This window comes from Prionailurus viverrinus, chromosome A2 (assembly GCF_022837055.1).
Source record: "Prionailurus viverrinus isolate Anna chromosome A2, UM_Priviv_1.0, whole genome shotgun sequence".
Classification (NCBI taxonomy): Eukaryota; Metazoa; Chordata; class Mammalia; order Carnivora; family Felidae; genus Prionailurus; species Prionailurus viverrinus.
The window spans coordinates 29,335,312-30,181,936 of NC_062562.1; the positions used below are offsets into that span (position 1 = coordinate 29,335,312).

The following is an 846,625-nucleotide window of genomic DNA, read 5'->3' on the forward strand; positions in this document are numbered from 1 at the left end:
GACCTCTTGCCTGTTCTTGACCTCCTCTGCCGGTTTGTGTGTGTTTCAGTTCTGGCTTTCCAAAAAGACAGAGGAAAAAAGACTCGGAGGCGTGTTCTGAGGACATTGAATGGTTATTTATTGAGAAGCCACAGTCTTCCACACTTTCATAACTGTAGGCTTTATATAAGGCAAAAGCAAGATGGATTCACTACTTTACACAGAAAGAAACTGCTCTGCAGAGGACCCCGGGGTCATGCAGTTACAGACCAAAATGCAATGTACATGACAGATATAAAAACCAGTGTGGAACAAAATATTTTAAATTATGGTGACAGTCTACTGAAGGAAATATCCATATCTTATTATAAACACATTTATAGTCTAGGGTTGTAATTTAAATATTCAGGTTTTTTACATACACGGTTATCGAAACATAAAAGCAAAATGGGACGTTTAAGAGGATAAACTTGGACAGATGACAGTTGCTCTGAACTGTGCTTGGTGTTTGCTCATGGGAGGATCACCCTTGCCGTGGCAAATGACAAGATCAATCCATTGGTATCTAGCCACCTTTGTTTGTTTGTTTGTTTGTTTGTTTGTTTGTTTGTTTTTTGGCTAACTACATGGATCCGTGAAAGGATGAGTTAACAAGGAAAACGGGGGTTCAGTTTTTAGTTTCGGGGGAACACAAAGAACCAAAAAGGTGGCTTGCTGGAGGCTTGCCTTTGTTTTCAAAAAACCAAAGCAGATCTATGTGTCTTACATGAATTTATTGTACTCGTTTAAATAACTGGCATCCACATAACGCGAAACAGAGAAGTGAAATACTTGGTGTACTTGCCCTCACATCCGTTTACCATCAGTGCATACACAGTATATTAATGAAGCATCATTTAACTTTTCTGAGAACAGGAACACACCTAGCAGTTGGACTATGTATTCTCCATGAACAGTTTTTAAAGAATGGTGCTCCATATTGCTTGTAAACATACAGACATGGAATCAGGAAATCAGTGGGGTGGAAGGTCATTTGCTAATCTTGGTACCACATAGCTAAAATGGCAATTGTATTGGTAAACATCTCATGGGCATGGTAGTTGACAGAAAATTCCCTACTGGGGTTAACTAACAGACTAAGGACATGCATTGATTACAGGACTTTGTCCCAAAGGACTCCAGGCCCTAGCCTTCTAGTCATCTTCCTCGTCTTCCTCGTCGCTGTCCTTCATGCTGATCCCCTGCAGGCCCCCACCCTCGCTCACTGATGCAGTGGCTTCCTCCACAGTGAGCCGGTTCCGGATGGTTTCGTAGGTCTTGCTGTTTAAGGTCGAGTCCAGGACCCCTTGCAATCGGAAATCTCTATAGGTTTTCTAAGGAGGGAAAAGATCAGTGATAAGCGAGATCTCAACTCCACGAAGGGAGGGAAAGGGCACAAAGCATGTGTGGGTGTGAGAACGCTGACCTTCAGCTCAGTGTCTCACTTAATGCATTGTCAAATGAAAAGCCACTGTACTCAGATTTCACTTGTACTGAAAACTGAGATTCTCTGAATGACAGAAAATGAGAAATTGTGGCAGGATAAACTGTATTAGCTGAGACAAAGCAAAGAACATAAGCTTGTGTTTATTCAGTTCCATAAAGGGAAATGTTCCATAATTGTTTTGATTCATTTTGGTGTTTTTTTTTTTTTGGGGGGGGGGGTCTGGTACTTTCTCTTAGGTTGGTGTATTATAGTATGATAGACTGTGTAAGGGGCCATAACACATAAATAATGGATCAAGCGATTATGATATTTTGTGATTTCCTTTGCAGTCTGGTCTTTAATATTTTTGAGGCTCGTAACGGCACATCCCTCTGTCTCATTCACAAGACAGACATATGCATGTTGGTATATGAAACCTATTACGGGCAGCAACAATTACGGGGAGACGGAGTGCTAATGCCTCATCAATATGTTGCAGGCATGTGATTCATTTCTTATCTCCTTGGGAAAGAAGCGTATCTATTCCGTTCACAACTTCATGGTCTCGGGGAAGAAATTTGGCTCTTTTTCAAGAACAATGGCTTGGTATTACTGTACCACAAAGTCTTTCTTTGTTCCTTCAGGCGATCTCTCTCGGATTTCCTGAGGTATCCCAGGGACTGTTTTTTTCTAGAAATCCCTTAGCGTTAATTGAACATGACCAGAAGCATCTGGCTGTTGTCTACTTCTTAACATTTTTTTTTGGAGAAAGGTCTCTCTCTAACAACTTTTCTCATCACACTGCATATCATTTCAGCTACTGATTCTGCCGTGTGTTTCTTCCATTGATATGGGACAGCATTGATATGCTGAAGGAGCATGAGGAGGAATGTTACCCTTCAGTGCACTCCTGTTTGTGACTTCCTTTTCTTGTCATCCATCTAATGAATCATATTATCAACAATCACAGTGTCAACCCCTCTTGAAAGTTACATGTTGTAATGACCGCAGAGTTAACTAGTGAATGAGGCTCAGCTCAGTGAAGTCCGCTAATATCAGATTATGGATAGGATGACCGTGTGTCCCCCTTTCCACTTTGACACTTAGTTAAAAGGTCCTCCTAATTATGGGTCAGGCTGCAAGGCTCTCCTAGGTAGCTAGGTAGCTACCTGAATTGTCTTCATCTTGACGGGAAAGGGTAGGAGGCTGAGTAAATTCTAGGCATGGTGTAGACCAGGTATCCAGAAGATTCACTTTTTTTTTTTTTTTTTTGTACTTTTCAATTGTTTGTTCTCTTTCCACTTAGGATAATATAATTGGCGCCAGAATATGATGGGACAAAGAAAGGTAGAAAGCAGCTGGATATTCTCCCCTTTATTCAAATCCCAGAGCGGCATTCCCCAACTCAACTCTAGATGCCTACAAACAGGGACTGTATCCAGTCATTTTTAAATTCTCCATCTTGTAACAGAAGGAGGAGCTCAACTAATATTTATCCACTGTTGGATGAGTGAATAAATGCTTGGTGAATAATCAATGAATGGATGGATGAAGGGAGTGGATGGGAAGGCAGGAAAGAAAGCCAACTATCTTTGGAAATTCGTCTCAGAGAAGGAGGCCTCTGGTTAAGGTGCTCGGTGAAGAGGCCTCTGGTGAAGGTGCTTGTGAATTGTGCTTCACAGCTCTGTGCAGCGACACAAGTTTTGCTGGGCCTATCTCCGGCAAAAGTGAGGGAGTTCTTTTGGCAGTGATATTTGTGTCCCTTCACTGTGGTTCATGTCTCTGTTTTGGGGTGTTTTTTTTGGGCAGAAGGCTAAGAATAAGCCTCCTCTAGGACTTACATTTTTCCCTTAATTAAATAGCGCTAATTCCAATATTCCCAACATAGATTCACTAATATCAGTCATGGGAAGGTATTTTCAAATATTAAAATTAATCTCTTCTTTTCATGTCCACCCAGTCAGGGTCAAAAAAAAAAAATTCCCCCAAAGAAGAGTACTTATACCCGGGAAATGGAATTTAAGTGCTGAGGCAATGGCTAGTGAGCTTGCCTTCAGGAAGTGAACTTTTAAAAATATGAAAATTAGGCTGGGTCTATACTCCGAATGCATACATTTCTTTTAAGAGCTGTAGTACACGGCTGTCGGTAACCTTCCCTGGGCAGACGCTTTGTGAGATCAAATGTAGATGATAATAATTCTCTTTAATTACACTCAACGGAACAGTAATTGGTTTTAAGTCAGCACTGGGGTGGAAGAACACCTTCAATGAAATGGTGCTAATCCTAAAGAGACTAAGAAATAGGGCGGGGGTGGGGGGTGGGGGCTGAGGGGCTAGGGGGTAGAGCTGGGGCTGGGCAGTGGGGGGGACTTCTGGAAAACTGCTAAGAAATAGAAATTCAGCTACGTTTTATTATTAAAATATTTTTACAGACACTCTGTGCTTTGAATGAGATTTTTGCATCTGAGTGTTTTAAACCCTCTACGGTGAAGCATCAAATGGAAACTGAAATGATCAAAAACGTATTTACCCCCTTCTGTGATCTTATTATTTCATGTAAACCACTGAGATTTCACGCTGAAATAATTATCATTAGTCCAAAGCACACACACAAGAACAGGGAAAAAAGCTACTTTCAGGGTATGTTATCTCACCTTTGTGATCCTTTCCATTTGACTGTATACACGCATTGTAGGAGAAACTAGTTCAATTAACTATGAGAACAATAATGATTTGCATCCTGATAATGATCACAGGACATATTTAGAAATAGCTGGAGGTAAATATTTCTATTACATTAATTGTGGCAAAATTTTATTTAATTAAACCATAAATGAAATTGGTAATTGATGTGATTAGCATAATGGTACCAAAAGCCAGCTTTTGAAAGTCTAATGCACAGGGCACGATGGCCGCTGCAGTATTTTTGCATGACAGATACATAAAGTATTTTTCTGGCCTGGATAAAATGTCAAATTCCTTTTTATTAATTTTTCCTTTGATGTCTGAGTAATAAATTAAGCATGCATCCCAAAGTGATTTCAGAGGTTTTTCTTGCCCGAGATGCTATTTTAGAAATCGTCTTGTTTTCTATGCAAACCAATATTCTTTGTGTTAAGGAAGTTGTGCAGCTTGACAATGAAATGTATTTCAGTAAGCTATTTGCAAAAAAGAATAATTATTTTTTCTTTTACCTTTACCATCCTAATTAGTGTTTTCAATTGATAAATGTGAAGCTGTAAGTCCATCCGGTCTGTCAACCAGGTGCAGATCACGTTCATGGAGCTGTTGTACCATTGCTGAAAAAAGAGACAAAAGTTCTCCAGCCAACACATCACGAAGCATTCAAAGAGTAGAGGGAACAGGCCACGTTTGAGCACCTGCTCTGTTCCAAGGAGAAACTAAACGGTTAAAGAGAATTGGAGAGCATAGACATCGTGAACACTAACTGACACAAAATCACAAGGTACCAGATCGGCCTGAAAGAAATGGGTTCGGACTTAGCATCTGACACAGAACTCTCCCGCTACAGACATCTCCTATACGATCGATTCATATAGACCATCTTTTGCTCTTCTGATTCTCCTTTTTGTTGGTTAGTTTCACTCAGTTGAGATTCAAGTCACTGTCTATTTCCTAATGCCACCATTTCAGATGCCCAGGGAGATGGGGCTTCTCCACTGGACAAACGGATGTCACCTGCTACTTACCTTTTGAAAAAACCCAGACCCTATCTGCTTAGGACAATTCTGGGAATCCGGCTGAGAGCCTTACGAATTGAGGGTGAAGTTTACCTTCAATGACCCTATTGGCATTGGGATAGAGACAATGAAGGTTTCTCTTTAAGGGCCAAATTACACTCTGGGCAGCATATATGCCCTTACGTTGGCTGTGCAATCTGTTTTAATCTTAACACCAAAAAATTATGGAAGATGAGAGAAAAAAAACATCTACAAATGAGCTCATTTCAAGCTGTTGAAATCATACTTCCCCTTAAGGGGGTTAAATTTTGCTTCTTGTCTGTGAAAAATGCTTGAAGCTGTGTCACTTTAGACTGCCACCCCTGTGGTGCAGGAAGTCTCTGGTGCGGTATAATTTTGCAGTACTGCTCATATATTCATAAATCTCACTCAGAGACATATGAACAGTGTTATGAAGTGTCAGTATGAAAAAAAATCTAATCTTTTAAACTTCACCAGGTTTCATTACGCATTGCCGCTTATACCAAACAATTTACAAATAAAATGAAAAGGTGTGGATGGACCTATATATTTATTTATAGGGCATCTATATGAACTGTGCACAGCAAACATGTAAGAAAAAAAGAGTAGTTACAGAACCGAGGCGACGCGTGCTCTCATGCTAACACACACACACACACACACACACACGCGCGCGCGCACGCACACACACACGCACACACGTGCGCGCGCACAAGCACACACGCACACACTGCGCACCAGTGGGGATTTGAAAAGCATAAATAAAAACATGTTTCTGATGGTAAACTCCACCCTTTCTCACCTAAAGATCATCCAAAATCAGTTTATGCCTAACACTCACAGTTTTTCCGAAGCCTTGTTTCTGACTTAATTTCTTTTAAAAAAAATTAATTTGGGTTTTTACTCGCAAGGTAGAACTGCCAAGTTTCACCTTGTAAGAAACGACACAGTCTCAGCCATGGCGTTCAGAAGCCCTCTTTGCAATCTTTCATTTCTAGGCTCCTTCCTCATCAGAGCCAATTGTGGCTCTCTTTGGAGCCCAGCCGCAAACAGAGACCACACTACCCCAATCAAGGCGGTATTGCAGCCTCACAGCCAACTTCTGCTCTTTTAAAGATCATGGAGGCGAAACCGTCAGTTTTAGGAACCTTCTGTCCCTCCCCAGGGAGCAGGCGGGGTGGGGGGGTGGGGATTTTTTCCCTTGAGATTCACAGTTCACTCCATGTAGGAGGGGGTTCGCCCGGGGTCAAGCTGCTTCAGGCGTGGACAGGTTTTCCCCTCTAGGAGTGAGAATGTCTTACTGAAACTTTTTTTTTGGCGGGGGAGGGGGGGGTGGGGGAGGGGAGGGGAGAGGCAGTGATTATTGGGGAGTGTTTTTGGCACCTCCTGCCTTGGGATTCTGGAGCTTTTGCTGTCACTGCATCTGGGTTTGTTAAGAAGGGGTCTGGAGACAGAAATATCACCAGGTTCCTGGTGTTTCTGCAGCCCTACCTTACTCTCAGCAAGTGGGGGGCTCTCTTGTGTTCACTTCAGCCCTCAAATGCCATTTGCTGGCTTTATCTGACATGCAATCTGGGGACTCAAATAATGTAATTTGAGAGTCACGAGCATTGCTCCCCCCTCTCCTGTACCTCCTGGGGTTGGAAGATGACCTTCGAAGAACATGGGGACCTCCTGGCCAAACCTACACACCCAGGGCCACATGATGGGTGCATCTCAGGGACACAAAAGAGGAATGTGGCACTCTGGCTCCTAGGCAGAGGTGGCATTTTGCTTTGGCTGTGACAACAGGCAAACCGGCGCTGGCTTCTATCACTGCCAGCAAGCCTTGTGCAACATGCCTTTTTTCTCTTTGCTGAGAGACGTGCCACCTTTCAGGGGGAAAAAAAAAATAACGACCCTCCCCACCCTCCCCACCCCCGTCCTCATTTTGTGTAAGTGATTCCCATTCTTGTCAAATGGCTTTTAGAGAGCAAACAATCAAAACAAAAGTAAAAAGGTAGAATACTCTCAATACTCTGTCTCTGCTGCTGAAAGCATAGGGAGGTAGGAAATGCATACAGCGATGGCTCAGCGTGTCACGCTTGCAGATTCCCACCCCAGGAGAACAAGCAAAGCCCTGGAACATCCATGCCTTTCCTCCTGGATCTCACATCTAGCAAAAGAAGTGTAAAAAATGTATGATGCCCCATTGGCTACGCATTTAAAGAGGCAAAAGGGAGTAAGTCACTCCTTTCCAAACCTTATGCTCAGTAGATGAAGTTGGATACAGCACAGCGCTAACTTGGTTTTCCAGAAAGGCGCTTAAAGGCATTTGGATGTCGGAGAAAGCAGGAGTCACTGCCTTCTAGAACTTTAAAATGTTAGAGGTGAAAAACAGCTTCCATATTATCGTTTGTACAGGACGAAACAGAGGCCCAGAGAGGTGAAGCGACTTGAGCAAGGTCACACAGCTAGTGAGTTCAGAAGAGGCAGTTCTTCAGGATTAGGCACTGCACTGAAACAGCTGATCGTCTAATTACTCCTCCCGAGGATGGTACAATAGCGTGCCGGTCATGAGAGCCGGTTTGGAGCACCTCTTTCCAACTCCACATTCAGGATATCACATTGACAGCTAGAAATAGGCCTTGGTGGGAGTTTTTACACCGTGGAAATTGGCAAACACCACAAGCCAGGGCATTCTCCCTCCCAGAAAGCCAGTTGTTACACGCTTACCAGCCCATTGCTGGGTATCTGGGTTCCTGCTCGTCCTCACGTGGTCCTTATTACTCAGGTTTGCGTTATTTGAGATTGATGCTAATAAAGCAGATTGGTTATGATTCTTCAAAAGAGGAAATAACACGTTTTAAGGCCTCCTATTTTGTTTCGCCTTGGGTTCAGATGTGCCTTTTCCGGAAATATCCTAACCCCGGGACACTAAGATTTTGGTAAAATGCACTCTAAACCCTTAAGAATAAAATCGTGAACTGACAACATGGACTAAGTAAGGATAATCGCGACTCCTTTGCCAGCCTACCCTTAGTTCAGGTGTATTCATTGGGAACTCCCTAAATAAGGTCACCTTAATTCTAAAAATGCACTAGAGAAATAAAATCCTAGTACCCAGGGCCCCTTTAAAAGAAAGGGGATAATTATGTGGAGGTTTTGGAGCTAAAACCCAAAAGGTTTCCCATCTAAAGGAAGTCCCTGAGAAAACTGGGGACTCCTCTAGGAGTTGCAAACGGATCTGAAAGTTCTAGTTAGGAGGACCTAGAAAGCTGATCGGAGACTCTGCCTGTTCGTCTTTCTTCTTCCTTTCTACAGTGTAGTCATTAAGAGCATAGGCCTTACTCGTCTTTTCCCTGGTTTTGTAATCTTGGGCAAATTACTTATGGTTTCAAAGACTCAGTTTCCTCTTCAGAAAATGGGGATTCATCAGCCTTTCATGGTCTTTTTGAGGGAGAGAGGAAGTAATCCTAGTAAGGCTCTCGGCACAGTACTTGGTACTTATTAAGGCTTCAATTAACGTTAGTTCCTGCCGTCATCACCACCATCACTAACCTCTCCATCACCATCACCATTATCAGCCCGTGCTTCTCTGTCTTTTTCTCACACTAAGAAATGCCACAGAACAAGGGAGAAAGGAGAGAGCAAGTGAACACAGAAACCCTGTGGTGGTGGAAAACACTGCTCGTCTCAGAACACCTCTGGAATTGCTTGTCTAAGTGTTACAGGACACAAACTCCATCTGCGCAATTCCACCGTAAAGTTGTTCAGTGGTAGATCATCACCCAAACCCATACAAGCATCCTGGGTGCATAAAGCACATTTTAAACTATACTGACCTAGATTTAATAACGGATTAAAAGGATTCAGACAAATAACGAGTGATTTTTCAACTTTGTGTGGATAAAGTACAGCTTCAGCTTGGCTTGGCTACTTATTAGCTGGATAACCTTCAAACAAGCTACTTAACTCTCTGACCCTCAGTCTCCTCTTGGGGTTAAAACCAGTACCTACTTTATAGGATTACTGTGAGCGTTAAAAGAGACAATTATGTAAAGTGACCAGGAGAGTGACTGTCACATACTAAACACTCAATAAAATATCGTGACTATTATTATTACTCACAGAAACATAAAGCTGTCCTTTCCACATACAACACAAAGGAATTTTCTTGATTCATTTCTAGTAGGAGCTTAGATAATTAACATGCAGATATACTCAGGTATTGTGCCCCGTAAACACACCGACTTCGTGCAGAGAAATCCTTATACACAACGTCCCTTCTGTAATATTGGGGTGCACGATAGCCAGGATTAGGGTGAGGCTAGTGAGGTGGGGTCTTGCCCATGCAGGATCCATGGATATTGTCTTTAATATTCTGATATTTCGTTCATCCTGGGTTACTTGCCTCGGTTTTGATTTTTTTTAAAGATGCATTAAAATATTTTTGACCTTGGGGTGCCTGGGTGGCGCAGTCGGTTAAGCGTCCGACTTCAGCCAGGTCACGATCTCGCGGTCCGTGAGCTCGAGCCCCGCGTCAGGCTCTGGGCTGATGGCTCTGAGCCTGGAGCCTGTTTCCGATTCTGTGTCTCCCTCTCTCTCTGCCCCTCCCCCGTTCATGCTCTGTCTCTCTCTGTCCCAAAAATGAATAAACGTTGAAAAAAAAATTAAAAAAAAATATTTTTGACCTTGACTACTATATTTTTGGACTCCCCCTTAAATTTTACAACGAGAGGTGACTCATTCACCTCTCCCTAGTCTCTGTCCTTGGGTTCACTGTTCCCCGGGGAAATTTTACCGCCAGGAAACGCTGCAGGATTGAGAGCTAAAATGAATAATTCACACCTCGCTGGCCAATAGAAGGTTCGGACTTCCACTTTAGATTGGGATAGTCTCTAATCAGCAAGCAAGGGTGTGATTATATGGTGGTGTTGCTTTATGTTGCTTTACCTCTGCCGCCCTCAGGGCCACCTCGAGGAGTCTAAATTCCTACACGGATGAGGATCTGAGTTCTATTGTTAGATCATCTCTAAATATGTATTGCCTTTGAAACTGGCATTCCCCGCCTTGATGTTAATTTGATGTCCTAAAGAGACCTCACTGTTAATGATGCGTTTGTTTTCCGAGCTACCCACATATCACGTGAGGGGCAATGACAACAAGGAACAGAGGCCCAACGGAGAACTCTTCAGTGTGCTTTCCTTCGCACTAATCACAAGGGTAATGTATGTCCTTCACTTAAGCAACCCCCTATCACAGCGGACTGCGTATAAGACGTTGGAGTCTACCGTCTTAAATGAAGTACTATTTCGCACACGATTCGCCAACACACACACACACACACACACACACACACACGGGCACAATGAACAAAAGTATAGGTATCCATCCCCCACTTCTCCAAAGTTTGCCTTAGGCCACTTCCCTTTTACGAAAGACCTACATTAGCACCCGTTTTTGCTATCAGAAAGAAATTGGAAGAGGACTTTGGCTTTAATGAGAAAAGGCAAAAAACAAAAGCGGCGTTCTGGGTTTGTGTTGCAATGAATTGTTATACAGGGAGCATGTACCCCGGGCAGGGAGAGTGGCCCCACCAAACTCCTTCCGCGGGAACTATATTCAGCATCTCAGTCTCAAGCTGCCACAGGTCTGACTTGCCTCTGTGAGCATCTGTGCCTTGTCTCCATTTATTCTATGCATCCTTCAGCCAGGTGTGTCCTAAGGTACTAGAAGAGCCTTGGGGCGCCTGGGAGGCTCAGTCGGTTAAGCGTCTGACTCTTCAGTTTGGCTCAGGTCATGATCTCGCAGACTGTGGAATGAAGCCCCACATCGGACTCTGCCCTGGCAGCTTGGAGCCTGCCTGGGATTGTCTTTCTCCCTCTCTCTCTCTCTCTCTCTCTGCCCCTGCTCATGCTCTCTCTGTCCTGCTCTCTCAAAATAAATAAATGAACATGAAAAGAGGATTAAAGAAAAAAGAAAAGCCTAAAAAAGGTTATGGTTTAGGTCTGAGAATGCTCAAAAAGTTTTCCATACAAACGAAATGGTGTTTCTTTACACCATTCCAGTTCAGGAAGGTTTTCACAGGAACGCTCTATTTTCGGATAGTAAGGGAAACCAATAGTTACCTACGCAGGGAACACCGAGCCTTTACGATGTCCAAGTGCTATGCACAGCATTCCACAAGCAGTTTATCATTCAGTCATTGAGTTGAACTCTTAAGAGGTTGACACTATTAACAGCCTCATTTTGTAGAGGAGGAAAAAGCACATAGGTAAATTAAATAAGTACTCTGGGGTCACAAAGCATTAGTACGTGGTAGGATAAGCTTCAGGTTAGTTATTTACCATGACATCTGTATGAGCTGTCCCATTCAACTCAATAATTAAAAAACATAATGGTTTGTTTATATAGACACAACTCCAGTTCTAGGTGTCTCCTCAGCAAAGCCATTCAGCTCCAAAACTCTCAAAGGAGAAGTGTGTGGGTAGGATAATGTTGTTGAACCTGTTTCCCTCAGAACCTGAGCTTGACTTGGTATTGAAAAGATTCTACTTTTTGTGAGCTTGGAACAGTGCTAAGCAGAATGTGGGAAAACCACTCAACAACCTTAAAGGACTAGTGGACAGAGACCATCACTGCTGAAACTTAATGGAAATGATTAGAAAAAGCTGTATGGGAATGAGGCCATGCCATTTCTTAGCTAGAATCCATGTATTTTTTTTTCTTCTCCTTTGTAGCCCTATCTGATCTCTTCTTCTTTTCTTTTAGGTCAGTAACTCAGCAAATGCTACTGGGAGAAAGTTCTCACAGTGGGCAGGTTGAGTTTCCAAGGTGAAATACAATTAGCAAAATTACCTTTATCACAATGGATTGAATTTTCTTAAGAGTTTGGAGATACAGAAGTTATAACACTGATTACAATTTCAGGGCTGAAAAAATATACATCATAAACTTTAAAGTCTTCGGCGAGTAGGGACAGTAAAATAGTAGAGCCTTGGGGAAATTTGGTTTCACGTGAAATTGAAGAGGGCACCATCAGAAAATGCTATAGAAGAAACAATTTTAGGCAGAGTCCCAAAGCCAATGAAAACAGTCTAGTGCAAAACTCAGTTCTTCCTCTGTCGCTTTTCTCTTTAAAGAAAAATTTGATTGGGGCACCTGGGTGGCTTAGTTGGTTAAACATCCGACTCCTGATCTCAGCTCAGGCCATGATCTCACGGTTTGTGAGATCAAGCCCTGAGTCAGGCTCTTCGTGTGCACTCTCTCTCTTAAAATAAATAAATAAACACTAAAAAAACATTGTACTGAAGTATAACATGCATATGGTAGTGTCTCGCTTTAAGTAAAACATACACGCATATATACACATGCCAAACAAGACATGTTGTCCCATGCCTATAACTGAGGGTAATATTTCGCCCAATATTGTAAAAATGAGCTCTTTTTGAAATTACGGTATTGGGCCTAAGGTACAATAACCACCACGCAGAAACTTCACACACCTTCTTGTATTAAAAATTTGTGACTCATTCTAATATATCCTAGGATAAATGACAGCTGAAATCTAAAAGGATTGGAGTTCTATCGTTAGTTCATTTCTAAGTAAATATTTCCTTTGAAACCAGCATGGTCAAGCCATATATGCTGGGCCGACACAGCACTAAAAGCCTGGGCAGTCTGTGGCTAACTTCTCAACAGTTGAATTTCTCCTATCGTTTGTAGTCTCGTTTCACAGGGGAGGAAACTGAGACTCAGAGAAGTGACCTGGGAGCTAGCAAGAGCCGGAGCATACGAGGCTGAGAGGCAGTGCAGCCTAGTGGCTAAGAGAATGGACGTGAACCGGGCTTTCTTGTGTTTGAATCTTGGTAAGTCCCTTAACCCCTCCGAGCCTCGGTTTCCTCCTCTGCTAAATGGGGACTGTAATAAAAACTACTTAGGGTTGCTCTGGGGATTAAAAGAGTTAATAGGTCTGGAGGACTTACCACAGTGCCAGGCACATGCTACAATGTTAGCTGTTAATACCACAGCCAGGCCATCACACCCTGTGTCACAAATAAGGAATCTTTCTAAGTTGCAAGCTCTGTAGGGTTGCACAAGGCATTCTGAGAAACTCCCGTTCTTCTAAAAATGTCTGTGTAAACAGACAATGTGTAACCTCTTGATAACCATCCTGTATTTATGGGCTGAAGAAGCATAACGAATGCTGGAAGGTTTTAATTTTTTCTTTGGAAAGTACCCTTTCTCCAACTCCACACAGCCACGCTTCAGAGAAACTGCCTCAGCACCTTGCCTAGAGTGTCTAAAGAAGGAAGGGCATTCTGTTTGTTGGCAATGAGTCAAAGAGGAAGATGATACTTTGACCACACCCATGTGACTAAGTTCTTCACTTTGCTTTTTGTGACAAAAGTGGGTTGTTATTAGTTAGGGGGGAAAAACCCGCAACCTATTTAAACTGCTGTATTGAAATACTGTAATGAAATCTTTTACGTTTGAAGCTTTCAGTGCATATTTCTTCCTTACAATATGGGTAATTTAAGAGCATGTGAAAAGCATCATCCAGGGTTTCTTTACACTTCTACCAAGTATCCATAGCTTTGTTAACCCAAGCCACAATTCCACAGCCCCGTGGGTCTCTCAGGTCTGAGGATTGCCAGGGATCTGGTTGTATTCAGTGTTCTATTCCAGATTCAGAGAGGGTCTGGTAAAGAAACCTTGGCACATTCAAGCCATGTATGCCGAATGGGCGAAGCAGTAAGCATCCGCATGCAAATTTCAAGATTTGTCAAAGTTCCCCAAGGGCTGAAGCCACACTTCCTGAAGGGCAGATCATCTGAGTGCTTTTAAAAATGGGTACGTAGTTGAAAGGCATCATCTTTTGCTTTACTCGAGTGTTACTGTAATTCAGGATTTGATTCACCAAAACAACCGTACCTAGAAATGGGTATTTCCCAGTCCCCGCTTCAGGACGCTCAGCTAAAAAAAGCACAGAGACACCAAAAAATAAACAGACATCGAAGTCAGAGGATTTGGGTAATCAGAATGAACTTCCAGGCTGTCTCAAAAGTCCTTTTTAGGGGCGCCTGGGTGGCGCAGTCGGTTAAGCGTCCGACTTCAGCCAGGTCACGATCTCGCGGTCCGTGAGTTCGAGCCCCGCATCGGGCTCTGGGCTGATGGCTCAGAGCCTGGAGCCTGTTTCCGATTCTGTGTCTCCCTCTCTCTCTCTGCCCCTCCCCCGTTCATGCTCTGTCTCTCTCTGTCCCAAAAATAAATAAACGTTGAAAAAAAAAAAAAGTCCTTTTTAGCGGAGTTATTGTTGTTGCTTTTTAAAAACTATATAATTCTTTGGATGTCTACAAACCCATTTCATTGAGGTCTTTGTAAAGCTGTCTTACTGCTGTGGCTCTTCAAGGTACTAAACTCTGGATTACCTGGCCCCAAAGTCTGATGCAATCCAGACTGATGGAGAAGTCAGAAGCACCTTGTTGAAACCAAGCCTCCAAGACCCATATTTACCCACAACCTAGTCCCAAGACCATTCACCTACTCTTTGCTGTATTGCCTTCTCATAACGAGGATATAGTGCAGTGAAACAATTTTTTTTAAAGCTTGATTTAAGTTGTCACTGTTTAAAACAGTTGAATCTTCAATAGGAACATGTATAGAATTTAGCATTCGGGAGCAACATTATTTTAACCTCCTTTGAAAAGGCCTAAATATTACCTTAATATTCTTTTTATTAAAATAAGCTATAACCTTTTCAAGACAAAATTTCAACTTTAAACCTGAAATGTGGAGAAATATCCAGCAACAAGTGTCTCTAGCACCGACATTTCAAGTGAATCATCAAAATCGTACTTGGATCCTGACCTGTACTTGGATCCTGACCTAACACACTGCCTCCTTCTCACCCAAGTCAGGCCTGTTACCACCATTTGCCTGAGGGAAAATACAAGGGAAGTAAGAGTCCTGAAGGATCCTTTCTGAAAGCAAATCAAGCAGGAGAGTTTAATTCAAAGCTAAGCTTACGTGGACTATACATCGGTGTCTCTCTGGAAGACATTCTTTTTTTTTTAACTTTTTTTTTAATGTTTATTTATTTTTGAGTGAGAGAGAGACAGAATGCAAGTGGGGGAGGGGCAGAGAGAGAGAGTGAGTGAGAGAGAGAGAGAGAGAGAGAGAGAGAGAGAGAGAGAATCCAAAGCAGGCTCCAGGCTCCAAGCTGTTAGCACAGAGCCTGATGCGGGGCTCGAACCCACGGACTGCGAGATCATGACCTGAGCCAAAGTCAGATGCTTAACTGACTGAGCCACCCAGGCACCCCACGTGTGTGTGTGTGTGTGTGTGTGTGTGTGTGTGTGTGTGTGTGTGTATATATATATATATATATATATATATATATATATATATTTAATGGTTTGATCAACTTGTGGGTAATCTCTGTAAACTATCCAAGCTAGCCAAAGCCAGCCTGGAAATGAGTTTATTGCTCCTGGATCAATCAGACTGCATGAAACCCCATGAATTCTGCCCAATCCCATGTTTCAATATGGCAGGTGGTAACATGCAAGCAGACGTGGCAGTCCCCAAAAGGTTTTCTTTCCTAGTACCTGTAAGATATGGCTGGCAACAGTTCACCTTCTCTGAGTGAGAAAACCAGTAGATAGGTACCTACTGACAGGAAGGCATGTGATGGCAAAGCGGAGGCACTAATGTGAATTTTCAGTCGTGAATGCTATCCCAACTCAAACACAAATGCCACTCTGCCACCAGTTCCTCAACCCAAGCAAGCACTATTATGAAAAGATAGACACCTAGCAATTCTGCTTTTTAGCACAGATGCAAAAAGATTGAACGTAGGCTCTTGAAGAGACATTTACACACCCATGTTCATATTAGCGTTATTCATAAGAGCCAAAGGTCCGTCGACAGACAAACGGATAAACATAGAGTGGTACAGACGCACCATGGAATAGTATTCAGCCTTTAAAAGAAAAGAGATACCGTCACAAGCTACAACTCCGAGGAAGCTTGCAGCTACTCGGCTAAGTAAAATAAGCCAGTGGAAAAAGGACAAATATTATACAATTCCACGTATGGGAGATATCTAGAAGAGTCAAATTCATAGAAACAGAAAATAGAATGGTGGTTGCCAGGGCCTAGGGAGGGGGAGATGGGAAATTACGGTTTAATGGGTATGGAGTTTCAGTTCTGCGAGATGAAAAGGGTTCTGGAGATTGGTTGCACAATAATGTGAATGTATTTAACGCTACGTGACTGTATGCTTTGAAATGGTTAACATGGCAAATTACGTATACATATATGTGTGTGTGTATGTGTATATATATATATATATATATATATATATATATATATATGTTTACTTATTTATTTATTTTGAGAGAGAGAGAATGTGTGTGTAAGTGGGGCAAGGGCAGAGAGAGAGAATCCCAAGCAGGCTTTGTGCCACCAGCACAGAGGCCAGTGAGGGTCTCGAACCCAGGCACCGTGAGATCATGACCTGAGCCGAAATCAAGACTCAGAAGCTCAACTTACTGAGCCACCCAGGCGCCCCAACATGGCAAATTTTATGTTATATTTACTTTGCCACAATTAAACCCAAAAGATGGGAAATGAAAAAAATCACTTCCTATACCAAAAAGGAAACTTTCCTTAAGAAAGCTCAGATATATAACAGTATACATATTCTAATCTGAACACCCAACCATGTTTGACAAAAAGCCAAAAAAAATTCTTTGTAAGATGAACATGGGCATTTCACTTAATACCAGGACTGAGACAATTTCTTAAGGCCGAGTTTTGAGACTGCGAAGAACAAAGAACAAATCTGGTAGCATTTGCTCAGTCATTTATTTGGTTTATTTAAAACACGCCACAGGGCCAACATTTCTAAAACTGTGAAATAGAATTAAATGAAGCCCAGAGACGAGAACTAAGAAGGCTCATAGAGGATTAGGTCCAAACAACAAAAAAAGATGCATTTTTCACAAAGCATCCTCGTATGTGTTCACAGAGACTCCCCCGTCCCCTCAGCGACCCCCGTCCCTGACTTTCCAAGCATAGATGTGATCAAGCAGCACTCTGCCCTGACACCCTGGTTCTTCTGCCCAAAAGGGCAGCAGCGACCCCATCCAGAATCACTTGCAGCACAACAGACTTATTAAGGTTTGGAATGCGTGTTCAGGAAGCCCTTATTTTAGGAAACAATTAAGTAGAATTAGGCTAATAATGCAAGGCAGGCAAAGCTTTTGCCCTTTGCTGAGAAATAACTCCTGCATGGAACAGCTATACTCATAAAAATCATGTATTTCTTAAATGCCTCAAAATGATCTTTGCACCAAGCTCAGCAATTAACCCTGCCCCACTGAGGAGCGTTTATTCCCCAGGATAAGGAGGATTAATCTCCATGTTTGCCCGACCAATGTCTTTGGTTGGTGAAAACGCAGTCTGAGGCTTTGGGCTGGGAAGAGGAATTTCCGTACGTGGGAAGTGCACAGAAGGGCGGCAAAGCGGACACGAGGGGCCGGATGCCCCCTGCCAGGGCCACATTGGGGGCCAAGGATCTTCTTGGGCCTGCCTGTTCCTAACCGGAGGGAGGATGGAAGGCCTTGAGGTGGCCTGAGCCTGGTCTGGTGAGGGGATTTTCTCCACCCGCCCCACTCCACTCGGTCCTCACGGTAGCCATTCATGGGCCTTCTTCTGGGCCAGAAGCAATAGATTTCCCACCTCGGAGCCTGGGCAGGAAGTGACCGCTGGGCGAAAGGGGGACACAGACCCTCCTGTCCAATGCTTTGTCTCCTTGACAACACCCCAGCTGGTGGCCCGAGGAACAGACTTAATTTCTTTTCTTTCTTTGCCCACCCTCCTCCCCGCCCCATACTTCGTTCCCTCTTTCTCTAGACGCAAACGTACGGCATCCAACATAAAGTTGCCGAAATAGCAATCTTGTCTCTGAATATATAAATTGCAAAAATTGATATGAATAAATCTGCAAGTAGCACACTGATTGTGGCACATTTTATCAAAAAACGGCGCTCGGTCGCTCGGTGGCTGGGGAGGGGGTTGGTGTCATTACACATACAGAAAAACATCTGCAAACTCCCAGTTTCTTTACTTAGAACTGAATGGAGGCATGACCTCCTGTTCCTTGCCATGAACCCTGAGTTCACACTCATATTTTACATGTTACAGGAAGCCACAGCTCGCCCCAGGGGTGCTGCAAACAGACACGCAGAAGCCAGATGTAGCTCCCCCCTGCTCCTTAATGCACCTGAAGAAGCCGGCAACTCGACATTCAAAAGCTGACATGCTCGTAGCTTAAGGTCACTTCAGATTTTGTAAAGAGGAGGACAAAACCAGGAATGCTTCTGGGGCTGGGCTGTCAGCGGGGAGGCGGAGGGATTACAAGAAACCTGTGACTCTGCCTCTTTCTGCCTTTGCTGGTAGTTTTTTTGTGTGTGAACAAGTGCCATACAACAGATTGAGCCTCGTATAAAGGCCTGAGACTGTGCAAGGGCCCCCCGCTGGGCCTCAGCTGTGCTTGCAATTAGCAATAGGCACGGAGTGATTATTGTTGCGGTAGCGGATGGCAATGCGAAGTGACAAGTTTTATGGGGGAAGTTGAGAGTGGGGATGCTCTGCAAGTTTCTCTTTCTTTCTTTTTCCTCTCTCTTTTTTTTTCCTCGTTCCGCAAAAACCCTTCCTCGGGAGGTTGCCACCTCCCGTTGCAGGGAAAGCTATTTTTTTTTTCCTCTCTCTCCCTCTCTCTCTCTCTCTCTCTTTCTCTTCATTCAAAAGAGCCTTAACAAAATTGGTGAGAGAATATTTTTCTCGCTGCTTCAGCATGCGGCCTTTCTGGGTCAGGGCTGCCTCGCTGCCCTATTTAATGTCAGAAATACCCATTTGCCTCAAATTAGCAGAGATCTTCGAGTGGAGGGCAGGAGATTAAGCAGACAAAATTACTCAGCAGGTGACGGTGGGGTGGATTGGGGGGTTGAGAAGTCTTTAAAACTGACTACAAGACATTATATACTTCTGACAAAAGAACATAGTAATCCTACCTGCTTGCTTTAACCACTGTTGTTTGCCTATTATTATGTGCTTTAATGCTCATGAGAGCAAAAGTGTTGCTGACAGTACTCAATTACCATAGTAACTCACACCAGTGACCTCTTATCGCGGGGCTCCCAGCCCAGCTCGACCAATCCAAAGAGTCTGTATCTTTTTATTTATTTCCACGGTGACACATACTTGGACGGGAAAGCTCCAGATACAGGCCACTCCTCTCTTTGTCCGGGATAAGAACTTGTTTTGAAATTTTGAGTAAGGGCCTTTCACCTTTTCAATCCAAGGAGGGTCTGAAGTTTACGGGTGTGAGGCTGTGGGACGCCTTCAAAAACATGATGAAGACACAGAACAATGCCCAATAAAAAGAAAAGAACACGTGGGCACCAAAGGCCAGCAGCCTCCCAGCTGCAGGGACGGTCGTGTGCCTCCCTTGGGCCTCTAGCTATCGGGTCTGAGGTTTGGGAGGAGGAGAATGGGGGACGCTTCCCCGGGGAACGTCTGCCATTTTATCATACCAGTGGAGCGGACCCTAGACAAAAAGGCTACCCAGAGGGAGTTAATTGCAAATTTTTAAAAGGAAATAAAAGTAATACAGGCATAGGCGTTTTCAGCTTCGCATTTTCACTGGCCTATGAATGTGTCTGTGAATCCACATATGTACGCTGTACCCTCTGTCTAAATGCCATTGGCGAGTCAGAGTCGCAGGGTTCCAGGAGCAAACTAAATGCTCAGACAAGTCCTGCAGGAAAGAAAGGCATTTCACTCTGCTTCAAATTTTCCAAACGTATCTGACTGAAGTACCACTTTCTATGACCCACCTATTAATATCCTTCAGGGTGCTTCTGTTCTACTGAACCCACTTTGAGAAAAAGTTCTACAGTGACATTAGTATTAATAAACATCAATAACAATAACAATAAGGAGGAGAAGAAGGAGGAGGAGGAGGAGAAATGCTTAATGAGCATGTATGTGTCAGGCACCGTTCTAAGCAGTTTATGTGAATTAAACAACGTCAAGAAATAGTTCCTTTTTAAATCTTTTACATTTCTATCGCACATATCTGTATGAATTCATTCTCTATGAAAAAGGGAGAAAAGGAGATGTAATTAGCCATACGTAATAAATTGGCTTTTAATTTTCATTATATTTTCCCTGCTTCTGACTCTCCAGAGATCCCCTGGGGCTCCCTAAGTAAATAGTATTTTCTATAACCCCATGCCCTATTTAATATAAACTGGGGAGTGAGGAAGAACTTCCCGCAAAATTCTTCCACCTTTGAACTTAAGGTACCCAAATGGCAAAATCCCCCTCTCTTTCGATTAGCCTCCAAAGCCTCGCTGTCCTGAAAGAGAGAATCCAACTGAACTACCAAAATGAGATCTGGGCTTGTCTGTACACAGCATGACTTCTGAAACTGCTGCTCGTCTAAGTAATTGAATAAAAACATAACCAGTGGTCAAACCCTGAATCAAAGATGGACCATGTGCCCGACAGCAGCTGTTCCAACCCCCCCTCCCCCTCTCCCAGCTTGATGGGCAGGACCCATCACAGCAAATCAGGGTGAACTCGAGTTTCTGACTTCTGGTTATAGACAAGTTTTTCTGCAAATGTCAGAGGCTGATACCGAACTTTCAGCAAGTGGAATGGGGTGCTGTGACAGTTAAGAGAAAAAAGAACAGCTCTCTCACGTACCTGGATTTTCTCACTTTAGGCTCTTTCTTTCTCCAAGAGATGTAAATAATGAGCCCAAAGTGACTGAGCCCCGATCGGCTTCTAACCAGGCCTTTTCTGCCACCTGGGCCGTGCAGGGCAGGTGTGCAGTTTGGGCATTAACAAACTGACCACGGTTAACAATACCTTTTCCTGGGCCTATTTTCCTGGGGAGACGTTGAGGATTTAGTCCTAGGCCTCCCTGTGCACTAAGAAAATGGACCCCCGTGCCTTCAGCCTCTGTCCTCTCAAAGGAACCTACTGTTTTGACAAAATGTATAGTTATAATCCAAATTCACACTTTCAAAGTCATCTCAGTCCCTTAAAGCTCAATTATGTCGAAGACCAAATTCTAGTTTCGGTGGCATATCCTACCACCCATTATCTGTGTGAGAATTGCGAATAATTTATCTGAAAACTATGCTTTGATATGCATACAAGGACTTCAGAAGTAGGAGAAGGATTCATCCTATGAACTGAATTCAGATTATTCACGAACGGCATCTGCCCACTCCCTGATTGCTTCTTAGGTACGGGAAGTGCATTTAGAGTTAAATGCATTAATTTGCAAGCAGATTGACGTAAGCAACTGAATAAGAAATTTGCATACCATATAGAAATGATTATAGAAATCATACTCTAAAATAAGGATTGTAACTCATGTACGGAACAGAAAGATAGAATGGAGTGCCAACTTTGTCATTTTAAAACCGGGTTGGTTAATCACATTAGGGGTAATTTCATAATTTGCACATATTAAACTTTCTGTAGTCATGAATCATGAGAGTTCTGTGAGTCAAAGTTGAAGTTCTTATGCAGGAAAATTTGCACTGGCTCTAGCGAGTTGTTTTCCTGGACTGAAGTTGTTTTAATCATTACTCTCAATATAAAAGAGCCTGACTTTACATTAGCATAAGTTCCATGCTATTACATGGAAAACGTTCAGATAAATAGGCAAATGGGATGCTTTAGGTCAAACCACACAGCTACTTTCCAAGCAGATGAGGGAGAGAAGGACACTGATGCAGCAGCACCAAGAGGCGCTGTCTAAACAAAGCTTCACGATTCTAAGGCAACCAAAGTCAACAACTGTAACTGGGTCCAGCACCTTTGTCCAAAGCCCTCCAAACGATTAAAAAATTAGACCTATGTCAACTTAGTGAACCTGGGCTCTATGGGAAGTGATTTCTCATAAGGAAAGGGTACGATCCTCTTAGGAGCCAGAGATGGCATTGAGCGGTTTCCAAAAAGCAGTCACTGAGGAAGGCTGGGGTGCAGGGGCGGGGCTCAGACACTAGTCCCGGAACTGGAAGGGAGTGCTGGGTTCCAGAGAGGGCAGGGTGGCCTGGATGCACGAGAAGAGGTGGCGGGAGACCAGGCTGAGCACGGCAGCACAGGAGAATGGCGAAGGCGTCTTAAATTCCCAGGAGGAAACATTTGCGCATGCATAGCAACTGCCCCTTGCTACGAGGCCAGAAACCAGGTTTGGAGGCCGGGGCTCAGGCACAAGGAAGAGAAAGGCAAAGTGCTGCTTTTTAAAAGTTAACATGTGTTTTCCCCATGTGCAGCTGGGCGCCACCTCCCAATGGCGCCCCTTCCTCTTGCTTTATTTTTAATCTCTGGAAACCATAGCCCCCTCTTACTACTTTTCACTGCGTGTGACTCTAATTTTTTTCTCTTTTTCTGGGAGGGAGCGGGGGGGGGGATCCCCACATTTGCCAGATCACTTACCCAAGACTTATCCTGGGGAGCCCACCACCCCATCTCTGGAAAAAGCATCGACTTCAGACCATTGTCCTTACACAAGACAGACCCTCGACCTTGCTGGACGCCCTTGGTATCTAGATGGTTTTGCATCCAGCAGCCAGGAGATAGGAAGCCTGTGTCAGTGAAAGATGCAGACGGGTCTGGGGCCTGAGCACATGGAGTTAAACCCTAAATTAGCCATGAGTTAATGTGTGCGGCCCGGATCACCCTGCCTTGCCATTAATGCTTCCCGTCCGCTTCTTCTCCACACCCCCCACCTTTTTGAGGCGACAGAATAAGAAATTAAACACTTGTGGGTTCATTCGAAAGAGTGAATGAAATTGAATAAGCTCTCAGTACTTGAGGCGCACAGCAAGCGCCTGAATGGGGCAAACCTCCTAAGTTGAATGGAGTGTCTTTTGGGACCAATTTGTCTCTTTTCACTCTTTATTCTTCCCTTTTTGCTGACAGATGTACAAAGGCGGAACTGCGCCGTGCAGCTTTATCCGCGTGCACCCACAGCAGCTGTCACTTTTGTCGAGCAAGTTAATCAAGCAAATGCCACCATATCCCACTTTCTATAAGGAACAACATGTTATAGACAGTAGTCTTGCTAGAAAGAGACTTTATTTTAACTTTGATTGGCTTGGTTCCCCCACCCCTCCCAACACCTTCCCCTTTTTTTTCCCCCAAAAAGGAGGGAGGAAGGGGGGGTTGTCCCCCAGCCGACAATTTGGCTGTGATCATGTTAGATTTAATAATAATATTGTGCGTGGGGCTCAAGACACATTTGCAGTTCTTTCCTAAGGACTGAGGGGATGCCCCAGGTCTAGGTTTTGTGTTTTTTTTTTTTTTTCCTTTTTCTTTCAGTGTGCTATTGTTTGTGCTGAACTGTTAGGCTGCACGTCTCAAGTTATAAAAAGAAAAGTGGAGGGCAGAAAATAGTATTATGCCACGGATGTCTTGGATTAATTTTATTCTCTTTTCTTTTGTAAAGCAGGTTGTGTTATTTACATATTTCTTTTGATAAACCCCCTTGCCTGGCTAAGCTTACAAAGACTGTGCTAAATACATAATAGCATTTCTTTGTGCATCTTGCCGTCAGTGAGTTCTTTAAGCTGAATGCCCGAATTTATTTCTAATGTACACCAACAAATGCAAACAGGCCTCCATTTCTCTAATTCTGTGTAAAGCCAAGTAGGGAGCCTTTCAAAGAATTCCCTCACGTCCACATCCCTGTCCCCTGTGCCTCAGTCACCACAGAAGCCACAGGCAGGAGCCAGCTTCATTAACCAGCGCATGGTGCTGACCTCAGCCAACACCCCTGAGCCCCCACTCACTTAGGAAACTGAATGCCAAAAGCAGACATATTTTGAATAAACAAACTCTTTAGAAACAATGCAGAGACCACTTTCCACTGGCCAAGGGATTTGCCACTTTCGAGGATTGGCTAACAGCTAATGATCTCTCTGGTAAGCTCTTTAAAGCTTCAAGATAAAAAACAACTCTTGCTCACTCTTCCTTTTTTTCCTTCCTTCCCTTCCCTTCCTCCTTCCTTCCTTTCTTCCTTCCCTCCCCCCTCCTTCCTTCCTTCCCTCCCTGCTCCTTCCCTTCCCTTCCTTTTTCTCCCTTCTCTCTTCTCCTCCCTTCCTCCTGCCAGCCCTTCCTCCCTCCCTCCCCCTCCTTCCTTCCCTCCCCCTCCTTCCTTCCTTCCCTCCCCCCTCCTTTCCTTCCCTTCCTTTCTCTCCCTCCTTTTTTCTCCCTTCTCTCCTCGCCTCCCTTCCTCTGCCCTTCCTTCCTTCCCTCCCCCCTCCTACTTTTCCCTTCCTTTTTCTCCCTTCTCTCCTCTCCTCCCTTCCTCCTGCTCTTGCTTCCTCCCTCCCCCCTCCTTCCTTCCCCCTTCTCTCCCTCCTTCCCTTCCCACTCCTTCCTTTCCCTTCCTTTTTCTCCCTTCCCTCCTCTCCTCCCTCCCTCCTCCCTTCCTTCATCCTTCCTTCCTTCCTTCCTTCCTTCCTTGTTTTCATCACTTGTCACATTGTTTATTGTAAGCTTTGGCTGGAAATAAATCAAGGAAAGACTTTCAGGATACCTGATCACAAATTTTCACATCACTGACACTTTAGGCATTATTGGATAATGACCATGCAATGATTTAGTTGCAAGCGCATTTGTATTATGCAGATTGTATAACCATGCTATTTTGTAATTTTGGATTACTTTTCCCCTCCTGTAAGGCAGTGCTGATCTGTGAAACCTCATCATGCCATTGAAAACTTAGCTATGTGGTAGATGAAAAGAGTCAACAGGCCTCGTAGGAAAATCTTGGGCATTGTTATTTAATAATACCACTGTGTCAAGCTTTGCTTAAGGAACTTAAGCTGCTACCCTAAACCATTTATCAACTGTCTGGGATGTGATGGTATTGTGTTACCATCATTCCCTCTGCCCCCAAATATACCACAAAACTTGATTCTTATGGGATAAAAGATCTTAGACAGAACACAGAGGGAGATATAGACTGAAAGCTAAAACCCACCCCTCCGTTGGGCCTAGGTAGAAGTGGTTTTTGCAGCACATATGGCATGTAAGATTCCCCACTGTGCTGTGGTCCCTCTCTGCTGAGGATGGGGTTTCACCCTGAAGTGGGTACAGTAGCACTTCCTGGGGTCTCTCACCTTTGGGTCTAGGTTCTTGCTGGTGTTCATGGAACTCAAGATCAGCGACAATGTCCTCACGTTCAGGAGGACGCCTGCCCTGGCAGAGTTGAATGTTTATTAGGGGGGTCTGCCTGATTAGCTCTGCAACTCCCCACATTGTTAGTGGACAAGCCGTGACTAATAAGCCACTTTCTATCAGCAGTCTCGGGATTGCAATTTCTGCCTTGAAGAACTGCTGTGGTACATGCAGGAAATAGTGACTCTCTTATACTAAAGAATTTGGAAAAATTTGGGACGTAGGACACTCAGCGCAGTGGGAGTTTGGGGCACATGTTTGAGTACTGTAGGGTTTGTTTTGTTTTTTTCCTAAGGCATTATGGCTAGCTGTCTACTCTACACCAGAAAGAGAAGAGTTTGATCTAGAATTGATCACTTCACAGGCTTGTGAATTAAGTGAGTCAATTTGCCTTTCACTGACCCAACTTCTTTATGATTTTTTTTCTGAAGTTTATTTAGAGAGAGAGAGAGAGACAGACAGAGTGAGCAGGGGAGGGGAAGAGAGAGAAGGAGAGAAAAAAAAATCCCAAGCAGTCTCCGCCCCGACACAGGGTTTGAACTCACAGACTATGAGATAATGACCTGAGCCAAAGTCAAGAGTCGGACGCTCAACCGACTGAGCCACCCAGGCGCCCTTACTGACCTAGCTTCTTGATCGGTAAAAACCAACCTCCCAAGGAAGTTATGAGAATTATGTGAATGATCACATTTAAGCGTCTAGAATGGTACCTGGCACATGGATAGTACCCAGGAAATATGGGTTCAGACCCACCCTCATAGCTGTAAGATGGGAAATATACATAAAAGTAACTCTAAATAATTACTCACTGTTGTCATTAAACGGCGATTTATTAAAACCGTCAATTAATTGGAATTATTCCACCTGTTTGCATTTGCCTTTTAGGAGAAAGCTGCCCTTTTTCCTCCCCACAAAAGTCCTCTTTAGGGTTAAACCAAGAGAGCAGCTTTCAGGTGTGGTTGGGCTAATAAACATTTGAGCTCCACCTTCCCGAGGCACTGGGATATGACAGAAAGAGCACTGTTTATAGAGTCTGGGAAGTTATGAGTGGTGCAATCCTGGATAATTCACTCTGTTTACATCTTCACGACTGGATAGTGACACTTGGGATTAAGGAGGGTAATGCCTAAAAGGACCTTGATCAGGAGAATTAGACTCTTGTCTCAAAAAAGGCAGAAAATGGAACTAAGGCATTATACAAAGTGTTTCAAAATTACAAACAGAAATGGTGTCCCAATGAATCTTCAAATTAACCAAAAAATCAAATGGACCCAAAGAATCAATTCCTCATTAAATTAACCAGAACATTATATATTCAAGGCTTCTGGAAAAATCAGGTGACAAGTGTAAACATTCATCGTGAGACACTTACAGACTTGGATTAGTATTTTTAGCTTTAGAATTGTAAACAGAAAATATCCTTGACAAGGTACACAAGATACTACGAGGGGGCTGAGGATTCATCAGTACCTGTTTAACAAAGAGCTGTTGAGGGCTCACGTATGCCACCGACAGACGCAATCACTGCTCTCAGAGGTGGAGATGGAAAAAAAAATCATAGTTTCAGGAGTTGGGGCCCCTGGAATCTTGAGGTCCTGGGCAAGTTCCTTCAGAACCGTAGGTTCGTGTTTTAAAAATGGAAATAATAGTACCTTGACCTACCTCTTTGTACAGTTGCTATAGAAAAAAATTTTTTAAAGGTTATGAAGTCGTTTTGTAGGATACAAAGTAGAAAAGGTATTGATAGAAATAGAAACGAACATGTCTTTCAGTATCTTTTATCTCGTAAATCAGGATTCACCAAGCTTTCCACTATCAACATTTGAGGCCAGATAATTCCTTGTAAATGTTTACCATTTATTCATTACATGTCAGTGACATCCATTTCTCGCTCAAGTTGTGACCATCAAAAGTGTCTCCAGACATTTCCGAATATACCCTGGGTGACAAAGTCATCCACAGTGGAGATTCATGGCTCTAAATCAATGGTTCTTGATCAGATTAAATCCTTGGACTTAAAAAAACAAAGAAAAAACCCCAGATGCCTGAGCCTTATCTTTGATCTACTGACTCAGAATTTTTGGTATACAGCTGAGATGAGTACATTTTTTAAAAATTACATAATTCTCATGTATATCCCAGGTTAAGAAGCATATATCAAAAAAAAAACCCACATTAATATAAAAATAATTTAGCTTTTAAGGTTATGGAGCGGCTAATGCCTACAGAGGAAATATCCAGATGCCTAGACTGGAGTCCTCATAACCTGGATGAAGCCATCCTTTGTCTAAATTCGAATGTGCTTCTTTAAAAAGAAGCTCTAAGGCTAATGAAGAGAAGATGTGGGTGAGCCAGGAACGTTCCAGAGAATGAGACACTGTCTCCTTCCTTGTGCCTGAGCACAGAATCCTCTCCCTTTCTCTTTCCCAAGACTTAGGCTTCTAGATCCAGCCCAGTGCTGTCTCCTCTGAGGTCCCATCCCACTGGGATCTTGCTCTACGTTGGAAGAGATTTTCTTGAGGGATCCTGCAGCACGACAGGGCTCTTTGTTATTTGCTGTCACATTCTTGGACCTTTTCACCCCTGACTTTCAATGTTCCTGTTGGCATGGAATGTATCACTACCTTTCTGCTACAAAGCCCCTACCTTAGCATTAGGCAAGGCTGTGTATTGTTTCTATACCGGCACCACTACCGATGGAGGTAACAGCAAGGAGAGACATATGTGGAGTAAATTCTGTGCACTGAGACTGATTTATGCTGAGTGGTTTCTGCCTGTAGGCATTGCCTCATTCAGTCCTCCTAATCGAAAGAGTTAGATACTGTTTTTATCTCTGGTTTTACAGAGGAAATTGAGGCTCACTAAGGTTAAGTTACCCAAAGTCACACAGCTAGTAAGTGGCAGACCCAGGCATGGAACTTGGGCATGTCTCATTACAAAGCCTATGCTCTTAAGGTCTGCTTGATGTAAAAGAGCCCGTCCCATAAAAACTTCAAGGGACACCTTCCAGCAGAAGAAAGCTGTCCTGGTTCATTTAACTGACAAGATTGGACTTTTTGTGGAAGCATGGAAGCTCCCTCGCAACTATACATGGATGAATGTTAAGTTCGAGCCAAGAAAGGTAGATGTTAAGGATTCCTTGACTTTTATTGTTTAGATCCTTGGTTGAATCTTATCAAAAGGATTTTTTAAAAATTTTTCATTCTTTTTCTTTTTTTTAAATTTTTTTTTCAACGTTTATTTATTTTTTTTGGGACAGAGAGAGACAGAGCATGAGCGGGGGAGGGGCAGAGAGAGAGGGAGACACAGAATCGGAAACAGGCTCCAGGCTCTGAGCCATCAGCCCAGAGCCCGACGCGGGGCTCGAACTCACGGACTGCGAGATCGTGACCTGGCTGAAGTCGGACGCTCAACCGACTGCGCCACCCAGGCGCCCCTTTCATTCTTTTTCAATGTTCAGTAGGCTCCACGCCCAACATGGGCCTCGAATTCGTGATCTGGAGATGAGGAGTTGCTCTCTCTACTGAGTCAGCCAGGGGCCCCAGGATTTTTTTTTTAAGTTTATTTATTTTTAGTAATCTCTATACTTAACGTGGGGCTCCAACTCATGACCCCAAGATCAAGGGTCTCATGCTTTTCCGACTGAGTCAGCCAGGTGACTTTGTGAAAAGGATTTTTGAGACTAGTTTCTGAGATGTTTGCCAAGTATCCTTGAAAAGGTGATATTGCTCATGTATGCCAAAATTTAAACTCAAACAGCCCATATCATTAAAGACACAGGATTTGTGTAGGTGGACGTATCACCTAGAGAAGGTCTTCTTAACCTCCACACTACTAGCATTTTGAGCTGGATACTTCTGTGTTGTGGGGGGCTGTCCTGTGTGTTGCAGGATGTTTAGAAGCACCCCTGATCTCTCCCCACTAGATGCTAAAAGCACTTTCCCATTTGTGAGAGCAAAACATTTCCAGAAAATGGGGGCGCCTGGGTGGCGCAGTCGGTTAAGCGTCCGACTTCAGCCAGGTCACGATCTCGCGGTCCGTGAGTTCGAGTCCCGCGTCGGGCTCTGTGCTGACAGCTCAGAGCCCGGAGCCTGTTTCAGATTCTGTGTCTCCCTCTCTCTGACCCTCCCCCGTTCATCTCTGTCTCTCTCTGTCTCAAAAATAAATAAACGTTAAAAAAAAAAAATTAAAAAAAAAAAAATTTCCAGAAAATGCCGAATGCTCCCTGTGGGGCAAAATCACCTGTGGATGAGTGGGACATTGACTTAGTGCTCCCCAAAACTAGTGGGGTACTTAATAACTGGATTTTTTTCTATTTCATAGGATAGTTTCCTAGACCAAATAATGAATTTTGTGAGCAAAAAGGAGTGATAATTATCTTCCTTAAAAAGTGATTTAGAGAATTTCATTAAAAAACTCATGAACTTACCTTACTTTACATTAAAAAAAATTTTTTTTTAACATTTATTTATTTTTGAGCAGGGAAGGGGCAGAGAGAGGGAGAGATAATTTGAACCAGGCTCCAGGCTCTGAGCTGTCAGCACAGAGCCCGACGCGGGGCTCAAACCGATGAACTGTGACATCATGACCCAAGCCGAAGTCAGGCGCTTAACCGACTGAGCCACCCAGGAACCCCTACATATTACTTGTTCTTAAAAAATTTCTTTTTACACCAAAAATGAGAGGGGCTTTTATATCCTGGTTGGCATGCAGGTCCGGGAATTAACAACACCCTCATCCTCTCACCCTGGCAAGCCCTGGAGGATTGTTGGTGTAACTGGAGTTGTACCAGTATGTATGGATGGTTGGAGTAAAAACTTTTGCCAAATGCAGTCAAGGGAACCCAACATAGCAAGTGATACTGGCGTTGTAAGCCTTCTGATACGGGGATATTCATAGAGGAGGCGAATCACTACACTCTATTAACTGGATTTTTATTCACTTGGCAAGAGTTTAACAGAAGAACAAGAGCCTATTAACTGTTCTCTTCTCAATTGGGAATTTGGAATGAATGAAGTATTCAAGTTGAGCCTTCTTTTCAGGTTTTTGGACACACAGAGATAACTTGTAGCCACCTGGTAGAAGCAATGACTTTTTTTTTTTTTAAACCAAGGTCTGGGTGGAATTATAAGAAGAAAAGCAATTAGGGAGGCCAAAGCGGGAATCTGTACTGCTGATCTAACACACTGCTCCAGATCCTTCTGCCAGCTCTGAGTGGACTATTCTGGGGGAGACAGTAGGAGGGTGAGGAGTTGTAGATGGCTCACAGCTTTTCCTGTAGATGCATGAAGCCCCCCAAACATAATCTACTTCTGGGACTGGCACAGCTCCCAAGCAAACTCCCGGGGTTGACAAATGGACTCTTGGTTGTTGTTACTATAACATATTCACCGTGTATGTGGTGGCGGCAGCTGGGGGACATCTGACATAAAGAAAGCAAGGGCTCCCTGCACGCACTGCGTACCAACTCCTTTTCTGGTTCGTCCAGATCGGTGGCTCTCAAACGGGGGTGATTCCCTTCCCCACTCCCCGCAAGGACACATTTGGCCATGTCTGGAGACATTTTTGGTCACTACAACTGAGAGGGGGTTGCTACTGGCATCTAGTGGGTGGAAGCTGGGATGTTGCTCAACATTCCTCAGGAGACAGACTAGCATCTAGCAACATACAGTCACTTGCCTCCAAGTGCCACTAGTGCCACGGGGGACAACTTGGTTCCAGGTATGTTTCTAAAACTGAGGGTTGTGACCTATTAGTATGTGATAAAATCAGTTTATTGGTTCCCACCACCCATTCTGAAAGATGGAATAGAAAATATCAGACTGTATCACATAGAGGGTCAATATTGTTGCATGAACTTTTGTTCTCTCTCTCTCTCTGTGTGTGTTCAGGTACTGGGCTGAAATGTTTCTTACTGTGAGTTGTGAGAAAATAAGGTAGGAAGTCACTGACCTTCCCCAGTACTTCTCAAACTTTAACGTGCATTTGAATCAACAGAGGATCTTGCTAAAATGCAGATTCAGATTCATCTGGGCTGGGGTTAGGACTGCGATTCTGCACCTCTTACAAACTCGCAGGTGAGGCTAACGTTGACGGTCCATGAACAGCACTAGAGGACATTTTAAATTCATTCATTAAAAAAAAGTATTAGAGCAAGTGACTAGGACTCTGGGTATAAAGAGACAGTGAAATCTTTTGATAGTAGCCTTTTCAGAGCCCGGCAGGGAGAAAAATCGTTGGTTAATTAATGGGAAGTATTTAAGGATTTAGTACATCTCGTATCTTACAACGCAGTGTGATAATATTTGTTCCACAAAATGTGCCTTGGCTACTCTGTGTGTTTGTGTGTGTGTGTGTGTGTGTGTGTGTGTGCCCGCATGAGCGCACATGTGTGGTGTGTGTAAGAGTCTGTCGCTTACTGCCTCCATGCCATAAGTCTGCCATAAGAAAAAAAAAAGCCCCGTTTCTAAGACACAAAAGTATTGTGTGGGTCATGTTAGCAAGGATACCATGACCTTAATATAACAGAGCAATCAGCCTGGCTTCTTAGAATGATTATGGGAACATTCTTCTCTGGAAAAGAAAACAAATTAACTGTATTCACCAAATGTCTCCTGGAACACAGAAAGCTGTTCTGATAAAGACACTTAGCAAAACTCTTCCCTGAACACAAGCTCCAGGGAAAATTCAAGACTGGTTTTATATAAGGTTTGCCGAAAAGTAAATGAGACCTATTTCTATGAATGGCTTCAGGAAGCAGCTAGATTAGAAAAGAACTCCTTGAAGACCTGCACTGAAATATAAATCTGTAAGGATGATGCTAACAAAAGCATAAGCAATTACTTTTGGATAGTAATAATCCATTTGACACAATTAATCCAAATAATCCAAATCTATTAATGCCCCTTTATCTTTTCTGCATGCAGGGCCGCTGAAACCCTCCACCCAGGCATGGCGAGACGCATTCCTATGTCCATGTGGAATGGAAATGTGTTTCTATATCTAAGACTCCAAAAGAAAAATAATTAATTGTTATCATTTACTTGTTATGCTGAAGGCCATGCGGCAAGAGACGATTCATACTTGAGTAGGAGAGTCATGGCAAGAGGGCATCAGAGCCCTCAAAACATTCTTCTGTCCACCCCCTTCCACCCTAATAGAGCTTGCTTCCTGTCGTCTCAAAGGTTAAAATTTCTATTGTTAGTGCCTTCTTCTTTTGGCTAAATAGTTTGTTAAAATTGCAAATATCCCAACAAAGGGAGCACTAACTCTTTACCGGAACAGAGGAAGAAATAGCAAATCTGTCAGAGGCACATTTGGATGGTGGGAAGTAGGAAAATCTAGAAGACATTGGGTCTTTGAGGGGCACTGGAGGAGTAAAGTCATGAAGATGAACTTGGAGTGTTTTAGAGTTCCCACTGTGAGGCTCTTGGGTCTGAGGTTCACGTCCACGATCTTAAATCCTGATCGTTCGTGTGTGTGTGTGTGTGTGTGTGTGTGTGTGTGTGTGTGCGCGCGCACGGATGGTAATATAATAATGTTGCAAATCAAGGTGAGAGGAATAGGCCCTCTACTCCTCATTTCTCTCTGACTCTGTGTCCAGTTTCCATAATCTTTGTGGGAAGGGACTCTTCTCTGTAGCTCTGCTGCAAGGCTCAGGACAAGGCTGCATTGTCAAGAATTTATTTTGGGGTTCAAAATCAGGTGGAAAAAAAAAACAATTGTTTCTCCTTTCCTGACTGCTTTTCCTAGTACATTTCAGATTTGTTTTTCTTTCCAATATATATCATCACACAGATTCTAAAGGATGTCCTTATAGACTGGACTATATGCTCTTTAGCCTCATAATTGAGGATGACAAGGACAAGGCCACAGTTCAATTAAAATTTGATCTGAAGAGTATTGAAAGCTCAGCCTCTGACTGATTTGGACGGCTTAATTTCAGATTGATAACCTCAGGGAAAATCCTAGCAGAATTAACGAGGGAACGTTCCTCAGGGTCTGGAGGCACGCATGTCAGTTACTGGTCCAGGATTGCACCGAAGAAGTCACAGGGACACAAAAAATACTGGACCATGGACCTGGATTTACCACCCCGCTCACGTATCTCTGCCTTCATACATCAAATAAAATCCCTGTAGCTCCTCACATAGCCAACTTGAATCCAGGCCTCTGACGATTTCTTGCTGTTTAACTGCTTTTGTTTTTGTTTTTCAGAACCAGCTTCAAAAACTCTCCTTATACAAAGAACAGCTTTAAAAATCCTTGGTTGAATTATGCTGAGATACTAATTTATGTCTAAAAGAAATACTTGGTTGAATTCAGCTAGATTTTTTTTTTCCTCCTTAAATCAGTTCTATGTTTAGCTAGTAATAAACTCCTCCAGTCTGCAGAACAATTGGCAGGGCGGTCCCTTTAACAAGTCAGGGCCACGAGAAAAGGGCCAGTGCGGATAAAAAGGAGTTTAAAGTGCATCACCACCAGATGTGATATGTAGCCCTGTATCCGATCCTGGTTTGCACAAACCAGATGTCAAGAATATTTTGGGGACAGGAGGGGGATTCTGAATATGTACAGTGCATTAGAAGAACATTTATAGAGCAATTTTTGCCTACTTATTTTGCTAAAAAAAAACAACAACAAAACCATAATGTATATAAGCACCTCGAGAAAGATCCCAAAGAATAAACACTCAAGTAATGATCTCTGGGTGCGGGGGACACAGCGTTTTCTTATTTTTGCTTAGCTGTATTTTCTAAAAGTCTCCGATGCACATTTATTGCATCTGTAACAATAAAAGGGATTAGTCATTCCTCCATGCTCTAAAAAAAAAAAAAACTCTTCATGTTCAGAAGGTCAAATCTGATTAATATGCCAACGCAGTATGGTTTTGTTTAGGGGGTAGGGCTCAGTCATTTTAAAATCACTTAAAAGAACCAAGAATTCTATGAGATGATAATGCTGATGATAAAAGGCTTCTTGAATGTCTGACTAGGCCAGTCCATAGCTATTACGTTATTTTGTCCTCACAACTACTGTAAGAAGTCAGTTTCGTTACAGATGGGGAAACTGAGGCCCAAAGCAGCTAACGAAGTCACCTGAAGCTAGCTCAGCCACGGCAAAACCAGGATTCCTACTCCTGCCTGGCTCACTTCAAAGCCCCAGTCCCGACTTCCATTGTTCTGCCGGTTTCAGAACTATGTTTACCCAAAGTAGAATGGTACCGGGCTGCTGTATATCAAGCAATCTAAGCAAGTTTGGGGGTAACATCTTTCGACGGATACGGAGTGTTGTTCGACAAGACAAGAAGAGATCTGGGAAAAGCGGTTCCATTTCAGTGATGACAATGGTGATGTGGACGTGACGATGATGGTGGTGGTGGCGGCTAACACTTACCAAATGCTCGCCCAGGGCCCGACGCTTGCAGCTGTACACGGCATTTCACCCCCATAACAACTCCGCGAGAAGGTTCTGCTTACTTTCATCTCTGTTACATAGATGAATCGGCTGGAGCTCTGAGAGATTAAATACCTTACTGAAGGTCACCCAGCTTGTGAGGATCAGGGGTGAAGTCTGAAGGCTCCGCATCACGGCCCATGATCACTACACGGTAGCTCCTATTCGGGGCAGTCAAACCTGCTTACTGCTTGTGGAGGAGAGAACCCACTATCTCAGTGCCCAGACGCCATATGCCTTGCCGCTCCCCATGCTGTACCTTTGGAAGTACGTTTCCCTCACCTGGACAGCCGGTGATACACCTTACATACCTAACAGAATAACATAATGCTTCCTTAGAGTCTATTCAGCCCTTACTTCCTCGAGCAGGATGACTCCTAGTTGGATTGATATCTGTTCACAAACATAGTGCTTGTGTAATTTAATAAGGTTATGGAAATAAGGTTATCTGTGGTTTCCTATGTAAATATAGCAAATGCGTTTTAATAGGCAAAGGTTTCATTTTGCAAATTACCCCTTTAATGGGAAATATTCGCACTCAATTATTGTGCTGACACAGAGAGTGGACAAATATCCAATTTGATAATGGAACAGCAAATTAAAATCTGTGCAAGGCAAAGGGCACAGAGCAGCGGCCCCATCCGATCCTGACCTCGCTGCCTGATTAAGTGCTCACGAGGCGGGTTTGGTAAGGGGCCCTTTCCTGATCTGATAACTGCCAGAGAGAAGCCAAAAGCAGAGTCAATCTGCAAATACTTAATCCTCCAGAAGGCAGATTAAGTGTATAATTGACCTATATAATCCATGTATCATCCCCAGTCAAATGTTCACCGGGCCTGGTTCACAATGGCACGGGGGCCTGAGGAACGCCAGTGCGGATCGGGCATTACCACCAACGTGGATGCCTTCCAAGTTCGAGATGGTTTTTTAATCACTCATCTCCGAGCCTGTGAGGTTTAAGCAGATGAATTCACCCTAAGCACATCTCTTTTAATCCCGATTTTCTTCTCAGTCTGTGTCTTCAAGAAGTACAAGGAGGAAAGAAAATAAATTAATTTTCGTTTAGACCTTGAAATCTTAGGTGCTTCTCCTGATGATCTGATCTCTAATTTCAAAAAGCATGTTTTTGTTTTGGGGGAAGATATTGAATTAATCACCCAAGTGGGGGGGTCGGGGGGGAGCCATCTGCATGATTTATGGACACTCAAGCTTTAAATCACTGTCTTCAAGCTATTTCTTGGGTTTGTGCGTTTCTCCTCAGCAGCTGCTTTGGGAATATGGAGATTATTTCGTATCTATGTTTTATATTTTCTTTAAAAGTCAGCAATAATTTTCCAGGAGGCCAAGCTTCCATTGGAGTCTGACAGCAATCTGATTCTCCTTTAAAAATTCAGCATCTTTAATATAATTTAAATTCATTGCTGTTTTACGTATTGGAATATTCTCTTGCTTTAAATCGCCCAATCTTTTGTTTTGAAATATTTTAAACTGTTATTTTGCAGCAACTGAAACCAGTTTAAAATCATATGTCCTACTTTTAGGAAAATTACAAAAATGCAGATGAAATGTATAGTTGTACATCTGAAACAGTAAGGGAGGCTGCATGAGGATTCTTTTCCAATCAGTCCTTGATTTGTTTATTTTAATTTCTTAAAGCTTATTTATTTTTGAGAGAGAGAGAGAGACAGAAAGAGAGAGAGAGAGAGAGTGTGAGCAGGGGAGGGGCAGAGAGAGAGAGGAGACACAAAATCCGAAGCAGGCTCCAGTCTCTGAGCTGTCAGCGCAGAGCCCGATGCGGGGATCAAACCCATGAGCCATGAGATCATGACCTGAGCTGGAGTCAGACGCCTAACTGACTGAGCCACCCCGACGCCCCAAACAGTACTTAATTTTGGACTGGTTAGTTTTTTTCTTAGGTGCATGACTAAAAAAGTTGATAGTATTTAACAGAATCTGGACAGTGCCAATCAATTACTAATAGACAGGGAAGCTTTCACTGCATTAGAAAACCTGGTTAGGCAACGTTATGTCTGATGTATCGCTTCAATAAGCCTAGAGAATGCCTGTTTAAAAAAAAATGTTGGTGAAGAAGAATTTGGAACACTGTTCTTAAGTTACATAATAAAATAGATAAAAATGCAGAACATTAAATATAGAGCCCCAAATGCTATGCCGATAATCTCCCACAAGCACCCAATTCCAGCCAAAAGTACAATGACAAGGCAGAGAGAAAGCTAGATCCGAGGGAGCCCGGTTAAAACGGAAGATGCACTCATTAAATGACCCACTATTAGTCCAAATATTCTCAGATGCAAACACACACTAATGCCATCCAGCCTTTTCTACAAGGCACATTCAGAAAGGCAAAACCAAAACATCAAAACAACAACAAAAAAACCGCGTCACAAAACTAAATAGCAAGAACTTAAAGGACTTTTCAGGTAAATAAAACAGAGACTTTGAAACACAGCTGAGAGCACAACAGGAGCTCTGAGACATGCCTCTGAATGACAGATGCCAGCAGGAACTAAAAACCAGAGAATGACACCACAGTCAGAATCAACAACCCCCAAACAGCAAACAATCTCGGAGATCTATATTTTTTTCCTCGTCCAAAATGCTAATTTCCTATTATTCATTTCTGCCATTTATCAAAATGCAACAATTTGGAAGAGCCACCTCTCAGATCAACAAGTTTTTCTCCATAGATTTCTGCCAATTGTTTAGAAACCTGCCCCAGGACCACCATCAGTAAGGAACAGAGTTTAAAGAACAAGTTCACTGTGGCAAGAAATTGAGGGTGGTCGGTTTCAGAGACCCTCCTGCCTTAACATTTGCTTCCCCTTGTTTAGCTCAGTGGACACGAGAGCCTTGCAGAGCGTAGATGCAAAGACATAAACACCATGCTTGAGGAAACAGAAGCCGAAAATAATCAAACATGTTGGTAATCTGATGTTTTGCTGCTAGATTATAGAAAAACAGTAAGTACTGAATTAAATTACCGAGACTGCATGGTAATGAAGCTTTTTGAGAAGCTCTGGGTTTTTCAAATGACAACTGTTTTAAATCCATGACAGATTCAATAACTTTTTTTGCACTACATCAGTTAGGTTGCTTAGCACCGATATTCTGTAAATTAGGGGAGCAGGTTATTTGGAAAGTAAGAAAGTAAAAGGCAAGAGATTTATTAGCTCCAAATAAGCTATTGAAAAAAAAAAATTTTTCCCACAGGGGTGGGAGTGAGGTTCAGCGAATGATTGTAATGGTGAAGTCTCTAAAATCAGATACTCTGGGGAGTGAAACTAAGACTCCCTCAGGAAACATGATTAGCACACTATGAGACTACATTGTGAGGATTCTCACAGAATTAAGGAGGCCGTCTTACACAGGTCAGTGTAATTCGACAAGGGGCTAGAAATACTTGCGAGTTTTTGAACGACCCTAAGCATAATTTACTTTCTGAGCAGCATATTCTTAGTAAATGTGTCTTTTCATTATTAATTCACACTAAAAGCCAGAGGGCTTGAATCTGACTGTGTTCTACAATGGCCGGACAAGTCTAGCTTTCCCATCTGTGTCAGCCAAGGCTCCACTCTTATTTTCGAATAACAATTCAGTTGCACTCTCCTTAAAAAAAAAAAAAAAGCCACAGAAAAGGACAATTTGTCTTGTTGCCTTCAACAAGGCTACCTTAAAATTTTTTGTGCCCCTTGTCATTTTAATAAAAAAAAAAAAAAAAAAGAAGAGGTGGCTTATCTGTGAGGAAGCGACAGGCTAAGCTGCAGATCAAACATCAAATTCAGTACGAGATGTTTTAAAGTGTTAGAGAGCACAAGGTTATTCGCACACACGCTCGCACAGGAACGCACACGCACACGCACGCGAGGGCCACACAAAACTGAGAATCAGAAGATACCGATCAAAGGAAAACAAAACAAAACAAAAAAGGCAACCTAGGCATTGAAAAGAACAATCCACAGGCTTCTTGAAAATTTGCGGTTTGGAATTTAATTCGGTGGAGATGGGCAGACTGTCCGCACTCCTAACTGCCATCTGAGGCTGCTGCCTGTCTCTGTTTTCAATGCCTATTGGATGGGTGATTGTGCCCTGGGCATTCTAGGCTCAGTACTTTCGTAAAGGCACACATGCAGAGAAGGGAGAGAACCCGCTGGTGAGTTTTATGTATGTATGAGGCATTCTCAGTGGATGTGGGTCATGCTAGAAGATGTACACAGGAAGATTATTTGATTCTAATTCATGCCACTTGATATAATGTGATAAAACATTTGACATGAGAGATAAGTTCCATTTTAATCTGAGAGAGAGGACGGGTGGGAATTAAAAAGTAAGAAAGGTTTTTCTCGAGGAAAGGTGATGCAGAGGAAAGAGCGATATTGAGCACAGAGAGGGGATGATTGGAAAAGAAAAAAAGGAAGGAGCCTTTTCAACACACGAGGAAAGCAAATGAGCTGGAAGACAAAGCATATAAAAGTCAGAAGCTGGAGAATCCTGAGCACTGCCAACAATGAGCTCACTTAGCTATGGAACAAAAACACGCGCGCACACACACGCACAAACTCAATGTAAATTGCTGAACACAATCACAGAAAAAATATAGAAACACGGATTCCATAGTAGACCAAAACATTAATGTTCGGGCTGGCACTAAAAATATACGAAAACCTGGACAGAAGGAGCTCACGCTTCACGAGACAGAAGTAGGCTGCACAATTAGAGCCACACGGAGACAAGTACGTCAGCTTCCATGCACTCTGGCCGGGTCTACACTGGCAAATTCAGTGGAAACTTGAAGCAAAATATCTGGCTAAATTAGGCAGCCCCATCTGCTTTGGCCTGAAAGAGGCAGGCAGTTTGAGACCAAAGCAGATTCCTTTTTTTTTCCCCCCTTCTTTTTGCCTCAGTGGCTTGCTTTGGAAGTGCAGATGTAGTCACAATGGAAATAAGACTGCTTGATAGCTATTAATCCTCAGAAATCTGCATTTTCTCCAGTTCGGTCTGGGTCGGGCAGCCTGATATACCTGCTCTTTGTATAGCCGCTTCTTCAAGTGGGTGGGTGGGCAGGGGGCGCCCCGGTTTAAAACCACACTGACTGAACAAGTCTAGTACAAGAGTTTGCCCAAAGCCAGGGCTAACGAAGCATTTCCAGGCTTCCAGAAACGGAGTTCTCTTGGAAGGGTAACAATGCACCACGTACTGTACATCTGCAAGCCACGGCTGGGGTCAGGGAGGCACCACCCCCAGGAGAGGGAGCCCGTGTCAGCCTCCCCGACGACATCACATCCCTAAAGCAAGGCCAGATTGCGAGGAGGACCATGACCAAGAAAGGTCTCTGCCAGTTACAGAAAAGCTGCCTCACAAGCTTCGTGCAGAAACGAGGCTGCTTGCTGAGAGAGGCTGTGCGTCGTCCTACGTATCACACAGATTGGGACTGAGACACGGCCACGCCAGAGTGGGTTCGGAACAGACACACGACAGATAAGAGCCTAAGGCAGAGGGAAAGGGAAAGACACTGCTCGAATCAGGACCAATCCATTTTCTCAAAATGTGACTTATCCTCCTGTCTCTTATTTTGTCACATTTTGGAGGGTCTCCTCCTTGGTCTTCAAGGAGGAGAAGGCATTTACTTACATCAAATAACCTTTCTATATACATCTCCTCATTGACCTTATCACGGAGGACATCCTGAGAGTGACGGACGAAAGTCACATAGGCGTCGGCCACGTCCATCCCGGGTTTCTGCAAAGAAACAGGAAAACATGAAAATGGAATTTTCAGACAGTGACTTCCTCGGTGACTCATGCATTTCAGTCTCCCCACCCCACCCTACCCCACCCCACACTGCCTGTGCTGGAATTTGAAGCTATTCATAATATACTGTAGAGCTATCCACAGCCTGGACTGCTAAGAACTGATATTTGAGCCTCCTGCTCTTTCCAGGAATCAAACCTGGCTAAGAAAGGGAGCTGGGATTACACGGTTTTACAGTTATTTTTTTAAGCTATTAATTTCTTTTTCTGCTATAGATACTATAACAGATAAATCATCACTGGATAACCCAGAGACATCCTCTGGCTTTTCTTTGGATTGAAATCCCCATTTAAGAATACCCAAACAGACTCTGTCTTCCACTGTCTGTCCTTAATATAACATTGGAAAGGTGACAGCCTTCCTCGATCTTTTTTTCTTCTTTAAAAAATGGAGAAAATGCTAAGTAAAGAAATTATATTTTAGCGTACATCTCCTCCTACTGAAGCCACATTTTTTTTTGGGTGGGTGGGTGGGTGGGGAGGAACACTTTAACCTGAGTATGTAGTGAATATTTCCTAATCACTTTACTCAGAGGAGACATTCAACCTCTTCTGTCTTTGCTTCCCAGCGCAGCCTTATGGCCCCCAAATTTTAAAAAGCGGAAATTGAGGAGGAGGGCGAAGGACGTGATTTTTAAATAAATTAGATTTTCTGGAAAGGTAAGCAGGTGGTTCATCCAGAGTTAAGAAATAATTTATTGTGAGAAAATACTAATAAAAAAAAAAGAGAGGCTCGGGGTGCACACTGCTTGAGATGTCGCAATCAAAGATACGTCCAAAGAAACCTATTAAAACAATGTAATATGGGTCATCAGGAGAGCTGCAACAAACCGCTTAAATTTCCACAGTAGACATGTATGTTTGCTAATAACTAAACAAGATTAGTTTTCATTACTGTGATTTACCTTAGATCACAAAGTATCATTTCTCTACAAGACGGGACTGTCAGCCACTGCAAATTGAAGTTAGTTAACACTTCTGTGTAATTTCCAGGGTGAAAATGAGGAAGGTTTGGAAACAGTAGGACTGTATTTTTTTTTTTTTTCATGATACAAAGCAAACAATTATCAAGGAAAGGGCCAATGCTTTGGCCCCTGGGATGCTAGTAACATTTCTTAACACCTGCTGGAACAATGACAAGGTATTAATTTGAAAAACAATGAGGACAATCCAAAGCCACAGTAGTCAACTGTTACACTTTCAAGCAATTTTCAGTGAATGGATTGAGCAGGTTCCGTGATGGTCCTATAATTGTGGCAGTTTTATGATACGAAACAATAGAGGTTCTCCAATGAGATGTAAGTGATACATATCAGTTCTAAACTGGCACCTCGCTAGGCTCCTTCTCTCCCTTTGGCAGCCGCACATCAAAGGGCATTCTCAGTAGGGATGGGGACCCCCCCCACTTGGGGGACTTGAGAAACTTATTAGTATTGTTTCCATTTCTTCCCTGGTGATCCTGGAGGCAGATATGGCCTTTTCCTGGACTCATGCAGCCACCTTAGAGCTAAGATTCAAAGCTCAATTCAGCAGCCCTGTTAGTAACCGGCAACGTTAGTAACCTATAAGATGGTTATTTTCACCCACTCCTCTTTCCACAAAATTTGCTGTCATCAAAGGTCGTTTCATTTAAGTTTTAAAAACTTTGACCAAAAAAAAAAAAATCAGGGTGGTTTATCTTACCTAGGTAGTTAAAAAGCTCCATGGTTCTCTACCTTTTGACCCTTCTTTTTCTTCATCACGTGTACCAATAGCTGACATTTACTATATATCTGCTTGTTTGCTCTCACTAGAACATAACTCCACAAATATAGGGGCTTTATTTGATCTATTTTCTATTGTATCCTCAGCACACAGAATGATGCCTGGCACAGAGTAGGTGCTTAGTAAATATATGCTGAATGAACAAACCCGTGAATGAATAAGCCCCTTCCCCACATCTTTTTTTTTTTTTTTTGAGCTCTTTAGTCACACTACCTGGATTTTTATTATATTCCCCCACCAACTGGAACTTGCGAACATCATTTAAATTTCTCTGGGTCTTAGTTACACCATCTGTAAAATGGGATTAATAGTAGCTCTCCTACTTACCTTCAAGGGTTGTTATAAAATAATGTAGGTCAAGATACCATAAAAGCCATAAATTGATATACAAACATGAGCCACTATGACTCTGTTCCCCCACCCTGCCCCACAATATTGTATCACTTCATAGCCTTACCCACCTTTGGAATCTACTTTGGAACCAAGAAGAAAAACGGGGCTTGAGAGAAACCAACATCAAAATAAAGACGATACAGTCTCTGTGTGCCAATGTATACAGTGTTCTTATGATACAGTCCCCAGGCCTCCACTCACCACCACCTTCTTCCTTTCTCACCAGCTTTACATCCAAAGCCAACAAGTTTGTCTCCCTTCCTTCAGTGGACCAGGAAGGGGCAACTGTTTGAAACGGGTCGGCTGATAACAGAGTGCCGTCACTTTTCCTGATGCCCTTAGCAAACTGCAGCACCAGACAGGTAGACCCAGCAACCATTGGGGTCTGGGACTATCAAGGGCAGAGGTAAGCCGCCTCTATACCTCTGGAGGCCCTGTGGGTAGCAGGTCACTATGTGGCTACGGGGGAAAGACAGTCACAGTGGTGATCCTTTGTCATTGAGGGAGGGTTGAAGTACAGTTTTCTGTTGACACAGGCAGAGAAGGATGTGTAATGAAGTCTAGGTAGATTTCCAACCAAAATGGTTAAAAGAAAGACTGTTCACAGACAAGCTAACTTGCAGTTGTACATGGAAAATATTCTTGGCTAAATGACTGATGCTATTAGATAAATGAGGCTTTATACCATATTGCTTTCCTTTCCTTTCTTTTTTTTTTTTTTAAACATTTATTCACCTTTGAGAGACAGAGACACAGCATGAGTGTGGGGAAGGGCAGAGAGAGAGGGAGACACAGAATCCGAAGCAGGCTCCTGGCTCTGAGCTGTCAGCACAGGGCCGGATGAGGGGCTCAAACCCACAAACCATGAGACCGCTTGACTGAGCCACCCAGGCGCCCCTATACCATATTGCTTTCTAAACACAGTGGGGAAAGCTTCAGATGATGGTGTTTAGTATCTCGTACATTGTTTATTTCAAATATGGCTTGGACAGGCCAAGGATGGAGATTTTAGCAAACGTATAAAACAAACAAATAATCTCTGTATAGTTGACTCCCTCCACCTGTGGAAGGTATCATTTGTGAAGAAGCCACTCTGTGGCTTAGGAAAAATAGGACATTTTAATCATAGCTTGCCCCTACCAGGTACTTCTGAGCTTGAAAACAAATTCAAATTTTCAGTAACTTAAGCAAGCCCTAATTAGAAATGCAAATCTGTCATGTATATTCGGAAGGGTCAAATACTACATCTAAGACAAAGAGATAGGCTTTGGGGATTACGCAGTGTTTTGAATGACTGGTAACAGCACTTCTCTCCATTAGTGCAGATAATTAAGAGACAAATCTCTAATGTAACTAACTACTAGTCCCCACAAGGAACTAAACCAATAAACCATGTGCCAAAAACCTCACAGGGCAACACAGATGAACTCGGAGACTTCAGAGCCAGAAACACCTCGGAAGATGATTTCACCCAGGGTTCTTAACCCTGGCTGCAAATGAGAAGGATCTGGGGAGCTTTGGGCAATACTATCACCAAGACCCCTCACTCCAGAAATTGTTTTAATTTGGCAAGCAACCTGGCGCTAATGCTCGTAAGGGCTCCCCAGGTGTTTCCAATATGTAGCCAAGATCCAGACTCATGGGTTTAGCCCACTGGTTCCCAAACCTGCCCTCTCCCAGATCAGCTCTTTGGAAAGAGATTTCCAGGCTCCGCACCCCTCCCCCCTCCCCGCGAACTATTGAAGCAGAATCTCTGGACACAAGGGGCCTGAAATCTCTACTTAAAAAAAACAAAAGACAACACCCCCCTCCCCAAACACTGCCAAGTATTAACGCTGCACATTCTGGGGTGAGGACACGTGATTTAATAGGTGATCGTCCCCGGTGTGCCAGGACACTGGCTCTTCAAAACAGAAGACAGAAACAACAGAACAAAACAGCAAACCTTGACTGGTTACGCCTGCCAATCTCCACGGTGTTAACTATTCCCTCCTTGGCTGAGTTCAAGCTACCCATGTGCCCCGACTGAAGGCAGAGTTGGAAAAACATGCACACAACTGACTCCTGGAAGGCAGGGCTAGCAGGCTTTCCGGAGTCAAACTGCTGGCACTTAAACCCTCACGCCCTGATTTACTAGCAGGTGATGCTGGACTTGCTCTTAACCTCCCTGTGCCTCACTTTCCTCACCTGTGAAGCAGGGTGATCCCATTTCCCTCCCATAGGGTTGTTTGGAAAAGCACACGATTACTGTAATTTACCATATGTAAACATGCACAGACAGTACGCCTGTGTATTCTGTGCTATTATTTTCCATAACATTGTTTATTTACTAAAACACAATATTCTTGCTATGATATTATGTGCTATAAAAATAGATGTTAATCAACTTGATTTTAAAGGGTATCCTTGTCCTGAGCCATAACAATTGGTGAAATCATGGGTTTGATGTGCTAACCACATTTTTTTCTAATACTCCTTAAATAATTACTCAATTATCCCAATAAAGATGTCGGTCTATGCACGAACTAAAATCATCTTGCAGATGGCATAGTGTTTAAGGGGACTGGTTTAAATCTCAGCTCTGCCACTTACCAGCGGTGGGACCCTGAGCAAATGACCATCTCTGCGCCTCAGCTTCCTCATCTTTAAACATTTGAAGTGCTTACCTTAGAACAGTGCTTAGCACACAGGGAACGCTTTATGAGGCTTGGCTGCAATTGCAATTATTATTATGTTATGTATCAGCAGTGGCAAATGTACCACAGTTTGGAACACGTTGCATCATTTTCTTCTGTCTCCCTAGAGGGTGCAAATTCTGCTAATTCACTTTTGTTCCCTTTCTTGTTGATGTAGAGCCTTTTTTTTTCCCCCTTAGCTTTACAATAAATCTAAACCTGGTCTGTAGGAATTAGGTGGAAACCACATGAAATCACTGATGTTTGACTTTTTGGACCCCCTCCCCAAAATAATTTGACCTCCCCAATAACTTCCGGTGATAGCGATGATTGCCGGGTCAAGTTTCTCTGGGTATTTGGAGCTTGCCTGCTGGGCACCTGTTTAAACCTCGCTGGGGAGATTGCCCCTTGACTTGGAGGCCTATAGACACCAGATCTTCAGGCTGGGTGCCTAGAATTTCAATTTCTATTAGGGCTGCAGACCCGTGCAGGTCAGGACTGCTGTCAGCAAATTCATCCTCTCTCCCTGCTCCCCTGTGCAATACAGTGCGAGCACCCCCTTATCCGCCTGCCCAGGGGCTCTGCTCCTGCTGCTCAAATGTCTAGGGAGTGCCAGGTATAGTGCTGAGAGTTCCATATATGTGTGTCATTTAATCTGCACAGCAAACCTGTGACTTGGGTATTATTACCTCTCTTTTAAGGGTGGAGAAATAGGCCCAGAGAATTTGAGTAGTTCGCTCCCTGTGAACTGAAAGTTTATACTTTGGGGCTTGGAAAAATAAATTACTTAACGCCTCTCCTGGCTGCGGTTGTGTGTGAGCTTTTTCTCTTCTCCATTATAAAGACTCTCTACGTGAAGGAGTCTGAGGTCCCTCGATGAGAAGTATTATATAAATTCAAAGCATAATTATTGATTGTACATTCTCTCATTAAACAAACAAAATGTATGCTAATGCTAGATTCACTCCAATTTTCCATTTTGCCATCCTTTGCGAAATAAGCCAATAAACGATTACACACTTAGCTTCCTGGGGAAATGAATTTAAATGTTAATATAAATCCTTTTAGAAAAAAACAAATTTTAACAAATAAGTATTTGAACAAGGAGGGCACTTAACCACGTTCAGAATGAGAAACGTTCAGTACAAGACCCTTGGTGGCTGTTGAGATAAGCTCTCTAAATTTAATATTTTATAATAGACTCACACCTCTTTTGTTAGAAATGGAGAAACAGAATCATTTTCTTTTCCCCTTTATTGGAATATATTTAAATCTCTCCAATTTTATTTTGCTAATAGGCAGGGCAAAGTCTGTCGATAAATGTATCCTGACTTATCACAGGTAATCCCACACTCCAGCGTTCATGTGTAGTACTTAACCTCAATTTAAATGTAAATTTTGGGCAACCACAAGTGCTTTATCTGTGAACTTTGAGAGCTCTCTTCATTAATGAGGTCTGCACTAATTATAAGCAGTTCTGTAAGATTTCCTTAAAACAATTGCAGAATTGACCCCAAAATGAACAAATTCAGAATTTATTTGTTTAAAAAAAATACTGGCACCCTTGTGCAAATTTCTAGCTCACAGAGACTCCCAAGGTGTGCTTACAGGGGGGGAGGGGAGTAGGCCGATAGAGAATGAACTGTACCAGAGAAACCCAGGAAAATGAAACGAAAGGCCACTGGGTTTACTCTCAAACAGGATCTTTCTTCTGGATGAAAGAAACGATACCCTCTTTTCATCTAAAAAAAAAGTTTTACCATGAAATACTCTTGGCTTCTCTCTTTCTGGTGATTCAAGTCAGGAATATGCAATTTAGTAGCAACTAATGAAAACAGCATCATTAAATTTCTCATGAAAGCAAACACACACACACACACACACACACACACACACAAAAGCAATTTTCGAATACTCACAGGTACATCCACATATTTGGAAGCTGCCTTCACCTAAGGAGGAAAGAAGAGGGCAGAAGTGAGGCTGGTGTTGATGCTTCATTGTCCACAGCTCAGTGCTGTGTCACCATCAGTTAATACAATACACTGGCACACGGAGCTGACCAGGAAACCCAGAAAGGTACTAAAACATAAAATGTGATGTCTATTCTCTTTCCCAAGCTGTAGCTACCGCTTTGGAGAGAAAAAGAGAAAAGAGAGAGGGAGAGAGAAAAGAGGGAAGAAAGGTAGGCAAAAGGGAGAGGAAAGGAAGGAAAGGAAAGGAAGGGAGACAGGAAGAAAGAAAGGGAAAAAGAAAGAAAAAAGAAAAAGGGAAGAAAAGAACAAGAAAAGAAAGAAGAGAAAATAAATGAAAAGAAAAGAGATGAAAGGAAAAGAAAAGAAAAAAGAAAAGGCAAGCAAATATTTACTGATTAGGATCCTGTGGCTGTTGTGGGAATTTTGCATGCTCCTCTGTCCCTTTAAAAAGTAGAAAAGTAACTAGCTAAACCGAAACTGATTAGTGGAGGGCTTGCTAGTCTAGAAAAGCAACTAAGGCCGCTGTTACTTCCTGTATTTTGGGTCTTTTTGTCCTGTGGCCACAGGTTTGTCCTAATGGAACCCTTGAGTTTCAGTTAAGAGTCTTAAAGAGGACTCGGTGTGGTGGGTGGGCATCCTTAACCCAGAGGGTGACAGGTGTCTGTGGGTGGGGTTGAGAGAGTACAAGAACCTCTCAAAGCCTGTCCCAAGGCTGTCGTTGTGTCTCCTGGTTTTAAATACTAGAAACCCCAGACAGGAAGAGCAGGAAGTGGTTATGGAATTTATTTTCAGTTTTTGGGGAGAGGGTGCGGTATATATCTGAGAGCATGGAATCTGGAGTCGGGTGTGGGTTCAAATCCCAGCTCTATGACTTACGAGCTGTGTGACCTTCGGCAAATTACTTCGTCTCTCTGAGCCTCAGGTACCACATCGGCCAAAGACAGAGATGCTAATAGATACTTACTTTAGCGGGTGATCTAAAGGTCAATGTACACAAGGTTCTGGGACGTAGTAGGATGGAACGAATGGTAGGGAAGGTAATCAATTCATAAGCACATCTGGGGTGGGGGGTGCTCTGCGTGCTGTGGGAAGTCAAGAATGGCGAGGTTGGAGGAGTAAAGCCTAAGGGACTTATTTCCTTTTGACTTGGCTCTTGTTCCTCGAGGCACAGGTGAGACCAGGGGGCTACGTTTGGGGTCAGAGAGGGTTTTGAGTCTTATTGGAAACTACAAAGACGGATGCACACAAAACAGTTAGGACGTCTTTCACATCACAGGTAGGGCTTCCTCTTGTCACTTGGCTGAGGCCACTATCAGGAATCACAGCTTCTACCCACATGTCGCCCAGTAAAGTGTCCAGGGGAGCATTTTCCCCAATTGCTCTTTTCTCAAGGCTCCTTTTCAAAATACCAACTCCCAAGGGAGAAAAGCCAGCGAACCAACAAGGTAGGTTGGCAAGAGCCCAGGATTAAGAGTGGACAATTCTCAAAGTGGCAAAACTAGTTGACCCTGAGACAGTCATGTCAAGTCCCACAGACTTGGTCTCTAGAACTGGGTGATGATTCTGTGTTCTTTGCAGTGTTGAGAGCCTGACCCAGTGAAAAAACATATGAGAAAGTGTTTCAGAAACTTTAAAGGGCTGACCACACACATCGATGAGTTAATTCTTGAGAGGGCAATGCATCTGAACACCCAGAATCAGCACCAGCACCCAAGGTAATTCCTAGATTCTCTTGCTAAGGATGCTCTTAAAACCCTACATTTTTCTCTGCAGTGTGGACTGCAACTGTAATTCCGTAATTTTGTGCAATGTCTGTCTCCCACAGAATGTCTTGCTCACAGCTGTGTCTCTAGTGACTCACTTCGTACCTGGCTTAGAAAGGGTGCTCAGGGAAAATGCACAGAAGGAAGGAAGGAGAGAAAACAAGTGACCAGTGATGGCTTCAGGGTCGTTCAGGAATGAGCAGGGAATGGCCAGATTGAGAAGCCATTGCATGAATCAGTCTGAAAGCCAACATTGTGAAAGCTCATTCCTGCAAAGGCTGCTGGGTGAAAGGAAAATGGCCATTTGGGGCCATTAGAGGGATATGAGGAGGGGCGCCTGGGTAGCTCAGTCTGTCAAGCATCCGACTTCGGCTCAGGTCATGATCTCGTGGTTCGTGAGTTCGAGCCCCGCGTGGGGCTCTGTGCTGACAGCTCGGAGCCTGGAGCCTGTTTCGGATTCCGTGTCTCCCTCTCTCTCTGCCCCTCTCCCACTCATGCTCTGTTTCTATCAAGAATAAATACACATTTAAAAAAAAGCTATATCAGGAAAGCTTTCCGGATTTTGCACAATTAATGTTTCTACTAAATGATCCCCAAAACCAAATTTCTCCTGTCCATTCTGGATGTAGAATTTAGTTTGGGCAAAAAGTTGGTTTTCCTTTCTTTCAAGTCTCCCTCACCTACAATACCTAACACTTATGCTATGTTTTTCACTTGGCAAAACACATTCATGGACAGTTTCTTCTTTCAGCCACTCTGCAAAATGAGGGCTAGGAAGCATCTCTATTTTACAATTCAGAGCACTAAAACCCTCAGAATTTATCTGCTCATAATCTAGGTCAGAAGGCAGAGATGGCAGGACTCACATGTGGTCTCCTGAACTCCAATTTTCCCTTTGGAACTCCCGATCTCCTCACCCATTGTAGAAATGTCTGAGGGACTCAAGCATCAGTGGTTGGGGCAGGTGCCGCTAAAATCATTCTTCTCAGCTGGAAACTGCCTCTTTTGCTCGGTGGAGTCAGTGCTTGGCAGTTGGTAAGAGTTTTGCTACAGCTGAAATGATCAACCTTTAAACACGCCTACTCTCCATTTACCACTAACATGCAGTTTCACTCCAAAGAATGACACCAGTCAAATTCTATTCCTTTCGAGGCAGTTTGGGAAGATAAGGCAAGCTGTATGTCATGAATGAAAACCATCCACTCTCCTACACACACCAGCCTTCAGTTTTTCATCAGATAACTGCTGACTTATACCTTGTCTTGTAGATCTCCCTCCCATCCCATAGTGATAGGAAAAAAACAGCTCAGAGTAAACTGTGGTCCTATTATTTAGAGTATTGTTTTGGTGTATCATTTTTGGTTCTGGCCACTGAACTTTAAGAAGGAGGTTGATGAGGGGCGCCTGGCTGGCTCAGTCGGTTGCGTGTTTGACTTCGGCTCAGGTCATGATCTTACAGTTGGTGAGTCTGAGCCCCGCATTGGGCTCTGTGCTGATAGCTCAGAGACTGGAGCCTGCTTCAGATCCTGTCTCCCTCTCTCTCTGCCCCTCCCCCACTCACACTCTGTCTCTCAAAAATAAATATTTTTTTTTAAAGTTAAAAAATAAAAAGGAGGTTGACAATAAGGATCCAGGAGAGCCTTCTATAAGGAAAGTGAAAGTGGTTCCAGAGCATGGAATCAGGATGGATGAGTAGAATGAAGGGCCCCCAGAGAAGGTTCAAACAGCTCTCTCAGTCCATCCAAGCACTGGTCGTCTCTGACAGTCGAGCAGCTCAAGCAGAGGCTATATAGGGTGCTCTGGATGTGAGCCTTCCCCTTGTGACAGGTTACATCTAAGGCTGCTTCCTGTTCTGACTCTAGTCTCCTTAAGAGGTAGGAAGCTTTCATCAGTTCTATCTTTTTATAGTAGATGCTGAGGTATAGCAGAGCGAATAAATTGGCAAAGCGAGGATCAGAGCTCTGGTTCCTGAACCCACTCCTGCCTACCGTCAACAGCGCTGCCTTTAAACATCACATTTATTTTCAGTATCCGTAGAATATGTTTTTGCCAGCTACGTTCTGAGAGGAAGGACCAGATCCTCCCAGCTCATGAGGGCTTCAGAATTATTGCCAAGGGTCGGAAAAATTCAAGTGCACACCAGACGCTGCCTCTAGATTAAATAAACAACAGGCCTTACAATGTACACAAGACACTTTTCCATTATATGTAGATATGATTTTAATGAATAAAACACATGTTTCTTTAAAAGTACTACCTGTTTCATAGAATTTTGTCATTCTGTATGTTTTCCCATCAGCGGTTCTAAAACGTGTATGTGTGTGTCTATCGGTGTGTGTACAATTTTTTCTTCTTTACCTTTAAATATATTTTAAGTTTATTTATCTTGAGAGAAAGCGCGAGAGCATGCGAGCAGAGAGAGAGGGAGGGGATCCCAAGCAGGATCCCAGCTCTCAGCGCAGAGCCCACTACGGGGCTCAAACTCACAAACCGTTGGATCATAACCTGAGCTGAAACCAAGAGTCAGACACTTCACTGGCTGAGCCACCCAGGCGCCCCTCTTTTTTAACTTCAGAAGAAATCTTCCCAGTGAAGTGGCTAAGAGGATGAATTCGGGATTAGTGGGGTCAGAAGTCTGGCTTTGCCATTTTCTAGCTTGTGACTTTGGGCAAGTTATTTAACGTCTCTGAGCCTTCTCTGCAGATGGGACGCTCCTAACAGTACTCAAAGGGATACTGTATGGATTGAATGAGATAATCCATCTAAGAGTGTAGAACAGTATTGGCATGGGGTAGAAGCTATTGAGGGTGACTTTTCTTAGTGGTTACTGCAAATACTAGCTTATTAGTACAGATGGAGTGCATGCGCCTTGTTCTGGTGATGGTGGTGACAGTTTCACCCCTCACCCCCAGCCCGTGGGCCATTTCTTGCCATAAAAAGGATGCTGGAATCTCCCCAGGTTACCAGCAGGTATCTGGGCTGACTCACAGTCTGGTATACTTTCTGCCAATTTAGTGACCATCCTATGTACTGGAGAAAACCTTGAGGCACACAGCAAAGATCTGTTCCCTAACTCAGGATGGCTGAGTTTATGCACGAGTAAGAAGGCAGCTTCCCAGGCCAGGGCGCTCACTTATATTCAATAACACATACCTACAGCTCTCTGGGACCAAGCCGGGTACCCAGGTGCTCTGGGACGCAGGAGATAAGGTGGGGGGGGGGAGGAAGGGGTTTGCCCCACAGACCGGTCTGGCACCTTTTCTAAGCAGGCACTCAACTGCCTTCAAGGGAGAGGCAAGAACTGTGACTTCAGCCAGATCTCATTTCCTGAAATCCTGATGGTCAGATGGCATGAAGAATATGCCTTCTCCAGCAGTACCATGGGCACCCACCCTCTCGCCCCTGACTGCCCAGATAGACTTTCCCAGTTCTGGGGTAGGAGGTCAGAAAAAGAAACACAAGGTAAGAGAGGCTGAGGGAGACCTCAGGAACCAGAGGCTGAGGGAGACAAGCTGTCAGTGAACAACTTGTTCATGTTCTCATACGCCCGAAGCAAGGAACACTTACTATGTACAAGGCACCAGGTCAGGGGCTGTGCTCCATCAGAAGGCATTTGCTCCATGATTCCTGGCCCCTTTCTTAGAGGATGTCTAAGTGCACAATCCCTCCAAACACAGAATGAGTCATGTCCATCCAACAACTAGTAACTATAAGTAACATTTCAGAGTGCTTATGACTTGCCAGGCAATGAGTCAGGGATACCACATTTGTTATACTGAATCCTCACGACGATACTTCAAGGGGGTCCTATTAATTATTCCGTTTTACAATTGAAGAAACCAAGGCCCAGACAGATGAACTTGGCTTAAAGTCATACAGCTAAGAAGTTAAAGCTTGAGACCTCCCATCTCCTCAGCTGCCCATTATTCAGTAAAATAAACCAAACAAATATTAAACCACCTTCACTGACCAGTCATACTGAAGTCTTGTTTTGTGTGCGTGTGGGTGTAGACACAACATAAAATGCTTCTCTGGGAGCAATGTATGAGGGATTTGAATAATTATCTGCACTGACTCAGGACAGAAGGTCCAAAACGGTTTCCCTGGCCTGAATGTCCCAGCTAATTGCCTCGACCCTCCACCTGACTTAGCGTGTGTAGACAGGCTTAATGGTTTCTCTATTGAGCTCTTCCATTATTTTTCAGGTGCCCAAGGTAATCTTTTCATTGAACATTCACCATCCTGGGATTTTCACAATGCTGATGACTAAGGGATTTTCTTCTGCCCCGTCCTAATAAGGGGACCTGAGTTAATCATTGTGTGGCTTTGATAGGGAGCACCGTGGGGGCTTAAACCACTTCTCTTGCTTCATTAGGGGAAAAAGCAACCCAGGTGCAGACCACGAGGACCTCAGGGTTTGATACTATTAAATCAATGCACAGACAAAAAAAAAGTGGATTAGGCCCTTTTTGCAAACAGAAATCTGGTGGGTAAGATTCAAAGATGGAAGAAAAAAGAAATCTGAACAGATACCACTGCATTAGTGACTGCCTGAGCCCTCCTTTCTCCCCATGGTCTCTTAAGAAAACACCCACCAAGGAAATGATTTATTCTCTGCACAAGCTGATGCTACCCTGGCTTGTTTGACTTCACAAGCACTTCGAGCTGATTTCTCTGCCTTTGCCTAGAAACTGCCAACCACAGCATCGCTTCAAGGGGCTAGCAACATTGACTTCAACATTTGGCTTTTGAGATTACTGCTGTAAAGAAAACTTTGCTTGTCTTGTACCTTTCTCCATTTCTCTAATCCAGGCGATCAATAGAGATCTGGAGTATTATTATTATTTTTTGCAAGTTGAGGCAGTTCAGTGTGTAAAAATGTTACATAGGGCCACCACCATCCAGAAAATGATCACGTCTCTCAGGTTGAATTTTATCATCTATCACCATCCTCATGTCTATGGAAAGCAAGGACCCCTGTCTCTCTCTCTTCAGTACCTACACTGCCTGATATATGGCAGGGGATTGATAAAAATGTGTTGAATGCATGAACTTCTGGGTATGGCCCTCTGTTCTTAGAACCCAGGATAGAGGTTTCTAGTATTTTCTTGCAGTTGGTGGTTAAGTTACAACCGTCTTAAAGGACATTGAAGAAAAGTGTAGGCAGGCGCCATCAATTCAAAAGGAACTGGTATTTGTTGCCTCTGTGCAAAGAGCTGAAAGGGTCTCTTGTTCCTGTGTAGCACGGGCAGTCTGATGCAGGAGTGAAGAGTGAGGGGGCATGAGTCCGACACAGAGACTGGCGTCTGGTTCTGTTCACCACCAGTTGTGTGGCAGGTAATTAACTTCTCTAAGCATCAGCTTCCCCATTAGAATAGAGAGAGAGCAATAATAATACCTCTGGATGGGGTGGTTGGATGAATTATTAATAAACAAAGACAGATTTTAAAAGCATTTAACATGTACAGGGAACTAGTCTAAGCATTTGCTCTGTATAGATGTGTTTAGTACATGTTAAGGATCAAATGGGTTAATGTAGGCAAAAACCTCTGCACAGGGCCTGGCATGTAGTGTGCATTCAGTAAATGTTGGCTATTATTTTTACACTTTCTTTTCCTTCCGCCTCCAAAGGGGCTGATTTGATTGGTCGAGTTCTAGGGCACTACTCTGAGGTATGTTTCCTAGCTAGCCATATATCTGCACACTTAAATTAAGTGCTTCAGGTGAGAGGGTGTGACCTATGTTGCAGTAAGAGGCCTGGCTGTCTTACTTCTCTTCTCTGCTGGCTCAGTGCCTAGACCCTCTTTCTGATTCTATTTCTTCCTCCGAGAAGGAGATCCCAGGAGAAGAGAGTGACTCTCTCTAGACTTCTCTGCATTGGAATGCGGACCCAAAGCCCAGTTCACAATGTGGTTGCTTGTTCGCAAAGAAGCTTGCCATCATTTATTTTGCTCCCTCTATGGACATACCATTTCCTCACTGAAAAGTGGAGTCTCTTCCTCTACCCCCTTGAGTCTGGGCTGGCTTGGCCTGTGACTGCTCTGACCAACAGAACATGATGGAGATGACACCATGCCAGTTTCAAGCCAAGTCCTGAAAAGGGCTGGCAGCCTCTACTGCCTTACTCTTGAAAGTCAGCTGCCACAGTGTGACCCCCCTACACCACCATGCTGCAAGAAGCCCAAGCCATTTGGAAAAGGTTGGCAGGATGAGATCCATATAGGTAGAAAGAAATAGTATGAAGACACATCAAATTGTCAGCTATCCAGTCCCAGCCCAGCGTAGCTACCTGCTGAATGCAGCCCAACGAGCGACCCCAGTCAAAGCCACATGAACCACAGAATCTCCTAGCTGAGCTCTTCCCGGATTCCTAATCCACAAATTGTGAGCAAAAGAAAGTGATTGTCTTAAGCCACTAATTCTGGCGCAGTTGGTTATGCAGCAGTAGACAACCAAAACTTAATAAGGTGGTTCTTTATCTCATATTCCCCTACCTTTATCCATTGCATGTATTTCCCTGGAGGATGCTGTGGGGTGGTCCCTGATGGTCTAGGACAGGATTTGGGTATTTCTGGCTCTCCTGGCTATAAACACAATAATGACTAACCTGATTTTCACTTGATACTTAGTGATATTTGTTGAGCACATATGGGTGGGGTACTGTACCAGGCACCTTATGAATAATTAGCTCAGTCATCACTGTAGAACCCAGGCAGGCCCATTTCACCATCCCTGCTTAATAGAAGGATGCTGAGGCTCAACACGGTTAAGCAATTCTCAAGAGGTGAACCCGTAACTGGTGGAGCTGGAGTACAAGCCCAAATCTGGTTATAAAGTGCAGAGTCCTTTCATTATATCAAGTTGTTGATGTTCTGAAAAGGATGTGTCATTCTAAAACCACTTCTTACCTACTGACCACCCGGGATCTGGGAAAAGGAGAGCCTATTTTGTGGAACGTGTAGAGGCTTTGGGTCACGTAGATCTTGGTTCGATTATGCTCTATCACTTATTAGTTCAATGACCTTGGGGAAAATTATGAAACCTTCTATGGCTTCTATAATCTCATCTGCAAGATGAGGATAGCAATAACAATTCAGGGGGTTCTTCTGAGGTTGAACATGTTAACATGTCAAGTCAACAGTGCCTGGTACAGGGTAAGAGCTCAATAATCATTAGCTATTATTGGTAGTAGTGTTTAATTCACTTGTGGTTAGCTGGGAGTTGACTATGCCAAGTGTGTTCCCATCCATAGCTTATAGACTAAAGCTGGCAAACTATGGCCTGTGGGCCAAATCTAGCCTGTTGCTTGTTTTTATGTGGCCCATGAGCTAAGAATGGTTTTCACATTCTTCAGTGGTTGAAAGAAAATCCAAAGAAGAATAATAGTTCCTGAAATGTGAAACTTACAGGAAATTGACATTTCAATGTCTGTAAATAAAGTTTTATTGGACCACAGCCACACCCACTCATTTATATCTTATCGATAGCTGCTTTCATGCTACAGGGGCACAGGATGAGCAGCTGTGACTGAGACCACATGGCCTATAAAGTAAAAACTACTTACTACTTTGTCCTTTTGAGAGGTTTTCAGACCTCTGGACTAGAACACGCTTAAGTGAGAGATAATGGAATGGAGGCGGGAAAAGAATCACAAAATGTAAATGCCTAATCTTAATGTGACCATTAACTAGTTGACTGATGTCAGCTACTTGCCTAACCTCAGGTCCTTATTTATCATAATAGGGTGCAGGCTGAGGGTTTTCTTTTGACTCCTTCTAGAATTAAAAAATATGTCTTTCAGATGGAACAAGGCAGGTTGGTTCTAGGAAGAATGTGGGATAGAAGTACTTCTCACACCTTGAAAAAGTTGTAAATACTCTAGTAGTAAAACAAGAGGCTTATTAATATTGTAGTATTAATAAGAGTTCTGGACATGAGGCTCCAGGAAAAATATAGTACCCTGGAAAAGGAAAAGTACTTGAGATACATAAAGACCACCCACACAAGTACCAGAGAATATAGCATGGCCCAGTGGGTAGACTTGGCAAAGAGATAAAAGGATTACCATAGGTAGCTTGTGCTAAGTACCCACCCTGTGCCAGACCCTGTTTTCTGCGTTCTTCTTCCAATGTGATATTCCCAGCACCCTCTACCTGCAGCCCTCTTCATCTGCATCACTTTGGGCTGTGGGGAAGATTCACAAAGATAATATGCATAAAGAGGCACAATACAAAGTTGCGGCAAACACTCAGGGTATGCTAGCTCCTAGACTGCTACTGCTGGAATGAACAGCCCAAAGGAACAACCTTTCTGTGGCCAAAGAGTAAGCCCCTCTGTGAACCTACGTTGAGTCCCGACATTTGCCCATGTCCTTCCTCAGCTTCCGGTTTTCATTTTCTTTTTTGAGGCAGAAGTGCAGTCAGAAGGGTTGACATCTAAATGCATATGGCCCCATGAGAAGCATCGTTCAGGCCAGTGATGTGGGAGCAGCTGTGACCACATCATTGATCAGCAGATTGGAGACAGCTGGGAAAAGATATGGGGGTTTCTAGAGGGGAGCAGAGGCAGTAGAGGGAAGTGGTTGAAAGCACAGACTTTGGAGTTGGGTCACATGGGGCCAAATTCTAGTTCTTCTTACTAGACAAGGTCCTTGACTTTTCCATGGCTTGCATCCCTCATCTATAAAATGGGGATAATACTACTTTTCATAGAGCTGTTGGGTTTTTAACTGAGTTGGCAGATCAGTTCCCAGAGCATAGTAAATAAGAATTATGTGTCTGCCATTATTATCCTTCCTGCTGAAAAAACCAGCTGGTTCTCAGTAATTATATTTGTGTATTAAGCTTGCTCTGGCCCTGCATTACCCAATAGCTACATGTGGGTATTTAAATTTAAATGACTTTGGGGCACCTGGGTGGCTCAGTCAGTTGAGTGTCCGACTCTTGATTTCGGCTCAGGTCATGATCTCACAGCTCATGGGTCTGAGCCCCTCGTCAGGCTCTGTGCTGCCAGTGCACAGCCTGCTTGGGATTTTCTCTCTCTCCCTCTCCCTCTACCCCTTCCCTCCTCACGCTGTCTCTTTATCTCAAAATAAATGAATAAACGTCACAAAAATGTAAATGAATTCGAACAAAATACAATTAAAAATTCAACTTTGTAGTTGTACTAGCCACATTTCATGAGCCACATGTAGCCAGGGGCTGCTGAATCAAAGCATTTAAGATACAGAATATTTCCACCACTGCAGAAAGTTCTATTCGACGGTACTGAGAGACTCAAGAGACATTCATAATAATAAAGGTTATTACATTTTTAAATGTTAAGAATGAAGAGATGTGCCATTCAACCCTAAGTTGACAAGAGGACAAGAGATCAGTTGGAAGAGGAAGCAGGGGAAGGAAAAGAGCACTGGTGTCAACAGCCTCCTTGGGTGGATGAAACAGGAATTAAAAGTAGGTGGGTATTATTTAAAGTTATCAAGATGCCAAGAGAGGAATGGCAATATTAATAAAAACCATGACAGGAAGAGGGAGGGGGCGGGGTGTAAGATAACAAAGTGAGCAAAAGCCCCATCTATAGTAGGGAGTCAAATAATCTCTCAGACCACTAAACCAAGAAATAGCAATGTAAGAACAGTACTTGGAGCTATGATGATAAAAAGAAAATTGTTTCAAGGGGCTCTTCTGGGGTCAGGGATTAAGGCTGCAAAGGGGTAGGACAGAGAACTGTTGTTTCTTTAAAAAAAGATATTACTATGAGTGACTGTACTATTTCATTTTTAACCCTCTATGTATTTCTTCTATAAAAAATTCCTGAAACAAGAACAAAATGAGTGGTAGAATTTTCAACATTCTGGTGGAGAATGGCATTTTGCAGGAGGAATTTGTCTCCTCTAGAGTAACTTCTTCAAGGTTTTTGGTTGACGGGAACGGGATTCCGGGTTATGTCCTCTACAAAGGCAAAAAAAAGCAAAACCTAGCAACCCCTCCCCCTCCCCCCCATACATAATCTGGATGCTCTAAGTGCATCTTGGGAAGATGAATACATTGTTAGTGCCAACCGAGGGACTGACTGCCTGGGGGAGACAGAATGTACCAGTGGGTGGATGTACTGGGACTCTGTGTGCGGGTGAGCATTTGAGCAAACCTCAGTGGCTCCTGCTTGGGGCCAAGTGACAATCATGGTGAAAGCCCCTTACAACATTTTCTAAGGAATGGAGGAAAGTATGACCCTTGAAATATATCTGGAATCATGGACAGCATGATGGATTCCCGAGCTGTGTCACCAAGGGGATGAAACACCTTCTCTGCTGGCCGAAGATCAAGGGTGTTTCTGGCCAATTATGAAGTGCTGTGCACACCTAAGCGCCATGTAAACGCCACAGAGAGGCACATACGTCGTGAGGCCATCTTCCCTTACTTTCCTTTTTAAAAGGGCCTGAGTTTATAAGTGCTGTTTTTACAGATGTGGGAACTGTGACACCCACAATTCTTTATGGGTAGCTCACCGGGTGGACGTTGCTCAGAAAAGCGTGCATTTAAAAGAAAAGAGTGAAACACTGAAATGTTTAAAAATAAGGTTTCCCTCTGTTCCTTATAAATGGAACCAGTGTTTGAAAAAATTTTCAGATAACAGAAGGTGAATACTGGAGTCCAAGTCTGGACTCTCTTGCGATCTCAAATACAGGCTCTGTGAGTTTGGGAAAAGCCACTGTTTAGTTTTCTCAGACAACATAGAAATACCTAATACCCGATATATATGGTCATATACAAAAATATGGATGTATTTACCAATGACTGAATGCCTGACACCGCCTTATTCAATTCTTATCACAACCCGACTTCTCATCATACAAATGAAGGAACTGTGGCTCAGAGTAGTTAAACTGCTCTCCTCGCGGAACACAGGTAAGAAGTAATAGAACTAGGATCTGAACCCTGGTGGGTCTAACTTCAAAGGATCCGCTACTATTTTATGCCACCCCCTATGTGGCCTTACGTTATTCACAGGATAGTTCACCGAAGTCTGAAGATAAAATCCAGATGACAGTGGAGGTGCTTCAAAAAGTAAGCAACGTCCTATAATGCTGATATTCACCTGTTACCCTGCACAAGACCTCATGTCACTATCGTGTAACCATCAGGCATATTCTGAAATGACCTCTGAGGATCTCTGTGGGGCTGGAGGAAGGTGGGAGAGGGCCCAGGCTTTCCTGGAAAGTGTCCTTAGGCAAGATCACGAAAACCTCAAATTGTAGGGCTGCTGGTTGATTGCACGGCTTCTGTGCATGTTCATAAATATTGATTGTGATTAAACTATTATCATAGTAATGAGGCTAATAATGCCTCCTACAGCCCATCCCACCACACTACTCAAAGTCCCTACCTTTCATTAAACAAAGAGCTGCTGGCACTGCTGGGGAGTTGGGCAAGAGGCAGGGAAGTGATCTCTATTAAGCAAAAGCATTCTGTTTCATGCGCTGATTAAGAGCCGCAGCCCTCATTAACGAGAATTGTTCGGATCTCCTGTTGCTCAGGGTACTGTGCTCCGAGACTGGGTCCAGGAAGTGTATGTTCTCATCTCTCTTCCCCCCTGGGGCTTCCGAACAGATGCCCTATTGAAGTAGACATGTTTTTCCTTCCAGTTTCCCTCATTTCTGTCCCAATCCTTCATTCCCAGAGAGGATTTCGGCAAGGCTCAGGGCCTCCTTCAAGCCCTCCCTTTTAATGCTACTAAGACTTAGCAATGGTTGCATGCTTATTTATTATTTGCCTGGCATAAGGCTAAGCAATTTATAAGTAATTAACCCTGACAACGGAGGGCAGGATGGTGATTATCATTTATGGAAGAGGAAACTGAGGCTCAGAGAGGTTTAACAGCTTCCTAAGAGACACAAAGCTGGAAGTATCATGTGGCTTCCTTGGACCCCAGGGTCTGACCTCTTAACGAGGCTGTCCTGCTTTTCCATTTGTCTATTGACTTGGCATGCTCTCATTTTAGGAGAAACTTGGAAGTATAAATCAGGAAATTTCAATTTTATAAAATCTCCAAGCAAGGGGGAGCCTGGGCTGCTGTGTCGGTTGAGCATCCGACTCTTGATCTCAGCTCAGGTCGTGATCTCATGAGTTCAAGCCCTGTACTGAAAAAAATAATAAATAAAATCAAATCTCCAAACAGGTACAAAGGCTTCTTTTTATTTGATGGTAAGTAGGGGCCTCTGCCCACCTCTGGCATTTTTGGGTTTTGCTCTGCCTTTGGAACACTAAAAGGCCCAACGGAGTGCAAGCTAGAAGACGGGAAGGACCATATCTCACCTGTGTCCCTGGCTTCTGCCCGACCTTGGTGCTAAGCAAATGAGGGCCGTGCTGTCATGATGCAACAGTCATGTTTCTGCACGAGGGGATCACCTGGCGGCCTGATGTCCTCCGCTTCTCCCCTAGCCTCAGCCTGAACTTGAGGGCACACGTTGCTTATATCACCACTGCCAGTGACAACCTATCAGTCACTGTAGGTCCGCTATACAGTGGAGAATTTGTTTTTTTCTGCTTTGTCCTCATCTCAGGTAAAGAGTGGGCGAAAACAATGCACGGGTTTTGGGTCTAAACCAGAGGTTCAAGTCGTTTTCCTTCTCTGGTCTCAGTTTACACAGCTGCAAAATAGGGCAGCGAGAAGGGATCACAAGTTCCCAAACTTCTGGCACCAACACCGCTGTCCTGATTTTGGCTACGGCCCATGTGGCGTCTGTACTATATTTTCTTACGTACTTAATTTCTTCTTTAAATTGGCTCACTTTTTAAAGACTTAATTATAAAGAGAAGATGGGTATCACTGCCATACACAGAAAATCAGCAGTAAGATAAAATCAAGAGGAGAAGGAGGTAAGAGCAAAAGTACACAAAACACAAAAATAAAATGACGACATTCTAGGTGGACACGGTTGCCTGTAGGGGGTGCTGAACCCAAGGCCTGCTCGTTCTTTCTCTTTGTTACACACGAATATGTGATATTTTAGGGAAGTGTGAGAGGCAGATTATCACTCACTGGAAACTTTCTCCTTGATATAAAGATAAACATGAGAAGAAAATGAAACAGGGGATAATTCTCTTATAATGGGATTGGTGCTATTTCATGTGGCGTTTTTGTGGCGTCCAGTATCATCTCAGGTACCGGGTGGTGTATCTCCTGTGCTTGGGAAACACTCAGGGATATGTTAGTAGAAAGGAAGAGGGAGGGGGAGGAAGAGGAAAAAGAGGGAGGCAGACACCACGCTGTTTGGTAGCCTCTGCCAATTCTGTGGTGCAAACGGTTTGACCATGGTCAGTTTCAAACTCCCGGTGGGGCATCACTGAACGCAGAGCTGTGAAGAGATGTGGAGAAGTGGCTGTGCCCAGCGGGTAGGAACGGAGAAGATTCTAGTACAACACTGGAAATGCTGGACCAGAAAAATCTCAAAAGTTCCTTCTGTCGTATGCCCTCTAGATAGCAACTTCCAGACAACAAGAGATAGGGTCTTCAAAAGAAGATCTTCCTATGTTTACAACTCCTAGCTTAATAGTTTACATATAGCAGTCATAGAACACATGGTAGCAGATCAAGTGATTGGTTCTAGTACTCAGCACTCAGTGACGTAACCACAGTAATAACCACAATAATAACAAAAGCTAACAAGTATCAGATGCTTACCTCATCCCGGGTATATAACATTTTCTCACTTAACTCTAACAACATCGCATAATTTAACTCTCATTATTATTCCCATTTTATAGGTCAGTAAGCTAAGGCCACAGGTTAATTAATCTGTCCAGAATGATACTCCAGTAAGGGACAGAACTGGACGAACAAGTAACCTAGTTGTATAACGAAATAAACCTGATTCGACCTAAAATATGCACGGGGGATGGGTTATTCAAGTCTGGTTAACCGAATATTTTGATTCATAGGTATTCTAGAGGCTATGTGTGAATGAAAAATTCTGGAAGAATTAAAACAAAACACTAAATGCTAAAATACACTAAACTTAATGGAAAACATCTCTGATGAATCCAAGTTTTGAGTATAAGAATGTGCCGAAATAGCAGCTACAGGAGAGTCTTGGTCGATCCTGTTCTGAGTAGTGATTTGGGTTGCTGAGGAGAAATGGTTAATAAGCCAAGGACTAAACAGGTGAGAAAATGGTTGAAAGTGCTAGATCGGGTGAACTTTCTTACAGGTGTAGGCTGAAGGTAATACTAAGAAGGGGTATTTACTGAGCTGCCACAATGTGCCAGGAGACTGCTCACTATAGTTCTTTTTTTTTTTTTTTTCATTTAAAAATGTTTACTTATTTTTGAGACAGAGAGAGAGGGAGACAGAGCGCAAGTGGGGGAAGGGCAGAGAGAGACACACACACAGAATCCGATGCAGGCTCTGGGCTCTGAACTGTCAGCACAGAGCCCGATGGGAAGCTTGAACTCATGACCTGAACCGAAGTCGGATGCTCAACCGACCGAGCCACCCAGGCGCCCCTGCTCATCGTGGTTCTACTCATCTCATCTGCTCCCAGACATAGGCCCTAGCACCCCCACTCAACAGATGAAGCAACTGAGGCTCAACAAATGGCCAGTAACTAGCCCGCATTTCTGTTAGCCTGGGCTTCACAATCCTCCCCCTCCCTCTCACTTTCTGGTGACCGGCGTCCCCCTGCAAGTGGTTTGGAGGTTAGGGCAGCATCTCTGACTTTTAATTTCAGAACAATTATCTCATGTTTGGAGCCCCACGTGTCTTCATTACGTCTTTCTTTCATGGCTGTCGGTTCTGTGACCTCGTCACTCAGCACCTGACGGTCTGAAGAAAATACCATGTCTGTCTTGTGTTCATCTGTCTACCAAAGGATTTAAAGGGGAATGGTTAACTTTGGATGCTTATTTTTTTTCTTCTTCTTCTTCTGAAAAAGCTTCTGAAGGGCTGCTTTGGACAGCAGGGTATGTTAATTGTCAGCTGTGTTTTCAAGGCATGAACTGGAAAGGAGGAGGATGTCCTACTAGGTGATAAAATTATCTGAAATAAACCCCAAAGTGGATGTCAAGTTCTGAGCCACTGGGGAGTGGCTGATGAAAGAAGTCGGTAGAAGGCACGGCAGATCGGTGCTTTAGAGTTCTTGAACACGTCAGAGCATGGTGCTTTTTTGGTCTATGCGAACAAAAACCATTAGACAAAATACGCCTTGCCTTCCGATGGTGGCCCAAAGCTTCAAAATCAGACTACAAACACGACGTCCGCCGGTAACAGTAGCTGGTCTCTTGGGGACCTCTCTTCCCTTCTCCAGCTAAATTAATTTTGATAATGCCCCTTGGCAAACCCTTAGATACCATAACCATGGGCAAGTTGCTTCATGATCAGGCTCCAGATTAGCTGCTCCCTAGCTCTATCCCTATTTTAGTCTGACATTTACCCGAGTCACAATGAACTTCTGGTTCCCACAATGCATGGGACCTTCGCTTCCTCCTCAGTGTCTTTGTGCCCTGCAACAATCCTTCTTCTCTTATTTGCTACACCCATCAGACCTCACCTCAAACGCCATGGCCTCCCAGATGATGTTCGGTTCCTTTAGGCTACCGCCCCACTGCATCAGCTACTTCTGCCTCTCTCTGAAAACTTGCCATGCGTGTGACTTACTTGTTGAGACTGTATCTCCCTAATGAGAATATATACTAAGAGGCATTATCCGTCTTGGTCATTGGTAAGCTCCCAATGCCTCGCAGCAAGTAAGTACTTAACAAACATGTGTTGAATGAAGGACTAATGTGAAACTGAAGATTATCTGGAAAGCACAAAAGAAGCAGGGGGCTTTTGAATGTCTATTCCTTTGGTTTTATTGCAAACCATGTGGCGGGTAAATTACTTACAAAATACTTTTACTGGTAAGGTGTGAAAAAAATAGAGGACTCTTTCCCTTAGAAATGGTATCGGTAAGTAGATTGTTCCTGGGAGAGTCACGAATTGATTCCATTTATGAGTTTCTGTGCTTCTGTGGGGAATAACATTCTGAAGATAATAAAAGAGTAAATCTAAGGTGGAGTCTTAGTAGTTGTATGACTTTGGACAAAAAACTCAACTCTCTCATCTGTAAAATGGGGATAATAATTGTATCAATTGCATAGGGTGATCGTGAGAATCGGATGAGAAAATGCATGTAAGTCACTCAGCACACTGCCTGGCACATAATATATGTTCAATAAAGGTCAGATATTACCAACATGGTTGGTGCTTCTGTCCAAGGCAGGTACCTCCACTCTGAAGGGGGGAAGTCAACTGACTTGACTCACATGGATTCAGCATCTGATAATCTAAGGATGTTGCCTTCTGAAGGTAGACCAAGACCTCTCTGTCTACACCATCATCACCAGCCCATAGTATAAAAAGCCATGTCTCCTCTGCTGGGCATTCCCTGAAGCCAGAGCAAAAATGGGACATCGCTGGAGATAACAGTAACAATTACGAACACTCGCCCCATGCTAAAATTTGAACTGCTTCCTGACCAAAATAGTTTGTGCACAGAAGTGAATTCTTTTGATCCAGTTCTGGCTTTTGACCAAAGTGGCAGTCTTGTTCTTTGGCATGACCTCAAGAGCTCTGCACAAAAGCCGTCTACGCTGCTGGGTGATCCGCACGCACTAACACCAGTCCTGGTCTCAGATTCTAGCAGGAAGAAGCATGTCTACTTTGTTTCATTTCTAAGTGACAAACCAATTAAAAGGCTGGCAAATGAAGAGGGAAAAAAGGTGGATGAGGGTAATTTGAGACCTAGGGGATTGTGCATACCGTAGTGTTTGGGCCCCTGACAGCTTTTAATAGGGCTTTACCCTGCCTGACCAGAGTGGCTTCCAGGGTTCCATTGTGACCATCTCAAATGGCTGGCTTGATGGGGGAACCTGGAGTGAATTCTCGGGGCCTTCAGAGGATTTGAGGTAATTATTCTGTCTGCCAGGGGAGAGGGTGTGGGCTCCTCCTACATCATCACCCTTCCTTAAAGGCTCCGGAGGTTAGTGAGAGAGAGCATGCTGGTCGAACTAGAGGACTTAACCTCTCCGAGCCTCCGTTTCATTGTCTGCAGGCAGAAGAGCGTTGTTGGAACGGCAGCGTTCAGAGGATTCAATGAGAAAAATATATTTAAAGCACTTAGCCCTGTGCCAGGCACTTAGCAAGTGCTTAAAGAATAGCGTTGCTCCTGTAGCTATTTTAGACTTTGGAATTCATCTAATAAAACCATCATCATATTATGCCGAGGGGAACTGAAAGCCAAGGTGGGGTCCCATGTTCCAGGTCACACAGCTCCGGGGTGAGGGGCAGGGCTGGGGCCCCAGCCTGGGTCTCCCCTCTCTGGGCTTTTTGCTGTGTGCCACTGGCCTCTCAGGACCACTCGGCACAGCAGAACTCTTCAGGACCTCACCGCGAGGGACCTTCCACTTTGCTCCTTCCATTGAGTCTCCGCCCCCAGCAGGTGCTCAATCTCTAAGTCCTGTCCATGCTACTTCCAAAATATGCTGCAAAAATGCCTCCTGCTTTCCTGCCTCCTGGTCATTGCAATTGCTGCTCTGTCTAGAAGATTCTCCCCTCTCTTCAGCTGTGGCTGGCCCCTCTTGGTTTCAGTCCACGTCTCCTCCTCAGAGACCTTCCGTGACCATCCTAGCTAAAACAACACTACCCCCCACCTCCTCTCTCTCTTTCTCTCCCTTTCTTTCCACTTTGTGGCCTGTATAGCACAACCCCTACCCTATACTTTTTTTTCCCTTTTTTATTGTCTGTCTCTGTTCCTAAATGAAACTCCAAAAGGACAGAGAACATGTGTCCCTTGCTCACTGCTGTGTTCCGGCACCTAGCACAATAGCACTTGGTAAATACATGCTGGGTGAACGAGTGAATGAGAGAATGAAGGAGCCAGTGGATTCCAGAACTAGCATATTTGTTAACACCTGGATAGGCCCAAGGAAAGGATTTTAATTTGTTCGGAGAGGGACCTAGGCACCTGCTTGTCGCCCTCCCTGGCCTCCTAAAAGAACAGCGTGAGGCTACCCACCAGACAAGGACCCTTCCAAGCAGGCAACCCACACAAAAGCACATCTTGCAGTCAGGGGAAATGGGCGGATAGTTGCTAATTGCGACTTCCAACTGGGCTGATCTTTCGAAAGTTCGAAAGGCGCCTGCCTCCAGAAATCCCAGGCTGCTCCTGCTGCTGAGGCTGCGGAGGGAGGAGAGGAGGGGCGCGCCTGGACGCCTCTTGGGCTGGCACGAAGAAGCCACATCTCCTCCTCCCTCCTCCCCCCCCACCCCCCAGCTCCTCTCCAAGAGAGGAAGCAATGCAGATGGAGACGAGAAATAAATATTCCTGCCTGCTCTGTGCCACTGCAGACGTTTTCCAAAATGTCTGGCTTGGACCATGAAACCAAGCCCACCCAGGAAAGGAGGCGCTCAGCGGGAGAAAGAGGGGGAAAGGGTGGCATATTTGTCGATACTTGTCAGCTTTCCGGGGGGCACAGCACATGGCTCAGCCTTGGCAGCCCCGCTGAGGTGGGGACGTGGTAAGTGCACAGTAATACTTGAAAGATTGAATCCGAGATGGGAGCAGTGCTAAGGGAAGCCTTGCCAGGGCGTCGGCACCTTCTCGACGCCTTTGTCCAGGGTCCCGGGACTCACAGCTGGCTCTCTCATCGTTGGTTCCCAGGCTCTTCCCATGACGCCTGCTGCCCCTGCTCAGCTCTTTCCCTTCCCCTCCACTCCACTCTGGCGTGAGTCACACACTGGGCCGCAGGAAGTCTTCAAAGGCCCCTTGAAATTTGGGCAGGAGCTCAGCATCCACGTGTGCAGATGGATATTCCTGCCACTTCTGAGCACAGCTCGTGTTCTCCAACGCTGGAATACCAGCAGGAGATGAGAACAGAGGCTGCAAATGATAAGTGGGTGCTTTTGGCCGTGGGACGGCCAAGTGTGTGGGAGAAGTGTCACTAAGGAAGGGAAGTCACAGGCCCAGCAACAGGCACCCAAGTGTTCTGCAGTTACGGGGACTTCACTAGGCATGCTGCGAGGCTGCAAAATGTCTCCGAAAAGGGAGAGGAGAGCATGAGAATTTCAGCTTGAAAACTCCTCAGAGGATATGCTAGGCCTTCTTTGTGTCTCACCCTCTCGTGAGACTCCCCCTGGTACCCCGTCCTGCACGGCTGCCATGGACCACCTTCCGCTAGTTCTCTGGGTAAGTCAGTCATTAGGGTGGGGCCTAACGGATGGGCTGAGTTCTGCTCCGTGAAGAGCAGAGGGGCTTTCCCGGTTTGCACTGGTTCGAGTCCAGGGCGGTAAAAACACTTGCTCGAAATGAAGACTCAAAGAAAGTGAAAGCTTTTGTGGGTGTCAGGGGAATGTTTTCCAGAAGAATTCTGCCTCTTTCCACCATTTCCATGACTTCACTGAGGGATGAAAGATTATCGAATATTTCCCACTCATCTGCCCATCTGCCTTCCAGTGCTAAGGCAACTGCCAGCTGAATCCCACTCTCTCCAGGAAGTTCTTCAATGGTGGGGGGTGGGGGGAGGCGCAGGGGGGGGAGCTGGCAGAAGACCTGGATCTCTGTCTCCACTCTGCCCATTGCTGTGTGACCTTAGACAAATTACTTCCCCTCTCTGGGCCTTGTTTTTGTTGTTGCTGTTGTTTGTTTGTTTGTCAAAGGAGTGGCCGGATTGGTTTCCTTTCGGCTGTGACACATTGTAAGTGGTTCTACGGAGTGATATTGGGTAGATTTCCTGTTGTCACCATCCTCTGGCCCGCCCCACCGTTACCACTAGATTCTGGGAACTGGGGCCACCACACTTCTGGGGTTGAGTTCATTCCTTACACGTGGGAAGTTGAGAGCTGCTAAGTAAAATATCCTGGATATGTGGATACATGGATACTATCTAGAATTGTTTTAAATGTCTTCTGTCTACCTGTCCCTTAATTCCCAGAAAATCTAATGCGCGGGAAATACCAATGTAAGGCATATTTAGGAAGAACTTGTGTGCATGGTTGTTTGCACTGTATAATAATCATGTTTTATCATCTTTTATTAAAAGTAGCCTCCATTTGTTGAGAACTTACTTCGTGCTAGGACTCTGCTAGACTCTTCACTTACATTATTATCTCCCCAACAGCTCACCCCAGCAGATGTTATCCACTCCTCACTCCCATACATCATGGTAGTTGGCCATAATTAACACACATATGCCAACACCAAAACCAAAATTATATAATAGCGCCCCTCCCCAAGGCCAAAAGCAAACCTGAAGCACAACTGAGATTCGGAGAGGATGAGACAGCTACTCAAGATCACATAGCTGGTTAATCCTGGCAACAGGATTTGAAGCCGGTTCTGCCAGATCCCAAAGATGATGATGGTATGCTACCTCCTACCCCGTGCTGGGCCTCGTCTTGGCATTCAATGCCTTTCTAGGAGATTCTTCATACATTAATGCTGTTTTAAAGACGCAGGGATAGTAGGTCTTAAATTGATTGCCTTTCTTATGTCAGAGGAAAACAGCTGGCCTCAGAGCGAGCAAAAACCCAGCTATCAGAAACGTCAAGAAAAGATACAGTTGTCATCGCCACCGAGCACAGAAGGTGGGAGAACAAGGCCCCCAAAGCAGCCCCTTTACGGTGACCATCTCCATTGGTCATTGACCTGCAGAGAATGAGGCTGGCTTCCGCCCACAGCCAAACTCACTTCTATGCCCATGCCCGATCCTGGCGCAGAATTAGAGCCCCTCACAATCTGTAAGGACCCAGTCATGTGCTTCAGAGGTTGTAGACTCCAGTGTTCCCAAGCCCAGGCAGGTACACGAATGACCGAAACAGCCAGGTGCTACAGGAAACTGGCAAACGACCGTCTGGTCAATGGGGCCCACGGGGACCAGCAGACCACTGGTCTGAGATGCTCAGAGCTCTTAAGTGTCCCTTTTATAAAGAAAGCCTGGAATATGGACATCTCCGTGAATCCTCCGCGTTGTAAATATAGGCAACTAATTCAGTTAGGAAAAGTGTACCTGACCCAGTGAGGACCAAATAAAATGTATTCGAAAGCTCTGTCTGACCTGTAGGTCTCTATTTGCAACGTTTAAATTTTACAGATGGGCAAGTGGTGACCCAGAAACATTAAGTGATTTCCCTGAGATAACTAACACGGGCTCGGGCCAGCAACTCTCTTTGGGATGTATACATATGGAGACGTATGTGTATGTGTGTGTACATGCATATACATAGCATACATATTGCGCATTCTCAAGTGAAAGAAATGATTTTGGATTACCTGCGGTTATGAAAGGTCCTGCTTATTGTCATGTTATATTGGTAGCTGACCTTAATTCACATGCACACACAAACCAACACCAAAATGACACATTGGCAGCCCTCCCCTAAACCAAAACCCAAACCCACACGAAAACGAAAACCAGGCAAGGAAGAAGCTCTTTACTTACGGTAAATGACAAAAAAGAAGAAAACAAAGTCCCTTCGTCATATCTGGATAATTTTGCCAGTACTCCTTCCAAGATAGTAACGAACTAGTAAAACAGCAAAAAAATAGATATATATATATATTATTTCAAACTCTAACTGTTCACACTAAGGAGCAACATTCCCAACCAGCCAGAGACTAGCAATGACCTCACTTGCTTTTGCGTTCTAAAATATTATTTGATTCCCGCTTTTGGGGAGAGGAATAGATTGCTTTCACAGAGAAATATTTGACTTATCCGGCTTTCTCTTCATTATTATGTGATTGCAAATACAGAGTGTTACAGAAGTACAAAGTGACAAAATATTATTGAGTTGCATACAGCATGCGATAATATTAAATGCACTTTTCAAAATCCAAAACTGCGCAAAGCAGTTTTTACGTTACATATTAGCACTACATTTAATCCAATCTATTTTTATTTGTATTTTATCAGTAATTTGGGGGAAACAGAAGTTTAGCACTGGCAAATATAAATGTCTTCCCATTCAGCATTACTTAGTTAAAATTCTATAATTCATGAGGGTGACTGAAATAGCTTTATCTGACTTTTATGTTTTATTATGACTCTCACTGCATGAGAAACGAGGGAAAAGGGGGTTTTCAGGATGGCAGAATTCCTTATTACCGTTTAACTTTCTGTATTTAAAATCTAACTTTGTCAGCGCTGAAAAACAAAACAAACACTTTTCCTATAACCTAGTCGGGGGACAATTTCTTATTAAGTTAACACACGCCACTTCATCAATTCATCTTCACGCGGCTTGCAATCATCAGAAAAAATCATTCTGACTTGAGCCTGGGTGATGTACGATCTTGTTTCCTGAGAAATACAAGTATCCAGCTGAACTTTTTAACGTGTTACATTTTAATGGGAATGCAGATCTAACAAAGCAATGTTCGCAATGAAACATTTCACCTGAAGCTGAAGGTTACCTTTGCAACCAAGAGTGTTATCATTTCTTTAACAGCTTCTTCAATTAGTTCATCTATTTTTGAATGGTATTGATGCTGAGGAACACAGAAAGACAAATATTAGCATGTTTGGGAGGTGAGGGCATTGCATCCGTCAGTAATTTTTAGACAACACAATTTATAAAGCAAGCCTGGCCCGTAGACCCAGTTCATTTCCATAGTCCCAGACGCAGCCGTAAGATTCTGACTCCAGGTCTTTGATGAAGAGAGATCTGAAGCTCTTAAAAAAAATTACCAGCCACATGGCTGCTCACCCAAGGCTTTGGATGGCTTTGATATGTGTAGATACATACACACGATTACAAACAGCACGCATGGAATGGCCTCATGGCCTAGCGGTGTATTGATCTGGAACTTACAAAATAAGATAGCACAATAATTTAATACAGGGGATGAAAAGTTATCTTTGGAAAACTTCCGGGGGATGTGACTCAGAATTTGACCAAGACACTGTGATGGATTTCGCAAAAAATGTTCTAAAACCCTCTGATACTTGGGGTTAACGCCTCAGAGCCCACTGGTTCTCTAGATATTGACTCAGTGTGGAGGCAACGTTGTTTTTTTTGTTTTGTTTTGTTTTTTGTTTGTTTGTTTTTTTTTTTTTCTGAGCCCTTGCGACAGCCACTCATTTTCTCCATTCATGGATACAGAGATCCAGGTTTAGAGCCTCTGCTAAGACGCCTGTTAAGTTTTTCAATTTCTCTAACGGCCGCTGTCGATTAAATTTAAATAGTAATGTGAAAACAAACCCCCACACAAACAAAAATCTGCTGTAAATGCCAGGAAAAAAGGAAAAGCGATTTCAACAGAAAATACTGTATGCCAGTTCCTTGACATTTATTAGATCATTTTAGTATCCATTCGAATTATTCCATATTCCTTAATAAAAAATAACAATGCAAAGCACTGCTATTTGGAAAGGAAAATGCACTTACCCACTCTTTAGCAAACTTTCAGAAGGATGATTAATTAGGAATAGAAAAAAAAAGGAACAGTGCAAATAAAGATTAGGACAAAAGGACACATGAGAAAACGAAAATTAAGCAAACCATTCAAAAAGCTATGAAAACATACAGAAATAATAAGCCACGGGAACGTGGTTTGATATTCTGATAACTGGCAATCAGAATTAATGAAAGTGAGTGAAGGGATATGAATTCAGTTAGTTCATTAAAAGTCACAGGGGAATTTTGTTTGTAATTGGAAGATCTAGATAAAGTCCCAGTGCAAAGTTGGGAAATCATGTAGCCTAAGAAAATGTAGTTCAGTTTCCTCATCTGTAAAAGAACAGATTAATACCACTAACTGGTCGCAACCAATGTGGGGGGTAGAAGGAGAACCAAGTACAAACACTGATCTTGGAAAGAGAATGAAGCAAACCCTGTTTAAAGATATTTACCAGGTCTGTTCTTTTATTTATTATTTATTATTATTATTATTATTTAAAAACCATTTCCTGGCAGCTCTGCTCTCAGATTCAGAGATCTATTTTTTTAATGTTTATTTATTTGTGTGTGTGTGTGAGAGAGAGAGAGAGAGAGAGAGAGAGAGAGCGAGCATGAATGGGGGAGTGGCAGATACAGAGAGGAAGACACAGAATCAGAAACAGGCTCCAGGCTCTGTGCTGATAGCACAGAGTCCGACTCGAGGCTTGAACTCGGGACAGTGAGATCATGACCTGGGCTGAAGTCAGATGCTCAACCGACAGAGCCACCAAGGTGCCCCTCAGAGATCTATTTTGAAGGTCAAGTGAAGGTCTAAGCTGTGAAAACATGTCATAACTATAATTGCAACTCCAATACTATTTGTTCAATTTCATAAAGTAGAGGCCAAGGGTAGGGTGATATGGTCCTTATTGCTCAACTCTCTCATTTTCATTCCCTTTCAGTTGATTAGAGGAAAAACAATAAAGCAAAAAGGGTCCATGTTGCACAGCCCTGATGAAATCAGGACCCACGCTGGCTCTCCCGCTAGCTTCATGAAGGGATTTACTAGTAAGTGGCATAAACCTGAAGCTGAATGCAAAAAAACTATCTGCAGAATTCTGTGCTAGAAACACAAAGAAAGATGTCAGAGCAAAAGAATTCAGGAATATTGACAGGGCTCCAAATTCATTTTTAGGTCTTGAGATAAGATCCAGTATCACATGCTTACTTTCCTCCTCATGTGACTGTCTCACTCTGCTTGATTTTCTTTGGATTACTATAAATGATCCACGTTGATTAATTATGAGACTTAACTAACTCAGAAAAGCAAGTTGTAGGCAAAATAATACAATCTGAAATATGAAGTGGGGGGCTTCTAACCCAGCAAAGAACATCACTGAGAATAGAAACGTTCTCTTGGAACACTTGGCTGACATGGTGAGCAGAGACCATTGTAGTCGTTATCCATGTACCGGGAGAGATACAGGCTCACGGTCTGAGGTGTTAGTAATGCCTTTTTTTTTTCTTGAAAAGCAAATATGCTTTCTCTTCACAGGTGGGGGAACCTCAAACCTTTTCATTCTGGAAGGAGTCCACACTGAAGTATATGGAGACATGGTGGGTGTTTGGAACCTCCTCCCGCCTTCAATTTTTCCATGACAAACTTGCCCTGACCTCCCTGCAGAGAATTCCACTGTCTCTCCCTTTCACTCTGGACAAATACTGTTATCATTACTCCTGTCTACGTTTCCCCACCCCCGTTATGAAAAGGTTGTTTTGATAAATAAACAAAACTTAGTTTGGGAAAGATAGTCCACCAGGGTCATATCCGCTCTGCTTAACATGCACTAAAGGGCTGGATATCAAAGCAGTCCCCATTTTTAGACAAGTAAGTACAAAATGCACGCATTTCTTTTTACCAAATTCTCCCCAAACTTATTGATTAACCAGCTTTTCCAGGGCAATAGTGAGCACTTCATTCTGCTCTTTTTGGGGAGATTATCTGTTCCACGCAGATGTGAAGCTCCGTGAAGGGGAATAAATACCACTGGGGCATCTTTTAATTACCATCCCCACAATAAGATTATCTTGCCACAAAGTCTCTTGAAGTCTGCATCCCAATATGGGTACAAAGAGGGATCCTTCCTATTTTTGCATTTTCCAGTTCCCTCTCCTGGCATCATTGGATTGGCTTTACCCTAGTCATAATAATAATGATAATACCCATAAGTTATATTCTGGGGCACTAGATCATGATAATACCAAGGGAACCACTAATCTTCAATGGTATGGAAAGTTTGGAGTTCACTTCTGCTTCTGATGAGCTAGGCTGCTGCAAATTCACAATCACTTCGTAAAAATCATTCCACTTGACTTCCTGTACTGCACATTTTGCCTTGTCATGGAACAGATTGTGTGTATGTTGTCTTTCTGTTAAGACCATCTGACCTTGGAAATGAGATGAAAACACACTAGACCAAGTGAGAAACTATTTAATACACAATTTCCTTTCTACTGGTGCTTTGAAAATTTTAATGAAAAAATAAATATTTAAGATGGAAAAGTATGGTTAACAAATGCTTCAACAGCTGTTTTTAGATGAGACTTTACCCTGGTGATGAAATTAAGGAAGTGATCTTAAAATTGGAGGACACTGTATCACCTGGCCAAGTCACTAGTCTAAAACACTTTGAGGGAGTTGGAATCCAGGTGGAAGCAGGGATTATAACTAGATCTGGAATGTGAGCTTAATATCCCAAACTCACAAAGCGAAAACTACACAAAAACATTGAACTTTCTGTCTGTTCTCCCAATTTCCAGTCATCTTTGGCCAATCTCATTTTTATAATTCTGGTGACTTTGGAGATGAATATCCCAATCCTGCAAAGTGAGAAAAATTAAGGAGAGGCTTTTTGCATGAGAGTTCCGATTGAAGTTCTACTCAAGGTCACAGCCAGCAAGGTCCCTCAGAGGAAGTATAGATATACTGAAAATGGTATCTGGCTTCGTTCAGACTATTCTCGGTCATTTGGTATCCTAAGGTCAGCAGAGCCCTCTAGTCCCATGAGCTGGTCACTTAGGTGTCTCTGATTCAATTATACTAAGGAGAAATGGCATAGCAGGTCTCTCTAGAATGGTCTGGGAAACTGAGTCTTAGGATAAGAGCCAGAGAATAGAATGCAGTATTGGATGAGCCCTTAATAAAGATCATTTGGTCTTGGAGGGGGATGTGGGGGTTCAGAAAAAATAGGAAGTGTTAACCAGCCTCAGTTATTGTTTTCATAAAAAAAGAATGTTGAATTGTTTGAAAGGGATACATGATGTGTTTTCTACTTTATCAAATAGAATACTATCCTGGAAGAAGTAGGTACTGCTGTTTAACCTCAAAAATGTTACTATTTGAGCATATCCCAGACAACGTTCTAATCTGACATCCAGAAATTAGGGAGCTTTATCCTCAGCTTTTACGAGCTACATATCTCTCAAAGGCTGTGGGTTGCATGCTATATCTTTCATTTGATAAATGATGACAGTTAAGTTGTAACAGTAAGGGACTTGATCAAGGTCACAGAGTTTGGCAGCTAACGTATAGCACCCATAAGATGTACTTATGAAGCCACTGGACAACTTGTTCTTCAAGAAAACCAAGACTCCAAGGTTAAGCCAAGGTCATTTTACTGTAGCACAGAAGTGATTAGTGGTAATGGTAAGAACAGGATCCCCTTGTGACAAAACCTACTTGCTGTTTTTTATCATATATCTCCAACTGGGGCCTACGGTTAGACCTAACAAGGTCATCATGCCCCCTGAAAGGTGAAATTGTGTGAAAGTATTTTTTCCCCTGGGAATTGGTTCCATAAATTTCATCAAATTTTCAGTGGAGCCTGTGACGACCCCTGCCCTCCAACATACACTACTGTCCCCAAGCCCCAGTTCCAAAAAAAAAAAAAAAAAAAAGGAGATAAGCTCAGAGTGACTTGGCTTATTTGGAAGGATTACTTAGCATCTGGCCAGGTATGTGGAGTTCTTTACATGTGGCCACAACTGAGTTGATCTGAAGTCATAAGAGCTGCTGAGGGAAAAGGAGGCCAATCTAGTGCAACAACCCTTCTCATCCTGGAATGGTGTCATCCTTGTGAAACTCAGTTGAAATGGACATCTCAGGAAGCTCCAAGGGGAAAGAGATAAATGGGACTCCATCAAACTTAAAACAAAACAAAACAAAAACAAAACTACTGTGTTTTAAAGGATACTACCAAGAATGTGAAAAAGGCAATTGGCAGAACCAGAGAAAAGAGTTGCAAATCCTATGTATGATAATGGTCTAGCGTCCACAATATATAAAGAACTCTAACAACTAAACAATAAAAAGAATTTAATTTTTTAAATGGGCAAAGGATTTGAATAGATATTTCTTCAAAGGAGATACACAAACGGTCAGTAGGCACATAAAAGTATGACCAACATCACTGCAAATCAAAACCACAGTGAGATACCACTGCACACACACTAGGATGGCTATAATAAGACAGACCACATGACCCAGGAATCTCAATTCTAGGTAGATATTCAAGACAATTGAAATCATAGGTCCACACGAAAACTTGTACATTGAATGTTCATGGCAGTGTTACTCGTAGTAGCTAAAAAGTAGAAACAACTCAAAAGTCTATCAACTGATGAATTGGTAAATATGATGTGGCATAACCAAGTAATAAAACATTATTCAGTATAAAAAGGAACAAAGTGCTGATGCCTGCAACAACATGAGTCTTGAAAATTCAATATCCTATGAAAGAAACCAGTCACAAAAGGCCACATGAGATTCCATTTATATGAAATGCTCAGAATAGGCAATTCTTAGAGACAGAAAGTAGAGTGGTGGTTACCCAGGGCTGGGGAGGGAGGGTTGGGCAACTATTATTAAGTCAGGTGTCTTTTTAGGGTGAAGGAAGAGTCCTAAAACTGATAGTTGTTATGGTTGCATAGCTTTGTGAATTGAATTGTATACTTTAAAAGGCTGAAATGTATGGCATGTGAATTACATCTCAATTTTCAGAAAAGGAGCTCAAGGGGAGAAAAATTCATGAGGGACAGAATTTTGGAAAGTTTGAACTCAAAGGGATCTGAACGAACATGAAAAATCACCAAAAGCAGGGTTTTTCAAGTGGGATCCGTGAAGCCTAAGAGAATTCAGGTGGGCAGCAAAGAAATGCAGAGGCGGAAAGGAACCTGGTAGTTTGAGCATGAGGACCCTCTTCTTTGACCCCCTGCCCTCTGCTTTATCCAGAGCAGCTCTAATCTTATTTGTTTCACATGGTGGCCTTTTTGGTAAGGTTTGAAGAACCGATTCTGCAGCTCAAAATAGCCTGAAATAAATTAGAATAGGGCCATCATTTTACAGATGAGAAAACTGAAGTTCAGACAAGCTGAGTGACTTAACGAGCCTAACCCAAGCCTTCCTCAGGAGGCTGTCCTTCACGTGTGGCCCCTAATCTTAACTCCTTCTTGGATCCAAGCCTCCAGACCAATGATTCTCAAACTGTGGTCTCCAGACCAGCCAGCAGCATCAGCATCACTGGGGAATTGGTTAGAAATGCAAGTTCTTGGGTCACACCCCAGACCTACCAGAAACTCTTGGGGTGAGACCCAACCATCTGGGTTTTAAGAAGCTCTCTCAATGAGTCTGATGCCCACTGAAATTTTGAGAACCACTGCATTTGCCCCCAGTGCCTAGAACACAACCCCCAAGGAAATGTCCCTCAAAAGGAAGTCAGTTGGGAGCAAAAGTTAACAGGGGTGGCTAAGGAAGCTGATTTGTAGGGAAAGAAGGTTGGAGATGATTTTGCCAGGAAGAGAATATCACCAACCCACGTTTAAAAATGGAAGGTGCCGAAAGAGAAAATAAATAACGAATAAGGAGCAAATATAATTTAGTAAGAATTCTGAGCATGTAAGGCTGGTATCGAAAGATCTGATTTAGGAGCAATTTATGCCAATTGGCAACAACATGAGAGTTGCCAGAAATGTTTCTGAATTAATTCTAAATTGGTATATGAATATCTAGCTGGCTTGAGGCCATCGGAGAAAAATGATCATGATAGTCTTTAATCAAGCCCAAGTTGCTGCTTCTTTCTCCTTTACATTTTAAATACCACTTTGGAATTGGAAACTTAGCAAGGACTAACCTTTTGGTCACAATCAGCTCAATCTAAGGAAACTGGAAAGTCTTTCATTTCTTAAAAATTCAGAACCTGCTGGCTGGGGTTGGGGTAGCAGGGTGAAATAACATTATATATCCTGGAAGTTGCTTGATGCAAGGAAGCGAGCTCTCCTGCTGACCAGATGTTCCAAGTGATAAAATGCACTTCAAATGTGAAAATGACTTACACTCTGGCAAACAGATCTATTGGAGATACCAGCTTAATAAATAAGGTCATCCCACATCATGTGACTTAAAGGAACTTTACGGCCACTCCAACTCCAGCCAAGAATCACTTCCAAGTGACTGGCATTCTTATTAGCACGTGCCTTAGAAATTGACTTAACAAACAGATACCACACATTCATCTGTAGCTTAATCCGCAAATGTTAGAGAATATTTCTGAAACTAGCACACTGGTATAGATGGAAGGAATTTGTGAAGTTTTCTTTTACATGATCAATGGAGGGGGGAAAATGTGTATTTTTTTTTTTTTTTTTTTTTTTTTTTTTTTTACCTCTTGGCCCATTTCCATGCTGCAAAGTTTTGTTGATTGAGCTTTGGCATCAACCATAACATTAAACATGGTGCATATTGACTGTGGGACTCGAAAATCTGTTGATCGACTGGTTTTTTGCAGCTTAACTTCAAATGCAATCCTGGTTCTATTAAAACAAAGTAGGAAAAGACCAATTCAGCATTTGTGGCGGCAGGTGGAGGAGACATTTTCTGAGAGGTCAGTGAAAAAGAAAATTGAAGGCTGTAATCAGTTTCAATCGACAATGACTTCACATGTGTTCTTTTAAAAATGACTTTCCCAACTAAGGAAGGCCTATTCACACAGACAGCCACGTAAACCCTTCCTTTCTCGGCAGAACACGGAACACCTGTAGCTCAGGGTATTTCTGTCTATAGTTTACATGCTATGGAGAACCCTAATTGCAGGAGAATGAATGAATGAACAAAAACCCAATTATAGCATTATAGCATATGTAACTTCTCTCACATTGGCAACTGCCTACCTTGAATCACTTCATTAAAAAAACAAAAAACAAAAAAGCAGCTTCTAATCTTCAAAATCTCATGGTGGGGGAAAAATCTTAAATGACATTTGGTGTTTTTTTTTTCTTTTGGTTTTGAAAGAGACCGAAGTAAAAAAAAAAAAATCCAATTATTATATAGCTTTAAGGACTAAAAAAATAAGATGGGTAACTTTGGGGAGGAAAGTTCTATTAGAAGGAGTGATATCAGGGGACTTTCAGTATATTTGTTTGCAATGTCTATTATTCTGCAGTATGAGTATATATTTTTTACAAGTGAAAATGGCATAATATACTTACCAATTCAATAATTGTGTAATGGTAAAAGCTTAGAGTGACATAATTTTGACATAGGTCAAATTCTGATCCCAGCAATGTGCTTACTGCTCACAGGAAAAACCTAGTCTGCCGTGGCCAGCTGGTAATACAGGTGTGAGATTTAATCCTTGGTATCAGCATTGTAAAGGGGACCAGTTATATTGTAAAAGGTTTTAGAGAAGTGGGTCACATCATCACATGTCTTGAAAGAAAAGCGCCTGGCTAGTAAGTGGTTTTATTAAAGCTCCTTTCGTCCAATGTGTCTTTTCAGTATTGTTCACGGTCAGGTTCTGGAGATCATGCAGCCACCAGGAAAGCATTGCTTTAGGAGGTATTTGTAGCAGTTTTCTAACAGTGCATAGGAGGACCACACAGCTAGTTAGCTCGGGAAAGGATGCCAGCTTGCTAACACACCCTGAGTGCATGCAGGGAAGCCAAGTATAATTTCTAAGGTTGGAAGCCTAGTTCTTAAGAAAAAAAAACTTAAAAAAAAAAAAACCTTAAAACACTCCTATATATTATATGATCATGTTAAAGATAAATGTATCTTGGCTCCTAAAGGCTCGGTGCACTGAAGTAGCTTTCTAATCATGATGATCATTTTAAGCTACGCTGAAAATACATCCTTTTCTGGTTTTGTGAAAAGGATGTCTGATGGGGACTGAGCTGGACAGGTCCCTGTGCTGATCTGAGGCCTGCATGCCAGTTCCGGCCCAATTTGAGAAGGGGAAGTGCTAAATCGCTCCCTTACAAGGAAGTCACCGGTTTCTGTTTCCACAGGAGAACTGTGCACGGCCCTGGGAGGGTGGGGCTGTGCAAAGGGGGAAGCCAGAGGCAAAGTTAATACGACTTACGGGGCTCCATAGAGCAACGTGCCAGGGACGGTGCAGTCACTGAATCTACATGACTCTCCTTGAGGGCAGGGTTAGGGGGCAATGTGTTGGTGAAATACGGTATCTGATATAGACTAGACTGCAGGCTCTGTCACGCCCATCGAATGAATGATTTAAACTTCTTAGAAACTTGGAAATGAAGAGCGCCTGATTGAAACTTTTGGATGTCGCATATTTGCATCTATGAAATCATGTCCTTATGTTGATGTCCTTCTAGAACGAGGGCCATCGATTCTGTCCCAAAGAGGAAAGAAAGCCAAAGATCTAGGCTCTACTCATGTAGATTCTATGTCTTCAAATATCCAAGGACTTTTTCGTATTTTACCCTCTGCATCTGGAGGTTGGGGGGTGATATTTGCACTTGTATTTGCAGTTGTCTGCTTTTGTCTGGGGCCTTAATTGGAAGGGACATCCAGAAATTTAAGCATCCATCGCTGATGTGCAGGTGCAGTTGACTAACTTTGTTAATGAAAGGTTACTTCACAGCTATGTACCAAACATGATGCTGGGACCTGGAGGGCCAGGAGCTCAGAGAGAATCAGATAGACTCCCTGCCTGTGAGCGCTCCACACTCCTTGGGGTGGCTGTTCCCCAGAGATTTGCAGTAAGGGAGTCACTGTCTATCTTTCACATCCACATGTCTTCCTGTGGTCTCCCTACCCTACTCCAAAGACTGGCTTCTCAGAAGGGCACGCACATCTTTCTGTACAATCGTGTGCACAGACCGGACGCGGGTAAGTGTTCATTCTAATGTGCCGTAGCCCTGAGTACAGATCAGGAGAGAATTTTTCACCACAGGGGAACTGCCCCACAAGAAGGTTTTGGCGGAATGCTTTGGCCACACGAAAGGAGTTGCTCTTCCTAAAACCGATTGAGGCCATGTAGGAAATGGCAGAATTTGAAATTCTCAGGAAACGTTTTGACTTTGGGTTTGAACAGTAGGTCTGCCTTTGGTTCTAAGAGTGCTAAGACAAGAATAAAACACAAAATGTGGGTCGCCAGGACTGTAAGCTTCCAGAAGTGCCATCAAACACCTGCCCAGACTCCCCACAGCATGTGGCTCCTTTTCTCATTCTTGCTGAGATGCTCACGTGCCTAGAACCGTGCTGTTCTTTTGCCCTTGTGGTTCCCAGTTTTGATGCTATTACTTCTCTTTTTTTCCTCCAAGATATAAAACTCAGATCACTCCCAGACAAACCCAGCCCCCGTCACCCACAACTGATCCATCAGCCAAACGACACAACATCTGGAGATCTGGAGTGGCCTAGGCTGCTTGTGGTCTCTCCTTTTTGTTTTGAATGGAGGAAGAATAATGGAACAATTATGAACTGGAAAAGGAACTTGGATGTGTGTCTGGGGACAGACAGGGTGATGATAACGATGCTAAACCAGAGGAATTTCATCTCTGTGTCTGATACACAGATATAGATACTCCAGGAGGGACGGACTGTGGTGTCTTATTCTTCGATGGTATGCCAAGAATGTAGCACGGTGCCTGGCAGATAGGAGGAGCTAAACAATTTTTGCGGAATGGATGCATATTGTTCTCGTTTTCTTCTCTTCACTTTCTCAGAACATTCTACCTGGGAGCTTCAAGTGCCGCATGCTCACCGCAATCCTATATGCCGCAGCGACAAAACAGGCAATTTGTAGGAAATCAAAATGGCCCCTGACGGATATCTAGTTAGATTTGGGGCAGGACAACTAAGAGTTGGCACACAGTAAGTGCTCAGTTCATGTATATAGACCGAATGATGTCGCTGAGGTCTTGCTGACGTTTCTTAAAAGGCATTTGATTCCCACTACCTGTACTGGATATGGCAGCTCCAGAATGACGTGTACTTGTCTTTATTTCATCTAGTTGTCCCCTCCCACATACACTTGTACCTTTAACAAATATTTATTAAGTAAATACTTTGTGTCAGATGCCGCTAGATACCAGGGATACAGAGCAGAATAAGAACACACATGGATCCTTCCCTCAGGGAGCTAAGTGAAGAAACTGGCTGCCATATTGTGTTGGGTTTAGGACAGATGGGTTTGGGGCGGGTGAACAGGAGCTAGACTTGGGTGGCCACCACTCTGGCTGACTTTGACGAGCAATCGCCTTCTCCCCTCAAAAATCCAAATTGCGGCCAATCGAATGAGTGGCCGCCTACCATTGCCTGAGTCAGAGGATAGTGGAGAGGGCATGCAGAGCCTGTCCAGCCACTAGGCTTACCTTTTGACACAAGATTCAATCATGTCACTTGCCATCAGCTTCAGCCGTTGTTCTAGGTGCTTTCCAAACTCTTCTTCGGGCCAGTGCAAGTCCCGAATGAAGGTCTGAAGGGCATCGAGTTTCCAGAACAGATCTTCTGAAGTGCCTGATCCATTACTGGCAGGATAAAAATTAGAAAACAACAGTCACCCACTGGCCTTGGGTTCTGGAAAAGCTGACACAAAGACGACTAGGCGCTAGAAGGCTTAAGGCAAACAGTGGCTTCAACATACAAAACGACGCATGTTGGCGGTGGAGGTGGGGGCAATCTCCACCGGCAGATTTTGAGTTTTACCATACATGACTTAGTCTGCTTTGTTCGGCCAATCATTCCAGACCAGTGAGAAGTCTGAGGAAAGGTGTTGCCCCACCATGACCAGGAGAACGGTGTATGGTAAAAATCAGCCTTCTTTTAATAACCACATTAACACATGTGATGATTTAGATGAAGGCCACGAACCAGAGGGAGAAGTAAGTCTCAACAGATAATAACTACATGGCAACATGCAGTTATTAAAATTCAGGGTTTCATGCATTTCCCCAGCTCCCCTCCAGAGCGGAGGTCTCTTGGAGATTGCACAAGACTTTCAGTTTTAAAAGGACAGTGCTAACAAAGTGGTGAGCGAGGACCTGCTTTCTCTTTTGAAGAGCTGGAAAGAAACTGGGGTGACTCAAATCAAGACGAGTACACCTGGATACCTTGAGTCCAAGATTCTTGTTCAGTTTGGCTATTATTCCAATTATCATCGACCAGCCTGTTGCATAGACAGCCCCAGGACGAGGTGAGGTGTTGTGGGGGGAGGGGGCGATGAGCGGACACGGGATATTGGCAAAGCTTTAGGGCTCAAGACCTGAGCTCTTTTACCGTTGCACCACCTTACCCAGTCTCCTGTACAGATGGAGAAATTGGTCTTGATTCCTTTCTGTACAATGACGTGTAAGAAACTTTTACCTGGGGCATCCACGGAAAGCCTGTGTATGGGAAATGCTCCGCCTCTCACCCTCTTGCCCTTCTCTGGCTGGCTTTCTCTTTGGTAACAGTCCCGTTTGGAGCTCTGAGGGGTGGCCACCCACCCCCCCTTCCTCGCATACCACTAATGCTAACACGGTAATTTATAAAATGTCCAACACACCATGCATTACCACTTGTTCTGACATCGTCTATAGAAACAGATGAGAGTGGGTGTTTCTATTGTGACAGATGCCAGCTGCATTGAATTAATGCTTCAGAGAGAAATATAGCTAGTGCATAAACGCATACACAGCTACTGTGGGGTGGGGAGGGGGCAAACTCCCAACATGCCAAGAGGGAGCCTACGGCCTGGACCAACAGGGTAATGTTTCCAAGGACAGACCAGTCTGAGGTCAGTATGTACATGTATCTGACACGAAGGAGCAGGTAACATGGAAACACGTCCTTAAAAATGAAAGGTGGCAAAGGAGGAAACCGGAATTATGAAAAGATATAGAATCAGGCATTTCCTGGTGAGCGATTGAGGATCTACGCCTTCTACTCAGATACTGCCGTAAGCACTGTTCAAAAGTGGGGGAATGCATTGTTTCTCCGTGAAAGTTCAGCCTTCCCCCTGCCCCATCCTATGCTTGGGAAAAAGAAACCCCAACTTGGTCTAGTCTAAACCCCGTTTTGGAACTGCATGGTTGTATGTTTTAAATCATTAAGTACATATGAATGCAATAATTGGTATTTATTACAACAACATTTTGACACCCATCTGGTTTCAGAGTTTCAAAAAATTCTTCTGGGTTTTTTTTTTCTTTGAAGAGCTTATTATTAAGTTTTGACATGAGGAAAAGAATATTTTCTTTTTATTTTTAAGATAAACTGTTAATGTTAAGGCAATAGCACCAAGATTATTTTGATTGCTGAGCAGTTACCAAAATGTGTTCCCACTCATGCCTTAATTAATTGAATGGAGACCATTATCTGCTTTATTACAATGTCTTGATTCATATCTTTTCAGAAACAATGCCACGGAGCATGCACAAAAGAAGGTAAGAAAAGCTTTCAGATATTTATGTTTTAATTTTTAACAGATACTACCTAATCTAACTTTTGATAGAGTCATCTTAGCATGAATATGATTTACTTTTTGTAGAAGATTTTTTTTTTCAGGTATAAATTTTTGGAGGTCTTAGTTCATCGTTAAAAGAGAAGCAGACACATTGACCATATGATCGCATTGTGAACTTGTGAACGAACATAGGTTTTTAAAAATGTCAGGCAACTCTGAAGCAGCCAAGTAGAGCGGTCATTGAACATCCAGTTTCTACCTGGATTATTGCAAAAATAAGAATGCCGAGGGCCATCTTGATAAATGTGATTTCGACATTTCAAAACATCACTGCCAGTTTCAGATCATTTTTTATTCCTTTGATACTAACACTTCCCTTTGAAAATGTGCCAATTTATTCTTTCAAGAAAAAGCTTATCTGGCCTATAATTAGCTGTGGTCTAAGAAAAGGATCAAAGGACGGTATAGAATCACTAAACTCTATTTCACTTATTAAATCATGCACATGGTTTTAATTTCTCTGAGATAGAATTTAGGGGTGTTGGATCTTCTTCTTGCAAAGGGGAAAAAAAGAGAGCCACTTGCCAAGCTAGAAGTGGCTGCATAACCTTGACCCTCTGAGCTGCTGCCTTTAAAGGGGTGGCTAGGCCTCCAAAAAAAAAAAAAAAAGACAAAAACAAAAACAACAACAAACCCCATGCATTCCTGGCATTTGTATGGATGAATGTAAAGAATGGTCCTATCCTCAGACCACAGATGATACAGCTACCAAAAATTTAATTATCTGTTTTTCGACTCTTGCATTCTCAAATTTAGATAGCTTCTTGCTACCTAGATCCCAATGCTCCATATTGTATTTTGACCTTGGAAAGTATCTTTACATAACATATACATTACTAAGGCTTGATCCATTCAGAAGTTTTCATTTAGCCCTGAACATACTGTTACTATATCCTGCCATTTGCTGACACCCGAAATATGCTTTTCGGTTTAAACAGACTCTAGGAATTTTTTATTTAAAGAAAACCCCAGCTTTTAGGTAAGTGTGCTTCCCTCTTAGATTTGGATCAGGCCAGAGAGGACTGGCCAGCCCATCAGAGAGGTTTCTTGGACTATTTTTGAACGGATAACTCCCAAAGTCATGGCACTCTAATTTAAAAAAGAAAAACAACAACAACAACAACAACAAAAAACATGGGCAGAATCTTTTTGCAAAAGAATTCAGGAAGTTAAACGTAGTCCTCAAGCGTTCAGTGGGCGTAAGACAAATTGTTAGTGCTGTATATATAGCAAACGTCTTACAAACACGCTGTGTGCCAGAAATAAACAATATTGTCTCCGTATGATCAGCAAAATATGTCTAATTATCCATCTCCATCTCTGTTATATAGGATGTATAGAAATAAACAATACATATCCATGCCAAGATCACTTAAATTTAAATTAGATCTAATGTGAACTGAATACACACTCAGCATCATATATAGCAGCCATCCATGACGGTGCCGAAAAAGTAGGCATTTGTGGGATGCCTAGAGGGATGTTAACTGGTAGATTTGGTACTTTGGGAAGGTTCACATTGGGTAGGTTCACATTGGGTAGGTTACTGGTTAAACTCCTGTGGAAGAAACAGACAGAAAGAAAAAAATACCATCACAGTGACAATGCAGATGCGGCAGAAGCACATGACAGTTGTAAATAAATTGGCCAAGTTCACAGCAAGACAACAGGGGAAACGCAGGCCACACACTTCAGAAGACAGCTCACGGATGGGGTGTTGTGGTACAGCTCAGTAGTCAGAGAGAAATGACAAAAGTTAATGGGAAAAAAATTAACTACAGAGTGACTTAAAAGTGTGAAAGCTCACAGACACCTATACACAATGATCACATTATAGAAATGTCTTTGTGAGGGGGCTCTGGTTCCCAAATGCACTGCCGTGAGAGTCCAGAACTTGTCTGATACTAAGAACATGAAGTGCATGGAATACTTGGCATCGGTGGGGTGGGGGCTGCAGGGGAAGTGACTGAGACCGATACAAATGGTGGCGTACTTTCCTTTTCTTACTTTTATTCGTAAATTATTTTTGAGGGAGGCACATTTCTCAAGTCAGATATTAGATCCAAGGCAGAATGGGAAATTGACCCACTTGAATGCATACTTCCCAACTGTTACTTCTGAAGACAGGTATATGTGACATGGGGTGTCCTAGTTGAAAGCAAAGACGAAGGGATTGTACCAAGAAGAAGGATTAGCTTTGAGTCACTGTACAAAACACTTAAAGAAACTTGCTCTCCCAAACTAAGTCCAATTAAAATGGAGAAATGTTTACACACCTAAAAAGACACCTAGGAAAAGAAAGTTCACCTCTAGTTCTAAATTCTTGGACCGTAAGTAGATTTGAAATGTGGCCTCATGGGGCACCTGGGTGGCTCGGTTGAGTGTCTGACTCTTGATTCAGCTCAGGTCACTATCCCAAGGTCATGGGATCGAGCCCCACAGCGTGCTCCATGCTGAGCATGAAGCCTGCTTGAGATTCTCTCTCTCTGCCCCTCTCCCCCACTCACTCTCTGTCTCTCTAAAACTAAAAAGAAAAATGTGGCCTCGTGTTAGAGCTGTCACACTTGGAAGTGAGATAAAAACTGGAAGAAAGAATGCAGGGGTTTGGGGGGGCACTGGGGATGTTCTGTTTCTTTGTGTGATTATTATAGGGGCATGTTCGGTGTGTGAAAGTTCACCGAGCAGCGTGTTTTTCTGCAAACTGTTAAAATTAATGGAGAGTTAAAAACGTGACCTTGCATCAGCTTCTTGTTTTTTGAACGGAGATTGATCAACTGACATGATGAAGGAGAGATGGATGACCTTACAAATAAAGAGAGAAAATAAAACAAAACAAAAACCCCAACTCGAGTCAACCGTATCTCTGTGGAGGGACTGTGGCATTTACTGCTCTTCGAGCTGGCACCGTGTGCCTCTGTAGTGGCATTTTAAGGGTATTCCATCCAGCCAAAGTCACTGGCACGGTAGAGCCCAGCCTAACTCTGCATCTGAGAGGAGCCTTCCTGTTTAAGTGGAGTTGACAGAACTTTGGCAGAGGAGTTGAGGGTTTCTTTTTGGATCTTGCAGAAGAGCAAGTTTTGCCAAAGCAGATCTGCCCTGGGCAAGCTGTGTTTGACTAACAGAACCCTTGCAAGGGCTGGGGCTGCCTGGGGGCAAGCCTCCTGATAAGTCAGAAGTCCTGGGCCCCACAGAGAGTCAGGACATCTGCCTCCCTCTAGAAACAAGTTACTCTTTCACAATGGCAATCCGGATGGAAAAACCTAGAATGCAAAATACCAAGCTAGTGTTCTTTTCCTTAAGGGAAACAGGTTTGTCTCACAGGTTTGTCCTCTGCACTTCACGTTTTGGGAAAGTTAACTCGCTTCTTTACTTGGAATGAAAGGGTGCCCTTCTAGGAATGGTCAAGAGAAGAGTAGCTAAATATGACTATTAGGTAGAAGGAACAGTGGAACTTCTTCCTCGATGCTTCTCTGTTTAACAGGAGAATCTGCCTCTGAAGTCAGTCCCTGGTGGCTCTCAGACTTAAACACTGCCATGTTACAAAACCGTTGGCGATTTCCATTAAGACATGTGTAAGCCTACATAAGCAAATGTGATCATTAGATGATACACACACTGAATAATGATCAAGGAATTAGGAGATCTTTAGAGATGGCAGCCTGGCAAGTTAAAATGTCAATTCTAAGCAAATTAAAAGTAGCTAGAAATGAATAACATACAGATGTATGCAAAAGCAACTTAATTTAAACATATTAGCGGATGGTGGGTACACAAATTAGAAATGAGCTTTGTTTTGCATATGCAAATTTGAAAAATACTTATATTAATCAAAGCATATTGTATTTGTAAAATATGACATTTTGGCTGGACTACTGCACTGGACTCGTAGAAACATTTCCTTCATGTGACATACTAGAATGCTCTACTTTTAAAAGACTGAAACATGCTTGATATTTCTGCATTCAGCAAAATAATATAGTGTCGTATTAATGTTACTAATATTTCACTTGGATATTAATAACTTGTATTAATAGTCAAAGAGGCAATTCCAAGCATAACATACATGAGAAAAGGGAGAATTTTCTAGTAGCACTCAGGTCAGATCAGGCTCCAGGAGCCACTGATGGGGATAACAAATTGCCCTTTAGTAACTACCTAAAAACAAGTCCATCACAGGCCTCTCTGTGAGAATCATAATGGGACATCTCTGGATACTATAAGAGGTGTGAATTGTAATCACAACAACTGATATATGTCAAAAATCAGACTCATTCTGGGGCATCTGTCTGGCTCAGTTGGAGGAGTGTGCAACTCTTGATCTCAGGGTCATGGGTTTGAGCCCTGTGTTGGGTGAATTTACTAAAAAATAACCTTGAAAAAATTAGACTCATTCATTTTAGGGACTCTGCTAAAAAAAAAAGGGGGTAGCTCCTATTCAGGTCAAAGGGACTGTCACTGGATCACTGGATTAAAAAATTATCATCTGCTCTCTCTCTTTCACATGGATAAATGTCACAAATGTGCATGCCTCATTTCTATGGATGAACAACCAGAGGTAGAGACATCTCTTACTTCTGGAATAAATTCTAATCAAGACTGTGTCTCCATGCAGAGAGGATATGGTTGGGTCTTCTCTCAAAGACTTCTGGATGGGGTTAGACTTGAGATTCAGAATGCCTTCCACTTTATGAGCCATTTGTTGCATGAATCTACATAGTACATCTTGTCTTCTTTTGGTGCTCTGGACACTAAAGCCTTTCTCCATGATTATCCTTAGGTCTAATCCCTGGCTTGGGGTGTGGGCACTCTTTGATACCTTCCTATAGTTTAGAATGATGTTTCCCAACCTTTTATTCATTATCACCACCAGGCCCCCAACTGCCTTCCCCGTGAGAATTTCATACCACCAATGTACTGTGTATCTGTTTATGAGCTGTATGTAGACCTGTGCTTTATACATATACATAACAAGAGTAAAAATTTTTTTGCCCCTCTTCCCTGCCAAGAACCAATTTTTACCAGTCTGGGAGCTATGAAGCTCCTGTTTGAAAAGTATGACCTAGAGAATAAAGTTCTAAACTTCATGGGATTTTAGAACCTCCCAATCAACTTTCCAGCCTTATAGCTTGCTTCCTTCCTAATCCATGCTGGCCAAAATCAAACATTCACTGTTTCTACTTCCCCCATATTTCTGCATTTGCTTATGCTCTTTCCCAGCACTTACCCCTCTGGAAATCTTACTCTCCAAGCCATGCCCTTTGTGACTCCTCAGTTGAGATTTGTTTCCCTTTATTCCATGCTTTCATCACACTTTGTTATGCTATTTCTACATTGGTAAATATTTAAAGTCATTTTTCTTGTGTGTATGTTGCTCAGACCCAGCTAAATTGAGATCCCAGACCAGGGGATTATATCTTTCTCTCTTTCTCATCCCCACAGTTTCTCTATTGTATTCTTGTAATTTCCAGGCTGTATAGTTCCTTAATAAATGTCAGTCAATAAATATTTATTGAGCACCTATTGTGTCCCAGGCTCTGTTCTAGGTGCTAGGGAGGCGCTGGTGACCAAATGTGGATATGGGGTGAATATGGAAAATCACATTTTCCAGAATGCTTGAAAAAGTCTTGGGTATTCAAAGTCTTTGTTTTACAAAGGAGGATAGTGAGGCTCAGGAAAGTCATCTGACTTGCCCAAGGTCACCCAGCAAGTTAATGGCAGAGACAGGAGTTCAGTCTCCTCTCAGTCTAGTACTTTTGTATTTCATCCCAGGTCACCTACATGTCGCTAAGTTGCCTTTGGTCTGACAGTTCATTAAGATATTGATATCTTTGACAATCTGGAAAATGAGGTTATTTAAAAAACACCTTTCATATATACATCTCAGGCAGAGAGAGGTAGAGTGCATTCTGAGAAATGAGAAACCCAGATTTTTCAGTGTGCATATGTCAAAAATAGTGTCTAGAGCAACCATTCAGAGCCCTTTTAACCTGAAATGGGTAACCATGAAGTGTGGATTCCCTGTACCTGGAGGTGTTTAAGTAGAGATTGAGACATGATCTGTCAAGGAAAAGGTGGTGTGGAGTGGGTACATAGTAGTCCTGGGGAGCTTCGGATTACTTGCTTTCTAAGTTTGCTTCCATGCCGAAGGCCACAATGACTTGACTAACAAGGAGCCAACTCTGAAGAGCTGGTAGAAAGGCTGCCCAACGTCAGTGAGAGCCAAAAGCTCATATTCAGGGCTCCAGGGAGAGTTGGGGACAACCTTCCCAGCAATGGCCCTATGACCTTTCCTAATGGACACCCATGAGGGCGCTATGGGCTCTAGCTTGAGCCTATTCTTGACAGGCTGACGGCCTTCCACTGTGGTTATAGAAGCGGTACAACGACATTTTCCACAAATGCATTGAGATGCTGATCATGACGGTTATCTGGCTTAAGGGACACAGAGATGCAGTGACCCATTCTCCCTTGCAGAGATGGAAGGCCATCTTTCTAGAGAAAAGCAGCACTAGAACTTGGCCATATTACTCTATCAAGTAGCTTCAGTTGTATCAAGCTCAAAGGACTATATTTATGCTTTATTTTGCAGGTCTACATTTTGAAATAAGAAAATCTGAAGAAGAAAGAATACTTCTGTTTTTAGCAAACTCAATATATCAGTAGCATTTTCTTTTCAGAGTGCTGTTTTTCTTTAATAACTTGAATGCTAGTTTCTCTTGCAGTAAGCTTTACAATGCATTTCTCAGTCATTTCACCTATAATCAGGTGCCTGTGATCACAACTTTTGAAAAATGGAAGAACAGAGCTATTTGAATATAACAATTATTTGAGGGAAAGTCTGTGTGTATGTATTGTCTGTGTGTGTATGTGTGTGTGTGTGTGTGTGCACGCGCGTCTGTGTGTGTGTGTAATGGAGGAACATGTGGTAAGATTAGAGAAGGTTGTACAAACTGAATCTATTTACCTAAGTCAGTTTCTCGTTCTTGAGTATGCATAATAATAATAATAAAAAACATTCCAAAAAGAGTATTCTTTACTTGGAAAAACAATACAAAAAGGAAAATGAATCTCTACTTCTTCACTAGTGGTCAGATAAGAGTTTGCACTTTCTCTTCACATGATAGGAAGTATAGAGAGACTCATTGTTAGCATATAAAAGGAAGTCCCAAGGTCTTTTTACCCTTCATTTTGTGTCGGCCATTTCTGCAAATCTGTCATAGCACCCACGTTCTGTTTACAAATCAGCTAATAAAATGTGTGTGGTTTCAAAGAATTGTAATTTCATGTATGTTTTAGTTGGCACTTCCAAATGTGTCCATATACTCCAAAAGGCATGTACTATTTACCACGAATTGAACAGACCACAATCACGGTCACTAACCAAGAGCACGGTTTGACCTGCAAAAAGCTACTTGAGAAGAAAAAAAAAACATCTACATAAAACATTCTCAAGCTATTATTCACAACTATTCATGCTTCCCTAATGGTCAGATCTTTAAATTACTGATCCAAGAGTTCAAATTTTATTCTTTTAATCACTCAAAAGAAATCCCCAACAAAACCTTCCCTAACACGTCCATTTGTGAAAGTCATTTTGATTCTACCTTTATTTCTCATGTTATCGAGAATATTTAATGCTGTAAGAGGAATAACAGATATCTGCTTGAAGAATTTAACAGATTATAAAATGACGTCAATGACATTCTCCCAGAGCTTCATGACAATTCTCAGATACCGGGTAGGGACATTTTAAAAAGTCAGTCTTATAGAGGAGAAGTTCAGAGAGTTTCAAAGTCTTGCCTTCTGGCTGGTAAGTGGAAGGCCAGGCCCTAACCCCAGGGCCCTTGAAGAAATAGTGACGGATACCAATCATTTCCTCCCGTGTTTGGTAGTAACAGCATCCACATTTAAACCCAAGTAAGTACAAGCTATTTCAAGACCATTACTATTTTGAAAATGTGAATATTACTCATTTGAACCTTTCCCTTTTCTCAGCTGTTCTCCACAGCACAAGTGTCTTGAATATAATGAGCATTTACAAAAAAATACAGCCCCTCGTTCACGCTTGATCATTAAGGGACCCAGTTTAACTCTCCTGCGTTAGAAGTCAGCAGGGCCATATTAAGAGAAGGTTATAAACCTGAGAATAACAAGCCAAGATTTAGATTTCTTGGTACTTGCGAATGAAGAGCAACTACCTATTAACTTGCTTTCAGTAGGCTAAGTCAAGAAACTTCTCCTGTGGCTTAGACGTGGGGGAGGGGGGCAGGTAATGTGTGGCTGAGAAAGCTATTTTGCACTCATTTCTTTGTCAGTTAGAGTTGTGCAGTGTAATATGAAGAGGAAGAATCTTAATCCAGAAAACTGTGTAGAGACAGGGCACAAGTCAAGTCCTTGAACTTGAGGGAAATGTTTTAGATATTTGTTCTGAAGTACCTCAAAGTGTGCTGTACCTACCCCCGTGATGCTCTATACTGATTGTTACTTCTCAAAGATGGAAAGGACTAGAAAGAACAAAATGCTTTTCTTACAGAAAAGAAAAAACAAAAAGGAATCTGACAGGGCAAAATTAATACCAGGCTTTATTGGAGATTTTCAAACCATACCAGAAAATTCTCAACACCTAGCAGCCCTCTACTTCTCTAGAAAGGGGAGCCTAAGACTGACCCTCCAGCATTCTTGAGTCACAGCCCTCCTTCTTGCTGGGGACACAGGTGGCACTGATTCTGCCAGACATTTCCAATGGGATCTAAGATTTGCTAAGCAATTGTGGAAATTGCCAAATTTACACCCTACAGGATTTCCGGTCGTTGGTCCTACAGGAGCGATGTCCCATTGACAAAATAAGAGGTCAAATGCATTTAGGAAGCTCCAGGTTAAACAGAGTTAAATAAGGGTCTGTATTACCATGCTCTCAGAGTTTTCAAATATGCTGCTGTGCTTTCTGCTTCTCCAGGAGATACAGGTGTGGGGTGGACGAGTGGGGTAGATAGACTTTCCTAAACATATCTGGCCACAGAGAAGTCTTCTCTCAAAGTGCGTCTCCAAGGCCTAGACCAGGAAATGGCAAACTGTAGCCTGCACGACAGTTTCCTGGTTTTGAAAATAAAGTTTTATGGGAACACAGCCACACACTCGTTCATTTGCCTTTTTGTCTGGTTTTGGTTTTTCACTACAAGGGTAGGGCCGAGGAGTTGTGACAGAGATTATGCACCTTGGAAAGCCTAAATATTCACTACCTGGCCTTTAATAGAAAGAGTTTGCTTGGCTAGACCCCTATGGAACACACTGTGGGAAACGTTAATTCCTAGGGGTATCACCACTGGAGTCAGCTACACAGTACTAACATCACAGCCAGGTTTCTATCCCTTATTTCTTGTTTATCTTGTGCAATAAAACAAAGATTTCACTTCATAAAGCATTTCTCAACTTCCTTCTCCCTCCCCCACTTGTGGGTGAGCATCACAGTTAGAAACATGTACAGTGTTTGCTCTCTGTCCTTGCTAACGATAAAAACTGTGACACCGTTAATCCATTTCTGTATGACTGTCCAGCCATTTGCACCCAAACTCCGATGATATCAAAAGAGGCTTCCTTACTTGACTGGTTCCCATGACTCCCGCTCAAAGCCCCTGTGAATGGATTGTGCAATTGAGGACTCCATCAAATCCACATATCTAACCACAAGTGGGGCAAACAGGTCTTGCAGGTGTTTGTGAAATTTTCCATTGCACAAATTATCTAGAACAGATAAGCAAAAGCTTGGTAAGAACCCACAGTTGGCTTATCAGCATACAATGTACATACAGAAGGGATTGTCTTCTATATTAAATATACTGTTTCTGGGGGAGGCGAAAAAGAAGCAGGGGGGAGGTAATAAAAGTATATGAATGGCACTGAAGCTCATGATTCAATCTGTGTGGGAGGAAAATGGAATTCAAAAACATTTTACCCATTTGTTTTGTTCTTCTAAAAAGGGAAAGCAATCACGCTCCTTTAAAAACACAGTGAGGGGCGCCTGGGTGGCTCAGTCGGTTGAGCGTCCGACTTCGGCTCAGGTCATGATCTCACAGTTCGTGGGTTCGAGCCCCGCGTCTGGCTCTGTGCTGACAGCTCAGAGCCAGGAGCCTGCTTCCGATTCTGTGTCTCCCTCTCTCTCTGCCCCTCCCCCACTCACACTCTGTTTCTCTCTCCTTCAAAAATAAATAAACATTAAAAAAATTTTTTTTAATTAACTCTAAAAACACAGTGAAAACAATAATCGACAACTGTTTTTCAGGTTTTCCTTGCACCCACTCCCCTCTCTCCCGTGACATGCCCAGAAAGAAAGAGCATTCTGTCCCCCTCCCCTCCTTCATCACTTCTTGGAAGGAAGGTTTATTTTATGGCTATGTGTTGCTGTAAGGTACTGAAACGCTTGGGGTGTTATTTAGCTGGAAATTGTTTTTCATCTAGAAAACATCTTTCAATAAAAATTTCAAAATGTAAAGAGGTTAAGTTAATTAGCTTGTTCAAAAGCAAATAAAACACACAGGCATGGGTCCCGCTTATCACACAGCTCTTGAGTTCTCCTGCCTAGGGAAGAGAGGGCTTTCCTGTAACAGGACTTTTGTTGGGAGAACGAGAATGGCCATCAGCTGTAAGCTTGTGTTGTTTTTAAAGTCATAAGAAAACTACGAAGGGGGTTCACGAGCCTGTAGTCTGCCTGGGACAGAGGAGACATCTCATTGATCTGTTTATTTACCTATTATTGATCTATTTATCTGCACACTACTTAGGAAAGTCAACCAGTCGAAGACGATACGTACAATCAGTACGGAGAAAATCATTCAGCAGCTGAAACAGTGGAAAACTGTCCCATGTGTCTGGGGGCTGCACCTCTAACGCCGTATCCATATCCACTGCAAAGAGTGACAGGAACGTCTCCGCATGCTCCACCATCAAGTCTGACCACCACGCAAAGGCCTTTGAAATTTGGCAGAAAAACAACAGACAAAGAGGCGATGAGCTTTTCTCTCCCACCGAAGATGTGAAGTCAAGTCCTCACTGGTCAAGATTAATGGTGCATCAGCAGGGTTTGGTGACTTTATTGTAAAAAGAACAGCATTTTTCAGACAAGTGGGCTTTTACGTGTCCCGAGGCAATGCTTTTCATAATTCCAGGCCTGCCTTCAAATGTATTCTGATCTGCTGGTCAGAGGACGCAGCCGGAGGAATGGCAGACGTGGAACTTCTGTTCAATTTACAATAATCCAGTACGTTTTGAGTCATGCTCTTTGTCACTGCCGTTGGCTAGCTCTTGCTCTAGGGTATTCGAATTTGGGAGTTTCTTCACTGTGTTTATGGGTTTTCTGCTGGTCTAACTTGAAAATTTGCAATTATTATTCACTTACATCTATACATCTGGGCTTAAATGTCTACGGTCTCATACAAGCTCAGCAACTCATTATTTCTCTGTGCATCGGTAATGTCACTCCTATTTCATACCAAGGCAAAGGAAACCATTGTTGCAATTGTCACCAAACTTTTGAGTCAAAATCTCTTTCAGCAGGGAGCCTCTGGTTTTGCATCCTGCCTGTAGGGAAGATCAGGCTTACGCTAGGAAGCACTCAGTAAGATCAGGACTTACTTTTCCGGGGGTCGGACATATGTGTACATTGAAAACCAAAAAATATCAGTGAAGTAACTCATTTTCATGCACGTGGGTCCTTGGAAATCATTGTGCAGGGTCTCAGGGACAACATTCGCATCGGACGAGGCCAGATGTGAATGCCATTCAAAGGCATGCATGCATGTTGACTAATCATTTCTGGCAGGGAGCATGCAGAATGAGTGGCGGTGTCAACAGCCCCCCCCCCTTTTTTTCCTGATTTCAAAGAGAGCAGAGAAACAAAAGCAAATTGGCTGCCCATCTTGTCCCCCAGCCCCCAACCCGATGCCGTAAAGTATTTACATTGGAAACACTTTCCGGAGCATTCACCAAAAAAAAAGATGGGAAGGCGTTTGGAAACATGAAAGATGATTATGGAAATAATTCCATAAATGAAAAGAGTTTGTTCAATGGCCAAGCTCTTCTGTGATTCATTAGTTATTTGGGGATATTCTAACAGCCACTAGGAGGCAGAATAGGGGTCCACCTCTCTTCTTTCATGAGATTTCATTTTACTTACTTCTCCTTTATCAACATGTGGCTGGTTTGCAAATTAAATGGAAAAAATCAAGTCATGGACCATTCTGCAAGGTCAGCGTGGCTGGAAATTGACACCTGCTGTTTCCATTTTAACTTACAGTAAAACCTCACCGACTCAGAGTAAGGAGAGAAGAGAGATGCTCGCCTGTCAGCAAAAAAGCCTACATTATGGGGTTTTCTAAAAAGAGATATCATTTTACTGCTTTCAAATGCAGTCAGTACTTGGGCACGAAAGTCAAAGGCGTTCGCTGGTTGCCATATAAGTGTCTCATAAATGTAGAGGTTTTTTTTAAACTTCTAATAACCATAGACCCACTGATGCTTAAAGTGAAGTCAAAGAGATAGAAGCTTTAACTTCAGAGGTCCTGGGATAAAACTTGTGAGAAGAGCCGTTAGAATTTCCAGAGAAAGTTGAGATCATGTAAAACATTCCACTTCAGAAAAATGAAAAGAGCCACATCTGCAGTTGAATTGCCGCAAGTATTTGTGTCTGAATCGATGAGGTTTTATTGTGGTTTTCCTGCCTGGACACGAGGGCCCTGGGGTGTGGGGCTGGCTCCACACTGACTACCTGGCTAAATCCAGCAGAGGAAGAAATCCTCCGCCCCACCCCCGGAGCTCTCCCAGCCACCTGTGTTTTGGGCAGAGACCTTGAAAATATTGGAACTTGCTGGAGTCCCACTCCCACCCCCACCCCTAGATGGCGGGATGACTCTCATTAATCCTGATGCAGGAGATTTGCAAACTTCACAAAGACACGCCAAATGTTGGCTGGTACTTCCTCATTAGTTATTTTATGAACTTTATAGCTTCAGGGTGAGTCCAAGTAAACAGTTACTGGGAAGACTTGAGTTGCCTACTCAGATATGATTTTGCTCTAGGATGATGGGGGCGGGGGGGAGGGGGGCGGGGTGTGGAGAAAAAGAAAGAGAGAGAGAAAAAAAAGAACAAAAAACCAATCCTAAATGTCTGAAATTCCAAATTTCTTAGCCCAACTTCACGCCTGGTTCTTACTAGTTTTATTGAAACGTTGCAAACCAGAGGCCCAAATAAGCACCCACTTCTATCTATAGAGAGCCTAGTCCCTCATTGGACTTTCATAAAATTGAGCAATTATCTATAGCTGTTGCACGAATAGGTATATAGATAGGTAACCCTACAAAGAACAATGACTACCATGATATGAATGATCACTATTGAAGTCTGGCAGAGAAACTTTGGATTCTAAAGTGAAGATCATTTAAATATAATAGCTGTAGGAGAAACGAAGACCAAATCTATTTCTGTCCACCCAAGGTAATTCTTCCAGAACCACATCAGGAGGTTCTGGAGGAAAGATTCTGGCAAGGGCAGTCACAACCAAAACCCATTATCATAATTTCAATCAAATGAACAGAATCCATGTGACTGGGTTGGGCAAGGCAAGCTTGAAAATTTAAAAAAAACCACCAAAACAAGACCTAACAACTATATTTATCTCACGCTTGTTCATACAGGTGAATGCTACTTTGGTACACGACTGAACTCAAAGTCTGTGGGCATCCGAAGCCTTTGGAGATCTTTTCCAAAGATAATAAGGAGTTGTGCTTTGGCTTCTAAATACTTACCCGCTCATTTCATTATTTAAAGGCAAAGATGTATGCTTTAGGAATACAGTCCACCACACTGAACACATTGTCTATTTTGTACACAAACTACATGTATATATGTACCCCTTCGTGTACCACAATACATATATACATATACATACGTATACATAGAGAGAGATTGGAAAGGGAGAGCAATGATACGTGAAGGCATTATTCGTGTGTATGTGTGTGCGTGCATGTGGGAATAACTTCAGCTCTCAGAGCAGAATTAAGCTGAGATTAAGAAATAAATGTGACAACTACCACCGTATTGTGCATGCGTGTATGTGTGACATAGTTCCAGCTGATGAGAATGTTTTCTCTTGGGGTATTTAATTACTTTGTACTGGAATTAAAAATGATTCTAACGATTGTTGGGTTTTTTTTGGTGAGGGAAGCAAGTCTACTTGTCACATTCGTTTGTGTAGAGCCACGAGACGCCATGGCTCCACGGCCGAGATCCATGCTTAGGGTTTAGTGATTTTCTTGAGTGTATCTGAGCGATCAGAGAAGATGCAAGGAGGACTGGTCAGTAGAAAAAAAAAATCTTCATACTTCATTCTTTTTGGCAGCCAAACCTCATCTTAAACATATCAGAGCAAATTCTACTTCGTTAGCTGTAGTCCAGGGGGCTCTCGACCCAGCTCTACTTTGAAATCAGATGGGCAATTTTACAAATTACTAATACTCAGCTCCTCCCCGTGAGATTCTGACTCCTCGAGCTGGGGTGACACCCTGGCATCAGTAAGTTTTAAGGGCTTTCCAGGTGATTGCAATCTGTAAGTGAACGCTCCGAACAAACGGTGCCTTTCTGGATGCTTCCACCTTGAAAAGAGCCCCTTCTTCTTTCCACATATTCTGTCTGTACCTGTCACTTGACACTTTCCACATAGGTTTTGTCCTTTTTCATGATCACATACTCAATATATTTGGCTTCCTTAGCAATTCGTCCCCAAAAATGCAACAGCCAAGCTTTGCTGAGGACTTACTACGTGCCAGGCATCACGCCAGACACTTTACTTCATGCGGACTTCCATCCCCAAATGACCATCTGAGGTAGATTCTATTATTCTCTCTCATTTACAGGATAAGAGAGGTTACATAACCCGGTTGAGATCATAAAGCAAGGGGCAGGTAAAGCTGGAATTCAAACTCAAGCTTCTCTGACACAGAACCCGAGCTCCTGGCCACTATGCACTGTATTGTTTGAAGGCCAAGACTGCCTTATGTTTTGTTCTCCCAAAAAGCACTGAGGTAGGTTGCCTCAGTGCTTAGCAGATAGGTAACTTTTGATCCATTCATGAAATTCTGTGATTGGGTGAAATTACTAATTCAGGAAATGATCCTGTACATTTCTCTAAAATCGAATCAAGTCTCCCAATTCCAAAGTGTGCTGAAGTTTTCAGTCTAACTTCTAATGGAAACAGAATTGGATTTATTCCTACCCTATATACTTACCCCGAATGCCTTTTCAATGCATAAGATTAAAATATTTTTATGATGATGGTTGTTAGGGCAGTTTAAGATGATGATTAGCGCTTACTGAGAAAAGTGCTTGTCTGGAAAAGCAAAACAAACAAAAACGTCTTCTTTGTAATATCAGCTTCCCTTTGGTACCTCTTTTGAGTAATTTAGGAAAATATCCATCCTTCCTTAGCCTGTAGCGGCCTGAGAGTATCACGTGATTACAAATGAAGCATGTCTGTCACTTTTGTTCTTCTTTTAGTTAAAAGGACAGCAGCACAGCTGTGACTGAGGAAAGCCATCCTCTTCGTATCCAGGTCTTTAGAAATGTGTAGATTTGGTTTGGCATCATGGGAAAAGCCTCAACATCCAAATCAGGGGAGGGCAGGCCAGAACCCCTGCAGAGCTCTGGAAATGATTCGGTGGACACCCAGAAAGAACGTACTTACCGTCACTTAAACCCCCAAAGCCCCCAATCTGAAAAGGATGTCCTCTAGGATGGAGTCGAAAAAAAAAAATTATCCTAGCCCAACTTAATTTTATATGTCTGGAGGTAGGTCCTAGTTTCCAGGTTTGCAGGGGGTTGATTTGGCCCCTCTTCTCATTCCTGGCTGTGCACCGCTTGTAGGAGTTAGTTACACTCGCCTCAAAGGGTCTTCACCCCGTTCTTAGGAGGGTTTTGGGGGGAATCATGATTCTTTGACACTCTCTCTATATATAAATACTGTATATATGATTCACATACAGACAGTTGTAGAGGAAGATTAGTATCACTCTGGCTAGCTACTGGTTACTACATTCGGTACTCAACTGCTGTGGTAAAGGTAAGTACAGACGGACGTAGGAAACTAAGACAGGCTAAGGACAGGATCCAGGCAGGTAGGAGGCGCGTGTCGGGATGTAACTGCACTTGTTGTTAAGTATATCACTCGCTTCATGCACGCACAAGAGAACCCCCACATTTACCCTGCCGTGGAGGGCCATTTCACAAGCAGTCCACTGGAAGTTGCCGTTACATTCCTCGGGTCAGTGTTAGGAAGCAGGAGCACCCAGGAAAAATCCCAGTAGAAGACATGATACTTGGAAGGGCATGCACAGACTATGACAGCAGGTGGCTGGCTCATTCGGCTTAGTCACATACCTCTTTTCCCTGCCACGATCAGCCATGATTGAGTGGAACAGTAGAAAAACAGGGAGGAAATTTAAATATGCAATCAGGCATTAGTCGGGACGATTGGATTTATGGTGTATTATATATTATGTAACTATACTGTCAATTTTCCTGTATCATGGGAATGATCATTTTAAGTGCTTGAGAAATTGCTTTTATGGAGTGCCTTGGTTCCCCTCTTGCTGCAGAACTGAATGGAGAGGAAGAGCGAAAATTAGTGCAATTTTCAAAAAGGTTATTTTAAGAGCAATTTTAAATCTCGGTTTCTGAAACAGGAAGTGACAAAATAGTTTGACCATAATGGCATCTTGGGATCTTTTTTCTTTTGGAAGGGTTGGGTTGTTGAAGTCCTTGCAGTTTTGGGATTTAGTTAGCCTTGAAATCCCTTAGTTTACAGTTATTATCAAAACGATCGTTTTGACAGTGGTTCGTAAAAGAAAAAGAAAAAGTACGCTGTATTTATTCAGATGTATGTTGGAGAATCGACAAGTTGAACAACACAGAATAATTTGCTTCCGTCACTGCATTTAGCAACCTAGGTCATCCGAGATTAACCCGTGAAGGCTCTCGTGCGAGCGGAGTAAGTTACAGAGATAAATTCAAAAACATGGCCTGCGATCCACACACCAAATAAAATAAATAAAAACAACAGTGGTGGCGACAACAACAACCACAAAAGACCAAAAAGTATCGTGTGTGTTCCCGACGATAACCTTGCGCTGCTGGAATACATGTTATCTTTAAAATACACTCACCTCTTTTGCTTGTGGTTAGAAACATCTGAAAACTTAAAGCTGAAATGTATAACATGTAGCCACTTTTTGTTTGTTTTAAGCGACCTTCCAAGGGCGTCTCCTTGCAAAACTTCCACTCGCCTTCTCTTTGCAAGGCCAGTTAAAAGAACATGTGTGTTAAGGCATCTCGTTGGTTTGAATTGCTGGGAGGATGGGGTCTGCACTTTCCCGCTAAGGGACACCCAGAGAAACAACTTCCCGCCCGGCCCGCTCACCTCCGCGTGGTGCTCCTCATTCTGTTGGAGAACCTCAATGACTAGTTCAGCAAGACGGATTGTGTCTTCGAGCTTTTTGGCAGGAGTGATTAATCGGCCTACATTTTCTGTAGTACAAGAATTGGTGTTAAAATTCAGTGAGAGCTTCGGGCTAGTTTTGCGGCCATTAGAACTAGTGGATAAGACATTTCAAATCATCACCAATTTTTTTTTCTCTAAAGGTTCATGCAAATGTTCAGTGCCACGTAATTAGTAGTGAGCAGACCATAAAGCCATTTTGTTATTAACACCATCCTCATTATAATACATATTAAGAAAAAGCAGTGCTCCAGCTGCAAATTTTCATAGTAAGGCTATATTAAGTTTATGACAGCCCATTTCCAATTGAGTGACATTTTGTACACACGTTCTTTAAAGACAGCATAAATGCACTATCTTATATCACTCTCTAGACTGTGTTCGCGCTACCTGAGGCAGGACTCTGATCCCTGACTGCTGTGACATTTGTTTCCTGGATTTGTCCCTGAACGTTTGGTACTTCAGCTTTGTTTTTCATTACAGGTCTGCATGTTTAACAGGTATTGGAATGTTCATTTGGAACAAACAGAATCAAACGTCTGGCTGTTTGAAGTTGTCCAGGGAGGAAACTGAAAGCTAACGGACATTCCTGAGCTATTAGGTAGAAGACAGGATAGAATCATTAAAAGGGCGTTGGGGGTAGAGGACTGGAGGAAGGGATGGTAGTCTGTGCCACCGGTTGGTAGGACTGAAATTTTATTTGGGGGGTGGGGGCGGTGGTGGCAATAATGTACTCAAAACTGGTTCTGTGTTGTTAGTTTTTATTATGTTGAAAGCATTGTGTTTTGATCTGACCCACGACCAAAGGGAACCCTGGTTCAGGGTGAGTCTTTCCAAGAGCGGATGCAGGAATGTTTGGTGATGTCATTATGTTACCAAAAATGAGAAACTTTTTTTTCCTGGGGGAAATCTTTTTATTTAAAATGTAAAGATGTTCCTAGCCAATGAAATTGCTTGAAGTCAACCAGTCTGAACCCACAGGGGATCCTCTATTTCATGTTTAAACCTTCGAACTCTGAAGCCTCGGAGACGCTGGGAGCACACGGGGTGAAATGGCAGTAAGACCCGTTAGTGTGATTCCACAGCCAGGTTATATATGTGCACAAAAAGACTGCCAGAACTTGTTTTTATCCCCTCCTCTAAAGCAGATATATTTTGGCGTCAGGATTTTTCTAACTAGAGAAAATTACTTAAAACTTCACAGGAAGGTTTTCTTGTTGTTTATGCTGTTGTTTGGCCGGGGGGCGGGGGGCGGGGGGCGCGGGGCGCGGGGCGCGGAGATGAGGTTTAAACAAATAGGTGACTGCGAATTTACAAAAGAAATTTCAAAGGGCCGCCGTCTCATTTTCCATTGTACGTTTGTCAGACAGGCAATGAACATCAGACGAGTAGTAATGTGGGATTTAATAATGAAAAACAAATTCAGTGAGCCACTGTATAAAGAGTATTTCAGCCAATGGGAATGAAGAATGGTAGATGGGGTTGGGGAAGACTGTCGAGGTCCTGGGAGTTTCAGTCCAACAAAGTCCCACGACTGGAGAGAAAGTGGGCTTTCTGGATTCAGGCCAACGGGACACTCCATGGTTTGTACCGCACACAGGTGGAAATGGCTGGGTAGGGTTAGGGCATGAGGGGGTAGCAGGGGACATAAGTGTGCAGATCAGGCAGGGAATATCTGACACTCAGGGTGAGGACATGTGAAGAGTTTACGGTTGATAGCTCATCGCCTGGTCCAGAGCAATGACTGTATGGAGAGATAAAGAGTGACAAGGTTGATTTCTGTGCTTTGGGGGCACCAGGCCCGTTTATAATTTCATAAATGGGCTATCATAATTTCATCAGGAGACTTTCAGGCATTTCTACAAACATACTGTGTATATATGTTTGAGTAATATGTGTAGAATGAGGTATTTGCATTTTGATAGTAAATATGCATAAGCTACTATTTTTTATTAGTTGATATTCACATTTACACATCAGTTTGCAAATTCCTCATCCTATGCTTATTACCCATTCGACACATACACCCACATACACACATCACACACTTACAGACATTTTCTAGTAACCAGACAAGCCTGCACATTAATACAAATCTGCAGGAAATCCCACTTGGGGCACATCTTTGAAATCTCTAGCTTTAAGAATAAAGAACATTGTCCTTTTGGGTGGAATACTCACCAAATCTAGGGGGAATTCTAACTGTGCGTGACACATGATATAGACATGAAATAATTCCTACCAACATCTGTATGTACTTTTATTTAAAAAACTGTGAATGATTTTCATGTCTGGAGAAATCCAAGATGCTTAAGCTAGGACCACCTGAAGATTTGTTTTAATATGCAGTACTCTTAGATTGACTACAATATATATTGATAGATACACATAAAGTGTATATGTGCATGCAGCCATTCTATAAGTGTGTGCACATGTACACAGATATGTGTATGCCTGATGTATATATACAAACAGTATGTTTAATAAAACCTTTTGCAATTTTACTTTAACAGGCAACCATTAACATAAGCAGGTTAAGGATCCTTTAATCTAGGATGCTTGATCTTCCAATTAACCCATGGAGCAGATTTTCATTTACTATTAATTAGCTGCAATTCCATTATCTGTAGATCAAGCCACTTTGCTGAGACAAGATACTATTTTCCTCTTCATTTGCGTAGCTAACTGACTAGCTAAATGGCAAAAATTGTACTGGAAACAACTTGTCTAAGATGTTGTCTTTAAAGAAAATATTGTGCAAAATCCTGTAGCATGTCCTCCCTCCCCCCTCCCCCAGCAGAGGTCAAGGAGAAATTTGTGCTTAAACGTGACTTTTTTTTTTTTTTTTGTCACTTCCGCTGTCTTGAAATGTATTGCAACATTCCTATCTCCCAATCGTGTACCTGCTGGAGCACTGAGGAAAGGCAACTAGAACTACAATATACTTAGTAAACATTTCATACAACAGAATTGAAGCTCATAACATATAAAAAAAAATCGTCATGCAAAATGTTATGCAACAATGTTATTTTGTGCTGACATTGAGGTTTGAAAATGTTGCATATGTCAGACATAGCTAGAGACAAAAAAAAAAAATGTGGACATTTGGATATAAATGCTCTCTTTCGACTGTCTCAAAACCTACAGTGTCACACTCGAGAGCCGGAGCCGCGCGCAGCTCAGTGTTCCAAACCGAAACAAAATTTCCAGAAGAAAAATGAACGGAAAAGCAAACTAAGCTAGAAAGCTGCTGAGTACAATAACGGTAGAAGTTTACAGTACTTGGTTTTGGCCTAGGCATGCCTTTGAGCCTCTGAGATAGCATGCTGGTCTGCGTTTGGGAGGGTGGAGGAGGCCCAGGAGGCGCTGGGGGGGCTGCTCAGGTAGGTGAGGAGAGACAGTAAAAAAAGTAAAGAGACAAAGTGACTTTTTACAAAGGTGACAAGTAAGATGACAAACTCTGAAAAGAACAACCAAACAAGCAAATGTGATAAAACACAAATGGAGAGCTGCTCCTTTCTAGGAGTCACTGCAACGTTACAGAGGCGTGACATTGTGCGACAAGGGACGGGACTCTTACCAGCGTCACCAGCACCACCCTACCGAGACACTCAGAGGCTGAATGCAAATACTGGATGCCCTTATCCAGACGGATACACATGAATGATGGTGGCAGCATCATTGGCAGAGAGAAGATACACTTTTGTTCAATGAAGTACGCCTCTGTGTTAACAGCTGCTTCCTTTTTCCAACGATCAGACTTACGGGTTCACAGCTGGAAGATCTGGCTTCTCCCCTTCAACATGCTTCCTAACCTTCTTGGGCAACCTTACACCTTCTACTTAAACCTCCCTGTGCTTCAGTTTCCTCAGCTGCAGACTGCGAATGTTAATATCTTTCTTATGTACCTCGCAGGGATGATGCTAAGAGCAAATGAAACAATGCTGGACAGATCTCTGTAAAGCCTAAGGTGCCTACAAATGTTGATTGTTATCTCCGACACTGTGAGGAGGCAGGAATGAATTGCTCTACAAAAGCAGATGAAGGGCCATTATTAGTTCCAGTGAGGTAGGGAATATTCTTGCTCCCTTTGTGGAATTTCAACATGTCAAAATCTGTCATTTTTTTTTGGGGGGGGGGACGGAAATGTGTGGTATCTGATTGTTTCCAGCTCATTTAATTATTTTCAGTTTGGAATTCTCGTGGCTTTTATATTGTGGGTTGAATCATATATAAAAACTTGCCAGCTTATCAAATATGTTACTTGCTATTCCAAATGTTAGAATACTGTAATCAGCACTTGACCCATCTGTCATGTGGTTTACAATATCAGCACAGCAAGCATCCTATAACAATAGCCTCTCCTTCAATACAGGCACAGAGCACTGTCAGCTTTACAATTCTCTCTCTTTAATGAGTGTCTCATTAACCTTAGACCTGCTCCTTTTTAATAGTTCCTCATTTATAAAGCAATCTGCACGGTGAGGGGGACATACTCCATTGCCAAGTACGCTTCTGGGTTTGCTTAAATTTTCAACTGGGAAAATGAATTTTATTTCAGGCTTATAGGAAATGTAATGCTAGCAACATTAATAAAAAACATGAGAAATAAGGATAAATAAGAATATTCTGGTGAAACCATCTATTAAAAGCAGAAGTTGATGAGGTCTTTTGATCGTGGGACCACCTCGATGTTTTGAAGGCAGGACTAAAAAAAAATTATTTATCAGTCTCTCCTCTTATTTAAACCTTTTGTTTGGAAAAGACTGTGCGTAAACAGATTTGGAAAAAATCTGTTTTGAATTAAAGCTATTTAAAGGAAGGCCACTGTGGATCCTTGCTTTAGGAAAAAGAAAAACCACTCCGTATTTTAAAGTTTTGTTAAAATCTGGTTTTCTACCTCCAGCTGTGCTGAAAGTTAGGTACGTTGCTGGTAACACACCCTCATGGCTCTTTCGATGAGTGTGTGTTACCTGAGTGTGTAACTTCTTACTCTTTTCCCCCAGGTAGCTGAACCTATGTAGAGAAATACCTGACCTGGTGGTTTATAAAACAATGAAATGTCCCTGGGCTGATCCATAACCCCCGAGGGAGCAGAGACACATTTCAGCTCAGTGGGTCTTGATGAGAATTCGTAAAGGGATTCCCTCTTGCCAAGTGCCTGTCCAGAATTCTGACAGTGAGGTTTGCCACCAGAGAAAAACAAGCTCCCTATTTTTTTTTTCCTCACAGAGCAAAACAAAAACATCATACCTTGGTTTCCAACTTCATTTACCCAATTACCATTGCTCATGTTTACACAATTAAATCTGCTTGGCTTCCAGAGAGAGAGTTAAATGTGACTGCAGAAAAACAAAAAGACAATTCCTCCACATGCTCAGCTAAGCCAAGGAAGAGAAGCATCCAGGAGAGAGAGACGCTCCAATTAGCCCTTAAATAACCTGACCATTTCTGCTTCCAGTGAATGCATTGCCAGTCCCTGAAATATCAAATGAGAGATGGATATGGTTGATGGAAACCTACTTACTACCAAGTTCCAGCCTATTGATGTGTTGGTGCAGGTGCCAGTGGTAGTATTATGCTATCACTGGAAATAACTAGCGGGTAGCAGTTTGCTATGATTTGGGAGCTGGGGAGACCAGAGCTAGTGTAGGAACAGAATAAGCAGATAGACGTGTCCTGCTTTCCACAGGACCCTGCCTCTCTAAAATGATCGCTCCATAGACCATACATTGAACGCACGTTCACAAGTCCACATGATTTCTTCAGTGACGCTATCCATTAAATACGTTTCATGTCTTACATCTTCATCACTCCCTTTCAGAAGATTTCGCCACTAGCACAGCTTGAAGTACATGGTGGTAAAGAGGTGGGTGAATCATGCATCATTTCCTCTACTCTTTTCAGTGTAGCCATTTTGCCTCTCCCTTGTAAGGACAGGATGGCGTGGCCAGTCCATTCTACCTCCAAAGTATCTCCTGATTTTATCTCCCACTGTATAACGTCATGTGCCCACACTCTTGCCAAGGGGATCGGCATGCAATTCACCTCATCCTCTCTACCTCAACTGTCGCCAAAGACTGCCAGCCTGCCTTCAGTACCTCTCCTCCTCTGAAGTTCATTGTCCATGCGGCAGCCAGAGTGACCTCATAAAGCATGTATCTGAGCCTGTCCTACTCCTGCTCAGAAGCCTTTATGAGATTCCTTCATAACAAGAGTTATACTTTCATGTGTCATAACAAAGAGAGTGCCTGCCTTCATAACAAAGGTCCAACTCCTTTATTGGTACCTCTACTGAGCACACACGGCCCTTAAAAATAGCAAATTATATTCAACATAAGTCTCTCCCTATCCCATTGAATTCTGTATTTCTAGGGGCTAAAGCAGTGCCTAACCCAGGGCAGGTCCTCAAATATTGCTGGAAGGAAATCTTCAGTGGATTCTGTCCAATGCAGCGCTTTCATGGAAGAACAAAGATTCTGTAGTTGCAAATGCATATAAACTATACAGTAACTCTATCTCTTACCAAAAGCCTCTGGTTACTTAACAAATATACTAAACTGAATTGCTGAATAGTAAGCATCATAACTGAAACTTCCAAACCAGAGAACAACTTCAGATGTCTTGATGCAATTAAAAATGATTTAAGATAATTTAACGTAATTTTTACCTAAATTACATTGTATCAATAAAGAAGAAATAATGCTATTATAATATGTTTCTTCTCCAACTTGGTATCTTTGTACCCCAAATCAGGCTTTGTCCTTAAGACTGGACAGTTGCACCTAAGAAAAATGAACTGAATTCTGGATAGACACAGTAGTAGACATCTGTTACTCTGTTATGTACAGTAAACTTCCTTAGGAGAACTGCCCCTTTACTCAACATGGTTCTGGCGGGCATGTCCAGTAATGTCCTACAAAGGAAGTCATGTGACCCAAGCCAGGCCAACCACAGCACCCCACACCATCCTGGGCAATAGGACTGGCTGAGAGATGAACATGTCACTCAAGCTGGGCCAATGAGGCCCTTCTCTGGAATGTCAGACAATTGCCTGGAAAGGCAAATGCTTTTTCCTCTAGGGTCATTCACTAGGATAAAAAAAACTGGTGCTATCTATAACCACGCTGGTCTCAACCCCTTCTATTGTGACTCCCACTCACATTGAAGAAGTCTGTCAGCAGTTGGAGAGATCAAAACGCACTAAATTTTTTTATTCCTGAGTCCAGGCATTTCTTAGCTATGTGGGGCAAGAATTCCCTTTTCTGACTCAAGCTTTTTGAGTTTTTTACTTTTGTTGGGTGTGTGTGTGTGTGTGTGTCACTTACTATAGCAAGAACCCTGATTCAATAGTACTATTAAATATTCATGCAGTCCCCAAATAAGCCTTTATGTACATGATCACAAGCTCACTGGGGCAGGATGTTGGGCATCTGAAAAGATGATCAACAGAAGTAAACACTTCAACAAAGACAGGGAATACTCCAGACAGTTCTTCCTGGGAAACCAGCCCTTGACTTCCTGGACATCTCTTCCTGGGAATGCATCAAAGACCCTGGCTTAGGTAAAATCTCCGTGTGCTGCATTCCTGCAACAGTGCCTTACGTTTCCCTTTACCATAGTCAGCAGAATGGAATTACTTGTTATATGCCTGTGTTCTCTACCTTATCATAGGCTTCCAGCTAGGGACCATGACTGCTTTTGCTCATTGCTCGGGTGCCTGGCAGAGCTCCTGGAACTTAGTGAGTAGTTAACAAATGTATGTAGAGCTATACTGCAATGTTTTATTTTGACATTTATGATAAAAGGATATTTTGACATTTATGATAAATCAGCTGCCCCCTAGATTCCATTGACATCCCAATCACAATACCCTGATCAGCAGCTTCAGCATCAAGTAGGAGCTTGTTCGAAATGCAGATTTCCAGGTCCCACCAGAGACCTACCAAGTCGGAATCTGCGTTTCAACAAGATCTTCAGGGAATACTGAAGTTTGAGAAGCACTGTTTTATATCCCATTTCTGAAATCAAATAATGTGTCTACACTACACATTTGGATTTAGAAGTTTCCTTTTAAATAAAATACACAAAGAATGACAGCTAATATATATAATGAATATTTACTATGTGCCAGGAAGTGTGCTAAATGCTTTATTTAGGATATGTGTTTTGATCTTTCCAACAGCCCTCTGGCGGGGAGGAACCATCATCAGCCTCTTTTGTAGAAAATAAAACTGAGGGGCGCCTGGGTGGTTCAGTCGGTTGAGCGTCCGACTTCCGCTCAGATCATGATCTCGCAGCTTGTAAGTTCAAGCTCCACATCAGGCTCTGTGCTAACAGCTCAGAGCCTGGAGCCTGCTTCTGATTCTGTCTCCCTCTCTCTCTGCTCCTCCCCTCTTCACTCTCTCTCTCTCTTTCTCTCAAAAATGAATAAACATTAAAACATTTTTTTAAAGAAAATAAAAATGAAGCCTAAAGAGATTAAAAAACCCATAGGAACCAAAATTGTGATTAACTTTTTGGTGTAACAAATCCTGAGTGCTCAGGCTGGTTCTGAAGTAGTGTTTTTTTTGGAGCTGTACATAAAAGATGTACATAAAAGAATGCTGGACAGCATCAGCTGTCATGTTGAAAACTCGGGCCACTAGGAGCACTTCAAGTGGCTCAGCCCGTTAAGCAATCAACTCTTGCTTTTAGCTCAGGTCATGACTCACCATTTGTGAGTTTGAGCCCCACATCAGGGTCTGTGCTGGCAGCGTGGGGCCTGCTTGGGATTTTCTCTCTCCCTCTCTCTCTGCCCCTCCCCTGCTCTCTCTGTCTCTGTCTCCCTCTCAAAATAAATAAATAAACTTAAAAAAAAAAACTCAGGCCACTTAATGGATTGTGGGTGGGGCCATTATCTCTTGGCTGACAGATAAAACAGCCCAGGGGTGGGGTGGGGGCTCCTGAATATGTACAGGACCTTGGACCTATAGGAAGTTTGACTGGAGATAGGAAAAGATACAGAATCTCAACCCTACAGAATCTGCTTGGCAATCCTTTGGATGCATTTGGCCTGCTCTAGCAGGTTTCTGTCAGTTGCAGACAAAAACAAGTCCTCATTTCTTTGGCAATCTTAGGGCATCTCAACTGCCCTCAGGAAGACTTCCCAATGAAAGGAAGTGGGCAATGATCTAATCCCAGAAAGGGGTCCTCTTGTTTTTTGTTTGTTTGTGTGTGTTTTGTGGTCTTCCTGGATCAAAAGTTGTAGATACTTTTGAACTTGGCCATTGAATGAATGGAGATTGTCCCAGTTGAAAGGGCTGCATGGTAGAAAAAACAAAAAGGGATGCTGTTTGAATTTAGAAAGATCTGAGTTCAATTCCTGCTAGAGAACGTCACTTATCGTCTCTGAATCCATAAAAGGGGTAATAATAAAGCCTTATTTATAGGACTAAGGGACAGACTGAATTATCTATCTATCATCTATCTATCTAATTTTATAAATCCTTGGCATATTTGCAGGAAAAATTGTTTTATTTCGAGTTCCAGTAGAATCCTTATGATGCTCAGAAAATTATGCAAGTATTTAGCCAAGAACTGAGGCAAAACACCAATAGTAGTGTAGACTTTCTCAGAGCTTGCTGGGTTCAGAATGTGTGACGGTTTAAACGAAATGTATTTAAAATGATAGAATTCATTTGCAGGAGTCACAGCTTTTCTTTTATAGAGTAGCAGCCTTTTACATGTTTTTTTTTTTAAGATACTGTAATTAAATAGCACATTTAATTTCTAATAATGCCACCAGACAGAAAGCATAAGCCCACCGAAATGCCATGTGCAGAGTCCTGTAGCCTACTGAGGCACAGCCTGACTGAAGGACTCTGTACCTGTCCACCCCAGTTTACATAGGTGACACCAGCTGTGCCCAGCCACCTCTGTTGGTTGGCTTTGCAAATCTGCGTGTTTGTGCTTTTTCCCTCTCGGGAGCCTGAAGAGGGAGGGGAAGGATAAGAAAAAAGATTTAAAGATCAGGAAGGAAACAATTACAGCGATGATTGTGATTTAGGTCTGTTTTGCCTAGAAGAGGCCTTGGACATACCAAGCTTCAAACCCATCTCTGCTTTGACCTTAACTCTTCTTATTTTTATTTTTATTTTTTTAAGTTTATTTATTTTTGAGACAGAGAGAGACAGAGCATGAACGAGGGAGGGTCAGAGAGAGAGGGAGACGCAGAATCTGAAACAGGCTCCAGGCTCTGAGCTGTCAGCACAGAGCCCGACACGGGGCTCGAACTCACGGACTGCGAGATCATGACCTGAACCGAAGTCGGCCGCTTAACCGACTGAGCCACCCAGGTGCCCCAAGACCTTAACTCTTTTTAGGTCTCGTTTTATTCACTTGCTGCTACCCAGTCCTTTCCGCCCATCACTGTATGGGCAGTATGATTTTTACGGAGTTCAAATTGCCAAGCTGCCCCCCTTGCTTAAAAAGCTTTCACCTTTGGAAGTGAGAGCTGTGGATCTTGTCCCTTGAAAAACCCATATGCATATAAACATTGGCATAGATTCTAGGTTAGGAACCTATGGACCATGAGATACAGTCTGAACTCTATTACTAAGATGGTGCCTCCTGCCTACAATGCAACTTTCACCCATTACTGCTATGATTTCACCTTGCTTAGCAATCACACTGAATTACACAACATTTAAGAGTGTGACGTCTGGCCTCGGATTCTGGCTCTATCACTGACAGGTGACAACAGGTGTGTTATCTAACCTGTGTTTCAGATTGCTCATCTCCAAAATGGGAATGGTAGTAGGATCTCCTTCATAAGGGGGTTTTGAAGATTAAATGAATGAATACATAAAAAAGCACTTATGGTCATACCTGGCACATAATACACATGGAATAAGGATTAGCTACTTTTTTAAGGATTAGCTATTTTTATTAGCTGTACGGTTTCACGCATTTGCACATATTATTCCCTCTATCTAGGCTGCCTGTCCACTTGCCAATGCCGGCTTCCTTTCACCGATTCTACTTGAGTTTTCAGGATGTATTCAAGCTCACCACCCTCGTGAGAACTTCCATGGTTTTCTGATAATGCTCTCTTGCACGTCACTCTGTTACTCGGTGTTGCTGTGTACTGAGTTTGTAATTTCCACTTATACGCCCATTTGCACATATGCTCCGTAAGGTTAGCAGCTACGTCCCTCTTGTTTACTAGGCCCTGGCTTTCACAACTGTACCTGGCATATGGTAGGCTCCCACTAAGCACTTGTGGAATGAATGGATGAATGAATGAATGAATGAATGAATGAATGAATGGATGAATACTTTCTCTTTCAGGGAGAGAAAGGCTCATGTGTCTTGAACACAGGTTTGTGAATCTTCAAAGACCTATTGCCAGCGCGGGGCTTGGCACGTGCACAAAACCGCTTTCTGAGTTGATCTGAGATCCAATCAACTTAGATTCAACGAAATATGTTTAGCGTTGATTGCATGATCATTACCTTTTGAGGATTTTTTTGACTTAAGAACAATGATCAAATATAAAATAAATAAATATAAAAAAAGAGATGAGCTTTATTTATTAAAAAGTCTTAAGTTAAAGCTTTCCTCAAAATACGCTCAGATGTTTGGGGACCAAACAAGACGAAAATCTCCAAAGCCAGAGAACTTGCTAAGACCTGTCCTCCCACGACCCTTCCAGCAACAACCCCTGCTCAGCCACCCTCTGCACGCATCCTGTCTCACCACACGATACATACAAGAACAACACGGACACAACTCCTCTCCGTCTTGGCTGATAAACATTCATCAAAGAACACAAACTTCTCAATAGGGAAGGGAACAGAAAAAAGAAATGAAAAACAAAGAGGAAGAGTAGTTTGGTTCAGTAACGTATTTTTTTAAGCACGTGAGGCCAAATCACTGAAATCCTGAAACCGAAGATGAAATGGAGCTCCGCAGCTAACCAGAGTTCTGTTCCTTCAAAGCTTATGCCTTTACGGAAACTCTGCTCTACAGAGGTCAACATCTAATATGCAAGAGATATAGTTAGACAGCACAAATTAACTCCTTAAGTATCATCGCAACTCCACATCGGTCTTTGGGAGTTCATACGTTAAGGAGCTCTTAAAAAACAAAAACAAAAACAGAAACTCAATAATAACTCCACAGTCCTGACAGTTTATAATGCATATACAGTTGGTTCACCTGCATCCTTTTGATTCTCTATTTGAAAGAGAGAGCACAACAAGGAGAGAAGAGAGAGAGAAACAAGAACACATATGCAGGATTAATGAGCAAATGGACCAAAATGCCCCCCACTTGTGTGTGACACATGATATTGGAAGGAAAAGGTTGCCCTTGGGTTCCCACCGCCCCGAAGTGTGGGGGCCAGCAAAAAAAGGCTCCTTCACAGAGGTGGAAAATGCTGCACAAATAGAAAATTAGTAAAATTAAGTTTAATGTGAAATCAAGCTATGAAACATACACGAACTCTCCAAGTGACAATTAAGTCAAATGTTCTAGCCAGAGCTTAGAGGACAGGGACAAGTCAAAATCTCCCGAGAGAATAAGGAAAAGCTTCCCAGCTTGAGAGAGAACAGACAGGAGGCATACAAGATCTAATTTTTACACAGGATGGACCACCTTGTGTGATCTTATACCCGTAATAGTTTCACATCTTCAACATGGAAAGGAAGGCATGATTTTGCCTCAGCTATCCCTTTTCTGACACCTAACGCATTGTTCCCGGCCTAGCGGCTACCTTTTGATTGTGTACCAGTGACAAGCACTTTACAAATTGGGGTTACACACAAGCAAAGTAAAAATGCATTCAGGTCACAGACAGAGAATAACTGAAAAACTTACGGACAAATCTGAGTTTATCACAAACAAATGGCTTAATTGTCTAACCTGTTTGAGGCTGATAAAAAGTGACTGAACTTCTCACACTGGGTTTCACAGACAGAATCAACAGACAAGCCAATGCTAAAAAACTTGAAGCAAGGAGAGTGAGTTGGTTTGGATCTGGATTTTCTTGAAATAATGAAAACGGAAAGAGTGAAGACAGCATGGCGAGGAGGCGGTAGGTACTCACGAATGGTTAAATCCATCACTTGGGAGGCCAAGCAGAAGACAGGATGCTCATACATTTCTCTCTTTTTCCCTATAAAAGAGGATTTGGGCATGCAAGAGGCTTAGGTCAGAGGTAAAGAGGTTAAAGGTCATAGGTTAGAGGAATACGTTACATTAGCTCAAAGGAAAATAGCCACAGAGTATTTTGGGATAAACACGGGATAAAAGAAAAAAGGAGTTTCAAAATTGGAGATCTACTGGATTAACCATTCAGCATGCCGTGAGTCACGAGAGAGATTGTGACCATGATTTTACACGTCTCTTTAGAATTGTTGGCAAGAGTACAATGACCAAAAACATCATGAGTAAAGGGAAACAGAATTTCATTGATTTAAGGCTCCAAGATACTAAGGATTTCAGACTTTAGTATCTAAGGCTCTTGAGGTATTTCTTCATAAACATAGTCTCCAGCGATATCACTATAACTTCATTCCCAAATTCTCAGGGGACTAAGCTGTGGCTCAAATGTAAAAACGTAAGATTTCTTTTCTGAGCATAGGATCAGAACCTCGTAAAAGAAAGTTGTTTGGTAGTAGCATCTCCAAAGCTGCAATGTCTCAACCTACGGTGGACTATGTTCATGAAAGAAAACCTGATACATGCAGCCAGAGGATGTTGGGTTGTCTGAATTAACAATCCCAGCATGCTTTGAAATTGGTGTCACAGCCACTTTTGCAGAGGTAATGTCAAAAAGTGGCTGAGCCAATCACGGACAAGGAAGGAGAGAAGCGGAAGAGAGCAGGTAGTGTGGAATGAGGTACTTCTCTGAAAAGAGAGTTGGAAAAAAAAGATTGGTTTCTTCAAAGAATCCCCAGACCTAAAAGTCACAGTGCAAAAGATAATTAACACAACCAAGAAGAATTGAGGCACAAAAGGAAATTACAGATCAGCTGATCTACTTTGGAAATGAATGCATTTTTACTTACAGATCTTAAAGTTTGTTTTTGGATATATTTATCTGAAAGAAGAGAGCAGATCTTACCGAAAGACTAGTAATAACTAGACCAAGGCCTACGAGGCAGCAGCCATGGCGACCGGACGTTTCTTGATCCCATCCCATCTCTGGCCTTGCCTAGAATTATTAGGTACCTGGTTGACTTTACCAAATACACCCAATCATTATGTCCTGGGAAGGTAAATGCTAGAACAATTATTTGCTAATATAGCCCTTTAATGATCTTCTTGTTCCTCTATTTTTGTCACTCATTACCAAGTCAAGAGTTGATAAACATCCTTTTAGTGCCCAATTCTTAAGTGTTTCTCCCTGGGTGCATAGCAATGAATTCATTACCACTGGTACACAATTTGCATTGTCAGACAGACAAAATTGAGAGAGGGAGGACATGTAATGTACAGAACACTGCGATTTGACATGACCTTAACCTAATTCTCTAAGGAAACAAGGACTTCGGCAGGGTAAGTGATAGGGTTTTGGTGGTTGATTAGGTCTTTTTTTTTTCCCCCCAGTCAAGTCCTGAAGGCAGACAATGGGCATTTGCTGGTTTTAGTCAGGTGTTTCACATGTGAGAGAACATCAGATTCCAGAATGCGGACACACTGAGTTTTGCACACAGAACTTCCACATTTATACACTTACACCACTGGTCAAGTTGGGTGTGGTTTTCAAATCACCCTATAGCAGCCAACAGGGTAACAATGAAAAGTGATTAATACCTTTGCAAATGAATAGGTCCCAAAGAACCATATCTTCTCAAGTAGAGTTTACTCAAAGTGCCTTTTGGGTGATTACTTGGTCATCAGTGCCTGCTTCCCTAAAACTTGAGAGGGCAGTGGTAACAACCATCCTAGGTCTGGAGCAACAAGAAGGAATGAGATCTAAAGCAAACCAGGAGCCATCAGAGACAGCTGGACACCAACCTGCCATCAGGTTTGAAAATGTTACCCAAAGACAAGATATTCTCAAGGGGCAAGAAAGAGTAAGCAAAAATCTTGATGTTGTTTTGTTCAATGCTCGTTTTACCTCCAAGGCTGTCAACAATGGACAACAAAGTGCTTTGTTTTCCTCTATTTAAAGAAGGTAGCAGTCCCACAGAACCTCTTCTTAGGAAAACATTACTCACAGAGCAAAGTTAATGCCGACACAGACTCTCAAAAGGACCTTCGTTATCTGGTAACATCCTATATTCATATTCTTCCCCTCAAAAGACTGCTGCCTGAGCCCCTGTTCTTAATTCATTTATTTGGCCGCAGCCAAGGAAGCTTTCATATTTCAAGTGCTTTCAGGTTTCAATTTAACATATTCAGATGGACCACTGTTTTCTGGTGCCCATTAGAAAAGACAGACTCTTCCCCAGGGAGGCATACCAAAATTTAAAGAAGTAACTGGGGGCAGAAGGGAGCCTTACCTTCGATTTTAGCATATTCTGAGAGCCGGGAGTAGTTGACTAAAGCAGCCTGCTCTAGACATTTCCGGATGACTGTTTTTACCTCCTCTTGTGGTACGGGGGTAACAATATCTTTCATCAAAACCTTTAGGTGGGAAAATAAAAGATTATTAAGATGGTTCAACCAAATGTGTTACTCATTTATGTTTCTTAAAGAGCTCAAGTTTAAAATGAGCTGTGAATGCCTCCTTGTGACTTAATACTGATTGAGAGCCATCGCTAAACAGAACACACAGAGTTGTAATGCACAGTTAGGATGGCAAAACCCATCTATGAATCAAGGAAGGGCCAGGAACATATCTTCAATATATGCTAACTATTTGGGAGTCTGGAGATAAAATATCTAGAATTTTGGCAGTTTCCCCACGTTTATTCTGGTATTTGATGAATGGTAAGTGAAGCCTTGAAAAATGACAAACTAGGTCATTCAGCCATAATATTTCATTACAATCATGTTCATGTCTATATATATGTAATCTGTCTTTTACTTCCATTCTTACCCTTTCCAAGAGTGATAGAGTAGCTTTTAAAGCCCCTTCAGGTCGACCGAATGGAAAGCAATACCTACAAAACAGAGAACATTCTTCAGGTTGCCCAAATACATTACATTTCAGCATGAAGTATGCTGCAGTTTGATTCATATAGCAACTCTTTCTGAGGAACAGAAAATGCTTTTTATTTTGTCACGTTGTGTTATGTTAATCTGAATTCACACCATATATGTGTGTATATAATGTATATATGTGTATGTGTGAATAATGACTAAAGAGGGACTCTGCAAGTGTCTGCAGCAGAAAAGAATATTTAGAGTGATGGCATAAGGCTCTGTTTAGATTTCTATTGTGAAGGAAAACCATTTGTTAGCTCACATGTGACCTTATATATTATTATAGAGACCAGGAGTAAAAAAAAAAAAAAAAATTAGTTAAGACAGGCTAAAATCCTAACATATTTACTCAAATCTCCAAAGGCTTTACTAGAGGAAATGAAGGAGTGTATTTTGAGCAAATTCATGCTTTTGCTAGATGTACTTCTTTGACTGCAGTTTTTAATTGTCATGGGGTCTTTTGTTACTGGCAATACATCTTGCATATAGCAATTAATCAATAAAAATTTATCCCAGAGGATTTTGATGGCACAGAAAGAGCTAGGTCCTATACTCCTAAGAGTTCCATTGACTATTTGGGGCTGTCACAGGCCTTTTGAGCCACTGTTCCTCATGGTACCAAGGGACCAGCAGAGGCTACTTAAATTCAAACTATCTCCTAGGCATGTGTCCAGCTGAGTGGTCTAGGGCAAGTTCCTTAACTCTCTCAGCTTTGGTTTACTTTTTATTTGAGACTGTGACAATGACCTCACAAAGTTGTTCTGGGAATAAAAAATCGAGTTAATGCCTAACCAGCCATGAGTCCTGTGTCTTGACCCCTAGGAAATGTTTAAGAAAAAGGATTAGTTTATTATCATAAATGTTCTTACTATTTTTGAGTTACTATCTCAGGATCTCTAGTCTACAAGCACCAGTGCAGCGATAGAAATGTCTAATTTGCTGCAAGGCAGAAGCGGGCTATGTGGTGCAAGGCTGGACTTGGACCTGCTCGCTGTGTCAAGGGCGCGGGGTAGAGTCAATCTGCCAAGGCAGATCTAAGTTTCCTTCTTTCCCTTAGTAGACGGCTAGCCCTGTTTCTGAGGCAAGAGAGAAGGTGGACACTCTCATATGGATCCCACTGCCTTCCTTCCCTGTTCATGTGATCTGATTCACAAGAGTTTTCATGGGTTTAGGAACCTTGTAGAAATCTCACATTCAGCTTCTTAACAAAGATGTAAAAAATGGATTGATGACCAGGGTCAGCTTGCAAAAGGAGGGCTCTGTTCTTTTGGTGGAAGTAGAATGAGCTGAAGATGTCAAAGTCTCCTGGCTATTGCGGAACCCTGTCCTATTGGTTTTCATTTGCATTCAGTTACCATTTTTTGTTTTTTTTAGAGGGATGGAGAGCACAAGGGAGTGGGGGACAGGTGCAGAGGAAGAGAGAGAGAGAGAGAGAGAGAGAGAGAGAGAGAGAGAACGAACCCCAAGCAGGCTCCATGTTCCTGACATGGGGCTCAATCCCACAACACTGGGATCATGACCTGAGACGAAACCAAGAGTCAGATGCTCAACTGAGCCACCCAGGTGCCCCTCACTTCAGTTATTTCTAAATATCCAACGTGTCACTGACAGGTTAACAGTTTTAGAAAGTCAAGCCCTTTATTTGCCCCACCCCAGTCTCACCCTCTTAATTAACCCCTCAACCCCAGATCCTTACCTAAAATGTGTAATCTGATTTTCCAATAGAACTCGGAGTCTCTCTTTGATTTCTTCAAAACGTTCCTTCTCTTCAACAGTCACGGTTCCGATTCCATCAGGCCTGAAAGAAGACATGTCATGAAGTGACGGGAACCTCATACACTGACATCGTCAAATCACATCTCTAGCAGGAGGAAACTGTCCACTTCAGAAGAACAATTACAGTGATCTATGTGACCTTAGGAGAAGTCCTGCTTTTCAGAGGTGGCTACTAAAGGGCACGGGGTATGCTGGGGTTATCTTTTGGAGACATTTGTAGTACTGTCGCTCATTTATTGTGAAGTGGTAAAATGTATAAACTGGTGGCCAGAAAGTCCAGTTTCTAGACCTTTTGTTTGGCTCATAGCTTCTTAAGATTTTTGAACTATTTGCCAGCATTTTTTTAAAGTTTGTTCGCTTGTTTATTTAGAGTGTGGGAGAGGGGCAGAGAGAGAGAGCATGCGCGCACGAGAGTGCGAGAATTCCAAGCAGGCTCTATTTGCCAGCATTTTTAAAAGTGTATTTATTTACTTAGAGTATGGGAGAGGGGGAGAGAGAGAGAGAGAGAGAGAGAGAGAGAGAGAGAGAGAGAGAATCCCATACAGATTCTATTTGCCAGCATGTTTTAAAGTTTATTTATTTATATAGAGTATGGGAGAGGGGGAGAGAGAGAGAGAGGGAGAGACAGAGAGAGAGAGAATCCCAAGCAGACTGCACATGGTCAGCACAGAGCCCGATGCAGGACTCGAACCCATGAACCATGAGATCATGACCTGAGCCGAAGTTGGACACTTAACCAACTGAGCCACCCAGGTGCCCCAATTTGCCAGCAATTTTTAAAGTTAGGAAAGTTTTACAACACAATTCTTTTGAAAATTTGGAACAACTGGCATTAACTGGTGAGTAACAAGTAATAGCTTTTTAATAGGGGCAGGCACTTAACTGTCCACATCTCTCAATTGTATTAAATATCTTTCTTGTAGGCACTTAGGTTTGGGACTCCTGAATTACGCACACAAACTTCTAGAAAAAACAGGTGCCTTGTAAATATCTGTCGTTTTTGGTGTTAAATGTTCCTAAGTGACTCAATATCTAGCTTATATTACAGATGTTCAGATTCTTTTAAGCACTAATGTATTAACTGAAGAACAAATTATAAGACATTGGGGAAAGTGAAAGACATTGATGAAAGAAATTAAAGAAGACACAAATAAGTGGAAAGATATCCTATATTCATGGATTGGAAAAATTAGTATTGTTAAAATGTCCAAACTACCCCAAGCCATCTACAGATTTAACGCAATCCCTATCAAAATTCCAATGGCATTTTTTTACAAAAATAGAAAAAAACAATCCTAAAGTGTGTATGGAACCACAAAAGACCCAAAGAGCCAAAATAATCCTAATAAAGAACAAAGTTGGAGACACTGCAATTCCTGACTTAAAAGTTTATTACAAAGCTTTAATAATCAGAACAATATGGTACTGGCATAAAAACAGATGCACAGACCAAGAGAACAGAGCTGAGAACCCAGAAGTGATCCCTGCATGTATGGTCAACTAATATTTTAGACAGGGGAGCCAAAGATGAACAATGGGAAAGAATAGTCTCTTCAATGAATGATGTTGGGGAAAACTGGATATTCACATGCAAAAGAATGAAACTGGACTCCTATGTTGTACCACTCACAAAATTAACTCGAAATGGATTAAAGACTTAACTATAAGACTTGAACCCGTAAAAATCCTAGAAGAAAGCATAGGGAAAAAGCTCTTTGACATTGGCCTTGGCAACAATTTTTTTGGATACGACACTAAAAGTAGAAGCAACAAAAGCAAAAATAGACAAGTGGGGCTACATTAAACTAAAAACTTTCTGCACAGCAAAATATAAAGGTAACCTATGGAATGGGAGGATATACTCCCAAACCATCTATCTGATGATAGACAACAGAAATATAGAAGTCATAAAATTCTATAGAAAAAACCGAATCATTCAATTAAAAAATGGGCAGAGGACTTGAATAGACAAATGGACTTGAACAGTCTTCCAAAGGAGACATAGAAATGGTCAAAAGATACATAAAAACATCACTCGTCATCAGGGAGATGCAAATCAAAATCACAATGCGATATCACCTCACCATGGCTAGTATTGAAAAGACAGCAAGTGTTGGCAAGGATGTGGAGAAAAGGGAGCCCTTATGCACTGTTGATGGGAATGTAAACTGGTGTGGCCACGGTGGAAAACAGTATTGAGGTTCCTCAAAAAATTAAAAATAGTGCTATCACATGATTTGGTAATTCCACATCTGGGTATATACCTGAAGGAAAGGAAATTACTTTCTTGAAGACACATCTGCACCCCTGTGTTCACTGCAACATTATTCACAACAGCCAAGATATGGAAATAACCGAAGCGTCCACTGATGGATGAATGGATAAAGGAATTCATGGATAAATATATATATGATGGAATTATTTTTATATGATGGAATATTATTCAGCCATAAAAGAAAGGAAATCCTACCTTTTGAGACGACATGGATGGAACTTGAAGGCACTACGCTAAGTGAATAAGTCAGACAGAGAAAGACAGAAACTTCAAGCTCTCACTTACATGTCTAATCTGAAAAAGTCGTACTCATAAGAATACAGAATAGAATGGTAGTTGCCAGAGCCCAAGGGCTGGCAGAAACAGGGAGCTGTTAACTAAAGGGTACAAACTCCCAGCTATAACATGAGTAATGGTACTGTATTTATATACTTGAAAGTTGTTAAGAGAGGAGATCTTAAATGTTATCGCCCACACTAAAAAATGATAATTATGTGAGGGGATGTAGGTGTTAATTAACCTTGTCATAATAGTGATTTCACTATATATATATATATATATATATATATATATATATATATATACACACACACATATATATACACACACACACACACACACACACACACACACATATATATATATATGATCAACACATTAGATACCTTAAACTTACACAGGTTATATGTTAATATCTCAATAAAGCTGGGAGAAAAGAGAACAAACCACATATGATGCGTTTCCATGCTAGTGAACTACTGGTCATTTTAATAACAAGAAGGACCCTAGCAAATATAAGTAAATTCCAGTTTAAACCCAGTATTCTCATATTTCTAAATCGCCATTAGGTTTCCACACATTTTTCCTATTTGCTTTGGACTGTTCAAGTTGAAAATACAAAAGGAAGCTGCATATTTATAGCCCAAATTTATCTGTGCCAAATTAGACGTGGGATAATCTGACCCATTCAAAGACTTCAGCTTCCCAGATCCCGTAGTGACTTGTTGTGACTACTGGCTGAGCCAGTTTGCAGATTGGCGTGTCACCATGAAACTTCTACTGGAACATTCTTCAGTTTGCAAATGGGAAGTCATCTTGAGACCAAACAAATGGTCTTATTTATAGGTCTTCTCAAGGATCCAGCATAAGTTGGGAAAATCCTGTATACTAGACCAGTCTGACTGCACAAAAGACTTGGCAAATGACAGCAATGTACCTCCTGTTAGGGGTTAATTGGTCAGCTTCCCTTCTTTATAAATACTAAAAATTCCCCACTTGGAAAAAAAAAAAAGAAAGAAAGAACAAGAAAACTTCCCCTCCCCCACATTATTAAAAACACCCCTTAACAGTAAAATTCTATAAAATCCATTTCTTCACACTCCCCTGAACTGCCCTGAAGAAGGCCAAATGGTAAATATCAGGTAGGATGTTGGAATATGAATATGTCTTTATTTTCATGTTTTCTTTTTTTTTTTTAATTTTTTTTAACGTTTATTTATTTTTGAGACAGAGAGAGACAGAGCATGAATGGGGGAGGGACAGAGAGAGAGGGAGATACAGAATCGGAAGCAGGCTCCAGGCTATGAGCCATCAGCCCAGAGCCCGACGCGGGGCTCGAACTCACGGACTGTGAGATCGTGACCTGAGCTAAAGTCGGACGCTTAACCAACTGAGCCACCCAGGCGCCCCTATTTTCATGTTTTCTAGATAAATCCTAAATGTTAATTTACAAAGTTTATTTAAATTTTTTTTCAAGATTTTTTTTCAGTAATCTACACCCAATGTAGGGTGAGAACCTAAAACCCCAAGATCAAGAGTCGTATGCTCTATTGACTGAGCCAGTCAGGTGCCCCTATTTAAAATTTTTTACATATGAAATGTCCATATGTAAATCTGCCCATATGTGAATCTGTAGTTACATCTCAGGGTGAATTCATTGGCCTCCACAAAACATAGGTGATGCTTTTTGGTGTAGTAACTTCTTATGCTTATAATCGACAACTTTCTATAGCTGTGGTTTTTATATTTAGATTTTGTTCACACAAAATACAACTCGCTAATGCACTGAACACGTTTATCTGATTGGCGTGTGCACATACTCAATTTGGGAAAGTGGGAGCCATTTTAGGAATTTTGTTTCTTAGCAGGGATTAGCCCAGAGATAAACGCTATTAAAATATAATTTACAAATCAGAAAGGGGCTTACAGATCACGGGAAAAAGCATGGAAATCATTTAACATGGGAAGCCCAGAGACGCATGTGGCTATTTTTAGGAGATAAACCTTCCTGAAGAAAATCATTCCTCACTCAGCAAGACTTCTAAGGCAATTATTAGGCAATAAGAAAGTAACTTTTAGATTTGTGTTTGAGATGATAAAAACTAAGCATTGAGGGTGTGTCTGGCCTTCTCAGTTAATCCCCACTACAAAGGGTATTATTACAAACATAAAATTCAATTATGTTTCTTTCCCTTTTGTTCTGATGATTCACAGTTGTGATTATTTAAGGTATCAGCAGCTTCCAATTCCCTGACAACCTCCGACTACTTTCTCAACACTATTAATCTCACTATTCTAAAAAAGTAAATGACAAAAAATTATTATTGTAGTCTTTCCTTAAATTTGTTTCTTGGGGCCCTTGGGTGGCTCAGTCCATTAAGTGTCTGACTCTTGATTTTGGCTCAGGACATGATTTCACACTTCGTGAGATCGAGCCCTGTGTCAGGGGCTGTCAGCACAGAGCCTGCTTGAGATTCTCTCTCTCTCTCTCTCTCTCTCTCTCTCTCTCTCTCTCTGCCCCTTCCCCATTTGCACTCTCTCTCTCTTAAAATAAATAAATAAACATAAAAAATTTGCTTCTTAATTGCCTATGTCAGTGCAAATAGTTTTAACTTAAAATGAATGCAACTAAGTTTATGTCTGTAAGGTAAATAGTACAGAATTGACCAACAAAAATAGGTGATTTAAAAAGTCATGATTTTGACATCGAATGCAAATTTCTTTGTAACTGCCAGAATTGCTCTGAAATGGTACTGGGGACAGACGATGTTATTTTACAAACTGAGGAAGAGACAGGCAGGAATAATACAATTTATTAAAGATCACAGGTGGTAACTCTATCAGTTGAAAAGTAAAAATATCCTTTTTTGTTTGTCTAATTTCACTGCATTTTTTAAAGTTTATTTATTTTGAGAGCAAGCTAGCGTGAGGGAGGGGCAGAGAAAGAGAGAGAGAGGGAGAGAGAGAAAGAGAAAGAGAATCCCAAGCAGGCTCCACACTGCCAGCTCAGAGCCCCAGGAGGGGCTCAAACTCACGGACCATGAGATCGTGATCTGAGCCGAAATCAAGAGTTAGTTGCTCAACTGACTGAGCCACCCAGGTGCCCCTCATATCATTATTTTTGAAAATTCTCTCAAGTACCAATTTCTTTTCTGTTGTTCCCTGTAATTTGTCAATGGGAATTATACAGGCTTAGATTTCTATGGGTTTGCTTCATCAGGGTCACCAGTTGTGGGTTTGGCTTATCACGTTGGGGTCACCAATTGTGGGTTCGGCTTTTGGCTTTGTCCAGCAAAGCCAAGGACAGCAGAAAGGGTTACTCAAGAGTCCACAAGTCAAGAGATGTGAGACGGAGGCTAAGGGAAGTCTCCCCAAACTGCTCTCAAGCTCCCGTATTTATTAGGCATCAATTATAGGGAAAAAACATTGCACAATATGACAGTGGTACGGACCAGTAAGAAGTATAGAAACCATGCAAAACAACAAGGCCTTCCCAAGACTACACAAGCACAGATGCCTAAACCAGGATGGAGGACAAGATAAGATATTCCATAGATAACATGGTCTAAGGAATTCATGAGCACAGTAGGGACCCAATCCCTAAACACACATTAACTAGACATTGGTCAGCTGTTTTCAGCATGGCCAGAATTCAGTGTAATGGGTTCCCTATAATCTCCTCAGCTAGGACATAGCTAATTTGATTTCTCACAAATTTCTTATTTTATTTAAAAAGATTTTTTAGTATAATTTATTGTCAAATTGGTTTCCATACAACACCCAGTGCTCATCCCAACAAGTGCCCTCCTCAATGCCCATCACCCACTTTCCCCTCTGCCCCACCCAATTTCCCACAGATTTCTATGGAGCTACTAACTGAAAATCCTGGCTCAATATTTTAGGGAACACTGTTTTCAGAGAAGCAATAAAATACTTTGCCTAGAGTAGTGGTCCTCAAACCCGAGCATGCCTCAGATTACCTGGAGGATGGGGCTGAGAGTTTGTTTTCTAACAAGTTCTCTGATGCTGCTGGTCCAAGGAGCCCACTTCGAGAATCTCTGCTTTAGATCAAGAAAATATCTTGTGGGTGGCTCTTCTAGTGGTTGAAAGGGTAGGTTTGATTCAGGATTCCCCAATTCCTTTGGATTGGAGTGAATCTGGAACCAGAGATCTTCTCCAAGCAAGAGGGTCCACTTATAAAGCTACGATCCCTTCTGGAAGTGGTGTATGTGCTATTTCAAAGTGCCATCCCAGGCAGTGGTGGTTGCAAAATAAGTAGAGGAACTGTATTGGTGTCTCTCAGAAGCCCTGCTTTTGTGTGTGTGTGTGTGTGTGTGTGTGTGTGTGTGTGTGTGTGTGTGTGTTTCTTTTCTGGAAACATTTGGAGGTGATTCTATAATTGTCATAAAACTGGCTCTGCATGGTGTTCCTTTCTCCATACTTTTAACACTTAAGGAGTCACAAAGAATGAGAGAAGAGATAAAGCTGTATTTTAAACTCCAAACGAGCAAATCCCAGGCTGAGATGTGTCTTTACTCAGAACATGTGTCTAGGAACGCTGAATTCCCCATTCTTCTGTGTCCTGAAGGGTGCCTTTCCTGCCTTCTTGGTTTTTGGCTTCTTAGCACCCACTGTCACTTCTTAACACCTGAATGTCCTTCGGAAGAATGACCTTGCCCACACCGCGCGTACCCTTGGGGAGAAGAGTAAACTGGGGTCCTGTTTCCTGCTGTTTATATACTGAGGGCCTTCCCACAAGCCAGTCCCCCCCTCTTATGGACACTGTGTGTCTAAGCTGGACTGTGACCTAAGCTCAGTCAACTGGACACACTTTTCTGGAACCTTTATGTTGAGTAAATAACACAAAGATAGAAGAAACAGGTGGAATTGGCTCGCCCTAGCAGCTGTGCCCTGACCAGACAGACTGTCCTCACAGGTCAGTAGTTCTTAATCTTTGCCTATACTTTGGAACCATGTGACAGCTTTGACAGTCTCATCCTCAAACTCTGATTCAATTCACCTGCAGGGGGATGTAGACATCCCCAGGTTATCCTAATGTGCTGTCAAGGGTTGAGAACCGCTTTTGTCCTGTTTCCTACCTTTCCGTAGCTTCCGGTTTTTTTTTAATGTTTATTTATTTTTGAGTGTGAGTGGGGGAGGGGAGAGAAAGAGGGAGACACAGAATCCGAAGTAGGTTCCAGGCTCCGAGCGGTCAGCACAGAGCCCGACGCGGGGCTTGAACTCACGGACCGCGAGATCATGACCTGAGCCGAAGTTGGATGCTTCACCCACTGGGCCACCCAGGCGCCCCTCTGTAGCTTCCTTGACTCCAGTTTTCACCTCAAAAATGGAGAGGATCCAGACTTAGTTTTTATTACTTATACTGATGTGAGTTCATAAAGCACTATCTCCTTTTTCCTAGAAGGAGGGGATATGCACATCATATAGTAAAATTGTTCGATGCCTTTGAACCTAGCTTGAGAATCTCTCTCTCTCTCTCTCTCTCTCTCTCTCTCTCTCTCTCTCTCACACACACACACACACACACACACACACACACACAGCGACAAGGAAATGTGGTCCTGGGCCTCCGGGTCCACCTAACTGCACACTGGCTAACAACTCACTTCTAGTATATCATGACCCTGCAAACTTGAGACAAGGTGCAGGTCCAGTGCAGTCATTTTTGGAACCCCATGAGGGACAGGAAGCTGTCCCACCTGCAGGCCACCACTGCCACCAGAAGTAGGTCTCTCTGGCCACAACAGACTATATCACTTCTGACACAACGGGCATCTCCGGAATCCACCTTTCAAGTTTTCGGCAAACCATTTTCTCACTGTCCTTCACAAAGTTGACATTTTCGGCTGCACGACAGGAAAGATGTCACGTCGGCTGCTCTTCAAGTCCTTGTCACCGTGGTCAGTACCAGTTCTGTCACCTTCACTCTCCTCACACTCGCCCATCTTGAGCCATGTCACAAATAATAATTTATCTAGAGTTGTGTCTTTTTTTTTTTTGTCAGACTGAAACTACCACAACCCAGCCACCCGTCTTTCAAGTTACTAGTTATGCACATTGTTCTCCCTCTCCCCAAATGCTTCAGAGCTAGACCTTGTTAATGGATGACTTTTATAGGAGGGATCTCATATGATTAAGAACTAGGCTTTTCATGTGAAACGTTTTATTTTGAGATTTGAAATTAGGTGTGAAGAATCCAGTCAAAGAAATCAAGCGGCAACGTGTTTCATGAAAGTGACCTCATCTCCTTGGATCGTTCAATTGTCCCCCCACACCCAGGTAAGCACACAGATTCCTAGCATCTTGCCACCCTGCTGGTACAGTTCTCCACATTGTGTTGAAAGCTCGGCCGCAAAACCCTTGTTTGGAAGCTGAGCTATCTTTTCAAGAAGGTCAGAGAACTAGATTCATTCAAAGCTTACAGCAACGGATGTGTTCTGGTATTGCATCTGTTTAGTGATCAAGTGTAGAACCCAGGTGTGAGAGAATATGTATGGGTTCAAAAGACAGAAGAGGGTCTGGTCCACTTCTCTGCATACAGCCAGCTTTAAGCTCCAATCACTACCAACAAGGGGTAAAACTCCAGCTGAAGTGGGAATATACTTTCTCTCCAAATGCAAATGTCCACATATGCTGGTGCAGGCACCGTAAACATGATATATTCTCTCTCTCCAAATGGATGCATGCCTGCAGACCGCATTATGGATCCCTGAAAATGTCCTTAAACAAGCATGATAACTGAATCCTACTTGCTACTAAATTGTTCCAGCCCAGAAACATGAGAGCTTAAAGGGCCAGAGTGGGACAGAGTATCTTAGATGGTTCTTGCGATGCTCCCTAAATAGAACATGTAGACCAAAACATTCTCTTAACCTCTCTCTCTTTTGAAACAGATTTCCCCTAGCAACTCTTTATCCTTACAACTTTTAGAATGATACCTTTGAATTTAATCCAAGAGCGGAATATTTTCTTTTGTCTCTTTCAAGCGACTAGTAACTACAAATTCAAGATAACACCAAAGCATTATCATCTCAAAAGAAGACATCCCTGCTTGCTCATCTGGATGGCTTGTATAATCTCTAGGTTAATTATACACTGTAATTAGGACTCTCACATCCAATAGTCACTGCTTCATTATGAAAGCCCAGCCTTTCCCTTTCCTCCCTTCTCCCTCCAGCCCAAGCCCCTTTTCTAATTATGCCCTGATGCCCTGGGGCTCAGACACGCTGCTAAAACAAATATATCAAAGTGTTTGTATCACAAAGACTAAGATAGGAAGCAATAACAAGCAGTTTCTACAACCTTACAATTGAAGGCATTGAAGCTTCTTGAGGTTGGGTATTATTAATTGTTAAAAAAAGGGTTGGAGGGGGCAAAAATTTATCAGTGAGATCTTCTCTGACTTGTTTTCTGTTTTTCTAAATATGTAGCTAAAATCCAAAAATATCAGAAAGTATCTTTGCTCTCTATAAATCTGGGGGTGATTGAAGTCTCTCTCTACCGATCAAATCTCAAAGAACATGGATGCTATTGATACAAGGACACTAGTTAAGGGGATGGTCCAGGTGCTGAATGAAGGGAGAACCCAAGAAGTGACTACAGAAGTCATATGAAATATATGCTTTGGAGGAAAGCATGTATTTCTTACCCCAGAGAGGGACCAATTTCCAAAATTGGTATCACATAGATTTTTCTCTTTGAGGAATAAGAGAAGAGATGGGTTTCTTTGTTTCCAGACAAACAGACAATTAGGCTTTGGATTCTATCCTCAACTCCCTAGTATAGACTTCTGAGTGGTCAGACCAGTAACATGTGTGGCGTTTGGTATCACACCCACCGTGGAAAGTATGTGACATCTGAAAATATGCTTTTGCTCCAGTGAATTCATCGAACATAGGATGAGGACACATGCTGAAATTTTAGAAGGGAAATTCATATTACTTGACGGTTTGCCAGGGGACAGAAAGATTGCTCTGATGGGACTTAATTCAACACATTTTACAAGATTTTATGTCTGAGTTGGAAAATCTGCTCTTCTCACGGGGAAACTTTCCTTTAGGAATGGAGTCACATGGGTTAGAATTTAGAATAATCTAAAAAGAATTCCTCCTTGGGGTGCAGACTTTTACTTGAAATGTGTTTGGATTTCCTCCCACCCCTTCTCTTACAAGTACTTCCACTTGGTGAAGCTGCTGCTTAGAATTTAGAGAGCATGACTCAGTTACATGCAAGGCCAACACCTGCTCAAAACTGGAAGGGCGACGAGCCACATATATCTGAGTACACTAATGTCATGTGTAAGTGTGTAACATTATATCAATAACGTGGGGGCCACTGTCATCCCCCATCCACGCCTGCCTGCTACTCAAGTGCCATATTCAGAGGTCGGTAAAACAGAACTAACCCTGCTACACAGTCCTCTCTCCCTCCTTTGGGGACAGAGAGTTAAAAAGCACTAGATATAATATCATAAGGAGTGTACATGTGTGACAGAGGGAGGAAGGGATAGAAAGGTGAGATTGGAGCTAAAAAGAGACATTTACATGTGCAAAAATTATGGATTTGCTTCCAGGTAGGCATTCACAAAAAAGGAATGAAAGAAAACATTATGCAACATGGCTTGGGAGTGAGGGACCAACACTGGACATGGTGTTGCTGTGGTCCACAGGAGAGAAGACAGACGCTTGAACTCAGTAGTGGCAGTGAAGAAAAGGAGAAGTGGGTGGGCTTAAGAGATACCTAAAGGCATTGATAGGGCATAGTAACCGAAGCCTTGTGAGGTGCTGAGGGAGAAGGAGGAAGCAAGGACAACTCCCATGGTTCTGCTTGGGGAAGCTGGATGGATGGAATTACTCACTGCCTTAGGGACACTGGTGGGGCAACAGAGGAGAAAAATGAGCTAACTGGATTGTTCAGTACTTCAGATCTAACCCAAGGGATCACACAGTCTCTGCACACAGGCAGCTCTGTGGCTCCAGACACGTCTCCCAAAAGAATCCTGGGACATGTTTTCAAAGATTTTTAGAACTCGTGCTCTCTTACATCTGCTTGCAGACTCATTAATCTATGCAGCTTACTTTGGATTGGGGCGGTTGGCATTATGGATTTGTTAATTGCTGATACAATGTACTTTCTACACAGGCCATATGTGAAGAGCAGCACTGGCATTCAAGAAATGTTAAATAATAATGTAAATGAGAAAAATTTCCAATCCCAATAATAAAGGGATCCAAGGAACATTGACGCAACTTGCAATCATCGGAGCTGTTTGATTGCCTTGTCACTGCGGGACAGTGACCAAAGTGATGCTAATCTAAATGTCATCTAGAAAGAATACTAAAAATATTATGGTGAAAATTAAGTAGTGCAACCTTAGGAGCTGATTTAAAAATTAGAAGATATAGAGATTTACATCTGTGGGTTTTATGATCGCCAAGTGCAACCAGCTGAACATACTCACATTTTCTTTTTCTTTCCCTCTCTCTTTGAGAAAATGGGTTGTTTTTTTTAAAGAGCCGGCCCAAACTAATGTTCCCTCAATCAGCAGTTCTTAAACGTTGCTACATATTAGAATCACTAGGGGAGATTTTAAAAACATGATACTTCGGCCACATCCCAGATTAATTAAATCAGAGCCTCTGTGGGTGGGGCTATGGCATTGGCCTTTTTTAGGCTCTCCAAGTGATTTCAGGGTATAGCCAAGTTTGACAACCAAGGCCTTAACTAAGTGAGATCTGAAGAACAAATGCCTTAGAATTACCTGGGGAGGAAATGATTAAAAGTACAGAAGCCTGACTCCATCTAAGACTTGCTGAATCAAATTATGTCAGGATGGGATCTAGTATTCTCCATGTTAACAAGCTCCCTGTGTGATTTATATGCACACTACAGGGTGAGAACTACGGCACAAGGTGAAAATCAGTGGTGGCAATTCTTATGCCTTTAGACACAGGACAAGTTCGTGTAAAAGAAACAAAAGACCCAAGTAAAAAGGAGAAATTTAAGCCCATCATCTGGGAGTTTGGTTTTTTGGACTTTGTTTACAGAGGGCTGTCCTGTGCATTGTCAGATATTTAGAAACATCCCTGGCCTCTAGTCACTGGTGACAATAGTACCACCCCTTCCCTAGGTGACAATTAAAATGTCTCCAGACATTGTCAAACATCCCCTGGGATAAAGGATCAAGTCAAGAACCACTATTCTAAAAGATGCCAAACATGTGGATGGTTCCATATCTTCCAGTGCCTGGAATTAGAAGTAATAGTGATCTTCCTGATTGACCAGATGTGTCTACTTTTGATTCGATGTTGCAGATTCACATAGGCATAGTTTTTCACAAAGATGTGGCTCAGGTTTCCAGAGAAGGTGGGAGAACCTGAGTCATCAGCAGATGAGTGGCCATTAATGATTTCCAACTGCAGCAGGAAAGGGCTCTCCCTCCACCTCTGGGTATGCTGAGTTATTAATAGGTAAAAAGTTAATGATTATGTAAAAAGCTATATTTTACCTAATCTAAAGCTGCTTGTGAAATGACAACAGGAATGGCTTCTATTGTTCAGTTAAATTCAATTAAAGGGCAATTTGTTTCCATGAGTCATGATTGCCTTCTTAATCTGGGCCAAAGAATAGATAACCTTCACATGCAAATAGTGTTCATCCTGGTTAAAAAAAAAAAAAAGTTGGGAAAATGGTTTCCCCACACCAAAAGGTTGTTCATTAATGCTCAGAGGAGACTCTGCTCTTACGTGGTCTAAAACTCCAGATACACTCTGGCTTCCTTCACAAGGCCAAAATTACCAGGTAAGCCATATTGATTTTGGACATCTTTAGGACAAAATTAGAAAACTCTTTAGTTAATTCAGATGACTGTGATAGTATCCAGCCAGGAAATGTTGAAACTCCTCTCAAATGGCTGAATTTGGCATCTTACACCAGACACAAATGCAAGCTCCAAAGTCAGACTATGTGTTTTGAACTGGGATCACACACTTATTTGCAACAGAGTAAGTGACTGAACTTATCTGAGCCTCAAACTCCTCATCTGCTACTCATCTGCTAGATGAAACAAATAATAATATTTCCCTGGGATGTAATAAGGATAAGATAAGATAATAAATCTAAACAGCACTTCACACAGTCCCCGGCATAGAGCAAGCACTTACTAAATGGCAGCAATTATCCTTAATTTAATTAAACTTTACTTATGGAATATGATAGTGGCTTATTTAATTTGTTGATAATTTTAGAGTTTGACAGGATATTACTGGTGCTATGATACTACATGCTCATTTTGCAGATGAGAAAACTGAGGCACAGAATTAAGATACGATAATTCTGGATTTATGCAGAACAGACTCCAAACTCAGATCTTTAGAACCTCCACACGATGCTGATGTAGTGCAAAGAGGAAGAGCTTTGGACTCAAGAATATCTGAGTGTGCCACTTAAATTTGTAGACATTCAGTTTCATCCTCCACAAAATGGATGTAAAAAATAACCTGAAGATGTTACAGCGAATGAGACGGAATGTATAAAAGGATAAACTGCAGAATGCTACATGACTGGTATTTGATACTATGATTTCATCTGCATCAAAACCTTCAATATACACATAGACCCTGGAACACACATAAGCTCATCAAAGTACCATTCAAGATCCTTTTGGATAGTTTTTCATGGCACAGGGCAGTCTCAATCAAGTGTGGCGGTTTGCTTTCGGTTTCAATGCCGATCACTCAGCACCTTGGACAGCACCCAGGGAGGCTTCTTAGGATACCTACGCAGCATTCTCTGTGTGCTTTCTCACTGGCTGCAAGCTACCATTGCTTTGCAATCTGACTCTCGTTAGGGCAACACAAACAGAAACTTCACTTCACCTCCATCCTTACATGCTGCAACTTTGAAAAGCAGGTGTCCACATGGAATCGAGGCTTTCTTTGACCTTCCCTATCAGACCGATACATGTTGATTGACAGCCTGCCACATTCTCTAGGAACTGAAGCTGGTATTTTCATTTACTCTGCCTACAGGTGAACTGTATATATTTCAGGACTTAGAATTATTCCAGTGAACAAATTCATACTGAAAGCGTAAAACATACCTGCTTATGAACTTTGTGTCTTTTGGTAATGCCAGGTCAGAATATCAGTTGCAAAACCACAACAACAAAACTTTAAAAGGACAATATTAATTTGTGGTGAGGATAGGGAAGGTGAGGAAGGACATAAGGATAACACTGGAAATAACTGCAAGTCTAGCTTAAAGGGGGAAAAAGCCACCAATTAGCCATTTTTATCAATTCACAATGAGAGCAGCCCTAAAGGACAAAGAAAACAGAAGAGGATAAATACAATTTTAGAACTTGCAAGTGGCTTCAAGGTGACCTCATTCTATAAGTGATTCTACTAAGAGCCATTCGTTTGGTGATAGGTTTTGCTTTGTGTTATTATAAGTCATTATCTAAAGATAGCTTTGTTTCATAAGATCAATGTGGAACTGAGAAGGGTTTGCTAAAAATGATGTAGCTACTATAAATGTATAGACCCGTCTTATGACAACCCATTCTATTTGCTCCTTAAACATAATTTCAAAATTACAAAGCACGGGTTGCTTATTATGAATGACTTGGTAAGGTACCAGGTCCTTAACTAGATGCCACTAAAAAAGCAATCTGATTCACGATTCTGTTTACACATTGCTCAGTTTTTTCAATATGAAAATGTTCTAAGAGTCACTAAACACCTGACTCAAATTCGGTCCTAATACATGGTATTTTGCCCATGCCTACGATTTTCTTTTAAAGTATATCTTTGAAGAACCTTAAAGGAACAGAGACTTCAGATATACACAAAGCTTGTTGTCTGCTAAGGTGGAAGTCATGGCGTGGACGGGGGGAACGGCATAGACATTGCAAAACACAAGCCAATAGACACGTTAACTTCTTACCTTTTGGGCCCTGGATTTGCCTGGGTTTTGCAATCTTTTCTTTTTTTGGATTCCTTTTTGGTATCTTTTTTGGCCTCTGGTTCAGATGGGGAGGGAGTTTTGCTCCCTTCAGGGTCTGTATTTGGTAGCAGCCCACTAAGATATGCATGCATTTGTTGACTTTGGAGAGGGGGTGGTCGCATGGGGCATGCACAGAGTGTGGCCAGCCACAGGAGAATCAAGAGCACACATACATGCACAAACAGAAGAAAGAAAAAGAAGGATGCATCAAACGGCAAGAGCAAATGCATTCAAACTAAAATAATAAGCAAAAAAAAAAAAGATGCAAACTTGCATAAGGAAAATCGGAACTGAAAAGAAAATAAGAAATCCAAAACTGTTTCCATGACAAGATGTATAAACCTAACTGTGAATCAAGTGGCAGTCTTACAATATGAAATCCAGACAATGTGTATCATAATTCATGATGATGTTTACCAGGGAGTTTACAAAAACACTTCATTATTTTATAACACTTTCTTATTCAGTAACATATGTAGAATACAGTGTGACAACCCAGAGAATATAATGCAACTTCTCTCTCTCTCTCTTTAAAGAACTCAGTCCAAGAGGCTGTAACAGACAGTCATCAAAGTGTACATATTTATAAAAAGCAGAGTTATGCACAGATACTCCCCAGGTATCAGAGTTTTCATAAATATTTTTTATGTAAATAAAAGGTCATGTGTAGGGGCTAGCAAACCTTATAACAATGGGAGGTGATGAAAACCTCGTTGCCTGTTAAATATTCAAACCTACAATGCTATTGTTACCTAGTTCTAAATGTTGAGGTTGTATCTCATCAAACCTCCCAGCACTAGAGAGAAGAAAAGCACACAACAAATCCCACAGATATTTCAGAGTCCTCTAGCTTGCGAAGATGAAGATAACTGATGGTCTGATTTAAAATAAATGCAGCACCAACTTTTTCGGGGTTCGGAAGCCACCTAGTTTTTCCTGGATGTGCCTTTCCTGGCTACCGGTTGAGGTGGTGCTCGAGGGAACGCAGGCTTGTCTTTATAGCAATGTGAGGCTACATACATTGGGATAGTAAACTGGCTGTGGCAATGTGGAAATTTATTCCATGTCTTCAGAGCCAAATGGTAATGTTCTTAAATTATTTGCCGCTTTGCATTATTCAGAACATGGATCTTTTCCTCCAGGAGCTGGGCAACGTCTAAAGAAAGAGAGTACTTAGTGTGGAGTTAGGAGAACTGATGTTCTGGTCTTGTCTAGAAAACCTATAAAATGAGGGGGTGGGTTACACTGTGATCTCTAAAGTTCCTCCCAGCTCTATGGTTAAACTGTAAGTGTTATGAGTATCTAGCTTCCAGCTTCACCTAGCTGCTTTCAGCTCTTGAAGTGTGCTTGGCTTTCTCCGTCTGCGGGGCATTTGTACACGCTGTTCCTTTTGCCTGGAAGCACTCAACTTCTACATGTGCTTCAGTTCTCAGCCCAATATCTCTTCCTCAGGGACACCCTCCCTGCCGTCCTCACATGCCGTCTGAGCTGTCTTCCTTTATCAAATGCTAGTAAGGAATATTACTCCTTTTTTTCAGAGCCTGGCTCTCCCTGTAACCCTGCCCTTGTTCGGGGCCTTGTTTTGCTCACCATGTACGCTGAACGTATACCAGAGTGCCTGGCACTCAGTAAATAATCACTAAATATTTATGGAACGAATGATAGCAACAAGAAAGGTAAACATTTATAAGGCTCTTGCCATGTTCCAGGCATTGTGCTGAGTCCACATGCATCCTCTTAAACACCCCATGAGGACACTATCATCCCTGTTTTACAGATGAGACAACTGAGGCATGGAGGGTTCAGTTGCCATCCAGCATGTCTGCTAGTAAACGGAGGAGCCACGATTTGAACCTAGATTGTTCTACCTTCAGAGACCACTTTAGAAGTCCTGTTTGCCATTTCTTTTAAGTTTCTTGAACGGAGAGGAAACTAAGACCCGTGTGTCCTTGTGTGTGTGTGTGTGTGTGTGTGTGTGTGTGTGTGTGTGTGTACTACAGAAGGAACAGGAAGGGATACAGAGTTAGAGACAATTCTAAAAGCAGGACAAGTCATACACCATTGCCAGTGCCTTAAAAAAAGATTTTTTTTTTTTTTGAGGAATACCTCTGGACAAGTGCTTACCTGTTCCCATGGACATGGGACGCACAGAAGGCAAAGCTGTAGTGAAGGAGAGTGGGGTCAATCATGGCGCCATTTTCTGCCCGTTCAAGCAAGTCTCTGAGGTAGCAGAGATGTCGGTGACACCCTCGGACTCCATTTCGGGCGCAATACTCGTCTAGGACAAACACCTGGCCAGGACTGAACCAGCCCTGTTTGGGGAATAAAGGAGAGACTTTCTTTTAAATACAGGTTTTTTTGTGTTGCTGTTTTGTGTTTTGTTTTGTTTTGTTTTGCTTTTTGGAGAGCTGCTACAGTTGGAAGTAACTAGAAAAGGGGGGGTTAAAAATTTCGAGAGCCAACGCTTGCTGATTTCTTCTAAAGTCCCAGCCACTGTGCTAACCGCCTTGTGTGTGTGCTGGCTCCTTTGACCCCTGGGACAGCACTATGGGGTAGGCCCTGTTTCCCGGTTGGATGGGTGGGAAACTCAAGGGAAGACATGGAATTTCCCTAGCATCCCAGAACTAGTAAGTGGTGGAGTCCGGATTAGCAGACAGCATGATTCCAGAAACACAATCGCACTCGCTGCTCTAACACTGAACCTTACACCTTCTAAGAATGTTGGGGTGGAGACAGGGTGAGAGCTTGGTTACTGATACGAGAAAACAGTAACATGACATCTTATATTGGTACTGTGCTTTATACTTGACAAAGAACTTTTGCTGGAGCCCCACAGCAATCCTGTGAGGTAGGCAGGGCAGGTGTATCTCCATCTCACAGATGAGGAAACAAACCAGGGCTGTTCAGGGACTCACAAATAATATAAAACAGAAGTAGCCCTGGCTTATTTCACGTCTTCTGCTTTTCCTACTCTGAAGCACTAAAGATTTTAGGATTGGTCGACATACATTTTAGGACTTCATACATTCTTTCCCTCTGAAAGGAAATCTTTTTTAAAATTTTATAATGAAGATACTGACCAAACTTTGCAAAGAGAGCATCGCGACTAAGTTTTCAACTTGTGAACCAGACAGGATACAATTAAACTCCAAGGTGCTTCTTGGGCCCTGGCTTAGCATTTTGCTTTATTTTTTTCCCCTGGCAATTATTTGTTTTCTCATTATTTGCTTGCTGTATGACCAGATGAAACGCTGCTATAAAAGAGAATCTGGATGGAATCTCTGATTCAGAGCAGTTGGGAAGCATGATGGCATAGAAATTGCTGCCTCCATGATGCCCTTAAAAAAATAGATGCTCAGGAAGGCTGAGAGACTATCCACTCAAGGTCACCCGTCAGCCAAGCCTGAAAGCAAATCACTTCTTTTGGTTTTGGTACTTTTCCGAAGCAAAAATGAAAATAAAAATAAATAAATAAAAATTAAAAAAACCCACAGGTTTCCCTCACTGTCTGAAAAAGGAACGTTCCCGTGAAACCTTTCATAAGCCAAAATGGTGTATAGTGGAGAAGCAATAATCATTTTGTACAAGCGAAAAATCCTCTTTGAATTCCTTTTGGTTATTGAAAACAAGTACTAATGGAGGTCTTTCGCAAAAGCAAAGTGGCTTAAAGCGAACTTTTCGTTAGTGGGGAGAAACCTGTGAACCAGCTTAGGTGGTATGTTGTAAGCCAGGAATTTAGAATTCTTTGAAATATATATCTAATTTTACTTTGCGGGTCCTCTCTAAGTCTTTCGAATATTGCTCTCCGCCTTGGGAGAGAAGAGGCAAGAGACAGTGACAGGGGGCGGGTGTAGGCCACAGAAGTGCAGAGAGGGAGGCCTCTGCAATACTCTGATCTTGTATCAGTGATCTGGGGAATCTTCGATTGACAACACGCAGCTTAGCAATGCATCCAACGAAAGACGGCATCTTTCCTATTTCAAATTATAAGTTACTGCAGAGGGCGGGAGAGTAGTCGAGGCAGTGGGCTGCCCCTATAGGCAACTTCTTTGCCACTCCATCTGCTACCCCAAATGCTAAATCTTAGAAACAACACTGCTGTGAAAGATTAAAATATATTTTCTACGACTCAGATGACACCAAGTCTTTTGTAGATGCCAAAATAGCTGCTTTGAAAAGAGTTGAAGAAATATCAATTAGGAACTCAGTCGAAGACACAGAAAAATTTATGTATCCCTGCTGGTCGGTCTCCAAAACTAACTGAAAAAAAAAAAGATTGTAATAATGAGAAAATGAAATATATAGAGGCAGGAGATAAGGTCCTTTTAATTGCTGTTATGTTCTGAAATTTGGGGATAATGATTAATAGATACAGGTATACAAATGCAGAGGGAAACGATTTTATGCTATTCATAATTAATTGTGGATTTTGGAACATATTTTTAAGCCTATATGTGATTAATGCGAAGCAAGTTTCAAAATTTCACTTCTGGCTTAATTTTTTAGAGCATTTACTAACTCTTCTTAGTGACAAATCTCTTGGTGAAAAAGAAAATTGTTTTAAAAAATGATGATGTGAAAAAAGTCTTGAAAATAAAACACTTTAAAAAATTCCTCAAGAGAATAGGAATTATACATAAAAGGGAATGATTTCAGCTCAGCGGCATATTCTTACAACTTTCATGAATGCAATTTATAATTATGTGAATAATCACATAATCATAGGAAACACATTTGGGAAAAATTGCCTTGCAATGCAAGGTAAGCTTTTTTTTTTTTTTTTTTTTTTTTTTTAAGTCAAAGTGATGTGTTCCTTTCCAATTTGGCAAAGTTCAGATTCTTCTGATGAAGTGATTCTAAACCCGAGATCATCAATGAATCTTTTATGAGACGTAGATTAATAAATTATTCCATATAATCCCGTTTCTGTTTTTAAGACTATTTTATCTACTATTTTTAATAGTTTGGCTCCTGGTTATAGGAAAAAAACCAGGATTTAAAATAAAAAGTAGTAAGAATAGATTGAAGAAATAGCGTGTCATAGGAAAGAAACACATTTCATCATATTTATATTATCGTCAATAATATGTTAACGTTAGTAAATTATATAGTATTATAATATACAGACACATTAACCTTAGTGTGCAGACTCAGGGATGAGGCTTTTCCTCTTTGTAAAGTCATTTCGTTATGTCCCCTCACCTTTCCCATCTATAAAGTGGGATTCATATCATTTACCTTTAAGAAATGAAGTAACAATTTATGGTTTATAGAAGGAAATAAACCAGGTCTTTTTTAGGCTTCTGAATTTGATTAGTATAAAGCCCAAAATATATCTTCAGGAATCCAATAAAGACAGAATTTTTAAAAAGACATAATAGTTGTCCCTTGAATTTAAATGATTTAAATCTAGGCTCAGAGCAGGATTTCAAGAAATGTTGATGCTCTTGCTGGAGAGCTGGACTTCCAAATGTCTAAAGCACCATAAAAAATTCCCCCAAAGGGTGAAAAATGCTTCGAATACTATGACTAACAAGAAGCCGTCCAAACAAACAAATCCAAACCAGTTTAGCTTCTGAAAAGCGAAGTGACATTTATTTACACATCATTTTAATTTTTGAAAAATAAACAAAAAGAACACATCCATTTCTGAGACCGAAGCACAGGGTCTTATCATCTGAGAAGGGGAGGGAGGGGGAATCTTAAAGTCTTAAGAAACCGAGGCAATTTTTACAAGTTCTCCACAAGCAGGTGCCAAACTCGATTACCCTCTTGGGAATATTTCTCATGTAGCAGCTGAAAAGGGGGAAGCTTAGATGGGGAGGCTGGGGAATTGGATCTGTCTCTACTGATAACTGCCTCCCGCTCTGTCTTCTTTGGTAAGTAAAACTATCTCAACCCAGGAAATCAAGAACACATTTACCATTGTTAAAGGGGCTCTGTAACAGAGAAAAGAGCTTTTGATATAAAGGTAGAGAAATACCGCATTTAAAAAAAATATTAATCGTGTTTAAACTGCTGTAGACCAAAGAATATACTTGCCAGGCAAGAATAGGAATCATTAAGTCTGTGATCCAAAGTAAGGCGTTGCACCATCTCAAAGAGGGAAGCGTGGTCAAAGTTACAGGGGTTGGAAGAGATAAATTCATCCATGCCATGTTTTTGAGCTCTATCTGCGTCTGTTCATTTATACATGTAGAGAGAGACACAATTTAGAGAAACACATCACATTTTCTTTGACATTTCAAATACACAGGAATTCACTAGGCATTATGAATGCTAGCTGTTTCCCCTTTCCCTCCCACCAACATCCGCAAGATATTCTTTTTACCTCCCATTGTCAACTTGCATCACTTACTGGTGAGTTTATTGCATTTAGGCAAAAATATATTGGCATCAATATGTTTATCAAATGATCACAACTCCAGTGCATTTATGTTGTTCTTTAAAAACTAAGCACACGACCGTAACTTCGCCTGCAATTCACCAAACACTGAAAGCAGATCGGATCTTTGCTTATAAAAGCCTAGTTAGCTTTTTTAGGTTTTTAATAGATTCTGCCATTCCAGTGGTTATATCTAGAGCAATTTCTCTACAATTATTGGGATTATCTGGAAAAAGGGTTATGCTGATTTTCAGCCAAGTGACAATATTTGTATCCTCCCCTTCCAAATCCCCATTGCCAATTTGGTTTCACAAAAGATTTGGGTCCCCGCCCTCCAAAACTAAAAGAAAATAATAATAACAAAAGATTTTCATTGAAACCTGGAGAATAAGTTAAGTGGGAATTTAGTTTGTGATAGCCAAGGTCATTGCCTTATAGTGTGCTTACAATTAGCAAAGCTTATGAAAGAGACAAACAGATTTACTCAGCAAGGGCTATGATCTGCCATTTATTGTGAATTAATAGTCTCAATGTATTCACACTTTTTCTTACAGGGTGAAGGCTGCAAGCAAAACCTCCTAAGGGCTAACTAATTAATCTCAATATGTGTAACTAAAATACTCTATACTCAATCGGCAAAATAACTCAGAATTCAACTCAAGTGAGAACAAGTAAATCCCGGAGAGGTAGGAATGAAGAGCCTACACGTTAAAGGAATCAGCTCACTCCACCTCATGTTCACTCACTCTCCTGCTATGCTCACTGCAAAGAAGAAGCATCGTATATCAAATTAAGCAAGAGTTTATTCATCCCCTGGTATGCAATATTCTACCGGAAGGAAGAGGGGGGACCTGCCTGGGACCAGCAATGCTGTCTGGACAGGAGGAAAATCAATTTCTGATTGAGAGGGTGTTTGGATAGATTTTCATACATGGCCCTTTATCGCAGGCAGCTTCCCGCCCCCCCCCCCCCCTTCTATGCTTGGGGTATGACTGAAAACTTGAATTTTGGTAGCAGGCTGGCTTTAAGATGAATATTTCTCATCGCATTATAGATTTGGTGTATCATTCAGACCTAAATCCACGGTATGTCAGATGCTTGCCCTCTTCCTGTTAGATTTTCAAAATCTCTAGTCATTTTTCATAGAAGCAGCAAGTGGTCAGTGTTTGAACGGGATGTGTTGCTTATGCCCTAGACACACAGAAGCAATGGCTTCCAGAAGGCAAGTTGAAGAAAGTGTATTTTAATAGCCAAGTTGCTCCATTAAGATGATAAAACACAAGCTTTTGGAAGGAATATCACCCGCGTGAGAATTATATTAGAGAATCTGAAAGAATTCTCTTTGCTGTGTTAATTGCCTCGGATTTGTCTTCAAGAAAGTGCTTTCAGTGTGAAGTCGGGTGCTTTATCTATGAGGATTCTTTTGTTGGTTGTTTGGGCTCCAAGCTGTATTTCTCCTTTTGACTCAGGATGGCTACTAAGACAGGTGGCCCGAAGTTGATGCTGGGGAAAAAGCTAGCTGCTTCTAGACTATGTCTGTGTGAGATTTCTCTGGCCCGAGGCAAGCGTCTTAAACCTGCTCCAACTTTAAATCTCCGCACCCACCCACCCCCACCCCTGCAGGAGGGCAAACCTGTAATCCAGGTGCCACCTTTCCATCCCTCAGGACAGATGATGCCCTCCCACCCCCTTCGGGTCAGTCCCAGGTCACTTTAGTCGAGGAAAAATAACAGCGGAGCCCACTAATTGCTCATCCTTATAAAAAGCCTCACCCATCTCGTGCCTCCCAATTTTTACAGAGAGATGAGGCATTTTGGCTAGCACCAGCTTCTTGCTCTCAGATTTCTCAGAAGAGGCTGCAAGCTGACAAATCGGCCCTGGGGCCTTACTTTGCCAGTTTGGCTCGGCTATTTTACTGCTCTTCCATTAGGATGGCGGAACCGGTCATTTAGCTCGGAGAGAAGGGGGCTCTTTCGTAGCTGTTAAATGTAGGACACAGGTCTCAAGTCTCTTCTTCTTTATTTGTCGAACCTCTTGAAAACTTTGCGATGAACTATTTCACCTTGCCGCCTGCCCACTCAGGAAATGCATCTGAAAAGGCAACTTGGCTCCTCCGTGGAGACCTGGATCCGGATCCTACTCCCCGTCTCCCCGATACATCACAATACAGCTTCACCGGGCTAAGTCCTGGCTTAGAGTACATCTAAAGACCAATTTTGCCTTCACTTATGTTTTAAAGGAGGCTTACAGAAAAATATGCTTAAAATCAGCCTGTTTTCCTTCTCAGAAAGCCACTCTGTCAACATAAAAATCCCTTTTCCCTTCTTCCTTTCTTTCCTCTCTCTCTCTCTCTGTCTCTCTCTCTCGGCCCACATGGAGATGAGCCTGGGACTCCTTTAGGAGGTCTGGACTCTAGTTCGAGCTCTATTTTTAAAGAGCTGAGGGATCCCAGCTTGTTGATCTCTGAGACTCAGTTTCCCTGGGCGTAAAATGAGCTGGATTTTCACTGCCCTTGCTGAGGTCACCTAAGCTCTTTGCACACCGTCTACATGTATAAGATAGAGCCTAACACAATGGGAGTTTCCAGCAGGTAAAACGAACAGCCTCTGGATTTTGCTTACTCAAAATCATCATTTACCCAGATGTAGCCTCTTGAGTTGTTGGTTCCAACCACTCAACAGCGCTTGAAAGGGGGACTGTCTACCATGAAATCTTGGAGAGTCTCGCTGAGCTCATTTTCTTCAGAAAAAGAGGAGTGGGGTGGGGAGGGGAACAGGAACACTATTTTAAGGTGTCAGGGGAAGGGGTCTGATTTTTCAGCTCTGTCCCAGCAGGGATTGGGTACTTTTGTTCTCTGCTATATTCCCAGCACCTAGAACAAGCATCTCTCAGTACCCAGTGCACAGCAGGCACTCAAGACATAGGTGTTAAAATAATGAATTTATTTCATCAAAATAAATAAAGTCACTCCTTCAACAAATATTTTCTATTTCTTGATTTAACGAAATGGTGATATACTAAATTCAGTGTAAACAGTTTATTTGAGCTAGGGTAACAGGTGGTTAAGTGGGTGGGCTTAAGGGGTCACAAAGACTGAATTTGAGGCTAGCCCTGCCATTACTAGGGATGTGACAGTGACGCAGACTGATTAGTGTTTCTGAGGGTCCTCCTCGTATGTAAACGGAGAATAGTGTTTGAGTCTATGGGGGGAAGGTTGCTGAGAGGTTCTGCTGAGAAGTACCTGGGCAGCTGGCACACAGTAAGTGCTCAATAAACCTTAGCTATGAGTGGGCAAATTTCTTAGTGCTCCTGAAGCCAGCTTGATCAAAGTTTTCAGCGAGCCAAGGATGTCTCTGTATTTATGGCTAATGTTAGTTACAGGTTGTTTCTTAAACCATATTGCTTCTAGGAAGCTGGGAGCCTTCCCAGTCTCTCTGCATTGTACTTCTCCTCTGCCCCTGCACAACGAATTCGCACGTCCTATCTCTGTGTTTTTGCTGGTTTACGTTCCAATTTTCCTGTGGTCAGAACACCCACATACAAGTTGAATCCCTTGCTAGATAATATGTTCCTTGAGGGCAAGTTTCTGATCTGTTCTTTCCCCCGCCAGCTCTCAGAGGAGGCAGGTCCTGAGGAGGTGTTTATTAACTGACTTATTCTGACACTTCCATCCCAGGAAACTTCCCATTGACTTTATTAAGGAGTCACACACATGGGGATTCAGATGGCATCTTGCAAATCCAAAAGTGGGAACATGTGCTGTTCGGGGGAAAAAAAAATCTTATAGAAGGAAACAGAATTCTAGGTGCAGGTGTCTTTGGATACCATTCAGATTGTCTGCCTGTGTCTCCATACATGTCTAGGACCATATGCATTACATATGTTGTCTATTTTAAAATAAAACACTGCAGTGGTCCAGCTGTTCCAAATTCTGTTTCAAAGAACTTGTGGGTGCTTCCCAAGCAACACCATATAGTCATTCTTGCACTGCCCCAGTCTGTTCTCCTACAGTGCTGAACATTACAAAATAGATGCTCCTTGCAACTCCATTTTCCCCTGTACAAACAATTGGAACTGGTCGATTAAAGCAAAAAGAAAACGTCAATGCTGCCGTTAGCAAGGGGAAAACAGCCCGGAGCAAAATATGAGAAAGTTACTTCCTGAATTCAGGACACCTTGGGATCGCTTCCTTTGCCAATGTTTGCCTTGTGTCAGGAGAATGAAAATGAATTCAAACATAGGGTAAGCAAAACAGAATCAGGAGGCTAAAGTGGCGGCTGAAATCTCCAATGATGTTTGGATTATCTCGTGCTTTGGGAGATACATACCAATGCTCTTTTTCATTAATACGTGGGTTTTTTGTTTTTTGTTTTTTGTTTTTTAAGAAATCAAGGATTGGCTGCACTTTAAGAACGGACTTCGACCTTTGCCTTTTCCAGACCTGGTTGAATGGTTCCTAAGTTTTCCTTGGTCTGCAAGGGCTCCAAACGTCCTAAAAACTGGCCGTGTAATTTTATAGGCTCTGCAGGTAGGGCATAATTCAACACATCTTCCAAACAATGCTACTTGTGTTCCTTCTGGGGTTTAACTGCATAAAGATTTTGAAGTCCTGTATAGCATGGGCCTAGAGATGACTTCAGACTAATCTTCAGCGAATAAAGTTGATATACCTGAGCTACATTAAGAAACTTCAAGCACTATTAGTGGCATCCATGACACAAAAGCAGGCTGATGCACACAAAGACTTCTGGAAGGCAAGTACACTTTCAAGTGGAAACTAATCAAAACTTTACCCCAAGTTTTGCTCAGAAACAATTTGGTTTGGCATTTAAGGAACGTTGGGAAAATTCTGGTTCCTAAAGTGATATGATTATGTGGATTTTATACTCTCATTTAATCTACTTCATTAAAATCCAAGTGACGTCACTAATTGGTGACCCTACTGGTGATGTTGTTCTTTGATCATGATGCCTGGGTTTATTTCATGTTTGATATCTGTTTCCTTTTTCTTCCTTACAATGGAAAACATATATTTTTCATGATCTCTTGGCTTAATAACAAGCATATGCATGTGATCTTGTTTCAGACATACCATTTTTTAGATAAGTTTGCAATAATGTCTACCGAATAAAGGTAATTTTCTTGGACTAATGCAGCTTTCAAACCTTCATTTTATTGAGATTTTCCTATTATTCTAACAGCCAAGGGAATGAAGACAAAAGGTCATCTCTCTTTTTATTTTGTAATATTACATTTTGGAACATTTCATACGCTAGGAGAAAAAAAAAGTCTGCCGTTGAAAATAATTATTGTATTGTTAATAAATTGTCTGAGAGAGGCTCCTTTCTCTAATGAATTCCTTTTATAATAAGCTAAAGGTAGCTGCTTTATTGCTGAAATTTCGAGCACAGTTATAGCTGTTGTTACTCCTGATGGATGCTAGAGGCAAGAGAATAGCTAATGTGACTCTAAAGTCATTGTGAACCCCAACTGCAAATTAAAAGGTGACTTTGTATCTTTCTTATATGGAAAATGTGTGCTTGTCATATCTGCTTGACAGTACAAGAGTGAATGTATGGTTTGGACAATAACGAACAATGACAGTAGTCAACCTCATCAGAAGACATGAAATAGAGAAATGACAATGATTGATGGCAGCTGGCTGTTTACAGATTTTTCTAGAAGAGTTTTTCTTGGCATGATCAAGTAACGAGGGGATGTTGTGCCCTGACTGAGCTCTGCATAGCAAGCAAAAGATTGGTCTTCCCATGCCTGCTGCCCTTGAGAAACAACTTAATTCCTTCATGGTCCCCTTGACTCAGTCAAGCTAACTTGCATGGCCAAGAGAGCATGGCTTCTCAGGAGCTATGAAGGCCCACATTGCACTTTGCAAAAATCTTGACTTTAAAACTACTATGGCAGTATACTTAAGGGGATAAACATGTGATGTTTATTTCAAGTTAATTTTTATAATTCTTTATAAGACAGTTGCTTTGAGTAAAAAGCATAGTAGAGATTTTGTCCATGATCTCAAAATGAATAAATAAATGATCTGTAATTTCCCCTGCTGTAGTTATTACATTTTCAGTGAATTTACAGAGTGCTTGATGACGTCTTTATGTTCCCTGTGACATGAGCAAAAATAAACTTTCTGTGGTTGGCTAATTAATAATGTGTCTTACTGTAAATCACTGTATGACATGAGTGTGCTCAGCTGATTAATGAATAATACATTTTAAATGTGCCTGAAACACTTAACAAAGAAATGAACCTTCATTTAATATGCACTATGTAGATACTATCATGGTGTTGGGAAAATTTTTGACCTAATTGAGGGAGTCTATTCTTTTTTAAAAAGTCATTTACTTTTGCAAGGAGAAGGAAAGTGATTTACAGTGTGGTTTGGGGTCATGCGAATTAATTTGGCATTGAGTTAATTCTTTAATATTGCATTCCTGCAACGTAGCAACTGCAAGTTGACAATATAAGAAGATACAGCAAAACTCTCAGTGATAAAACTATAGAAAGAAATAAAGGCAAACGACTATTTGGAAATCTACTAGGATAGCAATGCGTTGTTGTGCAAATATATGTAAATTCGCTCAGAACAGAATTCATTCAATCATCTATTCATCCATCCTTTCTTTCATTCTTTAAAAAAAAAAGTAGAGCAAAATCCTAAATTCCCGCTATATTCACATTCTACGGTAAGCTTTTAAAATGCCTCATCAGACATTCAAAGTAAAGTAAAGTAAAGTTAAATTAAGTATCTGCTTGGAGTGGTGAAAAAAAAAATCTGTCTGCTAGCCAGGGGTACATTTATGCAAAACAAAAGAAAAAAAGAAAGAGAGGGGTAAAGAAAGCAAATTAAAGAAACAGAAAGAATTAGAAGAAAGTACTGTTATTAAATGGGCAGGAGAAATGATATGACCTACGGTTTCTAAATCAGCATTCAGAATACTCAAGTACATATTTGCCTGCTCTCTTGACTGATTTATCTATTTCCTTCTAAGGCCAAGTCTTCCCTCAACACATTGGGTGGACAGCTTTGCCTTCTATGAATAAAAGAATTGTAGATTCTCTTTCATCAGTAACTCAGCGAAGAGAAAGGTTTTTGTAAGTTTTAAAGTTTCTTTTTTCTCTTACAGGTGTATATTAAGAGAAATTAATACAAATACAAATGATGTCAAAACAGTTATTGCTATCCTTGTTCTTGGGGGTGGGGTGGCTGGCGGAGAGACATTCGAGACCAGAGGTCCAAACCCTCTGGGCGGGGGGGGGGGGGGGTTGTGATTCCGAAGCTTTTGTGAATCAACTATATGGACTCAATCACGTCCTTAATATCCTGTGTGTGGCAGTCCCATGTATTAGAGCTCTCCTTTCAAAATGAATCCTCTTGTGGGTCTTACTTGGATCACACCCTCAAGTCAAGTACAACGACCTCTTTAGTGTTCAAATAATGCATTTACTTTATCAATTGTATTCTGCACTTTCTTGAAATCGTGTTCAGCTAACCTTTTTGGGTCTCCTACCCCACCTTTCTATTTGTTACGGTATCCACGGCTACTGCCCCACAGGTACCGCTGACCGTTCTAATCTTTGGAATGGGAGAGGAGAAACACCACATTATCAGAGTGCAAAATGATCTGTTTTCAGGCATTAAGCAGTCAGGTAGCTGTAAATTCCATGAAGCAAAGGCATTATTTGCCATTTTGTTGTGATGCTAATTAATATTCTTGGAATGAAAAAAATCAGGAGATGTTAATGGTTGGCTTTACTCAGAGGATCATTTGATGCCAATATGAAAGCCAAGGAGAGGAGGCAATTATGCACACATCACATGCATCCTAGTTTCGGTATGGAAGCTTACATTTCAAACCTAAGGTCAGGAAAATAACATGAAAAGTTTTACTACAAAGTCTAGACATGAGGGAGATTTAAGAGGATAGGGAGGAAGCACATTGCAGGTGTCAGATAATCTAGTCTGATTATCTGAGCTGTGCTAGCTATAGGGGAACACTTACCCTTCAGTCCAGCTAGAAGTTAGCAGGGTAAGAAGGAACAAACCAGAATAACATAAAGACTAGCAACAAGGCTCAGGAAAGCAGACAGGAGTTCTAACCTAGCAGCTAAAGTTCTTGGGTTTGAGCAAAGATTGAACAAGAAAACGTAAATGATACAAAATAAAACAAAAACCAAAATCAACCCTCCCTCCCAAACCAACAGTTACCAAGACCCCACTAACTGTTGAAGGCTGTTAGGGTGATAGCAAAAATAGAACAGTTCTCAAAAACATCCAACTTTGGGGATGTATGATGTGATTAACAGTTATTAGTTGAGAAACAGACATTAAAATGAGACTCATTTCAAGTGATATATCAAGTAATCATTGACCAAAGAGCAAAGCTTAAAATCCCCCCTCCCTCCACCCCACATGAGAATGGAGGTACTGATTGTTACTGTTCCTCTAACACAGACTGGACAGGAATCAGGTGTCTCAATGAGAGGCCACTTGGTGTAATAAATTGTGGCAACCCTCAACAACAGATTTGGACGTAGTTTCCAAGGTGAGCAATATTGGCCTTCAAAATTGGAACATTGCACATATTGATTCAAAAACATTGGACAGCTAGCCACTGACTTCATTTCTTCACGTTGTAACCAAAATGAAAGGGGAAAAATTAAATCAACGACAACACACACCAAAAAAACCACAAAAGAACAAAAAAGTTTTAAAGTTTGGTGGAACCCTCCCCAGATCATTGTAGAGTCACATACAAACGAATGAATAGCAGGATCTATTTTTTTCTTCGGTTTTTACAATTCCATGGAAATACTCCACTCCACTCTTTCTTAGACGTGTCTTTTCATTTTGAAATTGCAAAAAATAAAAACTGTACCCAGAAGTCTGTCAAACCGAATTTAGAAAGACCCAAATAAACTCATAATTACTCCCAAGCTTCCCAAACTGTAAGATGTTCTATTCTCAAGTTACCCTTGAGCAGACAGCGACATGACAAGACTGGAGTGTTTATTTTTCTCTACCCAAAAAAACCTCTCCCATTTTTCCATAGCTTCCCTTTGCCAAGTAATACTAATAAAGTGATTACAAAGTTAACTCACTCGAACGTTGTTCCTAAAAATTATTCACTTGCAAGAATGGCAAATATTTTGAACAGATATTGGATTTGATGAACTGTGTACAGAATTAGGTATTTAACAATGACCCTTACCTTTTGGAAGTCAAGGAAACCTTTTTAAAATGCAATACTTGATTGGTTTTACTCATTTTGTTCCAGAACCGGTGCCTGAATGTTTGCAATGTGACAATTTAGACTGAGAGCCAAATATCAGTGAAGGATCAAAGTTTGCTACTTAGTACTATGCTGTGATTGTTTTTCATTTTTCTAGAACCTTGCTTTGTAGTGCCAGGTGACCAACCTGACCCAGTTTGCCCAGGACCAACGAATTTCTGGGGACACAGAACTTTCAGAGCTAAAACCAGGGAAGTCGTGGGCGAATCTGGGTAAGGCGGTAACCCTAAGTATGAATCGACAATGTGAGTATGACTGCTACCCATAGATCAGGCCCGATCTGTTTCATAGTGATGGTTTGAAATTAACAAACTAAGTGTAGCTGTAAAGTAATTGTGACATAATCCCCATTTTGTGGCAGATTCCACTAAAAATTATGATATATTCTCCAACCCCCAGCCAGTTTTTGGTTGTTATGCATAACTACTCAGTGGCAGTACTACAGAATGTAAAGTTCCTTATTCCTTTTTTTTTTTTAATCTTTAGCATTGGTGTTATATACCCCTCACTGCAAATGATCAGGTGTGGTGCAAAAGGCTGGGTCAGTTAAAATCCTGACTGGATTCCTTTGCTAAATTATGGGAAAAGAAGCCTCACTTGCTGGTACTCTGGCTGCAGTTTTTATTAAGTGCCTAAACTAGCGATAAAAAGAATCTGGAGGGGTGCTGAGCGTCTGTTTTAGTAGTAAAGGAACTATGAGATTATTGGGTTCGACACTGTTGGATTGAAGCTCCGGGTAAGGACTATCATTTATTAGAGGGTCATCATATACAGTTGTGCATATTGGGCACCGCACAACTCAACAGGCACCATTCACGTTTTGTCTGTGTGCAAAGTGACTAAGGAAGTGCACAATCTGCATGGATGAATGTGGTTGCTTTGTTCTTATAGAACCTGGAGGTGTAGTAGGGCCTCACACCCTTTGGAGAACCCCTGTTCCTAACAGTGATTAAGAAGACACTAGAGAAGGTGGTTCTGCCACAAGGTACGGACAAATTCCAGAGGCATGAATTACATTACCTTCTCACATATCTCTCAGTCTACCTCCCATGCTCTCTAGGGATGATATTACCTATTAGCTCCCATGCTTACCTAGGGATGATATTACCCATATTCTAACCCTTAGAATTTTGCTTTGGATTCTCCATTTAATACAAGTTCCCTATGTCAACTAGGGTGGTGACATACATCAAGCTCCTGTGCACTCAATTAAATCTTCCTGCTGATGCCTAATGACTAGCACTCTAATTTTCTTGCTAAATGAATCTTACCCACAGAGGAAAATCTAATCAAGAGCCCCTGCATATTTCCATGAGGAGACACTCATTGCCTCTTCAGCAGCCTCCATTGGTGGTCTTTTTTTTTTTTTTTAATCAGTACCTGGTTTCCATTTAATTTTACTCCTGAATTCCTTCCTCTTTCCTAACCTAGTGAGGAAAAAATGAGGCTAATCACAAATGAAGCAGTGATTTCTTGATCTGGGCAGATGATAGAACATAAACACTGAAAGGCAGGTGAAATGACTTCAGAAGAAATTGAGACTCTTTGGAAATAAAACCAGCATTTTCCAAATACCACTGAATTCAGATACATGTTCTATGAGGTTGATTTGGATGGTGATTACAATTAGAAATTTTCTCCCCTGATGTGCACATAATTCTATTTCAGAGGAACATGATAGGATGTGTTGTTTCTAAATTTATTAAAATGGAGCCTGTCAGGCAGGGTGAAAGGAAGGATTCCATCACGGAGTGTTTCTTTAAAACAAAGTAAATAAATATTGGGTATGCTTGATCTCAAATCATGACTAAACCAGAGAAAGAGATGTTGCCTTCTCTCTTTATTGATCTCAGATAAACTTAAGTGTCACAAATGTTAGAGAAAACAAGAAGTGAGTGGGGAAGATGGTGGTGGTTACGTTCAGGAGGGCTGTCCCTTACCCCAATGTCCTTCCTCAACTTCGTCCTCCTTCTTTCAGGGTTTTCTGTATGGAAACCCATAGTGATGGTGTGATTATCCATAATGTTCCATGGGTAATACATCTTTCTTTAAGAAACCATTGGTACTGGACAGGAATTCCTTGGAGCACCTGATGGATAGTGTTTCTCATCCAAAAAGAGTTTTTGTTTGTTTTTGCCATAAGCAATGGTGTTACAAGAACACAGAAATGGACATGGCAGTGGAATCTATTAGGAAAGAAAATTCACCTCTCTTTAGCTGTGTAGCTGTAAAATCATTTGAATCATATGCATATTTTGCTTAAGAGTGACAGGGAGAGATAATGTAGAACCGCTGCCTTGAAGGCCAAGTTTCTGCTGTGGGCTTTTGCACCTGCTTTCCTGTCTGCTGGGAAGGTATTTTTGAGCTGACTTCCTATCATTTGGGCTTGAGTTCAGATCATCTCTCTCTACCCAGTCACCACTGCATTATATTCTCTTTGTATTTTTCAATGTCTGCAGCTATCTTATTTATTTTTTTGATTTGTGTGCTGGGATGCAGGTATCCTGAGAGCAGGGATCTCGTCTGCCTTCCTCATTTGTATGTCTCCTAGCCTGGATGGTTGTCTCTGTGAACTAGACTGAGTAGGTTCCGTGCTAAAGTAAGGAATCATCATGATGATTGCTGAAAATGACTTGTACCTGAGTGATCCCTGAATGACTTGATATTCGGGGTATGGCACAACTCTCTATTTATAGTTGATGTTTGTAACTAAAATGAATTACTTTATTTGGTGCTTTATATTTCCAGTGTTTCCATTGCCTTTGTTTTAATAAACGTCTCCAAGTGCATGCTGGATTTCACCTTGCCTCATGTATAAGAAGTGTTGGGAGAGGGAAAAAAAATCTCCTAGGTAGCAAAAAGTTATGGCAAAAGGGCAAGATGTTAAAACGGATACAGAGGTAAGAGGAAAAGGAACTGGAAAATGAACCAGCAACATTTAAAGAAACAGCTTCATTGCTGGGTCCTGGTATATTTGCTCAGAATGGGATTTTAGGTACCATTTTTTTTTTTTTTTTGTTTTCTCCACTGCATGTGATAATGTCATCATTTATTTTTAAATGGTTCTAAGTTGCAGCTTTAAATTTACTTCAAATCAAGCCCTATTTTAAAATTACTTTTAATAGGAAGAAATGAGTCAAGGACATACATAACCTACTATATTTGAAGGACTCAAACAAATACAAGCCTGGCTGTGAATTCCAAACTCTCACCAAAACAAAGAGATAAAAATATACCTAAAATATATTTTCCTCTGTTTAGTCCTTGGGGGGAAATGTCAAGTATTGCACTTTAAAATTACTTTCATCTAACATTTTAGTTCCAACTTTTTCCCCCTGAATTAATCTTTTTTTTTTCCCCCAGCAAACATAATTTTATGAATCCTTAACATTAAAGCAACTAGATTTTCTAATTCAACTTTGGAAAATTTGCTTTCCTCTACAGAGCTATTTTTAACAAATGGCATATTTACTTACAAAATTGGGAGATGGGGGCATCCAGCTGAGGCACGTTCCCTCCCTTAGCGTTGAGTTTCTGGACTTGGGTCGGGGGCACTGGCTTATGTGACTGCCCAGTGGCCCGATACATGGCTTGGACCCACAAGATCCGATCTTGTTCGTCATCACTTGCAAATATCACGGTGTCTCCTTCTTTGACTGCATTAAAGAAGGCTCGGCCACCCTCTAATCCTGGAATAAAAGGGAATAAACACTACTAAGCTGAGCCACCATGTTCTGGGCAGAACCGCGCCCGAGAAAGGCCATTTCTACTGCTTTTCCTCGGGTCAGAGAAGGGAGGAGCGGTTTATCGGACTCTAAGATGGGAAGTCTGATACCCACTTGGCCACAGAGTGAAGCCATAATGTTAAAGAGACATTCTGAGACTGGCTCTTGTCTCTGTCTTTGTCTTCCTAGGGACATAAGTGTCAAGCAGGCTGCCTACTGGTTGGGTAGATATCTGCCTATAAACATACTATTATTTTTCTTATCTTTGGAAACAAACAAACCCCACCACCACCACCACCACCACCACCAAAAAACCATCTCTTGACCCCACCTCTCCCTTCGGTTACTCCAATTATTCTCTTCACAACATAAGGGGAATATGTACCCTGGGTTCTTTTTCTTTTTTTTTTTCTTTTTTCTCTTAAATTTACATCCAAGTTAGTTAGCATATGGTGCAACAATGATTTCAGGAGTAGATTCCTTGATGCCCCTTACCCGTTTAGCCCATCCTCCCCGACACACCCCCTCCAGCAATCCTCTGTTTGTTCTCTATATTTGAGAGTCTCTTATGTTTTGTCCCCCTCCCTGTTTTTATATTATTCTTGCTTCCCTTCCCTTGTGTTCATCTGTTTTGTATCTTAAAGTCCTCATATGATTGAAGTCATATGATTATTTGTCTTTCTCTGACTGACTAATTTTGTTAGCGTAATATCCTCTAGTTACATCCAGGTAGTTGCAAATGGCAAGATTTCATTCTTTTTGATTGCTGAGTAATACCCCATTGTATATATATCACATCTTCTTCATCCATTCATCTGTCGATGGACATTTAGGCTCTTTCCATACTTTGGCTATTGTTGATAGTGCTGCTATAAACACTGGGGTGCATGTGCCCCTTCAAAACTGCATACCTGTATCCCTTGGGTAAATATCTAGTAGTGCAATTGCTGGGTATTAGGGTAGTTCTATTTTTAATTTTTTGAGGAACCTCCATACTGTTTTCCAGAGGGGCTGCACCAGCTTGCATTCCCACCAACCATGCAAAAGAGATCCTCTTTCTCCGCATCCTTGCCAACATCTGTTGTTTCCTGAGTTGTTAATGTTAGCCATACTGACCGTGGGTTCTTAAATTGTAGCCCACATGTGAATCCTGTGGGCATCTTGTTAGAAGGCAGCTTCTGATTTGGTAGGTCTGGGGCAGGATCCTGAGATCCTGTATTCCTAACAAGCTCCCAGAGGATGGATGGTGTTGATCTGAGGACCACACCATCAGTAACAAAAGTCTTTCTCCTACCATTCAGCTTTAAAGCTTCTCCAATAAGGCTGCTGCCCCATGGAAACTTGTCAAGGTCACCAATGACTTCCACATCACTGAATCCAAAGATCAGTTCAGAGTCTACATTTTATTCTATCCATCGACATATCAGCCACACTTGACACTCTATTCTTTTTGAAACGCTTTCTCCACTTGGTTCCAAGTCTCCCAATTTCCTCCTTCCTCCCTGACTGCTGCTTGTCAGTCTTGTTTGCTGGCTTCTCTTCCTCCTCCTGACTGGTGAATGGTGTAGCATCCTGGCGTTGAGTCCTTGGACCTCTTCTCCTCTTCCTCAATGATGCCTTCCAGTCTTAACACCATGAATATGCTCATGGTCCCTACATTTCTATCTTCACCCTGGACCGCTCCTGTGAACTGCAGACCTGGACATCTAATGGTTTCCTTGACTTCTTCACATGGATATCTGATAGACACTAGAAACCCCAAGCTTATCATATGCAACAGTGAACTCCTGGTCTTTCTCCCAAACTCTTCTCCATCTCAGTAAAGCTGAGCTCCCCCCTCTAGCTGTTCAAGCCCTCAACCTTGGGATCCTTTCTGACTCCTCATTTTCTCGCACTACCCACTTCCAATGGAATTCTGATGGCTCCGCCTTCAGAACATTATACCAAATCTGACCCCTTCCTCCACCTCCAGGGCTTTCACTCTGGATCTAGTCATGCTCATCTCTCACCTGGGCTATTTTAATAGCCTCCCACCTTATCTGCCCTGCCTCATCCTCACTCCCTATAGTCGATTCTCAATGGCAGCCAGAGTAATCAGTTTAGCGAGAGTCGAGTCATGTCACTCCTCTGCTCAAAACCAGCCAGTTGCTCCTCATTTTGCTCAAAGGAAAAGTCTAGGTTCTGACAAGGCCTTCAAGCCTCCACGAATTGACCCACCACTACGTCTACCCTTGTCTCCTCCTCCTCCTCCTCTTTCCTTCGTGCAGATATGCACGTTCTTCCCAGGAGCCACACTTGATCTCTTGCTGTTCCTGGAACACTCCAGGTATGTTCTCACCTCGAGACTTTTGCACTTGCTCCTTCCTGTGCCTAGAACATGCTTCCTCAAGATATCTGCATGATTCACATCATCACCTCCTTCATATCTTTGCTCAAACATCACATTCTTGTTGAGTCCCTCCTTGACCTTTCCCCCTCAGTCACCATCTCTCTTATCTTGCTTATCACCTTCCAACAAGCTATGTAATTTACTTAACTTTATAAGGACAGGGAGTTTTTGTCTGTTTCGTTCACTGCTGTATCCCTAGTACCTAGAACAGCGCATGGCATAGCGTAGGTATCTAGCGAATACTTATTGAGTGAATGAATGCTCTACAGACCCATCTTTTTCCACAGGCTCTTCTCAAGGTTAAAATTCAGAGAGAGAGGTGGGTGGAAGCCTCTTTGGGCTCAGACCAAAGCTACATCGTGTCTGTCAACATAGTCCAGAAGACTGTGTATGCCAGTCACTGGCTGGAAATAAAGCTTCGTATTTCCATCATCCTCCAAACTGTCAGTTTAATATGGAGAGGAGAATGAGCGGGAATATTTGGGAAGAGCATCCCCAAGTTTCCAACAAGGCCCAGTCACTAGCCTGTTTGACATTTGCCATTGGAAAAGATTTCTGGTGACATTAAGACTTCTCCGTTGTGTTGATAACGTTAATTCAGGTGTCTATTCCGCAACAGTGGGTGTGTGTTAGGGAGTTCTGCACTTAGAATTGCCAGGGTCTCTAGAGCCATAAGCGGCCAGTTCTTTATATGGAGAGTCTGGTGCTACAGCACTTGTAACAAAAGCTTTTTTTGTAGTTATGATTATGAGAGAGTATTTTGCCTAATTCCTTACGGAGGGTTTTTAAATGGGTGATTTGGATAGGATGATGTACAGTTAGCAAGCTGGGAAAACTTGATGAAATGAATGGATGGCATGATAAGAAGGCAAATCTGGAAGGGAAAGAAAGAAGAGTTCTGAGGGATGCCCGAAGCCCTGAAAAATGAACACTAGGGAGGTAAAAGAAAGAGTGAGTCAACAGACCTTCTGCAGCCCAGCCTCATGGTAACTTTTGGGATAAGCCACTTTGATACTGCCGGTGACTGCCAGGCTAGGCATCACCGGTGGGTACTTTCCCTGCCCCAACCCCCACCCTCCAGGGTGTTGGATCCCCACCCTCCTGGGCTTGGGAGGCTGTGTTCCTGGAGCCACCCTCAAAACATCAGTTCATGGAGTTGCTTTGGACAGTGGAGAGGTAGAGGTAGAAAGATACTAAGAAGTTTTCAGATGTTCATTTAATCCTCTCAATGGTCTTCCTATGAAGGAAGCCTTATTATTCCCATTTTATAAATGAGGAAACGGTCACAGAGAAGGCAATAACTAGCCCATGAACACAAAATAGGGCTGTAAGTATCTGTGCTGGGCTTCTCTCCCCACCGTCTGGCTCCAGAGCTAACGATCGTAACCCTTGTGCCATACTCCTGCAAAGCTGAATAGCGTGGCCTGACGCACAGTAAAAGCTCTCTGAGAATTAGTTGTTAACAACAGAATGAAGCCTCATCGTGCACAGAGTGGGACCCAAGGAGAAATCTCTAAAGCAGAAGCAGCCGTGGCAATGACAGCAGCAGAGAGCAGCAGAGCCTTTCCAGAAAGCATGGGAGACCAAGGGCACACCAACGACAGTGAGGAGGGAGCAGAGCAACCCAGCTGAAAGGATCCCAAGGGAGGAGAAAGCAAAGTGAACATCGACACATGCTCCGAGGCAGCAGAGTTTTAGATCAGGCAGAGGAATTCCCGGGGACGGAATCTGTGGGACGTGCCGTATGGAAGTGCATGGGCGCTTCAAGGAGAACGTGGAGCACAGCCCCACAGGTATGGACCTGTCAAGAACGAGAAAATACATCTGGGAAAGGACAGAGGCAGCCCAGGCAGGGAATAGTGGCCAGTTCCCTGCAGGGTGGAAGGGGGGCTGCTGTTCCAACAAACTGCTTGGATGGACATGGTCTATTTACTTATTTACTAAAAGTTTATTAATTCATTTTTGAGACAGAGAGAGAGAGAGAGAGAGAGAGAGAGAGAGAATCTCAAGTAGGCTCCACACCATCAGCACAGAGCCCGATGCGGGGCTCGAACTCACAAATGGTGAGATCATGACCTGAGCCAAAACCAAGAGTCAGGAGCTTGACTGACTGAGCCCCCCAGGAGCCCTGACATAGTCTATTCCTAAAGGCAAAGTTGTCTAAGGCTTGATGTGCTTGTTTAAATTGTGCCGTTGAATTATTCGGAATGTCCTTTTATTTAGACGTAATTACTTAATCTCATAGAACTTGAGAGATCACTGTACACTCTCCAAACCATACCCAGGGAGAGTTGAAGTGACGCATTCTCCATTTTTAGGTAAAGATGAGCACCCTGTATGTAAAATTCACACACAATGATTTACTAATTCCCCAAATTAACATTTCAAAGATACTAAACAGGTAGAGTTGACGGGGCACACAGGCTTGGGTCTAGGTGCCCATTTCAATCAGAGGCTGGTGCAAAGGCAAGGACACACACCCTTAGGACGCTATCTGCCCCATAAACAACCTCCACCTGTTGGCTCCACTGGCGCCCTGCATAAAGCCAAGAGCAGGAGAAAGAGGAAGTACTCAGATGTCCTTCCCCATTTGCACGCTCACCTGTCGGGGGCAGTTGAGATTTTCAAATCTCTGAGGACAGGGGCTAAATTGTGCATGACTCCCTCTCCAGCTGGCAAGCGTGACCGTACATAGGGATCCCTCTACACTGCTTATTTAACTATGAGGATTCTGCCTTCCACCCCTCTGGTTCATAGGTTAGGAGTGGGGCCCAGGAACTTCTACTTTTATTATTTATTTATTTATTTAAAAAAATTTTTTTTAACATTTATTTATTTTTGGGACAGAGAGAGACAGAGCATGAACGGGGGAGGGGCAGAGAGAGAGGGAGACACAGAATCGGAAGCAGGCTCCAGGCTCCGGGCCATCAGCCCAGAGCCCGACGCGGGGCTCAAACTCACGGACCGCGAGATCGTGACCTGAGCTGAAGTCGGACGCTTAACCGACTGAGCCACCCAGGAGCCCCAGGAACCTCTACTTTTAACAAGCACTCTTTAAGCAGTTCTGAGTTAGACTTCTTCTGACAAGTGGGAGCCTTTAAATCTCCATTTTCAGTCACACATCACTTTGGAAATACATAGGACTTCGTACACGGAAGAGCAGAAAAGAAGTGGCTTCTTATTCTCAAGAACATAATCCGTTTACTTTCCGTTTACACCTTTGGTGGAGGAATTTATAAATGATATCCCGTGGGATCAATGTGGAAAAAAGAAAAGAGGCTTTTAGCATACATGTGCGCGGCTAACTTTTGCATGTGTACAGAACAGCTTTCTCTCCGCTCCTGCCCTCCCCAGTGTAGGAAGAGAATTCTGCTTCCCTGGGCTAAAATAACAATTCGAGCTTTGCTCTAGCGGTACGCATCGCTGTGTTTTCCTGCAAGTGCCAAAGAATGACGTGGGCTAGACCCTGAGTTCCAGCTCTTTTTCTCTCTTTTCAAAATGGGAAAGATGGTCCTGGTCCTGTCTCCTTGGTGGGATTGCGTAAGGTCCAAATGCAACCGTGTGGGAGAAAGGAGCAGTGAACGGGCGCGGAAGGAATTACTGTCAGAAGAAGATGCTAGTGTATTTCCTTCTCAGGTGGGGCCCTTTCGCCTCCCGCTGGAAAACGCAGGTCTCTCGAAAGTTGGAATCTATTTTTCTCAAGGGAACGAGATGGTTTGAGAAGAATGCAGACTATCACAGAACCCGTGAGGCTGGTTTCTTAACGCAGGAGCCACATCCTTTCAGTGAGATGCGTGCAACTGTTTCAAACCCGTAGTCTCCATTCACTAGGAAGGCTTTCCAGGCGGAAACATTCGCCTTCCATGGTCAGCTCCCTATCACGCTCTGGCCCGAAGCAGATTACCAAGGCGGGAGGTGGGCGTTGGTCCAAATTACTCAGGGTGGCGATTCTGAAGGTGCTCATTTTCCGAGGTGGGCTGGGCCTTCCCCCGCCGCACCTTTTCAGGTTAACATCCTATCTTTTCTCAAACTCTGTTTTTCTTTTATGTGTATTTTGTTGCATGTGGAAGAGCAATATGGGAGTAGAAAAAAAGGTTTTGGGCCAAATAAAGCAGTATGGTTGGAAATGTTTCTCTTGTGCAGATTTGGCATAAAAATAAACTTCTCTGGGAGAGGGCTGTTGGTGCTTGTTGTTCATTAATATGCTGAAATGATTTCGCACCCCCCCCCCCCATTTTGAAGGTTCTTTGAGGCTGATTTTTATTCATTTTTTTCCCCCCGGGAAAAAGATAAAACGGGGGGGGGGGAAGAGGTGTGAGGGGGCAGGATGTAGAACTTATGAGAAATACTACCATTTGTGTGGTTCTTTTAGTTACATAAGGCTAGGAGCTTGGGTGTCTATGCTGGGGGACTGGTGTCTTCTTAGGAAAGAAGGGCTTTCTTTTCAAGTGCCATCAGCTACCCCTGAATTGTAGTTACCAGACAGAGATACGCAGGATGGGCTCCCTTAGACGTGGAGACGCAGACCCTGCCAGGCCCACACATCACTCGTGAAAAACAACACACACTGACATACACACACATAGTCCTGAGGGCACCGATAGGACTCCCCGTTCAGTCATGTCCTTTGTAGCATTCTAGGTGGAGTGCATGTTTCCCATGCCACAGCTATGGAAGAGAAAAATGTATTATGTTTTCTGTTTGCTTTTATGAAGATCCATTGGGTAAAACCAAAGCCCTTGATTGAGACGGCGTTCACTTAACCAGGATGGAAACTCCATAAGATCAGGGCCTGTGGCTGTCCTGGTCACCTGTAAGACCTAGTAAGTCGGCTTAGTGCCCGGCACAGAGGACGCGCCCAGGAAATGTGAGTTGACCTGTGACTGGGGTCAGGGGAGAGTTCTGTGGGTGCAGAGCCTGGAGGGTGGGTGGGTACCTGGCTGGGGGTCGGTGTAGTCCACAGTGTAGCCATCCAGCTGTAGAAGTTCCTGAGGCTCCGCTTTTTTCTCCCGATAACTGCACATAGCAAACGTGTATTGACTGACCTGGGAAGGAAAAGCAGATCGTCAGGTTGTTACCTCGTCCCCTGAAGAAACCCTCTCCTGTCAACCATGTCCTTGTCCCTGAGACCCTGTACTTCGTAGCTGGGTTCAGGTTGAGGTTTGCTACCCGCTGGCTGTGTGAGTTAGAGCAAGTTACTCAGACTCCCTGGTCCTTTGTTACCCCACGTGTAGACTGGGATATAATGTGAGGACCTACCTCCCCACTGGCTTATTGTGAGAGCTGAATGAGTTCACGTGTGGAAGGGACTTAGAATTTATTCCTGACACCAAGTGCTTGATAAAAGCTAGAAGTTATTATTGCTGTTTGTTATTTTAATGGGCTAAGCCACACGCAAATTGCCATTTCTGTAGCTCAAAACTGGTCAAATAGTGGAAATTTTATAGGTTTTACCTGATGTAACCTTGGCCCTGGCTGAGACTGCCCCGTTCGCACAGGCCTTTTGGTCAGCAGTTAGGGACCAGACGCTCGTTTGCTAATGCCCCAACTATTTCTTGTTACCATTTTATTTTTTGCAAGCCAATTCTGAGTCAAGCCACACATTTTTGTTTCCCCCCTCCCGTCTCCCACGGAAGGAGGGCTTCTGGTTGCTTTGCAAAGCCCTCCCTACATCTCAGACAAGCGCAGAAGTGACATGCTGTCACAAGCAATGAGCCCTTGATCACTAGGTGCCAGTCACAGTAGAGCCAGCCTCGGTCCCTGATGGCAGGGCCGCTGTCCCTGGGCAGCCCTCACCAGTGACACGGGCATCTATGCCAATGCCGGGCGAGGGCTCCACAGCTGCAGGCCGGCCTTCAGGACCCTGTCGCCATGGTGTGCGTAGACCCAGCACGGAAACCTAGCAATTCTGCATCGGGCTCATTTGCAAGGTGCCTATGGGAGAGCAAGCACCCCTCAGGGTTTGGGCTAAAAGCTTGTGGGCCTATTTACCATCCACAATGTCAAACGTCTTAGAGAAGGAGTGCCACATCCCTTATCTCTTAGTTCCCTTTATTAAGAGAGACATTTTCTAAGTGAACTTTGATCCCTGCTGGAGACATTTTTAGCCTCCTCCATGGTGAGATCTGTCTTTTTTTTTTTTTTTTTTTTTTTAATGGCAATTAGAAATTGGTGCTCTCCAGCCCTGTACCCATCCGTCGCCCATCTCCCACATCCTCTGGGGCCTGAAGGTCCTAATGGCAGATAAAGGACTGTGACTGGTTTATCTACTGCTGCCCTCTGTTGGTTCCTAGTGAAAACTTACTTCACAATGCATATATATGGTTTGCAGAACCTGTTCCTTATATGGCAAGGCCTTGAGGGACTTCAAGGAAAACAGAAGGCCAGATCACTAAGAGTATTTTCATAAGTGGACGTTCATTATTCTTTGCAATAAGCAGAATAACCAACAGCATCTCTTCTCCTAGGGCAAGCGTGGGGGTCACATTGGCCAAGGGGTCCATCCCAGCTCTGATAAGCTTCACCTACCTAAGTCTCAGCGTCCTCGTCCGTATTTTACTTGCATCTTACTGTTGCTGGGGGGATTAACTGAGCAATAAAGATCTTCACATACTATGTGTGACAATCACATAACAAAAGCTCAATCTATACATTTAAATAAGCAGCTTCCTTGCATTTACTGCTACCATTCTAATATAGAGTAGTTGAGTAGGTATAATTGCCTCCTAGATTATAAATCCACTGAAGGTAAGCCTAGGGAGCCAAACATCTTGGTTATATTTGCCTCCTTATAAACAAAGTCTACCATACAAAGGGCATTGGCCGATTGAGTCTGATTGGTTCTAAAAATTCAAGTATGTATAATCTAATAAAGATATTTGGGGGGGGTTCCAAATTTACATGTTATCCTAAGCACAGCACCAGACCTTTCCAACTCATTGCTTGTCTGAATAAATGATATCCCGAGTCCCCAGCATGAGACTGACCATACATATTGCCAGAACGGTTCCACAGTGATTTTTACCTGTCTCTGGCAACACAAGAGATGATGTAGTTTGTTAACGTGATTATTAGCCAGAGCGTCGCAGACGCTAACTTGAGATCAGAAAAATATCACAACAGAAGGGCGTCACTTCAAGATTCATGCATTTACTATTGCTACACACCTTGGGTTTTTGATTTCCCTGTTCTATTTCAGGTGCCTGCTTCCTGGAGCGCTGTGCTCTGCTGCCCTCTTCTGGTAATACTGCAGAAGTTGTCCTCACAAACTTCGAGCTAATAGAAACTAGAATCGGTTTATTAGAAGAAGCATTTTAATTGGGAATCTGGTGACTTACTTTAGGAAGTAAATGCAGGAAGAAGAAATTCCAATTTTTGCAAATGTGAGGGGGCACTTCAGTTTTTCTAGCGTGTTGGAAGGGTGGGGGAATAGCAAAAGGTTTGGGAATGTTCTTTTTTTTTTTTTTTAAGCTTCTACAAGACATCACTAAGTGAAAGGCATTGCCAATGAAATGAATGTTTCTCTGCCTCAGTAAAATTCTCTTTAAACTGAATTTTGATAAGAAGTTAATGAGATGGTGAGCACTCGTGTAATGATGGCACAGAAAGACCTAGAATGTCACAAGTCAGAGAGTTGGCCACCCCTGCCACAGCAGCTGGCCCAGAACAACAGAAAACAGAGACCCAATGATCGGAAATGACCCACAGACATCTGAAAGTGCTCTTTGGAGAGAAAGGCTACAGGACTGCAACGTTTACATCTTTGGAATTTTCACCTGGTGCATACCTTCATATGGAATCGTGGGACCAGATGGGCTGTTGGGACTTCTGAGGGTACAGCCTTCAAGGTTTGTTTATAGGCGGCCGGACCTCCAATTTACACAGCCACCCTCAGCCTATTTTCAGGCACTATTTAAACTAGGAAACGGTTTATTAACAGCGTTTCTTAAAGAGTGGGCTGAGGCCACTTTCATTAGAGCATGTATATGGGAGGGTGGGGTATCAGTTATAAATATGTATATTCTTTAAGACCGAACAACAGAATCTCAGGTCAGGCTGGGTCTCAGGGATTGATATTTTTCATAACTGCTCTAGATATTTCTTAAAGCACACTGAAGCTTGAGAACCATTGTTTTTTTGGTTTTTTTTTTTTTTAATTTTTTTCAACGTTTATTTATTTTTGGGACAGAGAGAGACAGAGCATGAACTGGGGAGGGTCAGAGAGAGAGGGAGACACAGAATCGGAAACAGGCTCCAGGCTCTGAGCCATCAGCCCAGAGCCCGACGCGGGGCTCGAACTCCCGGACCGCGAGATCGTGACCCGGCTGAAGTCGGACGCTTAACCGACTGCGCCACCCAGGTGCCCCCCATTGTTTTAATATACAGGAACTGTCCAGAAACTTTCAGTCCCTGACTTTCAGGTATATTTAACAATTAGCACTCAGATACGAGATGAAAGGGTCAGTGCTTTCTTTTCCTTGGACTCTCCCTTCTCCTTCACCCCATTATCCCTTGAAGACTTAAGTCCTTGCACATACGACTAAAGACAGAATACATTTTGTCTAGCCACCCCCCCCCCCACCTTCTTGCCTTTACCATCATTTCTTATGAATGCCTCAGCTGTTATTTTTACTGAACCCCGGTCACTCGCCCTTGCCCAAAGTTCACATACATCCATTTTAGAAAAGAGTTCTTTATTTATGGTAGATTCATTCATTCATTTAACAAATCCTCAGGTAATACGTTTGGTGCTAGGAATATATAGATGTATTAAACCAGATATGACTTCTGCTCTCTTGCCTAGTGTGAAGGCAGACATTAATCACATTACCTCAGAAATGTGTAACTTTAATGGGGACAAGTATTTTAAAAGGAGATATATGGTACTATAAGAGCTTAGGAATTTGGTCTAGTTGGGTGGCCACGGAAAGTTTTCATGAGGAACCACTGACTGATGGAGCCAAGATCTGAAGATGTAGAAATTTTTATGATACGAAGAATAGAATTCCTGGGACCAACGACCATTTTTATTTTATTTTTAAAAGATGCTCAACTTAAAATTTTTTTCTATTTTTTAAACAAAAGTTTATTCATTTTTGAGAGAGAGAGAGAGAGAGAGAGAGAGAGAGAGAGAGAATATGGGGGAGGGGCAGAGAAAGAGGGAGAAAGAGAGACTCCCAAGCAGGCTCTGCTGTCAGCCCAGAGCTGGAGGCGAGGCTTGAACCCACAAACCAAACCCCGAGATCACGACCTGAGCCAAAATCAAGAGTCAGAGCTCACCTGACTGAGCCACCCAGGTGCCTCCAAAAAATATTTATTTTTAAGTAATCTCTATGCCCAATTTGGGGTTCAAACTAACAACCTCAATATCAAGCAGACTGAGCCAGCCAGGCACCTCAGGACCATTTTTAACGTGACTTGGTTGTAAATGAAGGGTCAGAGAGTCTAAATCCTAGACTCCTGATTGACGTTAACATGAAGGCCACCTGGTGGAGTAGAGGGAGAATAGGTTTTGGAGCTATACAGACCTGGATGTGATGCTCAGATCTGCTATTTTCTAGGTGTGTGTGACCTGGGGTAATTCAGTTAACTCTGCTGGGACTCAGTTTCATTTTCATTAAATGGAGACGATGATAACAACCGTGGAACGTGTCTTATGTTTGAATACAGAGCATTAATTTCTCTGGTAGCTGAATGCTGATTTTACTAGACGAAATCACCATCTTTCCCACTTTCAGTCTACTATATGGCTCCTGTAGGGGTATTTGCCCCTCTAGCCGGAGGTAGGGTGGGTGGGACATACGGCCCGACCTAGCCAATCAGCATCACATCTCCCTGGCTACAGTGATAGGTAGGGAGATGAGCACATGACCACGAGGGCCAATAAAAGCTCAATGAACTAGTGAGAAGAAAAGCTTTCTTTCTTCTGGGGCTGCTAAACTGGTGTAAATCCTGACCCTTCCCAGTATTCTGCAGGGAGAGGATGTTGTTTGAGGGTGATACCTGCTCATCAGAAAACACAATCAAGAGATGGTAATGATAGAGGCTCAAAGCCGTGATGGCTTTGCCTGAGCCCTGGACCTAGCCTTGCCAGAAGAGTCTTTATTCAATTGCTAATTTAATTAACTAACCAATACAATTCTTCCCACTTTAAAACTTAAGCTAGTTTGGGTTGGTGTCATTTGCAACCAGAATATAAATACATATGTTCTTTCAGCCAACTGTAAATTTGAGTGGGAAAAATGAAGAGAGTTAAAAATCACTCAACTACTTATAGGTCTTACAATTCATTAAAAAAATTTTTTTTAATGTTTATTTATTTTTAGGAAAGAGACAGAGTGCGAGTGGGGGAGAGGCAGAGAGAGGGGGAGACACAGAATCTGAAACAGGCTCCAGGCTCTGAACTGTCAGCACAGAGCCTGACCTGGGGCTTGAACTTGTGAACCGCAAGGTCATGACCTGAGCTGAAGTCGGAAGCTCAACAGACTGAGCCACCCAGGAGCCCCAGTCTTACAATTCATTTGTGGGGTTGACTTATTTAATATGGTTTCCTGAGCTACAACTACTATATTCCAAGGCACTTTACATCATCGGACAATATGTTATCCTTTTCAGATTTAGTGATTTTTCTGAAAGCTAGAGCAGAGTTTTTAGTTTTTATATTATACATAGGGAATCAGCAATAGGGTAGCACTGGTTCTGTCTGATGCAAGGTAATTTAATTCTAGAACATTGTATAGGCATAAATCTCTTGGGGACTGGTCCCATCAAGCGCTTGGAATCATGGAAAGTATTTGGAGTCAGAAGACCTGTGTTAGGTTTCACACTGGCTGCCTATTAGCTGTTGACCATGGGCACGTCACTTAACCACTCTGAGCCTCACTTTCCTCAAATATGAAATGGGTTAAGACTTGTCTTCATTGTATTACAGAAAGGGTGTAAAGACCAACTTGATGAACACTTTGCAAAGTCTAAGAGGCCATACAAATATGAGCAACTGTCAGCATTATTAGAAGAGCCACATAATATTATGGTTTGTATGGTGCTAGAAAGGGAAAAAATGGCTCAGAAATACGTTGCTGAAGACCAATCAAAAACTGATTCTGACCTGAAGTCTTTTGGGCATAGAAGAAAAATATTTTTATTGTATTGTATTGTATTTTATCTTATCTTATATTTTTAGTAAAAATATTTTTAAACTAAAAGGATCATAGTGATGAGACTTCCTAGCCTGGTCTGGGTGATGAGTTGGCCACTTCCATTCCTCCCCTTACCCACCCAAGCTGGAGAGCTCTAGGGAGGGCTCTATGGAGTTGGCACCTTTATCATTAGCATTGGTTTGGTCAGAGTTCCTAATAATGGTAACCAGTGTGTTTGGTTCTTCCCATGGCTTCCAGGGTTTAGAATGAATTTACCAGCAACTTCTTGACTTGGGGTGCTGAGGACTCATTTCCCCTTACTCTTTCAGTTAGAGTTTGCAGCCATGTTTTTGAGACATCTATTGGAACTTAAAGGAACATGGCTGAGGAAGCTTTCTCATGTCATTTGCATATAATCATCTGTATCGATATTCTGATGCTCAACTCCATGGGGTCATAAACTCTGAGATGGGGTGGTCTAAAGGGGACGGCAGCTTTTGCTTTTTATTTGTTTGTTTGTTTATTTATTTAAGTTTTTAAATGTTTATTTATTTTTGAGAGAGACAGAGTGCAAGTGGGGGAGGGACAGAGAGGGAGGGAGACACAGAAGGTGAAGCAGGCTCCAGGCTCTGAGCTGTCAGCACAGAGCCCAATGTGGGGCTCAAACCTATGAGCTGTGAGATCATGACCTGAGCTGAAGCTGGACGTTTAACCGACTAAGCCACCCAGGCACCCCAGAAGCCTTTGCTTTAAAAAGAACAACGACCACTGAGGCAATAATTCTTTAAAGGTAGTCTCTGGGCAACCAGCAACGGTATCTCCTGGTGTGCTTGTAACACACAGGTTCCCCAGTCTTATGCCAGACCTACTGAATCAGAACCTTCTGGATGGCACTTGGGATGTGGATTTTATTTTTTAATGTTTATTTATTTTTGAGAGAGAGAGAGAGAGACAGAGCATAAGCAGGGAAGGATCAGAGAGAGAAGAGAGCACAGAATTCGAAGCAGGATCCAGGCTCTGAGCAATCAGTGCAGAGCCTGATACAGGACTTGAACTCATGAACGGTGAGATCATGACCTGAGCCGAAGTCAGATGCTTAACCTACTGAGCCACCCAGGAGCTCTGGGATGTGGATTTTAAATAGTACCCAGAGCCGGTGGTCCAGGCCTGTACTGGAGAACACCATCTCATTGCATAGGAAGACTTAAGTCTGTGGCACAGAACTCCCCAGGTTGGGGGCAGCGTCCAGCCACATCCATTCTGATTTTAGTCTCGGTCCTTAAAAATGGGAATCGCTGCTTTGGTACAGAAACCCTCTGAGGATACCCTTTGTCCCTGGCTAGTAGGAAGTCCATTTACAATCTATCTTTTGGTTCCCCCAAAGTAGTAACACTAAAAGGAAATCTCATTTAGGGCGAATTAATAGTTCTTCATTACAGACAAAAATGTAGACTCTATGTGCTTGTCTGTATGTGTGATTGGGGGGGGGGGAGGAGAGCTGGGGGTGGGAGGGGAGAGGATTTTGAGGAGACTGGTGTTGGGTGTGTTCTCTTCCTCTTAGGTTTTCCGCACTGTTTTCCTTGAAATTAAATTTAATGGAATTCATATTTGTGTTGGGAATCATGTATTACAAACTCTCTGTAAAAATACTTCCCGAGACCTAACATGAGTAGAAAGGAAGAAATATTCAGTAAGTCACTCGAGTAGCATATACTTCCTATGTGTGGTTTGCACGCTGATGTCCTTGAAGTTTGTTCCAAGGCTGCCTGGGGAGTGGGAGGCAGGCTGAGGGGAATCTGCTTCCCTCCCCAGCTCCTTCACCCATCCCCACATTTGGCCAGAGTGGGTTCTCCTGGTTTCCCTTCTGCATTTTGAGTTTCGATGGCAGGGTTTGGTGGCTAAAAAGAAACTGGTGATCGTTTATACCTGTGACTGAAATCAACATGGCATGCAGCTCTTGGGTGCTGATTGTTACTACTCGTCCCATCATCCTTCTCTTCCAGCAGCCTCAGAGATTTTGCTTCCCTTGAACTGGGCCAGACCTGGCACTCTTGCAACTATGGTGGCACTGGGGTTGTTTCAAAGGGGGTGAGCTTTTGGGTTATCATTGTGATAAAACACTTGCAAATGTGGTCACTTAAACAATGGAGGAGAAAAAGTGGGAAGAATCCAAAGACAATGCAATATTTTCTAGGTAGGATCAAACTGCTTTTAGACATTGTTGCCGTGAACAGGGCTCTGTGACAGTGGGCTGTCATGTCACCTGTGTTGGCCACAGAGGTTGTTAAGGGAGGAATCTGATTTAAGTTGGAACTGAAGGTTATATTTGGACGATCGACGTCCCCAACGCACCTCAATGGCTCTTGAAAGTTATGAGAATCATGTGTAAGTGAAACCTATTGAAATCCCGAAAGTGTTCTCTTCAGCTGTCCAGGAAAGATGTGGAACTTTACACGGGCTATGTATGCCCTCTGCTGATTTTCACATGTGAGCGCGGAACTTGGCTTTTAGCGACTGTGCGATTCATATCTTCTTGTGGTAGAAAGCTCAGCGTGAAGGCCCCGAGATGTCTGTGTTCCAGTTATACCGCCTAACACAATCATTCTCTCCTTTTCAGTTCAGTACATATTGTACAGACAGGCTTCACTGATATTTTGGGCACATTTCCTCGTGTTTTTTTTCCTGAAGAGTTTTTTTCCCTCTGAAATCGCTTGCAAAGCGAGAGGTCAGCTATTTCTCCTAAGTATGTCATCATTTCAAAGATTTTCAGAGAAAAGTCATGTGTCCAGTGGACCAATAGCTCAGAGGAGGAGGGGAGATTGTGTATCATGGTGAGAGGGCCACCTGTCCCGCTTCCTCTGGGAAGCTGCCACCGGCCACTCTCCAGGCCGTTTGATCTTTCCTTTCTCAGAACCACTTGAAGCCTAGCCTAGGTCCTTCTTCCCTCTCTTTCTTTTCCTTCTTTATTCCACCAAACATGTCCTGGATGCCCATGCCAGGTACTGAGCTAGACGATGTGTATGTGTGTGGCAGGGGAAAGAGGGAAGGACACAAAGATAAATTGGAAACCAAACCAGCCCTGAGACAGCACATAATCTACTGGGAAAGGCCGGGCAACCTCACAAGCGATTCCAAGAAAGGCCGCTCTGCCCAGCGAGAAGCGCTGGATGGGGGAGAACTGTCCATAATCTTGCACTGTATTTTTTGGTGCATTTTGTCTCTCCATTTATAATGCCCTCTCTTTAGAGAGGACACCAGATGTTTTTGCTTGCCTAGCATCCATTTCTCCTTCTGGTCATGGCATCCTGGTTTTGCACTGGAGACAGCCCAGTGGGACTGTTAAATCAAAGTGGCATGGCCTGCCCCTGCTAAAAGCTGGGTGTGTGACCCAAGAGGAACTGATCTCTCTTTCATATTCGGCCACTGACTGGAGATACAAGGGTAGAAAATGTTCAGAGCAGACTTTGTCTTAGGACCACATCAATGACACAGCCAGGGTTCCCTCCACCTGGATTTCTGGCACTGCTCTGGGTCCTGTCGTAGTAAGGATGGCTCATTCAGCTTTTTCAACATCCTGTTATTATTACCTTAATTAGCTTGGGTCTGTTTCTGCTGTTTGCATATATAAAGCACTTCTGACAGATTCCCTTCTGGGAGTGAAAGATCAGGCCTCATAGTTCTTCTCTATGACCTACCAGAGAAGTGCTCTACACAGAGAAGATGCTCAATAAATACTGGTCAGTTGACAGTTTGAAGAAGTGTATCTCAGGATGAAATATACTCCTTGCCTAGCTATGGATTATTTAGGAGTTTGGGCACAATTCCAATGTTTTCCTTGGGCTAATTTATTCTAAGATTTTGTTCTACCCCATAGCAACCACAAAAGCAAAAATGACCTCTTGCTTATAGCCAGAGAGATGCATTTTGCCATAGTAGCACAGCAGAGACTTGACTAGGTCTACAGGAAGTCACATCTTAGAAGGTCAGGGTTGGTAGAACCTTCAAGGCCATCAGGCCTAAGAGGCAGTTGCTTTATAGTTAAGATTTAGAATTGGAATGGTTCTAAATACTAGTCAATGCCTATAGTGAACATAGTAACCCCATGAACACTTTTAGTCACTAAACCACAAGTTGCCTTGCTTTGTGGCATCTTCCAGAATACAGCATATATCAATTTTTTTTTTTGCAAATTAAATTACAGTGTATATGCTCTGGTGGAGACCGCAAATTAAAAAGAGGCAATGGCAGGTGCCCTTATAAACTGAAAAATCCTGACGCAAGAAGCAGATGAACCAAATTTTAAAAAGGGCGGGGAGATTATCAAGGACAAGCAGCACTATTTCTGGACATTTTTTCTTAAATAGACAAGAGAGCAAAGGTACTATTTATACATTACTCATATATTATTAATACCAATATCTACATCCACATCTGTATCTATATATAGATAGATGTTCCTTGCTGCATGGTTAATAATAGTTCCAATTGGGGAAGCCCACAAGTCCTTCAAAAAGGAAAATTCTACAGATACGTGAGCCAGAGCTATCTATGCAAACGTGGAAAAATGTCTATAGTGATTTATGTTAAAAAAACAAAAGCGAGCTGTAGGATGACACAGAGTTTGGAGATATATATATATATATATATATATATATATATATATATCTGGAAAGATATATTTCAGACCTTTAAACATAGTTAAAGGAAGTCAGTTAAGACTTTTGGAAGCCCTATGAATCAAGGGAGTGGCATACTCCCCCCACCCCCAAACACCAGGGAATTCAAAATCAAACATACCGAACAGTAAAAGAGATGTCAAAAGTCTAAGTAAATTCTGACTCTTTTTTTGTAATGGGTATTAGAAATAGCACATTCTTCTAAAACAATGTCAGTGTTCCTAATGGCCCAACCAGGCACACGCTTGCTTCCTCCCTGGGGCCCTGGGTCACGGGCAGCTCACCTCTCCCACTTATCTTACGTATTCCTGCATTCGAGGATTCTAAAATAACGAGCATGCCTTAATTTTTCTAATTTTAAAGTGATGTAAAAATAGGGAAAAGCAACGCAAGGGAGTGCTGTGGGTAGCGGAAATTTCGATGTCCCTCTGAAGTGTAGTCACATGCTTATACAATGGGTAAGAATCCATTAAGCTAACTGCTTGAGCACTGTGTGCTCTAAGTTATACCTCAAATAAAAACCATTAATTAATCCTTGATCTTAATCCTTAATCCAAATCTTTAATACTGATGGCTCTTAAGACAGACAAAGTTGAAGAGTTACCTGGACCAATACAAAAAACCTCTTCTTCCATCTCTTCCAGACATTCTTACCGATGGCCCATAAATACCTAAGGAAAAAGAAAAAGACCAGAGTTGCATTAACGCCTGAGCGACTGCACTGTTTAATTCACTTGACCGTGAAGCTTGGTACTCATAAACGAGGAAATGCACATGGCTCAGAAAAAGAACACAGATTTTGGCGCTGTGTGACTGAGGATAAGGAAGAGCAAGCCAAAGTTCGCTTCCACTCCCAGAAGGAATTGTGGCCTCCTCACACTTGACTAATATTCTTTGATTGATTCCAGAAAGCACCTTGGAAAATGTTACATTAAGACTTAAGTTTTGTATGTGCTGGAAGTCTATTAGGTAGGGAAACTCCTGCCAAAGCTGCACGAGAGAAAAAAAAGAAGGCCAAATCCTACAACCAGCCCCTATGCCTCATGTCGAGGCTCAGCCAGGAGCCACCCCCAACCCCCCACCTTTGCTCTAATTCTGTCAAATGCAGGTATATTACAGGGAATAAATTTCACGTCAACATAGAAAGTTCTCCCTATACCTCTCCCCTTTCCCCAAATGCTCTTCTGTTGATGGAAATTAATCTTGATACAGAAAAGTGAAATAAAAGGAGAGTTAAGAATTACAGAGGAATAACTCAAAGCTATCTGGAGATTTTACAAGTGGTCTTACTAATTCATTCTCAAATTACTCCTCTTGCCTTGTGGATTGCCGCATACTAAACTGGCACTAATCAAGGAAGTGAGGCCCCTGGTTTTCAGGCTCTACTGGACCAAGTGAGGAGAGATCTGGTCATACTCAAAAACATTCAAATACTCAAGTTCCCAAACTGGCTTTATCTGCTATAAAAATCAACTGGACAACTTCCAAATCCTCACTTCACCTGGAATCAGACAGAATTTCCGCTTTGGAACATAAAGAAGAATGCACCTAATTAAAATTTATACCATTTGACAAATTTCAGGGGCTCTGAGAACTGGCTGGTGGCCAAAATGTGCTCAGATCTTTAGGCCAGAAACCCAGGAGTCATCCTGGGTTCTTCTGTTTCCTCCTCCTTACTCCTTCATTGCCAAGTGCAGCTAATTTTTACTTCCTGCAAAGTTCATCACTCTGCTCAGTCTCTACCCCTCACACCCTCACTATTTCAGTCCCAGCCCACAGCTTTGCTTCCATGGACAGTGGTAGAGGACACTTTTAATGGGTGTCAAGGACCCCCAGAATGATTTTCATCCCCCTCCTGGCCATGAGATGCGGCCCACCATTTGCAGATGCTATCACGCCTTTCCCTGATGAAACTCCTTCGGTGGGTCTCCCTTGTTTACATGAAGGGAGCCTCAAACTTTGGCCACTCACATTCCACTTTCATGATCTATCCTGTATCTGCCCACCTATTCTATGGTTTACTTGGCATTTTCCTTTAAATTAACTTATTTAACACAAATACATTTATTTTGAAAGAAAACTTTATATTATAGCCTTGATACACTACTTATATATTACGTGGCTCACATGAAAACACATACGTAAACATTTAACGAACATACGCTTGTCTGTACATCACTAAGATGATTGTGTGTGCCATCAGTGATATAAATCCACTCAGGGAAACTGTAGCCTATAGAGATAAAATCCAGCATCTTGACCTGGCCTGAAAACTTGTTCATTCTCTGGCCCTGCTCGACTGTCTACACTCAGCGTCTGCACATTACATTACCCGTAATACCTGACCACACCAGGAAGTTTCACACTTGTGTAATTTTGCATGTGCTTCGCAGCCTGGAATTGTCTACTCTCAGCTCCTTATGTTCAAACTCACATTCTTCCTAAGTTTAAATCCCTACCTTGATGTCATCACCCCCCCTGGGCCTTGTGGATGACTCCTCTGTTACAATGATTATACTACTATAATTTGTCTTTATATTTATTGTTCCTACTGGATTGTGAGCTCTTTGAGGGAAGGAACCTTATTCCTTCTTTCTAAATTCTTATTTATAAATTCCTAGCACAGAACCTTGTTGTGTTTTTTAAATTCCTAGGATGGTTCTTGATATGTAGTAGGAGGTCAGTATATATTTGTTCTATTTCAATGGGTTTGGAAGGCCATGATCTTGGGAAACCAGAGCAACCTTTGTAAATGTTTCCGATGAGGTTTTAAAACACTGCATAAAGACATGCAACCCATCACCAAGTTCTTTGGGTTTTCCATCCAAAATATATCTCAACTGTTTCCATCCCCACTGCTGCTCCCCAGTCAAGCCTCCAAGATGTCCACCTGGGCCACAGCAACAGGCTGTGTCCTAACCGGTCTCCCTGCTTCACTCTTGCCCACACTCCACGCACTACACAGCAGAGAGAGTGACCTTTTTAATGGCTAAGTCAGATTGTTAATACACTCATTATAAATCAGGATAGGAAGTGATGGAAGGGTTTGACCAGGGCAGAGACATGATCATATGGCTGTTTAAGATGGTTCCAGGGGCTGCTGGATGGAGAAGGCACTGTGGATGAAGGGGGAAAGAGAGAAGGCAGGGAGATCAGCAAGGACCTGGTGGCAGTGGTCCAGGGGCAAGAGATAGCATGGTGCCTGGACCAGGACTGAGGCCATGGCAGTGGTTAGATGGCTGGTAAGTACATCAGCCCTGAGGCCAACATGGTCAGCTCCACTGTTGATTTGATTCCCCCCCAGCCGCCATCCACTGTCCTGGCCAGTGCTCTCAACCTTCTCAAAATAATATATTCACATATTCATGGCAGACATTGACATCAAAAGGAGGTGTGGCCAGGGCTAAAGAGGAAGAGGGTTCACTGGCCCGTACTTGTTAGCATTATTGTCTTTCGGTTCTCATTATGATGGTTACTCTGAGATGCTGGGCAAGGCGCTTAACTGTCTGGTGCCCTGGAAAAGGGAATGGTTCTTCTCCTGAAGGGTTGTTGTGGGGATTAAATGAGAGGATTCTTGTGAAATAGGAGCATGAGGCACAGCAGAAAGTAGATACACAATAAATGTCAGCCTTATTATAAACTATCTCTGTGTACAGAGCAAAGTGTATCATTACTAGTAGTAAATAATAGCTAAATATGTGAAAAGAAATCTCCTCGGACATATGGACATAGGAAAACAGATGAAATGAAAATCATATGAAGAAAGTGGGTGAAAACATTTGTATTTGTAGTAATGACTGGCAAGGTTATAACAGTCTCCTACTTTTCTGGAATTATATCTGGCAGCCACTACCCATTTTCTTTTTCCCCTTTACTTGAACTCACATAGAGAAATTCAGAACAGTTAACACAGACACTACATTCGAAGTTTGTAATTTTTTTAACACTTTTTTTTAAATGTTTATTTACTTTTGAGAGAGAGAGCGAGACGGAGTGTGAGCAGGGGAGGGGCAGAGAGGGAGACACAGAATCCGAAGCAGGCTCCCGGCTCCGAGCTGTCAGCACAGAGCCCGACGCGGGGCTTAAACCCACGAACCATGAGATCATGACCTGAGCCGAAGTCGGACGCTCAACCTACTGAGCCACCCAGGTGCCGTTGAAACTTATCATTTTAGTTGATGGAAATGAAAGCAGGAAAAGGAATTCACTAAAAGCCACAGAATATAACTCACACTGAAGCATAATAAAATACTAGCTACTGCTTGATGAAGTTTTACTAGTATGCTGTGCTGTCTCAGGCACTTTACTCAAATTTACTGTACCTACCCGGAGGGGGTAAGGCCTGGAGTCTGGAGCCATGTCGCCTTGGTTCATGGACCCGACACAAAGTACATGCTTATGGTTAGGTACTTCATTACATTATTATTCCTATTTTACAGGTGAGGGATCTGCACTCCAAGTAACCAGCTCAGGATTCCACAGCTGGTGAACGGAACAGCCAGAACTGAAACCCGGAATAGTCTGGTTCTAGAGTACCCTTTTCACTGCACTGTTCTTCGTTCCATTTTAGACGAAGGACTTAGGTTTCTTTTTTTTTTTTTTTTTAATTTTTTTTAAGTTTCTTTATTTATTTTGAAACAGAGAGAGACAGAGGAATACAGAGAATTTATTTCTGTATAAATAAATGGGGGGAGGGGCAGAAGAGATGAGAGGGAGAGAATTCCAAGTAGGGTCCGCACTGTCAGCGCAGAGCCTGACACGGGGCTCGAACTCACAAATCTTGAGATCATGACCTGAGCCGAAATCAAGAATCAGCTGCTTATTGGACTGAGCCACCCAGGCGCCCCCACGAACTTGTGTTTCTTTCCTGAAATGAGAACACGAATTGCTATTCCAATCGGACTTTTCCGGTGAAAGCCTTCTGAATGGGAAAGCTGAGTGGGATCGGAGAAAAAATCAACAATCCTCCTTTGCAAAGTATCAGTTGGTTTGCGTGAAGGAGGGGCTTTCCCTCGGAGGTTTTCCTCAGAATTTATTGCTAATTTGGCACATACCAGAAGGTGTCAAAACCGAGAAAAACTGAGGGCTGCACCGTATCATTTCTGTCTAGTCAGCTCCGGCTCTGTATTCTCTTAGGCTGAAACGCGCTCAGGAGACAGGACGCAAAGTACCTGCAGCAGATGGGAGTTCTGTCATTGCAGATGCACCGGTGGCCTTCCCCTCAAGCTCCTCACACTACAGACAGATCTATCTGCATGGGCATTAGTGGCCCTCGACTCTCTCTTCGGGCCATCGGGATGGTGGCAATCTGGATTTACAAATAAATCAGCGTTCCAGAGTTGGGAGCCAAAGTTTAGCCTGGTGGTTGTATTTCAGACTCAGGGTGGAAACACCTGTGTGTGAGTTTGGACCCTGCCACCAAGTGCCCTTTGGCTTAGCTGCCTGTGCCTCCGTTTCCTCGGCTGTAACATGGGGACAGTGTGCCAAGGTGTTGTGGGGGCGGATGGGGACCATGCACGGTGAGTGTTTAGCACAGACTGGCGCATAGTAAGTGCTCGGTGATGTTAGGTAATATTGTGGCTTGTCATTATCCTTAGTAGTAGCAGTGGCCGTAGTAGAAATAGTAGTCTTAGTAGAAAGACGTCCCTGTCAGTTTCATTCTATGAGAGGCCAGAGTGAACTACAAACAACAAAACAGAGGAAAGAGAAAGATACTCTTGGGTCTTCCATGGCCCCTTGGCTCCAGCATCCCTGGGTCTTGGGACTACTTGGCAGGGCAGCACCCATGGTGATGCTTGTAACTTGTCACTTGTATAAAAAACGGGACGGTCTTCCTTCCTCTGATGCTTGTGAGTGTCGATGAATTAGTAACTCAGTTCTATTTATTAAACATCCCCTGGGCTTAGCACTAGGTGTACACATGGTGGGTGATCCATAGCTATTCATGGGGAAATGTTTTACTGTATGTCTTCTCCCAGGATGCCTGGGGAGGAGCAGCCAGGGCAGGGAGAAGAGTACAGGCTCCCCTCAGGACCTCGGCCGGAATCACTTGCCCCTGGACCCCTCACGAGGGGGTAAGGATGGCCGAGAGGGACATGGAGACCAAGGATAGGTTGAGGTTTCAGTTTGGCGGGCTGTGGAGCCAGAAATTACACGTCCGACTTCGGCTCAGGTCATGATCTCACAGCTGGTGAGTCTGAGCCCCGCGTCAGGCTCTGGGATGACAGCTCGGAGCCTGGAGTCTGCTTCAGATTCTGTGTCTCCTTCTCTCCGCCCCTCCCCTCTTTGTGCTCTGTCTCTTTGTCTCTCTCTCTCTCTCTCTCTCTCTCTCTCAAAAATAAATAAATGTTAAAAAACTGAAAAAAAAAAGAAGAGAAGTCACATTAAGACAAAACCAAGATTCTTTCTGGAGGCATCTCTCCCTTCCTTGGAGAGTGAGTGAGAGCATGGAGGGTGCAAAGACTCCAGATGCCTGAGGCTTCTTGCCACAGCCCAGCAGGAAGATGCATGGACTGGGGAGAAGCACCATAAATGAATGATAGCAAACACTGGTAAGAATAACCTCCACCACCAGCTGTTCCACAGCTGTAGCCCTTACCAGGTATCAGACCCTGTTCTAAATGCTTTACATGTAGTAACTCATTTAATTTCTCACAACCTTATGAGGCAAAACTATCGTGACTTTATGCCGAGCAAAATGAGGTCCACAGAGGTTAAGCAACTTGCCTACAGCTGGTAAGTGGTTACTGCCAAGGATTATATCCTAAGTAATTGACCTAATTGGCATTTACAGACAATAATACAACAAAGAACATAAAACAGAATCATAAAAATATTCAGTTAGTCCAAAAGAAGGCAAAGAAAAAAAAAAGGAAAAAAAGAAAAAAGAGGAAAAAGGAACAAAGATCAGAGAGAACAAACAGAAAAAAAGCAAGATGACAAATAGCAATTTTTTTAGTGTATGTTTATTTTTGAGAGAGAGTGAGTGTGCGCACACACGAGTGGGGGAGGAGGAGAGAGAGAGGGAGACACAGAATCCGAAGCAGGCTCCAGGCTCCCAGCTGTCGGCACAGAAGCCAATGCGGGCTCAAACCCATGAACCACAAGATGATAACCTGAGCCAAGGACAGACACTTTACCAACTGAGCCACCCAGGTGTCCCAACAAACAGCAATTTAATTTAAACCTAACTATATCAATAATCACAATAAATACAAATAGGCTAAATATCCCAATTCAAAGGCAGAGATCTTCAGATTGATTTCAAAAAGCTAGAGTCAAATCCATGCTGCGTACAAGAAATGCACTTTGACTCTAATGGCATAAATTAAAAATAAAAGGATGGAAAAGATTTACGATGCTAACATTAGTCTTTTAAAAAGTTGGAGGGGGGGGCTGTATTACTGTCACACAAAGTAAATTTCAGGGCAAAGAATATTACGAGGGATAAAGAACAGTTCATAATAATAAAGGGGTCAATTAATCAAGAAGTTACAATAACCTTAAATGTTTATGCGTCTCATACTAGAGCTTCAAAATAAATGAGACAAACATGGACAGAATTGTAAGATGAAACAAACAAATCCACAATTATAGTCACAGATTACAATACTTCTCTCTCAATAATTGATAGAAAATCAGGAAGTATTTAGACGATTTCAACAACACTATCAGCCAACTTGATTTAATCGGCATTTACAGAAAATAAGCCAACGAAGGAGATAAAATGGACCCTAGAAATATTTAATTAGGTCAGTCATGGCAGTCTTGTCTGAGAGTCTATGCCAATCTGAGCGGTGTCTTGGAGACTTACAGGGAAGAGAGAGGAATGTGATAGTTGGAAGAACAAGACGTCTAAAGCAACAGCACAGCTAAGAAAATGGAAGAGGAACGGGGATTTTAAGAAGAATGGCTGAGGGGCGCCTGGGTGGCGCAGTCGGTTGAGCGTCCGACTTCAGCCAGGTCACGATCTCGCGGTCCGTGAGTTCGAGCCCCGCGTCGGGCTCTGGGCTGATGGCTCGGAGCCTGGAGCCTGTTTCCGATTCTGTGTCTCCCTCTCTCTGACCCTCCCCCGTTCATGCTCTGTCTCTCTCTGTCTCAAAAATAAATAAACGTTAAAAAAAAAAAAAAAAAAAGAAGAATGGCTGAGACATATAAACTGTATCCCTTGCAAGTTCTGTTAAAGCCTAACAGGAAAATCAGATTTGCTGTAAATTACTCTGGGTTGGGGCACGGCAGTTCATTGAATGAAACCAAGGTGGAATCAGGGGAGCTATTTCATTCAAGTTTGGGTCCTCCATTTAAGGTCGAACCAGAAGGAATAATGTAATTAATTCTAGACACAGCTCTAATGCTTACTCTCACTTGGGCAGGACTGTTCACCACCCCCACATCTGTTTCCCATATATGTAAAGTGGGAATTCATTCATTTACTTACTCATTTATCCAACAATTAGATTAATTTATTGGGCTTTTACTACCTGGTAGGCCCTGTAATAGCTACTTTGAACAAGGGAGACAAAGGTCCCTGATGACAAGGAACTCAGAGTCTAATGGGGAAGAGAGACGACAAACTAATAAACAAAGAAATATGTGATGTGTGAGTTGATGATGAGTGCTCTGCTGAAAATAAAGCAGAGTAAGAAAGAGAGAAGACACAGGTGGGCCAGGCATTCTGACATGGCAGACAGACATGCAGAAATCAGGGTGAACCAGGTGGAAAGTTGGGTGGGGGAGAAGAGGCATCCAAGGCAAAAGGCATCCAAGGGAAAGATGGGGCCGAGGGCCCTGAGGTAGGGGTGCACGTGGAGGTGGGGAGGAGCAAGGAGGCCACTGTGGCTGGAAGCGTGATCAAGGTCATATAGGTAGTGGAGTTTTTATCAGATAGGGCCTCGTAGCCATGGTAACAACACTGGCTTTGACTGTGAGATGGGGAATCATTGGAGGTTTTCCAGCATTTGAGTGGCAGGATCTGACTTGTGTGTTAAAAAAATTACTCCGGCTTCATGTTGGGAGACAGACTACAGGGAAGGAAGGACAGCAGGAGGGGGGCTGCTTAATCAGTAAAGGCACAAGTGAGGGAGTTAAGGGTTCAAGGCTTGGATCCAAATGGTGATATGGTGGTGGTGAGGAGAGGCTGAACTCTGGATTTCTCTCAAAGGTACAGTGAATAGAATTTGCTGATGGATGACATGAGGGGGTGAAAGTGAAAGAGAAATGTCAAAGATGACCCCAAGATTCTTGGTCCGAGCCAACTGGGTGAAGGGAGAGGCCATTTATTAAGATGGGAGGATAATGATACGTAGTCCTTGTGAGGCTATTTCAGGGAAGAGATGAGAACATGCGTGTGAATGCACTTGCTGAACTTGAAAACACCATATGGATGTAAAATATGAAAAATAACTCTCTGAGGAGCTGCTTATTGTCAAATAGGCCCAGATACTCAGGTCTTAAGGCCTCAAAATAGTGTTGACTTTCTCACTAACATTTTTCTGCTCAATAAGGAAAGTTATTCTGAATGTCCCAGTCTACCAACAAGGACTAATTTACAGTAATTCTGATTTTTCCTTTTATGTTTTAATAAACATTAAAGTAGATAAAATTTATAACCTCAGCCATGCTTCTTGAAAATTCCTTTCTCTCTACCATTCTTTAAGCTGTAACACTATTCTGATATTTCTTTCCTTCCCTACACAATAGAGCTCGAGAAAGCTTTTTTAAGTTTAAATGAAAAAAAATTGTAGTCCATAAGAAATTCTTTTAATTTCCTTGGGTCATCCCTTGTGGAACTAATTTTGTCCACCCCTGATTTAGGCCACAATGGGTCTCTGGCAGTGTTGTTAAGAAAGCTATTGTCTACTTTTCAGGGCTACTTTAGGCTTTCCTAGTATATTTCCTGGCAGATGGGTAATTTTTACATGGGAGTCTAGAAACACGAAATAGCTGTGGAAACTGTCAGAAGTTGAGTTACATATTTCTTCTGTCATCTGCAGGGTCAAGATAGCTTGAAATGTCTCAGTAATTTTACAAATGAACCAAAAGAAAAAAAATTACTGAATTCAAATCAGTTAGTTCAGTTCCCAGCAGCGTAAATGAAGAGAATGTGGGATATGGGAGTGTGTCCCCTGGGGAAATTACTCGGTATGTAAAGTTTGCTGTGGGAATTAAATAAGGGAGTGCTTGTGAAACTCCATACTAGGTGGGGTGAGCTGCTGATCCTATAAGGAAGTTTTTTTTAAAAAACTGAACTTTTGAGGACAGATACATCCAATCATATTTTTGTTGTCTCTGTCTCTCTCTTCAGTCTGTCCTACCCTCCTCATTTCTCTCTCTCTCTCTCTCTCTCTCTCTCTCTTTCCCTTGCTCACTCTATCCTGCTCATGCTCCTGTTCCTTTAGCAAATAGTTACTGAGCATTTATGAGCAAGTATTTTTGCAAAAGATGAAGAATGTTTTCCTGTATGCTATAAAGACCTAACAGAATTCTCTGACCCTTTGTCTCGCAACTGGGATGTTTACATCAAGGGGGAGAAATTCCACTTAACATTTGGAATAGATGCCAGGAGTATGATCAGAAGGAGGAAAAGGCGACTTCACAAACACTTCATGACACATCTTCATGAGATGCTAACGTAACTGGGGAGAAGCTAGCTGCCCTTCATCATGATGGTGGAAAAAAGACGAAATGTGTAGCAAGGGTCTGGCTCACTCTCCCACAGCTGTCCACTGGCCGCAGGCAGAACAGCTGTGGCAAAACCCCATCTCAGGCTCTGGGAACAGCTTGGTCTCAGGATAATGCTATCCAAATTCTTCAAATCCGTGCCAGAGCTCAAGGGCAGTACGGGGTCTCCAGCTTGTTGGGAAACCTTTTCTTTCTCTGGGGTTCCCCATGCCTGACTCCCTCTGGTGCCCTGACTGGGAGGTACCTATCTTTTCTTGAAACCTTGAGCTTTCCATGTTCCCTGGAATACCAAGGCACTAACTCCCTACAACATCATTCTTTACTTCCTGATCACATGCTGCTGTGGTCTGCTCATGTGCTGGGGTGTGTACTTCCTGTCCTAACCGCTCTCTCCTTGGACCTCTTTAAATGCTTCTATTTGAATGTGTCTTACTCACTGGCTAGTCCCTGGGTTTGGGTTTTTGTAGCCCCTAAACCTCTAGCACTGTAGAGCACTAAGCCTCTAGAATTATAATCAATTCTCAGTTTTCATTTCCATTTTATGACTTTAAACCATCTCATGAATGCATACACCCCAAAGGGAATTAATGAGATGTTTCTAGAGGAGCTAAGCAGAATGATAGCCGGTGGCAAACGGTACCCACAGAATAATTGAAAAACAATCCATTCCCTTCTGTTGGTTAGACATTCCCCTCTTCAGTGATATGGCCCAACTCCTTTCTAAGTGATCACATTTACTGAGAGAGTGGTGTCCAAGCAGTTTAATGGAATAAACCATGGCATTACCCAGTTGTCAATGAAGATTTCCTGTACAAATCATTGGTTTGATCTGTGAAATGAAGCTTATTTCGTTTATTCTTTTTATGCTACTTGAAATAACTGCTCATGCCTCTCAACCTTAAGAACTGAAAATGATCATATATTTCCTATGTTTCGGTCATTTTTTTAAAAGACTTCGCTGAACACTACACTCTAACACTGATTTAACGTTAATTGTTTGAAAGTCGCCTATAGCACCTGCTCATGTCTCTTGGACGTGGTTGTTAAAGAAGGTGCGAGAGGATGAATCATAGAGTCTGAAAGATCTAGATGCCACTGAAAGGTACACAAAGCCAATGAAACCTCCTAAACCAGAATCACTTAGCATGCTTGAATTGCACTGGAAATCCTATTAGAAAAAAAGAAGGAAATCAATCTATTTTGGCAGCACAAATGCACATCCAGTAATCATAAGAATTGAGGTTTGTAGTAAATATAAAAATCAAGAAGTTTTACAAAAGTTTTATAAAAACTGAAGTTTATAGTAAATATAAAAACCAAGAATCTCTCATGAATCCTTTATATTTCCTTCCATGCAGTTCTCTGAAGATCAGCTTTTTTCTTTTTAAAATTTTTAAGAAACGGATAAAAACCTCTCCCAAACTACCACTTGGAGAAGAAACACTTACCCAGAATGCTTCATGTTTTGAGGCTTATCCATTCGGACAGCAAGTTTGATTTTGAGGTCTTGATCGGGGCAGTTTTTGGAGACTGTCATTTTGTGCCACTCTGACTGTTTGGGGCTGTTTGGGGTAGGGTGGAGAATAACCTGTAGGCGAAAAGGACATCCATGTTAGCCAGAAAGCGGAGACACTGTTACAGGCGTGTTGTTTTCAACGAGAAACTCTGCTGCTGAAAAGCTGCGCGTCTTGCCCAGCTCCCAGGGAGGCGTTTAAATGAAACAGAGGCTTGGCCACAGGACTGCAATTCAAGGCTTCATCTACCAACCGTGGCTGCCTCGTGCCAAGCAGAGACCAGCCAGCGGGCAGAAATGGTGTTCTCCTGCTCTCCTCTCTCTCCCTGGCTAATTCAGGAAAAGTAATAATCATGATTTCGGTCACTCTGCTTGTGCATCTTTCTGAAATTCTGAAGTCCCAAAGCAACCCAGGACAGAGACTCAGGCTCATCATCCATATAAGAAGGCGGATGTATGAAAGAAAGACATGAGAGATTACACAGTAGAGCACCTCCCGTCCGCTCATTTTTCGCTCCCCTGTCTCAGGAGGAGGAAATCTCTCAAAGGCCATGGGGAATGCGGAAGGGACTTTATGGGATGGATGAGAAATGAGAGGCCTAGGGAAGGGAGGGATCTGGCTGACAGTCACGCATTTACATAGATGGTCACACGCATGGGGCATCTCCTCAGCTAACAAACACCGAAATCTGTCCGGGTTTGAAAGGAAGCCCACACAGCAGGAAGGATGGGCTCTCAGAAAGCGTCTTTTTGACCCTGCGCTGCCGAGATGGGGCTCCAATGTGAGGTTCTGTCTCGGAGGCTGCAAGTGAGGCAAGGAGTGGATAACTCGGGACATCCGCCTCTTCATTTTGTGACCGGAGTTCTCAGGAGCCACGTGGGGGCTGAAGAACACGCACTGGGGCAGGAGTGGAATATCTGGAAAATCCCCTGGACTGAGGGAACAGGAATTAAATGCAGGCGCGACAAAAGCTGGGCCTGCTAAGATGTGCTTTTGTGGTGGCCGCGGGCCCCGATTTGTTGCATGCTGCTCTGGCAATGTTTTCAAAGCATCTCCTTTCTCTGGGTGCAGGGGGAGGCCGCCTCTCTCCTGGGCTTCTTTCACCTCTGCAGGGGGAGGGGAGGGGTTCAGAGGCTTGGAGGCGGACCCTGCGGCCTTCCAGAGGCTGCCTGCCTCACTGCCCTCATGTGCCCGGCTGGCATGTAGAGGGTGGGAGCATATGGCTTCCCGTGAGGCGGCACAACAGGAGCTCGGGGCAGAGCGAGTCGGTGTGGCAGAAAAGCAGAATCGGCCCGCTCTGATAGGCCTCGTTGGTGCTGAATTTTCACCCCTTCTCCCTCCGGGCCTGACCCCTCCCCACACCCCCCCACCCATTAAATTCCCTGACTCTGATGAAAGAAAATTCATCCATTTTTGCTAAACACAGAATTTGAGTTTTCCCAATGTCTTATGTATGACATGATGGAAATACCAGGCCTGATTTTTCAGACCAGAGGCTGTTCAAGTTTTTCTGACCATGCCCTGTGCCCATAAAATATGCTGAGCAAATAGCCCAATACCTGTAAATATATTGCGACCAATATAAAAATATATCACCATCAATATATAAATATATAAAATATCATTATATATCTATGTAAGTTATATAACTAGATATCATTATATTTATATTTTATGTTTCCATTATCTACATTTACTTTGTATTAATATATTAGCTTATTATATATATCATAAAATACACACAAATATAGAAGTCTTAAAAATGAGCTACGGATAAAAACTATATATATATATATTTTTTTTTTCCCCTTAAGTTTATTTTGAGAAAGAGATAGCATGAGTGGGGGAGGGGCACAGAGAGAGGGGGAGAGACGGAATCTCAAGCAGGCTCTGTGTGGTCAATGCACAGAGCCCACGTGGGGCTGGAACTCACAAAACCGTGAGATCAAGACCCGAGCCGAAATCAAGAATCAGATGCTCCACCGACTGAGCCACCCAGGTGTCCCAAAAACTGTATTCTTACATGTCTCGCTAATTATGGCGGCTTGGAACTATTATTAGCTATATTTTAAGGTATCATATATATTTAGGGCAAGGCTCATTGTTAATGATACTAGATGTAAGTCTGCAGTTCACGTAGTCTTTTGTTTTTTTAAATTTATTTATTTTTAGAGAGAGAGAGAGAGAGAGAGGGAGGGAGAGAGGGAGAAAGAGAAAGAGTGAGCATGAGCAGGGGAGGGGCAGAGAAAGGAGACAGAGAATCCCAGGCAGGCTCTGTGCTGTCAGAGCCTGACATGGGGCTCGATCTCACCACCCTGAGATCTCGACATGAGCTGAAATCAAGAGTCAGACGCACAACTGACTGACCCACTCCGGCGCCCCAAGCAGTTCAAGTAGTCTTGTAAATAATTTCAGAACATCTTGCCTGACACCTGATCTTATCTGATTACACTGGCAATGACTTTATCTCATGATGTGGGTGACAGAGGTCCTGCTCAGTAAGGCAATGTCAGCTCCACCATTTTTTTGTGTGTTTTTTTTTTGCCAGGCTTGCAATAGTAGCATCTTAAGATTATAGCACTTTTGGGGCGCCTGGGTGGCGCAGTTGGTTAAGCGTCTGACTTCAGCCAGGTCACGATCTCACGGTCCGTGAGTTCAAGCCCCGCGTCAGGCTCTGGGCTGATGGCTCAGAGCCTGGAGCCTGTTTCCGATTCTGTGTCTCCCTCTCTCTCTGCCCCTCCCCCGTTCATGCTCTGTCTCTCTCTGTCCCAAAAATAAATAAACGTTGAAAAAAAAATTAAAAAAAAAAAAAAAGATTATAGCACTTTTTGGGGCGCCCGGGTGGCTCAGTCGGTTCAGCGTCCGACTTCGGCTCAGGTCATGATCTCACGGTTTGTGAGTTCGAGCCCCGCGTCGGGCTCTGTGCTGACAGCTCAGAGCCTGGAGCCTGCTTCGGATTCTGTGTCTCCCTCTCTCTCTGCCCCTCCCCCATTCATGCTCTGTCTCTGTCTCAAAAAATAAATAAATGTTAAAAAAAATTAAAAAAAAAAGATTATAGCACTTTGTAGTAATCTTTTTTAGACCATTTGTTCATTTTGTGAGGGTTGCTTTAGTTAAAATTGTATCGTAAAATGTATAAATTCATGTAACTGGTGCCAGAAGAGTATAATACGTTGTAGGATGCTGAAGGCAAGTACGTTAAGGTGCCACTGGGGGTGCGGGTGGGGGTGCACCTCTCCCTCCCCTCAAGAGAACGCCCGTCCCTATAGGTCACTCCATATCCTGTTCCGTTTCCGGGGACCCCAGCATTTGGGAGATGGAGGGAGGTGCCGCCCTTCCAAGGGAAGCTGCCCCTCTCTCCTGAGCCAGTCTGGCCTGAGAGGTGAAGGGGGTGATGTTCTGGGAAGCAAGGACGGGGAGGGGCTGGGAAGAGAAAGCCCAGCCAGGGCCAGAACAGCAGCAGGCAAGCCCCCGAGCCTCCTTCTGCTCCTGCCCACTTGGCAAAATCAAAGCAGGAGCCTCGCTCTGGGCGCCCGGAGCTCGTTAACAGGACTTCCACCATATGGATTCTGGGCGTGTTTCCCACCGGCAATATGGCGTCCATTCGCCGACACGAATGACCACAGCTCATTACTGGCCGCTCCACAAAGACTTCCTCCGTGTGGTGGCTCCCCGGGGAGACTTCCTCTCCAGGGTGGATGGAGAGGTGAGGTCACTGCTGTTCTTCTCCATCTTCACCCCCACCCCACCATGTGCCCGACGGGTCGACGTCTCCTTTGTATGTGTCAGCCCTGCTGAATTATTAGGGTCCTCCTGGGTGCACGTGAGCCCTGAGCAGTCCAGACACCTCATCTGGACATTCCAGGCTGCTAATCGAGCACTTTGTCATCTCAGCCGAGGCCCATGTGTGCTGCGCTTTGATGTGGTGATGCCGATGTGGGAACACAACCCACTCTGCGCAGTAAGCAGCATGCCGGCCAGCCCCAGCTTCTCTTAGTTACCTGGCCGCACAGGCAGGTCCTTGGGTGGGGGGTGGGGGGGTGCTGTTTTAACCCTGAGCCTTTTCCTGGCTGATCGTCTCCAAGCTTCAGCCTGTACATCCTTCCCTACCTCCGTATCCACTTGACCTGACCCCAGGAAGGCATCCCTGACCCTCAGACTGGATTGCGTCCCCTAGCTATGCACTTCCCAGGTGTTCTTCCTCTAGCAGAGCACTTACCACATTGCAGTATAATTTCTGGTTTGTTTTTTTTTTAATGTTTATTTATTTTTGAGAGAGAGAGAGATCATGAGTGAAGAAGGGGCAGAGAGAGAGAGGGAGACACAGAATCTGAAGCAGGCTCCAGGCTCCAAGCTGTCAGCACAGAGCCCAACGTGGGGCTCGAACTCACAAACCGTGAGATCATGACCTGAGTGGAAGTCAGATGCTCAACCGACTGAGCCACCCAGGCGCCCCTATAATTTCTGTTTTTTTAGATCTATATCCCTTATGTTCTTTTGAAGTTAAAGATTTTTGCCTGTCATTAGTCCTGTTTGCTCTCTGCATGCCACAAATGATGGGACACCATGGGCTCACAATCATATCCAGTGAATGGAAGTTTGATAATATTACAGGGTTGGCAAGGGTGCAGAGTAACCCTCACTTTTGCCTTTTGTGGAAGTATCAATTGGCGTATACTCTTTAAGGGACAATTTGGTAGAATCTGTCAAAATTCAGATTTCATTCAGCAAAATATTTTCTGAGAAACCATCCTACGCATATACACACATATGCACAAAGAAATAAATTCAAGGTTATTCACGGAAGCATTGCTTATACAGCCAAAGACTGGAAATAATCTAAGTATGTTATGATACATCTATACCTGGAATATTACACAGCTATGAAACAGGAAGCAAGTCAGTATGGGCTGACGTGAACTAATCTCTAAATACACTGATATTTCAAGCAAAGTACAAAACAGTATGTATACAGTTATTCCCTGCTGTTCGTTCATTCATTCGTTCTTTCTTTTTTAGAGGGATATGTACACATATGCTTGTATATGCTATGCTTATACAGGCATAGAACACTAGGGGAAGAATACACAAATTGAAAACAAGGCTTTTCCCTGGAGAAGACACTAGGGCAAGGTGGGAACAATCACTCATTGTCACTATTATCCATTAACTTCTTTTTTACAATGCATGAATTTTTTTTCAATTAAAAAGGTCAATGAAAAGAAAAACATAATGAATATGGCACAAACTAAATGTTGTTGAATGAATGAATGTAGCACTGGGATTTCAAATGTGTCTGTGTCCTGCTAAGCCTGGGAGCAATTAGAGCATAGAAACCCTCCCCCAGGGGTACAAGGAATTGCTTCACTTAGAAAAAGAAAGCAGTCATCACCAGCTGCAGCCTGTGGAGGTGCTTCCAGAGGAGGGCGCCCCAACTGGCACATGGACCTGGCAGGCCAGTTCCACGGCAACTGGTAGAAAGTGTCTCAGTAGGAAGAGTCAATTCATATCTAGGGGAACATCTATGGGGCTGGAGAAGAGAATGAGTTCTTAAGAAATGAATAACTACAGGGTTGTGGCAAGCTCGTGGCATTCGTCAAAGCAGCAGAGCCCAGGGTTTTATTTCTGCACAGGGACGATGTGATACAGTGGGAATTGTCCTGGAGATGAGTCAACATCATTCCTGGCAAGTTACTTACCTCCTCTGGGCCCCAGCGGACTCATCCGTACAAGATGAGTAATAACTCATTAGGGTTATTATCGGTGAGATAATATAGCATGCTATAACAGGGTTATAGCATCGGTGAGAGACTGCAGAGCCTCTGGGCAGTGCCCTGGCCACCGGCAAATGTACAGGGCATGGGAACCAACCAACTGGGTGGGTCTAGGGAAGCTTCCTGCCTTCTGTGGGAATCTGTTTTCTCTTCTATAAAACAAAAGGTTTGACTAGCTCAGTGGGGTTAACTTTTCTGAGTGGAAACAGCTTTGAGAAATTGGTGAATGCTTTGGACTGGCAAGTCCAGAAAAATGTACATATGCCCCCTCGCTACCTCAACATTTGCAAACAATTTCATGGGGTTCCTGGATTCCAGGGAACCTTCTGTGGACTCAAGTTGAGCATTCCTGGACTTTTCTCTCCGAATACTAATATTCTGGTCTAAATCCTAGTAATACGATTCCAGGTCAGCTGTATAGATGAAAGCCAGATTAAGGAAGCAGGCAAAAAAGGAAGAAAAAAGAAAGCACACTTAATGTATTCTTGCTGGCGTTGTTAGAAGTGTGTGCCTGTGTGCTAGTCTCGAGGTATTCTCTCATTTTTCCATAGATGACACATCAGAGGGTTAGAGAGGTTGAAAGTTTTGGCTGAAGTCATACAGTTTTCAGAAGGGATTATGTAATCAACCAGTACGAAATGAAATGTATTGGGAGTCTCTGTGCCGGCCTCTGGGTATATAGGGTAGTGAACAAAATAGTTTAGGCTTCTATGCCCACGGGGTTTTCATCATCCAGTAGGGGAGACAGAAGCCAACATTTCTGTAAATTCTTCTCTCTTTCTCTCCTTGGCGAGAAGTTTAGTAGAGAGGGGGCTGAGGCAGTGAATGAAGGAAGATGGGCAGTCAGGAAAAGTCTCTTAGGAGGAGAAGGCATTGATGCAAGGAAGGAGGCAGCCTTTTGAAGAGCTGTGGACAGTGGGGAGAGCGTTCCACTCAGGGAGAAAGCCCTCTGATGCAGGAAAGAATGGTTTATGTAGCAGACTGAAATTTGGCCAACGAAGCTGGGACATAGTGGATAAGGGGAAAGGTAGTCACAACTACCTACGAGGAAGTAGGCAGAAGCCCGATCACATGAATCCTTGTAGGCTATACTACAGAGTTCAGATTTTTATTATAAGCAGTATGGGGTGATGGAAGCATTTTAAGCTAGCAAATCTAACTTATGTCCTGAAAATACAGGCTGTTTGGTGTAGAGTCAATAACTGAGAAGTAAGAAGAAATGTCTCTATTATCTCAGGGGTGCTCAAAGGGATTGGTACCACCCTTTGGGATGTTTCAGCAATTTGGGGGACATTTTTGGTTGACAGAACGGTGCTGGGCTCTGTTGGTACTGAATGGGCGGGGCCTGGGGATTCGACATACCACACGATGAATGAGACATTCCTCCCCAGGGAGGAATTGTCCTGAATCTCACCTAACTTCTAAATATTCCCACTGGATACGAATGGAGGTGGAAAAGCCTGTCTATAATTAATTGAGTCCAGATCTTAAATCTTTTGTTTACATATTGTTAAAAAGAAAACCAGAGGCCCAAAGTGGTGTCACTTAGACCTTATTCCCAAACCGGTGCTCAGTACGTAATCTGCCTGCAGTTCCAACCTCCCCCAGAAATGTAGGCCTAACACGTCAGTCTGGAATTTTCCAATCAGCACCCATGCGTCTGCCCTCCCCATCCTCCTGCAAAGAAAGATGGGGTAATTTGCGAGATAAGACCCCTCACTTTCACCCTCAAGGAAAGCCACCTTGCCTAAAACAATCCTTTTCTTTTGCTAATAATTTTCCTGCCCCATTGGCACATCTCTTTGGAGCCCCCTCTACTTGCAGACTGGATGGAATGCTGCCTTATCCACGAATCATTACCAATGAGAACTTTAATCTTTGCTCAGTTGAATTTCGGTAATTTGGAACAATATACACGCAAAGTAATTTTGGCACTTTTCCAGGGAAACCGAGGAAACTTTGTTTCCTTGGTTGATGGTTTCAGGAAATCAGTTCACTGATATGTAAGTTGTTCAGCTTCCACCCTCCACAGCGGATTTTGTGACTGTCACCTGCCTAGTGATTCTCCATATGGGAACAAGGAAAGCATTCCTTCTGTAGGTCTTCTAGTGCAACGGTGCCTGAATCGCTACATTTTTGAAATTATTTTATTATTATTATTTTTAAGATTTTATTTTAAATAATCTCTACGCCCTATGTGGGGTTCGAACTTACAACCCTGAGATCAAGAGTCACATGCTCTACCAGCTGAGCCAGCCAGGCACCCTGAAGTTATTTTATTATTAATTCCCTTTTATTTCTCTTTTATATTATGTCACTGTATTGATTTTTAAATTGTCAGGTGGTTAGGTTGTTAAATTGTCTGAGAGGCGCCTGGGTGGCTCAGTCCGTTGAGCATCCGACTTCGGCTCAGGTCATGATCTCACGGCTGGTGAGTTCAAGCCCCATGTCGGCTCTGTGCTGACAGCTCAGAGCCTGGATCCCGCTTCGGATTCTGTGTCTCCCTCTGTCTCTGTTCCTCCCCCACTTGCACTCTCTCTCGCTCTCTCTCAAAAATAAAGACAGACTAAAAAAAAGAAAAAATTAAAAGTCAATAAATAAATAAATAGTCTGAGAGTTTCACTTCAAGACAGAAGGGACATTACAAATCTCTGCTCTAACGGGTGTCTGGGTCTGAGGGTGTTGAGAACCCCTGCTCTGTCTTCTACAATGTGCCCTCCTGGTAGCCCAGATTTAAAGAGGGGAAACTGAGGCTCAGAGAGGTTGAGGGACTGGCCCAGGATCACAAAACCGATGGAGAGTACAGCCCGGGACTCAAACCTGAAACCAAACCTTTCAGGACTTGGCAGTGCTATCCCATGGGACCGGGGGACACGGCTCTCTGGAGCAACGTGTGATGGGGAGCGCTTACCCGTCCGAGCTCTTTGTCCTCCAAGGCCAGGACCCCTGTGCTCTCTGTGAACAGCTTCACCTTCACAGCGGGCAGTGCATGAGTTGTCGAGAAGTCGCCCTGGGTGCCCCAGCTGCAGAAAGAATCAGAGAGGTCAGTGCGGAGACCTCTGCCTTGACAATGCTACACTCAGCTGCCTTCTTCCTGCGTAGGGGGAACGCAGGGTTAACCCGAGGCAGCACTGGCTGTCGCATCCCCCCTCCCCCTCACCTCTGCTCCAAAGCTGCCAGAGTGACAAAAAGTGTTAATTAACTTGTTAGGCAAATGCAAGACAGATGCTCAGAAAGTTGCCACCGGTCTTCACAGAGCTCTACAAGGAATCACTTGGAATTAGCATGAAATCGAGTTGTGGAGAACTTTTCCCATGCATTTGCAGATACTCACAAACTATTTCAGGGTAACCACTAACACTTCCTTGCATCCTTTGAATCCCTAGTTCTTGGAAACAGTCTTAGAATTTGAGACCAGGCTTCATTTGGACAAAGCCAACACCTGACTTTAAAATGGGGGGAGGTGGGGGACCCCATTTCATCTGGCATTCAAAGATGAGTTGTATAGAGGGATGGATGAAGCTCGAAGAGGAGCGGAAGGTAGAAGAAGTGGGAAACGACCTTTCCCACTGGTCTGTGGGAATCTGAGTCTTAAGATCTCTTCAGAGGAGAGCCTGGCTTACCTAGCGTCTGGGTAGGGTGCCAGACTGGGCTGACAGGAGCTGCTGATGGACCCTCAGATGTGGCCTTTTCATCTACTCCTCACTGTTCTCACAGAGCCACACCATCCATTCTGCACCTGAAATCACTGCGATCTTCCAGAAGTGTTTACTGGATTGCACTGAGCGCCTGCCCTAAAGCCTTCCGTGGCACCTATTCCATTGCACTCAGGGTGCAATCCAGACCTCGGGGTGCAGCCTCCCACTCATCTGCTCCAGTGTCATGGGCCTCCTGATGGCACTACCTCAGGGCTGTGGCAGGCATGGTTCCCTCTGTTGGCAATGCTTCCCCCCACCTGGCTACCTCTTCAGAGCTCTGCTTCAAAAACACTTGCCCAGAGAACACATCCCTCAGTCTCCCAGTCTAAATTTGGTCCAGAGTTAAGCTCTGGGAGGTACTGTTTAATTTTCTGTCCTGGCAATCACTGGATTGGTAATTATTTATTTTTGTGCAATTGTTCAATAGCTGAATCCTCTGGGTGTTTGTTTGCTTATATGCATACCTACTACTTAGCATAGTACTTACACATAGAAGACACCTAAGAAATATTTGTTGAAAGAATAGGTGATGCCAATTATATGCTCTTTTACAGAACCAGAAGACAGGAATAGATCCAGTTTTGCATAGAGATTTTTTTCACTTTGCCTTATATGATGGCCAATTTCCATAATGGAGAAGATTCATTAAAATATTATTACTTTTAAGTTTATTTATGCATTTTGAGAGAAAAGAGAAAGACAGAGTGCACACATGTGAGCAGGGGAGGGGCAGAGAGAGAGGAGAGAGAGAATCCCAAGCAGGCTCCCAGCTGTCAGCACAGAGCCTGATGCAGGGCTCAATCTCACAAACCGGGAGATCATGATCTGAGCCAAAATCAACAGTCGAAGGCTTATGCAAATGAGCCACTCAGGCGTGCCTAAAATATTATTTTTTAATGACTCTGTAATATAACACCTTTTAGATATGTCATAATTGATTTATTTAACCAATGTTCTGTTATTGACACTGGGCTGGACATTACTTTTTTATTTCATCTTTGATTATTTCCTTGGCATAGAGAGCTAGATGGGTGTAAGGGATGCTCCTCTTAGAATGCTTCCAGAATTGTGCTCATCAACCAAACTTTCAAGTCTTGGGACACCGATTCCCAAAACGCTTTCCCCAAAAGTGGCAACCATCCTCCCACCGTCTGGGAATGAGTGCAAATCACAGTGCCTCTTGCCTTCATGGGGCCCCTATTCACTTCTTCTTCTGGCTTACTTTGTCATTGCTGTTTTCATGGGTACTCCTTTGACTAACAGCAGCCTTGAATATTTTACTTGGTGGTGGTTGTTTGTGTATTTCTTCTTTTGTTTATGATGGGAATGACTTCTAGTCTCCATATTGCACTCAAATAAATCCTGTTAACTCAAGGACATGAGGAATCTAGAGGAAGCGGACAAGACAGCGCCAGAAAAATGGAAGTCAAGGGGAACTCAGATGGAGACCCGAGGGCACAGAAGTCACTGAGGAAGCACACTAGTCACGACAGAGAAAGGGAGAAGACATGTGAAAGGAGAGGCGACAGAACAAGAGGCAACAGGTTGCAAACACAACAGTGCAATGTTAGATGTAGAGAGAGAAGTTCTGAATTTTGGTCATCAGCTGTGGCAAGCAATCTCCTAAGACAGGGAAGGCATGTACTAGCAAGGGCAACACGACAGGGCGTAGGGTTTTGAATCAGACACCCTTAGTTCAAATCCTGGTTAATCACGTATGAACTGGAGGACTTGGGGCAAGTCATGAATGTCCCTGAAACTCAGTGTGCTCAGCTATAAAATAGCCTCATTTCACAGAGTAGTTAAATAGTAAAGATAAATAAAAGTAGGGGTGCCTGGGTGGCTCATTTGGTTAAGCATCCGACTCTTGGTTTTGGCTCAGGTCATGATCTCATGGTTCATGGGCATGAGGACTGCATTGGGCTCCACGCTGATAGCAAGGGTTCTACTTGGGATTTTTTTCTCTCCCTTTCTCTCTGACCCTCTCCTGCTCACACATGTTCATGCTCTCTCTCTCTCTCTCTCTGGAAAAAAAAAACTAAAAAAAAAGATAAATAAAAGTAAGGATTAAAAAAAAAGTAACTAGCAGGCTTGAAACAGCATGAGAACCCAACAGATTTTGGCTACATTCCCTTCCCAATTAGGATATGTAAGATATATTCTAGTAACATGATGATCACTTTTGTGTTATCGATTCGACACATATTTATTAAGAATGTACTAAGTGTCCAACCCTGTGCTGGGCAAACAAGATAGACATTGACCTTCCTACTATACAAGGTAAGCAGTAAAACAGTTATCATCATCCCCATTTCACAGATGAGAAAACTGAGAGGAAACTCAAGATCTTGCCCATTTTATTCCAGTGAATTTTGACCAAGCTGGCTGGAACCCATATCTCTTAATTGCCATGTTATAGCTTTCACTGCTATTACTGTCATAATTATCAATAACAAGCATTATTAATAATTAGCAATATTGGCAAAAAACACGATCACTAATTTATTATTTGTGCTTAATTGTGCTATAAATCTCTTTGGGCATTTATCATGATTGGTCACAGAAATGAAGAAGATTCCTCCTGGAAACCAAAAGAGTTCTGGAATGAGATGCATTAATACCAAGCCACAGTGAGGCCTTGATCTCAGTGTCCCGGGGGTCCCACACACTCTATCCCTATGATACTGTTGCTGGGACTGGTTTGTAGGGCTTTTCTGGCCTGCTCAGCGGGCACTAAGTCAGTTGGCCGGCAACCCTGCAGCTATCCAAGGATGCTCTCAGCTCATTGAATGTTCAGCATGACTCAAAGTGTGGGACAGAGTGAGGCCTACAAGACGCTGTCAAGCTGGATGAATTCAAGCCTCTGGACGCTGCCTTGCCAGCCCAGTCCATTGGGACACTGAGTGGCTTTTCCTTCCCACCAGAGCTGTAGCTGTGCTTTTGGCTTCTTCCCACCATGACCCTTGGCTCACCTCAAGTTTTTAGGTCACTGCTGATTCCCAATTCACCCATCAGATTTCAAAATGGCAACCCAGCCCAGGGAGAAGGCCAAAAAGTCTCCAGTCTGATTAGGATCGGCTATGTCATTTTCAAGGCCTGTGCAAAATGAAATGTTGGGCTTTCTACTCTAAAAGCAGGAGAAGGTGCCACTAAAGGTACTAAAAGATCAAGTGTTTTCATTTCTCAGAGGAGTTCTGCTCAGATGCATGCTCCATTGTCCCATCAAACTTCACCTAACAAACACAGGTTCAGAGATAAAACAATGAAGAATGTCAAGACAGAAATGCAGAGCATTTAACCAAACATAGGTCTGAGCACGAGGCCTGTGCAGATGCATGGGTCACAAGCCCATGAATAAAGTTCTGAGTCCAATGACACCCAGTCTGACGACAGGCCATGCATTGATGATAGGCCATGCAGTGGAGATTGGCTATCACTGGCATTGACGTGAACCTTCACCCCTCACTATAGTTTTTGGATTTTGTAAAAATGACTCCTGACTTGTTTTCGTACATGCTTCCTATTTGTAGAAGACCAAGGGAGATTTAGTTATAAGCACCCTTCCCTCTCCCTTTCCCCTTTTTTCCAAAGTCATGGAAATGTCCGCTTTTTGTCTTTTTCCAGCCACAGAGAGGCCTGAATATCTTTACAACAAAAAGCTAACATTTATTCAGAGATTACTATGTGCTAAGCCCAAAATCTTCTCTTAAACGTGTTATTTGGTCATACACACATTTTATTCTTTTAAGTTGTCTTAGCCACCTTGGGAAATGCTTATAATTATTACTCTCACAGTTAGAGATAGTAAACTCAGACTCAGACCAGCTATAATGTGTCCAGGATCACACACAGGGAGCAAATGGCCATCTGACTCCACAACCCAGACTCGATGGCGCCATATTGCCTCCCTTCCCCGTTCCACCATCTTGCTGCTCTGTGTCTTGATCCAGTGAAATCAGTTACCTTTGTAACTCAAAGGAAGAGTTCTGTTTCAGGATTGATGGGGCCCTAGGCCACTGCGGCTTCTCAGTTTAGATTTATTTCACATGTTCAATACACTTCACAGAGTACTACCTAACCGATAGACAAATTAGCCAGCAGTGGAAGCATCAAAAGCCTTGGCCTTTGGGTGGGTCCACACATCATTAAATGAATCTCTTTCTCATTGTTACATTCTTCCCTGCTCATTTCTTTTGCTTTGCTGTGCACTGACTGTGGTTATTAAGATGAATGTGTCTTCTTAAACGTTTCCCAGAACGGAAACACAATTGCACTTTGATTTGAAAAGACCAGAGGCTGATAAAATGTATTGCAAGCAGTAGCTGGGGAGGTTAACTAACTTCTCACTGGACACAAGGCAGATAAAGGAAAGTGGGTGACTTATCCCTCTGTTGTGACCCCATCATATCTGCCACTATAATCACACTGTGTGGCTAGCTCACAAAAAAGCTAAAAATAGGCACCAATTAGCAAATGCTTAAAGTCTGCCAGGCCCTGGGCTGCGTGCTTTTCATAGATTATCTCATTTAATCCTTCTGATTGCTCTTTGAGATGTACTCTGTTATTATCCCCACTTTATAAATGGAGAAACTAGGACTTGGGGAGGTAAAGTAACTAGTCCAGGGTTTTGGGCTAACACAGAGCCACACTCCAAACTCAGAGTTTCTGACTCCAGGGCCCAGGCATGAAACCATAGAGCTTCACTGCCTCTCAGTAACTCATAGCACAGTATTACAGTGTAGTTCAACTATCCGTGTGTGTACCTGTCTCTCTCTCTAGACGATAAACACCTTGGGGGGCAGGGAACATGGCATCATTTTTTTTAATCTCTTGTACCAAGCACAGGGCCTGGCACACAACAAATACTTATTTAATGACTAGGAGGAAGTGATCAATTCAGAATAACCGTGTCACCAAATTCAGGGGATTGTGGAGATGCGATGTTTGAGATACCCAAGGGTATGACTGCCTCCTTTAAGCAAAACTGAGAGCTTTGTCTCCTTGGAGATTAGATGATTTTTAGGAGCCCACCAGCTCTCCCAAGTGTACATTGTGGCTGGCAGCACGCCGTGGAGACCCAGCATACGCGGCAGGTAAGACAGCACTCTGAGGAGCAAGGTGTACATCCTTCAAGGCCAAGGATGGTTAACTCATGAGGCCAATGCATGGAAGCAACGTCAATGCCCATTGTTATAATGCTGGAAAGGGCCACAGGTTACAAAATGAACTGTTGTTGCCACTTATGGTCTTTTCAGCCATAAACACACAAGCATACACTATAGAATGCAACTACTCAGAGTGATACCTCCAAATACACAGCAATGTGTATTGAGACAAGTGAGTCCACTTCAAACCAAGTGCCTTTTGCAAGAGGATAGGGGCTAAATATTTGACCGGTCCAGCTGACTAACCTACATGCCCTATGTGGCATCGGGTGAAGCTCTGACATCCCCGGTGTCAGGATCATACCTCTAATCAGCCCTTCATTTCTCCCTTCATTTAGAAAGCACTTCCTGAATGTCTACCATGTGCAAGTTACTGTGTTGGGATCTGTTGTGGATCCAAAGGTGAATGAGGTATCAGTACCTATGGATATTGTATTTTACCTGCAGTGTCACATGCAGAAATGATCACACTAACTAGATGTGAATTTGAGCCTTGATTTTCACATCTTTAAGATATCTTTAAGTTAAAGATAAGTTAAGAGAAAGATAAGTTATCTTTAAGAATAACACTGACCCCAGAGGATTGATGGAAGAATAAGTAGGAAATGAGCTATTGCGTATACACTGTTCAATTCAATACCCAGAACATGGAAAACACTAAAATAATATGTCTTCCATTTTAGGATTATAGACCAGGTGTTGGCAAACTATGTTCCATGGGCCAAGTCAAGCTGAATATCTGCTTATGTATGGCTGATGAGCTAAGAATGGTTTTTACATGTTTAAATGACTGAAAATAATCAAAAGAAGAAGAATATTTTGTGACACATGGACATTACACGAAATTTAAATTTTAATGCCTGTTAATAAAGTTTTATTAGGACACACTTACGTTCACCCCTTTACACATCGCCTATGCTGCTTTTGCGCTTCAAAGGCAGAGTTGAGTAGTTACGACAGAGACCATCTGGCCAACAAGCCTAAATTATTTACTTTCTGGTCCGTTGTAGAAAAGGCATGCTGACCCCCAATAGACACAGTTAAATCGCTGGCTCGATCTAATGGGAAGACTTTTATTTTCGTTAGCAGATCCGAAGGAAGTAAGCTCACTAGAGCACATCCATGAATATCAACTGTAAACACGCACATACAAGGACAGCTCAGCCCATGGTGATTTGATTTGCTGCTCTAAATTCTTCCTGGAGCTCCCACCAGCACTCTTGGTGTACTAAAAGATTGGGGATTGTGTCTCATAGCGTTTCAGACACGTGGTGCCCAAATGCTCCTTGCAGATCTACTGGAGCTGGATGACTCATTTGGTCACACTACATCATTATTAATATCAAATAATAAACATGAGCAGCAGATAATTCATATTTGGGGGGATGGAGATGACTTTTAAAGTCACAGCACATTATTTCTCCAAACCTGTGCCACAATGCCATGGCTTTGAAAGTAAGCACTTTGATCTGGGGGAGAAAATAAGGGAGAGGAATACACTCGGGTGGAGGGAAGGAGAACTCTACTGCAAAGCAACCTTTTACTGTGTGTTTGGAGAGCATCTGCTTCATTGCAGTCACATCTCTGTTTACTATTTAAAGCCTCTTATTTGCGGAAGCCTCCTCAGACCATATGTTATCAACAAATGTTGCTAATCAAATACACACAGTAATTTTCATTAGAATTTCCTCCACCCCACCCCCCCATGAACAAAAAACAACATTTGCCACAAAGGGAATATACCTCCCAAAATGACAGTAAACATCCACTGCAAACCTTTGACAACAGAGTGATATTTACGAATGCATATGTGAATAAGCCAAGACAACACATCCACTTTAGGCAAATAAGGACCCTTGGAGAATTGGATTTTGTGCAGGTTGGTCTTGGGGGATGATGTCACTAGTTGCCATGGCAATGCTCAGCATAAGGCCATAATTCATGCCATGCAGACTGGATTTACATTTACTCAAGGTATATGGCTCATGTGAGCTGGGTGTTAAATTGGTGTGGTTCTTAAAAATTAACTGTGAGCTTTAACAAGGGAGAGTTGTCATTTCAGGGAATGAAAAGTGCCTTGGTCCTGTTGCTAAGAGGGAAAGTTAATAATTGCCTGGAGACAACTGCATTAACATCTTCTGGCCTGCCTTTCAGGCAGACGGCATGATATTCCATGCCAAGCGAATCAATTGTGCCATTGCAGTGTGTCTCATGCAAACTAATTGATAGGATGTGATTCGGGGCCTTTAATGTACCAGAAAAGCTAAACCACCTCTTATCTACATAAACGAAGCATTTGCTTTGTAGAAACTGGGTTGTCTGCGAGGCGGAGAGATGTAGGCTCTGGTTCACCTACTTGACATTTCCACTGGAATGTCTCCTCTCCAGGAATCTGAAATCAAATATATCCAAACCTCAGCTTTAGCTTTCTTCCCTCACATCTGTGCCTCTAAGACTTCCCCAGCTTAGCCAAAGCAACTGCCAGACGGCCGGACATCATTCTTCTTTTCTCCTCTTCACCCCATGTCCATTTCGTCACCAGATTTTTCATACCTCTTACGTTGATCACACATTGCTACGGAGGAAAATAAATCAAAAAAGGGAGGTTGGAAGTGCCAGAAAGAGGGTGGGCCAGTGGGGTATTAGCAGATGTGATGGAAGCAGAGGCTTGGAATGTGCTTGAGTGGTTGGGCTTACTCTCCAGGGCCTCTGTCATCACCATGAGCAGAGCTTACCCCAGGTAGCTGTTTTCACTCCAACTTGCATCCAAGATGCAGGGAAAGGGCGTGAACCCAGCCCACGGTGAGGAGCCAAGACTAATCAGACCCACATCTTGAAGCAGAGCCACCCAGGCGAGCCTGGAACGAATTAGCCAACCCAGTAATTTGCAGATGAGTGGATGAAATAAATGACTATGGCCTTACGCCACTGAGTTTTGAGACAGTTTGTTACATAGCAATAGCCAACTGATACAGTGCCTTTATTTGGTACTTAATCACGTCATCCTGGTTCTACTCTATGTCTTAAAGTTTGGTCTGGAGTCATCAGGTAGAATAGCATATCCTGGAGAACCCAGACACAACTTATAGTCCTTTCATACTATTAAAAAATCTATTGCAGTCACTCAAAAAACACCTGCCGAATGACGTTGCTGCCTTGGAAAAATAGTTCCCAGCTCATACATATGTCCTCAGAAAGCAGCCTCCCTGTTTGCCAGTCTCTCCACAGTATGAGAACTGGACTGAGGCCTGATTGTGCTGATTAAGGCTGCCAAAAGCACTGTCCAGGTTCCTCTAATGAGCAAGAATGTCAACACCTCCCAAGACCAAGGCAGGCAGCCAATGTCTCTCAAACCACTTGCGGTCAAGTGCTCCCAGGGGAAGCCCTCGCCACATCAAAGGTGCCCCCGATTGAGCCTCCCACATGGAAAGCAATGACCATGAAGACAACCTCAGCAGCACTTGAGTGCCCCCAGTATTTGTGGCTCTGATTGAGTTGGCCCCCAAGCTGGGGGGGAGCACACAGAGGCAGCACTTGGGGGGTTCAGTCATGACCATTCAGAGGTTTGGCTGCCCTCCATGCAGCCAGCCCCATCCCGTGAGACCTCCCAGTTGCCTTTGATGGAGGGGATTATGGGAACTGTTGTTGGTTTTGCTTTCATGGGCTGGGTTCCCATCATCCCACAGAGAAGGATCCCTGAGGACACTGTTGTAAGCCATGCTTGTCTTTTCCCCTGGGACTGCCTTGTGGATTTGTTCTTTTCCCCGCCCCCCTCCTCTGTTTAACATTTATGAGAAACCACTGGGAGTGGTCATGAATGCCAGGAGTCTCAAAGGGAAATGGTGAATGGGCCAGCTGGCCAAACGCCCTTCAGTACAGACTGAGGTCTGAAAGCATTGGGGAAGTTGCTCTTGAAGCCAAATGCATGGCATCGGCCCCATGTGGAGCCAGAGAGTTGTCCTTCAGAAATGACAAATCTGAGTTGTAGAGAACTATCACCACTACTCAAGCGGACCATGGTATATGACACCATCTCAGTAGAGTGAAAATACCGCCTACGTTCCCAGTCAAACCTGGCTCTCCTTGCATTGGCCAGCAGGGTCCTCCACAAGGCCTTGCTATTCTTACTTTGGGACTCCCACCCAAACAATGTTAAACATGCTGAAGGGACTCCAAACCACCTTGTAAAAAATATACAAAAACCTGGATGAAACTGAATTGAATCGCAATCGACTAGGAGACGTAGGTTAAATTTAAGAGACATTTAATTCAAGATTATTTTTGATTTTGCAGTTATCTTTATTTAAGAGTAAATACATTTTCTCGTGAGGTTTGGAGAGTTTCCTAGGCTCTTGAAAAACATTGAGCTAGGCACTGTACCTACTGGAATCTAGCAAATAAGATGACTGCCAGGCTAGATGTCTTGGGCCCAGATGTTATCTAACGTATCATGACTGACATCGGTTTTCACTCTGAAGTAAGAAATGTGAAGGCTCAATGATTGACTGGAACCAAAATGAACTCTAATTTCCTTTACTTCCAACTTGCGTATGTTCCTAACAAAATCGGTTTCACGCCCTTTGCCCGGGTAAAGTAAGTGCACACGTATTATGCCATACACTTCTGCCTGTAAGGTCCATGTGTTCCCGTTGTCTCAGTGCTAGGGAGACATAAACTTACACGAGAGTGCTCAACCCCCCGTGCCTGGAATACCCAATGCAAAGGCCCATCCTTCAGCTCTGGACTAAGTTTTCTCACATGCTAAGGATTTGACAGTAACAAAACTTGCTTCCTTTAGCCCCCTGGGTAGATAATGGTTGTAAAAACCTTTTAGTGCTTCTAAGGCCCTTACAAAAGTTAGTCATCTGCTCACAGTGGAGACTTTGTGGTTTGGTGTTTTTTTGTTTTGTTTGTTTTTTGTCCCATCAGCATGCCTGGTCGCTTCCTGCACCTTCCCTTCCTTGTTTAGAGAGGTGTGCAAGGCATACAATAAAATCAGCTTGGAACTCGTCAGATTCTGAGTGCCCCTCGATTCCTGCTGTTCTTGTGAGGTACTCAGTATTGCTTTTTATGGTTTCCACCTCATTTAGGCTCAGTGCTTGGAAAGTCAAGTGGCAGAAAAAAAAGCCAGGTGCCCCTTGTGAGAAAATCTGAAGATACTGTGGTTAGAAATGTGGGCCTCTCTACAGTCGTATGGAATGGTTTGAATCTTGGCTCCTTCCCTGAGGAGTTGTGTGATTGTAGGCAAGAGGCACAGCCTCTCTGAGCCTCAGTTTCCTCATCGGTAGGCTGGAGATAAGCAAAATTTATTTAGATAGCTAAATAAAAGTTAGCTGCTGTTATGAACAGGGTGGGGTCCTAGAGGCGACAGGGGTTCAAAAGGAACTTTAGAAAGCCTAGTGGTTCAATTTGGGGGCTATCTCAAGTTTAGCCATGACTGAACTTGTATGACCGAACTTCTAAAAAAGAGCCTTTCTTTGGCATAGCCGGGTTGTAGGACCAACCACAGACCATTAAATTCTATGCACGTCGATGGACGTGTTTACAGAGGTTTATTAGCAGGATAACTATTTACAATCATTCAAATAGAAAGTGTAGTGTGATTACTTCTCTGGTTCTCCTCCCACCTTACTGGCCATACCTCCTCAGACCCCTTTGCTGCTTCTCCTCCTCTTCTCTCTAAACTTTATTACACCCAGGCCTCAGTCTCCAGACCTGTTCTCTGTCCACAGCAGTGGTTCTCAGTGGGGGCTATTTTGCTCCCCCTCCTCTTCCCCCAGATACAGGTGGCAATGTCTAGAGACATTTTTTCACAGTCACGACTGTGGTTGGGGGGGTGTGAACTGCCACTGGCATCTGGATAGGAGCCAGGGATGCCACACAACATCCCACAGTGAACAGGACAGTCCCCAGCAATGCAGAATTGGCCAGGTCAAAATGTCAAGAAGCTGAGGTTGAGAAATCCTGGTCTACACTGACCACTCCAGTGGTGTCAGAGGGCGCTCCAACGTAACATGTTTAACACTCAACTTTTCATCTTCACCCAAAATCCAAATCGGTTATTCCTGGAGTCTTCCTCAGATCGGCAATTGGCAACTCCCTCCTTCCAACTGTTCTGGAGTCATCCATGACTCCGGCGAGTCTGTTGGTCCTATCTTCAAAGTATAGGCATAATCTGACCACTTCTCACTGCTCCACTGACCCCCTTGCACTGATGGTCCAACTCATATCATTTCTCCCTTGGTTTATTCCAATAGCCTTCTGACTCATTTTCCTGCATTTTCTGTGGGTCCTGCATGCCCCCAGAAGCTGGAGTGGTCCTTTAATATGTAAATCATCTATGATCACTCCTCTGCTCAAAACCCTCCTGACACTTCCCCATCTCAGTCAAAATAAGTGACAAAATCCTGACGATGTAAGTTGGATCTTCACTGCCTCTGACCGTGTCACTTTCATTGTTGTTCACTCAGTTCCAGCCACACCAGTCTCTTCATTGTTCTTTAAAAAATTCTAAACATACTTCCACCTGAGGGTCTTTGCACTCGAGGCTTCCTTTGTCTCAAATGCTCCTTGTCCAGTATTCTGCAGGAGTCAGTCTCTCAGCTTCTTCTAGGCTCTGCCCTTCTTTTGAACTCTCTCCTGACTGTCTTGAATAAAAGAGTATCCCCAGCAATCTTTAGTCTCCCTCCCTACTCTATTCTTCTCCTGAGCACTTACTGCCATCCAACATGTATTTTTCTCTTGTTCTTGTCTGTTTATTGACTGTGAAAAAGAAGCCAAGCTCTGTGAAGGCCACAGGCTTTTGTCTGCTTTTGTTCTCTGCATATCTGTATCTAGACTTATAACTGGCACATCGCAGGCATTTCATAAATATTTGTTGAATCAATAATCAATTTTGAGATGGTGATATTTGCGAATTTTAACGTGAGAATAATTTTCATTCAATATAAATAGAATATTCCAAGTGTATTAGGCCAGTGGGGAATCTGTTCTTTGCCACTTCTATGCTGTGTAACCATGGGAGGCTACTTAAAGTCTTTGGGCCTCGGCTACCTCGCGTGAAAACTCATCAGAGTTTCAATTTCTAAGTTGTTCAGAGGTTAAATGAAATAAAGGCATATAAAGTATTTGGTATTGTGTCTATAATACACTAAGCACTGAAAAACTAGTAACAGGTGCAGTGGTGGTGATGGGGCTGTACGTGGGATTTTCTCCAGTCTGTACAGGAACCCACCAAGAATTCCCCCTCTAACTGCCCCATTTCACAGACTCTTTCTGAATGTCCCCATCTGCCTCTTCCTTATCCATCCACAGCTAGAATTCTAGGCTAGGTCCAGGGTCCTCCAGGCTTCTGAGCCCTCTGATGCCACTTATTTTAATCCGAAGCAATTCAATAGATAAGGGACCTAAATGCTGAAGGACAGTATTATATCTATAATGGAGATGGGTCAGTGGGTGCTAGGCAAATGACTTTTGCCCTGTACTTGGTAGATGAGAGGCAGGAGCAATAATACAGAAGTGGGGACAATAGAAAATTGACGGGGCAGCTTCCCTTGCTGATTTGTTTGAGTTTCCCAGTGAATGAGAGCAGGTTTATCGATTTAGCTTCAAAAGGGCTCCTTTGTTGTTGTCGATGTTGTTGTTTGTTGCTTTTTTTCATCTGTTCATTCATTCACAAATTCACTCACCTGCCGAATCTATGTTGAGCACCCTATGTGCCAGGTGTTGTTCTGAGCTCAGGGCAAAGCCCAATGAATAAGACAGAGAAGGTCGTTGTACTCATGAAGACAACTTAATCAATAAGCATGGTGATATCTGAAAACAATAGGACCTATGAATACAGTAGAATGGTTCGTGACCTAGAAAATGGCAGGGGCAGGGCTGTACTAGGTGCTTGGTCAAGGGACATCCTGTCTGAGGACGTGATGCTTGAGCTGAGACCAGAGAGGAGGAATCTCCATCAATGTGCTCAATTTCTCCTCTGTTCCCTCCTTTAGCAAAGTAAAGGGAGGATGGGGTTGGGGAATCACAGCTTCAAACCAACAGAAGGGAGGGACCTAAATTCTCAGTGTGCACTTTACCTCTGGCATCCAGCATCCTGAAAATATTCATTGGGTAGAAGAATGAGTCTGGTTGGATATCCACTCTCCCTTCCTCATTCCCTTTTTCTCTCTCTCTCTACCTGTCTCTCTCATGCTCTTTCTCAGTCTCCAGAGGTCCATGGGAGAAGATGTGAGCATGAGTTTACTTAGCAGATGTTATAAGAAAGGTCTCATGATGAAATCGGTTCAGAAAACACTGGCTAAAACAAAAACTGGTTTCTTTCTGCAGGATTTCTCAGAGCTTTTATTATGCTAATGTATATTCTGAATCTTTACGAGGTGCCCTAGCATACAACATTTCCCAAACTTACGTGACTATAGAAACTTTTTCCCAAAGAGGTTCATGAATGGCTAGCGGGTAGTGGTAATATCTTGAGAAACTGCACAAAACTGACCAATACACCAAGGAAATTCTTGCTGGCTAATAATGTCGTTCTGGATTATCAAGGCCATCTCCTAAGAATGTTGGGGCCAGAATGTCCTCCTCTTGTCCTAGTATTGGTGTCCTGGTACAAACTAGTTATTACTATGTAGCAGAAAGTAATGAAACCACTTAAAAGGCTTTGTTAGAAAGACGGAAGGCAGGCCATTCAATGTGCTGTGGGTGATACTGCTGGTATAAAAAGAGAAGATAAAGGAGAGGCCTCTTTCTATTTTTTCTCCCAACTCTTCTCTCTCCTTCCTGAGTTAACACCAATCACCATGACCATGAGAGAATACCCATTCCCTGCATCCTAACTCCCTACGTGCTACAGGGGCAGGGCCTGGGGGAAAGCTCAAGTTGTTATATTCTACGCTGCACAGTGCAACCATTTTAACTATTAATCACCACCATGGTCATCAGTTCAACCCCAGAGCTACCATTTACTGAGCACTTACTATGAGCCAGGCAATGTTCTGCATGCTTTCCACTATACTGTCTCATTTAATCCCTATAGTGATGCTGTGGGGGTGGTGAGTAAGTCCTGTTTCACAGATGAGGAAACTGAATCTTAGAAATATTAAATAACTTGACAAAAGTCACATGTTTGCTAAGTGGTACATGTGACTTCCTCTTCCTGATGTTTGAGTCCCATTCTTAGCCATTTTACTCTGATGACTTCATTGTAGGATCTCAGGTGGGGTCAACAGACCCTAGAGTGCTCCACACATGTGGGTAGGTGGGGAGGTGGGCAGGCAGTGGTCAGAAAACCAAGGTGAGCTGAGTTCCGTGAGCCCCTGCACCTTTCAACTTCTTCTCCAAAAGGTAAACTTTTGACTCCTCTTTGCAACATCAGTGTCTGAGCTATGATACAGAAATTCTCATAATTAAGAAGCACAGATCTCAAAAAGAACAGTAAAGATCACTACTTTAATGAGTGATCCTTGTTGATCATGTTGATGATTTCCTGAAGGTAAAGAGCCAAAGATCTGGCCGTTGTTTGCAAACACTTTGTACCTCGGTAGGCATGAAGCTTAGCTCCTATTCCTCATCTCCATCATCTTCTCAGATCAGCATTTGTTGCCTGACCTTTGTATGCATTTCTGTTTGTGATCCCTTACAGGGAGTCTCTGGCAGAGGAGTAATGTAATGATTATTGTATATGTATGTGTGTAATGATGTAATAATTATGACGCAGCATTTAGGATCTGGAGCTCTGAAACCAGGCCCACCTGGGTTTTGTGTATCAGGTATTGATCTACACACAGATATGGCAGACCACTACCCAGCTATGTGATGCCGGGTAAGTCTTCCAACGCCTCTGAGCCTCAAATTTCTCATTTGCAAATGGAGAAATAATAATGGGTGTTGTGAAGATTAAACGAGATGATGAATATTAAGGGCTTCGCATAGTGTCGGGCACCACTGAGAGTATGCAATAAATGTTAGTTGATGTGTAACCGAGGACAGTAACTGGTTGAGAATGTACTGAATAGATCGGAATAACGAGAGGCCAGGGAGCATATTAGAGTTTAGATGGGACAAGACAAGGGTGGCAATATCATAGGTTGGGGGAGGGTGGATGAGATACTGAAATAGAGATTTCTAGGCTCTATCCCATACTTACAGTGTAAGAATTTATAGAAAGAATAGCCTGTCTGGGAGTGTTGACTTTTTTTTTTTAAGTTTATTTATTTATTTTGAGAGGGAGAGAGTGCTAAAGGGGCGGAGAGAGGGAGAGATGGGGGCAGAGAGAGAGAGAGAGAGAGAGAGAGAGAGAGAATCACAAGCAGGCTCTGCCTCATCAGTTTGGAGCCCAATGCGGGGCTTGAACTCACAAACTGTGAGATCATGACCTGGGCTAACATGGAGGGTCAGGTGCTTAACCCAGTGAGCCACCCAGGTGCCCCCAGGCATGTGTATTTTAAATGATCTTCTTTAGTGATTCTGCTGCTTGGCTATGTTTGAGAACAACTGCAGACAGCCTACGGCAGAGTGCTGGACAAAGGGCAAACAGGCCTACAGAAAGTAGGTGGAGGGACTTTGATCCCCCAATCACAGATTTCCCCTCAATATTAGGTGGACCTCGAATGGAGGAAAGAGTAATTACTCAGTTTCCTTGAGATCATGACCACAGGTAAACGGTCTTTTTAGCTGGTGAGTTGATAATGAGCACACTGGAAACAGAGGCTCTTGGAACGGTGACTTTGTAAGAGTTACTACAATTGTGACTCTTGGTAGGAAGTTACAGCACGATTTTGCCACTCTCTAGCAAATAGTGATGATAATCACAAAGCTGTGACTGAATGCTTACTATGCATTGTTATTCTAGGTGCTTTTACATGGAATATCTCATGAAGTAAACTAAGAACTACACCTGAGTTGAATGAACGTTGACTATCACGTGTCTCAGTTGGACGAGGACAGCCAACGTCAAGACGGTTTGATTGATGAAGCATGTCTAAGACACCAACTTGCACTCCATTCCTAGAAAACAGATTTGGATGAAGAAAGAATGGTCTGCCTTAATGTGACTGTCTCACAATATTGTGGGAATATCAAGCAAGCAATAGATAGGAGGCCAACCGCAGAGGGAGAAGGAGAGGGAGAGGAGAAGGAGAAGAAAAAGAAAGAGAAAAAAAAGGAGAAAAAGGAGGAGGAGGGGAGCATTGGTTTCTGAGTAAAATGTTGCGATGAGTAAATTTGTTGAAAGACAGAGCTCAGGGACCATTAGTGTTTTGAATTCTCCCCTCATTGCCTTCAGATTTACATAAATAAGAACTTCACGGCCTTCTGAATACTGCCAATATTTTCACCTCCCTTTCCATGATGGAGGAGAGCAGAATGAACACTACACTCACTGCTTTTCAATTAAGCTCTAGCCTACATTGCCCCAAAGAAGTATATGTGTCTTTTTTTCTCTGCCTACAGATGCCTTTCCTCCCTCCGACCTGGCTCTCAGTAGCTCAGGTTCTGGCAGTTCATTATGAGCACAATAAAATCACGTTTATTCCCTCCATCAATCATCCAAGAAAAATCATAGAACTGTGGTCATTAATTTCATCACTTTAAGTGGGGAATGATAATTTCATTATCCATTACGATTGCTTGTAAATTTTTATGAATTATTTGCATCATTAAAAATTCAACACGTGCCCAACATGAAAATGTAGAGCTGCTTGGATCACACAGACTTTTGTTTTTCTTCTCCTTCTGTCTTATGTCAGGCACAATTATTGGTGATGTTTAGGGTGTTAAAACTTTTCTTCATAGAGGATGGCAAAAACAAAGCTATGTTCTGGGGCAGAGTGATAGAAAATGCCAAAAAAATCAGATAAATGACACAAATGAGGGACTGATATATGATCTAGCCCTTCCTACAGCAGTGGTATTTGTAGGGCAGCTGAAATGTTTGGCATATATTCATAGGAGTTAGGTTACAAACTGATGGTCATACATAGGGACATTGGCTTTGTCAATGCTTTATTTGTAATAATGGATCATCTCACAGCATATCTCGCCTGTAATTACACATCTTTGTATATTGTCAATAACATGTATGCTTACTATGTTTACTGTGTCCTAGACATGATGCCTCGGACTGTATAACCATCATCTGCTTGAATCCTTGCAATGAACCTACAAGGTAGGTATGACTACTTCTATTTTACAGGTAAGGTGTCCTAGCGCCTCACCAAGAGTGAGGGCAGTTTTTGAATGTCTAATACCAAAGAAAATTTGTCATAAGATATGGTCTATCTATATATTGTTGTTATGTCCACGCTGCATTCAAATCATTGAAGCATTTGAGCAACTTTAGCCACATATTTTTTACAAATAATTTTTATGCAAATGTCCCTTCAACCCTGTAAAAAATCCTGTAGAAAAAGATAGGCATCTTACAATTTATCGTTTTATGGTACCCTGGCACCCTAAGAAAAGATGTATGATCAATCTCTCCACAAATGTTAATTGATAATCTAGTCTCTGTCTACCACAGTGTTAAGTTTTGAGGTGCTAAAAGGATATCTGGCTCCCATTTTCTGCCTTAGTTCATTTGAAGAACTGAGTAATTACCTGAACAATTAAGGAACTGCAAAGAACTAGACAGTTTAATATAGTTCAAGACATGTCCCAAGGCAGAATACAGTGAGCTAATAAATGAATGATAGAGGTAATGAACACTTCGGTTCAGGAGAGAATGAAATTGATGCGGTGGCAGTGATTCAGGAATCTGTCGTGGTGCATGTGTGTGTGGAAGGGACAACTAGAATGGATCCTAAAAAGGGATAAAATCTGGATAGACAGAGAGAGTGAATTGGAGAGGGGAAGTTGAAAGCAATTGTTACTAAAAATCCTTCAGGGGGCGCCTGGATGGCTCAGGTGGTTAAGCATCTGACTCTTGGTTTTGGCTCAGGTCTTGATCTCACGGTCCTTGAGTTCAAGCCCCACATTGGGCTCTGCTGACAGTGTGGAGCCTGCTTGGGATTCTCTCTCTCTCTCCCTCCCTCCCTCTCTCTCTCTCTCTCAAAATAAATAAATAAACAATCCTTCAGTATTGTCCTTCGCTCTCAGGATAAATTTCAAATTCTGTGTTTGTTTCTTCAATTAATAAATAGTTATCCAGCACCTACTGTGCTTAGAAACACTGCAGACATAGTCCCTGCTTTTATGAGCCCCCAGACTACTGGAGAAGCCCAAATGAAAGGAGGGCGTGTATGGTATTTATGGAAGGGAAAGCAGAGGGGCTGAAGGATCACATAATGCGGGAGAGTATTTAATAAAGGGATAAGAGAGGGGAAGGCTGTTTAGTAACTCTGTAATAGCATCTAACACACATAGAGTCAGTTATTCACTTTCACAGAGAAGTGTTGGGAGTTATCGAGGATGATGATTCAGGCTGCTGGCTAAAGGGTAGAAATCTGTAGGTCTGGTATGATAAATGAGCTATCTCTGGACAGGCAGAGTTGGTCCAGGGAACATTGGTGATGTAGGTGAAGCTCATAGACATCTGTTATTTTTGCCTGTTCAACATCTTTGCCCCTGCTTCTAGGTACAGCGTTTCAACTCTTCCTTGGGCACCATGTCTCCTTAACCTTGTTCATATGGTTCGGGTGAAGCTGACCCCAATCCTGAACTGAGACGTGGTCATTCCTGACACTGCATTTCCTAGATTCTGATGACTAGTTCAGGGGAGGATACCTGACTCAATTGATTCAGTAAGAGTCAGCCATATGACTTTGGCTAAAACCATAGGGAAGGAGAAACATCTTCTGTTGAGGCTACTACACTCACAGAAGGGAACCCATGAACTCTTGGTAGCAGACAATCACCATAAGGTATTGGCAGCTCCCTTTCAGTTACATGGAATAAAGAAATCTTTTTTCAGTCTAAGCTAGTGAGAATTAGGGTTAGGCTAACTGCCACAGAAGAAGGCATTAATAAAAGCAAAGCCCCATCTCTCTGTATTTCTTCACCTGCCTCCTCCTTTCCCATTTACACTTCCTTTATTCTACATATCTCTTCCTCTCAGATGCTTGCTGCCTCTTACTCAGAGCCTGACCTTTGACTCTTCCAATTACGTGGGCACTACTCCATTATTTGGGCATTTCTTGAGAACTCCTCTTAATCAGACCTTACTTATCCTGGGTTCTACTCCTTCAGGTAGAAGGAGTGTCTTAATAGAAACCAGGTTTTGTTTTTTTTATTTTTTTTTTAATTAAAAAAAATTTTTTTTAATTTATTTTTGAGACAGAGAGAGACAGAGCATGAGCAGGGGAGGGGCAGAGAGAGAGGAAGACACAGAATCCGAAGCAGGCTCCAGGCTCTGAACTGTCAGCACAGACCCCGACGCCGGGCTCGAACTTACGGAGTGTGAGATCATGACCTGAACTGAAGTCAGACGCTCAACCGACTGAGCCACCCAGGCGCCCCAGAAACTTCAGGCTTTTAATAAAGGGCCGACTAGTCTGAAAACCTTCATTCACTGATAGATTATTGGCACCTCGTGCCCACGTGCTCTGGGTCTCTGCTCTCATGGAGCTAGAATTCTAAATTAGTTACAACAATCTATGCTGACTTAGGTATCGATGACTAGGGATAGTCTGGCCCAGAGACTGCTGAAGGATGTCCTGTCGGCCAACGCCGGCCGGCTGCCTGGTTTTGTAGAGACAGATGTACTGTAGAGACAGATGTACCCATCCCTGCTCATTTATCTGCACAGCATGTATGGAGGCTTTCACACCAGAAGAGCAGAGTTAAATAGTTGTGACAGAGACTGCATGCCTTGCAAAGCCAAATTATTTGCTATCTGGCCCTTTACAAAAAAGTTTGCTGACCCGTGGTCTAACCTACGTGTCCTCTCAAAGGTATGCGCAGCATAAATGGGATCCTAAGAGATCTGGTGTTTCAACTCAGTTCTTTCTAATGGTGGAGGGACATACAAGGTAAACTTGAATTCTCAGGAGAAATGCTACTCTGTAAGCATCACATTTATCCATAGTATTCTGATTTTAAACACCCTACACATTTTACATTCTACCCCGTCACACGGTTGTTCGTTCAGTATAAAAATACCATTTCAGATTTACTAACGCGCTGATATGACAAGAAGATGCCCCCTTTGAACCCTTGTGACTTTGCACTCCACACATGTCCCGGCTTGAAACTCATGCTCTGCATTCAGAGTAATAGATCTTTAATGTGGGAATTTTCAAGTCATAGCTTAGAGGAGGGGGGTTTTCTCGAGCCCCACGTTCCCACTTCCCCCCATTAAGGAGATGACAACAATCAGGAAAGGTCAACGCATCTAGTTGATAATTGGTGCCAGCACCTGCCCCTTGTTCCTCTTTAGAATATTGGCAATTTACAAGGATGTGAAAATGTTTTTGGTGTGCTCTATTTTTAGGTTTTTCGAAGCATTACAATTTCCCTGACAAGAGGAGACATGTTTTATGTCCTTCCCCCTAGTGACCTCTCTTAGAGGTGCTTTGTTGGAGCCCATCAATACATTATTTGTGGACAGAGCCTGCTTAAGTATGCATCGCTTGGTCTGAGGTTACACTTACGGATTCTTTTGTTGCCTTTATTTACTTGTTTGGAACGTTTGGTGGTAGCAAGATTGTTCTGTGTGGTTGGAGCATCATTGTTACCGGTGTGCAAAAAAGGCATTCATTATTTATTGGGTGCTATTGATTTTTTTTTCTCTTGGGGAACTGGGATCTGTTCATATTATTAGGTGTTATTCAAACATATCAGAAAGAGAATCGTTCAGCTGCACAGACTCGGCCCCTTCCTCTTGGCAGAACACGGATGGTAAGTGGGGCTGTTATCATTTAAGGATATTTAGTGGTTCACTCATGAAAGACACTGACTGAGGGGCTACTGTGTGACCGGTGCTGAGCACTTTGCCTGAAGAATCTCACTGAATCAGTCCCACAATCTATATAAGGTGAAGCTTTTACTCCCATTTTACAGACAAAGACACTGAACTTTACAACCTTTAAGCAACTTGATCAAGGTCACTCAACTAAAGGGCAATGATAATATGAATTAACATTCACTGAACACTTAATATGCGGGGCCCCATGCTAAACACTTCGCACACAGCGTCTTGTTTCGCTGTCACAGCAGCCTTACAGAGCAGGTACGCTTGTCATTGCCATGTTACACAGCAGGAAACTGAGGCTCAAAGATGTTAGAGAGCTTAATGAAGGTTGCCGGACCAGGAAGGAGAAGAGCTGAGATTCAAGCCCAGATAATTAGACTTCAGAATCATTTTCTTAAAAGCCTGTACTGGAGCACCTGCTTTTTTTTTTTTTTTTTAGGTTTAATATTTTGCAACTTTTATTTTCTTTCTTAACACGTCTGAGGAATAGGGGACACCCTTGTCAATGACTCAGGCTTACTATACCATATCGATGGGGAGCACCTGCTTTTTTAAAAAGCAACCGGAGACCCAGTTGGTTAAGCGTTTGACTTTGGCTCAGGTCATGATCTCACTCACAGCTTGTGGGTTCCAGCTCTGCATCAGGCTCTAGGCTGACAGCTCAGAGCCTGGAACCTGTTTTGGATTCTGTGCCTCTCTCTCTCTTTCTGCCCCTCCCCCACTCACGCTCCGTGTGTGTGTGTGTCTCTCTCTCAAAAAATGAATAAACATTAAAAAAAAAAGCCTGTACTAACAGCCATGCCCCTATAGGTTGGAAGCGGAACTGGGATCCAACAAAGGCAGTATGTCCCAAGTCCAATGCCCCTGGCTCTCCTATTAGTGCTGGACCTCACAACCTGCCAGAGCCGGCCCCAGGGCCACTTTCCTAACTGACCAGGAACTCCAGAATGGAAGAATTCCCCCTCCTTGTTCCTCTCTCAAGAGGCATGTGGGGAATTAGAAGGAGCACTGGAGTGAGAGTTCAGAAGCCCAAGTTCCAGCCGCTGCTGTAGTCCTGTGCAACCCTAAGCAAACTCGATGCTTTCTCTGGCCAGTGGCTTCACCTGTATAGTGAGGGGGCTAGGCGGAATGAACTCAACGCTTCTTCTGGGTCCAGCATCTTTGTTTCTGTCATTTAATCTCTGTCCAAGGCATTGTAGATTTTCCTGTGAATCCTGTGTGAAAACAATGTATAGACAAATCTCTGGATGTGGAGGAACCAGAGTCTTCTGGGAAGAATGTCTCATTCTGGGAATCTCAAGGGACACCTCTCTGTGTCCAGAGGACTTTATGTGGATGGAGGGATGAAAGGCAGGTGGCCGAGGAGCCTAAGGAGGCTGCTGGTGTGAGAAGTGGCCTACAGGAAGTCAAGAGCTGTGGATGTCACTTGGGCAGCTCATGGAAGTGCTTGCTGGATTGGCAAAAATCCCAAAGGCCCAAACTCCCTTTTCCTCACTCCTAATGGTAATCTCATTCTCCCCAACCCCCAATGGTCCTACTCACTTCCGAACCTTTCCTAGGGCTGCTTTCTTCATCACTAATGGCTCATCATTCTTCTTATACAAATCCCACTCACCCCTGCCCCATCTCTTCTGTGTACCTTTCCAGACAATTCTAGCCCTCATTCATCTCTCCCTCTTTCTGCAGTCACCTCTACTGCATAGAGTTTCTTTAATTCGTTCCTTTGTGTTGTTTTCAGCTTGGAGTTGGAATATCCCCCAGGGAACACGTCTCAGGGCTGTATGCTGAACAGCTCCCCCATGTGCCCCATCCCCCCAATCTCAGACGGTCTGGGGTATAAACATGGGATGAAACGGAGTTAAATGTACCTGACTTCTACATACCTCCCATCGTCAAGAAATAAGTATTTAATATTTCTTGCATTTCAACAACGTGCCAGGTTGGGTTCTTGGTACTATGGATATACAACAGAACACAAGACAAACACAACGTGGTTACTTGTGTACCAGAACTTTGTTCTAGTTTTCTGTGCCACTAAACTTCTTCCAAAAGCCGCACAATCAGGCCTAGATGCATATGCACATCTGATTTGTTTTCCAGAACATGGTAATTGCAGACTTTCCTCTTTTAGCTAGGATTTTAAAGGTAGGGAGCAAACCTTGATTAAGAAATATGAACATGTCTTAAAATGGAATGAGCCAAACGTTAGCTATTGGCATTTTTAAGTATCCTGGTTCCTTCTTAGGTAATTTTTTTGCTGTTTTTCCATGGACCGGGCTAGCAGGATACACTGGCCCATTTTATCATTTGTTCACCAGTAAGACACTTTGAGACACACGAGATTCTTGAAGCCCCCCAAAAAGAGAAGTAATGATAGCATTTAGCCACTAGATGGCAATCCTGGGCTGTAAACGCTTCCCCAATTTTGTGCCTATTGGACTTTCAAAAAGAGCATTGGTAAAATTCAGCTATGGTACATTTTTATCCAGTGTTCCCAAACACATTTCCCTTTGCTGCAGAAATATTTCAGTTGAGTTGGAAATGGTCAAGGACACACTAGGTCTTTTGCATTCTTAGCTATCTTGTTAATTCATCCAAGAAAAGTTAATTGACTAATAAAGAGGATCTGTAACCAGGGTTGACATTCAGATGGAATTTAAAAACACACCTGGATTAATTGAAACACTGGACTTAGATTCTACTTTACATGAAAACATAACAATGGTATGGAAGATAAATGTATCTCAAGAAACTTCCATCTCCTTTCTCTGGGACGAGGCCCCTATACATGGGGTAGAGATGGGACTCATGGTTGTGTCTACACCACGTGGCTATGCCCCTTGTCTACAGCTGCCTGAGCCCAAGAGAGACCCCACGGCCAAGCAGAGCCATTCCTGGTCTCATACTTTGGAGAATCTGAAACTTAGATCAGGGAGACAGAGAGGTGGGAGTTGAATCTTTGAACGGAAAGTGCCACTTGGTTTTTCTTTATTGGTGATGGATAACTCCTTAGCATTTAATTAATAGTGAAACACAAATCCCTCCATTTCCTCTGATTGAATCATCTGAATCGCGTTCCGTCCCTGGACACCACCAGGAAATGGACTAGACTGCAATGGATTTCTATTTATTTTTGGCTTGCAAGAAGATAATATGACTTAAATAAAGAATAAAGCCATGAATCGATGTATAATAAATGCCTAGCCTTCTTGCCTGCTAGCTGTACCTTGGTCACCATTTGGCATTAAGATGAGGAGGGTAAGATCCTGGACTGACCTTTTTTCTTTTCCTGAGTTTATCACCAGGCAACCAGACTCTACGAGATAGTCCTTAAGTGATGATATTGCCTACAAGGGCAATGGATACAAACTGTAACTCTTCAGAGCTGAACTATTCTTAAACCATTGTTTCAGTCTGTGGAAATAAGTTACCATGGTTTGATAGCACAGATAAAAAGGATCATTAGCTAAGTCAGTGCTTCTCACCTGGGCTGATTGATTTTACCCTCCCCCTCCCGGGGGACATTTTTTGGTTGTTACACCAGGGATGGGGATGTTACTGGCATCTACTCAACACATCCTTACAGACTTCATTCTCTGGGTAGGACACAGTGTTTGATCCCTGAATCTGTGTCCTCCCCACTCTTCCTCCCAATCTTCATCCCTTTGCAAACCCTTCCCAGATCCAGCTGTTGGAGAACTGCATAAGACCATCCGTCTCCAGGAAAAACCTCATCCAAAAACGCAAATGACTTACTCGCTGCTAAGTACACAGCTGTGCAAAGAACCACTTAAACCAGGGTTGGTAAATAATTTTTTTAAAAGGAAACTATTCCAAAATATCTCTGGCCCCTTAAAGGGTTCTTTAAAAACAAAACAAAACAAAACAAAACAAAACTCTTGTTGAGAGATACAGTTGCTCATCTCTTCAATGAACTTGTTTTCTGCTTAAAGGAGACTTTGGGACTTCCTAGACATAGATTTGTTTATCATCTTCCTTTGTATTTTCAAGTTCCCTTCCATTCCTCAGGGCAGATCACCCAATGGTACCAAGTCTCAGTTTTTATCTGTAAAATGGGGATGATACCACCTATCACACAGAATTGTTCTGAGGTAGGTGTAGACTAGTGCCCAGCTCAGGACAACCCTTTCTCTCCAGCCCCACCTCCACACTGGTTTCACCTTCAGGGGCCATGTTTGTGGTATGTGATCTTGTCCTCCTAGCCACACCTGCTGGGGCAGGGACAAGCCTGTCCCCTGCCTGATTGGCTGTGCCAATCAGATTCCCTTACTCCAAAATTTGAAACTTAGAAGGGGGAAACCCAGAAACAGGTCATTGCTGGAGCTGGGTCTCTCTAATGGCATTTGCCAAGCATTCTTTCTCCAGTTACCATGTTGTGTCTTCTAAATGTACTTGTTCTTTAAGTTCCGTCTCTTGAGTTTAATTTTCAAGACTCCTTTTTTTTTTTGCCCCGACTTAGCCAATATTCGTAGATTTTGTTCTCTTCCCTTTCTCTTTTTATACCTTTTTAGAACCGACACTCCCCACATGGTCCTGCTCTTCCAATACTGTAGGCGTGTGATGGACAATTCTTCCTTTTGCTGGAAGGCTTTTTCCACCCTGCAAGTGCTTCATAGCCAAATTCAAAGGCCATTTCAAAAGCTACCTCCTCCAGGAGGACTGTTTGGCTTCCTCAAAAAGAAGGAATCTGCAGTTCACCTCAGAACTGTTTGATATTCACTATCAATATGCATCACTTATTTTCCTGGGACTGAGCATGCCTCCTAAGGGCAAGGTCTTTGCTTTTCATTTTTTTCATCTTTGGCGTCTAGTAATGTTTTACACATTGTAGATACTCAAGTGAAATTTAACAAATTAATGAATTATTCATTTTATTTATTTGCGGCCTGGGAACTTCTTCAATAACAGCCATCTCATCGTTTTCAAGGCTGTAATAAAATGCTAATGTATATTAAAACAAAGTTCAGAGAAAAGTAAGGGCCTATTTCAAATGCTTTCTTCTCTGTGGAGCTTTCTTTGGTTCCCCCTCCCCCCCCCCTCAAGAATTAACACTTTCATTTGGTATTTTAGTCAGATAATTCAGGGGATGAAGCCAGCTGGGGAGAAAAATGTTTTCTCTCTTTTGTCATGACTGTCCACATTCAACAGTATCACTAATTAAGTGTTTCTCATTCACTTCACTTTGCAAGCCGGCGGGGAAAGATTCACTAAGCAGAAGAGAAACGATGGAATGTTCTAGAAAAACCACCCAAGTGGATAAATGCAAACCAGAGAAATTTAGAGTATAATTAAACCATTCAACAGAGATCAAACACTGTGATTCTCAAATGTCAGATCCTGTATCTTGGAGGTGACGATTTTAGGTGGTACAAAGGTGGAGCGTCAAACAGCCTCCTGAGACAGTTCTTCTTTTCCATTCCTTCTGATTACCTCGGGAAGAAAGGCTCCGCGTGGCGGAAGAATGTCTTAAATTGGCTCATCCTCTTGTCTTAAAGAGAGGGCAGTTTTGTTGACATTTGGAGCCTCCTTCTGCAGGGAACAATATCAACCTAGAACTTACTAACACTGTTTTATTGTCACTGAAGTTATTCTTAGGGCTACTCTCTATTTACAATCAGATAGAAAAGATTCCCCTTAAAAGTCTAAGCTTAAAAATGAGGGTAGAATTAAAGAAAACTGTAAAACAAATACCAGCACGGGCAGCGTGCAGGCGTGGTGTGAGGGTGGGGAAGAATGACGGAAGATGCAGAAAGCTGTAGCTAGTGCTGCATGTATGCTGTGTGTTGAACTGCAGTGAATGTTAAAAATGTGTCGGATTTGGAAAAGGGAGGGTGACTTACAAGTAGATATATGTCCTAATCCTCCTCGGAGCCACGTTTGGAATCGATTTCTCTATGGAATCTCATCATTAATATGTATATGTGGGGATTTATTTTTACATAATGCGAAGTCCTTAATTCCTCTGAATCACTTCCATGTAACTTTTCACTTTCTTTCCAGGTCGTGTGTGTGTGTGTGTGTGTGTGTGTGTGTGTGTGCGCGCGCGCGCGCATCCTGCCTTCCACCGAACCGAACGGCAAACATTAACTGTCACATTCTGATTCTGGCAAACTAGGCAAACCTCTGCCTAATCCAATTATTCTGTATAATTAAAGCAGTTTCAAATGACAACTGAGCTCAATTTTCAGGGGGAAAAAAATAAATCTCTCTTTTTAATTTTCTAGTGCCTTAGTTTTATCCAGCTTTGCAAATTGTACTTATGGCCTGTATATAAAAATAAACCTAAATGTAAATTATGATTTAAATCCCCATGGGCAAGCTGTTCTGCTTTGTTTGTTAGAAAGCAAATAAGACCTACTTCATGGCCTGTTTACTAAACTGAAAATTTCAAACTGAGGGATTTAAAAGACATCAACTATATTGATGCCGTAACTAGAGAAATTGCTCAGTGGAGTAATGCTCTTAGGATAATCTGAGAATCTTTAAAACAAACCATTGTTTGATGTTTTCCTGCTAAATTCCAAAGTGATAAGGAAATTTAAAAATGTGTGTATGTACATTCTGTGTGCTTACCATCTAAGCTACTGTTTAAGCAATCTAGAGTCGAAAGACCCTAACTTGTGAGTCCTGTTGTAAATTAGTTTGAAGGCAGGAGATCATTGGAGTATGCATTTATTCTCCTCCCTTCCCTATCAGGACTGCTTTGCTATCAACACTTAAAAAAAAAACCAACACTTTAAAAAAACACTTTAAGAAAGAAACGCTTCCTGACAGATGCAGAAGAGGAAAAAAATAAAAATAAAAATAAAAATAAAAATAAAAAAAACAATGGGAATAAATCTTAAAAAATTTAAAAAGCCCTCTCCTTAAAAAGCCATAATTATTGGAGGTCGCAAATATATCAGCCTCACACTGTCATACAAAATTCTGAGAAACCCCAGAGTAAACAACATGTTCATAAATCCGTTGAGCCATCCCTTGCCTTGAGGAAGTTTTTGCAGGTACAATCTCTTGTGCTAACAATGCCTAAATTGTTAGGGCTTCTCTGTTGTAGGTGAAGAAGAGTGTTCCTCCTTCTCCATTCAGATTCTCAAATTAGGAAGGTGTTCTGCTCTGTGACTCCCTCCCATGGGCATAACCCGACTGGAAAGAAACGCTTCCTGACAGATGCAGAAGAGGAAAGCACTAGACCGGTTGTACAGCTACGGCAGGGAATACCCCCCGAGTCTCGTTCACGCCTGCAGGGTCATGACACAGAGACAGCAGGATGCAGATTGGACACAGTTTTGTGTGCCTATTAGCCAAGCAATCATTCTTACAGACTCAAAACAAGGAGATAACAACACAAGTGAATCAGAGAGCTATGAATACAGGGACAACTCCAAATCCTCTACAACGGACCACGTTCTCGTGTGTGTGCAAAATTTCCTAACTAACTACCAGCAACACGCTTCCCATTCGTGGTGACTTACTTACTGGATGTAGTGACAAGTGATTAATATGCTCTTCTGCTACTCAGGAAACGGCACCACGGCTATCTGCTCACTCCAACCACAGACCTGGGCTCTGTCCGGAATTCCTCTTCTGCCCCAACTACTTCCGCACACACGTACTTAATTCAATCGCAAGTCTTACAGTCTCACTCTCCAAAACAGATCTATTTTTCTTCATTGTCAATCCAGTCTATTTTCATCTCTTGCTTTGGACAGCTCTCTACTAGTTCTGCAATGTCTGCTTTAATAAATATATATATATATATATATATATATATATATATATATATATATATATATATGAAAAAGTTTTTTCTCCTAATAATTCTCAAAATAAAGCTTTTTGAAGCACAATTTACATACCATGAAATCTGCCTTTTAAGTTCAGTGACCTTTAGTAACTTTACAACACTGTGCCGCCATGACTATAATCCAGTTTTAGAATATGACCACCATCCTAAAAAGATCCTTTGTGCCCATTTACAGCCAGTCACTCTCCCATCTGCAAACTCAGATGACCACTCGTCTCTTTACTTTCGTTATTATTTTCATTTCACTTCATTACTTATCTTACTGGCTATTCTTGAATTTGCCATGGCACCAATTCAAAACTTTCTTGTCTCCATAGATGTGCCTTTTCTGGGTATCTCATACGAGTGGGTTCACATAACATGTGACCCTTTGTATCTAGCCTCTTGTACTTATCATAATGTTTTTGAGGCTCATCAGTGCTTTAACATGCATAAGTACTTCATTCCTTTTTATTGCCAAATAGTATACGCCAAAGCACGTGTAATTTCTGAAGCATAGTAATGAAATAAATACCCAGGAAGCCATCGCTCACCTTCAAACTAGACTATTACAAAGATACTAAATGCTCTTGTTCTGCCTCTCCTTCCGATCCATTGCCCACCTAGTAACTGGCATCATGGCCATCCTTCACTTACAGCTTTCTGATGGCTCTACCTGATAAGAGCCTTGCCTGTCTCACTTATTCCTTACCCCTCATTCACATACTCCAGATATAATGCTCTTCCTTCTGTCCCTTGAATATCGCAGCTATTCCTACCCTGAGGATTTTAAACCGGACCTATTCTCTTTCTTAAATGTTATTCTTCTTGACCTTCAGGTGACAAGGTGATTCCTACCATGGAAATCTCAATTCCAACAATGCCTCCTCAGGGAGGGATTTCCTGACCAGCCAATCTAAAGGGAATTTCTCCCAACACGGTAATTCTCCATCATATCACCCTGTTTAATTTTTTCGATCGTACCCACTGCTCTCTTACATGATTTTACTTGCTTATATACTTATTTTATATCTCTTATCACTAGAATATAGGCTCCTTGGCGGCAGGGACTGTGCTTGTCTTATTCATTGTTGTATCCCTTGTGCCTAGAGCAACATCTAATTCATATTTTTATGTAAACAACTATTTATTGAATGAATAAGGAAACAGGTATGAATCAGGATGCAGAAAAAATGGAATAAACCAGGATGCAAGGTGAAACCAGAGATATGAAATAGCCAGACAAGACAGTATAGCTTCATGAAAACACAGTCTTTGTTGTGGTTGGAAGGACAGTATTTTTGGATCTGCGTTTTCCCATTTTCTTTTTAAAATCAGTATTCCTATGAAGAAATTTTAATTACTTGTCCCTTGATTGGGTTTAACCTCATGTAAAGAGAGTATGTACTTCTGTTTTTCACTTGGGTCTAAAAAAACAGTGCAAAAAACTGCTGGGTTTTGTGTGATTTACCTCCACTTTAAATAAGGTGTTTGACGTCAATTTCAAGACACTTAGGGTTTCAATCATCCTGGAAACCTAGGTTTAGAATTAAGCCCTACCAACTGCCTGTCTTTTAGAGTGTCCTCAAGGTTATGTAGATTTCTTCTCTTCTTAAGTGTCTGGGTATTTTGTATTTCAAACACAGGTCAAACCTTTTTATTAGTTTACTTATTTTAAAAAGATAATAAAAGCCAAAAAGAAGAATACTTTCTTCAAATATATGTATGTATGTATGTATGTATGTATGTGTATGTATGTGTGTGTGTATATATATATATCATATTTATATATATAGTCTCTCAAATTATATTTATATTTTATTTTGTATTTATATTTATACATCCATTTGCTTTCTATATAATACTTTTTCCTAGACTGTAGAAAAGTTTAGGTATTAGGCAACAAAGTTAGTAGCTGATTTTATGTCACTTTAACTAACGCCAGTGGTATTAACCTTAGTCCTAAGAGTTGCTTGGCAGACATGTTTTCTCTCGAATTTGATACCCACAATATGGATATGGTGTCCTGATCCTTGGTAGGTTACAAGGACTAGGTTAGTTACAAGAAACTAAAAAAAAAAAAAAAAACCTCCATTCAAAAAAAGATTTATATTGTTAGTAGTTATTGCAAAATTCCAGCAATGAGTTTTCTGTATCTTGTGCATTGTTTCTCCCTCTAGTTTAACCTAGGACTTTGTCTCCTCCTATAGCCACAGGAGCTCCTACACAAATGTAAGGAAGGTGTTCCTTGTTTTCACTTCAATGTACAAATTCTACAAAGTAATCTGTTTACATGGAGTTTCACTCTGCTGTTTACATAATCATTCTAATTGTGAAGCTATTTATGTATCCAGACAAATGGAGCAAATTGAGATTGCTCAGTGAGGCCGGAGCATGACCTTCGCATGAGCACAATGACTTGTTTGCTGTTTGTATACAAAAAGCTCCAGTGAATGCTCTGAAGGTTGCCGGAGACAAAGATGGTATCCTGATGGGGGAAGCTGAAGAGACAGAGGTCTCCCAACAAATTCAGCAGGCGACTATAAGTCGTACACTTTCCCCCACTATGCAGGATGACGGAGGTGGAACAGAAGTGTTCACTCACGTAGGATGACCCACTGTTCCACTTTGCCCCAGGGCAAAGGACTTTCAGTGCTAAGCCTGGAAAGCTCTGGGCAAACTGGGATGAGCTGGTCACCCTACTCACCACTCATCAACATGGAGGAACTAACTACCTGTGAACCAACAATACCATTTCCAGGAATTTCTCCAAGATAAACAATCATAGATGAGCAAGAAGATTTCCATACAAGCTTATCTATCATGTGCATTTATCTGTAGGTATGTAAGTACACACACTCACAGATACAGAAAAGCAACCTGGAAAGCAACACCGTGCTATTTACAATCATTGCTGCCAGTATTGGGGTCATGAGCAATTTTTACATTTTTCCTTACAATCTCCCCCAAATTTCAGCAATAGACATATTAAATTTTTGATCAGAAAACACCATGTCTAATTTTAAAAACTAAGCCAATAATAAGACTGAGCACAGTGCCTTATACAAAATAGACACTAAAAAATATTATTTGAAGTATATGCACAAAATACGTATTTTCTGCCCAGATTTTTCAGCAGCTGCATCTGTTAGCGGAATCCTGGGTCTAAGATTGCACCGTGAAGTTGGAGTCAAGCCTGATTTACTTAAATGTAATTAAACATTATCCTCATGAAAGACTTCAAGTACCCAACACTCACATTACCTACAGAAAACTGCTCCCTTGCTCTGTGAGATTGGACCCATTGTAGGTTATTTCTTGAAATCCTTTCACATTAATACCTCCCTACCAGCAGCAAGTATTACCACAAGCACAGTGCAATCTGACTTTTAAACCAAGCACAAAATGAAACCTTGAGGGGAACGTGAATTCATTAATTTTCTTTTTCGGTCTGGTGTCAATGTCACCCTAATGTCAGCATGTAACATTCTGTAAAAGACACGTCTTTGCTAACGTGGAGAAAGAACAAATTTGGTACAGCTGTAGAGTAATCTTTGCAGGGAAGAAAAGGCCCAGCGAGAGAACGGACTGTCCCAACTCCCGGGTGTACATCCATTACCCACAAGGCTGTAAGCGACGCCAGGCTGGCGTCAACTCCCCCAAGGTCATTCACCAAGACACAGGAATTACCGCTTACAAATCGGCAAGCAGTGTGTACAAAGCAAGGTGGGGTGATAACGAAGAACTACACGGTCGTGAGGGAAGAGTCCAGTGTTGTATGGGGTTAGAATGTGACCTCCAGAGGGTAGAGCACTTGGGAAGAGTGAAAAACCAGAAGGCTTGGCTCGGCGTCCCCATGGGTCTTGAACCTGTCCCTTTTACTCCCCTTCCTTTGCAACCATCAACCACCATCTTCTCCCACAGGACTGTGGCAGCCTCCCAACTGGTGTCCCTGTGTTCATTCCTGCCCGTTCCCCATGTAGTCAAGTTACTACACACAGCAGCCACCAAGTTACTTGCTGGCTTAAAATCGAGACTAGTAACCTTGGTCTCCAGATCAGTGTGAAATCTGGCTTCAGCCAGCCTCACCAACTCACCTCCAACTTCCTTCCCCCTCATTCTTCACCCGTCTCTAGCCTTTTGTCTGCCCCTCACATGTGCCAGTTTCCTCACTACGCAGGGTCTTGAAATCTCCTTTGTCTCTGCCCAGCACGTTCTTTCCTGGACCAGCTCCTTCCTGTTTACATTTCAGCTCAATCATCCCTTCCTGGGGATACTTTCTGACCAGTCTAATTACAACTTCTCCTCAATGTGGCTAATCTCCACAGAATCATCCTCGATTCACAGCAAAGGCCCTTAACCCACATTTTAGCTGAATGCTAAATAGACTGAGGGATACAATAAATATTTGGAAAAGGCTAAGCACGGACATCACAAAATAAGCTTCTGAGAATACAGGAGTCAAATAAAATTATTAATGATTTAGTTATTATAATTTTATTATTGATATTTTAATAATCAAAATGTAAACTTTGGTTATTATGCTGTAGGAGCAAGAATTTCTTAGCATTCTGTTTCAGTGCCTCTATATGGCATGTTAAGGTTGGACGCTAAGTAGATATTTGCTTTGAGGTTGGTGGAGGAGTGAAATATTTGGGGACCTGCTCTGCCAGTGTGTGGAAATGTCAACAGTGACAGTGACTTATTAAGCTTTTCTTTCTTCCGGATAGAACAGATTAAGGTAAGCTTTATTGTATCTTGTCTTATGTGATGAAGGCTGGTACACCAAATGGGTCTACAATGATTAGAATTCTGATACAGGCTAACCTTTATTTTTCTGCCTTGTACTATAATTTAAATTTTATAGATTTCTTGGCTCAGAAGGGATAGAATGTTCCTCCTAAAGATATCAAGTTAACACATTCTTTTAATAGTCATCTACTTATTTAACCATTTGAAAAGTCATTTGTTTCATTTAAAATAAACAGTTTTGTAATCTCAAGGGACGACCTCTGTTCACAATTTGATAACAAATAAAGTGTTAGTGTGTGTGCGGAACCAACGACTGACGGAATTCAACATAAAAAGCACACATAAAGATCTTGACTCTAACGTGTATTTGTAACGTTCATTTACATTTTAAAATGAGTATTAAGATATGAGCAGCAAACCTTGCCTGTATTATAGACATTATCACCTTGATTGGCGATGGGGGTTATTTATGTGATTACATGATCACTGAGCACACGCAAATGCAGGCATGACAGAAATGACTTTGAAATAACATTTGACTATCAGGTCTTCCAAAGACAAAGCTGAAGCAAAGTTACTAGATTGTGACTGAAGAGTAAAGCCAAACCCAAACTTTGATGCAACTCTACCCAATGATCTAAAGTGGTCTTATCTAATATCTAATCTAATGGGATTATCTGTCCCATTAGACTGTGGGTGCCATAATGGCAGGATTTTGGATTTTTTTTTTTAAGTTTATTTATTTATTTTTTGAGGGAGAGAGAGACAGAGAGAGAGGGAGGGAGGGAGGGAGGGAGGGAGGGAATCCCAAGCAGGCTCCATGCTGTCAGCATAGAGCCTGATATAGGGCTTGAACTCACAAACCATGAAATCATGACCTGAGCTGAAGTCAAGAGTCAGAAGCCCAACCGACAGAGCCACCCAGGCATCCCAATTTTTCATCTTTTGTTCCCTGCTCTGTCCTCAGCACCATGCACAGTGTTGAGCATGCTGTAGGTACTCACACACAAGAAAGGAAGGAAGGGTTGATTGAATGAATGAAGTATAGTGAACAGCATCTTGTGTTTTTCTCTCTACAACCTGATGCTCCCCTTGACTTACAGATATCTGTGAGATCAGCAGGTGGCAGGCCCATGGTATGAATTCTGGTCACAGTTGACCAAAAGAGCACAACGAGTCCTTCCAGAGGCTGCCATTTCTGGAGGCCAGGCTGGCTTTGAGATGTGTTTTGTGTGGGGTCTTCTAAGTAGGAAAGTGCAAAAGAGAGAAGCATTTTCTAGGCCCCAAGTCTTGATGTATACTTGGCTCAACAGAAAATCACCAAGTTCTGCTGTCGGAATGGATACTTTGTGTGATCTGATGCAGCAGGGAGAAAAACAAGGTGACAACATGGCAGGGCAGAACTGGGACTTCAAGTGCCAAGACCCCTGCTTCCAATTCCTCTTTCCTAACGGTTCTCAATTATTGATATTGCAATTCTATTGTACCTATTGTACCTATCAAAGACTTGATATGTAAAGTAATGGTAGACAAGAGCTCTCTTTTTATTCCTTTTGTCTCTCTAGTACATTTACAAAAGGAAAAAAAAAAATCCCAAACAACAAAACCATGATAGCCTGTTTGCTAAATGACAAGATACACCCAACTTTACACAGATGTACTTTAACTGGTGACGCACCTAGCAATTCTTTGGTGTGCATGTGTGTGTATACATACGTGTACTGTGTTCATTACTCGAAAAGTGATAGTGGTTGGATGTTGAGAAGAGTTCACGCAATGGGTTCATTTGGTTTTTCACACTTTTTCTGTTCCCTTAGATATTTTGCAACCATTTCTGTTCTTTCAGATACTTACTGCTCATTTCAGTACAGAAATCTCCACCATAATTATTGTTATGACCATTAGTATTCTAAAGAGGGTTCAAGTCCATCACAGGGACCTTCTCCTTAGCTTTTCCCAGAGCCATGTGCCATTAAGGCTTAACTTTGAGTCGATCAACATTTATTGATCATCTATGTAAGGTATTATAAGAAAGTCAGCCTGATATACAGATTTTTCCAAGTACAAGTACATAATTTACGTATAAATGAGCGCAGTCCAAGGAAAACTAAAAACATGCATCTAAACCATAAAGGGCACCTGACTGATGGCCTTTGTTACCTGTTTCCCTTTCACCCTGGCTCCACTGAAGGCAATAATAAATTACAAAAATAAGAATACCAATTCTTACACTTGTCCCAAGTGCTTTGCATATATTATTAAATTTGAAGGCTCATCAACAAGCCTATATGTATCATTAGCCTCATGTTATAGTTGCAGAAACATAGGTTTAGAAAGATTTAGTAACTCATCCAATGTAACAAGGTCCATGGCACAATTGGGATCCAAACTAGGGATTGTCTTACCCCAAAGCTTTTGCTCTTATGCCTACACTGAACCTTTATTTTCCATACTATCACCAAAATGTTTCCAACCAGATTCCAGCTATGAAAGCTTCCCTGGAATAGCTGCTTTAGCCCAAATTCTCTGAACCAGAAGCTGTGGGGTGGGGTGAAAGTTTTAAGTCCTTGCAAAGGAACCCAGGGAACTTTGGGACTCTAGAGTTTAAGCACTGGAGTCCCAGAAGGTCCCAAACACCTCGATGATTGGCATTATGACAAGAAGAGCATCTGTGTTCCCCAGAGGCCCCACACTCATCTGCAGCCCTGCAGTGAGGTGAGCTCTGTATCACAGCACAGGGCACTTTGCCGTAAAACCGATAACACACAGACAAAGAAGATCTCCACAGCACTGTGGCCTCTCTTGAACAAAGGCTCTGATCCAGAAAGAAGCTGGAAGAACGGGCGTGTAGAGACCCAGGTGTAGGAGGCTGAATGATTTGGCATGTTGTGACCCTGGGTGGGGATTCGGGAAGTACTCCTGCCCTTTTCTGTTCCTCTTGCCTTTGGGAACCAGCTCTTATATCATGCAATTGATGGCAGTCTACCTTGGGGGTCTGTCCTCTGGCTCTGGAAAGAAGTTTGGCCATCGTGCCCTTTCTCCTTAGGCAGATTTTCCCACGTGTGTGGAGTCATACAGCCTAGATTTGAGGAGTTGTAGGATTTTATGGCACGCCTCTTCTCTGGACTGCTTCTTCCTTATGGGTAACGAGGGCATTAGTGGGTACCTCTTTCTTAACAGTGCCATGTGGGATTCAGCGAGATCACAGTCTGTCTTTGGCTATTATTTCTTGAAAGGTTACACTGTGTCGTTCATTGAACTCAGCTGCTAAAATGGATCATATTTTTCAACATCGAGCCGGCAGGGCAGGTTGTATTGTTATCTCCACTTCAAATGTGAGGAAAGGAAGCTCAGGAAAGAGGATCCACTTGCCCAAGGTCACCTAGCAGGTGAGCGGTGGAGCTGGGATTTAAACCCAGGGCTGTGTGACTCAACCATAGGATATCAGCTAGCTCATTGGCTGGCATCTAGCAGACTTCAGTGAATGGTAGGGGCAATTGTTTTTGATACTGATTCTGTCAGAAGAGATGATGAGCATTATCATTAGTGGCTCCTTCTGGAATCTGGTAAGCACCTTGAAGGTCGGGGCCACCCCAGGTTCATCTCTGCCGACTCACACAGACTCGTGTGGGTCGAATTATGCCTGCGGAGCTGAGAGTCTGCAGTGAGTTGGAGCACCCGTATTAGTGCTGATGTGTGATGGCACATTCATCACCTTGTAAGCAGGGGCACTGATTTACCCCATAAAGTAACTGCGCTTATGGGAAAGGAATGGGCCCTGTTAGACACCTTTGCTGAGTAGTCAATGCTAATGAAAAAATGCCTGCTTTTAGTGGCATGATTTCTTTCAGGAAGTGGAGTGGCAGCATGTGTTAAAGGTACAGGCTTTGTATTTGTCTCCTGGCTCAGCTATTTCTTATCTGTGCAACTTTCACCAAGTTACTTACCCTCCCTGAATCTCAGCATTTCCATCAGTAAAATGGAATCATAACAGTACCTATCTCATAGGTGTCAGTACGGCATTAAATAAGACATTGACTATGAAATACTGAGCACAGGACCTGGTCCCTAGAAGGTGTTACATTACTTAACAGTTCATTGCTATTTTAGACCTAGCCATTTTTTTCCAGCTCTCTTTCCTCCCTCCAAAGAAGAATGAAGTCATGATAATAATAGCCAACATGATAGGCAGGGTTTTAAATAGTCTGTATATGTTAATTAATTTAATTTTCACAAGAACGTGGACACTGAGGCACAAAGAGTTAAATAACCTGCCCAATGTCATGCAGCTGAGATATGGACCCAGTGCTCTGGCTCCCGATTCTGTGCTCTTATCCAAGATGCCATATTGCCTCTATGCATTGACGAATCTAAAGCAAGCGTCTCTTATTTTCTTATTAGTGAGGATAAATTAAGTGCTTGGGCTGCATTCCACTATTACATGTAAGAAACAATATACCATTCCTTCCCACATTCTCCCTGGTCACTAAGTGATAAGTTCAGTGGTCTGCCACACTTGGGGAGAAATGCATTGCATTGGATTTCCACTAACCAGTGATGGGCAATCAGTCCCAATCTCAGATTACTCTAGCATCAGGTATAAGTGATGGGTAAGTTCTGGCAATGTATTTGAGGAGCTGAACCAGAAAGTAAAAGAACCTTCTGTCCCTTGGTCCCTAAAGGGCTAAGAAAAAAAAATACATCTTTGTTATATACCTGCCCTATGTTGGACTACTCATGAAATCAGAATTTTCATGAATTTTTTACATTAGGATGGAACATCATTGTGTAACTTGTCAAACTTCAGCCGTTACTCGATCATCCAGTTCTGAACTTCTACCAAGTCTAGAAACTTCACTACCTCAGTGTTACTTGAAATTCCTGAAAACTCTGCCTTAAAGTTCTGCCATTATGGCTCTTCTCTGGATCAAGTAGATGAACATCTTACAGAATTGCCCAGGGGGAAAGTGGTCTTGGATACCACTCATCAGAACACGGTGAATCTGGAAAGCTTGGTAACCTGAACAAGATGGGGTGACATATTTATGGAAGAGTCGTGTGTAACGCTCAGAGCTCTGTCTCTGAAGCTTGGTCTCTAGAACCCCATTCCTTTCTACCTTTTACAGTACTGCTTCTTGTTTTTATCAGCCAGCTTCCTTTCACTACCCAAGCAAGCCAACACAAGCAAACACAAACTGGTTTTCAATAAAAGTTGTGCTTCTGGACAAATCTTTCTGGTCTAAGAGGCAGGGCAGTCTCTGAGTATCCCAAACTGTAATTATAATTTTGCTTCTTCCCAACCCACACATCTTCTGGGAGCCTAGCAAAATTGAATTTCTGGGTCAGTGTTGGCCTTTACCATTTATGATTTAATTAACTCTGAAAGAAGCTAAGCATCTCTCTCAGTAAGAAAAACAAGAGACGTGGTAGCCAAGTTCCCACTCAGGTACGACATAAATGCCTCCTGGACTGTGACCTTGAGCATGGAGTTTCGAGGGAGGTAAACATGAAAGGAGGTGATTCTTAGGAGGCCTCACTCCTCATGACAAAGGAGTGAGGCCTCCTAAGAATCACCTCCTTTCATGTTTACCTCCCCAGGACTTTTTACTACGGCGGGCCTCTTCATTTCCTTTAGAACCGAATTACAATCTGCTATTATCTTAAACAATTAATTTGTTCATTCATTGCCCATGTCTTTTACTAGCATGTACACTCTATGAGGCCAAAGAGTGATCTATGTCATTCATGGCTACAGCCCCAGCACAAGTTGGACACAAGGAGAGCATCCCATGTACCCTTGTTGAGGGAATACCAGTGCCCACCCTTTATATCCTTCTCTTGCATCTAAATTTCAAAGAAGCTATTCAAAAAATACATCCTGCTTCCATTTAAATCATTCCAAGGTCCAGTATACTGAAAACATTTTTCCTTATACTGAGAAAGGAAGTACCATTAAGATGATAATATGAGTCAAGGAATTGGTGGCACAACTTCCTTTCCCGACTTTGGAACTGACTTACCGTGGGGGCGATTTAATGCAACTCCATTTGTATGAGTAATTTGGACATAATAAGCCTGGCCCACTTGGAGTTGCCATTAGGACAAACAATATATTTCACAGAAGAGAAGTGTTACAGAAAGTCATTGCATTTTGTGTTCGTGTTTTGCTTTAATGTGGTCTCATTAGTTAAGGTGCCACTGAAAAATGCCAGGGCTGTAGCAGGACCTACCAATGAGGGCATCTTATTTTCTTCTTCCCCTGGAAAGTGGAAGGAAACAGTCTGGTTGTGTTTTCTAATCCGTGACAATAATGAAAGCCATATGTCACGAAGCCCATGGCTTGTCAGGGAATAATAAACTTGTTAAAGGATCAAATGTCAAGTGGCATCCTTGGTTTCCATTCAGAAGAATATAATTTTGGATAATTGAACACAATATTAGACGGCTAACTAAAACTGCCTTTCTTTTTAGCCCAATTACTTAAATTTCTGTGATATTTAATCCACAGGGCTTGCTTTTCTTTAGAGAGTAATTTGCACCATACAAATCCACGAAGAAAGTCACTTTGGAGTGTATCTTCTACTCAGGGAAGATCTTAGAATTCCTTACATCAATTTTCCTAAATTAATTTGCATCCCATCTCCCCAATCTTTGCTGTTCCCACGTACCAACACAGGATACTTCCGTGATTATTTTTTACCATTATCTAGGCACCACCTGTGCTATTATTTACTTAATATATTTTATTTAAATTATTTCACGTTTAAATGTTAATATAATTCTTTAAAAGAGAAAACTTACATCCCTGATCCAAAAGACAAAGCAGCACCACCGGCTGTGAATGGAAGGTGACGCAAATTAGAAATGATTGTTATCTTACGTGTTTCCTTGTTCATGTGTTTCCTGCCTGTGCCCTTTATGAGAATGCACACTTTATGGGGCCAGAGCTTGACGTGTGTCATTCAAGGCTGTAGCTCCAGCACCAGGAGGACACAAAGAAAGCATCCCCTGTCCCTTGTTGAGGGAATACCAGTCCCCACCCCTCCTATCAGCCCCTGACATCTACATTTCAAAGGAGACATTCAGAAAAGATATCCTCTTTCAATTTAAACCACTTCAAGGCCCAGTATACAAAAAAACATTTTTGGGTAAATGAGATCTAAATAATGCTGTGAAATTCTAACTGGAGGCTCCTGTTTGCAGATGACTCAGAGCCTGAGGCCTCTGGTGGTGTTAAATATCTACCAGACCCAAATAAAATAGTTCTTGACCTGATCAGAAGAACTGACAAACAAATGGAAAAGCAGTTACTTCCTTGTCCCATGATTTGATTTTACTCCACGTCCTGTCTTGATAAAAACATACATAATCTCTGTTATCAGTAGAGCTGAGAGTGCCAGGCTTTTTGAAAAACACCTCGGGGTGACAAGAAAAGTCTTCTGCTCTGTTCCATGGGAGGTAGACAAATGTATCTGAGTTCTTGCATCCACAAAGTATTTCTCTCCTCCACTCCCTTGCTTTCCTGAGATTGCCTGCCTAAAAAACACCATTTCAATTACTTCTGCCTCAGCACCTCCATTGGTTTCTCACAGAAGCAGAAACAATGTATTACAAATGGAGGCAAAAGTCTTTGAAATAAACACATTGCTTGAAAACTTGTGATAACATATTTTGCTGGCTTTCCACATTAAAAACCCAGGACAGGAGGACAAGTGAATTGAAAGGGCATATAGTCTGCTTGAAAATAATCCCACAGGTAGCACACTACAATGAAGGATGAACAGAGGACACACAGACGCATGCGTGCAGATGCCATTTTTTCCAATCAAAAAAATTCTTTAAGTCATGAACACAGCAGTCTTACGTTACACACACCGGATCCAAAATGATCATGCGGGGCAGGGCCCTGGTTGTAAGTAAAGAGACAGCACTGGCTGAGGAGGTGAGGGAGAGTTTGGAAACTCCGTGACTAGATTTGGACAATATAGACCAGCATTTCCAAAGGATGCTAATAGGTATTAGGTGAAATAAGTTTGGGAAACTCATGAACAAACAAAGCTAAGTAGGTTCATTTATATGGTTGGAAATCTTCCAAGTTTTTAAAATGCCCACGAAGATTGAATAACTCAGATTTAATGTTTTGCATTTTCCAAACTTAATCATTCTCCCTGCAGGTACCATTCTCCTGCCCTTGCTTTTATTGGAATTATCTATACATTGGAGTTCCAAAAACCTACACCCTTGGACTAAGTGGGTTATGCGACGTACTCCTTGATTCATGACTGTACTTGGTAACAACAACAACAACAACAAAAAGACAAAAGTCAAATTCCTTGTAGACACATGAAGGATAAGATGTGGGTTTCCAGTTGCTAAGTGAAAATACTTATTAGCAGCAACAATAGAATTCAAGAGTAATAAAACAGGCTTGGATTTAATTTTGATTTTAGAATGTATAAATAAAGTATGGGGATATGCTGGTGGTAAGAATAGTCAAAGACAAGATTCAGAGGATGAATAGGGCAGGAAAAGGGCTACGCTTCTCAGATAATGAAGTGGAGTTATTAGGACACATAGAAGATAACCCTCCAAAGGATACTTTTTGGGGTAATCAAAATCAAGGAGCAGACATGATAACTGGAGATTAGCAATGGGAAAAATTAGAAGTAGAAAAAAAAAGGAGAAGAAATATAAGCTTCAAAGGAAAAAAAAATGGTAGAGAGGATTCTGAATAAGTCCACACCACGGAGGGAGGAAGAAAAGGCCCCTGTACCAATGGGCTTGCTCCTAGTACCAGGTACCACCAGAGGCAGAAAAAAACCTTCCAGAACTGAACTAGGACAAAGAAACTGGCAAAGAAGAGAGTTGGGAAAAGAATTATTGATTTACAAGGAAGATGATAGAGGTTGTAAACAGAATTGATGCAGGAATGATAAAAAAAAAAAAAAAGAGGGGCGCTTGGGTGGCTCAGTCGGTTAAGCATCCGACTTCAGCTCAGGTCACGATCTCACAGTTCGTGGGTTCGAGCCCGGTGTTGGGCTCTCTGCTGTTAGCACAGAGCCTGCTTCGGATCCTCTGTCTCCTTCTCTCTCTGCCCCTTCCCTGCTCGCATGTGCTCTCATTCTTTCTCACACTCTCTCTCTTTCTCTCTTAAAAATAAATATCCATTTTAAAAAAAGGATCAAAGAAGAGACAGCAAGAAACACAAGCATCGCTACATTTCAGACTCTGGGTTTATCTCTTTGGGGTGCTATAGAAATGGCAAACATGAGGTTCTTAGACCTCTTCCTCTCCTATGGCAGACATTCCAATTCCAAGTTCGTCATGCGCTATTTTCCTCTGAGTACAGATTTGGCCTCAGAACCCTTCTTAACACAGTGCTGCAGTTAGCCACTGCTGACTGATTTGAGTTGACCCTAGACCTGAAATCTGCACTCTTACTGTATTTAAAAACAAACAGGCAAACAAGAAAATCCTCTGTGAGGTTTTAGCAGTACCCGCTCACTGATGGAAGAGAAATGAAACTATCATACTTTTGGCTAGAAAAGCAAAGTGTTCAGTGTGAGATGTTTATTAATATGGACATAATAATGCACATGTGTGGATAGGAGTAAATATGTATGTGAAATACGAGTATGTCAAGTAGAGAGACTGAAGTATTCCATATTTAGTTGTAATCTGAAACTCTGTTTTGAGCATTCATAAACACATGAAGATCAGCTCGTCATTTACCCTGGCAGCTAAAACCTTTAAACCCAATAAAATGATATGAATTATGTTTTAAGCTACCATAGCTCATATGAAACAACAGCCTGTCGGAATAATCAGAGCTTTCTCCTTCCTCCTCTATCTTATGACACCATATTGAGCCCAACACCTAAAAAGTTGGCAGAAACACCGAATAGGTTTTTCATCCCCCACATACGACACGTTTTTAAAAGCATGCATAAATAATGCAGCATAACATAATAACATTGATAATGATCAGGCCATGGTGACAGGTGTGGGGAAAATTGGGATTTGTATCAAAGGCAGGCAGTAAAAAGGAAACTGCGTTCATCTTCAGTTGAAAACTAAGTTTAAAAAAAGGGAGGAAGGATCGTGTGTGACAAGTTGTATTGGTTTCCATTTCCTCTTACTTACGTTCATTAATTTCGCCCAGCTTCCGAGCTTATTTATGCAAAGAAAAACTTGAAGGCATACAATGCCCTAGATTTTCTCTAGTCTGGGAAACATGCAGTGCTTTCTTTGAACTATTTTGTTTCAACATCCTGGTAAGCTATTCATGTTCTGCTAAACAGTTCATAATGCTTTGCAGGAGGAGAAGCAGGGCATTACTATCAGGGGTCGTTCTTTTTATGACTTCTATGAATTAACAACAATAACAAAACAAAGGTCATTAGTCTGGTTGGCATAATTGAGATAGAAAAGGAAGGGAAAGAGGCAGTGGGGTGGGAGGGAAATAGTAGTGACCTGTCAAGAATCTTTGAGGCCTGACAGTGTTCTGACCCAAATGAATTGATCATCATCACTCTTGTGAACGATTGCCATAGAATCCTAGCTGGTCTCCTGCATCCCTCCACTGCAGCCATCGTGATCTTTTTAAAACACATTTCTAATCACCTATCTCCATGCTTTCCTCTCCATAGTCTAGCAAAGCCCTTCATTGTGTGGTCCCTTCCTGCCTCACTGGCAGCTTATGGCATACCTATTCTCTGAACTCCATCTCCACTGGCCTTCTTTCAGTTCTGCTTTCCTACAAGGCCTTTGCTGGCCACAGGGCCTTTGCACAAGCTGACTCTGCCTGGAATGTTCTTTCCACTCCCACCTGCTTCACTCAACTTTTGTAATACTAGCCCAAATGTCTTGTAACTCCTAAAGAAGCCCAACTCTGACTCTTTCCCCACAAAGTGATTTGAGTCCTCTGCTGTCACTTGTCAAAGCACTCTTTCTTTTTCAACATTTATAACTATTTGTAATTATACATTAATGTGATTATATTTCTGATCCTCCCACTCAATGTTAAGTATAAGATCTGTAGAACTATAGCAGTGACTACCTTCCTCTCCCCTGGGCACCTCTACCTTGTACCCACAGAGTGAACATTTGGCAAATATGTACTGACTGAATGAATTAACGTATCTAATATAATACATTGCTTTACTGAAATAGTCATAACTGCTTTACTGAAATAGTCATAACTGTGGCACATAGAGAAAGCTTTTGAACAAATTGTTTATACCATAAACCAAATATTATTTAGTAAATCTAATAAAAGAAATTTTGTATGAAACTCTCCGGTACATTGTATCAAAGGATTGAAGATGTGACTGAATTCTCTAAGATTAATACATAAAGCCTCCAGAATGGAGATTATTTCTTTAAGTTTCTTCTGTTTTCAGCTCTGAAGGAAATGGAATCCTTACACACATTTTTTTTTTTTTAAAGAGCAAGTGAGTGAGCGAGCATGGGGTTCCATCCCCAAACCCTGGGATCATGACCTGAGCCAAGATCGAGAGTCGGGCGTTTAACTGACTAAGCCACCCAGGAGCCCCAGGAATTGGAATCCTTATTACGGCTGCTGAATAAGAATGTAATTGAGTCATCCTGTATGGAAAATAATCAAGGTATATGCCTTCTAGAACCTTCTGGGGAAACCAGACCTGTAACTTGGACAAAATTGTGGCAATGAGAGCAACCTTCTTCTGGAAGATGAGCCGTGGAGAAACAGAACTTACGTTGGTTTAGAAGCCTCGGCCTGGTCGGTCTGTAGTTTCTCTCCTCCTTCCACCTCCATGGTGCAATACACAATGCGATTGGGAGCCAAGGATTTGAGGCCTTGGACTTCCATGATCACCACCTGGAAGGAGAACCACACATGGCAGAGGTTATCCCAAGCTTGTACCCAAAGCCATGGGAAGCATCACCCAGAAGAAAATACACAGATGGGAAGAAGCCACCAAAATACCCGACGGGTATCTGTTTTCTAGCAGCTTATCTATCAGTTTTCTAGCAGCCAGCCTGGTACCAGTCTTGCGTGAAGATGCAAATTCTTCATAGTGTAACTTACTGCCTCCCAGATGGAAAGACAACCTTCACTACCTCAGATGCTCACAGGGGCCAGACAGGTAAGGGGAAATGGCTGCTTTTTTCCTGGGTTCAATGCATGATTATTTTTTCCTTTCCACAAAGAAACAGGGTCTCTCTTATCTTCTTTCAAAATAGTCTAGCTTTTAATTCAGCACTCAGCAGAGACAAAGGCCCAGAAATTCACTTTTCTCTTTGCAGTGAGGTAAGTGCTAACACAAGTGCTAAGAGCAAAGGCCATTCAGCATTAGAGTCCAGGACGCGGAGTTGCGGCAAGATGGTGGCTTAGGAGGACGCTGGGCTCACCGCACGTCCTGCTGATCACTTAGATTCCATCTACACCTGCCTAAATAACCCAGAAAACCGCCAGAGGATTAGCAGAACAGAGTCGCTGGAGCCAAACGCAGACGAGAGGCCCACGGAAGAGGGTAGGAAGGGCGGCGAGGCGGTACGCGCTCCACGGACTGGCGGGAGGGAGCCGGGGCGGAGGGGCGGCTCGCCGGCCAAGCAGAGCCCCCGAGTCGGGCTTGCAAAAGCGGAGGGGCCGGGCGGACTGTGTTCCGACAGCAAGCGCGACTTAGCGTCTGGGAGGTCAGAAATTAACAGCTCTGCTCGGAAAGCGGGAAGGCTGGAGGACAAAGGGAGGGAGAGCTGCTGAGCCCCCAGACGACAGAGCTCAGTTTGGTGGGGAACAAAGGCGCTCGCCAGCGCCATCTCCCCCGCCCATCCCCCAGCCAAAATCCCAAAGAGAACCAGTTCCAGCCAGGGAACTTGCTCGCTCCGCGCAAACACCCAACTCTGCGCTTCTGCGGAGCCAAACCTCCGGCAGCGGATCTGACTCCCTCCCGCTGCCACAGGGCCCCTCCTGAAGTGGATCACCTAAGGAGAAGCGATCTAAGCCTGCCCCTCCTGCCCCCGAGCACCTTGCCTACCCACCCCAGCTAAAAACGCCAGATCCCCAGCATCACAAGCCTGGCAGGATGCAAGTAGCCCAGACGAGCCACACCACCCCACAGTGAATCCCGCCCCTAGGAGAGGGGAAGAGAAGGCACACACCAGTCTGACTGTGGCCCCAGCGGTGGGCTGGGGGCAGACATCAGGTCTGACTGCGGCCCCGCCCACCAACTCCAGGTATACACCACAGCACAGGGGAAGTGCCCTGCAGGTCCTCACCACGCCAGGGACTATCCAAAATGACCAAGCGGAAGAACTCCCCTCAGAAGAATCTCCAGGAAATAACAACAGCTAATGAGCTGATCAAAAAGGATTTAAATAATATAACAGAAAGTGAATTTAGAATAATAGTCATAAAATTAATCGCTGGGCTTGAAAACAGTATACAGGACAGCAGAGAATCTCTTGCTACAGAGATCAAGGGACTAAGGAACAGTCACGAGGAGCTGAAAAACGCTTTAAACGAAATGCATAACAAAATGGAAACCACCACAGCTCGGCTTGAAGAGGCAGAGGAGAGAATAGGTGAACTAGAAGATAAAGTTATGGAAAAAGAGGAAGCTGAGAAAAAGAGAGAGAAAAAAATCCAGGAGTATGAGGGGAAAATTAGAGAATTAAGTGATACACTAAAAAGAAATAATATACGCATAATTGGTATCCCAGAGGAGGAAGAGAGAGGGAAAGGTGCTGAAGGGGTACTTGAAGAAATCATAGCTGAGAACTTCCCTGAACTGGGGAAGGAAAAAGGCATTGAAATCCAAGAGGCACAGAGAACTCCCTTCAGACGTAACTTGAATCGATCTTCTGCACGACATATCATAGTGAAACTGGCAAAATACAAGGATAAAGAGAAAATTCTGAAAGCAGCAAGGGGTAAACGTGCCCTCACATATAAAGGGAGACCTATAAGACTCGTGACTGATCTCTCTTTTGAAACTTGGCAGGCCAGAAAGAATTGGCAAGAGATTTTCAGGGTGCTAGACAGAAAAAATATGCAGCCGAGAATCCTTTATCCAGCAAGTCTGTCATTTAGAATAGAAGGAGAGATAAAGGTCTTCCCAAACAAACAAAAACTGAAGGAATTTGTCACCACTAAACCAGCCCTACAAGAGATCCTAAGGGGGTCCCTGTGAGACAAAGTCCCAGAGACATCACTATAAGCATAAAACATACAGACATCACAATGACTCTAAACCCGTATCTTTCTATAATAACACTGAATGTAAATGGATTAAATGCGCCAACCAAAAGACATAGGGTATCAGAATGGATAAAAAAACAAGACCCATCTATTTGCTGTCTACAAGAGACTCATTTTAGACCTGAGGACACCTTTAGATTGAGAGTGAGGGGATGGAGAACTATTTATCATGCGACTGGAAGCCAAAAGAAAGCTGGAGTAGCCATACTTATATCAGACAAACTAGACTTTAAATTAAAGGCTGTAACAAGAGATGAAGAAGGACATTATATAATAGTTACAGGGTCTATCCATCAGGAAGAGCTAACAATTATCAATGTCTATGCACCGAATACCGGAGCCCCCAAATATATAAAACAATTACTCATAAACATAAGCAACCTTATTGATAAGAATGTGGTAATTGCAGGGGACTTTAATACACCACTCACAGAAATGGATAGATCAACTAGACACACGGTCAATAAAGAAACAAGGGCCCTGAATGAGACATTGGATGAGATGGACTTGACAGATATATTTAGAACTCTGCATCCCAAAGCAACAGAATATACTTTCTTCTCGAGTGCACATGGAACATTCTCCAAGATAGATCATATACTGGGTCACAAAACAGCCCTTCATAAGTTTACAAGAATTGAAATTATACCATGCTTACTTTCAGACCACAATGCCATGAAGCTTGAAATCAACCACAGGAAAAAGTCTGGAAATCCTCCAAAAGCATGGAGGTTAAAGAACACCCTACTAACGAATGAGTGGGTCAACCAGGCAATTAGAGAAGAAATTAAAAAATATATGGAAACAAACGAAAATGAAAATACAACAATCCAAACGCTTTGGGACGCAGCAAAGGCAGTCCTGAGAGGAAAATACATTGCAATCCAGGCCTATCTCAAGAAACAAGAAAAATCCCAAATACAAAATCTAACAGCACACCTAAAGGAACTAGAAGCAGAACAGCAAAGGCAGCCTAAGCCCAGCAGAAGAAGAGAAATAATAAAGATCAGGGCAGAAATAAACAATATAGAAACTAAAAAAACTGTAGAGCAGATCAACGAAACCAAGAGTTGGTTTTTTGAAAAAATAAACAAAATTGACAAACCTCTAGCCAGGCTTCTCAAAAAGAAAAGGGAGATGACCCAAATAGATAAAATCATGAATGAAAATGGAATTATTACAACCAATCCCTCAGAGATACAAACAATTATCAGGGAATACTATGAAAACTTATATGCCAACAAATTGGACAACCTGGAAGAAATGGACGAATTCCTGAACACCCACACGCTTCCAAAACTCAATCAGGAGGAAATAGAAAGCTTGAACAGACCCATAACCAGCGAAGAAATTGAATCGGTTATCAAAAATCTCCCAACAAATAAGAGTCCAGGACCAGATGGCTTCCCAGGGGAGTTCTACCAGACGTTTAAAGCAGAGATAATACCTATCCTTCTCAAGCTATTCCAAGAAATAGAAAGGGAAGGAAAACTTCCAGACTCATTCTATGAAGCCAGTATTACTTTGATTCCTAAACCAGACAGAGACCCAGTAAAAAAAGAGAACTACAGGCCAATATCCCTGATGAATATGGATGCAAAAATTCTCAATAAGATACTAGCAAATCGAATTCAACGGCATATAAAAAGAATTATTCACCATGATCAAGTGGGATTCATTCCTGGGATGCAGGGCTGGTTCAACATTCGCAAATCAATCAACGTGATACATCACATTAACAAAAAAAGAGAGAAGAACCATATGATCCTGTCAATCGATGCAGAAAAGGCCTTCGACAAAATCCAGCACCCTTTCTTAATAAAAACCCTTGAGAAAGTCGGGATAGAAGGAACATACTTAAAGATCATAAAAGCCATTTATGAAAAGCCCACAGCTAACATCATCCTCAACGGGGAAAAACTGAAAGCTTTTTCCCTGAGATCAGGAACACGACAAGGATGCCCACTCTCACCGCTGCTGTTTAACATAGTGCTGGAAGTTCTAGCATCAGCAATCAGACAACAAAAGGAAATCAAAGGCATCAAAATTGGCAAAGATGAAGTCAAGCTTTCGCTTTTTGCAGATGACATGATATTATACATGGAAAATCCGATAGACTCCACCAAAAGTCTGCTAGAACTGATACAGGAATTCAGCAAAGTTGCAGGCTACAAAATCAATGTACAGAAATCAGTTGCATTCTTATACACTAACAATGAAGCAACAGAAAGACAAATAAAGAAACTGATCCCATTCACAATTGCACCAAGAAGCATAAAATACCTAGGAATAAATCTAACCAAAGATGTAAAGGATCTGTATGCTGAAAACTATAGAAAGCTTCTGAAGGAAATTGAAGAAGATTTAAAGAAATGGAAAGACATTCCCTGCTCATGGATTGGAAAAATAAATATTGTCAAAATGTCAATACTACCCAAAGCTATCTACACATTCAATGCAATCCCAATCAAAATTGCACCAGCATTCTTCTCGAAACTAGAACAAGCAATCCTAAAATTCATATGGAACCACAAAAGGCCCCGAATAGCCAAAGGAATTTTGAAGAAGAAGACCAAAGCAGGAGGCATCACAATCCCAGACTTTAGCCTCTACTACAAAGCTGTCATCATGAAGACAGCATGGTATTGGCACCAAAACAGACACATAGACCAATGGAATAGAATAGAAACCCCAGAACTAGACCCACAAACGTATGGCCAACTCATCTTTGACAAAGCAGGAAAGAACATCCAATGGAAAAAAGACAGCCTCTTTAACAAATGGTGCTGGGAGAACTGGACAGCAACATGCAGAAGGTTGAAACTAGACCACTTTCTCACACCATTCACAAAAATAAACTCAAAATGGATAAAGGACCTAAATGTGAGACAGGAAACCATCAAAACCTTAGAGGAGAAAGCAGGAAAAGACCTCTCTGACCTCAGCCGTAGCAATCTCTTACTGGACACATCCCCAAAGGCAAGGGAATTAAAAGCAAAAGTGAATTACTGGGACCTTATGAAGATAAAAAGCTTCTGCACAGCCAAGGAAACAACCAACAAAACTAAAAGGCAACCAACGGAATGGGAAAAGATATTCGCAAATGACATATCGGACAAAGGGCTAGTATCCAAAATCTATAAAGAGCTCACCAAACTCCACACCCGAAAAACAAATAACCCAGTGAAGAAATGGGCAGAAAACATGAATAGACACTTCTCTAAAGAAGACATCCGGATGGCCAACAGGCACATGAAAAGATGTTCAGCGTCGCTCCTTATCAGGGAAATACAAATCAAAACCACACTCAGGTATCACCTCACGCCAGTCAGAGTGGCCAAAATGAACAAATCAGGAGACTATAGATGCTGGAGAGGATGTGGAGAAACGGGAACCCTCTTGCACTGTTGGTGGGAATGCAAATTGGTGCAGCCGCTCTGGAAAGCAGTGTGGAGGTTCCTCAGAAAATTAAAAATAGACCTACCCTATGACCCAGCAATAGCACTGCTAGGAATTTATCCAAGGGATACAGGAGCACTGATGCATAGGGGCACTTGTACCCCAATGTTCATAGCAGCACTCTCAACAATAGCCAAATTATGGAAAGAGCCTAAATGTCCATCAACTGATGAATGGATAAAGAAATTGTGGTTTATATACACAATGGAATATTACGTGGCAATGAGAAAAAATGAAATATGGCCTTTCGTAGCAACGTGGATGGAACTGGAGAGTGTGATGCTAAGTGAAATAAGCCATACAGAGAAAGACAGATACCATATGGTTTCACTCTTATGTGGATCCTGAGAAACTTCACAGGAACCCATGGGGGAGGGGAAGGAAAAAAAAAAAAAAAAAGAGGTTAGAATGGGAGAGAGCCAAAGCATAAGAGACTTAAAAACTGAGAACAAACTGAGGGTTGATGGGGGGTGGGAGGGAGGAGAGGGTGGGTGATGGGTATTGAGGAGGGCACCTTTTGGGATGAGCACTGGGTGTTGTATGGAAACCAATTTGTCAATAAATTTCATAAAAAAAAAAATAAAAAAAATAAAAGGCAAACTAAGGGTGAATGGGGGTAGGGGAGAAGGGAAAGTGGGTGATGGTCAGGGAAGAGGGCATTTGTTGGGATGAGCACTGGGTGTTGTATGGAAACCAATTTGACAATAAATTATACTTAAAAAAAAATAATAATAAAAAAAAAATAAATAAAAAAAAACAAAAACAAAAACAAACAAACAAAAAAAAAAAAAAAAAAAAAAAAAAAAAAAAAAAAAAAAAAGAGTCCAGGACGCAAGAGGGAGCGGTGGGGCCCGTGGCAAAATGGAGGGCACGTGCTCCATGTACACAGAGCAGTCAGGACTCAGGTGCACCCCATTGTTGCCTTGTCAGTCCTTAGTCCACAGCTGCCAGATACGGCGATTTTTCCTCCCAGATAATGGAAACCTGAATCAGAACCAAAGTCAGAAATCTGATTTTGAAATTTTGACAATAATCCCCAAAGGGAGGAATAAAATACACAAACTGTGCAGGTCAGCATTGTGGAATCAAAACAAAAACATGTCTGCAGCTGCGTACTCTCTGCTCTACACTGAGGAGAAAAGCTGGTGTTTTGCTGGACCAAAATGTATCATTTACAATCCCTGGCACTGCCCACCACGACCCTTACACTCCATTCGATCACCTGCTATTCTCTGATTCAGTGGGGCCGCCCTGTCTTATGTAAGAGGGGAGGATAGGGCAGATGCACTGATTTAGAAATCTGAAACAAATGCCCTGCATCAGGGATCTATAGTAAGCCAGGTATATAAAAGTATCACCCATTCATACTCCAAAAGAGGAAAATGGCATCGCACAAGGAGAAGGGTATGTTTGTGCAAAACATGTACACTTCTTTAACGGGCTTGATTACTAGAGTTGGCTTTGAACCACGATGTACAAGTCAGTTTTGCTGATTAATAGTCCTGTGGTTCTCAAACTTAGTGTAAATCGTAAATATCTGGAAGGCTTATTAAACCCAGACACTGCCGGGCTCCACCCCCAGATTTTCTTTTCTTTTTTTTTTTTTTTTTGAGTTTATTTATTTAGAGAGAGACAAAGACAGCACGAGTGGTAGCAGAGGGAGAGAGAGAGAGAATCCCAAGCAGGCTCTGTGCTGTTAGCATGGATCCCAACGTGGGGCTGGATCCCACAAACCCTGAGATCATGACCTGAGCCCAAATCAAGAGTCCAACACTCACCTGACTGAGCTACCCAGGCGCCCCCATCCCCACAGCTTCTAAGAAGCAGGTCTGGGTGAAGCCCAAGACTTTTTATTTCTACTCATTTCCCTGGTGATGCTGATGCTGGTATTGATGATCTGGGAGCCATCCTTTGAGAACCACTGGATTACTCATGTGCTACTAGGCAAATGACTTGACCTTGAAGTCCCTCCACTTTTCTGTCAAATCTCCTGAGGCCCAGGGTCTTCATCTGTAACGTGTGGACAATAACGTATATGCTGTATCCGTCTGTGGCTGTTGTATGAGGCCCAGATAAGATGATGTAGGTCATAGAAAATTTTCACACTGGTAAGAACCATACCGGTGGAAAGAAATGGGAGGCACAGTAGAAAGAACGCAATTTTTGTGATTTAAAAGATCTCCGTTGAAATCTTGAATCTGCAACTTCACCAGCTGTGTAATCATTTGCCAGTTTCTTAACCTCTCTGAGGCTTTGTTTTCACATATGCAAATGGCTCAGAAGACTGTTTGGGGGATTCGCTGAGTTAACGATGGCGGAGCGGGCAGAGGCACTCCCCATATGCCGATTCTGTTTCACCAGAGTACTCCCCTGTTCTAAGACCAAGCCAGACAGGCATCCTGGACCTCAGATCCTGGACCTCAGTTCTCTCGCTGCCGCTAACTGCTCTAGAGTGTCCTTTGCGGTCACGCAATTCTGTAACTGTCTAAAACATGTCTTCCACCAACCTGCAAGTTCAAACCCAGTCTACCCCGATAAGATGACAGTTCCCTATCTCCCTCTCCGTGTCCCCCTGACCGTGTCGCCCAACACACACTCACAAAGAGACGCACCATGATGCTTGCGGGCAGTTTTAGTATATGCACAATTAGCGTTCCAAGTAAAAAGTATTTGGGGACGAAATGAGGGCATTTCGTTCTGTACTTGTGCTTAGATGTTAAAGCCTGTTTGAATCATGTACACATGGGAGTGTGGCTGGGGACTCACTCACAGCTAGATTTCAGATAATCACCTGTATAATATTGAGTACTGATGAAGAATTAGAAAATTACGGATTTAAAAGCTTCATGAAAATCAATAAACCACTTTGCCCCCACTTTCTGTAGAAAGACAAGAGGCAGTGGGGGAATAAATTGCCACCTCTAATAGGCAGTAATCAAATTCAAAGACACATAAGAAAAAGCATTCAGTACCTCAGGTGGCAGCATTAAAAAAGAAAGAAAAAAAGGAAGTTTCTGTGAAATTACACTGATGGTTTTTTCACACCCCAAGTGCCCTATATTTAACTGAATACTGCTTCTGCCAACTGCAAAATAAACGTTGATCACACTGTAATAGGACTATCTTGATCTGAACTGAGCACAGTAAAACAAATTACAGGCAGTTAATTCACAGGAAGCCTTAATGATGTTCTAGAAAATTAATTTAGTCTTTACAAATTCTAATTAAATCTACAGAAATTTGATCTATTCTCTTGGTCTCCCCAAATCTAGGGCCATCATAAAATCCTTGTGGGGTTCTGAGCTTCAATAAGTGAGGAACTGTTCTCAAACTTTAGAATGCATAAGAAGCACCTGGGTGGCTCATTAAAATGCTTATTTCATGGTGTATTCCACCCAGAGATTTTTTTTTTCTGACACCATTGAGGCATATTTTACATATCATATAGTTAACTCATTTCAAGTGTACAATGCGGTGAATTTAGTAAATTTACTAAGTTGCATGACTATCATCATCAGTTAGTTTTAGAACATTTTTATCTCCCAGTAATGTCCCTCCTGTCCATTTCTACCCCCTGCCCCAAGAACCCAATCTGATTTCTGTTTCTGGAGACTTGCCTTGTTTAGACATTTTGTAGCAATGGAATCAAACAGCATGTGGCCTCTTGTGTTTGGCTTCTTTCAGGAAGCAGAATGTTTTTGACCTTCATCTAAATCAAAGCATGTATCTGTAGTTTGTTCCTTTCGATTGCTGAGTAGTAACCCGTTGTACGGATGTACCACATTTTGTCTATCCATTTTCGAGGGGATACACACTGAGGTTGTTTCCATTTTTGGCCATTAAAAATAGTGCTGCTATAAACTTTGAACGGGAGCAAGATTTTATGGGGATGTGTGTTTTCATTTCTCTTGGGTAGATATCTAAGAATAGAGTTGCACTCTGCATGTGCTAGTTTTATGTTTAACTTTTTGCAAAACCACCAAACTCTTTTCCCAGGTGACTGCACCATGTTGCATTGCCTCCACCTTGAGATTTGGTCTGGGTGGTGCCAGGAATCTGCATAGAGAACCAGTTTTCTGGGCAATTCCACCGCAGCCAGATCAGATCCACTCCCTCTATTATACGTATGAAAAACAAACATGTGAGCAGAAGTTATAGAGAAATGTACTGACATGCGGAGCTTTCTGCCACAGTCCCGGTCTGAACGGGTTCTTTCTTTGGCTGATGAAATAAACTAAAAAGGTTCCCCAGCAACAAGAGGCTCTCCTATTGTGTACCCAACAGGAGAGACAACAGGAAAGAAAATCTACAACTCACCAAATGATGCTAGATTGCTTCTCTCCTAACTCCGACACAGGATGGCAACATTATAAACTTTCTAAATTGCGTAAGGGCTTTACAAAATCCTTGAGCAGTGCTTTAAGATGAAAAATAATGCAAGATTAAATTCAGTAGATGGTTCTTAAGACTGCATTTCCTTCAGAAAAGCATGGGCTCCTGGAGATGGGGAATCACTTGCTGATTAGCTGACCTATGCTTAGCAAGCTGTTATTTTAATAACTGCTCCTGGGGTGCAGGGAAGAAAGCAAGCTGATTGTGATGCATCTAATCACCCACGTCCTGCTGGCTGTGCCAGGAAACTTTCAAGGGTTTAGGGCTTTTTACCTCCAGGGAGAAAGACAGCACGACATCTGACTTGGAGAGCTGGTTCTCACTCTCCTCACCCATGTCGATGATGGAAGCGTTGTGGCTGCGTTTGAGTTTCTGAAGTTTGAACTCTCCACCTTTGGACACCGGCATGCTCTCCAAATTGGCCATGAGCAGGTTGACAGATGACTTCAGCTCCTCAATGTACATGTTTTCCATCTCTTTGGATACAAATTTGGGAAATTTGCGCTCCTTGTAAAGGAAAAGAAAAGTATGAGCAGAGGAATAAAAAGGGACCTGATTTACACAGAAGGTTTACATCTTACAGCCCAGAGTTACAATAACATCTACCACTGGTGAAATTTTGCCCAGATATTGTGACACTGTGCTAGAAAAATGTTCAGCCTAGTTGAGTAGACAGCTGTCTGCCTTCTAGTTATTTACAATCTCTAACAGGTAAGAAATACATACATAAACATATAGTAAGAACGAGTCAAATGTTTTATTATAGTTCAATTTTTTACCCCAGTTTTCTCCGACAAATTTGATTTGTGGAAAGAAAAATGGGGTGATATTTTTAAAGTCTGGTTTCAGCTGAAACCGTTTTTCTTTTTAGCAAAATGCAATCCGTTGTTTTTAAGTTTGGAGACAGAAAGACACCCTATTTCTGGATACGTATAGAGATTTTCTCACATGAATAATTCAAAAGGAGCTCATTTGAGATGTTTCAAACATAGCCTGTAGCTATTTCTAAAAGAATAGTAGAAAGAATTGTTACTGTTTTCAAGAAAAATTGAAAAAATTAATGAAGTGATGAAAAACATGATTAAAATTCTTTAGAAAAGAAGATAAAGCAATTCCATATCAGAACTGACCTCTATTTTTTTTTCCTTCCTTGCTTATGAATTCAGTTGTAATAGCAACATGGTTAGCCATGCTCTTTGTTTCCTCATTACCTCTAAGTTGTCCAGGTGCCTTGAATATACTTTGGATCAATCACCTTCTCAAAGAATCATTTCCTACTTGAAACAGGAATTGCCCTCCTTAGCCTTGGTCCATACTGATCAGGTGAGGGGCAAGCCAGATCGGTTTGCCCTTTTTTGCAAGAGACAGAAAAATCCAACTCGAAACTGGCTTAAACAATGGAGGGAAGTGATTGGTTTGAAATGTCCTGGGGTAGATCAGCTTCCAGCAAGGCTGGAGTCAGGACTCGGATAATATCACAACAACTGGTATTTTTCCAAATCTTAATTTGGGTTCCTCGGAGGTGGCTCAATACTCAGTCTGGCTCCCCTTAATGTCACAGAAAGGTTGTTAAAACTCATAACATCATAGCATGCAATCTAAAGGAAGAGTGAATATCTCCCCCTATAATGTCTTTGATTCCAAAATTCTCAAAGTCTGACTTACGCACATAACCTGAACAACCTTTTATGGTTGGTGATATGTTGTGTTGAGTTGCTTAGGCATGAATTATTTCCTCCATCCCTGCGGCTAAGGGTAGAATTCCACCAGGATCACATGGGATGTGAATTGGTTTGCCAATTAGGGGTGGCAAAAAAAAAAATAAGATGTTTCATACATGGGCACCTGACCCAAATCAACCAACTAATTCAGTTAAATGGCCAACAGTCAACCGGATTTACTCTCACAAGCAATTGAACTGAGAGATATTGAGATTGCAGTTAGCAGCGGAATTGAAATAGCAAGATCATGTCTACTCATGTAGACTGCCATATTGGAACAGCTGAAAGAATAAGACACTTGACAAAGAGAGAGAGAGAGGTAGACGGATAGAGGTAGAGACTAACAGATGGAGGAAGGAAAGGAGGGAAGGCAGAAGGAAGGGAACAGGAGAAAAGAAGCTATTTAGAGTCACAGAAAGGAGCTCTGGCTTTTATTGGTTTTCTAATTCTTACAAAGCCCAGTATCTCTCCTTTTGGTTCCTTTGAGATTCTCTTATTTTCCTTTCAATAATTCCCTCCCACCACACATGCACACATACTACTTAACTAGAAGGGTATTTCTTTCTTTCTAACATGGAAGTTGCACTAAAATTCACATAGTAAATCCTCTGTATAGAGCTTGGAGATGCCTTTGCGCTGTGTCAGTCTTCTTCCTACCTAGAGGAACTATTCCCCTTACCCCTTGCCTCCCTAGATAATTCTTAGCCATCTTGTCATCTTCTATATTTCAGCCTCAAAATTTATTTCCCTAGGTCGAATCTCCTTGTTCTACTTTCTTATAACACCTAGCTCAACTTCTTGGTAACATTTACCATAATTATAATTAATGGAAAATGGTGAAATTTTTTTCTCTTTCCTGCTGGGCCATGACGTCTATCTTGATACCCTTGGTGAATTCTTATTTTCTAAAATAATCTTTGGCACATAGTAAGGATTCAATACTTATGAGTTGAGTGAATGAATGGATGGCTTGGCAAAATGTCCATATTAAATATCAACACAGCTAAAACTCAGTCATGAGGTGGAGGTGGAGAGATGATGAAATAGTTCTGGAAGAACATCGAGATTCTGCTTTTCCAGGTAAATGAGCATGGGGGTCTGAAATCCACTCAGCAACCTTTGAGTACTGGTTCCTTCCAGAGCCTCTTACTATAATCACTTCCTGCTTTACCGTTGGGCTCAGCCCACCATGTGGTGCTTTCTAAACACACTGAGGAGCAGCAGGATGGATGCCTCTGAAACGCGATGATAGGCTGATGAGCTCAACAACAGCTAGTAATGATTCAAGGCAAGAATCCTACCTTAGTAGGTAAGTGTTAGGGAGGGATCATGATGAAAGGCTGTGGACTGTTCCCATGAAGCTTATCAACCAATGGGGAGAAAGATCTATTGAAGAACTATCAAGGTAGATACTGTTACAGCAGTGTATGAGACATGAACTCTTGCTGAGAGAGTCAGGAGCGGCTTTCCAGAGGAGGGGATCTGTGAGCTGAGAGTCTGATGGATGAAGAACACTTTACCACCAGGTTGAGTTGGCTGAGACAGGATCATTGTTCTTTCCTCCCTTCCATGGAAAATATACTAGCAACCATGAATCTAAGAAGGTCTGTATAACTGTACATGGCCACATGTATTTCCTCATCTTTTGAACATGGCCCTTATGGAGAGTAAAGATGGAAAGTCAATTCATGATCAAAGAGTGGTCCCCAAGGCCATGTTAGAAGACACCAAGCAGCAAAGGTTACGTATCATTAGCCTAAAGTCTGTTACACTGATCTCTTTCTTTCTCATGTTGGGGCCCAAATCTTATAACTACGTGGGATTCTTGGGAAGCTGGGTAAATGGTATCTCTGAGTTTTTACTGGAAGCTGCTGGCCTTGTGGTTGCCATGGAGATGAAGAGAAAAACTGTCTTGTCTGTGAAGTGGGTTCTTTCTGGCCATCAGCCTTGAGACACCTTATCATCGAGTGCAGTCCCTTTTATCACACCCACCTTTGGGACTCACTCAAGGCCTCACAACTCCACAGCCTTGACATTGTGCAAGAAGATCCAGTGGTTACAGACAATACCGCTTTGGCCCAGAGTTAGAGTACAACAAACTTTATGCAGCAGAGTATTGGAAAAATCCAAAGAATGATCACTCCTCTCAGAACTTGGACAGTTTCTAATGACATCATAAAAAGAGGCTCATAAAACTGAAGTCTGCAAGGGAAAACAAGGCCATTTTTCTGCCCTGTGTACTAAAGCCTTGAGAAGAAATAGCATTCTGTCAATCTAGGCTGAGGTTCTTGAGGGGAGTTTTTAGCAGCAGACCCATTACAAACACATTTCAAAGCTGAGGTTGTGCCAAGAACAAGGAAAATGTAGTCGTCCATTTCGATTGCTACTTTCCCAAGCATTAAAGTAAATTAGCCTTGACAAAAGCATTGTTTATTCATATCGCTTTATGAAAGACATAGCATATGGATGGACAAAGTCTTCCAAAGAAAATTTCTGCTGTCCGTTAATTTTGTTTTGGGCTGATAACACTCCTCAATGGGGATGGCCTCCCAAGGACAATTCCTAACAGGGTTATTTGTGCTCGGCCACACTGAGTGATTTTTGAAACATCTTGAAAAATGGCATTTGAAAGTGCTAACAGCTCTGTCAGCCATTTACTTTTCTTTTCTGTCTTTTCATTTTTATCCATAGAGGATGAAGAGTCACATGTAAAAGCTGACAAGGGTACCCCCACTCAGATAGCGGATCCTTAGACTCCAGAGGCTCAAATGGCAAACTGATAGGTGACCAGAAGGAAGGATGTGGCAGAAGGACACCTCCTAGACACAGAGCTCACTGACAATGTTGTACTTACTCAATACAATCCCTCAAACAAGTCCTGGGCTCCTATGATGTGTCAGGTGTATGGATGTCATTGGGATGAAAGAGTCAGCCAAGAGGTGATGGTATGGGGTGAAGGGGAATGCCAGAAAAAAAAACCAAGTAGATGCCCTGTGACACATGAAGTAACAGAGGCATGTGTAGAGTACAAAGTTCACCAAGGAATCTTATCCAGTTCACATGAGTGAAATCAACTTGACTTTGAATCCTGGGTCTACTACTTACTAGTTGGGTGACTTTAGACAGGTTTCTTCCCTGTGAATTTTAGTTTCCATATTTGAAGTAGGGATAAGAAGCCTCGTACAGTTATTGTGAAGAGTAAAAGGTAAAAACAAACACCAATACTTTTTGACTATATATAATCAGCATATATATACCACATGTATGTATATACACATATATGTATACATATATACATACACATATACATATACATATCCATCAGGTACCATGCTACCACCACCGCTGCTGACAATAACATTACCAATCATAATGACGGTGACTATCATAGAGATCATGATGCTAGTTGGCTCTCACAATTGTTGTTTGTGTCCCGGACACTAAGTAAATACTTTGCATGCTTTACCTCACTTAATCCTTCCAACAACTGAGGCTAGTGCTATCATTTAGTCCAAATTCTGGAGGAAAATGATGCATAGAAGTATATTCAGTAATCAGTAGCATGGAGTGTGAAACCTCCATTGGTTTTTTTTTATTTTTAGCTATATTTGTAGCTACCATACCATAGAGAAGAACTATCTGGCTCTAAATGGCAAAGAGCCAAGGTAAACCCTAGGGGGCTTCTCAGCATCGCGTACCCTCTCTGTGTTGCTTTATCTCAGTGTTCAGCACAGGACCGATAAGAGCCGAGCCCTCCACGGCAGTGACCGTTCCACTATGACCAGTCAATGTGGACTGTGTGTTGGTGGGCATGGGGTGAAGTACAGGGAGTGATGAAGAAGGGAAGGCGTGTTAAATGAGAGAAAGAAGGTCTTGGTCAATAATTAGTAAAAGTCAGCATGACGCACATTAGAAGGTGCTTTGGGCATAGGTATGATATCTTCCAGGATTGGCTTCTTTCCCCAAAACCGTCTTTAAGTGGTTTGGCATTACTTCCTCAGCTTTTATGAATTAGATGGACTTCCCTTCAGTTAACGAACTTCAGAGGCTCTCCTCGGCATTTAGATTTTTGCTTGGACTCAGATTTTCCTGTGCGGTTAGCTACCTGCCAAGGTCAGAGTCAGGGAGATGTTCCCCACACACATTCTTTCAGGTAGAAAAATCAAACTAAACCCTAGTGCGTCTGGACACTGTATTAACCTCATGACTCAGGGTGAATGCCAGGTACAAACAATTAATTTGTAAGCTGGGGGGTAGTATCATTCTCTGGTAGAAGAAGAATCCATTTTTATCTGATTTTTGACAATGCGTGCAGCAGAACTTTTCCAAGAGGGAAATATTTGGATAGTGTTTCCTTCCTGGGGGCACAGTCTCATCAATGTTTGCAGCAGGACCATGGTATGAGATGGTAATTTTGTTCTGTGGAGAATAGGGGTTTAAATAGCAACTCCACATTTAAGTGATAGTTTGAAAAACCAATGCTGTTTCACTCCCACACCTCTTCCATGAATACTATAAAAACTGTATTATTGATTGTATATAATTAGCTCACGAAGTCTGGAATTTTACCTCAAAATGTGGCCAAAAGAATTGGCAAATATCACAGGACCGCTAATGCCACAATCTGTCTGTTTAAGCTCCAATGTCAACTTCTGACGACACAATTTAAATAACGTAGACTTAATTCCTAGGTGAAATTTGGGGACATTTTAATATCACCATGAGAGGATTTGGGAAAATGTTTGAACAGGGATTAAGAAGCCTTTTCTACCACATTTAAAAAAAAATGCATTCAGATCTCCTCATGGAACTTTTAAGGCAGCATGTCTGATGTTCACAGTGACAGCTCCAGCAGCCATCTCTGGTGATTTGTGGGACGTTAGTGTGACTGATTCGACAGATTACAGTGTAGGGTTGCGGTGGAGGAAAACTTCCCTGTATTGCCTCCCTTCTCTTCTAGGAAGAAAGAACACACATAAGCCTTTTGTACGCGTGTGACAATGACAATGCTGCCAGCAGAAACACCGGGGTCCTTACCACCTCTTTTCCAGAGTCCAACGAAATCAAAGCAAAAGGATACAGAACTCCAGGAGCCAGTTCTGCCTGACGCTCTTGCTTCGTTTGGCCTTCTGGATAAACTGAAGGAAATCTAGAGTAAAGTTTAGTGGAAAGAGAAGGTAGTTGACTTGAGGGACAACCAGTCCTGTCCTGGTGTAACTAGCTTCCTGCCTGTCATATGACTACTAAAAACAAAACAAACAGACATGATACTTGGAATTAGAGCACTCAACTTTCTACTTATGAACTAAGTGACCTTGGGCACATCACTTAAACTCTTCCATGTGCTGAACTGGGGAGAATCACTGAAACTCCCAGTATTGTAACTGATCTAAATGAGAGTTCACATGAAAATGTACAGCCAGTGTGCAAAGCATTTAATGAAGGCTGAATGAGCAGAGAGAGAGAGAGAGGCTAGGATGAGGTAAGGTAAAGGCCTGGTTGAAAGGCATCTTGGATCTTCGCAAAGATTGGGGTGATGGAAAAAATGAGGATCTGTATTGGTGAAGGCATTTTTTTTTTTTATTGAAGCGTAGTTGACATACAATATTCTATTAGCTTCAGGTATACAACATAGTGATCCAACATTTATATACATTACGAAGGGATCACCGAATCAATCTATCATCTGTCACCATACGAGGTTATTACAATGTTATTACAATATGTGCTGTACATTCACCCTCATGTTTTATTTATAACTGGAAATTTGAACCTTTAAATTCCTTTCCCCTATTTTCCTCTCCCAGCAATCACCAGATTGTTCCCTGTATCCATGAATCTGTTTCTGTTTTGTTTTTTTGTTTTTGCGATTCCACACATATGTGACATCATCATATGGTGTTTGTCACTGAGCATAATACTCTCTAGGTCCATCCATGTTGTCGCAAATGGAAAGATCTCATTCCTTTTTAGGGCTGAGTAACATTCCATTTTGTATGTGTGTGTATACATACATATATATGCATACATATACATGTATGTATACACACAATATACACACATGTATATATATACAATATATGTACACTACACACATATACCATATCTTCTTTATCTGTTCATCTACCAGTGGACACTTGGGTTGCTTCCTTACCTTGCCTATTGTAAATAATGCTGCAGTAAACATAGAGGTGCCTATATCTTTTCAAATTAGTGTTTTTGTTTTCTTCAGGTAAATAATTACCCAGAGGTGGAATTGTTGGATTGCATCATAGTTGCATTTTTATTGTTCTGAGTAACCTCCATACTGTTTCCCATAGTGGCTTGACCATTTGCCACCTACAGGACACAAGGGTACTCTTTACCCCACATCCTCATCAACGCTTTTATTTCTTGTCTTTTTGGTGATAGCCATTCTAACAGAGAGGTGATACCTCATTGTAATTTTGAATTGTCTTTCCCTGATGCTTAGTGATGTTGAGAATCTTTTCATGTGTCTGTTAGCCATCTGTGTGTCTTCTTTGGAGAAATGTCTATGCAGGTCCCTCTACCAGTTTTGTAGTTGGGTTGTTTGATTTTTTGATATTGAGCTGTGTGAATTTTTAAAAAATATATTTTGGATATTAACCCATTATCGATTCTATCATTCACAAAGATCTTCTCCCATTCAGTATGTTGTCTTTTTGTTTTATTGATGGTTTCCTTTACTATGCAAAAGGTTTTTTAGCTTGATGTACTCCCATTTATTTATTTTTGCTTTTGTTGCCCGTGCTTGAGGAGTCAGATCCAAAAAAATATTGCTTAAAATGATGTCCAAGAGCCTTCTGCCTATGTTTTCTTCTAGTTTTATGGTTTCCAGTCTTACATTTAAGTCTTTATCCATTTTGAATTTGCTGTTCTATATGGTATAAGAAAGTGGCTCAGGTTCATTCTACTCATTAACTATCCAGTTTTCCCAGCACCATTTATTGAAGAGACTGTCTCTTCTCCATTGTATATGCTTGTCTCTTTGGTTAAAGACTAAATGACCATAAAAGTGCGGGGTTATTCTTGGACAATCTATACTGTTTCATTGATCCACTGTGTGTGGTTTCATGCCATACTGCTTTGGTTTCTGTAGCATTTTAGTATAGTTTGAGATCAAGGAGCGTGATACCTCCAGCTGTTTTCTTCTTCTCAAGACAGCTTTAGCTATTTGAGGTCTTTGTGGTTCCATACAAATTTTAGGATTATTTGTTCTAGTTTTGTGAAAAATACTATAGGTGTTTTGATAGGTATTGCACTGAATGTGTAGACTGCTTTGGGTAGTATGGACATTTAAACAATATTAGCTCTTCCACTCCATGAGCAAAGAATACCTTTCCATTTATTTGTGCCTATCTTTCATCAATGTCTTATAGTTTTCAAAGCAACAGGTTTTTCACCTCCTTGACTAAATTTATTCTTAGGTATTCTATTCTTTCTGTTGCAATTGTAAATGGGATTGTTTCCTTAATTTCTCTTTCGGTTAGTTTATTATGTGTGTATAGAAATGCAACAAGTTTAGGCATATTAATTTTGTATCCTGCAACTTACTGAATTCATTTATTACTTCTAAGTTTTTTGGTGGAGTCTTAAGGGTTTCTACACACAGTACTATGTCATCAGCAAATAGTAGCAGTTTTACTTCTTCTTTCCCAATCTGGATGTTTTTTATTTGTTTTTCTTGTCAGATTTCTGTGACTAAGACTTCCAATACTATGTTGAATAAAAATGGTGAGAGTGGACATCACTGTCTTGTTCCTGATCTTAGAGGAAAATTTTTCAGCTTTTCACCACTGAATAGGATGTTAGCTGTAGGTTTGTTATATATGGCTTTTATCATATTGAGATATATTCCCTCTGTACCCATTTTTTGAGTGTTTTAATCACAAATGGATATTGAATTTCATTCAATGCTTTTTCTGCATCTATTGAAATGATAATATAGTTGTTCCCTTCTTTTGGTCAGTGTGATATATCACATTCATTGATCTGCAGATACTGAATCATCCTTGCATCCCTGGAATACATCCCATTTGATCACGCTATATGGTCCTTTTACTGTACTATTAAATTCAGGTTGCTCATACTTTGTTGAGGACTTTTGTATCTATGTTCATCAGGCATAATGGCCTGTTATTTTCTGTTTTTGTGGTATCTTTGGTTTTGATATCAGGGGACTGCTAGTCTCACAGAAAGAGTTATGAAGCATTCCTTTCTCCTCAGCTTTTTGGAGTAGTTTGAGAAGGGTAGGTATTAACTCTTCTTTAAATATTTGGTAGAATTCACCTGTAAACCATCTGGTCCTGGAGTTTTGTCTTGGGAGTCATTTGATTACTGATTCAATTTCATAAATAACAATCAGTATATTCAGATTTTCTATTTCTTCTTGATTCAGTCTGGGAAGATTGCATGTTTATAAGAATTTATCCCTTTCTTCTAGGTTGTCCCATTTGTTGGTACATAATCGTCTGTAGTAATCTCTAATTATCCTTATTATTTCTGTGGGTTCAGTCGGAGCTTCTCCTCTTTCATTTCTGACTTTGTTTGGTCCCTCTCTCTTTTTTCTTGATGAATCTGGCTAAAGGTTGTCCATTTTCTTTATTTCCTCAAAGAACTAGCTCTTAGTTTCATTGATCTTTTCTATTGTTTTGTTTTAGTTTCTACTTCATTTGTTTCTAATCGATTTTTATTATCTCCTTCCTTCTATTAACTCTGGACTTTGTTCTTTATCTAGTTTCTTTAGGTGTTACAGTTGGATTGTTTATTTGAAAATTTTCTTGTTTCTTGAGGTGGGTCTCTATCAGTATAAACTTCTCTCTTAGAGCTGCTTTTGCTGTGGTCCATAGATTTTGTACTGTTGTGTTTCCATTTTTATTTGTTTCAAGGTATTTTAAATTTCTTCATTCACCCACAGGTTGTTTGGTAGCATGTTGTTTAGCCTCTATGTGTTTGTGTTTTTTAGTTTTCTTATAGTTGGTCTTGAGTTTCATACCATTGTGGTCAGAAAAGATACTTGATGTAATTTCTTAAAATTTTTTTTTTTTTTTCAACGTTTATTTATTTTTGGGACAGAGAGAGACAGAGCATGAACGGGGGAGGGGCAGAGAGAGAGGGAGACACAGAATCGGAGACAGGCTCCAGGCTCCGAGCCATCAGCCCAGAGCCCGACGCGGGGCTCGAACTCACGGACCGCGAGATCGTGACCTGGCTGAAGTCGGACGCTTAACCGACTGCGCCACCCAGGCGCCCCACTTGATGTAATTTCAATCTTAAATTTATTGAGACGTGTTTTGTGGCCTAACATATCACCTCTCTTGGAAAATGTTCCATGTATCCTTGAGAAGAATGTATATTCTGTTTTTGGAGTGGAATGCTTTGTATTCATCTATTAAGTCCATCTGATCTGAGGTATTTTTTAAGGTCAGTGTTTCCTTATTGGCTTTCTGTCTGGATGATCTCTCCATTGAGATAAGTGGGATGTTGATCTCCTACTATTATTGTATTACTGTGTTTCTCCCTTTATGTCTGTAAATGTTTGCTTTATGTATTTAGGTGCCTCTATGTTGGGTGCACAATTATTTATAAGTGTTATATTCTCTTGTATTGATCCCTGTATTATTAGGTAATGCCCTTCTTTGTCTCTTTGTTAAAACAAAGAGACTTTGTTTTAAAGTCTCTTTTGTCTGATATAATTATTGCTACACCAACTTTCTTTTCCTTTTCTTTTGCATGAAATATCTTTTTTCCATCCTTACATTTTCAGTCTGTGTTTGTGTTTAGATCTGGAGTGAGTCTCTTGTAGGCAGCATATAGATGGGTCTTGTTTTTCTATCCATTCAGCTACCATATGTCTTTTGATCACAACATTTAGTCCTTTTACATTTAAAGTAATTACTGATAGATATGTACTTATCGCCGTTTTGTTGATGGTTTTCTGGTTGTTTTTGTAGCTCTTCTCTCTTCCTGTCTTCTTCTCTTGCTCTCTTCCCTTGTGATTTGGTGACTTTCCTTATTGTTATACTTGGATTCCTTTCTCTTCATTTTTGTGTCTACTATAGATATTTGGTTTGTGGTTACCATGAAGTTCATATATAACATCCTACATATATGGCACTCTATTTTAAGTTGATGGTTGCTTAAGTTCAAGCACATTCTAAAAGTACAACATCTCCTCCTTCCCCCATTTATGTTTTTCACATAATATTATACATCTTAATATTTTGTGTATCCTGGATTAACAATTGTAGGTCTGGACAATGTTATTACTTTTCTCTTTTCACCATACTCGCTATGCAGGTGGTTCATCCACTACTTTTACTACACGTTTACCTTTACCAGTGAGATTTTTTCTTTCATAATTTTCTTACTTCTATTTATAAACTTTCTTTTCCATTTAAAGAAATCTCTTTAACACTTCTTGTAACGGGCTGGTTTGGTGTTGATGAACTCCTTTAGCTTTTACTTGCCTGGGAAACTCCTTACCTCTTCTTCAATTCTGAGTAATAATCATACTGGGTAGACTATTCTTGATTATAATTCTTTTTCTTTCAGCACTTTGAATATATTATGCCACTCCCTTTTGGTCTGTAAAGTTTCTGCTGAAAAATCAGCTATGGTCTTATGGGGGTTCCCTTGTATGTAACTAGTTGTTTTCCTATTGATGATTTTAAGATCCTCTCTTTGTCTTTAACTGTTGACACTGATTATAATGTGTCTTGATGTGTGTCTCTTTGGGTTCATCTTCTTTGGGACTCTCTCTGATTTCTGGACCTGGATGCCTGTTTCCTTTGTTGGATAGGGAAGTTTTCAGCCATTGTTTCTTCAGATAGGTTTTATGTCCCTTTCTTTCTCTCTTTTCCTTCTGAGATCCCATAATATGAATGGTAGTACACTTGATGTTATCTTGGAGGTCCCTTAAATTATTAATGTTTTTCAAATTCTTTTTTCTTTTTGCTGTTCTGATTGGGTGATTTGCACTACCCTATCTTCCAGGTCGTTGATCCATCCCTCTGCATCATCTTGTCTGCTGCTAAGTCCCTTTGGTGTATTTTTCATTTCAGTCATTATATTCTTCAGCTCTGATGGATTTTTTTATATTTTCTATCACTTTGTTGAAGTTCTGGCAATGTGCATCCATTCTTCTCCTAAGCTGGGTGAGCATCTGTATGACCATTACTTTGAACTCTTTATCTGGTAGATTGCTTATGTCCATTTCATCTAGTTCTTTTTCTGAGGTTTTGTCTTATTCTTTCAGTTGGAACATATTCTTCTGTCTCCTCATTATGCTCAATTCTCTGTTTATTTCTATCTCTTAGATCAGTTATGCTTCCCAGTCTTGAAAGAGTGGCTTTATGCAGAATGTGTCATATGGAGCCCCGTGCAAACTCCCCTAGTCATTTGAGATAGGTGCCCTGGGGGTGGGGGTAAGTCTATACTCTCCTGCTGTGACTGGGCGACAACCCACTGTTGTGCATCTGATCTGAAGTACTGGCTGTCGGCCTAGCTGTCGGTAAAGCCTGGCTCGAGGGCTGCAGGTGTGTTGGTGGGTGGAATTATTGTCCTTTTGGCTGTGAAGTCCTGCTGAGGTGCAGGGTTGTACGGGGCTCTCAGTGGGGCACATCCCCTGACATAGCAGTCTGGAGGGAGGATTCCAAATTGCTGCCTACCAGCACCAGGATTAGCACAGCAGAACGAAACAGGAAAATTGGCTGCAGCCAGTGTCTCCATCCCCAGGGAGAGGCTTAGATGTCTCCTGCCTCACTGTCTGATGTTCCAGGATTAACAAGTGGGTCTCCTTCACCTGTGGTCTACGTGCTTATCAATCTCATGCATTTTGTACTGATTGCTGGGTTGAGTGAGTCTGTATGTAAGCCCTTTAATAGCAGTTTCGCTTTCTCTACAGTTCTATAGTTTTCCTGAGTGAATTCCCTGTTGGTTTTCAAAGCCTGGTGTTTTGGGGGCCTATCTACGGGTTGGGGTTCCTGATGTGGAGCTCAAATCTCTTGCTCCTCAGTGATACTTTCTACATGGCTGAGATTCTTCTGATTTGAGTGACATGCCGCACCTAGGGAGTGGTTTCTTCCTTAGTGAGACTGTATCTCTGCCCCGTCTACCTGTGTTAGTGCTGTCCCTTGTTGTGGGGGCTCTGCTCATCCAATTTCTAGGCTCTCTTCAGAGGGGACAATTCCACATACAGTTGTAGATTTGTTGTGTCTGTGGGAGGAGGTGAGCTCAGGATCTTCCTACGCCACCATCTTGCCTGTCCCCTATCCAGGAATTTCTGGTTATGATATTTACAGGAGCTGATGTTCAGCCATATGGGTTGAATTGCACACTCTCACTAAAATTCACTGTGATGCCAGAAATAGAAAAATCAGGGTATGCTAAAAAAAAAAAAAAGATAAGCAGGGGTGCTTTGCTGGAATATCCCTTCACGAACTAGTCAATATCTAAAATCTCGATATTTTGTTTTAATTTTTGGCAGATATTGTTCAATTTTCCTCTGTATTAGCCAGCCTAGTTTAGGCAAAAAGAGAATTTATATTTCTCGGAACCCAACTAAACTGAGGGAAAAGCAGTTACACAGCTGAGGCTCAAGAATAAGTGTAACCAAGGGCTTGAACATCCTGGGAATCTCAGTATATTCCCTGTCTCCGTCTCTCTCCGTATGTTGACTTCATTCTTTCATCTTCTTTTCCCTAATGGAAGAATTGAACATGGCTGTAGACATCTTTCTAGCATGAGAAGACCCAGCCCTATTGGCCCACAGCCCACATTCCCCAGGGAAGTAGTTCATTGGTTTAGTTGCATCAGGGATCCATTGATGGACCAACCAGAATATGGTCATGGCAGGCTGGGAACTGTGATTGGTTCCATGTGAGTAAAGAATGCATTTCCAGGACTAATTCGTTGTGGCAAGGAGACCATTCCATGAATAAACGATGAAGAAGAAGACAGTCCATTTCTACAAGAACAGGAGATATTGGTGGGCAGACTCACTCATAGAAATCCTCAATACCCTAAATGTTTGGGGGATACTCCATATACTTTGAAATTATTCTCCATTCTCTATAAATAATGACCAAGATAGATTTACTTTAATTGCCTATTTCATTGTCTAAGAAAGTCTAGTTCTAAGTTGTCAATAATACCCTACTTGGGATCAGAATATCTAGTAGTATGGGCTGGGGAGAGAGTTCTTGGACCTACTGTTTTTCATAGATGAGGAATTTGGCTCACTAGATAACAGTTGTTCATGGTCTTTTAAAAACTGAAATTAGCTTACACTAGGTTCTTAAATTATCACGTGAAGCCTCAAAATAAACAACTAAAATAAAGGTGCCATGGCCTTGTTTTTGAAGTGTGTGTGTGTGTGTGTGTGTGTGTGTATGTGTGTGTGTGTGTGTGTAATTTTCTTCAAATGAGATGAAGACTTAGTAGTTTGGTATGTAATAGGCTAAGAATGGACCAAATGACCTCTATATTCAGCATAATCTGCTGAGGAGACACTGAGTTTACAAAAGTAAATTCTGAAGCTTTATTGATGTTTTTTCTCTCATTAGGCAGGGTTTTCCAACATAAGAGCCTTTTACGCTACCTTTCGGCAAATCCATAACTGCATCTTATTTTTTTTTTTAATTTTTTTTTCAACGTTTATTTATTTTTGGGACAGAGAGAGACAGAGCATGAACGGGGGAGGGGCAGAGAGAGAGGGAGACACAGAATCGGAAACAGGCTCCAGGCTCTGAGCCATCAGCCCAGAGCCCGACGCGGGGCTCGAACTCACGGACCGCGAGATCGTGACCTGGCTGAAGTCAGACGCTTAACTGACTGCGCCACCCAGGCGCCCCGACTGCATCTTATTTTTATCTGACAGACTGACGCTACTATAAACTTTGAAGATGTCCAAAAACAAAATGCAAAATATTTCAATAAAGCTGCTTAAGCCCAAATGGAGATTTTCGAGCTTTTTGGAATCTCATTTTGGTTTCTCTTCCAGTAGAAGTCCTTTCCATGTGTCCAAAATCCTCAGACATTTTTCTTAATATTTTATTTTCATTTTTGAGAGAGACAGAGTACGGGGGGTGGGAGGGGCAGAGAGAGAGAGCAAGACACAGAATCCGAAGCAGGCTCCAGGCTCTGAGCTGTCAGCACAGAGCCCGATGCGGGGCCCAAACTCGTGAATGGTGAGATCATGACCTGAGCCAAAGCTGGATGCTTAACTGACCGAGCCACCCAGGTGCCCCTAGACACTTCTTTCCATAGACAAAAAGGGTAAAAGCCAGGCTCTACTAATTGGCATCCACCTAACCATCCCCACAGCCTCCTACCCTCACAGAGACATATGCCCTGTGGTTACCAGAGGAACAAGTAGGATACCATTGTTTAAAATTTTGATATTTTACTCTTCATGGGTTTTTGCATTAACTATGCTTTAAAAATATTTCATTAAAATGGTATTTACCATGCTTACTGCACTTGTGGCCCCCCACGTTTAAATTTTGTAGCTTACGTGAGTACCAGGCTCACCCTTGTCCCAGCCCTCGTATTTAGACAGACTTGAATTAAGGTTCCAGGGTAGTGCCTTAACCAGTACCTATCCTGCTCAGTCTTGATTTTCCCACCTCTAAAACAAAAATGATAACTGAAATATACTTAGGGGCTGTTTTAAGGGTTAAATGAGATGTACATGTAAAGCATTTAGTATGCTTGAAACAGCACTCAATGAATTCTACTAACATTACTACTGTCACTAATAACACAAATGACAGCAACAGCGATAATAGTGGATAACTTTCAGGTTCATAGACATCAATAGTTAAGACATAATCCCAACTCTAGAGAAACCCTGTCTACCAGGAGACTCAGAAATGTAAAAAAAATAGTCACCATTCAATGAACTGTTACAATAAAGGTCTAAATGTGGTGTGAGGCCTCTCTCCGAGAGAGAGGAGAACTAGCTAAGCTCTCAGAGAAGGGGTTTTAAGTTGAGCACCAAAGGCTGAGTAAGAGGGTTTGCTAAAAGGAGAAGAAAAGAAAGGTCACTCTGGTGGGTGCACAGTCATCGAGGCGAGAAAGGGCCTGCTGGACCACTCCGAGGGAGACAGTCTCTGTAGCTGAAATGGGGGGTTCTGATGGGAAAGTTGTGGGAGGTGAGTCTAACAAGAAAGGATCTAGTCTGTTGATGAAGAGCCTGGAATATCATTCTGAAGAGATTAGATTTTGTTCTGGGGGCAGTGAAGGATTCTACTGAAGGATTCCAAGGCTCTGTTTGTGAGATGTTCATGCGTGAGGTTGAGAATGGCAACCGTGTGGAGGACAGACTGGAGAGGGCAGGAGTAGAGCCAGGGATACCCACAAGGAGACTATCGTGAGATCTGGGCATGAGGATGAGGGCTTGAATCAAAGCACTAGCCGAGGTGCTGGAAAGCAGTCAAGAGATCTGACCCACATTTTGGAGGTAGAATCAATGAGCTGGGCAGCTGACTGCGTGTGGGGTGTTATGGGCAGGAAGGAGGAACTGAGAACACCTAGGAAGTCCCATCTGTAGTAACTGATAGAGAACACGTGACGAGGAGCCATTGCAGGTATGCGTACACGGTGGGAAGAAGAAGAAGAAAAGGAGCTAGATTTTGAACGCATTTAACTTGGAATGCAGGGGACTATCCAAGAAGAAATGTTCTCAATAGACAGTTGGAAACATAAGGCAAAAGGAAAAGGAAAGGTGGAAAAGGGAAGGTGGGGCTTGAATATTGACTGGAACATAGAAAACATACATGCTATCTGGGAGAATTGCCCTGAGAAAGGAGGAATGAGGGCTCAGTCAAGTGATTGTCCTCATCTTCCTTCCTCTCTGCTTCTCACTTTTATCTTTCCATGGACCTTAATAAAAATCAGTGTGCTTCCTGTGTGGAACTTTGGCCTGATCCCCCAGCAAATGTCCCCAAAGCTTCCTTACCCTGGCTATTTGGTCTGCCATTTGGAGACGTCCATCCAGCTCTCGTCTGATCTGGGCTGCTTGCTCATCTGGATTGTCCAGCTGCACAAAAGCACAAACATGGGAGATGTTCAGTTTAGATCGCAAAAGCCAATAAACTTGTGACTTTGCATTTTACACGCCCCAATCTCCGTCCCCATAGACACATTTCACTAAAAGTTAAGAATTCTGTAACAAACAAATCCAATTTGAGTGAAGTCTTAAATGAAATCCTTGCAGGCAGAGCATCACGTGGTAGACAGTTGCTAGGAAAGACAAGAGAATGAGTTTGCACAAGAATCACTTGAGAACTGCTGGGCAGGAGTGCTTCCAATGAGGGCCCAATAGCACCTCTGTTTTGGTCCAATGAAGAAAGTGTTTACATGACAGACATACAAAGAAGGAGACAGTAAAATAACTATTAGAAATGTGTGGAGCAGACATAGTGCCTATCTGTAGCGCCTCCATGGCATATATCCCACAGCTGTCCCACCCCCAGACCGTGGGAGATTAATCAATCATTGCGTTCCTTCTTTTGAGCCCTGAGACTTCCTCAGCTAGTACTCCAGATGGCCACTATCACGGAGTCGGTGTTGACATCTAAGTTGAAATCTATCCTAGTCTTCCCTGGAGTTGGAGGTTTTAGGACATAAGATTCAGCATAACTAAGCAGAAATAAACTTGGACAACTCCCTAACTTCTCTGGTTTTCCCACCTATAGAATGAAGGGGTTGGTTACATAATCGCCATTCTTACCACATCTGTCTGTGAATCTATGAAAGAGGTTGGTAAGCATTTCTGTAAAGGCCATATAGTTAATCCTTCAGGCTTTGAGAGTCATAAGATCTCTGTTGCAATGACTCAGGTCTTCGAAACAAATGTGAAAACAGACATCGTCAATCCATAAATGAATGAGCATTTCTGTCTTCCAATAAAACTTTATGTGCAACCGTAGGTGGTAGGCCATAGTTGTTGATCTTTGCTCTACGAATTATGTTTCTGTCATTCAAAAAACATCTTCTTTCACTGAAACACACACACACACACACACACACACACACACACACACAGGAATATTACTAAGCCATAAAAAAATGAAACCTTGACATTAGCAACTAGATGGAACTGGGAGATGTAGTATGCTAACCAAAATAAGTCAGTTAGAGAAAGACAAATACCATGTAATTTCAGTCATATGTGGAATGTAAGAAACAAAACAAATGAGCAAAGGGAAAAAAGTAAAAAGAGAGAGGCAAACTAGGAAATGGACCCTTAACTATAGAGAACTGAGGGTTATCAGAGGGGGGGGGCATGGGCACCAAAAAATTAAGGTTTTCTACTTATTTCCAGGTAAGCCTACAATTATCCTTCAAACTGTAATTGAGTCTGTTTTGTTCAGTGATTTATGACTAATTTTATTCACAGAAAAGTGTAATAAAGAGGGAACAGTGACATTCAAATAGGATTTATTCCTCTTTATAGTACATATTAACTCACAAAAAAAAGTAGCTTAGGAAGTATCTGAATTTTCTAAGTCCCTTAGCTTTATTAGAAAAAGAATTTTTAATGTTTATTTATTTTTGAGAGAGAGAGAGAGAGAGAAAGAGAACGAGCAGGGAGGGGCAGAGCAAGGGGGAAGACACAGAATCCGAAGCAGGCTCTAGGCTCTGGGCTGTCAGCACAGAGCCGGATGCAGGGTTCGAACTCACGAACTGTAAGATCATGACCTGAGCTGAAGTCAGATGCTTAACTGACTGAGCCACCCAGGCGCCCCTAAGTCCCTTTCCTTTAAAAGCCATTTTTATTTAGAAATTTTAAAATAAAAACCCAGATCCATGCTTAAAAAAAAAAAAAAGAAAGAAAGAATCTCATCTATGGTACAAAATGGCATAGAAAATAAGTTATTTTTAATATGATGTAAACAAGAACACTAAAAAAATTATGGTCATACTTTTGAAGCATTGTGCATAGTCTTTTTTGGTTGTTTTATAAAACACATAAAATCCATCTAGTTTTATGCATTTTTATCACCTTATTCAATTCATGAGTTGCCTTACCTTCTCCTTTCCACAGTTTTGAGGAGCAGGACTATTTCCTAGATCATAAAGACTGGATGACAACTTTTGGCCATCTATTCTTTTTTTTTATTATTTATTAAAAAAAAGGTTTTTTTTTAAAAAAATGTTTTTACTTATCTTTGAAGGAGAGAGAGACAGAGCATGACTGGGGGAGGAGTAGAGAGAGAGGGAAACACAGAATCCAAAGCAGTCTCCAGGCTCTGAGCTGTCAGCAGAGAGCCCGACGCGGGGCTCGAACGTACGAACTGTGAGATCATGACCTGAGCCAAAGTCGGATGCCCAACCGACTGAGCCACCCAGGCACCCCTAGCCATCTATTCTAAAAGTGTTCTGCTGAACAACAATCCTATCAAAGAGAGTTTAATAAGGGTTCCAGAAGGCCTCCAAAAGAACGGTCAGTTGAATTTGGCAAATGGTACGTCAAAATGCACAAAATCTCTGAGAAGTTCTGCAGTAGGGAAATCTGCTAGACTGTGACCAACTTAAATGTTTTTAAATTGACACTAAAATGTTTGTTTTTTGCACAGTACAGTGCCCAGAGAACGAACTGGAAAACCTGTTCCACATGCATATGAAGAGAACCACAGGAAAGCAGTTACATGCTATCCAGGAGCCCATCCATTACAACTTTCCAATAGGTGCGCATGGGAAACACAGTATCTTCCATGTTGTTTTTAAGCTCTAAGGAGCTGCTTTTATTCTACTCCCTTGGGAACCCAACCCTTCTTCAGCTCCAGGTACAAATCCACTGGGAACATTCAGAAATGTTTTGTTCAAATACACAGGCAGACCAAACGTCTGCCTTCTTCACTGAGAAACAGCAGAATGATTTGGTTAGAAGATAAAGTTGGGAATTCTGTCAGAAGATACGGTGTTCACAGAGATAGAAATGAAAAAGAGAAAACACATCCTATAGAGCCGTCCCTATTACTAAATTTTGCAGAGACATCTGGCCCTCATCAAACGTTAACTAGAGACAGCAGAGAATGTCATCAATGAAGACAAGCCGGCTAGGTCTACTCTAGGCTTCATTCATTAATTCATGGGTTCTTTCATTTACTCATTCATTTATCAGATTTTTATGGAATGTCTTGATATGCCAACAGTGGAATACAGAAAGGAACAAGGCAGACTTAGTTGGTGCCTCCATGGAGCTTAAATCTAGCAAGGACAGACAAGGTTATTTGTACATTTTGGGCACAAAAGAGAGAAGACTAGCACTTACTGATGCCTAAGTCAAGCCCTGGTATCCTATAACCTATATTTCAGTGTTTTCTAAAGGGTCTCAAGAAATAGATATTAATATGCATTCTTCCAGGAGAAGGAGTCTGGGGTCAGGAAGTGCTGCTCCCTCCTGGAACCGTATAATACATGATTAAGATTCTGAGCAATTCTAGGGTCGCCTGAGCGGCTCAGGTGGCTAAGTGTCCAGGTAAGCGTCTGACTCTTCATTTTGGCTCAGGTCGTGATCTCACCGTTCATGAGTTTGATCCCTGTGTCGGGCTCTGTGCTGACAGTGCTTGGGATTCTCTCTCTCTCTTCCTCTCTCTCTGCCCCCCCCCCGCCCGCCCCACCCCCCACTCATTCTCTCTCAAAATAAAAATAAACTAAGAATAAAAGAGATTCTGAGCAATTACTAGAATAAATAAGCCTATTGAACTGCATGCAATTTGTCTTTTACTCAATTATTTGATTGAAAAGTATTCCACGGTGCAGTTTGTGAAAGAGCTTTAGGAGATTGGTACCACTATTACCCCCTGTTACAGATGAGGAAACTGAATCTCAGTAAGGTTCAGGAACTTGCTGTAGTTCACAAAGCGGGTCAAGTGGTAGGATCCATTAGAAATGGAGTCTGTCTTGCCTCAAACTGAAGCTCTTTTGCTCTGCCTTATGTTGGTTTCCTTCTTTTTTTTTAAATTTTTTTTAACGTTTTTATTTATTTTTGAGACAGAGAGAGACAGAGCATGAATGGGGGAGGGGCAGAGAGAGAAGGAGACACAGAATCGGAAGCAGGCTCCAGGATCTGAGCCATCAGCCCAGAGCCCGACGCAGGGCTCGAACTCACGGACCGTGAGATTGTGACCTGAGCTGAAGTCGGATGTTTAACCGACTGAGCCACCAAGGCGCCCCAGTTGGTTTCCTTCTTAAGTGCCTTGTTTGGTTTCCTAATTGGTTCTGACAATTAACTAACTTGGCGGCCTCATTTCTGTTCCTTGTATACATGGGACAGTTTACCACACTGAGCCACCACTGTGGGGCAGAGAAATGTCTACCCTTCGTCCGCTGTCACAACTGGCTGATTTATGCCAGGGAGGCTATAGCAGTGCCAGGGCCCTCTTGAAGAAATGAGAGCAATGGATGTGTCCTTATCCTGGCTCTGCCCCTCAGGAGCTGTGTGACCTTAAGCAAGTGACTCAACCTCTCTGTGCTTCAGGCCTTTTCATCTGAATAATCAGTGTAATAAACTACCTAAGGTTGTCGTAAGGATTCACTGAGACAGTGGATATAAAGTGCTTAGCCCAGTGCCCGGCATGCAGTTTCCTGAACGAATCTTCAGGAAACGGTGGCTGCTGTTTGTGTTATTAAAGAAGCCCACGGTGGCTGTATTTCTGATATGGGCCACAGTGGGGCGTCAAAGATTCAGACAAGAATGTACCAGACGGGACAGTGTCCCTCTGTGGTGTGGATATAGGGATTTGCTCTGATAGTCTGCACCGTGGAAAGGAAGGGTTCAGAGGCTCCCACCTCTTAACAAATTTCCCTGGCTTCCCAGGGCCGCTAACGTTCTCTGGGGTCAAATCCCTTTGCTCTGTTAGATTTTAATTAGGAGAGTGACCGGAAGGCAGACACGGCTGCCCAACAGCTAATGATCCCAAGGTGGGGGATGGAAAAGGAAATGCAGCCAAAGTCCCCTCAAACAGCCTGGTATAAGAGAGAACGCCATCCTCAATCGAGGAGCTTGACAGCCCTACCAGATGAAACCCAAAAATACAGAGAGAAATCAAGTAATCACCTTTCCAAGTGCCCGAAAGAAAAAAACCCGAGAGTGAGCTTCCATGGAAACAACGTTCTGTTTACTGCACTGGCCTTTTCCACCAAGGGAAGGAAAGATCGGCTGGCCAACCAGGCCAAGGGCAAACCTTGCCGCTGACAGCTCATTAGGGTTAAAATATGTACATGTGTATGAAGGCTCTTTACCTAATTAGACGAATAATCTTCCTACTAGCAGAGGTCAAGCAGAGGCAGCGTGGTGGCTGTTAGGATTTGCCTGCCAAGCGAAGGGACTGTTTCCCTGAACTTTTCTCTTCAAGGGATGGGGAGCTGGGCTCAGCAGTGCCCATGTGCTCACAGGTGATCACCTAAGCCATCAGTTCAAGCCCATCCCAAGGCCTGGGTTTCTCTGCAGCTCATGCTGTGCCCCTTCAGTAAATGCAGAGACAAGAACTCAGACCAGCGTGGCTGTCGGTCGGCCCGGTTTACACCCGCAGGGAGAGCACGCGGCAGAGGACGCAGGCCTGAGAACAGGGCAGAGGGAGGTCTGTGCCCAGCTATCCCACTCCCTGGTTCCACGACCTTGTCAGGTTTCTGAATCTCCGAGCCTCAGTGTCCTCAACTGCTAAGTGGGGATCAGTTTCATCTTGCGAGGCTACTGAAAGGACTAAATGGGACAACAGGTGGCACGTTTTGAGAGAAGTCAGGCAGACCTGGGTCCAAATCCCGGCTTTGTAATTTCCTTCCTCAAAGGGATCGAACAAGTGACTGGACCTAAGCCTCGGTTTCCTATTTGTAAACTGGGGTAAGATACCTACCCCAGTGTGTTCTTAGGGTTCAATGAGATGGTATGTGCCAAGCACCTAGCATGGTGCAGGCACACAGTAGGCCCTATAGTTTAGCAAAGAGTTTCTAGAATTGTCCCGATTCTAGGGAGGGCACACATCAGATGTCAATTCCTCTCCTGGCCTGTTGTGATTTATGACAGAAACCAGACACAGGGGTGGGGGAGCCCTTGGAGTGAACGAGGAGCCTGTGTTCTGGTCCTCAATGTGCCCTTAGCTGGGGGGCTTTGGGCCCAAGTCATGACCCCTCTGTCCACAGTCCCTTCACCTGAGAAAGGACAAACCCTCGCTATTATGTCCCAGGGGTCTCTGCAAAGTCTAGACGAGCACTTGTCAAAGGTATATTCTGGGGACACTAGTCCCGCCGAGAAAGGGGTATGTGGCCAGTTAGAGTCGATGCCCCCTCTCCCCTTCCTGGATCGCTGCATGACACATCAGTGAGAAGGTACACTCGGGTGGCCCTACATTTCCCAATCCTATCCCACCCTGTGTGTAAGTCATTTAAACGCCCAGCGGCACATTTTGGGATAGTCTCTCCGAAGCAATTCTCCCATGCGTTTCATTTTTTTCATGTCCGTGGACACGTCCAGCTGTTCTGGAGGGAGGAGACAGGGAGGAAGCTACGTCACTATGCACGTGGATCTATATGTCAGTTACGAGGAACCCACCTGGGAACACTGATCTCTGCGACAATGGAGAAATCATCACTGGGCTGAGGCTTGGAGCCTCCTCATTAGCCCCACAGGCCCTGGAAGATCGGCCTTGACCGTGTGCCTGGGAGACATCTCTGGGTATCACCTTTCCCTAGGGTTGCCTGCATTCTTTGGGCTCACACATTTGGGGGCAAGTCCGACTCTGGAGTGTTCCAATCCCATCATTATTACCGCCGCCAGGCAGTCTCCAGTCAAGCAAGAAGCAGACATGATTCACATATGCGGAAAATTTAAACGGAAACAGGCGGATTACTTCATGCGTTATTTGAATAATTGTTCTACTTTCTGGAAAAATCTGTGGTATTCTGCCTCAGAATGAATGGACCAACTCAGCCTCAGGACGACAGTGAAGATGATCCAGCACTGTGGCTGCAAGGAGCATTAGGGATGATGAAGTAAGTTCAGGAGGAGGTGTAGGCCCTGCTGAGCTCTGTGGCCCATCGGACATCACATCACCCCCCTCAGGCACAGGCCTCTGGGCTCCTCACTGAGGCCTCTGGGAGGGGTTGTTTTCTCTGCTGCCAGGTGCTTGCATGTTTCCCACACCCGGAGCATTCTCCCCTGTCTCCTCCTTGACTCGTAACCGGTTCTTCCTCTCCATCCTTCAGCTTTGCAGCAAACTCTTCTCTGACCCCTCCAGACTTGGTGGGTTTCTCCTGCCAAGTTCTCCTAGCACGACGCACCTCTCCTTTTATTAGCATGTTTCACAGCTGTAATTTCACCTGCACTCACGTGACGCTGGGATGTCTACCTACTACACTGTTAAGCAACTTGAGGGCAGGGACGCGTGTGACTTTGCTTACCTCTGCGTCCCCAGCACCTCGCACGGTGCTGAACACACAGGGGCCTCTGATACTTGCCCGACCAAGTTAATTAACTATGACCCAAAGAGGGAAAGTGACCTGCCCAGAAGTCGCACCATCATCAGCGAGGGAGCTGGGACCAGGTTCCCAACCTGCTAACTTCTAGCTTGCTTGCTGCTTAGTGACTGTGTCCTGGGAAGTGCCATGCTCCGCAGAAACAGGGAAAGACTGAACTTTGCTAGCCTGTCAACCCGTTTACAGTCCTAATGAAGCATCCTTGATTCCGGGCTTTGGGGTCCACCTGTCACTGGTGACAGGGAGTGCAAGCCAGAGGCTGACCTGGCGTCCCTGGATCCATTTCCCTGGTTTCCTCTCCACTTCTGGCCCCTTGGTTCCTAGGGATTAGTGTCTGAGCAGGAGGCTGCCAAGAGCTACTGCAGAGGAGGGCGGAGGCAGCTCCCTGTAAAGTACTCCTGTCAGCTGGCACGGCCCTCCTTTTCTCCACAGCCCCGTGTTTTTTTATCCTTCTTCACAAACTGCTCCAGCAAATGCCGCCCTCCTGGCACACTGCAGTCTGGAAAGTTACAGCCAGGACAGTTCCCCTCCAGGGGACGTGGGTGCCCAAGCTCCTGTCTCAAGAATGTACTGAGGTTGGGACTGTGGCTACAGCACTGTGCTCAGGGCCTGCCTGCCACCTCCGAGCTCCTTTCCCGTCAACCTGTCTCCCCCTCGTCCACCTCCGACGGGGCTGGAGAACGTGGGCAGCAAGCATTCCCTCCCTACTGTCCAGGTTCAAATCCTGACCCTTCCACTTGGAGGCTGGTCTGTGCTGAACACATTATGAGACCTCGCTGAGCCTTAACTTTAGTTTTCAACTCCTGGGACTTGTAGCAGAATGCCTGGCACACGGTCACTTTCAGAAAATCTCAGCAGCTCATTAAAAAAAAAAGGTGGGGAGCGCCTGGGGGGCTCAGTCGATTAACTGTCTGACTTGATTTCAGCTCAGGCCGTGATCTCACGGCTTGTGGGTTTGAGTCCCCTGTCGGGCTCTCTGATGACAGCACGGAGCCTGTGTGGGATTCTCTCTCTTCCCGTCTCTCTTTCTCTCCCCGACTTGTGCATGCGCCCCCCACACCTCAAAAATAAATAAACATTAAAAGAAAAAAAGGAAAATCTCAGCAGCGATTACTACTGCTCTAGCCTGCACATCTCATCCTTACACCAATTCTGATTCTAATAACACAAATGGCATGACAGGTTTTCCCTGCTTTGAGTAAAGAAACCAAGTTTCAAAAGATTAAGTAGTTTGCCAGTTGTTTCAGAGATAATTGGCCCTTCGCAGAGGGGACAGGCTTAGAAAATAGGGCATAGATTTTAGAATCAGAAAACCTGAAGATCAAATCCAACCTCTGTCACATACTCACTGTGTGACCAGCCCAGGGCACTCAACCTCTCTGAGCACCTGTACCCGCAGCTGTAAAGCCAATACCCTCAGAGGACTATTGTAGCGATGATCATAAGAGACATTTTCGCACTGTAGGGGTTCAACACATTGCAGGTTTATTGTTCTATTTTTATTCCTGGGGGTGGCTCTCATGCAGTCTGCAGGCTTGCCTCTGATCTGTCTTTACTAGCGCTCTGTTCCAGGGTTATTTCTAGAGAAAACGTGAAATTTGGTGTCCTGTGCATACTCAATGACGTTCCGTTTTTATAAAAATCACCCAAGGAGATAGTACCTCATTTGCGAAGAGTTAAAATAAGATCGTTAGTGCCTTTCATTAGCATGCCTTACTTCCTCTCCAAGAGAAGACCTTGCGAAGGGTCAAAGTTCCCATCTGAGGATGTACTTCTCTTTGACTGCAAATGCAGGGTTCAGCTCCTAGAGCTGGCCAGCCAGTAAGAACATCCTCTGCATTTGAGTCACCACTTTTATGTCTTTGCTGGCTTTGGGCAACGCCGTAAATATAACACAATAGCTCCAAAATGCAGTAATTCTCTGAACGAGCACCAAAGAAATACATAAAAATACCCCAAACAGAAAACCAATCTATTCCTTTATGATCTTGCAGGGTTCTACCAGTCTTGTCCCATAATCCCCCAGGCCTGGAATGACCTCCTCTCTCCTTTCTATTTCAAATCGGACATGTCGTTCAGGGTCTGGTTTCAGATCTGCTTCCTTCAGGGAAGCCTTCCTTGATTACTTTCACCATGTAGCAGCTTGGCTTTCCAGGTATCATTAGCTGGTCCAGTATCTAAACCCTCTGTTTGACACAGGTCTCAGATTTCCCTTCCCCACCAGAAGAGCTGTAGGCCACAGAGATCGGGGACCCAGGAACCGGAAACAGTCAGATCTGGGTTCAAATCTTTGCTCTGCCACTTACCAGCTCTGTGACACTGGAAGATATATGGAACTCTCTCTGTCTGAGGCCTCTTCTGCAAAGTGCGAGTCCTAATAGTGCCAACAGCAGAGGCTTGTAATGAGAATGAAAACCAGTACTTGGAAAGCACTTAGCATGATCCCTCGGAGAGGAGGCGGGTCTGCAAGTTCAAGGCTAATAATTCAGTACTCTTGAGGCCAGACACTGGTTTTATCCAGCATGAGGGACACAGCTGTGTTTTTTATGGATCCTCTTAATAACCTTCACAGCTGGGGCTGGGAGATGGTCCGCTTCACCTGCACTATGCTAAGGACACAGGGAACTGAAGCCATTCACAGAAGAGTGGGGCACGTTCTTCCCGGGGGGACCCGTGGCAGCTGGAGGCCAGGGTATTTTGTGAAGCAGGTGGTTTTGTGAGGAGAGGATGTGTGGAACTAGGTTGGTTTATCCCTTCATAATTGTGCAGTCCCCTTCTAAATATATCTTGACTCTGTCTATTCTGTTTACCTACTTCCTTAGGCCAGGTTGCCATTGTCCCCATCCTGGATCGCTGACCTGTTTACTTGCATCCTCTCTGACATGGCAGTTCTCAGTCCTCCCTGCACATTGGAATCCCCTGGGGGAGATGAAAGGAAATCCTGATATCCAGGCTGCAATCGAACCAGCTAAATCAGACCTTTGGGTTGGGCCTGGGCATCAGTATTTTATTTTTTTTTAAATCTCCATGTGATTCCAAAGTGTAGCAAGAACTGAGAACTTCTCTACCAAGGGCCAATGGTTCTGTAACTATGGTGCACGTGAGAATCAACCAGAGAACCTGTTAAAACAGAGTCGTAGGGGGGACACCTGGGTGGCTCAGTCGGTTAAACGTCAGATTCTTGGTTTCAGCTCCAGTTACAATCTCATGGTTTGTGAGATCGAGCCCCGCATCAGGCTCTGCGCTGACAACACAGAGCCTGCTTGGGATTCTCTCCCCTCTCTCGGTACCACCTCCCCAACTCGTGTGCATGCTCTTTCTTTCTCTGTCTCTCAAAATAAATAAAAACTTTAAAAAAGAGAGAGAGAGAGACTTGCTGTCATAAAAAAAAAAAAAAAAGAAAAGAAAAACAGAGTCATAGGGCTCTTCCCCAGAGAGTTTTGATTCAGTAGGCGTGGGGCGAAGGCCAAGAATGTGCCTCGGTGATGAGAGCAAGGACTGAATCCCTGATCCCCATTGGCATCCTGCTCCTGCTTAAGACCTGTCAGGAATGCTCCCTTTTCCTTGGCAGTAGGAGTCTGAGGTCCTTCTCAAAGCCTAGGGAGTTACTGCCATCTGGTTCCTGCACAGCTCTCCAGCCTTATCAGCCAACACTGGGTCTTGCCCTCCAGGCTTGAGTCTTTCTATGCTGCTTCTTTTAGGTTCTTGAACATGACCTATTCTTTCATGGCCCCAGGCTGCTGCACATGCTTTCCCTTCTCTGCTATCTTTGTCTGGCTAACACTAACCCAGGTTTCAATATCCATGTTGCTTCCTTAGAAGCCTTTTTGTTCCTAGGCAAAGTCACTTCCTCTAGGATCCCACAGCATTAGGACTTTCTCTTTTATTGCTTCTATCACATTTGCATTATTTGCTCCATGCTATGTTCTCTGCAAGACTATAAATGCCTCCAGGGCAGAGACCTTATCTTATGTTATTCCCTATAAGGTTTGCAGTGGCTGATGTTTGGTAGGTGAGCGAGGAATATTTGCAGAACTAAATCTGAGATGGACCTAATAATATCTACTGGGCAAGGTTGGGTTTTTCTTCTTAATTCATTAATTTATTTACATCCAAATTAGTATACAGTGCAACAATGAATTCAGGAGTAGATTCCTTAATGCCCCTTACCCATTTAGCCCATTCCCCCTCCCACAATCCCTCTGATAACCCTCTCTTTGCTCCCTGTATTTGAAAGTCTCTTATGTTCTGCCCCCCTCCCCGTTTTTATATTATTTGGGGGCAAGGTTGTTTTGATCAGTTTCTAAGAAAAGTTTGTCCAGGCACTTAGTGTGGTTTCTGATACTTAATAGGTGCTCAAATCATGACGTAAAGAGAAATCTGAGTGCAAATGGTTTAGATTTATTAAATTCTTGTTGAACGTGTAACTGAAATTAAGTATTTAAGAGTAGAAGGGGTGGAGAATAATGGACGAAAATGTGGTGAATGATTGAGGTGGGATTAAACTGTGGGAGCCTGTCTCCTCATCTAGGAAATGGAATATTAATATTCAACTCACCATTTAAAACATTTTCATTCAACGCTTGCTTTGTACCAGACATTGTGGTTTGAGCTGTCAGAGTAGGACAGGCACAGACCTTGCCCTCTATGAGCTTATGGTCCACAGGAGACCTAACAGATACTGAATCCTGAGTACACCCTGTGGCCTGGCACCATATCAAGTATGTCATTCACTGTCTTGTTTAATTGTGAGATACGTATTACCATTACAATCATCACCACTTTAGAGATGAGGAAACTGAGGCTCAGAAGGATTAAAGTAACATCTCTGAAAAGGGGTAGAGCTGGGATATAGATTCAATTCTGTCTGAATCTAGATTGTCAGTTTTTAAACAGTTCACTGTTGGGGCACCTGGTGGCTCATTCGGTTGAGTGTCCGACTTCGGCTCAGGTCATGACCTTGCAGTCTGTGAGTTCGAGCCCTGCGTCGGGCTGTGTGCTGACAGCTCAGAGCCTGGAGCCTGCTTCAGATTCTGTGTCTCCTTCTCTCTGCCCCTCCACCTCCTCCTCCTCCTTCTTCCCTCTCTCTCTCAAAAAGGAATAAACATTAAAAAAATTTTTTTAAACAGTTCACTATTGTAACATTTGGTGGGCGTAACCTTAAAAAAAAAGGGTTATTTTTCAAAATTGGTAAAGTATAGCACGAATGTAAGTTATTATTTTTGTCATTAGCCGTGAATTTAGTTTTTACTAATGCCTGAACTTCTGCCGAGGCAGCTAATTTGATGGAAAATGGTCACTTTTTCAAAACGAGTCATAGAAGATTTGACATAAATATTATAGGAAATAAAATGCCCTTTAGACTGTTAAATAATTTTGATATCACACTGTTGAGTCATGGTGGAAAGCAACTTATAACTGGCGAACACAATGAAATCAGCAGGAAATCCAGAGAACATCCAATGAGGTCTAAAGTACCTACACGCACTAATAAAAGTGAATGTTTTTGCTAAAAATGCTCACTCTTTATTTTAAGAGGAAGCGAGTTTCATTTTCAAATATTGACAAGGTAGTATCAAAGTTACTCACAAGGACAAAAGAAAATCAAATTTTCCAGCTTCTGCAATTATGGTTTTAGTGAATGCGTATGTTCATGCAGGTGAGTGTACGTGCGTGTATGTATAATAGAGATCTTGAGCCGCAGAAAACATTCAGAGCTGTAAGTCATAGAGTAGCTCGTGTCAATTAAAATTGAGGCAAAGCAGCATAATTTCTAGGGTACATGGGAACTGTCACATACAGCTCTGTTTCCTTTGAGTGGCATGTCACAAATATAAGACGTACTTAATTTCTAGTCCCAGCCTGATCATTCACAAGTAGGAATTGGGTCTATTCACGAATCTACCCACATATATCATTATCTCATTTTGCCTGCCCTCAAGAGTGTGTCTACCGTGGTGACACCATTGTTTAAAGCCAAAAATATTTATAAAAAGTGTGTTTCACCTTGATGAACACCTGTCAAAGGAACAGTTAGTTCCTGGTGTCAGATTCATAATCAAGCAGATATATTTTCTATTAGTTATTTTAAAAGTATCAGTGGGCAAGAGGAGGGGGCAGTATTAAAAAAGAGTGAGGTTCCCAGGGCCACTGGGTGGACCAGTCAGTTGAGTGTCCGACTTCGGCTCAGGTCATGATCCTATGGTTCGCGAGTTCAAGCCCCATATTGTTGTCAGGGCAGAGCCTGCTTCAGATCCTCTGTCCTCCTCTCTCTACCCCTCCCCCACTTGCACTCTTTCAAAAATAAATAAACATTAAAAAAAAGAGTAACAAAATGGATGAAAGACCTCAATGTAAGACAGGAAGCCATCAAAATCCTTGAGGAGAAAGCAGGCAAAAACCTCTTTGACCTCGGCCGCAGCAACTTCTTACTCAACATGTCCCCGGAGGCCAGGGAAACAAAAGCAAAAATGAACTATTGGGACCTCATCAAAATAAAAAGCTTCTGCACAGCAAAGGAAACAATCAGCAAAACTAAAAGGCAACTGACGGAATAAGAAAAGATATTTGCAAACGACATATCAGATATGGGGTTAGTATCCAAAAATCTATAAAGAACTAATCAAACTCGGGGCGCCTGGGTGGCGCAGTCGGTTAAGCGTCCGACTTCAGCCAGGTCACGATCTCGCGGTCCGGGAGTTCGAGCCCCGCGTCGGGCTCTGGGCTGATGGCTCAGAGCCTGGAGCCAGTTTCCGATTCTGTGTCTCCCTCTCTCTCTGCCCCTCCCCCGTTCATGCTCTGTCTCTCTCTGTCCCAAAAATAAATAAATGTTGAAAAAAAAAATTAAAAAAAAAAAAAAAAAAAAAGAACTAATCAAACTCAACACCCAAAAAACAAATAATCCAGTAAAGAAATGGGCAAAAGACATGAATAGACACTTCTCCAAACAAGACATCCAGATGGCCGACACATGAAGAAATGCTCAACATCACTCATCATCTGGGAAATACAAGTCAAAACCACAATAAGATCCCACCTCACACCTGTCAGAATGGCAAACATTAACAACTCAGGCAACAGATGTTGGTGAGGATGCGGAGAGACAGGATCTCTTTTGCACTGCTGGTGGGAATGCAAACCCCTGGTGCAGCCACTCTGGAAAACAGTATGGAGGTTCCTCAAAAAATTAAAAATAGAACTACCCTACGACCCAGCAATGGCACTACTAGGTATTTACCCAAGGGATACAGACAGGAATGCTGTTTCGAAGGGGGCACATGCACCCCAAGGTTTATAGCAGCACTGTCGACAATAGTCAAAGTATGGAAAGAGCCCAAATGTCCATCGATGGATGAATGGATAAAGAAGATGTTGTATATATTTACAAAGGAGTATTAATTTGGAAATCAAAAAGAATGAAATCTTGCCATTTGCAACTACGTGGATGGAACTGGAGGGTATTATGCTAAGCGAAATTAGTCAGAGAAAGACAAATATCATATGACTTCACTCATATGAGGCCTTAAAGAGACAAAACAGATGAACATAAGGGAAGGGAAGCAAAAATAGTATAACAACAGGGAGGGGGACAAAACAGAAGAGACAAATATGGAGAGCAAACAGAGGGTTACTGGAGGGGTTGTGGGAGGGGGGATGGGCTAAATGGGTAAGGAGCATTAAGGAATTTACTCCTGAAATCACTGTTGCACTATATGCTAACTAACTTGGATGTAAATTAAAAAAATAAATTAAATTTAAAAAATTAAAAAAACTGGGGCGCCTGGGTGGCGCAGTCGGTTAAGCGTCCGACTTCAGCCAGGTCACGATCTCGCGGTCCGTGAGTTCGAGCCCCGCGTCGGGCTCTGGGCTGATGGCTCAGAGCCTGGAGCCTGTTTCCGATTCTGTGACTCCCTCTCTCTCTGCCCCTCCCCCGTTCATGCTCTGTCTCTCTCTGTCCCAAAAATAAATAAACGTTGAAAAAAAAAAAATTTAAAAAAAAAAAAAATTAAAAAAACTAAAAAAAGAAAAAAAAAGAGATCTCCAATTTTCCAAAAGATGGGAGAAATGAAATGATTTAAAAACACCAAATTACATGTCAGCATTTATTAAATGCTTTCTGCTTGCAATAAATCATCCGCTACAGATGAGCACAGCCATTAGAATATCTATTCTAATATATGTGACAACTCTTAATCTCTTTGTGGGAACATATATATGCCTACTCTTGTCATATTCAATAAGTTGGAAGTGGTTGGGGGAATTTAGAAGTAGAAGAGTTTTTATTTTTTGATGAAGTTGGGGTCAGTAATCCCATGTTAATCACAAGCAAGGATAATCACGTGTTACACTGAAAATATAATACTGAAAAAGTAAATTCAAAAAGAGGAACAAATTCACCCAGAGGCTAATTTATTCCTATATTATAATATATGATATTATATAATATACTCATATATAATTATATATACTAATTGTATTATTTATTAATTAATAACAAATTAACCCTGAAATCTCAGTGGCTTAAGATGACAGTGGTTTATTTCTTGCTTACCCTACATGTCCAATGTGGACTCTGAGGGACTCTCTTACACATAGTCACTCAGGAGCCCAGGCAGATGGAAACACCACCATCTTGTGGCTTTGCCATCTCAACATGTGGCTTCCAGGCTCACTGTGACAGGAGCACACAGAGCATGGACATCATGGCCTGTTTGCTGGAATTAGTCATATGTCCTTCCCTTAACTGTAAGAGAAGCAAGAACATGTAAGGGAACACAGAGAATATTTTGTTAGCATTACCGCCTCTTCCACAGAAAACCACTTTGGATTCTGGGTAAAAAAGAGTAAGTCTTATATTCTAACAGAAAATCTATTTTGAGTATAAGGAGACTGCTCAATACTTTAGTTTACCTGACCTGTGTGGACAATTCTACATCAATGCAAATTAACACAAGTGAACATGGTTTGACATAATTAAATTTTCATTGTTAAAGGCAAATATGGCTGTGGCTGAGAGGAAGGAATTAAAAAAAAAAAAAAGTACTCTCCTCTGAGAGAAAAACTGCAAATAAAGACTATTTTAAGCAGTATAAATGAAAAAGAATAAAATGAAAAAGAATATTGGCAGAAATAACCAATTTTGGCACCAGAGAAGGTTCAAATCATGATGGCCCTAGGCTCTCACGATCTAATTTATTTCTGACTTGTTTACAATTGTCCGGGCTAAGAAACACTTTGAATGGTGGGCCACCATCAAGACAAATGATTTCTTGTTCCTGGAAAAAAAATTTTTTTTTCAAACGTTTATTTATTTTTGGGACAGAGAGAGACAGAGCATGAACGGGGGAGGGGCAGAGAGAGAGGGAGACACAGAATCGGAAACAGGCTCCAGGCTCTGAGCCATCAGCCCAGAGCCCGACGCGGGGCTCGAACTCACGAACCGCGAGATCGCGACCCGGCTGAAGTCAGACGCTCAACCGACTGCGCCACCCAGGCGCCCCGTTCCTGGAAATTTTATTTGCAATTCAGTCACAAGACCAATCCCCTGTGAAACTGTTTTTAAGATTATATAGTTCATTTACTAATGTTGCCCTTTCATATGGACAAAAGCACTTGGGTGGGATTTTCTTAGAAAAGGAAATGCTTTATAGGGAATTTTAGAGAAACAAAACTTTGTAGCAGTTGTAGTAAATTTCATCCCATCTCACACATTACTGTAAAATCTCAAAGGGAAGAAAAATTTAGCCAGGAGCCTCAATTAACCACCTTAAAAAAACAAACAAACAAACAAACAAAACTTACTTTCACAAGTAAATTCACAACAGGATTGCGTTTAAAATTTTTTTTTTAATGATTATGTATTTTTGAGAGCGAGAGAGACAGAGCACAAGCAGGGGAGGGGTAGAGAGAGAGCGGTCAGCACAGAGCCCAACGCAGGCCTTGAACTCACGGACTGCAAGATCATTACCTGAGCCGAAATCGGATGCTCAACCGACCAAGCCACCCAGGCGCCCCAGGGACTGGATTTTTTAAAAAGCAGTACTAAATATATATATCAGGTCAATACCCTGCTTTTTATGTTAGCATTCCTAGACACAGAATTGATTTGTAAAATGATGCCTTTCAACAAGACGTGTGTTGTATTCTAAAGCAAGAGAGTGGAAAAATACATTTTTGAGCAATGGTTTTAACATGAAGTAAAACCCAAATGATTTTTAGGTTAATAGCTCAGCCTGTGCCTGACATAAAACGGGTGTTCAAAATATATTTATTGAGCGATTGCCCATAAATATTTTATCTTCCATGTAACAGGGAACTCTCAATATTCTAAGCTGATCTATGGGCTTTCTAAAATTAAAAAATCATCCTTATGTTTTCTATCATAATCATGGTTATCATTAGGAACTCTATTGATTAAGAGATGATTGGATCAGCTACCTATCCATTATATTTGATAAAAATAAGGGAATGATCTAAAACTATAGGGTTTGGAGTAAATGAGATACCCAGATAGTTATGAATATCCTTTAAATAGTTGAAAGGACTGTACTGAGATTATTATTGTTGTTGATGATGGCGTTTTACCCCCTTTTAAGCCCTGTAGGCATTTTGCTGACATTTCAGCAAAATGTGTACTCCTGTAATTTCTTACTGTAAAATTCTGCCATAGAGATATCAAATCATGATGCCACAAGGTCCCTGCTGGTTTCAGACGATGTTTAATGGAGTCTGTCTCTACAGTTTGACATGTGCAGTTGGGTTGGAAATGGCTGATTAAAAAATTTGGAGTCAACATACGCAGCCAGCCTGCATGGAACAAGATAACGCCCCGCGTGACAGCCTGTGGCTTTGATATAGGACAGTTGGAGCGGATCCTACACCCCTGATAGGAAGTCAGACTGCTTCACCCAGCGAGGAAAAAATTCTGAAAAATTCATAAGCTTCCCTATCATTCATAATTAATCTCTAAGTCAACAAGCACTGGCAATTTATACTGGCCAGCACTGGGGAACAGCCAAGGATTGGAGCTATACTTCCTCCTGCAAACTGCTCTGGAATGCTTCATTTCACGGCAACCTTTACTTTCTTATCAGGAAAGCAGGACTGCAGAAATTCAGGAGACGATCTTCAACATAAACTGTGATATTAGCCGTCATAATTTATAGGAAGAAGGCATCAGATCTCCCCTCAACAAAAGTCTCCTGGAAAAAAAATGGTTAGATTCCCTAGAGACCCAGATTGGGATTTTTTCTGACAAATTCTATGATCTCTATAGGCCAGGGGTTCTTAGCCAGGTGGAGGGGGGGAGTTCTGTTGCCCACCACCCCACTCCACCCCCACCCAGGGAACTTTTGATAAAGTCTAGAGACATTTTTGGTTGTCACAATTGAAGGAGAGAGTGCTAATAGCATCGAGTGGGTAAGAAGCCAGGGACGCTGAGAAACATAGTACGATGCCCAGGACAGACCCCACAACCGGAGTTACACAGCCCCAAATGTCAATAGTGCTGAGGTTGATAAATTCTGCCGAAGACATTTGACCTCAGGCGAGCAAGGTGCTTGCCCTGACAACATTTGATAAAGGAGGCAAAGAGATGCTGTGCTGCTAAACTGACATGGAAGGGTAACTTCATCATGTTAATCCTCTAGCTGTTAGACACATCCCAGTATTACCAGCTGGGCTGAGATCTGAAATAATTTGAGGAAAGAAAGCGGTAAGAATGGGAATTTTGGCCACTCATGCTGTGGTTAGGAAATGTGCTCAAGAAGGTGCCAGGTTTGCAGAAAATCATCTGGACGGGTATTTGTGGAACCCCGCGTTAGAGGTTATTTCACTGAGATGTGTAAGACACAGGACCACGGGAAGCTTGGCGGGAGCATTCGGAGTGTAGCAGCCCCACTGTGTGCCTGGCGTGCTCCTGTTGCTAGCTTCGGAGGAAGCTATGACAGCGTACCCGGATGCTCCCATCTTCTCTAACATTCTCCCAGGTGTGTCCTGACTGGAAGATACTCACAAACCAGGTCCCCAACCTGTCACTCAGAGTTAGCTAAGAGTGAGGCAAACATAGAACCAACAATCCTTGATTTAAAATCCAGAGGTGCCTCCCAGGGCCAAATCGGAACACAGAGGTAGAAAATGGAGGGAAGGGGGTGGGAGAGCAGGAGGGTAGAGGGGAGGGTGTCTAGGTAGGTGATCTTTTGATGCCTTCAACTAATCCACCTACAGATGAAAGCAGAACAGTCCCACTCTGTTTCCAATCAGGGAAAAGTCGTTGCCCTCCTTCCTCACTAAATTCCATCTACACTAATCTTCGTAGGTTTCCCAATGTCACTATTTCATAAGGAAGAAAAAAAAATTAATGCTCTATTCTAACATCTGTGTTTCCGAGGATTCTTTCACTGGAATGAGAAACCACGCTTACCTTATAGAAAAGAAAGAGCTTTTGCAGTGAATTCATTTTAACCAAGAACGTCTTAAGCTAGTTTCTCTTCCCTAATAAGCTGCACAGCGAGCGTGAAGTTGAGATTTCTCGGGCCCAGGTTCATATCATTCTTCCCTTGTTAAATAAATTTTTAAGCATAAATGTATGCATATTTTACATATGATTTCTGTATGAACAAAGCTGCAAAGGAGAAACACACTGACCCAAGGAACCATCTGCAACAGGCTGTCAAATGGGATTCTTCCTGCTGTTCAGGAATTGGAGACACAAACTATAGGGTAACATTCATACCCTCTGGGGTTTACTGAGAGCTGTCCAGCTCTGTCAGCTCAGATTGAACTGCTGGGTCTAATCATCATCTCATTGACCCTCCCCACCAGCCTTGCCCCATGGCTATAGAAGCAGAAGACCAGGAAAGGAAAGGAGAGGAACTGACAGAAAGAAAGAGAACCATCCGGGTTCCTTAGCAAGTGGCGATGGCCAAGACTTTTCTTTATTATCCCTTTAGGGCTACCCACTGCTCCTCCTTCAAGAAAATAACAGAGAGGGGCGCCTGGGTGGCTCAGTCAGTTAAGTGTCTGACTCTTGATTTCGGCCCAGGTCATGATCTCATGGTCATGAGACTCAGCCCCGCATTGGGCTCTGTGCTGGGGGCATGGAGTCTGCTTAAGATTCTCTCTCCCTCTCCCTCTGCCCTTCCACACACGCACCCTCTCTCTCTAAAAATTAAATAAATAAAAAGTAACAGAGAGACTGGGACACCTACAGGAAAGTGAGCATCCCATTTTTCCTGTGAGATGTTTGCTCTGCAGCCACAATAGGGGGAGCACCTACAGCCTATTTGTACTACCACTATTTGGTGTGGCAAAGATGCCTGGTTTTTCATGGGCCAAGTGCACACTGAGAAAGGTAGCTGAGCTACAAGCATCCTGTTGGAACTTCATCATGGTGGGTGGATGCTGGTCCAGGGAACCTGCGCAATAGGAGGCTCTGGAGTGGAGCCCTAGGGATGGGAGCGGACATGTGACTGAAAGATAAGAAGCTGAAGAAGGTCTCTCTCGTGAGAAGACCCCTCTGTATGACTAGGACCCAGAACCCATTTCAGATGTGCCCCGTCTAGAATGTTCCCACCACACTCGACTCAAAGTCAGTCCCTGCCAGCTTTCCTCTGTCAGGCAGGACTCCCACTACATCGTGTCTTCCAGACTTCTTTTCAAAGGCTCTCATAAAACCATGCACTTGCCAGCACAGAATTCAGGTTAGTCTACAATTGTACATCCAATGGTGTGATTGCTGAGTGATGTCTGTTTCTCCATTAAATTGTAAGTCCCATGGTTTTTGCTCCAGATGATAATCTGAGAGAAGAGCATAGAGCCTGGTCTGTTTGGTGCTTAAATTCTCGTGGAAAGAAAGAAGGGAATGAGCCTTCTGTACATAGCATTCCTGGTGGCCCTTTCTCATGGCATTTACCACTATAGAACTTGGTATTATTATTATTATTATTATTATTATTATTAATTATTATTATTTGCACATATATCAAATGCTCCTACCAGACTAGAAACGTTTGAGGGCAGGAACTGGTTCCTCTCCTGATCTCCCATAAAACCTTAAAGAAAGTAAGAAATTGTGGGCACAGTTTTTGTTGTTTGACAAATCCACAGGAACAAAAACCTAGACTGGATTCTTCTTGTTCAGGGTTGACCCTCAGAGTCCCTACTATAAAATCTTGTTTTGAAGAACGGCGGTTCTTTAATCGCTGAATCAATGACTTCAATACGTCTACATGATCGGCAAAAATTCCTCTGCTCTGTTCTAAATTCTGTTCCAGGCTGACTGATGTAATAGGTAGGGGGGGCACAAAGGGTTGCTGCCTGTGGATGAAAAGAGGAAAGAATGACACTGTAGACCTTTTGTTCTCCAGAGGGGACTTAGCTGGGGGAAAAATCATATCGAAAGAGACACACTATGTTGGCACCTGGAGAGGAATTAAAAAGTATTCATTGCAGGGCTGCCTTATTAACTAATGGATTCAAAGACAGTAAGAAGATAATCGGAAGAAATGCTAGTGAGCTATTTCTGGCAGCACAAGGGATGAAGGCAATTCTGAAAGGTAGAGGCTTCCTTCTTCAATAATTGAAATCCTATTTCACAGTCCACAGATTTTGTGGCTGTGCCTTGATGCCACAATAAAAGTATTTCTGGAATCAAGGAAAGAATTCAGCTTGCTTTTTTTTTTTTTTTTTTTGACGTTAAAGATAAGTGCAGGAGCTTTTTTTTTCTTTTTTCTTTTTTCCCCCGCTGTTTATTCTACTTTAGCATAGGAAACCTATACCCCTAGGAAACTGGTGAATCACTAAATGACCAGAAAATGCCGGAACAGACCCACTCAGTCTCAGTTATGTGCGACACTTAAATCCTAAAGGAGCTTATGTGGGAATCCTTGCAAGGAAGCCCCGAGCACTGGGGATGTTACTTGTTTGTGACTGCCCATGTACTCCTCTGGAAGCACTCTTGCCCCACTCTGAATGTTAGTGCTTCAGAAATCATCTCTGAAAACTGTTAGTGTCCAGTGAGTCATAGGATTTTCAAACTAGTCCATTTTTATCCCCTCCCTCACTTTGCTGTTCAACAGAATTGGAAGCTGAGAGGTCAGAAAGCCAGTTTAATATTTCGCAATTCTTATTTAAGAACCCTGGACCTCTGGGAAAAAAAGGTTTCTAAAAGGGATTGTAATAGAGGCAGTTCATTCTTTCCTTCCTTCCTCTTTCCCTTCTTTCCATAAGTATTTATTGAATATAGGTTGTACCAGGCAATGTGGTAGGAGCTAGGCACACAATGATAAACATAAATGAACTAACTGGCCATTCTTTTGTGAAATGGATGACCTAATGAGGGATGCAGACATTCATAAGGCACATTAATAGGAACTTGCAAGTGGATTATTGCTCCGAAGGATGAGAACAAGATTATATGAAAGAAATTTGACCTAGGGGCTCTTGAACTGAGAACAAAAGGTTAAGCAGAGATCAAACTAGGTAGAGTGGAAAAACACATTTCAGACAGGCATGGTATATGCAAAGGGCCTGTGGCAGAAGAGAATTGGGAAGCAGATTCACATGTAGCTGGAGTACATGGTGAGGAGGGGAGTTGTAATAAAATAAAGCTGGGGAGAGATACAGAGGTCAAGCCATGCACGGGGTCATGGGAAGACTGTGAAATGGGGTCTTGTGGATTATGGCAGGTTATTCCTCTTTATCCTAGAAGCAGTAGGAAAGCACTAGAAGTTTTAAAGCTGGAAGGTAGGGTGAGAAATACGGCGAGGAGGCATGAGAAACTCAAATTAGCATTTCATATGGCTTATATGGAGAGTGGATTGGAAGGGTTAAGGGTGAATGGTGCTGATGGTAGCCAAGTCTCCTAAATAAATACCAAATGCCTACATTGGGTTCGGTGCTTTCAAGGGTCCCTAAACTTCTTTAATTGTGTTTACAATCCCATAAAGAAGGACTTTTCTTTTTAAGTTTATTTATTTATTTTGGGGGGGGGGAGTGAGCGAGCATGAGTGGTGGGGAGGGGGGGAGAAAGGGGGAGAGGGGGAGAGGGGGAGAGGGGGAGAGAGAGAGAGACAGAGAGACAGAGAAAGAGAATCCCAAGCAGGCTCTGGGCTATCAGCACAGAGCCCAACGCACAACTTGATCTCACAAAATGTGAAATCATGACCTAAGCCGAGACCAAGAGTTGGACACTTAACCAACTGAGCCACCCAGGTGCCCCAGAAAGGACTTTGTCATATTTAAATAAACTTTTAATTTTAGAATAGTTTAGATTTACAGAAAAGTTGCAAAGAGAGCACAGAGAGTTCCTGTATATTCCACACCCAGATCCCCCTATTGTTAATATCTTGCATTACCATGGTGTATTTGTCAAAACTAATGAACCAATATTGATACATTATTATTAATTAACCTCCACAATTTATGTGGACTTTCTTAGTTTTCCCCCTAATGTTACTGTTTTCTGTTGCCAGGATCCCATCAAGGATACTGCATTACATTTTGCCTTTATGTTCCGGACTCCTTTGGGCTGTGTGAGTTTTTTGGGGCGTTCCTTGTTCTTGATCATCTTTGATTATCTTTGATCATCTGGACAGCATTGAGGAGTAGTGGCCAGCTATTCTTTAGAATGTCCCTCAATTTGGGAATTTTCTGATGGTTTCTGAGGATGAACAGCACAGAAGTGAACAGTCATTCTCGACATTTATTGAGGGTACAAACTATCAACGGAACTTACCACGGATATCCACCTTGGTCACCTGGCTAACGTAATGTCTTCCAGGTTTCTCCACTATAAAGTTATTTCCACTAGACCTCTCCTCTTCATACTGCTTTTTTGGGAATCAAGTCACTAAGTATAGCCAAACTTTTTGATAGTACTACTTGAGTAGTATCTACAGAGTTATTTGGAATTTTTCTGCATGGGAGAGTCGTCTCCCATTTGTCTCTTCTCCTTTATTTATTTAGTCATTTATTTATTACCATATGGACTTAAGGATATTTATTTTATACTTGACATTATAATAGCCCAACGTGGTATTTAATATGTTGCTCTAATTGCTACAGATTAGACCTTCAAGAGTTCTTTTTGTTGGCTCCTGTGTACTTTTTACATACGTCCATTATTTTGTGGGTTTTCTTTTTAAAGCGATTTCTTAGTTTTGGGCACTATATAATGCTCCAGGTTCATCTTGTAGAAGGTCTACTCTACCTCTAGAATTAGTCATTTCTCCAAGGAGCCCTGGTTACTTTTATGGGAGAATTGTATTAGAAACCAATTTATGGGCATTAGATGTTCTCATTGCTGCTGGGGAAAAGGATTTTTTTTAAATTTTTTTTCAACATTTATTTATTTTTGGGACAGAGAGAGACAGAGCATGAACGGGGAGGGGCAGAGAGAGAGGGAGACACAGAATCGGAAACAGGCTCCAGGCTCTGAGCCATCAGCCCAGAGCCCGACGCGGGGCTCGAACTCCCGGACCGCGAGATCGTGACCTGGCTGAAGTCGGACGCTCAACCGACTGCGCCACCCAGGCGCCCCAAGGATTTTTAACCTCAATTCAAATGAGAACACTAATGATTAGGAAGGTTAAGTGACTTGCCCAGTAAAGGACATAGCCAAGATTCAACCAAATGCCTTTCCTTCATTCTCCTTTGTAAGAACACTAAATTTCATTCCACGCTTACCATTTCCCTCAGCGACCCATGCACTTTTGGGAAAGGTGACCCTAGTCTCACCTCCAGGTGAGGGTCCTCCCTGGCTTAAGCCATTTAGCAGGTCCCACGTACCTGGCCATAGTGACCGTATAATGGACAGGATATGTTTCATAACATATATGCACCAGTTAGACGCAAGATGACATTCTCTAAAGGGTTTCTGGGTAAGAGAGGTCCTAACCTTTCTGAGAGAGATGCTGGGAGAAAATTCTCTCTTCCAGCTCGATGTAAGTGAAATTGTAAACACAAACAAACAAACAGACCTGTCTTTTTCGAGGATAAGATGCTGCAGCACATGGCAAGAGAAACAGAAGGCGAAGATTTTGTTCCTGAACTCGGTAGTTTACAGCCAGAGTAGGGCATAAGCCCGTACACAGTTGAGGATTCTGCTACCAATTAAAGATGGTAGGTGATTCACCTATTCTTTTACTTATAATTCATAATATACTTTGCTTCCAGAAAAGGACTGGGTGGCTTCCAATAAGGCGTGGATGCAATAAACCTCTATAAACAAGGCTAAAAAGGACAAGAATTGGCTGAAGAACTGGCAATGGTAACTTCACTCGAAAGCCGAGGCTAAGGAAACGTATTGAAATTGAGCAAAAAATAGCACTCTGAATTCCTAATCGTGAAAGGCAAAATGAAGAAAGTGACGGATGACTTTGTTTTTATAATCAAATTACAACACTGCTCGTTCTGAGCTCTGAGAGGAGCGTGTCACTGGACGATCTGCAAAGGACACGCTGAACGCCATCAGAGCGCGGGGTTTCACAATGCAGGGACATTCTTCATAAGACCATTTCTTATATCCACCCTCAATGAAAGCCAAGGGTATGAAGGAAAGTTCTGTGAAGGCTTCCAAAAACCCTAGGGTGAACTCCCAAGTGGGTAGCCTTTTAGGGAACTGGCTTGGTACAAGAGGACATTCTAAAGAATCTCAAGGAATAAAATAGTTAACCTGTCCCTTGGCTTCTCAATCAACTATCAGTTGTCTTCGTTTCATTTTTAACGGGAGATTCATAGCAGATAACCTGGAAATGAAAACTGGCTTTGAGGTCAGTAGAGCATAGTTAAGAATTCTGACTGGAGTCAGAGACTTGAGTTGGGCTTCTCATTATTGTGTGTGTTTTATCCCCATTCATTGGTTTTCAAACTGTGTTCTACTGAGTCCTGGGGTCCCCTGCAGGTCTTGTAGGAGGAGGGCTGCACAGAGGCCCACGGTAGGCTCCAGATTTTCCACCTTCACCTCAGAAAGAATGGCTTTAGACTTTAATCCATTAAGTATTTCATTTGAAAAGAGGAGTCTGCTGCTAAAAAAACTGCGGGGCAGTAACAAAATCTTTTTTTTTTTTCTTTTAGAGAGAGAGCACGAGTGGTGGAGAGGGGCAGAGGGAGAGAGAGAGAATCTTAAGCAGGCTCCACACTGAATGTGTAGCCCTACGTGAGGCTCAACCCCATGACCCTGGGATCATGACCTAAGCCGGAATCGAGTCGGACGCTCAACTGAGCCACCCAGGCACCCCCAAAATCTCTTTTGGCACTGATGTATATCCATGTGCATGCAAAAGGCAGAGAAGTAGTGGGAATACAGATGTCAAAATGTTAACTGTAGTAGAGTCTCCAAATACGTTCTCTAACAAGCCCCTCCTCCCTCTATTCATGTGCCCCTCCTGATATAGCAAGTGCAATCTATTTCCTCTCTCTTGGAATTTGGGCTGGCTCTGTGACTGGCCTTGGCTGTCAGGATGTAGCTCAGTTACACTCTGGTGCGTCTGAGTCCATGCCTTGCATGGACTAGAAGCTTCTGTTTCCTGGCTCTTGGTGCCCAGTGCTGTGCTACGTGGAGCCCAATACACATGCAGAGGCCGTATAGAGAACTGGGGCACCCAGTGGAGACCGTCAGCATTAAGTGTAAGCCGCCTGAGTGAGCCACGTTCCATGTTCCAGCTTGGTGGATGTACAGATGACCACAAACCAGCTGATACCGCACAGAGAGAAGAAGCACCCATCTAATCCCTGCCAACACGTGAAATCATAACAGATCATAAAATCGTTCTTCTTTTGGGGGATTAGTTTGTTATACACTCAGAGATAACTGAAACAGGGGTTGGTTGTTTTCTTCCATGTAGTTTTCTGATTCTTTAACATGTTATTTTGCAACAGACATGTTATTTAATCCCATTCCTTATTTAAAAATGAACTACAGGGGTGCCTGGGTGGCTCAGTCGGTTGAGCGTCTGACTTCGGCTCAGGTCATGATCTCATGGTTTGTGAGTTCGAGCCCCGCCTCGGGCTCTGTGCTGACAGCTCAGAGCCTGGAGCCTGCTGCAGATTCTGTGTCTTCCTCTCTCTCTCTCTGTCCCTCCCCTGCTCATGCTCTGTGTCTCTGTCTCAAAAATAAATAAACATTTAAAAAAAGTTAGTAAAATGAGCTATAAATGTATATAAGTAAAGAAATGGACATGTTTTGCCTTCATGATTACGTCCTTTGACCAGTTTTTATAATCAATAGCATGGACACTGGCCACCAAGGCATGATGTGGTCACAGAGCAGAATAGAGCTAACCAAATCTCACAGGTATTGAAGTTAACCTCCCAACAAACAAACACACACACACACACACACACACACACACACACACACACACATACACACACACACACACACACACCTGGCACATGTCTGGTGAAGTATAAACATACCATAGTCAAAGTAGTGATAATGTTAACGTATAGAAGAGAAGGGGGGCTTCGAACTAGTCTAAACCTAACATTTCAGTTTAGGGGTTAGTATGTGAAATGACCCATTCACTTAGCTAGGAAGTGACAGGAGAAAACTACAAATAAACAATGATGCTAAGAGAATAAATTAACTGCGTTCCAGTGAATAAAAAAAGAAACCCCCATCTATTTCTGGCAAACAGAAGAGCATTTTTACTTTTCTCTATAAAACATTTCAGAAGCATAATATACGTGTGCCTTCTTATGGCATGGAAACAATGGCAAAAAAACAAAACCAAGAACATTTATTACAAGTTATTTCAGAAACTCAGGTTGGGGAGGAAGTCAGTGGATCAGCCGACATCTGCGAGCAGGAAAGCGTCTTTGGTTCCAAACAACGTGAATACATTTACGTGTTAACTGTGAACCTGATAGATATTTCTCTTCAATTTCTGAAGCTGTTGTGGGTTTTTTTTTTTTTTGCAATTGGAGTTAATGTATATTACAAGTCATAATGTAAGAAAAAAAGTGATTCATCTGCAGACAAGAAGATGCAAATGAAGGCCCAGGTGTCATCATGGTGTATGCTTGAGGGTTTACCAAAAAACACCTTTTGTGTTTGCTTTCCTCAATGTCCTGTTTATGGAGTATATTTTGTAAAGTCACCTTTGCCTATCTAGTATCGGTGGCTCATAGTAAGTGAGGTCCAACTTGGTATTTTATGTGTATTTCAAAACAACCATTGATTTAATCTTATGCAATTTGATAATACTTTTCACTTAGGGCGTGTCCTAGGATGCACTGGGTAACTAGGCAGGGATGGATTCTAAGCCATCAGGGACTAGCGAATCTGCGATCACTACACATCCCCTGTGGTCTCACACTCCTCCCCCCTACAGAGGTGCCCAGGAGATGCTGGCCTCCTGTTAGCTCTTGGGGACACAGCTGTGATAATGGTGATGGCTGGAGGCAGCCACCAAGCAGCAAAACTATAGCAGCTGTCACCACGGCCTGGGAACCGCCATCAGGAATGGGTTTCTTCCTTTATGGTCAAAGGCTCGGAGCTCCAAACAGCATGAGGAGCTTTATTTATGGCAGAGAAGAGGGATCAGCAGTCCTGTTTGTGTAGATTAGGGTTGAGGGGGGACTAAAATGGGGGCGGGAGGCTCTCCCATCTGTTCTTGTTTTTCTAAAGGGCTGATGTCAGTGAACAATTTAAAATGGCTAAAATTCCCCACTCACTGCCCTCAATATCAGTTTATCGGTTTTGAAATTCACACTGACCTCCTCGGGGAATCTGTGAAAAAGTCCCAAATAGGGCAGGAAATACTGCAAAGTGCCGTCTCAATCGAGGAGAAATCATTTCTATTAATAGCCAGGGGCATTTTATTGGGAGACTGATAAATTCTAAGGAAAAGCACTTAACTGTTGCCAACTAAAGGAATTTCTTCTCGGTTTTAATTAAATGACAAGAAGGTAAATAATCAGAAAGGGAGGACTGTAAGACCCTAGGGGACCAGGAATTTAGGGCCAGGATGGATTGGCTTGACCATTTTCAATGTTCGGGAGCATGTATCATGACTACATCTTTCTGTTGCTATTATCCATTGTGCATTTTCAAATCTTGTCCTTCCAGTTCAACATGTGCACGAAGGGTTTTTATTGATGCTTCCCGGTCACCTTCCACATTGCTTTTTGCTTCCACCTTAACATGTCTATGGCAAAATCCCTTATTATTAGTTTTTTGGTTTTTTGTTTTTTTACCATTTACAAAGAACTTTCAAGGACATGATCTCACCTGAACTGCGCAACTGTGCAGTAGGTGGAAATGGTAGGGCTGGGAAGCACTGAAATAATTCATACCCATTTTACCGTTGAGGAAACGGAGACCCAGAAAGGCAAAGAAAAACTCCCAAAGCAAATAATTCCTCTAACCCTGTCATGAACTCATTCAACAACTGTTTAGTGACATGCTATGTCAGGTATGTCATTGCATTGGTGAGGGGCTCAAGCGCTGTGGTTAGAATATGCTTGGGAGTAGATATCAGGATTTAACAAAAATTTCCATCAGTTCATCAGGGTTTCTCAACTGCAGCACCACTAACATTTTGGAGTGGATAGTTCTCTATTGTGGGGTCTGACTTATTCATGGCAGGGTATTTCACGGCACGCCTGGCTTCTACCCAATGGAAGCCACTGGTACCCTTCCCCCCACTGTGATCACCAAAAACATCTCTAGATAGTCACAAATGTCCCCTGGGGGCAAATCTGAGAACCAAGGAGAACTGAATTTTGTGGTCTTCAGTGCCTCATCTCTAAAATGGGTACATGTATCAGTCTCTCCCTAATTGCACTGTAGAGGTTGAGGAAATGACTGGAAGTCATCAGAACGCAGGAGATGTTTCTGTGTTATTATTCCTGTTGAGATCGTCCAATATTTATGTTGTGCCCACTGCGTGCTGATGCAGACAGGAAGGTGGAGGCAGATTCGGGCCTAACTTCTAGGCCGTGCCTCCCACATACAGTGCTCTGTTTTCTCCACTGGCTGGCAACTCTTCTAAGCTCCCACCCAGCCAAGTCTCATTTTGTTCTTGGTCTCACCATCTGTAAACATCTTGTCCTAGTTTGTTACCATCTCTTGCCATCTAAGTTGTAAGGAAGCTTTCAGGTTTGGAAAGGTTTTTCTCAGGCTGACATTTTAGAACTTGCCATGCCTGGGCTTCGTGTTATCTTGCTCTCCTATCTCGTGATCAACCCAACAAAGTCCATCAGTCCTTGATGTCTGTCATCAGAAGGAGCTGGAGATACGGTAATCCACTGTCCCCAAAGTGTCCGTGTGAGCAGCGAGAGGTGGTATGAGAAGAGAAATGAAGTTGACAGTGTGAGCAATTTTCTCTAAATGAGCCCCAGAATGTTATTATTCTAGAATGTGAATGACAGTGTGACAAATAATTTTTTTTCACTTTCTTTGTTACTAGGCTGTGATCTGACAGCTTTCAAGAGTTTTAGTGATATTTATTTGTAGAAAAATTTCCTAGTTCTAACAATGAATACTTCTTGAATAAGGAATGGCTGACGTTTGATTTTTTTCTGAGCTGTATTTTCTCTAAGCAAAACCATGCAATTAATTTTTCCATGTTGCACCTGAGCTGAAAAGAAAAAAAAAAGATAGCATTCCTCTATTCCATTTTTTTCTACCATTACCTTAGGGGGCTTACAAACAGTTTCTCTATAATAGGAAATGTGAACCTAAAGAGACTGTATATGATGAACTTTAAAATCATAACGTAAACATAATTAAGACATAATGCCAAGAGAATAGAATGTCATCTTGAGGTGATGACCTCTCACTGCTGTAGAAGTATGGAAGGAGAAGAAAACTGATGCCCAGAAACACAGGTTGGGTGTTAGCCAAGACCTTCACTTGAATGTCATTGCCCTAGGACTCCCTGAGTGATAACTCAATCATTGCTTTGTAAAAAAATATGGTCGATTCTCCATCATTCTCAGGAGAGGGAATGTAGGGCATTAAACAAAACACAACATATTAATTTGTATTTGGATGACGTATTTGCATAATCCTTTGGACATGAATGTACTTGACATTATAGAATTTCTTTCTGCTAAGTCGCCAAAATTTATCAGACCCTTATCGTAATCTTTCAAAGCCTTAGATTTGGCTTCTGGTTGGTGAATCACTTCAGGCAGATGTTCTAATAGCTTTGCAGGTCATCTTTCCCAGGAAATACATTTCCTTTTTTTTTTTAAGTTTTATTTATTTTGAAGGAGAGAGAGAGAGAGAGAGAGGGAGAGAGGGAGAGGGGCAGAGAGAGAGAGGGAGGGAGAGATAGAATCCCAAGCAGGCTTCACATCCAGCGCGGAGCCCAACACAAGGCTCAGTCTCACAACCGTGAGATCGTTACCTGAGACAAAATCGAGCTGGCTGCTCAACCGACTGAGCCACCCAGGTGCCCCTACATTTCCCTTCTAGTAACAGGAAACGCTTCTAGAAAGAAGTAGCTCCTAAGGTGGGTGGGGTGGGTAAGATTTCAAAGAGTGGCAATGGGGGATGAAATAAGATGGCATTCTAGGTGGAGGAAAAGGAAACACTATAAACAAAGCTCACAGCAAAGTTTAGAAGGATGACAACTAGGTTGGTTTGACCATAGGGAAAGACCGGTAGAGAAGAATAACAGATATTTTAGCTGGAAAGAGTACTGATTCTTCCTTAGACTGGAGTCCCAAACAGGTTCTTTGTTTGCCAGGTTTAGAGTAAAGATGGGCTTTGATTGTCTCGAGCAACACAAACACACACACACACACACACACACACACACACACACACACACACAAACACACACACACACACACACACATCTAAATTGACTTTTAGCTTCTTCTAAAAATCTGAAAGATCTGTCGGCAATGGGCCTATGATCCTGCCGGAGCTGGTGCTAATTAGCAGCTATCCTCATTAAGGAGGCATTCATTCTCCAGTTGGCCAAAGTCCTCACCATTCCCTATTTGAGTTCCCCAACACACCGAGGGAAAATGGAAGTTGTGATTTATTGTTGAATTTTTCTTATGGTAGAGAATCATAATCTCCAATATAATGCAAGGTTGTATTGTTCTTAGAGTAGGTTGTATCTGTTCACTGAGGATCGTATAGGTTGTATTTGTACACTGAGGATCGTAAACAATAAATTTGAATTTTCTTACACCAAACTCATTCCACTCGTTTCCATTGACTGTCAGCACTTGAGGTGATGACCCCTGCTTTAAATCGGGGAAGAATTTAAAAGATTTTGGGGGTAGGCAGTGACGTGATCAAAAGTATATTAATTTGGGCATGAGAAACCACACAAGATGGAAAACAAAGAGTGTTCAAAGACAAAGAAATGAATTAGCAGTTGTCTACAGCACTAGAAGCTCAACATCACGAGGGTTTGAAGCAGGCTAGGAGCACATGGATTGAACAGTAACCGAGAGGTAGGGGTTAAAGGGATGGTATTTTGTGGTTCTTATTTTAGCTTCCTTAATATATAACTTTAGAAATCACAAAGCTGGAGGGAGGCTGGGTGGCTCAGTCAGTGGAGCCACCAACTTTTGATTTTATGTCTGTGAGGGTCCCCTTCCTAGTTCACAGATGACCATCTTCTCGCTGTGTCCTTGCATGTCAGAAAGGACAAGGGAGCTCTCTCGGGTCTCCTTTATGAGGCCACTAATCCCATTCATGAGGGCTACAGCCTCACGACCTAACCCCAAAGGGCCTGACTCCAAATGTCATCGCTTTGGGGACTGGGTTTCAGCACATGAACTTTGGCAGGGAGGACACAAACATTCAGTCTGTGGCAAAGAGTCATGAGGATGCCACCAAGGAGTCAGAGAGGGAGTAGCCAGCCAAAAGGAGTAAAATCAAGAGAGCAAAGCATGAGAAATGGCAGGAAGCAGAGAAGTTTGAGATGGAAGGGTATGACCTGTGGTGTCAGTACTTTTGCCTGAGGTGGGACCAGTGAACGGGAGGACTCCACGAAGGTGACGCCAGAACCAGAGGGGTAGAGGAGAGAGTGGAGGAAGGTTATATTTAATAATCTATTAAGTGACTTACATAAAGGCTTACTGACCAGAGTTTATGAGTATCAGAGGATAAGAAGTAGAGAGTACAGAAGCTAAAGGATCAGAAAGAGTTGTTTTAAATCATCCAGGACATTTACTAGAACATTATTACAGGGAGTGACCAGTCCTTCTTGTGGCCATCAGTGACACTGGGAAATCAGGCATACAAACATCCATATTTTTGAAACGAGAAAACTTGTTTGGGACTGTGTTTGGATGTATGGCTTTTGTTTTATAAACCCATCCTGTCGTTTTGGCATCAACCATGTGAGCCTCTCAAACCACTTTCACATTTCTGCATGATACAGAATATAATGTGTAGGGTAGAAAGCTGTTACTTCTTGCTTGTCCTACAGTGGTATCCTCTTCTCTGGAAATAGTGCACTACATTTCCTTTAGTGAACTACCACACCCTAATTTCATCTTGTTCTGGTGGAACAGCAGTCTCAAACAAGGTATGGCCTTCCCACCCATTGTCCCCATTCTCCTGTGTGGGCCAAAACATGGGCATATGACGCTATAAAGCCAAGCAGACTCTCCCCTGAGAATCTTCATCATAAGCAGAGGTGAGCAAGGGGCAGAATGAAGTCAGAGTTGTGTCATTCAGATGGCAGGACCTTAAAGACACTGCCCAACTGCACCTGCTGCTGTTACCCTCAGAGGTGTCCTGTTCCTGTCATTGCTGAGGTGGGAACTCAGCCATGCCCTAAAAACGAAATGCTGCTGTTTCAGTTGGCTGGGACCAGTTTAAGTCGCTTGCTACCCAAGTATTCTCATTGCTAATATCTGTTTAAGCAGACCCTATTGGTGAATTTTAGCAACGATAAGATGCTGTAGCTCCAGACGAGAGACCTGGAGATTTGCATGATTAACTATAAACATGAATTAGAAACATACCATTACCAGTAGCTGCCATCAGAAATCCTCCTTGAGGCGCTCTCCTCTGGCATTGTGGGAGCAGGACCAGCGTCTGTTCTTCACTGCTACAACACCAGAGCCTGGAACGGAGCCTGGCACACAGTAGGTGTCATGCCGTGGAGGAGTGACCATATACAGCCTTAGGACCTCACTGCCATCATGGCAGTCATGCAGAACTTTACATCTTCTTCCTCATAACGCTCCCCCAAGGTGACAAGCAGGTGCCTTTCTTTATGGACCAGGAGACTGAAACTCAGTCACTAAACAACTTTCTAAGGCCACAGGCGATGTCAGTGCCTGACTCGGCAATAAAATGCAGCAGCTCCAGAGGCCATTCTCATCTTTGTATATATTAAAAGAAGCATCTGAGCTGTCTCTCTGTTCACTGTGGCATTGCAGTGAGCCAACTTCTACCCACCAAATTCTGGTTGGTACCTGTCAACCTCGCTGGACCCTGGACCTTCGGGCTGCAGGGTGGAAATCGAAATCCACAGACTGGACTACTGCACGAGTCACAGAGAAAGCAAGAGTGAGAGCAAGAGACAGAGAATCCCACCTGCCTTGTTACAGAATTTCTCAAATGCATAACCACCTGCACACAGAGTAAAACACACCTCAAAAGTGATTCTTCCCAGAGCAGCCAGTAATGGCATTTCCTCTAATGGAAGTCCTTGGGTTAAGATAGCAAATGAATAGAAAGCATGATCCTTTTGACAACGTGGTCTTCTCTTTTGAAATGTATATCTAAGTCCAGATGCACATGGATTTTTTTTTAATATAAACATTGTCACGTAGTATCCGTCATCTGAAATTCTTAACCCCACTGTCTTTATAAAACCTGCCAAGGCCACGCCTTTTAGAATATGGATGATGACATATTAGACTAGCTTGCCAAACTCTAGTATGTATCAGAATTATCTGAGAGTTTGAAAAGAAATATAGATGCTCAGAACTCATCCCAAATCTTCGGATCAGAACTTCTAAGGCAAAGGGTTCCTGCACTTTTGCCCTACTTCAAAGAAAATTCTTATGTTCAACAAAGCATAGGAACCATTAGGCAGAAAGGAACCATCTGATCCCGAGAAGACAAATACCTGGCACACTTCCTACCACATTTTTCTTCTGCATCATAACAGACATCACTAATCCACCTCTGCACTCTTTCCCATCGAGCCACGAAATTGCTGACCCCAGCTACAATGTGATCAGAGTTGGCTCAGGAGATAAACCTATTTGTTGGCTCAGGAAATAAAACCCACATTTTGTTCTAGTCTTATGAAAATGGGTCAGAACCAGTAGGTCCACATCCTGTTGGCCTATTGTAAACATGAACCTGATTGTGTAAGGAGGTCATTCTTTTCTTTTTATTTAAAAAAATTTTTTTAATGTTCATTTATTTTTGAGAGACGAGAGAGACAGAGTGCCAGCAGGGGAGGGGTAGAGAGAGATGGAGACACAGAATCCGAAGCAGACTCCAGGCTCTGAGCTGTCAGCACAGAGCCCAATGGGGGGCTTGAACTGACGAGCCATGAGATCATGACCTGAGCCAAAGTCAACGCTCAACCAACTGAGCCACCCAGGCACCCCTCTTTCTTTTTTAAACTGAGGTATAATTGACAAAATTGTCATACATTTCAAGTGTACAATGTGATGATTTGATCTACACATACATTGTAACAGGAATCCCACCACTGAGTTAATTAACACAGCCATCACCTCACAGATTTACGTTTGTTTTGTTTGTTTTCATGAGACCACGCAAGTTCTACTCTCTTAGCAAATTTCACCCATACAATGCAGTATTATCAACTATAGTCACCATGTGATACACTGGATCCTTACTAGGGGCGGGGGGATACGGAAATAAGGAGAGGCTGCTGAAAGGGCACAAACGTTCAGTTACAAGATGAATAAGGCTGCCATGCTTTTTAATTCCCAAGGCTGCCATCTTGTTCCACACCACCATGATCGCTTGCCAGAACTGTCTATTAGCGTTCTACTTGGTCTCCCAGCTTTGAGTCTTGGCCCCTATACTACAGTCTCCACATACAGTTGCAAGGAAGCTTTCTTCCCTTTTAAATAACAAAATCTGTTGGTGATTTTATTAAGAGTATATTGAATTTGTTAATTAATTTAGGGAGAGTTGATGTAATGTACATAATGTTTATAATGTAAAGGTCATCATGTCATACTCAGATTAGGACACATCAATGTCTCTTCTCACTTGTTTCTAGAATAATCATAGCCTCTCATAGATGGTCTGATCTCTACTAACTTGTCTAATGGCTCCTCCCCCCTCACCAAATATTTTTTCCCCATTTCTGAAATATCAAGTGTTTACCCATCCTGTAGCCCTACACTTTATCTTTTTTCTGTCAGAGATACTCAGCCCCTTTATGTTTCCATACTGGTTCCTCCGTATCATTCAGATCCCAGTTTAAATTCACCTCCTCAGATCAAGAGGTCCTCCTGATCACTTTATCTAAACTAGTGCTTGTTACCTCCGGCCCCATTGTTCTTCATCTCATCAATCTGCTCGTCTCCCCCTGGGCATCCTGACAAGCCAGGATAATTTTGTGTATTCACTTGTTTTAGTTTTTTACTATCTGTTTCTCACCCTAGGCTCAAGCTACACTCTATAAGGACAGGGACAGATGTGTTATTCTCATCAGTGTTATCCCCATCACTTGGCATCATGCTTGACACAGGGAAGACTCTCAACACATATGTGATGAATAAACGAATGGGGATAAAATATTCAAAATTCCATTTCCCTCCATTTCTACCACCAGGAGGAGCTATCAGGAGAATACCCAATTTTCTTCATTTGCCATTTTAGGACCACAGCTGCTAATTTATGTTCATCAGTTCTTTTTTTTTTTTTTTTTTTTTAATTTATTTTTATTTTTTTTCAACGTTTTTATTTATTTTTGGGACAGAGAGAGACAGAGCATGAACGGGGGAGGGGCAGAGAGAGAGGGAGACACAGAATCGGAAACAGGCTCCAGGCTCCGAGCCATCAGCCCAGAGCCTGACACGGGGCTCAAACTCACGGACCGCGTGATCGTGACCTGGCTGAAGTCGGACGCTTAACTGACTGCGCCACCCAGGCGCCCCTATGTTCATCAGTTCTAATATGAAATGCATCCACATTTCATTCATGTTTCATGTGATGATCCATCAAAAGACAACCACAGGAGGAGGCCATCATTGACGAGGTGGACAAAAGCACATGTTCTGTCCATGTCAATCAGCTTCTTCCCCTGGCTACAAATGTGCACAGTGGCCATGGTGGCAGGGATAAATGCTGCACATGGCTCAACAACCGTGGACTTTCCCTCGTCAAGGCTAACCTGGCTAATGTTACTGCTGAGTGGCTAATCTCACAATAGCAGAGACCAACACTGAGTCCTTAACATTACCCCTGAGAGGACCAGCCAGCCACCAGGGAGCAGGTTGACTATATTGGATCTTTCCATCATGGAGGGAACAAACATTTCTTCTAACTTGATGTACATATATTGTGGATATGAATTCTTCTCTGCCCATGTTATACTGCCAGCACCAACATCCGCCGACTCCCAGAATGCCTGATCCACCATCAGGATGTTCCGCCCCAGCACTGCATCTGAAGGAAGAACTCATTTCACAGCAGAGGGAGGAGAACAACGGGTTCCTGCCCGTGAAATTAACACATCTCACCACATCACCCTTACCCCTTATCTGGAAGGCATTGACCTAACTTATAGCTGGAATGGCTTACAGACTCAACCTGTAAACCTGTGTTTTGTGCAGGAGTAGGTACCTGAAAAGAATGGAGTTCTGTCTTATAGAATGTAGTAGATGCTTTCTATCAGAGAGTGATATGGTGTGGTTTCCCTCAGCACCAGAATTCAGGGGTGTGGGAATCCAGGGAGAAAATGGGGCTGTCTCCTCTCACTGTTACTCCCCCACAGCCTGTTTCTTCCTGTCCTGGAACTTTGAGTTCTGCTGGTTTCCAAGTCTTGGTTTTTTTATTCTCCTCAGTCATTTTATATCAGTTTGTTAGAGGTTAACTTTATAATTTAGTCTTTATCTAACAGAAAACACAGACGAGACTGTGGTTGAATTTTACTAGGAATTAACAGAGCCCAGAGATGGATATGATGACTGGGGTTTTGTATCCCTTCATTTTGGGGAGAAGATGAGGATTTTTTTTTTATATGAAGGATCATTGCATCTTGTGAGATGGAAAGAGCATAGTTCTGTTATCGTACAGAAATCAGAATCATAGAAGAGTGCATTTAGGTGTTCAATAGCCAAAGAGGTGAATCAGGCCAATAATTAAGAGACCGTCCCTCAGCTCTAAACCAATTCTACACTCTGCTGTGTGATGCCGGGGCCGCGAGTCTGCAGACCCTTTTTTCTGCTTTGCCAGCTGCACCCTATGAGGTTCTGCCAGCAGCGGGGGGCTGCAAGGTAGAAGAGGGAGAAGGTACTTGCTCCCTCCTGTTGCTGCCTTTACCGTGAGTCGCACTCCAGCAAAACATCTTCTTCCTGGCAGCAACGGTGCCTTCTCTCAGCAGCTGCCGAACCCAGTGTGCGACATTTTCAACACAGGCAGAACCCATCTCCTCCCCACACCTGAGCTCCTCTGAGCTCCGACCTCAGAAGACACCAGCATGGGCATCGAGGACCCTCTGAGTGGCAGCTCTGTGCGGCCCCTGCCCTTAGGCTTCTAAATCTGCGTAATTTTAACCCATTCTCTTTGTTCCTCCAACTCTAGGGGTGCTGGATGCTCCCGGCGGCCACTGTTTCTTTCTTTCTTTTTATTTTTTATATCTTTTTACCTTTGTTTATTTAGAGACAGAGAGAGAGCATGAGCAGGGGAGGGGCAGAGAGAGGGACAAAGAGAGAATCCCAAGCAGGTTCCATGCTGTCAGCGCGCAGCCTGATGCAGGGCTCAAACCGCGAACAGTGAGATCATGACCTGAGCTGAAACCAAGAGTCAACACTCAACTGTGACACCCAGGCGCCCCGCAGATGCTGTTTCTATGAGATCTTAAAGTTTTTTTTTTTTTAATGTTTATTTATTTCTGAGACAGAGAGAGACAGAGCATGAGTGGGGGAGGGGCAGAGAGAGACAGGGAGACACAGAATCCGAAGCAGGCTCCAGGCTCCGAGCTGTCAGCACAGAGCCCAACACGGGGCTCAAACTCACAAACTGCGAGATCATGACCTGAGCCGAAGTCAGTCGCTCAACTGACTGAGCCACCCAGGAGCCCCTTAAAGTTTTGTTCTTTGTTTTTTGTTTTACCTTTGCAGTTACTTATTTAACAACTTTATAAATAGCTAGTCATCTTTTCTATTAAATCCTCTCTGCTCAAGTAATTGGCCAGGTTTCTGTCTCCTAATTGGCCCTGACTGATCCAGGCAGACAGAGGAAGAGCAGTGGGTACTGTCACGACCTGGAAGAGCAAGTCTCGGCCTTGCGCACAGGGCAGGTGACAGCGAAAGGAGAGTCTCCTGGCAAAAGGTGTCAATTTCCTTAGTGAAACAGTATGGATATGGGGTGAAAATCCTATCAGAGACAGGGAAGGCAGATACAGCCACCTAGAGGCAGAACAGCCCATACTCATTAGCATTGCACTGTGAAGAAAGGGGCCACACCTCTGTCTTTGTGCAGGGGTGAAGAGAGGCGTCCCCATCAATCGGGCGTGGGGGTGGGGCACAGGGCTGACTGACCAGAGCAGTGCTCTGTGCATGTGAGAGCGTTCTGATGGATTATATATTCTCAGGGCACCTCTCACTGATATCCTTGAATGTGAAAACTGACGTCCTATAATATATGCCGAACGTAAGTACAGTGCTTTAGAGCTTATAACCCATTTTTATAGATTATCTGATTTGATCCTTACAAAAACCTTCAGAGAGATAGCAAAGCAGTCAAGCGGCTGGGCTTTGAAGACGCAAAGACTTAGATTGGAATCTTGGCCACATCACTTCCTAGTTACGGGATCATGGGTAAGTTACTTAAATGTTCTCATCCTTTGTTTCCTTTTCTTCAAAAACGGAGACCTAACATTGTGCACCTCATAGGGCTGTTCTAATAGCTAAAGGCAGAGAAAGAATACCAAGCTTTTGGCACATTGCCTCATAGGATGCATTTTCAAAATGCATGCTATTACATCTTGGGTGAGCAAAGAGGGAACTGAGAGATGAACTGACCCACCAAAGTCACTGAGTGGTGAATCCAGGCCTCATACTTGTCTTGGATTCGAGTTTCTTCACACTTTTTATCAGCTGCACAGTTCTTCTGGAAGCCCCCTGCAAGCGGCCCAGGCCCCTGGCCTACCCAGGTGTGCCCTGTGCAGCAACATTCACACGGGGTTTCTGATGTGTCAAGTGGAGCAATGGGACCCTCTTTCCTCATGAGTATCAGCTAGTCCTAGCACTGATCCAGTGTGGGTGTGATTCACGGCTCATCTCTTCACCCTGTTGGGCCTCAGTTTCCTCAAGTAGGGTGGTCACCTCCTATATCGGCGGATCTTCTTAACCCTGGCTGCACTTTGGCATCACCTGAGGAGCTTTTTTTAAAAAAAAAAATACTGATATCTGGGTTCTCACCCCCCAGCGATTCTGATTCAGTTGAACTGAGCTGTGGCCTAGCCATTGATCATTAAGAAAAAATATCCTTGAGTCTACTGTAAAGCCAGGGTTGATAAACATTGTTTAGATAGAGAGTTGACAAATGACAGCCCACGAGCCAAATCTGGCCAATGGTCTGTTTTTATAAATAAAGTTTTATTGGAACGCAGACATACTTGTTTGCTGGCGTATTGTCTCTGGCTGCATTTGTGGAATCACGGCAGGGTTAAGTAGTTACAACAGAGACCATATGGCCCATATAGTCTAAAATGTTTATTAACTGACTTTTTATAGATGAAGTTTGCCAATCCCTTATTCTAAAAGTCTGATTTCTATGGGTCTTCTGCCTCTACTATACTATGGATCCATGATTCCTATATGGCAAATTAGATAATACAGTCAAACTGGAGAAGTGACTTTCAAACTTTTTAGACCACTATCTAGAGTAAGAGATATGTTTTTTATCTGTTGGTGGTTTTAAAAATGTGTCTAAAAAGTCTTTGACAGTCTCCCTTTCTAGAGGTGGAGACTAATTTTCCACCTCTAGTGGAAAGAAGTGGGCTGGACTTAATGACCCACTTCTAAGAAAGCGAATTCAGCAGAACTAATGATTTGTGACTTAGGAAACTCAGTGGTAAAGAGGCATTGTGGTTTTCATCTCGGTTGCTCTCTCTCTTGGATTCCTCCAGGGATTAAATAAGATAATGCAAGTCGGGCATATGGACTACTGTCTGCTACGTGATAAGCACTCCTTCATAAATCTTAGTTCTATTACAATTATCATAACTCAATCCCTGACAGGGGCTCACTTCTGTGAGGGGTGATTCTTGCATTTTAAAGGAAGTAATTGGGAAGCTAATTCTGCGACTCAGCAGTGTCACGAAAGTAGGCATTTTAAGACCAAGACTATAGTCTCTATTTAATTCTTACTGTGCCTCAGGCAATGTGTCTATACCTTACAGGCTTTGTCTCCCTTAATGCTCAGAGTAACTCTATAAGGGCTGTACCATCATTATCCTTCGTTTATCATGGAGAAAACGCCACATGGGACTTTTTAAGCACGTCCCCAAAGCTACACAGCTAGTAAGTGGTAGAGGCAGCTTGCGGACCCTTAGTTGGATCCCAGAAACTAAAGTTTAATTAACATTATTCTTCTGGACAAGAGAGGAAATCTACTTGGGGGAAACACTGTTAATATTAGTCTTGTGGCTGTGTGGAATGGGTGTCCAGGGCTGAAAGATCCTAGTACGAGGGCCCAGATATGCCTACCAGATGGCACAGGTATGAATTAGAATGTGGTCGGGAGCATAGCTCCTGGCCTCTGTCGGGGGACCATAAAGCCCTAGGGCAAAGCGATGCTTAGATGAGATGTCTTGCTTGTCATCTGATTTCCCAGGAAGTACCCACAGGCTCATACCTGCAGGCATTCCCTTGGGGCACAAAAGCGGTTCAGAGAAGAGAGCCTTGCAGAATGACTAGGAACTAGACACAGCCCATTCCCAGGCAGAGGAAGAGCTGTTCATTTATTCATTAATTCATTTGGTTATGTGAACATTTAAATGCCTGTTACAGGCACAGGACTGTGGGAGACTCAAAAATAAATAAAACGTGGTCTGTGCCTTCGAGGATCATGAAGGATCATGACCAGTCCCAGCGCGATGGGCTGAGCCCAACACAGGTGGAACGAGGGAGGTGCCAAGGAACTCAATCTGGGAAGCTCTGGACCATAACAGTGAGGACGAGAGACATTGGAAGACTAGCTGACCAGTGCCATCAAGGAATCAATGGATGATGAAAACAGAAAGGGTACACACATGAAAAATATGAACTCAGGAGTAGCTGGTGACTGACTGGATGGGAGCAAAGGAAATGCGCGAGTTACCCGGATGATTTAAAAAAAAATTTCTTTTAATGTTTTTTTTTGAAAGACAGAGAGAGCATGAGTGGTGGAGGGGCAGAGAGAGCCAGAAACACAGAATCGGAAGTAGGCTTCAGGTTCTGAGCTGTCAGCACGGAGCCTGATGCAGGTCTCGAACTTAGGAATCAAGAGATCACGACCTGAGCGAAAGTTGGACGCTTAACTGACTGAGCCACCCAGGCGCCCCTACTGGGACGATTTTAAGGCTGTTTCTGGTCATTGCTGTCCAAAAGAACTTTCTCCGATGATGGAAACGTTTTATCTGCATTGTTCAGTATTAGGCACACATAACTATTGAACACTTGGAAGGTGGCTAGTGCAATACCCTTAGCTGTATTTCATGGATGAAGAAACCAAGGCACAGAGAGGTGATGTCACTCGACCAGGATGACACAGCCAGTAAGTGGAATCTGAGCTGAGACATCTTGGCCCCAGACCCCATGCTCACAAGCACCCCACCATTATGTCACAATCTGGTCACACCAATCTCTTCGTCAAAACAAAGTCGAGATTCTGACAGTAGAACTTATTTACAAAGTATTAAGGCAGCTTGCTCTTTAAATGAATTCAGGTGTGAACATCCTGATTCAACTTTTTGTAAATCTATAGGCGTTTGTTCAGATGGTTCATACTCCAACGGAGTGACTCTACTTAATGAACTCTGAAAATATATTAAACGGCTTACAGGATGCCAAACCCTTTTCTACCAGAAGTCACTTAATCCAGGGAGGGACCTCTTCGTGGGAATGGAGAATGGTTCTGTAGTTAATCTGAGAGAAATCAGGGGGCATTTTTTTTTGACTTCCAGTGTAAGGAACTGACATTAGAGCTCACAGCTGGAGATGCTGTCGTGTGGATTTGAGAAAGCTCCCGGGAACACCTTTCTATAGTCCTCAAAGATTGCTAACATTTGGCCTGTCCCACCAGGAAGCTGAAATTGAATTCTGACGCCAGTTTTTTTTCCCCCCAATGGGATTAATGGCAAGTTAAAGAGAGAAATCTTAGAAGTGGCAGACCCTAGGGAGGAAGGAAGAATGAATGATGGGGCTCTGAGATGGATTTGAACTTGTGGCTGCTAGGGTAACGTGGCAGAGCTACAGGAGACTGGCAAAGGTCACATGACGTGTTACTCTAAGACGAAAAGCAGGCACATCACACGGAGGTAAAATGCCAGATCATATTTTCTTCTTAGCTGCAAAAGGTGCAATTTTAAAACATGAGTAAAGACTCACAACGAGCCAGGCAGTGTGTGTAACAGTGTTCAACCCAGTTGACCCATTGTTATAGCAAAGTCCCTCCCTCTGCAAGTGCCCTCATCTAGAATTAGGTGTCCACACGTGAACTCCTGGCAGCACTCATTCCTTCTACCCATTTTTTTCTTCACCTACTTCACGTCAGGCAAGATTTTAGGTCCTGGGGACATAGCATTGAAAAAATTAACGAGGCCTCTGCTTATTCGGAGCTAACATTTCAGTGGGGGAAAAGAAGGCCATAAACAAGAATGTTAAACAAAGAAGACAATTTCAGATCATTATACTTGAGCTGCAGAAAATAAAATAGGATGTTATGATACCAGAGTCTAATTGTCTGGGGACATTTCTCTTGGCCTCAGTAAGAAAGGGTAACTTCATTCTTTACTCTCAAGAGAATATTGCTCTCTTGCTCTCTGAATCTGGTCTACCAATCACCACTGGCAAATTGTAGCTGTGAGATGCCCGACTTTGCTGTACTCACGGGAGTGTACATCTGACTTCTGTTTGATGCGCATATGATTTAATGACATCGAAGGAAATTTGCTGGTAATCTGGTAATCATCGAAGGAAATTTGGGGTTCTATTTATTTAAACAACTGTTTTCTTCAAATTTTGCCCCCAACTAAGGTCCCTAATTTGGCCACTCATCTGGCAGGCTTTCTTTCATCTGCCCACTCTGAATTGGACTTAGTCCTAATGATGATGGATTGGCTACACGAAAATTAAAGTTACCATCATTGACAAGCGCTGGCAATTACCGAGGATGATTTCTTCCTCTTGTACAAAGCTAAGACCGGACAGACAAGGCACTCTTGAACTTTGAAAAAGTGCCATGAAATTTTAGCAGGCATAGGAGGATCTAGAATCAAGCACTCGATACTCTTTTCACAGAATTTGTGGGTGTTTTGTAGACTGACAGCCTTTCAATCAGTTTGCAAACCACAGTGTGAAAGGACTCTTTTTACCCCTTCACGGTACCCCTTCTGGAAAGCCCAATACGGGGAAATACTCCGAATGGACTCAGCAAAGCAGAAGTATCAAGAGTACAGAAAAATCCCTACGTAAGTTAATCAGGCCCAGCATACATACGCTTAGATGCTGTTTGGGATTCCAGATGGGGATTGAAAATAATTTCAGACAAAGGTAGTATGCACGTGAGATGGAAGCACTGCTCGGGGAGAACACCGGAAAACCAGCCTCCGTTGCTATGTTGTCTTCCTTACCTCGATGATAGACTTTGCAGGATTCCTTCACCATTTGTGTCATATGCTCTAATTCTGGAAAGGTAACAGTAGCTGGAGTGAGGTCATTTGGTCTCCTCTCTCCCAAGGCTTCCTATCCCTCTAGGTAGCTGGTGCAAGAGGCACACCAAGGAATTCTTCTCCTTTGCCCACGAATACACACCTCCTCCAGAGCACCCTTCCTTCTTCAGCTACTTCTAATTTCCTAGTAGGAAGGCATAAAAAGGGGCCTTAACTCCCTTCCAATCCATTCTGCTGTCAATAAAATGTACTCCTGTGGCATTCTCCCTGCGTGTCTATCCAAATTTCCCCCTTTTTAAGGACACCAGTCATGCTGCATCAGGACCCACCCTAGTGAGATCATTTAGACTTGATTACCTCTGTAAAACCTCGGTCTCCAAATAAGGTTATATTCACTGGAGGTTAGGACTTCAACATATGAGCTCTGGGGGGATACAATACACCCCATAACAAGAACTATGTCATTTTACATCCATAACACTCACAGTGCCTGCCACATAGCAGGCACCTAATAAACACTTCCTGAATGAGTGAAAGAGTCCAAAGCTGACAATGGGCCCCAAAGGAGAAATCCTGGATTGGTAAGTTTTCATAAAGGAGGGTGATGGGATAAGGCCTTGCTGTCAGTGACCTTGGCGCCTAGCCCCAAGTGGCTGGTGACCGATAGGAATATGGCTAGTCTAAACCGAGCTGTGCTGTAACTGCAAAACGTATTCCAGATTTCAAAGACTTAGAAAAAATGTTAAAAAAAAAAAAGAAAAGTAAAATATCTTTTTAAAAAAATTTATATTCATTACATGTTGCAATGTTTTGGCTACATTGGGTAAAATAAACTATATTATTAAAATTCATTTTACCTGCTTACTTTTACTTTATTTAATGTGGCTACTAGAAACTTAAAATAACACATATATGGGGGGGTGCCTGGGTGGCTCAGTCGATTGAGCGTCTGACTTCGGCTCAGGTCACGATCTCATGGTTGATGAGTTCGAGCCCTGCGTCGGGCTCTGTGCTGACAGCTAGGAGCCTGGAGCCTGATTCAGACTCTGTGTGTCTCTCTCTCTGCCCCTTCCCTGCTCATGCTCTGTCTCTCTCTGTCCTGAAAATAAAATACACATTAAAATTAAAAAAAAAAATAACATATATAGTTGCATTATATTTGTATTGGATAGCACTGATATAAAGAGAGCTTGGAACATAGAGAAAGTGTTGACATGGGGACAGAAAGGAAAATGTACCCAGGAAATAATATTTGTTTATTTGAGTATTGGTATGCCTGTATATATGTTCCCTGTATATAGATTTATGTGTGTTCGTCTGTGTTTATCATTATGCATCCATCATTGTGCTAAGTACTCTCTGTGCGAAATTTTATTTAATCGTCATAATCTGCTGTGGGCTGTATTGTTGTTATTATTATTACCTCCATTTCACAAATGAGGAAAGGGAAGTACCTGGAGGTCAGGTAACTTGCCCTTATTATAAGAGGGGATTTAAATGCAGCCATTCCGTTAGGGCCCACTCCCTTGCACGCTGCTTTGTTTTCATGAGAGAACTATTTACTTGAAGAGGTCAAAAGCACTGAGAGGACATGTAGAACCCTACAGGGAAATGCTATTCCTTCCTGGTCTTTATTAGGATGGAGCCTAATCAGACATAATGAAGAAACCCAGCCGAATCACTTGTAACCCTGCTGTTACTGCCTCCACCGTTAGATCAATGATGAAGTCGAAAGATGAGGAGCTGTGACATCTGCAGTAGCCGAACGGGGATAAAGAAAGGGGCAGCGGCTTAGTAAGCGCATTTCTACTTTCAGGCAAGCTTCAGAGACTAGAAGTTCAGCGGAAAGCAAATGCAGACAAGACAATTAGCGCACAGTCTCTCTCTTTGCCAGGGCTCCACCCCAGAAGACAGCTCTTGTAGGATGTGAGGAAGCAAGCTCCCATGCCAGAGCACCTTCCTTTTCACTGCAAAGCCATTTGAAGGTACTTGCAAGAGCCAACTCCTAGCTTCCAGACACCGTATACCAGCCTCTTACAGTTAATTTTGGCTTCAATTAGGGCATCTCCAGCTCCCACTTAAAGAGAAGGGTGTGTCAAAGCAATAATCTAATGAATCAGGTCAACCTCTCCTCTTCTCTTCCCCGAATGCTAGTCCCTCCCTCTCCCCACCACCAAGGGGGGAAACCAAACAAAACGTGAGGTCATTATGAGAGGCGTGTGCTTGAGCCTCCATTCTCCAGGTTCTTAGCTCTTGGACCTTACACAGATTGCTTAATGTCTCCAACTGCAGTTTCCTTTTGTGTAGAACTGAGTTTTACTGAATGCATTCCATCAGAGAACCATTGCTTATTATGAAATTAGATACTGTATATGAAGCACTTGGTCCAGGAGCTCATAAATTCAATAGCAATTTATTGCTCTCCTACTGTATGTCAGAGCTCACGTTATTTACTTTCCTTAAGCATTTTACGTAGGCACCAGTCCACACTTACTGAGTCAGAATCTCTGGGTCCCCCCAGGTGATTCTGAGGACAGACTCTGAAGCTGGAGAACCCCTAAGTTACAGGCTAACATCTCAGTAGCCATCACTATTTATTTCACTTAATAAAAAGTCTCAGAACGGAGATGATCTCTGTCTCTATCCAAACTCCTTGTTAGCACACAGCTACTTCTGGACTGAATGACTGAATGCATGATTCTGCCCTGTGATGCTTCTAGGTGGTTCTCAATCTTGGCTGCCCATTAGAATCAACTGAGTGGTGGGGTGGGTGGGGAGCTTTAAAGAAAATACTGATTCCTGGGCCCTACTCCAGATCAACTTAATGAGACTTTTCAGTGGTGGGCTTGAGAATTGCTATTTTTAAAATTAAGGTATAAGTGCCTAAATATATAAGTTAAATGTATGTATGAGTTAAATGTATAACTCATGTAAATGTATAAGTTAAATGTATATATGAGTTAAATGTATAACTCAATGAATTATTCTGTATGGATGTACCCATTTAACCATCACCTAACTTAAGACATGAAATATTTTCACCTATCTAGAAGGCAGGGTCCCTCATCCTCTTCCGGTAAGTAACACACATTATCTCTGTTCCTCTGTATTGATATTTTTAAAAGGCTCTCCAAGTGATTCAAATGTACAGCTAGGTTTGTGAATCACTGATTTAGATTCTAGAACATTTGACTTCCCATCTCTGCTCCCTCCCTTCACATTTGTGAAATTCTCTTCAGGCACTTTCTTCATGAGGTGAGAGAAAATAGAAAATAATGGGATGAATCTTAATTCATTATCAAGGCAAAGAAGAAATGAAACCCTCTCGGTCTAAGTCACGCTTATCATCGCTGCCTCTCCCGGCTTATCACTTCTTTCAATTCCTGATTTATGATCTCTGTGCCTATTTCTTCATGCCGTCAGGATCCCTCTGTGAAATACTACCTTTCTAAAGTCTTTGCCCCTTCTCAGAAAGTGAGTCACTCATTTCTTGCTGCAGCAGGAAAGCAAACAAGAAACAAGGTAGAAGTTCTTAATTTCTTTTGTGCCAAGTGATCCTTGGCCACAGAGTGATGGAGCTATAGACTTCATCATAACGCTTTTAAGTGCATATAATAAGATATGTAGGATCATCAAGGAAGACATCCAGATAGCCAACAGACACATGAAGGGATGCTCAACGTCACTCATCATCAGGGAAATGCAAATGAAAACTACAAGACATCACCACACACCTGTAAGAATGGCTAAAATCAACAACACAAGAAACAACAAGTGTTGGTGAGGATATGAAGAAAAAGGAACCCTGTACACCGTTGGTGGGAATGCAAAGTGCAGTCACTGTGGAAAAGAGTTTGGAGGTTCCTTGAAATATTAAAAATAAAATTACCACATGATCCACTAATCGCACTGCTGGGTATTTACCCAAAGACTACGAAAGCACTAATTCAAAAGGATGTATGCACCCCTATGTTTATTGCAGCACCATTTACAACAGCCAAATTATGGAAGCAGCCAAAGCGTCCATCAATAGATGAATGGATAGAGAAGAGGGGGTGTATATATATACAACGGGATATTACTCAGCTATAAAAAAGAATGAAATCTCGCCATTTGCAACTATGGATAGATGGAGGGAGCCAGAGAGTATTATGCTAAGTGAAATAAGTCAGGGAAAGACAAATACCGTATGATTTCACTCATATGTGGAATTTAAAGAAATGAAACAAATGACCAAAGGCCAAAAAACAGATTCCTACCTATAGAGAACAAACAGATGGTTAGCAAAGGGGAAGCAGGTAGGAGGTGGGTGAAACAGGTGAAGGGGATGAAGAGCACACTTATTTTGATGAGCCCTGAATAGTGTATAGAATTGTTGAGCCACTATATTGTACAGCTGAAACTAATATAACACTGTATGGTAAACCATACTAGAATTAAAATTTAAAAATAAGAAATATAAAAAAGGAAGAACAGATATAGGATTACCAAGACAACTAATTATGTTGATACACAGATATCAAAACAATTTTAAGCATCACTTGAAATAAATGTGCTTATTTAATAATTCATTAAATAACAAGACCTAGCAACAAATCTAGTATCTAGGGTAATTTTGGGATAGTGATGAGTGTAGACACTATTTCAAGGTACCTGTAGCAGCTATGAAGACGGTATGAAAGTATCTGTTAATATTATTATAGTTTCTTGTCTACATTCTTTTTTTAAATATTTTTTTAAATGTTTATTTACTTTTTGAGAGACAGAGACAGAGCATGAGCAGGGGAGGGGCAGAGAGAGAGGGAGACACAGAATCCGAAATGGGCTCCAGGTTCTGAGCTGTCAGCACACAGCCCGACGCGGGGCTCAAACTCACAAACCTGTGAGATCAAGACCCGAGCTGAAGTTGTACGGTTAACCGACCGAGCCACCCAGGCACCCCTGTGTACATTCTTAAGTGAATGAAATGTTAAGTTTCAGGTAAAGGCTAGTAAAAATAAAGATACATTTTTTTCCCCCAGTTGAGTTCATAGACCTCCCAAATGCAATTAATAGACTCCCCCTAAAGTCTCCCTAATCCCCTGTGTGACAGGTTCAAATCTATTCTTATTGTGACTTTCTGGATCAGAAGCCATGAGCTATTCAGGGCGATTAGCCTGGCCACCTCAGTGAGGTTACCTGCAAGGAAGCTGAGATACGGAGGGCTGAAGTGCTGTCCAGCATCACCCAGTTGGTCAGTGGGATTGAATTCCAGGTCTCCCCCGTGTCAACACTCCTAGCAGCTTGGAATGACCTGACTGCCCTCCTGGTTTACACCAGGTTTGGCCAGTATTCATTATTTATTTTGCTATGTATTCAGAGTGTTGCTTTATATTCTAATAGCTACATGCGTGCCTATTATTTCTCTCCTATTATGATTTAAAGCCTGAGACCAAGGAATTCAGTCTTGTTTTCTTTTGTGAACTTACTAGCCTGTAGTGGCTGCTCAACAGCAACTTAGAAGACCAGCAGACTCTTGAGTAATAGCTTTTCAGTCCCTCTAAAATATCTAAAGAGGCATATTTTTGACTGCAAAAAAATTGTCAGAGTATGGTTATAGCAAAACTTTAAGCAATTCCTCAAATGATGGCATTTTGATGGCTTCTAAGTTTAGCTATCAAAAACAGTGTATATCGATGCATACTGTTATTTCATCTCATACAGGACATTCTGTGAAGGTGGATTACTAGAATGAAATTATGGATCAAAGGGTATTGAATGATTTAATTTTGACAGATATCATTTATTTGTCTTCCAGAAAGGTTGTGCCAATTTATATTCCTAACATCAGGTGTTCCAACACGAGCTATTCGTAGTCTTTATTTTTCCTTGTTGTCAATAGGAGAGGAAAGAAGTCTGACACCTGCTATCAGATAAACATTCCTTTGATTATTGGGACTATTTTCATATGCTTATTGTATTTTTGTATCTATTCAGTGTTTATGTCCTTTGCTCATTCTCTTGTTGGTGTTATAGACATGTTTCTTAGATGATGAGTTAAAAATGGAGCCCTAGGAGTGCCTGGGTGGCTCAGTCGGTTAAGCATCTGACTTTGGCTCAGGTCATATCTCACAGTTTGTGAGTTTGAGCCCGCATCAGGCTCTGTGCTGACAGCTAAGAACCTGGAGCCTGCTTCCGATTTTGTGTCTCCATCTCTCTCTCTTCCTCTCAAAAATAAATAGACACTAAAAAAATTGAAGCCCTGGGACACCTGGGTGGCTCAGTTAAGTGTCTGACTCTTGATTTCGGCTCAGGTCATGATCTTGCAGTTTGTGGGATTGAGCCCCGCATTGGGCTCTGCGCTGACAGCATGGAGCCTGCTTGATATTCATTCATTCATTCTCTCACTCTCTCTCTCTCTCTCTCAAAAATAAATAAATGAACAACAAAAAAAATGAAGCCTTGCTGCTCAGCCTTGAATTTCATTTCACCAGCTTGCACCCTTAACTTGACTGGTCATCGCTACTGATAAATAATATGAACGGCCAAAACTCCTTTTCAGAATGAGGTGGGCTTATATAAAAGACACTTTAAAAATATGTAAACTACACTGTATGCAATGTACCTCAGTTCCTCTCTTGGACTCCACCAGCGGTGTTTGGCCCTCTCTGTTTCTCTGAGTCCTTGACAACTGGTCAGAAATTGGGCTCTACCACTGTTCTTTGACATAACCTGGTATTATGAGCATTCATTTTATACAAGGGGGAACTGACCAGAAAGGTTAAGACTCAAGGTCATAAAGTTAATGGTTGCCAATGAGCCAACATCAAACTTGGCCAGTTCTGAGCACTGTAGTATTATCATGTCAGGACGTCTCTTAGTGAAGGAATTGCTAATGATTGTGTAGCTTTACATCATGACTGAAATGTTGTTCGTCTTCTCCTTTACATTATTGAGCTCTTAAAAGTGGCTACCATTTATTGAGCTCTTAAAAATGTCAGACACTGTAAATTTTATATGTGTTCTCTTCTTAACCCTCATCAAAGCTCTGTGAGATGTATGACTGGCAGTTGTGTTGTGTTTCTGTTGTCCAGACCAATCTTCTTCCTCTTGGTAAAGGACTACAGTTTCCTTAGGGGATGACCTCTTCCTCACTGTCTTTAGTTGTGGTGGAAACTGCCAATCAAGGAACCTGTCAATTAAGGAGGGATATTGTGACCCAACCCTGGCCATTATCACTCTCCAGGGACTTGGAATCTTTCTACTTAGAGATGATCCTTCTCACGGGTTATGATTGGGGGCGGGCAGTGAAGAGGGGAGGATCATTAGTTCCTGCTACTTAGATCCCTATAGTCACTGGGCTTTCAGCTTTTTCTGAACCTAGTTTCCAGCTATTTCTTAGATTATCCAAATTTTCCATATCTTTCCAATACCTTCTCCTTTGGTAAGTCGGCCAGAGTATTTATATATATTTTATTCCCATTGTACAGATGAAGTGATTGAGGCTTATCCAACGAGCAAGTTAAGGAGCTGGGAACTACCAAAAACCTGTTCTATACCAAAAAGCCCTTAAACATTGATATGCAACCAAGGTCACAGTTAGTTGGTACATAAGGAAAAGGGAGCAAGCAAACAAATATACCTTGGAAGTTTCTTTTAATTTCTCTGTTACGAAGTAGTTGAATTGACAAAGCCTTTTTGTAGTGAAGGAGTTGTATATAAAGTAATAAATAGCTTTATATAATGGTTAATTGCTCATCTTCTTCATTTTTGCTACCTAATACTGTACAAATTCCTAATTTTGGAGAGATCGTTGGGGAAACGTGAATCCTCATTAGGCCAATTTTGGGGTCCTAACAACGGAGGTTTTGCCTTCCCAGTTACTGCTTTGAAATTGTGGTTTAGCTGTGGTGAATGGAGGCCAGAAGGGAAGCCAGTCACTGCAGGGCTGTGGTCCCAATGGCAAGGGGAGGGAGCAGGAGTGCAGGGGGTGGCAGGTGGTGGTGGAGAGGACTGCTCTGTGTAAAGCAAGAGCCTTCAAAGACAAAAAGGCTCTTTTTGCAAAATATCAGGTGGTTCAAAGAAACCAATTAGATGGGTAGAAAAAATAAATTAAAAAAACCCAGTATTTGACAACATTTATAGATATAAATAACACATGATTAGGCCAGAATCCTAGAGAAGATGCCCAAGAGCACAATATTCCTGCCATTTTAACTTTTGCTGATACAAAACTTCCCACCACGTAGGACACACACATTTCCTGGGGTCAGCAAAACTTCTATTTCCAACAGTAGAGTTTCTACTTACAGATTAAAAAGAGGCTGGAGAGGTATAGTGCCCAATCACGATACATGGACCTCATCTGCATAGCAATATGAACAAACTGTAAAATATATGTATGTACACACACACACACACACACACACACACACACACAGGGAACTGCAACCACATTTGACATTCCATGATAAGAACAATTTGTAAATTTGGTTAAGGTGTGATGATAGTTTTGTGGCTATGGTAATTGGTTTTGGGTTTTTTTTTTTGTATTTTTATTTTTTTAAGTTAATTTATTTTTGGGAGAGAGAGAGAGAGAGCGAGTGTGCATGAATGGAGACAGACAGAGAGGAGACAGAGAATCCCAAGCAGGCTCCACAATGTCAGCGCAGAGCCAAATGCAGGGCTCAAACTCATGAACTGTGAGATCATGACCTGAAATGAAATCAAGAGTCTGGCGCTTAACGGAATGAGCCACCAGGTGCCTCTATGGTAATTGTTTTTTAAAGAGCTCCCATCTTTTAAAGATATGTAGTGAAATAAAGACAGATGAAAACATGTTTGAGACTTGCTTCAGAATAATCTGAGGTCAAGGTTGTGGGCAGGGAGGAAATGAAACAAGAATGGCCATAACTCAGTGGGTGACAGGAGATAAAGGCTGAATAATAGCTAGATGGGGGCTCATTATTCCGTTCTTTTCACTTTAGGATGTGAGAGAGATCTTCCATAGCAAAAATTTAAATTAAAGTGGTGAAATGGAGTTCTTAAATTAGGTACAGGTATTCATTTTATTGTTATTCTTCAAATTATTCATAAACAGGGCATATACCATGTTTATATGCGTGGTAGATTCACGTCATAGAAATTACTTTTTTTTTACTTAGCTAAGTCTGTGATATTTATTAGGCTTTGAATGTCCCTTGCATGAGTCTCAATTCTACTCGGCTACGGGACAAGTCGCTTCAACCTCTGTACCTCTGTTTTCTCATCTTTGAAATCGAGATAATGATAAAGCATACCTTATAGGACTTTTGTGACTGTTACAATGATAATCCCTATAAAGTTGTTAGCCCAGTACCTGTAATGTTACAAAAACTCGGCAAGTTAAAGAACTGCCATTACGATTATTAATAATATATCTAACAAAAATGTTGAGGTATTTATTCATTCAACATGCCCTGGATGCCTGCTATGTTTTTGATATGTTTGTGGGGCTTAGTTTTTCTCTGCAGAATACTGTAAACAGAGGAGCTTAATAAATATGGGCATTAAGCATTGTATTACATTTGTTTTAGTTACAAAAGATACCATACCCACCCTGTATTACAGTAAAGATCATTTAGCTAAATCTTAGGAATCACTGCCACCTTTTAACACCTGCATGTTAAATATCATAAATTCTACTTAAAGATATATAAGGTCTTATAAAAATGAAACGTGAAGACATGCTTAATTTAAAATTCAGTATAGCATTTAGAATACTCTCAGAAGATGCAAATTCACATTTATCTCTTCTTTACAGATAAGAAAACGATAGATTACAGCATGTGGTACAACATCTCAACTTATACTGTTGTAAATCTGGGTCCAGGAGAGAATGGCAAGAGAAGTTCTGGAAAAATCCAGAAGTCTTAGGGTCCAGGTCTCTGATAGTTTTTTTAAACGTGAAGTCAGAACTTTATGCAAATTCAGAACATTCTGTATTATTCGCATTCTGTATAGTCTGAGAGATCAAAGCACTCACTCTGCCACTTTCTGAAGGTGGCATTCCATCAGATACTGTCACCCAAATGAGAAGACTTTACTGCTATTTTCTATCACTTGTCTCTATCAAAACCAAACTTTCAAAAATGACAGAACCGGGGCAGAGAGACGACACGATCTTTACCTTTCACTTCGGATTTATGGATTATCAGGCAGTTGGCTGAAGATGGTCCTTCCTCATCCGCTTGCTTTGACTATCTAACCTCTACCAAGTAGCTTGATTGAGCTTTTGGCTGAATTAGTGGATATTTTGGAGAGGCAAAGCCTCACACACTCTTGAAAATCTAGTGTTCGTGTCCCAAACGATTCTTTTTTTCTAATCTCCTGGCGGTACAAATGCCAATCCTAGAAATGTCCATGGTTCCTAAGACCAACTCTAGGTAGCCAGAGGCCATTAAAAAACTAGTGACATCCTCAGTGCAGACATCCAAGCTGGCTCTTCAGCTTCTGATTGTTTTAGAACTTCTCGGTGGCAGAGCAATTTACTCTTGCAGCAACAGCTATAACAAGTCTGCACACTGGAACTGATTGATTTCGTGTGTGTTTTTTTTTTCTCCTATATGCCAATATCTCCAATTCATTCGCCTATCTTTCAATGGGCCCATCACACTGAGGACTAGACAGGCAAAACAATCAATGAAGAGCTGTATTACTTGCTTATCACAAACCAAGGTGAGATTGCATCTGCTATGGAGTTCAGCACAGAATCTCTCACATGTTGTAGCAAACACATTTTTGTTAAATGAGAGAACAGAGAAATGTCAAATGTTCTGGTAATGATGCAAATTAGTCCTGTGGCACTTGGCATTTATTATACAAATGAATACCCAATTACATCTCCAGCCCTGCATTCCATACATATTTGTATGCCTCTCAAACATGGCCACTTAGGTATCTAATAGAAGTATGAAGGTTAATTTGCACAAAAGAAGAAATCTTGGTTCTATCTACCCCAAACCTGCTCTTTTCTCATCTTTGAAAATTACAACCATCTCATTGCTCATGTTTCAAAGCCTGGGGATCATCCTTATTTCCTCTTCTCGCTCACTGTCTGTATTTGGGCTAGCAGTAATTCTTATGGGTCCTAAATCTGTACTCTCTGCTGAACCTGACAGCTTTTTAGTATCTCCAGATCATCACCATCTCTCACTTGACCATGGCTCAGATACCTACCCACTCTCCCTACATCCATGCTTGCACACCTCACTCTCACATAAAAAGCCAAAGTGATCAGAGCACCTGGGTGCCTCAGTCGGTTGAGCGTCCGACTTCGACTTGGGCATGAATCTTGATCTTGAGGTTTGTGAGTTTGGGCCCCGCGTTGGGCTCTATGCTGACAACTCAGAGCCTGTCGCCTGCTTCAAATTCTCTGTCTCCTTCTCTCTCTGCCCCTCCCCTGCTCATGCTCTGTCTCTGTCTCAAAAATAAAAAAAACATTAAAAAAAAAAGCCAAAGGGATCTGCTCAAGTCATAAATGAAATCTTATTACTACTGTGCTTAACGTTCACCAATGTGTCCCGTTGCAGGTAGGGCACAATCCAAACTTATTATTGTGGACTAGTATATTCTATAAGATCCGGGCCTTGCCCAGTGCTCTGACTTCATTTCTTACCATCTTCCTCCCTGTCCTCCATGCTGCTCCAACACCCGATAGCCATTTCCTCCTTGCTCCTCCTCTTCCGGAAACTTGGCTCCATCTAGCTCATGGCTGCTTCCTTCTTATTATGTAGTTCTTGTGTCAAATGTCACCTCTTTAAGTGATTTTTCTCCTGGCCACCCTAGCTAAAGAAATCGCTTCCCCTCTCCATGATACTCTATTCCACCCTTATTTTGCTCATAATACTTACTACCATCTGCAATTATCTTAATTACTTACTTGTTTACTGTCTGTTTTCTCTCACCAGAATGAAAGCTCCATAGAACTGAGAACACATCTGCCCTGTGTGTGCCTGTCACGTTCCCAGTGCCCCATACAGTCTCTGGCTCACTGTAAGTGCTCAATAAATGATACCAATATAAATAAATGAATTAATGCATTAAAAATCCATCAAATACTACTCGGCAATGAAAAAGAATGAAATCTTGCCATTTTCAACAACGTGGATGGAACTGGAGGGTATTATGCTAAGCAAAATAAGTCAGAAAGACAGATATCACATGATTTCACTCATATGTGGAATTTGAGAAACGTAACAGATGATCATAGGGGAAGGGAAGGAAAAATAAGATAGCAACAGAGAAGGAGGCAAACCATAAGAAATTCTTAAATATAGAGAAAAAAAAACCTGTGGGTTGATGGGGATGGGGGGTTTAGGGAGTTGGGGTAAAAGGGTGACAGGCATTAAGGAGGGCACTTGTTGGGATGAGCATTAGGTATCATATATAAGAGATGAATCACCAGGTTCTACTCCTGAAGCCGAGACTACACCGTACATTAACTGACTGAGTATAAAAAAAGAAAAGAGAGGGGGAGATTATCCTGGATTGTACAGATGGGTCCAATGTAATCACAAGGGTCCTTTAAAGTGGAGGAAAGAGACCAAAGGGAGGTCAGAGCCAGAGAGTGAGAGGACAATGCCATATTGCTATCTTTGAAGATGGAAGACAGCACCAGGAGCCAAGGAATGCAGATTATCTCTGCAAGCTCAAAAAAGCAAAGTAACTGATTTTCCCCCAGGGGCACCAGAAGGAATGCAGTCATGCCAACACCTTGATTTTAGACTTCTGACTTCCAGAACTGTTAGACAATCAATTTATGTGTTTTTTTTTTTTTTCAAAAAAAAAATCCATCCATTGAGATGTTTGGGGCCCACTATGAACTGGAAACTTTTTTCCTAGGGTGCAAAGGTTAACAACAGTGTCCACCCTTACAGAGTTTCCAGTAATTCTATTTTTCAACCCAAAGGGAAATGACCAGGGAACTGGCTGTTTTTCTGTCCAAGTTTAGGAGGCCACATCCAGGCTACCAAGATAAGCATGACAGGTGTAATACTAGTTTGAGAATCCTGGATGGTTCCCAGTTAAGTAAATTTGCTCATTTCTTCTCATCCATCTAGACACACAGACGTGAGCCTAGGTGGGCTCAATGAGTCAAATCAGTTTTGGCAGGAGATCTGGAAACGCCAGTCCTCAAGGTTAAGGAGGTAACACATTCCAATCCTACCCGTCTGAAGGACTGAGTACAACCCACATTTCTGGGAGGGAACAGCAAACTGCCCATCACATCAGGAGCGTTTTGTTCCCTGAAGGCAGTTGTACTGCTGTGTGTGGGTATATCATTTCCCTCTCGGAGTCTATGGGAAGCCTCCTTGAGCGTGAGATGTGCAAACAGAAAGGGACACATTTGTTGTCCAAAAGATGGCTGTGGGGTTCAGGTTTGAAGAGAGGCTCAGAGTATTTGCTTTAAAATGCTGCAGGTAAAAGTATGGACCTGGGATTTCAGAACATGTCTGATGAGGGAAAGGAATCAGGAACTTTCAAAACACAAGGACTCCACTGTAAGTTTAGAGTCATGGGCATGCCATCTGGGCTCACATGCTGACACTTGTATTAAGTCTTTCAAATCCGACAGCTCATAGTGGAGACCAAGAACCAGATACTGACCAGACCTCACTGGGAATCTGCATGGCCTGGCACCGGCCTGCCTTCCCAGTCCCATTGGCCACCACGCCTCTCTTTTGCCTAGCTCTAGCCAGCCACACAGACCTGCTTTCAACCCCTCATAATTTTAGGTCCTCTCCTGGCCCAGGGCCTTTGCATGTACTTTCTCCTTGGTCCTAAATTTTCCTCACTCCCTCCCTAGTTCACCTGTTGAATGCCTACTCATTCTTTATCTATCAAACTGAAACATCAGTTAAGATAAGCTACCTCTGGCCCCCTAATCTATATCAGATTCCTTCACAGAGCTCTGTTGCTTTCCTTCAGAGTTTTTTTTTTAATGTGTATTTATTGGGGTGCCTGGGTGGCGCAGTCGGTTAAGCGTCCAACTTCAGCCAGGTCACGATCTCGCGGTCCGTGAGTTCGAGCCCCGCATCGGGCTCTGGGCTGATGGCTCAGAGCCTGGAGCCTGTTTCCGATTCTGTGTCTCCCTCTCTCTCTGCCCCTCCCCCGTTCATGCTCTGTCTCTCTCTGTCCCAAAAATAAATAAACGTTGAAAAAAAAAATTTAAGATTTAATGTGTATTTATTTATTTTGAGAGAGGGAAAGAAAGAAAGACAGAGCATCAACAGGGGAGGGGCAGAGAGAGGGAGAGAGGAAGAGAGAATCCCAAGCAGGCTCTGCACTGTCAGCACAGAGACAGACATGGGTCTCCATCTCATGAACCCTGAGATCATGATCTGAACTGAAATCAAGAGTCGGATGCTTAACCAAATGAGCCACCCAGGCGCCCCCCTTCAGAGTTTTATGCGGCCGTTGGCAAAAGAAAAACTTCACCCTCCCGTTGTGCTAAATGTCTGTCTGTGGTGCTCATTTATTCTATTAGCAAAATGTTTCTAGCTCCCTACCTAAGCTAACATGGTAGGAGCCAACTTCCTAAACTTCTGGTATTGAGCGGGGTTATGTGACTAGTTCTGGCCAATGAGTTGTGAGCAGAGATGCTCTGTCCCTTCTAGGCTAGAGCCTTGATTTGCTGGTGTAAGACCTCCTAGAGCTTTCTTTTACTCTGGCACAGTGGGAACATCATTTGGAATGGAGGCTGCACCACTGGCCCGGGTCACTGAATAATAATTATTGGGAACAGAGCACCCATGGCGAACATATAATATAAAAAAGAAATAAGCCTTTGTTTTGTAAGCCATTGAGATTTGGGGCTCTTTATGACTACAGCACAATGTAGCTGATCCTGACTGACAGAAGAGTGGAACCCAAACTTCCAAGTTCAAAAAGTAACCATAACAATACAAAACAATAACAATAACCGTGATAAATATTTATTGAAAAGTTACCACGTGTCCATCTCACAAAAATGGTTTAAGGGAGGTACTATTTTTATTCCCAGTTCAAAGATGCAGAAATTAGGCTCAGGGAGGCCAAGTAAATTGTGCAAGTAAATTGTGTGAGGCAGAGCCTCATCCTGCCTTAACTCCACAGCTCACGTGATGTTAATCACGTGTGTGTGAACGAGAGAGAGAAAGCAAGAGAGAGAGCAGGCCTGCAGAGCTCAGACATAACTACACATGAACGAATGAATTTAACACAGATTTACTCAGCCTCAGCACTGATGACATCTGGGGCTGAGTAATTCTTTGCTGTGGGGACTGTCCTGTACCACGGGGGATGCTTAGCAACATCACGATCTTTGGCCTCTGCCGGATTCCAGTGGGAGCCCCAGCCCAGTTGAACCAAAAGTGTCTCCGGGACAGGGGTCAAAACTGCCCCCAGCGGAGAACCACTGGTCTGGCAGCTGATTCACTCATTTGCTAAGGATGTAGCACAGTACTAGGCTCTAGAGACGGTGGCGGAAAGTCACAAGCAGCTGGGCCCTTCAGGGAGCTTATAGCTTGCAGAGAAGAGCCAGATGTTAGGCACACAAGCCTGTGAATAATTCCTTGTGGAAAACGTTACAAAGGAAAAGTACAGAGCCTTCAGCTGGGATGAAAGATGTTCTTGGACCCGGCTGCAGAAAGGCAATTCATATCGACTAGATTTTTATCAAGAGAAGATGTTATAGGTCTCCAATGAATGCCAGTAGATTGTGCTGAACTCAAGTGTGACCAGGCTCTGAATCACCTTAAACTCTAATGTTTTTCCAGCTCAAAGGACTCTAATGCCAGCTCTAAGATTGGCAGACAGGTGAAGGGAGAGGTCCAGAGGGCATACTGCCTCCTTTGGCAACATGGGCACCGGGTGTGGGGCCGGCCGGTGTCATCTGAATATGCATGAGCAAGACTCTACTATGCCTTTTATCTATCAAGTGTCTGTCAGAAGGACTCAGCGGGTTTGGGGATAATGCACTTGGATGTTTATCAGGCCAAACAGATAAAGCATCCACTGAGACTGAGGCAAGGGAAAAATATATCCCTCTAAAAATAAACCTGATTTTAATTTCAAACTGGGTCAGTTTGGCCTGGGAATCATTGGGGAGTGTGGCTGAGCTGCTCAGGAGATGAAGTCGAACCCTTGCTAATTTAATTTGCATATGCTGCTGAAAATGCTAGAAGCCTGCTGTTCAGAGCCTGGCAGCTCCTGGGGCCTGGCAGCGCCCTTTCCTGCCTCTGCGGGCTGTCTGAGAGGCTCTGCGGTAGCCACCGTGTCAGAGAGGTACAGCACGCACCAAGGTGCTTGGGAGAGCCTTCTCCTGGGGGCCGTGTGTCTGGGACAGGGCAGAGAAAGGGCACAGGGAACAGGGGGGCACAGGTCAGGTGGCCTCCCTTGAGTCCTGCTGTATCCAAGAGAGCTGTGCCTCCTGGTGCCCTGAGATGGGAGGCCACTGTTTCTCTGCATGCACTTCACCTTGACATATGTGTGCTCAGGGGGGATGCTCAGAGCTGCCAGGGAACAGGGTGAAACCAAAGTGAAGGCACAGCAGCAGGACTTCAGATCAATCGTCGTAAAGCACAGCGTCTGTGGAGGCCACCCTTGATCTACTCCCTCCGCCTAGATTTTTCCCAGCCACAGGTCTGCTGGCTTCTCTCACTCACTCTGAAACCTGCCTCCTCCTTTCCCTATGCATTCAGCAGCTCTCGCTCGGGCACCACTGCAAGGGTATCTAACTCCACAGTTCCCAAATTTCACGCATTAGGAAATAATAATCATAAAACAAATTGAGGCATGTTTTCCTTTTGTCTGGTAAGGAAATCTACAAATCTCTACCTATCTCCTATGATACTGTGGGCATTATTTCTTAAGCAGAAGTCATTTTTCCATCAAAAACACAGAAAGGCAGTAGTCTCTGAATATTTGGAACATTTGGAATTCTCAGAGACACGGCCACATGTACAACACGCGTGCGCACACACACACACACACACACACACACACGCACACGTTTTTACCTTCCTCATTTCCCAATGGATCCCTCAAAGTATCACCATGCCATCGAGTGTCACCAGTCCAAGGGCCCGCACATGGGCACCACCCTCCTAACTTATTTCCCGGACTCTGATTTCTCTTTCATCAGTTCCCTCCACAAAGCCTCAAAAGACATCTTCCTAAAAAGCAAATCTTACCACACCTCTCCAGTGCTGAAAAACCCTCCGACAGCCCCTCAGCTATCCTCAGGATAACGTGACACACACTTGGGGAAACGGAAGGAAAACTGACTTGCCGTTGACTGGCATATAGGAAGCACGGGAATGTTCGGTATCATTACTTGGTTCACACTGTGTGAGGCCCCATGGTTGAGTGCAGACTGGCTACGAAAGACAGGACACTAGCCTTGCTCCTTAATCAGTGCTTCGGAGGTGTGACCCTCCACGAAGACAGGCCATCGGAACCTCGGCAGCAACGGCGGAGGCACGCTGCAGGACCTCGCCTCGCCCTCGCTGCCCTACTGGGACACGTGATCCCCACTCCCCTTTTCAAAGACAGGTGACATCTCTCATGAAGAATGCTACTCTGTCAAAAGGCACAGAAGGAACGGGCAGGGGACAGAAGCAGGCTGAGGGTAGAGCCTTAGGGGGATTTTCCAGCTCTGTCCTTGGATAATTGCAGAATGGAGGAGCTGCTAGACAAGGGACTGTCTGCACCTATCGTTGGCCTGGAAGGGGGGCTAGTGAACAAAAGACCACTGTGGCCTCACAGAAAAGCTTTTCAATTCATTTGGTTGAAAGAGTAATCACACCAATTTCCTTCACAGTGCTTTACAGCATAAATAATGCATTTCTACCTATTTCCCCAAACTCAGGCTTTTGACTTTCCTATATTCAAATGTGAAATAAAACTCTGGTTCCAAGGAAACTGACACAGTCATGCCTCTTGTATTAAAAATGATCATGAGGGGCACCTGGATGGCTCAGTTGGTTAAATATCTGACTTCGACTCAGGTCATGATCCTGTGGTTCGTGAGTTCGAGCCCCGTGTCGGGCTCTGTGCTGACAGCTCGGAGCCTGGAGCCTGCTTCGGATTCTGTGTCCCCTTCTCTCTCTGCCCCTCCCCCACTCTCACGCCCGCCCCCCCCTCTCAAAAATAAATAAACATTAAAAATTTTTTTTGTTTTGAAAAACGATCCTGAGATTCTCAGTAGACCAGACCTTGACCACAAATATCAGGGGACAGCATATTGTATACTGCCTGCAGGAACCTCCAGCTCAGCCCTCATAGGAAGAGACATAGAATTATCTTATGACATGAGATATACTCTGTGGGAAGGCTAATTTGCTTTACTTTTAATTGCAGGGATCACAATTGCTTCATTTCTAGTCCTGCAGGGAATGTGCAGTATCTTCCAGCGACCCATTAAGTGTAGTGATCAATGGCTAATGAGAAATCATACAGGATTCTGCAAAAGAAAGTAACAACAGCATTTAGCCCAGAGTAATTAACCCTTCTGCCTCCTTTATATTTTTTCCTACCCATGGACAAATAAACCCTTGAACAAAAATTCTCTTTCTAAATGGCACAATGAGATCAGAAAAATAATTCATAAGAGAGTTAGTTCTTGCTCTATGGATAGCTCTATCTGGGACTGGTAGACATATGGGTGAGCTGTGTGGCCTTATACAGGGTTTTACAGGCAACTCTGTTTGAAAAGTCATTGCTTTAAGATAACATAGGTAAGACCTGTTTGTGGGTGAAAATGTGAAACACCTAGATTCACTTCCACTGCTGGTAGCAGCATTTATTGGTAAGGCTACTTTGGAAATTGGTTTGTAGTATCTCTTGAAGACAAACATCTATATATCCATAGCTGTCACATGATCCAGAATTCCACTCCTGGGGGTCAGTAAATGAGTGCCAATGTACATCAAATAGCACGTGTAAGAGCGTTGGGAACAGTTTATTCACAGTAGCTCCAAACGGCAAACAATCCAAATGTTCATTAACAGTAGAATGGGTAAATTTTGTCATATTTATACACTGGAATACTGCATAGCAACGACTGAGACTGAGCTACTCTTACCGGCAACAATAAAAATACATCTCATAGACGTGAAGTTGAGAAAAAGAAGGCCGACACAAGAGGGTGTCTGCGTGTGTGTGTGTGTGTGTGTGTGTGTGTGTGTGTGTTCCATTTATAGGAAGCTCAAAACAGGTAAAACTAATCTGCCAGAACAATTTCAGGTAATGAGCAATCTGGGGAGAAACATGGATTTTCAAAGCCCAGTACCTAGTTCCTCTCTGATTTCACAATTGTCTCCATAGCAATAGGCACAGACTGTAAAATGGGTAGCCTCTTCAACAAGAGAGACATTGTCATTCTCAACAGCTGCCTGGGAAAGTGGCACCTGCAGAGATGCGGGGTTTCCTACACTTTTTCCCATTAGAGAAAGGTTTTGTAAATGATAATACTCACACCACTTTGAATGACAACTCCACGGAGGCCTTTTATAAGCATTGTCCTGAGAGACAGGACTAATATGCATTTGGAAGTGAACATTGTTATTTCAGTCCTGGGAGCCTGCGCTTCATCTCGTGGAAACTAGATACAGAAAATGGAAATCCCGAAGAAGCTTCCCCTCAAAAACAGAGTTTGCTTATACCTGGAGTGGAACTAAAATGAGAACATTCTCTCTGCTGGTCTGGTTCTTTTTCTGTAAGTTCAGGAACAGGGGTAGGTTTTACGAAATAGCATAAATTCAACTTTAGTTCAGATTGTGCTTGCATAGTTCTTATCAATTTATAAGTGGCCATCTATGCCTTGTGTTCCTTGACTATGTAGATGACCCCACAAGGCCAACAGAGCACATTTCACGGCTTTTATTTGGCAGGTGGGGAGACTGAGGCTTAGCAAGGTGAAATCACTGCTCAAGGTCACACAACTAGTAAACGATCGGGGCTGCGATTCGAATCCAGAAGGGTCTGTGTGCAACATTTTCTTTTTCACCATACTGCCTGTTTCCATCAGGCATGGATTGGCCTCTTCTCAGATTTGTGCAGGGGAGGGAGACGCTATATGCTCCTTATTACCTTTAACAATCTGTTTCGAACTTAATTAGGGAAGGCTTTCTAAAATCTAACACTCATCTCACTTTTTCCTTAAATAAATTCATTTAAATTCCTTGGAAGATACTAAGAGCCACATCCCAGCTTTCTCTTTTCCCGCTATATCCTCATTCCTTTGACAATAATTATTATCAAAGATCTCAAATAGCCCCCTCAACTATGGCTTTAAAAATTGGGAGTTTGACCTTAAAGGAGACTGTGGGCCCAGAGTCATTTTATATCCAAATTGGAAGGTTCTCTTAGTGATAATAACCTGAGTAAATGGTTGAGTTATCTCATTCTGAAGGCTGTGCGGTCAAGCTTGCCTGCATTTAGACATGCCACACTCAACAATTCTCAGCTAACCTCTTGGACCAAGGGAAGAAGTGAAACAAATCCCTGCCTTGTATTCCTCTTTCTTTTGGAAATAAATATGATAAATTTGACTTGAGGGCAGGCAAGTCACTAGAAAGAGATGGGTGTGTTTAAAATGTGAAGCAACTTCATGCACCCACTAGGATAAATTCTTGAAACATGGAGTCAAATCTAGAATCCCTCCAAAGACCTGCTTGGTGACCTTGGCTAGTTAGTTTCTTCCAGCTTCATTTCTCTCCTCTAAAATGGTGATATAGGGGCGCCTGGGTGGCGCAGTCGGTTGAGCGTCCGACTTCAGCCAGGTCACGATCTCGCGGTCCGTGAGTTCGAGCCCCGCGTCGGGCTCTGGGCTGATGGCTCAGAGCCTGGAGCCTGTTTCCGATTCTGTGTCTCCCTCTCTCTCTGCCCCTCCCCCGTTCATGCTCTGTCTCTCTCTGTCCCAAAAATAAATAAACGTTGAAAAAAAATTAAAAAAAAATGGTGATATAACAATATTCATCTGCATGAGATAATATATACTTATAACAGTCCCTGACATAAATGTTAGTCACTTTTATTACTGCTTGCTTTTGTAATTAACCCCCTGGCCTTAGCATCGGGGATCCAGAAACACTAGGTGTATCTGGGCTTGCTTCAAATGGAATGGCCAGAGCATCCTAATGTATTCACCTGAGTTTAGCACAGGAGCCTGTTAGTAACCAAGGACGTGGAGCTCAGTGCTGTCTCTGAAAGCCTGGAAACATTCTACTGATTTCTCTGAGCACGATCACCCCTCGATGGAGTGACTGCAGACACTCTTCCAAATGCTCTAGGAATGGTGGGACTCATGAAGTAAACTTGTCAGGGAACGGAAGGATGGAAAAAGTTTGCCAACGCATCTCCATCATGCCTCAAACATAAACCCCAAAGGTGCAGAACAGGTTACAGGAGAGACAACTTGCTCCTCCGTCCCAATAATGAGAGGAAGTGATTGGCACACCCTGGCACTTAGTTATTACTTAATAAACAGAAACTACTGCAGCACTGGAAAACGCAGCCCTTAATGCTGGGGCAGGGGGCAGAGCGGGGAAGGAAGGTGACAAAAGCCAAGCACAAATATCACTGTCATTTGCAGGTCAGAACCTGAATACTATCGTACCTCTCAAATTTAGGTAATCCAGCCTCGTCACGGCAGTTTATTCATAACTTGCACCCCAAAGCTGATTTGCTTTACTCTCAAGTCTCAGCACAATGAAGAACCCCCGACCCTGAGACAGCCCTGTTCGGAATCTTAGCCTCTGAAAGCTATTACATGCACAACGACTCCAACTGGCACTGATTTTACAAAGCACATAAATTCCAATGGGATGTAGCAGCACAGTTTCTTCAATGCATATTTATTGAATCCTACCATGTGTGAGGCACTGGTGAGAGAGGAGAGAAAAGGACAGGCTGGGTTCTGGTCCTCATAGAGGAGGAAACCAACCATACGCAAATAAAATAATGATGGATGGCAATGCGTGCTGGAAACGAAACAAATAAGGTGCTGGGTTGAAAGGATGGCTTAGGGACCATACTCTAATATTGGGTGAAGGTCCCTTGGAGGTGGTAGCATTTAAGCCAAAACATGAGGATGGAAAGGATGTGGAGGAAGTGCATCCTAGGAAAAAGAATGATCGAGGAAGAGTAAATAGCAAGCAGATCATATCTTTCATAAACATTGCCTCATTTTGGACTTCCATGCAACGTTGTGAAATAGAAGTTTGTGATAGGCAGCTTCTGACATGGCCCCCAGTGATCCCTACCTTGGTATGCACACCCTTGTGTAATTTCTCCCTCTTCAGTGAGGTCTGGACCTAGTGCCTTGGTCGTAACAAATCAAATACAGCAGCGCCATGGAATGCCACTTCCATGATTAAATTATAAAAGATTATGAGACTCCTGTCTTCCTAGCAGACTCTCTCTCTCTTGCTGGTGCAAGCTGCCATATTGGAAAGACCCACATGGCAAGAAACTGAAGGCTCAGTCCAACAGCCCACAAGGAACTGAATCCTTCCAACAACCACTGAGAGAGTTTGGAAGCAGATCCAGCCCTAGTTGGGAAGATTATGGCTCCAGCTAATAACTTGAATATAGCCTTTGAGAGACCCTGGAACAGAGGAGCCAGCTAAACTATGCCCAGTTTCCTGCCCCTCAGGAATTAAGAGATACCAAATGTGTGCTGTTTCAAGCCACGATTTGGGGGTAGTATGTTACACAGCAATAGATAATACAGCACTCATTCATTCACTCACAGATTCACTTACTCAACAAATCTCTTGTTGAGATTTCCTGCAGGACAAATAGTGGCCTAGGTGCTAAAGAAAAAAAAGATGACGTCACAGTCCCCAGAAATTGTCCGAGGTCACCCAGCTTTTCTGATTCATTCTGCTGTGTTCACACATGATGGAGGGCATGTGTTCATTTCCAGCCTAAGACTGTCTATTTTGGCTTACAACTCTCAGAATGCTTCTCTCTTATCCTTCTTGATAATCTAAAGCCAAAAAAAATATATGGGGGAATGAATTCTTGATTGCAAAGGCAAGATGGGCAATGAATGGGTTAATCAGGTTTCTGTGACAAAGATTAAAGTTACCCTTCCGATTAAGTTTCATAAAACAACAATCAGACTACTTGAATCTAACTCCTTGGTCCACATGCATTTCCACATGGCTGGGGGTCACGCATCTCTACACAAACAAAGATGCTGCTGTTGGACAGAAACTGATTGAAGCTGTGCTTCAGGATGGAATTTAATTAGCAACGTAGATTAGTTACATAGAAATGTAACAAAGGCAATGATGCCAGAAGAGCATCCATGGATGCTTTGGAATATGAGAAAACTTGCCTCAGAGATAAGCCTAAGGTTTTTATTTTCGGTTTGATAATTTGCGAAACCTGCAAACCTAGAAGGAGCCTAATTAAAGTTAATGAGAAATAATCTCCATTTAAAAAGTCTTATTAATTTGTTATTTTTATACAGAGCTCTTTTCTCTTGAGTTCATATCATATATTACATTCAAAATTCAAATCTGAAAAGCCCTTATTTATAAGATTTTTTTCTTCCTCTTTTTCTTTTTTTCCTCTCATTTCTCTTATTTTGTGAGGCATAATGTATTTATTTTGAAACATATTTTATGAAGCATCCATATAGTAAAGTGCAAATTTTTAGACCATAAGCTGATTAATTTACATATGTGCATCATGTGAACACCCCCAACCCAAGATATTGAACAATGTTGCCCAAAAGAACTTGTGTGGGGCGCCTGGGTGGCTCAGTTGGTTGAGCATCTGACCTGTCAGCGCAGGTAATGATCTCACGGTTGGTGAGTTCAAGCCCCGCGTCGGGCTCTGTGCTGACAACTCAGAGCCTGGAGCCCATTTCGGATTCTGTGTCTCCCTCTCTCTTTCTGTCCCTTCCGCACTTGTGCACTCTCTCTCTCTCTCTCTCAAGAATAAACAAACATTAAAAAAATTGAAAAAAACAAAGAACCCATGTGATAACGGAAATGTTGTCTGTATTGTCCATTCTGACAGCCATGAACCATATCTTATGTGGCTGTTACACACTTGAAATGCGGCTAGTGCAATTGAGGAACTGAATTTTAAAGCTTATTGAACGAGGGAGGCTACTGGCTACCAAACTGGACATTACAATGTCGAACATTTCTAGCATTTGTGCCCTTGAGGCCCATACCTACCCAGTGTGTTCCATGCGCATTCTACTGAGGCCCATCCTGGAGGAATTAACTACTACTTGAGGCAAGTTCTTCTCTTGGAAGATCACCAAAATACAAGGCATCAAAACTCCACTTACATTTCAAAACCCCTCTATTTTTCAAGTCTGCTAACTGCCTATTGACAGAGTAAATGTGATAGCTAGGCCCAAAGTCAAGATATGGATAGGTTTAGTTAAGACCCATAAATCATGGTAGGATGAAGAATTGGGACCAATTACTGAATCGTTCACACTATTTTTTCATCAGTCAAACCCAGCTCAACCAGTATCTCCTCTACGAAGTAGCTCCTAGCCAATCGAATTCCACTGTTATCTGAGATCACCAAAGTCTTCAGCTGTTGACATTCACACCGCTGTGCCACCACCCCATTGCCCCCATCACCATCAGCTACCATGACCTACTCAGGCCACTCTTTATTGAATCTCTAGCACATGACAGGCTCTTATTCTACCCGGTAGCTATTAATACCCCTGTTATACAGGGAAGATATGAGCTTGGTAAGGTTACAGAGATAATAAATAAGCCTGGACTGATACCTACATGTGTCTATAAACACGATATCTCTACCATATCATTCTGCTCCTATACATTACAACAGACTACTGTCACATACTGACTTTGTGTTGTTGGCGGATTTTGCTTGCATATTAGCTTTGTTCCTTCAAACTACATTGCATACTTCTAGAAGGCAAGGACTTTGTATTACCCTTCTTCAGATTTTTCCTTAGCATGATTTAATTGTTGTGATTTTGAGAACTGATCCCAGACCACCAGCCCAATCTTAAACATCATTTTCATCAGAATGGAACTTTCCCAAGACACAGGAATTGGGTTAATTAATGGTAGCCAATAATAACTAGCACCAACTATATTAGGTGGGTACTATTATTCTTCTCAACAGCTATCTATATATGTATATGTGTGTGTGTGTGTGTATGTGTGTGTGTATGTATGTGTGTGTATACAAATATATGCAAAGTGAGGCTCAGAGAGGTTAGCTGACTGGCTCATGAACACAAAGTAAGTACCAGAGCCAGAATGTAAACCCAAATCTCTGTAATTTTAGAGTCCTATTTTTTAGCCAGTAGTGTTCAATGCTTAATTTCTGCACAATACTACAGTTAAGTTATAACCATGATGAAGGATTTGGATATGAAATCCTATAAAGATTAACCGTTGGTAAACCCCTAATCATGGACCAAGCCTGGGCTCAAATACCAACAATAAGAAATGATAATGACAGTTTAAATTTTTCAAAAATGCATATATACCAAGCATGGTGCTAAGTGATTTATTCATTACCTTATCACAGCCTCATAATAAATGCCATAAAGCACATTCTGTTATTATTCCCATTTTATAGACAAGCCCATTTTAGGGAAGTGACTTGTACAAGATTTTGAACGGTAAGGTCAATTCAGTGTTGAATTTTTTTTTATTTATTAACATCTACTTTCACTTATAAAACCAACCATTCAAAATGGAAAAAAAAAAAAAGAGTGTAACGAGTGTAGTATATTCAGATGCTGATAGCAAACGCCTGTCTTCTGTGTTGCATGACTGTCTTCCCTTCCAACATTGTAAACAATCATCACTCTCCACTGTTCACAGAATGGATGAATGGATACACTAAGTTTTAGGTTAAAACTTTTTGGGTTGAAAAGGTAACCTCTTCTATCCATAGGGCAACTTTGGGGAAAGTCAAGAATTGTTTGTTACAATGTGACATATTATTTAACCTCAGGGGTTGAAAACCTGCAGCCCTTGGGTGAAATCCACCAGCTACCTGCTTTTGTAAATAAAATTTTACTCGAACTCAGACAGCCACGCCCCTTCCTTTACATATTTCTGTGGTTGTCTTTGCTACAGTGACAGAATTAAGCCGTTGCTGCACGGGCTGCAAGGCCCACAAAGCCTAAAATATTTACCAGATCCTGGTGCAATTCTTCTTTTGAAACCTTTATAATTTGAATATTCATGAACGCTTTTGCTGGTGTTCTTGCTCCAAAGAGCAACTTTGTTTTCATTCTGGGGTCACTCGGCCCTGCCAGGAGGATACTCAAGATGTGAAAGCAGTTCCTTTTTCAAATCATCCAATTGGCCCCATTGTCCACTAGCAAGGGCAGGATGAGAAAAACAAGCATTTCCTGTCCTTAACCATCTGCTAAACACTGTGGGGTTTTAAGTACGTTTTCAAAAATTAAATCAGGAAACACATCGCATTGATCTGCCTGAACCCAAATGAGGGAAGCAGACATAAACCTAAGCCATCTCCACTGAATAAAGACACATCCAGTGAAATCACAATTAGCCAAGATAAAGAGTCCTCAGCTGACCTTTCTTTGCCTGTAATAAATTTTAGGGGGGGAAGGGCACGGGGAGGAAGGAGCAGGCTCTACAAAAAGACAAACCTAAAAGATTTAAAAAATACGTGCATACCTATCTTTTCTAGAGTATGGATAGGATCATAAGCTTCTACTTATTCTCCAGAACCTTCTATATCAATGGAACATCACAACTCTTTAGCAATTGAGTTAAAAAGTTTCTTTCAGAGTCATACAAACTTGAGTTCAAATCCTGGTTTTGCTGCTGACAGCCTGTTTGACCTTGGAAAACTCAGTGAACTTCTCTCTCTCTTTTAGGCTCTTTATTAAAATGTGGGTAAAAATATCTAGTTTACAAGCTTACTGAAGGATTCGATATGATAATATATGTAAAGCACTAGGCTTAGTGCTCGGAACACGGTAAATGCTTCATATTTGGCAGGCATTAATACTGCTCAAACGGAAGTTCGGAAGATAGATCATGAGGCCTCCCTAACACAGAAGCATTCACTAGCTGGGCAGGAAATAAAACGAAGATATTTTACACATATTTTTGGAAAGGATTAAAACTAAAAGGATTGGGGGCGCCTGGGTGGCTCAGTCGGTTGGGTGTCATGATCTCATGTCGTGAGTTCGAGCCCCGCGTGGGGTTCGGTGCTGACAGCTCAGAGACTGGAGCCTGCTTCAGATCCCGTGTCTCCCTCGCTCTCTGCCCCTCCCCCACTCACGCTTTGTCTCTGTCTGTCAAAAATGAATAAACGTTAAAAACAGTAAAAAAAAAAAAAAAAACCAAAACTAAAAGGGTTAACAAAATTTAATCTGTACACTCTACTCCACTACCCACCATTTCTGCCAACGGTAGGTCTGAATCACCAAAGAGGGAAGAAGGCTATGTGCTGCAGGAAGAAGGTAAGTTCAAATCATTACCACGGGGAGTCTGGGCTGGTGAACCATGTCAGAAGACTTGTAAAAAAAAATCTTTACTTGCAAAGCCGTGTTAGATGGTTTGTAAAAGCTTCCATCATTCAGTGCAAAGTGGCAAAAGTAGAAAATACTACTTCTGTGTCTCTTTTTCTGAGAGTACACCTCTTTAACGCCTCTGATTACAATTTTGTGGTTCAGTGCTTATGAGAAGACTTTGAATAGATGAGCGTATTTGATTCCATCTTGGCAACTTAAGGAAAAGATCGCTAAAATGGCTACAGCAGTTTGGAAGGCGGACTTCATACCTAGCTCCCTGTTCTTCAGATGCAAGAGAGCCTCTCTCAATTTCAACTTTTCCATAGCAGTTAGTCTCTCAATAACAGCAGGTGCAGGTAAACAGAAACATCTGCCACGTAATCTAGGAAGGACTGATACAGAAGTAAGAATTGTCTGATACCCTCATCATGACAAATCATTGCTCTGGAACAATTGTTGCTCTGGGAAACTAAATACTGCTATCTGTCTCTGTGCCCCTTACATCATTAATGCCCTCTAATTTTGCCCCTACTAACGTAATAGAACGTCTCATGTGATATACACATCTTGACCTCTGACAATACGCCACAAATGCTGAAATTAAAGTAAACTGGCAAGTAAATCCATTGAAACCAGCAGCCCAACAAATAGCTAAAGATAGTTAAAGGCAGTGCATTATTTTAGAAAGGCAAGATTTAATTTATGTACCTCTTCCTTCAACCCTGTGATTGGAGAGAAAGGTTGAGTGTGACCCAAGGGAAAGTTCACGGCTAGAGAACCTCAGGTGAAATCCCCACTATAAAATAGGAGTATTAGTGGATTGGTATTAGTGGATTCAGATCTCAGATTGCAATGCCTTTTCCATTGTTGCACTGTGCCTAACCAGAAAAAAAGAAAAACACCAAACACATACTTTTATGGAAAATGGGCATTTAGCCCCAGCAGGCCAGCAATGCCTTGTCCTTTGCAATAAGTGATTTAGTTAATATTTAGTTGAACATCTACTGTGTGCCAAGCATTGTGACAAGTGTTAGCCCTATAGTAGTGAAAGCTCTTTTTTTTTAATGTTTATTTATTTATTTTGAGAGAGAGAGAAAGCATGTGAGTAGGGGAGAGGCAGAGAGAGAAACCCAAGCAGGCTCCACACTGTCAGCACAGAGCCGGATGTGGAGCTCCAACTCATGAACTGTGAGATATAACCTGAGCTGAAATCAAAAGTCAGCCACTTAACTGACTGAGCCACCTACGTGCCCCCTGTAGTGCTTGCTCTTAACTAGGTAGTCTGATAGTCAATAAAAGACTAAGTATCCAAGGTAATTTCAGATTGTATTTAGTTCTAGGATGGTAATTAACAAGGCACTGTTATAAAAAACAAAGCAAGGAAAAGTTTATTATAGGCAGAATAATGAGGGAAAGTGTGTCTTAAAAAAACTTACATTTAAATTGACACTTGAAAGGGCGCTTGGGTGGCTCAGTCAGTTGAGCATCTGACTCTTGATTTTGGCTCAGATCATGATCCCAGGATGGTGGGATGGAGTCCTGCAGAAGGCTTTGTGCTAAGCATGGAGACTGCTTAAGGTTCCCTCCCTCTCTCCCTCTCTCTCTCTCTCTCTCTCTCTCCCTCTCTCCTTCTCTCCCTCTCTCCCTCTCTCCCTCTCTCCCTCTCTCCCTATCCCTCTCCCTCCCTGCCTCTCCCCCTCTCCCGCCCTCCCTCCCTCCACCCTTCTCCCCATCCCATGCTTTCTCCCTAAAATAAAATGAACATAAAAATAGATAAATTTAAAAAAATAAACTGACACTTGAAGGAGTCCCTCATGTAAAGAAACCTGGGATGAGGGAAGAACACTATAGCAGAAACTCTATGATGACACCCAGTGAGTCACATAGTCTCTTCCCTTGAGTGTGGGGAGAACCTGTGACTTTATTCTAATCAATAGCACATAACAAGAGGGAAGAGATTTTGCAGATGTAATTAAAGTTGTTAATCAATTGACTTTAACAGAAAAGAGTGAATATCCTCGGTGGGTCTGACTTAATTAGATAATCCTTTATTTTTATAGGATATTTTATTTAATTAACTTGTTTATTTAAAGTAATCTTGGGGCACCTGGGTGGCTCAGTCGGTTGAGCGTCCAACGTTGGTTCAGGTCATGATGTTGCAGTTCATGAATTTGAGCCCCACATCGTGCTTGCTGCTGTCAGTGTAGACCCCACTTCGGATCCTGTCTCCCTCTCTATCTGCCCCTCACCCACGTTGTCTCTTTCCCTCTCAAAAATAAATAAGCAATAGAAAAAAAAAAGCTCTCCTCTCTGTAAATACATACATACATACACCCAATGTGGGACTGCAACTCACGATTCTGGGACTGGAACTCACATGTTCCAACAACTGAGCCAGCCAGGCTTCCCCCCAGCTGATCCTTTTAAAAGAGCGTCTTGGGGCACCTAAGTGGCTCAGTCAATTAAGAATCCATTTTGGCTCAGGTCATGATCTCACAATTCATGGGTCTGAGCCCTGTGCCAGGCTCTGTGCTGACAGCTCAGAGCCTGGAGCCTGCTTCAGATTCTGTGTCTCCCTCTCTCTCTGTATCTCCCCCACTTGTGCCCATTCTCTCTTGAAAAAAATAAACGTTAAAAAAAAAAGAGGGTCTAGAAATATTAGACTTGAAGCACCAGAGACTCTGTCTCTGTGCTGCTGGCTTTGTGGAGTCTTAGAGTTGCAAGGATATGAGTTATGCCAACAACATGAGGGAGCTTGGAAGCAGATCCTTATCTGTTGAGCCTACAGATGAGAACACAGCCTAGTCAGAGCCACAATTCAAACCTCCGAGTCCCTAGCAAACAACCCAGCTATGTTGTGCCTAGACTTCTGACCCACAAAAACTGTGAGATAATAAATGGATATTTTCTTCAGCCACGACATCTGGGGTAAGTTGTTACACAGCAATATAATGGAAACAAATACAATAAGTAGGATAACACCTATAAAGTCCTTGGGAGGTGTGTTTAAATTTTTTTTAGTGTTTATTTATTTTTGAGAGAGAGAGAGACAGAGACAGAGCGCAAGTGGGGGAGGGGCAGAGAGAGAGGGGACACAGAATCCAGAGCAGGTTTCAGGCTCTGAGCTGTCAGCACAGAGCTCAATGTGGGGCTCGAACCCATGAACTGTGAGATCATGACCTGAGCCAAAGGTGAACGCTTAACTAACTGAGTCATCCAGGTGCCTCCTGAGGTGTACTTAGTAAGCAGGGAGGAAGATAGTCAGGAGCCATTCTATGACAAAGTAGGAAAGTTTAGGATTTACGGCCAGCATCTAACTTGCTGTGTCTAATGCATGGTAAGTGGTTCAAACATCTGTTGAATGAATGAATGAATGAATGAATGATGAAAGTATGTTGCTAAGTAACAGTGTTGAAATACTAGACTGCCATTGCCACCCCCCTCAGATTTCAAAACATTTCTTCCGTAGATATATATTGAAAGGCCATTATGTACAAAGAATCGTACTGGTGTTAGAAAGCCAAGAAATAGATTAAGAAATAGAGCCTGGCCCAAGAAGCAAATACTTAGCTAACAGATCTACTGGAAACTTCTGGATTAGGTAAAAGCTATGTACTTATATATAGATTAAAGGCTCCATAAGGAGGTATGGATAAAACCCAGTAATCCGGGTCACAACTGAAAGCTTAATAATTTGAGGTTTCTCTTCAGAGTCTAATAAACTATCTGAAAAGCTGCCAAGTGCTAATCAAGTCTAAGGGAAATAGCTCGGTAATAAGATGAGCACATCATCAAAGGCCATATTGAAGAGGGTTTGGAGAGAAGGAAATGAAATGTTAAGAAAATCAGTACTTCAGCAATGATGGGGAATTTACATATTGAAAATGGGGAATTCAGTATTGAAAACGCAAAGGTGTTTATGGATCAGAACACCATATTCATGTGTTTCCAGTCAACGCTTCCAGATTACGTGAGAAAGTCCAGAGATTCAGAGAAGATAAATGAAGAGAACACTGTCGTCTTCTGTTAGCTGCATACCCGTTATCCCTGCTGGCCATTAGGCACAAGTGATGGCTGAGCTAAGGCTAAAGTCACATGCTGATATTTCCAGGAGCCGTGGATGTCATTAGTAACAGCACAAACGGAAATACCTTTCTCCAAAAGCCGAACTGAAACAGGAGGAAACAACTGACTTCCTTAATCATACTCCCCCATGAGTAAAAATTAGCTGGGTTCTTCAAGAAGAGCTCATTTGCATTTGAAAATATATGAACATACAGACCTCCCTCCTCCCAAAAAGCACCTCAGGACTGTTTTTCAAGGGAAAACACCCACATGCTTTAGAATGAAGCAATTAAGGATAACTCGTACGGTTAGGCAGAGGGGTAGGTAGGAAGCAGCAGACATCTGGTCCAACTGGACATCAAACCAACTCCAGATTTGGAGGCCACTAAAGAGAAAGGGGGAGAACTGGTGCTTTGCCTTTTTAAAACTTTTTAAATACCACACACCACCACCACCACCACCACTGTCCTCTTTGCATTTTATGAAGGCAGAAAGCGGGTCTGTCTTAGTCTCATTTGTCAACGATGCAACCCAATCTCAAAAGATGTTACCCTACTGTTAAAGTTAGGCTTCGAATTCAATTCAAATGTTCAAATAGCTACATAATTGTCTGCTTCCTCTCAAGAGTCTAGGGTAATAAAAACAACACAGATTTCATAACACAAGTTTCCAATTATTTTGCATTGATTATTAGATTGACTATGAGCAAACTCTTCCATGAGATAGAATGGTGTATTCTCAAATACACAAAACAGACTTTAAAAATTCATGCCACAAATATGGAAGCATTTGTTAAGCCTCTCTGGGTTTCTTTTTAATGTTTTTCTGGACATGGTTCATGTTACAACAGACAACTGGTACGTAACTGATATAATCACTCTTTGACAAACGTCCTTTCTCATTTGAGATGGAAGCTTCACTTACTGGCAGCAAGTCATAAAGAGAGATCATGGGAACCTTCAGAAAGTGGTACCAGAAATCAGATCACAGCTTCTACTAGGATGTGATATTCATAAGAAGAAAACACTGCATGTTTCTGATTTTGGAAGCACCGGGGAATTGCTTTGCCTCATAAGGAGAAGGAGGTCCAGACAATACAAAACAAAACAAGAAACAATTTAAGCAGAGCACAGTGAGAAAGTAAGCCGTATCATTATTACTTGTGCATCTTTGCTCCTGTGAGTTGATAGAGATCTGAAGAGCTGAGTGGACTCTGTGAGAAAGTAAGTGAGTGAATCTATAATTTCTGAAATCTGATTGCAGGGCGTGGGAACACTTCATGTGAAAGCTGTTCTGGTCAGTCTGAGGCTATTTCCAGGGATGGCGTCAGAAAGTTCCATCCACCCAGCCTCAGCATATTAGGGCCCTGGTCGCCCCAGCCAGGCCTCCCACTCACTGGTAGTCACTCACTGGTGGTGTGACATGACATAAGAGGACCAACGGATGAAGAGCTTCTATTTTAAGGGTTATGTGTCGCTTTAATGCATATTGTTTAACAAAAAGAATAACTAGAACATAAAAGCTGGGATGTCGAATATATCACTTCTAAAGATAAGGATAGGTTAAAAACCTAAGAATCAGTTTAATTAGAAATATTAAATAACCAGGGACGCCTGGGTGGCTCAGTTGGGTGAGTGTCCGACTTCGGCTCAGGTCATGATCTCACGGTTCATGAGTTCGAGCCCCGCGTCGGGCTCTGTGCTGACAGCTCAGAGCCTGGAGCCTACTTCGGATTCTGTCTCCCTCTCTCTCTGCTCCTCCCTCGCTCATTCTCTGTCTCTCTCTCTCTCTCCTTCAAACATAAGTTAAAAAACATTAAAAAATTAAAAAAAATATTTAAAAAAATTTTTTTTTCAACGTTTATTTATTTTTGGGACAGAGAGCGACAGAGCATGAACGGGGGAGGGGCAGAGAGAGAGGGAGACACAGAATCGGAAACAGGCTCCAGGCTCTGAGCCATCAGCCCAGAGCCTGACGCGGGGCTCGAACTCACGGACCGTGAGATCGTGACCTGGCTGAAGTCGGACGCTTAACCGACTGCGCCACCCAGGCGCCCCAAAAAATTTAAAAAAATATTAAATAATCATACGGGTAGCACTTGGAAATGGTAAAAATCATGAAGGTAGCAGAGTAATGGCTGCAATCTAGAAAACAATGCAGAAGATCATTTTCTCCCTATCCTATGGTTTTCCTAGCTTCCTGGTTGAGATTTTTGCCATTTGCTTCTATTGACAAAACACCTATATGTTTAGGGAAGAAAATTTGGAAACATAGAGGAGCACATATGAAAACCTTAAAAATCAACCATAATGCTATCTCTAAAGATCAACATGGTTAAGATATTGTTTTTTGCCCATCAATTACTTTTTCCATAAAAAAAGAGAGTATGCCTTCATACTGTTTCCTTGCCTGACTTTCCAGTTAGCAATATCTAGTGTACCTTTTCCCACATAGTAAGATTTCTCCTTCACCAAGCGCTTTTATTGGCTAACGAGTATTCTCTCATATGGTTAAATCAATATCTAAGTAGTTAATCTACTGTTGGGAATTAGTTTCCGGTTTTTCACTGTTATATGGAACTCTGCAGTGAACATCCTTGGGCTTCATTCTCTTGTACACATCTCTGAGTATTTACACATAACATATTGCTAGAGGTAGAGCCTCGACATTAAAAGGTTTGCCCATTGCCCTGGCCAACTCAGTTGGTTGAGTGTCCGTCCAACTTTGGCTCAGGTCACGATTTCACGGTTCATGAGTTCGAGCCCAGCATCAGGCTCTTTGCTGCCAGCACAAAGCTCACTTCAGATCCTCTGTCCCCACTCTCTGCCCCCCTTGCTTGTACTCTCTCAAAAATGAACACTTAAAATAAAAGATTTGCCCATAATAAAGCCACTGTACTGTAAATTAACAGATTACAGAAAAATTTGCAATAATCAATTATTCCAACAGTAAGTTCTGAGAATACCCATTCCTATATCATCTGCAGTGTATTACCACTACCAATGTTAACTTTAAAAAATGCTTTTAGGGGCGCCTGGGTGGCTCAGTCGGTTAAGCGTCCAACTTCAGCTCAGGTCACGATCTCACGGTCCGTGAGTTCGAGCCCCGCGTCGGGCTCTGGGCTGATGGCTCAGAGCCTGGAGCCTGCTTCCGATTCTGTGTCTCCCTCTCTCTCTGCCCCTCCCCCGTTCATGCTCTGTCTCTCTCTGTCTTAAAAATAAATAAACGTTAAAAAATTAAAAAAAATGCTTTTATTGTTTACCAATAACTTATATAACTCAGATTACTGAAGATATGGAATTTAAAAATCATCATGTGTTTAGAATTAATTCATACTTTTTCTTTCGTGAATCACCTGTATATGCTCTTCGTCCTAATTTCTACTGATGTGAACCATGAAGCAATAATCAACTGTACTGTCTGAATAGGAATGTAGAACATAATATCACAAGCCTTAGGGGCGCCTGGGTGGCTCTGTCAGTTAAGTGTCTGACTTTGACTCAGGTCATGATCTGATGGTTCATGAGTTAGAACCCTGCGTCAGGCTCTGTGCTGATAGCTCAAAGCCTGGAGCCTACCTCAGATTCTGTGTCTCCCTCTCTCTTCCTTCCCCTGCTTAAGCTCTGTCTCTCTTTCTCTCTCAAAAATAAATAAATGTTAAAAATATATATATTACATGCCTTAAATATTCTGTCCTAAGAAGTACTTTCCTTTACATTTCCTACAATTCTCTTTTAGCTCGGGGGGGGGGGGGGGGGCAATTATTAGTCTTGGGTGAGAAGACATTATTCTTTTATAATGTAAAAGAATTTTAATCTAAAATAGGACTGGAGGACATAAAATGGAAAATCTCACGCACGTACTTTTAGGAAAACAAAACTTAAGGCCTGGGAGAATGATTTCTTGTAAATGCCTGATTTACAGAAAACTGATAATATTGGAACTTTCTTAAATGATCAGGGATTGGTCAGGGTTTACCTCATTTCAATCATGGGAAGTTTTGCTTATGGTTTCCAGACGCATAAAAATGAAATTATGGGTTGGTCTCACAAAATAAGCTGAATTGAGCTCTGTATGACTGGATTGGTTTTGTCTGCTCAAGAACTTTCCAGAGCTGGTCTCCAGTTGTTTTTAATTTTAATAGACTAACTAGACTCCTCCTTCTTTACATTCCCTGCTCATAAATACAGCCCATCTCAAACCCTCAGTGGACTCATCTACAGCTTGGTACAGTTCGCACATCTTGAATTGCAATTCCTCTACTGTTCCTGAATACACTTTTGACAATTTTGAGCTTGCCTCAGTGTACCTCTTCATTTAGGTCAAGATTTCTTGACATCAGAAGTGGCATCAGAAGGAGATGACCCCTGAAGGATGACAACCTTCAGAGTCAAGCAAGCCGCAATGAGCCTCCTGAGCTCACTGCTTCCATGAGTCACTGTTTACTTTCAGTTTGGTGAATTCTTTTGGATTCTGAGCTCCCTCCCCTTGGTGGAGCTTTCTGATTCAAGCTCTGTGTAAAGGCATTTTAAGTATTTAAAGTACCTATTTGAAGTACGCTAAAATTTTGGTAAAATTCCATTTAAAGTTTTGAGAGAAAAAAAAATGGAGTGATACTGGTGGGCATGGGTAGAACAATAAATGCTACAAGAACACTCACCACCTCCTTATGAGAGACCAGTCCCCAGAGCAAGAGCCCCGCCCGAGAGGGTAAGTTGGTCACAGAGGGCCATAGTGACATTAGCTTGTCTCTCAACTGCAAGATAATTTCTATACAACAAGGGACACCTGGTCACCAGTTAGAAAATTAGAGGAAAGGGTGTCTGCCAGGAAAAACAAAAATGCATCTCATGAAAGGCACACGGTAAACCAAAACACCACGTCCAACCCTGAAACATACCCATCAGGCTGTTTAGTGATTTTTCTTTGGCTCTCAGGAAAACCGCTAAGCTGTGGGATCCCAATCATCTAAATGTTCTAAGGGTGGCCTTCCCTCAGGGCCTGCAGCTGGTTTTATGTTAAAAAACTATGGTCTCTCCTCATGTCCTTTTTTGACTAAATGGACCACCTCACTAAGGATAATGTAGGACTTCAATGGCTATTACGGGGAACCTTCAGTCTCCCCAGACTCGTTTTTCTCTGGACTAAATTAGAAGTCCATGGCAAGAGAACAAACAATCTGAACGGGATAGCTATTTTAATTGGTACCTAGAAGCTCTAAAAGTATTTGGGGTTCCAAAATTACCTGTCTACAAAATACTACTTTTAAGTTAACTTAAGTAAACAAGCAGTAAGAGCAAATAAAGAAGCATCTGAAGTCTCTCCCTCGCGACAGCGGTGAGGTCTCTCCTAACGCCACCACTCCAGCTCTGCTATACCCACCTTTGCCCTCTTATAACCCCTTCTTTTATCCCAACTCCTCTTCTTCTCTAGTGCTGAAACCTTGCCAACTGAGCCTGTTAAAACTCCCCCTTTCAGAACCAGAACTTCTGAGGACCCTGCTACATTATTAATTTCTTATGTCCCACGCACGAAAGCTGAACTTAGAGCTACAGGAACAGATTTTCTCAGTGTGAGTGAGGATCCTCATAGATTGGCTGAATAGATTGAAGAATTCAATACTGTCGTTCAAAATGATCCACCTGATGTCTCCAATCTTTATCAGTTAGTCTATATGTTTGTTGGAGAAGGTCAAGCCCAGCACTGGATGAAAGCTGCTAACTGATAAAGCCGCAAACCACCTTTAGAATTCCAAATAAGTCAACCACCAGCTCTTTTTTTTTTAATTTTTTTTCAACGTTTATTTATTTTTGGGACAGAGAGAGACAGAGCATGAACGTGGGAGGGGCAGAGAGAGAGGGAGACACAGAATCGGAAACAGGTTCCAGGCTCCGAGCCATCAGCCCAGAGCCTGACGCGGGGCTCGAACTCCCGGACCGCGAGATCGTGACCTGGCTGAAGTCGGACACTTAACCGACTGCACCATCCAGGCGCCCCACCAGCTCTTTTACATGACCAAGCTTGTGTCATAGTTAAAAGGCTGCATCTGGCCATTCTGAGGGCTTTCCCTAAATTGGGAGACTGCAACAAATTCAGGCATGTACCCAAAAGTCTGATGAATCTATTCATGATTACTATAGCATACTCCAAATTTTTGTAAAAGAAAATGCTGGACACCCTATAGACATTCAAGCTACCACAGTAGCCTTTAATTCAATGTTTATAAGTGATTTAAACAGAGACCTATCTCTGTTCGTCAAGACAACCCATACCAACCTTGATCTTGTTAATCTAGCTAATCAGCTAGCCCACATCCTAGAAGATGATTCCAAAAGAAGGGTAAATAAAATTTTAAATCCCCACCTTCATCAGATGAAATCTCCCAAGCAAATTCTGACTGGACTATGTCATTATCATAAAAAAAAAACCAAAAAAAAACAGCAATCAGAGAAAGGACTGCTACAAATTACAAAGATTCAGATGATGAATCTTTCCAAGAGCCAAGGGTCAGATGACTCTTTCCAAGAGCCAAGGGTCAGACTCATCCCCAGGATGAGGCTCTAAGGAAACCCAGGGACTGTTTGTCATTCTGGAAACTACTCTCCAGAATGAGGATGAACCTCTTATAATATTAACCGACACAAGAACTACTCGATCAGTGCCCAACCCCATTGCAATTAAACAATTCCCCCTTGGAGTAATACATTCATTCAAGTAAGGGGGGCCTCAAATAAACCACAGTGTGTTCCTACTTACAAACATATACACTTCTGCTTGGGACATTTGCAAGATAAACTTCCATTTCTCCTCAGTGAATCAGCTCACATCCAGTTATTAGGGCAAGGGTTTCCTAGAAAAGTATTGTATTACCATTTCCTTTTCTGGAAAGGGAGAAGATAACTCTTGAGTTAGACGCCTCTGAATTTAAATCCACTGAATTTAATCTTCAAGAAAATCCAAACCCTATTACTTTCACAAGTACTTTACCAACAAGGGAAGATCAAACTTCAGACTCGTCCCCATTATTAGGTTTAGTACCCTGCTCTACGGGCAAAATCCTCCAAGGACACATGCAGAATTCATGGTGCCCCAAATTAAGATCCAAATTGATGCCACAAAACCTCTCCCCAGAATCAGTCAACACCCTATGAACAAAGAAGTTTATAGGGCAATAGATGTACCAGGGAAGATTATAAAGCACAGGCATTTCTTATCCCCTTGCAATCCTAATACCCCTCTCTTACCTGTAAGAAAACCTAGTGGTCAAGGATGGAAATTTGTCCAAGATCTCTGAGCAATAAATAACATCGTTATTCCTCACCATCTTGTCATTCCTAATCCCCAGAGTTACTGGCATCTATCCCTACTGAAAGCAAAATTTGCATCGTAATCGGCCTATGCAGTGCATTCTTTAGCGTTCCAGTTGATAAGGCTAACAAATATCTTTTTGTCTTTACCGAAAAGGACAGTATACCTGGATAGTAATGCCTCAAGATTTTATTGAGAGTCCTTACTTCTCACAAATTTTTGAAGCTGACCTATTTGATACAAAGTTTTGTAGATGCTTCACCTTACTACAATAGATAGATGAATTAGTTCTCTGCTCGCCCTGCTAAGCCTCCTCACAAAAAGACAGTATGCACCTGTTAAAACTCTTAGCAATTAAGGGACACAAAGTCTCAAAGGAAAAGTTGCCATTTGTTCAAACTCGAGTCTGATATTTAAGGTATTTAGTCTCAAAAGAACGGTTACATCTAGATCCTAATAGATTTCATGGCATCTTGAGGTTCCCCAAACGTGAAGCCAAATGTCAATGACAGGTTTTCTTGTGACAGTTGGTTATTTTTGGAACTGGATTCTAAACTTGTCTATAATGGCCCAGCACATATGTCTTATTAAAAACCACTAAACCTGACCCCATTATCTGGGGAAACCAAGTTGACATGGCCTTTAAAACTTTGAAGAAAAACTTAGTAAATCTACTCGCCCTTGTCATCCAGACTATTAGCTACATTTTTTCCTTTTTGTATATAAAAAAGAAGGAAATGCATTCATAATACTTAGCCCAGAACATGGGAGCTAATAACCAACCTTTGAGTTACTGCAGCCAACAATTAGATCCCGTGGCCTGAGGTTACTTATCCCTGATGACTTTGGACTGGCTTTCTAGTTAAGGCCACTGAAGAAACAGTCATGGGGTTCATCCTTTACCATCTTTGTACCTCCTGCTGTCGAAGCTCTCTTAAGCTCACACTGCACCCAACACCTTTCAGCAAGCCATCTTCTTAGGAAATTCTCTTGTTAACTACCCCTCATATCACTCTTATTCATTATAATAATTTCAACAGTGCTACCCTTCTACCTTCTTCCATGAATGAAACCCCGCCCATGCTGTTTGACTTTGATGGACTACCTATGAACTTCTTGTGATAACTTGTAAGAAACCCCCTCAACCAATGTTGACTTCTCATGATTTATTGATGGCTCTCACCTGAAAAATGAAAATGGTCAACATTGTTCTGGACATGCAATATCAAATCCTTTTGAAGCCACTGAGGCCGCTCACTTCCTTTTGGCCACATTATCCCAAGAAACTAAATGATATACTCTTACTCAAGTATATATTCTTGCTAAAGGTAGAACCACAAACATCTATACTGATCGTCAATATGCCTTTGGAGTAGCCCATGATTTTGGAATGCGATGGAAATGAGGTTTCCTTACTTTCAGGGGAGACAAAATTTAAAATGGTCCTTATGCCCAAAATTTATCATATGCTAGGCTTTTGCCAGCAGCTCTAGATATTATTAATGTCTTTAGGCATTCTAAGCCTGACTCCCAGGAAGCCAAAGGAAACCACCTCATTGATGTTCCACAAAAAAACAAAAACAAAAATAAAAACAAAACATAACAAAAAAACCAACCAACCAACCAACCAAACTAAAAAATGCTGCTTTTTGGGATTCATGGAGCAAACCTGTTATGGTCCAGAAAACGACTCACCCTCAGGCTGGCTAAAGAAAATTAAGCAGCAAAATACAACAATTGGCCCCCGAATAGGAAAAACAAAATTGGAGATCTAAAGGCTGTTGGTATCATGAAGAAAAGGAAGTCTGGTTCAGACCCAACAACAAACTGTTACTGCCAGAAATTTTAAAATTTCCATTTTTAACTACCGTACATGAATTAAATCATTGGCCAACTGTGAAAATAACACTCATGAATCAATACTGTTGGGGAAACATTGGCAACACCACAAAAAGTACCTCTTGTGACTGCTCCACCTGTCCTAAGTTTAACCCAGGGAAGCCTATCCAGATTGCCCCTTAACATTTTAATTTACCCAATGAACCATCTGAGGTTTGGCAAAGATTTCACACAATTGCCCCCATCTCATGGCTGTAATTACATCCTAGTAACGGTTTACATGTTTTCACAATGGACTGAAGCTTTCCCATGTAGACCGGTAACGGCCTCTTCTGTACCTGAAGTCCCATTAGAAAAGACTATTCCCACTTGGGGAACATCCCTTGTACTTCACAGAGATTAGGGAACCCCCTGTACTGGGTCAAATCCTTCAACAAGCCATTCTGCTCGGCCAGTTCTGTAGCACTTTCACTGTGCTTACTATCCTCAGTCTTCAGGATTGGTTGAATGTACAAAAGGATTTATTAAGACTTAGCATAATTGACATCTTCCAAGTACTCTGGCCAAAAGTGTTACCATTGGTTCTTCTAAAACTTAGACCAATTACAATTGGGATACATAACCTTCTTTGCCTTTTGAAATAATTACAGGGCGGTTGACACATTTAGGCCTTGCTTATTTTGCCCCCAATAAATAAAGGGCAATATACTTCAATTTTGCAAAGGCCCAATGAAGTCTATAAAAAAGTAATCATGCTCTGATAGAACAAACCTTTCCACAGTGCTCCCAGGAGATGAAAACATCAAGCATCACACATAACAGCCTAGAGAGTTCATCTATTGGAAAATACATCTCCAAAAAGACTTTCTTCAACCTTGCTGGAAAGGTTCCTCACAGGTGTCCTTAACTAATTCCTGTGCAGCCAAATTCAAGGAATAGACTCCTGGATACAAGTGCCACATCTAAGCAAAGCCCCCAAACTTGAATGGACCCACGCCCCAAATAGTGACCTAAAACTGAAGATTTATAGTCACTAAAGTATCTGATATCTAAAGTAGACAGCTTACCCAAGATATCTGCACCAGGCCTCTCTCTTCTCACTCTATATTTAGTTGAACCATGTCATGCAGACTTTCAGTTATCCTTTCCCTAGTTTTTCTAACATTATTTCCTTTAGCTTTAAACATCCTTTTACCCCACTTTAAAAGACTCTTTGATTCTGCTAACCTAATTGATTGCTGGATTTGAGCCAGAGCAAATATACTCACGATGAACCTGAATTGTTGGCCTGACCACCATCTTTAGAAGGATGGCAAAACCTAGTTGCTAAGGATATCGGATTTTCCTTTGATACCTGTGAAACCACACATGTCCTCCCTTTCAGAAAATTGGCACCAAATATTAAGGCTTTCCTTCAAGTACTCCCTAATCATAATGGAATACGCCTCACTCAGGTTTGGACGCTTACCCAAAATCATTATGTTCTGAAAACTTAATGATGGGAATGGCAAAACTCTTAGATAGCTCCCACTAAATATTTGTAACTATACTATTTTATATAATCCAGGTGAACATGGATTCACTCCCATAGGAATCTAGAAGACTGTATCACCTTAATGTATCTTTATAGTGGGACAATGAAAACTAATAATACTAGAAAATGAGAAGTTGATGTACTCCCACTCATTGGGACTTAACTGGGAATTAACAAAAAAAATGTGGGGAATGGAGGAAATTTAATTCAACTTATTTTTCTCCTAGAAATCTTCTGCATCTCTACCAAAATCTTACTTATACTAGAACAGCTCTCTCGTTACTTCAGATCTACAAAAATATAAGGTGCTCACGTAGTCATTCCCACAATGCTAGTGAATCAGATTATAGTGTGCTCTGAATAAGTGATTATATTTCTGATCATGAGATCCCCTCTTTTATTCCAGCTAAAAATATCTGGGCAAAGAGACCCAACTGTGCCTTAGAAGACACTGGGTATTTCTTTTGATGCGGAAGAAACATGTACCCTACACTTCCCTTTATTGATTGATTGATTGATTGATTGATGTTATTAATAGGTCTAATTTAATGCTAAACTTTATACTTTCCCTGGAAGCAAAGTTCTCTGAATGCTCCATTCCGCCCCACCCCCCAAATTGTTGTATAGAAGAGAAAACCAAGATCTCAAGGAAGAACACAATATTGATCTGAACATTCAGTGTATATAGCTTTAGAACATGAAAACATTTATGGTTTTTAAAATATGTTATATCTTGCCTGGCAAAATTTTCTTAGACTACATTACCCAACAGCAACCTGTGACTAAAATTTGTCTTTCTCTCAGACTGGCTTATTTCACTTATTTCACTCTCCAGATCCATCCATGTTTTTGCAAATGGCAAGATTTCATTCTTTTTTAAGTCTGAAATACCCCACTGCCTACACTTCCCTTTAACTGGAAGACATGTTTGGGGATCACTGGCCTCACTTCTGACCCTGAAATTAGAAAAACTCTTCCTTTTACTGCTTATATACCTAATCTGTGGTCTTCTGTCAATTTAAAAAGACACGTCAGAACTCTGAAGGTTATGATTTTGGATGGCTGGTTACATACAACTCTAGAGTAGATAGGAAGGGTTTGGTGGAGGCTTCCATCAGAACCTTTTTAGCTTAGGTTGGAGTAGCAGACCTTGAAAAAGCAACTCACAATCTTTCTATACTTATCTCTACCACTCTCAATGTTTTTATCTGAGCATCAACAAACCCAAACAGATAGCCTAGCAGAAATAGCCCTACAAAAACTACAGAGCCCTTACCCTCTTCACTGTTCGGCAGAGAGGAACCCGTGCCCTACTTGGAGAAGAACTTTGTTTTTAGGCTAGTAAGTCAGGGAAAATAAACACAAGACCTAAAAATAATGAAGGACAATATCAAGTTGCTAGCAGTAGTTGACCAGGCTCCTGGAACTTGGGACAGTTTTGATCAGCTAAATATAGCAGGTGGGGAAGCTGGTCGAGAAGTGCATTTCAGTCAATAGTTATCACTGGGCTTTTGGTCCCTAGATTAAGTTTTTAATTAAACGTCTACTCTTTGGTATCAGTCAAAAAATGCCTTATTCCCAAATGTATGTACAAAATAAAATTCTTTTCCTTTCAAAGACCTTTGCTAGAATTCAACTGACCGTGGGAACTAAATTGTCCTCCATCAGAGGGATATAGCTGAGATTTTTCATTCTCAATGTTCTTGTTGTTCAAGAGAGGCAAGTGAAATTCTGTATCGTCGCCCTCCTCCATGGGACAAGACCCCTGAGGATGGTCCTCCTCAGCTTAATGGGAGAAGACACCTGTGCACTACTTTCCTAAGCTCCATGGGACATAGAATACAAGCTATCTAGGAGCCAATTACACTTAAAAAAAAAAAAAATCTGAATGACCTAATTGACCAGAGGTGTTTCCTGAAAAAGATCTTGATCAAAAGGGGGAAGGGGGAAGAAATTTCAGTCTAAAATGGAACCTGAGGACATAAAATGGAAAAATCTCAATCGTGTGTCCTTAGGAAAACAACACTTAAGGACTGAGAGACTGATTTAAATACAGCCTACTCCAAACCTTCAACAGACTCGCCTACAGCTTGCTATAGTTTGTGTGCCCTGAGTTGCAATTCCTCTGCTATTCCTGAATACACTCATCTTTTTAACAATTTTGAGCTTGCCTCAGTTTACCTCTTTGTTTAGGTCAACAGTAGTACTATATTTCTTGTCTAACTCATGGAAAACATGTTGAAATTATGAGTCTAAATCATTCATTTTTAGGGGAAAACATAGTCCTGCCACTTAACCAAAAACACGGAGATGAGACCTGGCATGGTGACGCGTTCGTTCCAATAATGCTGCTGTTTGAACAAGGACAGAAAATAAGCACAATAAGCTGTTGTAATAAGAAGAAAAATTAATCCCCGGAATCATTTTGTGACTAGCAGGTTTAGGAACCCTTAACCAGCTCTGTCATTCTGAGGGTTACTCATAACTCAAGCAGGTCATTTGACAACCCATATTCTTGTGGGAGAAAAGGTGGTCCTGGCGATAGGTAGGAATACCAACTGCTTACCCCATTCTAAAAGTGCCATGTAGGGATGTAGCAATTATTTGATACAAAAAGAAAATTTTAATTTAATTTCATATTGAGATTTATTTGCTCATTTCAAAATATTTCTCGACCCAGCAAAGGAAATATCAACCTTTGGGTTGGCAATCAGCATTCTGAATTGAAGTCGACTGAGTAGAAAATAGGAACCTAACGTATATATTGTATTATGAAATGACAAACAGATTCCTACTTACTAAAATATCCGGTACGTTCTGGGTGAGCATAATGGTTGATGACAAGACCCTATCTACCAGTTAAAATAAACTGCAATCATCCATTTATTAACTCAGTAGGCAATTATTGAGCACCTCTATGTGCCGAGAATTGTTTCATGCCAGGGTTTCGTGGAAATACTAGTGAATAAGGCAAAGATGAATCACCACCTTCCTAAGTGTGAGACAGGGAATAAACAGGTAAAAATAGACAAACAAGGAATAGAAAATAGTGGTAAAAGCCGGGATAAAAATGGAACAAAGGATGAGATAGAGAGTGAATGTGAGATGTAGGCAAAAAACCCACTTTTGATGGGATGGTCTTAGAAGAGCTCTTGGAGAACTTGACATTTAAGCTGTGGCAGTCATGGAAAGGTCTCGGCAAAAAGCATTCTAAGCTGAAGGAGAAGCAAATGCAAAGACCCAGAATCAATTTGGTGTGCTGGGGAGACAGAATGAAAGCCAGTGAGCGAGCATGTGGGAAAAACGGGGTGAGCAAGAGTGGTTCATACACTGCCTCAAGCCTTAGTGAGGAGCTGGGATGTCACTTTAAAGGTATTGGGGTGCTACTGGAATTCTTAAACAGAAAAGCAATGTTATTCACATTATATAAAATATAATATAATATAATATAATATAATATAATATAATATAATATAATAAATATACAATATATGTTGTTTTTTGTTTTAAGAAGGCTCCACACCTACCACAGAACCCCATGCGAGATGTGCACTCATGACCTTGAGATCAAGACCTGAGCTGAGACCAAGAGTCTGACACTTTACTAAGTCACCCACGTGCCCTAGGTCCAATTTATATTTTAAAAAACTTGCTCTAGCTGGTGTGTGGTGGACATATTATTGTGAGGCAAGAGGGGAGGCAGGGTCACCAGTTGGGTTGACACTGTGGTCATCCTATAAGAGATGCTGGTTCCTTGAACTAGAAAGTAGCCATGAGGAAGGAAAGAAGTAAGCCTCAAAATCCTGTAGTTCTTTTTTTTAATTTTTTTTTTTAACATTTATTTATGTTTGAGAGACAGAGCATAAGAGGGGGAGGGGCAGAGAGAGAGGGAGACGCACAATCCAAACCAGGCTCCAGGCTCTGAGCAGTCAGCACAGAGCCTGACACGGGGCTCGAACCCACAAACCGTGAAATCATGACCTGGGCCAAAGTCTGATGCTCAACCAACTGAACCACCCAGGCACCCTAAGATCTTGTAGTTCTTATGTTAAGTTTGTATGGCACTATTCTGATACCATCTGTTGACTTTTTGCCTCTTCTGGTAGACTATCCTATATTTTAACTGCTACCATTTATAAAGTGTCCCATGTTGCTCTGGGCTTTATACACATTGAATCCTTAGAACAATTTCATCCCAAGCTCATGGGTGAGGAGGTTCACTAACTCCCCAAGGCCACAAAACTGGTGAAGGTCATAGTAAGAATTACCTCGGTCTGTCTGATTCTGAGCAAGGCACAACTCAGCCAATACACTATAGTGTCTTAATTTAACCTATGCTAGGGGCAGAGTTAGCCCAGGGAAATTAGGGCACAACTGGGTTTCTTCAATGGTTCTTAGAAGGAGAAGGGCAGTAAAACTACCAGGAAGGGAAGCCCTAGTTTCAAGTGCTGATTCCTGGGCCCTGTCCTGAGAATGCAGAATTAGAATCTCTAGGTTTGGGGCTTGGGGATGTGAATTTGAAAAGTGCTTCCAAGGGACACTTACTCAAATCTGTGAATGCTGCAAAGTATTTGTTGACTGGATAACCCCTGATCCAGAGAAAATAGAGACCCACTTTGGATGGGTCCAAGCAGAGTCTCAGCTAGCCCCCTCAAATCCACTTGGAAATTCATAGTGTGACTAATATATTGTTAATGATATGATACACTCCGGCCTTCTGGAAGCTTTCTATTTTAAATAATTACTCTTGATGATGAGGTACTAAGTTCAGTTGTCTCCCAAGCTGAGGAATCATAAGCCACTCACCTGGTAAGCATCATATACTTCAAAGGCAAAACAATCTTTTTTAAAAAATTATTTTGAGCTTTCAGCTTTTTCAGGAAACACAAAGGAGTCAGTCCTTACTCCTAAAACCAACCTACCTATGAGACAGGCTGTACACAGTACGTAGCGCCCACAAGACTTTTAGGAGCTTGCAAAAATGTTTTCATTTTTTTTTTTTAAACCAGAAGATGAACATGAACATATTCTGGCCTATATTATATTCAATTTTTACCAATGCAGTTGTAAAATATAACCTCTAATTAATTTTTTTTTTTTAAATCAAGAAATGTCCCCTGAAGACAACAGTGCCTAGGGCATGCAGAAATCATAATGTGACCCTACTCACTCACAGCGCTGGGCCCAGGTGACAGACACCTTACCTGGCATGCATTGTATAGGAGCTGATGTTCAAACTTCTTGATCCCAAGAATGTTCTGGAACATCTCGTAGAGTTGCTCCTTGCTCAAAATCAGCTCAGAGGCTGCGCTGGCTGTCATCCGGGCCTGCTGCTTCCTGGGGTCCTCTTCCCCACGGTAGATGGCATCAAACTTGGCCATCCAGGAGCTCAGCACGGTCTCCTTGCTGAGGCCATCTATCTCGGGCAGGCTGCGCACCCTTTTCTCAATGTGCTTCTTGAAGACCTCCCTGGAGTCATTGGCGGAGCAGCCCCCGCTCTGGACCATGCGGGCCACACGGTCGCTCTTCAGGAACACCTAAGCAGGAACAGGGACAAGAAAGATATCAGGGACTCAGTCTCCTGGGGCTGACTGCAATCCTGGGTACCACAGAAGGGACCAGCGTGGGCTGTATCCTGCCCCACTACCTCCTAGTTGGGTGAACTCAGAGAAGTCACTTCTGTGTTTTGTTTTTGTGGCCAAATCTAGAAAACACAAATAACAAGAGTACTTACCAGGTTGTTAAAGGGATTAAATGGGACGGTAATATCATGAGAGGCGGGATACGGTACACGGACTCCACACTCAAACAGCCTGGGTCCTTTCTCTGCCACTTAATGGCTGCGTTCCTCTCATCAAGTTAACCTCTTTGTACCTCAGTTTTTTTCATCTATAAAATGGGATAATAGTAGTCTACCACATAGGTATTTTGGGGGGTTTATTTATTTATTTTGAGAGAGAGAGAGAGAGAGAGAGAGAGAGAGAGAAAGAACACAAGCAGGGGAGGGGCAGAGACAGAGGGAGAGAAATAGAATCCCAAGCAGACTCTGCACTGTTCAAGGTTAAGCCCAATGCGGGGCTTGAACTCATGAACCATGAGACCCCGACCTGAGCCGCAACGGAGAGTCAGGCACTTAACTGAGTCACCCAGGTGTCCCTGCATCATAGGTATTTTTAAGTGAGGATTAAACGGATTAATATACGATAACCACTTTAAAAAGTGGACCAGAGTAATGCCAGATGGCTTGTTATTATGGTTATTTATTTATTTCTTTACTTTTTAAATTGAACTACAGTCAACACATGATGTTACATTAGTTTCAGGCACATAACATACTGATTTGACAAGTTTCTACGTTATGCTACGCTTACCACCACGTAGCTACCATCTGTCAGCATAAACCCTGCTCCCACACCACTGACTATACTCCCTATGTTCCGCTTTTTATCTTCGGACTTACCTCCTAACCGGAAGCTTGTATCTCCCACTCCCCTTCGTCCATTTTGCCCATGCGGCCCCCTCCCTCCCCTGTGGCAGCCATCCGTTTGCTCTCGGTCTGTATGGGTCCGTTTCTGCCTTTTTGTTTATTTATCCATTTGTTTGGGTTTTTAGACTTCGCATATCAGTGAAATCAGACAGTATTTGTCATGTTCTTTTAATTTTTTTTTAAACACTTATTTATTTTTGAGACAGAGAAAGACAGAGCATGAACAGAGGAGGGTCACAGAGAGGGAGACACAGAATCTGAAACAGGCTCCAGGCTCTGAGCGTCAGCACAGAGCCGGACGTGGGGCTCGAACTGATGGACGGCGAGATCATGACCTGAGTCGAAGTCGGACGCTTAACCGACTGAGCCACCCAGGCGCCCCAGTATTTGTCATGTTCTTTTGCACTGACTTCACTTAGCAATAATACCCTCCGTGGTGCAGCCAACGGCAAGGCCTCATTCTTTTTAGGGCGGAATAATGTTCTCCTGTGTCCGTGTGTATATCCACACAAGTACCACGTTTGCTATCCATTCATTTATGGACGGACACTAGGTTGCTTCCGTACCTTAGCTGCTGTACCTAACGCTGCTCTGAACACAGGGGTACATAGATCTTTTCCCATTAGGATTTTGTTTTCTTCCGGTAAATACCCAGGAGTGGAATTGGTGGATCGTGTGGCAATTCTGTTTTTCATTTTTTGAGGGAACCCCCACCCTGTTTTCCAGGGCGGCCGCACCAATGTGCATTCCCGCCAACAGTGCATGAGCTTTCCTCCTTCTCCACATCCTCACCAACTCTCACAAGCCAAGATGTCTCTGAGCGCTCAAGCGGGGGGGGGGGGGGGGGGGGGCGGTCTGAGCGGGGCGAGCGGAGCCGAGGTGAGGTTCTGGGTGGAACTCCATGCAGGGCGTGACCTGGAGTCGGGCCGGAAACAAGGAGGGCGTTTCCCGGGGCATTCTGCACGGGGAGGGGAGGGAGGGCCTAGCGGGGTAGGGGGAGCTGGGGCTGAAGCAGGTATGGGCCACGAGGTCGCGGATGACTGTGCAGGGGGTGCCCTAGCTCAAATTGCCCAAAGCCAAAGGGGTGTCAACTCGATGTGTTCTTGTGGGCTCTGACCTGGGTCACCTTGTCACAGCGGCTAGAGCTTCAGTCAGCTCTGACCAGAGGTGTCCTGGTGCGCCCAGGGCTGGGGCTGGCTTGCTGGAAGGGTGGGGCTGGGGTGGGCTAGGGTACCCCCACCCCCACCCCCCACCCACCCAGAGCTTGCTGAGGCGCAGGCAGGGTCTGGTGTCCAGACCCTGCTCCTGTCACATGGAGGGAGTATAAACTGTGCTGTCCACCAGCCTCTCTGACCCCGAGAGAATTCCAGCAGCTCCCCTGCCAGCTGGCTGCTGCGTTCTAGGGCTGGTCCCTTTGTATTATTCTACTTGCTCTTTTTGTTTGTTTGTTTGTTTCCTCGTTGCTCTTTTAAATTGCTCTTTTTTCTGCACCACAGGGATCTGCTCCGGGTCCCTCAGGACTATCCCTTCCTACGGCAATTGGGAGCTTTGGGGGTGTGGGTCCCCTTCATTACCCTGTCCCCGTCTCTTACTGTTCTCTGTGTGCTCTCTTCGGCTTTTGTTGGGCAGAAGCTATTCAGTCAGCCTTCAGTTCTTCTTCAGGAGGAAATGCTCCACGGATAGGTGCAGATGTGGGTTGTCTCCATGGAGGAGGTGAGTTCAGGGCCTTCCCACGTCACCATCGTGGATGGGAACCCCACCATGGTTGTGGTTATTACATACACAGTACCCGGCACGATGTCTGACCCTTACCAGGTAACCATGATTTATAGCCCATTTTATCCTCTCAAGGAGACTCATCCCACCCAAAATTGAACAAGTATCCGGGGAACGTGTATTTAATGTCTCCCTTCTTGAAATGTAAACTCCATTAGGACTGGGCTCATCTTGTTCCCCACAATGTCACCTATCTCTGGTATAGAGCCTGGCCCTTTAAAAGGGAATGAATGAAGAAGGTAGGCATTATATTCAGTCTATCTTGTAGACTGGAAAACCAAGACTCTAGAGAGGGGTAGGGATTGTTTCTGGTAACTCAAACTGGCTGATTATAAAGGTATGTTTTTTTGTTGTAGTTGTGGGGTTTTTGTTTGTTGGTGTTGTTTGTTACTTCACCCTGGTTCCTTCCTTCCCTAAGGGTCTCACCTGCCTGGTGGAGAACCTCTCCTGCCTGCGGAAGGACGCTTGGTTGTTTGGCTGGCGCTGGCTAGGTCCTGGAACCAAGCCACCCATTAAGAACAGTTGACTTCTGTTCCAGTACCCACCATGTGGAGATGTGCACAAGCCACGTGGTTCTGGGGTGTAAAACAAGACGGTGAAGCTGTTGCTTCATAGTCACAAAGAGGGAACATCGGCCACTTTTGAGCTGTGTCCCGGTCACACTTCAGCAGGTGCACAAATACCCTTCAAGAGGCGGAACACACGTTTGCCCCCCCTGTCGGATTTCAGGAAATGCACCTGTTAGCCAGGAGACGGCACTGCTTGGGGGACATCCCATTGCCTCCTGCTTCATGACAAAGCCTTCCTCGGGGAGGAGAGATGTTAGAACAGTGGTCTCCACCTACTGCCAACATAATGAACTAATTCAGAAAGGAGGGCTGAGGGTTTGCTTCACAGCCAAGGGCCGTGGCTGGCTCGTCCAGGCCTGGGAACTGGTGCTCAGTGGAGATCTTAGGGCTCATTTAAAAATCAACTGTAGTGGGACGCCTGGGTGGCTCAGTCGGTTAAGCGTCTGACTTCAGCTCAGGTCATGATCTCGCGGTCCGTGGGTTCGAGCCCTGCGTCATGCTCTGTGCTGGAGCCTGCTTCAGATTCTGTGTCTCCCCCCTCTCGGCCCCTCCCCTGCTCATGCTCTGTCTCTCTCTGTCTCAGAAATAAATAAAAAAACATTAAAAAAAAATCAACTGTAGAGAACAAGCTTCAACTAAATCCTCAAGCCTTATGAGCCTTAATGAACTAAAGAATTTACCTGAGAACCTACAATGTTTAATGCCATCTACCTGACACCTTGCGTCTCAGTTACAGGTCTGCGTCTCAAAGTACGTCAAAGTTTTGAGGCAAACAGAGGAAGTTTCTGGGGTATAGGATTGAGGCAGGAGCTGTAAACCATGGTCCGGGCCAGTTGTACTACTAACTTGCTGTGTGGCCTTAGGGAAGTCACCTCCCCTCTCTGGTTCTCCAGTGTCTTATCTGTACATAGAGAGCATTGAATTTTAAAATTTTGAGGATGCCCTTCCAGCTGTCATGTTTATACTCTTCTTCATGATCACGTTCATCATTTCTTTGGGCACTCACTGGGGAGGAGACACTGCCAGGTGCCAGCAAGACAGTGGTGAGCAAAACAGATGTGGATCCAACCCTCATGCCTCTGCAACATCACCCTAATAATGCCATAGAAATATTATAACCTGGGACAAGTGTTTTCAAGGGGGATGCACACGGGTGGTCTATTCCCAGGAATATTCCAGCAGGGAGTCAGGAAATCCTTCCTGGAGCAAAACTCCTTTGGGATGATATGGGAATGATGGGTAGGTAAAAAGAGCATGAAAGAGTATTTCAGAGAGGAGGAACAAAATGTGTAAAGACCCTGAGTGTCTGAGGAAGTAGGGAGAGCCACTGTGGCTGGGTCTGCCTTGGAGCAAGTTCCGGGTGGGTGGCAGTGAGGAGACGGGAGAGACCAGTGGCAGGAAGGAGCCAGATGGTGGGAGGCAAGGGAGGCCACATTAAGGATATGGGTCTTTATCTGAAGGGCAGTGAGCAGCCATTGCAGGTTTTAAGCAGGGACACGGCCTGATCAAATCCACATTCTCTGGCTTTAATGTGGAAAACCAATCTGAAGGGGGCAAGAGAACAGGCAGTAGGCCAGGTGGGGTGTACTTGCAGGAGCACCCGTGGGTGATGACAGTGGTGGGGATGCGAAGGGTTGAATTATTCATTGTCAGCTCTAACGAAAATCAGAGGTAACTTAAAACATTCAACCAGCAGCCATACCCTCCTCCCATCTGTCCAGACCAGTGTCCCGCAAACCTGGGGCAGGCCCCCGTTTATAAGCTCTTAGCGCCATATTCCTTTCCTCCAAAACCCTTCCAGAACTGCCATTTGTGTCTGTGACTGTTTGGTTAATATCTGGGCTCCAGCTAGACTAGAAGTCCCAGGAAGGCAGGAGTTGTAGCTGTTTTTTTTTTTTCCCATTCCTTCTTGTGAGTGCCTAAAGCAGTGCCTGGCACATAGTCGACGCTGTGCTTAATGAGTGAATAAGCAACAGCAACAAAGGAGATGTCTCAAAGCAGAGAGCCTATTGAGATTATATGTGGACCGGAGCAGGGAAGTAAAGGGAAATAAGGAAGCACAATATACTGGTCTCTTAAAACAAGGGGCTGAGGCTAGATTTTCCCTGGGACATGATGACGGGAGGTAAGAAATGATACTGGGGCTCCTGGGTGGCTCAGTTGGTTAAGCCTCTGACTTTGGCTCAGGTCATGATCTCACGGTCTATGAGCTGGATCCCCGCGTCGGGCTCTGTGCTGGCAGCTCAGAGCCTGAAGCCTGCTTCTCATACTATGTCTCCCCTCTCTCTCTGTCCCTCCCCTGCTTGCGCTCTGTGTGTGTCTCTCTCTCCCTCTCAAAAATAAATGAATGTTAAAAAAAATTTTTAAAATTAAAGAAACGATGTTGGCACATTGTTCCTAGCTGGCATCTGTCACTGGCTGGGTGACCCCTGGATCCTGCTTCACGGAGCCCCCTCCTTTGTATAAAGTAGCCACTCAGTAAATATTTATTGAACTCCTAGCAGATGGCCTTAGACAAGTCGCTTAACTTCCAGAAATCTCACTCTCCTTTGCTGTCACATGGGGTTGATTCAGCCACTCTTCTTTGACAAACTGGAAGGACTTTGAAAAGCAGAGGGCTCCATCTGTCCGGAGCTAAGATACGACAGCCAGGCCCCAGATCGAGGGGAGATGAGTGGCATGTCAAAAGCGTGCAAAAGGAGACCGGAGACTAAGGAGACCACAAAGATGGAGTGCCAAACAGGAGGCAGCCATGGGGAGAAAAAGTGACGGCAAAAAACTAATTTTCCAGGCATATCATCTGTCCGGGCTTCGCAGCCTGTCAGAAGCAAAGGGTCAGAAGGGCCTGGGCCAGCCTTGCCCGGTAGCGAATACAGCCCCTGAGTACCGATGTACTTGACTGTCTCTAAAAACCGCCCTGGAAACCCATTTGTACCGGGAGCTCTAGCCGGCGTCTTTGTTCCCGGTTTTGTTTTTTGGCGACTATCGCAAGAGACCTCAGCCGCCGGCTCGGTTCTGTGTGGCACATCCATAAATCCTTCCTGCTCCTCTGGCAACTTCCCAGACAGGTCATAATGGCAGATGGAAGATAAACAAATAAATGCCGAATGGTGAAGGGCAGTCAATTCAGTGACTCGGCCTCATCCATCAGTCCTTCCCTCCACTGCCAGAGCCAAGCAGCTTCAAGGTTGTTTTAGGAACACACACGCACATCAGGTCTTAATGACTGTACAGGGTACGGGGGAAAGCTGGCCCAGCTCCCACTTCCTGATCCTTTCCAGCTCTACAAAAGCCTGTCATCCCAACGTAAATAAGAGAAATACCTACATGTTAGAGTAAATAAGGTTTAAAAACATCCACAACCCACAACGGCCCGGTTGCTACTAACGAATGCCACACAGGTACTGGGCGGGGTGGACTAGAGTGTCAGACGGCCCTGGGTTCAAGTTCAGACTCTACCAGTTGCTGTTTTTGCAAGTTACTTAATCTTTCTGGGATTCGGCTACCCCATCTTTCACACGGGAATCATAACGACCCTCCCATGTAGGATTTGGATGAGGATTCACCGCAACAATGCATATCAGTTGGTCAGCATGGTGTCCGTAATGGTGCCTCTTACCTACACGAAGTAACGTCATAAGAGTTAGCTGTTATTTTTAAACAGAATATCACGTAGCCATGGAAAAAGACAATATTTTTTCATTAGCATCAAAAGGTGTCCTGAAATACTGTTAAAGCAGATAATTCCAAAGGTAAGGTGAACTGAGAACAGGATAGGAAATAAAACTGATGAGAATATGTCCTAAGTGTGAGTTTTGCAGAGATAGGAAAGAAATTAAAACCCACTGTGCTAAATGACACAACTGGGTTAGCAGTATTTTGTAGGAGTTCCCCTGATAGTCTTAATTTGGAAATCAAATAGCTATCTTCATGTATATAGACACATTAAAAATACCTGAAAAGATACATACCAAAATTTAATAGTAGTTATCTAGCATGATGGGATTATGGGTGGTTTTCCAACCATGGGCTTTAGGGTTGCTTTCTACATGGTCTATTTTTATAATCTATATATCACATAGTTATCATTTTTATATTATGTTTTACTTTATGATCACTTAAAACACCTCTTCCTACATGGAACAACTTACATACTTTACCTTCATCGAGACAAGGAGCATGTTAGTTTCTAAAATAAAATGACCTTTGGATCGGAAAGGTATCTTTCATCAAAAAGTAAAAGATCCTGGGGCAAACTTCAGAAGCAGATCTGGGACCCAGACCCGTGGTAGGGAGCAGTAGCTTAGCAACAAAAGCAGCTCCGTTTCCTAGTTCTAGACCCTGGCCTCCCACCTCGACTTTGTACTCCCCACCCCTACCTCATGCCCAGGGCCTGAAACTAGGGAGGGGATTGATTCTACCAACTTTCAATTCTCTCCTACTGTTTCTATGCAGCAGACATGTGTGGACCTCCAGTCTCCTCCTCTAACCTTAATATAGTTATGATGTTACTTTCCAGGTGCCATATTTAGGGTGAGGGTGTGTGTGTGTGTGTGTGTGTGTGTGTGTGTGTGTGTGTGTGTAATTTAGTCCTGACAACTGTGCACGGAGGTCCTAGTACAGAGAAAGTACCTGAGGCTCAGACTTGCCCGAGGTCCCCCAGCCAGTGTGCAGAGGAACTAGAATTCAATGCCACATCTTTCAGACACAAAACATCCTCCGAATCACTCTGACCTCTGCCCCCTCCTTCCTTGCTCTGCGTTCCCCTCGGAACAAATGTCTTTACACTGGGTAGTTACTGTTCTCCCAGGGATACATCTGTTGGAAGGCCACTGAGGGGTTACAGTGGTTTTTGCGTAATGGAAAACAAAGAGCTTCATTTCAGAAAAATAGCCAGATTTGACCTGACTTCCACTTTTCTTAGATAAAAAAAAAAAAGTCCACCATAGAGACTGAATACAGTACGTCACCCAGTGTTGAAGACACCTGTAGTTTGTGCCTGCCACGTGTCCTCCCCTCCTGATAATAGTCCCTCAGTCTGAGAATGTCTGTGCCACTGCACACGGCCTCAGTGGGACTGTTAGGCATGGGAGCGTGTCCTTCCTTAGCCATGTGGCAGGTTGGAACCTGAGGTTGGCCAGTGAGACTTCCCCTTGTGGGTTTCAGATCCAGAGCGGGATGGCACAAGAATGGAGTCGGGTTGGTGGAGATTTAGACCAATGATGGGGTGCCACTGTAAGGCCACCCGCTTCCTGAAGTTGAGCGGCCAGGGTTCCCTCTTTTCTGGAGCTTGACTATTTCCTTTAATCACTCTTGTTGCTGTTATTATTGTTGTGCTGTTATACTATCATCATCATCATCATCATCATCATCATCATCATTGCTTAATTTAACCAGCTGGTCAGTTCTTGCTGCTAGCAACTGCAAAATTCTTTTCTTTTTAAATGTTCATTTATTTATTCTGAGAGCAAGAGCGTGCAAACAGGGGAGGGGCAGAGAGAAAGGGAGAGAGAGCATCCCAAGCACCCTCTGTGCTGTCAGTGCAGAGCGTTGACATGGAGCTTGAACTCACAAACCGTGGGATCATGACCCGAGCCGAAGTCGATTCAGACACTTAACCGATTGAGCCACCCAGGAAACCCCAAAATTCTGTCTTCTACAACAAAGTTAGTTTGACAAAACCACCCAGGACTGTGTTAGAGATTGGCTAAGAACAAAACAAAACAGAGCAAAACAAAACAAAATCAGAGCAGCTTCACTGGCTGAAGCCCAGATACCAGCTGTAAAGTTCTAAAATGGGTATGTGTGGCACCCGGGTGTCTCAGTCGGTTAAGGGTCTGACTTCAGCTCGGGTCATGATCTCACAGCTTGTGGGTTCGAGCCCCGTGTCAGGCGTCAGTGCTGACAGCTCAGAGCCTGGAGCCTGCTTCAGATTCTGTCTCCCTCTCCCTCTGCCCCTCCCCCGCTCATACTCTATCTCTCTCAAAACTAAATGCACATTAAAAATGTTTTTAAATAGGGGTGTGTGCATCTCTGCCTCCCACCAACCCCCCATGTGTCCTTCCAGGAAGGCTCTGAGTGACAGAGGTTTTGTAAAATTTTTCCATCTACTTCTTTGCTCTGATGCCAGGACTGGCATGTGAAGAGCCAAAATGAAGCAGGGAAATGGGGGATAAGGGCGAGAATGCAAGGTGAGAGGGCTTACGGCATAGACATCTGTCTTAAAAGCACTGAGAGTTAGAGTTGTCCTAAACCCACTGTGTGAGTTACGGAGAAACGGGTGAGCTCTCTGATGTCTCAGGACCACAGCTGTGGGAAGGGGATGGAGTTGCCCAGCCGGATCTCCCAGATCTCGGAGCAAGCACCCACTTCAACACCCAGCTCTCAAAGCCGGAATGGAGGAGATTATAGGATTAATCTGCTGCCTGCCTGATCGGCTTTGACGATCAAGGCCGCCAGGAAAGGATAAAATAAACCTGCGTGCTCTCAGAAGCCAGAGGGAATCCTGGCTCCCTTTATCCCAGCCCAGATCAGGTCACAGGCCCGAGTGGCTTGATGCTAATGCTGGCCAGCGGGGTTCAGACTGGGCTGGATGGGCACAGATAGAAAAGGGACAGAGCCTACTCACTCCTTTCATCTAAAAAATTTTTCTTTACTACTCTAGTGTGCTGAAAAACTATTACTGCCTTAGCAAAACAAGGCCAATGACTGAAATGACTTATTCTAGTAGAATCTTTTCAGAACTGTTTGAGGAAAAGCTGTTGTTTCCATATGTCATTACCATTGGCAAACTGGGATGTGAAGGTGTGGTATGGTGGGGTGGAATGTGTGTGTGTGTGTGTGTGTGTGTGTGTGTGTGTGTGTGTGTGTGTGTGAGAGAGAGAGAGAGAGAGAGAGAGAGAGAGAGATATTGAGATTGAGATGGGGTATTTAGGAGTATATCTATTGGTTTTGCCAGCAGAGCATACATTCCAACATTCTTCTTCTGGTAGAAAGCACCCTGATTTCTCAATGAGAAACCACTGCACTTTCACTCTAGATGGTTCTAGTGTAGTTGAGCCTGCTCATAGGCTCCAGAGGCGGTATCTGTCATAGCACTGATCCCCTGGTCTAGTCCAGCCTCCATCTGTCGTGATTGGCTCCAGAAAGGCCACATGACCCATGACAGCCCAACCAAGTCACCTGGGGCCTTTTGCTGGGGCTCTCAGCAAAGAGGTCTTCTTTGCTGATGTGGTTGCTAAGCTGGTAGGGCAAGACCGGAATCTGCCAGAGTCCTTCACATGCAGAGAACCAGCCTAAGAATAAAACCAACACAGGGAAGAACAAAGCTGAGGTATGGGGAGAAAGAGACCCATCTTGCTGGCATCTTTTGAGTCTCTGGATCCAGCCACAGCTGAAACCAGGTCTATTCCTAGACTATTAAGTTGCTTGAGCAAATAAATCTCATTTTTGGCTTAAGCCAGTTTGACCTAGGTGTCTGTCATGTGTAATCCAAAGAGTCTTGACCCAGACAGATACTGACAGGAAAGCAATTGGATCCTGGAGTAAGGTGGAGAAAGAAATCCTAGCTTCTCCCCTGCCCAAGAGTGAAGGGGGAGGGAGAAAGGGAAGAGTAATGAACTTGGATCTCTCCCAAGTTAAGTGTTGATCTTGAACCTTTGATTATGGACTTTTGCTTCAGTGGATTAGACTTCCCGGGAACAAGCATCCCAAGACTCTCGAAACTTCACTAATGAATACAGTAAATAATTAATACCCTACATTATTTCCTGTCACTCAAATCTTAATATTAACTATTCAGTGATTTCTCAATGCCTGTATTCTCACCAGACTAAAAAGAAGCTCTTTCAAATAAACTAGCTACTATAGAAAAAAAAAAATACCGGGGTCACTATAGATATAATGGCAATTTCCAGAGACTCATTATCACATTGATAACTATTATTTTCAGTTAATTAATACAAAGAAATGGCATTTCCTTTTAATTTATGTCATTAGTCAAATGAGCTTTCTAATTAAGATTTGCAATCTACCAATTTACAGACTGGTAAATAACTCTAAACATGGAGAATTATTGCTAAGGTCTGCCTGGCCTGAACTGGCTTTCAGAACTTGAAAAAAAGGGGGGGGGGGTGGAATTAATTTCATTCCCTGGCGGTTTCTCCGCAAAATCTTTTGTTAAATAGATTCAAGATATTCATTGCCATACCATCATCATGGTTCTGAATGTCATTTCCACATTGCGTTGAATTCCACTGAAATATTGCATCACATAAGATAAAGAATTAAGTCTGACACTTATCGGCAATAATATTATTTGTAAAATGAAAAAAAAGCTTGAATTTGACAAATATAAAAATGAACCAGACTTCTAAAGCAAACCCAAACAGAAATTTCATTGAGAAAATGTGTAAAATGAGTCTGTGGCTGGACCCGGCAAACATCACAGAGACAAAGACTGTTTACTGTTAAACAGTAATTAGCAAACCAATCAATAGTATTTGCACAAAATCTAATTGCAGTCTTGCTCTACTCTCTTCATGAAAAAAGCCAAGTACTTTAGCACGTGGGAAGGAGAGTTTTACTGAATCAATCAACTAACACTGGAGTGCCCGATGGGCAGAAGCATGTGTGTGGAGCACAGCAAAGCAGAAGCACCAGTGTTTTTATTTTGAAAATGTTTGGTACCTAATAATTAAAAACAGAGAGGAAAGAAAGAAGAAAATCTGTGAAGTGATCCCATGGAAAAAAATCAGAGTCTGGTGGATTCCTTTATACTTAGTTTATTGTTATTACCTTGAATTGCATATGGCAGGATGCCATGCGTTTTTCAATGCTTGGCAGTTGGTTTCTAATGCTTTTAACCTAGCCTTGACAATGGGTATAACATTTGGGGCATACGATCCCAAATACAGAGAATATCTGGTTCACATGAAAACAAATGTGTTTTAATGACCATATAATAACTTTTGAAAAATATGCACATCAGGCAAACATTGCCCATAGGAAGGGATGGTATATCGACTCCACTAATAATGTATACACAATAGCCAATGTGCACATTATGGAAGAATAATTATAAATTTTAAATATACTAGTGGAATTCCAAAATCTGACTTGACTGGTACATAAACCTCTGAGGACGACAGGTGAAAATTCCCTTGTGATGTATATTCAGGATATGTTCTCTCACTTATAGGTTTTCTCTTAAGAAGAGTACTGCACTTTGGATGGGGTTCTAACTCATAGAAAAGAACTCACAGCACCTTTTTAATAGAAAGAACAAGAAAGCGAGTGAAGGCACCATCTTAGAAGATGTTAACATCCTTTAGAAGGGGTGGAGTTGGTAGGAAAAAAGCTCCCAACTCAGTTCAAGTCTTAGCTTGTGGCATTGTAACAGCTGTGCGACTTGGAGTAATTGACCTAACCTCTCGCAGCCTCAGATGCCTTGCTGGTAAGATGGGAATAATATCGGGACCTAACTCACGAGACTGTTGTACAGACTAAACAAGAAATCATACATAAACCAGGCAATGTGCAGGGTGTTTTGCATACAGTATCTTGTTTAGTGGGTACACAAGTGGGTGTGCTTTAGTTTTCCCCAAACAAAATGCTGTTATTTCCAAAAACCGTAACCAATCATCAACCCGTTTGCCTCGGGGGTGGGGGGATGGTTCTGTAGGAGGCCAAGGCTGCTGTTCCCACTGAACAATAGTCTGGCAATTCTGGGCTTTAGGCTTGGGCAGTCTTAACCTTCTTCTGCATGGTGAGTCTTACCTCATAGTAACTCTGGACGGCGTTCATGAAGGCTTCATCAGCCACAATCTGGGTTTCCCCATTGAGGAAAGCCTGAAACCGGTCCTTGACTGTTTGCAACTGCTGTTTGCTGATCTGTAAGGAACAGAGAAAGAGAGAACAGTGAGGACTTGTTCTAGACAAGGATTGTGATTGCTTTCGTGGAAGATGCCAGTCCCATCGGTGTGCTAGACCTGGCTTGTATGGGCGCACACTTGTTACATTTGCAGGAATTTTGTGAGGTGGTTGTTTATTAAAAAATACATAAAGACATAAATTGTTAAAAAATTATATTGAAAACAAAGGCAACACATATTCAAAAGTCATTGTTTCCTGATCATTTTACCATTACCTGTGCTTTTGAGGTTATTAACCTCAAAATTGTATCTATTGTATCTATCTATCTATTGTGTTTGTAGGGTGGAAACGATAGATAATGGGTGCTACCATATACCTCTTCCCAACTCCACATTCCGTGACACCTTGTTGGAAGCCAGATATCAACCAGGATGGGAATATTTACACCATGGAAATTGGCAAATGCTATATATAAGTCATGTGTTCTTGGCTTGTTGTTTTTATTTTGTTTTGTTTTGCTTTTCGTGAGAGACGGTTGTTGTTGAACAAACCACCACACAGGCACCTCAGGTGGTCTGAAATACCCTGCTTTCCAAATCTATAGTCATCAAAACAGTATAGTATTAGCATAAAAACAGACATATAGACCACAGAACAAAATTGAGAACCCAGAAATAAACTCATGAATATGCAGGCAATGATAACGGACAAGGACACCAAGATACTCAATGGGGAAAGGACAATCCCCTCAATAAATGATGCTGGAAAAACTGGATATTCACACCCAAGAGAAAGAAATTAGACCCCCTATCTTACACCACTCACAACAATTAACTTTAAGTGAATTAAAGACTTAAATGTAAGACCCAAAACTGTAAAACTATTAGAAGAAAACACAGGGCAAAACCCCCTTGACACAGGTCTCAGCAATGAATTTTTGGATATGACATCAAGACCTCAAGCAACAACAGCAAAAATCGACAAGTGGGACTACATGAAGCTAGAAATCTTTATAGCAAAAGAAACAATCAGCAAAATAAGAAGGCAATTTATAGAATGGGAGAAAATATTTGCAAGCCATCTACCTCATAAGGGGTTAATATCCAAAATCTATAAGGAACTCATATAAAAGCAAAAAACCACAAAAAATCCAATGAAAAAATGGGTAGAAGACTTGATTAAACATTTTTCCAAAGAAGACATACAAATGACCAACAGGTACATGAAAGGATACTCAACATCACTTATCAGAGAAATGCCAATAAAACCCACTATATCTCATCACCTCACACCTGTTTGAATGGTTATCATAAAAACAACAACAACAACAACAACAACAACAACAACAACAACAAGAAATAACAACTGATGGCAAGGCTGTAGAGAAAATGGAACCCCTGTTCCATACTGTTGATGGGAATGTAAACTGGTGCAGCCACTATGGAAAATAACATGGAGTTTCACCCAAAAATGAAAAACAGAAGTGCTATACAATCCAGCAATCCCATTTCTGGGTATATATCCCAAGGAAAGGGAATCACTATCCAAAAGAAATAGTGGCACCCCTACATTCATTGCAGCATATTCACAATAGCCGAGACATGGAAACAACCAAAGTGATCACTGATGTTTGAACACACACACACACACACACACACACACACACACACACACACACACTTGATTATTATTCATAAAAGAGAAAGAAATCCTGCCATGTGTGACAACATGGATGGACCCAGAAGGTATTATGCTAAATGGAATAAGGCAGACAGAGAAAGACAAATACTGTTATGTTCTCGCTTACATATGGAATCTGAAAAATGTTGAGCTCAGAGAAATAGAGAGTGGTTGCCAGCATCTCAGGGGTGGGAGAAATGGGGAGATGTTGACCAAAGCATACAAACTTCCAACTATAAGATGTAAGTTTTGGGGGATTTAATGCACAGCATGGTGACTATAATTAACAGTACTGTCTTACATACTTGAGTGTTGTTAAGAGAGTAGGTTCCACAGCCCTTTATTCTAACTACTTGTTAGTTATGATTGAATTTGTTAGATGATATGTCCCTTTTTGTTATTTGTTCATTGATGTCTCCCCAGGGCCAACTTAGTGCTTTACACAAGACAGGCACTCCATAAGCGCTTTGCTGAATAAATGAAGGCAGTGCACGAAAGAAATCTTGGAATATCCTTTAATCAGTTCTAATTTGTATGAAAAGAAAATCAGCTAAAAACTTTGCCATTTTTACTATTATTTATAAAAAGTTATACTCTATAAATTGATAATGGGATACTGTGTCTAACTGTTGTAGAAGAAAGCTTAAAAAAGATCATTCTGGTCCTAGCTCCATCAACCATTGTGTCATCTTGGAAAAGTCACTTATATCCTCTGAATTGGCCAGAGAGTTAGAAGCCCTTCTGGAATAAGGCCAGTTTAACAAGTAAATGTTACACCATCCTTATTTATCTCACTTGGAAAATGGTGATAATTCTAATTATGGCCTTGGCATAGTAATAGCTATTTGATAACATGAGTTCTTTTTTAAAATTTTGAGTTTCTGTATTCATTAATGCACTGGTTCATTTAAAACATTTTGTTTATTTATCTTAAGTAATCTCTATGCCCAGCGTGGGGCTTGAACTCACAACCCAAAGATCGAGAGTCACCTGCTCCACTGAACCAGCCAGGCACCCCATTTCTATACACATTTCAAGTGCTTTCATCATTAGAATCAATGCAAATCTTGCTAGTAGAAAATAATGTTTAGAGCTATAGGACACTGAAGCCTGGCTTGAGTTTTGATTCAATCAGGAAGCAAGGAGTAGAGTTTTTTGAGAATGGACAGAGGTGGGATCTGGGGTGCTTTAACTAATTTTGTAACTTTGGAAAAAGTGAGACTAGTGAAGTTAGGGGCAGATGTAAAAGAGGTAGGTTTTTAACAGATTGATATTTGTCATGTCCTAGAGCACCACTGTCTCAGGTTAGCCACGTGTATAATTTTACATTTTCTTCGCATCTCACTTTAAAAAGTATCAAAAACTAAGTGAAATAAATATTAATACACTTTGTGGAAGCCAATCTGTCAAAAATATTATTTTACATATAATCATCATAGAAATGGTTAATGAGATATTTTACGTTCTCTCTTTATACTATATCCTTGAACTCTGGTGGTATTTTACACCCATAGTATATCTCAATTCAGAATCACCACACCGCAAGTGTGCAATAGCCACGTGTGGCTGGCGGTCACCGCTTTGGACAGCCGGTCCTAGAGCATGGTATGAACGCACTGCTAAGCCGTGTAGACTTTCCTGGTCTGACCCAGGATGTGAGGATCCAAGGATACTGGTGTCACTGGAGTTGTACAGAAAAAGTCAGAGTTATTTGTATGCATTTGAAAACATTTCAACTGAATTATTGGGCACCAGTTGATTTTCTCGTAAAAATGACACCAGAACATAAATTTCTATCAAGTAGTTCAGCCTTCACTGGCCTAAGTCACAAATCCTTACAGTATAGTGTAGTACCAACCAAGGCATCTCACAGAATTTACATGCAGAATTCCTTCTAACACTGGGTTAATACCAAATCTGCACGATTTGGGGGTGGGATGGAGTGGGGTAATGGAACAGGAGAGGGAGTGGTCACCAGTACCCCTTGCTTTTGCCTTAAATCTCAAGGGATGGAAATAAAAGTAGGCACACACCATCTGAATGATGAAGATTGATTGTTGACCCAAGCCAAATCCATTATCACTCTAACCTTTGTTAAATAAGCAGAGTACTCAGTTCTTCAAGAAATATTTACGGAGCATCTATTACCTGCCTGGTTCTACCCCATGTCCTGAGGTATCAGTGGTCAATAAAAACAATTCAACCTCTGACCTCAGGGGCCAGGGCGAGGCAATAGGGAATTCAAGGAAATAAGGGATTGTTTTCAGGGACCTTGTAGTCAAGATGGAGAGGAAAAAAACATACAAACTGACAACAACGACAACCGCACAAAAGTATGTTTTAGGATTTCAGAGGGAAGAGATTACAGAATGTAAAATGCTTAAAAGGAGAAGGACTTCAGGAACATTAACATGAGTCAAATTCGGAGAACATCCGTCATGAAGCCCCATAAAACACCCCCCCCCACTTCCTCGAACACCTCAAGCTCTCAGTGAGAGAGTCAGGGGCACAGATTCTAGACGCAGAGCTATGCTTATGGCTGGGTTTTGATGCCTGCCAGTCCAAGTTCACTATTTTCCCTCATCACTAATTAAACAAGCAAATCACGTATTTAGTTACCTCACTCACCGTGTCTCACTGGGCAAAGGACTAAGCTCTCTACACCTCAGTGTTTTCATCTGTAAAACAGGGCCATTACTGACCTCATAGGATTGTTGTGAAGTCTAACTGGAGGTAAGTGACATATTCACTGCATAACCTGGTACAGCATGAATGATCAATAAACAGTAGCTGCTGTGATGATTAATCCTCAGCTTAGAGGCTTTACGCATACTGCTTCCTTGAAAAAGCATGCCTATGGGAAAATTCCAGACGTGTCTTCAAAATGCAACCCCATGCTCCTTCCCAGACTTTCTGGATGGAGGTGGCTACTTTCTCAGTACTTTGTTCACAGTCCTGAGGGTACATGTGTCATACTGCAAAGTAGAAGTTTATTTAGATTCCAGAGCTCAGAGTCAGGGTCAGGAGTCAGGATTTGAGAACACAGATGGGGTCAAAGGGATATGGACTCAAATCCTGGTGATAATACTCATTCCCAAGGGTAACCTTGGGCAAACTGATTTCCTTAAGCCTCAGCTCTTCATGTATAAAATAGAATTCTAAGTCCTACTCCCAGGGTTGCTGGAAAGATAAGAAGAACATAGGAGGATGTGCCTAAGGAGCTTAGCATGCTGCCTGGCACAGAAAGAGTCAAATCATACAGGGTAGACCAGAAACCAAATGGCCTTGAGGCCTCGCATGATGTAGTCTCGGTCTATTGCCAGCTTTGTTTTGTCTTACTCTGCTCTCCTCTTACTCAGCTCCAGCCACACTGGCCTCTGTTCTCTTTCTCAAGCGTGCCCCACGTTTCTTCCCTGAGAGCCTTTGCACTTGCCATTGCCCCTGTCTGGGATGCTCTGCCCTTGATCTTCCCGTGGCTGCCACCTACTCACCTTTAGGGCTCAGCCTGCCTAGCATCTCATAGGAAAGTTTTCCCTGACCACCCTGTCTACAGGAGTGCTGTCCTAAGCTGATGGCTATCACACTGCCATGGGTCCTGTGCAATGCCTTCACAGCCATTATTATAGTCAGCATTTAACTTCTCTAAGATAAGTTTATTTAGTTGAATTATAACATGCACATGGGAAAACATATGTCATAAGCACAGAGCCTGAGAAATCTTCACAAAGTGAACTTTCTAATAGACCCAATTCTCCTTATCAAGGTAAAGAACATTACCTGGACCCCAGAAGCTCCTGCATGTCCCCTCCAAATCATTGCCCCTCTCCAAAGGGGATCACTAGCCTGACCTCTATCAGCAGAGATTCGTTTTGATGGTTTTGAACTTGAGGTCAGTGCCATCGTGCATTATGAGATTCTGCTGTGTGGGTAGGGGTAGCAATACCTCGTTCATCCTCATTGCCGAGTAGTATTTCATTTTATGACTCTACCATTATTTGTTTACTCTCCAGCTGAGGGACATTTGGGCCTTCTTCCTTTATTTTAAAATTGTGCTTGCTTTTCATCACCTATCTCCGCCTAAGAATATAGGTTTCATGTGCACGAGAACCACATCTATCTTGTTTACTGCTGTGCTTCTAGTGCCTGGCACATAATGGGTTCTAACCAAATATTTCTTGAGTGAAAACATGGACTTATCAACTATTTAATGTATACCAGGCACCATGTTAGGCTCTGGGGATATGAAATGACCAAGGTACGATCTTAGCACTCAGTTCTCTTACTCTCCCATATTCATCTTTGATTCCTTAGCACCCTTTGGCCTTTTGCACACCTTTTGAGTGAGTGCAAACCTCACTTAGGAGCTCACACAAATAGCCAATCTGTGGGTTTATCTCTGGTTTAAAGTTAACTGGCCTAGATAGGATTGAACATGGAAGGTGACCTTGCATGAACGCACTGAAATAATTGGCCCAGAGAAGCTGACAGTACAACACCAAATAGACAAACAGACTTCCATGGGCCACTTACAACCAGAACTCTCTCTCCGAAGATAGAAGTCCATCTAAAAGCACTCAATATGGATAGAAGCCACTTGTGCATCAGATCAGAATTCGGAATGGAAGTAATGAGTTCCAAGAGCAGAAAACTTGAAAAGATGAAAGGTAATTATTGCAGAGGAAAGAGCTGTAGCAGGCTTTGCTGCAACTACTGAAGCATTCTTGGTTCAATCCACCTCATTAGGCAAGGCCTGAAAATTCCCACTGTGTTTCAGACAGTGTGTAATTTACTGCACATTCTGGAGAAGCATGATATGGAATATACCAGGAAGAGAAACCCGCATGTGCTAAGGGCTGGTCTCAGGAGAGGCAGTGCTGAAGTCAGAGCAAGCACAGGCCAAATCCTGGCTTTGATACAAGTCTTAGGGCAAGTAGTTGACTTTGGTTTTCTCCTCTATACATGGGAGATCTTAACTACCTTACAGGCTTTTTGTGAGATCACATATGCAAGGCAGATAGCATAGTATCTGGCATAGAGTAAGACTGGTTAATAAAAACAACATAGTATTATTGTTATGATTTAGTTTTGCCTTTTTCCTGTCATTAATCTTTTATGTTCTTCAATGCTTTCTTTCCCTCTGTTTATTCAGTCTTTTGAAGTTACTTTTATGTGGTGTTTTTCGTCCCCTCTTCCTTGGCCCTTCCATTTTAGAGGCTGAAAAGCCACGCACTCTTTTCCCATCTCCCAGCTCTACGGAGACATGCAACAGGGACAGAAAACTACTCGGGGTCCTCTGGAAAAGCTTTTGAATAAAATCCTTACAAAAAGGAACCTGCCTGTTGACATAACCCTTTCCTCGGGTCAAGAGCATCATAGAGATTCTGGCCCTTATACTTTTGAGGGGTTGAACAAATGTTTGGAAACACCTATCTCTGCCCTTCTTGTTATGCGGGAAAAAATGAGTCTTGATTTTTGTTGTTGTTCAAATCATTTTGTGCTCTTTCTTGCAGACACATGCTTTTTCGATGGATACCTGAGGCTTTCCCTAGGCATGAAAGAAAGCATTCTTACTAAGGTGCTTATTGCTTCCTATGGTTCCTATCACAGCAGCAACTGCATTATAAAAGAGGGAGAAGCAATATTTACCCTGAAAGAATGAATCTGAAATGGTAGCATTCCAAGCATAGGCTGTAGGTAGGAGGAAAGTTGTTTTGGGGTGTAAGGAGATCTTCCATTTATACACATAACTGAAGTCCTTCCCTAACATAAAAGGTAAGCATTGAATATTACAATCTAATAATATGAGCTAAGCTTTTTCTTTTTTTCTTGGAAACTGAAGTATAGTTGACATGCAATGTTATTTTAGAAGTTTATTTAGTTTTGAGAGAGAGCGAGCGAGTAGGGGAGGGGCAGAGAGATAGGGTGACACAGAATCCAAAGCAGGCTCCAGGCTCCCAGCTGTCAACACAGAGCCTGACGCGGGGCTCAAACTCAAGAACTGTGAGATCGTAACCCGAGCTGAGGTTGGATGCTTAACTGACTGAGCCACCCAGGCACCCAACACACAATGTTATTTTAGTTTCAAGCGTACAACATGGTGATTCGACAACTCAAAACCTGGTGCTGTGCTCATGTCAGGTGTAACTACCTTCTGTCACCATACAATACTATTACACTATCATGGACTATATTCCCTGTGCTTTACCCTTCCTCCCTGTGATTTATTCCTTCTTTAACTAAAAGCCTGTATCTCCTACTCCCCTTCACCTATCTTGCCCATCCCCCCAGCGTCCTCCCCGATGGCAACTACCAGGTTGTTCTATTTGCGCGTCAGTTTCTACTTTTTACATTTATTTGCTCATTGTTTTTAGATTCCACATGTAAGTGAAATCACACGGTATTTGTCTTTCTCTGTGTGCCTTTTCTTTTTAAGAAAGAAATCATTATTCGGGGGAAAGGTAGTTTTTTTAAGTTTATTGATTCATTTGGAGAGAGAGCAAGAGAGGGCAGAGGAGGGGCAGAGAGAGAGAATCTCAAGCAGGCTCTGCACCGTCCGGCATGGAGCCTGACTCGGGTCTTGAATCTAGGAACTACGGGATCATGACCTGAGCCGAATGCAAGAGTCAGATGCTTAACCAAAGGAGCCACCCAGGTGCCACGAAAAAAGTAGTCTTTAAAACTCTACTTCATTATAGAAGACTAACAGGAATGTCAAGTCAACAAGCGATTTAAAAACCGTAAGTTAGCCTAGAGAGAGGCGAGCAAGATTTATTTAATTTCTTTTCTTTGAAGGTTATCAAAATTCATGTTGGTCCATTAATTTTATTAAAAAAATAAAATATCCTCTTTCCACAACCAAATTAGTGTCCGCCCTAAATAAAGTCTTGATTCTAGGAAATCTAGAAGCTGTATCATCCAAACCACATACTTACTTGTGTACATAAAATTCTTCTCACCTTGTATACTATGTACATTTACATAGTGCATTCCAAAAAAGGTGTTTTAAGTGAATTTCATTTATTTGGCTTGAGCGAGAACAAAAAAACCTTCAAAAGACTTCATCATAGGAAATTATCACTGAATAATTCTGAAATGGAAGTTGAAGGGGCAAGAGTACTAAAGGCAGGAGAAGGTACAATGAGCTGTAACCTGGGACTTCTCTTTGCAACATGGTTGCGAATTCCATCATCCAAATAACATCCTCTCCATATACCAACCGTACTATGACTTACTTTATATTTTGCCTTGAATGTATAGCAAGTCATTTTTTTTATTTGCGGGGGGTGGGGTGCAGGTGGGGGACACAGGGAGAGAGAATCCCAACCAGGCTCCAGGCTCAGCATGGGCACAGGGCTCGATCCCACCACCCTGGGATCATGATCTGAGCCGAAATCAAGAGTTGGATGCTCCACCAACTAAGCCACCCAGGTGCCCCATTGCATTTTTTTTAAAAACTGAAACTTGTTCTAAGCAATGGTACCTGTGAAATCATAGGCTTTATGTTCTAGTTATAGTTAAAATAGATAGGTACTATCATCTTGCATACATCTACCACATTTTAGGGAGTGCTTCCTTAGAAAAGAATTAAAAATCTACTATAGAAGTTCTTGCTCATTAAAAACATTTTTCTGGAATAGCAGCAGCTGAATATCATTAAGTTGTTACCACTTTTAAAAAACTAACTCTGGGGGCACCTGGGTGGCTCAGTCGGTTGAGCATCCAACTTCAGCTCAGGTCACGATCTCACGGTCCATGAGTTCGAGCCCCACGTCGGGCTCTGGGCTGATGGCTCAGAGCCTGGAGCCTGCTTCCGATTCTGTGTCTCCTTCTCTCTCTGCCCCTCCCCCATTCATGATCTGTCTCTCTGTCTCAAAAATAAATAAAAATGTTAAAAAAAATTAAAAAAAAAACAACTAACTCTGAATTTTTAAACCATTAAGTAACAGAATGACCAACTAGCCATGTTATTCCTAAAGACCAATTTGTTCAGGAGAGAAAGAACACAGGGTTCTGTCCCCTGAGGGAAAGTGACCTTGAGACAACATTAAACATTGGTTAAGCTGGGATTCTCTCAGAAAACAATTACTTAGTACAAGAGGCAAAAAATTAAGAAAACTGAATATAGAAATGGGGTCAGGCTAACGGTTCGATTGGAGATGGGATGAGAGGAGAAAAAGGATAAAGAGAAACGAAAGGAACAGAAGATGCCCTATATACACCGCAGAGCATCTGAAAAGGTGGATGGCGTGTCCTACCCCTGATTCAAACACATACAGTTTTATATTTTTATTTGCTTAAGTTCATTTATTTATTTTGAGAGAGTGAGAGTGCAAGCAGGGGAGGGGCAGAGAGAGAGAGAGAGAAAGAGAGAGAATCCCAAGCAGGTTCCACACTGTCAGCACACAGCCCAACCTGGGGCTTGGATTTCCAGAAACGTGAGATCATGACCTGAGCCGAAATCAAGAGACAGACACCTAACCGACTGAGCCACCCAGGTGCCCCACCACATACAGTTTTTAAAAACTTAAGAATATACTTTTCTAATTTGGAGGCACTTGGACAATATTCATCTAGATTCTCCTGACAGGGGGCCAAACATGTAATTTTAGGTCCAAAGTCCTCATTAAGAATTCTTCTAGTTGTGGGGTGCCTGGGTGGCTCAGTAGGTTAAGCTTCCGACTTCGGCTCAGGTCATGATCAGACAGTCATGAGCTCAAGCCTCGCATCAGGCTCTGCGCTGACAGCTCAGAGCCTGGAACCTGTTTCAGATTCTGTCTCCCTCTCTTTCTGCCCTCCCCCGGCTCGTGCTCTGTGTTCTCTGTCTCTCAAAAATAAATAAACGTTAAAAAATTAAAAAAAAAATAATGCTTCTAGTTGCTACGATTCTCAAACATACTGGTGTCAAGTCTCTTTGCACTCCTAAACTTTATTGAAGACGACATGAGACTTTCTGCTTATGCACGTTATGTCTGTTGGTACGTACTTAACAGATATTAAAACTGCAGTTTAAAGCACTCATTAATTCATTACGATAATAATAAACTCATAATGCGTTAACCTAAACAACCCAGTTTTATGAAAATAACTAAATTTTCCACAGCAAATATTAGTGAAATGAACGGCACCGTTTCATAGTTGCAAATCTCCTTCGGAGATTAAGAGAAGGCTGTTGGAATCTCATCTCCGTTTCTACATTCAATCTGTTGTGATATGCTGTTTTGGTTGAAGTATGTGAAAAAAAATCTGGCCTCCCACAGATATGTTGATGGAAAAAGGAGAAATATTTTAATAAACGTTCAGATAGAGGCAGAGTCTTTGTTGATATTACACCAATGTGCAACCAGTGGTATTTTCTTAAAGGTTAGTTGTGTGGAATTGGAAACCATAGTAATGAACTTTTTTGTACCCTATTACATTAAAAAAAATCACGGGTCTTTCCTACTTTTTGAAACAATCTTTTAACCATGGATGCTTTTTAAAAAAAATACCACACATTTGTCCTATGGAAAATACTAGTTCATTAAGTTAGGCAAATATTCCAACTATCGACACATTTCATTACACAATATGTAAAAATAATCATATTACTTAGAGGCGCCTGGTTGGCTCAGTCGGTTGAGCATCGACTCTTGATTCGGGCTCAGGTCATGATCCCAGGGTCATGGGATCCAATCACACACTGGGCTCTGCCCTGAGTGTGGAGCCTGCTTAGGATTCTCTTTCTCTTTCCCTCCCTCCCTCTGCCCCTCTCCCTGACTTGCCCTCTCTCTCTCTCCAAAAAAAAAAAAAATCATATTACTTAAAATCACACACAAAAAACTGGGGTGTTGGAAAGCTGTCAAGCTTATAGTGATGGACTGAAAGCTCAAACGTTATCATTGGCAAAAATACTGTCAGCTGTTTTTCTTGAAGCAACAGGCTCCCTTCATTCATTTTCCAGAAAATATCTGCAAAATGCCTACGTTTGAATAACCTTGGTTTGTCTATCAGTTGTTCTTTCAAGTAAAATTGACATTGCATCAAACCAAAAAATGACTAGTTCACTGGGCAGCCAGTAACACAAGTCCCTTTTCACATGTGCCAAAGTGCTTGATGGATATTTACTATTTCATCCTACTAATATTAAAAGGGTGGGTACTCCGGGTCAAAACTTAACGCAGTTAATAATTTCCACAGCTTTCTCATGAAGAGTACTCAGTGAACCTGCTAGTTTTTAAACAGTGAGCTCATGGCTAAGAGGAGGACAAGATCAGTGTGGTCGGGCACGAGTGCCTTGGTTTGTGCCAAGGCCCCGGCTGTTTCACTCACCACTGCTTTTGCATCATTAGTGCAGATGTCAGTACAGTTGGGAAAAAAAAATAGTGTCTTAGTATTATTAGGGAAATCATCCTAGGGGTTTATGGACCACACTTTGGGAACCATTGTGAATCAATGAACCTGACAGCTATTAATGCTGCAAGGCAGTTGGCCAGGAGGAGAGTGGTACAGTCTGATCCTGGAGAAGTAGGTGCAGGGCCCTGTGTGCCAACGTGCAGAGTCTGGGTTTAATTCCAAGCAGGATGGGAAACCACGGAAGTGTTTTAGGCAAGGGAGTGACATGATTTGAAAGCGTGCGGCATCAGGGAACAGTAATGAGTTCTCAGGTTCATTGCAGAATCAGGATAATGTTTCACGCAGGCTGTGGCATCGGAGGAGAGGAGGATTTTGAATAATGTCTAGCATCTCAGCTGGCAGAGATAGGCTCACCGGGAGAAGAGGAAGAGGCAGGGCAAGTGGGAGAAGGGATGTGAAGGGCCTTCCAGATCGGAGTACAAAACGAATGAAGAAAGATGAGAAAGTGTGGGGTCCAGTCAAGGGGAGGTGGCCAGAGTTTCTTCTGCCAACTTATAATTTAGACTCTGCTGATGAAGAGAAAGAAGATGGAGAAGAAGAAAGAGGATTAGAGGCTGCTCTCAGTATAAGCATCAAGCATGCACAACAGAGCTGTCCAAAAATAAAGTCACAACAACCTATTGCAAATGAGACAGCAGATAGTTCCATTTGGCTGGAGCCCAGATTAAAAAGACTAGCGCAGCGACACATGAAATCACTAAACACGATTCTGAATCTTACGAGGTTTAATAGCGAACTTATCTGTAGGAACGATTTCCAGAGAAGAAGCTGAAAAAATCTGAACGCAGTCCTATGTATAGGTTGTGGAAGATTCTCTAACGTAACACCTCACAAACTGAAACTGGGACCTTCACCGAAGCCAATTTAGGTTAAGAACCTTGCTTTGTCAGTCATGACAGCGAGAGAAGGTACGAGTGACCAGCACTCTACTCTTCAGGCTGCTGGAATGTTTGGAGGGATGTGCAGACCTTACTTAACTGGTTCTGACAATCTCCATTCGTGACACAGAATTGCAGAGGGAAAAAAAAATGCGACAAAGTCAGAAGGTGCTCTGCAGCTGGGAAATACTCAAAACACAAGCATAAACCCTAATATAAATGATGGACTTGAGTTAATAATAATGTACCACTACGGGCTCATCAATTGTGATAACAAATGCACCAGGCGAATGCAAGACGATAAACAGGGGAGACTGTGTGGTGGGGAAAGGGGATATGGAGTATGCGGACACTGTCTTGTACTTTCCACTCGATTTTTCTGCAAAAAATATAAAGTATATTAATTAAGCACATACACGCACACACACACGGAAACAGATGTTCTATAAAGGAACCCAAATATAGCAGCGCACACAATACAGACCTAGGCCAGCACAATGGAGAACAGAAAATCCCGCAAACTGACGGTTGTCCTAGAATCCAGAAGCAGAAAAGAATAAAAAGCCATCGGTGTTTTGGAGCTGCAGGACCTCATGGCCAGATGAACCAGCTGGGTCGAGCAGAGGTTTCAGGGACCTTTTCTGCACCCACAAACGAGTGCTAGCTTATTAAAATGAAATTTATCATTGATTCAATTCCTCTCCACGAGATTTTGTGTTACTGATATTTTAAAGGCATGAGTGATTCCCCCTACCGCATCTGACAGAGACACTTTTGGTTCCTTTTGGAGGCAGCCGAGAGCGTGAACTTCCCTCAAGCTGAGTCACATCACTTGTCCTATCAAGGTACAGGCAGTGTTTATTTCATGCCTTGGTAAGCATGTGGGTAGACTGCGTGGAATATTACTGAAACATCTTTGAAGAGAGTTCCTTTTTTAATCCCTGTAATATTCGTCTGCAATCAAGCGACAATATGTTTTTATGTTGTGTCTAGAATTTGCCCTATGGCTGGTTAACAACAATTTGATTCTCATTTTTCTGCAAGTCCTCACAATTCCATTTATGCCTTGAACTTTCGGGGCTATGAATGTCACTTTCTTTTTCCTTTACTTTCTTCACTTGGCTAAGTCTTACCTGTCTATCAAGATGCTATGTAAGGCCAACTCCTTCTGATGGCTCCTCCCAGGCCCTGAGCTAGACGCCCTTTCTCTGAACTCCTTCATCCCCTGCCTCTTGGCATTTGTTATAAATATTAATGTAAATCAAGGACTCTTATGTCTGTTCTTCCTACAAGACTGCTAAAGAGGGGAACCTTCTTTTTTTTAAATCACTGAACTTTGGGTCTTATTAGCAGCCAAGAGACCCAATAAATTTGGGGGCTCAGCCTTTGTATCAGTATTGCCAAGGAAGCTTGTAGAAAATATTGATGCCTGTGGCCCCACAGACCCACTCACTCAGAAAGTCTGGGAGAAGAGACCCCAGTATGTACAAATGTAGAAACTTCATGAACATCTCTTGCAAGCCAAAGTTGAGACCCCCTGAAAGAAATACTACTTCCTGAATGAACTGAAGTATGGTGTATCTTTATATAGGATTAAAAGCATTTTCCTAGCCGCTTTCACATGGATTGAGTAGTCCTCAACTTGATGGGAAATAGAAACTAGATTTTTCTATGCAGTTCCAGAAGAATAAACTAGCATCAGATAGAAAGTACAGGCAAGCTGATTTAGGGGCAACATGAGGACTGACTTTCTATTATTTAGAACTCTGGGGAAATGGATTAGGTTGCCCTTTAACACATAGTGTCTTGTCATTGAGAGTATTTGGCTATTTAGAAGGATTCATCATTGAACTAAGACTTGGAGTATGTGGCTACAACAGGCCCTTGCATACACGGTTTAGGGTTCTTTATTCTACAGAGGCATTTTCCAATCTTAGAAATGTATAATCAGCAGAGATGAGGAGCAGTTAATTTTAATGATAAATAAACCCATGGGTTTGAATTTCCTCCTGGGAAAGCTGCTGTGATGTGCTAGCAAAGGTCAAACAACTAGATCTCTGTGTGTGTGTTGGGGAGGGGAGAAGAATCCTGATTTGTAAATTAAAAAAAAATTTTTTTAATGTTTATTATTTGAGAGAGAGAGACAGACAGAGAGCAAGCAGGGGAGGGGCAGAAAGAGAGGGAGACACAGAATCGGAAGCACGCTCCAGGCTCTGAACTGCCAGCAAAGAGCCCGATGAGGGGCTCAAACCCACAGACCGCGGGATCATGACCTGAGCTGAAGTTGGCCGCTTAACCGAATGAACCACCCAGGTGCCCCTGATTTGTAACATTTGATGGTTTCCATGATACAAATATTCCCACCATGATGGATCTCAGGCTACCAACGTGACAGCATCTGGCTCAAAACATTCCCGGAAATGTAACATTTGGTCTTGAGAACCAGTGCACGCACACCACAGAAAAGCTGCCCTCTTTTCCTCCTTCTCTCCTATGTTTCCTCTCATTTCTCCCCTTCATCTTTTATCATTATATAATTCATGACTGGGAAGAATCTGAAGTTGAAACTCCAAGAAAACTCATCTCACTTCTTTAAAATCTAGAATTTTTATTTGAACCAAGCAACTGGGAAATACTCATTCGGGGACAAACTGTCTCAACGCAGAGCGTTAGTATATACCTGCAATGCTTTATGTCTCATCTCCCACTCCAATTAAAAAAAAAAATTTTTTTTAACGTTTATTTATTTTTGAGACAGAGAGAGAGCGTGAACGGGGGAGGGGCAGAGAGAGCGGGAGACACAGGATCGGAAGCAGGCTCCAGGCTCTGAGCAGTCAGCACAGAGCCCGACGCGGGACTCGAACTCATGGACCGCGAGATCGTGACCTGAGCCGAAGTCGGACGCTTAACCGACGGAGCCACCCAGGCGCCCCTCCCACTCCAATTTTAATGTTAACCTCAGGTAAATGGTCACCTCCTCCAAAAAGCTGTCTCTGAACATCCAGGTGAAGCTCTATACACCGATGGCCCCTTAAACTGCAGTTCTCACCACCCTTGCATTTATTTGTCGGAAGTGCAGTTTCCCTACTACGATGTGCCCATATGGGCTAGAATGGAGTCTGTTCTGTTCACTACTGAACTTCCGGCACTAGCCTGATACATAGAAGCTACTTTTTCAGTATTTGCTAGATAAGTGAACATAACCTAAAATGCAGATGGATATTTTTTTTAAAAGCCTCGGTGGGAAACCAAGAACACTGTGTGTTTGCTGTTCTTCAAGTGGGGATGCTGATTCTTACACCTTGGGCTCTCAGACATGAAACTAGATCATTTATTAAGAACAATTATCTGAGGTGCCTGGGTAGGTCAGTGAGTTGAGCGTCTGCCTCTTGATTTCAGCTCAGGTCATGATCCCAGGGTCATGAGATCAAGTCACATGGAGGAATCCACGCCGAGCCTGGAGTCTGCTTGGGATTCTCTACCTCCCCCGGCCCTTCCCCGGATTGTGCGCGTGCGTTCTCGCTCTCTCTAGGAAAAAAGAAAAGAAAAAAATTGTTCTAAAATTTGGAATTAAGAAGATGATTGTATCACCTTTTTTTTTTTTTTTGTCACATAGGGCACTAACAAACCTACCCAAAGGTCCCCACACGTTACGAAACAAGTCCAAGTTCATTTGATTTACTTGTTTCCATTCATTAGGGCCCAGACTCTGCAGTTAGAGATTGCCTTGTAGAATATGGTAAGCTGAAAACAATGTCTGTCTGGTCGAAAAAGATAACATTCGGGGCGTCTGGGTGGCTCAGTCAGTTTGGCGTCCGACTTTGGCTCAGGTCATGATCTCACAGTCCGTGAGTTCGAGCCCCGCATCAGGCTCTAGGCTGACAGCTCAGAGCCTGGAGCCTGTTTCAGATTCTGTGTCTCCCTCTCTCTGACCCTCCCCTGCTCATGCTCTGTCTCTGTCTCAAAAATAAATAAATGTTAAAGAAAAATTAAAAAAAAAAAAAAGAAGAAGATAACTTTCAAAGCTACCCAGCTTTATTGACCTAGAGGACACTAATCAGTTGTGCATGTAACTTCATAAACTTATTTTAGTGCTTCTTTACTGACTGACCAAATAAATCTCCATTCCTCTAATACGCTTTGAGCCAGCTTTTCCATCTTGTTGGTACTTTCAGTAATAAGTTAACTAAATCTTTGATTCATGTTCATTATGTATTTATATGTGAGTCATGTCCTGAACTTCTGGAAAAATATACTTTGACAATATATAAGGACTTATCATAGAATTGGCACTTAAGGGCTACATAATAAGTGTCAGTCCCAATCCTCATCTTCAGGACTCAGTTACTACATGCATAAAAGAAAAGTTGGGAGCGGGGGTGCCTGCATGGCTCACTCAGTTAACTGTGCGACTCTTGATGTTGGCTCAGGTCGTGATCTCACAGTCCACGGGTGTGAGTTTCGCGTTAGGCTCTGCACCGACAGCATGGAGCCTGCTTGGGAGCCTCTTTCCTTTCCTCTCTCTCTGCCCCTCCCCCACTCATGCTCGCTCGCACTCTCTCTCTCTAATTAAATACACTTTAAAAAATTATTAAAAGAAAAAATTGGGCTGATGCTCATCAGGGTCCAGGGTACTTTGTGAGATAGGAGTCTGGCCGCTAACGTGAATGAGACCCACTGGAGACAGGCAAAGGAGATTCAGGAGATGTGTTTCTTACGGGTGACAGGACACAGGTTACTGTCGTCTCAAAACTTATAACCCGGAGGCACATCTCAGGGCTGATTTCTCAGTCTCTCTGGGATATGTTTACTGCCCTGAGGGCTCCTAACAGACAACCCCACCAGCACTTTTCAGTTGAGCTGACCACTGCCAAACATTAACAGCATCGAATCTGCAGGCAGGAAAAAACCTGAGGATGTGTCAATAAATTTGGCAGTTTATATTAAGTGAATAAATTCCTTCAAAGACAACTAAAATGCTGAAGGTCAGTGAAAAAGAATTCGGTTATCTAAATAGCCATTTTTAAAATAAAGAAATTTAGCTCCTAATTTAAAAATTTCCTGCAAAGACAATTCCAGGCCCAGATGGCTTCACCGGTAAATTTTATCAAACATTTAAGAAAACACAGAGGTGGTAAACAAACTTGGAAAACAGAAGAAGAGGAAATACTTCCCAACTCATTTTATGAAGCCACCATCACCCTACTACAAATATGGGACAAAAATGATAGAAGAAAAAGGCCAATATCCCTCACCATTACTGGCACAAAAACCTTTAGAGCATTTTAATAAATCAATTCAAATAACGTATATAGGAGAATAATACGTCATGACCAAGCAGGTTTTCCCAAGAATAGAAGGTTGATTTAACACGTGAAAATGAATCCATACAATGCACTAGATTAATAACCAAAGTATGTAGCCTTTTCACCTAGAACTTGGTAGGTCTCTGCTTATTCAGTTCATATTTTATGTCCTGAAATGTTTCACGGATTTTTTCATAAAAAGTCTATATATCTTCTGTTGGATTAATTCCTAGGTAATTTACACTATTTTGTTAATTCCAGAACTCATTTTTCCCCCAACAGTGCAACTCTTTCAAATCAGAATGTCTCTTCTGCGAGATGTTATCTTACAAACAATAACAAAAAGAACTATTTATAGTCAATAATCAAACTTAACCAGCATCTTTTATTGACTACAACGAACACAATACCAGGTCCTTATATTTTGGAAATTCATACTAAAATATTTACAGATAGAATGATGTTATGTATCTGGGATTAGCCTCAAAATAATTCAGTAGGGAGGCAGGAAGAATATAAACCGCGAAGTGACAGTTAATAAGCTGGGTAATGAGTACATGAGGCTTCATTATACTGCCCTCTCTACCTTAATATATATTTGCTATTTCTATAGTTTAGAAACAGTTTTTGTTTTTTGTTTTTTGTTTTTAAGTTACAGTGTGATCTAACTCTGGTGGCAGTAGTGGTTGGGCCAACGGCAGGGAGTGTCGGTGACCAGGGCTCTTTGTAACAATTGAAGTTCTCCACCGTGATACTGCTGACTCTCAACCTCCTCGCACCGTGAGTTTCGTTTTATTGTACTTTACTTTGCACACTTTTAAAAAGCCGGACTTTGAATGTCCCACACCTTAAGCCTGGCTTTTGCCATCCCGCAATTTCTTTGGCTGATAGCAAAGCAGCTTTCTTACAGACCTAGAGCTCACAACGCAGTTCATTAAGTTCTTAAGAGTAAGATCTCCGGCCAATCCCCAAACTGACAGAACCCATGGAAAGAATGCAGTGTGATGCCGTTAAAGACCCCCGAGCTTCCCACCTCCCGTCCCTGTCTGGGGTGGTTAAGTTGATGACAACACGATTAGCATAGTGAGTAGAAAAATGGCAGAAAAAGTGGCCATTCCTATTCCACAGCAGCCATATTCTAAGGTAAAAACAAAGATCAGCTCCTCAAATTGATCAAGACATCAGCCCTCCCCAATGTAAAATTAGAAGAAAAATATCTGATATATAGATAATCATTATCAACACTGAACCATGCTCTATATATACTGTCTTGAGACATCAGCTAATGATTCTTTGAAGCCATCACAATTAGCTAGACATATAAAAACCAAGCACCTAGAGCATAAAGACAGACTCTCAAAATAAAAAAAAATAAATAAAATAAGCTGATGTTATGGAGAGAGCAATTTGAGAGCAGAAATTGCTTTAGAAATGATTCTTTTATTGTGTGATGTCAGGATGCATCCATATACTTGATGCACCTATGAAAATCTCTTTAAATATTGGAAACAATTTTATAAACATGATTAATCAGTTTTCAAAGGTTTTGAAGTGAGTTTTTGTAAGTTTTCAACAAACTTTTTAAAAAATGCAAAGATACAACCTATGTAGAAGAACAAAAGCCTGGCACTGGGAAAGACAGCAATTTGCTAACTGGATTTCAACAAAAATCTTTGCATAATTGGTGGACAGAACTGAAACTTGGATACCTTGATTTCAAATGTGCAGCCAGTAATGTCCATTTTCTCATTTAGATCTAAGGATCCTTCTGCAGAATCTTTGCCAGGTATGACCAAGTAGAGGAAAACAACTCAGAGGTGGGCTTTTGAGTTACCAGGCCAAACACACTGAACAAAAATTTTCAGAAATACTGAAACATGGGGCTCCTGGGTGGCTGTCAGTTTAGCATCTGACTCCAGCTCAGGTCATGATCTTATGGTTCATGAGTTCAAGCCCCGCATCGGGCTCTCTGCTGTCTGCACACAGCCTGCTTCAGATCTTCTGTCTCTCTCTCTTTTTGGTCCTCCCCCGTTCATTCTCTCCTTCTCTCAAAATAAATAAAAACTTTAAAAATTAAAAAAAACCCCATTAATTATAATAACCTTTTCACGGGATCCAAAATACTTGGATGCATTAATAAACATAACAAAATCAAACATTATTTCATCTTTGGTTCATCCTTCTTAATTTATTCCTTATATATGCATTTTATTATGTACATAGTATACTAGTATAGAGTTAGTTATTAATAAATAAGTACAAAGAGGGAATGTCCTTGAAATGTTTTACTGATGGGTACGTGTTAAAAAAAATGTTTGCGGACCATGGATACAGTGATTAAGGGTCTTCATTTTGGAATCAGAGAGTTTGAGTTTGAATTCTGGGTCCGCTGCCCACCAGATATGTGGCCTTGGCTTCCCTAAGCCTCAGTTTTCTTGTCTATACAATAGGTACAGGAATAGTCTCTCCATCAGAATTGTTGCAAATACTACATGAGAAAATGTACAAAGTTATAGTTGTCTCCTCGGCACACGGCAGGTGCACCCGAGTGTGAGGTGCTCTCAACATCATGATCACCATGGTCATCCGCGAAGTAACCAAGCTGTCTGGTCACTACCATCCACGTTACGCTCTACATAATAAAACTCAAGCAACCTTCAGTGTGTCTTTGAGGGAATCTCACAGTTGTATAAGAAATTCCATAACTTATTTTGGCAGGTTTATTAAAGGCACGGCTGCTCAACTAGGTCAGGTGTCCCTCAAGGCTCCCTTGAATGACATGGGGTGTAGGACACACAGTCAACTCCGAAATAACTGAAGGGCAGAGAATGTGATCTCCTTCCTCACTAGTTAGCTCCCTTAATTTGTTTGCAAAGTGTACAAATGAAAAAGAAGAGGCCCTCGGAAGAAATTAGACAGGGCACTGCCCGTCTCACCATACATATTCTTTTCCCGGCTTCCTCTCAGGCTCTGCTTATGCAGCTGCATCACACGGTGTCTGTGTCCCTAGGTTTCCTTAGATGACAACAAACTGAACAAAGAGGAAGTTGAGATAAGTATGCACTTTATGGTGGGGATACCTTGGAAGCTGGTGACTCAGAGAAAATTATTCATTTCACCAGGTCCACTTGAATAAGATTCATGCCTTCAATCCATGTATTTTATTATTTTTTTAATGTTTATTTATTATTGAGAGACAGAGAGAGACAGAGCATGAGCATGGGAGGGGCAGAGAGAGGAGGAGACACAGAATCCAAAGCAGGGTTCAGGCTCCAAGCTGTCAGCACAGAGCCCGACATGGGACTCGAACCCACGAACTGCGAGATCATGACCTCAGCCGAGGTCGGACGCTTAAACAACTGAGCCACCCAGGCGCCCCAATCCATGTATTTTAAAGACCTAGCAGAATGACCTGGAAGACCCACAGAGCTGCATTTTAAAATTCTGCCAAGCCACTGAATGTGGACTGTAGTCCCTGTTGCAACTCCTGATTCAGTGACATGACTTGTTGCTAAAGAGGCTTTCCTGCAGACAGGGGCCTCTTCTACATAACAAGGTTATTAGTGGGCTTTCAATCAGCGGACTTGTTTATTTGAATAATCTGCTGTCTTGCTTCTCTCTGTGTGCTCAACCAGAGAGCTAATGAATACAGGCAAAGTAAATCTCCTCTTACAAAGGAAAGCAGGATTTCACTCAGATATTTTTCCAAGAAGACTTCAAAAGTAAATTCTACTGAACTTCTAATGTGAAAGGCTAGGGGCGTTGGGTATCTTTCACTGATCTTAAATAGGATGCAAAATAGGAAACAAGTTTAGGTTGTAATACTGATCTGGCTACGTATTCAACCCTTGTGATTTGGCAGTCATTTCAGTTGATGAGAAAGTATGTTCTCAAGACTTCTGCTGAGAACAGGACTCGCTTCGGAATGGTTGGTTTTATGGAGCAGATTGTGGTGGTTTAAAGCGCAGATCTGGGCTCCAGTTAGAACAGCTCTACAGTTCTCAGCTATGTTATCCTGGACAAATTAATAAACTCTCTCAGCTTCCGGGAATAATATCACCTACCTTTGTAGTTATGGTGCAGATTAAATAAGATAGTATGAATAAATGCATACTTCCTGACCAAAAATAAACCCTCATTTTAAGCTAGCTTTTATCAGCACCGGGATGATCATTATCATCACCAGCACTATTTACATGATTATCATGAAGTAGTCTGAGGCTTTGAAGATCCAACATTCTTCTGGATCTCTGGCATGCCAGAGGCATTTGCTATGCGACTTTGGGTTTTATTTTCTCCAAGAGGAAAATGGCTCAATAAAATCTGCTGAAAGCTTCCCCCAAGTGGCAAGCTCAGCAAAATCTAATGCACTAATCTCTTAGAATGTGGAAGGAAATGTTAAGTCCATAAAATAGAACCCTGGGAACATAAAACCGTACACATTCAGTTCTCAGTCACTGGTGGTCATGAAGTTCTGGCATCAGTGGCCACCGTTTACCGGGCGTTCATTCTGAAGCTAGATTTGGTGCTAAGAGCTTTATGTGCACCGTCTCAGGGGCTCTTTTTGCCAAACCTGGTAAGTGGGTTCTGCTCTTCCGAGTGAGGAAATCAAGACTTGGGGAGACTGAGTAATATGCCCCACGTCACAGAGCCAGGGTAACAGATGCCAAGTTCCAAGCCAAAGCCAATCTTTTTAATAATCCCATTATATTTCTCTGCAAAGAGGAGGAGTGTGTGAGTCCAACCAGCAGATACACTTAAAAGCACTTAAAGTGGACACGTCACACCTATTATCATTTTCTTTGTTTTCCGTAAAGTCAACGCTATTTTGTCCAGACTGATTTGCCCCAGTGGGTTGCATTATTTGAGCCTAATCAGACATCAAGTGACCGGAAGGAAAATGTTTTACAAATATGCTGGCAAAAAAAAAAGGCAGAAAGCAGTTCCACAATAAATGTGTTTCAGAGATTCAACAAAGGAGGGACTCTACATGAGATACAAAGGGATATGGTTGAGTTTCATGTTTATTCTTAGACAGGATTCCAAATAAACTTCCAAAAGTACTGCTGTGCCATGAAAATGGTTAAAAAAATGTCAAAGAAAGTAATAATTATAATTCACGTTTATCAAGCATCAATATGTGCCAGCCTCTGGGCTAATTAATAAATACACTCTTAAGGGCCTTCTAGGCTGTGCAGATACAATCTTGAATAAAGCAGCCACAGTCCAAATCCTCAGAGAGTTTATTTTTACGTCTTCTCTTACATATAAGAGTACAAGCCTTCTGGAGGGGAATGTGAAAATTTGCATCAGAAAGCCTAAAATCTTTTAAAACATTTGACTAAGCAGTTCCACTCTTAGGAATTTATCCTAAAGAAAGTTATGTTAATTTTTCCCACAATGAAGTTCATCACACGGCTGTTCATAATAAATAAAAGAAAATAACCATGTAACTGTTGATCAGTTGTGATTCACATGAATAAATTTTGATATTACCACACAATGGAATATTACTTCAGCCACTAGAGATGATTGAGAATCTTATATAATGATTTGGGAAAATGTGCATGATATTGCAAAAGAGTATCTGATATATATTTTTTTCTGATGTGTATTTTTATACATCACACACCGAAAAATAAGGCTACATAATCACCAAATTTATAGTAATGTCTCTGAGTAACTGCACTACAGCTGATCTAAATTTCATTCTTTTTTTCTCATTGGTATTTTCTAAGTTTCTATAATGAATAGGTACCACTGATAGAAAAAAAGAATTACTTTATAAATCTTGCTGTCCTTTGTTTCCATTCCAGGCAATTTGTTTCTGACATCTAATGTCTCTGTGTATATCTTTGACAGGATGCAAAGAAATGTAAGTAAAAGTGTTATATTTTAGTGATCACTGTGTCATCCAGTTATAGACAATCCAGCGAAGAAAAAGAAAAGTAGATTCACGCAATTCAGCAACTATCACTGTGTACTTAACACCAGCTCTAACATCTATTGCAAATTGTATCTCCTCTTTGAGCCTTCGTTTACCCGTCAGCAAAATGGGAGGATTGGACAATATGATTTCTAAAGATATTGTCAACGATCAAATAATTTCCCTTACTCTGTTGGCAATGACCATGGCCTCTAGACCCCAAGGCATTCATGAAAGTACAGTCCGTGAGAGAACTATGTGTGGAGAAAAGTGACAGTTGTTAAAAAAAAATAAAGGGGGGGACCAGAGAATGCTGGGTTTGTAGATACATCCGCATAAGTTTTTCAAGTGTCATTAGAACATTTTCAATAAAGTTCTGGTGCTTTTGGAGTTGTGACCAAAACTGTGGTCTTTTTAAAAACCAATAACAAAAAGTGCCTTTTCCTTTTTCCTCAAGCACTGGTGTTGGATCCTAAGTAAAAAAATATAATGTATTTATCAGTATTCTTTGTGCAATATTGACATTTCCCATCAAAGATTCACGTATCTGATATATGGATAGGATAATCTATGAAATAATGAGGAAAGTGACATTTTTCAGGCCAATGAAATAAGAATGTATTTGGGACTCTTAAAGTGGATTATTTCTCTATATTAACTTTATATTAATTTTCTGTATTATAATATTCTATAGAATATTCTATAGCAATGTGGTCCAACAGGACTTTCTGTGATGATGGAAATGCTGTTTAACATGGTAGACAATGGCCGCATGTGGCTCTTTAGCACTTGAAACAGCACTTAAAATGTGACGAACGTGACTGAGAAACTGGAGTTTAATCTTAATTGTTTTCATGAATAGCTACATGCGGCTTATGGCTAGCACACTGGACAGCTCAGGGCTGTGTGTTATGATGCCCAGTATGGTCCACAGACCAGCATCATCAATATTACCTGGGAGCTTATTAGAAATGCAGAACCTCATTCCCTACCTGAAACCTACAGGTCCAGAATCTGCATTTCAGTAAGATCTCCCAGGTGATTCATAAGCAAACTAACTTATAAGGAGTGCTAGAGACAGCGGTTCAAATTTTCATTTCATTCCAGAGGTCAATCAAGCACCCACTGATTTAACAGTCAGCAGGTGCCAGTATCCATCCATGGCCCCAGGCACCGGACTAGGCACAGCTAGTCCACAGCTAGGGAAACTAGAGAAGGGAACAGAAAGGGCACTAGGCAGTACAGCATGGCAGTTAAGAGCATGAACTTGGGTTCGAACTGTTCTGGCCATACCCCTTTCCAAACGCGCAATTCAATGTACTTCTCTGAGAAGTTTCTCCATCCTCTAAACAGAGTTTGTGAAGATTAAACGATGTAATGCACATTCAGTGCTTATTAGCACATATCTGGCACAGAGCAAGTGCCCGACAAATGGTCATTTTTGTTCTTAGTTATCAAGGACCTTAAGATGCAGCTACAGGAAATTCACACTCTCCAACCAGTTATTTAGATGAACCCTCGCAGTAGATGAGAGTGTAAACTATAGGCCATGTTGAAAAGACCCTATGGCTTCTCATGTGGCTTCATTCTTTTTTTTTTTTTTTTTTTTTTTTTAATTTTTTTTTCAATGTTTATTTATTCCTGGGACAGAGAGAGACAGAGCATGAACGGGGGAGGGGCAGAGAGAGAGGGAGACACAGAATCGGAAACAGGCTCCAGGCTCTGAGCCATCAGCCCAGAGCCTGACGCGGGGCTCGAACTCACAGACCGCAAGATCGTGACCTGGCTGAAGTCGGACGCTCAACCGACTGCGCCACCCAGGCGCCCCTCATGTGGCTTCATTCTTAAGGAATATCACTCTTCCCAAGTTCAGCAAATGCAAAGAAATAAATCCTCTGTGCATGCATACATTTTTCGTTAAATGAAATATCATAACTATTGTGAATAATAAGTGTACTGTTCAGGACCAGTTAAGGCTCACGTGGCGATCTGTTTATTTGATAAGCATTTACTAATAACTTAATTTGGGGAGGCAATACGTACAGAGATTTAAAGCACAGATTCTGGAACCTAACTACCTGGATCAGAAACCATCTCTACCACCTACTGGCAAATTTTCCTGGTTCCTTTGTCTCGTTATCTGTAAAAGGGGAATAAGAGGAACCCAACAACCTCACAGGACTGTGTAAAAATTAAATGAGATGATATATTTAAAATACACAAGTGTCAGGTACTTGGCAGCTCAGTAAATATAAGCTAGAAAGACACTCGAGGTGAATAAAACAAAACATACATCTACCTTAAAATATAACTCAGGAGCCAAGTGACTTAAAAAAAATGCCTAAAGCTTATCTGCCTAGGGAGTATGTGAATATCTTTTTCTTTACAAATGAGTTCTGACCCCACTTTGCTCCGTTGTTAAATCAAATGTTGCAAGAATTCGTGAATGCCAGTGACGACGAGTATTTACAATGCTAGTGAAACATAACACACCAAATTGAACATGGTGCTGACTAGGCACTGGTAGTTTTTCTCTATGGTCTCTCTGGGGGTCAACACGGCTGTTCAAAGTGAAACAGACGTCTATACGGAGCAGGCTCCTTTTGGATTCTGTGTAACTGAGTCTTCTCAGAAAGCATCTAACACAGACCCGAATTATACAGAAGCAGTTTTTTTTAAGTTTATTTTTATTTATTAAAGTAATCTCTACATACATGGGGCTCAAACTCACGACCCTGAGATCAAGAGTCCCATGCTCCACTGAATGAGCCAGGCGGGCGTCCCACAGGATCAATTTCAGTGGTGCTGCTGACCAAATTTATCCATGAGCAGAATTAAAAATTTTGGAAGAGACTGGAGAAAAAAATTCCACATTTGAGCTAATATATGCAGCAGACCATGCCATGAAGCATCCTCTCTCCTTTGCCAGCATTACTGTTAACGCAGAACACAGACCTTTAGACACACGCACTATGGTTACTGGGGTCCTTTCCCTTTCCTCATCCTGACCCTGGCTGCAGGAAACTTGGTCATCTCACGTTGATTAGGGGTGGTGGTATTCTGAGGGTAGTTAGTCTTGTTTTTAGACAATTTCAACAGATATGTTCACGGATTTCCGATGTTCAGAGAAAATTAAAGAAAAAACTAAAACCCTCCTGAGCACGAGGGCGTGTGTGTGTATGTGGGTGTGCACACGCATGTACGTGAATGTGTGTGCATGCATGTGTGATAATTTTGTTTCTCAGAATCGCTATTAGGAAATAGAAAGTGTACCTAACGCTGGAAAAGCCTTTGAAAAGCGGGAGTGCCAATGAACACCCCGCTTTTGAATGAGCCTGTGAGCACCGTAGGCCACCCCAGAGAGCCGAAGTCTCAGTGTAAGCCACGACCCTTGGATGTCCAATACACTTACACCCCCTTTTCCTTAAAGCCCCGCAAACCATACTCACAGTCAAGATCTGCCAAAATGAACGTACGAATAAATGGGTTAGTTTGCAACCCAGATGAGAACTCTCATTTAAATAGAAAGGGTGACAGAGCCCAGGATTAAGATCCTGGGCTCTGAAATCACTCTGGGTTCAGATCCCAGCTCTGCCACTGACTAGCTATGAAACCTCGGCAGGTTACATACAGCCGCTAAAGTGTTCTCATATTCAGAAGGGGGATAATAATCGTACTCACCTGATAGGTAGCTGTGATAAGTAAGTTGGCGATAGAAGCTTGCATTTACATCAGTACCTGTGGAACGGCTGTTCTAAGCACTTTTCCTATATTGCCTAATTACTCCTCACAATGGCCCACCAGAGAGCACCGTTATCCCCTCCTCCTCCCCGTGTTGGAGATGAGGAGAGGAAGTCACACAAACCTGGTAACTTGCCAAAAGCCACAAAGCTGGTAGGTGCAGGAGGCAGGAATTGAACTCACGGAGTCTAACTCCAGAGGCCATGCATTAACCATTGTGCTATGAGTTGCTTGGTGCAGTAAGTGGCATAAGTAATCGATGCTATTAGTTTTTATTGTTACTGCATTTATACTGGACAGTAACGAAAAATTGAGAAGAAACCATTGCTAATACCCCTTCGGCCATTACCTGCCACTTCCTAGGGAACAGAGGTCCCTGCAGATATATTTTTGTGGCCTCGAAAGTCTGTGGTTTGTGTTTACAAAGCATGCAACAGCCCTTCCTAATGAATGTTCTGGTCTCTGTGGTTTCGGTAAAGAATTTTCCAAAATCTAATTTCTCCCTTCCTCTTTTGCACATCGGTTTATGGAATGTGGATGCCAGTCATTAATTAGCCTGTGGGGGGCTCTCCTTCAAGTTCTTGTCTCCCTGCCAGATCCTCATGGGCTGAAAGGGGTCCTTTCTCTGGGAGTTTCTGAGTCTTCTGTCTCCGTCACTGACAAGCCACCCTTATTTTTATAAACCGTTTCCCATCAGAACTCAGGCCCTCCAATTCGCCAACCTGACTTACATACGATGACAGAACTTCTTTTCCTCAAAATCTTGGACTTTGTTCCACCTCAGGGTGGAATGACAACACCCTCTCCCCAGCCGTTAGGATAGAGCTAGCACCCCTTCTCGTCCTTTGGGTGCCATCTCCAAAATTGTCTTGAAGAGGTCCGCTCTCCCCATCCAATCTCAGCCTCTCTCCCTACCATCCTTTCATTACCTTCACTTGATTTCCTGATCGCACTTACCTTTTTTTTTTTTTTTTAAGATATATATTCTAGGTATATGTCTTAGAAGTAAGCTCTGTGAAGTAGCGTCTTTATTTATCTTGTTCATCACTGCACCTCCTATATCAGCACATGGATGGCTCAATAAACCATGATTCAACAAATACATAAATGTGCCCCTCTTTGCATGAGCTGTATCTCTCAGACCCATGTTGTTGCCTCCCCAGAATTGTATTTTTAAGGTCTTTCCTGCCTTGCTAATTTCCCATTTCATGCTTTTCCTCATGGGCCCTCGTGTATTGATTCATTCATTCAACAAATGTTTGTTGAGTCCCCACGAATTGCCAGACCTGGGGCACAAAGATAAATAAAACACATTTTGGCCTTTGTGGACGTTTTAGACTATTTATTGGGTGAGGTAGATGATTTCAACAGAAGATTGTCTCTACCATTGGTATTAAAGAGTACACAGGATTCTTAGCCAAACTTGTGCAGTGGATGGGGGTGAGGGTTCCACTTCCTGCAGGACATGAAAGAGAAGCTGATTTTTGCAAGGCAAGTGGGAGAAAGTTAAGTAAAGAAATGTAGGGCAAGTATTCCAGGTAGACGGAACACCAGCAACAAGGGTACAGAAATCGTGATGGTGGAGCAACTCTAACTGGTTCAGTACTAGATGGTTAAGTGTGAGGAAGGAATGGCATGGGCCCAACCATGGATGGTCACGAACTTGAACTTGATCCTGTAAGCGGGGGGCGGGGGGGGGAGGGTACTAAAGGTTTTATTCAGGAGAGTAAATCTCGAGGGACGGTATTAAGTTCTTTGGGTTTTAGGAAGCAACCGTAGAGCTTCCTTTCCTTGAGCTCGTGAGGAAGGGCAATTTGCACGTGGTCAAGTTGAGAGGGGTGATGAAGTCCAACAAGGAGTTACATAAGAAGACAAACGCTGTGTTCAAAAGCCATTAAAATCTGTTCTGCAGCAGGCATGTAGCAGACAGAGTCTGGGCATGGGCATGATTGCAACTTCTTTGGTACTGGCATCATCTGCTTAAACTAAAAGATGATTTCAGTCTGATTGGAAACCATTTCTGATTCAACTTAAATGGCCTGCATAAATATTTTATAACCACTCAGGATCAGCATATTTTGAGAATAAGCTAGACTACTTAATAAACTTGTATGCTTCAGTGCTGCAGAGAAAAAAAAAATAAAATGTGAAAAAATGAAGGGAATGTTGGAATCAAAAAGATCTGTGATGGAAACTCTTTGAATAAACAAACCATTGCTGTGACAACACCAGTTTCCATTCATTTAGTATTTAGTAATCAGCTACCAATTAAATAAATCCTGGCCTAGTTCTAAATTGAACTCATCATTTCTCTTGAGACTGTAAGCGTGTTTATATTTACAATTCCACCAGTTGCATAACTTTTCCTTTGTTCTAAGAGAAAAAGAAAGGGAAGGTGAGGGTGCAAAACAGTCCAGGGAAATTAATTATGTACAGAATTAATTTGTATTATCCAACCCAAAAGATTTCCTCCCACAAAATCAAAATTTGAGATAGGGAGCTGTTCTTCAGGGAATGTCCCAGGAAGTGGCCTTTTAGCTCCATACTTTTTAATTTTCCAGGTTGTTCTTTCTTATGCAACGTGCCTGCAAACTGTGCTCCATGGCTATGCTTGATTTTCTTAGGGATAGGAATCAAATTGGCTTCTACATGACCAATCAACACTCAGCACTTTGCACATAGGAGATGCTTGAAAAACATTGAATAACGAGTGAATCAGTCAATCAACTCTCATTTCCCTTTCCTCCTGTCTGGAATATAAGATAGACACTGTAAAGCAAATTTAAAAGGTTTCCTGAGGGGCGCCTGGGTGGCTCAGTCGGTTAAAAATTGACTTCGGCTCAGGTCATGATCTTGTGGTTTGTGAGTTTGAGCCACGTGTCGGGCTCTGTGCTGACAGCTCAGAGCCTGGAGCCTGCTTCGGATTCTGTGTCTCTGTCTCTCTCTGCCCTTCCCCCACTTGTGCTCTGTCTCTCTATCAAAAATAAATAAAATGTAAAAAAAATTTTTTTAATTAAAAAATAAATAAATAACAGGTTTCCTGAAAGTTACTCATAACAAAAGACTCTTTTAGGACTTCAAAATGTACATATGTATTTTTTAAACACCATCATGAAGAATACAAGCAAAACTTCATATTTAACATTCATGCATTCTAAAAATGCTGAGTACCTACTGCGTTTCTGGCACTATTCTCGGGACTATGAATACAGGGGAGGTAGACAATATGCAAGTAAGTGTTAAATAAATTAAACGTTTCTCATTTAGATAAGTTAAATGAATGACATAAACAGGGATAACAAATTTCCACTTTTTAAAAGCTGAGTCCAAGTGTTACCCATTGGATCCTCCCCCTAATGTCCCTGGGATGTGTTAGCTACGTTTTCCTATTTTCTTCCATTAAATTTTCCATTAGGCTTTTCCCCCATATTTTCCCATTGTTTTCTAATCACTTCACAATCTAAATACAGGCTGGCTTGTCCGTATTTGCACCAGAGTAGGAACAAAAGTCTCACGCATAGTAGATATTCCTTGGAATTTGTTAAGTGAATAACTTGCCCTGGCTCTTAAAGTATCAGAATCTCCCAGGTGCTGATGGAGAATCCACTGCAGTGAGTCTTTCTAGACATCAGAAGGTATTTTGGCACCAACCTCACAAGCCACTGCTGGTGTTACCCTACAGAATCGCTTGGCCAATGTGGCCGCTTGTCATTTTCCAGCATCCTGTTGCAATGGTCCATTATTGGACAGCCCACGTGGGTCATGTATTTCTAACTGCCCATGTTCTCTGTGAGAAGAGCAGCATTTCTCATCATTGCTGACAACGCTTTATTCCCAAGCTTTGAGGGGCTCTGCCTTTCTTAAATAAAAGGTTAAAGTGCCAAATTAGGGGGGTAGTTGCCCAGAGTTAACTCAGGACTCTGGCTTTTGTGATGCAGGAGTCATATATCCAGTGTGGGCTATATAGGCTGGTAGGAAAATGCTCCAATTCTGGAGAGAGACTGCCTAGCTTCCAGTCTACACTCTGTCACCTACTCTCCCGGTAAGTTCACTCATGAAACAGTCGCCCTTGACATCTTGGTAAGAATAAACATGACACCTTCACAGACCCAATCTAAATTCTACCTATTTTCATACAGCAACTTGTTTCTACCATGGCAAATATTTAGGTGTACGTATATTTTGTAGAGCAGCAAGGTCATGTTAAGGTGGAGGGCACAGATTCAGGAGTCAAAGAGACCTTCATACAAGGGTTGGCTCTGCCATTTTCTGCACATGTGACCTTGAGACAGTTGTTGAACCTCTGAATCTCTACTACGTTTAGGTATAAATGTGAATAATACTATCGACTTCTAGGATTTTAATGAAGGGGAGATGAGGTATAAAGAGCTCAGCCCAATGGGAAATGGGAGCTGAATAAATATTAACCACCACCACTCCTACCACATCATCACCATTGTTGGGAAGCGATTCTCCAAGGTATTTCTATGATTCTCGTACCCACTTTTGTTCCTGATACTTTTTGGAGGATGTTTATATTTTGGAAGATAGAGATAGTGTTTCTCTGCAGGGTAAAAGGAAGACTTTGTTTTTCCTGACCAGGATAATAAAGATCCCATCTTCCTCCAGGTCAGAGACTGGGGAGGTTTGCTGGCAAAACTTTTTAAGATTGGGGTTTCTAAAGCCTGCGGCTCCTTAGCTGAAACACAGATCCACTGTAGATGCAGTATTGACCTGGGGTCCTCCATACCAGCCCCATTGGACTTGAAAAACAAGGGGAACCAGTGGAAACAGGAAGCCTATGCCCCTGCTGTGCCACAAGTAGGAAAGTCTTTCATCACTGACACAGAAATTTTGTATCCTCGGCCAGTATCTACAAATCTCTGGCAAGTTACCTTGTTAGCTTTCAGGCAGAGTAAAATCTTAGACCCTTCACAATTCTTGACCATCATCATCATCATCATCATCATCCGTCTTTTTAGTGAAAAAAATGGTGAAAGCAAATATTAGTATCTTTATCCTAAGTGAACCTCTTTGTACGATTCAGGGTACCACCCCCTTTGAAGGCACTAATCACTTACTTCAATATATGGACTATGACTCATTTAACATGCCTACTCAGAATCATGTAGAAAAGTAAAAATTACATTAACTGGAAAGATATTTTCTTTTCTCTTTTTAAGTAGGCTTCACATCCAGCATGGAACCTGAACTCACGACCGTGAGATCAAGACCTGAGCTGAGATTAAGAATCAGATGCTCAACCAACTGAGCCACCTATGTGCCCCAACTGGGAGGACATATAAAAAATTTTTTTTTAAATGTTTATTTATTTTTGAAGGACAGAGAGACAGAGCATGAGCAGGGGAGGGGCAGAGAGAGAGGGAGACACAGAATCCGAAGGAGGCTCCAGGCTCTGAGCTGCCAGCATAGAGCCAATGCAGGGCTCGGACTCACAGCCGTGAGATCATGACCTGGGCCTAAGTCAGATGCTTAACTGACTGAGTGGGAGGACATTTTAAATGCCAGTTAACTTTGAGAGTGTTTACTGGACATGAGTTAACCTGACTGATTATATAGCAGTAATGTTACAAATTGCAGATTTGTGTTTTCCTCATGAATATAAACAGGTCCATTTATCTCTGCTTGTTTTGAAGGCACAGAGTTCAACACGAAGTCATTCATGCAATTTGATATATTTGGATCATGTATTTGCCATGATCTTGTTGAATGCGTTTCTTAATATCTTTTTATCTATGTCATTTTAGTTAAATGATTTGGAATAAATCAGAACAACAATAAAAAGATTAAAACATCACTCCCAGAAAACTCATTTACGAAACATTCTTCCTTGATGTCTCAGTAATAAAACAATGTTAGACCTAGAGCCCCCAATTTAATTTCCCTTCTATTTTTCAATGAAGCCCTCTTTTTCCCCATCAGAGGAACACATGGCCTAGCTATATTTAAGATGGCAGGCTAGGGGAGAAGGATGGAATCCCATGAGTTAAATGGCCCTTGGCTCATGTCCTCAATCCATCTCTGTTACTGACCTTGGACTGTGAACCTCGATGACCTCATCCATAAAATCGGCATTATGACACATACCTCAAAGACTTACTTAGAGGTTTAACTGAGAACATGAACACTACTTAAAGGGTGCCTATAAAATAAAAAAGAAAAAGAAAGAAGGAATGATCCATTTAATATACATTACTGATGCAAGAATTTTTTGGCAGATGCAAAGCTGAATTAAAAATAATCCCTGCCAACACCTGCTTTTTCGCTTATGGCTTCTACTTACTCTGAAAGGTTAAAGAAGAATTGAATGCATTGAATTTATATTTACTTGCCATGGGGATGAGGTTAAAGATATTTTCTTCTATATTGCTCAGTGAGGTTTCAATGAAGAGTCAGGTAAAACATTTCATTCATGCATAACTAACTGCCCGGATAATCTTGTCTCGCTCAAGGAATGTCTATGCTTTTACTTCATTAACACTACCAGTCATATAAGCTGCCTGTTTTGCCATGGATGCCAGGAAGCTCTACATGAAATCTATGGCTTAATGTTTAAAATCCAGGAGTTCCAACTTTATCATATTATCAATGATCATGCTAGCTACCATTTATTGAGCTGCAGTCACGTGCCAGGAGTTTTTCATAAGTCACCTTGACTCTTCACATTGATCCTATGAAGCTGGGGTCATTCCTCCATGTTACAGACAAGAAAGCAGGCTTAGACAAATGAAACAATTTGTTCAGCATTATAAGGAAGTGAAGCTAGGACTTGAATCTGGATGGTTCTGACCTCACAATTAAAGTTCTTTCCACAAAGTCCTACGACTTCCAGTTTTGATCATCTAGGTTGTCTACAGTGTCCTGGGTCCTGATTTTCCCCTCTTTATAGTTATTTGATCCTGTAGGCATCACTCTCCCATTACACTTCGCTTGTGTTAACATGTGAGTTTCTGTCTAGTGAGGCTTTCATGAAGACAAAGATACAAATTGGCAAATTTACCCTCCAAAGCTGAGCTAAAACAGCAAAAGTCTATTCTGTATAAGCAAATAGTGGATATATGTGTGTGTGTGTGTGTGTGTGTGTGTGTGTGTGTGTGTCTGTGTGTCTGTGTGTCTGTATGTATATATATCAGTGGAAATTAAGCATGATTCAACTACAGGACACATGAATTCTGAATATAACCTAGTATTACACAGCAAAGGCAGCAGCCAGTGATGACAAATTAAAGCACATGTGTAGGCAAGTGCACACATACAAACATAGACACCTGTTACAACACACAACCCTAGGCTTCTTGAGATAAAGTCAGCCTGTCTGCTGGGCTTTGGGTCATGGTCTCTCTCTGCCTGGAGTGCTTTGTCTCACCTAATTCATGTCTATTCACTCTTCATATCCCTGAGCAGCCCTCATACCCACTGAGCAGTTTTCTATTCTCCTCACTCCAAGACTAGGTCAAACTTCCCCAATCCCCCTTAAGAAGCACCAAGCACCTTCCCCTTCGAAGTGATGGTCAGATTTGTCGCTTGACATTTATTCATGTGATTCCTTGATTGGTTTCTCTCTCTTCCCAACACCTTAAACTCCATGAGGACAGAGAAAGTAAAGCCTAGCCCACGACAAACACCCAATGCATTTTCATTGAATCAATCAGGATAACCTTGGCTACTATTCTTTGAAGGTCGTACAGTTAGAGACCCTGGGTGAAATGAAAAGCACTCAAAATACCGCCTGACAACCCAGATGTTGAATGAATCAAATAAAACATACCAATATTTCTGGTCACTTCTTATACGACACTCATGTTAGGTACCCTCACACTTTTCAAATCAAGAATCTGAAGCCAGCTTACTATGGTATATCATTGTTTCCAAAAGTAAGTCACAGCCATCCTTCCTTTCCCACCATCATGTGGTCCACAGTGCTGACCCAGAAAAAGGATGCACTAACCCCGTGTCCCTAACGAGGTCATCACCATCCACAGTCCCGCACTCTTAAGAGGCCCTAGTTCTGACTCAGAGGTAGCACTACCTCAGGGTCACTGGGTAGTGCTGAGTGGGCTTCTGAGATGAGTGAGAAGAACTCTCATGGATGGAGAGGGCGAGGAGGCAGAGAATGTTGGTCTCCTCCATGACCTGCCTTGACTCCCACAATTCTACTCTCCCATCTACAAGACCTGTTTTAATGCTCAGGAAAGCTGAAGCACACAACTCCCCATCCCTGCTCTTGGTGAGTGATTTATGAGTGTGTAGAGCCATGAAGTTCAAGTACCCACTACCTGGGGAGGGAGGGAACCATTACTCTGAGGTGGTTGATCTTTGCCAGACCCATGTTTTGAAGAAAATTGCAGAGAGAGCCCAGAGGAGAGTCTGGAAGTTACCAGTGCAGTCATTACTGGGTAATGGGATTTGAGCTGTTTTAGTTCTTTCCTGTTTCTATAAAGCAGGAGTTCTCAACCAGGGAAGATTTTGCTCCCCTTTCCCCCACAAGGGACATCTGACTCTCAGATGTTTGTCAGAACGTGTTTTTGGTTGTCACAACAGGTGGGAGAGAGGAGGCTGCTACCAGCATCAGGTGGGTAGAGGGCACGGTGGCTGCCAAACATCCCACAGTGAACACACTGGCCCCTCTCCTCGCGACCCCACCCCAGTCAATGGCGGTGAAGTTGAGAAATGCTAACATAGCTAGGTGACCTTGGGTTTCTTAAGCTCGCTGTGCCTCTGTTTTCTCATCTGTAAACATGGGTATAATACTAGTTCTTATTTCACAAGGTGAGTATGAGTATTAAATAAATTACTATCTATAAAGTGCTCTCATCTCACAGAAAATGCACATTAAATATGAACAAACATCAAGTCGCTGCCCAGTATGAAATACATGCATTTTCCCACTGCTTTTAGAATATCTTCAAGTTCTCCATTGAGCCCATTCTCTTATCCAGGACATCTTATCCCACATACTCTCGCCAGTGAAGCCTCACTTGTCAATGTTTATTCCCTGAACGTGTCCAATCTTTCCTGTCTGGGGGCCTGTGCACATGCTAGTCCTTTTCCTAGACTACCCTTCCCCTGCCTTGAGACTGGAAAGCTCCTTCACTCCTGCTTGCCTTACCTTAACTATCACCTCCTCAGAGACCTTCCTTGATCAGATTACCTAAGAAGGACTCAGGTTTTGTTTTCCATCATGGTCCCTACTACTTTCACACCCCTGATCCCAATCAGTACTTGTAATTTGCTTACTTGATGAATGTCCCTATCCCCCCATAGACTGTATGCTTCATGAGAATAGGGACCATTATGCTTGTTATGCCTTCGCCAAGGACTGGAGTAAAAACTCAATAATGAATTAATGAATTAGAGAGCTGGGAGGATCAGCCTTCCTTTGCAGTTGGAGGAAATGAAATAGAAAAGACCCAGAGCCATCTTGAGATGGAGAGGCATTGTGTTTTAATAACCTCAACTTTCTGAAGACGAAAGTCTACTGTTGCCAGGGGCAACGAACTCTGGGTAGACTGGAACTCAGCTGAGGGACAGATGGCACAAAAACAGACACTCAGATCAATGGAACAGAATAGAGAACCCACAAATGGATCCACAAATCTTTGTCAGCTAATCTTTGACAAAGCAGTAAAGAACATCCAATGAATAAAGAGAGTCTCTTCAGCAAGTGGTGCTGGGAAAACTCGACAGCGACACGCAGAAAAATGAGCCTGAACCGGAGGCCAGGGAAACAAAAGCAAAAATGAACTATTGGGACCTCATCAAAATAAAAAGCATCTGCACAGCAAAGGAAACAATCAGCAAAACTAAAAGGCAACTGATGGAATGGGAAAAGATATTTGCAAATGACATATCAGGTAAAGGGTTAGTACTCAAAATCTATAAAGAACTTACCAAAATCAACACTTGAAAGACAAATAATCCAGTGAAGAAATGGGCAAAAGACATGAATAGACACTTCTCCAAAGAAGACATCCAGATGGCCAACCGACACATGAAAAAGTGCTCAACATCACTCATCATCAGGGAAATACAAATCAAAACCACAATGAGATACCACCTCACACCTGTCAGAATGGCTAACAGTAACAACTCAGGCAACAACAGATGTTGGCGAGGATGCGGAGAGAGAGGATCTCTTTTGCACTGCTGGTGGGAATGAAAACTGGTGCAGCCACTCTGGAAAACAGTATGGAGGTTCCTCAAAAAATTAAAAGTAGAACTGCCCTATGACCCAGCAATTGTACTACTAGGTATTTACCCAAGGGATACAGACAGGAATGCTGTTTCGAAGGGGCACATGCACCCCAATGTTGATAGCAGTACTATCAACAATAGCCAAAGTATGGAAAGAGCCCACATGCCCATCAATGGAGGAATGGATAAAGCAGATGTGGTATATACATACAATGGAGTATTACTCGGCAATCAAAAAAGAATGAAATCTTGCCATTCACAGCTACGTGGATGGGACTAGACAGTATCATGCCAAGTGAAATTAGTAAGTAAGAGAAAGACAAAAATCATATGACTTCACTCATCTGAGGACTTTAAGAGACAAAACAGATGAACATAAGGGAAGGGAAGCAAAAGAATATAAAAACAGGGGAGGGGACAAAACAGAAGAGACTCTTAAATATGGAGAACAAACAGAGGGTTACTGGAGGGGTTGTGGGAGGGGGATGGGCTAAATGGGTGAGGGGTACTAAGGAATCTACTCCTGAAATCATTGTTGCTCTACATGCTAACTAACTTGGATGTAAATTAAAAATAAATAAATTTAAAAAAAGAGTTAAAGGACAGGGAAAAGTGATAAAGAGAAAGAAACCACAATCAAACTATATTTAAGGGCAGTCTTCAATTTAATGTTTACTTGCACTGATCTGTTTCACATTAGTTTCATGAGTTTGTGGCTCTTGTTTCCTATAGGAAAAAGCCTCACCAGAAATGGCAGTTGCAGAAAGAATGCATTGCTCCCTGATGATCTGAAATCCCCCTAGAAATAGCTCTGTATTGCCATTTCCTTACAAATCTATAACATGTATTTGACATAAGTGCTTTAATATTGAGTACTTGTAGTTCGGATTACAACCTATCACAGTGATTTTCTATTTTTTCATTTTTTTTTATTCAGGTAGCCTTGTGGAAAGACAAAGTCACAGAGTGTTGAAGTGTTTATATACATAATCTCACCCCATTTTTTATGGAAGATGGAGGACAGGTATCTCCATCTTACTGAGTAAAGAACACAACAATAATCAGGGATCTTAAGAACCAGTATCAAATAATATGCAGGCCCAAGGATGGGGATGCATAGAACAGAGAATGAGAACATTCTAGGCCAGGGGTTCTCGACCTTGGCACTACTGACATTTTGGGTCGGATAGTTCTGTGTCATGGAGGCTGTCTTGGGCATAGTAGAATGTTTAGTTGGATGCCTGGCTTCTACTCACGAGATGCCAACAGCACTCTTCGTTTGTTACAACCAAGAATGTCTCTTGATGTTGCTGAGTGTTCCCAGGGGAGCGGGGCGGGCGGGGCGGGGGCAAAATTGCCGCCAGTTGAGATCCACTGATCCTGAGAGTTCACTTGCTAACATTTCTTCAGTATTTCTTTCTGTGCTGGGCATACTATCTGCATCATCTCATTCACTCAAAAGCAGCCTCAAAGTAGCTCATATCTCTTTCTCTAAGAAGAAACCGAGGCCACATCATTTAGTAACTGCCCTTGATCACAGAGTTAGGAAGGGATGAAAACACGATTCAAACCGGGGTAGGTCTGATCCCAAACCTTACCTCCAAACTACTGTGCTATTAGGAAGAATCTTTCTCAATCTACATTTAAAGATGAACTCTCAACATGTTACGAACTGTGTTTAGTCGGTTTCAATTCCTTTCCGTGCACAAACATTTATGGGCACCTATTACATGTAAAGCACCTATACTAATTGCACCAGGGGAGGCTGTGTTGCTCACTCTCAGTTTACTTCTCAGATCCACTTTCTCCCTTTCTCTCCTTTCTTCTCCCTCTCCTCTCCCTTTGGGTTTAGGGATGTTGATTTCTACAGACTTTCTCAATCAGCTTCCTTGTCTTCTAGCTTCCTCTTGGGCTCATCCAATGAGAGGCACCAACAGGAGGTCAGAGGGTGGGATAAGAGAGAGGTTGGAGTACTTATTCTCCTGGCTCCTTTCCTGTCCGTGGTAGTTTGGTACTTCTCTACCTAAAGCCACAGCTCTTCTTGGGTGACCCTCCTCCCCTGTCCTTAAGCTATGGAGCTAAACCTCCCTGCTGTCACTAGCCCCAGGGTGCTTCTTCATCCTTTGTGGGTCTTCCTTACTGTGCCCACTTTTCTGCAAATAACCCCTTCATTCTGCATACCTCAGATACCCAGTCTGAGTGAGCCAGCTGTTTTCGGCTAGGGCTCAGATGACTGATACAGAGGGATGAAAGGAACTAATAATGGAATAGAACCTAACACTTGTCTTGGAAAATTTGCAACCTAACGGGACAAACCATTCAAACCAAACAACTAGAGTAATTACATTGCGAGCACAGAAAATGAGTGGTATATTAATAATAGTGATCTCAGTAGAGACCACAATTTATTGATCGTCTACTTGAAGCCTGGGTATTTGAAGTCTTTCTCTCATTTAATCCTTGCAATAATCCTGTGGTGTGAGTGTTACTGCTCCCATTTATGGTGGAGGAAACAAGATTAGAGAGATTAAGTAATTTGTTTAAGGCCATACAGCCAGTAACAGACCCTGTTAGATCAAAAGAGAGTCAAATTTGACTAACATTAACCTCATTTGCAATCAATCAAATACAATTTTTTTCCTAAGAAAGCAAGCCTCAGAAGAAACAAGTATTTTAGAGAGAACTCTTTCCAGTTGAAAGGCACTAATTCAGATGACACTAATTCAGAAATTGTCCTTACTCAGGCAAGGAATATGCAACTCTTCCTGAATGAGAAACCGGAATAATTCTTTCTTCTCTAACATTTATAGTCTTAACCGAGACAGTAAAAGCAGCAGTCCAAAAGCGATCACTTTTTCAAATCAAGGGCTTTGAAATTAAGAATGACTTAAATGGGCCTTTAACTTCCAGATTAATTAATTCTTGCACTTTAGAGACAGTGGGTTCATGATGTATTTTTGCATAAAATGGGTCAATCAGGGAATAAGCATTTTGACCCCAGAATCTGACCCCACCGTTTCAGTGCAGCAAATGTTTTGATTACAAACATTAATCAGATTTAAATCAGCACTGGAGACTCTTCATCAAGGCACTAGTTTCTCAGGTAAATGTCACTAAGCCAATTTAACTCCTTAATCAAGTTTTTATCCAACAGAAGTCAACCATCTCCGATTTTTCCTTTTTCGTGTTCTCAAAATTATTTTCATTGGGGTCAATTCATGTCTTTTTACAAACCTTAATAAACATTTACTTTTTCTATCAGATTTCATTCATAATAACTTCAAATTTTTTTTTTGCGTTTTCTCAGGGCCCTTACCTCTATCGAGGATCATTTTTCTGGATTAACTTTTGCAAAATCTAAATTTTGCCTGCAAGATGTTATTTCCCATTATGTTTAAGGCAATATCAAATTTTATTATTTGCAGCATTAGATATCCTCAGTTTTTCTCTATCCAAATATTTCTAAATTAAATAAAAATAATTCTCTGCTCCACTCCTAGTCTTTAACTCACTCAGAGCTATCATGAGGACTCAGGACCCCAATAAGTGTTAGATGCCAATCCTAGTGCTGGGCAGAATGCAGTCAAGTGATCCACTTCTAATGATCAAGGTTCAAAAGACCAAAGGAATTAGAAAGAAACCAAAGAATTAGGGAATAGTATTCACGTAACCATACTCTGTTTATAAATCAGCCTTTCTTTACCCATGACATAGTAAGTTAAAAAGGTGGATGTTGAGATATGACTGCATACAACTTCTTTTCTCTTTTCTTTAGGGGAGGGGGTGGGGGTAGGGAGCAAAGCTTTAGCTTTCATCAAACTTTCAAGGAGGCTGATGACCCCACAAAAGCTTAGAGTCAGAGATGTAAATTGCAATAAAGAATTGGATATAAGGGTCCCTGGGTGGCTTAGTCGGTTAAGGGTCCCACTTTGGCTCAGGTCATGATCTTGCAGTCTGTGAGTTTGAGCCCCGTGTCAGGCTCTGTGCTGACAGCTCGGAGCATGGAGCGTGTATTGGGTTCTGTGTTTCCCTCTCTCCCTGCCCGTCCCCTGCTTGTGCTCTGTGTCTCTCAAAACTAAATAAACATTAAAAAAAAAAAAGAATTAGATATAAAGCACACTTGAGTGAGTCAAGTCAAACTCTCAGTAACATCGCTAGTATTTAACAAAAAGAATGGTCTAATACTTTTACCTAATTGCTCTCTCCTCTCGTTTCCTCCCACTCTTCCTACCAGCCAATCTTATGAAAAATCTGTAAAGCAACCCTTTCCTGAATTCCTTCAGTGCTGTGCAATGTATAATCGCCACTAGTCTTAGCCGCTTGCCACTTTCCTTCCTCACAAGTACACAGTGTCCATTGCAAGCTTCCAGAAAATGCATGCATTTGGCAGTATGGGTTTATATCTGGTATATTAAAATAATCACAAAAAACAATATAAAAAACAGGATGCAACTGACTAGATTTAACAATCTTACTGGCTTTTTTCAAAGGTGCATGAATGGGATATGCCAGGGATTGCCGAAAGCTCTCCATTACAGAGACTTCTTTCAATCGTGTCCCATCCTTCAAAACCCAGCTTTGAAAACCTATTATACCTTCTCATGACCACCTCTCTTCCTTCTCTCACAGGCATGCCACCTAATACTTTTGCCCAAGCAACTGAACAATTGCATCAGATCATAACTGGTAATTCACAATTATTTTCATACAGAACAAGAGCTAGTGTTTATGACACGCTCATCAGTTGATTTTATTACCAAGTCTTTGTCTCCACAACCAGGACATCCATTATCTCTGAGTGTTGTAGTTGAAGCAAATTAACTTGTCAGCTGTTAAAAAAGAGAAAACAGGCTCGGGGCACCTGGGTGACTCAGTCGGTTAAGCGTCTGACTTCGGCTCAAGTTATGATCTTGCAGTTGGTGAGTTCCAGCCCCACATCAGGCTCTGGGCTGACAGCTCAGAGCCTGGAGCCTGCTTTAGATTCTGTGTCTCCCTTTCTCTCTCTAACCCTCTCCCACTCATGCCCTGTCTCTCTCTGTCTCTCAAAAATCAATTAAAAAAATTTTTTTAAAAAAGAGAGAAAACAGGCTCAAAATGAACTCACTTGTGAAAAGCCCCAAGTCAGCATACCAAAACTTAATACCTAGCCTAATCGCACTTTCAGACTCTCTAAAGGAGTGTAATCATTAACCGGTCAATCTAGAATTACCTGGTCAGTACTAGTCAGGTAATTTGCCTGACAGATTCCTGCCTTCTCCCAAAGGAAGGTAGCTTTGCCTGAAAGAATCCACTCTTTGCTGGAAAAACTTCCTTGCCCTGCCTCCTTCAGTTAATAAAAGTCTTCCACTTTGTTACAGCTCCTGGGAGCACCTTTCTAATAGGTGGGATGCTGCCTGATTCATGCATGGTTGAAAAAAGCCAGTAAGATTGTTCAATCTGTTCAGTTGCATTGTTTTTTGACTTTAGAAAAACAGAAGAGACATTATGTTGAAGTTTGAATTAAACTTTAAAAATATTATACTTATTCTGCTTTAAAATTTTAATTTTTTTTAACGTTTATTTATTTTTGAGACAGAGAGGGACAGAGCATGAACAGGGGAGGGCCAGAGAGAGAGGGAGACACAGAATCTGAAGCAGGCTCCAGGCTCTGAGCTGTCAGCACAGAGCCCGACACGGGGCTTGAACTCACAGAGCACGAGATCATGACCTGAGCCGAAGTCGGACGCTCAACCGACTGAGCCACCCAAGCGCCCCTGCTTTAAAATTTTAAATTGCTTTTGTTTACCTAACTGTCCTCCCATGACTTAAATGTCTCCTATCTAAATGCCCTCCAAAAGGCTGAATATTATGTTCATCCTATAACAAATAATATACGAAATGGAAATAATGCCATTAAAATGTTTTTCTTTCTGAAGACGCTTTTACACAGTATGTATTCAAAAATTCCATTCTGCAAAATATTTACACAATAATGTCAAAATGAAACAGGCAGGATGCACCATATAAGTGTAGTATAAGCTCCACTATCAAAAAGTAACATCCAAAAATAGTTGGATGGAAATGTACAAAAATCTGAAAATATTTTTCTCTGGTGGTGGGAATACACAGGTGATTTTTAAATTTTATTTATTTATTTATTTATTTATTTATTTATTTATTTAGAATGTTTGTTTATTTTTGAGAGGGAGAGCACGAGCAGGGGGAGACAGAGGATCCAAAGTGGGCTCTGAGCTGACAGCAGGGAGCCCAACGTGGGGCTCGAACTCACAAACTATGAGATCTTGACCCGAGCCGAAGTCAGATGCTCCACTGACTGAGCCACCCAGGCACCCTAAACTTATTTTTACATACTTTTCTGCATGAGTACATTTGATACGATAAACATTTTAATTTTAGTGTTATAATCGAATATCCCCTTTAAAAAGTCCTTTCACCTTCCTACATTAGTTGACCTTCAACTGTGAGGTGATGTTACCCAGACAATCTAGCTAACACGCCCAAGGTTAATCAGCTAGTGAGTAACATAGCTGAAGTCTGAACCCAGACACTGTCACTCTTTTCAGAAATAATTCCTTCCTGCTAGAAAAGGAATTTAAAAAGCCATCTTTTATAATCTGAATCACACAAGTCTTTTGGCTTCAGATGTTAATGCAATCTCATTTTAAAGGCCCCAGAAAAAAACAAGCAATTAACTAGTTCCAAATGCACCCTTTCCATAATATGAGAGAACACACCTATGCTCTTTTAGGAAAACTATGTTGGAACCCTTTCTGAATTTTAAAAGATTGCGTGGATTCCCCACCATTCCATTTGAGATGGTGTTCCAAAGCATCAGCCCCAAAGGCACGGTTCTGCAGGCAAGTGATTTCTGGATGTATATGTAAGACTTTCCCAGAACATTCTTGGTGACCCTCCTGATCCTCTGACTTCTTGGTAGAAATTACATGGGCTTTGTTCTGGGGACACAAAGCATGGGAGTAGAAGGTCACTGGTCAAAAGTGTCTCAAGTAGACCATGCTCCATAATGTCTCCCTTCCCTCCCCAGAATTTACTTTCCATATACTCACTCTGTTCTCTTGTCGCTCTCTACCAGTTGACTCTAAGCTCTTTTATTTACCACTGAATCCCCCATGCTTTGCCTAGTTGTCACCACACAACAGAAGCTCAATAAATATTTACTGAATGAATGAATGAGACATGTGGGGCTCTTATCTTCAACCGGGGGCATGGCTACATAACATGTTTTTATTACCTCTACATACACTTGGTGCTTCCTAAATATCTATTAACGTTATAATAAAAACAACGAAGTAACTAGGTAAAAGATAGTGGCAACCAAATTGAGCCCACATATGCCACGGAATCTGTGCGTAGATGCGAAAAATAAGTACTCAGAAAATAAGCACGTTTGAAAAACTTCTTTTTCTAAATCCTGTCAAACTCATCATTTTCTGGGCTGCACCACCGGTCTCGAGAAGGTGATGTCAAAGTTGAAAAGCACAAGAGAAATTTAATGTGAGCCACCTATGTAATTTTAAAATTTCTGGTAACTGACTTAATAAAGTAAAAAGAAATAGATGAAATTAATTTTAACACTTTATTTAATCCAATGTGTCTATAATATTATCCTTGAAAATGTAATCAGTATCAAGAGTTGCTCCTGTAGGGGTACCTGGGTGGCTCAGTTGGTGAAGTGACCCTACTCTTGATATCAACTCTTGATATCCTGATCTCGCTGATATCCTGATCAACTCCTGATAATCCTGATATTCATGATATGGAGGCCCGTGTCCCAATCCCGAAGCTTGGGATTCTGCCTCTCCCTCTCTTTCTACCCCTTCCCTGCTCAAGCTCTCTCTCTCTCTCAAAATAAATAAATAAATAGGTAGATAGATATTTTTTTAACTTGCTCCTGTGATGAAATTTTTAATGATTCTTCTAACTCTGTGTTTATTTTACATGTACAGCACAGGTATAAGGCTTGCCAAAGTTTAATTATATCCCAGAAAGAAGTTATGCTACCGGAGAATCTAAACTTCAGTTACTGTCAAATTTACAATTCCTGTGAAACAAGCCATATTCTGAAAATGCCAACGTGAGTTTGTTACTGCGAGAAAATGTTTCCAATGAGGCCGGAGGACGTTCTGTGTGCTCTATAGTCATTAGGGATTATCTCCATAAAACTTAATTGTCAAGCACAGGGAGTACCCACTCTCTTCCTCTTTCAACTGTTTCCATTACTTTAAAGATCAAAGCAATTAGTTGAAGATATGAATCACTAAACAAATCTTAACATTTTAAAAGCAAACTCAATTCTGAGTGCCCTGCAGAGACACAAACCTCACACAACAGATTTTGCTTTACTTCTGTCTTCTTTTGGTCCTCCTCTTAGCAGAGCTCATCAACACGTTTGAAATTGCTCCGTCCTTAAAGATGCACGGTTTTTGAAAAACAGTTCAATTTCTGTTTCTCAGATTTCGGTGAGACTACACTTCTTCAGATACATGGAGACAAAATATGTATGTAAACATTCACCAAAAGATATGTACGAGGTTGATCACGGCAATATATAAGAACTATAAGAGCGCCAAACTACAAAAAACAACAACAACAAAAAAAAACACACAAAAAAACCCCAGGAACTATCCATCACCACATCACCATTCGAATGGGTGAAAAACTGGAGTATAACCAATGGAATATCCATGGGATGAACCAACTGGTGGTATACACCACAACAGAACGAATCTCACAAACACGTTAGTAAGAGAAATGATCCAGATGCCAGGGACACCATCTTGTATGATTCCGTTTTTATGAAGTTCAAAAACAGGCGAAGTGAATCTGTGTTGTGAGAAGTCAGAAGAGTGGTGACTCAAGAGACAGGGAGAGAAAATCCCAAGTAGGCTCCGTCCTGTCAGCATGCAGCCTGATGTGGGGCTCACTCCTATGAACCATGAGATTGAGACATGAGCAGACATCAAGAGTCTGACACTCAACCGACTGAGCCACCTGGGCGCCCCGTGTGTTTCTGTTTTAAAGACTGGCCACCTAGGGGCGCCTGGGTGGCGCAGTCGGTTAAGCGTCCGACTTCAGCCAGCTCACCATCTCGCCGTCCGTGAGTTCGAGCCCCGCGTCAGGCTCTGGGCTGATGGCTCGGAGCCTGGAGCCTGTTTCCGATTCTGTGTCTCCCTCTCTCTGTGCCCCTCCCCCATTCATGCTCTGTCTCTCTCTGTCCCAAAAATAAATAAATAAATTTAAAAAAAAATTAAAAAAAAAAAGACTGGCCACCTTATGCGGCCTCGTGCTTCTGCCTTTTTGAATTTCTAAGTTAGCTGAGATATAACAACTAATACGACTTTTAGGAAAAAGGCATTTTTTCCCCTGTGTATATCTGTGTCTTTTGTGTTCTGTCTCTTTCTCCTTCTCTCCTGAGGATACGCTTCTTGAGGTGAGCCCATTCATGAAACTTACCTGACTGAATTAGAACAGTTAGCACTGTCTCTGAAAACTTCAAGTTAATCTTTTCGTGGTGGTGCCTGGGATGTGAATAGTTAGAATCTTTATCAGCAATTTCTCATTTGATTTTCCAATTTGAGCTAGAAGAGATCAATTTTTCTCCACCCAACTAGCTCCCATGGAGAATGGCCATGGAAGATGCATGTACTTTTATAAAGCCGTAAATTAACACCGGCGTGATAGATACTCCGACTCTGTCTTGCTATTAATGCTTACCATATAGGTACAGCCAAAAGGACAAATATGTTACATACACCAAAACCTATATATATGTAGTGGGAAAACACTCCTTTACCATTTCACCTGTGCCTGGACCAATGCCTCTTTAGGAAAAGGGTAATCTAGCTGCCAGCTTTGTCTGCAGTCCCCAAGGAAGTGACTACATTTTAGGTTTAGAGGATGTCCCCATTCTGTTGCCACCTATCCTCCAATAAATTTGTTTGCAGAGGTGGATATTAGTCTCTGCCTCCCACTGAAGTAAATTATATTAAAATTACCTATTTCTTTTAAATTTTATAAATATTTATTTACAATTGAGAGAGAGAAAGAGCGTGAGTAGGGGAGGGGCAGGAAGAGCCAGAGACAGAATCCGAAGCAGGCTCCACGTTCTGACCTGTCAGCAAAGAGCCTGGTGCAGGGCTCAAACCCACGAGCCATGAGATCATGACCTGAACCAAAGTCGGACACTTAACTAATTGAGCCACCCAGGCACCCCTAAAATTGCCTATTTCAAACCATCATATGGAAACTACGGCACAGAACTTTAAAAAAATATGTTTGCAGTTTATGAGAGCCATTGAGAACACTACTCCAGGGCAAGAAAAAGGAAGAAATTTCTCCTTGATGGCAAGTTAAAAAACATCAAATAAAACAAAAATCAGGCGTGGATAAATGAAATCTTCCCGGCACTACTGGATAAGACAACCCTGCTATCTGCAGAAAGCTGCCTCAGTGCAGAATAATATGAAGCTGTGCATTCAGAAAGCCTCACGTTTTTCACAGGAGAGTTTTTAAAACGCAGTTTCCCCTGGAACAAATCAAACAGGGCTAACACATAGTCATCATTTCTTTCACATTTTAGCATCTTGTGCAAATCCTCCCTGCCACATGCAAACACACACACACACACACACACACACACACACACACACACACACCCCAGCTCTCAAATCTCCACTCTGCAGTGACAAGGATAATGGAAATCTACTAAAAACCCAGAAGCTGCCCAGGTTGGAGCCTTGGATTTTCCTCCACCCTCTCTCTATCAAATGTTTCAGCCAGTGCTGTAAATGAAGTGAAGGATCTGGGTTGAACTTTTTTTGCTCTTTCTCAACCCTGACCTAGTGAGAAACAGCAGGAAATAAAACCAAAGGCAGATTAGGATCCTGGACCAAAGATCATTTGAGACTCAGGATTTGAACATCTTCCTTCCATCAGCTTTGAAATATCTCCTCTCACTTATACATGGAGAATGCAAAATTGACTGATGAACCTTTCTCAACATTGGGATAACAATATTTTATGGACACTGCATAATTTGTTTGCTTTTGCTCTCTGGCTAACTTTAGAACTTCATATCTTGAAAGGTCAAGTACAAAGTATTGAAACAGGTACTTTCTTGCTCATGAATGGTGGGCATCACAAATCAAGGGCATCCTACTTTCCTAAGAAACAGGGAAGGAAGGGCCTCTGCATGACCCTCCAGGAATCCACATCAATCTGCATTTGCAATGAGATGCGTATACCCTGCCATCTTTGTATTAGCTTATTAAGGCAGCAGGGCTCCTTGGAAAAGAGAAATAACCTACCAGGACACTTTCAGACGCCTAAGCTTGTACAAACTTTGATTCCTTGAATACTTTGATTGATTAATCCTTCAACCCCCTGAACTGATGATTCTGGACTTTTCTTTAAAGAAAAAATGTCTAGGTCACCTGGGTGGCTTATTCAGTTAAGCATCTGACTCTTCGTTTTGGCTCAAATCATGGTCTCATGGTTCGTGAGATTGAGCCCTGCATCAGGATCTGCGCTGACAGCATGGGGCCTGCTTGGGATATTCTGTCTCCTTTCTCTCTGCCCCTCTCCCACTCACTCTCTCTCTCTCAAAATAAATTAAAAAACAAACTTACAAAAACGCTTTAAAAAGAAAATGTCTAAGGCTTATCAAATAATCGGGTGGAATTATTTGTTTAATCTTCTCTTTGGAGGGTAAATAGGGGTGCTTAACAGATAGCTGGTTCAAAATATTCTATTAATCAGTAGGAAGTTTCAAGGAATTATTGAGTAGAAGCCGAACATTTTGGGTCAGGAAAGTTGTCTGCTAGACAAATTGGTGTGAAATGAATGTTAACGCAAGATTCAGATTGCTTCCAAAATGATTTTACTCAGGAAAAAAAATGCAAATTTCATATAGCCTTCCAAGTTCTAGTGTCCACATGACCACATTTTCCTTTGAGGGAGGAAAAACAAAATGTGGTTTAAGATGCTCTTACAAATGAACTCAAGCTCCCTTTAATAGCTATAGTGATACCTTCTATGCAGCCCACATGTGGTTTAAGTGACTACATCCAACCAGGGAATTTTCTAGCTCAAGTTACACATTAAAATTCAGTGTTTAGTCCAGAGTGAGAAGAAAACAACACATTGGGAGTCATTTCTCAAATGTTTTCCTTGACAATCTAAAATAATCACCAGGCCAGCCTCTGGATGGGAAAATATCACGTTATGGCTACCCAGAACAGTTGAAGTCTTAGCAAATTCACGTGTTACCCATTAATGCATGGCCCTCAAACTTGTCTGCACTTCAGAATCGTGTAGGGACCCACAGAGGACCTGTTGTATCAAAAATCTCAAGAAAGACTAAGCCAGGAACAATACTTCTACCATCCAATAATAAAAAGTTCAAAAACCCAGCTTTATTTTATTTTATTTTATTTTATTTTATTTTATTTTATTTTATTTTATTTTTTAATGCTTATTTATTTTTGATAGAAGGGGAAAGAAAGAGAGAGCGAGTGTGAGCATGAGCAGGGGAGGGGCAGAGAGAGAGAGAGAGACAGAATCCGAAGCAGTCTCCAGGCTCTGAACTGTCAGCGCAGAGCCCAACGAGGGGCTCAAACTCACGAGCTGTGAGATCGTGACCTCAACTGAAGTTGGATGCTTAACCCACTGAGCCACCCAGGCGCCCCCAACAGCCCAGCTTTAAAGATAAGCAAAAGACTTGAACAGATGCTTCACAAATGAATATGTGTGAATGACTAATAAGCACATGAACAAGTTGACATCATAAATCAACGGGAAGATGCCAATCAAACTACAATGAAACCACTATAAGCCTATATGAAGAGCTAAAGTTAAAAGGACAGCCAACCAATGTTGGAGGGGATGTAAAGGACCCATATCTCTCACACAGTGCTGGCAGGTGTGTAAAACCACACAACCACTGTGCATAATGATTTCGCACATAAGATACACACGTACCTACCTTACAAGCCAGCAATTGCACTCCTCGCTATTCAACCAAAAGAAATGAAAACTTATGTCCACAGAAGAACTTGTATGGGCATGTACACAGCGACTTGCATTCATCATAGGTAAAAACTAGAGAGACTCCAAATGCCCATAAGAGGAGAACAGATATATAAATTGTGTTATGGCCATTTAAGAGAAAACCATTCAGCAGTTAACAGTAATAAATTACTATTGCACACTAACATAGCTGAACTTCAAGAGCATTATTCTGAGTGGGGAGAAAAACATGGGAAAAGACCACACATCATATGTGTCCATTTATATCAAGTTTAAAACAAACAATGCAAATTTTTGTGGAGAGATAAGAACAGCAAGCCACTCCAGGGGATGGGAGGGGAGGCAAGGGAGCAGGTGGGTAGACAATGACTGTGGAGGGGCGTCAGGGAACTCTCTAGGGTGACAGAAACGTTCTACACTTTGATGAAAGTGTGGGTTACATAGGTGCACACATTTGTCAGGACAGGGTGATCTTCTGTGCATCTGACTGGATGCCCAGTCACTCTCGATGAAGCAAAATTAAATGGAAAGAAAAGGTTCCCGAAAATATTTACAACGTGAATTTATGTCTGTAAACCATCAGAGCAAGAGATATAAAGGAAAAGCACTGTGAAAGGATTTTCAGGTTTTGCTAAGAATTTGGTGATAATGCTGTCAACATTTTGTGGAAACAAGAGTTGGAATTTAAGTAAGGACAGAGAGAGAGGAAGGGAGAGGAAGGGGAAGGGAGGGAGAGGGAAAGAGGTGGAGAGAGACAGAGAGAGAGAGAGAATATGTTATAGTAAAGTGTTGATTCTGCAGGTCTGAGATTTTCAAATCCTGCACATTCCAAAGAAAGATATGCATCCCCCACCCCCTTCACCAGCTCCTGGGAGATAATCTCTAAACCCTTGGAACATCCTGCCTGGTAAGAGTGTTCTTATTTACCCTGGGCCTTGTACCAGGCCAGATAGTTTATACTAACAATGTGATTAATTGTGGGGCCTTGGGCTGCGCTGTAACACTTTGACCTCTAGAGAGAATAGGGACTGAGTGACTAACATAAGCCATGTAGAGGTTCCAAGCCTACATGACTGACACCCCAGAAAAACCCCAGATGATGAGGCTCAAGTGAGATAGTCTGGCTGGCAGTATTCCATGTGCTGTCACACACTGTCATATGACTCTTCTAGGAGAGTGCACCTGGAAGCTGGTACTCAGTCCCTCTTGGATTCTGCCCGATGCATCTTTTTCCTTTGCAGATTTTAATCCGTATCCTTTTGCTATAATAACTATAACTACGAATGTAACGGCTTTCCTGATTTCTGTGAGTCCTTCCAGTCAATCACTGAAACCGAGGGTAATTTTGGGGGGCTCAGAGCGAGAGACAGACAGACACACAGACACACACATTCCCACACGAAGCAAGCAAATTGAAATTCAAGAAATAAGGCAAGTCTGCAGTACAAGGGGGAGAAGAGGGTTTTGGTTATTTATATTGTGGTTATATATTTAAACAAAAGCCCAATTCTCCAGGACAGACTATACATTACCACCGCAGAGATACAATCTATGTTCCGTTAAGGGAATGGTCTAGAATTTTCTCTGCTAGCCTCCATCTGAGAAGGTGCAGGTGGCTACTACAGAGAGGGTGCTAACCAGATTATTACAACAGTATACTACTGAGCACTACAATAAGGGAGACAGTGATTTCCTGAAATACTATCACAGCATGCTTCTTTTTCTTATGTTTATCTATTTTTGAGAGAGAGAGAGAGACAGAGAGTTCATGGGGGAGGGGCAGAGAGAAACACAGAACCCGAAGTAGGCTCCAGGTTCTGAGCTGTCAGCACAGAGCCCAACACAGGGCTCAAACCCATGAACCATGAGATTATGACCTGAGCCAAAGTCAGACACTTAACTGACGGAACCACCCAGGCGGCCCAAAAACACCCTCCTTGATCTGGCCTTGCCTACCTCCCCCAGACTCCATACATCACACTCTCCCTTACCAATTCCATCCAATGCTCTGTAGCTTTCTGACTCAGTCCCATGTGTTATCCCTTCACAACCCACCTTATAAACTTTAATTATCATTCTGTAGTCGGATTCTAGGTTGTTCACCTTCCTTACTGAATCTGAGCTCGGAAAGATAAGAATGATGTCTGTGAGGTCCATATTTTACCTCCAGCACCTAGGTTAGACCTGCCATTGACAGCAACACTATCTGAGAGAGAAAAAGCCTGAATAGGTTAGTTCCTTGAGTACAGCTCGCTCTTGCCTGTCTCGAGGCTTTGGCATGTGCTGTTCTTTCTGTTCGGAACAATCTTCCCTTTCTCCTTTCTGCTAGCTAGTTCTTACTTATCCTTTTTCCTCATCTTACACATCCTCCACACACAACCGCCCTCAGATTATGTAGATTAGGCACTCTTTCCATACTCTTCTGGATTCATTGTCTATTGCTACATAATTACCTCAAACGTAGGAGCTTAAAACAACACCCATTTATGTCTTATGGTTCTGTGGATCAAAGGTCTGGGTAGGCTCCACTGGGTTCTCTGCTTTAGACTTGCTGTTTTCGTTTCCTAAAGCTGAAGGAACCGAGTAGCAAAAATTGGGTGGCTTAAAAAAAAAACAGAAATTTATTCAGTTCGGGAAGCCAAAAGTGAAAACTCAAGGTGTCGTGGCCATGTTCCAGGGGAGGGCTCTACTGGAGAGCCTTCTTTGTCTCTCCCAAGCTATAGCAGCCCCAGGCATTCTTCGACATTATTCCAACGTCCACTTTGGTCTTCACATGGCCATTTCCTTCTGTGTCTGTGTGTGTCTTCACATGGCATTCTTCAGGTGTGCCTGTGCCCAAATATCCCTCTTCTCGCAAGGACACCGCTCATCCTGGGTGGAGGCCCACCCTCAGGACTTTACCTTAACCAGACTGAATCTGTAAAGACACTTTCTCCAAATAAAGTTCCATTCACAGGTACTGAGGGTTAGGGCGCCAACTTATCTTTTTATGATGGACAAAGTTCAACCCGTAGCCATCTCACTCGGCTGAACGCAAGGTGTCAGGCGGGCTGAACTCTTCCCTGGAAGCTGTGGGGAAGAATTCACTTTCAAGTTAACTCGGGTTGTTGGCAGAGTTCACTTCCTTGCAGATGGAGGACTGAGGTCTCTGTTTCCATGTTGGCTGTTAGCCAGGGGCAGCTCTCAGCTTCTAGAGACCACCGGCACTTTTTATCTCGTGGCCACCTCCAACTTCAAGCCAGTGATAGTGCATCAAACCCTTCTTAGGCTTGGAATCGCCCTGACTCCTCCCCACCAGCTGGAGAAAATGGTCTGCCTTTAAAGGGCTCATATAATTAGGTTAGGCCCGCTGGCCTAATTTCCCTTTTGTCAAATAATTTAACATAATCAAAAGAATGATATCCGTATTATATTCGCAGGTTCCACACATACCCAAAGCAGAGGGAATGATATAAAGATGAGAGTTCCTGAAGGTCACTCTTATAATTCTGCCCACCACATCTTCCTTGCCAGTCTCTTCTGTAGCTTTCCTCAAATGTCTTATTATTTGAAATTCATCTTCCATGTTAGACTGTAAGCTTCAAGAGAGTGGGGAATAAATGTTTACAGCTGACACTTTGAGCATCAAGCAAGAGACTGAATGAATGAACCAACAAATGAATGGATAGATAGAAGGATGGATGGTTAAATACAGATGGAAAGATGGATGGATTTCTCCTGGTTCAACACAGTAACTGACCCATCAGCTTGTTTATTGTGTATAGAAACATTAAGAAACACAGTATGGGGACGCCTGGGTGGCTCAGTCAGTTGAGCCTCCGACTTTGGCTCAGGTCATGATCTCATAGCATATGAGTGGAACCCCACCTCAGGTTCTGCGCTGACGGCTCAGAGCCTGAAGCCTGCTTTGGATTCTGTGTCTCCCTCTCTCTCTGCTCCTCCCCCACTCACGCTCTGTGTCTCTCTCAAAAAAAAAAAAAAAAAAGCATTAAAAAAAAGAAACAAATAAACAAACACAGTCTGGGCTGATGGGACTTTTGTTTTCAGGCAGGAAAATGGTGGAAAGAAATTGGATTTGCAGATTAAGAACCTAGATGTCAAGGTTGCGATAATGGACCCAGAACCTTGACTAATGACAGTCAGAAACTTACAAATACTTAAGTTCTGTCACCACATGAGAAATGGCCTAGCATTTATTCTGCCACTTTCTCTTGGTTTCTCCAGAAATATCTATTAACTTTTCAAAAAATTAATAGGTGCAGACAATTAATTGTACGACAGCTAATGAGAAAACAGTGTGCATTTTGCAGCTGTACTCACTCACTTGATATGACTTAAACCAACAGGCATACTGTGTTGCCTAGACTAAAAACCTACTACATTCAGCCCTCCACTGAATCACTAAATGGATAAACAGTCTCCTTGTAAGTACGAAATCCCAAACGAGTTAGAAAAGAAATTTTTTAAGATATACAATGCTGAATTTCTGAAGAAATCATCGGGCTTGTGTATTTCAAAGTTAATCACATGTCAGAAGTCTATCCTCACCGAGGGTAATACAAACGGTTACCTTTAATTATATTTCCCCCTTGGGTGATTCGATGCAGTACTATTTTTAATTGAGTTTTTAAAATATCTTTTTAAAAAATATGTAAGAAGAGTGGTTGAGGGCAGAAAGCCTGCAGCTAATAGAACAGCAGACTTCAAAGAGGGGGCAAGATCAATGTGTAACTCCGGGATTAAAATACACAGCTGTAGTTTGCAAATTTGAATACATTTTAAGGCCACCTCCTCTCTCCACCCCCTTAAGGCCTAATCCCTTGACTGACAGTTACAGTTCTATCAGAAAACCAGACTGCATTTATTCCGGGGCACTGAAGGAGGTAAGCCTTAATCTGTTTAATCGTTTCATCCATGATTTCTTTGAATAAAGGAAAGCAATTACTATTTCAGTTCCTGCTGGTTGCCTTTCCTAGGAATGAACTGATTAGGGTTTAGAAGTCCTGTCAATTCCATCTTTGCTGGACCTTAGGGGACTGTAGGTTTACAAGATGCATGACGGCCTAAGGTAACACTGCCCGTGTTTTTCTGCCCTGGCTCCTGCTGTTTTTCTCCATCTGACTTCTCTTTGCAGACATTACATAATGCACAAGGGGGGAAGTGGCCTGAAATAATCTCAGTTTAGGAAGACTCGGACAAAGAACCAAATCCAAACTGACATCCAAGCCTGACATTGCCATTGCTAGTCAAGTGTCCCGACTCTGAAACACTTTTTGGCTTGTGTTTTGGTACCTGTTGCTCTAACTTAAAAAAAAAAAGTTAAAAAAAAAAAAAAAATATATATATATCTTCAAAGATACATTTCAAAGCCCAGCCAGCTTTTTGACAGAAAGCTTAAGCTACTGATGTTTGGAGAATGCATCAATATTCAACAGTTATCACCTGTTTAAAATGCTGTCAATTACACCATTAGTTGCATCAGTGGATTCAATAAAGCCCTCAGTCTGGAAGTCAACTATGAGGCTGGACCAGGAAATCAGAGCTTTATCCTAGGCCATGAGACTGTTCTGTCTAATGTTGGAAGTCAGAGCATGTCAGGTCTCTGGAAAGGGAACTAATAAAAAGAAATCAAGGGTTGCATGCCATGTTAGGAAATCCAGGACATTGAAGATTATTAAGGTAATCCCTCAGGTTCACACCTGGGGTTTTGTCTCTTACAAAAAAAAAAAAAAATCCCTGGGGGCCAAGAAAATACCATTTAAAGTGATTTTCTTTATATCACTTATAGCACAAGCAAAATATATCAGTACTATTTTTTTAAGGTAGTTCTGTAGTCTGAAGTTTATTCTATCAAAAGCTGATGTAATTTGGTATGTTTAGAAAGAATAGGCCAGGGACTGAAAATTTTAATTTGCCTCTCTAATGAGAGGTTCTCTGAAGTTCTTCTAAGAACACTTGTTTTCCTAAGCTTCCTTTTTCCACATTTTCTCCCACAGACACATGCTGAAAAATAGCACATAAGGTACACCCGCCTGGTGAAAATATTATGTGTTGGGGGTGAAGCTGGCAGATAATGAGCCAAGAAGTGTGTATAACTTACATATGTGCAAGCCCATACATTTGCACATACATCCACCATAAACCCCTAACTCTAAATTTGTTTCTAGGGGGAAAATCACTTCTAAACTAGGAAATACCAATATTAGCTATGTACCCTTGTCAAATATGCTTAATAATTTCACAGCCTTTTGTTTTACATGGCTCATTCAGTTTTTATTTTTATTTTTATTTTTTTAATTTTTATTTATTTTTTTTTAACGTTTATTTATTTTTGAGACAGAAGGAGACAGAGCATGAATGAGGGAGGGTCAGAGAGAGAGGGAAACACAGAATCCAAAACAGGCTCCAGCCTCTGAGCCATCAGCCCAGAGCCCGACGCGGGGCTCGAAATCACGGACCGCGAGATCCTGACCTAAGCCGAAGTCGGCTGCCCAACTGACTGAGCCACCCAGGCGCCCCTATTTTTATTTTTTTTGAGAGAGAGAGGGAGGGAGGGAGGGAGGGAGAACAAGCAGGGGAGGCGCAGAAAGAGAGGGGGACAAAGGATCCGTAGCAGGCTCTGGGTTGACAGCAGAGAGCCCAATGTGGGGCTTGCACCCATGGACCATGAGATTATGACCTGAGCCAAAGTCGGACACTTAACTGACTGAGCCACCCAGCTGCCCCTACATGGCTTGTTTAGATGTTAATAAGGGGGTGAGTTCGTAGAAAGTCTGAGAACTCAGGTTTTTTGGGCAAGGTGGGTACCTGATTCTCTATTCACTTGGAGGGGAACTAGCTTCCTCTGGATGAATCAAGTATGTTAGTAGGCACTTCATGTCCCTTATATTAAGGGTTCCCAAAGTGTGATTACAAAGAGATCAGAGGGGTTCCCAAAGCATGACCCCTAAACAGGCAAGCAGCAGCTCCAGGGAACCTATTAGAAATGCATGCTATTTGGCCTCACCTGAGAGGAATCTGAAATGCTGAGGTGGGGTCCAGCAATCTGGTGGGATAAGCCCTCCAGGAGATTCCAATGCGTGCTCAAGTTTGGGAACCACTTTCTTATGCCACTGAAACCTTCTAACTGCCTTCTGAGGTCTGAGTTACCCTCAACATCTCCAATTTCTTAGAGATGGGGAGGTGAGGTCATTTGTTGCATAGCTGGTTGATTTGAGGCTGGGATTTAAACTCCAGTAGTTCAGGCGTCTAACCTTAAACCATTTCCATTATACCTCCAGTATAGTCGCCATCAGCTATAGAAAGTAGCCACTCCACCTGGCCCTGCCCAGAAGTGAAGCAGCTTTCCAGGCATGGTGATGCCATGGTCCTTCCCTATGTGTCACCTGCAGTCAAAACACTGCTTTTACCTTCACCCCTCATTCTGACAGACACAGAATCGCATGCTTGAGCTGAGAAGTTTTACCAACGGTTAAAGCGGCCAGAGTGTGACCCAGGGTGACAACCAGCTCTTCAAATTTCTTGACCTCAAAAAATTCAGACTTTAGCCTCCTGACTGTATACAGACCATGGGCTTACAAGTAACTGAAACAGGGCTGGGGTACTTGATCTTATATCTTAATGTGACCCTGAGACATAGCTCTTTGCTCCATCCCAAACGTTCTGAGTCAGGTGACAGAAGAAACAGTACCGGTAGAAGTGAAAGTCAAAGAGGTTCTTGTGGAGTATTGACATTCCCAAGACCATTTTGTTCATGTTTTCAATTGATCAGGGTTATCAAAAAAGATTTTCCAAAAGAGGGGTATGCTGCACTAGGATTATATTTTCCTTAAAGTTGGTGTCGTAGTGCATGCATAACGGCTGAGATATGAATACGGGTGATGGACCATATTAATTTCCTGGTTGTGATACTGCATTAGAGCTGTGTAAGAGGTTATCATGGAAAAAAAAAACTGGGTGAAGGTATATCCATCTGCACCAAAGGGAACCTCTCTGTATTATTTCTTACAAAGGCAGGCGAATGTACAACTATCACAAAATAAAAAATGAAAATATTGGTGTCATGGCTTGGTGGGGTAAATGGAAAGATGTAGGTCAAAGGGTACAAACGTTTAGTTATAAGATGAATAAGTTCTGGGGATGTAACAGACAGCTTGGTGACTAAAGTTAATAATACTATATTGTATCCTTGAAATTTGCTCAAAGAGTAGATTGTGTTTTCACCACACAAAAGGTAGCTATGTGAGACAGTGAGTGTGTTAATTAACTTGATTGAGGTGATCATTTGGTGAAATATTATACCGAGGTGATATTAGCGATATATATATATATATATATATATATGCTATATAAATATATATATTTTGCTATATAAATATATATATATTCGCTATATAAATATATATATTTCACTAATATAAATACATATATATTTCACTGTATATATGTATATATATACATACACCTTTAAAAATTATGTGAAAAACTTAAACATATACAATTTTTATTTTTCAATCATACCTCAAGAAATGGGGGAAAAAATGGTGTCAAGGTAAGAAGTGGTCTGGGGCAAGTAACCTGCGGCCACAAAATTTCAGATCCTTAAATGTCATGGCTTCCTTAGCCTTCGAGTCCCTGTAGCTCCTGAGCAACGGAAAGGGAGTGTCTCACATCATCTCACCCAGTCACAGGAGTCACTGAAACCCAAATGCTTTTGCTCTCTCAAAGACACACTCGGGGAGAGTCTCCTTGATCTGGTAATTAGGGGCATGTCTAGCACCCATCCTTAGGAGTGGTTGCTAGGTAACATGGCCACTCTGCTATTCTGGTACAGCATATCTCAACCTATTCCTTCCTCAAAAGGGGTGGACAGGTTGTGGGGAAGGATCTTTGTTGGAAAGAAAACCGTTGGTTGCTGCCTATTCAGTTTTTTTTTTTTTTCTTTTCTTCTTCATGAGCTGCCAGACGGAATATTTAAAAATACACCTAAGCTGTTGTTGGGAGCCACATCAACTGACTGCCTGTTAAGAGTTTTGATGGCAGCTTGATAGGACATACAGGCATTTCAGTAGATAATTTGATTGCAGACAGCATCTAACAATATGGTACAGGTCAAGGTGGAGTCTATTTCTTGATTTTTGCCCTAGTCCTATGAAGGAATCTCTCCACTTCATAACTGGAAATATAGTCCCTACTCACAACTTTCCAGAAAGTCTGAAAAGAGGATGGCTGTTCCCTTTAGTAGTGAGGTGTGAAACCAGGGTAGATTGGCCTCTTTTCAAGCAAAACTTGGGGCCTGGACAAGATAAAGGGATATTCCTATTGGAAACACTCGTTATGTCAAAGAGATAACATTTAACCCCCACAACATTGATGAGGTGTTTTAACCCTTTTATAGGTAACTAAACGTTAGAAAAGCGAGTTAATTTACCCAAGATCCCACAGCCAATGTGGATGTGGTAGGGTCAGGCCCCAAACTGGGTGCCTTTGGACCCTAAATTCATAGTCTTGGTGGTCACACTCTGTATGCTACCTAGACTTTTCTGATCCTCGATTTTCCTAAAACTCTACGAATAATCAGGAAAGTATTTTTTGGGGAGTAGCTTTGATATTAAATTAGACACTGGTAAGTGACCACTGTAGTCGACACTTTCAACAATAAGTACATCTTGGGATTTTCCTAAGAGTAGAAAGAAGCAAAAGAACTTAATGGATCAAAACAACCCTCTCGGCCCAGATGATCCAGATTAAGCCGTGTTAAAAAAAAAAAAATGAGAGAGATTATAGATCTGTACAGTTCACAATTCGCTCTAAAGAGCTTTGCCTTTCTTTGCCACTTAGCATAATGGTTATAATACCTCCCATGCATATGATGCTTTAGGGCTCACAAAGCAATTTCACATATATTATCTGATTTGATCTTCATAATAACCCTGTAAGCTCAGTAGGACATTTCATAAGTGAGGAAAATGAGGTTCACCCAGGGTAAATACATTGCCTAGAGCACTGCTTCTCAAAGGGGGGACTGGGAGTTTTGTCCAGGACGATGCTTCATTGTATGGGGCTGTCCTGTGTGCAATGCAGAATGGGTAGTAATCCTAGGCTCCCGCCTATGAAATGCCAAGAGATCCAACTAGGCATTGTCACAACCAACCCACAATCTAACCACATTTTCAAATGTATTCTAGAGGAGTTGGCCACCCCCACACCTTATGGAGAGCCACAGATAGATGGCTGGGGTCAGGGTAGGGTCACACTTTTGTAAATCATGGAGCGAAGGCTCAAATCTGGTGTCTAAAGAGCAATTCCAGCATTTTTTCTACCATATTGCTGTTTTAAGCCATACAATGTCTAGGAGCCTAACCAGGGTAGGGTGGTCTCCAGAAAATAGTTCCCACTGTATGAGTCATCAGGGAGAGTATTGTAAAGTACCTGGGTAAAAAAGATAAGATTATCACCAAAGAATTGAGCAAATAACCAATTGGTCATCGAGATGATCCTACCTTTGACAAAAAGTTTTTTTTTTTTTTAACATAAATTTCTGGAATCTGCACCAACGGGCAAATGGATACAGAAGAGCCTTATATAACACAAGGGGCAGGTCTAGATTTATCTTGCATATCAGTAATCTTTTCATATTCCATTTAATTTAATGATATGTTTACATCCGGAGAGCCAAAGTAGATCTTGATGTAAGTATGCTTTTAATAACACATAAATATATACAAACAGATCTTTATAAATTAGCTTTTCTACTTCTTATTCTGCTTAGAACCTATTTTATATTTCAATTTCCATGCAGAGGATGCAAATAGACTGCTTATAAACCCCATCCTACCAAGTCCCATTAAATGGGAATGTTTGCTTCGGCCCACCTGTGTTTTTATTAAGAATTTGAGGGGCGCCTGGGTGGCGCAGTCGGTTAAGCGTCCGACTTCAGCCAGGTCACGATCTCGCGGTCCGTGAGTTCGAGCCCCGTGTCAGGCTCTGGGCTGATGGCTCAGAGCCTGGAGCCTGTTTCCGATTCTGTGTCTCCCTCTCTCTCTGCCCCTCCCCCGTTCATGCTCTGTCTCTCTCTGTCCCAAAAATAAATAAACGTTGAAAAAAAAATTAAAAAAAAAATTTTGATTCTCATTTCCTTTAATTGATCAACACATGCTCCATTTCATCAGAGTCTCCACCACTCCCAACTGTGTTCCATTTAGTTTAATTTTTTTTTCTTATATATATCATCCCTGTAAGCAATTGGATTTGATGGCCACATAGAGGTGCACAGTCTAGGGCTGATTATACAAGAAGAAAAGTTGAGGATTAGTGAAAATTATGGCATACCAAGGTCTTAGGGGCCTGATGCTAATGGTTTAAAAGTGTGCAGGCTGGGCACCTGGGTGGCTCAATCCATTGGAGCTTCTGACTCGTGATTTCGGCTCGAGTCATGATCTCACGGTTCGTGTGATCTGGGGCTCTGAACTGACAGGGTGAAGCCTGCTTAGAATTCTCTCTCTTGCTCTCTCTCTCTGCCCCTATCCTGCTTGACATGCTATCTCTCTCTAAAAATAAATAAATAAGCTTAAAAAAAGTGTGTAGGCTTTTTACCTTCTGAAACCATGGTTTCCCAGCATAAAAAAATAAGACTGGTATTATAAGTTCACCCATGTCATGCAAAGATTGAATGAATGATGAATGGTTACACGTGAAAACATTTTGTTAAAGCTTAAAGTGCAACATGTACCCATCCATAGACTATTTACCAAGGATTTACTAACCTCTCCTAGTTCTTAGATTCTGACCCAAGAGTAAAGAACAAATCAAGCTTTCATGGAGATAGTTTAACTCTTTAGGCTTTCTGTGTAATGTTAATGAGTACTATACTCATTTTTTGATAGCCATCTCTTTGAGAGAGGACCAAAAAAATAGTTCCTACTGAGAAAAATGCAAGATGGAAAAAGAAGTTGGAGGAGATGCTAGTTCAGCAACCCACTTGATTGTAACATTCAGGAGCTATCCCTGCCCAATAGCCCGCCTGCTGTCAGTAAACTGGGGCATCTCCTCAATTAAAAGTGTTTCCCTCCTTCCTGTCTTTCACTACAAAGTAGGTGGGTTTCTCACTCTTTGTTCCTAAAACATCCCGTGCTTTGTTCTATTCAGGCACCTATCACAGTATACTGAAATCATTCCATTACAGAAGACCATAAGCAACTTCACACAATCTCACCTTGGGTAGAGGTCTGGCCCCTAGTGAATTCTCATCTCTGAGACCTTTTGAGAGATCCAACCAGTGCTTATCTTTGAAAACCATTCTTTCTCTCAGCCCACAGCAAGTTACAGAGTTGCCTCCCTTGCTTCTGACATTTTTACCAATCAAGGTCATCTTCAACATAAAAGAGAACATTGACTTCTATCTGAGTTCCAAGATTTCTCCTCGTCCATTTGAATCCCAATCATCTGACAGCCATCCTTTCTTTCCCCTTGGACACGCTTATCAGCCAAATACATACACTAAGTAGGGGAGATGCTGAAAATGCTTGTGCTGTTGCCTTTGCAGCCCCCTCCTCATTTTTCCCTAGAAGAGTAAATGCAGGAAAAACAAGGAGAGAGGATAATGGCTGTGCTTAGTGCTGGGAGCTAAATTAATTAGAAACTCCACAACACTACTCAGTCATAAACAACATCTCCCTACAGGAAATCCATTCTATAGCTGCATACACATGATTTAAGAAATCTTTCAATACATAGCCTTTTCAATAATGTTAAAGCTATTATACTGAGTGATGGAGTGTGCTGAACTGGACATTTATCTCCTAAGATAAGACTACACATGTTTTGTGGAGATTCAATTAGATTCTTAACATTAAGGAAAAAAAAAATACAAGAGATGATCTCTTCCAAGCTTAGGCTACAGATGCCATAGGATATTCCCATTATGCAGTCAGTCTTCTTATAAATAGATGTATAACATCCTCACTTATCCTCATGCAAATTGTGCATTTTACCAACTGTTAGCCATGGATCAATTCCAATTTGCTAGGGAGGATTTATTCCTTCATATGCATAAATGTCAGAACTGTTGTGTTTCCTAGACATACAATTGTAGACAAGTACGTACGTTTTAAAGAATATAACAAGGATATTTGCTTGGTAACACCCCCCCTCCCCCCACCACCATTTTAAGTGCAGCAGGGCATGGAGCCTCCCTAGGGTTCTGGGCAGATTTTAGAGACTACTCCCTTTTAACCAGGGGTATAATGACAAGCATCATAATAATTAGTATCTATTGTGTGCTATATGGCAGGGACTGGGCATATACTTAACCCTCACAAAAGCTCTTTGAAGTAAATATTATCTTCATTTTACAGATAAGAAAACTGAAACACAGAAAGGTAAAATAACTTTTCCAAAGTCACATAGCTAATAAACAACAGAGTTACTTATTACACCTGGGCAGTCCACAGTCTTATCCCCTGCATGAGGCTGCTTTTGTGACAATAGTCCCATTGCTACAGTAACTGGTTAGAGAATCAAGATGGTGGTTTTGGGGGCGCCCGGGGGGCTCAGTCGGCTAAGCGTCCAACTTTGACTCAGGTCATGATCTCACGGTTCGTGAGGTCGAGCCCCGCATCAGGCTCTGTGCTAACAGCTCAGGCCCGGAGCCTGCTTCGGATTCTGTGTCTTCCCTCTTTCTCTGCTCCTCCCCTGCGTGTGCTTTGTGTCTCAAAAATAAATAAATGTTTAAAAAATTAAAAAAAAAAGTTGGTGGTTTTGTCCTTTGGAATGAGCTTTGGGTACAAGTCTTAAAACCTGGATTGCAACCATGGCTTCATCATCAAATTACTGTGAAGCCAAAGATAAGTCACTTCATTCCTCTTAACCATCAGGGTTTTATTTGCTTCCAGCATTAGAAAATACAACTTTTCTGTAAAAATTAAATAAGGTCATAGTTACGATCTTCTAAAATGTGAATGTCATGAACACATTCACTCACAACCTAGAACCACAGGAGGAAGCGTTGAGTGAAGGAATAATGCAACGATAGAAACACTGCTACCAAAAAGGCATCAAATGTAGCAAACATCTATTGTGTAGCTGATCGGACTACCGACTACAAGCCTCACACAAATAATTTCATTAGGCCTTATGACCACCTTACATGTAGGTGGATATTCTTATCCGCAGGAACAAATAAGGAAACATGCAGAAGAGTTAAGTGTCTTGCCCAAGAGTGCATGGTTAATAAGTTTTAGAGCTAATTTTTTGAGCCCAGGTTCCTTCTGGTCGAATTACGTTGGGAATACAAAGGTGAATTATGCATCTGTTTCTTTTCTAAAGGAACTTCGATCTCATTGTCGGAGGTGAGCCACAGGCAGAAAGAAAAATTTGAGACCTATTGGGTTAAAAGTTATAAAAAGCAAAACAAAACAAGCAACAGGGTGACAATAATTCAGAATGGGTTTGTCAGGGTTAGTGTTTCTAAATCTTGGATCTTCTTTAGAATCATCAGACCTTGGTACTGGTGGTTTAAATGAAACAAACAAACAAACAAACAAACAAACCAACAAACCCCAGGTGATCCTAATGTGCAACCAAGTTGAAAGCTACCAGTCCATGCCAATCTCTTCAAGAAGTGCTTTGTGGTAAGCTTGAAGGACTAAGTGAAGTGTCATTACAGTTTTAGAGGCAAAGACAGCTTAAATGACTTGCGCAAGACCACACTGTATATCATGCCAAAGTTAAAGCAGAATCCAGAAACCCTGCTCCTGGATCTTTGAGAACATTTTGAGATAAAGACGCTTTGCTACGTGAGACAACATAAAGTGTAACCGGGAAGGTGATTCCATTCCACCAGGGGACATTAGAGAGGATAAATTCCACCCTTGGAGCAGAGTTTTCACCGAGCATTGTAAATTCTAGCTTGACGCACACTTGTTAACCAGCAGGACGAAGAAACGGAGAGTGGGGAAGAATCTGTTTAACGCTGTCTCTCCTCACATCGCTCATCATCAGCTTGTGATGTGAAAACATGAGGCTTTGCTTAGTCCGTATCCGTGGAACCTGAATGTAAAAAGACACGCTGCTGTAGCTGAGGCACTGCCTGGCATGACAGATGAAGCCAACTATTGCAACTGCTGAAAAATCTCCCAGACTTACAGTCATAAAACTAAAGGGCAGAGAAGAAGGGCCATCTGCTTCTTGCTGGCTACGGATTCATTTCTGCTTGGATAGAGGGAAGAGCCCCTCCACTTCTTTAAAACAACAACAACAACAACCAACAATTTCTTGTTCATTTTTGGAGGAACTGCTCCTTCTAGGTAGGGAGTGTTTTAAACACGTGCATATGTCTAAAATCAGAAGAGAGGAGGAAAGCCACAAAGTCTTTGTGTCCCCAATTCTCCTTCAACAGTCGGATCTTAGGAAGAGTCGAGGCTACTTTTCTAGGCTGGGAAAAGATCGCAGACTTTCCTATTATTCTTCAATTTTTAACAAATGATAGTTGCAACAATTATGGCTGCTAGTACCTTTGAATTCTATTTTTATCCTGGGGGAGATATGAATTATCTAAGTTCGGAGTCTTGCACTGGTATAATATAAAATGAGATCTTAATGAATATCAAAAGAACAAAGATTTTCAAAGTGGGGTCTGCTGAGCACTGTAGTGCTTCGGGATCCCCCATGGGGGTGTAAGGAGACAGAGAAAAGCCAGACTTGAGCGTGGGCTCACTCTTCTCCCTCCACACCCCTTCTCCCCAAAAGAGAGCATCTCCATTTTTACCTGTTTATCTACTGGGGTTCTGTGTAAGACTGTTTTTAAGAAAACTACTTCAGTTACTAAAAAAAAAAAAAATTAACTGGAGAAAATAATCAGATCACCGACCATGTGGATGGTATAATCTCATTTTTCAAGAAATGTACAAAATTCAATATGCATAGAAAAAGGTACAAGAATATGCATATTGAACTGTCATCTCTTCGGATGTGATCAGTAATGAGTCATAGTTTCACTGATTTGCTTATTTGCATTTTCTGGGTTCTGTCTTTGTTAGAAGGAAACATAAGCATGAATGTAGGTAAAAGAAAAAGTCATGTTTTCAATTAATTTAGACCTTTGAGGACTCCTTGGCACTGTGAAGTTCAGTACAACTTAAGAGGTGCTCTTCTAGGTGTGGTGGTTGAGGACAGTGCCCAGCGGGTGCTGGGCAAGCATTCGCTTTGGGGTACTTCTACACCAAATGGGGCAAGCTCTTGGCTTTCTATTGGCCCCACCCTCCATCCCTATGACAATGGCCATTTCCAACTGGATGGAAATGGGACATCCAGTAGCAGGCAGTTCGGACTAAAAGCATAGCCTAACACACCTGGACAGATGCCCTCATTTTATAGATGAGAAAGCACACAGGAGAAGTGATCGCTGAGAGGCACCATACAGGACTCAATCCTAGTTCTTCTGAGTTTTTCTGAAAGAGCTGGGTGTAGGATGTGCTTCTTCCATAACAAAGCGCAGCAAAAGCAGAGTAGTTAAGGGCACCAAATCTGTCAGGGCTTCGGCACCACCCCTTACCAGTTGCAATCATAGGCAAGTTACCTATCTTTAGCTTCCTTATCTGAAACATCAAGGCCATAGCATTACAGGAGCAGGCTTCCAGCAAGGGTTAGATTTAACAACCTCATGCATGTCAGCTGACATGGGGCCAGGTCTAGTCTGGGCTCACCAAATGGTTTTTAGTCTGTTAAGTATTATTATCACATTTCCTTGGCTCATCCTGTCTCTCTGCTTTTCCTGGAAGCATCAAAATTGTATTTGGTTTTAAGTCCAGCCACATTAGGATAGGCAAGTAGCTTCCTTGGCATTTGGGAAAATGAATACAAGAGATTGCAATATTCTCCCAGTTATAACTCTCTTACACAGATATACCTGGGTAACGGTGAGTAGTCTCATCATCTGGGCTGTCATCAGAGTTTAAGCAGGGAATTTCAACCATCCATTTCCCATTTGCTTGGAAAAGAGGATAATATTTAGGGGAACAAAATTCACTGGAATATAAAAAGGATGATGAAGCAGAGATCCCTATGTAATTTAATCGGAAAGTTTCTAAACCTCTGCAAAACATGAATCCATGTTAGAAGAAACAATGCTACAGTGGAAGCTTTTGACTTGGAAGAAGGAAGTTAGAGCACATTTCTTTTTTAGTTTCATGGGAATAATGAAGATGTACAAAATGGGAGAGTTATCTTTCCCCCATTAAGTGCTATCTTGAAATAAAACCAGAAAGAAGCGATATTGCAGGCTATCTTGCAGCAAAGTAGAATAATCAGGAAATGGTAAGGAGATCGGTGTGTCAAATTCAGATAATTCCAAGTAAAATGCCATACTTCCGTTGAATTTTAAAAAAAACCTATTTTGATCCAGGTATTCAGACAATCAGCAAATTCAATGTTCTTGCGTCACGTCTGTTCAATAATACACACATTCGCCCTGTTACTTTTCATCTTTGAGTCTGTGATGTGTTTACGCTTGGCTCTTTATGAGGAAATAGGGGGCTGTGTAAATTAAACATCAGTTTCCTTCACCACTACACTTATACACCTTGTAATCATGAATTATGCAGGCCAGTATTGACGGTGTTATTATGAGAGAGTGCAGCTGCATGGACCTCACAAAGCAAACACAGTAAGTCAGAAAGGGGGCAAAACCGAGCCTCAGAATCTTGACAGGAGGAACTGTCAGACGTTCTCCTGTTTACCAACATGCATTTACAACATTTCAGGGAAACTCAGCTGCCCTACCCTGGGCCTAGACTTGACAATGCCCAGTGGAGTTAGGAATGAAAGAGAAAGAAGCTGAAACTGTTTACATTAAATTATTTTTGAAAAGCGTTTTTGAATCCCTGGGGGCGTCCAACTCATTTGGTTGGCTCAGTCAAAAGCTAATGGTGTCCTTCTCTCTTCTCTTCGTCCTGCCCTCCTTTGTCCACAACTGCATCTATTTAGACACCCTGCCTTGAGAAGACTTATTGATTGAATGATTCAATCACTACACATTTGTTGAGCACCTTCTGGCTAACCCAGTGCTCCTTCACTTCTGGATACACACTGAGTCACCTGCGGAGACTATAAAAATGTACTGATGGCTGGGCTTCTGGATCTTTCGGAGCTCCTGGGCGAATGCAGTGGATACCCAAGGCAGAGAATAACTGCTCTAAACACATGGGATTTATGGAGAAGTCAGGCATTTCCCCTCCTCCCTAGGAACTTACTGATTATCCTGCAAATTCAGACCCAGATGAGAAAACAAAGCTAAGATATTCCTAAAACCACTTTGTCCTTCTTTCCTTCTTCCTTTTTTTTCAAATACATATTGAATACATATCTGGTGTGTGACAGACACCAAGGCAACAGAGACTGTGTGCTGTCCCCCAAGAGCGTATAGTCTGATGGCAGACACGGACAATACAAATAAGATGAGGAGAAAGGTAAGCACTGGAATCAGAGGGACCCCAAAAGGAAGGTCCTCCAGCCAGCCAGGATGTAGGTTTAAGGAACAACCTTTTTGGGGTTTTTTGTTTTTTTAATTTTGAGAGAGTGAGCACATGAGCACGTGCAAGAGGTGGCGAGGCGCAGACAGAGAGAGGGAGAGAGAGAATCCCAAGCAAGATCCGAGTTGTCGCAAATAGCCTGACGCGGGGTTCAAACCCATGAACCATGAGATCATGACCTGAGCCAAAATCAAGAGTCAGTCGCTTAACAGGCTAAGTCACCCAGGCGCCCCAGGAAATCTTTTTAAGGAGGTAAAATGGGACCTTTCAGCTTGTGCTGGAAATGGCCCACATATATACACAATATGTGTGTGTATACATACATGTGACTATATAAAATCAAGGGGATTCTAGTCGAGGGAACTGCATGTGCAAAAGCATAAACAGAAGAAAGCACTGTGTATCTTTAGAGCCATGAAGTTTATCAATGGGGCTGAAGTAATGGATACAAGCAAGACTGGAGAAGTTAGATTCAGATTCTAAGGAAGTATCATTTGCCGTGCTCAGAAGGTAGGGCTTTATCCTGAAGGCTATGGAGGAGCTTCTGAAGAGCTTAAAACTAGTAAGGATTAGGTTTTAAGGTAAATCCTGGAAACTTCTTTTGCTAAAAGAAGGAATCAGGGACACATTTGCTCATCCCAGGGTGTTTACAGTAAGCAATTTCTCAGCCCATCTTTATGCCTACGTGGACACATTGCTGCTGAGCCTGCGAACTTAAGTATCTTGCCTAAGATCACACAGCTTGTATGTGACCAAGCTGGGATACAAACTCACATTTGACTCCAAGGTTAGGGTTCTTTTATCTTTTTAAAAAAATGTTTATTTCTGAGAGAGAGCACGAGCAGGGGAGGGGCAGAGAGTGAGGGGGACAGAGGATCCAAAGTGGGCTCTGTGCTGACAGAAGAAAGATCAACGTGGGGCTCAAACTCACAAACTGTGAGATCCTGACCTGAGCCAAAGTCGGACACTCAACCGACTGAGTCACCCAGGAACCCCAGAGCTCTTTTATCTTAAACATTTTACTTCCCCAACACACAGAGAGAACACCTTCTGCTCCCCCCGCCCCCACCCCGAGCGGAGGACAAGTTCAGAGAACTACAGCATGAACTATCTGCTGGGGCGCCTACAGCAGCTCAATGAATACCAGTCCAAAAAGAAAGATGCGGAAAGCATAGCCAGTTCCTTCCGGTTACGCTGACAGAGCATCATGAATGTTAACTGGAGTCCAGGCTTGTGGACCAACCAGAGTATTTTTATTTTCAGAGTAGCTTAATGTGCTGGATAGATTTTCCAGAAGCAAAGTGGAACAGCCCCTGATTCATAGCTTGGGTTACTCAATGTTCCAACCTCTTTATACAGCTGTTTCCTTTTGATCTTGCAAGCTGCCCTACATCATGTTTTACAATGAATTAGCCAGTGACTCAGTGCCAGGATATGAGGAGATAGCAAAATAATAGATATTTATTGACATAAGAAGACTACAAAGCAAGCTATCATGGAACAAAGAGTATGGACTTTGGCAAATACAGATTTAAATCTCTGCTTCACCACTTAATAACTGAGTGGATTTGGAGTAAAAGACTTATCTTCTCTATGTCTCAGTTTCCTCATCTGCAAAATGCACAGGACTGGTGGCCAGCAGATATAATGCAAGATGGTTCAAGTCCTGCCACACAGTGAGCCCTCAACAAATGCATTTTTTCCTCCTCCGGATGTGAGTACAGACGGATTAATTAAGCATTAGTGAAACAGCTCCCAAAATGGCCATGGGAGAGCTGACAGAGAGGATTGGCTTTACATGCATGAACCAGATTTTAGGAAAATGGATGTCACTTTCTGATAGGGGTGAGAAATCCACATGATCCTTAAGTATGTCGCTGAGCCGTGAGTGCTGAACACACAGCATCTGTGCAGACTTGAAAAGATGTGGCTACTCGTGGGGCACTCCAGAGACCAGCCAAGGGGCTGCTCTCACTCACTGTGTGTATTAGTGTCCTCACTAACAGATGGGTAATGAAATGAGGAGGCTTGGAGAGGCCTCCCGAATGTGTAGGTTTCCTGGTTTGACAAAGGTGGGCAACACAAAGTGCTATGCAAAAAAAACAGTTGGTTTGTAGAAGGCAAATTAAAAAGTCAAGTTCAGGAGGCAGGAGGGAATGAATTATAAACCAAGCAATACTTAAAAGATCAGAGTCCTGAGGTACTTTGGAGGCAGGAAAACCCAATGTTAAGGTTGTTTAACTGGAGTTCCCAAGCATGGGATTCTTCTATGGCCCTTAGGGAATCTATGAAATTCTTAAAATTGTATGTGAAACAGTGGATGGGTGCATGTGTTTTGGGGGCACAAGATATATATTCTTCAGATTTTCAAAAGGGTTAAGAGTACAGATTCTATGTTCAAATCCTGACTCTGCTCATTTTTAGCTTTGTGATTGTTATGAAAATTACTTAACTTTTCTGGGAATAATAATAAAAACTTATCCCATACTGTTGCTGTGATAATTAAATGAGTTAATATTTATAACACACCGAGAAAAGTACCTGGAACATAGTCAGTGTTCATTAATAATAGTAATACTCATCTTGGATATAGAAGGGACTGCTTGGACCCTTGATTTCTGGGTCTTGGACAATCCTTACCCTAAAATTAATGAATATATGCTCCGCTGCACCTGCCACAGGTTTTGAAACAGGGATGCTTCACTCTCCATAAATAACCTTTGCTTGGGAGTAGCCTCAGCTGCTCCAAAACTTGATCCAAGTTTAGATGCCCAAGGGACTCAGTGGAAGGCAGCAGATAGGAAACCACATGGCATGGATGAAGAAGGAAAGAGGAGAACAGTGTGGGAGAATACCCTGAAAATGGTTGAATAGCACAGTTGGGAATAGAGCCAAGGGGAATACACCTTCACAATGGGACTGAATACTTTTAATAACATGACTGATGAAGAATTCAATCAGATAATGAACGACTGTAAAATCCAGAAGCAGGAGGGAGACATGCACCAAGAACATCTCCTTGATGAGATCCTCCCATCTGTGGACCAGAGAGATAAAGTTTGTGTAACTCTTTTGAAGTCAGAGAAAACCAGGAAGCATTTGACGTCATCAGGTCCAGGTGGCAGCACAGAGTAAAGAACATGTGAATTGTCACTAAGTTAAATACAAAGAGAAGGAAAATAAACAAACAAAAAACAAAAAACCCTACTTGACTCCTAATAGCCTACCATTGGCCAGAAGGCTTACCAATAAGATAAAGTTGATTAACACATGTTTTTTATATGTATTATATATTGTATTCTTACAATAAAGCAAGCTAGAGAAAAGAAAATGCTATTAAGAAAATCGTAAGGAGGAGAAAATACATTTATAGTATTGTACTGCATTTATTGAAAAAAGTCTGCAAATGAGTGGACCCGTGCTGTTCAAACACACGGTTGTTCAAGGGGCAACTGTAATTATAATTAACTAGCAAGTCCAATAATGGAGATATCGTCAGAGGATTATGGGGTCACCAACGAGAGATGGCAATTCAGTTGTGTGGACATGAGTTTCAACACCTGTCCAGGGCAGCTTTGCTTAAAGAGGTCGAACTTCAGGGGGAGGTAATGGCCAAGGTCGTCCAAGCAGACAGTATTAGTAAAGGCCAAGAGATAAGAAACACCACTGCCAAGTGTGAAGAGCCATGTGAATTCATGGCACCAGAGTCCAAAATGCGGGATAAGAAGGGGTGGGAAGGGAGTAGCAAGGTGGTGCTAGACCATGAAGGACCTGGATGCCTTGGTGAGGAGCTAAGATGCATCCTGGTAGGGAACATTAAGGGCTCACAAAGATGGGTGAATCTGGCAGAAGTGTGAAGGACAGGCTGGAGAGAACCAGACACAGAGGGAAGGAGACCAATTATAAGAAGTTTTAAAATACACAAAGAGAGAAATAAGGATGGCAAGAACTAAGACCAGAGCATTTATTGGGTTTGCGGCTACTAAGGAACAGAGGTATAGGGAGCATTTAGAAGATAAACATGGGCGACTTACTGATCGATTGATTACATATGGGATACAAGAGAGACACATTCAAGTCTAACCACTGAGACTTCTAGCTTGGGTGAGAGGTGTGCATGGCGATTCCTACATCTGGGATTAGGAGGGTGAGGAGGACCTCAAGTATACGTTTAGGGGAATGGGCAGGCAGTGATAAGCTCAGTTCAGGACATACTGAGTTGGAGCAAATTGAGTAGGACATATTGAGTGAATCCAGATCAGGTCTCTAATAGAGATTAAATTAGATAATGCACATGGATTGCTTCGTGAACTACAAAAACTAATTACCTCATTATTACTGCCATCAGCTTACAGCACCAGCCTCTCAAGTTCTTATTTAACCTCTCACATTCTTAAATTTTTCATGCACTTCAGTGGGGATAAAAACTGCCCATCATATACATCTATCTAACTCACAAGATATTTGGGCATAAAATAACATTGTCTGTGAAACATGGTGTTCTTTGTGGGAACAACAGATAAATCCAACATAACATTAAATGGCATTAAATTCAAAGAGACGAGACAGTATACAACGAGTTTCACAATATTTAATAAGCAAAAAGACAATTATAGCTCTGAAATGCATGGTTTAACACAACAGTTACACTGTCATGAAATTTTTAATCATGTAAGTGGTAATTTAGTTTTCCTACCAGTCATATGTCTATTTTAGAGGATTCTCTCCTAGAAAACAAAATATTGTGTATGTTTTTGTATGTGTATGTTTTGGGGGGGAGGGTTTGTGTTTGGGTGTGCCTGGAAGCATGTTGCCCCTCACATTTACGGGGGAAAAAACAATTAATATAATTAGCAGCCTGCATCTCTGAGGCTGGTTGGTAAATCAGACCTGAGAAACAATACTTTTTATACAAACTTTTCACATTTCAATATAAACCCTTGAAACCCTGATCAGCAGGACTGGCTCACAGGAAATGATTAAAAGTAAAAATTAAGAACCAGCAATTATCCCAGGCAGTTGGAGAAATTTGGCTCCCAAATAAAGCATATTCCTGTTTGCAGATCTGATTTTCTGGATTACCGCCAATCCTTTGCGATACACTGACCAAGTCAGGAAACCACGGTAGAGTCAGTTAGTCAAAATTCTCTGTTGGGGTCCCAAGAATCTTGGTATTTCCGAGAATGAGACAGCCTTTATATTTATTCATCTAAAAGTCCATTCGCTTTTGAGCCAAAAGGACATCATTTTTTCCATTCCCCATTTCAAGGTACTAAATGAGATTCCTAAATTTCTCTGTGTAACACTTTCTATTCTTTAACAGCCCATATTACTGGCAAATATCTCCTCTGAGTCTCATCTAAATCTATTGTTAGATACCAACCAGCATACGAAATGTTGAGAGGAAAATGTATTGACTAGTAGGAGCAAGAGAAGGAAAACCTTTCAGGACAAAACAAACAAAAGGAAGGCCAGTAGCTCAGAGGACATGTGGCACACCGTATGAGCTTGTTTCACAATTAACCTTTCTGGCGAGGGAGAAGCCCTTATTTCCTAGGTACTCATGTTGGCACCTCAGTCTATAAGACGTAAAATAATTCACACCAAAAGGGAATAAGATGGAAAATCCTATGGTCACCTGACATCCCCTTGTAATATTGGAACTTCCCTAAGAAGACACTTTGAAATGATGTCTGCCATCTATGATATTCTCTCCCAAATATGTCAAAGTATTATGTCCCTCTGCTTTGTAGTTCTCTTCCCCTGGAAGGAGGATTAAACAAAATTATTTCTTTCCTCTAAGTGAAGGTCGTTGTTCACTTACTAATAAGGTTTCTGTAACAGTTCTCCTATTCATGGACTTCAGCAATGAGTGTAGATGTAAACAACCACTATCCTCACATTAAAACCAAACATGAAGAAATTTAAACCACATCCAAGAAGCAGATAATTCTATTTGAAATAAACTAAGACATCTGGGATGGTTTATACAGAAGACAAAATCTGCACAGACCTCATTCATGATCGGTCAAGAGAGCAGTGTTCACACATCTATTTGGCAATAATAAGACCAGACACTGATATAACCCTTATCAGTGCCAAGACATTGTTCTAAGGGCTTTGTAAATATTATCTTATCTAATTTTCCCAAGAACCCAGTGGGGTAAATACTATCACCCCTATTTTTCAGATGAGGAGACTGAGGCACAGTGAAGTCAAGTAACTTGCCCAAGATCACACAGCTGGTAAGTGGTAGGGATGGAATTAGAACCCAGGTAGTCTGGGTCCTAACTTTGTACTCAACCATTGTGGAGTGAGGATTTTCTTCATTAAATGTGTCCATCATACCATCAACCAAGAAAATCCTGTTTTTAATTCCACAACAAGAATGTGTGTTTAATTTTCTGCAGGATCATCTAAATTATCCATGTTATCAACATCATCATCAATATCATGTTAACAAAAACAATAATCATTAAGTGCTTTTTAATTTTTTTTAACGTTTATTTATTTTTGAGAGAGACAGAGAGACAGAGCACAAGTGGGGGAGGGGCAGAGAGAGAGAGAGAGAGAGAGAGAGAGAGAGAGAGAGAGAGAGAATTCGAAGCAGACTCCAGCCTCTGAGCTATCAGCACAGAGCCGGATGCAGGGCTTGAACTCATGGACCGTGAGATCATGCCCTGAGCCAAAGTCAGAAACACAACTGATGAGCCAGCCAGGTGCCCCTTTCCTAAGTGCTTGTTATTACATGTCAAAGATGTGCTTTGCACTATAATAGGTGCATTGCCTAGAATATCCCATTTAATTGATTTCTTACAAAGATTCCAGCCTCATTTTACAGGTAAAGGAATTGATGCATAAAGAAGTTCAATACCTTTCCTACAGTCAACAACAAGGAGGTGGAGAAACAGAAATCTAGACCCCGTGCCCAAAGGGTTCCAATAATGATACATTGCTCTATCGCACTCTCCTTGCTCAGAATTACGAGTCTTCACGATGCTCAGGATTAGCTGGACACGTGTCTACATCGCACACATATCGGTACTACTTGGCCACGGTTCACTTTGAAGGTTCCTGGAGCTACACCCAATGAGCCTGAATAACAGTTGAGATTCTTCCTAGCCACTGGAAGGCATGGTATTTTACAAAGCACATGACAAATGTGCTTAAAATAAAAATGACAATTAATCATCAAGTTTAGTGTCACTATCAGGCTCTGGTATAATGAACCTTTTTCATCTGTGTTTTATTAGATAATTAATTTCCTTTTTTTTCTGAACTGCAAAAACATTAACAGGTAATTCTATCAAGAATGATCTTTCCCATGAAACAAATGATGTAAAGTTAAAGCAAATTAATCTTCTGAGTATCATAGGAAAATACTTAATCATTTCAGTGATTGTTAGTAATCACTATTAAACAGAAAATAATTCCACGTCATTTTCTTACTCTGTTTATGACTAAAACCACCTGCATTTTCCATTATTAGTGAAGTTAATAAGTTATGAAGACACATGGCCATGAAAGAGAAATATATGAGATAGTTATGTTACAGACAGCATCTCATGTTTATATTTTGAAGAGAGATACATATGAATAATAAAATATCCTCAAATAATAGTGATGTACATAAGATAGCAGTTGAGGTGTGTGTGTGTGTGTGTGTGTGTGTGTGTGTGTACTGGCACACATGTATGTGCAAACTAATGCTGAAGGAAAGCAGTACAGAGGCGGACTCAACCTCACCTGGGTTGGGAATAAACCCCGTTACTTCCATTTTGTTGCTCCGCCATTTTTAAAACAAAACTTCTGCCTTATGGTCCAAGATGGCTGCTCAAGCTGCAACCATTAGGTCTGCTTTCTAGCCAGCAAGAAGGAAGAAAGAGAGGACACTAAATGACACTTCCTGGCAGTCACTTGGACATCAGTGCTTACCTCTCATTGACCAGAACTTCGTCCCAGGGCAATATCTAACTACAAGAGTGGAGTTGGGAAGTGTCTCTATTTTGTCTGCTGTTAACAAATAAGTCCTTACTATCAGGAAGGAGAGAATGAATGTTAGAAAAAAATTGCAAGTCTCTGCCAGAGCTCTAGAATGTAAAAAGACCAATACTCTTTTCCTTTAAAATGAGACATTACCTTTTGGTTTTATTGGTATTCTTTCCCCCAAAATGTAGATCTTAGGAAACCATATGAAATCTAAAAACTTAATTCACATCACATAATCCAGAGCTAAACGTAGCCATTTTATATGTAGGAGTGAAAATTACTGCCATGCTCTTTAAAAATGTCTTTCATTCAATCTTTACCACTATTGTCTGGGAAAGGAGGGGGAAAAGCATAGAGCCATAGCACGACGTTAAGATTAGACTTTTTCTTGGGGCACCTGGCTGGCTCAGTCGGTTGGGCGTCCGACTTCGGCTCAGGTCATGATCTCACAGCTCATGAGTTCAAGCCCCCGTCGGGCTCTGTGCTGACAGCTCAGAGCCTGGAGCCTGCTTCAGTTCTGTGTCTCCCTCTCTCTCTGTCCCACCCTGCTCATGCTCGCTGTCTCTCATAAATGAACAAATGTGAAAAAAAAAAAAAAGATTAGACCTCTTCTTATAAAGTTAACAAGCATAAATGTCATCCATTAGCATAAACTTCCGTTCATTAGGTTGAAAACACTGAGCGAACACCAACATACTCACAGCACTCACAGCCCAGCCTCATAGCCATCTGGGCCAGGGGGCCAGCTCTGCCCACCTGGAGGGGTCATGGCTCCACAACAGGAGGAGACACGTAGCCCACATAAGGGACATCTCTGGAGCACCTAGCTCTAGCAGCCAGGGGGATTGTGCTTCTAAGCCTCACAGGGCATCTCCTACACCAGGCCACTCTTTCAAGACCAGGAGAAACAGCTGAAATGCCTAATATATACAAACAAACATAGAGGATTGGGCAAATCAAGGAGACGGAGAAACATGTTCCAAACAAAGGACAAGAAACACATGCAGGAAAACAAATGAATGCAGGTAAACTATCTACCTGATAAAGAGTTCAAGTCATAAAGATGTTTACTAAACTCAGGAGAGGAAGACATGAACATAAAAAGAACTTCAAGAGAGAAAATATAAGAATGTACCAATCAGAAGAATAAAATAAAATGAATGAAAAATACACTAGAGGGAATAAACAGCAGGTAAGAAAATACCAGGACAGCAATCCAGGACACAGGGTAGTAGAAATCACCCAAACTTGGGGCACCTGGGTGGCTCAGTAGGTTGAGCGTCTGACTTCGGCTCAGGTCACGATCTCACAGTCTTTGAGTTCGAGCCCCGCATCGGGCTCTGTGCTGACAGCTCAGAGCCTGGAGCCTGTATCGGATTCTGTGTCTCCCTCTCTCTCTCTCTCTGCCCCACCCCTGCTCATGCTCTGTCTTTCTTGCTCTCAAAAATGAATAAAACATTAAAAAAATTTTATTAAAAACATTTTTTTAAAAGAAATCACCCAAACTGAAGAGCAAAAAAGAATTTTTAAAAAGTGAGGATGGTTTAAGGGATCTCTGTGACAACATCAAACATACTAACATTCCCATTATAGGGGTCCTAGAAGAAGATGAGAGAGAGAAATAGGCAAAAACATTACCGGAAGAAATAATGGCTGAAAACCCCCCTAACCTGGGGAAAGAAACAGACATCAGGTTGATGAATCAAAGAGCATTCTACACAAGATAAACCCAAAGAGATATACACGAAGAGACAATTAAAGTGTCAGAAAGTACAGATAAAGAGAGAATCTCAAAAGCAGAATCTAAAAATCTAAAAAGAGAAAACCAATTTGTTTGTGTAATGGAACCCTATGAGGCTATCGGCTGATTTTACAGCCAAAATTATGCAAGCCAGATGGGAGGGGCATAGTATATTCAAAGTGCTAAAAAAGGGACTTACAACAAAGAATACCCAGCAAGTATTTTGAATTATCATTCAAAATTGAGGGGAAAATAAAGCATTTCCCCAACAAGCAAAAACTAAAGGAGTTCATCACTACTAAACTGACTTTATAAAAAATATTAAAGGAACTTCTTTAAGCAAAAAAAAAAAAAGGCTATAACCAGAAGTAAGAAAATACATGAAAGAAAAATAACTCACTGATAAAGGCAAACGTACAGAAAAGATAGAACACCAACTGCTTATAGAGCTAGTATAAAGGTTAAAACACAGAAGTAGTAAGACCGACTAACTCTACAATAATTAGTTAAGGGATACACAAAGTAAAGATGTAAAATATGACATCAAAAACACAAAACATGAGGGAAGGTAGAGTAAAAGGTGGTGTTTTCAGAATGCATTTGAACTTAACCACCAACTTTAAATACACTAGATCTACATATGTAGATTGTTGTATAGGAAACTCATGGTAAGCACAGCCAAAAACCCGTAACACATAAAACAAAAAAATAAAGAGAAATGAATCCAAACATAAGATTAAAGAAAGACATCAAATTACAGAAGAACTATAAAAACAGCCAGAGAGCAATAAACAAAATGGGAATAAATACATACCTATCAATAATTACTTTAAATGTAAATAGACTAAATGCTCCAATCAAAAGACAAGAATGGGTAAATGGATAAAACAAACACCAAGAACCATCCACAGGCATTACCTCAGAGATATTGCAGGTTCTGTTCCAAACTACCACAATAAAGTGAATATCACAATAAGGCAAGCCCAACTAATTTTTAAGTTTCCGATGCCTTTAAAGTTATGTTTACACTATACTATAGTTTATTAAGTGGGCAATGGCCTATGCCTAAAAAAACCAACTTGTATGCCTTAATTTAAAAATATTGCTAAAAATGCTAACCATTATTTGAGCTTTCAGCAAGTTGCAATCTTTTTGCAGGTGGAGGATCTGGCTGCTGACTGACCAGGGCAGTGACTATGGAAGGCTGGAGTACCTGTGGCAATTTCTTAAAATAAGAAAATAAAGCTTGCTGCATCAATTTCAGAAACAAGTTCTCTGTGGCATATGATGCTGTTTGATATCATTTTCCCCATAATACAACTTTTCTCAAAATTGGAGTCATTCTCCTTAATCCCTGCTTCTACTTTATCAACCAAGTTGCTGTAATATTCTAAATCCTTCGTTCACATTACAGCAATCCTCACAGCATTTTCACCAGGAGTTGGTTCCATTTCAAGAAACCATTTTGTTTGCTCACCCATAAGAAGCAACTAAGTCCTCATCTGTTAAATTTTTATCATGAGATTGCAGCAATTCAGTCACATCTTCAGGCTCCACTTCTAATTCTAATTCTCTTGCTATTACCACAAACCTTCAAATCGTAAAAACCAAAACCAAAACCAAAACGGTATCTAATCTATGAAGTAAAATAAAAGAAATGCAACAAAACATACTGTACAGAGGGAACATACCTCAACATAATAAAGGCCATATATGACAAACTTACAGCCAACATCATATTCAATGGTAAAAAGTTGAAAGTTTTCCTAAGACCAAGAACAAGAAAAAGATGCCCACTCTCACCACTTCATTCAACATATTATTGGAAGTTCTAGCCACAGCAATTAGACAAGAAAAATAAAAGTCATCCAGATTGGAAAAGAAGTAAAACTGTCACCATTCCCAGGTGACATAATACTATATACAGAAAACCCTAAAGCCTCCACCCCAAAACTATCAGAATAAATACAGTAAAGTTTCAAGATATAATATCAATATGCAGAAATCGCTTTCATTTCTATACACTAATAATAAACAATCAGAAAGAGAAATAAAGGAAAAAAATCCCATTTACAGTTGCACTGAAAAGAATGAAATACCAGGAATATATTGAACCACAGAGATAGAAACCTATATTCTGAAATCTACAAGACACTGATGGAAGAACATGAAGATGACACAAATAAATGGAAAGATATACGATGCTTATGGATTGGAATAATTAACACTGTTAAAATGTCCATTCTATCCAAAGCTATCTAAAGCTTCAGTGCAATCCCTATCAAAATACTAATGGCATTTTTCACAGAACTAGAACAAACAATCCTAAAGTTGGTATAGAACCACAAAAGACCCCAAAAAGCCAGAGCAATCTTGAAAAAGAACAAAGATGCAAGCATCAGCCTCTAGAATTTCAAATTATACTACAAAGCTATAAAAACCCAAACAGTATGGTACTGGCACAGAAACTGACACACAAATCAATGGAACAGAATAGAGAGGCCAGAAATAAACCCATACTTATATGGTCAATTAATCTACAGCAAAGAAAGCAAGAATATACAATCATGAAAAGATAGTCTCTTCAATAAATGGTGCTGGGAAAACTGGACAGCTACATGCAAAAGAATAAAACTAGACCACATTTTTAGACCGTATACAAAAATAATCTTAAAATGGAATCACGACTTAACTATAAAACCTGAGGCCATAAAACTCCTAGAAGAAAAACATAGGCAGTCAGCTCTTTGACACTGGTCTTAGCAATATTTTTTTGGACTGGCCTCCTCAGGCAAGGACAACAAAAGCAAAAATAAACAAATGGGACTAGATCAAATGAAACAGCTTTTAAACACTGAAGCTTTTGAACCATCAACAAAATGAAAAAGCAACCTACCAAATGGGAGAAGATATTTGCAAATGATATATATAGCTGATAAGAGGTTAACATCCAAAATATATCAAGAGCCCATAAAACTCAATTTTTTTTTTTTTTAATGTTTTATTTACTTTTGAGAGAGAGAGATACAGAATGCAAGCTGGGGAGGGGCAGAGAGAGAGGGAGACAATCAGAAGCAGGCTCCAGACTCTGAACTGTCAGCACAGAGCCTGACATGGGGCTCAAACTCATGAACCATGAGATCATGACCTGAGCCGAAAGCGGATGCTTAACCGACTGACCCACCCAGGCACCCCTCAGTTTCAAAAAAAACAATATGATTTAAAATTGGACAGAGAACCTAAATAGACATTTTTCCAAAGAAGACACATAGATGGCCAACAGACACATGAAATGATGGTCAACATCACCAATTACCAGGGAAATGGAAATCAAAATAAAAATGAGATATTACCTTACACCTGTCAGATTGGCTATTATCAAGAAGACAAATAATTACAAGTGTTGGTGAGGATATGGAACAAAGGGAACCCCCATACACTATTGGTGGGAAAGTAAATAAGGGGAGCCACTGTGGAAAACTGTATGGAGTTTCCTCAAAAAATTAAAAAATAGAACTACCATATAATCCAGCAGTCTACCTCTAGGTATTTATCCAAAGAAAACAAAAACACTAGTGAGAAAAGACATATACACCCCATATGGAACATTATTTACAATAGCCAAGATATGGAAGCCATCTAAATGTCCATCAAAAGATGAATGTGGTATAGTCAACATACCAACAATGCAAATCAGAAAGTGGACTCTTAGTGTACTATGTAAACTAGAGGAAAAGGTGACTGACTACCCTCTGACTGCTGGTGTTATTTAATTATGTGGCTAAGTGACAAACTTATTTCAAACTCCTGGCCAACCCTGGCTGGGCTATTCAAGGTTTTCGACTGCAAACAAGAGAAATGATTTCTGGTTTAACTTACAATTCTATTGTAAAAATAGTTTACAATCTATTGTAAAAATACTTGGTAGGCCCCAGGGTCTTCAGGAAGGCTGAATGGGTTTGGAAAGTAGGCAAGAACCAAAGCCAGGCTGCTGAGAAAGAGCCAGTTCATTCTTGGACAGTCATGGAACATTCACCACCACAGGAGCTTTTAACTTTCCTTTCCTCTATTCCCACTGGACAAAGAATGCTATCATTGCTCGTGGTATCAATTCTAAAGGGTTCCTATTCCTTTGCTTTGACTTTTTCTCACTTCTTGTTTCAGAAGGAAATGCCCATCCTACGGGCCAGTCTTAGGTCAGATTTTCAGGCCCTGACAGATAGCATCTTGAGCTTCTATCACAGAAGATTGAGTCCTACTGTGCTGACAGTGTGGAGCCTGCTTGAGATCCTGTCTTTCTCTCTGCCGCTCCTACATTCTCCTCTCTCAAAATAAATAAATAAACTCAAAAAAAAAAAAAAGATTGAGCCCCATATCCCAAAACTCACATCTCTACAATTTTCCTTAAATAGAAGTGTCCAGTTGTTGGGCAGTCAAAAATATAGCCCTTTGCATAGAATCTGCAATTTACCAGATGTGTGACCTTGAGCAAGTTTCTTTAACTCTGAGTCAGAGTTCCGTTACCTCTGAAAAAAAAGATAATGAGTAAATATCTTATAGGGTCATTATGAAGATCAAATGAGATTACAAATGATAATGCCCATAACGAACGTTTACTATATTGGCCTAACATGCAGTTGTGACGAAAGACAAGAAAAATGTTTGATTTCATCAATAATAATATGATAGTGATTTTCAAGGCTGTTATTCTTATCATCACAATTATCAAGGGTGGGTTTTGAGAATTTAAATTCCAAATTCCATTTAAGCCCTGCTTCCCTTAAGTATTTGATGTAATTGGTTGAAAGATCTCTTACATTTCTTTTAATCTATCAACTTCTTATCTTCTTTCCCTACTTTCTCCCCCTTTCCTTTCTTTCTCTCTTATTTTTCTGTTGTTTTGTTGTTTTTGTTGAAGAGACCGGTGTTTTTATTCTGAAGAGTTTCTGACAGCCCGAAATTTTCTGAATTCATTCCTGTCTGGTATGGGGCATGTTGCCTTCTCACTTGTATTTCCTGTAATTTTGTAGTGAGATATAGATGACTGATCAGATTCTGGTTCAATTTTCTAGCAAGAATACTCTGTAGGCAGTGTATTGTGTTTCTATCAGGAGATATATAAGTCTAGTTATTTCTCTATTCTGTCAGTACTTACGATCACTGCCTAGACCCATTAATTCATTAGGGGTTGCAATTCTATCATTCCTTCTTCAGAAGTTATTTGAAATGCTCTGCAGGGAAAAACTTCCCCTTATCCGGTTGACCTAAAGTACAGTTATAAGAAAAATGCTTAAGTCTTTCCCTTTATCAGTTTTCAAGATATATTGGTTTTCTAACATCCTCCAAAAGCTACCAAGGAGGGTTTTTTCATACTATTTTTGCAAACTTATAGATATGAATAAATTTGATGAGTTTCAAACCATTTCAGTTACTATCCTTACTAATGCTTAATTTGCCCCTCTTTGGCCAATCATAGCCTTTTCTAATAGGTTCCTGGGTCTCTTCGAAATGACCTACTAGCCTTCAATAGCTTTGACAGCTCCTTTTTGATACGCAAAATGTTCCTGCCCCAGCATATCTGTCCCCTGGCAAAACTTCATCAGCATGGTCTTTTTTTTTTTTCCCCCTGTGCCAGGAGTCCAGTTCAATTCATAATGGGTGACTTGGCTCCATCATGAGACCGTGAACATTTTTTTTTAGTATGATATTCTTTCTCTAATCTTTCCTCACCCACACCTCAGGAACTTACCCCCCAAATAACCTCTTATAGGCATGGTTTTATCTTATTTAAGAATCTTTACTAACTCTGTCCTCTCTTACCTATAAAATAATCCCAAATCCACTGACCTGATTTTTGAGGTTTGTCATGACCTGGCCCCAGCTAGCCCCCTTTTGACTTTCCTATAGCATATCCTTTGGTCGAGCCAAACTGGATCACCACAATTCTTTAAAAATGCCCTACACTCTTCTACCCTCATAACTTTGCTTACGCTGATTCATAAGTTCCTACTTTTTGAAAGATCAGTAATATTTCAGGACTCAGGTTAGAAACTACCCCCTTCTGAGACCTTTCTAAGCCATGGACCATCTTTTTTTGTCTCTTCTTTCTGGCATTTTTCCACTCAGTATTTCGTATCTTATCCATATGTCTATATAGCATTGAGTAAATAACTACAAATGTACAATAACACAGATCAGAGCTATATTGCTGATTTTTTCAATATTCAAATATTCTTTTATTTAAAATAATGTTTAAAAAATACTGGACTGATAATACCTTCTGGCATCTTTTTCCCAATTCTCCAGAGATATGTAAATGCACTGCAAGCCGTAGGAAACCTACCTAAGCAGTGGTTCAAATGCTTTATCTTGCACTTGACATATTAATTTTGCACAAAGGGAATGAACTGAATTCCTAAATGAACAGCAGAACTAACGGGGAAACATTACTCTGATCACTGCCACTTTTATTACCTCTTTCTGTAGGCGGAATAAAAAAAAAAATAAAAGAAAGAAAGAAAAAGGAACCTGCAAAAAATAAAATATAACTCTACCAGGTCAAGTCAAAATGGATTCCATCATACTCAATCACACTGTTTTCAGTATTTATGGCCTGTAGTCAAGAATACAGTGATATGCTGTGAGAGATCATCTAAAATATATAGGACAAAATAAGTAAAAAGAAAGACTGAATTCTTTCTTCTTGACGTCATCTTATGCTCGAATTGTGGATGCTCCATTGGCATGCATTTCAGGAGATTCAAGGCCATTTATCATTTTTTATAAAAAGGCTTTTTGAAGTGAACTAAAATACGGAAATCTCAGCTCATAAAGTTTTTAAAGTGACTTGCTTTTCAACAACTCCAAGCTACAATTCCACACTTATTAAATGACGCAAATTGACAAATAGGCTCTTTGTGGTTGGAATGGAGAGAATACATTATCAATATTCCTGTCAAAACAGTAAGTTTCTCTCTGTACATGCCTTTCATAGTTTCACCCTGTGAAGGTCATAGCCAGCAATCAATGTATCTGGTGGCAGGCACATTCATCTTTTTTGGTGCAGTGAATTTTATTCCAGAGTTACTAATATAAAGAATATAACTTTAAGCTTCAAATTACACATGTCTGAGGGAGGACACACATTACTAACATCTGGGAAATGCCTATAGGATTGGATGCTCTCAACTGTCAAGGAATATGAAGAATAAGAAAAGTGTTATTGGCTATCTTAGGGGTTTGATATGTTACTTTCCAACATGTATGTGGGTGAGAAATACCACCAGGTTAGGAAAAGTCTAGCTTGGAAAAGACTGCACCATATCTTTTGGTTGGCTGGGATTGCGCAGTCTTAGCTAAAATGGTGTTGTTTTCCTTACCTCCTTCCCTATGCAAACTCCTATTCTGAGCCTGAAAACATTTCCCCTTTGTGCATGACAAATTAATTAAAAAGACAAATAACAGTGAAATTAAAATGGACATAGAATGCTAATTTCTTGATTTTTTTGCAGGTTGAATGCTTCTTATATTTTATACATTTTTATTTCAAAGACTTAAAAATGGGAGTATTCATTCAATCCATTTTAAACCTTTTAATCTAAACCAAGCTATTTAGAATGAGCCCTCTTCAAAATAAACATAGATTTCAGCATGGAAATTGGACTCCTCTCTCTTGGGGCATACTTAATTTCACTAGATGTAAGTTCCAATTATTTTCAAAGAAAACTATAATAAAATTAATTGTCCTGATTTAAAATTTTTCAAAGTTGATGTACCTGAAAGTATAAGCATTGTGTTATTTTGTCATGTATAGTAGTCATAGAGAAGTCAATGTTAACAAATGAAATTAGGAGAAAAGATAAACATATGAGGGGATAAAGCAAAATTATTATTTTAATTTGATAATTTATTCTCAAAAAACACCAAAAATGGCTTAAAACTATTTAGAATGACAAGTAATGAATATAATATATATATATATAATATTCTTTGTGCATGCCAACAAAAAGATAAAATACTGCAGAATTCTTCTTATGCAATGCAATCAAGATAGTGTTTGTTGAAGTAATTTTAAAAAGATAGTTGTAGTAGAGAGTCATAACACATAAGGCAACAAACATCTAATTTTACTTAAAGTTCATAATTACTTGTTTGCTGACTTTTGGTGTAGGGACACAACCTTGCCTTTGAGGTATAGGTTACCTGATTAAAGTTCCACATCCTTATTAACAGCTAATATGTGGTCTACGATTTCCAGTTTTTATTTCTTTAAAAAGGAGTAAAAAAGATTTAAAAACTTACGAAGCAATCTGACCAAAACCCTTTAGATTTTTATGACTTTTCCAGTAACCAAAATGTTACTATAGCTTTGCCCAACTAGAATTTAATGACATTTTAGAAATGTCATTGAATTTTCCCAAGGCAATCAATTTGGTTAATATAAACAAAGGCTATCCCTTGTTTTCACAATCATATCTATTGTTATACAATATTTAATTGAATTATGAAATTAGAATAACTACAGAAACTATCTTAAACAGGTTTCAGAAGCAATTACCCTTGATGAGCATATATCTCAGCTGATGGGAGTGGGACAGAAATACTCAGGTATGTTAGAGAGTAAATCATTAGTCCTGAACACCTATGCTCTGCAGAAGGAATGGAGTTTTGGTTAATGCGGGGCATCAGGGAAGGGTACTCAACTAATAAATGTTATAGTTTACTTAGGAATAAATTTAACAATAAATATTTAGGGCATATGCTTTAAAGTACAAAAACAAACTGAGACACATCAAAAATATTTAAATTAATGCCAAGATATTCTTAGTTTTAGCCAGAATTATTCAAGAGCATAAAGCTTTCTCTACATTAATCTATAGATGCAATGGAATTTCAATCAAAATCCAAATGATCTTTTATTTTCAAACTGACAGAATCATTAAAAAATATTTTCCCAAAGAATAAAAATTCCAAGAAGAGTCAGGGATATTCTGAAGAAGTGCAATATAAAAAACTTTTTTTACATTAATATATCGTAAAATCCATCATAAAACTACAGTAATGAAATCATAGTGGTTACAGTACAGAAAGGGAAAGTTAGATTAATGGCTTTCCACCAAGAACCAAACAAACCTATACATTAATAAGAATTTTGTGTATTTGATAAGGAGCCACCTAACATAACTGGAGAGCAAATAGGTTATTTAATCCACAATATTGAGACAACTGGCCAGTTGCTTGAAAAGTAAGTTGGTTTCATATACTTCATTCATTACACCATAATAAATTTCACATGAGTCAAAAAAGTAAAGACAAAAAATGAAGCTGTAAGGTAGTAGAAAAAAATATGTATGAACAGTTTCATAATCTTTGGGTAGAAAAGGTTTCATTACATGAAACCCAGAAGCCATAAAGAAGGAAAGTAGTTAGATCTTACTACATCAAAAAGTTCTGTTCAGTTAAACAGAAATAGGCCAACAATGTAAAGAACATAAAAAAGATCCAACAACAGAAGACAAAACAAATTTCATGCATATGACAAAGTATTAATACCACTAAAATAGAATGAGCTCTTAAAATCAAAAGATAGAAAAATGGATGGGATGTGGCAGGGAATTTGTAAAGAAGAAATATAAAGAGGTAATAAATATGTCAAAAGAAAATACAATTACAGAGTTAAAAAAATTACCCATCAGGTTGTCAAAGCCGGAAAAAAAAATGCCCATTTTTAACATGAAGAAAGAGACTATGTCCCACTAGTGGGAATGAATGTAAATATTTACCGATGCTGTGGAAACTGGTAACAAAACCTTAAATGAATATACTTTTCATATTAAGTACATACTTGGAGAATGTAGAAATTTGGAGAAATTGTACAAATACATGTACACAAAGATGTTCACTGTAGAACGCAGACAGTAGTAAGAAGCAGAAATCAATATACAACTAGTTAAATAAATTATGGTGCATCCATACATTCGATTGCTACAAGCTATTTAGAAGGAGACATTTTTATGTTTACTGATGTGCAGAGATTTCCTTTGTATACTGCTGTGCAAAAAAACAGTTTGCAAAACTATTACAAAATTATTACTTTTATGTAAAAGTATATATCCAGGTAGATAATATAAATATATTTTATGTGTAAACTGTATGTCTTTGGGTAGTGGGATTAGGGGACTACTTTAAATTTTACTTCATATATTTCCATATTATTTTTCTGAAAGTTTTCTTTTTATTTACAGAAAAATATGTAAAAATACTCAATTTAAGTCAGACTAAGAACAACTATTTCATTGAACTCACTTTATTTTTTTAGTTACAATAAAAGCTGACCTTGTGCTAAGACATGATTTATACTAATCAACAAACTTTTTTGGCCAAATTATACAGAGTTGGAAGGAAAGAATTCTTATTTTGCTTCTTACATGGTAAATAGAATTATATTTCTACTTGTGTCTGAATCTAAATACTCTAAATAAATTAAAGACTTAATGCTTGATAATTCAAGTCCAAGAATCCCTGTTTTTATTTTTTTAAGTTTATTTATTTTTGAGAGACAGAGAAAGAGAGAGCAGGGGTGGGGCAGAGAGAGAGAAAGAGAGGGAGAGAGAATCCCAAGCAGGCTCCTCACTGTCAGCACAGAGCCCAAAATGGGGCTCGAACTCACAAACCATGACATCATGACCTGAGCTGAAGTCAGGAGCTCAAGGAACTGAGCTACCCAGGCACCTCCCAGAATTCCTGTTTTGAAGAGAAATACAGCATAAAGTAAACTAGTTTGGGCCAAAAGTAAGGAAAATCCCATTAAAAATGACTTACACAAGGAAGGAATTTACTACAGTATTAGAAGTCAATATGATAGGTGGGCTCCAGGTCTAGCTGAATGTTGTGGTCCCATACTGTCATCACAAACTTAAGTTCTTTCTGTATCTCAACTATTTCATTATCCTTAGGCCTGGCTTCAGCCTAAATTGGATCTCCTCATGGTTCTAAGATGGCTGCCAGTAGCCATGACAGCTATGCTTCCGTCGTATGTCCATCAGGAGAGGGGGAGTAAAACTCTTCTCCCAAACATAAAATACAAGTTCTCCCTTCAGTCTGATTGGATCAATTTAGGTCACATGGTCAACCAGGAGCCAGTGGTATTTCCAGTACAATGTCATTTTTGATGGGCTTACACTAATCTGCATCTATTTCTGAAGCTGGGAGTTGGGGTGTAATTATGTGAAAAAAAACTGTTTGGAATTGGAGAGTGAATAACAGGTAGATAACTAAGTTTCTACTACAAAGGATATGTAGACTTTTTAGTATTTATAATGTACAATGGAAAGTTTCATTTGAATCATCTCAATTGGCTGGTCATAGTGATTAAATTCACTGGTTAATTCTACAGATTACCCACATCACTTTAGTAATATGTGTTGCTTATATGAGTTTGGGTCATGGAACAAGTGAAATTTTTCATCCAACTTAGCATAAATGCGTCATACTGTTGTTGTTCCCTAAGATCCCAAAGGCATTTCAAGTAGGCAAATAAATTTGGTGTAAATAAAATTTTAAAAAAATACTGCATTCTCTAAATATCTGTGTTGCTATTTTATTTATAGAAAATCTTAGGCTTTTTTTTAATCCCAAAAGTGAATTATTTTTGTTCTGAAAATGTAGCTCACTGAGAAAAATAATATTGAGTAATAGGTTGTGTAGAAACAAAAGAGTGCGCCAAAGGGTAGTGATTAGAGAAAGCCTTACATGGAAGCATTTGGATGAGTACCCAACAGAAATGCAGAGTTCTAACTGAGCGGAGAAGAAAGAAATGTGGTAGATCATAAATCTCCTGAAATTTTGGTGTATACAATATGTATAATGTTGACTTTCCAACAATGTCATTTATTGCCAGCTCATAAGGAAGTAAACGTACACTTAATTTGGCATATTTAATTCATGCTGCAGCAAACCTGTATTTCTTTAGTGAAAAGTGGTGAAAGCAAATAACTACCTTATGCTCTTCTGTAAGAGCTCAACACAGCCTTCCGACTCAAATCCTAATTGAATATTGACTAAAAGATAGCTTTGAGCTCTCAGCACATAGAAATTAAAGGACAAATATGAAAAGCTCATTGAACTAAACAGCAGATCCACAATTGTTTAGAAATGCTGCTCTGGGGAGGCAGGGTGGGTGGGGAATGTGCTTCGGATTAATTAAAACAACTACAAATCTTAACCTATGTGTGTTCGCTTTGAAGGTCTATAATGCTGAATCATAATACACAGCAATATATATAGGCTGCCTGTGAAAAGTAGATAGTAGAAAGAAATCTTTTTTTTTCCCCTCTCCAGGGAAACAGGAAGGGTGGCAAATGATGCGGAGCCATTGCCAAAGCTCATAGGAAGTTGTTTCTAACTTGGTCATGGAAAAATGCTATAGCAAATCATGTCCTTTGCAAATGAGACATTCTGCTCGTGTTGACAATATTCTTTGGAAATTCTGAAGCCTCAAAATGCCTCATAGGAAAACAAGTCACTTCAAGACAAGGTCAAGACCAATCACTCCCCGTCTGGCAATCATCCAGGTGTCTGCATTATCTTTGATTGGTCCTTTGCCTCAGTTCGGTGCTATTTCCACTGGAGCTACTAGGAGTACAAATCATTTTCAGAGGCTCCTGACTGCCTACCAAATAAAGGACAATAGACAAAGTTCAATAGTATTCAATATTTACCACTCCCTGGTCCCAACCTGCCTTTCCAATCTTATTCCTTGTGAGGGCTTTGTGGTCTGGCTTTGTGTGGCTTCTGTGCCTTTGCTCATGTGGTCCTTAGAATACCTGTTTTCCTGCTTCCCCATGTTCATTCAGATTCTATCTATTCCCTAGCTGCAATGCAGCCTTCTCCACCACACCAGCTGTGACCCTCTGGCAATTAATGTGGTTTGTTGAAGCCTTTGAGATGGTGTAATGACCTGAAGACCCAGGAATACGGGCATCTTATCTTAGACCAAAGTCACCTGTCTTCTCAGGAGAACTATACACACAGATAACAGTGTCAAATGAAAAATAAATTCCCTCTTTATCATTAGAACTTTGGAAGAGTAGACCATAGTATGGAACCTTTCTCTACCCCTATGTCCACATCCAAATTATATCATCTCTATTAACAGATAAAAGATGATAGTACCCAAGAATGTGGGAGAAGAGAGACTACCAGAAACCATATGCTTCCCTTTCAACGTGAGAGACTCTGACCACTAATAAATGGAGTCCAATAACTTTTCTTAAACATTACCACTAAGATCACAATCTTCCCAACCGAGGAGGATTAAGGAAGGAAAGAGAGTATGAATGTTCCTTACTCCCTGGATGCCTGTGCAAACCTAGGTCAGGTTTTAGGGTGGAATCCTACAGTGGTAGGGACAAACCTAAGAGTCTCTCCTAGTCTGTTTGGGCACCTTTTAAATTTTTTTTTTTTCAACGTTTATTTATTTTTGGGACAGAGAGAGACAGAGCATGAACGGGGGAGGGGCAGAGAGAGAGGGAGACACAGAATCGGAAACAGGCTCCAGGCTCCGAGCCATCAGCCCAGAGCCTGACGCGGGGCTCGAACTCACGGACCGTGAGATCGTGACCTGGCTGAAGTCGGAGGCTTAACCGACTGCGCCACCCAGGCGCCCCTGTTTGGGCACCTTTTAAAAAGTTTTTCTTCCCAGAAAAGCCACCAGCCAGGCCCCCTCCCCTGTCTTTCTGTGGGCTTGACATAAGCCTGGGCTTACTCTGGGGCTCATGGCCTCTTGGGGCCAGATTAAGCTCCATATGAGTCCTCAATGTCAGCCTGGAACCTGAAATGGAATCACGGGTACATTTTCTGAAATGACACTGGGTTTACTATGATCTTTGTCCAAGAGTCATTATGGTTTTCACAATGTTAGGCAGAAGTGTTTTTGTACCTGCATGGGAAGGTATTAGAATATTGGTCACTGAAATTAAATACAAAGGGCAGGCAATTTGTTTCACATATTTAAGATTTGTAAGAACAGCAATGAACACTTATATCCCACACATTTATGACACATACATAAAAATTACTCTGATAAAATCAACGCAGTAGTCAACTGTTCTAGCGAAATGCTTTTGAACTAGTGATTCAAAACACTTCTACATATAGGCATTCATTTTCTGAGATTTTCTACAAACTTCCCCACAACACTGTAAAGATGATCTGTGCTGGATAAAATGTTCAGGCCTAATTGGCGACCTTTTCTTACAGTGTGAAGACATTTACACTCCTCCTTTCTCCTTTCTCCATGCTTTCCACACACTTTGCTTAGATTAATCTTCTTAAAATATTACAGTGGTCATGTCTCAGTCCTGCTCAGAATTCTTCAGCGGTTCTTCACCGCCTACCAGATAAAATCACCCCCATGCACAGCAAAGGAAACCATCAACAGATGAAAAGGCAACTGACTGAAAGGTAGAAGCTATTTGCAAATGAGCTTTCTGATACAAGGGTAAGATCTAAAATATATAAAGAGCTTATGCAACTGAAAACCAAAGACCAAATAATCCTATTAAAAAATGGGCAGAAGACCTGAATAGACATTTTTCCAAAGAAGACACACAGATGGCCAACAGACACCCAGAAAGATGCTCAACATCACTCATCGTCAGGTAAATGCAAATCAAAACCACAAATGAGATATCACTTCACAGCAGTCAGAATGGCTGGTATAAAAAAGACAAGAAATAACAAGTGTTGGCAAGGATGTAGAGGAGAGAGAAGTCTAATGAGGCAGCTACTGTGGAAAACTGAATGGAGGCTCCTCAAAAAATAAAAATAAAATAGCATACAATCCAATGAGTCCATTACTGAGTGTTTACCCAAAGAATCTGACAACACTAATTTAAAAAGACACGTGCAGCATTATTTTCATCACGGCATCATTATTTATAATAGTCAAAACATGAAAGCAACCTAAGGGGCTAGCCATAAACGAATGGCTAAAGAAAATGTGGCATATCTACACAATGGAATGTTGCTCACCCATAAAAAGAATGAGATTTTACCATTTGCAAGACCATGGATAGACCTAGAAGATAGTATGCTAAGTGAAATAAGTCAAGGCAGAGAAAGACAAATACCCTATGCTTTCACTTAAGGGTGGAAACTAAAAAACAAAACAAACAGAAAACAGAAACATACTCATAAATACAGAGAATAAGCTGGTGGTTGCCAGAGGGAAAGTGGTATGGGGATGGGCAAAATAGGTGAAGGGGATTAAAAGGTACAACATTCCAGCCATAAAATAAGTCCAGAGGATGAAAAGTACAGCATAGGGAATGAATGAATGAATGAATGAATGAATGAAGCCCCCCTCCCAATACCTGTACCCTGGTGTTGAAGGATAGCCACAGTCCTGACCAACCTTTATTCTTATTTCTTTTATCTCTGATATTAGAACCTTATTCAATCATATTTGTTCAGAGGTCCTCAAACTTGCTTTGCATTACATCATCTTTGAATACTTGAAAAGATCTATCCTTCCCTCCAAAATACATCGTGTTACTATCCTTTGATTTTCTCAGTCAGCTGGAGGCTTAATTCAAATGCCACTTCTTCCACTAAGTCTGGAGGAACTCTATTTTATCTGGTAATCAACAAAGGCATGGTGACCAGAGTCTTGAAATTTCCCAGGAGCCTAAAGAAAGGTCTGAGACCTTAAATAAAATGTATTGTCTCCAGTATCTACAACTAAAAATGAAAGCTCAAACCTAAAAATGTTCAGGTAAATGACTTCCAAACGTTTGTCGACTTCATTAATTGTTCAGTGTAGTAGTCCTATCACTAGAATTGAAAACAGTTGGTGAGGATTCCTGTGAATGCACCGTAATTCCTAAGGAATCATAGTCATTTACTAACCAAGTTATATAGACAAATAGTTTTAAGGCAAGATTGAAATAACCCTTCCAGTTTTGTTAAGAATACAAAAATAAATGAATGTGAGGTATATTTTAGTAAGTTTACTAGGAGATGGGGTAGGCCTTCAAAGGTCTGCAATGGCCTCAGGCATACTTTGTGTGAACCAAAGACCGACAGCATAGCAGTGAGCCCTAGATGCACTCAGGAGGCCAAGGCTGGTGCTCTATAGTTTTGCCCAGCCAGTGGGACTTCCCCATACCTCATCTTGCCTGCCACAAAACAGGGACGTAGGATGGATGCCCCACTACTCAAAAAGGTTGTTTTAAAGAAAAGATGAGATCATCTCAGTGAACATGCTATAAACGGTAAGGAACATTTATTACTGTTCTCTAAATAATCATGAATTCAATAATCATGAGTTCTGCATCAACAATCTATTGAGTTGTATACGTATTGATCAGACACCAGAGGATACTAAATGAAATCATCTCTGTAGAGTCAGGAGAAAAAGAACTGATCTACCTTGAAGTTAGGTGTGCTAAATGCTTCAATATAGTTATTAGAGCATATGGCTCAGAGGGCAGGCCAGAGTCAGACCACCTGGGCCCCAACCCCTCTCTCTAAACTAAATGTGTGACCTAAGAGAAGTTTCTTAACTGCTTTGTCTCTTGGTTTTCTTGGTAGGGTTGAGATGATTAATAGTTACCTTACAGAGCCACGGTAAAGATTAAATGAGATAAGGCTTATAAATTTATGCAGCAGTGACTCCACAGAATAAACATCCCATAGTCATTATTTATTCCTGTTCTTTATAATGACTGGGTGCCATCATCCACCTAGAGAGTGATAGAAGGCAAGTGATAAAAGGCAGTGCAGGGATGCTAAGTGGTTTAATAGGCTGAAGTAGAGGGTGTGTGCAGAAGTGCAGGAGTAGAGCCTGGCTGGGGAGAGAGGATCCATTTAGGCCATGCAAATGAGTTTAGAGTGTATCCTGTGCAAGAAACAGAAAGCCACCCAAGAAGTCTGAGCAGAGAAAAGTCCTGATTGGGTCTGTGCTGCAGAATGATCACGTTGGTATCTGGAGGAATGTGGGCAGGAAAGGAGGCAGAGAGAACAGTTAAAAAGATATTGTTGCAAAAGCCCACGCAAGCAATCGTGAGCACCCAAAGCAGGGCACCAGTAGTGAAGATGAAGAGAAGGAGAAAGATGAAAATTTGCACAGGAGGAACATCGACACGATGTATGTGGCCTTTGGTGGCTAGGACGACCAACAGTAAAGATTCGAAGTTGAGTTGTGCCCTACTGTATTGAACAGCTTAGTTATATAGTAGCACCACTAGGAAAGTCAGTGAATCAGAAAATAGAGGAGAAAGAGACTTGGTGAGAAATTCTATTGTTGGGTGGGCTGAAGACATCCCATGGGACATGTCATGAAGGTCAATGTTCTTCCAAGTGTAGTCTGCAGACCTGTGTCATCATCCATGAACTGCTGGTTATTGGTCCTTACCAAGATAAAATACTAGTATGAGAAATTACATCAACTTCATTAAGCGGGTCAATCCAGCTGACATTTGTGTGTGTGTGTGTGTGTGTGTGTGTGTGTGTGTGTGTGTGGCAAGACTTTCTTGAAGAAAGTAGTGAGTTAACTTACATTCAAGTGCAGTTCCTTATCTCATTGTAGACCCATGATGAAGTGCTCACTGACTTGAACCAGTCTCAGACCACACCTTTGGCAGCCTGATGAATAGGTCTGGAAGCCTGGTGAGAGACTCACGCTAGAGCCAAAGATCTGAGCATGGGAGGTGTATGGATGTCAGTAGCTAACACCATCATTAGTGGTGAAATGGCCTGGAGAGATGATATAGAGAAGGGGGCTGTATTAGTCCAGTATGGCTGCCATACGAAGCACCACAAACTAGGTGGCTTAAGCAGAAATTTATCCTGTCACAGCTCTGGAGGCTAGAAATTTAAGATCAAGGTGTCTGCAGAGCTGGTTCCTTCTGAGGCTGTAAGAATATATTCCGTGCCTCTCCCCTAGCTTCTGCTAATCTTTGCCATTCCTTGCTTGAAGAAGCATGACTTTAATCTCTGCCTTCCTCTTCACATAGTGTTCTCCCTGTGTCTCTGTGTTGAAATTTCCCCCTTTCAATAAGGACACCAGTCGTAATGGATTAGGGTCCACTTGATGGACCTCATCATAACTAATAACATCTGCAAAGACCTTATTTCCAAATAGGTCACATTCTGCAGTACTGAGGATTAGGACTTCGACATGAATGGGGCAGGTGGGGGAGGGAGCGGAATGGGAAGGGGGACACAATCAACCCATAACAAGGGCCAAGGACGGAGACCGAAAAAACACCAATATTTAAGATTCAGACACCACATCCTGCCTTGTAAGTTATTCTCTATTGGTGGATCTCGACTTCTCAACCAGATTGGTAGGTTCTTAAAGATCAGGAAGGCTGCCTAAAACGTCTTTGCATATTTTGTCTCCAGGATTTAGGGAGTTTCTTGTATGTAGAAGTGGCTCAAAACAATGTTGTTTGATGATGTATAACAAACAAAAATTGAATATGGAAGAGTCCTCAAGAAATGTTTTGAACACAGTATGTTATGACACGCCGCCTTATAGACAACAGTTGCTGCACTTGTCAGAAAAATCACCAAAGTCGATGTTCAAAATATATTTTAACTCATTTGCTTAAACAACTCTATGCCTACCATCCACACCAAAAGGCTGTTTTTCTGCATGGGCAACAGAAGGCACAATTATTTGTGAAAATTTTCAATGTGTTTTGTTTTCTTAAGCGATACAGTAGATTCCCTGTACCACTCTGCATGTTTGCCAAAATCCCATTGTCTTTTTGAAAGCAATACAGCCCCTGGTGGGTATGTAACTTAGCATGCGCTCCTGGAACATTAGGGATTTTTTCTTTTAAAGTTAACCTCCAAGCATCTCACAACTTTCTTAGTGCACCGAAGTGATCCAGAGAAACACCACATGACAAGTTGATATGTTCTTCCCACAGGCTGCTGAGAGGACATATATATGTTATCAGGTTATTCCATTTCTCTCAATTCTAGAAAAGTAGTCAGAAGCTGGGAACACTGGGGGGCTTGATAATTTTTTTTTCAAAACTCTCAATGTTTCCCCTGTTTGTTAAAATGCAGAAAGTGGGTTAGCAAAGATAATTTTCCCCTTGACTAGTGAAAGGCATCAGAAAAATCGATACCTCAGCAGTTTCACTGTTTTATAGACACCCATCCTATTCTTATTACCACATCCAGTATACAATAGCATTAGCAGGATAGTTATTATTTATTTAGATCCTAACTATACTCAGAAAGGACTTTAGACAGCTTACAATAAGAGAGACAACAGTCCCCAAGTCCCGTAACAGAATAAAAGCAGACAAAATCATCTTTATTAATGTTTTTAATGTTTATTTATCTTGAAAGAGAGAACGAGCGTGCCTAAGCAGGGGACGGCAGAGAGAGAAGGAAAGAGAGAATCCCAAGCAGGCTCCAGGCCGTGAGCACAGAACCCATAGCAGAGCTCGATCCCACAAAAGGGGAGATCATGACTCCACCAAAATGGTGAGTTGGAGCCGGGCAAACTGAGCCACCCAGGCGCCCCCAAGTATACTTATGTCTAAACACGTAGAACTTAGAGATTCTTTTCTAAAACCTTGGCAACAATGATGCTAATATTTTAAATAGTCTTTCACTAAAATGCTGTTGACTAACCATTCTTTTTTTTTTCCTTCAGAAAGAGCTAAATCAAATAAAACTTACTAAAGAACATATACCCAATATAGAGATTCAGTTCTGACTTTGGTTCTTTGAGACTTCATGTTTGGCCATTTAAACATGCCCTATGGTGATTCAAGTTCGGCAGGGATTCAACCGTATCAAGAAATTCACAATTGCTTCTAGTCTTTAAAAGAAGACACCTCTAGAATATCTCGAAATGTGTCCATTGTTGGTATAAACAAGCGAAGCTGGGAAGTAACTGATGGTATGTTTCTGCTACATAAATTATTTTGAAACCATTGGGTAATTGGTCAACTCTTCATGTTTTCCATGGAGAAGTTTTTATAAAAATAAATATGCTGCATATCCATAATAGAAGCAGACTGTATTTAAGACTCTTTGACTTACTCTCCTTAGAAGCTCCCTAGGAATTTCAAGTGTGGAATTTCAAATATAATGTTCACAAGTACCTGCTTTGTGCCAAGCACTGTGTTGGGAAATGGGTAATCAAAGGGCAGTAAATGTGGTCCCTGTCTTTGGGGTTCTTGCGGTCTAGTGGGAGAGAGGCTACACACAAAAGGTAATTTAAATGTAAAGTACAGGAAGTAAAGTAGAAATAGAGTAGGGAGTTGAGAAAGCACTTAGATTTGGGTAAGGTTTCCTGAAAGAGAGAACACTTGAGTTAATTAAAATACAAACAAGAACAAATGAGGCAAAGAAAGGTGAGAAAGGGGCGCCTGGGTGGCTCAGTCGATTAAAGTATCTGACTTTGGCTCAGGGCATGATCTCATGGTTGGAGATTTCGAGCCCCACATCGGCCTCTGTGCTGACAGCTCAGAGCCTGGAGCCTGCTTTGGATTCTGTGTCTCCTTCTCGCTCTCTGTTCCTCCCCCCACTCATGCGCGTGCTGTCTCTCTCTCTCTCAAAAATAATAAACATTCAAAAAAAATTAAAAAAAGAAAAAGGTGAGAAAGATGTTCTAAAATAAGGAACAGCGTGAGCAAGGGCACTGTACTACAAAACAGTATGGGGCATCTGGTGGACAAAAATGCAGGAATACTACTTTTATTGTTACTGATAGCATTTGCTCAATATTTACTCCATATTAAGGAATTGTTAAGCAATTAACATGCTTTTTTCTTGTAATCCTCAATATTACTCCCCCGCTTTCCAGATGAGGAAACTAAGACTTGAAAGAGATTAGATAGTGTTCCCAAGGTCATAGAGCCACCAGGTCACGATAGTGACTAGGGATTTGTTTTTTTGTTGTTTTTTTAAAATATGAAATTTATTGTCAAATTGGTTTCCATACAACACCCAGTGCTCATACCAACAGGTGCCCTCCTCAATACCCATCACCCACCCTCCCCTCCCTCTCACCCCCCTGCGCCCCCACCCCGAGAGTTAGTGAAATGTTTCAGTACAAAGAAAATAGGGATGTATTGGACCCTCAACTCCATCCATTCTGTAAGACGATGCCACAGTGATAGATAACCACTGCCTTCTAGGTCTACTTAATCATGTCAATAACGATCACAATGATAAGAGCAATAGTGAATATAAGGCGTGCTATGGTCAGTACTTTACATATATTAACTTTCTCAGTCCTTTTACAGATAAAAATAACACAACATGGCACACATCAACTTGAAATCTTAAGAACACTTATGCAGCACTTACTACATGCCCGACATTGTTCTAAAATGTATTATCTAGTGTATTATCTCACTTCATTTTTATAAGAATCCAATAATGAAGGTACTCTGATTGACGAGTAAACTGAGTCAAACGGAGATTAAATAGGTTGCCCCAAATCAGAGATAGTTTGGGGTACAGCCAAGGGAACAAATCCAGGCATTCGAGTTTCTGAATCTATGTCCTTAACTACCGTTCTTTACTGTCCATCATAAGTCAAGTGCAATGAACAGACTTAAAAACACTGGCCAACTTCATTCCTCTTTCTTTACCTGCTATTAACAGAGAACTCTATCATATACTTGGACGGAAAAATGAAAAAAATAGCAAGGTAATACGAATCATCAGCTCTTCAATTCTGCAGAAACTATAAATCTGATCCTAACAAGGAAACTGTTGCCAGAGACAGAGAACATAGAGCTCCAAATTCCAGATCGTTTTCTTGGATGTGTTCCAGGGGCCAGGGTCAGACCATCAATATCTGTGCAACAATAGCAAAAAGAGATGGTGTTGGAAAGAACCAGAGAGCTGGTGTCTTCCCATCCAGATGCATATAGTATCTATCTTGGAGCGAGCAGAATTTTAGTTAAAAATGATCAACACTTCATTATTTAGGTGATGGCTTGGGAGTCTCATTTCTATTGCTTTTTGCAAACTCATACAAACTCAAACCCACCTTCATCCTCCAGTTTTCAGAGAAGCCAGAAATACAAATTTTTTGGCGAAGTAAGCTCATGGTTTTATATGTGGATAACTAGTTCAAAAAATTGAAAAAGGCAATGTAGAAAAAACAAAATCTACCTGTGGTTCCCTTTTGGCCCACAGGTCCCAGTTTACAAGCCCTCCTTAGTTTATAGTCTTATAACATTTTTTTTAAGTTTATTTATTTATTTTTGAGAGAGTGAGAGAGAGAACGGAGGAGGGGGAAAGGGAGAGGGAGCGAGAGAATCCCAAGCAGTCCCCACACTCAGCAGGGAGCCCATGGTGGGCTCAATCCCATGACCGAAAGATCATGACCCAAGCCGAAATCAAGAGTCTAGCACTCAACCTGAGTCACCTGGGTGCCCCTGCAGTCCTACAATCACTTTAAGATCTCACCTCCTCATCTGAAAATTTAGTTGGACAAAGTGAGCTCTAAATTCATCTTCATTTCAGACTCTTTGAAGATACTGCCTTACCGTGTAAAGTAAAAACATAGCAAAGAGAAGGTTGAAGGAAATTAGAAGTCTTGATCATGAGTAACTGCATTGCTCAGCAAGGACTATCAACTACTACACAGAAATGGCACCTTGGAGATTATCTGAAGCTTCCCCATCCACCTCTTCATAGGAAAGATAAAGAAATTACCCAGAGACAGAAGTTGACTTGCCTACAATCAGAGGTTTATTCGTGGTACAGACTGAGCTCAGACACAGTGTCTTTTCTCTTCATTATCCAGGTTTCTTCATTCTGTCAAAGAAGTCAGGTCCAGCCAGGCCTGTAGATCCCTGGACTGGATGTTTTCCTATTACATACACCAATAAATCTGTCCCTTCCCCTTTGTGTTCCTTTTGATTTAGCCACTTGAGTTGGGTTTTTGTAACTTAGAACCAAAACAATTTGACTAATAGTGTCCCACAAACAATGGCTCCTTTCCACATTCCTGCTACCTCATGCTCTTCTCCAGAGTGGGATACCTGTCCTTCCTTATGCTTACACAAATCACACAAACTCTTTTAGACCTAACCCTAACCCATTTCGTCCATGAAGATTTTCCCTATTCTTAAAACCAATCCCTTGTGAACACATGCACACACATTCTCTTCCCTTATACTTTAGTATTTGTAATCAGCATCTTACAATTAAACACTCGCTTATTCTCAACTTATCTGACATGTATAGATGTTATCTTCCAGACTAGAACATAAGCTCCCCAAATCAGGTACCTATCTCACAGGTATCTTCTGGTTCCGTAACCAAGCCTGGGAGAGTGCTTGGTACAAGGAGTAACTAGTCATCTGTTTAGAACTTATTTCTAAGTTAGTAGAACCCTCTTAATCATAGTTGTATAGACATCTGGCCCCAAGTCACAAACACTGATTATATTTTAATGCAATAGCCTAGGACTATATATTAAATTTGCTTTTGTAGGGAGAAGATCTATGAATCATTTGACTTCTCCACTTTACACAGTACGATTCTTCAAGAATGAAGGATTTAATTACCTTTGTTCTTCAGTCCAGTTTTAGGGAAGCATAAGGCTATTCCAAGAATGTAATGAAGCAAGAGCCCTCTCTGATTACTTTTTTGGTGTTCTTCATCTTCAGAATTTCTCTGCTAGTACCAGTGCGAAACAGTTCCTGCCCATTGCACCAAGGAGATTGGGAGGAAAATGCCAGAAAGCATATATAAAGACTTCAGTTCTTCTCCTGATAAAGAGAGAAACAATTCTGTTTCAAGAAATCCTGGCTTAATAGCCATTTCATTCTCTCAAAAGGTTAGAAGATTTATTTTTTAAAATCCAAATCATATGTTGCATTGACAAAGCAACTCTTAAGAATTCTGAATAGTAGAGCTAACCCAAATGCCCCAAAGCATATCTGAATGGACGAATCACTATTATGGATTTGAAGTATATACATATACTGATGCACATACATAGTTAACTAGGACTAGGTCTTAACTTTTAGGAAAAGCATGGGCTCTTGAGTCACGACCAATTAACAAAGCCAAATAAATAAACGAATAAAGACAGAATTTCTGTGGCTAACAATGACTCAACATTAGCCATAATTTCATGGCAAGATATAAGATGAATCACATAGAAATGGGGAGCTTGAACTTACAACACATTTGATCTAGTCATTAAGTCCTCTTGAATGAAATAGGAGTTCATATAAAATAAACATGATTTTAGGATTGCCCCGTCCCTCAACATACACACACGCACGCATGCACACACACACACACACACACAGATATACATGTACACAAGTGTATATATGCACCCAATATTCATTTTGGACGTTTATAAACCAGACATAATCCCTACTAGTATATTAAAAAATTGGCCATGCCAATCTAAACATTAGAACTGTTTACAGTGCCCGCTTTTACATTCCCTCAGTTACTTCCAGAAGTAGCTAGTTCACATGAGGTAGCCACTCATCACCGTTACTACACAGTTTAGAAACATATGGTGCAGCTTTACCATGTGAACCACTGGGTATTCACTTTCCCATTATGACAAAAGAGGGAAAATAAAAAGCACAGAACAGTTTTTCACATTGTCATTTATGAGCTGCTAAAACATTGTGATAATCTGAAGACTAGATTTTTGTTTTTGTCATTAATTACCTACTAGCCTGTTATATTTAGTTTCACTGTAGTACAAGAAAAGTAGACCTATAAATGATAAAATACGATTACACATGGTCTATTTAAAGTCCCTTCTTTTAACTAGGGAGATTATTGGAATGACCAGGCACTCTTCCCCAGGAAAAGCAAAATCAAAGTAATTAACTAACAAAATGATCCAGGAATGGTACCTTCCCTCCCTCTGCTCTTTTCCAACTGTTTTTCTGAACTAAAATACCTTTTTTGGTTTTTTGCTTGTTTTTTGGTTTTTTGTTTTGTTTTGTTGTTTGTTTGCTTGTTTTTGTTGGTCTTCAGCTCAAACCACATAGAAAGCCTGACAATAGTCTGGTGTTCCGATTTACCAGCCAATAACGGCCATTCTCTCTCCTTCATATTCTTTATGAGGTTAATACCTAAATGTCCATTTTGTCTATGTTGATGATTTGATAGGTACCCAAAGGGAGAGGAGCAGATCTCTCTAAACTCAAATAGAAATAACTCTGGGTAAAAGAAAAAGTACACCTGACATGTTGTCAGGATGCTAAGATTCTATTTTTCACTCTAGAATATTTCTGGCCCGTGTTACATATTAAAAAGACAGGATTTGAAATCAGAATACCCCATGCCTCAGTTCCCACTCTTCCTCCTATCCACATAGTGCTTCAGGCAAATTATAAAACATTCTGAGTCTCAGTGTTCTCTTCTAGAAACAAAGATGGTAATTCCTACACTGTTAGAGTTAGGAGAATTTTAAATGATCAAAGAACAAAAAAAACAAATTAAATAAAAACTAAGAGAATTTCAATAAATTACCTATTTGTGTTAATTATGCATCAATATTGGTTCTTTAACTGGAACAGATGTAACATACTATTGTAAGATATTAATAGGGGAAAACTGGGGCTGGGGCATATGGGAACTATTTTCTCAATTTTTCAGTAAATCTCAAACTCTTCTAAAAAAGCCTATTTTTAAAAAATGATCTAAGTGAAGTGCCTTGCACATAGTAGGCACTTGAAAAATTGCAGCCAATGTATGACATAGAGTATTTGGTTTCAGAAAGTGTATATTACACTCCGCATGATATTTTTTTTCACCTATATTGGGATATAACAGACACATAAGATTGTATAAGTTTAAGGTGCACAGCGTGATGATTTGACAATACAATCTCTTCTTCTCCCCAATCTGGCAACTTTTTCATAGGCAGTTTTCTCTGGCTCCCTCCATGTCACTCTATTCCCTTTTTTGCATCATTTTTCCTCTAGCTCTTTCTAACTCATCCGTTTCTATGTATAGTTTACAACCGGTTTCCATTTCTCTGAGACTCATTTAAGTTTATCAATCTTGTTTGTTAACAGGCCTTAAATTTTATCACAGCGCTTATGCAAACATTTCAGTTACTTTCATTTAAAAGAATACATCAAAGTTCCAAGCTTTCTGCTTGGAGAAAAACAGCAAAACATCCTTTCTAAGACACTAAAAACGTGAAGACACAGAAATGGAAACACTTGTTTTCTTTTGTAATAAGGAGATAAATATTCAGCTTCCCAGTAGAGCCAAACAGCCCTGAGGCAGCTTTGCAGGAATATGCATTTAGCACTAGTTTGCTGCAATAACTAAAAATAGTTGGACCAAAAGCCAGTGTTATCTATCCATCCTGTAGTCACTTCGATGGTAAGGTCATGTGTAAAAACAGAACCCACCTGCCCCTCAAAACCACAGCTTTGAACGGATTCAGGTAAAACATGCAATCAGACCAGAAAAACTTAACCTCATGATGACCTTTTCAGGTGGCTGGAGTTTCTGTTTAGAAGAAATGGGCCACTGTGAGAATGGATTTCTCTCCCCATTCCAGTACCAAATGCAAGCCTCTATTCAAAGGACAGAGCTCTAGAGCCTTTTGACTGATAAAGCAAAGTTTGTTTTATATTTTTCTCTTTAATCACAACAGTTTTCATTACCAAAAGAATAGGACATCTTTGGTTGGTGCTGTCATGAATGGGATAGATTTTAAAGATGGCATTTCCCCTGCTACCCCACAATTACCATAAAAATCACAAGCTAAAGCTTGAAATATCAGGCCCTGTATGTGGATCCAACACCCAACCTTGAGAGGAAATCCAAACACTTTTATTGTTCGGAGGATATTCTTGTCTATGATAGTCCAAACTAGAGGCTGAAGAAGCAAGGGGCCCCTGATGAGGGGCAGAGTGGAGGGAAGCCCACCTGCTATTCCCCAACCAGGAAATGAGTCGGATTTTTAATAAAACTGATAACCCAACCCGCCATTCTGGTGGCAGAAATAAATCATCAGCGCTAGCTGGGGTGTGTACATATAGAAGCAAAACAAACAGAAATCTGTGCTCACTCAAGATAAGGGTGGATAAATGTAGGAAAACCTAACACTCTACTACCGCAACATGTAATTCAGTCTTAAATGGCAGCAACCAAGAAATTCACTATTTTAAGACCCCGTCCCTGTGGGGGCTTCACCGGCTATTATCTCAAAATGAAATTGGCAAATTCACTTAAAAGAGACAACGGAATGCCGACTTTCTTCACTAACTCACTCCAACTGGGGACCTGACCTCTTCTCTTCTGGTCCCGCCACTGCTTCTTATCCTGCAGTAACCTCCCCTTCCCCCCCCCCCCCCCCCCCCCCCCGCCGCCTCCTTTCTCTGGCTGGAGAACAGCTGATGGAAATAGGCACTTTTTCACATCAAAGGCAGTCCGGAGCCGCCTCAGCCGTGCCCCAGCCTCAGACACAAAAAGCTTTTGATGCTTGTAATTGCGAAGCTTTTTGCAGCTGCACTTTATCAAGCCAAAAGCTGCTGGGCTTGGAGGGCCTTGAAGAGCCAGAAGGTGGCGGCGAAGTCACCTTGGGAAGAGGAGAAGAGGGTCAAAGGGAGGAAGGTGGAGGAGATGACCCTGGCAGAGGGACCGGAGGGCTTGCCCCGACTCTGGGGTCACGGAGGAAGGGGGAGGAGGGCGGGGTGGAACAGGAGCCACAGGGAAGCGGTGCCGGGGGTCCCTTTGGCGACCCTCGTCGGGATCAGCTGACCCCAGTGAGGGGAGGAGGGTGCCCTTCGCGGAGCGACTGGAAGCTTCGCCTTCCGGGCTGGCTTTCTCCCGCCTGCCCCTGCGGCTCTCTCGGCCCGGCGAGCCGAGCGCTGCTGCCAGGCGCTCTTCTCGCTCCACACCGGCGCCCCCACCTGCCGGGTGCCCCCGCCCGCCGAGCGCACGCCCAGGAAGGCGGGCCCGGAGCTGAGCGCAGCCGCCCGCCGCTGGAGAGTGCCGGGAGCCCGGCAAACGAGCAAGGCCTCTCAGCGCGCCGCGGGCTGCAAGTCACTCCCCGAGCCTCCTGGGCCATAGAGCGGGACCTGCCCGCCTAGCTCCCCCGCTCGCCCGGGTGGGGACACGCGGCGCTGAGGTCCGGGCCCCTCGCCGGTCCCGGGCAGCTCCAGGCGCGCTCGGCGCTGGGCCCGGCCCGGCCGCGGAGAGGGGGCCTCGTAGCCCCTTCCCCAGGGCGCGGTCTCCTGCTTCTGCCCCTCCTCGCCAGCTGCGCCGCCAGCTCCCATTGTTCGCCCCGCCCGTCTGGCGACGTCCCGGCGCCGCTCCCGGGGCCTCCCAGGAGCACCTACCTTCTGCTGCCGGCGAGCCATGTCGGTGGGCTGCTTGGCGTTGAAGGGGTAGGCGATGCAGCGCATCACGAACACATAGAGCTGCAGCCTCTTCTTCCTCTCCTCCTCCTCCTTCTGCAGCCGCTCCAACTCCTCCTTCTCCTTCTCGCTCACCACCGACGGGCTGGGGCTGGAGGGCCGGCCGCCACCGGCGCGGGTGCTGGGCTGCAGCCCCCCGGCCCCGCCGCCGCTGCTCGCGCCGCTGCCCCCACCGCCGCCGGCGCCCACCCCGGCTCCGGCGCCGGCACCGCCGCCGCCCCCAAGCCCGGCGCCGCTGCCGCCGCCCGAGCCCTCGCTGGTGCGGCTGGGAGACAGGCGCGCGCCGGACGCGGCCGAGCCGAGCACCTCCTTGCCGCTCTCCTCCTCCACGATCTCATCCGATTCCTCTTCGCTGGACGAAGGGTCCAGCATGGTGGCGCCCGGGGAGGGGGGTGGTCCTTGGAGCCCCGGGCTAGGGGTGCAAAAGATGGGAGGCGCTGGAGGCAGCTGGGGGTCGGCTCCCCGGGATGGGCGCTTCTCCCCAAATCAGGGAGCGGGCGCTGCTGCTCAGCCGCCGCCGCCGCGACTGCTTCCTCTGCCCGGCGATCCCGAGCTGGGCTCAGACCCAGGAGCGCGAGGGGAGGAGGGGAAGGGAGAGGTGCGTCCGTGGACCCGAGGTGGGCAAGGGGGAGAATCAATTGCGAGCCCCGAGCTCGCAGCCGGATACCATCTGCAGCCGCTGAAGGAGGCGCCTCCAGAAAAGATGCCGAGTGTTGCAAGCTGTCGATGCAGCCAAGAGCCTAAGAGGCATCTTGCCGATTGGGGAGGGAGCGGCGCTTACGTGTTTATTGGCTTAACTCTCCCGTGTCCGCTGCGTAAAGGGTGGCTGCAGAAGGCTAGAGCCTGGAGAGCGTGGAGCGGCCCGCTAGTCTCAGAGCTTCAGTACCGACCCTAACACTTTCCCACACTCCTCACTCTCTCCCCTTGGTGGATAATTTCTTTCTTGATAACCAGTTGTCATTGCCTCGACCTGTCTCACCCTCCCACGGACAAAAAGTTCTTGGGGGAGGAAGAAATAGACAAGCCAGTGAAGACTTCTTTTTAGCGAAGAGTGGGCGGTCTATTTGGAGACGCTTATTCCAGAGGTCTGGCTAAGAGGAAGTCAGTCGGTGAGATGCCTTATGAGAAAGAGTCTACCTTCTTTCCCCCAGGCTTCTTCACACCTGGGGCGTGGGGGCAGTGGGGCTTAGCAGCATGTTGGTCCCACCTGTGTAAACTTTGATTCCACCAATTTACATACACCCGTTCATTAAAATAAAAGTGAATCAAATTTTGAGTTGATTGGTGTAGAGACCATGCAGCTCAACTGTTTAAGTAGAAGCCCCGCCCTTGCCCACCACGCGACAGCTATGATGAATATTCTTCAATTCCAAGAAATGGGAACACTTTCTGCTGAGGTAAGCATACCAGAGAAATGGAAGGGTTTCTGGTTGCTCAGCCCTTTCTCTTTTCTGGCTGCGGGAGGATTTGGGTGGAGGAGTGGGGACCCAGCGATCAGACAAAGACACCCCAAGAACTCAGCGGCGTCAACATCCGATATGTTGACTCTGTCCTACTGTCTTCATCACTGCTTCTCGGTTATCTATTAATTCAAAGCAGCAGATGGTGCCTTCCTGCTCCTTTCACTTAGGCCAATAAACCCGGCGGACAAGGGAGCTGGCCAGCGTGCTGAATCTAATCAGCGACCCGCAGATGGATTGAAAACAAACCAGCGCCAGCCACCCTCGGATCTTAGGCGATCCAGAGACCTTTCTCCACCTCCTCCCGCCCCCATCTCCTATATTTATGCATTTTCTAATGCTCTGATTATTCCTAGATACTCGTGGGAGTTTATTGTAAAAGTGCAGCGTGAATTTAAAGTTTACATCACATTCTGTCTTGATGTATTTTCAAATTTACCATGAGTTTTACAGTAGGCTTTGACATTCAAGTGAAGCTTTCTAGCTAATTTGAGAGCTAAGAAGGGACGCAGAACACCATTTAGCTCCACATTAACTCCAACAATTCTGTTTGAGGTTCTGAAATAAGTAATATACGTATAGCTTATATTTGACTTCACGACCATTCTCATCGTGAGGACGTAACTGCTATAGCCATCACACATTCTGTATCAATTTAAAATAAATAATCCAGCAATGTGGAAGTTACTACAATTTTGCAGTCCTCACTTTTTAATCATTCTAAAGAAGTTAAAGATACTCAAATCATGGGGGACTGCTTTCCCTGGAAAAGAAAATATAGTAGGCCGATCAATCAACAACCTGTATTCAGCACGTTTTCATGGAGTGAACATTGTTCTAGTTGCTTGGGGTAGATGGAATTTTTAAAAGACATTCTCCTAAACAGTCTATAATCTCCTTTGGGAGATACAACATAAACATGTGAAAAAGATTGACAGCACTTATTTCAAGGCAACATATCAACAAATCCAAGTTAGTAAACTGCTAAAAGCTTGCATGAATGAGACAGCCAGGAATGGAAAAAAATCCAGTGTTTCTCAAAGAAAAGAGTTAAATTTCAAAGGAAGGAACCATATGAATGAATGGCAAAGAGAGAAGACATTACAAGTGGAACAATTGCAAACCCATACTGATAAGACAAGGGACCAAGTAAGATACAGAGTGCTATGGAGACGGGGTATGGGTAGGTAAGGGGGGGTGTGAGGAAAATAAGAAGAGCTGAAATAATAATGCATTTAGCCAAGGGGAGGGATTATGTTTAGGACACAAAAATGAACTAAGTTACCCAGGGAGAATATGGTGATTTGAAGAGGGAGTGCTCTTCAAGGCCAAACAAAGGCCATTTACTGGTTAAATTTCTTCTTTAAGCAAGCTGAGGTATTTAAGTATTACCACATTAGACACTGGGAGAAGAGTGACCATGATTCTGTCTTCAGAACCTTTTGGAATTTCTCAATTGCTATAATAAAGTTTTGTTTACCGTAGTATTTTTACAAATTCTTTTGCCATTTATGGGGTATTTTCCCCAATTATACTCATTAAAACAAAAATTCAGTGTCTATGTTTTGTTAATCATATAAACCTATGATTTGGATATTAAAGGTGACATTGTTTAGATAAAAATCTAATGATCTTCTCAATCTCATGGGTTTTCAATCAGAGAGGCTTACAGAAATTTTATAAGAAATACTTTAAAAAAATTAAAACAAAAGGGGGAAACTGGGTGGCTCAGTTGGTTAAGCATCCAACTGTGGCTCAGGTCATGATCTCACGGTTCGTGGGTTCAAGCCCCATGCCAGAGTTTGTGCTGACAGCTCAGAGCCTAGAGCCTGCTTCCAATTCTGTATCTCCCTCTCTCTCTACCCCTTCCCCTTCCTCTTTCAAGACAAGAGTCTTTTAAAATGTACATCCTTTCAAAGATATCTTTTACCTTAGCTAAAAGTTAACTCAAAGTCCTTGGGGATATTATAGCTCTTTGCTACTGCTAATGATAAGATATGCCAACCAGAGCTCCTTAGACACTTAAACCAAGAGTCGTGGCTTTCCTAGATACAAATTTTGATGAACAAGAACAAAAATAACCCCAGAACACATCCAAAGCCTCTTAATATCTGTCTACCTTTTGTTAATATCCATGTTTTGATTTTTCAAAATATAATTCTACCATAGATTCTGATACAGACAAGTATATCCTCAAATAAGTTATTTTATTTATTTTTCTCTTAAATGTTTATTTATTTTGAGAGAGAGATAGCATGTGAATAGGGGAGGGAAAGAGAGAGAGGGAGAGAATCCCAAGCAGGCTCCACAGTGTCAGCACAGATCTCATGACTCATGACTGTGAGATCATGACTTGAGCCAAAATCAAGAGTCAAACACTAAACTGTACCACCCAGGTGCCCACAAATAAGTTATTATAGATGCTTACATGTTTGCCCCCCACATCCAGTTCTGCTTTGTAGGAAATTTGAATAACCTCAAGGTGATGGAATAAATTTTAGTCAGGCATCTGGAAACCATATCATGAAAGCAGAAGTTATAATATTGATTTTTGAAGTCTCCCCTACTGAAAGCAGAAGTCTAGAGGATGGAAATGACTGAAACACTAACCCGAGTTTTTCTTATTTCGACCTAGAGTTTCTCCATTGTTTTCCGAAGGGTTTTCTGTGATCATGTAAAAGGCTACAAGTATGAGGAGATATCAGAGTTATTGGCAACTGATAGACGCTTTGGTATCAGTTGTATTCACTTTCCTTGGAATGACAAGAAAATTAAATTAATGTTATATTAAAAGTATTTGTCAACAAATTAAAAATAGAATTACCATATGATCCATTAATTCCACTACTGGTATTTACCCAAAGAATATGAAAACATTAATTTGAAAAGTCCTATGCACTCCTATGTTTAGTTGCAACATTATCTACAACAGCCAAATTATGGAAACATCTCAAGTATCCATCAAGCGATGAATGGATAAAAAATATGTGGTATACATATACAATAGAATATCACTTAGCCATTAAAAAAAATGCCATCTTGCCATTTGCAATGACATGGATGGAGCTAGAGAGTATAATGCTAAGTGAAATAAGTCAGAGAAAGACAAATACTATAGGATTTTATTCATATGTGGAATTTAAGAAACAAACAAGGGGAAAAAAAGAGGCAAAAAAAAAAAAAGACTCTTAACTACCGAGAACCAGTGATGGTTACCAGAGGGGAGGTGGGTAGGGAAATGGGTGGAATAGATCATGGGGATTAAGAATACACTCACCATGGGGTGCCTGGATGGCTCAGTCAGTTAAGCGTCTGACTTTAGCTCAGGTCATGATCTCATGGTTCGTGAGTTCAAGTCCCACATCAGGCTGTGTGCTGACAGCTCAGAGCCCGGAGCCTGCTTTGGATTCTCTGTCTCCCTCCCTGTCTGTTCCTCCCCTGTTCCTGCTCTCTTTCTCTCTCTCTCTCAAAAATAAATAAATATTAAAAAAAAGAATACACTAATCATGACAAGCACTGAGTAATGTGTAGCATTGTTGACTCACTATATTGCACACCTGAAACTAATACAACAGTGTATATTAATTATACTGGAATTAAAATTTTCAACAGATTTTAGGTTTGAACATTTTTTTTCAACTGGTGAGAGAAGGACTTGTAATAAATGAGATGACCAGAACTTGGGCACGGATAATCAAAAGGAAAAACAACATTAAACACACCAAAAAATCCAGGAATAGATCTTTAAATAATATTAATTTAATCCTTAAATTAAAAAGTAATCCTTAAATAATATTTGCCTATTTATTTAATTGATCTCTGTCTTGTTTTGGATAGTATTTTCAGGGACTTAGACAAATGGTTATTTTCTGTGAGAAACCTACCCTTCATCATTACTCTTTATCATTTGATCAATCTTACTAAAGTTACATGAAGGGAGTTATGATGGAGTGAAAGGATAATCATAGAATTAAAAATAATAAAATCAAGCCACACAAAAACATTGTCTTTCACTCCAGGCAATAAGACATGTTTTAGAATGATAAAATAATACTACTTACAGGAATTGCTTTTGGAAAACCACTTTATTAGTTAAGATAATGAAAAATGGAAAAACATATTTTACAATAAATATTTGACTTGAATTCTGAAAGCCAACTATTCACAAGGGTAATCACATTTCTTACATATACAGTATCTTTTAATTGAAGTGGGGGGCTATGGTGTAGAGAGAAATGCAATATATTCTAGTGTTGACAGGGCACTGTGTGGAGAATTGAGTCTTTTGCATTGACATGGATATGGCAATATGCCAGCATATCAAAGAGAAAAAAAGGACCCTCATATCTGTTGCCATATAAGATATTAAGTAGACAATTTACTGGATTTGCCAAATTCTCCAATTTGGCTTACTTTGGTAAATGCTGCTATCCTTATGTCTTCACCTTCTCAACAAGATTTTCTGAGTTGATGATGTGAGTTATATTTAATTGTTTCTAATTAGCTTTAGACTGGGAAGTTTTCTGGGGATCGTATGTAGGAATGACTGAAATCAGGGTGTTTTTATATTAACACATTTGATTTCAGTTTTAAATAATTGAAAATAGCAAATTCCTTCAGTTTGGGCTACCCTGAAACATACAGCTCTTTTAAATACCTAATCTTTTAGAGGAAGAAAGGAATAGGAAAAAGATTGAGAGAGGCTTGGTGAATGAAGAGAAAGTAAATTAAAATGTAAGCATGGGTTCTAATGAAGGGGGTCCTGATACTATCATCTAGGTCAGGCGTCTATGAAGATGCACATATTGGGGGAAAATGCTCTAAATTAGATCTACTCACCTTCATGCCAAACCAATCTAGTAAAGGGAAATTTCATAGATTAAGGCCTGGGTTTTGCTCATAAGAGTGTCCTTCTTCCTCTTTCTCTTCTTCACAGAGTGACACCGATTCCGCTTCCATAGTAGAGTCCATTATTCCAGCCCCTTGTCGGTAAAAGTGCCACTATTCTTCTCTTGTTTCTTTCATCAGAAGGGAATTCCTGCCCGGTGTGTTTCCAAAAGAATATTTAGGGAGATAATGACATGCTGTTATTTTTCACTTACAAGTTGTACCTAATGACTTATGAGGAGCAGTGGACTTCTATAAGAACCTAAGGTTCCATTGTGACAGCGTTTGGGATACTCCAACCACATACTTATGAGTGTACAAATCCTGTTCTTTCACCATCCTTTGTCCTTGTGAGAGATATGCAAGGGAAAAATGCCAATGAATATCACAATGCCACTATGATGATTACTGGGCCCCCTGCACAGAACTCTGATAATGCTCAAGTGAAATGTATATTTTATACTTTAAGCAGAACCTCTACCTTCATAGTGCAGAATTCATATTTTGATGTTTTATTACTTTCTGGCCAGTTTCAAGACACAGGAAACTGAAATAACAATTCATACCATTAGGCATGCCTGAAAAAAAAGAGAGATAGGCATGCCCCAAGATTGCAGGCCTTGAATCCACTCACTCCAGTCACATGGAAAAAGAAAAAAGAGGAGATATATATGGGTGCCATAGCTCTTTAATGCACAGTGACCTGCCCACTCATAAATATGCCTCAACTGGCGTGTATCATCTAATAAATCTGATTAATATGCCCTCTTCTTGAGGAGATAGGAAGTAGGAAAACACCCTGGCAGAGAGCCAGAAACTTGCCTTTCTCCCTGCAAGATCACAATCCATGCTACCACCTTTCACCAAGGGGCTCAGGCTCTCAGCTCTCTCCCTGATTATCCTGCAACCAAGAATCTGGATGAACCTCTGTACTTGTTTTTTAATAGTGGGTCTCTACCAGGTATATTTATTTGGAATTCTGGCACTTTACTTGGGAATGTCTTTGAAGAAGATGATGAATTAATGCATGAATGTGCTTACAACAAAGTCTAGCTCATAGTAAGCTTCCAATCAATGCCAGTGGAGATGGTGATGCTCTTGATAACCATTACAAAATTTTATTCCGAATAACAAGGCCAGGCCCTTGTTTTTTGTTTGTTTATTTGTTTGTTTGTGTTTGTTTTGGGAAGGTGGGGAGGGGACATGGTTCACTGAAGCCAGTGAAAAACCTCTTGCCCCTCAAAAGAAAGGCAAGTTAGCTCTGGAAAGCTGTGGTAGGCTATGAGAATCAACACAAGAGGGACAACACAAGTCTTGGAGGGAGTGGATGTTATGATCTTCCAATGTAGATTTAATACCCACCCCCAACCCCTGCTCCACCCATTCTGATATTTTGTTCTACTACATTTTTAGAAGGTGTCTCAGCATGAGAGAAGAGTTAAGTGAGAGATGGGGCAAAGTGGAAAACTTGAAGAGTTGGCTAGGATTTTAAGGAGAGCCCTTGGAATGTGTTTGAGCAGGCACATCAACTACCATAGAGATACTTTTCTCCCCTTCTTTGCAGGGCAATATTACTTCATGCCATAAAACCACCCCTGTACAGATTTCCCCCAAATTAGTGAAAATCTTTTTTTTTTAACTTTTTTTTTTTTAGTGTTTATTTATTTTTGAGACACAGAGAGACAGAGCATGAACGGGGGAGGGGCAGAGAGAGAGGGAGACACAGAATCGGAAGCAGGCTCCAGGCTCTGAGCCATCAGCCCAGAGTCCGACGCGGGGCTCGAACTCACAGACCGCGAGATCGTGACCTGAGCTGAAGTCAGACTCTTAACCGACTGAGCCACCCAGGCGCCCCCCAAATTAGTGAAAATCAATCTGCGTTTCATCAACTCATCACAGGAAATGTAATAAATGTTTAAAGAATATTCTGCACTCAAAGTCAACTCACAGTGGAGACACTGCAAATAGACCGAAATCATAAGGCCTTCTCTTTCTTTGCATTATTATTTATACGGCACAACAAAATGAGACTCCTATGAGTCACCAGTACTTTTTCTGTACTGTCTGCCAGTAAGACGTTAAAACAGCGCATTTACCCTGCAGTGGCCATAACCCATTTGATTGCTTCAGAAAATGTGCGGAAAAGGGAAAACAATGCGTGTGTGATGATGCCTTTAGGCAATAGGGTGTGTAATCACATAAAACGGAGTAATCATTTTTTTCCCTCCCATGCATGAGTATAACCTCTAGTGACTTGACAGACAGCGGGAATGACTTCATCATGGAGTAACTTCCCATCATGGGGCTCAATTATTTTTTCAGGGCTATCAAGGGCGACTGAGTCTTCAGTTTCTGGCTGACATCTTACTAGCTGCCGGATGAAAACGGGTGAATGTTCAAACTGTGCCCACATTCATGATACAAAATATATGACTTTAAAATTAATCTGCCAAAGGAGGAACTAGTTAAAAAATAGGAACAATTGTAGCCTGCTAAGGGTTTGGTTTTTTACCTAAGTTTGCCCAAGTTAACTGGTATCTATCTAGGTGATAAAGGCAAACTGCTAACATCTGCATATCAACTTTATATTCCATAAGTACTGATATAGTCCCAGAGTCAAACATTTGGTCTTTTGGGGTGCATAATTACCTTTGTTATTGCCATGGTTTATTGTTTCTCCAAATTCTTAAAGAAATGACTCACCGAGCAAAACATGCCTAGGTACCTCCTGTTTTATTAACTGAGTTGTTTCTCCAAAGAAAGAAGATACGCAAACAGAATCTAAAGATACACAAAAGAATCTAAAACACCAAATTTTGCATTTGAACTTGGGTTCAAATCCTGGTTCTACCAGCTATGTGACCTGGTAAAAAGACAGTTGCTTCTTTGATCCTCAGTTCTTCAACCTTTATCATTTTATTTTTCTTAAAATTTTTTTTAATGTTTATTTATTTTTGAGAAAGAGACAGAAAGCAAGCAAGGGAGGGGCAGAGAGAGAGGGAGACACAGAATCTGAAGCAGGCTCCAACTCTGAGCTGTCAGCACAGAGCCTGGGGTGGGGCTTGAACTCACTAACAGTGAGGTCATGACCTGAGCCAAAGTTGGGTGCTTAACCAACTGAGCCACCCAGGTGCCCCTCAGTTCTTCAACCTTTAAAGTGGCAACGAAAGTACCAATAATGCAAAGGATTTTTGTGAAAGTTAATCAAGTTTATCATCTAAAATGCTTAGCACAATATGTGGCACATGTTCAGGAAATGAAAGCAATTATCATTATATATGAATTTCTGTCCAATGAATGGGCAGACTAAAAGAGATATGTCCAGCATTTGCCTTCCTCAGAGGACAGGTCCTATTGGAAAAGTTTCTACAAAAATTCCACTTTGTTATCAAGAACATTACCTTCCGGGGCGCCTGGGTGGCTCAGTCGGTTAAGCGGCCGACTTCAGCTCAGGTCACGATCTCGCGGTCCGTGAGTTCGAGCATCAGGCTCTGTGCTGACAGCTCAGAGCCTGGAGCCCGTTTCAGATTCTGTGTCTCACTCTCTCTGACCCTCCCCCATTCATGCTCTGTCTCTCTCTGTCTCAAAAATAAATAAACATTAAAAAAAAATTAAAAAAAAAAACATTACCTTCCAACCTGAATAAAGTGCTTCATTTGAGACAGTGTATACAAATACATGAAGTTATCGTTTTATATTCTGTCAAAATTCATCTCAAGAAGAACTTATTTGCCAAAGGACCATGAAATAAGGATGTTATAACCAGACTTGTAATGAGGTTGACATTCCTGGAAGAAAAAAAGAAAGAAAAGGCCATTCAAACATTGCTTTTTGAGGGCTCAGCAAAATCGCTTTCAGAAAGAGCTTCCCCTAGCTTATATTTGCATAACAAAAAGATTCCCCCACCTTCCTATAGTCTTATTTGCAGATCCCAAATGGAATATTTATTAAAGTCTAGATGCAATTAAACCTTTTGTGAAATTTGTGTTTGATCATGAATAGGGGTGAGTCAGAAAGTCTGTGAACATAAAGTCTGTGGAACATAAAGGGAAGTATACAAGAAAGCATTCTTATCTTATATTTAGCAATAACATTCAAATGACAAAAAAAGGAGAGAAGATTTTCGAGTAAGATGAAGTTTTCCATTGAGTGCATTCACTGCTAATCTTGGTTTCTTTGTTTATTGCTCTCATTAATTCAACTAACATATGCTAGATGTTGGAAGATTTGCTTATAAAATGGTGATGGGAAAGGTAGTCTTTGCCCTAACCTAATCTGTCTGGATTCTGAGTGCTTTTGTATGAAAGGAAAATATAGTGAGTCCTCAAATCGTAGTGTGTGTTTCATTAACATAACAAAAACCGTGTTTTAGATTACTACAAAAAGATGCCATAAAATCCAAGCTTTTTTATTTCACTCCAGAAACTTAAAAGGAAGTCTGTTCTCACCTCCATTATTGTTCTGAATTAGGATTTTTTTTTACAGTCTATATTTTACCATGAATATTTCAAAGAGGTGTTTCCTAAAGAGTTTACCTTAATCTGGAAAGGTATTTGGGGGGTGGGGAGGGCAGGTATCAAGCAGGGTGACTTTTTTTTTTCATAGTATAAAAGAGATCTTAAACTACTCAAATAATTTGCCCATAATTCTAAGGAAACCAGAGCAGAGTTATGCATTTGGATAGTGTGACTAAGAGAGAATAAATTTCCTTTTACTATGATTTTGTAGACTTAAATTTCCCCAAGCAATTTTTTTGCCACCTGACCTTATTTTCTTTTGCAAAGGCAAAACAAATCAACTTGAGAGAAAAAGGGAAGGAAAACAATAATCTATGTTTTCATGTTCCTGGGTTATTTGATTCCCTGGTAGGTTTGTCTCACTTACTTATCATCATACCAAAATATTCATAATTTAAAAAGTTGGCAGGAAATGAGACTGCCACCCTTCTGTCCCTGTTGGAGCATATCAGGGAATCAGGATTTTCTCTTACCCCAGAGATTCCTTTCAGCATGAGCCAATTTTCAAGCCTGGGGATGCTAAGTGACAAGAATTATATGTGAAATCTTAAATAAGCCAAGAGTTCTGGTGGATGCACCCTGAAAGTATGTTCCAGAACCTCAAAGGCATTTCAATTCCATTCATTAAAATGTGGATGTGTTTTTAACCACTGGGACCAGCATTACTTGTCATTTAAGTTAGATGTTGTGAGCTGAGGCTCCGGTAATCCTTATCATTCATGGCAGGTATATGGGGACTTCTAATAACTTGTTAAGTAACTCTTGACGTTAGAGTTCAATGATTTTTTTCATCGATTTATTAAAGATGCATCGGGCCCCTATTATATACCAGCTTCTGTGGTAGATCTTGAGCCAAGTGTTTTGCTCCCAAAGGACTCACAGTCTATTTGGGAATAAAGGCAATAAAGGAAAAAATGATAATGTCCTCTGGAAGGTTCAAGGATAGAGCTATAGACCTTGAGTGGTCTATAAGAACTAGACCTTAAGTGGTCTATGACGAACTAGAAAAGCAGAGCTGACAACAGACAACAGGCTCTAGTCCCGTATGTCGGAAAGATAGAAAATGTACCAAAGATGGTGATCTGGGGAGACTCTCTACTTTGAAATATGTCTCTATGATAGTTCCAGAAAGAGTTTAAGGCAATATCTTTCTAAAAGAAGGGGAACACGGGGATTTCTGGGCAGGGAGAAATATGTGAGCAGAGGCTCAAGGGCAAAGACCAGAATTGGATATGGAAGGATCTGCTCAGATACTGGAATCAGGCCTGGGCTCAAAACCCTCCTCTGTCACTCTCTAGCTAATACTGAGCCTCTAGCGAATACTGAGCCATGCAGAAATTTCCTACAGCAGTTGAATCTACTCACCACCTGCTTTGTTTTTCTATTTTTAATCTAGACTTTCATTGTTAGCTCTAGAGAATTCTAAGATTAAGCAACGTTAAAATTTGACCCCTTTTGGGAATAATAGTAACGATCATAATGATAAATGTGGATGATAATAATGATGACGAACATTATTATTATGGGGTGCTTGTTTAATCTGTGCAGACACTATGGGCTTTATGTGTTGTCTCTCACTTTTTTGCTAACAAGTGTCTTGTGGTCTTGATTTGAATTTGCGCTGTTAGACATCTCAGTACACTGTAGGGCAGATGAGCTTCAAGGATTGCTCCTTGCTTGCAGTTTGGATTCCACTCATCATAAAGGCTACCATTAGCACAGTAACCTGGATTCAGATCCTGGCCACAATACATGATAAATGCACGTGTCTTCAGCAAGTTACTCAATGTTTCAGGTCCCAAGTTTCCTTTGTTACGGTATTTACTTCATAGCATCATTCTAAGGATTAAAAAGTAAGGGTCAGGAAATGGATGTACTGGATCTCATCATAATCATCACATACTTTTTTTTCTCCATACTCCTGGTAGATTCAGCAACTACCAACAAGAGCACAGCTCAGGATGCTGCTTTTGCTTTTTTTTTTTTTTCCTTTTCAATTTCTTCACTTTAGGGGAGGGCTTCTTAGTAAAGGTATTTGATATTGTGGGGTCAGGCATTTTACCACTTTTATACTGACTGTTTCCATGAGACACCATTCAAATTATTTTAAGCTTCATTTGAGAGAGAGAGAGCATGAGTGGGGGAGGAGGGCAAAGAGAGAGAGAGAGAGAGGGAGAGAGAGAATCTGAAGCAGGCTCAGCACAGAGCCTGATGCAGGGCTCGATCCCACAATCCTGAGATCATGACCTGAGCTGAAATCAAGAGTCGGCTGCTTAACTGACTGAGCCACCCAGGTGCCCTGAGACACCATCAAAATACCATTATGGACAACTCTTGCCTTATCCTGTCTGTTTCTTAGAAAGACCCTTCAGTTCAGTTCACATCTGTTAATCATTTTGTACTCCATATCCCTTTAATTATTTCTAGTACCTATTTCCCAAACTTTCCAAATTCCAGTTAAGAAATCTTGAAACAGATTTTCAGTTTTCCTTTGTCCCTCCCATGGGCCTTATTTAGCCTCAGAGCTCAAAAGGTATGGCTGTAAAATCACTACTGTCCCCAAAAATGCAGAGTATGGTCTGTAATAAGATATTTCTCATAGCACACTGCCATCGCTGGTGGCACAAGAGGCAGCCAAACCTTTAAAGTCCACAAATAGTATTAACCACAAATTTCATGAAAGTGACTTTGAGTTGAATTTGGAAAGAAACTTGCAGCTTCTGGAATTGCTTAGGTAAACCTCTCCCCATGAACTAGGGAAAAACAGGACCTAACTGCTCTGATAATGAGGTGGGAAGAAAAATACAGAATTATAGGACTTCTGTCCTTAGTTTCTTACTCCCCCCCCCCCCCACCAAATTCAAACACCACACCTTCACGTGGGACTTCCCATGAACGTCAGAGGGCGTTAGATGCCTCTGCTCTGCATCTGCTCCTGGCAACTCAAAACACCTGTTCTTACCATTGGGTCGTGGGGTTCAAATTTGAGTGCGCATAAAGGATGCCTGGAAATAATCTCAAAGATGGAAATTTCTGGGCCCTGTCCCCCTAGTTTTTGATGTAGTAGGTCTGTGGTGGGTTTTTGCAATATGCATTTTTGTCAGATGCCCTAGGAAGAATTGCTGCCAATAGTCTACGTCTTCCCTTTGAGAAACACCGCTTAGGGGATTTTCATTACCATGACATATGGATAGAGGAGAGGGGATATAGATCCCAAACTATTGCTTGTACAGGAAACGCTGTATAGAACATGGAAGAAAGACATTTTCTTCTGCGTATGTAGGAAAGAAATTCCTTGGGGGGGAAAAACAACCACAAGGGGGTCTCAATGTCAGTGTCATGCTAGCAAGTTAAAGGAGATACCCAAGCCCAAGAAAATTACATTGTCCACAGATCACAACCAGTCCTGAAGGGTTTGCCTTCTTCTGAAGATTGGTTTCTTCTCTCTTTCCTGACCACTCAAGCCCCAGGATAATCTAAGCAGCCAGAGGACTTCCCTGCCCTGTTCCAAGTTGTCATTCTTGGCACTCCAGGCCCTACTTCTTACTCTCCAGGTTCCAGGTTTCAGTTTGATGGGAACAGGATGTGAACACCAGATACATCGCTCTTGGGCTCTTGGCGAAGTGAGTCTGGGAGCCTCTGTGGCCTTGCCCCCTTCCCAACCTGAGGGAGGAGGAGGAGCTGGCTCACTAAGGAGAACCAGGAAACCCGGGCTGGAGTCTCCACTCAGGAACGGAACCCCTGTGCACAGTATCCAGGCAAATAACCTCCCAGTATACTAAAGCTTCTGTCTTACTCTGTTTCAACCATGGAAAAATGAGCCAGGGCCCAGATAAAAATTTTCTTCTGGGTGCTTCTCAATGGGAAGTGTATTTTAAGAAGGAAAAGCTATTTTTAAGGATTACTTTTATTAGTCTATCAATTCCAGACTCAGAAATGGGTCAGCTCTCCTCCTGTGCTGCTGACAGTATTTTTGAGAAGTCGTTAAATAAATGCAAAGTCACTAATTTGCCACTTGGAGTCCTGACCCACTCTTATGCTCTGCCGAGGATAAGAGATGATTTTGCTCTTAGCCTATTTTGCTGTCAGCCTATTTTTCATTCACTGAGATTCTCTGACCTCTCCATCCCAGGTTAGGCAGTCAGCAGCCCCGCGGGATTCTCAGATTCAATCTACAGTTATTTTAAGAATTTAAATTACATAAGCAAAGCCCTTTTTAGAATCCCTTCCTAGGGTCAGCCCCACACAGGACATCATTAAAATTGCTGCCATGAGCATGTGAGTAACTTTTGCCATTTGGTCTTTTATGATTAGGGTTCCAGAGGCTGCTACCATGGGAAGGGGGGTGTGGGTCATCTGGCCTCTACTCCTGCAGAGTTGCTGGGAACAACACCCTTAGCACGAAGAAAATGGCAGAGGGAACATCCTGCTTTGGTTATAAAAAACAGAAACTCAACTCAAAGTGGTTTAAGTAAGAAAACAGAAGTCTGGGCTCATCAACATAAATGTAGCAACAGAACTTCAGGCACAGGTGGGCCAGAGCTCAAGAGAAGTAAGTCTTCCAGGGTCAGACCCTTTGTCTTTCAGTGCTGCTTTGCTTTGGGTTGACTTTACTCCAGGTCAGGCCTTCTCCATGTAATGTCCCCTGGCAATTCCAGATGATGTCCTTTCTGTATACGTCCTTTGCAAAGAAACACATTCTTTCTTTACAAGAGTTTCCCAGAAATTTTGACTTGAACTTCATTGGATTGATTTGGGCCAAATGTCCCTTATGCTCAATTGCCATGGCAAGGGCGTGCAGTGCTCTGATTAGTTGGTCCAAAATCACATGCCTGCTCTTAGAGTCAGAATCACCTACTGAAGGACGTGAATTGTGAGGGGAGGTATGGTTCTCTAAAGGAAATAAGTGTTCATTCCTCAGAAGAAAATCAGTGGAGGTTGGGAAAAAGAAAAAACAACTACTACACGCAACTTGATTAATACAGAACAAATGATGATTTTGAGTCCCTTGATGAACTTCTGGATTTGGGGACACACCCACCACCCCCAGAGCCCTCACATCCCCAAATCTCATGAAGCCCCTGAAATGAGGGGCCAAGAGAAGAGAAGCAGAAAAGCAAACCCTATCATGGAACCACCCGCCTGTCCTGCCAGAGAATCCAGTATGCAGAAGGCCAAGATTGCAGCAAAAGTTTGGTCCATTTTATCTCTGCATACCACATGATGTCATTCAACAAGAGAAAAACTGCTATCCATTAGTGAGTGCCTACTATATCCAAGTGCTGCAGGTGCTATACACACACACATGCACACATGCACACAGGCATAAGTGCGCATGCACACACACACACACACACACACACACACACAGCAAATATTGCTGATCTATACATATGATTTAGATTCATACTGCTTCATCTATGTATACTACTTAAACTCATTGGATAGGGGGAAGTGTAATAAATAAAAATCCTAAAGACACAGCAGTGGTAAAAAAAAAACTTCTTGAGGATAGGAAATATATCTTGTTCATTTCTATATCTTTATTATTTTTACTCTATTCTGGGCACTATGTAAAGTACTTTTAAAACCCTCACTCCTTACAACAATGCTATGAAGTAGTTGTAGTTTTTAAACTCCATTTTACAGATAAAGAAACTGAGGCACAGAGAGGTTACACAGACAGTACATTGAAGAGCTGGGCTTCAAGCCTAGACGGTCTAACTTCACAGTTTCTCCTATGAAGTTTACTAATTCTTGGGATGCCTGGATGGCTCAGTCAGTTAAGCATCGGACTCTTGATCTCAACTCAGGTCTTGATCTCGGGGTCATAAATTCAAAGCCCTGCACTGGGCTCTGTGCTGCGCATGGAGCCTACTTTAAAAAAAGGTGGTGGGGAGGAGGGAGACTAATTCTTATTCATCCAAACATGGAAATAGGGATCTAGCTCCTGGACTCACAGTTCTGGCAAAATCATACAGCAGAGAGATGCTCTATACCTATACTGTCTAATATGTCATTGGCCACACGTAGCTATTTAAGTTAAAACTCACTGAAATTAAATTTAGTTCCTCAGTTCACAAGTCACTTTTCAGATGCTAAATAGCCACATGCAGCTAGTGTATATATAGAACAATTCCATCCTTACAAGAAAGTTCTATTGGGTAACAGTAGTAGATCGATTCTAAACACCATTTCCAATCTTGACACGGGAGATAGGAACTGACTGTTTTGGGTAGAGCATCCCTACCAACCATGCTGACTTCCCTTCCTCATTTTCAGTCCATTCCCCCCTCAGTGTAAGCAGCCATGTGTTTCCATGCCCACTCCCTATACATACCGTCTGCTCTGGACATATTCAGAGTCACACAAGGCTGGACATGTTTACAGTCACACAAGGCAGGAAACTATAGTCCATAACTTCCACCCTTTCTTCAAGTTCTACTTGAAGTTTTAAAGCAGGAAATCTGGCTGCATTGTAGGCAGGAAGCCCTGGCAAAGGTGGAACTGGACATAAAACTCTGGGTTTGATATCCAATAAGATACTGCCTGCGTGGTGAAAAGCCCAGTCTTTAGAGACATACAGACCTGGGTCTGAATCCCAGATCTCACATATATATGAAAGGACCTTGGGTAAGTGGTTTGGGACTCTGATCCTCACCTGTAAAATTGAGTTAATACTGCTTAGCTCATATTAGCATTGATGTCCTTGACATGGCATCTAGTAGACAAGAATTGGCAGCTGCTGAGGTCACTATTATGATGATTGCATAACTCAGGTGACCCATAGTTCTCCATTCTTCTGTCTAAAACCAATAAGACAATATCCTGAGTCAACTCTCAATAGACCATGCTCTTCTTCCTAGGTAATTTCTAGGACAAGCTGAAGTCAGTTTTGGAGACTTCCTGGTACCCCTTCGAATTCCTCTGCCCTGGACTACGTCTTCAGAGCAACATGGCTCAATTGTGTCATCTTACGATGTGTTTCTCTCTTTGTTTTATTCATTCCAAGCATGACCACAGGCCCTTCTTTAGACCTTCAAAACACAATGATAACTAGGTCAACTGTGGTATTTAACAGATTAAGGAAGAAATTACAAAGCAGAAAATGAAAATTTAATGTTGGATAATAATTATTACTATTTTTAGTGTCTATAGGTTGTGCATCTCCAGAAAGGTCTCCCAGCCCTCTGATCTATCATCAAGTTACAAGGGCCATCCAACCTCCTTCACAGAATTATTTTGACCATGACCTTATTACCCATGGCTTAAGGCCAGAGCTATCCTTTATCCCAGAGCTAGAAAGAATAATCCTGTTCAGCCCAACCCAGTACAGATTGGCCTCCATACTTGTCCTGGGAAGACTGATACAGGCAAATAATTTCTACTTCCTAATCTTTTTATAAAACTAAATTTAAGTTATTTAATTTTTTGAGTGAGAGATAGAGTGTGTGCACAAGCAGGGGAGGAGCAAAGAGGGGGAGATCCACACCTAGCACAGAGCCCAATGCAGGACTCCATCTCATGACTGTGAAATCATGACCTGAGCTGAAATCAAGAGTTGGACACTTAGCCAGACTAAGCTAACCCGACACCCCTCTACTTCCTAATCTTGAGGAAAATAGGAAGAAAGCAAGATGACATGGTAGCTAGTGAGAGGCTGAGACAAGGGAATACATTTGCTGATTCCTTAACTCCTTCAAACCCACATACTTGTGTCCCAGACCTATCTATTCATCTCAAAATAGGTTGAAGGAAATTTCTCTACTTACATGTAATCCTATTTGCTGTTCTTTGATCTCCTGGTTTGTTCTGGGCTGCAGAGCAATCAGGAGTTAATGTGGTGTTCACACTGTGGCCTGTGTAGGTGCCTGGGGCTCCCGAGCGTTGGCTTCCAATTAAACCACAGACTGGATTTCATGTTTGCAACCCTTTTCTGCAGCTTTGATTCTAGTACCAAGGCCCTTATTTATCTCTCAGAGTCTGGGCCAATGGGCCATAACAAGAACAGAAGGCTCAGGAGCGGAAAGCAAGCAGCTATTGAATGGAAGAAAATGCTTAAGTGACCTCAGAGAAGGGCTAAACCTTCCTTAAGGAATTATCACATTCGAGTGGCACTGAGTACCAGCTCTCATTTACTGAGAGCTCGCTATGCATCAGGCACTGCGCTTGCACCTTGGAAGGCACGATCCTATCTCATTCCCCAAATGGTCATAAAAGTAGGTATAACATCCCCTTTATGGAAGCTGAAGCTCAGAAGGCAAGTAATAGGATCAAGATGACCCAACAGTAATCAGGAAAGCCATAGTCAGAGGTTGGTTGACTCAGAGTCCGTGTTCTCAACTTCTATTCTTACTCTGGCTTTAGTGTTCTCCCACATGTGTTAACTTATTGAATGCAGTGAGGTAAAGAGACCAGGGACAGTATTAGCCCCATTTTGCTGAAAGGAAATGAAAACTCAGAGAGTTTACATGACTTGCTCCATGTTCCCTAGATCTCCTGAGTTCTAGTCCAATTTACTTCCATTATACTGAACAGAAGTGGCTAAGTACCAGCTACGATTGTTATAATACAAATTCTTCTCCACTGTGCATTTGGAGCACTTACAGGGGCTAATCTGTCTTCATAGGTTTCTACTGAGGTAAAACATCAATAATTATAAAGGAACTTTGATATTCATTATAAGGATTCCAGTATCTCTATTGGGCTCCAATTTAAGAAAATGACCTTCTGCCCACTCTCTAGTAAGCCTTCCTGAGGTCAAACAGTGCTACAATGCCCTACAGATAAGTGGTCCCTTTCCTTTTGTTATTTGTATGACCCCTAATTAATTATTTAGAAAGCTGCTGCTTCCAAAGGCTGCCACAGCCCCCCACCCAAAAGAAGGGTCTAGTCTTACCTTTTTTAAAAAAACATTTAGACATCTTGATTCTTCAAAATAGGAATAATTAGTGGCAGGTAAATCTCAGCATTCCAAGGAGGATACAAGCACTCTGGCTAAGGTAATAATAGAAACCTCTTTTCCTTATTCCCCTTACCAAGAAGTTGTTATGTGATGAAAATGCACCTTGATGGAGAAGACCCCAATGAAGTTACCTTCACACCTTGGTATATGAAATCTCTGTTAAAAGCTCTTTCCATCAAGCCCATCTGGGGACTTCGCTCGGGCCTATGAGGTGGAGGGTATTTATACCAATAGATTTACTTTGGATTCTGGTGGTTATTGTCTTTTTATGTTACTATGGGACTCTTAAAGTGTCCCAAATATTAAAAGAGGAAAAATGGATACTTGTGGTTACTATTGCCTTTACATTTGGAATGTAAAGTGGGTTTCTCTCTTGAGCCAATAATCTCATTTTTGGATATTTCTCTTACAGAAGTAAAGCATCTATGCATATCTATTTATATAAAAATGTAGATATCAAATATATAAATAACTAGAGATATTTACTGTAACACTGTTGTGTGGAAAATAAAACTGGAAACAAAGTCCACCAATAGAGGGATGGTCAGTTGGTTGATTAAATGATGGCACATTTATACCATGAAGTACAACATAGCTATAAATGAAAAGAGTACATTAGATCTGTATGCATTGGCCTGGAAAGATGTTCGTGATAAAACTTTCAAATAAAAAAAAAACAAGTTTTAGAGTAGAGATACAATCCCATTTTTATAAAATACTATATCTCAAACCTAGTTATGAGCATTTAGGTTTTTACTTTTGAATGAGTACTGATACCATGTGAATGACACCCACTAACCTATTAATGCTGGATTGGTTACTTGGAGGGTGTGGGAAGGGATGCTTGAAGGAAGGGCATATTAGAAACTTTCGTTGAGTATAAAACAAGGGGAGGAGCCAAGATGGCAGAACAGCATGGAAGGTTTTTTTGTGTCTCGCATCCATGAAATACAGCCAGATCAACATTAAACCATCCTGCACACCTAGAAAACTGACCTGAGAATTAACACAACAATCTGCACAACCTGAACCACAGAACTCAGCAGATACATGATGCAGAGAAATGAACTGGGGGAGAAGCCATGGAGGGCAGAGAGCTGTTTTTGCTTGCAGAGAGGAGATGGGGGTGGGGGGGAGAAAATGGCAAAAGCACACCCCCCCCCACAAAAGCAGCTGGAGAGAAAGTGGAAAAGTGGAAACAACTGCAGGGACTGAACTAAAAAGGGTGAAAGGAGAAAAGAGAGGGTTTAAATTCCATTAAGATTCTATAAACAGGGGGAGTGCAGAGTCTGAAACTCCAGTGTGATACCTGGCAGTGCTCTGGTGAGAAGGGTGAATCCCCAGGAGCATACTGAAATCTGGGAGTCTTTGGGCCACACAGGGAGAGGTGATTCCCCTGCTGGGAGGACATCTGGTAGAGGCTGTGTGGCTCCCCGCCATAGGCAAAGGCCCCAGTGGACCCAGGAGAACAACCACATTCATTGGTGCTGGAACAAGGTCTTTGGGGGTGAAGCCTGGTGCCAGATGTGTGTTGTGATTTTCCATAATCCATGTAGCTGCTGCTACCCAATCGCATGGACTTTTTCTGGGGTGGGCTGGCACCCAGCCGCACTCTCTGGGCATTGGCAGTAGCACAGTCCCGCGAATGTTCCTAGGTGCAGCCAGCACCTGGCCATTACTCAGTGAGACCCTCCCACACAGGGACAGAATGGGTCAAAGCCGCAGTCCCTCAGAAATAAGGGGTCAGGAAAAACAGCCACAACTGAGATAACACTTATGAGGGAGGTGCTGCCTGGCACTTGGTCATGGACTGTGTAAAAGCAGGGAGTGGACGGAAGCCGAAGACAAAGGATGGGTGCGCAATTGCTGATCAGGGAGAACAGAGTTCGGATACTAGAGACCAGGTAACAGGGGGACGCCATTTTCACTGCTCCCGCACATGCACATATACACCTACAAGCACCACAACAATCCACCCCAGTAAGCTAAGCAGTGCCATCTAGTGGAGAATGGAGCTGTTACACTAAGCCCCACCCAACTGGTCAAGCCTTGCTCTTCAGGAACACAAACCTCTCTGCCTGTTTAGTTTATGGACTATAAAGTGCTTCATAGTTTGACTTCTAGAGGAAAACAAAGTTATTTCAATTGTATTTTAGTCTGTTCACTGGTCCATCTATTCAATTTTTTTTCTCTTTTTCGTTTATTTTCTTTTTCTTGAATACTAAAAGAGAAAAAATTTATTTTTATTTTCAATTTTTATTGAAAATACTTTTCTTTAATTTTTTTCTACCATATTTTTTACTTTTGTGTAAATTTTTTCAAGTTCTATTTACTTCCATCATTTCATTTTATTCTATTTCAGTGTATACATTTTTTCAAATTTTCAAACGATTTCCTTTTTTTTTCTTTCCCCTTTTTTCTCTAATCTATCAAGCCCCTTTCAACACCCAGACCAAAACACACCTAAGATCTAGCATCATTTATATGATTTTTGTGTGTGTGAGTGTTGTTCTTAATTTTTTAATTTTAATTTTTTTACTTCATTAATTTACCTTAATTCCTTTTCTCCCTTCAAAATGATGAAACAAAGGAATTCACCCCAGAAGAAAGAGCAGGAAGAAATGACAGCCAGGGACTTAGCCAACATGGATACAAGCAAGATGTCTGAACCAGAATTTAGAATCATGATAATAAGAATACTAGCTGGATTCAAAAATAGATTAGAATCCCTTTCTGTGGAGATAAAAGAAGTAAAACCTAGTCAGGATGAAATTTAAAAATGCTATAAATGAGCTGCAATCTCGAATGTGTGCCACGGCGGCAAGGGTGGATGAGGCAGAGCAGAGAATCAGCAATATAGAGGACAAACTTATGGAGAATAATGAAGCAGAAAAAAAAAGAGGGAGACTAAGGCAAAAGAGCATGATTTAAGAATTAGAGAAATCAGTGACTCATTAAAAAGGAACAACATCAGAATCATAGGGGTCCCAGAAGATGAACAGAGAGAAAAAGGGGTGGAAGTGTTATGGGAGCAAATCATAGCAGAAAACTTTCCTAACCTGGGGAAAGACATAGACATCAAAATCTGGGAAGCACAGGGGACTCCCATTAGATTCAACAAAAACCGACCATCAACAAGGCATATCATAGTCAAATTCACAAAATACTCAGGCAAGGAAAGAATCATGAAAGCAGCAAGGGAAAAAAAGTCCTTAACCTACAAGGGAAGACAGACAAGGTTTGCAGCAGAGCTATCCACAGAAACGTGGCAGGCCAGGTAGGGGTGGCAGGATATATTAAATATGCTGAATTAGAAAAATATGCAGCCAAGAATTCTTTATCCAGCAAGGCTGTCATTCAAAACAGAAGGAGAGATTAAATTTTCCCAGACAAACAAAATTTAAAGGAGTTTATGACCACTAAACCAGCCCTGCAAGAAATTTTAAGGGGGACTCTCTGAGGGGAGAAAAGATGAAAATACATAAATAAATAAAGACCAAAAGCAACAAAGACTAGAAAAGACCCGAGAACACCACCCGAAACTCTACCACTACAGGCAACAAAATGGCAATAAATTCATACCTTTCACTATTCACTCTAAATGTCAATGGACTAAATGCTCCAATAAAAAGACAAAGGGTAACAGAATAGATAAGAAAACAAGATTCATCTATATGCTGTTTATAACCCACTTTAAACCTAAACCCACTTTAAACCTAAAGACACCTTCAGATTGAAAGTAAGGGGATAGAGAACTATCTATCATGCTAATGGTCAACAAAAGAAAGCCAGAGTAGCCATACTTATATCAGACAATCTAGACTTTATTTTTTTTAAATCTTTTTTTCAACGTTTATTTATTTGTGGGACAGAGAGAGACAGAGCATGAACGGGGGAGGGGCAGAGAGAGAGGGAGACACAGAATCAGAAACAGGCTCCAGGCTCTGAGCCATCAGCCCAGAGCCTGACGCGGGGCTCGAACCGACGGACCGCGAGATCGTGACCTGGCTGAAGTCGGACGCTTAACCGACTGCGCCACCCAGGCGCCCCGAGACTTTAAAATAAAGATGTATCAAGAGATGAAGAAGGGCATTATATCATAATTAAGGGGTTTATCCACCAAGAAGAGCTAACAATGGTAAATATTTATGTACCAAATGTGACAGCACCCAAATACATAAATCAATCACAAACATAAAGAAACTCATTGATAGTAATACCATAATAGTAGAGGACTTCAACACCCCACTCACAGCAATGGACAGATCATCTAATCAAAAAGTCAAAAAGGAAGCAGTGGCTTTGAATGACACACTGGACCAGATGGACTTAACAGATATATTCAGAACACTTTATCCTTAAAGCAGCAGACTATACATTCTTCTCCAGTGCTCGTGGAAAGTTCTCCAGAATAGACCACACACTGGGACACAAAACAGCCCTCAACAAGTACAAAATAATCAAGATGATACTGTGTATATTTTCAGACCACAACACTATAAAACTCGAAATCAACAAGAAAAAAATTTGGAAAGGTAACAAATACCTGGAGACTAAAGAACATACTACTAAAGAATGAATGGGCTAAGCAAGAAGTTAAAGAGGAAATTAAAAAGTACATGGAAGCCAATGAAAATGATAACACCACAGCCCAAAACCTCTGGGATGCAGCAAAGGCGGTCATAAGAGGAAAGCATATAGCAATCCAGGCCTTCCTAAAGAAGGAAGAAAGGTTTCAGATCCAAAATCTAACCATACACCTTAAAAAGCTGGAGCAAGAACAGCAAATAAAACCCCAAACTAACAGAAGACAGGAGATAATAAAGATTAGAGAGGAAATTAATGCTGTTGAAACAAACAAACAAACAAAAACCAGTAGAACAGATCAACGAAACTAGAAGCTGGTTCTTTGAAAGGTAACAAAATTGATAAACCACTAGCCAGTTTGATCAAAAAGAAAAAGGAAAGGACCCAAATAAATAAAATCAAGAATGAAAAAGGAGAGATAACAACTAACACAGCAAAAATAAAAACAATAATAAGAGAATATTATGAGTAATTATACACCAATAAAATGGGCAATCTGGAAGAAATGGACAAATTCCTAGAAATATATACACTACAAAAACTAAAACAGGAAGAAATAGAAAATCTGAACAGACCCATAACCAGTAAAGAAATCGAATTAGTAATCAAAAACTCCCAAAACACAAGAGTCCAGGGTCAGATGGCTTTCCAGGGGAATTCTACCAAACATTTAAGGAAGAGTTAACATCTATTTTCTTAAAGCTGTTCCAAAAAATAGAAATGGAAGGAAAACTTCCCAACTCTTTCTATAAGCCAGCATTACCTTGATTCCAAGACCAAACAAAGACCCCACTAAAAAGGTGAACTGTAGACCAATTTCCCTGATGAACATGGATGCAAAAGTCCTCAACAAGATATTAGCCAACCAGATCCAACAATACATTACAAAAATTATTCACGACAACCAAGTGGGATTTATACCTGGGATGCAGGGCTGGTTCAATATCCACAAAACAATCAATGTGATTCATCACATCAATAAAAGAAAGGACAACAACCACATGATCCTCTCAATAGATGCAGAGAAAGCATTTGACAAAATACAGCACACTTTCTTGATAAAAACCCTCAAGAAAGTAGGGACAGAAGGGTCATATCTCAAGATCATAAAAGCCATATATGAAAGACCCAACACTAATATTTCCTCAATGGGGAAAAACTGAGAGCTTTCCCCCTAAGGTCAGGGATGAGACAGGGATGTCCACTCTCACTACTGTTATTCAACATAGTATTGGAAGTCTTAGCCTCCGCCATCAGAAATACAAAGAAATAAAAGGCATCCAGATCGGCCAGGAGGAGGTCAAACTTTCACTCTTTGCAGATGACATGATACTTTATATGGAAAACTCAAAAGATTTCACCAAAAAAACTGCTAGAACTGATTCATGAATTCAGCAAAGCTGCAGGATATAAAATCAATGCACAGAAATCAGCTGCATTCCTATACACCAACAATGAAGCAATAGGAAGAGAAATCAAGGGATCAATCCCATTTACAATTGCACCAAAACCCACAAAATACCTAGGAATAAATCTAACCAACGACTTGAAAAACCCATACACTGAAAAGTATAGAAAGCTTATGAAAGAAATTGAAGAAGACACACACACAAAAGGAAAAAGATTCCACACTTCTGGATAGGAAGAACAAATATTGTTAAAATGTCAATACTACCCAAAGCAATCTACATATTCAATGCAATCCTTATCAAAATCACACCAGCATTCTTCACGGAGCTAGAACAAAAAATCCTAAAATTTGTATGGAACCAGAAAAGACCCTGAATAGCCAAAGCAATCTTGAAAAAGAAAACCAAAACAGGAGGCATCACAATCCCAGACTTCAAGCTATACTACAAAACTGTAATCATCAAGACTGTATGGTACTGGCACAAAAACAGACACTCAGATCAATGGAACAGAATAGTGACCCCAGAAATGGACCCACAAACGTATGGCCAACTCATCTTTGACAAAGAAGGAAAGAACCTCCAATGGAATAAAGAGAGTCTCTTCCGCAAGTGGTGCCGGGAAAACTGGGCAGCAACATGCAGAAGAATGAACCTGGACCACTTTCTTACACCATACACAAAAATAAACTCAAAATGGATGAAAGACATAAATGTAAGACAGTAAGTCATCAAAATCCTCGAGGAGAAAGCAGGCAAAAATCTCTTCGACCTCGGCCCAGCAACTTCTTACTCAACACATCTCCAGAGGCAAGGGAAACAAAAGCAAAAATGAACTACTGGGACCTCATCAAAATAAAAAGCTTCTGCACAGCAATGGAAACAATCAGAAAAACTAAAAGGAAACCAAGGAAATGGGAGAAGATATTTGCAAATGACATATCAGATAAAGGGTTAGTATCCAAAATCTATAAAGAACGTATCAAACTCAACACCCAAAAAACAAATAATCCAGTGAAGAAATGGGCAGAAGACATGAATAGACACTTCTCCAAAGAAGACATCCAGATGGCCAACTGACACATGAAAAAATGCTCAACATCACTCATCATCAGGGAAATGCAAATCAAAACCACAATGAGATACCACCTCACACCTGTCAGAATGGCTAACGTTAACAACTCAGGCAACAACAGATGTTGGCAAGGATGTGGAGAAAGAGGATCTCTTCCGCACTGCTGGTGGGAATGCAAACTGGTGCAGCCACTCTGGCAACCAGTATGGAGGTTCCTCAGAAAATTAAAAATAGAACTACCCTACGACCCAGCAATTGTGCTACTCAGTATTTATCCAAGGGATACATGCACCCCATGTTTATGGGAGCACAATCAACAATAGCCAAAGTATGGAAAGAGCCCAAGTGTCCATTGATGGATGAGTCGATAAAGAAAATGTGGTGTATATATATATACACAATGGAGTATTACTCAGCAATCAAAAAGAATGAAATCTTGCCATTTGCAACTATGTGGATGGAACTAGAGGGTATTATGCTAAGCAAAATTAGTCAGAGAAAGACAAATATCATATGATTCCACCTATATGAGGACTTTAAGACACAGAACAGATGAACATAAGGGAAGGGAAGCAAAAATAATATAAAAACAAGGAGGGGGACAAAACATACGAGACTCTTAAATATGGAGAACAAACAGAGGATTACTGGAGGGGTTGTGGGAGGGGGGATGGGCTAAATGGGAGTAGATTAAGGAATCTACTCCTGAAATCATTGTTGCACTGTATGCTAACTAACTTGGATGTAAATTTAAAAAATAAAATAAAAATAATAAAAAAGAAACTTTTGTTTAACTTGCTATTATACGTGCATATTACACTTATACCTGAAAAAGCAATCCAAGAAAATAAGTTCAGTAATAAAGGGGAAGGAGTGCTTTAGAGTAAAGATGGGGCCTGCATGTTGCTTCTCTGCCAGAGTTATCTGGGAGGCTAGCACGGGAACTGCTGATGTCATTTTGGTCTTCAAAAACGACATCTTATGATTAAAACTAACCCCAGGAAAAGGGAGGGAAAAGGCTGTTATCTGCTAAAGCTTGCCTTCATGATGGCTTTTTCTTTTCTTTTTTTTTTTAATTTTTAATGTTTATTTACTTTTGAGAGAGAGAGAGCACGAGTGAGGGAGGGACACAGAGAGAGGGAGACACAGGATCTGAAGCAGGCTTCAGGCTCTGAGCCATCAGCACAGAGCCCGACGTGGGGCTCAGACTCAAGAACCATGAGATCATGACCTGAACCAAAGTCGATGCTTAGCCCACTGAGCCACACAGGTGCCATTTTGATGCCATTTTCAATGAGACCAGTTGAATGGTTACTATTTAACAAGGACCACATAGACAAATCTATTATTTTTTTCTTCCCTCTTGGGAAGCATCCTATAATTGGAGTGTTTCCAAACTCAGCATTCCTGGAAAAGGAACAATTCTATAAGCATTTTGAGTGAAAGAAGAAATGCTTATGTATTAAATTAAGTCCCTGGCAGTGTCTGTTTTTAACAGATCTTTTCTTCTCTCCTTCCCCTCCTTCCACTCTCCTTTCTCTCCAATTCTCCATCTTTCTTGCTTTCTTTTCTTCTTTCTTTTCAAAGAATTTTTTTTTCTTAACGTTTACTTATTATCGAGAGACAGAGAAAGATAGATCATGAGCATGGGAGGGACAGAGAGAGGAGGAGACACAGAATCCGAAGTAGGCTCCAGGCTCTGACCTGTCAGCGCAGAGCCTGACGTGGGGCTCGAACTCACAAACTGTGAGATCATGACCCGAGCCGAGCTGAAGTCGGATGCTCAACTGACTGAGCCACCCAGGTGCCCCTTCTTTCTTTTTTTAAAAAAATATTTCATTTATTTAATATTTCAAACTGAGAAAATATTATACTGACTCAATTCTTTGGTTTGGGCAATTTAGTCCTTAAATTATATTTTTCATTGATTTGTAGTGAGAGTTATAGTCATACACATAACGATGAAGAGCATGTACCCTCTTTATCCCAGATACATTATGGAAGAAAACATGGAATATTCTCTATCACATTACATTTAAAATCAGAAGTCCAGGGGCGCCTGGGTGGCTCAGTCGGTTAAGCATCCGACTCTTAGTTTTGGCTCAGGTCATGATCTCACAGCTTCGTGTGTCCGAGCCCCACATTGGACTCTGCTGGCAGCAGAGAACCTGCTTAGGATTCTCTCTCTCTCTCTCTCTCTCTCTCTCTCTCTCTCTCTCTCTCTCACTGCTCCCCCCCCACTCATGCTGTCTCTGTCTCTCTCAAAATAAATAAATAAACTTAAAAATGTTTTTAAATCAAAAGTCCATTTGGATGTCTATCACGTTAGAATGTACACACTTCCCTCAGTTCATGCTGAAATCGGTTTGCATTATAGGTTTTTTATCTCACATTTTGGAGTATCACATACATTTGAGCAAATAGGTTGCCTCTGTTGGACAGTTTATTACAGACATTTTTCAAAAAAGTGTTGGGGCGCCTGGGTGGCTCAGTCGGTTAAGCGTCCGACTTCGGCTCAGGTCACGATCTCGCGGTCCGTGAGCCCGAGCCCCGCGTCGGGCTCTGGGCTGATGGCTCAGAGCCTGGAGCCTGCTTCCAGTTATGTGTCTCCCTCTCTCTCTGCCCCTCCCCCATTCATGCTCTGTCTCTCTCTGTCTCAAAAATAAATTAAAAAAAAAAAGTTAAAAAAAAAAGTGTTAATCACTCTTTAAGTAAAAGGAATTATATATATATATATATGTATGTATAATATGGAATTATATATATATATATAATAGATATATATGAATGTGATTAGCACATAGTAGGAATCTAGTAACTAGTTGATATTAAATGATAAAATTTTCAGAAAACAGCATCAATATCCTAAATGCATTTTAGATTTTTCCCAGCTATGAAAACTTTTTTGTGTCTTTCCTCCCCTCTTGTGAAGAGTTTGAATTTGACCAATAATTTTTTTTCCACTATGACCTCTAAATTAAACAGACACCATAATAGTTTTCTGACTACTTTGCCTTTTTTTCCTAGAAAGCTCAGCCTTTCACCCTATGCGATGTATACATTTATGTAATATAAGCGTTTTTATGATCATTGATTCTTGAAAGCAGGCACAACAGTTATGGACTGATCAATATCCTTAAATGTCAAGACAATCAGGATTACAAACTGGAATATTTCCCATGTTCATGAGCACGTGTTATAGATCCCAAGATACCAAGTGCCGCCAATAAAAGAAAAACTGGCGGGACTGCCCTCTCCGGGCAAAGCCCCTTGATCGGGAACCAAGGTCACATTTGCCTGCTAGTTCTTCCTCTTCTCTTGTAACCCCAGCATTGGTCACAGGATGCAGGCTGCTATGGTGTCAGAAGAAGAGAACACTGAATTGGAAAATCATAAAAATATTGCAGGCGGCTATCAAGGGTATTTGAAACTAACTTTTTTCATTTTTGCAATAACGAAGCTGCAAAGATGACGATAGGGCGTTCCTGTCCCTGTCCCCTCACTCAGTTTCCTCCCTGGATATTATTACCACAGTATGTTTGTCCAAACTGAGAAACCAACATTGGCGTATTACCATCAACTAAACTCCAGACTCCATTTGGATGTCACTTGTTTTTCCACTAATGTCCTCTTTTTAATGTTCCAGGATCCACTTTAGGGATCTACATTGCATTTAGTCATTATACCTCTCACGTCTCTTGTTGTGGTTCCAAATTGCCTGCATCCTATGACAATATCCTAGTCTCCCTTTATTTAAAAAAAAAGGGGCGCCTCGGTGGCGCAGTCGGTTAAGCGTCCGACTTCAGCCAGGTCACGATCTCGCGGTCCCTGAGTTCGAGCCCCGCGTCGGGCTCTGGGCTGATGGCTCAGAGCCTGGAGCCTGTTTCTGATTCTGTGTCTCCCTCTCTCTCTGCCCCTCCCCCGTTCATGCTCTGTCTCTCTCTGTCCCAAAAATAAATTTAAAAAAAAAATGTAATCCACCAAGAATTTTATCAAAGTTTCCTTCTTTGAAGTGGACCTGAGTTATCACACCCTTGTCTTCTTTTGTGCTTTGCGCTTTTTTGGTGGTTCTTGGGAGGACAAAACATGTCTTAGGACTCTCATGACCTGGAAAATAATGTTTCTGGTTTTGCCTTCTTTGTAGTAATCGTTTGACTGCAGGAGGTCATGACCACCAAGAGGGGGATGTTTCCGGCTGGGAATATGTTCCTTCTGCTAGGCATATCATCTTAATTCTGCTTTAATTAGTTTTACAAACTATTTAAGCCTCCAATTTCAAAATATTCAAATAGTTTCATACCACCATGGCATATTATGTGAGATAGGTTTCCCCACCACCTACTTTCAGTGGTCTACACATAGATAGTAGTTTCCTTTAACAAGATTTTTTAAACCGTCCGTTTGGTGCCACCCCACAAGCTCCACGCCCCAATCTGTTACATGAGCTCCAGCAATGCAAGTGCTAATCCCTCTTGCTGTTTGACTTTTGTCACCACCTCTCCGTAAGACCTGCTTTGAATTCTAAATTGAACACTTATTTTTGGAAAGCTTTCTGTTATATTCTCTGTACATTAGAGTATGTATTTTGGAGGCAAACAGACCTGAGCTCAAATTCCAGCCCTGCCACCCACTGTGTGGCCTCAAGCAAGGTAATTACCTTCTCTGAACCTCCATTTCTTCATCTGTAAAATGGGGAGACAGCTTCTTTCCTGGATTTGATTTTCAAGGCCTTTCATGTTTTCTGAGTTGCTCCTTTTGTAGCTATTGGCTATCATCCCAGGTTCAGCCAGGAATGAAACAGTCTAAAAATAGAGATAGCTGCTTCTCACTTCCCTTCTCCTTCATTACCCTCAAATACCTGAAGAATAAAAAAAGGGGGGTAAAGGTAAGAGGGTGGCATGACTGTGGGTGAAGTATTTGCATTCATTGGCCTCATATGGACATCTGGAAAGGGGCTGGCGCTGCTCTACTGGTAGGTAGATAGGAGGAGAATTTTGCAGTTAATTTTGAGGGGAACACTCAGGAGATCTTCTCTAGTCTGTGGAAACTTGCCTCAAGTTTGTATCCACTGCTGCTGAGTTAGACATGGTCCCCATGTTTGGATTCTCTCCCTTGAACAGGGCTCCCTTCATCACTTCCTGTCCACAGGACCGCTCCAGCCATCTTCTCTGTACTCTGGAACCACTTGACTTGACAAATGAGCGTATAATTTTACTCTGGACCCTGCCGCAGATCTCACTCACACTTCGTATTTTAACTCACACACTTTTGGATGTTATTTCCGGTGATATATAGACATAATCATGAGCTGCATCTACAGTCTAAAAAATAAATGGGCATCTTTGCACTATTGCTTTTCTGTCCAACAGTCCACGTTCGTGAAGAATATGCTCACAGCCTTGCCGTTCAGGAAATTGACTCACTACGAATTTCGTGGCAGTAACAAAGAGAGGACTCTTTTGGCTGCCCCCCCCCCTTCAGATCTGTCACCCAATGCTTCCTACTTTGAATTATTAGTTCAGCTGTTTGATTCAGCATATATTTAGTGGTAATTATTCTGTGACAGGCTCTGTATGAAGGGCAGTGCTAGTGTGTTAATTTAAGAAATAACTATGGAAAACACTTAGCACAGTACATAATTCACGTTCAGTGCTAAACATTTTTGCATTTACTCCTTTTCTCCTTTGTCAACAATCATCAATCTGTGATCAGCATGATTAACAGTGTCTAGTGCAATGGATTTCCATGCTTACGGAATGCATCAAAGAAGAAACGTTGAAATACTCATGTTACTTCTCTTTCTCACCCTCTTCCAATTACAGAAAATGCATTCCGTCAACATAGCCAGGAATTAATGCAGACGATAGTGTCGACCAGTTCCTGTTTGAATCCTTGCCACGTGGGTCAGCTTGGGCCAATTAGTCAACATTTCTGAGCTTCAGATTCCTCACCTGTGAAACTGAGATTACAACAGTCACTACTTCATAGACAGGTGAAGACTTAAAGGGATAGGTGTAGAACCTTGAGCATAGCGGCTGACATATAAATAAGTATTCGCTAAATGGCAGGGGTTGTTATTACCCTTACTATAAATATGCTCTGGGAAATGGTTACTACTTCTTTCATAAGGATTTAATAGAATAGCTGCTCTAAGAAGGTTGTGTAAAAGTTGATCTTTCCATGAGAATCCGTTAACTTAGTCTAAATGGTCCATTTTCAAAACAGGAGTGCCTACTTTCCCCCCAACATGCCACAGGAGAATCTCCACTTGCGGGATGATGCTATTCACTCCTGGGATCCATTCTCCTCAGTGTTTGATTAGCTTGTCATAAAAAGAGAGCAAAAGGGTAAACACAGAGTTTGTGAGGACAACAAGTTTGTTGTCTTTCTTGTCAAACACTACATGGAAGATATTTCTATGGTGGGCGTAGGAATCACAACAGTTGTCTATTCCCATTGAAACGGAAATATTGCCCTCACATAGAAGATATTATTGTCTAATTGAAACACTTGACGAATGAGTTGAAGAAGTAGTAAGGAGAAAGAAGTGCTTGGTGGTATTAGAAATAAATTAATAAAAGATTAAACTTCAGGAAGATTAACTTGAAGACAATTTGTAGTATAGATTAAAAGAGGGGAACTCCCTAGAGGAAGATTGTTAAGGTAATTATTTGTCATCTAATCTGATTTCCTTTTCTTGAGTGAGCCACTAGACTGGTAAACTGGGGATTTTAGTAAATTAATTAATATCCTGCCTAGATCCTTAATGGATTCAGAGTGGCTGAAGACCTGAAATACTGTTCTCATTAGAAACTTTAGTTTTTTATACTCTGTTTTATTATACTCTCATCCATTCATTCATTCATTCAATCATCCCACAGCTATTGATGGATGGTCTACCGCCTGCCAGGCACTTTGCTATTGTTGAGCATATATTTGTTGATAATGTCATGGCCCCTGGCTCTGATGAGCATACAATCGTGTTCTAGTTGATGAGAAACTCTGTGTACTCGACTATTTTGTTCTTCCCCGCATTTGAGCCAACCATGTAGCACGTTGTAAACATTTAACAAAACTGTTTTGGTTCAGAACACTGATGTACGTCTAGTTATCTGAAGGTGGCAACGTTTTGGAGAGAAGCAGATTATTCCAGAAAGATGCTGCTCATATTAGGAGCACCATGGAACACTCAAGTCTCAGGAGGCGATCGATCATCATGATTAGTGCTGCCAAACAGCTAAGGTTAAACTGTCATTTAGAACCCAACTAAATGTGATTCAACAAGACAGGATGACTACATATAACCACAAAAACTGGTTTGACTTCCCCCATTTCCAGCTAGTAAATCTTGACATTTTAAGTAACACTTTAATTATATAAGTGAAGGTTCTTTCTAGTGTAACTCACCAGGAGAGTCAAAATAAAGAGGCTAATGAATGGCGTGGTGAATTTTACTTACCCCCTGCAGCCAAAGGTGATAGAGGATAGGTAGAAAGTGAATACAGTATTAACATATGGGGGATATTATTAGTTGTGGTAATTATAGCTGTAGCTAACATTTACTGAACACATTATACTTAGCACTGGGCTGAGTGCTTTATGCACATTATCTTCTTAAATCCCCAAGGAAACTCCAAGATGTAGTATTTTATTTAACAGATTACACATCTTAGGTTCAGAGAGTTTGAGTAACTAGTCCAAAGTCACATAGCCTATAAGTGGGCGAGCAGGGATTCCAACCCAGGTTGGTCTGACTGTGACACTTTGCCTAAGTATTATATACAGCTTCCTTCTGTGCTCTTCCTTCTCTGGAATAGTTTTCTACCGATGGCCAGTGTACCTTAAAAAGTTTTCCAGATAGTGGGGCACCTGGGTGGCTTAGTCACTTAAGAGTCTGACTCTTGTTTTCAGTTCAGGTTATGATCTCAGGTCATGAGATCCAGCCCTGCGTCGGGCTCCATGCTGAACATGGAGTCTGTTTAAGACTCTCTCTCTCCCTCTCTCTTTGCCCCTCTCTCTCTCTCTGTCTCAAAAAAAAAAAATAAATAAAAACAAATTTCCAGAAAGCATCTAACATTTATTTAACTCGTAGATTCAGAAACATACTCAACAGAAAATACTCAGTATTTTACCCAGTGTTATGTTAGAAAGTATTCAGGGTAGGGAGGGCTCAGGAGAAGTCTGGGATGGCTACAGGAGAGAGCTAAGACTTGAGACAAGCCTGGATGGGTGGGTGGGGCTCGAACACGTGGGAAGGAAGAGAAGGGCACTGCTCCTGGGAGCTGAGATTAGGAGCTCCAGAGGCAAAGGCCAGAGGCTGAGCCAGCCAGGGCAGAAGGCTCAGGCTGGAGCGTAAAGGCAAATAACATCAGATTAGGACACGAAGGGACACCTGCGTGGCTCAGGAGGTTAATCATCCGACTCTTGATTTCGGCTCAGGTCATGATCTCAACGTTTGTGGGATCAGCATTGTGCGGGGCTCTGCACTGACAGTGTGGAACTTGCTGGGGATTCTCTCTATCCCTCCGCCACTTGTGCTCTCTCTTTATCTAAATAAATGAACTTCAAAAAAAGAAAGATTAACATGGTGAAAACAGAGTCTTGAAGGCCTTCCGTGCCACGAAGAGGACATAGAGGAAAAAAAAAAGTATTTATGGGGCATAATTGCATTGTGACTGCTATTGACAGCCTCCTTGTCCCTATTGCCTTTCATTGTGACCTGGCAGCATCTCTTACCAAGAGCGGGAGTCACGTTTCCTACCTGGGAATGCGGGCTTTCCTGTAGCTTGCTTTGGCCAGTAGTATACGGCAGACTAAGTTTCTGAGTTGAGACTTCTCAAGAGAGTTTGCTGTTAAGTGGAACTGTGCAAGGCAGCTTCTGCTGCCTCTTTTGGACTCCTCCCATGCCTTGAGAAAGAGCTCAGTCCGGTCGGCCAGAGGGGGTGAGATCGCGTGGAGGAAAGACCATCCCAGACTAGACAGCCCCTAGCTGACTCACCAGCAGACCACAGACGGGGGTGAACGCAGTTTAGATCAGCTGAGCTCAGCCCCACGCAGCCTACCCACCCAGCTGACCCACAGACTCATAAGCACAAATAAACGTCAATTACCGTATACCAAAGAAGTTTGGGGTTGTTCACTCTGCATTACTGTGGCACTAATAGCTGATATAATATAGATTTTATGGAAAAGATGCAAAACCCTATCTTTTATTGCCCCTTTTTAGTTCATTTAATTATCTATTTTTAATTTTTTTTTAATGTTTATTATTTGAGAGAGAGAGACAGAGACAGAGACAGACAGCAAGCAGGGGAGGGCCAGAGAGAGAGGGAGACACAGAATCCTAAACAGGCTCCAGGCTCTGAGCTGCCAGCACAGAGCCCTACACGGGACTCGAACCCACAGACCGCGAGATCACGACCTGAGCTGAAGTCGGCCACTCAAACGACTGAGCCACCCAGGCGCCCCATCCCCCCCTCCCGTTGTTTTTTTTTTTTTAATGGGAGCAGTCCAGGAAATTAAGAATTAATTTATCTTTCTAACCCTCTGCCATTTAGGAAAAATATATAGGGTCAGCACGGCCAGGGATTAAGGTAGCAGGCAACAGTATCAGGCAGCTTCAGGTTGAATCTCATTCCCTTGCTAATGGAATCACCTTGAGTAAATTTCTCAACATTTCTGGGCTTCAGATTTCTCATCTCTGAAATTGAGATTACAACGGTAACTACTTCCTAGACAGGTGAAGGCTTAATAAATGGATAGATGTAGAACCTTTAGCATAGGGACTGCCTTATAAATAGTATTCACTGCATGGTAGGTGTTAGTAGGAGAAATACTGTGCTCTGGGAAATGGTTATTAGTTATTTTGTAAGGTCTTACTACTACCCTAGGCGGGTTGTTTCGCTTTCCAAGAGAGACAGTTATCTTAGTCTAAATGTCTTATTTTGAAACCAGCTGCACTTACCAATTTTCCCACCACGTGCCATAGGAGGATCTCCACCTGCGAGATGATGTAATTTGCTCCTGGGATCACCATTCTCTTCATTGCCTAGATAGCTTATAATAAAAAGAGAATGACTGGGTAAATAAACAGTTTGGGAGAGACTTGTTTTTCTTGTCCAACAGTGCATTTTTAAGACATTTGGGCAAAAACATCGTAACAGTTGCCTACTTGCGTTGAAATGGAAATATTACCTTTAAGGACATGTCAGTATTGTCTAATTGAATTGACTAGGAAAAGAGAAAAGATAGGTGGTGTCAGGAATAAATTACTAAAAGATTAAACTTCAAGAAGATTAATTTGGAGATGATTTGCAGCGTAGATTAAAAGGGGAAAATCTCAAGAAATTCTATGCAAGCCACCAGTCGGGAGTCAGGGGACTGTTCCAGATAAAGCGTGTCTGGAACATGTCAAATGAATGTGACAAAATTTGTTGTGAAATTCAGAAAAAAAGGAAAGAAAAAAATGGACAGAGCACCACACAGGTAAGTGGTATAGATTAAACACACGGTTCCGGGAGTGCAGTTTAAGTGCATCCGTGCCAAGAAGTCCACGTATAGATACGTGTCTTTAGTAGGGATTCTGCCGACACTTTTGACAATGACATGTTACTGTGCAAATCCATAGGTGACACAAAACTGGGGAAAATTCTATGCAGTCTAACAGATGTTGACCACCAAAGAAGGTGAAATAAAATATATTTGGGGGCAAGATCATGGAATGTTCTTTTTTTTTAAAATGTTTATTGATTTATGAGAGAGACAGAATGCGAGTGGGGGAGGGGTCCCCCAGGGCACCCCCTCCCCCCAATCCCTTTTTCCTGGGCCCCTCCCCTGTCTGTTGTGTGAGCCACCACCTGCATCTCTCTTTGGCTGGGAACCACATGAGCTGCTTCGGGTGAAGACGCAGAAGTCCTTGAGGGGTTATGTCACCCCCAGGGCACCTTTTAGCTCAGGACTGCCTGCTGTGGGGTATGAAAGCCTAGCTCTCCAGCCTCCAGTAGGGCAAATGCTGAGAGACAATTTAGAGCTCAGACTGGCAGGGCCAGTGTGAGACTGAGATTTTGCCTGAGATAGCGCCTGTGGTTGGCTTTTACCCCATCCCCTCTGCTGATTCCCCTACTCCTTCACTGTTTTCTCCTAAGAGCACTGAATAAATTACCGGCAAATGAATCCCAGTCTTGGGGTCTCCTTCTGGTGAGTCTGACCTAAGACAGCCAGTGATCTCCTAGAAGTCAGGCTGTGAAGTTTTCAACATCTCATCCCCAGGAGGTGGCAGAATGCCAGGCATCGGGTAGGTGGCTCATGAAATCTTGGAACAACGGAAGGAAGGAAGGAAGGAAGGAAGGAAGGAAGGAAAGACAGAGGGAGGGAAAGAAGATAACCTGAGGGATTGTCAAGGAAAAATACGACACAGAGATGTGAATAGAATGTTTTAAATACATACTCAGAGGTATTAGCAAGATTTTTGTGGGACATAATTCAGGCATGTGAAACTTCTAAGGATAAGAAGAGAGAAGAGAGGAAGGTTGAAGAAAGGCAAACACACATCTATGGAGGGCTATTCATTCCCATTTGGGAAGTATTTATGGAGCACCTGGTACGTGCCTGTTTTTGGCACTTGGTATACATCAGTGAACCAAATAAGGACCCCCACGCTGCAGTGGACTTATATTTTAGTGGGAGAAAACGGGAAACCGGAAACCTGAAAATAAGTCAATAATACAGTATGTAAGAAAGTATGTGTTTGGAAAAGAGAAAAAAGTTGAGCTAAGGAGCTCAGAGTGGGTGGAGGATGGGGGGCAGAGCTTGTAGCTTTGAACAGGTCCAAATAACTTTCACTGAAATGATGAGACGTGAACAAAAACTCGAGATTGAGGGGTTATGTCGAGTACTGGCGGGACAAATGTTCTAAGAGGGGAGAAGAGCTAGACAAATGGTATATCTCGAAGGAATAACGAGGAAGCCAGTGTGGCTGGAATGGCATGAAGGAAAGAGAAGAGGGCAGAGGGGAAGGTGGGGGCCAGAGCATCCAAAGCACTGCAGACCACTGTAGGAATTCTGGATTATGGCAGTTTCACTCAGAGCTTTAAAGATGGTAGACCTCAGTCCTAATCTCCATTCTGCTCCTCCTACACGGCTTTAGCCAAATGGCTTCTTTTCTTTGAGCCACTGTTTCTTCATCTATGAAACGGGTACAGTAATAGTAAGGTCGTTAGGAGAATGCAATGAAATATTTAGCAGGTAAGAGAGCTCAATAAAATGTTGGGTAAAGTCACACGGATCTGACAGCTCAGACTTAGGCTCAAGTCAGTGTCAAGTCTTGATGTCCCTCCCTCACCCTGGAAGTGATTCTGTAAGAAGAGGCAAGAAGTGACACTTAGACTCTCAACAGCTATCCTATATGCAAAAGGATTTAGCAAAGACGTCTGGGCAAGTGGCCCTTTGTTCACCCAGATGGAGATTATGGGGCAAATAGAGAGGAGATCATTAACCCAGTCACTACTGGAGCAAGCAGGAGTAATAAGCCTTTTCCTTTTTTTTTTTTTTTTTTTAGCGTTTTTATTTATTTTTGAGACAGAGAGAGCCAAAGCATGAACGGGGGAGGGTCAGAGAGAGGGAGACACAGAATCTGAATCAGGCTCCAGGCTCTGAGCTGTCAGCACAGAGCCCGACGCGGGGCTCAAACTCAAAGATCATGACCTGGGCGGAAGTCGGCCGCCTAACCGACTGAGCCACCCAGGCGCCCCAACCTTTTCCTTTTTTTTAAGGAGAGGCAGATGGCCCATGCATCCAAACCAAGGTTTTAAAAAAATTTTTTTTTCAATGGCTATTTATTTTTGAAAGAGAGAGAGACAGAGCGAGCCAGGGAGGGGCAGAGAGAGAGAGGGAGACACAGAATCCAAAGCAGGCTCTCGGCTCTGAACTGTCAGCACAGAGCCCAATGCGGGGCTCGAACCCACAAACTATGAGACCATGACCTGAGCCAAAGTTGGACGCCCAACCCAGGCACCCCTGCATCCAAACCAAGCGTTAATTCTTCCAGGGTTGGGTGTCCATGGGGGTGCTTCCTTGCATCCTGTCCCCCACACCCTCATTTCAGGGAAGCGTTTCAGCTCAGTGAGCCTCAGACATTTCTTCTTGGAAGTTCACCATTTGCTCCTCCCCTTCTGCCAGGGTCTATAGGAAAATGGTCAAACAGACCAGATTATGGGTAGCTTTTTCAAGGTATGTTAATTCAAATGCAGCACCCAGGAAGGGAGAAAGAATCTTCTTAGTGGAGGATGTCGGGCACAGAGGTGGAAGGCAGACTTTGGAATCTGTATCTCAGCTCTAACACCTGCTACTAGGTGGCTGGTAATGCCCTCAATTCTTTGTTGGGAGGTAATCCCTTGCGTAGATGGGATGAATCCCTTGCATAATAATAATCACAGCTAACATTTAGTATAGGAATTGTCAGGTCCCAAGCACTGTCCTAAGTGTTTCATATTTGTTAACTTCCACGATCTTAAAATCAGTTCATGGATATACGCTCTGGTTATCTCCATTACAGAAAACGCGGGACAGGGAGCATGAGGTCAGTTAGTAACGGAGGGGGTGATATGAGCCCGGGAACTCTGTGGCAAAGGTGATGTGGCCTACTGTTGCTTAGAAGTTTTTGTCGTATTTCCCTTTCATCTTATCAGTATTCTAAGTGGGAGCTGTTGCAGACTTTACTCTGACTTTTGCTTTATTCCCTTTTAGCTCTAGATGATATTTAACAGTATCATCTAATATTAACCTGCTAATAAATTGGTTTAATTGGATGACATAAACACTGTGCAGTCTTCTGAAACCAGAACACGAAAACATTGCCACCAGCCTGGCAGTGACTTTCTAAACATACGTGGCACAGGAACTGCATAAAATTCCAGCAGGAGTCCCATACAAGATTGCTTTTTGGCTCAAATTGCTTGCAATCTTATTCCGAAGGCAATCAATGGTCCTAACAAAATATCACAGCATTTGGTTCACTGGCACCTCACAACACAGGACAATCTGAATCTCATTGGACTGAGCTGTGGGTGATCAATTCTGTGATAATTGTTCTCTCACTCTCCAGCTATTTCTATGAATATGGTGCACTCCCACAAGTTTTTTAACAAGTAGCAATTTATAGTACTGATATTTTGTGGGGAGAATGGCTGTTACTTCCAGGAACTCTCCAGGAGCTCCAAAATTGGTCATTATCGCCAGACACTGAATCACAATGTGGTTTTTGCTCTCAGATTTCCCCAGCAACTTCCTCCAAGAGAGGCAGGTTTTGGGGTGTGGAAAGAATGTGAGACCGGAAGCAGGAATCTCAGGTTCTGTCCCAGCTTTGTTTTCACAGTTCTATTCCCTTCAGTGAGTCTCAGCTTCCTTGTTCGTTCATTAAAAAAGGCATTAGACAAGGGGAGCCTGGGTGGCGCAGTCGGTTAAGCATCCGACTTCAGCCAGGTCACGATCTCGCGGTCCGTGAGTTCGAGCCCCACGTCAGGCTCTGGGCTGATGGCTCAGAGCCTGGAGCCTGTTTCCGATTCTGTGTCTCCCTCTCTCTCTCTGACCCTCCCCCGTTCATGCTCTCTCTCTCTCTGTCTCAAAAATAAATAAACGTTGAAAAAAAAAAAGGCATTAGACAAGGCACAGGTCTTACAAACTGGCATTCGTTCATTCTTTCAACAAAAATTCACTCTGTACTTCTGGGGGTCAGTTCTCTCTAAGACAAGGGAATCAAACAGGTAGCAAAACATGCCTAATTTCTTGTCCTCAAGGCATGTATACTTTGTGAGAAGATTGTATTTCCCCAAAATGGTCCCAGCAGTTTTTCTAGTCCCACGTGTTTGTCCAGAACTTTGTCAATGTCTGTCCAACATGAAGCCTATTTCTCTCCCCTTGTACCTGGGTGGGTTTGTGACTGCCCCAAGCAACAGAGTGTGACAGAGTGATACTATGTGATGCCCAGGCCAGGCCACCTTCCCTGGTGCGCTCTCTCTCTCTCTCTCTCTCTCTCCCTCCCTCTCTCTCTCTCTCTCTCTCTCTCCCTCTCTCTCTCTCTCTCTCAATGCTCGCCCTTGGGACACAGGCACTTGCACAGTGAGGAAGTCTAAACAAACACATGTACAGTGACCATATGAATATGGCCTGAAATGTAATAAATGCTTACTATTGGTTATCATTACCTTAGCATAAAGTAGAGAAAAAGATACTATTTTTAGCAAGAAAAGAGAGATATCAGAGGCAATATAGACCTCTCATCTTAGAACAATCTTGCATCTCCAAAGAGAAATGAAGAACCAGGATCAGAGACGTGAATTAACCCGCTCAAGGGTCATACAGGTAGTAAGAACAGAATTTTGCTGATAACTCCAATGTTCTTGGTTCTAAGGGTCTTTCCTACTACATGATGGAATTAAATGCCCACGAGTAGGCCTGTACTGTATCTCATAGCTGTATAACTTCTATGCCTTCGTTTTTAAGTTTAAATTTTTGTGAAATACCAAAGAGTATGCTGTAAGTTATACTTCAAACATCCAACTGGAAATGCAGCCATGAACTAAACAAACGAGTTGTGTTAGTAAATAGAAAAGTTGAGCAGCATGTTACTCAGCAAGCGACAAAGAATAAATATTGAATATTCTTCAATTCAAATATGGCATGCAAATGATATAAATGCATAGTGTTCTGTGCATTTAAATACAAACAAGAGTTTCAGAGATACTGCCAACCTTTCATCAGAATCTGTCTCTAATTAAAGACACTTTCTGTAGGTGTAGCCCAACGCAGCTTGTAAGTAGGTACTCAGTCTGTTGGGACTGAGTAATTGGCATTTTACTTGCCTTCATTCTCTCTGCATACTTGGACTTCATTTATCGGCGTTTTTTGTGATTGGCAAGAGTCTACACGGTCAGCTGAGAGCGGGGAGCGCACGGGGCAGGAGGAAGGACGCCTGGCTTCCAGACCCAGGTCTGTCTCTGACTCACCACGTGACCTCGGGCCAGTCATTCCAGCTCATCAAACTTCAACCTCCTCATTTATAAAATGAATCGAGGTAGATTAGCTTTGAGAGACCAAATATACTTATTGTATGCACTAACTCTCATTAATTAATAACATGTTCTGAAGGCTACGTTGTGAAGAATTCTCAAGATGGTCCAGGTTGGGCAGGAACAAGCTTCATGTCTGATTAGCCACATCTGCCCCGGAAGAGGGATAAAAAGAGGAAGCACAAATGCCTTAAAGTAGCAGTGTGATTTGACAAATTGAGAGAAGATAGGTGGGGATTCTCGGCAGGGGAAACTCCATGAGCAAAGGCAGATGGTAGAAATTTGCTGCTGGTCCTCGGAGAGGAACCAATAAACCAATCTGATGAGATTGGCCCCATTTTTTCCATATTTCCATCATGATACTCTCCATTTGCATTCAATGATAATTTCACATCTATTTCTCCTCCTGGAGAGTGAGATGCTTGTGGACAGGAGCTGTGTAGATCTTACTCTGGAGATGCAGTGGAACAATGGCCCAATACTTAGATGCTGGAGTAAGATCCGGGTTTGAATCTTGACTCTGCCATTTATTAGCTGTATGGTGCTTAGGAAGGTTGATACCTCCTTTAAGTTTTGGTTTCATCAGCTGTAAGATAGATGATGATAACACCCGCCATCCATACTTATGATCCACATGAATGTGGTTAGTGCGAATAAATTGCTTAGCTTGTGTTTAGGCTGTTAGGCAGTTAATAGACATAAGCTACCATCATCATTAGTCCTTGAATGCCTAATGGCTAGAATGGGGATGGCACATGGTAGGAAAACAATAGACATTCTCTGCACAAATACTTACATAAGCACATACATGCACGCAGGTGTGAGTGAACGGTGAAAAGGAAGCTTGGAGCTCTTACATTTCAGGTCAATTTTCAGCTCTGGAGGGACCTGACTATCATACTAGCAATGTGGATTATATCTTGGAAGAAATAGGGCTGTTAAAGGTTTGGAGCAGGAAGATACACAGTAGCCCTGAGTCGTCTCTTAATTGCCATCAGCAGGGGAAAGGGTGGAGGGATGGGACCAATGCTAACCCATCCCTGGAGCCATTAGGCACCAGGGCCCTGTAGATCTTCAACATGGAGTCAGTGTGGAACTGAAACCAGCAATCAGAGAAGACAAATCACTTCTAAGCAACACACACACACACACACACACACACACACGCATGTATATATTTGTAAATTTGAATTTTGTGGGCTGTTGATCAAATTACCTATATAACAGTCATTTCCACCTTCATTGGGGGTTGTATGGATATAGTCTCTTACTGTAAGATTGATTGTTGTCAGATTGTACGTTGAAGGAAGGAAAAAGCCACACAACTAGAATCTGGACTGCTTTCATAGTGCCAACACTTTCATGAGGGCTTAACATTTTTGCTGCGTCCTCTGCTGGCCTCATCAAGAGACATAAAGCACCAGGAATAGAGGACAATGAGTCTGGGCAAATCCCTGGTTTCATTTACTAGTAAGGTGACCCAGGACTATTGCTTCAATCTCTTGGAGACTCAGTGTTTATATTTGCAAAGAGTATAGAACCTGTAGAGTGCTGGTGAGGATTCACACTTATGGTGACCACAAGCAGTGAATTATCTATCTATCCTACTGCTTCTGGGCACACAGAGGCCCCCAAATAATAATAATAATAATAATAATAAATGATTTATTATATATTTGTATGTTTTATATTATAATGATTAAGCCTAAGTTTTTATATATTATAATTAATTAATTACATCAGCTGTCAGGTCCTCTTAGGAATTTTGTATACCTCCTTCCCTACTTGCAAAATCAATATTTATTTATCAACATCATCCCTGCCCAAACTGTTTGCTTGAGCCAGAGAGCAGTTCGTAAAAAGGAACTGAACCTGCTCCAGCTTGCTTGAGAAAAAGGGAAATTTACTGCAAACGAAATACACAGATACAACAGGCAATCTCACAGACCTCCAAGGCTCAGAAGTAATAGTCTGGCCAAAGAGGGACTAGAGGTGGAAATGTAGAACACGAACTTACATGCTTTGTCCATCCGTGACTTCAACGGGTTCCATTTCTCTCCATTTCTTGGGGACTGGATGGTCCCTCTCATACTTACTTTTGACTCTCCTGACTTACTGATTCATTTGCCATTGACCCATCGTGGCCAATAGCTACCAGATGACGTACCCTTATGGCCGCAGCCCACAGTCCCCAGTAAATGAAGACTATGTCTCTTAATACCTGTCCTCAGGCTGGGATGACTGGCTCAGCTCCAGTCCACATGCTGTTTCCTCTTGGGAGAGATGTTCACCCTGGTCTGAGCTAGGGATCGAATTGTATGTTGAAAGGCCCCTGCCAAAGTCATTGGGAGAGAAGTGATTCCTGAGAAGGCAGTGTGCAGAAGGCAAAGACACTAATGGACCCATCCTCTGTATAGAACAACAGTCTTCAAACATTCTGGACTGTGACTCTGTAAGAAGCACATTTTAAACATCGTGACCCATCAGGCACCCCTCTCCCCAAACAAGTACTTATTAAAGTAACACTTAAATGCTAATATATACTGATATTTCTTATTTTTTTTTCTGTTTCATGCTTTAACAGCACTGGCCACAACCACTTAAATTGATTTCGCAACCCGTTAAAAAGCTGTGACCCACAGAACTAAAAAAAGTGACATGGATCATTGGAATAGCCTTCTGATCTTCCCTTTCTTGTCCATTCTACAGATGTCTGTCAGATTAACCGTCTTTGAAGCCCAGACCCTATGAGATCATCAGAGATTTCCTAGTAGCTATGGAACGGATTCATCTTAAACGCCTTAGCCAACCATGGCTCCTGCGCTCTAGCTTCATCACCCCTCTTCAGCCTTATTTCCTTGACACAAACTCTACACTCTGGGAACTAAATGTGCTAAATACTTTTCTATCTCCTCACTTGTTCCTCCTGCTTGGAACATGGTTCCACATATGGCTTCTTCCCAATCTTGCTCATCCTTTAGGGCTCACCTCCAGTCCTGCCTCCTGCATCATCTTCCCTTAGTTTCTCAACCAGATGTGCCTTCTCTTTCCTCTGAAACCATTTCTTTCATAATTTCATTGAAGCAATGCTCACTGTCCAACCAGTCTTGGAATTGTATTATAATTGCATGGGTACTTGCTTTCTTGCCCTACGTTGAATCGCACCGTGGGATTCAGGGGTTGGGGAGAAGTAAGATGTCTAGTTAAATTCGAATTTCAGATAAACAATAAATCTTTTTAGTAAAACCTTATCTCAGTATTACATGGGATATACTATTCTGCCATTCCAACTTTTACTGGATATCCTGTATTTTATCTGGCAAATCAAGCCCCACTGGATTGTAGCTTTTTGAAGTTAGGTATTATGTTTGGCTCACCTTTTTACCTGCCTTTCAGGAATGAAAGTGGCCTTCAAACCCCTGAGAGAGAATCAATTCTCCTTGGGTATACTCGCTGTTCCCCTGGATGCTTCTTAAAATCTTTTTATTTACTGAGCGCCAGAAGTCATTTCAAATTTGTCACCAAATTACCCCCACAGTAGGAAAGGAGGACTGTGTGATAGGGAATAATTAGCTCCCCTCAAGTGTACACACACACACACACACACACACACCACACAATTACTCTTACAAGGATATAACAGCTCTGTTTTTAATGTCTTCAATTGCTCACCAAGGAATACAAATTGATGCTAAAAAAATTTTAAAGGCTCTTTTTACCTTGTAACTTTGCATAACTCCCGCACACTGTTGCTTATCTCTGGAGCGATCCCAGCTGAAGAAATACCAAGTAGGTTGGATTGTGACACAGTTGGGAGAGGGAACAGCCTGGGGGTGGCTCCGGAAGAAGATGGGCCGGGGAAGTCCCAGGCACAGAGCTGTGTCTCTTGAGTGGGAGGCAGGGAATAAAGCCAGCACAGTGTTTCCCAAACCTGCTGTATCAGGAGACTCACCTGCTAGACTGCCTTGAACATTTTTTACCATTAGGCAACTTAGAGACACATGGGCATGGGAGTCAAGAGCCCAGGCTTTGCAATTAGAAAAGGATCCGTTTCCTGACTCCTAAGCTTACCAGCTGGCTATGTGGTCATGACTAATCATCCCACCATTCTGAACTTCAATGTCCAATAAAATGATGATTAGAATAGTTGTTTGTTTGTTTTTTAGAAAAGTTGCCACTACATGAAGCTCAGATTCCCACAGGCTTTCCCTGGATCTGTTTGTTCTGGGACGGTGGTTCTCAAAACGCCATGCTCCGACCAGCACTACCATCATCATCTGAGAACTTGTTAGAAGTGCACATTCTCAGGCCCCACCCCAGAAACTCTGGAGGTGGGGCCTCCTCCTCTGACCTGTTTCCACAAGCCCTCCTGGTGATGCTGATGCACTGACGTTTGAGAACCACCTCTCCGGTGCCTTCTGATTTGGCAAATTATCATTGAGCAGATTCTTGCTATTTTCTGCATCTTTGAGGGATCAATTCAATGGACTAACCTAAGCCAAGATATTCAAATGAAAGGACATCTTTTTGATATCAGCGTCTATTTGAATTTTTTTTCCAGCACAAGTGGGGGAGGGGCAGAGGGAAGGGGATAGGGATCCGAAGCGGGCTCTGTGCCGACAGACTGACAGCAGGGAGCTCAACGCGAAATGGGGCTCAAACTCACGAACCACGAGACCATGACCTGGGCTGAAGTCAGATTCTCAATCTAGTGAGCCACCCAGGTGCCCCAATGTCAGCATCTATTTGAATTCAAATCTCTTTACCATGTATTTGAACTCAAATCTCTTAACCAAAAGGAATGAGGAAGTAGGATATTTGATGTAGTCTTTCAGGAAACAGTTCTTTGAGTAATTTAATGATATATTCATTTATCCAAGTACTTTATACCTCCAGGTAGCCCAGGAACTGTGTGGGCTGCTGGTAACAGTGGAGTGAAAACAAGAATCAATGAACATTGCGTTCTTGGTCCTGGTCCCTGCCTTCATGGGGCTTCCAGCCTAGGGGGCCAGAGATATTTCTCCAAAATCCACACAGGGGAACGTCCAGCAAGACAAGGGATACGGAGAGACATGAAGTAGGGAGAGTGGCTGCAATCAAGGGTGAAATCCGTTAAGGGATGATCTTACTGTCATTTCTTTGAGAAAGTGCCACTTGAGTGAGCCCCGAAGGATAAACAGGGCTTACTGTGCCCACGAGGTGAGCGAAGGCCATCGCACACAGGGGCACCAGCTTGTGTTACATCTGTGGCAGAAGGGGGCGTGGCTGGAGCAAGGAGAGCAGGGAATACAGGGTCTGAGATCTAATGGACAGGCAAGCTGGGCCAGACCGTGGTAGCCAAAAAGGCCAAGTTTAGATATCACATCTTTTTCTCAAGAGCAGTGGGAAACACTCTTTTGCTTGTTCACGGTTAAACTCACACACTGAGTACCCGCTGCATACAAGCCCTGTGGCTTTGCTTTGGGTCGGTGGTCCTCAACCAGGGGACTTTGCCTCCTTGGGAACATTTGGCGATGTCTGGTGATATTTTTTGATTGTCACAGGGTTGAAGGGGCATCAGGGATGGGGAAAGCTGAACTGACATGTAGTGGATAGGCTCCAGAGGCTGTTGAATATCCTTCAATGCACAGGACAGTCCCTCGCGGCAAAGAGTGATCCAGCCCCAAACGTCAGCGTGCTGGGGGCTGAGAACCCCTGAACTAAGCGAAGAAATATATGTAGGTGTCTATTTTTCTAATTAAAAAGTTGGGGGGCACCTGAGTGGCGCAGTCAGTTAACCATCCAGCTCTTGATTTGGGCTCAAGTTATGATCTCACAGTTCCTGAGTTCTAACCCCATATCGGGCTTCGTGCTGACAGTAAGGAGTCTCCTTGGGATTCTCTCTCCCCTGTCTTCCTGCTCCTCACCTGCTCACATACACACACACTCTCTCTCTCTCTCTCAAAATAAATAAAGATTAAAAATAATTTTCCTCCAAAGCTCATACCACTGCCCTATGAAAAACCAACCAAAACCAACAAAATTTACTGGATCTCCACGGCTCCTCTCTAAAAGACATACCGTAGCTCAGAAGGAGAATCCGGTCTTAACAAAACACACACTCACGCACACGCACCGTAGCTCCAAATTTAAGCGTTTGCATTTTCTGATTCTATGCCAGATAGAAAAACATTCGACGTAGACACGATGCGGCGCGTGATCCCGCTCCTGCAGGGAATTTGTCCCTTGAAAACATATGCACACAAATACATTTTAAAAATCCTCTGAAGTTTGAGAGAAAGAAAAAAGAAAAAGCCTCTCGGGCACTTCCCTGGTAGGAGAGTTGCAGTGGAAGGCAATAGAGTGGGAACTATTCGCTGGCAGGTGAAGCCAGGAGGATGGGGGACGGATTTTGAGAATAGTTGCATATTCCTTATCAAGGCGGCCTTGGTGCAGCCAAAAGCCATCCCCAGACTGTGTTCAAGAGGACGGGACCTCACATTCACCCCAGGAGGCGTTTGCTGAGGCGTGAGAGCGAGGCCAGGTCCTTACCTCTTCGGTTTGCTCCAGGAAGAGCTGGCCAAATGCCCAGTGACCGCAGCGGCCTCGCTCGGCCGTTTCTTTCAGTTCGTTTGGCAGCTTGCTTCCTGGCCGTGTTTGTCTTCCTTTCCCTCTGTTGGCTCAGTGGACCCACCCAGACAGAATGGTGTTTGAGCAGGCTGCGGAGATCTGTGGGCTCCTCGGAGCTCCCGAGCGGGCCCTCCAAAGACAAAAGAGAGACCGGAGCTCCTGAAGGAAGAGAATGCCTCAGCCACGGCCTCAGGGACTCAAGAGAGATCTAGAAGCGTGTCAGCTTTTGGCTTCGGCCATCTGCCCACATCGCTAATGCTAACGTTTCCGGCGGCTGCGGCGGCCCCTGGTGGTGCCGCAACTGAAGCCGGCAGAGAGGGGCCCGGACCCTGGGCCCACCATGACTTCTTCCTTTCCTATTTTGTGGAGAGTACATCCTGGCATTAGCTACAAAATAAGGCAAGTGCGAGTTCCAAGGCAGGACAGATTCTGCGATAATCTGAGAATTGATCACATCTCTAGGTCAGGTGGGATCAGGCCAATCAGAATTGGCCTTTCTTCTTCCCCTTTTATAACCAACGATCCAGGTTGGAAGAGAGAGACCTTAGTGTCCTTGTCCACCTCTACCTCTATGACTTTGCTGAGCCCATTTTTCCAACCTCCTTGTGGAAAGAAGACCTTTCTCCAGACTATCCTCAGGGTCAAGAACTTTATTTGGATCCTGAATACGGTGCTGAGGGCACTGGCATGCCAATTTTACTCTAGAACACCCTCTATTCTTGGCTGTTTGTTTGTTTGTTTGTTTGTTTTGTTTAGGGGCTTGAAAATATTCCTTTTGTGAGGGATCAGAAATACCAAGGACAGGCAGTGACTTTGCCCTGCTTCGCTTGCTGAATGATACCTAATAGCGCCTAAACTCTGTAAGAGTTAAGAGTGCAAGCAGTCTGTGCCTCAACTGCTTCACCGCTACAAGGGGGAGAGAGCTTCAAAATGGGGGCCTACCTCATAAAGTCGCTATTCGCAGTACGCGAGATTGCGCACATAAAGCCTTTAGCATGGTGCGAAGCCAATAGTAGAGTCTGGCACCTATTAGTTATTATTTTGTTAACACACAGAGACTTCGGGCAAAACCCAGACTAAGCACATCCATCCTGGCGGCTGCCACATCTGTTCCCACCACTGACAAGAGGAAGGCCTTAGGCAATGGTGATGTCTCTACTGTGCGTCCTCTACCACTCACCTCAACCCTCCCTCCCTCCCTCCTCCCCCTCCCCCCACTACCTGGTTTGGACTAGGAATGAGCACAGCAACCAATCCACTCTGGGAGGCTCCGTGTGACAGGGGCTAGTAAAAGAACCCACAAGCAGACAAACACACTTCTCCGGCAGTAAAGACGAGCTCAGGCATCATAATTAACTCTAGCTCCAGGACTTTGGATTGGGAAGCATGGAGCCCCCCCCTCCCCACGTTGCTAATGGCCCCAGGTGAAGCTGAAAGAGCCTATGCAGAGGAATGGGGTCACGATGAATACAAGTATATAGAAGAAGTTAGGTGTGAGCATGGGGAAGTCACAAGAAAGCAGAAGCCCTGAGAAACAAACTGTGAGGTAAAGGGAAACAGGGAGCACTGGGCAAGGAAACTTGGCAGAGAGAGGAGAGGCAAAAGTCCACAAAGATGGGACAAAAAGTAGTGGGCTCAGCCTCTGGAGGGAGCATGGGTGGGAGCACCTGTACGAGTCCGCCGCTGAGATCACAAGGCACTCTGACTCCCCCTCTTCCTCCTCTCAGGCTCATTCACACTTGGGTTTCTATTTTGAGGTCTCTGTGTCCCTGACCGAGAACCTTCCCTTCTTAATGTAGTCTGAGTCTCTTCCTTGTGGCCAAAGAGTTAAAGTAAGGCAAATGCCCATAGAACTGTGTGAATATACATATACAGGGGTTCCCCATATGCTGTCTCCTCTCCTCATTCTTTGCTCATTTCTTGTTCATTACCTACATTTTTCAAAGGGATGGGCCTTGTTCTTTGCTCTGCTTTGCACGAGTTATGGCAGTCACTATGTCACCTTTTATGATCCCTGGGTACCCAGGATCAGAAAGAATTAGGCACTTCCTATTCATTGCTGCAGAGGGGTGATGATATATTTTAGAAGCAGCCACTTGTCATCACATGATATTTGTACCCTCTAAATTCACAGAAGTCAAAGTTCAGCTTTTGAGACATATTTCTGCTCTCTGCCCTTCCCCCATTCATGCTCTGTATCCCCCCCTCTCTCTCAAAAATAAATAAACATTGAAAAAAATTGAAACATATTTCAGCATTTTTCCTCCTAATTCTGAGGTGAGATACAGCATGATGGAGGAAAAATAGCTTGGGCTCTGGAAGGCAGGAAACCGGAGGTGAAACCTTGACTGTTTCAAATCACTTCAGTGCTTTGAACTTGATACTCCCGGGGATGTCAGGAGAATTAAATGAGTAAACTTATGTAAATGTTCTAGCAGGTAGAAAACATTCAATGAATGCTGGGTTCCTCCCTCATTTCTCACAAGATTAGGACACTTGGGGTTGCAAGCAACAGCAAACAATTCTAGCTATCTTAAATACACTGGGAAATACATGGTATAGATGCAGAAGCAAATCTCTGAGCTCAAGGGAAGAGATGTCACTGGACCTATCAGGGTTTGAACTTCCAGAAAGCCAAAAAGAACAGGAGTAGTATTTGGTTGACATTAACAGTTGTAATAATAGGGGTGCTGGGTGGCTCGACTTTGGCTCAAGTTATGATCTCATAGGTGAGTTTGAGCTCTGCTCAACCCCCCCCCACTCATGCTCTGTCTCTCTCTCTCTCTCAAAAATAAATAAACATTAAAAAAATAGTAATAACAAATTAATAAATAATATCCATTTAATTAACAATATATAAATAACATAACAATATATATTTATATCTTTATAATATTTAAACATAATTTATAAAGATTAGGAGGATATTTACAAAGTTCTATAATAAAGCAAAAGGCACTTTAGTTTTAAGAGGGGACCCCAAGAATAAACAATGTTAAGTACCAGTGCTTTATTCAGAAAAACCTGCAAATAAGATGCCTTTGGGACTGCTAACGCCAGTGAAATAAAGTGCGAAGAAAGGTCAATTACAAGCACAGTAGTGAAGCAAGTAACAGGTACATATTCCAGTAGTATTGTCTTATTTTTCAGATTCTACAGGTTTTCTTAAGTACTGAAATAATTGTATTTATAAAGAAGTGGGAGGGGATGTATGTCTCCAACATTGCTGTTACTATTGAGGTTGCCATTAAATCCCTGTTTCACCAAACGTTATTTAAACAAATTCAAAAATGGTTTGAAAAATATGCAAAACTTCTCTTGGCACGCACTTTTAATTCTTCTTCCCTCTGCCATCCAACTTTTCCTGCTACTCAGTCCCACATCATATGGAGAATATGTCCATCCAAAACTTCTCAGATTATATTTCTTTCATTGTTTTGAAGTTAACATAGACTAAACAGAGGTATCTAAAATCTCAATTCTGTGTTTCCAGAACTACCTCTGTTAGTCCTTCTTGGATAAGGTATCTAACCATAATAATAGTAACCAAGATGGCAGGGTCACATATACCAAGCATGAGCCAATCTGAATGAGATACAGGTAAATGGATGTGCAAGGCTAGTGGTTGAACATGGGTTCTAGAACTGGACTCCGGAATCTGATTTCTACTTTCACCATCTCTATATATGTGAAGTTGGAAAAGCTCTTTGATGTTGCAAGTCTCAATTTCCCCATATATAAAATGGAAACAATAAAGCCTACATCACAGGCTATTGGGAAGATTAAATGAACTGATCTGTGTAAATATCTTAGCATGGTGCCTTGTACCCAACTATTAAAGAGTGGGAGGCAGACACAAGAAGGTGTCTATTATAACTGCATTACAGTACGTTTTGGTGACTGAATTTTAATTCCTCAAAAACATGCATTAAAATGCCAAGACTATTAACTCCATGAAAATACAGAGCATTTTGTGGGGGCTTTCATAGTTGGAAATCCCAAAGGCTGATTTAGAATTTCATTGAAAAAATAATCTAGTAATTTGTTCTTTTATTTTGGGTGCGCCAATTCTCACATAGAAATTACAGATTAAATGAGGTTATTAGCTCCAGAAGAAAGCCTTAAACTCTGCTCAAAGCATGAATAGATCTCAGGTAGAATAGAAGCTTGGTATCAATGACAACCCTAATCCATTTCTGTAAAGAGACTTTTAAACAGAATTCATACACACTCTTTGCCTTTAGTGTACATTTTGGATTTGAATTGGAAAGTGACATTCTTGCTTTAGATGCATGCTGGATTTAAGATTTGACCACGGCCATTTTGCCCTGTCATTATAATAAATATCTTGCCTTATGAAACATAAGACTCCATTCACCCTGGGGCTGGAGTCACTCTTTTATACTATGTTAGGCATTTAGGCAGGGGCCCTAATTCTTTCAAGTCAATTCTTTTCAGGCTGCAATATTTTTCATCTACTGCTCAGGGAGACATAAGCTTTGGGGTGAATTAGGTCCATAAAAGCTTCCTCTGAAAGACTCATTTTTTACGGGTATTTGGATATAAAAAACGTGAGAGAAATGTGGTGATGTGTGTTTGTCAGATATGTATGTATCTTTGCATGGGTGGATAGATGGCTAACTGAATAGATTGAGAGATGGATGGATCAATGGGTAGGTGGATGAGTGGGTGGGTGAGTGGCTGGCTGGCTGACTGGGGGGATAGATCACACAATGGATATCATCTTTTTTTTTTTTTATTGTTCAGCAGCCAACCATGGCAAGGTGCCATGACTATCAAAACTTTTTATCCTCTTAGAAATGTGCCACTGTGTGCATTCTTGGGAACCAGAAAGCAAATGGGTCCAAATTCTCTTTCTTGTCATTCTGGAAAGTTCAGGGTCAGGCAATTGAGCAGTCTCCTGTAGCACTTGGAATTTGAGTAAGGGCTGTAGGGTGTGGTGTGGTGGCATTTGGAGGAAATCATCACCTCAGCAGCAGTAGTGGCCTGGGGATCCATGAATGGACCTGTTCCTGCTGGAAGAACTGTTCTGGTTCCTGATGGCTGGCCCTCTCCAGAGGTTGCTTGTTGTGGACTTGTTTTCGAAGCCTGTTTTTGCAGTATTCCTGGTCCCCTCATAAATTTTATTTTACTCAAGTCAGCAAGATTATTTCTATTGCAACCTAGGAGTCTGACTGATATAGAAGTGAGAAGTAATGGAGTCCCAGGCATATTCCACTTAGAATTTTCTTCACTTAGCCATTAATTTATTTGATATTCACAATGATGTTATGAGTCAGTTACTTGTATTATTCCTGTTTTGCAGAAAAGTAAACACAGAAAGCTTATATCATTTCCCCAGATTACACAGCTACTAGGAGCAGAACTTGCACTTGAATCCCGGTAGACTGACTCTAAAGTGTACTTACCTCTGCGTTCTTAACTATTATGCAAATATTGCTTTTGCAAAGATGAGAGTGGTGGAGGGAAGGGGAGAAAGATGTAGCAGAAACTATATGTCCACTAAAACCTTTTCCTTTTTCCTCCTGGCACACAGTTACACTATATTTCTCTGCCTCCTTCACACCTGCATGTAGACACATGACCGAGTTCTGGCCAAAGTAGTGAAGATATGAATGTGCTTTCCCTATGTCCTCTTCCCAAATGCCGGCTGAATAGAGAGGATCTGAGGGCCTCGAGGAGGGTGGAGCCACAAGATGGAAAGACCCAGCAGAACAAGAACACCTGGGATTGTGATATGAATAAGAGATAACCTTGATTTTGTTACACTACTGTAACTTTAAGGTTATCGGGTGAAGCCTCTAACCTACCCTGCTGTGGGCATAAAAATAGAGGGTGGAGAGAGAGAAGAAGGAACAAAGTGAAACTTGATCCCAGTGTAGGGACACCTCTGTCATTTTCAGGGGCGGGGGCTCTTCTACCTGGAGACAAAATTCTAATTCCTTTGAGAATTCTTTCTGGCAATCCCACTGCTCCATTATCATTTCCATCAGTGGTTAAAAAAGCCCTGATTTTGATAGTTTTCGCTCTCCCCAAATGACTGCATTTCTTTTTCCGCTGCATCCCAAAGCAGATGGAATTTGGAGATTGACTCATATTTTAAATCTGCCTTTTGGAACTTGTCCAAAGGCTTTGATTAGCCTGAACCCGTAGTATCAGCTCTCAAGCACTCTTTTGTTATAAGTCATATCTTGCATTTTAGAAGTGAACATTTTCCTCCGGGCCCACAAATTTTGGTGCTAGGCAAGAATAAAATATGGTAATTTAATGACATTGAGTTTGTTAAATTATGCACTGATGAAGCTTCATATTTCTCCTTCTAATTAGAGGGTAAGATTTGAGTAATAGCAAGTAAATTGCTACAACATGTCTAAACGTATTATTTTATTTTGAATGACACCTAGTAATAAAAAGGACTAGTTTCACAACAAATCTCTTATCTCAAAGGTCAAAATATTATATATTTTCAAAAGCTTTCCTACCTGTAAAACATCTTCTGGGAAGTATAATACCCTGCCTTATGGGGAAATAATTAGCAGGGGATATGGATGCTGTCTATCAAAGAATTATTAAACTTGGAGGAATTATATAAAAGGGCTTTTTTTCTTTGCATTTGCAAAATTGTACGAAAAGATTTTCACTAAATGCAAGTGAAACTACCATGGGTAATTTCCAGGGTTCTTCATCAGAATGGGGGCAGGGATACTCAGGATCATAATAGAGGTTGTGAACAACATCTTTGATTAAGTTAGCTGAGACATTTGCCCTGGAGCTCCATCAAAATGAAGATACGGAGTATAAAAGCATCCTTGTATATTCTCAATTTAGATAGGAGACTCAGAAGAAGGATTAGATGACTTCTCATGGCCTCTATAATTGTAAGTACTGTATAATTCACCTTTTTTATCTATTAAGAAGTAGGATGGCCAGCACCATTTATTTTATCAATTTAAATTGGGTCCATTTAAAAATTCTACGGAGTCACTAATGCATGGTCAATCACAAGATCACAAATCTGTAAAATCTAAAAGAGATGTTAGGCAGGCATCTGATCTAATGCCTTTATTTTATAAATGAAGACAGCGAAGACCAGAGAAATAAAGTGATGTATTCAAGGTCATCTATCAAGTTATTGCTTAATATAACTGAGAAGTCTAAAAGTGAAATCCAACTGAGTTATGAAATGGCTGGAACCAGGAGCTCAAACATGTCACTGGGAACCTGTCACTATCGGTCGTTTGACTCTGCTTTTCTTTGCTGTTTTCTTCTTAGGCATATGGTATTCTTGCACATTGCTGGGAATATTCTGGTCTTTGGTCCTTCTATTTCAGTGGCTCCATCCGAAAGGCAGCTTCTTTATTCTACTGGTTCCAGTAAAGTTTATTGGCACAGTTTGGGACATAGTCGTTCTAAATGAACCACTGGCCAGGGTGTTCCACATTCTGATTTTCTTGATCTGAGACCAGGTACCCATCAGCAAGGCAGGTCATTTTCACCTAACCTATATGGGACTGTGGCTGGGAGAGGGTAGCTTCTGAAACAGGCTCCAGACAATGTTGCTGGAAAAAAGAGGTTTCCTGCTGCATGGACAAAAGTGATAAATGTCTACTACACATGGCAATGCCTCATGAATCTCCTTGTCAGTTTGTTATGCAACTCCATTATTTCGTTCATGGTAGGTCATAAAGAAATGATTTTATTTTAAAAAATATTTAGGTCTATACTGTATAATAAAACAACATTTAAAATGATCAACTTTAATCACTTTATATGTGAAAATAAATGCCAACTCCTTTAAAAAAGGGTAGGCACTAGTTAATCTACTTGGAGATAATTCCGGAACAAAAATAGAGTTTAAAAGGACATCGTATCTTATTTAGTTTAAGGATTGAATGCTTACTTAAATAGAGACTGGGATTTAACAGGTGTTACAGCATCAAGAATAGATTTTTAAAAATGGCTTCATGACTCGATTGTTTGGACTGCTTAGATTTTTCACTTAAAGTTAACTGGTTTATTTTTAATGTTTTTCTGCTTTGTTTCCAAATGATGAGTTAATACAAAATTTCAGGGCTTCTACTTGCAACATTTCACTGCAAATAACCCATCATATGGATGGTTATTATTATCCCCAAAAGATCAAAAGCCAAATGAACTATAATCACCACTGAAGTTCTTCTATTGAGCAATGGAAGCGAAAGTAATATGGAAATCCTGACATGTGTGGTTTACCTGTTCTGATAAGTCACTATATGAGTCTATAAGGTATCAGTTTGAAGGGAAATTGTAGATTATCATTTTCATGATCATTAATGTCTTATTTTTCTCATACTCCCTATCTCTTTCCTGTCTAATAGTTTAGTATAAACTAAACAAGATGTGCATAAACAAGAATAATCAAAACCAAACAAACTGTAATCATAGAGTCCATGTTTGAGTCAATAGCATTTAGCTGAATGAAAGCGATCGTGTACCTTAAAAGTGCCCATGATAAAAGCTGCAAGGCCTCACACTATTCTGTTTTGTTTTAACAGAAAAGAATTTCAGCCAATCACTTTATTTTATGGCTTTAAACAAAATCAAAATGAATTGCAGAGATCCCAGCATCTCTAACAACATAAACCCTCAGAACATCTCTAGTGACAGACACCCTCATGCAAAATGCAGGCTGGCAAATATCGGATACTCCTTGCTTTCTCCCATGTCATGGTGGAGGCTGTTCATTTCTGAGGATGGCTACTCTGTCACTTGAGGTAAAAACCAGTTGAATACTTCAATAGTATTATTGGTGTCGCCACTTCTCCACTTTGTAATTAAAAGGAAAACCCCAAGCATGTGCCTCTCGTGGGTCGCTACGTCATGGGTGCTCATGTGGTGTCACAGTGGAAGATGGCATTTGGAGCCAGACAGAACTGGGAAATGCCAGCCCTTTCTGCTGACAGTGGCCCAGCTTTTCACCTGCTCTGAGACTTAGTCTGTACCTATGATGGAGCCGTGAATTTCACTTTAGCAGTGAGCTACCTGGCTCATGATTGACACTGTCTAGGCTTAGACCCCAACTCTACTACATGCCAACTGTCAGCATGCGACTTAACCTCTCCAAGCCCCAGTTTGCTTGTGTGAAATGGGATAAGGGTAGGGTAAGGTCCCTTACGGCTTTTGCAAAGATTATATAATGTCTTCTGTGCAAGATAAAACCACTGCCCCTCAAATCCTCTTTTTACCCTTATTCTACCAAATTCTGTACCTGGAAGACTAACCAAGAAGGACTTCATCTGTGGACTCTCTCATCCACCGAGTTCTGCTTGACTGGTGGAAACACCAGCAGGAGACCTCAGGGCAGAGGAGCGTGAGATTTCTCCAGCTCCCCCCTGCTTCTGGGTGGCCTCTAAGGAAGACCTCTAAGGAGCCCTCTCAATTGTTGACTCTCTTCTTTCCAGGTTCTGGTGACCTACTCCTTCCACCGGCAGCTTCAGGCCTACCTTCCTTCACTCCTTCACTTCACTCCTTAAACGTGTGCACACCTTGTGTTTCCCAGCATATACACCATGAAAAGTGCTTCGCCAGGTACACCACAAGTGCTTATGTGCATTCCTTGGCATACGGCCGTCTTCCTCTCTCTCTGTGTCTCCGCTCCTTATAACAACACCAGCAACTGGATTAAGGTCCAGTTTATTTTAACTTGCTTACATCTGCAGAGACCCTATGTCCAAATAGGTCACATTCATAAGTTCCAGGGGTTTTGGACTTGAATGTATCTTTCTCGGAAGACCAAATTCAACCCACAACAGTCTCTGAGTTTATTTGGCTTTTTTATTATTCTGTTATGTTTTCTATTTGTCTACAAACGAAACAATATCGCACTGTCTTAATTACTAGAGATTTATACGATGCCTTGATACCTAGAAAGCATGTCACTCTCCCAAACTTGTTTTTCTTTAAAAGTGTCATGGCTTTAAGGTGCTTGGGTGGCTCAGTCGGTTAAGTGTCCGACTTCAGCTCAGGTCATGATCTCGCACTCCATGAGTTCAAGCCCCGCTTCGGGCTCTGTGCTGACAGCTCGGAGCCTGGAGCTTGCTTCAGATTCTGTGTCTCCCTCTCTCTCTGCCCCTCTCCCCTGTTCATGCTCTGTCTCTCTCACTCTTAAAAATGAATAAATGTTGAAAAAATTTTTTTAATTAAAAAAAAGTGTCATGGCTTTTCCCTGTTCCCTTTTACATAAACTTTAGAATCAGTTTCAACTTTTTCCAAAGAAAAACAAAACAAAACAAAACAAAACAAAAAAACCCAAAACCACAACTCCTGTAGATTTCTACAGGAGTTTAGATTGGAATAGCACTTAATTCACAATTTTGGAGAGAACTGACCACTTTATAACGTAGAATCTTCTTTCTGTTCATTAACATGGTAGTAATTCTTTTAGCTTTACTCACTAGCATTATAAAAAATGTTATAAATGGAAATTTTAAAATGAATTTTCTAAATATCAGATGTTGATGCATAGATTTATTTTTGCATATTGATTTCATATCCAACCACCCTTCTTAAACTCTCTCATTACTTCTAATGATTTGAAACCTCTTTGGAGCTTTTCGAATTTTTGTCATTTAAAATTTCATTTCTTCCTTTCTAATCCTTATAGATTTAATTTCTATTTCTTGTCTTACTGCATTCACTGAAACCTCCAGGAAAATAGAAGCTAGAATGAATATCCTTGGGTTTTCCTTGATCTTCAGAGGAATGCATCACCATTAAGTATGGGGCTTGCTCCACACTTTTGATAGGTAACCTTTACCAGGTTAAAGACATTTTTATATTCCAAGTCTCCATTCATTCTCTGTCATTGTCCTTTGATGCAACTTTTCCTTTAGTTACCAGTTTCGTTATAGATACGCAAAACTATCTCCTCTTCATTTTAAAGTGTTTAGGATAGATGAACTAGATAGATTTGTGCCTTCAGTCAAGTATTATCAAGACATTGACACTCTCAATGTCTATCTTTTGAAAGAAGCAAAAATAAGGGTGTTACTTACACGTCAAGAACTCCCTGCCAGACCTCCCAAAAGGTAGCATGATTCAGTGAAAAAGGTTCTAGGCTTCGAGTTATGAGACCAACGTTCTCATCTTGACACACAGATGCAGACTTTTGTCAAAGGCCTGTTTGCAGGTCACCTACCTTCATTACAGGTGAGCCACCATTTGGGGCATTTGAATGATGTGGAAAGCTGAGTTTGGTGGCAACTGGGCTTCCGCTTCTAGTTTTTCTCTGAGACATTATTGCACAGAAGATGCAGGATCCACAGCTGTCAGGAGACTCTTCTCCTCTCTCTCGGCCTGGGAAGATGAACCAAAGCCTAACTGGAGCAAGGAAGAAGACACGATTCCAAAGGAGAAGGGCTCCGTTCAGACTTGAGAGGAACCACTGTCCTCAATATGTCAGACTCTCCATGTGAGGGAGAAACAGTCCCACGGGGCACTGTTAAGTGTACTGGGATCAATCCACTGTGAGCAGCAAAGAGATGCTTCCTTGGGTGGTCTTAGAAGAGCGGGCAGTATCTGGAGGGAAAACCCCGCGCCTTGATATTAGCAGACATGTGATTCAGAAAAAGAGAGACTCAGCTCTTTCCGGAAGAGAAGGGGCCACGGGCACGCAGCGATGATGTCTGAAAGGGGATTTAACGCTTGTGCTCCCCACGGATGGTAGGAGTGAAGAAAGGGTACTTCTCTTCCTGCTTTTTTCAGTGACTGCCGATGCTGCTAATGGCAAGTCATGTAGGACTCTTAGCGTATCATGTAGCACCATGGAAAGAAGAGTTGATTCATCCACCATGACAAACTGGGGGATTTCATATCCTCCTTAGAGACACTTTATGGATGAACTTTTAAAATATTTTTTACATTAAAAAAGCTTTTTCCCAGGGTGCCTGAGTGGCTCAGTTGGTTAAGCATCTGACTCTTGGTTTTGGCTCAGGTCATAATCTCATGGTTTGTGAGTTCAAGCCCCACATCGGGCTCTGTGCTGATAGCATGGAGTCTTCTTGGGATTCTCTCTCCCTCTCTCTCTGCCCCTCCCCTGCTGGTCTTCTCTCTCTTTCTCAAAACAAATAAACAAGCATCAAAAAAAAAAAAAGCTTTTCTCTCTCTCACATGAAAAGCATCTGTCAATCCATGTGTCCATCCATCTATCCACCATCTGTCACTGAGTCAATATTTGTTGAGTATTATTATTATCACCAAGAGCCAACATTTATTGGGCTCTTACAACATTTCTCTAATTGTACATGTACTTTCTCATTTATTCTTTGCAAACAGCTTGTAAGATACTTACCACTATTATTCCATTATAAAGATAAGGAAAGTGAGGCAGTAGAAGGTCAAGCCGACTTGCTCAAAATCTCAGAGCTAATAATTGAAGAAGTTATGACTCAGGCCCAAGAGCCCCTTCCAGTGGCAACTGAAGTCAGATAAAATCAGCTCACAAAGAGCAAAATGTCCCATATTCAGGACTTTTGAGCACTGGTTGTTAAATTCAGCCATTATTAAAGATTAAGTTAGATAAACCTTCAATCAAATAAATGCTATTAAAACAAAGGTAATCAACACTCAGCTCTGCTTTCTAATTATTTTACTATATTCTACTTTATCTTCATTCTTAAAGTTATTTCTATTGAACCTTTCTGGTGGAAATATTATGTAACAATGCGCTATGGCATATCTTTTTCACAAATCTGCATTCAGTCACGTTAGTAGCTTGAAATTGGCCATAGTGAACTATTTACACCATGGAGATCAGCAAATGCTACAGATCGGGACTTCCTTCTCTTGGAGAGCCCATTGTTACATATTTACCGGCACCTTCATGGCCCTTTCTCTCAACCGCTGTGGCGTATAACTTCTACATAACGCCATCATATTATGTACCAGGCACTGTGCTGGATACAGAAAATACAAAGTTGAATCAGTCACAGTAAGAGTAAGGAAGAGAAAATCTCACCCACTGGAAATGGAAAGGTTGTGGATGTCTCTTAATTCCAATTTGAAACATCTCTTCAAATATGTTATCCAGATATAATTGTATGTGTGGTGAAGTAAGACCTAAGGTGATCAGGGAAAATGTAATCTAAAAGGTTTCAGTGGAATCATGTTGTCAGTCTCTCCTCAATTTCTTATAGAGAACACAAAAAGAATCCATTGCAATGTGATGTGGACCCATTTCAGGTACAATGCCAGGTATCTTGAATGAGTCCTATCGGTTGATTTGCATCTTCTGAATACATGGTCCTTTGACCAAGGGAAACTCTTTTCCTCATCCGGAACACTTGTGTTTAAGAATCGACTGAGCCTTTAACCAGACAGATGCTTTGTACAGCCAGGAAAAGAATCCTGTAAGAAACAGTTAAAGCTCATTGTTATGGTAATTTCCATACCAGATATCTTTCTAATAGAATTTCACACCAGCATGGACAATATGGTCAGCCAGATTCATTCTCAACACCCCCATGGAAATGGATGCACAGAAAGGTGAAAAGCAAGGAAGGAGGTAAGAGTACTGCATTCAGGACACATGGGTTTAGCCCCAGCTCTGCCATTTATGGGCAAATCACTTCCCTATTCTGCACCTCAAAAGCCCTGTTTATAAAATGAGGAGGTTAGACTATCCACATTTTTTAAATAAATATTTTTTAATGTTTATTTTTGAGAGAGAGAGAGAGAGCACAAGCAGGGGAGTGGGTAGAGAGAGGGAGACACAGAATCTGAAGCAGGCTCCAGGCTCTGAGCTGTCAGCACAGAGCCCAATGTGGGGCTTGAACCCATTAGCTGTCAAGATATAGACATTTAAAGATTTTTAATTTGCTTGACATCCTGGATGGCAAGTCTGCACGTATTTTTAATTTTTTAAATTTGAGCCCCGCATCAGAGCTTGAACTCATGAACCGTAAGAACCGTGAGATCGTGACCTGAAGTCAGACATTTAACCAACTGAGCCACCCACATAAGCACACCATAAGCCACATAAGCATCACCAACTGAGCTAATTAATATACAATTCTCAGATCCCACCTACAGACCATTTGCTCATTAGACCAAGGCCATGCCAAACAATTTGCATTTGAAGCCAGCACCCGAGTGAATTCCCTTCCCAAAGGTCGGCCCTATCACACATCCACATCACTAGACTAGGTGATCTCTATTCCTGCCTGAATGTACTGTAGTCTTGAGGTTAAAAGCAATGTATTTTCAATGTTAGTGAATAGTTTTTTTAATCCCATGAACTGTGCATTAAAAAAGACATATTTTGTCTTGTGTTACCAATTGGTTTACTTCTTCTATTTGAGTCTTACTTGTTATTTTCCTAATTTGATAGAAGTCATTGATATTCTTTTACCATTTGTAGTTCAGATAGGCCTTAATATGTACGTAAGTTCATGTTATTTGAAGGACAAAAAAATCAACCGCTAGTTTTAATGGCTAAGAAGCATTCTAGTGATGGGGTTACTGAAAGGAAGGAAAATATAAAGCTATTACCATGTGCTTGATGGGAATGATTCTGAAAAGAGTGGGAAAGCAAACAAAACCTGAATTATTGGACCATTGAATTCATCAGTATAGTAGGAAGTAGGAACATTGGACTGGCTTTTAGATAGATAACTTATATCTTGAACTTGTCCAATTGAGGTTTACCCTGTAAATAAGATTTGAGAATAAACAATATAGTTTCCCTAATCTTTGACAATTTTCTACTATGAAGCAAGAGGTAACTATTTCCATCTTTTCCTTAATTGGGTAAGTGCTATGAACTTCTGCGATTTTCATCTGCCTGCCATCGGTTCACTCTTCTGTTGGTAATGGCACCCTAGTTTTCCTCTGAGCTATACAGCTTCCCTCACTTTTAGATCACATGCTGTGATCACATGTTTCATGGGAGGAGTGAGGGAGAGGGAAGCATGTGTTCTGGGGGCAAAAGGACATTGCTTTTGGCACAGTGATTGGCTCAGGGATGGGTATGAGACAATATAGACCAGTAAGAAGTTAGCTTCAGGCTTTCCTTGAATAGCTGGGGAAGAGAAGCACTCTTTTTCATTTTGCTAGATTTTAAGCCAGGTGGGATGTGGGGCTAGAGCTGCTGACCATGATTTTGTCACTCCACAGACTCCAAAAATGGAGGGAAACTGGGAAACAATGGAACAGCAAGTAGGAGGGGGAGAGGGAGAAAGGGGGAGGGAGAGAGGGAGAGAGAATATGAATGCTCAAGACCTCAAGCTGTGTTTGAGGCTGTCAGATCTCTATCCCCTGGATGTATTCCCATGAAGTGATTTCTTTTCTTTTTTTTTCTTTGCTTAAACCACCTTTCTTTTGGTCACTTGAAACCAAACTAATCCTGATTGACTTAACAATTTTGCCCAAATCATGTAAAGCCTGTCCACTGCAAGGGTTTAGTTTTAGCCTTAATAAGTGTATGCAAAATAAGGGTATAAATTAGAAACAAAGATCTTTAATTCTCTCAAGCTGTAATATATATGCATATACAAGAAAAGAAAGGATATGTAAGAAAGTGATAATGGCGTTTCCTTTGAGGAATGCAGAATTAGAGCTGAGAGGGAGACAGTTCATAGTATATCTTTGTGTACTGTCTTTTATTTTTATTATGTGTACATTTTGCCTACTAAAATCCCAATTACATGATTCTACAAAGATAACTCCTTCCTTCCTTTCTTTTTCTTTCTTTCTTTCTTTCTTTCTTTCTTTCTTTCTTTCTTCCTTTCTTTTTCTCTTTCTTTCTTGCTTTCTTTAATTGAAGTAGGGGTGCCCGGTGGCTCAGTTGGTAAAGCATACGACTTTGGCTCAGGTCATGATTTCACAGTGTGTAAGTTCCAGCCCGACATCGGGCTCTGTGCTGATAGCTCAGAGCCTGGAGCCTGCTTCGGATTCTGTGTCTCCCTTTCTCTCTGCCTCTCCCCTGCTCTCATTCTCTCTCTCTCTCTCAAAAATAAATAAAACATTAAAATTTTTTTGAAGTATAGTTGACATACAATATTAGTTTCAGGTATGCGACATAGTGATTCAACAATTCTGTACATTACACAATGCTCACCATGGTAAGTGTAGCTACTGTCTGTCACCATACAATGTTATTACACTATTATTGACTATGTTCCCTATACTGTATTTTTCATCCCCATGACTTATTTATTTTATAACTGGAAGTTTGTAACTCTATCCTTTTGACCACCCCCCATACCCCTACCCTTTGGCAACCCCCCAGTTCGCTTTCTGTATTTGTAAGTCTATTTCTGGTTCATTTGTTTGCTTTGTTTTTTAGATTTCACATATAAGTGAAATCATATGGTACTTGCCTTTTTCTGTCTGACTTATTTCACTTAGCAAAAGACAATTTCTCTTTATTTACCATTTACTTACTATTTATATACCAAGTTCGCCTTTGGAGTTTACTGGTTGGTAGCTCTGTAGCAAGTGAATAAATGCTCAAGTATAACCTTTGTATTTATCAAAATTCTTTCTTTCCCCAAATGTGCTAAATAATGACGATGACATAAACATCTAATCTTCAGATACACCAAAATACAGTGTATACTTTATTCTAGTAGAAATACTTTCTGAATGTTGTAGACAATGTGTGTCTCCTCCCTCGTTTTCAGAGTATTAATTTATCAAGATGCCATCTGTTCCACTCCTCTAATCCTCAGCTCACCTATTTTGAAGATGAAATGTCTCAAAGTAAATGCATCATTCAAATTGAGGACTGAGAGGAAGTTTATGTAATTCCGTTTCATTGCCTCTTCTAGCCTCAGGGATGGGTTGTGCCATTTCATTTTACTTCCCATTGTCCCCACATCACCTTACTGTTTGGTTTTTGGAGAACAAAGCTTACTGAATGACTTAAGTGAACCTTCTGCTCAGAGGAACAGAAAGACAATACCTAAAAGTGAGATCTGTAAAGATGAATATTTTTTTAACATGAAATTTATTGTCAAATTGGTTTCCATGTAAAGATGAATATTAATTGGGTACATTTTGATCCTCTTTTTATTTTCTTTATCGTCACAGAATTACATGTTAGGGTCAGAATGGGGTGATCTTTGGAGGCTTGTTCCATTGTTCAGCTATTAATTTCCTACCTCCTTCTCCTTCAGATCCTGATTGCAAAATCACTCATACTTTTGACCTCAACCAAGGACACCATAAGGACTTAAGGATCCAAGGGTACCTTGGTGGTCTAGACCCAGTGTTACAAATTGACTCCAAGGTGGTATAAGGTCATCTAACTAGCATTATGGGTAATAAGATGATAAACACTAATAGCTAATTTTATTTAGAACATTATGTCAGGTCTTTTACCAAATATTTAATGCCCATTTAATTCTCTTAGTGTCCCTCTTAAGCCAATGCAATTATTACTCCCACAGTACAGATGAGAGGCACATAGAGCCCAAGCTGAATAACCTGTCCAAGGCCCCACATGTGGGAAATAGTACCTGGGAGGTGAACTCTGGTAGCCTGATCCCAGAGCCTATTCTCCTTATTCCACTCAGTGGGCTCAGACTCTACAGAGGCAGATGACAGCTTAAACAGATAAGGCAAGGCACAAAGGTAGATCAGAGGAGGGAATGATTAATTTTATCTGGAGAGGCCAGAGAGGCTTCCTGGAGGAGGTGATACAATAGGTGGGTTTTGAAAGATAAATGGGTGTTTATCTGGCAACCACAAGGGTATATCAGGAAACCACAACTGCATGTGCAAAAAAGGAAAAAAAAACAATTTTATTCACTGATCCCTGAAATTTAACTTCAAATTATCATAGCATATGTGTACAAATTAGGGGACAAGAGGCTAGAAGTAAAAATAAATTGCAGCATCAAAACAACTCATAGCTACCTTACTGAAAGAATTAATCCTCTTCCATCCTTAGGGATGTAATTATATATATGAAGATATATAACAGTGCATTGCAAAACATATAACGTCACAGAGAAGTGCTAGTTCTTGTTATGTAACTTTATATGGCACATTGATTGCATTAATGACCCCCATTCTTTTACTTTTTTATTTCTTTTTTATTTTTTAAAATTTACATCCAAATTAGTTAGCATAGAGTGAAACAATGATTTCAGTAGATTCCTTAATGCCCCTTACCTATTTAGCCCATCCCTGCTCCCACAACCCCTCCAGAAACCCTCAGTTTGTTCTCCATATTTATGAGTCTCTTCTGTTTTGTCCCCCTCCCTGTTTTTATATTATTTTTGTTTCCCTTCCCTTATGTTCATCTGTTTTGTCTCTTAGAGTCCTCATATGAATGAAGTCATATGATTTTTGTCTTTCTCTGACTAATTTCACTTACCATAATACCCTCCAGTTCCATCCATGTAGTTGCAAACGGCAAGATTTCATTCTCTTTGATTGCCGAGTAATACTCCATTGTATATATATACCACATCTTCTGTAACGATTCATCCATCAATGGACTTTGGACTCTTTCCATACTTTGGCTGTTGTTGATAGTGCTGCTATAAACATGGGGGTGCATGTGTCCCTTGGAAACAGCACACCTGTATCCCATGGATAAATGCCTAGTAGTGCCATTGCTGGGTCATAGGGTAGTTCTATTTTTAGCTTTTTGAGGAACCTCCTTTTCCAGAGTGGCTGCACCAGTTTGCATTCCCACCAGCAGTGCAAAAGAGATCTTCTTTCTCTGCATCCTCACCAACATCAGTCATTGCCTGAGTTGTTAATGTTAGCCATTCTGACAGGTGTGAGGTGGTATCTCATTGTGGTTTTGATTTGTATTTCCCTGATGATGAGTGATGTTGAGCATTTTTTCATGTGTTGGTTGGCCATCTGGATGTCTTCCTTGGAGAAGTGTCTATTCATGTCTTTTGCCCATTTCTTCACCGGATTATTTGTTTTTTGGGTGTTGAGTTTGATAAGTTCTTCATAGATTTTGGATACTAACCCTTTATCTGATATGTCGTTTGCAAATATCTTTTTATTTTGATGAGGTCCCAATAGTTCATTTTTGCTTTTGTTTCGCTTGCCTCTGGAGATGTGTTGAGTAAGAAGTTGCTGCAGGCAAGATCAAAGAGGTTTTTGCCTGCTTTCTCCTTGAGGATTTTGATGGCTTCTTGTCTTACTTTTAGGTCTTTCATCCATTTTGAGTTTATTTTTGTGTATGGTGTAAGAAAGTGGTCCAGGTTCATTTTTCTGCATGTTGTTGTCCAGTTTTCCCAGCACTGGTTGCTGAAGAGACTGTCTTTATTCCATTGGATATTCTTTCCTGCCTTGTCAAAGATTAGTTGGCCATACGTTTGTGGGTCCATTTCTGGGTTCTCTATTCTGTTCCATTGATCTGACTGTCTGTTCTTATGCCAGTACCATACTGTCTTGATGATTACAGCTTTGTAGTATAGCTTGAAGTCTGGGATTGTGAGGCGTCCTGCTTTGGTTTTCTTTTTCAAGATTGCTTTGGCTACTTGGCATTAATGACCCCCATTCTTTACGCTCTCCTGTAGCCCCAACTTTCACCAGGTGACTTCGCAATTCCTTTCAGTAAAGAAGGCACAATCTACTTCCTCATTTTTTAATATTTATTTAATTTTGAGAAAGAGGGGAGGGGTGACACAGAGAGAGAGAGAGAGAGAGAGTGGGGACAGAGGATCCAAAGTGGGCTCTGCATTGACAGCAGAGACCCCAATGCAGGGCTCAAATTCATGAGCCATGAGATTACGACCCAAGCTGAAGTTGGATGCTTAACCAACTGAGCCACCCAGGAGCTCCTGCTTTCTCATTTTTTAATCTGGGCTGTCTTAGTTACTTGCATTAGCCCTAGGGATATTAGCAGACATGACACAACAAGATCTTAAAAAAAAAAAACAAAACAAAAAAAACCCAAAAAAACAACACCTGGGAAAAAAGAGGGGAGGGATTTAAGACCTATTTTGAAAAAAACAATGAGGAAACAAAAAAGCACTTGGGCACTTTTGCTTGTGCTTGCTCCCTCAGCAGGAGAACACGTGTAGGATGGTGTGCTATAGGATGAAAACCATGTGGAGCACAGCCCCTGGCCGCTTGGTTTCAGACGAGGCTACCCTGCAGTAGGGCATAGTCAGCTGAGCCCTGTGAGTCAAAGTGAGTCAGGCTCAGATCAGCCACGCCCAGCCCGATCAACCGCAGCCTGCAGACCCAGGAGCTCACTCAGTGCTTACCATCGCAGGTGCTGAGTTTTCTATCTGAATTTCCTCCACTTACATATAGTTTGAGGGTTACAGTGACGGAGCCTGCAATTACCCCAGGAAAGACGTGAAATATTCTACTCCCAAGAAAGTTATATGGCTGTGTCAGTTTTGCCTAGTTATGTCATATCACTGTGACAACTGACAACTGATATAGTATAAAAGACCATTGCATAACACCATCAATGTCAAAAACTCTTGGAAGTCAGTGTCTTCTATTTATTTTATGCTCCAAATAAAAGCAGCAGCAACAGGCACAAGATACATGTTTTTTAGAAAAAAAGAAAGAAAGAAGAAAGAAAGAAAGAAAGAAAGAAAGAAAGAAAGAAAGAAAGAAACCCAACAGGGATCTAGCTTCCTTGACAGTAGTAGAATGTTTCATGTTTATCCCTGGGGGAACTGTAGGGTGAATTACTGTAACCCATCACTTGTCAATAAAATCACAAACTAACTTTACACAGAAATAGCCAGAAGCTAATTTAAACATTTTTTGGAACCAGGAGGTAGAAGAGATGGGCGTATTGTAATTCAGCTTTTTTCTTTATCATTCTTTAAGGAACTTCAAACCAAAGTTCTTGCATCAAAAAGGCTTTCAGCTTCAGACAGGGAGGAACTGAAGTTATATTAAGAATGTTTTTGAATGGTTAGTAGCCCAAGTTTTTCAAACCCCTTCACATATGGGTAAGAGAGGAGTCAAATAAAAGTTAATTCGAATAAAGATTATTCCATTTTTCCTAATTGTAGCGATAGATTTGTTCAATATAGAAAGTGGGGAAATACAATGAAAAGAAAGCAAGTAAAAATATTTCCACCATTAAAATAAAATCGCTGTCAATACACTAGTATTTTAAAGGTAATTTAATCTTATTTTATTTTAGTAATAGTAGCACACTTTGAGGGACAACGCTAGGAATTTTACATTCATCTCTTGCCTTAATTATCACAACCCAGTGAGTTGGTATTGTGTCCATTTCTAGGTAAGGAAAATGAGAATATACTAACAGAAATGATCCTGGCACGGTAGCCTCTCCCTGCTGGTAGAGAAATTCAGCACTCCTTCCCTCCAGTTCTTTTTCTTTTACTTAACCTTGGAATATGGAAAATTCAAACTTAGACAACGGTAGAGTGACAAGCATCTTGAGCTTGTATGCCTCCATCGCCCACTTCAACCATTACCAACACATGTCAGGTTTGTTTCACAACCTCTACCCACTTGTTCTCCCTGCCTTTTGCTCCAGCTTCCCAGGAGAACTTCTGTATGGGTAGATCACTTAAGGATAACTCTCTCTGCAGATCCTCAAAAATAAACCTGAAAGAGTCTCATACTTTCAAAGAGGCAAGTTTGCTCTGTCAATTTTGCCCAAGAAAAGAAAACATGCTACTTGCCTACTGTAGCTGGCTGAGCTTTGATTACAGTGAAGCACAAAAAGGAGGGAAGGTACGGAGTTCCAGGAGCTGAGCCAACCATGTAGACACTGACACGAAATGTACATATCCACCTACAAAATAAGAAGGAATAGGATGCTACCTAGTTCCAAAGCACCCTCATGTGTTTCATCATATGTGATGGAACTTTTCCTCTTTGCAAAAAACTGCTCCGTTCCAGGTGTTACTTCCCTGGCTCCCAGAGAAAGCCTCTGAGGTGCTGAACTGGACTCTTCTCCCCTCACTCCTTCCTACCCAAGGACCAGGTCCTTCTTCAAGAACAAGGCTCACATGCTTGGCTGTGCTACCGTCATTCACCCTGAAATGTATAAGTGGTTAATATTCATGAGGGCTCCTACCAGAAAGTCTGTAGGGGCATATGGAAACCACAGCCTCTGTTCTTAGCAAGTTTGCACCAAAGCGTCTGAGTCTATTTACTCACAATTTGCTGATGTTTTGACATTTCCCTGCTGATTTGCCTCTTGAATGAATGCCTCATGACACATTCCTGATCAGAAGTGATATCCCAATGAGCCAAAGATTGGCTTCTCCTGTTGCCATGGGCCATCCCATCTCATTTTCTCACAGAATAAATGTTGCACTCCAGGCAAAATAAAAAAGGTGGCAGCCCTAAATGTCTCCAATTTCTGTCTCTTCCTCCTAGTCTCTGTAGCTGACAAAGGAGAGGAGAACCGCCGCACACTCTACAGCAATTACTTTTGTATGATAACGTCTTTCACTCCAGTCTTGTGAGACAAGAATAAAGACATTACTATCATACTACTTTTTGATTTTTTAAAAGAGTTTAAGTAATCTCTATGCCCAGCATACAGCTCAAACTTAGGACTGCAAGACCAGGAGTTGCATGCTCTACTGACTGAGCCACCCAGACACCCGATACTATTTTCTGATTTAAAAAGTAAAACATGTTTGTTGTCAATACAACGCAAAAAGTGTAAAAAGTATAAAAACCTGGAAGGCAAAACTGCCTCTTGCATCTCACTCCCTAGCCCTATGTACTTAATTTTTTTCCTTAAAACTGACTACTGTGCATCTGACATGCATATTTCTAGGCATTTTTTCAATGCTTTGAAATATACACCTATATATGTTTGTAAGTATAGCTATGCGTGGTATAAGAGAAACATATATCAACACATCCATTCACATATATGTGTGATTCATTCGGCACGTTGCATTCAATCTAAGATGCCAGTGAGTATAGGATCTGTCATTATTTTATGTATACCACCAAGACCGTTGCCTGATCCATAGCAATTGTAAGACACCATCAACTATAAGACTCTACTTATAATAATGCGAAAGGTGAAAAATGCCCACCTTGGAATCAGTGAAATATGATCTGTATCTTCTTCTTTTCCTCTAACAGTATAGCAAAGATACATTTCCGCTTCAGTGCAAATGGTTCCACCTTTTTTTTAACTGCCTCACGTTAGAACAGTTAGCGGTCCTACAATTTATTTAGCCATTCTCATACCGCTGAACGTTTAAGTGGCTTCCTGATTTACTATTAAGATAGCGCTGGATGAATACACGCTGGCATAAACTTTTGCATACTTACGTGAAAATTTTATAGAGCGTAATCCTACAGGTATAATCGTTGAGTCAAAGGTTATGAGCCACTAAAATGTTTATAGGTACTGAGAAACTAGGAGCTTCCTTTTCCCAGATAAGAACACCGTGGTTCTGAGGAGTCAAGCGCCTTGCTCCCACTCATGTGGTCAGTCAGGCACAGAGGTTGCCCACTGTGCTCTTACTGGGGCAGTCCTCTCAAATACACACTCACCCTCCTCTGTCCTTTCCATTGTGGATTCATCTTTGACAGAACATCAAATAATTCATGACTTTAATGAGCATGCGTTTTAGCCCTTGGAGTGAGGATTTTTTTTTTCCCCAAGTCCCTGAGGCTGACATTTTTGGGAACAGCATGTTGTGGGCATTTAATGACCTGTGACGGCAAAGACACCTAAATTATTTGTACACACATGTGAGCAATCAGATTCAGGGCTGACTGGTCCAGCTCAGTCAAAGCTGCTGCCACTTTGTGGGAGAAAAGGAAAAGAAGGCATGGGGAACTTCGTGGTTCTCTGGAGTGCTGTGATTACTTGTGAGTTGTGCTAAGTTAGATTGTCCAGACTTCATGGTCTGTCCCAATTTTGTAGGTTTTGAACTGATCCTCCTCTCTCCACCAATAAGGAGGAGTGACCGCTGTAGACCTAGTCACATAAAACCAAGCAAATTTCTGCTATCATCACGCTCAAGCAGTGTTAAATGGAAATAAAAGCTTATTTTATTTAAAAAAAAATTTTTTTTAACGTATATTCATTTTTGAGACAGAGAGACAGAGCATGAATGGGGGAAGGTCAGAGAGAGAGGGAGGCACAGAATCCGAAACAGGCTCCAGGCTCTGAGCTGTCAGCACAGAGCCCCACGCGGGGCTCGAACTCACAGACCGCGAGATCATGACCTGAGCCAAAGTCAGACGCCCAACCAACTGAGCCACCCAAGCGCCCCTAAAAGCTTATTTTACATACATACAATTTAATACATACAATTATTCTGGTTCACAGTCAACACAATCCAAATCTCCTAAAACAGTACTTCACAAATGTTACTGTGCATATGAATCACTGGGGCCCTTATTTTCATAATTCAGATTCTAATTTAGTAGGTCTGGGATGGGGCTCAGATTCTGCATTTATAGTCTGGGTGATGCCTATGCTGCTGGTCCACAGACCCCTCTTTAAATAGCAAGGTCCTAGGGCAGCAGTCAGCAAACTACAGCCTACTAGTAGGTTAAATATGGCTATCAGTTTTATAAATAAAGTTTTATTGGAACGCAGCCCATTGTCCATTTGCTTATGTATTATCTATGGCTATGCACTGCAATGGCAGAGCCAAAGTAGTTATGACAGGGACTTTATGGACTGCAAACCCTATATCTGCTGGTTGTGTGTGTGTGTGTGTGTGTGTGTGTCCTTCCTGGCTGTTCAGAAAGAACTGGAGCTGAAGGGGACTTTTCCTCAAACTTTAAAAGAAAGATTTCACAATTCAATCATGGCTCCTGTCATCGAAACCATTGTTTTGATTCCGAGACCAAAGCAGGAACAGTGCTCTTGGTTCCTAAAATGAGCCTTTTCCGTGTTTCACTAGTTGCTTAATCTGCCATCAGTGAGGTGCTAATGTTGACATGGCCCCTGGTGAGAAAGGGTGGAGAGGACAGAGGATGGCCTTACTCTCTCAGCAAGGGAGACAGCCTTTGATGGGATTAACTAACAACTCCCTATGGTAACCACAGACAGCCACTATGCTAAAATCAGCTGAGGTGAATTTTCATTATTTATTCACTTTCAAAGGAAGGTTGGAAGAACCAAAAAGTTCTCTTTGGGTCACTGGAAACCTGCATGCATGTTTATGTTTATGTTATTTTGTGTATGTACTGAATCTTTACTAGATTATAATTCTTCATGGTCAGGAATGACGTAGCCCTTAATTTTGTTTCCTAAGAAGCAGATCTCAAAGCGAAGATCTGAGTGTAAGTAGTTTATTGGGTGGTGGGGGAGGGGGGAGGTCAGGAAACCAGTAAGGCAGTGGATAAACAAGAAGAGAAGGCAGTGAATGAAGAGAAGGCAGTGAATTCTGGGCGTGTTGTTGCTCAGAAGGTAACATTCACCTGCCTCCCAGTGCTCCTGAAGTGTCATCCTGCTGTGGAACTCTGGGAAATAAGGTGAAACTCATCAGAATTATCCCACGGAAAGCTCCAAGTGCTGGAGATTTTCTATACCAGTTCTCACCCCTCAATTGTTGGTTGAAGGTCTCCTGGAGCGATGTATGTTAATTTTTGGGCATATCTGACTAAGAGGAGGCAGCTACTGTCCATTGGAAGCAGCCAGAGGGCACTGAGGGTAAGGCCTGACGGTACACACAGGGCACTGTGAGCCTCTGGATGGCTTACCTATTTCCGCCTGCCATGCCTGAAGTTTGCACAAACGTGGTGCTTACTAAGTGCGCAGGGCCCTATTCTGGATGAATCTAGACATACAAACCGAGCTGTCCAGAAGTTTGCATATGAACCAAGGGTTGAGACTGCTGAAGTGAATTTGATCACTTGTGGGCAAGAAAATGACAGAGAATGCTTCATTCTATAGTGATTGGGAAGAGAAAGAAGAAAGCTACCTTGGTGCTTGATGGGGTTCAGGACACACTGCCCCAAAATATGGCCCCTTGGCATATTGAACAGTTTGAGCTGAAGGAGTTTAAGAAAATGGGAGAAGCAGGAAGGTCATTTCCCCTCCCATCCTTAGTAGGTCATAAAGCACTTGTGTGAGGGGGGCCCTCCCTGCATGCAGAGGAAAGGAGCGTCCACACCTCCAATGATGAAGGGACGCCAAGAAGATCCAGAACTAAAAGGCCTGGTCTTTTATTTTAGTCTCTGACCTATCGTATTTCTTCACAACTCTTTATCAAACCTAGCACAAAAAATACTCAGGTTTAACTGTTTCTTCAGAACTTCTTCTCCTTTTGAAGCCTCCTGTGTCTTGTAAAACTTATTTGAAATAAATTTGTATGCTGTTGGCCTGCCAACCTCTTTGTCAGGCCCAGCCAGGGAAGCTCAGCGGGTTGATGCAAACTTTTTCATCCCCTACAATGCTCTAGGTACAAGAGGGAGGAAGCTGACAAGCTAATGAAACGAATAAATTGAAGTTCTAATTCTTCACTCTTTTCCAAGCCAAGCATAGAGTTTTCCTTGGTAAAATGCCATACCTGGGGTTATAGTAGCCATTGGAGATGATAGTCAATAGATGATATAAAAATTGATACAAGAGTGATCAGGGCTCATGTTTTAGGGACAAGAATTTTGACTGAGCGTCAAGGATTGGATTCTCAGGACACAGATGCTGAGACAGAATTTACCATGTGGGAGGTTTTATCTAAGGAGCATCCTTGGGACCGACACCTGTGGAAGGGAGGGGGACAAAGCAGGACTGAGCAGAGAGAGAAACCACGCTGAGATGCAGGCCCAGTAACAGCTTCTGCCAACTGTCCAAAGGGCTCTGCAGCTAGACAGGCCCTCCTGAGGTGTTCCCAGCAGGGCTGAGATGACTGGGCCATTGTACTCCTAACCATCTCTTTCATATTGGACCCAGAACAGACAAGTTATCCCTGTGGCCAAGGCCATGCTGCAAGGAGCGGACAGCCAAAGGTGGTCTGCTGCCAGCATTGCTGGCAGCTGGGCACGAGCCCTTCACTGAAGAGAGAGCTGGTGGTGCCCTACCACTGAACATTCTCGGCTTCCCCCTCCTTCAGTACTCTGCCCCCAGCACAGGCTGTGATGATTCTCCAGGGTGAATCACCAGGGTTACAGGATTTAAATTTGATGTGATTCTCAGGCTTCACGGCCTTTTAGATCTTCTGGAACCCGCTCTGCCTTCACCACTGTTTGGTGCTATGGGACTATATAACTGATCTTGTGGAGGCTCAATTTATTACACATCACCGTAGACCACCTGGGATGTGGGGTAGATAGGTACCTAAAATCGGTTGTGCTTGCCATCCAAGTCCTCATATTCAGATTTCCATAGTCTTAGTTACATCCTCTTGGACTGCCAGGAGGTGTCTGCATGGACAGTCTGTATTTAGACACCACAATGATCTGCAATTCAGATCATACAACGTCACCTCAGTTTTCCTTTTCCTGGAACTTGCAGGGGGAGGCTGTCTTAATAACTATTTTGGATTTCATGGAGTTAGGCATACAGCATACAACAATGATGTGTGTGTGTGTGCGTGCGCGCCAGCGCGTGCACGGGTGTTGGGGGGCAGGATTCCTAGCCTGGCACAAGGAAGGGAAGAGTCCCAAGAAGAGCTGGGGCTGAACTGTGAGCAGCACAATGTAAAATGGAGGCTAAGAAACATCAACATGGGCCATGCTTGTTGGGAGGAAATATTTTCAGTCCTGCTTCACCACTTAGGGCCACGGTGAGTCCTCAATATTTATTATTCCATCCAAGAAATCTTTGTCAAAACCAAGGTAACCAACATTTACTCCTATATTGTCTTATATGAGTCTTACAGTTTTATCTCCTACTTTTTGGTCTATGACCCGTTTTGAGTTAAATATTATGGATGGCATGGGAAGGGGGTCCAACTTTATTCTTTTGCATGTGGATATCCACTTCTCCCAGCATAATTTCTTGAAAAGACAATTCTTGTCTGCCATTGAATTGTCTCAGCATCCCTGTCAAAAATGAATTGACTATACATGTAAGGGTTTATCTCTGTATTCTTAATTCTATCCCACCTGTGTGTCTATCCCATGCCAGTACCACACTATCTTATTACTGTAGCTTTGTACTAAGTTTTGAAATTGGAAAGTGTGAGTCTCCCAACTTCATTCATTTTTTAAGATTGCTTTGCCTTTTCTGGGTTCCTTAAATTTTCACATAAATTTTACCATCAGCTTGTCAACCTCTGCAAAGAAGACAGCTGAGATTTTGATAGGAATTGTGTGGAATTTGTAGATCAATTTGGGGAGTATTGCCATCTTAACAATATTGTTTCCTGATTCATGAAGTGGAGATATCTTTCTATTTATTTGGGCCTCCTCTAATGTCTTTACAGAATAATATTCTGTAGTTGTCAGAGACTCTATTTTGCCCTGCTTTGTTAAGGTTATTGCTGGGTATTTTATTCATTTGGATGCTGTTTTAATAGGAATTGTTTTCCTAATTTCATTTTTTATTATTCCTTGCTGGTTGTCTCAGCTAGCATTGCTATAACAAAATACCACAGACTGGGTGGCTTAAATAACACACATTTAAGTTCTGGAAGCTGGGAAGTTAGAGATTAGGTTGTTGGCATGATCATGGTCAGGCTCTGATGAGGATCCTTCCTGGCTTGTGGATGCCTGCCTTCTTGCTATGTCCTCACATGGGAGAGGAAGAGGAAGAGGGAAAGAAAGTCTGGGGAGAGACAGTGAGTCACTTTCTGGTTTCTTCTTATAAAGGCACTAAGTCCATCATGAGGCCCTTACCCTCTTGACTTTATCTAAATCTAATTATCTCCAAACCCAAATATAATCATATTGAGGGTTTGGGCTTCAATATATGGATCTGGAGGGAGCACAAACATTCAGTCGATAATGTTAGTAAATAGAAATACAATTGAATTTTGCATATTAACCCTGTACACTGCAAACTTGATGAGCTTATTTTTTCTTATCATTTTGTAGTGGGTTTCTTAGAATTATCTCTAAAGATAATTCCATTGGCCAACAGAGACAGTTTTAGTTATTCATTTTATTATTATTTTAATGTTTATTTATATTTGAGAGAGAGAGAGAGAGAGAGAGAGAGAGAGAGACAGAGACAGACAAAGTGTGAGCAGGGGAGGGGCAGAGAGAGATGGAGACAGAATCTGAAGCAGGGTCCAGGCTCTGAGCTGTCAGCACAGAGCCAGATGCAGGGATCAAACTCACAAACTTAGATCACGACCTGAGCTGAAGTTGGACGCTTAACCCACTGAGCGCCCCAGGTGCCCCAGTTACTCCTTTCCAATATAAATACTTTTTATTTCATTTTCTTATCCAATTGGACTGGCTAGAATCTCTAGATGATGTTGAGTAGAAGTGGTGAGAAAGGATGTTTTTGTCTCATTCATAATCTTAGAGGGAAGCATGTAGACTTTTACTATTAAGTATAATGTTAGCTGTGGGTTTTATCAGGTTGAGGAAATCAACCGACTAAGCCTAACTGACTGAGCCAACAAGGTGCCCCAAGGGCATTAGATTTCTAAAATGTTTTTTCTTTAGCTATTGAGATAATCACGTGGCTTCTGTTTATTCTTTTGATATGGCGTTTTCACACTGACTTTTGGATGTTAAAACAATCTTCAATTTCTGAGATAAATCTTACTTTATCATGGTGAATCATTTTTTTTTTAATGTTACTGGATTCAGTCTGCTAGTGTTTTGTTGATGATTTTATGTCTGTCTTCATAAGAAGTATTGGTTTGTAATTTTCTTTTCTTGTGATGTCTTTGTCTGAATTTAGTGTCAGGGCTGTACTGGTCTCACAGAGTGAGTTGGAGACTGCTTCTTCCTTTTCTGTTCTTTGGTAGAGTTTGTGAAGAAATGTTATTCATTTTCCTTAAGATATTTAGAAGGATTCACCCGTACAGTCCTCTTCCTGTGTGCTCTTTCTTTGTACAAGTTTAAAATTACTAACTCAATCTCTTTACTTATTATGGGTGTATTCAAATTTTACATCTCTTATAGAGTGAGTTTCAGAAGTTTGTGTCTTTCTAGGAATTCCTCTATTCCATCTAAGGTATCAGATTTGTTGGCAGATAGGTTTTTTAAAAAATATTTTTCTTTACGATCTTTTTTATTTCTGTAAGATGAGTTTTGATGTCCTCTCTTTCATTTCTGATTTTCGTAATTTGAATATTTTTTTTTCTTGATCAATTCCCAGGATTTAGATTAGAAAGAGTAGCATCTTTGGCACTAAACTCATCTAGGTCCAAATCCTATTTTATTTACTATGTTATTTCCCCTCCTCAAACCCTGGTTTTTTAGTCTATAAGATGGAAATAATTTAATCTTTTCATTCTTTTAACAAATATATGTGGAACACCTACCATGTGCCAGGTGCTATTTGTGTGTGGGGGTGAGGGGCTCAGCAGTGAATGAAACAAAGTAACTTCCCCTCATGGAGTTCATATTTCATCTTGTCATGAAGTTTAAATACAATACAATGATAATATAGCATTCCTGGAATATAGTAAATGCCCAGTGAATGATGGCTACGGTAACTGTATCTTTTCCTCTCTGTGTTATTGGATGCCAATTCAGGTTCTCTAGGGGAAAGCGTTGGATGGCTTGCTTGAAGTCTGAGGTCTTTCTCACATCTCATCATAATCAATTTTGCTCAAATACAAGCATCATTGCAGCATTTTCTTTTATGTCTAACTTCTAATTATCTATAAACACATGCTTTTATGAGATGGTTCTCATCCTTTGATATATGATTTCACACATTTAGCTAGTCAAAACTTTACGTGACTAGCAAGCTTGCTGCATTAAGACTCAAGTTGCACAGGGACACCTGGGTGGCTCAGTCAGTCAAGCATCCGACTTCGGCTCAGGTCATGATCTCATGGTATGTTTGAGCCTGGCATCGGACTCTCTGCTGTCGGCACAGAACCTGCTTCATATCCTCTGTTCTCCCCTCTCTCTCTGCCCCTCCCCTGCTCATGATTTCTCTCTCTCTCTCTCTCTCTCAAAATAAATACATAAACTTTAAAAGAAGGACTTAAGTAGCACAAACCTGTGGTAGACTCATTTACAGACCTCTTAATTTGCATGTTTTTCCCATGTATTTTTTTTCTTTTCCCTTCCCTCACTCATGCAGATGGCAAGCTCTCTTGCTTCTTGCCACACACACAGAAGGGTATGTGTGTGTCTGTGTATGTGTGTGTGTCTGTGTATGTGTGTGCGTCCTTAGCAGCAGAGAATGAGGCTGTCCTGGAAGTGCCCTTGGTTGATGTCCAGACTGCCAACGGGACTAAATGCTTAGGGTCCCTGGAGATACCAGAAACTCTAGCCTTCCTAAGGGTTCCAGTCTCCAAGTATGGCCCTGAGGCAGGAGTCCCACCAGAACTAAGGGATGGTGCGAGCTGGAGGCACTGTGGACTCTCAGTGGTAACCACGATAGGTTAAAGTTGAGCAGAGAAGCTTTCCTGAAGTTGTGATGCTACACAGCCTTTAGGATGTCTGTTATCTTCAGAAAGGAGTCTCTCTAATAGCCCATCCACCACCAGTCAGCCAGGAGATGTGGACTCTGAATTGGAATCGAGTGGCTTTAAAAGAGATAAAGAAGGGGCGCCTGGGTGGCTCAGTCAGTTAAGCGTCCGACTTCGGCTCAGGTCACAATCTCGCACTCCGTGAGTTCAAGCCCCGTGTCGGGCTCTGTGCTGACTGCTCCGAGCCTGGAGCCTGTTTCGGATTCTGTGTCTCCCTCTCTCTCTGCCCCTCCCCCGTTCATGCTCTGTCTCTCTCTGTCTCAAAAATAAATAAACGTTACAAAAATAATAATAATAAAAGAGATAAAGAAGTAGAAGTTTTTTTCAATGTTGGTTTGGTGGGTTTTGTTGGGTTTTTGTTTGTTTTGCACAGGTAAGCTCATGAGCTGAGAGTCATACTTGCTAAGTTAGCCATGGGTCAGGAACTAGTTAAAACTCAGGACTTATGACTCTGTCCACTTAGCACATACCTCTCTTCTGAGAATCTGCAGCTAAGAAGTGTGGGGAATTCTCTAGCCATTTGACTCTGTGCTCCAGTACTTTCCAGCATCAGTTGGCTTTGACAGAGTGATCTAAAATGAGAAAGGGATGCAGAAAGCCAGCACAGAGTATGATTCACACGCAACCCTAAACAAAGCAGTGGCTGAGTGATTTTCCTGGAATTCACTAGATAGTGATGAGGCAATGAGGGGCCCATTTACTGTAACAGATGGCCAGGGACATTCAGAACTTGAGAGCACTTCAAATCTACCTTCCAATTTATAAACCCAGTTCCCAAAGGCTGTGGGTTCACTGAAGGCAGGAATTGTCTTTTATTGGCTCCCCACTGTGGCTTGCACAGTGGCCGGCATAGGGCAGGAATCAATATATACACGCAAATTATAATTAATTAACATATTAATTATATATTAATTATTTTATATTGTGTATTTTATACATTACACATATTAACAATATTAATTATATACTGTATATTAATTAATTATAATTTTATATTGTGTAATTTATATACATTACATATATAAATATATAATTACTTGTATATAATCATATGTATTAATTAATTAAAACATCTCATTATTGAAAGCCTACTATGTTCCTGAAATTGCTCATGGCACTGGGACATTCAATCCTATAAACAACACTGTGAGGTAAGTTGCTCAAAGTCTGAGTGAGTAAGTGGCAAGGTTCTAGGCCTGGTCTGACTTCAAACTCACCATTTCTTTATGTGTTTGAGTCTCTGTAGGATAGTGGTAGATCTTGTCATAGTCAATTATTTGGGGTTTAACTTGCAATATTAGGGAATCAATAAGGAAGCAATTCTATTTCCTCCTTACTCATCCTTTTAACCATTTATCAATTCAGTGAAAGAGTATATATATTGAGTTATACATGCCCGATACTTGTCCCTCTAAATTACTGTTCAAATCAGTAGGAAATTTACAGAACTGAGAGGAGTAAAACGAAGAATATTCAGGCTCCAAAAATATCTAGTTTTCTATATCTAAACTTCTTGCTGAGGCTGCCTAGGCTGATGGAAAGGTTTTACAATTTGTTATCAGGAGACCTGGGTTTAAACATAGGGTTTATAATAGCTAGTAAAATCAGAACTAAGAGCTCACTGATCAAAGCTAGCTAGTTTTTGCACTGGGGAAGTTAATTATCCCGAGTCTCAATTTTCTCATCTATACAATGGGAATAATATTCACATGTGCAGAACTTGTGAGGTAACAGATGGTATAATTTGGCAACAAAACCTAAACACACATAACCTTTACTATCATCACTGTAATTATAAGAAAAGTTGTATATGCACTCACATATAATAGACCTTGGGGACAAGGTCACATTGGAATTTGATAAATTCTAAGGTTGGCAAACCTTAGAAATGTTTCTGCTACATATGAGGAAATGTAGAAGGAGGCTAGGGTAGGAAGACAATGTACAGTTGTGTACTTTTGAGGTGTACAAGATCACCGGACCTGGGGAGGTGGGGAGGTGGGCTGAAATACAAGTGATGCTTGTTGAGAGGCATCTATAAGAAACATATTTTTCCTTTTTATAAATTTTCTACCAGAGAAGGCTCCTATTTGCATTAACACTGGGAGAATCTTTCTATAATTTGCTGTTTCCCTTAAAAGCAAATCCTGAAACAAGGACCTGGGTGCAGATAGTTTATTTAGGAGGAGATACCAGAAAGCACAGTGAAAAAGAAAAAAGAGTGAGACAGGAAAGGGGGAAGTCAATTATTTGTGCACTGTTAAAGTGCATCATTAAACTCATTTGTACTTGGGCAACCAGAGCGCAACCCCACTGAGGTCCCTCTGTGGAAAATTTGGAGAAATTGTCAACCTAAGCATGAAAGACTAGGACAGTTATTCACTGACTTCTATCCCTCATTGGTTGAGGACTGTCTCTGGGACACTAATTACCCCACATTTTAGAGCCTGTTCACTTGGCAGAAAAGTGGACAGACTTCCCCACTTACGCTCTTGAAATGGGACATGGGCAATGCACATGGAACTGTCCATCACAGCGGTTCTGAAATTGGATGGGCTAAAGGAATGTGTTGCAGGGCACAGCTTGAGGCTGAGAGTTTTGCCAAGAATGCTCAAGCAGATGTGGGTTTAGAGAAGGGGCATACTAGGGAGGTCCCCTGAATTTACACTGACGTGGCCAAGAAATGATGTTATTTAGCACTCATTTTCATTCCATTTTCCTTCCACTTGGTCTCCTCGTGCCCATGAATCACACAGAACTTGGAATCAACTCCTTCCCCTCTTCCCTTAAAAAGCCATCTGTGTAGCCATGCATATGACTAGGTACAGAGGACATTTAAAATGATGACCTCGCTGTTCGTAGATGAATGCAGACCTGCTGACTCATCAAACTGCTTACATACCCCAGCCAAATAATTCTACCATGAGCACAGTCTCCAAGGGCTCTGAAGTATTTCTCTCTCTTTCTCTGTATCCCTTTTTATTTCATTTACATACAGTAATAGGAGATTATGGTCTGAATAACTGTAACAATTTCTAATTAATTGAGGTATTTATTCATTCAAAAAATAGCAAGTGTTCTTGAGTGCCTGCATCATGTCAAGCTCTAGAATACAGAAGAGAACAAAGTTTAAAATTTCTGCCTTCATGGAGTTTACTTTCTATTGGGGAATACAGAATGAGAAGAATATAATGAAAGAAACTGAGTGATGGGAGACAAAGTTTCCAGTGTAAAAAAAGATTTCAAAATGGAGCAAGCAAGCATAGCCAGGACAGTCTCTTTTTCAAGTAGGGTCAGGAGGCCATATGGGAAGAGAAATTTATGCACATGCTCACTGCAGAAATCATGAACTTTTAAAAAAAGCCTTCAGCCAGCTGCAAGCCCTCAGCCTGCAGTTAACTTTCTCCTCACCATGACTCCTGAATCATCTGCATTCATCACTTCCAAAGGAGCCAATGCAATTGAACAAATTTCAATCCCTCATTTGCATATTAGCTCAACCAATCACAGTTAATTTAGTTCCAGTTCATGTTTTGCATAGAAGACCTGAATGATAACTACATTTGTAGTCTTTGCCTATATAACTTTGCCCCCTCTTTGTCTTCTGTGGAACACAATTTAGGTTTCTACTTAAATCTGTGACTCTCAAATTAGAATTCTATTTGCCCAAATAAATGCTTATTTGCTTAAATTTTTTGGTAAATTCTTTTTTGGTTGTCATCACTTAATGTGTCCAGAGCCAGTGACTCTAACCCCCCAGCACTGCTGCGGACACAGGAAAGATACTTCCAAAGACCACTGTTCTCTTGCATAGTCCCCAGGCTCCTTTTAAAGTTAAACCTAACGAAGGAGGCTGTGGGGCTTCATGAATGACATGGGAGCAATACCATCGCTTTAAACCAGCCTCTCTTTCCCCATTTCCTTCTTTCAAAAGAAAGATATATTTTTGGAAATAATGGAACAGCACATTAAAAAAATTCAACTTAGCTTCTGGATTATACAATTTCTTTGAAGTTTCTAAGGCAGTGCTGAAGGGGTTCAGAGCAAGTTTCCCCCAAATGTGCCACTTTGGCATGTGGACTATTTTGAGATGACCATCAAGTAGCTATAGTCCTCCTACTCATCTGGTTTTGTCTGCCTGCCTGGGACAGACAGTTCAGTTCTTTCTTTTGGTTACCTTTGGGAGTGGCTCTGGACCTCAGGAAGGTAGTACCTTTTGCTCCTTCTTTGGGGACCTGTCTTACATCCAAGGGGTGGTTATTTAACACTGCCAGAAATATTTACTATTTGTCCTGGCTGAAAACTGGCAAGAATTTTTTAGATAGCTGTGTAGTCAAAAGTTGGTTGGATTGGAAGGTGATTTTCATAACCTGATAGGAACTCTTTTGACGCCTTCTTCCCTCAAGTAAGATTAGGACTATGTAGCTGGAAGGAAAGGCTCCAATTGAGGATAATATAGTTGGATGGGTGACTCAACCCATCGTATCATTCAAGTTATAATTTAATTCTTTGAGGAACTGGGATCAAGTGTCCTTATGTCATAAATCCTTACAAAACTAGAAATGGGACCCCAGAAACAATTCAGTCCTTCTGCCTGTCCTTTGCATCAATCCCCACACTTCCCCTATTTGTGTTATCTCAGAAGGCTTAGAAGCTCTATAATGTTATAACCTCTCTGAGAACTCTTATCTAGATCATCCCTAGTTCTCAAGAGTTAAAAAAAAAAAGGAAAAAGAGGAATTTTTAAAAATATAAATGGCTATAGAAGTACCCTTGCCCAAAATCTAGTCCACAGTTTCCATAAGGTTACTTTTCAAGGACAAATGCAAATCTTAAGTGTCTTCTCCACAAATAACAGTAGAAACATCCTTAGCCATCTGAGAAAATAACTTTAATTTATTGCACCTGCCAAAAAAAATTAAAGTTTGGCTCCAACTGTTCTATTTTTTTTTAATAAATAAGTGAGTTTTGCATTAACATACTTCTCTCATGGCTAAAAAATTTAAAACAATAACTGTAAGATTCCTGTTTCTGCTTATCTGTATGTTCATATATGCTATAAGTATGTGGTATTTTCTACCTCTGAATGACACTCCTGAAGTTAATTTGTGGAGGAGCTTTGTTTAATTGGCTTAAAAAATCAAGCACTTGAATAGATTTAATATTCACAAAAATTGTCAAAAACCTAATACCAACCCAAATAAGTTTCAAGTTTATGTGCTCTATGAAAATATTCAATTATTAGTTTAATTACAATAACCATGTTTTTAGAGTTATCAGCACTAAATTTAAAACTTTTATTCTGCCCCTGTTTACTTAAAATTCAAATAAATTGATGATATCTGTAACAGAGTGTTTTTTAAAAATATCTTGATGACTGGATTTGATGTCGCATGAAGCTTTTATGAGTAACCTAAGCATAACTGTTAAAAACAAGTAAATTGAACTGATGCAAATAAAATTTTTAGGAAAACTTTAAGTAGCTTCCCAAGTCTCTTTGGTAATCTAAAATCTTAAAGTTTTACTGAGCTGGTTTAAGTGATGAGTTAATTCATTAAACATGTAGATCATTTCCAAATAAGACAAAATGCTGAAACATTAATTAGTGACCATTGGCTTATCTAATTTTAGCTTTCTAATTACAGAGGAACTAAAGATAAATCTGGATCTCTTAGTAAACATGCTTTTGTGCAATACTAGAAGACTGTATCATAAAAAAGCATGTTTCTAGAAATTATGAAATGTGTTCATAAGTTTGTTAATCTAAAGAATGCTGGTGTAACAGTTCACAATTGCTTACTAGTTTTACTTGGTTTGGGTTTTTGAGGGTTAAAATTTCTAATTAATATATGTGACTAAAGCCACTGGAAATAGTAAGGGGAATATTTTCTTATGCCAGGAAAGTAGGATGTGTGTTCTTGGTTAGAAAATATGAGGAATGGAAACATATTTTTGTTGAGGGAAAAGAAAGTAATTTTGTCCTCAAGTGAGGCTGGTTATTTAAAAAGGGAAAAGTTAGAACAAAATCTGATTGTAAAAAAAAAGTTGTAGAAAGATTATGGAAAAGGAATCTTTGGAAAGAAACTTTCATATGTTATCCAACTGACTCTTATGCAAAGGCAGCAGTAAGACAACCTATAAAGATCGTGGCATGTGGATACAGTCCATTCTGCTCTTGCGAAAAAAAAAAAAAAAGGCCCCTCATTGCCAGACTTCTGCCATTCTGATGTCTTTGTAACATGGCAAGTCTGCTCCTGAATCAGAGAAATTAAGGTAGGTAAACAATGGCTGTAAATTAAACTAATAGTTGGAACAATGGGAAACTTGGTTCTTCCTGGCTCCCTGGAAAACCTCATTTTTTTTGCATGCCTTCACCCACCATAAGGCATTTAAGATGACTTAAATTATGAATAGACATTTGTGGGGAGACTCCTACAATATTGCACAGTCTACCAGCAATTTCTGACTTACCAGGTTCATAACCCTGGAAAAACTTTTTTGTTCCTAAAGACCTCAGCCCTCTTCCTTTTGATCAGTCCTGCAGCTGGACTTTATTCAGTTGCCACTTAGTATAGGTTATCCATATGTATTATTGTACTTTATTGGACATTACTGTATATAGGTCTTCTACATGGGTTGAAACCTTCATCTGCTGCAAGGCTGATGCCTTCACAGTAGCAATATAAGTGTGAGAAAATGTGTTTCCCACTTGGGGTATACCTTACATGATCCCCAGTGATCAAGGCACCTATCATATGAGCATGAGCAAATCATATGAGCCTTAACATAAACTTTGCAAACTTTTTGTAATTCTATTAGAGTCAACCTTCTGCTGACCTCTTGTTGTCTCATGTATGACCAGCCACTATAAATTTCTAGTGTCTTATACTCAAGCTTATCACCAGGTTAAAAAAAAAAAAAGAAAAAGGCTTCCTGCATCCCAATTTAAAGGATCCTGTTGGACACAGTTTAGTGCCTGGTGATTGGGCATTCTGGAAATGTCATCAGAGGATGGCAGCGCTTGAGGTCCATTAGAAAGGACCTTACCAAGTGCTCCTAATCACTGACTGTGCTGCAAAACTAGAAGGCATTAAGCCTTGGATACACACAGCTAAAGAAGGCTCCATGTGACACCTGGTCCTGTACAGATTTTGGAGACCTCCAAATCAAATTGACAAGGAAGAGATGTAGTTGACATTGAGGTGGACTGCTCCTACCCAAGATGACAGATCAAGACCTAATACTTTAAACATAAAATCGTTCTCCTTATTTTCCTTTCCTTTACTCTGGCACTGACCTGGAAAGATAACACCTTCATCTGTATCTCCCAAACTACTGCTAAGAGGGGTAACCTTTGGAATTTAGAACATTTTGTTGAGTATAGTTGACACATCATGTTACATTAGTTCCAAGTGTACAACATGGTGATTTGACAAATTTACACATTATGCCATGTTCACCGTAAGTATAGCTACCGCCTGTCCTGTTACATTGCTATTACAGTATCACTTGCTGTATTTCTTAAGCGGTGTGACTTTTATACCCAGGGTTTATTCATTCCATAACTGAAAGTCTGTATCTCCCACTCCCCTTCACTCATTTTGCCCATCCCACCACCTCTCTCCCTTCTGGCAATTACCAGATTGTTTTCTGTATTTATAGGTCTGATTCTGCTTTTTGTTTGTTAATTCTTTTTTTTTTTCCTTTAGATTTCACATATGAGTGGAATCATATGCTATTTGTCTTTCTCGGTCTGACTTATTTTACTTAGCATAATACCATCTAGGTCCATCCATGTCTCAAGTGGCACAATCTCATCCTTTCCTCTGGTGGCATAATATTCCATATATATATATATATATATATATATATATATATATATATGTGTGTGTGTGTGTGTGTGTGTGTGTATACACACACACATCACATCTCCCTTATCTATTATCTACCAATGGACACTTAAGTTGCTTTCATAGCTTGGCTATTGTAAATAATGCTATAATAAACACAGGAGTCTATATATCTTTTCAAATTTCTTTGGGTAAATAGCTAATAGCGGGATTAAGAAATCCTATGGTATTTCTTAACTTTTTATGGAATCTTCATACTGTTTTCCACAGTGGCTATACCACTTTACATTTCAACTGACAGTGCATAAGGGTTCCTTTTTCTCTGCAACCTTGCCAACACTTGTTATTTCTTGTCTTTTATTTTAGTCATTCTGACAGGTGTGAGGTGATATCTCATTGTGGCGATTTGTATTTCCCTGATGATTAGTGATTTTGAACATTTTTTTCATGTGTCTGCTGGCCATCTATATGTCTTTTTTTGGGAAAAATGTCTATTCAGATCCTCTACCCGTTTTAAAATCGGACTGTTTTTTGGGTGTTGAGTTGTGGAAGTTCTTTATGTATTTTGGATGTTAACCCCTTATCAGATATATCATTTGCAAATATCTTCTCCCATTCAGTAAGTTACCTTTTTGTTTTGTTGATGGTTTTCTTTGCTGTACAAAAGCTTTTTATTTTTATGTAGTCCCAATAGTTTGTTTTTGCTCTTGTTTCCCATGCCTTAGGAAACATATCTAGAAAAATGTAGTTTTGGCCAATATCAGAGAAATAACTTCTTGTGTTCTCTTCTAGGATTTTTATGGTTTCAGATCTCACATCTAGGTCTAATCCATTTTATGTTTATTTTTGTGTGTGGTGTTAAAAAGTGGTCAAGTTTTATTCTTTTACATGTGCCTGTCTAGTTTTCCCAGCACCATTTACTGAAAAGACTTTTTCCCATTCTACATTCTTCTACTCCTTTGTCATAGATTAATTGACCTTATTATTTCTGTGCTCTCCATTCTGTTCTAATGATCTGTGTGGCTATTTTTGTGCGTGTGCCATGCTGTTTTAATGACTACAGCTTTGTAGTATATCTTGAAATCTGGAATTGTGATACTTCCAGCTTTGTTTTTCTTTCTCAAGGTTACTTTGGCTATTCTGGGTCTTTTGTGGTCCATACAATAGAATTATTTGTTCTAGTTCTGTGGAAAACACTGCTAGTGTTTTCATAAGGACTGTGATGAATCTGTAGATTTGCTTTTGGTAATATGGACATTTTAGCAGTATTTGTTCTTCCAATCCATGAGCATGGATATCGTTCCATTTGTGTCATCTTCAATTTCTTTCATCGATGTCTCATAGTTTTCAGAGCACAGGTTTTTTACCTCTTTGGTTAAGTTGATTCCTAGGTATTTTATTCTTTTTGGTGCAATAGCAAATGGTGTTCTCTTAATTTCCTTTCTGCTACTTCATTATTAGTGTATAGAAATGCTACTGATTTCTGGTATTAATTTTGTATCCTACAACTTTACTGAATTCATTTATTACTTCTAGTAATTATAACTTCTAGTAATAATGGTGGAGTCTTTAGGGTTTTATATATATATAGTATTATGTTATCCACAAACAATAGGAATGTAACTTCTTTAACAAGATGGATGCCTCTTCTCTTTCTTGTCTGATTGCTGTGGCTAGGACTTCCAGTATGGTTACAAGTAATGAAATTATATTAGTAATCAAAAAATAAAAGCCTAGGACCAGATAGATTCACAGGTGAATTCTGCCTAAGATATTGATTGATTGATTGAGAGAGACAGAGAGCGAGCATGAACAGGAGGGGTAGAGAGGGAGAGAGAGAATCCCAGACAGGCTCCACTCCCAACGCAGGCCTTGATCTCACAACTCTGGTATCATTACCTAAGCCCAATTCAAGAATTGGATGCTTAACTGACTGAGCCACCCTGGTGCCCCCTACCACACATTTAAAGAAGAGTTAATACCTATTCTCTTCAAACTATTCCAAAAACATAGAAGAGAAAGGAAAGCCTCCAATACATTCTATGAAGTCAGCATTACCCTGATACCAAAACCAAAGACAGGACCAAAAAACAAAAACAAGAACAAAAACAAAACAAAAAAACCTATGGTCATCACTGATAAATAAAGATGCAAAAATCTTCAATAAAATATTAGCAAACCTCATACAACAATTCATTTAAAAGATCATTCACCACAGCTATGTGGGATTTATTTCGGAGATGAAGGATGGTTCAATATTTTCCAATCAACATGATATATCACATCAACGAAACAAAGGATAAAAATCATATGATGATCTCAACAGATGCAGAAAAAGCAGCTGACAAAATTCAACATAGATTCATGATAAAAACCGTCAACAAAGTGGGTTTAGAGGAAACAAACCTCAACATAATAAAAGCATATATGAAAACCCACTGCCTACATCATATTCAATGGTGAAAAACTGAGAGCCTTCCCTCTAAGATCAGGAACAAGATGAGGATGTTTACTCTTACCACTTTTATTCAACACAAAACAACCTTTTATTTCAGGTTAGGAGAAACTAACTGTGACCCTCACTTTCATAAGCAGAGCAAACTATCTTATAGGTTAACTGCCCTGAATTTACATAATCAAGTTAGAGAGAGGACCTACCAGGAGGCTTTCATAATTCAGGGTCCATTCCTTTGGCAAGTTCCTACTTTCCTGGTTAGGGATAAAGTAAATGAGGCTAAAATCAAGAACCTCTTCATTCTTGAAATTGTTGCACAATCCACTGTTAAAGCACTAGCTGCCCAACAAAGATTCTTAGAGTTTCTGGCCAAAGCTGTTCTTGGTAATAAGATAGCCCCTGATAATCTTTTAGCTGGGCAAGGAGTCTGTACCTTTTGCTGCATATGGATAAATACTTCACAACAGGTAGAATCAGAAACTACTAAGCTACTTAAATTGGCCAAGTCCCTAAGGGACCTTCAAATTTTCCCTCAGGATGGTGTAACTTTGTACTTTCTGGTATTTTTAGTTGGTTCTCTTCAGGACTTGGGGTTCTTTTGCATTCAGATTTACAAGTTTTACTATTAGTCATTAAGCTAATCTGGATCTTAATTTTTATGTTTAAGTTGTTTATAATGTGGATTTTCTGATGTTGTTCTGCTACTCAAAATGCCAAAATAATGGTTGTTCAAGGACTTGAAAATATTCACCCAACGTACTTTTTGACAACAGGAAATGAAACTTTACTTGATGTAGCCTAAAGTCCTTCTCCCTAAAAGGCCTCTTTGTTACTCAAATGTGGTCCTAGGACTCCCACATGACAGACATAAATATATATAAGAACATGAAACTCCCCATTACAAGGGACATGATGGACCCAGAGCAGGTACTAACCATTCTAGCAACACAATGGAACCAAACGGAAAGGATTCACCATTGAAACTTCTTGTCAAAAAACAAAACAAAAGGAAAAAACAACAAAACAAACAAACAAAACTCAATCAAAAGGGGAAAATGTACAAGAAGATTTCAATATGGAGCAAGCAAACCTAGCTCTTTTAAAAATAGGGTCTCTTTTTAAAGAGAGCCTCTTTTTAAAATAGGGTCCAGAGGCCATATGAGAGTAGGAATTGATGGACATCTTCTTTGCAGAAGCCATGAACTTTTTAAAAACTTTTCAGCCATCTGCAAGCCCTCAGTCTGCACTAAAGTTCCTCCTCACCAGGACTCCTGAATCATCTGCATTCATCACTTCCAAAGGAGCCGGTGCAGTGTAACAAATTTCGATCCCTCATTTGTGTAGTGACCTAATCAATTCCAGTTAACCTGGTTTCAATTCGTTTTGCACAGAGGACCCACATAAGAACTACATTTGTAGCCTTTTGCCTATTTAACCCTGCTCCCACTTTGTCTTCCTTCGAACACAGTTTAGGTTTCTACCTAAATAGGTGTCTTCCAAATTGAAATTATAATTGCCCCAAATAAATGCCTGTTTGCTTAAATTTTCAGTGAATTCTTTCTTGGTCAACACTGAGAGGTCCTTTTTTTAGATAACCTGGTCAGAGGAGGCCATTTCAGAGGGGCTAATAGACCAGAGGCATAAATGACAGAACCACCTTCTTATGCGGAGGGAAATACAAATTAAAAGGCCCTGAGTGGGCAAGGGCCTATTCTGTTAGAGTGTCTGAACCAGGCAATATGGTTTTAGGGATTACAGAACAGTGATTAATTGGGTGGGCTCTAAAGCCAGATGCTACCACTTAATAGCTCTGTGATCTTGGGCACACCATTTAACCTTTGGGAGCCTCAGTTTCTTCATTTGTAAAATGGAATGATACAGTTACTACCTTGTAAAGATGTTGTAAATATTAATAATGCATGTTAAGTGATTATCACCATACTTGCACATGATAGGGACTCTACAAATGTCATTGGGTTGGTCATAACTCCTTTTCTCTCTAAAAATTCAACTCAAAGTGAGCTGTGTTGTTTCACATAGCAGAGCGTTCTATGGTAAGTCAAACTTTCAGGTGTGGTTTGATCTAGAAATTTACAAGGGACTCTGGCTCTCATTTCCCTTAATTCTTGTAGTTATGTCCTGGTGAATCTACATTTTCATGACTAGCTCCCCACATAATGACAAAGGAGGCTGCATCTGCTATGGGGCTTATTCTGCACATTCCTGAAGGTGGTCTAGGCCTCAACTGACATTCCATTCTGTCTACAGAAAGAAAACAGGTTGGGGGTGGTGGGGAGCTGCATGGCTCAGTCAGTTAAGTCTCTTAACTCTTGGTTTCGGCTCAGGGCCTCATCTCATGGTTGCATGAGTTTGAGCCCTACATCAGGCTCTGTGCCCGCAGCGTGGAGCCTGCTTGGGATTCTTTCTTGTTCTCTCTTTCTCTCTCTCTCTCTGTTCCTCTCCCATTCATTCTGTCTCTGTCTCTCTCAAAATAAATAAACTTTAAGAAACAAGAAATTATATGCAAGAACATCTATTGTTGAAGTTCATCAGAGTCATCTGATTGGATTGTTCAGGGTCATGCTACCCTGAACAAATCACTGCAGCCAGAAGGTGGCTTAACTTAGGTCATGTGCTCCTGGAGTTGGGAATGGAGTCAGATTTTAAAGACCCTATGGATTTCCAATGAAACTTGGGAGCTGATGGGAAAGCAGAAGGGGAAATGATGCTGAAGATACAGCACTATATCCAGGGATATTGTATTTTATTATTATCATCCTACCTAGAAATTAGAACATTGGCTTGGGGCAAATTAACAGAACTGTGTTGTAATTTTGATCTTCTTGTAGCTCTAAGACTTACATACTCAACTGACCCTTAGAGCATCAGATTCCTCATCTTAAATTTATTCGCTCAACAAATTTCTTAAACCTCTATGATGGGCAAAAAATAAGCAGAACTATCCTGTCCTCACCAAGCTAATGTTTTAGTATGGTGGGACTTAAATATGGATTTTATAGCCTCAGCAAGCAGATGTTCCAAACATCAAGGTACAATAAAATTTGGTGCAATCTGTTATTTTGCCCTTGTGTCTTGATTCTCCTATTTTACTTTGCATGAGGGCAGAAACTGAAATATAATACCAAAACTGTTAAAAAGTTCATTTTAGCTTCCTTTTTTTCTTTTAAACTTTTCAATTCAAGGGAATTTGGAACCAACTGGAAATTATTCTTTCATGATTACATTTTGGTGTTTAATTAACAACTGGTTTCCATAAGCATTTGTTACAAAAAAGGTTAGGTTGTAAAAGCAGAAATAATACCACAAAAATGCAATTTATTTGTCAAGAAAGATAAAAAGGTAAATAAAGATTTACAGCTTCCCTTGGGGGGAAGTGTTTGATTTAATAAGGAATCCTAATTAACTGGTAAAAATCAATCATAGAAAATAAAGCATGTAATTTGCACCCTGAAACGCAAACTTTCATTTCTGTTTTTCTTTTAGAGCTAGTTGGAGATGTTTGCTGGTTTTGTTTTACACAAATAATCTTTTTTTTCCCTGCTGAAATTTACTGCTCCTTATAAGAGCTGAGAATGGTAAATTTTGCAGTGAGTTCCCACCACAGAGATTATTACTGTCACTGGAGACAAGGGCCAACAAATTATGATAATGGAAAACGATGGGATGTCTTCTTTGGCCATGGCTACCATTTTGAGGGAAGACTGATGAATTCCTTCTTCTGACCAGTATAAATGACAAGCACAGGGGCACCTGGGTGGCTCAGTCGGTTAAGCGGCCGACTTCAGCTCAGGTCATGATCTCGCGGTCCGTGAGTTCAAGCCCCGCGTCGGGCTCTTGCTGACAGCTCAGAGCTTGGAGCCTGTTTCAGATTCCGTGTCTCCCTCTCTCTGACCCTCCCCCGTTCATGCTCTGTCTCTGTCTCAAAAATAAATAAACATTAAAAAAAAAATTAAAATAAATAAATAAATAAATAAATAAATGACAAGCACATCCAGCTTATTCTCCCTTTGCTTTGTAGTACGTGAGCCCTACTTCTGCCCTTTATTGGACCAATGTCTCACCAACCATAGTATCATGTAGGACACTTACTACTTCTGAAAAAAAGTTTTTTCATTAAGCTTTATTGAGGCATAAATGACCTATACAATTTTTAGATATCTAAGTGTACCTTGTTGTGATTTGATACATGTATATACTACGAAAGGATTTCCCCCATCTAGTTAAGTAACACACTTATCACCTCACAAATTTATCTTTTCTTTAGAATGTAACTGTTGTCACAAAAAAAGAAGAAATTAAGTCATATCAAAATTTGACTCTGGCATTAGGCATCCAGAGGCAAAGACTGACTTCTCACTTGATGTTATCAGGGAGCACAGAATGGCCAACATCTTTAGGCTTCCCTAAGAGCAAAAGTGGCTCCGGGTGAGCACCTGGGTGGCTCAGTTTGTCAAGCAGCCAACTTTGGTTCAGGTCATGGTGTCACAGTTTGTGGGTTCGAGCCCCGCATCAGGTTCTCTGCTGTCAGCACAGAGCTGGCTTTGGATCTTCTCTCTCTCTGCCCCTTCCCTTCTTGCAGTGTCTCTCTCAAAACTAAACATTAAAATAAAAAAGGCGCAAAAATGATTCATTAGGCTAGGATGTTGAACTTCCTTGGGGACTCCTCCTCCAGTCTCAGCCACGAGCTTCTGAATGAAGCAGATTCCACCCCAGCTCCAGGGGTAGATCTTGTGACCCAGGCCTCTGCCCACTGAAGACTGTTCCCCTTGCCTGTGCTTTTAGTTCATAAATGGGTACACACTACCTAATCAGCCCAATCAGAGATTCAACTAGAGGCATTTTTTTTGGTAAGCTCCAAGAAGAACAAGCACTCTCTGCCCCACTGGACACAAACGAGGAATTCTATATTCAGAAAAGTGTTGATGCATGTGTTTGGAGCACAGGGAGTGAGACTGCCAAAACCAATTTTCTACAAGGAGAAAAGAGAAGTAAGAAATGGAAACAGAAGCTAAAACCTGGTAACATATCTTAAGCACCTGGATCAAAGTTTACCTGAAGCCTGCTGGGCTTTTCAATGACATGAACTAATAAGTATTTCTTTATGTTTCCAGTTTGCACTGGGGTTTCTTCTGCCTTCAACAAAAAGATTTTAATGGATATGCTATAAAATACCAATAACATCATGTGAGTCTCCTCTTTAAAAATCCCCCAGTAGTTTCTTATTTTCTTCAAGATAAATTCAAACTCGTGAGCTTAGCACAAGTTCTGACCCCTCTTATACTCAGCACCTTCCTTCTGGAAATACCCAATTTCTTTGGATTTTTTTTTAACCTGTGTGCTTTGCATGCATCAGCATAGCATAGCTTGGGTCTAGAGAAAGTCTCAATTCCATTAGCTGTAAATTGGGGATAATAGCAGCTTGTTCTCCATAGGTTGTCCTAATGGTTCCTGTGAGATAGTAATATGTGTAAACTATTTAATGCATGGCTCCTTCTCAATAAATATTTATTAAATGGAAAAAAGTGACTGACAAATTATTATCTAAGGAAGCAATTGTCTGAAATCCAGGATGACCCACGTGGTAAGTTAAGTGTTTCTGAGGAATATGTACATTTCCAGACCTTCTGCCCACCATGTTGGAATTTTTACACTGGAATGATCCAAATGTAAAATTTCTAACAATTAAACATGCTCTCAAATGTAAAGGGGAGAGGTGATCTATTGGCTCCCTTAACCTCAGAGGTAATCACTGTTTCTCTTGTCTAGTAAGTACTGTCGTTTGCTTCAGAAGTCCCAGGTGTCTTTATAGATTTGTTCATTCTAATATTATATTCTTTGCTTCTGCTGGGTACATATTCTTTGCTGCTACTGAGACTCCATTCTTTTTTTTAATTTTTTTTTCAACGTTTATTTATTTTTGGGACAGAGAGAGACAGAGCATGAACGGGGGAGGGGCAGAGAGAGAGGGAGACACAGAATCGGAAACAGGCTCCAGGCTCTGAGCCATCAGCCCAGAGCCTGACTCGGGGCTCGAACTCAGGGACCGCGAGATCGTGACCTGGCTGAAGTCGGACGCTTAACCGACTGCACCACCCAGGCGCCCCTCCATTCTTTTTTTTAAATACCAGTATAGTTAACACAGAGTGTTATATTAATTTCAGGTGTGTAATATAGTGACTTAACAATGCTATACATTACTCAGCGCTCATCAATATAAGTGTGCTTTTTTAACGTTTATTAATTTTTGAGAGAGAGTGCAGGTGCACAAGTGGGGGAAGCCCAGAGAGAGAGGGAGACAGAGGATCCGAAGCAGGCTCTGTGCTGACAGCAGGGAGCCCAATGTAGGGGCTCAAACCATGAGATCATGACCTGAGCAGAAGTTAGACACTTAATGAACTGAGCCACCCAGGTGTTCCAATACAAGTGTGCTCTTAATCCCCGTATCCTATCTCACCCATCCCCCCACTCAACTCCTCTCTGGTAATCAGCGGTTTGTTCTCTACAGGGGAGAGTCTGATTTTTGTTTTGTCCCCTCTTTCTTTGTTCATTTGTCTTGTTTCTTAAATTACACGTATGAGTGCGATCATATGGTATCTGCTGAGACTATTCTTAATGACTTCACCGGATTTTTCATTGAGGCCCTTTTCACATGAGTCCTGATGAAATTTATGGGTCTGCCCCACGCCTCAGTTAACTCAGCTGGGGAGGAGCCAAGATGCCCCAAGTGACCTGCGTGAATCAGAACGTGGAGCTCAATTCTCATTCTACTGGTGTCTACAGACCTGGCCTTGCAGCACTCTGACAAGGTCAGAGTCGTGATAAAGGACGCAGAGTGTAGTGGTTAGGGCTTTGGCTCAGGAGCTGGGCCCACCAGTGCTCTAGGTGCAAGCCACGTGTAGTCCGCTGACTCCTTGAGCTGTGGCTGCTGGGACTGCAGAGTTACATTTTTTATTTTATTTACTATTACATTAAATTTAAATTAAAAGATAGATACCCCGTCCAGTTACAGGAAACTTTTAAGTACACTTAGAACCATTTGGGTATGTGCGTCTTCTTTTTCAACTCTACATTTCATGAGATCTAAGTATCTAGGTATTTCTGCTGAAAATTCAGCATTCCGACGGAGATGCGCTCTAAGTGTAAAATCGTGCTAGATTTCAAAACTTAGTAGGATTAAAAGGAATGTTAAATATCTCATTAATAAACATTACATTGATTATACATTGAAATAATATATTTTTTTTTTTTTGGGACAGAGAGAGACAGAGCATGAACGGGGGAGGAGCAGAGAGAGAGGGAGACACAGAATCGGAAACAGGCTCCAGGCTCCGAGCCATCAGCCCAGAGCCTGACGCGGGGCTCGAACTCACAGACCGCGAGATCATGACCTGGCTGAAGTCGGACGCTTAACTGACTGCGCCACCCAGGCGCCCCATCTGTGTGACCTTGTTCCACTCACTTTTTGTGTCTGGTCTCCGTTTCTTCTTATAAAAGTCACTAATGCTGGAGATGGTGATGTCTCAGCTCCCTTTCAGGTATAAAATACTGGAATTCCTCTGAAATTAAAGGGCATGAAGTCATATATACATTGGAAAGAAACCCAGTTGGTAAATTGGGAAGAGGGAGAGACGAGTGGAGTATTTAAAAATGTAAGTTCTTTCAATGGGGCTCTCAATATAGGTCTTTTCCAAACCAGTTCTGCTCAAGTTCACTTAACTCAACTAAGGAGGACCCAAGATGCATGAAGTGGCCCTGTGTGAACTGGGTTGTAGGATTCAGTTCTCCTTTTCTCAGATTCTATCACTCTGTTAGTGTAGCATTAAAGAGGCGGAGTGGAAAGGTGGTAGTTTACCTAATAATACTAGTAGTTAATGCACGGATCCCTTACTATGAGCCAGGCACTGTTCCTTCAATTGATAAATACTCACAACCCTATGAGGTAAGTTTTAGGACAGGGCCTAGTTCCTGAAGGGACATGCAGGCAAAAGAATTTAACTGCCCAAGGTCATCCTTCTGGCACTGAATTCAAACCCTGGTGGTCTCAAGTGCAGTGCCTTCCTGCTGAACACTGTGCAGTGCTGTTCTGGCCTCCTAGTGCCAAGTACCACGTCAAGTGTTGGGGTTACTGGGGAAAACGTGACATGTGGCTCCTGCCTCATAGAGGTTAGAGAGTTTTTGCAGAGTTGATACACATTAAATACACTAGGGAGCTACTGTCTATTGCATATTCATGAGGTCCAAGGCATCATGTGATGAGTATGTTATGGATCATCTCGTGTTATTTTTGTTACAAAAAAAGGGGGAGGAAATCTATCATAAATACTAGAAAGATTTGGTGAGTAATGTGAAAGTATAAAACTGGGGACTTTGACCTACTTTAGGTGCATGAAGAACATCCAGGGACTTCCTCCTAAAGAAAGAAATTTCATCTGACATCTGAGGTTGCATAAGAGCTAAACAGCAGTGTGTGTGTGTGTGTGTGTGTGTGTGTGTGTGTATGGCTACTAGCAGGAATGTTGGAGAGTATTCTGGGCAAACGGCCTCGAAGTGTTGCACTCAGTTTCTGTGGATGCAGTTTGTAAAATTTCAAGGGTGTTTTACATTCTAGCATCATTCTTTTGTTACTGTGCTTTTTTTTTTTAAGTAGGCTTCACACCCAGTGCAGAGCTTGAACTCATGACCCTGAATTCGAGACCCTGAGATCAAGACCAGAGCTGAGATCGAGTCAGACGCTTAATCCACTGAGCCACCTAGGAGTCTCTGTTATTGTGTGTGCGTGTTTGTGTATGTGTTCTTTTTTTTCAATGTTTATTTTTGTGAGAGAAAGAGAGAGAGAGAGAGTGAGCAAGCAGGGGAGGGGCAGAAAGAGAGGGAGACAGAGGATCTGAAGTGGGTTCTGTGCTGACAACAGAGAGCCGGATGCCAGGCTCATACTCACAAACCATGAGATCATGACCTGAGCTGAAGTCAGCCACTTAACGACTGAGCCACCCAGACTCCCTCTGTTACTGTGTTTTTAACATCAGCCGCACTATCATATCTGTGGGGAAATGGTCTGTGACTCTCACAGTCTTGTCAGTTCCCCCTTTTGATACATCTTCATAGGGCTGTGCCTGCCTCCTTCAGCTCTGAATGTCACGTTTCAGTTGACTTGCAGGGCTCTTTGATTAACACCTGACATTCACCAGACTTAAAGATCCATCAGGGCAGGAACCAAGTTTCTTTTTGCTCAACATTCTATTTGTAGCACTGAAAATTTTGTTAAATAAATCAATCAAGAGGTATTTTCAGAATGAGATTGTTACTAGCTTAAAATGATCACCATGATGGGGGGTGGGAGGTGATGGGCATTGAAGAGGGCATCTTTTGGGATGAGCACTGGGTGTTGTATGGAAACTAATTTGACAATAAATTTCATATAATAAAAAAAAAACTGATCACCATGAGTTCACATTTATCTCTTAAAGCATACAACCCCAGATGAAATAAAAATGAATTTTGGATTATGGATCATTGTAATCTGTTAATAGGACACAAAGAGTGGGTCCCGTTTGCCTTTCTAGCAAAGCCTTTAAAAATGATCTATCTTCACATTGTTTTCTAAGTAATATACATTATGCAAAAGCACACTGACAGGTCTACGAATGAGTTGGTAAAATAGGTAATCTAAAAGTTTCTTTATTCTTTGAAGAAAAATGGGTAACTGTCTTCTAAAAAATAAATTATAGAACACTTTTCACTGATTCTCTGATTTTTCTAGGTAGTGAATCAAATATATTATTTATAATTAGTGTCTTTTGGTTACTTTTCTGCATGGTTTTCCCTTTTATAACTCTCTTTTTAAATCTAAAAGAGATTAAGAAGTAATGTGTTTTGTAATATGTCAAATGAAAGAACCGGATCAAAGAGTATATATAATTTTATGCATGTGAAGGCCAAATAGGCCACACTAATCCACTGTTAGATGTCAGGTGAGTAGTGACCCTTTAGAGAGTAGACCCTGGTGGGTTTCTTGATCAGGGTCCTTGTCATGTGGGTGTGTTCAGTTTGTGAACAGTCATCTAGCTGTACAATTATGATGAGAGCACTCTTCCTGATATATGTTGTACTTCAATAAAGTTATACAGGGGTGCCTGGGTGGCTCAGTCGGTAAAGCGTCCGACCTTAGCTCAGGCCATGAACTCACGGTTTGTGAGTTCGAGCCCCACGTTGGGCTCTGTGCTGACAGCTCCGAGCCTGGAGCCTGCTTCGAATTCTGTGTCTCCCTCTCTCTCTGCCCCTCCCCCACTCGTGCTCTGTCTCTGTCAGAAATACAAAATTAAAAAAAAAATAAAGTTATACAAATTCAGACACATAATGAGTGTTCTGAAGCAAGGAAGTCATTGTGTTTTTGGAGATTTCCCATGACTTAGGTGGAAGGCCCTATTAAAATAACTAAGAGTTAAATATCTCAGGAAAATGGTGTCAGAGAGGTTAGTTGAAGGAACGGCATTTGATTCTGGTCAGTATCTTTAAGAAGGGATGCGGTATGCTCCTCCTCCCTCGAGTGACTAACTGTGGTGTCCAGGAACTGTAGAAACTCTGGAGAGACTTGGAGGCCGTGTTCCAATCCTGGCAGCCTGACTCCCGACCACAGCACTTTATTGAGGGCAATGCCCCTGGTCCTACAGCCTGGCTGCAATTGAAAGTACCTGGGAACTTTAAACAAACAATGCAAGGGGCTCACCTGTAGGGATTTTCAGATGAAACCCATGTGGGATCTGGCCATCAGGATTTTTTAAAGCTGCTCTGGTAATTCTGATATGAAGCAAAGTTTGAGAAATACTGTTCTTTTCTATATGATCATACAGTTGCCCCTTGAACAACACAGGGATTGGGTCACTGACCGCCACTACCCAAATGAGAATCCACTTAACATTTCTGACTTCCCCAAAACTTCACTACTAATAGCCTACTACTGTTGATCAAATAAATGCCTACCTAATAACAGTCCATGAGGTTCCGTATTTTGTATGTTCTATATATTACATACCGTATTGTTACACTAAGGTAAACTAGGGAAAAGAAAATGTATTAAGAAAATCATAGGGAAGAGAAAATACATTTACAGTACTGCACCGTAAAAACTCCACCTATAGGCAATGTGCCCAGTGATCTCTGGATCTGTCTCTTGCTTCAAAGTGTATGCACAGAACAGACTCAGGGAAGTCCCTTCCCTGAGGTGCCTCAGGGGTGCCTCCCACCACCCTCCAACCTCTTTTCCTTTTTCTTAGCCATCCCCTGACTTCGAGACCAGCCAGCACCATCTTCTGAGCTTAACTCCTTACTGCTCATCAACCAGGAGCTTCCAGATTTCTCAGAATTATTCCAGAGGTGGAAGCTGTGGCCAACCACTTGGTCAACCTGTAGGCCTCCTACACTTACCTTTCTCTGGGCTTCTCTTTTCACCTCGAGGACGTGGCTCTGGAGGGCATGGGACACTCATTCGAAGAGTTGGCTGAGGAGAACCTTAAGGGCACCCGGCATCTTTTGAAGAAACCAGTGCCCTCTTCGAGGACTTGCAGAAGCTGTTTCAAGATGAGTGGGGTAAAACCTTGAGACCAAGAAAGTTGCCATGATCCTAGAGAACCTGAAACAGGCGCTTTGGGAGCTGCATGCCCCGGGTTCTGTAGCTTCCGGGAGAAGTGCTTTCTGGATGAGGAAGTGAAACTCATCAAGGAGATGGCGACCACCTGACTCACCTCTGCAGGCTGGGTTGGGCAAGTAGCTCTTCGAAAGGCTCACCTTCAAGCATGAGTAAGAGCCTCAGGAGCTTGGCAGCCCTGGAGGGTCCCCTCTGGCATGACCCTGGTGTCGGGGCTGCTGCCTGAGTGTCTTCCTGTAGCCACTAGGCAGCTTTTTAACCACCCTGGAGCGCTCTCTCTAGCTGTGGACCAAATGGAAACAATAAAGCTTTTTGCAGAAAAAAAATCCAAGTATAAGTGGACCTGAGCAGTTCAAACAGTTCAAACCCATGTTGTTTAAGCGTCACTGTACTAAATTATATCATACTTTACTACACTATAATACTACACTATGCCATGCTGTGCTATGGAATGCCATGCCACAGTACAGTATACAGCTACCCAATGCTATGTATTGCCTAAAAACACATACATATGTAAGATAAAGAAATGCATGAAAATGATAAGCCCCGCATTCAAGATAGTGATTACTCCTAGGAGAGAGAAAGGGGGCTGAAACCAGGAAGGATACGTGGGTCAACTCAACATACATACGTACATAATTTTTATTATGTTTATGTCATATTATTTATAACTTTCTTAAGCTGGAACGTGCGCGCTGATAAAGCTGAGATCAATCATTCGTTAGTTATTTGTTGAGCCCTGCCTTGTCTCAGGTTTTTTTTTCTAGGTTCTGCAGGAAAAAAAAAAAAAAAACAAAGAACAAAAAAACGACAATACCCAAACAGACAAAATCCTTGACTTCACGGAACTAACATTTTAGTTATGGCAACCGGGTAATAAGTTAATATACAACTAAATATATGCTTTATGTGGTCAGTGTTATGGAGGAAAACAAAGCAGGTTAATGGGATAATGAAAGGTAGAGATTGGGGTGGGCCAGAGATGGCTCCTTCATGCAGGGCTTGTGAGGAAAGGCTTCTCTGATTAGCAGAGACCTGAAGAACTCAGGGAAGGGAGTCAAATAGATATTTAGGAGAAGAGTGTCGAAGGCAGAGAAAGCTCTAAGTGCTAATGCTCTGGGAGTGAACACGGGGAAACAAGAGGAGCGGGAGGGGGCAGTGAGAAGGGGGAGAATGGTTGGCAGGTGGGGGAAGTGTCTCACGAAAGGCTGGGAAGCCAGCGTTTTGTTCTCCATGAGACAGGAAGCCTTTGGAATATGTTTCATAGAAAAGCCCCTATTCTTTGTGCCTGTTGTATATGCCTTCAACATTTCTAATACATTTTTAAAAATAGAGGTGTTATCACACACAGACACGGCAATGTTAATTATTCTATTAGATTCATCATCTCTGGTATAAGAAGGGCTGGGGACAACTTGAGGGCCCTGTTAAAGGTGGGGCAAATGGACCCGAGAAGGGAGTGTGTGGGTGTGCATGTGTGTGTGTGTGTGTGTGTGTGTGTGTGTGTGTATAGGGAGCAGCTGCCGAATACAAATTGTACTTTCTCAATATGACAGCGTGCAAACAATGTTCAGGGATGTGCAGGGAGTCCTGATCTCCAGGCAGCAGGCTGGTGCAATTCTTAGGAGACCAGAAGGCATTTTCAATGAAGGCAGAGAGGGATAACAACTCAGGTCAGCATACAAACAGGACAAACTGCCTTTTTTTAAAGCTCCTATTGTAAATGTTTCCCATTGCTTCTGTGTCAGTTCAGCTACGATTGTGGAAGAAGGGCAGGTATGTTGCATTAGAATTCGAAATGACTTGGCTGTTCTTAGAAGAGACTCTAGTAAATTAACTTTTTACAGCCTGACACCACCTTCAGTCCATTTGCTTTGGGGCCAGCATGCTGCTCTGAAGAATTTCCGAGCATTGGAAATTGGTACTTTCCATTTGAAAGTCCTAAGGAATATATTGCCTTTGCTACACTCCCAGCTCCTACTCAGGGGAGATGGAGAATTCTCAAAGCCACAGGCTGAACTGCTTACTTCCCTTAGAGGTTTTCAGACAGCACACACAGGTTCTGATGCAAAGCAGAAAAAAATCCACGAAGAAAGCGCTGTTATCCCCAGCCCAATGCATACTGTCTCCAAGCTCTGTTAAAATATGCTCAAGGAAACTAGAAATGATCACCTGTTACATTTTCACCCTTTGTTCCCTTATCTTTCATCTTTTTCTATCAATTGTGGGTATGGAAAGTGGTGATCAAGCTGCCAGAGTGTGAAGAATCCATTTAAAACCGATATATTTGTTTATGGCTGTGGGGAGGGAAAAAAAAGTCGATTAATAATTTCGTTTTAATGTCAGCCTGCCAGCTTGGATGAAGCTGTGAGTTTACAGTCCACAATGAGTTCTGGCCCAGTGATAAATGTCTGCCCTTCAATTCTAGTCTTATAACTGATCATCAAACCTAAGGAAGTCAGAGTTCACACTGAATACTGTATAGGAAAACACTGTTGATTGTTGCAATGATGAAGGAATTTTCAGAAGACGAAAGTCATGCACAGTATGGTAAAGAAGTGCACCCATCATGTGGGAGAGGATGAAACTCAGTATTATTCATATGTCTAAAATTTTCCACAGAATAATAGCAGTGGATATTTATCGAGCATTTACTGTATGCCTAGCATGTGTAATATGCTTAAGATCCACGTTTCAAACAGTGATGGGGTGCAGGTCACATGGGGATCTTGCTAAAAGGTAGTTTCTGATTCAGTAGTTTGGGGGTGGGGCTTAAGATTCTGCATTTCAAAGAATTTATTTTCTTATTTTTTGGGGGGGGTTACAATACACTCTTTTTTTATTTAATTTTTTTATTTTTTAAATTTACATCCAAGTTAGTTAGCATGTAGTGCAACAATGATTTCAGGAGTAGATTCCTTAGTGCCCCTTACCCATTTAGCCCATCCCCACCCCCCACAATCCCTCCCGTAACCCTCAGTTTGTTCTCCACATTTACGAGTCTCTTCTGTTTTGTCCCCTCCCTGTTTTTATATTATTTTTGTTTCCCTTCCCTCATGTTCATCTGTTTTGTCTCTTAAAGTCCTCATATTAGTGAATTCATATGATTTTTGTCTTTCTCTGACTGATTTCACTTAGCATAATACCCTTCAGTTCCATCCACATAGTTGCAAATGGCAAGATTTCATTCTTTTTGATTGCCGAGTAATACTCCATTGTATATATATACCACATCTTCTTTATCGACTCATCCATCAATGGACATTTGGGCTCTTTCCATACTTTGGCTATTGTTGAAAGTGCTGCTATAAACACTGGGGTGCATGTGTCCCTTCGAAACAACACACCTATATCCTCTGGATAAATGCCTAGTAGTGCAATTGCTGGGTCGTAGGGTAGTTCTATTTTTAGTTTTTTGAGGAACCTCCAGACTGTTTTCCAGAGTGGCTGCACCAGCTTGCATTCCCAAGATTCTGCATTTCTAACAGGCTCTCCAATGATGCTGACAAGCTGGACCTCTGTCCACAAGTAGCCTAGCAAGGCATCATACAATGCATTCTACAATCCAATCAGAGCACAGTCCAGTGAGGTGGTGAATATTAGCATCTTTTTTAGAAGTCAGGAAATCAAAGGTCAGAGAGGTTAGGTGCATTGCCCCAGGTCTCAGCTAGGACATGGCAGACTTCATTCTGACTCCAGAGCCTCAACGTGCAACATCTTTTAACTCCCTTTTATCAAAATGGAATTCCTCTTGATGGCTTTTTCCCATAATTAATGAATGACTTTTAATAGGTAATAATATGCCTGAGCCTTTCAGTTTGGTCAGGTCAGTTTCCCTTCATCTTAATAGGTTTCTGCAGCCTGAGTAAAGCTCAGTTTATTAAAGGGAGCTTGTTTTCTTCCTTTAGACCAGCTTGTAATCACACACCACACTGACATTTCTGAGACCACTTCTGGCATACTAACTGTTTTAAATGTTAGTCTGCTTTCATGGGAGATATTAAGGAGAACATCAATCTCAGCTGAGAAATGTGCCCTGCATTAAAATGCAGGCTGGAAAAAAAATTGCAGGCTGGGTAAAGGGTTCTTTTAGCATTTCCCAAGCTAATCATTACGGATAAGCACATTTTAAATGTTCATATTTGCTATTGAAGCAATTTGTCTACATTCAGTTCAATTGCAGAAGCATTTATTAAGCACCTACTAGATTCTTGATGCCGTGACTCGGGCTACAATGGAGGCAGACATAAATAACGGTAAGCCAGGTTTTCCTAAGGTCTTATAGTAGTGGCCTCAACTCTCTATGCATCTGAATTTTGTGTAATTAACATTACTGTTAAAGTGTAAGAACCAACCATGGGCACGTTTAGAAATGGGGCAATAGGAGTGTCTGGGTGGCTCAGTTGGTTAAGCATCCAACTTCAGCTCAGGTCATGATCTCATGATTTGTGGATTCAAGCCCCGCATCAGGCTCTGTGCTGGCAGCTCAGAGCCTGGAGCCTGCTTCATATTCTGTCCGTCTGTCTCTCTCTCTCTCTCTGCCCCTCCCCCGCTCATGCTCTTTCTCTCTCAAAAATAAACATTAAAAAAATTAAGAAAAAAAAAACAGAAATGGGGCAACAGCTTCTTGTGTTAGACACACTTGATTTTAAAGAGTCTTGATTAACAGGTATAATCTGCTGATGGGATTCCTTGCCTTCACCCCAAATGAATCATTTGCCTTCTGTGGAAATATTCAATTGCTCCTGTCTTTTACTAGCTGAAATTCATATCTACTTAAGTTGAAAAAAAAAGAGTCTATGTATATCGTGGGTAAGGACGTTGGAAAGAGAACAATGGGTATTATCTGTGAGCATAAAAATTCATCCAATCAGCTAATGTGTATTGAATACCTGCTAACTCTAATATTATCAGTCAAGTTTTGGAAAGGACAATAAATGTATTAGTCATTGCCCTGTCCTTAAGGAACTAACAGTCTAACTCAGTGATACCTAAAATCTCATGTGCATAAAAAACACCAAGGGTATATTCATACACTCAAGTTCTACTTAGTGATAATAAGAAATGAACTATTAATATGCTTGGCAATATGGATGCATCTTAAAATTATTATACGAGAGAAAGAAGTCAGACATCAAAAGTGTATCCTGGGTGTACTCATTAGCTATTACGAATACACCAGACAACTGTCTAAGAGCCTCATGATTTTGAAGCTGTTTCCTAGAAACTATCCTTGACTACTCAATCTAAAAGGGACCTTGTCAGTTTGTTTTCTTTGTAACATTAACCATAAGTTGTAATTATACGTTTATTTACTGATTTACATGTCGAGCTCCTGTCTCTGTTCTAGACTGTAAGTTCCAGGAGGACAGGAATTACATGTTCATTGTTTGCTACTATATATCCAAAGGCTTTTACAATGTTCACTATCAACAGAATGTTCCCTAGGAATTTGTGGCAATAATGATCACAAAGTCCTTGGCTCATTTTTCTTTGTCTCTCATAACTGACAGTGAAACACAAAGGGGGCTTTCAAAAATACTTTTTGAATGAAAAATCACCAGAAACGATTGTATAGCTCATCTAGAAACAAAGAAAGCGATGTAGGATTCTTTAGGGAATCCTAAAGGGTCTGAAGGGAAATGAATTCATTGAGTAAATGATGCAAAATAAGCCTTTCATTTAAGCTAATTAATGAAATAAATAATTCAAAAACTGCTCCTTTAAGTTAATCTTTATTTTACACATTTCTGAAATTAGCAGAGTTTAGATAAATGCTCCTCAGTCCCAACTGCACATAGAACCACCTGGAAATCTTTGTAAATTGCAGGTGCTTGAGTTTTCCCTCCACCCCCTGAGGCTGTGATCGAGATGTTCTGAATGGGTCCTGGGTGTTAGTTTTAAAGGCTTCCCAGTTGATTCTAATGTGTTGTCAGGGCTAAGAACCTCTGTCTAAGGAAAAAAATGTATATACAATATAATGTAGGCTTTGGTCAGAACTCACAGGATTCAAAACCCATCCCAGTCACTTTGTAGCCGTATAGATTACTGAACCTCTTGGAGCTTCAAGGTTTACATTTACAAAATAGTATAGTAATGTCTGCTTTTTAAGGTGGTGAAGATTAGAAATTATATAACGTTCCAGTAGGCTATCATAATTGGTCACTTTTGTCATTTCTATATGTAGGGAAGGTAATTTTTGCTTGCTGTCTTCAGTTTAATTCCAAACAAGTCAGGTGCGTGTACGTGGAGCATGGGGTGATAGCATCTTACCTGGGCTGTGGAAATGGAACTTGCAACTTTAAGACATCAACTGGCAAATAAGGTGACAGCTTTATTATCAAAGCGAACTTTTGAGTGGTAGACCGCTCTCAACTCACACTATTCCAAATGAGATCTAAAGAAATAAGGTAAATTGATAATAACAGAAAATCAGTAATGATATTTAACCTTTCTTATGTATTCGAGCTATAAACTCTCCATTTCATTTAATCCTTAAAGCATCCCTACAGGACTGGGTGCTTTGGTACTCTTATTATTGCCTCATCTACAATTAAGGAAAATGAGGCACAAAAGATGAAATAATTTGCCTAGGTCCCTCAGTTGGTAGGAGGCAGGGCAGAGATTTGAACCTCAACAGTCTGATTTCAGTTGTCCTGTTCTTAACTCCCCCACCCCGATCACCTTTTTCCAAAAATAGCCCTACTATATAAGTATATCTACAAATCCAAGTAAGGGAAATGATACCTAACTAGACTGATAAAACATATGTTTGAGGATTGGGTGACTAGGATTTCAAAAAAAAAACAAAATGGACAGTATGTGAAATTACAGAGAATTTTTTGAAAGCTATCTGTTGAACAATCAATTTTGCATCTAAGTTTTTATTTGTTTTTTTTTGTTTGTTTTTGTTTTTTGTTTTGAGAAAGAGAGAGCATAAGTGAGGAAGGGGCAGAGGGAGAGAGAAAGAATCTTAAGCAGGCTCCAGGCTTAGCACAGAGCCTGATATGGGGCTCAATCCCACAACCGTGACCTGAGCCAAAATCAAGAGTCAGGAGCTCAACTGACTGAGCCACCCATGCACCCCAACATCTAAGTATTTTTTACATGTAGTTTTCCTTGGGAGATAAGAAACATCTTCAAATACATTTTGCCATTTTAGTATTTTTGGCTATAGCTCTCCCCTCTTTCTCTCAAGTGAATTGTGTCTGAGACAAGGGCCAGGAAGGTGTCACTAATGGAGGTGAATCTCATCTACATTCAAGCATCTTGTCAGGACAGCCCTATAATTACCCTGAGCTCCTTTGCCCACTTGATGTCTAATGTACATGTTAGGGTGGGTGGACCAGTGATGACAGTTTGGAATGACTATGCTTTTTAGGTGAATACATAGATGTTTCTGGAAACCAAAGTGTATCTGCAACTTTTATCTCTAGAAATTGGCAGCAATGTGTTGTTCCCCTGAAATTTGAAAACTGCCAAAGAGAACATAACTTTTGGTTGAATTCCCTTATTCTGTCATTCAACAAAAACTAATTGATCAATAACCTAAGGCCTGACTATAGTAGGCATTGGGCATACAACTGGAAGGAATGTAGTGTCTTCTCCAAGAAGCTCATAGTCTGGGGTGAACTCAAAGTAAAGGACTTACGTTCTTGCCACGTGGCCCTATTAGGCAACCTTATGAAAAAGGGAAACTAAAGGGTGTTGGGAAGAAGGCTAGGTCCTCATCCTGCCTCACCACTCATTGTAACCCAGTCCTTCCACCTGCTGGAGTTAGGCCATAGGAGAGAGGTCTGCAGGCCAGTGGAACCTGGCCTGAGTCCCTGCTCCTCCCCTTACGACCACGTCATCTTGAACAGCTCATTTAGCCTCTCTAGGTTTCTCATGTATAAAATGGGGGCAACAAAAAGTCCTTCTCTCAGTGTGACAATTCAAGAGCTGCCATGTAACGCTTTTATCGGGGTATGGATACTTGGATACTTGGTAAAGGCTCAGGATGATGATTTATCGTGTGTGTGTGTGTGTGTGTGTGTGTGTGTGTGTGTGTGTTTCTCCTCTGCAAAGGAGATCTCTGAGATTTCCTCACTTAGAACAACCTCAGATTCCCCAACATCAAACGAGGAAACAATGGCTAGCAAATTGCAAAAGGATCAAAGGACCCCTATGGCAGTCATGGCTATGAAAAGGCCTTAAACCCTGAATATTGTCTAGCTGGAAACACTGCTGAGCCAACAGTGGGAAATAAAGATACATTATTTTAACATTTTAAGAAAATCAGTATCTCTGCTGGTGGGTTAGTAGTAAAGGAGCTACTTCTTGCTAATCGGGGCTTTATTTATTTACATATTTGAGACATTTTCTGGTTTGTCCCCTCACACAGTAGAGTGTGGTGAGTATGCGGTATGGCTTTATTTTACCCTATTGAAAACAGACTTCCCTGAGGTTTTGGGCAACAGTCGAACTTGGTGTTTTTATTTATGGCATTCTCTGCTGCATGCCTGACTGACGCCAAACACAGGAGCCCTGATTAATTTTGTGCTTGTCTTGCAGAGTGATTTACAATAATTGAGGCTCTTCAGATTCTCAAGAGTCATTTCCTTTGGAAATGAATACAGTTTGGGTCTGGACAAAGCAGAGCAATTTGAAAGTAATGGTGTGCCTTACGTTTTTTTAGAAGGCTACATTTTGCAAACCTTTGGAGTCTGGGAACTGGTGGGCCTTAGTGAATGTCAAAGGTCTGGGTCACTGGAAAAATATGATCCCTGTGCTTAATGGATGGCCCCTTGGGAGTGCCACCCCCTGGCTTCACCCTCATTTCCCAATGCTTTGAGTTGGGTACATAATAGTTTGCTGAGGAATAAAGTGCAGTATTGATAGAGTGTAAATCTGCTGCTAAAAATTCAACTCACCAGCTCATTTCTCTCTCTTTGGTATTATTTCAAGGGGCTCCTAAAGGGCCAGACACATGCAAACCACCCTGCCTTCTCCCCCTACCTTGCCTACCCCCACCCCCAGCCTCTGGAGACAAAGACTGGGCTCTAAAGAGGAGGGAGGCCCCGGGTCTGTGCCTACAAACTCACAATCCCCTGGGAAGATTTCTCTCCTGAGAGTGACAAGCTGCAACTCCATGATTCTGCTCCTGGGATTTGCTGACTAGGTAAAGTGGCTAATGGAGAAAATACCAACTAAGGAGAAATGCAAAACCACAGAAACACTGTCGAGATTCTGAAGACAAACTCTACATACCCTTTCTCACCCTTTTTATTTTTGCAAAGAAAATAACATTCCTCTACTTAAGATCCCCAACCTGACCACCTTCTAGTAAACTTCTACATATCCTTCAACACCTTGTGCAAATTCCACCTGTCCCCAAAGCTTCACTAACAGCTGTTTACATGTTTACAGCAGTTATCTCCCCCCACACCAGCAGGTGACCCTTTCCAGGACAGGGACCTGTCTTGTTCAACTTTCTGTCTCTGAGCATTTTACTGGAGAGAGAATGTGAACTGACACTCAGCTCATGTCTGCTTCACGTCTGACATGGTGGCGTGGGCTCTCTCTTTCTCTCCTGTGTCAGGAAGCTTCGGCAGCTCAGGGGCTAGGCACTAAGGATGTCTCACTTTCCCTCTCTCTCTCTCTCTCTCTCTCTCTTTTTAACAGGTGTACAACTTAGTGATTTGACAAGTTTAGGCATTATATTCTCTGTTCACCACAAGTATAGCTGCCATCTGCCCTGTTCCCTCGTTATTACAGTATCATTGACTGTATTCCTTATGCTGTGCCTTTTATTCCTGTGTCTCACTCATTCTCTAACTGGAGGCCTGAATCTCCCTCTTCCCTTCACCCATTTTGTCCAGCCTGCCACTGCCCGCCCCCCTCCCCCCCACCGGGAACCATCAGTCGGATCTTGGTATTCGCAGTTCTGATTCTGCTTTTTGTTTGTTTATTCATTTTTTTAAATTTATGAATGAAATCATAAGGTATTTGTTTTTCTCAGTCTGACTTATTTCACTAAGCCTAATATTCTCTAGGTCCATCCATGCTGTCTCAAATGGCACAATCTTATCCTTCATTATGGCTGCATAATATTCCATTGTATATTTACCCGACATCTCCCTTAGCCATTTGTTTAATGATGGACACTTGGGCTGTTTCCACACATTGGCTGTTGTAAATAATGCTGCAATAAACATAGAGGTGCATATACCTTTTTGAGTTACTGTTTTCTTTTTCTCTTGGTAAATATCCAATAGTGAAACTACTGGATCATGTGATATTTCTGTTTTAAATTTTTTGAGCAACCTCCATACAGTTTTCCATGGCTGCCGCAGTTTACCTTCCCACCAACAGTGCATCAGGGTTCCTTTTTCTCCACATCCTCACCAACATTTGTTGTTTCTTATCTTTTCAAGTTTAGCCATTCTAACAGGTGTGAGGTGATCTCTCATCGTGGTTTTGATTTGCATTCCCTAATGATTAATGACATGGAACATCTTTTCATTCATCTGTTGGCCATCTGCATGTATTCTTGGGGAAAATGCTTGGCTACTTTTCTTGTCCCTGGTAGGTATCCTTTGGATTCACTTTTTTTTGTATAGTAGTGGTCAGACCTCATTCACTGGTGGGCCTGGGAAAGAGGTCTGGGAAATGGACAAGAGAACATTTCTCACCAATCATTTGATTCCAAGTGTTTAGCTGTTTCAAAAAGACATCTGGGATTTGTTTTAATCAAATATGGTAATACATGCAACCATGGAAATGATGGTCATGAAGGAAGAATTTGTGGTACTCACAGTTACCTAGAAGTAGGAAGCACATCACTCCATGAAGGGCTACATGGGGAAACAGCAGCATTAGTCAGGAAGTAGAGGGAGCCAGGGGGAAACATGGCAAGAGCCCCCATTGTGGTTTCTGCAGGAAGGAACTTGTGAGGCACGTAAACAGCTTTAGGATTGGCCAATTAGAGTAATTTCAGTGGATTCTGCAGCAAAGAGGCTGACGTAGTCCTCCAGCTTCTAGCTCTGGGGTGATTAGGGCTAGTGGATATTGGGCTAGAGTATAAGCTAGACAAAGGAGGTGAGTGTGGAATATGGACTCTGCATTGGTTGGTTTGCATATGAAAGGCACACTCTTGAAGAAGTTGTTTGCTTTCTGAAGGAATTAGCTAACTTTGGGAGGGACAATCTCTTCTGAGTGAGCAAAGTCCCATGATGTCAAAGCATCAGAATAAAAGCCCTTTAGAACCTTAGACCTAAGGCGCTCACAGGAGGCCACCTTTGCTTTGTCTTTTCTGAGGAGAGTTCTGTATTGAGCTTTGGACCTAACATCATAATGACACTTTGGAATGAAAAGAAAAAAAAAAATGAAAAGGAAAGAAGAAAGAAAGAAAGGCAACAAGGAAGAAAGGAAGAATTTACAAAAGAAAAAACAAAGAGGGGAAAAAAAACCTGATCGCACAGTACATACTCAGAGTATAGCTGATGAATAAACAAATAAGTAAATAAGTATCAGTCTATCTATCATTTTCCTATCTCATCATAGTGTATCATTACTATGAATGCAAGTTCCTGTGGTAGACCCAACAAAGATATTTGCAATTTAAGCCTTATGTAATCAGAGCCTTTGTGTGCTGTAAATTTGTGCGATCACTGAGCAGATGGATGGATGTATTTTCCATAAGCCCTAAAATTATAGTTTATAAGGAGTAAGCTTGCTGGTCTACTTGGAGGGTAGTTTCTGCACTCACTTGAGGGACTGTTCAGTCAGTCACTTAATCACTGAGTGTAGTCTGTAGGTTTAAGAATGACACTTGTGATTCTAGGTGAAATCTCAGTGGAAACACTGCTCAGACTCTCAATCCTGATTCTACCTACGAGTATACCCAAGGATGTCTCCATTTTTTTTTTTTTAATCTTCCTTTCCAAGGCAGACAAATGACTTCAGCAAGGACGTGACACTGAGTTGCTTTACAAATAAACACCTCCAATAAATGGAAGTGTTTATTTACAAATCATTATAAATCAGCTTGTCAGAGAGGCTTGGACCGGCGAGATCTGGGAGCTGAGAGTTACAAGATAGCAGAGACTCACAGATCTTGCCATGATCAATCAGCAGTGACGAGAACACAAAAAACAGGTCTCTGAGGAAACAGGATCAATTTACAACAATGTCACCTACATACAACTTTTTAAGTTTACCTCTGCAGGGTGGGGTTCTCGGAGATGATGGTGGAGGTGAGACAGGGACGCTGCATTCAAGTAGCTGGAAACTTAATTTTTCAATCCTTAGAAAGGACGTAAGTAACTGTTACCGTCAACAGTCAATCTTCCGGAAATTTGCAACAGATGACCCAGATATGCGTAATAGGGGACTGGAGTGTGGACACCCTTTCTCCTCCATGCAGGCACTGACTTACATAAGTTAATGCATGTGGCAAATTGAATGCGGAGTTGTCCTTAGTTCTTCATACCTCCTCTCCCTTGTCTTCATGCCCATTGCATGGCCAGTGCTTGTCAACAACCAACTCTGGCAAATAGAAAGTGATAGAAGAGACAGTGTGCCAGCTCCGTGCTGAGGCCTCGAGGGGCCCGTGTGCTTCTGTTTTCTCTCTTGGGAACCCTACTGCACCTGGCAAACAAGTCCAGTCTGCGGGATGAGGAGATGGGGGCCCTAGCATGTCATCGTTCCCGTCAACACCCAGCCAGCCCTGACTGGCCAGGCCCCAGAAGGCCCTGCCTGCATATGCATGAGCAAGTCTAGCTCAGGTTCTCCCGGCCTGGCCCAGTCCAGCAGGGCTACCTGACGGCTGAGTACAGTCAACAAGCAAAAATTAACTTTTATTACATGCCATTGAGGTTTCATTGCTGTTTACTAGGTAGCATTATTACAGCAACAGCTGCTGCAATGTACAGAAGCGCTTGGCTCTTGGGTGGAAAGAGGAGAAGGTATGTGCACTCACTTTTCAGTTCTGATCAGTCACCAGGCGGTGCTCATCTTATGTCCCAGAACACGTCCACTGCTCATCATCCTCACTGCCACTCAGCCCTGAAACTTCTTGAGCTGTCTGGTACCACTGGGCACCTCCCTCCATGTATCATTATAATCTGCTCCAGTTTGGGAAGACTTGGAACCCGATTTTACTGAGAGAGAAGGGACATGGGTTAACATTTATTGGGCATCTACTTTATTGCAAGCACTTAATTAAGCTTATTACACATATAATCAGACTCATAATAAAACAGCAGACAATATTTATTGAGGACTTTCTATGTGGCAGGCCCTAAGTTAGGGACTTCTATGCTTTACTTCACGCTTCATAAAAACCCTAAGAGGTTGGTGTTGTCAATGTCCCCATGACAGAGTTAAGGGAAGGAGCTTTCCTAGTTCCTCTTTAATGTGGCCTAGGTCACACAGCAGGTAAATGGGAGAACCAGACTCTCTCTCTCTCTCTCTCTCTCTCTCTGTCTGTCTGTCTAGATAGATAGATAGATGCTCTTACTTGATGATCTCTATGAAATCAGATCTGGTCCAAACACGGCATCACTCCTGTTTGATTTGTGGTGGTTGCTAAGGATCACACTTAGGTGTGTGGTCACATGTTCATGTATTCAAAACCCCAGGCGTCTCCTCAAGGACAAAATACATGTATTTGGGTAGAGAGGGAAAAGGAGAAATTAGGTGCAAGGAAATAGCTTTTTCCCAGATGCAGAGGGAAACTTGTGCTGAATTGGTATGCCTTTATATTTTCTGCAGCTTAAAAAAAAATTAGTCATTAGAGTAAAACAGGTAGCAGAACTCCCGAGATAGATATTCCACGTTCTGCCAGGGACTCCCATTCCCTCCCAGACTAAACAGTTTTGTGTGTGTTAGGGAGCCTGGAAAAGGAGTCTATTGTTGTATTTGAGCCAATAGCAGCAAAGACTCCCAACTTCATGGGCACTATGGACACTCTGCACAGGCACACCTGTGTTCCTCTGAGCCTTATTTTCACAGTCACCGGGTTATTACCCCAAATGTGAAAGACCTAGAAGAGTGGTTTCCTTTTCCTCGTGTAGTGCGCTGGTTAGTGGGAGAGAAAATGTGGTGAGCGGGGAGCCATCGAACCATCTGCCTATGGAAGCTAACGAAGCCCGGGCTTCCTCGTAGCCTCCACTTTTCTCTCATACCCTAATTTTAATGCCTCAGCAAACCCTGTCAGCTCCACCTTCACGGTGTGTCTGGATGTGACCACCTGTCACTCCTGCTACTGCTCTGCCATTGACACCATCTTCATTTTGCCTGGGTGGCTGTTGCAGCCTGTATGCTCATCCACCTGCCTCAAAAACATGGGCACATGGATACTGTTATAATATACAAAGCCATTTATCTGCCTCAAATGCACCCATGGCTCCCAGCTCATTCTTAGGAAAGCCAAAGTCCTTACAGGCCCGCAGGGCCTTACAAGCTGTGGCCAGCTGCTCCCTTCCTCACTCGGTCCACCGCAGCTACATTGACCTCCTTGTTGTTTCTGTAACACAGCTTGCTCCGACCCCAAGGCACTTTCATTTGTTGACCCCCAGATAACCCTTAAGGGCCCTGCTTAATGTCTTTGCTCAATGCCACCTTTGCTCTGTAGCTCTTCCTAAGACCGCCATGTTTATTTTGTTTCAATATAACGTATCGTCAAATTGGCTTCCACACAACACCCAGTGCTCATCCCAACAAGTGCCCTCCTCGAAGGACCACCATGTTTAAACACTGTCACCTCCCACTGTACTCCCTACCGACAGTCATGCTTTTTCTTGCTCTGTGGCACTTACCATCTTCCAAATATTATACAATTCACTTGTTTATTGGCCTTCTTCCTCTACAGACCAGAGCCTCATGAAGCCTTTGTCTCTTTGTTTTGGTGGCAGTGCCTGACACATACTATATGTTCAGCGAGTTTGTGCTGAATTAATGAGTGAACTTCAACAGGGCCTACTTTAGCGCAGCATTTAAGAACATGTGCCTTGGAGCCATACCACCTGGCTGAAAATTCATGCTCTACCGCCTGCTAGTCTTGGGGCGTTTATCTCCCCTCTTGAAGCCCACTTCCTCATCTGCAAAATGGGCAGGATGAGAGAACACAACTCAGAGAGAGGATGCCTACAGAATGTTTAACTCAGCATCTGGCATATATTAAACACTCAATGTACATATTAACTGCTACTATGTATTTTGAGAATCAGTACTCAAATGCTTCTTTTGCCTTCTTTGGAGGTGATTTCAGAACAAAAGTGAAGTACGGAGGAAGGGTATTAGTATTCAATGAACACCTCAGCTCATCTAAGCCTCACAAACCTCCTATGAGACAGTGCTATTTTCCCAGTTCAAAGAATGAGGCCATGGCATCTCATGAGTGAAATGCCCAAGGTCACATAGAGGCAGAGCGGGGCTTCACATACATATTTGGTTTACCCTTTTGGCCTTACTCTTGCCACTGCAGCAGGCTTGCTTCTCTATCCTTGCTGTAGCAACTTCCAACATCTTCACTTGCTCCGAATACCTCTGAAATCCTAGTCCCCTTGAAATCCTCTCTCTTCAGTCCCTGCTCAAATGCCTTCTGCTCCCAATAGCCCTTCAAAGAGCCCTCAGATTCAACCCCTTCCTCTGCTCTACTTAAGACATTCACTGACTTCTCCCTTGTGCTTTCATTACACTTCTCCCCCATGAGGCTTCCTCCCACATTCAAGGATGCCCTTGAATTTGGCAAGTGCACTAGGATCATCTCAGGTGTCTCCCTGGTGCCTGGTGGAACACAGTGGAGTCGTAACACAGGCAAACCCAACTTGCAGGCTAGTGTGCAATGTCACCACTACACTTGTTATTTTAAACAATCAGTGGATGTAAGTAAGCCTGCTGGAGTGGCCAGGCAAATAGGTCTTGATATAATAATATCAATATCCTCAAGGGAAAAAAATCAAGTGCTTATTGTTAGTCATGGAGTAATATTGAGTAAAGAGAATATAGGTAAACTGCTATAGGGCTGTAAACACAAAAGTCACAATACAGTATGGTGCACATTGGGTGAGTAAGGAGAATTCATAGGTAATTTTAGCATGTGCGGTTTTTGTCTAAACAGAATAGACATTCAATAAATGTTTGCTAATATGTGGAGTTGGTCTGAAGTGAAATAAGCCATACATGTATGACTTTGAAATTGAGAGGATACAAAAAAACACCCAGAAAAGAAAATTCCGTTCTATCCCTTATATAGTTTTCCATAATTTGGTATATAAATAGAGATAGATCTTGAACACTAAAGACAGCACAAGTAATGGAAGGTGGATAAAAGGATGACAAGTGACTTGATTAGAAAGGAAAATTCATCTTGTCACTTATTACCTGAAATCCAAATTTATGCAAGACCAGCCAAAAGGCAATTTTGGTTTTATTCAGGACAAACCAGAGCTTAAACTACCAAAAGCTGGTCATCTTGAATGTCACAGTCACTGAAATAAGTTGGTGTCCTCTTGTTATAAGTGTCAAGACGCCTTGATTTTTTAAAAATATTGCAGAGTACGAAATCATTATAACAGGATTTGCTATAGGATGACACTTCATTTGCTGGTTGTTGAGTTACAAAGACTATTGTATCTTTTTGTAAGGCAGACAGTCTTGGTGGTCCTACGTCATGAAACTCCTGCCTAGGACAGTTTTACGGTGGGACATTAGTTGTGTATTGATTTCCTGCATCCTTTATGTGACTATTTCCCTTAATTGATGTTTCAACAATGGCAGATCATCAGCAGCAGCAACATCAACCCAGCTCTTTATATCTCATAATGGCTATTTTCCTTTGGACCTCTGTACACATTTCCACCCTTCTCCACTGGGCTTTGCACCTTGGGAGGCTGGTCCCTGTGCATACAGCATTCAGGATCCCCGCCCCTTGGCTTCTGATTGGGTTCCACTAATTATGGGGCAATGGGAGAGGTTAGAAAACAGGAAGAGAATGATTTGGGGGTGTGTATTTCTGATGAGACATGATCCAGCTGGGTTTTGTTTGTTTGTTTGTTTTGTTGTTTTTAAACCACAGCCTCTGCTGAGCATCTCTCTTACAACTATAACAACACATTCCAACTTCCAAAAACTCCTCCCTCTCTTTGGGCCTCCATGCCTAAACGTGGTAGAGGGACCATCACTAGCCCTTTTCAATTTCTTTTAATCCTACCCACAGCTTTGTAATCCCTCATTAAACTCTCTTCAGTACCATCACTTAAGTGTGCCATCTGTTTCCTAATAACTGTGTTTGGTACGTGCCCTAAAATCCGATGACGTCAATAAAATAACAATGAAATGCCTATTTGTACAGTGTTTTCCCTTATACTTACTTCTTGAAACAGCCCATGATCATCTCTGACTATATCTACAGTAGGGGACTGTACCTTCCACCAGGTCACCCTGTTTATTTTTCTCATAGCACATACCACTCTCCAGTGGTATATTATAGATTTATTCTTTTTCTTTCTCATCTTTTTCTTTCACCAGAATGTAAACCTCATGGTGCCATGTATCATATTTATTTTGTAAATTGCTCAGTAGTAATTGAGACCCAGTAGAAATAAAATTTCTATCTGACAGAATCAATAGGTAAAACAGGGCCAGTTACCAGTTCAGGCTTGGTCAGAAAACCTAGAATCAAACAAACACATGGTCATGAGCTAATCTTCAGGAACTGTGCCGGTCCCAGTCTCAAGGTCACCTTTAGGGGGGAAAGGACAGTAATATTTGGGGTTCTCTGCATTCTAGATTCAGGTTCAAGTTTGCACCAGTCTATCCATTGTTAGAGATTATAAAGAAGAAGGAAGAATGAGATTCCTTCAGGCTGGAATGGCTGCATAATGACCTTTAAACAACATTTGAGGGGCGCCTGGGTGGTGCAGTCGGTTAAACGTCCGACTTCAGCCAGGTCACGATCTCGCGGTCTGTGAGTTCGAGCCCCGCGTCGGGCTCTGGGCTGATGGCTCAGAGCCTGGAGCCTGTTTCCGATTCTGTGTCTCCCTCTCTCTCTGCCCCTCCCCCGTTCATGCTCTGTCTCTCTCTGTCCCAAAAAAAATAAATAAACGTTGAAAAAAAAATTTAAAAAATAAACAACATTTGACTTAGAAAAGAGGTTTAACAGGGGTGCCTGGGTGGCGCAGTCGGTTAAGCGTCCGACTTCAGCAGCCAGGTCACGATCTCACGGTCCGTGAGTTCGAGCCCCGCGTCGGGCTCTGAGCTGATGGCTCAGAGCCTGGAGCCTGTTTCCGATTCTGTGTCTCCCTCTCTCTCTGCCCCTCCCCCATTCATGCTCTGTCTCTCTCTGTCCCAAAAATAAATTAAAAAACGTTGAAAAAAAATTTAGAAAAGAGGTTTAACAGATATCATATTGTAGTAACTGGAAACATCATTGGTACACGAGATTTCGAAGGGAGAACAAGTGGGGCACATGTGTGGCTCAGTCAGTTAAGCGCCAAACTCTTGGTTCAGCTCAGGTCATGATCTCATGGTTTTGTGAGTTCGAGCCCCGCATCAGGCTCTATACAGCTGGCAGCGTGGAGCCTGCTTGAGATTCTCTCTTTTTTCCTGTCTCTGCCCCTCTCCCACTCACGTGGCCTCTGTCTCTCTCAAAATAAACTTGAAAACAACAACAAAAGAAAAAAAAAACAAAACAAAGGAAGAATCAGTTATAGCATCTATGACCAACATGGGAGTCCAGATGACTCACTACCATGTAATTCCTCAATGGGAAGATTAAAAATGTTCATGTGATTTCAAGTGATTGTCATGGGTATTCTAAGATGTTGTGGCACAGTGGTACCTAAGGGCTTTACACGCGAAGGAATGCCATCCATACACCTATCTGATATGGGATACCTTCTCTGCTGAGACAATTGGAAAATTTTCTTTCTACCAAACGAATAAGCAAAAACCACTGTGAAGGTGACAGTCCAGATGCAGAACATACAAGTAGAATGCAGAGAGGGCTCAGAGAGATACCAAAACCTGCAAAGGCATGGAAACTGAAAGGGAAACCATTACTGGGTTAATGGGCAAGAGGCAATTTGCAGAATGCAGGAGAGGGAAGCAACGTCAATTTTTAATTTAGTTGATCAAGACTTTATTGTGCTTCAAGTGAACTTACCACATGGAGATTCATAATATCAATAGAAAAGCATATCGTGAAGGTCAGAAGAAAGCAACTGGGGACTTGAGTCCACAGACTTCCTCAGAAACAGATAATTCAAGTTCCGCCTTTAATGTTCCCTTGAGAATCAGCCTAATCAGTGTAAACGCTTTACAAATGCTGCCTGATGTGCTTAGGTTCCTTTCTGTAGGACTCTTAGAGCTGAACCATGTCTCTCTTAATAATAATGATGAGCACTTAGCAGCATCTAACAGGAGGCCCTTTGTCTCTTCTGCAGGACCTACATCACCATTATAGATGAGTGTTTACCAAGGCTTTCAGAGAAATGCCAGGTAAACTCTGAATCTAGGGCATTAGCCACACTGAAGCTTAATGGGTCCCTAGGAAAGGGAGGGGTGCAGGGATGAAACTAAAAATTATGGATGAAGATAGAAATTGGGATCATGCTATTAAAGGGGTTCACTTTCCTGATATGTTATTTAATAGCCTTTCCCCCTCTCTTGGATCACAGGTTCTAGGCATCCCAATTTCTACTTGGAAATATAGTTTTGCAAGTATAAACTGGCATTTACAAATCAAAACATCTTGCTTTCGGGGCTCCTGGGTGGCTCAGTCGGTGAAGCATCCGACTTCAGCTCAGGTCATGATCTCACAGTCTGTGAGTTCAAGCCCCGCATCAGGCTCTGTGCTGACAGCTAAGAGCCTGGAGCTTGCTTCAGATTCTGTGTCTCCCTCTCTCTCTGCCCCTCCCCTGCTCATGCTCTGTCTCTCTCTGTCTCAAAAATAAATAAAAAACTTTAAAAAAATTATTTAAAAAGAAAACATCTTGCTTTCCCATTTTCTCATCTAACTGCAATGGGTGGCCTTGGTTATATTATGGTAAGGCGCGGTAGGCTTCTAAATCGTTAGGAAGAATAGATTCTCTATGTCATTGGATCTGTTGGGAAAATGACTTGCCTATTACTCTCTTTCTCTGTTTCTTTCATGGAGGGGAGAATGGAATACCTTAGGAATTGCCCATAAATGATGAATTGACATTCAACCCATCACGTAACATCACCTTGCACTTTCTCAAGAATGGAGACCACTTAGGGGCGCCTGGGTGGCGCAGTCGGTTAAGCGTCCGACTTCAGCCAGGTCACGATCTCGCGGTCCGGGAGTTCGAGCCCCGCGTCAGGCTCTGGGCTGATGGCTCAGAGCCTGGAGCCTGTTTCCGATTCTGTGTCTCCCTCTCTCTCTGCCCCTCCCCCGTTCATGCTCTGTCTCTCTCTGTCCCAAAAATAAATAAAAACGTTGAAAAAAAAAATTAAAAAAAAAAAAGAATGGAGACCACTTAAAAAAAAAAAAAAAGGAATGGAGACAATTTAAATTCTTATCATTCCCTTAGGTTTGTTGATCTTAAAAGCTTACCAGTTTCCTTGTGCAGTATGAAATTTCATCACTTCCAGTTTTAGAAAAGGTTCATGAAAAAATAATATATGAAGATGAAGCATTCAGTAAGATGTCCCCCTAATCCCCCAAATCCTTCAAATTAAATCTTTTAAAACTTTTATGCTATCAAGTAACTTGGCTGTGAGTGCATCAGTAGCAAAGATGGCACTCAATGCATCCCAAGTGTTGCTACTTAATTGGATTCAATAAGTGGGTTGAATAAATGAAATATAAATCTATATATAGTCACCCTGAACTGAAATGTATTCTATTAAGTTTATTTATTTATTTTGAGAAAGAGAGAGAGAGCATGAGTGTGCGAGAGGGGCAGAGAAAGAGGGACAGAGAATCCCAAGCAGGTTCTGTATGGTCAGCACAAAGCCCAACGTGGAGCTTGATCCCACAAACTGTGAGATCATGACCTGAGCTGAAGTCAAGAGCCAGACGCTCAACTGACTGAGCCACTCAGGCGCCCCTGAACTGAAATGTCTCTTAGTCACACTGTGTTCATACCACCCAATTCCCCCATTCCTTTTCTCCCTACTGAGCTTGATTTTAAAAGCATGAAGTGGGGGCGCCTGGGTGGCTCAGTCAGTTGAGCGTCCGACTTCAGCTCAGGTCACGATCTCACGGTTCATGAGTTCGAGCCCCGCATCAGGCTTTGGGCTGATGGCTCAGAGCCTGGAGCCTGCTTCCGATTCTATGTCTCCCTCTCTCTCTGCCCCTCCCCCATTCATGCTCTGTCTCTCTCTGTCTCAAAAATAAAATAAACATTAAAAAAAAAAATTAAAAGCATGAAGTGAGTCAAAATTTAATAATTATCTGGTTAATTTAGCTAGAAGACATGGCTTAAGTAGATGAAGGCACCAGGAGATTGATATTTACCTGGAATGTCATCCATATGATCAAATCAAAATCAGTTATGCCCATACATAGATTGTACAAGAATGTTCATAATAGCTGTTAATAACAGCTCCAAACAGGAAACAATGCAAATGTCCGTCAACAGAAGAATGAATAAGCAAATTGTGTCTATCCACATGATAGAACACTATTCACTAATAAAAAAGGAGCTAACTACTGATACATACAACTACTTGAATAAGTCTTAAAATGTTTTGTTGGGGTGCTTGGGTGGCTCAGTCGGTTAAGCATCCAACTTTGGCTCAGGTCATGATCTCACGGTTCTTGAGTTTGAGCCCCACATCAAGGCTCTGTGCTGACAGCTCAGAGCCTGGAGCCCGCTTTGGATTCTGTGTCTCCTCTCCCTGCCCCTCCCCCATTCACACTCTGTGTCTGTCTCTCAAAAATGAATAAACATTAAAAAAAATTAATGTTTTGTTACATAAAAGAAGCCATACACAAAGAACACTCACTGTACAGTTCCATTTATACGAAGCTCAAAACCAGGCAAAACTAATCCATGGTGATGATAGCAATGAGAACCAAGGTCCTTGCATGGGGTGATGTGACCCGCTGACAGGGGAATTTGAGAGCTGCCTGCTTCTACCAGGCCAGGAAAGGGACAGAAAATCAGCTTCCTCCTTGGCCCCATGGACATCAACTTGAGCCCAGTGAATCAGAGTGCTGCTTGCTGCTTAGATGGGCATTCAGCTCCCTGTCTGACTTTGCTTTAAACCCTGAAAGGGGGTGACTTTGGAGAGGGTGCATTTGCTCTGTTGGTGTTTGGTTAGCATAGGGTGGTCATTATCCAAAGGTTTTCTATTGCTAGTCTGCTCTTTTCCTGGTCCTTTGGTTAGGAGAATAGGCTTTTATTGGAGTTTTTTGTCTGTAATATCTGGTAGTTCAGAGCTGAAGGCTCTGATGTATGGATGTAGAGATGCCAACAAGGGAGTCCAAGGAACTCAGTGATATGTTATTCTTCAATTCCCAAGGTCCTTGGGCAGCCCGCCCTCTTCTTTGTACTTTTCAAAGTCATCCTGTACTGTTTATTATGTTAAGTCCAGAGATTTTTCGTTGCAAGAGGGGGGCCCCAGATGGAGTAGAGCTACTCTTTGGGGTATGTGAATTACAGTCCTATGAAACTGTAAATTGTTACAATTATCATTATGATCTTGATGCTGGCCCAGTGAAAACAAAAATGTGGGTCTCCATAGAACTGTTTTTGTGATTTTTTTCCTTGTATGGGAAGTTGTATTTTCAGCAGGTGCCTCATAATTTTCCAAGGCGTTTCTAGTTTTAACATTCATAATATACTTTTACCCTTTGTGTGTGGGGCAGCCCGTAAAGAGGAAGTACATTGTGCCTCATTTTAACCAGTGCAGTGAGAAGAATAATAAAACTTCTCCAGGGTAACACCAAACAGGAGCTCTTGAGAGAATGATACATTCTCACCCCCGTTGGAACAGCACCACACTCAACATTAAAGGGAATACACTAACCAAGGCGTTAAATGGATTTGCTTTAGATTGTACATTTTCTCATTTTCTTATACACTACTTTAACAAAGCAGTGGTGAAATTATAAAAACCCACCCCTATTACTGACCCGGACCTATGAGCTTTCTATTAAGTACAAGTGATTCAATAAAAAAAAAAAAAAAAAAAAAAATTAACTATTCAAGGAACTCTACGTGCTCCAGCGACCGGCCCTCCAATGGCTTTGATATTTTCATAAATGTCGCTGAAGACAGGACACACACAACTCATGGGTTCCTTGCTGATTCTCACCTCATCGGCCCACTATTGTGGCCTGACCAGGAGACCACCAAGACTAATCGTGTGAGGCTCTACATGAGACGTTGGCAAACTACAGTCCATGGGTTACGTGTGGCCCCACCAGCTGCTTTTGTAAATAAGATTTTATTGGAACACAGCCACGTTCATTCTTTTATGCACTAAGGCTTCTTTCAGGCTGTAACAGCAGACTTTTGTAACAGCACCTGAGTGTGTGTGGCCCACAAAGCCAAAAACACTTGCTATCTGCCCCCGACCCCACTTGCTTTACAAATAAAGTTTTCCAACCACTGGTCTACATCTTACTCACCAACGTCACTGTTCTCTTTGCTTCCTTCTCTTCATCTTCCTGACTTATGAGCTCTTGAGTCTTCCAAGGAGTAGTTCCTACATGTCCCTTCATCTCTTCTGACTTCTTAGGTCAATGGTTCTTAATCCCAAGAATCACTTGGAAAGCTTTTTAAAAATATTCATGACTTGTTGTCATGGCAGAGGTTTTGATTTAATTAGTCAGGTTGTGGCTCAGTCCTCAGTATTTTTTGAAAACTCCCAAGGTGATCCCAACGGTATAGCCAGGGAGTGGGAACAGTTACTCTAGACGATCTGGATTAGCTTCAAAGCTTTATATTAACTACCTATCAACAACTTCCAAATTCTATCTCCAATACCAACATCTCCTCTGAATTCCATATTCATGTGTCCAGCTGCTTCCTTGACATGTGTCCACCTGCAGTTCTAACAGGCATCTCAATCAGAACACGTGGAAATCAGAACTCGTGATCTTCTCTCCTTCTCTCAGCGAATGATATTCCATTCTTTCAGTTGCTCAGGATAAAAATCTTAAGGCATTTTTGACCCCTCTCCCTTTTTTAATGTCCCACCTGTAATCCACTAGCAAATCCTACTGTCCCTTCAAATTACATGAGAGTCCACCTGCTTACCATCCCTCCTCTTGTCCTGTGCCCCAAGCTATGATCATGTGTCGTAGGGTTCCTATTGCCATGGTCTCCTGGTTGCTGCCCTTGGCCCCTCTGAAGGTTTTATTAAAACAGAAGCCAAAATGACTGTGATAAATAATGAGTCGGATCAAATCACTCCTGTGTTCAAAGACTAAGAACGGCTTTCTAACTTTCTCAAAGTAAAAACCAAAGTTATTACGCTGGCCTCAAGGACTTGAATGACGCAGCTTCCTGTTATGTCTCCCTCTGTCTCTCCTCCCACCTTGTTTCTTCTCACTCTGGCTGAGCCACACTGGACTCTTGGACAGTCCTTCAATATACCCTCTCCCCAAGAATATCTGCACCTTCTCCCCAGAGTGCTGCCTCTACCTTCGGATAGCCTCATGATTTCCTCTTGAGTATTACCCTAAAGGGGATGCGTGCTCAGACCACAAAATCTCAAATAGCTTTCCTAAATATTTTCTTTCCCCTTATTTTATTTTTTTCCTCAGAACACTTACAGTGATATTGTTTGTTTAGGCTTTGTCCCCCTGCTTACTAGAATGTATGCTACAATTAGAGCATAGCTGCTGTGATGCACAACCCCAGTGGGTGCACATCATTGTCTATGTGAATGTGTCCCTGAGAATTGTGCAGTGCACAGCATGAGCAGCTGCATGTAGTAACCATGCATCAAAGCAAAGAGCTTAGTTTAGTTTGCTGTATTTCTGGGGCCTTGAACACTGTCTGAGGCAAAATAGGCTGCTATGTTTGGTAGATGAACTGTTGAACATATACCATTTATAATTTTGTCTGGATTGATATTCATGGAAAAGATGCTTTGAGGTACTTTTCTACACTGTTTACAATATGTTCTCCCTCATCTTGACATTTTAAATAATTTTATGTAATCCATATAATATATAATTATATATAATTTTATGTAATATATAATTAATGATTTATATTATAAAATTTGTACAGTTTTAGATGAAGTTTTTTCTTCATATTTTTTAATACTGTGATATCAATACCTATTTTTCTCTTGCTTGTTTTCATGAACAAGATGAAGTCTTCCATAAGTTATTTGACTAGCAGCCCCTATCATTCATTAACATTGAGCTCCAACTTTAAAAAAAAAATCACATTGGGGTGCCTGGGTGGCTCAGACAGTTAAGCATCTGACTTCAGCTCAGTTCATGATCTCGTGGTTCATGAGTTTGAGCCCTGCACTGGGCTCTCTGCTGTCAGCACAGAGCTCTCTTCCAATCCTCTGTCTCCCTCTCTGCCCCACCGCTGCTCCTTCTCTATCTTTCTCTCAAATAAATAAATAAAAACTAAAAAAAATTAAAAAAATTTAAAAAATCACATTTTTAACCTGTCATCATAAAAATATTATTTATGGCATGCCTGGGTGGTTTAGTCAGTTGAGCATCTGTCTGACTCTTGATTTTGGCTCAGGTCATGATCAGGGTCATGGGATCCAGCCCCGGGTCGGCCTCCACGCTGAGTGTGGAGCCTGCTGAAGATTCTCTCTCTCTCTCTCTCTCTGCCTCTCTCACCTATCTGTGCTCTCTCTCTAAAATAAATTTTTAAAAAAACTTACTTATTTTATGTCTCCCTCTATAGTGGACAGTAAGCTCCAGGGATGTAAAGATTTTATTTTGTTCACATCTTGGTCCACAATAGGTGCTCAAAAAGCATTGGTTAAACGAAGAAAGGAAAAGAAAAAGAAGGAAGGAAAATTAGAAGGAAGGCAGACAGATAGAGGAACTCAGAGGGATCAGAAAAGTTGGTACTAACAGAGCTGGAGGCTTGCCTATTAGTCAGTGTATCTGATTCATACACAAACCAAAATAGAGTCTGTTCTCAGCTATATGGGTTGATGGTCTGTATCAATCAAATTCCAAAGATTATTTCCAAATATTATCTTCTGAATCAAAAAAGAAAAAACTAAATACGTCCCCATAAAGATCATAAACATTTACAGATGAATGGATAAAGAAGAAGTGGTAATATATACAGAGAAAGATTATTCACCCATAAGAAAGAAGAAAATTCCACATTTGTACCAATATGCATGGGTCTTGTGAAATAAACCTTGTATTACTTATAAGCGGAATCTGAAAAGAAAAAAAAAAGGGTCAAACTGCAGGAACAGAGAGTAGAAAAGTAATTGCCAGGGGCTGGACAGGCAGGGCTAGAGACAGGGAGAAATTGGCCAAAGGTACAAACTTTCAGTTAAGATCAACAGGCCTGAGGACCTAATGTAAAACATGGTGACTTGGGACCCCTGGGTGGCTCAGCCGGTTAAGGGTCCAACTTCAGTTCAGGTCATGATCTCACAGTTCGTAAGTTTGAGCCTGCCTCGAGCTCTGTGCTGATAACTCAGAGCCTGGAGCCTGCTTCAGATTCTGTGTCTCCCTCTCGCTCTGCCCCTCCCCAGCTCACACTGTGTTTTTCTCTCTCTCAAAAATAAATAAATATTAAAAAAAAAAAAAGTGACTTGCTGGTAACCCTGTATTATATCATTGAAATCAGCTATGAGAGTAGAACGTAAATGTTCTCACACAAAAATAAAATAAATAAATAAATATGTAAGGTGAAGGATATGTTAATTAGATGGGGGAGGGAATCTTAGGCTATATATATATACATATATATATCTATATATCTCCAGTCACCATAATGTACACTAAATATCTTACAATTTTGTATGTCAAATGTACTTCAATAAAGCTGAATTTTTTAAATGAGAAAAAAAAGACGAATTAGCTGGAGAATCACAAAAGGAAGAGGTTAAGGGAATATATTTTGCAGTCATACTGACCTTATCATCATTGCCACTTAAAAAAAAAAAAAGAAATACTTAATGGTTTTGGAAATAGAATCAATGGGGATAGTCAAAATTAAATTAAAAAGCATACTTAAAAAAAGTCACTTATAAAATCTAACTTATTGAATACAGGAGAAAAAAGTTAATGTCATTAAATAATTAGAAACAATATTATAAAAATTAGGCCTGAACATAGGTCCTTTGCGTCAAATAAAACTCTAGATACTTAGTATTCTGGAAATCACATTGATTTTGTTTATTTGTCTATTTTTCTAATGCATTTATTTATATTGATTATCTTGATGAACTTTGTTGTTATTGTTTTGATAATTTGCCTTCTTTTCTTTCTACTTCTATCTTGAAAAGATGCATCCCCTGAATTTAAAGAGCAGAATGATGGACAGGAATCCATACGAACCAAAAGCTTGAGAACACATTTTTCCCCCCCATTGACAGCAAATCTTGATCTGTTCCAGAAAAAAAAAATTCTTCCTTATGATAATGAAGGGAAGAACAAACAAACTGATATATAGAAAAGGATTATCACACAAAGGTTGAAAAGAAATAGTGGTGCTTTCTAAAATTTTTCCCAGTGTCCTTATATTGCTTTCATGTTGAACTCTGCATCTTTTCATGAAATGTCACCGATGACTTTTCTCCAGTCAGCTTTAACTGCTATATCTGTGAAATTTTTGTCTTGAGCCACATAATTGCAAACTGTGAGCAACTCATCTTTCAGATGCTACAGGAAAGAAACTCAATCTCCAAATGATACTTTTCTTATCTATGGATAAGGGGGAGAAAGTCTTATATACACTGTCATGTTTCCTCAGAAAAACTGCCATCTCTTTAAAAAAATACTGTTTGAAAGCAGTAAATGGTACAGAACAACAAGCTGTCAGAGGAAAGACCAGGGATATTTTAAGACCTGGCATAACATTTGTAGAAATTCTCAGCACCGGAGTAGACATCATAATCTTGGGAAAGGTTGCACTGAATTCAAATGACTGATCTTCACATGGATGGAAGGGTATTTCTCTGCCTTAAAGGAAAAATGTTCTTTATTGGAAAAGAGATCTGCTCAATTTATGCCTTTTTTAGATTCTCTGCTTCAAACAGATTGTTGTAAGACTGTTAACTGATTTTTTTAAAAAGTCTGTTAACTGATAATATTTTAATCAGTTTATCTTAATTCCTTCAGGCAACTCAAGGACAGGAAAGACTAAACATTACTGGGATATTAGGAGTGGTGATGGGGAAATATTTTTTTTTTTTTCTGCAAGAAACCAAACAATGTAAGGAAAGAAGAATAAGGTGCAATTAATGATTACTTTTTAATGTGAACAATGAAGAAACATGTCCAGAGGGAACATGTGAATTTTCAAATGAGAAGAAAGTGATTTCTTCTCTTATACGAATTCTCTATCTGTAATATAAACATTTAATTAACTACTTTATCTGCCGTTGAGAAAAAGAAAAATAGAAGACTGAAAGATAAAAACTAAATTATACTGCATCAACCAGGAGTGAAATACTAAGTAAAACTATAAAGAAAATGCCTCACACTTAAAAAGAACGAAATACAGACAACGATGAGATGAGAACATTTCCCTTATTTCCTCCTTTAATTAACCAACCTGAGCTGGTAGCAAGATACTCTGAGTTCAAAGTGCTGCAGAGACTGAAAATGATCCACCTTCACTGTGCGATCCTTTCACAAAACGATGGGCACTAAAGAAAACCGTCTCTAACAATGAGAAGTCTATCATTTCTCACAATCAAACTTTCTACGCTTGTACTGCAAGTTTTATCTCTAAGTATTTTTACACCTATTGTCTACTGGATTGGACAAAACAAAGGGGAAATATCCACAAAGCTAATGTTGGTGAGTAATTGAAGCGAAAACTAAGTTCTGAGTGGCATTTCCATTTCTGTTCTGCTAAAGTGAATGATGTTAAGTAGATGTTAAGTCGAAAACTCTAATTGCTTTTGAGATGGGGATTAAATCTATCAATGATTTTTGCCCTGTTCTCTTATTTTAGATATGGTTGTGAATCCTATATGAAAGTATATTCCTTTCCTCTTCACTCCCACACATTCAGGCCACACACAAACTCACGTATACATTTACGGTTTTGTATATGGTTTGCAGACACACTACCTTATAGAAAAGGCAAGTAACATAAAGGAGGAAAAGCCTGTATATGAGACAAGAGTGAGGACTGCAGCAAACGTAAGTCAATCACTTGAGGGGATAACTCCTAATTATCTCCAGTCAATTACTGACACAGGAGAATGTAAGTCAGTACTGCTAGACTTTCTTATTTTGCAAGAGAAGCCATGAACCCATATGTTTTATAAAATCTCTCAATATTTATACAGTGTCAATTAGTTCAGCCTAACTCAACAAACTAACAAGGGAACAGAACACCTTCCTCACTAAAAGCTTATGTCAGTAGGTTGTTTTTAATCAGTTCCCTATCAGGATATTGCCTCTGGCTTGGCAGAGAATACGAGGAGGCGTATATTTTAATTTCTCCTTTTCACTCCCCTAGGCTGGGAGGTCTTGGACAAGTCCTATAAATATAAGGAATTTGTATCACAAAAACAAACTGATTTGATGTTTTAAAGGATAAGAGAATTTAGAGAACATTTTATCCCACTTATTTATTTTAGAGATGAAGGTATTCAAGTCTAGATAGACCGCTTGATTTATCTAAGGTCCTAGGGCAAAGTAATGTAAGAGTTTACACTAGAAACATAACTTCAGGACCCCAGTCCATGGAGCTACTCTTGTTTAAAGCAACGAGAATATTCAGGTCAAGCAGGGATGAAATCATAACTATAATTTTTAATTAAAAAAAATTCACTGTTTAAGAACCACTAGAGAACCTCTCCAGCAATACAGCATAGTCTCTATCACAACCTTTTTTTAGAATTATTTTTTAAATGTTTATTTATTTTTGAGAGACAGAGTGCAAGCAGGGGAGGGACAGAGAGAGAGGGAGGCACAGAATCTGAAGCAGGTTCCAGGCACTGGGCTGTCAGCACAGAGCCCGATGTGGGGCTTGAACTCATAAGCCGTGATAGCGACCTGAGCTGAAGTCAGATGCTCAAATGACTGAGCCACCCAGGTGCCCCTCTATCACAATTTTACTCTGAAATCTGCACTGAACGGATCAATGAGTAAATGAATCCATTATGAGAGAAATCATTGTAGTCAGGACAAAAAGGTCGTCATTAAGAAGCCAATGACCAAAACAACGGAGGGACTCTGTGGTTCAGGGATAAACTGAACTCATGAAAATGCCTTACTTCTCACTGGAAACAGTATTAAATAAAAGAGAACAAAACAGCTCCTTCCTGATGAATCTCTGATTTAGAGCTGAATGGGAATGAATATAGTCTTTCCTAGATATGATTTCTGACTGCTCTTTACTAATGCTGGAAATTCAATTTATTGACTCTATCAAAGTGCCCTGCAGAGAAGAGTATACGCCCTGGCTGAATGTAGGAGATAAAAAGAAACTCGATATTAAAGATGGTTTACATGATAGGCCACAGAAAATATAGCCAAGTCAAGCATGCCCTTGCCTGTGGCTTATTAAAATTCCTTTCTTTTTTCAGGAAAATGTATATACTTTATGGAGCTCTGGCCTAGAATTTAATGCACGTTGTTTTTATATTCCCTGTGAATTCCCGCCGCTCCCAAGCTCAAAAAACTTGTCTCCTGCCTTCCTCTCCAGTTGGCCTACTGATTAATTTTTCTCTTTTATGAAAAATTGAAATGCGAGACGAATAAGACAAGCATTGTCCAACTCTTAAAAATGTTAAGGATTGGTTTGAAATATTCTTATAAAGTATCAAGCAGAATATATAAATGATACAGATGACAGTCAATGAATATGATAAATTATGCCATCAATATTCTAGTTTGATGTAACAGGGTGAAGCTCCCCTCTGTAAAATATTTCTTGTTGCATAAAATTTTAGCTATCATTTTTCCACCTTGTCCTTTAACACCCCCATAAAATGGGGTGTTAGTAGAACACGTAAGAGAGGATTGTAAATTTTATTTACGATTATTTGGTTTTAGATTTGTAGGTAGCTGGCTGGAAAGGTCAGGTATGAAGTCCGGGTGGAAATACGTGACGGGTGAGTCAGAGCCATGGTCAATGCCACTGCAGGACATCCACACAGTACCTACACTCAGTATGAATGCTTGTGGAGTTTCTGCCCATTGTGGTTCAAATCACAGAAATGGGGATTTTGAGTCAATGCAAAAAAGACCCTCTACTGAGATGAGAAATGCGTTGCATTGGTTCATGCAGGTTCTTTGCTTTGTGTATGTGTTTGTTTTCAAGTCTCCTTTTCCTCGAGATGAGTGTAAGCAGGTATTTCAACTCATGAATATCTATCAGTTGGCCTATGTGTATCCCATTCTGAGACACAATGGCTACTCTTGGAGGCTACGAAACATTCTTTGGGAAAGTGATAACTGGCATTTTTTGAACACTTACACGTGTTAGGCACTAGGCACTAACTTCCATGTATTATCTCTTGTAAATCTTACAATAACTATATCAGTTTGAGTCTACTGTCAACTTCTTTTAGCCTAACACTTAGGTTAAGCCACTTGCCCCATCCAGATCTTTCTGCCTAAAATGTTAATCCTCGAAAGGTTTCAACTTCATTCTTTAGTGTCACGATTGCAGAATGACTGGGGACTTGGTAATGGTCATAACATTAAGATCATTCATTTCAGCCATGAAAATAAACTCTGGAAAAATACCTGAATCTATCGTGAATCGGACAAGAGCTTTAAATATGTTTTCTGTCCTAGGTTCTTAATCCCCTTTGGTTTTATTTCCATGGGGATTTATGTTGTTTTAGCAGCCACAGCTCACTGTTGACTCAGAGTATTCCTACCAGCCATTAAAATCCCCATCTTTTTTTTTTTTTTTTTTTTAAATCCATGCTACTAAGAAGTCTTGTTTTTTCCCTTCTCTACTCACACTGGAGGAACTTTTGGACATAAGTGCTGAATTTAGCTTTGTTAACAATATTCATCTAAATTTTTCTGATATTTGTTTTTAAATAAATTATAGACAGTTCAAGGAATTATGATGTTTTGGTATTTTCTTGATCTTCAACAGCAAAACATCCATGGATTTTGGCCATTTCTGAACTGCCCAGTTTGAGCATCGTTCCTACTTGGAGTGAATTATTAGTCTAAATCATGGTGGGAAGCAGATCCCCCAGCCTCCGACTATAGAACTCAAAGGAGGCAGAGTCCCTCTCCCTGTCCCTGGCAGCCTGGGCATGAGCCCGTGACTGGGACTGGCCATTCAGATGATCCTGCCAGGGCCCGAGAATCTTTTTTATTTTTTTTAAACATTTATTTATTGTTGACAGAGAGAGACAGAGCATGAGCAGGGGAGGCGCAGAGAGAGAGGGAGACACAGAATCCGAAGCAGGCTCCAGGCACTGAGCTGTCAGCACAGAGCCCGACGCGGGGCTTGAACCTACGAACCGCAAGATCATGACCTGAGCCAAAGTCAGCTGATTAACCAACTGAGCCAGCCAGGGGCCGCGGGGCCCGAGAATCTTAAGGGAATGATATGGAGATGTAGGAACAGTGCAGACATACTCACAGGGAGGTGGCAAGGCAGAGGATGCAGCTTTGAAAGGCCGAGGCATGGGGCTGGCTCCTGCGTTTTCACAGCATGGCCTGGGCTGGTTCCTGCTGCCCACGTTTCTTCAGTTCTTGAGCATCCACAGAGTTGTTTCTTCAGCCTTCACATACGTGCCTCTCCCACCCCTGCAACTCTCTTTGGTGCTAAAGATAGCCAGTCACTTTCCAGCACTTGCAACTGCAACCCTGATGGAGGCAGTTCACCCCTCTGGTCTTCTCCTCTCACATGAAAGTGAGAGCCCGCCATCTCACAGCTGGACCAGAGCCACAGTCTCCTGCCTCTGCGTTCCCCCACACCGTGATCTTCATCCTGCAGCCCACTGGGCCATCACTTAAAACTGCAAGTCGTGTGAGGCCACTCATCGCATAAAACCCCTCAGTGGCTTTCCGTCACATGAGGACCCAAACCCTAGCCTTCTAACTTGATTGCCTCCATTTTCAACCTCACATCCCTTCACTTCCTCCCACCCCCAAACTCCAATCCTTGATTACACAGAGCCTGGGCTTACTTCTGAGTATTTATGCTTTGGGGCGGTTGCTAGATTTAAAAAGCTCTTTCACTATCAGGAGGATTAAAAAAAAAATCAGTTGCTGTTTACCTGGAATTCAAATTTTACTGGGCGTGTCCTGTATTTTTGTTTGCTAAATCTGGAAACTTATACCTGCGGTTCCTCGGCCTGGCCCTCTCCTCTCTCACTTCCTCACTGAGGCCTCACTAAATCACCTATCCAAAGATGCCACCCCCCACCAATGATGCTGCCTTTACACCATATTTATCAAAGCACTTACTCTCTCTCCAGTTACCTTACACTTCCATTCGCGACTATATATAGGCTTACCTGTTTTGGATGTGTCTCCAACTAGAAAGTGAATTTCATGGGGACACTGGTCTTGACTGCACTGGCCTCTGCTGTACTCCAGCACCCAGAACTGTGAATGGCAAGCGGGAGATGTTCCATAAATATATACTGGAAGAGGAAGTGAAATTAATGTCTGATAGGAAGCCAAAGAGGGAACCCGAAATTCAATCATTTTCCAAGGAAAATCTTTCTCCTTTCCTTTTTAAAAAAAGTTTCTAACTGTGTGCCAATTACCCCTGAACTTTAAAAGTAATCTATATAGTAATAGCACTGGACTTGCATAAAAGTCCACTTGCAATAAGGCATCTTACCCAAAAACCATGGTTATTTCATTACGAATACTCAACGGGACACTGACTCCTAGGACACTGACACCTTTCTCCTCAATGAAGGTAGGATAATTATACCATTTTTCAAATCTAATTTGCTTTGTATCCTCTCTCTGAAAGGCGAGAAAGACACAATGAAGACTTGCCTTATTGTTTTTCTATTTTTGTTTGAACACGGATTTGAAAAGGATCCCTCACTGTTCCCCTTATTTCTCTGACACCCTGAATGTTCCTTGTGCTACCTCCAGTATGATGAATGGGATGCCAGGACCACATGAGTTTATTACATAAGGAGGCATCTGTTTTTCCCCTTTTCAACCCAGCTTCATAAGAGCCATCAGTATTTTAATAGAGTTGGGTATCTATCTGGAGGTTTATAAACCTGGGAAAATGAGTTTGTGTTCCACAACGTAGACATGGATAGTTTTATTAATTTGGAGAACTGATCCCCCTGGAGAATGAGATTCTGTTTGAGCTGTCGGCTAGCCTTTCAGTCGTTCTAAAGTCCTATGCTTCCATTTTGTGAATAGAACTGCAGAGCCTACAGAGAGATGCAACCTTTCTATAATTTGGAGAAGGATGGGGCCAAATGTGAAGTGAAACTGAGAATGCACATCATTGTGACCAGAGCCCCATCCAGACTGAGAGAGGGAGGGAAATAGAGGCAGGAAAAGAGGGGGCAGATGGGGAGGAAAGAATTTACTGATCCTGTAACTGAGAAGTCTGGAGGTAGGTCTGGCTCAGGTATGGTTTGATACAGGGGTGCATCTCATGCCATCTCACTTTTTCTGTCTCCAACTTCCACCTCCTTCTTGTCTGGCTCCATTTTTGGTAAAGTTGTCCATAAAACAGTGGCATGATGCCTGCCAGTCTCTCCAATCTCTATTTCATCCAAATAGTGACCTCAGCAGAAATAAGAACTTCTCTTTGCTAATTGTGTCAACAAATGTCCCAGCGCTGATTCTCGAGAGGCTAACAGCTGGCTTAAGTGCCTTCCCTTGAAACCATGTCTGTCACCAGGGGGATAGAACATACTTATTAGCCAGCCCAGGTCAATCCTGCCCCTTGGTCAAGGAGGAAGTGGTAAGTAATATTGACTGTGAGTGGGGAAGGGCTGATTTATTGAAGAAATTTGGGGTGCTGTTTCTAAATAAAGAAGGAATGATTATATAGCCTTCTTCTCCACCCCGCCCCCACTTCCCCTTTCCCCATAACGCTCTACTGCTTACACTAATGACTTACTAATAGCTCAGTACACTTGGAGGCCCAGAGGCTGCCGTCACTTCATTGTACCAAGATGAACACTGCAGACATGTTAATATAAACTGGACACGATGTACATTTGGCTTTCAAAAGACTAGACAGCAACCAGCAAAGTATATTCCTGAAGGTGTTTTCTTTCAGGCAACAAGTCACAGAGCAGAAGAAAGACCCTTCCTTTGCAAGACTTTCACATACTACATGTTTCCTCATCCCATTTCTCTCAGTTCTCTCAAATTCAGGAGTGTTTTTGGAAAGAACAACACAGCTTCGAGTAACAATAGGGACTGCCTACATTATTCATCTAAGTTTAACTTATAGATGAAATAATGATTATGCCCCATTCCTAAATATATAAAACCATCACAATGCATAATAATGATAAGCCATCTTGCTGTGTGCTTCCTATTCCCCAGTCACTAAGTGAATAATGCTACAACAACCTTATGGGGCAGGTACTATTATTACATCCATTTTACAGATACAGAAACCGAGGCATAGAGAAGTTAAGTAACTTACGCCAAGTAACACAGCTATGAAATTGTAGAGCTGGATTCAAACCTAGGCAGTCTGATTTGGGCTTTCACCATCAGATTTTGTGTTTCTTACCACATTCTGAATTTGCACGATCATCCTCCCTGAAGTGGTGTATCTGAGTGTTATCAGCCATACTCTGCCAATGATGGAACCAAGGCTTAGAGAAGGGAGGAGGGCAGGTTTCAGATTTTCTGACTCCTATCTTAGCATTGTCAGTAATTCGTGGCTCGTGTTCTAAGCTGTCCTGCCTGCACCATGCTCTCCCATCCCCCTACCACTCCTTCCAGGCAAACCTAGCTTGGGATAAAGAAACATCAGACCAACCCATGACGTTGGTGAGAACAAAACCATTGGACCCAGACGGCTTTCGTCTGGATGCCAACTCCGTCTCTTACTCACGGGCCCATCACCCCCAAACTTTAAAAAAGTAATCTGTATAGTAACAGCACAGGTTATGACTCCTCTGGTCTTCAGTAAGTGCCCCAAAGAGTCCCTGTAAATAAGGATGAAATGAATTACTGTCTATAAGAGTGTTGAGAACAGTACCTGGCACACAATACATATTCCAGGACCCATGTGTGCAGGGCCTCTTACTATTAGTTGTCAGGACTTCATACTGTTTAAAACACAAATCATCCCTCCCACCCCACACCCAAGGACATGTGGTAGTGAATTTACTTTGTATTCTAATGATCTCTCTCTTTCAATATCTATATCTACACTCAACCTTTTTTTTTACTAGTGTTCTTACTCCAACAGAGAGAGTCTCATGACTCTGGCCATTTTCTGTCAAGTTAATCTGCTGACTTGGGATAAGAAGCATGAGGAGGTGTGGGAGACCAAAGCCTAGGTGTGGAACAGTCAGGAGAAGTGAGACGGAACCTGAACCCAGGCACCTAAGGACCTGTGTGATCTTAGGAAAGGTACTCGACTTCTCTGAATTCCACTCCGTTCGGTGAAAAATGAGACTAGGAACACTTCCAGAACCGAGTGATGTGAGGCTGACTAGTGCATGTACTAAAGGCATGGCACACAGCCGGAAGTGGCAGCCGTTACCAGTAATGATTCAGCAGGCCTCCAGTTCTTATGACAACAGTGTTTTTCTGATCACGTGCTTTTTGCCTGTGAGAGCAGAGTCTCTGGAAGGTCTTTCAGAATTTTGCCTGCTTTGTGATGGTCTTTGCGGGCAGACGGTTCAGAGCAATGCCCCTGTTTATTGGCCAGCTCTTTAGTCTCCAGACATAAGCATTTTTGTATTTACTCTTCATGAATATAGCAGTTATGTGATGTTTTAAAACTGTGGCCCAGTAATAAATGCCCAGCAGCCCAGACTCAGCTTCTATTTACTGAATCTCTGTGTGCCAGACATTTTACTATCGTCTACACACTGAGCCTAGGACACTGGGAATTAATGGAACAGGAAATGCAACTTGCCTAAGTCATCGAGTTCCAAAGATGGGGGGCCAGCTCTAAAACTCACGCTCTTCCAGTCTATTAATTATTTTCCTTCCTCTCCATCTCCCTTTCCCTCCTGTCTTCCCTTCTTTCCTTCCTCTCTTCTTCACTCCCTCTCCTTTCTTCTTCCTTTATCACCTCTTCTTTCCCTCCCATTCCCCCTCCCTTTCTTTTTTTTTTTTAATGTTTATTTATTTTTGAGAGAGAGAGCATGAGTAGGAAAGGGACAGAGAGAGAAGGAGACAGAGAATCTGAAGCAGGCTTCACGCTGACAGCAGAGAGCCGATATGGGGCTCGAACTCACAAACCAAGAGGTCATGACCTGAGCTGAAGTCAGATGCTTAACTGACTGAGCCACCCAGGTGCCCCTCCCTCACCTTCTTCTTCATCCAACAGATGTTTTCTGAGGACCCACAAGAATGTCAGGGTCTTGCTGATGTCTGGGACAAAAAAAAAAAAAAATGAAGGAAACACTTCCAGATACAGGTGACTTACTAGTCTCGAAAATCATTTTCTCAAGTAACTGTGGGGTTCTCGTGAGTGAATACCCACCAGAACTCAAATCTTGGACAATCTACTAGGTGTCATCCCAGATGATTTCAAGTAAAGTTCTTTGTTTTCTTTTGAAACATTGACATGTAGGGGCGCCTGGGTGGCGCAGTCGGTTAAGCGTCCGACTTCAGCCAGGTCACGATCTCGCGGTCCAGGAGTTCGAGCCCCGCGTCAGGCTCTGGGCTGATGGCTCAGAGCCTGGAGCCTGTTTCCGATTCTGTGTCTCCCTCTCTCTCTGCCCCTCCCCCATTCATGCTCTGTCTCTCTCTGTCCCAAAAATAAATAAACGTTGAAAAAAAAAAAAAAAAAAAAAGAAACATTGACATGTAGGCTCTTGCCAGGAAATGTGAATTTAGAGTATGGATTTTATTAATGAAAGAAACAATACAAATATAAAAAATAGAAACATCTAAGGGTGAAAATTAGGCCATGAAACTATCAGTATATTGGTGCTTAAAAGGATACTACTGTGGTATCATATTTTATGCCCATATAACTTTCTTAAATCCATTTGTATAGGCCTGACAAAGAGAAGGAAAGGTAGAGTGAGTAGAAGGGAGATGACAGAGAGAGGACAATGTAAATAAGGCAGGAAATGTAAGCCATACTCCATCAGTGTCCGCCTTGGATTGAGCTTGGGATCTGATGGGAATCTACTATTTCCAGGCTTACCTCACAGTGCAGGTACCTTGCCATGCTTAATGTGATTCTAGAGCTTAAAAGTATTTTTTTTTTATTATACATGTCCCCTAAATGCCAAGGACCTAGTGCTCAAAAAAGGGGGGGGGGCGGTGATCTTAATGGCTGTGCAAGAGTGACGGACAACAGCATGTTGATCTCTAATGCAGTGCCATTTAAGGGCTTATCAAGATGGTAATTTTGATGGCACACATCTTTCAGCTTACGTTCTGACTTAGGAAGCTTACCGTCTTGTGGTAAAACACACCTCTGCAGTATGTTTAAAATCAGCGTCTGCTAAGCTCCCTATGTAATATATAATGGATGTGCATTTGCAAATTGTAATAATCTCTAGAAGGAGATAATTTGCAAGGACATTAACTTGATAGGCAGGGCACCATTAATTAGAAATCTTAGCATGTTGACTTCTAAATGGCGAATTAAGCCTCTATTGAGATCAACTGCAGGTAAGAGGCAAGGAAGAACAACCCAGGAATATGAAAATAGTGTTCACCTTTGAATTTGACTCAGCTCAGAGAGACAGTAAAGTCCAGGAGGAAATCTGGGTAAGAAAAAAGTATCCACCAACATATTAAAAAAGAAACCACAGGGAAAAATAAAAGCTTTCAAAATTAAAAATAGAATCCATTACCTGTTGAAACACTTGCATCACTGCGAGATCTGAAAACACTCTCCGGATTGCTTTTTTAAAACAAGTGTGTAAAATGTCTTGAAATCCTCCAGAGACACACCAACCATTTCACTAGATTTAAATATTTCTTATATAATTTGACATTATGGTGATTTTCCCCACACATCACAAGAATGTAAAGTGATACCATTTTAACTGTCAAGAAATAGAGAAGCATCACACTTATATTTAAGTCCTGCCATTTTGTCACTTCTTTCTCCCTTTTAAAAATTTAATGGGCATCAGGAACCTCCATTCCTTAGTTTTAAACCTATCCATCACAACCTGGATTTGGACGTTGCTGAGTGTGTGCCTTTGAGAAGTTTTACCGAGGGTTGATCGGGGGGAGGGTGCGGGAGAGGGGTCAACGGGTGATGGGCATTGAGGAGGGCACTTGTTGGGATGAGCACTGGCTGTTGTACGTAAGCGATGAATCATGGGAATCTACACCCGAAACCAAGAGCACGCTGTATACACTATATGTTAGCCAACTTGACAGCAAACTATATTTAAAAACAAGAAGTAAGTTTTGAACTCTTCAATTATTGATGATTTGCTACAGTTTCCTGAGTAGTTTGGACTGAAAGCGGCAAGCTTGCCCAGAATCACCAAGAAGAGGGATGGCTGGTAAGGCAAAGGACGCCCAAAGTTTTCTTCTCTCCTTCACGGACCACTCTCCAGAGGCGCGCTGGGCAGTAAATAAACAAGCTCCTCTTTTCTTCTGACTCTCATGACCCCAGGTAAAACATGCCCCTGAGAAGCACGTTAGGGAACCGACAAAAGAAAAGTACCCCTCTTTCAGACATCTTATTATTTGGAAACCAACAAAGCGTCAGGTAACCATTTCACAAGCTTTTGATTAGAGTTTTCTCAGTTTTAAGCGACAGAACAACCCTGGACCTCTTTCTTATCTTAGGCAAGAGAAAGCGTACTCTGGAACCATAACCTAGAGAAGGTGCAGGCGCATGATAGAGGCTCCAAGGCAACTTCAAAAAGTGGTGACCCCAGACACATTATTACTAGGGAAGGGGCAGGCGGCCACAGGGCCTTTGCTGGGGCAAGTCCCACTGGCCCTTCCTCTGCTCCTTCTGCCATGTCCTCAAGATTCAAACACCTAGGACAGAGAGCCTCAATGTCAGCCTTTAGGTAATAGGACTTCCACTTCCAGCCCAATCCAGCCTTCTAATGAACTCTGAGTTAAAAAAAACTGTACTAAGTTCTCTCTTTTTTTTTTTTAATTAAAAAAATTTTTTTTCAATGTTTATTTATTTTTGAGAGACAGAGAGAGACAGAGCTTGAGTAGGGAAGGGGGAGAGAGAGAGGGAGACACAGAATCCAAAGCAGGCTCCAGGCTCTGAGCTGTCAGCACAGAGCCCGATGTGGGGCTCCAACCCACAAACCGTAAGATCATAACCTGGGCCGAAGTCGGACACCCAACTGACTAAGCCACCCAGGCGCCGCAAAGTTCTCTTTTAAAGAATAAGCCAGAGCTAAATTTTCCCACTTTCAGTTACCTGTGTTCCACTTGCCATCAACATTCCTTAAACATTTATTTTGGGTATGTAGATAATAAATTGGAAACATGTTTATTAAATGACAACAAATAAGCCATTACTAATTAATTCTCCTGATTTGGAGTTCATTTACTGATACTTGAAGTAAAATGTGCATTTTCTCCAGAGAGCTACTGAAGATAAATTGTTTTCTAAAAGAATGGGAACAAAAATTTGTCATGCAAATTTTTTCACTCATTCGCAGGAAAAAATCCTCATGGCTGGCAAAGAGTCTTATTTCAGTGGTTTCTTATAGTGTTTTGATGAAAGAGCCGGTTTGAAGCTGCAAAAATATGTATAGAGGGGCCCCTGGGTGGCTCAGTCTGCGAAGCACCCAACTCTTGGTTTCAGCTCAGGTCAAGATCTCACGGTTCATGAGTTCAGGCCCCACATCAGAGTTTGCGCTGGCAGTGAGGAACGGGCTTGGAATTCTCTCTCTGTCTCTGCCCCTCCCCCACTTGCCCTGTCTTCTGTTTCTCTCAAAATAAATAAACTTTAAAAAATATGTACAGAAAATATGAAAACATATTTTTATTATAATGGGACACCATTCACGGGATTCCACACAAGGTGAGCTGGGGACATACCTCTGCTCCAAGTACAACATAGCATTCCAACAAAAACTGAATTGTTCTAAACTAAATTGACCCCAAAGGCTGGTCCTGGAGAAAAGCACCTGTGTCTCCATGAGTCCACAAGGTGGTTCTGGAAGAGTTACTTGTCTGGGACTCGGGAGCCTCCCATCTGTTTTATCTTCCACTCTCAAGTGTCTCAGTGTTAAAGTAAAAATTCTGGGCTCTATGCCTTCTAATTCCGATTCATCAGCACTAGACTTAATTATTTACATGTAATTTGTGGGAAGGTTAGCGCTTAATTTTTAAAGCAAATGATCATCAGTGCCTTAACAAGTCATGTTTCATACCGATGGGGGTGTAAAAAATGCGAACTATTCAGTCTCTTGTTTTTCCCATAAAATGAAAAAAATCTGAAACCACCTATTTCCCATGATCTCGTCATAACCCACTCCCTTACCTTCTGTTTACTGCTAGTGTTGAAATTGGCATGAACCTGGCTGGATCCACTATTCAATGAGCTGTGTAGAGATTACGTGTCATAGAAGGAGTCCAACAACAATTATGTGCCAAGAACTCTCACTCCAGGAGCCTCCCACCTCTGTGTGGCCATGGAAGAGTGGGGGGCATGTCACAGCAGAGTTTCCAGTTCACTACATACTATTACAGTCTTCTAAATATCAATGCTGCCACGTTCTATCCATTCTTCTTTCTGATTTTCAATATTTTCCAAATGGCATGCGATATGAAAAACTTAAGGTACATCAGACCCAGGAGAAGTGGGAGGGAACTTCATTAGACATACTAAAATGTGTTAACATAAATATTACTGGATTTGAATATTAAATGTTACCAGCATATAGCTTGTGAATTTAACACCTCTGCTGAAAATGACCCTGCTGGAAGCTTGCCCTGTGTGTGTAATTCTAAGAAAGAGATTCAAGAGTTCTCCTTCACAGAAATGGAACATCTGTCATCATATCGCTAACTGGACTAACTAGAGAAAGCCAGCACTGGGGACTTTGCATTTTTATTTTGGCATTTTAAAGACTTCTCGTGTCTTTTCCCCGCCATAATTATCTCCATTTCCTCTTACACTTCCTTCTTCCTCCTCTGCTGCTGCTTCTCCTTAGACACAGCTCTGTTCTCATTTCCATGAAACTCTGATCTAACATCAGTTAAACATTCTCTACAGGGCCTGGAGCTCTTTGGAAAATAGATGTTATATAGATCTAATGAATAAATAAAAGACTAGCTATATCCTCAGGCCCTCGCATTGCCTACTGCTGATGAAGTTAGCAATTTTCCAGGATTTGACTAAGTATGTTACTGCAAAGAAGACTATGAAACAGAGTAAACTTCATTTAAATGAGGAAAGGAGACTTTGGGGATAATTCCAACCACAGTAAGGGTCTAATCATATCGTCTGTACTTATTCCTTTTGTATTTTTATATTTTTGGCTAAGGTATCTGCATCCAGCTCTTATTCATAAGACATTAAAATGCATTTTATAAACCTTCACTCCTTCTGTATTGCACTTCTATTTTTCTGTTGGAATAACACATGCATAGTTAGGAAGCCTGTGTGTTTATGTAATTATATTTGGGTTTCTGGAAAATTCCTCTAGGGATACTTGATTGATTTAAAATAAACGAAAGATCATTTGTAAGCTTATGGGAGGCTTGGAGAGTTGAAAGCAGCGGTATGCTGAGTACAGACTCTGGTATCATTATAAGAGGACCATAAACATTGCTGTTTCGGCTTTGCTGATCCCTCAATTGCCACAGATTCTCCACTTAATCACATATCTCAACATCTAAAAATTCGAAAAAATTCTCTTTCTCTTTTGTCCCAACACATTAGGCTTTTTTATTATTCAAGCAAAGGACAGTGATGTCTTTGGAAGTGACAATTTATTTCGTGCCTGCTTCTCTCCACAGTGTCAATGGCGGGAGCAAGGGAAGTGATGTGAATTGCACTCTGTGAAATAACGAAGCAAATAAGGGGTGTCTTCAGATGGGAGTGAGCACATTTACATTTGTAAATATTTCCTATATGGGTGCTTTAATTGTGTGAAAATAATTCACTGACATGGATGTGGAGTGGAAAGGGAAGGAACACAGAAGGATTTTATAGGCACTCCCCTTGGGACAGTTTTCTTGGAATGAGTCAGGCCTAGTCTCCTAAGCTATATGGATGATGCGTTTTATTGGCTTTCCCTGTCATTTTAATAAGATGATTTTGGTCTCAGAAGTATGTCTTTGTTTAATATATTGGCCAGTATGGTAATGAGCTACTGCTTAAAAAAAAAAAAAAAGTGGTATGCCATTAAATGGGCTCATCTTGGAAGATTTGCGTTTTTCTCTGGAAAATATTTATAAAGTAAATTTCCTGAAAATTGCCTAGTACATTTAATCACAGCTGATTGGCCTAAGAGTGAGCATCTGGCATACAGTTAGTCAAGCCATAACAACTAATAACCTGTGAGACAGCAGAATTCAGCAATAGAAAAAATAAATTGAGCCCCTGTGATTGTCTATCTCTTGGGAGTTTGAACTGGGAAAAGCGAGAGAAGGAGTCTCGCTCTGTAAGTCTGAAAAGAGAGGCCCTAACAGGGTTAGACCATGGCAGGCAGTGGCTAGGAGGGATCTCCAACCACGAGAAAGTGACAGCTATATGATAAAGATAGTATCATATCAACAGGGCACAAAGTTAGAAATCACAGTTGGATAGGGAATAAAGCTCAGCACAAGTATTTGCTATATTATCCCCTTTTTCCTTCCTTTCTCTCTTCTTTCCTTTCTTCGATCTATCTTCCCTTCCTTCCTTCCTGCCTGCCTTCCTTCCCCTCTTCCTTCATCGTTTTCTTCTTTCTTCTCTTCCTTTCTCCCTTCTATTTCTTTCACAAACATTTCCTAAAACTGTATCTCAGGAGGCAGCCATAATGATAAACAAGACAGACATAGGTGCTGCTTTCATTATGGGGGCTTTAATCAAATAAAGGGAATGGACAAGTACCAAGTCCTTGCTCTAAGCTTGGTCTCCAGATTCATGGAGTAATATAGGTGAAGGCATTTGGTCAGATGGCAGGATCTTAGGGCATACAACATGGACAGGGACACAGACCAAACCTGAAAGAGCAGGGAAAAGAAGTGACAAGTGCCAGAATGACAACCTCCACCAGCCTACTCTCCACGATCCCACCCCACTCTCCCTCCTCTCCATGCAATTTTCCAGAAGACACAGACCATTTCTGACAGGTGGTCCCCGTATCATGAGAGATCATAACTCGTCCTATAATATCCTAAAGAGGCCATGGTTAGATTCCTTGGATCCTGTGGCAGAACTCGAAAGTCTTAGAACACTCTGTACCTGATAACCCTGATGAGTTACTGGAGGTGTCCTCAGTGTATAGTAGAGTGTTATGGTAGAGGATCCCTGTTGTGCCAGGATATCTACTGAGTGGATGGATGGATGGATGGATGGGTGGATGGATGGATGGATGGATGGATGGGTGGATGGATGGATGGACGGATGGATAGGTGGATGGATGGATGGGTGGATGGGTGGATGGGTGGATGGTGAGACTGGAGAAGCAAGCAGAGGCCAAGCCTGCACCCCGCTCCAGCACATACGGCAAAAAGCCTCAGGCCATGCAATCGGGGCATGCCTTCTTCAAGGTGTATAAACCATGGGCATTTAAGGGCAAAAATCTCTACCAATGGGATTTTTGTTCCTACTGTCAAGATTTCAAGGAATGAAAATGATGGTTTATTTTAAGCATAATAGGTTTCCTACACCAAGAAATCGACGATATTAACTACATCTTGCCAAGAATCCTGGCTGCACCTGAAACTGCCCATTGGAAACTAAAGAAGGTATTGAATAAACCTTAAATCCAGCCTCTTTTTGGATGTCATTAAGGTGGCAACCGAACATTTATCTGATAATGCAATCAATGCAGAGACTCAGTCTGCCTATTTCAGGCCCATGTTTTCTTTGGTCACATTTTTGGGTGTTTTAATTTCCCAGTTAGCTACCTCCACTCTCCTCTGTAGCGACTTGGGGTGGACACAAATTTGTTTTCCGGATGGACAGAACACCCCATCATTGGAAATGCCTTACTAAAGACGAGAACAGTTCCAAGGAGGTATTTATGGAACACTGGCTGTGGGCCAATCATATGCCAAAGTGTAAAATATGTATATAATCTCATTTAATCATCTGGGCACTCCTACTAGATGATTACATGTAGTGCCATGTTCAAGGTCACACATGGAAGGAATGGTCGGAGTAGATTTTGAACCCAAGAAGGGTACAGAGAAACATACAAAGCAGGCAACCTCGTGGAGACAGAGGCAGAGACGAGTTCAGTTACCACAGCCGAGGAATGTCCGGGGCCACTGGAAGCTGGAATAGGCAAGGAAAGATACTCCTTCAGAAACACTGGAGGGAGGAAGCCCTATCAATACCTTCATTTCGGACTTCAGGCCTTCAGAAATGTGAGAGAATACACTCTTATTATGTTAAGCCACCAGAGTTATGGCAGCCGTGTTACAGCAGCCCCCAGAAACTGGTATGTTCCCCATCAAAAAGACAACCAATAAACAGACATAGATGGATATATAAGTGAATGACTTGAGGAGTCAGTGAGTGGTAACTAATTCTCTACATCAAACCAGGGACTTTTAGAAATTTACTGGACAGCTAGATCTTACCAGGTGGGTAAACGGAGATATAAAGAGGTGAAAACACCTGCCTGAGGTCCCAGGATGAGTTAAGAACCCATTATTTCTGGACTCCCACTCTTTCCCACCTACCACCAAGTTTTGCTGGCACTCTGTTGTCAGATTCTAAAGCAACTTCTTGTAATTACACTTGATCTCTGCAAGAGCTTCATAACGGAGGCAGAATCAAAGTAGGCTAGGCATTGCGATAGATGAGCTAAAAGCTAAAAAGGTGCAATTAAGAATCTCTTAACTGTAGTGTCAGTTGCAAAAACTCTTCCACAAGCTTGAAGGCTGCAGAGTGGGAGGCTGATACGTCAACGCTTTTCTCTTCTTTGCTTATCTCAGCCAATGTGATATTTTGTTCTTGTAGGGGAACGTGTTTGCTCTGAACCTCTCCACCTCTCTGCCTTAGCCCACGCTGTACCCTCTGCTTGGATTGCCTGGCCTGTATGTCTATATATCAAAATCCTACTCTCTTTAAACTCAAACACCGGCTCTCCTCTGACCTTTTGAGCTCTGAGCTCTCTAGCATTTAGAGATGTCAGCAACTTCTGGGTCTTAGCTTGCTGGACTGGCTTTACCTTGTACTAGCCAAGCAACCATGATTAAGTCTCACTTAATTTCTCTGAGCCTTACTTTGTGCTAATTCATTCAATCATACAATCTTCAGTATTTTGTGAGCAACCAATATGTTCCAGGTAATGTTCTTAGTGCTGGAAAATGAGGGAAAAATACAGACAGACTAGGATCCTGCTGTCATAAAAATTGTATTTGAGATTGGGAGGGGCAGATAACAAACGCATAACAAATGGCATAATATCACGTAGTGGTAAGTGTTATGAAGAAATAAAAACAAGCTCTCTAGGAGAATGGGGGCAAGGAAACTGGAGGTTTAAAGGGGTATTCATGGAGGAAATGATACCCTGGAACCTGACGAGGAAGAGCCTATCTGGAGCAGATATGGAGGAAAAGCACTCCCTGCAGAGACAGGAGCAATAGCTCCAGTGTGGAACCTATCTTGGTACCTTCAAGGAACAGAAAGACCAATATAACTGGATCAAAGTGTGATGGGATAAGGGTCATTGGAGGTACATATGAAGAAGTAGACAGAGAAGATGCTGAAGGACCATGTAAACTATGGAAAGGATTTTGGATTCCATTCTGTAAGTAGTAGGAAGCCATAAAAACATTCTAAACAGGGTGCTGTCATAATCTGATTTACTTTTTAAAAATGACTCTGGCTACTAAGTGCAAAATGAGCAGGGAATTAACAGTGGAAGCAAGGAGACCATTTAGAGGACAATGTCTTAGTCTCAGTAATAGATGACAACTCCTGAGGTCGAGGACTATGCGGTGGAGCTGGAGAATGGTGGCCAGATTTGGGATATGCTGTCGAGGTAGAACTGACACAATGGACTGGAGGTTGGCAGTAAAGGATGGTGCAATCACTTAAGGATTACCCCTAGGTTTCTGACTTGGGCCAGCCAAGGTGCCATTTACTGAGTGGACACTAACTCCACACCTCTTTACTGTCATGATCCAAGCAGTGGCATCCCTGGATTTGTGAAATCTGTATTTGTGAGGAACTAGAATGTAGCAATTAAGAATTTGAGCTCTGGGGGCGCCTGGATGGCTCAGTCAGTTAAGCGTCCAACTCTCGATTTCATCCCAGGTCATGATCTCACCGCTTGTGAGTTCAAACCCTTCACCAGGCTCCACGCTGATGGTGCGGACCCTGCTTAGGATTCTCCCTCTCTCTGTCTCTCCGTCTCCTCTTTCAGTGCTCTCTCTCTCTGAAAATAAATAAATTAATTTAAAAAAAAAAGAATTTGAACTCTGGAGGCAAACCTACGGTTGAATCCTGGATCTGCCATTTCCCTGCTGTGTGTGTCCTTGGATAAGTGTATCGACTTCTCTATGGCTCACTTTTCTCAACTGAAAAATGAGCGGTAGAGAACAGCTGTTATTTTGAGGATTTAATAAGATAATGTGTGTAAAGTGCTTAGTACAATTCCTGGGACATTAGGCATTCAAAAACGTTGGTAGTAATAGTCTTTGCTGCCCTCATTTCTTTTTTGTTGTACTTTCCTGGAAGAAGTATCCCAGCTCTTAAGACTTCCAGGGCCCCTGTGGTTCTTTCTGATTCTCCTACTCTCTGTACTATATAATGCTTCACCTAGGCTCCTCTCTCATAACATCATTACTCCTTGTCAAAACTCACTTGTCTCATGCCTAGCTCAGCCATTGTGTTGGCCTTCATTACCAGTTCCATTTGTACAGCTTTAGAAGAGGCTGTCTTATATAAGGGAATATTCATTGAACTTGGAGTCAAACATCTCATTCACTAAAACACAAGCCGGAACTTTAGTTTCCAACAAGGTAAAATAATTTTTTACACAAATCCTTCTGAACTTGTAAAGCTGAAGTATCAAGAATATAGAGGAGAAATTTTGTTGGGATAAGGCAAGAACTATTATTTACTACTCTCATCACCCTCAGAAATGGACTGGCAGCACAAGTTTAAATTCCAGTGAGACCAAAATAGCCCTATGAACTAGAGCTTAATGCAAGGCTTTGTGTATTGTAGGCACTAAATAAATACCTAATCAGTTGGTTTGAAGTAAATGTTTGTGCACTGCACAATTGTACTATGATTGAAGAGTAGGCAAGACTAGAGATACTCAAACAAGACTTCATTTGTACTAAGTAGTAGGGCAAAGTTTACCCACTTGCTCTATAATTTTAATTTTCGCCAAGCCTCAAGTCAATATAACTTAATATCACAGACCCAGATTTTTTCCTGCATAGTCCCCATGATGAATTACTTATCTGCATAATTTAAAATAATGTTTACTGTCATGAAAGAACAAATGGTAATTAAGTGAGGTTCTAGCATTTATTAAGCCTTTGAGATTCCGTCTGTGTGAGTGACACTTAAGTCTTGTCATTGTAGCTAAAACTCCGCTTACTGAATTCCAGCTCAGTTCCCACAATGGTTTAGTGATTGCACCACAGCTAAAACAATTAAGCACATTTCTTGGAAGTCAAATGGGGCTTGGAACAAAAGTGGAAATCTCTGAGTTTCCATTTGAATGGTGAGTTCAAAATGTAAATGACTTTCTTCTGATAAATACGAAGAGTAGAGAATGACAGGCAAATTTCTTACCTAATTAGGAAATACTTTTTACTGCTATAAAGTCTCTAGATTTAAAATTAGACTGGTTGTCAACCTATGGAATTGGTTGAGTCATGTAGACGTCTAATACAATAGAATGTGGATCTTGGCTTCTATATTTAGCTTCACTCAAATTCACTCTTTCCTATTTTTACATGCATACAGCCCAACTTAGTAACTGGTAATTACTGCATAAGATAAGAGATATCCAGGGTTTTTCTTAGATTGCAAGAAGGGCCTTGTCTATAGAATTATATTTCTCAGTTAATGAATTCTAATGAGATTAAAACTTGACTTTGACACTTTGTTTGACAGGTTCACATAGAAAAAGACTGAGTCTGTATGGCCATTCACTGTACCCTTAACCTCAATCTAACCACCTCAAAATCCATGCCCTTTACCATGGCAGTTCAAGTCCTTTTTAGAGAGATTAAAGTACCATAACAATTTAAGAATTTTTTTTTCACTGTAATTACTAGCAGGAGAAAACTCAATGCACGTGTTTGGTTGTACTCATGGGTCTTCAGTTTTATCTTTATATAAAAAGTGTCAGGTATTTTAGGTGAGACTGAGATGGTCTTACATGCTACCTATTACAGAATAGGTGGTAAATGTATTCAGACATGATCATGCATAATAACACCTCTCTAAAAGAGCCAAGCATATCCTGCTACATTAACAGCATAGTTTAGGATTATTTAAGGTGCTTTATGAAATGCCTCATCTTGTATACTCCTTATTTATCCTTCACAGTAAGGTAACATTTAAAGGAAACAAAATGATTATGAACACCAGATAAAGGAAATGTGTAAGCCACAGTCATATTGCCAGCATATTTACTGTCTTTATGAAAGCTCTAAATGGGAAAACACATGGTATTTATTTGTCTTCCAATCCCAACATATCTTTAAAATAAATCAACCTTGACCACATGGGCAAACTGCATTAAAAATTCATAAAGACTCTTTTTCAACAGGGCCAGCTGTTCTCCTTTTGATTCTAATTATTTTACTCAGGACAGGCACTGGGCATTTCCTACCACAAAGAGAGGTTCACATGTCTGTAACAGAATCTTTTTTTTTTTTTAATTTATTTTTTAAATTTACATCCAAGTTAGTTAGCACATAGTGCAACAATAATTTCAGGAGTAGATTCCTTAATGCCCCTTACCCATTTAGCCCATCCCCCTCCCACAACCCCTCCAGAACCCTCTGTTTGTTCTCCATATTTGAGTCTCTTTTGTTTTGTCCCCCTCCCTGTTTTTATATTATTTTTGCTTCCCTTCCCTTATGTTCATCTGTTTTGTCTCTTAAAGTCCTCAGATGAGTGAAGTCATATGATGTCTTTCTCTGACTAATTTCACTTGGCATAACACTGTCTAGTTCCATCCACATAGCTGTGAATGGCAAGATTTCATTCTTTTTGATTGCCAAGTAATACTCCATTGTCTATATATACCACATCTTTTTTATCGATTCATCCATCGATGGACATCTGGGCTCTTTCCATACTTTGGCTATTGTTGACAGTACTGTTATAAACATTGGGGTACAGGTGCCCCTTCAAAATAGCACACCTGTATCCCTTGGATAAATACCTAGTAGTGCAATTGCTGGGTTTTGGAGTAGTTCTATTTTTAATTTTTTGAGGAACCTTCTGACTGTTTGCCAGAGTGGCTGCACCAGTTCGTATTCCCATGCAACAGAATCTTCAGTGGCAACATCCAGAGCAAAATGGAAATAAGCTTAAAATAAAGGGAGGTGGATAGAAATTCCACAAGACCATCTCAGCTTCAGATTGCCAAGAAAACAGATGAGCCTGCCTGAGAGCTCAAATGTTTGTTCTTGAGTCAAATGAATATGCTACTTGCTCTTCAAACAGATTTTACATTACCTACCCATTTAATAGTTTGGGACTGGCACTGCTGGACACCTTACACTTGGGAATAAAAGCTGTCTTACTGAATGAATAATAGCAATTAAACCTTCCATCCTGGGCACGGAGTACACCAAGATGAGTAGCAAGAAAGGGTTATAAGAAGGAAAAGACATGAAAAATATGCATTGAAAATGGACAAAATCAATTTCATGTTAAATCATTAGATAATTCCTTCAATTGGAAATATATTCTCTTTTTATTCTTGGCTGGGAAGCCTTATAGACCACAGTTTCTAAGCTTTACCTTGCAGTACATTTCATCTAAAAATGCTAACCTCTCACTGCCAAAGACAATTCATGGTTTCATTAACATCCTCTTCTTCTACAGACACGTACATCCTTAACATTCTCAGGCTTGAAAAACTCTGCCAGGCGACTCAACTAGTCAGGAGGAAAATCCATTTCCAACGAGCTTCTTTTCCTTCAACTCTCAGCTCCCGGTGTCATCTTGCTGCATTTGCCACCTGTAGCTTCTCATTTCAGGGGTCTGTCAATAAATCCCAGTGCTTTCAGGCAAACAAGCAAGGTTTCCAGGCCTGCTGTCTTGGAGGTCAGAATTATCTGTCTCTAAATATTGGCCCTGCCACATTTCCACTTAGGGACTCTGAATAAATTACTTTTAACCTCTATGCTTTAATTTCCTCATTAGTAAAAAATAACAGACTAGTACTGGCTGTTCTCTCTACTCAGCACACTCTTGACCAGCCTCTCCTTCTCCTAGTTAACTTATGTCATGTGTCTCTTCCTCTACAGCAGCGCTAACAAATTATGGAAAGAGTAGACAAATTATGGAAAGAGCCCAAATGTCCACTGACTGGTTCCTGGATAAGGAAGATGTGGTTTATATACACAACGGAATACTACTCAGCAGTGAACAAGAATGAAATCTTGCCATTTGCAACAATGTGGATGGAACTGGAGGGTATTATGCTAAGCAAAATAGATCATTCAAAGAAAGACAGATATACGATTTCACACATATGTTGGAATTCGAGAAACTCAACAGATGAACATAGGGGGAGGGAAGGAAAAATAAGAAAACAACAGAGAGGGAGGCAAACCATAAGACTCTTAAACACAGAGAACAAACTGAGGGTTGCTGGAGTGGGGGGATGGGTTAAGTGGGTGACAGGCGTTAAGGAGGGCACTTTTTGGGATGAGCGCTGGGTGTCATATGTAAGAGATGAATCACTGGGTTCTACTCCTGAAGCCAAGATTACACTGTATGTGAACTAACTTGAATATAAATTAAAAAAAAAAATTAAAAAAAGCTCCCCTGACTTTCCTGATGAGGTCAACTCCTCTGTTACAGTAGGTAATACCTACCTAACACTTTAAACACTAAGAACACCTGCCTAATCAATTTTAGCTGTTTTAAAAAAATATTTTTTATTATTTTTAAAGATTCTCTGCCCCACCCCAAACAGCACATTATAGTGGAATATATACAATCACAATGGTAATAATAATACCAAACATTGATTGAGCCTTTACTATGGATGAGGCAGTTCTAAGCGTATTATGTGTATTCGTTTATTCTATATGACTCTTTCACATTGTTCTATTATTATCCACAGTTATCGATCAGGAAACCGAACCTCAGAAAAGTTAAAAACTTGTCCATGCTCACATAGTGAGTAAATGGTGGAGGCAAGAATTAAGTCCAGATAGTCTGGAAACTGCTACAATGTATAGTGGTAAAGTTTCCTGGTAGAAATCAGCAGACCTGGGGCCAAGCCCCAGGCTCGTCACTTGCAAGTTGAACTTGTGAGTTCAATCATTAAGTGCATCTCTCTGCACTGCAGCTTTGTCATCTCTAAAATGAACATAATTGTTCCCTGTGTATCTACAAGATATGACAAGGAGTAAATTGTAATAGTTTGGAGCACTTGATTAGCTCTCACGGGTGTGGATTATTCTTGTCAATCTTCCGTAATGTTTGTAGAAGGGTTTTATAAACTCTAGAAGAGCTATTTAAATGTAGAGATGCTGCTACTGCTGATCACACTAATTCCCAAAGGGACATGATCACGGCAAGAAATTGAGAAATGAATCCAGGCTGGTCTTCTTACCACTTGGGTGTCTGGGTGCTTTGTCTTCTCTGTAATGTAACATTTGGGGAGATTACTTCACTGCTCAATTCAATTACAAGGATGTTGAAAACTAAGTGTCCTGAGATCATTTCACTTACGCCATGACCTCTGCCTGCTAAAAAGAAAATTGCTGAAGACTTCTTTATTTTATGCCAAAAGTCCATGATGAAAAAGGTCTTTCTATGGGAAAGTGTTTTATTAATCCCTACAGCCAGGGTGATCTTTTCATAATCCAAATCTGAGTGGACCATCCCCTTGATCATTACCCTTCAATGTGTTCATTGCTCTGGAAATAGAATCCCAAATCTTAATCTGCATGCCCAGCATGGTGGTCTTCCTGTCTCCTTCTGCAGCCACAGCACACTCATTTTCTGCTCTCACCACGATGGTCTTTTAAATCCCTTTCCCCACAGTGCTCTTGCAACCGCTGTTCTCTCTGCCCAGCACTTCTTGCCCCAGCCTCTCCTCTCCTAGTTAACTTAGATCTTGTGTCTCTTCCTCAGAAAAGCTTCCCTGGCCTTCCTGATGATGTCAACTCCCCCGTTACAAGCTTTTGTTGGACCCTATAGCTCTCCTCCACCATTCTCAATGTAACTGTATATTTTTCAATATGATTACCTAACTTAGGACTCTCTCCTCCAGTAGAAGGGATGTTCCAATAAACCTATCAAAGGGTCAAGCCCTTTGCGCTCAATAAATATGTGTCTGTTGCACAAATGAACAGGAATATTCTGCCATCTTCACTGATTTCTCCATTCTCATTTGAAAAACAAATAATTACAGCCAAGCTCCCCTGCTTTTCATCCTCTTGAATATATGACTTGCTTCCTGGAAATGGCAGAATTTGGAAAGGTAAAGAAAAACACAGAAAGCCTTCCAAGATTTTCCAAATAGAATAATACAGAAAAAGCAAAAGAAAAGTGATATTTTTCTCCCTTTGTATAGACACAGTAGAGAAGAAACGAAGTAAAATGATTAGAGAGAAGGTAAGCATATTAAATTATAGTGACTTCCAAGAAGCTGTCAATCAAAACTTCTTCTTGAGAAGAAACTGGAATAATGGGAGCAATAAACATAATGGGATTGTGAGTTTTGACGAGAAAATGTAAGAGAAGGAATCAACCCTTCATTTTCTTTCACGGTTTTAATTTGATTTAACATTCTGTCATAGTTGGCATGTTTTAGAAGAATGTCTTTCGGGAGTTTGTTTATGTTTCCCATGTTTCCTAGGCTGTGTGGCACGCTAGTGTGGAGTGGGGATTTGGAGTCAGATCCACGTGTATTCTGCCTGCCTCTGCCATCCACTACTTAAGTGACTCCAGGTAAGTTACTTCTCCCTCCAGAACTCACTTTCTTTGTCCATTAAATGTGAATAAAGGGGCGCCTGGGTGGCGCAGTCGGTTAAGCGTCCGACTTCAGCTAGGTCACGATCTCATGGTCCGTGAGTTCAAGCCCCGCGTCGGGCTCTGGGCTGATGGCTCAGAGCCTGGAGCCTGTTTCTGATTCTGTGTCTCCCTCTCTCTCTGCCCCTCCCCCGTTCATGCTCTGTCTCTCTCTGTCCCCAAAATAAATAAACGTTGAAAAAAAAAATTTTAAATGTGAATAAAAAGTACCCATTTATGCGGTTACTCGGAGGAGCCAGTGAGATGAAGTAATAAAGTCTTGGCACACTGTTTGGCACATAGAAGGCACTTAATAAGTATTAGCTATCAGTATTATTATTGGCACTTCATGGTTATCTTTCAATATTCTAACCTAGAGACCTTGGTTTGCAGGTAACTTCATGTAAGTCACATGCTAGGTCACAGTGTGGAAGCCCAGGTGTAGATTCATGGCCTTTTTATTTATTTATTTATTTTGAGAGAGAGAGAGAGAGAGAGAGAGAGAGAGAAGAGAGAATGCGTTCATGCAAGCAGGGAAGGGGCAGACAGAGGGGAAGAGAGAGAATCCCAAGCAGGCTCCGTGCTGTCAGCGCAGAGCCCAGTGTGGGGCCAATCTCACCAACTGTGAGAAAATGACTGAAGCCAAAACTAAGAGTTGGGCGCTGAACTGACTAAGCCACTCAGGCACCCCTAATTCATGGTCTTCTTAACAATACTCTTTCAGAGCAGGATCCATGGTTTATGCCTCAAGAGAATAAACCAATTAAATTACCTTATCCTGAATCCGGGAGTCTCTCTTTCTCTCTCCTTCTTCTGAATGCCTAAGAGGGTCTTCTCCTCTGGCTTACTGCATGCTGAAAGAAGGATTTTAGAAGAGAACCTTGGGTTTACTCAAAGCAGTATAGGTGATTCACTTGAAGACTCACATATATGTATGCATGGGATTAGTTACGAACAGAAGGTATTGTTATTACCCTGTCAAATCTAAGATTAAGGAAAATGCTTTCATCAGAATAACCAAAGGATTGGGTTGGAGAACAACTAAAAAATCATTTCATCTACTATTCCCAAACCTGTCTCATTATTAGAATCGCCTGGAAACCTCTAGCTCTCCAGGCTGACCCAAACTACTAAATGCGATTTCAACAAAGTTGGAGCAGACAAACTGATGGTCTATACCTCTCCCTGCAGGACTGTGGTGATTGTTTACGGTTGAGAATTACTAACCTGGAACAGAGCTGGCAAATGGGTATGATCCCATTGCCCACAGTGGAAACTGGGGTAGCTACTCGAGTGCTGGAATAAGAAATATTTTATCGGTATTTCTGGGTCCAGTGAGAAAGTGTGCTGTGATCAGTCAACAATATTTCATATGGTCTCAGGTTAGGAAAATGGTAGCTCCTGTGCTTTGTACTTAACAGCACTGATCTGATTCAAAACTCTCATTTTCATAATGTGGAAAGAGAATCAGAGAAAGAAACTGGGTTACACTACCAGTTCGCTTCAGCTATTTACAAACCCTCCCCAACATCAATGGCTTAAAAAAACAATCCTGTATTTGCTCATAATTTTGTGAGTTAACTGGATGGATCTTCTAGTCTGGTGTAATTGAGGCTGGATAATCCAGAATAATCTCACTCACATTTCTTGCACTTGGAAGACTTGTTAATCTGGTGGTACATCATTCACAATCTGGCTATAGGCTTAAATACAGCATCATCCAGCTGGCTAGTCTGAACTTGCTCACATATGGCAGCATGGATCTCAGCAGCAAGACAGAGCAAGGCCCAATGTGCAAACACTTTTAAAGGCACTGCTTGCATTGTATTTGTTAGGGTCTCATTGACTGATCATGTCACTTAGCCAAGCATCGCTTTAGGGGATTGAGAATTAAAGGACATCTCCTGATGGGATGGGATACAAAGTCACACTGCAAATGAGTTTGCACACAGACATGAGAATTCTTTTGATCATTTGGCTATCTCCAACACCTGCCTAAAATCACATCTTGATTTATAGAAGAGCTAGGACTAGAACTCAAGGTGCCCAATTCCCAGATCAAAGTTTTTGCCTAAATTGAAACTAAAAGAAGTATTAGGCATATATAGCCTCTCTATGATATTTGGCCCTCGAAAGTAGGGCAGGCTTGGCAGAACTGGGGTTACAGATGGCCAGTTAGACTGTAGGGTATAGGACTTGTCATCACACAGATAGCCTGAAGGAAAATCTCCAATAGGTTATAACAGACTTAGGTTTATGTGAACCAAGGTCATATCCAATGACACCCAGCTTCATGAGAGGGGTGTGGCAAATGGAGATTCCTACATAGTGGCTGCTTGGGAGCCACAGAGTGATAACATCATGATTCTAGGTGGTCCCAAAACCTGCCATCAGGATAGGGTCAACCTGGAAGGCAAGAGGGTGGATATTGAAGGCTATGTAAGTCGTTGACTTCTAGGGTAAGTTCCTCCAAGCTTTCCAAAGTTTAACTCTAAGACAGGCCATTCATTTGGACCAAAACGTGAATGGCGTATCCTGGAGTAGTATTGGGCAATATGGTGGCCCTGGTTTCCTATTCCAATCAGGGAACTGTGGTGCAATCAGGAAAACAAAGTATTTTCCTAGTCAGATAAACCAAGTGAAATCTCTCACAACAATACTTCAAGCACTTTGGATACAACAGGATATGCATAGGTTTAGAAGGTAATAAAAAGGCTAAGAGCTATCATTTATCATCACCTATGTGCTAGACAAAAACTCACAGAATGTCAGTAGTTTTTTCAAAACCTATTCTCTAGATGAGAAGAATAAGGCTCAGAGAAGTCATGTGATCTATTTGCCTAAGGTAACACACTAACTAGTTAGCAAAGGCCAAGTCAGTGGCCACTTGGACACAGCCTACAAAAAAACCAGCATAGGCATCTGCTCATTTGCCTCTCTAACCAAGGTTTGTTTGAAGCCAAATCCTGAGCTCGTTTCTTCTACAGCATCTTTCCTCACCTCAAATACACTTTAATGTAGCTTTCTGTGCCTGAACTGGATCATCACCAAGACCATCAGTGATCCCCTCTTTCAGGTATGGTCAACCATTTTCCCCTCAAATGGAAAAATGACTAGCTTGAAAATATATTACTGTGGCTCCCATTGAGGAAGATAAAATAGCAGAATATTTTATTAAAGTCGTGAGTCTAAAAAGAGAAACTAAAAAAAACCCTCTAAATATCATTTTTGCCCAGTTACTTGGAAATAAGGCAATTATCACATGATTACTCAGGCTGGTAATGAAATTAAGATAAAGTTTCATCAAAATAGCATATGCAATTTTACAGCCGCAACAGAATTGGTGTAAATATGAGCAGATGTGTCTGAATTTCTCAGATTTATAAATACAGAAACATTGTTCCCATTTGGGGTAAAAATCATTCTTTACTCTGGATATGGGAACAGTATAGCTCAGGGCCTTGATGCTGGCAGAGATGGTGGGGAGTCATAGCCAAGAGGCCTCCTTGTTCTCTGCAACTTCCAACGGCAGATGTTCTTACCTGGGAGAATGTCTGTATTTCTGGCAACAACGATATACATTGGGGAGCTAACATGGTGAACTATGTATCAAACCAGAGGGATTTTCCACATAATGCACTCCTTTTTCTCTTTCAGGAAAGGAAGCAAAGCCATGCTAATGATGTCTTGAGTTTAAACTACAAGCAAGTCTGGGGCTCGAAGTGTATTATACATCAAAGGTAGCTTAGTCAATGCAAAAGGACTTTACCCGGAAGTATGTGTGCCTTTTCCCCCTGGAACTTGCCTTCTTGCAAAAGAGTTAGCAGCTGAGCCATTAGTAAGTAACTTCTATTATTCCTTAACAGGGTTTAAGGAGAAAGGAAGGCAAGAAAAAAAAAAAAAAAGAAGAAGAAGAAGAAGAAGAGAGAGAGCGAGACGAGAGAGAGAGAGCGCTCCCAGCTTCTGATATAAAGACTCCTGAAGGGAGGCATCAGGAAGAATCTGGGTCTGCTTAGAAAGCCTAAAGACGTAGGGGTCAAGAACACCAGCTCAGAACAGCCTGGGTTGTGTCACTTAACTTCTCCATGCCTTCTTTTCTCATCTCTAAGATGGTATTTTGTGCGTCTGGCAGCCGATGTGCATCGGAGAAACACAAGCCACTATTATGCTGGTGACCTGGGGAAAGGAAGGGTAAAAGGTGGAAGTCCTCACCACTGTACGTTTCTTGCCGGCTGTAGGTGTTCCATCCTCCCCGTCTGGAGCCTCCTTCAACTCCCTCTTGAACAAGACTTTGGCAGAAGACCAGAGCAGCTGAGTCATCTTCAAGGAGGAGTTTTTATCACCACAGCCACTAAGCACTTCTCCAGTGGAAAAATACCCGGTGCTTCCAAGCAGCAGTCCTGAGCAGAGGGGTGGGAGTGTGGGGGCTTGAGTGACTGATGCGGCTTCCTTCTTGTCCCCAAGTCCCAAATAAGCAAGTCCCTTTCCCTCTGCCATGCCTGAAGTTAAGGGGGGCGAGGGTGCGGGGCAAATCAGTGTCTGCTTGGACACAGGCTACAGAAAACTAACATAGGCACCAGCTAATTGGCCTCTCTAAGAACCATTCTTCAACAGCCAGGCTTTCCATCCAGGCCTTTGCTCACCCCCGCGAGGAAATGCTGTTCGGGGGAGAACACATTTTGGTGAAAATATAAGCTCAGATGGGCCATCAAGAAGAAGCCCTCCTTCTTCCAACTCACCCTCATAAATATTGGAAGCCCCAGAGCTCCAGCTCTGGTTTTCTTTTTTCTTTTCATTTTTTTTTAATGTTTCTTTATTTTTGAGAGAGAGAGAGAGAGACAGAGCATGGGCAGAGGGGGGAGAGAGGGATGCACAGAATCCAAAGCAGGTTTCAGGCTCCAAGCCGTCATCACAGAGCCCCACGTGGAGCTCGAACTCACAAACCGTGAGATCATGACCCCAGCGAAGTCGGGCGCCTAACCGACTGAGCCATCTGGGCGCCCCCCTCCAGCTCTGCCTTTCAAATCGCAAGGTCTTACGTGATCCCCTCCTCTCAATCTCGATTCCTACACAACTGTCGCCTTAAAACCTCCACGTGATTGGTTAACAGGCATTTCAAACTTAACACATTTCCTCCACAATCTCCTAACTCCCCATCCCGGCCTCATGGCAACTCTCTCCTCGCTCTTCTAACTGCAGTTTCCCCCTAGTGGCTCCAGACAGAAACTTTGGGGTCACCCTCAATTCTTTCTCTCATCTCAAGTATATCCTACTGGTTTTACCGTTAAAGTATTTCCAGAATCACATACTTCTTTTAACCTTAAAAAATAAAACTGCCAGTTATTTTACCAGCAAAAAAATGAGCTTACTAGAGAATAACAGAATTGTAATCCAGAGCAGGCCAGCTGCAGCAAAACCACAGTCAAGTGAGTGCCAGGAACAAAAGAGAAAACACCCGGTTTTGCAGAGGAAGGAGGAAGTTGTGAAGCGCTTAGAAACAAAAACTCCATTGGAGTAAACTGGGAGTTGGAAGTATGGTGGCTTCTCATTGGCTGAGCTGTGACTGCCTCTCATTGGCTGGGCTGTGACTGCCTCTCATTGGCTGGGCTATTGCCGGGGGAGAAGGAAAACCTTTCTTCCCCTGCTGGGAGTAGTAAAGTAATAGTTAAAGTAATATCCTGAGTAAGGTTCATTTCTTCCTGCTTGATTTTCAATTAACAGGAAGTGGTTGGGCCTGAGAGCTCCTCCTTCCAGCCTCCCCACTTTATTTTAGTGAGGTCTCCCTTTATTAATTTTTATACTTCTCACTAGTGAACTAAGCCAACATCTCTCTCATTCGGGTTCTGGAGTAGCCCCCTGTTTGGTCCTCCCTCTAGCTCTCCTGCATTTCTTAATCTATTCTCAACCCAGCAACTAAAGTCCTCCTTTATTTTTTTTAAATTTATTTATTTTTTAAATTTATTTATTATTATTATTTTTTTAAAATTTACATCCAAGTTAGTTAACATATAGTGTAATAATGATTTCAGGAATACAATTTAGTGATTCATCACTTACATATAACACCCAGTGCTCATCCCAATAAGTGTCCCTCCTCCAAGGGGCAAAGCCCCTTGCCCGTTTAGCCCATCCCCCACCCAACACCCCTCCAATGACCCTCAGTTTGTTCTCTGTATTTAAGAGTCTCTTGGGGCGCCTGGGTGGCGCAGTCGGTTGAGCGTCCGACTTCAGCCAGGTCACGATCTCGCGGTCCATGAGTTCGAGCCCCGCGTCAGGCTCTGGGCTGATGGCTCAGAGCCTGGAGCCTGTTTCCGATTCTGTGTCTCCCTCTCTCTCTGCCCCTCCCCCGTTCATGCTCTGTCTCTCTCTGTCCCAAAAATAAATAAAAAACGTTGGAAAAAAAAAAAAGAGTCTCTTATGGTTTGTCTCTCTCTCTGTTTTTATATTATTTTTGCTTCCCTTCCCTTATGTTAATCTGCTTTGAATCTTAAATTCCATATATGAGTGAAGTCATATGATATTTGTCTTTCTCTGACTGACTTGTTTTGGTCAGCATAATACACTCTAGTTCCATCCACGTTGTTGTAAGTGGCAAAATTTCATTGTTTTTCATCACCAAGTAATATTCCATTGTGTGTGTGTGTGTGTGTGTGTGTGTGTGTGTGTATCCATTCATCAGTTGATGGACATTTGGGCTCTTTCCATACTTTGGTTATTGTCAGTAGTGCTACTATAAACATTGGGGTGCATGTGCCCCTTCAAAACAGCACTCCTATATCCTTTGGATAAATTCCTAGTAGTGCAATTGCTGGGTCATAGGGTGGTTCTCTTTTTAATTTTTTGAGGAACCTCCAGACTGTTTTCCAGAGTGGCTACACCAGTTTGCAAAAGAGATCCTCTTTCTCTGCATCCTTGCCAACATCTGTTGTTGCCTGAGTAGTTGATGTTAGCCATTCTGACAGGTGTGAGGTGGTATCTCATTGTGGTTTGATTTGTATTTCCCTGATGATGAGTGATGTTGAGCATTTTTTCATGTGTCTGTTAGCCATCTAGATGTCTTCTTTGGAAAAGTGTCTATTCATGTCTTTTGCCCATTTCTTCTCTGGATTATTTGTTTTTTGGGTATTGATTTTGATAAGTTCTTTATAGGTTTTGGGTACTAACCCTTTATCTGCTGTGTCATTTGCAAATATCTTTTCCCATTCCCTCAGTTGCCTTTTAGTTTTGCTGATTGTTTCCTTCACTGTGCAGAAGGTTTTTATCTTGATGAGGTCCCAATAGTTCATTTTTGCTTTTGTTTCCCTTGCTTCCGGAGATATATCAGGTAAGAAGTTGCTGCGGCCAAGATCAAAGAAATTTCTGCCTGTCTTTTCCTCTAGGATTTTGATGACTTCCTGTCTTATGTTTAGGTCTTTCATCCATTTTGAGTTTATTTTTGTGTATGGTACAAAAAAGTGGTCCAGGTTTATTCTGCATGCTGCTGTCCAGTTTTCCTAACAGCATTTGATGAAGAGACTGTCTTTATTCCACTGGATATTCTTTCCTGTTTTGTCAAAGATGAGATTGCTGTATGTTTGTGGGTCCATTTCTGGGTTCTCTATGCTGTTCCTTTAATCTATATGTCTGTTTTTGTGCCAGTACCATATTGTCTTGATGATTACAGCTTTGTAATACAGCTTGAAGTCCGGAAATCGTGATGCCTCCAGCTTTGGTGTTCTTTTTCAGGATTGCTTTGGCTATTCGGGGTCTTTTCTGGTTCCACACAAATTTTAGTATTGTTTGTTCTAGCTCTGTGAAGAATGCTGGTGTTCTTTTGATAAGGATTTCATTGAATATGTAGATTGCTTTGGGTAGTATCGACATTTTAACAATATTTATTCTTCCAATCCATGAGCATGGAATGTTTTTTTCATTTGTGTGTGTCTTCTTCAGTTCCTTTCATAAGCTTTCTATAGTTTTCAGTGTATAGATTTTCCACCTCTTTGGTTAGGTTTATTCCTAGGTATTTTATGGTTTGTGGTGCAATTGTAAGTGGAATCGATCCCTTGATTTCTCTTTCTGCTGCTTCATTATTGGAGTATAGAAATGCAACTGATTAAAGTCATCCTTTAAACGTACATCAGACCATGCCACTCCTGTGTCCCGATGCTCCCATCTCATTTGGAGTAGGAGCCACTATCTTCTTCATAACCCTCACAATTGGCCCCTGCCTTACATCTCAGGCCTCTTCTATTCTTCTCCTCCACTCACTTCCCTCAGCCACCTTGGTCTGCTTGCTCTACTTGGAATACAACATTGCAGTTTTGATTCTGCTCCAAGACCTTTGTACTTTCTGTTGCTTGTAACTGAAATACTCTGATCTTTTAACTCCTTCAGGTCTTCATTTAAATGACATCTTCAAGCAGACTTCTCAGATCCCTGTATTTCAAATTACAACCTGAACCCACAGAACCCCTTGCCTTCTTTCCCTGCTTCAGTTTTTACCGTAGCACTTACAATCCATCATCTGTCAGGTAAAAGAATTTAATTCCTCATTTGTTTATGGCCTCTCTACTTGTCCACTGGGATTTAAACTAAAGGAGGGTTGGGTGTTTTGTCTTATTTTGTTTACTGCTACATTCTTGGCACCCAGACCAGTATCTACACATGGTAGGCATAGTAGACATGCAATAATTATTCACTGAATGAATTTTTTAAATCCTATCAAAAGGCCCTACAGAAGGGATGTGCTATTGGCACTGTAAAAGATGATTGAATTCTGATTCCTTGACATCTCATAAAATCAGAAGGCTCTTGAATGGCCTAACTGTATGTCCCCTTTCCGACTCTTCTCTGTAGAAAAGTTCTCCTAGGCTTGTTAGCCAATGGACCAAACACAGTTCGTGTATATCCCAAGTGGTAGGTTTCAGTTTCCTGCCAGCCCATGGAATTACTCAAATAAGCCAACCACACCCTCCCACTGGAACCAGGGGTCACCCTAGTCTCTTGGTAATACAACGCCTGCTTCTCACAGTCTCTGATTATTCACTCCGTTCCCAAGCACAAAGTAAAACCCCCATGTGGCCGTGCAGCATGTGGTGTCCTCTTTCCCCAGATTGTGAATATATGTGATTAGTAAATGGCTGTCACCTTCACCTGTCTGCTGTTGGGTGTCATCTGTTTGGTCATGCCCATAGCCCTAGGGTGAAGAGTCGGTGATCAAAACAGGTATATTCCAGGGGTGCCTGGGTGTCTCAGTTGGTTAAGCATCTGACTTCGGCTCAGGTCATGATCTCCTGGTTCAGGTTTGAGTTCCACGATGGGCTCTGTGCTGACAGCTCAGAGGCTGGATCCTGCTCTGGATTCTGTGTCTCCCTCTTTCTCTGCCCTCTCCCCTGCTCATACTCTCTCTCTCTCTCTCTCTCTCTCTCTCTCTCTGACTCTCACTCTCTCTCTCTCAAAAATAAATAAGCTTCAAAAATTTAAAATAATTGTTTTTAAACAGGTACACTCCATAATAAAATAATTTGTCGTACTAACTACCTTTTAGAACAAGCTAAAATGTTCAAAGTTGAAATGAAGATGTGGTATTATATAATGGCTCTGTCCCAAGTTAAGAGACAAATCCATATGACCTCAAATTTATATATCTGTATGGTCTCAAACTATATTTTAATATTGTATGCACCCAGACTTCGTGCCATTGAATGACTATTTTCCTAGCTTTAGATATTTCAAGAAAAAGAGCGACAGGGCCCAGAGTTTCACTCGATAGCTTTGACAAACATAATAAATGTAAGAGTCAGGAATCAATTGTGTAAAGTTAATTGATTCTCGTTTGGCTGTAACACATTTTAATTCAAATGTATCTGCTCAGATTATAACTTCAGTTACTGTGTCTAATAAGTGAGTCATTGTTCTAGATGGTAAGTTAGATCCACTGGAATTAATTGTTAAAATGTAAAAAGCTGGGCAAGTACTCTACTGACCTGTCCAAATTCCTCCTCTGAAATTCTTTTGAAAGCTATAGGCAGTGCACCCTGCTAGTAAAAACAAATTGATACCTCTTCCGAAATTCTTACTTTGCCATTAGAAAGTTATAGAAAAGCTTTTGGTCTTTAGAGTGCAGCTGTATTACCTATATAGTACTGTGTAACAAATTGCCGCCAAACTAAGCAGCCTAGACCAACAAAAATTTATTATCTCACAGGTTCTCTAGGTCAGGGATCTGGGTGTGACTTCACGGGGGGGCTTGGCTCAGAGTTCCTCATAGGTTGCAATCAGGCTGTCAGATGGGCTGCTGTCATCTCAAGACTGGATCCACTTCCAAGTTCACTTCACATCATGATTGGCAGGCTCCAGTCCCTTGTTGGCTGTTGGACTGAGTCCCTTGGTTGGTCTCCAGTCCCTTGTTGGCTGTTGGTCTGAGAGCCTCAGTCCTTTGACATATCTCATGGACCTTTCCATAGGGCGGCTTACAACAAGACTGCCAGCTTTTCCCAGGACAGAGAGAAAACAAGGGTGAACACAACACCGTGTGTGTGTGTGTGTGTGTGTGTGTGTGTGTGTGTGATCTAATACCCTGGAAGGAACAATCTATCACTTTCACCATATTCTATTCCTTAGAATCAAACCATTAGGTCCAGCCCACACTCAAGGGAAGAGAATTACATGAGAATATAAATATTGGGGTGGGGCAGACTATTGGGGTCATTTCAGAGTCTGTCCACCATGGTATATATTGCTCGTATACATTGTACACAGCATTCCAGTACATATGAGGCCATCCTACCTCAAGAACCTGCAACTCCCCGAGAGCTGTCTTTGGCCACAGGAGCATGCCTGGCTTACAGGTGGGACAGACCATAGGGCAGGGGAGTTAACACCTCCAGGAACAGGCCTCAATTAGTAAAGGGTAGGAGGGAGTAGAAATAAATATTCCACGCCCCCGAGGCCACATTGTATCCCCAGTGTCCCTGAGGGCACTGAGCTCTAGTTGCCACAGTGGTAACCTGTTTATGAAAGCATCCGTTGTTAGCTTTCTTCCAGGCCAGCCCTATTTTGAGTCCTCTCTCCTTTACTGGCATCTCCAAGAATCACCTGTCAAGGTACTTAACTCCAGGGCTTGTCGCATGAACTGCTCCCAAGGGAACTAAGAAAACCGCAGATGGTAAACATTTCCTACGCATGACAGCAATACCAGAAGAAATTGCCAAATGCCAAGGAATTACACAGTTGTTTCAGTGGTTCTTTCTTCACTTAACAATTACTGAGCAATTGCCACATACATACACATACTGGTAATGTCCTGGGCACCCAAAATCTTTAAAAATTTATTTATTTATTTATTTATTTATTTATTTATTTATTTATTTATTTTAATATGAAATTTATTGTCCAATTGGTTTCCATACAACACCCAGTGCTCATCCCAACAGGTGCCCTCCTCAATACCCATCACCTACTCTCCCCTCCCTCCCACCCCCCATCAACCTTCAGTTTGTTCTCATTTTTTAAGAGTCTCTTTTTTTTGACATTTTTTTTCAATATATGAAGTTTATTGTCAAATTGGTTTCCATACAACACCCAGTGCTTATCCCAAAAGGTGCCCTCCTCAATACCCATCACCCACCCTCCCCTCCCTCCCACCCCCCTTAAAGTTTTTTTTAATGTTTATTTATTTTTGAGATAGAGCTAGAGTGTGAGTGGGGGAAGGGCAGAAAGAGAGAGACACACAGAATCTGAAGCAGGCTTCAGGCTCTGAGCTGTCAGCACAGAACCTGATGCGGGGTTCAAACTCACAAACCACAAGATCATGACCTGAGCTGAAGTCAGATGCTTAACCAACTGAGCCACCCAGGCGCCCCCTGGGAACCTAAAATTTTTTTTTTTTAATTTTTTTTCAATGTTTATTTATTTTTGGGACAGAGAGAGACAGAGCACGAACGGGGGAGGGGCAGAGAGAGAGGGAGACACAGAATCGGAAACAGGCTCCAGGCTCTGAGCCATCAGCCCAGAGCCTGACGCGGGGCTCGAACTCCCGGACCGCGAGATCGTGACCTGGCTGAAGTCGGACGCTTAACCGACTGCGCCACCCAGGCGCCCCTGGGAACCAAAAATTTTAAAAAGTCATTTTCTTCACTTTAATGGAGTGCTTGAAACAAAGAAAGAATAGAACTCCACACTTATACTTAGCTCTCATGTTAGTTGCAGAGTTGGGAAAGAAATCTACAGGATGTTAATGTTTGTATCTATTCACTATTCTAACTTTGAGGACTATTTATTTATATATTTGGGGTGTGTGTGTGTGTGTGTGTATGTGTGTATCTTTGCATCACCTCGCACACATTTTGAAAGAAATACATGTCGTGTTTTTGACGATCTCAGCATCCATGTGCATGCTTCCCAGGGTCTAATCCATTCCACCTCTGAAAAGTTGTTGGGAAGGAAGCAGTCTAGGTAACCATTAGGGTCAACATGCCCAGCAGCCTTTCTGCCAAATCTGTCACCATATGGAGAAATGGTCATGGACAGTCATGCAGCCAGGAAACTCTAGGAATGAAGTGAATAAAGGAAATGGATGGATGATCCCTGGCCTCAGCCTAAAAGGATGGGTGACACATTCTAGAATGTTCTTCAGTTATTCTGAAGTCAGGAGATTCTGCTTTTTTTTAATGTTTATTTATTTTGAGAGAGAGAGAGCGCGCGCGAGAGTGAACAGCGGAGGGGTAGAGAGAGAAGTCCCAAGCAGGCTCCACGCTATCAGCACAAAGCCCATTGCAGGGCTTGATCTCACCCACCATGAGATCATGACCTGAGCCAAAATGAAGAGTCAGACACTTCACTGACTGAGCCACGCAGGTGCCCCAGCAGATTCAGCTTTAAAGTTTCCTGCATCTTCATGGACGATGTCAATGAGGAATTATGGGGTGGGAATCCTCTCAAGTAACATAGCATACTTTGACCTACATTTCAGGGAAAGCAGTTTTCTCAGATACGCAGTCATCTCTGACAATCTCCTGAATAGGGAATTCCTCTAACTTGGAAAACTTCTCCAAAATATCCCACACCTATTGATCAATTCAGAGGGTGCCCGTGACTACTATGCTTGTAATCTCAAAAGAAAATAATAATAAAACCTCTCCCAAACAACTACAAAATAATTCTAACAGCATGATGTATTTCAGCAAAATCTCTGCCCATGTTAAGCTAGCTGTTGGGGGGTTTGAGATTTCCATAGTGCCATGAGTACAAGATACCTTGGACAGGTTCTTTGTGGAATGGGGAATGTCTCCTGTCTTACACTTGCTCAACTCAAAATGACTGAAAGGATTTTCCTCGGGGTGTTTTAAAAACACCCCCCTTGAGCTGAGATGGAGAGTGAGACATCCCAATTTGAAAAGAGGGGCTGTTTATAGGAAGTGGCAGACACAATTATTATGGAGTTGCTTTCTCACCTGTACTTGGTGTTAGTATGAAACGATCGCTTGTGTGTGGAGACTCTCAGATGTATTCAGGATTATCCTACCTCCTTCACAAAGCACTTTGAACAAGTAACAAGGATCCCAAAAGGCAAGGAACTATTCATGGCTGTTGCTGAGAAAAGTGATGGACAATTACTGCAGGAAAAGTATAAACTTTGGAGTCGGACATATTTGGATTAGAAATACAATCGGGCTATGTTCACACCTGCATGGCTTTAGCAATTCATTCCAATTTGCTGAGCGTCAGTTTCCTCATCTGTAAAGTGGTAATAATGATACCTCCTTCTCAGGGTTGAGAACTAAATAAAGAATATAGGTAGAGATGCAGGCTATCACCCTTCCGTCCATCAGAGAAGCTGCCCTTCAGACTTTTATACATTTAGAAGTGATTTTTAACTGAACTGGGAAATGCCATCTGGTTTGGGCCCATCATGTTATAGCAGCCTTGACAAGGATTTAAAATAGTCTGAAGACTGAAGCACCCGGGCAGCTCAGTCGGTCAAGCATCCAGCTCTTGACTTTGGTTCAGGTCACGATCTCATGGTTTGTGAGATCAAGCACCGCATCAGGCTCTCTGGAGCCTGCTTGGGATTCTCTGTCTCCCTCTCTCTCTCTCTGCCCCTTCCCTGCTTGCTCACTTGCTCTCTTTCTCAAAAATAAATAAATATTAAAAAAAAAGAAAAATAAAATAGACTAAAACCTAGTCACTTGACCCAGTGTATCAAGAATGGATTCCAAATGGAAGAGTGGCTTTGAGAAGGAAGAGACTGTTCATGTCATCTTCAAAGTTTTCCAATTTCTGTACAGTGAATCCCAAGAAGTGTGGCTGATTGGGACTTCACTTCCCAAGCCAGTTTTAACTCCTCCAGACTTAAGTGATCATCTGCCACTTTTGCCTCTCTGGCCCCATTCCTCCTTTTTGGTAATGACATCTTGGTTTTATTGTGGGGACTCATTTTCCCCTTAATTTCAGACAGTAGAGTTCAAGTGGGATTTGCTCCAGTTCACTGCCCCTGAGCTAGGAGACAGGAGTATGGCCTGGTCCTTAAGAAACAATTAGTTGGGAGACAGTTAAGTAAGGATTTTAGCTCAGTGTGTGCCAGGATTATAATTTTCAGTGAAGCTGTGGGGAAAGGATTCTCTTCCCAGGGGTAATGTGCAAGCTGCTAATGAGGACTCAGATTCTTTTTTTTTTTAATTTTTAAAAAATGTTTATTTATTTATTTTGAGAGAAAGAGAGAGAGAGAGAGAGAGAGAGAGTGAGCGAGCAGGGCAGGGGCAGAGAGAGAAGGATAGAGAATCACAAGCAGGCTCCACACTGTCAGCACAGAGACTGGACGTGGAGCTCGATCTCACAAACCATGAGATCATGACCTGAGCTGAAATCAAGAGCCAGATGCTTAACCAACTGAGCCACCCACGCACCCGAGCACTCAGATTCTTGATAATGGAAGTTGATCCACCTTCTTCTGAACCTAATGATTTCCTAGAATTGTAAGGTATGTGAGTCTACAAATTTCCATTTTATTTATTTATTTTTTTATCTTATGTTTTGCTTCAGCCTGTTTAGGATGGTTGTCTCTTGCTTAAAACAAAGAAAAATTGTTGTCTAATACCCAGATGATGATGACACTGTATAACATTTATTGAGCACTTATTATGAGCCAGACGTTGCTTGAAGTCCTTAACAAGCTTTCCATTTCATTGACTCTTTTAAAAAATGCAGTGAAGTGGGTGCTAATATTAGATCTATTTTACAGGAGAGAGAAATGAAGTGAGATGTTTTTAAGAAAACTGTCTGGGTCTACACAGCTACTCAGTACTAGAGCCAGAATTTGAGCCCAGTTCTGTCTCATTTCATGACATGCTCTTTATGATTAATAAAACATTCTGACTAATAAAAAGGAGCAGTGGTGTCTGGGTGGCTCAGTGGGTTAAGCGTCCGACTTCGGCTCAGGTCGTGATCTCACGGTCCCTGAGTTCGAGCCCTGTGCCAGGCTCTGTGCTGACAGCTTAGAGCCTGGGGCCTGCTTCCAATTCTGTGTCTCCCTCTCTCTCTGCCCCTCCCTTGCTTGTGCTCTGTCTCTGTCTCTCTCTCAAAGAAATGAATAAATATTTTTAAAAAATTTTAAAAAGGGTGCCTGGGTGGCTCAGTCCGTGAAGCATCTGACTCTTGGTTTTGGCTCATGCCATGATCAAGCGGTTTATGGGATCTTGCCTCATGTTGGGTTCTGCACTGACAGTGCAACACCGGCTTGGGATTCTCTTTCTCTCTCTGCCCCTCCCCCACTCATGCATGCTCTCTCTCTCAAAATAAATAAACATTAAAAAAAAGCGCAAATGTCTTCACACATAATGGACAAGAAACACTTGTCATTCCATGTGTTTATCCAGGATATAAAGAATCACTTCCAAACCACATTCTTTGTTATTCTAAAAGCAGTTTTTAATTCCAATCATCTGGGTTCTTCACTGAGGATGGTTTTATGGAAAGGACTGTGGCTAGCAGAATTACAACTGTGGCAACTATAGACTTTAGCCAGCATATGAGGACAGAGAAATGATTGTAGTCAAAGGCTGTCCTTGGACTTTACCAATTTCTTGTGTGTGTGAAAAGGGAAAGGGGAGGGGAGTGGAGGTGGAGTATTTATGGGAAAATGTGGGCAGCTTGTTGAATTTTAGTGTTTTAAAAGCATTTGCTTTACATTATTTGCACTAATTAAAATGAAAGGTTCGAGGCTCCTGAGAGTTGACTCATTCCCATCATCCTAATATAGATGAATCGAGTTCCATTTGGTTGACGGTCTGATGGTCTGTACCAAATTTCTCAGTGTTGGCTGACAGCCTTGGAGAGATCTGTTCATTTTTACGTTTCGGTGAGTCATTCCACACACATTGCCGGCATTGGTTCCCTGAGGAGAGTGGGGAGGAGGCAGAAAGTTTTCCAGGCAAAAGTGATGGGCTTGGAAGTTCACTGGGGAACAGGAAGCCATCAGCTTCTATCCAGTATGAATTTGGGGTTTAGGTTTGAAGCCTTTATTCCTGAGCTCAGTATTTATTAGCATGGGCATTGTGTTCTTGGGACAATGATTCAAATCATATTATCTTCAGAGGTGAAGAAAATGGGTTTCTTTTGTTAAAAATTCAGCTGATTGGTCTCAACAAATCACACACACACACACACACACACACACACACACGTGTGTGTGTGTGTGTAGGTGTTTATGTGTGTGCATGTATGTGTATGTATATCCCTTCCCACCCCAAACAGTTTCTTTCATATATGAAACACAATTTGCCATACTGGAAAAAAGTAAGTGCTGTGGACTCAAACAGCTCTGGGTTTAAATCACAGCTATTCCAAGTATTATCTGGCTTTAGGCCACTTAACGTCTTGGAGGCTCAGTTACCTTCTCTTGAAAATACAGATGATCTTTGGGGTGCCTGGGTGGCTCAGTGGGTTGAGGGTCCAACTCTTGATTTTGGCTGAGGTCATGATCCCAGGATCTTGGGATCAAGCCCCATGTTGGGCTCCATGCTGAGCATGGACCTTGCTTAAATTTCTCTCTCCCTCTGCCCCTCTCCCCTACTCTCTCTCTCTCTCTGAAATTAAAAAAAAAAAGTAAAATAAACTTATATAAAAAAACAAAAATAATAAAATGGGGTTGATCTTTACCTCTCATGCACATTTGTGAAAATTAGAAATGGTGTTCTCTTTGTGCCCAATACATAGTAGGCACTCAATAAAGCAGTAACTCATGGCATTTAGAATCCGAGAGACTTTAATATTTATTCTTTATTTCTGACTCTATCCTTCAGTAGATTTTGATAGCTTAGATTTGGGCAAGTTATTGGGCCTGTCTCACTCTGTTTCTGGTTCCATAAAATGTTCTGTAACAATACCATGTACGGTAATTGGGGGATTCAGTGATGCATTGCCGCTAGTAATTATGAGTCCCTTTAATTCCTTTCACACAATGCACATAAAGCATTTCATACAGTTTCTAACACATAGTAAGAAGTGAATAGAGTAGTTGTTATTATTAGGTTAAATAATATAAATTGCTATTATTCAACCATTTGGACCTGCAAAAATGGCAATTTCATATGGTTCACCTGGATATTATTGTTCCTAAAGGGTACCTGTAATTGTGGTCAAGGCTCTGTGTTTAGCACTCAGTAGCCTAGATGCTCTTGTTTTGTTTGAGCCGTAGAAACCTGAGATTAATTGCTACCTTTCTTCCCCCAGGACTTTGGGCCGTGATTGATTGAACTTCACAGGAGTCTAATTAATTCACCAGGTTCCGGTGAACTTCTCACGAGCTTAAGAAGCCACGTATCCCTCCCAGTGTTACAGGGGTAGGAAAGTAACTCTAGAGAGAGTGGCTACACTTGTGACCTACTGCCAGGGGATGGATGGATGCTCATGCTCCTCCAGTGCAACAAACACTCAAATTCCTGAATCTCAAGAATTCTCAGATTTTTCCCTGCACTGAGAAAATGCATGCTACAGTGCTTCGATTCCTCTACCTTGTAGTGAATTCTCCTTGGTCGAATATGATCTTAATGATCTCCACGGGAAAAATAGTGATGATGTCAGAAGACATGATGGCTTGAACTAGGGTGATGGAGCTTTGGCAGTCAGGGACAATTGTGGAGTGTATGATGTATTTAGTAGGTGGGGCCAGTTTGGCCACGATTATTGAATTATTTGGATATGGGGATAGGATATGAAATAGAAGAGCAAACTCATATGGGCATTGGGAGGATGGTGGTGCCACTTCTTTAGGTGGGGAGGACCAAGGGTATGGAGGAAATCAAAAGAGTCCTATTTTGGCTGTGCTAAATGTGAGGTGCTTGCATATTAGTATCTAAGTGGAAATGTTAGGAAAGCAGTTGAAGATACAATGTGGAAAGTTCAAGGCATAAGTTGGGGCAGGGGATTTACTGAACATCACTCTGTGTTCCCCATTATGCTACATTTCTGTAGTGGTAGAAACAAAGACACATAGTTAGAGAAAACATTGATAAACAGAGAAATAACAGGAAAAGAGAACCAAGAGACTGAGCATCTGAGAGCAAAAGAGATAATGGAGAACAAAAAAGAACTGAGTGTCAAACACCTCTTGATTTGAGTTTGTAGAACGTGCAACGCAGCGGGCTGGGTACTCTTACATTCAATAGCTTGTGTAATGCTCATGGCAACCTCTGTTTCCCCTGAGAAAAGTGACACTCGTGGAGTTTAAGTAACCTACCTAAGCATCACAGCTCGTCCAGGGCAGAGCCGAGACTCCGAACAATCGACCTGTCTCAATTCAAGCCTGTGTTCTGAATGAATAAGATGTTTATTCCTCCTTGTCAGTAAAATAATACAATTTGTTAGCAATGAACAAGGAACAAAGCTTAAGAAAAACACAGGTTCGAGGCACCCTGGTGGCTCAGTCAGTTGAGCGCCTGACTCTTCATTATAGCTCAGGTCATGATCTCGGAGTTTTGTGGGTTCAAGCCTTGCGTCAGGCTCTGGGCATGCGTGGAGACTGCTTGGGATCATCCATCTCCTCTGTCTCTACCCCTCCCTGCTTTCTCTGTCTCTTTCAAAATAAATAAATACACTTAAAAAAAAAAAAGAAAGAAAGAAAGCAAAGCACAGGTTTTTCCTGGCCTGCAAGATGCCAGTCTGTAAAGCCTCATCCACTGGAATTCATGCCCTTTGAGTCTGCAGATTAGACACATCATTTGGAGGCAGTAGGGGACAAAAGAAGTAAAAAGAAGATAACAATTCAAAATAGGGTCACTTGTTTAGAGTAGGGAGCAGAGATTTTGTTTTTATTACCACATGCAATCTCTATTTTCTATATAACTTCTTTCTGCTTGGGTTGCTCTAAACACACCTTGCCCTTCCACTGGGAATTTTCTGACTGGCTTATGGATTAAAATTGTCCTTCCATCCATTCTAGGCAGTCAATTATAGCTTATTATATTTAGTTGTTCCATAGTCTCAGCACATTGGTACCTTTTGTACTGACTTTTTAGTGGTATTTCTCCGGGAATTCATTGGTTTCCTTAACTGGAATGTCCAAGGGACGAACCTCTTTCAGGCACAGATGGATTCAGAAATTTAAATACTATTGTCAGGGACTCTGTCTCTCTCCCCAGCTCTAGGCTACACACCAATCACTTGGCTTCTTTTTCAGACAGGTTTTGTATCTGTGATGATGAGACTGTGTCTGGTTCTGCACTCCAGTCTTCTTTATAGTTTAGGATGATGAAGGGAATAGAGATTCTGTCTCTCTGTCCATCTGTCCATGTTGCCTCTCATAAAAGGTTTTCCTGATTGCACCACATGTCATCTCTGCAGCCAATCACACAGGAAGATGACTGGCTATAAGGGATGATGACAAGGTGTAAGGGAGGCAAGCCCCTGGGATTTACAGTTCAACGGGTACCATATGGGACGGAGGAGGGCAGTTTCCCAACATAAAAAACAATAGACACGCATTTCAGTGCTTAGATTGGATGGAGACCATTGTTGCTATTAGCTTTGCTGCTATTTTATGCCAGTCTGGGGCAGTGTCCAAAGCCATACAATAAATCCGAGATTAGCAGCAGGTCCCTGGTTTGATTATTGACAGAGGAAGGGTCTTATTTGCTTTCTTTTTTGAGAGCATTGCCTCAACCCTGAGCTCCAAGTAGCTCTGTGATCAGTTTCTGAGATCTTATCAGAGGAATGACAAATCAACTTGGAAAGCAGACCTATTGAAATGTCTGAACAGATTCAATCCTCTCTCCGACCTAACAATTCAACTTTCTCTTTAAGTCCAAGGCCAGTTGTGTGGAGAAGCCATTCCTTTTCTTCTTGAGTCTAGGAAGGCCAATCTGGTTGATTATATCTTCAGGATTCAGTGCTCACATAATAATGGCTTTTTGATGGTCCTTTTGTGAGTTTCCTATAAGACGAGCCAGCAAAATGGGTAGTTAATTTGGGGCAGAGTCACACAGCTGTCAAGAACTGCCGAACTGCAGCTCTCAGAATTGGCCTGAAGGTATGTTTTGTTTGGTATGCACAGTGTTGTAATGATTTGATTTAGTTTCCATTATTTTAAAAACAGGTGGTTTCACCTTAAAAAAATACTGATTTCTACTTTAGTGGAAAAGGTGGCAACACTGGGCGCGCATTCCCACATTCAGTAGTTGGTGGGAGCTGAATCGTAGCTGCCTCTCTAGTTGGGCCTTCCAGCAGTCAGGAATGCATTCTGCTGCAAGTAATAAAGGTTTAACCCATAGGCACATGTATTGCTTGCTTAACAAGGAATCTGAGAAAAGGCTTGTTTAGGCTTCATCTAAAAGCTCAATAACAGTATTTTTCTATCTTTTGCTGCCATCCTCAGTGTAGTAACATTGTTCCTTCTTCCTTATCCCATCAGTCTGAAGGGAAAGAGGTCATTCAAGGGAGTGGTCCTTGCCTGTTTATCTCTTTTTTAAGGAAGGGGAAAATTTCCCAGAAGCCTCCTAGACGTCTTTCCCTGGACCTCATTGGCCAGAGCTGGGTCACACAGTCACGTCTATCTGCTAACAAAGATATCCGGGTTCCCATGATTTGTTTGCACCAATCCTGATTCATCCCCCAGGGTTGAGAACGTTATGACCTGAACAAAGTCGGGGTTCTGTTAGCAAGGAGAGAGGGTGTCAGGAGTGACCGTGGTGGGCAATCACCAGGTACCGCCCTGGAGGCTGTGGTCTCCCTCTTACCACAGCTGTCTTCACTTCCTGTGGTCTTACCCCTGCCACCTTCACTCCTTTAATTTTATGTGAATGGCCTTTGTAGGTGTTTGCAATTGTGGCGCCAGGTACAGAAAACAACCTTTGTCGTTTCTTCTTGTTCTCATTTGATTCTGGCAAAACAAGATGCCTGGTTCGTTAAATTAGAAGAAACTTGATCCTAAGCTGCAATTGCCCACAACTAGCTGTGTGACAAGGGACACTGTGAATACTTTCTGAGATTTCCTTACATACAAAACGAGGGTGCTTTATTTAAGTGTTAAAATTCCCAGATCTTATATTAGTACCTGGTATCTAGTAGTTATTTAAGAAATACTTTGCCTTTTCTAACTCTTAAGAGCTTTGAAAATATGTGAAAAAAGGGGCGCCTGGGTGGCTCAGTCGGTTGGGTGTCTGACTTCGGCTCAGGTCATGATCTCGCAGTTCATGAGTTCAAGCCCTGCGTTGGGCTCTGTGCTGACAGCTCAGAGCCCGGAGCCTGCTCCAGATTCTATGTCTCCCTCTCTCTGCCCCTTCCCCACTCATGCTCTGTCTCTCAAAAATGAATAAACGTCAAAAAAATTTCCTTAAAGAAAATATGTGAAAAAAGAACATCTTTCTTATCCTAGAATATTACTTTGGGGTGATGGTGTTACTTTTTCTATATAGGAGTATTCTGGTCTACATATAATACCTCCCCATTTAAGAAGCATGTGAGATAGAGGGAATTACAAATGATTTTGGAAGATTTTTGTTTGTTTGTTTGTTTGTTTTTAAAACAAACTTAGGGAAAAAGAGATATTTTAGAATATAAAAGCTGTCAGTGAGAAAGGTGATATAATTAGAATAAAAAACATTTTTAGGTCTCCAATAAATTTATTTGCTCTTAGAACTAAATCTCTGAAATCTTATTTGGTGGCAATCAGTTGTTTAACATGAACACTTAAAAGTGGTTTCTTTAGTTATATCAAATATATTTGGTTATATGTTATTCATAGAACCACATTTCTATCCCTTTATTATTTTAAGATCTGACTGTTCAATTTTTTTTTCCTATTCACATGGTATAACCAATACTAACTTCTAGTGAGCAGTGAGTGCTTACTGTATGCCACACTCAATGCACAGTATGCAATAGGTACACCATAAATAGCTCTTAAGGCCAGGCAAATGAATTCAAAGCAAGTAGAAGAATGTGGTCTTGGCCCTTCAACCCTGACCTAAATAAACACATAAGCGGGGTGGCACACGTACTGAAAGATACCAGGGCACAAAAATCAGATTGCCCTGGATTTGAATCTCCATTCTACCATATTTGCTAATCATATGTCTGCAGGCCAATCGCTTCACTTTTTTAATAGAAGAATTCCCACCCCTCCAGGTTGCCTAGGAATTAAAACAAACCATGAATGTTAAGTCCTTCCTTCAGTGCCTCGCACGAGGTGAGGGCTCAATTGGTATTAGCTGCTCTTAGTAACCTGTCAACTACTGTTCAGCAGTGCTGCGTAACAAACTGTCCCACAACTCAGCGGCTCACAATAATAAGCATTTCTTTTTCTTGCCTGTGGGCCTGAGGACCAGCTGGAATGGTTCTCATGTTGTGGGCTGACTGGGTCTGGCTCCCTCGAGGCTATGAGTTGGGTTCGGTTCTGCTCATCCTGTTTGGATCAGTGCCTGCCCAGGGACGTTCCTCTTGTGAAGGAGTGCAGGAGAGCAAGCCAACGCATGCTAACATATGAGAAGACTTGGTTTACTTCATGTCCACATTGCATGGCCAGGTCCCAAGTCAGTGGGACGGGCAAGTATTCCACTCAAAGTAAATGTTTGCCGAAAATAATTGGCGTCTATCACGTTTTGTAACTTTGGCATCCGAGTAAAGCAGCCTGTTCTCTAAGTGTCCATCTAACTCTGAACTGCATACCTTTTGCTTCGCCAGGGCATCAGTACCCCTATATTACATGTAGGTGGTCTGTGCCTTTTTCCCACGTGTTCATGGAATTTGGTTGCTTTGCATTAAGTCATACCAAGGCAATAGTAATTTGTGTTTCCCATGATACTTTGAAGCTAACTCTCTTGCAGGATCAAAAATCATGGGACTTTTATGTACTTTTCATGCTCTGTCTCCACTTCAGCAATGTTGATGTGTTTCCTGGGAAACACAGTATCATTATGGGATGATTGCATTAGTGAGCTGAACTACCTAATTGGTCTGGTATTAACCCCAAAGTTCTAATAAGTCGCTCAGAGGATTATACAATTTTAGGTACAGCACTCTGTGGCTCAGTGATGTTTGGAATTACTTTGCTGCAGGCTTTAATATGCTTTTGTCTGTGTCACAAAGCCAGATGATATCTCAAGGATGTTCCTTCTGAAAGTTTACTATTTCACTCCCCAATTATTTGTCAATGCTGCATTACATCTGCATATGGATTTAGTATTTCGGTTATTTGTAAGTGACTCTGAAGGTGGATCCTATCAAGGAATTTTAAATTTTTCGAGGATACAGATATGAATCGTGTGGGGAATGAGTCACTTAGCTAGCGAACTAACCTTGCTCACCCAGCATATATGGTTAAGGTGCTTTGCTATTCTGTACTCATCTCTGCAGAAGCTATCACTTTCCTGATATCATTACTTTCCAGAGTTTTTTTTATTTTTTTTTAAGTAGTAGCTAATGTATATTGAACATTTACGAAGTGCCAGGCACTACATGCTTAAAATGAATTGTCCCATGGAGATAATTGCCATTACACCATTTTACAGATGAGGAAAACAAGGCTCACTGAAAAGAGGTCTTGTCGGATTCACACAGTACTAACTGGCGGAGCCAGGATTATAATCTGGGAAGTCAAACTCCAGAGTCCCATTCGTTTTCTATCACTCCTAGCAGTGATGGTGGATGTGAAGAGCTTTACAAAATCGGGAGTTCTAATCTGGAAATTACATGTATTGGAGACATCAAAGAAGAAAATGTCATATTCGGCAGTGAGTCAGATCTCTGCACTTTCTATTAGGAAAACAAGAAAAAAATGATTTGTGAAATTGTTTCAGTGAGTGGTCCAACCAGTATTTATTTTAATGGCCTTGTAAATGACTTTAGTCCCATATTTATAGAATCAGTAAAGACTGAGGGGATTATTTATAGTTTCTCAGTTATGCTTTACTGCATTTTGTGGGGGAAAATATAATTCAAAGAGATATATCTGAGAACTTGGTGGTTTTCAAAGGGTTTGGAATACATCCCACTGGGCTCTCAAGGGCTCCTGTATTTCCATCATTATTTCTTCTTTTATACTATAGGGTCTACCTTCACAGAGGGGAATATAGATGTAAAATACTCCACACCAGGAATATAATGTCAAATCCCTAGCACATGGCAATTGTTCATGTATTAGAACTCAGAGAGTCACAATTTATCCCTCAAACTTGAGTTGTTAAGGTGCCATATGCAGCTGTAGAGGTAGAGCAGATTGGCAGGGCTTCTGTGTTCAGACTCTGGAGGAATAATGAGAAAGGACAGTGAGCTTCAGGGCTGGCAACAACAGCCAGGGAGGCATCCTTCAAAAGTGAGATATTTCCAAAAAAATTCTAATGGTGGTATAACAGTCCTTACAGCCATAAAAAAAATAGTTTGGGGGCACCCGGGTGGCTCGGTTGGTTAAGCATCCGACCTCGGCTCAGGTCATGATCTCATGGTTCGTGGGCTCAAGCCCTGCGTGGGGCTCTGTGCTGACAGCTCAGAGCCTGGAGCCTGCTTAGGATTCTGTGTCTCCCTCTTCCTCTGCCCCTCCACCACTCATGCTCTGTCTCCCCAAAATGAATAAATTAAAAAAATTTTTAAAAAGAAAATTTTGGGGCAAGGTAGCAAAATGGTAAGATGATGAGGTAGTGAGACAAGTTGCTCTAAAACTGGTACTTTTTTACAAGCTTGTTATCTCAGTAAGCATTAACCTCTACCTCTCGCCTGACATTCAGTCTCTACAGTTCCCCTTCTTCTGGTTCCAGTACCTAATTTTCTTTGGGGGCATGATTTCTCCCCCAGTGTGTGCCATTTTGGTAGAACTATCATTCAAGGTACATCTTCTCCCCTTGCCAAGAGATCGTCCCATAACGGAAGCTAAAAAATTATATTTTGTTTCCCAGTATTCTGATTCTTTAATGAAGTAATGTGAAGGCAGCAAAAACAGTTGGAGCTGGTTCATTCCAGCTGTGGTGGCTGATGAGTTGGCCAATTTGCTCTTGCTCCCAGGATCCCCAGAGCATCACTGGTTCCTGGTAGCCTTTTTGCTGTCTGGTTTTCCAGCCTTTCCCTCAAATCTGAACTGTTCTCCTGACACCCCCAATGAATTACTTTGTGCTTAAGTTAGATGGACCTGATCAATTTCTGTTGCTTGCCAACTAAGAATCCTAACTGAAATAGTTGGGTGTGTTACCATTAGCTATAGAAGAACAGTTTTAAAGATGAGATTTCTGAAAATATCTAATAAGTAGTTTCAGAAGAATAGCATTATCTAAAATTCTGAAGATAAAAATATAGCAAAATTTTTGCAGGAGCTTTTCTACTGTATGTTGAAAACACTCTACAGGGGCACCTGGGTGGCTCAGTCGTTTAAGCGTCCGACTTCGGCTCAGGTCATGACCTCGTGGTTCGTGAGCTGGAGCCCTGCATCAGGCTCTGTGCTGACAGCTCAAAGCCTGGAGCCTGCTTCAGATTCTGTCTCTCCTTCTCTCTCTGGGCCTTCCCCTCTTGAGCTCTGTCTCTGTCTCTGTCTCTGTCTCTCTCTCAAAAATAAATAAACATTAAAAACAATTAAAAGAAAACACTCTACAACTCAATGGAGGTCTGAATTATAGAACTGAAGGGGTGCCTGGTGGCTCAGTTTGTTAGGCCTCTGAAGCTTGATCTTGGCTCAGGTCATGATCTCACGGTCTGTGAGACTGAGCCCCGTGTCAGGCTTTGCACTGATAGCACAGAGCCTGCTTGGGATTCTCTCTCTCTCTCTCTCTCTCTCTCTCTCTCTCTCTCTCTTCTCCCTGCTCTCAAAATAAATAAATAAACTTCAAAAAGAATTTACAGTGTAGAACTGAAAACACCTTTCTAAACTGATCTCTCCCTGGTAGTTATCACAAGAACAGAGAACAAAAATTCTGAATATAAGAAAGAGCTCTCCTAGCCCTTCCCTGCCCCCATTTATATATAGGTTTCTCCCACTACCCAAAAGTAGAGCATGTCTATGTAAACTTTCCCAGGCTGAAATGAGACAAAACACAGACACAATTATCATTAATTTCTATGGAAAAATGTTTGAGCATTCCCAGACCCCCAAAGTACCTTATCTTAGGCTTTTCTCATACCTTAGGACACATCTTTCTAACAGATTCACAGAATAAATGAACATAAAGCACAGATGTCCACAGACACAGTTATGGTGCTGAGATCTTGATGCTGAGATGCTGAGTATAGGTCTGGGGAAGGAACTCACTGGAGCCGCTCTCACTGCTCAGGGTGCACACTGCGTCGATAAGGGCTCACTGCAAAACACAAGCTGAATGCTATTTTTACTTGTCACCTTTTCCCGTTAAGGTGAAAATCCTCTTTGGATTTCTTTTGGTTAATGAAAGTAGGTACTAATGTAGGTCTTTCATAAAAGTGAGGTGGCTCAACATGAGCTTTGGAAAAGCAGGAGAATGGCTGTATTGAACTTATTCTCCAGCCTTCTTCTCTGAATAACAGTTGTGTCTTCTTCCTTCTGTGTTCATTCAACAAATGGTTTTCTTTGCTTTCTCTCTTCAGGTCAGGAAACAAAGCATTAGCTACTCTAAAGTAAAGTTGACTCAAGAGTAAAGCTACTCTTTATTCTTGGGTTCTTCTGAGAGCCTATGAATTAGTTTGGAGGTTAATCAACAGAACACACAATGGAATGATCTCCATCAGATTGTCCATCAGATTGTCATAAATAGATACATCCTGCAATTATCATCAGAATGATTTGTTACCATTTGCAAGTAGATGAAGAAGGGAGATGCCAGTTATTCATCAACATTCAAATCCCAAGAAGCAGTTTTCCATTCATTCACTTTTCCAGTAATTCTTTGGGTCTGGCTGGGTTTTGCTTGGCTTTTTCCACTCTTTCCCTAGTTTCTATTCTGCCAAACATCTAATCATGCTCGGATGCATTCTGCATAATAAACATACACTTTGCACTTTCTATGACTAGTTTAGTACAATAACATTTTAATATTAGTCTGTTCCTTCTCCAAATCCTTCTTTGGAATAACTATTTAGCAGTTGGACTGAATCTGTTTTTAGAGTGAATGGTAATAATAATAATAATAATAATAGTAATAAGGTTTCCACCTCGCGCTTGATAACTGAGGGCATGTGTATTAGTTTGTGCATCAGATATGGAGGAATCCATTCTAATTTAAGCCCTCACTTGATTCTTTCAGATACTTGACTGGAACCTCTTCTTTGATGTAATCTGAAGGCGACTATCAGCACTTAATATTTCTAAGAAAAATATGAGCACAGCACATGATTTTTGCAATTAGACACACATGGGTGTTTGTTTTGGTTTTCCCAAGCAGATCTCTGAGACAAGGATTATAGGACTGCTCCTTTATACAGGAAGTGGTCACAAGGAACACTCATAGAAGATGGGATCAGGAAGGAAACCAATGAAGGGAAACCTCACGGGCCCGTCATCACTGTGGACGTCTGGAGCTTAGTGCTTTGGGAGAACCCCGAGAGACAGAATGTGATCCAGGTACCCCAGTGGAGAGGAAGGAAGCTGATGCATGCATCTACCAACTCCCCAGCTGACTTTGATTGAGAGCTGCCTTAGGGGCATTCATTCTCCAGTTTTCCACCTGGACATGCATGGGCCAAGTATGCGCCCACAGCCAGACAAAAAAAAAAAAAACAACCCTCAGAAAGAGGCTCAGATGTTCACAATAAGCAGCTTTCAATGTGAAAAGACTGGTACTATGGGCTGGGCACGGACAGCATCATTTATCCACTTTGCAAATCTCAACATACAGGAAGTGGGGGTGGCTGCTCTCTGAAAAGACCACATTAGCTGCTCCTAATCACTATGTTTTGAAAGGAAAGACATCCTTGCTCCAAGATTTTTTTTTCCTGGAGATATTCAGAGATTTCTATATTTCAGAAATATAGTCATTAGAGAATAATTCCTTTGGGTTAAACTAATGGAAATCCACCCTGAACCACCGTCATCAGAATTACCTGGGAGTGCTTTATAAAAATTCAGATTCCGAGCTCTTACTCCAGACCTGCTGAATCAGAGCCCCTGAGGGTTGGAGGACAGAAAGCAGTTCTAAGCAATATTTATGACCTCCTCAAATTTGAAAATCCAGGAGTATTGCTATGCCCTTTTCCTGATGACCTTCACATTTTTAAAAATGAAAATATACCTTACTTTTTGCATTACAATGTTAATACATACTCATATCTATGTAAGACCTGCCTGTCTCATTTCACCTAGATCTCTGCCGTGCTTACCTAGCATGGGCCTGTCACAGAGTGAAAGCTCAGTAGATATTAGTCAAATGAGTGAATGCTCATTATAGAAACTAGAATGCAAGGGTTTTTGGTGATTGAGTGACTCACACCTTCGTGTGAATAAATTTGTCAACTTTTTTCCTCTAAGGAAGGAGGGACAGATGCAATAATAGAACACGGGCAGCCAGAGGGAAAGAACTGACAAAAATGGAATAAGGATCAGTCTTGCCAGCTACAAGATTATCCATCTGTAAAATGAGGATATAGGGAGCACCTGATGTTTCGGCCTGCCTGGTGTTGGTTATTTTGCCATTGGATACTCATGCTGATATTCCTTTAGGAAACCACTCCACCCCCATTCACAGTCCATAGTGCTTGCTTGTGAGGGTATGACTTAGACCTGGCCAACCATCTTGTTGCATCTGCCCACAGGTGATTGACTTGGGAATGAATCTGTGATCCAACTGAGATTGGATCTTACATTAGGATTTAATCCGGGTAAGAAATAAAAGAGACGCTTTCTCAAATGTATAGACAAGAGATGCTAAACGCCTTTTGGCTGGGCTCAGGTGATAGCATATAGGCCTGTAATGGGTGGTGGCCATCATTGTCACCACATGGGCGAGAGGCTGCTTAAGACTGAAATCAAAAGAGAAGGAAGGAGAACCAAGAGATGGAGAGAGACAGAGTCATAAGGACATTGTTGAAGCTCCTGGATCCAGCCTTGCCTGAAGCTCTTATAACTGGCATGCCTGGCCATTTACACGAGGCAACTTTGGTTTTATTTTTGTCACCTGAAACAAGAAGAGTCTTGACTGGAAAGGAGAACTTGAAACTAAATGCTCCAAGGAGGATTACCAGATTACCATTGAATGGTTTTAGCTGTCTTTGAAAGAGTTGAGCCTGAGCCCTTTCTCTACTACTTTCTATCTGGATGAAACTTGAACTATTATTTAGTGGTTGTAGTCCTCAATTTTCTTAATATAGGGAACTTGGAATATTGTTTACCTCATTGTGTTGTGAGGATTACATGCATGTTGCAGCCTTGAAGGTGCAAACAAATGGTACATTTATTCGTTAAAGTTCTTTCATATGGATTTTTCTCACTTTAGGAATCCCTTGGTTGTATCTAAGAAAGACATGCTTAATAACTCCAACATCCTCCATTCACTATTATTGCTGGTGAATTGACCACATGGAAGGGTAATTTTTTTTTTTCTAAAAGTATTCAATACATTGGATAAGTTCTTTTTCTCCTCACTTCCAGGTTATGTGAGGCCGGCAGAGAAGCTTGTGGCCTCTTGCAAAGTAATGTTCAATATGATGAAATAGGGAAAGTATGGGGTTGAAGATTGTGGCAGATTGTATTTTCCAAAAATCAACACAACAGTGTCTCCCTTCCCACATGTTCTTTAGCATTGTGACTTTGTTGCTCTCATCAAGAGGTAGCATCTAACTCACATTGCTTGCTTGTGAAGGTCTGGGCATTTGTTAACTAACTGGGCATTTATTAGTGACTCACTTGCACAGAGGAAGCAATGCCATATGATTGTCAAATATGAGTCTGATGACTTGAGAGATTGCTTGTTCTCTAGATGCCCCTAACTGGAAGACTACTCTCAGTACCGAAATGCCATGATGTGAGAAACCCGAGTTACATGCAGAGTCCACACGTAGGCGTTCTGGTCCATGGTACCACCTGAGACCAGACTTTGATTAATTCCAGCCCAAGTGCTAGGTATGTGCATGAAGACACTGTTAGATGATTCCAGCCTTTACACAACACAGTCATCCCCTAGCCCCAAATATTCTTAACTGGGATCCTAAATGTTGTAAGCAGACAAGAGCTGCCCTTGCTATGCCCTTTCCAAATTCCTGACGCATGGAATCTGCTATTGTTTTATACTACTCAATTTTGATATGGTTGCTAATTATTAGCAATAGATAGCTAGAACATAGGGATAGTATGGCCATCAAGGAGCATTCTTGAGGGTTGAAGATACAATATTCACTGGGCCAAAGCTCTGTCCAATAGGACATGTATACAGTGGCAAAAAAATTAAATAAACAAACAAATGGAAAACAAACGGACAAAACCCATCAGAATAGAGCTTGGAAGCTTAGGTTGCTAGATTTGAAAGTATGTTTGAGGATCATCATACAGACTCTCTTGCTTATAGAAGAGAAAAATACCCGAAGAGTCAGTGTTGCAATGGAAAGAGCTCCTGTTCAAGAGCAAAGACATCTAAATCTGTACTTCCATGTAGGACATAACAAGCAAAGGTGGATAGCATAGCTCGAGCCCTGAAGTCAGCCAAACCTGGGCTCACATCTTTCCTTCAACCCTATACTTGAGCAAACTTTAACAAGCCTCTTCACTAGCCAAAGCTTCACTTCCCCCACCTACCGAATGGAGACACCAATACCTACTTCATAGAAGATACTTTCAGGATTAAATTAGATGAAAGAGCACTTAATCTATTGCCTGTAATGCGACAGTAAGCATTCTATGTCTTAACCACTACGTGAAAAGAATTAAATATTACGCGCAAAGCTCCTTTCCACATTCTAACACACGAGGTAACTCTCAATAAATATAAAAACACTACTCCACAGGAAAGCATAATAAGAGTTGCAGCTATTATGGATTAATATGCACATTGTGCCCAAGTTCTTTAAAAGAATTATGTCCCTTAATGATCACCACAAGGCTGTGTGTCGGGTACCATTACTTCCCGTTTCAAAGGAGGAAACTGAGGCATTACAAGTGTGGGTACTGTGCTTCAGGTCACACAGAGTTTAAATGGTAATCAGACTCCAGCTCTTAATCACTCTGCCATATCATGTTTCCCTGTTAGAGACACTCCCTTTCATTTTTGAGGTGGGGAGTCTTCTTTTAGGTCAAGTCAGCACCATCTACACTAGCAGCGTGATCCGCGGCCCTGCCAAAATACCAGGTCTCTCAGGGTTACCACACTGCGGTGTAGACAAGCGACTCCCTTAATGTACGCAACAGACTGGCTGAAAGGAATGGAGACGTAGCTGAACACAGAATGAAGACGGATTTATCTTGGTGCCCCATGGGTGATTCAGCATTTCCAAGGTGAATTTAATATGGGAAACGTTGCCAGTTCCCGTTCATTGAAGACCTGGTGCCTGAGGCCAAAACCACTTAAGTGACTCAGGAAAATCTGTCCTTACCATTTTGCGTTGGGTATGGCTTCTAGGGATGGAATTGGTCTCTTGCTTTGATCTTTGGCTCAGGCCGGCAAATATCTCAAATGGTTTTGTTTGTTTTTAAAAAAATTTTTTTAATGTTTATTTATTTTTGAGAGGGAGAGACACACAGAGTGTGAGCAGGGGAGGGGCAGAGAGAGAGAGAGGGAGACGCAGAATCCGAAGCGGGCTCCAGGCCCTGAGCTGTCAGCACAGAGCCCGACGCGGGGACCGAACCCGCACGAGCTGTGAGATCATGACCTGAGCTGAAGTCGGACACCCAACCGGCTAAGCCACCCAGGAGCCCCTCAAATGTGTTTTTGAAGGATTCTCAGGCTATAGTCCACTTCCTAACCAAGAGGTGAGGCAGTCAAAAATATTGACCAGACTTGCCCTGCCTGCTCAAAGTGTGACCCGTGAACTATTGGCATCAGTATCTCCTGAGAGCTTTTCAGACACACAGAATTTCAAGGCCCTGCCCCAGACCCACTGACTCAGAATTCGCATTTTAACAAGATCCTTATGTGATTCATATACACGCTGAGATTTGAAAAGCACTGTTTTAGACACATATTTATTGAAAACCTCCTATGTCATATACTTTTCTAAGCTTTAAGGAGGTTGATCAACTTTCTGGAGTCATGGGAGACACTGTACAGGAATCAAATAAAAAAATCATTCCAATTCTTAATAAGTATTATGAGGAAAATAAGAGTCACTGAAGCTTCTGGGAAACTTGATTTAGCACCATCAGGAAAGGCTACTTCAAAGATCTGAAAGCTAAATGAATAGAAGAGGCGGCCGTGAAAAGCAAGAAGGAAGGATGCTTCAGGCTGAGAGGGCAAAGGCAAGTGCAAAGACCAGAATGAATCTGGAGTGTCCTAAGAACCGAGGAAAATCAGAAGAGTGAGTGACAGCAAAAGTCACAAGAGATAGGTCTTCATTCAAATGAATGCACACTAAGTGCTAGGAAATGTCCTAGGGGCTGGAAACACTGCAATCAACAAAACAAAGGTCTTGTCTTCTGGAAGTTCATGTCCTAGTGACCGAACCAGGTAAGTAAGAAACAAACGTGAATAACTAAATGCAGGATATGGACATAGGGAGTTATGGAAAGAATCTTATCGTAGGGAAGGTCTTGGCAAACTATGGCCCATGGGCCAAGTCCTGATGGCCACCTGTTTTTGTCAATAAAATTTCATTGGAACACAGCCATAGTTGTGAACTTACACATTTTCTAGGGCTGTTTTCCTACAACAATGATAAAGTTGAGTAGTTGGCACAGAGATGGGATGGTCTCCAAAGTCTGACATACTCACCCTCTGGCTCTTCACAGAAGAAGTTTGCAGGCCTCTGTCTTAAGGGATAGATCAGGGGTGGGTTGAGGGGATGGCTCCCTGAGACGATGATTGAGCAAAAAGGTAAGCAGGACCCTTGAGGAGTCTGAGTTTTAGGCACCACAGGATGCCATCGGATAGTTTTCAACAGGAGAGAAAATGATCGAATACATCTTTTCAAAAGCTCACTGGCAGTCCATGGCATTCCAGCCTCGTTGGATTTTTGCCAATTTTCAGTCACCAAAAGCACCTGGAGAGGACAGCTGAGGTGTTTTCCATTTGATGTTGGCTCTGTCTCGGTGATACGGATTTTTGGCCAGAGTAATAGCCAAAAGATGCCTAATGCAGAGGAGACAGTCCCCTTTCCCAGCCTTGCATTTTATCATAGCATTATGATTAATAAGGGCTTTGTACGATTCCTTATGAGTGACTGATTTGGAACAATTCTTTGAAGGGGATGTAGTAATTTAGCCCTGTTGCATGTCTACAGAGAAACACAGCTGCCTTATTTTTAGCTTAATGCCACGATTACTTTTGGATGTGTCTTGGCTGCATTTATTCATTCATCTATTCAACAAATATATATCGAGTGCCTATTATGGACAAGGCCCTGCATTTGGCAGGGGAGATGAAAGGCCTACCTTAGAAAGGTCTTAACTGAAGACACAGCTCTCCGAGAAATCACCAGGCGAGTATCACATTCAAAGGGAGGCTCTCTAAAAGGATTAGAGCTTTGATATTAAAAAGAGGAGGTTGAAAGGGGATATAATTGAAACCATTCCAATCCTGAAGGGCATGGACTCCTTCAGCAAATCCAGAAATATTAAAATGAGGGTCACATAACAGGATAAGATGCTAAGCATTTAGCATCTTATGTAGCACATAGTATTTTTGTTTATGTAGCACATAGTATTTTTCAAGTCCTAGAAAGTAGATTAATTTAACCCTCACAGTAATTATCAGTAATGTTATTACTTTAAGAATAATAAAAAACAGAGACAGACAGAGCTTGAAGTAGCTTTTCCAAGATCACCCAGCTTCTAGTGGTGGAGCCAGGACTGGAAACCAGGGGTGTTTGACCCCCAGGCTGATAAGGCACATTATTCATTTAGTTGCTCATATCCTAGGGAATATTGCTAGATTCACGAAAAGATCTGGGGGGGCACGGGGAAGGAAACTGGAAGTATTGTACCTTTGCCTTTTACAGTTGATTGTAAGGAAGACGGGGATCATCTTTTACAGCTTTTTGTTCTTGGCACTTTTAACAGGGAACGTGTCCTGGCCCAGAGTAGAAATCTTTATACTGTGTGGCAAAAAAAGTTAGCAGTATGTGAATCACCCTGTTCTGTGGCTCAGAACTGAAAATCCAAGCAGTGAAATTTTTCCTCTAGACCCAGTCTAAAGGCAATCGAAGGTTACAGGCCAAATCTAAGTTTATTATTCACAAGAAGTAATGTATAAAAGCATCAACAGATGAAGACAGTTTGAGAAGCTAATGAATAACAGTGCTAGCTAAAATGTATTGAATGCTTAATAGGAGGTTGGTATTGTGCTAAACACATTATGCACATTATGTGCAAAACTCTCATGAGTTCATTATTACCATTATGCCTGAGACGAAGGAACTAAGGATCAGGGGTGTTGTTCATCTAAGTCTTAGGTGACAGAATGAGGACTTACACCCACCTATGTGTGAATGGAAACAAAGCTTACGCACTCTCTACTAGGCTAGCGCAGTTTTCTACGCTGCTGACAGCATATTCCATCCACGGACATATACCGATGTGAGTTTTTAACCTTTAATTCAAGTGACCTGCCGGATTCTTGGCAGGGCAGCCAAGAAGGAACACAAACGAAGGTGGCTAATCTCTCTGATGTGCAACTCATGATCGATAGCTCCTGATATGCCTTCAGCTGTAAACTGGAGCCATGCTGACCTTTCTATCAGGGACTTGGGAAATGAGTCAGCCCAAATTACGCTCCAGAGGAGGCAATGCCCATTGCAACTCCAGATAGAGCAAGACATAAATAGGAAAAGCAGACTGATTAATTCCAGCCATACCATTTGTTAGTGATGAGTCATGTTACGGACCACAGGGAGAGAAGGGACAGAGGCTTTCATTACCCTGCAATAAATCAGCCACTGTAAAGTCTATCTCTCTAGAACTACCTTCACTGGGGTTTTATGCTATGGAGGTAGTGACAGAGTTCAAATGATTGGCTGATTGATCCATCCATTCATATATCTGTCCAGGAAATATTTATTAAGTCTAACTATGTTCTAACTTGATATTCCATTTCATCCAAGTCTGTGGCCCTAGAAGTGTGGTCCTTCGATCAGCAGCATCAGCATCACCTGGGAACTTGTTAAGAATACGAATCCTGGGTCCTCCTAGACAATCAGAAAATGTGGGTGGGCTCCTGCAATCTGTGTTTAAGAAGCCCTTCAGTTGATTAGGATAGGTACTAAATCACTAATCTAGGCAACCCTTATCCCCTAACCCCCCTTTCTCTCTAGTCCTGACTGGACTTTGAAAGCAGGATCCTGTTTCTCTCCATCCCTGCTGGGTCTCTAGTGCCTAGCACAAGACAAAGCACATTCTACGCCCTTAAAAATATATGCTAAATGGATGAATGAACAAAGGTATAAAGATATATACATGTAGGGTACCCTGTGTTTGATCCCATCCAGTTTCAAAATTTATGAAGAAGAGACCCAAGATTAGAAAGTTGGAAGGTCTTAGTCAAGATCTCAAAAAAAAATCTCAGCACATCAGGGTCACAAGTACTAAGTGAATGTCAACCAAGGGGATATAAATGACTTTACTCCATATTCTTCCTTTTTTTCTCTTTTGGAGTTGGACATCATGACCTAGCTCTTTTTCAGAGAAAATCACCAACACATAAAAACTTTAGAATAAGTATCTTTGCCATGATTTATGATTATACGAAGGACTCTGACATGGAGCTGTTACCCACCTGTTTGCCATTCATCTCTACTGAGGACAGAGCAAGAGATAATGTACTTTAGAATAAGAGAAAATAATCTTAGAGAAGAAAAAAAAACCCTTCTAACCTTGGGGGAAAAAAGTACAGGTTTTTTTCAGGAGGCTCTTATTCATTCACTCATTTATTGACTCATTCATGCAACAATATTTGCTGAGCATCTAACTATGAGCCAGACATTGTGCACGCTGCTGGAGACACATCAGTGAATAAGACAAATAATTACAAACATGGGTTAGTTTCGAGCAGACTAAGTGGTATAAAGAAAATTATATGATTCTGTGAAAGTTATTCATATGGATACCTAAACTATTCTGGAAGGGTAAAGGCACGCCTTGGAAAGTAACATATAGTCTGGGACCTGAATGGGTAAGTAGGAATCAGTGAACTAATAAGAACTTCTTTCCTGGAAACATTATAAGTGCTCTTATCAGGATGGTTTATCTAGATTAGGGGGAAGGTATAGGCAGAAAATAATTTGTGCCCAAGGGAGAAGTCATTGGTAACTTCTCAGGGCCCTTTTCTACCTGACTATTTAGATTTTCTGGTTACAGCAGTCAGAGAGAATGTAAACTAAAGGCAGGATCCAGGCCAAGGGTAGGTCATCTTTTGTTTGTTTATGAAGGAAAACTTTGGCATAATGACCATGATCAAATAATCAATGACCACGTTCTTAAAAGACAGTGTGCTGTGAAAGATAAAGATGACTGGCTTTGACTTTCTATGTCAGCTGGTGCCTTGGTTATTGGAAGAACCTGAGGACAAAGATTTGCTCATGGAGAAATATTCTGAAAATGCAAAGTCTGTATTCTGCAGAAACATCGCTTTTTACTTGTTTGTTTGTTTGTTTGTTTGTTTGTTTGTTTGTTTGTTTCAAAGTGAGAGTGTGGTTAGACGCAGAAGAAATAATAGAAGAGTGGGGAGTTTAATTTTCACACACTGATTGCAAAAGACAGACCAAGAAAATGAGGATTATCAAAATTTATGCTCAGGAAAGCATGTGGTGTTGACTGGGAATGGGACCATCCCACTGGGCACGGGAATGATCCCTATGCCAGTTACAAAGAAAACATCTTGTGGGTGCAACTCAGTTTGTTATGATACATACTCTGTTAACCTGGGGTCAAATAGTACCCAATACAATCCTGCATTATTACTATCTCTTGCAATTGAGTCTGCCCATGCTATGGTCATGTCCTGTGCACTAGCACTGTAATTATTCAGGAAGATCATGAGGATATTTGTTGCAGCTGTAATTACTAACAACTTCACCTTGCAATGCACATAAGTGAATCTTATTGTCAAGTGGCAGGCTGAAGTTAATAGATGAGAAAACATTTAGCTTCTTGAAGGCAAGGATGGTGGCTTCTTCCTATTTGTATCTTTTGTACCCAGAGTGCTTGACACTTTGCAGCTAGAGAGTTGAGAAAGGAAGGCTTGGATAGGTGGGTCTGGGGAGGGAAGGAAGAAAGAGACGGAGGAAACCTACTATGAACTCTAGACAGGTGGTTTTCAACTCTGGCTATGTACTAGAATCATACAGAGAGACTAGTATTTGTATTTATTTTTACTGAATGTTACGTGCACAAAGAGAAGTGTCCACATCATTAGCATACAGCTTGAGGGATGCACATCAAGAAACAGACCCCTATTAGCATCTCAGAAGCTCCTTCTATGCCCCTTAGCATAGTCATAATGCATGTCATTACCCCTGACAAAGGGTAAACAGTTTCCAGACTTCTAACACTATAGATGAAACATTTAAAATAAATCCTTTATTGTGAAAACAAAACAAAACAAACCCACTATAGATGAGTTTGGGCTATTTTTGACATTCATATAATTAGAATAATCAGAATATAATCTTTAGTTTCTGGCTTCTTTTACTCAACATTATGTGTGAGATTTCTCCATACCATGTGGACGATTAGTATGTTGATTCTCACTGTTTATAGTGTTTGTTTGTGTGAATATAAAGTTTATCCATTCCACTCTTGCTGGCCAATTGGTTCCTCTTCTGCTTTGAACTATGTTAAATAGTGCTGCTGTGAACATTTTTGGACATGTCTTTTGGTGTATGTAGGGAAGTTTTAGTTGGGATATATTTCTGTTGGGAGTGGAATTCTGTTGGGAAACATCACAGGGCATTTGCATGTTCAGCTTTAGTAGATGCTCATCTGTAGTGTGCAAGAATTCTAGTTCCTCCATATCTTCCTCTATACTTGGTATTGAGTGTCAGTCATTTCCACCATTTTAATGGGTATGTAATCATATTGCTTTGTGGTTTTAAGGTGCATTTCCCTGATAATTAATAGAGTACTTTTTCCTGGCCATTCATAGAACTGCTGTTTTAAAGTTACTACTCTAGTCTTATACCCAATTTCCTACTGAATTTTGTCTTATTCTGTTGGGTTTGTGGGAGCTCTTAATACATTCTGGATATGAAGCTCTGTTGGATTTGTGTTTTGTAAATATCTTCCCCCACTATAGGGCCTTCTTTTAACATTTCTTAATGTTGTGTTTTGATGGACAGAAGTTCTTAATTTTAATAAAGACTGATTTATCAGATTTTTATTTATAGTGTTTTTAGTGTCAGTTCATGAAATTTTTACTTGTTCTATGTACATAAATATATTTTCTTACTTTTTTCTTCTGGAAGTTTTACTATTCTATTTTCTTTATTTAGCTATGCAATCCACTTGGGATTAGCATTTGCATACAGCATGAGGTTAGAGTCAAGATATATATATATATATACATAGATAGATAGATAGATATAAATATAGATATATAGATATAGATATATAGATAGATATATAGATAGATATATAGATATATAGATGTTTTTTTCTATTGGGGTGTCCAGTCGACCCAGCTTAATTTACCTTTCCCAATCATAACAGTCTTTCTTTGTCATAAATGAGGTGACTATATATGTCTGGGTCTGTTTCTGGACTCTTTTTCCTGGTCTATCTTTCTATTTGTGTATCCTTGCACCAATATCACACTGACTTAACTATTATAGGTTCATAATAGGTCTTGCTCTCTGAGTGTAAGTCCTACAGATTTATTCTTATTTAAGACACTCTTGGGGCACCTTGGTAGCTCAGTCAGTCGAGCATTTGACTTCGGCTAAGGTCATGATCTCATGGTTTATGGGTTTGAGCCCCACATCGGGCTCTGTGCTAACAGCCCAGAGCCTGGAGCTTTCTTTGGATTCTATGTCTCCATCTCTCTCTCTGCCCCTTCCCTGCTCACACTCTGTCTCTCTCTCAAAAGTAAATAATAAAAATAAAACTTAAAAAAAAAAGATACTCTTGGTTACATGTGACTTATTAGCATTAATTTGTTGGTTTCTACCAAAACAAACCTGCTGGGGTTCTGATTCGGATTGCATTGAATTGATTGGTTTAGAATTGACAACTTTAGAATATTGTCTTCTTCCCACTCATGTACATGATATATTTACCTAAGTCTTCTTTTACAGCATTTTATAGTTTTCAGTAGTAAATAGTCTTGCACATCTTTTGTTAGATTTCTTCTTTGCTATTTGGTACATGTTGATACTATTGCAAATGGCACCTGTTCAGCTTTTAAAAAATGCTGATGCTTAGACTAAACTGTTTAGAGATTCTGATATAATTCATCTGGGATGAGGCCTCAGTTTTAGTGATCTACACAGCCAAGTTTGAGTCTAACTTTTTGCTTGCTCTTGGAAAATCAGTAAACCATTTGAGCAGTCATTTTATTATTTGAAAACATGGGATAAGAATATCAGCCTTATTCTGTGGTTATAATTTGATGCCAAATGTAAAATTCAGATGCATAATTAATTTGACCTAGATATTTTATTCTTCTAAGGGTAGATGGTAAGATTGATTTTATTTACAAAATACAGTCAAACCACACTAATTGAAGGTTGATTTGATCACATTATCGTAGGGCCTAAGAGCTCTTAAGAGTGAAAGTAGGAGTCATCAAGATGATGTAATTATTTCCCTTAGACAGAGGAGAAGCCTCCACTATTTCATTCAGAAACTGCTTGTTCATACATTCAAAACCATTCTAACAAGCTTAGTCACCTAGCTTCCCAGACTTCAACTGACGGGAGAAGCAAGAAGGACAGAATAGAAGACAAGACTACAAAGAAATAAGACCATAAGCATCAGAAAAAGTGACTGTGAAGAACAGCAAAGATAGATGAACTCAAAGAAGAACAGGCTGGAACCATTCAGTTCAAGTTTGGGGGCGGGGGGGAGGAAGAAGAGAGTTACACTGGAGAGCATTATTTTGTTATGCACAGTCTTGTAACTAATTACCATCATTTAAGCCCCAAAGCAGCATAAAAATGCTGTGCGCTTTTTATAAGATGGCAGGGAAAATGGATAATATATTTTTAAAAAATTGTGTCCATCAACTGATGAGTGGATAAATTGTTTATATACACATGGCAATCAGAAAGAATGAAATATGGCCTTTTGTAGCAACGTGGAAGGAACTGGAGAGTGTTATGCTAAGTGAAATAAGTCATACAGAGAAAGACAGATACTGTATGTTTTCACTCTTATGTGGATCCTAAGAAACTTAACAGAAGACCATGGGGCAGGGGAGGGAGAAAAAGAAAGAGAGGGAGGGAGCCAAACCATAAGAGACTCTTAAAAACTGAGAACGAACTGAGGGTTGATGGGGGGAGGGAGGGAGGGGAGAGTGGGTGATGGGTATTGAGGAGGGCACCTGTTGGGATGAGCACTGGGTGTTGTATGGAAACCAATTTGACAATAAATTTCATATTAAAAGAAAAAATAAACTTCAGATGTTTGACATTTAAAATAAATAAATAAATAAATAAATAAAAATAAAAAAATTTTAAAACAATGCTTAAAATAAAATTTTAGCATTTCTGCCATCTGAAAAGATACTTCTTTTCATCTTTTTGAAATATTAGACTAATGTTATTTTTACTTACCACCTCTCTGTGGGTAAAGAGGTAAGCAATTATAAATCTTTTTCATTGCACTCCCACCTTATGGGAAAATGCTATTAATTACCATCTGCCCGGCTCTGTCATGAGGCTGGCACACATCTAAAGTCTCCCCTGAAAGAGTGAGTGTCCCAGATTTAACCCTGTCTTTATAACCGTATTTGTCATTTAAATAGTTTAGAGCTAATGGTGTTACAATCTTGCCTGACTCACACATTCGATTTCCCTATGTTGCCTTCAGGAGCAAATTTAGAAACAGAATATTTCCATGGGAAACTGAATTATTTCTCCCTGGAATTGCATTTCGCCAATTCTTGCTCCAATATCTCTGTACCAAATACCAAAATAGAATGATCAATACTGCATTTTATCTGTGAAATTAGATCCTATGAAACCATTACTCAGCACAAAAGAAGCCCGAGCACATGTTTACTCACAGTGAAGCCAACCAACCCCAGATAAGTATCCGCCAAACATCTGGGAAAAGTCTAGGGATCTGGGTGGCAGATGTTGCCTTCTGACCACAAACAAGCAAAATACTGTAGGAGCTAGACCTTTGAGTGTTTCTCTACCTGAACTCAGCAAACATCGATTCAGTCAACAAACATTTATGCAGGTACCTGCTTTGTGTCAGCTGCTGGAGACATCTGGTCGACTGAATCATGTCTCTGACCTAAAGGCCTATGAGCTGGTGACCCAACAACTTACCATATTGTTAAATTTCTCCAGTGTTAGTATTACAGGGAAATTTACACAACATTGGAGCTGCTCTATTTTCTGACAGAAAGATGCCTAACGCATTAGGAAAGCTGAGACGTGCTTCAACAAAAGGCCAACTTAGCCATCATTTGGTTTGGCCAGTGACTTATTACTGAAGGCCATCTGGTTTTGTGACCGATCATAACCTGGAGTTTCACTCCTGGGTCCAAGGCTTTACCACCTATTAGCTGTGGGCACATTAATAGCCTCCTTTGGTTCTCAGCCTTCTCATCTATGAGATGGGAATAACAATAATACCTTTCTCATAATTTGTTACTAAAATTATTGAATAAGTTAATATATGTAAAGCATTTAGGTAACTGCCTGGTTCTTTTTTTTTTTTTTTAATTTTTTTTTTCAGTGTTTTATTTATTTTTGGGACAGAGAGAGACAGAGCATGAACGGGGGAGGGGCAGAGAGAAAGGGACACACAGAATCGGAAATAGGCTCCAGGCTCTGAGCCATCAGCCCAGAGCCTGACGCGGGGCTCGAACTCCCGGACCGCAAGATCGTGACCTGGCTGAAGTCGGACGCTTAACCGACTGCGCTACCCAGGGGCCCCGGTAACTGCCTACTTCTTAATAAGCTGTTACATCCAGTGGCAAGGCGTGAGGGGTGGCGATTTCTTTACGCTAGGTACCATGCCAATTTCTTTAAACGCCATATTTTATTTCATCTTCACACTAACTTTATTAGGCATATACTTCATAATCTTCATTTCACAGATGAGGAAACTAAAGATATATACAGCAGGGTTTCTCAACCCTGGTACTATTGACATTTCAAGCTGGATAATTCTTTGGTGGGGAGGGGGGAGTGTATTCTGGTCATTGTGGGATGTTTAGTAGCCTCCCTGGACTCTACTCACTAGATGCCATCAAAACAAGCTGTCAGTTGTGAAAACCAAAAATTTCTCCAGATACTACTGAACATCTCCCAGTAAATAAATCCCACACCCCAACCTAGTTGATAATCATTGCTCTACAGGAGAAGTAATTTATCCACCTCCTACCAGCTAGTAAGTAGCATAATTCGGATTTTTAACCCAGGCACTCTTAACCATTAGGTACCATAAGTAGCAGCGTACCATGCACTGGTTATCAACCCCAAGGGCGTACAGTACTTGTTACCCATCCCAGGGAGGACTCTAAACACTTCTGCTCATTGCATCTTGCTATCAGAGTCACCAAGGAAAATACAATGCAGTCAAGCCCTGGATGAAACAAGGCTCTATTCACATGGAGAAGAGACAGAGCAAGAGCCGCTTTAGTAGTGGGGTTGGACAGATGCCATGAGATGCACATTCTTTTTTTTTCTTTTCAATATAGGAAGTTTATTGTCAAAGTGGTTTCCATACAACACCCAGTGAGATGCACATTCTTTAAACAGAGACAACAGAGCACTGATTGAGCCTCCAAGAAGGAAAGACATTCGCCCACACACTGCTAAGCGAGACACAGGCTGTGTGGCACTTTACCTCCTCGTGTTCCTAGGCCCAAGGTCCATTCTTATGCAGCCTGATGGGGGTTGAAAGACCCTGCACCTGAGACCAACTTTCCCAACAATTACATCCCCACCCAGTGTGTGGTTCTCAAAGTGTTGTTCCAAGACCAGCTGCATCAACATCACTTGGTAACCCGTTGGAAATGTAAATTCTTGGGCCCCATTCCAAATGTATTGAATTAGAAACTCTGAGGGTAGGACTTAGCTCTGAGTGATTCATTTAAGAATAAATATTGTTCAGTGGTTCCCAGACTAGACTTCATGTTAGGTTCACCCAGGTAGCTTTCAAAAAACAAAAACAGAAACAAACAAACGAAAACAGTCCCAGACCTCGCTTCAAACTTGGTCCTGAGAATCTGTGTCCTTATATTTTTGTCTGTTTTGATTTAAGCTCCCTCTGGTAATTTTACTTTATTTTATTTTATTTTCAGTTTATTTTTTTATTTTTTTATTTTTCAGTATATGAAATTTATTGTCAAATTGGTTTCCATACAACACCCAGTGCTCATCCCAAAAGGTGCCCTCCTCAATACCCATCACCCACCCTCCCTCCTTCCCACCCCCCATCAACCCTCAGTTTGTTCTCAGTTTTTAAGAGTCTCTTACGCTTTGGCTCTCTCCCACTCTAACCTCTTTTTTCCCCCCTTCCCCTCCCCCATGGGTTTCTGTTCCCTCTGGTAATTTTAATATGCAACCAGCTTTGAGAGTCAGTGGTCTAGTGGGAAAAAAAGTGATGGCTATTCAGACTAGAGTTCCCATCTTTATGTGATCTTGGACAATATTCTTACCCTTTTTAGACTGCAGTTTCCACATCTTTAAAAAAAGAGATGTCACTTGTGGTGAGCATAGCATAACATATAGAATTGTTGAATCACATGCTGTATACCTGAAAGAAATGTAACAATGTGTGTCAACTATATGTCAATTAAAAAAAGAAAAATTAACTAATTAATTAATTAATTTAATAAAGGCGCCAGATTAGATGTTTCTTTCATTTTCATTCTCTGGCTCACATTTCCAGGTACTAAACTCCTTGTGTTAATTCACTGGTATTTTATTTTTTTAATTCTCAAGTTAGTTAACAAACAGTGTAGTCTTGACTTGAGGAGTAGAATCCAGTGATTCGTCTCTTACATACAATACCCAGTGCCCATCCCAACAAGTGCCTTAATGCCCATTACCCATTTCCCCCACCCCCATTTGTTCTCTGTATTTAAGAAGCTCTTATGGTTTGCCTCTCACTCTGTTTTTATCTTATTTTTCCTTCCCTTTCCCTACATTCATCTGTTAAGTTTCTCAAATTCCACATATGAGTGAAATCATGTAATTTCTGTGATATCTGTCTTTCTTTGAATTATTTTGCTTAGTATAATACCCTCCAGTTCCAACCACATTGTTGCAAATGGCAAAATTTCATTATTTTTCATTGCTGAGTAGTATTCGTGTGTGTCTGTGTGTGTGTGTGTGTGTGTGTGTGTGTGTGCACGCGCGCACGCACGCATGTGCATCTTCTTAATCCAATCATCAGTTGATGGACATTTGGGACCTTTCCTTAATTTGACTATTGTTGATAGTGCTGCAATAAATATTAGGGTGCATGTGCCCCCTTTGCATCAGTATTTTTATATCCTTTGGATAAATTCCTAGTAGTGCAATTGCTGGTCATAGGGTAATTCTATTTCTAACTTTTTGAGGAAACTCCATACTGTTTTTCAGAGTGGTTTCACCAGTTTGCATTCCCACCAACAGTACAAGAGGGTTTCCCTTTCTCCACATCCTTGCCAACATCATTTTTTTTCCTGAGTTGTTAATTTTAGCCACTCTGACCAGGGTGAGGTGGTATCTCATTGTGGTTTTGATTTGTAATGACGTTTGATGTTGAATTCACTGGTATTTTAAATGATCTATCATTTCCATTTAAAATGACTGTGGATAAGTTTCCTACCCTTTTTACATCTCAACTTTTTTCATCTGGAAACCCGATAGAAATACCGGGGTTGGTCAGAGGATATGACTTGGAGAGAGAAAACTTTGACCAAGTAAGTCCAAGTAAGGTACATCTTCTTGCTCTGAGGTTTGTCTTCTGCAACTGACTCAGTTACGAAGCAGGTGGCCGGGACCATTTATCTCTGCCTGCATGGGCTTGATGTAGGCACCATTACAGCTGGAGCTGTGCCACCCATGAGGCTCAGAGGTAGTGAAAAAGAAAACAAAAAACAAAAAATACAAACCTCTTCTGTGGGGAGTCTGGCTAGACTTAGAATGTTCTTGACCGACCAAGATATTCTGGGCATGGCAACAGCTAGAACTCTGGATAAATGCACCCAAAGGAACCTGAGAAAGGAGTAGTTGGCCGAGATGTCATGCCTTTCTCTCTCAAAGGCTCAGAAGACCTTTTCCTAAGCAACCTAAGGTTTCCTCTCTTACTCATTTGTGCAGTTGCTGTGTTTTTTCTCAGGATGCCCACAGAGGGAGAAATGGGCTGTACTGATACAATCCCGAAACAAAGGAATGAGAGGAATATGATGGTATTCTTGAGAGACAATAAAGAAAGAAAACAGAAAAAATGGAGGAAAGGAGGGCCTCTGGGAGTTCACACTGGCTTGCTCATTTCTTCCTTTGGGTAAAAGAAAACCTGAGCTAATATCCCTATACACCATAAAAGGAAATTAATTTCCAATAGTGCAATAGTTGATAGAAACCCTCTAGAATAGTGCCCAAACTTATATTCATGAGAATCTTCTATGTATATATGCCTATACATAATAAAATGTATGCATCTGTATGTATATATATACACACACACACACACACACACACACACACACACGAACTCTATTTACAGGCCCACCTTAGAAAGTAGAATAGTATCATAACTTTTGATGGTCTTGCAACCCTCCCTCTAATGTGCATTCCCTTTTCTCACCTCTGAGAGGAACCACTTTCCTAAATCTTGTGTTTGTCATTCTCTTGCTTTCTTTACACTTTTAATCTATGTGTATATACAAGAAAGATTATACTACTATTGCTTGTAATAACAAAGAAGTAGGCAAACCCCAAATGTCCACCAAAAATAAAATAACCAATAAGTTTCAGCCAATTCATACCAAAACAAATTAGGCATGAATGAAATAAACTACAGATATATGAATCAACAAGGATGAATCTCAAAAATATAATTCTGGGTAAAAAAAAAAACCCAAGTGGCAGAAATACAATATGGTCTCATTTTTATAAACAACAAAACCTAATAAATAATATTATTTAGAATAAAACACATTGCTATTTTACTATGTAAACTGAATTATCAAAAACCTCACAGCTTGGGGGGCAGGGGGGATATGGAACAATTTGGTCAGCTGTCTCTAGGATCATGATAGCAGTGTCATGTCAATGGCCTTTAGAATTTTTCTCCCGGTGACCTAGCTCCCTTTTAGAATTTGCTTCACTTTCCTGGTGAATGATTCGAAGTGAAACTGGTATAATTTCCCCTATTTCTGAGAAGTCATTTGAAAGATGGTGCTGGCTGCCCCTTGAAGTTTTCTCAACTGGTTCCAGAATAATAAAAAAATCACCTGAGGTTCGTCTCACTCGAAGTCTTGAAGAGGATGTTATTATTTTGCAGAGGTGCTGAGAACTGATGCAACACATCATGTGATTTATGTAAAGGCTAAATTGCAGTTATTATCAAGCTAGCAACGGCTAGCTAGTACAGATGCTGATATGGATGGGTGCGATTTTTAAAATCATCAGCTGGTTTTTATTCTTCGGTATTGGCCTTTTCCTCTCCTCCAAGGGTACACATTTCTGGAACTACAGCTATCCTGATGGTTAATAATGTAACAGCAACACTAACAGAGGACTCATGACCTTCCAGGTATTGTTCTAAGGACTTCACATGTATAGAGTCACTTAATCCTCACAATAACCCCTGTGGGGAAACTGAGGCATGAGAAGTTAGAGAATCTGTTCAAAGTCACACGGCTGGCAGACAGTCCATGCTTACAATAACCACAGTCAGCTATCTGCACAAAGCCAAAGATGTTTTTGTCTGTTAAATGTGTAAACGTATTTTGAAAGAGACAGTAGAAAAGATCAGATCATATAATATATGTCAAGTAGACTCTACACCCAATGTGTAGCTTGACTCACCACCCTGAGATCAAGAGGTGCATATGTTGTACTGACTAAGCCAGCCAGGTGCCCTTAAATATATTTTTAAGGCACAAGTTTTTATAATTTTCCAGCTCAATAAACTCAATCTTCAGTTAAGTAACTTATGCTTGTGGAGATAAAACAAAGTGTTGCTAACTAAGACTGTTCTCTTAAATGTTAGGCTGGCTTTATGTTAGACCTTAGGTTTCCCTGGGCAGCCAAGAATCACGTGAAAAGAATTAATCCTTAAAAAGCTCCAAAAAAAAAAAGATTTAATTAATCTACATAAGGAGAAGCAACAGCAGTCACACTTCTCTATTGTTAATACCTTCCCAGGTCAGGGCGCCTGGGTGGCTCAGTCGGTTAAGCGTCTGACTTCAGCTTAGGTCATGATCTCATGGTTCATGAGTTCGAGACCCTCGTCGGGCTCTGTGCTGACTGCTCAGAGCCTGAAGCCTGCTTCGGATTGTGTGTCTCCTCCTCTCTCTGCCACTCCCCTGCTCATGCTCTCTCTCTCTCTCTGTCTCTCGATAATAAATAAACGTTAAAGAAATAAAAATAAAAAATACCTTCCCAGGTCCCCCTTTTCCCTAGTCTGCCAGAGTTAATGCATGTGCTCAGCCAGAGTTAAGAACACTATACTAGTTAAATGTGCTTCTCAAAGAGAAATCCTTGAATTGCCAGGATCAGAGTCATCTACAGTACTTATTAAAGAATACAGTCACAGGCTTCCCGAGTCAGATTCTCTTAATGGACACCTACATTTGAGGGTCACACTTCCAAAATTAGCTTTGTCTTCAAATGGAGAGGTGTGGTGAGAAACAGTCCCCAGATGCAGGCAGGCTAGGAACAGGGTGAAAAATAATTGTAATAAAGACATTTTCTTAATTTCAACTGAGGTTGATTATCTTATATATGTATTGGTCTTATGAATTTCTTCACTTGAAATACTTATGATTGCCTTAGACCAGGTTCTATTAGTTTCTTTTTCTTTTAAAAAAAATGTTAATGTTTATTTGTTTTTGAGAGACAGAGAGACAGAGAGAGGGAATGAGTGGGGGAGGGGCAGCGAGAGAGGGAGACACAGAATCTGAAGCAGGTTCCAGGCTCTCAGTTGTCAGCACAGAGCCTGATGCGGGGCTCGAACCCATGAACCAAGTAGGACACTCACCCGACTGAGCCCCCCAGGCTCCCCATAATTTACTTTTCTTTTACACATTAATTGGCAGGTATTTTCTATTCTGAATTCATTCAGCCTCCGGTAGGTATCTATTGAGCTTGGACCATGGTGCTGGTACTGTTGCAGGTGCTGGGGGTACAACACAGTGAAAAATGGCAAGGTTGCTACTCTCATGAGGGTCTGTTCCATAGCTGTATGGGAAACAGACAATAAAGTATACAGTAGATACTCTAATACTAGATTTGGATAAGCACTACGATGGAAATGATCTCAACGTAATGAGACAGAAGTAGTACAAGAGGGGATAGTTGTGCCGAAGTCAGCTTGTCCTAGCTGGCGAGAGCTAAGAATTTAATTTTCAGGAGTTTTTCAAGCTGGTTGGGGAACGCAGCTCTGATTAAAATTTAAAACACATAAATTTACAAGTAAATGAATTGTGTTGAACACAAAGGTAACTTTGTGAGTACTCAGAAAGTAGTTTCCTAATTACTTGACTGCATTCCATCTATTGCCTTTCCGTGTTATGGTGTATCTCTTCTGAACTCTACCTTCAGTGATGTCGCTTGAAACAAGACATCTTGGGAGTATGTACACCATGAACTGCCAAACACTAAACACCAGGGCTTGATTTATTGTTCTGTGGATTGTCTAAATTTAATAAAGTTATGGGGAGAATGTTAATAATGCAAACTGAGCTGAAGAATGTGTCTTGTAAGTAGCTGTTACATTGTGATTATCACAAAAATTGAGAAAAATATTCTTTTGATATTTGTAAGCTATTATCCAATTCAGCACTTTCTATGGACTAGGCCATCAATATTTTCTTCCACACTCCTATATACAAACTCCTCCAAGTGTGGAATTCTCTGGGTTATTTAAAAACAAATACAAAACCAAAACACCTGGTGAGAAATGTTATCAGCTATAAAGTGGTCTCTTCTCCATGTGACTTGGCTGTTCCTTCTTTGGCTGAGGCTGTGGTCCCCATTACAGCTTAATAGGCTGTATCTGACAGAGCTCAGTGATGATATCAACAGTGACTTGGGTTGTTTCCCATTCCTGCTGTCTGTCAAGCTTCCTCTAGATTGGAAGCTCTATCCGTCAAGTCAAGAATGTCCTGGAGATGGCTTTGATTGAACAAGCCTGAACCTATCCTATAAGAATGTCATGTCTTGGCCAACTCTATTGAGCTGCCACATGGCTTCCACTTGGATTCTATTTTCTGTTTTTTCCAACTGTTATCAGTTATATCTTTCAATGAAGAGTTTTTTTTTTTTTTAATTTCTGTGCCCAGAAGTGCTCTAAAACAGGAAATAATTGAAGACATGGAAACCAAGGTTTCTATTTTCTAGGTTATTAAGATTGGGTTGTTGAAACAAACTGGGTTTGTGTATAACTTCAAGGTCATTGCAATGGCAGAATTTAATAGAATCTATTAGAATACTGGCTCAGAAAAATTGTGTCACTATGAATTAAAACAATCAGGAGTAATCTAAATACAGATTTGATGAAAATCAGAGCTTCAATTCAGATTTGCCTCCATTAACGGGGCATAGGAATATCGTGGAAGATATTCCAGTAAGAGGGAAAAAGGTGTCATGAATGGGAGAGGTCATGATCACAGTGGATGCCAGGTATACGTATGTACCTGCATATGTTGGAGAGGGTGAACAAAAGAAGAATGAGGAATGATTCATTTATGCTCTTTCCTCTTTTTCTTTGACTCTCGTCCTGTCTTTATTTTTCTTCTTGCCTTTCTGCTCTCTGAAGGCACCAAACATGGAGAATTATTGTTGGAATTTATCTCTTGGAAGTGGCGGAAAAAATTTAATTTCCCTAAAGTGTAGAGATACATTCTCATTCATTTCATCTACTCAGGGACCTTCCACTTCTGGGCTGTGTGACTTTCCTCGCAGAGTTAGAAAGATTGAATTAATTCATATTATGACTATTTCACAAATGTCAATGTTTCTTGTGAGATTTATTTATCCATTAAATAAATGGATAAATAAATTTATATATGTTAAATAAATTTATCCATTAATTTATTGCTAGGGACCATTTTACTCCTACAACCTCTCTGTTCAGCTTTGTTCTTCCAACTCTTACTTGGAATCTGTTACTTGGATGAAAGATGGTCAGTTGGGACATGATGAAGAAATGAATGAATGGGTGAATGGAGCCAGAACCACCCTAAACTCTTGTTTCAATAGAGAAGATATGAGAGAAGGTTTTGTGTCACTGTGCATCCTTATTGCTCCCAGTTATCTTTTGTCTTTTTTTTAACTGTAAGATCACAGCAGGCCTTGATCACTATTCCTGCTCTAATGCGGAATGACTTCCAGGACACTGGCTGAGATAAAATAACAGAATGTGGCTTTGAGTTCTGTGAACAAAATAGCTCTGAATGCTGTTCTAACAGTATTTTATGACATTATTTCTCCCATTGTGTGCTGCTTCCTGCATCTTTGCTGCTGCATATTGATTGAAAGTATCTAAAAAGAGTACTGAAGAGGGAAAATGGAGTCAGCCTACGATGTGTCTCTTATAGAGCATCAGACAGAACAGTGGGAGGGAAGGAAGGGAAGCAGATGTAGAATAAGGCAATTTGGACAAGGGACAATAAGGAGAGTAAAAAGGAAAGAAAGAAAGAAAGAAAGAAAGAAAGAAAGAAAGAAAGAATGGAAGGAAGGAAGGAAGAAAAGAAAGAAAGGGCATTATAGTAGCAGGACTAAAGGGGAAACATGTAGAAAATGTTCTTTTGTCAATTATTAGAATCTCAGGCCCCTAAGGGAGTTTCTGAACTCTTTTTGTCTGGATGTTAGGAAGAGATCTAATTTCATTTTTGGCAAGAAGGCCAAATGACAGAATTCTCAGGATTGTGAGGGACTCTATGTTCCAATAGTATAACCAAGAGCAGTGGTAGTGTCTCCTCTGAATCATTGCTTAATAGGTATCTGAGCTGTACTTGCTTGCCTCCAAATGTCTGGAGCTCACTACATACAAGTATTTCATACTTGTTCTTCCCTATGCTGAGCTGAAATCTGTTTTTCATCATTTCTACCTGTTTATCTTATATGCAAGTTCCACTGCTTACTGGGTAATCTTTGGAAAGTTATAGAATCTGGGCTTCAGTTTTTAATCTATAAAATTGGTATAACAGAGGGACACCTAAAATCAAGAGCTTCTGACTCTTGATTTCAGCTAGGGTTATGCTCTCAGGTTTCATCAGTTTGAGCCCCACGTTGGGGTCTGAACTAATGCGAGGAGCCTGTTTGGGATTCTGTCCCCTTCTCTCTCTGCCCCTCCTTTGCTTGCTCTCTCTCTCTCAAAATTAAATAAATAAACATTAAAAAATTAAATTAAATAAACATTAAAAATAAACAAATAATAAAATTGGTATAACAGTGTCTAGTTCATCCAGTCATGGTAAGAATGAGATGAAAATAATCCATTTGAAACAGTGCCCATCTTCAGGTCTTTCCATATTTTATTTTCTGTGGTTTCCAGTTTTCTACTCAATCAAAAGTCTTTTGGTTCTCCTATCATCCTTCAAAACCCTTCCCAGATCTAATATCCCATCTAAATTATTTGGTGACTATTTCCCAACTCATCAAATTTTGCATCACCTGCTATAGAATCTACAGAATTTCAAGAATGTAAAATGATGTGATTGACCCAATCTACGGATTGATATTGCCTGCTATTAAGATAAAAGTCTCCTTTGCTCTCTGATGAAGACTGAAACTTCCACTGAAGCCCTGAGATCATTTAGATAAGCTACCAATGATTCCAGAAAAACATATAGAGTGGGATCTATCTGCTTATTTTATGTTATCTTATAAAATGATGCATGATTATGATAGAAAAAAGGAGAAAATAAAGATGAATAAAATATCTAACTTAGACAAAATATCCACATAAAATTGTTTTAGGGATTTTGTTTAGATCCCTCTGGACTTTAAAAACAAATTTATTAATACACAAATAGAAAATGTAAGTGTTTTCAAATGTCTGACCAACTAAGCTTTGACAAAGCAGAAAAGAATATCCAATGGAATAAAGACAGTCTCTTCAGCAAGTGGTGCTGGGAAAACTGGACAGCTACATGCAGAAAAATGAACCTGGATCACTTCCTTACACCATACACAAAAATAAACTCAAAATGGGTGAAAGACCTAAAATTAAGAAAGTTAGCCATCAAAATCCTCGAGGAGAAAGCAGGCAAAAACCTCTTTGACCTTCTTACTCAACACATCTCTGGAGGCAAGGGAAACAAAAGCAAAAATGAACTACTGGGATCTCATCAAAATAAAAAGCTTCTGCACAGCAAAGGAAACAATCAGCAAAACTAAAAGGCAACTGATGGAATAGGAGAAGATATTTGCAAAAGACATATCAGATAAAGGGTTAGTATCTAAAATCTATAAAGAACTTATCAAACTCAACACCGAAAGAACAAATAATCCAGTGAAGACATGGGCAAAAGACATGAATAGACAATTCTCCAAAGAAGACATCCAGATGGGTAAACACCAGTGAAAAAATGCTCAACCTCACTCACCATCAGAGAAATACAAATCAAATCCACACTGAGATACCACTTCACACCTGTCAGAATGGCTAACATTAACAACTCAGGCAACAACAGATGTTGGTGAGGATGCGGAGAAAGAGGATCTCTTTTGCACTGCTGGTGGGAATGCAAACCCCTGGTACAGCCACTCTGGAAAACAGTATGGAGTTTCCTCAAAAAGCCTGCTTACACTACTACCAAGGGATACAGGTATGCTGTTCCGAAGGGGCACACGCACCCCAGTGTTTACAGCAGCACTATCAACAGTAGCTAAAGTATGGAAAGAGCTCAAATGTCCATCAATGGATGAATGGATAAAGCAGATGTGGTATATATATACAATGGAGTGTTACTCGGCAATCAAAAAGAATGAAATCGTACCATTTGCAACTACGTGACAGAACTAGAGAGTATTATGCTAAGCGAAATTAGTCAGAGAAAGACAAATATCATATGACTTCACTCATATGAGTACTTTAAGAGACAGAACAGATGAACACAAGGAAATGGAAGCAAAAATAATATAAAAACAGGTTGGGGACAAAACAGAAGAGACTCTTAAATATGGAGAACAAACAGAGTGTTACTGAAGGGGTTGTGGGAAGGGGGTTGGGCTAAATGGGTAAGGAGCATTGAGGAATCTACTCCTGAAATCATTGTTGCACTATATGCTAACTGACTTGGATGTAAATTTAAAAAAAAAGGAAAAAGAAAATATAAGTGTTTTACAATTTGGGATTATCCCATACCAACTGGTCAACAAATCTTCTGTTTTCATTCTATCATACGGCTTGAAAGTTCTTTGAAGTTCAATGCATATTCTTTACAATTTTTAGTGCCTGGATAATATCCCCACGGTTATTTCTCAATTGCCTACAGGTGTGCAATTGTGATTCGAAATCTGTGATTTTATAAACAAGTGCTGCAATAAGCATTCTTGCACATCCATCTCTTTGCACTTAATGTGCACTTATATTCCCTTAGAATAAATTTCTTTATATGGAGCTAGTGGTTCTAAATGTATGTATTTTTTTAGTCTATTGATTCCTATTAACAAATTGACACCAAGAAAGGATGCATCTAAATCATGTAAAGACATGCTGACTTCCTCACATATTCTATGATTATTAAAAAGAAAGAACTCAAGACAGTGGCCAGCCCAATAAATGTTAGTTATTGTGGTCACTGTCAATATTATTCTATTACTGTTGTGTTTTCTTGATGTTGCCGTCATTTTCCATCTCTTCCCAGGGGATATCTTGTGGTGTAATTAAAATGGAGTACTTGCTTTTTCCCTACAAGTATCCCACACTTCAAATCTCTATATCTTGTTCAAGTTGTTTATTCTAATTGTAATGCCTTTTCCTTTTCTCCTCACCTGTCATTATCCTCCACAGCCTGCAAAGTTTATGTCACGTAAATGAACTTAAATTCCTTTGTTGTTGTTGTTGGCTTTTGTTTTTCCCAAGCTCTCAACAAGCTCTATTGTTTGAATCTCTAGTAGAGTTCAGGATATCTCTTTCTGAATCGTGCTGTTTTGCATTCTTGATTCGGGGTGTAACAATTAGAGTGCAACTTATCTGACTTTGAGGAATGTCTTTTTTTTTTTATAGCTGCATCCCCTGTGGTGCCTAGCACTCAGAAAGGGACATAGTACATGTTAAAAAGCAAGTGTCAAATTGAAGGGGCTACTACCTGATGCTAATGCTAATACCTCATACCTCGTGCTAATGATGTATTATCATCTCAAGCACCTTTACAAGAACGAGTTGTTTACTAAAAAGAAACTAATTAGTAGGCAAATCTTTATAGAAGATTTACAATCTCTCTTAACTGTGTGTGTTGGGTTTAGGGACTTTCAGCAAGGCATAGGCACACTTAATCATCGTATTTGAGGTTGTCTTTATGGAAATTTATATGCCAAAAGATAGGTTTATATGGAACTGGCTTCCCCAGGGCTCACAAATCTGATCACTGTCCTACTTTTTGTTGTTTACAGGACATTTACATTGAAGGATCAAAAATGATTTGCCACACAGAAATCAATGAAAACTGTTTTGATAACAATGAAAATCCCTTGCATTGGCATGGAGGTGTTGAGTTTATAAAGTGATTTAACAGATATTGCACACTTTCAAAAGCCATCTGAATAGGCTGCAAACTCGGTGGTTAAAAAAAAAAAAGATTAACAAAGTTTTCCATTTCTTTTGATACATCGGGTAGCACTAAGTGTGCTTCTCAGTAAATATGGTGGGTTCTCAGTAAATATGGTCGTCCACCCATCAGGACCTAAAGACCAGAACCCAGTGGCATCCCAAACATCACTACATTTATACTAATTTAAACACTCACCCTGAATCCTAGGTCTGTACTCCTTTCTCATCCTCTAGCCAAGACAAAAAGGATGAGTGAGAGTAAGGAGGTGTCAAGCAACTTCAATACCTAATGACTTATATTCATTCCTAAAAGCCAGAGATGGGGATCATGGTTAATCCAGCTCTAAAATATGCTTTTTCAGGTTAATCTCCCAGGCCAAAGTTGTTTTTGTAGTAGTAGCTTATACACTAGGCTTTTTGAAAAGTCAGAAGGGGGTTTAGGGGATTTACAGAGAAAGCTCAGATCTGGACGGCACCTAAATTCTAGTTCAGTCCTAGTGTTTGATGATCTGCCATTTCAGCCAGGTCCCACTAGGATATGCCTTGGCTTGAGAGATTGCGATTGGATCAATACTTCTCACTGCAGTGTTTCAAGGCAGCAGTTCTATGGTGTGGGTGGAAGGAGGCTCAAGGTGTTATTAAGCCCCAGGAAAGAGAGGGGAGTCTGGAGAAAAGGGTTGTAGTTTGCAGACCCAGGAAGCCTTCTGGCCTCAGAGTGGTGGACAAAAACCTTTGTTACCTTCATATGAAGATGTGCTCTCTATGGATTATGTAATTATGAGGGACTGAATGAAATGCCCACAGTAATACACCTTCTGTTCTTCTACAGTTCAGTTAGACTTGTTTTAAGAAAATGTAATGAAAGATGTCTTCGACTACATTAGTGATATTTTGTTTCTTGGAGAAATGAGTACACAGTTTTCCTCATAGTATATTTTATAACTTGCGCTATACTTCAAATATTGCATAACATATTTTAAAGGAAAGAAAAAATATGATGAGTGGCTTTATATAGTTGGCTGATAAATGATTGATTGATGATGTTACAATATTTTTCCTTTACACATAAATTCCATTTCTAGTGATACAGACTAGCATGGGTTGGGTCCGAGAAATGGATTTCGGGAGTGGGAGAGAGCCATTATATCTAGATTTCATATTCATGAAAGTCTAAAGTTTAGTCATTTATGATTTTGTACACATAAGGTTATCATGTAGTTTTGAAGGCACAGTGACAAGATTAAAGGAAAGACTCATCGTTCAACCTTGAGTTAATGCCCCATTACTGGATCTCATTGCCTGAAGTACACTGTGAATCGTTAATGTATGTATATATTCATAGCTGCACCACTATTGTTTAGAATCATGTATTGGTATTTATCATACTCCAAACATTGGAAGAGGCTGGCCCTTCCCTGACTGGAGCTGAGCCCTGCTAATGAGCTGCTCCATGCAGAGAAAGATCTCTGAGTTGGAAGAAAAAGTTCAATCTCAGATTCACACCAAATGGACCACGCAAGTCAGTTCTTATAGCCTTCCTGACTCTTCTACAGAACCAAACACAATGAAATGCATGCTTCTGGTAACTTGGGACTCCTTGAAGGGTTTAAGCATGATCTGTATAGTTTTAATAATGGCTAAATTTGATTGAGCTCTTCTTATGTTCCAGAGCTCTTTAATTATATTGTCTCATTTAATCTTCCCAACAGCACTATGAAATAGGCATTATGATTATGCCCATTTTACTGATGTGGACATTGAGGTTTTGGACGGTTAATTAACTTGTCCAAACTTCCACTATTATTAGTCTTCTGAGCTGGTATTTGAGCAGAGGTCTGTCTAACTTCAAAGCCCTATGTGTTTAAACAATTTGGAATTCTATACCCATTGTGGGTAATAAGAAGACGCTGGTTGATTGGTTGCTTGACTGTGGCCTAAAGATAAAAGGCTCCAATCATGTCCAAGTACAGTCAGGGATTTCTACAACCCCTTCATATTTCAGCACTACCTGTCTTGAAAGGACTTATACACATTAAACTAGAGGCTAACGGTCACTTACTAGTAACATTCCGAAACCATATGCCAGAAATGCAACCTTTTTGTAAATACAGTAAAACCTTGGTTTGCGAGCATAATTCATTCTGGAAACATGTTTGTAATCCAAAGCATTTGTATATCAAAGCGAATTACCCCATAAGAAACAAGGGAAACTCAGATGATTCGTTCCACAACCCAAAAATATTCATATAAAAATGATTACAATACTGTAATATAATACAAAGCCACCAAGAAAAGACAAAATATAAAGAAAAATAAACACATTAACCTACACTTGCCTTTAAAAACCTTCATGGCTGGTGTGATGGTGACAAGAGAGGAGGGTTATCGTGTAGGACGACTTACACAATCACTAACAGAATCACTGCTGTCTGTTGGTTCAATGGAATCTTTTTCTTTTCCTGTAACTTTAACAAGGAACCTATCCAACGACCTAGAATGAAGCAAAGCATTCCTAAGCTTATGCTTAAAGCAAAGGACTGTCCACAGGTGCTTTAAGTGACAAAAAATACAATAGTGCCAGTTGTGGGCACCTTCCAACGTTCGGAAAAGTCACTGATTTCTGTAAAACATCACGGCCTGAGACTGAGCATCCGAGCATGGGAGACGATCACCCACAATCCCAGAGAGAGAGGAAAAGAGACAGAGAGACAGAGAGACAGAGAGAGAGAGACCTATTGACTCAGTTTTGATCATGTGACATTCAGTGTCACGTACTACTCCTATTGCAAGACATCGTTTATCAAGTCAAAATTAATTAGAACTGTTTGCTCATCTTGTGAAACACTCACAGAACAAGTTACTCACAATCCAAGGTTTTACTGTATTTTGCTAGAAGAAGGTAGAGATTCTGATTATAGCACAATTTGGGAAACTATTCTATAATGTTTCTCTTATTATTTTTTCCAATATATTTTAACAATAAACAATAAGGAGAGAGGAAGGAAAGACATTTCAATCATCTGACAAATACTGTTAAAAGAATGCATCCCTTTGGGGTATGTAAATCTTAATCAAGTGTCTTCTAAAATTCAAATGTCCTTGGGTGGGATGACTCACAATATTAGTTGATAGGAAGTCAAGTCTAACAGAATAGTTATGCACCTGGGCCGTGGAATATTACAACTCTGGGTACAAATTCAGCTGCCCCCTAATTGATGATTGGTGTAAAAAGAGGATGGATAAGGGGTTCGTGGGTGGCTCAGTTGGTTAGGCATCCAATACTTGGTTTCGGCTCAGGTCATGATCTCACGGTTCGGGAGTTCAGGCACCACATTGGGCTCTGTGCTGACAGCATGGAGTCTGCATGGGATTCTTTCCCTCTCCCTCTCTCTCTGCCTCTCCCCTGCTCACTCTCTCTCTCAAAATAGATAAATAAACTTTAAAATTTTTAATTAAAAAAAAAGAGGATGGATAAAGCAATTCAAACCATCCTATAACCCCAAGTACTTGCCCTACTAGTGACTACGTATGTACTATCTGTACCCATTATAATTTTCGTAAATGCAAGTAACAAAAAATTCAATTCAAATTCATTAAAAAAAGAAAAAAAAAGATTTGTTCTGCTTTAGGCTCCATTCTGAAAACTATTTCCCTGGGATCCAGGTTCTTTCTCTACTTCTCTTGGAAACTCTTTGCTCTCTGTAGGCTCCTTCCTTATATGCATTCTTCTAATGGGGTGACAAGATGGCTGCAAGTGGGTCCAGTCTTATATTCAGTTTCAAATTCAGACCTGGAATGCCTTCTTATTTTTTTTTTGTTTTAAAAGTAAAATGCTAGAATAAGTTTGATTTAACACATTGGCTTAGCCTATACTATGTTCCCATTTCTCAACCAATCACTCAGGTTAAGAGAATAGGGTGCTTCAGGAGTTCGTTCTGTGCCCTGCTCCCCCACATATCATCCCCCACAGCATAGGGGAGAGTGATTTCCTAGAGACAGTTGGAGTACTTTTATTAATTATGGGGGTTGATAAATTGTAGGCAGGCAAAACAACAAAATTCTACATATACACCTTTTCTTTAGAAAGATCTGTGCACTCCTGGATACAAATAAAGTGCATTCCCTCACTGGGGAAGAATATACATTCTTCCAGAAGAGAAAATTGCCAGCCACCTGATGGATGAGACTGCTGCTTTCCAGGCTGTTCTGAGCTTGGCTCTAGCTGCTGATTTGAAAAGTCCCCTCTTGCATAACAATTACACCTGGCACACTCGCTTGGGAACATGAGGGAGAATTTTCTTCATCCTTTCTTAAAGATGCAATTGTTTCTGACAGCCAGTGTCATCTGCGGTGACAGATGTCACTTCTGACTCTCATTCACAGCAGACTGCTGAGCTCAAGGAGACTGCTAGTCTTTGATGATGGTTTTAACCCTTACCTAGAAAAGCCAGAGCACTGAAAGGTTTGGGTTCATGGGACTCTGTTAGTAATACATGTAGTAAGTCAAGGGCTCCTGATGCCACTGAATACAGCCCATGTACTTCCCTAGTTGTCAGCCACCACATGGTCTACAAATATACATGGTTGTTCAAATACACTACAGTGTAAATGCCACGAGGGGAAAACATTGGGTTTTGTTGTTTGCTTTATCTTCCGTGGTTCTTTGTGGCTAGCACAGCGCTGGACAAGTAGTAGAAGTTAAATAAATATTTGTTGAATGGCTGAGTGAATGATTGAATATAAGAATTTTAAATGATATTTAGCACTCATATGGGTATAATGTGTGTGTGTGTGTGGTCCTACACATATATAATGTGACTAAGGTCTGTTATTTTTTATATTTTTTTATTATTTATATTTTGAGAGACAGAGACAGAGCGTGTGTGGGGGAGGGGCAAAGGGAGAGGGAGACACAGAATCTGAAGCAGCCTTCAGGCTCCAAGCTATCAGCACAGAGCCCGACGTGGGGATCCAACCCACAAACCGTGAGATCATGACCTGAGCCAAAGTTGGACGCCTAACCAACTGAGCCACCAGGTGCTTTCGGGTCTGTCATTTTAATCTATTGTTCACATGGGAAATTGAGGCACAGTGGTTAGGGAATTTGCATAAAGCCCAATAAGCAATTAACACCATGGCTGTAATATACATTGTTTTAAAAACTATTTTTGAAGTCTCTTATGGAAATTACTCAGCTGTTTCAAATATCTTTCCTTTTTTATAGTGTTTTGCAATCCATTTATTACTTATTTCATTCAACATATACTCACTACAGAATTATTGTTTTCCAGACATGTTTACATTCTCATTTTTATGCTGAACCCCACAACTAATAGGTGCCATCCCTCAATCTACAGGGGAGGAATAGACACTGAGCAGGTAATGTGACTTGTCCACAACCCAAAATAGCAAATGGCAGCCTCAAGAATCAAAATGAATTCTTTTAATCCCATGTCTGATGCTCATCTCCACTGGAAAAAGGCATTCTGTAATTTATTGAGTTTGGGGTATTGTCTGCTCCCTTTAAGTACCAGCACCTGCCCTCTATTTACTGAACTAGGCATCTGACATGCCCATTACTAGGCTTGGATGATGCATAGTTGAAACAAGGGCAGTCAGGCATATTATTTTCCACAATTATGACTGATGCCGAAATTGAGTCTAGACTTTGCTGTTGATTTCTCATTCTTTTCAGACGTAAGTTAATGAAATGGAGTATAAGACAACAGGTCACAATAAGCACAACTCTTCGATATTGAGATCCCTGAGTCACAATTTTTCAATGACTGATCTGGCAGAAACACAACTTTGGATTTTGATCAGCTCATCAAAAATAAGGACAGGAAGGTAACAAATTTCGAGTACAAGAAGAATCAGATTTCTCTGTCTACATGCCTCACTTGGGCTGTTTTCTCCACTTATGTCAACCCTTGCATATCTGACTTCTTAATCAAGGTTATTAAGAAATATGATATTTTTGAACTCTGAGCTCCATTATTACACTACACAAATTTTCTTAAATGTGTGTGCCTTGGATATTTCAATCGTAGAGGATAAAAACAACACAGATAGTGTTAAGGGCAAATAACTATAATTTCGTGACTCTAACTAGTATTTTCCTTCCAATGAGGTCAAAAAATCCCCATGGTCTGTTTTATTTTTCATGTAGTTTTCTTATTTCCCATGTGAGCAAATTAGGGCATGGAGAATTTGAGAAAAATTTCAAAAGGAGACATTTTAGATCCAGAGGCATGTCCCTAGGTTCTTATCAACTCCACTTTCCCAGGCTGCTAGTTTGGGTTATATATTTTTTTAATAAAAGGAACAGAGTCTTAACTAAAACAATCCAAGTAAGGTGAGGAGTGAACTATCATAAGACTATTTGGGGGAATAATAAGACAGGAAAGATAACATGTAAGTAACAAGTAAGTAGATGCTTTGCTTTGTTTTAACTTCCATGGAACAGGGTTTTGTTTTCATTCACCACTGCATCCCCAGGGTGTAGATGACTGTCAATGTTAGAATCTCAACATATACTTGAATGAATAATTTAAAAATAATAGTATGAATGAAAACAGCTACCATTTATTGAGTATTTACCATGTGCCAATTACTATGCTAAGACCCTTACCATGGATTAGTTTATCTTTGCAACAATCCACTGAAGCTGGTACCATCATTATCCCATTTAACAGGCAAGGAAGTGGTCTATTAGTTAATTAAATAACTAGCTCAAAATTACAGGGCTAGTAGGCGCAAGAACTAAGATGGAAATACAGGACTACAGAAAGCCAGTGTTCTTAGCCACCACCAGAATCCCAAACAAAAACTACTGGAGACAACTAGGTCTGGCAAAAAATGGAATTTGAAAGACACTTAGTTTCATCTCAGACCTTATTTCTCTCCCCATCTCTCTCTGTATCTCATGGACCACAAATTCTTCTATCATTTTTGCTCATTTCTGGCTCATCTCTCACTCTTGACTTGCCCTATTCCTCCCCGCTTCTCTGAATATCTTTTCTATATTTCATGAGCTCTGTTTCCTTATGGATTCAACTGCTTCCTAACATAGAGTTACGATGACTCTTGCTCCCTCATTTTACCTCAGAGGACTAAATCTAACTCATACCCTCATGTTTAAAAAACAAACAATAAAAAAACTAATAATTTAAATTTCAGTTCCTGCTGCCAAAAATCTTAGTTAGGGCTACTATGAAAAAGCACCAAAGACTGAGCAGCTTAAAAACAATAGGAATTTATCTCTTGCAGTTTAGGAGGCAGGAAATCCAAGATCAGAGGGCCACGTGGTGAAGTCTGGTGAGAACCCTCTCCTGGTTTGCAGATAGCTGATGAATAACCTCTTATTGTATCCTAAAAATGGTGGAAAGAAAGAAGAGAAGCAAGCTCTCTCGTGATTCTTATATGGGCACTAATCGCATTTGTGAAGGATCTGCCCTCATGACCACATCTAACCCTATTTACCTCCAAAAGGCCCCACCTCTCAGAACCATCACATTGTTGGGGTAGGGTCAAAATTACAAATTTTGAGGGCACACAAACATTCAGTCAGTAACACCGACCATCTCATCTCTTTTTGAGTGTTCTAAATCAAATCTGTGAGAGCAAGAATTCTGTTAATCCAGCTCACTGGCTGACCTCACATCCAGTGTGAAACACAGGCCCACTCCGCTGGGGTTTGGGTGGGACACTCATGAGCCTTGGCATAGAGCTCGTTCAATGGTAGTGTTTAGAAGTTTACATGTCTCTAAGACATCATCCATTTTGGGCTCCTTATCAGCTGGGACACGTTTACTTGACTGTGACTGTTTGTTTTTTTTTTTAATTTTTTTTTCAACGTTTATTTATTTTTGGGACAGAGAGAGACAGAGCATGAACGGGGGAAGGGCAGAGAGAGAGGGAGACACAGAATCGGAAACAGGCTCCAGGCTCCGAGCCATCAGCCCAGAGCCCGACGCGGGGCTCGAACTCACGGACCGCGAGATCGTGACCTGGCTGAAGTCGGACGCTTAGCCGACTGCGCCACCCAGGCGCCCCGACTGTGACTGTTTTTAATCCAATATAAAAAAAAAAACAGTTTAAAAATAAAAAGAAATATATATGCTTATTTAGAGTATTAGCTGTGTTATCAAGTACCAGTGTCTTTCTCTCTTTTTCCATTGGCTCATCTTTCTCGTCAGTGTCACTACAGGTAAAATCTTTCCACATATAGCCCATAAAGGCTGAAAGCTTACACTTTCACATTTCTAAATGTAGAAAAAAATGCTCAGATAGGTCAGACTGAGTAACCTGCCAGAGATGAGTTAAAACTAACGCCACATGAATATTGTGGATTCTAAGTGGGTCTGGGGGATAATTTGAAGGAAAATCAGGGGGCTTCCCTCAGCAGAAAGGTGAATGAGTGCTGGGCCCGTGGATTTTCCAATTACAGCTTAGGATGCTGTTTTAGGTTTTGAGTCTGAAAAGGAAGGAAAGGCTCATGCTGTCCATTCTAGATCACTAGTGGCCTTATCACAAATGAAATCAGGAGAAATGAAAGACATGAAGCTTTCCCTATATGGACCCTGGTTTTAAGGCCTGTAGCAAGACTTCTATTTCAGAACATAGGAGGGTGACAGATCCTCAGCAAAAATGAACCTGTGAACTTGGTCATAACCTCAACTGCTAAAAGAAAGCCCAGTTTCCTCATCTCCCAAAGTGGTTGGATGAGTCTGCTGTTCATTATAAGAAATAAGGTCCTTTAAAGGAAGAAGTTTTAAATCACATGGGAAGTAAACACGGAAAAACAGAAATGCTGAAGTATGAGAAGAGGCAGATCATCTGGAGGAAATGGATTTTTAAAAGTTTGGGTCCCACTCCTGATGACTTGTGTGACCTCAGGAGGATTATTTGATAATTTTGGGCATTAGTTCCTCTATCTGAAAGATGATAGAATTGGATTCGTTGATTCTTTCTCCTACTTATGTTTGGATTTAATTTGTGTTTCTTTTACTAGCTTCTGAAGATGGAAAATTATGCAACTTATTTTGGAGCTTTCTTGTGTATGAATACATGCATCCAAAACTATATATTCCACCAAAAGCACTACTTCTGCTGCATCCCACGATTTGCTATGTTTTTATTTTATTTCACTTCAAAATATGTTTTAATTTCCCTTGAGATTTCCTCTTTGATCCATGGGTTATTTATAAGGGTGTTGCTTAATTTCCAAACACACCAGTATTTTCTAGACATCTTATTGTTAATAATTTCTAACAACACCATTATGGTTAAAGAATTTCAATACTATTAAATATACTGAGATTTGATTTATGACCCGGCATATGACTGATGTGCATTCGAAAAGCATGCAAGTGGTTGGTTATAATGTTTCATGTTTATTACGTAAAGTTTGTTGATAGAATTGTTCAAATTTTCTCTATGCTTACTGGACTTTATTTTTGTCTATGTGTTCTATTCATGAAACAGAAATTGTTTCTATTTTTTTCTTTAGTTCTGTCAAATTAAAAAAAAATTAATGTCTACTTATTTTTGAGAGAGAGAGACACACACACAGAGTGTGAGCAGGGGAGGGGAAGAAAGAGAGGGAGATACAGAATCCAAAGCAGGTTCCAGACTCTCAGCTGTCAGCACAGAGCCCAATGTGGGGCTCGAACTCACGAGCTGTGAGATCATGACCTGAGCTGAAGTCAGACACTTAACCAACTGAGCCACTCAGGACCCCCTGTTTTGTGTGTTCTAAAGTTTGGAAGTGGATGCATACAAACTTAGAATGTTTATGTCTTTTTGATAAGTTGACCCATTTTAATTAATTTTTTTAATTTGGTCTCTTTATGTCTCTTTATACTCTTTTTCTTACAGCTGACTTTATCTAATAATATTGTAGTCCCTGCAGCTTTCTAATGCTGTTTGCATAGCATATCTTTTTCCAGCCTTGTATTTTCTTTTTTCAACGTTTTTTTTTTTATTTATTTTTGGGACAGAGAGAGACAGAGCATGAACGGGGGAGGGGCAGAGAGAGAGGGAGACACAGAATCGGAAACAGGCTCCAGGCTCCGAGCCATCAGCCCAGAGCCTGACGCGGGGCTCGAACTCACGGAGTGCGAGATCGTGACCTGGCTGAAGTCGGATGCTTAACCGACTGCGCCACCCAGGCGCCCCTTCAGCCTTGTATTTTCAACCTGTCTGTGTCATCATATTATGGTGCTTCTTCTAAACATCATTTTTATTTTTTTATTTTTTTTTTAATTTTTTTTTCAACGTTTATTTATTTTTGGGACAGAGAGAGGCAGAGCATGAACGGGTGAGGGGCAGAGAGAGAGGGAGACACAGAATCAGAAACAGGCTCCAGGCTCCGAGCCATCAGCCCAGAGCCTGACGCGGGGCTCGAACTCCTGGACCGCGAGATCGTGACCTGGATGAAGTCGGAGGCTTAACCGACTGCGCCACCCAGGCGCCCCTAAACATCATTTTTAAAATTGCCTGATAATCTCTTACTTTTAATTGAAGAATAGAATCTGTTTACATTTTATGGAATTGTTGATATAGTTGGTACTACCACCTTGGTACTTCTTTTCTGTTTGACCCATCTGTGTGTGTGTGTGTGTGTGTGTGTGTGTGTGTGTGTGTGTGTCTCCTTCCTGTCTTCTTTGGACAAATAGATGTGGCTTTAGAATTTCATCTCTTATTAAAAATTTTTAGTTTTACATGTTCATGTATTTTTTCAGTGATAGCTCTGGAGGTCACAATATTCATTTTTAACTTAGTGCTGTCAACCTTCAATACTACCATACTATGTCATGAAGTAATACCTTACAACAGTATGTTTCATTTCCCACTCCTATCCCTTGTATGCTTGCTGTCATATTTTACTTCTACACATTCCATAAAACCCACTAAATACTGTTATTCTTTGTTTTCAACAGTCAAACATTGTTTAAAGAAATGTATTATTGTAGATACATAGATAAGTAGTGAAAAGGTCTTTACATTTACCTACATATTTATCCTTTCTCATGCCATTCACTCCTTTCTGAAGATGCTATCCTTCCAGCTGATATCATTTACTTTCAGCCTGAATAATTTCTTTTAGCATTCTTATAGTGCAGGTGTGCTAAAAACGAATTGTCTCTACTTTTATTTATCTTTCTTTTGCCTTTGGCTTGGAGGATATTTTCACTAAACATAGTACTCTAGCTTAACTATTTGTTCTTTCCATACTTTAAAGATGCTGTTTTATTGTCTTTTGCCTTTATTTTTTTTTGTAAGAAGCCAGCTATAATTCTCATTAGTATTACCTAATATGTAACATTTCTTTTCCTTCCTTTGCTTCTTTTAAAATTCTTTCTTCAAGGGGTGCCTGGGTGGCTCAGTCAGTTGGGTGTCCGACTTCAGCTCATGTCATGATCTCACAGCTTGTGGGTTTAAGCCCTGTGTTGGGCTCTGTGCTGATGGCTCAGGGTCTGGAGCCTGGTTTGGATTCTGTGTCTCCCTCTCTCTCTGCCCCTCCCCAACTTGTGCTCTGTCTCCCTCTCAAAAATCAATAGACATTAATAAAATAAAATAAAATAAAATAAAATAAAATAAAATAAAATAAAATAAAATTCTTTCTTCACAAAAAAAAAGCAAAAAAGGGGGGCACCTGGGTGGCTCAGCCAGCTAAATGTGCGTTTTTGGCTTAAGTCATGATCTCACGGTAAGTGAGTTCAAGCCCCACATTGGGCACTGTGCTGTCAGCTCAGAGCCTGGAGCCTGCTTCAGGTTCTGTGTCTCCCTCTCTCTCTGCCCCTCTCCCACTCATGCTCTGTCTCTCTCTCTCAAAAATAAATAAACATTAAAAATAAATAAATAAATAATAAAATTCTTTCTTCACCTTTGCTTTTTTAACAGTTTTATGTCTCTGTGTCTAGTATGGTTTCCTTTTGATCGACCCTGCTTTTGAGATCTGTAGGTTGATGTCGCTCATCAGTCTTCAAATATTTCTTCTGCCTTATTCTCTCTGCTTTTTCTGGGACCCCAGTTACATATACAGTGGACAGTATTTGATACAATTCACAGATTGCTGATGCTTTCTTATATGTTTTGCATTCTTTTTCTTTTTGAGTTTCAGTTTGGAAAATTTCTCTCTTGGCCTGTTTTCAAGCTCACCCATATCTTCATCTATTGTCTTCAGTCTGCTGTTAAACCCATACAATGAATTTTCCATTCCTATCAATTTATTTTTATTTCTAGTATTCAACTTGGGTCTTTTTAATGGTTTCTGCTGAAATTCCTCTTCTGTTCACACACATTGTCCACCATTTCCTCTAGATTTTTCACCTATTTCTTTCATTATTTTAAGTTGTCTTGTACTATTAATATTTGGGTCATCTCCCAGCCTTCCTCTGTTGATTATATCTTATTTGACTACATGTCATGTGATCTTGCTTCTTCAAAAGTCTCACAGTTTTTTATTGTGTCCTACCTACTGTGTGTAAAATGCCAGCAGAGATTTAAGTAAAAATTATTTGTCTCCAAAAATGATATGTTCCTTATTCTGTAGGCCCAATAATGTTGGGAGCTAAGACAGCCTAACCTATATTTAGCTTTGATGCAACTCTCATTAGATTCAATTCACCTGAAGGATTTTTCTTTTAGAACTTGAGATCTGAGTATTGGCAAGTCATTTGGGATTTCTGTTTTACAGCCTCTCCAAACATTTGGAATCTCTGAGACTTTTTTTTTTTTTTTTTTTTTTTTTTTTTTTGCTTTCCAGTACTGTATACCTTCTGGAATTTCTCTCAGCCCTCTGCTCCACCCTGAGCCTTTGGAGGACCACTGAAGTGCAACTTGTTGAACGTCCCTTGGAAGAATTGCCATCAGCTCTCTTGCACTTTTCCCGTTCTCCAAGCACTCAGTGGAAGCCTGTGGAAAAAAGTTGATGAGTGCCATGTAGAATCTTTCTGTAGTTGAAGCTTCTTATAATTCTAATCTCTCATGCCAGGCATTAATTGTTTGTTGTCTTAATCCATGTTTTAACAGATTCCTCTCCCTCCCACAGTTCTACCAGAGATGAAATAACTGTTTGTTCTCTCCTCCCTTATCATTTTCTGGAATTTCGTTCATTAGGTTTCCTTGTACCATCAGCTCTCTGTAGCTTATCCAAGAAGTCCCTTTAGGGTCATTTTAATGATAGCTTTCAAATTCTGAAGACACCGGAAATACAAATAAACTGTTGGAGACAAGATGGGCATGGTACATTTGTATAATCAGAATGTGTCTCATAACTCCCCTTTTTGGCTACTTTTTGGTAGTTGAATAATAGAGTCAATTAACAGCACAGCAGCCAATGGCAATAAAATGGTGATGTAAGATGGCATACCAAGAGTCACTTACAGCAGTCCCATGCTGGTACTCAGCACTGCTGAAGCACATCATGTTTTTTCTCCTTTATTTTTGTTACTATCATTGTTTTCTGTAATAAGAGCTGTTCTGTTTGAGTAAAAAAAAAAGTCTTCCTGATATGACAGATGTCGAGGTGGTTGTGTTTGCTTTCAGCAAATGCATAGGAGGACAATCTAAACTACATTCTGTGGAGTGGAGGTAATTGACCAAACATCAAGCAGTTAGGTCATAAATGGAGACAGTGTCCCTGCTGCGTTACAAGGGGTCTATTTATTTTGGATCTGTTGCAGCATTGATGCATTAGGAAGAAAGAGAGAAAACACTTTGTATCCCAAAAAAGTGAAGGCTAGAAGCTTGACTGAGATCTCAGCTTTTAGTGAAGCACTGCCTCTTGCTTACCCAAGAGTTCAGAGCCCTCAGTACCTTAGGTCCAATTGAAGTCCCTAAGATTATGCCTGTTAATTAAGTCACCCAGTTCACATAGCCATAAAGAGATTCTACTTACTTCCAAAAAAGTCTAAATTTCCTTGCATAGTCTCACATCTGTCAATATTGCCCTTTTATAGTATGAACACTTAGGTCCCCAGAAAGTCTATTAAATCACCTACAAGGGCAAATGAATGACATTAAGTGCAAGGTGAGTTTGCAGCAGAATTGATTATTTCCTCAGCTGATATCAGTGGAAATCTACTGAGTCTCTACTGCATTCATGAAAAACAGATCATGTTTGACAAATGTGGCTGGATATTTTTATACATTTCCACTATTGCCTGATAAGTAGGAGTGAGGGAGGTGGAATTTCTCTGAATATTTGCAAAGTGCATGACATTGAACCCATAGGTGGAATGATTTATAAAACCAGAAATGCTTCCTTTCTTGGAAGAATGGGAGTCATCGAGCACAGTGCTTAGGAATATAAGCTTAAAAGTCAGACTTCCTGGGTTTGAGTCCTGACTTTACCGTTTACTGGGGTAAATGTATAATGCCCCAGTCCCCAGGGTTTTAGAGGCATTTATTGCCTACTTCTTGTTATTCTTATAAACACAGTGGTATTTTCACAGAATTTTGCACCCTGTCTGGCAGTTGCTGCTTAGTAAGTGGTAATAACTATAATATGTGAAAATTACATCCATGATAGGAGGCTGCAAGAAAACCCAATCGCTAGTATGGTAATAACTCTTAAGGGTTTTCTCCAATTGCATTTGTATACTCATGTTATTCTAGCCTGGGGGTCTGATTGGACATTTTTTCCTACCAGTACAATTGACTGGCAGAGAATTTGTTGCTCAAAACCTTTTTGTTCAACTTTGTAATGCATGGTAGGATTTAGAAGAAGTGCATTGTTTGCTGTTCTATTTAGTTTTTTCATAGTTGAAAATTAATAGAGTTTGTGTCCTAGTGGGAAAAGAGGATGAGAGACATTTGGCTCCAAAGTCCTCTGGGTGTTACAGTAAAACCATCTGGAATCCACAATGTTACTGTGGATAACTGAGAGCTGAATGTCTCAAGGTGCAGGAAATGGGAGACTAAGGTAAATGTCTGTTATTTCTTGGGATAGTCACACCAAGATCTCAGCTACCAAGTCTAATATTTATGCCTATAACCCAGATAGGAATGCTGCCAGGGTTTGTTGGTAATGGATCTTACATAACGATGCCAAACAGAGCACAGAAGTACAGTTATTAATCTTATCTCTGGGTATCTAAATATTTCCTTGCCTCCTTTCCTTTTCCAAAGAGAAACAAGACAAGCTAAGAGGTTGGAGTCAGCCTGGATTCGGATCCTACCTTTGCCTCATTGTAGATGCTAAGTCTCAGACTCCCCATCTAAAATTCGGCAGAATCAGTGATCACCTCACTGAGATAAGATACATAAAATATAATGTTCCACAATTCTTGACTCATCCTATTAATTCAGAAAAGAAAGTGTAAACTTATACATTCTCCCTCTTGAGGCTCAAGATGTATGAAGGCCCAGACTTGGGTTGGGGTTATTGGGGGCCATAAACCTTGTTTTCAAAGGAGGCTCCATCCATCTTCCTACTTTCAGCTGTATACCCACAGTGGATTTCACTGGGAATCTGCTGAAGAGAAGTAAAAAAGACCAACTTGGGAGCAAAGGATAAATAACGTGGCTTTCTTCCTTTAATTCAGATTGAGTACACAGCTGTGTGAGAGGCTTCAAACCCTGCAAGATGTCATCAATGTCAATGTCCAGGCCAGGAATAAAACAGTGCCAAACCACCGACAGCCGCTCCTGCTAGGCAAAGCGTTGATCAGTGAAGGCTCAAAGCTTTGAGACATGTGGTGGGAGCTGCTCTTGGGCAAGAGAATCAATGGTGATAGAAGCATCAAGCCAGCATTAGTGTGCCCATCCTTCCACTAGAGATGCCAGGAGGGTCAATAGGGACCACAGGCCTGCTTGAAGCAAATATCCACACTCCGGGTATTTCACTCTGTGAGCTCTTTTGTGGCTTCCCACGATTTCTGTATTTCATTCAGGAAAGTTTGGAAATACTGGGTCTACCATGCTAGTTACAAATAAGTTAGAAGCCCAAGACAACAGAGTGGAGTCTTAACACTCACCTGTATCTCATTTATCATTGTATTCCTCAGGGATTAGCACAAACCCTAAAATATTGATTATTTCTTTTTAAATTTGGTCACCATCTCATTCATATTCCCTTTCTTGTTTGTGTAGAGAAGCCATCCAATCCAACTCATCAGGCCCATTATACAGATAAGAACATTAAGGCCAAGAGAGGAGAAGGAACTGGCTCAGGATCACATCCCTACTCAGTAGTTGGGGATGACTGGAGTTCTTTGGAGTTCTTAGCAACAGCTATTCAATGTAATAAGTTAAGCAATAAACAGGTAATAGACAGACAAGTAAGAAGGATACCATACAACTCATAAATTAGAAGAGCGAAAGACCTAGGCGTTGAGGGAGATATGAGCAAGCATACTCAGTGGTCCTGGTGGTAGTAACTCATTAATAGTCTCTCCAGGATTCTACCATCATATCATTCAGCCTCAGCCACTTCAAGGATGTGGCTGTTCAAGATTCAAATTCCTGGAGAGAGAGACTTCATTTGTCATCAGGTCAATTCTTGTGGTCGGTCTGGACCCCGTGACTGGCACCCCACTAGAATCACATGAGTTCAGAGTTAGGGTCAAATTCCCAAAGGATATTGAGGAAAAAAAAAAGAAAAAATATATGAAATAAGTGTATATTGCACGTTTAAAACAAGACAAACCATTTTCCAAAAGCAAAACTATTTCAACTATGTAACTCTTAACTTTCTAGAAAGTTCAGAAACAGGCACCTTCTTGGTATAAAATGGTTTCTGTAATGTAGCTTCCATCTGACAGAAGATGATCAAGGCCCTTGGGGCCGCCTCCAAATTTTCTTCTTGGGACCTGCCCCTGTTTCTGTATTGGAAGTAAGGGAACTTGCTGTTCCAAAGCTTAACTTAATCTAGAGAATGATGCAGACACGATGTAGAAGGTTCTCAGTATATATCTTAGCTCTCAATGCACATTTCAATCCTTTGGAAAATTGTATTTGCAGGATTTAAAAAAGCTGTATCAATCATATGTTGGGCAGAGTGAAGTTCAGCCTGAAGTATAACATGGCCCAAGGAGAAGGTACCATTTCCTGAGGACACAGAAGAGTAGCTTTGGGTCCTGTCTCTGATATTTGCTAGTTTAGACAAGGCAGCTTTATGTTCCCTCATCGCAGGTTTTTGTTTGGTTTCTTTTTTGTTTTTTTAAATCTATGGAATGAAGATGTTGAACTAAGGGCTTTCTAAAGAAATAGTAGAACAAGTGAACATGCAAATGAATTAATGTTTTAATATTTAATAAAACTAGACTCTATTCCATGGATGAGACTTATTGATTCTTTTAAACACAATTTCAGGACAAAGAAAGATAGACACTAATCAAATATTTTCACGATATTAATTCCATTTTTGTTCTGAGTCCAAGGCAAAATCTGCATTGAGATCCTATGGCCACTACTGTCTGCTCAGTGATGAAGGTGTGATTGTTTTTTTTTTGTTTTTTTTTTTAAATTTTTTTCAACGTTTATTTATTTTGGGGACAGAGAAAGACAGAGCATGAACAGGGGAGGGGCAGAGAGAGAGGGAGACACAGAATTGGAAACAGGCTCCAGGCTCTGAGCCATCAGCCCAGAGCCTGACGCGGGGCTTGAACTCCCCGACCGCGAGATCATGACCTGGCTGAAGTCGGACGCTTAACCGACTGCGCCACCCAGGTGCCCCGAAGGTGTGATTGTTTTGAGCACCACTTCTCTTCATTCCTCCTTCCCTGACCTGAAAGTTGCTTGGACAATCTGGTGGACACAGAGGGTCAGCAGGCCATCCAACCTCTGAGCCCATTTTTATTATTTTATCAAGAGCAAAAATGTTAGGAAATACTGTCTTTCAATCACAACTCTCTGATTTTATTTGAGGCACTTGGGCAACTTCTCTTAATGGAAACATTAAACAGCAAGCAAGCATAATTTCTGAAGAAAGAGAATTTTTAGAGGGATCTTACAGATATTATATATTTTATTTCCTTTTTTATGTCCAATTTAACTTCTTTGGTGGGGCCCATAGAGTTTAATGGCCATATTTTGTTAATATTATTCCGGGCCCCTGCAAGGGAGAGGGAAAATTAACCACAGCAGATATCAGGAGCTCTACAGAGAGTCTCCTTGAATAATCCAGGCACTCTCCTGGATTCTAAACATAGACTCTGAATCCTTGCTCTCAAGGAGCCCACAAATGGTGGGGTAGGGAGAAGAGCTGCTTTCCATCATCCATTCAATGCATAATCTATAGGTGTAATCAATACCTACCTGTGAGGTTGGCTAAAAACCACCCAGTGCACAAGTAAGCATGGCTAGGAGCTCACTGCCCTGTTTTGCCAGCTGTCCATCAGGTTAGGAAGGAGGTGAGGCAGATATAGGAGATAGATTCATTGTCAGTATGTGTTACATCTCTCATCTGCAACTTTAAGAAAAGGTTTTTTCCTCCCAGGTCCCAGCAAAAGAACTTCACCAAAAGATAGCCTAATGATCAGACTTAACTGCCACTTCAATATTGTTAGACTCTGGGGAGGAAATGTCTCTCATTATCATAAGAGAGAATTATGGAGGATTTCTCGATGAACCATAGACAACCTCATCTCCATATTCATTCTTCCAGGCAGCTGTGTTGAACATGTAAATATTCCCCCTGCTGTGATTGTTAGTGCAGCTGGCCAGAGATGTTTTACTTTCTAGATGCAAGAAGATAGCAGTTATGAAGAATACTGTACCAGGTAAGACCGTCCCTGTTGCCAGGTGCTGGTTTAGAGAGTGACAGCACCGGGCTGGGACAAGGTTGAAGTTGTACATCGTCTTAGTCAAGGTTTATTTGCTGTTACAATTCACAAATGCCTTCCCAAATTAGCTGAAACACGAAGGGGGTAATAGGAGAAGGATACAGAAGCATTTTATGGAACACAGAGGTGTTAATTATAGTCTGACCTCCAAAGAGACTGGGTGGAGAAATCAAACATCGACTCTCTGTCTTCTGAGACCATACGGTCTCTCATTTCCCCTCATTTCTGCACCTTAGTTTCACATTTTTCTCATTTCAACACTCCTGCTTTATCTCCATCTCTCTGCACACAGCAGAAGATGTCTGTTCTCCCACCCCTTCCCCCTTCACCGTCCTGACTCATTCACCTGCCCTTGACATTCATATGTTGAGCCTGAGTAAAGACTGAAACTCTAGTATCTTTGACTCTAAATTCCCAGGTGAAGAGTCTCTGATCCGCTGAGTGTGGCCTCTTTTATCCACCTACGATCCAATGGGTATTGGAAACCTTAAAGCCCAAATATGGACCCCCCCAAAAGTCAGGCCTCATGTTCAGAACTCTTCACTGGGTACTGTGGTGAGCCCTCCATGTGCATGTCTTTGTCTGAAATTCATAGAAACCCTATTAAGTAGGGATTATGATCCCACTGCACACATAACAAAGCAGGTTAAGTAATTTGTCCAATATCATACATTTGTTAATGGCAGAAGTGGAATTTAAGCCCAGCCCTCCTCAACTTCAAAACCTGTGCTCTTTACCACTACCCTCTCCTACTCTAGAACAAGACTTCTCAAATTACAATCAGCATCAGAATCACCTGGAAGCTGCTTAAAATCCAGATCTCTGGGCCCTATGCCCAGAGGTTCTGATTCTGTAGGTCCAGGATAGGGCTCACTTTGCATTTCTAACAAGCTCTACTATGAACCCAGTGCTGCCAGGCGAGGACCCTACTTCAACTAGTGCGAGTGCACCAATCAATCAAGAAGCTAATCTCATAAATTAACAAATCGGAGTTGTGTGAACACCCCAAAAGCAACTAGAATCAAAGAGGTTCTTGTGAATTCATTTACTTGCTTTCTCGAACCCTGATGTTTTACATATTCTGCTTTTAACACAACTTTCTAAGAAAGGAAACCCTTGCTGGTACAGAGCACTTGCACTCTGAGAAACTCTCAGGAGTCCTGGATACATACATAATGCATAATCTTTAGAGGTCATTGTGGGAGTTATCTTCCATATGTTTCCCCCTCGACCCTCCACTCAAATAAAAAACCATTTTGATGCTCATCAGAGAAGTAATTCTGAATTCTTGCTGCACAGGGAGATGGCAGAGGTCAGTTTCCTGAATGAGGAACACATAAACACACATAAACTTGACTCTTTTTACCCCACATATTTTTTTAAGTATTATCTTTTCAAAAAATTTTTTGTTTATTTATTTATTTTGAGTGAGAGAGAGAGAGAGAGCAGGGAGGGGCAGAGAGAGAGGGAGAGAGAGAATCTCAAGCAGGTTCTGCAATGCCAGCACAGAGGCTGACACAGGGCTCAAAATCACAAACCATGAGCAGGACCTGAGCCAAAATCAAGAGGTGGACACTTAACTGACTGAGCCATCCAGATGTCCCTATCTTCTTTTTTTTTAACCTTTATTTATTTATTTTTAAAGAGAGATAAAGTGCAAGTGGCGCAGGAGCAGACAGGGAAGGAGAGAGAGAGAATCTCAAGCAGGCTTTGCGCTGTCAGTGTAGAGCCTGAGGCTCGGCTAGAACTCACAAACCATGAGATTGTGACCTGAGCCAAAGTCAGATGCTTAACTGACTGAGCCACCCAGTTTTATCCGCCAAATATTTAAAAAAAATTTTTAATGTTTATTTTAATTTTGAGAGAGAGAGAGAGAGAGAAGGGGAGTGGCAGAGAGAGAGGAAGACACAGAATCGAAGCTGGCTCCAGGCTCTGAGCTGTGAGCTGTCAGCACAGAGCCCGAAGCTGCGTTTCAACCCATGAAATCATGACCTGAGCCGAGGTTAGATGCTCAATCAACTGAGCCACCCAGGAGCTCCCCCACCAAATATTTCTTAAAAGTTGTTCAAATCCAGCAATGAGAATGAGCTAACTGCTACTATACCCTACATTGTGGATGAATCTCAGACATCAAATGTTGAACAAAAAAAGCCAAACCAGGTAAAGTACATACTGCGTGGTTGCATTTACGTAAAGTTCTAAAATATGCCAACTCCTCTATGGGGATAGAAATCAGGATAGGGGCACCTAGGTGGCTCAGGTGATTGACCAACTTTTTATTTTAGCTCAGGTCATGATCTCCTGGTTTGTGGGTTCTGAGATTCTGTCTCTCTCTGCTGCTCCCCTTCTGGTGCTTTCTCTAAACAAACAAACAAACAAACAAACAAACGTTAAAAAAAAAGAAATCAGAATAGTGGTTTCTCATGAGCCAGGGTAACAACTACAGGGCGTGGGGACGGCAGGGAAAGGATAGGAATGGCCTTCTGTTTCTTGATCTGCATGTGGGTCACACAGGCATGTTCACTGTGAAAATTCATCAGATTGTACATCTATGAACTAAGCACTTTTCTGTATGTATGTTCCAATGTAAAGATTTGGAGGAGGTAATAAAAAATCAATTGTGGACAAGCAGAATATAAAACTATATTGAAAGGTTTGTCACAAAAGTGCTAAACTTTCACACCTAGAAAGAATAAGTTTGAGGGGTACCTGGGTGGCTCAGTCAGTTAATCATCTGCCTTTGGCTCAGGTCTTGATCTCACCGCTCATGAGTTCGAGCTCCGCATGCTGACAGCTCAGAGCCTGGAGCCTGCTTTGGATTCTGTGTCTTCCTCTCTCTTTGCCCCTCCCCTGCTCACATTCTGTCTCTCTCTCTCAAAACAAATAAACATTAAAAAAATTTTTTTAAAGAATAAGCTTGAAAGGAAACACCCCAAAATGTTAACCATGGCTGCCTCTGGGCTGTGAAAATATGGCTGAATTTATTTTTTATACTTTTCTGCATTGCTTACATTTTCCACAGTATGCATGTATTACACTTATAAAGATGTTTTAACCTACTAAGTTTTTATTTAGAAGCTTTTATTTAAAAGCAAATCAATTTTATTAAGGTAGGAACAAGTAAGAGGACCCAGTCCCAACAAACTCAGAAACAGAAATTCCAGGTCTACAAATGCCTATCTAATACAAATGTCAAAACAAAAGTGGTCATGGGAATTGAGGGGCCTTGACATTCACTTTATCCCCCACAAATGATTACTTCCCAAAGTCCACTTTCAGCTTCTATTGGTATTTGTGAAGCAAGATTCATGAGAAAAAGGCACGTAGCAAGTGAGGAAATGATCATTTCATGAGGTTTGCAAAACAGGATATGAGTGCCCAAGGACCAAGTGATAAACAGAGTGATAAATGACATTTTAGACCAAAGCTCAGAGATGCTAAAAAATCCAGGAAACCCATCTTGTGCTTCCTAGTACTTTCAAAACGTGTGACAGTGATAAAATTGAATAAAACGATAGATGTGTCTGTGGCCAGAATTTTTAAAGCATTCTTTCATCATTTCCCCTTGAAGCTCTAGAAGGGTAAAGTTTTTCAAAGAGGTTATACTTTTTTATGTTAAGAATCTCAAGCGTGTTTGACTAAAGGAAAAATAAAAGTTTCTTGAGCCAAAGAGAAAAAAAAGAAAGGTGGTGTGATTTTCCGTTCTGGTCTCCAAATGTTTCCTAAAGCTGCACTGTGTGGCAACATCAAACACACATAGAAGGAAAAGGAGTCAGTGGGGAAGAGAGGCCAGTGCCGAACTGGCTGGCAGGAGCTCACTCCTTTGCTCCTTTTTGGAGGCAATTTTTTAGGGCTCCATGGTTATGCCCCCTTCCCTAAAAAAAAGAGGTAACTCTCTCCAGTTGGCAAGGAGTTAACCAATGATACGTATATGGTATAAAGACATACACATGCATGCACACATGCACACACATGAAGTACTATGTTTACATGTGTATATGAGCAGTGGCACAGCCTACCAGTAAGAACATAGGCTCTAGAATCAGTCTCCTTGGGCTTGAATCTTCCAGTCACTATATGTGTGACTTTGGGAAATCTATTATTATTGTTGTTTAATGTTTGTTTTTGAGAGAGAGAGACAGAGACAGAGACAGACTGGGAGCACAGGAGGGGGAGAGAGAGAGGGAGACGCAGAATCCAAAGCAGGCTTCAGGCTCTAAGCTGTCAGCACAGAGCCTGACAGGGCTCGAACCCACGAACCATGAGATCATGACCTGAGCCGAAGTCAGATGCTTAAGCATACCGACTGAGCTACCCAGATGACCATGGGCAAATTATTTAACTTGTCTGAAGATCAACTTCCTTGGCTATAAATTCAAGTAATTTTTAATTCCTTCCTTCCTTACTGGGTTATTATAAGGATTATGAAAAATTACACATAAGGCAGTTATCAATTGATTGCCTCTCAGCTCCAAATTCACCCTTCAGTACCTGCTCTGCATTAATGGATGGAACCTCTTTAAGCATTTCTCCTTTACAGTAAGCACAATGTTAAGCTTTCTCAATAAAGGGCACTGGAGGGACACCGCAAGAGGAAAAGGGCTCTCCTGCTAGTTCCAAAGGCTGCACTAAAAGTCACTGGTATGGATAGGAGGACATCCAGTGGGGATCTGCCCCTATTGTGAGCACAGAATGTGGGTTCCTCTAAGGCCTCACAGCCCCAGTTAGCCTCACCTTCCGATGGTCCCTTCAATATGACACTTACACTTAGACTCCCCCATACACACCTCTCCAACTCCCTCTACTAGCTTGCATGCCCAGTCACCAGTTTCACCCCACCTTGCCCCAAGGGTTGCTTCCTATATTCCCAGCAATTATAGACCAGCTCTGGCCTAACAAACCAGGGAACTTTTCTAACATCTAGTGAGCAGCAACTATACTTTCTCCAGTGGGGTCTGAACCCCAGCCTTGAAAAGGGGGCCCAAATTTGTCCTTTTGTGTACTCTCTCTCAGCTTTTCTACCATATAGAGTTATTTTATATCTCATCATTAATCCTTTATCATAGGAACCAGCAAATTTTTCATATATACCACAGAGTGATAAAAGTAGGAGAAGATCAGGATCAATAAAAGACAGCCCGAGTCCAATCTAGATAGGGGTCTCTTTTTACACAGCCTGTGATCTAAGAATGATGTTCGTATTTTAAAAGAGTTCGATGAAGAAGGACACTAGGTATATTTCGTACTTTCCTATGTGTAGAACTGGACCTTTTGAATATACACCAATGGATTAAACAGATACATATAAACGGCTTGTCTTTTAAATAAAAAGAGCAGAATAATAGTCACTAGAGGTGGGAAGTGAGGTTGCAAGTTTGTATGTAGATAATTTAAAATTAGGTATCTGCATTTTTGGGCTTAACAAGTCCTTTAGCCATTTTTGCTAATTTGAACACCAGGCATCAGTCTTTAGCCCAATTTCTTTTTTTTTTTTTAAATATGAAATGTATTGTCAAATTGGTTTCCATACAACACCCAGTGCTCATCCCAACAGGTGCCCTCCTCAATGCGCATCACCCACTTTCCCCTCCCCCCCACCCCCCATCAACCCTCAGTTTATTCTCAGTGTTTAAGAGTCTCTTATGGTTTGGCTCCCTCCCTCTCTAACTTTTTTTTTCCCCTTCCCCTCCCCCATGGTCTTCTGTTAAGTTTCTCAGGATCCACATAAGAGTGAAAACTTATGGTATTTGTCTTTCTCTATATGACTTATTTTACTTAGCATGACACTCTCCAGTTCCATCCATGTTGCTACAAAAGGCCAGATTTCATTCTTTCTCATTGCCAAGTAGTATTCCATTGTATATATAAACCACAACTTCTTTATCCATTCATCAGTGGATGGACATTTAGGCTCTTTCCATAATTTGGCTATTGTTGAAAATACTGCTATAAACATTGGGGTACAAGTGCCCCTATGCATCAGCACTCCTGTATCCCTTGGGTAAATTCCTAGCAGTGCTATTACTCAGTCATAGGGTAGATCTATTTTTAATTTTTTGAGGAACCTCCACACTGTTTTCCAGAGTGGCTGCACCAGTTTGCATTCCCACCAACAGTGCAAGAGGGTTCCCGTTTCTCCACATCCTTGCCAACATCTATAGTCTCCTGATTTGTTCATTTTAGCCACTCTGACTGGTGTGAGGTGATATCTCAGTGTGGTTTCGATTTGTATTTTCCTGATGAGGAGCGACGTTGAGCATCTTTTCATGTGCCTGTTGGCCATCTGGATGTCTTCTTTAGAGAAGTGTCTATTCATGTCTTCTACCCATTTCTTCACTGGATTATTTGTTTTCGGGTGTGGAAGTTTGGTGAGTTCTTTATAGATTTTGGATATTAGCCCTTTGTCTGATATGTCATTTGCAAATATCTTTTCCCATTCTGTCAGTTGCCTTTCAGTTTTGTTGATTGTTTCCTTTGCAGTGCATAAGCTTTTTTCTTCATGAGGTCCCAATAGTTCATTTTTGCTTTTAATCCCCTTGCCTTTTTTAGCTCAATTTCTTGACTCTGTTTTCATCCATTGTTGACTCACTGACCTCTAACAAATGAAAAAAAAAACAAACAAAAACAAAAACAAAACAAATAAAAAAAACCTCCTACTTTATTATAAAGAGTAGTTCATCTCTTTGTAGGTTAACTTCTAAATTCAGTTTGGAATCTCCCTTTGCACATCCAGAGATTCATTAATGTACTCATTTAACAGAGAGCCTTGTTCTCCAGAGAGAAAAGTAGCATAGACTATGGCATCCACAAAGATGCATTGCCCGATTAGCCTATCAAAGAAGGACTTGCTGTCCAGCTGTGGGAGAACAAGGTCAGCAGACAAGGTTGCCATCAGTTGTAGAAAGTCTCCCTACCTGAGATCATGCCCTGCCTGGGGAAGCCTACATCGAATGATTCAGCAAGGTGGCAAGAGGAAGAGCCAGCCATCTTAGTGATTCAAGGCATTCTCAATAGGCAAAATTTGCTCCCAAAATTCCGTGCCAACTTGGCAAGTTTTGTTAGGCTTGCATCACAGTTTGACTTATTCCTCTGCCCAACATGGTCCTTTCTCTTCTCTTCAGAGGTGTTAATCCCTCATAAAAGTCTTGCACACTAAACTGTGACTCAGAATCTGCTTCCAGAGATTACAACCTTTGACAGCTTTATATTCCCATTAAAATTAAATAATCTATATTTATTCAGCACATTCTTGAGTCCCTATTTTATGTCAGACATTATACTTAGTAGTGGTGTTATAGTAGTAAAACAATTTATCTGTGGTTTATGCCCCATGGAGCTTGAGGTCTGGTGGAAGAAACAGACAAAAAACACAAACAAATGAATAAGCATAGGTGGGTGAATGAAAGAAGTGTTTCCATTTATGTTGTGGTTGACTGGTTAATATTATGTATGCCTTCAGTAAATTGACCGAAGCCAACTTGCTTTGAATCTTTGGACAGAACTCGCTGATGGAATGTTGGACAGCCAGTTATCACTTTTCTTTTTTCAGCTCAATGACTTTTCTCTCTGCCTCCTTATTCTTCATTAAGAAAATCATTCAGACTTCAGCTTTCTAGTTTTAGACATCCCCACTGGCAACTGGAGCATCTAGTCTGGGGACATAATTGAAAAGACTAAAGAATGCACTGAGGACCTTTTGCCTGATAGATGCTGAAAATGAAGCCAAGGTAGCTTGGTCAAGGTTTCTGGAATACCAGAGTTTCTAATTACAAGAGATGGTTATTTATTTCCTACTGACTCAAACAGTGGCAAGGTTTTAGTCAAGGTGATTTAAAGATTAGAGAGAGAGAGGTGGATGCTTGGGGCATACTGGAGAGAAAATTGGTTATTCTGCCATTAGCTTCTACTCTGCAATGTTTTTTGCTTCCAAAAACACTTTAATTGAGTTGGACTTTTTGTCCCTTGGGAATTGGGCAGGCTCCAGAAAGAACACATGCAGATTAGTTGTACATTTTCTCATTAAGTGTTATCTTTGTAAGCTCCCTAGTGGCAAATTAGCTAGTTTTGAAGAGTTATTGCATCCAAGCCATCATGGATGCTTTGGGTTTATGATGTAACCCAGAAATATTAACCCCCTCATGTGGGTGCTTAGAGTCTTGGCAAAGTTTACCCTAGCTAGCCAATGTTTGAAATAAATACATAAATAATAATAATAGTTAACCACTATTGAATGCTTACTATATGCTGAGCACTGTGCCAACCACATGATACATACACTTGCCCACTCGATCCTCACAAATATCCTATATGGTAGGTATAATCATCATCTTCATTTTATAGAGGACAAAAATGAAGTTTGGATAGGTTAAATAATTTACCTAGAACATATAGCTAGTACACAGCAATGCCAATATGAGACCTTAGTGTGCCTGATTCCAAAACCACTGTCACGTTCATAATAAAGTAAGGTCCTATTCATTTGGAAGCCACCAAATCAAAGTTTCTAATGTAATTGTTCCATATTCAGCAACTAATGACATCCTATTTATATACTGCTTGCAATACTGTTTAATCGGCCTCTATGTCTAGAGTAAAAAAATGGCCCAGTCCAGTCCATTTTAATTCAATCCACTAGAAGATTCATATGGCCCATGGAGTGTTTCAGTTTCTAGGGAGGGAGAGGAACACAGAGGTGAATAAGACACATTTCTTGCCCTCAGTGAGTAAGAGTCTATCAGGGGATTTTAGTCTTTATCATCTTGGAGTCTGTACTCCCCATTTCTAATTCCTTCTCTATAGAAGCTAGACCAGGAAGGGAATGAAAGAGACTCACTTAAAGCATTACTGAGACAACAGTTCAGGACTCAGTGTGATATTTGGCAAAGAAACAAATAAATCTCCCTGGCTTATATGAAAATGGAACTCAAGGCCTCTGCCTCAATCATACTATTAGTATTAAGGAGGCAAAGCCAGTCCATTACATGATTACACTATAATGGACACCATTTCCTTTGTGATATGGTTCCAATCACCATTTGATCAGCCCGATCATTCAGGGGACACTGCCTTGCAGAAAATATGCCCCTAGCAGTCATATTTGAACTGCATAGTCCTATCCAAGCCATAATTTGTTAGTCAATGAATCAACAATAATACGAGCTGAGCCAATCAGATTATTTTCCCTGGAATTTTTTGTATACCTTATCCTTGTGAGTGGCTGAACCAGTAACACCGAAACTTGGGGGCCATGGGGTGGCCATACATTTGTATGTGACAAGGAGCAAAGAAAACCTGTCTGCTTCTAGAAGACAAATACTACTGATGGGAAGGGAAACTGCCAGGAGAAATGGAGAGAAAGTGATGAAAGTGTTTGAATTTCTGGTTTCTGTTTGTTTTTCTAAATTTTGGTTACAGTCCCCAAATCATTCCTTTATTCTTACAATAAATTCCCATTTCTGGGCATAAGCAATCTTGAGTTGGTTTCTGTCACTTGTCATCACTGACAGTGCAGAGGACCAAACTTAATCTTCACCAGAGCTGCCATGTACACTTAAAATATTGCCCAAAATTAGGGGTGTTAGTTACCTCCTAGTTTGCATTATATAACCACAGGCAGAGACACTGACCTTCAAGGTGACTGAGTCCTTGAGCAATATATTTCCTGTGTTCAACTCAATTTATCATAGATTTATTGAGTACTTATTCTATGCCAGAGACTGTGCTAGGTTTAAGATACAGAGATAAAAATAAAAATGGGTCCATGGGGCACCTGGGTGGCTCAGTCGGTTGAGCGCCTGACTTCGACTCAGGTCATGATCTCATGGCTTGTGGGTTCAGGCCCCGTGTTGGGCTCTGTGCTGACAGCTCAGAGCCTGGAGCCTGCTTCAGATTCTGTGTCTCCCTCTCTCTCTGCCCCTCCCCCACTCATGCTCTGTCTCTCTGTCTCTGTCTCTCTCAAAAATAAATACATGTTCAAAAAAATTTTTTTAATAAAAATAAAAATGGGTCCCCAGGGTCATAATCTAGGAAAGCAGACCAATGAAAAGTGGTCACAACACAACATGATATAGATGACACAGAAGAATTTCACAGGGAAAAAGTCAATGACTGCCTCAGGAAGGATCAGGGGAGGCTTCATAGAGGAGGAATGCCTAGGCAAGTTCCAGTAGTGGGAACAGCAGGTGTAAAAGTATAAATAAGTGGAATAGCATGATATGTGTACAGAACTCTGGATGGTTTGCAGTTCCTGAAGGTAGAAGGAGAGTCAAGTATGGTGCAGAGCTGGAGAGAGGAGTGGGTGCCAAACCACAAAGAGTTTTGCCTACCAGGCTAAGCAGCTGTGTATTATACTGTAGACTAAGGCTTCTCACATTGCAATAAGATACAAATCATCTGGCATCTCGAGAGAATGTAGATTCTGATTCAGCACACCTGGGGTGAGACTTGAGCGTCTGCACTTTCTAACAGACTCTATGGTCATGTCTGTGTTGCTGGTGCACAGACTGAACTTAGAGTAACAAGGCTTTAAGCGATAGGATACTGAAGGCTATGAAGTGGAGAATAATATGGTATTCCAGAAAGTCACCCTGCTGTACTGGGATGGTCATATTAGACAGAGGAGGTGAGGAAGACTTAGGCAGGAGAGCAGTTAGGAAGATATTTTAAGATCCACATGAGAAATGATGAAGAGAGGAATTACTCAGGTTTACTTAGTATGCAGAGTTAGAAGTTAAGAAGAGCTATCCCTTTTTTTTCCTGATTCTGTCTGGACTTACGCTACAGAATAATTAATTTTAGATTTATGTTATTAAATTGCACAATATGTTCATTGTTTATTTTTTTATCCATTGCATTCTTAAAACCCATTTTAAAATTGTTCTCATTTTAACTTACAAAATCCACTCGGTAATTTGCAATCAAGTGGTTTTTTCAAGTGGGCTGGATTTGGTGCTAAAATGGGTTTGTGATGAAATGAATTCTTCGACAGGAAAAAGGAGGGTGTTGTCATTTTAACTAGGGACAAATTCTGGCTCCAAGCACACCAGGGATGAGGTGGCATCTTGGTTTGCATAAGAATCACCTAGAATGATTATTAAAAATGCAGACTCTTCCTCCCCTCTTTACTTTCCCCCATCCTTATTTTGTATGCCTTACTTGGGGCCAGACAGCTGCATTTTTAACAGCATCCTCAACAGAACCCAATGCAGGTGAAATATCCAGGAGAAATTGAGAGATACCAGTCTAGCTCGTTGTGGAGAAACTAACTGCCTTCCTATATTGTGTTGTCTTTACTCGTTACTGACTAATATACCAAACACACAGACAAGATGGACTCTTCTCCTAAGAGTTTATCTTCTCAATGAGTTGGGTGATCAGGACACTTTATATCTCTAACCAAGATCATTATTCCCACACCATGCTTATAAAGACTCTTGCATTTGGAAAGGCCCACATTACATAACCATCATTAATAACCCAAAAGCAACTTCAGAGTGTTCTAATATTCACTGTTTTATTTGATTATGTGAATCAAATAATGAAATTCTTACTTTCCAGATCTGGGTAGAAAAACCTCAGAAACAGTACGGGTCTTTCTCAGCATCACAAAGCCAGTTAAAGGTAGAAAGAGTACATTAGAATTTTGCCATATCCTCAAAGCAAGGAAGACAAGGAACCAGAAATTCTTTTAAGTTTATTTATTTATTTTGAGAGAGGGGGAGGAGAAAGAGGAGGGTGTGGGGGGAGAGAGATAGGGAGACAAAGGACCCCAAGCAAGCTCTGTGCTGTCAGCATGGAGCCTGACATGGGGCTTGAACTCACAAACTGCAAGATGATGACCTGAGCCAAAATCAAGAGTCATATGCTTAACCAACTGAGCCACCCAGGTGCCCCAAGGAACCAGAAATTCTTATGGTCAGTCACCCCTCTGGGTATCCCTGAAGATCTGTGGTTCTCAACCACAGCTAATGTCAGAATCACCCTGAGAGCTCTTAAAAATCCTGATGCCAAAACCACACTCCAGAATCAGATAGGAAACAGTATCTGTATTTTTAAAAAGCTCCCCAAGCAATTCCAATGTGCAGTCCAGGCCAAAAATCCTCGAGAAAGAACCTCGCCAGAGGTAGATTTGCTGTGGATTTAACAGAGCTTCAGCCTTACAGGTTGTCATTTCCTCATGGATTGCTTACAAGGATGCATATTTAAAATTGTATTTATGACTTTATTTTTCTCCACAAAGGCTCCTTGTGTCAGTTGAGGTTCCAGTTGGGGTTCTCTGAGAAGCAAACACAAAGAGATGTGCAACATGTTCCCTGAGGGAAGAGTCGGGGTGGGGGGCAGTGGGAATAGGTAGGCAGAGACTTCAGATCTCAGCGCAGGTCTACCCCTTGTGAAGGGAGAGAAATAAAGAAGAACCGGGACTGGGATGGAAGGCAGGAGAATCAGGATTGGGTAGGAAGAGCCTCAGAACATAGAAAGGTATGGATGGTCTTGGCCAATGGGCCATCCCTGAACACGGTTACTAGTTAGATGGGTGTGGCGTGGAGCAGGAATAGTATGGCTTTGGCGCCTCTCTTGTGCTCAGTCCCTAGCTGGAACAGCCAGACCTCAGCAAGGATGTCACAGCAGATCTGAGATGCTGTCAGCCCACTACGATACCTCCTGCAGTTTCCCTTCAAGGGATATCTAAATGGCACTCGTCCATAGCCACCACACTCCCATCTGTAGAAGCTTCATACCCCCACATCTAGATCCTCCCCTTTTTCTGGATTGTCACCTCGGGAAGGAAGGAATTGATCTGACAGCACCATGGTTAATTTTGAGACTTTGCACTAACAATTCATGGGCTGCATATACAACCTTTTTCTTTCTTTCTTAAAAAAAAAATTCACTGAGAAAGCTTAGCTGTGATGTGCAAGTGTTTTCTCTTCAGTGAATAAATGTTAAGTGACTAAACACCACCAAGGTGGTGATCAATCTGTCAGCCTGTTGTCTTTAGGGACCTGCCATTTAGGAAAACAGGTGAAACTTGGATTTATTCATTCAGTTAGTCACACAACAGTTTTCCCTAGGTGTTTTCTAGATGACAAACACTATGTGATGCTGGGTGTTCAGGATACAAAATCTGGTTCTTGTTCTCATGAAACTTATATCTTGGTAAGAGAGATGGACCAAAACCAATGAATATATAAATAAATAAAATGATTACAGCTCATAACAAAAGTGTTAATAAGGATACAAAGTGTTTTGACAGAGACTAATGGGATAGGGAGATATTTTAGATAAGCTCATTAGAGAAAACCTCACTGAAATAGGGGACATTTAAATAGAAACTTGAGTTGGGGCACCCGGGTGGCTCAGTCGGTTAAGCGTCTGACTTCGGCACAGGTCATGATCTCACGGTCTGTGAGTTCAAGCCCCGCATCGGGCTCTGTGCTGACAGCTCAGAGCCTGGAGCCTGCTTCAGATTCTGTGTCTCACTCTCTCTCTGACCCTCCCCCGTTCATGCTCTGTCTCTCTCTGTCTCAAAAACAAATAAACATTAAAAAAAAAAATAAATAGAAACTTGAACTCTGGGGATCAGGGTAGGACAGGGAGGAGGGGGGGTAGTGTTCCTGATACAGAGGAAATCTTGGGTTTGCTCTAAGTGTTGTTCTAAATCCGCTGTGACTAGAGCACAATGATTAATAGGAACTTGGTGAACAGTGATTTTGGAGAGGTGAGGAAGTCATACAGACCTCATGGGCTATAATAGGAAGTCTGAATTGTATTTTAAACGCAAGAAAAAGTCATGGCAGGATTCTAAGTAATACAGCAATGTCAGTGGGATTAGAGGTAACATGATCTATCTGTTTTAGGGGGATTACTTTGGTTTGTGGGAATGGATAAGGGGGAAAGAGGGAAGAAGAGGAACCAGTTAGCAGACTGAATCTTGAGATGTGGTATTAGATGGCCCAGAGGCAGTGGGAGCACATTAAATTCCTCCAATATCATTTTTCTATAGAATATCTCAGTAGCTTTGAGAGCAACCAGGTTTAAAACATAGTAAGATATCAGTTCCAGAGTGCATTTGAGGGCAGCACTAAAAAATAACATCTATGAGTTCTTTTACAGATTAAAAATGCTTCCCATTATAATGTGTTAAACTCATTTTTTGATCTTGATTCTTTTACAGTATAACTTGAGTTAGATATTTTTTAGTAGATAACACTTTATATTTCAGTGTTTGTGATTGCTTGTGATACTAGCTCTATGTTGCAAACAAAAAAGAAACACTATAATTTATTGAGTTCCTACTATATGCAAGGCACTATATGAAGATATATAGGTATAGATACAGATAGAGACAGACGAAGAGATAAGGAAAATCAGCCCTGAACAATTGAGGAAATGTCCAAGATCATATCACTTACATGCTACAGAACTAGGATTGGAACCCTTGCCTACCTTTCAAAAGCTTGTTTTGAACTACTAAAAATATTGCCTACAGATCATTTTGTATCCTTGTTTCCCTTAAAGTATAGGAAGGAGAGCTTTTTATGTCAACATGGAAACACCACAAGTTTTTAAAGGATTCCTTTGCCCAAATCCAAATCTGTCTGCATTAGGAAAAGGCACGCTTCCATGTGTGAGGGGTCTGTCTCCATAAACTGGAATTCACCGTCTGAAGTTTCTTCTTGCTGATCTTACCACACACTGGCTGCCTTCTGAAACCAAACCACAAGTTCCTGTGTCATAAGAAGACAAACCTCAACATCCCTAGAGATATCCCTCAATATCCCACTGGTGAAATGTGACTTGCTTAGCATTACACTAAACTCTTCCCAGAGGTAGATTTGTGGTTCGTTTGAAACATGTTCCATCTTATTCCCTAAGTAAAATAAGTCATCTCCTTAAACATACCTTATATTAGTATAGTGCTTTGCAGCTTGCAAAATACTTTTACTTTATATCATTTGACCTTTTAGGGACAACTAACACAGGCACTATCATCCTCTTAACAGATGAGGAATCTGACTCTCAAAAAGATAAATGATTCTTTCAAGCAAGATTCTACATCTAAGAAGGGTAGGGCCAGCAGGAGTATAACGATTTCAACACTTTTACAAAAACTAGAAGTAAAGAAGTGGGAAGTGGTTATAACCATTATTATCTAGAGTAAGTTAGTCTTATAGATAGACTCATCCCCATATCAGGAGGAACTTGGGACCTCTTGGGGAAAGGGCTGGTGGGTAAAATGTCTGTAGATATTTGCAAGAATGGTATAAATAACATAAATGTGAATCTTTTCTATACTTAGCTCCTCCTGGCAAGATCACTACTGATTTCCTGTCACTGTTTCCATTCACTGTTCCTTTCATTCACAGCTGGCTTCTGTCAAGGATTCTTTTTCCTCCCATGCATTAAATTCCATTCCATTCAGAATCATCTTGAATCAAATATAACCAGGAGAGGTGCCTTATGGAGAATACCGAGGCCATGCCCATGCTTTGATTTGCAATGAAACACAGAAGGAACTGAGGCTGTTGAAACTACAAAAGAGCCAGACAGGGTATAAACTCATTCTGCAAACAGTGAAAGGGAGCTCACCAAACATCAGAACCAAGTCTTTTTGGTAAAGCCTAAAAGGTGGAATCAAAAGCCATGAATAGAAATCACAAGCCATTCCATCCACTCATCCATCCAACAAACTCTGAAAGAAGAGTCCCCAAAATCAGCATTTTAATCTAATTGTAGACCCATTAAAGACTTTCCTAAGGAAATGACATTAAAATTGACTCCTGAAGGAGGCCTTTGTCATAGCCAAATGAAGAGCGGGTACAAGCATTCCAAGCAGAGGTAAGTGGCAAAGTGCAAAGAACTTGGTACTTTCAAGGAGACCAATGAAAGCCGGTAGCTTACATAACAAGGGGGATCCTTGGAGGAGAGAGCAGAATGACGCAGAAAGCAGACCATAGAGGCAGGCCATGGTAAAGCAATCAATGTTAGCTGAGTGTAAAAAATATAATTCTAGCGCACAGCTCTGTCCAAAACTGCACAGGGCTTCTGATGAACAAGGATGTAGAAGAAGCTGGGTGATCCTCAAAGAGAACACAGGTTAAAGAAATGAAATGTGAGACAGGGTGGAAGGAGGGGGAGTGGACTGGGTCACATGATGTATCAGGTCTCTTCCAGGGCTGAAGGTCTATAATTCCATGATTCCAACAAATATCCAATATGGCCGTATGAATTTTTGAGAAATTCCCAGGTTGCCTGTCTACCTATAGTAAATTTTACATGCAACAAACCTTGGGGCTTTAGATGTTGTAAACAACAAAAAATAAATAAAATGGTGAAAGGGGAAGAGACGTACGGTGGTGGATAAAGGGGCGTAGATGGTGTGGCGGTGAAGATTATAGACTTGAGGTCAATGCTTTTCACGTGGGGTTCAAATTCCAGTTTCTAGATCGATGACCTATAATATTACAGTCTGGTAGCTAAGCATATGGGTTCTTATTTGTTTACGGCTATACTCCAGGCCTTAGAACAACACCTGGCTCTGCAATAAATATGCATTTAATGAAAGAATAAACAAAAGCTTCTGCTCTGGTGGTCTGCTCAAGACTGGCCCTCAGCTGTTGCAAAATGGAGATTTCTTGATTGTGTCCATATATTCCTGGTAATGACTGAGAGAGGCACAGAAAAAGAAGTAATGAGATCCTAAGTATAATCAGCCCATAAGCCCTTCATTCCCGGGGAAGGGAAATCAGCTGCCCTCGCTCCCTTTGTGTCTCCCTGAGGCTCAGCTCTGGTCATTTCTCTTTTCCTTCAAGGCTGCCTGTGATCTTCATTTGACCTGATTTTCCCTGCATAGTGTTACGACTGATGATTAGCAGGCTTGCCCTTGCCTGCTTTTGAAGACCCAAAGGAGACTTTGCCTGTGGAGATCCCTACCTCCAGCATAAACATGCACTCACTTTATTGGCTCAGAGTACAGAGCATTGCACAGTCATGGGCATTGTCTGATGCCGCCAGTAGAGAGCTCTGTGCTGTGAGCAGCCAAGAAGAAAAGCTGAGCAAGGAAGCAGAGTGCCTGGCAGTACATTCTTCCTCTAGTGCTTCCTGCCCTGGACCAGATCCCGGGTATTCCAGCAAAATCTCTGCATAATCTAGAGCTCCTGGAAATGGCCCACTGAGGACAAGACCCCCTGCCCGGTAAACAATAGTACAATGAAAAGGGCAGAGTCTCCTCTGATTGTCTGGGTTTCCTGAGGTTTGCTTTGTGTCCGCTGGTTTCAGTCTGGGTTCTCTGCAGTCTGAAGATTCAGACAGTAAACTTGTCATGATTACTGTAAGAGAGATCACAGGAATGCCATAGGAAGAGGCCTGGAGCCACAGCCAGCTAGTGGCTATTATTTATTCATTGCCCGTGAGGTGCCAGGCACATACATCATGTGTGATTGTGGCAAACACGGTGATGAGCCACCCAGATCCCCCTTCAAGCTGCTGCTGCTGCTGGATGTGCTGCTGGCAGGCAGCCTTTTCTCATCTGCCCTTTGTGACTTGCCCCAGCAGCAGAGAGCCGCCTTTCCCCAGTGACGCACAAGCATGACGGATCAAGGTGAATCTATAAAGGCTGGACCATCAGGACGGCTCTGACGGGCCATTTTGACTCCAGAGCTCCCTTGGGGTCAGCTGAGGCTGTCACTGGACTTGCACGGCAGTTTGACTTTTCCCCCTGCCCAATCCTGCTTCCTTCCCCTCCCTTCATTAGGTGTTTGTCCCAAACACCCTTCTTTAAAAAACCTTACTTACATGTTAAACTCTGCCTCAGAGTCCCCTTCAAGGAGAATCTGACCTGTGACAGCAATGGCGGGTTAAAAGAATCGACATATGACTTGCCCCATGCCCACCAAAAAGGATTCTGGACTTGCTGATTCAGTCTCCTCTCCTCAGAAGAATCCCATAAATACGCAGGAGGAAGAAGCCATTGGGAAGAAACGGGGATAAGAGGATTCAGGATGCTGCAGGCTGGTGGTAGGTGACTGGAGAAGACCCGGAAACTGTAAAGGATGAGGATATCTTCTCCCCCACATATTTCCATAGTTGCTTAAAATACAAACAAATGGCTTATTGTTTTGAAGTTATTTTCCAATTTCCAGAGGAGTGTGTTCTTGGGTCATGGTGCTACTCTTAATCTCGGCTGTGTGGGTCAACAGGGTTACAGTGACAACAACCTTCAGTGTTATGTATTATTCTTTCCATTTTATAGATAAAGAAACTGAGGCAAGAGAGGCTACCTTCTAGGATCCATTTTGTTTCTGTGTGACCTTGAGTTTTCATTCAACGTTCTTGGATTTCATGGCTGAAAAATCTTAAATGCCAACAATGCAAGGAAATGAACTAAACATTGAAACCTTTTACAATTTTAAGAACTCAATTCTTTACAGAATTAATAATTTTAAAGTATTTTCCTATGTTCATTGTTATAGGGTTATATGCAATTAATGAGGTAGTTGCAAGATCAGTTTTACTACCTTAAGCAATGCCTACATCATATACTTGGATTATCTCTAGTACCTCGTGAAATATGCAGGGATGTACTGCTTTCCCAACTCACATTTAGAGAAACTCAGGCTGGGAGAAAATAATTTATTAGTGCAAAGATACTGCTGCTTAATTTTATATCCAGAACACAGACTCAGGTTTCCTGATACTTTTCTAATACTTATTCCATACTATTACACTAATTCTCTCTAGCCTTGTATTAGTTGTCCATTACTGCACAACAAATTACCTTAACACTTAGTGACTTACAGCAACAAACATTACTAATTTCCCACAGTTTCTGAAAGTCAGGGAGAGGCTGAGCTGGATGGTTCTGGCTCTGAGGCTCTCATAAGGTTGTAGTAGGGATGTCAGCTGGGACTATGTTCATGAAGGCTTGAGTGGAACTATAAAGTCCACTTCCAAGATGATGCATTCCCTTGGCTATTGACTAGAGGCCTTCATTTCTCCCTGGTTATTGACAGGTAGCCTTGATTCTTCACCACATGGTCCTTGCCATAGACTGCTTGAGTGTCCTTACAACATGGCAGGCAACCTCCCCCAAAATGAACGTTTCAAGAGGGAGAGCAAGAAGGAAGCTAGAGTGCCTTTTATAACCTAGCTCAGAAGTTACATACAACTATCCTTGCCATATTCCATTCATTTGTCATGATTTATTAAATCCAACCCATATTCAAGAGGAGTGGAATCCAGCTCCAGATCTTGAAAGGAAGTGTCAAGGAATTTATGGGCAGATGTGAAAACTATCCCAGTCCTGTTCTTTGGATTAAAAATTCCCTATTAATGGGGGCAGTGTTGTTTCCCCCAGGAAATTCAAGCCATCAGAATGAACCAGGGAACCAAAATTTTATTGCATGGGAAGTTTTTTCGGTGTCACATTAAATGGAAGTTTGATAGCCCTTTATTCCTTGGCCAGAGTTGGCTTCTAAAAAAATTCAGACAATACTATAATAATAATGCAATGATGGGGAACATCTCTAGTTTTTGCCTGTCCAGAATCCATTCTCATTCCTCTAATCTTACCTTGGGAACCCCCATTCACTTCTAGTCAGAGTGGAACTGGTGATTTGAAGGCACTTCCTTCAGTTCCAGAGATGGCCATGTGACCCAGGCCAACTGGTATATTCTACTACCCTAACGACAAAGATTTGTTTTGAGACAGAAATCAAATGGGTTCAGTGATAGTCAATACCCACATTTTGTTGGAACTATGGGGGGGAATTTTCTTTCTACAGGGTTTGCTAGGCTTCTTCCATCATATGGGGAGAGTTTGTTTGTGAATGAAATCAGCACAGACAGAAATGATACCAAAACATGGAGAGAGGAGAGAGAGAGAGAGAGAGAGAGAGAGAGAGAGAGAGAGAGAGAGAGATATTTTGATAATATTATTATTTGCATCTAGAAAATCCAGCATGATTCAGGCTAGCTCTATCCCTGGACTTTTTAAGCCACAAGCCAATAAAATCTTTGGTTATTTTAGCTGCAATCAGAAAGTCTTAATATACTATTTCAAGTAGTAATACCTATTTCTTATAGAATATTTATTATATACCATATATTATATTTATTATATGGTATATTTATTATATACCATATATTATATGCTGTGCTAGGACCTTAGTATCTTCTACTTCTTAAAATAATAACATTTTGAGGGAGATACTATTATTCTCTTTATAGATGAGGGTCAGTAAGGGTAAGAAATGTATCATTGGTCACCCCCCTGAGGAGCAGAGAAGTTTGGATTCGAACTAAGACTTGTGTGACTAGGCAACCATAATCCTGGCACTGTGCTGCCCTGCTTTCTCTCTCTATATATATCTATATCTATATCTATATCTATATCTATCTATATAGATATAGATATAGATATAGATATAGATATATAGATACAGATATATATAGATATAGATATAGATAGATATAGATGATAGATATAGATATAGATATACATACATACATACATACATACATACATATATTTTTTTAAATTTACTGAGCCAATTGGTTAGGTAAGAGTAGTAATTACTACCAGCTATTCAGAGCCTGGTGCTATACTAAACTTGCATCCATTGTTTAATTCAATCCTCTCATTGGTTTTAGGATGGAAATTCTGCCATGCCCATTGCACAGATGAGAAAGGTGAGGTCCAGAACAGGTGATTTGTCCACGGTTACAGAGCTAGTGTTGGTTTGCAGATCTCTCAGGAGCTTCCTGCGTAGAATCTTAAACCAGCTCCTGTCCTCAGAGGGCAGGGGGAGGCCTAAGAAAGAGGCAAGCCACTCCAGATTAATTGGTGGCAGTTTTAATAAGCAAAGAGAATTTACACACAAGGCTTGTCTTGGGTGGCAGCAAGATGAATGGATACCCACACTCACCCAACAAAACTTTAAAGTTTAGAAAGTGGCTTTTATAAACTTGACTGGGTTCAGTCAAATATACTGCGTCGGTGTTTTCAACACCACGTCACTATCTCAAAGCTATGTCCCGGAAGCAGCCTCTGACGGTGGGAAAGACAAGTGGAAGCCCATTCCAAGGACAGGGAAGGGGATGAGGAGCCTCTGATAGCCGGGACATAGCTCAGTGGTCAATCAGTGGTCACATCTTTTCAATGACCTCTCCCAATAATTAGTAAGTAGTAGAACTAGGTTTTGACCAAACTATACTTGATGAGAATCCACACATATTTACTTTAATTCCAGTGAAGATTTGACAATTAATAGAATCCATGGATATTTTAGAAAGAACACCAGGGTGCAATTCAGAATATTTGAAAAACATTTTCTCTTCTTCCATTAGAGTGACCAACACATCTTGGCTTCCCTAGGACTTTCCCATCTTTAAAACTGAGAGGTAGGCTGGTCTCTCTACCTTCCACAGACAGTGGCAAATAAAAAGACTAGGCTGTTTGTCCTTGGCTTGCATATAGAAAAGGGAATTGGGACTGAGACTCCTTGCCACCCAATCCCCAGAGAGACCAGACCTGGCTTCAGGATTCAAGAAAAGTTAAGAAAGCAGAAGATGCTGGGCTCCCTTAGCCATTCATCCACAGGATAAGTTTGGAAGGCTGAAGCCAGGATGTTCCAGTGTTGAAGGTAGTCTGAGCCTCCAATATATACTTAGCTAATCAGCACCTTCAGTGCTGGGAGGCTGTGGCCTTTGCCAATTAAAGCACCTTATGAGGTGAGGACCTTTTTTTTTTGGAGTAACTATGGGTAGTAGACAGCAGGTCATGGAATCAGAAATCTTAGGTTTGCACCCAGCTTGGCCACAACTCCTGTATTACCCCTGGGCCTTGGTTTCCCTATTCCAGAGGATACAGTGGGTAGCAACCCCTTTAGAGCTCTGCAGTGCAGATTAATGTTTTAACATACAACAGTGCTTTGTATGCTGAAATGTTCCTCGATAAAATGGATGCTGCTACTGACGATTTTTTTAATCACATCTTGAAATCGGTATCTTTCTAGCTGAGGTTCTCATTCTGTTTTTAACTACGCACTCTTTTGAAGGATTCCATCCAAAGACTAAGAACTTATAAACTGCTCTGTGTGGAAAGCAGAAGAATGGCCCTTAAAGATGTCCATGTCCTAATCTCTAGAACTTGTCCTTACATTGTGATAGATGGAAAAGGTGAATTCAATGTGCAGATGGAATAAAGTGGATAATCAGCTGTCATTAACAAGGGTCCTTAAATGTGGAAGAGGGAGGCAGTAGAGGCAGTGTCAGGGTGATGCAGCATGAGAAAGGTGTGACCCGCCATTGATGGCTTTGAAGACGGAGGAGGGGGCATAACCAAGGAATGTGGAGAAAGCCTCCAGAAACTGGGAAAGGAAACGGATCCCCTTTAGAGCCATCAGAAGGCAATGTAGCTCTGGTGACACCTTGATTTTAGTTCACTGAGACCCATTTGAGACATCTGACCTCCAGAACCATAAGATAATTTGTGTTGTTTTAAGCCATCATGTTTGTGATAATTTTTTCTAGCAGCAATAGAAAATGAATACATTCTATAATCAAAACAATTCAGCAAGAAAAATACACAGGATTGTCATGGGAGGGGAAGCAATTACTCACTGGGAGGCAGAGTGTTTACTCCTATTTCTCTGGGCAGTCTGAGAGTGAGCCTTTTAAGATTTTAAGGCATGGCATTTGATGGAGGCATCTCCAGCATTGCCCTGGGGCATTGTAATCCACAGAAGACACAGAGGTGGAGTCTTGAGAGGTAAACATTGGTAAAAACATCATCACCCATTTCACTTCTAGTGTATGCTTCTAAAGTCATCCAAACTGCTCTTGGCCCTGTCCTTAGGTTTACTGGAATCAATGTTTGAGGATAAATAGCACGCCAGCTGGTGTTTCTTATGAGTTGGTTTCAATGTGTTTTTTTTTTCCACTCTCTCTAAAGAAAAGGCAGCCTAGCAAAATGGCAAGAGGACCATTTGCAATTAGACCGACAAGGTTAAAATTGTACCCCTACCACTTACACCCCGTGTGACCTTTTGCAAGTTATACAGCATCCCCAAGCCTTTTCTCATAGACAAAAGTGGGCTGATAAGAACAGCTCCGTGAACACTTCAGGATGTTAAACAAAATAATGAAGGTAAAGGGCTTCACATGGTGCCTGGCTCATGATAAATTCTTCAGAAATGTTAACTGTTTTGCATTCCCCATTTCTGATCTGGAAGAAATGAAAGAAAGAATCAAAGCAGCCCAGCATGGGGAGTGTCCTATGAGAGGGTGGGCACAGTAGGATAATCAGAGGCAGAGTGGAATCCAGGAAACGGAGGGTGTTAAGCAGGTAACTGACTCGGCTGTTGGCAGATCTTTGCAATGTGGCTAAACTCAATTCTGATGAAAGGCTTGTTCACTCTGTCAGTCTTCCCAGACATGGCAAAACCTGTGTTTAAAGAACAGCCAACTAGGTGTTTGTGTACAGTAAGTATTCATTAAAACTGATTTGCAGCCCTGGTTGCTAGTTCACTAGAACACATCTTACTGAAGGCCTTTATGCTGTTAAGAGGATCCAAGGGTTCTACCAGGAGTCTGGGTAATTTAGTGGGCAGGGCAAGGGCCTTGGAGTCACCCAGACCTCATTTTAAACCCTGGCTTTGCCACTTTCTAGCTGCCCCTGCTTCTTGGCCTATGCAAGGGAGATAATGTTACCCTCCTTCCAGAAATCTTTCCCAGAGTAAATGTGAAATGCAGGTAAGGGGCTTGAATAACCCAAGCTGGACCTTGTCATAATAGTTATGCATCGTTGATACATATTATTTGGGCCCAGAAGGCTGGATTCTAGTCCTAGCTCCGTTACATAATATGACCTTGGAGAAATCCTAAACCAATTCTGAGGTTGTTCCTCCTTCAACACAAAGAGGATAATAAAAGTGAAGCATCTACTTTATAGGGCTGTTATGTACACCAAATGAGACAAGGCTGTTATATAAAAACGTTATGTTTGGAGTTCATTAGAATATAAATTTTTCTGGTTATGTAAAATGGCCCCAATATTCCCATTTTTCTTCCCTGTTTGCCTGCCTCAGTGGATGGCACATTCATCAATGAGTTGTGTTAAGGTGGTGAAGTTTTAGCACTTTGGACCTCATGGATAATGTCCCATAGGGTTGAGCTCAGTAGACACAAGGTAGGGAGGTGATGAAAGGGTAGGGGAGAGTGCAATCAGCAGACAGTTGATGTCCTCCTGTGTAAAAAGCAGGACTAAGCTTCTGGATTCCAACAGTAGCATAGGAGCATCAGCATAAGTAATATAAAAGCCTGAACATACAGGGAACTAAGCAGGGATTAACTTTGTATGTTCCAGGCACTAAGCCACACACTTTCCCAGATAATCCCAGTTAATCTTTCCAACAACCTTGTGAACTAGAAATCACTTTCCTTGTTTTCTAGCAGAGAAAATTGAGGCCCAGAGAGGTTAAGTAAACTATCCAAGATCACACAGACAGGAAAGAGTCCAGATGTATTCTGGGTCCAAAAGCAAGGCTCTTTCCATGCATCCACAATGTATCCCTGAAGTCCAGTTTTCTGATTCTGTGACTCTTCTGAGACCAAGGTTAGCCTGCACATCAACAGGATCTAATAGCATGCTTAAATCATTAAGGCAGAGAACTTTAGGCGATATATTAGAACTTCCGATCCAGTGGGAGCCTTGGAATAGTCTTAGAATTGCTCACTTAGCAAATTTCATTGATTGTGGTGTGCAAATATTGACATACTTATATACCATTTCCCAAGGTAGATCCCATAAAATATTGTATTATTATCATCAGTAACATCAACAAAAACTGTAACTACCACAATTAAACTACAATTAAACAAACAACTATAATTCAAATTTACTGAGGACTTCTAAGCCAAGGCACAACTGAAATGCTTTAAATACACTATCTTACTAAATACTTAAAATGTTCGTTTGACCTAGATACTATTATCTTTTTTTTTACATGTGAAGAAACCAAGTCTTGACATGATTAATTATTAATATGAGAAAAAATAAGTTATTCTCTCAACTACATTTTTAAACTCTTTAATTAAACCAAGTTAAGCTGGTCTGCTTACTACAGGACTTCTCAGAGACTTAATGGACTCTGAGGTTCTCCAAGAAGGGAAGACCTATTCAGTGATTGCCTAATGTATATGGCATGGGTTGCTTTCTCTATTGGAGATCTTTTGGGAAATTCTACCCTTCTTTGATGGCTAGGTTGTCTGCTCTCCCTGGGCAAGCAGAGCTCATGCCTTCTGCTCATGCTGTTCCCTATCTGTTCACCTTGAAGAGCCACATTTTTTTTTCCTTTCCCAGAAGCTCTTCATGTTTATGGACTCTGAGAGGGGTAGAGGGAAGTGTGAATTTCTTTTTATAGAGAACTGAGTCACTGATAGTTGGCCTTAACATATGAGTTAGACAGTGGCTGTCTATTTCCTGAGGAGATGTCGAACTTAGGTTTGAAACAAGGAGGTGAAGTGAGCTTTCCATTGTGTACATTATAGAAGTGCTTGGAGGTGAGAAAGAAATGGGAAAAATGGGTTTGCAAAGGTTTTGAATATGAATGACAATCTGGGAATGTTTAAGGCTAGAGGCAAATTGCAGGCATGCATGGTTTCTTTCATCCATTCTCAATTGACTTTATAGATCTGTCAAACAGCCCTGGATAGTATAGAAAATAATGGAACTGTGGGGGCTTTCTGCCCTCAAAGGCTTTATATCTGTAAGTTTACATGAAAGAAGAAATAAGACAGGAGTAATATTTTATTTAAACGCTGTTAATTTTAGTTTTCATATGTATCTAATTAATGTAAAAATCACCTGGTTGTAAATCAGTTGTGTTGGCCACTTAAAATCTATTTCCTGGACTTCCAGTTTTAAGGTAATAATATAAAGTCAGCTTCCTCCTTTTGAAAATCACCCCCAGAACATGAAGGAATACAGAGACATAAACTCCATCTTGGATTAAATCATCTTTGATTAAATTAAATGTATAACTCCCAAAACATAATATATGAAGACAGAAGGCAGTTGTAAGAATGATGTTAGATTGTAATGAAGAACTTCATAAAAGCTCAAGAATTGAGGGCACCTGGCTTTTCAGATGGTGACAATCAGGCTGAAAACAGGGAGGTGGTTTTGAAAGTCAGTATAAAAACCAGTTGGGGCACCTGAATGGCTCAGTTGGTTAAGTGTCCGACTTCGACTCAGGTCATGATCTCGGCGTTTGTGGGTTCAAGCCTGATGTCTGTGCTGACAGCTCAGAGACTGGAGCCCCTTCAGATTCTGTGTCTCCCTCCCTCTCTGCCCCTCTTCCATTCGTGCTCTGTCTCTCTCTCTCAAAAATAAACATTTAAAAATTAAAACCACAACAACAGTTGCACTTCTAGGTACCTAGACCGCTACTTCTATGACCCCTCACTAAATAGAAAGAAAGGTCCCTGAGGGCAGTGAACCAAAGAGGCTTCAAACCCAGGAACCCAACCAAGCACAGAGGAAAGTGAGAGAGGTATGAATAGAAAACAGACCTGAGTAAAACCTACTCACTGCAATAAGATACATACCCCATAGCTCTGTCCCATCCAGAGTTCTAACAAGTAGGCCTCTACTGGCTTAACCTTGCTCCATGTATAAGATTGAGGGATCCTTCTCTGGAGAAACTGAACTCCCCCTCACAAAAGGTCTGCTTGGGGATCTCAAATAAAATCCCAAACAAAATACCCAGCTGGCCATGAAATTTAAAATGAGCCCATTAGGTAACAAGCCCTAACCCTACACAGAAACTTTCCACTCACCATTTTCGTACCTAACTCAAGAAATGAAGCAAATATTTGACAGAAGCCATTAATCTATAAGAGAAAGGGAAAAATAAAGTAAAAGATACTAGAATAATCAGAGACAATGCAAAGAGAGGAAGAAAACTTAAAACAAAATTTTAAAATATCTCCAAATAGGTAAGAGAAGACAGTGCATTCATGAAACAAGAAGAAATGCCTATATAAAAGGAACATTTATTGGAAATAAAAAGTATGATGGTGGAAAAAATAGTTAGGAGATATATACAAGGAAATCTCTTCCTCCAAAAAGTAAAACAACAACAATGGTAGCAAACAACAAAGGGGTGGACAGTTGGAGGTATTGGAGGTAAACAATAAGAAAATTAGAAGCTTTCTCAGGTAAGCTCATTAGTTGATTCACTAGAATTCTAGAGAAAGAGAACTGAGAACAGAAGAGATGGCTTGGTTTGGGATCCCTCAGAAGCTGACTCAGATGCGGATTAGAGCTGAAGTTGTTAATTTGGGAGGTGATCTCAGAACAACAGTAGGGTTGTGGGATGGGGAAGCAGGGAAGGAAAGAAAGCTGTTAAAGTACAGATGGTCCCCAACTTTTAACTTCAGATTTTTCGATTTTATGATGGTGTTAAAGCGATACACATTCAGTAAGAACCGAACCTCAAATTTTGAATGTGGACCTTTCTCTGGGCTGGCGATATATGGCACAATGCTCTCTGGTGAGGTTGGGCAGCTGCGGCATGGCAGCTCACAGCCAGCCCTGCGCTCTCAAGGGTCAAAGAACACAACCATTCTGTACCCATACAGCCTTTCTAGTTTTCATTTTCAGTACAGTACTCAGTCAATTACATGAGTTGCGCAATACCTTTTATAATGAGGCTTTGTGTGAAATGATTTTGTCCAACTGTAGGCTAAGGTAAGCGTTCTGAGCGGTAAGGTAGGCTAGGCTACACTATGATGTTTGGTAAGTGAGGTGTATCACATGCACTTCTGACTTATAATATTTTTAACTTATGGTGTGTTTATCAGGACTTACCCCACTGTAAGTTGAGGAAGATCTGCACGTGTTATCAAGCTAATCACTATGATAGGCAACTGGAACTCAGTCCATTTGGGAGAGTCTGGAGGGTAGTATAGAACATCCTCGAGAGTTGTCAAAACAAAGGTGAGTAATTTGGGATATTAACCCACCAGTCCTCTTACACCACTGATGGATGGTGGATTCCAGGCATATTTGGTTTCTTTGTATGCAAGCCAAATGTCCTCCCATGATGTGAAAAAAAAAAAAACCCTCCTGACAGAGGTTCACAATACGTAGCTGTCTAAGTTTTCCAGAACTACTGTAACAAATTGCCACAATCTGATTGGCTTAAAACAACAGAAACTTATTTTCTCATGGTTCAGGACACCAGAGGTACAAAATCAAGGTGTGAGCAAGATTGGTTCTCTCTGACGTCTCTGAGGAAGAAACCATTCCTCATGCCTCTCTCCTTGATGTTAGTGGTTGTTGGCAACCTTAGGCATTCCTTTGCTCGTAGACCTATCACTTTAACTCTGCCTCCACTGTCACATCACCTTCTCTTTGTGCCTGTGTCTTTGTGTGTCCTCTCCTCTTTCCATAAAGACAGCAGTCACTGGATTTACAGACCACCCTAATCCAGTATAAGCTCATCTCAATCCTTAACTACATCCATGTTCAAAGACCTTGCTTCCAAACAATGTCACATTCTGAGCTTCCAGGTAGACATGAATTTAATTTTTTTTTAATGTTTATTGATTTTTGAGAGAGACAGAGTGTGAGCGGGGGAGGGGCAGAGAGAAAGGGAGACAGAATCTGGAGCAGCCTCTAGGCTCTGAGCAAGCTGTCAGCACAGAGCCTGACGCGGGGCTTGAACTCACAAACTGAGAGATCATGACCTGAGCCGAAGTCGGACACCTAACCAACTGAGCCACCCAGGCGCCCCAGGTGTACACGAATTTCGAGGGGACACCATTCAATTGATTATAGCAACCTTTTGCATAGAGGCTGATGTTAAGGAGATATGGACATGGACAAGGAACTAGCCTCTCTTCAGAAATGACTGAGGAATGTTGTATACTTTGGAACAAAACGGATCTAGATTTTAATCTCAAAAAAAAAAAGCAGTAGAGTTTAAAGTTGGGTGAAATGAATGTGCATCACTCATTGGTCTGTCCAGATTTTAAAGTAACAAAGTATCATTCCACTTAGAATTTTCGCAAAAGAATATGTGAGGCTACCGTGAGGACCACACACGATATTCGAAAACAGTGCTTAGAGTGAGGAAGCTCCCAGTGCAGTAACACACATGAAACAATAAAAGAGTGGCACAAAACAATAAGCAGTAAGCGATAAAATGATCAAAGTGTAGAATTCGCTGCCTGAAGTTTGGCAGTAATAAAGAAATAATTTTATGAAATTTTCAAGGACTTAAAAACATGAGTGTCCAGGCTCAAATACCCCACTAAGTACACATCACAATGGAAGTAGACAGACCCAGGGTGAAGCACCATCATGACATTTCAGAAGATATGGATGAAGAGAAGAACATACAATTTTCCAGAGTGAATGGTACACTTCATATAAAAAAAAAATCAGGAATCCAAATGGCATCAGGGTTCTCAATAACAAGGTTGAAAGCTAAGAGACAAGGAAATAATAGCTTCAAATTCGGGGGGGGGAATTATTTTCAGCCTAGAATTCTGTGTCTTCCAAACTATCAATCAAGTATGAGAATGGGGGAAAAACAGTTTTCGGGTTTTCGTATTTCAAAGTAATTACCTTCAATGCACTCCTTGGCTTTATTTCATTAAAATATAAAAACGGACTACAAAGAATGGAATCCAGAAAAGATGAGCCACAACCCAGGCTAAGGGAATCCCCCAAGTGTGGCTAACAGAAAACTCAGGGCTCAGTGGCTCTAGAGGGATGGTGGTCCAGCTTGGAGTAGAACGGTGGAGAAATGTCTTCATAAAAATATTGAAATCAAGAGATTAAAATTTTATATTGGAAAAAATGTATTGAAAGTGTTTTGAAGGTTTAGTAGAATGTGTGGCAAGAGTTCATTGATTTACATAAAACTGAGCAATAAAAAGGAGTCCATTTTAACTTCAGGTAAGACAAAAGTAATATAAGAAATTAAATGTAATGATGGTACACCAGGTCATTGAGCAGTGAGAAATATTTACGTAGTCATAATAATAAAAGCACTGATGTATAGTTAATCAAAAATTGTGATATAATTCTACTGTAAGGGGTAGAGGCAAGGGAAATGAAATGTGATAGAACTAAACTCTTCATCTACCTAAAGAGGAAGTGAGTTGGTGCGCCTTGGTGGCTCAGTCGGTTAAGCGGCCGACTTCGGCTCAGGTCATGATCTCACGGTCTGTGAGTTCGAGCCCTGCGCCGGGCTCTGTGCTGACAGCTCAGAGCCTGGAGCCTGTTTCAGATTCTGTGTCTCCCTCTCTCTGACCCTCCCCTCTCTCTGAACTTCATGCTCTGTCTCTCCCTGTCTCAAAAATAAATAAAACGTTAAAAAAAAAAAAAGAGGAAGTGAGTGGACAGTGTCTACATTGGAGATTTTGAGAAAAAAATAGGTTAGGCTTAGTTTTTAGAAATATAGGGAAATAGGGGCACTCGGTGGCTCAGTCGGTTAAGCGTCTGACTTCAGCTCAGGTCACGATCTCGCGGTCCATGAGTTCAAGCCCTACGTCGGGTTCTGGGCTGATGGCTCAGAGCCTGGAGCCTGCTTCCGATTCTGTGTCTCCCTCTCTCTCTGCCCCTCCCCCATTCATGCTCTGTCTCTCTCTGTCTCAAAAATAAATAAACGTTAAAAAAAATTAAAAAATAAAAGAAATATAGGGAAATAACCACATGAATTAGCTAACGGGATTATGGTAGTCGCCCCTGAGAGATCAAGAGACAATAAGTGATGTGCTTTGGGGGATTGAATGCTTCCTGGTGATCTGAGGTTCTGGTACTGTTCCTTGAGTCCTAGATTTCTCCAGGTCTTCTTCCAATTCTGTGAGCTGCCTCAGTTTTCTCCCTTGCCATGTAACTCAAAACATATTCTTTCTTACTTAATCCACCCTGAATTAAGATTCTGCCACAACTCAAAGAGTCCAGGCTGTTACAATGATAGATGTGGATCCCATTAACGCACATATCCTGACTAACTCGCTTTAATAAACTAGTTCTGATCCATGCCCAACGTATAATCTGTTGCAAATGTTTACTGAAAAGACCAAGCTCCTTATTATGACATCTGGCATCTTCCCCAGATTTACCTCCCAACATCCCTCTGTTTGACACCACACTCTACTCAATACCAAACTTCTTTCAGTTCCTCCACTATGACCCCTACTTCCCTCCCCTTACACATTCTCCTCCGATGCTTTTCATACCTCCTGTTCTTTTTACATCTGAATGATGCTTATTTACTCTTAAAGACTCAGATCAGCTGTTCCCTCCCTCAACCTTCTCTGATTTAGTAGATTGGCCTTAATATTCCTCAACTGCACAGCTTAGTATGAGCACTTAAAATATGTTGTAATTCTGTGATTCTACTTCTGTATCTTCCTTTAGACAAGAAGCTCCTTAAGGCTATACCTGTGTATTAATCATAACCAGTACTCATAGTAGTTGCTCAATAAATGTGTATTGAACTGAACAACTTAGCTTATGACCACATGGAGCAAGACAAGTGTGATTATCTTGATATTTCGGTTATCTATTGCTACATAAAATATCACTCCTAAATACAGTAGCTTGAAACAATAGCCACTTATTTTCTTATGATTCTGAAATGTGAGCATGACACTTGGTTATAGTTTGTCACTACTTTATGTGGTACTGACTGAGTCACACACATGCCTTCAAGCGAGAGCTGGAAAATCGAAGATTCATTCATATGTCTGGTGCCTTATTGGGGGTGATAGCAATGGCTGGGACTGGCTGGGCCTCTCTTCATGAGGTCTCTCATCGTTTAGTAGTAGCACCTGAGATTCTTTACAGGGGAACTAGATCCTAAGAGGACACAACCGAAAGCTGCTAATAGTTTTAAGGGCTCATTGTTTGGGGTTCACAGTGCCACTTTTGTTACATCCCAACAGTCAAAGCAAGTGGCAGATCCACTTCAGCTTAAGGGAGGGAGAATAGGTCCCACCTCTTGGTGGGAGTAGAGACATGTGCATACAAGAATGGGGAAAATTGTTGGTGTCCATATTTATAGATAAGCCACATTTGTTAATTACTTGCTATGGGCAGCTAAGCCAGATAATCTCATTCTTACATGTCTAAACCAAAATACTTATTTTTGTGGATTATTTTATCCTTGAATAAGTCAAGAAGTGTGACTAGGGAGGAAGCAAATTGTTTTACATATGTTATTTTAATTGCGAAGATAAAAACAGATCGATCGTTCATGATATTTGAATAGCCATGATCAGACACAGATTTCTTTCCTTTTTTTTTTTAATTTTTGAGACAGAGAGAGACAGAGCATGAACGGGGGAGGGTCAGAGAGAGAGGGAGACACAGAATGTGAAGCAGGCTCTGGGCTCTGAGCTGTCAGCACAGAGCCCGACGCAGGGCGCAAACTCATGGACTGTAAGATCATGACCTGGGCCGAAGTCGGACACTCAACCGACTGAGCCACCCAGGTGCCCCCAGACACAGTTTTCTGATGCAGTTTTCTACAAATTATAAAGTGATAAGTTGCATTTGTAGAAAGCTAATTGAGACGGAAGGGGCTAATGTGGCTCTATGATAGCAGGAAATTTTCATGAAAAATTACCTAGATAATATTTCTGAAAATATTAACTGTCCTCAGACAATATTTAAAATAATGTCCATGTTTAAAATAATCCATTATATGGAGTCATTCTGTTTTGAGACATACTTTTACATATTAATGTTTTAGGGAATATGGAATTCTAACAGAATAATGAATGCATATACCTGCATTTTAGACACGTCCATTACACTAATTACAATCTAGTATGACCACAGGTTTTTAATTACTTTCCATCATTGCTGCAGTCAATGAAGCTAGCTTTATTACCCACTATAATGCCTCACTTATAATAAATCTTCATAAAACCTGAAAAGAGTTTCCAATTATAAAATTCCAGAGACAGCCTTTTCTGTCTGGCTTTGCTTGGAGCAGAATGCAAAAATAAGCCTTATTTGCTAGTTAACCTGAGAAGACAAACAATAACATTAAGACTAACTAGGACTTGTCTCTTTTTCTATTCTACAGGACTATCCTCTTCTTGCATTTCAGTGTATGTTTAATCCTTTGTTGATAACAGCTAACCACCTAGGACAGGAGAGTCAAGGCATCTGATATCCTGGGTTCTGGTTTTGGTTTTGCCACACATGAGCTGCCGTTAAGTCTTAGCCAAGTCCCTTAAACAACCTGACTCTTGTTTTCTTCAAGTGTATAAAAAGGATGAGCTCAGCTTTTCTGCTTCCTTCACAGAGAAAGACAAAGCAAGAGCTTTGCAAACTGCAAATCTCTAAGCAGATGGGAGGAAAGAAATTGATGAAACAATAAATGAGATATTGGAAACTATAAAGAATCAAAGGCCAATTTGGGCATTCATTATTTTGTAATTTAGTATTTATCGAGTGTCTAGTATGTGCTAGGCATCATGTTCAGGGCTGGAGATTAATAATGAATAAGATGGGTGAGGTCCCCCTTCCCCCTCCATCTCTGTGGACCTTGCATCCTGACAGGGAAGACGTGTATTAAACAAGTAAGCAGACAGTGAATATCTCTAAGTGCTACAGTGGAGGGAACAGGACGCTTTAAGAGAAACAAACAGGGAGAGCTAACTTGGTAAACTTTCCTGGTATGGGAAATTGTCTGTTGGGTGGTATAAAATCAGACCAACAGATAAAGGGGTACATAGGCAGATGCAAAGCAAATAGCAACTGAAAAAACACAAGTATGCCTTGAGGATTCTGAGGAAGAGAGGGAGAGAGATAGTCACACGAGGTGAGAAACACATAAGCCATGAAAGGGTTTGCCTTGGATCATAAAAGCCATAGAAAGGGACTGACGGCTTCTAAGCAGGAGATTGATGGGATTGAGGCTTTCGCTTCACAAAGGTCATTTTGCCGCTGGGCTGTAAAGGTCAAGGATGGGCCTTGACCTGCTGCAGAGCAGGAGAGTGAAGATGATGGCTTAGGCGGGGACGAGCAGTAGAAATTGTGGGGATTAGATTTATTCAAAATATATTTTGGAGGTAAAATTGACAGGATTTGTTGATAGGATAATTGTCAGTGCAAAGAGAAAAAGGAGACTCCAAGACTTCTGGCTAGAGCAGTTAGAAGAATGGTTCCGCTGTTCACAGAAGTGGAGAAACTGGAATAAGCTTGTAAGGGAAATAAAAATATACCACTGCAGCAGGTTGAAATGGACAGTCACGTGCAACTACCAAGATGGCTGGAGAATCTAGATATGGGCTAGAGAAATATGTAGGTCATAAGAGTACTGATTCCTGCCTCCAAATGTCCTCTGGTGCAGACTGAGGGAAAAGCCACCAGCTTATCATATTGCTCTGGTGCAAAGCTTAGTCGTGCCATGCCTGTGACTGGCTGGGTAAGTGCTTGTCAGACCAGGATCAAGCCTTCCCTACTCCCTCTTGAATATCCATCCCCATCCAAGTTGCAAGTTTTATCCAATGACCTGAAGATAGGATGTAGTTTTCAGACAGATATAATATTGCCCTTCTTGTGGAAAAAGCAATTGGTGAAACTTCTCCTCCCTTCCTTCCTTCCTTCCTTCCTTCCTTCCTTCCTTCCTGTTTGTTTTTCAGAACCCAAAGACACTGTTTTAAGAAGTGGTAAAATTAGTGGCTAGTTGTACAGGGCTAGGCTAAGTTCTGTTGAACACCTAGCCTAAAGCACCTATTCCATACTTGAGCCTGAAACTCACCACAGCTCTGTTAGGTAGGCAGGGAAGGTTGGGGATACTGAGGCTGGGGTAGGTGACATGATGTGCTCATAAATATCAGTCCTGTTATTTTGGTTTTACCCTCAGTGCTATTTCTAATGCCTTTGGGACTAGGAGAATTGGAATATAGTAGATCCAAATTCATTATCATTCCTGGTTTTGACTATTTGTGAGCAACCTGAAGCTTCTGACTTGCAGCATGTGGGGTGTGTGTGTGTGTGTGTGTGTGTGTGTGTGTGTGTGTGCGTGTGTGCATGTGTGGTATATATTTTAATTTTTTGAAGCACGAATCTGAATTGCTGCAAGGCTGCTATGTGGGAGTGTGCGTACTGGACATCTGTTATTTTTGCCTGACTGGCATGTATTTTCCATTCTTTAGCAACAACTCCTTGGGTTTACTTTGGGGCTCTGTGCGTCACCCTCTGGATACCCCCTTAGTGGGAATGTTAGCCGAGGAACCCAGCTCAACCCTGGAAAGGGTCCGGGCATATCAACCCTCAGTTCATCAGCCCTCTCTCCAAGGAATTTGAATCTTTGAAATAAGAGATACAAGAATTGAAAGTGACTGGGGAAGATCCAGCCCTGCCATGATATCCTGAAAATACTGTCCATTCATTCCCATTATTTTGAGTAGAGATTGCCAAGCTTTTTCTGTAAAAGGCTAGCTAGGAAATATTTTAGGATTTGTGGGCCATTTGGTCTTTGTCTCAATTACTTGACTCACAACTTTTCCTTTTTATCCTGTGATCGCCCCACTTCTAAATAAATTCCTTTCTCTATTTAATGTTGGTAGAGTTAATTTATGTTGCTTGACACCAAAGAACTCTACTGATGTAGAGTGACTCTCTTGGCTGATGAGTGAGTCTGGTTTACTGCCCAGCATTCACATACCATTGGGGCTTTCTCTTTACGCCCCCACTAGTATATGGAATAACAATTGAGAAGCAATTGCTAGAACAGTGTCTTGGTGAAAAAGAGCTAGGTCTGAGGATATAAACAAAGGAGAAGTGAAGAATCTACAAAAAAGATGGTGCTGAGTCAGATGTTTAGGATATACTAAAAAATAGGATGTTGAGTTTATAAGTGGTTCAATTCAATGACTTGAATAAGTATTTTATAATGAAAAAAATAAGTGGTAAGTTGATAACATAGCTTTAGTAAGTGTTCCAAAGAGATTTTTTTTAAGGGTCAAGAGAAAGATTTAAACTGTTTAAAAAACAGTCTTTAAAAATTATTAAAATGAGGTTTATCAATGGTATAGGTTAATCCTAGGAATCCTGAGCTTTCCATATTGGAAGATCCTAAATCTGTACAAACATTTTTACATTGTGAACCTAGGGTTATGCATGGGTCTCAGAGATATTCTTCCAGAGTGACAAGATTTCACTTCTGTCAATACTTCCTCTTCTCTCTGTCCCCCACTGTTCTAACATAAAAGTAAATATTGCTGGACATCCTATTTAGATCAAGTAGATAAAATCATCAAGTCTTTTCACAATCTGGCACTAACAGGAAGACAAGACGAACACCAATCCTGCCCTTAAATAAGTGTCCGTCTCACTGAGATGAGGGCATTACTCACCCAGGAAATTTCTGAGCAGTACAAAGTGGTCAGATCCATTCAACACAGAATGAATGGGTCACACAAAGCTTCCTAATGGTGCTAAACACAGAGATACAATAAAACTAGCTTCAACTCAAGCAGCATCAGAATGCTTGCATTCCAGAGGTAAAAAGGATCTTAGAGGCCAGTTCCTTCATTTCCCACAAGAAACACCAAGACACAAGGAAGCTAACTCTGTCTAAGATCCTACTTCTGATTAGTGTGTCACTGAGACTAGAAGCTGGTGTTCCTGATTCTTATACTCAGCAACTTGAATGTCTTAACTTCACAATAATCCTGTGCAAAAGGCACTATGACTATTTCCTTTTTACAGATGAGACAGGCACTACAAGGGTAAGTAATTTGCCCAAGGCCATACAACTAGAAGAGGTTTAAACCCAGACTATGCAGTCCCGTATTGTGTTCTTAAACACAAATCCCTACTTTGATTCCAAGAGCATGAGTTTGTCTGCACAGAGTTAGTTTTGAGATATGAGACAGAGGGAAGAAACTATTAAATATGGGTTTCCTTCTAACAATATGGCTCCCTTTGATCAAGCTCTATTGATAATTTTATTTTCTGGGTGTTTTGCAGACACTACATTTGATTGTTGTGGCAACACTGCAAAAGAGGTATTATTGTCCTCATTTTCAGAGGAGGAACCTGGACTGATTTGTCCAAAAACACTATAATAATAAGATGCAAAACAGAAATACAAACCAAGCCCTAGCTGGTCCCAAAGCCTATGCTTTTTATTGCCTTCCAAATCCAAGACTCTGGCTTTTTTATTGTTGTGCTCCAACTTACAGAGCATTTTCTATACCTCCATCCTTATGCCTATAATCAGAAATGAGTTGGATATTCTTACTGAACAAAATGCATAGTATTCCAGCCAAGTAGTTCAGCCTTCAGGGTTCCCCATAGCCAAATTAAGCAGCATTTGGAATGGAAGTCAGACAACAAATCCCACTGTAGTGGATTGAAAATTACAACCTAGCTGGGTTGGTGGCTGAAAAAATAATACGAGACACACAGATAATAAACAGCAGATTTTGGATGGGAAAGCATGGCATTAAATAATTGAAGCCAGTGAAAGTGGAATGTGGGGCCAAGTCTACACAGCTATTTATGAAACTGAGAAACGGAATATTGATGTTTGGTACCAGTACGGAGAGCTTTCTGGTTAATTACATTCCTGGGTGAAGTCAGAAAAATATGATACTTATATATTTGAGTGAACAAAATAATTTTCTGTCATTCACTGGGAAATTGGTTAACTCTAGCTTATCTGCTGTCTGTAAAACCTGGAAGAGCATTCTGTTGACTGTGAAACACTGAATTTGTGGTCTTGATATGTCCTTCTTGTTTTACAAGTTTGTTGAGCACTTGCTATGTGGCAGGCAAAGGTTCTTCTCAAAGCTCATAGTTGGCCGAAGAGACACAGGGACAAATAGATCTACATATGAAAACTACTAGAATAAGATCCCATTCCCTTCCCCATCAATCACTACCTTACACTGCTTTTTTTTCAGAGTATTAATCAGTACAGATTATGTATTTGCTTATTTGCCCACTGTCCAATGTCCCATTGCCCGAAGTAGAATGTAAGCACCAGTGAATCAAGGGTTTTGTTTGTTACTGTTTCCAACATCTAGAACAGTTCCTGGCATATAATAAACATCAGTGCCAAATGCAATAGACACAACAGAGGAGGAGGTGTTCAGATTTGTCCAGAGTGGGCTGAGGAAGGCACCAGAGCGGGCAGTGTTTCAAGAAGGGTGCTGGAAGGTGCAGAAGGGTTTATCTGTGGAGGAGTTGGGTAAGAGCATTGCCAGCAAAAGGAAAGGTAGAAATGGAAAGATGCATGAAATTGCATGATGCGTTTAGGTAGTCACCTTTAGTTGTAAAAACTGAGTCCAGGGCAGTGACTGTAAACAATATATAGCATGGCCAGGTGAGGCCACATCCAATATACAGCAATGATACAATGTGTTAATCCCCATTCACCTGCTCCCACCTGGCTAGGCACCACCCACTTCCCCTACTCCCACTTTGGTTTCCAAAAGTACTCACTCTCTCAAGGGAGCTTTCAGCACCTTTGGCTGGGCTCTCCTATGTTAACTAAGCACGCGGTTCTCTTTGGCAATCTCCATTCTACTTCCTTCAAACTTGGATACATTTACTTGCTCTACTCATCATACGATTATATCAGAACTTTCAGTTGACATTCCTAGTCTCAGAACTGAATTAAATTGCTTTTGATGGTGAAGGTTTCATTAACCTCAGATGACTAGGCAGTCCTTGAATGGATATGGAGAAGCATAAGTATTCTCCCTATGTGTCAAAATCCATAATGTGTCATTGTTTGGCTCTACTTTTTTTTCTTTTTTCTTTTCACTAGCACTGCTTTTTGAATGAGTGCCAAGCTGTTTAGAGTTAAAATTCTTAGTCACAATTAACAGAGCACAACAAAGCTCAAGTCATAAAAGGGGGAATTATTGAGAGAACACTGTGTTATCCATGCAACCCCAAAGCAGCTGGGCCTCTCAAATGACTTCAAAAAGAAATGTGAAACTTAGGCAGTTTTTAATCTCTTAAAAACATTTTTTTTATTAGTTTTCTTTATTTTTGCAAGGCAGAGAGAGACAGAGCGCATGTGGGGGAGGGACAGAGAGAGAGGGAGACACAGAATCAGAAACAGTCTCCAGGCTCTGAGCTGTCAGCACAGAGCCCGACGCGGGGCTGAACTCACCCACCGTGAGATCAAGACCTGCGTGAAGTGGGTCGCTCAACCTTCTGAGCCACCCAGGCGCCCCAAGCAGTTTTTAATCTCTTAATCTCTTGCTCTGTCTCTCCTTCCCTGCTGCTAGCTCTCTCTCACCTTTGTCTCTGGCTCTGTCTCACATTCCTTTCTGTCTCTTTCTCTATTGTTCCTGTTTCCCTCCACTTGCAGTTTCTCCCTCCATTGGCCTATCACTCACTGTCTTTATCATTCTCTCCTCTCATTATTCCCCCTCCAACAGGCTTTCTTTACTTTTCCATATTCATAGCAAAGCCTTCCCTAACAATTCTCCAGATTATACTGCCTTCACGTAAGAGACCAGCTCAGATGACTGGCTAACCCCCTAAATCTCTCAGATTTCACAATCCATAGAAAAGAGAGCTGATTGGTCTAGCTTAAACGAGGTATCATCCTTGGTCCAATCAACCGTGAGCAGGGAAACAGCCACATGATACAAGTATGCCTAGAGAGTGGGGGGCACAGCATTCCTGTGGGGTAAGGAGAAGAATATTCTTCAAGGAGTATTTGTGAGTTCAACATACAATCTAAAAGGTGTCTGCTACCTTCAATCACAAAGTTTGGATGCATATTGGTGGATGTATTAATATTCTTTTTAAACTAATGTGAGTTGATGAAGAAAGCTTGATGAGAGATACTATAAGGAAAGTCAGCACTCGTGGATCCTTCTTGTGAAAATTGATCAAACTTTTGAACGTTGAACCATTTTGCAGATTTGTACAGTTCAGGTTCCTTGGTCAACAGCCTTTTGACATTACCAAAGGCCAGAGAAAAAGACAATAATATGTGATGATTTGTGTTTCCTTTAGTTCAGATATGCTGAGACTCCCAATGGAGGCAAAAGAGACCCCTCAAGGTCTGGACTGCTTGGGGAAGGAGCTGCCTGCCTAATCACAGCTCACATAAACACTTGTGCTTGCCAAGCCTTCTGAATCCTCCTCAAAGCCATTACAGCTGAACTTGGGATCCTATTTTTATTTTCTAGGTAGTCTGAAATTAGATTTGCCGACTTTGCAGCTCCTGTCAGATGTCTGCTTCTCAAAGGAGAGATTTTTCAGACTTTGAGCCAAAGACTTTCAGCTCCCAGGGACTGTGGTTACTTTTTTAATCTCTCAAGGCAGAGCTCTGAATGGTGCTTGAACCTCTGGGCACAAACCCCTGGGTCCCTTTTCCCAGCTGTTAACAGTGGAGGTGCTGCCCAAGCGTTCAGCTCTTTTTTGTAGGATCTGTCAGTATGAGAACCCCAGAGCCACGGACAAAGTCCAATGCAGTGGTGGTGAGATTAGGTGTAAAAGGTTTCACCTGGTAATGACCAAACTGTTTAAGATTCATCTGGGCATTTTGTAGAGAATGGAAAAATAAAGATGGAAAAGGAAAGGAGATGCTGTCAGTGAGAAGACATCTTTAATTTTGTCCCTCCCTTTCTTCATTCATTCAACAAATGCTCATTGACTACCTTGTGTATTCTAGTTCTTGCATGTTCATTTAGGGCTCCAGCAGATGCTGGGGAAGCAGGAATATAGACACATGGGTCACCCTCCTGAAAGGGAAGACAGGCTGACCAACATATGAACATCAGTCTGGGGTTGTGGTCGGGATTATCTATGTTCCCTCCTGATCTCCCTTCTTGACAGTTTATTTCCATTTATGTCTACTCCTGGAGCCCAGATGAGACCTAGGTAAAGGTAGTGGTGCTGACAGAGATGTGATGGGCATTTCTGGATTTAGGATTTTCATGGCTGGAAAGTATGGAAGACATTCCATTTGTAAGAACTAGCATAAGCAAAGTGTATGGTATGTTTGAGAGAGCAAATGGATAGGGATAGAATATTCATCACCATGTTATACTCTGTATTTTCTTTCTCTTGCTTACCCACTATTGAACATCAAATGCTTGAGCATTTGTGTGCTTGTTATAATAAATAAATGTTATGATATAAACACTGCAGATACATAAAAATATACACCCCAATCCTATTGCCGCCACTGGCTTCCCCATTTAAGAAACATAAAGCAATTCTGGCTAATCTAAGTAGAATTAAAATTTGTTAAATGATATTGCAAAGCTCAGATAATCACTAAGAGAACAAAGCTTGAATGCCAGCACACAGGAACAGTGCTCAAAATCAGTCCACAGAACTGATCCCATGAAGGTGCTGCAATTGTTTCTACTGGGTACACATACTACATTGTCTTGTAGACACCACAGAGCTTGTACCACTGGACATTTCCTCTACCACTGTCACTGAGGCCTCCAGCAAGAGCTGCCATATCTACACCACTTTCCTGGAAAGGAATTAGAGCAGTTCTACTTTTTAATATCAATATTTTCAATTTTGAGCCTGGGTTATCCATCTGATTGGTGGAGTCTAAGTACTGCCTGTGTCCCAGCTACAAGAAAGGCTAGGAAAGCCAGGATCTGATGTTTTCAGATAACTTTGAGAAAAGACTTTGCCACAAGGGGAGTGATTTCCCCAGGCACAAGAATGGATTTTGAGTGCTGTACAACTCCCCCCCCCCCAAAAAAAAAAGAAAAAGAAAAATGTTCAATATATACACGTATCAAAGGTATTGGCCATTATCTCTTTACTTCTCCAGATTTTCTTTTCCATGTAGCTGTATAAACATTTGAAGTAAATCCTTCTATATCTAATTTGTTGAAAGTTTTCTCATGAAAGGAATTTGAATTTGCTCTTTCTGCATCTATTGAAATGATCAAGAGAATTTTATCCTTCATTCTGTTAATGTGGTCTACCATGTTAATTGATTTTTATAGTTGAACCATCCTTGCATTCCAGAGATAACTCTCACTTGGTCATGGATGACAATCCTATTAAATGTATGGTTAAATTTGGTTTGCTAGTATTTTGTTGAGGATGTCCTCATCTATCTTCATCAGTAATACTGGCGTTAGTTTTCTTTACTTGCAGTTTTTTTTAATCTGGCTTTCATGTCAGGATCATGCTGGCATCATAAACTGAGTTTGGAAGTTCCTTCTTTTCAATTTTTTGGAAAAGTTTGAGAACAATTGGTGCTAATTCTCCTTTAAATGTTTGAGAGAATTCACCAGTGAAGTCATCTAGTCCTGGGGAGAATTTGACTACTGATTCAATCTCCTTACTCATCATTGGTCTGTTCATATTTTCTGTTTCTTCCTGATTCAGTCTCAGTAGGCTGTATGTTGCTAGGAATCTATGCATATCTTGTAGTTTAACCATTTGTTGGTATAATTGTTCATAACAGTCTCTTACAATCCTTTTTATTTCTGGGTCATCAGTTGAAATGTCTTCTAATTCAATTTTTATTTTTTGACTCCTTATTTTTTCTTAGTTAACTTAACTAACCATTTATCAATTTGTTTATCTTTCAAAAAACCAACTCATTATTTTGGTGATTTTTCTCTCTTGTTTTTCTATTCTGTATTTTATTTATTTCTGTTCTAATTTTCATGATTTCCTTCCTTCCGCTAACTGTAGGCTTAGTTTGTTCTTTTTCTAGTTTCTTGGGGTATAAAGTTAGGTTATTTATTTGGAATCTTTCTTCTTTTTTAAAAATGTAGGCATTTATCACTATTAAATTATTTCTTATGGCTGTTTTGGCTGTATCCCATAAATTTTTATATATTGTGTTCAGCTTTTGATAAAATTCTTACAAGAAAGTATGAGGGAAAAGCTCCATGTTAATAGTGTAGGCAGTGATTTTTTTGATATGATACCAAAAGAACAAGCAACAAAAGCAAAAATTGTCAAGTAGGACTACATCAAACTAAATAGCTTCTGCACAGCAAAGGAAACAATCAATGAGGTGAAAATGTAACCTATGGAAGGGGTGAAGATTTTCTAGCCACACATCTGATAAGGGTTAATATCCCCCAAATATAAGGAACTCTTATAACTCAATAGCATAAGAACAAATAACTCATTTAAAAAATGGGGGGAAAGAAGCATACCAATACCCAACAGGTATATGAAAAAATGTTCAACATCACTAATCATCAAGGAGATACAAATCAAGACCACAATGAAATATCATTTCATACCAGTTAGGATGGCAATGATCAAAGAACAAAAGATAATAAGTGTTGGTGAGAATGTACAGAAATTAGAATTCTTGTACACTGTTAGAGGAAAAGTAAAATGATTTGCTCACAATGAAAAATAGTAACCTGAGCTCCTCAAAAAATTAAAAATAGTATAGTAGCAATCCCACACTTGGGTTTATACCCAAAAGAACTAAAACTGGGATCTTTAAGAGATATTAGCACTCCTGTGTTCACTGCAGTATTATTCACAATAACCAAGATGTGGAAACAATCTACATTTCTATCAACAAATGAATGAATAGAGAAACTAAGGTATATACACACAATGAAATATTATTTGGCCTTAAAAAGAAGGAAATCTTGCCATATGTGACAATATGGATGAGGACATTATGCTGTGTGAAATTAGCCCATCACAGAAGAACAAATTCTGCATTGTTCAATTTACATGAAGTAGCTAAAATAGTGAAACTCATAGAAACAGAGAGCAGAATGGTGATTGCCAAGGGCAGCAGAGAGAGAAACTGAGGAGTTGCTTTTCACTGGGTATATAAAGTTTCAGTCATCCAAGACAAATATGTTCTAGAAATCTGTTGTCTTACAACATTTTGCCTACAGTTAACAAAATTGTGTGTCACAACTTAAAATTTGTTGAAAGTAAATCTTGTCTTAAGTGTTCTTACCACAGTAAAAAAATAAAGTAAGTCCATTTTCCCCGGAGAAAATAAAAAATGATTTATTCTGACTTTCTACCACTCTTAAGAATTCTCAGAAGCCAAAAACCTCACAACATTATGAGCACTATCCTTCTAAGAAATGGAAATATTCTTCTGGGAAGCATAGGGCCTGCTATCTTTGACATGAAACAGATCCTTCTGGATAGTCTAGGCTTTTCAAAGGCCCATGAAGAAACAAAGGGCTAGGCTGCCTCTCAAGAAGTCTGCTGGTAGTCTCTGAAGACAAGCCAGGGATTCTTCCCCTTGGCCTGGCTGTCTTGGAGGGCAGCCATTCCCTGCAGCATCTTTACAGGCTAAGTACTGCCCAGGATGATCCTTGGGTCTGCTCCAGGCTATTATTTCAAAATACTATGTCCTAAGGAAATGCAAAGGCCACTCCAAAGCTCCATCCCTCCTTTAGAATGCAAACTGCTTCTTTAGGCAGGGAGAGGCATCTGGCTAGAATGAAAAAAGCCCCTGGAGTTAAGAGACCTGGACTTGGATCCCTGCTCTGCCAGTGTAACCCTCACCAACTCATGTAGCCGATCCTGGTTTTAGTCACTTTCCTAGCCTGGAAAATAGGTAATCGGCCCATCTCTAGGGCTTGCGCATTTAAAACAGACCTGAATTTAAATCCTTGCTCCAACATCCATGTGACTTTGGACAGACAATGTTGCCTGTTTGTGTTTCAGTTTTTTCTTCTGTAAAAGTCAGAATACTACATCACAGCACTGTTACAAAGGAAAATTCTATAAACAAAACTGTTTTGTCACTTGCTGTTTCAGGTTAAAACACTTGCGTGGGTTTTCCACCGAATTTGGATCTATGTTAGTTGGATTGTCTGACTTAAAATTTGACCATGTGACCATATGGGCATTTATACATGGCATATTCCAGGGTAAGAAATGACAATGAGGGCAATCACTCACTGAGTGTTTACTGTGCTTCAGACATTGTACTCAGCACTTGACATGCAGTATCTCTTTAATTCTTCCCCACCAAGGAGGTGGTTACTATCATCATCCACCCTTTACAGAGAAGGACAGAGCAGCAGAGACTTATTTAACCCTGGGAAAATAGATCGTAAGTTACATAAACCCCTTAGCACAGTTTCTTATACACCTAGCATAGTGCTTGGAAACTGGCAGTAATTATTACTAAACTGGTTGGTAAGTAATTTACTCTAATATCATATAAGAAATAAAATAGCAGCTATCTGTGCAATAGGTTATGTTAGACTTTTGATTTTGTGCAGATTCAGTGAAGACGTTATTGAAGAAAAGACATCTGAACTGACCTTGACAAGTAAATAGGGTCTCCTATGAAGACAAGAGCATTGAGGGTGTATGGGGAGGGTGTTATACAAGCAACGAGAAAAGTCAGAAACAAAGGCATAAAGGCGTAAGAATACAGGATGTGTTTAGAAACTGCAAGTGGTCCAAGGCTGCTGGAGCAGACTGCACTGGGGATGAACAACAGGAGACCAGCCAGGATGTCAGCAGGTCTCTCAGGCCGGGAAGACTCTGAAATTTACCTTGTGGTCACAGACCCTAAACTGGTGGCCCACTGGCCATATCTGGCCAATGTATCTTTTATGTGTGCTACCCAGAGCTATTTTCTTTTAATTTGAATTAATTATCAACATTTAGACATCTGATGTTTTCAACCACATATCCCAATTTCCAGATTTTCTTGAAACTTGGGAATATTTGGCCCTATTGATTCTCCTTTCAACATGACATCTAGGGCTGAAAAGTCACTGCCCCCGCCCTGCCTGGCAGCTCACTTTTCCCTGTTGTTGCACTCAGGAAACTTTCCTCTACCTTACCTGTCTATTTCCTATAAGCACATGGATAGGCAACCACAGCTGTGGGCAATGTGGAGTAATTAAAGGTCATCTAACGTCATCTACCTCTCTGCTAGAAGCAAAGAAATGTATTAATCATTGTTGTTTTCTTTAAGGAACTGCCACTCTAGCACTGGGCTGAACAACATGGCCACTTGCCACATGTAGCTATTTAAAATGACATGAAATTAAAAAATAAAAATAAATAATAAAATAAAATGAATTAAAATTAAAATTTCAGGTCCTCAGTTGCACTAGCCACATTTAAGTGCCCAGTGGCCACATGTGGCTAGTGGCTACCATATTGAACTACAGAGATATAAATATTTCCCTCATGGCAGAAAGTTCCATTGGACAATGCTGCTCTAGAGAGCAACCAGAGCTGACACACCCGAAACAGAGGAAAATCAACATAAAATACCAACCAATTGGCTTGGGTAGTGATACGGAGGTTGAGGAGGATACAATTCCCATGACAGCAAAGAAAGCATTATGACGGAGCTAGACTAAGGAAGGATAGGATTATAGTAGAACAGAGGAAAAGGGCAAGGTATGAGTAAGGAAAGAAGGAGGATAGTGTTAGGAATGCATTGTTAGCAAATTATAAAATGAACAATTAATAGTAGCTTAAGCAAGGAGAAGTTTATGTTTCTTACCTAACATGAAATCTGACTTTGGTTCAGGGACTCAGTGATGTCAGGGCCAGCATCTCTGAGATTGTCGTGGCCTTTCCCTAATTATTGGAAGTTGAATGTTGAAGATCCAGCCTTTGTATCTTCAATAAATGTAGAAAAAAAGGAAAGAAGGTGTGCTGGCAGGTTTCCATTCATTGGCCAGAGAAGATTGAGTTCCAATCTGGAAATGGCCATGGCCATGACTGGAGACAGATGGTCCTGGCAGCAGAAAGCCAAATAGGAGCAAGAGAAGGAGTGGGCAAAAGTCACCATAAAGAAGGAAGATCTGCAGCTGATAATTAGAGACTGAGATCTCGTGTAGCACAACGGAGCTTGAGGGAACACAAGGGCAACATGGTAGAGGCTCTTCTTGCCCTAACTACCTGATGTGTGGTTCCTCAGACCTATCTGCTAGATTAACTTATTTCAATAAAGATTATTTATTTATTTATTTATTTATTTATTTATTTATTTATTTATTTACTTTGCAGTAAAAAACAAATAAACATCCCACATATCATTACTTGCAAGATGACATGCAAGCCAACAACAATGCATCTCTCTGTGCCTTTCTTCTGTAGTCAGACCCTCCCCTGATTGTCTTTTGCCTCCTTATTCTTATAAAGACTTCCATGATTACATGGGCCTACCTAAATGATCCAGGATAATCTCTCTATTTTAAATTTATCTGAGTAACACACTTTATTCTATCTGCGATGTTAATTCTTCTTTGCCATATACCCTGACGTTTTCACAGGTTATGGGAATTAGGGCACTAATATCTTTGAGGAGAGGGCTGCATGACTATGACTTCCATGTGGATGTTGGCACAAGCTAACAGGAGATCAATCCAGAAAGTCTACTTTTAGGAACTATCCAAGAAATTAATAAGACAATAAGTATATATGCACTGTAATTTGTTGTGTAGATATATAGAATAGCAAAAATTGAGAAGGAAAATCAAGGTCTATGAAAAGGCTGGTGCTGAAACAAATCATAGCTCATCCGTCTGATGCAAAACTCTGCAGCCATACCTATTTTCTGATATGAATGGTGTCAACAGTATATCCAGTGACAAAAGCAGATTGTAGGATACTTATATGATATTATCCCAACAATACAAAATATATGTGCAAACATAATGCACGCATATACATACACTGAACTATTAACAGTAATTATTTCTGGAGAGGTAGATTTGGAACATAAGAATTTTTCATTAGATATTGGCACTTTTTAGAGTAATTAGATATTATCAGAGAAAAATTAAGCTATGTCCTTTAGGAAGAACAACTTCAGTGTTGTAAACTATTTTACCATATCTGTATTATTCACCAACAGGTACTTCTACTGAGGACATCCTTCTTTTCCACTTGGGATTTGAATAATAGAGTCTAAAAGAAAAACAAGGCACACTACTGTGAGGCATTGTGTGTTTGTCTGTTTGCATTCAAAAATCACATACAAATCATGATTTTGCCACTTTAATTATCTCACTCTTTTAATTTTGTTTTATAATCATCTACATGCTGTTCCCATTTGCTATCCTAATATTTCAGAGCTCATTCCACCCAGAACCTCGGAGTTCATTTGGTCATTTCTCACCTATGAGGTAGATTGTTTAACATTGAATTCCAAGTGTCTACAGACAGATGCACTGTCAACTACCAAAACTTCGTAAGAGCCTACCATGTGCCAGTTGTGGTTTATAGCAGGCAGGTGCTGTCTTTGGGGGCGAGTTGTTGAAACAGATGTGATCTGAACAAGTTGGTGAATTTCAAGCAGGCACATTAGAGATCATCATACACGGGAGAAAGTGACAGTCAGGTCTGCTGAAGCTTTGCTGTTGTTTGTGTACTTTATTCATTTGAGATGTTTCCTGTATTCATTCCTTAAAGAATATTCTTTCCTTTGTTGCATGATTTAGAGTGTATTTCCCTTTGTAACAGGATATGCCTTAATTAAGAGAGTCAGCAAGTCCCAAATTGCATTTTTCAGTACTGGTACTCTCTGTGGGGTGTATAGTAAGTTATTTCTCTTTTTTAATTTTTTAAATTTTATTTTTTAAATAATTAATTTATTAATTTTTAGTAATTGAGACCCTGTTGTAGGGCTCAGACTCACAAAAGGCGAGATCAGGACCACAGCCAAAGTCGGACGCTTAACTGACTGTGCCACCCAGGGGCTCCAGAAAGTTCTTTTTTTTTTTTTTAATATTTTTAATTTATTATTTTTTTAATTATTTATTTTCTAAATTTACATCCAAGTTAGTTAGTACATAGTGCAATAATGATTTCAGGAATAGATTCCAGTGATTCAACCCCTATGTATAACACCCAGTGTTCACCCCAAAAAGTCTTCCTTAATGCCCCTTGCTCATTTGGCCCATTCCCCCACCCACAATCCCTTCAGCAACCCTCAGTTTGTTCTCTATATTTAAGAGTCTCTTACGTTTTGTCCCCCTCCCTATTTTTATATTAACTTCCTTTCCCTTATGTCCATCTGTTTGGTATCTTAAATTCCACATATGAATGAAGTCATGTGATATTTCTCCTTCTCTTTTATTTCACTTAGCATAATACACTCTAGTTCCATCCACATTGTTGCAAATGGCAAGATTTCGTTGTTTTTGATTGCTGAGTAATACTTAAGTGTGTGTGTGTGTGTGTGTGTGTGTGTGTGTGTGTGCGCGTCCATGGACATTTAGGCTCTTCCCGTACTTTGGCTATTGTCAATAGTGCTGCTATAAACATTGGGGTACATGTGCCTCTTCAAAACAGCACACCTGTGTCCTCTTAACAAATACCTAGTATTGCAATTGCTGGGTCATAGGGTAGTTCTATTTTTAATTTTTGAGGAACCTCCATACTGTTTTCCAGAGTGGCTGCACCAGTTTGCATTCCCACCAGCAGTGCAAAAGAGATCCTCTTTCTCCGCATCCTCGCCAACAACTGTCATTGCCTGAGTTGTTAATGTTAGCCATTCTGACAGGTGTGAGGTGGTATCTCATTGTGGTTTTAATTTGTATTTCCCTGATGATGAGTGATGTTGAGCATCTTTTCATGTGTCAGTTGGCCATCTGGATGTCTTCTTTGGAGAAGTGTCTATTCATGTCTTTTGCCCATTTCTTCACCGGATTATTTGTTTTTTGGGTGTTCAGTTTGATAAGTTCTTGATAGAGTTTAGATACTAACCCTTTATCTGATATGTCATTTGCAAAAATCTTAACCCATTCCATTGGTTGTCTTTTAGTTTTGCTGATTGTTTCTTTTGCTGTGCAGAAGCTTTTTATTTTGATGAGGTCCCAATAGTTCATTTTTGCTTTTGTTTCCCTTGCCTCCAGAGACATGTCTAGCAAGAAGTTTCTGCGGCCAAGGTCAAAAAGGTTTTTGCCTGCTCTCTCCTCTAAGATGTTGATGGCTTCCTGTCTTATGTTCAGGTGTTTCATCCATTTTGAGTTTATTTTTGTGTATGGTATAACAAAGTGATCCAGGTTCAATCTTCTGCATGCTGCTATCCATTTTTCCCAACACCATTTGCTGAACAGACTGTTGTTTTTATTCTTTTGGATATTCTTTCCTGCTTTGTCAAAGATTAGTTGGCCATACGTTTGTGGGTCTATTTCTGGGTTTTCTCTTCTGTTCCAATGATCTATGTGTATGTTTTTGTGCCAGTACCATACCGTCTTGATGATTACAGCTTTGTAATACATCTTGACGTCTGGAATTGTGATGTCTCCAGCTTTGGTTTTCTTTTTCAGGTTTGGCTACTCGGGTTTTTTTCTGGGTCCATATAAATTTTAGGATTGTATGTCTAGCTCTCTGAAGAATGCTGGTGTTATTTTGATAGGGATTGTATTGAATATGTAGATTGCTTTGGGGAGTAGTGACATTTTAACAATATTTGTTCTTCCAGGAGCATGCAACATTTTTCCTTTTGTGTGTGTATCTTCTTCAATTTCTTTCATAAGCTTTCTACAGTCTTCAGCGTATAGGTTTTTCATATCTTTGTAGTTTTATTCCTAGGTATTTTATGGGTTTTTGTGCAATTGTAAATGGGATTTATCGCTTGATTTCTCTTTCTGCTGTTTCATTATTGGTGTACATAAATGCAACCAATTTCTGTGCATTGATTTTATGTACTGTGACTTTGCTGAATTCATGGATCAGTTCTAGCAGTTTTTTGGTGGAATCTTAGGGTTTTCCATAGGGAGTATCATGTCGTCTGTGAAGAGTTGAAGTTTGACTTCCTCCTTGCCAATCTGCATGCCTTTTATTTCTTTGTGTTGTCTGATCGCTGAGGCTAGGATTCCAATACTATGTTGCATAACAGTGGCGAAAGTGGACATCCCTGTCATGTTCCTGACCTTAGGGGAAGCTCCCAGGTTTTCCCCATTGATAATGATATTAGCAGTGGATCTTTCATATATGGCTTTTATGATAATGATGTAGGGTCCTTTTATCTCTACTTTCTTGAGGGTTTTTATCAAGAAGGGATGATGTATTTTGTCAAATGCTTTCTCTGTATCTATTGAGAGGATCAATTTTATTTATGTATTGTATCACATTGATTGATTTGCAGAGATTGTACCAGCCCTGTGTCCCAGGTATAAATCCCACTTGATTGTGGTGAATAATTCTTTTAATATATTGTTGGATCTTGTTGGCTAGTATCTTGTTGAGAATTTTTGCATCCGTGTTCATCAGGGAAATTGGTCTATAATTTTCTGTTTTAGTGGGGTCTTTGGTTTTGGAATCAAGGTAATGCTGGCTTCATACAATGAATTTGGAAGTTTTCCTTCCATTTCTATTTTTTGGAACAGCTTCAAAAGAATAGGTGTTAAATCTTCTTTAAATGTTTGGTAGAATCCCCCTGGAAAGTCATCCATCTCTGGACTCTTGTTTTTTGGGGGATTTTTGATTACTGATTCGATTTCTTTACTGGTTATGGGTCTGTTCAAATTTTCTATTTCTTTCTGTTTAAGTTTTAGTTTATATGTTTCTAGAAATTTGTCCATTTCTTCCAGATTGCCCAATTTATTGGCTTATAATTGCTCATAATATTCTATTATTGTCTGTATTTCTGCAGTGTTGGTTGTGACCTCTCTTCTTTCATTGTTGATTTTATTTATTTGGGTCCTTTCCTTTTTCTTTTTGATATATCTGGCTAGGGTGTTATCAAATTTGTTAATTCTTTCAAAGAACCAGCTCCTGTTTCTATTTATCTGTTCTACTGTTCTTTTGATTTCAATAGCATTGATTTCTACTCTAATCTTTATTACTTCCCATCTTCTGCTGGTTTTTGGTTTGATTTGCTGTTCTTTTTCCAGCTCTTTAAGGTGTAAGGTTAGGTTGTGTATCTGAGATATTTCTTCCTTCTTTAGGAAGGCCTAGGTTGCTATATACTGTCTTCTTACGATTGCCTTTGCTGCATCTCAGAAGTTTGGGCTATAGTGTTATCATTTCCATTGGCTTCCGTGTACTTTTAATTTCCTCTTTAACTTCTTGGTTAACCCATTCGTTCTTTAGTAGGATGTTCTTTAATCTCCAAATATTTGCTGTCTTTCCAAACTTTTCTCGTGGTTGATTTTGAGCTTCAAGTATTGTGGTCTGAAAATATGCATGGTATGATCTCCATCTTTTTGTACTTGTTGAGGGCTGATTGTGTCCCAGTATGTAATCTATCCTGGAGAATGTTCCATGTTCACTCAAGAAGAATGTGTATTCTGCTGCTTTAGGATGAAATGTTCTGAATATATGTGTTAAGTCCATCTAGTTCAGTGTGTCATTCAAAGACATTGTTTCCTTGTTGATTTTCTGCTTAGAAGATCTGTCCATTGTTGTAAGTGGGGTGTTGAAGTTCCCTACTATTTTGGTATTATTATCAATGAGTTTATGTTTGTGATTAATTGATTTATGTATTTGGGTGCTCTCACATTGGGGGCATAAATGTTTGTAATTGTTAGATCTTCTTGGTGGATAGACCCCTTAATGATATAATGCCCTTCATCTCTTATTATAGTCTTTATTTTAAAATCTAAATGGTCTTAAATAAGTACGACTACTCCAGATTTCATTTGGTGACCATTAGCATGATAGATGGTTCTCCAACCCCTCACTTTCAATCAGAAGGTATCTTTAGGTCTAAAATGGGTCTCTTGTAAATAGTATAAAGATGGATCTTGTTTTCTTTCCATTCTGTTACCCTATGTCTTTTGATTGGAGAGTTTAATCCACTGACATTTAGAGTGAGTACTGAAAGATATTAATTTATTGCCATCGTGTTGCCTGTAGAGTTGGAGTTTCTGGTGGTGTTCTCTGGTCCTTTCTAGTCTTTGCTGCTTTTGGTCCTTTTTGTTTTATTTCATCTTTTCTTCCTGCAGCATGTCCCCCTTAAAACTTCTTACAGGGTTGGTTTAGTGGTCATGAACTCCTTTAGTTTTTGTGTGTCTGGGAAACTCTTTATCTTTCTTTCTGTTTTGAATGAAAGCCTTCCTGGATAAATAATTCTTGGCTGCATATTTTTCTGATTCAGCACATTGAATATATCCTGCTACTCCTTTCTGGCCTGCCAAGTTTCTGTGGATAGGTCTGCTGTGAACCTGATCTGTCTTTCCTTATAATTTAAGGACTTTTTCCCCCCTTGCTGCTTTCATAATTCTTTCCTTGTCTGTGTATTCTGTGAATTTGACTATGATATGCCTTATTGATGGCTAGTTTTTGTTTAATGTAATGGCAGTTCTCTTTGCTTCTTAGATTTTGATGTCTGTGTCTTTCCCCAGGTTAGGAAAGTTTTCCACTATGATTTGCTCACATAGACTTTCTACCTCTTTTTCTCTCTCTTCATCTTCTGGGACCCCTATGATTCAGATGTTATTCCTTTTTAATGAGTCACTGATTCTTAAATCGTGCACTTTTGCCTTACTTTCCCTCTTTTATTTTCTGCTTCATTATTCTCCATAATTTTTTCTTCTGTATCACTGATTTGCTGCTCTGCTTCATCTGCCCTTGCTGCTGTGGCATCTATTCGAGATTGCATCTCATCTCAGTTACAGCATTTTTAATACCATCCTGACTAGATTTTACTTCTATCTCCACAGAAGGAAATTCTATGCGTTTTTCAACCTCAGGTAGTATCTTTATTATCGTTATTCTAAATTCTCCCTCAGACATCTTGCTTATATTAGTGTTGATTAAGTCCTTGACTGTCATTTCTTCCTGTTCTTTCTTTTGGGATGAATTCCTTTGTTTTGTCATTTTGGAGGAAGAAAAAGAATTAATAAAATTAAAATTAAAAAATTAAAACAACACAAAAAAATGAAATAAAGAAAATTAGATCCTAGGTGTGCTTGGTCTGGTTGTTGAAAGAAGCTTGATAGAAAAGAGAAGGGAAAGAAAAGAAAAATAAGAAAACTTTTAACAATTTTAAAAATGTATACAATAGGGGCGCCTGGGTGGCGCAGTCAGTTAAGCGTCCGACTTCAGTCAGGTCACGATCTCGCGGTCCGTGAGTTCGAGACCCGCGTCAGGCTCTGGGCTGATGGCTCAGAGCCTGGAGACTGTTTCCGATTCTGTGTTCCCTCTCTCTCTGCCCCTCCCCCGTTCATGCTCTGTCTCTCTCTGTCCAAAAAATAAATAAACGTTGAAAAAAAATATTTTTATAAAAATGGAACATAAAAATAAATTATTTCTCTTTCTGTATCCATGAATAAGAAAAGAAAAAGAAAAAAAATGAATAGATGGCCAATGAACAGAATGAAATCTGAAGCACTTTACAGTCCACAAACTAAGCAGGTGTAGAGACTTGTGGTGGTCCTCTGGGGCTTGATTGGCACAGTTGGACGGGGCTTGGTGTAACAGCTCCATTTTCCACTAGGTGGCACTTCTTAGCTTACTGGGGTGGATCGGTGTGACATGGGTGTAGGCGTGTATGTACCTGCACAACAGGGGTGAAAATGGCATCACCCAGCTTCCCAGTCTCTTGCACCAGAACTCTGAGCTCTCACCAACCAGCAATCAAGCACCTCTCCTTTGTCTCCCACTCCCGTTCACACCCCACTTATACACTGTCTGTGTCCAAGCCATCAGCCTGCCAGGTAGCACCTCCCTCCCAAATTTTATCTCAGACGGGACTGTGTATCCAAACCCCTCCCTTTTTTAAAAAAATTTTAATGTCTATTTATTTTTGAGAGAGAGTGTGTGAGCAGGGGAGGGGCAGAGAGAGAGGAGACACATAATCTGAAGCAGGTTCCAGGCTCTGAGCTGTCAGCACAGAGCCCGATGTGGGGCTTGAACTCGTGACCTGCAAGATCATGACCTGAGTCAAAGTTGGATGCTTAACTGACTGAGCCAGCCAGGCACCCCTCAAACCCCTCACTTCTGAGGGCTCTGTGGCTTGGACCCGCTCTGACCCTCTAGGGGTGGGTCTTGCCGAGGAATGGCTGGGTGCTTGCTTGCCTCCGGGGAACGTGAATGCAATCACACTGCTGCAGAGGCTCAGAGATTGTGGCTGGATGTGGGCTCGTCCGAGAAAAAGTTCATGCAATCTCATAAAGCAGCAGTTGAGGGGTTATGGTAAATCATAATACACAAGCAGCACCAGATTTCACTGCACCTTAGCATCTTTGTTCCAATACGAGCAAACGTGGCTGTTCTCTGGGGTCTGCTGGGACCTTTGCCTGTGGGGAGGCAGTACAGCCTGTACCAAATGCACTCCTAGCAGGCAACCGCTTTTCCCTGTGTGGCCAGTGGACCCTTTGGACCTCACTGTCTGCTCCTAGGGATTTGCCCTTCCTACCACATCCCTGCTAGGTATTGAGCTGCGGAATTTCCCAGTCTGGTATCTCCTGTTTGTAGAGTCCTAATGATACTGAAACCCTCTCCTTTCTCATTTCTCCCTTTCTTGTTCAGTCACTTGTGGGTGTTTCCACTCTTTCACAACAGCTGCTTTTGGGGGGAATACTTTCTCTGTACTCTCCCCCTTGTCTCTGTCCTCTGTGAAAACAGCTCTCTGCCCTCTCTAACTTCTCTCTCCCCCAGTGCATCTCTCTGTACCACATACCTGCTGAGTTCTGTGGCTCAAGTTATTCAGTTTGTTGTGTTAATCCTCAAATCAATTTTCTAGGTGTCAAAAATAGTTTGGTTCTGATCTAGCTGGATTTCAAGGATGAGAGAAACAGAGAATTTCCATGCTGCTCCGCCATCCTGTACCACCCCCCCCAAATTATTTCTATAGAAAGATAGCATCATTGATTTCTTTCCTCCAAAGTTTCTTTAATATGTGTAAGTGTATGTGTGCATGTATGTATTATGTATGTCATAATAAACATAGAAAAGTGACTTGGGAAATAATATGCCATTCCCAGGAACAAAAAGAACTTGAGAGGCTCCAACCAATTCATGAATGTATGATAATAATCTGTAAAATGAAGCCTGAGACACATTTACCAGCCAACCCTGGAGCTGTAAACCATCCTGTTGATGATCATTGGTCTCTGTTATATATCTTAAGCCTTATCATGGTAACATATTTGTGATATTATTTAATTTGCACATATATTAAAGAGAATAATAAAATGTTAACCATTTCTTGCCACAATTACTTCATCTACAAGTACATTTTACTTTAATCTTATTATTATTTTTTTTTCAACGTTTATTTATTTTTGGGACAGAGAGAGACAGAGCATGAACGGGGTAGGGTCAGAGAGAGAGGGAGACACAGAATCGGAAACAGGCTCCAGGCTCTGAGCCATCAGCCCAGAGCCTGACGCGGGGCTCGAACTCACGGACCGCGAGATCGTGACCTGGCTGAAGTCGGATGCTCAACCGACTCCGCCACCCAGGCGCCCCTAATCTTATTATTAATTTTAATTCTTAGAACTTTATATGCTCCATCAATCTACTATAAACTTAAAAGCAGTATGATCAAACAATTCTTGAATTGTTGGCTATAAATAAGAAGTGCAAAGTTTAAGAAGGGTGGTGATACATAGGGCTGGGCAACTCATAAAAACTTTCTCATAATACCAGACTGCAGCGGTACCCACGCCTGAACATGGATGCCTCACATGGGCAGCCTATACACATATAGCTTGTCAGACTCTAGATCAAATCTAATAAACATGAGTCTCCTGTGGATGGAATCCAGGAACCCCCAATGTTCAAAATCTCTCTTGATGATTTTCCTGCAGTATGTCCAAAGACTCAGTTTATAATTTATGAGTATATTCTATTTTGTTATGATTATAAAGGAAATTACTCAAGATGAAAATAAATAAAGGCTTTACTAATTTGAACGGTACCATGAACTAAGCAAGTTTTGCAAGTGAACAAATAAAATGCAGCTCTCCTTGGAATGTACAATAAATATTTATTAGTATTACAACATGTTATTGAATGGTACAGCCTACAACACAGGCCTTAATCGAATTCTGTTTAAATTATGCCAGGCAATTAAAATGCACCCATATCAGCAACAAAGGAAGCATTAATTATAGAACATCATTTTGATTGGCTTCCTAAATCAGTACAACACCTTTGGAAAGTGGTTTGGTCATATATACCAAGAGTCTTAAAAATGTTTACTATCTTTGCACCAATAATTTTCACTGCTAAGAAAGTCCTCTAAGGAAATAATCTGAGAAGTGGACAAATATTTGTATTTAAAATAGGTGATGGCATTTATGCTATCACAAAGTGGGAAATAACCAAAATGCGTAACTATAGGAAACTGTATCAATAAATGATCATGTATTCACATGACAACATATTATGGAGCCATTATAATTACATTTGTAACATACTTAGTGGCAAGTGAGAAAATGTTGTACCATCTAATGCTGACACAAAAGCTTTCACACCCAAGGGATGCCTAAAGCTACCAAATTTGCTAGACATAGTAAAAGACATCTAAAAAGGAAACTGGATTTTGTTTACTTAATAGGAGGAGTGAGGCATGAACTGGAGAGAAAGTGCAAAACAGTTAAAGGAAACACAGTGGGAAGTGAGGAAAGAAAAGCATTAGGTACTAGATTGAACACTCAGAAACCACCCTCTACCCCTATCCTAGCACACACACACATCTAAAGGTCTAGACTAGTGTTTTTCCACCTTGGCTTCACATCATAGTCATCTTAAAAATCCTGATGCTCAGGTTCTGTATCAAGCCCATAGAGTCAGAATCTCCAGTAGTTAGGACCCAGGCATGTGTGTGTGTGTGTGTGTGTGTGTGTGTGTGTTTTAGCTTCTTAGGTGATGCTATGTGCGGCCAAATTAAAAATCTGATTAAAGACAGTTAACACTGGGAGCTTACCCCTTGTGTAGTACAAAAGAGAATGATTAAGTCATGACATTTAATGTTTCTTTTCTCCCTCCACCCTCCTGTGCCCTCAGTAGAGCTTTGAAACTATTCCCTAAACCTATCAGTGAATAACTGCTTAAACTTGCATCAAACTTTGTTCCAGGAAAGACAGGAGTGGAGGTGTCCTGTGGGCTCCCCTCTAGAAGCCCCTTGTCCCGACAGGGGACTGGATGATGGCTCAGGAAGATCTTTTCTACAGTCTTCTCCCAAAGGCAGCTAAAGGCACACCCTGGTCAGTCAGCCCAAAGTTCCAGCTGCAGACTGCCATTGGGTTACAGAAGCACTGATCAGTAGTCGATATATTTCCTATTATGTTAGAAGATTTACAGGAATCAGTTTGTAGTCTTAAGGCTGGTTCCAAGTATATACACAAGCTTGGAATTCAACATTTAAAACTCCAGGAAAACATATCCACTTTGCCCTTTGCTTTAGTAGAAGATTTGGATATTGGTCAGAAGGAAAGATGGCCCTGGTATCATCACAAAGAGATCTGAAAGATGCCTCAGCTGCAAAATGCATGAATGAACCTAACAATTATTTTCTTAAGTTTATTTGAGAAAGCATGAACATGAGTGGGGCAGATGAAGCGAGAGGGGGAGAATGCGAAGCAGGCTCCATGCTATCAGCACAAGGAATCCCACGTGGGGCTTGATCTCATGAACTGTGAGATCATGACGTGAGCGAAGATCAAGAGTCAGACACTCAGCCGACTGAGCCACCCAAGCTCCCCTAAAAATAATTTTAAAATAAAGATTCACTGTTCCCCTAAACTGGGACTTGCAAACTGGCATCCCTAGGCCACATCAAACCCAAAATTGTATGGTGTGAAGCACACACGTTTACAAAATATTTGAATGTGAACCCCTTTAAAGGGGGTGTGCAATTTCAGCTCATCCCACCACAATTCTCACTACTATGCCAAGGCCACTTGAACCATCTGTGTCACATGATTGATCTCTGCCATCATCCAGTGTTTGATTCATGACCATTTTATGAATGGCCATTTTAAAGATGGGAAAATTGAGTCCCAGAAGAGGCGGGACTTGCCCAAGGTTATAGAAACTTTGTGTTCATTTTATGTACACATAAAACTTTGTGTTTTATGGTATCTTAACTTTGAAACTTTGTGTTCTTTGGTATCTTAAATTCTACATTCTCCACAAAGATTAGCAGGTAACCCTAACCATGTTACAGAGGTTCCAGTCAAGAACCATCTTCTCTCTCCTCTCCGTGAAGGATCTTGGACACAAACTTGGACCAACTTGTGACTCACTGGTCAGGGCTGCTCTGAGAAACAGCTTTCGAGCTCTGCAGAAATGAACCCAAACAAATTACAGAATTCACCAGGGACAGGACCTGTAGCTCCATCTGACATCACTCTATCAGAGTACCAGCTGCCAAGTTCTGCTTCTGGCCACACAAAAGCTGGGTGGCAGATCATCAACAGCTACCCCACAGGGCTAAGATAGAGGGGAGCTAGCCAGGGTGCTGGCCCTGTGCAAGGGGGACCCATTATTTCCTGCATGAAACCTTTTCCTTTTGAAAAGAGGTCCACAGTGAAAAGTAATAAATCTCCCCCTTGTGTAAGTGACAGGAAAGTTTGTAACTGTTACTTTCACTTTGAAAAGCCCACAGAAAAGGAAATGTAAATGTTCACTGTCTTGGTGGCCCTTTGTTCAACAAATTGAATTCAGTAAACACATGGTTTACAGAGACAACGTTGTCTCCCCATGGGCCCCAGAGCACTAATTGATACATTAAAGAATTCAACGAATATTAGCTGAATGAATGAATGGGAACATATAGAACTTACCCTCAGTCTAGCCCTGTATATTCAAATCTCTATTCCTCAAGGAAATGCCCCATAGTTGCTGCAAATGAAATCTGCTGTGTGTTTGGAGGGGGAAGTTTTCTTTTTATTAGAGGGCTTTGGGAAAGATTTTTAGAGGAAGTGGTATTTGAGCTGCACCTGGAAGGATAAGGAGAGTCACAACAGGAAGATGTGCAAATCAGCAGGACTAGAAAAGTGAAGAATATTTTGAGGTATGAGCAAGGACCAAAGGAAACTGCTATGTCAGAACAGGAAATCCACTTGTAGTGGGAACCAAAATCTCATATGTAATGTAGGGAAATTTGATTGAAAATGTATTCCAAAAATAAAATAAAAATTTTTAAAAATAAGGTTAGCTTATAATGATATATTTATATATTAGGATGTGTCAATTATCGTCACTGAATTTTAAACAATGGATCAAGGCTGGGGTGTATGTGTGTGTGTACTTTTGACCAAATTTTATGGTAATATGAGATGACCTCTTGCACCTTATATTTGAGTTTCACAGACTGGCCATGAAGACGTCATACCTGCAAAAATATTTGAGAACTCAATTAATTTCTCCTATATCATTTTTATGAACCTCATAAAATGTTTCATTTCTTGTCATGTTCATAGGTCCTTTGGCAATCAGTTCATGTTGTATTTACCTTGTACTGAAGGAAGTTGACAGTGTCTGATAATCAATGAGAAATCAAGGGCAGATAACTCAAAGGGCAGAGACGCTAGAGGAGGTCTTAACTTTATATGTTTTTTTTCCTTGGTAAATATTTTTCCTATTCTTATAGCTTTGACTTTCTTTTGGAATATCATTACTATGGAGATTCTGACAAATACTCAGGTTATAAGGATCCCTGATAATTGACTTTGGCTAGAATGTAAGATCTACTTTTTTTTTTTAATGTTTATTTTTGAGAGAGAAAGACAGAGCCCGAGTCGGGGCAGGGCAGAGAGAGGGAGACACAGAATCTGAAGCAGGCTCTAGGCTCTGAGCTGTCAGCACAGTGCCTGACGCGGGGCTCAAACCCATGAGCCGGGAGATCATGACATGAGCCAAAGTCAGACGCTTAACCGACTGAGCCACCCAGGCACCCCTGTAAGATCTACTTTGAGAGGCTGTGGGTAATAAGGATGGCAAGGTTAATGAGGCCTTGAACACTGGTATGAAAAGGTGAGGGCTTTCTTTATTTTCTTAATGGACAATAGGGAGCCAGTGAAGGTGTTTGAGCACAGAGTTAAGTAAACAAAACTATCCTTTAGGAAGATGTGTCCGCAGTGCTGGGGAGGATAGGCTGCAGTGAAGGCTACAGGTATGTGTAAAGTCAGAAGGCTGATGTAATCCATCAACACTCATGTTTCCTCACAGAATGTTTGTCTATGGGGAAAGGCAAAGACGTCTCGTTTATCAGTGCTTTCTGTCCTCCTTTGACTTCTACTGCAATTGATGGTGATACACACCTTCATTTATCTTTGTAGGATGAGAGACATTTTTCAGAGCCATTTGCATGTTTTAAGCAGCCCACACAGAGACTAATGTGATTGGCAATTTGGAACATATTGTCTTTATTCAGCTCCAGAATCATGCCTGAGGGAAGAAGGGTTAAGGATGAAGGAAGACAGCCCCCCCTTGCCACCTCTATGAAAAGTTGAAATTAATTTTTCATCTTGTGATGTTTACTTTAGAAGGAAAATAAATGAAAAGGCTAGACTTTTTTTTTTAAAGGCTAAAGGCTTAGTGAAGTCCCTGAGATTAAGAAGGGTTGAGGTTATTTTTTAAGCCTTCTTTCTGAAGCAATTCATTTAATACAACTATATGCCATCCTTTTGGAGCCTCCAATGAAGCGACATTAAGTCCTGCACTTTTTCCAGAATGTTACATGAGAATACTTTTTAACTATGGTACTTAAATAAAAATCTGAATATATCCACACTTCCCTTCATTCTTCCTTTTCACAGCTCCCTAACCACCCCCATCACACACACATACTCACTAAACAAAGGATGTGTTCTAGTAGGAGGAGGATAAATGAAGGTTCAGTGGAAGAAAATTAATGCATCCAAAGAAGAATTTTGGAAGTTAGGCTTTCATTTTCTCAGTTGAAGGCTCTGAAAGTCTGTATTTAGCCACCATAAACCAGTAATAGGTCTATTTCCAGAACAAATGGTAACAATGACAAAAAAAAATGGGGTGAGGGGAGAACAGGGCAAGTGCCCCCCTTGAAATAACAAATGTTTTGGAATGTTTCAAAGGGTGTTGCTAGCAGGTAGAAGGGCCTCAAGACTGTTGGTCCATCTCTCGTTTTCTAAAGCTTCTGGGGCTAAGATTTTGCAATGATTTTTGTAACTCTTCACTGGCTTCTATCCAGAGCCTTCTGCAATTTCTCAGTCCTGAATCCTATGAAAACCAGAAAAATCCTAAATTGAACATAACGATGATTTCTTTACTTTTAACCAAGTACTTTACCTGAAACGCTCAGCAACTAGCTCTTGGCAAGATAATGAAGGCAGCAAACACACTTCCCACCCCTTTCAGGCAGGCAACACATATATAGAGCTCCGACTTCACGCTGGCAGTGTTCTGGCAGTGACTAAGGCAGAGAGGTTCCTGCCCTCACAAAATCGAGGGAGGAGCAGAACAGAAACAAACGACTGCAATAAATTGCATTACTGCTTAGTGCGATGAAAAGATGGGAGCAGAAATAGGGGTTGGGAGTAGGGGGGGCTGCTTCACCCAGGCTTATCAGGGAAGACCTTGCGGAGGAGGTAACAGGCAAGTAGGACTTATTTGACAGGGAAACCTAGGATAAACTAGGCAGAGAGGGAAAGGTTAGGACCCCAGGTCCCTGGGTGGGGGAAACACACATTTTAAAACAATGCTGGGAATGTCTGACCTTGAGCAAATTCCCTCAGGCGTAAAGTTTCTCTTAAGAATGTAACAAACACCACCCCCTCAGGTTTCCCTCAGGAATGTGACAAAGGACCCAAATAAAAATAAGTAGTGCACCATAAAATGTATGACCCATGAGGAATGGTAAGGCTACTGACCACCTCTCATACAATGGAAGCGAGCCAATCAAAAAGGAGAGAGTAGGGATTTAGAGTTACCTAGCCAATAAGGGTAAAAATGGAGAAGGAACAAGGGGGAAGGTAAGGGGTGGACCCAAATCCTATAAAACAGAGTCCCTTGCCTACACACCCATTCTGTAAAGAGAGCTTTCCTACTATTCCTACCTCTGATCTTATTATATTCTAACAAAGTTTTGCCGGCTGCTCATTTATTTTGTATCCACATCTTCATTCTTTGAAGTGGAGAGACAATGAATCCGGGGTAATGAGGTAAAAAAATAAAAAATAAAAAAATCCTGCAACACTTACACATATTTGGCCTCGAATTCTTATTTAACAAAGTCAGGATGAGCACACTGATCTAATTTGAGTCTTCCCAAAACAAAATCTGCATTTCAAAACCTGGTATTTTATCTTCCACAGCCTCACAAAGGTGCTTTCTTTCCACAAGCAAGAAATGGAGCCACTTTGTGGAGTAGGACACTCTCTAACTAGTTTTATAGGAAAGGTTAAATAAATGAACAATTGTAGGGGGTTTTGGAGTTTACTATCCCCATATGACGGATGAGGAAATGGAAGCCAGAAAGGTTAAGTGAGTTCATTGGCAAAGCTCACACGCGCAAAAGATAGAGGAAACTTGGTGTCTTAGTACCGTGTTTCGGTTGCAAAACAGTTCTTCCATTTTGATGATGTATTCGTTCTCCTTTGCTACGTGACAAATTATCCCCAAAGTTAGCAGCTTTTAACAACAAACATTACCTCACAGTTTCTGTGAGGCACAGCCTCTGACTCAGTGTCTCACAAGATTGTCATCACAGCATCAGCAGGGCTGTGGGCACCTCAAGGCTTGACTGGAGAAGGATCCACTTCCACCATCACTCTCTTGGCAGTTGGCAGCTCTCAGGCCCTCATGGGCTGTGGCCAGAGGTCTCAGTTCCTGCCATGTAAGTCTCTCCATAGGGCTGTTCACAATATGGTGGTTCAATTCCTTCAGAGCAAGGATATGAGAGAAAGAGAGAAAGAGAGAGAGAAAGAGAGGGAGAGAGAAAAGAGAGAGGGGGACAGAAGGAGCATAAGAGAAAGCAAACAAGATAGAAACCGGAGTTTTCGGTAACCTAATCATGTTAGTGATATCCCATCACTTTTACCACAATCTGTTTATTAGATCTGAGTCACTGAGTCCAACCCACACCCAAAGGGAAAAAAAATACAAAAGGCATGGGTACAAGGAGGATAATTGGGAACTATTTTGAGGCTGCCTACAAAAAAGGTTATTTTTAAAGAAGTCTATAAGTCAAAATAAATTTTTCATTAGACAGCTATTTAAAAATTCAATTTTATATTTTGGTGTACATGATTAAATTGAATACCTCATCAAACCAATGATTAGAGATTAAAAATAACTTCATTGTTAAAATGGAAAAAAAAAACCAGCATTGATAATAATGCTAGCCTGAAATCGAAAGATTCAGACTGACAAGTGAAACTTAAAACATGTAAACATCTTTCCATTTTATTATATTCAACATCATGAATTTAATTCCAGGAAAACAAAATCATTCATCCATTAATGTCAATTTGGATTTTATAGACCGACTGTTCTGGCTGCCTTTATAGGTGCTACAATTGGCCTCTGTTCTACAACTAGGGGGACAGCACAGTAAGGCAACTTGCCCAAGGTCAACTGCGAGCAGTAATTACAATTTAACATAAAAAAATCGGACTCCAGAGCCCACACTCTTAATTTTGGTGAGATCCTGAATCATAAGGAAAATAAACAATTTAACATAGGTTGCCAGCTCACCTGTGAAGGGATTGGCCCACATCTATTTGTTGTGGTACACTGGTTGGGAACCAGATGAACTCACTTCTACCTCCATCTCCTTTCAATCCAGTGACTTCGACTTTGCACTAGCAAATAATTAAGCTAAAGGAACATGACTCTCCTGATTTGTCACACATCCAACTATCCAACTGGCCAACCATCCATCCCTGAACTCATTCATCCATCCAACACTCCTGACTCAACTACACATCCATCTATCCATTTTTCTAATCTTCCTGGTTCACCTGCCCTCAATTCCTGTTTCTCAAACACCAGGTGTTAACACTCTGCCCTCAGTATCTATAGTCATATCTATATACTACTTATTCAATTATGATTTATTTAAAGATTTTAAATGATCTCTACATACAACGTGGGGCTCAAACTCACAACTCTGAGATCAAGAGTCACACATTCTACCTATTGATCCTGCTAGGTACCCCTCTATTATAATTTTTTAAAATATCTACTTTACTTTAAAAAATATAGGAGTGCCTAGGTGGCTCAGTCAGTTAAGCATCTGACTCCTCACTTCAGCTGGGGCCATATCTCATGGTTCCTGAGATCAAGCCCCGCATTGGGCTCTGTGTAGACAGCAGTACAAAGCCTGCTTGGGATTCTGTCTCCCTCTTGCTCTGCCCCTCCCTGTTTGCTCTCTATCTCTCTCTCTAAATAAATTTTAAAAATAATAAACTTTAGAAAATATAAATGCCTCATTTGAGTTTACTCTAATATTTGTGAATTTGAGAGCTTTATATAGAAGTTTATTTTTCTCCAAATATATTTGGAAATAAATTCATGAGTTAATTTTTTTTAAGTATTTTACTTCTCAAAGGTACCAAACCTTGGGATTCAGTTTGGCCATCCCCAAGTGTTAGAAAGAGGAGAGGAACAGATGTACCCCATTGTCTTTATTTCAGGACCTACCCCGCAGTTTGAGGTGGGCAGAGAATCTGGACACAGGGATCCACCTTAGCCTGAGGTTCTGGGAAGCGAGGGGTAAAGGACTCTCTCCCTGCCCCCACCCATCTATCCTTAGGCTTTGTGCAGTTGACTGGTTACAAATGAGATTGTTTTCCTGAACACCTGTGGGGCCATCCTTGGGTCAATATTTCATATTCATTAACTAATGAACAGCTGGAGGCTGGTAAAGCCTTTCTGTGAACGCTGCTTTCAGAGTGTGCTAAATCAATACCCCTCCCTTGATTGTTCTCCCTTCCAGTAGCTGCATTTGGCTCTCTCCTAAATATTCACTCCTGGGTGGACTTGTAGCCTCTGTTGACATTGTCTTATGCCTAGTTGGGGCCTCTGAAATATGTATATTGGGGCTGTTAGGGTGCATGAAAATACAAGGAAAGCGGGTCACTCAGACCCTCTCTTTCCTCTCCCTCCTTCCCCTCACCTTCTCCCCCACACCCTCCTGGTCCTCTCCTTCTTCTTTCTCTATCTGCTTAATTCAATAACAATTTCTTAAATAATCTACCTGTTTATTTCAGGCCATATATCATAATGGAGAAGACTGGAGCAAGTGAAAGAGGTACTAGTTAAAATGTTCCCTTAGTTTACCAAAGGTTTGGGAGGGGGGGATTTGAGTACTTATCTCTAGGAGTTGTTGTAGAATATATAAAAAAAAAAAATTATGGTCATAAACATGTATTTGATATATGGAAAATTCCTCTAAACACTAGTTTTGTTATTTCTTTCTCCATATCCATCAAAAGAAGTAATTAATTTCTGATCACCCTTTTTTTACGAAGCCATGTGACAATCAGATTATTATTTGGGAATACAAACATTTTAACAGATACTATTTTTTTAGGCCTTGCCTTTTTCTGAGAGACTGACTTAGGCACGCTTGATCTTTATCCCTAGTCATGTGGCTCCACAGAATAATATGAGTTGCAAAACCGACCATGCTCTGCTTTTCTATGCCTGAGAGGAAGCATTCATTGTAGTATTTAAAGGTGTAAGAGATGCTCTTTGTCGCTTCATAAATATTCTTAGGGCGCCCTCTTCTGTTTCCTAACAGTTATACTGCAAATGATTATCTTCTTTTAGGCTGAAAAATCAGATGCAATTATTCTGATGTGGGGAAAGTAGGGTAGTGTTAGCATCACCTCTAGCTGGCAGTGAAGCCAAAGGAGGCAGAGAGGAGACCAGACAGTCTACGTAGGGTTGTCAGAGCATTGTAACAATCACACTGCTTGTCAAAACTCTCTAGCAAATTTCTTGTGTCTTTTCTTTTTTTTTTTTTTTTTTTAATTTTTTTTTTTAACGTTTATTTATTTTTGGGACAGAGAGAGACACAGCATGAATGGGGGAGGGGCAGAGAGAGAGGGAGACACAGAATCGGAAACAGGCTCCAGGCTCTGAGCCATCAGCCCAGAGCCTGACGCGGGGCTCAAACTCAGGGACCGCGAGATCGTGACCTGGCTGAAGTCGGACGCTTAACCGACTGCGCCACCCAGGCGCCCCTCTTGTGTCTTTTCTATAAATTCACAATGTTTGCAGAGAAATGAGGTATTATGATCCCTTAGTACAGGTGAGAAATGGGAGAAAAATTTTTCCTACTATTTATGGACTCTCCCAAGAGAGAATTATTCCTTGGTTGTTTAAGATGTAAGTAGTTGGAGGGGGTGCCTTGGTGGCTCAGTTGGTTAAGCATCCGACTTCAGCTCAGGTCATGATCTTGCAGTTTGTAAGTTAGAGCCCCTCACTGAGCTCTGTGTTGACAGCTCAGAGACTGGATCCTGCTTCAGATTCTGTCTCCCTCGCTCTCTGCCCCTCCCCCACTCACGCTGTCTCCCTCTCCCTCTCTGTCTCTCTCTCTCTCTCTCAAAAATAAATAAACATTTTAAAAAAAGATGTAAGTAGGTGGATATTTTCCTTCCTTCTTAGGACTGTTTGATTGTAAGTAGATGACACCAATGGAATTTAATTTGAGCAAAAGGAGGGAAATTATTACAAGTGTAGGATCCAAGGACAGGCCCCAAGAAGGGCCATTTTGGTACGTGGATTACTTAGAGCTGAAGGCAACTGATACCCCGTGGGCTCAAGAGAAATTTCTGCTACTCCCTTAACTACATAGAAGAATCTAAATTTGAAGCTCTTTTCAAGATAAGGGTTATTATCAGAGATAAATTTTATCTAAGTAACTCGTCTATATGGCAGGGCAAATAATTTGTTTACCAAACATTTACTCTTTTTCATCTTCTTGTGAATTAATATTCTTTCCCTCTGAAGTCTCAGACCCTACCTCCCTTCTCAGTTCAGAATGATGTATACATCTCATTTTACCTGTCGTTGGAATTTCCATGTGTGTGTGGATTCTCCATATGTACACTATTGAATTTTGATTTTTTTTCCTGTTAATCTGTCTCATGTCAATTTGACTCTTAGTCCAGCTAGAAAGACCTTTGAGAGGAGAGGAATTTTTGCTTCCTGGCACAAGATACAAGGGTGTCTCAGGGAAGCCAAAGACAAAGGCGTCTCCGGCAGAGACTGGAACTTGACACGGCTGAGCCACCAGGACTGACTTTCTACTCTCTGCTATTTCTCACTCAGATTCCATCTGCCCATCTTCTGCTTTTTAGTTGCTTCTGATGCCTCTGAGTTTTATGTCTGTATGTCTGTGACTTTGGGGACTCTCAGGAACCGACACTTTTCATCTCAGTCACAAATCACTGAGAATCAGAGAGCCCTTGTTTGAGTCTGGTGTCTGGCCCTGAACCAATATGGCCAGAGGAGCAGCATACATGGAACTCAGCAGAAACACGGAACTCACTCCTGCATAGTTCTGAGAAAGAGTTCTTCAATCAAAAACTGATGCCTGAGCTACTTCAACAACTGGCTAGAAGCTGGAGTTGGGCTTAAGTATATTCTGTTGCTCCAGGAGGAATTTCTGAAGCTTAGAGCCCAGCCCTTCCCCATTCAGAGTGGCAACATCCTGATCAGTGAGGCCACTAAGGGCAAGGCCAGAGATAGGGATGTCCTCTGTAATCAGCAGCCACAAACCAAATATCTAAGGACATATTCCTAGAACCCTCAGGAGAATAACAAATAAGCTCTTACCTAAGTCTGGAAAGCTCCTAGTATGATAGGAGAAGGTAGGATTCAGTTGGCAGACAGGGAAAGATTAGGGCCAGAGGTCCCTGGGTGGGGAAATGAACCTATTTGGGGAAAATGCTGGGAATGCCTGACCACAGCAAACCCTCTCAAGGCATAATGTTCCTCTTAAGAATGTAACAGACCCCACCAACTCCCCACTCTGATTTCCCCTCAGGAATTTGACAGAAGACCTAAGTATGGCCATAGACCACCCCTACCCCTCATACAATAGAAACAAGCCAATCCGGAATGGACAACCTGGCGCCTAGACCTATCAAGCCAATAAGGTTAGAACCTGAGAAGGAACAAGGGGGAAGGGAAGAGGGAGGGCTGACCAGAACCTTACAAAACAAGGACACTTGCTGATAGTCCACGGGCATTCACTTTTGAATGTCCTCTCTCCGTAAAGAGAGCTTTCCTACTATTCTTACTTTCTAATCTTATACTCTAATAAACTTTTGCCCACTGCTCATTTTGTGTCCACCTCTTCATTCTTCGAAGCAGTGAGACAATGAATCCTAGGTGTGGAGTAAAAAAAAAAAACCTGCAACATTAGAAGCATTACTCCAATAGAGAGTGCTTTTTCTGTGAAATGGTAATACATTATTGTTGTTGTTATTATTATTGTTATTAAAGCAATACATATTTTTCACTGTCCCCAAACCCTATGGACAAGTAACACAACAGTCATTGAAACCCCCTCTAGTTTCTACCCTATCCCAAGAATCACCTAATGATAACACTTGAAAATATATCATACTCTTACAAAGAAACAGGCCCAAAATGGAGTCACTTATGTTAAGCCTCACCAAGCCTACCTAAACTAACTGCAGTTTCAGCCTCTTCCAGGAATGGAATTTTAAACCAATCTTTCTGGAATTTCCCAATCTGCACTAGTCAGGTAATCTGCAGGGTGAGTCCTTCCTCTAAGGGAAGGTGACCTTTCTTTTCTTTTGCAAATAACATGTTGCCCCATCTTCCTTCTTATAAAAATCTTCCATTTTGTACAATTCCTCAGAACTCCTTTCTACTTGCTAGATGGGATGTGCCCAATTCGCACGCAGATCATTGAATAAAGCCAATTAGATCTTCAAATTTACCCAGTGGAAGTTTGCTTTTTCATAATACTGAAATATTTGGGGCACCTGGGTGGCTCAGTCAGTTAAGCATCCGACTTCCGCTCAGGTCCTGATCTCACAGTTGGTGAGTTCGAGTCCCGCATCAGGCTCTGGGCTGACAGCTTGGAGCCTGGAGCCTGCTTCAGATTCTGTGTCTCCCTCTCTCTCTGCCCATCCCCTGCTCATGCTCTGTCTCTCTCTGTTTCTCAAAAAATAAGTAAATGTTAAAAAACATTAAAAAAATAATAATACCGAAATATTTTCCTTTGAGTAAATGAATTTGTATATGAGAATCCACCGTGATGACGTAAGACAGAACTTGAGGTGCAGGAACCTCAAGTTTTTCTAAACCAATCCAGTCACTTGCCAGGGTTTGGTACAACATCTCCTCAGACATTTTGATGTGTGTGCATACATGTGTGTAGGTGGGGGGAGACTTTCCTTTCCCACCTTGAAGTTACACAGAAATGTTTGAATTTATTCGGTACAGAAATATGGGGAAAGGTTTCTGGTCTTCAGTCCACTAGAGTCGCTCTCCTTGGGTTCTCAGCTTGATCTCCATGCTTTCTGTGCCAAGTCTGGGGTTGAGGTTCCCAAGCTCCATGCCCCAGACCAGCTCCCTGGGCTTCAGTTTATGCTGCTTTGCCCTTTCATGGGACCTGTGAGTGCTTCGCAGGGTCGTTACCATTCCTAGAACCATTTAATGCTTCAATTCTCCCAAACTCCAGAGAACTGACTTTCTTCCTCAAAGCCCCTTCAGATAAGCCCCTAACCCCCACAGCACCACTGCTACCTTTGGGTATCAATTCTAACTTGCCACCATATGACCTCCTGAAGGAATTTGCCTTTGAATGAACCACAACTGCAGGTAACTGTGGGGTAACCCAATAGCATGGGGGCCAGCAGGATCGGTGGTGAAAGAATTCACCCGAGGCAGAACAAAGGAGACAAAGTTACTGAATACAATGCAGGGCAGCAGCACAGCAAAGGAGAGACTGTCTACCATGAGGTGGTGATGAGAGGCTGCAACTATAGGGTGGAGTGAGGCAGTATGGGGATCTATGGAATTTTCCCTTTTTTATTACTGTGCCTGGTTTTAAGTAGCCCATCGGTGAGTGAGGGCCTGTGGCCTAATGAGCCTCTTTGCATTCGTGTCCATATTCACTGTGGGCCCTCTTCCCTTGCTCAAGTGTCCACTGTTGAAGCCTGTTGCCTAAAAGCAGCCTTTATAATAATTAAATCTGGCTGTACTCTACCTAAACCTACTTCTTTATAGTATGGTCATTTAATAATTTGACAGTTCTTGAGTGTATGTACAGTATGTAAATAATTACTTAAATCTATAGTTTCGTGTTATTTATAGCAACCATTTTTGAAAGTCCCTTATGATCCAGACATTATGCTAATTTCTTAACCTTCATTAGTTTTGATTCTTACCACAATGGATCTATGGGCAATTCAGTCATTTACCAAGGTTATAGTTGTATTATCAAATAGAAATATAATGTGAGTCACAAAGTTTCACTTATAATGAGAAGTTTCAAATTTCATAGGTAATTTAAAATCTTCTAGAGCTTATTAAAATGTATAAAAAGAAAAATTAATTTTTAACATGTTTTAACTCAACATATCTAAAAGATTATCATTTTTAAAACCAATATAAAACTTGATGAGCTATTTTACATTTTTTATACTAAGTTTTCAAATATGCAGTGTGTATTTTTCATGGACAGCACATCGCAATGCGGACTAGATGATGAAAACTTCAGCTAAATAGTTCTACCCCATCATTACTAATCATCAGGGACATGTAAATCAAAACCACAAGGAGATTATCACCTCACACTTGTTAGAGTGGCTATTATCAAAAAGACAAGAGATAAAAGGTATTGACAAGGATATGCACTGTTGGTGGGAAAGTAAATTGGTATAGCCACTACAAAAATGGGATGGAAGTTCCTCAAAAAATTAAAAATAGAACTACCATGCGATCCAGTAATTCCACTACTGGGTATTTACCCGAAGAAAACAAAACCTAATTTGAAAAATTATTATTAGTAGTATTATTAAAGCATCATTTACAATAGCTAAGATATGCAAGCAAGCTAAGTGTCTATGAGTGGATGAATGGATAAAGAAGATGTGGTATATATACAATGGACCATTATTCAACCATAAAAAATAAGGATATCTTGTCATTTGCCACAACATGGACAGACTTTGAGGGCATTATGCTAAGTGAAATAAGTCAGAGAAAGACACTGCATGATCTCGTTTATATGGGATATCTTAAAGAAAAACAAAAATAAAGATGAACTCATAGATACAGAGAACAGATTGGTTGGTGGTTGCCAGTGACGGGGTCGAGAGTGGGCAAAATGAGTAAAGGTGGTCAAAAGGTACAAATTTCCAGTTATAAAACAAATAAGTCCTGGGGATGTCATGTACAGCATTGTGACTATAGTCAATAATACCATATTGTAAGTAGATCTCATCCCAAGAAGAAAAATTGCAACTACAGGTGGGGGATGGATGTGAACTAGAATTATAGGGGTAATCATTTCCCAGTATATACAAATACCAAATCATTATATTGTATGCCTGAAACTAATATAATCTTATATGTCGATTATATCTCAATAGAAACCAACCGACCAAAACCAAAAAACAAATAAATAAAGAATTCTGCCCATGCTTAGGCCAATGGAATTTTTGGTCTTTGCTTTTGTTTCTTTATGGACTAGGAGAGGAAACACAATGGCCTTGGTATTCTAGAAGGGGAAGAAAAGATATACAAAGCACATACTAATATACTGAGATATAATATTACCGCTATACCTGTTGTTACCACTTTTACCAGAGCTCCTCTGCTGTGCACTGAGGCCAAGCAGAAGTTAACTAAAGCCTGGCCAGCCAGTGGGTAATTATGATTCAATAAGGCCTTGCTTAGTCAGTGAGGTTGCCTCAGGAAGGAGCCCAGCTCTTTATTAGCTATGTCTGAGATGCTGTACTCTTTCATGGAATTTTGTTAAACCTCGTATTTAAGGAAACAATCAACAAAACTAAAAGGCAGCCGACGGATTGGGAAAAGATATTTGCAAATGACATATCGGATAAAGGGTTAATATCCAAAAATGTATAAAGAACTTAGCAAACTCAACACCTGAAAAACAAATAATCCAGTGACAAAATGGGCAGAAGACATGAATAGAGACTTTTCCAAAGAAGACATCCAGATGGCCAACAGACACATGAAAAGACACTCAACCTCACTCATCATCAGGGAAATACAAATCAAAACACATTGAGATACCACCTCACACCTGCCAGAATGGCTAACATTAACAACTCAGGCAACAACAGATGTCGGCAAGGATGCAGAGAAAAAGGATCTCTTTTGCACTGCTGATGGGAATGCAAACTGGGGCAGCCACTTTGGAAAACAGTATGGAGGTTCCTCAAAAAATTAAAAACAGAACTACCCTACAACCCAGCAATTACACTACTAGGAATTTACCCAAGAGATATAGAAATGCTGATTCATAGGGACACACATACCCCAGCGTTTATAGCAGTGCTATCAACAATAGCCAAATTATGGAAAGAGCCCAAATGTCCATTGACAGATGAATGGATAAAAAAGATGTTGTATATATATACAATGGAGTGTTACTTGGCAATCCAAAAGAATGAAATCCTGCCATTTGCAGCAACGTGGATGGAACTGGAGGGGATTATGCTAAGTGAAATAAGTCAGAGAAAGACAGATATCATATCCACTCCTATGTGGAACTTGAGAAACTTAACATCATGGGGGAAGGGAAGGGTAAAAAAATAGTTACAAACAGAGAGGGAGGGAGGCAAACCATAAGAGACTCTTAAATACAGAGAACAAACTGAAGGTTGATGGGGAGGGGGGGTAGGGAGAGGGGAAAATGGATGATGGGCATTGAGGTGGGCACTTGTTGGGATAAGCACTGGATGTTGTATGTAAGAAATGAATCACGGGAATCTACCCCCAAAACCAAGAGCACACTGTATACACTGTATATTAGCCAACTTAACACTAAATTATATTTTTAAAAAAACCCAGAGGTATTAAAAAAATTTTTTAAAGTAAGTTTCATACCTCATATGGAACCCAACAAGGTGGTTGAAGTCACGACCCTATGATCAAGACCTGAGCTGAGATCAAGAGTCAGACACTTAACCAATTGAGCCATCCAGGTGCCCCTAAATTTTATTTTTATCAAGATATAATTTACACACAGTAAAATTCATCCTTTTCAGCACATGGTCCTATGAGTTATCATAAGCACCACCCCAATTAAGACACATAATATCTCCTCCCCAAATTCTCATGCCCCTGTATAGATAATCCCTAACCCCATTCATGCCTCTAGCAATTACTTCAGTTTTTCTGCCTATTCCAGAAAGTCCTAAAAACAATTTATAGAGGACTGTAGAGCAGCCATTTGATTCTACCTCTTTCACTCAACATCATGCTTTTGAGATTTATCCATTTACTACTGCTTAATATTCCGCAGTATGGATATGTTACATTTTTTTTTAGCCGTTTATTAGCTGAAAGATATCTGGATTGTTCTAGCTTTACAGATCACAAATAAAACTGTTATAAACATTTGTATACAAAACCTAGAGGCATTTTTATTTGAACTGTATAAGTTTTATAATTACACAGTACTTCAACCACATGCTACGTTGGCCTCCCCAAGATGTTAAATTATATACATGTACACACACACACACACACACACACACACACACACACACAATATTTAAATAACATAAATAGCCAGGGCACCTGGGTGACTCAGTCGGTTAAGTGTCCAACTTCAGCTCAGGTCATGATCTCACAGTTCTTGAGTTAGAGCCCTGCATCAGGCTCACTGCTGTCAGTGAGGAGCCCGACACTTGTCCCCCTCTTTCTCTACCCTTCCTGGACTCTCTCTCTCTCTCAAAAATAAATAAACATCAAAAAATAAACAATATAAGTAGCCATATATACTTGCTACTTTAAAAAATGTAAAATTAGTCAAATATTTTCAGTTGTTGACTCCTGGAACATCCAGTTCAGGATCAGCAAGAGCTATCCATTTGAGATATTGAGCTTATGTTTCCCCCCATATATTCTCTTACTGACTGGTATTCACACACAGCAGTAATATAATAAATATTTCCCTTTGTTTTTGTTCCACATCACACTGACCTTATTTGCTAACCCCCTGCACTGCTCTGGACTGGGGCTGAGATCTTCAGTCGTTGGCAACATGATGATTTACAACTGCCTGTCAGTGTTCCCAAGAAGTAAAGAAAAATGAGATCCTTCTGAAAATGTTATTTTGCTATTGACCAGGAAACTCTTGGTACATCTGGTGGATTTCACTTTTACTACTTGCCATTGAATTCAGAGATCCAGATTTCCAATCTTTCCCAGAATCCTAAAAAGAATGGCCTTGACAAGTGCTATGATCTTAACTGTCATGCTAGACAACTGGCTAGGACAAAGATTAAAGCTTCCCCATTGGCTGCATGGTTAAGTATCTTAGCTTTGCTCTAGAAGAGAAGCTGGCAATTGAGTTAAAATGAGCATGCTTTACAAACTTCACGCCTTGTATGTGACATCTGTATTGGTTATTTCTTGATGGCTAAAAATAATTCTTTTGCCTTGCCTTCCAGATGCTTACCATATTATTTCCTGACTGTTTAAGGGAGGAGGAAGATTTATCAGAGAAGAACCTTTTCTTCTTTTATTTCTATACCCAAGGACTGGGTTTCTTGTTGCACATTTTCAAGTATCAGAAGGCTGAAACTCTGGGGTGCCTGGGTGCCTCAGTTGGTTAATAATCTGGCTCTTGATTTCAACTCAGGTCATGATCTCACAGTGCATGGGCATCAGGCTCTGTGCTGACAGTGCAGAGCCTACTTGGGATTTTCTCTCCCTCTCTCTCTGTCCCTCCTTCACTTGTGTGTGTGTGTGTATGTGCACACACACACACACACACACACACACACACACTCTCTCTCTCTCTCCCTCAAAATAAATAAACATTAAAAAAAAAGAAGGCTGAAGCTCTGTGATTATGAGTGAATCAGATTTGAGGTTAAGTGTCCAGAAAAAAATGGGGAAAAAACCCGTAAACAGCAATAATAATTGATGTCATTTATTGATCATGTGCTACTCGGCTGATACTGTGCAGAGTCCTATATATTCATTACAGTATTTATTACTCGCAGAAATAACCCCATATAGTAAATGCTTTTATATTACCCCCTTTTTGTAGATGAAAACACTGAAGCTTACAGAGGTCAATGGCTTGCTTAAGATGACACAGCCAGTATATGGCAGAGCTGGGTTTGGAATATAGTTGCATTGACTCCAAACTTATGCTTATTAATGACTAACCTTTAATTGCCTCTAGGTGTGTCCAATATCCCCTCTTTCATCTGTTGGTAATAGTAGAATTGATATGGCCTATATGCTGGACTGAATAATTGGATTTTCTTAAGCGATTATTCATGGACCTGTGCCCCATGATGCCTTCTGTGGAGTCCATTTGTTATCTACTCCATATTTTCCCAATGTATTGCTTAATGATATTTCATTTATCTCCAGATATTAGAAAGACCATGGAGGACAGGGGTTTTTTTTAGATTAAGTTTTCATAGCTAACTGTCTTTTGGATACACAGGTGGCATTTGATTTCCGAAGCTACCTTAGGTTGGATGCGGAAGTGCAAAGGAGCCAGAGAAAGGAAGGTTAAGTGTACAGGCTGAGAGCTTTGATGGGCCAGCAGCCATAATGATATGATGTAAAACCTCAGTTGCTTCCCAACTAAAATTTGAGTGAATATCATCCTTTATTTTACAGATGAGGAAACAGAAGCTCAGAAAGATGAAGAAACTTGTCCAAGGTCCCTTGGCAAATAAGCAGTGGGGGGCTTAATTTAGACTTTTGTTTCTTTTTTAAAAATTTCAGACTTTCCCTTCATTGAGCTGCTTCCTGAATTGGAGAAAGGATACAGACCCTAATTTCTTTGTGCCGTTTACTGCCAGGGTGGTGGTGACAGTGTGAAGGCAGCTCCTTAAGCACACTGAAAGGTCTATCTTTCTGAGATAAGAGAACATTGGGAACCGGTTGTGCTTTTACTTTGGCCCAAGTGGGATGACATCAATGTCCCGTCTCAACAGAAGAAGCAAAATGGGCCAGTAGGAGGCGGGTGCAAATGAGTAAATCTAGATGTGTCCAGGCGGTATCGCTCCTACGTAACGTCGATGAAATTATATCTGGAAGTATACGTTTTAAGTGTGGATTAGGTTCTCAGAACTAACTGGGAAGAAGAAAATTGCAAAGAGACAAAATTATCCCTAAAAATTCCTGAGTAAGGAGACATGGAGACCGAACAATTGTCTTAAGCGTTCTCTCAGGCTGATGATGTTCCAATGTTAGAACAGATTGCTGTTTCTTCAGTGGAGCACGAGGTGAGAAGCTGGTTTGTGGGAAGGTGTCATGTGGCATGACCACCACTTCTCTTGAAGCGTCTGTAAGATGTGCACACGAGGAGAAACCCCATATGCATCTCTCCCGGGCTCAACTCATGATGGGGCAGAGTCAACACACTACTGCCATCTCCCTTTCTGCTGTGTCCCAACATCTTGCCTGCAAGGCTGACGCTTGGGTGCAGAATCAAGTATGCAAGACATGTATTGTGTGGGGCAGGAACGACAGAACAACCTAAGACTTATTTCCATAGATGCATCAGGAAGGATTTTTAGCAGCCTGGATAGTAAAAAGGGCAGAGATAGCAAAAGACACCTCTCCTCTCTTAAATGGGTGGTATGGATCGGGAGATGTCTTTTTACCTACGACCAAAGACTGCAGAAGGGAAGGAGAGAGAATAAAAAAGAGCCAAACCAGATATTTTCCAAAGTAATTTTCTTAACATTTTATTGTTTAAAGGAAAAAGAAATCCCTCCACCAAGAACAGAGAACTTACAATGAATATATGAATGTGTCAAAAGAGATTTTTTGTGGTCACTTAAATAATTTATGTGTTACATGGATAACCAAAGCATACAACTTTACAAGGTATTTACTATTTATGGATTTTCCCTCCCCATTTTATTGAATTGGTTTATTGAATTAGTTGCACTCACAAAGAACTGCTATGTGCTACTGAGACGCTTGAATTCGTTGAGCATTTATGGGGGATGTTTTTTATATTAGCGATTAATGTCTGGATTCAAATGCTATCAAGAGTTAATGTAAAGGGGCGCCTGGGTGGCTCAGTCGGTTAAGCCTCCCACTTCGGATCAGGTCATGATCTCGAAGTCCGTGAGTTCGAGCCCCGCGTGGGGCTCTGTGCTGACAGCTCAGAGCCTGGAGCCTGTTTCAGATTCTGTGTCTCCCTCTCTCTCTGACCCTCCCCCGTTCATGCTCTGTCTTTCTCTGTCTCTCTGTCTCTCTCTGTCTCTCTCTGTCTCTCTCTCTCTCTGTCAAAAATAAATAAACGTTGAGAAAAAAAATTTAAAAAAATACTAGAAAAAAAAAGTTAATGTAAGTTTTTTAAAAGCCTTGAAAGACATACTTCAAGAGGAGGCAGGGCTGAGAGGAAATACCTTGGCTCTCCCTCCTGCTGTGCTATCTCATCTTTTCTGTGGCTTTGGTCCAATCTCTGGCCATCTAGGCCTTCACTTATTTATATATTTTTTTAATGTTTATTTTTGACAGAGAGTGAGAAAGACAGAGCATGAGTGGGGGAGGGGCAACAGAGGAAGATACAGAATCGGAAGTAGGTTCCAGGCTCTGAGCTGTCAGCACAGAGCCCGATGCGGGGCTCGAACTCACAAACTGCCAGATCATGACCTGAGCCGAAGTCGGATGGTTGAGACTGACTCAGCCACCCAGATGCCCCGGCCTTCATTTATTTATAAACAAAATGATCATTTTGTACCAAATGACCGGAATCCTTTCCAGGTATAGCACTGTCTTTCTTGGTTACATTTTGAAGTCTGGGGCTACCCATTTCAAGTCACATTTGAATATGCCATTTGAAAAAGCATTACAACTTCTTTTTTTTGTTTGTTCAGAAATACTTTTTCCACACTCTGCCAGTAGAATTGCTTGAGGGCAGATCTCTCAAATGAGGCTCCGATGGGAGAAGAGAAGGGGAAGGAAGATTTGAGCTTCACAGATTGAAAGCAGCTATTCCCCCAGCAGGCCATGCACGCAGGGAAGAGAAAAATTGCAGGGCGGAATTTAAACTAAGTGTTGGGTAGCATTTCTTGGTTTGGAAAGTGGAGCGAGGGCACAAAAATATTATTTTTAAAAACTTCTCAGCATTTCCAAAAGTGAATCCCTTGAAAAGTTAACAGGTACTTCTTACCTACTTCTGGTTTTGATTCAGCCAAGGGACATTTTATGGTCCAACATATTTGGAAACTGAGGTTGAAGTCTTTCTTTACTACAGAACTTCCGAGAGACGATAATACGTTAATACATATTATGATTCTGCAAGCAAGAAGAAACACCCCAAGAAACTTAGAACTTCCAAAACTTCTTTGACCATGGAATATTTTCTATAATGTATTCTCAGAACTAGTGTTCCCTGGAACACAATTTGAAAATATGTTTCAGCTGTCCAGTATTAGCCAGTACAGAAAACTCGATTCCTGTAATCTGGTGTAATGGGAGAGAAAACTGTGATCTAATTAGGTTGCCATTTGAAATATCAATGACTCGGGATGCTGGGTAAGTATAATTCTTGCCACCTTCCTTCATTTGCTGAGCAATTCAAGTGACCAAAACAAGTGACCAAAAAGTAAGCTTATCCTCTCTCACAGGACCCAGCCATTATTGCTGTATTGGTTCAAAACATTTATCTGCTCCCCATTGTTTTTAAAAGTAAGACGTTTAACAAGATCTTCAAGGCCCTGTGTGGTCTGGTCTGCCCTGCACTTCAGCTTGGTTTAATGCCATCTACTGCACACACGTTTCCGGGGGCTGTATAACAAATTACCACAAAGTGATGGTAGGGCCATATTCCCTCTGAAGCCCTTGCCTCTTCCAGCTTCTGGTGGACCCAGGTGTTCCTTGCCTCATGGCAGCCTAACGCCAAGTCCTGACTTTGTCCTCACATGGCCATCTTCTTTCTCTCTGTGTGCCTGTTTCCAACTCTTATATAGACACCAGTCACAGGGAACTTGCGTGGTTCAATCGATTAAGCGTCTGACTTCTGCTCAGGTCATGATCTCGCAGTCCGTGACTTTGAGCCCGCCCTGGGCTCTGTGCTGACAGCTCAGAGCCTGGAGGTGCTTGGGATTCTGTGTCTCCCCCTCTCTCTGCCCCTCCCTGCTTGTGCTCTCTCTCTCTCTCTTCCTCCCTTTCTCTCAAAGATAAATAAACATTAAAAAAAAAAGATACCAGTCACATTGGATTAAGGAACCACTCTACACCAGTGTGACCTCACACTAACCACTTCCATCTTCAATGACCCTATTTCCAAGTAAGGCCACATTTTGAGGTATTGGGGGTTAGGAATCAACACATTTTTTTGAAGGACACAATCCAACCCAGAACTATACCCTTGCTCTCTCCTTCATCAACTTCTTTAATTGCCTAGATCTCTCCCCCAAGCTCCTCATCCCAAGACTTTTGCAAATAAATACTCCTCCTTTTGTTATTCCACCTTACTCCACCAAACAATTTCACCACCTCTGACCTTTCTGACAGGGTCGTTTCTCCATTTTCTAGCATCTCACAATGTATTCCAAGCACTGAGCTCACTGGTAATTTTATATGATGTCTGTAACTATTGTCTTCACATCTGTCTTCCCCATTTTCCCCTTTCATGCACAGGTGCTACGTCAGTTTCGCATTCAGGTGTATCCCTAGAACACTTAGCATAGTTCCTGGCCCAGCTTAAAACAAACTGTGCCTTAATATTTTCAGAACAATATTTTAAAATAGACAAATGAATCACTAGATCAATCAATGAAATTAAAACCTTTCTGAACAAATGTCCCAGAAAGGCATCTCTGCTACCTTTTCATGACTGCCAAAAGACATGTAGCCTAGGGCGGAAAGGGAGGGGAACAGAAACTCCCTGGGTGGCATGTTCCTCCTCACTCATGGCGGGTTGTGCCTGTGAAATTTTGCAGTTGCTCTGAAACTCCTGTCATTGTGAAAGCTGACTCTTGCAAAACAATGTAACGATCATCGCACTGCTGACTCTGAGCGCAAGATCATTTATGTAGCCGCTTTGTGGAGTGTGTTATGTTCTTCCCCTGACAGGTGCTTGAAAAGAGTCTGTGCCATTTTCATTCAGCCAATCTGAGAGGAGAACTGAGCTCTCTGCCTGATTGCAAAGCTGGCTTTGCCTTCAAAGCCTGAAAGAGCAACAGGTGTCTCTAGCGTCAGCCTGGCAGAAGCAGGGAGCACGTTACCTTCCTCCGTTAGAAAGTCTTATCCGAAGTGGGATGCTGCATCTAGTTTCATAAGAATAATCGGACATTGCTAGCCACAGATCCAAGGAGCATGTTAAATACAGTGAAAATCCTCCAAGAAAGTTTGGTTCGGGAATAAGGGTTTCATGGTTCTCCTGGTGGTTGAAAAAGTTTATAGCAGGGAGAGGATTCTCTGCAAATAATAACTGGCTTTCTTCTGTTCTCCTCTCTATTGAAGACCCTTCTCTAAAATCTTAGCCCTGTTCCTTTTGTTTCCCTTTTATTTAATCTAGACCCATGTTTCTCAAACTGTGGCCCACTGACAATGGAATCACCTAAAAAGAGCATGGACAAATCTTTATTTCTCCCCAGGCTTACTTAGATTTTCCAAGGTAGGACAGAGGAATACTTACTTTTTTTTTCATTAAAAATTAAAAAATATATATTTATTATTTTTTTTTGAGAGAGAGACAGAGTGTAAGTGGGGGAGGGGCAGACAGAGAGGGAGACACAGAACCCAAAGCAGGCTCCAGGTTCTGAGCTGTCAGCACAGAGCCTGATGCAGGGCTTGAACTCACGGACTGCAAGATCATGACCTGAGCAGAAGTGAGATGCTTAACCGACTGAGCCACCCAGGTGCCCCGAGGAATCCTTATTTTAAACAAAATCTACGGGGGAATTCTTATGTACCCTAACATTCAAGTACCACTTGCTTAGATTGGCAATCTATGGTAAGAGTTCTCCAATGAACATTCATAAATAAATCCCAATAGAAAAATCACATAATATTTAGGTTTTATGTTATTTAATTATTTAAATACTACTGTTTCAGCTAAAACTTTTTGAATGTAACAGAGATGTATGTACATTTAGATTCAAAAAAGCATGAAAAGTGTAATGGCAATCATCTTGTGTACTATGCCTCCCCTCGTGTGAACAGCAGAGCAGATGGGCCATTGATCTTGACTACAGCTGATGGCACTAGAAGCACATGACCTGAGCTGGGCCAATCAGATTCTCTATTTTACAAAATCGAAATTAGCCCCAAGAATAGGATTAGGAGGTGATGCAGATCTAGGGCTGTGGCTGGAGTTGGAGTCATGGCTATCATCTTGTCTAACTGCATGGTGGAGTAGAGGAAGTGTTAGAAGGAAGACAGAATGAAGTTGACATGCATGCATGAGAGGAAGCACTGGTCTTTCAGGGAGGAAATTTAGTTACTGGTCATCCAGTTCTAGGTACCAGCTCCTATTGGCAATGCACAGTATTTTCTGGTAAAGAAATGACATTTAGTTTTTGGACTCTTGTCATCCTTGTAACAAAGGTTATTGTCAATAAAAATGCAGAAGGTACTCAGTGATGAACGATGCAGAGAGACTATGGAGGAGTATCACTTTTCATTGAGATTTTTTACTCAATAACGTGTTCCAGGACATGGGTCAGCCTGACACATATTTACATGTTCTGACTCAATATTAATTTTCTTCTATAATGTGTTCTGATCTGGTTTCTCCTGTCATATTATCTGACAATGCTACTATTCTTAAAAGTGGATTTGCAATCAGGGACCAGAGCAAGTGGATATAACCTTTGACTACTTTATGGCATTGTCACCTAAGGGAAAATGACTCATAGGAAACATTTGTCACTAACAAGATTACACAATTTAATAAACATTCTTGGGTATGTTTTATGTACCAGCACATCTTCGTTATACAGATTTATCTGAAATAGGTCATCTTTGGTATCCTTCTAAATGAAATCACAAAACAATCCCCATAACTCAATGTGGTGTGAATCATGAGAAGCTACAAGAGAGAGAGCTCTTGAGAAAAAGAAAAAAAGTTCATCAGAAAGGAAAACTCTGAGAGGCCAGAATTGAAAGACAAGTGATGATCGTCTTGTCTCTCTTAATCCTGTATCAGGAAGTCTCCTAATTACTGTCTGTAGCATTTTAGAAAAAAAATATCAAAGAAAAGTATCTATTCAAATCCCAACATCAAGCATGATGAAATTTAATGAGCCTAAAGTAATAGTAATAAGGCCTTTTCCACTGCTCTACCCCAGACAAATTCCCATTATCTTCTGTTATTTTTGACGTTTGTTCTCCTGGAAGAACACTTCAGACAAGATCTTGGGTTGGAAATGGTCAGAAGATAAGGGAAATTTTTCATTAGTTCTACTCTTCCTCTCTCTCAGAGCCATCAACTTCCAGGATGTACATTTGTTTTCAGAATGAAGAGATGGTTGTCTTAATTAGCCTCACAACTAGAGTGACAGGCTTCTTTGAATTAAAATTGCATCAAAATAGACACCACAACAGGACTCAATTATTGCATAATTGGCATGAGTTTTAGATTGCTTGGGAAGCATTAACTGACCTGTCTCCAGAGTTGGTATGAGGAAAGATGTGGGTTTCTGATGCTTGTCATGAGAACTGTCTGATATTGCTGTCAAATCCAGCACATTTCTCACTGTGGGGCACACAGGGTCTTTTAATGATGCTTCTACATTTTTTGAAAAGGGCATCCTACCACATATCATCTGGTTTGTCCTCCAGGAAACACAGTCTGGTCTGGCGTTGTTTAAAGTATGTTTCCATATAATGCAATCTAAGTGTTTTGGGGATACTTAGTACTGATTCTTCTAGACAGAACTAACAAGCATGTCTTAAATACAATTAGGTGAGAGGTTGCACTTGAAAGAGAATTCTGTACTCAGCTAAGATTGGGAAGTCCCGGAAGCTCTATTTACCTCTTGGCAAATCACAATCTATGCTGCGTAGAACTGTAAACTCCATGATGTCAGGGACTGTATCTTTCATAGACTTTTCATATCCCTATGTTCAGTATAAGACTGGAGTATTCGTGAAAAAAAAAAACCCATTCATTAGATGGCATAGTAAAGGTTCGGAGGAATCCTTGAATAAGAATCTGTTTACCTTTATTTAACCTACTATTTCCCCCAAAGGTTTGATCACAGAACTCTTCTGTTTTTAAGGCAATACCACATTATACCCACAGAACACAATTTGGCAAATGGTGGCCTCCATTATCATCCCTCCATGTTTTCCTAAGGTTTACCTGCTCCCTTCAGTAAAGAATTTAAAAAGTGTAGAACTGAGCCATTATTTAAAAAGATACATTTACACATCATTTTATATTTTAAAGTTACGGAAAAAGGAAACAATGGGAAAGAATTTGAAATGGCTAAGTCCTCATACCCCAGAATCAGCTATGCCACATGTCCAAGACTTTGATAATTTTCATGGACAGTGAAACACAGAAACTTCTGAGTAATCTGGGCATCCAGCTTGAAAACAAAACATAGCCATGGAAAGCTCCTCATACTCTTACAGGCTTCTGTCATTCTCTCAGACTACTTGGGCTACGTCTCCCTTCCTGTGGAGGTTTAGCCACACTGCCCTCCTTTGGTTCCACCATTTTGTTCTACTCCTTTTCATGTTGGTATCTTCACACAAGCTGCTTGAAAACCACTGTCCTCCCTATTCACCTAGGTAAATTTTCCTTAGCTTTCATATATGGGTTCAAGCATAATTTATTTTTCAGGGAAGAATTTCTGAATCTGTAACTTCAATGCATTCTAAACTTGTCCATTGTAGCATTCATCATAATCTTACTCAATTAATTAGGTAATGAGTTGTTTAATAACCATCTCCTCTTTACATTGGAAGCTCCTGGAGACATGGAAGATGTTGGTCTTGGATCAGTGTGACCCAAACTCATGTGTTCGGGCACTCGATAAATATTTGTCAGATTAATTTAGACCTTATTTTGCAACTAAATAGGCCTTAGAAAACCTCACAGACCACATGTTAGCTCACACGCCTTTTTCTCTAACAGGACATTGTTCTTACTAAAAGAACAAACATAACTGTAGAAACCATTTGCATATTTAAGTACATTACGAGTGTTAATTTTGAATAACCAACGTGGAGATTCAGTTCACTTGTACCTTTTATTCACTATGAAAATTATTCTTTTCTTGATTTCTATATCTCTGGCCAGCATTAGTTATTAAATAGTTGTATTTAATTCAACTGCAAGATCTATTATGTGCTGGGTGCTGAGGATAATGAAAATGATGTTAGCAGTCCTCTTCCTCAAGGAATAGGTCAATATAGCTAAAATGGAAGAGCTCCTATGAAACTAGGGCTGATTAGCATCCAAGAGAAATTTCATTCAATTGAAGTGAAATATATTGTGGACAAAAGTGGTCTTATACAAGGTCTTTCCTTTTAATCCCCCTTTTTCTCTTTATCTCAGAATCATCAGTTGCTCTAAAGTTGCAACTAAATTATGTTCACTACAAGCAAAGTGGATTTGGTTGGTCTGGTTTCCTAGAGACCTTACTTATTTTCCATTTTCTTTCCTTCTCTTTTCTCACAATGCCTTTTGATGTCCCTGTCCAAAGAACTGAGAAACAAAAGAATGGCTGAAGAATGGCGTGAATGGAAAGAAGGAGGTAAAACCACTTAGCAGGTATTAGTAAAAAAATTATGTCATCCATATTGATTTTCTATAAGCTATTTCCATTGTTCTTTACTCTTCCTTCTTCCTTCCCTCTTTTATTCCCTCCCTTCTTCCCTCCCGTCTTTCCTTCCTCCCTTTCTTCCTACCCTCTTCTTTCTTTTATCTTTCTTTCCATATTTCCATAAGTCCTTCCTTTTGATCTTCTTAGTATATACTGGATGTGTGTTATAGCTGATGCCTCTCACCAACACTATGAATATTGCTTTTGTGGATTCTCAAGTGCCTATATGCCCAAAAGATGTTCCGATCAAAAACTGAGTATTAAAGATGAATTATTAGCTAACTGAGGATTTCATTTATATTCCATCTGTCAAATCACATGTAAAAATTTCTCTTTATTATTGCTGTCTTTTTAATATCAAAATCTCTGCCTTTCTAATACTGAAAGCTGTAATCAAGCCATGAGGCTATAGGGAAGTTAACAAATGTAATGGGGAAAAATACCACTTCACAGAAAAAAAAAAAAAGCCCTAATTCCAGATGGTAACCATCTTTAGAGGAATCTTAGGCATGGTTCGTTTTGCATTGGAAACTCTCCCAATTCCAAATTCCAAAGAGTCACACTTAGAATCTGGAGACATAGTCATAAATCACCTAGAACTGTGATTTTCACTCTTTTTAAAGCAGTGGAACCCATTTTTCAGACAGGCAATTAAAATATTAAAACGACAGATTGGAGTTGCTTGCGCTGGCTGAGGGGTGCAGGATACGTCCTCTGCCCATTCTCCTTCTCCCTTGTCCCCTAGATAAATTGTAAATTCCACAGATCCCATTCTAAAAACCACTCGTTTGATTTTATACTAATTGTAGATGACTAACACTTCTGCTAATCTAACTTCACACTTGACATCTTTATGTGTGCTTCACTGATAACCTCAAACCCAATATGTAACAAATATATTCTTGCTGCCACTGTTCAGCCTCCTCCCTAGACTTTGCAAATCTAATGAGATTTACTTTCATAAATTAGGCTGGTGGGAAAGGTACCACAAGGCCTTCCTGTATTTTAAATTTGTCTCCATCCTTTAGAATGGTGCTGTGGTCTTAGAGCAAGGAGATCCAAGGTTACAGTCTTCTGCAAAAACAGTATTCTGTGGAAATCACTGTCTCTCCATAGGTTAATCCTGCTGTTATTTTGTTGTAGGGTTGTTCTCTTCCTTACTTTCCATCTGCTTTGGTAGATGACAAGGACTTTCGAGAGCTCAAGCTGTTTTCAATTTCAGGGGAGAAGAAAAATTAGCCTGCCATTTAAGCCTCCCAGGGTCTATAATGAAGCACTCTGCTGAGAAGTCAGGTTTTAGAAAGTGGCTTGGATCTTTTCTTTTGTTTGAAATTTATGAGGACAGATTCCTTAAAATGTGCTGTGGTCTTGGAAGGGCACACTGCTAAATCAAATTTCATTTTATTTGCGGTAGACTTCGTCAACTCCAACCCAAAACATTTCTTAAACTGCTCAGTTATGGGAGGCTGCCTAAGACAAATGGCGGGTCCATGCCCCCACTGTCCTTTATGAGACAAGCCTCAGCTACTTCAATCCTTATGCCTTTCTTACATCTCTTATTGCCTATTAGCATCTTATTTCTCTCTAGTTATTTCATTTGGGCTGGTTATTTTTCCACAATTAGTTTTAGTATTCTCAAGGGCAGGACCAGGACTAATATTTACTGGCAGGCTAAGCACATGAGAGATGGAGAGATGAAAAATGATACATATTTTATTCGTCGATAACCCCATCCACTAGTGGTTAATATAATCTATGCCAGAGTTATGCTGTCAATATTTTTCCATTATTCTCTGCAGGCTGTTAGCAATTTATTTCTCCAAAAGATGGACAAAGGGAGTAAGTAAAAATATGGGAGCTAACATTTATTGAGAACCTACTATAGGCTGCATATGGTATCTAGTATCTTGTATGTGTTAATTTCATGATCTTCTCCCAACAATCCTGAAATATCAGAATTATAACCTTGATTTGACAGATAAGAGTTATCATTGGAATCTAATCTCTTTAGAACTCACACCATACCTTGTCTCTAACTTTGGATGCCGCCTGGGGTCTCATAAAAAGGACCTGTAAATCCTTTGCCCTTTGCTCTGAGAGAGTAAAACTTAACTCTATGTATCTTCTGCTTCAAAGGTCTTATTCCTGGAGTTAAACAGGGTCAGAGAGGATCCCAAATGAAAGCTTGTGTTACCCAATGTGTACTGACACTGGAACATGAACTCATCAGGAGGGTTGAGAGGTATCAAGAATGATCTGTGACCAAATAAGTTAGGCATTGCTGGGCTAAACAACATTAAACTGAATTCTAAGAACTTTTAATTGACTAATTCATTCTATAAATATTTATGGAGCACTTGACACTGCTTTATGCTGGAATATAAACATGATCCCACCACTGCTCTTCTGCAACTTAGTCTGATGGAAAAGACATGTTTAATAAGCAATCAACTATTTACTTGAGATTATAAATGAGGGCAAATTTTATGAAGAGACTGAAGAGGAAGAAATGATAGAGACTAATGAGGTAGAGGAGATATATCTGTATCTATCTATATCTATCTATCTCTACCTCTACCTCTATCTCTATCTCTATCTATCTCTATCTCTATCTCTATCTCTATCTCTATCTCTATCTCTATATCCATATCTACACCTATAGTGGTCAGAATTGGGAATTCATATTTTAGCAGGTACTTGAATAGTGGGATAAAGACTTGCAGAGTGAGTTGAAGATCTTTTTAGCCAAAGAGAAATGAATGTGTGAAGGCCCTGAGCAGGAAAAGATTTTGGAATGTCCAAGAAACTAAAAGTTGCCAGTGTGTCAGAATATATAAAGGAAGGAAAGTGGCACCACCAAGAAGTCTGGAGAGGCTGAAAGACGTCAGATTGAACCTAGCTTTATCCTTTGGCTTTTGTTCTATTTGGAACAGGAAGGGTTTAAGCAGGTACCCAATTTAAAGTATACTTTAATAGCGGCTTTGTAGTCATGTAAGTGGCTAAAATTGAAGCTCCATAAAGAAAGGACTTCGCTATTTTGTTTGCTATTGTCGTGCAAGTGCCCAATAAACATTTGTCGAATGAATGTATATAGTCTGGAGGTAAGCATAAGGTAAAATGAACAAGTCCAGTAAGACAAATATTGCCACAATTCGGGGTGCAGGTGATAGAGCCTTGGATCACGTTTAGGATGGGAAAGAGAGGAAAAGGTGAACAAAATTAAGGACTACTTCGGAGACAGCAATATTAAAACTTCTGAGTGGGTTTCGTACTGGAATTAGGCAGAAAGAAAGAATGAGGGACACTTCAGTGACTAAGTCATTAATAACCGAAGGGCTGATTATTAGGGTATTGTCTCTCTGTAAATCCACTCTCAGCAGTCAGCAGAATGACACTGGGCTTGGGATAAGCAAACCAAGTTCCTGCTTTCCAGCTGCTCCCTGTGCACCTCTGCCATTAGGGGTGCCACAGACTGAACAGCAGGAAGAAGGGACTTAGTCCCTCCTGATCACTTTCTGTCAGGCTTCTGCTCCCATGAAAGTCACCCCCCAGCCTCCCTGCTCTTTACCCTAGCCTCCTTCTTCCCATAGCAGAGGTTAAATCTAGTCTGCAGTTTCCCACGCTGACAGCTTCGCTGCATTCCTCTGAGACACCAGCACTAACTGCTGCTCTCTTCTCAGATGTCTGAGCCTCATCTCTGCAGGTGCCACCTTTTCCAGCATCGCATATTAATGAACTCCGACCTTTTCTCTTTGTTCTCCAGGCCTACAGCTGGTGGCTGTTCCTTTGACTGCTACTTAGGTAACAACTTAGTGTTCTGTCATCTTTTCAGTTATCTAGCCAGCAACTTTATATCTAGCTAATTCTTTATATTTGATCAATTCTCTGTTCAAATAACTGATTGGTTTCTCTCTCCCAAAGAGACCCTGATCAGTGCACTCGGGTTCTGATTTGATTGACATGACCATGGGAAAGACTGGAAGATACATGAATCAAGTGCAGAATGAAGAAATGAAAAAAACCTAGATTTGAAGGTCTTAATATTGAGATGCCCACAATAACTGTTAAGTGGAGATGCCAGGCAGGGACTTGGGTAAATAAGTTTAGCACTCCAAGGAGAAGCTTAAACCTGAAATATAATTTGTGAATTCAAGAACTTAGTTTTTAAAGCCACAGGGTGGGGTGATTTTACCTTGGGAGAGAACATAAAGAGATACAAGATTGGACTTAGAAAGAGAAGAACAAGGGGCTGGAGGACTGCATTTACTAGGCTTATATTCATTATGAATCTACAATTGTTAAGGGAAAGAGCTGAATACATTTTAGGAAAAATTGGTCTAATCCTGTGCTCCCTTGTCCATGCAAGGGACTCTGCAGGGAAGGCAGTCCAGTGGGCAACCAGGTCTTCGGGTATCCTCTGCACCCCTGAGAAAACGCTCCCCCTTGAGGGCTATCTTGGACTGACTGCATTCTTGGATCCAGATGCCGAAGGACAGCACCCCAGGAAAGGAAAGCAGGGAGAAGAACCCCGTGTGCACCGTGTGAAGACATTTAGCTGTCAGCTGGAAGAAATGATCCCCTGGCTGTGAAATACAGCAGACATTAGCACCACTTGACCCCACCCAAGTCCAGTCTTCCAGTCTTCTCTGCAGTTTGGCAATTTAAGAAAGACATAGATTGGGGGGGTGGGGTGCGGGGCGCTTGGGTGGCTCAGTCAGTTAAGTGTCCAGCTTCGGCTCAGGTCATGATCTCACGGTTTGTGAGTTCGAGTCCTGTGTCAGGCTCTGTGCTGACAGCTCAGAGCCTGGAGCCTTCTTTGGATTCTGTGTCTCCCTCTCTCTCTGCCCCTCCCCTGCTCGCTCTCTCTCTCTCTCAAAAATAAATAAATGTTAAAAAATTAAAAAAGAAAGAAAGAAAGAAAGACAGACATAGATGAACGCCAGTCCCCGATGGAGAGTCTTCTTACAGAAAGCGGAAATTCTTCTGCAATGTGAAAGGGGGTCACTGGGAGGATCACAAGGCAGTTCAGTGGGCTGGAGGGCACCACTGGTCACCTGTATGACTCACCCTTACCCTCTTGCGGGTGTGTGGGCTGCACCCTCATCCCTCACAACAGGCCAATGGCCCAAAGAATTGCTGATGTAAAGGAGGTTAGCCTGGCATCTTCTCAGGCACAGTTGTAAACTGTCAGCTAAAACCTGGCTGATGGGGGTGAAAATCTTTGAGGAAGTTGCTGCAAGAGCCATTTAACATTGAAATCAAGGGGGAAACTTAACTGTGATGTACTAGCTTTAAAATGCCATTTTCTTCCTGAAAGAAAAGACTACTGAGTTACTTTTTTTTTTTTAATTTACTTAAAATGCACCTTCCAAACTATAAAAGCATCTCCTGTGTTGGACCTTCTAGGACCCAAGCAAAGCACTAGGCAGCTAAGACATATACAGATGGGATAAGGGGAGGAATATCTCAGCACTGCATTTGTGACTCTGTTTCCCCATCTGGAAGTCAGTAGACTTCTGTGATGAAATGTATGGGCTCCTTAGTCAGCAAAACCAGGTTTGAATCCCAGAATTAACATTATCTAGCTGTAAATGTTTAGGAAAGTTTACCTTTTCTGAGCCTCAGTTTCCTTGCTTGGAAAATAGGTATAAGAATTTGAAGCACAAAATGCTGTAGGGATAAATAAATTAGAGAATATCTCTGAAGACTTAGTTAGCATCGGGCCAAGCATATTGTTGATGGGCAATAAATGGTAGCTGATGGTAGTGGTTGAGGCAGCAATCAATGCAGTAGTGGAAGAACATCTTATATGGCTGGGTGAGACATCCTACCCAATTGTTTCTAGCAACGTGCTGAGGGGAGTGGGTACTTAATATAAACTTCTTGTTTAATGGCAGCTATGTGTCAAGCATCTGCCATTTTAAAGACCCTTTAAGCAAAATATTCTTCCTGATAAAGTGAAGAGCAATGAAGACTTGTGAGCATGGCTTTGGCTTCCGAATGAAAGAGGTCAACTCATGATACAACCTCCTGCAAAGTCTCCAGATGATTCATGGCTCAGCCAAGGTGATAAATGACAGAACCTAAGAATAGAATAATATCATGAAAATTTAGAAAGACTGATTCAGAGGAAGGAAGAATTGGTGTTTGCCTTGAGTTTGAGTTGAAGGGTCTATTTCAAATTTTAAAGTGATTCTCATTCTTTATAAAATGCCTCCTAACTTCTGTGAGTTTTAACTAAAGCTGTAGTGGGGAGTCAATAGTTGGCTTAAAAGAGACCAGTCACATTATTTGTATCTTGATGAGCAAAGAGCATTTGAAATAAGTGCCAAAATGACATTCTGTGTGTGGTCAGAGCCCCGTATTAAGCAGGTTAGGCTAGCTTTAGGCATCGTAATAACAACTCCCAAATCTGAGTGGTTTAACACATAAAAGTGTATTTCTGGATCAGCCAAAACCTGATGGGAATCGGGCACTATCTTAGGCTGCTACACCCCATTCAGTGACTCAGCAATCTTGTGTCCCTCATCATCTCAACACCTGCCCTCCATATTCCTCCAGGAAAGGAAAGAGAAAGACTCAAGAGATACATAGGGAGATTTTACTGCTTGAGCCTGGAAGGAACACAGGACCTCTGTCCTCCATTTCATTGGCCGGTATTGGTCACATCTCTCTGCCAAATCCGCACAGATAGGATATGTGTTCTTCTGTGGCCCAAGAAGGCAGGGAGCACCATGACATGAGCTAGCCGTAGTAAGCCCCGCTAGAGACCCTGAGGTGATTTCACGTACCAGTTCCCAGTTCCCAGATCCTCTTAATTTATTCCTTTGTTTAACAATTCTTGTAAAGTTACTCTGATGTGCCCTGGTATTGGTGACATTTTGATTGCATAGCCTCTTGACCCCTCCCCTGTTTGAGAGTTTTCCAACTGATAGGCCACCATGAGAGGAGGACATGGTACCAGCCGTGGCTCTCATAGTATGTGGCGACCACAACAGCGCTGTCATCAGGTGCTGCCATGATTTTTGCTGAGACTCTGACCCTCTTTGTTTTCTAAACCTCATTTTCCGGTCTTCCTGGAAATTCTGTGAGCCAACCCCCCTTTAAAAACAAACAAACAAACAAGCAAACAAAAAACTTAAAGGAGTTGACAGCTGGATTATGTTGCTCGCTTTCAAGAACTTGACTAGCAAAGCAACATTCTAGATATCCTGCCAAGAGAGACCATCCAGCCAAAAGGACTATCCCCTTCTTTACATTCCCATGGAATTTTATTTCCTCTTGCTACATCACTTTTTCTTCTCTCGATGGTAGTGTTTTTTTGTATACAATGTCTCTCTGCTAGAATTAGATGAGTTCCTGGATAGCACAATTCATGTCTGAATTTGTTAATTTTTGCACACCCCATGACACCTGTCACAGTGCCTTGCCTGTGGCAGATATTTAATATATTTTTGTTGAGTAAGTGAAATTTTTCTTTACTTCAAAAAATACAGTCCTTGCCTTCAAAAAAGTTTACCATCTGTTAGGGATGCTAGACATGTAAATTAATCATGGTTCAAAACTGAAAGAAATGAGTGTCTTCTATTGCAGGAGTATGGTAGAAGATGTGACTCATCTTTATTGGGAAAGGAAGGTTAGAAAAAAAAACAAGTTCAGTATAGATGATGGTTGAACCAAGAAATATTTGTTAGGCAGAAAAAGCAGAACAGAGGAATAGCCTTGAATTTTAAAAGAAGACATGGAAGTTCTTGGAAACTTTCACAAACTTCAGGTTGTCTATTGTGGCCACAGCATAGAGTCTGTAGAACATTTCGTCAGGGTGTGGGGCCTGAGACATAACCAGGAACAAGGTTATGAGGTCCTTGACTACCATGCCAAGGAATCTGGGCTTTATTCTTACAGCAATTCAGAACATTACAAAAACTGAGGTGGGAAGGATGATATGGTGGCAGGACCCAGACTGCCACTTCAAGAACTCTGAGCCCTTGGGGGCCAATACTTTTCTCAGGCTTGTCTGCTATACTTTCTGATTGTACACCAGATTGAGCAATGGAGTGTCAAGTGGCCCTCAAGTTAGACTAGATGCCAAACATACCCCTCCTTGTTCCCACTGTGTAACAACCCTACCTCTTCCTGATAAACAGAGTGCTTACCCTGTTAGGATAGTGACATCTGTTCTTTCTATTGATCTCTTGTCATGAGGATTCTGATGTTCCTTGACTGTATCCATAACTTTTGCTCAATGAGAGTCTCACTATGTCTCTTGACAGAAGAGTTCCACCTTTTGGAACTAAACCTATAAACCTTCAAATGCCAGGGATATGGGAGAGTAAAGCATAATTTCCCCCAAGGGGGTCACTGGGAGAGATGGAAGCTAGGGACCCATGTACTCTATATGTTGTTGACATAGCATCAATAAGTATCACTTGTTTTCATTGCGAGATGGATAAAGAAGATGATTACACACACACACACACACACACACACACACACACACACACACACTGGAGAATTACTCAGCCATAAAAAGAAGACAATCTTGCCATTTGTGACAACATGGATGGACCTTGAGAGTACTATGGTAAGTGAAAACAATCAGACAGAGAAAGACATATATCATATCATTTCACTTATATGTGGAATCTAAAAACCAAAACAAGTAGAAAGAGACTCATAAATACAGAGAACAAACCGGTAGGTGCCAGAGGGGAGGTGGGTGAGGTGATGGGCAAAATAGGTACAGGGGATTGAGTTGTACAAACTTCCAGTTACAAGAGAAATAAGTCACAGAGATGAAAAGTACAGCACAGGGAATATAGTCAATAACACTGTAATAGCCATGTATGGTAACAGATGGGAATTACACTTAGCATGGTGATCATTTTGTAATGTATAGAAATGACAAATCACTACGTTATATACCTCAAACTAATATTGTATGTCAACTATACATCAACAGAAAAGGAAGTGTCTATTATTTAGGATGTACACTGTAACCTGGGGGATGATGAGCCCTCACTGAGAGGATGGTCTCTGACCTGTAATCTCTGCTATGCCTTCTACAGGTCATTCCATTGTTCTGTCAAACCAGTAGTTCATGGTGATGCAGCATGTGATATGACCAATGGCTATCTGTCTTCCATTCACCAACAGTGACAGGATTCTCACTGGTTGGTGGATGATCCATTTCCAGGGTCTCATCTTAGCATCCATTTTTCAGACCACACATGGCACTAACTCTTGAAAGTTGGTCTCCCTAAGAGGAAAATTCTGAGATGGTGATTAGCATTCAGGAAGTTTATTAGAGACAGCTTTGGGGTTTAATACCTTTGAAATGAAATAGAAGGGAAGGGAAGGAACAAAGCAGAACTGGGAAGAGAGAGTACTTGGCCTATGATACAGTCTCATCAAAAGCCTCATCCAACCCCACAGTAATTCTGAAATTGGGAAAGTCCTTCGTGGCTATCTCCTTTTAGAAGGGGGTAGGGCATTTATATCCCTGAGTCTTTATGTCACTGCATGTGTGCTGGAAAGAGGATGCTACTTTGGGAAAGATGGCTTTCTTCAAGTAAGGGCATCCTCCAAGAAGTCTAAGAGCTGAAAGCTGTCAGTTAACAATCATCCCAAAAGCTGGGAAAATGTCTTTCCACTTTAAAAGGAGGATCTGGGATGCATAGCACACCATATCTACAACATGCGGGATGATTAAGAGGACAAAGTAAAAGATAAAACCAGGGACGCCTGTGTGGCTCAGTCAGTTAAGCATCTGAGTCTTGATTTCAGCTCAGGTTATGATCTCACGGTTCATGGGATCAAGCCCTGCATTGGGCTCTGTGCAGACAGCACAGAGCCTGCTTGGGATTCTCTCTCTTCCTCTCTCTCAGCCCTTCCTCCGCTCGTGTTTTCTCTTTCTCTCTCAAAACAAACTTTTTTAAAAAGATAAAACCAGAGAGATACTATATTATAAAAAATTACAGTTAGCAACTTGAGACAAAAAGACAACAGTCACTTAACCAAATATAGATGTATTTTTATCACATTAGCAAAAATCTAGAAGTAGGTACTCCAAGCTAATATCACATTTCATGCTATCGGGGCCTCAAGATCATTTTAACTTTTGCTCCTCTATATTCAGCATGCATGTTTCATCCTCATGGTCATGAAACAGCCACTCTACCCGCAGTTATTATATTCCTATTCAAGGCAGGAAAAAGACAAGTGAAGGATAGAAGACCTACGTAAGCTGAGTCTTTCCTTTTCTGAAATGATAGGAAAAAGTAGTTTTTTCAGAAGGATCCACCAAAAGTCTTCCACTTATATTTCATTAGCCAGAAAGGAGTCATACAGGTACTCCTAATGCCAAATGAGTCTACAGAGTTGAGGGTCTGTAATTGAGCTCCTGCTGTCATAAGCTCTGGTTCATAAGAAAATTGGAGTTCTGGTTCAAAAGAAAAAAGGGAAAATTGACACGATACTGGATGGTCAACCAGCAGTGTTGACCAGAGGCCGGTGGACACCATATCATGTAGGATCATTTGTATACATTTAAAGGAAAGAGTTTAGATTTTATCCTGAATGCAATGGATGCCCACTGAAAGGTTTTTAGGGGTGAGTGATGTGACTTAATGTACTCAGATGGTGGGAGGCAGGATGAGTTACAGAGAGGAAGAGAGGAAGAAGGGAAGCCAGCATGGATGCTGTTGTAGCAGGTCAAGAGACAGATGAAATGGCTGAGAAGATTGGATAGCAGAGCAAGGGGGGGGGGGGTGGGGGGGGAGGGGGTTAAGGAGATTCTGAACTTCAACGTGCAACTGCCATCTTGGCTACATCCATCCCTCCAGCTCAGAATCTTTCTACCATGTGGGAAGAGAGGATCCTGATATGTAAATATAGTATCCATTTGATTGGCCGCTTTAATGGAATCTGTGGTCTTGGAAGGGGAAGCTAGCCTAAGTGATCACATCATCCTTACCCTCAGGCAAGTAAGGAGTCATTATCTTCATTTTATAGATGAAACCGTTGAAATTGCAAGCAACTGTACCACCTCTTTAATTTATAAGTAAAGGCAATTTGTTGAATTTGTTTCTCAATCTGACATTTGTGAAACTTTGCTGGGTATCACATCTGTTTCCTTCTCTATCCATACAATCTCTAGCTTTCTCCTCAGTTTCATTTTTCCTTTGTTTATTTTCTCCTCAGTTGACCGCATTTTCAAGATTTCCAGACTCTTCTCAAAAACTTTTTATGCGTTAAGCCAAAATTGCAAATATTTATAAACAGCAAAGAGGAGAGAACTCTCTGGTAGTCTTACATAGAAAAAACATTTCTGGACTGTTTCTGGCTTCACATAAACAAAAATACACCATCTGGCACCACCAAGTGGCCACTATGAAAATTGCATATGGAAAAGAGGAAAACTGGGTTTTGCTTTCTGTCCACCTGAGACTCTGGTAGAAAAGCAGATCATAATTTGAGTGCATCCATCCTGGAGTGATGTTATTATTACATAAGTTTCCTGAACGCTGGGATCCTCTCGTGTATAGAGGAGAGCAAGCATTCTTTATATGATGAGGGAAAGGATCATTGCTTTAGATGTCTTTGATTTGCTGTATTCTTATCCCCATATATACCGAATCCCAGACAGTTTCCATGACTTATCTAAGGTCCTACAGCTAGCAAGCAAGAAAAGTGGGATTTGATCACTTCTCTGTGGCTCTGTGTCCAGTGTTCTGACACCTATGATGTAGTAAAATTACTTATATAGACAATAGTGGCAAGAACAAATTGTGCACTTTCAAGCATAAAATCAGCCTATGCAATGATGATGGATACAATCTAAATTGCCATTGAGGACTCCTCTGGCCTTGATTCCTGCACCATTTACTGGCATTCTCCAGCCATTACTAACTTCTATATGATAGGAGCTCACAAAATATATTTGGGATGAATGTATGAATAAGTTTCTTTTCCATTCATAGTAGATGAAGTGAAAACAAACCCTGCCTCAAGCCATTTTATCTAAATGGTGACAGTTCACATCTGAGAAGCATTCAGGTGATCATGTACCCAGAATACTATTTAACTCCCTTCCCATTGGGTTTGTCTCATAGGCAATTCCTTGACGCAGGAGAACTATGGAAATATGACAATTATGTTTGATTTAAGCAATCAGCCATAGGCTTTCTATATCAGCCTACTGTGTCAAATTGTCAAGTTGTTGCATGATACCAATCGATACTGCAGAAAATATGTCTGAACAGCTATAGATGTATGGGAACAACTATTCAGAACCCTGGGATTATCTCAGTAGCTTAACTTTTGAGAAATCCTTTCCAGTAATTGGCTGGAGATACAGTGATGGGACCTTAGCCGTGAACATTTAATACTTCCTCTCAAACCTGGCCAAATCCTAACAGTGACCACCAATGGGTATTACATCATCATTTCTTTTAACCTGACAGCCTTTATCCTCATTAAAGAAAATCCTGCTGAACTTATACCTACAATTCTTTCTTGTATGCCTATGTCTGTTTAGAATTCCCCACTTTTATTGTATCAGAAGACATGGTAGCATAGTAGAAACGGTTGGCGTATTGGAACCGAAGTGTTCTGGATTTGAATCCTGGTATTACCCCTGAATGAATTTGTGGCCTTGGGCAAAACCTCAACCTCCCTGACCTTCAGTTTCATCAACTACAAATTAGGAGTACTCATATCTAATTTTCAGAGACACTGAAAAATTAGAGATAAAGTACAGCATCTGATGTATACACACACATACGTATGGAGACACACATTAAGTGTTAAATAAATGGGAGCAATCCACATCATTATTACTATTGTTATCATTAATGTAATCACCAAAAACAGCTGTTTACAAATCTACTTGTTCTAAGTTGGCCTGGGTATGTAGGGTCATTAGGAGGAATGTGGTTCTCTGGGTGCAGATACTGTATGTCAGGTAACAGATCAAATGAGGGTATTTCACCTCTCTGCACTAACACGTAACAGGAACTAACTGGTTTCTGTTCATGATCCTTTGGACCACTCTTCTGTAATGTGTACAGTTGCAGTTTTCTCACAATGTGCAAGTGTAAACAGTGTTACTAGTGAAAATCTGCACGAATGCTTGCTGCTATCAAAAATATCCATTGTAATTGTACCTTTATGATCTATTTTTTTAGCTCAAGTACTGATGCATTCAGAAGAGCTTTCACTTGGGGTAGTTCAAATCAACTAAGTTCATAATCGTGACAGCATTTATGTACTTTTGTAAACTAGTCATATGTTTTTTTTTTATTTTTTTTCAACGTTTTTATTTATTTTTGGGACAGAGAGAGACAGAGCATGAACGGGGGAGGGGCAGAGAGAGAGGGAGACACAGAATCGGAAACAGGCTCTAGGCTCTGAGCCATCAGCCCAGAGCCCGACGCGGGCTCGAACCCACGGACCGCGAGATCGTGACCTGGCTGAAGTCGGACGCTCAACCGACTGCGCCACCCAGGCGCCCCAACTAGTCATATGTTTAATGGTAAGAGGTATTAATTCAGTCCTCACTGTTTATCAAGTGTATGTGTTCTCAGATCCTTTGTGATAACTCCAAGGCCTTCTAGGTGTCCACTGTCCCCAGAAGGCATCCCCTGATCTGTTCTCCCCCTCTCAATTTATGGTCAAAACTACTCTGGATTAGAGGTATGAAAATGGCTTACCAAAGTTTAATGTGGATAGTCCATTTCAGAGCCAGAAATTAGACCCAAGGGCTGGAGCCTTTCTGTCAGATACTGATTGTGCCATAGTGAAGTTTCCTAAACTCCAATCACTCTTGTACAGCACCTTCAAAATTCTGTCCGTATCTTTTTTTTTTTAACGTTTATTTTTGAGACAGAGAGAGACAGAGCATGAATGGGGGAGGGTCAGAGAGAGGGAGACACAGAATCTGAAACAGGCTCCAGGCTCTGAGCTGTCAGCACAGAGCCTGACGCGGAACTCGAACTCACGGACGGCGAGATCATGACCTGAGACGAAATCGGCCGCTTAACCAACTGAGCCACCCAGGCGCCCCCTGTCCGTATCTTTTTATCACTATTAATACTATTCACTTAATACTTTTGTATCAAATTTAAATTTTCTCATTTCTTAAAACTTGGCCTTGTCCTGAGAAATAATATCCACACAACCACTGGTTTTAGATGCTAGGTTTTCCCTTAATCCCTATTAAATTAATATACAACTGTTGAAATTTCTTTACAAAAATGTATTTATGTACCATCTAGAATCATCTCAGACACCACCAGTGGTATACGGACCGCCTAGTACACAAATGCCCTACTGTCTCCCTGGCCCAGGAATTTCAGTGTTTCTCTTTCTTTCCAATAATTTTCTTTTCCCTCTTGCATGTTTTAGTCAGTGCTCAGGATAATCATTAAAGATGGAGCTTTAAAGTATTATGAATTGAGGCACCTGCCCTGATGCCCCCCCAAATGTGCTTTAATATATATCTGGAAAAAACATCTGTCTCTAATATGAATGTGCACAGCATGTCTAGGTTTGGGTTCTTTAAATACATTTGCTATTTATTCTTTCTGTTCCCAGAGATTGTGAAGGAAGGAATCTGGTCTGCTACAGTAAATAGAGCATGAAAATCAGGTCTGGCTTGAATTTTATCCTAGACATTAACCCTATCTCAGCTTTTGTAGGCTTATTCTTACCGGCTAAGGTATGGTTCATGATTAATCCTTTTCCCCTTCTGAGAAGCCCTTAACCCTACAGGAGAAGATTGATATGCATCATGTTTTAAAACACTAAATGGGGTCATCCATGTAAGTATTCACTGGATACATTTCTCTCTGTGTTGTCTTACCAGGGGCTGTATGTAAGTGAAGCATGGGAGAGCAGTGTGGTTAATAGGTACCCATACTTTGCCTGGCTCATTCACCTCTTTTTTTTAAATGTTTATTTATTTATTTTGAGAAAGAGAGAGAGAGCGAGCACACACACAAGTGGGGTAGGGGCAGAGAGAAGGGGAGAGAGAGAATCCCAAGCAGGTTCTGTGTTGACAGTGCAGAGCCCATCACAGGGCTCGGTCTCACAAACCGTGAGATCGTGACCTGAACAGAAATCAAGAGCAGGAAGCTTAACCGACCAAGCCACCCAGGTGCCCCTCTAGTTTTTTAATATTAGCTCCTTACCCTACCTGAGTCTCAATTTCATCATCTTAAAGTGGGGATGATACCAGTAACTACCTCATAGGGTTACTATGAAGGATAAATAAGATCTTATGGATAAACATCGTAGCCTGATGCTTGACACTTATCAGGACCTTGGCAAATTTAGTTATTAGAATAGTCAAGGCTGGTTTGCACATTTAGGAATTTGGAGTTTTACAACCTATGTTATACATAAGTGGGATGCTTAAGAGATGCCATTTTAGAGGGCATGAAATGACTGGTGGATTCTCATTAAAAAGGGGAAAATACAGATTACTGCCTAGTGACTCTTTATGCTCCAATTAAATTCCTAAGTCTTTCATCTTAGGAAATCATCTCCATCACAATAAGGAAATAACAGGATTGCTATTTCCTCACAGGGATAATACCACTGTTGGGCCTGCCAAACACTAGGCCCTAGATCAAAAGTGGTCCACAGCCTTCTAAGAAAAGGCCACTTTTTTCTTTTAGCAGATCTTGGGGGGAGAGAACCATGCCAAAAAAAGCACAGGGTTCCACGAGACATTAAGCCAGTCGGTAAGGCAAATGCGACATGTCAGAAAAAAAGAAGAGGGAGGAGGAAGAAGAGGAGGAGGGGGAGAGGGGAAGGTGGAGGGGGAGAGGGGAAGGTGGAGGGGGAGAGGGGAGGGAGGAGGGGGAGAGGGGAGGGAGGAGGGGGAGGGGGGAAGGGAGAGGGGGCAGGGGAGGAGGAGGATGTGGAGGATGAGGAAGGGAAGGGAAAATTCAACCCTTATGCACAGATTTTTTTTTTTTAACACCAAGACCACTTAAAATATAAACTGGCTGATTAACTGGAGCATTTGGATCTGTTTCTCTTATTTTAACAAGATGAACAAAGGAGGCTCACCCTGCTCTTTTTAATCCTAATTCATGTGGTCCCTACTTGGGAAGCAATGGTTCTACCATTTAAAACAACAACCAAAATGCGTGTAAGATGAACCGACACAAATCAAAGAGTCATAACTTGGAACTTAGTCTAAGTCACTGGAAAACAGAAAAATAAAAATGAGGAACTTCATCTAACAGAGGGTATATGAGATTTATAGTCATTAAATAGGGTTACTTCAGAGCTCTCAAAGATGTTTCAAATGAATCTTTCAGATTCAGGTTTTGTTGGCACTGTAGCTACAGGAACTACAATGTGATAATGTAATATTCCTTTTTCCACCTTTGGCTCCCCCCAAATTATCTAACTTGTTAATAAGATGCTTTATAGGAAATGATGTTGAATTGATGGGCAGGTCACCTAGGATCTAGTCTCAACTCTGCTACTAAGTATAGCGACCTTGAACTAGCTTCCTCCCGGGGCTCATGTCCCTTATTTGTAAAACAGGGAGGGTGGGCTCCATTATGGCTAAACATTCTACAGTGGCATCACCCAGAATGGCAGTGTGTTGGCAACTGAGAAAGTATTTTAATGTGAGCAAGTCATTTGATTAAACTAGAAAACAAACAAAGAGGGAATACATCAGTTTTCTAAATAATGTATTTTGTAACATTTTCATGTGAAAGAAATACCACATTAAAAAAGGTAATGTGGGCCTTTTCTTAAGAGTCACACAGTTTAAACAAATATTGTTCAAAACTCAAAGTTTTTATATGCTACCCTCTAGTGGAGACTGGAACCTACTCTATTAGTTCTGTCTGAAAGTGCATTCAGATCTTTTGTTCGTAAGATAGAAGTAAGAGGAGTTTTGCTTACTGCAATCATTTTTAGTCCTTCTCAAAGTATAATCTAATGACCTGGAATTAAGTGGTTAAACACACAGTTTACTAGAGCCCATGAGAATGAGGCCCAGGAATCTACATGGTTTGAGCCCACTGGAATTTGAAAACCAATGATCTAGCTTCTTGAGAGGCGTGGTATAACTGTAGGCATTATCATAAATCTAGTGTCTAGTGAGGGTGCAAATCTTTACATCTTGAGGGGACATAAATATTAAAATTCTCTTTTCTTTGTTCCAGGGTTTAAAATAAGTAGAAAGTAAATACTCCATCAGTTTCATATAGACTTAAGAATAAGGATCATGGGGGCACCTCAGTCAGTTGGGTGTCCGACTTTGGCACAGGTCATGATCTCACTGTGTGCTGACAGCTCAGAGCCTGGAGCATGCTTCAGGTTGTGTGGCTTCCTCTCTCTGCTCCTCTCCCGCTAGTGCGGGAAAGAAGGGACGGGACGGGACGGGACGGGACGGGACGGAAAGGAAAGGAAAGGAAAGGAAAGGAAAGGAAAGGAAAGGAAAGGAAAGCAAAGGAAAGCAAAGGAAAATAAAGGAAAGAATAAGGATCATGTTCCTTAGCACAGTACACAAGGCTCTTTATAGTCCAGACCCTACTTTCCCAGCCACCAGGCCCTGGTACTTCCATTAGTTTCTTTGTCTCTGCCCCATATTGACACCACTGCCACCACTAAATTCCATATGGAACTCTTTAATAATCTATGAAATTGATTCTACATTTTTTTAAAGGTTATTTATTTTGAGAGAGACAGCACACGAGCAGAGAGGCTCCATGCTGTCAGCATGAGGGGCTCAAACCCATGAAACTGTGAGAGCATGACCTGAGCCAAGATCAAGAGTCAGGCACTTAACCAACTGAGCCACCCAGGCTCCCTGACTTTACATTTTTAAACATGCTATTCACTCTGCATGGAATATGCTTTCTCCCAACTTTAATAATCGTATCATTTTTAGTTATCATTAATAGAATTGAAAGGAGAGTGCTCCTTGAAGTCGATATCAATGGCAGGAGCATCAAGAATTGTCCTGTAGGCTGTATTTAGACTCTCCCATCTTCATACGCTGCTTTTTCCAAGTACGTGTGGGGTTTATTGCTATGCAAAGACAGCCTACAGAAACGGTGCCAATGGCCATTCCCCCTTCCAATCATCTGGCTGACCCTAAAGCCCCTTTCTTCTTTACTGAGTTTAGAAATACCTGTGAAGTAGACCCAGGACAAATATAAACAAAGATTGAAATGTCAACTGTATTTCTGACAAAAGCTTGGTTGAAGACTAGATCTCTGGAGACCAATGAAGGGAAGGTTTGGGACTATCGAACAAGCACACTAACCAAGAACTTCTGGCCTGCATTGTTTTGGGGTCAACAATGGAAGAAAAGGAATCACATTCTGGTTGTAGATTAGCTCTCCCCAACTTAAAAAATGAATAAGAGTTTCCTCTAAGAAACCCCAGCTCTGTAGATACTCTGGAGTTGCCCCTCTGTGACACTGTTAGAAGAGAGAAGCGGACTTTCTAAGCTCTAAAATATATTTTTCATTATCTATTCAAACGCTGACTTGACTGTAGTCAAGGATTCTTGTTAACAGAGATCAGTACGTTCTGCTCTGAGCCAGTTGGCCTGGTCCAATCTGGTTGTTTCTAGTAAAGATGCTGTTTTGTATGTTACAGGAGATAGTTACATGTGATAGTAAAGACTTCAAGTATTAATGTGATAGTGAGAGGCTATTTCCTTAATGCAGTTTTACTGAGATAATTGTAGATTCACATGTGATTGTAAGAAATAATACTGAGCAATCTTGTATACTTTGCCTAGTTCCACCCAATGGAGGAAGTCTGCAAAACTATAAATAATACCTCGGTCAGGATATTGACATTGATACAATCCACTGATCTTATTCAGATTTCTCCAGTTATATTTGTACCCATTTGTATGTGCTTATATATGCATATATGTGTGTACTAAGTTCGTTACAATTTTATCACCTATGTAGATCCTCTTTGTCAAAGTATACTCATCTGTGTCTACCATCAATTGAGATACTAAACACTTCCAACATCACAAATATTCATCATGTTTCCTTTTTAAAACCACACTCACCTCTCTCTTTTCCCCTAGATGCTCCCTCTACCCCTAAACCCTGTCAACTACTAATTGATTCTCCATTCCTAAAATTTTGTATTAAGAGATCTTTATATGCTAAATACCAGTCTTTTGTTATATGTGGTTTGCAAATATTTTCTCCCAACGTGTAGCTTGTCTTGTCTTTTCATTCTCTTCATATGGGCTTTTTCAGAGAGCACAGGTTTTTAATTCTGATGAGGTCAAATCTACTGATTTTTCTTTTTACCAATCATGCTTTTTGGTGTTAAGGTCTATAAAATCTAGACTCTGAAGATTTTCTCATATTTTTTTCTAAAAGTTTCATAGTTTTATGTACTATATTTCGGTCCGTGATCCATTTTGAGTTACGTTTTTTATAAGGCATATTAATCTGAAGTTCCTTTTGAAAAAAAATTTTTTTAGTATATTTATTTTATTTTGAGAGAGAGAGAGAAAGAGAGCATGCATGTGAGAACTGGGGGGGGGGGGGGGGGGTTGCTGAGAGAAAGGGAGAGAGAGAATCCCATGCAGGCTCCACACTGTCAGCTCAGAGCCCGATGCAGGGCTTGAATCCATGAACCATGAGATCATGACCCAAGCAGAAATCAAGAGTCAGACGCTTAAGTGACTGAGCCATCCAGGCACCCCAAAATTTATTTTTAGACTATGGATATCCAATTGTTCTGGTGCCATTTGTTGAAAAAGCTGTCTCTTTTCCACTGAATTGTTTTTTCATCTTCATCAATAATTAGCTGGGTGTTTGATTTTGTATTTGGACTCTCCACTCTGTTCCACTGACCTACGCCTCTATCCCTCTGCCAACACAACACTGTTCCGATTACTGTAGCTATACAGTAATTCTTAATACTGAGAAGAGTAATGTCTCCCACCTCTTTTTTTTTTTTTTTTTTTTTTTTTTGGTCTAATTGCTTTAAGTATTCTAGGGACCATGTATATAAATATTACAATCAACTTGTCTGTGTCTACAAAAACCTTGCTGGAATTTTGACAGAATTGTATCTATAAGTCTGTAGGTCAACATGGGAAAAACTGACATCTTCACTATGTTCAGTTTTCTAATTCATGAATAGGGTATGTCTTTCCATTTAAGTCTTCTTTCATTCCTTTCATTAGCATTCTGTAATTTTCAGCATATAGATCCCATACATGGTTGTGTTAAGTGTATATCTAAGTATTTAATTTTATTTGGAGTGACTGCAATGGTATTGTGCTTTAAATTTAAATTTCCCCATGTTAATTGTTAACATACAGAAATGTGATTGATTTGTACATGTTGATCTTATAACCTGAAAGCATGCTAAACTCACTTATCAATTCTAGAAGTATTTTGTAGGTTTTTGGGAGTTTTTATTTAAACAATCCTGTCATCTGCAATAGAGATTGTTTTATTTCTTCCTTTCCTGATCTTTAGGCATTTTACTTCTTTACCTTGCTTTACCCTGGTAGCTAGACTTTCCAATATTACATTCAATAGGAGTGGTGAGCATAGACATTTGCTTTATTCCTGATATTAGGGGGAAAGCATTTGGTATTTCACCAATAAACATGATGTTAGCTGTGGATTTTTTTTTGTAGATGCTCTTTATCAACTTAATTCCTTTCTACTCCTAAATGCTGAGAGTGTTTCTTATGAATCGGTGTTGGATTTTGTCAAATGCTTTTTCTGTGTCAGTTGATATGATCATACAATTCCTTTAACTTGTTAATATGGTGATATATGGGTTGGCTTGGGTTTTTTCTTTTGTTTTTGTTTTTTGTTGTTGTTTTGTTTTTTTGCTATTGTTTCACAAATTCCTGATGTTCTGTTCACGTTTCTCAGTCTATTTTCTCTCTTATTTAGACCAGCTCAATTCTAGGGTGCCTTGGTGGCTCAGTCGGTTAAACGTCTGACTTCAGCTCAGGTCAGGATCTCACAGTTTGTGAGTTTGAGCCCCATGTCGGGCTCTGCGTGGACAGCTCAGAGCCTGGAGCCTGCTTCACATTCTGTGTCTCCCTCTCTCTCTGCCCCTCCCCTGCTCATGCTCTGCTCTGTCTCTCAAAAATAAATAAACATTAAAAAACCTTAGATTGGCTAAATTCTACTTTTGTGTCCTCAGGTTTACCAGTTCTATCCTCTGCCAACTTTATTCTTGAGCCCGACCAGTGACTGATTTATTAGTGTTGTTGTATTTTTGAGATCTCTAGTTTCCGCTTTTAAAAAATAATCAATTTGATTACTCTGCTGAAGTTTGCTATTTTTTTCACTTCTTTCAAGTAAATTTATAATTGATTACTGAAGCATTTTTATGATGGCTGCTTTGAAACCCTTGTGAGATAATTCTAACATCTGATTTATGTTTGTGGATGTTGGCATCTGTGGACTGCCTTCTCTCCAAGTTGTGATTTTTCTTTTGTGTATGATGGGTGATTTCACAATGTATTGTGGACACTTTATTTATTATATTAAGAGACTCTACATCCTATTTAAATCTTTCATTTTAAATACCTGTTTGGGTTTAATTTATAGGTCTTGGCCTACTTTTGTGGGCTGTGGTTTCATGGTAGTTTAATTTTCACAGCCTTTGTGGTGTTACTTTTGGTCTGCTTGGTTTGTATGATCCTCCTCAAACTCCCACTAACTCCTGCTGGTGCTGCCTAAGGCCTCGGTGGCTCAGGGAAGGCTGAAGAGTCTCAGACTCGGCAGAAAAGGGCTGCTTATTTTTGGTGGGGTTCCCAGGGGACCCTCCTTGCCAGTGGACTTGGGTTTGCCTGATGTTGCCAGCAGGACTCTTTCTCTATCTGGGGGAAGAATGAGTCTACAAGGCTGCCTTCTTTTGTTAGGTCAGGAGTTGGTCAATGATGAGTCCTAGTCATCTGCCCCTTTTGGGTGAAAGCCTGCCACTATTTTGTGCCTTAAGTCCTGGGGAAACCATCTCACTTTCCTCTTACAACCTTTTAGCCTTCTCCTTTGTTGCCCCCTGCCTCATGTCCAGGGTTAATACTTGTGCCTAGTGAGGAAGAGCAAGAAGGAACTCACCTACACCATCTTGTCCTGACCAGAAGTCAATCAATCTCTTTTCATTTCATTTTATTTATTTTTTAAATATTTATTTATGAGAGAGAGAGAGAGAGAGCACTAGTGAGCATGAGTGGGAGAGGGGCATGGAGAGAGGGAAATGCAGAATCCAAAGCAGACTCTAGACTCTGAGCTGTGAGAGAGCCTGATGCAGGCTCAAACCCAGGAACTGCAAGATCATGACATGAGCTGAAGTTGGATGCTTAAATGACTGAGCCACCCAGGTGCCCCAACGTCTTTTCCTTTTAAAGAGATTCCTGTTTAAACAAGTAATTCCAAAAAAAAAATTTTTTTTTGTTTCTGTGAGTCAGTTGCTACCTGCCATAGAGAAGACACAACATTGGCCTTACTGGTTTGGGCTTACTTTTCCCTTCAACAGTCTCTCTTTTTCTGTCTCCGTCATCAGTTCCCCTCATCCCTCCAGCCCCCGCCCCCCCCCCCCCCCACCCCCCCCGGATCTCCTCCCATCTGCTGAGGGATAATTTTGGAGTGACTTTCAAACAAATGAAAAACCAGTGGCAGGGAATGAAGACACACAAAATGGAACAGCCTTCGTGTTAGGTTAAACACAAAGGGAGCTGTAAAACAGAGGTGACCGCATCAGTGGTTTTCTAGTGCTATTAAATTAATACTGTGGTTTAAAATAAGAAGAGATTTGATGTTAATTCAATTAATTTAAATGACTGATGGGGCTTCTATGTTTCAACATTCTTAGAGGTTATTTGTATTTAATACAGATCAAAGTGAAACAAAACAGATTAGCCTTAAAGGCATAATTTCAGATAGCTATGTGAAGAAGTTATTTCAAAGCAGCAAATTGTGAAGTGTGGTTGAGGGTAATTCAGTACACTCATTTTGGAGGAAGTTGTATTTTCTTTAAAGAACAGATTCTAGGGGTGCCCGGGTGGCTCAGTCAGTTAAGCATCCGACTTCAGCTCACGTCATGATCTCGTGGTTCATGGGTTTGAGCCCCACATTGGGCTCTGTGCTGACAGCTCAGAGCCTGGAGCCTGTTTCACATTCTGTGTCTCCCTCTCTCTCTGCCCCTCCGCTGCTCACACTCTGTCTCTGTCTCTCTCTCTCAAAAATAAATAAATTTTTAAAAAAAGAACAGATTCTAAAATTATCACTGCTTTGTTTTTAATCACAATATTTCATTTACTTTGAACTTTAAAAAATTAAAGTGGAATGAAGATATTTAGGCTGGATCAAAACCAAGAATGAGCAGTACTGTTTTAAAGAATAACATGACACAAACTCCAGCTTCCTATGGGGATGACTGTTAATTAGGCTGTAAGGTACAGGCTCTTGTACGTGGAGTAGGAACTGTGGTACTGGTTTCCAGCTCTCTTTGCAGATGCGACCTCCACGTGTGTCTTTGCGGACATTCACATTTAAGGCTCTGACGCTATTCCTTCAAAACCCACCTTTGCTCCCCCTTGACAGGGGAAGTGTGACAGGTGTCATGCACCTGTTCTATCATTGTCAAGCAACTGTTTAATGCTTAAAAGACTTATGAGATAGAAGATTATGAGATGGACTTAGGTCCTTGATTATCTTATTTATCTCTTTATATCCCTGTTGAGCTAAGGAAATTGAGGTTAATTAGGCTGGGGTCATGTGTGAGATGGGGCAAATGTCTGACCTACTGCACTCCTTCTCTCCCTTTGTATTTTATCTCCTCACTCTTCACAAATTTCTTTTTTGAGTTTTTTTAAAAATATATAAAACACAGGGCGCCTGGGTGGCTCAGTCGGTTGAGCGTCCGACTTTGGCTCAGGTCATGATCTCGCGGTCCGTGAGTTCGAGCCCTGCGTCAGGCTCTGTGGTGACAGCTCAGAGCCTGGAGCCTGTTTCCGATTCTGTGTCTCCCTCTCTCTCTGACCCTCCCCCGTTCATGCTCTGTCTCTCTCTGTCTCAAAAATAAATAAACGTTAAAAAAATTTTTTAAATAAAAAAAAATATATGAAACACATTACATCCATAACATGCAAAACAATCAATGTTGACAAGAGAAGAATTTATTTGTGAAAATAAAAATGTTCATTAGTGCTTTTTTCCTGTATTCACAGCACTCATCCATTTGAGCAGAACAGTCACCTCCACAGTCTACACTCTGACAGAAAAAGCAAATGTTTTCCCTCACCATCTAGAAAATGTTAAAGGCAGTTTTCCCTGCATTCATGAAAAGAGACACAGATTTTCTTGTGGCTTCTGATTTGTGCTCTGGATGTATGGTCTTCTGAAGTCTAGAAGGAAATAAAAGAGGAGACGAATCTTTTGTGTGGAGGTTATAAAGACAGTGTGGAGGTGTGTCTGCAGGTGGGGAAATAAATGACATGACTGACAAATACGAGTGACCTCACCTTGGGATACCTGTCCAAGAAGGCAGTGTCCCATAACCCATGACATGCCCGGTGAGTGAAACAACGGAAAGAACAATGCAACAAACATTGTCTATGATCCACAATGCCTTGGAGTCACTGCCAGTTACCCACACAGCCTTTGCCCGTTGGGACTCCAGTCTGTACCAGGAGGAAACCCTATTCAACTCATACGAGTACATCACGAACTAACTGCCCTGTGGTGACAACATTCCACTATGCTGTAATATGTTATACTGCTCCCATCGAGTTATGCCCATGCTCGCACCTCTCAACAATGCCACGGGACTTCTGAAAGACCAAGTTTCTAAAACAGGACAGTGATGAGTATGGCCCCTATTTATCTCAGTGGTGGTTCAGTACAAAGATTTTTTTTTTTAATTTTTTTTCAACGTTTATTTATTTTTGGGACAGAGAGAGACAGAGCATGAACGGGGGAGGGGCAGAGAGAGAGGGAGACACAGAATCAGAAACAGGCTCCAGGCTCTGAGCCATCAGCCCAGAGCCCGACGCGGGGCTCGAACTCACGGACCGCGAGATCGTGACCTGGCTGAAGTCGGATGCTTAACCGACTGCGCCACCCAGGCGCCCCAGATTTTTTTTTTTTTAATGTAGGCTTTTCACAGGCTGCAAGGAGGTACCAACTATCAGGATCCACGTTCACTCTTACAGGAGAGACAAAGAAATAATGGTGGCCTCCAAGATTACTTGTGCTTTACCAGGGGCTGGGGTTGGAAAAGGAAAGAGGGATGGCAAACAGAGGAGTAAAGGACCCCAGAGTATGGACCTCCAGGTTCTCTCCTAACACTGTCTCTGAGTGATCGGACTTTGTCCCACAGCTATTTGCTGCTCTCCAAGGTCATAGATTCCTCATATTGTTCAGTCATTGGGTAACCATGCATTTCAGGGAAGCCTGGACTCATTACCAACCCCAGAATGAGTCTAACTTGATCTTTGCCATTTGTGGTAAATCTATTTCCCTTCCTGATCATTGGTTTGAGTGTGGGCATATGACATATTTTTAATCAATGATATATGAGGGTTACACCCCTAGGACTTCTGGAAATTCTTCCTGTCAAAAATAGAGACCTAAGGAAGAAAGAAATTTTATTATCCCCTTTCCTACATCTTGATATATATTAAGGTTGACATGCTTGGAACTGCCACAGTAATCTTATAACCATAAGGAGAAGCTAAGAGATTTCATGAGGAATTTGAACTGGAACAAAAATGAGGGTTAGCCACTCAGTTAACCAACTCTGAAAAGGCTCTATTTGTAGCTTCTGGATAGATCAGAAAATAATTCTTTCCTATTGGTTAAGCCAATTATAGTTGAATTTTCTGTTACCTCGGCCAAAAAGCATACCAAATGAATAAATAATCTGATGGAAAAAGAAACATTTTGCATCATTTCATGAACTCCTTGTGGATTCATGATCAGCTAAGAATCATATAACTTTCTTTCTGGTAATGGGTTATACTACATCCCCTTCCAGATGTTTCTGAGAGTGCATACACTATACTCTTTGCAAGAATCTTTCTATAATTATTAAGTAAAATTTCTTTCAACATGGTCAATATGCGGAATAAAACTGAGGAAAGGGCACCCATAATTAGAACCCTTAATTAGAATGAACTCATAAAATATTATATAAGAAAATAAAAGATATGTGAATATATATGCAAGTTTAAAACCACAAGAAGAAAATACTCATTTTGAGAGTTTGCAAAACAAATTCAGATCAGAGAGGTGGGAAGGATGTTAGGTTAAAATATATTTGAGTATTATAAGAAGCAGATACAGGTTCTAATAGCTGGATTTGGGTGTTTGGACACCAGCGCAGAGAAGGCAGTCTAGGACAGAGGCCCTATTCATTCATGGAACTAGAGTTGAGACACCTACAATAAGCCATGAGTCACAGGGAAGACTCTACCTCTGCCAAGTGGGGAAAGCAGCAAAGAAGCTTCTTGTATATCTAGGGTTGAGATAGAAAAAAGTAACTCCCCCAAATGCAAGCCCCCCATCATGTGAATGAGCAGGTCCAAATTCACACCAACAGTAGGCAGCAAAAGCTCCTAATGGAGAAATCAACATAAAAATTGACCCAGAGCAATCCTTATCAAAATAACACCTGCATTCTTCATGGAGCTAGAACAAACAATCCTAAAATTTGTATGGAACCAGAATAGATCCTGAATAGAAAAAGCAGTCTTGAAAAAGAAAACCAAAGCTGGACGCATCACAATCCCAGACTGCAAGCTGCTTTACAAAGCTGTAATCATCAAGACAGTATGATACTGGCACAAAAAAACAGACACTCAGATCAATGGAACAGAACAGAGAACCCAGAAATGGACCCACAAACATGGCCAACTAATAAATAAAAGACAGTCTCTTCGGCAAATGATGCTGGGAAACTGGACAGCGACATGCAGAAAAATGAACCTGGGACACTTTCTTACACCATACACAAAAATAAACTCAAAATGGATGAAAGTCCTAAACATTAAGACAGGAAGCCATCAAGATCCTCGAGGAGAGAGCAGGCAAAAACCTCTTTGACTTCAGCCTCAGCAACTTCTTACTCAATTTGTCTCCATAGGCAAGAGAAACAAAAGCAAAAATGAACTATTGGGACCTCATCAAAATAAAAAGCTTCTGCACAGTGAAGGAAACAATCAGCAAAACTAAAAGGCAACCAATGGAATGGGTTGCAAATGACATATCAGATAAAGGGGTTAGTATCCAAAATCTATGAAGAACTTATCAAACTCAACACCCAAAAGCAAATAATCCAGTGAAGAAATGGGCAGAAGACATGAAAAGACACTTCTCCAAAGAAGACATCCAGATGTCCAACTGGCACATGAAAAAGTACTCAACATCACTCATCATCAGGGAAATACAAATCAAAACCACAATGAGATACCACCTCACACCTGTCAGAATGGCAAACATTAACAACTCAGGCAACAACAGATGTTGGTGAGGATGCGGAGAAAGAGGATCTCTTTTGCATTGTTGGTGGGAATGCAAGCTGGTGCAGCCACTGGAAAACAGAATGGAGGTTCCTCAAAAAATTAAAAATAGAACTACCCTACAACCCAGCAAATGCATTACTAGATATTTACCCAAGGGATACAGGCGTGCTGTTTCGAAGGGGCACATGCACCCCAATGTTTTAGCAGCACTATTGACAATAGCCAAAGTATAGAAACGGTCCAAATGTCCATGTATGGATGAATGGATAAAGAAGATGTGGTATATATTTACAATGGAGTATTACTGGACCATTAAAAAGAATGAAATCTTGCCATTTGCAACCACGTGGATGGAACTAGAGATTATTATGCTAAGTGAAATTAGTGAGAGAAAGACAAATATATGACTTCACTCGTATGAGGAATTTAAGAAACAAAACAGATGAACATAAGGGAAGGGAAGCAAAAATAATACAAAAACAGGGAGGGGGTTCAAAACATAAGAAACTCTTAAATATAGAGAACAAAGGGTTGTTGGAGGGGTTGTGGTGGGAGGGGGGGACAGGGAGATGGGCTACATGGGTAAGGGGCATTAAGGAATCCACTCCTGAAATCATTGTTGCACTATATGCTGACTTGGGTGCAAATTTAAAAATTAATTAATTAATTTTAAGAAATGGACCCAGAAAGAGTGAAACCATTAACTCTCAGAAAAGGCAAAGCCAATATCCCCTAACAGGGTTATTTTCATAGCTCAGGGAACCCAGAATGCCATGGAAATCAGTCTCAGCTGAAGATGAGCTCTCAGTTGAAGATTCAAACCACAGGAGGGAGTGAATTACTGGGATGGAGTGTTAGATGGTATAACAAAAATAAGAATCTACACATTAAGAACAAGAAATAGAAAATCATCTGAAAGGGACTTTAAAATTATTATTTTTAAATTTTTTTAATGTTTATTTATTTTTGAGACAGAGAGAGACAGAGCACGAACAGGGGAGGGTCAGACAGAGGGAGACACAGAATCTGAAACAGGCTCCAGGCTCTGGGCTATCAGCACAGAGCCTGACGCGGGGCTCAAACTCACAGACCGCGAGATCATGACCTGAGCTGAAGTTGGCCACTCAACTGACTGAGCCACCCAGGCACCCCTAAAATGATTATTTTTAAAATATTTAAATAGGTAAAGAGAAAATAGAAAGGATAAAGCAAGCACAAAACAGTATAAAAAAAAGAACAGATATGGAAAATGGAAAGGAATACAATGAAAATCTTAAAATGAAAATCATAACTTACTACAATTTAAAAAAAGCAATTAACTAAGCAACAAAACAAATACACAGGAAAAAAAATACTGTATATATTGGAACATAGATCTAAGGAAATGACCCAGAATGTGTAACAGAGAAATAAGAGAAGTTGAGTCATGGAAAATAGGAAGACAGGGTCTAAACTATGTCTGACAGGAATTCTAAGATAAAATTAAATGAACATGGGAGACCTGATGTTACAAAAGAAAATGGCTGAGAATTTTCCAGAATTGAAAAAAAAGTCATCAATCCTAAGATTTAAGGATCACCCCAGCACCTAAATAGGGCAGCTAAAAACAAATTCATATCTAAAAGAATCGTTGTTAGCAAAACTGCAGAATATTAAACAGAAGCAAAATTCTTAAATGCTACTAGAGATTAAAATACACATTCCTACGAAGGAAAAACAATTATATCGACAAAGACTTATAGTCAGCATAATAGCTGATATTTACTCAGTGACTGATGTGGGATGGACATTGTTTTTTGTTTGTTTGTTTGAATTTTATTTGAGACAGAGAGAGCTCATGTGTGGGGGAGAGGGGTCGAGTGAGAGAGAATCTTGAGAAGGCCCAGGCAGAGCTTAATCCTACAACCCTGAGATCGTGACCTGAGCTGAAGTCAAGAGTCAGATGCTCAACTGACTGAGCCACCCAGGCACCCCTGGACATGGTTTTAAGTATCTCTTACTCTCTTACTTAATGTTCACAGCAGTTTGATGGGGAAGATGCTGTTGCTAACCCCATTTCACAAACAGATATGGAATAATGGATAAAAGACAATGGAATCATGTATTCAAAAGGGTGAGACATAATTCTCTCCAGAGGTCTCTTCATCAAGAATGAAGCTGGGGGGTTGTTTATTTCTTTCCTGATAGATGCATTTAATAATCCACAAACATTTAAAGAGTTGAATAATAATACAGAATATGTGTTAAAAATAGCCACACCAGACATGTCACATTGTCATAAATTCCTCAGAGTTATGTATGTGGTCATTTTGTGTGTGGTGAGCACAGCAGAAACTGGTAGAGCAGATAGTTTTTAACCAAATCTTGGTTTTTCAATGCCAAACCAGACTGAGTTAAAGAAGCTGCAAAATAAAATATGCAGGTTAAACTGGCACAGTGATTCCTTTCCAAATATGTCTACAGCACAAAAGATGGTCTTCTGTATCAGTAAAACAAGAGCCCTTTAAGTATTTCAAACACACAAAAAAATCCAGTACGAGGAATTGCTTATTTACTGATGGAAGAGCTAAAGAACCAAAGAGCATTATGAAGCAACCTTATGTTTAGCAAAAGCAAGGTGGCTCCCACTCACCTAGGGCTGGAGTGACAAAAGCAGGAGGTGGCTATACCAGAGTTTAGGAGTCAGGGTCACCTGGTGGGCCTGTCTAATGGGAACTGAGATCATCGAAGGGAGCGACATCCTCTAGGAACTGGAGCCACACTGGTATTGCAGCAACTCTCGGCGTTGCCACCTGAAACAGAGCCAGGAGCAGTGGGGGATATCCTGGCTTTTATCCTTCCCTAGCTCTCCAGGCCTTCCCATTAGTGAAACCCATCTAGACAGACGGCAAGAGAGCACAGGAAATGTAGCATCCTGCAATGCACACAACAGGCAGAGGATGCATGGTTCTCCAACTCTTCCGTCTGCCTGAGTTCCTCCACTTCAGTTTGCTAGTCAACGTAGGCCTGAAAGCGGCAGGTACGCTTTGTGTGGCGACTGAGCTGACCCCTCTTTCATGCAAAGGCAGTGCTTCTTTCCAGTCAGAGTCCTGTTCTACAAGCTCGAACTTTACTTAAGACCATCTACCTATCGAGCTTTTTTGCAATGCCTACGTCCTCTCAAAGCTACTCTGCCCAGAAGCTAATAGAGGAATGTAAAAATAGCTTTAGCGGTCTTTCAGCATGGATTTTCTTATTTGTATTCTAAGTAACTCATTTAGGCAGACCTAGAAAGCTTCTTATTTGCATTTGTTTTGCCCACAGAAAATTCACAGTTTGCCACTGCTTCACGTCATAGAAATAATCAAAATACAAATTGCTTGAACTGTAAAGACAGCAGCTCAGAAAACCTAGGATAAGGAAGAAAACTTAGGGCACGTTTTAAACATAAGTGAAAGGTGTTTTGCCCTGGCTATCTTCAACTTCTATCGGTAAAGCACAAGCAGAAAAGAATTTTGAGAATTACTTAGTTCACAGAAACTTCATCTTCTCTGAAATCTTATTTTTGACCAAGTGAACCAGAAAAGATGTCAATGTTAAATCTGTTTTCATCTAATGTAGATAACCAGAATCTATATAATTTTTCTTGAATTACAGTTAAGCAATAACTACTGGTCATCTTTATCTACCATCAAAAGAAAAGCATCTGAAAGAAGAATATGCTATTGATCAAATGAAGAGTGTTTGTTAACTTTCATTTTAAATATATAATTATCTATAATATTAAATTTTAGCCATAATATTTTTTGTTCATCTATTAGCTTTCATAGAGGTTAATGTTTTCATGAAATATCACAGTATTAACTCTGTTGGGCATTTTTTGGTGATAGAAAGTATTTTTGGTGGTAGTGTAGTCAATTGTTAACTACTGTGTCCAGAACTGAGGTACATTTTATAAACTGTCCTAATTTTGAAACTGAGATTGCACCCTGTATAGGGCTCTGTGCTGACAGCATGGAGCCTGCTTGGGATTCTCCCTCTCCCTCTCTCTCTGCAACCTCCTCCACTCATGCTCTCTCTCTCTCTCAAAATAAATAAATAAACATTTAAAAACAAATAGAACTACCCCACAATCCACCAATTGCACTATTAGGTATTTACCCAAAGAATACAAAAACACTAATTCAAAGGGATACATTCACCCCAATGCTTATAACGGCATTAGCTACAACAGCCAAATTATGGAAACAGCCCAAATGTCCACTGATTGATGAATGGATAAAGAAGAAATGGTGTATATATATAATACAATATTATTCAGCCATAAAAAATAATGAAATCTTGCCACTTACAACAAAGTGATGGTGTTAGACAGTATTATGCTAAGCGAAATAAGTCAGTCAGAGAAAGACAAATACCGTATGATTTCACTCATATGTGGAACTTAAGAAACAAAACAAATGGACATAAGGAAAAAAATAGAGAGGCAAACCAAGAGGCAAACTCTTAATTATAGAGAGCAATCTGATAGTTACCAGAAGGGAGTTGGGAGGGCAGATGAGTTAACTAGGTGATAGAGATGAAGGAGTTCACGCGCTGGAATGAGCACCAGGTGTTGTATGTAAGTGTTAAATCACTATATTGTACACCTGAAACTAATATTACACTGTGTTAACTGGAATTTAAATAAAAATGGGAAAAAAAAACAAAAAAAAAATTAAAAAAAAAACTGTCCTAACTTTTAAAAACTTTTGTGCTATCGGGGTGCCTGGGTGGCTCAGTTGGTTTAGCATCCAACTCCTGATCTCGGCTCAGGTCACAATGTCACGATTTGTGAGTTTGAGTCCTGCTGTAAGCACGAAGACTGCTTGGGGTTCTCTCTCTCCTTCTCTCTCTGCCTCTCCCCTGCTCTCTCTCTAAATAAAACTTTAAAATAAGAAATTTTTGTGCTATCAATAAGCAATTATTTTGACTCTTGAGCTGCCTATGTGTATACATTTTCTTTTTAACGTTCAGGGCATATATATAGTTAGTATCACTTGATCAGTTATGTAAGAAAGCTTTGTGGAGTGTGAGTGTATTTGTGTTTGGTACATTTCATAAAGGACATTAGCACCCTCTTCTGGATGACTCTGGAGGCTGTAATGAAAATATTCTGTCAATCTCTTCCCATTTCCTAACAATGAACAGCTTGAATTGTTCATTAAATTTGCTCCTGATTAAAGCACAACCTTTGAGCAATTTAATTACACCATATATTTCTGAAACACTGATAAGTGCTGGCATCAAAAAAAACCACTTCATTGCTAAATGTTACCCACTGGGAATAAGTGTTTGGCTTACGAAAAGGAAAAAAAAATGCTGTTTCTACATTTCTCAGATTGAGTGTCCCCAGTGACTCTTGAATACACACAGCTATGCAAGGAGGAAGGAGCAGAAGGACAGAAAGGAGAGCAGACTTGAGCATTCTTCTGCCAGCTGTCAGTACTTGAAGAGCAAGTTTATGCCCTCCTATGCTTTAATACCAGCCACTGACATAATGCAATATTCTTTTATTCAACTGGACTTTTAAAAAAAAATCAGATACCTTTTCAATCACACTGCCTGGAATTCCCCAGATGCTTCTGTGATAGATATCGTATGAGACTGGTGATGGAGATGGGATGTACTTGCTTGATTCATTCATTCACTCACTCACTCACTTATTCATTCTACGAATATTTAGTGTGCATCTACGGTGTGGCAAGCACTCTTCTAGGTCCTGGAGATCTGGGGAACAGACTCCAGCTCCCGACTTCATGGAGACTACATTTCTGAGCGAAGAGACATACAATGCAGAAGTACAAGCTTGGCATGTCACATGATAATAATTTCTATGTAGGAAAATGAGACAGAGTAAGTGGAATAAGAAGTGTTGGTAGGTGGTGGGGGGGGCGTATTTTATACAAAGTGGTCAGAAAGTACTATTGATAAGGTGACATTTGAGCAGAGACATGAGTTAAGTGCAAGTTTAAACCCTGTGGGTATCAGAGAAAGAGCATTCCAGGAGAAGGAACAGCAAATGTAAGCCCCTCTGAGGTGTGGCCCTGGATTCCTTTTAAATATTGCCAATGTTGTGTAGCAACTCAGCATGTAACACAAGTTATGAGCCTGCTTGAGCTTTGGAATTCAAAAACTTGGGTAAGATGCTACATGTTAGCAATTGACAAATTACTTAAAATCTCTGAGTTTTTGTTTTCTCTGCTATAAAATGGGGTTTCTACAATTTCTTTCTTCCCAGGGATATTGTAAAAATTAAGTGAAATATTGCAGACAGGTATAGCACTGCTCCCGGTATTGTGCTTAGTTCAGGAAGTGTTAGCTCTCAAACGGGAAAATGCTTCTCAGGGACACTTGAATTTTCTGCAACATTTATGTATTAAATGGATCACAAATGTTAAACTGGAATGTTCTTCGAATAGTAGTCAAAAATCATAATGTAAGCAGAAATATTTCTTTTTCTGGGTTGTCCTGGACAAGCTGCTTTACCTTCATGAACCTTAGGTTTTGCAAAATGAGGATATTAAATCGGTCACTGCAGTCTAAAGCCTCCAGGTCATATGAGGGCTACTCTCCCTGCTTTAAACCCCCAAATAAAATTACTTTTCATAAGGATAATGAGGGGCTAGACTTTCAGGCTTGCTTTGGGCTGAGTTATGAGGCATGGAATTCAGTGGCTGAGGTCTCTGGCTATGGATTGTGACAATCTGGCCAAAGTGCTATCCCGAAAAGTTGTTCAATTTACATTTACCTGAAGAGCATTGCTTTCCTCAAACTCCTGTGTTCTTGAGATATTTTCAAGGGCCCCATTATCCAGATCTAACTCCAACACCTCCACTACCAATGAGCCTCCTTCACAGGATTAATGGTCTCTCAATCCCTTCTTTCCAAATTCCATTCTTTCTCTTTCTGCCTCTTGAGGGAAAGCCCCTTTCCAAGCTCACTCTGCAAGTCAGCTAAATACGGTGAGATGAAGTGTCTGAAGACTGTGAGGGGTGACTGAAGAAGCAGAAAGCAGAGAAATGATCCCTCCAGAACCATTTCCATGGGGGAAATGAGTCCAAAAGGTGGGGTGGAGAATCAGGAATCTAGTCTATTCCTCCTAAGGCATCTTTGTCCAAGTTTGAAAAATTGTCAGAGGGTCAGGTAACGCAGGCTGCCTTACTCATCCTTAGAATTTTTAAACAGGATTAAACAGAACTGGTCAGAGCACTGAAGGAACAGCTAGCTGCCCAGAGGCAAAGTAACGTACAGGAGGCCTTGGTGTGGCTAGCTGTCAAGTAGCAAAGTCTATTCCGAGAAATTGCCCAGCTCATGTTAACAATCTCCCTCCTTTTTCCTTGCAGAATTTATCAGAACCCCCAGAACCTGTTAAAGCTGATTCTGGAATTTACTGGATTTCGACTCTGGGCAAGTTGTTCAGCCTTTTCTGAGCCTCCGGCTCTGTTTGTAAAATGGGGGTGGATGACAATTAGCCAGGAGAGTTGCCTGGCACATAGTATGGCTTCAGGGCATGGTAGCAATTATCAAGATAAAGGGGCAGCATGGTGGTTCTAAGGAGTTATGCATATTGTAAGGCACTTGCTAGCTGGAAGACAGTATGCTAATTTTGGTGAGATACAAGTAAGTATGAAGTAAGAAATATACGAAATGGGCATGAAGAAGATCTGAAGACTGAAAAGTCAGATATTTTGGATGCTACATAATTAAGGTGTGGAAAAACTAATCATGCAGTTGGCAATCAGGCCTCATTTATTCCTCCTGAAGTTCCTACATGGCACCAAATCTACTCTAGTGGAAACTCGGAAGTAGTAACAGCACAGGACATGTGAAATGGACACAATGCAATCACCTGCATTGAGACCAAAATCCATTGTCCTAATCAGTTACTGGGATCTCTGCATAATTACACATGCTCATGGGACATTTACTGACTTTGTTAGCTCTCATGGCTGCTAACATGTGACCCTTGGGACAAACACCATCCTGGTAAGAACTAGCTTTTTCTTTCCAGTGTGGAGATATTACAACACAGTCAGAGCATAATTATTAGCTGTGTGTTGGTGACTCAGTTTTTCATTTTCACTTTTCTTTTGTTCTTAACCCTATATAATATTTATTTGCTGTCAAATGAAGTAGAGACTGGGAAATAGTTGCATTAAATTCTATGTAATCCATTTCCCAAAACAAAAATAAACAAATATATAACTCTTAAAAAGATTCTATTTAAACCACCTGAGGATTATTTAACACAATCTTTTTCATGTCAATAAGCATTTTAGGGAACATAAGGTGCAAAGGGCTAAAACAATGTGAGAATATGTTCAATTTCTTTTGTTTTTGGTTTTTTAATAATTTTTTTAATGTTTATTCATTTTTGAGAGACAGACCATGAGCTGGGGAGGGGCAGAGAGACAGAGGGAGACACAGAATCTGAAGCAGGCTCCAGGCTCTGAGCTGTCAGAACAGAGCCCGACACAGGGCTCAAACTCACAAATGGTGAGATCATGACCTGAGCCAAAGTCGGATACTCAACAGACTGAGCCACCCAGGTGCCCCAAACTCTCTTTGAATTAAAGGTGGAAAATCAGAAAACCAGGAAATAATACTTGCAGTTAACAGACTGAAAAAATTTAAATATGTGATAAAATCCTAGTGGCTAAAGCTATGGAGAAGCAGAAGTTTTTATTTTATTTTATTTTACTTTACTATTTTATTTTATTTTATTTTTTTTATTTTTGAGAAGTATGCACTTCTGTACAAGATTGTGGTGGTATAACCTTTCCAGAGGGGAAATGTTGTCCTATCCATCAGTATTTAAATGATACTTTCCCTTGCACTTTCTCCTGGGAATTCCAAAGCTAGGACTTTTATTGTCAATATTCTTCCATAAATTTTCAAGCTAATGTACAAAGATGGTTAATGTGGCTTATAACAACAGCAACAGCAATCAATGGAACAACAGAAATTACTACCTATATTTCACAAATAGGACATATATACGTGTGATGAGATAACATTTTGTAATATTACCTGTTTTGGGGGTAAGACTGATTATCTTTTTCACCTGGTGTAGTGGGTCCCTTGCTTCAGGGGACAAATGGCACAGCAGAATGCAAATGACAAATACGTAGAGAACATTTGGCTTTTGAGTTTCAAATGCCTAGACCCTGATATTTAGAAGCTTGTGCAGTAAACAAGAGAAACCTATTTATCTGCCCTCCAAGATAAAAACTTCCTGGGTTGGCAAAAGGGAAGCAGTTACAGGAGGAGCATGTATGTGCACTAGAAAGGAGCCTTCCATTTCAGGCTGAATCCAGGGACGGTTAGTAACAAAAGCTACAGATCATTTTGCTGAGTCTAAGAGAAAAGAAAACCTGCCTCCTAGATAGAGGCCTGTATGGGACTAGAATCTACCCCCACCCCCAACCAACTCCCATGACCACCAATTTTGACAGCATCCTGACATAGTGCTGAAAAAACAGAATAGGAAGGAATGGCTCCCAAATGCCAGCATGGTTCAGTAATCCCGTGTGTCTGAGAGTGGCGTAGACACATCAGGGAGATCCAAAGAATCTAAGGGAATTGGAGTAGGAGTCAGGGATGATCAACAGAGATCTACATGGAGCAGTGCTTGAGGACCAGGGGGAACAGTAGACATCTTAGCATCTGTCAGCACAGAATGACAACAACAAGACAACATCTTGTTAGATGCCACATTCATGTCTTAGGACTTCTGCTCTACATACGTCTCATGGAACTCAGATAAATGCCGTGCAGAAAAACCCTGAAGTAGCAGAGATTCCGTTTTTTGGGCACCCATGGGAATTGAATCTTGAGATGAAATTAAGTTGAGCTAAAGAGAAATAAAGATAATTGAACATCTTCCTTACCTTAGTTATTGGAATCAGACAGTCTCTCACTTCACATACCATGGAGTAATACGTATGGAAAATAATGAGGCAAGCAAATATGCTCCAATGTGAGATCTGCAAGATAAATTTTACATTAAAAGAGGAAAAAAACAATTTGAAAGTACGCATTCATTTGCATAAAAATGTTGTATGTGCTAAATGTTTCAAGGATATGAAAGAAATGAGTAACTGATTTCCTCTAGACACTGAGACTTTTCATTTTATACCACTTTCTAAAGATTTCTTTTAAACCAAGAGCATATATTACTGTTATAAAACATATTTATAATGCATAATAAAATATCCTTTTCATCTTTATACCATGTTTTGTGATCCATTACATTGAATTAGAATTCCATTTATGTAGCATTTATTTCAATAATTTCAGAATAAAGGATGAAAATATGGGTCTTAAATATCTTTTGAGTGTGGCATAAAGCTGTCAAAGAGAACTCATTTGGTTTTCTTTTTTCAGTGACAAAGGGTGTTGCAATGTGCCTTTAAGGAAAACAACTCTTTCTCCATCATTTCTGTAAAAGTCAACACGCAATTTTTCTCACCACAAAACTACAAAAAGTTTTTCTTAAAATGTGTTGATAATCAGAACAAGGACATATGATTTGAAGAACTGGGCAAAGTCATACATTTTCATATGCCCTAGCCTATGGTCATACATGTAGGTAATAGACACTGAACATATCACCAGAACTTAAATATGCAGAAAAGAAAGGCTACCTTCAAAGTCATCCTGCAGTTATTCTAAGCCACAAAAACTGTTTTGTAAGCCGCTGTTTTGAATTGCTGTTAGAACGGATAGCATATTATTTTGATTGTTGTAACAGGTGCCAAGTAATCACCATTTGAGGGTGGATTTAAATTTTAATAGCAGCTAAAGGCCATTTAGAGTCAAGTATGGTAAGACGGTTGTTCAATTGAGATAATAAATTTACAATTAAAAAACAAGTGGGGTACTATAAAATAACATGATTGTTCCACAAACTCTGAAGGAAAGAATGTCTATTCCCCCAAATAAACTCTTTTTTAAATGTTTATTTATTTATTTTCAGAGAGTGCACTCAAGTGCACACATGAGTTGGGGCGGGGCAGAGAGAGAGAGAGAGAGAGAGAGAGAGAGAGAGAGAGAGAGAGAGAGAGTCAGTCCCAAGCAGGCTCCACATTGTCACTGGGGCTCAATCTCACAAACTATGAGTTTCATGACCTGAGCTGAAATTGAAAGTCGGACTCAACCAACTGAGCCACCCAGGTGCCCTGAAACTCTTGAATGTCTGCAGCATCATTTGAACAACTGTATTGCCTTCCTACCAGGCTCTTTAAAATAATAATTTTGATGACTGAATTTTAGCCTCTTTGTTAAAAAAATCAGTCTAATGACTCATGGTGGTAGCATTCTATATATCATAACTTTTCAAATATGGAACTACAGGATTTTAAAAACCAATTTAGTGGGTGCAACCAATATTAAGAATATACAAAGGAAAATATCAGAGTTTATGATATGTAGTCAGGGAAGCACCATTTATCAAACTTTGTTTCAGTTATGTATTTTTAGCCACACATTCATTATTCAATAAAAATTTATTGAGCCCCTGTTTTGTGCTAACCCAGGGCTCTAGACCAGAGTCTTGCCCTTGTTCAAATTTTGGGCCAGGTACTCCTTTATTGTGTGTATGTCTAGCAAGGAGGAGATTGTCCTTTGCATTGTAGGATATGTCAAAGCAACCTAGGTGTTATGGGCTGAACTATGTCCCCCATATTTCATGATCACTCCTCTCCAGGTGAGTTTGGCCATGAGCTTCTAGGACCTCTCACTTGACTGGGCAGCTGGGTTGGTTAGTAGAACAAGAGAGAAGCAGAAGCGTTTAGTTTCTTAAGAGTCCAGAACGTGACACGATGTATCCCATTGACAAGGTAGCCCTAAAGCTAAATTAAATAGGAGGGAACATCAGCTTCACACTTTGATGAGAAAAGTGTCAAAGAATTTGGGGGTCGTGTTTCAAAACTGCCACATCTTCAAACAACCACATTAAGTGTATTTTCTATTAATATGTCCTAATCTTACAGACAACTAAAACAAAGAGAGATTAAGTCATTTGCCCAAAGTCACATAGCTTTTACATGTTATCTTTTGGTCTTCAAAGACAAACCACAGCGATTCTGCTGTTCTGTCTCTACTTGCGATTAGCACATATAAAACTCCACATCCTTCAGGGGTGCCTTGGTGGCTCAGTCAGTTGGGCCTCCCACTCTGGATTTCGGCTCAGGTCATGATCTCACAGTTGGTGGGATCACACCCCACGTCGAGCCCGTGTCAAACCCCACATTGGGCTCTGCACTGACAGCACAGAGCCTATTTGGGATTCTCTCTCTCCCTCTCTCTCTGCCCCTTCCCTCCTCATGCACAAGCACACACTGTCTCTTGTTCATAAATAAACTTAAAAACAAAAAAAAAACCACTCCACATCCTTCATAATTTAGAGCCTGGAATAGATGTTTGAGGGCAAAAGACACAGGGGTTCCATAAAATGAGAAAAATATGAATAGAGATTTTATCTGATGGTGGGCAGATTAAAAAGTGAAGGAACTCAGTAATCTGTGCAACAAATATGGAACGATTAGAAGATATGGATCAACATGATGCTTGAATTTAAGCAAAATAATAATACATTAGAAAGTCTCTCCGGACTTGAGGTCTTTTTGAAAAAATTATTCCAAAGTTGCACATGCCCATTAAGCATGCAGTGAATCTTTGAGCTTTTAAGAGGAAGCGCTCTAAGTAAAAAGTAATTTTATTAAAAGCCAAAACAACTCCTATCAGCACATAGCAGGAGTATGCGCATTTTTTTATTGTGTCTCAGAACTGAATGCTAAATAGAGTCTAGTATTTTTTGTAACGTAAATGTAAGTGGTACTTAGCCATTTAACACAAAACCCAGTTCTGCCCTGTAAGAAAAGCCCTTCCTCCCTAACAGAAAATATAGAAATGTTTAAAATTCAGTGGAGGGCACATTACTGGCTTATTGACCAAACAGGTATCTTCCTCAAAGGAAGACACAGGAGCTATTCAAACTCATAGATATAATTCAAATGCATTCTTAAGTATACAGCGGCAGTTTGGTTTCTAATGACACTCTTCAACTGAAATTTGTGCTGTTTAAAACAAAACAAAACAAAATTTCCTTTCCTTTTTAATCTGAAGAATCGGTATAAGAACTACGATTATTTTCTAGCCAGTGACAAATACTTCTGCGTCCATGATATTCAGTATACCAGCAAGTAGAGAAGAGGACAAGATATTTGATCACCGAACTTCTACATTCCACGTGGGCTGGGAACCTGAATAATTCAGTTCCTGAATAAATGAAATGTTTCTTTTGCTCCAAGAAATAATATTTAGTCAGAGTGCGTGTCCACTTAATGGACTTAAATCAGATTTATCAATACTTAAAAATATATTTTACCTCACTTCCTTAATTGTTATGGAGCAGCAGGGACATTAGAGACAACTTCTCTTAAAATTTTTAAAAAATTATTTTATTTTATTTTGAGAAAGAGACCATATGCACACATGGTTGAGGGGCAGAGAAAGAGAGAGAGAAGGAGGCAGGAAGGGAGAGAGAGAGGGAGAGAAAGAGAGAGAGAGGGAGAGAAAGAGAGAGAGAGGGAGAGAAAGAGAGAGAGAGAGAGAAAGAGAGAGAGAGAGAATCTTACACAGGCTCTAGGCTTGGCATGGAGCTGGACGCAAGGTTTGATCCCACGACCCTGGGATCATGACCTGAGCTAAAATTAAGAGTTGGACACTCAACCAACTGAGACACCCAGGTGCCCTTAAACTTTTCTTTTCTCTTCTAGTCTTTCTTTCTCTCTTTCTTTCTTTCTCTTTTTTTTCTTTTTTCTTTTTTTTTTTACTAATGAAGAACTGAGTCTAGAAACATGGACTCTAGCGTGCCTGGCTAAAGTTCACAGATGCTGCAGAGACCCAAACCAGAGCTCCCCATCCAAGTGGACACAGACTTTGCCATACTCATTTTTTTTTTTTAACATTTATTCATTTTCTGAGAGACAGAGCATGAGCGGGAAAGGGGCAGAGAGAGGGAGACACAGAATCCGAAGCAGGCTCCAGGCTCTGAGCTGTCAGCACAGAGCCTGACGTGGGGCTTGAACTCACGAACTGTGAGATCATGACCTGAGCCGATGCCGGATGCTCAGTTGACTGAGCCACCCAGGCACCCCTTGCCATACTCATTATTAATGCGAAAGGAAACACATCTATATCTTACCAAGTCAAGTACATGCCCATGTTCCCCCAGGTGGGGCTTGGCCCAGACAAGAGTAGAATCTATTACATAAATGTGTCCAAGCATTTGTGGTTTCTTTTTCTTTTTCTTTCTTTTCTTTCTTTCTTTTTTTTTTTTTAGCACTATTGCACTGTTATTTTTTTCACTACCTTTATATCACCTATCCGACAACATTCAAATGCTGAAAACAACAGGTGTCTGTTGTGTTTATTAATACAGTGCCTAGTACGTGATAGGTGCTCAATAAATTGTTAGTAGGAGGAAATAAAAAAATAAAATTATGTTACAACATCCTCCTGAGTCTCACTTGTTCAATATATTGGTTAAATCTACGCACGTTTACTCAGGGCTGGCTTCTCCACTCAGGCCAGGGGCACAATGCCTAGGAAGCATGAAGAGGCTCATAAAAATGTTTCAGTATCCTTTAAAAATCAGAAGAAAAAATTTATATGATCCAGTCTGGATTATATTCATCTTTACGCCAATGCAGTTATAAAATACAAGTTTTAGTATGTTTTTGAAAAGAAAGAGCCAGGAAGGCAAGTCGCTTAGGGCCCACGAAAGTTATACTATGGCCCTGGGCTCTCCTGGGATGCTTTAAGAGCTGATGCACGAAACTACAGACCTGCACTGAACTCACTGAAAACCTACAGACATGAACGTGGAGCTCAATGTGTGTACCCAGCAGTTGGAGAAAGTACGCTGGTGTCTGGCTACTTGCTGAGAAATATACTGGGTTAACTAATGGTAGAGATGTTAAAGTCAAAGATGGAAACTCTGGGTGAGCTGCTCTCTCAAAGTTTATTGGGGAAAAGGATTCACAAGTTTTTTTCTGTGGACCACCCATAAGCCACATGTAATGGATCAGTTACATGTACATTACATGTTACATGTAATGGATCCTTTTAGCCTCCTGGGGCTGCCAGTTTCTTAAGAAGCTGCAAAGGGAATACGTTACCAGTGGAGGCAGGAGCACACACCTTAGGTCAATGACAGCCAGGTGAGTGGTCCCTGATTGTAGGGATTGGGAGTGTCCTTCTGAAAAAGAGAAAGTCTTCCAGGCTGAGAGGGAATGAAGCCAATTTACAACAGTATCAGTCAACTAGGAGACTTCCTACTCACTGACACTGACCCCTCTTCATTTCTGCCAGAAACCTGTTAGCAAGGGAGAGAGGAGGAGCAAGGAAAGAGCGAGGGAAGCAATCCACAGCATCCTCCGCCATGTTGGTTTGGGCTTAGGGAAAGATTTAACTTTTACTCAGTTTTGCTACTTTGATTATTAAATGAGACTGGAAATTACAAATTTCAGAATCAAGAAAATTGTAAATAACCTATAACTTTTTGTTGAGAGAGCAATTCAAAATCATGTCTGAGGTTTCTTTCAGGGGCCTGGGGCAATCATGGGAGACAAAAAAATAAGGCAATTTGTTCAGTATCATCCATTTCAGTGGAAATATTCCGAAACAGTCAATACCTCCACAAATGGGTTTCACAAATTCAGCTTTCCCATCACTTGAATGTTCATTATTTCACACTGTGGAATAAACAATCTTCATGTAAATAAGCAAATAAAATGAGCATAGAATTTAATTCATGATTCTATATGCCAAGTCATAAGTGAGGGCTGAGAGCTCCCACAGAGCCTTCTGAAAGAGGAAGATACTGGTCAAGGACTACATGACATGCAGACAGCAAAAGGAGAGGCCTGGGTGATATTAAGGAAATTTCCATTTCATGTTGCAGAGTACTGATCACATCAGTCAATCTATTCTGGATACATACAACACATGTGTTTGTGATCACTTCTGTTTATATACAAATATTTGTGGAAAATATGGAAAATTTAGAGAACTTAATATCAACCTGTTTTCATATGGGGGAGTTGAATAGAACTGTTGAGGATTCAAAGTAAATGTCCCAAATACGTTATTTTTTGAAGTTTCTTCACTGTGTCAACCTAGAAATTTCTTTTTTTTTTAAATGTTTTCACCATCTGCCACCATACAGTTATTACAATATTATTGACTATATTCCCTATGCTGTACTTTTCATTTCTGTGACTTATTTATTCTATAGCTGGAAGTCTGTACCTCTTAAGCCCCTTTACCTATTTTGCCCATCCCCTACCCCCACCCCACCAGTTTGTTCTCTGTATTTAAAAGTCTGGGTATTTTTAGTTTGCTTGATTTCTTTAGATTTCACATATAAATGAAATCATGTGGTATTTGTCTTTGTGTGACTTATTTCACTTAGCATATCAACCCTAGGTATTTCTCTCAATTTCTATATAATTTTAATACACAACATATTTGTGAAGGTATTTTTCAAATAATTTTAATGATAGTAAATGAGAAACCATTTACATATTTAAGTATCCCATTTATCTATTTCCCCAAATATAAGCATAAATTCTGTTTTCTTAATAATCTAGGATATGATTTGCTTATGTGTTGCAGACTATGAGTTTGGAGTTCTCTCTTGTCCAGCAAGAGAGCTGATGGAGAACTGAATATGAGAGAGGCTAATGTCCGGGAGGAGACAAGAACCCCAAACAGGGGTTTCATCTCCATATTCACTGAGCTCACAACATATTACCCACGTGGTGAATATGAAGAAAACAAGATCCTACACATGTGAATATGGAGAAAACAATCAGACGGTAATCATTAACATGTGTGTGTGTAAGAAGCAAAGAGCCTGGGGGACATGTGGAGTTTGTGATCAAAGTACAAAAGTATATTGGCATCAGATGGGAAGTAATTTCCTGCAGGTGATATAACAAGTTACTCATGATCCCATTCTAACCCATTTGTGTAAGTAGAACCTCTTTCCCCATACCTAAAGAAATTAACTAATGATGAATTTGCTCACAAATGCTTGACCATGGAAAGGTGGGTGTGAGGTTTCGAGTTGAAATGAAAAGTCACACAATTGCTTTTAAGGTACAGAAGACTCATCTTAGAATTTATGTAACAGCCATTCCTGTCTGGTTCTTTTTTTTACTGTTACTTCCAGTGATTATTTCTCAGAAATAAAGAAATGTTAACGTATGTATTGATGGAAACACTGGCAGGTAAGTCTTTTATAAGACTTTTTGCAAGACTTTTGAAGATCCTGTTCACCAAAAATACCTACCCGCGGCCCTTCGCGGAACTGATGTTTTAAGCCCATCCTATCTTTTCCAATAACATCCCATTCAAACCTAGTTTGTTGCATTCTACCTTTACGGGCCACCAAAGGGGTGCCAGACACCAGGCTTAGCAATGAATGGGCTACAAATATGATTGATCTATATTTCCTACCTTTAAGGAGACCATTTATTTATCCAATAAGCATTTTCTGTGAGCCTATGATGTGCCACATTTCCTGTCGA

General features: G+C 41.5%; 1 protein-coding gene and 1 long non-coding RNA gene across 14 annotated transcripts; both read right to left on the reverse strand.

The window, feature by feature from the left end:
* Window positions 1–233: 233 nt before the first annotated feature.
* CADPS (calcium dependent secretion activator) lies at window positions 234–484,015 on the reverse strand. Of its 13 annotated transcripts, XM_047847294.1 has the most exons (32): window positions 483,870–484,015; window positions 483,566–483,794; window positions 375,688–375,801; window positions 362,283–362,615; window positions 269,257–269,337; window positions 251,827–252,060; window positions 241,199–241,320; window positions 195,043–195,154; window positions 186,292–186,431; window positions 174,768–174,834; window positions 163,286–163,394; window positions 155,712–155,924; window positions 142,579–142,715; window positions 138,661–138,848; window positions 120,877–120,978; window positions 119,074–119,137; window positions 118,535–118,658; window positions 114,232–114,252; window positions 102,963–103,069; window positions 101,924–101,932; window positions 96,310–96,466; window positions 95,101–95,242; window positions 86,913–87,047; window positions 83,370–83,525; window positions 79,415–79,562; window positions 72,705–72,719; window positions 71,731–71,805; window positions 70,757–70,840; window positions 47,461–47,493; window positions 40,531–40,638; window positions 4,639–4,743; window positions 234–1,352 (listed from the first exon to the last, which is right to left on the reverse strand). In XM_047847294.1, exons 1-32 carry the CDS (start codon window positions 484,013–484,015, stop codon window positions 1,173–1,175), a joined length of 3,990 nt encoding a protein of 1,329 aa, XP_047703250.1. In that variant the 3' UTR covers window positions 234–1,172. The 13 variants fall into 13 exon arrangements, with proteins under 13 accessions (XP_047703250.1, XP_047703306.1, XP_047703243.1 ...); XM_047847350.1 differs by lacking the exon at window positions 86,913–87,047; XM_047847287.1 differs by lacking the exon at window positions 72,705–72,719.
* A 102,489-nt stretch (window positions 484,016–586,504) lies between these two features.
* Window positions 586,505–593,090, reverse strand: LOC125161021 (uncharacterized). Its single transcript, XR_007150445.1, has 3 exons — window positions 592,977–593,090; window positions 588,876–589,000; window positions 586,505–586,982 (listed from the first exon to the last, which is right to left on the reverse strand). It is a non-coding gene; the product is annotated as an uncharacterized LOC125161021 (long non-coding RNA).
* Between the last annotated feature and the right edge of the window lie 253,535 nt (window positions 593,091–846,625).

Coding starts and splice junctions, on each gene's coding strand:
- CADPS (XM_047847253.1), bottom strand. CDS start 484,015: ATGCTGGACCCTTCGTCCAGCGAAGAGGAATCGGATGAGATCGTGGAG. Junction 138,849..142,578: donor ATGATTCCTATTCTTGCCTG/GCAAGTATATTC, acceptor TTCCCCAAACAG/GGCTGGTTCAGTCCTGGCCA. Junction 1,353..4,638: donor CACTAATTAGGATGGTAAAG/GTAAAAGAAAAA, acceptor TTCCCTCCTTAG/AAAACCTATAGAGATTTCCG.